Source organism: Mustelus asterias, chromosome 22, assembly GCF_964213995.1.
Source record: "Mustelus asterias chromosome 22, sMusAst1.hap1.1, whole genome shotgun sequence".
Classification (NCBI taxonomy): domain Eukaryota; kingdom Metazoa; phylum Chordata; class Chondrichthyes; order Carcharhiniformes; family Triakidae; genus Mustelus; species Mustelus asterias.
Window position 1 is genome coordinate 13,274,717 of NC_135822.1, and position 1,088,099 is coordinate 14,362,815.

At 44.6% G+C, this 1,088,099-nt stretch overlaps 5 protein-coding genes, 1 non-coding gene and 2 pseudogenes across 8 annotated transcripts in view; 5 read left to right on the forward strand and 3 right to left on the reverse strand.

The window, feature by feature from the left end:
- Nucleotides 1-33,874: 33,874 nt before the first annotated feature.
- On the reverse strand, nt 33,875-33,975 carry LOC144510304 (U2 spliceosomal RNA; annotated as a pseudogene).
- A 23,064-nt stretch (nt 33,976-57,039) lies between these two features.
- On the forward strand, nt 57,040-57,227 carry LOC144510273 (U2 spliceosomal RNA). Its single transcript, XR_013500589.1, has one exon. It is a non-coding gene; the product is annotated as a U2 spliceosomal RNA (small nuclear RNA).
- A 310,785-nt stretch (nt 57,228-368,012) lies between these two features.
- On the forward strand, nt 368,013-458,669 carry prdm16 (PR domain containing 16). The gene is given in 14 exon segments (XM_078238520.1): nt 368,013-368,076; nt 373,279-373,477; nt 375,057-375,204; nt 379,384-379,537; nt 386,809-388,189; nt 393,333-393,417; nt 399,626-399,646; nt 414,232-414,401; nt 416,927-417,004; nt 422,857-423,017; nt 425,123-425,306; nt 448,332-448,559; nt 451,590-451,770; nt 458,535-458,669. Coding segments are annotated over 14 exon segments (3,174 nt in total). The 5' UTR covers nt 368,013-368,027.
- Nucleotides 458,670-474,403: 15,734 nt separating this feature from the next.
- arhgef16 (Rho guanine nucleotide exchange factor (GEF) 16) lies at nt 474,404-534,648 on the forward strand. Of its 2 annotated transcripts, none has more exons than XM_078238761.1 (15): nt 474,404-474,514; nt 489,874-490,566; nt 495,418-495,469; nt 497,622-497,788; nt 498,447-498,503; nt 499,912-500,072; nt 509,735-509,887; nt 510,045-510,174; nt 512,559-512,633; nt 519,046-519,138; nt 519,656-519,810; nt 520,720-520,932; nt 527,139-527,203; nt 529,186-529,287; nt 531,466-534,648. In XM_078238761.1, the coding sequence occupies exons 2-15, from the start codon at nt 490,000-490,002 to the stop codon at nt 531,603-531,605; spliced, it is 2,130 nt and encodes a 709-aa protein (XP_078094887.1). In that variant the 5' UTR covers nt 474,404-474,514; nt 489,874-489,999; the 3' UTR covers nt 531,606-534,648. The 2 variants fall into 2 exon arrangements, with proteins under 2 accessions (XP_078094887.1, XP_078094888.1); XM_078238762.1 differs by lacking the exon at nt 474,404-474,514 and adding an exon at nt 484,398-484,513.
- Nucleotides 534,649-543,542: 8,894 nt separating this feature from the next.
- LOC144509853 (uncharacterized) lies at nt 543,543-959,080 on the reverse strand. The gene is made up of 37 exons (XM_078238759.1): nt 958,974-959,080; nt 954,446-954,555; nt 907,977-908,081; nt 801,222-801,344; nt 705,853-705,975; nt 655,207-655,332; nt 647,320-647,442; nt 644,819-644,941; nt 643,134-643,271; nt 638,136-638,258; nt 629,368-629,490; nt 624,498-624,665; nt 622,086-622,217; nt 615,274-615,402; nt 614,017-614,145; nt 609,739-609,873; nt 607,890-608,024; nt 588,740-588,865; nt 587,264-587,395; nt 584,938-585,066; nt 581,828-581,959; nt 574,651-574,779; nt 573,715-573,843; nt 571,498-571,626; nt 570,179-570,307; nt 568,650-568,778; nt 566,140-566,268; nt 563,897-564,025; nt 562,880-563,011; nt 561,392-561,520; nt 560,563-560,691; nt 559,490-559,618; nt 557,156-557,284; nt 553,068-553,193; nt 551,658-551,786; nt 547,803-547,931; nt 543,543-545,184 (listed from the first exon to the last, which is right to left on the reverse strand). The coding sequence occupies exons 1-37, from the start codon at nt 959,078-959,080 to the stop codon at nt 545,153-545,155; spliced, it is 4,638 nt and encodes a 1,545-aa protein (XP_078094885.1). The 3' UTR covers nt 543,543-545,152.
- Nucleotides 818,334-818,454, forward strand: LOC144510277 (U2 spliceosomal RNA; annotated as a pseudogene).
- Nucleotides 959,081-985,631: 26,551 nt separating the features above from the next.
- tprg1l (tumor protein p63 regulated 1-like) lies at nt 985,632-997,930 on the forward strand. The gene is made up of 5 exons (XM_078238758.1): nt 985,632-985,909; nt 990,957-991,048; nt 992,231-992,407; nt 994,246-994,399; nt 995,034-997,930. Exons 1-5 carry the CDS (start codon nt 985,679-985,681, stop codon nt 995,226-995,228), a joined length of 849 nt encoding a protein of 282 aa, XP_078094884.1. The 5' UTR covers nt 985,632-985,678; the 3' UTR covers nt 995,229-997,930.
- A 2,850-nt stretch (nt 997,931-1,000,780) lies between these two features.
- Nucleotides 1,000,781-1,088,099, reverse strand: part of wrap73 (WD repeat containing, antisense to TP73) — a 147,078-nt gene continuing 59,759 nt past the window's right edge. Inside the window, exons 1-12 of one of the 2 annotated variants that reach the window (XM_078238766.1) lie at nt 1,034,940-1,035,288; nt 1,032,448-1,032,600; nt 1,026,260-1,026,376; nt 1,014,073-1,014,145; nt 1,011,984-1,012,087; nt 1,010,993-1,011,079; nt 1,009,950-1,010,084; nt 1,006,572-1,006,649; nt 1,005,596-1,005,701; nt 1,005,044-1,005,169; nt 1,003,469-1,003,660; nt 1,000,781-1,003,330 (exon numbers count right to left, since the gene is read on the reverse strand). In XM_078238766.1, the coding sequence (XP_078094892.1) occupies nt 1,003,221-1,003,330; nt 1,003,469-1,003,660; nt 1,005,044-1,005,169; nt 1,005,596-1,005,701; nt 1,006,572-1,006,649; nt 1,009,950-1,010,084; nt 1,010,993-1,011,079; nt 1,011,984-1,012,087; nt 1,014,073-1,014,145; nt 1,026,260-1,026,376; nt 1,032,448-1,032,600; nt 1,034,940-1,035,008 (1,350 nt within the window). In that variant the 5' untranslated portion in view covers nt 1,035,009-1,035,288 and the 3' untranslated portion in view covers nt 1,000,781-1,003,220. Of the gene's footprint in view, nt 1,003,331-1,003,468; nt 1,003,661-1,005,043; nt 1,005,170-1,005,595; nt 1,005,702-1,006,571; nt 1,006,650-1,009,949; nt 1,010,085-1,010,992; nt 1,011,080-1,011,983; nt 1,012,088-1,014,072; nt 1,014,146-1,026,259; nt 1,026,377-1,032,447; nt 1,032,601-1,034,939; nt 1,035,289-1,088,099 lie in introns of those variants that run through there. The other variant, XM_078238767.1, reaches the window with a different exon arrangement.

Consider the following 1,088,099-nt stretch of genomic DNA (forward strand, 5'->3'; position numbering starts at 1 on the left):
AATCATTCTGCTCCTTTGTGGCTAACAGTGAAGAATAACTTCACCTTGGGACTGGCTTTTTTGCTCGAGAATTTCTGCCTAACTCAATAAGAGGGGAGTTCAGAAGTAATTTATTTCATGAGCATGGTGGAAGTCTAGAACGCCTGAAGGGCGATCAAGTCAGAAATCGTCATCACATTTTAAAAAAACACTTGGATACGCACCTCACGTGTTGTAATCTACACGACTAAGAGCTAAAAGGTAGGATTAGATTGGATAGTTATTTTTTGGCAACACAGACACAATGGGCTGAATGGCCTCCTGTGTGTCCTAAATCCTATCCTTCTATGTTCTAGGTGGTGAAAAATGCAAAATATATTGATCGGTGTGTGAATCTCATAGAAATTTTACTTCCTCCAAAACCCAGGGACACTGAAATCCATTAGACGACGCCTCTTAAAATCTTTCAGCATTTTATTCTGACTTGGATGAAACAGACATAAACAAACAAATTACGTCCTACTGGATTCTGAAGCAATAATATTTTTGAAACAATCATTTTAACAGAGAATGAAATGGCCATATCTCCACATCCCTGTGTTATCTTCTTGTTAGTTTTACTCCTTGCGTCTAGTTAACAAAAAAAATCACATTTTGGCTGAAATGAATGTTGTCTTCCTTCCATTTACACCATCAGTTTGGATCTGAGTAAAATCTATTATGTCTTATCTGTGCAGTAATTTAGTGAGCAAGGATCAGATTTCTACTGTTTAGGCTCAGGGCTTTGTGTACCACAGCTGCAGTTGAGATAAATCCTCATCAGGAACAAAGTTTCAGTGACCTTTACAACTAGTCTTCACTTGTTCACTCCAAACTAATTTATCAGCCTTCATTTTGGCCCCGATTCCCAGAGAGGTCGTGAAAGAACATTATTAAGAGCATGAATGAAGGGAGGATTAAGAAGCTTGGCTAGTCTCTCTTACTACAGACACCTAGTTATTTAGCTTTCACAAGAATAGGAGGCAGAGAGATAATCCATACTATCCAGGAGGGCATCCGACAGGCCTTAGCAATGTCTGACTTTTTGCTCTCAGACAATTTTTTTAAGAGAAATAAACTGGAAGCTATTCTGTCTATTATTATCCTGGTCCGAAGCTGCCTTGTTTGAACTTGACGGACCACTATTAACATCCGCTCACTAATGGAGTCTTGGAAAGCAGAATGAAAGAGAGGCTGAGATGAGTTTAACCCTTTCTATGGTGTCGGTGTTTGTTCCACTGGGGTTGCTACACAGATCACTTTTCTCCTGATTATCCCTTTGTTTTAAATCATTACCTAGTCGATTGGAATGTCCTTTTTGAAATTTCATTTCCCGCCTAGTTTTGCCTCTTTTCCCTCACATTGTCCCATTTCCCTCCCCCCCCAACCCCCCCACCCAGTTCTCCACCAAGGAACTGACTGATTCTAGGATATGCTGCTGTGGGCGTAGCTACTCAAAGGTACCTTGCACAAGTGGCCTTGGTCCATGATTTTACTTCGCAGTGAACCATTCTTGGGGAGCACCACAGCTGAACCTGATATTGTCCTTCCTTAACATCAACACACGCTGTCAGCTGGATTGCAAACAGGAGCTGAGAACCTGAACAAGACGACAAATGTAACCCACCAAACTACTACTGTGAGATCTTCTCCTACAGCACAGGCTGTAGCTATATTTTGTGATCATATTTTATGATTCAGTTACTCTCTTTCATCCAATAAGTTGTTGATGAGTTAGCAGATCTAATTTAGATTGTCGGTGCACCCACAGTCCTACTAGGGAGAGAATGCCAAGATTTTGACCTAATAAAAGGAAAAAACAGCAATATATTTCCAAGTCAGGGTATTGTGGGAATTGGGGAGGAACCAGCAGGTGGTGTTCCCTTGCACCTACTGTCCTTGTTCTTCTAGGTGGTTAAGGTTGCAGGTGTGAAAGCTGTTGTTGAAGGAACCTTGGTAAGTTGTTGCAGTGTGTTTTAACGATGGAAACATAGAAAAGTTACAGCATAGAAAGAGGCCATTCAGCTCATCATGTCTGCGCCAGTCAAAAAAGAGAGAAAAAAAAGAAAGAAACTAGCCATTCACTTCAATCGCATTTTCTAGCACTTCATCTGTCGCCTTGTAGGTTATAGCACTTCAGGTGCAGATCCAGGTACCTTTTAAATGCCTATCCAATCTTTCCCCATAACTACAATTTTCAAGCCCTGACAATATTCTTGTAAATATTCTCTGTAGTTTCTCCAGAGCAATTTTGTCCTTCCTGCCATGTGGTGACCAGACTGCACACAAAATTCCAGCTGTGGCCCAACAATTTTTATATTTCCAGCATTACATCCCTGCTTTTATATTCAATACCTCGCCCAGTAAAGGAAAGCATTCTATTTGCTTTTCGACCACTGATGCGCGATATAACACACGAGAGGCTGGATGTACTCAGGAAATAAAGGCTTTTATTGCCAACAATAACAGAGCTACTATATACAGTATACGATCCCAGACTAAAGGGTCACCAGGCAGAGCAGTGACCTTTATACCTCTCCCAGGAGGCGGAGCCGACTGGGGTGTACCATAAGGACTATATTAACAGGTAGAACAGCCCAACCCTAACCCCAACAGTAACATATCTACAGACTCATAGTACTGGCCAGACCATGGCTCAGCACTACCTGGTGGGAACCAACAATGGTTCACCACAACCACCTTATCCACCTGTCCTGCCACCATCAGGACAGGAGCATGGACCTGTGGACATGCACTCCAAGGTCTCTCGCTTTCTCAAACCCTCTCAATATCCTCCTCTCTACTGTGTATTCCCAACTGTTTGCCCTTATCATTTGCTTTACCTCACACTTCTCCAGATTAAATTACATTTGCCACTTTTCTGCCCAATCACCAAACCATTGATGTCATTCTGGAGACAATTCTCTTCACTATCACCTATATGACCAATTTGTGTGTCATCCCACCCACATTTAAGTCCAGATCATTTATATACACAACAAGCAGCAAGGGCCCCAACACTGAGAAACTGGAAACCGCTTTCCATTCACAAATTATCCTTTGTTTTATGTCGCTGAGTCAATTTTGGATCCAACTTGCCACTTTCTACTGTATCCCATGGGATTTCACTTTCCTGATCAGTCTGCCAAGACTTACTAACTCCATGTAGACCACTTCCACTGTACTACCCTCATCAATCATTGTTAATTCCTCAAAAAAAATGATTAAGTTAGACACGACCATCCTCGAACTGACAATCCCTGATCAATTCATGCTTAGTGACAGCTTATCCTGATTCTGAGAATTAATTCCAATAATTTACCCACCACTGAAGTCAGACTGACTAACCTATAATTTTCTGGTTTATTCCTCACACCCTTTTTAAATAGTGGTACAATGTTCTCAGACCTCTAGTCCTCTGGTGCTTCACCTATATCTAGTGGGGTGTGGTGGACCTCAGTTGTGCCTTTGTCCTATATGGACCACCGTTGTGTGTGCTTGTCATACCTGGACACATCCCCTTCCAGTTTGGGTCCTCCTCTCAGCGCCTAGTATAAAGGTGGCTGTCTCCTCCCCCTTGTTCAGTCCAGGACGGTTATTTGTTGGGATCTGCTCCTGATTCTGTTGTGAATAAAAGCCTACACTTATATTGGCATATCGGTAGTCTTTCGCCTTATTGATAGCGCATCATGGGGGATGGAGAACGATCCTCAGAGCATCCATTATTCCCTCCCTGGCTTCCATTAACAGCCTGGGATGCAATCCACCTGGCCCGGGTGATTTATCTGACTTCAAGAATGTCAGTCTCTCCAGTACTTCCCCTCTCATAATACTTATTGTATCCACTACTTTATACTCCTGCTCTTTAACTAGACTGTCTGCTTGGCGAAGACAGCGACCAAGTACTCATTGGGAACCCTGCTCACATCTTCTGCATTGATGCATAGTTACCATTAATTCACCAAAGATCCTGAGACAGCACCTTCCAAACCTATGGCTACTTCCATCTAAAAGGACAAGGGCACCAAATACATGGGAATACCACTACCTGCAAGTTCCCCCCCAAGCCACTCGCCATCCTGACTTGGAAATATATCACTGTTCCTTCACAGTCGCTGGGTTAAAATCCTGGAATTCCTTCCTGAAAGGCATTGTGGGTCAACTCACAGCACGTGGACTGCAGCGTTTCAAGAAGGCAGCTCACCACCACCTTCTCAAGGGCAACTAGGGATAGGCAATAAATGCTGGCCAGCCAGTGACACCCATGTCCCATGAATGAATTTTTTTTTTGAATGCACATCTCTGATGGGCCCTATCCATTTTTGTTCTTAATATACTGGTCAAATATCTTCAGGTTTTCATTGATTTTACCTGCCAATATTTTTTTCATTTCCTCTCTTTGCTTTCCTAATTTCCTTCTTTACTTCACCCCTGTATTTTCTATATTCCACCAGGCTTTCTACAGAATTATGCTTTTTGTGCCTGTCATAACCTTTCTTTTTCTGCTTTACCTTATGCTGTATCATAGAATCCCATAGAATCATAGAATCCCTACAGTGCAGAAGGAGGTCATCGAGTCTGCACCGACAACAATCCCACTTGGGCCCTATCCCCGTAAACCCACATATTTGCCCCACTAATCCCTCTAACCTACACATCCCAGGACACTAAGGGCAAGTTAGCATGGCCAATCAACCTAACCCGCACATCTTTGGACTGTGGGAGGAAACTTGAGCACTCGGAGGAAATCCACGCAGACACAGGGAGAATGTGCAAACTCCACACATACAGTGACCCAAGTCGGGAATCGAACTCAGGTCGCTGGAGCTGTGAGGCAGCAGTGCTAACTACTGTGCCACCATGCCGTATGTTTCTGGATAACCAGAGGGCTCTAGATTTGGCAGTACCCTCTTTTCCCTTTGTGGGGACATTGCCTGTGGAATCTCGCTTTGGAATGCCTCTCAATGATCTGACACTGTTTTTCCTTCTCATAGCTGTATGCAGTCAACTTGGGTTTACCCCTCAGCTTTGTAACATTTGTCTTTCCCCAATTTAGAACTTTTATCCCTGTTCTATCTTTGTTCTTTTCTATAATGATGCTAATTATTGTAACTATCCCCACAATGGTCCCCCACTGCGACTTCATCCACTTGCACAGCTTCATTTCCTCAGACTAAGTTGCATCCCCTCTGGTTGGGCTTTTATCTGCTGACTAAAATGTTCTCTTGAATTCACTTCAAGAATATTGTGTCCTTCACACTGTTTGTATTCCAATTGATATTAGGATAGTTGAAGCCCCCAACTAATACTGCCTTTTTGTTTTGCATATAGAAATTTGCTCTCCTAACTCCTCACTATTTGGAAGTCTATAGTTCACTCCTAGTGTGTGGCTGTCCCTTTTTAATTTCTGAGCTCAACCCATACAACCACATTTGATGCTTCCTTCAGTATATCATCTCTCCTCAGCCGTAATGGTCAATTGATATATTTTGGAGGAAGGTTTGAAGTGGCATTTCCCAGGGGTCAGTATTGGGACTCTTGCTTTCTGAAGTTATGCTGCCAAACTAAGATTAAGCACTACACCGTGTCTACCTGTTCGACCTGTGCTGTACGGTTCTAGATTAACTGGTTGTGGTTTAGATCAATCGAATTGACACAGACTGTGAATGGCTGGTTCCATTCCATTTTGCACAGAACATTGACCAACTTAGCTTCTCAGGGGTGGGGAGAGGATGGTGGCCATTGATAATTCAATACACTGAAGCTTTCCAATACAGCAGGTCAAATTGGAACACTTTCTCCATTATCCTCCACCCTCCAGTTGTCAGGGATCATTTGATTGATGATGAAGTGAACCTGCAAAGGGAACTGGTTAAAAGTGCAGCTACTGAATGAAGATTTCACTTCACAGAAATATGCTATTATGGCATGTTGCTCCAAATAAAAATTGCTGACTCCTCATAACTTGTTTGATGTATTCGGGCTTCACATCCTTAGAACACTTGGGGTACCTGTTATTGTTCACTATGTTCCTTATTTGGGTGATTAGGACCCTCAAGCTTTGACTCCTTGCATATCCCAGTGTGTCCAAATATCTCTGTCTCAGGAGCAATCTTCTGATGATGATTTGCACCATGATGGTCAACTCTGTCTTAAACATTACCTGATGTGGTTCAGCAGTTCCACCCTGGCATGGCAATCTCTGTCACATTTGCTGCAGAGGAAGACAGTGGGATGAGGTGCACGATTCTCTGGTATCTTCTTTCTCTGGGCCCTCTTTTCAGCCAGCTGAGTTTTCTGTTTCTTTCCAATGCCCTTCCAGTCAACCACCAGAGATCACAAACATAAACGACTGACTCCCTGTTGTCTGTTTCAATATCTTCATATCTCGCCTGCAGATGTCCTTGTAGCAGAGGTATGGACACCTAGGTATGGTCACACATTGTGATCCATCGATCAATTTACCGTACACAAGGTCTTTGGGCTTATAGCCATCATCCATCCGATGAACATGGCCAAGCCAAATATCAGGTTACTTCCAACTCACTACATTTTAGTTGATAATGATTATTTACACAGAAGCTATTGCTTGCCATCTGATATAATCCCCATCAGCAAATTACAACTACACAATGCATAGTTGCAACATCTCTATTCTTTGGACTAGATTAACACCCAAGTGAAGTACTGAAGTAGGACGGCACTGTTGAAGGTGTTGCATTTTGGATGAAGTTTTAAACTGCGGTTCTACCTGCCCCTCTCTAATTTGAATAAAAGATCTCATGGCATTACTTCAAGGGAGAGCAGTGGAGATATTCCCAGGTGTCCTCGCCAATACTTATGGCTCAATCAACATAATGAAAACAAATGATCTGAACATTAAGATAAAAGCAGTTCTGACAAAGTGTCATCCAGGCTCAAAACATTAGCTCTGTTCTAACTCCACAGATGCTATCAGGCCTGCTGAGATTTTCCAGCAATTCTGTTTTTGATCTAAGCATATTCTCATTGCTGTTAGTGGATCCTTCCTGTGTGCAAATTGGCTGTCAAGTTTCTTTTAAAAGTGACTATACTCTAAATGTGCTTTCCTGAGACATTTCTCTTGACTAATCAAAGATCAGTAATTATCATACAAATCAAATTTGGCCCATAACTACCTCATCTACTATCTGACCAAAGAAACAATCACTAACTAGATTGCTTCTAGATTGCTCTCAGCTGAAAGTGCACAAAACCTGTTTCTCTGCCTTGCACTTTTGCTTCTTCTCAGAGCACACACATCAATTTGACTCATGAGCCAATTTGCATTCTTGAATGTGGGACTATTAAAAAGCTTCCAGGAACCTGAAAAGTCTGTGGTTCAATAACATTCCAATTAAATGATGGTGCTGCTTTTTGTTTTTCTCACTCTGGTTTCACAGCTCCGTGGATGTAACTGTCCTCTGGTATCTTACTCATGTGTCCATTCTTCATGCGTGAACACAATCAGCTATTCCACTGTGAATGGCATTGCAACTGAGCCTGATTCTATCCTCATCTGACATCCACACACGTGCATTTAATAGCAGTCAGGAGAAGGAACCCTGGCCAATTATTCCCTTGCCAGCCCAGGTGGACTTGAACCAATGGTGATAACCCAGAATAAGCTAACCCAACACATTTCAGGGATGTGCTGCATTGGATCACTCCAGGATTGTGAGTCAGAGGACATGAATTGCCTCTGCATCAGTAGACCATGAATTAGTTCCCATTCTTGAGCACTACCAAGTGGCTCCTGCCACAATGCACTTGTATCTCTGGGCATAGTGTATACAGGATCTGGCTGCAAGTGAATTTAAAAGCAAAATACTGCGGATGCTAGAATCTGAAATAAAAACAGAAAATGCTAGAAAATTTCAGCAGATCTGACAGCATCTGTGGGGAGAGAATAGAGCCAATGTTTTGAGTCTAGAGGACCTTTTGGCTCTATTCTCTCCCCACGCTGTCAGACATGCTGAGAGTTTCCAGCATTTTCTGTTATTGTGCAAGTAAATTTAGCTTGCTGACCTTATCGGTCAGATATGAAGATTAACCACTTCTGCTCAGTCCCAGGAACTAGCTATCATCCTGTGGAACTAAACACAGCTTGATTTACATATCCTCAGGAGATGAGGAAAGAAAGACATTTAAAAAAAGAAAAAAAAAAATTAGGGGAGGTTGACAAAATGGATGGAGAGTGAGGGCCACCCCAGGCCAGCAGCAAGTTCATTAGTTGAAGTGGAGAGGAGAGGGCACTCAGCTCTGTGAATGTTCTTGGGACAATGAAGTAAAGAAATAGGAGCTGGAAGCACCAGCTAAATTGTTGGTGAATTAGCTGAAGTCAGAAGCTCCTGAATAGTCTGAAGTAGGGACGGGAAGTGCTAGACATGTGCACAATTCAGACTGAATTAGGTAAGCTATTCAGAGCAAATGAAAAGACTGTGAGCCCTCTTTCTTTAGGTAAATTGGGAGGAAATTCCTTTTTTTTGTTAGCAATTCTGAAGGGCTTGAGCTTTTCAGTTAGTTACCTGAGGCCCACAGGGCAGTGAAAGACAATGAAAGGGAAATGCTCAATAAAACTACGAGCACTGTACAGATAAATTGGTAATAAATGAAGATTTCAGTCTGAGCTTCAAGGCTTACAGTGTCTGTGAGACCAGCAGTATTAGGGGAAGGGATGGGAGGGGACATGTGGTGGTATTGTTCCCTCCTGGCCCAAGTTTAACAGATCTAGTCAATACAAAATCTTTGTTTAAAGACAGTCTATATGCCCGGCTTTCCCGCATGACAATATGTATAATAAAAACAGACTTAGTAAAACCATAGTGAGTAATAATTGAACAAAGAAACTTTTATGCTCATCTTCTCCCTTTCTGGAAGGTGGCAATTCATAAAAGGAAGGAAAAAGAAAGAACTTGGATTTTCACAACTTCAGGACATCTTAAAAGGAAATATATACCCAATGAAGTACTTACGAAGTATAGTCACTTTTGTAATGTAGGAAATGCTGTGCCAATTGCAGGCACCAAATTCCCACAAACAGCAAAGTGATAGATAGGTTCATGCTTTCCTTGGAGGATCACCAACCCTCCAGGATTGTCCGAGGGTGGAATTTAATCCACGTGAATGGAAGGCCGCCCTCCAACTGGAGAGCCAGTGAGAGCCAGGTCTCACCTCCAGTTCGGCACTCCGGTGGCCAGCAGCAGACCTTCCCCAGGATCAAGGGCACTGGGAACAAAAATCCCCAGTTCCTCATTGCCATCAGTACCACCGAGAGAGCGGTGGTAGCTGCCAGCAATGCACTCACCAAAGGCCAAGGATCAGTGAGTGACCAGGCCACAGCTGAGTGAGGGCAGAATGAGAGTGGTGGGGAGGTGGTCTTTGGCTGGGGAGTATCAGAGAGTCAGAGCAAAGGGTGACTCATAATGGGCCCCCCTCACTGGTACAAGATCCCTCGATCAGACACTGAGTGCTTGACAATGAGAGAAACCTCCCGGGAGCTCCCACGTGCTGACTGTCCGGTCCGCCACTGATGCTCAATCAGCAGAGGTTGAATGAGGCCCTTAAGTAGCCATTAGTTGCCCACTTAAGAACATCAGTTTGTGGTGGGGCAGATGTAAGTGTACTAACATTATTCAGCCATAATTGGGACAGAGGCTGGAAGGTGACAGAGACCCCACCCAATAACCTCCACCCAATTAAATGGCACCTTGTCTCCAAACTTGCCTGGTAGGAGGGCATTAAATTCTGCCCATAGTGTCACTAAAACATGACGGTTAGTATTCTGGACACAGCTGAGAGCAGCCTAGGAGAAAAATCACAGGAGCATTAAAAATTATAGTTTTTTTCACTTTCGATGGGTAGCATCTTACCAAAGAAATGGCAAAGTGTCAGGACCTGACTGAAAACCAGCAAGAAACAGGCAGGTTTTCTCTCCAGATCTTATAACACTTAGTCAAAAAAAATCAGGGGGGCACGGTTCACGCGGTCATGTTGTGGGGCGGAGCCTGGATGCACTGAGATCTGGGTGCCATTTTTAAAGGGCACCTCAATCAGAGGAAGAAATAACTTTTCCACCATCCCAACACAAGGGGTGGCAAGGGGGCACAGTGGTTGGCACTGCTGCCTCACACCCGGGTTTGATTCCTGGCTTGGATCACTGTCTGTGCGTAGTTTGCACGTTCTCTCCATATCTGTGTGTGTTTCCTCTGGGTGCTCCAATGGGGACTTATCAACCTTCAGTCCTGTTAATTTCATTAGATTAGAGAGGCTTCTATGTCGGCACAGACTTGGTAGGCCGACACAGTTCCTGTGCTGTACTGTTCTTTGTTCATACTATTACAGATTTCCTTCAATTCCTTATTCTCCCTTGTCCCTTGGATCTCTAATTCTGGGAGATTTTTTGCATCTCCCTCAGTGAAGATAGACACAAAGTAATCATTAAGTTTCTTTAGCTTCTCTGCCATTTCTCTATTCCCCATTATAAATTTTCCTGTCTTTATCTGTAATGGACCCACACTTGTCTTAGCCAAACATTTATTTTTTAGCTACCTACAGAAGCTGTTACCATCTGTTCTTACATTTTTCCTGGTTTACATTCTTATTCTATGCTTCCTTTCTTTATCGGTTTCCTGGTCCTCCTTAATGTATTCAAAAATCCTCCTAATCCTCAGGTTTACTACAGTTTCTGGCGGTTTTATAGACCTTTATTTTTAATCTTATACAATCCTTAATTTCCTTTTTAGCCACAGTTTCTTTGGATGTTTATACCTTGAATGTATGTGTAAATGCTGCAAATTATGTCATAATGATTTAAAGACTATCCATTGGATATGACTGTCATATATTTTAATGCATTTTCCCAATCCACCTCAACCAACTTACCCCTCATACCTTCACTTAATACCCTGGCTTCAGATTGAACTACCTCACTTGCCGCATAATGGAAAACTATCATATTATGGTCACTCGTCCCTCAGGTTCTTTTACAACAAGATTATTAATTAGCCTTTTTTCATTACATAATACCAGATCTAAACTTGTCTGCTCTCCAGTCAATTCCTCAACATTCTAATCAAGAAAATGATCCCTAACACACACCAGAACACTGCAGAAACTCGTCTTTCATAACATTAGCACTCATCAGATTTCCCCAGTCTATATGCAGATTGAAGTCACCCATGATCATTGTATTGCCCATACTACATACTTCTCTAATCTCCTGATTAATACCATGACCCACACTACCACTATTGTTTGATGCCTTATAAACAACTCCCACCAGTGTATGCTGCCCCTTGCTGGTTCTTAGCTCCACCCAAACAAATCCTCCATTTTGTTCTTCCGAACTGAGATCTTCCCTTATTAATGTACAGATCCGATCCCTCATTATCAGCACAACACCACCTCTTTTTCCACTCTGCCTGTCCTTAATAAAAATTAAAATCCTTGAATAGTGAGTTCCTAGTCTTGGTCACCCTGCAGCCATATTTATGGTAATTAGATCATACACATTTACCTCTATTTATGCCTTTTAAATCTTGTTGTGATTTCTGCGTGCATTCGGTAGAGTGCCTTTAACTTGGTCTTTCTGATATTATTCCACGTTCTAGATTCAGTTGATGCTTGCCTTCATTTTGCTTGCTGCACAATTTCACTTTTCTACTTCCCGTTACCAGCTTTACTTCCTTTCAATCTGAATTACCCCTCAGATTCCAACCTTCCTGTCAAGCTAGTTTAAATCCTGCCCAACAGCACTCGCAAAGCTCCCTGTGAGGATATTCGTCCTGGTCCTGTTCAGGAGGAACCTGTCTAGCTTGTACAGATCCCACCTGTAGTAATGCCTCAAAATCTGATTGCCCCCCCTCCTACACCAATTCTCCAGCCACATGATCAATCACTCAATCTTCCTATTCTCATTCTCATCCTGTCGAGATGTGCAATGATTGACAGTAGTTGAAGATACACACCCTTAAAGGTGCATGGGCCTCATATCAGAACAAACGTTATCCAATAATTCCAGTCACCTGTTATTTCCCATAACCCTTCAAATATTTATCAAATTGACTTTAAAATGTTATTGTTGAATCTGTCTCCACCACTCTCAACTGGAATAATCAACAGTGAATTTCTCCTCTGATTCTCTGATCACATCTGCTGGATGCATGAATGTCAAAGGAGGCCTTAGCTCCGATGTTCTCCAAGACAGAGACTGAGTACCATCTAGTGCCCAACATTCAAGTGTTGCAATTCTTAGAGGTTTCATTTTATGATGTGAAATGATACATTTTAGCGGGATGAATAAAGAGAGGCACTGGAACGCAGTGCATTCCAAATCACAGGAACATACTGTGTAAGAAATGTTTCCTCATGTGGCCTCTGGTTCTTTTGCCAACCATCTTAAATTTGTGTCCTTTGGTTACTAATTCTTGGAAACATTGGTAGGATTTTCTAGCCACGCTCGCCCCCAAGTCCGAAAAATCCCATCTGAGGTCAACAGACCTTTGCATCGTCCACCCCCCGGACCACTACAATTCCTGTGGTGGGCAGGACAGGAAAATTTCACCCATTGTCTCCTTATTTACGCTTTCAAAACCATTCATGATTCTGAATACCTCGATCAAGTCTCCTCTTAATTTTCTTTGCTCTAAAGAAAACTAACCCAGCTTCTCTATTTCCTCAAAATAACTGAGGCCCTCATCTCTCGTACCATTTTAGTATGTTTCTTATGCCCCCGCTGCTCCAAGGGCTTGACATCTCCTATTAATAAAGCCAGGCTTTTTGATAGCCTTCTAAACTTCTCCTGCCACCTTCAAATAGTTGTGTACATGTATTCCCCGGTCTCTCAATTCACGCACGCTCCTTTAAATGGTACTATTTAGTTCATAATGCCTCTCTTTATTCATCCTGCTAAAATGTATCATTTCACATCATAAAATGAAACCTTTAAGAATTGCAACACTGGAATGTTGGGTACTCAGTATTTGTCTTGGAGAACATCGGCCTTTTGGCTAAGATCAAGTGTATGGACGGCAGCCCATGGTCGGCCGCACTTGGTCGAGGTCAGTAGGTTACGCTGAGGCTTCATATGTTTCATATGAAGCAATTTTTAAAAGCGGCATCTTGGCCTTTTGGCTAAGATGCAAATGAGCTCAAGTCTTGGAGGAGGAACCTCCCCCTTCTCCAATCAGCTTGGCTCATGTAGATCAGGCCCAGGACAGGGTGGTTTGGTCGCTCGCCCTGTCTTGTCAGCCTGGATCTGAAATATCTCAACTTGTTGAGACTCTGAATTGGATTTGATTTGATTGAATTGGAAAAGTATTAAAAAAAACATCGGAGCTAAGGCCTCCTTTGACATTCATGCATCCAGCAGATGTAATCAGAGAAGAAACCACTGTTGATTATTCCAGTTGAGAGTAAGACTTCACGAGTCTGGCTATGTGTGGGATTGGGCAGCAGTTTTCCACCTTTCATGGTCAAATAGCCAGTTGACACTCAATGTCTCGGCACAAAGAATAGCTAGTTTGACAAGGTACTGGAGGATGACTGGTATTTGTGGAACCAAACCCCAACATGGAGTCCACAACATCAGGCAAGAGGAGGGGAGAAGAGAAAAAGATACCAGAGAAATTTTTAAAAAGCCACTTTCTAAATTAATATCGCCAACTGGGTGTTTAAGCTAATGCTTGGAATTAATAATTAGAAAATTTAATGCTCCTGATTCCACAGTAACAAACTGTAAGTTGTGCATATATAGGGAGTTTAACCATAGCAATGAATGTTAGATTGCCTTGTACAATGGTTTCAGCTGTTTCATGTCATTCGTTTGAGAATCAGCTCCTTGTGTAATGAATGGATAGAGGGGCTAGTATTGAAGGCAAAACAATGAATCAAAGGGATTTCTACATCTTGTAATCTTGTTTTGTGAAAGTTGATTGATAATACCACTAAAACATTATTTCGATTCCATTCTGAAACAGAATTCAAAAGACAAACAGTGATTGACAGAATTCACTTAGCGATTTCAAGAATTATACTTGGACAAATTTACTCCCTTCATGTCTTGAAGTGGCTGGCTGTGCCAGACGACTGTCAGCACCCAGTCCATAAGAGCTTTTTGGCTATTCTACCATGAAGTTAATTGTGCCTTCATCTTGTTCTCACACAATGCATCCAGGGTTCACTGGATAGCAATCAATAGGCTCAAATTCCAGAAAAATCAAAGGTTATTTTGCTTAGAAACTTGCAACTTCTATTTTTTATTTTGTTATCAAAATGAGAGACATTAATGTTGGAGAAAGAAATCACTTAGGGAATGGAACACTCCCTACCTTAGGCAATCAGTGCCAGAAGCAGGCTCGAGTTAGGTGCAGCATGAGTTAGATGCAGACTGTAGCTCCCTTCAGTCTACCTCTGAAAACTGCCTCAGTTCCAGCCTGAAAGGAGTACCCCCACTTCATTAATGCAATGCTTTTATCCAGCGCTTGAACCAGTCACCTCCAGGCCTGTTTCAAATGGCAATGCCAATGAGGAAGGTTTTGTATTATGGGCTGGATTTGGACATTGATCCCAGCGATGAGTAATCCATCAAGTACCTGACATAAAATTCTGAGAATTCAATTGTTGACCAAAACACTGCTTTGCTAGGAAGGGTCAGTGCATATGCCTTTGCTGATTTTATGATTTCCCAACTCCAGTGCATTGATATTAATGCAAATTACAAGACCCCCAGATAAAGGAATTTTCTTCCAATTTCCTTTTTTCCAAAAGAGCACTGTCTTCACAAATGAAGTGTCTGACAAATCTTTTCTTGTTGGGTGTTGGAGTAGGAGTCACAAGACGTGTGTACCATTTTTACCGTGATGTGATGTTTCTTTGGTACAATGTGTCCTGCTTTTTTAAACACATTAGCATTTGTCAAATGTAAGCTGTAGAATTGAGAGCCTCAGCACCCGCTTTTAGCCTTGTGGAAATGAATGGGTTTTGATTGAGTTAAAATTTCACCATCTGTAGCAGCTGGTCAATGAGATAGCATGAACATCTATTCAACTTTGAACCAGATAACCAAATTCTGTGTTTCGTTCTCTTTTTTTAAAAAAACATGATGCTATGTACATGCATGGAGCAAACTAGCTACCTGAAATTGCAATTGAGCCTATGTTCCGTTTTGTGAATGCCTGTTCAGATCAGCTTTCCTTTATTTCCTGCTACTCCCCTGTTCAGAAAACCATCTGGTGTTTGACAGGGCACAAGGTGGCCACATGACGACAAAACCCTGAAGCAAGATGACCCTTTGTTCATTCAATATCCCCTCCTCCACAATCTCACCCCCCACAATCCCAGACACCCCACCCCTCACCCCAACCCCCACCACCGAACTGGGCTCCCTTAACCTGAAGCAGAGACCAAAAGAGAAAAATAGTGCAAATTTGGAATCCAGAACATCATAAGATAATGAGAAAGCTGATTACTTTTAATGCCAGTTTCCCCTTTGACTCATCAACCTCTCTTTCATGGTCTCTGGTTCTCAGCCTTCCTCGTCCTTGCTAGTTTATTTCAATTCCCTTCGGGTAATCCAACTCCTTGAGGAGTTAGAAACTACAATTCCAGGGGAAGATAAGTGTGCTGATTACAGGAGTATAATATTTTCTTGTTTACCAAAGAATGATCATCATCCAGTTTGACCTAAAATTCTCAAAGTTGCAGTATGGAAACAATTATCTGCCTTACACTGTGCTACAGAAAAGAATTGGTTCATTTAAATTTTGCAAGATATCGAGTTGCCAGTGGCAAAACTAACCTTACAGAACATGTGAGAATTGTTTAAAAGAACACAAATATTTTTCTGCTACTTTTAATTGAAGTACATTTTCAGACTGTTCTTATATAACTGTGGGGAAATAATTACTTCCATTTATAACATTCTAAATGTTGTGAAGGTTGAATATTTTGTGATTTAAATTGGCCCATTTCTGACAGGTGTGACGAGGAACAGTAGCAATAGAGTCAGTTGATCTTGTATTTTGGTATAGTTTTCAGGTGCTCAGAGGAACATCAGCATGACTCCATACTGTTGATGTATTTTCTATCCAAAAACTCTGTCGCTTTGCAACAGGGAAATTAAACACTGACACAGGGCAGACATTTAGGAAGGCACTTGCTTAGAAAAATAGGTGCTTTGCAAAGTTTTCCTTTTTGAGGTGAAAGGATTTAGCCATTGGAAAAAAAGATTTGGCAAAGAAATCAACCCATTTCCCACTATCCAGTGCCTCTTTGTAGAAACTTATCTCTTTGACTGCCAACTAAGGGAAAGATCAAGCTCTCTTGCCACCATGGACAAATAATGGCCAAACCTTCATTATCTATTCTCTGTTAGGAAAAAAATCCCACTTGAGTGATGTATAGTAAGAGGCATGGCCACTAAAGACAACAATGCTATAGCCCAGCAAGGAATCAACACTTTCAGGAGAGGACTGAGAAGGGACTTTTGAAGATGGAATTTATCTTAAGTGGTAGTATAACAAATAGTAAAAAATATAAAACAGTTATTCGACAGCCAATTTTCCACCTCACCTGACTCTGTTTTCTAATTGAAGCTTCTTTGTGTCTTAAACATGGAGTCACAATCCAAATGACTGGATAAGTACTCATTCTTCACTGAGAAACCTGGATGAAGAAGCAAGCCCCACACCAATGCTGACAAGAGTAAAAAAGAAAATTATGTAAATTGAGAAGTACTGGTTACATGGGAGTAAGCTTGAACTTTAAAGGTCTATAGGCTGTAGGAAGAAGGGAAGAGTATTAATGTTAGAAATTCCAGAGCCATGGTGCTAGGAGATGAAAATCAGACAGAGTGGGTGGGATTTCACTTTTGGGGTAGGAACCCTGACTTCTGGATCCTGACACTGCACCACTGTGGCAATACACACGGGTTGCAATTTTAATTTGGAAATTAGTTGACCCAGAGTCATATTCACCACCCAATTAGCAATGCTGGATGTTGGAAGGAAGTGGGAAATAGGCAGCAGTGGGCTCGATTTAAAGGTCAGATGGCAGCCATTGCTGAAGTTGCCGTTCTTACAAAAAAAAGGAAGAAGGACCTGGGCAGAAGACAGTAATCAGGAAGGGCCCTCACCACACCATTTTTCTAATGCCTCACAGTGATGAAAGCAATGACTGAACACCAAAACATCAACTGAAAGCTTGCAAGACTAACCATGAAGGCATGGCTGGAAGTGGCACATGAGATCAGCTGCAGTGAGGAACTGGGTGCAGTTCGAAAATGTTTCAATGACTATCTCAGGTCTGACAAGGTGATTCCAGAAAAAGATCTACATGCTTTGCCATAAGCAGTCACCAGAGTGCAAAAGAGAGGAACACCCTGAGGTTGCATAGAGTTCTCCTGATTATGGGAGAGATGTGTGCTTAACAGCTTTGATACAGAAGCATAGATCAGAACCTCAGTGCTGCTGGTCAGGAGGCTGAAATGCAGACTGCAGAAACACGTGCAAATGAAAAGCTGTGGGTGTTAAGGGACAAAGGCATTCCATTAACAGTATCTTTCTTCATCTTGCGGGCCAAGTGGAAGTTGAACACCAGGGAAAATGAGAGGGGTACCTGAAAGGCATGATGCCCCAGCTTGTGGTGGTGATGGATGTTGAGGAGCTAACCCTTAGATGTGGCCAGTGTCAAACCACAGGGACACTGAAGATGGAGAAATGGGAATTTGCAGTAGATAATGTAAAAACATCTTAACATTTGTACGTTCAGGGGATACATAGCAATGCTTCACGTGCAACAAGCTGCCATTGCATAAGTGATCATCTAATTTTTGTAAGGAATAGGACCAGCTGTTCATTGTCCTGATCTCCATCATCAACTTATCTTATATCTCTCGCAGGGCCAGCCACAGAGAGGCAGGAGTCCACACTATGACAACAAATGCCTGAGGAGCCAGAGGGGACAAACACTTTGGAGCATGTACCATCATATCTCACAGGCGCATCCCCCACCAGTGCAAACACTTGCACCTTGGTGGGTCCTTGCACATTATTAGAGATGGTGGCACAGAGTGAAGGAAACATTACATCAGAACTGGAGGATTTAGGGGGTACAGAATCAGCTTTAGCCACTTCTCCGCAGAGGATGGAAGACAGGTGAAGCTCTGTTCAGCAGAGTAGAGATGCAGTGCCTCAGGGGCCACAAAACAGGCCACTCCATCTGGAGAACTAGCATGAGATGTCTGCCCACCTGTTGGAGTTAGTTGAAGCTTTTCAGAGTCGTAGGATGATAATGGAGGAGACCATTCATCTCAAATGCTCCACAGTGCTTTGAATGCATGAGCTCCCCATTGAGAGAGTGGCAAACATCTTGGAGAACTGTATATGGCATCACTGAGAGTGGATTCAGAAACAGGGCATTAAACATGCTCAGTATGCATGGCAGACTCAGCAGCATTGACCATAGAATCATATAATCCCCCACAGTGCAGAAGGAGGCCACTCGGCCCATCGAGTCTGCACCGACAACAATCCCATCCAGGCTCCATCCCCTCAACCCCTTGCATTTACCCTGCTAATCCCCGTAACACTAAGTAACAATATAGCATGGCCAATTCACCTAACTGCACATTTTTGGACTGTGGGAGTTTACCAGAGCATCCGGAGAAAAGCCACGCAGACACGTGGAGAACGTGCAAACTCCACACAGTCACCCAAGGCCAAAATTGAACCCGGGTCCCTGGCACTGTGAGGCAACAGTGCTAACCCCACTGTGCCACCATGCATTTGATTTGATTTATGATCATTACAGGTATTAGTATACAGTGAAAAGTATTGTTTCTTGCGCACTATACAGACAAAGCTTACCATTCATAGAGAAGGAAAGGGGAGGGTGCAGAATGTAGTGTTACAGTCATAGCTCGGGTGTAGAGGAAGATCAATTTAATATGAGGTAGGTCCATTCAAGAGTCTGATGGCAGCAGAGAAGAAGCTGTTTTTGAGTCATTTGGTCTGTGTCCTCAGACTTTTGTATCTTTTTCCTGACTGAAGAAGGTGGAAGAGAAAATGTCCGGGTTGCATAGAGGTCCTTGATTATGCGAGTTGCTTTTCTGAGGTAGCGGGAAGTGTAGACAGTGTCAATGGATGGGAGGCTGGTTCGCATGATGGACTGGGCTTCGTTCACAACCCTGTATAGTTACTTGTGGTCTTGGACAGAGCAGGATGTGGTGGACCTCAGTTGTGCCTTTGTCCTATATGGACCACCATTGTGTGTGTTTGTCATACCTGGACACATCCCCTTCCAGTTTGGTTCCTCCCCTCAGCACCTAGTATAAAGGTGGCTGTCTCCTCCCCCTTGTTCAGTCCAGGTCGGTTAATTGTTGGGATCTGCTCCTGATTCTGTTGTGAATAAAAGCCTACACTTATATTGGCATATCGGTAGTCTTTCGCCTTATTGATAGTGCATCAATTTTATTCACAACAGTTACTAGTATGGAGCAGTTTCTAAAACCCGACAAGTTAGCTTTAGACCCTCAAGAGGTTGGAGCCTCTGATAAATTTGATCATTGGTTGGACTGCTTCGAAGCATTCGTCGACACCGCTACGGCCATCGACACCGACGCTGCTAAACTCCACGTGCTCCGCGCCCGGGTAAGCGAAACTGTCTATGGAATCTTCCGGGACGCTGCTACTTACGCGGACGCTATCGAACTCCTAAAAGGGCAGTTCCGAAAGAGCCCTAACGTGGTTTACGCCAGACACCTCCTAACTACCCGCAAACAGCAGCCAGGAGAATCGTGCGCCCAATTTCTGCGCGCCCTGCGAGTCCTCGCCCGAGCATGCAACTGTAAGGCTGTTTCAGCAGCTCAGAACACGGAGGATCTGATCCGCGACGCCTACGTTGCGGGCATTGAGTCTACATACATCCAGCAGCGTCTGCTGGAACAAGATGACCTAGACCTCCGGAAAACGGCCACGATGGCTGAAACGTTAGAAGCAGCCTCCCATAATCTCGGGTCTTACCTTGGATCCCGTTCCACCGACGGCTCCACTGCGACGGCTGCTCCAGCAGGGCCCAAATGTTACTTTTGTGGCCTCCCTAAGCACCCTCGGCGTCACTGCCCGGCAAAGGACGCGATTTGCTCCGGATGCGGTAAGCTAGGCCACTTTGTCAAAGTCTGCAGAGCAAAGCCGCTTCTGAAGACTCGTGGAGCCATGTGTGCTCCGAGGGCGCGGCCATCTTTGATGCAGGCGGCGGCTGCGCGCGAATCGCCATCTTGGATGCGGTCACCGGAAGTGCGGGAATCGCCATCTTTGATGCGGTCACCGGAAGTGCGGGAGTCGCCATCTTTGAGACTGGCATCAAGGCAAGCTGAGCAGGAAGCTTCATCCGTGACGTCATCAGACGGCGACGAAGATGGATTCTTCTTTAATTCAACAGTGGCATCGATTTGCTTGGACCAGTCGCAGCCACATCAACTCTCCAAGTCCATAATGGAGATCAAGGTAAATGGTTATGCAGAAAACTGCCTGTTTGACTGTGGGAGCACGGAAAGTTTTATACACCCTCGCACAGTGCGTCAATATGCCCTTCCCGTGCGACCCTGGAGCCAGACCATCTCCATGGCCTCGAATTCTCACTCAGTGGAGGTCCTCGGGTGCTGCTTGGTGACGCTGACGGTACAGGGCACAGTCTACGAGCGTTTTCGGCTCCTCGTGCTGCCGCGACTCTGCGCAGCTGTACTGCTGGGGTTAGATTTCCTCAGCCATCATAGAAGCGTCACCCTGCAGTACGATGGCCCTTATCCCCCGCTCTCCGTCTGCAAGGCGCCGTCACGGCAGCGCCCCTCGCGCACCACCTGCAGTCTCTCGACCCTCAAGATCACCCCCCCCCCGTTATTTGATAACCTCACCCCGGATTGTAGGCCTATAGCCACCAAGAGTAGGCGCTATAGTGCGGATGACCGGGCCTTCATTCGGTCCGAGGTACAACGTTTGCTCCAGGAAGGGATTATCCAGGCCAGCACCAGCCCCTGGAGGGCGCAAGTGGTCGTAGTTAAATCGGGGGAGAAACACCGCATGGTGATTGACTACAGCCAGACCATAAACAGGTATACCCAACTAGATGCATATCCTCTTCCCCGTATCGCGGACATAGTCAACCACATCGCGCACTATAGGGTTTTTTCAACGATCGATTTGAAATCGGCTTACCACCAGCTCCCTATCCGCTCGGAGGATCGCCCATACACTGCCTTTGAGGCGGATGGCCGCCTCTACCAGTTCCTCCGAGTCCCCTTTGGTGTCACCAATGGGGTCTCAGTCTTCCAACGGGCCATGGATCAAATGGTGGACCAGCACGGACTACGGGCCACTTTCCCGTATCTGGATAACGTCACCATCTGCGGCCATGACCTGCAGGACCATGATGCCAACCTACAAAAATTCCTTCGTACGGCCACTCTCCTGAACCTCACATACAATGAGGCGAAGTGTGTTTTCCGGACATGCCGCCTCGCCATCCTTGGGTACGTGATAGAAAATGGTGTCCTTGGCCCCGACCCAGCCCGTATGCGTCCCCTTATGCAGCTTCCCCTCCCTACTACCCTCAAAGCACTGAGGAGATGCCTGGGCTTCTTCTCCTATTATGCCCAGTGGGTTCCCCGTTACGCAGATAAAGCCCGTCCGCTCCTAAAATCGACCTCTTTTCCCCTGGCGGAGGAGGCCTGTCGGGCCTTCGATGACATCAAAGCGGACATCGCGAAGGCCGCGATGCACGCTGTGGACGAATCCATCCCATTCCAAGTGGAAAGTGATGCGTCTGACTTTGCCCTAGCTGCCACCCTTAACCAGAGGGGCCGTCCGGTGGCCTTCTTTTCCCGGACCTTACAAGGCCCTGAGATTCGACACTCCTCCGTCGAGAAGGAGGCCCAGGCCATCGTGGAAGCCGTCCGGCACTGGCGCCATTATCTCGCGGGCCAACGATTCACCTTAATTACGGACCAGCGGTCAGTTGCCTTCCTGTTTAACACCAGGCAAAAGGGCAAGATTAAGAATGACAAGATCTTGCGGTGGAGGATTGAGCTCTCCACCTACAGATATGACATCATGTACCGGCCTGGGAAGCTCAATGAGCCCCCAGACGCCCTGTCCCGTGGATCATGTGCCAGTGCCCAACTAGACCAGCTACAGTCCCTCCATAACGACCTCTGTCACCCGGGTGTCACCAGATTTTTCCATTTTGTCAAGTCCCGTAACCTGCCCTTCTCCCTTGAGGAAGTCCGGACGATTACCAGGCAATGCAGGGTCTGCGCTGAGTGCAAACCGCAGTTCTACCGGCCAGGTAGGGCGCACCTTGTGAAGGCCACTCGCGCGTTCGAGCGCCTTAGCGTTGATTTTAAAGGCCCCCTCCCCTCCTCTAACCGCAATGTTTATTTCCTGAATATCATTGACGAATACTCACGTTTCCCTTTTGCCTTCCCCTGCTCGGACATGACCACGGCTACAGTGATTCGGACCCTGAACAAGCTCTTCACCCTGTTCGGCTTCCCAGCCTATATTCATAGCGACCGTGGGTCCTCTTTCATGAGTGATGAGCTGAGGCAGTACCTGCTCGCCAAAGGCGTTGCCTCCAGCCGCACCACTAGCTATAACCCCAGGGGCAATGGTCAAGTAGAGCGGGAGAACGCAACCGTCTGGAAGGCCGTTCTATTAGCGTTACGGTCTAGGGGCCTTCCAGTCAGCCGTTGGCAAGACGTCCTTCCGGACGCATTACATTCCATTAGGTCACTCTTGTGCACAGCGACCAATACGACCCCTCACGAGCGGATGTTTTCATTTCCCAGGAAGTCCTCCTCGGGTACTTCGCTCCCGGATTGGCTGATGTCCCCGGGACCCGTCCTGCTTCGGAAGCATGTCCGGACCCATAAGGCAGATCCCTTGGTCGAGGAGGTCCAACTGCTCCATGCTAATCCCCAATATGCTTATGTAGCGTACCCTGATGGGCGGGAGGACACGGTTTCTGTCCGTGACTTGGCACCCGCGGGTGCCCCGGAGGTCACCACGTCCTTCCGCCCCACGGTCCCTGGTGTCGTCCATTCGGAGACTGCTACGCCTCTTCCTCCCTCAGTCCCTGTCCCCAATGTAGTGTGCCCAGAGCCTGTTGCAGCCCCCCACCCCCCAGCTCCGGTTCCCACTGTTCCCCATACGCCACCAGGGCCACAGCCCATTCCTCTCGCCCCTATGTACAGCTCGCTTGAGTCGCCGGAGCCGTCGCCACGCAGTACCCGACGACTGGACGGGACGACGGATCGGTCCGCTTCACACCACCCAGCGCCTTCTCTCGACGCTCACTGTACGGAGCCTGGGCCGACATCGCTCCCTGCTCGGACGACTCTGCGACCTGCACTACGACGATCGCGACGACGGATCAAGCCACCGGTTCGTCTGGACTTGTGATATTGTTTCCGCTTCACCCCCGTGTTGTTTTTTAAAAGGAAGGGGTGAATGTGGTGGACCTCAGTTGTGCCTTTGTCCTATATGGACCACCATTGTGTGTGTTTGTCATACCTGGACACATCCCCTTCCAGTTTGGTTCCTCCCCTCAGCACCTAGTATAAAGGTGGCTGTCTCCTCCCCCTTGTTCAGTCCAGGTCGGTTAATTGTTGGGATCTGCTCCTGATTCTGTTGTGAATAAAAGCCTACACTTATATTGGCATATCGGTAGTCTTTCGCCTTATTGATAGTGCATCACAGGAGCCATACCAAACTGTGATACAACCAGAAAGGACGCTTTCTATGGTGCATCTGTAAAAGATGGTGAGAGTCATAGAGGACATGCCTAATTTCCTTAACCTCTTGATCAAGTAAGGCGTTGGTGGGCTTTCTTAACTATAGCATCGGTGTGGAGGGACCAAGACAGGTTGTTGGTGATCTGGACACCTAGAAACTTGAAGCTCTCGACCATTTCCACTTCATGCCCTTGATGTAGATAGGAGCATGTCCTTCACTATGCTCCCCGAAGTTGATGACTATCGCTTTCATTTTACTGACATTGAGGGAGATATTATTGTCGCACCAATTCAACAGGTTCTCTACCTCTTTCTTGTGCTCCATCTAATCATTGTTTGAGATTTGACCCACTACAGTGGCATCATCAGCAAACTCAGTTTGTGGTGCAAAGAGAAATGAAGTGAATGCTAGCTGCGCCCCAGCTGGTTGTCCCCTCCAGTGATTAAAGGCACCATGACAGGGCCGAGGATGCTACAGATGATGATGAGGGGCCACACTTCATGGGATTCCATCATCATCATCCGCCCCCATTGCCCCTCTGATGGACAAGGTTTCTGTGAAGTCATACCATGTGACAGAAGTTACCCCCACAGTACTACCAGTGCAGCAGTTTTTTAAGGTGCCCACTGAACACTGGCACCTCCACACCAAAGCTGACCACCATGGGCATCTCAGTCCAAGCCAGGCTCTAATGAGCAGCCTGTCTCCACTTCATGCTCATCTACAGGTGGAGAACCTCATAAGAGTGGCTGTGAGCACAGGCCATTCAGTCGGTAATGTCATGTTGATGTTTTGATATAAATAATAAAGAAATGTAAAGCGATAAATCACTGAGAAGGTTGTTGCAATAAAGCTGACCTGTGTGTTTCCATTTTATTTTGGCAAAACATAGGAGAATGGGAAGTGAGAGTTAGCAGAGTGATGGAGGGTTCCGGCGAAAACTGCGTAAATTAGAGTACTGAGCCTTTCAACCCCTCTTTCTCACCTTTCACCCCTCTGCTTTGGAGCCTGCTTCTGCTCCAACAGCTTCTTTGCTGCTGTTCGGAGCAAGCTTGGAGAAGTTTGATCACATTTCCACTAATGCTCTTCCTTCATTGACAGTGGAATGTGGATTCTTCCAGAATCCCCACTCCCCACCTTATCATGAACCTGTGAGACCCATTAGCAGAAGGACCTTTACCCACTCCCCATTCCAATCCCCTCAAAATGCTCTTGTCAAGAACACTGAGATACAAAAGATGATTCTTTCCACTGAGCATAACTAGTTGTCTAAGTGAGGGTCTTCTCTGAGTCATTCCTCTTCAATGCAGCCTCTTGCTTCTGTCCCACCATTCCAGCTCGCTCCCCGCTATATCTCTACCTCCTCCTCTCTGCCATGGTTATACTGGTGCATCTAATCTGCACTTTGGAAAGAAAATTCAAAACTGTCCCTTGAACAAACTGTTAATAAATCCTTAACAGGCTTAAGTGGCTATTTGCACGGAGCAGGCAGGTTGCCTCTTCCGGATCCTGCTGCGAACTTTTAAACTCGCAGCATGCCAGTTTTGCATCGGGAAACTGGCATTCGGACCCGAGGGACGGGTTTAAGTGCCCTCACAAATGAATGAAAATCTCGCCCTGCAGATTCAATTTATTTCCATTGCACAATCTAGGTGAAGAAATGAGGCCCATTGTGCATAAAACAACACCAACGTTGAGGAAAGTCAGAGAGAAGGTAAGGTAAAGCAAAATGTTGTGGCTACAACAAAGCCAAACTTGCATTTTAAACTCCTTCAGATTTTCAGAAAAAGGGAAAATGAAGGAATTATCTCAACTGGGATCATTCCCTGTGAACCACAAGTAAAGGTTAAAGTATTTAGACTCATCTTGTTAGAGCAGAGACTGTTGGGCAGGGAATACAATACAACACTATATTTAAAATGATGAAGGAAATTGATAAAATTCAGATTAAGTAATTTCACAGTAAGAGGCAGGAGTGGAATGAGAGGAAACAATTAAGATTTGGAAAAAATATCTTAAGGAATTATGGAAAATTGGACTAAACGGCCAACTAATAGAGTAACAATGGATTCATTTAATAAAAAGAGTTGGACCAGTATATATTGCTGGAAGAACTGGAAGATTGGAAGCCAAGAGTCTGATAGAGTAATACAAATGATGGATAGTGTGCAAAAAAAAATTTAAAAGGTTATTAGAAGTTGAGTTGGGATTTCAGCAGTAATTTCAGTCATGTTGAAGGGAGTTACATGATCGTAAGGCATTTTTTTGTTTCATGAAAGAAAGAAAACCTCACGATTGCTCGGGTGGGAAAATGTGTTGAGCATGGTTAGTGGGATGTCATAATTTAGGAACATTGTATGATAAAGTAGACAAGAAGGAAACTGACCATCAGAAACAGGTTTTAGGTTATTAATTGCTAAAGTATAATGAAACTGGGGTACCTCACCCACCCCATAGACCTCTTGGCGGGTTTTTATCTGACTCCTAAAGATCCAGTAATTACAACTACAGGAGCTGGTTGCAATGATAGATATGAAATAATGCAATATTTGGTCAATACATGAAAACTGCATTACATGAGTAAATGTAACATCAATATGTCAGCTTGACTTACTTTGCAGCACTTCGTCCTCTAGTACCCCAGCAATGTTGCATTGTCAGAGGTCCTGTCTTCCAAAATGAACTTCAAACTATCTGGTCCAGTGGTTCACTCTGTGAAGAACAGCAGGGAGGTCTCTTGTTGTCCAAACTAACATTCTGCCCTCAACCAGTGTCAGCAAAAAAAACTGGTCCTTCATCTCATTGCCTTTTTTTGTGGGATCTTGCTGTGTGTGAAATTGGTCCCATGGTTTGCCTCATATAAGAACAGTAACTGTTTGTGAGATGCTGGTAGATGGTTCAGAGAGACCTAGAAATGCACAATATAAATGCCAGTCTTTTTTCATATGAAAGTGTTCTTCCTAATTCGATAATCTAAAGTAGGTTGTAAATCAGAGAGGGCTAGTTATGTATCAGTGGAGTTCACCAAAGCACTCAAAGGGTGGGATTTTCCAGCTGCACTCACCCAAAAATGGAAAATCCCGCTCGACGTCAACAGACCTTTCCATGGTCCGCCCCTCGCTGGCAGATGGAATGAGAAAATTCACCCCAAAGTAACTGTTGGGTGGATGAGGTCTCGTGTAAGGTTTTGATATTCTGTTGCTCTTGACCTGAATTTAAAAATAAATAATTGTTTATTTATGGTGGAATGTTTTATCAAAGTGTCACACTCAATAGAACATGAACATGTGTTGGGTGCATTGCCGAGATATTAATATTTACATCAATATAATAACTTGTATTAATAGGGCTCAGGACCCACTCCAGAGACTTGAGCATATGATCTAGGCTACCACTCCACTGCACTACTGAGTCAGTTCAGGACTATAAGGGGTGCTGTCTTTCAAAAGAAACATTAAACTAAGGCACAGTATGCCCTCTTGGTTGAACATAAAAGATCTGACAGCATGATTTGAAATAGGTTTTTCCCAGTCCCAGTTAATATTAACCCCTGAACCAACATCACCAAGATTATCTGCTTGTGGGACCTTGCTCTGCACAAGGTGGCTGCTAAATTTACCGACATTACAATAGTGATTATACTTTCAAAAATACTTCATTGGCTGTAAAACACTTTGGGATGTTGTGAGGGCATGAAAGGCTCTATGTAAATGCAAGTCTTTCTTTTACTAATGTACTAGAGGGACAGCAGTGCTGCTGCCTCCTGTAAGTCAGAGGCTGCACTGTTTCATCAGGACATTATTCTATTTAATGAGCCCTGTATTATTCCGCTGCTGAAGCATGTCTCTTTCAGGCCAGAAGATCTAATTGCTGAGAATTAGGCACATCCAGAGGTCAATTAGCCATTAATTCCTATTTGTTGGATAAGGCCAGTTGGAGAGTAATTGAGGCGATTTAGCAGTCGTGTCTGTCTCAAGTGTAAACGGCGACACGGGCTCAAAATCCAACGAGAAGCAGGAAACGAGATTCTCGCCAGCCACATCTGGTTACCCGATTTTTCCCCACTCCTTGCTGATGACGTAATGAGGTTCCTGCCTACAAAGGGATGAACTTGATTTAAATACATTTGACTACATTTTAACATTAACAGGCCACCCTGTCACATGATCCCCTGACTTAATATGCAAATCTTGCCAATGTGACATCACGTCAGTGAGGTTTGCAACAGGTATTTAAAGATGGGATTCAGTCAAGGGGATCCTGCCAAGGTCATCAATGTAAGTATAGCTCCTGAGGAAAGGGGGGGGTGGGGGGGAAGAGGGACATACTGCCTGGCACTGCCCCCAGCACAGGTTGGCACTGTCCCAGCACAGGCTCCCAGGGGAGCCCCAGTGGATGTGTTCTCCAAATGTGTGTTTGGGGTGGGGTGGGGCCAATGCCTGTGAAGTGGAGGGGGAGACTCACCTGTGAAGTGGGGGGTGGGAATTGCCTGTGAAGTTGGGGGGAACTTGCTTGTGAAAGGGAGGGACTTGGCTGTGAGGGGGGTGAATGCCCGTAATACTGCTGCAGTAGTTGGGGGTGGAGGGGGGAGAAAGTCCCGATACTTGTGCGGTTGGGCGGGAGGGCGCCCTGATACCTTTGTTGTGAGAGGGGGGTGGCTCTGTGCTTTTGGGGGGGTTGGGGGGGTCCTCCATGTCCATGGGGGTTGGGGTGAGTATAATTTCAGTGCTCTATCAGGCCCCACACTGCCAGAATGACGGTGTAAATCAGGCCCCCAAATGTTTTTTGCTCCGAGTGGCTGAAAACCTGATCTGAAAACTCAGCTGTACATGTCAATTTTCACTCAGAGCATGATACTCTGACAAATTATGAAAAAATTCTGCCCCTCGTTTCTCTGCAGACTGGCAACTGATTCCTTCATTCTACTCAAGGACAGAGAAAACAGTCTGACATCTGGAGCGTGATGTTTCTGAAGTGATGGTTGGGTGGGGCAAATGTTCATGATTGTGGTATGACAAATAGAGTGTAACATTTGATGTGTGACTGATTCTATATATATTATATGTAATATATATGACTACATCTGTACGAACCTATTTGTAGCTTTTCATTTATGCTCTTCAGATATATAAATGTTTTGAATGCTCGCAAATACTAATCATCTGCATATTGACAACTGTTGAAATCTTTATCTTACACAAGGATGACTCTGACAGAATTTTAGATGGGAGTCTAAGTGTACATAGGTTTCATTCAGTGAGACTTGATGCTGAGGTTATATACATGGTTCCATTTTATTTTCTCTAGAAATTGTTTGTTATACCTGTCCAACTGTAGCAACTTTTGTGCAATATGATCGGTTATTGTAGCTCCTTATCTAAATCTCAGAAAGGATTTAATATTTCAGCTGATAACAAAGCAGATTGAAAAATTATACTGACACACGGTGTGAAGTTTAATGGGTGTGAGGTGGTCTTGCCCATTGGGTGGAGAACCGATCAGAGCCCAGTGTCGCTTTTTTCCCAGAGGTCTGAAACAATTACAAGTAATCAGGCACTTACTTAGACCTGCAGAAGGGATCAGTCATCAATCCCTCAACTGAGGCAATTGTGGGTGGGTTGGGGGTCATGGGGTTGTGGTTCCCAGCAATGGAGGTTATTGTGTCCGAAGCAAGGGCAGGGGGGTGGGCTTCAGTGGCTCCTCTTGCCGATGCTGAGTCCCTTGATCCGGCACAGACTGCCTGTCAACAAGGGACCTCCCCAGTCCCAGTAGCCCGTTGGCAAACCCAACAGGGTTTGTTGGAAGGCCTCACCAATCTGACTACTGCCAGAGCCACCTACTGCCTTACCCACCTCACCCACCTGCCAAACTATCAACTTGCCATGTTACCCACCTGGCACGCTACCCACCTGTCACAGTATCCATCTGCCACCCTATCCACCCGCCTCCCTACCCACCTGCCTCCTCACCAACTGCCACATTACCCACCTGTCGCCAGACCCATCCACCACCTCACCCATCTACCACATGATGGGCTGATGCGGTTTGACTCTATGGTTGGAACTTTCTGACCATTCACACTGGCGGCTCTTCCAGTCCTGCACCACCACCACGGGTCTCCCGGCAGCGAGGGGAGCATTCATAGGAAATCTCATTGACAACGGAGCAAGCAAAAGATCCCACCAATGGCAGACTACCTCCCGCTCCTACGAAACACGCAGTGGGTTGCCCGGTTCAAACCTGGCGGCAATTTGATGATGATTGCCATATCTGGGAAGGTCTGTGCCTTTAATTATTTAAAGGCACTAGTGTAGGTCAACTAAATAAAGGGACTGGGATAGCCTGGGAGCTTGTGTAAGGGCCTATGGCTCTTTGGTCTCGGGAATGGTCATGGGCAACTCCTTCCTTGACCCTCACACTTTCTCCTTACCATTTTTGTATCTAACCTTTAACTTAAGTTTCTTCTTTTCCTCAGCTTCTCCTCCCTAATGTACAGTGCACCCTCAAAACCATTTCTGCTTTAAAACTTCCAAACACCTTGGGTCCATGAAGGAACAATCCCATATATGCTGATTTAAAAAGACACAACTCTACATCCTAATCTTTAACATTTTTGTTGAAGTGCCAGTTTGAGGTGACCTAAGATTTTGTGATTTGGAACTAAATTTCCTATTCACTTCATATCTGTTGTGAGGGATTGTTCACTTGTCTACTACCCAACCCACTTTTATGAAGAGTGCATTTTTACAAAATAATTTCTGGATAAGAGAGAAATTATATCAATTTTGTGCAGAAAGGTACTGATATACAATTGTTACAATCCTTAGTATGTCTCCACTGACATCTCGAGTGTTTTTTCAGTCTCTATTGCATATTTATCTTTTCAACCTAATCCCATTTTTTGGTATAATCTTTTTTTCCTCTTCTTTTTAAACTTGGCTATCCTTATCTCTAATTTATTTTTCACTCCTCTTTTTCAGCATATGCTCTCTCCACTTTTTTTTTCATACTCTTTCTGTCTTGTTTTGACTTTTATTCTTTCTGGTCATGTTCCTCTCTTTCTCTCTCTCTCCAACTTTCTCTCTTCACCTTTTTCTCCATCTGCTCACTTTCCCTCTTCACATTCTTTCTCATTTGTGTACATTCTCTCCCTCCTGTTCTTTCTTTCTCTCACTTTATTTCTCTCCACTTGCCTCTTGCTTCAATATATCCCCCTTGTCAGTGCCTCTTGCTGCTTCCCTCACACTCTCTTGGAATACTGTGTGCGATTCTGGTCACCCTATTATAGAAAGGATGTTATTAAACTAGAAAGAGTGCAGAAAAGATTTACTAGGATGCTACCGGGACTTGAGTTATAAGGAGAGGTTGGATAGACTGGGACTTTTTTCTCTGGAACGTAGGAGGCTGAGGGGTGATCTTATAGAGGTCTATAAAATAATGAGGGGCGCAGATCAGCTTGATAGTCAATATCTTTTCCCAAGGTTAGAGGAGTCTAAAACTAGAGGGCATGGGTTTAAGGTGAGAGGGGAGAGATACAAAAGTGTCCAGAGGGGAAATTGTTTCACACAGAGGGTGGTGAGTGTCTGGAACAAGCTGCCAGAGGTAGTAGTAGAGGCATTTAGATAGTTACATGGGTACAATGGGTATAGAGGGATATGGGCCAAATGCGGGCAATTGGGATTAGTTTAGGGGTTTTTTTTAAAAAAAGGGCGGCATGGACAAGTTGGGCCGAAGGGCCTGTTTCCATGCTGTAAACCTCTGTGACTCTATGACTCTACCTCTGTCTCATTCTCTTTTGCTCAATTTTTATCACTCTTTTCCTTTTTCACTTTGTGCACCCTATGAGTTAATAAATTTCACTTCACTTTCTCCTTATGTCCTTTCTTTTCCCAGTGCACATGGTTCTTTGCTCTCTTCTTACGCTCTGCAAACGCTGGGCTGTCCCTTAACTCCCCTCTTTCAGTTTCTCTCCCTTTGGTGCCCTCAGGTCCTCTAATTTTCCTACTCTCTCACAAATTCTGTCCATGTCCTTACACTCATTAATCAAAGTCACTGCACACAGTTTACAACAAGAGCTGTATTCTTCAGAGCCTCCTCAGCCTTCATATATCTCATTGTTCACTGCAGATTCAGATTGGTAGAAAACGGGCTCTGAAACACATGAAAGAGATGAGACAAGAATTAAAGGAATCAGAAAGAGGCATTTTTCCCAATGCCAGAATAATACAGTGATGATGATTTAAATTATTCATGCAGCCTGAAAACAGTCATTCAAAACTGATGTGTATGATATCCTTTGTCTATTTACATTCTCTTGTTTGCGATTAACTTTAAATGAAACTTGGGTTGGCATTTCCTAAACAAAGCATATTACAGAGAAGAAATTTCCATGGGAAAGAAGGGTTCATCATTTTCAAAAAAGCCACGTAAGGGAAAAGACAAAGTTGAACCATTTATTTTTGCTGATATAACAGTTTTTAAACTGTCAGATTTTTTTCCCATTCAAAATGTTCCTGAGATTTTTATGTGATATAATGTTTTAACACTTTAGTGACTAGATTTTCATAACAGTCATTGGGCACTTGCTGCTGAATGAAAGGACTAACAAGAAATTTGTGTTGTGAAATGTGAGGATTGAAAGTGTTTGCCCGAGATGTGTTTGAGGTGCTGTGCTCTTATTCCAAGTAGGTTTGTTGTATATTCCAAGACGTATGTGTGGTGGAAATGGCAGCCTGCGTTATTTTCCAAAAAGCCATTTGGTGAAAGATAAAACTGGAGCCAATTCTATTCGAGAAGCATTTATTTATAGAGTCTTACATTACAAACATGTACCTCCTAACCAACTACCCACAGTTTCAGAGATAATAACAAAAATTGCTGGAAGAAACTCAGCAGGTCGTGCAGCATCTGTGAAAAGAAACAGTTAACATTTCTAGTTTCAGGTTGTGTGACCTTGCATCAGTTCTGTTTTTATTTTGGATTTCCAGCATCTGCAGTATTTTGCTTTTGTACCCACAATTGTATTTTGTGTATTTTGTGGAGGCACAAGTAAAACCCATAGTTAATGTTCAGCTACTTGCAATTAAACACAACAATATACAATTAAGAGTCTGCGGCTCTTTAAAAGCTGCTTAGACTGAGCTGCTAGCTAAATTCTGGTCCTTTCAGTATTTTCTTGGTATTTTGTTTCACTGGCTGGTTCCAGGAAATTATGAAAGAGCACCAATACCACTACCTCCACGTGGGATGCCTAACCTGTAGTGAAATGGCACAGATATCCATCGAAAATATCCAAACTCACTGACCCAAAGATTAGCAAAGGTGTTCTCATTGGGGTTCTATTGGTACTCAGGAGTTCTGCCAATCATGTTTCGAGAAGTTCTCAAGCTTACTAGGAATTTCAGGGCTTTGATTTCTTTATTGCCTTCTCTCCTAACATCCACTACAAACAAATCTAAAGTGACCATCAATCTCAGACTGAACAATCTAGTTTCAGAAGTTGTCACCCAATATTTTTTGTCTCTGTGATGGAAGGATTTAAAGAGCGGACAAGAGTTTTAAAGTTAAAGTTTTGGAGGACCTGAAGGTCCACCAGGATTTGGCTGATGAATGAGCAAGACTTGGTGCAAGATTTGACCATTGTGTAGCAGAGGATGGTGCTAATTTGCTGGAATTTTACCAGCACGCCCACCCCGGAATCAGGGCAGGCGAGGCTCACAGAACAACATTGTGCATTGGCCTCGGGCGGGATCTTACGAGCCTCGGGCACACCAGTGCAAAGCTGGTGATGTACTTATAACCTAAAGGAAGAGGTTCTCATGTCTTCTCAAATATATATTTTTTTATACTTTTCCAATTCAATCAAATCAAGTCCAATTCAGAGTCTCAACAAGTTGAGACATTTCCGATCCAAGCTGACAAGACAGGGCCTACACTCCTGTCTTGGGCCTGATCTACATGAGCCAAGCTGATTGGAGTAGGTGCAGACTCACCTCCTCCAAGGCTTGATCTCATTTGCATCTTAGCCAAAAGGCCGAGATACCGCTTTTTAAAATTGCTTCAAATGAAGCTTAAATGTAACCTAATGACCTCAACCAAGTGCAGCCTGTCCATACTACACTTGATCTTAGCCAAAAGGCTGAGAAGCGATAGTCTTCTCAAATATATCATCCATTAGGATATGCCACTGAGCCAATGCAGACCAGGAAAGGCTCTCAATTCTGTATCCCTGGTCAGTGCTGTTACCTTATTTTACTCAAGCTTGCATTTGGGTGTATCCCCATTTGCTCTGGTGCTTCTCAAATAAGGAGAACTATTAGCCTGGGCATCCATTCATTAGCCAGTGATTTCAGTTGGAAAATGAATACCTGTAGATATTGGATGACGGCAAAATCAGATTTGTCTATGATGCCTTTCACATTCAAAAAGCTTGCAAACACTTGCTGCCTCAGGTTATATAAGATGAATGAGTTGTTTGGGTGAGGTGTCCTAAGGATTGCTGGCATGTGCAACACAGAACCCAGTTTCAATCAACATCTTCAGGACAGGGGAGAAGAAACGAAAGAACGATGAGTGCCTCATCACATGGAACATAAATACTGGAAATCTTCAGTTTGCTAAACTCAGTGACAGTCACAGATAAATAAATCTGGTAATGGCTGCAAAAACGAATGAATACTCACTTGTGTATTGATTTTGCCCTGAGGCAAAATACATTGTGTGGCCGACTGATAATGATCTGTTCAGCCAAGTCAATGATGTATCATTTATTCATTCATCAGCTCTGAAAACAATGACATAAATTGTTAAAAATGACTCATGAGCATAATATAAGCGATCTAAATGACAATACAACATCTCCACAGCTGCACACTTTTATTATTCTGCAATTAGTCTCTTTGGATGTTTTCCACAATGCTTACTCCTTTTTCTTGTTATTGTGAATTTGTGTGCAGATCAAGGTGCAAGATTCTGAGTGCTGGAAATGCTACATTTTCCCCTTTCAGACACCAGGCAGTCCTCAGAATCAAGGATGAGTGGTTCCACCTTTGGTTTCATGAGTTCTGAGATGGCTGATAAATCCAAAGTGTGATCTACAGACTCTGCCATAAGCGGGGCAGTTGGAACTTGAGGGTTAGGTGGATGGGTTATATGGAGGTTTGTGCACTCTGATGCCTGACGTCATCTCTTGCATATTCCCAACAAAGTCTCTTGAAGTGTTCAGTGCCTTCCCCAATAGCATTCTCCATTTGGTCATCCACAAGCAACGGACTCCCAAGAGTTGGCAGCGATGTTTGACCTCTTCAGGGATGCTTTGAGGACATCCCAACAGCATTGTCACTGTCCTGGAGGTTTCCTGCCGCAAATAAGTTCCAAGTATAGCAGTTCCTTCGGGGATCTGGTGTCAGGCATACGAACTACATGTTCTGTGCAGTGGAGCTGGTTTTGCGTGCTTAGTACCACAATGCTGGGCATGTTGGCTTGGGAGAGGCTGCTGCTGTTGGACTGCCTTTCTTGCCACTAGATTTGAAGGATCTTCTGAAGGCTTAGTTGCTAGTACTTCTCCATTGAGTTGCCTGCTATAAATAGTCCAAGTTTCCATAGGAATGTGGGTATTATTCCTGTCAGGTAAATCATAACCTTTGTTTTGAGATGGAAATCCTGGTCCTCAAAAATGCCTTTCCTCAGTTGATTGCCACATTGGAGGCTCCAAAGATATAGAAAATGTTCCACATTTTCCAGATTCTTGCTGATGATCTTAATTAACGGTAGGAGGTGTTGTGCTCTGGGAGCTGATTGGAAGAGAGTGTTTTCCAGGTGTTTAGTACAAAGCCTATTTTCTCATGTGCTTCATATCCTTCTTAGACACCCCATATTTGTAACAAACACTGACAGATCAAGTGCAGGATCAGTTAGATGCAAAGTAAAACTCCCTCCTGAACAAAGATGGAGACTATTTCTTCCATTGTGTCCATGCTAGCTCTCTCCACATGCAACTCACCTAGTCCCACTCCCCTACCTGTACCTTGTAGCCCTGCAAATATGTTTTCTTCAGATAATTATCCAATTCCCTTTTGAAAGCTATGACTGAACAGCCTCCACCACATTCTTGGGCAATACATTCCAGATCCTAACCATTCTCTATCACCATTGCTTAAGTTGGTGTCCTTTCATTCTTCATTTCTCTGCCATTGGGAAGAATTTCTCCCTCTGTCCAGACCTTTCATCATTTTAACTACCTCTATCGAGTCTCCTCTTAATTTTCTCTTCTCCAAGGAAAAAAGCCCCAATTCCTTCAATCTATCCATGAAACTAAAGTTATTAATACCTGGAACCATTCTGCACTCTCATGTTTTCACATCTTAACTCAAGTGTGGTGCCCAGAACTGAATACAATACTCCAGTTAAGGTCAAACCTGTGTTTTATGCAAGTTGTAACTTACTTAGTTTCATACTCAATGCCGCTATTTTAAAGGCCCGGATCCCATGTGCTTTATTAACTGCTGTCTCAGCCTTCCTTACTACTTTCAATACTTTGTGCACATTTACTGATTTTAGAATTGTGTTGTGTGCCACTGCCAACATGCTAAATGGGATAGATTTTGAACCAATCTAGCATCTCAGGACTGGGCAACCATGAGGCACTGTGGGCCATCAGCAACAGCAGAACTGTCATCAACCACAATTTGTAACCTCCTGGCCCGACATATCCCCCATTCTACCATTACCACCAATAAAGAGTGTATGAGGGCATGCCAGGAGCAACACCAGGCATACCTAAGAATGAGGTGTCAGCCTGGTGAAGCTACAACAGAGGACTACTTGCATGCCAAACAGCATATGAAGCAAGTGATAGACAGAGCTAAACGATTCCACAACCAACGGATCAGATCTAAGTTATGGAGTCCTGCCACATCCAGCTTTGAATGGTGGTGGTCAATTAAACAATTCACTGGAGGAAGAGGCTTCACAAGTATCTCCATCCTCAATGATGGGGGAGCCCAGCACATCTGTGCAAAAGATAAAGCCAAAGCATTTGTTACAATCTTCAGCCAGAAGTGCCAAGTGGATGATTCATCTCAGCCTCCTCCTAAGATCCCCAGTATCACAAATGCTGGTCTTCAGCCAATTTGATTCACTCCATGTGATTGCCCACCCATCCAAAAGCCTGTCTAATTCCTCTCGAGGTCTATCACCATCCTCTTCTTAGTTCACAATACTTCCAAATGTCTGTCATCCTCAAATTTTGAAATTGTGCCATGTACACCGAAGGCTATAGAGTCAAGCTCTTTATATATTGTCCACGGGGTTATTACCTGAGAGTAAATGTAACTGGGATTACAATATGAGTTTTCATCTCAAATAAAGTCAATAAAATTAGGCTAACTGAAGAGCCATTGAAATCACAGTTGAGCTCTCATTGAGGTTAAGAGTTGTGAGAATATAGGATCAAAATGAGCTTTCTGATTTCAAAGTAACAGCTTGTAACTGGATGTCACACCTGCAGCAAAATGTCATTGTCCAGACTGCCAATTTGTCACACGTGTACCAGTGAACGTAGGCTTATTTTGATTTTGTGCAAGAGAATAGGGCAGGTGATGGTGAGTCAACAGCCAGTCTTACATCTTTCCTGATTCTTCTATTCATTGATTCCAATAGAAATAAAAATTGTGAGAGATATCACAAGGACTGCCAACTCATATCACCCACTACAAAGTCAAGAAATATGCCAATGTGGCTAACACCAGTGGGTCACACGTGCACAATAGTGGCATTATCTATAATACATGTTTTTTTTTTTAAAATGCTTTATTCATGAAACTTGTAAACAATAGCATAACAGTTCAAATTTTACATTACATAAAGTGCAGTACAGATCAGTTTCTTGAGGTGCTTCACTAGCGTGCCAGAATTTTACTGCCCCGTCCGCCACGGGAATTGGAGCGGGCGAGGGGTGGACAATGGAAAGGTCCAGTGACATCAGGTGGGATTTTACAGTTTCGCGATGAGCAAGGCCATAAAATCCCGCCCATCTCATTCTCTGGCACATACTGACTTGAGGGGGTTTCACGTGACTTCCAGCTCCTCAGTATACTATGGCAGGAGAACCTTGGGCAGTGGCTCATCCCATCTTGAGCCTTTATGGTGGCTCTCCTTAGCTTTAGCACATCTCTCAGCATGTAGTCTTGGACCTTAGAATGTGCTAGTCTGCAACACTCAATGGTCTGCAGCTCTTTGCACTGGAAGACAGAGCAAGTTTCAAGGCGACCAAGAAGAATCTTCCACCAAGTTGGTGATCCTCTAGCAGCAGCTGATGTTTATCTTAGTGCGCATCACTGGGAACAGTCCGTAGAGAGCACTGAGTCCTGTATATTAAAGCTTCTCAGGATGAACCTTGACAAAAACCATTACATCTCTTTCCAGACCTGCATTGTGAAGGCATAATCTAGAAGCATGTAGGTGATGGTCAGCAGGCCCTCCTTGAGGGCAGTATGCAAAGGTGGTGAGACTCCAAGCATGCAGGAAGGATCTGACAGGGTAATCCTTTCTCACCACCAGCTAAGTTAGGTCTTGGCGCTTGTTTGAAAGTTCTGGCAATGAGGCATTCTGCCAAATTACTTTGATAGTCTGATGAGGGAACCATTCAACAGGATCCACCATCTCCTTTTTCCCACAGGGCCTTGAGGACATTACATGCTGCCTGGTAGAGTTAATCGCTGCCTGGTAGAGTTTTTGTGCACAAATTTCTCCACAAAGTACAGGTTTTACAGCCTGGTCTAACTGAATGTCATGGAATGATCCAATGTGGCCAGACCCTTCCTTAGCAATATCAGAGTTACAGATAGAATCTCAGCACACATTGACACTTGGGCGGGTGGGGGGGGGAGGAATTTTCCTGTCCCATCCACCACGAGAATCGTAGCGGGTGGGGAGGCAGGCGAACCATGCAAAGGTCTGTTGACCTCAGGAAGGATTTTCTGGTTTTAGGGTGAGCAGAACCGGAAAATCCCGCCCTTCATGTTTTTGGGTCCCAAAGATCTGTGCACAGCTTAATGTAGGTGCACACAAAGGTGGCCTTTGTCAGCTTATCCCGTGTTAGCAGTTTGTTCAGACTCTCCTGCGTATTGTTATCTAAGGCCTCCATGATAGGGGGCGGCACAGTAGCACAGTGGTTAGCACTGCTCCTTCACAGCTCCAGGGACCTGGGTTCGATTCCCAGCTTGGGTCGCTGTCTGTGTGGAGTTTGCACATTCTCCTCGTGTCTGCGTGGGTTTCCTCCGGGTGCTCCGGTTTCCTCCCAGTCAAAAGATGTGCGGGTTAGGTTGACTGGCCATACTAAAATTGCCCCCTTAGTGTCCTGAGATGTGTAGGTTAGAGGGATTAGTGGGTATAATATGTAGGGATATGGGGGTAGGGCCTAGGTGGGATTGTGGTCGGTATAGACTCGATGGACCGAATGGCCTCTTTCTGTACTGTAGGGTTTCTATGATTCTATCTATGATAGAGAACAGGAAGGACTGGGAGGCTGTGCTGTTTATGGGCTTCATGCAGTCCAGCATTGAAGGGTATGCTGATTCTTAGTATATCAGGCTGCAGTGACCTTCCTTTAGGGTGGTGATCTGTAAACATTTTGGAAGACGAAACACAAGCATTTCGCACTGTGATCCATAGAGAGGACTCTGGATGAGAAAATGATCTTGGAGGCCGAGCAATAAAGAGTGAGGCCACCTGGCTTTTCTCCCCTCAGATGTACTCCTTGCCATTGAACCCCATCAATAGCAACAGAAGCAGATTCTGCATGTTTTTCTGGAGTTGGGACTTCAACATTGTCTCTCCATCTTACCTTATGAACCCTATCGAGGGGGACAAATTGCTTGATGTTCACCTTGATTGCTTCCCACCAGTTTGTTGGATATTCAGAGGGTTTTCATGGTTGTCCAAGTATTGTAATCCATTCTGAGTTCCTTGATTTTTTTTGTGACTCAACAGTTTCATGTTCTACTTTACGCCCCCTTGGGCGGCACATTGGTTAGCACTGCTGCCTCACAGCGCCAGGGACGCAGTTCGATTCCTGGTTTGGGTCACTGTCTGTGTGGAGTTTTCTTGTGTCTGCTCCAGGCGCTCCAGTTTTCTCCCACAATCTAAAGATGTGCAGGTTAGGTGAAATGGCCATGCTAAATTCTCCCTCAGTGTACCCGAACAGGTGCCGGAGTGTGCCAACTAGGGCATTTTCACAGAAACTTCATTGCAGTGTTAATGTAAGCCTATTTATGACCAATAAAATAAACTTTAACTTTAACCTTCTTATCATCTTGTAGGTGACAGTCAACCAGCTGGAAGCAGTGCTCAGAGAAAAGCACCAGTTTGATCTTGGCTGGCCTGACCATGAATTTTCAGGACACAAAGAGGAAGGGGGCAATCTTAATGGCTCATCCCACCAGTCATTCGATGTGGTGAGCCAATAAGATTGGGTGAGAGACAATAAATCAGGTTTGTGCCTGGTTTCGTGCCTCGTCTTTTGCCTCTCATGGTGTTACTGGCCCGGTTTTTTTGGTGATACCAGTTTCGTGCCCTTTTTTCAATATTCATTACTTCATTGAGACATAATTAGTAGGCCTCAAATGCTATCGTCCAAGCTTACTTGCTCACCGGCCGACATCCTTACTGGCGAGGATCACGTATGTTCCCCCCAATGGGCACCAGACATGATAGCCTCGTCGGTGTGACTGGGAGCCTTCAGGGTTGGGAGCAGGGCTGGGCAGTGCCCTTTGGACAGTGCCAGCTTGGCACCCTGGCAATGCCCACTAGAGGGCAGGGCCTGAGGGGGTCAGGACCTGAGGAATGGGCCTAAGGGAGCAGGGCCTGAAGGGCTGGGGCCATGACAGGCAGAGCTCCATAGTGGGGGAGGGGGGCGTGGTGTGAGGGAAGTGGGGAACTCTGCGATCGGGATTGGGGATCGGCTGGGGAGTGATCAGGGGAGATCGATGAGGGAGGCGGTGACCGGGGGTGGGGGGAGGAGGTAGGTGGGGGGGGGGGGGAGGAGGTAGGTGGGGGGGGGGGTGAGGAGGTGGGGGGGGGGGGGAGGAGGTGGGGGGGGAGGGGTTGATCAGCCGGACCGGCGACCGGGGCGCAGGTGTGACACTGGCACAGTGAATTGAACGATGTATCGTTCATCAGTCTGGCACTGCCAGCCTGGCACTGCCAGCCTGGCACTGCTCACTGGACACACTGGCAATGCCCATCGGTGGCGCAAGGCCTGAAGGAGTGGGGTCATGATTGGGGGAGCTCCATGGGGGAGGCGGCGAGGGAAGGGGGGAACTCTGCAATCGGCGGGGTGGGGATCGGCTGGGGCGGCAATTGGATGGAGGTGGTGGACATTGACAGGGAGCGGTGATTGTGGGGTGTGATCAGCCGAAGCGGCGATCGGGGGGGTTGGGGTTTGATCGGCTGGGACGGCGATTGGGGATGCGGGGGGGACAACTGCACAGTGAATTAAACTATGTATCGTTTACCAATCTACTTGTCTGCCATAGGCCCAACCCTAAGGTATGTTCCTGCGTGCCCATTTGTTTATGGACAAAGCATCATCGATAGATCCGCATGATTTTTCTTTTCCAAAAACATATTTTAATCATAAAATTTGTAAAAATAAATTACATTACAGTGCATTACAGAAAAATTTCGTTCAATATATTACATGAGGTGTCTCAGTACACTAGCCATTGCAGTTACATTTACAATGTACATTTACATTTCATGTCAAACATTCTCTGGTGCATATTGCCCAGGGGGCTTTACATGATTTCCAACCCCTCGTTATACTATCATGGGAGGGCCTTAGACAGTGGCCATTCCCCATTGAGACTTTGCAGTGGCTCTCCCAAGCTTTTGTGTGTCTCTTAACACATAGTCCTGGATCTTGGAGTGCACCAGTCTGCATCACTCAGTCATCTACATGTCTTTTTCTCCTGGAAGACCAGCAGGTTTGAGGCAGAACAAAGAGAGTCTTTCATGTAGTTAATGGTCCTCCAGTAGCAGTTGACATTTATCTCAATATGCATCTCTTGGAGCAGCCCGTAGAGCACAGGGTCCTGCATAATGAAGTTGCTTGGGACGAACCTTGACAAAAACCATTGAATTTCCTTCCTGTTTTGTGGAGGGACATAACTGATGCAAGTGGACAGCTGCCTTGCAGGTATGGTCCAAAGGTGGTGAGACTCCGGGTTTGCGGAAAGAATCTGAAGGGATAGGTCCTTCTTATCACCAGCCAAGCTACATCTTGGTGTTTATTTGGAAGTTCAGGTGATGCAGCATTCTGCCAAACGACTTTGCAGTCTGCTCAGGAAACTATCAGGATCTACCATATTTTCCCACACAGCATCAAGGCCATTACATGCAGACAATATCCTGATGAACCTGAGTTCAAAGATGTTTTTCTGCACAAACTTTTCCACGTGGATAAATCTACATGTATCAGGGAACAGTGTGTATAATATTATTGTGTAGTGCTTGTACCAGTAATAGTGTGTGCAATGCCATTGGGTCACACTTTGATTAAAATGGGAGAGTGGTATTTAATGGCAAAACACTGGGGTTGTGCCTGCCAGCTGGAAAGCCAGCAAAGGCACTGTGTCACTGCCTTTCATGAAGACCCACTGTATTAAGTAACCCTCAGACAGTTAACAGGGCAGCAGTGGGCCTTCCTCAGGATCATGGAGCCTGGGGGCAAAAAGTTCATCCCCTGACAATTGCTGGCCAGAGGCTGACATTTGTGCATTGATCACCAGCAACTTCAGGGAAGTGGTGCCAATTGCTGGTAATATATCCATCTATTGCCCAGAATCACTGAAGGACCAATGCCGCTAATGAATGATGATGGGATGGGATTCATGGAGTGGGTGTTACAGGGTAGCGGAATGGAGTTTGTCAGCAAGGGCAGGGGTGTGGCCCTAAGCAACACCCCCACCCATTCCCAATGCCGGGTTGCTCGATCAGGTACTGAATGCCTTTGAATGAGGGAACCCCCATGAAATCTGCATGCAACCGTGATATGGTTTGCTTTCGGGCTTCCGCATGACATGACCCTCAACCATTGCTGGGTAAATAACAGCGGTGGCAGGATGAGGCCCATAAGTGGTCATTAATTGCCCCTTAAGTGCCTCAGTTGGGGAGGGGAGTAGCCATTCACGAGCCTTCTGCCCGAACTTGAGGCAGAGGCAGGCAGGCACTGTGATCCCCACACACCATCCCAATTAAATGCTCCCCATGCCAAACTCACCTTGGGAGAGGGCATTAAATTCCACCCTCAGTGTCTGTAATGTCCGTACATTTCCATTTCCTATGCTGTCCTTGTATCATGTCAGGATCAGATAATTATGGGATTTGTATTGTGACTTTGTCACCTGCATTACTTATAAGAAAAACGAAAGGGTCAAAATAATTGTTTTCCTTAGTAGCAGCATTAGTGTTGGATTGTGCAATTTTTTGAAAGTTTGATTTCTAAATTTTAATTTTAATGAATTAATTTTAGCGATTTTCTCCCCTAGCCCTGAGGCTAATTATAATGCTTCTATTGCTGAGTTGCCTGTTCAGCACAGATCGGGGGATTCAGTCTGAGACTGTATGACTCAAATATCACATGGGGTAGTGCATTCACCAATTGAGTCATCGGGGAGGCAATTAATGCACAAAAGCATTTAAAGGACGAACAGCCCGGATGAATATCAGTCAGGGAATTCAAATGCACACAGAATATCCTTTCTTGTATCTCTTTTACATTTTAATAGCTGCCCACTGGAGGTTCTTGTGAAGGGATACAATTGTCCTTGGATTATAACACTGACCATTTGATTACAGTAGAAAATGGTTTGGTAAGGGCATATTCAATTAACAGAAATTCTTACTGAGGTTGTCAGTAACACAGGGTGGAGCAGATAGTACAAAATGCAACCCCCTCAACAAGTTACACTTGTGTGGGGTCAGGTCATGCAAACCAAAAACAATTGGATTCAATCCTGAGTTTGTACAGAGTTAACTGATTTCACATGAAGGTGTAATAAGAGCTTTAGATTTGGGCTTAATGCCTCTTTAGTTAGATGTTGCAGAAAGCTACACTGGTTCACCCACTTACCATCACAACCAATGATCACCTCCCCACCCCCTCCCCATCCCACCCACTTCTCCCACCCACCAGAAAGTGTGAGGTTAGGACTTGTGGGATCAAGTCACATGCTGACACTTGTCCACACTCACACATGAAGGAGTGTCAACAAGGTCGAGTACAGCAGAAGACATCTGTGTGCTGGGCACCCGAGGAAATGTACCCCAGCAATAACTACAGAGTCAATAGGGAGAAAGGCAAAAGAGATTGGTGTTGTCAGATGAAGCAATCACTGCTATTCCTTTTCAGTTATTCTATTAATTAAAATTGATGTTAAGAAAATTGCAAAGCAGATTCTGATTGTTTGGATTCCAAAAACAAAATCAAATTCTCTTTTTGTTAAGTCCACTCTCTTTTTCCCTTCCCCCTTCTTTCTCCTTTTCTTCTCTCCTTTTCTTTGTCTTGCCGACTTCCTCTCCCTATCCCTCTCTCCCTCTCCCAAAATCTCTCATCCTCCCTTTCCTGCCATTCCCTTCTTCCCCAGTCTCCCCCCTCTCTGCTCCCTCCGTGTGTATGTGTGTTGTAATCAACATCAATAGTACAGTCTTTTTCCACATTCAGTGAATCAATGCAAGAGTCTTGTATGTCCATACAAGGTATCAAAATGACTCAGTTATGCCTCAAAGCCTTAAACATCCCCCCTCCCGTCCCCTTCCCACATACATAAAAAATCCTTTGCCATCACTGTGACTGGGAAGACGGCCAAATGCCACCAAGGACATTGGGCAATAAATCATCCACTCCCAGCATCTGTAGGCTTAAGCTTCCCCTGCCGGGGATGATTCTCTTCTCTGTCTTCCCCTCACAAAACGCCTATTGTTGAGAATGGGGTGAAGAAGATTCCTCCCAGCACAAAAGCCCTTCTGAAGCTCAGTCATAGGCTGCAAATGAAAGAGTCTGTATCTCCACGGGGAGGCCGGCCTCTCTCCTCCAGTTAATACACTCTCCTCTCACCAGGGTCACCATCATCCTCTTTTCATTCTGCTCTTATTTTATTTTCTGATTCCCGTATGAAGCATTTTAAAAGGGCCTCCTCGTTTAAATCGCCCTTTGCCACAGCTTCATTACAGGGACAGGAGCCTACACTGACCACTTTTGAAAGTTTTATCTTACTGCTGGCACGTAACTCTTACAATCTGTAGAGACCCTTTCGTTCTAAACTCCCATCAAACTTACAGGATCTTGTCTCATTTGCAATAATTCTCTGTATTTTACTGATTTTTCTGAAGGAGCTGTCACTGCTTTAAAGATTTTGAAACAATTTACATTTTTGCAGTGTATGCAGTAGATTTGTGGATAGGTCCAGAGTTCAGCTTATATCAATAAATAGAATTTTTATAAAAATATGTCCTCAGAGATAGAGTATAAACTTATTTAAAATGTATTTTTGTCACCAAACTTGTGAATAATTGAAAGCCAAAGCCCTGGATCTGGAGGGGTGACACCCTGTAACTGCCAAGATTTCAAAAGAGCTGCACTGATTCTCACTTAAAAGACAAAGGGAGTAGTTTCCAGTGAACTACTGGTGTTAAAGATTTTCAATTGACACAGACTGAACTATTTTATTAGCATGCAGAAAATGGCATTTTCATTTCAATTGCTGAGGCAAAGGAGCTGCAGAAAGGGTTAAAGGCACAATTGACATATCTCAACATCCTTTCACTCACCATTTCGCTTGACAGCACTCGAGTTGCTATTTTTTAATATTTTGACAACAGCATGTGGTCTCACAGACACTGCTGATGGTTTGGAATGTGAGTCCGTGAGGACCATCGTCATGATGGGGTTGTGTCGTGGCTGGGGGTGGGGTGGGGGCTGTGGGGGAGGAGTGAGGATTGAGTAAACAGCCGGCAAAACATCTCAATCTGCAAAATGTCAAGGAGTGAAAGAGAAATGTTTCGCATGGTGATACAGAGAAAGAAGCTGCTCTTGAGAGGGTCACAGAGCTGAGGCCAGCACCAGATTGACTGCCACGACGGTGAATTACTTACACAAGACACACATTGTCTGCAGTGCCAGGCACAGCACACTCTCTGGGGAATGCAGAGATTACCCAGACTGCCCAAGCACACAGAGAGCATGAATAAGGGCCTCTGCTTCTCTGTCTCATATTCCCATCAGGACCATGTAAACTGATAAAACGGATTCCAGTTGTGAAAGCCAAACACATTAGCGGGTACATTACATCCTTTTGTCCTCTTCGCAAGTCCTTAAAAACAACTCTGTGTTTCCTTTGAATTAAACAGAGCAGATTCCAAAGCTATTCCCCAAACATCCTAATATAGTTGTTATCTAGTCACAGCTGGCCAGTCTGGTAAGAATCCTTGTATACTAATAGTGATGAGCTGCGTCTAATCAAAGCTATTCCCAAGTCAGTCAAGATCCTAGCACTGAATGTCACCCATAGTAAAGAAAAATTTTAAAATATTTTGAGTATCTGCTTATTAATGGGATTTTGTATTTCTCCCTAAATAAAAAGCATTGCCTCATTGAGTCATAATAGCAGTATGCTTTTAAATCATCCAAGTGGTCATTCATCGTGTGTGAGTGTACACAAAAAGTGTTAACAGGTTTTGAGACCATGAAAGGTATCACAACATTGCTTTGGCCCATCTTTGCTATAGTCTATGTGCAGACACATATTTTCCCATTTTTTTCAATAGAAGTCACTAGCTAGTGATCAGGACTCAGTATTGTATGTGTGCATTTAATCAATAAGCCAATTTAAAAGAAAGAACTTGCATGTCTATGGTGCCTTTCACGTCCTTGGGACATCCCAAATGCTTTACAGCCAATTAAATACTTTTGAAGTGCAGCCTCTGTTATAATGTAGGAAACACCGTAGAAAATCTATGCACAGCAAGCTCCAACAGACAGCATTGAGATAAATGATGATGAGTCAATCAGTCTCTGACAGCATTGATTGAGAGGCAGGTGTTGGCCAATGGCATTGAGAAAGTTCTCATTCAATAGTGCCATGGGATCATTTGAGAGGGGAAAATTGACAACAATAAATGTCCTGACATTTAGCAAACATTGTGTATTGTTAAGTTGATTGTCACAAATTCTCAGCAGAAAGGACAAAATGCTGCTCACAAGTTCATCTTTGAGCACTCCCATTTCTTTTTGCAGCACCACATTCGTCCATTTCCTCAACCTGAATCTAAATCTCCCTGTGTTGCTGTTACTGTGATTTAATAAAGTTAGTTAGACAGTCTGCTTCAGTAAAATATTGTTATTGGTACAGACAAGCCTGATTGATTCCCTGCCAAGGAAGTTAGTGTAATGGTCTGCTCGTCATGCTTACTGGTCAAGGATATTCTAACTCCCTTAGAAACCCAATATTAAATGCCCCATCTGTTACAAGTGCTTAAGCAATTACACCACATTACCCATCATTTACACTTTGTACTGTTTGGAACTTGGATGCTCTGACCTTCTCTTCAAGTAAATGAACAGTTTGTCCCTTTGAGTATCTTTGACCTAGAGTCATATTCATTCATCAGAGGTCACCTGTAAAGTGTCATTCTGCATTTAGATGTGAAATCCTCTTCCATTCTGTTTAAATAATTGTTATCTTTATTTAGTTGACAAGTTACTTTTTCCAGTGTGTCTATCTCTTTACATTTATCTTCTGCTCACCTTAATTTGCTGACTCCTTTCTTGGTTACAGTTATCTTAGCAATGGTGGCTCAATCCACAGCTCTTTTGCCTCTGAGTCAGAAGATTGTGGGTTCAAGTCCCACTCCAGAGACCTGAGCTCAAAATCTCGGCTGGCATTTGCAATCCTGGTACCAAAGGGCGTTGCTGTACCATTAGAGGTGTTGTCTTTTCAATGAAATGTTGATCCGAGGGCCTGTCTGTTCACTATGGTGAATGAAACAGATCCTACCACACCACTTCAACAACAATATCAAAGAAAAACAAGGGAGTTCTCTTGGTGTGCTGGCCAGCGTTTATCCTTCAAGCAATATTACTAAAATAAGTTCTCTGCTTAATATCTCATTGGACCTTGGGTGTGTGCATTTGGGCTACAGCATTTCATACATTACAAGAGTAACTATCCTTTAAAATTACTGCATTGGCTGTGAAGTTTTCGAGATGTCTTGAGCTTGTGAAATGTATGATACAAATTTCAACACTCCTGTTAATACCCTGTTGGTATTTAGCTCAACATAGGCCATGGATCAAACGCCTTTCTGTTCTGTCACCAGTTTGGGATTTAACCACCTGCATCATTGAGAAGTCATGATGTGGAGATGCCGGCGTTGGACTGGGGTAAACACAGTAAGAAGTTTAACAACACCAGGTTAAAGTCCAACAGGTTTATTTGGTGGCAAAAGCCACACAAGCTTTCGGAGCTCTAAGCCCCTTCTTCAGGTGAGTGGGAATTCTGTTCACAAACAGAGCTTATAAAGACACAGACTCAATTTACATGAATAATGGTTGGAATGCCATTATTCATGTAAATTGAGTCTGTGTCTTTATAAGCTCTGTTTGTGAACAGAATTCCCACTCACCTGAAGAAGGGGCTTAGAGCTCCGAAAGCTTGTGTGGCTTTTGCTACCAAATAAACCTGTTGGACTTTAACCTGGTGTTGTTAAACTTCTCATTGAGAAGTCAACAGGATTATTGTATATTGGAAGGTTTTTCAATTGTAATTTTCTAAGACAGAAATTGATAGATTTGTGTTAGGTAAGGCTATCAAAACAAAAAGGTAAATGTAATTGAGGTGCAGATCAGCCATGATCCAAATTAATGATGCAATAGGGACGAATGGCCTGCTTCTATATAGTTATGATAGTATTTGAATAGGCTAAGTGCCACTTGGCTATGGAGGTTCACAAATATCAGCCAAGACTCCTGCTCTTGATTGCTATCCAGTAAAAATGCATTTGTGAACATTGAGTTGAGGAGGAGGAGCAAGCTCAACCATAATGACCTCCATGATCAAGAGTTCCATCAATCATCCAGCTTTCACCTTCTAACTTATGTAATTTTAACAGAAATTCAAGGCCTCACAAAAGGTTAAATGGATAGATAGTAGAGATGTTCAAAATTGTGAGTGGTTTTGGGTAGTTGTTTCTATTGGCGAGGGAGTAGCCAGAGGACACAGATTCAAGGTAATCAACAAAAGAACTAGCTGAGGTGAGAACTTTTTTATGCAGAGAAGTAAAATCTGGAACACACTGAGGATACTGGAAGCAGATTCAATAGTAACTTACAAAAGAGAATCGGATATATGTGTGGAAAGGAAATATAGTCAGCATTTTGGGGAAAGAGCAGAGAAGTTGGACTAACTTTCACAGATATGAAGGGCTGAATGGGCTCCTTCTGTACTGTACAATGCTATGATTCCATGTTTCGGCACATACTCAGATAATTGTTTCTGTCTATAAGTGTTTCAATTCCCTGCACTTAGATATCCCAGGCACATGATTGGATGGGATAACAAATCATAAAAAGCAATATGTAATCGAGCAGTCCATAATGTGAACAAGACTAAAGTGATTAATATGAAACATTATTAAAAGATACTGATCTATATTGACCCAACGACCTAATATCTAAACATAGTAACCCTGTGAAGTGCAGTATCCGAGTCTGGATTCCTCTGCCTTTAAGACTGTCTGACATTTCTGTCAATAGATTGTAATGATTTGTTTGTCAGCTATGAACTGCTTATGGCTAATCAATACCATTGATTCCATCAATCACCATGTTTGGACATTTATTGCTCCATGAAATTTTGCCCTGTGACAACAAGGTGATGATAAATGATGAATAAGCATGGGTTGAGATTAAATGTTGCAGCTTCTCTTCTTCTCCAACCTGCTACCAAATCTTCCCTTCATCCCATTCTGATTCTAGATTGCTAGGAAAACAAAAACAATTTGCTTCTGGGCAACTTATGAGCAACATGATGACACAGTGGTTAGCGCTGTTGCCTCACGGCGCCAGGGACCCATGTTCAATTCTGTGTGGAGTTTGCACATTCTTCCTGTGTCTCCATGGGTTTCCTCCGGGTGCTCCGGTTTCCTCCCGCACTCCAAAGATGTGCAGGTTAGTTTGATTGGCCATGCTAAATTGACCCTAGTGTCAGGGGGGTTAGCAGGGTAAATGTGTGGGGTTACAGGAATAGGGCCTGGGTGGGATGTGGTCGGTACAGACTCAATGGGCTGAATGGCCTCCTTCTGTACTGTCGGGATTCTATGATAATAACTTCTCCCCTGCCCTCCCCAGTTCACCGAATCCCCAAACATACTCTCATTAGCCTTATTGTACCTATCCCAATTGACTGTTCTTCATGTGTGAGGAAGTTTAAATGGTGAATATCAGCAGGCCACTCAATGTGAAGGCCATTGCTGTCAGGCTCCCATCAACACATGCACATTTTTTAGTAGGAACAGGACATAATTGATTTTTCCATTTCCTGCCCAAGATTGTTGAAGCCAACTGCTCCAATTATTGCCTTAGCTAAGATCTGCAAACTCAACACTGATCAGCAATCAAACCTCAGGCTTTCCCTTCTATTTACCTCATGCAGAGTTTTTACTTACTCGTCCAATGATACAGTTTCCTCCAAACCTAATCAGTATACTCTCTGAAACTGTTACTTGCTGTACCCATCCATTATGCTCAAGCTATGTATCACAACGCTGACTTATCCTAAGGAATCACTCAGAAAAAAAATCATTAAAATTAAGCTCTCCAAAGTAGCATAGCTATTGACCTCAATATTCTTGAGATAGGGAGATGGAAATCAATCCAGATTATTTTTCCTGGTCACTACCCAGTGATTTCTAAAGTGGGTTATGTTGCTGTTGGGTGAGAATGGGACTGGGCCCACGGAAAGCAGAGATGGGCAACCAACAAAGACATTGAGGCATTGGTTCCATAGCACAGTTGCTAGATTAGGACAATAATATCCTGGCCTTTTAATTCTCCAACAAGCACATTCTAGTGCCCAATGTGAAACAAAGCCATATAAACCAGAAGGCTCGAAGACCCAGGATATCCTTGCAAGCATTCCTTAGGGTGATGTCCAAGGCACAACCATCATCACCTGCTTCATGAATGACCTTCTCTCCAACATAAGGTCAGTAGTGGGGATGCTTGCTGATGATTGCCCAATGTTCAGTTCAAGACATGCTGCATGTAACAAATCCTAGAAAACAGGCTTGGGCTAATAAGTGGTAGATAACATTTATGTCACACAAGTGACAGGAAATGACCATCTCCAACAAGGGAAAATCTAACCATCACTCCTTTGACATTCATAAAATCAGAAAAAATAGGAACAGAAGGCTATTCAGCCCATCAAGCCTGCTCTGCCGTTCAATAAGATCATGGCTGATCTGATTGTAGCCTTAAATCCTGCCTGTCCCTCATAACCCTTCACTCCCTATTCAATTAAAAGTCTGTTTAACTCTGCGCATTACCGTCCCTGAATCCCCCACCATCAACATCTTGGGGATTACCATTGACCAGTAACTTAACAGGATGAGTACATCAGAGCGCAGTGGCAGCAGTGTGTACCATCTACAAGATGCACTGAGGTAACTTACCACAGATTCTTCAACAGCACTTGCCAAACCTACAACTTCTACCATCTAGAAAAACAAGGCCAGCAAACACATGGGGATAGCACCACCTGCAAGTTTCTCACACACCTCCTAACTTTGAACTATATTGCTCTTCCTTCGCTGTCACTGGGTCAAATCCTGGAGCTCCTTTCCTGAAAGCATTGCTGTTGCATCTATACCAAATGGACTGTTCAAGAAGACAGTTTATCATCAGCTTCTCAAGGGCAATTAAGAATAGGCACAAGTTACTGGCTTTGCCATCAAATCCCAAGTTTAAAAAAAAAAATTACTCCATTCTTAAAGTTACAAAGCCATTATGCAGAAGGTCAGGGCAAGCCCTTAATCCATCTCCTTGCTTACTCCAAAACCAATTCAAATTGAATCCAATTCATGGTCCCCACAATAGAGATACATACAAAATCCAAGCTAACAAGAAAAGGCATTGCACCTGGTCTTGGGCCCAAGAATGAATAATAAGAAAATGAGGTGGTAGCTGTGGCTCAGCAGTAGAGATCTTGTCTCTGATTTAAAATGTCACGAGTCCAAGCGTCAACCAAGGAAGAGCAAGGTTCTGGTTTTTGGATGACACGTTAAACCAAGGCCGTTTTCTCACTCTCATGGGGATGTAAATGATCTCATGGCAATATAAGGTCTATCCCAAAACAAGCACCATCAATTTTGATTATCAAGTTACTTTGTATGATCTTAGTGCATTCAAATTAGTTGACAAGTTACACTATAGCAACAATGGTCAAGCTGTAAAACGCCTTGAAATATCTGAGGCTGTAAAAGGTAGAATGTAATTGTAAGTTTTTTTTCTAAATTTGGAGTCTTTTGCGTTACTTTATTTCAGGCAGGATAACTGGAGATAACTGAAAGACATTTCATGTAGAATGTTGCTCTGTGAAAAAGAGATGGAAACATGGAGTTGAGCGCAAGGACTGATTAGAGACAGTCAGCATGGCTTTGTGAGTGGAAAATCATGTCTCACAAATTTGATTGTGTTTTTTGAAGGGGTGACCAAGAAGGTAGATGAGGGCAGTGCAGTTGATGTTGTCTACATGGACTTTAGCAAGGCCTTTGACAAGGTACCGCATGGTACGTTGTTGCATAAGGTTAAATCTCATGGGATCCAGAGTAAGGTATCTAAATGGATACAAAATTGGCTTCTTGACAGAAGCCAGAGGGTGGTTGTAGAGAGTTGTTTTTCAAACTGGAGGCCTGTAACCAGCGGTGTGCCTCAGGGATCAGTGCTGGGTCCACTGTTATTTGTCATTTATGTTAATGATTTGGATGAGAATATAGGAGGCATGGTTAGTAAGTTTGCAGATGACACTAAGATTGGTGGCATAGTGGACAGTGAAGAAAGCTACCTCCAATTGCAACGGGATCTTGATCAATTGGGCCAGTGGGCTGACGAATGGCAGGTGGAGTTTAATTTAGACAAATACGAGGTGATGCATTTTGGTAGATTGAACCAGGGTAGGACTTACTCAGTTAATGATGGGGCGTTGGGGAGAGTTACAGAACAAAGAGATGCAGAGGTACATGGTCATAGCTCCTTGAAAGTGGAGTCACAGGTGGACAGAGTGGCGAAGAAGGCATTTGGCATGCTTGGTTTCATTGGCCAGAACATTGAATACAGGAGTTGAAATGTCTTGTTGAAGTTGTACAAGACATTGGTAAGGCCACACTTGGAATACTGTGTGCAATTCTGGTCATCCTATTATAGAAAGGATATTATTAAACTAGAAAGAGTGCAGAAAAGGTTTACTAGGATGCTACCGGGACTTGATGGATTGAGTCATAAGGAAAGGCTGGATAGGCTGGGACTTTTTTCTCTGGAGCGTAGGAGGCTGAGGGGTGATCTTATAGAGGTCTATAAAATAATGAGGGGCACAGATCAGCTAGATAATCAATATCTTTTCCCAAAGGTAGGGGGTTCTAAAACTAGAGGGCATAGTTTAAGGTGAGAGGGGAGAGATACAAAAGTGTCCAGAGAGGCAATTATTTCACAGAGAGGGTAGTGAGTGTCTGGAACAAGCTGCCAGAGGTAGTAGTAGAGGCGGGTACAATTTTGTCTTTTAAAAAGCATTTAGATAGTTACATGGGTCTGATGGGTATAGAGGGATATGGGCCAAATGCGGGCAATTGGGATTAGCTTAGAGGTTTTAAAAAAAGGACGGCATGGACAGGTTGGGCCGAAGGGCCTGTTTCCATGCTGTAAACCTCTATGACTCTATAAGACACAAATCTTGGAGAGGCATAACAAACCCTAAAATCTTCAAAAGGTTTTTTTTCCCCTCTGTAATAAGTGTCAAGGAAAAGAATTTCCGCTTTCTTAAGTCAGATATCCCATGAAATGCAGCATTTTATCTTAAACTGTAAAATAATTTTCTTTCGTCTAATTTTTAAATGCCTCCATCTGCAAAGGATGAACAAAAGAAAGCAGAAAGATCCCAGATTCAATCTGTGTTGAGTGAGCAACAGACACCCAGTGCAGGCTTATTTTCCTTATTTATAAATAAGACAATCAGTCAAGTTTGCTGGTCCAGATTGCTATCCAATGATCCCTGCTGGATAATGTGTGCGAGTGGATGTCAGCTGAGAACAGGTTTGGAATCAACTGTGCTTCAGTAAACTTCAGAATGGCTGCAACTGAGGAGAGAGGCCTGGACTTTAGAGTAACAGGGTTAACATCGGAAGTATACATCAAATAACGCATGCTAGTTGATTATCAAGGACTGCACAGATAAGTTCACTCTCTAGACAAACGTCTGTGGATCTGTTCTACATTGCAATGTGGAAGAGTGCAGAAAAACTGGGGAAAACTTAATTTAAACCCAGAAATTTTGGGCAGTGAAAACAAAAATAAAAAATGAGATCTTCAGGAACCAAATGTGGAGTATCCTTAGAATTAGGCCCAAAGACTAAAGTGAATTAGTCATTTTTATAATATTAGTCTTCAATGAATGACCATATTAGAACATATTAACCTGTAAGAAACAAAGTTTTGGAGGCAATATTTTTTACAGTGAATTGAATAAAACATGTCAATATTATAATAATTATGGATCCTTTGCTGTTTATATATCCTGGTCACCTCTAACTGTGGGCCTACAGCCAATAATAAAAAGTTTAGTCCAAGAGTTTCAGATTAATCAGGTCAGTCGCCTGTGTTTTGCATCGGGTGTCCAAACTCACCACTGCCCCGGGCACGGATTTTTCCAGACTCTCCCAGTTAGAACAAATACTCTTTCTGTTCAGATTGCAAGCACCTCGTTGAGTAGGATTTCCTCTGAATGTATGTTTGTTTACATCGAGGAAACCTGCCTTCCTGTAGAATAGCTACCTAATGAGAGGCATTCAGAAATGTTATACAGAGCCTGTGTTTTAGATGGATGGGAAGTAGCGAGTTTTTAATGAATCTGCAAAGTTCAAAACTCCTTACTATTCTGAATCTTTGCCAGCATACCTTCTCAAACTCCAACCTTTTTAAAATCTCTGTTTCCAACCAGTTGATATTCATATTCAACCGGCAGGACTGTCAACTTGTCTCACGTCGTAGCAATCTTGCCTCTGAATGGGTCCAAGCTACAGTCCAGAGACTTGGGTGTGAATTTTATGCCCCTCAATGCTGGGTGTGTTTTCAGCAGGGTGCAGGGGGTCAGGCATGTAAAATATGACAGGTGGGTAGCCCACCATCTTCCTACCTATTCCCAATGTGTTCCCCATAATAAAGTGGGTGGTTTAGGCACCTACTCTTTTGCGTAAAACAATTAAACTGAAGATTTAGGCACCAATTAGGCAGCCTGCTGTTAGGTTTATTGAGGCCCTTAATTATCCAATTAATTGACAATTAAGGGCCTTTTTCTGCCTCCACTGTCATAATATGTTGGGCTGTGGAAAGCAGACGAGTGGGAAGCCCCCTTTTTCATTTTCTGGGTGAAAAAGTGGGAAGGGCTGGGTGCCCCCTTCAGGGGTTCCCTCTCCGCATGGAGGGAGGGCACAACGCCCAAGATGGTTTCTCCTCTTTGTGCCTCCCCTTTAGCCTCCAAAACCTGACCACTTCCCACCCCTTCCTCGGGTGCCCAATCTCTCCCTGCCCAAAAAAGACTGGACTCCCCTCACTCCAGCTTCCATGGTGCCTTCATTGTAGGCCCATTTGCACCCTTTGCAGTTCTGGCTGCCCCCTACTGAGCTAAGGCACTGCAAAAGTTGCCAGCTGCTCTCAAGGATGGGATTTCCTTCTACCAGGGGGCAGAAGCCCTACTCTCAGCTTGTTAATGCCATTCACAGTATAATATTTCTGCAGGGTGGCCTTTTATAAAGGCTGCTGATTTGTGACCGACCAGAGGGTTGGGGGGTGGAGGGTATGAGATCATTCTTCTCCCCCCCCCCCATACCACCCCCCCCCCCCCCCCCAACCACCTATGCCCTACTCCCCCAGATCATAAAGCTCTCCTCTGGAGCCAAAATCTATACTGATGCTTCAGTGCAGTACTCCGGGAATACTGCAATGCTGTTCAAGATGCCATCTTTCTAAGATGTTGAACTGAAACCATGTCTCATTCTTCAGGTACTTTTTTGTACAACACCAATGTCCTCTCCAATATTTAACTAATATTATCGAAACAGGACATTAATCTCAGTGTTGGTTGTTAGGCCTTACTGCGCACAAATTGGTTCTGTACTAGCCAACATAACATTGTGAAGTGGCTTGGGATGACCTGACAATGTGAAAGGCACTATACAAAGCCAGACCTCCCTAATGGCTCAAGTATTTCAGTGTGGCTGCACACCAACCAGGAAAATCTCAAGTTCAATTTGCAGTCAGTGTTGAGCTCTCTGATCTCAGTTGGATGGGTATTAAACAGTGATCTTGGATCCCGCCCATGAGAGGATGGGGGATGAAACAAAATCACCTGAACATCATTGAGCAATCCCTCCTTGAAACAAGTGTGTGTGGACGTCAGGTGTAGGTGGAGTCAGGATTAGATGTGGCGCGCTCACTCAGAGACAAATAAACTGCTAACATTCACTATGGGCGGTATATCAAGAATAGGTATTTTGGCACATTCGTAGAAGGGAAATGCAGGAAGGAGTCAACACCTTGGGGTAAGAACAGAAACAAAATTAGGGAAAAATAAATATAAGGAAGAGTTTCAGTAACATAATATCTAAAACAAGATAAAGTCACAATGTGTTTCTTGTGATTAATGATATCCAAAACGCATTTGTATTTTTTAATTTAAAAAATTGGTAAACCTGAATGACATTTAAGGCAGAACTTCCCAAGCTCAGGTGGAGTTGGGTTTGGAGGGTGCGAATTGGGAAAGTCCTGGAAAACAACATTGAGTTGGGATTGCAACAATTACCTGCCCCCTTCCAGCTTTCCCCAGGATGGGATACAAATACAGTGGGGAACTCACAAGGGTTGAATAGGACATCAATTGAGATACTTAAAAAGGCAATTGGCCTTTTGGCTAAGATCAAATGTAATTTCTGTTCTTATCAGTTTAATATCTGATATGTCCCCTATTTGGGGGTCAAATGTTACAGTAGCTTTTGGGACTGAGTGATGGAACAGGGGTTTTGCTCCTTCACCTGAAAAGAAAGCCCCTTAAACCATGAAAACTTACCTTTCCACCAGCACTAGATTACACATTAATGTGCCAGGTTGGATAAGGTGATTGCACAATGGGAACTCATTGTAAAGCAAAACTGACTTTATATGAGCATTATAGAGGGTGAAATCAGTAAGCGTGGGGTCAGCCACAGTAAATGATTTAAGCTAATCCATGCAATTCTTTCAGCCTAAAGGTTACTGATTTTGTTTGGGACGGCAACTTTGTGCAGCTTATATCAAGTACCTTATCGCCAATGAGATTTTCCTGCGACATGGGCTTGATTTTCAGTTCGGGGTTCAGATGCCTGGATAATTTTCAGGTCCCAACCTGCATTGCTCATGCAGCTCCCATGCCCCAAAACAGAATGATGCACAGTGAAGAGATTCACACTAGTGCTGATTGACCTGAGACCACTCCCTGGATTGTGGTTCACCCTTTTATGGTTGTAATGTCCTAACTACGATCAGGCTTGTGTGTTTTAAACAAAAAGAAAAGATTGTGGTTTGTACACGTAGATTCAAACTAACAACAGCAGATTTATTCTAGGACCTCTTGCCTGTACAGAGTACAAACTGAAAGTAATGCAGCAGTCTCTGCAACATGCTAATGACATCACCATCAAATCCATGATCAGCTCTTAAAGCAATCAGGCAACCATTTAAATATATCACAGTATTAATTCCATTGTTTTCCCAATGATTCAGTGATGTTCCCCACTGAGTATCTGCAACACAAGCCAGGAATATCTGAGGTTGCATATTAAACTTTGCTGAATTAGTTGATTTCAGCCAGTAAGGCTTTAGGGAATATTACATTTATCCTCAGCATCCTTACCTGGGTAATCAGCTAGGGTTCCCACTCTTGATCACTGTATAGAAACCCCTCACTTGAGATTTTTATGATATACTTTGATGTGGATATAAAAGTTCCAGTGGCACTATTCACAGAACAAGAAACCTTTCCAAGTGTCCTGTCCAAAATTTATCCCTCAGCCAACATCAGAAAAATTGTTAATTTATCTCATTGTGGGACCTTGCTGTGCACAAACTGACTGCATTGTTTGTCTCAATTACAACAGTACTTGATTTACTGTAAAAAAAAACTTTGAGATTTCCACAGAATGTGAAATGTGCTACATAAATGTATTTATCCCCCCTTTCAATTCCCTGGCCCCACCACTGTGGCTGAGTAGCCAGCCAGGTCTCATTATTCAGCTCATATGAAGAATGGCCTCTTGTGCCAGACATACCCATAGAACTGTTGCCCTATGAGGAATCATACAGGGTCTAAGAGGAGGGGAAGTCTCAATGGGAGGGTGGGGAGAGTTGGGGGTGTGAATGGAAGAAAACAAACTGCAAATGCTGGAGATGTGCAGTAGTTAAGTCTGCATCCAGGAAGAGACAAACAAGTTGATCTTTAAGTGCATTTTCAACTATATTTCAGGTTTGAAGTTTTCTTTTGAATTCTCCCAATCCATACTACCTTTCATAACCTATTTGGGTCATTCATTGCTCTCAGTGCTACCTCAAACTTTAGGCCCAATGTGAGGAAAGCTAATTTGATGCAGCTGAAGCAAAGGGTGCTCTCTGAAAGCCTGCCGCCTGTTTACCTCACCAGGGCCTCTCTATCGATCAGTCCTGTCCTCTAGATAATACAGATTAGCAGACAAGCATTACTTATTCACCCTCGGCCCCTTCCACTTCGAGTGGCACTTTGAATACTACAGAGAGATCCACTTTATTCACTTATGATTATTACTTATCTCCTTGATAAACAATTTATCAATAAACAGCCTTCACAAAAAGACCATTTGTACTGTTCTGTCAATACCAAGTTCACTATTAAAGCTAAAAAAACAAGGGAATAGAATGATATATGTGAGTACAATGAATAAAATTTGCCCTTTGTTAATAACGTTATAGCATAGATAGAGCAGAATGTCAATCTCTATTTATAGTTAATATAGTAAGTACAGAGCTAGGGGTCAAATAACAGGTAGAACTTTCCCAGACTTTAACCTTCTGGGCCTTTCACAGCTTTCTAGCCAGTGATTATTGATGGAGATGAATAGGTTTTTTCACAAATGCTGACTTATCCAGCGTGCATTTCCAAAACATTTTTATGTTTCAAAATTCAAGCACCCTCAATTTGTCTACTTACAATATATTTCCATCACAATTAAAAGGACAATTGTTTATACTCGATATTTTCCTGTTCAAAAACATCTTCTGTTCTTATTTAATCAGATCACAGAATCCCTACAGTGCAGAAGGAGGCCATTCGTCCCATCAAGTCTGCACTGACCTTCTTCCCTGCTGCTGTCAGACTTTTGAATGGACTTACCTTGCATTAAGTTGATCTTTCTCTGCACCCTAGCTATAACAGTAATACTACATTCTGCACTCTCTCGTTTTCTTCTCTATGAACGGCATGTTTTGTCTGTATAGCGCGCAAGAAACAATACTTTTCACTGTATGTTAATACATGTGACAATAATAAATCAAATCATTGAGGGAGTGCAGCCAGAGCCACCAAGACCGTGCAACGATGGATGGTTCAGCTGCACGAGGGTTACAAGGACAGCTGAAAGAGCAATAGTGATAGGTGATTTGATACTTAGGGAACAGATAGGTGTTCCTATGGCCACAGACATGGATCCAGTATTGTGTGTTGCCTCCCTGGTGGCAGGGCCAAGGATGATACTGAGTGGCTGTTCATCAACCTGAGGGGAGAGGGTGAACAGCCAGCAGTCATGGCCCATACCACTACCATCAACATTGGTAGACAAACAGATGTGGTTTGCAGTCAGAATTTAAGGGCTAGACAGATATTTAGCAAGCAGGACCTCAAAAGAATCTCTAGATGTCTCCCAGTGCCACATATAAGTGAGTATAGAAACAGGAAGATAAAACAGATGAATACATTGCTCAAAAGTGGAGTTGGAGGAAGGACTTTAGATTCTTGGGACATTGGGACTGGCTGTGCGGGAGATGGGACTTGTACAGGCCGGATAGATTGCACCTGAACAGATGTAAGTGAAATATGGACCAGGATAATATAGTTTAAAGGGCAGAGATGGTCAAAGAATTTTTGGAGTGTATTCAAGAAAGTTTTCTTCAGCAATAAGTCCTGAATTTTCAGGATGGTGAGCGCTCGGCGCTTGAGTCCCCGCCAACTCCGACATTGACTGGCAGCAGGTGCGACTTCTGTCTGCCCTTGGATGGAAGTTCCACCTTGCACAGCTGTTGGCCAATCAGATTAGATAGGAAGAAACTGTTCCCATTCATGAAAGGATCAAGAACAAGGGAGTGCAGATTTAAAGTAATTAGTAAAAGAGGCAATAGTGATACGAAAAAAAACATTTTAATGCAACAATAGGATAGGGTCTGGAATGCTGTACCTGAAAGTGTGGTGTAGGCAGTTTCAACTGAAGCATTGAAAAGGGAATTAGACTGTTATTTGAAATGTGCAGGGTTACGAGGAGAAGATGGGAGAATGGAACTAGGGAAGTTGCTCATTCAGAGAGCCAGTGCAGACATAATGGGCCAAATAGCCACCTCCTGTGCCGTAACAATTCTGTGATTCTGTGACACATCTAAAAGGTGATGTACTTTAATCAGCTGATAAGCACTTACTTTAATAGCGAGTGGAGCTGTATAAAGAGTGACAGGTGGTGATTATACTGCCTATCACCAACCTCCCTGTGTTTGGACATTAATGGTGACGTTTACTATCAGTTAAGGTCTATATTTGAATTGGCACAAGCTATAAGTGCTGAGCTTATTAAAGCAATTACTCAAATATGGATCATTGTCTCTTATCAAAAAAATTCAACCTTCTGATGCCTACAGTAGCAATGACAGTGCAAGTTCATTCTATACAGCAGAATATCTCTAAGTCAGTGATATACTGCCATCTTGTTTGCATTTTACAAGAGTCAAAAAATTCATTTACTGATTCCAAAATTCAACAATTTCCTCTCCTTTCCTACATTGCAACAGTGACTACACTTCTACACTTCATAAGAACTTAGTTGGCTGTAAAGTGCTTTGTAAAGTTCTGAGATCATGAAAGCCATGATATGAATGCAATTCTGCTTGCCTTTATTTATTTCAAAGCTGCTGACTGTTACTGAGATTCACAGTTCCATGAGTAGTGACGGCACTCTAGCATCTCATTCCCATTTGGCCCACTCACGTGTGAAACTACTTGGAGTCATATTTTCTTGCTGGTGGTCAAATCCCATGCTGAAGAAAAAGTGACCACAGGGGTGGGAAGTGACCTTTAACTAGTCATATAAGTGGCTGCCCATTGGGTAACCACACTGTCAAAATACCCACCACTGTCAATATGCCAGAGCAGTGGGAAATCATCAGGCTACACTCCCAATGCCTCCTGCCATCATATTGCCAGCCCTCCTGTGCCCTAGCCTGTCTCCAAAGGGCTGGGAAAATTCAGCCCTGGGTGTCAGCAAACTTTTCCATGGGTCAGGATATCACAATAGAGCCTTATCCTATATTTGCTCAAAATTTAGATATCGATACGTTCCGTCATGTCAACAATCGGGCAGAATTTAATGCCCTCCTACAAGGTGAGTTTGGACCTTGTGATTACAATGTTTAATCGGGTGAGAGAGTGGCTGATCGGGACCCTGTCAACTTCCCTCCACTACCCCAATTAAGTCCGGTGCAGGAAGGCTCATGGACTGCCTTGTCACCCTGCCAGCAGTTGGCCATTAAAGGCCTCATCTCACTGCACCCAACCAATAGCAAGCAAGGGACCTGCTGTGTGGGAAGCTTGCTTGGGGGGTGGGGTCTAGTCCCTCTATGTCAGATATTGAGTGCCTAGTCGAGGGACCCAGCTTCAAGAAGGGATATGCCCGCTGAGAGGCATCCCCTGCCCTTTCTTCTAACCCCATTCCCCACATCTTCATTACGACCCCACCCTGCAACCCCTATCCTGCCCTCACCCGCCTGGGGTATTGTCCCAGGTGTGGGAGGCTGTCTTATTTTTCTCATCCCACATTTTCTGAATTCCAATTTGGCAAAAAGCCATACTGACCGCTGGTCATGGGTACAATCCCTGTTCTGTATTAAATCAAGCAGTGTGTGTTGACTGACCTTATCTCAGACAAAACAGAGTTTAGACTCTATGATTGGATTCAGTGCTATTGGATTAAGGTGGGGATAAAATAATCAGCCACTCTTGATTGCCCACTAGAAAGCCTCTGAACTAGTGGTAGATTTGTGATGCTCACCAGAGTAGAATAGCCGACTGATATTCTAGTCACTTGTTTGAAGTACCAAAAAGCTGCCTGTACCCAGACAACTGACCTTCAACAGAATTGGAGGAGAGCAAGTGACGCAGAAGAGTGATCCGAAAATGTGTGTATTTTCTAAACAAAAGAGACACTTGTAAAAGAAAAGCAACTATTTGTCAACAAATTCTAAGGGTGATCATTCATGATGCATCCTACCCAAGTAGGAAAACAAAGTGCAGCAGGTGAAGGCTACGTGTCAGTTAACAGTGTTTCCCTATTTCCTGGTGAGCAGGGTATGGAGCTGATAAAAAAAGAGGTCAACACGTTTCCACATTGACAATGCAGCTGAATGTCTCAGCATGTCCCTGTCTCAGCCAGAAGAGCGAGCTCTCTTTTATCATGTTGTAATGTACGTCAGATCCAAAGTAAGATGTATTGTGTCCAGGTTAAAGAGAAGAATGCAGTTGAACACTGTACATAAAGGATTGTCTCATTATTCTGTTTGCACTGCCAGCTTTTCACAGTGAATGCCAGCCCGAACTTGGACTCAGGGACAGTGAATCTGACTCTGTGTCCATGTGGCTCACAGGGAACACTCTGCCATAAGCTGTCCCTCACTCCTGGACAGTCACTGAAACCCCATTGATACTAGACACTGTGTAGATAAGTGGCACAGGTCAGTTTTGCTGCTTACCCTCAAAAGGAAAGATTCCCAACAGCACAGAGTAAAGATAATGCTGGTGTTCAGCTCCTACTATGCAGGCCAACAACGCGGCTTTCACACTGAGCGGGGGGATGGTCTGCTGCCAGTACAATTAACAGTGCAGGCCACACATCTGCAGTTACTTTCAAATTCACTTTATGGCTATCTGCAATCCATGTACATATGAAGTTGTGAATTAGTGTAAAGAATTTCATTGGAAGTACAGAAAGAACAAGTATTTGTCAAATGTGTTATCCCTACTGTTCATGAAACTTTAAGCCCAAGTTATTGGATTTTGTCAAACTCCTAACCCAGCTCTGCAAATGTAATTAAAAGCAAAATACTGTGGATGCTGGAAATCTGAAATAACAGAAAATACGGGAAAAGAAAACTCAACAGGTCTGGCGGCATCTGTGGAGAGAGAAACAGAGTTAACATTTTGAGTCGGTGTGACTTGTCTTGTTGCATTGAAATAAATCAAAAAAAGAATAGAAATGAATGCAATCCTGGGGCTGATAAGGAGTCATTTGGTCATCTGTCCACAGTGAGCATCTGAATTGAGCTGAGTTTTACTTAGTTTGTTAAAAATCAAGTTTCCACTGTCCATCAATGAACAGACTGCACGTTATAACCTCACCTGCCAAAATAATTAGCCGGTACCATTGAGTTTAACCAGGCAAAAGTTAGCGTTCCACAGATCAGAGTCAGTTCCAGTGCAGACAACTCTAAAACTCAGCTGAGGGCTGTTAACTTACAATAATAAAGACTACGGAGTTATTTTTCGATAATGCTATGGGATTAGAAGTATCTGCAGCACAGGAAGACCTGAAGATAACTTCTCTCCTGCTTCTTAATGGTATGTGGACAATGAGATACTTTGAACAGTGGTAGGTTAATGCCAGATTCTCCGTACGAAAACAGAATGCACTAAATCTTTAAGGTTCAGTGAATTGAGTCGTGGAATCCGAAATAGCATTTTGTGTTCCTGTGTGCATTTTATATAATGTGCTGAGTGCTTGTGTATCACTTTCACTGTTAACGAATGGATCTCATTGATGCTGAAGCTTTCTTTAGTTGATTGTTGCTTCCTGGCGGAACTGACATTGGATCTTATGTGTCTGAGCTCTTGGCTGACTTTCAGTTTTGCAATACACCAGTACTTAAGTGACGCTTAAACATTTAGATTCCCAGAAATTCCAGTCAGTCCTTACTAGGAGAACAATGTGGGTGTCACCTGCCCTGGAGCAAAATCAAAGGAGCAATATACGGCAATGTGACAAATCTAGTATAAAATAATATATACATTACTTAAAAATATATACATTCTTAGGACTTCAGATGTTTCATAGAAGACTCATTCTCCCTCAGAGAGGGGAGTAGATCCTTTAGAAACCTTGATTAGAATACTTAATTCCCTTTCTCCAGTTTTTAAATTCAATTATCAGGATGCAAATGCAGGGACTGGCAAGACCGGCATTCATTGCCCATCCTACATTGCCCTTGAAAAGATATTGCTGAGCCATCTTTTGATGGTTTGATACTATTGAGATGTTTACTGGGACACTTCAGAGGGATAAAAAAATCAACCTACTGGAATCAAACTGAAGGTATGCAGGAGTTCTGAGCTCAGTCTTCAACCAACCTTCGTGAATGCTTTGTCATTCTGCATAAAGTCTACTATCATTTTGCTCATCTCCCCTCCCTCTCTTTTAGCTCCTTGCTGCTGGCATTTGGTCAGGGTAATGAGAAAATGTTTGAAATTAAGCAAAATAGTCCCATTGTCAGGGATGTGAAAGGAAAGATATATGCGTAATTTTCTATTTACTTTCCATACCCTTGTACGTCTGGTTCTGGAGGTCTGATGAAGGTCAAGATAAAGACTGAAGTAATGAATAGTTTGTTTTATCTGTTTAGTTTGTATTCTAAGAAAAGGGATCAACATTAATCACCTCACTGTTTAAACTGTGTCATCAAGGCCCAGGTGAATAATGCAGCTTCACACACAACACTCTGAAACTGGAAAACACAGGTGTAGTCTGGGAAGGCATGTCTGCATTACAGACCTTGCAGAGAACTGTAAACAAATGGGAAGAAAGTTAACAATTAATAAGATGATTTGTTCTTCAGCTCATGCAATCAATAATGCCTTGCTCCTCTCCCATCCAATTAATAAAGCATTCCCCTGTCCAATTCACACAGCTAATCACATGGTTAGCAAGATATTTAACCTCCTGCTTGCATCACTAATAAGATACTGCCCTTTCCAAACCGCACAAAAACTCTCATCAACATAAGTAATTGCCCTATTCCTTTTCACACAGTTAACATTTGGCCATTCTCCAGTCATTAATTGTACCGCCTAGTGAGGAACTAAACCATACAGATTGGGAAGGTCCCATTTTTGGTCATTGATCTTGTGGCAGTAAGAACATTTAATTGGCCTTGAGCAAGGAAAGATAACCATTGGCCAGGATCCCCTGACCCAAACTGCACTCCAGTGACCCCTGCTGGAAAGTGTGAATGTGCAAACATGAAGTAAGGAAAGATTTGGGCCTAGCAATGATGCCCTGTGTGGTTGTGTAGCCTGATGACACTCAGGTGACTACTACAATGCCCTGTAACTTTTCCCCAGTGTGATTTAGCAGCTGTGATAAAGGGGTTGTGTGGGGAGGGTTACAGTGGGGTGAGGGGTGGGACAGGTGACAGCAGCAAAGAAATCTGTAGAGGCAGAAAATTTCCCTAATTTCTTCAGCGATATTTGTTGTATGATTGACTGACCATCAAACAATAACCCACTGGCCTGTGTCTAGCTAATTCTGTAGTGAATTATCTCCTCAGTGGGACTTATAAGGGGAAATCCTACAATTTCACACTCGTGGAACCACATATTAGGAACGTGGGGGTCAAAAGAAAATGCTATGGGTCCAAGTAACTTCTAAAATCAGTCACCTGATTTTGTCTGTGTAAATCTTCATGCTGGGCAAATCTACACAGTACACTAATTGGGCAGGATCTTCCAGTCACATCTGCCTCAAGACTGGGAATTCCTGCCCGAGCTCAATGGATCTTTAAATGGTCTGTCAAATTTTCCATCCCACTTGCAATGATTTCCATGATGGGCGGAACTGGAAAATTTGACCCCTTATGTATAAATAAACCACAGTTCATGGTATTGAAGTCAACTCATCATACAAGATGACCCCACTTTTCCAGCCCCAAAAATTGTGTTTTTGCATATACACAGCGTATAGGTTGATCCCTCTTTTCAACCATGAAATGCAATATTCATATTGGTAGTCAGCTTCACCTTTTCACCCAACTAATGCATGTTTTACTAATCTTATAACTGGGTGCAATGGATCAAACAAGCTGTGTTGTGAAGATGTGCAGGAGTTTAAGACACCCCCACAGAGAGCAGATCGCGCATATGACAAAAGAAAATGATCTTCCAACAAAATTAATGAAGTACGAAGTTGGTTTCAAGCTAAAAATGATTAAGATTGCTAACCCGTCAAATAACTGCGCTGCACTGAAGGAATTCATTGTTATTGAAAAACAAGTGCAAGAATGGAAGAAGGAAACCACCCTTAAGAAGATTCCCAAGACTAAAGGCACCATGAGAACATGGACCAACCTCCCGGTGGTTTACATAAAGAAGGCAGCTTATTTATGTGGGACATGTTCAGACCCCATATAACTGATTGGATCAAGATATGCCTGCAAAGAAACAACTCCCACTTTCAGAAAAACCAGGGGGTCCAGCGTCTATATTTCAATCTTTGGATTTATGCATCAACAAGCAATTCAAGGGTTATGTTTGCACCAAATGGAATACAGGGATGGTTGAAGGAGAATACCTTCCTACATGTGTTGCACCGGTTGATGTTTTGTGTGGTTTTGTCATCAAATTGTGGATGCTATTAGTGCACAACTGTTAGCAGATTATGCAGAATATCTAACTTAATAGATGGAGAGGAAGATCATTTGTTGTGGAGGGATGATTCTGAAACTGAAAGCAGTACATCTGTTTCAAAGTGGGATCTTTACAATGATGCCATAGCTAAAATGACTCAGGATAAATTTGATTAATTCTGCGCCCAATGACAAAGACACAGAATTTGAAGGTTTCTAAACACTTACATTATGATTAGGGATATTTTTGTACAATTCATTTATTCAAAAACCATGCACATTAATTTAATATGAATTGCCAATGTTTTTTTTCACATTTGAAAATGGCGACCACCCACAGCCACATCAAAGTTTCACATTTTATAATTGATGTATAAATTGACCCCTGTTTCTGGAATGATTTTTGGAGGCTTCAGAGATCAACTAATATGCCAACATCTACAGTAAGCAACTGTTGGAGAACTGCAGATATTGAAGCTCTCGCTATCAAGCCTTGATCTTGTCCTGTTAACAAGGAAATGCAACTTTTCCACATGAGGAGAAGAACACCATTTTAATTCCTTTGAGAGGAGTTGAATCCAACTTGCAGCTTTTTTTTGTTCTGGTTCCCTGTGTATGACCGCTGGATGCCCTTATGCCAGAACATGCTGGTAAAACCAGCACTGAACTTTTTACCTTCCCTTCTTCCATTAGTCACCGGAGTTGACAGTAAGCTTGGCTGTGACTCAGCAGGCACTTTTTGTCTTGTGTTGAAGATGGCAGCAGGATGCAGGGTGGCACCATCATCACTCAAGGCAGATAATTATCTAATACTTGTCACAAGGAAGATTCCAAAGCAGTTCCAAATGGCTGAGGTACTTTCTTCATTTGATGGCTTGAACTTAACTCGAGGATAAAGTGTCAGCAATTTCACAACTTTTGAAGATTTATTTTTCCAAAAAATAGGCACAATTAAATCTAAGGAGACATTTCACTACCTTCACATCACACATAAAGCCTTATTTAAAACCACTTTTCATCACTATCCTTCTTCCTTCCTGTTCTCTCCTTTCGACCTGGACCGTTGTGGTTGGTTCTGATGATGCCAAATGAGTGTTTGCAATCTATTCTACATTACAGTTGTGGCCAATCCTCTCTTTGAGTAACATCCACATATACATTTTTCTAGCAGAGGTCAGTGGATAGTTACCATGAGTTGTGTCGTTTGCTGATGTTTTACTTCATAGCTCAGGAAAACTGAAACCAATTGTACCCTGGCTGAGATCGCTAACTTAGCACAGCGCAGGAATAAAATATTGATCTTCCTAGTTTGTACCACTCAATAAGACACCAAACACTCATTGTACTGAAGAATAAGGAGCCTTGCCCACTGGCTGCTCAGATTAAGATATGAGGGGTAGTGTGCCCACAATTTTGTGAAGGGCCAACGGGTTTGTTGATCTCGGGATTTGCTCAAAACAAATCGACTAAAGTGTCCATTCACAGACTGAGCCATCAGAACCCATGTTTGGATCAGGTATGCAATTCAGATGCCTACAGTTTTGAGACCATAGGCTAAGTTCATGACTCAAAAGGTAATAAGTTTCAAAATAGTACAACCATAGCAATCCACTCGATGTACATGAGCATTTTTATTTAATCTTGGAGAGTGGGACTCAGCTAGATAATCACAGATGCAGCTTTGGTGTACCTTGCAAGTAGAAGCCTGTAGGACAATGATGGGGTCTGTGAGTATATAGATCAAAATGCAGCAGAAACCTAACTATGATGGATGTATTCCAATGATATAAATCAAAAGTTCCCTCAGTATTTGTACTGGAATCAGGAAACTTCAGGATACTGTTGTCACAAGTGAAGATAAGGTGTGAGCCTAGAGTATGTGTCTTTTCAATAAAAGAAGGTATTACAGTCACACACAACCCTGACCTTGACATGCACTCCCACTTTCTAATCCAGCACTAACAGGTCAGGAGCAGAAATCCTTTTCAACCTGGTTCCTGAAGTCATTAATACTGCCAGTCTATCCAACTGGACACAGACGACAAATCAATACAGTGGCTCTGTCTGCGCTCAGGTAGATGTAAAGGATCCCATGGCACTATTTGAAGAAGACCAGGGATTTCTCTCAAATATCCTGGTCAACATTTATCCCTCAACCAATATCACACAAACACATTATCTGGCCAATACCTCATTGCTCTTTGGGGGATTGTGCCATGCGCAAATAGGCTGTTGTGTTTGCTACACATCAAAAATATTTCATTGGCTTTCAAGCTCTTGGGACATCCTGAGATCATGAAAGGCACTATATAAGTACAAGCTTTTCTTTCCACTCTAGACACCACTCTTAACAAATGAGCAATGGGGGAATTTGAATAGACCATTCCAAGCCCAACTGCTCCAAGTGAATCAATTAAAAAAAAAAGTAGCAGGATTTGTGAGGAAACTCCTCTAAGCTGACACAGGGCATTTAGCAGAGGATAATCGAAACCCTTATCGAGCAGCGCTCCCGGTGATATTCCACTGCATGCTGTAGGCATCCATACTGAAATGGTCATATTCTTGGAGGCTGTCCATAAGTGCTTACAGGGAAACTAGTGTCCTGGAGTTGTTAAAAGAAAACACCTTTCAGTGACCTTTGTGTAACCTCGGCTTCCGAATGACTGCATGAGTGTCAATGGATCTTTTTCATAAAGATCTGGCAATTAGTTCAAGTTCTGCTGTTTAACTTTGAGCACAGGTCTGCAGTAAGAGCATGGTATTCATTTAGTCATTACATAAATTTGGAAAAATCGTACAAAACCATCATTATGAAATTTGCATTATCTTTGGGCTGATTCCAATGCTATGTTCTTATATAGTGTTTATAAACCACTTGAAATTCACACATTTGGTTTATAAAATCATCCAAATGCCTTGATTAGAACTCCTATGTAACTATTATCCACACAAGCTTCTAGGTTAGATCCCAACCTGCAACATGCTCACAGGCATTCATTATTCTATATAACAATCATCCAAGCCCCTCAAATAGATCCCAGCTGTAACACACGTCTGGGTATCTGCTGTTCTAGATATAAGCTATCCAAGCTCCTTAATTAGATTTCAGCCCAGAACAAACTCCCAAGTAACTATGATTCTATATGTAACCCACCCAACCTCTTGTATTCAATTCAAGCTTATGAATTAAAGCATTATACATTATTCTTGAGCACTATATCAATGCCATCACCATCAACTGAACCAGAGGCTACATGTGCCTATTCTTGCACAAGGAGGGACATTGTCTGGTGAGATGGGTGCCATGAACAGTTCCTTGAATTAATTGGAGTAAAAGCAAACTCTGTGCATTCTGCAACGCAAATGCCGCCAAAATTTATGATCCAAAATATGATTCCAGTGCCTGCCACCATGGTACTCCCCTTTCCTAACAATCTGTGTGTATCATATTATGCAACCTAACCTTATGCTTCTGGGTGTTATACCCCATGCCTCATTTGGCCAATGTCTCTGAGATCGGTGTCAGTTGTATGACGATGAAAACCTCCGAGGATTGACGTGACATTCTGTGTGGGTTGTGCAGTCATGTTGTATATTATGTCACCTGCAGAGGTGTATGCTGAGTTGCAATGGGTGACAGTGTGTTTTCAATGTGATTCATTTTTGGGCTTTGTGCTTGTGTGCCCACTGATAGGTGTCCTATGGCATTAATGGCATTACTGATGTCCCGATCAATGGCAAATCCCTCAGCAAATAAAAACACTTCTTTTTCAGGTTAAAGGGAATTGGTGCCAATAAAGGGTTAAATGTTGAGCACAGGGTGTGTCCTCTGAGTTTGAGGTGATAAATGAAAAGAGTGACACGCATGTGATTTTACAAGCAGTCTGCAGGAGGAGTGGGGAGTCAGTGGAAGAATGGGGAGAGGAGTTGGAGGGGGAATAAGGAAGGTGAAAAGTTCAAGTTTGATTCACATCATGTGTTGATCATTGTATTAGCAAAACAGGTCCATCATGTCACCACTCCGAATAGACTGAAGAAAAGTCAGCACTGTTTAAATAATCTCAGGTGAAGGAGATGTGATTTACAGATAGTCCAGCTGCTAATATTATTCAATTTTCTTTCTTTGATTTTCTATCTTCATTATTCTCCCTTTTCTCTACTTCGGAAAGAGAGAATTTGCATTTATATAGCAATTTATATTAATACAGCAATTTTAACATAATAAAATGTCCCATGGCTCTTTACAGGAGTGTTATAAAAAAAATACGATGCCAAACTATATAAGGAGAATTTAGGCCAGATGATCAAAAGCATAGCCAAAGACATAGATCTTAAGGAGTGTCTTAAAGGAAGAAAGCGGGGTAAAGAAGCAGAGAGGTGTAGAGAGGGTATTCCACAGCTTGGGACTTGGGCAGCTAAAGGCACAGTGACTGAGGGTGGAGTGATTAAAATCAGGGATGTTCAAGAGACCAGAAGCAGAGGTAAGGTTACCAAATCTGGTTGGACATATTCCAGGAGATGTTGGTGGAAGTGGCATCCTGGAAAGCTGGCGGTGTGGGATAAAGGGGTTCTAAAAGAGCACAAGAGAGGAAAACGTTCCAACTTTAATCAGGCAAAAGGGATGAATGTGCAGTGAGGGTAAACAATGATTGAAGTTGGTAAACAATGATTGAAGTTTAGAGGAAAAATGTACTTACTCACTCTTAAGGGGCTCGATGTAAGATCTGCCACTCATTTCGGTTTCAATCAGGGATATTAAAAGCTGCTAAAACTGAGGAAAGAATAACTTTTTTCTCTGTGTTTTTAATGAATAGATCCAGCCCTCCACCCCCCTCCCGCTCTGCCTGCCCCCACTCACGCCTATCATTCTTGGACTAATGTCTACTGCTTGCACCCAATCATAGAATCATAGAAACCCTACAGTGCAGAAAGAGGCCATCTGGCCCATCGAGTCTGCACTGATCACAATCCCACCCAGGCCCTACCCCCATATCCCTACACATTTACCCGCTAATCCCTCTAACCTACGCATCTCAGGACACTAAGGGGCAATTTTAGCATGGCCAATCAACCTAACCCGCACATCTTTGGAATGTGGGAGGAAACCGGAGCACCCGGAGGAAACCCACGCAGACACGAGGAGCATGTGCAAACTCCGCACAGACAGTGACCCAAGCTAGGAATCGAACCCAGGTCCCTGGAGCTGTGAGGCAGCAGTGCTAACCACTGTGCCACCGTGCCTCCCCTTGTTGAAATTCAAACCACACCAATCCCTCCACAGCCTGCCAAAATCCCAGCTGGTCAGAATACTTCTGGCTATTCCTTTCAGTTTAAGGTTGGAGTGGGTTTGCAACCCTAATTAGAGGGCTGCTGAAATTTTGTAATGTTGTGGGGCTGGAGGAGATTCCAGAGATGGGGAGGGCAAGGCCATGGAAGGATTTGAAAACAAGGGCAATAATTTTTAAATCATTGTGTTGCTTGACTGGGGAACCAATGTAGGTAGTGAGCAATGGGGTGATAGAATAATGGGACATAGTGCAAGATAACATGGACAGCAGAATTTTGGATGACCTCAAGGTTACTGAAGATAGAATATAGGAGACCAACCAGGAGTCAAGTATGGAGGTAATGAAGGCATGAATGAGGGTTCCAGCAGCAGATGAGCTGAGATGGGCAAAGCTGGGCAATGTTATAAGTAATAAATAAATTTAAAAGTGTCACAAATAAGCTTACATTAACACTGCAATGAAGTTACTGTGAAAACCCCCTAGTCACCACACTCCGGTGCCTGTTCGGGTACACTGAGGGAGAATTTAGTATGGCCAATACACCTAACCAGCACATCTTTCGGACTGTGGGAGAAAACTGGAACATTGGAGGAAAGGTCCAGACAGGGGGAGAATGTGCAGAATCTGCACAGGCAATGACCCGATGACGGGAATTGAACTCGGGTCCCTGGCGCAGTGAGGCAGCAGTGCTAACCACTGTGCCACCATGCCGCCCGTTATGGTCGCACGGTGGTTAGCACAGCAGCCTCACAGTGCTAGGGACCTAGGTTCAATTCCAGCCTTGGATGACTGTCTGTGTGGAGTTTGCACATTCTCCCCTTGTCTACATGGGTTTCCCTTGGGTGCTCCAGTTTCCTCCCACAGTCCAAAGATATGCAGGTTAGCTGGATTGAAAATGTTAAATTGCCCCCTGGTGTCGAAAGATGTGTCGGGTAGGTGAATTAGCTATGGTGAATACACCGAGTTATGGGGATAGGACGGAGGGGAGGGTTTGGTTGGGATGTTCTTTCACAAGAATGGTGCAGACCTGATGGTTCAGATGGCCTCGTTCTGCACAGTAGGGATTCAATGGTTCTATGGTTACAGAGTTAGAAATAGGTGGGCTCTTAAAGATTGCACAAGTATGAGGTTGGAAGCTCATCTCGAGGTCAAATGAGACTCCAAAATTGTGAATTGGCTCGCTTAACCTCAAACTGTTGCTGAAAAGAAGGATTGAATCAGTAGCTAGGGAATGGAGTTTGGAGCAGGAACTGAAAATGATGGTTTCAGTCTTCATTCTGTATTGGATATCTGATAGTTTAGAAACAGTGGAAGTGTCAAAAGTACAGTGGTGAGGTATGGCTGGGTATTGTGGTATCCATTTAAAAAGTACTGTAATGCCATAGCACCTTACACAACAGCAGGATGTCCCAAGGCATTTTACAGCCAAAAAAGTACTTTTAAAGCAAAGACATTGTTGGAATATTGGAAATGTGGCAGTAAATTTGTGCACAGCAAGGTCCCACAAACAGCAATCGGGCGACACGGTAGCACAGTGGCTAGCGGGCGACACGGTAGCACAGTGGTTAGCACTGCTGCTTCACAGCTCCAGGGACCTGTGTTCGATTCCCGGCTTGGGTCACTGTCTGTGTGGAGTTTGCACATTCTCCGCGTGTCTGCGTGGGTTTCCTCCGGGTGCTCCGGTTTCCTCCCACAGTCCAAAGATGTGCGGGTTAGGTTGATTGGCCATGCTAAAATCGCCCCTTAGCGTCCTAGGTAGGTTAGAGGGATTAGCGGGTAAATATGTAGGGATATGGGGATAGGGCCTGGGTGGGATTGTGGTCGGTGCAGACTCGATGGGCCAGATGGCCTGTTTCTGCACTGTAGGGTTTCTATGATTCTATGAATCGCTCAAGTGATATTTATTCAAGATTTTTATTGAAAAGTACATGGGGAGAACTCTCCTGTCCTGTGAAATACTGCCATGGGACCTTGAAGTCCACCTGAGAGGGCAGATGAGGCCTAGCTGCTAGGGTCCCATTCCACAGGGCAATAGCTGCCTGCCAGTACCTCACTAAAGTGACCATCCTGTTTTAGTCTCAACATTGAATGGCAACAAACCATTCAATACTTAGGGAAAATTACCATTGTGCTTGATTTTGTTCTCGCTTGATGTGCAATTTGGATATGATTCACTAGATGACAGTCAGGAGCAGAAGCCCTGGTTCTTATTTCCCCTTTCCCTTCCCAAGGTGAGGTACTGAGGCCAACTATCCACCCATGTTGCCTGCTCCCTACCTTTGGTTATACCTTGGATAAGTCATTATGCAAGAAGTTCCTTTCTGATTCATTTGAATCTATGCCACATAATGCAGACACAATCAGCTGGACAAGGCAAAAAGGTCATTCACCACTTACATCAGAGACAGAAAATGTCAAATCATTTTGATAAATAAGGATAAATTGTGGTGTGAATCAAATTTCACTTTCAGCTCCACTTGCATGCTCATTGAACCAGATGATCTCACAGCATTTCCTTGTCAATCATTATCCTTACCTGATGATATTTACCAATCGTCATGCATTAGTATATGAGTGAGAGTTCCTCTGCCCTCTGTGAATTAAGATCTGTTTTAATGCCAACCTCTGCTGAGTGCTAACTCAAGCATATCATAAACATACAGCTTTCACTTCAGTCCTGATCTGGAAGAGGGGTCAGATTACATTTTCTTTTGAAAAAAACAAAGGTCATGGGTTCGCATATAATTCTCTGCCAATCAGGTTCTTCCTTCTGAAAAGCACTGTAATGTAGTAAGTACGTATTAGGAATCCCATGCACAGTGTGGTAGCGTGTGCTCACATTTTTCCCTCTGGTCATTCTTTGTTGAAGTTTTCAGGGTTCTTTGGTCCTTACCTCATTCAGCATGTTCAATAAGAATTTCCATTTTTGCAAAGTGAATAGAAGGAATGTGAAGTCATAGAGTCATAGAGGTTTACAGCATGGAAACAGGCCCTTCGGCCCAACTTGTTCATGCCGCCCTTTTTTTTAAAAACCCCTAAACTAATCCCAATTGCCCGCATTTGGCCCATATCCCTCTATACCCATAGTACCCATGTAACTATTTAAATGCTTTTTAAAAGATTAGTGACTTGAACCATACTGTACTTTGTATATTCATAATTTAGAATCCCTAGGCATTTGTTTTTCTTGAAGCTTTTCTCTGTCAGTCTCATGCGCGTCAAGATAAGGGACATTAATTTCCATTTTGCGCACCCAGTGTCAGCAGCACGCATTTCCAAATCAGGTACAGTGAATTAGAAACAGTAAAGCACCTTTCACAATGTTCTGTCAAACTCTCCAAGGTGCAGGTTACAGAGTAAAGTTTGGTCCACACTCTACAATCAAACACTCACAGGTCAATGCAGTGGATTAGGATTTTTTTTATTCATTCTGGCTACCAAGTCAGGAACAATAAATTAGAGTCAGAGTAAAGTGTCCCCTACCCTGTCCCATCAAGCACTTAGAAAGTAATTCATTGGCATAGTACTCATGGCAGGCCCAGAGATTGTGATAAGGTACTATATAAATATAAGCTTTCTCCTTCTCTGAAGTTGCTTATCTCTTGCGGAGGTATAGCTTAACGGACACCAGTTCACCATTGCCCTGGTGTTCAAGTCACCAGGCTACTGAACTGTACTGGATCCAATTTCTGCCTTTGTTTGACATCCATACCTGCATGTTTTCCAGCAGAAGTACTGGCTAGCAATCAGAAGCAAGAAGCCTGGACAAGTCCCTGGGATATTGAAGCAATTGAAACAGTCCTATCAGCAACCCACTGAGAGAACCTAACTGAGCATGCAATCTAGGGATATTTGAGGCAACACAATTCAGTACCTCATTTGGCAGCACACTAAAATGTTTTCATAACCATATTAATAAAAAAGGAAACCAATATTCAATAGAAGTGCCTCGTCACACGTTCTCCTTTTTGCCAGTTTCATGCCTGTATCCAGGAACATTGAATATAGGTTGCTACAATTTTCATTCTTATGTGAGCATTAACAGGCAGACAGTAACAACCTTGAGGAAAGACCAAACCTCAAAATCCATGGGCTACAATTGTGACAATTATGCTGCTCTTGCTCCTGCCAATGTTTATTTCTTTGAATTTCATAGACTCAGTCAGAGGGCACTTCATTTACGAGTGCAAGTATAACTATGCACGCTGACCAGTAAATACAATGCCTGCCTGCCATTGGGTGAGAGTGCCCAATAAGAGAGTGCCCTACATCCAACTATGGGGCAGGCTATTCTAGGCCTGGTCATGAGCAATGAGACAGGATTAATCAGTAACCTTGTGGTAAATGAGCTTTATCACAATCATAATATGATAGAATTTCATGTTTAGATGTTCAGTTTGAAGGGGTGAAGTGTTGGGGCAGAATTCTCCGGCCATGTGTGCCCCAAGACCAGAAATTCCCGCCCAAGCTCACGCACCTTTAAATGGTCCACCAAATTTTACTGCAGTAGCGAGATGAGAATTTAGATCTGAATAAAGGTCATTATAAGGGTATGAAAGCTGAGCTAGCTAAAGTGAACTGGAATATTAGTTTAAAGGTAGGACAATAAAGATGCAGCGGAAGATTTTTAAGGAGATATTAAAAAAACTAAAAAATAAAGAGGGAGAAAGTTGCATATGAGAAAAATGATTTTGTGCACTTTTTGCACACAATCATATTTACTTTAGGGAAAGGGTTCCTTACCGTTCCCAACAGGTGCCTTACGGAGTGTCTCACGTATCCCAAAGGGTGTTTTACCTCACCCAAAAGTGCCCAATATACCAAATCCAAAGGGGTATCTTATCTCTCTAAAGAGGTACACTGACTATCCAAATGAATCCACCAAGTTCAGACCAGCTCTTAGCTGGTCTAATCCACACAGTCTAGGTTTTACACTCCTGGCCCATCATAATCCCACTTCAGTTGAGAAAGTTAGTGGTTTAAATGGCTAGCTGCCTCCAAAGACTGTGCCTGCTCGAACCCCAGCCTGACCCCAGACCCACCCCCCGGGAAAATAGGAAGTGCCACGTTTGGGGGTGGAGCATAGAACTTCTTAGCTTGTCTGCCATTTCGCCACGATGGAGAGGCTTTCTATTGTGATGAAAATCAGGGCCCAGGTCACTGTTACATTCTGGTAGGTTCCACCAGAATCCTGTTAAGAGTGGGAGTCCAGCAAACCCTTCGAGAATTTAAGGAGTTTTTTACACAATGTTCTTGCACTTTCCTCTTTGCCTCTGGTCATGTATCTCCACATGCTAACTGAGAACTCACCAAACAATCAAACATTTTTCAGGTCGTATACCTCCACTGATGATTAAAATCACCAAATTAACACTTCCATTATCTGAACAGAATTACTCCAATGTCAAAAGGACATTGTGTTTCTGTTAACACAATTAATCAATAGACAGAAATAAAGTGTAAAACTTCTGGTTATGTAATCCAGTTCAAAGGAGAGACAAAAATGAGGAAAATAAGGGAAAAAAAGAACATATACATATAGTGCCTTTCACAATCTCAGAACGTCACAAAGTGCTTTACAACAAAGAATTACGTTTTGAACTGTAATCATTGTTGTAATATAGAAAGAGCAGCAGTTAGTTTGCACCAAACTCCCCCAAAGAGCAATGAACCAAATGACAGGATAATCTATTTTTAGGTGTAGATTTAGGGATAAATGTTTGTCAGGGAACCATAAGAACTCCCCTACCCTTCTTCATATATTGCCTTATTTGATGATCAGCCATGATCATAATGAATGGCGGCGGCGCAGGCTCAAAGGACTGAATGGCCTACTCCTGCTTCTAGTTTCTATTTTTCTATGTTTCTATGAGAGACAGAGACAGAAAGAATCCTCATGGGGAACGAGGAAATGGCAGAAATATGAAACAGATATTTTGTGTTCATCTTCATAGTAGAAGACATAATTACATTTTTAAAAATTGTTTCATGGGATATGAAGGTTGCTGCCAAAGCCAGTATTTGTTGCCAATCCTTCATTGCCATTGAGAAGGTAATGGTGAGCAGTTTGCTTGAGCCACTGCACTCTATTTGGTGTAGATACACCTCCAGGCTTTTGTCTAGTGACAATGAAGGAATGACAATGTAATTCCAAGTCAGGTTGGTGTGTGGCTTGGAGGGTAACTTGCAGATTGTGGTATTCCCATTGTTCTGTTGTTCTTGTCATTTTATGTGGTAGAGCTCAAGGGTTGAAGTTACGGTCAAAGGAGGCTTGGCAAATTGCTGCAATGCATCTTATGCACATTGTACACATATGGTACACACTGTTGCCTCTATGTGCCTGCAGTAGAAGGAGTGATAAAGAAATAGAGTAGTTAATCCAAGTGAAGGATTTAAGGTAATTAATGTCAACAGAGAAATGGTAACTTAAAGGACTTAAAGCTGACAAAGCCCCAGGCTTGATGGTCTACATCCTAAGTTTCCAAAAAGGATAGCTGCAGAGTTAGTAGATGTACTAGTTCAGATTTTCCAAAATTCCCTAGATTCTAAAACAGTCAGAACAGATTGGAAGTTAGCAAATGTAACATCATTATTCAAGAATTCAAGAATGACTGAAGAAAGCTGCAGCACAGAGTAATTTGGGGGTCCTCGTGCATAAATCACAAAAAGCTAGCATGTAAGTTCAGCAGGTGATTGGGAAGGCAAATGGAATGTTGGGCTTTATTTCAAAGGGAATGGAGTGATAAAATAGGGAAGTTAGACAACATGTGGACACTGTGAACAGTTTTGGTCCCCTTACCTAAAGAAAGATATATTGGCATTGGAGACAGCCCAGAGAAGGTTCACTAGGTTGATCCCAAGTATGGAGGGATTTTGTTACGTGGAGAGGTTGAGTGGGTTGGGCCTGTACTCATTGGAGTTTAGAAGAATGAGAGGCGACCTTATTGAGACATATAGGATTATCAGGGGGCTTGAGAGGTTGTTTCATCTAATAGGAGAGTCTAGGACCAGAGGACATAATCTCAGAGTAAGGGGTCGCCCATTTAAGACAGAGATGAGGAGGAATTTCTTCTCTCAAAGTGTAGTGAATCTGTTGTATTCTTTACCACAGAGGGCTATAGAGGCTGGGTTGTTAGGTATGTTGAAGGCCAAGATAATCAGTAAGGCAATCAAGGGTTATGGGGATAAGGTGGGAATGTGGAGTTAAGGATTATCATTTTAGTTATAATATCATTGAATAGGGGAAGCAGACTTGGTGGGCCGAATGGCTTACTTCTGCTCCTCCTTATGAGAGAAGCATTAATGTTACTCACAATGGTAGTAAAAATAGAGAAGCTGAATAATCTTTAACAGGTGTAAAATTTCTAAATGTTGATGTTCAGAAAGTCTTAGATATACTTGTACAAGGAACACAAAGTTAGCAAGGAATCTGAAAGGCAAATTACACGGTGGTCATTATTACAAGGGGATTGGAGTCCAAGAAGTCTTGCTCCAATTGCTCAGGGATTTGGTGAGACCAAACCTAAAGTACTGTGCACAGTTTTGAAAGAAAAGGAAGAAAGACTTGCATTTCCACAGCAATTTTCACAATCATCAGATCTCTCAATGCATTTTGCAGCCGAAGAAGTACTTTTTAAAAATATCGTACAGTGCAAGAACAGGCCCTTCGGCCCACCAAGTCTGTGCCAACACAGATGCCTCTCTAATCTAATATTTTCTTGCCTCTACATGGTCCATCTCCTTGTATTCCCCGCTTATTCATGTATCTATCCAGATGTCTCTTGAACGTTGTTATCGAATCTGCTTCCACCACCTCCTCCAGCAGCACATTCCAGGCATTCACCACGCAATGTGTGAAAAACTTGCCCCTTGCATCACGTTTAAACTTTCCCCCTTTCACTTTTAACCTATGTTCCCGAGTAATTGACCCTTCGATCCTGGGAAAAAGACTCTGACTATCCTCTCTATCCAAGCCTGTCATAATCTTGTAAACTTCTATCAGGTCCCCCCTCATCTTCCGACACTCCAGTGAAAACAACCCAAGTTTGTTCGACCTTTCATATCCTCCAAACCAGGCAACATCCTGGTAAATCTCTTCTGCACCCTTTCCAATGCAGCAACATCCTTCCGGTAGTGTGGCAACCAGAATTGTACACAATACTCCAAATGCAGCCTAACCAGCTGCAACATGATTTTCCAATTCTTATACTCAACGCCCCGATCGATGAAGGCCAGCATGCCATACTCCTTCTTGACCACCTTGTCCACCTGAGTTGCCACCTTCAGGGAACTGTGGATCTGCATGCCTAGATCCCACTGTATGCTAATATTTCAATCAGCATACAGAGGGATCTTTACATTACTTTTTAAGTGTAGCCACTGTTGTAATGTAGGAAACACAGCAGCCAATTTGTGATCAGCAAAATCCATGAACAGCAATGTGATAGTGACCAGTTAATATGTTTTTTACAAGGTTGATTGAGAGATAAATATTGGTCAGGACATGGGTCCTATGGCAGTCCGATGGGGAATTTCGCTCCTGAGATTTGTTTAAGAAAGGGTTTACACACAAAATAACCAGCAGAATTATGACTATTAGGGCTGTAGAAAATGTCTTATTTAATTGTGTAGGACCTTGTGAGGGACCATTTGTGCCCAACTGAGAAGGCAGATGAGACCTCTCAGTTTAACACCGACCTGAGTAGGCAGACGGGACTTTGGTTTAACATTTCATCCGAGAGGCAGCAGCTCCAAGAGTACAGCATTCCCTGCATTATTGCACCGGAGTGTCAGCCTTTATTTTTGTGCTCAAGTCTTGGGACGGGACTTGAACCAGGAACCTTGAGACTCAGAGGCACAAGTGCCACCAACTGAGCCATGGCTGACTCACATGCCTCCATATTCAAGGCCTTGGAGGTAGAACAGCAAAGGTCCACTAGATTAGTTTGTGGGATCAGAGGGTTGTCTTATGGTGAGAGGTTGAGGAAATTGTACTCTGGAGTTTGGAAGAATGAGATTTGACCCCACTGGAACATACAAAACTTTGAAGGTGCATCACAAATTGGACACTGAGATGTTGTTTCCTCTGGCTGGGGCATCTTAATCGAAGGGGCAAAGTCTCAGGGTAAGTCCAATCATTTAGGACTGAGATGAAGAGAAATATCTTCACTCAAAGGGTTGTGAATCTTTGAATTTGTCTATCTCAGAGGAATGAGGATGTTACTTTGTTGAATATATGTGAGGTTGAGAGATAGATTTTTGGTGCCTCAGGGAAACAAGGGATATGGGAGCTGACTTGAAAATGGAGTTGAAGCAAAAGATCAGCTGTGATCATATTGAATGGCAGAGCAGACTCAAGAGGCCATATGATCTACTCCTGCTTCTAATTCTTATGCTCTTACATAGGACCATTTGTGCTGAAATGAGAAGGCAGATAAGGTCTCTCAGTTTAACGTCTGTTAAGGACAGGATTATGCCCAGCTGTGATGTCCACTGCTTTTGAATGGACAATTGATGTTCACTATCAAGGCTCATGCAAAGAGTCAGCAACTTCAAACAAGAAAACAATCAAATAAGACATGTTCTACGCCCCTAACCGTCATAATTCTGCTGGTTATTTTGTGTGTAAACCCTTTCTTAAACAAATCTCAGAGGTGAAATGCCCCATTGGAGTGCCTTAGGACCAAACCTCCCTTCAAGGTAAATTGTGTGACACAGTCCATTAATTTTAATTTACTTTCCATATACAATTTTACCATTTGGACCCCAGTCAAGTTGCAGCCAAACAAGTGTAATTTTTTATGATTTACAGAATGCCATATTGCATTATAATTGCTTTTTATCGATATTGTAGACCTGGGGATTCACAACAAGCATGCACACACTGCCCCAGTTTGGACTCAACATGAAGAGCCTGAATGGATTACTTTTTCCAAGTACGGTGACAGCAGACCTCCGGGATTGCTCTGGCAGAACAATTTCCATTTAGTCTCTGTTTACGCAGAGGAGAAAGCCCGAGGCTACTCAAGAAAAAACATCTGTGGGAGATTATCTCCTTCGTTATCTGTCTATCTCCTCTATTACTACTCTCTGCCCTGTCACCCTGGAGAAGAGGTTGCGAGACTTGTAATAAAAAGGTATAAGAGAGGAGACTTTAGGGACATTTAATGGGGCATATGAGGGCCAACAAATTGGGAGGATATCACAGTTCACTTAGTTTTCAGAAACTGTAGGAAATACATTGCTCTAGTTATTCTCAATGAATTTCCAAGAGAATATATAGATTTGCAGAGTACTTGTCTTCCTTTATTTAAATAATATAAGTTTGTATTAATGATGTGGCTCTTCGAAAGTGCATGGTTATAGTTTCCCTAGAGACATAGTCAAGGGATAAAAAAAAGTGTTTAGAAACACAGCTGATTTAAGCACCACTGCTGCCATGTTCCAGTGCGGCTAATGGGAAATGTCAAAAAGAAACGTTGCCACATTCTCTAAGACGGTTGCTGGATAGAGCTCTATGTTTTTAAACAGTGCCTTCCCAGTCACTGGGTCTCAAAAAAACTGGGTGTTTGGTATTTCCACTCGTGGTCTGAGGTCTGTACGGCAGGAGGTGGCGGGACCATGGCATTAAAGATTGCTATGCTGCATAATATAAAACAGTCCTTTCCTTCTGGTTCAATTAAGGGAATGTAATGGTGATACTTGAAAAATTGCAACAAAAGTCCTGATGATAGGGCCTGCATGGCCTGGACCATCCCATTATTCGAGTGATTAGTCTGTGGAGCCAGACACTTTTGGTGATGGCAATTGCTTTCTCCAACTCGGATAGGCTTTTATGATCTAGATATCGCACATTCCCATTTGAATCCACTGTCGCTGGACTTTGATTTTACAAACAGACCATCTCATTCTGGTCCTGAACCACGCAGACCAAAACCTCTGGCCTCATCCCTAGTTTCTGCTGCCTTAACTGCTGGCCGATTGCAGCCAGAACAACAAATTGGCACACCACAACTGAGCTCATTGTCGCTGAGGGAGAGAACATGTTGTCTGGCTTCCTGCTCCAGATGGGCCGCACATCAGAAAGAGCATAGACATGGACATCTGATGAGAGTATGGGGTCAGATTTGACTCTCATAAACCCCCATGGCCGAATAGCTTTCTGATACTCAAGCTGCAGAGTCACACAGAAAATATGCTTGCCTGAGCAAGGTACAATAAAGAAACATGTGGAAACGGGCCCAGAACTGGTCAGTTTCTTCAAAGTGGGAGTGGGAATAAATGCTGCAAGAAGCAGGTGTAGAATTAAGAAATATAAATAAATGACCAGGAAGGCTGGCTTTTGAATTGATTTAAATCAGCACATTTTGCAAACCCATTGATTCTATAGCATCTTCTGTTGGAGTTAAAAATCACCCAGTGTGATAGAGAAAGAGCTGTATAAACAAAAGTGAAATATTTCACCACCTCAAGTTCACTGTCCTTTCTGTACAGATTTATACATTTAGAAAATGGAATGTTATGCTTCAGGCCCTTGAAAGTAGCTTAGTAACTTAAGGGGATGAATTGTTAATGTAGTGTGATTGATTGATTGATAATTATGCTAATTTCCTAAATGATTATCAGAATATTATTATCATGATGTCCCCTGTTGTGCCAAGTTTTAAATTGATGGTGCATTTGGAGAAGCCCACTGGTAATGAAGGGGATGTAAAAAGAATGGGGTTTCTAGGGTCTATCCCCGTGAGGTTTGAGCAACTGATGAATAAAGACCCTGAAGATTTGAAGTGGAATAAAATAATCAGTAAAGATGAGAGGAAGCAAAGGAACTCCCAGCTTTCTTCTAAATGGTCTTTTGCGAATCACACAGCCCGAGGCTTGGGTAAACCCAGACAGGGCATGTGGGCATGTGATCTATTGAAGTTTCACTGAGTTTGAGGGCTCATTTAAAGATTTTGACCCCGCCCCCCCCCCCCCCGCCCCTGCCCCCACCACCACCACCCAAAGAGAGCTTTTTAGGAAAATTGGAATATTCCACCGTTATCCTGAGTATACAAAAGAATAAAATATTTGAATTAATTTATGTAAGGTCATGTTTGCCACTCACAGTTAGCCTGTCAATCACCACGTTGTTGAAATGTATGCTAAACCATTCTCTATGGTCATCTCCACCCCCCACCCCACCATCACCAGCCCAATTTCCTATCCTTAGTTCTCCCCCCAGCACTCTTGGAAGCTGGGTCATATTTTTACAGCTATAGTATCCACTGCTAATATTTCCAAGTGGCATATCTCCATGAGCTTAGGCCTTGAGAAATGCCAAATCATTCAATCATGAGGCTCATCAAACTCGAACCATATCCTGAGCTCACCCAACATTTACTAGCATCTACATGGCTGGTAAAAAGGAATGGAAAATGCACTAGTATTTCATTCTTGATCCAAAGCACCAGAGACATTATAACACCCATATTGCTACGATCGTGACCAGGTGCCCTTGGAGGGGGATCATTCAGTGTCCACTAGCACGCTTGAGACCTTCCATGACAGGTGCGCACAGAGAGGCTGCAGTGCTTCATCACCCCCCAAAACCACATTTGGTTTTGATTCGATAAGTTTCCTTTAAGATTTTTGTCTTTTGTTCTCGTGCCCCTTTAAGGAGCTGTCGTTTTAACCTGTTTATTGTTTCTATTTAAAAGAGTATAACGCCTATGCTGTTGCCATGCTTGAAAGCAGATAACTTAACACAGCTCTAAAATAGTCTGTGACGGTCACCATCCTGGCTATTGCACAGGGAATGGCACTTGGGTTCTCTGTCAGGCTGGTCGAAAGGCATAACACTGAGTGAGAGTCAGATGTTTTCAGGAGAGAAAAAAAGGGAAAAGAAGAATAGAAAAAAAATGCTGTCAGCAAACTGATAGCAGAACTGAAGGGTGTATTTTCCTCAATTTTCTATGGATTGAGAAAAATTCGGAAAGTTCTTTGCTTATTTCATATAGTGTCTGTTGGTAGTGAGGTGCAATCTGATAACTATGAGTTTAGGGGGAGGGAATTTGTTGACAGCGATGCTGTAATTTGGGCAAACAGCATTACCTCAGGATTGATTTTGTTATAATTAAGCACTGAATAGAGTTGTCTTCTCAACTCAGACAAAAAGGCGGACAGTCAGTCTGCTTCTAGTGGGAAAAGGCACTCTCTTCCCCCCGTGCCTCCTCCTTACTTTCACCAGTGGGGAAGTGATAAAAAGAGTGCAGGAGTCTATTATTTTAATGAATGCACATATCGCAGGGAGGGTCGGCAGCTGCGCACAATAACATAGGACAAGGCTGGGTCAGTTGAGGTTTCCCTGGATACTGAGAATCTGCAAAGAAACCTCATCCAAGTATCCTGGAGAATGTAGTTAAAAAGACTGTTGGGGGAGGGGAAGGATTTTAGACACAAATTGTGGGAAGAAAATGCAGAAATTGAAACCTAGAGGGTGCTATTACTTGATCTGCAGTAGTGGCATGACGGTGAGAAAGAGAATGTGAAATGTATGAGATTCTGTGAAAATATTTAGAATTTACACCACAGAAATACGCCACTCGTCGGAACATGGGAACAGTGTAGGCCCGTTAGCACCTTGAGCCCATTCTCCACCATTCAATGAGAAGGTGGCTGATCTGTGACCATTACTCTGGAAGCTTTAATACCTTTGGCTAACAAAAATATATTAATCTTAGTGTTAAAATTAACAGTTGATCTAGTGCCAGTTACCATTTGTGGAAGAGAGTTCCAAACTTTTACTACACTTTGCGTGCAGAAGAGTTTCCTGAAAGGTCTGGCTCTAATGTTTAGGATACCCTGCCAGTCCTATGTCCCCTAACTAGCAGAAATAGTTTCTGTCCATCTATCCTATCTAGTCCCCTTAATATCTTAAAAACATCAATCACATCACCCCAGAACTACCTAAATTCCAAAGAACATACCCCTAGTTTGTTTAATCTCTTCCCATAATTTAAACCTTGGAATCCAGGTATCATTCTGCTGAATCTACACTATACCCCTTCCAAGGCCAATATATCCTTCCTAAGATACGCTATCCAGAACTGCTCGCAGTACTCCAGTTGTGGTCTCACCAGGGATTTGTGCAGCTAACGCATAACTTCTACCTCAGCCAACATTCTAACATCCTTTCTGATATTTTCCTATAATTGATCAAAATATTTTAATGAGCTTTGCACCCAGACCCCCTTGCTTTTCACCAGTTTGAAAGTACTCTGCTCTAATACTTGAAGTTCCAAAGTGGATGATCACAGATTTACCTACATTGAAATTAATTTGTGACAATTTTTCCCATTCATTTAATCTATCAACATCTCAGTGTAATTTTACACTTCCATCTTAATTGCTTACAATGTCACACATCTTTTTGTCAACTGCAAAATTGGATATTGAGCTTTCTATCCTGTCATCTAAATTGTTAATAAGTACATTGAATAATTGGGGCCCCAGCACAGATCCTTGCGGGACACCACCAGTCACGTTCTGCCAATTAGAGTACCTGCCCATTATCCCTTTGCATTGTATCCTGTCACTCAGCCAATTTCCTAACCAGGTAAATAAGTTGCCTTCAGTTCCATGAGTTTAGCTAACAATCTGTTCTGAGGGGCCTTATCAAATGCCTTCTGAAAATTCACATAGATCACTTCCATAGAGATTCCCTTGTCCATTTCTTTAGTCACTTCTTCAAAAAATGCAATTAGATTTGTCAGGCATGACCTACTTTTCACAGATTCATGCTGACTCTCTCTAGTCATCTGGAGACTTCCTGGGTGTTCAGTCACCCAGAAATTATAAACTCAATCAAGTTCCTGCTAACTGGTCAATAATTCCCTGGTTTCCCCTTGTCATGTTTCTTAAGTAGTGGAGTGACATGCATGATTTTCCCAAAGAAATAGTTCTCAAATCAAGAGAAGTTTGGAAGGTTATTTGGGCATCTAAAATGTTCTTATCAATTTCCTTTAAACCCTTGGATGGAAACCATCACGACATTGTGTTTGCAGATCTGCACATCAGCTCCTTTATTCCTTTTTTTGTCCAGAGTCTTTTGATGCCCTTACATAACAAACATCCAATGATCTCAGTCTTGGAATCTTCAATTATCCCAACCTTTTGAGGTAAAGCATCCCAAATTTCTAATGTACTTTGTGTGAAAAAGGGCATCCTGATTTCCTTTCTAAATTGCTGAGCTCTAATTTTAAGGTTATGTCCCTTTGTTCTTGCTTTCCCCTACCTGAGGAAATAGATTTTCCATATCTATTCTGAGATCCAAGCCTTTTAACATTTTAAACCCCTCAATCAGATCACCCCTCAATCTCCTATTCTCAAGGAAATTTGAAATTATATTTGGTTGCACTTTATCTGGAAATAATTGACAGTGGTATCAACCTGATTAGAAAATCTGCCCCCAAAATATAGATATAAACTAAACTAAGAGAGGGATATTGAAGCTTGATTTTTACAATCATGTTACCTAAATAATCCTGATTCGACTGAAGTGAAGATTGTTGCAGCAGGGAAGGGTAAATCTATCAGTCGTGAAGAACAGTTTGAGTTTCCGAGAAACAGTTTCTATCACATATTCAAATAATCTCAAAGAAAGATTTTAAAACTATTATGAAACACATTAGGTACAAAATACAGAGAGGAGTTGGCAGATGCCCTCACTTAGGGATGACACGAAAATATTCTCGTCTACTGGCAGCGTAGAACATGGTATCTGAAATGTCTGCTGCCTCCTTTAGAGGAATTTCTGGATGATTTTTAAAAATGTAAATATACTAAGCTGGCACTTTATAGCCTTTGGTGCCAAGCGCATTGAGTGCAAAATGTCCAGGAATTTCATAATAAAACTGGTATAATAAATCTCAGTCACCTTTAAGTGGAATAAAAATATGATGCATGTTAAATATATCATTAAAAAAATAATTTCTCCAAAAGGAAGACAGTGGATGCTTGAGCTGATGATAGGTTTACATGTCTCAATATCTTGAAGTCCGTAAATGTTTTATATATGTGATTCGTTCAAGTCCATCTGAAAATTTGGGCCTTTGCTTTTCAGATTTTGAGTGAGGAAACCAGGAGTATATTGGCAGAATCCTCTGTGTTCAAGAAAACATGACCTGCACAACTTTTAGATTACTAAAAGCGCACCTGATCCAAGTGTAACTTCACATGTTATTTTTGCCTTTTTGCACCAGGATTGGGTTCACAATGCAGCTGGTGAGCCATGAGTGCAGGAGGAGTGTGAGTGCATCCATCTTCATGCCAGATCATGTTCCCTCAGATTATCCATGCTACCCCATGGCATCCCTATGTCCTCCATATATCCTCTATGCCCCTTCAGAATCCCCAAGCCAACTCTCTGCCCCATGTATCCTCCATGCCCCATCAGATTCCCCATGCCATCTCCATATCCCCATTTATCCTCCATGCTTCCTTGGATCATCCATGCCACCATTATGACCCAATGTATACTCTATAGCCACTCACCCAGCATGCACTATGTACAGTTTTCAGATTTCATGCAATGTGAACGGAGAACATTTTACATTCCTTGGGAAAAGAGTAATTTCTCACCATCTAATAGAAGTCGCCATATCATTGATACAAAAGAAAAACTCCATTCTACCATGTAAAATAATTCTTTGCATTACTTGTTGTAGTTTGTGTGAACAAATCTGAAACCACATCAAAGGTACAATTTGTCATTACCACCTCTTGAAACTTTTGCAGGAACATGGCATCCTTCAATGAGGCATCCTATCATGGCACACGGACTTTTTTTCAGCTGGATCGATTGCTCATAAACACCCAACAATGTAGCGAACTGACTATGGCCAATCACGTACCCAGTGCCCCCTCTTCATGGAGATGGAACGTTGGCACCTGCTACATTTTTAGCGGGTTCTGCATAGATGCTTGTCTTTCAGGCCATTCAAAAATAAATGTTTAGAAAGGCAGTCAGCAATAAATCTTGAATTATATTTATTTATATATATTTTAAATGCCCATCTTAAATTAAGAATAATTGAACTAAGCAGGGCCACGTTCAGGGAGAAAGAGGAAATTAAATTGACTAAATGTGTTGCATTCAAAAATAAGAGAGAAAAAGATTCTGATAGATTCAGAAATTGACCTGAAATATTCAGTTAAATTTCTTATTTTTTTGAACTGCCGAAATCCACATTAGCCTTAGAGGGGGAGCAAACAGCAAATGATTTCCAGCAAACTTACTGACCACAAACAAAAGATAATCTGCCATTAGCATTTGAAGGAAAACTATGCCTTTCAACGAAAACCTTACAAGATTGCAATTTCATTTATTAGTGACAAATAGTGGCCAAATAAGCAGGTCACGCCAGAATACGATAAATGTAACCTTGTCTTTTCTTTCTAGCATTATTCACTGCATTAGGTATTAAGAAACGAGTTCACAGCCCCTTGCGCATGCAGCACATCTTCTCTAAGATCTGTAATTGGGAACGCAGCCTCCTTTACCTTGTATGTGGGATGTCAGGACTCTGCCCAAGTAAAGCTGGCCCTGTCGATCTGATGCTAGGAGTCAGGCTCATACTGTTGGAATTGTCCAGCCATTTGTAGGGAAAAACCATTGAGATATCCACCAGATTTAAATCCTCAGCACTGCACTTGGATTGGAACAACATGGCTTTAATCTCAGAGATAACCATCTACTTGGGCAAATTGCCACTCACGTTCCCAGATATAATAATATACATTGAATTTTCCAGTTTTTTTGAAAAAGTAAATGGAGATTGAAAGCCCAGTTCTTTTAAGTGTCTTTTCCTCTGACTCCTTACCCACGTAATTTTAGCTTGCTGGAAAATCTCAGTAACCAATCGGACCAAAGACATGAGGGAATCCCTGCGTTTTCCATCCAATCAGCCAATGAGGTTACGTTTGTCAAGCTATGTATTCAAATGCAGTTTAAAGCTGAAGCCATTTATTTTTTAAAAAAGCATGAAAATGATTCAGACTCTGGCAATACAAAGAGATCATTGCGGAAGCATTGCAACACTCTAAGTTAGTGTTAGTAATAAGAAAAGTATGCTCTTAAATAGTAATCTGCTTTACAATAAATGTATATAATAATGTCTTGTCTAAAGATCTCAAACCTAGGACAAAATTTCATGATACACTTGGGCATTTCTCATGGCACACCAGTGTTCTGCGGCACACCGGTTGAAAACCACTGTGCTACATTATCATTATGTGGAGATGCCGGTGTTGGACTGGGGTAAACACAGTAAGAAGTCTCACAACACCAGGTTAAAGTCCAACAGGTTTATTTGGTTTGCTACCAAATAAACCTGTTGGACTTTAACCTGGTGTTGTGAGACTTCTTACTACATTATCATTGACAGTGATAGCCTTGGAGTCTTTAAGAACATAGTAACAGGAACTGAAGAAGAGTCATATTGGACTTGAAATGTTGGGCAGAACTCTTCCATCTGGAACTAAGTCCCATGGCGGGTGCGGGGATGGGGACAGGGAGTGCTCCCTCCTGTGAATGCCGACAGGAAACCACATCATATCTTCCGGCCCCAATCTCATTCATTACGCATCAGAGTGAAAATTCTTTCTTCAAAGAAAATAGGAAAATACCTCCACAATGATCAGCTCACTTATTAAATTGCTCTTGGGTAGTACAGATGTGTTTTGGAATTTAATTTACTGTTTGTTAAGTTTCAAAAGGAAATTTTATGGTCCCTAGCTTTTGTACACTTAATAATTTCTTGGATGAGCAAAGCACTGGTCGGTCAAAAATGCCTGGACTTTTCCTCAAAATCAAATCCGATTCAAAAAAATAAAATCAATGTGGCTTATTAGAGATTAAAAGTTAGAATTGCAGTTCTGTATGCAAGTGTGGAGTGTGCTGGTTAAGGATTCATCAGAGTGACCTCAATATAATAAGTTAGGAAGGTTGTGAATAAAGGTTGAGCCCTATGATATACAATATTGAGAAAAGGCTTGCACAGTGAGAGCTTCGTACAGTCCATTTTGTGGGAAATCTGCACAGGTTAAGGGGTTAAACAGAAATGCTGAGTGACTTTGAAATACTTTAGCTTGGGGGTGCAAAAGAAAATGTTGTTTTAGGATTCAAAGTGTCACTCGAAAACATACTCCGGGGCTGGGTGTATTACAGGATCCTGCTGGACTGAAAATGCCAGAATGCCCAGGAGATCACTGTTTCTAGTGCGCCAGCCAGGCCCTGTCAGCCACGAAGCAGGTCTGTCTGGGGTTCCCTATTCAGCTGCATCAAGGTCATGTGAAAAATGGTCCCCGTCTGGAGAAAGTCCTTGACCCCTAACCTTTGTGACCTTTTGACGGTCTCTGCCTCATTCAGGAAGACAAAACATTGTAAAATCAAGCAGAATAGTCTTGTGGGGTTTAACTGGGAGGCCTTCACTTCTCGACTGTCGCAGCCATAGGACAACTTTAGGCTTCATAGACAAATTGCTCAAAAGAGAAGTCTCTTTTAAATCCATAGTCTTAGCTGGTAGAAAAAGTATGAGCAAATTTCTGCTTTAATATCTGTAAATGTGAGTGTACATGCTTAAATTTGGGTGTGTGTGGATGCTTGTGTTTGTAAGTGTTTTTTATGTCTGTACATTTATTTATGTACAGAATAAATACAGAATTGTGTGTATGTATTCATGTTTGTGTGCACATGCTTATATGTTATGTATGTGTATACACTTGCATTTGCATTTGCATATGTGTTTTTGTGCAGCAGTGTGCATATGTGTATAGGTGTGCTTGTCTGTGTGTGTATACATATTTATTTGTGTTTGTGTGAGTGTATATGCGTGTTTGGATTTGTCTGCGTATATGCATGTGTGCTGGAATTAGGCTGGCCAAAACAAAGCAGAAAAAGTGTTCTGGGTTCTGATGAAAGGTCACCAACCTGAAATATTGGACAGAATTTAATCGGGTGATTAAGACTGGATTGGGAGGCTGGGATTTAGGGCAATTGAGTGCCCATTGCCTTCTCTCAGCACCAGGGAAGATGGTGGGCTGCCTTTATGCCCAGTAGCCAATTGAGGCTGATGAGAATCAAATTAAAGGCCACTTAAGGGCCTGTTCTCTCCACCACTAATATTTTACCAATGACTAGGGTGGGGGTGCAAATTGGAGGGGGAGGTAAAGGGGGAGAGGTGGGGTGGGTGGGGGTGGGGGTCCTCTGTCAAAGGGGGAGACCATCCAGTGAAACCTGGTGACCTTTGTGAGGACACGGGGAGGGGATGGTGGTGGTATTCATCCCTCATAATCAGACACCCTATTGCCCAAGGAAGGTCCCCCACCCCTAGTGACAATACCTATTACTGCAACTCCTCCCTCCATTCTCCCTGACCATGCAGCCCCCCACCACGCCCCTTGCCTGCTTGATTTTCCCCAGTGACCCCCAACCCCACTTACCTTGGTCTGAAGGCAACACCCAGGCTGCTTCTCTAGGCCGGACTTAGTTCCAGTAGCGGACACCACTCCTGGTGCTGCTGTTGAGACAGAAGAGCTTCTGGCCCTGAGATCAGCCGGCAGCTCTTAAAGGTGGGAACTCATCCCGTAAAGGGATGGGAGGTCCCATGCCAGGAACTAATTGCTGATTGCTACTGTCATCCCGATATCATTCAGGCCATCAATGCTTTTTTCTCTACCCACAGAAGCCACCAGACTTGTTCAGTATTTCCACCATTTTCTGTTTTTATTTCAGATTTCTAGCATCTGCAGTATTTTGCCCTTGCAGAAGAAGGGCCATCTCTCATTGGAAACTGATTTCATAGGCCCTTGCAATTATCCTGCAGTTAACAGTTGAGTTTGTGTTGATGTATGCTCTTCGCTGATAAGACCATAAGACATTGAAGCAGAATTAGGCCACTCAGCCCATCGAGTCTGCTCCGCCATTCAATCATGGCTGATATTTTTCTCATCCCCATTCTCCTGCCTTTTCCCCATAACCCCTGATCTCCTTATTAATCAAGAACCTATCTATCTCTGTCTCTGCGGCAAAGAGTTCCACAAATCACCACTCTCTGGCTGAAGAAATTCCTCCTCATCTCTGTGTTAAAGGATTGTCCCTTTAGCCTGAGGTTGTGCCCTCTGGTTCTAGTTTTTCCTACTAGTAGAAACATCATCTCCACGTCCACTCTATCTAGGCCTCGCAGTATCCTGTAAGTTTCAATAAGATTCCCCCCTCATCTTTCTAAACTCCAACGAGTACAGACCCAGGGTCCTCAACCGTTCCTCATACGACAAGCTCTTCATTCCAGGGATCATTCTTGTGAACCTCCTCTGGACCCTTTCCAAGACCAGCACATCCTTCCTTAGATACGAGGCCCAAAACTGCTCACAATACCCCAAATGGGGTCTGACCAGAACAGGAGTAACAGAACAGGATAACAGAACAGGAGTTCCACATCCTGGCACAGGGCTTTGTGAGCTGGGGGTGCATATTTAAAACTCAAGCAGAGTATGGCGTGTACAATTTTCTGTAGCTCGTGTGAGGCATATTGATGTCTATGCTTAAACTCTCACTGGGATCTCTAATTGATAAAACCTGTAACTACACTTACTTCTAATTCTCTTTTCCTCTGAATTTTCTCCCACAATAGCACTGGCTTTTCAAGGGACATATTTCCATAGGCTGTAGGTAACCTTTGTTACCTCGAAGAAATGGCCATGTGTGAGCCTAGTAGGTTGTTTCATAGTCTAGCCCAATCCTAACCTCACACTATTTCCAGTCTCACTTTCGAAAAGGAGTCACCAAATTATGATCAGCAGCAGGAATCCTATCTCACCTTTCCTTTTGCTAGCCTAGGGGCGCCGAGCATAAATGTCGTACTTCTGCTGTGGCATAAACATGAGCTTAGCGAAACCATTCACTGAACCTGGGACCATGTTCATTTATGTGGCTCATTATCACAGCAGAAAATGTATATACCAACTGCACCTTCAGAGGAAATCTCGTGTGCCTCACACGTATGTGAACAAATATATCAATTAACATGCAAAGGGCCCAACATGTGCAGTTTCTGTCTCATCACTAATGTTGACCCATTTCAGATCATTTCAGAAGGCAAAATAGGCATGCCTAAAGGTCAAAGTGTCCTTCCGAATGAAATATGCCCATACATTGTCTGAACCTTGTCGTGGTCTCATAGAATCAAAGAATAATAGGTGGGTAAATTACGGAGGGGATTCTGAGGGACAGTATCTACCAACATTTGGATAGTCAAGGTCTATCATGGGGAGTCATGTCTGATAAATCTTTTAGAATTTTTCGAAGAGGTAGCCAAGAGAATGGATGAGGGTAGAGCAGTAAATGTTGTATATATGGACTTTATTTAGCAAGGCCTTTGGCAAGGTCCCACAGGGCAGGCTAGTCTGGAAGGTTAGGTCGCATGGGATCTGGGGAGAGCTGGCTAATTGGATTCAAAATTGGAGTATTTGGTCACCCTGTTATAGGAAAAACATTGATAAACTGGAAAGAGTGCAAAAAAGATTTATGAGGATGTTGCCAGGACCAGTGGGCCAGTGAATTGAAAGGAGAGATTGCCGTGGCTTTATTCCTTGGAACGTAGGAGAATGAGGGGTGACCTTACTGAGGTGTATGAAGTCATGAGGGGCATAGATCGGATAAAAGCACATAGTCTCCTTCCCAGGGAAAGGGAATTGAAAACTAGAGGGCATAGGATTAATGTGAGAGGGGAATGATTTAAAAGATACCTGAGGGGCAACTTCTTCACGTAGAGAGTGGTGCATATATGGAATGAGCTGCCAGAGAAAGTGGTTGAGGCAGGTACAATAGCAACATTTAAAAAGCATTTGGATAAGTACACGGATGGGAAAGAATTAAAGGGATATGGGCTAAACGCAGGCAATTGGGACTAGCTGGGAGGGCACCATGGTTGGCATGGACCAGTTGGGCCAAAGGGCCTGTTTCCCAAGCCATATTGCTCTAAGAAAATCCCTACTGTGCAGAAGAGGCCATTCGGTCCATCGAGGCTGCACCGACTCCCTGACAGAGTATCTTACGCAGGCTCTCTCCCCATAATCCCACACATTTCCCATGGCTAATCCCCCTTACGCAAACAATTTGGGACACTAAGGGGCAATTTAGCATGGCCAATCCACTTTGCCTGCACACCATACCCTGTCCCTTTTCCCTAATAAAAATTGGATCTGTCAGAAAAGGGGATGGGACCTCCACTTCCTGATCATTCCTGCCATTTTGGAAGCTTCACAGGGCCTCCATGACTCCACAAAAGTTGGGCCTTAGTCTCCAGTCTGCTCTTGTAGCCACAATAAATTTGTGGCTGGTTCATTTAAGTTCCTGGTCAATGGTGCGGTGCCTCTTGCCAGCTTCTTTGTTTCCAGTTGATGTTCTGGCCTCTATGAAGCTGCAAAACCAAATGGAAAAAAAATGAATAACTGTCTGAAAGTACAGGATTTGTGAGATTAAGGTGGCTGAGTCTTTTTAATGATTGGCAGGGGAGAAAGTTAGGTCTTTGTTTGGGGTCTGGCATTTGTTGAGGATGAACATTTATTGAGAAACTACACAATAGACACCTCAATATTGCACTATAAGTGGGTGAGAAAGCTGAATACATTTTAAAAACAAAGGATTTTGATGGAATATTAATTGAGTTTTAAGGGGTTATTTGGCAAGGCTTACTAAACATAAGCACTGTTCAATGATACGGCTGCAACACTAGAATGCGAGTTCTAAGTTTGATGCTTCCATGTAGCAAGAGTCCAGGCAGGGCTGGATGAATTTAGGACTGCTCACAACCAACAGAGATGGAAATCTTTCTGAAGGAGAGGAACATCTTAAAGAAAGAAGAATCCCCTCTGCTTGGGTTGGAATAGGCTCTGTGCACTGTTGGAGAACAGATTTTCACTCCATCTGACGAAGGGGCAGCGCTCCGAAAGCTTATGGTATTTGCTACCAAATAAACCTGTTGGACTTTAACCTGGTGTTGTGAGACTTCTTACTGGGTTGGAATACACAATGTCCCACAGGGGAGTAAACAAGGTTCTAACTGAATGCATCACCCAATATCCCATTTAGACTCCAACTGTTCAGTTTGGGCTGCATCTCAACCTTCTCCTCAAGTTGAAAAGATAGAATTCCCTCATCATTTAAATGAAAGGGAACATTTCTACAACTGTACACACTTGTCTATTGTCACCTGATACATCAAACCGGTGAGTAATTAGTAATTGCAATTAAGATAATATCCCCTCTCCTATCACTGTTTATCAATCTATCAGCAAAGGTATGCTGGTTGTTAGCACAGTAGATCTGTCATCACCTATGCAGTTCTCATTCAGAAGGCTAGATATGGCAGGTGAGGTGATGAGATGAGAAAGCTCATGTTGCACCAGTCATACAGAAAGGAGTTCATTTGGCATAAGCCCAGCATCCATTCATCAAACATTACCTAGTTACTGTGTAGAGTCAGACTGGGCAGTAAAGCTTTGACTTAATTGTGAGACAATATTTGGCAATAAGATAATCAATTAGTAATGAAATTTGAAAGGGGAGAGTGACATACCTGTCTACACTGCCCCAACAGTGACTTGTAGGGTCACCAAACTTCAATGATTATTCCGGAAGCTCCAGGAATTCAACATAAATTTCTTGGACTTGCACACTGTTGCAAGCATTGATAGGAAAGATTATAAGGGTTCTGAAGAAAATTTATTTAATTTTCTTTAAATATTCTTATTAATTAGTTATGAAATATTAGTTAAAGAGAAAAGGCTGTTTGAGTGACAGTCAAGAAATATCCAATCAGCTAATGAACAGAATGTTCATTTTCTAATTGTTGCAGAAAGGCTGTGTGGCACAAGGATAGAGGTGGCAAACAACTAATGGTGGCAATGTGGGGGCAAGGCAGTTGGAAGCAACACATCATGCAACAGGTCCAGAAATATGTCCAATTAAAGTTGGTAACTCAAGTGGGTTTCTACCTTCTTGTAAAAGAACATTAGGGACAGTATACATCTAAATTGTCTAATGCCTGGTATGCTTCTCATAAGTACAGCTGATTTTAACATTTCCAGAGAAGACTTCAAGCCTTGTTATCACACCCCTTGTGTTTGCACACACATCTGTCAGTATGGACTCCCTTCAAATGTCACTGGGTTGGGTCTCAGCCAAATGGATCTTACAGCAAGAAAATAAAACAGGAAAATCACAACTTTGCAGTCTAGAAATATAAACAGAACAATCATTGGTCTTTACAGGTGCCTTCCAAGGCGGCCTTCGCGACACACGACAGCGCAGAGTCGCGGAGCAGAAACTGATAGCCAGGTTCCGCACACACAAGGACGGCCTCAACCGGGATATTGGGTTTATGTCACACTATTTCACATAAATATTTCTGCTTTTTTCCTCCTGAGTCTTTATCATGCGATCCTAGAATCAGAATTTATGTCACACTATTTGTAACTCCCACAGTTGCGTGGACCTGCAGAGTTTCACTGGCTGTCTTGTCTGGAGACAATACACATCTTTTTAGCCTGTCTTGATGCTCTCTCCACTCCCATTGTTTTGTTTCTTAAAGACTGGATTAGTTGTAAGTATTCGCATTCCAACCATTATTCATGTAAATTGAGTCTGTGTCTTATAAGTTCTGTTTGTGAACAGAATTCCCACTCACCTGAAGAAGGGGCTCAGAGCCTCGAAAGCTTGTGTGGCTTTTGCTACCAAATAAACCTGTTGGACTTTAACCTGGTGTTGTTAAACTTCTTACTGTGTTTACCCCAGTCCAACGCCGGCATCTCCACATCATGCCTTCCTATTAACCAGCCAAATTCCAGGCACTATCACCATAAAATACTATCATGTGTCCATTCAGGCACTGGTAGATGCTCTATTACTAACCTCCTGGCAACTGAGTGGAGGAGGGGGGAATTGGCCAGGTTTCCTTCTCCTGCTCACTGTACAATGACACCTGCTGGAATGTTTAACAATGCCCAATGATAATGGGATTAACCTCAACTGTGATGTCCTGCTTCATCAAATACAGCACTGTATGGAGAAAGTAAAGCAGTGAGATTAGTTTTGAATTGTTCTCGCAAAGAATCGACATGACAAAAAGAACAAATAGTTCTTCAATGCTGTAAATTTTCAGGGTTCTGTGATTCTGAAAAGCCTGCCAATGCTCACGTGTGAAAAATGGGTGAGATACCAGAGGGCAACTGGTGTCGACTGAACCTTACCAAAACTGAGCCAGCTGTGTCAAAATGATCATATAGGGATCATCTTTATATTATTTTTAAAAATCACATGCAGGGCACAGACTTCCCATGCACAAAACCTACTTCGGGATGTCACAATTTTTATCACACTTTTCTATCCATTGTAAATATCTATGTCAACATTTCCTATTCAATTTTGCTATGTCAGCATTCACAATGTACTTGCATGCTGCAGCTGCTAGGTCGCCCTATGGATTGAGGTTCTGAAGGCTTTCTGGCAACTGTTGCTATCCTTACATTCATCTTTTTTTAAATCTTGGTTCATGGGATGTGGGTGTCACTGGCGAGGCCCACATTTATTACCCATCCCTAATTACCCTTGAGAAGGTGGTGATTTGCTGCTTTCTCGAACTACTGCAGTTCATGTGATGTTGGGTCCTAACTGTCTTGTTAGGAAGGGAATTCCAGGATTTTGACCAGCAACAGGGATATAATTGCAAGTCAGGAATGTGTGGCTTGGAGGGGAACTTGAAGTGGTGGTGTTCTCATGCATCTGCTACCCTTGTCCTAGTTGGGAGAGGTCACAGGTTTGGAAGGTGTTGTTGATGGTAAATCACAGGAACTTTACTAGTATAAAAAAGAAACAGATAGGCTCTATCCCTTTAACAGTTAACCTACTAGAACGGGTTGTGAGTAAAATCTGTTTGACCATAGCAGTGGTACTGATTTGTCCGGCAAGCTAGAGGTATTTTTTCTTGTTGAGCTGGATTCCCGAGCATGACTGATGGCTTAATCTTTATCGATGAGACTTGCCCGTCAAGGACTCAGTGGTGGTGCCTGCCACAGCCTGGTTCGAGAGACACAAGGAGTGATTTGATCAAATAAGTTGTTAAACAACTCTTTCATAATCCTTTGCACAACATCAAGGAGAAACAATGAGTGTTTGGAACACTTATTTTGACATGCCAGTCAGGCTTACTCAGAAAGACCTCTATAATTAATAAAAATACTTCTTTTTACAGAAACTTTTTCGCCACTAATGTTTCCTTAATAATCATGATAAAAAGCAACACGTTTCTTAAATCAGATCCCCTGTTTCTCTTCAGCCCCAGTTTTTTTTATTTTCTGATCCGGAAGATATTGCCTCCTTACTTGCAGTAGATATCCACCAGTACTGACAATACCTTGGTCAAGTGGATATTCTTAATGTGTGTGTGTCTTCAGGTTTAACTGACCAAGGGGTGGCTGGGTTGGGGGTGCGGGCAGGGAGGTGGGAGATCCAAGTTGGATGTCAATCTTCATCCATCTACTGCATGTTCCTTCTACCAGCAGTCAATGGCTTGTGGTCAGGAGCAGGTATTTCTGATATTTCCTTTCTTTAACCCAGGATGCCTGATGACAATTGTAGACACACCAAGATTTAAGCGCATAATCCAGGCATGATACTTCATGACTTTTCTTGTTTTATTCATTTGTAGGATAACTATTAGCATCACTGGCAAGATCAGCATTTGTTGCCCATCCCTAGCTGTCCTTGAGAAGGTGATGGTGGGTCTTGTGACTGCTGCAGTCCATATGGTGAAAGTATTTTCATGGTGCTGTTAATGAGGAAGTTCCAGTATTCAGACCCAGCAATGTCGAAGGAATGACGATATGTATCCAAATAGGGAATGTGGGAATTAGATGTGATAGTGTTGCCATACACCTCTTGTCCATGTTTTTGGTTGAAATTCTAACTGAATCTCCCTTTGCCTGGATGTTCTAGGCAAAAAGAGATTTGTTTGGTAGTACAGGATCTGAAAAAAGACATATGTTGTCAAAGTTTTTTAACTTGCACTCATTTGGACAATTCGCAAAGTTACCAAATGTAAAGGGGAACAACAATTTATACCATATGAAAAGAGAGTGCTGATTGGTTGGCAAGTGGACACTGATTGGCAGAGGTGTTGCCATGGCGAATGCACCAGTTAACTGATGACTGACAGTTAACTGCCAAGCTTTGTCTAAATTCAAACCAATTCTGGCTGGTCAAGGCATTGCCCTGGGGAATGAACCAGAATTATACTGAAAACCAACTTAAGTTGGCCAATGGCTTGTAGCGTGGCTCACTTAGACATGTTTTTTAAAAATTAATTCAAGTGATGTGAGCTTCACTGGCTAGGCCAGTATTTATTGTCCATCCCTACTTGCCCTTGAGAAAGTATTGGTGAGCTGCCTTCTTGAACAACTGAAGTCCATGTTGTATAGGTACATCCACAGTGCTGTTAAGGAGGGTGAATTCCAGGATTTTGACGAGCGACAGTGAAGGAACGGCAATACATTCCGAAGTCAGGATGGTGAATGGCTTGAAGAGGAACTTGCAGGTGTCGGTATTCCCATGTCTTTCTAGATGATAGTAGTATGCCTATGTCTTTCTAGATGGTAGTGGTATTGGGCTTGGAAGGTGTGGCTTAGGAACTTTGGTGAATTCCTGTACGGCTTCTTGTAGATGGTACACACTGCTGATATTATGTGAAGATGCTGGAGGGAGTGAATATTTGTGGGTGGGATGCCAATCAAGTGGGCTGCCTTGTCCCACATGGTCAAGCTTCTTGAGTGCTGTTGGAGCTGCACTCATCCAGGCAAGTACAGAATATCCCATCACACTCCTGACTTGTGCCTTGTAGATTTTGGACAGACTTTAGGCAGTCTGGAGATGAGTTACTCGCTGCAGTATTCCTAGGCTTTGAGCTCTTGTAGCCTCAATATTCATATGGCTAGTTCAGTTAAATTTCTGATCAATGGTAACCCCAGGATGTTGATAATGGGTGGTTCAGCGATTTCAATGCCATTGAATGTTAAGGGATGATGGTTAATTCTCTCTTGTTAGAGATGATCATTGCCTGGCACTTGTCTGGCATGAATATTTATTGCCACTTAGCAGCCCAAACCTGGATGTTGTCCAGGTCTTGCTGCATTTGGACATGGACTGCTTCAGTATCTAAGGAGTCGCAAATGGTCCTGAGCATTGTGCAATCATCAATGGACATCCTCACTTTTCACTCTATGATGAAAGGAAAGTAATTGATGAAGTAACTGATGATGGTTGGACGTAGGACACTACCCTGAGGAACTCCTGCAGTGATGTCCTGGAGTTGAGATGACTGACCTCCAACAACCACATCCATCTTCCTTGGTGCCAGCTATGACTCCAACCAGCAGAGCGTTTTCCTCCTGATTCCCACTGAATCCGGTTCAGGTCCAGGCTCCTTGATGCCAAGAAAAGTTCTTCTCACCTCACCTCTGGAGTTCAGCTCTTTTATCCATGTTAGAACCAAGTCTTTATTGAGATCAGGAGCTGAGTGGTCCTAGCAGAATCTAAACTGAGCATCAGTGAGCTATATATTTTAACACTCATGAGTCTGTACTTTTCAGACAGAAAGAACATGTGCACGCATTGGACCTTTTTTAGCTAAACAAAATAGGTGACAACCATTCTCCTATTCATTTTGTTCTTTCTGCCTATCCCCCTTTCCTCAACTTTGCACTTGCTTACAACTTGTTATGTCCCTTACTTTTTCCAGTTCTAATGGAAGGTCATTGACCATTTTTATTCAATTGTGGGACATGGGTGTCACTGGCTGGCTGGCCTTTATTGCCCATCTCTATTTGCTCAAGAGCAGTTGAGTCAACCACATTGCTGTGGCTCTGGAGTCACATGTAGGCCAGACCAGATAAGGACTGCAGATTTCCTTCCCTGAAGGACATTAGTGAATCAGATGGGTTTTTCCAACAATTGATAAGGTTTCGTGGTCATTAGTGGATTCTTAATTCCAGATATTTTTTGCTGAATTCAAATTCCACTGTCTGCTGTGGTGGGATTCATACCCAGGTTCTCAGAACATTAGCTGAGTTTCTGGATTAATTGTCCAGCGATAATACCACAGAGCCATCGCCTTCCTGAAATGTTAACTCTGTTTCTCTCTCTACAAATGTTGCCTGATCTTCTGAGTATTTACAGTATTTTCTGTTTTCTAACAGGTCATCGACCTAATTATTGTTTCTGGAATTTTATTGTTCTGCTGTGTTTTCCTACAGAATAATTAACTATTTTAAAAATTAATTAATTGGTTATGATGCCCTGGGACATCCCAGGGACATGAAAAGCGCTCAATAAATACAAACACTTTCTTAATTTATTTTCTAATGCTGAGATCAGCTGATATAGCACGAGACAAATAATTCCTTGTCAGTATGCCTCGGCACCACCTTAGTCTTTACAAATAAAGCCAGAAGAGAGCTCAGAATTGAATTTCCAATTATCTTTGATATTTTAAAACAAATTACTGTCTTTTTGTGTTAAACTGCATTGTTGGGATGCACCGCAAGAGTTAACATTCAGCATGTTTGGGTTTTGAGAGTAGCTTATCCTTTCCATAAAATAATTACTTTGTGGCCTGGTTGTAATACAATGCAATTAGTGCAAGTTTGCATTCTTTTTAAAGCTGCACTGTTATATAGGATCTGTAAAAAGGAACTGCCTTCGCAGCAGAGCAGTCTGATATAACGCCTCTGCCCTTGGCCCTCCTTCTCTGTATTATGTGCTGCTCCTCCCCTCAGCTCAGCAACAAGTTGTTTCTGCTGCCTGCTGTCCTGTTCAGTATGCTAATACAAGTTGAGAAGACAGGGTTCCCTGAGAATATTGGAGTAATTAAGATAATTAAATACGAAAGCTAATTGGGTAAACAGGCCCTTGGCTTCTCCTCTCAAATTAACAGATTACACAGAGAGACAAGCACCGTGACACAGATAATTAACATGTACTTATTGAGAAAGCTGTGAGGCAGGGGAATTATCTGATAGTAAAACAATGATTTGAGTCGACAGGAACTCGGAGAAGTAAAAGATTGTAAACAGTGAAAGGCTTTACATCTATTGGTCCTTAATAAGCAGAGGGGTATCTAGGGCCAGGACAGGGATAGGTTAATTTACCTTAATTTAGTTCCCAAGGGGAGCAAAGCCTTCAGAAAATCAATTTGCAGACACTTTTACTAATTTTAATTACTTTTGCAACTCAGTATAAATCCAGTTGAAAAGAAGCATTGTCTTGCAGATCAGTCACTGCAAGCTAATGAGAGGTTTACCTCAATTTTAAAATTGTGCCAGATATAGAATTTTTTTTAAGTCTCTCCCCATTTTACAATGAAGTCACTTCCAAAGTGAAGAAGTCCCAATTATCCTGATTGTGGCCTGTGTACAGTGAAAAGCAGGTTCATACACACTTGAGTTAGGCACAGACAAGTTTAATATGTGAGCGATTACTTGGAATTTGACTTGGTAGCTATATTACTCTGGCTGTGAATTTCTAGCTCTTTAACAACTATTTCTGAATTTGGGGAAACAGCAAAAACTGACTTCTATGTGTTGCTTATTCACATTTATACTGTCCAGTGCACCCACTGTCCTGTGTTTATACTGTTCTGTGCGCTCAATCATTTGAGTTTTTGTTGACCTGTTTGTGTTATCTTGTGCACTGACACACTTGTGACCTTGTCATATCCATCCACACCTCTGATATCAAAAAGTACATAGGTTGGGACATCATGAGCAAAAGGCGCTCTCTCTACATTTCCACTCCAATCTATTTTCATTACGTGGCAGTACTGAATACATTCCGGGATCTTCTGGGTACATCATCAAACATACACCAGGGATCGAGAATCTGCAATTACAACAAACGAATAAAAATCCTTTAATCTAGGACTGAATTAAAATCCGGTAATAGTTGGTGGAATGTTCTCCAAACCAACTGTGATCAGACTTAGTAACTTGGAAATGCTAACTCCAGCAGGAATTTATGAGGAATTATGTGCAAACTCCTGGCCACTTGGCACCACAGCTCCTGTGAATTCACGGACAGTACCTGTGGCAATAAAGTTCATGGTAATCTGAATGAAGGAAAAATAATTTATACTTCCATCACAACTTTTACAACCTCAGGATGCCCCAGAGTTCTTCACAGCCAATAAATTATGTTTTTAGTGTAGTCACAATTCTAATGTAGGTGGAAATAGCAACCAATTTGCACATAGGAAGGTTCCACAAACAGCAATTAGATGAATGACCAGGTAATCTGTATTTTAATGATGTTAGTTGAGTTTAAGTTTATTTATTAGTGTCGCAAATAGGCTTACATTAACAGTGCAATGAAGTTACTGTGAAAATCCTCTAGTCACTACACTCCAGCACCTTCATTGAGCGAGAATTTAGCATGGCCAATGCACCTAACCAGCACATCTTTCAGGACTGTGGGAGGAAATCAGAGCACCTGGAGGAAACCCACGCAGACACGGGGACCGGGTTCAATTCCCAGCTTGTGTCACTGTCTGTGTGGAGTTTGCACATTCTCCCCATGTCTGCATGGGTTTCCTCCCACAGTTCAAAGATGTGCAGGTTAGTTGGTTTGGCCATGCAAAATTGCCACTTAGTGTCAGGGGGATTAGCAGGGTAAATACGTGGGGGTTATGGGGATAGGGTCCTGGGTGGAATTATTGTCGGTGCAGACTCGATGGGCCAAATGGCCTCCTTAAGAACATAACAAATAGGAGCAGGAGTAGGCCATCTAGCCCCTCGAGCCTGCCCCGCCATTCAATAAGATCATGGCTGATCTGAAGTGGATCAGTTCCACTTACCCGCCTGATCCCCATAACCCCTAATTCCCTTACCGATCAGGAATCCATCTATCCGTGATTTAAACATATTCAACGAGGTAGCCTCCACCACTTCAGTGGACAGAGAATTCCAGAGATTCACCACCCTCTGAGAGAAGAAGTTCCTCCTCAACTCTGTCCTAAATTGACCCCCCTTTATTTTGAGGCTGTGCCCTCTAGTTCTAGCTTCCTTTCTAAGTGGAAAGAATCTCTCCACCTCTACCCTATCCAGCCCCTTCATTATCTTATAGGTCTCTATAAGATCCCCCCTCAGCCTTCTAAATTCCAACGAGTACAAACCCAATCTGCTCAGTCTCTCCTCATAATCAACACCCCTCATCTCTGGTATCAACCTGATACTTCTGCACTGTAGGGATTTAATGATTCTATTCTGTGAAACTTGAAAGCTTTCAATGCTGCCATGTTCAACATTGGTCCTGTCTGCCTCAGTCATTGCCCCAGAGTTCTTCACAGAACAACACTGGAGTAAATAAAAGTCATGCAGCAAATTGATTCCGCATAATATACACATTCCCTATCAGGCCTGGATAGATATGGGTCTCTATTGCCCAATTAGATATTAGAGTTTCTAATTGGATATATTCCATTTGAGTTCTGAAGAAAGGTTCAAAAAAATTGAGTTCCTTTGTTCAGAAAGAAGTTACTTGAATGAGATCCCAAACTTTGACTATGATGTTTTAATCTTAAACCCACTCACTATCTCTTCCTGACCCCTGATCTTCATTCTTCCACTGGTACTGAGCTGGATTGGCCTGACTCTCTGGAACTCCCTTCCTTCAGCTGCCTCAGTCGCCATCTCTATCACCACCCTCAAAAGCCTTCTCCGTGCTTACCTTTTTCCCTCATTAAATGCCCACTCTTGATCAGCATTTTTTTTCCTTTGCAAACCTCATTGGGATGTTTTAAAATAGTAAAGGCACCAGATAAGAATGTGTTGTGTAAATAATACAGAAGAGGGAAATCAGAAACATTCCTTGAACCATGACAGAGGGACAAAGGGGGCACAGGTTCAGACTAGCAAAATGTACTGAAGCCAGGAAGCGGGTTTTCACACAAAGAATGACTGGGAATGCTTGTGAAGATTAGAACACAGGAATCATTTTAAGAAACATATTGCAAGGGAAAGAGTGGAAGGCCATTCAGGATGGATGAGCTCAGATGGGCTTCCTAACCTGTGATCATAAAGTCTAAAACCAAATCAATTGCGCACAAAATGCAGAGTTGATTTTAATCCTTTGAAATATAATAATTAATTCATCAGCTGGCCACTTTTCAAGATCCTGTGAGTGCGTTACTTATGTTCCGAGATTACATAGTCAATGCCACACTTGGGCTTCCTCACTGTGGAGTTATTATCAGCTGCTAATCAAACAAAAGCTACTGCCAACCTCTGGGCTTATCTGTCAAGCCGGGTTTCTTTATTAGAAATATGTTACTTTATGAATTCTGGTTCATGCAGAGCTAGGGGAAAGTGCAGTGTTTGGGCTGTTGAATAGCACCTCCTTGGTGATTAGCTGCCTTTTAATGGAGGCTCCCGCTGCTTGGCCTAAGCCCCCTTTTATTGGCAATTCATTTAAGGTGCTATTTCTGAGATGCCTTTGTACAAAGACGCTGCTACAAAGTCATGTTTTAACAAGTAACTCTACCCAGTCTCCCATCATTAAATCCTAGATAAAATTTATATTAAAGTTTAGCCTGCCGTGCAAGGCCCTTTAGTTGTTTTGTTTTAATCTACATGAGGAGAAAAACTCATTTCATCCAGCTGAAAGGAATCATCATCTTTTATACTAAATACTTAGCCATGAAGCATGATTCTTAAAGGGACCATACTTCTTAATATTGCCCCATTGCAGAAACTGATTATTCCTGTCAGCTGCTAGGACCTGCCAGTGGTAATCTTTAAACTCTCATCCCTCCTGGATGGGATACCTCATTTATGTTAAGTAAGTGGTTCCAGGAAGGCTTTGACTTCTGAGATAAAAGCAAATTACTGCGGATGCTGGAATCTGAAACCAAAAGAGAAAATGCTGGAAAACCTCAGCAGGTCTGGCAGCATCTGTAAGGAGAGAAAAAAAAAGAGCTGACGTTTCGAGTCCAGATGACCCTGCTGTTCATCTTTGCTGCATGTTGGCACTGAACAATCAGATGTGGACTGGAAATATTCTCTTGAGGGTGTTTTGGCCCCTCAGATTTTATTGAAATCCCTGGGGGCGATCTTACCAAAACAATTCTAAGTGCCGAATGAGCGTGAAAACGAGCGAGAGAATCGCGCCCATTTTTTGGGCAAGCTCCCAGGCACTATCTTACGACACTTGGAAAAAATAATGAGGCAAAATATGATTCTCACCAGTAGGGGGAGTAGATAGAGTCGATAAATGCCGGGAAGCTGGCTGCAGCTGCTAGATAGCACTATTGCACATGCGCCCTGATCTCCCAGTTTAAGTTTATTTTTTAGTGTCACAAGTAGGCTTACATTAACATTGCAATGAAGTTACTGTGAAAATCCCCTAGTTGCCACACTCAAGCGCCTGTTTGGGTACACTGAGGGATAACATTTTAGCATGGCCAATGCACCTAACCAGCACATCTTTCAAACTGTGGGAGGAAACCGGAACATCTGGATGAAAGCCACACAGACAAGGGGAGAATGTGCAGACTCTGCACAGACAGTGACCCAAGCCAGGAGTCAAACCCGGCTCCCTGGTGCTGTGAGGCAGCAGTGCTAACTGCTGTGCCACGTGCCACCCCTGGTACTGTGTACAAGGGTACATAGTGCACTGGGAATCTGTCACTCCCCCAATTCCCCCGCCTCCCCCGGACATCACACCCCCACTCGCCTGATAGCCCCCCCCCGACTGCTCTCCTGATTGCGGCCCCCTCCCAATCTCCGCCTCCCCTGATTGCAACAACCCCTCCCCCCCCCACCCGACCCGAGCGCCATGCCCAGCAGTGCCAGGGTTACTGGTGGGCATGCTGACATGCCAGGCTGGCACTGTCATTGGGACAAAACATGATCCTTGCCAGTGAGGACCTTCCGTCAAGGCAAATGAGCCTGGACGATTGCGTCCCAGGCTCACTAATAATACTAAAATATGTTCATGAATTTTAAAATCAACCTTGTGCCTTTCTTGGGCATGAGGCAATTATGCCAGCAGAATAGGACCAGTAATATCATGAGAGGCAAGGAACATACCCAGTTTTTCACCTCTCATCCTATCTTATGGGCTTGCCAAGCCAATTGACTGGTGTGACGAGTCGATAAGATCACCTCCACTTTGTTTAAGTAGGAGTGTTGAAGACCTTTTCCTCATGGAAATTTTAATGTGTACCACTGAGACTTGGCATATATGAAAGCAATAGCTCGCATTATATGCTGTCTTTAATTAACAGTTATATATAAAGAGAAGAAAAATCAAGTAAAAAGATAAAGGAGCCATCACTAAACCAGGATGTGACATTTACAGAGACATAGATTTTCGTGGAGTTAATGGTAGGTGGGATCCAGATGTAGAAGTGCTGCCCCCATTTACGACAAACTCAATTCTGCATGTAGGAGAAAAGGAGCAAGGTATGACTCACATGGGAGGGAAATGAAAACTCAGCAGGGCCATTTGAACTTAGTACTGAGATCAAACAGATCCCATTTTGGCTATTGCGAGGATCATAAACTGGAGTGTGGGAGTCAAAAATTGTTGGAGTAGATGTATACAGTCTTAAAGGGCAGATAATGTCTGTTTGACTGTCATTATCATTCTTTTTGAAGCCCCTTCTCTTTAAACTATAAAATAAACTGACTGCAGCTGTCAGTGATTGTTTAAAAAAATGCCTCTGCTGGATTGACAGGCCTGCTGGTATAGCACCTGTTTGAGCCATTTGAAAAAGTTCTTTGTTGGCATTTCCCTAATAGTTGTTCATTATGAATGATTGGCTGAGTTTCATAAGCTACAATTCCCTCATCAGTGGGTTCTAAGTTCACAGTTTGATTGACAGTTTATGGAGGCTATTAAACAATTGCGGGTATGAACAGAGGTTTTCTTGTTTCATAAGAAATTAACACTTAAGGAGATTTAAAAGTTTTGATGCTTTCATAAATGGGATTTTTTCACTATCAAGTCAGTGTAGTGAGAGCTAAATTTGATCTTGGAAGTTTAATTTATTTTAACTCCACATGGTCTGCCAAAGGCGAATACTGGGTGAGTTAACATTGAGTTGGTATGGGGGTGGTGGGGGGAGGGGGGGTGTTGGTATCAGGGGCCATTGGGGCGGGTAAGGGCTCGAGGGCCTTAAATCTTCTTTAAAAACTTGAACACAGTCCCAGAGAACCACAATGGGCCTTCTGACCAACTCACCTTGGCACTTGCCTGCCATCATGTCCTCCTAGCAACTACTTCCGGAATTAGCAGGCCTGACCTCATCCCATACCCAGCCACTCTGGAGCAAAGACTTGTGATTCAGGATACTTTTACCAAGGCTGGTCCAGAGGATCGGAAAATTTCCCGACCTGAGCTACCTGTCTCAGTCGCCAAACTCTGGCCCTGTGAGTGCACCATTGCAGTTTGAAAATTTGTATTCAGTTTATTTAAAAAAATTGGTATCAGTAAAAGTCAGATTATCTTCAAAGCCCAGCTGGTTCAATAATGCCCTTTGGAGAAAGAAACCTGCAGTCTTTAATCTGTCTGGTGACACCAGTCCCTCAAGAACATAGTTGACTCTTAATTGCCCTTTAATGTGGCCTAGCAAGTCTGAGTTGTATCAAAACTCTAAAGTGTTGAGAAAAAATCTATTACCCCATTCCCAGGATAATTAGGGAGGGACAATAAATTCCACCGAGCCCACAACCCAAAAGTGAATTAAGAAAAAATTTATAGTGTCAAATGCTTGGTCAAATAGTTGACATGGAGAAAGTTTCTAAAAGTGGAGCAAGTGGAGGCTGTGGGGATTTCAGAAAGAAGTTCAACAAGTAGAACAGAAGCAACTGAAGGCTCTGTTATCACTGGTAGGCAAAGGGAGGGAGGCTGCCCAAAAGACCGAGGTTAGTGGACTGAAGTGGGGAATGGATATAACGTTGAAGGAGTTTAAGCGATACATTGCAATAATATTATGAAGGGAATTGAAGGTGAGGATAAAGATTTTAAATTCAATGTATTGGGGGACAGAGAGTCTGTGATGGAAGATAAGTGAGATTAGTGCAGGATAGGAAATAAGTAGCTGAATTGAACAAATTGGCATTAATCCAGGTTGGGGGAAGGGAGGATATTAGGATAATGAAAGCAGTTTTGAATGAGAATAGAATGTCGCCCAAACAAAGCCAGTTAGAGGGTAGGAGGAAGAGTTGAGCATTCACTCCTTGAGTGAGGCAAGGTCCAAGGGAGAATGTGATGCTAATGGAAGAAATAAGCTTGGGAAGGCAGAGAGGGAGTAAGACGCTACTAGCTGCAATATAGAGGTTGGAGGTATAGCTGGTAGGCAACTCAAATGGTTTTGAATACATTAAAAATTTCGTGAACACTTGATTCCCTGATGTTCGAGATCGAGCAGGGGACGAATTTAAGAAGCGGGTGGATTGTTTCTCAGAGGAAAAAAGCCATCCGTTTCACTTGCTTTTCTAGATAATCTTGGAATTATGGAGGGATTTAGTTGAAGGGAGCGAGCTCTTGTAAAGCAAACATGGTTGAGCCACATTTGACCTATTCCACTACTGCTCATCCCACAGGCAGGTGTGAGCAGTAGTGGACCAAGTAACGAGAAGCAAAGGCTGGTGGAGAGCTAATGGAGAGTTCTACATTCACATTCATTTATATATAATCCCAGCTGCTGATACTACCAGATCCTAGTGTTCTGATTTAAGATTTATTGATTGGATTGGTGCGAAGAACAATCCATCCCAAACCTGCACGATTTAAAGAGGACAAGTCAGTGAGTGAGAAGTCTGGGTTTCAACGTTCAGGTTACTAGGAACGCAGGTTCCACAACTCATAGTTCAGACACACCAGTTTTGCGAGATAGGCTCTTGACAGTGCAGTGGTTGATAAAGACAATCTGGTAAAGCTATCAGGTTTCACTTTACCACCAGGGGTCTTGTGTCAGAATGCAGGCTGATTGTTTAAAATTGGTTACAAAATTTCAGTACCACAAGCTTTCAGTGAGTCAGCAAAGAGCCAGAAAGAGCCCGTCAATAATCCTGTAGCTCAAGGCTACCGAAAGGTTTATCTTGTGTGTTTCACTCCTCAGAGCTTTAACACAGGAGTAGTATCTCCTTGTATCTCATGTCTTGTCTAAACACCGTGCTCCCTCATTAACTCTGTTGCTAAACACGGCCCATCAGTCCAGGAGCAATGAGGTGAGTCACTCCACTCTGTGAGCTCCTACAGCTGACACAGGCGCTTACAGCAAACTCTCTAGAATTACTTCTACGCAGATGCGATTAGTGATAACTGAAAGAGACTTCTCCCCTGGGCACGGAGAGATAATGAGGTGCGAAAAACAAACCAATTACTGGATGTTAGGGCTGGGGCATTGTCACTGCAGCTGAGCCCCTGGGCTTTTAAAGGTACTGCGGTAGTATCGTGTCTGAGAGCGCTTTCTTGGGCTTTGAGTGAGCAAACTAATTGCTTCGTTCTCCCACAATTTACTGTGGACAATGTACAGGTGACCTTACTGTAAACTAGTTGCCCAATGGGTGCTACTGTTCTTGTTATGTTCTCAGTGTTCCTGAGATTAAGTCAGTCAGGAGTGAAAGCAGCAAACACTTTTGAACAAAAAGTAATGGAAATCATCCAATTTTGCAGCACAGAAAGAGGCCATTTTCCCAGTGTTGGCTCTTTGAAACAATAACACAATTAGAAGCAATTGCCCGCTTTTTCCCCAAACCCTGCAAAGCTTTAGATTTTAAATATGTGTCCAATTCCCTATTAAAATCTGGAACTCTCTCCCCTAAATTGCTATAGATTTTAGACAATTGAAATCTTCATGACTAAGATTGATAGATTTTTGTTTGGTGTGGATATTAGGACATATGGAACAAAGGTGGGTAAATGGGGCTAAGGAATTGATCAGCCAGGTTCTAATTGAATAATGGAGCAGGCTCTGGGGGCCAAATGTCCTACTCCTGTTCCTATAAATGTTTTGGTCAGAGAGAGCATGTGAAGTGAGTGATGACAAATCATATAAACAAATCTCCCAGGTCACCAATCTTAAAATGCCTGTCAAGTTTATTGGGTGGTAGTGGTAGTACAAGCACAAGAAAACCCAACTTTCTTCTCTAAAACTGACTATTGGCATCTTTTTGCAATGTCCTCTGCTCCATTTTTAGTAGCACTCCTCCCTGGTACTCCCTACACAAGTGAAATTTCCCACCTATCTTTCCACTTTTAAAAGTTAATCTCTTCAGTCTAGCTTTCCAGTGAACTTCTGAATCTTTCTCTTCTGGACTCTGTGGTACTGACCACATTTTTATATCTTTGAACATAGCGAGGTGGATTTGTTTCTGCATATCTGGAATGCTTCAAAGAATTATCCTTGCCCTCAAAACCACATCCCCGCCACACCCACAGTTCTTTCTCATCAACATTCAGCTCCTTGGCAACATCACGCAGAGTTGGGAAGCTCTAGAAAATGGCAACTCAAATGAGAATCATAGAATCCCTACAGTACAGAAAGAAGCCATTCGGCCCATCGAGTCTGCACCAACCACAATCCCACCCAGGCCCTACCCCCATATCCCTACACATTTACCCACTAATCCCTCTAACCTACACATCTCAGGACACTAAGGGCAATTTTAACATAGCCAATCAACCTAACCTGCACATCTTTGGACTGTGGGAGGAAACCGGAGCACCCAGAGGAAACCCACACAGACACGAGGAGAATGTGTAAATTCCACACAGACAGGACCCAAGCCGGGAATCGAACCCAGGTCCCTGGGTTCTGCCAGAGTCACTCAGCTGCTGACCTCATTACAGCCTTGGTTCAAACATGGACAAAAGAGCTGAATGCCAGAGGCAAGGTGAGAGTCACTGCCCTTGACATCAAGGCAGCATTTGACCAAGTATGGCATCAAGGAATCCTAGCAAAACTGGAGTCAGTGGAAATCGGGGGAAAACTCTGAATTAGTTGGAATTATACCTGGTACAAAGAAAGATGGTTGGTGGTTGGAGGTCAATTATCTCAGCTTCAGGACATCACTGCAGGAATTTCTCAGGGCAGTGTCCTAGGCCCAATTATCTTCAGCTACTTCATCAATGACTTTCTTTCCATCAGAAGATCAGAAGTGGGGATGTTCGCAGATAACAGCACAATATTCACCACCATTCACAACTCCTCGTATACTAAAGCAGTTCATGTCCAAATGCAGCAAGACCTATCTGGGCTTGGGCTGACAAGTGGCAAGTGACATTCATGCCACACATGTGCCAGGCAATGATCATCTCCAACAGGAGAGAATCTAACCATTGCCCCTTGACATTCAGTTGCTGAATCCCTGCTATCAACAACATTCTGGGGATTACCATTGACCAGAAACTGAACTGGATTAGTCATATAAATACTGTGGCTACCAGAGTAGGTCAAACTCATCTAACTGACCCCTCCCCACCCACCCAAAGCCTGTCTACCATTTACTAGGCACAAGATACGAGTGTGATAGAATACTCTCACCTGGATGAATGCAGCTCCAACAACACTCAAGAGGCTTGACACCATCCAGGTCAAAGCAGCCCGCTTGATTGCTACCCCTTCCACAAACATTCAATCCCTCCACCACCGATGAACAGTGGCAGTAATGTGAACCATCTACAAGGTGCACTGCAGGAACTCACCGAGGTTCTTTAGACAGCACCTTCCAAATCCAGAGCCACTACCATCTAGAAGCAGGAGACCAGCAGATACCTGGGAACACCACCTCCTGGAGGTTTCCCTCTAAGTCACTCATCCATTCTGACTTGGAAATATATCACCATTCCTTCACTATTGCTGGGTCAAAATCCTGGAATTCCCTCCCTAGCTGCACTGTGGGTATACCTACACTTTAGGGAGTGCAGCAGTTCAAGAAGGCAGCTCACCACCATCTTCTGAAGGACAATTAGGGCAATAAATGCTTGCCTAGCCAGTGAAACCCACCTCCCGTGAATGAATTTAAAAAGTCCATGTCCATATGCAGCAAAACGTAGACAGCATTCAGGCTTAGGTTGATAACTGGTAAGTAACATTCGCACCATGCAAGTGTCTTGCAATGACCATTTCTAATAAGAGAGAATCCAACTCCCCTTGACATTCAATGGCATTACTATCACTGAATTTCTCACTATCAACCTCTACATTGGGAAAAATCTTAACTAGACCAATGATAGAAGTACTGTGGTTTCAAGAAAAGGTCAGTGGCTTGGAACTTTGGAGCAACTAACTCACCTCCTGGCTGCCCAAAATCCTGTACACCATCTACAAGGCATAAGTCAGGAATATCATTGGAATGCTTCCATTTGCCTGGATGAATGCAGCTCCAACAACATTCAAGAAGCATAAAAACATCCAAGACAAAGAAACTTGTTTTCTCGCCACCCCACGCATCGCCTTAAACAATCGCTCCCTCCAAGCTCACAGTGACAACAGTGTCAACCATAAACAAGATGCACTGCAATCACTCATCAAGCCTCCTTCCTTCAAAAGCACCTTCTAAATCCGCAACCTCAACAACCTAGAGGGACAAAGACAGCAGACACATTAGAACACTATCAACTTCAAGTTCCTCTCCAGGCTGCACGCTATTCTGACTTGATTTGATTTAATTTGGTATGATTTGATTTGCTATTGTCACATGCTTTGGGATACAGTGAAAATATTGTTTCTTGCACACTATACAGACAAAACTTACCATTCATAGAGTACATAAGGGAGAAGGAAAGGAGGGAGTGCAGCGTGTTACAGTCACATCTCGGGTCCAGAGAAAGATCAGCTTAATATATGGTAGGTCCATTCAAAAGTCTGATGGCAGCAGGGAAGGAGCTGTTCTTGAGTCGGTTGGTACATGATCTTAGACTTTTGTATCTTTTTCCTGACGAAAGAAGGTGGAAGAGAGAATGTCCAGGGTGCATGGGGTCCTTGATTAGGCTGGCTGCTTTTCCCAAGGCAGCGGGAAGTGTAGACGTATAGCTGAAACTATACCCCTTCCATAACTGTTGCTGGGCCAAAATCCCAAAACTCCCTTCCTAACAGCACCACGGGTATACCGACACCAAAGGAATGCAGCTATTCAATGTGACTCAACACCAGCTTCTCAAGGGTAATTAGGGATGAGCAACAAATGTTGACCGTGTCAATGATGCACCATATCGTGCACATTACGTGAAATAAAAAATAAATGGATTCTTCATGGACTTAGCCTCAGATCAATTTGGTTCCACGATGTGTCCACTTGGACACAATTTTTGATCTTTATACCATCCAAAGTATACTAATATGCCACTGGCATCAGAGTGAAAGTTTCCACTAAAATTGAGTCATTATCCAGTCCCCTTCAGCTTGACTGGAACATGAAACTGAACCCCAGTGAAGCAGACATAAGCAGGGACTGTCTTATTTTTCAGCTCCATCTGCACTGTTCAATTGCCTTCCCTTCAACTTCTCAGCATCCTTATCAGACTTGCAAAAATAACTCAGCAATGAATCATCACAATCGCAAAAGGACACTTCTGTTCTCTGCATTGATTGATCTCAGCCACTCTTTGATTACAACCAATTACAGCAAAGAGCTGGTTGGACTTCCAACTCTATTATCTGAATGGGAGATTAGCATGACAGTTTGCAAACTTAGATCCAGCTATCTGACTTGATAGTGAAGAACCTCCCCACTTAAATGCAGCTTAACTGATTGGATCTACAGTCACCAATCCAGTATTTTGTTCCGTTTGTTGAGGTTTCCTACTAGAGAGTCCAAACTTAGTCAAAGTTTAACAGGTTACCAGGCTCAGTGAGAGAGATCACTGCTAATTGATGTGGGAAGTAGAATTGCAACGTGTACAATAGCAGGCACTGCTTTGCTGTTGGGCAAAGCACCGAGCAAAGCATTATTTCTGTGAGGGAATGCATTCACCATGTCTTCAGCCATCTATTTGCTTTCCCAGTGGAGGTTAGTACACAAAATGGGGAGAAGATACCTTCAGAAATTCAGGGTCATTGAATTTCCTTTGGCACCTGGAAGTAAAAGCAAAGAACCTCAGTAAGTTTGGCAGCATCTGTAAAGGGAATAGATCATAAATGTTCTGCGTTTAGACCCGCCATGAGAACTAGATACTGAATGAAAACCAAGTTCCCTGAGATGATGGAGGGTTCCGGGCCAGCTGGGAATGCAGATTCTATACTCTCCCTCATTCCCTTCATTGGGCGGGAGACAAGATCAACCACAGTGCTTGATCTGACACTGGACACTAAAGCATGGCATCCTTCACCACAACAAGATATAAATAGTGGAATAGTCCAATGGTCCAGTTGCAGTACTTGGCGTTTCAATTATTCAGCTTTCTACATTTGATTTGCTCTATATATGACAGGAAGTCTACCACAAAAAATTAGAATCCTTCTTCTGCAATGTCTGATTATGCTTTCTCGTATATGTATGAAGTAAGACCATCGTTAGTCTTAATTACTCAGGTCAATGATGCCCTCTCGGTCAAGGTCCCTGATCCAAACCTTCTCACCTTGTCACCTGGGCTGGTTTCTACTAGAGTACCTCCTATTGTAAGTGGAAGCTTGTTGCAGTTGATAGGACTGTTTTCGGCTCTGAACCAATAGTCCCTGGATGGCCAATCTTGCGATTAATTTCTTTGGCATCATGGGACATTGAGTGCAAAGCTTTCTGCCCATCAGCAGCTCTGATGGGGCTCACCTATATTGCAGTGGGATTGATCTATATATCAAGCGATGATGTCTTGAATTAGCTCATTTTAGTTTACGTAGAAGTGAAAACACTATCATTAACCTCAATGCCCTAAAAAATGGAAGAAAGTTATCAGTCCAGGTTCTCTTTTTTTACTTTCAGAGGATGTGGGTATCGCTGGCAATGACCATCCCTAATTGCCATTGATTCCCTAATTCCCAATCAATCCTGTGACACTTTTATAAACTGTGTGCGTGAGGCTATTGGATTACAATGTTATGAGGCTTCTCATGGGTAAAGAGAATGCTGACAGTGTTAGGTTAATTAGTGATAGCAATGTAGCAGAAACATTGGTTCACCTGACTTGCAAAAGGAAAGTACCAAATTGGATCACTGCAAATGAGTTCTTTTAAAGGGGTGCTCAGCTAGCTCTCTCCCATCATTACCCTCCCACCACGCAACCAATGAACATTAAATTTGGACAGGCCCAAGATTGGTACCACAGAATGAAGCTGTGCAGTCTCTAAGGCTAGAAACTTTTAGCAGCAGCTTTCATATCTGTGATCATTTGTCACGAGTGCAAGAAAAACTGTAAACATCAAAAACTGAAAATATTTTTAAAAATCAACAAGTCTGACAGCATCTGAGGCAGGGAGCCCTAGTATAGCAATGCTCCTTTATTGCTGGCCTCTTGAACATCCCTGAGATGAATGGCGCCACCAATTTTGGCAAGGCTTTCAGCTGCCTGGGCCCTATGGTCTGGAATTCCAAACTTTCTGCCTCTCTACCTTGCTTTGCTCCTTTTAAGACACACCTTAAAGCCTAACACTTTAACCTAGCTTTTGATCATCTCCTCTATTGGTCCCTTATATGGCTCAGTGTTATATTTTGTTTTATAATGCCCTTGTGAAGCACTTTTGATATTTTGTAATGTTAATGGTGATATATAAATACAACTTGTTATTGAATAGACAGCATTGCAGGTTAGCACTCTCCATTGAAGTCAGTGAGAATTTCCTGATTTGGCTGTCCCTTTAAGGACAGCTCCACAGCACCTCTAAGTGTGCAGCCGGCGCATCTACAGGGCTCAAATTGCTGATGTTAAACCACACAGTTCACTGCAAACAAAATCTTAATCCAACCTGCCATTTATTCATGTAACACCATGGAATTAAATTACTATTTCTAAAAGAAACTTTCCCTTCAAATAACAAAATTATCTACTTGAGTTCTGACAATTGGTTAATTTACCTGAACTGTTAATTTTGTTTCTCTATCCACAGATGCTGCCTGACCTGCTGAGTATTTCCAGCATTTCCTTTTTTATTTCAGATTTCCGACATTTGCAGTATTTTACTTTTGTTGTGTTGAGATGCTTGGTGAATGTTCGGCATTTCCACCCCTTTCACCTAGGTATCATGCAATGTCAAAGTGTCCCTCTCAGAAAAAGATTAATAGTTGCAGATTAATTCCATAAGGCTAATGAATATTCCTGAGATTAATTGTACCATTATTGAAAAATAGAACATGCATTTATATAGCACTTTTCACAATCTCAGGATCTCCCAAAACATTTAATTTAACTGTCTTATCTTTGTTTTATAATATTCCTGTGAAACTCCTTGGGATGTTTCATGATGTTTAAGGTGTTATATAAATATAAGCTATTTTCTTGTTATGCATGTTAATTAACTTCCATCTAGCTCCAGAATTTCAAATCCATGTTGAATTTTAAAGCACTGTTCCTTTAGATAAGTGTAATTGGAAGATTTGCCTTATGCCACCAAAACTAGGAAGTGCCAAAGCTTGACAGAATAGGCTTCATTTACCTTCCTAAGTCTTTTGACACAGGGATTTCCCGACTCTCTAGTCACACACATGTGAAGATTTCCCACTCTGGTGAAGTGCTGCCTCCCACAAAGTCATTTTCTTCAAGCAGCATTGGCAGCCAAGCCTTCAACAACACAGGTTCAAATGCTCTGGAATTCCATCCTGAAACCTCTCTGCTTCTTGCTTCCTTTAATATGCTCCTTAAATCCAAACTTTTTGATTATTCTTGTGATTACCTGCCCAAACGTTCCCTTTTTCGACTTGATGTATATTTTTGTTTTATCTTGTTTCTGTCAAGTGTCTTGGGAGAACTTATTATGTTAAAGGCGTTACATAAATTCAAGTTGTTCTTAAGAAAGAAATGCCGAAAACCTCTGTCCTCGTTTACAGCTGGGATTCTCTGGTGCTGCTGAAAGTGAATGGCGTTTTGGCTGGAACGCCAAATTCACCATTCTCGCAGCAGGGCAGGCAGGCATGGACGAGATTGAAGAATCCTGCCCAAAGAACTGCATCTGTATAACACTTTTCATGACCTCAGGACATCTCAATGTAGTCATTGTTGTAATGTAAGACACATGGCAGTTAACTTGCACACAGCAAGTTCCACCAACAGCAGTAAGACTAGATAATCTGTTTTAATATTGTTTGAAGGATAATTATTTGACCGGACACTATGGAGAACTCTCCTGCTCATCTTTGAAATCATGATATAGACCTTTTACTTCTACCGAAGAGGAGAGACTGGGCCTCAGCTTAATGTCTCATCTGAATGATAAGCAGCACTCCCTCAGTACTGCACTAGACTATCAGCTGAGATTTTGTACCCTCGTCTCTTGAGTGGGGCTTCAGCCCACAATCCTCTGATGGCTGGCACCTTTAAGGTGAGAGGAGAAAATGGAGGGGGAAAAGTGTCATGAAGTATTTGCACTGGTATGAGCCATTCTCCCAGGCTTCATTTTGTTCTGTGTACTGGATTTGCTCAAAGCCTTATTTTATCTTCAATCGGGCTCTTTTCATGCAGAAAAACTTTTTGCTTTGATCCCAGAATTCTTTTATTCCATGCTCTGCACTCCTGAGATTTGAGCCACTGGAACAAGAGGAAAGAGCTCTGTGAAAGCTTATTCTGCAGACCCAGGCGGTGATCTGAGACCAACATTTCTCTCTTTCCTCGTTCTTCTCTCCTTTAAAAATGGTTCATATTACCCCTTCTTATCCGGCAGGGTCAGGATGTCAGGATTCAATGGGTATAGTGTAGTGGTTCCAAGTTGTGATGATGTAGCAGTGAACATGGGAACATCACAGGAGTGCCGTCCTGCACAGATATACTGATGTACATGGGCACATGGTGCCATTGTGTAATGATGCACAAAACAATGGAAATGCTGGGGTGAGTTACAGGATGGAATCTTATTGAAAGGTTTTGGTGATTTGCATATAAAGTATATCTGGAAGTGATTTAGAGGCTTAATCTAATAAATAACTACAAATTGCATTTGTATTGCACCTCTAAGATGTTTAAGCATTCCAGGAAAACCATCCCCCAACACTCTAATAATTACAATGACTACTTAAGGGCCTCAACCCACCACCACTGATATTAATCCAGTGGTCGGCAGGTCTATCAACATTCAGTGTCCATGACTGTTCTCCTGGCCAGTCTCAAATCTTCCACCCTCCATACATTTGAGCTCATCCAAATTTTTGTTGCCCATATCCTAACTCAAATCAAGGGGGCGATTCTCCCAGCCCGCTGCGCTGCTCAAGTAGGCCGGGAGACATCAGCGGCGGCCATTTCGGGGGTTCTCGATGGGTGTCACGGCCTCTGTGAGTCTCCGGCACTAAGATTTTCAGCGTCATCAGCTCCGCACCGGAAATCGGCGCAGAGCTGATTTCAATATTGAAATTGCTATTTGCATCTGATTAGTGGGCCCGGGACTGAATTCTCCAGGCCCGCTAGCACCTCCCCTCTACTGCCCTGATAGGTTCACTCCAGCGGGGTTTACACCTGTTCTCCATTAATGGTAACAGGTGCCTGACCCCTCTGGAGGGAAGAGAGGCCATTGAGGACCCCACAGGAGGTCGGGGCAATGGGGGGGTTCCCCTTGGGCAGTGCCAGCCTGGCACTGCCCAAGGGGCAAACTGGGGGAGGGCACTGCCCAAGGGGCAAACTAGGGGGGGGGCGATCGGTGGGGGTGGGGGGGAACCCTTTGCCAGATGACTGGGAGATGGAGGGAGTGAGGGCGATCAGGGCTGGCCATCCAGCTGGAGTGGGGGTGAGGGGGGGTGGTGAGGACTGTTGGAGGGGCTGGAGGGGGGAATCATGACTGTTGTGGGGGGGGTGGGATCATGCCTTCCCAACTCCTCCAGCACAACATCTAAGGTCTTTGTACTTTTCTGATTCTGGTCTCTTGTGCATTCTTGATTTTCTTTACTATTAATAGGCAAGCTTTCAGCTCCCTGGGCCCTAACCTCTGGAATTCCCTCCCGAAACCTCTTTACCTCTACTCTCCTCTCTTTAAAACCCACCTCTTTGACCAAGCTTTAAGTCAACTGTTTCACCCACGCCTTTTACGGCTTAATGTCAAATTTTGGATGATAATTACTCCTTTGAAGTGCCTTGGGATGTGTTACTATGTTATTTAAATAAATAAAATTTTAGCATTACCTCTTGTTTTTGTTAATAAAAGGAAATGTTTCAAAAAGGCTTATCTTAAAAAGAAATAATTTTCCATTCATTAATCAGGAGTTCTTTGGCCATCATACATGATTTTTTTTTCCAAAGTTCTATTTTATCTATCAAATATCTAAGAGAACATTACAAAACATTTCAAAATGTTCATTACAGAAAGTGCCATGACATTCAAATTTTCTACATAGATCATGTTGCACTCTGAGGTGTTTCAATACAATTGTGATACGTGTAATATTTACTATATACATTCAATGTGAGTCCTACAGCCCAAGGGGTCTATACAGTTTCCAGCATCTCCGTGTACCATGGTCGTAAGTGTCCTTAGAGAGTGACCTTTCACCATTATGCCTTTGCAGCGGCTGCCCCAAGCTTTAGTACATCCCTCAGCACGTAGTCCTGGAGCTTGGAATGTGCCAGTCTGCATAGATCAGGTCTTAAAAATCAGAACCCCCATTCATCTTCATGCATGTAAAATGGCGGGAGGTGCGCTGGCCTTTGCCTCTGGCTTGTTGATGCATGTTCCCAAGACTAACCAACAATTATTAGTAATTTCATAATTCATATAGATGACCCACTGCCAACCTTCTATCCTTTCTAAAAAATACAACAGTTATTTTACAGTTTCTGCCAGATATTCTGTATGTTAATTTAAATATTAAGTTCCAATTACATCATCTGCTCAGTCCCCAGTTGGCTGTAATTGCTTCTCAATTCTTTTAAACCCTAGAGTCTCTCCTACAAAGTATGTAATCTCAGCCCAGATAAAGAGCCTTGTTGTGACGCTCAGCTCTGAGCAGGCAGACAGACAGTCCTGTCAGTGTTTCCATAAAGGGATCCCGGAGGTTCCAGAATCACACTGTAAGATTGTTCAGGCTGCGTTGTACACTGTCAATGGCACTTCATTTCAATCTTCAAACAGCCTGTTTGTTTTTTGTAACTTAATAGGCCAGTCAGGGCTGCCCGGATGGTGAGCTCAGGGTCTCCAACCCAGCTGCTGTGGGCCCGTTCTTCTTCCCTGGCCTCCAAATGGCTTCAACAGGGTTATAGACAGAACAGTTTTTAAAATTTTGTGTCTTCCATTTACACAAAAATGTTCACATCGGGAACAAGAAAATGTTTGTGAATTATTGTTTTTCTTTTTGTTAGGGTCTGAAAATCTTTATATTTTTTTCTCACTGTGCCATGCATGGGTTTAGTTCCCCCTCCACCCTCATCCCACCACCACCACCACTGCCACTCACACCACTTACAGCCAATTAAGGACTTTGAAGTGTAGTCACTATTGTATTGTCGGAAACAAAGCAGCCAATTTGCACACAGTAAATTGCCATGAGCAGCAATGAAATAAATGACCAAACAATCTGTTTAAATGGTGGTCGCTGAAAGATAAATAATGGCAGAGACACTAGGAAGAACATCCCTGCTCTTTTTTAAAGAAGTACTGTGGAATCTCTTATATCCACTTGCGAGGGCAGACAGGGCCTCAATTTAACACTTAACCCAAAAGATAGTATCTTTGACAGTGCAGTACTCCCTCCTACTGAACTGAAATATTAGCCTAGATCACGTACTCAAACATTTGGATCGAGACTTGAACCCACGCTTCTGTGAGTCCTGTGAGTTGCTGCTGTCCTTCTCTGGTAAAAGCTACAAGTGGCATTCACATGAATGTAGCCTCTTCATTAGGTGAAACTACAGGAAGAAAAATAAAAGCGTGTTGTAAAAATTCAATGATTGTTCTTTCTTCCTTTGCACAGAAATATCCCTATCTTCACCACCTCCCTCTTCCACTTCTGCCAGTTCTGCTCTGGGACTCAGTATGTGGTGAATTGCTGGTAGATATGCTACCATTAAGCAGTTTATTAAAATACCCTCTGAAAGACATATTGGAGACGAGGCACTCACAGGATATCATTCCTGGTACTGCAGAATGATTGGAAGTTAAACAGACATCACGGGGATATGGACAGGCACATTCACACTGGTCCTGGCACAGACATGACGGGGAATCCTGTAACTTTCTATGATCCTATAATTCTGAGTCCACACTGCAAAATGCCTTACTGCAGTGGCACAATCATAAATCCATGAAAATTGGGTCTCCCATTCTGATGGTGTAATAAAGGAGCTGATTTGTTCAGAGTGAAAACAGGAAACCAGGCCACAAATATCAGTTTCCTACAATTCAAACTAAACTGGTACCAGCTTAAGCGTCAGTTTGGCTCCATGAGCAGCACTTCTGCCTCTTGTGGTTCAAGTGCCACACCAGGACCTGAGCTTGGAGCATGTGCTGACAGCTCAGTGCAGTATTAAAGGAGTGTCGCATTTACAGATGAGAGGATAAACTGAGATCCGGTCTGTCTGTGCTCTGGAATACCCTCCCTGAACCTCTCTCTCCTTTTACAATGCTGCTTAAACCTACCCCTTTGACCAAACATTTCTTTGTCTATGCTAATACCGCCTTTGTGTTGGTGTCAGTTTGTGTCTGATTACTCTGCTATGGAGTGCCTTGGGATGTTTTACTGGGTTAAAGACGCTAAAATAATGCACATTATTATTGTTTGGGTGTTAAAGATCCTATGGCATTGTCCAAAGATGGGTGGCATGTTCTGTAGATGTCCTGGCCAATATTTGTGCACAACCCTACACCAGCAAAAAAAGCCAGATTAACAGGTTCCTCAATCTTATTGTAGCTTTTGGGGTCGACTGTCACATTTGACTGTCATAGTCCATGAAGACCAAAGGAATACTTCTACCATCTTGCTAGTGTTTAGCAGCCTATGACAGGAACGAGCTGCCTACTGTTTTGACACTCTACGTTATGTAGCCATGTTTAATAGAAAGCTCTGAAAAAGTCTGACATTCCCCTCCTGAAAACACTAAATTGCCCAAGTACCAAACAATAATCCTCTGGACAGCCTCTGTTATTTTGTCCAATATGCCACTCTCCATGCATGAGCCAAGACAGTGATTGACAATGGCATATTCAGCCAAGGTGGACTCTACAGCCAAGGCCAAACCTAATCCAATAACCACATGCATACGCTTTCCAGCTGGTGGACAACATAATCTGCTCAGGAAGACAGGTTAATTTTCTTGCTGTCTGCCATGGAGAGAATACTTGCACACCAAATGTTGCACTGACCAAGATAAGCACCTGGGGCCTTTTTGACCGATACATTTCAAAAGCACACCAGGCTGTGCATTTGGCCAGACTGTAGGGGTGGAATACCCCTGAGAAAATGTTCTTCAACATCCTCCAGCAATCGTTATGCTCAGTAACGAGGGATTGCAATTCAAAAATTATGGTTTGCGTCCCCTATGATTCCTCATGGTACACTCCAACTGAGAGTCTCCATGCTGAGAATGAGATCCTTCTGATTGTATTTTACTTCTAGATTTCCTCACGTTAAGGCACAAAACCTCTGTTCGGTGTAGTTCCACAGGTACCAGGAACCCTCTGTTACTTGTCAGTTTGCAGGCTTAGGAAGGCATCAATTACCCACAATGCTCGTACATGACGTCTCCTACTCAAACTTCCTCCTACAATCTCCAGCATTAGAAACAAAAACATCAGATTAGTTAATCACTAGGTCCTGTTTTACCGCATTTTCTTCCCTATGGTCCCACTTTGGTGATGTCATGGGCCATTCATTTAAGTTTCTCAATTTAAAAAAACTTTCACACTCACTTGGGTGGCAAGCTCTTTATCATCTGGACCAGGAGTGTCCAAATACAGTCCCATGGGTTCTGTGAGCCAGCCTAAAAAACATCCAACCCAGTCTTATTGCTGTTTATATGTCTTTCTCACTAATTGCCCTGTTTGAAATTTGTGGGTCTGGAGGTTTGGACAGGTTTAACACTGTCATCTAATTCTAAGTAGATAGCTGATGGTATCAACAATTTGAAATAGGCAACTTATTAGGAAGAAAGAAAAACTTCCATTTATATAGTGCTTTTCACAACATCTGGACATCACAAAGCACTTAATAGTCATTTAAGTATCTTAAGAAGAGGTCAGAGTTGTAATGATAAAGCACAGAGCAAATTTGTGCATAGCAAGTTCCCACAAACAACAACATCTTAATGAACAGATAATCTGTTAATTATGACACAAATATTGGCGGGGACATCAGGAAGAATGTCTTCTACGAAATAGTGCCAGGGGAGTTGTTACATCCATCTGGGGTGGCAGACGGGGGCCTCAGTTTATGTGAAAGTAGTACCGCCAATAGTGCAGCATTCCCTCAATATTGTGCTTCATTCTCTAAAGTGGGACTGAACCCACAACTTTTTGATTCAAAAGCTAGTACTGAGTCAAAGCTGGAATAGTATATAACAACTCTCCTCTCCTTTCCAGAAGGGACAATCACATGTATAATTCCAAAGCAGAAGGCTATCTCTATTCACTTATCCAAGTGGACATTCAACCACAGAAGGCATCATAGCAGATCTTGATATGCCTGCAGGGGTAATTTAATAAGCATAAGAAACAACAACCCCCTGGCTAATTTTCTTTACCCTTTTTAATCCCTAGTGGTAAGTCCAGTATAGCTCTTTTCTACCATTATGGCTAAGATCAGCTAATTCAGTGTAGACTGAGTTTTGAGTATGTACTGTCTGAATTTGTGGTATAGTGCCACTCCCCGGTGTGCATTGGGTCTTTTTTAACACTTGTTTTAAATCCACTGGGAGAGAGCTAACATTTATATAGCACCTTATCAAAAACCTCAAACCTGTACCAAAGCTCTTCACAAGTCCCAAAGGCAGCAATGTGATAAATGACCTGTTAGTGATGTTGGTCAGGACCCTGAGAAAACTCCCTGCTGTCCCTGGGACTTTAGCATTCACCTGAACAGACAGATGTGACCTTGTCTGAAAGTCTCATGTGAAGGGTGCAAGTACAGGAGTGTTTTCAATGCAGAAACAATCCCTTTGACTTGGCCTCCTGAAATGTGATCGATCTCAAATGCACTGCATGTTACTGCTGTTCTTGTACTTGATCTAAAAAGCAAGAGGCTGAGTAAATGTGTTTCTGTTGATCCATGAGATGCTACATCATAAACTTGTCGTTTGGAACTTTTTGCTGCAGGGTGGCTGAAATTCTTCTTCATCTGTGCTATATGGAGTTTTAGGTGTATGGGATGGCAGGCAGCAGTACATATGGAGGACGCTTGTATATCCTATGTTGGTGGGAAAATCAGAAGCAATTCACACTGGTGCTCACCCCTAGCAGTAGCAAGAATGACAGTATCACTGATTGAAGGCGCCCTCTGTTGTTCACATGCAGAATACTCCCCTCGTGATTATACCCACTGAAATGATGGTGTGAATTTTTCAGATCACGTCATTGCTTCGAACACAAAAAGTTGGACCACAATACAGTTTGCTATTCAAATACAACCCCTTTTTAAAAAATGTACTTGTATTTCTTTTGGTAAATCTTGATAAATACTTTGACCAAAAGAATGGGAAAACTATTGTTTTACTGCAACTAAAATGTCTCTGACTTAGAGGTGGGCCCACCAGTTTTACATTAATTAAACTCCCTGTCTTCATCAATGGAGGATTTTGAATGTAATTATTTTGGCCAGTACGAAAGGCTGGAAGTTTTTTGGGAGTAGTTCATAATGTAAAAGATAGAAAATGGATTCAAGCAATTGCATCAATAGAGTTTTGTCAGATGTCCACTCAAGGAGATTTCTGCACAACAATTATTTGCTTCCCTACCAGTAGTTCTTAACAGGTAGACAAGCCCAGGAATTATGAAATTAATCAGTTTCTGGGTTGGCCAAATTTCTCAGCCAAGTCCCTGTAGATAGAGACGGATGAAAGAGTGCACCACAGAGGAAGGGATAATCATAGCTGTCTGTTTCATCCCATTCAAATCATGATTCATATTGACTAGTCCTGGGGAGGCATTACCTTACTCTCAAGCTGATGGATAGAAAGTGGATACAAATCATCTGTGGGAGAGGGCAAAATAAATCCTTGTAACTACTATGGAGTAGATCTGCATGTGGAATTGATTTCTTGTTGATTTGGTCATTTTAGTTGTATGTAACCGGCTGCCACTTTAGGACAAAGGCAGCTCCCAGTGTAGTACTGAAATATACAGATAGAAGATGCTACAATTTGATCCCAGTTCTGTGCTGTCATGATTTCAGCTACAATTAGCCTCTACGTCTCTGGGCTAGGGAAGGGATTGTTTAGTCATGGTTGCCACTCCTGATTCCTATCCAACGACCCCCATCTGCCTTTATGTCCACACACGTGTGAATATAAAGGCAGATGGGATCATCCTCAGCTATGATGTCAGCCATAGTTGGACAGTCTGCCGAACTAAGGCTCACACAAATAGTTATTTGGGAACGTGAGCAGGTCATTCAGCCCAATCATTCAATTATATCAGGGCTGATCCTTACCTCAGCCCCATATGCCTACTTTAGCTCCATATTCCTTGATGAACTTACCCAACATAAAACATGCAAACTTAATGTTGAAACCTCCAATTGTCCCAGCAACCTTTCTTATAGGAGATTTGGCTGAGATACTGGAATATAGGCCCGCACCCTTGGTATTAATACACCAGAAAAAGGAAGCATCTTCAGGAGATAGATACATGAAGAAAATGTGGTGAGGAGAACTGAGCCATTTTATTGGATCATGTCTGTAAATTGCACACATGGTAGACTGCTGTGATATCTATAGGCTTGTTCCACAAAATTGTTGTTTGGGAAAATTTGCAGAATTTTTAATTCTCTTTTTGGGAAAAGAATCCCTCCAACTCCAGTTATAGTTTTATTTTTATATATAACATAGTCAGTGATTTGTTTTTTTAATATTTCCACTTGAGCTGCTACCTCTTTCACTCATGTAACATTTTCCAGCTGACAATTACACCTGATCCTATCTGTTTTTCACTGATAGAGTCATGTCAGGCCTTAAGAATTAGACTCGTAAATTCAGCTTGAGTAGACGAGGCTTCCCTTACAACACTAGTTTGGCAGTTACCATCTGACTCATGCTCTCAAGGGGTGGGTGGGTGGAGCAGTGATTTCTCCAAGTTGGCAAGCATTGTATGGTCAGCACACGTTAACTCTTCTGGCTGCTTCTTTTAGCAGTGCTGAGACACCGTACAAACAGAAAAAGTGCTGCATCTGTGCCAAGCAGGTTGTCAACAGAACTGTTGGGGTTATAGTTCCTCAAAAAGCAAAGTCCCAATTTCAAATATTTGAGATTTGGTTATGTGTGTGTGTGTGGGAGGGGTGGGGGGGGTAGGGTTGGGGAGTGGGGGTGGACTGTGGGTGATGGTTGCCTGTTTTCAGGATTTCAGTCCATAACTCCATTTATTTTTCATTGAAAATCCCGCCAGCAATTGCAATTTTAGCTCCTACCATGTAGCGCTACTCAGTCTGGGTGTGATCCCAAGTACCAATGCTCTTAGCAGTTTGTGCTCTAAACACTTTATCATGTGCTGCTAACAATCTATGTGAATGCCCTCTCCAGTATAATCTCAATCAGCATGCAAACACTGCTAATCTTAGCCTCCCTCCTCACTGGGGTTTTGTGTCAGTAATTTAGAAGAAAGGAAGAATTCACAGCTGCCTTGCCCCAATCACATTCTTAGTGTATCCCAAAGATCTTCACAGCTTCACATTCATTGGAATATTTGAAGTGAGGCAATTGTTATTTTGTAGGTAAATACAGTGGCCAATTATTTGTACTAGAGTGTCATCTTAGGTTATATGCTCAAGCCCTGCAGTGAAGTTTGAACCCACAACTTTCTGACTTGGACGCAAGTGTTACATTCAGCCAGCTCTTAAGACATTTTAACATTTGAGTTCTTTTGTACTCCAAACTTCACATGCCACTTTTCCCTGCCCCATTTGATTGGCCTCTGACACTAATTTCTGTAGACATGTATTTTTGTCGAATACATTGGGAGTTGGATTATAGGAGAGTGCAGCTGCATGGAACTTAAAACCCACTGCAAAACCAGAGACAGTTAACCTAATGCCAGGTTCACAGGCCCAGAGCTTTACTGGCCTGTGATGCTGTTGGCTCCTGATGTTGACATCATATATCTTCAGGTGGGGGAGAATCACATCTTGTTATCAGATGCCTCTAGAATATAGATTAATCGAATCCCTACCGACAACAGTCCCACCCAAGCCCCTTCACCACGTATTTACCCTGCTAGCCTCCCTAACACTAAGAGGCAATTTAGCATGGCCAATCAACCTAACCTGCACATCTTTGAGTGTGGGAGGAAACTGGAACACCCAGTGAAAAAACACGCAGACACGGGGAGAATGTGCAAACTCCACACAGACAATGACCTGAACCCAGCTCCCCGGAGCTGTGAGGCAGCAGTGCGAGCCACTGTGCCACTGTGCTGCCCCACATAAATCTATGATTCTATGATCTTGTTATCAGATGCCTCTAGAGTTAGTTACTAGGCTGATGGTAATTAAATAGCTTGCATTTTATTCCGGATTCTTTGTCTACCTTGCAACCACTAGGAGCAGTCACTTGGAGGTAGGTTCAGATAGCCAGGAACAACCATGCAATAGAAAACTATAATTTTAGCATTCATTATTGGCTGAACTGCGGGACTCCACACACTAGTAGTACATATCAAATCATCATGTGTGTGGACAAGGGAAACATAGATAAATGTTCAAAGAGGAAGATACATGGCTATGAAGAAAGCAAGCCAGTGGGATTAACTTTGAGTTGTCCCAGCAAATTGCTAATACATAGATGATGGGCTGAATGCTATGCTGTAAAGTTGTATGGTCTTGATGTTCTACTATGAGACAATTAACAACCATGGGAAGGACAGACACTTGCTCCTCAAAGCTAACTTTCTAATGTCAGGATTTTTGGTCATGCTTTTCTGTCAACATTTACCACTGTAAATTGCTATGTCAACTGTAACTAATTAGTTGTAGACTTGACCACTAGGTGGCTCTGAAATTGTTCTCTCTCATTATACCATTGCCACTTTGTGACTGGGCACTAGTTTTTTAACTTCTTAATTTTGCCGTTACCTCATTTTCAAATTGCTGATTCATGCTGACATTTACTTCCATTCTGTACCCCACAGTACTCTTTATAATGAACATTGGCAGTGAATGTATTTTCAGCTAGGACCAACCTGATTGTTAAATGATGTCCCTAAAGTACAGTTTCCATCAAGAGTGACCAATGGATAGCAATCAGAAACGGGAACCTAAATATTTCCTTCCACAGCCTAAGCCAGATGTCAGTAACGGTAATAAGATTTTAAAATTTAGTCAAAAGTCAATTTCTGAAGAGCCATAATGCTGTGTTCCTCACATCCAATAAAATAGAAGCACATTTTAACATGTTTTTGCAAAAATGTTGTTAATTGAATGATACTTTCTCACAAATACAATACTAAGTTTTTAAAAGTCAAAACAAACCATTTAGTTACTTTGAAATCGGTTTGATTGATCAAGACTGGGTGCAGCTTATGAGTCTTTAATCAGTCTCATGCAGCTCCAGAGATGCAGGTTGCAGATCCTGGCCTAGGCCCAACAACAAACTGGCCCAAAAGCCAACTCAGCTGACATCAGTAACTGGATGAGATCTGTGACACATTGTCCTGACTTGGACATAATTGCCATTCCTTCATCACCGCTGTGTCAAAATCTTGGTCCTGCTTAGCTAACAGCATTATGAGAATACTTTCACCACAAAGAATGCAGTGATTCAAAAAGGTTGCTCGCCATTACCTTTTTAAGACACCTAAGAATAGGCAATAAAATGCCAGCCTTGCTAGTGACATCATTATAATCCTGATAATATCTTAAAAATACTTTGCTGGTTGCTGTGGCTTAGAATACGGGTGGTGACTGTACGACATGAACCATTGCAGGCACTCTGTTATATGTCTGTAATGGTGCCAGATACCAAGCAAAGTAAGACAACACTGAAGACCCAAGATGCTTGCCTCTTCGAAAGGACATGCTTAGTTTCTGTAAACACAGTAGACGGCACTTTGACTGTTTGTAATAAACATTGTTTGATATCAAGAAGTCATTATTATAACTGGCTGAAGAATGTTTACAGCCACAAGTCACAGTGGAGTCAATCTGCCGCCACCGTGTTTATAAGCACTAAACATGCTGCTTATGGGCACCAAAGCCTTGACATCCTCATTGTTGACTGTTGTTCAGTCTTCTCATTAGAAGTAATAAAAACAATTGAGATGGTGGCCTTAAAGGGTATGGAATCTATAGAAATGAAACAGAGATCCTTCAAGGCTGCCAGATTGAGAGGAAAGCAAAGTGGAGATGACTCTTTCCAGCTCTGAAATGACATTGTTCTACAAATAGATTGAGAAGTATTTGATAGAATGGTTTCATTTTTGTTGCTATATTTTATTGGCATGCACATAAAAAGCTCTCACAAGACATAAAGTTTAAATATTCCCAATTACAGGGTCTTTTGTATAATTCACTTGTCAAATACTAGTCAATTCTCTGTGGTGCTGTACACAGATAGTTTGAGGTCAAATGATCACCAAGATGATCATGGAGGGATTTGAAAAAAAACAGAAGAGAATTTTAAAATTGAGATGTTGCTTAACCGGGGGCCAGTGAGAACAGGAATGATGGGTGAATGGGACTTAGTGAGGGTTAATACATAGGAAGAAGAGTTTTGGATAACCTCAAGTTTAAAGAAGATAATGATTTAGTGAGGGCAATGAAGTAATGAATTACTTTTGAAGTACATTGCCACATTTGGCTACTTGGCAATAGATAATCAATTTTCACACAGCAAGACCCCACAAAATTGATGGCCAGTTCGTCTATTTTTGTTGTTGACTAAGGGAGGAATGTTGGTCCGGATGCTGGGAGAACTCTGTGTTTCACTGGGTCAAAGGGCTTTCAAGGTCCACCTTGAACACCACAACTGATGGATTTGCTTTAACAAGTAATCCATAGGAAGTCAACTATTGTAAATTCGATGGGTATTAAGACTTTTGACACAAGGGTATCAGGTTACCTGAAGGTCAGGGAAGGTATCTGGGAGTGCTAACTTACCCTGAGCAATGGTACAACAATACATTGGCTGTATTTCAGTGAGAATACACATGGTACAATTTGTATAACAGGTAACTAAAAGAGGAAAGAGAGCAAGCTATAAGCAAGATACTGAGTAGCATGGTGGAATGGACAGTATATTGAAGTGGACCCCAACAGAATGATGTGTCCTCTATGAACTCCAAGGTCCAGCTCACAGGCCTTAATTGTACTGCTTTTCTGTGTTGTGCCTCTGACAAGAAGAGCCTGAAGTAACATTCCGCAAAACATTCTCCCTGTTGTAGGAGGGGAAACTCACAACGTCGGGACCAATGAGCATGAATCCACATTCAATCAATTAATTAAGCTGCAACATATTAAAATACCAACGTCTAACAAAACTACTTTCCCTTCTCTTTCTAAATATGTAAGGCAGAAACACAAAAAAGGAGGTTAAAACCATTAGTTTGGGCTACGAACAATTTCATCGCTCTTGAATTAGGAAAAGGAAAAGCAAATACAGTGGTCTTGCTTCAAGGACCTGCATGGAAGGTGCATCGAGCAAGGACAAAATGGCCTACAAGACTGAGTGCATTGCCAATACTCACCATCTAGACTTGCTCATAAAATGGTCCCTTTAACTTGCACATAAAATGGTCCCATTAGTTATATGCCAAATTGTCAATGACTTGCAGGAGAGGAGGTGCAATATACAGGAACAAAGTGCTTTAACATTATGGGGTATTTTTTGGACTTTGTGCTCCTGGCAGAGATCCTCAGACCACCAGCACCTATCACAGGTAATCTATTCATTCGCCTAACTGAGAGCACAAATCGGAAAAAATATCCTTACACAAATGTAGGTGGCTGAGAGGGGCCTGGTCTTTGTTCATTGATTGTATTCTACAAACAAGCCAGACAACCATATTCCAGTGGCAATACAAGTCTACAATTCTGCAGCTTGGAATAAAACCAGCTGGTTTTAGTTAAGTCGATGAGATCTGATCTGTGTTTGCATTTTGTAGGAATTCATACTATAAAATGAAACCTATTGCACTCCCCACTCCATTACAAAAGCAGGAGAGCAGTGCAGAGACATCTATCCCCTCATGCCCTCAAATACAAAACCGTCTCTTTGGTGCAACCTGTATTGGCACTCTTGTCATCTGTGCTGCTATGATTAGCATCATCTTACAGGAACAACACATCAGCTGCAACTGGCAATTAAATCTTTTTTGGAAAAAAAAGTGATAATTTAGTTAAACGACTACACCAAGTGAAACCGGCAATTCATGTTCTGCAAATCTGTTGCCATGGAAACCCATGTTCTCAGTCAGCAGTATGACAGCTCATTTTGTAATCAGAACCTGCAAGGAAATTAGTCAGTGGGTGACAAGATTGGCAAGTCAGGCATTCCTGAAGTACGGGAATCCTAAATCTCAGTTTTTTTTCTTTCCTTGGGGTTTAGAGTGGCTGGGTTTGATTTTGAGCCAGTTGCCATGAAGCGCTGCATTGTTGCTAGGGTGGGATGTGCGGTTCTGCACTGTGATTGCTATTTTTTACACCTGTTGCATTTTTCCCTGAAATGAGGGTGTCCATCCTTTAGAACTGGAGCCGCATTCAGCTCCAGCTCCGATAACCCAGGCTTTAAAGACTAAACAACTCAATAATCCGTAATTAAGAAAGCAAATGTAATGTTGTCATTTATCTCAAGAGGCTTGGAATACAAAAGCAGGGATGTACTTCTGAGGCTTTATAAAGCACTGGTTAGGCCCCATTTGGAGTACTGTGAGCAATTTTGGGCCCCACACCTCAGGAAGGACATACTGGCACTGGAGCGGGTCCAGCGGAGATTCACACGGATGATCCCAGGAATGGTAGGCCTGACATACGATGAACGTCTGAGGATCGTGGGATTATATTCATTGGAGTTTAGGAGGTTGAGGGGAGATCTGATAGAAACTTACAAGATAATGAACGGCTTAGATAGGATGGACGTAGGGAAGTTGTTTCCATTAACAGGGGAGACTAGGACGCGGGGGCACAGCCTTAGAATAAAAGGGAGTCACTTTAGAACAGAGATGAGGAGAAATTTCTTCAGCCAGAGAGTGGTGGGTCTGTGGAATTCATTGCCACAGAGGGCTGTGGAGGCCGAGACGTTGAGCGTCTTCAAGACAGAAATTGATAAATTCTTGATTTCTCGAGGAATTAAGGGCTATGGGGAGAGAGCGGGTAAATGGAGTTGAAATCAACCATGATTGAATGGTGGAGTGGACTCGATGGGCCGAATGGCCTTACTTCCGCTCCTATGTCTTATGGTCTTATGGTCTTAATAATATTTGTGCTTCTGTTTCTCCCTTGCTGATTTGTTCCCACTGAATCTTGTGGGCTTGGGGATTTTGAAAGATCTGTTCTTTTCACAGGTGCCTCACTGGTGGATATGAATGCTTACTAATCAATCCAGATGAATTCTGATAAAAGAGAATCATCCATAATCTGTTTTTTCTCTTCACAGAGACTGTGTATTTCCCTGATGTTATCACAAGGGTTTTTGCTGTTTTTGTTTTTCCATTTTGCTATTCACTGATCTAGTGAACCAGTTCAATTTAACAGTGATGAGAGGAGTATAGGTTGGCTACACCCAAACCAGGCTGCATGATAGATCACAAGCCCACTTCAGGAGATCGTATCAAACCACTCCAATTATGAACTGGCTGCAGTATTTTGGAATGGTGCTGGTAACAAAACGTGTCTGTAGAAGAGGTCTTTGTAGCCCTCTGTATGTTAACAGCAAGTCTTTATTAGTCACTTGTAACTATATACATGTTGTTATGACAGCCACGAAAGACAAAAGGGATCATCGATAGATCTCCCTGTGGGTTTCGTGGAATATAAACACTCTTATTGAGCGAGCGGAGGCTTGCTCAACAGGAAGTGAGCAACAGGAGATTGAAGCCTGTTGCTCTAACCCGGACCATTATGTCAGTCCCCGGGTACAGACATGCTTTCTGTAAGCCACGAGTGGAGCTCTTCCTTTGATTTTCAATAAAGGAATTCTGGTGATGGGAAACTGGCCTCAGCTGAATTACTACATTGGCAATGAGGAGAAATTAAATGGAACACATTCTCTCTTCTCTCTCTGGGCAACCTCCATAAGTAGAGAATCTTCTCCAGTAAGGAAAAACAGTAGGTACAGAATTCCAATAGGTCCAGTAGGTACAGAATTCAGGAAAAGGGACAATGAGGAACTTGCACAGTTTGACATAGGAAGTGGGGAAGTATTGGAAGCTCCAACGGGCTGAAAGATGGACAAATCCCCAGGCCCAGATGAATTGCATCCCAGGCTGCTGTGGGAGGCGAGGCAGGAAATTGTAGGGGCTCTGACACAAATTTTTAATTCCTCTCCGGACACAGGGGCAGTGCCAGAGGACTGGAGGATGGCTAATGTGATTCCACTTTTCAAGAGGGTGGTAGAAATGAACCAGGAAATTACAGACCTGTGAGTCTCATGTCAGTGGTAGGGAAACTATTGGAGAAAATTCTGAATGAGAGAATTATTATCTACTTGGAAAGGCATGGGTTAATTAGGGATAGTCAGCACGGCTTTGTTAGAGGGAAATTGTGCCTAACAAATTTGTTAGAATATTTTGAAAATGTGACCAAGTGTATGGATGAGGGAAGTTCAGTTGATGAAGTTTATGTGGATTTCAGCAAAGCTTTTGACAAGGTTCCACATGGGAGATAGATTGAGAAGGTTAAAGCACATGGAATTCAAGAAACTTGGTGAGATGGATGAGAAACTGGCTTAGTAATGGGCACAGAGGCTAGTGGTAGAGGGCTGTTCAAGTGACTGGAGGCTCATATCCAGTGGTGTACCACAAGGATCAGTACTGCGAACCTTATTGTTTGTTATATACAGAAATTAGATAGATAAAAATGTGGGATGAATTTAAAGCAAGTTTGCAGACTTTGCAAAACTTCAATTTTTAAAGTTCCCAATCACCCAAGAAGTTCCCAATCACCCTTAAATTTCCAATATTGATAAATAATGAGCTGAACAATAATGCTCGAGATTTATTCTGTATTTTCACAATGAATAGTTACATAAGGTGATTTTGTGTACATGTAGTGTTCTTCATTTCCTGATTCAGGAGGAGTGCAGATGCAGCAGTATAGCTTGTTGCTACTTACACACAAGCAAGAGCAGGTGTCAAACTGGTAGCTGCAATAAAATGGAACATAGTCCAGGCTTCACGAAAACTTAACAGCATGAAAATCAGTTCAAACTCCGCAGAGCAAAACTTGTCCAAGGTCTGTTAGAAATTATTTAAAGAATTTTTAAGTATTATACATTGACTGCATCTAACAGAGAGGCAGTTGGTTTCACTTAACAGAAATGCTGATCAATATTAAGAGCATTCAAATGATTATTGGATAAACATATGGATGATATTGGAATAGTGTAGATTAGAGGGGCTTTAGATTGGTTTCACTGGTCGGCGCAACATCGAGGGCCGAAGGGCCTGTACTGCGCTATAATGTTCTATGTTCTAATTAATACGTCTGGTTAAGGGAATCCAATTCTAAATCTAAACCATTGTCTGCCAGCACATGGTAAATTAGTTCTGTTAGCTTTAGATTTATGAAAATAAATGAACTTGTGTCCTGGAACTCGCTGAACATATCCCAGTTTCTTTTCTCCACAGCAAACTGTCTTCTTATAACCCTTGCCCCATCATCTCCCCCCTGACCTCCAACAATAAATGTGAGGAACTCATGGACTTCTTTGTCACTAAGATCAAGATCATCCAAGCAATTGTCTATGCTGCAACCCTCCCTTCCACTCGCCCACCAGAACAAACTTCTTCTTAAGCTCCCCCCACTCTGGCCCTGGACTTGACTCTTTCTTGAGTTTCTCTCCTATCTTCCTTCATGTTCTCTCCGAGCTTATCTGTCTATGAGATCCACCTTGACCCTATTCCCAATAAACTGCTGACGACCCAACTTCTCGTCCTGGTCTCCATGTTCGCCAATATTGTTAACAGTTCTCTCTCTTCAGATGTTGTGCCTCTTTCCTTTAAATCTGTTGTCATCAACCCTCTCCTCATAAATCCAAGCCTTGACTCCACATTCCTTGAAAAGTACCACTCTATTTCCAAGCCCCTTGCCTCTCCAAAGTCCTTGAACATTTTGTCATCTCCAAAATCTGTGCCCCCTTTTCTGGAACTGCTTGAAATCCTCCAATTTGGTTTCTGCCCTGCAAGAGTACCAAAATGGCTCTTATCAAAGTTATAAATTACCTCTCTCCATGTTCTTTGCAATTTGTCTGCCATCTTTGACATGGTTGATTACATCACCCTCCTTTGACACCTCTGACACTTCTTTACTGTCATTCAGCTGGGTAGGACTCCTCTCAACTGATTCCATTCTTATCTATCTCATCTTGGCTACAGTATCATTTGCTTTTCTTTCTGTTCCTGCACCATTACCTTTGATATCCCATAAGAATCTATTGTTGCCCCCCCTCCTTTTTCTCATCTACATGATGCAACATCATCTGAAAGCACAGTGTTAGTTTTTAAATGTATGCTGATGACATCCAGCTCTACCTCACCACCACCTTTGTTGACTCGTACATTGTAACCAGATAATCAGGCTGCTTATCCAACACTTGGTACTGGACGAGTAGAAATTTCTTCCAATTAAATACTAAAGACATTGTTTTTTGTCCTTGCTACAAAGTCCATTCCCGAGCTATTGACTCTAGCGCTCTCCTTGGCAGTACTCTGATACAAAGAACATCTGTTCACAACCTTATTTGACCCTCAGTTGAGTTTCCATTGACATATTTGCCGCATTACTAAGACCACCTATTTCCACCTATTTCCACCTCCATAACATCAACCAACATTGCCCTTGCCGCAACTCATCTACTGCTAAAATTTTCATTCATGCCATTGTTACTTCTAGGTTTGACTATTCTAATGCACTCCTGGCTGACTTCCCACATTGTACCCTCTGTAAACTTGGTTTTTCAAATTTCTGCCATGTTTTAGCTTGCACCGTCGTATCCTTTTCACCTATCACCTCAATGTTTGCGAACCTATAGTGGCTCTCACTCAACCAGCTTCTTGATTTTAAAATTCTCATCCTTGTTTTCAAATGTCTCCATGTCCTTGCCCCTCTTGAGCTCTGTAATCTGTTCCAGCCTCACAACCCACCAAGATATTTTGCATATTCAATTCTGCCCTCTTGAACATCCCCAGAGGATTACTTGCATGCCAAACAACAGAAGCTGCAAGTGACGTACAGAGCCTTAATGATCCCTTAACTAACAGATCTAAGCCCTGCAGTCCTACACATCCAGTCATAAATGGACAATTGAACAACTAACACAGAATACTGCATCAATAATCCTGTCAAGGCTACCAGCCCTGACAACATTTTTGTTTGTTAATTCATGAGATATGGGCATCGCTGACTGGGCCAACATTTATTGCCCATTCCTAATTGTCCTTGAACTGAGTGACATGCTAGGCCATTTCAGAGTGCATTTGCTGTGGTCTGGAGTCATAGGTAGGCCAGACGGGGTGAGGATGATTTCCTTCCCTAAAAGGCATTTTATGACAATTGACAATGGTTTTAGGCTTTTCATTCCGGATTTTTATTGAATTTGAATTTCACCAACTGCCATGGTGGGATTCGAACCCAGGGTCCTCGAAGTATTATCCTGGGTTTCTGAATTACTAGTCCAGAGATAATACCTGTACACCACCGCCTCCCATTCTGGCAAAAGTACTGAAGACTTTGGACTAGTCGCGCCCCTAGCCACACTGTTCCAGTACAGCTACAACACTGGCATCTACTGGAAATGTGGAAAATTTCCCAGGTATGCTCCATCGACAGTACCTTTCAAACCTGCGATCTCTACCACCTTGAAGGACAAGGGCAGCAGATATATGAGAATACTGCCACCTGCAAGTTCCCTCTAAATCGCACCCCATTCTAACTTGGATCTATATTCCCATTCCTTAACTGTCACTGAGTCAAAATCCTGGAACTCCCTACCTAATAGTCCTGTAGGAGTACCTACACTACATCAAGTGCAGTGGTCCAAGGAGACAGCTCACCAACACCTTCTCAATGGTAATATGGAATGGGCAATTAATGTTGGCCTAACCAGTGATGCCCACATCCTGTGAAAGAATAAATATTTTAAAAAATAATCTCTCCATCATTGGTGGCCATACCTTCAGTTGCCTGAGTTAGACCCTAGGCTCTTGAATTTGCTCCCTACCACATTTTCCTCCTTAAAGAAACTCCTTAAAATTTACCTGTGTAACGAGGTTTTTGCACATACATCTGACCTAATATCTCCTTATGTAGCTCAGTGCCATATTTTGTTTTATAATGTTCCTGTGAAGGGCTTGGGTCATTTTATTACATTTAAGGTGCTACATAAGTATCAGTTGTTGTTGTTGTATTCAGAGGACTATTAACTGAAGGAAACATTTAGTCTTGTGTAGCGGTTAATGCTTGATGCAATATTTATGATGCATAGCAAATAGTCTGTGCATAATAACTGGGTTGAGGATACAACTCATGTCCCTCCATCAGTTAATATATATCTGAAAAACCAAATAATAGTATATTATAACCATGCTGACATCACACTCCAGACGTCACACATTGTTACAGATGCAAAGAAATCTGAACATAATGGGTGCTTCTTAGCTACAGCCTTATGACCACATTGCCAGCAGGGAACTTGACCAAGTTTTGGTGCTCCGTTCCCAAGTTCCCCGGCCAAAATAATAATTAAACTTTAATTGACCTGATGCTTACAAAAAAAACCACAGCAGTTAATGTTTCACTCGTGTGAATCTGTTGCCCTCCGTATGTCACACCCCAGACATCACACTTTGTTACAGATGGAACACAATCTAAAAAGAGAGAAATCCCATGTCTTTTATCCTGCAGCCTAAAATTTGCAAGCAATTTGCTGACCTCTAATTGACCGTAGGAATTTAGAAGCAGCCACAATTACCTGGATTCCCATAGGGAGTACTTCAGCAGTTGCCTTAAAGGGACAGACCAGGTTAGTAGTTCATCATCATAGCCATGCTCCAGATTCCAGATTTCCTGTGAGCAATACCTTGGGAGATCAGCTAGCATTGCTGCAAGGACAAAGATTGGAGGGTTGTTGCTTCTGATAATGTTATAGTTTGTCACATTGTTACAATATAGCTCTAGCACTTCTGCCGCCAAATCACAGAAATTCTGTGTTCAACTTGAGAACAAAATTCAGGCTGGCATTCCAATGAAGTGATGTGGACAAGAGGTGCCATTAGAATGAATGAAACATTCAACTGCATTCTCCATCCCTATTTCAATGGTTGAAGTAAATATTAAAGATTCCATTCACAAAGATTAGAACTTCGGGTTGTTTTATGGTCTGGTCAATATTCCTTCCTCGGCCAGTGCCACCCAAATCAGATTACATATTAATCATCTCACTGCTGTTTATGGGATCTTGCTGTGTGCAAAGTAGCTGCCATGCCTGACGAAGGGTCACCCAGACTCAAAACATTAGCTCTATTCTCTCTCTACAGATGCTGTCAAACCTGCTGAGATTTTCCAGCATTTTCTGTTTTTGTTTCAGATTCCAGCATCCACAGTAATTTTCTTTTATCTTCGCTGCCATTTTTGGCTGCTTAATCAATACTCTTCAATGTAATATATAGTATCATAGAATCCTACAGTGCAGAAGAGGCCATTCAGCCCATCGGGTCTGCACTGGCTCTCTGACAGAGTGTCTTACCCAGGCTCTCTCCCCCACCCAATCCCATGAACCCACACATTTCCCATGGCTAATTCATCTTACCTACGCATCTTGGGACACTAAGGGGCAATTTAGCATGGCCAATCAGCCTGACCTGCACATCTTTGTACTGTAGGAGGAAGCCAGAGCACCCGGAGGAAACTCACGCAGACACTGGGAGAACATGAAGAATTTTGAGATTTGTTTGAGAGACAAATGATTTGGGTCATATAAATTCAAATCGACATAGATCATCATGATAAAATAAGGGGACAATTTGTGCACAGTTCCGTGCTGACATGATGGCCAGGATCTTGTCAGCCTGACAGCTGACAGGGACCCCTGTCAGTTCCATGGGGAAGGTCCGACAGGATCAAGTGCCCTTCAGGCACCTAAGTGGTCACTATCGAACCTTTTCTGCTATTGAGTTCCCCAATGGTGGGAGGGAGTCCTGTCCGCCAAGAGCTGCCAGCCAATCATAAGCCAGCAGTTCATCATTGCCACCAGCGAAAGCAATGGCTGCTGGTGGGAATGCACCCACCAGAGGCCTGGTATCATCATGGGATCCTGGGCCAAGGGGAAGTGAGGGCAGGATAGAGGTTGGACTCACGGGAAAGAGGGGTTGGAGGCAAGGGCAAGGGGTGGCTTTCAGTGACCAACCTCCTGTCTGATATTGGAACCTTGATTGAGTATAAGATGCCTGACTACAAGGGCCGCCACCTGAGAAGGCTGCCGGCAAACCCAACAGACTTTGCTGGGCAACCCTTCGAGGGTATGGGAAAGCCATGCATCCCCCATTTAATCTCTAAAACACCATTAAATTGTGGTGTGCTCAGGGATAATTGGGGTCAATTGGGTCATTCATGAGACCTTGTAATATGACATCGTCAACAGCCAGGAAACTCATGGGGGAGAATTTTGCCACTGCTAGGAGATTCATTCAGGGCCACTCCCACGAATAAGTAGCCCCAGCCATCATATATCTCACTGTGATGGGCTGTATTAAATCCAGCCTGATGGCCTAGTTTATCTTCTCAATTTTTGGCATGCTCTTGAACCTACAACTTTCTTCCTAAAAGGTAAAAGTGCTACTGATTGAGGCCAGTTGAAGCAATGGACCTTTAATTAAATTGTTGTTGATAGCAGTAGCGTAACAGTTTTATTCCTTTGTAAAATACAAACATTATCTTTTTTTACTCTGCTAGCATGTTTTATACATGAATGCTTACAGTGGATCCTCGTAATTTTATTTGTAGATCAGTATATTGCAGCAATATGTGTCACTATTGAGTTTTGTTCTTGGAGTATAGGTTGAGTATTTCTGCCGGTGTTCAACAAAGGACATTTTTTAAAAAATCAATCTATCGTTAATTATTGTTACATAAAGGCTCCTAACAAAAAAATATTTTTGTAGTAAGCAAAGGAAGAAGATTATTGAATAAAAACACAAAATGGTACATTGATCATTTGAGGCCTCAGCATGATCTCTGTTAGATGGCTATAGGTTATTATTTGGATGTTGGTAATGTTACTGTTTCCTATTAGTAAGATTATTTCTGTCCATCATTTGGTTATCCATTGTTATACCAAACTGCATAATATTTATACTTTTAAATGAACGAACGTTATTCTGAGAAGGCAGTTTGCAAAGTTCTTAATTTCTGATCATTAACCGCTGAGCTATTTGGTCTCAGTGAGTATATCATTCCTATAAAAACAGTGGAAAGGTTCTCCGCCTCATCTCCCTCTTGAAAGAGAATGGAGAGGGAGGTTGATTTAAGGGGAATAATCCACTGCTTAAAATAAATCAAATTACTCTGTAAAATGTCAGCAATGTAAATGCGTTTTTTTCAACTCCTCCCCACAGCCCTCCATCACCAAAGCAACGTTTACAAGTGAAGAAATGTTGTATTAAAAAGGGTAATTACTGGGCCCTGTGAAAGGCGAAGGAGTCAGCATTCTGTAAACATGTAACAGGACTCCAGTCGACAGACACCATATTCACAGTTCCTAAGCCATTTCTGTCTTAGAGGCAGTGTCCCTGCACTGCGGTGAGATAGTAATTGAAACAAGCCAATACAGACACAGAAGAAGGAAAAAAAGTATATAGTTAAGGAAATGAAAAACAGATGTGGCCAAAATGGATGGCTGCATCTTAAGATATGATAACACTGATACTGGAAGGACTAAGCTTTCAAATTGTGAAAAACCATCAGCTCTAACAATAAAAGTTACAAGGACGCTAAACGATTGATTATCACTGTTCAGAAAAATTTAAATTTCGTCACTGATAAAAATGCTACAAAGAGGTTAAAATTCCACAAGCTGTCACAGTAAATTTTTATTTATTTAATTTCTTAAAGATTGCATGGTTCTGAGCCTTGAAATTATGAGTTTAAAAACTCCTGCTGGCCAGGTCTTAGTGTTGACCAAGGCTGTAAAGTCTGTGTGGTGCTGGCAAGGAAAGCTGACAAGAATCTCCCAGCCATTTCCTATGGGACTGGACAAGTTGTACAGGAGCTCGTAATCTAACACTCCTCCTCCATCAACTCCCCCCCCACCCCATCCCCCACCGGCTCGGCTCCCCTCACCACCATCATTATTGTCCTGCAAACAGACGGTGACTAGCCCTCAGCAAAAGTGGAAAGGAAGGGGGTGGGGTGGGGGTGGGCGAGGGTGACACAAACAGTAAGACTGAAAATGATCTTTCTACGTGTGTGTGCATGTGTGTGTGGCGGGTCGGTGGAGGCAGGGGGTGGGATGCATTTAACCTAAATAAATAGAGGATTGCATCCAGAGGCCAACCAGGCTGTTCCTTCTGTAAGTGTATCAATACTTCTCTTATAGTGGCATCGTTCTCTCAGGTTTGCACTTTATTAGTTGAAGTGAGTTCATCAGTTGCATTCTCCTCCATTTCGCTGAACAGTCAGTATTAAACCACTGGAAATCTGCAGCAATACTGAAAGACACAGCAAGTCAATCAGCAACTGATAGAGACCCCGAACATTCGCCTGTCTTTCCATTTCAGATGTTGATAGACTTGTGCTTTATTTCCAACATTTTCCATTCTTATGTCCATTAATTCCAATGTCAGCACACTGACTTTGAACAGCAAGACATTTTTAAATTATTTCACAGGATGTGGGCATCACTGGCTAGGCCAACATTTTTATTGTCCATCCCTAATTTCCCCTGCGAAGGTGCCATGAGCCACCTTCTTGAACTACTGCAGTCCATGTGGTGTCAGTGCACCCACAATGCTATTAGGGAGGGAGTTCCAGGATCTTCAGCTAGCTACAGTGAAGGAATGGCAATATAATTCCATGTCAGAATGGTGCGTGGCTTGGAGGGTGTGGTGAACCATAGATGGTTACCACTATGGGTACTTGTACATATGTTACTCTTGTTACTGTTGGGGTTAGGGTTTGGGTGTTCCACCAGTTATTATTGTTTATGTGGTACACTCCGTTCGGCTCCGCCTTCTTACAGGAGTATAAAGGTCACTGCTACTTCCTAATAGCCCTTAGTCTGGGATAGTATTGTTAAGTAGTGTGCTCCAATCTTGTTGTGAATAAAAGCCTTTATTCCCGGGTACGTCCTAGCCTCCTGTGTGAATCAATCGCACATCAGAGGGGCCCTTGGAAGTGGTGGTGTTCCTATGCATCTGCTGCCCTTGTCCTTCTAGTCGCTCGAGGTCACAGGTTTGGATGGTGTTTTTGAAGGAGCCTTGGTGAGTTGCTCGGTGAGATGGCACACGTTGCTGCTGTCGACAGTGGTGGAGGGAGTGTGTATTGGAGGTGGTAGATGAGGTGCCAATTAAGCGGCTGCTTTGTCCTGAATGGTGTTGAGCTTTTTGTGTAATGTTAAAGTTGCACTCATCCATCACGCTCCTGACTTCAGTCTTGTGGAGGCTTTGAGGAGTCAGGGAGTGAGTTATTCTCCACAGAATTCCCAGCCTCTGGCCTGCTCTTGTATTAACCATATTTATATAGCTGCTCCAGTTCAGTTTTTGAAAAAAATTACAATTGGGTCAAGTTTGGTGACTATTACAACATAGGAAACATAGCAAACAGTTTGTGTATAGCAAGGGTCTGCAAACAGCAATACATTTTTAAAAATTCATTAATGATTGGATCATCTCAGGTACAGATCCTTCTCTCACTCACTGCTGTAACTTCAGTGGAGGATTGGTGGAAAAGTCAGAAAAGGTATGAAGCTTAATTTACACCAAAGTTATTGAACAAGATGGAAATTACTGACATGACTATTTGTAATTGGCTACCTTTCACCAACACCATCAGCAATTCATTCATCTTGTTTTTATTTGTGAGATCTTGTTATGCTTAGATGGCTGCCATTTATTCCTACATAGCAATAGGGCTTCAAAATGACAATCAATTATATATAATATATATATATAGCATATGTTGAAAGATGTGATAAAGTGCCAAATAAATGCAATTTATGGTCTTGTTCTATTAATATTCAGTAAACAACAAGGAACCTTCCTCCACAAACAGTCTGCTCTTCTAGTTCTGTGAACCACATTTTATTACCATGTTAACCAAAACCGGGTGGCATTGTTAACCTCTCAGCCCTGGGATCTGAATGCAAGTCCACCTCAGACCAATGGGATGGAAGTATCTTTTGATTGAAAGGAGACTATGAAATGAGATTGTGCAATTCAAGCCCACCTTTTGCACTAGCAATCAAGGAGGTCACAGAATGTGGAAAGTAGGATTTATTTCCGCTGGGAGAATTTGAATGGAAAACGTAGAAAAAGCTTTACATTGTTGGGTGGTACAGTGGTTCGCACTGCTGCCTCACAGCGCCAAGGGCCCAGGTACAATTCTGGCCTCAGGTGACTGTGTGGAGTTTGCAGATTCTCCCTTTGTCTGCGTGGATTTCCTTCAGATGCTCCGGTTTCCTCCCACACTCCAAAGATGTGCAGGTTAGGTTGATTGGCCATGCTAAATTGCCCCTTAGTGTTAGGGGGACTAATAGGGTAAATACATGGGGTCATGGGGATAGGGCCTGGCTGGGATTGTTGTCAGTGCAGGCTTGATGGGCCAAATGACCTCCTTCTGCACTGTAGGAATTCTATGATTCTATGAGAAATCTAACCTGTGCTATGCCTTACCTGGAAGTGTTTGATGAGACAATGTCGAGAGCAGTTTACTCAGTGTCTGACTCCTGCTCTACCTGACTTTGAATGCTTGATGCCTGAATGGAACATGTTCCATTTTTCACCACCAACATTCCTCACCTTGATGATCCAAAATTCACTGATCCCTTTTTTTAAGCTCAGGACCGATCAAGCTCCAAGAGTTACTGTACAGAGGCTGATACTTTAATGAAAAACATACAGATGACCACAAGAAAAATATGAAACATTCCTTCTTCCCTCAAAAAATTGTGTTAAGTAAGATAAATGTAGTGATGCTAACATCTTCATGACTGTAGACATCTTCTTCTAATAAATTAATTACAAAGACCTGAGAAGCATCATGTGGCAACAGAATATTGAAAAATAATTTGTGTAAATTTTATTTTGTGAGGTTCTTTACTTTTTGAAGTGCAGCCCAAGGGCTTACTGAAAGAGGAATAGTATCCATTCCGTTGTGGTGGGATCCACCAGCCATTAAATGGCCAATAGTGAATCATTTTTCTTTAAATTAAAATATAGAGACAATCTCTGAAATCAAGAACACTTTTTGTGGGGAAAAGTGCAAATTCTATCATCCCTTCTGATGCACTCTACCTCCTCTCAATATATGTGTTACATTACATAGGATTACACAGAATATATGGTGCAGAAATAGACCATTCGGCCCAACCATCTATGCTCCATTGAAACTTCCTCCCATCTCTGCTCATCTAACTCTATCAGCATACTCCTTTACTCTCCTCTTCCTCGTATGTTATCTTATATGCTATTCTATTCGATTCCTCCCTGTTGTAGTGAGTTCCACATTCTCACCACTTTCTGGATAAGAAGTTTCTCCTGAATTCCATATTTGATTTCTTGGTGACTATTTTATCTTATGGGCTTCTAGTTTTACTATTTTCTAGAACGGGAAACGTTCTCTCTGTGTCTACTCTATGAAAACCTTACAGAATTTTAAAGACCTCTGTTAGAACACCCTCAGTCTTCTCTTTTCAAGAGAAAAGATACCCAGCCTCTTCATGCTCCACTGATAGGTATGTCCCTGCTTTCCTGGTTTCATCATTGTAAATTTTGTTTGTACCTTCTCCGGTGTCTCCAAATCCTTTTCACAATATGGCAACAGAATTCTACACAGTATTCCAGGTGTATTCTGACCAAGGTTCGAAACACGTTTACCATAACTTCTTTACTTTCCAATTTGATCCCTTTAGAAATAAATCCTAGTGCTTGATTTTATTTTGAATGGCCTTGTTAACCCGTGTCACTACTTTTAGTGATGTGCATTTGCACTCCCAGACCTCTTTATTCTTCTATCCTATTTAGATTCTTATTTTCTAAGTAAATGCAACCATTTCTTGCTATAATGTAATAGCTCACATTTATCAATGTTGAAATTAATTTTCCAATTATATGCCCAATCTGCAGGTTTATTCATATATTCTTGCAGTCTTCTTTGCATGTGGAGACTATGGTTGGAGGGGTGAAGCCCAAATTATAGGTCACTAACCATTAAGGTTGAGAAAATGTCACAGAGAAGATGAGATAAATGAAGTAGCTGTAGTCGATTGACACAAAGTTTGGTTTTTGAAAGTCTGTGGGTGGGAGGAGGAAGGGAATATTGAGAGAGAGGAAGTCCACATTTTTAGGTTCCTGATTAAGAATGAACTAAGATGGGAGATAACACAAGAAGTCCAGCTCAGAATTTATCTTTACCAGCATCTAGAAACTATGGGGGGGACTTTCCATCTTTGACACTTTAAGTGCGGTGGTGGATGGATTTCATAGTTTCTTTCTCACGAGCTGGCTTGGTGGGAATTCTCATTTGATTTCATACTTGAAAGCTCTTGTGCATCGGCAAGTAGGTCTTCAAATCACATGGCAGTTCAGACATTGAGTCGTCGGCCCCACCATTACCTAATGGATCTGAAGATCTGGGCACCATATTTAAACAGCGCCTAAACAGAAATTCACTCTCTCCATCCCAGCTGTGTGGAGGAGACATCTCAATATGGCTACGTCCAAGAAGAAAGCTGCACCAAAGTTCAGTAATGACTCTCAGGAGGCCTTCATCAATGGAACCTGTCAACATTGGGAAGTCCTCTACCCAAGGGATGGCTCCAGGAGGCCCACCAGTCTCTCCTTGTCAGCCAGGGAGGCAGTTGCAAGAAAGATCAGCTTGTCAAGCACCAATCTGAGAAATGCAATCCGGTGCAGGAAGAGGACGAATGATCTCAGCTGTTCCATCAAGGTAAGTCAACCTTCAGCTCACTCCAATCTCACAGACTAGAGCGAAGGATGGAAGAGTCCATCCACATTCTATCTGATGTCATGGCTCTGACATGTGAATGGCTCAAGGTTTTCATGGGAAAAACTGGAGGACCAACTTGAAGGTCTTGGTCCTTTAGATCCTGTTGGATTTTCACTCAGACGTGCACTCCATTGCCTTAATCATTGATGAGAGGGCAAAGAGTCCAGCCCCTGCCTGCCACGATCAAGGTGCTTGCTAATGACCCAACTCGACCCTGCCAACATTTTGTGACCTTTGCTTTTAGTCTGTTGCCTGATTTGCTCTAACTACATTCCAGAATCTTGAACCTTATATCATTTTTGCAGGTGATTTCAACCCCTCCCCCCACCCCTACCCTCACCCCAGAAGAAAGCTAAGTATGTTTGCATGTGTGTGCCTATGTGAGCATGTAATTGCCAATGTACATTTGTGTATGTGCACGTCTGTCTATGTTTCTTCTGCGTGCAAGTTTGTGTTGTGCACCTGCATGTGTAAAGCATTGACACCAGAATAAGAAAAGCCATGCGATTCATCCACATCAAGTCTTAACTTGGGCTTATTTTTGCCCTCTGTTTAGTTAAAGCCAGCTTTCCATTCTGAAGCAGTTGAAGGGACTACTGTGCTGACCTGCTGTTTTCAGAGTGTCAATGAGCAGCTGTTAATGTGTTCACCTTAGTACAGCCCAAATATCCTGAGTGGCTGGCCAGGTGAAGCAACCATTACCAGCCCTCCATGGCAGCACGGATGTTTGCTCTCATTGTGACATTTTGTTCTGGTTATTGTCCGTAAATTTTGCTTGTGAAAATAAGAAAACGTTACTCAGTTCTTTTTGTAACCGTAGAAATTAAAAGGCAATAAATCAGTCTCCCTGCGTTTCAACTGCATGGTTACAAATTCCAATTTACATTGGTTTAACGTTGTGAGTGGGGGGAGTCCATTCCTTAGTCTGATGCCCTCCCAACAGTTCTGCTGGCTGATCCTAGGAACCAGTGAAGTTCCAATTGTTTCTGAAATGAGTCCATGGTATTTGTACCCACTACTCCATCTGGAAATTCCTCTCGATCACTATGAAATGACTCTTGATAACATATGGAATTTGGACAAGAACAAGATTAGGCACCAGGATCACACACAGAGAAAGGTCTCCCAAGTGAGGACCCAAGGGCCCAATTTTACCATCATGTTGCGCCCATTTTTGGGTGTGAAAACTTGGTAAAGTCGGGCATGAGGCGAGTAGCGCGATCTGCGACTGCCTCTGTGCCCATTCCCCTTTACCAAGGGCCTAAAATGGCTGCTGTCAACACCATGCCCGATATCGGCGCAACGGCAATTTAAATGTATTTGCATGCATTTAAATTGACTTAATGGGCTGGATGCCCTCATTTACTGGCATTTCCACCTTTACCACCGCATTCGCCCGTCCAGATTTGGCGCAAAACAGACATGTTCCGCAAAGGTCCAATTCTGGTGCTCCAGCTTCTCAGAAGGTAAGTTCAGAGCTTCTGGTGGCTCTCTGACTCAGATCAGTGGTTGGGGGGGTGGGGGGGGGGGGGGGGGTTTGGAGGGAGGCGGGTCAGATGGCTCTCTGATGGGGGGGTGCGGGAGGTGGGTCAGATCACTCTGTTGAGGAGGGACGAGGGAGCAGGTCAGATGGCTCTTTGGTGGGAGAGGGCTGGGGGGGTCCACTGCCACTCTGTGTGCGATCAGTAAGAGGGGAAGGGGGCAGGGGGCGGGGGGCCGTGATCGGTCAGGGTAGCGGGGGGTGGGGGGAATAAGGGGGACAGTTATGTTGTGGGGGTGGGGCAGTGTTTGTGGGGGCCAGGGGGGAGGCATTATCGGGGCCCGGGAGTGATGTGGCAGGGGAGCATTTTTCCTTTTTTTACTGCGCATGCGCAGTTGAAGGCTCCGATCGGAGCTGCTGTGTTTTGAACGCGATAAGCCCCGCCCACAGACTTCTGCAGCACGATTCGGAATCGCTGCTTTTTTTTCAGGCGGAGTGCATATGGGGGCGCCTGAGAACGGGTCTAAAAGCCGGATCTGAAACACTCCCAGATTCAGCACTTCGAATAAAAATGGTAAAATTGGGCCCCAAGAGTCAGTTGGAATCTATAGAAGTAGGTGGTATTTCTCCAGTAAAGTATGTGCAATGAAATATGTACCTATACTTTTAAATATCACTTCACCTCCCACTGTCAGGCATGCCATCAGCGATCAAGGCTCTAAACTCTGGAATTCTCTCCCTGGGCTCCCCAACATTCTGTCCTTCCTAAAGTTGCAACTTAAAACCTGTCTTGTTGAATACATTTTTAGCAACTACTCCTATATTGCTGTCTTTGACTCTGTCAGTTTTTCTCTGATAATACTCCTGTGAAGCACCATGGGATGGTTTGTAATGTTAAGAGACATTCTATCAATGCAAATTGTTGTTAAAAACAGAGAATATTTTCAAAGTCACGAACCATGCTGATGTTATCTGCAAGGGCATCTCAATGTGAGACAGTGGGTCATGGTGGTGTGTATCTTTTTAAAATGGTGTGAGGAGTCTCGTGAAGCCACCATTGCGAATAAGCAACCCAGCCATAGTGTATCAATTACCAAAGACTATTTATTAAATGAAAGGAAAGATAATTACACATGAGCAGGACTATAATTCTACAAGACATATAAACACCTGAGTAATATACATACACACAGTTTTATCTAGAAGTTACCCCTTGTTCCAAACTATATCCCCAATACCTGAATTCAGTAAGACTTCCTTGTTCCCCAAACAATATGCCCCTTAAACAAAACTGTAAGTTAAATCTAGGTTAAAGTTACCACACAATACCAGGAGGATGATTCAATCTGGGAAGTGTCTTTGCAAGGTTCAGTGAAGATAGGTAAACTGTCTTTACGAAGGTTTCTGAATTAACTTAGCTGTAAGACTTTGTAAAGGACCTCTGCTGTTACATAGCTTGCTGTTATAAGTTACCCTGCCCTTGTAGAAAGGGTCGAGAGCTTCACGTTTTTAGGTGTCCAGATCACCAACAACCTGTCCTGATCCCCCCATGCTCACACTGTAGTTACAAAAGCCCACCATCGTCTCTACTTTCTCAGAAGATGAAGGAAATTTGGCATGTCAGCTACGACTCTCACCAACTTTTCCAGATGCACCATAGAAAGCATTCTTTCTGGTTATATCACAGCTTGTATGGCTCCTGCTCTGTCCAAGACCGCAAGAAACTACAAAAGGTCGTGAATGTAGCCCAATCCATCACACAAATCAGCCTCCCATCCACCGATTCTGTCTACACTTCCCGCTGCATTGGCAAAGCAGCCAGAATAATTAAGGACCCCATGCACCCCGGACATTCTCTCTTCTACCTTCTTCCGACAGGAAAAATATGCAAAAGTCTGAGGTCACGTACCAACCGACTCAAGAACAGCTTTCTCCATGCTGCCATCAGACTTTTGAATGGATCTACCTTGCATTAAGTTGATCTTTCTCTACACCCTAACTATGACTGTCACACTACATTCTGCACTCTCATTTCCTTCTCTATGAATGGTATGCTTTGTCTGCATAGCACGCAAGAAACAATATTTTTCATTGTATGCTAATACATGTGACAATAATAAATCAAATCATAATCAAAATCCTGTGAGATGTTAAACTGCTGGCCTTCCAATGAGATGTTATACTTGCCTCTCTGAGTTGAGAATTATACCCCTGGCTCTCTTTGATCTTCTTACCATATATTGGACTGTCTGTCTCTCCTACTTTCCTGAACTCTCGAAAATTAGCATCTGTATCCCTCCCCTGATCTCTCAGTCATCTCGGTAAACTGATTCCTGATGATAGGGCCATTTACATTTGATCTTATCTGGATGTCTGCTAATCTCATTACTGGGAAAATGATGCATCTCATCATCCCCTTTGAATGTGGACTGCTGGCAGATTCTCCCTTGTTGCTAGGTAGATTACATCCCATCATTTGCTTTGTTAATTCTGGGCCTTGTTGTTACCAGGCAAATCCATGCCATTACCAACTTCAAGTTAGATCAGATAGAGATTCAAAAGTCATGATTATCCATGAATAAAGAAGAACTGCAGCAATAGATCACAGGGTTCCAGGGTGTTGTGTAAAAGACAACTCTAGTCAGAAATAGGCCATACATCAGGAATTTTGTTATAGATGAAGTTGATACATCAGGATTCAGCATAGGAATTCTGAATTGGGAAACCCATGTCCTCTTCACCCTCCACTCTGAAAAATCACCTGCTGATTAGGACGGTGAACAAGGAAAGACAAACAGATTGTGTATGTGACTTCTGGCTGGTTCAGGTTCATTTTAAGTGAAGGACTGCAACTTGTCACAAAACCATAATTCTGATTTTTTAAAAGTATTTACTTCATGGAAGAAAATCAACATACTCATGGGACCGACCCTACTCTCCCCTCCATAAACATCAACACACTCCATGTGGCCTCCCCCATCCCCATAACAATCAATACACTCCTGGACACCCAAACAAATATCAAAGCACTGCTATTTTAATAGTGTTCTCTTAGCAGACACCGGAGGAAATGCTGCTCTCACAGAATGAGTTGAAGGAAACAGAGATTTAGGAAACAGGTGCAAGTTCAGAATCTGTATAATTATAGTTTGGGTGCACAGCAATCAAAGGAAATCCACCATGGTCCCTCCCCCAACCCCTAATTGTAGTCAGTGACAACACCACGATGCTACCACCACTGTTTTATTGAGAATTCAGCTGTCACACCTATACAGAATAATGTTCAAATTTCAAAGTCATTCTTTCGAGTGTAGTCTGATGTCGGATACCCTCCACATGCTTCATTCAGTTGACAAAGCGTAGAGTGGGCTCTTGCTCGCTTTGTCTTGATTTCCAAGAATTGAAACTGATCTATGTTTGAAATTGTTATGGGTTGAATCATCACACTGCTCTCACCATGCATTGCCATCAAGTATGTCTTGCTGTTATTGGTGCTCAACCCAAACTTCAGACCAAACTTTCTCAGCTTTTCAGCCATCACAGATAGTTCTTGCTTGTCTTCAGCCATTTGGCTAGTGCCATTAGCACAGCTGATGTTCCAGATGTTTTGATGCCAATATTGACCTCAAGGTGTTGATAGCAGATCTGAATTCTCTCATGATTTCTTCTCGTATGGCGTTGGAAAGTTGCGTGAGGACAGACATCCTTATCTGAGTCCTTTGCCAAAACTGTTATGTCTGTCTCCAAGTCCATGCACCACTTTTGCCAGTTCATAAAGTCCCTGAATGAATCAGATTAAGTGATGTGAAGCTTCCTCAGGGATTTCCACAGCTCTGCATGGTGAACTGAGTCAAAGGACTTTGAATGGTCTTCAAAGATTCCTTGTCATCTTGCCTTTTGACATACTTTTCAATGTTGCACAGCAATAGAATGGCATTTGCTGCCTCTTTGCCTTGTTCTCAATATTGAAAGATAAGGTAATTTGTATCACGAGACAGGAATTCAGGGTGTGTATACTATGTTAAAGCAACAGGCTCAGGATGACATACATTAACTGCTGAAGGCTGGAGGAGTGATGGCAGTCAAAGCCATGAACAAAATTGAAGGAATTGTTCTATATGTTTCAAAGTCATGTTTGATTTTAGCAGCGTAGACAAATGTTGAAGCCAAGGGTGGGCCGAGCAAAAGTCTTGTTTGGCCAGGAGCTGGAAAGCTCTGTGGTATTTTACAGACATCAGTAATAGAAGCAGAACTGCCTCTGCCAGACCATGTTCCATTATACACCTCAAAAGCCAGGGCACCTAATTGTTCCAGGCCCCGATCTGTGTGATCTCAGTTAGGATAGCAATAAGGAGATGCCATATTTGGCTGTCTCATGTCCCAGTATATTATTGTCACTTGTCTCGTCATTGTGTATGGCTGCTGGCTATTTTTAAAAAATAGCCCTCCAGTATCGCAAGATGTTGAATTCAGTTGCCTGCAAGACACTGAGACTGTTGCATTCAGAGCATTGAGGGAGTCTCTTGGGAATATAGGCTGGTGATCCAGGCTTTATTGATATCCAGCTTTTCACCCGACTGTGAATTCAGGACAAATCAGTAATAGGATGGATCAGGTTGCCGGAGGCAAAGTACAACGGAACCCATCAGATGCAGTGAACTCTGACAGTTTTGCGAGTACAAATAATTCTATTATTTTCGCGGATGATGAGTTTGAGGTGCGTGGATCATAGAAACACTGGCCGCAGGAGAACAGGTTTCTTTAGCTGAAATTGAGAATAAAATTTTGCAGAGAATGAAGTTTTCTACCATTGTATATTTTTAACATAAGAGTGTCAGAACCAGTAAAGGGAAATAAAGAGTAACAACTGTTTGAAACAGCACTTTATACCCCTTCAGTTTAGATGCACTTATAATTTCTTGCTTTTAATGGTATTGCATTGCCACCAATTTCACTCAGCAGATTTCTCATTTCTCCTCTCAAAGCTTATATATATCTTCCATTGCTCTTTCTTCCTACAATTCCAATCAATTTAAATCCATTCCCTTTTCCTTTCCTTCTTGTCCTGAAACCTTCTTCCCCCGTTCCCTGCTCTGTTTCTTCTCTAACTCTTTTGTTCTCTTTCCATTCTTTGCCCCTGCTGTCCTTTCTTCTTCCCCCATTATCTTTCCACCTTAACCATCTCCTCTCTACCTCCTCATTTTCTCTCATTCTCCTTCCTTCTTCAGTCATCTTTTCCTCTCCCCCTGCAAAAATCTGGGAGTACAGGTCCACAGATCCTTAAAAGTGGCAGCAGTGGAAAAGGTGGTGAAAAAAGCAGATGGCATGCTTGCCTTCATTGGCTGGGGCATTGAGTTGGCAAATTATGTTACATTATATAAAACATTGCTTAGGCCACATTTGGTCACCACACTACCAGAAGGACATGGAGGCTTTCGAGGGAGTACAGAAAAAGGTTTACCAGGATGTTGCCTGGTATGGAGGGTATTAGCTATGAGGAGAGAATGAATAAACTGGGATTGTTCTTCCTGGAAAGACGGAGGCTGAGGGGCAATCTGTTAGAAGTTGATAAAATTATGAGGGGCATAGATAAGATGAATAGTTGGGAGCTCTTTCCCAGGACAGAAATGACAATTACAAGAGGGTACACGTTCAAGGTAAGGGGGGAAAGGTTCAGTGGAGATGTGCGGGAGAGGTTTTTTTACACAGAGGGTGGTGGGGGCCTGGAATGCACTGCCAAGTGAGGTGGTTGAGACAGACACGTTCGTGACATTTAAAACTTACCTGGGTAGACACATAAGCAGGCGGGGAATAGAGGGATACAGATGGTTGGTCTAAAGGACAATGTGATCGGCGCGGGCTTGGTGGGCCGAAGGGCCTGTTCCTGTGCTGTACTGTTCTTCGTAACTTACTTGTCTCCTTTTTTTTTCATTCTCCTCTCAGTTTCTCTTCCCTGCCTGTCTCTCTCCTGCCTTCCTTTTTCTCTCCTTTCTCCCTCTTGCTTCACTCCTACCATCTCCATCTTTTCCCTCTCCCTCACTCTCCTCTTGCACCCTCCCAAAACTTCACCTTCCCTCTCCCCTGTCTCTCTTTATTTTCCCCCTGCCCCCCCTTTGCCCTTCCCCACTGACTCGAGCAATACAGCAACAAAATGAAAAGCTAATTCATTTAATTAGTTAAGATGATAATCCCAATGGTTTTGTACCATGCCTAAACTAATAGTTACTTTGTTTATTGCTCTCAAACCACACCTATTTGAGGCAGTGAATACCACATAGCAAAGTTCTAAGAAATGCACAAAACTAAACAGGCATCCCTCAACTGACAATATACGCGGAATAGATTTTTTTCATTGTGTTCTTGATAATGGACTTTGTTCTACACAGCACACAGAGGCGATCTCATCCACCACCCACCCTGCCCCATTACCACCACTCCCCAAACCCCCTATTTAAATTAAAGGACAAAAAAATGTACTTTTGGTACAGGGCTCCTGCTTAAAAGATTAAGGATTCTGACAGATGCTGAAACTCATAGCGACAGCAGCATAGGGAGTGGAATTTAACACCCTCCCCCAAAATGAGTTTTGTGGTACAAGGCATTTAATTGAGTGGGAGGGTGGCAGGTGAAGGAAGACCACTCTGCCTTCCAACCTCTAGCCCAATTATGTCCAAGGTAAGAAAGCTTTTGGTCTGCCTTCCTGCCCTGCTGCCATTTGAGACCCTTAAGTGGGCAATTAATGCCCACTTAAGAGCCTGATCCTGTTGCAGGTGGCATTTAACAAGCAGTAGGTGGGGGATTGCCATGTGACTCTCATGTAAAAGAGCAAACCCTTATGGATTTCTGAGGTGTCCCTCACTCAAAGAAACTTAGTGCACGATTAAGAGACCCAACATCAGGTATGGAATCTTGCTGTGAGCCAATCTCTTTGCTGCATCCTGCCATCCTTCACCTGTTGCCTAGGTCCTTTGCCAATTCCAAGCCTCAGTTAGGTGCATTGCCAACAATAGCCACTGCTTCTGCTGGCGCTGCTGAGCAATGCACAGCTGCTGGCCTCTGATTGGCCGGAAGCTCTCAGGAAGCAGGATTTCCGCCCACAGGGACCTTGATCCTAGGGAAAGCCCATCACTGCCCAGTTAAATGCCTGTTTGATACTTATTTCAACGGGCCTTCTTGAAAGGAGGCAATGTGGGGCTCTCACCAGCACTCCAGCCATGGGTGAGACCCGTCAAATACTACCCAAGGACACTGAGAGAGTCGCAAAACATATCTCACAGTTACTGTAAACTGCTGTATAAGTGAGAAGCTGTGTTCATGGCCAGTTGGCAGGCAGCCTAACATTTCCTGCTCTTCTGCTATTGTTTCCCCATACCATAGTTTAACTTCCCATCTTGTAGTATTTAAAACACAATGTTATTACTGCTTTCAGTACATCCCTCTCTGGAGGCATGACTCTGTTATTTGGCTTATATTTAATGCAGGGAGATTTTTCTTTTAAAAGCTAATAGTTCTTGGAATTATCACCAGAACCTTTTTGTTTCAAATTTTGCTTCTGGTTCGGTTTGGGGCTTTCTCCTTTACTCTTTGGTGTGGCCAATGTGCCAGTGGTTGGAAAAATCGGTTCAGAAAAATGTGGCCAAATGTTGCAAAATGCACAAGTCTTGCTCCATGTCACTACATTTGTCTGCTTGGCTACATATGCTGATTAGACGATTGAGATGATCAAACCCACATTATTGTCTGAAACTAAATAGACACCTGTTCCTTTTTTGTAAAACAAAATGAATGTTCATACTATTAAACAGCTACTGCTATGAATTTGGGGGGTGCCCCTTAGCCAGTGCCAGCCTGGCACCCTTGCACTGCCAACTTGGCACTCTGGCACTGCCAGCCTGGCACCCAGGCAGTGCCCACTGGGCACTGGGCAATGCCAGGGGATGTGGCCTAAGGGGGCAGGACCAACTGAGGGGCAGGCCATTCAATGGGGGCGACCCCCATTGGTGGGGGGAGGTGGGGAACCACTGCCATTCTGCAACATCAATCAGTGGGGAGAGGGGGGGGGATCGCTGCCACTCTGCAACAGCAATCAGTGGGGAGGGTCACAATCGTTCTGAGCAGGGGGTCGTAATTTTTCCGGGTGGGGGTGATCACGATCGTCCCGGGCGGGGTGTGTGGCAATCGGCCAGGGAGCCCGCAGCAGCGAGGTGGGGGTGGGGAGCGGGTCTCGGCCACGAAGGCCTGCTATAACTAGCAGAGGTGACAGGTTTCTGTGCTCAGAGGACAGAAGTCTGCACATGCACAATTGTGCCCTCTGCTGCTGTGAGCCAGCTTTTGGGTTGTTTAGTCCCTGCCCACTCTCCCTACTGGCGGATTTCAAGTTTTGCCTCATTTTTTTGACTAAGTCAGGTAAGATTCAATTAAGTCACCCAATAAAACGGCACAAATTTCTCCCATTTTCATGCTTGTTTAGCACTTAGAATTTTTTTGTTAAGATCGTCCCCTTTGTATTTGTCCAAAATTTGAGTGAGAATAAGAATATGAAGACTCAAGCTGTCAAATCAGAACCTGGGAGAGAAATCATGGGCCTTGGTGCGTTGCCTATTTCTGGGCCCCTTATCCTCCACCACCACCCCTTAATTCCCCCCCTCACATCTTTCTGGTGTCCATAATTGTAAACCATAGTCACAGTGGAGATTGGAGAATCCCGCCCATCATATAAATCAGGATATCAAAATGGTTTGGGTAGAGATGAGAAACAATAAAGATAAGTCACTTGTGAGAGTGGGTGTTTTGGCCCCCTCACAATCACCACACAATAGGACAGGATACAAAAGAAGAAAGGTACAGCGATTAAAATGCTCCATGTTAATCCACATATAGACTTTTAAAAATCAGTTTAAGGGAGAGTAGAGTGGGTCCAAGACAAGTATTTTAAGTTTAAATAAGAACAATTTTGAGGACATGAAAGCAAAGCTAACTAAAATGGACTGGCAAATTAGGTTAAGGAATAAATCAATAAAGGTGCAATGGCAGTCACTTAAGGGGATATTCAGGGAACAGATACATCCCAACAAGAAAAAAAAATTCCAAGGGAAGAACCTACCATCTGCAGTTAACTAAAAAGTTAAAGGTAGTATTAAACTTAAAGAAAAAGTATATCATTGTGAGGAGGTAGGTGGCAGGTCAGAAAATTGGACACAGCAAAGAATGACCAAAAGATTGGTAAGGAGGGAAACATTAAAATGGAGAGAAAGCTAGCTAGAAATATAAAGACAGATAGTAAAGGTTTATAAAGATATTTAGAAAAGAAAAGAGTTAACAAAGTGACCATTGATCCTAAAGAAAGTGAATCTGGGGAATTAATGGAAAATAAGGAGATGGCAGATGAATTGAGCAGGTATTTTGCATCTGTCTTCTCTATCGTGGACACAAGTAACATACCAGAAGTAACTGTAAATCAGGAAATGGAAGGGAGGAAGGAACTCAAGAAAATTACAATCACCAGGGAAGTGGTACTTAGCAAATCGTTGAAGCTGCAGGCCAACAAGCCCCCAGGCACTGATGGACTTCATCCCAGAGTCTTAAAATAAGTGGCTCGTGAGATAGTTAGCTTAACATCTGTCACAGGGAAAATGACAGAAGCTAGTATTAAAGACGCTATGGCAGCGCACCTGGATAAATTCAAAGTAGTTAGGCAGAATCAATGAGATTTTGTGAAAGGGAAATCATTTGTAACCAAGTTGTTGAAGTTCTTTGAAGACATAACATGAGCTGTGGATGATGTACTGTACTTAGATTTCCAGAAGGCTTTTGATAAGGTGCCACATCAAAGGTTATTGCGGAAAATAAAAGCCCGTGGTGTGGAGTAACATAATGGCTTGCATAGATGATTGACTAGCTAACAGGAAAAAAAATTGGAATAAATGGGTTATTTTCTGGTTGGCAAGATGTAACACATGGTGTGTCACAGGGATCAGTGCCAGGGCCTCAACGTTTTACAATTTATACAAATAAATTGGATGCAGAGACCAAAGGTCTGCTGAAGACACAAAGATAGGTAGGAAAGTAAGTTGTAAAGAGGACATAAGAAGGCCTCAAAGAGATATAAATAGGTTAGGAATTGTCCATTTTTAAAATATTCATTCAAGGGATGTGGGCTTCATTGGCTAGGGTGGTATTTATTGCCCATCCTTAATTGCCCTTGAGAAGGTGGGGGTGAGCAGGTTATTGCCAAGCACGTGCCGCTTGATAGCAGTGTTGATGACCCCATCTATTATTTTATTGATAATCGAGAGTAGACTGACAGGGCGATAATTGGCCAGGTTGGATTTGTTCTGCTTTTTGTGTACAGGACATGCTTGGGCAATTTTCCACATTTGGCTGGAAAAACAAAAAAGAAGGTGAGAGATTGCAGAGCTCTGAGATGCAGTGGGATCTGGGTGTTCTAATGCATGAATCCAAAAGCTTCATCTGCAGGTACTGGAAGTAATTAGGAAAGCTAATAGAATGTTACTGTTTATTGCGAGGGGAATCGATTACAAACATAGGAGGCTGGGCATTGGTGAGATCATATATGGAATATTGTGTACAGTAGTGGATTCCTTATTTAAGGAAGGATGTAAATGCATTGGAAGCAGTTCAGAGAAGGTTTACAGGACTAATGTCTGGAATGGGTGGGTAATCTAATGAGGAAAGATTGAGATAATTTATTGAAACCATAAAGAACCCTGAGGGATCTTGCGAGGGTGCATGTGGAGTGGATGTTTCCTCTTGTGGGAGAATCTAGAACCAGGGTCAATTTTAAAATAAGGGATCACCCATTTAAACAGAGATGAAGAAATGTTTTTTCTCTTAAAAGGTCATATGTCTTTGGAACTCTCTTCCTCAAAAGATGGTAGAAACAGAGTCTTTGAATATTTTTAAAGCAGAGGTAGTTTCTTGATAAGCAAGAGGGTGAAAGGTTATTGGGGATAGGCAGAAACGTGGTGTTGAGATTAAAATCAAATCAGAAATGATCTTATTGAATGGCGGAGAAGGTTCAAGGGGCTGAGTAGCCTACTCCTGTTCCAAATTTGCACATTCGTATGTATCTCAGCATGAGTCCGAGCAGTTGAGGATATAAATAGAGCTAGAAGAACTATACACTATAAGTAAATAGGATGACAGAAATTATTTTAAAATAACAGAGGCATTTGATAAAGTTGACAGGGAAATGCCTTTTCCTATGGTAGTGAATCTAGAAGGAAGGACAAAATCTCAAAATTAAATAATTCAAAGCAACTTAGGAACAAGCATAAAGATTTGGGAGAATGTGGATTGTGCTATCCCAGAGGCCACAGAATCAACTGAAATGTTTAAAAGGAAGATGAAGGCCGCGATTGTCCCATCCCACTGCACTAATTTTTTAGTTGGGCCGGGAATGGTCGGGGAGCCAGTGATCGGGCTGTGGGGGCATGATTAAGGAAGGATGTAAATGCATTGGAAGCAGTTCAGCATTGGAACAGCCAGCGTTGCAGTGGTCGCAGGACTGGCAGGCTTAATTGCTGGCCAGTAATCGGGAGGCCGGCAGTGCGGGGCCACAGCGTACGCTCCAATCTCAGCACTGACAGATTGGCGCATGCGCAGTAGCCCACTCAGCATGCTGATTTCAGCCTCTCCAGCGTGAATAGACCCTGCCCCCTGAAATTTAATGATATTCACGCTGGTGGTCTCTGCAGTGCACAGAGGTTGGGAGATTCTTCTCTGAACTCCCATTAAAAAAACCAACGTGAATTACTCCAGTTTTCACGCAAATTTGACACTTAGAATGTTTTGCGAGAATTCTGCCCGAAGACTTGCTTGGGAATGCTCGCTATTAATGGATACAGAGAGAATAACAGAACTTGTGGAACAGTAATGTGGCATGGCTTAGAAATGGTGAATCAGGCTCGTTGGCTAAATGGCCAACTCCTGTACCTGTGTTTGTTTGCAGTAATACAGATCAGGCAAAAGCAAATTCATAACGCCTTCTCGTTCTAAAATGTTTCATTGCAGTAGTCCGAGGAACAATTTCAAAGTGAGTATATAAATTCATTGCAAAAAATCTCTAAACACAACATACACCAATGAGGATAGTCTTGACATCAACTCTTCATGTCTCAGTATAAATATACTTTCCATAGGTTAATAGCATATTTTTAAATAGCACAGTACCTTCAAATTTCCATTAGATGTCTCTAGTGCACACTGACAACAGTTTTTAACTCCGTATTTACAGAGAAGGCTGGTAAATGTAGATTCAACACCAGCTCCTTATGTTTGTTGCCCAGCAAAGAAAATCCTGATGCTGTGCTTTTTTTTCTATCTCCTTGTCTTTCTCAAGCCAAGCCTGTAAGAATACACCAGATAATATTTCAGAAAATAATTGTGCTAGCTCAGAATCAGGACAATATCATGGCCAACAGCAGCAATCTGACATTCAATTACAGATGATTTCAAACCAACTTATTTTTTTTTCCAAAAAGTAAAAACATTTTTCTGCCAAGCTTCTTGCCGTAATAGTGATAAATGATCCAAGCACAGAGATAAACCACTTCGAGGTGAGATTACCAAGGCCACATACTAGAATTCCCAGTCGGCTGGTCCATACACTGCAGCCTCTGTTCATGTTTATTTTTTCTGCTCTTTCTTGGCTTTTGTCAATCAGTGAGTAAGATGATAACTCCCAACTTATATTCATTTCTTATTCCTTCTCCCTGCTCTCTCTCTCTCTCTCTTTCATGATGGGAAACTTGTTCCTGGCGCCAAGTGCTGGTGGGCTGTTAAAGTGTTGAGCAACTATGGAGGGGTTTGAATGTAGAGAGAAGGGGTTCCATCCGTTATTACTATAATCACAATCTGTGGTGCTGACCACCACAAGTGGAGAAAAATAGTCACTCAACAGAGCTTCACAAGAAGAGGACAATGTGGTTCTATTAACCCTGTGTGTGCTGTTAGCAATTCACCACCTCCACAACCAGACCAACATACAGTTGGGCAGCCTAAAATTGGTTTCAGCATCCTGGGATAGGGAGCAGAAAACAGTTGGGGTTTCTGCTTTTGATCTCTAGCCTGTGACTCCTGATGGAAGTGTCTCCACATGAATGCCAGGTGTGGGCAGGTAAGTCATTCTCCTCCCATAATGTCCCACAGTTAAAAAAAACTTGGTCACATGCAAATGGAGGAATGACACATGGCTGAGGGAGACAGATTCTAGATATCTAAATTATGGCAAGCAAAAAGTAATCAATATGCACATACATTTTTAAAACATTCCAGAAAAAAGTTATTCCTGGGACTGGAAACTTAATTTAGTAAGCTGTATTTGTTTTTGCATTTCATGTACTGCAATATAGGAGCTATAAATGTTTTTTTTCGATGACAGGAATTTTTCAAAAATAAAACATTCATCAATTTTCTAATTGGCCAGCATAGGAAATTCATAAAATCCCTGCAGTGCAGAAGGAGGCCATTTGGCCTATCGCGTCTGCACTGACTCCCTGACGGAGTATCTTACCCAGACCCACCACCCTGCCCTATCCCCATAACCCCACACATTTACCATGGCTAATCCATCTTACCTGCACATCTTGGGAAACTAAGGGGCAATTTAGCATGGCCAATCCACCTAACCAGCACATCTTTGGACTGTGGGGGGAAACTGGAGCACCCGGAGGAAACCCACGCAGACACATGGAGAACATGCAAACTCCGTACAGACAGTCACAAGGCCAGAATTGAACCCAGGTCCCTGGCGCTGTGAGGCAGCAGTGCTAACCACAATGCCACTATGCCAGGAGTGGAACCTCTCCTGCTTTCCCCCAGTCACTTTCAGTCGTTCAGTAAGCCTTGGTTAAAAATACTGGGACTTTGAAGAGAGCTTTGAGGTGCAAATTGATCATGTTCTTCCAGAAATTAACAGCTCTCAATAATGGATAACCCAAGATCTTGAGGACGAATGCCTCCAGATCACTTAACATTGGGTAATTTGTTGCTCAACTTTGCCCCTAATTTGCTCCATCCTCTCCGTTGCACAACCCCTTATTTCATTTCCCAAGAACTCAAAGATCCATTTGGTTTGGCACCAATAAGCGTTTTTGGGGGCACTCTCTATATTAATCTAACCCTCCTCGATGTGCTGTTCAGTTATTGGCATTACCATCAGCCAACTGAGGAAAATGCTAACAATATTACTTTTTGGCTAATACTTTTCTCTATTTGAGCCAACTTGGCCAAGGCAATGACTAGACTGCAGAAGGAAGAGATGTATCCTTTTACATACCAGTCCATTTTGTGTCCTAATACTTTAAAAACTGTGCCAAGGTAACCACAGCATAAAATGTTCAAATGATGAGTTTCTGTGTGAGGTTTTCTTTTCCACTCAAAGTGATGAAATGTTGTTTGGTCTAGTGCTGCCCTGTGCTGTACTAAAATGGTTAGCAGCACATTAACAGTACCCTGCATAAAGTGCGGATACCGGTCAACAAAGTGGTCATACTCCCCTACCCCCACACCGCTCCCCATCCCCGACCTACTATCTCCTTTGAGTAATGTGAAGAAACATCATTCCAGTAAACTATAAGAGAGTTATAGAATGAAGTAACTTTTTCTGGATAGGATTGATTGGCTATTAATTGGTTTCCGATTCAAACAATGCTTCAACATTGTATCTGTAGCATGGAGATTTGCACAACAACTTCATTGCAGTGCTAATGTAAACCTACTTGTGACACTAATAAATAAACTTAAAACTTAATGTGTGTTTTTACCCTTAAACCACAATCTGTATCATGGGCAGCACTAAAGAGAGTGAATTTTAATATCATTTTTCATTATTTCGTGGAACCCAATGATTGTTTTAACATATGTAGTTTCCCATTATTATGGCAGAGTTTGTTCCAGCAGTTGGGATTCTGGATGGGGAATTTTCTCAACCTTTTCTTCATAGTTACCATACAGGAACAGCACAGCAAATTTTCTTTCAGTGAGGAAATTTGGGAGAAAGTTGTTGCTTCTACAACTTTAAACTGCTCATCCCAACCCCCACCGAGTTTCTGTTTCCTTTTTGGGTAACTTAGACAGCAATAAATGAGGTGCTGCAGCTGCCAGGATCAGTCAATCTCTGTGAAATGGAGGAATTTCTGAGCTGGAGAAATTTGGAATCTTCATACAGTGAATTCTTCACTCTGTATGAATATATAGATTTTTCTTTCTACTAAGACCCGCATTTAATTCTGAATTTTCTTACATGCAACAATCCATCGGAATCGTTTCACTCAATCGTCTAGTGCCAGCAAGATGCTGTTGGCCTTGTCATCTTTGTGAAGGAGGTTGAGTCTTTAAAAGTGGGGTTGCACCCTCTCTCTGTTGGGCACTGATTGTGAATTTGTTCTGAAAGATCATAGAATGACTGAGGGTAAAAATAGTAGTTGACAATTGTGGGCCAAGGATAAGATAGGAAGTAAGAGAAAAGGCTAATAAGTGACAATCTTATTATTTAAAAAAAAATAAGGGTGTTTTCCCCGCTCTTGAGACCAATATTTATCCTTCAAACAACAGTACAAAAACAGATTATCTGGTCATTATCACTCGCTGTCTCCTTGAAGTTGATCCATTGTCAAGTACTAACTAGGGAAGGATGGTGGGCTGCAGGGCATAGAGCTGGATGAAGGGCCACCAGGAACTTCATTCATTGGTGCTGCTTGATACTCATGCTGCCAGTGAAGATCAGTTCTAAGTGTGATCAGCTTTACAGGCTTTGGGTGCTCTATTTCCTGCTACTTGCTACCGCACTTACTCAGAATTGGTCAGTATTCACAGCCCAAATCCAAATTGATCTCAAGTGCAGGGGTTGAGTTGTGGGAGGGACGTAGGATGGTTGACAACTCAGTAGTGTCAATACATCTGCATGGTACCTCATTCACTACATAGTTCTGACTTAGAAAGGAAAGTCCCAATTCCTCTCCTCTGGGACTATATATACAATTTCACAGCCAACTCAGCAATATCTGTAAACAAAGCAGGAAAGTAAATGTTCCAGTGCCTAGAATCCTCTCCCGTTAGTCAAACTCTTACCATTGCCTGTGTCCTCACTGAACTAAACAAACAGGAGCTTCACAGAATCACAAGAAAAACAAAATATTTTAGTTGCTTGGAGAGCTGAAATAAAAACTGAAAATGTTGGAAAGGCGATCATAACCGTTCTGCCAAAAGTAATTGACCTGAAACATTATAATTTTTTTTCTCTCTGTAAATGTTGCTTGACCTGCTGAGTGTTTCCAAAATGTTACGTTTTTATGTATTTCTTCTCCTCCAAGTTCTAAATTGAATCCTCATTAGACAGTATAAACTCACGAGACAATGAATAACATATATTGGGCTACTTTGAGGTACTAAACTAGCACTGACCGCCCCCCCCCCCCCCCCCCCCCCCCAACCCCACTCCCAGTTATTCTCTAAATCATGTTACGTATCCAACATTCCTGTGGGTGCCAGTTTTTTTAAAATTCCAATTCAAGCAAATCAAGTCCAATTCAGAGTCTCAACAAGTGAGACATTCCCGATCCAAGCTGACAAGACAGGGCTCTCACCTCTTGTCTTGGGCTTGATCTACATGATCCAAGCTGATTGGAGTAGGCACAGCTCCTCCTCCAAGGCTTGATCTCATTTGCATCTTAGCCAAAAGGCTGAGATGCCGCTTTTAAAAATTGCTTCAAATGAAGCTAAAATGTAACCTAATGACTTCAACCAAGTACAGCATGTCAATACTACACTTGATCTTAGCCAAAAGGCGTGGGTGCCAGTGTTTAACATCATGATTCTTCCCTAACCCATTATTTTCTAGATCCCATTGTTCTCAAACGTTTGTCATCCAGATATCACCACTTGCCGTCTTGTGACTTGTAATTCTGCCTCTCTCCTGTGTTTCCTTCAAATTTTGTCATTCCCTATTGTGTGCTCTTTGTATCCAACATTCCTTGTTCTGTGTACCCCCGATCCCACTGTTCTCCGTTATGCATTTTCCCTGCACCTCTATTCCTCTGTATCTTATCACAGTTTCCTGCGATTTAGGTAACATTTGTATCTGGATATTTAATGTGCAACTGCAGGTTGAACACTTTAGTCATAATGTGCCTTTTGAAAGGACCACCCTTATGGAGCCGTAGCTTCCTGAGGTATTTAATAGTGGAACCTGCAGAGATGATGGGATGAGATGTTGGTGCAAATGGATAGGTATCACAAATCATCTCACAGCTCAAAACTGATTCACAGCTCTTGGCTGTGGTTCCTCTACAGTCACTGCAATTGACACATGCTGAGCAACTCAGCAGGAGAACAAGCAGAACAGTCACTAGAAAGAGCTGTGCAGACTGAATCAAAATCAAAAACAGAACGGAAAAGATACTGAAAGTATGCAGCTGGTCTGTTAGTAACCTGAATGAAGAAAGGCCGGTTGACTGTCAGCTTGGTTGGGTTGGTGGTACCCTCACCATTGTCTCACCAGCTACAGCAGGAACACTGACTTCTAGATGACAAAGTGGTAAATTGCCCAGGTATATCCTGCCAACAATAAGCTGGACAAATCCAATCCAACCAATTACTGCCCCATTGGTCTATTCTCAATCCACTGACAAAGTGGTGGAAGGTGGGTTTGACACTTTGCCGCTGACCATCCAAGCGGCACTTGCTTATCAATAACCTGCTCACTGATGCTCAGTTTGGGTTCTTCGAGCTCCAAGGACCACCTTAGTCCAAACGTAGACTAAAGACCTCAGTTCAAGAGGTGAGCTGAGAGTCACTACCTTTGATAACAAGGCAGCATTTGATTGACATCAAGGTGCTCTAGTAAAATTTAAGTCAATGAGAATTGGACGAAAATGTTTGCTCTGGCTGGGGCCATATCTAAAACAAAGGAAAATAGTTATGGTTGTTAGAAACCTATCATCTCAGCACAAGACATCACTGTAAGAATTCCTCAGGATAGTGTTCTAGGCCCAGCCATCTTCAACTGCTTCAACAATGACCTTTCCTCCAAAACAAGGTTAGAGGTGGGCTATTCGCTGATGACTATACCGTGTTCAGTTCCATTCATAACTCCACAGATAATGAAGCACTTACCCACATGCAACAAGACTTGGAAAACGTTCAGGCTTGGGCTAATAAGTTTGAATAAAATTCACACCACACAAGTGCTAGGCAATGACCATCTCCAACAAGAGAGAATCAAAACATCCCCTCTTCACAGTCAATGGCTTTACTATTACTGGCTCCCTTCATCAACACGCTGGGGATCACCATTTACCATGAGCATAACCAGACTAGTCACATAAATAGTATGGTTGCAATATCAGGTCAGAGACTGGAAATTTTGTGGTGACTAATTCACCTCCTAAACCTTCAAAGCCTTTCCACTATTTACAAGGCACAAATCAGTAGTGTGACGGAATACTCTCCACTTGCCCGCATGAGTGCAGCTCCAACAACATGTAAGCACCTCGATACCATCCAGGACAAAGTAACCTGCTTATTGGCACCCATTCAATACCTTAAGCATTCACTCCCTCCACCACCCGCAGCAGAGTGTACTATCTGCACAAAGTACCACAGCAACTTGTCAAGACATCTTCAACAGGATCTTCCAAAGTCTGGCATCCAGCAGGATAGCTTAGCAAGAGCATGGGAATACCACCATCTGCAAGTTTCCCTTCAAGTCACACTACATCCTGACTTGAAAATAAATCAATGTTCCTTCATGGTCACTGGGGCAAACTTCTGACTCCCTTCTTACGGGAGTACCTTCACATGGTCTGCAACAATTCAAGAAGACAGCCCACCACACCTTTCAATCACAATTGGAATGGGTAATAAATGCTGACCTTGCCAGTAAAGCTCACATCCCAAGAATAAATATTCAAAATGAAAAAAACGTTGTGGGCACAGCTCCACATCAGGGCAAGATGTAATGAAGTGTAACTCTGAGGAAATAATTGTATGGCACTACTGCTGGTAACTTGGCCAGCACACCAACCTCAACCAAATGGCTGTTATGTGTCAACTTAACAAGAACTATTGTTCTTCAAGGTAATTTGTTATATTTGAGATTTTTCTGAGAGACATAATAAAGCACCATATCGGCAGAAGTCTTTCTACCATTTCAGGTGGGTTCTTCATCAGTTCAGATGAAGGATCTGCATCCGAAATGGTAAACTACTACCACAACTACCCTCCCCGACTGCACCACCTCCCCCCCCCCCCCCCCCACCCCGCCCAACCATGCGCCCACTCACCAAACCCAGCTGAGTAAACTCTGCACAGATAAATGGTCGAACTTAAGTCCTGATCTAAATGGTTTAGTTATTCATTGTGCAAACTCATTAAGACACTTGGGAGTTGGTCCACTTTTTAAAATACATTTTTGGTTAGTCTAAGATCATCAGAGGAACTGACATGTAAAGGTTAATAAACTTGACTGCTGAAGGGAATTTGTAATATTTACAGTTGAACTGAAATACTTCTGGACTTTTAGAAGTTTCTCCCCTTTGATGATAAATAGTTGGGCATATCATTTTCTTCCACTCATAGGTCTCTAGTAATTCATGTCCAAACAACAAATATTAAGTTACTCACAAGTTATTCATAATTGGTTGACTCAGTATATTGTTCATGATCAAATTCAAAGTGTATGGTCGTCCGGGTAGATTATGCATTGTCTGAATTCTTTTACACCCCTTTTCCACCAACCTCCTCTCCTGAAGGTGTTTGACTACTTTTATGAAATAACTCGCAGATGGGAATTGAACCTGAAATCCTTCCAATCTGCACATTTGAGCACTTGACTAAGAGGTTCCTTTACTCAAGGGAAACCTCTGTATACTTGGGCTCCACAATTTAAAGGGGAATTGCATTGTCAAGGAGAAGGTCAAAAGGTTGTGTGTTCATGTCCCATTAAGAAGTTTAATAACACCAGGTTAAAGTCCAACAGGTTTATTTGGTAGCAAAAGCCACACAAGCTTTCGGAGCTCCAAGCCCCTTCTTCAGATGAGTGGGAATTCTGTTCACAAACAGGGCATATAAAGACACAGACTTAATTTACATGAATAATGGTTGGAATGCGAATACTTACAGCTTATCAATTCTTTAAGAAACAAAACAACCTGAGTGGAGAGAGCATCAAGACAGGCTAAAAAGATGTGTATTGTCTCCAGACAAGACAGCCAGTGAAACTTCTTGCATCTTTGTAGAAACTTGATGTCTGTGTCGATATGCGCGATCTTCTTGGAGATCCTTCTTGGAGATCCATGGGACATTCATGTCCCATGCCAGAGATAAAATCTAATGTGGCACCGAGAGAGTGTTGCATTCTTCAAGGCACTGTCATTCAGGTAAGTCATAAAACTGAGGCTCCATCTGCCCTCTTAGGTGGACTTAAGGTCCTGTTGCATTTTTTTTGAAGAAGTGCAGGGAAGTGCTCCAGAGTGCCCTGGATAATATTCATCAATCAGCAAAGCTCTCTAAAATATTACCTGGTTATTATCACTTTGCTGTATGTGGGACCTTGCTGTGCACAAAATGTCTGCCACATTTCCTACAATACAATGGTAACTACACTTCAAAAGTAGATCATTTGCTGTGAAACACTGGCACATCCTGAGATCTTGACAGGTGCTAAATAAAGGCAAGTCTTTCTTTACCGAATTATGTCATGTACATTATCATATTATGGCGTTGAAAAGCATGGATAAAAGTTCTTTAGAAAATTGTTTTTGTAACAAATAGATGATTAGTGACCACCAGGCTTGAACAATAACAAACTATTTATTAGAATAACTATAACGATGTACATAGTGCTAGGGATGTGCTACCGACTTCTATAGCTCCAGGATCAATTCAGAAAGTGAAATTTATAATGGGAAACAAAGAAATGGTTGACCAACTAAATATATATTTTGGTTCTGTCTTCATACCAGAAATTCTGGGGAACACAGGATTTAGTGAGAAGGTGGAACTAAAGGAAATCAGTATTAGTCGAGCAATGGTGTTGGGGAAATTGATGGAATTGAAGGCCGATAAATAACTAGGGCCTGATAATCTATATCCCAGAATACTTAAGGAAGTGACCCTAGAAATATTAGGTGCATTGGTGGTCATCTTACAAGATTCTATAGACTCTGGAACAGTTCCTACAGATTGGAGGGTAGCTAATGTAACCCTATTATTTAAAAAGGGAGTTAGAGAAAAAATGGGGAATTATAGGCCAGTCAGTCTGACGTCGCTTGTAGGAAAAATTCTAGAGTCTATTATCAAAGACTTTATAGCAGAGCACTTGGAAAACAGTGGTAGAATCAGTCAGAGTCAGCATGAATTTACAAAACAGAAATCATGCTTGGCAAATCTACTGGAATTCTTTGAGGATGTAACTAGTAGAGTTGACGACAGGAAGCCAGTGAATATTTGATTTATTTGGACTTTCAGAAGGCTTTCGAAAAAGTCCCATCTAAGAGATTAGCGTGTAACATCAAAGCACATGGGATTGGGGGTAGTGTATGGAGATAGATAGAAAACTGTTTAGAAGACAGGAAACAAAGTGTGGGAATAAATGGGTCATTTTTCGAAAGCCAGGCAGTGATGAGTGGGATAACACAGGGATCAGTGCGACCCCAGCTATTCACAGTATATATAGATAAGCGAACTAAATGTATTATCTCCAAATTTGCAGATGACACAAATCTGGGTGGGAGGATGAGCTGTGAGGAGGATGCCGAGATGCTTCAGTGTTATTTAGACAAGCTGAGTGAGTGGGCAAATGCATGGCAGATGCAGTGTAATGTGGATAAATGTGAAGTTATCTACTTTGGTAGCAAAAACAGGAAGGCAGATTATTATCTGATTGGCTATAAATCAAGAGGGGGGAATGTGCAACGAGACCTGGGTATCCTCTTACACCGGATGCAGGAGCAGCCAGTGGTACAGAAGGCAAATGGTATGTTGGCCTTCATAGCAAGAGGACTTGAGTACAGGAGCAGGGATGTCTTCTTGCAATTATATGGGGCCTTGGTGAGGCCACATCTGGAATATTGTGTGCAGTTTTGGCCTCCTTATCTGAGAAAGGATGTTCTTGCTCCAGAGGGAGTGCAGAGAAGGTTTACCAGACTGATTCCTGGGATAGCAAGACTGACATATGAGGAGAGATTGAGTCGGTTAGGATTAGATTTACTGGAGCTCAGAAGAGTGAGGGGGAAATCTCATTGAAACCTATAAAGTTGGAACAGGACTAGACAGGGTAGATGCAAGGATATTCCCGATGGTGGGGGAGTCCAGAACCAGGGCTCATAGTCTAAGGCTACGGGGATGAGGAGACATTTCTTCACCCAGTGAGTGGTAAGCCTGTGGAATTTGCCACCACAGAAAGCAACTGAGGCCAAAACATTGTGGGTGTGGTTCTCCCAGCCCATTGCATTGCAGACTAGGAGACATTAGCAAAAACCATTTTGCTGGGCTTCCGTCTGGGCGCCATGGCCCACACAAGTCTCCCAGGCAAAGATTTCCAGCATAATCAGCTCTGCGCCAGAGCTGGGGGCCGGGGCCGGTCGGGGAGATCGTGGCTGGCCATGGGGGGATGGCCAGCGATCTGGAGGCCGGCAATGTGGGACTATTGCGCATGCGCCGATCTCCCCGCTGACAGATCGGCGCATGCACAGTGGCCCGCTCAGCACTATGCTGCCAGCCTCTCGGGCAGGAATAGGCCCCACCTACTGATTCCCAGAGTGAATCATGCTAGGGCACTTTGTGATGCATTCTGGAAATCACGCTAAAAAAACTAGCAGGATTTACTCCCATTTTCCCGCAAATTAGGGACTTCGAATTTTTTTAGGAGAATGCTGACCCGTATGTTTTCAAGAAGGAGTTAGATATCATTCTTGGGATGAATGGGGATCGAAGGATATGGGGGAAGTCAGGATCAGCTATTGAGTTTGATGATCGGCCATGATTATAATGAATGGCAGAGCAAACTTAAAGGGCCGAATGGCCTTCTCCTGCTCCTATTTTCTATGTTTCTATGCTGTCCGGGAAAGCCCCACGATCAGCCAGACTGATCGGCTCTTCAGCCCAATTGGATGATTGGGTCGCATGACTGTTTGAAAACTCACCCCTTCAAGGGGCTCATTATTACAGTTTTATTTTTATGTTTTCCCCCTTTTAGAGGAACGGATTGTTTTTTTTCGGTCAGAGATAGCTGACTGTGGAACTGTTCACATCTGTTCGGAAAATTCTGTGCCTTTTTTATCCATAATTATTCCCAAATAGTTTCACTGAAAAGTTAAACTAATGTGATGCCGAAACTCAACAGCAATTATTTTGTTACCAGACTGGTTCATTTCAATCATTAATAATTATTTAGGCTGTGACCTTCTCCTGAGAATTGCCTTTTTGTTGCAGATATGATTCCTGTCTTGCTGTGTCACACTTAACCCTTTCACCAACTGGGTTCAAAAGTCACCTGGAGAATGACACAAAATTGTCACGTTAACTATTTTATGTAGAATTCCTCTGCAGTATTAACAGGCCAGTTAAATAACTTAGAATAAACAGAATTAATTAAATAATGAGTAACTGTGGAAGGAAATTAATAAAAAATAAAATAATTTACAGCACAGAAACGCACCATTCGGTCCTTTTGGACAATACTGGTATTCGTGGTCTATGTGTGCCTCTCTACTTACCTCATCTCAACCTATCAATATATTCTCGTATTTCGATTTCCCTCATAGACATTTTTGGCTTTTCCTCAAATGCCTGCCACCTCAACCACACCATGTGGTAGAGAATTACACATTCTTATCACTCTGTGAGTAAAGAATAGTCTCTCATCTGATGATATGCCACCTCTGATAGTTGACTTCCAGGAAAATGTGAAATTCTTGGGACAGAAACTGTTATACATTCAGCCAAAGACAATTATAATTATAACTCTGTGTGAGCTTATAAACATGGACCCCCGTGATAACCCCCACCCAACCAGGCAGGTACATGTATGTACAGCAGTCGCAAATGAACAAAATGTACAAATAATTTTCATTACACTCCAGGTATGGTTCCAGGGACACCAACTACTGTCCAGTATTCACAGTGTGAATTCTAGTTCACTAAGGATGAAAGTTTACCAAAAAGTGGCAGAGTGGTGTTTCTGGCGAGAAAACTGCTGTGCTTCTCTTCAGAGAAACACATTGGTTTTCTCTCCAGATCTTACAATACTTTGCCGAAATAAAATCAAGTTTTTATGTTTCATGTTGTCATGCAGGGGAGTGGGGCCTCAACATGGCAGCAAAACCTGGCTGCACTGAGATCGGGCGCCATCTATAAAGGGCACCCCGATAAGAACAGCAATAAACCCTGCCCCCCAGCCCACCACAGAGGTCTCAGGAGTTTACCCTACCCCCCCACCAATCAGAGTCTGCAATCGACCCCCCCACCCCCAATTGGAACCGGTACTCGATCTCCCCTGACCCCCACCTCGCCATTGGAGCCGCCACTTGATCTCCCCCCGTACCCCACATTGGAGCCGGCACTCGATTTCCCCCCTCCCATCCGCCAATCACCAGCCCCTCCCTCCCCAAACTGTCAATTCCGGCACCGACCCTCCACTTCCCCCGATCATTGACTCTTCCCCCAATGGCCATTGCCAACATCCCAACTCCCTCTCCCTCTCCCCCATGAGGTTCCCACTGGGGTCCGCCCCGGCACAGGTTGATACTGCCAGGTTGGCATTGTACCACCCTGACATCATACAAATGTGACAAGGGGCCATGCCAAGAGGGCATTGCTAGCCCACTGCCTGACTCTGTCCCTCTCTCCTGGAGGCTATGCTTACCTTTAAGCTCCCAGGGAGATCCCCACGACAAGTTCACGGCTAGGTGAACCTGGTGTAAACTGTGCCGGTGTGATGTCACGTCAATATATGGCAGGGGGAGGAGTCAATATCTGGCAAAGGGGTGAGTTTTTGATATTAAAATTTATTGAGATGTATGTAAAGCAGGTTTACGCCCCGGCGAGGGGTGGGGAAGATCCAAAATTGCGATCTCGCAGGTGAGAACTGTGACTTCCAGGTCTTCGCACGGATGATGAGCGTGGGCTGAAGATTGCCCCCCAACATATCAATAACCTGTTCAATTATAGCTGGGTTGAGCCATGTTGAGTCGGATCGTCCTCTTCCATCGCCCCCTCGTATGCACTTTCTTTCAGAAAGCTCGTGATGATGATCAGGGCCCTGGCTGATCTTCCAGTTATGCTAGGCCCGGGCACTGAGTGTGATGACAACCTTGTGGTGACATAATCCCAGTGACAGCTGAGGTCGTAATGCAGCATGCTACATGAATTTCTCAATAAAACCAGAAAATATTGGAAACACTCAGCTGGTTCGGCAGCATCTGTGGAGTGAGAAACAGATCCTCTGCTTAACCAGCTGAGTATTTACATAATTTTCTCTTTTTATTTCAGATTTCCAGCATCTGTAGTATTTTGCTTTTAATGTGAGTTTCACTCTCCCTTATAGTTCCACACAGGCTCCTCCCTGAACCTGTCCCTCAATTGGAAAATGACTGCTAACAAATTGCGATTCTGATAGTGTTATGCACTTTCTTTCAGAAATATGCAATGGCTGCTCGCTTGTTAGTTCAAATCCTCCAAATCCCTTTGACAGCTTAAACATGTAGTGAAACATAGCAACAAAGGAACTTCAGGAAATAGCGCTATCCCTTCTAAGACTTGGCTTCAGATGCTAACTGTTGAAACCCTCGCGTTTACCATATGCACTTGGCGCCTCCGTGGGAATTTGTACGATGTTTGTGTTCCTGAACATGGAATTATATTTTATGCCAATCATGCTGCTTAACTAAATAAAAAATAGTGGCACAGTGCCGGTTTACAGGAAAAATAATGGCGGTCTTTCACTTCAGAGCGAAGGAGCCTTTTTGTCAGCTATGAACATGTATCCCTGTGGTGTGGGAAGACCAAAAAAGACGGGACTAGAGATCCTGTCAGCATTGAAAGACCACATTGAGGAGAAGTTCATTCTCCTCAACTGGCAGATGCAGAGATTATGTTACAACAGATATGAAAATTAAAACTCAGCTTTCTCAAATTACTGTACACCACCAGGTGAGGAACTGGACTTAGAGATCAGGACATCCCTTTGGTTCCATTGCCACCTTGTGCCAGGTTAAGTGATCACAACCTAAGAGGTAGCTCCATCTGGACTGAGCTCACCTGAACGAGGGAGGGAAACATCAGCCATATCTCCTGACCCATTATTGTACAAGCACCGATATTGAGCATGAACAAAGTACAACATGGAGTCAATGCCTTCCATTGAATAATAGCCTGCCAACATTCACAAAGCTTACAAAAAATAGTTATTTGGATGATGGATACGGAATTAAGCCCAAGCGGGAAAAAGGGAAACAGAACTCTCAAGGGAGGACAGAAGCAAACGTGGGCTCTGCTGCTGTGCCTGTCCCCTGACCTATGGGAGAATAGTAGATGAGAGTCAGGGAATGGACGTAAGAGGAACTGGGAACTAACAACAAAATTGTAGCCTCGTAGAAGCCTAATCAACTAAGGCAAAGCAACAATAGCTGGTAATTCAGTGAACCATAAGCCAATCAGATCAAACCACATAACCCTCATGGATTTATTATTTGCAACAGATCCCAGAGCTCCCAAGCAGGTTATTAAGTGAACACCATAACATGGGGTACAGAAAAAAAAAATTACGTTCCAGAAATGCAAAAAGATTTGGGGAAACAACAGAGGAGTAGGACTAACTGTACAGTTGGTTCAGGTGCTAGCATAGGCTCAATGGGCCAAATGATCACATCTTTTGCTGTAAAAGGAAATAATTCCATAAATGGAAAAATATTTGAGATGCAGAGCGCCTGAAAACGGTTCTTTGAAAATTGGCCACAATTACCTTGTCTGAAATTTCTCTTTTTTTTGTAACAGAGGTGCTAACTATTTTACGATTAGCTGTAAAGTAGTGGACAGTGGATTTCAAGCTTCTATGTACCCTAAAGTAAAGGAACTTTACTTCAAAACAAAATGCAGGTTAAAGTTTCAGTTGGAACTCTTCATTAGAAGAGTACAAAATCTTGGCTTGGTGGTAGCACTCACTTTTAATTCATGAAGGTTGTGGGTTTGAATCCCACTATGGAAGCTTGTGAACATTACCTAGGCTGGTACTTCAGTGCAGTACTGAGGGCGTCCTGCGCTTTTGGAAGTGCCTTATTTTGGAAGAAACCTTAAACTGAAGCTCAATCTGTAGAAGATCACATGGCAACTGTCAAGAAAGTTAGGGGAATTTTCCCCTGTGTTCCAGCCAACATTTATTTCTCAACAAGCACCGAAACAATTCATCTGGTTATTTACTTCACAGCTGTTTGTGGAATCCTTCTGTGCATACATTGTCTGCCACATTCCTACATTATAATGGTTTGGGACATCCCAAAGTTGTGAAAGGCTCTTTATGACTGCAAGTCTTTCTTTTTTACCATACAGTTTTCTACTTTGAGGGACTCCGAGCTAAGGTATGTTTCTTCTGATAAAGTGCTGGTTCACTGTTTAGGCTCGAGGTTCTACTTTGCATTTCAGGCTGCTAAAGCCACATTTAGATGACAAGAAAACTTCAATCCTCCATTTTAATTCCTTAAAATGCAAATGTTGACAATGGGGGTGATCTTAACATCGTGCCCCACCAGCCAATAAGCATGGCGAGCTGGTAAGATCATGAGAGAGCCGGGAAATCAGGTTCGTGTTTGACTTCTCGCCTCTCACGATCTTACCGGCACCAGATATCCGGCAAGGAGGCGTGAGCGAAATGGGCGCGAGGCTGAATATATTATTCAAATGCACTTAAATCCTCATTTAAATGAAATTAGCAAGCCTGAGACTCAATTGTCTCGACTCACTTGCCTTTGTGGCCTCATCGCAAGAGGTTCTATCCAGCGAGAATCACAGCTCATCCCCACCAATGGACCAGACCAGGACGGGCCGATCGGTGGTGGTGGGCTGTGAGGTGGAGGGGAGGAGGGTGGGGGGGAGGAGGGTGGGGGGGGGGGGGGGGGGAGGGCGGTGCACTGCTGCTCTGCACTGCGATTGATGGTCGGTGGTGAGAAGGGGGCACTGCTGCTCTACATTGTGATTTGTGGGGGTTCAGGGGGCTTGCTGCCACTCTGCATTGCAATCAGTAGAGGGGGTGGTATCCCGCTGACGTTCTGCATTTACAATCGGTTAGGGGGAGGGAGGTGGGGGGAATCGGTCTGGGTGGGGGGAGGTCACAGAGGTCGATTGGTTGGGGGGAGGTCATGATAGGCTGCGGGGCCCAGTGGTAACGTAGGGGGTGTGGTATCGTGTTTAGACCAGATCGCAGATTTGGAGTCGCCCAAAAAACCGATCAGAAACTCTTCGTGTTTTCACACTCTCTCTGGACTTGCAACTTTTTTCAAAAGATCGCCCCCAACTGTCTAATGATTAAATATCTAACTTTGTGAAGAGCTATGACTCTTCCACCACATCTTCACACCCCTCCTCTGAGGCTCCAATGTCTTCTTTACATACTACCCACAGGCTTTTACAACTACGGGCAGAAATTTCCAGGTGTTCACTCCGGCAGGGTTTTCTGGTCCCACTGCAATGAATGGAGATTTGGCTGAGCGCCAAATGCTCCTTCCTAGTGGCAGTGAGGCATAACTCAGCTGGTAAGATCATGCCCAAAGATGTGCATGTTAGGTGGATTGGCCATGCTAAATTACCCCTTAGTGTCAGGGGGACTAGCAGGGTAAATACATGGGTTACGCGGATAGGGCCTGGTGGGATTGTTATCGGTGCAAGCTCAATGGGCCATTTGGCCTCCTTCTGCACTGTAAGGGTTCTATGATTCTATGATCTTCCCAATCACATGCCAGTGCGGCTGATGCCAGGGAACATAAACCGCACCTCGTCTCTCATCTCCAGCAGTCAAATTCCAGTCATCAACCTCTGTGCACTGCAACTAAGGTAGCAGTGCTATATAAGTTTAAGATGTGTTCAAGGCAATGTTAGCAGGGCCCCTCATGTTTGACCAGGACTATTTTGTAAACACTTTCAGAACAGCAACTTAAGCTGGGAGGTAAAGTGTGGCCTGGAACAGACTTAGAAGCATACACAATAACAAAGAAACTAGGCCAAAGATAAGCAAACTCTAGTGTTGTTCCTTTTTTGCTTTCAACAGTTACAGAACAGAAGAGGAGGAAGCTCAGTTATTTTATTTACTTGCCTATTCCTCCAACACACTCAAAATAAAGGAATGACGATCACACCCATATAAACAGAGACATTTTGGGGGCTATTTTCCAACCTCACCAAGCCTGGCACAGCTTGCACCAATCCCAGAAAATAGTGTGCCTGCCTAAAAATCAGTTCTGCGCCCACCGTCAACTGGTTTGCAATCATCTCAGTCCCTTTTGACTGGCACAAACCGGATCAGGCCCAGAAAGAGGCATGAGGCGGATTTTCATGAGATCAACTTGATTTCAAACCAGGGTGGTAATGAACAAGTAGAGTGAGTTGATGAGTTCGGCACGCAATCATCTCCCAGCTCTCCAACAGGACGTCACACGGGCGTGAATCAGTACTGGTTTCCACCAGCGGAGACCAGATGCCATGGCCACGCCGAGGGGCTCGGAGGCCAATGAAGCTCCTGGCAGTGCCCACTGGACACCCTGGCAGTGCCCACTGGACACCCTGGCAGTGCCCAGTAGACACCTTGGCAGTGCCCACTGGATACCCTGGCAATGCCAGTTAGGGTAGGGCCTGTGGGGGCTATGACGGGCGGGCTATGCAGGGGGGGTCATACAGGGCGATCATACAGGGGTTGATCATGAAGTGGGGCATGTTGGGTGGGGCATGTCGGGATCAGTGAGGGGGACCCTTCGGAAGGGCCCCAGTGCCGGTGACCTGGGCTCACTGGTGTGATTAGGCCCCCCTCCCTCTTCCATGTACCGGCGCGCAACTCACCGCTCTCCTAAAAAGCAACTGAGTGTGGTATGATTGCGGTCTGGAGCGCATAGGCGGGGATCACTCTGGTATTCCCGCATTATTATTATTGGGAAAATTCCATCCATTGCTTCAATAACATGACTTAAATCAGAAGAAAACGCAAATTCCATTTTTAAAATTAAATAACGTATGACTAGGAGTTTATATTTTTGAATAGTGCTAGAAGCATGAAGTTGTAAGATTATGGAACTCATTATTGCAAGTGGCTGATCGTCTATGTCAGCCAGGGCACTTGCAGGAGAATTTGAGAAAAAACCTGGGCTCTGAAAATCAATGGAGAGGGCATTTCTGTGAAGAAATGTCACCAACGACCTCTGACAAAGACCATGTCAAAGTTTGCGGGGTCGGGGAAGAGGCCACAAGCAGCAGGCACATCTGGGAATGCCTGTCTTCTCATTGTGTTTGCCCTCTCCCTGAAATTGCACTGCTGGCATGTTTAGCAAGACATTTTACCTCCTGATTTTCCAGAGACGTAGGTTACCATCCAGCCTGAACCACAGATGTGCCAGACTTCCCCCAGATTTCAGGAGAACGTGGTCTGAACTCAGCCAATACTCTATTAGATTCTGCCTGAGAAACATTGTACAGGACCTCCTGATTTAGGGAGTACCTGCCCTTTAGTCTTTCCCACTTATGTAATGTTTCCATTGTCGATAATTCTGTCTTGTAGTTTATTTCTATAAAACACAAATGTTCAATGCTATGTTCAGAAAACTCCTTTTCTTAAAAGTGGAGTGAGGATGATAGACTTAAGTCTTGCATATTGGCTCCAGTATTATAAATTGTGGATTAATTGAAGCAAAATAATTAACAAAGCAGGGTTTGTTATTTTACAACAGAAGGAGCACTCTGCCACATCACTTAACTGCCAGTGTATAACACGATGAGGGAGACTAGTTCAGAAATAGGACCGATTACATCCCCTAATGAAAACCAGACCAGGCCCGTAACAATAATTCCACTGTTACCCTCTGTCACTTGTTATTTAGGATGTGTCTTACTTTTTTCTAGGATATATTACTTAAAAAATGGAAATGCATCAGGAGAGCAAGGAAGAAATGGAATATAAACATTTGTGGATTCAGTTGTGATACAAGGAGGCGTGAGGTGGAATTCAATTCAACAAGCACAAAAATGTACACTTGGCTTTATGACTATAGACATGTTTGCCAATGATAGTCCAGGCATCCAGGCTTTAATTCCTTTAATACCCATTCACATTTCCTCCAATCAGCTCCTCCGCTGCACCCCCCCGCCCCCCCCCCCCCCCCCCCCCCCCCCCCCCCCGCCCATAGCTCTCACCTTTATAGAGTCATAGAGGTTTACAGCATGGAAACAGGCCCTTCGGCCCAACTTGTCCATGCCGCATTTTTTTAAAAACCCCTAAGCTCGTCCCAATTGTCCGCATTTGGCCCATATCCCTCTATACCCATTTTACCCATGTAACTATCTAAATGCTCTATTTATTCATTACCACCCTGGCTAAGATGTGGCTCCCTGGACATGGGCTGTCCGATACCTTAGGCAAGTGAGTGGCCAGTATTATTGTTTGAATCTTGACATTGAATGTCAGTAAATTATTTGAATTTAGGAATCATCATACTCATCATCCAGTACCTATATGCACCGACTGATTTTTTTGGCGTGGCGTCATAGGCATCAGGAATCCTTTACTATTACATGGATGGCACAGTGGTTAGCACTGCTGCCTTACAACGCCAGGGACCTGGCCTCAATTCAGGCCTTGGGTGATTGACTGTGTGGAGTTTGCATGTTCTCCCTGTGTCTGCATTGGTTTCCTTCAGGTGCTCTGGTTTCCTCCCACAGTCCAAAGATGTGAAGGTTAGGTTGATTGGCAATGCTAAATTTGCCCTTTGTGTCCCAAGATACATAGGTTAGTGGGATCATAGGGTAGATACATGGGGTTACAGGATAAGCCTGGGTAAGAGTCAGTGAAGACTTAATGGGCCGAATGACCTTCTTTGGCACTGTAAGGATTCTATGATCTCTTTCAAGTGCCTATTCTTTAGCTGTGAGCTGAGCAATTCAACTATGAGGGCACTGCAGGCAAGCCTGGTCCAGTCATCACCCAATGTCCACACACATACATCTTCCAGCAGGAGCACTGGATAGCGGTCCAGAGCAGGAAGCCCCACAGAGTTAATTCCCTCCCCCTTAACCCAGATTAAGGCCAATTGCAGTTACCCTGGTTGCCATGTTAATTGAGATCAGCTGATTTAGCACAGGAAGAGGATTGAATCAGAGACCTTGCTGTCTGTTTCGCTCACTACCGCAGCTGGGAATCCCCCTTCAAGCACAGAGCTATCAGCTTGCCATTTACACTTATTCAATGTACATACCCCTGATGTAAATCAAATTTTACCAGCTCTCACACAAAATGGATCTGCTCTCTTACTGCCCACAATCAGTATATTTTGTATGGAAGAAGGTGTCTTTTCATTTCCCTTGGAATTTGTGCTCCAATTAAATAATTCAGCAGCAAGCTTTTGTGTCCAATTTTTATAAGTATTGACGTGCCCTTACTGAGCATGACACCAGCATTTGCTGTTTTTTGCCTCAGTTAAAGCTTTTTTAAATTTATTCCTTCAGAGGATGTGGGCATCACTGGCTAGGTCAGCCGTTTATTGCCCATTGCTAATTGCCACTGAGAAAGTGATGATGAGCCACCTTCTTAAAAACCGCAGTCCATGTGGTGTAGAAACACCTACAGTGCTGTTATAAAGGGAGTTTCAGGATTTTAACCCAGTGACAGTGAAAGAATGGCAATATAGGGGGCGATTCTCCCAAAAGTGCTGAATTGGTGGGAAAACTGTTCTAGATCACGACTGTTTTCTCAGTTCAACTTCTCACTCGAATCTCCCACTCTGCACTGCAGAGATCCCAATCGTGAATCTCATTAAAAACCCAGGGTGGGTGGCAGGGGGGGGGCCTATTCGCACCGGAGTCTAACAGTTCTGGAACTCTGAGCATGCACAGTGGTCCCGATCTGTCAGACTCTCCATTTGCTGGCCAGCTCAATCGCTGGCCAGCCCAGGACCCCCGCAGTGTTGCCCCTCCAGCCTCCCCACGGCCCGATTGCGGCCCCCATGACAATTCCTGGGCCAGCCCTGACCCCCCACCCTGGAGCACCCTAATGTCCAGCCCTCCACACCCAGCAATGGCAATCCCCCCATCCCCCTTCACCCCAGCAGATTCCCCCCCTACTGGCCCCCCCGGGGTCAGACCCCCCCTCCCCCAGCGGAAGCTCCCCCCCCCCCCCCCCCCTTGGAGACCACCCAACCCCAGCCCACCCCAATTGCTGCCCTCCCTCCATCCCAGACCGATCGCCATGCAGAGTGGCAGCAGAGCCCCCCACCGATTACCCCTGGGTCCCGCTCACAGTAGACCCCACCAACAGTAGGCCCTGCCCCCTTGGCACTGCCCGATGCCTGATGGGCAATGCCAAGGTGCCCTCTGGGCATGGGTACTTTGCCTCTTGGGCAGTACCAGGCTGGCACTGCCAGGGTGCCCATGCCCAGAGGGCACTACCCCCCCACCGCCCGATCCCCTGGGGGTCTCTAATTGCTCCCCATTCCGGTGGGGTCTCCCACTAGTTCCCTGAACGTGGGGAGCTACTCTAAACCCCGCTGGAATGAAGTACTCCTGGCGGGGTGGGAGATTCAATCGGGACCGGCAAGTTCCCAATAATGCAATGTAAAGCATATTTAAAATATATTTTAAAAAGATTCAAATGACTTACCTGTCTTCCCATCGGTTTCCAGCATGGTCTGGTCTCCGACTGTCCTCCGGCTCTGGGGGACGCGCATGCGTTCCGGGCGCATGCATAAATCCCAAAACAAGGCCAGCGATGCGCATCTCCCACCCCGACCCACCTGAAAAGTTGCGGGTCTGGATGGGAGAATCGCCCCCATAGTTTCAAGTCAGGATGGTGTGTGAATTGGAGGGGCACTTGCAGGTGGTGGTGTTTCTATGCATCTGCTGCTCTGTTGGTAGAGGTCATGGGTTTGGAAGGTGCTGTTGAAGGGGCCTGAGTGAGTTGCTGCAGCTGAAAATGTAGATGGGCCACACAGCTGCCACTGTGCATTGGTAACAGAGGGAGTGAATGTTTAAGGTGGTGGTGGATGGGGTGCCAATTAAGCCAGGCTGCTTTAATTTTCCTGGATGATGTTGAGCCTGTTGAGTGTTATTAGAGCTATATATATCCAGGCAAGTGAAAAGTACTCCATCACACTCCTGGTTTGTGCTTTGTAGATGGCATTGGGGAGTCAAGTCAAGTTGGGAGTTACTTGCTGTAGAATTTCCAACCTCTCACCTGCTTGCTTAGCCATAGCATTTATATGGCTGGTCCAGTTTGGTTTCTGGTCAATGGTAACCCCCAGAACGTTGTTAGTGGGGAATTCAACAATGGTAATGCTATTGAATGTCAAGGGGAGAGTGTTAAATTCTGTCTTGTTGGCAATGGTCATTGCCTGGCAATTGTATGGCATGAACAAGTTACTTGCAACTTATCTGCCTAAATCTAAATGTTGTCCAGGTCTTCCTGCACATGGACATAGACTGCTTGAGCATCTGAGAAGCCATGAATGATGTTGAACAGTGTTGCGATCATCAGCGAATATCCCCATTTTTGACCTTATAATAGAAGTGAACCTTATTGATGAAGCAACTGAAGATGGTTGCGCCTAGGACACAACCCTCAGGAACTCCTGCAGTGATGTCCTGGGATTGAGATGATTGACCTCCAACAACCAAAACTATTTTCCTTTGTGCCAGGTATGACTTCAACCAATGAAGTGTTTTCCCTGTGATTCCCACTGACTTCAGCAGCTCGGGCTACTTGGTGTTGCACATGGTCAAATGCTGCCTTGATGTCAAAGGCAACCACTCTGTATGGTCCTGGCAGAACCCGGACTGATTGTTAGTGAGCAGGTTATAGCTGAGTAAAGGTGACTTGACGGCACTGCCAATGACCACTTCCATCACTTTGCCAATGATCAAGGGTAAAAAGATGGGGCAATAATTGGTCATGTTGGATTTGCCTGCGTTTTGTGGACAAAAGCTAACCTTTGAAGGAGCACAGAAACATGAAGGCAATATATCACATGCCAATTTATATCATAAATCATTTCAATTTTAGGCCATTCGGTGATAGTTTTGGAGACCTTGGAAGGAGTTACCTGAAAACAGGGGCAGATTTCAGTTGGGTGGATTCAGTTTACCTGCTTCACTTACCATCTGAGATCAGATACATCACTTGACCCTTCCGATCTCCCCCTGACTCTTTTGATTTGTTCTCTCTTCCACAAGATCTCCATGCTCCCCACTGGCCCCAATCTTCAATCTTCCCAGTGGCCTCCAATCTCTCATTACCGCAGCCTCTGATCTCCCCCACTATTCTGGCCTCTGATCTGGTCTTTGGATTCCAGGCTTCACAACCTCAAAGCAGCCACCCAGCTCTCTTCCCATCTCTGATTTAGTATCCACTTCTGTATATCAACAAAGCCTTGGGGAATATTGAAAAAACAAAATCGGAACCTCTCAGTGGTCAATTTATATTTACTGGAGCACACTGGCACAAAGGATGTTATTGAACAGTCCTCTAAACCAGTAAGTCAGGGTTGAGGTGAAGTTAAATTTTTAGTTTGAAAACCAGTCTGTACATTATAAAATTAGTTAAATGGTGAACGGTTTTGCCAAGGTCCTATCCACTTATTCTTGTGGTTAAGGAGGACTTTGAAGATAGCACATCACCATTTGAAGAAGAAAGGAAGTCTTGCCACTATCTTAGCCAGCATTCTTTCCTCAACCACACAAAGTGGAATAACTGCTTTGGTCATTTATATTGTTGTTTATAGATCATTGGCAAGTCGAATGGCTTTGAAGTAATTTAATGTGTGGTGCTTTCTGAGATATTCCAGTGCTGTTCATATGTCATATAACTGCAAATATTATTCCTATTAGAAATTATTATTATCAAAGTAACAACTAAGAAGAAATTTGAGCAATTCTCCAGATCCTAAATGTGACCGTCATAGAATCCCTACAGTGCAGAAGGAGGCCACTCGGCCATCAAGTCCGCACCGACCACAATCCCACCCAGGCCCCATTCCCATAACCCCACATATTTACCCCCTGACACTAGGGTCAATTTATCATGGCCAATCAACCTAACCCGCACATCTTTGGACTGTGGGAGAAAACTGAAGCACCCGGAGGAAACCTACGCAGACACAGGGAAGAAGTGCAAACTCCACACAGACAGTCACCCAAGGCTGGAATTGAACTCGGGTCTCTGGCGCTGTGAGGCAGCACTGCTAACCACTGTGCCACCATGTCACCCCTGACTGGGAACATAAAATGATAAAGTGACCCAGTTCATCATATTAGAGGAACAAACAAAGTCCTCTAAAATAATGAAAATAGGATGAAGATAGAACATCAGGCTTATCAAAAGTGATGATGGAATGATTAGCTCTATAATAACATGATACTTCTCTTATTGGGAACAAAGGTCTGTTGCCTGAGTGCTGGGCCCAATTTGACTGGTGGATGAGTAGGACAGTGGGATCATAAACAGGGCCCTCCCCATTATGCAGCTGCATAGCAACTGCTTGGAATAGGCACTGAGTGGGCGACTTGCCTGCTGGCACCCGAATTTCCAGCATACCCATTACATCACAAGTTACACTCCCAGAGTACTAGTAACATGTTCTTAGGAGGCTGGCATTGAGTTACTGGGTGAGGTCAATTCATTCCCGAGCAGGCCCAAACAGTAGCACATTATAAGCCCCATAAAGTAATACCTCCGGCTACAATGACTTTATAACCAGCAGTTTGCACTGCATGTGCGTCAGAGCGTAATTATGGGTTTATGAATCATTAGAAAGTAAACTCAAAGTGGCTTAAGTAGCCTGCAGTGCATCAGTGGGTCAATGTGGCATGTCGCAGTATGCAGCAATTGTACACAGCACACTTTTAGTAGCGGTATATAATCCATAGTTTTTCCAACTGGGATTTCCTTGCAAATCTCAAGGAACGGTTGAAGTCATCATTATTCTGTATTTTTCCTTATTTGTTGACTTTTCAACACAATATTTCTGTTACTGTACACTAATAAAACTAAGGGCCATGTTTTCCTTTGTACAATGGGCTCTCAAGGAAGTTAGGATGGAGGGACAGTTCCTTTGAGCTGTGGATGGAGATTCTGTCCCCTACTTCTTTCCACACAGAAATATTTGAGAACCATTAGCAGAGTGTGATGTAAGATCAGTCAATTGAAAATACATTTTTTTTATCACTTAGAACCTGGAGCAACCACTTCCAGTGCATTTCAGATGAGCAGCTGAGTAAATGCACTGACTAATGTAACACTGAGCCATACAAATCCAGGTCCCAGGTTAATTGCAAGTACATGTGAAATAAATATCATCTCGGATGATGGTGGGGGTGGGTGCACTACAATTACTTTCGTTACCCCTGAATTGTGGAGGGGGCAAACCAAGTTTTTATGGTGCTGATTGGCAGCCAATGATTTTCACCAAAAGCTCTTTGGCATTGAATTTCTGTAATACTTTGACTCCTTGTCCTGTCACCCCAGACAAGAAGGAATTCACCCCCAATTTAGCCTATTGGAAGGACATTCATCTATTGATTCAAAATGTTGTGGGTTCAAGCCACAGCAAACTTAGGCTCCAGCTTGGAAATCAAATATGTCATGACACTCATTCTGAAGAAGAGCAGGGCAGTCCTCATTTTCTTCCATTCAATATTCATGTGCTAGACACAAGTCTGGAGAGGTGATGGAGTACTCTCCGCTTGCCTGGATGAGTGCAGCTCCAACAGCATTCAAGATGCTTGACACTATCAATTACTGATTTTCACAATAACTTCATTGCAGTGTAAATGTAAGCCTACTTGTGATACCAATAAGTAAACCTAAACTTATCCAAGACAGAACAGCCCACTTGATTGACATCCTATTCATAAATATTCACTCCCTTGACCACTGATGCAAAGTAGCAGCAGTCTGTACCATTTAGAAGATGCAGTGAGGAACTCACCTAGGCTTCTTTGACAGCAGCTTCCAAACCCATGGCCACTACTGTATAGAAGGACAAGGGCGGCAGATTCATGGAAACGCCACCACATGGATAAGTTCCCTTCCAAGCCACATACCAACCTGACTTGGAAATATATCGCCATTCCTTCACTGTCACGGGAACCAATTTCTGGAACTCCTTTCCTAACAGCACTGTGGGTATACCTACACCACATAGACTGCAGCAGTTCAAGAAGGTGGCTCACCACAAATTTCTAAATGGCAATTAAGGATGGGCAATAAATGCTGGCTTAACCAACTTTGCCCACATCCCATGAATGAATAATAAAAACTTATTGCTTAACCTGTCAATACTCATTATTTAGGCTTAATCAAATGAAGTTCTGGAGGGCTGCTAATACCTGTTGGAAAAATTACATCAGGAAAGACTTTTTGAGGAGGAAGGACAGAAAATGGAAGGGAGGAGAAGACATCCATATTTCAATAGTAAAAATAGACTTTGCTGGACTCTCAAGTGAAGCTGACTACTCTGAGGGTGAGCTGCAGATCGGTTAACAAAATGCTGCTAATAGTTGCAAAATTGTTTGGTAGAATATTGCTGCTGTTTTGGAATCACATTTATACAGCAGACAGTTTCTAAACACCCACACAAAAACGGAATTATTCGTGCATTTGATGCATGACGATTTAGAATGTATAACAATTACTTTTCATTTCTCTGGCTCATATCAGGATAGGATTTAACAGATGCTCCTCCATTACTTCACCCACCTGGCCTTTTGTACCGTGTGGGCCTTTTCAGTGAACCTTAGCAGGAAAGTATCATCCTGGAGCCTGATCCTGTTCTCACTGACTGCACTTCAGAAGGAATAACTGCACAGAGATCAATAGCAGAAATTTTGTCTGATTTTCTCCTTCTTAACCAAGGGTCACTGAAGCTAACTGCAGCATCTTGAATGCTGCCACAGTTGAAATCCTGGGCCAAGATTTGAACCTGATGACCTTCTATGTGACTAAGCAAAGCATTCCCCATTGGATCGCGGAGCAAAACAACACACAAATCACTTTATGAGGTTAATGTTTTACTGGGTTTCACAGGTAAAAGTTACAGACTTTTATGGATTTCCGCAGTAAGATTCATGTTCAAATTATTGAACTACTTTGCTGCAGTTCCTGAGTTTCAAGTTAGGTTTCACCTCAAGGCCATGTTGCTTTAATGTCGAGGTTACTGCATCTGTCAGGTAGCTTTACAGTAAATATCACACCTTGGAGTGCTTTTAGCATTCCCTCACCCACTTGCAGCATTTAGCTCACTGTTAGCAACAATAACAACTTGCATTTATATAACATCTTTAATGTAGTAATAGTGTCCCAAGATACTTCATAGGAGCTATTTCAAACAAAATCATTGACACCAAGCCAAAAAGGGAGATATTACAGCAGGTGGTCAAAAGCTTGGTTAAAGAGATAGGGTTTAAGAAGCATCTTAAAGGAAAAGAGAGTGGAAGACTGACAGCGACATTTAGGGAGGGAATTATAGAACGTAGAAACTCGAATCTCGTTAAAACATTGCTGATAAGAGTGGGGCAAGGGAAATCGAGATGCACAAGAGACCACAACTGGAGTTGTGCAAAGTTCTCATACGCCAGGAATATTGGGTGAATAGGACCTGATGTGAGTTACGAGTTTGAAGATCTTCATCAAACTCCACAACCTGAATGAATACAACAACATGCAAGAAGCTCAACACCATCCAAGACAACAGGAAGCAGAAACTAGGTAAAAATGGGTCATTTTTGGGTTGGCAAGCTATAACAAGTGTCATAGGGACTTAACTGGGACCTTAACAGGGATATAGAGGGATATAGATGGGTTGAGTGAGTGGGCAAAAAGTTTGGCAGATGGAGTATAATATGGGAAAAAGTGTACTTGTGCACTTTGGCAGGAATAATGGAAAAACAGCATATTATTTAAATGGAGGGAAATTGTAGAATTCTGCAGTACAGAGGGATCTGGATGTTCTGGTACTTGAATCACAAAAAGTTAGTATGAAGGCACAGCAAGTAATTCCAATGGCAAATGGAATGTTGTTGTTCATTGCAAGGGGAATGGAATACAAAAGTGAGGAAGTTTTGCCACAGTTGTATAGGGTGTTGATCAGACCACATCAAGAGTACAATTTTGGTCTCCCCATTTAAAAAAACTTATGATTGCATTCGAAGTAACCGCATGACCAGACTGATTCCTAGGATGTTAAGACTGACTTATGGGAGGAGATTGAGTCAGTTAGGATTATATTCACTCAAATACAGAAGAATGAGAAGGGATCTCATAGAAACCTATAAAATTCTAACAGGATAAACAGGGTAGATGCAGAAAGGAATTTCCTGATGGTGGGGGGTGTCCCAACCAGGGGTCATAGTCTAAAAATATACAGGGGCAGTCCTCAATCTTTTAGGACTAAAATGAGAAATTTCCTCACCCACAGGATGGTGAACCTGTGGAATTCCCTACCACATTAAGCAGTTGAGGGCAAAACATTGTATGTTTTCAGGAAGGAGTTAGATATAGCTCTTGGAGCAAAGGCAGTCAAAGGATATGGAGGGGAAGTGGGGTCAGGCAATTGAATTGGATGATCAGCCATGATCATAATGAATGGCAAAGCAATATCAAAGGGCTGAATGGCCTACTCCTGCTCCTATTTTCTATGTTTCCAAGCAGTTCAGAGAAGGTTCACTTGACTGATTCCTAAGCTGAGAGGTTTATGTTATGAGGAAATATTAGACCTGTATCCATCTGACTTTAGATGGACTGTCGGCTAAACACCCAAGACTGCTATGACATACTGGACGTGCAGAAGTGAATTACTGACAAACATTCTGGCCGGTGACATCAAGCTTTGTCAATCATTTGCTGTCAATTCTTCTGAGGGGGTCAGTTTTATTTTTGGCAAGTCGGGAGCATTTCAATCTGAACTGGCATTCCGACAATACTTGGAACACAACAAATATTCAGCTGTTACTGATCTAGAGTTAATATAATCTAACCTGTCATATAACACAGGGGGTAATTGAGCTCCAGAATCGCACATTGGGTTGGACCTGTATCCATCTGACTTTAGAGGAATGAGAAGTGATCTTGTTGAAGCATATAAGATCCTGAGAGGACTTGACAGGGGTGGATGCTGAAATGATGTTTCCTTGTGAGAGAGACTGGGACCAGGACTTTCCAGTCCCGCCTGCTGCCAGACCAGAAATTCCCACCCAAAGTCAGTGGACCTTTGGCTGGTCCATCAAATTTTTCATCCCACCTGCGATGATTCCCATCATGGATGGGACCAATTAATCCCAGCCTAGAACTAGGGGACACAGTTTAACAATAATGAGAAATTTCCTCACCCACAGGATGGTGAACCTGTGGAATTCCCTACCACATTAAGCAGTTGAGGGCAAAACATTGTATGTTTTCAGGAAGGAGTTAGACGGAGATGAGAAGAATTTTGTCTGAGTCACTAGTCTGTGGAGTTGTCTTCCCCAGAGTAGCCTTATTATTTTTAAGGCTGAATCAGATAGATTCCTCATTGATAAGGGAATCAAAGAGTATAGGAGTCGGACAGAAAAATAGAGTGGAGAGTATAGTCAGATCAGCCACGATTTTATCAAATGATGGAGCAGACTCAAGGGGCTGAATGGCCTATTGCTGTTCCTAATTTGGTGTTGCTATAAGGCAGCTTGTTTGATTGGCATTTCATCCACCACTTTCCGGTGGGCGTCATGACCTCCAAAGTCTCCAAGTGCCAGATTTCTGGCGCCATCAGCGTGCGCCAGAAATTGGCACAGAGTTGTGCAATTTATTTTAATTGGGATTTGCATTTCATTAGCCGGCCCAGGACTGAAGATTCTGGGCCTGCTAGAGTCTCCCCACCCCTCCCCTCCCCCTCCCCACCCTAGCCAGGAGTGTTTCACTCCAGCGGTGTTTACAATAGCTCCCCACTAACGGGGAGCTGGAAGCTCTCGAGGCCCCAGGAGATCGGGGATAAGGCAGGTGGCCCCTCGGCATTACCAGCTTGGTACTGCCAACTTGCCTCCTGGCATTGCCCAAGAGGCTAAGTGGCAAAGCCCAGGGACACCTAGGAACTACCCAGTAGGCATCAGGTAATGCCAAAGGGGATGCAGGGACAGAGGGGCGGGATCTAATGGGGGTGGGACCTCTGTGGGGGGTGATCGGTGGGGGTGGGGGGTCACGCTGTCACTCAGCGGTGACAGAGGCAGAGAGAGAGGCCAGTGATTGGGGCTGGCCATCGGGGTGGTGGTGGGGGGCGGAGTGTGGGGGCTGGCCCGCTAGGGGGTTTGGGGTTGCGAGGGGGGATCGGGACTGCTGGTGTAGTGGGGGGAGGGGGAGAGAGATCGGGACCGCCTGGGCAGGGGGAGATCGAGGCGGGCCCGCACATGTCTGGGCGGTGTTAGCGATCGAGCTATGGGGGTATCAGAGGGGCAGCGAAAGGGAGTTGCTGTGCTGGCCAGCGATCGGGAGGCTGGCAGTGCAGAGCCACTGTAGATGTGTCGATCTCCGCTCTGGCAGATCGACATATGCGCAGTGACTTGCTCAGCGCTATGCTGCCGGCCTCTGCAGTGGGAATAGGCCCCACCCCCTCATTTTTTGATGTAGCGTGAATTGCGCTGGTGTAGGAGATTCACTTTGAAAATCCTGCTGAAAGAACCAGCAGGATTTACTCCAGTTTGTACGTGAATTCAACACGTAGAGTTTTTTTGGGAGAATCCCACCCTATACCTGCATGTTAAGTGCACACTAAAGATCCCATGGCATTATTCAAAGATGGGAGCAGAGATTTCCCTCTGTGTCCTGGTCATCATCCTTTTCTCAACCAAAAAACAAATGAGCAGGTCACCAATTTCCTTGCTACAGAGGGTGACGATGTTGCAAAATGTTTGATAAACTCATCTCCATAACAACAGTGATTGTGTTCCTCAATGATTAATTGTGTGAAATAGTCAGTTCATGCATTTATGTAGTGGCTTATCGTAATATTGTAAGTCCTTCCATATAGCATTATACAGCACAGAAAGGACACAGCTTTGGCCATTATCTGTGTTCATTCTTTGCTAGAGCATCAAAAACTAATTCCACTGCCTTTTTCTCTCCCCATTACTCCCGCATATTCTTTTGCTTTAAATATATGTCTATAAAATTTGAACACATACACAGTTCAGGTAATTTTCACCTTTGTTCCCTGGCAGTAATCAGGCAGGGCATATCACTCACCAGTTCTAAAATGCAACCTGGTTTTCATCGTAACTAAATCAATGGAACAGACATTGAGTGCATTCTACAGCACAAATGCAGTCCTTCCACCAGCTTCCTGCTCGGGGGAAAGGTTGTAAATGTTGAAAGTTTTTCAAGTTTATTTATTAGAGTCACAAGTAGGTTTACATTAACACTACAATGAAGCTACTGTGAAAATCCCCGAATCGCCACACTTCAGTGCCTGTTCGGGTACACTGAGGGAGAATTTAGCATGACTAATGCACCCAACCAGCACATCTTTCGGAGTGTGGGAGGAAACCGGAGCACCCAGAGGAAACTCACGCAGCCACGGGGAGAACGTACAGACTCCGCACAGACAGTGACCCAAGACTAGAATCGAACCCGGGTCCCTGGCGCCATGAGGCAGCAATGCTAATTACTATGCCACCATGCCCCCAAGACCCACATGCTAACAGCTGCACCAGACGCTGGCATCAAACCCACTCCTATGGAATTGCTCTGCTTAATGTTGGTCTGAGGCACTCTGCTCCTGACATACATGGAATAGAAGGAAAGATGAAAAGATTCAGCCAGCAAGGACTCTGTCCATTCATGCAACTTGCTGTTAAACTGAGGATGGCTCGGTCAGGCTGATAAATGGCAGAGGAAGTACAGAGTTTTATTTCAGCCCAAGGGACAAGCCCCCTATCAATCACAGGCTGGAGTAAAACAGTAGCTGACCTAATTCACTCCAGCCTACCAACTGTCCCACCAAGCAAAACTATTCCCATCTTATTTCCCCTTGTAATACCGCAGGACTCACTGAAGCATATGAGAGAAAAAGTTAGAACAAACTGTGGGTGAGATGGGGGGAGCTGGGGGAGAAAGCAAGGGGCGGGGATGAGGAGCAGAGGCAGGGGTGGGGAATGATAATACAGAGATAATAAAGAAAAATGGTTCTACTCTGGAGGACGAGCACTGTTAAATGATATCTCAAGGGACAGAGTTAGAATTCCACATTCCTTTGAGTCAACCAAATAGAGAACAAAACCTGGCTTTTACTTCAACCAGAACTGGAATTCTGGCCTCCTCTAAATGAGTTTAGACCACACAGGGAAAGTCTGCTTGTGTTTCTTTCCCAGCTTTGAATTGTAAGCTGAGGCCAAAGATGCATGTGCAGAAAGACCCCAGGGCGCTCCCATTTCTGGTTCAGCCTCGTTGCTTCCACATGAAGTTTTAAGATAAGATTTGCACAGAACTGAACTTCAACCTGGTATGTTTGAAATCCTCAGAACTTTACAGCATTGGCTAGAAATCCCATGCAACATAGCATTTAATCTGAAGCTACCCTCACTGCTGATAGAGGAAATTTGCAGAGACAAATCATAAAGCCCATTCCAGCAGGGACCCGATTACCCTCTGTTGAACAGACATCCATCCATGGCAAAAAGGGTAGCAAATATACAACAAAGTATTAGTATTTAAACTGTCACTCAAATGCATTTAAATTCTATGACGTGAGAACTGTAACAAATTGCGACATAACGTAACACATTAAGCAGATCAATGAGAAGAATTTGACTCAGCTTGTAGGGGGTCTTGTAGTATTCTAATGGAGTAGGGAAAGTAAAGCCAAAACAATATTTTCAGCAACACCAAGCAGGAGGACAAGGGCACTGGATCAGGGTTATGAAGTTCAGGGGAGAGGAGCATTGTTTTTATTTTGTAGAGGGCAACCAAAAGCTGGATGGTCTCACCATTTGGGAAACAGTTCCATGTTGTAATGTGAAATTGGAGAATTGGTATTCTAAAAAAAACAAGGATCAGCTAGGCCAAAGGATCTGTCTCATTCTTAAGCTCCCCCTGATCTTATAAAATAACCTCACACTAAAATTTTTGGTTTCCACCTTGCTTAATGAAATGTCCCTTGCAGCCCAATAGAACTTTCTCTGGTGCCACGAATGTTCACTGTTTCTGATCTTTAAAACTATCATTTACTTCTGCGTAAGCATTCTGCATGTACAGATGAACATACCAATTAGGAGTAGGGGTAGGCCATTTGACCCCTTGGGCTTGCTCTGCCTCAATAAGATCATGGCTGATCTGATAGGCTTCAATGATACTTTCCTGTCTACCCTCTTACTTTTGACTCCCTTGCCAATCAAGAATCTAGATAATTCAGCCTTAAAAATATTCAATGATCCAGCCTCAGCTGCTCTCTGATGAAGCGAAATCCACAGACTAATGATACTCTGAGAAAAAAAAATCCTCCTCACTTCCATCTTGAATGGGAGACTCCTTTTTAAATATTGTGTCCCCTAGACATAGTCTATCCCAGAAGGTGAAACATCCCCTCAGCATCCAACCTGCCATTATCTGCCTATCTGATTCAATAAGATCACCTCTCCTTCTTCTAAACTTCAATGGATACAGGCCAAAGGGTGAATTGTCCCACAGCTGCACCAGCAGGGTCAGTGGCAGGAGGGGAGAGAATTCAGCAGAAGGCCCAAGTATCAGTTTCAAGCCAGCGTGAACTTATAGAGGGATCTTTTAGTGTTGGCCACCATGATTGATTAGGAATGCCACTGGAGGGCAGCATGAAACTGATTTGCATCCCATTAAAAGCAGCAGGGTGGGGGGTGCACAGTGGTTAGCACTGCTGCCTCACAGCTCCAGGAACCTGATTCAATTCTGATCTCAGGCGACTGTGTGGAGTTTACACGTTCCCCCTTTGACTGCATGGGTTTCCTCCAGGTGCTCCAGTTTCCTCCCACACTCCAAAGATGTGCAGGTTAGGTTGATTGGCAATGCTAAATGGCCCCTACATGTCAGGGGGACTAGCAGGTTAAATACGTTGGGGTTACGGGGACAGGGCCTGGGTGGGATTGTTGTCGATGCAGGCTTGATGGGCTGAATGGCCTCCTCTACTGCGGGATTCTCTGATTCTAATGGGATGCAGATGAATGCCCAACCAGAATCTTCTCCCCATGACTGATTCTCCATGACCGCAGCGGAAAATCATGCTAGCCCAGAACATAGCTGGAACAACATGGTGTGCAAAAGTTAGGACTGGCCTGAAGAAAGCTGCCTCTGGAATTCAGGATGGAGCCGTCAGTTGCCCTGCACCCTGGAACAACACATCAGTGGGTGGGGAAAGCCTCTATTAGGGGATCGTCCAGCTTCAGTGGATTTGAGGAGATCCATCTTCCAGTCTCAGATTATTGCTGGAGTTCCATCGTCCTTCCTTCTTCCCTCCTCCTGGGACGGCACGGTGGCACAGTAGTTAGCAGGGACCTGGTTCAATTCTGACCTCAAGTGACTGTTTGCGTGGAGTTTGCACATTCTCCCCGTATCTGCATGGGTTTCCTCTGGGTGTTTTGGTTTCCTCCCAGAGACCAAAGATGCGCTGGTTTGGTTGATTGGCCATACGAAATTGCCCCTTAGCCAGGGGGATTAGCAGGGTAAATATGTGGAGTCACGGGGATGGGGCTTGGGTGTGGGATTGTTATTGGTGCATGCTCGATGGGGCGAATGGCCTCCTTCTGCACTGTAGGGATTCTATGATTCTTCAGGGGGTCCATCTTCTTTCTTCAATGGTAGGCCAGTAATGTTGGGCATCTTTTAAATATGGCACCTGGATATGATGGCAGGATGCCCACCACAGAAGATAGCACAAAACCCCCAAATGCATAATTAATTACCCTGGGAATGGAAGATATGGCATGGCTTCTTGTTGGCCTCTGCAGTGGAAATACCCCCCATTTCCAATGGGACTTAGTCCCAGATGGGAGAATTCTGCCCAACCCATCCAACCATTTTTCATAAAATAACCCCTACATCCCAGAATTCAGTCGAGTAAACTTCTCAGAACTATTTCAAATGAAATAATCTTTTCTTAAGTAAGGAGACCAAACCTATACGCAGTTCTCCAGATATAGTCTCACCAATTCTCTGTACTCTGTGATAAATCTTCCCTACTTTTATATCGAATTTGTCTTGCAATAAACAATATTTTATTGGCCTTCCGAATCACTTGCTGTACCTTCATACTAACCTTTTGTGATTCATGTATCAGCACACTCAGATCCCTCTGCACCATAGAGTTCTGAAATCTCTTTCCACTGAAATAATATATTCCTTTTCTATTCTTCTTATCTAAGTAGACAAGTTCATATTTTCTCATATTAAACTGCATCCACTGCATGGTCACTCACTTAACCTATCTATATCACTTTGACAACTTCTTGGGCAAATTCCTTGGGCAGACTACCTTGAGATGCACAGCAGGAGTCAGGGAAATTCCTGCTCAGCCCACCAGCCACAGGAGGAAGTTCCAGGGAAGATGGAATTTTTATTGTAGGAATGCAGGTGCAGGCTGCACTTGGGCCAACTGACCCAGGAGCGCATTAGGAGGCAGCCGGAGGGGATACTGCGTGCCAAGGCAAGCTGTTTAAAAGGCCACTTTGGGGCTGATGAGACTTTGCCACTGATACAATGGCAAAAGTGAGGTCCTTTATTCCTCATACCCGCTCACCTCTCCCACACATGCCCCATCCATACCTCTCATGCTACTTCAACTACCTCGACAGCCTATCATGTCTCCCATGCCAAGGTATCTCAACCACATCCATTGCCCTTCATGCTTCCCATGCCAATGTACATTCCTCATCCACTACCTATACCCGCTCATATGCCACATGCCAACTAATGGCACTTACATTTTCCATTGACCCACTACCTACCATATAGAACCAATGAACCCTATAATCACAATAGGATGCCTAAAAACAGCTTTTACAAACAGTCATTATGTAGGGTGAATTGAGATGGCTGGTACTGTCTTTAAGTACAGGCAATACAAAACTCACAAGGCATATATCTCTGTATAAAAACGTAACATTTATTCAAAACAAAAAACACAACAAGCAGCTGCTCGGAGATCACCAAACAGGTTAAGAAGCTCTGAGGTAGAGCGACAGAACCTCTCCGATGGATCTAATGTGTACAATCAAAAACAGATCAATTATAGTTTTTTTATCAATTATTCTCACCTCATATTAGTTTAAAATCAATTACATTCAGTAAACATACATCAATAATAATCCCTGACATACACCTCAGCCAAATGCATTTGACCATCCAACATAATGGTATCTCATTCATCCATTTAATTCAGACGCTAACTCCCATCTTGTCTAAAGTCACTTCCTGGTTGCCTGGTTACCCTAGACTCTTGCTACAGGGGTCAAAGTGGTCGTTCCCACAGGGTCATTGCCAACCTGGATAAACACGTGTTCCTGCATCCAGGCACATCCTTATCCTGAGTCGAGATGATGAATGGACCTATTCACAATGTTGCAAGATGTGTTCCTTCATAAGAAACTTCCTGATATGAATTTCGCTAACTACAGAGGTTCCCATGCCTTTAGCTCTGAACTATTCGCCTTTACCATCATCCCTTGCACTAACCTGCTTTTGGCTGAATGGAGCAATGATTCATCGAACACTTAAAATAAGTTTAAAATATCAATATATGTTTTAAAGTCATAATTACTTGTTTAATTCTCTTACTACATCCACATGTGTGTAAACTATTTGTCTCATTAGCTTATTAACTTTGTTTCGAAATTCATTTAACTCTTTATTGCTAGTGTTGTTAGTGCCTTATATACTCTGTCTAAAATGTTATTAACTAGTTAATAATTTTCCACTTCAGTCATTCATTGGTAACTTTCCACACAAAAAGAACTCACATTTACTCCAGTCAAATAAAAGTGTCGATCATCCAGACCCTTTAAAGTATCAATAGCTTAAACTACAAGCACTTGAAACATCATTATATTGGAAAATAAACATTGTACAACTGACAGAAAAGTTCAGAGAGCCAGAGCTATCAATCAAACAATGTTTTACCTGGAGTACAGGTGTTTTTATACTCTAATGGATGTCTGGGCTCTCATCCAAGAATGCAAAACTATGTTGACTCTGCCTGTTTGCATTAAGTGCCTGCTATAGTCTTCCTAATAACAGATTCTAGCATTTTCCCAATGACAGGTATTAGGCATCTGAAATACACTGCCTAAACAATGGTGGCATCAGATTCCTTGGGATCATTCAAAAGGCAGTTGGGCATCTATCTAAAGAGGCCTAATTTTCAGGGTTATAGGAAAAAGATGAGGTGTGGGATTAAATCAGAATCTCAAAGGGCTGATGCAGGCACAATGGTTCCAATGATGCCAGTTTTGCTATAAAATACTATAATTCTTAAGACATAATTATTCATGCATTTAGTGTTGTTAGCAATATGACTTATCAGGCAATAAACTGATCACTGAAATGTTCATTTAAAAAGAAATCATATATAACTTGATAAAAATGATACAGATGTATCTGAAACTTTCCTAATGAATCCAGTCACATAATTTGCTCTCACATAAATAAACAATTCAACAGGGCTGCTGCTTGAGGGGCTAAATCCAAAAATAATTTTTCTTCTGAGATTCTTCTGTGAATAATCCAGCAACCTTTGTGCAGGCTGTGACAATACAAGATTTAGGTTTTCTGCAGAATGTTCCTAGAATAATATGGTATGAAGGGAAAGCTACGAGAGGTAAGCAATTCCACATTTTGAAATCCAGGAAATGAGCGAGAGAAGGAGATCTCACAGTAAATAATCAACGAATGCGGATTTGGATCAAGGAGACATTTGCACAATCAGACAACTGGAACAATGGGTGGAATTTAATGCCCTCTCTGGAAAAGAGTTTGGAGGTGGGGATAGGGTGGTATTTAATCGGGCAGGAGTACACTGGCTGGGTATCCCTCATCATTTCCCTGCCTCTGCACCAATTAAGTCCAGGGGGGAAAGGCTTGTGCCTTATGCCTTCCCATCTCCCTTTCTTAATTAAAGGCAAATAAAGGCCACGTAAGGACCTCATCCACCACTGCTAGTATTCAACCAGTGACAGGCAGGGCAGTCACCATATAGGGAGCCCAAAAGGCAAATACAATTTCGGGCTCTCGGGGGAAGTCTTTCATTGTCAGGCAGTCTGTGCTTGATTGAGGGACCTAAAATTGGGAATGGGGGGATATGTTGGAAGCCACCACTGCCCTTTCTTCCAACCCCTCTGCCCACCCCTAGCCAGTGACCCGCTCCCCGCCACCCTCATCCTGCCTTTACTCACCTGTCAGCACCAGTCTCCTGGTGGTGCTGATAACAATGAAGAATTGCCAACCTCTGGTCAACATCTGGCAAAGGATGGCATTTCCATCCCCATGGTCCTTGATGCCAGGGAAGGCCTATTTCTGACCATATAAGTTCCTGACTGTCATGTAATATGACCAAAGAAGGTGACAAGGAACTCTCACTGACCTTCCAGCCAACAGTTGATATAACCATCGTTTGAGCTAAATTCCGTTCAATGGGTCTCAAGTGAAAATGAAAAAAGCTAAGTGTTCTCTCCCAGACTATGGCCAGAATTTTCCAACCTTCCTGCCCGCAGTGGGGCTGACAAGCCATTGGAATTTCCATTCACATTGGCGGGACCGGAAAATCCCATTGCCATGAAGGACTGGAAAACTGCAACCTATGTTTCAGATTTTCACTTTTCATTTACCTCTGATACAGTTTTGCTTGTTCTACAAACATTGGCATTTCGTTCTTCTTTTGTTCACAATTTATACAGCATCTTTAATGTCAGGAAACATCCCAAGGTGGTTCAGGGAAGGGTGTGTGAAAATAGACAGCTAGCCCATGGAGAGGTACCAAGGATTTGGTTAGAAAGACAGGTTTTAAGAAGGCTTTTCAAAGGGACAGGTAAGTCGGGAGGCTCTGAGGATGGAGTTCGAGAGAGAGAAATGCAGTCTTGGCATGTCTATTGTTGGTGGGATGGAGGGGGTAAATGCACAACAGACTGCAGTCAGAGAAATGGAGAGTTTGGGGTTGCAATGCTAGAGGTTATTCCGAAATAGGGAAAGAATAAACAATGGAGGCAGTTATAGGCAAGAATTTTACACAAATGATATACATATTTAACAACAAACCTAGCTTGTGGTGCAATTCAATCCTCCCTCCTGTCCTGCCCCTTCAGTCAGACACAAACACTATTTTCAAAGTCAATCTCAGCATGTTCATCTGAGCTTGAATCCCTGGTTGCAGATTTTATGGTTGTTTCAGGTTCAGATTACCTGCGGTCTCCTGTCTGTGCAGATTTGGATGTGCAACAAACTCAGGTAGAATGCTAAAAGTTGCAACATGTGAAAATGTTGCAGAAACCATAGCAACAATGTTGGGTCATCATAAATTGCCTTGAGACATGATTCCCTCTTCCTGTCTCCTCCTGCACCTAAAAATGATTCTGTCTCCAAAAAGATTCCCAACAGTTGATTAAATTCTGAACTATTGTCAAGCTTGAACTCCCCAGTTAATCACTGCAGCTACGTAAATCTAAGGTTGAGAAGTAAGCAAATTGACATTAGCTTCTGGGACAAGGAAGTGAGTATGTATGCAGTCACCTATTGAATCACAATTCTTACCCCTTCCCAACTCCATTTCAAGAGAAAACCTGTCCTTTACCCAAATTTCCCTTTTACTTTAAGACGGATGAAAAAATAAACTATGGCATATTCAAACACAAACTTCAATTATTGGCTATTTCTGCAAGAACTGGTGCACAAAGCAGCTACTTTTTGGGCCTCAATAGGCATTGGTGTCTGATACAAATCTGCCTTTCCATCTCTCTTTTTCATGCCAGTTTCACATCTGCAAAGCAGCTAAAGGAAACATACACAAGATGGATACAAGTTCAGTAAAGGCTTTCACAGATTTGAGATTGTTTTAATATGTTGTGGCTCCACATTTATGTAATCCGTTAGGAAAAGATGGGAACGCAATGATCAGGTTTCTTCTTAGATTCAATGCGCATTGCAAAAAACAAACGAGACGTTGTTTGCAGATCCTTCTATGCCTTCCGGAAATAAAACACCCTGGGTGAAATTCTCCCCCAAAAATTCCAAGTGTTGAATTCGCAGGAAAACTGGAGTAATTCACGCTGGTTTTTTACAGTGAGAGTTCAGACTGGAATCTCCCACTCTATGCAATGCAGAGGCCAGCATCATTAGATTTTAGGGGGTGGGGCCTATTCCCACTGGAAAGGCTGAAACCAGCCAGGCCTCTGTGCATGCACAGTGGCTCCGCACTGTCAGCATGCAGTTTGCTGGCCAGCTTGATCGCTGACCAGCCCAGGATCCCTGCAGTGCTGCCCCCCCAAAAGCCCCCTTGGCCTGATCGCAGGCCCCCCCTCCCCTCTCCCCTCTCATTCCTGGGGTAGCCTCAACTCTCTTCACCATCCCAGACGGCCCTGATCTCCCCCCAAACAGTTTCCTCCCCAGAAATGCTGATTCCCCACCCACAGGCAGACCCCCCCTCACCCCAACCACCCCCCCTCCCCCCCTCCCCCCCTCCCCCCCCTCCCCCCCCCCTCCCCCCCCCCCCCCCCCCCTCCCGCCAACCCCCCAAAATGACAATTCCCCCACAGGCAGACCATCCCCTGCAGACCCCACTCCCTGGCTGAACTTCCCGATCACTGCCCTCCCTCCACTCCCCATGCAGAGTGGCAGCTGGAACTCCCACCCCCACCGATTGCCCCCTAGGCCCCGCCCTCTTGATAATGCCCCATGCCCAGTAGGCAGTGCCAAGGTGCCCCCGGGCATGGGCATTTTGCCCCTTGGGTAATGCCAGGGGGCACAGGCTAGCACTGGCAGGGTGCCCATGCCCAGGGGGAAACCCCCCCCCTCACTGCCTGACCCCCTGGAAGACCCTGATTGCCCCCCCTTCACTCCAGCGGGGTCCTCCCGCTAGTTTCCAGCAAGTGGGGAGCTACTGTAAACCTTGCTGGAGTGAAACACTCTGGCGGGGCGAGAGAGGCTAGCGGGTCCGGAGAATTCAGTCCCGGGCCTACAAATTGCATTTCAATAACATTAAAATTAGTTTAAAATTACTTACCTGGTCTTTCCGCTGGTTTCCAGCGCGGATCTGACGGTGCCAGAAATCCAGGGCTGGGAGATGCACGCGCGGTGGGAACCCATGCGCGAATCGTGTGCATGCCCGGACACGGGATTCTCCCACCCCGCTGCACTAGAAAACTAGCGTGGCAGGGTGGGAGAAGCGCTCCCCCCACCCACCCATTAGGGAATGGCCACAGAGTTGAGAGACTTTGTTATGAGTTGAAACCAGAAAGGCTGGTCTCCTTTCACTTGGACAATGAAGGTTAAGAGACAATCTGATAGAAATGTTCAAAATTATGATTAAGCAAATCGGCAAATCTATTTTCACACTTCCAAGCCTCAAGGCATCAATTTAATTTAAATTAAGATCATCAGCAAAAGGATGATGGAAGAGGTTAGGAGAATTTGTTTTAGGTAGACGATTGTTGGGGCATGGAGATGTGAAATTTGGATCAGTATGGAGGTTGTGCTACCATAGCTATGCAGTCTTCAGGGGATGTACATTGCGCTGCCACCTTCTTCCTGTATTAAGCAACATGATGTATCATTTTGAGAACCACTCACACAGGCGTCCCTTGTGTGTGCCACAAGCAGCTAAAGTGATGAAATTGTGATGTCACACAACCCAACCAGATGATGTGATGCCCATTTTCCCAATCTGAACCACAAAAGTCCATTCAACAAATTCCCAAATCACTCCCAATCGATCAAGAATTCAGCTGTAAGGTGAGTGCCGCAGTAGCATTAGTTGAAGAGCCAGACACCTAACTTCCGGGTAAAATAACTTTGAAAAGTTCCTGCTTTTGCAAAGTCTCAGGAGGTATGCTTAAGTGTTTTGGGTGCGTTATCATGAGTTCTAGTGCCCCTTGGTCACCTAATGAAATGGAGCAGAGGCTGCAGACAAGCAAATGCAATGCCCTCTACCAAGTTGGAGCCAAAATCCTCCATGTTCCTTGATAGTGACTGAAGGCTGTCAGGAGTATGATGAAATACCTTCCACTTGTCTGGATGATTGCAACTCCAACAAAATGCATTGCAGCAAATCACCCAGGCTCCTTTGACAGCACCTCTCAAAGCTGTGGGCACTAACTCTTAGAAGGACAAGGACAGCAGATGCATGGGAACAGTGCCACCTGCAAGTTCCCTCCAAGCCATCATCCTGACATGAAACTATATTGCTGTTCCTTCACTGTCACTGAGTCAAAAGCCTGAAACTTCCCCTCTATCAGCATCAATGGACTGAGGTGGTTCAAGAAGATGGTTCACCACTGCCTTCTCAAGGGCAATTAGGGATGGACAATAAATGCTGGCCTTGCAAGCAAAGGCCAGCCAATTCATCCAGCAACTCTGTGTGCATAGCCATCAGCGTTTTCCTGTTTGCTTCCCCATCAAGGTCCTCATCCAAGTCCTCAGCAGCATAAGTTGGCTGCAGCCTTTCCCTCAAGAGTTAGTACACAAACCAGTCTGACACCCTGGCATGGCTGCAGCCCATTCCTGCCTGGTGATTCACTACACGGAGATCACAATTCTATATTACCCTCAAATAAAGCAAAATACAGTGACTGCTCGAAATCTGAAATAAAAGCAGAATATGCTGGGAAAACTCAACAGCTCTTGCAGAATCTGTAGGGCCAGAAACAGAGTTAACGTTTCATTCTAAGGAGTCATACAGACTCGAAACATTTACTCTGTTTTTTTCTCCACAGATGCTGCTAGACCTACTATGATTTTCCAACATTTTCTGTTTTTATTCTATGTTACCCTCCGTCAGTGCCTAAACTTGTGGCTGCAAGTGTCAGATCAAGTGACAGGGTTCTTTCCATCGGTGCTGAGCTGCTGCATCCTTTCCTCTTCCTGGGGTTGCTGTGTCCGGCCAGTGGCAGATCCAGATTGCAGACAATCAGGAAAGGTAAGGTGGGGTGAGAGAAGGGAGGTGGGGTTTAGAAGGCAAGAGGTCCAAGATGACGCTATCTCATCATGCTAGATAGCTGTTAGTTGAGAAGAGTCTTATGGAGGGAACAGCCATCATCCTGAATGTTCTCAGTGATGCCAAATGTGATGGGCTCTGTAGCAGGCAGCCCCATGATGTGGAGAGCAATCTCTTCCATAAGCTGAGATACAGAAGTCCTTATTTCTCATTCTTTCTACTGTGCTCTCTTTTATTGTATGAGAGAGAAGAACGCAAATGACAATGTATCACTGATTTTACATAATAGGCCTGATACAGTTGGATAGCTGAATGTTTAGGCAGTGAGAGATGAGTGTGAGGCAGGTTTGAGAGGATGAGGTGGAGCATCAAGATGATAGGCATGAGTCCTGAGTGCCAGGGTTGCTGATGGGGATGTGGTCAATTGAGAAGCACGAGAGGCTGATGAAGTGTGATAGTCAATGCAATCACTAATCTTTATCATCCATTTAACCTCATCAGATCTCTTGTGGCACTGTTTCCAGATCCTTGCGTTCAGACACTGGGAATTTACTTCCTTGACCACCTGCTCCCACTTCTGTGGATGGTCCTTGAGGGCCTCCTGCCCCGCACCGCCCCCCGCCCCCCCCCCCCCCCCCCCCACACCATGCTGTCTCTCCTGTTCAACTTCACCACCAAGGCCTTCAGTACCTCATTGTGATCCTGAAGCTCTCTCTCTGCTCTGGTATCTAATTTTCTTTGTTTATAATTGCAGCAACAGTATTCAGCAGCAGCCTGCTATAATTCAGTACAGCTCTCCTTTAAGGGGGACAGGTTGCTTTTAAAATCACATACTCTCAGCAAGTGCTGCTTCACTCACTGCTGCATGCAGAGACAGCAAGCACTGTAGGAGACACTCAGCCCCATACGACAATCATTTACATGCTACCTACCTCCATAGAATCATAGAATCCTCCAGTGCAGAGGTTGGCCATTCGGCCCATCGAGTCTGCACCAACCACAATCCTACCCAGCCCTATCCCCATAACCCCATGCATTTACCCCAGCTAGTCCCCCTGACTCTAAGGGGCTATTTAGCATGGCCAGTCCATCTAACCTGCACATCTTTCGGATTGTGGAAGGAAATCGGAGCACCCGGAGGAAACCCATGCAGACACGGGGAGAATGTGCAGACCCTGCACAGACAGTGACCCAAGCCGGGAATCGAACCCGGGTCCCTGGTGCTGTGAGCATGGGCAGCTCGTGATTTGTGACCCCCACACCTGGAATAGCCCCACCAGAAAGAGTGGTGAAAACAGAATCCATAATAGTTTTAAAGGAGAAGAGGATAAATATTTGAACAAGAAAAATGTTAAAGGGTGTGGGAAAAAGGATAGATGACTGTATCAGTAGCTCTATCAAATACACTGGTGTAATGGGCTTAATTGTTTCCTTCTGTGTCGGAAATTGGAATAGCTTTAGACAGACATGGAGGGAATTAGTTTTTGATACCATAGCATTCTTCATTAACATTGGGTTAAACGCCAGAATACTTTTGCACCTCATATCAACAGCTGATAAAATAGGTAATAATTATCAGTTGTGAAGCAATGAATTCTGGAATAAGCTAATATCAATCAGGATAGATAATTACCCTCTATGAACAGTCTTAGCATTCCCATCAGGGTTGGGTTGGGAAAATAATCATTTAAAGTTTGCCACCGCTGATTGGCAACAAGTGATTACTGGTGAAAGCGGACATTGGTATCCGTCCTGATGCCTGACACAGTCGAATAGCTGACTGACGTTATTCCGTTTCAAATGGAAAAAATAGCCAATTAAATGAGGCCCCAGATGACAACCAGTACCAGTAAATCAGTAAATGAGTCACTGCATCCAGAGGACTGAAGAGAAAAGACAAATGGTTTGCAAATCAACAATTTCTTCCACAGAGCTTTTCAAAACAAATAGCAGCAAGTCAACATGTTTCTAGGCTGTTCTTCAAACATGTAAACCTGAGGGGGACATTCACAGGTGCCAATTCAAGATTAAAAACAGCAACAGGTTTTGGAGTATGGGTCTGGTACTGAAACCAGTTCTTAACCAGAATGAAATTCCTGCTGTTGTTTCATGATTGTGAGACAGAATTAGCGGATTTCCCAGTTCCTGCTTGCACCGACTTGGCTGGCTACACTCAGTGCAGCTGAAGACTGGAATAAACATCACCACCCAGCAAGACCACAGGACTCCCTTCCCCTCGCTGTTGGGGAGTAGCTCTGTGTGGACTTCTGTAATTGCAATGTGTGCTCAAACTGATTGAAGGAAATTATACCCTAGGCTTTATTTTTTTTCTCAATTTCCTCAATAACACTTTGCAACCGAGTCATGTTCCATCTTATGTTTGCTTTTGCTTTTCTTTTCAATAATAATCAATCATGTATCTGATCTCTGGTTGGCTTTCTCAGCATGAGGTGGCTATTATACCTCACCCCCATGCTGTATGATAAAATTGTACCTTACTGCTCCCCTTTTGTTCACATTTTTTGGGGGCTATTTGTATCCCTTTGGGATTTCCCATTTTGAGCGCTTCAGGGTTTATCAAACAACACTGATAATGTAAAAACAGTTCCAAGTATTTTTTGTCATTCAACCATTTGTTTTCCTGCCACGTTTTATCCAGGTCAGTTTACTGGTGCACTGTGCTTTGCTTCATCATCTCTAAAGCATTGTTTAATTACTGTGCATCCTTAAAATATTCTCAGAGGGAGGCCTGGAGTTGAATCCCTGGCCTGTACTGCTCTCACTCAAGATTGGAGAACAATTGGTCTCATTGTCCCAGAGCTAAGAAAAGGCAATAAAAAAATCAGGCAGGCTTCCCACTTCTGATGATTATCAAGGGATTCCTGCTCGGAGTAAATATGTTCGGACATCATGTGATGATAGGATTGTGCTCGGAGGTGAACCTCCTCCCAGTGTTGAATAGCTTATCAACATCCACTGCCTAGATTCATACTGTAATTATGGTTGAAGCAGCAACTACTGTCTGTGAAATTAAATAACTTTTACTCCTATCCCTGTTCCTTGCTGTTAATAAGGATGAAAGATGAGAATTGTTGACAGAAATAACAGTTTGATTGAACTCCTCCATGTTGGGTACTGACCGATCAGGCAGGTTTGTTTCTATCATGCGGTCTATTCTCTCGGACCAAACATTTTTTTTAATGAGGCAGATCAGAGTATAAAAATTTTGGATGCCACATTGGGTCAGGATTCCTATGGTGTGACTTTCAGGAGCATTCTGGAATAAATCCTGATAACTAATAATGTTAACTTGCTCCAGTTTGAGACCCCTTCCCACAACTTAATAAAGAGACATTGGTCTATCATACTATAAAACAATATCATGGAGTACCATGTTTCCTTTTACACTCCCACTGGTCTTTTCAGACGAGTGGTTACTGGAGAGTTGTCTCCTTGTGTCGGCTGGCCAGACTGACCCTTGACCTTCAGCTCCCGAGCTACTGATAGCAGCTGACTTAATTAGTTATCTCTGGGTGAAAAGGAAAGTCTTCAGGATGGGGCCTCTCAGCAGACTGATTGGCAATTCTACTGCTGTGAGGTAGCCATCAAACAAAAGGTCAGTGACATGTTTAACCCTTGAGGAGCCGGTCCAAGCTGTTTTATTAACAGGAATTTAATTGCTGCAGTTACGGTCACACCAAGTTTATATCCCAGGGTAACTCTTGGGCTGTGAAAACAACTAAATTGAAACCTAAAGGAACTGGCCGGAAATATAAAGATGGAGATAAAAAGCCCCATAAAACAGTGAATGACATGCACACTAAATCCTACTCAATTAAGAAGCTTCTCCCCATTAAAGCAACCTACTCTGGGATTATTTTTCATAGGTATTTTTTAACCGCAATCTTGAATAGGTTTAAATGGACCCATTGGGTGAGACCATCACTTATTCACTAATAAAAAGAAATCAATATTAGTGTCCTTTTATTTGCCCTTTTATTTTATTCTCGTTCTTTCTTGGAGGTGTTGACTGAAGGTTTACACTGATTGTCCAGACCCTGGGATTGAACTTTTAGTGGGGGGTTGGTGGGGGACATGCTGGTCTCTCGATGCCCTCCCTGGCACTGGGAGGTTTAACCTTTAACCTGGTGTTGTGAGACTTCTTACTGGGAAGTTTTGCCAGACTTGATGGGAGGGCAGACTGAGATCTTGACCAATCAATTAGCATCAGAAATTAAGATTGTTAAAGAGCTCATTGGGAGCTCATTAAGGGGCATGTTCTGATTTTGATGGGAGCACACGGCTGTTTGTGTTGTCTGGAGCAAACCAAATGCATTGCAGCAGATACACAGTAAGGAGGAAGTCATGGAAACTCCTGGGAATTCCGTGAGCTCCATGAAAGAATGAATGGCGCAGAGGGAAACTCCGACATTGACACGCAGGTGCTACTAGCTCAGCAGAGGTTGCAGGGAAAGTGGTCTGGAAGTGCTCAGGCAGTCCAGAGGTTGTCACCCTGCTGGCATTGCAGAATCATAAGAGGAAGGGACGTGGCTACCAAATACAATTTGAGGGGCTGCATGAGCACAAGGAAGCTGGCAGCTAACAATGGGGACATAACTCATTGCGCCGAGTGGCAATGAGGAACAGCAGCACCCTCCACAGGAAGGGCAGGCAAGAAGATGAAGGGCAGGAAGGACATCAAAGCCAATCCCTAAACATAGGATCTACCAGCAGAGAAGGAATTACCTTGAGATCATCAAGAACCAGTGTTGCGGGAGACAATGATTCGCCAGTCAAATGGCCACAGAGTTCTGTACTCTCATCATACCTCATAGTACTGCTCACTATACTATCCCAGTAGCTGTCAAAGTCACTGTAGTCTTGAACATCTTCATATCTGGCTCCTTTCAAGGATCATCTGCAACCTTGCTGGCATCTCACAAGCTATATCACTGTATCTCGTAGGTTACTGATGCCCTATTTGCATGGACAATACATTCATTTAATGGAAGCTTTGCAGGCATAGAAGGCAGGTGGATTTCTCCTCCACTGCTGGATCCTCCAGGTACAAGGCATTATTGATTGCACCCACATGGCTATCAAGGCACCCGGTGATCGGCCAGTAAGATTCAGCAACAGGAAGAGCTTCCACTCCCTCAACATTCAGCTGGTCTGTGACCACAGCAAGAGTTTCCTCCGTGTGGATGCTCACTTTCCTGGCAGCTGCTGTGATTCTTTCATCCCCTGCCAGTCGAGGCTGTGCAGTTTCTCACTCCACCCCAAATTCCATGGATGGATTCTACGGGAGAAGGGATATCCCTTAGACCCCAAGACAGAGGCACAGAAGGAATACAACCAAAGCCATCTGCCATTAGAACATCCATTGAGCAGGCCAAGGGGCTTTTGAAGATGCAGTTCCAGTGCCAGGAGCAGTTAAGTAGCGCTGTTCAATACACCCCTGCAAGCATCTCGTTCATTGTCGTCGTATGTTGTGCTCACCATTATATGGCTCTCCAGTGAAATGTGGACCTTGAAGCGGAGGTTGTCCTGGAAGGCCACAGCTCATTGAAGGTAGAGGATAAGCAGGAGAAGGCAGCGAGGGGGTAAGATGCAGAACACTGAGGTGTTCGAAAAAGTAGTAATATTTTTTAAAAGTGTTCAATTACACTTGATCTGTTAAACGATAGCAGTCCCATTGTGGTGTTGTTCATGGTAGGTACTGTCATGTCAATAAATGTGCTGCTAAGATAAATCTAAGTTTTTTTTAAGACTCCAAAATCCAATTGTTAAAAGTAAAGACAGCCTTGAGTCAATCAGAGTTTAATTGCTGCTTAAAACTTATAGATTGTAATGTGCTGATGAGTTGTAGGCTGCAATGTGCGACAAACGTGAATGGAAACAAGACTTATATAGAAAGCTGTGTTGAAGTTGTAGTGTACAGCCCTATTAATGAGCTATTTCAATGTATTTGAATGCATTTGCCAGTTGCAATTTTAACATGGATATTGATAGTTATAGTTAAATATATAATCGTGCCTATGTGTTTATGTGTAATCATGTGCATGTTTGTATTTAAGTGTGTATGCATGCAAATATCTGAATGTATTTGTGTGTGGTTATGTCTATGTGTATATGAGAATGCATTTAATATGAGTATGTATTATATGAGTGTGTGTGTGTGTGCGCACACACATACTCCCCTGGCTGTTCTGTGCTGTAGGATGTCTGCATAAAGCACCACAATCTAAATGCTGTGCCAGAACTCAAGTGACAGGGAGGGAAGGAGGCCAAAAAAGAAATAGTCTGTTGATTTACTCACGTTACATCATTGCCTTCCCTTGAAGAGCCTATAAATCTAGCACTCCTTGTAAAAACAGAAGTTAAAAACAATCAGTCGCTCTATGCAGGCTCCAGGATTCATCCACCCCTGAGAAAATAAAGCAGCCATTCACCTCAGCCCAAGCACTTGTTTCCTATTAGATTGGATACTCAGGGAGCAAGCGAGACAGCCAAGCCACCAAAGTTGTTACAATACGTTTTATATTTACCAGAACCTCAGGTATTACTGCACATATCTTGGGCTATTTAGGTTTAAGTTGGTGTCTGCCCATAGGCAAGTTAAAGGCTCATTTTCAAAAGACTAACAAAGCTTACTTCATTGAGTTCTTTTTTTCTGGGGTGAGGGGGAACCTTTTCCTCCCAGAGCTAAGTCAGTAAAAATATAGACAGTCTTTGAAAGATGAATTAAAGAAACAGGATAGCTAATCCTAATTGTGGTATGCCTTGCAACTCCAGTCTCCACAATTGAGAAAGTTCAGATTGAGCAAAATTCCAACTTATTTTCTTTTATTCATCATTTGCGGGTAAAAGCCTTGCTGTGCCTTTCTTGGGAGCACAGATCACAGAAGTCCACATTCAAAATAGAAGTGACATTGCAGTATATTTTGTGATGTAGATTGGCACAAAGGAATTTTTACATCCTAAATCTTCTCCACAGAAAGCACCTTTATCCAGTGGGTGGGAGACAGCTCACAAGTTTAGTATGAGGCTGATGATCATTCTCCTTACTCAGTCCCAACAAAGTTTTAAATTGAGGAAAGGTTGTTTTACTCAGCTCAGATATGATTTGGTAAAAGTGGACTGGAAACAGTTGAAGTAAATCAGTGTCAGAGCAGTGGCAGATGTTCAAAGAGAAGATAAAGAGGGTTCAGAACAAATATGTTTCCAGGGAGAAAAAGGATGAGGCTCCACCCCGGATGTCATAGAGCATGCAGAGTAGGATACAGCAGAAGTAAGGAAAACTATAGAGAACTCAATACAGCAGAGGCCAAGAGGGGAATAGAAAACAAGAGAGTGAATTTTTAAAAAAATGGAAAACAAAGAGAGGACATGAAAAACTATTTGCAAGTTAAATCAAGGAAAATAGAAATATGTTTTATAAATACATTAAAAAGCAAGAGAATAATTGAGGAAAGAGTAGGGTCGAATAGAGACTCGTCTGTAGAGGTGGAATATGTGGACATGGTTCTTCATGAATACTTTCTATCTGTTTTCTCAAAAAAGAGGGGGATTGTACGGACATTGTAGTTAAGGAGCAGCAGTCTGAGTTATTGGATGGTGTAACCGAGTCGAGAGATGAAATATTAAGGGTTTAACATCTTTCCAAATGGATAAATTACCAAGGCTCAGATGAAATGTATTCCAGACTGCTACAAGAAGCAAGGGAGGAAATGGTGGAGGTTCTGGCTACAATTTTCCAATCTTCTCTGGTTACGCCTGTGATGGTAGACTGTTGATATTGGACCATTGTTTAAAGTGGGTAATTATAGGCCATTCAGCCTAACCAGGGGACATTGCCAGGATGCTAGGGGTTAGTGCTAGGGGGCAATGCCAGAATTTCAGGGGGCAGTGCCAGGGTCATACCGAGACACTTCCCTCTCCCTCTGGGGGCTATACTTATCTGTGCACCCCTAGCGCATTCCCTTCACCTGGTTCATGTTTTGCAAATCAGTTGTCAACCTCACTGACATGATGTCATGCCAGCAAGGGAGGATTTCTTAACATGGGGGGAACATATGGTGGGGAAACCCTTGAATTCGATGATACTTTATGGAAATGAGGCTCCCGACCTTTCTGTGCAGGAACCTTATTACATCACCACAAAGGGGTGGGAGTGGTCTCGTGAGATCTTCTGCCGGCGCCACTATTTTGCTTGCAGAAAAAGCCAGCTGAAATTCCCAGCCATAGAAGTACTTTAGTTTACTTCAAGTCTTACATTGTTATAACTCTTATGCTTTGATCTTATTGTGACAACCTTAATGCTAATCTAACATTATTGCTATTACAGCATTAACATTAACAACACCTTCGCTATTCCATCTCCCCCCCCATCAAGTCCTTGAAGTTAGAAGTTCAGATGCTCAGGAGGCCTTATAACCCGTTTGCCATTCTGTCAGGAGAGTGGCAAATTCTGGTGGTTGTGGTTCTTGTTGTTGGCTTTGAGATTGAAATGACATTTGCGTATGGTTCAATCCATTTCTTCCGTTGCTTGATATTAAACCATACCTGGCTGGTCTGGCTGGTTGGGCAGTGCATGGTTGTTGTTGTTCCTGATTGATTCTAGTGGGGTGGATTAAAATGGCATACATCTGCTTGGCAGTTTGAGCTGCTGGGAAGCTGTCTGAGGCTGAGGAAAAACCATTTCTGTGGCAAGAGGAAGATTGAGTTGCATGCTCACCTCTGTTTTTTGTTGTTGATGACGTGAGACCGCTCCAAAGTTCCAACATCCCATATGGTGCAGGACGCTGGCTTGAAGCTGCCATGTATGCACAGTGGTTGGCGTGTCTACCAATTATACCATCATAATAGTTGGAGGTAGAAGCTGCTCAGACTGTAGATCCTTCTCTGGTACCACTTCCACTGGAGGTAAATATTGCCCTTATCCACCTTCTCTGTTGCTTCCTCAAAAAACTCCAGCAAGTTAGTTAAACGCAACTTTCACTTAATTATTCCATGCTGGCTTTCCTTAATTATCCTGCATTTGTCTAGGTGCTAATTGGTTTTGACCAAAACTATATCACTGAAGCCAAACTGACTGGTAGTTAGTTACCAGCTTTATCCATGCACCCTTTTTTAAACTAGGGTGTAACACTTGCAATTCTCCAGTCTTCTAACACCGTCCCGTGCCTAAGGAAGACTGGAAGATTATCACTAGTGCCTCTGCAATTTCCACTCTCACTTCCCTCAGTACCCTTGGATGCACCTCATTTGGTCCTGGTACTTCTATCTATTTTAGTAAAGATAGTCTTTCTAACATCTCCTCCCACTTCATTGTAAATTCTTCTGGTGTATCAGTTACCTCTCACCTCGACCTGGGTGGCATCTTTTTCCTTGGTAAGGACAGATGCAAAGTACTCATTTAATACCTTCACTATTTCTCTTGTTTCCATGTGCACGTCCCCTTTTTTTATCCCTAATCGGCCGTACTCGTTTTTTTTAACAGCCTTGCATTATTTATATGCTTATAGAAGACCTTGGAATTCCATTTTATGTTAGCTGCCAGTCTCTTTCATTCACTGTCTTGGTTTTTTCTTATTAGTTTTCTAACTTCCCCTCTGGTCCTTCTATTTTCAACCTGATTCTCTATTGTATTCTTGACCTGACATCTGTCGAACACACTTTTTCCTTTTCATCTTCACCTCTATCTCTCGTCATTCAGGGTGCTCTGGATTTATTTGTCCTACCTTTCCACTTCAAAGGAATATATCTTAACACTGCCTGCAATACTTTTTCTTTGAAGATAGCCTTTTGTTTAGCCACCACCTTTTCTGCCGACATTTGAGTCCAACTCACCTGACTCAGATGCATTCTCATCCAAACAAAATTGATCTCTCCCCAGTTAATTATCACTGCTCTGGATCATTCCTTGTCCTTTTCCTTGGCTGACCTAAAAGATTTGTTGTTGCCATACCTCAGTGGTTCAAGGATCATGCCAATAACTGGAAGTCAGACTCCCCTGTTCCATAAAGTGGAGTGTCTGTCATTTGGATCCAAAGGCCTTGCAGTTATGTTTCCTCATCTGATAGGACCATAAGACGTAGGAGCAGAAGTAGACCATTCGGCCCATCGAGTCTGCTCCGCCATTCAATAACTGTCATGGTAGTAGCTGAATGTAATTTCTGATGAGGGGTCATCCAGACTTGAAACATTAGCTCTATTCTCTCTCCACAGATGCTGTCAGACCCCTGAGATTTTCCAGCATTTTCTGTTTTTGTTGTTTATGTTGAATATAATTTAACTTTGGTCAGATAACTATTCACCAGGATGTCAGCATTCCAAAACAAAGAACCTCATTCTCTGATGTCATCCAAGAAGCCTGATTTTATGTCTTCAGGGTTTTCAGTCCTAACTTTGTGAATTATCTTTGGAATGTCTGTGCGGTGCTGGAGTTTTGATTTGCTCGGTTTACCAAAGTGTCCCTGCTGGCTGCAGTGGAAGTTCTGGGCAGTGCTTACAAGATATTGATCTTTCCTGTGAGGACACTTGTGCAATCATCAGCAAATAACCCAACTTCTAACCTTATGATTGAGGGAAGTTCACTAATGAAGCAGCTGAAGATGATTGGGCTAAGGACATCGCCCTGAGGAACACCTGCAATGATGTCTCGTGACTGAGATGATTGACCTCCAACAACCACAACTATCTTCCTTTGTGCTAGGTATAGCTCCAACCAGTGGAGCATTTTCCCCATTTGTGACTCCTTAGATACTAAAGCATTACTTGCCCATATGCAGCAAGACTGGGACAATGTTCAGGTTTGGGCTGATAACTGGCAAGTTCCATTCATACCACATAAGCGACACGCAATGAGCAACTCCAGCAGAGGAGAATCTAATCATCTCCCAATGACATTCAATGACATTACCATCACTGAATTCCTGAATATCAGCATCTTGGGTGTTACTATCCACCAGAAACTGAACTGGATCAGCCATTGAAATCCTGTGGTTGCAAGAAAAGGTCCGAGGTTGGGAATTCTGCAGTGAGTAACTCATCTTGTGATTCCCCAAAGCTTGTCCACCATCTACAAGGAACAAATCAAGAGTGTAATGGAATACTCCCCACTTACTTGGATGAGTGTAGTCCCAACTACACTCAAGAAGCTCAACACCATCCAGGACAAAGCAAACGGCTTATCTAGCACCCCATCCAGCACCTTCAACACTCACTCTTTCTATCACTGGAGCACAGTGGTGACAGTGTGTATACCATCTACAAGATGCACATCAGCAACTCACCAAAGCTCCTTCAATAGCACCCCCCAAATCTGTGACCTCTACCACTAAGAAAAACAATGCCTGGGAATGCCACCATCTGCAAGGTCCCCTCCCAGCTGCACACCATCGCTGTTCAGTGTCACTGTCATTGGGTCAATCCTGGAACTCCCTCCCAACACCAGATGGACTGCAGCATTTCAAGAAGGTGGCTCACCACCACCTTCTCAAAGGCAATTAGGAATGGGCAATCAATGCTGGCCTAGCCAGTGACACCCTCATCCCATGAGAAAACATCACAAAAAAACAAGAAAAATCAGAGGAAGTTATCCTGAAATTTGTATGATACATGCAGATCATTCACTGTTTTGGAAACTTGTATTTTTTTGCATGTGTGTCAATCTGTACACATAGTAAGAGTTTTAACAACACCAGGTTAAAGTCCAACAGGTTTATTTGATAGCAAATGCCAATCTGTACACATGACAGACAGACAGATGGACAAACTATAGATTATAATCGACTGTACAGCTGTGTTAAGTGAGAAGTATGTTGATGGTGTAGCAGGAGAAAGTCCAAGTTAATTTAACCCCAGATCTCTGTATCACTGTCCGGCTTCTATTTTCTTTCCAATTATTTCAGTGTCACCAATCGAACTGCAAATCCAATGGAGTCATGACAGTTATGGTGATGTGCAGCTATGGGCCAACACCTCTGAAATTCTGAGCACCGGATAATATCTTAGCCAGGAACAATGTGGCAGTGGAAATATGTAATTGTGAAGTCACAACCTCCCAGTGGCAAATTTCACTTCACTGTTTCCTGCATGCTTTGTTGCCGCAATACTGCCATCAAGCCTGACGTTCACTAATCAGTGGAGAGCTGGCATGCTCCAGACCCTGCATTAACCCTGGACAATGCTACAAAAGGCTGATTAGCAATAAGAAGTGTTGCAAGACTAACAGCTGAATTTAAGTCTATAATGCCATTGTGCACCATGGTCAATTGCTAGTGATGGTAATAGGAGAGTTTGGGACTTCAATGCAGAGATTTAGATGTAAAACCAACAAGGTTTAGACTGAGGAGACCCAGCATTTCTGGGAAAAACACAAGATCCCTCTTCTCTCAGTTTCTGCTCTCCTCCTTTCTTTTAATCTATTTTAAACAAAGTTTCTGTAGGCATGCGGGGTTGAGGCTGATTTGGAGTGTAACTTGCCAACATCCATTCTCTTGCGTGTTGTAGTTTTGACAGCATTTGAGTTTCTCCTGTAAGGAGACTGTCAGTGTTTGTCAGTCCCTCTGACAGTAATCACTGCACTAGTATTACTGGGGCTATACTACTTCTTTCAGCACCTCCAGATTGAGCTGACAGCACCATACTCTGTTTTGTCTCAGTAAGGTGGATGTTTAGCGGCAAGCAAGGCCACACTCACTGACCAGGGCACAATGTGTCCTCTGTCTCTGTGAGAAAATAGCAGCTGACAAGAATCATCCTCCTTTCAACTCCCAGGCACCCAACTAAATATAGGGAAATCCCACTGTGCAGATCTGCTGCCTGTTAACAGCCGCATAGGTTGAGTCGGGGTGGGGAGGAAGGGATAGAATGTGGGAGATCACTGCTCAGTTATTCCTGAAATTTGGAGAAAGAATCATATAGCTATTACACAGTAATTATGTTTACAATGGCAAGATGTTATATGTCTACCCTTCCCCCAAACCCAGTTTGATTTGGTTTCCAATATCAATTCCTTACATCTGGGCCACATTCCAACAGAATAGAATGAGCTATGAAGAGCACAAGGAGGTAGCAATAAGGGTATTTGTTACTTTGAAGGGCCAGCTGGTCCTATTGAACCACAGACAGCTTTCCTCAGTAAAATATCTAGTTCAGGACAAGATCCACTTTAAGCATTACAGAGTTCACTCCAATCTGTTTTCCTTGACATTTTCTTGAAGCCCATTTGCACAACTGTCTGGAATGTTTGCGAAATAGGTGAGTCATTATTGTAATCTATAAGAATTTGTTTCACACATACTTTAATTCAGATTGAATAGATGGAGGCATTTGCAAAAATCAAGCTCCTTTATCTGAGAGGCAGACTGACATGTTTCACAGCTGGTGAGGGCTACTCGATTTAGCAATATCTCCCTGAAACCCAGTTAAAGCTGCATCATTAGGAAAGCAACTTGCGCTTTCTTTGACCCCGCGTTTGAGTTTTGCTTTATATTTTTTTAAGGAAAGCTCAGGTTTTATGGCTATGGTAAATTAACTGTTTGCAGCTGGGGCAGTGATTTTTATTCTACAATTGGCCTCAGTACTCCTGGATCAGGAGCGGAGAAGAAACAAACCAAGGTTCTATTTCCTAATCACTATCCAGTGATCGTTGCTGGAAAGTATGACTGTATGGAAGGACTGAGCATGATCCATGCTCTACCACAACGTTTATCACAGCCAAATGGATGGCCAATATTCATTGTCAAACCTACACATGGTGAATGGCTATTTAGAATCATAGAATCATAGAAACCCTACAGTGCAGAAGGAGGCCATTCGGCCCATCGAGTCTACACCGACCACAATCCCACCCAGGACCTACCCCCACATATTTTACCCACTAATCCCTCTAACCTACACATCCCAGGACTCTAAGGGGCAATTTTTAACCTGGCCAATCAACCTAACCCGCACATCTTTGGACTGTGGGAGGAAACCGGAGCACCCGGAGGAAACCCACGCAGACACGAGGAGAATGTGCAAACTCCACACAGACAGTGACCCGAGCCGGGAATCGAACCCAGGACCCTGGAGCTGTGAAGCAGCAGTGCTAACCACTGTGCTACCGTGCTGCATTGGTTAAAGTACTGGAGGACTTCTGGTGCTGATGCAGGAAAAACTCCTGCCTTCCCTATGGGAGCCAATACCTTCAGAGGAGGAGGGGAGAAAATCAGTAAAAACGACCTTAAACCTACTTCAGGTCGACTAACAGTTAATACAGAGTTGCTACCGGTGATAGGTTCTGCCCCTCATCACCCTCTCAAGATCAGTAGATATTTTGAGTTCGAAAGGAAAAAGTTGTAGGATCGCAGTTCATTCCTTTCCCTTTCATCACATCTACGTATTCAGGAATACCGGATAAAAGGAATTCTTGGATTTCAACTTACTTTATTTAAATAAAACTAAGATTTGAATCAAGCTAGAATTGGCATTTTGGCTTATTTATGAAGTGGTTAAACCAGCGCTTATTTTTAAAAAATGAACTGAGTCTGAAACTGGCACTGTAAATTATCATCATTCAAACATTGCAGTTTGTGCCAAGTTTCTCTACCTGATATTTTACGGCAGTTGATAGCTGGTGGGCCAGAGTTTAAAGCAGTGGCCAGAGGGATTTGATCCAAAAGTGTTAAGCATTCAGCAGTACTATTGCACAGTGCAATTTGCATTACTGTATTACATCAAGGTTGATAGTAATATTGAGGGTGAGACTGTTTTTTGCATTATAATCAGAAGGAAATGTGTGTCTAATCCTTCCAGCATGGGATGGATTGCTCTTTATTTCAGAAGGAGCTTGGTTTTAAATCATTTCCGTTGTAAAAAGCTAAGGATAAGTTTGTTCAAGTCCCTACGTTCCAGTGAGCCAGTATGTTCATCACATAAAATGGGTAACGTAGGAATCAACAACACCAAAGACAACAATGTACAAAGTAACAGTTGCAAATGCTAATCTGTAGGGCATTGTGATTTGGAAGAGGTCAGGCTACCCAGTGTGTCTACTTGAAGCAATTGGCGATGTAACAACTCTATTTATTTTGATGGCATTTCCTTCATACTTCATTTTGCAAGAAGGAAAATAATATATCAAAGGCATCTGGACAGAGTAGCAAGGGCTTTTAAAAAATTATTCCTGGAATATCGGTGACACAGATAAGGCCTGAGGCATTACAGTTAACCACATAATGTGGGGTGGGAACCATGTACTGACCAGACTATATTGGGAGGGCAGCTTCTCTTCACTGACGGACATTTGCACCTGTTAGTATTCCGTGCTTTGGCCAAGCAATGGTTTAATTGCATTTCTAACTTGGCAAAGAACTCTAAATCTGACAGTCTCTTCAATATCAATAGTTTGCAGATAATTCTGCTTTAACGTGTTGAGATCCTGCCTACCCCCTTAAGTAGATTAAAGCGATTTGAAAGCACGATTTGAAGAAGAGTTATTTCAGTGATAAGGAAAACAGAAAATGCTGGAAATGCTCCACGGGTTCACGCAGCATCTGTGAGGAGAGAAAGAAAGATAGAAAGAAGGAACGTTTCGGATCAATAACATTTCTTGAGAACTGGAGAAAGCAAGATATGTACCATGTATTCAACAGGTACATGGGCAGGGAAAGAGACAGGGGAGGAACAAAAGGAAGGACCGGTCAAAAGGTGGAAGGCTAGAAATATTAAATTACATAAGGGATGATGGTGCCGGGCAAAAAGGAAAGGTAATAGGACAAGTAAAGAAACCAAAGATCAGACTAGATGAGGTGTGTATTGGATTACGAACCATTACCAACAGCTGCCTATGTGCCGTCTGAAAAAGCATGGTGATTATGATCTAAAATTGTTGAACTCCAGAAGGCTGTAAAATGCCTAATCGAAATATGAGGGTACTGTTCCTCATGTTTACGCCGATCGTCATTGCAATGGTGTAATTTACCAAGGAGAGAAAGAGATCAGAGTGGGAATGGGGCAGGGGATTAAAATGGGAGGTTACTGGAAGCTCAGGGTCATGCTTGTGGATTAAGGAGGTCTTTTGCAAAGCAATTACCCAATCTGCATTAGTTCCCCAAATGTAGAGGAGCCCATGCTGTGAGCAACAAGTACAGTAGTATACTAAACTGAAAGAAACATCAGTAAAATCACCGTTAGGGTTAGGAAATTGGAAACCTTTAGAGTGACAGAAGGAGTTGGCCAAGTTGCAGATGTAAGTGAGAAGAGACTGGAGAAAGGGTGAAAGTAGAAATAAATCAATTCCTTGAGACAAAGACAGACTGAAATGATTGGTCTATTTTGGAAGTCCTGTTTTTGGATCTTTGGAAGGGAGATCCGGGCTGGCTGAATGAGGTTTTGGGACTATGAGGTCATGGAGGGATGATTTCCAAAATGGATGAGGTCAGTGACAATCAGGAAAATGATAGCTTAATAATCTCTCCTTGTGCATCAGTCACTGAAAGTAAGCGCACAGGTACCGCAGGCAGTAAAGAAGGTAGATGGTGTATTGGCCTTCATAGTGAGAGGATTTGAATATAGGGATAAGGATGTTTTGCTGCAATTGTATAGGGCATTGGTGAGGCCACACTGGAGTATGGTGTGCAGTTTTGGTGTCCTTATTGAGTAAGGATGTCCTTGCTATAGAGGGAGTACAGCGAAGGTTTACTGGGATTGCAGGTCTGTCATATGAGGAGAGACTAAGTCGGTTAGGATTGTATTCACTGGAGTTTAGAAGAGTGAGACGGGGTCTCATAGAAACTTATAAAATTCTAACAGGGTTAGACCAGGTAGATTCAGAAAGAATGTTCCCAATGGTAGGGGAGTCCAGAACTAGGGGTCATAGTTTGAAGATAAGGGGTAAATCTTTTAGAAACGAGGTGAGGAGAAATTTCTTTACCCAGAGGATGGTGAATGTGTTCTCAACACAGAAAGTAGTTGAGGCCAAAACATTGTCTGATTTCAAGGAGAAATTAGATATAGCTCTTGGGGCTAAAGGAATCAAGGGATATGGGAAGAAGGGGAGATCAGGATATTGAATTTGATGATCAAAATGAATGGCAGAGCAGGCTCAAAGGGCCGAATGGCCTAGTCCTTCTAGTTTCGATATTTGCTGTTCAATGTTCAATGAGGGAATCATGGTCATGAGCATTTTCCATTTTAATTTTGAATTTCTCGCATCTGGAGTATTTTTCTTGATTACCAGTTCTCTCTCCTAGCCAATACTTATACCTCAGCCAAAATCACTACAAAAAGATTGTCTGTTCACTGATCTCACTGCAGTATGTAGGAGTTTGCTTTGCAGATATAAGTATTGCCACATTTCCTCACACTACAATATTATATACAACTTAATTGTCTATATAGTGCTTTGGAATGCCTTGAAATCATGAAAAGCATGACATAAATGCAAGTTTATGCTTTCTTCTTCAAAGAAACATTATATTGCTAAGGAGAAGATTTTAGATATGGAGCATCACAATTTATAAGATTAATATTCCTGAGGTTCGGTGTCTTGGTATTTTTGGTATCTGCAAATCTATCCAGGGCTTCATCTTATCTCTGCAAACTCTTCCATCCCTACAACATCTCCCAGCCGCTTCAATTCCCTGATTCTAGTCATGTCCCTCCTCTCTTCAACTATTGGCAATGGAGCTCATATCAGTCCTGCTCCCTAGGGCTCTTCACCTTTTTTCCCATCATTAAAAGTCTTCTTAATACCCATCTCTTGAGTCAAGCCCCATTTTCTAATTTCACTCTTTTCAGTTCAGTCACTGTTCATTTTCTATTGCTATCTATGAACATTTTCTATGTTTAAGAAGCTACATAAATGGAGGTGCATAGTGCAAAGTTATTTCAGTGAAAATAATCAAAATGTTCCAAATTTGGAAAGGGTAGGAAACAAACTGTTCCATGAGACTTGTGCATTCAGTGGAACTGAGAACACCTGAGGTGGTCTTGTTGCGCTCTCCCAAGATTATAAAGGACAAATGTTGGAATATTGTTTCCATTGGTTGGTGTTTAGAAAAAACAGGTTAATTAGGTTTTGGAATTCTGTCAAGCATTGTTGAAACTGAGTCCAAAAATCTTTTCAAAAGGGAGTTACTTTTTTTGAAAATGTAATGCTATGGAAAATGAGAGAGTGCCTCATGTGAAGGGAAATAGCAGCAGAGAATTGATGGGCTAAATACTTCAGAAAAGGCAGATTGTATGTGATATATCTTCACAACACTATTAACATTCCTCCACTTTGAAAATAAGCCAAAAGAAATGTTGATGTGACAGTAACTTGCTGTAAAGATTGTCCTTTATCTTTTTGGTTTTCAAAAATCAATCTCTACTTTAGTTTAGCTGGCTGTCTGTGTACTCACACTGAAAGACTGAATGAGGAGTTCAACTGCAACATTAAAATAAAGTGTTTTAGATTTGTTTGGATATCCTTTTTGCAGCAGTGATAAAACAGAGGATATCTTTGTGCACAATTCAGACTCTGTGTGGGTTCAATTGCAAAAGTATAGATAAAAAATGGCACTGTTTCTTTAACAGATGGGCTCTTACTTCTTTTCCCCTCTCGCAACCCCATCCCATGACTGCCTTGGTTTGATTTCTATCAGTAAGGTGATGATGTGAGGGCTCCACAGACAACAAGAGGCTGAATTATCAGCCCATGAGGTTGGCAAATAGATGTCAAATTACACTGACCACCCAGTCTTCCCATTTACTCTTTGGAAGTGGCCAGTAAAAGGTCTTTGTCACACTTGGAACGGAGAGGGGGAGGAGGAAGGGGAGATGTCCGGTCGGAAAGAGAACTCTGTCACCTGTACGGGAAGCTGGAAACTGAACCCAAGACAAGTTGCTGCGACTGGAGGTCGAGGGCTAGTGAGATAAAGCACTATTTCCTTTTGCAAGATAGAACTCGGTGTTCAACTAGCAGATAGCAAAGCTGAACTGAAGAGACTAGCAAGAGTCTGCACACTGAAATTCTACTCCTTCAGCATCTGACAACACCATGTCCTAAAACTTAATAGTAACAGAGTGGTTTGTCTTGCAGAGTACAAGGAATCAGTTACGTTGGAAGCCCAAGTTTGTATATATATATATAGTACATATAATATATAGATGCATTTATATTTATCTGGATATATATGTAAATTTGAAGAGCAAGCTCCTCTTTTAAGGTTTAAGTGGAACAAGAAACACACCTCTCCGGTGAAACTTATTTATTTGGATATTACACATAGAAATCTGGCATGTCTCAATGCATGATTCTATGAATTAGACACACCATGCAATAACTATCCAAAATGCAGGGGCCAAAAATTCGGTTTTGCATTGCTATGGATGTTGTTTTGGGCCCAAAATGGCATCTACACATGAAATTCTGGTGCAGGCTGCACCAGACATCAGTTTGGGTAGGTAATTAGCGTGGGACTGGAAACATTAAAAAAGTTCGACAAATACTTATAGGTTAGCCTTTAGTTAATTTATTTGAGCTGTTGCTGAGTTAGTAGAAATGTTTGTAATGCTACTTAAAGCTGGAGTCTACAGGGAGGGCTGTGGCACATGGTAAAGGTCTTAGTCATGGGTGCAATAGTTTCTAATTATTTTGTCCTGGAATATGACAGGAAGAATGTGCAGAGGTGACACAGAAGAAGACAAATAGAGGGAGGAGGAAGAGAAAGGTCTCATTGATGTCCATATCTATCAAAGGTCTTCAGGGAGCAATTCTTGTATTTCAGCCTCAGCAAGGAGTAGTTTGTGTGGCGTATCCATTTCATAGAATCATAGAATCCCTACAATGCAGAGGGAGGCCACTTGGCCCATTGAGTCTGCACCGACCCTCCAACACAGCATCATACCCAGGCCCTATCCCCGTTACTCCACATATTTACCCCGCTTAATCCCCCCAACCTACACATCTTGGGACACAAAGGGGCAATTTAGCATGACCACTCAACCTAATCTGTACATCTTTGGACTGTGGGAGGAAACCCATGCAGCCAGACATTGAATGGCTTCGGCTTTTGTGCTGCAATGGAAGCTGAGACATGATTGGAACTACCAATGTGTTAGGGAACCACTTCCACACTGGAAATGAAAGGCTGCAAGCTCTGTGCTAAGCCTGTGCCAAGTTGCTCCTTGACTTCTCCATTCTCATTGACAATGACCGCAAGCTTTCTGGCGGGAGTGAGTAGTGAATTAAGTTCATGTGTGAATTCGATGCACTGGGGAAAAAGGTGCTTTAAGTAACGTTTATTGCAACTCCTAGAGTGTGCTCGTTATTAATTGGATTTATCATCAATACTACTAAGGTTTATCAATAGTTGTAGCATTTAATCAGTTAAGGCCAAGTAAAATAAAGTTAACATAGTGAAGTAAAGTTAAGACACGGCAGGGCAGCTCGGTCACATAAAATTCATGTCCTGTAATATGTGGATGAAGCAAAGGTTAAAAAGTGTACAGCACAGGACTCTGCCAGTGTTAAAAGGTATATATTTAAATGCAAGGAGTACAGCAAGCAAAGCCAATGAACTGAAGAAACAGATAGATACATGGCAGCATGATGTCATTGCTAGAACAGAAACTTGGCCTAAAGAGGGGCAAAATTGTCAACTCAACATCTTTGAATTCTACCGCCCTGCCTACCATTGGAATCGGAGTGGGTGAGGGGTGGGCATTGGGGAGGTCCGTTGACCTCGGGGGGATTTTCAGGTTTCGAATTGAGCGAGACCGTAAAATCCCGCCCATGGTGTTCAGACAGAATAGAAGGGGGGGCTAAAATGTGGGCGTGCAGCATTATTGATTAAAGAATCAATTACAGCTGCAAGGAGCGATGATGTACAAAATGAATCTTCAAATGAGGCCTTAAGGATTGAGTAGCGATATGACTGAATGTACTGTAGACACCCAAATAGTGAAAGGGAGATGGAAGAGCAAATATGCCAGAAAATTTCAAGATTCAAAAACAATTGGTTAGTAATAGTTTGGGACTAATGTGAGCAAAGTTCTGAATGAATAATTTGTCTCTGTCTTCACAAAGGAGAAGGATGATTCTAGTTCATGAGTGTGAAATATTAGATACAATAAAAATAACCAGAGAGGAAGTACTGAAGGGACCGATGTCCTTGAAGGTGGATGAATCATAGGCTATTAAAGGGAGCCAGGGAGGAAATTGTGTTTTCCCTGAGGATCATTTTTTATCCTCGTTAGATACAGGCCAGGTACCAGAGGATTTGAGATCTGCTAATGTTGTATCATTATTTTAAAAGAGTGCAAGGGATAGGCCAGAAAATTATGGGCCAGTTAATCTGATTTCCATGGTGGACAAATTATTGGAATCAATTCTGGTGACGATCAGTTAGAAAGGCAAAGATTAATCAGGGATAGTCAATATGGTTTTAAGGGAAAGTCGTGCCTTACTAACTTAATTGAATTATTTGAGGAATTAACAAGGAGGATTGATGAGGGTAGTGCAGTTGATGTGGTCCACATGGATTTTATTAAAGCACTTGACCAGGTTCCATGTGGCAGACTGGTCAGAAAAGTAAACGCCCATAGGATACAGGGGCGTGTGGTAGGTTGGATTCAAAACCAGTTCAGTTACAGGAAACAAAGGGTAACGATCAATGGATGTTTTAGTGAATAGAAAAGGTTTCCTGTGGCATTCCGCAGGGCTCAATGTTGAGTCCCCTGCTGCTTGTGGTATATATTAATGATGTGGATTTAAATGTGGGAAGCACAATTGGCAAATTTGCAAATGACACAAAAAACGGGCAGGTAGTTGATAATAAGGAGAATTGCAATGTTTGGTTGAGTGGGTGGAATAGGAGCAAATGCATTTCAGTCTGATGAAGAAGTGTGAGATTATGCATTTTAGGAGGGCAAACTAAACCAGGGAATATTTAACAAACGGGAGAATATTGAGAGAGGGAGAAGAAGTGAAGGACCTTGGAATGCATGTCCAGAGGTCCCTGAAGGTGGCAGGCTAGGTGGAATATACGGGATGCTTTCCTTTATTGCTCAAAGTAGAATAGGAGAACAAGAATGTAATGCTGGAAATGTATGAATCATTGGTTAGACCACAGCTGAAGTTTTGCATACAGTTCTGGTCACATTACAGGAAGGACATAATTGGTCTAGAGAGACTACAGAAGGGATTTACAAGAATGTTGCCAGGGCTGGAAAATTTCAGCAATGAAGAAAGATTAAGTAGGCGAGGGTTGTGTTCCTTCGAGAAGAGGTGGCTGAGTGGTGACTTGATTGAGATGTATAAAATTATGAGGGACCTAGACACAGAAGACAGGGAAGATTTCTTTTCCCCTAGTGGAGAGGTCTATTACAGGGGCACAGATTTAAGATGATTGGTAGAATGATTAGAAGAGATATTAGGAAAAGCTTTTTCACCCAGAGGGTGGTAGATGACTGGAATTTGCTGCCCGGATTGGTGGCTGAGGCATAAATCCCCAACACATTGAAACGATACCTGGATCTCCTCCTGAAGCACTGTAATCGTGCAGACTGGGTGCTGGAAGGTGGGATTAGAATGGGCGGCTAATTTTTTACCCACCCAGCGCAGACATGATGAGCTGAATGGCTTCTTTCTGTGCCGTAATGTTTCAATGATTCTATGTGGATTGTGTGAGAAAAATGGTGTTGAGGGAGAAGATCAACAATGGTCTAGTTGAATGGCAGAGCAGGCTCAATGTGCCAAAAGGCCTTCTCCTGCTTCTAATTCCTATGTCCCTCTGCCCTGGCCACAGGCCATTTGTGTCCTGTGTCTCACCATGTGCAGATTATACCTTCATACTATTCTCTAATTTGAGTACAATGTCAGTATCTGAGCTGGTGGCTGAATGTTTGAGAGTGGTAATGGTATTTCATGTGTTTATCAGTCTCTTCTTTCAGTCTTTCTTCTACACCACTTCTTAGCTGTCCCTGGGTTTCTGAGAGGAGGAAGACAGGAGGGGAGGTTTGCAGTGAGGGGAGTGGGTGGAAAAGCAAGAGATGCATGCCTTGCAGCTTGTAAATTTGAAGAAATTGTGGGATGAGGAAGAAATGGGATACAAGGAGGAGGATTAGGAATGAAGATACCATCATCTTCAATCCTTTTAACCTCACCGCTGGGCACAGCCTCAGCCAAAACTACGTCATATCATCAAGCACTGACATCTTCATCAAGCTGACAACCTGCAGTTGTACCTGCCTGTTGCTAGTCAGGTGCTCTGCCAACATTATGCGCCACCTTGTCCTGCAAGAGAGAGGGAAGTATGTCATGATTGGATAACTGGACAGTGTGTGCAGCCTGCAAAATGTGGACGTGAGGCTTGCAGCAGTTTAAAGTTTATTTATTAGTGTCACAAGTAGGCTTACATTAATACTGCAATGAAGTTACTGTGAAAAGCCAGTGCTAATTGTGTGAGGTTGAGGTAAAACTATGAATGAGATCTGAGTCATCGTTTCTACAAATTGTTGGTAAGTGATGTGAAGGGGCAGTGGTTGCATGAGCAGTCTGTGAGGCTATTGGTTCTTTTGTGAGGATATGGAAGTTGATGATGGCTTCAATGACTTTGACCACTTTTATGAAGTCAGTGAACTTGCGTAGCAATGCATCCAGGGCCTCAGGGCTACACTGCTGGAATTGACAGCGTAAGAAGTTTAACAACACCAGGTTAAAGTCCAACAGGTTTATTTGGTAGCAAAAGCCACACAAGCTTTCGGAGCCCCAAGCCCCTCAGCTCCGAAAGCTTGTGTGGCTTTTGCTACCAAATAAACCTGTTGGACTTTAACCTGGTGTTGTTAAACTTCTTACTGTGTTTACCCCAGTCCAACGCCAGCATCTCCACATCAGGAATTGACAGCAACAGCTGTCTGCTTCCACTGCTTTGGCAGTGTTTGGCTGGAGAATCTCCTAATCTTGCTGCGTACAGAGTATGTTTGCCTACCTTCTGAATTGAAGTCTTCAGTGCTTTGTTGGAGAACTTTGGAACCATGCTCTGCCCCATCACACATTTTCCAGTGTTTTTCCAGCATGGACACTCTTCCAGCACTTGTTACTGTTAAAATGCACAATCCCTCTCGGATACATACATCCACTCAGCAGGGTACTTAGCACTGGCTGCATGCTATAGTCATGGTAATAAGTCAGAACATGAGAAGTATATGTACTGCCTACATAGGGAGGAGCAGACCTGTGTTAAACACAATTTGTTTTAGCAAATTTTGCAGCCAAGCTGTCTCAGTCAATAAGTTCAATGCAGTTCTACAGCAAGCTTTCATAGTGCTTAACGAACAGTTTTATGTGGAGGATGCAACATTGATATACTCTAAGGTGCTTGGTACAATATTGATATAAACCCAAAGACCCGCTGCAACATTAGCACTCCCAGGAACACACAAAATTGACCAACTCCCAGTGACCTTTAGCAATATTGATGCATTCCCAGACACACTACAAACGCTAACACAATCCCTGAGATTCCTTGCAAATATCCACACAGTCCCAGGGATCTCCTGCAAATGCTGGCATATTTGTAGGGACACGCAGTAAATACTAACACACTCCAAGGGACAGCTTACTGATGTGTCAACAAAGGCTGAAATAATTCTCTAAACTTCGTGCTAGTAGTGAATAGAATTCCCATGGTTTCATGTGGAGTAGCCAAGGGGCTGAGGACCTGCATTGTTGGGTTATGTCTGGTCATCTAGAAGAGCTAACATCTACATAAAATAAACCCAAATTTTCAAGAATCAGACCCGGCCACCAGCAGTAGGGTGAGATTCTCCTCTGTGTTACTCTGCATCTCTGCTCTGTGATTTCTGTTTATTGATGTTTCCTTGACAAAGTGTGGGTTTGACTTCAGTCCCGGGCCTGCTAATGATATTAAAATATTATTAAAATTCTAATTTAAATAAATTATGCAGCACCGTGCCAATTTCTGGTGTGGAGCTGATGGAAATCCGGCTGCCGGAGACGCGTGGAGGCTGTGGCGCCCAGTGGGGAGCCCCCGAAACAGCCTCCGCTCGAGTCTCCCCAGCCCGCTGCAGGCTGGGAGAACCACATGAAGGAACGGAGCATCTCTGCGAACAGAGTGAGAACTTGCCTTTTAACAGAATTGAGGTTCAGCAATCGGGTTTAACCTCCTTACCTGCCTCTTCCTCTGTAACCTGGACCTACTCTTGACCTTCTACCCCATGGAACACACCAATCAAAGGAGGGGCTAACATGCCTTCTCTTTTAAAGATTGGGAGCTGCATTTTCTGTCAGGCAGGATTTGATTTCCACCAATTACATATGACCTACCGAATATATTGTGTATTATTTTTGCTGCTGGTGCTGAAGAACAAACTAAAATGTGTAACTATTTGGTCTTTTATGCTATTCTAATTCTAACAATGGTGGCTCCATATCTGGCTGGTCAAGAGACTGGAAAGTGTGCCTGAGTAGCAACTGGGAAGAAAGGGGCCTCCCCAGAACTAAATGCCATTTCCCAAAAGAGCCAGATGGGTTTGGATGATTGAGGGCCTGTCTGGCTTTCATCTCCTGGCGTCAATTGTTGTTGAGGTATATTCCTTTAGTACCTCAGCCAGGTAGCCATTTTTCATTCAAAGCCTGGATAGTTGTATATTAGCAGGCTATTTGACTGCACAGGTCACTACAACAAGATCTTTAACTGCTACATGCACACTTTTAAAGATAAATTATTGGGCAGCGGACAGGGCAGCTGTGGGAATCATGACAGTCATCCTCTCCCAAGCCTAAGGGCTCTTAAAACAATTGTACTGCCCCAAATCTGCTAATTTTGTCGGGATTAATGAGCGAAACTAGTGTCCTCTGGTCTCTTTGGCTTACTTCCAAATCAGACAGTGCTTTTATCCAGTGGGCTGGTCAGGGAGCTGGAATATCTTGCTCATGTAATTTATTTTCAAGAGCTGGATTTCTTTTCCTGAAAGTGATCAGAGAATTGATGTGCAGTTCACTGACACAGAGTCCCTGTCATGGCCCAAATTTCCCAGTTTAACACTTCATGAAAAAACACAAAACATCCTGAATCAGTGAGTGCCCCACTTCACCACATACCGTCTTCAATCATTAACCTCTCCACACATATGCTTAAAACACATTTAAGCAATTTCTTAAACCTCTCACACCACAACTGTGCTATTTGCACTGAGCTTTCAAACCCTTTCATTTATTTAAAGTGCAGTTAACATTTTTTCAGATTTTTCCCTTTTTAAATAAAACAAGGTGCCAGTGGCCTGTTAGACGAATGACTTGACAGCAGGGTTTATATCATTACATGTGGTTTTTTTCTGTCCTCTGCCTGTTTTCCGCAGCTGCTTAACAGATGACAGAGAGATGGACGTGGCTACTGTAACTGCAAAGCCATGTCCATCTGTAAAAGATGCAGAAACCTGTCCCATGGCGTACAGTAGAGTACTACATCCCACAATATGACCTACCTGGAGCTCATTCCACTATAAACACATTCTCTGAGCTAAGCATGGTCAATACTGGCTCATACTACTGCCTGCAAATACCAAATGGAGTGAGTTTTGTTTCTCCTAGCAAAAAAACATTGATAGCAGGATATCAGATCTATCGGACAGACCAGCTGGATCACAGTGATCTTTCCAGTCTTGTACATTCTTATGATCCCATATAGAGAAACGCAGAACTGAAGGGGCCAGAGAAACATTACCTTAATGTAAGTGGCCATATTTAGAGACCACGCATCAGTTAGAAACCCAATTGGTACTCAATTAATCACAAATTATGTCAATGTTAGCTGTGACTCCTTGCATTATTCTGTTACTGAACTAATTATATCCATGATGATGACTTGCAGGGAGAATAAACAAACTAATCCAAGGTTATATAGCTTCACCAATATAACTGATCCTTATTTACAGATTCCCCCACCCACTCTTCTCCCAAAGTCACCCACTCATGCGAGAGTACGGTTCTGTCAATGCTGCCAGTTCTTTTGTACCTCAGCAGATTGGCGATCTTCAAGTGCGAGACAAGACAGTTATTCTGTTCTTCTCTGGTGTCCACACAATTTACAGCAGACTCAATGTGTACCAATTGGAAGCCTGAATCCTGACTAATTTTCCACCTTCTCCAACCTCTGAGTAATTGTAGCATCTCTGCTATCACACCCAAACTGAACAATGACTGTCCAACAAATCTGATTCCAAATGCCTCAGTGCCACACCAGATAGTGCATTTACCAACTAAGCCAGGAGAAGGACAGAGGAGGCATGCAAACACTAGAATTTTTATTAATGATTTTCAGAATCTACGACACTGTCTTGTATATTGCAAATGGTAACTCATCACATTGTTAAAACGTCCTCTACAAAGGTGTTTTGCAGTGCAGACAATCCACTGAGCAATCTGAGGCCATCATTCACTCAGATGTTGAAGGTTATAATTAGTATGGTTAACACTGTCCAACTCAAAGAAGAGATCCTTGAGGTTTTGAAATACTCATCTAAGTAAAAAATCTGTGCTATCTACAAAAAGGTTTTGTGGTTGGTTAATCACACAAGAACAAACAAATCTGAGGTCATTGTGCTAGTTATTAGAAAAAAGTATTGAAGGTGTGAACGTGGTATGTTTTTAAAAAAATCATTGTTCAATTATCAGTCAACCAATTGCAGTTCCATTTTTATTCAAAGATTTGCACAGGTGCCTCTAAGGCTGAAAATTAAACAAGTTTCTGAGAACAAACAGAAATAATACAGAACTTGAACTTTGCTGAAAAGAGAGACATATTGCCAAAGCTTTAATATTTTGCACTCATCTGGACAAATGCAAGAATACCAAATTTCAGACAATCACAACAATTTATACCACAAGAGAAAAAGGTGCTGATTGGCTAGGAAGTTGACTCTGATTGGCTAGGAAGTTGACTCAAGCTCCAGGGGATAACTGATGCCAAATACATAGGACATATGTCCCAATGATTGGTAACCGAATCAAACAGCGTGTTAATTCGCTTGCTAGAAGTGACATATATTCATATGCCGAAATCCATTCTGTGCAAACAAAAGGAATATGTTTAAGCTTTGAGCCTTGTTTGAATTATCCGGGAGCTTGGGAAGCCTATAGTTCCCTAATGAATGCAAGAGGAAAATCTTCGGCAACATGTCTTTCTTTTCAACAATATTCAATGTCTGAGAAACTGAAATGTTTGCAGAGAAGGGCATTGAAACAATTTTAAAGCTTCAGCTGCGATTATGTGTTGCATTATTACTTGTTTGGCTACTTTACTGGATTCTGCAAGGAACCTCTTGACTCTCCTTGTTTCAGTACCAAGGAAACTTTGCAGTATTGGAGGCGCTGCCTTTCCCATGAGTAACACATCTTTCCTCTCAAGTGTACATAAAAGATCCCATGGTGCTATTTGAGCTGTGCTCCGAAAGCTTATGGTATTTGCTACCAAATAAACCTGTTGGACTTTAATCTGGTGTTGTGAGACTTCTTACTGTGCTATTTGAAACAACAGAAGAGGTCTGAATAAGAGTGACATGGACTCAAAACATTTAATTCTGTTTCTTTCTCTACAGATGCTGCTATACCTGCTGAGTTTATCCAACATTTTCTGTTTTTATATTAGAGGAGTTCTCTACTTATTTGCAGCCATCATTGCTGTTTGTCAGAGATGTGCTTGCCTACATTTATAACAGTGACTGCATTTTAAAAGTATTTCATTGGTTATAAAGCACTTTGGGTGAATTAAAATGTGAAAGGACCCAATGCGTACCAATTTAAATGCTAGTACCTTCTTCCTTTGTCTCCATTTCTGTCTACCAATAACATCTACCAACTCCTACAGCTATCTTGACTACAGCTCCTCACACCCAACTTCCTGTAAGTACTCCATTTCATTCTCCAGATTTCTCTGCCTTCATCGCATCTGTTCTGATGATGCTACCTTCCAAAATGGTGCTTCTGACATGTCTTTCTTTTTCCTGAAATGTGGTTTCCCCCTCACTGTGGTTGACAGGGCCTTTAACCATGTCTAATCCATTTCCCACACTTCTGCTTTCACTCCTTTCTCCCAGAACCATGATAGGTTTCTCCTTGTCCTCAGTTTTCACCCCACCAGCCTCAAGTCAAAGGATTATGTTCTGCCATTTCCACCAACTCCAGCATAATGCCACCACTAAAAGCATCTTCTCCTCATCTCGCCTGCCAGATTCCATAGGGAACATTCTCTCCGTGACATCCTCGTCCACTCCTCCCTCACCCCTTTCCCACAGCATCTTCCCATGAAATCACAGAAGGTACAAGACTTGCCCTTCTACCTCCTCCCTCTTCACCTTCCAAACACTCCTTTCAGTTGATGCATTTCACTTGTATCTCCTTCAATTTAGTCTACTGTATTTGCTGCTCACAATGCGGTCTCCTCTACACTAGAGAATCTAAACACAAACTGGGTGACTACTTCACTGAACACCTTCGCTCAATCTGCAAGTATGATCCCAATCTATCTGTTGCTTGCCATTTTAACTCATCATCTTGCTCCTATGCCCAGGCTCCTTGGCCTGCTGCAATGTTCTAATGAAGCACAGCACAAACTGGAGGAACAGCGTCTTATCTTCTGATTTTACAGCCTTTTGGACTTAACATTGAGTTCAATAACTTCAGACCATGAACTCTCTCCTCCAGTTTGATTTTTTTTCCCACTTCATCCCCCACTGTAACTTGTTTTGTTTTCACAGAGTGCTAACCCTTCTTCTGTTACTAACACATTTTGCTACCTGACATTTATGATATTTTTAGCATTTTCTTTAGTCATTTAACACTACCATGAACACTCTCTTTGTTTTGTGTCCATGACATCTTTGTCAATCCCTCCTGAGTTCCCATCTATCACTGACCTATTCGACTCCACTTTCTCCACCTCCCTCTCCAACTAATGAATCCGTCACATTTCTACTCCTCTTCAGCTCTGAAGAAATGTTTTACAGACTTGAAGGGTGAAATTCTCCAGCCGCGCTGGTCTAAAAGCAGGAAATTCATGCCTGACCGTCAATGGCGCTTCACATTCTCCGCAACCTGCCCGCTAAAATTCCAGTGGTGGACGGGATGGGAGAATTCCAGCCGAAATGTTAACTATTTCTCTCTCCACAAATGCTGGCAAATCTGCGAAAGTTTTTCAACATTTTCTGTTTTTATTACCTTCTTCCTTTACTGAATAAAGGTGCTATCCAGGTCAGCACTAAGTCAAACCAACCACAAGACCAATTGCTCGTCTGAGTTAAAAGGGTTTGAAAATCAACCAGAATTCCTGTTTATGAAAAGGCACAAGTAATGTGAGGACAGGGTGATTCTTGGGTGTCATGTGCAATTGTCTGTAGACAGGCACACATCGCTATTGGTAACAAGTGGCCGCTTGGAGGAGCTAAATGGAGGCTGCTTGTGCCTGTGGGAGAGTTAGCATCTTCAAAGGTGAAGGGCACAAAATAGGTCAAAGTAACAAATATTCCATCTCAGTTCCATGCTTCTTCAGCCAGAATTTATCTTATTAATGTTCAGATTTCGAGTTGCACCAGTCTATTTCCTTTAGGTCTATAACAGTTCAAGATGACGCTGGAGCGTGGCGACTTCTTGCGAGCTGTGCCCAGGATACTCTCTAATTCTATCTTTTACTTTCGTTCTGTGCTTCTAAAACTCTATTCTAACTCTTAAACTCTCTAACAATGATGACTGGAATATTACATTCTGCACCTTCTCCTTTCCTTCTCTATGTAAGATATGCTTTGTCCGTATAGCGCGCAAGAAACAATACTTTTCACTATATCCCAATACATGTGAAAATAATAAATCAAATCAAGTTGAAGTTCTTTTGGTAGAGGTGATGAAACATCTGAAGATTTACAATTTGATGGTTCACCACAGGGGTAAAGGTCCTTCCATTCTCTTACAACACACCCACGTAAGGAGGACAACCCTGCCTGGACTATCACTATCCCTGATCCTAATACGTATCGATACACATGATACTAATGGACTCATATACTCTTGTATATTTGAGTGGGCCACGTCATCTGCATGCCTGACACAATATTCCAAAATCTCTTGCTCATGACCACCCAAAGTGGAGAAGAAACATCCATGAAGGGGCAAACATTTTAAACGTCTCCAACAGGCCCCAGTGAAGACCAAGCACAACGACTTTTCAAAAAAGTTTATTTATTAGTGGCACAAGTAGGCTAACATCAACACTGCAATGAAGTTACTGTGAAAATCCCCTAGTCGCCATACCCAAGCGTCTGGTCGGGTACACTGAAAGGGAGAATTTAACATGGCCAATGCACCTAACCAGCACATCTTTCAGACTGTGGGAGGAAACAGAAGCACCCGGACAAAACCCACACAGACACGGGGAAAATGTGCAAACTCCACACAGTGAACCAAGCTAGGAACCGAACCCGGGTCCCTGGTGCTGTGAGGCAGCAGTGCTAACCACTGTGCCACCTTGCTGCCCCAACAACTTTAGGAACAGACCAAAATCCAAACATTTTACACCCCACCACCTTCACCAATCACTACTTGCACCACCTGTGGCAGAGTGTGTGGATCCAGCATTAGACGTTTTAGTCACCCCAGGATCCACAACCCCTGAATGGGAGAAAGACATCCTCAGTCCTGAGGGACTGCCTAAGAAGAAGATATTTCTGTACATTCCACACAAGCCTATGAGCAGACTAATATATCAACAAGTGCTACATTCTGGAAAACATTGTTTTAATATAAAAAAATAGGAAGTTTTAGAAATACGAAAGTCTGAAAGAGAGATAGATACAGGTTAACATTTCTGATAAAGGGTCTCCAGCTAAAGCAACTACCAGTCTCTACTCTTTAAACCTGCAATGCTTTCCTGACATTTTCTGCTTTTATTACACACTTTTAGCATTCATGGTTTCCCTAACTGGAACAAAGAATAATTTGTGAACCTTGGTTTCTATTTTGTTTGGGTCTGTCCCGCGAGACTGTAACTGAGTGTAAGGAGTGTCGGCAACCAGCCGAACGGCACAATAATTAGGAGGTGTACCTGTGCTGTGCATCCTGATGAAATTTGTTGTGGGGAGTTGGGGGCTGGGGGAAGCGGGTGGGTAGAGGGAGCGAGAGAGAAGGAACAAAAACGTGTTGTCTGTTTATCAAGCTGCATTCAGCAGTGCATAGTGAATGCCACACACAGTGCCCCAGACAGGCTATTCTGTCAGACAGCAAAGCTGTCTAGGGCTGATGGGTATCAGTTCTCCTTGCCATAATTAAGCACAATTCAAACAGTATTCAACTAAGCGGTGAGGAGACACCAAGGGCAAGAGGCTGCATCCTCCGTCTTTCTCTCTGAGGGATGTGTATCACTTTCAGGGAAGTGACAAAAAGGCATTGATTGTACTCACCCACCCCATTGTTCAAACCATAACGTTCCAGGGCTACTGCTGATACCATGTGTCTCTTATTAGTGCCCAGTGTGGCCATTAATTCCAGAAGCACTGAATAACTTCATGGCTATTAAACTGGTGTTGTGTGCTTTCCCCTCAGCCCACGCCACCCCCCCCCCACACACACACACCCCCACCCACCACTTGATGTTGCTGGCTCGTGCTGCAGTAAAGTTACAAAGGTGCCAGGGCCCTTTCCAAGTGATATTCCTCAGTATGTGTTGGCTGACTATTCAGCCACAGCAGGCTATAACAACCAACCTCCAATCCCATTCTCGCCCAACGACCGCACACAAACCTTTTAAAATCGGAACCACTGGATAGTGAACCTCAGCTCACTTTGCTCACCATCCCCCCACCCATGGCTAAGGGATGCTAAAGGAACTTGTGCATTAAAACCAGTGCATCAGCTGAAGTGAATTGACTTTGCAGAGGACTTACTTTGGTGCTGGGCTCCGTACTATAGATTTGCCCATTAGATCATCAGGTGAGCAACATCACATTCATGAAGCCGTTTTTTGAAATATCATGGCTGTGAGTTATCTACAAAACTCTGAGCAGTGGTGTTCTAGAGACAGCAGCAGAATGACTGAAAACATCTTCAGTGATTTGATTTTTTTGATTTGATTTGATTTATTATTGTCACATGTATTAATATACAATGAAAAGTATTGTTTCTTGCGTGCTATACAGACAAAACATACCGTTCATTGAGAAAGAAACGAGAGAGTGCAGAATGTAGTGTTACAGTCATACACAGTCATAGGTGTAGAGAAAGATCAACTTAACGCAAGGTAGTTCCATTCCAAAGTCTGACAGCTGCAGGGAAGCTGTTCTTGAGTCGATTGGTATGTGACCTCAGACTTTTGTATCTTTTTCCCGAAGGAAGAAGATGGAAGATAGAATGTCCGGGGTGCGTGGGGTCCTTAATTATGTGATGTGGGAGCAATAAGTTTTACAATATATAACTTGGGAAATATCAAGTAGTCTCCTTTCTGCAAGACAGATGATCCAACCAATTTTTTATAAAAGCTCGCTCAGTACATTCTACTTACCCCTCTCAAAAAAATCACCCTCCTCTATTTCAAAGGACAGAATAAATATGCAAAATACCAACAATAAAGGTCAAATAAACCAGGGACCTGGGTGATTAGGACCAAAAGGTACAAGCAGAGTTCCTCTCCACCTCCCCACCCAGCATTCAGTTGGTTCCCTCAAGCTTATTGCTTCCTCAGGATATTCCATTCACCTCCAATGTGTTACTTTTGAAGCACAGTGTTGCTGTGTAGGTTACACAGAAGCCAATTTGCTCACAGCAAGTTCCCATATAAAAATAAATGAGATGAATGATCAGATATTCGATTTTTGGTTGATGAAGGAATATTGGCCAAGAACTCTGACCTGTGAGCTCCCTGCCCCTTTTCCAATAGTGCCACCATGCATCTGAAGGGGTAGGCTAGTTTAAAACTTTCAACAATTCAGCACTCTCTCAGTCCTAAAATCCAGATTATGTGCTTACATCTAGCAGTGGGATGTGAATGCATGACCTTTTAACTCAGAGATAGGAATGCGAGCAACCCAGCCAACCAAAGATAGAAATGCAGACAAATTGCTTCAACATTTTAACACTCATTGTTCCCAGTGTAGGGATAGCAACTGACAAAAAATCCTAACATGCTGCTGTGTAAACAATGTGCAAACTAAGTGTCCAATGCCTGAAAATCTGAGATGGAAAGTATGTATCAGCTATTGTGTTGCAGATTAATTTATTCATTGAGTAGCTGAGCCATACAGACCACAGGTTTCTCTGCTGGTGAAGCAGGCTTGGCTGTAGTACATCGCTCGAACAGTCTGCTGTCACTTGCTTTCTGGACTCATGTGCATCAACAATGGCAATGTGGGGAGGTGCAAAGCCGATAGAGGGGTTTGCCCTCTACAATGGCGATCTGGCAGTTGTGGCCATTTTTAGTTCTTATCTTTTACCTGCAATGGTAAGCTGCAGCATCTTCTGAGCATCGAGATCTTGAAATATTTCAAAAGATGTGTTAACACTGGGAGATGGAGTGAATTGATTTTCTTTTAAAATGTTATTGATTGTTGTAAAATGTTATTTCAGAATCTTGTGGATTTGCTCAGCTACTGTGGTGAAATTTGTCACAACTGTCAAAATGTGAGCAGAGTTTTCAGAGCAGATTGTCGGATGTGGACTAGCCTGAAGCCTCCTCAGTGAGATGGAAGCTTTTAATAAAAAGATTTATCTATTCAGCTTTGTAGCTATAAAGGATTTACCAGACACGGAAAAGGCTCAAGAAAGAGTTACGTAATTATAATAATGTTAAGTTACCACAGCATGTTGGAGGTCGACGATTTTAATTTCTCACTTCTTGAGTCTGTGTTTGGTGTGGGTATTGCATTTATTAAACATGTACCCAGTGTTGGTAACTATTCAGTAAATATCATATTTGCATCTTTCACTGTATTTTCCAGCATACAGCAACAGAATTGCAGCAATCAGTGAAATTAAATATTTTGAGCATGTAATTCCATTATTAAAAAAACATACTTTCTGAATTTCCCTTCTATTTTTTAGTTTACATTTAGCTTTATATGAAGTTACAAACGTGTTTAGTGATTACAGCCCCATCCTATTGCCGGAGTTTAGTTTACAGTTCAGTACACCCTCCCAGATCTCTGTAATGAACAAAGATAATGATCCTAGGCTACTTCCATAATTTTACTTGCAATACAGTTGAAATCTGGTTATCACCATGTATCTCCAGGATATACAACAATTGTTTTCCTCTCTTCATTGATTGTTCCTGTTAGTTAGCAAAATTCTGCAGGTGTTAAATTATTAACTAAATGTTACTCATTGCAAGAGGACTGTACTTCATAATCGTCAGCAGAATACAATGATCCTTTTTATAAAATGAATAACCAGAGCAGTGCAAGTCAATGAAATAGAACGGTTAAGCTGCACAAAAGAATATGTGTATAGACTTGTATTTGGGGATTGGAGTGGAGGGAAGCAGGGGTTGTGAAGGGGAGAAGAATGGGAAATGCTTTTTGAATTTTAAATCCACCAAGTAGACATAGAGTCTATGTTTTCCTTAATCCCATTGAGATTAATTATGAGTAAGTATTTTTTCCACAAAATGTTGTGTTTTCTGGCATTTATAACTTTATATCTGTATGAATCCAAAACAAAATACTGTACTTGGCAGGGGTCGTCACTTTGGGCAGAACTGAGTCATGCATGGCTGATTTTTTTAAAAACGTGTTCCTAAATAGGACATTCTTGTGCGTCAGTTGGCAATATCCTATACCTAAGTCAAAAGTTTATGTTGCATTTTGAATTTTTTTGAATTTCAGGCCTATTTATATAAAGGAATTGCTATTAGATTAAAAATGCTGCAAAAAAAAACCTTGGAACCCACAAGATATCTGTCAATGCATCTGCCAATCAGTAGTCAAGAACCGTCAATGTGGCTAGCAGAATTACATGTATTACAGATAATGTCAGTTTTAGGCATTGGACCTCATTAGTACCATTTACTAACATTCTCATATGTCCCCGCTCCCCGTTTTATCTGGAGCAGGTTGGCAGATGGCAGGGCCATAAAACTGGGTGCCATGACAGTGACACCATGCCCATCACCTCCCAGTCTTTATTGGGATTTTAACCCATTGCGGGAGTGACATGTTTGGTAATTAATGGCCACTTAAGGGCCTTTTTCTGCCATTGCTGGGTTTTACCCATAACTGCTTGTTCTAGGGCCAAGTGTTCAAGCTGCCAATTACTACCGGGCAGCCTTGTTGTTCAGGCATCCTATGCCCAACGGAGGTCTCCCCAAAGTAATTCCACCCCACTGCCTGTGTTTCCACCAGGCTTGCCAGCGTGGCCTCAGCAAAACCAAGTTCTAGTCCATGGTGTCTCTTCTTTGAGGGCCATTCCTGGTGGCATTGCTGTGCAGATAATTAACTTTCTTTCAAATACTGGTGAATGCATTTTAGTGCAGGGTTTTGTGTTAAATGAGCATTGCACAGAATCAAAGACAGTCATATCCCCTACTGTGTAAAGCTGGCAGCATCCAGGCAAGACCTCAGGATCACCTGTGGGAGTCAGCCATATTAGAACTGACTTCTATTGTCTTTTGCAATGGTGGAAGAAAGGGGAAAGGAGGCCATTGTCAGAATGTGATGGGAGGTCACTAAGAGAGGGGCAGAAGCTCGTGGTTACCCTCGGTGGAGCTGAGGGATCACATTGCGGTCTTGGTCTCTCAACAGGACATGGAAAGGGTCTTTGTTACTGATTCCAAAGGGAGTCACCCTCGCAGAGCAGAGGAGGTAATTATATCATATTTGGCACTGCACCCAAGGTCAAGGGTGGACATCATGGCTGCTGACCTCTGCTGCTATCTCCATTCAGGCATCCTTGATCAGGCAGAAGTGCATTATCTGTAAGATTGTCTCAGCAACAGTGGTGAAGATCCCTTTGGCTGGACTGGAAAACTTGCATCCTTCTAGCTGCATGGAACATCCCTTGGAATGAGCAGCTCCTACTTTTCCCATGTAGCCAAGAGACAATCTGCAGAACGGCATCGCCAAGCAGACCAAACTGTGGTCTGTCAAACTGGTAATAGCCTCCCAGACCAATCCTTGGATCTGTAAAGCTTCTGGGGTTTGAGGGTTTCAAGTGAAGCGAGAAGGTTCAGGGGTTTCAGGTGCAGCCAGAGGGGTTCATAGATTTCCTTTCCAGCTAATGAGATCTCCACCACTCTTGTTGAGGACAGATTAATGGAGCACTATATGCAGGGGAAGAATTTTACTGTCCCCTATTGGTGGTTTGCAGCCTGTAACAATTCCCCAGGAGGTTTTCCCACCAATCTCCAACTTGTCCGCAATTTTATGGGGATTGGGTGAGGCTGAGGCGGCTAACCGCCCTCACTGAAATTCAGGCCCTTGTGTGGCCAATTATTGGTCACTTAAGAGCTGTTTCCCACCTGGCTGCAATCTTTCAGCTGGTGGGAATAGTTCAGGGACAGGGAGAAGCGCAGCAAATTACCCTGCTGGGGCCTTGGGTGAGAAAGGATGGGGTGCCTCCAACACCTTTCGAGAGCAGGCCAAGGGAGTCACCCTCGCAGAGCAGAGGAGGTAATTATATCATATTTGGCACTGCACCCATGGTCAAGGGTGGACATCATGGCTGCTGACCTCTGTCCCCACCCACAGGTGCACCCCCCCTGCCTGGCCTTGCCATCACCAACCCCATTCCCTATCCCTTCACTTAACTCCAGCCTCCACTCCTGTCCTTGCCATGAGATGCCACACCCACCTGGTCCTGTGGGCTCTGCTAGTGGTCCCACCAAAGTCCACCGCTCCCAGTAGACCTACTGTGACCACAGAGAACCAGCAGCTCTTGGAGCCAGGGCTTCTTCCCAAGTATTGGTAGAAAGTCCTGCCTTCAGCTAATGAATGCTCTTCAGAGTGTTAAATTGCTCTGGGGTAGCCGGTCTCAGTGGAGATGGGTTCTCCACTGATTCATCAAGTGGCAGAGTGGGAAATCGTGCCAACTGAAAAATCCTGGTCCAGCTTTGTGTTATTTTTTCACAGGATGTAGGCATTGGTGGTCAAGCTAACATTTATTCCCCATTTCTAATTGCCTTTGAGAAGGTGGTGGTGAGTCGCCTCATTGAACCACTGCAGTCCATGTGGTGTAGGAACACCCAGACTGCTGGTAGGAGAGGACTTCGAGGATTTTGACCTCGTGACAGTGTTGGAATGACAATATATTTCCAAGTCAGGATAGTATGTGGCTTGGACAGGAACATGCAGGTGCCGAAATTTGCATGCATCTGCTGCCCTTGTCTTTCTGGGTGATCGAAGTTGCAGGTTTGAAGGTGCTGTTGAAGGAGCCTTGCTGTATTGCTGCAACGCATCTTGTAGATGGTACACACTGCTTGAACTGTAAGTCAGTAGTGGAGGCAGTGAGTGTTTAAGATGGTGGATGGCGTGCCAATCTAGCAGGCTTCTTTGTCCTGGATGGCGTCGAGCTTCTTGAGTATTGTTGGAGCTGAACTCATCCAGGAAAGTGGAGAGTATTCCATCACACTCCTGACTTAAACCTTGTAGAATGTGGACACACTGCGGAGCCAGAAGGTGAGTTGTTCATCACAGAATTCCCAGCTTTTGATGAACTCTTGTAGCCACAGTACTTATTTGGCTGGTCAAGTTCAGTTTCTGATCAATATTAACTCTTAATGAACTCAAGAGTTGGGAGGAGAGTGACTGCCCTTGACATCAAGGCAACGTTTGATTGTGGCATCAAGGAGCCCTGGTAAGACTAATGGGGTAGTATTTTGCTGTGTTGGATTGTTCTGCTTTTTATGTAGAGGACATACCTGGGCAATTTTCCACATTGTTGGATATATTCCAGTACTGCAGCACAAATCGTCAATATTACTGCTGGGATGTTGTCAGGGTCTACAGCCTTTACAGTATCTTCAACCATTTCTTTACATCATATGGAGTGAATCAAATTGGCTGAAGATAGCCATGGGCCATCGGTGATGCTGGGAACCTCTGGAGGAAGCCGAGATTGATCATTCACGTAGTATTTCTAGCTGAAGATGGTTGCAAATTGCAAATGCTTCAGCCTTATCTTTGGCACTGATGTGCTGGGTTCCTCCATCATTGATGATGGGGATATTTGTGGAGCCTCCTCCTCCAGTTGGTTGTTTAATTGTCCACCATCATTCCCAGCTGAATGTGGCAGGAATGCAGAGCCGAGGTCCGATCCATTGGTAGTTCTCTGTTTGCATGCTGCTCCCACTGTTTGGCATGCAAGTAGTCCTGTGCCGTAGCTTCACCAGGTTGACATCTCATTTTTAGGTAAGCCTAATGCTGCTCCTGGCATGCCCTCCTGCATTCTTCATTGAACTAGAGTTGATCCTCTAGCTTGATGGCATTGGTAGAGTGGAGGTTATGCCAGGCTATGAGGTTACAGATGGTGGTTGAATACAATTCTGCTGCTGCTGATGGATGCCCAGTTTGAGTTGCTAGGTTTGTTCGAAAGCTACCCCATTCGTAGGGCCACACACACGATGGAGGGTGTCCTCAATTTGAAGACAGATCTTAGTTTTCACAAGGGCTGTGCAGCTCTGGTAGCCTTTTAAAGATGGCACTAGTATCTGCCTTTCAAACCCACACTAGCTCCCAGGTCTAGCAATTCCTCAATTTTTAAATTTGCATCCTTAATTTCAAGTCTCTCCTTGGCCATTTTTAAATTTGCATCCTTAATTTCAAGTCTCTCCTTGGCCCTCTCTATCTCTGTAATTTCCTCCCGACCCACAATCCTCCTAGATATCTATGCACACCTAACTCTGATCTCATGAGTATTCCCAATTTTAATTGTTCTTTCCATGGTGACTATACCTTCACCTGGGCCCTACGCCCTGAAATTCCCTTCCGAAACCTTTCCACCTCTCTTTACTCTTTTACAACATCCCTTAAAACCTCCCCCTTTGACCAAAACCCACTCTTTGCTCGACTTTTGCCTTACGTGTCGCAGTATCAAATTCTGCTTATAACATAAGATGTTCTGTTACTTAAGACACTATATAAATACAAGCTGTTGTTGTCAGTAACCTTTAAGATGAATTATTATACAATCTAATTAGACATTATCCCTTAGTGAAAAAGGGAATTATCCTTCTGTTCGCATGTGTGTGTGTGTGTTTGGATAAAATCTTCCCGATTGGCACAATGCTTCAACTAGCAGAAACTGAAAACAGAAAGCTACCTACAGCTTCAGCTCACAACTGCTGGAATATAAAAAGGTGGAAAAATTACCAAATATAAATGTGTTAAGTTCCCTCTTTCAACTAATTTTAGAATGCCAAAATGTTACAGCTGCACTAAAAATAATGCAGAGATTACATGAACTAAGCCGCTTTTGAAGGACTGAACGCATCAATAGTTATTTATCCCTATCTCTTCCACATTAATCTGTTTGGTAAATTAAACCAAAATTCTAGTCCACTATCTGTTCTATTCTATTCCGGCAAGTAGTAATGCTTCAAACATTTATTAACTAGTAATATCTTTGAACAAGCAAAGTTCATGCTTTAAACCATTCAGGCTATGAATTCCTGATAGCCACAATGAGTGGGCAAAGTTCCCTATGGCAAGTCAGGCTTAAAGTTTCTCCCATGCGTGTTAACATATGACGTTAAACCTCATTTCAAATGATATTTTATTCTTTAAGCATGACAGGACCAAGGCTCAAGTATCACATTGTAAACTACTTTACAAGGTTCCTGTAAATGCAATGTTATGTTGAGATGCCCACATACACGATGATGACTAAGAAGTGACAACTTAAATTAAGCTTTCAAGATGGATGAAAGTCACATGTTTTTGCAAACAGTGCAATAAAGACCGAGCAGGAAATGGTGGGTTTTGCCTTCTTCCCAATGATGCAGTTGGTTTAAAAAAATCGACACTGCTAACTGGAGTTATAAATTTTGAATTACTGGTCTTTGCTGAGTTTACTAATTTGAGCAACAGCACCACAATGGGACTCAGCACTCCTGAACAAGGGAAAGGGAAATGAGCTGTATTCCTCCTTCTATTCACTCTTGCATGAATCTCTTGGGAAGTGTATGAGGATGTGAGCTAAAGAATGGACTGGACTCAGCAGTGATAGCTTACAAATCATAGGGCGGAATTTTCCTGTCACACCTGCCACGGAATCATTGCGGGTGTGGGCAGACCATGCAAAGGTCCGTTGACCTCGGGCAGGAATTTGCAGTGTTGGAGGTGACCAGAGTCTTTCATGGCGCACAAATACCCACCCCCCAAAAAAATCAACATTTGAGTTAGGTACCATAGGGTGCCTTTTAGTTAGTGACAGATGTGGAATCAGATCCCAAGTAGAAATCAATACCTTCTGCTGGAGCAAACTGGCACAAAACCCTGACCCCCACCTTCGGATCATGTACCAATTTCCAACATAATCATGGCTCAACTGCAATAATAGTTGATAATGAGTGATAAAATGGGCAGTGGATTATTTGTTAGAGCAAGGTAAACTTATTGAGATTTTCAGCACCTTAATTGGATAAGACTGGAAGGGAAGTAACTTCCAAAAATAGTGCAGTCAATGTGTCTCTCGGCCAAACACTAATTTCAGTAGCTTAAATGAGAGATTTGTGCTAAAGAAATGTTTGTTTTTAAACCCCTTTTACATATAACAACATATAACATATACATATAACATATAATGGCACAGTGACACAGTGGTTAGCACTGCTGCCTTACAGTGCCAGAGACCTGGGTTTGATTCCCGGCTTGGGTCACTGTCTGTGTGAAGTATGCACGTTCTCCCTGTGTCCGCATGGGTTTCCTCTGGGTGCTCCGGTTTCCTTCCACAATCCAAAGATGTGCGGCTTAGGTGCATTGGCCATTCTGAATTGCCCCTTAGTGTCCTGGAATGTGTCGTTTAAAGGGACTAACAGGGTAAATATATAGGGATAGGGGCTGGGTGGAATTGTGGTCAGTGCAGACTCGATGGGCTAAATGGCCTCCTTTTGCACTGTAGGGATTCTATGATTCTATAAATATTATTTTATTGATCTTCTAAACGCAGCAGGACATTAATTTGTCAAATATACACTTTGTGGTGTGTGGGTGACATCTTCAGTAGGCTCCAACCTCAGCAAAGCAAATGGACTTCAAGCCACCCTGGCTGTAAGATGAACCAAGTTAACCACATCAAAAATGAGCTTTTGTCAGCCATTAAAACGTGAAAAGCTGAGGTAATGATTCTGTTTGGTTTACTTTGTACCAAGTTCCATTCAGATCACTTGGGAACATCTTCAAGATAAATAATTATATTCAGTCAGTTTCAGCATGTCTCGGTTGGACTATCTAAAAACAAAGCAAGAGGAGATACCAGAGTTGGGTTTGGAGCACAACTTTAGTTTGAAGAATGATCCAATTGAAGTGATTAAAACATTATTTTGTAGGACTCCAGAACAAGGATCACGATCTTAAAATCGGTCTGCACCGGTCAGAAGCAAATCCAAATCCACAGAGCTTTTCAAAGGTGGTGAAAATTTGGAATACATTACCTGATAAGGCCATATATACAGAATCAGCTGAGATGCTTGAAAGGGAGTTGAGAACATAAGAAAATTCAGAACAAGCAAAAATTGTTTGGCCTGCCTAGTCTTCTCTATCAGAGGCTGTGTATGCATATTCTATCAGTCATGATGTGGAGATGCCGGCATTGGACTGGGGTAAACACAGTAAGAAGTTTAACAACACCAGGTTAAAGTCCAACAGGTTTATTTGGTAGCAAAAGCCACACAGGCTTGCAGCTCCGAAAGCTTGTGTGGCTTTTGCTACCAAATAAACCTGTTGGACTTTAACCTGGTGTTGTTAAACTTCTTACTGTATTCTATCAGTGACATTCCTCTCTTTGTTAATCGCCTACATCAGGGTCAATAATTTTGTGATTGTTTGGTTCAAAATTGTCAATTGCAAATATGTTTTCACATGGCATGTCTAATTTTAGCAATATATCCAGGAAAGAAAGAAATAAGAAAAGGGATAGTGGAGTTCATTAGACCAATGTATCTCTGTCTTAGACCCCATAAGTAGCCATTCCTGAAATTGTGCTTTGACTCCAGCAACTTTCCATTTAATTTAGTTTTCCTGAAGTGCCAAAGGGGTGCGAATGGGTGAGTGTCAGTGGAAACATTTAAATAAAATGCTAATGATGGGAGGAAGTGATGACAAAACATTAGCCAACAGCTGACACAAAAAGATTGCCCCATGAAAGTGGTTTGAATGGATTTGGAGATTGACAAAGAAGCTGTCTGGAATCTCTAATAACTGGAGAAACTATGGCCTGAATTTTCACAACAGAGAGACTCTCCATTATGGCGAAAATGGCAGTCAAACCCAGAAATCACAAGTAGTGCCCAAACATGGCACTTCCCAATTTCACGGCAGGGTGGTTCAAATTTCACTCATGTATGTTTCACGTGGGAAGCTGTCCATTTAAATCCAGTTGCCTCTATTCAAATCAGATTTTGGTTTTCCAGGAGTGTGAAACCTGAAATATAGAGAGTAGATCTGGTAAGAGCAGGTCTGAACTTTGTGTATTTCTTTGCATAGCCAGGATAACCCTTTGTAGAGGTAAGTTACCCCTTTTGAAATGATCCCAGGGCATCTTTGGGGAAGATCATGTGCCCTTTGAGGGAGGTAAGATGACCTTTGGAATTGTTATAAGTAGAGATAAATGTATGTTAAAAGTGCTTAAATTTATTAACTGTCAAGCTCAGTGGAACTGTTAACATATTAGTCAAAAGTGTCACGAGGACTTGTCAAAGAGATCTGTCAAGGCGTTTAAAAGTCCTGCCCATTAAATTTTTGAAAACAATGTCTGGAAGCTAAAAGGCTTTGCTTGCTATTTCACACTGACTATTAACATAAACCTGAGAGCTTCCATTACTAGATTATTGCTGCATTACTGGTTTCACAGCCATCCATTATCAAAGTAAGGTGCCTGCCATTTCAGTTTGACTGACAGCTGTGAATGGTTATAGATTCTTTGAAGTGGAACTATGAATTCCGGTGCTTGTTGTTATAAGAGATTGTGCACTTGAATAAAATGGTTGTTGTTTTAAGACTTTATGTAGTTCAAGGATTTTTATGAATGAGCATTTTTTTCAATTTAATTAAGCCTGCAGTTGGTACTTAGAACTTTATTTCATAGAACCTTATTTTTCTCATTTCTGCATTGATTCTAAGGTCTGCCCTTGGAGGACACTGGCTGAGTTGGCATGGCAGATGTAAGGGAAAATGGTGATGGGTGGAGGGTATGGGCTGGCATGAGTTAACACTGGTTGGCATCGGGGCTATAGAGGGCCATGGAGGTAAAGGAAAAAGGTTGGCATGGAGAGTATGAGGGGCATTGAGGTGGTGAGTTCATGGCATGGGGTGGCATGGGTTAGCATGGAGAGTATGTGGGGCATTGTGATGGATGAGAGATGGAGGGATGTTTTATTCTTTTCTTTAAATTTTTGGACATAGTGTTGGTATCCTGAGGTGGTCCTTCTGCCAGCCTGTATTCACCCCCGGCAGTCTCCTCACTATAAGGATCTCAAGCCATGGTTTTTGATGTAGCCAGCCCCCGCCCACCACCACCCCCATACACACACACACACACTTACACACACATCCAGCCTCCTTTGGACTGTAAATAAGATATTAGGGCCACCATTTTTAAAAGTCAGGTTTGTGGAGCCGAGAATTCTTCCAGCTCTGCACACCAGACGCGCGGATAAAAATCCAGGCCTACAGTATTTGTTATTCTGGTCAGCATGGAGGTGTAGGGCAGTAGACAACCAAAGCTGTTATTCAGAGCAGCCTTGAAGCCAATAGTTAGGCATTAGTACTGCCATGAGCCTGACTTACACCCAAATCCCCTCTCTGCAACTGAGGATATAGTTCGCCCATTTCTTGTTTGGGCGAAGGCCAGGGCATGTAAATTAGTTTTAAGTTTCATTCCAATCAGGTTTATTGCATTGTCTTACTTCTACTGGGACACAACAACTTTTGTTCAACACCATTCCTAAAGTTACAAAGCCAATGCACAGGCAATCCCAAATCCATCTCCTTGCTTGCTCCAAAAATCAAATTCAAATTGAATCCAATTCATGGACCTCACAAGAGAGACAAACTCAATGCTAGCTGACAAGAAACGGCATTGCACCCCACCTTGGACTTGATTTGATGCTTACTCTTAGCCAAAAAGCGAGGAAACCATGATAGCCCATCTTAATGACCAGGTTCATCTACTTCAACTGAACTCAGGAAGGGGTCGTTTCTTCAGACACGTTTGTATGAATGATTTAAAATTACAGCTAATGGGGATATCTATAGTTCTGTGACCTTTAGTTACAGTTGGAAGTATGTAAGGTCTATCACTTGACAATGGTTGTATAACAACACCCACATAGACCCTTGTGAGTCTTGTGAACTGCACTTTTGTCCAACGTCAGATGGAGAACAGTGACAGTTGGGAATGTGGTGAAGGGGGTAGTGGGCAGGTGAGGGGGGATGTGGGGTGAATGGTGCCAGGAATCTAGTTTAGTATCACTCTCCTGGAATTAGAAACACACAAAAAGACACACTGAATGATCTGCATGAAACAGTTTGAGAAATGAACCACCAATTCTTCAACATTAATCAGTCAGATCTCCTTTCTGCACTGGATGTGTTCATCTTATACTGTCTCTGAGGGACATGAATAAATAAAGAGCCTTATACACATGGAGATTTGGTCGGGATGTTTTTTTAATTATACTTCAAGCCAGGATTGCAGCCTCCATTATGTGCTGTTGTTACACAGCCATTGTCAAGTGATTGATAGGACATCATCAAACATTTCAGCTTCAATCCCTGCAGGCTGTGATGGTTCTTATCATTAAATCTCTGTTTAAAGTTCCTTCCAACACATTTTGTTTGGAGCGTCATTAAACTGTGATCCGTATCACAAAAGTACACTCTGTGTATCTTGTGCTGATTATTGCAGTACTTGACGTCTCTTCCTCCCTCACAAAAGAGAGAAAAATAAACGAAGCTTGAATCAACTGATAAGATCTTGTGGAGCCTTGATCATCTGAATTAATCCTTTCTTATGTAAAGCAGTCTAGCTGTGGAATATGGTAGTGTAGTGATTATGTTACTGGGCTAATAACCCAGTGGTCTGCATTAATCACCTTGAGAACATAAATTCACATCCCACCATGGAAGTTTGAAAATTTGAACTGAGTTTTTAAAATTTGGAAATAAAAAGCTGGTATCAGTATCAGTGACTGTGAAGCTACCAAATTGTCATACTGTTTCACTGATGTTCGTTAAGGAGATAAATCTGCCATTCTTACCTGGTCAGGCTTATCTGTGACTCCCACACCTGAGGAAGGCATCTAGCAAATCACTCAGTTGTACAAGAGGGCTTAATGCTATCTTCTCAATGATGAGCAATAAATGCTGTAAGCCTTGTGAGGCCAAAGTCCTAAGAATATTTTTGTTAACTCACGGAGCCCCAGGGACTCATTAGCACAAATCCCTCCAGTTTCTACTGAGCTCGTTGAAAGGCCCTCACAAAGGTGAAAGTTTGCATTTGATGCTTGAAACCCATGAAAGTTAGGTTCTGGATGTTACCTGAGGTACAATTTTGCCTGCTTATATTTTTGACTGATGGCAGCAGTGGGGAAGCACCACACATAGATTGCCAACATCAAAACTGCCTTCAGGTATCACAAGTTCACAGAATATTAACATACTAATTGTAATGTGTTTCTGGTAACATTCCGGTGTTCATTCAGTCTTTTTCCTCTTTTCATGCCTTATTTCATTCCATTCTTCCTCTTCATTTTATTTTTTCCCCTGTTTTGTTTCCCTCTCTTTCTCATTTTTTCTCCTGATGTCTTTCTCATATTTTTTCTTTCTCTTTCTCTCAACATGGGTCCAGCCCCTATCATTATGCACACAACTCTCCTGCTGTTTTTAATAGGCCTGGAGGCTTTACCTTTTGATGAGAACCAAACAGCACAGCTTGCTCCTGAATACTTTCACTGTAATCACTTAATGCCATATATTAATCATTACTGTCACAAACAGGCCACTTCATATTTTGGGGCCTAAAATAGGGTTATACAGCATATGTCAGATAAAGATAATTTTTAGAATATTAAAAACTACCAATTTCTGCACATGTTGAGGGGATTCATTAAACCTTTTCTCTCAGACATACATTGGACTTCACCTTTTGAATCAAATATAAACTTTGAAAGAGAAGGTACATGTGCAAGTGGTCTAACTTAGCTTCAAGGTTGTGTTTTCGCTAGTCCACACACACACACGGCTCAGCAACAAGAAGCACCAGGTAACTGAAGTCCTTTATATAAAGGATTGAATACATGGGGGCATATTATTTTGACTGATGAAAGAGGATGTATGTTGAGTGAGAAACCAAGTCATTGATTCTCTCCAGTTATGTCATGCTACTCCTGTCAAACAGTGTGTCTTCATAGTACAGCTGATGATGAATAAGGTGTTTCCATTTTAGTTTTGCCTTCAAAGGTAAAGATTATAATTTTAAGCAAATGTGGACTTTCTAGAAAGGAACTTGTATTTTTATAATATTTTTCACATCCTAAGACCATTCTAAATGGCTTCACAGCCAATGAATTACCTCTTGTTTTATCACTGTTTTCATCTGTAAATGTTGCAGCCATTTTTTATACAGCAAGATCCCAGAAACATAAAAATTCGATCAATGACTAGTTGATCTGTTTTGGTGGTGTTGGTTGGGTGAGGGATGTTGATCAGGATGATTTTAGGCACAGAAGCATTTTAAAGATCTGATAATGAAAAGGACATAACATTTACCTTACCATGACTAATATATTCAGTAGAAAATAGTTCCATAGGTGGTATGGCATGATTGTATGTTTCAAACTTTTACTCGAGAAAGACATTAAAATCCTGACATTCTGTTGAATGTATCACAATGGATATTTCCAATACTGAGAGTGTTTCCAATGCATGTTGCTGTTTGCCATGTCCAAAGAAGAAGCCTCTGTGGGTGTTCCCTCATCTAACAAAAAGAAACTTTGGCTGAAGCAGATGTAAAGTCCACCTTATGTAAGATATAGTCTGGAATATCAGCCATGGATCCCGCTCTTACCATTAGCCAGTCATTCCTTCAAAAAAATGCACATGTGTGTTCAAGGCTTGTACTCCACACAGTTCAACAGGCCACCACTTATAATCCAAGATTATGTTTAATGACTGGCCACTTGGGTGAGGTATGGAGGAGGGAGGGCCTGCACTTATCAAGCCACATCTCAGCACTCAGTGACTTCAGGCCAGGCCAAATAAGGTGGGGGGAACATCAGATTTGGGGATGGTTGTGTTGTGGGGAGCATCAACGCAGCTTGGAGCTCAGGTCTCAGCTTAGAACACTTGTCTGTGTTGTTATTACGAGCAGACTGGGGGCAAAAATCCTTTATCCCAGGGACAAATAAAATGTACAAGATGCCTTCATTGCCTGGTAATTTGATCCTGTAATGTGCTTGCAAAGTAATCTTTCTTGGGAAATGATGATGTTTTATGTCATTCCAACAGCTGGTCATCTTGAAATAGCTTTTTGCAGCCGCTGAAAAACTTAACATTTCAGATGTTTTTTTTGCCATTTCAGCTGTTGTGCAGGTTAACATGATAATTTTAAAGTACGCAGGTCTCTTTGCTAATGACCAATAGAATCTGACTGTAAAAGGCATTGAAATGATTTTTGATGTTTGGTGATGGTGCAAAATGGGCAATGTCAAATTGGCTGCCTGTGATGAAGGTTTGGGAACAGATTCAGAAATGAAGGTGATTAAACAGGACCAATATCAAATGTACCCAGTGCACTAAGGGTAGGAGGAAACTTAGGAGGAGGGTAGGAGTTGAATTGATAGAGAAAATAATTTCTGACGGTTAAATTTCAATGTAGCGGGGGGGCTCAAATACTGGGAGATATATGGCCGGAATTCTCTAACCTTGCCCGCAGCTGGGATTCTCCCATCCCGCTGCAGTGAAGGGAAATTTGCATGAAATTCTCCATTCTTGCTGGCAGCGGCACAAGACCGGAGAATTCTAGCCATAAGGTAATTATTAGAAAGGGGTCAGGCAAAAGTTTTTCACTGAAAGAGTAATAAGATTTGTGGAATAAATTACCAGGGAAAACCACTGAAGAAGAAATGATGAATAGATTCAAGGAACTGGAATTGAGTTACATTCTGCGGAAATAAAATACATATTCCAAGAAAAGAAAGTGATAAATCTTTGCTTTCATTGAAAAATTGGACTTTGAGACTTTAGAGAGGCAAAGTATTTTGGAAAAGAATTCTGCACAATAGAAATGGTCACCAATGTTAACGCTGCCCTCGATGGAAGTTTAACATTAACCATTTCATAGAATCATAGAAACCCTACAGTGCAGAAGGACGCCATTTGGTCCATCGAGTCTGCACCGACCACAATCCCATTCAGGCCCTACCCCCACATATTTACCCACTAATCCCTCTAACCTACGCATTTTAGGATTCTAAGGGGCAATTTTTTTTTTTACCTGGCCAATCAACCTAACCCGCACATCTTTGGACTGTGGGAGGAAACCGGAGCACCCGGAGGAAACCCACGCAGACACGAGGAGAATGTGCAAACTCCACACAGACAGTGACCCGAGCCGGGAATCGAACTCGGGACCCTGGAGCTGTGAAGCAGCAGTGCTAACCACTGCGCTACCGTGCTGCCCTTGGGGCATTTGTGGGGCAGCACAGCGGCACAGTGGTTAGCACTGCTGCCTCACAACGCTAGGGAGGACCCAGGTTTGATTCCCGGCTTGGGTCACTGTCTGTGCGGATTCTGCATGTTCTTCATGTCTGCATGCGTGTCCTCCAGGTGCTCTGGTTTCCTCCCAGTCCAAAAGACATGCCAGTTAGTCCATGCTAAGTTCTCCCTCAGTGTACCTGAACAGGCGCCGGAGTGTGGCAACTAGGAGATTTTCACAGTAATTTAATTGCAGTGTTAATGTAAGCCTACTCGTGACACTAATAAATAAACCTGTGTATCAGAGAGCTTTCATGCAGACATCAGCTGATCTATTTTCATACTCTGTGGTATAATTCTTTGTCTGGTTTCTAGCAATGCTAATGCTATCAAACTTAATAACTTAATAAATGACCACCTTTCAAGAAATTAGCTGGTTATTGTATATATTTAGAATCTGTCTATTGTGGTCACCCAACATTTCCTACAATAAATTTGTGTCTCTCCCAACAAATTAATCACCGCCATAATGGGTTTTCATGAAATATATAAAATATTAAGTAATAGTAACAGAGTTTATCGGAAGGCAACTTGAAAAGTCTTTGTGAATTAACCCTTTCTTGTAATTATTTTTCTATTTGGGGTACACTTTAGAAAAAATTGAACGCACACGGATCTCCCACATATAATCTGTTACATGTCAGATTGTTGTGATTTACAGAGGAGTTTTAGGATTTTTAAGTAATCTCTGCCCCTAAATGTCTCCCAAAGATTAGGTGTATTAGTGTTGCCTGAAAGTACAGCAACATACATTACATCTACAGTAAACGCATTTGGTTTGACTGTTTTAGTTAATTTTTAAAATTCTTTCATGGGATGTGAGTGACCCCTAGCAAGGCAGTGTTTATTGCCCATCCATAATTGCCCTTGAGAGCGTGGCAGTGAGCCCCCTTCTTAAACCTAACTACCACCTAGAAGGACAAGAGCAGCAGATACCTGGGCACACCATAGAATCGTAGAATCCTTGTAGTGCAGAAGAGGCCATTCAGCCCATCAGGTTTGCACTAGCCCTCTGACGAAATATCTTACCCAGGCCCTCTTCCCGCACCCTATCCCCATGAAGGATCATCACCTGGAAGTTCCCCTCCAAGTCACTCACCACCCTGACCTGGAAATATATCGCCATTTCTTCAGTATCACTCGGTCAAAATCCTGGAATTCCCTCCTTAACAGCACTGTGGGTGTACCTACATCTCAGGCACTTCAGCAGTTCAAGAAGGCAGCTCACCACCATTTTCTGAAGGGCAACTAGGGATGGGCAATAAATGCTGGCCTCTCCAGAGATGCCCACAAAAAAAAAACTGGTGCATCCATTACAGCTCTGTTAAGGAGGGAGTTCCAAGCTTTTAACAGTGAAGGAACTGCAATATATTTTCCAGTAGGATTAAGTATACTCTGAAGGGGAGCTTGAAGGTAGCAGTGTTCCTATGCATCTGCTGCCTTTGCTGGTACGTTGGACAAAATCTTACTACATGCTTAGTAGTAAAGAAATACAGACTGCATGGATAAAGTTGCAACATTTGTAGTAAAACATTGTGCAGCAAACAGGACCAACTTGCAGCACTTGTTATACTATTCTAGTTCACTTCATTGCTAGTTATTTGGGGAGGAAACTCAACACAAGTTGATGTTAAACATTGAGAGTATGTATCGCTAAAAGAATCTCCGTATTTTCAGTGTGTAACAAGTGACCGAAATGCTGTACCAATCACTATACGGTGCCTTTAAAGCGAAGCATGTTCCAAAACATTTCTTCTTCTTCTTCCTCTGTTCTTTGCCTGAAGACAGGTCCAACCTACAACCTACAGGGTGACACGGTGGCACAGTGGCTACCACTGCTGCCTCACAGTGCCAGGGACTCGGGTTCGATTCCAGTCTGTGTAGAGTTTGCATGTTCTTCCTGTATCTACATGGATTTCCTCTGGGTGCTCCGGTTTCCTTCCACAGTCCAAAGATGTGCAGGTTAGGTGGATTGGCCATGCTAAATTGCCCCTTAGTGTCCCAAGATATGTAGTTTAGGGGATTAGTGGGGTAAATGTGTGGGGTTACACGGATAGGGTGGAGAATGGTCCTGGGTAAGATGCTCTGTCGGAGGGTCGGTGCAAACATGATGGGCTGAATGGCCTCCTTCTACACTATAGGGATTTTATGATCTGGTGACTACTGCACCAATAAACCTACCTGGAGGAGGCCTGGCTGGTAACAGCATTGAAGAAAAGGTTGCAGTGGCAGACTTGTATTGTCATCAGCTAAGGAGAGAAGCTTAGCTAACTATATCTTGCCACAGTCATTGCAATACTTAGGTATTGCTGAAAAAAGACATTTCGTCAAAGCTTTTCATTTTGCACAAACAATATAATGGAGGAGGTGAAGCTCAGAGCAATTCTCCTGAGTGTGTGTGGAAACCAAACTTATAATCTGATTTGGAGCCTCACAGCCCCAAGCATGCCCAACTCCAAATCATTCAGTTAGTTCATAGAATTGGCAAAGTCTCATTTTCAGCCTAAACCATCAGTCATACTCCAGAGATTCAAGTTTAATTCAAAGGGGAGAGTCCCAGGTGAAATGATTGTGACTTATGTCATTAAATTGAAGAAAATATCAGAGTATTGTGATTTTGAAGCCATCTTGAATGATATGTTCCGGGATAGATTAGTCTGTGGGGTGAATAACGAGGCGATTCATCAGAGATTACTTACAGAGATGGATATAAATTTTAAATGAACAAAAGAGATGATGCTGGCAACGGAAGGCAATGAAAAGCACTGAAAAAGGTGCAGAAGAGTTACGGAATGCGCAAAATGGTGCTGTTCACCTATTAGGGCAGGAACAGGCAGTGATGCCAAAACCAAAGAAGTAGCCATGAGGCAGGAAAAGAGTTTAGCCACAAATACAACACGAAGATTTAGAAGAGGCAATTCATCAGCAAAGTTTGAAGCGGAATGATATTGATGTGGAGGGAGCCACTCCCTTGAATCTTGCAGGTATAAGGAGGCTGTGTTTTTTTTGTAATAGATAAGGCCACTTAAGGCAGAGCCAAGTCAAGTCTACTGAGCAGCCCTTTAAATAATGTGTCACCAGTATACAATGTGGAAATCTGGTACCAACAATATAAATATTCACTCACTGTTTAATATAAAAGTGGGCAAGATAGCCCCTATTACTGTAATGCTCCAGGTAAATGGGAAGCCTCTTAAGATGGAAGTTGATACGGGGCATCAGCTACTATGATAGGTGAGCAGACATTCGATACTTGAGAGAAGGAGTTACACCATTGAATATGAAGAGTACTGTAGCCAAGTTAACAACTTACACTGGAGAAGCAATAAAAATAGTGGGCACTACAAAGGTACCTGTAAGCCAAGGGCAACAATCTGCTCAACTCCAAGTGTTCATAGTGACAGCCAAAGGATCAAGACTTCTCAGCTGCGATTGGCTTAAGGAAATCAAGTTAAATTGGACCAAGATTTTCCAATTGTGGGAAGGAGGACCACTTGAGCTGATGAAGGAATACATCTTCAAGGATGAAATAGGCAAAATAAAAGGCCTGCAAATGGAGAACTATGTGGATCCAGTGACAACCACTCGATTCTTTAGGATGAGACCAGTACCATATGCTTTGTATAATACAAAGCTGGATATGAGTCACGTATGTCGGCAACTTGAATTAGTTCACCCTTCCTGAGGCTATGTCACAATAAACATACATAAGGGTTGTTCTAACACATGCCGCTGCCTTTTGGCAGGTCTTTAGCATGTGCAATTTTCCAGAGGACAATGGAGTCTGCTGCAGGTGCTGCCACAAGTTGTAGTATGCTTGATGATGTTCTCATAACTGGATTGACAGAAGCCGAGCATCTTGCTGGAGTGATCTCAAGAGGCTGGAAAAGACTCCTCAAGCAGGAGAAGTGTACTTTTCAAGTCACTGAGGTACCTATCTGGTATTACCTACCTGGGGTACCGTGGAGATGCACAAAGATTACTACACCCTATGGAAGACAAATTCAAGGCAATAAGAAGACACTGGCCCCACAAAAACACATCTGAGCTCAAGTCATTTTTGGCAATAGTAAATTACTATAGGTGTTTTTTACCAAACTTGTCAACATTGTTGCATATTCTGCGAAAGAAACACCTGCTTTGATCTTCAAAGATGCCCCAAAAAGAAGCTCTCAACAGAGTAAAACAATTGCTGCATTCTTCAAATTTATTAGTACATTTCAACACATCTAAGGAACTGGTGTTGACCTGCGGTGCCTCTCCATATGGCATTGGTACAGTGTTGTCCATGAGATAGACGTTGGATCTAAAAGACCAATAAGCTATGTCTCAAGAACCCTCCCAGAGGCCAAAAAAGACTACTCACAAATTGAGAAAGAAGCATTGTCAGTAGTTTTTGGTGTCAAGAAATTCCACCAGTACTTATCTGAAAGGCATTTTGCCATCGTTTCTGAACACAAACTGCTTTTGGTTCTTTTTAAAGAAGACAAGGCTCTTCCGCAAATTACATCGGCAAGAATTCAATGTTGGGCATTAATTCTGTTTGCCTGCTAATATACATTCAAGCCACCCTGGAACAAACACCGCAAATGTAGATGCACTTAGCTGCCTACCTTTACAAGAAAATGTTACAACTGCTCGAGTAGCACAGGAAATTACATAGAGAATATAGAACATAGAACAGTACAGCACAGAACAGGCCCTTCGGCCCATGATGTTGTGCTGAGCTTTGTCTGAAACCAAGATCAAGCTATTTCCTCCCTATCATCCCGAAGTGCTCCATGTGCCTATCCAATAGCTTCTTAAATGTTCCTAAAGTTTCTGACTCCACTATCCCTGCAGGCAGTCCATTCCACACCCCAACCACTCTCTGAGTAAAAAACCTACCTCGGACATCCTTCCTATATCTCCCACCATGTACCCTATAGTTATGTCCCCTAGTTACCGCTCCATTCACCCGAGGAAATAGTCTTTGAACGTTCACTCTATCCCCCTCATCATCTTATAAACCTCTATCAAGTCTCCTCTCAACCTCCTCCGCTCCAAAGAGAAAAGCCCAAGTTCCCTCAACCTTTCCTCATAAGACCTACCGTCCAAACCAGGCAGCATCCTGGTAAATCTCCTTTGCACTCTTTCCAGTGTCTCCACATCCTTCTTATAGTGAGGTGACCAGAACTGCACGTAATATTCCAAATGTGGTCTCACCAAGGTCCTATACAGTTGCAGCATAACCCCATGGCTCTTAAACTCAAACCCCCTGTTAGTGAATGCCAACACACTATAGGCCTTCTTCACGGCTCTATCCACTTGAGTGGCAACCTTCAGAGATTTGTGGATGTGAAGCCCAAGATCTCTCTGTTCCTCCACATTCTTCAGAACCCTACCCCTGACCCTGTAATCCACATTCAAATTTGTCCTACCAAAATGAAACACCTCGCATTTATCAGGGTTAAACTCCATTTGCCATTTTTCAGCCCAGCTCTGCATCCTATCTATATCTCTTTGCAGCCTACAACAGCCCTCCACCTCATCCACTACTCCTCCAATTTTGGTGTCATCAGCAAATTTACTGATCCACCCTTCAGCCCCCTCCTCCAAGTCATTTATAATTCATAGAAAATCATAGAAATCATAGAAACCCTACAGTACAGAAAGAGGCCATTCGGCCCATCGAGTCTGCACCGACCACAATCCCACCCAGGCCCTACCCCCACATCCCCACACATTTACCCACCAATCCCTCCAACCCACGCATCTCAGGACACCAAGGGCAATTTTTAGCATAGCCAATCAACCTAACCCGCACATCTTTGGACTGTGGGAGGAAACCGGAGCACCCGGAGGAAACCCACGCAGACACGAGGAGAATGTGCAAACTCCACACAGACTGTGACCCAAGCCGGGAATCGAACCCAGGTCTCTGGAGCTGTGAAGCAGCAGTGCTAACCACTGTGAGGAAATAATTGTCATGGCTTTTAATTTTTTGAACACATTGCCAGTCTTGGTGAAGCAAATCAAGTACTGGGCCAATCGGGATCCACTTCAGTCCAAAGTAAAATACAAGATACTTACAGGTTTGGCCAGCTTCTAAAGGAATTAAACCATGTGTTACCCACAAGGGTGAACTGAGTTGCCAGGATAGCACCATACTGTGAGGAGCTCGAGTAATCATCCCTGTATCAGGCAGAGAGCCACTTCTAATGGAATCATCTGGGCATCTCAAGATGAAGTTGCTTGCCAGAAAAAGTTATGTGTAGTGGCCTGTCATTGATGCCAACATTGAGAGCCTAGTCGAGCACTGTGAACAGTGCCATTTACAACAGAGGTTGCCTTTTGCAGCCCCACTGCATCATTGCTGAGTGAGCCATCCAAACTTTTAAGACTGGCCTAAGGAAGCAGTTAGGAGGGACTTTGGAGACCTAAATCTCATGCCTTCATCTTGGCCACCGGACAACTCCACAGGCAACAACAGGAGTCCCACCAGCAGAGTTGTTAATGAACTCTTGTCTCAGAATGAGACTGAGCCTCGTGCTTCTAAATTTGCCGAGGAGGGAGGAGGCTAGCCAAGGCAGTCAGAAGGCATGTAGGCATGTCATGATTCACGTCGGTCTACACAGTCATTTATAGTGGATGACGGCATTTATGTGAGGAATTTTGGTAGTGGATTGAGTTGGGGTCCCTGGAATCATTGTCTCTGAAACTGGATCCCTGTCTTAACAAGTGGACATAGAAGGAAAGATTGGTCGAAAACACACGGGCAATTTGAAAAAAAGAGTGATGCCCCAGTTGCCAGTTTTGCCATCAGGAAATATTTTAGCACTGAAGTACCTGGTCATTCTGTGGTAGGCACAACTGACGTCTCCATGGAAACAGATAGAATTGAACTGCCTGTGTCTGAAGTGGCACCTGTCATTGTGATTTTGGCTGACAGCAATCCTGTGGAAGCGCTCCAGACAGAGAAGTTACACTATCCCACAAAGATTCGGAAAACCCCAAAAAGACTTAATTTATAATTGACTAAATATTTAATTATCTGGGACTGTATACATTGAGTATTGACATTTGTATAAAAGGATTTAATAGGGGGAGGGGAAGGATGTGGTGACTGTTCCTTTAAGGATCAATCTGCAGAGTAAGGGTTACATGACCCCGGGAACGAATCAGGGAGCAGGACGGGCAATCACCCCAGCAAGCACAGGATTCTGTACCCAGACACATCTCGGGAGTGGTTTGCAGTCACAAGGCTGCAAGCCTCTGTGTAGTTTTAATCTGTGGATATGTTTTCCCTAAACTGGTGAACGAACATCTTTCCAGTGTCACAAGCAAATTAAAGAGCCTTGCACCAGCTCATTCCCTTATTTTATTCCTGTAATGTGCTATTTTTTTGATAATAAAGCATTATTTTATTAATTTCTGTATCATTACTTTCTAATCCAATGCATGGACATGAGTCCAGAGCATTAAATGTCTGTCTGTGTGATATTATATCCTCTCCAGTATTTTCACTTGAGAACAACCCAAATCTTGGTTAATGTATTGAGCCCTGACAGGAACATCTGCACCAAATCTTCATTTGTCGTTACTTTGAGCTCAGCTTTCACCTTCACCTGTCATCAGTGTTTATCCTTGTATTTTCATTACTTCTGTCTCCCCATCTGTGCTGACCCTTCCCCCACCCAGTCCCTCTTCCCACCCCACAAAATATGTGGGACCCTTGGGGAAAAGTGAAAGGGCGAAAAAGAACAAAACAATTAAGAAATATTCTCCCGGTTTAACTCACTGAGTACCAAATGTCTTCCATATTTCATGCTGCAAACATGTATTAAATCACAGACAGAAACAATATCGAATGTTGCTGCTCTAATGTTGAATTCTAAGATTATAAAACCATTGGGTACTTCTTTATCACACGGGTTTAGAATTGTGTTGGGGAGCAGAAAGAAAACACATTCCAATATTGGAATTACTTTGAGGCTTTTACAAAAGGTTTACTGTAGGCAGGAGTTAAAGCCTTGAAATGGCACTGTGAGAACATTGCCATGCAAATGTTTAACGAGTTTAAATTAAATTACTTTGTCTTAAATTTTAACTGCAAATTGCATCACGGTCCTACAAAAGTAAGAGACAAAGGAATTGGACAAAAATGTGTCAAGTATTCAGATGTTCACAGACTAATTTCAAAGATTAAGACCAATGATTAGCTTAAGGATGTGAAAGGAAATTTTGACTGGACTTACTGAGATATGTGAATCTTGTGAATAACAGGTTCAGGATGATTTAAAGTGATCATGGTGCACTGGGACTTGCTTGTTAAATGGAGCCTGGTAACTTGGTCTGCACGATGTTGGAGCATGAGATTGCCAAAAAGAGTGTAAACGGAAAGTATGAAAATAAGATCCTTAAACCAGGTTTGGATAAACCATTGGAAATATGAAGGGAATGCATTTGAGGTCTTTATATTGCACAATACTGGTGTACAGCGTTTGAAGCATGAAGAAAACATTTTTGGACCGCAGGCAATGAAAGGAGTTTTGAAATGTAGGAGGCGATTCTCCCAAAAGTGCTGAAATGGCGGGAAAACTGTTCTAAATCCTGACTGTTTTGTCAGTTCAGCTTCTCACCCGAATCACCCCACTCTGTGCACTGCAGAGGTCCCAATCGTGAATCTCATTAAAAACACAAGGGGCCGGGGCCTATTTGCGCCGGAGTCTGACTGTCCTGGAACTCCGCGCATGCGCAGTGGCCCCGATCTGTCAGACTCCCCGTTTGCTGGCCAGCCCGGGACTCCTGCAGTGCTGACCCTCCAGTAGCCCCCCCCCCCCCCCCAACGGCCTGATCACGGCCCCCACAACAATTCACAGGCCAGCCCTGACTCCACCCCGCCCCCTGTCCCAGAGCGCCCAGATGCATAGCCCACCCCTCCCCAGCAGTGGCGATCCTCGGCAGACCACCCCCCTGCCCCAGCCCACCCCAATCGCTGCTAACCCTCCATCCCAGACCGGTCCTGTCTGCAGAGTGGCAGCGGTTCCCTCCGCCGATCGCCCCAAGGCCCCGCCCACAATAGGCCCCACCCTCTTGGCACTGCCCGATGCCCAGTGGGCAGTGCCAAAGTGCCCCTTGGGCATGGGCACATTGCCCCTTGGGCAGTGCCAGGGGGCACAGGCTGGCACTGCCAGGGTGTCCATGCCCAGAAGGCACTATGCCCCCACTGCCCGACCGCCTGGGCGGGCCCCAATTGCCCCCCTTCATTCCGGCGGGGTCTCTTGCTAGTTCTCTGAACGTGGGGAGCTCGTGTAAACCCCGCTGGAATAAAGTACTCCCGGCGGGGTAGGAGATTCAATCAGGATCTGAAAGGTCCCAATAATGAACTGCTAAACATATTTAAAACATATTTTTAAAAATTCAAATGACTTATCTGCCTTCCCGCCAGTTTCCAGCGTGGTCTGACCGGCAACTGTTCGCCGGCTTGGGGAGATGCATATGCGTTCCCGGCGTATGTGCAAATCCCTGTTCAAGGGCCAGCGATGCACATCTCCCACTGCGACCCGACAGAAAAGTTGCAGGTCGTGATGGGAGAATTGCGGCCGTAGTTCCTGTTGCACTGTAAGAAACATGGCAACCAATTTGTATGTGGAGATGCCGGCGTTGGACTGGGGTAAACACAGTAAGAAGTTTAACAACACCAGGTTAAAGTCCAACAGGTTTATTTGGTAGCAAAAGCCACACAAGCTTTCGGAGCTCTTAGCCCCTTCTTCAGGTGAGTGGGAATTCTGTTCACAAACAGAGCTTATAAAGACACAGACTCAATTTACATGAATAATGGTTGGAATGCAAATACTTACAACTAATCAACTCTTTAAGAGACGAAACAATGTGAGTGGAGAGAGCATCAAGACAGGCTAAAAAGGTGTGTATTGTCTCCAGACAAGACAGCCAGTGAAACTCTGCAGGTCCACGCAACTGTGGGAGTTACAAATAGTGTGACATGAACCCAATATCCCGGTTGAGGCCGTCCTCGTGTGTGCGGAACTTGGCTACCAATTTGTACGCAGAAAGGTCCCACAACCAAATAAATAGATAACCAGATGATCTGTTTTGATGATGCTGCTTGAAGAATAAATATTCACCAGGCTCATCACAATACATAAAGTGGGCATATATTTCCTTCTGGAGATTTGTAACACTACAGACTTGTTGCTTTAAGGACAGCTGTCAGAATTTGATGGCAGCTTAAGTCACAGCAACTTAAAGACTTTGGTTGGCAAGCGAGAAAATCTACAGCGGATGACTAACCTCCCCCATCCTTTAGTTGAATCCATACTGATGACCGTTGCTTGAAGTTGCATTATTATTCGGTGGGCCCCACTGAGACTCCAATTAAACTTCAAAACAAAGCAGTTCTCCAAAAAAAAACTATCTGAGCAACTCATTTCAATCTCAGTTATGGCTAATTGCAGCAAGGATTCAAATAATAATAAAAGACGCTACCGTTCAGATGTTGCAATTTTAGTAGTTCTGTTCTGTGTTTGAAAATTAAGTGAGTTGCATATTTTTAAAACTCTGCAGATTAGAATGCACCTGTTTTGATGCAGAGAATGTGAGTATATCTCTCCACTAACTGCTCCTAAATACATACCATAAACTTCTGCTATAAACTTTTGTTCCAGGGCAGTCATTAACAAGGATGCAGACCACAGGATGACTGCAATCACGGTCCCTGTAACTACCAGTAATAAATCAGAAGTAATTGTTTCATTATTTGGGTAGCAGAGCAGTACAGAAACTTCCTGTACATTAGAACCAGCTGCATTAGTTCCTTGTTCTCTTTTCTGGAGCTCCACCTACTGTGTACTTTTCTCACTATATAAATTATTTTCACAAATCCTTCAAGTTGTCAGTTGAGAAAATAAATAGCAACCATGTGCCTTATCCAAATGTGGCTGTGGCAGTTTTCCTTAATATATTTTTGAGCTGAGATTAAGTGTCGTAAACTAATCAACACCCAGAGAGTATACGTTCCAAGCTACTTTTGAGTAAGATTGTGAAGCCGTAATCAAATCTCTGCTAAATCTCCACTTGTTACTGACTGACTCAATCAATATTGGCACAGACATATCTTGCTTGGTTGAGTTAGATTTGATTTGTTGCCCTCGTTGAAACCGGTGGAAATGGAATTAATACATTTATTGATAGAATGAACAAACCTCCCATAATGTCACTCATGGGGAGTTAACTGTTACTATACTTTATAACAATAGGGGCATGACTCGTGTGGCAAAAGTGTGACCTTTACCGGAAGGGGGCACTATATGCAAAATGTTTTATGTATTATTATTCCATCTCAGCGTGCTGTAGTCCTTAACTGTAGAGGTGTTAAATGGCATGCAAAAATAATAATAAGTCCCGAATTTAAAATTGTTATGCTGACCTAGTCACATTGCTTCCAATGCAGACAGCACGCCAACTTCATGCAGCATGTTAATTTGCATGAAAATAGCACCAAAATTGTTGTTGAGTAGCTAATTTCCTCAGATGGGCAAGGTTTACGTAGAGCTAGTACCCCCTGTAGCCAGCGTTGCTTAAAAACAGCCTCTACCTATGAAAGGGCTGGAGCAGGTGCTGGAAATGTTTGTGGAAGAGAGTTTAAGCAGAAAGTAGAGTTAATTACAGCACCACCATTACTATATTGGATGCCTTGGTGGAGGAGATGAGAGAAGAAGAAAGGTTCTCTCACCACAGGGATCTACTAGAGCCTCCAAACAAACTGAGCAAAGACAGAAGGAGCAGATACCTTGATGGTCAATGCTGCAGTCAAGCCCTGAGGACATAGATGCGATGCTGCAAGAAGTTCAATGAGCTCTCACGATTAGTCAAAGTCAGTGAATTAATCTCCAAATGCCATATCCCGCCAAATCACTACCAGCCTCCCACAGTGCTTAGTGCATCATATCCCATCACTCGTCTACCAACAATCCTTATCAACCATGATTCATACTTAGTATTTGCAGATTCACCTCACCCTCACACACTTAGCACTGTTACAAGCTTTGTACCCACATCTCAAAGCTTGCACACACTGCAACCATAACAGGTACAGTATCTAAACAGATTGCACCACTCACTGACACATATTCCTCCCTCTTGAAGGACAAGTTGGTGCATAAACAGAGGTAGCAGGAGCTAACCGACAAGGACAGGTATAATTTCATACCCTTATCCTGATGGAGGAGACAGTGGTTGCCATCATTAGAGCAGCCATTGATAAGCCTGTGGCCTGCAGTGGAGCTAAAACCATGGAAGATGACAATATCCTCATATCTAACTCTCCTTCTCAAATTCCATTTCTCCCTAGTCCCAATGTCTTCTGACATACAAGCTGTAAATACCCACTTCTTTCTTCCCCCTCCCACTCCTGCCCCTCATTACAACACACCCAGACTTGTGTCTTTCAGCCCAGACTTGTGTCTTTCTTCTTTCAGATATCTAAGAACTGCACCTGGCTAGGCAGTGGTGGAAAAGCAAGAGGTAGAAGAGAAGGAATCATTAATGAAGATTAAATAAAGTCACTCGTTCTCACACAAGCAACCACCAGCACAGATACTGACAATATGTGTAATTTAGAGGTTAGCAAAGAGGTGGGATCTGCACGTGGTGAGACACCAGACACCGCAATTAGGACAGAGGTAAGGTTAGTACAGGTTACAGCTCACCAGAAAGCGAGTTAGCATGCAAGCTCTAACGTAGAGGACTCAGACGAGCACATTAACGGGATAGGCCATAGAAAAACGGCTGATGGTTATGCTCAAAGAAATGTCTGCACTGAAAGCCCGCAGTCAATGTCAAGAAGCCTGGAGAAGAGCAGCACCACTTGGCACAGGGTTTGCACAGAGCTTGGAGTTCATCTTTCTCAGCATGGTAGTGGTGGCCAACTCCATTAGCACACTTGCAGATCCAACCATGATGGTGATATCTCAGCTTACATTGAAGCACCAGCAGAAGTCACCCAGCATCCAGGTGCTGCAGTGGAATCTCAGACAGAAGTAACACAAAGCTCAGCATACTGCCATGCAACTTCAAACTCCTGCATCAGGTCTGTGGATACCAATGCACAGAGGGGCTTGTAGGGTCACAGAACAGATAGCCTGGATTGTTGAGGCGCTGTTTTTGGGGCGTGGCAGTAGCTCCATGGAGCACGAACTTGCTATGCATTCTCAGGATGAGAGCGTTCATCTTCCCACTACTACCACTCCACCAGTGTCTTCTGCTGTGGCCTGACAGATATCCAGCCCAGACTGGCCACCTATGCCAAGGACGATACACCCCTTCTACCCCCGCTGATCATTGGCATCTTCTCCATCCATCCTCCCCAACACAGCCTGAGCCGGCACCCATCACCCCTGCCATCGCTGTCAACCCCTGCTCCTCTGTCTCTCTCCATGAGGCTCTCGCTGGGGTCCACCCTTTGGCACAGCTTGGCATTGTCAGGCTGGCACTGCCACCAACCTAAGCCAGGGAGCATTGCAAGGCCACTGCCTGGCCATGTCCCTCTTTCCTGGGAGCTATACTTACCTTTGCAACCCCGGGGAGACTCCTCATGACTGGTTCACGTCTAGGTGGACCTCTTGTAAATGGTACTGGCATGACGGCATATCAGCACCCGCTGAGTATCTGGTGGTCTGGGGCTGGAAGTCCCAGAGAGAGTGCTTGCTGATGACATGCTAATATATTAAAATGAGCTTTCTGCAGTCCTGTGGCCACCCCATCGGCGAGGGGTTGGTAAGATCAGAACTTAGAAACTTGACAGCCTGAATCGCCCTCTCCAGATTTCGAGCACACAGCACCATCCCCGCAAACGGAGAGCCCAGGCTCAAAATCGCCCCCAGTGTCTCTCATCTAATTCGTTTTCAAAACTGGGGTCCTTCAATCCAACGATGATTGTGAGAGGATCCCAGGGGGCTCAGAGTGCTGGTTAATTTTTGTTTGCATGTATTTGGGTCACTGACCAAAAATATATTTTGTTGCTGTTAACTAATAAAATTCAAGGAGCCTTACACAGAACAATTGCCAAGAACACATCTTCCAGTCCTCCCCACACCCATCTTCAGTGCAGAGAGAGATTTAGTGACTTGCAGGTGAATACAGTGACTACATGGCTTCTAATAGGTAGCAACCCCCCGCTTCCAGATCCAACTGAATTATTGATTAAGTTATCCCAACTCTTACATGTTCCTGTGGCAGCTAATCTTAATACAGCAATGTACTTCCTTATGCAGACAATAATAATGATCAATGGATTTGAAAAAAATGAATTTGAATTCTTGATGATTCAATAATTGTAAAGTTTGTAATGATAGCTCTGTTTATCTTTGGGTGGATGGTATTGCCTTTTCTGATTTAAAGTTTATTAAGTGTAGTAACTTGTAATTTAGGAAACACAGCAGTCACCTTAGGGAAGGTGGTGGCATCGTGGTTTTGTCACTGGACTCATATTCTAAAGATCCAGGGTAATGCTCTGAGGACCCAGGCTCGAATCCCACCACAAAAGATGGTGAGATTGGAATTTGATAAAAATCTGGGATTAAATAGTTCAAGGATGAGCATGAAACCACTTGCCAATTGTAAAAACCCATCTGATTCACTAATGCCCTTTAGGGAAGGGAATCTGCCATCCTTAGCTGGTCTGGCCTACATGTGACTCCAGACCCACAGCAATGTGATTGACTCTTAAATGCCTCTAAACAAGGGCAATTAGGCACAGGCATGAAATGCTGTCCTAGCCTGTGCTACCCACGTCTCATGAACAAATGGAAAGAATTGCACACATACATCAAGGTCCTTCAAACAGCAATAAGAGAGCAGCTTGAGAGAAAAAAATTGGCCAGGATTCTGAGAAAACTACCCTGTTCTTCTTCAAAATAGTGTCATGGAATCATTTACATTCGCCTGAGAGGGCAGATGGGTCCAGTTACTGTCTCATCTGAAAGACAGCACCTCCAGCGCAGAACCTCCTCAACACTGTGCAAGCCTAAATTATGTGCTCAAGTCACTGAAGTGGAACTTCAACCCACAACTTTCTAATTCAGAAACAAAAGTGCTACAATTTAGCCACAGTTGACACTTTTAACACTTGTGCAGTATGGAAAACAGCGGAGATATTTGAAAGGAAGAAACAAACACATTAGAGATAAGTTGCCGCTTATGTGAGATAGAACCACATCTTCTTGCCCCTCTTCTGGTGGTCTTATTTACCATTTAACAGGCACCACAGGCGAAAAATGAAAAATAACATAAGGTGAGAGACCACAAAGTAAAAACCAGATGAGGCTGGTGAAACACAACAAAGAGAGATTCACTTACACATTATATTATATTGATGGCAGTTAGCTTCTGTAGTATTTGCAAGCACGTTTGAAATGTCAATGATTTAGCATGAAAATAGAAGATTAATTTTAATCAGTGTCAGATATGTAGCTTTTCAGTGACTAAGTGTTGGGCGATGGATTGGATTCCAGACAGACCAATAGAATTTCTCACTTTGCAAAAAAAATGAGGAAGGGAGACTGTAAAACAGGCTCCGGACAGCACTTCATATCCCATAGCTTCCTCTGGGAAAAGATAGATCAGTCAAGACTTAAAGATCCCCTCGCGGACCAGCTCTGTGCTAGCAGGATTTTGTGAAGTTAATAAAGTGTGATTGATGGCATCATTTTTTGTGGTAATCTTTCTAACAGACAAAAGCTGTCCTCTGGAATTTAAAGAAAACAAGTATTTATATGATCCTGTGTGAAAGAAGTGCTTGCTTTAGTTTGCAGGAATTCATCTATCAAATGAGGGCATTTTCAGCACTGAAGAGGGACCTTCTGGAGATTGTAGTTAAACATGGAGAAAAGAAAATAACTGATCTAAAAATAATGGAAAAATCTAAGTATTTATCTTTACGTCTCTGCCTTCCTCAGCCTCTATTTCATCTCTGTATAATATCAATTTGTCTGTTTGTTTACTTTTCTTTTATTTATCTCTGTCTCTCTACGCCATTGATCACTGAGTTTGTGAGTATGTATATCATTGCACTCATCTACATCTGTTCTATCTCCAGTCTACACTCTCTGATAGTCTTACTGATGCATTTATCTTCATTGGATGTGACTCTTTATTACCCAATCGTTGTGATAACATGAGCCACAGAATACCATTAGCAACACAATGCAGTCTCCTGAAGTGTATAAATTATCAGTCCTCTTTAAGATTACGAACACTTCCCCAAGTGTCACAGAGTTGATTTGGGGGCTGTTTGCCATTTTGGATTTGTCACATCTTATAGATAGTATAATCTTGTAAGCAGGTGGTACATCAACACTGATGAATTGCATTGTAAACTTCATTGAAAGCAACTGTCTCCTGGCACATGATAAGTGACTATAAAAATGCAAATCTTCTTTTCTGTAAATTTTGTTTACTTAACAAGAGGTATGTGCACTAATTTGCTGCACAATGATAAAGGTAAATTTCATGCCTGGTCCTCCAAGAGTTTATGATTTTGCTGCCATTAGGGAACAAGGACAAAAATCAAAGGGAGTCTTCTATAGCCTAGTTTCGTACTCTGTTGGCTGGACAGCTGGTTCATGATGCAGGGCAACACCAACAATGTGGGTTAAATTCCCGTACCAGCCTTCTCAACCTTGCCCCTCATCTGAGGTGTGATCACCTTCAGGTTAAATTACTACCAGTCAGCTCTCTCTCAAAGGGGAGAGCAGCTTATGGTCCTCTAGGACGATGGCAACATTTCATTTTCGGCTTCATATCCCATAGTAGTTGGTTCAGAGCGGGGTTGAGGCGAGTCCTAAGAGCAGGTCATATACCTATGGGCAAAATAAAATAATTTACAAATAACAAATAAACCTTTTTAAAAGCGCCAGCTTGTCAATATCCTTGTCATTTTCTCATCAATTACTCAATTGTTAGCTGTGATGGCAATAGATTCAGAAGCAGCTTAACATGACAACTAAGTTTGGTGTGATTACCAGGTGTCGTACAACTAAATTATTTTTCTCCGACATAAAAGTGTGTAACTTCACCTGGTGAGAGTTCTAAGTGCTCTGGACCACTACTGCACCTGTATAGAATTAGTCATTGCGTTCATGGGTAGTGTGATCCTAACTAGACAAGCAGCAGGCAGCTTCCCAGTGATGCATACTGGTAAATTGTATGGTTAAGCTGCACACACAGGAGTGGTAAGGGATGTTAGTAAGCTTTGTCCTCTGCCATTCTTTGTTAAAAGCACTTTGGATTGAAATGAGTCAAATACTTCCCTTCTTAGGCGGTATCTTGAACCCATGTTCGCCGTCTGTGAAGTTGCTGGCAGGGGCTCAAGATCTGGAAGTCACAGTTCTTGCCAGCGAGAACGTGATTTCGGATCTTCCCCATCCCTCGCTGTCGAAGTCATCATGTGCATGAACCTGATTTACATGGATTTCCATTCATTTCAATATTATTAACCTGCCCCCCTCGCCTGATATTGATGCCCCCCCCTCGCCATATCTTCAAACTGCACCGACGTGATGTCACGCTGATGTCACAGCTTCACACGGACTTGAACCTGTTGTGGGGGTCGCTGTGGGGTCATAAAGATATGTATAGCCCCGGGGGATGAGAGATATGGTCAGGCAGTGCCCTGTCAATGTCCCGAGGCACAGGTTGGCACAGTTAGCTTGGCACCATGCCAATTCCACCCTGGCAGTGCCACCATGGCAGTGCCAACCTGTGCCAAGAGGTGGGCCCCAGTGGGAGCAGCATGGGAGGGGTATTTGTGCAGATGTCATGTGGGCTGAGACTGGACGGATGAGCAGGGAATGCTGGCGATGGTTGTTGGGGGTGGGGTGGGGTACCGGGGACAGAGAAGGGACCGATGATCGTTTGAGGGGGGCTGGGAGGCAGGGTCAGAGTGAATGGGGTCTCCAATTGGGAATGGGTCAGGAGCCCCTGAGGCCTCTCTATTAGGGTGGCGGAGGGGGAGGTTTATTGCTGCTCTGATCAGGGCACCTTTTAAAGATGGCGCCCAGTTTCTATGCAGCCAGGTTTCGCCGACCTGTTTAAGCTCCGCCCCACCCCCTTGATTTTTTTTTTGGCAGAGTGTGGTAGAATCAGGAAAGAAAACCAACTGGTTTCTCTGGAGAGAAACACACCGGTTTTCTCGTCAGAAACAACATTGCCATTTTTTGGAACCAAAAGAGAAAATGCTGGAAAATCTCAGCAGGTCTGGCAGCATCTGTATGGAGAGAAAAGAGCTGACGTTTCGAGTCCAGATCACCCTTTGTCAGTTTTTGGTATGCTTTAGCCCATCATGTCTTTTAGAAACATTTCAAAGTGCTTCTTGTACAGTTCTGAAGAGCAGTGACTGCTGTTATGTACGCAAATGTGACAACAATTCTGACTGTGCGGCTCGAGAGAAAGATGAAGTGAAAACGTAAGCACTCCCTATAGGGATACCTAGAGCACAGAAATGGTTTTCCACGTGTTGAACACTGTAAAAGGGAAATGACAGATCTTTTATTGATACAGTAGGTCATAACAGCATATTGAAATCACAACTCCTTGTTGGACTGTGAATTTGGTGGGCGTATGTGGAGTGATAGTCAAATTAGGTTTTAAACAGGAATCTTGGTCATATTTACTGCCAGCTTCAGGCTATTGGAGACATTAAAAGGCCCTCAGCTTTCAGTCCTCTTATAAGAACAGCATGAGTCAGAAGTTGTACTCATTATAATTTCTTAAAATTTATGTTACCTATCTGTTGCATTGAAAAAAAACTACAACTCGGTAGAATAGGTTGTTCTGCCCAATCACATCCATGTTTCCTCTAAGCGGGCATTTCGTTCAACTTTTAAAGCTTTGGTTTTAGACTTGTGCCAGTCCCAGGCCAAGGCTAACCATAGACCAGCGGTTCCCAAACTTTTTTCACTGGGCCGCACTTTCGGAATAAAAATTTGCTCACGCCACACCGAATTTTTTATTGATAAGAAATACATTCAAAAACAAAAAAAACACAACTCCTAGCAGTGCTTGATTCATAACATAGAACACAACTACTTTATAATATGATCATGGGACATCCAGAAAGTATAAAACAATCACTTTGGAAAAATATCTAATCCATGTTTAAATGTTTCTTTGATTGTCCTTGAATCTTCCCGCCACACTTGCCATCCTCTCTTGCCACACCAGTGTGGCGCGCCGCACCCTTTGGGAACCACTGCCACAGACATTCCCTCTTTCTCCTTAAATTCACATGTTGGATGGCTCCCACTGCTTCTTCGTGAGGTGGCACTCCCACCCTGCCACGCAGTGGACTGCCATGCAATTGTCTTGCTTCTTTGCCCCTAAATCTGATGTTGTACATTTATCCCACCCAGTTTCCATATTTCTTCAAACCCCATTCCATCCACCTATCCAATCTAATCTTGATGCTGAGATTTGGGTTCAAGTCCCATTTCAGAAAGTTAAGCACATAAATCAGGTTGACACTCCAGTACTGGGGGAGTCCTGCATTGTTGGCGATTTCATTTTTTGGAGGAGATGCTTAACTGAGACCCTCTCCGCCCTCTCAGGAAGACATAGAATTTGAGAGAGAAAAAGACGTTCTCCCCAATATCCCGGCTAATACCTATCCCTTGACCATCATGAAAACAGATTAGCTGGTCACCAACACATTACCATTGTGGAGCCTTAATGTGTGCAAATTTACTGCCATTTATCTTACATTACAACAGTGACTATGTTTCAAAGTACCTCATTAGCTTTGAAAAACTTTAGAATGTTCTGAGTTTGTCAGTGGACCATTTAAATGTAAGTTCCTTCTGTATTTCTTTTAAGTTGACAGAGTTTCTGTCTCAAAAGTAGTTATTGACTCCGTTACAACTCTTTGTGTGAAGAAGTTTCTCCTGCTCTCTGTCAGCACATGAATCAAATTGATCTTTGGGTGTGGCAGGTGTCAACTTCAAACTGAAAGGCCTTCAGCCCACAGCACCACGAGACTGAATCCAGCTAGGGTTTTAGCAAGATCTCCTTATCTTTTGCTCCCCTTTTTAAAACCCCCACATAGCAGATTAATAAGAGATTTGCATGGCAAATATAGAGATATATAACTTTGGTCAGACTTTCACAGTGGCTATATAGGTGTTAACATTGGAATAGAACAGCAGCATGTCTTGCAAAATCAGAGAGAATCTTGAGTGTGGAAGGGAGGAGGTGACAGATAAAAAGTATATTGCTTTCTCACTGCTAACAGCTGGTTCCAAGGCCAAAATCACCTCTGTCAGATTCATCCCAGTAAATTGTCACTATATTTAATGAAATTTGTTGTTCAAAAAATGAACAAATCAGAAAGAACAGTACAGCACAGGAACAGGCCCTTCGGCCCACCAAGTCTGTGCTGACACAGATGCCTCTCTAATCTAATATTTTCTTGCCTCTATGTGGTCCATATCCCTCTATTCCCTGACTATTCATGTATCTATCCAGATGCCTCTTGAACGTTGTTATAGAATCTGCTTCCACCACCTCCTCCGGCAGCGCGTTCCAAGCTTTCACCACCCTCTGTGTGAAAAACTTGCCCCTTACATCGCTCTTAAACTTTCCCCTTCTCACTTTCAACCTATGCCCCCAAGTAATTGACCATTCGACCCTGGGAAAAGACTCTGACTATCCACTCTATCCAAGCCTGTCATAATCTTGTAAACCTCTATCAGGTCCCCCCTCATCCTCCGATGCTCCAATGAAAACAATCCAAGTTTGTTCAACCTTTCTTCATAGTCCATATCCTCCAAGTAAATCTCTACTTCTGCATCCTTTCCAATGCATCAACATCCTTCCTGAAGCGTGGTGACCAGAATTGTACACAATACTCCAAATGCAGTCTAACCAAAGTCTTACACAGCTGCAACATGATTTTCCAATTCCTACACTCAACGCCCCAACTGACGAATGCCAGCATGCCATACCCTTCTTGACCACCTTGTCCACCTGAGTTGCCAACTTCAGGGAACTGTGGATCTGCACACCTAGATCCCTCTGTATGCTAATATTTCTAAGTGCTTTACCATTTACTGTATACTTTCCTTCTGCAGTAAACCTTCCAAATCACATCACCTCTCATTTGTCCGGGTTAAATTCCGCATGATATCTTTTGGCCCAGGTCTCCAGCCGATTTATATCCTGCTGTATCCTCTGACAATCCACCGCGCCATCCGCTACTTCCCCAAATCTTGTATCCATGGAGCGCCCACCCCGCCCCCACCACCATCTTTAGTTGGACACTCCTTGGCCATTAATTAATCAACTGTGAAAAAATTAATTGCTGGGTGACAATTCCTGACACAGGTTCAGGTCCTGCAGTATTGAGGCTCCAAGCCCAAACAGAAAATCCAGCCCCAATTGTTATGCCACAGCGGGGATCAGGTTTCTCATTGTGGGGTAGAGATGGAATCTGGAATCTTCTTGATCTGTACAGCTTAACTACTCATTGCAACAACTAGCTGAGATGTTGGCAGAGCCCTCAAACCACTTTCATGAACATTCTGGCAGGTTATAAAGCGAACAGGTGGTTGTAAAAAGCAAGTAGGCTGAGAAAATTCAGTAAGCTGGGGAGATAATAACCACCCTCAAAAATTTAGTTAAAATATATATATGTTCCAGTGATCAAAATTTAAGATGATTAAAGAACCGGATGGGAAATTTGTTTTTTTAAATTTTACACACTGAGTTCTACTGACTGGAAAGCACAGCCTGAAAGAGTGGAGGAAGCAAAGTTAATAGTAATGTTTTAAAATAATTGGATATATAAATGAAAAAGAATAATCTCAGAGCCACAGAGAAAGTGCAGATAATTGGATAGCTCTTTCAGGGTCAGATGCAGGCATGATGAATTGACTGGCATCCTTCTATACTGTATGATAGTATGATATTGTACACACCCATACAGCAGCATTCTCACTGTCCTTAATGCCTCTCAAAACTAATATGATAACCTTCACAAACAAGGAAACACTGACATTATGTAGGTGACACAGTGAAATAGGTTTGCAGATGTCTCTTGCACACAGTGTTAACCTGAAACGTTTTGCGATTGGAAACAGCTTGAGCTATGCTGAAGGTTACACACCTCCCTCCCAAAAAAATACATGCTTTGCCAAAATGACAAAGGCCTTTAATAAAATGCAAAAAGGATTCTGTTACTCCAGGCCAGCTTTAGGAGGGCTGGGTGTTGGGGAGGTTTGTGTGTGTGTGTGAGTAAATGGGAAACAGACCGGGCCAAATTGTGTGGGAGTGCAGGGAGAGCCCTGTTTGCCTGAAGAAATTAAACCACTAATGAGCTTCACCTTGACACAGTGCTGACAGCAGCAGAGTGCACAGCTGTGAAAGTCTGGGCACTACTAGGTAGAAGTCAATCCCTTCTGTCTCTTTCTGTCTGACTCAGGCACGGCAGTGGACTAGAATTATGCTATAACGTCTGGTTTTGTAAATCCTTGTCCTGGGACCCTAAAGGTCATTGGATTTCCGCCCATCTGTCAACATATAATTGTATTTTCTGATTTTTTTGGCACTTCATTTATGTTGTTGGACTCGTATGCAATATTAACACTTTTGGTAGTTGACACAGCTTTTCAGGAGATGCGTGGAAATTTCTGTGAATGTGTCAGTATTGGCAGAAGTTCCATAAGAATGTTAATAATGGTGGGGGTTCCCCAGGCGTGTGTAAATGTGTATAGGGATTCCCTCGGAGTATGTCGGTGTGTGTACAGATTTCCCAGAAGTGTGTCAGTGTAGGGATTCCCCAAGTGTGTCAGTGTGTGCAGGGATTCCCCGGGTATGTGTCAGTGTGGGGGTTCCTCAGGGGTGTGTCAGTGTAGGGGTTCTTCTGGAGTGTGTTGCTGTCTGTAAAAGTTACCCAAGAGCGTGTCAGTATTGAGAAGGATCAGGTTTAGATGATCATCCAGCAAGTGCTGTTCCTAAATAAATGGTTAACATGTTCATACTTTATCTTGGTAAACTCTCTGTGTAAACTGGCTGCTGTCTGTGAAACAACAGTGACACTTCATTGGCTTTGAAGTGCTTTTGGATGGCCTGAAGAAGTGAAAGGTGCTATATAAATGTAAGGTCCTGCTTTTTTATCATTTAAGATAATCAAATTTAGTCCAAGAACGCAGAGCTCGCCTAAAAGTACATCCAGACTTGTCTGTGCAATATGATGTCTGCTTAGAAATATGTCTTCATTCCAAAGCAAGAATATAGAACATAGAACATAGAACAGTACAGCACAGAACAGGCCCTTCGGCCCACGATGTTGTGCCGAGCTTTATCTGAAACCAAGATCAAGCTATCCCACTCCCTATCATCCTGGTGTGCTCCATGTGCCTATCCAATAACTGCTTAAATGTTCCTAAAGTGTCTGACTCCACTATCACTGCAGGCAGTCCATTCCACACCCCAACCACTCTCTGAGTAAAGAACCTATAAGGTTTGCAATTAGGTGTACCTAAATGGATTTATATTTTTCCCTTTCACCTCAAGATACTGACCTTCACCAAGGGCAGCACGGTGGCACAGTGGTTGGCACTGCTGCTTCACAGCGCCAGGGACCCGGGTTCAATCACAGCCTCGGGTGACCGTGTGGCGTGTGCACGTTCTCTCCATGTCTGTGTGGGTTTCCTCCGGGTGCTCCGGTTTCCTCCCACACTCCAAAGATGTGTGAGTTAGGTTGATTGGCTATGCTAGATTGCCCCTTAGTGTCAGGGAGATTAGCATGGTAAATACGTGGGTTTACAGGGATAGAGCCTGGGTGGGATTGTTGTTGACGCAGGCTTGATGGGCCCAATGGCCTCTTACTGCACTGTAGGGATTCTAAGGTTCACTCCACAGGTGCACTTTAATATCTCAGTCAGGTGGTTTTCATGTGAAAACAGAACCAATGAGATGTCAGAGGGCATCATAACGACGCTTGTTCCTTTCTTCATCTGATGTGCCCACATGCATCAGGGGCTGGAGGGTAGCAATCAGGAATGTGAACCCTGAATGATTCCCCTCTACCTCGCCCTCACCAATCAAGCAGCACTAAAGTCAATTGAGATCAGCTAACTAAGAATTAAACCTCAGATCATCCTGAACTTTACAATTCTACCGTTGCCAATGGGGAATGTTTCAGTGGTGGGTAAGATTACCTTCAGCTGCTTGATGCAAAGTGTGGCGGTGCGTCCTGATGGAGAAGAAAACCATTGCCAATTGGGCTACCGAGGGAGCTGAAAACAATGCAACTTTAAGTGATTTTTTAACAAGTGAGTCTTTCTAATGAGGGATTTACCTAAGGTTATGCACCATCTACTGCTGCACTTGTTCTGTATGTGAAGATCAAGGAGGAATAGGCATTTCACTCAATGTCCTGACTAACATTCCTCCCTCACCAACACTATCCCAAAATGAAATTGACTGTTCATTTATCTCATTGATACTTATAGAATCATTCATGGTAAAGAAGGGGGTCCTTCAGCTCAGCGGGTCCATTCCAGCTTTCCATTGAGCAATCCAGTCCCATTATGCCATTCTATCCTTCTAACCCTGCCAGTTTATTTCTTTCAAGTGCCCATCCAATTTCCTTTTGAAATCATTGGTCATCTGTTCCAACCACCCTCAGGGACAGGGCTTTCCAGGTCATTTCCACTCTGTGTGAAGAAGTTTCTTCCCCACATCACCCACCATCCTCAAACCTGTCATAATCCTGTACACCTTTATTAAATTTCCCCTCAATCTCCTTTGCTCTCAGGAGAATGAGACCTAGCTGTATGCAAAAATGCTACACTGCACGTCAAGGCAAATGATTGCCTATGAAGTATTTTTACACCTGATAATCAATAAGGCAGTATACAAATGTATAAAGCTTTTTCTTTCTTAAAAGAAATGTAATCAACAAAAGGAATTTGTCTACTTCAATATTGTTATGTTAACTGTATGCATGTTCCAAGGAAATGTTACATTTGTCACCCTTTTTCAATTTTTTGTGGATGGAAATGCTGACGAGCAGTGTCACCAAGTCTGGTGTAAAAGGCAACAACACAGTCCTTGAGGAGAGTTAACTGGCCATTTTTGACAAAGTGTCACCAACCTGTTGAACAAACGCAGTTAATTTTGCAGGGTGGTCTTTGTTTTTGCTGGGTTCATGGTCAAAGCACTGTAAGCTTCAAAACAGTGAGCTGTCGGGGTACTGAGGTTTGAGGTTTAAGCACGATTCCTCGATACTTTGAGTTAATGATTCAGGCATGTAGTCATGGGATAAGTACCAAACAGAGGACAGACAAGTGCACACAGGCAGGGTGACTCCAGGCTGTTCTGGCACATTAGTGGGGTATAGAAGCAGGACTCCAGCCTGTCCTCGCATTGTAAATAGAAACTGAAGGAGAAGGACAAAGAAGAGGAAATATATTTACCAAACAAAAGCCTGAAAAATCTGAAGTTCAGAGAAGGAAACATTTGCATTCATATGTCACAGCTCTCAGAAACACCTCAAGCTGATTCACGTATAATTCATTATTTTATGGTACATGACTAGGTAGTCAAATAAACATGACATCAATAATCCACCAATAATATTAAGGTCCAACACCAGAGGAATTCTTGGCTCCTCTTCAGATGGTGCCTCAGGATGTTTCTCACAACAGAGTTTTAGTTTAACATATCATTTAAAGCACAAGCCATTCCTTCCATATCACGTGAAAATTAGATTATAGGAGCGATTTATGCGCCCAGGGCAATTTTGTGCCCATGCCCATAAGGCCATAAGACATAGGAGCAAAATTAGGCCACTCAGCCCATCAAGTCTGCTCCTGATCATCCTGATCATTCAATCATCCTGATATTTTTCTCATTCCCGTTCTCTTTCCTTTTCCCCATAACCCCTGATCCCCTTATTAATCAAGAACCTATCTATCTCTGTCTTTAAGACACTCAATGACCTGGCCTCCACAGCCTTCTGCGGCAAAGAGTTCCACAGATTCACTAATCTCTAGCTGAAGAAATTCCTCTTCATCTCTGTTTTAAAGGATCATCCCTTTAGCCTGAGGTTGTTCCCTCTGGTTCTAGTTTTTCCCACTAGTAGAAACATCTTCTCCGTGTCCACTCTATCCAGGCCTCGCAGTATCCTGTAAGTTTCAATAAGATCCCCCCTCATCCTTCTAAACGCCAACGAGTACAGACCCAGAGTCCTCAACCGTTCCTCATACAACAACCTCTTCATTCCAGGGATCATTCTTGTGAACCTCCTCTGGACCCTTTCCAAGGCCAGCACATCCTTCATTAGATATGGGGCCCAAAACTGCTCACAATGCTCCAAATGGGGTCTGACCAGAGCCTTATACAGCCTCAGAAGTACATCCCTGCTCTTGTATTCTAGCCCTCTCGACATGAATGCAAACATTGCATTTGCCTTCCTAACTGCCGACTGAAACTGCATGTTAACTTTAAGAGAATCTTGAGCAATGACTCCCAAGTACCTTTGTGTTTCTGATTTCCTAAGCATTTTTCCATTTAGAAAATAGTCTATGCCTCCATTCCTCCTTCCAAAGTGCATAACCTCACACTTTTCCATATTGTACTCCATTTGCCACTTCTTTGTCCACTCTCCTAACCTGTCCAAGTCCTTCTGCAGCTCCCCGCTTCCTCAATACATATTTGAGGAATATTCCCTCTACATATTTTTGTATCATCTGCAAACTTAGCAACAGTGCCTTCAGTTCCTTCCTCCAAATCATTAATGTATATTGTGAAAAATTGTGGTCCCAGCACTGACCCTGAGGCACACCACTAGTCACTGGCTGCCATCCTGAAAAAGACCCCTTTATCCCCACTCTCTGCCTTCTGCCAGTCAGCTAATCCTCTATCCATGCTAGGACCTTACCCTTAACATGAGCCCATGAGTGCAAATAGTGAAGTGGGCGCAAAATCTTACGAGAGTCAGGAAACAAGATTCCTACCAGCAACATCCAATTTCCCGATTATCCCCACTTCCACCCACAAAGGGCAAGAATCTCACGGCAGTATATTAAAATAAATTTTAATACAATTAGCGAGCCCCCCCACCACATGATTCCTCCACTTAATATTCATACCTCGCTGACATGGTGTCACGTCAGCGAGGTTTAGAACAGGTATACAAAGATATGAATCAGTCGAAGGGATCACCCCCTGGGAGAAGAAAGATAGGTATTGCCCTAGGGGAAGATGGACAAGGGGATGCTGAAGGGAGTTCATTTTCAGTTCAGATTAGGATGTCCTTTAAAGATGTCGCCCTGATCTCTGTGGAGCCAGCCTTGCCTGCTCTACCAGGCCTCACCTTGCCACAGTGACAGCGTAAACCACGCCCCCAATTCTTTTTTGCTCAGAGTGTCAGAAATCTGGGGAGAAAACCCGGCTGTGCATGTGGAGAGATACACATTGGCTTTCAGTCAGAGCCTGACATTCTGACAAATTGTGGGCAATTTCTGCCATGTGAGCTCAAAGACCTAATGGGGTTGAGTTCACGGAGTTCTGACTCAATTTCTTACTTGCCAAGATTGTAAAATTGCAGCTCTAGTTATGTATATCAGCTCTGACTCATTCTTGAATTTAAAAAGACTCTAGGTCAATAGGAAAGACTTATATTCCCATCATAGCTCTTTTATCTATTCAGTGTACAGTTGTGTCATGGTTTCAGTGAAGGACTAGGAATTCAATTGTGACACATTGCTAAAAGAATTTGATAAAGTCTGCTCTTTGGTGGGCTGGCACCAATCACGTGATCAGAAAAACTGTTGTGTAGTTGTAAAAACTCAACTGCTCCACGAATGTCCTTCAGGGAAGTGATCCTGCCGCCTTTACCTGGTCTGATCTACATATGATTCAAGTTCCACATCATGGTTGACTCTACGGTGTCAGCCATGGCTCAATGGTCGTACTTTTCTTTCAATTATGAAGGTTGTTCGTTTAAGCTTCTCTGTAAAGACTTGAGTACAACATCTTCAGTGCAGTAAGGAGAGAATGCTGTATTGTTCGAGGTGCTGTCTTTCAGATGAAATGTTAAAGAAGGCCCATCTACCCTCTCAGTTGTAAGTAACATATCTCATGGCAATATTCACAAAACAGAGGGGTTCTCACCGGTGTTCTGGCTAATATTTATCTCTCAACCAACATCAGTAAAACATGTTATCAAGTCATTATCTCATTGCTGATTGTGGAAGCTTGCTGTGCATAAATTGACTGCCATAATTCCTATGGTACAATAGTTACTACATTTCAAAAGTACTTAATTGCCGCTAAAGCACTTTGAGTTGCCCTAAAGTTGTGAAAAGCATTAAGTAAATGCAAGTTCTTTCTTCTTTAATACCTCCTCCTGAAATAGCCCAACATATCATTCAAATGTCAGGGTAACTAGGGTTGAATAATAAATGCAGCTTAGCCAGAGTTGCCCCAATCTCAAGAATATTTCTGATTGAAATATTGTTTTAATTTTCCACTTTTCAAAATGATTGCCATTAAAAGTAGTTAAAGCAAAAGACCACCAGTATTTCAACAGCCTTTATGTAGCAATGAATTCGGTGTACAGGGTTGGAGTAAAGCAGGAATTTTGCTCATCACTTCCTGATGCACTACTGTCAAATGTAAATGATTTGCGCCATGATCCTTCTGTCACAAACTAATCAGTGCATTGAATGTTTGGGAAAAAACGTTTGCCCAACTTGAATTGTCTTTCACTGACACAGTTCATTGATAAAACTTACCAACTCAGCACACAAGCATTGGAGACGCCCCCTGTCCCACCGCAGCACAAACATGGGTTTCTCCCTCCAGCTGAACATACCTAGTCCAGCCTGTGCTTGTCTATTAGTGTTATAACATGTTTGTAGTACATTGACTTCAACAAATCTGCTGCACTGGGTGAAATTGTAATTCTCAATGTCTTCAATCTGAAATGCAGAACAGAGCCGAATGTTTTGAATGTAAACGGAGTTGGCTCAGCTGAACAGAAGCTTTATCGAACTGCGGGCTGCAAAAAAATATTCAGTGAGGTGTTTGCATTATTTTCCTTCTTTTGACTTAAAACTCAAAGTGAAATACAAACGGGCAGCCAAATTTTACTCTGACAAATATATACATATATGGTGTGCCTAATGGAGAAAGGGTGGTGACCTTATTTTGGGAAAGAGGAAATGGTCTTTCTGTTGTACTACTGACTGAAAGCTATCAGCACTCCCACTTATCATACCATTGTATGTGTTATGGACCAGATATAGCCAATCTCTTTTTTAGCTGTCAATGAGATTAACGGTTTAGTCATGAATAGGATAGTGATGAAAGCCAAAGCTAAGAGTTGATTCTTATTGCTGCATTCATTAAATCGACAGAAAGTAAAAAAGCACATGTCATCTTCATTGCTTTTTTGTTTATCGGATTTAGGGGGAGTAAAGAAACTGCTCAGGAATTTCCCGAACAACTCTCTTCAATGAGCGCAGACTTCTGCTTTCACATATTCCACCAGGAAAATGATCAGTATAGCATGTGACGTGGCACATTAACACCTGGAGCTTTATTTTGAACTAGGTCACAAATCATGATTGTTCTTTTTTATTTGCATGAGTGAAAGGAAGGCAGGAGCATTCCCTCAGCTTAGCCAGTGGATCATACAGACCATGAAAGTTGCATGTTGGGTTTCTGTTTGTAGGTAACCTGATCTTAGCAGAACTGGTGATGAAATTGTTGCCATTAGCCTTGGTGCATTTGATTAGAGAGGGGTTCCCGGCAGGGTTCCAACTCCTGATCACTGTCCAATAAATCTCGCTGTAAAGTGCAGGTACATGTATGCCACTGAGGACAGGATTGTGTTTTGCTATGTCATCACCATGGCAGAATAGCCTGCTGTCGGTCACTCAAGGCTGACACCTGAAAAATGTCAAGGCGGCACGGTAGCACAGTGGTTAGCACTGCTGCTTCACAGCTCCAGGGTCCCAGGTTCGATTCCTGGCTCGGGTCACTGTCTGTGTGAAGTTTGCACATTCTCCTCGTGTCTGCGTGGGTTTCCTCCGGGTGCTCCGGTTTCCTCCCACAGTCCAAAGATGTGCGGGTTAGGTTGATTGGCCAGGTTAAAAATTGCCCCTTAGAGTCCTGGGATGCGTAGGTTAGAGGGATTAGCGGGTAAATGTGTGGGGGTAGGGCCTGGGTGGGATTGTGGTCGGTGCAGACTCGATGGGCCGAATGGCCTCCTTCTGCTCTGTAGGGTTTCTATGATTTCTCTGGAATCTTACTTCAGAAGCAGGGCTATGTCTTCCAGAGAGATGTGGAGTAAAAGTAAACTTGCACAGCTGGTTTGGCACAATTGGCCATGGACATACAGCACCATGGAATGGTGGGGCACAGGTGCTACCAGTTTAGAAGTTAGAAGTACACTTGAAGAGTTTTTGGAGCACGAAATGCTTCACTACAAGTATTGAGGCAGCAAGTATTATAGAATGCAAAAGGAAATTGGATAAGTGAAAAGGGAGACAGTAACTGGGTACATGAAAAGGATTTGAAAATTATATTGGAGGAGACTGCTCCTGGAGAGTAAACACAACACAATTGGGATGTACAGAGTAGTACCTTTCTGTTCAGTAACTGTATTCTATGGCCAGGATTTTGTGGCTCCACCACGGTGCGTCTCCCCTGGCAGATATGGCCATTTAAATTGCTACTTCAGTGGGACCATTATGTTCTGTCAGGTGGGAGGGGCCATAAAATCCTGACCTATGATCTCTCAGGGGCCAAAAAAATAAAATACTGTGGCACGTAACTATTGTGCCCCTTACAGTGGTATTTGCATGGTGGACTAATTTACCAATATTCACTTCCTAAACTTATGTTTGACAAAGTGGTCGCTAAGGTGCTGGGGAGTTGCTGGTGCCCATGGAACCATACAACCAGCATCAGAAATGGGGAGAAATGGAGGGTAAAATATATCTCAAGTGCAGGAATAATATTTGGTCAATTCTGCTTTAAGAATCAAGCACAGCATCAAAACTCTGACTAGTTTAAAAAGTTGGAGCAAATGTTGTAGCAGCGGACAAACATGCAAGGGATGGTGGAAACTGTCAAAAGTGGCAAAAACTTTAGGAATGAAATAACTAAAGGCAGCTTTGAAATGTGGTGTAACTTGTTTATCACAAGTAAGATACAGATCCCACCGGGGTCATAGCACTAGTACAATGACACTATTTATAGTAGGCGTGATGTATAACCGTGGTTGTATGGTTATGTGGTTAAACTCTATGGGTGAAAAGGTCAATCGCTATGTTATCGGTTCAAGTACACTATAGTGTAAACCACAGCAATTACCACATAGCGCTCCAATCTTTCAACATTTTTGCCAACGCAAAACCTGTTTTACTTGCCACGAGATGTGGAAATGCTGTTTATATTTCTTCCCAATGCCCTTTCCCCCACCGCACCCCCCCCCTCCCCAAGAAAAATCCCGACTATTTATAATATAGCTGAAAGGATTATGCATTGTGTTAGACCTCGGAGAGACAATAGGATCAAATGGGGAGTGGGTAACTATTGATTGACAGCACAGTGCACACACAATCTATACAGGGTAATATGGTTTTATGTCGTGGGGGATTCCATAACAAAGGATCATAATCTTAAAATTAAAGCTTGGCCATTCAAGAGTGAAATTAGGATGCATTCATGCGTACAGAGCAGGGCTAGTCTACAGGTAAGCATTTAATTTAATCAATCTATACAGTAAGCTAGATCAATGAATTAGTATAAAAATTAAAAGTTTAATATATCAAAATTATGATCAATGTTTAATTAATCTGATCTAAGGGGATAAAGTTAAAATTACATAAAGAAGGACTAGTAACATTAAAGGATTGTTAATTTTTAATTAAACTAACATCTATGACATAAGCATTATGTAAAACAAATAAGTGAACCTACGCATGAAATGAGAAGGTCTGGTGGTGCAGTGGGTTGCATCGCTGCCTCTAGACCAGAAGCTCCAGGTTCAAACCCCCACCAGGACTTGATGGCCAAGGAAAGTGGAATATCAACTTGCAAATCCTACACTCACACGCCAAACCAATGGCAGGCATTAAGAGTGGGAGAGGTTATGAAAAGAAAGTTGGAGCCTCTACCATCATATCCATAGCTTCAGATTACAACATGTGTGTCGAAGTGCATGTTGCCTCCGCAACTTGGAGACTCACTAAATGATCAGTAATGCCACCATCTATAAAATAAAATGTTATCAGCGCATGCAAAGGAGATGACTACAGAGTAGTTGGTTAATGTTTATTTCTCTTAATTATCTAATAAATAGAGCACCTCAGGCCAATGGAATGTACATTCTGTTCCATGTGAGAACTCCTGCTCAAGTACTGGCCAATCGCATGTGCAAGAAGTGTCATCAGTTGGAAGAGCTCAAGCTGGTGTCACTTGGTGCACCTACAAGACTGAAAGTTATGTGGATAGTAAGTTTCTGGAGATGATTACCCTGAAGCTTAAGAGTGAGCAGGCAGAGAGGGAATGGATGGCTGCCAGGTGGTCAAGGAAGTCCAGGCAGATGGTGCAGGAGACCCCTGAGTACATCTTTCTGTCCAACCAGTATTCTGAACGTTAGTTAGAATGATGGTTCCTCTGGGGAGTGCGGCCAGAACTGATTCTTGGGTAGATAGGACTGATACGGAACGGACAGGTTGCATCTTTACAGGGCCATGATCAATGCCTGTGCAGGCTGGTTTGTTAGTGTGTTGGAAGGATTTAAACTGACCCTAGTAGTAGGAGGGTGGGAAGTGAAATGTAGTATAAGAAAGTAGAAACAAGGGGCACAGTGGATTTGAAGAGGTAGGTAGCACTAGAGTAAGAAATGGGAAGCTATAAGGTGGATCAGACAAAGAGAGAATGCAATAAAATCTAAATGAGGTTTACAATGCATATATGTAAGTAAGGTAGGTGAGCTGCAGCTGCAGATAGTCACATGGAAATATGATGTTGTGGCAATAACAGTCCTATCTCAAAAAAGGGTAGGACAGGGTACTAAATGAGAGTTTGGCAATCAGTCAAATCTTCATTCATGAAGCAGGACCAGAGAATCCCAGTTGCAGTGAGATTGGAGAATCCAGCCCAGAGTATTCTATTCTAGAAAGCCAGTTAGTGAAGGAGAGCCAGGCAGACAATCTTTACTACTTTATTTGCTGAGTGAAGCATATATCATCTAACTCAACCGCACACAGTTTCAGTAAATGTCTCCTTATACTCTTTGAGTATGTGCTCAAGTGAAAACCCAATTAATGCTCTTCAGCTGGATATAATTAAACACAATTGATAAAAAATAAACAGGTGGAGTAGTGGCTGCCTTTGAATGGCTGGAAACAGAAGGCAGTGATGAACAGTTGTTTCTCGGACTGGGGCAAATATACAGTGGGGCTCCTAGGGGTCAGTACCTGGATCAATGTTTCTCTTGATATATACTAATGACCAAGACTTCGCTGTACAGGGCACAATTTCAAAATTTGCTGATAACATGAAACTTGGAAATCCAAAGATGCGCAGATTAAGTTGATTGGCCATGTTAAATTGCCCCTTAGTGTCGGGGGCTTAGCAGGGTAAATAAAAGGGGTTTCGGGGATAGGGCATGGGTGGGATTGTTGTTGGTGCAGGCTTGGTGGGCTGAATGGCCTTCTTCTGCACTGTAGGGATTCTATGATTCTGTTGTAAACTGTGAGGAAGGTAATGATAGACTTTAAGAGAACAGACACAAATTTTTGGAATGGTTGGACATGTAGCAGGTGAAATTTAATGCAGAGAAGTGTGAAGTTCCATTTTGGTGGAAAGAGGTAGAGGCAACCTATATTAAAGGGTACAATTCTAACAAGGATGTAAAACAGAAATGTGGGATACATATAGACAAATCTTTGAAGGTAACAGGACATAGGACCCTAGGCTTTACAAATAAAGACACAGAATGCAAAAGTAAGGAAGTTATGATAAACCTTTATAAATCAGTAGTTTGGCCTCAATTTGAGTATTGTGCCCAATACTCATAAGGAGTTCATGAAGCCTTAACGATGGTGCAGAAAAAACGATTCCAGGGATGAGGGATTTCAAGTACGTGGATAAATTAGAGAAGTTGAGGTTGTTCTTCTTAAAAGGTTGAGAGGAGATTTGATGGAGGCGTTCAATATAATTTGGAGTTTAGACAGAGCGGATAGAGAAAACCTGTTCCTACCCGTGAAAGGGTTGAGAACCAAAGGACACTGTTTCAAGGCAAATGGCAAAAAATCCAACGGGTAACATGAGAGTCTGGTAGAGGCAGTTTCAATTCTGGTGGAGAAAGAAACAAGTTGAGTTGCACTTTCAGATATAACAGGCTGATGGCCTCTTCCTGTGTTCTAACCATACTATAGGATAGTGAAAATTTGAAACCTTCCCTCATAAAGCTGTGGATGCTTGGATAGTTGAAACTCTGAAGACTGAGATTGATAGGTTTATCTATATTAGGTGAGGGTATCATGGCTATGAAGCAAAGGCAGGTTGAGGTATGGATCAGCCTTGGTCTAAGTGAAAACCATGCTCATGGCAAAGTCTAAATTGAGCTTGAGGATATGAAAGGTGCTATGTAAATGCAAGTTTGTTCTTTAATCCACACAACTACTTCACATGTTTTTCTCCCCCAAATATTTCATACGTAAGTATTCTGTGATTCTATGAAGTGGTCCTCATTGATTAGTTAGCGTGCTGCTTTGGAAACTTTCATTCTGAGGACTTTCTACACAATTGATCTCAAATCCTGTTTTAGGAACTTTAAAAACATATTCATTTTCTCAACTTCCCTCCTGAAGATAGTAGCTCTTTGCTTGGATACAGTACTACAAACAATGATTGACTTCCAGGATAATCCAAGTCGTCATCATTTACTTGTGAACCATAAAAAAGAGAGTCTATTTAACCGTGGGTTGAGAATCAAGCTAGGGCTTTTTCTTGTCCCCAACCCATCTGCACACTCTCACTAGAGCTGCTGGATAATCATGAAGTGCGGGAACCCTGGTTATCAGCGGCTGAAGTCAATTTGATTACAGTACTTCTCTTATGCTACCCTGGACAGCTAATTTAGCAAAGACAGGGCATCAAACCCAGGACCATATTCTCAAAGATGATTGATGTCTCTGGTCACTGAACCATTAACAAACCTTGGTAATATCAATTTCCAATAAAACATCACTTAAGATTGCTGAGAGAATCGCAAGTTTTGTTAAAACTGAGGGTGAAAGTGATGGACAAAGAAAAACAAAATTTTACAAAGATAGATTCACTATTAAAACAGTTGAACTCTTAACCTCAGTATGCAGTTCCTGTCTATGTATTCACTCGTGAAACTTGAGCATTTCATCTGCGTATGAGATTATTCGTGCGAAACCACCCATATTGCAACATAACACATTGAGGTACCATAAACAGGGTGAATTTTCAATTTAAGTACTAGACTGCAATGCTTAATGAATTGATCTTGCATGAAAAACACAGTCAGAGGAAAAGGGATAGTGCCAATGATCAGGAGATGGGAATTTCCTAATGCTTATCCTAACCTAAACTTCAACCTGTTATATTTTTGTATGATTATAAAGTGTTAGACACATAAGTAGAATACTCCTCAAGGTGTTAGTAATTCACATTCTCTCTCAATTGTTCTTCAAAAGAACAACCAGAGGGAGGAAAATAGTTCATTTTTATATTTAATAGTGCCACTCATGTTCCTGTTTTTGTGTGTTGTGTTGTTTGGGAGGAAATCCTGTTCCATCATTGTTAGTCAAGGCTGCAAACTGATATTTTACTTCACACCTTCTTTGACCTGGGAATAGTCTTGCAGCTGCTTGCTTAATTTCAGTTGAAGGGCCGAGAGGGAGACTTTCCTATTGTATTGGCCCCTGCCATCTTGCCATGCCTTTGTCAGTATCTTCCTGTGTCAAAGCGTTTCAGCTGAGTTTTGCAGAACGTGCACATTACAAGAATGCACTTCTATAACTGATGTTCTCCGTTCTGACCGGAATGTGTGAAGTTACAGTCAGGTTAGCAGGGGAACGTGACCTTTGGTATATAATTGTACCAGAAGCCTCCTACAGACCACCAGTGTTACTTCCTTTCTCTGTCATTTAATACAAGAAAAGAACAACAATTGATCTATTCACTTTGGTTTCAGTTAACAAAGCTGTTTTTGCTTGTTATGATCAATCAGGATTAGGTAGAATAGTGGCTGGCTGAGAATGGTTTACGAAGGTTAACTGTGAAATTCACTTGTGTCTATGTGCACTGCTCATTTACAAATCAATGCTAAAGCAATACAGGGAAAATGTACCTTAGTAATTCACCCATGCCCACCATCTCTTCTTCATTGTATCATATGTACATGGCAGAGGCTGAAGTTTGCAACATACTAACAAAATTGTAATGTTTGCAACAATCAGCTTTCTGTATTGTGACCCAAGCTTGTCTCCTTATTGCAAAAGGATTTTTCGAGAACCCCATGTCCTTAAATAATTCTCAGATTCCCTTAAAAGCATCAAATAACCTCAGCAGAAAAATCACAAACAAGTAAAAAAAAACCTCAACCACAGGTCAACACTTTCAGTGATCCATCTCTGGCCACAGCAATTGAAATTAATTGAACAACCCAGACAAAAAAAAACCTAGGTGAAGTGGTACAAGGCTTTACACTATATTCAATTATATAAATATAGATAAAACATTTGTAGTTTATAATGCAATCTAAACCCCTCTATAGTGTTACTACCTTCTAACACATCCATACTGCTACTACTTGACTGGCCGCTTAGAAATAAAATTCTGTTCTGTCATGACATGTGGGCAATGCATGTGAGTGGTAGCTATCAATGAAGAAGAATCGAAACAGAATTATGATGTATCCTGGCCAAAACGAGGAATTCAGAAAATCAAAACAAAACCCAGTAAGAGTTATAGGGAATGAACACTAAGACAATCATGCAAACACATTGCCCTACGTACTCTGCCTTCTTCCTACGTAGCTTTATTACTGAAATCAAGATCTGTTGCACCATCTGCTACTCTAATTCTTTTCCCAGAAGCACCAACTTGTGGGATTCTTTAATCCTCCCTTCCTCCTCCAAACAAGCCCAAATGTACTGTTACCTAACCACTATGTTGTGATTTGCTTTACTTTCATCCTTAGTCCTTTCCTAACCTTGTTGATGTGCTACACAATGCACCTTGGTGCTTCACCTAGATTTCTCATTAACTACATTAACATTTTCATCACAGCATTTTACCACATGTGATAATCTCCATTTTGATGTCAACCCTCATAAATTCAAACAGTTTAACCTTGTGACTCACTAAAAAAATAAGCAGTTCCACTGATAGTTTTGCCACTTCAAAAGAAGAAGCCACTCAAGTTAGGAGTTGTGTTACATTTTCACTATTAACACTGAGAACACCAGGCCACCTAAATCAACATGTGTGATACGATGGCTCCATATTATTCGCAGGGGCACTATCATCAGGCTGGTTGAGTACTGTTGGCAGGCTCTATACATCAACCTTGCCGTGAAAACCATCACAAAGACTGCCAAGGGAAAATAAAATGAACACTACAATCTGGTACAGTTACAAATCTTACCCAAATTGTTTTTGCACCAGCTGTACGTTTTACAAACCATAAACCGTTCAGGTATCACAATCATATGACTGACATTGCTCAATGTTTAACAAGTCAGTTTACTCAAATAGGAATGCACCTTTAACAGGAGTTGGCTGAGATCGCCAAGTGGGTAAATGCAACAGCTTGTACAGTATTACACACTACATACCAAAAGATGTAAGGTTTTCCCATATCTCTGCAATTTTCTTTTTCCTTCAAGTATTTCTTTTATCCATTTCTGGCTGTGCTGAGTTACTTTATTTCAGCCAGGGCTGCAGTATGAGATTGGCTTTGGTGCCCTTGGGGAAAAGAAGGCAAAACAGGTCGGGTTGTTGCTTCCTACATGCTAACTAGCAGCCCCTTGCTATAAACTGCATGTCAACATACTCGACTGTGATGCCTGCCATGCATGAACAGCCTGCCAACTCCCAAAGTAGATGGTTTAAAGGCACAGAGAGAGGTAAATGGGTATGATCTAATTGCCATTACAGAAACATGGCTGCAGGGTGATAAAGAAGAAATTGAATATGCAAGGATGTTCAACATTCAGGAACCACAGGCAAAAAGGAAAAGGAGGTGGTAGTGTGCTGATGAGAAGGGATGGGATCTGTGCAAGGGAGGATCTCAGACCGGAAGAACAAAAGGTTGAATCCTTTTGGGTGGAGCTAACAAACACCAAGGAGCAGCGAACATTGCTAGGAGTTGTTTATAAGCCATCAAACAGTAGTAGTTTTATGAGGCAAGATATTAATCAGGAGATTAGGGAAGTATGCAGCATGGGTAATCCAGTAATCTTTGGGTGACTTCAATCTGCATATAGACTGGGTAAATCTAATAAACATTAATACTGTAGAGGGCGGGTTTCTGGAGTGTGTTAGGGATGGTTTTCTAGAGCAGTATATTGAGGAACCGACTAGAGAACAGGCTATTTAAGATCTAGTATTATGTAATAAGACAGGGCTAATTAATAATCTTGTCGTAAAAGAACCTTTAGGGTTGAGTGACCATAATATAATGAAAAAAATACAACATGTTGGAAAGTGAGGTAGTACAATCTGAAGCTAGGATGTTAAATTCGAACAAAGGAAATTATGAAAGTTTGAGGGGCAAATTGGTTGAGGTGGATTGGGAAAGTATATTAATAGGTCTGATGGTTCAGAGGCAATGGATAGTCTTCAAAGAATTATTACACGGTTTACAGCAACTCTACATTCCTTCAAGGCACAAAAATTAAAGAAACGTCAGTCAACCGTGGCTAAAAGGGAAGTTAAGGATTATATAAAATTAAAAGGAAAGGCCTCTAAAATTGCCAGAAGTAGTAACAAGTCTGAGGATTGTGAGAATTTTATAAGAGAGCAAAGAAGGTCAAGAAACTGATAAAGAAAGGGAGAATGGAATATGAACGTGAACTGGCAAAAAATATAAAAATGGACTGTGAAAGTTCCTGTACTTGTGCAAAAAGGAAACATTTGTCTAAGATAAATGTGGGTCCATTACAGGCAGTCATTAGAATTTATAATGGGGAATAGAGAAATGGCAGAGAAGCTAATTACTTTGTAATTGTCTTCACTGAGGAAGGTATAGGAAATCGCCCAGAATTAGAGATCCAAGGGACTAGGGAGAATGAGGAATTGAAGGAAATTAGTATTAGTAAGAAAGTTATGTTGGAGAAAAATGTGCAGGTTAGGTTGATTGGCCATGCTAAATTGCCCCTTAGTGCCAAGGGGATGAGTAATGTAAATACATGGGGTTATGGGGATAGGGCCTGGGTGGGATTGTTGTTGGTGCAGGCTCGATGGGCCGAATGGCCTCCTTCTACACTGTAGGGATTGTATGATTCTAAATTAATGGGATTGAAGGTTGATAACTCTCCGGGACCTGATATTCTACATCCCAGAGTGTTGAAAGAGGTAACTATGGAGATAGTGGATGAATTGCTGATCACCTTCCAAAATTCTACCGATTCTGGAATGGTTCCTGCAGGTTGGAAAGTAGCAAAAGTCACCTCACTATTTAAAAAGGGAGGGTGAGAGAAAACAGGGAACCACAGATCTATAGCCTTACATCAGTATTAGGAAAAATGCTGGAATCCGTTTTAAAGGATGTGATAAATGGACACGTGGATAACAATAATCTGATTGGCCATAGCCAACATGGATGTATGAATAGGAAATCATGTTTGATGAACCTGTTGGAGATTTTTGAGGATGTTATTAACTGAATTGATAAAGGGGATGTAGTGTATTTGAACTTTCAGAAGGCATTCGATGAAGTCCACCAGAGGAGGTTGGTTAGCAAGATTAAAGCACATGGGATATGGGGTAATGTACTGGCATGGATTAAGGATTGCTCAATAGGAAAAAAAACAAAGAGTAGGAATAAATGGGTTATTCTCACGTTGACAGGCTGTGACTAGTGGAATACTGCAAGGATCAGTACTTTGGCCCCAGCTGTGCACAATATATATCAATGATTTAGATGAGGGGGACCAAATATAATATTCCCAAGTTTGCGGATGACAGAAGCGAGGTGGGAATGTGAGTTGTGAGGAAGATGCCAAGTGACTTCAAGAGAATTTGAACAGACTTAGTGAATGGACACGAACATGGCAGATGGAATATAGTGTGGAAAAATGTGAGGTTATGCACTTATTTAGAAGGAATAGGTGTATTTCTTAAATGAGAGTGATTAGAAAGTGTAGATGTACAAAGGGACCTGGGCATCCTCATTAATATGTCACGGAAAGCTAACATGAAGTTATAGCAAGCTATTAGGAAGGCTAATAGTATGTTAGCCTTCATTGCAAGAGGATTTGAGTACAGGAGTAAAGTCGTGCTTTCTAGAACCTTGGTTAGACTGCACCTGGAAGACTGTGTGAAGTGTTGGTCACCTTGCCTTATGAAGAATATTACTGCCACAGAAAAGTTGCAAAAAAGTTTCACCAGACTTGTTCCTGGGAGGTGGGACTGTCCTATGAAGAGAGGCTGTATTCTCTAGAATTTCAAAGAATGAGAGATGATTTCATTGAAACCTACAAATTACTTGAAGGGATAGGCAAATAAAATGTTTTCCCTGGCTGGGGAATCTAGAAATAGGGGACACAATTTCAAAATAAGGGGGAAATCACTTTGGACTAAGATGAGGAGATTTTCTTTGCTTGGAGAGTTGTGAATCTTTGCAATTCTCTACCCCAGAGGGCGATGGAAGCTTAGTCATTGAATATGCTTGAAGCAGAGACTGACAGATTTCTTAAATACCAATGATATAAAGGGATATGGAGATAGTGTGAAAAAAAAAGCACTGAATGGACGCTCGGGCATGATCGTATTGAATAGTGGAGCAGGCTTGATGGGCTGAATGGTCTACTCCTCCTCCTGAGTTCCTATGTTCCCACTGTTTCAGCTCACAAATGAAAAATAGCTATTCGGGCAAGGCACTGGTGGTAATCAGGGGAACTGTACTCCAGCCAGAATTAATACTTCAAAACAGGAGGAAGACAGAAAAATGTGGTTAGGGGGAAAAGAACCACCATTTCCAGTGTGTCTTATGGAAAATGGACTTGCCTTTTCACAGCACTTTTCATGACTTGAGAATACCTGAAAGAACATTATATTACCAATGAAGTACTTTTTGAAATGTAGGCTGCGATTCTCCCAAAAGTGTCGAACTGGCAGGAAAACTGTCCGAAATCCCGACTGTTTTTTCAGTGCAGCTTCCCACCCAAATCTCTGCACTCTGTGCACTGCAGAGGTCCCAGTCGTAAATCTCATTATAAACCCAGGAGGGCGGGACCTATTTTCGCCAGAGACTGATAGCTCCGGAGCTCTGTGCATGCGCAGTGGCCCCGATCTGTCAGTCTCTTCATTTGCTGGCCAACCCGATTGCTGGCCAGCCCAGGAACCCCGTAGCGCTGCCCCTCCAGCACCCACCCCGGCCCTCCCCCACTTCACGGCCCGATCGTGGCCCCACAACAATTCCCAGGCCAGCCCTGACCACCCCCGTCCCGGAGCGCCCCAATACACAGCCCATCCCCCCCAGCAGTGGCGATCCTCCCATCCCCCCTCACCCCAGCAGCCCCCCCTCCCCCCACCCCCCACCTCCCTGCCGACAGACCACCCGCCCCAATCGCTGCCCTCCCTACATCCCAGACCGACCCTGTCTGCAGAGTAGCAGCGGGAACCCCGCCCCCACCGATCACCCTTAGGCCCTGCCGACAATAGGCCCTGCCCCCTAGGCACTGGCCAATGCCTGATGGGCAGTGCCAAGGTGCCCCATGTGCATGGGCACTTTGCCCCTTGGGCAGTGCCAGGGGACACAGGCTGGCACTGCCAGGGTGCCCATGCCCAGGGGGCACCCCCCCACCGTCCGACCCCCTGGGGTACCCTGATTGACCCCCTTCATTCCAGCATGGTCTCTTGCTAGTTCTCCGAATGCGGGGAGCTAGTATAAACCCCGCCGGAATGAAGTACTCCTGACGGGATGGGAGATTCAATCGGGATCTGAATGTTCCCAATAATGAACTGCTCTAAACATATTTGAAATACACTTAAAAAAGATTTAAATTACTTACCTGCTTTCCCGCTGGTTTCCAGAGTGGTCTGACCGGCGACTTTTTGCCAGCTCTGAGAGATGCGCATGCATTCCTGACGCATGCGCAAATCCTGGTACAAGGTCGGCGACGCGCATCTCTCACTGCGACCCGCCAGAAAAGTTGCGGGCCGCGATGGGAGAATCGCAGCCATAGTTACTGTCGTAATATAGGAAGTGTGGTAACTAATTTATGCACAACTTGGTCCCAGAACCAGCAATGAGATAATGACCAATTAAACTGGTTCAGTGATGTTGTTTGAGGGATAAATATTGGTCCAAACACCAAACACCTCTTCTGCTCTTGATGAATTGTTCCATGGGATCTTTTCCATCTACATGTGAGAGAAGATGAGGCCTCAGTCTTATTAGAAAGATGAACCACTACTTCTGCAATGAAGTGTCAACCTTGACCATGTGCTCAGGTTTCTGGAGTGGAACTTGAACCAACCAATCTAAGAAGTGAGAGGGTTACCCACTCACCCATGGCTGGTATACACTAACATTTTACTGAATTATAAATGTGTGCTATCCAAGATTGAAACTATTTAGGCCGTTGGAGAGTTACAATTTGAATGCTTCTCTTCACTTAAACATAAACCTCAACCTCTGCGGCTCGCAGACCACGTTCAAATGTAACCTTGGTGAGTTGCAGTTGTCCGTGACTCATGGTGATCCTGCCCAACTCACACCACCTCCCGCCCCCCAGGTTTCACAGCTATGATTGCTTTCAGCTGACATTTTCCTCATTAACTCACCAGCACATCATCAGGATAGCTATGTAATTACTCAGATAAAGTTAAATTTACGAGCATATCAGGCTTCAATGTCTGCAAGGTTTGACATTCATATGCTTGCAGGTGGTTTCCGGATGGGCCTTGTTGCAAGAATGATTTTCTGTTTCTGTTACTTGCTGAAGCTATAAATCGTACATTGCCCGGGTATATGGCAAGTCCCAATCAGCTGATGGCTCATTAAGGAGAAATTAGTCTTTGGTGCTTGGTAGCTGCAGTGTGCTTAAATTTGGCAAGTGTCTCACCCCTTTTCCTAAATGGGCCTCTGGGTCCTGGGAGCTTTCCTACCACTTAGCCCTGTTGGAGCCTTCAGGGCAGAGGGCTGTAAACCTTGCCTTACAAAGGGAAGGATTCATTTTGGAGACTGAGCTGTGTCATAAATCAGACACATAAACTGCTGAAGCATAACATCCCCTGCCTAAATAATGAAAACAATCAGGAATGATTAGAGAACATGTTTCCTTGTAAGAAGAAAACTGCTACAGTTTGTCAGAGAAAAGGGTGTAAGCATGTAACTCGCTGCTCAAACTATATAAAAATAGAAATAATTCAAGCATTTCTGAATGTTCCACTTGTAAGCATTTTTGCATCAGCACAGTGACTAGTTTTGGCCACTGTGTTTGTTTTGTCAGTCAGGGACTTCAGTAAGAAACATGATAAAGCCCTTGTTGACGTGTTTGTTCTCTCAGAAGCAGCAATTGTCTTCCCCTGACTTCTGTTGGATTTAAATTTCTTAGAGGCTAAGTACACTTCACTACCTAACTCAAGGGGCCATTCTTCATGTGTGTGGAGAGTGGAGTGTCAGCAGGTTATTCAACTACAATGTGCATCATTGCCATCAACCAATGGTCGGTCACACAACCAAACATGCACACGCACACCACCACTTTCTCAGGGCAACAAGGGATGGGCAATAAATGCCAAGCATGTCAGAAACATCATGTTTTCAGAAGGTTTTTTTGAAACAACGTGTTGAGAGAAACAGACTGTTTTCAATAGCTGAGATCCAGAGCGAGAGGCAGAGAGATCAGATTAAATATAAGGGATTTAGAAAGTTATGAAACTGTGGAATTCACTTCAGGGTTAGTGGTTGAAGCAGAAACTATGGGGGAGAAATTTGTTAAGTCGTGCCACTTCTAACTTCTGGCAGCGTTATACAATCTTGCATCGATTCCCAGGGGCAGGCAGCCTGCAGGCCCCAAACTGCATAGCCAGCACTGTTTTAATATCATCGATTAACATCATTTAAACTGCAGAGGTGTCAACCTGCAACATTACCTGCCCTTGAGGAATTGACATGGGTTTGAGTGGTAGTCCTACACAAACAATTTTTTTCTCCCTACCAACACTGAAGATTACATTGGATAGGTTCATAGTTCATAGAGTCCCTAGTGCAGGAAGAGGCCATTCGGCCCATTGGGCCTGCACCGACAGCAATCCCTCGCCTCGTAACCTAACATATTTACCCTTCTAATCCCCCTTATACATAAGGGGCAATTTAGCATGGCCAATCCACCTAACCTGCACATCTTTGGACTGTGGGAGGAAACCGGAAGAAACAGGCAGACACAGGGAGAATGTGCAAACTCCGCACAGACAGTGACCCAAGCCGGGAATCGAACCCAGGTCCCTGGCGCTGTGAGGCAGCAGTGCTAACCACTGTGCCACCGTGCCATGGATGAAAAAAAAGTGAATAGAAGGATATGGGACAAGATGGGCAAACGCAATTAGGACTATTTGATCGTGTGGGGGGTAAATGCAAACACTAAGTGATTGAAGCTCTGTTTCCACATTGCAACCTCTGTATGTAACAATGTAACATAATAATGGTGTGGTATTATAACAGCACTTACTGTGACTAAGGTTGAAGTCTAAACATATTCTTGTATTGAAATAGTGAATTTTCAACAAGGAATCCGCTGAAGTGACAAAATGAAAGGTGGAGATATTAAAACAAACACAATGAATTGGAGAGGCCGTTCAAATTCGTAACACAAGTTTAGGGATCACATGGCAATGTAACATGATCATGTTGTGGTTGATGAAATCATTCAAAACCCTTGAATATGTTACAGCCTTATAAATCCCCTAGGCATCATTTATTCTCTATACTAACATTCCCTCAAAATAGTGTCTGCTTTGTGACTTTGCAGTTCTGTTGCTTGGTTAATCTGTTCATTCATGACTATTTTTCATCACTGAACATTCTAGGTGAAAGGTCAAGGTCCCCAGTACAATCATTGAGGAAAATTCATATAGGGCATAATAATGATTACTGTTTTCTTAATCAGAGGTCATGGACAATATAAGGAGGCAGAAGAGCATGTAAGATGTGTATATGCAACTTAGGGAGACCAGGAGAAGTGTATCAGTGACTAGCAGACTGTAATTGACTTTGATAGTCAAGTAACTTCTAAGACTGGATTATAACCATTAACTCCTTTGTATTCATAGTCTTGCCTCCAAAATGAAAAATACGTACATAATGTTGTGCAGTCCACTTAATGCATACAGTCTGCATTATTTCCTGGCAATCAACTCTTGATTAACACTTGATAAACTGGCTGTGGTTACTTCACTATCATTAGTTGTTCAGCCTGGATATCATCACAAATCAACAACATGCAATATTCTAGCTGTCAGCAAAATGACATAGGCAGTCGGCCAAAAAGGGCCCTAAATGAGAAATGGATCAGTGACATAGTAGAGTCCTCACACATAATAAAATATTTAAAATTGTGAATTGAAAAAAGAATGAAAAGTAATTAAATAAACTTCACAGCATGTAACTTATTAGTGTTTGTGGCTATGTGACTACCATTGCAGAACTCTTACTAATTTTCTGATTGGTCCATGCTATCCATGGTGTCTTAATTGTTACACACATAGTCAGGACCAAACAAATCCCAGAGTGAAAGAAGAAAGAGACAAGAAAGATCTGATTCCCAGTCATTACCTGTCGATGTTTTAGTTTTGCAATTGATTTTACAGACCATCTGGCCACAGCTGACAATCAACCCAACTTTCAGCCTCTCAACTCTCCATCGAACTTAACGCTGCACCTATGCAGCCCAGCCTGACTCAAATCTGATGCCATTCTCACTGCTCAACCATGAACAACAGCAAGAAAGGCGTGGTAGTTGTATCAAGTGGTTTCAAAAAAGTAATCATCTCTTCATAATCAGATGAACATAAGCCACATGTGTAAACTGGTCTTTAAGATTATTCTATTGTTATAAATCCCATCTAGCCATTATTCTGTCTGGGCATCAGATAAATCAATAGATAGATCAGGTCACAATTCCTAATCCTTCGTGTTACACCTTATTCATTACATTAGAATAGGCTGATCACCATGTTCACTCTCCAGTCTTAGAAGTTACTTGACTATCAAAGTCAATTACAGTCTGCTAGTCACTGATACTTCTCCTGGTCTTCCTAAGTTGCATATACCCATCTTACATGCTATTCTGCCTCCTTATATTGTCCATGACCTCTGATTAAGAAAACAGTAATCATTATTATGCCCTATATGAATTTTCCTCAATTGTTGTACTGGGGACCTTGACCTTTCACCTAGAATGTTCAATGATGAAGAGATCCAAAACTGAAAGTATACCGCATGTATTTACCAAGTATTTTAAGAAGTGATTTTTAAACTACAACCTCATTTTGAGGTTTTATCTTATGGCTTCTGATGTTATCTGAATCCCTTAACCAGATTTTTCCAATCATCTTTCTTATTCCCTCTGCTGGTCTTGCTCACTGGCTCTCTGTTTCTAGCAGGGACTCTCCTTTTATGGGTTGCACTGAGCTCCTCTTCCTTGGAGATTGTGTAGCTGAGGCCAAAACGTTGTCTGATTTCAAGAAGAAATTAGATATAGTTTCAGAGGCTAAAGGGATCGAGGGTATGGGGGAAGGGGGGATCAGGATATTGAATTCGATGATCAGCCATGATCAAAATGAATGGTGGAGCAGGCTCAAAGGGCCAAATGGTCTACTCCTGCTTCTAGTTTCTACGTTTCTATGTGTGCTCCCAAGGATAGCAAAGGAAGAAGTCAGTCAGCCCCACAAATTGAGCAATAATATGAATGAGAACAATGTCTGTCAGCACTTTAAGTGGCAAAAAGCTTTCATAATGGGAGGAGAGACTGTACAGGATGATATTTTCTGGCTCCCAGTCATGTCGTTCTTGTGGTAGGAAGCGGCACACAGTTGACAGGCGGTGGGATCTTCTGCTCCCGTCACAGCTGGGTTTCGCTGTCGGCCGGACCGGAAAATCCCACCAGCGTGAATGGTTGGAAAGTTCTGTCCACTGTCTCCAACTTTAGCTCTAACTTCTAAACATAATATGAATATAGATAGGAACATAAGAACATGAGAAATAGGAGCAAGATTAGATCATCCAGTCCTTCAAGCCTGCTCCATTATTGAAAAAGATCATGGCTGATTGTGGCCTCAGCTCCATTTTCCTGCCTGTCCCCATAATCCTGGAATCCCTTGTCAAAAATCTGCCTAACTCAGTCTTGAGTATATTCGATGACCCAGCCTCCACTACTTGCTGGAGAAGAGAATTCCAAGCACTCACAACTCTGTGAAAGAAGAAATTCTCATCTCGGGCTTGAAAGGGAATACTCTTATTTGGAAACTGTGTCACCTAATTCTAGATTTCCCCACTGTAGGAAACATTCTCTCCGCATCTATTCTGTCAAGGTCCCTCAGAATTTCATATGTTTCAATAAGATTATCTCTCATTCTTAAACTCTAATGGGTATAGGCCCAATCTGCTGAACCTCATAAAGCAAGTCGCTCATGCCAGGAATCAGCTTACTGAACCTTCTCTGAGCAAGTATGGTGCTCCTTAAGTAAGGTGATCAGAACTGTACAAGTGGAGTGTGATTTCACCAATGTCCAGTACAGTTGTACTGAGACTTCCCAACTTTTATACTCCACCCCCTTGCAATAAAACCAGCATTCCATTTGCTTCCTAATTACTTGCAATACCTGTATGCTGACTTTTTGTGATTGATGTACAAGGACACCCAGATTCTTCTGTACTGTGACATTCTTAGTCTTTCCTCATTTAAATAGTGTCCTGTTCTTCCTGCTAAAGTGGACAGCCTCACATTTTTACACTTTATCCACCATCTGCCAGTTTTTTGTCCACCCATTTAACCTATCTATATCCTTTTGCAGACACTTTGCATCCTCCTCAGAACTTGCTTTCCTACCTATATTTGTATCATCACCAAATCTGGCCCCAAATCATTAATATAATTGTAAATAGTTAAGGTCCTAGAACTGATCCCTGTGGCAGTCCACTAATTACAGTTTGCCATCCTGAAAATGACCCATTTATCCTGACTCTCTGGGCAGGGTTTTACGGCCTCATTTGTCCCAAAACCATAAAATCCTGCCTGATGCCAATGGACCTTTCCATGTTCCGCCCCTCACCCACTCCAATTCCTGTGATGGGCGGCGCGCTAAAATTCCGGCCACTGTTTCCTATTAGTCAGACAATTTTCTATCCATGTCAATATATTGCCCCCAAAATCAAATGTTCTTGGCTGGATTTTTCAGGCCACTGAAATCGTTTTCATATCATTGGGACCGGAAGATCCCACCGGCATTAAGGCGAGAAAATTCTGGCCACTTTCTTGTGTAGTAACCTTCATATGGCATCTTATTGAATGCCTTTTAGGAAATCTAAATACATGACACTTACTAGTTCCCCTTTGTCCACGCTGCATGTTATATCCTCAAAGAACTCGAATAGATTTGTCAAAGACAATTTCCCTTTCACAAAACCATGTTGATTCTGCCTGATATTATTATGATTTCATAAATGTTCTACCATGATCTCGTTAATAATGGATTCTAGCATTTTCCCAATGATAGATGTTAGACTAATTGGCCTCAAGTATTCTGCTTTCTGTCTCTCTCCTTTCTTAAACAGTGAGTGATGTTACACTTGTGGTTTAGTGCTTTTCAACAATAGAAGTTTTACAAAATTTAAAACCTATTTGCAAAATATGGAGTTAATAGACTCTATTGGTTCTTCATAAGGAATCCTGAGTTTATCTGCCCCTTTCTCCCCAACTCTTTATCTGCTCTTTCTCCTCCATCTCCTTCTTCCACCTTCTTGGTTTAATATTTGGATCTTAAGGATGGCACTGTTGACAATGCAGCATTTTTTTTAGGACTGCTGAAGTGTTGGTTTTAGTTATGAACTCAAATACTGATGTGTACTTTTTAACAATTTAATTATGAAATGTGGGTATTGCTAGCTAAGCCAGCACTTATTGCCCATCCCTAATTATTCTTGAGAAGGTGGTAGTGAGCTGTCTTCTTGAACCACTACAGTCCATGTGGTGTAGGTACATCCACAGTGCAGTAAGGGAGGGAGTTCCAGGATTTTGACCCAGTGACAGTGAAGGAATGGTGATATAGTTTCAAGTCAGGATGGTGAGTGACTTGGAGGGTCTTGAAGCCATGTCGTTACTCTCACCCAGCCTAAACCAACTGAACTTAATCAAATATGGGCCTTCTAACATGCAAGAAAGTGTCCGGCTGCAGATGGAGTGGCGAACCTTGGGGGATTCTCCCAGCTTTTGCAGTGCAGTGAGCCGCAAGACTCAAGTGGAGATTATTTAGCGAGCTCCCCGCTGGGCGCCACGGCCTCCACAACTCTCCAGGTGTTGGATTTCCAGCGCCGTCAGCTACGTGCCAGAAATTGGCACTGAGCTGTATAATATATTTAAATTTGAATTACCATCTAATTTGCGGGCTCAGGACTAAAGTCTCCAGGACCACTAGAATCTCCCCACCCCCCCCGCTAGGAGTGTTTCACTCCAGTGGGGTTTACAATAGCTCCCCACTTGCGGGGAGTTGGCAGCTTGGCCCCACTGGAGTGAATCCTCCTCGAGGGCCGGGGTTAATGGGGGTTGCCCTCTGGACATTGCCAGCTTGGCAGTGCCAGTCTGGCCCTCTGGCACTGCCCAAGGGACAAAGTGGCAATGCCCAAGAGGGCACCTTGGCACTGCCCACTGGGCAGTGCCAAGGGGGAAGGGCTCTCTGGGGAAGGGCTCTCTGGGGGAAGATCAGTGGGGGTAGGGGCTCCTGCTGCCACTCTGCAGTCGGCGATGACAGAGGCAGGGTGGCCAGCAATTGGAGCTGACCATGAGGGTGGGGGGGTGTCAGCCTGCTGTTTGTAGGGGGAGGGGGGAGGCGGAGTGGTGGGGGCACCGAGGTTGGCCTGGGAGCCAGCGATTGGGGCATGGGGGGGTCTGTTTGCCAGCAATGCGGGGTTGTTGTGTTGGCCAGCGATTGGAAGGCCAGCGATTGGGAGGTCGACAATGCGGGGCTACTGCACAGGCACCGATCTCAGCGCTGACACATCGGCGCATGCGCATTGGCACACTCAGCACTATGTTGCCGGCCTCTTCAGCGGGAATAGGTCCCGCCCACTGATTTTTCGTGAGATTCACGCTAGTGCACTCTGCAGTGCACAGTGTGGGAGATTCGTTTTGAAAATACTGCAGAAAAAAACAGCAATTTTTATGCAAATTCAAAAGTTAGAGTTTTTTTGGGAGAATCCCACCCCTTGCCTTGGATTTCAGGAAAGAATTACAGAGCTTAGGACCTGGATGATTGAAGTCATGGCTATCAATGGTGCGGCAAAGGAACTCAAGGATACGTAAAAGGCCAGAAATGAAAGAATACAGACATCTCAGAGGTGTTCCAAGAGAACAAATTGAAAGTACGCCATCGTGCAGATTGCAGCAGAGATGGATTTAAAACTGAGTCTTGAGTTTCTAAATGGACATTCTTAGAAATGTTTAATTTTGATCTGTTAATTTGTTGCATTTTCCAGCACATTGAAGCTTCTCGTGCTCTGCCTTCCATGCCAAAGCTAGGTTAACTGAAATGTGAATTTCTGATCTGGAATCTTTTCCAACACACATCTACAACCAGCTTTCAATTTCACTGTACAAGCAAAGTTGACAGGTTTATACTAACAACTTTCAGTCCTCGAGTAACAAGTTGACGCGTTGATTGAAACATTGACTGTCATCTTAAAAAAGCTGAAGAGATTCCATCTGTAGAAGGCTACAAATGCTGTCTGCTGTGGTTACACTTTAGCTTTGCCACCATGAATACTCCCTATACCTGCCAATACGTGCCAATGTTCTCCAGCTTTAGGTAAGTTTATTATTTTTCCTGAAGGGATCTTCATCTCAAGGAAACCTTTGCAGGTTTATATGTTTTCAGTAGCTTGGTTTGGAGATTGTTCACATAATGATGGTTTCCATGCAAGCCAGATGCCTTTCTGACTAAAAATTCTCTTTGCTCCATCTCTCTGCATTTTGCCTTTCCATTTTTTCTTATTGTATCTCAGTCCCTTTTTTCTGCTTTTTCTTCTCTCTTTATTCCTCTTTCACTCATGCTCCTGCTTTCTTTTCTACTCCCACACAGGCCTTCTCTCTCTCTGCACTTTTGTCTTTCAAACATATCTTGCTTGTCTTGTTGTCCGTCAGCCCCCACTTTTCATCTTAGTCTTTCTTTGCCTCCTCTCTCTTTCTTTCTCTCTCTCTCTCTGTCCTGTCTCTTTTTCTATCACACCTCTCTGTGTGTTTTAAGTTGTGACAGTTGCAGAATGAGATGTAGAGTCTGTGTTAATGAGGTGGAAAATGGTGGCTTTTGTGTTTCATTTTGAGAGGCCAGTCCGTGGTTTTGATAACCTTTCCACTTTTGCATTCTTCACCAAAACTGCAGCAAGAAAAACAACAAAAAACCTTATCAGCATCATTCAATTCAATTATGCAATGACCCACATTATATTTAAGACCTGGAAAAATTGGACAGCTGCTTAGCTGTACAGAACTTAAGTATTGCTGAATAAAGAGACATGTTGCCAAGGTTTTTCATCTTGTACTCATCAGGACAAATGCAAGAATGCCAAATTTCAAACACTCACAACAATTTATACCACAGAAGAAAAGGGTGCTGATTGGTTGGCAAATCAACTCTGATTTGCTGAGGCATTGCCATTGAGAAAGCAATGGAGAATTATAGGCTCCCTGAGCGCCCAGGTAATTCAAAAAAGGCACAAGGCTTGAACACATCTATTAATTCAGCCAGAGGCCAGTTTCCCGTCACCAACACCTTTTATTGTGCACCAAAGGAAAGGGCCACATCTGCGGCTTATAGTCAGGTAGTCTTCATCTCAGGACCTACAACTTTGGCCCAGGTAAATGAACAGGCTTAAAAATCTCTGCTGACTGCTTCCCATTGGGTGGGTTTCTGCTCACTCACTAAGATAGTTCGTACCCCACAAAGCCCAAGGGAGATCAATTGATGACCCCCTGTGGCCTTCCTGGTGATCATAACATTCCTCCCCCCTTAGGTTCACATCTCTTCCAGCATCCCCACTGTGAGAAGGTCCATTCTGTCATCTGGCACCAAGTGGATCTGGCACTTGGTCAGAGGTCTGTTGAATACCGGACTAGATCAGGCAGTGTAAACTGAACAGGGGACCTTCTCCTTTGGAGGGAGTGTTGCAGGGTCACTGATGCAGGTTCCTTCTCACTTCAGCTCCGAGGTCCATTTCTTCAGTCTCCACCTCTGAATCCGTACCTTCACTATTCAGAGAGGCCAATGCATAGTCAGCTTCAAGCTGAGGGCTGGCACTAGCAGTGGCTATCTCCTGGGCCAGTGGTGGGGGCTGATCACGCAGGGACTCCCCAGTTCTGAGATGGCCCAAGTGCTTCTTTAGTGTTTTACCCTGAACTTTGACCTTGTAAGATACTAGTCCTGTTTTCTCCATAACAATCCCAGGGACCCATCTGGGACCATCCCTGAAGTTCCTTACACAGACTAGATCACATTGCAAAAGTTCTTTCTGTCCTTGCAGAATTATAGTTTCCTTTTTGGTTTTTCCATTGGGATTCCACCCTCCTGGCTAGGTTTGGGGATAGCAGGTTTAATGTAGTGCGAAGCTGCAGGCCCACTAACAGCGCGACTGGAGCAACACATCATCTGTGGTCCTGGTCTTGTAATTGAACAATAATCATGCCAGTTTAGTCTCCATGGATGCCGCCATATGTTTCTTCATACTAATTTTGAAGGGTTGAATCGCCCATTCTGCCAGCCCATTTGACAACGGGGGATAAGGTGCAGTTTGCATGTGCTGGATACCATTGGAGAGCACAGAGTTCTGGAAATCACCAGGACTTCTGGTATTTTGTTTCTGCTGAAGCTTTGTCTTCTTTTCTCGATCGTAGCCTGAACCGTTGTGGAATTCATGCGCTGCACCTCCAACCACTTGGAGTGTGCACCCACCATGATTAAAACCATAGAACGTATTAAGTCCACATGCACATGCACCCATGGCCTGCCAGGCCACTCCCATGGGTGTAGGGAGGCTGAGGGTGGGAGATTTTGATTTTCCTAACACAGGTCACATCATTTCATTAAGTCTGTGATGTCAGAGTCAAGACTGGGCCACCAGATGTATCTCCTTGCCAGCATCTTAATTTCTGATACTCCCTGGTGGCCATTATGTACTTCGGTTAATTTTGGACATCGTCCTGGGGATGGAACAGTTACTCAGGGCCCCCAAAGAATGATCCCATCCTCAACACTCAGTTCAGTTTTCTTAATCAGGTAGGGTTTCATTTCTTCAGAGGGCCGTTCTTGGTATCCATCACGTAGGATCATGTGCCTTATTTTGGATAAGGTTGGATCATTTTGGATCCAGGTTTTAATCTGTCTTGCTGCTGTTGACAAGATCTCCAAAACATTCAGAGTCATCACAACCTCTTCCAATGTTGGTGAAGGAGCCAGGCTTGTGAGCAATGGGAGGTGGAGGCGGGGGAGTGACTCAATGCATCCGCATTAGCTATCCGGGTTCCATGATGCTGTTTCAGAAAATATTCGTAGGCCACCAATAAGAAAGCCCAGCATTGTATCTGAGTGGAGGTGATGGGGGGAAATGCCTTGCCTTCTTTGAAGAGGCCCAATAAGGGTTTGTGGTTGGTAACTATAAAAAAACATTGACTGTAGACATATTGATGTTACTTCTTCACACCAAATATGACTGCCAACCCTTCTCAATTTGAGAACTTCACTCCACATCTGAAGGCCTATGTTAATGACTTTTCCATCCCGTCTTTCCAGCAATGTGACAGCACTGCACCAACCCCATATGGGGAAACATCACAAGTTGATAAGTTCTTTTTTAGGGTCGAAATGGGACAGCAAGTTAGTTAACGGTTACTGATGTTTAACTTTAGAAACAACCTTCGCCTGCGAAGCTTCCCAGGACCATCTTTGGTATTTTTGTTGTAGGATTTGCAAGGGGGCCAGCATGGAAGCCAAATTCAGGATAAATTTTCCAAACTAATTGACTAATCCCAGGAAGGATTTTAACTCTGTTGTGTTCCTTGGGGTTAGCGCTTCATTGATGGCAGCCTAAATAGGTTACTTTGGCTGCTTGGAAAATGTATTTCTCCCTCTTTGGCTACTTTGCAAATTTCTGCAAGATGACTTCTAGGTTGGCCAGATGTTCTAAAGCCTCTGCGACCAAGACATCATCTAAGTGTACTGCTACCTTAGGCAGCCCTTGAAGGATGTTCTCTATAACTCTTTAGAAGATGGCACATGCTGAAGAGACCTCAGAGGACAAACGCATATATTCGTGGAGTCCCTCATGTGCCTTGATTGTCACATATTTCCAGGAGCACTCGTCCAGTTCACTTCTAGCAAATGGAAATGAGCCATGTTACAAGCTCAACTGTTTATCTTAAATTGATTGTTAGTGTAGGTATTAGCACACTCATAATTGTTAAGCAAGTGCTGCCCAATTGTAGAATCATATCTAATAATAGATGGTTTGTTTTGGGCTTTGTAAGCACGAGCTGTTTGAGTACAGTGTGCACTTTGCCAAACAATCATACAGACTGTAATCAACCAACCTGTGCTTGCAAAACCCAAAACAGTACCGAAAACCTCTGACCTCGTCCGAGGCTGGAATTCTTCGGTGCTGCTGCAATGAATGGAGTTTTGGCTGAGCGGCAGATTCTCCATTCTCGCTGGCAGCAGGACGGAAATAGTGAGATTGGAGAATCCTGCGCAAAATGTTTACCATTAGATGGGATTCTGTGATTGGGTGGAATGTGTCGAACAATCCTGAGTGTGCTAAAAGCTACACTAACAGCCAATTTAAGATCATGAGTAAACTCATCATGTGGCTCATTTACACTTGCTAGAAGTGAGATACAATCATATACAGGGATCTGTTCTCTGGAAACAAAAGTTATATGTTCATGCTTTGCACCTTTTTTGAATTACCACGGAGCTCGGGGAGCCGATAGTTCCCAATTGTTTTCTCCCTGGCAACACCGTGACCAATCAGAGTTGGCTTGACAACTAATCAGCATAATTTTCTCCTGCACTGCAAAAAAATATTGTGACTGAAATTTGACGTTCTCACATTTGCCCTGATGTAAATCTTAGGCAACATGTCTTTCTTTTCAGCAACTATTAAACCTGTCTCCCAGAAGAGAGAAGGGCAATAAACTATTTACATTTAATGGAAAAAAATCATCCTGTTGCTACTAACAGATGACTGTAAATTAATATTTCAAATCTAGCTCTATTTACAAATTGTGAACCAGCTTCATACTATAATTTTTAACAGTACGTTTACTTCCAAAAGCTGTAATGATGATAGATGATAAAATGTGAGAAAGTTTTTCTCTTAGAATCATAGAATCCCTACAGTGCAGAAGGAGACCATTCGGCCCATCGAGTCTGCACCGACAACAATCCCACCCAGGCCCTATCTCCGTAACCCCACATATTTACCCCACTAATCCCTCTAACATACGAATCCCAGGACACTAAGGGGCAATTTAACATGGCCAATGCACCGAACCTGCACATCTTTGGACTGTGGGAGGAAACCGGAGGAAACCCACACAGACACGGGGAGAACGTGCAAACTCCGCACAGCCAGTGACCCAAGCCGGGAATCAAACCAAGGTCCCAAGAGCTGTGAGGCAGCAGTACTAACCACTGTGCCACCCCTCTTGTGTTTAAAATTCCTTGGCCTGTTATGCAAATTTGTACTATCACCTCCAGCAGCATTATCTGTGGTGGTGTCTGTTTACTGTGACTAGTTTAGCTGCAATTACATTTCTTTTTCATTTCTTTTCCAAGTTAACTTTCACTGAGTCTGAAAATTAAGAGAAAAACATACGAATTTTCATTACTCTCTGATCCAAAATACAAATAAGGCTAATTTCTCTTTTTAAAAATATAAATCAAGGTTGAATGAACTTTCATATTCAGGACTAGCACAAGAAATGATAGTGCTATCTTGTCATTCAAAAGTGTGACTGCACAGGAAGTTTTAAAAACCCAGTACACAGGGCAATAGTGACCCATATTTTGGTTAACCGGCAGTCTACTGGAGACCAGGAGAAAATAATGTCACACTGCATTCTGTTCATTTTTCCAAGTCAGAAAGTTCAGATGTCAGTGACTCAACAAGAGGAAAAAGTCAGCATCTCTCTTAACCCCCAGCCCCCATCCATCCCCAAGAGGTGTGAAAATCTATTCCATTGAACTGTTTGCAAACAGAAACATTTCTGAGGAAACCGCACCATAGAATTAGAATACCTCAGATCCTGGTTTAATTAGAAGGTATGTTGTGTTAATCGATCAATAGCTTCTCGGGTTTTTTTGAGTGGTTGACCAGAAGGCAAGAACTTCATTCAAGGAGAAAAGATGAAGCTCCTATACTTTTACCCTCTGAAAATACAAGTGCAAAGGGAAGAATGTATGAATTGCATTTGAGCAAAGGATTTGTTCTATGTTTTAAAGGCAGTCTATTGCAATTGCTTTAAAAACCTCACTAATTGTATGGAGTTCTTCAATGTGTGCTGCTTCTGAAAGAGCTGTAGACATTTTTAATCATAGAATCTCTACAGTGCAGAAGGACGCCCTTTGGCCCATCGAGTCTGCACCGACCACAATCCCACCCAGGCCCTATACTCACAGCCCCACACACTTACCCTGCTAATCCCCCTTGACACTAAAGGGCAATTTAGCATGGCCAATCAACCTAACCCGCACATCTTTGGCCTGTGGCATTTGCTACCAAATAAACCTGTTGGACTTTAACCTGGTGTTGTGAGACTTCTTACTGTGGGAGGAAACCAGAGCACCCGGAGGAAACCCACGCGGAGATGGGGAGAACGTGCAAACTCCACATAGACAGTGACCCAAGGCTGAAATCGAACCCGGGTCCCTGGTGCTGTGAGGCAGCAGTACTAGCCACCGTGCCGCCAATTTATTTATTGAACTTTATTGAAAGAAATTCTCTCCTACAGTGCCATATATGATCCTGAGGCTAACGGAGGCTTCAACTGCTCCTAGACCTCTGCCTCCACATCCTGCTGCTAGAATGGCTTGGTGGCTTGATTTTTAATCTTTTAAGCAGTGTTTATTTATTTCCTGTATCACTGCAGAGCTCACACTGTACATGCAAACTTGCAGCGTGTGGAATTGTGTCAACCGATGTGTTATTATTTGATGGTACAATTCATTGATAAGCAAGAAGTGTGAATTTATAAGTTCACACCGAGATGTCAACAGTAACAACTCTTTTTGGGGGTAACTTCATATTCACAGACATATGTATCAAACTGAACTTTAATCTTCACTTCCTGTGTATTCAATTATGGGCAGAATCTTACCAAAGAATAGCAAATTGTCAGGGTCTGACTGAAAACCTGTGTGTTTGCAGGTTTCCTCTTCAGATCTTATGGCACTTTGTCAGACAAAATAGAGGTGTGGGGGGGGGGGGGGTGTTTCACGCCATCAGTTTGAGGGGCAGGGCCTAAATATTCCAGTAATCAGCTGCACTGAGATTGGGGTGCCATTTTTAAAGGATGCCCCAATCAGACCAAGACATAACCTCTCCCCACTCCACCACGGAGGTCTCAATGGCTCCCACACCCCCACCCACAGTCAACATCAGCATCCCCCCCTCTCTCTCTCCTTTCCCCCTTGCTCCACCCCAACAGTCATCACCGACATAACCCTCTCTTATCCCCCCCCCCCCCCCAGCCCCAACAACACAACACACATACTCCACCTCCCATGAGGCTCCCGCTAGGGTCTGCCCTCGCACTTAACCCCGGCACAGGTTGGCCAGTGTTGGCATGGCCAGATTGGCACAGTGCCAACCTATGCCAGGAGGCAGTGCCCAGCCATATCCCTCTCCCCTGAGAGCTATACTCACTTTAGGCCCACAGGAGGATCCTCACAACTGGGTGTAAACCTCGCCGATGTGACGTCACGTTGGTGAGGTTTGAAAATATGGCAAGGGAGAATAAATGATGGTGGTGGGGGGGGGGGGGGGAGGGGGGGGGGGTGGTTAATTATATTAAAATACATAAAAATACATTTAAATGAGGTTCTCATCCTTTGTGCGCATGAATCTTGCTAATCACCAGCGAGGGGCGGGGAAAATCATGGAATTTGATCTCTCCAGGGAGAATTGTGTTTCCGATTCTTCGCCTGTGTCTCTGTTCTCTCTGATGGTGAATGCAGATTGAAAATCGCCCCCTATATGTCTGGGAGCACTGAATTGCAAATTTACCTCCATTGATTCAGATTTTTCAAATTTGTTAACCGCTTCTCTGATTTTTCACTTTTATGAGGTAATGATTATCACATACTCCAGCCACAGAGATAATTACAATAAAAAGAAAAGTAGGACCGAAAAAAACTAAACTGGAAATGTGCACTCAGCAACAGTGTTCTGTTGCAATATTATATACAGCAGGATATTGGTACGGAATTATTGCTAACCCTTCAGTGCAGGATTAAGAGTGGTGACATCCTTCATATGAGATGCTAAGCAAACCATAGAACGCCTGTAGTGCTGTACACTATCTGAACAGGTAGTAACTGTACATCTGTCTCAAATTATATGTCATTAAATACTAATGAAATGCTTTACATGCCATTAGTGAGTCCCGGATGGCATCGTTCGAGCTCACTTGCACTTACCACCTCGCTGGTCAGTCCTCACACCAGTGGGAATCACAGCAGAGACCAAAAGTGATGGCCTCGCCGGGGGGTGGTTGGAGGTTATTGAAGCCCCCTGGAGGTCAGGGCATGACTGGGCAGTGCCCATGGGATAATGCCAGCCTGGCACTGCCCACTGGGCACCTTGGCACTGCTTAGCAGGCACGCTGGCATTGCCAGGAGGTCTCCCAGTTAACTGGGGGAAAGGGGCACTTGTACAATGGCGCCCCAAGCAGTCTGCAACCCGCTTCACCGGTGAGTTTACGCTCCGCCACAGTCACTGACAGAGAATTTAAGCATCAGTGATGGAGGAAATTAGTGTGGATGGTGACTGTTGGAAGAGATCAACATTGTGTGGTCAGTGTTGGAGGAGGTCAGCATTGTGTGGTCAGTGTTGGAGGAGGTCAGCATTGTGTGGTCAGTGTTGGAGGAGGGTAGCATTATGTGGTCAGTGTTAGAGGAGGTCAGCACTGTCTGGTCACTGTTGGAGGAGATCAGTATTACATGCTCACTGATAAAGAAGATTAGCATTTTTCACCAGTATCTAAGGAAGAGTACATGAGCAATTCTTCTGATTAATTTTCCTCTCTCATTGTCTTTCCTGAAGTTTTCGACTGCCTCAGTGGGATACTGTTCCACTGGCGCCAGTCATCATCCACTGCTACCCAAGCACCCTGTAATTGGAACTTTGACCATGGGCCTCAGCAGACTATTCAACCAGAGCCAGAATCAGAATCAAGCCAGATTCTGTCTTCATTTGTCATGAATCAGTACACTTTGCAGTGTGAACTCTACTTTTTTCCGAGCCCAAATTCTCCAATTGAACAGAGATCAGGGATCGATCTGTGACATATATCTTAGGTGATATTACAAGAATACACTCACAAAATATTTGGAGGAGCTTGAAAATATATTTTAAATGTTATGTCTCCATAATGGAATGGATTGTCATCATTGTTAGTTGTAATCACTCTTCTGTCCTTTGATCTTGGAATCTGTACCCTTCTAAACATAGTCCTGTATCTTGGTGGTTCAGTGATATTGCAAATTGATAGCTCAGAATATTGCATATGGACTGCAAGAATATAAATTGGTAACCACAATTACCCACACACTGAGAAACTCCGCTTCACTGTGTTTCAATGGGGAAATATCAGTCAAAAGCCATGTGATTCTCTGATAGGTTAGTGGTCCTGGGTCACTCCTTTACAACACCTAAGAACTGCTTTAAGAGCATAATTGCCAATCAACCAGGGAGGGAGTAAGTTGAAGGGCACCACAACAAAGGGGGAACAAAACATCTTTCAGTATGAATCATGAACAAATGCCAGGTAGGTTTTTTTGTATTTGTCATTATTCAGCTTCTGACTTTTTATTTTGCTACCTTTTAACTATTTGAATTAATGAAACCACTAACTGACATCCAACATTGTAATTCACCCATATAAGAATATCCATGAATGGATTTTTCTTGAATGGTCGAAACAGACAGGTTCGTAAAGATGATGTGTGCTACATGATATGATTGTTAACTAATTTTAAAACAGAATGCTAACTACATTGTAGCTTTAAAAGTGTCAACTAATGTGCCACGTTGAAGAAATTCTAAAATTATTTATCCAGCATCATTTTTAAAAAATGCCCTTTGACATTCAATATGCAATGATGAGCTTTGAACTCATCCAAAATTAACATTTCATTTAATGCAATGTTTACTTGAATTTTAACTTGATGAAATGGATCTGGCAAAGGAATTGAATACCACCCTGTATAAATCAGAGGCTTGTCACCAAAGGAGGGAAAGAGCAGGAAGAAAATAGAGAAAGAGGCATTGGAAATTCGGAGATAAATGTGTCAAGACGACTGATTTATAGTTTCACTGGAATGTGAACGGCATCATGGAGTGAGATCTTTCAAAAATCCTGGACTCTAATTAAAAATTACATCTGGCATTTTAGATTGCCATAAAACAGTAACCTTAATGATATTTGCATCATATAAGATGTCTAATAACATCACAAAGTCACCTCAAAGTTATTCATATCCCTTTAAATCTTTTTGGAGTGCAGTGGCTGTTGGAATTGAGGGTTATGGTGAGCAGGTGGGTAAGTGGAGCTGAGTCCACGAAAAGATCAGCCATGATTTTATTGAATGGTGGAGTAGGCTCGAGGGGCCAGATGGCCTATTCCAGCTCCTAGATCTCATGTTATGTAGTCAAATTCCAACCTAAGACTGTCAGGTTGTTTCCCTGATTGTTATTTTGCCATAGCTGGTGATTAACTTTTCCCCAATTTAGTCAGCATGTGAAATTTTCCAGTTCTATACTACATAAGCATGTTCTTTTGACACGTGGGAACAGTCTCAAAATTCCAGCTCAGAAGGCTAAAAGCATAATGTTTAACTCAGGATGTTTACTGCCAAGATATTGCATTCAGAGTTTGTTTAACAAAATGGCACTGGCAGCAATTATAGAAGTTTGAAACCAGTTTTAAAACTAACTGAGAATTTAACACCAGCGTGCAGCAGCCAAATATTTTATCAGACCATCCAAATTTAACCAGGGCTTAAGCAGCCTTTAAAAAACGCTCAGCATTATCAAATCCCAGTCACTGTAAATTCTTAAAACAAAACAGATGTACAAAAAATCCCTTGTTATTTCTATTTTCAGATGGCACAGGTATTGCACCAGTTTTTGTACCATTTGGATCATGTTGTATGGACATTGTATTGCAAGTTTCACTGCCAATTAATATTTCTGGCACTCTCAGTACATCATCCTGAAACAGCATGATTTCAAAATAATTAGGAAATGTTTCTATCAACTTTCTTTTAAATGGGACTAGTAAAGGGGTTTTGGTAGATTAAACAGAGAGAAATTGTTTCCACGGGCAGAAAGGCTGGTAACCAAGCACGGAAATACCAAGGGGAAGATGGGGAGAATGTTTTTATGAAGCAAATTGCTATGGTCTGGAATGCACAATGGGAGCATATTCAATGGTAACTTTCAAAAGGGAATTGGATAAATATTTTGTAAAGGAAAAAATTCCAAGGTTAAGGGGAGAGAACAGGGACTAATTGGAAGGCTCATTCGAATAACCTATACAATTGTGATGGACCAAATAGCTTCTGTTTGTAGGAACGATTACATTAAAGGAAATTAATGTGAACATCCTTTGAAAAAAGGCAAAAAAAGGCCAAATTACATTCATATCGCTAATGTGCCTCTGTGTGAGTTTTTTATGTATTACCTTATTAATTGAACAACAGTATTGTTTAATTTGGCACAGATGGTTACTTTTGATGGGAAAAATGTCACAGAACCACAACCCCACCCACATCCACCAACCCTTTAGATGGCAGGCCACTTATTTCTGTCCAAGTAGTCACAGGTGATACAATGGAAAAGTAAGTTCCTCAAAAAGAAATGTAATAGTGTGCATATAATGCTAATTTTAAGACAGGCTCAAGTCAGAGCTAAAAAGCAGCTGTGGTACAATTGGTAGCTATTTCACCATTGAGCCTGAAGGTTGTGGGTTCAAGTTCAACTCCAGAGACTTGATCACTCATGGCTGACACCAATGCAGTACAGAGGGAATGTGGAACTGTTGGTGGTTCTGTATTTTGTATGAGACATTGTTTAAGCTGCCACCTTTTGGACAAGATATTAAACCAAACAAAGCCCCTTGCGACCACTTAGATGTAAAAGATCCCATGGTACTATTCAAAGATAAGTAGGGATTCCCCTTGGTGTCCTAGTTATCATTATCTGCAATCTAAATCACTGAAAATAAATAGTATGGTCCCTCATCTCGCTGCTGTTTGTGGGACTTTGCTGTGTTCACATTTACTGTTGACAATTCTCAAGTAATTCATTGGCTATAAAGCACTTTGGGACATCCTTAGGTCATGAAGGGTGCTTTCTTTTCTTTCTTGATGAGATCTATACAAAAGATATGGGAAGAAGACTGTGTGATTTGCTTTGAATCACAAGAGTGCAAGACTGTATTTTGCTAGATTACTGCCTGTCAAGTGAAGGTGTATTTACCCTTTTCTTTGAAATAGTAAGTTGACAGGATGTGGTTGTTAATAAATCTCACAAGGTTGAATTTTTATCTGAAAACCTGTATTGGGAATGGAAGTTGTGGTGTTGTAAAAAGTACATGGGTTTCCTGCCTGTACATCTGCATTAGGGTCTTCGATTCTGATACTTGTTTCTTTGAGCAGGCGTCTTTCCACCAAAGGGTCTTTGGGGAAGGCTATGCAAACAGATAGAAACAACATCAATAGCACTGAATGCTGGGAGTATTGTTCGGTGCAGTTGGTTAGCACAGTAGGAGCTGGATTTGAATCCACTGAAAATCAAATAGACGAACAGTTCTACTCTCTGCTGACTTCTTGGGATCCTATATGCAATCACTTTCAATCAAGCTCTGATTGGCCAAGGCAGAACTTACTATTGTCACATAATGGCAATCTCACTTAAGACACGGAAATGCCTGGTGTGGAAAATGACAACTATCACACTGTGCCTTAATGGGCAAAACCTTTTCTAAGGTTGATGATAAGGTGCTTTACTTTGCACCTGGCTACACTTGATGAAAACATGTGGCAAAATTGGCCAAATGTTTCTTTTCCCCAGTACAGACAACATTTGCCTTGTCAAGAATGTTCTTTGCCTCCCACAAAATAAAGAAGGGAGGGAGAAGCATAAAGGAAAATGAAAAGACAGAATCGTCTGGATTGCACAGTTTCCACAGTTGACAGAAGAAATGGGATTGTCTAATTTTGACTGGGATTTTACATTAGTCCCCTGATAGAACCATAGAATCCCTACAGTACAGAAGGAGGCCATGCGACCCATCAAGTCTGCACCCCCTCTCCAAAAGAGAATCTTAACCAGACCCAACCCCCCCTGCCCTATCCCCATCACTGACTTGGAATGGTTCAGAATAATATTTAATGAAAGAAATGCTTTTATATTACACCTTAATTTTCCCAACATTGACTGGGACAGCCATTGTGTTAGAGGGTTGGATGGAGAGAAATTTGTCGAGTGTATTCAGGAGGCATTTCTCATTCAGTATGTGGACGGCCCGACTAGAGAGGGGGCAAAACTTGACCGCCTCTTGGGAAATAAGGAAGGGCAGGTGACAGAAGTGCGAGTGAAGGATCACTTTGGGACCAGTGACCATAATTCTATTAGTTTTAAGATAACTATGGAGAATGATAGGTCTGTCCCAAAAGTTAATATTCTAAATTGGGGCAAGGCCAATTTTGATGGTATCAGGCAGGAACTTTCAAAAGTTAATTGGGGGAGTCTGTGGGAAGGAAAAGGGACGTCTGGTAAGTGGCATGCTTTCAAAAGTGTGTTAACTAGGGTTCAGGGTGAACACATTCCTCTTCGAGTGAAGGGCAAGGCTGGCAGAAGTCGGGAACCCTGGATGACTCGGGATATTGAGGCCCTGGTCAAGAAGAAGAAAGAGGCACATGACGTGCATAGCAGCTGGGATCAAGTGAATTTCTTGAAGAGTATAGGGGGGGCGTAGGAGTAGAGTTAAGAGAGAAATCAGGAGGGCAAAAAGGGGACACGAAATTGTTTTGGCAGATAAGGCAAAGGAGAATCCAAAGAGCTTCTACAAATACATAAAGGGCAAAAGAGTAACAAGGGAGAGAGCAGGGCCTCTTAAGGATTAACAAGGTAATCTATGTGCGGATCCACAAGAGATGGGTGAGATCCTAAATGAATATTTCTCATCAGTATTTACTGTTGAGAAAAGCATGGATGTTAGGGAACTTGGGGAATTAAATATTGATGTCTTAAGGAGTGTACATATTACAGAGAAGGAAGTGCTGGAAGTCTTAAAGCGCATCAAGGTAGATAAATCTGCGGGATCTGATGAGATATATCCCAGGACGTTGTGGGAGGCTAGGGAGGAAATTGTGGGTCCCCTTGCCGAGATATTTGAATCATCGATAGTCACGGATGAGGTGCCTGAAGATTGGAGAGTGGCAAATGTTGTGCCTTTGTTTAAAAAGGGCTGCAGGGAAAAGCCTGGGAACTACAGGCCAGTTAGCCTCACATCTGTGGTAGGTAAATTGTTGGAAGGTATTTTGAGAGACAGGATCGACAGGCATTTAGAAATGTAAGGACTGATTAGGGACAGTCAGCATGGCTTTGTGAGTGGAAAATCATGTCTCACAAATTTGATTGACTTTTTTGAAGGGGTAACCAAGAAGGTAGATGAGGGCAGTGCAGTTGGTGTTGTCTACATGGACTTTAGCAAGGCCTTTGACAAGGTACCTCATGGTAGGTTGTTGCATAAAGTTAAATCTCATGGGATCCAGGGTGAGGTGTCTAAATGGATACAAAATTGGCTTCTTAACAGAAGCCAGAGGGTGGTTGTAGAGAGTTGTTTTTCAAACTGGAGGCCTGTGACCAGTGGTGTGCCTCAGGGATCAGTGCTGGGCCCACTGTTATTTGTTATTTATATCAATGATTTGGATGAGAATATAGGGGGCATGATTAGTAAGTTTGCAGATGACACCAAGATTTGTGGCACAGTGGACAGTGAGGAAGGTTATCTCCAATTGCAGTGGGATCTTGATCAATTGGGCCAGCTGGCTGACGAATGGCAGATGGAGTTTAACTTAGACAAATGCGAGGTAATGCATTTTGGTAGATTGAACCAGGGCAGGACTTACTCAGTTAATGGTAGGGCGTTGGGGAGAGTTACAGAACAAAGAAATCTAGGGATACATGTTCATAGCTCCTTGAAAGTGGAGCCACAGGTGGACAGAGTGGTGAAGAAGGCCTTTGGCATGCTTGGTTTCATCGGTCAGAACATTGAATACAGGAGTTGGGACATCTTGTTGAAGTTGTACAAGACATTGGTAATGCCACACTTGGAATACTGTGTGCAATTCTGGTCACCCTATTATAGAAAGGATATTATTAAACTAGAAAGAGTGCAGAAAAGATTTACTAGGATGCTACCGGGACTTGTTGGATTGAGTTATAAGGAGAGGCTGAATAGACTGGGACTTTTTTCTCTGGAGCGTAGGAGGCTGAGGGGTGATCTTATAGAGGTCTATAAAATAATGAGGGGCATAGACAAGGTAGATAGTCAATATCTTTTCCCAAAGGTAGGGGAGTCTAAAACTAGAGGGCATAGGTTTAAGGTGAGAGGGGAGAGATACAAAAGTGTCCAGAGGGGCAATTTTTTCACACAGAGGGTGGTGAGTGTCTGGAACAAGCTGCCAGAGGTAGTAGTAGAGGCGGGTACAATTTTATCTTTTAAAAAGCATTTAGATAGTTACATGGGTACGATGGGTAGAGAGGGATATGGGCCAAATGTGGGCAATTGGGATTAGCATTGGGGTTTTTCAAAAAAATAAGGGCGGCATGGACAAGTTGGGCCAAAGGGCCTGTTTCCATGCTGTAAACCTCTATGACTATGACTCTATCACAATCTCCAGATGTCCAAAAGAACTTTATAGCTTAATGAAAGAAATGCTTTTATATTACACCTATCACAATCTCCAGATGTCCAAAAGAGCTTTATAGCCAGTGAAGTGCATTTGAAATTTAGTTACTGTTGTTGTGTAGGAAACATGACAGCCAATTTGTGCACAAGGTCCGACGAACAGCAATGTGATAATGACCAGATTTTCGATTTTAGGTGTTGGTTGAGACAAAACTGTTGGCTGGGACATCAGGGGAACTCCTGTTCTCAGCTCTGAATATGGTCATGGCATCCTTTTCATCCATCTAAGAGCACAGATGGGCCTTGATTTATTGACAAATGACAGCATCTCTGACGGTGCAATTGTCCCTTGGTGCTGCACTGAAGTACCACCCTAGAATTATGTACTCAAAGTGCTGAGGTGACATTTGAGCCCATGATTTTCTGACTTCGAGGGAAGTCTGCTCACCACTGAACCAAGGCTGACACCTAATGTTGAAGGACTGGAAGAAAGTCAGCTGCTTGCCTTCTTGAACATATGTGGTACCTCATCCAACCAGGGAGGCTAGAGTGGAAAAAAAGAGAAAGGGTGAAACCTATTGACAGTATAATTAACTTAAGTCTGCTTGTTGTGTAACCTCCATTTATTTAGAGTTGCAGCCAATCTCAAACATGGGTCAACATGCAGTAAGTCATATTAGTATTGTAGAATATAAAATAAATTCAGCTCAAAAAATGTAGCTAATCGTATCTATTCATTTAGAAAATCCCCTTTTATTAACCATGCCAATCAAAATAAGACTTATGGAAACAACTGATCACGCTATTTGTATTTAAAAAATCAATATTATCATTGGTACTCAATCAATTAGGACACTTCTATGTTCACTGTCAGTTTGCTGTTCTCTGGAGATATGTGGCTTAGTACATTTATCTTTCCTCCAACCCACTCTTGTGTTCCCGCCTTCAAATCAACCAGCAAGTTGCACGTTTAAGACAGCAAAGCAACTATTTCTTGGAAACGATTTGTAGGCAGGTTGTTTTTTTAAAAGAACTCTCCACTATAAATCATTCTGATTTTATTTGCTAAGTGAGGAGCTGGAAATTGTTGAATTCCCCAGTGCAGGGAGTCAATGCTTAAGGTTGATGACTAATCACTTTGTGCGCAGTCGGGGATTCCAGCCCTTAAGCTAGATTGTAACAATAATTTGGCTTGTTGGTTTCAGTCGAAGAACTCCACAGAGTTTTCCAATTGCTGACCAAAGAAGCTTTTTTCTTCTACTTGTTGGTCACTTGCCACAACACACCCTAATTACAGACTACTCCATGACCACTGTTTTTTGCAGCTAGATTGGCCAATAGAACACACAACACACATTTTAGCCGTGTCTGACCCTTGTGTTGTGCTTTTGTCTCCTGGCCTTTAGTCCTCCTTCCCTGAAGTGAAGTTGCTGACCTCTGGCAAAGTGCATTTGAGTAGCTTGTCTGAGAAATTAAACAGACAGATTTTAATAGCAGGCAGGCCCAGGGCCCAATAAACTGGGCAGTGCTCAGACACAGACTCAAAATGATCTTGGATTGGGAGCAAAACACTATCAGGGAAATGCGCTGTTCAAAAATGATGATTGTAAGTGTGTGGTTAAAAACTGCAAGAGCATTCTTCGTTTTTTTGATTGAAGTTGCCAAAATGAAGTATTTTAAATTGTAGGTAAATAACAGATGAATATTGTATTTGCCCATAGTACAGAGAATGAAATGCATTGGAGGTACATACTGAAATGGTTAGTTAGGTGAAAACAAAAATCTGTCCATTAGAAATGTGCAAATTGACTAAGCAAATGTAAAGATAGTGTATTATTAAAAGTTTTTCATGAGAGGGAATGAGTTCCTTTAGCCTTTTATATTTAATATGCCCATCAACAGCCATTTGAAAGCTTAGAATAGTGAAATGTTGGCTTTGAGGTGATTATATGATAAGCAGATGGAAACTTTTTGAAAAAAAACCTGACGCTTGCTGTTACTATTCACATTCAAAAGGGTGACGGAGTTTAGTTACACTGCTTTAATTCTGCCTTATTGGGTTTCTTCACTTAAAACCACATGTGGGCTTTAACCCTGAAGATTCCAGTTGCCTTTAAACATATTTTGTCGCATCAATTTTACATCTGAATAAAAACTGATTATTCAGAGTATTCTCCTGAATTGCATGTGCTAATTTTACGGAGGACTGGCCATATGCAAGGCTCTTCCCTCCAAAACGCAAGAGTATCTACATGAATAAATGTTCGCAACCCCTGTGCCCCCCCATCCCTCCACCCCACCGCCCTAACCACCATCTCCGACAATCCTTTCCACACTCGGAGCTCAGCAGGATTGTCCAGCTTGTAGCCCAGCCACACAGACAAGGAACCTCCAAGGTTTTATCCTTGGTTTGCTCTGTGCATGCCAAGCTCATCTGGGGGTGGAGTAAGAGTACTCCCTGGGCTAGGGTAGGGAAATAAAGTCATCTCAGATCCCCACTCTCGACTGTTGTACAACAACTGGTGCATCTATGTCAGCATTTGACTGTGATATTCCCTGGTGTTGAACAGTCTGACAACAATCACACTTCAGTGTTGTACACAAGGAGTGCCCGTTTGGATTGCTGGTAGCCATAATGTATCCTTCAGGAGTGGAGGGAGGAGAGATATTTAGCAAGCAAAACCAATCAGCAGCCAGGCAACTGCCAGATTAGCATGAGCATCTACTTGTTATTGGACTTTAGTTTGTTGCAGTCGTGAGATTGTAAAAGAAGGTCGATAGGGTAGGCTGGAGAGGAACCTTTCCCACTCAATAAAATGACGACTGGTAGACCCACAGGTCAGACTACGCCTGTAGATTAGAACTCTGGAGGGAAGCTCACGATGCAAAGAAACCACAAACTATAGCAGGGAAATAGGGTGCATAGTGGTTAGCACTGCTGCCTCACAGCACCAGGGACCTGAGTTCAATTCCAGCCTCGGGTCACTGTCTGTGTGGAGTTTGTACATTCTCCCCGTACTCACTGCGTGAGTGTCTTCTGGGTGCTCTGGTTCCTCCTACAGTCCAAAGATGTGCGGGTTAGGTTGATTGGCCATGCTAAATTGACCTTGGTGTCAGGGGATTAACAGGGTAAATGTGTGGGATTACGAGAATAGGGCCTGGGTGGGATTGTGGTCGATGCAGACTCGATGGGCCAAATGGCCTCATTCTGCACATTCTATGGATTCTATGAATAGAATTAAAGTGAGTCACTCCCATTGACGAGCTCGTAGCAATAGTACAAGAGGCTGAACTCCATCCCTCTGTGCTATAATGTTAGCAAATCACTCCACAGTTTGCATTCTCAAAGAAGATCCCTTCTCTTAATTGGCGAGTCTCTAGGTCAAACACCTGGAGAGTGGAGCTCTTGCTTATGCAAATAAATAAAACTTTGATATTACTTAATACTTCATTCTTTTTGAAAATACTGCAAATACACAGCAGCTCCCATCAAACTTCATCAGGTTGTCTTAAAGGTGTGGAAGGTCCTATGATATTCTTGCAGTATTTATATCAGATTGTTGTCATTAGCAGTTTATTTTTACAGAACCATGAAACAGCTTATCTGTTGACTGAGTTACTTAGATGGTACAAATATGTTGCTCTTTTATTTTGCAGATTGTTGACGAGCTGGGGAATGTAAAATTCTGCATTGATGCAAGCCAGGCTGGAAGTGGGAACTGGCTTAAGTACATCCGTTCGGCACACTCCTACAACCAGCAAAATTTAGTGGCATGTCAGATTAATGATCAGGTGAGTTACCTTCATGGAACCAAATCCAGAATCCTGTTTTGGGGCAATTCCCACTGATAGAATGCCAGGTATGAAACCAAATGTAACTGTACGTTTCTAATCCAACATCATGAACACTAACCTGCATCTGGTGTCACAAATTTTAAAGTAAAGATTAAATGTTACAACAGTCGCATTGAGATGGGAATTCGCAGTAGTAAAAACTGTACTAGATTCACGTGTTTTGTATCTAATCTTCCTCCTGCTCTATATTATGTGTGTTAGCTGCACCAAGGCAGGAACACTGTTATAAAATAAACTTCCTAACTGGAATATATTGTAGAAATATATTTTTAATTAAAATGGAAATCTATTTAGAAGAATGAGTGATCTCATTGAAGTGTATAAAATTCTTACAGGACTCAACTGAGTAGAAGTGGGAAGGATGTTTTCCCCTGGTTAGGTGGATTGTCCAAACTAAATTGCCGCTTAGTATCCAAAGATCTGTAGTTAGGTGGATTAACCAGGGTAAATGCATGGGGCTATGGGGATAGGGTGGAATGCTCTTTCCAAGAGTTGGTGCAGACTTGAAGGGCTGGATGGCCTCTTTCTGCACTGTAGGGATATGGTTTTATGGTTGGGAGGGGTGTGTTTGGGGCCATGGGACACTGTCTCAGAATAAGAGGTAGGCCATTTAGGACTGTGATGAGGAGGAGTCTCTTCACTCAGAGGATGGTGAACTTTTGGATTTCTCTACCACAGAGGGCTATGGAAATTCAATCATTCTGCATGCTCAAAGCAGAAGTGGGGAGATTTCTAGATACTAATGACATCAAGGAATTTGGGGATAGTGTGGGAAGATGATGCTGAGATAGAGGATCAGCCATGATCTAGTTAAATGGCAGACCAGGCTCAAGAGGCCAAATGGCCTACCCCTGCTCCTATATTCCGATACATTGGTTTGAAAATCATGAGGCCCTGGCTGCAAATATTTTTTTTAAATGAGTACTGAATATGTTCCTTATTTTCACATTATTAACATAGAACTACTGTAAACAGTTACAGTTATAATTATAGGAAAAAGATTACTGCAGAGTTAAGAAAGGATATATTAGCTTTGGAGGGGGTACAGAGAAGGTTCACCAGGTTGATTCCAGAGATGAGGGGGTTAGCTTATGAGGAGAGATTGAGTAGACTGGGCCTGTACTCATTGCAGCTTAGAAGGTTGAGGGGAGATCTTATAGAGACATATAAGATAATGAAGGGGCTAGACAGGGTAGAAGCAGCAAGGTTATTTCCACTTACAATGGAAACAAGAACTAGGGGGCATAGCCTCAAAATATGGGGGAGTCAATTTAGAACAGAGTTGAGGAGGAACTTCTTCTCCCAGAGGGTAGTGAATCTTTGTAATTCTCTGTCCAATGAAGCAGTAGAGGCTACCTCATTAAATGTGTTTAAGTCACAGATAGATAGATTTTTAACCATTAAGGCAATTAAGGGTTATGGGGAGCGGGCGGGTAAGTGGAACTGAACCCACTATCAGATCAGCCATGATCTTATTGAATGGCGGAGCAGGCTTGAGGGGCTAGATGACCTCTCTGCTGTGCAGAGGGACCTGGGGGTCCTTGTGCATGAGACGCAAAAACCCAGTCTGCAGGTGCAACAGGTGATCAAGAAGGCAAATGGGATGTTGGCCTATATCGCAAGGGGGATAGAATATAAAAGCAGAGATGTCTTGCTGCATCTGTACAGGGCATTGGTAAGGCCGCAGTTGGAATACTGTGTGCAGTATTGGTCCCCTTATTTGCGGAAGGATATATTGGCCTTGGAGGGAGTGCAGAGAAGGTTCACCAGGTTGATACCAGAGATGAGGGGTGTTGATTATGAGGAGAGACTGAGCAGATTGGGTTTGTACTCGTTGGAATTTAGAAGGCTGAGGGGGGATCTTACAGAGACCTGTAAGATAATGAAGGGGCTGGATAGGGTAGAGATGGAGAGATTCTTTCCACTTAGAAAGGAAACTAGAACTAAAGGGCACAGCCTCAAAATAAAGGGGGGGTCAGTTTAGGACAGAGTTGAGGAGGAACTTCTTCTCTCAGAGGGTGGTGAATCTCTGGAATTCTCTGCCGACTGAAGTGGTGGAGGCTACCTCGTTGAATATGTTTAAATCACGGATAGATAGATTCCTGATCGGTAAGGGAATTAGGGGTTATAGGGATCAGGCGGATAAGTGGAACTGATCCACTTCAGATCAGCCATGATCTTATTGAATGGCGGGGCAGGCTCGAGGGGCTAGATGGCCTACTCCTGCTCCTATTTCTTATGTTCTTAATTCTAGGTTTTCCTTTCTCTTTCAGCTTTTCCCATGTTAAATAGGGTCACCATGATTCTGGTTGATGACCCTTGATATCAACCTTTGTTTTTCTATTTTGCGAGTGGTTTTGCTACATTATGTCCTTCCTGCTATAACCCTCCCTTTTATCCAACCTTAATCCGAAACAAAAGCATTTCTTAAAATAGTTTCATTTTTCATTTTAAAAAGTCCTTATCAGTTTTAGATGCCTCTTTCTCTGTATTCATATGGGAATACCAACCTGTTAAAATAACCTCAAATGCTCTAAGACTCCTTTGGGCCTTGCACCATTAATCAGGCACCTACCTGCTCTAAATAGCCACAAAGGGAGCAAAGTTTCTTGGTTGGTTAATGTAGTACACATGGGTTCAAACTGTTGCCCAATGAACGCTTGCAGCCTCTAGCACTTGGTCCACAAAGTCCAGGCAACTAAGTATGGCAGCCCAGGAGGTTTACTGTGGCTAGGTAAAACCAATATACTAGAACCTGCAGATTTGGAAAGGGCCATTCATAGAATCCCTACAGTGCAGAAGGAGGCCATTCAGCCCATGAGTCTGCACCGACCACGATCACATCCAGGCCTTATTCCCATAACCCCACATATTTATCCTGCTAATCCCCTGACACTAGGGTCAATTTATGATTGCCAATCATCCTAACCCGCACATCTTTCGACTGTGGGAGGAAACCGGAGCACCCGGAGAAAACCCACGCAGACACGGGGAGAGTGTGCAAACTCCACATAGACAGTGATCCAAAATTGAACCCAGGTCCCTGTGAGGCAGCAGTGCTTGCCACTGTGCCGCCCAGAATCATAGAATCCCTACAGTGCAGTAGGAGCCTCCACTGACAACAATCCCATCCAGGCCCTATTTCCATAACCCCTGGTATTTAACCCGCAAGGGAAGTGTGGGAGGAAACTGGAGTACCCAGAGGAGAAAATGTGCAAACTCTGCAGAGTTACCCAAGGCAGGAATTGAACCCGGGTCCCTTGCGCTATGAGGCAGCAGTGCTAACCACTATGCTACCGTGCCACCCCAAAGCACTGTTGTTTCATTGGTGGCTAAATCCTACACCACAGTAATACGATTTGTCAGCATCAGTAATTTGACTTAGATACAACTTATTAGGTGCCATAGATTTAAACTCCAGAGGTAGTCTTCCAAACACCTTGATATGTATCCCTGCAGAAGATAAAAATCTTATACAGACTAGATCAGGTGCAATGCTAGTTTTACACCACCTCCTGATTTTACTATCCATTGAAGTTGTCAGGGAGTAATATTGAGCAGGGTGTAAAACTAATGAGTTTCCTGCCCAAATATTGGCTGAAAATATCCTGGTTTTATACAGGTTTGTAGGTCCTATTTGGTTTGCAAGGAGTCGGATAAAGGTTCTCTGGTTGACATTTTGTACATGTTGACTTCCAGATATAGAGGGATATCAGTATTGTCCTGCCAATGAAGGGCCAGGTAGAAGGCTGGGTATTTTTTACTGTAAATTGGTCCAATAAGCTCCATCTCTGATCATAACTAGTGATTAGCTGTGAGGCAACATCCCATTTTGGGTCACTGTGTGGAGTTTGCACACTCTCCCTATGTCTGCGTGGGTTTTCTCCGGTGCTCCGGTTTCCTCCCACAGTCCAAAGATGTGTGGGTTAGGTTGATTGGCCATGATAAATTGACCCTAGTGTCAGGGGATTAGCAGGATAAATATGTGGGGTTACGGGAATAAGGCCTGGGTGTGATTCATCCAGAAAAAGCCTTCAGATCTCACAGCCGATTGCTGTCTTGGCGGGGCAGTCTGGATGGTGAGTAGTTGGTACTGGGTTCCTGTGAGAGCAGTGTCAGAGTGAGTTAGAAAGTCCATGCCTGGAAACTGTAGCTGAGTGGCAAGGAGAATTTAGAGAGAGATAGCAAATAACGGCGACATGTAGCCTGAGTGTCACCTCCTGCTGAACTTTTTCATAGTAAGAATTTTAACAACACCAGGTTAAAGGGCAACAGGTTTATTTGGTAGCAAAAGCCACACAAGCTTTCGGAGCTCCAAGCCCCTTCTTCAGGTGAGTGGGAATTCTGTTCACAAACAGAGCATATAAAGACACAAACTCAATTTACATGAATAATGGTTGGAATGCGAATACTTACAACTAATCAAGTCTTTAAGAAACAAAACAACATGAGTGGAGAGAGCATCAGGACAGGCTAAAACGATGTGTATTGTCTCCAGACAAGACAGCCAGTGAAACTCTGCAGGTCCAGGCAACTGTGGGGGTTACAAATAGTGTGACATGAACCCAATATCCCGGTTGAGGCGTCCTCGTGTGTGCGGAACTTGGCTATCAGTTTCTGCTCAGCGACTCTGCGCCGTCGTGTGTCGCGAAGGCCGCCTTGGGGAACGCTTACCCGAATATCAGAGTATATACTCTTGCAACTCGGCCAACGTTGTCTACCTGATACTCTGCAAGAAAGGATGTCCCGAGGCATGGTACATTGGGGAAACTATGCAGACGCTGCGACAACGGATGAATGAACACCGCTCGACAATCACCAGGCAAGACTGTTCTCTTCCTGTTGGGGAGCACTTCAGCGGTCACGGGCATTCGGCGTCTGATATTCGGGTAAGCGTTCTCCAAGGCGGCCTTCGCGACACACGACGGCGCAGAGTCGCTGAGCAGAAACTGATAGCCAAGTTCCGCACACACGAGGACGGCCTCAACCGGGATATTGGGTTCATGTCACACTATTTGTAACCCCCACAGTTGCCTGGACCTGCAGAGTTTCACTGGCTGTCTTGTCTGGAGACAATACACATCTTTTTAGCCTGTCTTGATGCTCTCTCCACTCACGTTGTTTTGTTTCTTGAAAACTTGATTAGTTGTAAGTATTCGCATTCCAACCATTATTCATGTAAATTGAGTTTGTGTCTTTCTATGCTCTGTTTGTGAACAGAATTCCCACTCACCTGAAGAAGAGAAAACTCAAACTCCAAAAGCTTGTGTGGCTTTTGCTACCAAATAAACCTGTTGGACTTTAACCTGGTGTTGTTAAACTTCTTACTGTGTTTACCCCAGTCCAACGCCGGCATCTCCACATCAGAACTTTTTCATAGCACTAAAATGATTTGAGATAGAACGCTGCAACAATACCTCACTATAACACCCACATAAACGTTGCAAAATCTTGCTTTGACACCTTGAACCTGCCCTCGTCACACCTTGCATCTCTGCAATGCTTCCTTCGTGTAAAATTTGATGTAGCACACACTTTTGTCTTGCACTTTCAAAGGCTGCGTGGCCTTCACTCTCCCCCTCTCTCTCTAACCTCTTCCTGTCCTATATCCCACGATTAAAACTCTCGTTTGACTCCACCCTACGTTGCAATGACAGTTCCACTCTCTGCGGTTATGCCTTCAGCAGCTTAGATCCTTGTGCTCTGAAATTACCTCCTAAACCCGATCACCCAACGACTCCTAATTCTTTTCCAGTTAGACTACTATTTTCCTAATGTCTCCATGAAACATTATGATATTCATCCAGCTAAAGGCAACATGCAAAGGCCCCTCATTTTGGAAAAAAATTTTTAAAAGCTTTTTTGTGACTTCCAAACTCTTCATTATTTTTTTGGCTCTTGTACCGGCAATTTGCAAACAAGCGCTACTTTTAAAGAAATTCACCATTTAGAAAAATGAAAATTCATACAGAAGCATCCCTCAGGATTCAAATCCATTAAATCTTCATCATTGGGATTTTTATTATTTATGTATGAATTAGGGGGAAGGAAACCTGATTTCACGCTGGAAGGTGCAGCCAAAAAGGCTCAGCAACAAGGGAGCTCAGTGAAGCGGCTGAAAGTTGTGCAGTGTTTGAGTCCCAGAGCTACGAGTCACTCGGAGATTGCTGGGCCGAAGCTCTTGATGTTGATTGACCCGCTTCTCTTAATCAGCAGCAAGGCCAAGCATCTTTGCCAGAATAACAAGTTGCACAAGTGCGCTTGATTGACTACTAGCTTGAGTAATCCCTGCTTCAGTCGCACCTCCTGCAGATTGGTGAGGGAGTGGGCTGGATGCCCGTTGTGGTAAAGATGACCTTTCTTGGCTGAGTGAGAGTGTATGAGAATGAGAGGGACTTATTCTTTTTTAAATAATCAAAACCTGGAAACTGACTTCAGTGCTATAGCCTTCCTATCAAATTCTCATATATTTTATATCGGTGAGCAGTTTTGTTAAAACAACAGAGAGATGGTTCGATTACAAATGGATTAGGAATCACCAACAGCAACTTCAGCCTTCAACGGGTTAATTTGACATCAGTGGGTCAGTCCCCGTCTGCATTTGTTTTTGATATCGTTTCAGCTGTAATCTTGCAGCCGACTAAATCTCTTGCTGAAACAACAGTAATAATTGTTGCCCCCCACACAATAATAAAGGATGAACAACAGAAGCACTTGCAAGAGGACGTTGATCGTGACATATCTCGGCCAGACGACAAGGAGTCGATGTAATCCAGTGAGAATGATGAATGTAACATCTGCTGGAAAGTTGCAGAGGACCTGGGTGCTCTTCAGAAGTGAGGGGTTCTCGAAGGCCAGCCAGCTGGTAGCTATGAATGGGTCTGTGTGCGAGGTAGCTGTCAGCTCCGAATGATTGATAACCCAGTACTATAAAGTGAAGATCAGAGCCTTCCTCTTCACATTGGACATCTAGAGAGCCTGAGACCATGACATCATACTTTCATATCCACTCAGTCCTTTAAAGTGTCCCTTCAAGGATAGGAAGCAGATTTGTGCCAAACAAAAAAACTTCAGACTTGAATTACCAGTTTAAATTGTGTTAGAGCTGAACTGATTTTCTTGCCAGAAAAAAAGCTACGGAGCTTCCCAGCCTGGCTTGTGTCCCAAGTGATTTGTATTTTGCATTTTTAATCCAGAAGTTGTTTTAAAAACCAAAATGTTTTATCAGTGATCCTCTTCATTAATTTATGAAAAGTCATCAACTCAAATTTAAAATGGTGATATGTGATCAAATCCAACCTCACCCCTCCCTGCCTTTGTACACCTTCTAAGAACTCTGCATTCCTCCAGTTTTGATCTCTTGTGCAACCCAAGTCCCTTCACTCCATTATTCGTAGCTGTACCTTCAGCTGTTTAGACCCTAAGCTCTGAAATTCCCTTCCAAAACCACTCAATCCTTCTCCCTCTCCTCCTTCAAGATGCTCCTGAAAACCTACCTGTTTGACTAAACTTTTGGTCACCTGTCTAAGGTCTCCTTTGGCTCAATGTTAACCTTTTGTTTGATTGTAATCCTGTGAAGCACCTCGGATACTTTTGTTTGTTAAAGGTGCTCCAAAAATGTAGATCGCCATTGTTGACAAAGATAATTAGTTGAATAACAATTAAATTATTGGTTATGATTAGCCTGACAACAAGGTCTGAGATGAAGGCTGGAAGTTTACTGTCCCACCTGCCACAGGAATCGGAGCGGGCGAAGGGCAGAACATGGAAAGATCTATTGACCTCGGGTGGGATTTTACGGTTTCGGGATGAGCGAGGCCGTAAAGTCCCATCCGTAGATGGAAATGTAATTGGGTGGCATGGTGGCACAGTGGTTAGCACTGCTGCCTCAGAGCGCCAGGGACCCGGGCTCAATTCCTAGCTTGGGTCACTGTCTGTGTGGAGTCTGCATGTTCTCCCTGTGTCTGCATGGGTTTCCTCCGGGAGCTCTGGTTTCCTCCCACAGTCTGAAAGACGTGCTGGTTAGGTGCATTGGCCATGCTAAATTCTTCCTCAGTGTATCCGAACAGGCGCCAGAGTGTGGCGACTAGAGAATTTTCACAGTAACTTCATTGCAGTGTTAATGTAAGCCTACTTGTGACGCTAATAAATAAATAATATTTACAGAGAATTTCCAGTGTGCCAGTATTTGCAGGAAATTTCTGGTGTGAGCCAGAATTTGCAGGGAAGTTCCAGTGAGTGCCAGTATTTGCAAGAAATTCCAGAATGTGCCAGCATTTGCAGGGAATTCCCAGTGTGCGCCAGTATTTACAGGGAATTCCCAGTGTGTGCCAGTATTTACAGGGAGTTCCCAGTGTGTGCCAGTATTTACAGGGAGTTCCCAGTGTGCGCCAGTATTTACAGGGAATTCCCAGTGTTAGTGCCAGTATTTACAGGGAGTTCCCAGTGTGCGCCAGTATTTACAGGGAATTCCCAGTGTTAGTGCCAGTATTTACAGGGAGTTCCCAGTGTGCGCCAGTATTTACAGGGAGTTCCCAGTGTGTGCCAGTATTTACAGGGAGTTCCCAGTGTGTGCCAGTATTTACAGGGAGTTCCCAGTGTGTGCCAGTATTTACAGGGAGTTCCCAGTGTGCGCCAGTATTTACAGGGAGTTCCCAGTGTGCGCCAGTATTTACAGGGAATTCCCTGTAAGTGCCAGTATTTGCAAGGAATTGTCAATGTTTACAAAGATTTTCCAGAAAATGTCAATATTTGCAGGTAATTCTCATGATGCTGTTTATTGATTTCTTTTCCAACACAAATGCTGTTCACCAAGTAAGAAATACTTGCAATTCTATAGTATCTTTCACAAACTTTGGAATTTTCCAAAGCATTTTACACTTAGTATAGTACCTTTTTTGAAGTGTAGTGACTGATGTAATGTTGGAAATCACACAAAGAAATGGTAATGACTAGATAATCTATTTTTATTGACTTTGAGGAATTAATATTGTTATATGTTATCTAAATATAGTAACTATAGCACTCACTCAAAATGGCACAAGTGTGTCAGCCTAGATTTATGTGCGCAAGTTTCTGCAGTGGAGCTTGAACTTACAACCTTCTGATCCAGAGGCAAAAGTATTTCCAACGGAACCACAACCAACACATTCTAAAGGGTAGAGCCAATATGGCTTACAATTCTGCCACTTTTTGTTGATTGAAGCTGTGGAAAAGCAAATCAGGCTAAGTCAGAAGTCCAAAGGGCCTGGGCTAGTACACTGAGGTGACGCTTGGAAAAATTCACAAATGAGGACACAAATTCTGAATTCAGTGCACTGCGGATGGGAGCCATTGGAGATGATCAGGACAAGAACAAAAATAAGCATAGAAAGTAGGCAGTGGAATTTTGAATGGAACAAGGTGGAGTCACATCTACTTAATAATCTTGAAGACTTCTGTCAAATGACGTTTAGAACGGAATTTAATGTAGATTTAATGACGGGCCTTGCCCATCAGCTAGACAGTGGTGAAAGTCTTGGGTTGCTTGTTTTCAGGAAGGCTTGCCACACGCCATATTAAGTGTCAACTGGGCAACAGTGTGCCTTTCCTGGGATCTTGCAACCTGAGAATGGAACCATTCCTTGAGCGCTGCCAGCCAACTAGATGATGCCAGCTCTTCCTTGCTCAGCAGCACCACCAGGGAGGTGGTGGCTGCTGCTGGTAATGCATCCACCAAAGGCTCAGGATCGCTGAGGGACCCAGGCCACAGGTGATGGCGGCAGGGGGATCAAGTTGTGGGGTTCAGGATGTTGGCAGCAAGGGCAGCGGCTAACTCTCAGTAGACCCCTTCCTTTCTGATGCTGCATCCATCAATCAGGCACTGGGTGCCTTCCAACAGGGAAACACCTTGGAAGCCTGCAAATGATCCTGACAGGCTGCATCCCAACAGAGACAGGATGAGGCTCTTAAGTGGGTATTAATTGCCCACCTAAGTGTCTCAATTGACTGCAGGGAGGGAAGTCATCCATGTATTTAATCATGGCAAAGGCAGGAAAGTGGTGGGGTCCCCACTCACCAGCCTTCTACCCAATTAAATACCCGGCTGTCACCAAACTTGCCACGGGATGGCATTAAATTCTCCCCATACAAATCACTGCCATGGTCAAATCTGGTTGAGTTAAGTTGGTTTCCAAAGGCCAAGTAGCAAGTCAGGTCAGCAGATGTTTTTCTTAACATAGCTGTGCAAAGGCGTTTCTATATCATATTATGACTAACAATGCCATTACTCTCAGAATCATCCCCTTAGTAAGTACAGTCTTAATGGAGCAGTGTGTGATTTCATGTGTACTTTTCACACATGAAATAACATATTTTTTCTGATGGCACAATAAGTAAATGCACTGGGTCATATATTACTGGACCTAACACTAGAAAGATATCAGCTTTGATGTATTGAGCCTGAAATGCAGAAGAACATGTAAAAAGAACATCCCAAGAACTGCAATGGATTGGTCATCAGTTTACTTTGAAATGGGATAACCAAGCGTGAAAGACATTCTAATCAAAGGAGATAACCACATAACAGGCAATATATATATATATAAAAGAGGTATTTTCATTACAGAGTGTATTACACAGACAGTTTTTACTTGGAGAGAATGCTAAGTTTACAAAGCAGTGTTTAAATCTTTCTGTGTGGAGCATTCTCTGCAAATAATGTCACAATCCTGAGAACTCCCAGCAAATCTTGACATGCCATAGGGACCTAATGCAAATATTGGCACATCCATTGGAACTCGATGCAAATCTTGATATACTCTGAGGGGCCTTGGCAAATATCAACTCATTTCTACGATGCAGTGAAAATGTTGGCACTCCTCTGGGAGCCATGTGCAAATAACAACACTCTGAGACCCCAACAAATACTGACAGACTCCTAGCGACACTTTGCAAATCTTAACTCCTAGCGATACCAAGTGAATATTGACAGGCTTCTAGACAAACTCTGTTTAAACTATTGAAAACAATGTCAACTGCTCATAGGGAAACAGTGCAAAGAAACAGAAGTAGCGTGTTGGGAAGACAACAAATGCAGAAAGAAATCATCAAATTCTCAAATATATGCTCATGATGTACAGAAATTCTAACCAGAGACAGAGAGAAATCAGATGAGCTTGTGATCACGTGGGACTCCCTTGCACACCATAATTTAAAGCTATAGCTCTTGGATTTATATACTCACGTTAACATAATAGACTGTACCAAGGCAATTTGTTATAATGTGAGGCATGAAGTTACTGGACAGTGAGATGTATTGCGCCTAATCTTAATATTATACACAATAAGGTGACTCCACCCACTCTGTTTCATCAGTCTGCCTTAAACTTGAGTGGAGAAAATCACCTTATTACCTCACTGTCACATTGCCATTTCCCACATGAGCCATGTCCTCCTGCCCTTAAGGACTGAGACGGCCAATTAGTAACCAGTTATTGTGACTCTTCTCATCTGGGTTTGTGCCAGTACAAGCTGGATTGAGTCCACCAAAGCTCATTTGAATCGGGATTCTACCAGCTGCCAAAGAGAGAAGAGTAGACTCGCTCATCAGTCAAAGTTGGATTCAAACTTATAGGTGAAAAAAACAGTGCTGGTCCTTTACCCGGTCCTGTTTGAGATAAATATTCAAATAAATATCTGTGCAAAATGATCTTTGTTCATTCAAAGTATTCCTCCCTTTGGGAGTCACTTGAGAATATCTGTCTTGTGCAACATTGTGTGACTGGAGACACCGGTGACAGTAATATTCAACTGTTCTACAATACTGGCTGTGGCACTTTCCTGGCAACTCTCCGACTCAATTCAGTACTAAACAAATCCTCAGGTTTGTCAATAGTTGGGACTGTTCGACTAGTTGGCACCCGATGGTGTTTCTTGTATTTGTTATGGGTAGTGCGTTTTGCAGTTCTTTTGCCTCCCTTTTGACTTCCTGAATCCCATTCCCCCCTGCAGCCGAGAACACAAGTGGGACTGATCGATCTGAGACCATGCCTCTTGAGAGGTGTGAGAATATGGTCTTTAACCTCTCTCTCTCCCTCTCCCTCGCTCTCTCTCATTTTCCTTCACATCCTCCAGCACTAGGTCTGGGTTTGATACTTCAGCAGAGTTGTGGTCTAACCCTACATCCCATAATTGATGCTTCAAACCCAGTGTTACCCTGAACCCTTTTGAAAATTTTCTGTGCCAAGGGAAAGCAATCCACTTACAATTAGTGATAGACACCCAGGGAGACTCCCCAACTTCTGATAGGCAGTATTAGCTATCCAAAGGAAATAAGTGGCATCAATACATCAAGAAAATTCTATTATCATATCGGAACAATGTCTTCTAAAACAGTGTTTCTCACGGGGGGGGGGGGGGGGGGGAGGGGGGGGGGCTGCTGGGGGGTTGGTCGGGGAGATCGGGACTGCTGGAGGGTGGGGCGGGGAGGTTCAGGGAGATTGGGAGGCCAGCAATCAGGTGGTGGGTGGGTCACATGGCCAGCAATGCAGGATCGCTACTGTGCATGCGCTGATCTTGGTGCTGATAGATTGGCGCATGCGCAATGGCCATTCAGCACTATGCTGCCAGCCTTTTCAGTGGGAATAGGCTCCGGCCCCTGATTTTCAGCATGATTCACGCTAGGGCTCTCTGTGATGCACAGAATGTGGGAGATGCATTTTGAAAATCCCACTGAAAAAAAAACAATGGGATTTACTCCAGTTTTTACGTGAATTTGGCACTTAGAATTTTTGGGGGAAAATTCCACTCAATGAGTTGGATTATGAGATAATGACGATACTCATCAAACTCTGAAGTTATAGCCTGCCTTCACGGCGAGAAGTTCAAAACTCAGACAGTGTCCACTGACGAGGTAAGCTGCATTACTGCTGCTGCAGTCGCAATCTAAACGGGATTTCATTGTACATTTAAAAATACACCTCTCTTTGAAATCTTACCTTGTCCTTTCATAAAGTGAACATAACCTGAATTGTATCTTTCAATACTAAACTTTTCCTCCACATCAAAAGTCCTCACGCTGGCTATATCATCACCTCATTGCCACCACCGCCTTCTACAAAATGAGCGCTGTAAACAGAACATCTCACATTTTTTTGAATAGGGTAACAGAAAATCCCATTTTTTAAAATAGGATCACGGAACATCCTGTGATTTCTTTTTTAACAGGATCAGTTTATAAGACAATGAAAATTTACCCAGCGACCCATTTTTAACACCCTGTGACCCACCTGCAGTTCATGACCTCCACTTTGAAAGAGCCTATTCTAAAACAACAAGTACCACAAAGTTAAGACTTCTTATGCATTGAGATTTGGGGAGTCCACATTGAAAAACGATATCCTCTTTAAACAAAGCTGCAAATCTCCCTCTTCCTCATCACCATGTAACAAAAGAATGAAACTAAAAGAAGCTTTAAAACAGTGAATCCCAAACTTTCTCTTGGTGTGTCCCCTTTTAATGCCCAGGACTTCTTGTGAAAGTTTGGGGAGTACGAGAGTTGTTGAGTGGGATGTGGTGATTTTTAGCGGCTGGATGGGGAGGGTAGTCTAAAGCTGCTGAGTGGTGGTCGGAGTGAGCATGTTTAAACTGCAGGGGTTTTGTTTTAAAGTAAACACCTACCTTTACACAACCTCTTTTGCAGCAGGAATCAGACCTCAAAAATCTGTCCGTTGGGCCACACCCACCACTAGAATAATACAAAGATTTGAAAGGGTGTTGCAGCTGTCAGAAATCAGTCTGTGTTCCATGGCAAGCTCACAACTACAAAATCTCCTCTTGCAACCCCACTAGGGACCACAAACCAGTTTGGGAAGTCATGTTCTAAAAAGTAAACATGTCCCTCCCCTATCCTCTCCCTTCTCCCTGCACTGCCCCAAACCCCATCCCATTTCAAATCCGCTTCATTCCTTTCACAACTTGAAAATAAACTGGGAGATGATTCCACCATGTCACAGTGAGTGGAATCGTATTTTTGCTTCCACACCTCAGGAACACCAACCAAATTGTGAGAAACGGCAAAATATGGCACCTTACCATATCCTCAGAATGACTCAAAGCCATAGCCAATGAACATCTTTTTGAAGCATGGTAATGTAGGGGAAAAGTCAGTCGCCATTTTAAGTGCAGCAAGGCCCCACACAGCAGAAAATGAGATGAATGACCAGTCAATCTTTTTCTTTTAATGATGCAGGCTGAAAGAGGGGCAGTTACCACCCCCGACTGTCACTTCGAGCTAACACAGAATGGACCAAATAAAAGTGCAACATTTTCAGGAGCAAAAAGCACAGGTCAAATCTCAAATTCACCCAAATTAAGCCCAAATCGCAACCTAGTGCCTGCTTTATTTTCCTTCCTCATTAACAGTAAGCTCTACATAAAAAAACTGTTTCAGCTCTGTGACTAAGTCTTTCTTTTCAGCGCTGGCTGTTATTAGTACAATGAAGCAATCCCTCAGTAGCATACAATATGATCACAATGTGGGGATTAGATGCAAAAAAACAGCATTAATGTCCAGCACTGTAGCGCATTGTTTCTCAATGAATCGTTTTGAAGATTTCCTCAGGACTGGGTTGCTAGTTGGTTTGTTTTTTGAAAGATCACGTAAACGGTTTGTGCTTGTACTTCCAAGTGATTTCTTTGTGATGTACCTAATCGTTTTAAAGCCACTGCTTATTTATTAAGGCTTCTGGATGTTAAAGCAGTGAATTTATTTACTTTCAACATTTAGCATGCGTGTTACTCGCAAAATTAGTCTCCACATTCGGATAAGGGTTCAATGAATCAGAAAGCAGAGGGTGAATGAGTTGCTGGCATTCTTATTGATAACTAAACGAGCCATAATCTCAACAATTAATTCTACTGTTATCAAGATTTCTCCAAGCACAGAGATTTGAGGTGGTGACATTATCTTCAGCTTAATTGATTTGCGGCATACAACTTAGCGATTCAGGGCTCAATTTTAACTCAGTGTAAGTGGATAGACTTTGAATGAGCATTGACAAGCTTTCAAAGGTGAAGCAAGATTTGTTTAGCCACTCAATTCAACCCACAATTCCTTTCCTCTCCCTTCTTTCTCTTGAAGATGTTGGGTTCTTAATGAGCTGCAGATCCACAAGCACTGGTGATCCTTGTTATTTCACCCAAGTGGCCATTATTCATCAATGAGGCTTTATAATGAATGTTGATGAATCATTCAACCATGGAAGGCACACAATCCAAACCTACCCCAGTTATCATCCAATAGATATATGCATGCTCTTCCATAAAGGTTTTCTGAATAGTGATCAGGAAGGGAGCCTTGGCCAATTTGCCCTTCCTGATCACAGGTTGCATATGGTAAGGGCTCATGATGTTGAGGGTAACATATTAACTTGGATAGAGGATTGATTAAAGGACAGAAAACCAGGAGTAGGAATAAATGAATCTTTTTTGGGTTGGCAAGCTAGTGAGATGCCACAAAGATCAGTGCTGGGGCCTCAGCTATTTACAGATACGTTAATGACTTAAATGAAAGAATTGAGAGTAATGTATCCAAATTTAGCTGATTATACAATGCTAGGTGAGAAAGTAAGCTGTGAAAGCAAAGACAATGCAAAGGAATATAGGCCGGTTAAGTGAGTGGGCAAGAAGGTGGCAGATGGAGTATAAAGTGGGAAAATGTGAGGAAGTAAGAATAGAAAGACAATGGGATAATCTTACCAAAAAATTCTAAGTGCCAAATGAGTGTGAAAACGGGAGAGAGTCGTGAGTTAAAAATCAAATCTTATCTCACTCTGAGGCAAGAATGAAGCAAGATCTATTTCCTGTCAGCAAGGGAAGGGAGCGGGGCTTAAGGTCGCCGAAAGCCAGCATCTTGCAGCAGAGGGTGCATTGAACATGCATAGTTCTCCCTGTTCTGCGCAATAGCCCCACCATACCACCTCCCCAACCACCGCACGGACTGGACGATCGCACACCCCTGCCCTGCACAGGCCGTCTGATCCCTCTACCCCCACTAGGGCCGATCCATTCCCCCCCTTCCCCAGGCACAGACTGGATGATCGCTAGTTGCAGACTGCACAGAGTTTACCTCTCCCTGCTGATCCCGGTTGCAGAGTGCACGGCATCTGCCTTCACCTTAGGCCCTGCTCCCCTTTAAACTGGCACTGCCCAAGATGCGTCCCCCTGCCCCTGATCTCCCGGGGGGGCCTCAAAGGGCCTCCGGCCCTACCAGCGAGGCCCGTTGAAGGGGAGCATACGTGATCCTTGCCGGGGTGGACCTTCACCGGCGAGGCCACAAAGGCAAGTGAGCCTGGATGATAATGTCACAATCTCTCTTGTAATATTTAAAATCTATAAATATTACAATCAGCCTCACGTCCTTTTCAGGCACGAGGCTGATCTTCCCGGATATCCGGTGCCAGTAAGATTGCGATAGGCAAGAAATCGAGCGCGAATCTGATTTTTTGGCTCTCTTGTAATCTTACCAGCTTGCCCCGCCCATTGACCAGCAGGGGGAGGTAAGATCACCCCCAATATATTTAAATATTAAATTAAACTATTAAATTTTCATGTCTAGAGGGATTTAGGTGGCTTTGTACAAGAAATACAGAAAGCTAACATGCAGGTACAACAAGTAATAAGGAAGGCAAATAGTATATTGGTCTTTATTGCAAAAGAGTTATATACAAGAAAAAGGAAGGGTTCCTGTGAATGTACAGGGTTTTGGTGAGACCACACCTGAAACATTGTGTACAATTGTGGTCTCCGTGCCTAAAGAAGAATATATTTGCCAGACAAGGGCACAACAAAGGTTCATTAAATTACTTCCTGGGATAAGAGTACTGTTCAATGAAGATAGATAGAGTGGGCCTGTATTGTTTGGTGTTTAGAAGAATGAAACATTTAAGATTCTGAAAGGCTCGACAGGGAAGCCGCTGAGAAGTTGTTTTTCCTGCTTGAACTCGAGATCATAAGGGACAATCATGTTGGACTGAGATGAAGTGAGATGTCTTCACCCAGAGGATTATGAATCTTTGGAATTCTCAACCCCAGAGGGCGGTGGTTGCTCAGTCATTGAATATATCCAATGTTGAGATCAATACAATTTTGTATTCTGAAGGAATCAAAGGAAATGGGGATCAGGTGGGAATGTACAGTTGAGGTCGAGGATCATCCTTGATCTTATTGAATGGTGGAGCAAGCTTAAGGAGCCATATGGCCCTACTGAAACTCATATTTCTCATGTTCTGAGGATAATTGAAGCATCCTGACCTCCATGCCAGCTAAAATGATTAACCTCATCACAGACTGGAAAATGAACTTTGAACCTTCCTGGTACGCACTGCACCAATTCACCAAAGATCCTTAGACAGCAGTTTCCAAATCCATGACCACTTCTATCTAGAAGGACAAGAGCAGCAGATACATGGGAACACCACCACCTGCAAATTCCCCTCCAAGCCACTCAGCATCCTGACTTGGAAATATATCGCCGTTCCTTTGCAGTCACTGGGTCAAAATCCTGGAATTCCCTCCCTAACGGCATTGTGGGTCAACCCACAGCACAGGGACAGCAGCGATTCAAGAAGGCATCTCACCACCACCTTCTCAAGGGCAACTAGGGTTCGTCAATAAATGCTGGCCAACCAGTGACGTCCATTTCCCACGGATGAATTTTTTAAAAAAGCTACTCACTGGATAAATTCTGACAGGAAATTTGAGGCTTTGTAAGAGTGTTCAAATAGTGCATTACTGCAAAGGTGGGCTTACACACCGGTGTGCAGCTTTGATACACCATGAGAAATAATCTCAAACTGTCCATCTTAAAATTGGTAGCACCAATATAATAACCAGAATTCTCCGACCATTCACGCCCTGCCACCGCCGCCTGTGAGGATGGAGAAATTGGTGTTCAGCCAAATCTCCGTTCACTGCAGCAGGACCAGAGAAGCCAGTTGGTGTGAATGGCCAGAGAATCCCGCCCAATGTCACCTTTACAGTAATGCAGAACATTTCAGCAATACAATAAAATACTAAACAATATTCTCTTCATTTCTAATGCAACTTCCTTTCTATAGCACATCCCTCTGAAACCATCTTGTCCTGTCTCACACAAATCAATTCAGCCCAAGAAATATGAAAATCAAATAATGTTACTTTATTGTCCTTGCTTTCCTTCCTACCCTGAGACTATTGCTGCAACTTACGATGCTGCTTCACAACTCCCCAGGTAGGATACCGGAATTATAGTGGATGGCGAGGTTGCAATGTTCACTTCTTAAATATAGTGTGCAATCAATGATTTTAAACACTTTATATGGAACTTTTTAAAACAGCTTATTCTAAACAAGATACAAATTGCTTAAACCATTTTAAAAGTCTTCCTGAGGACAAGGAATATATTAATTTGTCTGTGGTTTTTTGCAGTTTGTGGCTGAGGACTTAAGGCAGCCATGTTAATAGCTGCAACCACTTGCCAAAACCAATTGATTTAGTATCCAGGCAGTCCAAAGGTACTCATTTCAGTTTAAGAAACTTTGTTTACAGCTCACACAAATCTCTGAAGCCTTACCCACAGTTAATGGAGATTATCCTTGACTTGTTTGTGTACCGAACTTAGCTTCGGATCTTTTACATTTCTACCCAGAGAAACTTGACCCTCCAGGACAAAGCAGCTAGCTTTATTGGCATTCATCAATAAACATTCACTCCCTCCACCACCGTTGCAAAATGGCAGCAGATGTACAACGAGATGTACTGCAGCAACTCACCAACACTCCTTATACAACATATCCCAAACCCATGATCACTGCCATCTAGAGGGACGAGGGCGTTAGAGATTGGGGAACATCACCACCAGGAAGTTCCCCTTCAACCCACTGACAATCCTGACTTGGGTATATATTGCTGTTCCTTCACTGTCGCTGGATCAAAATCCTGGAACTCCCTCTTTAACAGCACTGAGGGTGTATCTACCTACCCAACATGCACTGCAACCGTTGAAGAAAGCAGCTCATCACCACCTTCTCAAGGGCAATTGGGGATGGATCTAGCCCACATCCCATGAATGAATAAAAAAGAGAAAATGTGAGACATTATTTTCTGTCCAACATTGTCTGACTCAGCAGCCAGAGGCAGGGACAGCCCAGGTCTTTGGCACTGGGAAGGCTGCTGGAGACCAGCCACCTGCTTCGTCCAAATCAGATGATGAGTCTCTAGGAGTGCCACCAACTCAATGCTGGAGGCACAACAACATGCAAAACATCAGGCAAGAGATTCAGCAGTCACTCAACAGATTAGAGTGAAAGATAGGGGCGTCAATTTGCGTTCTGTCTGATGTTGTGGCCACAACATGCGAGCACCTTAAGACCATAACAAAATGGCAGCATGGACAAGTTGGGCCGAAGGGCCTGTTTCCATGCTGTAAACCTCTATGACTCTATGACTCATAGTGAGAATGTTGGCAACCACCATGGAGTCCTTGGTCCAGCAAGTTTTATTGGATTTGCATTTCCTTCAACTCAGCTGCTTCCTAGCGTTGTCCACAGTGCACAATGTCACAAAGCATGTTTGCTTTCCAGCCAACTGTTTAAAGTTCTGGCATATAATCAGGTTTAGCTGCCTGATGCTAGTTCTTGTGGACCCTCTGCCTGAGTGGAGTGACATCTGAATTATTTATTACATTTTATAAAGCACACACAAGAACTGATTCATTACTGCAGGGCGTAATTACATTTTTTGCATTCTAAATAAGCAAAAACAAGTAACCAATACTAACTACATAGGCTAGCAATGAGCGAATGGAATATGGGGGCGATTCACCAATCCTGCATTCCTAGCAGCAATTTGGGCTCATACGGACCTTGAGATGTAGAACTGGTGCTGCAGAGTCAGAGTCTGATCTCTAACTCATGCCTCTTTTAAACATGGTTCCCCCCTGGAGCCAAAGGATCACTGAATTTACCTAATCATCTAATTATGAAAAAAATATTAATTCTGTATATATATATATGTACACACACAATCACCCCCAAGAAAAACCCTGAAGGAAAGATTTCATTTGCATACCGTATCTTCCAATTGCCATTCTATGCCTTTGCAATTGCGTCTAATTTGTCGGTAATTTGTAAGGTAATAAACTGCATCTTTCAGAGGAGAATACCTGCTTGTGGCTCTTAATCTTAGATAGAACAGGCCTCCATGGCTCTGGTCATAGATGGAACTGGCCTTTTTGAAGATTTTGGCATGTCTGGCTGTTGGATGGAAAACTAGCTTCCTTCACCAGTTATACTGTTCAGCCACTTCGACATCCCATCCTGTGGATTCGGCTGTCTGTCTCTCAAATTACTTGCCTTTAGATGTCATCTTTTGTACAGCCCTACCGATCTCTTGTAAACAATATTTCTAATATGGCAATTCGCACCCCAATTTCTCTAGACACCTGCCAATCTTGTTACTGGGCAAATCGTACTTCAATATTCCTCTAGACATCTATTAATCTTGTTTTTCTGTTTGTTATTTTGTTTTCATCTCAAGCTCACTGTTGACCTTGTTAACTTCCAAATTCCTAACATGCATTGGCATAGAAGTGGCCCTAATTGGAAAAAGTGGTGCGCTGCTGAGTGTACTTACCTATGAAAAATTAAAAGGGACAGTTTGTTTCCTTGCTGGTGTAACTATCATGACCTTTTTCTTATGAGATGTAATGGAAAGAAGCATTGTATCTTAAAATAAGGGATTAACAGATAGATGGTGAATTCTGGTATGAGCGAGCTTAATGGATCAAATGGTCCTTTTTTGCTCATGCTTTCCTATGGTTTTATATGTTCTAAAATGCAAACTTGGTGTCACCTAACCAGTGGTTCTTGACTCACCTTAGCTCCCCAACCACTCTTTCAACTTTAATGGTAACCTACACTATGCAACCTGCACCTTTAGATAGCTTTCTCTGTTTATAGGTCTTGTGCAACCTATAACATCCTAGCACTGACCTTGGAGTATTTCTCAATGTTAGCATCAAAATATCCCATCAGATGGACGGCTTGCATTCATACATATTATCAGATGACTAGGGTAGAATTTCCATTTTCCACCTCCAACCCTGCACCACCTACCAGCCCCCTTACCCCACCTCCAATTCTCAGTCAATAGGAAAACATTGGGGTGAATTTTCCTGTTCCGCCCGCCACAGAAATCATAGCGGTCTTGGAAAGGTCCTTGACCTTGGGTGGGATTTTCCAGTTTTGGGACGAGTGCAGCTGGAAAATCCCGCTTATTGTGTCTCAAGCCTTTGCTGTATGTCTAAGGTATTATAAGGTATAATTGTTCAAGGCAATATTATTTTATGAACAACGATTAGATCTGATTGAACGTGCCTTCTTGATTCTTTAGTTCACCATTGCATTCTGGGGGAAGATATCTTGTCACAAGAGAAAGAAAGATTTGTATTATTGTAGCATGTCTTTCCAAGGTGTCCCATGTTATTTCACAACCATTGAACTATTAGTTGAAGTGCACGTATTATTGTAGATGAGCATAAGAGCAACATTCAACAGATAGCAAATAAGATGATTGGCCAGGTGATCTGATATTGATGGTGTTGACTGGATGAAGAGTGTTAATCAGGACACCATGAGAACTTCCTGCTGTTCAAACAGTGCAATGTGATCTTTTGTGTCTGCCCGAATCAACAAAGAGATCGTCAGTACTGCCTCCATTCCCAAGGTCTCCATGCCTGACGATGCAGCATTCCTTTAGTGCTGGACTGGATTGTCAGCCTAGGGAGAGGTGCTGAAGTGGAGCTTGAACCCCAGCCTTCTGATTCAATGGGGAAGGTACTCCCAACTGACCCAAGTGACTTTAACAGATTGCGAGTATATGTTTTACATTCATCTGTCTGAAGCTCACTACTTTAAACATGTGTTCAAATCCGTATACCAGTGTAGCTCTAAACCAAATCATATGCTTGCTAGACAGCTGCTGTTGATTATAAACTAGTCACCCAGACTGAAACCTAACTGCCCAGAGTCTCCGTTTCTCAGAGATAATGATCACACCCCACGTGCCATGGAAAGGCTCAGGGCTATTTGGAGCAATTAACACAATTAGGATCACCTATCTTTCTGAAAAATGCAGAAAAATCTAACAGCAATATTTCAGTGGCAGTCTTGGTCTCAATCTTATATTCAAATATATTTTTCCTACATCTTTATGAGGTTGGTTTTTTTAATTAGTGGCTGAAATTGCCAAGACCAACAAATTGATCCTGATGCTTCAAATGAATCCCAAGCAAATTAAGCTTTTCTAATGAATTTATTCTGTGATTTTTACTTAATGGAGACCATCTCTTCACTTTCTGTTGAGTTTGGTATTTTGAAGCTGAGACCTATTTTTATAGAAGTGGTATCATTAAAATCTGTCAGCAATTAAAACCTAGAGTTGGAACTTAATTTACTGGCATACTCACATGTGGGTGGACTGAAGGTGTCAACAGGGTCAAATCTTGAGGTATTTCACCACAGTCTGCTTGGTATTGGAATGCCACAATACAATGTTCATTCCATTGAACAGTCTAAATGAGTTTCCTCAATATAGCTTGATGCACTCCAGCATTTGAGTTTACTTCACAGTTTATCCCGCTGTGTACATCCCTCTGGCTCTCTGCTCCACTGTGTGCCTCCCTCTGGTTCTCTGTTCCACCGTGTACCTCCCTCTGGTTCTCTGTTCCACTGTTTCATCTCCCTCTGGCTCTCTGTTTCTCTGCATGACTCCCTCTGGCTCTTGGTTCCTCTGTTTCACCTCCGTCTGGCTCTCAGTTATTCTGCATGCCTCCCTCTGATTCTCTGTGTGCCTCCCTCTGGCTCTCTGTTCCTCTATGTGCCTCCCTCTGGCTCTCTGTTCCACTGTTTCATCTCCCTCTGGTTCTCTGTTTCTCTGCATGCCTCCCTCTGGCTCTTGGTTCCTCCGTTTCACCTCCCTCTGGCTCTCTGTTCCTCTGGGTGCCTCCCTCTGGCTCTCCGTTTCTCCGTGTGCCTCCCTCTGGCTCTCCGTTTCTCTGTGTGCCTCCCTCTGGCTCTCCGTTTCTCTGTGTGCCTCCCTCTGGCTCTCCGTTTCTCTGTGTGCCTCCCTCTGGCTCTCCGTTTCTCTGTGTACCTCCTCTGGCTCTCCGTTTCTCTGTGTACCTCCTCTGGCTCAGTGTTCTTCTGTGCTTCCCTCTGACTTTCTGTTCCTCTGTGTGCCTCCCTCTGAATCTCTGTTCCTCTGTGTACCTCCCTCTAGCTTTCTGTTCCTCTGTGTGCCTCCCTCTGGCTCTCTGTTCCTCTGTGTGCCTCCCTCTGAATCTCTGTTCCTCTGTGTGCCTCCCTCTGGCTCTCTGTTTCTCTGTGTGCCTCCCTCTGGCTTTCTGTTCCTCTGTGTGCCTCCCTCTGGCTCTCTGTTCCTCTGTGTGCCTCCCTCTGGCTCTCTGTTCCTCTGTGTGCCTCCCTCTGAATCTCTGTTCCTCTGTGTGCCTCCCTCTGGCTCTCTGTTTCTCTGTGTGCCTCCCTCTGGCTTTCTGTTCCTCTGTGTGCCTCCCTCTGGCTCTCTGTTCCTCTGTGTGCCTCTCTCTGGCTCTCTGTTCCTCTGTGTACCTCCCTCTGGCTCTCTGTTCCTCTGTGTGCCTCCCTCTGGCTCTCTGTTCCTCTGTGTGCCTCCCTCTGGCTCAGTGTTCCTCTGTGTGCCTCCCTCTGGCTCTCTGTTCCTCTGTGTGCCTCCCTCTGGCTCTCTGTTCCTCTGTGTGCCTCCCTCTGGCTCTCTGTTCCTCTGTGTGCCTCCCTCTGGCTCTCCGTTTCTCTGTGTGCCTCCCTCTGGCTCAATGTTCCTCTGTGTGCCTCCTTATGACGCTGGGTGGAATTTTCCAGACCTCCCTGTGGTGGGTTTAATGGCGGGCAGGATGGAGAACCAGCGCTGGGAGCTCAAAAATCAGCTTCTTGCCAGCATAAAATGATAGCGAGATCTCCCACTCCAGCCTGTCGTGACAGGTCGCCTTTCCCACCAGATGACAGCATGAATCCAATTTGCATTCCGTTAGTGGGATGCAGATGAAGGTCCAACTGGAATCACCATCCCACCTGCTGCACCAGGAGGCCATTCAGCCCATCGTGTCTACACCGACTTTCCAATAGAGCATCTTAACCTGTCCCTATCCCCGTAACACCACATATTTACCCTGCTTATCCCCCTAATCTACACATTCTGGGAAATTTAGCATGGCCAATCCACCTAACCTGCACATCTTTGGAGTGTGGGAGAAAACCAGAGCACCTGGAAGAAGCTCACGCAGACGTCGGGAGAACGGGCAAACTCCACATGGTTAGTCATCCAGGGCCAGAATTGAACCCGGGTCCCTGGCGCTGTGAAGCAGCAGTGCTAAAGGATTGTGATTCCTGGGGAAGTCAATGGTTATGGGTCAGGGATGGTGAGTGTGGGGAGAGGAGAAAGGATATTCGACTCTACTTCAATTTTTACCAGCACCCTGGCCACTTGCAACTGTACAGATCCTCGTGGTGAGATCTTAAGGTGTTGCCATCAAGGGTGGAAAGAAATGTAAGTCATCTCAAGTGAACAACTGAAGGGGAATCCTTAAATGAAGCTCAGTGCATACGAGAGACTTCTTGCACATGACTCACAAGAGCTCTGGCAAATATCTTTGCCTCCCTGTATGTGCCTGATTCTGGGAGACATGTGGTGTCATTGAATCCCTACAGTGCAGAAGGAGGCCATTTGGCCCATTGAACCTACACCGACAACAATCCCACCCAGGCCCTATCCCGTAATGTATTTACCCTGCTTGTACCCCTGACACTAAGGGCCAATTTAGCATGACCGATCAACCTAACCTGCACATTTTGAGTGTCCCTCGTAAGATGATTTGTGGGGGTGGGGAGGTTGTGGGGGTACATACACAGGCTTATGGATTATTGCAAATAGACTTCCTCACATATGATTAAAATGCAAGTGCTCTATATTTACAAAAGTGTCACAATCATCGTGTACCACTTGTGAAATCAAAACTTCTTAATTTTTTTTCCCCCTTACACTTCTTCCAAGTTCTTCCTTGACATCCGCAGCAGGAGTGGAATCAGCCTGCTAACCAGTTGGCTCTGTTGCCATGGATGACCTTGGCAGCTGTCCTCTGGAGACTTAAAGCCTAGGGGGCCCGGCTTACTTTGGCTGTCTTGCAGTGGGGCAGCCGCAGCCGCAGCCTCAGCCTGTCCCTCTGCGGTCACAGAGGTCAAAATGAAGGAGGTCACAAGCAAAAGGAATTTTGAAGAACCATACACCCCCAGAAAGTCGTGAATGCATGGCCCAGGTGTGTCCAACTGCCGCTTCTACTCCCTTTGGGTGCTTGAAGGCCCATGCCTGACTTCATGAGGGGAAGGGTCATGTGGACAAAGGTTGAGGTGCCGTGTCCCCCTCTTGTGTAGCCACTGCAGAAGTTCTACAACAATGGAGTGCAGGTCTGTGTGCATCTCTGGCAGAATCTGCTGGACTGGGTTCTCCATGGAGTCCGCCGCCCTCATATATGTCTTTGTTTCCCTTTGTTTGTACAGCTTTCTATTTGTTCTTTCAATTGTTTAACCTTTTTATTGACTGTTTGGTATATGTTCTGCATTGGAATACAAACTTGAAGCTGATTTAAAAACCTAATTTATTGCTGTTTTCTGGAACACAAAACACACCAACTATTGATAACAGCCATTACAAAACAAAAACTCAATTTGTAATGAGGCAGAAAGCCTCACTCAGCTAAAAGGGACTGCTTTGGTTCCATTAGTGTTAGCACTGCTGCTTCACAGCTCCAGGGTCCCGGGTTCGATTCCCGGCTCGGGTCACTGTCTGTGTGGAGTTTGCACATTCTCCTCGTGTCTGCGTGGGTTTCCTCCGGGTGCTCCGGTTTCCTCCCACAGTCCAAAGATGTGCGGGTTAGGTTGATTGGCCAGGTTAAAAAAAAATTGCCCCTTAGAGTCCTGGGATGCGTAGGTTAGAGGGATTAGTGGGTAAAATATGTGGGGATAGGGCCTGGGTGGGATTGTGGTCGGTGCAGACTCGATGGGCCGAATGGCCTCCTTCTGCACTGTAGGGTTTCTATGATTCTATGATTAGTCGCACTCATGTATTGAAGTACACTCTTGGGCATAATGTTAATACAATCCAGAGGGCATGCTGCATTGTCACCGGTGCCACTTTCAGATGAGACATTAAATTGATGGCTCTACTTGCTTGTTTAGATGAAAGTAATACAGGGTTATCAACATTCATATCAGTGACAATATTTAAGGAAGAGTTTATTCCGTGTCTAACATCTACTTTCCTCACTCTCTCCCCCTCAAACAACTAACACTTACAAAATCAAATTCACTATCTCATTTGCTGCCTGTGGGATCTTTCTGTGCACAAATTGACTGCCATGTTTGCCTACATAACAACGTCATAATTTCTAAAATATGAAGTGTTTTGTAATGGTTGAGTAGATGAAAGGCACAATGTAATTGCAAATGTATTCTCTCTTTAAAAATTACGAAGCATTTCTTAAAGGACAGAATGATTTTTGATGGTGTGTGTATTTGGCTTTTTCTGTTTATTTAACATCTCTGCACTGGGTGAGGTGATTCTATTGTAAACAGCTATTTAGCAATCAGGTCCTGTGGGTGAGATCAGGAAAAGCATGATTAATAATAGTGTAAGCAAATCCAAACTTAAAACCAGAGCAGCTCCACTCGCATGTGGCAAGCTGGGTACAATGGGAAAAAATAAATAGTACAGCTGAATAAACATTAGGAAAATACTGATAAATCGGTGCTGACACCCTGCATGCTTGAACTGTAAGTGACCAGATACCAATTGTTTAATCATTGAAGTAGATAAGGATGGTTTGATACCGGTGCAATAAATCCTACAGGTTGACAGAATGAAGATGAATTCGTAACAGTGCAGTGAGTCCCACAGCTGGACATGGTGGGGATAGGTTGATATCAGTGTATTGAGTCACACAGGTAAACAGGGTTGGGGATAGGTTGATATCAGTGCAGTGAGTCCCATAGTTGGACATGGTGGGGACTGGTTGATATCAGTGTATTGAGTCACACAGGTAAACAGGGTTGGGGATGGGTTGATACCAATGCAGTGAGTCCCACAGCTGGACATGGTGGGGATAGGTTGACATCAGTGTATTGAGTCACACATGTAGACAAGGTTGGGGATGGGTTGATACCAGTGCAGTGAGTCCCACAGCTGGACATGGTGGGGACTGGTTGATATCAGTGTATTGAGTCCTGCAGGTAAACAGGTCGGGGATGGGTTGATATCAGTGCAGTGAGTCCCACAGCTGGACATGGTGGGGATAGGTTGATATCCATGTATTGAGTCACACAGGTAAACAGGTCGGGGATGAGTTGGTACCAGTGCAGTGAGTCCCACAGGTTGATGTGATGGGGAGCATTTGAGCAGCGAGAGAATGCATTGATATCAGGAGCAATGAATCCCTCATGTGGACAAGTTGGGATGAGTTAACATTCGAGGATGATTGGATTTTCTGCATTAAAGGCAGAGTTTGGTTTTATATTTGCAATTCTACAGTTTGAGTAAAAGCCAGTTGAAGCTCGATGCTGTGAATAGATAGAATCATAGAATCCTACAGTGCAGAAAGAGGCCATTCGGCCCATCGAGTCTGCACCAACCACAATCCCACCCATGCCCTATCCCCATATCCCTACATATTTATCCACTAATCCCTCTAACCTTTGCATCCCGGGACACTAAGGGGCAATTTAGAATGGCCAATCAACCTAGCCCGCACTAACCGGAGCACCCGGAGGAAACCCACGCAGACACAGGGAGAATGTGCAAACTCCACAGACAGTGACCGAGCCGGGATTCGAACCCACGTCCCTGGAGCTGTGAAGCAGCAGTGCTAACCACAGTGCTACTGTGCCGCCCTTGATGATCCGAGTTAGTTTATAAAGTAACCATTTGAAAGTTTAGGGAAGTATTTGTAAGTGAGAGTGGGGTGAAGCCAGTGTTTAGTTACGAGGTGCAGTTATTCTGAATCCCTTGTTAATATTTCAAGAGTGATTTGGTCAGCTGAAAGATGATGAAGTAAGGTAAGTTTGGGGTAGAGCTGCAGCACAAATAAATGAAACAAGTCCAAAGTCAATTTGATTTGATTTATTATTGTCAAATGTATTAGCATAGATTGAAAAGTATTGTTTCTTGCGCGCTATACAGACAAAACATACCGTTCATAAAGAAGGAAACGAGAGAGAGTGCAGAATGTAGCATTACAGTCATAGCTAGGGTGTAGAGAAAGATCAACTTAGTGCAAGATAGGTCCATTCAAAAGTCTGACGGTAGCAGGGAAGAAGCTGTTCTTGAGTCGGTTGGTACGTGACCTTAGACTTTTGTATCTTTTTCCTGACGGAAGAAGATGGAAGAGAGAATGTCTGGGGTGCATGGGGTCCTTAATTATGCTGGCTGCTTTGCCGAGGCAGCGGGAAGTGTAGACAGAGTCAATGGATGGGAGGCTGGTTTGCGTGATGGATTGGGCTACATTCACAACCTTTTGTAGTTTCTTACATCTTGGGCAGAGCAGGAGCCCTACCAAGCTGTGATACAACCAGAAAGAATGCTTTCTATGGTGCATCTGTAAAAATTGGTGAGAGTCGTAGCTGACATGCCAAATTTCCTTAGTCTTCTGAGAAAGTAGAAGCGTTGGTAGGCAAGTTTTACTTCTGGAGAGATCATAGAATCATAGAATCCTACAGTGCAGAAGGAGGCAATTCAGCCTGTTGAGTCTGCACCGGCCACAATTCCACCCAGGCCCTATCCTCATAACCCCATGCATTCACCCTCGCTAGTCCCCCAGACACTAAGGGGCAATTTAGCATGGCCAATCCACCTAACCCGCACATCTTTGGACTGTGGGAGGAAACTGGAGCACCGGAGGAAACCCACACAGACACGGGGAGAACACACAAATGCCACACAGACAGTGACCCAAGCCGGGAATCGAACCCGGGTCCCTGGCGCTGTGAGGTAACAGTGCTAACCACTATGCCACCATGCTGCCCAAGATCTTCAAGTTCATGCTATGTGGTTAACTGTGAATTTCTTTTCTTTACACGCTCATGGATGTGAGCATCACTGGTGAGATGAGCATTTATTGCTCATCCCGAATTGCGCTTGAGAAGGTGCACAGCATCCTTGAACCCCTGCCATCCATGGGGTGTTGGTATATCCACAATGCTGTTAGGAAGGGAGTTCCTGGAGTTTGACCCAGTGACAGTGCAGGAATGGTGATATGGTTCTAAATCAGGATAATGTGTGATTGGGAGAGGAACTTGCAGGTGCTGGTGTTCCCAGGCCGGAGAATTCTGGCCGTGATTAACATTCCAAGTCCAATATGACTTCTTCAGGAATGCAGAGCGATATTGGACTCAAAACCTTAACTCTGTTTCTCTCTCTGTAGATACTGCCAGGCCTACTGAGTCTTTTCAGCACTTTCTGTTTTTATTTCAGGGTGTTGATTGTGGGGTATACTGCAATTGTATAGCCATTGAATCTCAGGGGCGATGATTAGAATCTCTCTTGTTTCAGATGGTCATTGCCTGGCACTTGTGCAGTAGAAATATTACTTGCCACTCAAACAGCCCAAGCCTGAATGTTGTCCAGATTTTGCTGTATGCGGACATGGGCTGCTTCAGTAACTGAGGATAAAACAAAACTGGAAAATTCCCCTTACAATTAGTGTGGTGTATCCTTGAAGGCAAAAAACAGCTTTGAGGAGCTGGTATTGGGGGATGTTGTTGATGTAATGGTAAAGGAAATATGATTCTGTTATGACCCGTGTCCAAGTCTCAGAAGAGCTCAAATCCCAGAAAGGTGTCCCTCCCACCCGCTTTATACAGCTGCACCTCTGATGAGAGGGGATATGTGATTGAACAGTAAACCTGGCAATAACCCTGCCCCTACTTTCTAACCACAAAGTGTCTTCTGTAAATTGTGGTCTTGTTGGGTTTCCTTTTCCATCCAGAGATTCTGTTCACATGTGCAGTTTTGTATTACTCAGACTGAGTCCTCATTTTGTGAAATTAAAGGAACTATTTGATAAAGGTTTCATGAAATGGAGATAAAACCTTGAAATAATGTGTTTAACCCCCAATTATAAATTGATGGTTATTGTGCAGCTTCCATTCCCTCTCATTATGGAGGTGACTCTCCTGCATCCTTGCTAGATAAAGGAAGTAGGTAGATAGTTGAGACTCCCATGATTTTGGTCTAACATGAATGGGACAAAAATAACCTCAGGATAGGAATGAATATAAGTATAATGCAAGCAAAGAGAGAAATGTTGTATAGTTTTATTCACCAAGCAAGGGGGGTGAAGGATCAATATTAAAAGAGGCTGTGTACTGAGGGGATGTCTGCAGTTAGGCCTCAAGTAAGATTGTGAGCAGTTATGAAGAAAGAAATACAGACTTACATTTATATAGCGCCATGTATTGCTTCAGGTTGCCCCAAAGTGCTTACAACTAATGAAGTACTTTTGAAGTGTATTCACTGTTGTAATGTAGGAAACACGACAGCCAGTTTGTGCACAACAGGGTCACACAAATAGGTAAATGATTTTTTTTTGGATGACGTTTATTAAGGGGAAAATATTGACCAGGAACCAAGGATGGCACGGTAGCACAGTGGTTAGCACTGCTGTTTCACAGCTCCAGAGACCTGGGTTCAATTCCCGGCTTGGGTCACTGTCTGTGTGGAGTTTGCACATTCTCCTCGTGTCTGCGTGGGTTTCCTCCGGGTGCTCCGGTTTCCTCCCACAGTCCAAAGATGTGCAGGTTAGGTTGATTGGCCATGCTAAAAATTGCCCCTTAGAGTCCTGAGATGCGTAGGTTAGAGGGATTAGCGGGTAAATATGTAGGGATATGGGGATAGGGCCTGGGTGGGATTGTGGTCGGTGCAGACTTGATGGGCCGAATGGCCTCTTTCTGCACTGTAGGGTTTCTATGATTTCTATGATTTCTGAGGGTACTTCTCCTGCTCTTTCCTGAAATAGTGCCATGAGATTGCCGATGCCCACCTTAGAGACCAGATGAGGGGCTCGATTTTGCCTCTTATCTGAAAGGTATCACTGCAGAATTCCCTCAATACTGTACTGGAGTGCTAGCCTAGCTTTTTGTACTCAAGTTGTAGCTATCAGGAAAGACTGAACAGGCTGGAGCTATTTTCGCTGTTCCTGAGAAGATTGAGGGGGTAATCTCATAGAGATCTTCAAAATTTTGGAGGAATTCATTGGGTAAGCATTGAGATGATGGGCATGATTTTACTCAGTCTCCAATACCCAGCTAAAGAATTAGTGGGTAGCAGCCTGCCCACAATCCTGATAGCTGCCATACATCATCTTAATGCAGGGAGCAACATTAATTGCTTTAAGGCAAGACTTTTGCCTCAACTCAAGTTCTGCCTTAGAGAGCAACCAGCCCCTCAGATGGCTGACAGTTCTATAGTCCCAGCAGTGGGTGCCAGGAGTGGCAACCATTTTTGGGACTACAGGCCGAGGAACCCAGATCTGTCCAGGGTTGGGAAGTCCAAACAAGGGGTGGTGAGAAGGGTAAGGGATTGGGCTCAAGAAGCTGGGGGAAGGATTAAAGAGGGGGTTGACCTTGAGGGGAGGGTGCCTCCGATGAGCCCAACTCCCCTATCTTCCCTGATACAAGCATGTACAGCTAAAGTTGTGGGTACAATGCCAGTGATGGGGGGTTGAGGTTCTTGAATTATCATTAGTTGGAAGGCTGGCTGACACCTCTACTGCCTCTTGTAAAATTGAAGGCAGATTGGGGCAGGTGGATAGTTGGAGGGTAGAGAACCTTCTGGATTTTACACGCCTTCAAATGTACCATCAGGAGACCATGAAATCCAGCCTGATGTTTTCACTTCTGGGAGAACCCAAAGCAAAAAGTCATAAATATAAGATAGTCACTATTAAATTCAGTAAGGAATCTAGAAAGAGCTTGTTTACCCAGATACTGGTTGGAGTGTGGAACTTGCTATCACTTGAAATAATTGAAGCGAATAGCATCGATGCATTTGAGTGGAAGCTAGATAATGTGACATGAGAGGGAAAGGAATAGAAATATATGCTAATATAGTTAGGTTAAGAGAGGTGGGAGGAGACTTGTGTGGTACATAAATGTTGGCATAGACCAGTTGGGCTGGGTGACATATTTCTATGCAGTACATTCTGTGTAATTCTATTTAATCAGGAATGTAAACATTGGAGGCCCCATTGTATTTAGACCCACTCCTCAAATGCATAGATCCTGAAATTACATAGTGTATATAACTAGTGTCTACATTGGTGGAGAGAGGGATTTACTTTACATATGTTAAATATTCATCCACTGGCTCCCACGGATTAATGTTAAGGTTCCAACTAATAAAAGTCCCTTTGTGTAGTTTAAGGTAAAGGTCTGAATATTGCCATTCTTATCCTTTCCTTTAATATACTGCTGCATCTATTGCCAGCTGTCTCACATCTCCATTGATCTGTGACACAGCCTTTCCCTTCTCCCCTTCCAAAACCACAGAAATACCAAGCAACCATTATCAGATTTAAACTTGTGGCTACCGTTCAAACATAAACTCTGTTCCGGTCGATTTATTGGTGATGTATGTGGGGCCTCATCCAACTGCCACAGTCCATGTATGCACGGGAATACCTCCCAGTTCTGTCTTGCAGGTATGAAGGATTTTAAAGATTCCAAGCTTGGTTGGTCCCTTCAAATATTTGTGAAGGTCATTCAGTCCAGGGCCAATTCCAATTATTTAAAAAAATGAAATATTGGCAATGCACTGATGGCCAGTCAGCATCTACAGCAAAGTTTTGTGTGTGCATGTGTTTCCTATCCAATTTCCTGTTGTCTATATGGCACAGTGGTTAGCACGACTGCCTCACAGTGCCAGGGACCCAGGTTCGATTCCTGGCTTGGGTCACTGTCTGTGTGGAGTTTGTACGTTCTCCCTGTGTCTGTGTGGGTTTCCTCCGGTTGCTCCAGTTTCCTCCCTCAGTCTGAAAGACGTGCTGGTTAGGCGCATTGGCCATGTTAAATTCTCCCTTAGTGTACCCGAACAGGCGCTGGAGTGTGGCGACTAAGGGAATTTCACAGTAACTTCAGTGCAGTGTTAATATAAGCCTACATGTGACTAATAAATAAGCTTAACTTACTTAATTTATTGCTTTTGAGTTCGCATTTAACATTGAAACTGCCCTTGTAAATACTTAAAATAGAAATCCTGATGTTAACGTTCTCCCATAACCATGTAGGAACATAGAAGCATAGGAACAGGTCATGCCTTTCAAACTTGTTTCTGATATTCAGTGAGATCATGGCTTAGAGATGACCTAACTTCATCTATCTACTTTTCTCCCATATCCCTTAACACCTTTGGTTTTCAAATATATATCAATCTCAGGTAAAAAATATCAATTGATTAAGTAATTGCCTTTTGCAGAAATGAGTTCCAAACTTCTACCACCCATTGTGTGTAGGAATGTTTCCTAATTTCACTTCTGGAAGTTCTGGCTAGAATATGCTTCTGAGTGCTGACTCTCCAACCAGTGGAAATAATTTCTGTCTACACGCTATCTGTTTCCCTTAATATTGGAAAACATCAAACAAATCATCTCTTAACCTTCTAAATTCTGGCTGATACTTATTGGTGTCTTTGGGTCCCCACTCCAAAAAAAAAAATTCTGGGCAGAACTTTCCAAAAAAGATTTCTAAGTGCCAGAACAGTGAGTAAAATGGGGTGAACCATGCTGGTCTGACAGGCGAGCTCTGGATTGCAATCTTCCCACACTCAATCATATTTTTGGAGAGTGGTGAGTTGTGCACCAGTACTGAGGGGGGTGGGGCCTAAACACGCCGGTAAGCTGGCTGCAGAAAGTTCGGGCGCTGTTGCGCAAAGGTGCCCCGATCTTACAGTGCACTGGGAGACCACCTCCCTCCCCCCCATGGACATTGGGACCCCCTCCCCCCGTCGGTGGCATGCTCCCCCACCCCCTCGCCAACACGGGTCACCGACTTCAGGGCCCTCCCAATGGGTCCGCCATCATGACCTGCAAAATGCCCCACCTTCATGATCCACCTCTGCACAACCACCCCCGTCATAGCCCCTTACTGTCATAGCCCCACTCAGACCCCACCCAACTCAGGCCCCGCCTCCTTGACACTGCCCCTGAACACACTTACAGTACCCAACTGACACTGCCAGTGTGCCAGGTGGGCACTGCCAGGTGAGCATTGCCTGATGGGCATTGCCTGGCCATGCCCCCAACCACCTGGGGACTTCAATGGCCTCTGATCCCTGGCATGACCATTGCACCTGGTCCGCCAGTGGAGATCAGAACTGATTCGCCCCAGTATGCCAGAGAGGTGGGAAGCACCCAGGAGGGGTAAGCATGTGTGCTAAACTCGCTAATGATATTGAAATCCAGTCAATCTCATGCTAATAAGCCTGATGCCCTTTCTGGCACGTGAAACACTTGGTGCCATTGGAAAAAGCCCGGGAACACAGCAAACCGTTTGGTGCTGGTTGCGAATTGTATTTTTAGCATTGCATGCTAGTTTCCTGCCTCACCGCACTGTTTGCCAGCCGTGGCGTGTTGATGAAATCATGTGGGGAAAATTCAGTGAGAATCTCCAAACTCTCCAAAAATTTCCAAGTGTGGTTGAATTGCAAACTGAATTGCATTCACCCTCCCAACGGGAATCTCACCAGTTTTCCCGCTGGGGATAACGACCGGAAGGCTCCAACCTTACCTGCAGCTAAGATTCTCCAGTCCCACTGCAGTGAAAGGGGGTCTGGCTAAGTGCCAATTTCTCTGTTCTCGCTGGCAATGGCCGCGGGACGTAAGAGACCGGAGAATTTCAGCCTTAGAATGTTTTTGGGAGAATTCCGCTCCAGTAGTGATTCATGTTGGGTTTTCGCTGCATTCGTGGGTCGGTGAATTGCAGGAGCCAGGAGACTCTGGCTCCAAACCAACCCTGCATATTTAAATGATTATTTAAATATGCCAATCTGTTTCAGGCCCTCCCTGGACATGAACCAGATTATGTTGGGGTGCGGAGACTTTCCGTAAAATGGTGGCTGCAGTGCTGCCAAGAATCCCAATTAAATCTGGTGAGGGCTTGGCTTGGAATTACAGGTATCAGAACATTGGTTCCATACATAACTGTCTGAGGGTATAAGGAAACATGCAGCTAACACTGCAGTGACTGCTATCCTGTCCAGGACCCTGTCACTTCAAGACAGAATCTTCTCAGCAAGTAAGCAAGCTATGCTATGGAATTTCTGTGTATTTTTCTGTCAGCGCCTCCGTGTTGTATATTTGCAGGTGTATCAGGGACATTAGGGATTTGATACATATCGATTATTCCATGCTTTATAAATGACCAGATTGGTAACATCAGCTGTGAGCGAATCCATCATGTCTCACTCTCTTTTTCCTTGCTGATTATTTTCACTGTTGGCTTTCTTCATTTGTCTTTAGTGAACAGTTCAAGTGATCGGCTGAGTAACATCAGTTTTTTTCATTGTTTTGATTTGATTGTGGGATTGGTTATGGTTTAAGGATAAAAGCAGTAGACTACCAGTGGCTCTTCAACTATTGTTTAACCTCCAACTTTTTTTTGTTGCAAGCCAGACCTTTAAATGACATAGCGAAGTCTTTTAATTCCACTCTGCCAGGTCTGATGCACCCATTTTAACTTGCTGCTTTTATGAATGGTCTTGGTGTCGCAATCTCTTAGTAATAGAGACGCAATGTGGGGAAGGTTCAGAGGTCAAGCCTGGCTGATGTGATTAGTGGGAGTGACAGAATGTGCTTTCAAACCACTCAGCAGATCTCCGAGAGAGTGGGAGAGAGAGAGAGAGAGATAAAACTTCACCAGCACAGGGAAAGAAAGGGGTTGAAGAGCTGGTCAAGAGGGCTGAAGGCTCTGCCTCAATTGCTGAACAGGGCCCCGATACAGCTCAGTGTCCACTGGAGTTCTCTGAGCTTTCCAATAATTTGAAACTTATCTTTCCGGAGAATATTCAAACAAGTCCAGCACTTTGAGGCCCACAGTAGCAGAGTTCCACATCTTTAAATACAGACACAGGTCAGCAATTTCTGATTTTATTCTGGGTGCTGGAAAAATCCAGTGTAGCCTGCGTGTCATTTTAAGAAATATTTTGTGTTTTTATTTCACTTTCTTTTATGAAGTTCAGTGACAAAACCCATGGAGTGGCAGAGAGGGGGCTTCTCTTCTGATGTTGCAATTCAGTGTGCTGGGAGTTAGTGGTGTGAGGAGCCCTTTAACTCCTTAATGAAAGAACTTTGCTTTTTTATTTATTGCTTTGTTTTTTGATAGCTTTCAATCATCCAGTTTTGCCCAGAATGCTCAGTCAGCCACAAACAAACCCTCAATCAGCTTCCCTTTCGCTCTGCAGTCGGGTTTCAGAGTTAAAATAGCATTGGGAATATATACACATATGCACATATTTATAAAATCACTAAGGCACTTTTCAATTATTGTGACTTTTATACTATCATTTAATCGTGGCTGACCATCATCGGAATTGAGAAATGGAGATGCACCACAAAAAAGGGGCAAAATGCTGCGAATGCTCAAGTGGTAGGTTGGGGTTTCTGCCAGCTGGAGTCCTTATTTTTGGGGGTAATCTATGCTTCACCCAAAGATCTAAAGCTGCTGCTCATTTAACCTGCTTTTATGCCCTTGGAACGAGTGTCTTTTTTCCTAAGGGTCTTTGCCCTCAGTATATAAAATAGCAAATTTCAGAAAAGGCAGTGATACCAGTCAAAGGAAAGTGATGGTTTGGAGGAGGGCGGGGGGAGGGTGGTGGTGTGGCGGTGGGGGGGGACCCTTGGCTGGTGTAACATGGGGAAAGTGTGCTGTGTGGTAACATCGCAGTTAGCTCATGCTCCGATTCCACAGTGTAAATGGGGATCTTAAAGGCTTGGAGGAAAGATGGGAAATGGGATAATGGTTTCGGACCGTAGAAATACATATGAAATGATAAGTGGGACAGTTAAAGATATCTATCCTCATGTCAGAATACCGGAGAATCTGCATCTTTGCACCAAATCATAAAGAGAAAGGCCAAAAATATTGTGACAGTGTTGTGACACCCCCCCCCACCCCAAACGGGGGTGGGAGGGGGGCAGGGATGGCTCACAACCTTCCACCCTCTGTGGGGACCAAGTCATTTTCAAAAGTTCTCTTTTGCTGCTGACGATTAGCTGAACATACTTGTATCATGTATTATTTTGAATTTAATGTATTACTTTTGTGTTGAAAACTGGCTGAAGTAAATATTGAGGGGAAAGAATTTGTTTGTTTATTAAATTTTAACAAATTGTATAAAAAAAAACAAATTGAGAGGAATGTTCCATGGAGCCAGAACTCAGTTTTATATTGTGAGCAGAAACGATCTCTGTTTTCCTTTCTCTTGAGATGTTATGAAAGTGCTGAACTTACTAAAGAACTGAGCAACCACACAGTTCGAAACAAGCATTGCAATGGGATACAAAGGACAATGTCCCACTTCACTAGGCAAGGGCGTCTCCTAGTGGTAATAGAAATTAATTGCAGCCACTTAAAATCCCACGCAGAACATGAAAGTAAAATGTCCCAAGTTGGATAAAGGCTGAATCCTGTGGGCAGTCAGCTGAATTAACCAAGGGCAATTGGGAGACTTTGATTCTTTGAAAAAGAATTCTGCATGGTGAAGAGCTGCCTCAATTTGCAGCATTTTACAGGAAATGGAATGAACATTTCAGTCACTACTTAACTAGTTGAGAATTCTGCAGTAAACCAGAATGGAAAGGGCCATTGGCCTTTCCCCCTTAAGTTTTTTGCAACAATCTGATCCACGTCCTTTCACGGTCACCTTACCTGGTGCCTTTGACAACTGATCAAACATGAATTCAAATGTGTTTTGAGCTCACTACTTGTGAGTTTAATTCCATAACCACTAAGGTGCCATCGGCCAAATCTCTTCCCTTTACAATATGTTTTATTGTTGTCTTCCAACAAGGGAGTCAGAGGGAAGAAAGCAAGGCAGTGACAGCTTTGAATCCTGTGACTTGAGCTGGTGCCACAGATTATAGGATTGAAGCATTAATCCCCTGTCCTACTTTTTCCCATTTCTCTCCTGCAATGATTGTTTCTTAATGGGTGAGATTCCACAGATGCCAGTCACCCTCTGGTATCTCCCCTATGTGCTTTTCTTTGTACGTCAGTCCAGACACTGAGACTGGGCATGTTGCTCAGTCCACACCATTCCTCACCCCATATCACTGAACAGTGATTTGGAATGCAAGATCTAGTTGATTACTCTACAGGGCCCATTTGACTCTGGTTCCACAACATGTGGTTGACTCTTACTGCCGTCAGAGCAGATTAAGGATAAGCAATAAATATGACCTTGTCTGTGTCACCACACCCCAAGAAAGAATAATAAAAAAGACCTATCTGTTTGCTGTCCTGTTTTCTGGGTCCTTGGTCTGTCTCCACATACACATCCCCACACCACCCACCATATTATTTTTATTTTTATATTTTTATTTCCAAGTATGATTCTGTTTCTCTTTAGTGATCCAAGAGATGTTTGTTGACATTCTGGGCTCTGTTGAATATGTTGGAGATTTGCCCGCCCCACTCTTCCCCTAGACATTTGGCCCTGGCCTCTGCCTTGTGAAGCCAACTCCAGCTGCAACTTGTACGTGTTTTTTGTGTTTATATATAATGGCTTTTTGCACATGTATGTGTATGGGCATGTGTTTGGTGTATGTGTGTGTCAACACCATGGCGTGTGTGCGTGCGTGTATGTATGCGTGAATGCTGTGTTGTGTGTGAGTGAGTGTGTGTGCATGTGTGTGTATGCGTGAATGCTGTGTTGTGTGTGTGTGAGTGAGTGTGTCTGCGTGTGTGTGTATGCGTGAATGCTGTGTTGTGTGTGTGTGTGTGAGTGAGTGTGTCTGCGTGTGAGTGTATGCGTGAATGCTGCGTTGTGTGTGTGTGTGAGTGAGTGTGTGTGTGTATGCGTGAATGCTGTGTTGTGTGTGTGTGTGTGAGTGAGTGTGTCTGCGTGTGAGTGTATGCGTGAATGCTGTGTTGTGTGTGTGTGTGAGTGAGTGTGTGTGTGTGTGTGTATGCGTGAATGCTGTGTTGTGTGTGTGTGTGAGTGAGTGAGTGTGTGTGTATGCGTGAATGCTGTGTGTGTGTGTGTGTGTGTGTGTGTGAATGAGTGTGTGTGTGTGTGTATGCGTGAATGCTGTGTGTGTGTGTGTGAGTGTGTGTGTGTACTGTGAAATTGGTCTTGGGCAGTAGGATAGCTAAGCAATAGCAAACCAGCAGCTCCTTTTACACACTGCTAGCCCAATTTCCCTTACCATTGTGGAAAAGGCAATTAGGCATAGAGAGTAAAAGGGGCCAGCACTTCACCAACGTCTGATCCGTGCTATTGCCCAAAACCAATTCTCACCATGTGTGTTTTTGTGTGTGTGCGTGATTTTTTTTGTGTGTTGTGTGAATTGCTCATTCCTCTTGTGATACTCAGGTTATAATAAAGCACTGTTCGAGTTATTTCCCCCCAACAAAATGCTCAACACAAATCCCAAAGGCAAAAGTAGGTTCTGGTAACATTTAGCATCTAATGTAATTGTTCTGCCCTGAGCTGCTTCTCATTTTCTTCTCCCTACATCCTTTTTAATTCCCTTCTTGCCACTAGACTATAAGCTTTCAAACTGGGGTCCTGACCCCAGGGTGTCAGAAAGTGGAGGGGGATCACAGAGCATTCAAGAGGTCACCAGATTTCAGTTCATGTCCTAATAATTCAAGTATTGCTTGAATTATTTTCACCATCGTTTCTGTTGCTATTCTCTAATAACAAAACAATTTTTGCAACAATAATGCTTTTTCTTCGGGTAACTGCCAGTGTCCATTTGGATATTGAATTGGGGAGTGCTAGACGCATGTCTATTCACAATCAACCCCCTCCACAAAGAAATCAAATGAAGTGCTCTGTTTTAAATGACTTGATGAATAGAAACATGACAGCCGACAGCACAAAGAGCTAGATGTTATAATGAAAAACCTGGCTTCTTCTTTTATGAGGTGCCATCCTCGGTGGCAGAGTGGTTAGCACTGCTGCCTCAGAGCGCCGGGGACTCGGGTTCAATTCCAGCCTCGGGTTACTGTCTGTGTGGAGTTTGCACATTCTCCACGTGTCTGTGTGGGTTTCCTCCGGGTGCTCTGGTTTCCTCCCACACTCCAAAGATGTGTGATTTAGGTTGACTGGCCATGCTAAATTGACCCTTAGTATAAGGGGGGATTAGCAGGGTAAATATGTGGGGTTACGGGATTAGGGCCTGGGTGGGATTGTTGTCAGCGTAGGCTCAATGGGCTGAATGGCCTCCTTCTGCACTGTAGGGATTCTATGATTCTATGATTCTATGACCCTCAATCCAGAATCGACACCATTAATAGGAAACATCTCTCGCTAATGTGGTCTGCCATTAGCATCCGTTATAGAATTAAAAGTATCTTTGGTGTCAACCTTTCACCAGCTGTCCTAACTTTCTATCTTTGGCTTACTTCTCACTCTTGAGGGTTTGACCTCGGAGTTTTTCCTTCTCTTCAGTAGCCTGTTGATCAAGAGCCCAAGCCCCAGTTGCTTGAAGTGTAGAATCTAAACACCATGAACAGCCACTGAATCTTCCTCATTGCAAATATGAACTGCAACACCAAGGCACAGGAAGTGACCACTGACTGAACAGAGGCCTTTTAAGCCTTTAATATCAGGCAGCCATCTATGATACCCACAATTGCCATGTTCAGTCCTTTAGTGGCTCTTTGTTAGTCAGAACTGTAAGTTTGAAGTTGTGGCTAAGGCTTAATGGAGCTGGTCCGTTAACCAGATGCCGTAGTCACTGCTGCCTGCTTGAGAACCAGCAGGATTCAAAGCAACAGCTACATGGCCAGTTACATCAGCAGTGAGCCAAATAACATTTCTGATGTCTAAGTACTTGTTCTTAAGGGTTTGGAATATCCACTATCCCAATCTTTTACACTTTAGCTGTGGAGAATTGTTTGGCTGGATTCCACTTACTGCTTCTCTGTATGAAGAGTGTGACGTGAAGCAAAATAACTTTTCACTTTAGGTTGGAGTACATTGTGGATAAGTGAGACAGAATGTTGTTCAGGGCTGATGTTTATACTCCAGCCCTGTGAGCAGGAGTCACAGTGAAGGGACTATTGGTATTAATCACTGTAAATCTACAGAATCTCAATGCATTCAGCAAGGTAAGGACTAAATCAGTACTTGCTGCATTTTCTGTATAAACCTACGAACACCCTGTTTATTCAGCAGCCTAGATTAATTCCATATTTGATCTTGTTTCCAGATTTACTATAAAGTAATTAAAGAAGTTAAATCGGGCGATGAGCTGCTTGTTTTTATGAAGGACGGTATCTATCCTGATGGGACAATGCCACCAAACCTTGATGGTAAGCCTCGTTAATAAATCCATACATGTCTCCGTAAATATAAATTAGACAGTTTTTACCTTTGTCTGATTGCGGTGAGACAATACAATACCTCTAACTGATCCTGGTAAGACAATGTGGTCCCTCTCCATCTGATCACGGTGAGGCAATGTGGTGTCTCTAACTGATCACGGTGAGGCAATGCAGTCCCTCCCCATCCGATCACAGTGAGACGATGTGGTGCCTCTCTAACTGAATGCGGTGAGACAATGTGGTCCTTCTCTATCTGGTTGTGGTGAAGCACTATAGTGCCCATCTAACTGACCGTGGTGAGACAATGCAGCACTTCTCCAGCTGCTCACAAGACAAGAACTGAAGCACGCAATGTGGTGGATGTAGCCCTGTATCCTCAAACAGTGATTCAGCATCTTCTGAGGTCTTTCCCTGTCCTCCATTCCCCTCAGAGAGGAGGGACAACCAATGATCAGCCTTCCTAGCTTTCATTCATCTGTTTTCAGCGCTCTCTGAGATGCAACAACAGTAATCAAGTCAGTGATGAGTGCAACTCTTTCAACGCGGAGGCACGGTGGCATAGTGGTTAGCACCGCTGCCTCACAGCGCCAGGGATCCGGGTTCAATTCCGGCCTCGGGTGTCTCTCTGTGTGGAGCCTGCATGTTCTCCCCGTGTCTGCGTGGGTTTCCTCCAGGTGCTCCTCCCACAATCTAAAGATGTGCGGGTTAGGTTGATTGGCCATTCTACATTCCCTTTAGTGTCAGGGGGATTAGAAGGGTAAATATGTGGGGTTCTGGAATAGGACCTAGGTGGGATTGTTGTCAGTGCAGGCTCGATGGGCCAAATGGTCTCCTTCGATTCTATGATTCCCATCAGCTGGACGCTGCATTGTAAACCCAACTTTGGTTAACTCATTGCAAACAGATCCACCCCAGGTCATTTTGTGCTCTTTTTCTTCCTCCCAATTTCCTCCTCTTAATTTTAATCATAATTCTAATTGGGCGATGGGACATCAAAGCCCTTCAGGATAGGGAAAGAAGAAAGGAAGAACTTGTATTTATACAGTGCTTTTCACAACTTCAAGATGTCCCAAAGCACTTTACCCCTCATGAAGTACATTTTGAGGTGAAATGATTGTTGTAATTTGAAAAAATACATTAGCCAGTTTCTTATCATTTGGGGTTTAGTGCCTGATTTTCTAAAAGCTGCATTCTGTGTTTAGCTGAGTGTTAGCAAGTTTCAGAATCTGTTTAGAGAGGAGTTTAACCCTGCTGTCTCAGTGGGCAACTGCATCTTCTGGTGTGGTATGGGGTCACAGAAACCAAGAAGGTGCTGGATTGTGTTGAGTTAGCAAATCTTCAGGTTCAGCGACCTGCTAGAATTGGTCCTAGCTCTCAATGCCTCTGAGCTCGGGAGAGAAAGGAGGAAAATCAAAGAAGGACTCCTGTATCCAAGTGCGAACCAATGGAACCCACATAGAAAGTAAATACTGCTGGATACTGGGTCAGGGCTGGAACCAAAAGAAAAAATGCTGGAAAATCTCAGCAGGTCTGGCAGCATCTGTAAGGAGAGAAAAGAGCTGACGTTTCGAGTCCAGATGACCCTTTGTCAAAGCTAAAAGGCATCGAAAGTGGGAGATATTTATACTGCAGGGTGAGGGAATGAAAGATGAGTCATAGCCACAGAAACCAGGGGAAAAGGCAGCTAATGGCTGTCCATAGAGAGAATAAAGGGTGTGAATGGCCAAACAGCACAGCAGCACAGAAGCTAAAATGAGAGTGTAAGCTGTGTCAGATGAAGATGTTGGGACGGGGGTGGGGGGGGGGGGGGGGGGGGGGGCAATGGATGGGACAGAGGTAAAATTTAGAAAAGGGGAAGCAAAGGGGGAGAAAACATAGACCACAGAACATAGAAAAAATAGAGCACAAACAGGCCCTTCGGCCCACAAATTGCGTTGGTCATGAACCTACCTACCTCGGCTTATATATAGGCTTACCTATAACCCTCAATCCTATTAAGTCCCATGTACTCATCCAGAAGTCTCTTAAAAGACCCTATCAAGTTTGCCTCCACCACCACTGACGGCAGCCAATTCCACTCACCCACCACCCTCTGAGTGAAAAACTTACCCCTGACATCTCCTCTGTACCTACTCCCCAGCACCTTAAACCTGTGTCCTCTCGTAGCAGCCATTTCAGCCCTGGGAAAAAGCCTCCGAGAATCCACCCGATCTATACCCCTCAACATCTTGTACACCTCTATCAGGTCACCTCTCATCCTTCGTCTCTCCAAGGAGAAAAGACCGAGCTCCCTCAGCCTATCCTCATAAGGCATGCCAACCAATCCAGGCAATATCTTTGTAAATCTTCTCTGCACCCTTTCAATCATTTCCACATCCCTCCTGCAATGAGGCGACCAGAATTGAGCACAGTACTCCAAGTGGGGTCTGACGAGGGTCTTATAAAGCTGCATCATTATCTCCCGACTCCTAAACTCAATCCCTCGATTGATGAAGGCCAGCACACCATACGCCTTCTTAACCACCTCCTCTACCTGCGAGGCCGATTTAAAAGTCCTATGGACCCGGACCCCAAGGTCCTTCTGATCCTCTGCACTGCTAAGAGTCTTACCCTTGATATTATACTCCTTCATCCCATTTGACCTGCCAAAATGGACCACTACACATTTATCCGGGTTGAAGTCCATTTGCCACTTCTCCGCCCAGTCTTGCATCCTATCTATGTCACGCTGCAGCTTCTGACATCCCTCCAACCTATCCACAACACCACCAACCTTCGTGTTGTCAGCAAACTTACCAACCCATCCCTCCACTTCCTCATCCAGGTCATTTATGAACATGACAAACAGCAAGGGTCCCAGAACAAATCCCTGGGGCACTCCACTGGTGACCGACCTCCATTCAGAAAAAGACCCATCTGCAACCACTCTCTGCCTTCTGCAGGCAAGCCAGCTCTGAATCCACAAGGCAACAGCCCCTTGGATCCCATGCCTTCTCACTTTCTCGAGAAGTCTTGCATGGGGAACCTTATCAAACGCCTTGCTGAAGTCCATGTAAACCACATCTACCGCTTTTCCTTCGTCAATGTGTTTAATCACATTTTCAAAGAACTCCACCAAGCTCGTAAGGCATGATTTGTCTTTGACAAAGCCGTGCTGACTACTTTTGAGCATACTAAACTTCTCTAAATGTTCATAAATCCTGTCCCTCAGGATCTTCTCCATCAACTTACCAATCACTGAGGTTAGACTCACCGGTCGGTAATTTCCTGGGCTATCCCTATTCCCTTTCTTGAATATAGGAACCACATCCGCAATCCTCCAATCCTCCGGAACCTCTCCCGTCTCCATCAACGACGCAAAGATCTTCGCCAGAGGCTCTGCAATCTCTTCCCTCGCCTCCCACAGTAACCTGGGGTACATCCCATCCGGTCCCGGCGACTTATCTATCTTGATGCTATTCAAAATTTCCAACACATCCTCTTTCTTAATGTCCATTAATGTTATTTTTTCTTAAAAGGTAAGGGAAGGAGGATAAAGTAGGGGGAAAGAGTGGTGGAGGAGAAAAATGAAGAAAGACAATAAAGAAATAAGAGGTAGAGAACAGTAAAAAAATAAATAAAATAGAACGAAAACAAAGGGGTCGAGGTGGGGTAGAGCAAATCATCTGAAGTTGTTGAATTCGATGTTGAGACCAGAAGGCTGAAAAGTGCCTAGCCGGAAGATGAAATGCTGTTCCGCCAGTTTGTGTTGAGCTTCACTGGAACATCGCAGCAAGCCGAGGACAGACATGTGGGCACAGGAGCAGGATCGTGTGTTAAAATGGCAAGCAGCCGGAAGGTCAGGGTCCTGATTGCGCACAGACTGAAGGTGATCAGCAAAGTGATCACCCAGTCTACGCTTGGTCTCTCCGATATAGAGGAGACCACATTGGGAGCAGCGAATGCAATAGACCAAATTGAAAGAGGTGCAAGTGAAACGCTGCTGAACCTGGAATGAATGCTTTGGACCTTGCATGGTCAGCATAGAAGAGGTAAAGGGACAGATGTTACACCTTCTGCGATTGCAGGGGAAGATGCCATAAGTGACGGGAGAGGTGTTGGGTATAGTGGAGGAGTGGACTAGGTTATCCCGGAGGGAACGGTCTCTGCGGAATGCTGACAGAGGGAGTGAAGGGAAGATGTGTTTGGTGGTGGCATCACGCTGGAGTTGGCGAAAATGGCGGAGGATTATGCTTTGCATGCAGAGCTGATGGGGTGAAATGTAAGAACAAGGGGGACTCTATCCTTGTTCTGAGAGGGAGGGAAGGGGGTGAGGGCCACGGCGCGGGAGATGGACTGCACGCTGTTGAGGGCCCTGTCGACAACTGTAGATGGGAATCCATGATTGAGTCAAGGGCTGGCCTTAACTTTAGCTTGACCTTGGCTGTGATGTCACCTACTCATTTGTAAAGGCTTGCACATGAGGCTCTCCCAGGGTGTGTAAGAAATCTCTGACAGAGACAACAGTCAGCATCTTCTGGACCAGGAGAAGAATGAATTCTGACAAGGATGGAGACTATGGTGTAGCACAGGAAGAGAAAAGATTGACCTATGTACAACCAGTGACTGAAGCTTGAATGAGCTGCTCAGTGACCTGCCTCCTGAGGAGTTGGCCCCATGGATTAGTATGCAAAGGGCACACAACTCTCCTCTCTTTGGATCTTTATTACGTTTTTGAAACCCATTAGGACCCGATTTATTATTTGTCTGGCATTCGCTTTTGTCCCAAGTGCTGTTGATGAGAGCAGAGATACACGGACAGAGACGCTGAGGGCAAGGACAGGGGTAGGGAGGTGCAGAGAGTGGGTCTAGGTTGATTCCTGTTGAAGTGAGAGGCGTGGGGGCAGAGCCCAGGCAGACCTGACCCCTTCACACCAGTTGTTATGTTGGAAAATTTACAGCATCCAGTGGATTGTTTGACTTGGCACAGGGATCAGGATGCTGCCTCGTAAACTCAATAATAGCTGCTCCCTTTCTTTAATTTGTTTGAACTTGGGCTGCAATAATTTATGATTATACACTACAGGCCTTCGGCCTGAAGGTTTCTGTGTGATTTTAACCGGCTCTCTGCTCAGTACTTTAGCTTTATTTAATTTCTAATTTTCCTTCTCGCACTTGTGTGGGCTTTCTTCAACTGCTGGCCCCCCACAGAGGAGCAGAGGTATCGATGTGGAGACTGCGACGAGCTGTTCCGCTCAAAAGTGGCGCTGCGGCGACACCAGGCGTATGCCTGCAACAACGTTAATGCCATCTTCACCACCATCAACGAGGAGTTCAAACAGAGTCAGCTGGGTGACGAGCAGCTCCATGAGTGCAAGGACTGCGATCGGATATTTCCCAATGAGTACAGGTATGCATAACTACGGGCTAGGGCCAGAGACGAGCCGGAGAAGATGATAGTTTAAGCACTTTGCTGCTAGTGTTACTGGTGACATTACTTACGGGTGCTCAGTACAGTGTGCTGAGACTGGCTCGCAAACCACGACGTGCTAACCTAAGATGCTGCACATTTTTCTTAAACAGCAAGGGCCATGGCGAAGGAAGGTAAGCTTGTACACTATTCCCCAGTTTGGTGTGAGTTTACAGGTGCAACATTTGTGAAGCACTACCCCCAGCAGCATCATGGACATGCATGAGCTGGGTACTTCATAGCTGACCCATGTGGAAGGACCTTGCCATCCCATTATCAGTATTCTTGTGCTTCCTAAATGACTCAAGGGTTCTTACCACTACAATCCGGCTCTTGTGCATCCATTCAAAGTTCTTGTGCCTGATTCCTCTCTATGCTACTTTAGTGTAGACATTAAACCTAAATTACTCATTCTGGTGACAGCAAAACTAATCCCAATTTCTCTCCTTCTGTCCTTATACTTGTACTTAAAAAAGGCTTTGTGAAGTGTGGTATTTTCAGATTTGTAATGTATACTAAGATCCTATCACTTGTTATAATTTAAACACAACTCTTCATTCACGAATTGATCTGTGTTCAACTAAACATGAGTTAACTGTGGTTTAACTGTGCTGTTGGGATTAATTTGAAAAGGTTTAGTCTCTTGCTGCTGCAACTTCCAGTAATTTAGTGAGATCAAGCTTTGTTTCCCATTCCCTTTCAAGTGGACTTGTAGTAGGGAAGGGGGGCGGGGGGTGGAACGGGAGGGAAGTCATTTGTAAGTGGGTAATGTTTGTAGAAGCTACAATGTCCTTATAGTCATTTCCCGGAAGCCTGTTTAGCTAAAGTAGTTAATAATAATATATTATTGAAGCAAATGATTTTCTGTTCGCAAATGCAGCCTACAGCTCAGTCACAAATGGATAGCTCCCAGATTGGAAATCCTGGTCTGTTAACTGCTTATCTTAGTGCTGGGTCAGTAAAACCACTCCTTATTTGGTAAATATTTGATCCTAACCGTTAAAACCTGCTCTTTTGTTCTGTGCACGTTCTGATTTTTTTTCCCTCTAGTGTTAAGAATCTGGCATACATAGTTTTATTCCCACTACTTTTTTTCCCCCAACTCATGTAAACCCCCCAAAAGATTGAGTGTCAGTGGGACACTCAACTATACAAGGCATCAGAACTCTCTTATGGTACCTTCATTGCAGGCGGCATGGCTCCTCTTGTGTGAACCCAAACAGCAAGTGTCAGTGGGCTAGTCAACCATGAGGGCCATTAATATTGAGCCCAATGCTGTGCTTATCCGAACTGACACCCACACACAAAAGCTTTCCAGCTGACACTCCAGAGAATCCGGGGTGCTGGGACCAACTACTGAAAGCAACAAAACGCAGCAAATTGAACTTGCGATCTCTGGTACCACAAAGAATAGTGCAATTACTTTTTCTTGTTTAAAGATATATAAAACTGTCCTCCATCATGTTGACACATAGTAATAAGTTAAGGGTTCTCTGTCTCCTCTCTCCTGTTGGTGCAGCCTGGAGCAACACATGATAATTCACAGCGAGGAACGCGAATATAAATGTGACCAATGTCCGAAGGCCTTCAACTGGAAATCCAATCTAATACGCCATCAAATGTCCCACGATAGCGGCAAACGCTTTGAATGTGAAAATTGTGATAAGGTAAGGTTGAAGGTAAGAAGAGCAAAACCTTTCATTGTCTCATTGTTTATACTGTTATTTGTTTTTACATAGAGATGATTAGTTAAAATGGTACAGTGGAAGCTGGTTGACAGGGATTCTGATTATTGCAGTTGGTTCAGGTTAATAATTAGGTAAGGGTTAACTGGGGTTCTGATCATTTGAAATGTAACCCTCTACTTTCTAGCAAGTGGATTGAAAAGCACCCTGATGGGATTTACTCTGTGGACAAAACCTGACCAGTCTCTCCACTCAGACATTTCAATCAACTAGACTTCAGTTGTACCACATTACTCATAACTTTTACCTTATACTTAAAGTGATTTTGGAAAAATGTGCAAGAAAATTTGGTGAAATTCACCACAACTGGCATCACTAGATAAGGAGTTGTGACTGGACAAAGTCTGTACGGTTGCAAAGAATCCAAAAAGTAGTTAATTTATTGCAGGTATCTACTTTAGGACGAATGGTGACATTGTGTCCTGTATCTGTATTAGTGCTAGTGGTAAGTGAAATTGAATAGACTATGCTATTATAGGCTGTGTCTGCATCAGAACTAACTGTGGCATTGCGGCCTGTGCCTGTAGCAGGGTTGACTGGGGTCGCTATTCAAACCATGATGTTGTGATTTGCAAACTGCAACATTCCCCGGAACTCTTTAGTATTGCATATGTGAAACCAATTGCAAATATGTGGAGTTAATTTCAATCCCCATTTTATCCTGTGCAGCCCTGACCACAATTCAAATATAGTTACCAAACAATTAAACTTAGATTGCAAATCAACAATCTCTGAGTGTCAGGTGGGTTTGAGGGGTGGGGAAGGTGCACTGCCAAGGTGAAAGAATAGAAGGACAAACAAAGATCGAAAACCAGTCTTGGAATTTTTTAAAAAACAAAGCACTTTCTTTCTGCTGTTTGAGTTTCTACTGACTCAAATAGAAGTGCACTCTTATCAGATGGTGATGTGAGCAGAGTGTTAGATTGTGTCATCTTTCTGTTGAGTAAAAGGGAGGGAAAAGGAGCTCTTTGTTACCTCAGGAGGGGTTAGTTCAAGTGCCATTTAACCTTGCACTGTTCAGTGAAGTATCCCAAAGCAATGCTGCTTCCTTCACACACACACAGAAAGACAGGCCAGGACTTGCATTTCTATAGTGCCTTTCACAAACTCAGGACGTCCCAAGACACCTCACAGAAAATGAAGCACTTTCGAAGTCTAATTCACTGTTGGAACACAAAAGCAGCAACAGCGCTGTAAGCCCTGGTTTTGTGGAGGTTCAGAGACAGCAGAACTCCTACACAAATTCAAGATAAACTGAAATTGCCTTGTACTGTTTTTAAACCCGTCAGTTTGTGATGTTTTAATTCTTACCCCTGAATTTTATTTCTTTTTCTCATTGTGATTGACACAGACACATTGTTAGCGATTGATCCACCTTTCCAGGTTAAATACATGCTAAACGCAAGAATTGTATATTTATAAAATGCAGAAACCTTTCAAAGCCATAGGGATGCTCAATTCATAACTTTTAATTTTATATATAATGGATGTAATATATACAAACACACAAACTAGTTGTCTAGTCATTATAGTGAAATTACATAGAGCATGTACTTCCTGTCTACATACTCCACTAGCCGTTGTCACAATTTTTGGCTACCCTTTCCTATCAACATTCCCCATTGTAAATTACTATCAATATCATGTATTCAATGCTATGACATCAACTGTTGCAAATGTAGGCTAGAATTTTCCGACCTTGTCCGCATTTGGGATTCTCCGGTCCCGCTGCTGTGAATGCAGATTTGACTGAGCGCCAGATAAGAACATAAGAAATAGGAGCAGGAGTAGGCCATCTAGCCCCTCGAGCCTGCCCCGCTATTCAATAAGATCATGGCTGATCTGATAGTGGTTTAGTTCCACTTACCTGCCCGCTCCCCATAACCCTTAATTCCCTTATTGATCAGAAATCTATCTACCGGGAAACATATTTAACGAGGTAGCCTCCACTGCTTCAATGAGAGAATTCCAGAGATTCACTACCCTCTGCGAGAAGAAGTTCCTCCTCAACTCTGTCCTAAACTGACTCCCCCTTATTTTGAGGCTGTGTCCTCTAGTTCTTGTTTCCTTTCTAAGTGGAAAGAGTCTCTCTGCCTCTACCCTGCTCAGATGCTCTGTTCTCGCTGGCAATGGTAGCAGGGTATGCAAGACCAGAGAATTCTGATCCTTGTGGGCAATATTTTTGAAATATTTTTCAATTATGTTTATTTGTGGCTATGTGGTTGCTTAAGGTTCAATGCTGCGCTGGCTTATGTGAACCTTGCCTGGTTCCATTCTTAAACCATCAAATCATAGCCTGAGAATCACCTGAAGTGGATTTTCTCCTCACTCCCACACCATTACCTCTGTGGTCCTTCAAGAATCTGTACTTGGCCCTCTTCTATTTCTTGTTTACATGCTGTCTCTTGGTGATATCATCTTAAAACTCAACATTGGGTTTCACATTTATATGTTGACAACTGGCAACTCTTTCCCACCATAACTCCTCTTGGCCTGTGCACGTAACCCGTGTTTCTACTTTGTTGCTCCAGTTGCGTCTGGCATACAACATTAGACGACATACAGTTCTTCCAACTAAATATCAGGAAGATAAAAGCCATGTCTCTTCCCTTCCACAAGTTCCATACCCTGATCACTATTTCCATTCCTAGCAACTGTTTAATGTTGAGCCTGATCATTTATGATCTTGGGTGTCCAACCTACAAGCCTCTGCACTCCACCAATTCCAGCCTCTTGCACATCTCAAATTTTTATCACTCCACCATTGGTGGCTGTGCTTTCTGTTGCTTAGGCCCGAAGTTCTGAAATTCACAGCCTAAACCTTCCAGCCTCTCGACCGCTCACTCCTCCTCAAAACAAACCTCTTTGAGCTTTGGTCATCTGCCCAACTACCTCTTTCTGTGACTCAGTGGCAAAATGTTTTATTGATAATGCTCCTGGTAAATACCTTGGGGCATTTCACTAACGCTTTGTTAAATGCTCTGCATAAATGTAAATTTTTATTGTTCTGAGATTGAGCACATATTCTATAAACAGGACAATTTATGGACTGTTACACAATAGGAATTGGGGGAATTCTGCTACCCTGGGAGTTGTCCTTTGTGTTTTAAACCTTGCAATGCAATTTCACTAACTGAAATTAGATGTGATAATTAAGCATTTAATTAGTGCCTGATTATAAAGAAAATGAGGTGCCAATCATTTTTTTTTGCGTCCAACCAAATGAACTAAATCAAATTAACTTAAGGACAACTCAAAAGGGGCAGCTCCCGAAAAGGAGGGGAACTGCCCGAAACAAAAGACAAAGCAGAAAGGAAACTTAAAACATCAAATTAAAATGTGATTAAAGGGGTCAATAATACACCCCAGTCCCTGCCGTGCCCAGTGGGCATGGAAGGTGCCAATCATTATCAGTGAAGCCTCCATAATGGACAACCCTAATCCCATTGATAATCAAGAGTCCATCCACAGTTAGGGAGATTCCAGCTTCGATTGGTCTATTTAGATATGTAATGAAACTCCCAGCATGTACAGATTTAAACCTCTTTGTTCCATTCTTTTTTTGATAAAAATGAGACATTCTGTAAAAGTTCCTGCCAACCCGACTTCTACTGGCTGAACATGTACAGACCCATTTACCAGAGTTGCATAGGTAGTATATTTTACCAGACAGTGGGCATGTACAGAACAGCCATCTATTCTACTAGATTAAGGGTCCAAAGTCTGTGATGCATCACTGCAAATCATTAAAATTACGCCATAACTGGTTTAAGCAAAATTAGATTTTAATTCTTGCAAATCATTGTACAATTAATTAAGAACATGTAAGTGCAGAAAAAAATCATATAACACAGAAGGAGGCCATTCATCCCATCTAGCCTGAGTCCACTTATTGAAAGAACTATCCAATTCGTCCCTGCTCATTCCCCCAAGTCCGAGAATTTTTTCCCCTCCAATATCGAGGTTCCGCTGCTATAATGATTGTTCCTGTTTAAAAGAGATCTCTGATACCTGGGACCAGAGCAGTCCCTTTTAATAGACCTTTGTACAAGTTTACAATGACTTCTATTTTTATTTCTTTTTCTCCTTCCTGTACATCAGGTCTTCACCGATCCAAGCAATCTCCAGCGACACATCAGGTCTCAGCATGTGGGAGCTCGGGCACACGCTTGCCCCGACTGTGGAAAAACCTTTGCCACCTCGTCTGGACTAAAACAACACAAGCACATACACAGCAGCATTAAGCCTTTCACCTGTGAGTTCTTGCGTCTATCTTATCTTCATTTGTGCTTGCAGGTATTCTGTGTTTTCTGACGTTTAATCACTTTCCCAGTCTTATGATTGACTAAGTCCAAGTACACAATGCAGGACTGCCACCTCTCTCCTTTATAAAGGTCATTTTTTTTCCCTCTGTTAACTCTCATGCCTGGCCCATGTCTTCTCATTATCTCTGCAGTTTCAGAGATCCCCTTGCACGCTAAGTTGCCCCCCCTTATTGTCCCTTTAAATCCTTTCAGATTTTGGGTTCAGCTAATTAGCAAAAAAGTTTTGTTTCATCACCAAAACAGTTTATCTGAGCACCTTAGCTCGCTTTTCAGTTTGGATAGTTTCAAAATAATCCAGTGGTCTGCATTCTGCCTGTAAAATATTTTTCAACCACTGTCCTCCTCAGATCCTTCCCCCCTCTCATTTCTCCCTTTACAGTGTCACTGAGGTTGGGCATCTTCACCTGGTGACCTTCCTTCATCTCTGAGCCCAGAGAGTTAGGCCAGATTCCCCACTTTTGAACTCACTGGGCCTTTATTTACCACAGCCACCTCAAATTTGTAACTAACATTCTTCCACAAACTGCCACGTTGACTGGATAAAATCCTTCTTTGAAATTTGAGTGGTTGAGTCCTAATCTTGAAACCAAAATGGCTGCCTAATGTGAACCAACAGAACTTTAATCTGCAGAAATGCCTCTGACTAATGCCAGACAGTCATTACACCAATCCCCATATTTACAGAGAGTTGACCTTACTCATATCTCCTCAGATTTCTGCATTAGCCGTCACAAATTGGAAATTAAATGCATTTTCTGATAACTGGCCTGCCTGCCTTCTCAAACCCATTAGTGCTCAGAGATAAGATTCTGTGGAAAGGTTTTCATAAAATTTTGCCACATATTTTCAACAATGCCAACTTGTTACTCATCGTGTCATTGATAAGTTGCTGATTAATTTCTGTGCTCAAACTGATAATTTGCAGTGATAGGCTGAAATGCAGAGATAGACTGAATGCTTTATGAAGAACTTGAAAACTGTGATATTTGTATTAGTCACACCCTCCTGGGAGGCTGACCTTTGGGATCCAGAGCTGCTCTGCAGAATTGAACTGAATATATGGAAGCTGTCACTTTGCATTTCATTCACGCAGAGCCTGGTGTTATTGGCAATAGCGTGTTTCCCTCCAAGTTCAAAGTCAAGTAGGGAATAAAGGCAGATGTTGACTACTTCTGCAGTAGTTGAAATGCAGCAGTCAATGGACTGCTTTCTTTTCTTTGACCCTTGATTCTGCCCTTGGCCTGATGTTCAGTGTCACGCTTTCAACTCATGCACTACTTCCACCTTTACCGGGGTGGTAGCTGGTTAAAAAAAACACCTATTCCACCATCATATTCACTTGTGAATGGCAAATAGTTGATGGGCTTATGTGGGTAGAGCACAGACCCCCACTGCTGTGAAGTAGCTTGGCCTGAAAGCCATCAAAACCCACCATGGGTAGGCGAATTTTACAAACTTGGCTGAGATTTACACTTCAATTTAGTTGGAATGTTTTCTCATTATCACTAGAGCAAGTGGATCAGCTAGGAGTCTATCATATAATCTGTTTCCTGCATGGCGACTGATACTATAGAACATAGCCAGCCAAGTCTGCCTACCCAAGATACTGGGTGTGTGACCAGAAGAGCGCTTGCCACTTTAGAGGCTGGTGTGAGACCAGTAGCTGCCAGATGACTTGGGAAACCAGATTGCCTGACCAAGCAAAAGATGAACTCTGGCCCAACCCAAAAGAAGATATTGGTTATAAATGCCTTAATTGTTCCTTAATTACTAAAAATCGATTTGGGCTGCACCCTTTTTTCCTTCAGAATGCTTAGTCGACTCATTAGTACAGCATCATAGCAAAGGTCAGTTGCATCATAATGCTGTTGTTAATGGTGTGTCTTTGCTATTGATTTTCTATATTTCCTTTCATTCTGAGTAGCATAGCCATATGTATGTACAGATACCTAAGAAAATGAGCATTTTTCTATGTAAACTAGTCTTTAACATGAAAGTTTGAAATATTGATGCATTCCATTATTGGCGCCCTGCCAATATTGACAGGGCACCAATAGGCCAAGGATCTGCCAGTAAATCCATACACTCACCTCTGGTCTCCTTACATATATTGGCAAATTCCCAAAGATAACCTGTTCTTTCTTCTAAAAGAAAATGTCAGCTACTCAAAGGAAACGTTGCTGTCATTGCAGAAACTATCTTTATATTACCACATATTAACAAGTACAAAGAAATGTGGCAGCTTGATAATGATAGCGCAGAGATCAGATGATCTAATGGACCCCCTTTCAGATGCTTCAGTTTGAAATCTTATGCTCATGCATATTTCATTTTCATGGAAAATTACTGTTCCATTTCATTTTTAGTATCTTAAATCAAGTAAGGTTAAATTGGATAGAATGTATATTTATGGGATTTTTTTTTCTTTTGGGATGGGTTTTTTCTATAACTTTAGCCTGCTCTGTGTCTGCCTGACTGACCCAATTGCAGCCAAGAGGACAGGTATATGACCTGCATCCTGGTAGGGTTAACATTAAACTCTGCCTGGTGAGTGCCACCAGCATTGGAGAGATCAGGCATTTTATCATTTTGGGGATCACTGGGCATCCACAGGTCAGAATACCATAGACTGGGTAAAGAATGATGTAGCATATGCTTCAACCCCATAATGTCCCTTCACCACCCTCCAAGCTCAGCATGTTTGACCCTTCCTGTAATAAATGATGACCAAGCTGCATGTTCAACAGATGACACAGCGTGAAGGATTTGCAGAACACTGCAACCTACAAATTGTCATTTAATTTCAGGAACATTATTAACCTCCACACACCCTGCAAATAAACTCTTTTCCTGTTTTGTTTGTAAAATCTATTCCCCAATACTATAGGTATTATTATACTATTAGTTGTATTATTTTATTTGATTGCATTGATACGATTCATGATATATAATTAGAAGCTTGAGGATTAATGGGCCTAAAATTTTGATAAGTCACTTTACTCATGATTGATAAGCTGAGAGGTCACTCAACTGTGTTGGATTCACCACCTTGTGTTTAATTAAGCCATGTAGGAATGTTAGAAATGGATCTGACACTTTGAAAGACTTCTGGTAGTATAAGGTGCTGTCATTAAGCATACTTTTGAGTAGAACCATTGGTAGTTGTGTTGGGTGAGTATGTACATGTAAAAAATTGCACCAGTTCCAGTTGTAAAGCATACATCATCCTGAGTTGTCAGATGAAATATTTTTAAGTTGCAGAAAGTGTCAATTCCTTTATTAGAAGTATACCTTTCAAATATGAGAGCTACTTTTGGCTTTGTTATTACTTTGCTGTTGCTAACCCTGCTGTCCATGATAGAATTGGGTGGCATAGCTAGAAAGTTCATCATGCTCCTCACATTTATGGGATTGTCCAGTGAACATTATTCAATAAGAATGTAGCAAAGCTGTAAGTATATAGTTTAGGTTTGTGATCTTTTCAGCATTCGGCATATAATAAAGGATATATTAGGGATGAAAATCATTTTCTGCAGTCATGCAAAATGAACAATAGTGCATTGGCAGTCTGTTTTTCACTGTTTTTCCAATTGAAATCAATGGACAAGGAAATCAAGGAGAATGTTGCCCATTTTGCACGACTACATAAGGCTATTTTCATCCCCCACTGACTAGAAGTAAATTATGAGGTCAGGTTCTTGACTCTAGTGTTGTGTGAACAATTGTGAGAATCAATCTGTGGGTCCAGCGGGTATCCTTCCTGGGATATACAAGTGTCACTGGGGTATCCATCTCCGTATCCATTCATCAAGCTATATCTATCTTATTGAGTTTTATATATTTTGTTGTGTCCTTTGTACCTAATTGAGTTATACCTGTGGTATTAAAATTCTTAACTGCATGCACTCCTTCACTGCACAACTTGATTTCCAGTTCTCATATTTGTGTGTTGATTCTTTCCCTTTTTTTTCCAATGTAAGCTCATTACCCTGATCTCACCGATAGTCTAAATGCTTCCTTAAAGATTTTCACGTATTCACTTCTTCCCCTCAATATTGTTCAGAAAAAAAGTTTTAAACAAAATGAAAAAGTTCAAAAGATTACATTTCACAAGTATACAATTAAAATTAGCCAGTGAATTGTCTTTTGTGCCTCCAATGCCATCATAAAAACTTTTACTTGAAGGCCTCAACCTTTCCCAAAAGTCTGACCTCGATTTGATACTTTTGCACAGAGCTGCGTCTCCGAGCTGCATTTGATTTGTACACTCACAACATGTGCAGTGTATCTAATTTCACAAGATGTAATCGTACTGTTCACACTAAGTACTGAGAATATTTTTGTTTAACTTCTAGTGGCATTTGCTCATTTTTTTCCCCAAAATTATTTGAAGAAAATCTTGTAGACAAAATTGAAAATCTTTATTCAGGTAAAGTTAGCATTGAACATATTTTTTAAACAGGCAAATTATATGTGTGTATTTTAAACAAACACAGATTGCTGACTGTACACTTGGATAATATAAATTTCAGTTCCAGAGGGAAAATATTAGTGGGCGGCACAATGGCACAGTGGTTAGCACCGCTGCCTCACAGCGCCAGGGACCCGGGTTCAATTCCCAGCTTGGCCACTGTCTGTGTGGAGTTTGCATGTTCTCCCCATGTCTGCGTGGGTTTCCTCCGGGTGCTCCGGTTTCCTCCCACAGTTCAAAAGTTAGGTGCATTGGCCATGCTAAATTCTCCCTCAGCGTACCCGAACAGGCGCCGGAGTGTGGCGACTAGAGGATTTTCGCAATAACTTCATTGCAATGTCAATGTAAGACTACTTGTGACTAATAAATAAACTTCAAAAAATATGGTGAATGAAACATTCTGAGATATTTGTGGGAGGCTAGTAGCTAGATTGTGCATTCTGAGTGTCAGAGTTTACTCGGCTGAAAATCCATTGTAAAAGTGGAGTTACAAATTTAGAGTGGGGGAAAATGCTGATACAAAAAATGTGACCAAAGTGGAAAATCAAGTAGATAGGAATGCATACAAATGTAAAATTCTAAATAATATATTAGACACATGATGACCATGTTTTATTTAGGCATTCTCTCAATTTAACTTCTTTCTCAACTATTCTAAAACTTTTAATTGCTTCTCTGACAAGTGACACTCCAGGTTATGCATAACAATAAGATTAGTGATCAATCCAAATAAAACTAGTCAATCTTGCTGAGACATGTGAGGAACCTGGTGCAGATACCCATTGTACAATAGGAAATCATTAAAGACATATTCCTGACATATTCACGTAATCAGGGAGAGATTGGAACAGATAGTGTTAAAATTAGATTTGAATTATGGAATATTCTATACTAAAGAAAAATGGAAGAAGTAGATTATGATAACCATCCCTTTATACATTTAAGGAGTCATCTTACAACTTGTTGATGCTGGCTTGCATGGCTTTCCATTCATTTCATCTTACTTTTCTTCATTTAGTGACAGTCCACACTGGGAATGAAAATTCACACGAGCATCCCTTCACTTTAGATAAAAACTTGTTGCTGTTTTTAAATATTGTGGCTTGGTAGCTTTAGCAGTGGAACATTGAATTCCCAGACAAAGGGCTGCAGTTTATGCTCAAGCTCAACTACTGAATGAGCTTGGCAACGCTCTAATTGTTGTGTTTCACAGGATTGAGATCACTATCTGAGAGAAGGAGGGTTAAAGGGCTGAGAGAAAGGGAGGAAAAGTTAAACTGCAAGCAATGCAGAGAAACATCCTGTACTCAGTCAGTTTATTATCTCCATTGATACAAACTCATAAGAGTCCACAGTCTGGAGTGGTACAGTCTCTTGGCTGATGGGCAATGGCAGGGGTAATTGATTGGGGAGGGAGTAGATTCCAAAGTACATGCAGTGTACTGTGTCCCTATTGCTGCAAGTGCTAACAGCCTGCTGTATCTCACTGTGACAGTGCTTAGTGTAAGTTAGTATGAGAGGATTTAGAATTGGTTTGATTATATTGTAATTGTATTTATCTGTATGATATTGACAGATAGGAGGCAGGGACAAGCATGGACACAGAGTGATGGTAAGAAACCTTTTTTTGTATAGCTGTTGAAGCGCAGGAGTGTATTGTCACCCATAACCAGTGTTACCACTACGTATCTCCCTGTTTACTTCATTTTCAAGCCCTGGTCATATCCTTTTTTCTGTTTCCTTAATATGGAAGCTGGCCATTTTTTAATTGCCCTCACCAAACAAAAACCAACAATTGATTTGGCAATATGAAACTGCCCTGCTCCTCCCTTTACCTTTTTATTTGTCTGGTTATAGAAAGATTGCATTTAATCACTATTTTAGCTTGTTGGGTTCCTTTGTGCACTATTTTATGCATTTGATACTAGGGAGAGGCAAGGTACACATGAAAAGCACTCCCTTCCCTTCAATCTCTATTATAGAGTTCAATAAAAGAGAGTAGATTTACATGACACACATTGGCCATTGCTTTATACATTGCACACAGGAGAAATAAAATCCAATAGAATTCATTTTCCATCTGGTAACTGAAAGGTGATGCGAATGTAAATCTATAAAGCAACATATCAAGCATATTAGGATTCTATTAGTTTTGATCTTTGCTCTGTGGAGTTGTCCTGGGATCTGTCTTTATAAATATGATGGAGATTCTTTTTAGTTAGCCAAGTCTTACTTCTTACTTCTTTCTTTCCTTTGGGGTGATCCAGTTGAATTTTATTGTGTTACCTAACCATGCCCAGGACATTGCTGTGTGTTCCAGCTTTTCTATTCCCTTTAGTGAGAACAGTGCAATAGGTATGATATTTCATTTTCTTCTAATCACTTTACAAATGTCCATGTTCCTGTGTGAGTACCTAAATGAAATGCACTATTAAAAAACAAAATTAAGTCCAGCACTTGTGTTCTTTGCTCAGTTGAAGTGATGATGAGTGACCTTTCAGCTTATCTCCAATTATGGTGGGCATTTCCTTTGAGAAGTTCAATGGCAATTATCAGAACTAGTCGGGGGTGTAATCTGTCTAAAAACCTATCCAGGCTAATGTTTGGGTAGGTGGCAGTTAATATCACAATTGAGGCATTCCCTAAGTCCTCCTGTATGCTCATATGGCTCATGTTACTGGGATAGTGTAAAAAGCATTGTTGCTACATCTCCTTTGTATTCACTTACAGGTGAGGTCTGTCACAAATCGTACACCCAGTTCTCCAACCTTTGTCGACATAAACGGATGCATGCCGATTGCCGGACACAAATAAAGTGCAAAGACTGTGGCCAGATGTTCAGCACAACTTCCTCATTGAACAAGCATCGCAGATTCTGCGAAGGCAAGAACCATTACAATCCCAGTTCTATGTTCCCTCAAGGCCTGCCACTCACTCCCAGTGCCCTGCTGGACAAATCAAAACCTTCATCCACCCTTAACCATACTTCCCTGGGATTCAATGATTACTTTCCTTCCCGCCCACACCCAACAGGATTGCCCTTCTCACCGACAGCCACATTTCCATCTATTGCACCAGGTTTCCCCGGCCTTTTCCCGCATTCTTTGTATCCCAGGCCCCCTCTATTACCAAGCAATGCATTATTGAAAGGCTGCATAAACCATGATATCGATGGAACTGTCCAAAGCCCAATGGGAACTCCATCTGTGTCACAAGCATCTTCCCTGCTGTCAACATTCAATGACAGGGTTGGCCCTTTAGAAGAAAAATCGAACAACCGATCTGGCAATTGCTACACTGAGAAAGGCAAAGTAAAAAACAGTGATTTATCAGAAGGTAGCGACTTTGAAGACATTAACACAACAAGTGGGACTGACCTGGACACCACCACGGGCACTGGGTCTGATTTGGACAGTGATGTGGAGAGTGATCGAGATAAAAAGAAGGAAAAGACCAATCTAATGGCCAAAGCAACGGACAAAGTCACTTCAGCCTCCACAAATTCTACCAATGAAATTAATGAGCGAACATATCTTCCATCCCAACATTCCTTCTTTCCTCCTCCAGATGAGCAGAATCTTCCGACAAATGCTGCTAACGATTCCATTAAAGCGATTGCTTCAATCGCAGAGAAGTACTTTGGTACTGGCTTCATGGGAATGCAAGAGAAGAAGATGGGGTCACTTCCATACCACTCAATGTTTCCATTCCAGCTCCTCCCAAACATCCCACATTCCATATACCCTTTCACGGACCGAAACCTCAATCCCAGTATGTTAGTTAAAAATGAGCCAAAGTCACCCAGGGAGCACCAGAAAAGTGGGAGTGCAGGCTCGGAGTCACCCTTTGACCTCACCACCAAACGGAAAGAAGCAAAGCCCCTCCCAACAACCAAGCTCATGGCATCTACGCTTTCTGGGGAGGAGCAGCCATTGGACCTGAGCATAAGCAGCCGCAGCAGGGTCAGTCAGAATGGCCCGGGTGAGCCCAGGAAGAACCATGTGTTTGGCGACCGTAAGATGATGATCAACGATGAGCTGCCGAAGATGTCGCACCAGCAACCCTTTCATTATGCAAAGCCGTCACCATTTTTCATGGATCCCATCTACAGGTATTTGTAGATCCTACAGTAAACATTAACCATTCCTTCAGAAGACATCAACATTGTGTCATCTTGAATATTTCATGAAATGTCTGTGCAGATTTTTCTCTAATTCAATGGTTTTTTATGGCACATTGCAGCCTTCAGTTTTCTCCCTTCCTCTTCTGAAGCAGGGATAGAGTTTCCCTGCTGCCCACTGCCCAACCCCACCCCACTCCAAAACTCCCATGCCTCTCCACCACCCCCCAGCAACCTCCTGCTGAGGTATGAGTCTAGCCAGGATGTGCGTACATTTGTAGCTCGGTGGGTAGTAGGGTGGCAGGGAAGACAGCATCATATGCGGTAGTAACGTTCTCCACAGCTAAACAGCATGCCTTCACTCACTGCAGTGTCTCTGACGTCAGTAACGGTTACTTGGGCAAAATATTGGAGGGCCCTCCAATGCCTGCAGGAACTGAACCCAAGTCACTTACATGCCTTCAAAACAGGAAGGGAGGGAGAGAACTGGAGAGAAACTTCAAAATGCATGTGCAGAGTCATGATTTCTTGCTTGGATGTCAGGTGCTGATGCACCCCTGGCTGGCTTGTGTGAAGCATCACATTTCATCCATGATCAGACATTGTGCAAGGCGGGGGACACATTCTGAGGGGAATGAATGGTCTTTCTCTTTACATTATGTAACAACAAAATCCCAAAGGTTCACCAAGTCTTTGTCATTCTGCATGGTAACAACTTTACAGACTTCCAGATTGCATACTTGGTATTTACAAACACAGTTACCTCCATCTATCCATTATATGTTTGTGTGTGTGCATGTGTGTGTGGAGTTTTTTTTATCCTCACAATTGGGATTATCAACAAAGTGTGACAGGGAAGGTATCACAGAGGAAAAATTAGATGTTTAGAAAATGTGTGCACTCCAGACAGTAGACTTTGATACAGATTAGAAACAGTCTTCTAAACAAAAACAGAAATCCAGACACTTCCATGATGCATTTTGTTGACCTCTAGATCAGATCCGGCACGGTAGCACCGATGGGCAGCACGGTAGCACAGTGGTTAGCACTGCTGCTTCACAGCTCCAGGGTCCCGGGTTCGATTCCCGGCTTGGGTCACTGTCTGTGTGGAGTTTGCACATTCTCCTCGTGTCTGCGTGGGTTTCCTCCGGGTGCTCCGGTTTCCTCCCACAGTCCAAAGATGTGCGGGTTAGGTTGATTGGCCAGGTTAAAAATTGCCCCTTGGAGTCCTGAGGTGTGTAGGTTAGAGGGATTAGCGGGTAAAATATGTGGGGATAGGGCCTGGGTGGGATTGTGGTCGGTGCAGACTCGATGGGCCGAATGGCCTCCTTCTGCACTGTAGGGTTTCTATGATTTCTATGAGATCCAGTATTTAATGACGGTTTATAACTGCAAGAGAAATAGTCGCTCGACCTCAGAACAAATGCATGTTGATTTAGACCTGGTGACCTTAAATAGATCAGCTGTTGAATGTGGCATTGTACATTATGTTGCATCATGTTCCTGTCCTTATAACCCTCCACATCCTTCAACTTACTACAAGTGGTGCCACAGATAATAGGAACATAGGAACAGAAGTAGGCAAATTCAGCCCTTCGAGCCTGCTCCACCATTCAATCAGATCATAGTTGATCTCTCCCTGGTCTCAAATCCATCTCTCCACCTGTTCCCCCTATCCCTTTATCCCATTTTTTAATTAGAAATATATCTATCTCCTTCATGAAACCACTCAACAATTCAGACTCCACCGTACTATGGGGCAGCGAGTTCCACAAATTCACCACCCTCTGCGAGAATAATACAAGAGCACAAACTCCTGATTACAGGCAAGTTCAATAATTTTAGATACTGGAGGGCAGCAATGAAATATCCAACTTCATTCTCTCAGTTTAAGGTCAACGTGGCCCTCATGTTAGATTGGTGCCTAATAATGCACCAATAGCACACTTGTTGTTTGCTTCTTCACTACATCACAGCTTTCGTCTCAACATCATGACTGTTCAAAACTGGGGACATTGAGTTATAAAGATGTACTTCCCTTAATTAGCAGCATCAAAGAACAATTGTTTATACAGTTTCTGATTTTCATCATCAGTCTAAAAGGGGATAAGAATAATGAGAAAAAATTGGAGAAAGAAGGTTAAAATGGAACAAAGTGAAGTAAATAAAATATTAAATGGCACATGATGAACTCAAAACCAGGTCGCTTAGACCATTAGAGCAAGAGGTCAAAACATTAAATCAGTGAGAAGTGATGTTTTTAATTTCTTAACAAAGTGTGATTTTTAAAAAATCAATCAAAGAAGGCATGGTGGCACAGTGGTTAGCACTGCTGCCTCACATAACCAGGGGCCTGGGTTCGATTCCAGGTTGGGTAACTGTCTGTGCGGTCTCTGCATGTTCTCCCCGTGTCTGCGTGGGTTTCCTCCGGGTGCACCGGCTTCCTCCCACAGGACAAAAGATGTGCGGTTAGGTGCACTGGCCATGATAAATTCTCCCTCAGTGTACCCGAACAGGCGCCAGAGTGTGGCAATTAGGGGATTTTCACAGTAACTTCATTGCAGTAAGCCTACTAGTGATAAATAAACTTAAACTTAAATAATGGAATGAAGATGGTAGGGAAGCTTTAAGAGCCGAGATTGAGAGATTTGGATAGCTAAAATGTATATGTGTGTATTTGCATGAATGTGTTTCTGTGTGTGTTTGAGCATGCATGTTAGTATATGCATGTCTTTTAGTGTATATATTTTTGTGTGTGATGGTGTATGTGTGCTTGGTATTAGTCGTGGATGTATGTATATCTCTCTAGCAATCCCTTGAATTAAGGAGGATGCTTGTCACAAAGTCTGCATCAGGAGCCTGCACATGTGGGAAGCTATTCCACTGCAACTACAAGGTGGTTCTGTCTGACCAGGAACTCTCCTGCTCTTATTGCCTGCCATTAGTGTATTTGAAGGATTTACAGGTTGACAATCAACCTGTTTGGCCATGCCATGAGCACACCTTCTATGGCCAACAAATCCTGGGGTGGAACTCAAACCCAGAGCTTCTGGCACAGAGGTAGGGATGCTACCCCCACTGTGCCACTAGACCTCCTGGTATATGTATATATTAGGTAATCAGTGGGTACTTGTGCTTTTGTCTGTGTGTGTGTGTGTGTGTGTTTTGTGTGCATTTATGCAGTCTGTGTGTGTGCAGAGTCAGTTTCTGATGCCCTTGAACAACCAACAACCTACCAGCACTCATTGTTCACACCATTTGAATAAAAATGCGGGAGGACCCCCAGTATTCATTCTCGTTGGATAATTCCACGCAACAGAAATGTACGACCATGATCATTTAGCAAAACATAGCTTGTTGAAGAAAAGAAGAAACTAATTGCATTTACACAGGCCCCACGACTGGATCCTGTGCCTTGCCAGCCTGTGCAGCAAATCTGTTTAGGTAGTTGAGGCACAATAACGATTGATTCATTAACTGCATTGATATCATCATTGGGCTGGAAAACATTATTACTGAATTATGATAAAAACTGATTTTATTTCTGGAAGCAGTTATAAGTGAGATGACATGCAAAATCCCCCAATAATTGAACAGGAGAACGTCAATTCTACTCCTTTCAAGTTTAATATTTCAATTAATTAATAATTCTTTCCTCCACTGATCTATGCAGCCACAAAAGCCTTCAAATCAACCCCTGGTCTGTGCTGAGTTAATTGATCTCAAGCAGGACTGAGAGTTGGGTCATGGAAATTAACACCAACATCCCTGGGCTGGGGAAATAAATCAACAAGAGTTCCAACTCCTGAGCACTATGCAGTAATCCTTAATGGGAAGTAAGTGTTTGGTCTCACTTGGCAGTGTCTTCCACGGCCAAGTTGCCCGATCTTCTTCTCAACAGCAAGCTACAAGTATCATAGAAATCATAGAAACCCTACAGTGCAGAAAGAGGCCATCTGGCCCATCGAGTCTGCACCGACCACAATCCCACCCAGGCCCTATCCCCATATCCCTACACATTTACCCGCTAATCCCTCTAACCTACGCATCTCAGGACACAAAGGGGCAATTTTAGCATGGCCAATCAACCTAACCCGCACATCTTTGGACTGTGGGAGGAAACCGGAGCACCCGGAGGAAACCCACGCAGACACAAGGAGAATGTGCAAACTCCACACAGACAGTGACCCAAGCCGGGAATCGAACCCAGATCCCTGGAGCTGTAAAGCAGCAGTGCTAACCACTGTGCTACCGTGCCGTATGAAGGAGAGCTCTCTGGATGGGTATCAGAGTGCTGCCGAAGGTGATTATGCAAGCCAGTGCCGGTGCCAGTGCCCTCAGTGGAAGGGATAATGATGGAGAAGGGAGGATTAGGGTACCCTTTCTTCCGTAAGCCTATAAAGAATACTCTGAGGAAACCCTCTCTGTTGTATTCTTTTCTGGTGTTATTGTGGAAGAAGTGGGTGAGTTAGTGTGGTGGCTGCAGTAGTGTACTTGAATCCTAGAGGTGATGAATTTGAATCTCACCTTAGCAGGTTGTGAAACTGAATTCAATAAATCTGGTCAGTTGTGAGCTGTCACCAGAAAACTAATGACCACAGAAGTTGTTAAATAAAACCAGCTAATTCATTACCTTGTCCAGCCTACACATGACTTCATCTCACGTAATTGGCTTGACTCTTAATGACCTCACGGCAAATAGGGATGGGCAGCAGACATGGCCCTTCTGGTTTCCCCACATCACAAGAACAAATTATGCAGAAGGTGTAGACTCCCTGCTCAAAATGTGGCATGCTCTGTGTTCACATGGTGATTGCGAGCACTTGCAACCCATGGGACTGAGGAATAGGCCAAAAGGTTCAGTTGCTTGACCTCCTTCAGGTGAAAGGTGTAAGGAAAAAGGGGGAGGGAGACAGCCCTCTTCCCTACAAGTTACACCCGAAGAGTCCATAGCCAGGATTTCATCCCAACCTTTGCTTTTCTCTTTCAGCTGGAACCATCTGCATTACACAGCGTAAGTGTGCATTTTTCCTTAAGACAACATTGTTCCAAAGTGGTCCTGAGTGTGAGAGGTGGGACTTTGGTTTGGGAAATGCTGGATGCTGATTTAACTCTTTACTTCTCGGTCCAGCAGGGTGGAGAAAAGGAAAATGATGGATCCCCTGAACTCATTGAAGGAAAAGTACCTGCGTCCAAACCCACTTCTATTCCACCCTCAGGTACGTTGAGACACCATCAATGTTTTTAGTTGAAAAATTTAGCTGAAGCTCCAATCTTTATTGGCACAGTAACATTTTCTGGAGTGGATTAGTGTAGTTCCTATAATTATAGAGGTTCTGTTTGGAAAAAAAAATGCGAATGTTAATTCAGAAACAGATATTCGAACAAGGAGCAGGAGTAGGAGATTCAGCCCCTCAAGCCCCTACTTTGTCATTTAATAAGATCATGGCTGATCTGATAGTAACCTCAAATCTGCATCCCACCTGCTCCCAATAACCTGTCACCGTCCTTGCTTACCAAGAATCTATCCACCTCTGCATTAAAAATATTCAGACTCTGCTTCCATCATCTTTTCAGGAAGAGAGATCCAAAGACTCACAACCCTCTGAGAGAAAACATTTTGCCTGATCTTTGTTTTAAATGGTTGACCCCTTATTTTAAACAGTGACCCCTAGTTCTAGATCCTCACACAAGAAGAAACATCCTCTGCACATCCACCCCACATCCACAGGAGCTTGTATGTTTCAATCAAGTTGCCCCTTATTCTTCTAAACACTGGCAGATACAAGCCCAGCCTGTCCAACCTCATAAGACAACCCAACCATTCCAGGTATTAGTCTGGTAAACCTAAGTATATGACATGGAGATGCCGGCGTTGGACTGGGGTAAACACAGTAAGAAGTTTAACAACACCAGGTTAAAGTCCAACAGGTTTATTTGGTAGCAAAAGTATACCCAGCATAAACCTAAGTATACCCAGTATAAAAATTTATTGTTGTATGGCCACAATACTGCATTGCCTTTGGCATTATATTTCATGCTCATCAGGAATAGGGCCCTGGTGGGATGATTATGAACCATTCAACAGGCTTTTCCTATTGAAACCTTAGATTTCTTAAAGTATGTTAGATTTTTGACCTTAGATTGCAATTGATTTTTTAAAAATTAATTTACTAGATGTGGATGTCACTGGCTAGACCAGCATTTTTTGCCCATCCCTAATTCATAGAACCCTACCGTGCAGAAAGAGGCCATTCGGCCCATTGAGTCTGCACCGACCACAATCCCACCCAGGCCCTACCCCCATATCCCTACATATTTTACCCGCTAATCCCTCTAACCTACGCATCTCAGGACACTAAGGGGCAATTTTAGCATGGCCAATCAACCTAACCCACACATCTTTGGACTGTGGGAGGAAACCGGAGCACCTGGAGGAAACCCACGCAGACACAAGGAGAATGTGCAAACTCCACACAGACAGTGACCCGAGCCAGGAATCGAACCCAGGTCCCTGGAGCTGTGAAGCAGCAGTGCTAACCACTGTGCTACCGTGCCACCCTTAAGAAGGTGGAGGTGAGATGTCTCCTTGAACTGTTGCAGTACCTGTGGTGTAGGAACAACCAAAGTGTTGTTAGGGAGGAAGTTCCAGGATTTTCACCCAGCAACAGTGAAGAAATGGCAATATATTCCCAAGTCAGGATGGTGAGTGACTTGGGGAGGAACTTCCAGGTGGTGGTGTTCCCATGTCTCTGTCGCCCTTGTCCTTCTAGATGGTAGCATTCGTGGGATTGAAAGACGCTGTCCAAGGAGCCTTGGTGAGTTCCTGCAGTGCATCTTTTAAATGGTACACACTGCTGCCACTGTGCATCAGTGGTGGAAGGAGTAAATGTTTGTGGAAGGGGTCGCAATCAAGCAGGCTGCTTTGTCTTGGATGGTGTCGAACTTTTTGAGTGTTGTTGGAGCTGCACTCATCCAGGCAAGTGAAGAGTATTCTATTACACTCCTGACTTGTGCCTTTTTAATTGTGGACAGGCTTTGGCATGTCAGGAGGTGAATTACTTGCTGCAGGATTCCTAGCCTCACTGGCTCTTGCAGCCACAGTATTTATATGGCTAGTCCAATTCAGTTTCTTAATGCAAGGTATCTTTGGACACTAAGGGACAACTTTAGCATGGCCAATCCATTTAACCTGCACATCTTTGGACTGTGGAAGGAAACCGGATGTAGATGGAAAGTGCATGTTATGGAGAACATTGGGTGAGGGCTTAACTGTGATACCAGTTGACAACTAGCCTTCTAATACTCACAGTCCACGTTTATATCAGAAAGACTGGGCATTCAAGTGGGGTACCAGAGAAGGTCCTCACCTTCCCTCACTCCTCCTAAACAGTAACTCAGCAAGAAACAGTGAGCTCCCTGAGTAGCACCTTGCTCAAATTCAAAGCAATCCTCCAATAACAATGTTTGTACCTTGATTAGGAATGTAGTATTGAAAAACACTTTGCAGCATTAAAGGAGGCCACTCAGCTCCTTGCATGTGTACTAACTCTTCTAGAGCTGTCTGATATGTCCTACACTCTTCCCAGGGCCCTTTATTCCCTTTGCTTAGAATGTATATCTTCTTTTCACTTAGAAGGTGCAGTGATCTTTACCTCAATGATTACCTGTGGCAAACCATTCCAGGCTCCAGCAACTGGCTGCATGAAATAATTTATTCTAACTTCTCACTCTCTCTGTGACCACTTTTAATTGAAGATCCCTTGTCAGTGAATCCCTGAGCAGAAGAAATTGTCTTTCCCTATCCAAAACCCTTCATAATTTAAAAAAACCTCTTGCTAAATCTCCTCTGCTCTAATGGAAATAATCTGAGACTCTGCTTATAGAACTGTACTTTCCTATCTGTGGAATGGTTTCAAGAATTCAAACTTTATTTTAACTTGTTTAGATTTTGAGCTGACGTATATGCGGGAAAGTACAGGCAATGCAACTTCAGTGAGGAGCGTACAACTTTAAGTCTGGCCCTATTTCTGTGCCATTTGCTTTCTGTTTTCCTGCACTGAGGAAATGGTCATCTTTCAGTGAGACCTCCTGATTTCAGCTGCCATTTTCAATGGCCTCTTTCATTTTAACAGGCCGCATATCTTTATGTTTTTTTTTCCCAGCTCCAATAAATAACACAGAGGAGCTTTTTGTAAAGAGGGAGCGAGTGACCAGGTTTCACAGCTAAACTTAGTCCGCTCATTGTTCTGCCTCCCAGTCTGTCGCTTTAATAACTTCCCTCGATTTTAGTGGAGGGCCCGGCTGACAGAGGTGGCCTGTCTGGCAGGAATATCCTGTGTTTGTGTGGCTTAGAATGGAGTGCACACAGGGAGTGATCAGATATGGATACAGGCGAGAGAGGCAAGGCCTGTGGCAATTGTGAGAAAGGAGTAGCCGGGGAAAGAGGTAGACAGCTGTGGGCCGCCTCCATTGTGATCCGAGTCTGACAGGAGTGAAATAGATGTGAAAAAGCAGAGAGCACAGTTTTCTCTCCCTCTCCACATTCTCCTGTTTATTTAATTTTTCTTGGCCCTGGGATGTCAGTTTGGCGCAAACTGTTAGCATTAGGATGTACGATCTGGCACCCTAATTGGATGGGCACAGCATCTAAACATCCAGCTGGCAGTACAGCACTTCTGCCCTAAGTTTTGTAATGATCGGCTTAGGTTTTCAAATCTCCCCAGTGCCACACATACCTTACCTCTGTAACCTCCTCGAGCCCTACAAAACTACAAGATCTCGGGAGTCCCCCAATTCCGGCCTCTCACACATCCCTGATTTTCTTCACTTCGTCAGAGGCAAGCAAGCTTTCAGCTGCCTCGGTCCTGAGCTCTAGAATTTCCCCAAACCATGCCGCCCCTCTCTCTCTCTTCTCCTTTACGATGTTCCTTAAAACCTACCTCTTGGCCAAGCTTTTAGTTATAAAACCTAATATTTCCTTATATTACTTGGCATCAAACTTTGACTGCTAATAGTCCTGTGAAACATCTTGAGATGTTATACCACGCTATCTGAATGCAAGTTCTTGTTATGCCGTGCTTTGTACAAAGCTAATAAAAACCCAATTTTTTTTGTGTTGCATGGCTGATCCATTTGAAGTGTGTGGGTCTTTTACATGTTTTAATGTAGCCATGCACATGCAGTAACTTAAAGGAACCAAATTATGAATTTTAACTTTTTTTCATTTAATTCACGGGCTAGCCCAGCATCCCTGATTGCCCTTGAGAAAATGGTGGTGAGCTGCCTTCTTGGCCTGCACAGGATCTTTCAGGTTGCAGACTGAAGTAGCATTGATAGCAAATATACCAGAACATAACTCTGAGCCATATCAATCAGCAAAACATTAGATTCAATTCCCGATTGGTGTTGGGTTAGCTGACCTCAGCAATGGAGGGACTGCAATTATTCAGAACACCTAAACTGGAGAGGGGAGAAAATCCTCTTGGGTTCCTATCCCTGATCATTTTTTAAAATTACCTTGGTCACGCAGACACAAGGAGACATTAAAGCTGTGGCGATGGTGCAGAGAAGAGCCACCAGATCTGGCATTGTGAAATCTAAGTTATGAGGAGCTTTTCAGGTCAACAACTGAGAGGGGAATTCACAAGATATTCAAAATAGTAAAAGGTATAGGAAAGGTAGGTTCACTAACTGACAGATTAGGACAACTTCAAACTGGTGGAAGGCAAGTTGAGGATTGACGCCACAGATTTCCTCATACAAAGATTGATCAACTCTCAAAATGGATCTCTGGGCAGGTTTTATTTTATCTATTCCCAGAAAATAGGCTCTACTCATGGGGCTGGCATTTATTAATTAGCGTGGCAAACATAAAAGGAAAATAAGACTTGTATTTACTTGCATTTTTGTGGCATTACTTGAGGGTTAAATATTGACAATCGCCTATTCTTCATCAAAATCGTACCTGAGAGGGCAGGCGGGGCCTCAGTTTAATATCTCATCTGAAAGACAGCACCTCAGTGCTCTACTGAATATCAGCCAAGATCAGCTCAAATCCGGGACTGGCACTCGAGCCCACAACTTTCTGACTGGGAGGCAAGAGTGCTAACAACTGAGCCACGGCTGACTCTAAACCATCCCTAGTTTCTCTTTGAGAAGGGAGTGGTGGTGAGCTGCCTTCTTAAGTCACTGTATGTTGAAGGTGGATACTCTCACAATGCTGTAAGGTAGGGAGTTTCAGATGTTGCCTCAGTGACACTGAAGGAATGGAACTTCAAGATGGTAAAGTTTCCATGCACCCATTGCCCGGTACTTTTAGAGGTTGCACGGTTGGATGGACTGCCAAAGAAGCCAGGATGCAATGCATCCTTTAGAGAGTTCACACGGGAGGGAATGGATATTTAAGCTAGTGGCTGAGATGTTGATTAAGCAAACACCGATAAATGGAAGGGCTGCCCCTGTATTTGCCCAGGTGTCAGCTTTGCTGTTCATTGTGCATTCTCAGCTATTTTTCATGTGCAATAAATACGTACAATATATCATTGTAAATAGGGCAATCGCTAGAAGTGAGAGGATGTAAGTTTGAAGATAGTGAAAGTAACAGCAGAGTAATCTTCTTAAAAAGTGCTTTCCCGTCCCCTCCTCTCCTAATTCATACTGGGCCCTGGACATCATCTGATATCCATGTTAACATACTTCACATGTGAGCTTAGAATGTTGAAAACAATTTGATCAAAACAGGAAGCGGGAACATCAGAACTAAGTTCAAGTCATGCTCTTCATGTCACTGAGGCAAAATCTGAAACTCTCTACCTTACAGCACTATGGGAGTATCTTCCTTCAATATACAGACCATAGCGACTCAAGAAGGCAGCTCACTACCATTCCCTGTTCCTCACCTAACACATGCCTTTTCCAGTGGTAGGGTTGAGGGTGTGAAAAGAAATGACTGAATCAGGTGCAAGAATGAAAAGTGGCACTGGGAGCATGAGAAGGGAGTGAGGAAAGTTAGAAGAAATTTATTTTGGCAAAGAATTCTTGGAGCATAAAATGCTTTGGCACAAGATTCAGTTGAGGTAGAGACAATCGCATCTTTTATGGAAAAATTCAGTAAATATCTGAAATAGAGGAAGATGCTAACTTATGGGAGGAAGCTTGGAGGATTTGTTTTTGAATTTCTTTGGCAGTAAACTGGCACAGACAGGATGGACCAAATGGCCTTCCACACTGCTGAGAACATCTCCTGAAACAGGGATGTGATTTTTCTCCTTCTCCGCGATGTGGGGGGGGTTTGCGGCAGTGGGAGGTGGCATGCCTCTGACTGGCAGTGGGATCTTATGGTCCCACCGTTCTCAATGGGGTTTCCAGTTGAACACATCTGTCTGTAATGACTTCAACCAGGCCATTGAGGTTGGCCTATTGGAGTATGAACTCCCTGATTGATGGGTCTATCAGGGAGTCTTTGCCTTGTACTGAACCCGGAGTGTCAGTTCCTCTGATACCCCCAGAGGTAGATTGCTAACTGATCGCACTCTGTGTACTGCTGTTGTAAATAAAGGGATCTTGGTGAAAGAACTTCGGCCTCCGCAGACTTATTACACTCTCGCTGCCAGGAAACTGGGGTGCACCGTCGGTGCGACCATAAGATCCCATCGGCATGGACGGCAACAAGATTTCGGCACCTAGCTTATTTTCCTCTCCATAACCCAAGACACTAAGAGAGTATTGAGAGCAAATGACGGAACCCGTCAAGGAGTAAACAAATTCCAAACAGCAATCTCTGCAAAAGGCAATGGTCAAATCTAGAGATTATTGGTGGAATTATCTATTATAGATGATCAATTTTCCCTGTGCAGTTCATTCTTTCACAACTCCCAGTTTAAAATGAAATAAAGAGCAGGTTATTTTTACAATTCAGTCTCTGGCTGAGGCCTCCACTGAAAGCGAACACCAGAGTTACTGTATTTGTTTTTTTGAGCGGCAAAGTGTATCGAGTCTTTTTTTGTGTTTCAAATATTTTGCTGGAAAAAATAATAAAACAAAGGAAATATCAAAGAAGAGTTTATGTTTTCATGAACGCTACTTCATTGCACTGCGTGTTGATCGAATAAAAACTTTTAAACAATTTTGCAGCACTGTATTCCCCAGAGCCTGTTTAATAGCTGTACAGCATGCAAAAGGTCTGAGGGAGGTTACTCATATTTGTACTGTAGAAAATATAGTAGCTGATATATGGCTTCCTACAGCTTTCCTGCTGTTTGGAGATGATGTCATGCACAGATCTATAAGGGAAGTGTTTAGCCTCTCTGCTATTGTGCATTCTAAGGACGCTATTGAATTCAAAAGGTAGCACACTTAGCGACTGACCCACACTCAAACAATTCAGTTCTCAAAAGGGGGCAATGTTTAATTTCCCAGCTCTTTGGAGTTTGTTTCTCCCTGCATGCACCCCCCCCCCCCTCCATTTCCCTTCCAATTTTATCAGTGATTGCGATACAATCATGCTTTATGAGTTACTGCTTAGTTGGTGGATGCAACGGTTGAAATAAATCATTCTGCCTTTAATTTAAATCTTAGTTCCCAGTTTATTCCCTCTCTTTTCTCCCAATTTTCTCTTTCCTGGTCTCCCGTATGTGTTGAGTCATTGCTTTGAGTACATTCCCTCATTTTTACCTGGGGTACATTTCTTCATGTTTGGTTGGGGTACGGTTCCACATTTTTACTTTGCGCACAGCTCTATCTCTTTGCTGGGTTACAATTCTACAGATGTTGGTTACTTTCCTCTGCTTCATGCATTCTTCACTTGTCAGCCTGCACAATCATTTCAGGCAGATTATTTGACTCTCTCTTTCTCTCTCTGGCAGTCATAGAATCCCTACAGTGCACGAGCTGGCCATTTGGCCCAGCAAGCCTGCACTGACAACAATCCCACCCAGCTCTATCCTCGTAAGCCCACATATTTACCCTACTCGTCCCCCTGACTGTAAGGGTCAATTTAGCATGGCCAATCAACCTAACCTGCACATCTTTGGACTGTCGGGGTTTTTAAAGATTTGCCTAAATTGGTTGTCGATTTGCCCCTTGTTCGATTTGTCAATCGTTGACCAATTCAGCATCAATTTTACCAAAATCTTGCTCACTCTATTTGGACTCAGCCAGGTGAAGTTCAGCAAAGGCATTTTGGATGACTTTGCTATTCTTTAGCCCCAGAACTGTGGGAGGAAACCGGAGCACCCGGAGGAAACGCACACAGGCATGGGGTGAATGTGCAAACTCCACACATACAATCACCTGAGGCTGGAACTGAACCCAGGTCCCTGGCACGATGAGGCAACAGTGCTAACCACTGTGCCACCTTGCCGCCTCAGATGTACCGGTCAGGTGGATTAGCCGTGAAAGAGAAAGAGAGGCTATTGTTCCTAAAACCAAAAGGTTCCCTGATAGGGTGTTAACTAAACTGATTTGACTGCCCTGCTTTGTTGTTGTTGGTTGAGGAAAAAGTGCTGGCCAGGACAATGGGAAACTGCTTTTTTCAAATAGAGCCATTGGATCTAACCAGAACAGGCAAACAGAAATTGTTTTCTCACGAAGCCTCTGCCCAGAATTTGCCGAACTTTATCAACCTTTGAAAAGAGAGGAAGTTCAATTCTGTCTCAATATTGAGACATATAACATGGTGCAATTTCAAATAATTTTAAAACATTTTGAAATAGCAATGAAAGCTGGTGACACTTAACAGGCCAGCTTCTTTACCACCTCCACTGTCCCCAGAACCAGATTGAGAATGGAACAAATAGGAACCGTAGTAAGCCATTCAGCACCTTGAACCTGTTCTGCCATTCAATAAGATCAAGACTGATCTTATTGTGGCCTTAATTCCACTTTCTTGCCTTCACCCCATAAATCCTGGCTTCTATGTCAATCAAAAATATGTCCAAGTCAGCCTTGAACATACGCAATGACCCAGTCTCCACTTGTTCGGGAAGAGAATTCCAAACATTGATAACCCCGAGGGAAGAAATTCCTCCTCACCCCTGTCAGAAATAGGGGACTGCTTATTTTGAAACTGTGCTCCCAAGTTCTAGATTCCCCTATAAGGGGATACATTCTTTCAGCATCTGTCCTGAGAGGACCCCTCAGATTCTTGTGTTTCAATAAGATCACCTCATTCTTCTGAACTGCAATGAGTATTGGCCTAACCTGCTGAATCCTTTCGCATAAGGAAAACCCCTCATTCCCAGGAATCAGCCTAGTGAACCTTCTCTGAACTGATTCCAATGCAAGTACGACTCTCCTTGAGTAAAGTGACCAAAACTGTACTCTTAGGTATGGTCTCTCCAATGTCCTGTACAGCTGTAACAAAACTTCCCTAATTTTATACTCCATTCCTCTTGCAAGAAAGGCCAACATTCCATCACTCACCACCTGCATGATGACTCTGTGATTCAAATACAAGGACTCCCAGATCCTGCTGTACAACAGCATTCTGTAATCTCCCTCCATTTAAATAATATTCTGTTTTTCTAATCTCCCTGCCAAAGTGGACAACCTCACATTTTTCCTCATTATAGTCCATTGCCCAAATTTTTACCCACTCATTTAACCTATGTATATCCTTTTGCAGACACTTTATAATCTCCTCACAGCTTGCTTTCATAACTATCTTTGCATCATCAGCAGATTTGACTTCATGCAGTGACCCGTTCAGTCAAGTCAGTAATAAAGATTGTAAATAGTTGGGACCCAGCACTGATCCCTGTGGTATTCCACTTTCCTGTCTGCCCTCCCAAAAAACCTTGACTCCCTCGTCAATCAAAAATCTGTCCAACTCAGCCTTGAATATATTCATCCTGAAAATGACCCATTTATTCTGGCTCTTTGTTTCCTGTTAGTTAGCCAGTCCTCTATCCATATCAATATATCACTCCAGGGCCAAAAGCTCTTGTGTAGTAATCTTTTATATGGCACCTTATCAAATGCATTTTGGAAATCCTAATACATGACACCTACTCGTTCCCCTTTATTCACCTTGATTGCTACATCCTAAAGGACTCTAATATATTTGTCAAATGCGATTCCCTTTCACAAAACCATGTTGACTCCTGATTGTGTTATGATTTTCTAAATGTCTGGCTACTTTAATAATGTATTTTCCCACAGATAGGTGTGAGGTAACTGGCCTACTGTTTCCTGCTTTCTGTCTTCCTTCTTTCTTGAACAGGCTTTCTAATCCGCTGGAATATATCCAGATGCTAGGAATTTGGAAGATTACAATCAATAAAATCACCATCTCTGCAGTTACTTTTTTTAAGACCTTAGGGCTATCTGGTCCAGGGAACTTGTCAGTCTTAAGTGCCATTAGTATTCCCATTGCCTTTTCTCTTGCGATAGTGATTTTTTAAAAGATTCTCCCTTTGGCTTCATGATTATATATTATTCTTGAGATGGTTTATGTGTCCTCTACTGTGAAGAAGGATACAAAATATTTGTCAAAGTCCCTACTATTTCCTCTTTTCCCATTATTAAGTTCCCGCAAGGGAGACAGTGGCGCAGTGGTATTGTCGCCGGACTAGTAATCCAGAGACCCAGGATAATCCTTTGAGGACTCGGGTTCGAATCCCACCACGACAGATGGTGAAATTTGAATTCAATAAAAACAAATCTGGAATTAAAAGTCTAATGACAACCATGAAACCACTGTCAATTGTCGTAAAAACCCATCTGATTCATTAATGTCCTTTAGGAAAGGAAATCTGTTGTCCTTACCTGGTCTGGCCAATATGGACTCCAGATCTACAGCAATGTGGTTGACTCTTAAATGCTCTCAGGGATGTGCAATAAAAGCTGGCCCAGCCAGTGACACTCATATCGCATGAACAAATAAAAAAAAGTTGCATCCTTTAAGGGACCAATGCTCATTCAAGCTACTCTTTTCCTTTTCATATACTTGTGGAAGCCTCTCCTGTCTATTTTTATATTCTTTCTGTATTTTCTCTTATATTCCAATTTCTTTCTCTTTTTATAGTCATCCTTTGCTGGTTTCTAAAAAATTCCGAATCTTCTGGCCTACCACTAATCTTCACAGCAACGTTTAATTTGATATCACCTTTAACTTCCCTAGTTAGCTATAGATGGTGCATCTTATGTGGAGTATTTCTTCCTCAATGAAATATACTTTTGTTGAGACTTATGAAGTATCTCCTTTAATTGTCTACCACTGCTTTATTACCGTCTTACCTTTTAACCTATTCACCCAGTCTGCTTCAGCCAACTCTGTCTTCATACAATTATAATTGCCTTTATTTAAGTTTCAGATACTAGCTGTGGATCCATGTTTTTCACTATCAAACTGAATGTGAAATTCGATCATGTTTTGATCATTCTTGCCTGGAAGATCCTTCACCATGAGGTTTTTAATTACTCTTGTCTCATTACACATTACCAAGTCCAAAATAGCCTAAATCCTGGTGGTTTCCAGAACATATTGTTCTAAGAAACTGTCTTGAATACACTCTATGAACTCATCCTCCAAGCTACCTTTGCCACTTTGATTTATTCAGCGGCTGTGAAGATTATTGTAGTACCTTTGCAACATCTTTCATCAACGTCAGAAACTTTTTGGATGGGGATTTTCCAGCCACGCGCACCCCAAGACAGGAAATTCCCACCCAAGGTCAATGGACTTTTGAACGGTCTGCCAAATTTTCTGTCCTGCCTGCTATGATTCCCACGATGTGCAGGATAGGAAAATTCCGCCCTTTGTCCATCTAGCCAGACTGACCTAAACATCATACCATTGCAGCATCCAATTGGTTCATCAGTGATTCCAATGTCTTTGCCTTCATTGCTGTATCTGGACATTTATTTTACATATGAATTGCTCTCTGTGTAAAGAAGAACTTGCTGATATCAGCACTTTTTCTAATTTAAGCCACCATCCCTTATTCTACCCTTGCTATTTAAATTGATTTAATGAATTCACTTTTACCATAGCATTTACAATCCTGTTCATTTCTTAAGCATCTCAGACATCCCCTCCCAAGGCTGAAGAGCCCAAAGTTTCAATGTTTCTTTGTAACACAGACAGAGATGAGCTCCATGGCTGTTCTCTGCACATCCTCCAGAGCTGAACATCTCCCTTGTGCTTTGGTGACTAGATTGAGCTCAGGATGTGGCCTGACCAGAACCCTGTATCGTTTGAGCAGTGGCATGGCAGGGTGCAGGGTGAGTTCACCCGAGAATCCATTCTGTTACTCCCCATTTGTTTTTAACATCCTTATCTTTGTACTAATCCTATTTATTTTTAAAAAAACAGCCTATTACAGTAAAATGTGGCTCTCTCCATTCAGCTTGTACATTGTTATCTTAATTTCCACTTGCTTTATTTTGGAAGTAAGTCAAGAAGTGACTGCTCATTGCAGCCCTGTATTTGATGATGGATGCGTCTGTGCCCGCCTTAAGATTATAAACAAGTGAAGTGAGTAATCTGAACGAAACAGGACTCTTGACAAGGGAAGAATGTGACTTTTAAATGTTCAGTGGCACAGCCTTGAATTCATTTGGTTTTGTTGTTGTTGCTCCTTCAAAGATGGAATCATCCCCAATGTGTTTCTAAAATGAAATCAAAGTAGTTTGTCTCATTTGTGGTAGCAGTCAGAACAAAATATCCTTTTCTCAGCTAGGATCGAGAGAGGGCAAATTCAATAAAGCATCCCCCTCCTGTTTCCTATCCAGTGATTTAGCTTTCCCCTGAGTAAAATGTCTGTGGGCTTAAGTCAAATTGTGAGACTCGAGTATTCAACCTTGACTTCGTTGCTGTGGGGATTCTGCACTTTTAGAGACTTGTCAAAGTCTCAATCACTTTTGCACTTGTGTGGTATTGGGCAAGGCTCAAAACCTACCCACCTGCGATAGCTATCGACCAAAACAAGGTAATCCTTTCCCTTCCACTTCAAAGAAATTGACATATAGTCGTTCCTGCGGTTTTCTTGTGTTTGACCACAGAACGAAAAGAGACCTTGGTTGGACCATTTTTCATTCCGAGACACATTTCACTACTTTCACAGGCTCTTCAATATCTTTAACTACCTTTGGATGCTGATAGTAACTTTGTCCTACTCTTTCACGTGGACTATCCACGTGTGCTGTTGACGAGTTTCCGCTAATAATCTCTCTCTATATCTTGGTGGAACAAAGGCTTTTCAACCCCATACAAAACAGTCTTGATCTATACCCAGTTCATTTCTTCATTCCTGCAATTTCTCATCATCACACTCTTTATGCCAGCATTCATGACATAATTGAGTACTTGACTGAGCACCAAATCCTTTCCAGTTTCTTCACTATTTTTTTCTGGCAGACACCAGCATGTCATTTGTGTATATAAAGTAATTCACTCATAACTCAGTGGCTAGGAATGAAACAGTCTTCGTGGGAAATCTCAAAAGAATGTCTGCATTTGTATGATTGCTGGACTGAACAATATTTAATATTGCACTGATGGGCAATCAAAGTCAACACCCATCTCTGCAGCCATGCTGCCGCCATGGATGGTACTCCCTTTTCGACCAGGTATGATCATAGGAGCTTGGTAGTCAGTTAACAAAGTGAACTTTTTTTTATTTATTAGTGTCACAAGTAGGCTTACATTAACACTGCAATGAAGTTACTGTGAAAATCCCCTGGCCGCCACACTCCGGCGCCTGTTAGGGTGCCTTCATCGGCTGGGGTATTGAGTTTAAAAATTGGCAAGTCATGTTGACGCTTTATAGAACCTTAGTGAGGCCGCACTTGGAATATAGTGTTCAATTCTGGTCGCCACACTACCAGAAGGATGTGGAGGCTTTGGAGAGGGTACAGAAAGGATTTACCAGGATGTTTCCTGGTATGGAGGGCATTAGCTATGAGGAGAGGTTGGAAAAACTTGGTTTGTTCTCACTGGAGCGACGGAGGGTGAGGGGAGACCTGATAGAAGTCTACAAGATTATGAAATGGAATGGACAGAGTGGATAGTCAGAAGCTTTTTCCCAGGGTGGAAGAGTCAATTACTAGGGAGCATAGGTTTAAGGTGCGAGGGGCAAGTTTTATAAGAGATGTACGAGGCAGATTTTTTACACAGAGAGTGGTGGGTGCCTGGAACTTGTTGCCGGGGGAGGTAGTGGAAGCGGATACGGTAGTGACTTTTAAGGGGCGTCTTGACAAGTACATGAATGAGTTGGGAATAGAGGGATATGGTCCCCGGAAGCGCAGGGGGTTTTAGTTAAGTCGGGCAGCATGGTCGGTGAAGGCTTGGAGGGCCGAAGGGCCTGTTCCTGTGCTGTAATTTTCTTTGTTCTTTGTTCTTTATTACATTGTGCTCTTTTTCTGTCTTACGGCTAATTAATGTCATCTAAGAAGCAGTACACTCATTCCAACCCACTTAGTATCTGATCTATGAAGCTCTGGAACACACAGCATCAGTGGACACCCAAAATGGTAACCGTGCCTACTAGTATAACCCTTTGTGTGTATGAATGGTAATCAGTTTGTTGCTCCTGTCAGTTAATTCTAATTGCAAATAAGCTTTTAACAAATCTATCTGCTGAACCACTTTCCATTGGCTGAATTAGAAAACGAATCTTTACTAGTAGGCGGTAAGTATCACCTTATCTACAGTTTGCTTCTAATCATCACAAATCCAAACAGATCTGTACTTTGTGAACCACCACAAATGGGTGCGACTCATTTCCTGTTCTTCACCTTTTGAATTGCCTCTGTTCTTTCTAATCTATCCAGTTCTTTACTTCCTGCTTCCAACTATGCATAAGGCACTGGCCTAACTTTGCAAAATGTCAGCTATACATTGTCCTTTATCTTGACTTTGGCATTGTGATGCCTCATTTGTCATTTGGTCCTCTTTGCTCAAAGACCACTTTGTTTTCTCTTAGTACTTTTTCAATGTCAGATGTGCTCTCACTGATCCCTACTGTAAATAACTCAGCCCAGTTTAACAGTATTTTCTTAAGGCAATTCCTTCCCATTAGGGAGACTTTATTCCCTCCTACTGCTACAATTGGCAAGTAAAAGGATGCATCATCATGTTCCATTCTCACACTAACTTCATCTAAGAATGGAACTGTTATTGAAATAACTAGTCAGTTTCACACCAGTTTTGCATAAGGGAATGTGTCTTGAGGATTTCTTGTTCTCGCTTTCTGAGATAGCAGACACTGTAGCAGCAGTATCAATGATAAAAGAAGGCTGCAAATCTTTGACATCGTTTTTACTGTGGGCGCTGGAATTACATCTTCTGTTAATGCTATGTTAATTACATTGTTAAAATACACAGATGAAGGGTATTATTTAATTAAGAGCACTTGTAAAGAGGGACATGCCCCTTTAAGAGGCTGTCAATTTGGTTAATTTATTTTGATACATCATTCTGGTCAAGCTTACAGGTTCTCAAAAGAGTTTGAAGAGGGACAAGTGCCCCTTTAAGGCCCTATCAATGCTGTGATAACCCCAAAAGGTGTATGGAGAATCACTGATCTCCTTGTGGGGCTCATTGAGTACGAGTTCCCCTGGTTACAGGCAATGGCCCGCCTAGCTGGAACTCATTACCCGATCCTTTTTATAAGCAGGCCCAGGACTGGGCGTGCTGAACAGTAATCCTAAGCAGGGACTGGTGTATGTATACCACGGTAGTGGTTTTACTTTGCATTCTGAAATAAGACCATAAGACATAGGAGCAGAATTAGGCCACTCGGCCCATTGAGGCTGCTCTGCCAGTCAATCATGGCTGATTTTTTTTTCTCAACCCCATTCTCCTGCCTTTTCCCATAACTCCTGATTCCCTTATTAATCAAAAACCGATCTATCTCTGTCTTAAAGACACTCAATGACCTGGCCTCCACAGCCTTCTGCGGCAAAGAGTTCCACAGATTCATCACTCTCTGGCTGAAGAAATTCCTCCTCATCTCTGTTTTAAAGGATCGTCCCTTTAGCCTGAGGTTGTGTCCTCTGGTTCTAGTTTTTCCTACTAGTCGAAACAAGTTCTCCACATCCACTCTATTCAGGCCTCGCAATATCCTGTAAGTTTCAATAAGATTCCCCCCCTCATCTTTCTAAACTCCAACGAGTACAGACCCAGAGTCCTCAACCGTTCCTCATACAACAATCTCTTCATTCCAGGGATCATTCTTGTGAACCTCCTCTGGGCCCTTTCCAAGGCCAGCACATCCTTCATTAGATATGGGGCCCAAAACTGCTCACAATGCTCCAAATGGGGTCTGACCAGAGCCTTGTACAGCCTCAGAAGTACAACCCGGCTCTTGTATTCTAGCCCTCTCGACATGAATGCTAACATTGCATTTGCCTTCCTAACTGCCAACTTAACCTGCATGTTAACCTTAAGAGAATCTTAAGCAATGACTCCCAAGTACCTTTGTGTTTCTGATTTCCTAAGTATTTTCCTATTTAGAAAATAGTCTCTGCTTCCATTCCTCCTTCCAAAGTGCATAACCTCACACTTTTCCACATTGTATTCCATCTGCCACTTCTTTGCCCACTCTGCTAACCTGTCCAAGTCCTTCTGCAGCCCCCCTGCTTCCTCAATACTACCTGTCCTTCTACATCTCTTTGTATCATCTGCAAACTTAGCAACAGTGCCTTCAGTTCCTTCCTCCAAATCGTTAATGTATGTTGTGAAAAGTTGTGGTCCCAGCACTGACCCTGAGGCACACCACTAGTCACCGGCTGCCAACCTGAAAAAGACCCCTTCATCCCCACTCTCTGCCTTCTGCCAGTCAGCCAATCCTCTATCCATGCCAGGATCTTATTCTTAACACCATGGGCACTTAACTTATTTAACAGTCTCCTTTGCGGCACCTTGTCAAAGGCCTTCTGGAAATCTAAATAAATCACGTCCACTGGTTCTCCTTTATCTCACTTCCTCCTCAAAGAACTCGAACAGATTTGTCAGACATGACCGCCCCTTGACAAAGCCTTGCTGACTCAGTCCTTCCAAGTACTCTGCGATCTCATCCTTAATAATGGACTCTAAAATCTTGCTAATGACCAAAGTCAGGCTAACTGGCCTATAATTTCCCGTCTGCTGCCTCCTTCCCTTCTTAAACAGTAGTGTTACATTCGCTACTTTCCAGTCCTCTGGTACCCTCCCTGCCTCCAGTGATTCCTGAAAGATCACCACCAATGCCTCCACAATTTTCTCAGCGATCTCTTTTAGAACCCTGAGGTGTAGTCCATCCAGTCCAGGTGATCTTTCCACCTTCAGACCTTTCAGTTTCCCCAGAACCTTCTCCTTAGTGTTGGCCACTACACTCATCTGTGCCCCCTGACTCTCCTGGAGCTCTGGCTTCCCACTGGTGTCTTCCACCATGAAGACTGATGCAAAGTAACCATTCAGTTCCTCTGCCTTGCTTTGTTTCCTATTATTAATTCTCCAGCCTCATTTTCCAGTGATCCAATGGCTAATTTTGCCTCTTTTATGTATTGAAAAAAACTCTTCCTATCTTCTTTTATATTACTAGCTAGCTTACACTCATATTTCATCTTCTCCCCCTTATTTTTTAGTTGTCCTCTGCTCGCTCTTAAAGGCTTCCCAATCCTCTGGCTTCCCACTAATCCTTGCCAGGATTAGAATATTATTAAGAATATAGTAATAAACTATGTTCCTTTCCAATTGGTCTTCCTGAAACATTACACATTTAATTTGTTAATCCATTGATTAGCCCACCTACTTACTGCTGTGCTCTAATATGTAAAGAGAGCCTGACCCAAAATATTACTTTAATTTAGCTTAAGTTTCCTTTAAAGTTTTGTTTTTATTACAGTACTTCTTTAAGAAGTTGCTAATTAGCTTATTTCTTTCACTTTTGTACTCAAACGATTATGGAGAGGGACAGATGGAACTGTGGGTGGTAAGGCTGATATATGTATTGTTGTATTTTGTAAATAAACCTATTATCAAAGAAAGGGATTTGTGTCTAGTTTCATACTTCACCATCTGGCTTTGAATCCATTTAATATCTTGAGCCCTTTTACTCTCATCTTTCTTGTGCTGTCTTTCTTGCTCGCTGATTGAGTACAGCTCTTGATCTTCCTGCTTAATATCAACTTCTGTTTCCAGATCTATCTCTGTGCATTTGAGGATTTCCAGACTCCTGAACAAGCTTTAGATCTATCATAACTTTAACCTGGTATATGGTTGCGACCTGAAGTTTTACCATGACCTGAAAAATTACTGTTTCCTCGACCCATGCCTACCATCTGGTCATGACTGACTTCTCCACAGGCATAGCACTTTGAGTCTAAACAGGGGCATTTAAATGGTGGTGGCAATGGGAGCATCTAAATTTCCGACTCTGAGACCAGAGGCTTGGCTGCTGTGGCCCAGATCTCGCTGAAATCCAGTGGACCTCCCCTGCTCGCTCAGGGTTAAGAGCCCCTTTGCAATTTCCAATCATCTTCTTCTGCCTTTTCCATGGCTGTGGCCTCATTGCATATTCCATAGTACTGGGATCTGGCGGGCAACGCTGGTTTGACACTACCTCAAAAGCATCTGGCCCTGCCATGATGAGGAAAATCATCTACTTTATCCTCAGCTCCTATTTTATTCACTTTCAGCCATAACCTTCATCACGATTTTAACAGTTTTCTTTGTTAGGATTGAATTTTCTGCATTTTCCCCAAATATATCTTGAGTGCCATTTTTATCAATTGCATACTATGCAAGCTCTGTGCATCTGAACACAATATACACACAGAATAATCTTTTAAATTGCTCCATATTCTTCAAGTTCAATGTTAGGAGTTCCAAAAATAGGCCAGAATGCTCTTCAGTCCTTAATTTCTCCAATGAAACGTAAGAGAAAATTCCATCCCAGCTTCTGTTGTGTTTCACTGAATAAGACTAACACGTGCTTAGCTGCTGGCAGCCATTATTGTACTAACTTTATTTACACCTCCCCAACAGAGAGGGCAATAAAACAAAATGCTCAGATCTTCCAATACACTGCAGTCCTTGGCGGTTCTATTTAGGAAGCATCTATCAATTAGGTTTTGTTTATGTGAAAAGAGACAGTGAGTGAATTTGACAAGCACAAAATCAACCCAATGTGCTGCAAAAAACGCAAACTTAATTTAGAGAGGAGAAAACTATTTCCTTCAGAGGCAGGGCTTGAACACAAAAATCGAGGCTGACACTCCAGTGCGGTGCTGAAGGAACGTTGCGCTGTCAGAGGTGTAACTTTCAGATGCGGCATTAAACCAAAGTCCCACCTGCCTTCCCAAGTGGACATAAAAGACTCCATGGCACTATTTTGAAGAAAAGCAGAGGAGTTATCCCCAGTATCATGGCCAATATTTATCCCCAAATCAACATCACAAGAAACAGATTATCTGGTTGTTGTCACACAGCTGTTTGGGGAAATCTGCTGAGGGCAAATTAGTTGTTGAGTTTCTATATTACAACGGTGACTACATTTCAAAGAAGGTAGCTGCAAAACACTTAGAGATAGCCAGTGGTTGCAAAAAGCGCTATATAAATGCAAGTCTTTTTTTAAGGGTAGAAAAGATTGTGCACAAAGGGATTTAGGGTTAAATAATACAGATACCATTGCTGAAAATATGGCAGCGATAGATAGACTAAATGGCCTATTTCTATAGGAACACTGGAATTTGAAGCAGAAGTAGGCATTTCACCCTTTCAAGCCTGCTCCGCCATTCAATCAGATCATGGCTGATCTCTTCCTGGTCTAAAATCCACCTCTTTACTAGTTCCCCATGTTCCTTTAACCCATTTTTAAAATCAGAAATATATCTATCTTCTTCTTGAACCCATTTAATAATTCAGACTCCACTGCGCTATGGAGCAGCGAGTTCCACAAATTCGTCACCCTCTGCAAGAAGTAGTTCCTCACCTCAGTTTTAAGTCTACCATCTCTCAACCTATACCTGTGACCTCATGTTCTAGATTGCCCCATAAGGGGAAACATCTGTGTTTTGTATATAAATAAAAGTGTAATGATAATATGGTATCTTATCAAAACTCTTGAAGCATTTTGCACAAAAAATAACTTCATAGGTTAGAGTGAAAGAAACCAAATCCCTCCCATCGCATTCTACCATATCTTTTGGTAGATATGGTATATACAGTGGCACAGTGGTTAACACTGCTGCCTCACAGCGCCAGGGACCCGGGTTCGATTCCGGCCTTGGGTCACTGTCTGTGTGGAGTCTGCACATTCTCCCTGTATCTGCGTGAGTGCTTCAGTTTCCTCCGACACTCCCAAGATGTGCGGGTTAGGTTGATTGGCCATGCTAAATTGACCATAGTGTCAGGGGGATTAACAAAGAACAAAGAAAATTACAGCACAGGAACAGGCCTTCAGCCCGTCAACCCTGCACCGACCATGCTGCCCGACTGAACTGAAACCCCCTAAAAGAACAAAGAAAAGTAGAATAAATATGTGGGGTTACGGGAATAGGGCCTGGGTGAGATTGTGGTCAATGCAGACTTGATGGGCTGAATGTCCTCCTTCTGCACTGTAGGGATTCTATAATGTCAAATGTACAAATGACTTTTAATGAGAGCTACATTTACAAGTAGTGTAGAATGTTTGTCTCATCTATACAATTGCAGTGACTTCCACTGGAGGGCAGGGATCTACCAGATTCTTTCACAATGTTCTTTTCACACAATGAGTAATAGAAGTCTGAAATACTTTCCACCAAAGGCTGTGAATATTGGGGCCAACTGAAAATTTTAAAAACTGAGGTCAATAGATCTTTGTTGATTAAGAGTATCACGAGATATGGAGAAAAAGTGGGTAAACAGATCAGCCACAATCTCATTGAATGACGGAGCAAGTTCGAGAGGTTGTATTGTTTATTCTCATTCCCTTGTCTAGATGACCTACATTGAAACTTTCTTGTCCTGCCATACCCGACGAGGGCAGCCACTATACCGTGCTTTCGTTTGCCCTTCCTCAAAGTATGAAACCTGCAATTTAGGTTGTGATTTTTTTTTACAGATGGCTGCTATGGAGACCATGACCGAAAAGTTAGAGAGTTTTGGCACACTGAAACTGGACACTATGGGCGCTCTGCAACCCCCTCCCCATCACTCCTTCAACTTCCGATCACCGCCATCCACGCTGTCTGATGCCATCCTCCGCAAAGGAAAGGAACGTTACACATGCAGGTTAGAGACAAGCTGCAGCCACAGTTATATCCTGTGGTTAACCCTTCAACAGCAAATAAGCAAAATCCATGATATTTATCTGCACTTGACTGTATTTATCTTTGGCATATTGCTGAACATATTATATAGAATTACATACAATGTGTGACACAGAAACAGGCCATTTGGCCAATAGGTCCATGCTGGCATTTGTGCTCCTCATGCACCACCATCCATATCATGTCATTATCTTCCTCTTAAATATCCTCCATGCTATTTTCCTTAATTACTCCATGTGGTAATGGATTCCACATTTTAACCACTTTCTGAGTAAATACGTTTCTCCTATTTCCCACTAAGATTAAAGCAAATACAGCGTTTGCTGGAATCTGACAAAGATTCATCTAGATGTGAAATGTTGGCTCTATTCTCTCCCCACAGACGCTGTCAGACTTGCTGAGATCTTCCAGCTTTTTCTGTTTTTAGAATAAAATCATAGAATCCTACAGTGCAGAAGGAGGCCATTCAGCCCATCAAGTCTGCACCGACCACAATCCCACCCAGGCCCGATCCCCATAACCCCATGCAGTTACCCTAGCCAGTCCCCCTGATACTAAGGGGCAATTTAGCATGGGTATTCCACCTAACCCGCACATCTTTGGACTGTGGGAGGAAACTGGAGCACCCGGAGGAAACCTACGCAGACATGGGGAGAATGTGCAAACTCCACACTGACAGTGACCCAAGCCGGGAATCGAACCCGGGTCCCTGGCACTGTGAGGCAGCAGCGCTGACCACTGTACCACTGTGCTGCCCTTTTGTCTCCTGTTTCCCTATTGGATTTATTAGTGACCACCTTATATTCATGGTCCCTAGTTTTAGTCTTCACTACAAATGGAAACATTTTCTTGACTTACGCCCTACCAAATCCCTTCAAAATACTAAGGAACCCAATCAGGAGTAATTAAATTGTTGTGCACACTTTGGATAACATACTTTAGCACATACTTTCACTCAACTGTAAGCAACATCATGTGAAATCTGTTCTTTAGGGGGATCTGCTACTAATTTTAAAGGCATCTATAAATTGAAATAATGCCCTGTGATGTCAGCCATGAATGTAACTGCGATTTATTCCATTGTCCACTGACATGTTTCCCCTCATGGGGCAAACTGTGAGATCATTTGTTTTAAACCAGTGAATTCTCGTATCAAAATCACAGTTAGATATATTTAATGTGAACACGTGGTTAATAATATCACAAAATGATCTCAATCAAACAGCTCTTCCATAAAGCTGGGGTCTCCAAGATGTAGTATGCATTGATGTTTCAGATCTGTGCCATAGATCCTTGAGGCTTCATGTGAAATTTATTCCCCATTGTCTCCATTGATCTGCATTTATGACAAGTTTATTTATTATTATCACAAGCAGGCTTACATTAACACTGCAATGAAGTTACTGTGAAAATCCCCTAGTCGCCACACTCTGGCGCCTGTTCAGGTACACTGAGGGAGAATTCAGCATGGCCGGTACAGCTAACCAGCAAATCTTTTGGACTGTGGGAAGAAACCAGAGCGCCCGGAGGAAACCCAGGCAGACATGGCGAGAACGTGCAGATTCCGCACAGACAGTGAGCCAAGCCGGGAATCAAACCCGGGTCCCTGGCGCTCTGAGGCAGCAGTGCTAATCACTGTGCCACCGCGCCGCCCCAAGTTGCTGCTACTCACAGATCTGGTTGAAAATCTCCAGTCAGGTTTTTGCCCTGCCAAGGCGCTCAAATGGTCCTACTCAAAGTCACAACTGACTCACCCTGTGACTGTGACAAAGGTGCACTATCCCTCCTCATTATGCTACCATTGACCATCTTTTTCTTCCGCCCATTTCTCCAATGCCACTCTTCCATTTTTCAGATCAGTCGCGTAGGTTGATTCTTACCTATTCAGTCATAGCTGGAGCATTTCCAGCAATTGCTTGTTCTTCCAGCTTCAGCACCTACACCTCTGGAATTCTCCCAAATATCTGCCTCCTCCGCTTCCTCATTGATGTAATGCCTCCTGTTGACGTGCAGTCTGGCTTCCCTTGTACACTGGCAACATCCAGCTCCAGCTCTTTGCCACCTCTCTTGACCCTTCCACTGCAACTGTATTAGCAAACGCAGTCAGTCTTGGATCAGCCACAGATTCTTCCAGTTAAAATTGAGAACTCAAGCCTTCGCCATAAAATACAAGCATTTTCACCGCCTACTCCATATCCTTCCTAGGCTTTAGAAAAAAACTGAAGCTACCTGTAAACCTTACCGAATCAAAAAATGATGAACTTGTAATAAGGCCCTCTGCCAGGTTAAAGAAATGTCAGCACTTACCACCTTCACTCCAATTACTGACTTCAATCATCTCAAGTAGAGTGTTTGATTCACAGCATCAGGGGTGTATCCCATACGTGGAATAAGTCAGCCACTGGTGCCTTCGGGGTTCATAAATTATACAGAAATTTCTAGAATTGCTTGGCCAGTGATGCTGGTAAATTGCATTTCCCCCTTCAGGTACTGTGGGAAGATCTTCCCGAGATCAGCGAATCTTACTCGGCATCTCAGAACACACACAGGGGAGCAGCCATATAGGTAAGGATGCAAAGATTTGACAGTTCAGTGCTATTTGGGTATCTTTTTGATACACTTCTCTCTGGTGCATCTCTTCTCCTCAGCCTTCTGTCTCTAACTGACAGTGAACTAATTGTGTCCTTTTAATAATATAACAAATTATGAAAATGTTATACCTTTATATGTATAAATGTATTGTGTATAATGTGCACATCACACTTTGTGGAATCATACTTTTAGAAAGATTTGTGCCAGAGTGAGAAAGAGAGCCAGCTATTATATGCTGAGCTTTTCAGAACTGCAGCCAGAAATTTAAAATAAACTAAAATTGCCATCAGCTGTGGCATGCAGCTACAGTTCCCCTGTATTTACCTTACCTGTTTCGACTACTTCCCTAAGGGTAAACATTTGAGCAATACATTTAAAGGGACAGGTGTGAGTTAAGTACTGTTCCGGGTTAACAGCTAAACATTGCAATTGCAGCAATCCCATGGAAGATCGGCTTAAAATGTGGAAGTGAGCTCCTCCTGATGGTTGCATAAGCAAATACATTACCCAATGTGAAAATGAGCCATTTGGACGAAGAATTTTCCAAGTGTGGCCCCTGGGCAGTGATGAGTCTTGCAAGTCTCAGCTTTAGACAGTGGTCTAACGTAACAATTAGTCTCAGTACTACTGGGTTATGGAGAAGTGGAATACAGGGTTCCGGTGCTGAGATGTTAACCCATGAACTTTCTTTTGGAAAATACACATGAGCAGGCACTGAGTAAGAATAGGATGGCGCATCAATAGCAATGGGGCTGAGAGCAGCTTCAGGAAACAGTCATTAAAAGAATGAAACTATGGTACATTTCTTACGTGTTTAGATGTGTTGACATTAAAACAATTGCGAAGGGCCTAATACAATTGAATGTCTTTCAAAAGCTGTGCGGAGTGTTCGGTATCCATAATTTCTATAGCATCTTTCACAATGGTTGAGCATTCCAAATTGTTTCACAGCCAATGAGGCACATTTTGAAATATAGTCACTGCCATAATGTAGAAAACCCAGCAACCAATTTGCACACAGCAAGGTCCCACAAATGGCAATGTGATAATGACCTGTAAGTTAATGATGTAAGATAAATTATTAAAATTGACCACGACACTCTTCTTCGATTAGCAGCATGGGATATTTTACATACATCTGAGTGAACAGACAAGACAGTGGTTAGCTTCTCATCCAAAACACTGTACCCCTTACAGTGCAGCACTCCCTCAGTCTAGTACAACTAGGGGCTGGAGTGCCAGCTGAGATTATGGGCTCAAGGCTCTAGAATGGGGCTTGAGCCCACAATTTACAGACTGAGAGGGAAAAATGCAATCCACTTACCATGGTTGATGGCTTAAGGTTAATTCCATAAGTGAAAGGTTGGAGAAACATAGCTGGTTTATTTATTAGTCACAAGTAGGCTTACATTAACATTACAATGAAGTTACTGTGAAAATCCCCTAGTTGCCACACTCTGGTGCCTGTTCGGTACACTGTGGGAGAATTCAGCATGGCTAGTTCACCTAACCTGCACATCTTTGGACTGTGGGAGGAAGCCATAGCACCCGGGGCAAATCCACACAGACACAGGGAGAACGTGCAGTCTCCGCACAGACAGTGACCGAAGCCGGGAATCGAACCCAGATGCTATGAGGCAGCAGTGATAACCACTGTGCCACCGTACTGGTGTCATTTGGAGTATTTTTTGTATGATAAAAGGTGCTGAGAGCCCCCACCCCCTTTAAGGACACTAAAGACCAAACATTGAAAAGAAAAAATTGTATAACAAAAGCAAAGAGTTTTTTTCTCTCTAGGGTCTGATTAAGACCTGAGGGTATAACTACATTAACCTTTACCATGCTGGTCATGGCACTCATGCTAACCAGATGTCACTTTGTTTATTTCCCAGGGTACAGGGGAATGTGCTCACAGCAGTTTAAGGAGCCAGTGGGGACAAGCAAATCAGGCAAAGCTCACACTTGCCATTCATTTAAACTGATGCAAAGCGCTCTCATTTATTTGATTCTAAAAACAAATTAGAACTCAACGCAATTTAAATCTCCCCAGCCAGAAATATCAAAAATGTGGAGATGCCTTCACTACTGTACCCTTAAATGGAAAATGAGAGTCTAGTTTATTCTCTCCTCTTTATTGGAGCACTCTCTGTCTGGGGGTGGGGGGGGGGGGGGGGGGGGGGGGGGGGGGTGGGAGGAAGGGGGGGCGCGGGAAGGTGGGCAGACAAATGGAATTGCACTGAGCAAGAAGGTAACTTGGGTGGTGCAGTTTATTTCGATCTGCTGGCTGGCTGGACCATCCCAATTACAAGAAGCTCACTGGCTAACTTGGAAATTGTTGGGTTAAGGAATAACTGGAGCTGGTAGCATCTTTATCCTTCCCCTCACCCCATTCACCCTCTCACATCGTCTCACTCCCATCTCCAAAATGGGAAAAAAAGAGTTCATGACATTGTATAATCAGGTTCCTTCCCCCACCTCTCCCCCACCCCCAATTAACTGTGCCAGTCAGGAGGAATGCATGAGGGCAAGTGTAACAGACATTTTCTCCCATTCCTAATCTACTGGATCTGTCCTCAGAAGCTGCAACTAGCAGATGAAGGAATTTTAAAAATGCACAGAAATAAGATTGATTCTGTTTAAATCTTTGCTGATTGTAGACATCACTTTCTCGCTCCCTGTTTGCCGTCTATGTTACAGATTGAAAATCCCCTAAGGATGATGTTTTAACTTTGTCAGCTTTTTTTTTTGTTCTCTCTCTCTTTCTCGATGATTAGGTAATTTAGAAACCATTTACCCTAACAAATGACTGCGATCATTTTCCCTGCAACTTTTCAAGTTGACTTGGAGGTAAATATGCAGCACATTGGATAGCAAACCGGGGCTTTGTTTTAAACCCTTCACGGTTCACAGTGCAGAGCACTTCACTCACACAGTGATTATCAGATTGTGCAAGGAGATTGTCTGATGAACAGTGACCGCTTGAAAACCCCAGTTTAAGAGCAAATGATCCGGGCACTGCACTGATGACCAGCCGGTTCAGATGAAGTAACTTTCAGTCCCTGGTGCACTAAACAAAACACTCGGCTTTCTCGCCATCTGACAATTGCCTTTGACCCATGCTGCACCAAGGTCTTAAATTAGCATTAGGCATTTTTAGGCTGAACATAAAAGGATTCATCTGATTAAAACTTTTGATGCCCAGCAATTTTCCCAGCACAATTAGCCGCGCAAAGTGGAACTCTGCTGTTTGTACAGCAAGGTAAAATTGTGGTATATCAATTCTATCAATAAACCCCTGGGAACAGCTCGTAGACTGCTGCTGTGTGTTCTATTCACCATGTGTTAACTCTTCAGAGTCCTTTTCTTGTTTCCTTTTGCTCCAATTCTCCTCACACCTTGTTGGTTGGTTGGTTGCTGGGCGGAAGAGGAAAATGACAGTTCCGAAGGCTGCAGCTCCAGTACTTTACCACAATTGCCAGACTCAGAGTCTGAGCCCAGTCAACAAGCATCAGTCGGCTATTTGTATTTGGGAGCATCGTAATAGATCCCAACAACATCATCCATATTCCTGTGGAAATGGCTAGTAAATTATTGGGAATGGGATTCTTGGCTTTTTTTTCTCCCTCCCACACCCACCCCTCTGGCTTTCAGTTGATGACACTTTTTCCTCTAAGTCAAAGGTTTTGAGTTCAAACACCACGCCTGGGGCCAATGGACCTTTGCATACCCCCCCACCCCACACCCCCCCAGTCCGCTACAATTCCCATGGCGGGCAGGATGGGAGAATTCCGGCCCAAGAGTTGCAGCTACATAATGTAGCCATCTGATTTGATTTTTGATTTGATTTATTATTATCACATGTATCAGTATACAGTGAAAAGTATTGTTTCTTGTGCGCTATACAGACAAAGCATACTGTTCATAGAGAAGGAAACGAGAGATTGCAGAATGTAGTGTTACAGTCATAGTTAGGGTGGAGAGAAAGATCAGCTTAGTGTGAGGTAGGTCCATTCAAAAGTCTGATGGCAGCAGGGAAGAAGCTGTTCTTGAGTCAGTTGGTATGTGACTTCAGACTTTTGTATCTTTTTCCCAATGGAAGAAGGTGGAAGAGAGTATGTCCAGGCTGTGTAGTATGCTCAGTATAGAGAGATTGCTGCATTGTAGGATCAGACATTTGTCTGCTCCCTTGAGTTAACTGGAAGTTAATCAAAATTATTTGATTTTTTAACTCTTAAATCCATAATTTGCATGTTATTTACATTGCTTAATCTAAATTATTGGCTAATTCAGTCTTTTAGCACTTTAAAGAACATGCAAATGATTGGGTGTGGACCCTCTATCCTGACTAGCAACACCAACAATTTACATTTATGTAGCACCTGTCACTTAATAAAGTGTCCCATGGCACAGGAGCACTTAAAGCAAAATTTGACACTGAAGTAACATTAGGATAGATGATCAAAAGCATAGTCAAAGATGTTGACTTTAAGGATTATCTTAAAGGTTAAAGAGAGATTAAGCTGTAACGAGGTGGAGAGGTTTCGGAGGAGAATCACAGAGCTTGCAGACCAGGCAACTGAAGACACAGCCACCATTGGCGGAACAATTAAAATTGCAGATGCTCAAGAGGTCAACATTAGAGGGACGCAGATATCTCTAAGGACTGTGAAGCTGAGGGAGATACCAAAATAGAGAGGGATGAGACCATGGAGGATTTACCAACAAGCTTGAGAATCTTAAAATTGAGGTGTTGTTTAACAGGGAGCCAGTGGAGGCCAGTAAGCACAGGGCTGATGGGTCACAAGTAAGGACATGGGCAACAGAGTTTTGGATGAGTTTACAGAGGAAAGAATGTGGGAGGCCAACCAGAAGCATGATGGAATGCGCAAGTACGTAAGTAGCAAAGATGAGGGTTCCAGCAGCAGGTACATTGAGACAGGAGCAGAGTTGGGAAACCTTAGAAAGGTCCAAATAAGCAGTCTTAATGATAGCACAAACATGTGGTCAGAGTTCATCTCAGGGACAAGTATGACATCAAGATTGGGAGTAGTCTGATTCAGCCACAGACAGTTAACATGGAGAGGGATGGAGTTGGTCTTGGGGACAAAAGACATTCTTTGCTCAACCAGCAATATAAACCAAATAAGATTATTTCCTCACTCACCTACTGGCTTTTTTGTTTTAAGTCCGAGGTGACAAGTTGGTTACATAGAATTTAGAGTACAGAAAAAGACCATTTTGCCCAACTGGTCCATACTAGTGTTCATTCTTCACTCAGACCTTCTTTCACTCCATCTCATTTTATCATGAAATCCTGTTCCCTTCCCTATTCCATATCCAGCTTCCCCTTAAATGCATCTATCCAATCCCCTCAAGTTTTCCATATGAAGGCAAGTTGCACATTCTCAGCACTTTTTGGGTTAAAGTAGTTTCCGCTTAAATCTTTATTGGGTTTATTTATGCCTTTCTTATATTTATCACCTTGAGTTCTGGACTCCCCACAAGTAGAAGTATCTTTTCTACATTTGCCTGATGAAACACCTTGATAATCTTAAAGATCTCTCTTAGATCATACCCTCAGTCTTAGCTATTCTAGCAAAATTCAGACCATCACACAGGAGTTGTATCGGACAACGTTAAAATGCATTGGCATATGTATCATTTCTCTAAAGCCTAATGTTTCCAATATTCTAAATAAACCAACTGGCTGCATTTAATAGGCCATTGACTGGCCTCCAAATTTGAGGAGATTTCATTGCAATTCTCGATTGACCATTTACCTTTGGCGATACCTTTTTCACAGCCAATTACTTTTGTCCTTCCAGGTGTAAATACTGTGACAGGTCGTTCAGCATCTCCTCAAACTTACAAAGGCATGTCCGCAACATCCACAACAAAGAGAAGCCATTCAAATGTCACTTGTGCAACCGCTGTTTTGGGCAGCAAACCAACCTCGACCGCCACCTCAAGAAACATGAGAACGAGAGTATTCCAGGTATATCAGGATCACCTCCTTACTGGTTAACAGAAACTGTATCTGATGGGAATCTTCTGGGTATGGTGGTGTGATGATTAGGTTGTTGGATTAGTAATCCGGAAAACATAAGAACATAAGAACATAAGAAATAGGAGCAGGAGTAGGCCATCTAGCCCCTCGAGCCTGCCCCGCCATTCAATAAGATCATGGCTGATCTGACGTGGATCAGTACCACTTACCCGCCTGATCCCCATAACCCTTAATTCCCTTACCGATCAGGAATCCATCCATCCGCGCTTTAAACATATTCAGCGAGGTAGCCTCCACCACCTCAGTGGGCAGAGAATTCCAGAGATTCACCACCCTCTGGGAGAAGAAGTTCCTCCTCAACTCTGTCTTAAACCGACCCCCCTTTATTTTGAGGCTGTGTCCTCTAGTTTTATCTTCCTTACTAAGTGGAAAGAATCTCTCCGCCTCCACCCTATCCAGCCCCCGCATTATCTTATAAGTCTCCAAACATGAGTTCAAATTCCACCAAAGTAGTCTGAGAAATTGAATTCATTGAAAAAGGTTAAGAAATAAAAGTCTGGTGGTCAACAGAAGTGACCAAGAAGCTGTCACATTGTTGTAAAATCCCGCTGGTTCACTAATGTCCTTCAGAAAAGGACACCCTCCATTCTTACTCCATCTGGTCTAGTCCTAGTTAGCCTCCAGTCCCAGACCGACATGTGAAACTGCGATGAAAGCAAAATATTGCAGATGCTGGAAATCTGAAATGAAAACCGAAAATGCTGCAAAACTCAGCTGGTCAGGCAGGACCTGTGAAGAGCAGAAAGAGGATGAGGGGGGTGTTGAGCCTCAAGGAAGGGTGGGTCAGGCCTCAAGGAGCGGTTGGACCTCGCGGGCAGGTTGGGCCTCGCAGGGGGGAGGTCGGGCACTGGCGGAGGAGAGCTGGGGTGGTTGGGCCTCAGGCTCAGGGGTCGTCGGATCTGACCTGGTGGAGGGGTGGGGGAGGCGGTCTTATTGGGCCTTGCAGAGAGTAGGGGTGTGAGTCAGACCTGGCAGGGCAGGGGAAATGTCCTTGTGGTAGTTGGGAGAACCTCGTTGTATGGGGGCTTTCAGGGCGGCTAGGTGAAACCTATGTGGGTCGACAGGGGGGAAATCTCGTCAGGGGTGCTGTAGGGAGTCACCTGTGGGTTCATGGGAGGAACCCTGTGGGTGGTCATTGTGGGTCTGTGCAATAGTTATCCAGAAGTTAAAAGAGGTTTTAATTCTTTTGACTTTTTCTGGCTAATTGTTGGTGTAATCCAGTCCGCACCATCCAATGTTTGTGATTTAAGTCCCATTTTTCTCAGATGGTTCCCAGTGCAGGGCCTTTGCCCAGGGGATGTTTGCACTTAGGGGCAAATGCCATTCAAACCTCATCTGGGAACCACCGAAGAGGGTTCCCCAGCACATCTTAGAAATACCCCCAATACAATGCTGTGGAGTTTGGAAGTTATGGCCCAGTGTTTCAGGTGTGTGACCTTTCACCAGAACTGTGTTACGATGAAAGGTCACAGACCTAATTCTGTTTTTCCCTCCACAGATGCTGCCTGCCTTGCTAAGTATTTCCAGCATTTTCTGTTTTTATAGCAGTTCCAACTAGTCCCATACAGTTGTGAAGCCTTAAGCATGTGTTAACATCCTCAGTGCTGTGTGCTCCCATGGGAAAGGCCAAAAACAAAACCAAAGCCAATTAGGAGGGAAAATCTGGAAAAATTCCTCTCCAGTCCCTCTCTAGTTGATTGAATCTAGTCCAGGAGATCACTAGTCCATGTCATATTATTTGGAACCTATTTGATGTATGATCCAGTCCCCATCCCAAATAAAGCTCTCTTGAAGATGTATAGTCAAGCAACGCTCACCATTGATTCTTTGTAGCTGAGTTTCATTGCCACATTCCCGGTACCGATGCGGATTAGCACAAGTGCAACAGTCTTACCAAACAAAAATCTGCATGGCCTCATTATTTTGAAATGAAGGGTCAAAAGTAGTTTGAGAATTACAATGATTTGCACAAAATAATTCCAATTTCCTGTCGACGACCATCTGATTTCTTCCTTCTTTTTCAGTGAGCCAACATTCTGGGGTTTCATCCAATCACCTGGGCACCAGCGCATCTTCCCCAAACTCTGAGCTAGACAACACTGCACTTTTGGAGGAAAAGGAAGAGTCGTACTTTTCTGAAATCCGGAATTTTATTGGAAACAACGACCTCAGCCAGGCTTCCAGTTCAGCTGACAAAAGGTGAAATAGGCCTCTCAGAGTGGGTGGGAGACCAGGGAGGTGGGGTTCAGGGTCGGTGTCAGGCCTTAGGGCCTCTCGGAGTATTTGAGGAAAGCAGAGGCAAGTTCTTAAAAATTACGTAGACACAAGCGATTTTCGGGTCAATTCCTTGCCACTTGCTGATTCACCTATCACCCCCCTCCCAGTTTCCCATTACAAATCAACTGCACACAGAGGCCAATTAGGAAAAGCAGATTTTAATTAAATTGTACTAAATTTGAGATTCCTACTCCCAAAATGACCATCCTGTGACACTCATTGCACAAATAAGAGACAAACAAAAGCCAATCGCAGAGGTTGACGGTTTCACGGGGAATGGGTTTAGACCTGTCGGGTATCACTTTCACTGCCCATTCTAAAAGCATGAGCGTTCAATCCCGCAGCATATTTTGCCTCATTTATTTATAAGTGAATGTGATTCAATCGGTGGCATAGTTACATTTACACAAAGACAGGTTTGTGACTCCATTGATTGACATACCCACCATGAGGGAGGCCCAGTCTCTGCACACCTCTCCACATCATCAAACAACTGAGTTTGGGACCTCAGTTGGAACTGGTATCACACATTAGCGTTCCCACATGTTGTGTCAGTCTGCCATCCAGTATTTTATGCTTAGAAGGTTTAAATACACTGCACTGAATAACTCCCTAATCACCATCTACCAATGCTGTACACTTACTGCTGGCTCTAGTCACTTCTTGTTACCCCACTTTAGATTGTAAAGCTGCTTGAAGCAACACTGGACCATTTTAGGTCACTTTCCTCCTCGACTGTCATCAGTTCTGCTCTAATGGCTTCATGTCTGGAATGTTCTCACAGCTGGGATTTCCCACTGAAGAGACCAATAGCTGGAGTGGGGATGGGCGGGGTGTGGAAATGGCCATTTTGGCAGCCGGTGGGAACTGGGGACACATTTTATTGACAGCAGCTAATAAATAGGTTCTCCAGGGCAGCCAACTCCATTAAGCATGACTGCCAGCCCTCCAGGAAGTGAAAGTGGGTTGCGGGTGGGTGGAGGTGGAAAAGGGTTGGGTGGGGGGTGGGGAACCCAATCGACTAGCAACTTCCACCCATCAGCTATAAAGCATAAGACAAGGTAACAAGGCGACACACCAGTAAGTGTACAGGTATCTACATTTAAACCCAAATCATGATGATTCAAGGTTAAACTTACAGGTCTCCTGTAGTATTGCTCATTGCAAATCAACTGTTAGGTGATCTTACAACAACTGTGTACTGCATTGAACGGTTAAACTGGAGCTGTACTTCACCTGACCAAACCATTTAACATAGCAAAGTCTAATTGCAGTAACACATTCTTTAACTAATTTTTGTCTTATTCTTGGTGGTGAGGGAGGTACTTGTAAACTGTCCAGGTCAGAAGAAATCAGTGCAATGTTTTCTTTCTTTCTTTAATTTAGTTTTGAAACTTTGAATTGTGACCAACATATGCTAGATTCAGGATTTTATAGGTGTGGATGGGACTGCCTATGTGTTGTCTTGTATACCTGTAGAGTTATAAACTGTGCTGTACCGGAATAGCCTTTGTGCTCAACTCTGAAGTCGCTTTGCCTGATATCGCCACATGTTCTCCTTTTTAGTCTTTTGACATTTCAGTGACACAGTCATTCGAAATGGGAGCATGGAAGCCATTTCCCTCTTGTAACTTCCTTGTTCCAATGTAATTCTGGATTCTTTCCCATAAATAGACATTTGATGGTGGATTTCTGTTCGGTATGTATTCTCCAATAGGAAAACAGCCTTTTATTGGAACCAGGTCCTGTTAGCTAACATGAACTGACTGTATACATCAGTGCAGAATGCCACCCATTAAAACGATTCATGGAGAAGAAATGCAGACAGAAAGAGACACAGCTTCAGGAGCCTGACTGTGCTTTAGTGTTATTTATTTTGCTTTCTGTCAATTTTTGTTTTGCTGAATTCCAATCTTGCCAGACCTTCATAATGACAACAAATTACTTCATCATTGAATCAATTACTGTCACTTCTCATATTCTTATCCACGATACAGCTCACAGACGAGCGCCCTCCTTTTGGCTTTATTTCATGCTCACTGCATTATTGAGAACTTCTTTCTCCACCTTTTACAGTCCCAAAATAGATCTAGACTCGCATTGAGTTATAGAAAAAGAAGAAAGAACTTGCATTCGTACAACAACTTTCACAACCCCAATGAAGCACTTTGAAGAATGGTTACCATTGTAATGTCGGAAATGTAGCAGCCAACCTGTGTACAGCAAGATCCCACAAACAGTAATGTGGTAATGACCTGATCATTTGTTTTAATGATGTTGGTTAAGGAATAAATATTGGTGAGGACATTGGGGGCAACTGCTCTGTTCTTATTCAAATAGTGCCATGGGAACTTTTACATCCAACTGAGAGAGGAGTGGGGACCTTAGTTTAACATCTTATTCAAAAAACAGTATCTCCAAGTGCTCCATGATTACTGTACTAGGTGTGTCAGCCTATATTATGGGCTCAAGCATGCGGAGCGGTGTTTGTATCTTTGTCCTCAGACAAAAGTGCTACTTCTGAGCCATCGCTGGCACTTAAAGAATGCTGCTTTTGGGGATCCCTAGGTCAATTCATCTTAATTACACTTTTACAGCACTGTAACGTTCACCACCAACACTGTCCTCATTCTCCTCACATCCTTTCTCTCTATTTGTTAGAGGTGACACAAGCCTGTGACTGTAATATTTTTATTAAGCTCTGTGTAGCAGAGGCTGATCATGTCCATGTTGCTTCACCAAGTAAGGTATAAGCGATGTGAGGTTATCCTCATATGGGATATTTTTGGGAAATTGTAAAGAACTCTCAGTCAGTCCATAGGAATCGGCCAAGTATCAATGTTGCATGCGTTTGCATATAATTTCCTCCCACCTCACCACTTTTGCCCCTTACTGTCTTCCTTCTCTACTGGAGTAGGTTGCATTGATGATAACCATCCTCTAGTTCCTCACTCATGTAAGAGTGTTTGTTGGCAGGGTATAACATTGTGAGGGACATCAGATCTGAGCCCGATCCTGTCCTTATCTGAAGCCTAGATGGGCTGCAGTGGCTCTGGGCCCCAGATTGAACACCTCTCTAACACTTCCTTCACTAATCTGCATTTGAAAAACTATCATTGCACTTTACATATGGGGAACATGGAAGACGTACCCCAGAAAGCCTTCCTAAAAAATCATTCCTCACAACGAATCATCACCCTTTGGAGAACAGGAAGCGAAAGTAGAGGGGGAGTAAAATTCCAGAAAAGAAAACAATTCCTATTTACAGTGTCACTGAGAAAATGTTGCGGTTTTCAGCAGTGAAAGTATTATTTCAAACTCAGCCTCAAATATCCACCTCTACTGACCTCTAATGTCTGAAACTGAGCACTGCAACAGCACCAAATCAACCCACACATGATAACAGGCAAGCATGTAAGTGATGTCTTGTTACTGTATAAAATATTGAAAGATAATTCGAAATTTAGAACTCCTTTTTGAATTGACATGAATTTTGATGTATTGTTTTCCCCATTACTGTGTAAATATCTCGATATTGGGATGAATTTATTGACGCTTAAGGCACGGAATTATAATGTACCACAAGAACATGTTAGGAATCCAGGCACAGAGGGCATACATTTAACCTGATTTTCTGTGCACTAATGGCTTTCTTCCTCATCCCACCTCAGCCCATTATGCAATGTATTCTGTCCATGACTGCTTCATTCTTGCATTTGTTGCTGTATTTTAATGAAATAAATATATTGTGGGTGATTCTCCAGTCCTGTCAGATGGACCGCGGGAACCCTGATGCCCTGCTGAATGGGGCATCGACCAAAAATCAGAATTCCCACTGGGAGTGAAGGCAATCGGGATTCACCCGCCCCGCCTGCCCTGATTTTTATTCAAAACCCTTGTTTTAAATCTCATGGCACGGTGGCACAGTGGTTAGCACTGCTGCCTCACAGCGCCAGGGACCTGGGTTCAATTCCAGCCTTGGGTCACTGTCTATGTGGAGTTTGCACGTTCTCCCCATGTCTGCGTGGGTTTCCTCCGGGTGCTCCGGTTTCCTCCCACAGTCCAAAGATGTGCAGGTGAGGTTGATTGACCTGAGTGTCAGGGGGATTAGCAGGGTAAATATGTGGGGTTATGGGGATAGGGCCTGCGTGGGATTGTGGTCGGTGCAGACTCGATGGGCCAAATGGCCTCCTTCTGCACTGTAGAGATTCTATGATTCGATGAAAACAGACTTAAAGCCTGATTCAGTACCCTCTCGCCATTCACCCGCCTGCCCATGGGGAACTGCACCAGGCTGGTAATGATGCTAGTACAGAACTGGCATGCTGGACCCCGAGGAGGGTTAAGGAGCTAGGTCTAGTGGCCATTTGCCCTCTGCAAAGGGTTCCCCAAGGATCCTTGGGGATGGGGTGGGCTCAGGTGGGTTTGGATTGAGGGCAAGGGATTGATCTCCGCAATGTCCCCTGGAATAGGGGCCCTGTGGCTTGACCACCCTTTCTACCCCTAGCAGATCTGAAGTTTGCTCCTGGCATAATGATTTCAGGTAGCTCTGTGATCAACATTGAAGTGGCCTGGTCATTTTAATCTCTATGTCCCCTGGACAGCTGGCAGGCTTTTAAATCACAGCAGCACTCCATTCTGCAGCAGGGATTTCCCTTTCACTCTGTCAGAAGCTGCAGGTGTGAGCAGACCTCTTTGAAGTGCTCTGACAGAGAGGAGATGTCAATTTCACTGGGTCGGGGTGGGGGAGGGGGTTCCCTTCTCTACAGCTGTTCACTTAGCCCCAATCTATTCACACAGCTTTTATTTGAATTCTCTGAGCCTTCCTGGAAAGCTCAAATGCTTTGAAACCTTCTTTATTCCATTGAAAACTTCGGATCTCTTTCAATTTCATCACGCAGTGAAGTCGGCTTTGATTCACAGCTTGAATGGTTTTCTACTCAGCTTCCAGTAATTTGTGTTCATTTGCTTTTCCCTTCACGGTTGCATGCATCTGAAGTACCCTCCCCTCCACATTGTTCCTAACCACAATGTTTACAAAGATTCTAAGCCTGATTGACATTGTGCTTTCTTGAAAGGGAGTAAGTGGTCTGCAAAAGAGGTGAAACTAGTTATTCCCTTTGAAGAAACCACATCCCAGGGAATAGTGCGGTGATCAACCCTTTGCCAGGATGTCAGTGCCAGGGTGCTGGGGCCAGTGCACCATTGGCACTGATCAGCAGTGGGGGGGGGAGCACCATTTCCGGTTTGGAGAAGGGGTGCATCTCTGCGAATGCAGAGATCAGGGCGCCCTTTATAAATGACGTCACGATCTCTGAACAGTTGAGCTGGCCGATGTGTTTCGGAGGGTACATATATTTGCATCCATCAGATGAATCCCACCATTTTCACACCAGTGAAAGCAGGCCCATTATTGATTGAGACTATCAGTGTTCTTCCATGCTGCTTTTTATACGTAGTGTTTTTTTCCCCTCTGCTGAGATGGAATTGATCTCAATTAAGTTAATCCATCTGGAAGTGCAACCAAGTCACAATCCCTGGATGAAAATCTTCATCTGTTCCAATTCCCTTCCCCAGATAACTTAAATGCGCTGCTGCAAGTTATTGGTTCAAGCATCACACTAGGATCTGATGAAAGGTCAGCAAACTGAAACGTTTAATTCTGTTACTGTCTTCACAGATTCTGCCTGACCCTTTGAGTATTGTAAGAAGTCTCACAACACCAAGTTAAAGTCCAACAGGTTTATTTGGTAGCAGAAGCCACTAGCTTTCAGAGCGCTGCTCCTTCGTCAGGTGAGTGGGATTTCAGTTCACAAACAGGGCATATAAAGACACAAACTCAATTTACAGAATAATGGTTGGAATGCGAGTCTTTACAGGTAATCAAGTTTTAAAGGTACAGACAATGTGAGTGGAGAGAGGGTTAAGCACAGGTTAAAGAGATGTGTATTGTCTCCAGCCAGGACAGTTAGTGAGATTTTGCAAGCCCAGGTATGTGGTGGGGGTTACAGATAGTGTGACATGAACCCAAGATCCCGGTTGAGGCCGTCCTCATGTGTGCGGAACTTGGCTATCAGTCTCTGCTCAGCAACTCTGCGTTGTCATGTATCGTGAAGGCCGCCTTGGAGAACGAATGCCCGTAAGCGTTCTCCAAGGCGGCCTTCACGACACACGACAGCGCAGAGTCGCTGAGCAGAGACTGATAGCCAAGTTCCGCACACATGAGAACGGCCTCAACCGGGATCTTGGGATCACATCACACTATCTGTAACCCCCACGACTTGCCTGGGCTTGCAAAATCTCACTAACTGTCCTGGCTGGAGACAATACTCATCTCTTTAACTTGTGCTTAACCCTCTCTCCACTCACATTGTCTGCACCTTTAAGACTTGATTACCTGTAAAGACTCGCATTCCAACCATTATTTTGTAAATTGAGTTTGTCTCTTTATATGTCCTGTTTGTGAACTGAAATCCCACTCACCTGACGAAGGAGCAGCGCTCTGAAAGCGAGTGGCTTCTGCTACCAAATAAACCTGTTGGACTCTAACCTGGTGTTGTGAGACTTCTTACTGTGTTTATCCCAGTCCAACGCTGGCACCTCCACATCTTTGAGTATTTACAGCATTTACTGCTTTTACTTCAAAGAGCTTCATTGCTCGTGCTGTGCTTTGAGATGTTATCAAGAAATGTGCTAAGAAGCTAGCTAAATGCAAGATTATTTTGAAAGGACACCTTTATATACAGAGCTCAATAAAAGAATTGAGTTCAGCTGTGAGGAATTAATGATGAATCTCCCCCTTCTATTTTTTAGTCTCAGCCCGAGCATCATTCTAATCACATAAAGTGATTCAAACTTTAAAACCCAAACCTCTGAGAATATGTTCATCCCCGTGTGCCAGCGGTACCAAGTTTGCTCCAGTAAGGGCACTGATTCTATGCTACAGTTTATAAACTGTATTTTCTTTTATTGGGTCTGTGGTTGTGATATGGCTCAGTTAATGCCCCTCCTAGTCCTAGGTTTGAAAAATAAAATCTACTGCCACAGAAATGCAAATAAACCATAGCCAGCCCAGTTCATTTAAGAAAGAAAAACTTGCATTTATGCAATGACTTTCCTGATCCCCTTTGCATTTTACAGCTAACTAATTACTAGCCAGTGTTATGTAGGCAAGTGCAATTGTCAATTTGTGTGCTCATCAAAGTTTCTCAAACAACAGTGGTATAAGCAACTGGTTAATCTGTTTTAATTGCTTTGATTAAAGGACAAATGTTAGCCTGGACACTGGGGAACAAATTTGCCATAAATAGGTCCAGGCAGCAGGTGACCGAGGGAGTCGTCCAACCCAATTGTCTATCCCTCTACCGTGGCTACATTCGCAGCCGGATGTCCCTGGAGAGGGAACATGCAGTGTTTGAGGGCACTGCTGATGCCTTCCATGCCCACTGGGCAGTGCAGGGGCCAGGGTGTATTATCGACCCCTTTAATCACGTTTTAGTTTGATGTTTTAAGTTTCCTTTCTACTTTGTCTTTTGTTTCGGGCAGTTCCCTTTTTGGGGGATGCCCCTATTAATTTGTCCCTCAGTTAATTTGATTTAGTTTAATTGTTTAGTCAAAAGTATTGACACTGGAGAAAACTTATTTGCTCTTCTTTGAATATGCCATAGGACCTTTTACATCCATGTGTGAGGACAGACAGGGCCTCAGTCCAGTGTCTCATCAGAAAGGCAGCACCTCTGACAATGCATCACTCTTCAGAAGTGCACTGGAGTGTCACCTAGATTATCATAGAATCATAAGATTGTTACAGCACAGAAGGAGACCATTCAGCTCATCATAATTTTGCTGGTTCTTTGGAAAAGAAACTCACCTAGTTGTACTCTTTCACCTTTTCCCTGAGCTCTGCAAATTATTTATCTTCAGATAATTATCCACTTTCCTTTTGAAGGCCTCTTTTGAATCTACCTCCACCACACTCTCAGGTAGTGCATTCCGGATTCGAACCATGCACTGCATAAAAACATTTTTCATCATGTCACCATTGCTTCATTTGCCAATCACCTTAAATCAGCCTCCTCCGTTTCTTGACCTTTCTGCCAACAGGAACAGTTTCTCCAGAGCATTCTCGAGTTTGAAAATCTTTATCAAATAACTTTTCTTCTATTGGGAAAACAGGCCCAGTTTCTCCAATATACCGCATAGGTGAAGTTTTTTCACCCTTGGAGCCATTCTCATAAATCTTTGCTGCATCCTCTCTATTGCCTTCACATCCTTCTTAAAATGTTGTGCCCAGAAGTGGACAAAATACTCCAGTGGAGGCTGAACAAGTGTTTTACACAGGCTCATCACAACTTCCTTCCATTTCTAACAATACGCTAAATGTAACTACTCCAGATGATCTGTAGTGGATCAAGAAGGTGACTCATCACCCTCTTCTCAAAAGCATTTAGGCTTGAGCAACAAATGCTGGCATTGTCAAGGAAAGAAGAATCATTTTTTAAAAATCCTCAATGCCCCTTATTTATACAGTCCTGGATCCTGTATGTTTTATTAACCACTTTCTCAGCCTGATCTGCCACCTTCAATGAAAGCTCCCAGATCCCTCTGCTCCTGAATCCCTTTCAGAATTGCACCTTTAGTTTACATTGTCGTTCCTAATTCTTCCTACAATGAATCAATTCACATTTCTCTGCATTAAATTTTATCTGTTACAACTGCCACTTCTGCCCGTTTGACCAGTTTAAGCCCTGTTGAAGTTTATCACTATCCTCGTCACAGTTCACAATATTTTCAAGTTTTGTGTCATCTGCAAATTTTGAAATTACACTCTCTACATCAAAGGCGAGCTCGTTAATATAGATCAAGAGAGGCAGTGATCTTAAGGCCACCCACAGGAAACCCCTTTATATATCTTCCTCCATCCCGAAAAACCACTACTCTTTTTTCTACTGTCATTTAGCTAATTTCCTATCCATGTTGTCATTGTACCTTTTAATCCATGGGCTTCAACTTTGCTGGCATTGCCTGTTATGTGGTACATTATCACATGTCTTTTGGAAGCCCGTATACACCATATCAACTGCAGGACCTTCGTCAACCATCACAGTCATAGGGGTGAATTTTATATAAAATAAAGTGGGTAGCCGGCCCACCGTATTCCTGCCCACCCCTGACATGTCCTCCAATTTAAGGGCAATGGGTGGGGTGTCAGGCAGTCTGTCCAGCCCATTGGCTTATTGAGCTCCTTTGCTGGGATCTCCAATCTGTACTGGACCAAAATGCCTGAATTAATTGGCGAGCCCTACTTAAGATTTACCCCATAGATTCATTTGCGACACACAAGAAGGCCAAATGGTCCATCAACTCCCTGCCAGCTTTCTTCAGAGCAGTCCAGTCAGACTCACTCCCCCACTCTATTCCCATAAATCTGCAAGTTTAGTAGCTTCAAGTGCCAATTTAATTTCCTTTTGAAATCATCGATTGTTTCCATTTCTATTTTGTGAGCAGCCTGTTACAGGCCATTACCGCTCTGCATAAAAAAAACTCCTCCTCACATTCCCCCTGCATCACTTGCTCAAAGTCTTAATTCTGTATTACCTCATCTTTGTATGATCTGCTAATGGGAACAGTTTTATCTAAACTTGCCACAATTTTGTACACTTTTATCAAATCTTCCCTCAATCTCCTTTGCTCCAAGAAGAACAATCCCAGCTTTTCCAACACAGCCGTATGACTAACATCTCTCTTCTCTGTCTCTTCTGTACTCTCTCAAGGACCCTCACACCTTTTCTAAAGTAAAACTTTTCAAAAGTAAGACTAAAACTGGACACACCCCCCAAGTACTCCAGTTAGGGCCTAACCAGAGCTTTATAAATGCTCAGCACAGTTTCACTGTGTTCACAATTAATGCCTCTATCTATGAATCCCAAGATCACATATGCCTTGTGTGGTGAACCATAGATGGTTACCACTATGGGTACTTGTACATATGTTACTCTCGTTACTGTTGGGGTTAGGGTTGGGGTGTTCCACCTGTTAGCATTGTTCTGTGGTACACTCCCTTTGGCTCCGCCTTCTTACAGGAGTATAAAGGTCACTGCTACTTCCTAGTGGCCCTTAGTCTGGGATAGTATTGTTAAGCAGTATGCTCTATTCTTGTTGTGAATAAAAGCCTTTATTCCCGGGTACGTCCTAGCCTCCCGAGTGAATTAATCGCGCATCAATTTTATTCACAACAAAATACCGAAAATTTTGTTAGAAGAAAAATGGAGCAGATGCTGAAACCCGATCGGCTAACCTTGAATCCGCGTGCCGCGGGAGTATCGAATACTTTCGACCATTGGTTGAAGTGTTTCCAGGATTACATCGACGCCTCGACAGCAGTCCAGACCAACGCCGACAGATTGCGGGTCCTCCACGCAAGGGTGATGCAACAATCCGTGATTCCCAAGATTACAAAGAGGCCATCGAATTACTCAAGAAGCTGTACCATAAACAGCCGAACGAAATTCATGCTCGTCACCTATTAGCCACTCGATGGCGGCAGCCCGGCGAAATGACGGGACAGTACCTGCCCGAACTTCAACAGCTAGCCAGAGCCTGCAATTGCAAGGAGGTGTCGGCTACTCAATACACCAATGATCTGATCCGAGATGCATTCGTGGCGGGAGTCGGCTCATCCTATATTCACCTGCGGCTGCTAGAGCAGGGTAACTTGGACCTGGCTAAGACGGTAGAATTGGCCGATGCAATGGAAACGGCCTCCAGAAGTCTTGAAACCTACCCCACCGACAACGTGGGAACATCGTGGCAAGGACAGCCACCGCCTCAACTGTACCCGGCGGCTCCTCGGAACTGCGCGATAATGCTCTCAACTTCAGACCTGACGGCTGCGGCAGCTCCTGGAGGCCCACGGTGCTATTTCTGTGGATTGGTGAAGCACCCTCGTCAGAGATGTCCGGCCAGGACGGTGTTTTGCTCCGCCTGTGGGAAGAAAGGGCACTGTGCAAAAGTGTGCCGAGCAAAGACCCCTTCCAAGCCTAGCAGTGCTGCGTGTGACTCCCCAGGATCCATCTCCTCATCTCCGGCCTCGTCGATGTCTTCAGCCACGTGCGATTCATGGTCACTGCCATTTCCTATATCGACGATGCATGCCACGTGCGACCTGCGGGTGCCGCCGCTTTCAACATCATCGACCACGTGCGATTCGTGGGCGCAGCCATTTTGGTCAACATCGGCCGCAGAAGACCAGGAGGGGTCCTCGTCGTCGGCTATCTCAGCAGCCTACAGTTACACTCGGGATCCAACAGTGGCGTCAATCATCCTGGATCAGGCCAAGCCTCACAGACTCGACAAGTCCATGATGGACATAGAGGTAAATGGGCGCCTGACACATTGCCTGTTTGACAGCGGGAGCACGGAGAGTTTCATCCATCCAGATACAGTGAAACGGTGCGCTCTCCGTGTGCAATCTGTCAGGCAGACAATCTCCATGGCGTCGAGGTCCCGATCTGTTATCGTTCTTGGGAGCTGTGTGGTAACCTTAACGGTGCGGGACACAGTTTACGAGAACTTCAGGCTCCTCGTGTTACCGCACCTTTGCGCTCCGGTACTCCTGGGGCTAGACTTTATGGTCCACCTGAAGAGTGTGACCCTGCAGTACGATGGGCCACTCCCTCCACTTTCAGTGGGAGAACAGCAGCCTCCAAATTGTCCAGCGCGCTCCACATGCAGTCTCTCGACACTCAAAATTACCCCGCCTTCCCTATTTGAAAATCTCGTGCCAGGCTGCAAGCCCATCGCGACTAAGAGCAGGCGTTACAGCACTGAGGATCGGATTTTTATTCGATCTGAGGTTCAGCGGCTCCTCAGGGAAGGGGTCATTCAACCTAGCACTAGCCCGTGGAGAGCACAAGTCATGGTGGTCAAGACTGGAGACCAGCCCCGGATGGTCATAGACTATAGTCAGACCATTAATAGGTACACGCAGCTGGACACGTACCCTCTCCCGCGCATATCTGACATGGTCAACCAGATTGCGCAGTACCGGGTGTTCTCCACCATCGACTTGAAGTCAGCCTACCACCAGCTCCCCACTCACCCAGAGGACCGCAAATACACGGCCTTTGAGGCGGATGGCCGTCTCTACCACTTCTTTTCGGCGTCACTAATGGGGTCTCGGTCTTCCACCGTGAGAGGGACCGAATGGTGGACCAAAACGGGCTATGGGCTACCTTCCCGTACCTGGACAACGTCACTATCTGCGGCCATGACCAGCAGGACCACGACGCCAACCTCCAGAAGTTTTTACGCACTGCGTCACTCCTGAACCTGACCTATAACAGGGAGAAGTGCGTATTTAGCAAGCACCGCCTAGCAATCCTCGGATACGTGGTGGAAAACGGGGTCATCGGCCCCAATCCAGACCGTATGCGTCCCCTCCTTGAACTTCTCACCCACTAGCATCAAAGCACTGAGAAGATGCTTAGGCTTCTTCTCGTACTATGCACAGTGGGTCCCCAATTACGCGGACAAAGCCTGTCCGCTCATAAAATCTACCTCTTTTCCCCTGACAGCAGAGGCTCGCCTAGCCTTTGAAGGGATAAAAGCCGACATCGCGAAAGCCACGATGCACGCTGTCGATGAGTCCATCCCCTTTCAGGTGGAGAGTGATGCATCTGATTTCGCCCTGGCCGCCACACTTAACCAGGCGGGCAGGCCCGTCGCCTTTTTCTCTCGCACCCTCCAAGGCCCTGAAATTCGGCACTCCTCTGTGGAAAAAGAGGCTCAGGCCATTGTGGAGACCGTACGGCATTGGCGCCATTATTTGGCTGGCAAACGATTTACCCTGCTCACGGACCAGCAGTCCGTGGCCTTCATGTTCAACAACACGTTAAGGGGAAAAATTAAGAATGATAAAATCTTGAGGTGGAGAATCGAACTCTCCACCTACAACTATGATATCATGTACTGTCCGGGGAAGCACAATGAGCCCTCAGATGCCCTGTCGCGTGGAACATGTGCCAGTGTGCAGGAGGACCGGCTACAGGCCCCCCACAATGATCTCTGCCATCCGGGGATCACTCGGCTCTTCCATTTTGTAAAGGCCCGGAATCTTCCCTACTCCATAGAGGATGTCAGGTCGATAACTCGAAGCTGCCAGGTATGTGCAGAGTGCAAGCCACACTTCTACCGGCCTGACAGGGCACATCTCATTAAGGCCACCCGCCCTTTTGAATGACTGAGTGTCGATTTCAAGGGCCCCCTTCCTTCGACAGATCGGAATGTGTATTTCCTCAACGTGGTTGACGAGTACTCCCGATTCCCCTTTGCCATCCCCTGTTCTGACATGTCCTCTGCCACGGTCATCAAAGCCCTGCGGAGTCTTTTTACCCTGTTCGGCTACCCCAGTTATATCCACAGTGATAGGGGTTCATCGTTTATGAGCGATGACTTGAGGCAATACCTGCTCTCTAAAGGAATTGCCTCAAGTAGGACTACGAGTTACAACCCCAGGGGTAACGGACAGGTCGAGAGAGAAAACGCTACAGTCTGGAAGGCTGTTTTACTGGCGTTAAGGTCTAGGGGTCTTCCAGTCTCCCGTTGGCAAGAGGCACTTTCTGATGCGCTCCATTCAATCCGGTCCCTCCTGTGTACGGCAACCAATGCTACCCCACATGAGCGGATGTTTACCTTCCCCAGGAAGTCTTCCTCTGGGACCTCACTGCCGTCTTGGTTGACGTACTCAGGACCTGTCCTCCTGCGGCGGCATGTTAGGGCCCGCAAGTCCGACCCTTTGGTTGAACAGGTCCATCTCCTCCACGCCAACCCTCAATATGCCTCTGTGGCATATCCTGACGGGCGAGAGGACATGGTCTCCATCAGAGATCTGGCGCCTGCAGGGGACCTGGAAACCCCCGTCACTCCCACACCCCTGGTTAGGATTCCTTTGCCCATTCTCTCCCCTCCTGACACGGCGCGGGCAGCATCGGGACCTCCACTTACTCCCGTGTACAGCTTGCCTGAGTCCAGGAGATTGTCGCCACCTCGAGGTCCACAGGTGTGTGAGGAACTGGAGGAGTCACTGGACACCACCTCGGAGAGAGGGTCGTTACCACGGTCAACAGAACCGGCACTGGAGCCAGTGCTGCGGAGGTCGCAGAGACGGTGCGGACCTCCGATACGACTGAACTTGTGAACATATGGACAGTTCGTATTGTCTCCTTACCCCACCGGCCTTTGTTTTTAAAGGAGGGGTGAATGTGGTGAACCATAGATGGTTACCACTATGGGTACTTGTACATATGTTACTCTTGTTACTGTTGGGGTTAGGGTTGGGGTGTTCCACCTGTTAGCATTGTTCTGTGGTACACTCCCTTTGGCTCCGCCTTCTTACAGGAGTATAAAGGTCACTGCTACTTCCTAGTGGCCCTTAGTCTGGGATAGTATTGTTAAGCAGTATGCTCTATTCTTGTTGTGAATAAAAGCCTTTATTCCCGGGTACGTCCTAGCCTCCCGAGTGAATTAATCGCGCATCACCTTGCTAACCATTCTCTCACTGTGAGTAGCCACCATCAGGATCATTGCATTTACACCCCAGGTCCTTCTGTTCCTGCACATTCTTTGGTACTGTGCCATTATGTCCATATTACCATTCCCAACTCTTCTTTCAAAATCCGTCACCTCAATATGAAATTCCATCTGCCGCTCCCTGTCCTTTCTGCTCACCTACCTATGTTATGCTGCAGTTTGTATCATCCTCACTGTTTGCCACCCTTTGGAGTTAGGTACCATCAGCAAATTTTGACATTCTACTCTGTATTCCAAGATCCAAGTCAGTTGTATGTAGCAAAAAAAGCAGTGGTCCTAGCACTAACCCTTGCGGAATGCCATTGTCTACCATCCTCTGGTCTGAAAAATAACCAATTACCTCAACTTGCTATTTCCTGTCCTTAAGCCAGTTTTCTATCAAATTGGACTCTGACTTTCCAATTCCATGAGCCCTCAATTTTTAAACCAGCCATTTATGTGTTACTTTGTTGAAGACTTTCTTGAAATTCATATAGACAACATCCACTGCATTCTCTTCATCAACCTCTGTTACTTCATCAAAAAATTCAGTTAGATTAGTCAAGCATGATCTGTCTTTTACAACTACGTCCTGGCTATTCTTAATTAACACAAACCTCTCCAAGTGTCTACTGTTTTCTTTCTCCCGGTTATTGTTTCTAGAACCTTACCCATCACTCATGTCACAGTTAAGTGGCCGGTAATTTCTAAGACTACCCTTACATGCTTTCTTGAATAGGGGTAGTCATATCAAAAACTCATGCAAATTAGTTGAACATGATCTTTCCTTAGCAAATCTGTGATGACTTTTCTTAATTAATCCATATCTGGCCAAGTGACTGTTTATTTTGCCCTGAATTATTGTTTCCAAAAGCTTTCTGATCACTGAGGTTAAACTGACTGGCCTCTGGTTGCTGGACTCATGTTTGCATCTTGTTTTGAACAAAGATGTTAAATTTTCAATTTTTCAGTCCTTTGGCACCAATCCTATATCTAAAGAGGCTTTGGAAGATTATGGCCAGTGCCTCTGCAATTCCCACCTGTCCTTCTCAAGTATCTTTGGATGATCTCATTCAGCCTTGATGATTTATTGACTTGAAGCACAGCCAGTATATCCAACACCCACTCTTTGTCAATTTCTACTACGCTCAGTGCCTCAACAATCTCTTCATTCACTGTGGTTTGAGCTGCATCTTCTTTCTTGGTTCAGGCTAAGTACTCATTTAGTATCTCAGCCCTGTCCCCTGAATTCATGCATAAATCCCCTTTTTGGTCCCTAATTGGCCACACTCCTCAGTTTATGGACGTATAAAAAGTAAAAGGCTTCTAATTTCCTAGTAATGTTAATTAATGTTAATCTCATGTCTCTGAAGCAGGAATTGGACTCACAACCCCCTGACTCAGAGGCTAGAGTTCTAGCACTGAGTCAGGCCAACACTTACATATTATATGCTCAGAAAGACATCTTCCAACTCTTGCAGAATCCTTCAGCAACTGAATTTGTCAGTTTTAAACTGACCACCTACTTTTAGGATATAATTTTCAAGAACTGTAATTGAAAACCGGACACATAACTGTTTTCCAACATTGGATTTTTAGAATGCTACACACACAATTGAACACTTGCAATGTTCGTGCACACACTCATAAACTGGGCATGATGATCCATGCATACTAAAGAAGACAATTCCGCCTTCCATATAGATGATCATTTCCCTAATTTGCACTTCTTTCTGAATGACCCATTTCTGTCCAGTTCACATGACATACACCAAATAGTATTGTATAACACGACGGCATAGTGGTTATATTGCTGGACTATTATTCCAGAGCCTTGGATTGATAACCCATATGAATGGCAGTTTGAACATTTTAGCTCCATTTAAAAAATCTGTAAATGAATCTCTAATCAATAAGGTGACCACAAAGCTGTTGGATGGTCATTACAAAACTAACTGGTTCACTAAAGTTCTTGAGGACAGGAGATCTGCTGTGCTCACCCAGTTTGGCCTCTGTGTTGCTCAGTCCCATACCAATGTGGTTGACTCTTAACTGCCCCCTTAAGTGGCCTGGCAAATCACACAGTGTATACAATTGGAATGACAATAATAAGGACAGCTTTGCCCACATCCGAAAGGTGAATTTTAAACAGGTATCATGTCATGAGGATTTTCTGTGCTACCTCAATTTGGTGGCGCTGAATTTAAAACAGCATGGAATTTCAGACAGATTTCTTGATTCATGCTGTAACACATGGCTGAAAAGTCTTCTAGTTTCTTAAGTGTTAAAAGTTTGCTTAGTAAGTGAACAATTGGTTTGCAGAAGTTAAGAAGTTTACTGTTAAGTTGCTCAGCTTAGGGAATTCACTTTAGGAGTTCAGAGCTGTTTCTGTTTGGAGGCAGCTGAATCAGGTCTGTGCTAATTACCCAGCGTGCCCCCCCCCCCCCCTCTTCCCCTCTCCGCTTCCCCCTTTGTCCCCAGACGACAGAGCAAATGACCCTTTTCCTGCTACAAGACAAGGTAGCCTGGCTGGAGCAGACGCAGGTCCCCTGACACCCATGCCGCTAACTCAACAGATGAAAGAACAGAGTTGCTTAAAAAAAGGAAAATGAAGGGGAATGTTGTTCTATCTGAAATCAGGACCGACCAGCATTATCCACTGTTTGCTTTTCTTAGGGCCCAAAGCAGACCAGATCTCTGTTAGCATTGTGATTAAACGTCACTCTCACTCAACCTCCTGCATTTAACAACCCTTGAGGAGGCTGTAAAAAAAAGAAAAGGAGAGAAGGAATATCAGCGGATCTGTCACTTTGTCTGAGAGGTCTTTACTAATTAGAAGGAAAGACTAGGACAACCCGGTATTTTCTTTGTGGAATAAAATACAATTATGATGGCATTTCCTTAAGGATATACGGGAAATTCTAATTGGGACCTAGTTTCTAGAAAACTGAGTGCTTCAGAGACCTGGTATGATTGACCCCATAGGGAAGTGTCCCAGTGTATTTCTCTCCACAGAAAAAAAAATGATGAAGTGGCTTAATGCAAACACTTAGTTGATGTATGAAGATGAATTGACATGGAGTCTCGACATTCAGTATCAATCTGGGTCGAGCTTTACATATATTTTAATTGAAAGCTTATTTGGCTCGCGATTTATTTAATCTGGATTGAAATGGAATCGAGTGGTCACAAACTGCATTCCTGTCTTTGGAGAAAGTTTTGATTTTTTTTTCCCTTGGACCTGTCTTGGGATCAGGTTTATTTGTACAAAAAAACTGAATGCGTAGCACGTGTGTTGTAAATGGAGCTCTGTTCTCTGGCAGCACATCACTTTTGGTGGGCTCTTTCGACAGAAGAGAGAGATTTCTCCATATTCAGTTCTTTCCTGCAATGTCCAATAAACTTGTGCAGAGGAATAATATTGAGCAGCAATGAATGAAGAAGTATTTTTACCCGAGGTGTGAGAAAGCCAGTGTTTGTGATGGCAGAATGTAAAAGCCAGGTGCTGTTGTAGATTCAGACAGGGTAAGATCTAAATAAATGCACACCTTTGTTTTAGCTGTACATCTCCATGGAAACATACATAAGTTGAACCTTGCGTGACATGAGCTTTTAACTGCGGCTGGCGGTTGGTTTATTAATCATTGATTTTGACCATTGACAGTGCACACTACTTCATCGCAGGACAGTTACAATTGTATTTCCATTTTGTGAAACTTCCATTCTGGAAACATTTTGGCACACCAAGCAGCCTCTGAAAGATGTAGTGGCTGCAAATCAATGGGAATAGGGTGGCGAGCGGACATTATACAGTTCCATCTGTAGTAAATGCAATAATTAATGACCACCGGTTAGGTAACAAACAATAACGGGTTTATTACTATTTAAAACTAGATATAGGGAGCTACAATCGATGTTCTCAGCTCCAAGATCAATCCGGCTGCAAAAGTTCATGCTTTACCCCGAGATCCCTACACTCATTCCCCATTGGATGATTGGGTCACCTGACCCTATGATGCCTTAAAGGGCCCAACTACTACACCATCCATTCAGAAACTGGAACATTACTTTCCTGTATTTTTTAAATAAAGTTGCAAATCACGTTACATAAAAACTGGTTTTCATGACTTATATGTGTGTGTTGGGGGCGTGGGGTGCGGTTGTGACAGTTGAATTGGCCCATATACTGATCAAGCAGAAATGCTGCTGTTTCCATGGAGTTCTGCATGCTTTGGGAAACACAGACCTAGAAATTACAGGCGTAAAACAGGCATTGCAACTCGGGAATCTTAATTCTGCCCCCAACCACACCTGGCTCATCCAGCAGTGAATCAGCCACTTTTTAGCCATTCCGGGTAGCCACCTAAAACATGTATTAGGCCTCTTCTATTTGTCAATGATAGGCCGAAGACTGCTGTAAAAGCTCTCTGGGAAATTGAGTTGCTGTGCTTAAATTCTGCTGCCACGCATATGGCTGAGCATATGACCATCACCAATCTTTTTAAAAGTATTAATGTGGAGGCAGAAGGACCAGAAGTTTTTTAAACTCTTCAGTGTTCCGAATTAGAGCTGGTCCTGACAGCTCATCTTCCTCCCCATCCCCACTGAGGGCACTTAACCATGAGGCCTAAAACTTGATTCTGCAGGAGGGCAAGCTGTCTGCGGAGATGACGTAATTTACCTATGTAATTCAATGAGAAACCAATTTCAGGCCATTTGATTAGGGTGCAGGGGGGTAAAGGACTGAGGAGGGTGCGGGGAGGCGGTGGGGGCAGGGTTGAGGGGGGTGCAGGGAGGAGGTGGGGGCAGGACTGAGGGGGGTGCGGGGAGGAGGTGGGGGCAGGGTTGAGGGGGGTGCGGGGAGGAGGTGGGGGCAGGGCTGAGGGGGGGGTGCGGGGAGGAGGTGGGGGCAGACCTGGATTGACGTATTCATGTTCTGAAACCTGGCACCATTGAATTTCTACCCTGCAAGCTTTGTTCCAGAGCTAGTGCTTTATGATACTTCAACTGGAACCTTACATTGCCAATTATAACCTCTTTCTGCATCATGTTGGCTCAAATGTTGAAGTCTGCTCCAAATGGGGAGATTTGGTTAATTGACAAGATTAAGATTTGCCTCAATTACTTGTACAGATATAGAATTTTTTTTTGAGAAGTAATTGAATTCACTGTAAATGTTGCTCTGTGGCGTGAATATACATTGAATGGCTTGAAACATGAACCCAGAAGGTACTCTAACCCTTGGGTGTTGGTTACAGAGGAAAGGACACCAGCAAAGTTGGAAGGGTTATGCCCGTATTGGATTCAGTGGTTGTCCACCACTCTTGAGAGAGCTTGCCGAGGTAGCTTTCCCTTTTGCAGTCGAGGCATTTTAAACCAGAATACGAACGCCAAGTGTGAATAAAGGCCTACTCATAAATCCCTGACCTCCACAGGGATTTGGGGGAGTAGTGGGAAAGAGCAATGAGTCAAAATGTTTGAGTGGCTTTTGCCAGTCGATACAGTCCAAATAAAGAAACTCCTGCCTTGTCTAACCACTCATCTGGTATATGTATTAAGCTGCAGTCACTTCGAACTACAATGTACCTTTTTTTCTCTGCACATAGTCTTGCTGCCCCAGCATCTGGGATACAACCCTGCTCCTTAGACCGAGCTCAATCATATAAAATATCACCCAAGTGAAAGATACCAGTTAATGCTCCGAGTTATTTGTGGTTTGACTAAATTTTTTTGTTTACTCAGCAGGGTTAGAAAGAGATCCAACCACATCCCAAAGAAGTAGGCGAGTGCAAAGCTGACCCATGCAAAAAGCCCAAATCAGCATGAAATACTGCTTCTTCTTGTTTACTGATCCCCCTTTCTTACCCACCGGTAGTTAAACATCAGTCAATTCTACTTGTTTACTGATTTCTTTAGCATCTTAATAATCATTCAACCATCAGCCTACCTTAACGACAGTTGAATTATAAATATGTTCCATCTGTTTATTGCTCCCTTCTCTAGCCCAAAGATTGTTTGATCAATCAAGGTGGGCTTTTTTTTTCATTCATTCTCATGACGTGTGCCATTAGTGAGGTCAGCATTTACTTCCCATCATGCTTCCCCAAGAGAAGGTGACAGTCGGCCTTCACTTGATCCACTACAGTCCGAGTGGGGAATGTACTCCCACGGTGCTATTAGGTAGGGAGTTCCAGGATCTTGATGCAGCAACAGTGGAAATGTGGATTGGGATAATGTGTGACTTCTGCGACCTGGAAATGATGGTGTTCCCATGCACCTGCTGCCCTTGTGCCAGGTGGTGGAGATTGTGGGTTTGGGAGGTGCTGTCAAACAAGCCTTAGCAAGTTGTTGCAGTGCATTCTGAGGTTAATGCACACTGCAGCCATAGTGCATCAGTGATAGAGGAAGGAAATGTTTAAAGTAGCGAATGGGCTGCCAATTAAGCGATTGCTTTGTCCTGGATTGTGTTGAGTTTCTTCAGTGTTGCGACTGCACTCATCCAGGAGAGCATTCCATCACAATTTGACTTGTGTTTTTTAGATAGTGGAGAGGTAGCATAGTTCTGTTGGTAAATATTTTGCCAAGCTAGATTGCTACATTGCAATATAGCACAATACATTGCTATATAGCTATAAGTCATATTGACTGGACATAGGCATTAGCCCTGATCTATGATAAACTGGAAATACTTCAATAACCCTCAGCATTCCCTGGACTAGAAAGTTGAAATATAATCCAGTGTTCCCACCTCTAATCATTACTCAATAACCTCCAATTAAAATTGTGCTCAAGTGGAGATCAGATTTGACTTGGTGGTGATGCCAATCCATGGTTGAATAGCAAACCAACAGCTATCCAGGCCCACTTAAGGAAGTGGCCATTGGGGTGAGAGACTAGAAAGCTACTAGCATCCAAAGTCAGGTAGCACCTTCAGACTAGGAGGAGAAAAACTGGGGTCAAAGTGAAGAAGTTGGTATTTAGCCTGATGATCCCTCATATTGGGAAATCATACAGTGCTGGACTTAGTTTCCTTGTTTATTTTTGGTGAATTTTGTGCTTGACAGGTGGAGCAAAGTTTGTTAGGAATATTTTCCTAATTTAGGGAGTCAAATATTCCCATCTCAGGTATAGTAAGAAGTCTCACAACACCAGGTTAAAGTCCAACAGGTTTATTTGGAATCACGAGCTTTCGGAACACCGCTCCTTCATCAGGTGAATGGAGGTTAGTCCACAAACACAACATATATAGGCAAAGATACAATTGCAAGATAATTACAGATTGGAATGTGAAGAACGGTTGGAATACGAGTCTTTACGGGTAATCAAGTCTTTACAGGAATGAGCAGTGTAAGTGGAGAGAGGGATAATCACAGGTTAAAGAGGTGTGAATTGTCTCAAGCCAGGACAGTTTGTAGGATTTTGAAAACCCAGGCAGTATGGTGGGGCTTATAAATAGTCTGACATGAACCTAAGATCCCGGTTGAAGCCATCCTTATGCATGTGGAACTTGGTCAAATAAACCTGTTGGACTTTAACCTGGTGTTGTGAGACTTCTTAGTGTGCCCACCCCAGTCCAACGCCGGCACCTTCACCTCATCTCAGGTATAACTTAGCAAACAGGAGATCAAAGCCCTCATCCCAGACCTAATACTGTGCCTTAGACCCAACATCAAAGGAGTATCTCTTACCAGCTAACTGATGCTGATACTTCAGTGCTAAACAAGTCTTGTGTTATACACAAACAAAATATTGTGGAAATCTAAACAATTAGGGGAATGCTGAAAACACTCAGCAGGTCAGGCAGCAGCTATGGAGAGAGAAGCAGAGTTTATATTTCGGGCCACTGATCTTTCATAAGAATTGGGAAAGGTTAGCAATGTCCCAGTTTTTAAGCAGTGCAAAGGCAGAGAGGAAGAAAGAACAAACTGGAAGGTCTGTTATTTGGTGGATGCCAGTAGAGATTAAATGATAAAAATAACGATGGTGCAAAGCAAGGTAACAAGACAATTAAAGAAACAAAAGGAGCTGCAAATGGCAACAGCAGAACCATTACAAGCAGCTGCTGTCTTGATCGACCACATATTGAGATTGGAGCCTTGCAACCACCAGAGGGAGACAATCTTCATCCTATCAGCCTGGGCTGCATTGGACTGCAGATTTCAGAAGTAAAAGGCGAGCATGTTAACCTATGGAATGACACAATTCTCCCCCGAAGCAGACAGAAACAGATGTTGTTAACTTTTCCAGATTCCACCACAGTGTAGGGATGCTGCTGTACACTGAGCAGAAAGTAAATGATGAAATAGGATAATCCCATCTACTCGTGTCCAATCCCTCGAACCGTTTTTTTTATGTGCTGTGTTCCTATTTCAGGCATGAGGCGCAAAGTAGCCACCAGGAACCAGACCATCCACTGACCAATCAAAAAGCAGAAGAGGCAGATGACGAGGATGAAGAGGAGGAACTGGAGGAGGAAGATGAAGAGGAGGACGAGAGCATGACAGAAAAATCCCAGGATGACCCAGTTTCACCCAAGATTGACGCCAGAGCCCAGTTCAGAGAAAATGAAGAGGAACGGCCTGCTCCACTCACCCTGGGCTATGAGCAGACCCACAGGTTTGTGAAATTCATATATTTTTTCTTCATATCTTCTTCTTCATATCTTCATATTGAAAGCATGCCACCTTCCCCAAGAACGTTTGGTTTAACAGGTGTGGGTTGAGAGGTCCACAAGGTGGTGGAGTGGTCTCATACTATGCTGGTTCTGTTTCCTTAAGAAGAAAAGTGTCTGAATCTGAAATTACACTGGCCAATTCCATATTACCGTTTGTATTGTAAACCTCTCGAAATGGTACAGACTGCAGCGAGCCCATTTGCACTGTGCTTAACCCATTGAGGTAATTCACTGTTCTATGGGACAGTAAAGGTCTTCAGGGAGCTGACATTAACCTTTAATGAACACTTGTCTGAACTTTATTTCCGGTACTTTCGATACCCATGGTGAGGCATATACAGAATTAAATATGTCAACCATGTCTTGATGTTAAATACACTTGTCAGAGTGATATCACATCCAAATGTAAATCTAGTTAAATCCCAATCCTTTTTTCTGTCTTGTGCTCTTCAAATTGAAGCAAGTTTTGGGTTGGGGGCTGGGTGGTGTGGTAGTGGTGATGGACTAAAGGACCTTTGGTGTGCCTTTGGCTTGTGCTGTCCTAACTTAGGAGTACTCGATGCTGATACAGGATGACAAAAGTGGCAGGAATGTTCCATTTTCTAGCACGATGTCATCTTATCTTAAATTTCCTCCAGTCTTCACCAGCACACACAGGAAAGTGGCAGCATTCTCTCAAATTGAGGTATTCTGTGCACCAGAAGTTATTGCAGGGGATTTCAAGCCAAGCACATCAAAATGGTGACATATATATAGTTAAATTGGATCTACAGACTGTATCCTCTGTGGACTCCATTTTATGCCATCAACCCTACAGATTTAAATTGGCCTGTCACAACTTTGTCTTAAAGATTAAGTACCAAGAGTGGCATCATGGGGATTCTGTACTCCAGAGGTGATGGGGGACTGATGCAATCACAATTGCCTTTGCAGTTTGTTCCCAATTTTGCTGAAAATAGACTTTGAATTCTGCAGCATTTCATTCAGATAATTGTCTACTTGAAATCCAATTTAACCAAACAGTTTTGATCTGCTTTCTGCTGCATAAGAGATATAAACCTTGTTTTTGGCATATTGCCATGTTATAACTGAATCACACAGCCAGTGTTCAGTATGTGAGCTGCCATTCACCGTAATAGCATTATCAGAGATTGGAGTGAAAGATCCAGCCTAACATACATTTTACAGCCTATTTCAGTCCCAAGTACAGAAAGCGGAATTTAATGCCATTCCACTGACAAGTTTAGAAAGGGGGGGCAGGAGTGCTAGGGTGGGAGGGGGGGCATCTAATCGGGCAGGGAGTGGCGGGGTGGGTACTTTCCCACCTCCTACCTCTGCACAATTAAGTCTGAGGTGGGAAGGCTCGTAGATAACCTTCCTGCCTGGACTTAATTGAGGCCCTTAAGTCAGCAATTAATGCCCACTTAGGGACCTTATCATTGCCCACTTGTGGGGAATTGCCATACAGGAAGCCTGAAAAGTATACCCTGTCAAATTGTCTTGTGGGCTTCCGGAGAGCTCCCTCCTTCAAATGCACTCAGTGCCTTATCAAAGGACCCAGCTTCAGGAGGTGGGATTCCCAGTGAAAGCCAGTTCCCTCCCTCTCCTGCAACCCTCACCCCACATCCACAATCCCACCCTCACTCAACATTGGTCTGGGAACCCTCATTGATCCTAGATCTCTGGTGGTGCAATACTGGCACCTACCACCACTCTCAGTGGCGCTGACAACAATGGAGAGCTGCCAGCCTCTGATTGGATGGCAACTCTCGGGGTGAAATTTCCACCCCTGGGGTCCTTAACCCAGGGGAAGGCCCAACGATGAATGATGCCATTTAAGCAGGCCTTCACCTACAGAAGTTAGGAGGGGTTCCTGCTGTTCTTCAGCTGGCAGGTGAGAGCTCCTTTAAATTCTGCCCTGAATCCCAGTGAACCAAAGCCCTCAGCACTTGTTTCTAAGATACCTGATCATAATACGGGGAGGCGATGACCTAGTGCTTACGCTAGACTATTAATCCAGAAACTCAGCTAATGATATGGGGACTGGGGTTTGAATCCCGTCACGGCAGATGGTGGAATTTGAATTCAATAAAAAAAATCTGGAATTAAGAATCTACTGATGACCATGAAACCATTGTCGATTGTCAGAAAACCCCATTTGGTCCACTAGTGTCCTTTAGAGAAGGAAATCTACCGTGCTTGCCTGGTCTGGCCTACATGTGAATCCAGAGCCACAGCAGCAAGTAGCGGTGAGCAATAAATGCTGACCAGTCAGCGACACCTATGTCCCATGAATGAATTTTTAAAAATACATCAGTCTCATAATATGAAAAGCCAATGGATGCAGTTACTCGTATTTGAAAGATATTTTAAAAATTAAATTTCCATCACTCAAACTACAAGTGCAGCTGATCACAGTGCAGTCAGCTCAATTAGCCAGTAACCCAATGGACCCAGTCATAGAAAAGTCCAAATCTGTAAAAGCCTAATTATTTTATTTTGCAAACATGTTAAAATGGTAGCCAAAGGTAAAAATGGCCAACATCACTCACATCCTGAAAGCAAAGACTCCTTACACACCTACCTGATCATAAAATAATGATGAACTAAAGACGTGATAGAAATTCTATCAAAGTCACACTCCATACAGAGCCACAGATAAAACATTTTGTATAATCTTCATGGGAATTAGTGATTTAAAATGAACCAGCAACAGTAAAGACGCTCTTTTTGGTGTTTTCTTCACCTGTGTGTCATCATGCTATAAACACCCCCATCTGATCATGCTTGGGTAACACCATTCACTGCACCCACTTCTGTTGTCACTGCCGTGTATGTGGTTTGTGCTGTGCAACCCTTGCATGTGCATGCAAAGATTGAGCCAGCAGTGCTGACTCTGATTAGCTGAGTTGTGTAAGGTCAGAAGGGCTAACATGGGGTCACCTTTCCCCTCCCCCTGATCGTTGGCACAGGTGTATTGCTGAGGATGAAGCTGGGCTGCTGGCCTTGGACCAGATAGCGAATTTCACAAAGGGGCTGGACCTGCGTAAGGCAGCAGAGGAGCAGTACGAGGTGAAAGAGGCCGCAGTCTTTAATTCCTCCTTAGACTCCGAAGCAATAAAAGAGACACTGTACAGGCAGGCTAAAACTCAGGTATGGTACTCTACAACAGAAACACACTCTGAGTGATAAGTAACCTGTTTTACTATGTTTATTCCACAAACCCCAGTCTTCACAGCATACACACACCTACCATTTTCCTGACCTGGACCTGAATCAATCCTGATTAAAAGTTTGATTTCATGAACGTAATTTCACATCCTGCGGCCAACGTCAACATTAGACACTGGGGATCATTTTGACTTTGTGTGTTGGAGTAAAATGGATGATATTGATTCCTATCTGTTACATATCTGTCCTGATTTTAATTTCCTGTAACTTCAATCGAAATGAAAGTCAGGAAGGATATTGTGATGATTGTTCCTTTGAGGGCAACACAGCAGAGTAATGGTCACATGGCCTGAGTGGCCAATCAGAATCACCCAATGGTGAGAGAGGCTCCGAGGTAAACAGAGAATTTGGGAGCCAGTGGCTGCTTTACATTCTTATGAATAAATATCTTTTGTGTTCACTAATGGAGTCTTCTGAGGGTAACAGACAGCTGATCTGATGCAAATTATAGAGTAATCTCAATTTGGTAGTTCCTGACTCCAAGGTCTTTGCCATTCAGAGGTGAAAGTATCTACAGTAGAACTGTGTAGTTTTGTCAACTTTTACAGTGTAGTTGCCAAACTCTTGAACTACCTGTATGTTATCCACTGGGAAAGAAATACAATTTAAACAATGATGGAACAGTACAATGTGACAAAGGAATATGACATACACTGCGACATTACAGTGCATACCGTAATAGAACACACACTGTGACAGAGGAATAAAACATACGCTGTGATAGAGGACTAATGTAACATACATTGTAACAGAGGAGTACAACATATACTGTAACATACAAAAATAGTAGCAGAAATAGGCCCTTCGGGCTTGGTCCGCCATTCAATATGATCATACCTGATCCGCTATCTCAACGCCACACTCCCCATGCTCTCCCCATACCCCTTGGTGTCTTTAGAGTCTAGAAATCTATGTTTCTTTCTTTAAAATATTTAGTGACATGGCCTCCACAACCTTCCATGGTAGAAAATTCCACAGGTTCACACCCACTGAGTGAAGAAATTTCTCCTCATCTCAGTCCTAATGGCCTACCCCATATCACTGAGACTGTGACTCCTTGTTCCAGACACCCCAGCCAGAGGAAACAACATTCCTTCATCCAGTCTGCTAAGCCCGGTTAGAATTTTATATGTTTCAATTTGGTCCCTTCTGTTTTTCCTTAATTCCAGTGAATACAGGCCCATTCGACCCAATCTCTCCTCATCTGATAATCCTGCCATCCCAGCCTCTGTGGCAAGTGAATCCTTTTTTAGACAACGGGATCAAAAGTGCACACAATATTCTGGGTGTGGTCACAGCAAGACCGACACAGATGTGGAAAGACATTCTTGTTCTTGTATCCAGGTCCACTTGCAATGAAGGCCAACATACTATTCACCTTCCTAACTTTTTGCTGCATCTGCATGTTTGCTTTCAATAACTGGCGTACTGGAACACCAAGGTCCCTTTGTACATCAACTTTCCAAATCTATCACCATTTAAGTAATACTCTATCATTCTGCTTCTCCATCCGAAGTGGATAACTTCACATTTATCCACATTATACTGCTTCTGCCATGTATTTGTTCACTCACTCAACTTGCCTAAAACACCATGGAATCTCTAAAAAATCTTTCTCAGCACTTATACCCCCAGCAGGTTTCCCATCAACATGCACTGCGACAGAGGAATACAATACACACTGTGACAGAGGAATACAACACGCACTGTGACAGAGGAATACAACACACACTGTGACAGAGGAATACAACACGCACTGTGACAGAGGAATACAACACACACTGTGACAGAGGAATACAACACGCACTGTGACAGAGGAATACAACACGCACTGTGACCGAGGAATACAATACACACTGTGACAGAGGAATACAATACGCACTGTGACAGAGGAATACAACACGCACTGCGACAGGAATAAAACACGCACTGTGACAGAGGAATACAATATGCATTGTTGCAGAGGAATACAATACCCACTGTGACAGAGGAATACGATACACACTGTGACAGAGGAATACAATACACATTGCGACAGAGGAATACAATACACACTGTGACAGAGGAATACAATACACACTGTGACAGAGGAATACAATACACACTGTTGCAGAGGAATACAATTCACACTGTGACAAAGGAATACAATACGCACCGTGACAGAGGAATACAACACGCACTGCGACAGGAATAAAACACGCACTGTGACAGAGGAATACAATATGCATTGTTGCAGAGGAATACAATACCCACTGTGACAGAGGAATACGATACACACTGTGACAGAGGAATACAATACACACTGCGACAGAGGAATACAATACACACTGTGACAGAGGAATACAATACACACTGTGACAGAGGAATACAATACACACTGTTGCAGAGGAATACAATACACACTGTGACAGAGGAATACAACACACACTGTGACAGAGGAATACAACACGCACTGTGACAGAGGAATACGACACACACTGTGACAGAGGAACACAATACACACTGTGTCAGAGGAATACAACACGCACTGTGACAGAGGAATACAACACACACTGTGACAGGAATACAACACACACTGTGACAGAGGAATGCAACACGCACTGTGACAGAGGAATGCAACACACTGACAGAGGAGTACAACACACACCGTGACAGAGGAACACAATACACACTGTGTCAGAGGAATACAACACACACTGTGACAGAGGAATCCAATACGCACTGTGACTGAGGAATGCAACACGCACTGTGACAGAGGAATGCAACACACACTGTGACAGAGGAATACAACATGCACTGTGACAGAGGAACAGAACACACACTGTGGCAGAGGAATACAATACACACTGCGACAGAGCAATACAACACGCACTGCGACAGAGGAATACAACATGCACTGTGACAGAGGAGCGCAACACACACTGACAGAGGAATAGAACACACACTGTGACAGAGGAATACAACACACTGTGACAGACGAATACGGCACACACTGCGACAGAGGAGTACAACACACTCTGTGACAGAGGAGTACAACACACTCTGTGAGAGGAATACAACACGCACTGTGACAGTGGAATACAATACACTGTGACAGAGGAATACAACACACACTGCGACAGAGGAACACAACACTCACTGCGACAGAGGAATGCAACACACACTGTGACAGAGGAATACAACACACTGCGACAGAGGAATACAACACACTGCGACAGAGGAGTACAACACACTGTGACAGAGGAGTACAACACACATTGTAACAGAGGAATACAACATGCACTGTGACAGAGGAGTACAACACGCACTGTGACAGAAGAATACAACACACACTGTGACAGAGGAATACAGCACGCACTGTCACAGGGGAATACAACACACACTGTGACTCAGGAATACAACACACACTGTGACAGAGGAATACAACACGCACTGTGACAGAGGAATACAATACACACTGCGACAGAGGAATACAATACACACTGCGACAGAGGAATACAACATACACTGTGACAGAGGAATACAACATGCACTGTGACAGAGGAATACAACAAGCACTGTGACAGAGGAATACAATACACTGCGACAGAGGAATAAACACACACTGTGACAGAGGAATACAACACACTCTGTGATAGAGGAATACAATAAGCACTGTGACAGAGGAATACAATACACTGCGACAGAGGAATAAACACACACTGTGACAGAGGAATACAATACACTGCGACAGAGGAATAAACACACACTGTGACAGAGGAATACAACACACTCTGTGACAGAGGAATACAATAAGCACTGTGACAGAGGAATACAGTACACACACTCTGATGGAATTACATGACATTCACTCTGAGGCAAAGCATGACATAAATTTGCAGAGCAATATGACTCACAGTCCGACAGAACATTACGATATCCAGTGCGACATTCTTTCACTGATGGGAAGTGCTTGCTAAGAATTATTTTTTGATCTAATGTAAATTTGTTTTTGTATTTAATATGTTTGTCGAAAAGGATGTAAGCCACTTGGTTAGATGTTTAAAATGTTTAATGCAAACCAGATGACCTTACTTAACCTTGACCTCCATCTGAAAGTGGTTTAAAATAGTAGAATGCCTAATTGTTTATAACAAAATGTTACCTCATTAGATTCTTGGATTTCAAATTTTTTAAATATTAAAACCTTTTAACAACGTGCAAAAAAAAAAATGCAATCTTGTCTTATCACGATTAATTAAAGGAATATCATCTTCTGAATGCCTACTGGTGCAAGAAACTCCAGTCATTGGCCACCCGCTTTGAGCATCACAGCCTATGTGCTGATGGTCCATGAGGTTCTTTGTCACTGGCTTGGACTCAGAGTTAGCTCCATAGTTAACAGATGAGATAAGGGCATGCCTCAACATTTGCCTGCCTCTTACTAACTGTGTTTCACTAATACAGCTCCTGATCTTACTGTTACTGAGAATCTCTATGCTACTTTTTTGAAAAGGCCATATGAAAATATTGTTTTGTTGGGGTTTTTTCCCCAATGTTGCTCCATCTGTGAAATGGGTTTGGAACAAATGTTTGTGGTATTGAATACTGCAATTCCGAGCTGTTCTGTTTTAATTGGGGTGGAGTTTGGTTCACTGGATATAGAAAATGACTGGCAAACACCCAGTTGCCTCTCCATTCATGGCCAGAGTATCTGAATATTTGAGAACCAAGAAAGATTACAACTTCTCTTCCTCCTCATGCTCACATAAAAATAGGGCAAGATTTTAATGGACTCAAAACCCATTCATCAAGACAGTGTTTATATCAGGCCCCAAAAATCCAAATGATGGTGTTTAAGTTTATAATCTTCAGTTGAATGGTTGAGTGAATGGTTTCAAATCCTGATGTCATGCTATGATGTGGAAATGCTGGCGTTGGACTGAGGTGGGCACAATAAGAAGTCTCACAACACCAGGTTAAAGTCCAACAGGTTTATTTGGTAGCACGAGCTTTCGGAGCACTGCTGCTTCGTCAGGTGAGTGCAGAGTTGAGCTCACAAACAGGGCATATATAGACACAGACTCAATTGCAAGATAATAGTTGGAATGCAAGTCTTAACAGGTAATCAAGTCTTTACAGGAACAGACAATGCGAGTGAAGAAACAGTTAAGCACAGGTTAAAGAGGTGTGAATTGTCTCAAGCCAGGACAGTTAGCAAGATTTTGCAAGCCCAGGCAAATCATGGGGGTTACAGATAGTGTGACATGAACCCAATGTCCCGGTTGAGGCCGTCCTCATGTGTGTGGAACTTGGCTATCAGTTTCTGCTCGGCGATTCTGCATTGTGGTGTGACTTTAAGGCTGCCTTGGAGAATGCTTACCCAAAGATCGGAGGCTCAATTGCCCTTGATTGCTGAAGTGTTCCCCGACAGGAAGGGAACAGTCCTGCCTGGTGATTGTCGAGCGGTGTCCATTCATCCATTGTCATAGCGTCCGCATGGTCTCGCCGATGTACCATGCCTTGGGGTGAGGGTAAGCATTCTCCAAGGCGGCCTTCAAGGCACACGACAACGCAGAGTCGCTGAGCAGAGACTGATAGCCAAGTTCCGCACACATGAGGACGGCTGCAACCGGGATCTTGGGTTCATGTCACACTATCTATAACCCCCACAATTTGCCTGGGCTTGCAAAATCTTACTAACTGTTCTGGCTTGAGACAATTCGCATTTCTTTAACCTGTGCTTAACCCTCTCTCCACTTACATTGTCTGCACCTATAAGGACTTGATTACCTGTTAAGACTCGCATTCCAACTATTATCATGCAATTGAGTCTGTGTCTATATATGTCCTGTTTGTGAACCCAACTCTGCACTCACCTGATGCAGGAGCAGCGCTCTGAAAGTCGTGCTACCAAATAAATCTGTTGGACTTTAAACAGGTGTTGTGAGACTTCTTATGATGTCATGCTAAGCAGAAAGATCCAAAGTTTTGATCCTGGTCTGCATTGAATTAGTTAATCTCAGCCATGATAAGAAGCACAGTGGAGGAAAATTAGTTGCGCTTCTTGTTCCTGGTTGACCCCAATCCGGTGACCTTCTGCCCTGCAGTTGGCAAAGGACATAATTGGGCTGATCTGTCATTTACATCCCTCCCCCTCCCACCCCAATGATCACCGTCTTGGCTCAGTCATGAAGATTGGTCACATGGGCAAAGTCCTAAAGGCAACCTGCGCACACAGATTTGTGCCCCAACAGTGGGGAGCGAAGAACATTTGGGAAGACCACTGGGTTAAACAGAGGAAGCCTTCAATTGTCAGCCACAGACAGCCTTAACATAACAGCACTGTCATTTTCCTCTGAACATGGAATGACACCCAATGTTTTAGTTATTGACAGAGTGAAGGGAACATGAGGAGCTAATGCTGAATTGCTGCAATAACTTGGTGTTTCCATCCTTTCTCTGGCATTTCCATGGATTTTCCACTGCAGTCACAGAGGGTAGTCAGGACAATTCCCTGAGAAATGAATTGAATCATAGAATAATAAAGCACAGAAGGAAGCCATGAAGCCTATCATGTCTGTGTTGGCTCTCTGAATTTAAAATTACTTTGTATTAATGTTCTCATTCAGAAAGATGTATATTAATGCCATGTTTCTTTTATTTTCCTTCCTCCATTCCACCCTCCCTCAAACGGAACACCGCAGACTTATGCCATGATGCTTTCATTCTCTGAGAACGCTTCCCTGCATCCATCGTCCCAGAACTCTCTGGATGCTTGGCTAAACATAGCAGGAGCTACACCGGAGTCAGGGACCTTTCATCCAATCAACCACGTATGAGAGAGGGAGCATCAGCAAAGCAAGATGTGGGCCTGGCGTAGTTGGGAAGGGTGGGGGTGTGGTGGTGTAGGGGGCACTGGATGCTGGCACCAAGGGCATGGCTGCTGAAAACTGAAACCCCCCCATTGCCCCCTCCCCCACCACCCCCACCTGCTGAGCTAAAGAGGCCTTACAACATTTTCATTCCTTCGGTCGAAACTGAATTATGTTGCCGACCTTAAATTCCACAAGATATTTATTCCTGTTATATAGTTTTTTTGCACAAATATATAATTGGGGCTGCAGCTTAAAAAAAAAGGAAATAAAATATTAATACACAGGGGCCAGTCAAGCTATGGGAAGAAGGATGTACGTCCCTTGAAAAAGGTATCCTTGCTTGATCATCTATATCCCATCTTACTTTACATCATTGAATTCTATTATAATTTAAATTATTTGTAGAAATAAGCAGGGGAGTCAATTCTGCAATAATGAATCTGTAAATAATAGCCTGCATTCTCTCAATCTCCCTCCCCCACCATCTAAAATATCTCCCTCCTAGGCATTATTTCTCTTCTATAACAAACAGTATTGTGTCTTGAACTCTTAGCTGTCATGAGAGTGATTTAAAAATATTAATATAATTATCTAGAGAAGGACCAAATGTTGTGTAATGATGTTGTACAATAACTGTTGAATAGGGAGAGTCGCTTGTGCCAAATAACCTAGGTTGTCCTTCTAGCTGCAGATTCCCAGACAATCAAATTTGTTTCTTTGTTTATTTTGTTTAGTCATAGATATTATTGAATTTCTTCTTGTCCATTAGTGTTTATGTCCTCGCTATTTATTCCTTAGACGATTTCCTTGCAGGCGCCCTGCTTCCAACAAAAAAATAGTCCAAAAATGTGAATTTTTTCTGTTTTTTAATGTAAACATTTTTGTGTGGCATGCATTGTGGTAGTGCCAAACCTTTGAGATGGGAGTTTGGTGGGGGATTTTTTTGAACTCAGTATTTTATTTAAAGAGCAGATCCTGTTGTTAGATTTGATTCTTTACGAGGAAACGAATTAGAAGAATAAGAGAATAGGCTTCAGCGGTTGTGGTTTCCGTGGTAAATAATTATAAAGGAAAATTAAAAGAATAAAGAGACCTTTGCTTTGAAAAAGCTCCTGTAAATACTTGTGTAAAAGCCAGCAATTTCTTTTGTCCCCTGATGTGACTCAAGTTGGTGCTGAATGATTTCACTGATTCCTCTCAGCAACTGTGGAATCAGGTAATCAAGAAGGACACAGGTTCCATGCAATTATTACTTTGCACGATTGTCGGCATGTCCCTTAGTTTCTCCTTTTACTTTGTAATGAACCAAGCCAGCAGTGTAAATGTATTTTTAAAAAAGTGGGTTTTTTGTTCTTTGGAACAGCTGATTAATTAGAGAAATCCTAGTTGTTTGTGGCTGTGACATTCCGTACCTGTTTTTTCAATGTGCCATTCTTCCTTCTTCCCTACACTGTCGCACATACACTCTACCTTTCCTCAGTGACTGAACAGCAATCTGTAAAGGGCCAACCGAATCTTACAGCCTAACTTCCGGAGACAATCTTGCTTCCCAATAGCTTTCCAAGCAGTTTGACAATGCCGTCATGCGAGAGATGAGCACACTTTTGTGTTAGGCAATCCCACCTTGAGATGAGGTACAAATTTAATCCATTTTGTCACAAGTCCATTTCACAGTCTTGGTGGAAAAACCTGATTGAAAGAGATTTAGCACAGCTTCACATGTTCATCCATAAAGAACTCTTCAAATATAGACAGTAAACTTATTCCAACTTATAAATCAAAGAAAAGGTTTAATAAAGAAACTTCATTACTCCAAACTTGAGGTCTCACCCTGGGCCAATCCAAGCAAAAAAACAACAATTCCCAACAGGTCCTTATTTATACTGAGTCAGCTGATCATCACATCATTCTGTCATTGGTTACATGGTTTACTGGGTCAGCTGACCCTTACAGCTTGGTCACATTACAACAGCTACAATGTTATCACCGATTACATTCTAACATCACATGTAATAAAGAAGCAACTATACACCATTACAGTCTCATTCTACAGCCATTCCCTGGTTACACTGCACATATATTAATTATGACTGTTTAATATAATTCAGTTCTCAGCTTCCCTTCTCTAAGAACCATTTAGCAGAATAAGCTGTTACAGCTGTTCTACTATTTGGTGTAAATGGACAATCATTGAATTTTAACTGTGCCACTGACTAGAATTAGATAAACTGATGGGAGAATTGTCCTCATCAGCATTTGAGGTACATGAAACAAAACAGCAGTGTCACCCTGTTCAACTGTACCCCACATCTTAATTTATTTCAGCTTCCAGATTTGTGAAGATTACTTTGCTCAAGCATCTGATCTTAAAGGCACTGACTTTTTCTAGGCATGGATATAATTTACCAACCACTTACTCCCAAAAAGCCATTCTTCACGTCCAACTCTAGATGGCGAATATCTTCAAGGAGAAGAACGAGCTAACCCTGATCCCACCCTATTCATGTCACGCAAGCATTTTTTAGCAAAGGTCATTGTGCGGCAATCAGGAAGGGCACCTTGGTCACATGTTTCTCCCACTCACAAGCCAAGAATACTGTGACTAATTTTAATATCATCCCTACCCACCTGCCATCACCTTCTAAGACCCATTCAGCATATAGGAATGAATATCTACAGCATTCTCCCATTTAGCACTATAATGGCACTAAATACTGTTTTTCCGGATTTCCATGGCTCTCTGAAGTAACAGTGAGCAAGTGGCAAAGCTTCCTTACTGCAATTTTCACCAACATTTTTAAGAACAGCTTTACCATTTAAAAACAAAGGACAAACTGCTCCTGGTAAAAGGACCTGGTTGTCCAAAAACTCTGAGGTTCATGATCTCAGGTGTACCCTGTGCGTTACATTGACTAGATGAGTTGTCAAGTTTTCACAGGCTCTGTCCACCTCTTTCACTCTGTTCCACTCTCAGCTCACTCCCAGCTTTACTGCTCATGTTCACCTCCATTCTTCATCTTCACCCTTCTTATCTCAATTTCCATTCCTCATCTTCACCTTCCTTCTCCATCCCAATCTTCAATCCTTATTCCAACCTCTGTTGCTCACTCTTCACTTTCCTTCCTGATCTCAACTCCTATCCCTTCCTCAACCCAATATCTATTCATTACTCTTCATCTTTGTTCCTCAAATTCACCATCATCTTTCCCAAGCTAGTTTCTTCTAATCTTTGGCACATATTTACCAGAATGAAGAGCCATACTTCACAGTCTTGTGCTTTTATCTGATCAAAATACCATGTTCCAGAATAGTAACTACCACTCGCTCACTACAATCATTGAGAAATGTCTCAGATCAAACCATTGTGTTTTCAGTAAATGATTTTGTTTTTTTACCATTGAGAATTGGAGGCTGCTGGTCGGCCAATAGGGGTTTTACACTTATCTCACCACCTGCCCCATTTATTAAGTCTTGTGGAAAGCAACTAGCACTTAGAATGTGAGTTAGCATAAACCAGAAAACATGCACAGGCCCGACGTTCCACTGCAGCATACCTCAAACAGATCATTCCTGTGATACCTCAGGCAGATTATTTTCTTATACTGGGGTCAGGGAACAAAGGGAAGACATAACTTAAGGATTCTGTGATGTGTCTTCCACTGTGAATGTCAGTTGAGATATTTAAGGGGCATGTTTTTTTGCTGTGTCATGCAAAGAAATGTTTGCTTGACAACAATGCTAAAGTTTTGGTGGAGCATCAGCCCTGGACCTCGCATCCCAAGAAAGACTGTAGCTCTCTCTTAGCACAAGGAAGAATGTTCTATTCTCCCACTTGAAAGAGGGTGACCAGCGATAAGTAGCCTTAAAGAAGGCCAAATCCCACAAACACAGTGAGTACTAGATCCAACATGCTGGGTGTTTGATAAAGTAGAGAAACACACCAGCAATAATCGTCACACTTGAAAAGATTTTAGTGATTCACAGTACCAGTTACATTTTGATTAATTGAGGGTACAATTGGTCTTTGGAAAAAGTGTGATATAGGTGATAGCAAATTGACAAGACGTTGTACACTGTACCCAATTTTCATTCCCATTGCCAAAGTCCAATTTCACTCTCATCAGTTTCTTTGCACTTGCCGGTAGGGTGCCTTGTATATTCCAAGATAATCCACAGTTAGCTTCTATCTCCCAGTCACAGGCTGGCCTCTTTAGCTCTTATGTTAACATTGGTGACCTTAATTCTGGACTGTGGACCCTAGAAGTTAATTGCCCTACCAGCAAGGTCTGCTGCTAGCAGACAGTGTGTGTATATAGCACTTTGAGTTTATTTTGACTTGTAAGTAAGTGTTAGTCAATGGATGCATCCAGCCTGGTGACGAAAAGGAGTCCCATGATTACAGGCAGCTTGGCCTTTGTTAGTCTCGCAAGTTTTTAATGATGATGTGATCTCATGTTGGAACCATTCTAGTTTTGATTCTTAATGTGTTGTTTAAAGTTTCTTCTTTTAAAGAATAGTTTCCAATGTTAACTCCAAGAAGGACAGTTGGCACAGATGCACTAAGGGAAGATCGGACAACTTTCCATGAAAATTTCACTGCTCGTAAAGTCAGGCATGTGTCAACCAGAGCACGATGCACTTGCAAATTCCTTGCACTGAAGGCAGCATTAGAAGATGCTCAGTGGTGTAATAGGCAAACTATTGCCCAAGTTCCGGGTATTCCTCTACTTATGCATCAAGTGGACCTTTGTAATCCATTTGGGAAGAGTTCTTATAAGCACAGGGTGTGGAGGAATCACAAATGCTTTCATAAAGAACGCAATTGTGATTCCACTATACTGAGTGCACTAAGAAAATCTTCTCTTGCATGAAGGATCCCTGGTTAAGCATAGGCAGAGTGAGATGGGAGCAGTGACGTAATTCACTGACATCCTTGAGTTTTTCTTTCCAATGTAATTTTGCTGGTTTGTGAGATGGGAAGGGAGAGGGAATAAAAGTGGTCTTCTTACCTGTAATATATATGTATTACTGTCCTATTTCAAGGTCAAAGTTGGAAAGCAGTCCTCTGAGCATGAGAAGCAGACACAAGTTGTGTCACGTGATTTTACCATTGTACTATTTTTTTTTCACATTTGGTCACATGAGCCCTGGTAGGTTCAACATGAAGGAAATAGAAAGCTGAACTGTCTCATCCCCACCCCACTCATCCTTCCCCAGATATGCCTCGATCTGTATCCATGTTCTAGGTTTGTCCTCACACGTCCCAACAAATCATTGCGTGTTTTTTTTCTTGATTTCTATACATTTTAAACTGTGTAGTGTTTAAAAAAAATAGTCATTGTAAGTGGTTAGATTTCATTAACCAGAAAATGTTTAAAGATTACAATGATGGTGCTTGTTTCCTTTCTGTTTGGGTTGTATATTGCTTACAATATGTTTTAAAAAAAATTGTCTTCAACAAAAAAAAGAAAAAAAATGGCTGTGCATGGCTTGTGTTTAGCTGTTGGTGTGTTCTTGTGATGAAAATACTGTAGGGATGCACTTACTTGTATATGTGGTTAGGCATTGTCCAAAGTTAGGAGTCTTTAACTGCCCAGACACAGAAGGGCGCTTTGTTAATAAGCTGAATAGTTTAACACACAAAATACATCAAACACACACATACATACAGACACATACACACACACACACACACACACAGATCTTTGCTTGTGGGAGAGACAAAAGAGTGTAGGAAAATGAAAGTGAGTGATTCACAGAGAAAATAAATCTGTTCGTTTTGATGCTTGTGATACAGTTATTACCTGGAGAAATGAAAAAAAGAAAATCCAACCTGATTCCTATGTTTATGATGTAGAGTAGGAATGTATACCAAATGTAATCTTTCAAAATGCTACAATGAATTTATACACAAGATTGATATGCAATAAACCTGTGTGCTTTTTATATTAAAGGGCTCCAGCGTGTTTTTCGTGGCTGTTAGGACTTGGGTTGTCCGAGGCATTTGAAGAGTTGCTGAAATTATATACCATTCACACAATCTTAACAGAGATTTCAATTTCCATTCCTTTGCCCCTCATTAATAGCTGCAATATTATCCACACTGGTTCAATCTTAGATTCATTGAGCTCCTTGGATCTTAGCAGTACAAAGCAGCAACGTATTATCTTCACTTTGCCTTTGTTACTTCCACACTTTATTTCAATATATTCATGGCCAATCTTCCATCTTCCGCCCTACATAAACTTGAGATCATTCTGAACTCTACTGTCAATATCCCAACAAGAACCTGGCCCTGTTCAGCAATCACCCGATGTTCATTTCCCTACGTTGGTGCCTGGTCCACTCACACTCCAATTTAAAATTCTCATCCTTGTTTTCAAACTGCACCATGACTTTGCCCCTTCCTATCATGTAGAATCCTCCAACATTGGTGAGGTTGTATAAAACATTGGTGAGGCCGAATTTAGAGTACTACATAGATAGCACAGTACAGCACAGAACAGGCCCTTCGGCCCACAATGTTGTGCCGAGCTTTATCTGAAACCAAGATCAGGCTATCCCACTCCCTATCATCCTGGTGTGCTCCATGTGCCTATCCAATAACCGCTTAAATGTTCCTGAAGTGTCTGACTCCACTATCACTGCAGGCAGTCCATTCCACACCCCAACCACTCTCTGCGTAAAGAACCTACCTCTGATACCCTTCCTATATCTCCCACCATGAACCCTATAGTTATGCCCCCTTGTAATAGCTCCATCCACCCGAGGAAATAGTCTTTGAACGTTCACTCTATCTATCCCCTTCATCATTTTATAAACCTCTATTAAGTCTTCCCTCAGCCTCCTCCGCTCCAGAGAGAACAGCCCTCGCTCCCTCAACCTTTCCTCATAAGACCTACCCTCCAAACCAGGCAGCATCCTGGTAAATCTCCTCTGCACTCTTTCCAGCGCTTCCACATCCTTCTTATAGTGAGATGACCAGAACTGCACACAATATTCCAAATGTGGTCTCACCAAGGTCCTGTACAGTTGCAGCATAACCCCACGGCTCTTAAACTCCAACCTCCTGTTAATAAAAGCTAACACACTATAGGCCTTCTTCACAGCTCTATCCACTTGAGTGGCAACCTTTAGAGATCTGTGGATATGGGCCCCAAGATCTCTCTGTTCCTCCTCAGTCTTCAGAACCCTACCTTTGACCCTGAAATCCACATTTAAATTAGTCCTACCAAAATGAATCACCTCACATTTATCAGGGTTAAACTCCATTTGCCATTTTTCAGCCCAGCTTTGCATCCTATCTATGTCTCTTTGCAGCCTACAACAGCCCTCCACCTCATCCACTACTCCACCAATCTTGGTGTCATCAGCAAATTTAGGATCCACCCTTCAGCCCCCTCCTCTAAGTCATTCATAAAAATCACAAAGAGCAGAGGACCAAGCACTGATCCCTGTGGCACTCCGCTAGCAACCTGCCTCCAATTCGAAAATTTTCCATCCACCACCACCCTCTGTCTTCGATCAGACTGTGTGCAGTTTTGGTCACCTAATTACAGGAAGGATATTAATAAGGTTGAAAGAGTGCAGAGAAGGTTTACAAGGATGCTGCCGGGACTTGAGAAACTGAGTTACAGAGAAAGGTTGAATATGTTAGGACTTTATTCCCTGGAGCGTAGAAGAATGAGGGGAGATTTGATAGAGGTATATAAAATTATGATGGGTATAGATAGAGTAAATGCAAGCATGCTTTTTCCACTGAGGCTAGGGGAGAAAATAACTTGAGGACATGGGTTAACGGTGAGGGGGGAAAAGTTTAAAGGGAATATTACGGGGGGGCTTCTTCACACAGAGAGGGGTGGGAGTTTGGAATGAGCTGCCAGATGAGGTGGTGAATACGGGCTCACTTTTAACATTGAAGAAAAACTCTGGTGGATGTGAAATATCTCATGGCATTATTCAAGGAGGAGCAGAGAGGATTCCACCCCCCGCAGTGTCTAGACCAACCAAATAAACTAAATCAAATTAACGAGGGGACCAATTTAAAAGGGCAGCTCCCAAAAGGAGGGGAACCGCCCGAAGCAAAAGACAAAGCATAAAGGAAACTTAAAACATCAGATCAAAATGTGATTAAAGGGGTCAATAATGCACCCTAGTCCCTACGGTGCCCAGCGGGCACGGAAGGCATTAACAGTCCCCTGGGACACTGCATGCTCCCTCTCCAGGCCACAAACGTAGCCATGGTAGCAGGGCAGCTGTGGGTTCGATGACCCCCTCGGTCGCCCAGTGCCTGAACCTGTTTAGACCAATACTTAGGCCTCAACAATCACCCCTCAATTAAAAAAAGACATTGTGTGGTCATTTATCTCGTTGCTGCTCGTGGGGTCGACCACATTCACTTCTGTTTCAGTGACTACATAACACAGCGATTTATTCCATCATGAAGCACCTCGGGATATAATAAAGAGCGGTATCAATACCAGGTTTTCTGTCCTTCTAAGGTAACTTGCCTCATTAGTCAGATGCTTCCAGGTCCTGGTTTGATAAATGTTTTATTATTTGGAGCTGTCAATCTTGTTTACATTCTTCCGCAACTCTACATTGCCCAGGCCCCAGGAAGATCATTCTATGGATGCAGTGGGTTTAATTCCCCTGGCGGTGGACTGACTAGCAACTTCCATGTAAACTTTCTTTGTGCATTATTTTGACACTGTGACTTTGTTTAAAAAGTGGGTTGACGATTGTGTTAACAAAAGAACATTAATGCAAACATGCTAGTCGGTGTACTGCCAGAAGCAGAGTTAAATCCCCTGCTTTAAAAAAAGTTTAAAAAGAGTTAAAGTGCCAACTGCAAGCTTTACCAGTAAGATCAGTGGGTGCCCAGAGGACCCGACAAGGTAGGAATCTCATCAAAGTATTTCAAGCAAGGTCATAAAGCTGCAAATAGTGACTTGCTTCAAACTGTCTTCTGAAGACAGGTTAATATTGGTCCTTTTACCTTACGCTTTTGTTTAATATTGCATGTTTCTGATTGTACGGGGATCAATATGTTCGGGAGCAGTGACAATGGGTATGGACAATAGGAGGTGCAACATGTGAATGTTTAAGAGAATGTTTAAAAGATTGTTTAATGGCTTCTGCCATTGACAATTACTTTGCTTCTAACGCTGTGTACTCTGAAACTGAGCTGCTGCGTTTCCATTTTCAATTCAGAATCCCCAGCACAAAAGTAATTTTTCTGTTGACATAGAAATCCGAATCACCAAAGGACAAAAAGAACCCGATGCTGAAGCCAAGTTTCAGTGAAGAAACGTCCAGGAATACATCTAGCCAGAGTTCAGAGTGAAATTTAAAGTTGAGATAGAATCATAGAATCCCTACAGTGCAGAAGGAGGCCATTCGGCCCATCAAGTCTGCACTGACCACAATCCCACCCGGGCCCTATTCCCTTAACCCCACACATTCACTTTGCTAATCCCCTGACACGAGGGTCAAATTAGCATGGCCAATCAATCTAACCTGCACATCTTTGGAGTGTCATCTTTGCTCTGTGTCAACACTGAGGGGTGTGTATTTTCACTGAATTTCATTCCTTTTACTCCATTACAGTGCTTGAGCATTCACCATTCTGCTCCATACTCTCTCAGTACCCCTATCTTTAGCTTCCTCTCCCTACTTTGGAACCTACTTCATTAACCCTGCTTTCCACGATTCCTCCACTAAAATTTACTGCCTTCTTTGAAGTATCTTGGACATTTATTACATTGTTAATGTCAGTTATTCTCATTGGAGCCCATTCTTGTTTGAAGGTTCCAGTTCCAAAAGTTCAAGTGTATTTCACTGTGTCAAAATGATCAGTCTTCTCTCTTGTACCGAAAGCATTTCCTGAAGAACTTGTAACTCATTAAATACCAAGAGTTTGAACACAGCTCTTGTGTCCGCGGAGGCGCAACCAATGTAGAACCATAGCCTCAACCATAGAATCCCTACAGTGCAGGAAGAGGCCATTCGGCCCATCGAATCTGCACCAACTCTCTGAAAGAGCATCCCACCCAGGCTCACCCCCTGCCCTATTCCTGTGCACTTGCTATGGCTAATCCACCTAACCTACACATCCTTGGACTGTGGGAGGAAACCGGAACACCCAGAAGAAACCCACACAGACACAGGGAGAAAGTGCAAACTCCACACAGTCATCCAAGCTGGAATTGAACCTGGATCCCTGGCGTTGTGAGGCAGCAGTGCTAACCACTGTGCCACCCTTTATCTTCCACATCCTTGGAAAAAGGATGAAGAAAACTTAATCCTGTGATAGAATGAGGTAGCCAAATGGATACAAAATTGGCTTCATGACAGAAGCCAGAGGGTGGTTGTAGAGGGTTATTTTTCAAACTGGAGGCCTGTGACCAGAGGTGTGCCTAAGGAATCGGTGCTGGATCCACTGTTATTTGTCATTTATATTAATGATTTGGATGAGAATTTCGGAGGCATGGTTAGTAAGTTTGCAGATGACACCAAGACTGGTGTCATAGTGGACAGTGAAGAAGGTTATCTCGGATTGCAAAGGAATTGATCAATTGGGCCAGTGGGCAGATGGAGTTTAATTTAGATAAATAATGCGAGGTGATGCATTTTGGTAGATCGAACCAGGGCAGGACTTACTCAGTTCATGTTAACTTTGGGGAGAGTTATAGAACAAAGAGATCTAGGGGTACATGTTCATAGCTCCTTGAAGGTGGACAGAGTGGTCAAGAAGGCATTCGGTATGTTTGGTTTCATTGGTCAGAACATTGATTACAGGAGTTGAGACGTCTTGTTGAAGTTGTACAAGACATTGGTAAGTCCACACTTGGAATACAGTGTACAATTCTCATCACCCTATTATAGAAAGTATATTATTAAACTAGAAAGTGTGCAGAAAAGATTTACTAGGATGCTACCGGGACTTGATGGTTTGAGTTATAAGGAAAGGCTGGATAGACTGGGACATTTTTCTCTGGAGCGTAGGAGGCTGAGAGGTGATCTTATAGAGGTCTATAAAATAATGAGGGGCGTAGATCAGCTAGATAGTCAATATCTTTTCCCAAAGATAGAGGAGTTTAACACTAGAAGGCATAGGTTTAAGGTAAGAGGAGAGAGATACAAAAGGGTCCAGAGGGGCAATTTATTTCACACAGAGGATGGTGAGTGTCTGGAACAAGCTGTCAGAGGCAGTAGTAGAGGCGGGTACAATTTTGTCTTTTAAAAAGCGTTTAGACATTTGCATGGGTAAGACGGGTATAGAGGGATATGGGCCAAATGTGGGCAATTGGGACTAGCTTAGTTATTTAAAAAAAAAGGTGGCATGGACAAGTTGGGCCGAAGGGCCTGTTTCCATGCTGTTAACCTCTATGACACTATGACTCTAAGTGATTCCCTATCAGGTGCAACATTCATCCCTTTCTCTCTTTCTCTATCCTTCCCTTCTGTGTATCTTGCGATCTTTCTTATCTCTATTTTACCAATAGCACCATGTCAGAAGTCCTCTGAACTTTCCCATTTTGTTCTAAGTTGTAAGTTTCCTTCTCACAGCATTGTCGCTGACTCAAGACTCATCGCGCTGTCTTCAACTTCATTCCCAGGACTTCTAGAGTTTGGACTTCCTCGCTAAAACTAGCAAGCTTGGTGTCACTTAACCAGCAGATCCCAATTTACTTGATCTTCTCCCCATATCTGTTCATCTGGTACTTTGTGCACTCGTTCTTTCATTTAGGACTCTTAATCTAACAAGAAAGTTCTCGCAATATCTGGCTAAGCAGGTTGAGACTTTGAGTCAAGAGTCAATATGGAGAAGAAGGTGCCAGGTAGCGAGTGGATCCACAGCAGGTCATTATCTGTTTAGCAACTTCAGCTGTTAGTGGGGACAACAGGTGAAACCAAGATTAGGTCCATCCATGATGCCCCTCAGAATTAAATAGACAATGGACACACCCATAGAATCATAGGATCCCTACAGTACAGAAGGAGGCCATTCGGCCCATCAAGTCTGCACCGACCACAATCCCACCCAGGCCCAATTCCCGTAACCCCACACATTTACCTTGCTAATTCCCCTGACACTAAGGGTCAATTTAGCATGGCCAATCAACCTAGCCTGCATATCTTTGGACAGTGAGAGGAAACCGGAGCACCCGGAGGAAACCCACGCAGACACAGGGAGAACGTGCAAACTCCGCACAGACAGTGACCCAAGCCGGGAACCCGTGTCCCTGGCGGTGTGAGGCAGCAGTGCTAACCACTGTGCCACCGTGCCGCCCCAGTCTATATTCAAACAACGATGAGATGTCAGGTACTCAATGCCTCAATAAGAAGCCTGACTCTTCGAGTCATGTGGAAGGGGTAAGGCAAATAAAACTAAATAAAACATCACAAAGTCAGCTATTTCATGCAAAACTATTTTTCTTTACAACAGTAAGAGAGTGCACTATGACACATATGCACACACATGACAAACATGAGTCATCTCACTGGTACAGACCTGCAACCTTTCCAATGCAAAAGCAACTAGGAATGGTGCAAGATCTTCCCAGAGCAAATTGTAAAAGCCACTTCTATTCAAAACTAAACCTTTCTGTTCTCTCTGCCAAATGATGTAGTGTCACGCCTAAGGGTTGAAATGGGAAAAGGTGAAGTTACAAGCAGTGAGGGAGCTGTGGCGTTTCTCTTTATTCAGCAGGATAAAGTTTAAAAGTATCATTGCTATATTTGTTTTGTGATTGCACGGAGTTCCTATATATTCAACAGTGTATGGCATCAACTTTGGCTCAATTGTCGCTCTCATGTCTCTGAGTCAATAGATTGGTGATTTAAGCCCCAGCCCAGACACTTGGACACCTGATCTAGGCTGCCGGGACGGCACTGAGAGAGTGCAGCACTGAAGTTTTTCGGTTAAGATATTAAACCAAGGTTCTTTTTAATCCTTACGGATTAAGTATAAAAAAGTATGAGGAAGAATGGTGCAATCGTAGTAACTTCATTGCAGTGTTAATGTAAGCCTTATTTGTGACTAATAAATAAACTTTATTTCTCTGGTCTTTTGCCTTAGCATGCCTACGGAAATAAATTCACCTGGTCATTAATCTCATTTCTGTTTGTTAAACTTTGCGATGTAAAATCAATCTGTTTCAATATTGTTAACTTCGAAAAATGACTGTGAAACACTTTGGGATGTCCTGCGTATGTGCTTTATAAATTTAAATGTAAAAAGTTCTTAGGAAGAAGGTGTGGTCTAGTGCTTGTGGCAGAGTTCCCCTGCAGAATGACACTGTGCTATTAGATAAAACAGAGCAGTCTAACTGGTGTGACGGGACAACTGGTTAGACAGTTTTTTTTTTGATTTGGCAGCAACCCCATTCCTGGATTTGGGAGTTCTGGTACTGTCCAATCCTGCATGGAATGAGTTTGTGTAGCCTAATACAGGCTGTTTTTCACTAACAGGGACAGTGAAAGTTAAACAAAAACCAGCACCAGTGTTAGACAGCCGACTCAATACAAAGAACAGCTTTCATTCTGTGCATTAAGGGTTCACCTTTACACCAGCTCACTGTGGGTGCAGTTTGTATAAACTGTCCACAGGGCAGAAATTAGCAACTCATCAAATCCACAACCTCCATCGCCTGGAAGGACAAGGTCAGCATGGGAACATCATCATCTCCAACCTAATTCCCAACTCCATCCCTATTTGGACATATATTAAAGTTTATTTATTAGTCACAAGTAAGGCTTACATTAACACTGCAATGAAGTTACTGTGAAATTCCCCTAGTCGCCACAGTGCGGTGCCTGTTAGGGTCAATGCACCTAACCCGCACATCTTTGGACTGTGGGAGGAAACCGAGCACCCGGAGGAAACCCACACAGACACAGGGAGAATGTGCAAACTCCACACAGACAGTGACCGAAGCCGGGAATCGAACCCAGGTCCCTGGCGCTGTGAGGCAGCAGTGCTAACCACTGTGCCACCATGCCGTCCATATATTGCTTTCCTTCAGTATCACTGGGTCAAAATCGTGGCTACTGAGCAGAACGGTTTATGCTGGCATGGTTCTGCTGGCTTATCCTACATTTCCCTGCCTTCACCATCCACATGACGACTGTTAAAGAAGGTGACTCACCACAATCAAATCAAAGACAACAAGTGCAGGACGGCACGGTGGCACTGTGGTTAGCACTGCTGCCTCACAGCTCCAGGGACCCGGGTTCCATTCCAGCCTTGGATCACTGTCTCTGTGGAGTTTGCACATTCTCCCCGTGTCTGCGTGTGTTTCCTCCGGGTGCTCCGGTTTCCTCCCACAGTCCAAAGATGTGCAGGTTAGGTGCATTACCCATGGTAAATGTATGGGTTACAGGGATAGTAGGGGGTAGCCTGGGTAAGATGCTCTTTCAGAGAGTGTAGGCTCAATGGGTCGAATGGCCTCCTTTGGCACCGTTGGATTCTATAGCTCTATGCTAATCTCCACATCCCGAGAATGAATAATAAAGGACCTAGCAGCCTGTTTGATCAACCCCCCATCTGTCATCTTAAACAGTCACTCCCTCCACCAACAGCGCACAGCGGCAGGGATCTGGACCATCTGCAAGATTTACTGCAGCAACTCACCCATGTTCCTTCAAAACCATCTTCCAAATCCGCAACCTTTCCGAATCAAAAAGACAAGGGCAGCAAACACATGGGAACACCACCACCTGCAAGTTCCCCCCCCCCCCAAGTTAATAATGTTCTGACTTGGGATATTGCAATTCCTGCAGTCACTGGATCCCTTCCTAACAGCATTGTGGGTGTACATACACCACACAGACAGCAGCGGATCAAGAAGGAAGGTCCATCATCTTTTATGGAACAATTAGGGATGGACACAAATGCTGAATGAATATAAAACATCTGGCTGTCTTGGCAGAGTCTGAATCTGAAAGGTTCAACTGATTATTTGTTGCTGCTCCGTGGGATTCAGTTGGATGGTGGACAAAACATTTGGGCTTGGAAACTGCTGGTTCCACCAGTGTTGGAAGCTGCTGGTATCTGCCATGCAGGAGACAGGCTCAGCTGGGAGCTGCTGGTTCCAGGTGTGTCTTAGAGCATCTAGTTTCTGCTGTGCTGCAGGCACAGGCTGGGCTGGGAGCTGCTGGATCTGGCTGCAGGTAGAAGCTGGAATGGGAGCTGCTGGTTTCTGCTACAGGGAGGGGCTGGAATGGGAGCTGCTGGTTTTTGCTGGTTTCTGCTGCCGGTAGGGGTTGGGCTGAAAGCTGCTGGTTTCCTGCTGCAGGTAGGGGCTGGGCTGGGAGCTGCTGGTTTTTGCTGGTTTCTGCTGCCGGTAGGGTCTAGGATGGAAGCTGCTGGTTTCCTGCTGCAGGTAGGGGCTGGGCTGGGAGCTGCTGGTTTTTGCTGGATTCTGCTGCAGGTAGGGGCTGGGCTGAGAGCTGCTGGTATTTGCTGGTTTCTGTTGTAGGTAGGGGCTGGGCTGGGAGCTGCTGGTTCCTGCTGGTTTCCTGCTGCAGAGAGGGGCTGGGATGGGAGCTGCTGGTATTTGCTGGATTCCTGCTGCAGGTAGGGGCTGGGCTGGGAGCTGCTGATTCCTGCTCGTTTCCGGCTGCAGGTAGGGGCTGGGTTACCTTTACGTTCGTGCACCTGACGTTACGCCAGGTCGCAGTTTGCGGAAGTTTCTCTGCGGAGTTCAGGCTGCAGTTGGGGTGAGAGTGGGAATCGGACCAGACATTTCAATTATATAAAAATTACAAATCCAAAATAAGAAGCGCAATTTCACAGGCTGAAGGTAAAGGAACTTTTTATTTGATTTTTTTTCTGTTCAGCGGGATGAATCTCCTACGGAAGTGTTACTGATACAATTGGTTCAAAGTTGTGAAACATTTCCGGAAAGTTCCCAGCAGTTTGAGAAATGTTTTTTTTGCAATGGGGAGTTTGACGGTTATTTACACCGATGGGAAGGTGTGGGGTGCAGAACATCTTCTGGTGTCAATTCCTGCCTCACTGAAGATTGATAGGGGTTTGGTTGAGGTTATTGCTTCTGTTCAGGTGTCTTGCTGGCTTTGGTTCAGGGGAGTGGCAACTTCCAGAACATAGGTAACAACAGCATCTATTTATAATGAAGTCTTTCCTACAGTTGAACGTGCCAAGGTTCTTCACATGTGTGGCATGAATGAAACATTGACATCGATCCCAACTTAATACTTCGGCCAAAATTTTTGGGAACTTCTAAAAGCAGAAAGTTTTCTTTTTGTAGTGTCTTTCACCACCTGGTGATATCCCAAAGTACCTTCCAAACAGTGAAATACTTCTGAAATGTACAGCTGGAAATCTGAAATAAAAACAGAAAATCCTGGAAAAACTCAGCAGGTGTGGATGGCACGGTGGCACAGTGGTTAGCACTGCCTCACAGCACCGGGGACCTGGGTTCGATTCCCGTCTTGGGTCACTGTCTGTGCAGAGTCTGCCTGTTCTCCCCGTGTCTGCATGGGTTTCCTCCGGGTGCTCCGGTTTCCTCCCACAGTCCAAAGATGTGTGGGTTTGGTGGATTGGCCATGCTAAATTGACCCTCACTGTCAAGGGGACTAGCTAGGGTAAATGCATAGGGTTATGGAAATAGGGCGTGGGTGGGATTGAGGTCGGTGCAGACTCGATGGGCCGAATGGCCTCCTTCTGTTCTGTATGATTCTATGAGGTCAGTCAGTGTCTGTAGAGAGAGAAAGAAAACCAAGTAAATGTTTCAGGTTGATGATGAAAAGTCATCTTGACCTGAAATGTTGGGTGGAATTTTTCCGTTCCACCTGCCACGGGAATCGTAGCGGGACGGAGGTGGACGTGCAATGGTCTGTTCACCTCGGGTGGGAATTTCCAGCCTTGGAGATGAGCGCAGCCGGAAAATCCCACTCGTTAACTTTGTTTCTCTCTCTGCACGGACACTGCCTGACCTGCTGAGTATGTTACCCGCAATTCTTTTGTTATTACCGTTTGAAGTTGCTATTGTAGTAGGCAGGAAAATGCAGCAACCAATTTGTACATAAGATCCCACCAGCAGTTTGTAATGACGGCCAGGCAGTCTGTTTCTAGTGAAGTTAGCTGAGGGGTAAATATTAGCGAGGCGGGTGAGGAAGCAGTTCAGAGGAGGTTTACTCGATTTACATCTGGAATAAGTGGGTTGTCTTTTTTAAGGGAAGGCTGGACAGCTTGGGCTTGTTTCCACTGGAGTTTAGGAGCGTGAGGGGTGACTTGATTGAAGTGGACAAGATTGTGAACATATTGACAAGGCTGGCATTGAAAGGATGTTTCCTCATGCGGGTGAGTCTAGAGTGGGGGGGACACTGTTTTGAAATTAGGTATCAGCCTAGTATCAGCCTTATACAGAGAGGAGAATTGTGTTCCCTGGAGGTGGTGTGATTTTGGAACTCGCTGCCTCAAAACGCAGTGGGAGAGGGATCACTGAATATTTTTAAGGCAGAGTTAGATTCCTGTTAGACAAGGGAATCGAATGTGATTGAGGGTAGATGGGGAATGTGGAGCACAACGCAGACAAATCAGCCATGATTTTATTGAATGGCTCAAGGGGCTGAATGGCCACCACCTTCTATTTTGTGTGTTTGTATACTGCCTTTAGAATTTCCGATGCTGAGATCTTGGTCACCGGGGCTGAAACCAGTGAGGATGATGGTTTCCAGTTGAGGGAAATAAACCCAATTTTCACCGAATCAAAAGCTGAATAGGAGCAGGAGTAGACCACTCGGCCCATCGAGCCTGCTCAACCATTCAATATCATCATGGCTGATATTGGGCTTCAGCACCATTTCCCCCCCAACATTTCCCTTAATTCCCTGAGAGACTAAGCATCTGTCTATCCCAGCCTAAATCTTTTGATTTGATTTTGATTTGACTTATTATTGTCACATGTATTAACATACAGTGAAAAATATTGTTTCTTGCACGCTATACAGACAAAACATATCGTTCATAGAGAAGGAAACGAGAGAATGCAGAATGTAGTGTTACAGTCATAGCGAGGGTGTAGAGAAAGATCAACTTAATGCAAGGTAAATCCAATCAAAAGTCTGACAGCAGCGGGGAAGAAGTTGTTCTTGAGTCAGTTGGTACGTGACCTAAGACTTTTGTAACTTTTTCCCGAAGGAAGAAATTGGAAGAGAGAATGTCCAGGGTGCGTGGAGTCCTTAATTATGCTGGCTGCTTTACCGAGGCAGTGGGAAGTGTAGACAGAGTCAATGAATGGGAGGCTGGTTTGTGTGATGGTTTGGGCTACATTCACGACCTTTTGTAGTTCCTTGCGGTCTTGGGCAGAGCAGGAGCCATACCAAGCTGTGATACAACCAGAATGGATGCTTTCTATGGTGTATCTGTAAAAGTTGGTGAGAGTCGTAGCTGACATGTCAAATTTCCTTAGTCTTCTGAGAAAATAGAGGCGTTGGTGGGCTTTCTTAACTATAATGTTGGCATGGGAGGGACCAGGACAGGTTGGTAATCTGGGCACCTAAAAACTTGAAGCTCTCGACCCTTTCTACTTCATCCCCATTGATGTAGACTGGGGCATGTTCTCCTTTCTATTCAATGATGAAGCATCCACAACCCCCTGAGGCAAAGAATTCCAAAGATTCACAACCTTTTGAGTGAAGACATTTCTCCTCATCTCAGTCCAAAGTAATCAACCCCTCATCCTGGGACTGTGCTTTAGATTCCCCGACCAGCGTAAACAATCTCTTAGTGTCCACCCTGTCATAGAATCATAGAATGCCTACAGTGCAGAAGGAGGCCATTCGGCCCATCAAGCCTGCACCAACAACAATCCCACCAAGGCCCTTTCCCCATAACCCCACGTATTTACCCTGCGAATCCCCCTGATACTAAGGATCAATTTAGCATGGCCAATCAACCTGCACATCTTTGAACTGTGGAGGAAACCAGAGCACCCGGAGGAAACCCACGCAGACACGGGGAGAAAGTGCAAACTCCACACAGACAGTGGCCCAAGGCCGGAATTGAACCCGGTGAGGCAGCAGTGCTAATCACTGTGCTATCCTGTACAAAATATTTACCCTGTGACATTTAAGGGGCGTCTTGACAAATACATGAATAGGATGGGAATAGGGGGATATGGTCCCGAGAAGGGAAGGAGGTTTTAGTTCAGACGGACACATGGTCGGTGCAGGCTTGGAGGGCCGAAGGGTTCTTTAATCCCTCTAACCTACACACCCCGAGACATAAGGGGCAATTTAGCATGACCAATGCACCTAACCCGCACAGCTTGTCAAACCTCTTCAGAATTTTATAGGTTTCAAGTCCCGAGGAAAGAGGAATTTGCACCGTTGGGATGGTCTACACCTGAACCGTGCTGGGGCCGGTGTTTTACCAAGCTGCATAACGAGGGAAACAGAGAGTTTTTAAAACTAAATAGTGGGGGAAAGGGATCATATTTGGGAAGAAGTGGTAAATCAAAGACTAAAGACAAGGCTAAAGAAAAAGTTATTATTACGGGAATGAAAAACAGACTGTGACAGGAAGAGGTGGAGGGTTCAACTCGAATAGTAAATCAACAGATGAGACTAAGGTTATAAAAAGAATAGAAACATAGAAAATTGGAGCAAGTGGAGACCATTCTGCCCTTTAAACCTGCTCCGCCATTCATTATGATCATGGCTGATCATCCAAATCAATAGCCCAATCCCCCCGCTCCCCCCCTCTCCCCCATATCCTTTGATCCCCTTTGCCTCAAGTGCCACATCCAACTGCTTCTTGAAAACACTCAACTACTTTCTGTGGTAGTGAATTCCATAGGCTGATCATTCTCTGGGTGAAGAAATTTCTCCTCATCTCTGTCCTAAACGGTCTACCCTGTATCCTCAGATTGTGATCTCTGGTTCTGGACACCCCCACCATCGGGAACATCCTTCTTGCGTCTACCCTGTCTAATCCTGTTAGAATTTTATTGGTTTCTATGAGATTCTTTTGAAGTCCAGCGAATACATTCCTAACAGACTCAATTTCTCTGTCTGTGTGGAGTTTGCACGTTCTCCCCGTGTCTGCGTGGGTTTCCTCCGGGTGCTTCGGTTTCCTCCCACAGTCTGAAAGACATGCTGGTTCGGTGCATTGACCATGCTAAATTCTCCCTCAGTGTACCCGAACGGATGCAGGTTTGTGGCGACTAGGGGATTTTCACAGTAATTTCATTGCAGTGTTAATGTAAGCCTACTTGTGACATGAATAAATAAATTTAAATTTCTCCTCATACGTCAGTCCCACCATCCCAGGGAATCAGTCTGGTAAACCTCCTCTGCACGCTGCAATAATATTCTCAAACCAAAGGCTCTGTATCTGAATGCAGTAAGCATTCAAACAAAACAGATGAACTGCGAGCTCTCACAATAAATAAATATGATTTGATTACAGAGATGTGGCTGCAGGAGGACATGGATTGGGACCTGAATATTGAAGGGTACAGGACAGGAAGCGAGGGAAAGGTGGAGGCCTGGCTCTGAGTTATGATGGGATTAGCACGAGAGAGAGAGAGAGAGAGATGATCTAAGTTGTGAAAACAGTTTGGGTAGAGATGAGAAATGGTAACAGCAATAAATCACTTGCAGTGGTCATGTACTAACAGTAACCACATGGTAGGGTGGATCATAAAGGAAGAAATGATGAGAGCTTGTCAGAGAGGCGCAGTGATAATCATGGGAGCTTTTAATTTACGTATATGGAAAATTCAGATGGGCAAAGGTAGCCGAGATGAAGAGTTCATAGAATGTTTTCAGAACAGTTTCTTTGAACAATACATCCTGGAGCCAATCTGAGAGCAGGTTATACTGGACCTGGTATTGTGCAACAGTTAATTAATGATCTCCCAGTGAAGGTGCTCCAAGGTAGTAGTGGCCCTAGAATCCCTACAGTGCAGAAGGAGGCCTTTCAGCCCATCGAATCTGCACCGACTCTCTGACAAAGTATCTTACCCAGGACCCTCTCCCCCGCCCTATTCCCGTAACCTCACACATTTACCATGGCTCATCCCCCTAACCTACATATCTTGGCACACGGTGGGGTAATTTAGCATGGCCAATACACCTAACCCACACATCTTTGGACTGTGGGAGGAAACCCACAGGGAGAACGTGCAAACTCCACACAGACAGTTACCCAAGTCTGGAATTGAAACCGGACCCTGGGCACTGTATATAATTGAAGTTTACATTTTGGCTTAAGGACAATTATGAGGACACAAAAGCAGAGCTGGGTAAAAAGAATTAGGTTAAGGGATAGGTCAACAGAGAAGCCATGGCAATCATTATGTGGAGATGCCGGCGTTGGACTGGCGTGGGCACAGTAAGAAGTGTCACCCTTCATCAGGTGAGTAACACCTTTCCTCACCTGATGAAGAGGCAGCGCCCCGAAAGCTCGTGATTCCAAATAAACCTGTTGGACTTCAACCTGGTGTTGTGACACTTCTTACGATGGCAATCATTTACAGAGATATTTCAGAATACATAGTATAGATACATTCCACCAAGTAAGAACAAGTCTAAGGGACAGACACACCATCTGTGGTTAACTAGAAAGGTTAAAAATAGTATCAAACATAAAAAGAAGCATATAGTTGTGCAAAGACAGGCAGAATGTCAGAAGATTGGACAGAATTTAATGCACAGCAAAAGATGGCTGAAAGATTAAGGAGGGAAAAAATAGAATACAAGAGCAAACTAGCCAGTAATAGAAAAACAGATCGTAAGGGTTTCTATAAATATTTTTAAAAGAATGAGTTAACAAAGTGAGTATTGGTCCTATAGAAAGTGAGTCTGGAGAATTGATAATAGATCATTTTATTTAAGGAAAGATGTAAATGCTTTGGATGCAGTGCAGAGAAGCTTTGCCAGATTAACACCTGGAATGGGCGGATTGTCTTATGAGGAAAATTGGACGGGCGAGGCTTGTATGTGCTGGAGTTTAGAAGAGTGAGAAGTGACTTGACTGAAACATATAAGGTCCCGAGGGGTCTTGACAGGGTCGATGTGTCTCGAACTAGGGGCCACTGTTTTAAAAATAAGGGATAGCCCATTTAAACAGAGATGAGGCACAATATTTTCTGAGGGTTGTGATCCTTTGGAACTCTCTTCCTGAGAAGGTTTTGTGTGGAGTTTGGAGCCCATTCTGGAAGTGCTGACCAACTCCATTCGCACACTTGTGGATCCAATCATAATGCATGACCTGATGGACAATGTTGCAGCTTCCACACAAAACCTTACCCAAAATCTGAGTGCCACAGTAGGAGCTCAGAACATTGTTTATTTATTTATTAGTGTCACAAGTAGGCTTACATTAACACTGCAATGAAGTTACTGTGAAAATCCCTTCATCACCACACTCCGGCATCTGGTCGGGTACACTGAGGGAGAATTTAGCACAGCCAATGCATCTAACCAGCACGTCTTTCAGATTGTGGGAGGAAACCGGAGCACCCGGAGGAAACCCACACAGACACGGGAAGAAAGTGCAAACTCCACACACACTGTGACCCAAGCCGGGAATTGAACCCAGGTCCCTGGCGCTGTGAGGCAGCAGTGCTAACCACTGTGCCACCCTTTTTTGGGGTTGGACAGAGAGAGAACATGTCCCCTTTTCTTCATACTCTGCTTTTCTTTCGGCCCACGTCCAACCCTTGTTGCACCCAGTGATGCCTTGCCCTTCGACTGACATGGTGGCTGTGAATTCCCTTGTGATAAGGGACTTGTGGGGTCTCCCATCAGTTCAGCAACCTGATCTCTAACACGTTACTAGGATTGCTGAGACTCCGCCTGGTTCCAATGGAGCACAAACTTACTGTGGCTCTCAGGGTGACAGCATTCATCCCTCACTACAGCCTCTCTATCAGCATGCTTACCCTTCAGTCAATGAGTCTAGACTGCTGCTGCACACGTCAACATGACACAGTCCACGGCTGGACCTTCTGGCCAAGAGCTGCTCGAAATTGGCCTTCAAGACAGCTACAGACTCCACCAGTGAAAATCGGCATCTGTCTGGCTGTCGCCACGGGGGTAGCATTGCCAAGGACGATTAGGACAGGCAAGGGCACTGAGGGAATGCATGAGGGGAGTTATTGACTTATGAAATGGGGTCATGATTTTGTTAATAGATCTGGTTTGGAATGAGTTTGTACTGTGGCCAGCCAGACCCATGATGGTCAGTGACAGGAGGAAGCTAAGAATTTGGGGCTGCCACTGAATGGCCAATATAGCTATCACATCCAGAGGATTTCTTTCCTAAGTGCTCAAGTGGAAAGAGGTTGTCCTGACTACCTCCTCGTGCTTGTCATGCTGCTGTTCCTCAGCTTCTCACTGGTGGCAGGAATTTTACGCAGGAAAGCCAGCCATTTCCTCTGTTCCTTAATAACCTGGCCTCTTCCCCGGGGGCAGGAGTTGGAAGCCGGCAGATATAGGACAAGAACTCCCTTCAGCCTCTCCCCATAGGGAATACCTGAGATGTAGTCTTAAAGGGGCAGGCCAAGTTAAACACTGCCGCAGTTTAACAGCTGAATATACTCCAGGTCCCAAACCACCCTTGAGTGTTGCCAAGGGGAACAGCTGGAATAATCGCACATGCTTTTATTTCCCAGTATTTTGTTTGATTAATCGTAGTTCTTTAAATGAAACTGAAGTTAAGCTTTGCTATGCCTGATTACATGAAAACCGATCTTCTAATTCTACCACCAACTCTTGATTGACCAGTTAGCTGTGGCTTAGTGGTAGCACTCTTGGCCCTGAGTCAGAAGGTTTGTGGGTTCAAGCCCCACAGAGACCTCTAGGCTAACTTCCAATGCTATACTGAGGGAGTGCTGCAATGTTGGTGGTACATTCCTTCAGATGAGATGAGACCAAAGACCTATTTGTCCTCTCAGGAAAAGATCCCAGGGCATTATTTTGAAGATCAGGTTTAGTTTTCCAGTGTCCTGCCCATTATTTAACTCTCCAACAACATTGTTTAGATTCATAGAATTATAGAGTGCAGAAGGAGGCCATTTGCCCCATCGGGTCCGTACCAACCACAATCCCACCCAGGCCCTAACCCCATAACCCCATTTACCATAGCGAGTCCCCCTCAAACTAAGGGGCAATTTAGCATGGCCAGTCCACCTAACCCGCACGTCTTTGGATTGTGGGAACACAGTAGCACAGTGGTTAGCACTGCTGCCTCTCAGCGCCAGGGACCCGGTTCAACTCTGGCCTCAGGTCACTGTCTGTGTGGAGTTTGCACATTCTCCCCGTGTCTGCGTGGGTTTCCTCCCACAGTGTTGTGATGTGGAGTTCCCAGCGTTGGACTGGGGTAAACACAGTAAGAAGTCCAACAGGTTTATTTGGCAGCAAATGCCACTCGCTTTCGGAGCGTTGCCACTTCGTCAGGTGGAGTGGAGATCTGCTCACAAACAGGGCATACAGAGACACAAACTCAATTTACAGAATAATGATTGGAATACAGTCTTTACAGATAATCAAGTCTTAAAGGTACAAACAATGTGAGTGGAGAGAGCATTTAGCACAGGTTAGAGATGTGTATTGTCTCCAGACAGGACAGCCAGTGCGATTCTGCAAGACCAGGCAAGTTGTGGGGGTTACAGATAGTGTGACATGAACCCAAGATCCCGGTTGAGGCCGTCCTCATGTGTGCGGAACTTGGCTATCAGTCTCTGCTCAGCGACTCTGCACCATCGTGTGTCGTGAAGGCCGCCTTGGAGAACGCTTACCCGAAGATCAGAGGCCGAATGCCCGTGACCACTGAAGTGCTCCCCGACAGGAAGAGAACAGTCTTGCCTGGTGATTGTCGAGCAGGAAACCATGCAGACGCTGCGACAACGGATGAATGAACACCAGAGCACTTCAGCGGTCACGAGCATTTGGCCTCTGATCTTCGGGTAAGCGTTCTCCAAGGCAGCCTTCATGACACACGACGGCGCAGAGTCGCTGAGCAGAAACTGATAGCCAAGTTCCGCACACATGAGGACGGCCTCAACCGGGATCTTGGATTCATGTCACACTATCTGTAACCCCCACAGCTTGCCTGGTCTTGCAGAATCTCACTCGCTGTCCTATCTGGAGACAATACACATCTCTTTAACCTGTGCTTAATGCTCTCTCCACTCACATTGTTTGTACCTTTAAGACTTGATTATCTGTAAAGACTGTCTTCCAATCATTATTCTGTAAATTGAGTTTATGTCTCTGTATGCCCTGTTCATGAGCAGATCTCCACTCCACCTGACGAAGGGGCAGTGCTCCGAAAGCGAGTGGCATTTGCTACCAAATAAACCTGTTAGACTTTAACCTGGTGTTGTTAGACTTCTTACTGTGTTCCTCCCACAGTCCAAAGATGTGTGGGTTAGGTTGATTGGCCATGCTAAATTGATCCTAGCGTCAAGGGGATTAGCAGGGTAAATATGTGGGCTTACAGGAATAGGATCTGGGTGGGATTGTGGTCGGTGCAGACCCAATGGGCTGAATGGCCTCCTTCTGTACTATAGGGATTCTATGGAACCGGAGCACCCGGAGGAAATCCACGCAGAGACGGGGAGAACGTGCAGACTCCACACAGACAGTGACACAAGACGGGAATCGAACCCGGGTCCCTGGCGCTGTGAGGCAGCAGTGCTAACCACTGCGTCACCGTGCCACCCAATTATCATCTGTTTAATATCTCATCGTTGTTGGCATTGCAAGATTAATTTTCCTTGAAAGATACTTCAACCAATTGTAAAGCACTCCTAGGAAGTATTGAGGTTATTGAAAGGCATTGAAGCTCTCAAGACTTTTTATTTGTGTGTGTTCTATCCCCTGGGAGCTGGTGTGGATCCAGGATTAGACAAAAGGGAGAATGCTGAGGGCGTGAGCACAGCTTCCTCTGCTGTGCTGCTGATTGGGGGGAGTTTGGAACTGAACTTGGCAAACAGCTCACCGTGTGACTGAGCTGCAAGTACGCTCTTGTTGTCTGTCAGAGAGGAGGAACCCGCTCTTTCCCATGTTTCATTCTCAATTTCCTTGGGGCAGTGCAACTTTCTCTGAGTCAAAGAATCATCTTACAATTATTTAGCACGTCTCACAGCCTCAGGATATCTGAAAGTAAATTCCGACAGCCAATTAAATCATTTAAAAGTGTAGTCACTGTGACAATGTAGGAATCTCAGCAGCTAATTTGTGGACAGCAGCTCCCTCGGACAGCAATATGATAATTAGATAAATTTTTTTGTGTGACATTGGTCTGAGACTGAACCCGACTGTTCACAATTTTGGGTCATATTTGACCCTGAGATGTGTACAACATTCTGAGCGACATAGGGTAGATAGAAGGAACTTTCATCTCAGTAAAGGGGTCAATATCCAGGGGCATAGGTTTAAGGTAAGGGGCAGGAGATTCAGAGGGGATTTGAGCAAAGCCTTTTTCACCCAGAGGGTGGAGGGAATCTGGAACTCATTCCTCGAATTCCACCATCTGCCATGGCAGGATTCAAACCTGGATCCCCAGAACATTTGCTGAGTTTCTGGATTAATAGTCTAGCGATAATACCACTAGACCATTGCCTCCCCACTATTGCCCATCCCGAGTTGCCCGAGGGCAGTTAAGAGTCAACCACATAATTGGTTCTGGAGTCACACGTAGGCCAGACCAGGTAAGGATGGCAGATTTCCTTTCTTAAAGGACATTAGTGAACCAGATGGATTTTGCCGACAATTGACAATGGTTTCAAGTTCATGTGTAGATTCCTAATTCCAGATACTTTTTATTGAATTCAAATTCCACCATGTGCTGTGATGGGATTCGAACCTGGGTCCCCAGAACATTAGTTGAGTTTCTGGATTAGTAATCTGGTGATAATACCACTAGGCCATCGCCTCCGTTGAAGGCTCTGTATCCTCAAAGTTAAAGAACAAAGAAAATTATAGCACAGGAACAGGCCCTTTGGCCCTCCAACCCTGCACAGACTGAACTAAAACCCCCTACTCTTCCGGGGACCATATCCCTCTATTCCCATCCTATTCATGTATTTGTCAAGATGCCCCTTAAAACTCATTATCCATATCTGCTTTCACGACCTCCCCCGGCAGCGAGTTCCAGGCACCCACCACCCTCTGTGTAAAAAAAACTTGCCCCTCGCACCTAAACCTATGCCCCCTAGTAATTGACTCTTCAACCCTGGGAACATGCTTCTGACTATCCACTCTGTCCATGCCCCTCATAATCTTGTAGACTTCTATCAGGTCGCCCTCAACCTCCGTCGTTCCAGTGAGAACAAACCAAGTTTCTTCAATCTCTCCTCATAGCTAATGCCCTCCATACCAGCAACATCCTGGTAAATCTTTTCTGTAGCCTCTCCAAAGCTTCCACATCTTTCTGGTAGTGTGGCGACCAGAATTGAACACTATATTCCAAGTGCGGCCTGACTAAGGTTCTATAAAGCTGCAACGTGACTTGCCAATTTTTAAACTCAATGCCCCAGCCGATGAAGGCAAGCATTCTTGACTATCTTTTCCATCTTAACCTTTTAGATACTGCCACTTGAGGATGACACCCTTCATCCAAGTCTTTGAGTCTATCTCTGAAAACTAGACCTAACTAACTTGTTTTAGGTGTTGGCCTTAAGTTCAGTGTTGTTCAGAAGTTCAAAAGGCTGGGTGTTCAAATCCCACTCTAGAAACTTGAGCACAATATCTAGGCTGACACTCCAATGCAGTTCTGAGGGAGTGCTGCAGAGTACAGGTGAGATGTTAAATTGAGGCCATGAATGTTCTTTCAAGTGGGTGTAAAAGACCTCGTGGCACTCGTTCAGAGAACTGGCGAGTATTTATCCCTCAGGCAGCATCGCTGAAACAGGTTATCATTATTGCATTGCTGTCAGTGGGATCTTGCTGTGTGCTAATTTTATATTACAACAGTGACTACACATCAAAGGTGCTTCATTCACTGTGAAATGCTTCAGGGGTCCTGAGGTTGTGAAATCCATTGTAAAATGACTCGAATTCAAACCCTCTAATTCTCGATCCCTCCATCTCCACCCCTGACTTTAAAAGCTTTGTTATTTCTGCAAACATAGGAGACAGGGTGACTCAGGCGAAATCGGTTAATACGTTCACACCTCTGAATGTGACCAGAAAATAAAGCTTTATATAAGACAACTGCTGGCCCATCCCCAGAAAGTTTATTTTCTGGAAAATGAAAATGCTACGTTGTTGCATTTTGATGGTTTGCCTAATTTTGGGGACGAACGTTACCTTTAACTGGAACACTCAGATTCAGCGCATCGTAAACCTCCTGAGATTGGCTGGGGGTCGTGCAGCCAATGATGAGACAAGACGACGCCTGGTTTTTCTTTAGTCCTGTCACCCAACTGCTGACCAATTTGATGACCACTTTTCAACTGATCCCGGACTAGCCCAGGCTTTTTTAAGGATGGTACAGTGGTCAGCACCGTTACCTCTCAGCGCCAAGGTCCCGGGTTCGATTCCCAGCTCAGGTCACTGTCCGTGTGGAGTTTGCACATTCTTCCCGTGTCTGCGTGGGTTTCCTCCGGGTGCTCCGGTTTCCTCCCACAGTCCAAAGATGTGGAGGTTAGCTGGATTGGCCATGCTAAATTACCCCTTCGTGTCAGAGGATGAGCTAGGGTAAATGCGTGGGGTTATAGGGATAGGGCCTGGCTGGGACTGTGGTCGGTGCATTCTCGATGGGCCGAATGGCCTTCTTCTGCACTGTAGGATTCTGTAACTTTGTTACCTCATTGATTTTTCTCAATGTCTGATGACAGCTGAACAAAAATGCAATTTTGTTTTCTCTTTTGGTTTGCAAAAATCTGCCACAGTTTGAAAGGTTGATGCTTGGCAATATCTGGTACAAGTGGCCATTGTGTGTGTCAGCCTGGACAGTAAGCTATTGGACTGTGGGAGGAGAGGAGGTGGGTGAGGGAGTGGTCAGACCCTGTCCTTCTCTGCACTTTCAAGAAACGGTCACTGGGAATCGTTAAGGAACAGGAACCCAACTGATATTTATTCCCTGTACGCCTTAGACAATAGATAACAATGTCACGTGTGATGCCCGACACTATCTAACTTGGCACCGCAAAACTTCAAAACTGTGATCTTAGAATCCTACAGTGCAGAAGGAGGCCATTTGGCCCATCGGGTCTGCACCGACCACAATCCCATCCAGGCCCTATCCCCGTAACCCCATGCATTTACCCTAGCTAGTCCCCCTGATACTGAGGAGCAATTTAGCACGGCCAATCAACCTAACCTGCACATCTTTGGACTGTGGGAGGAAACCGGGGCACCCGGAGGAAACCCACGCAGACACGGGGAGAATGCGCAAACTCCACACAGACAGTCACCCGAGGCTGGAATTGAACCCGGGTCCCTGGCGATGAGAGGCAGCAGCGCTAACCACTGTGCCACCTTGCCTTCTCGGCCTGGGTAGCTCAGTCCCACATCTGACAGTGATTTTGCCAACCAATCTTGATTGATAAGGGGATCGGGGGTTATGGGGAAAAGACAGGAGAATGGGGATGAGAACAAAATCAGCCATGATTAAATGGCGGAACAGATTCGATGGGCCGAGTGGCCTAATTCTGCTCCTATGTCTTATGGCCTAACCAAGACATTAGGGGAGTTCATAAACTCTGACCTGGATTAGATTCCAGCGCAGGGTTAGAAGTGACCCCTCTCTCTCTCTGTGTCCCCACGGTAACCCAAATAATTCTCCACAGCACAATGTGCTCACCCGGTTAGAACGACGTGCGTTGGGTGACATTGAGCTGACAAAGTTGAATCTTTTTTCCTCCCTCTGAATGGGGATCGGTTCCAATCTCCCAGTGACTAACATATTAAAAGCTATGCCCTGTTGGTGCGATATTAACTTGAGAGCTGTGGCAAGAGGTCTCTGCAGCTGGCATTCCCCTCACTGCCCCCACCCTCAACTCCTCTCAAAAGGACAAAATGTTGTTTGGCTGATTAATAATTCCATTCAAAGTTCTCGAACCGACGCCTGAGTGTCTGCAGTGACCTTTGATCCTGTGGGTGTCTGCTGGTTCAAAAAGCTCTTTTTGTTTTTGAGAACCGCACAGTTTGTGTTCGGGCAAAGTTAAAGCTTCACTGACAACCTCCCCCCCCCGCCATCATGGCTGTTGCAACCCAGGGAAACACTCTCGGCCATCCAGGGAGGTGAGTCAACCTATCGGAGAGCCTGACTTCATCAAACTTTATTAGTCTGTTGCAAATGGGGAAAACATCACCTGACCCTTTTCAAAATTGTAATTCGTTCAAAGATTAAAGCTGATTTAGCAACACCAGGTTTATTAGGCCTTTAAACCTCACGTAGTCTCACACATATGTGCTTAAAATAATTAAAAAGCTTTTCAGAAGCTTGCAGCTGTAATGAAGGAACTCCCTGATAGAGGCTGGCTCCGGTTTCTCCCTCCTCCTGAAAGTGCTGACTCACTCCACCACTGCAGGCTGCATAGGCCCCAGTCACCCCATAGTAGTTCATCCAATGGCCTTTTCCTCTGGTGAGCATCATCAGGTTATGGGGAAAAGCAGGATTAGCCTATTGAGTTGGACGATCAGCCATGGCCAAAATGGATGGCAGAGCAGGCTCGAAGGGCTGAATGGCCTCCTCCTGCTTCTAGTTTCGATGAATTGCTTGTTTGGAGCAACTAAGGAACTTTGCTCACCATGGGATCTGTCATTTTAAAAAATTCATTTGTGGGACATGGGCGTCGCTGGCTGGCCAGCATTTATTGCCCATCCCTAGTTGTCGGAGGGCAGTTGAGAGTCGACCACATTGCTGTGGTTCTGGAATCACATGTAGGCCAGACCAGGTAAGGATGGCAGATTTCCTTTCCTAAGCAACAACAGTGAATCAGTTGGGGTTTTCCGACAATCGACAATGGGTTCCTGGTCATCAGTAGATTCTTAATTCCAGATTTCTTTTTTTATTGAATTCAAATTCCACCATCTGCCGTGGCGGGATTCGAACCTGGGTCCCCAGAATATTAGCTGAGTTTCTGGATGAATTGTGCAGTGATAATACCACTAGGCCATCACCGCCCCATGGATCAGTTGTGATCTTGTGCTTCATTTTTCTTGCTTTATGAAGATGAGAAGTTTGCGATTGGACGATCACGAGGCCTCATGAGGAGATGACAAGTTGAAGAAACTGTCCATCCGACTTGCTAGACTCCTGACTCTTCCGTCACTGCTACCTAAAATCCCCGCACGGAAAATGTCTCAACGGCATTCGGACAGTAACCTGGACGAAAAGTCCCAGGCCTTGATGTTGGAGCAAAAGTTTGGATCCAACTTCCGGCTTAACTCTGATTCGGAGAGGTTGACTCCAATGAGTGGCAAATCTTCACTGCTCGGAGTGGACAACCAGGCATTAGCCAACGCCACTTCCATGCCATCACTCTCGGACATGCCAAAGGTGGTTTTGAGCACTGACAGTCCAGCTGCACTGAAGGCTGGGCACCAACAGATTATCCCCAGTAAATTAGCCATGGGCACCAAGACGAAAATGCGGCCTCAGGGCAGTTCACCCTCTGGCCGGCGGGACAGCGGACGGAGGGAAGTTCAGAGCATGCCACCGAGTGACTTGCGGTACGAAGATGGAAGGGAGGCGGGGGGCTCAGGTGGGACCCTGCAACGTAATCGACGCAATATGTCATATAAAGTGGCAACGGACGGATTCTCCGACTTTGCAGATGAGAAGAGGCTGTTACCTCCTCCCACACTGCAACCGCTGACAGAAACAGCAACAGTGCAACCAGCACGAAGTCCAGCCAGGACCAAGGTAGGGGAGAAACTCTTATCATGGATACGGTGTGTGTCATCTCAACCAAGTCTCAAATATTGATTTCCCCACCCACCGCCACCATATTAAAGGCCCTCCCACCACTCCCAACAGGTTCCGGTCACCCCCGTAATCCTCCCCCGTAATCCTCCCCCCCGTAATCCTCCCCCCCCGTAATCCTCCCCCCCGTGATCCTCCCCCCCGTGATCCTCCCCCCCGTGATCCTCCCCCCCGTGATCCTCCCCCCCGTGATCCTCCCCCCCGTGATCCTCCCCCCCGTGATCCTCCCCCCCGTGATCCTCCCCCCCGTGATCCTCCCCCCCGTGATCCTCCCCCCCGTGATCCTCCCCCCCGTGATCCTCCCCCCCGTGATCCTCCCCCCCGTGATCCTCCCCCCCGTGATCCTCCCCCCCGTGATCCTCCCCCCCGTGATCCCCCCCCCCGTGATCCTCCCCCCCGTGATCCTCCCCCCCGTGATCCTCCCCCCCGTGATCCTCCCCCCCCCGTGCTCCTCCCCCCCCGTGCTCCTCCCCCCCCGTGGTACTCCCCCCCCGGGGTCCTCCCCCCCCCCCGGGGTCCTCCCCCCCCCCCCCCCCGGGGTCCTCCCCCCCCGGGGTCCTCCCCCCGCCGGGTGTGTCTTCCCCACCCCCCCGGATGTGTCTCCCCCCCCCCCCCTCCCCCCTCCCCCCTCCCCCCCACCCCCAGTTGTGTCTCTCTCCCCCCCTCCCGTTTCTCGCCCTCACACGTGTCTCCCCCCCCACCCCCCCATGTGTCTCCCCCCTGCTCCCCCCATGTGTCTCCCCCCTGCTCCCCCCATGTGTCTCCCCCCTGCTCCCCCCATGTGTCTCCCCCCTGCTCCCCCCATGTGTCTCCCCCCTGCTCCCCCCATGTGTCTCCCCCCTGCTCCCCCCATGTGTCTCCCCCCTGCTCCCCCCATGTGTCTCCCCCCTGCTCCCCCCATGTGTCTCCCCCCTGCTCCCCCCATGTGTCTCCCCCCTGCTCCCCCCATGTGTCTCCCCCCTGCTCCCCCCATGTGTCTCCCCCCTGCTCCCCCCATGTGTCTCCCCCCTGCTCCCCCCATGTGTCTCCCCCCTGCTCCCCCCATGTGTCTCCCCCCCGCCCCCCCATGTGTCTCCCCCCCGCCCCCCCATGTGTCTCACCCCCCGCTCCCCCATGTGTCTTCCCCCTCCGCCCCCCCATGAGTCTCCCCCTCCGCCCCCCCATGAGTCTACCCCCCCATGAGTCCCCCCCCCCCACCCCCCCATGAGTCTCCCCCCCACCCCCCCATGAGTCTCCTCCCCACCCCCCCCATGGGTCTCCCCCCCAACCCACCCCATGTGTCTCCCCCCCAACCCACCCCATGTGCTCCCCCCCCACCCACCCCATGTGTCTCCCCCCCCACCCACCCCATGTGTCTCCCCCCCCACCCACCCCATGTGTCTCCCCCCCCACCCACCCCATGTGTCTCCCCCCCACCCACCCCATGTGTCTCCCCCCCACCCACCCCATGTGTCTCCCCCCCCCCACCCACCCCATGTGTCTCCCCTCCCACCCCCCCATGTGTCTGCCCCCCCCACCCCCCCCATGTGTCTGCCCCCCCCACCCCCCCATGTGTCTCCCCCCCCACCCCCCCATGTGTCTCCCCCCCCCACCCCCCCATGTGTCTCCCCCCCCACCCACCCCATGTGTCTCCCCCCCCCACCCACCCCATGTGTCTCCCCCCCCCACCCACCCCATGTGTCTCCCCCCCACACCCACCCCATGTGTCTCCCCCCCCCACCCACCCCATGTGTCTCCCCCCCCACCCACCCCATGTGTCTCCCCCCCCACCCACCCCATGTGTCTCCCCCCCCACCCACCCCATGTGTCTCCCCCCCCACCCACCCCATGTGTCTCCCCCCCCCACCCACCCCATGTGCCTCCCCCCCCACCCACCCCATGTGCTTCCCCCCCCCACCCACCCCATGTGCCTCCTCCCCCACCCACCCCATGTGCCTCCCCCCCACCCACCCCATGTGTCTCCCCCCCCACCCACCCCATGTGTCTCCACCCCCACCCACCCCATGTGTCTCCCCCCCCACCCACCCCATGTGTCTCCCCCCCCACCCACCCCATGTGTCTCCCCCCCCACCCACCCCATGTGTCTCCCCCCCCACCCACCCCATGTGTCTCCCCCCCACCCACCCCATGTGTCTCCCCCCCCACCCACCCCATGTGTCTCCCCCCCCACCCACCCCATGTGTCTCCCCCCCCACCCACCCCATGTGTCTCCCCCCCCCACCCACCCCATGTGTCTCCCCCCCCCACCCCCCCCATGTGTCTCCCCCTCCGCCCCCCCATGAGTCTACCCCCCATGAGTCCCCCCCCCCCACCCCCCCATGAGTCTCCCCCCCCACCCCCCCATGAGTCTCCCCCCCACCCCCCCCATGGGTCTCCCCCCCAACCCACCCCATGTGTCTCCCCCCCCACCCACCTCATGTGTCTCCCCCCCACCCACCCCATGTGTCTCCCCCCCCACCCACCCCATGTGTCTCCCCCCCCACCCACCCCATGTGTCTCCCCCCCGCCCACCCCATGTGTCTCCCCCCCCACCCACCCCATGTGTCTCCCCCCCCACCCAACTCATGTGTCTCCCCCCCACCCACCCCATGTGTCTCCCCCCCACCCACCCCATGTGTCTCCCCCCCCCACCCACCCCATGTGTCTCCCCCCCCACCCCCCCATGTGTCTGCCCCCCCCACCCCCCCATGTTTCTGCCCCCCCCACCCCCCCATGTGTCTCCCCCCCCACCCCCCCCATGTGTCTCCCCCCCCCACCCCCCCATGTGTCTCCCCCCCCCACCCCCCCATGTGTCTCCCCCCCCCACCCCCCCATGTGTCTCCCCCCCCACCCACCCCATGTGTCTCCCCCCCCACCCACCCCATGTGTCTCCCCCCCCCACCCACCCCATGTGTCTCCCCCCCCCACCCACCCCATGTGTCTCCCCCCCCCACCCACCCCATGTGTCTCACCCCCCCACCCACCCCATGTGTCTCCCCCCCCCACCCACCCCATGTGTCTCCCCCCCCACCCACCCCATGTGTCTCCCCCCCCACCCACCACATTTGTCTCCCCCCCCCACCCACCCCATGTGTCTCCCCCCCCCACCCACCCCATGTGTCTCCCCCCCCACCCACCCCATGTGTCTCCCCCCCCCACCCACCCCATGTGTCTCCCCCCCCCACCCACCCCATGTGTCTCCCCCCCCACCCACCCCATGTGTCTCCCCCCCCACCCACCCCATGTGTCTCCCCCCCCCACCCACCCCATGTGTCTCCCCCCCCCACCCACCCCATGTGTCTCCCCCCCCACCCACCCCATGTGTCTCCCCCCCCCACCCACCCCATGTGTCTCCCCCCCCCACCCACCCCATGTGCCTCCTCCCCCACCCACCCCATGTGTCTCCCCCCCCACCCACCCCATGTGTCTCCCCCCCCACCCACCCCATGTGTCTCCCCCCCACCCACCCCATGTGTCTCCCCCCCCACCCACCCCATGTGTCTCCCCCCCCACCCACCCCATGTGTCTCCCCCCCCACCCACCCCATGTGTCTCCCCCCCCACCCACCCCATGTGTCTCCCCCCCCACCCACCCCATGTGTCTCCCCCCCCCACCCACCCCATGTGTCTCCCCCCCCCACCCACCCCATGTGTCTCCCCCCCCACCCACCCCATGTGTCTCCCCCCCCACCCACCCCATGTGTCTCCCCCCCCACCCACCCCATGTGTCTCCCCCCCCACCCACCCCATGTGTCTCCCCCCCCACCCACCCCATGTGTCTCCCCCCCCACCCACCCCATGTGTCTCCCCCCCCCACCCCATGTGTCTCCCCCCCCACCCACCCCATGTGTCTCCCCCCCCCACCCACCCCATGTGTCTCCCCCCCCACCCACCCCATGTGTCTCCCCCCCCCACCCACCCCATGTGTCTCCCCCCCCACCCACCCCATGTGTCTCCCCCCCCCACCCACCCCATGTGTCTCCCCCCCCCACCCACCCCATGTGTCTCCCCCCCCCACCCACCCCATGTGTCTCCCCCCCCCACCCACCCCATGTGTCTCCCCCCCCCACCCACCCCATGTGTCTCCCCCCCCACCCACCCCATGTGTCTCCCCCCCCACCCACCCCATGTGTCTCCCCCCCCACCCACCCCATGTGTCTCCCCCCCCCACCCACCCCATGTGTCTCCCCCCCCACCCACCCCATGTGTCTCCCCCCCCACCCATCCCATGTGTCTCCCCCCCACCCACCCCATGTGTCTCCCCCCCACCCACCCCATGTGTCTCCCCCCCACCCACCCCATGTGTCTCCCCCCCCACCCACCCCATGTGTCTCCCCCCCACCCACCCCATGTGTCTCCCCCCCCACCCACCCCATGTGTCTCCCCCCCCACCCCCCCCATGTGTCTCCCCCCCCACCCCCCCCATGTGTCTCCCCCCCCACCCCCCCCATGTGTCTCCCCCCCACCCCCCCCCCATGTGTCTCCCCCCCCACCCCCCCCATGTGTCTCCCCCCCCACCCCCCCCATGTGTCTCCCCCCCACCCCCCCCCATGTGTCTCCCCCCCCACCCCCCCCATGTGTCTCCCCCCCCACCCCCCCCCATGTGTCTCTCCCCCCACCCCCCCCCCCCATGTGTCTCTCCCCCCACCCCCCCCCCCATGTGTCTCTCCCCCCACCCCCCCCCATGTGTCTCTCATGGGACCGTAACCTGGGGCGAGGGGTTCAAATAGATTTGGGCTTGAGGGGATGGGGTAGGGGGTAGATTTTAATAGTTAATGAAAATTCAATCAATTGTTGGTCTCCTCCCTTGCAGCGAACACTAGGACGAAAGAAAGGACCCAGAATTCGGAGCTCCTTTAAGGATGGTAAGGAGTGTGAGGGTGGACTGTGCGCGAAAATGACCAATGTCGTTGAGAGAGTAGTTTGAACAGGGCGGGTTGGACATGGGCACAGCTGTGATGTGTAGGGGTTGCGGGGGTGGGGTTTGGGTCCAAAGCCTTGGCAATATTATGGTTTTCAGGCAAGTACACCATTCATTCTCCCTGAGAAACATCCCACACTCAGCACTGAGACAAACACCCTACTAATCTAATTTTGGTGGTTGAGAGAGGGTTGTTGCCCTGGGGAGAATTTCTTGCTAATCTTCCTCAACAATTCGAATCTTGTTTGAATGTCTTGATTTTTATGTACAGGGGAGGGGCGAATGGGAAGGAATTTATTACCACCTTCTCCCGGGAAGGGGAAAATGTTCAAGTGGTTTCAATGTTCTATTGAAAGTTGCATGGCTAGCCTCTAATTTTGAAACATTGGATAGATCAATGAGCGGGACGTGAGGCATGTGTTCGAACCCAAGGATGGGTGAAATTTTGCTATGGCATATTGGCAGTAATTATCCCGAGTTTAAATCTGGCTCTTGGGGTTAATGAGACTGCAGAACAATACTGTCATTAATTAAACATTAATTGGCAATTGAAGAGGTTGCAGAATTGGCTGGTGTGGGAATTGGAAAAAGTGCCTGTAGGGGGAGCTCACTAAGGAAGGCAAGGGTAACCAAGAGATAGATAAATGTTTGCTCAAAAGCAGGATAAAGGGCTTTGGGGAAAAGGCAGGAAAGTGGAGTTAGGATGAGATGGAGATCAGCCATGACCATATAGAATGGCGGAGCGGGCTCGAAGGGCTGAATTGCCTATTCTCGCTCCTAATTTCTATTTTCCTAACCGTTACTGTGTAACCCTGTCATTGTCTATCTGACACACAACCCAGCATTGACACCCTGAACCTTGACGAGTGCAGCAAACGTAATTGAAAAGAAAGCAGGTAGAGTTTGCTATGGCTGGTTGATGCTTTGGTGTGGTCATCTGATTGTTAGTGGCTGGTTAGAATCCAGCAGTACCCTTGCTCCCACTTGACTCATAGAATCCCTGCAGTGCAGAAGGAGGCCATTTGGCCCATCGAGCAACGATCTCGCCCAGGCCCTATCCCCTTAACCCCACGTATTTAATCTAATCTAATCTCCCTGACACTAAGGGGCAATTAGCATAGCCAATCAACCTAAACCACACATCTTTGGAGTGTGGGAGGAAAGCAGAGCACCTGGAGGAAACCCACGCAGACACGGGGAGAATGTGCAAACTCCACATAGACAGTGAGCCGAGGCCAGAATTGAACCTGGGTCCCTGGCGCTATGAGGCAGCAGTGCTAACCACTGTGCCGTCCACTTGCTTCTGTTAGTCTATGCCTTGGCTCTGTGGACTGTGGGGGAAGTGAGCTGTGTCCCTCTCGGAAGAGACTATGCACTTTCAATACAAGAGAACACAAACTTTACCTGTGTGGATCTCTCAATGGATTTCTAAATATCACAATGGATTTTCATGCATTTCAAACATTAGATTTGACCCTGAAGGTAGGAGAGAATCCTACATCCACTATGGAGAGTCAGCACCTTCAGGAGAGCGGAGAATTGGAACCTGATTAAGAGTCAGTGTCCTTAGGAAAGATGTACTTTAAATTACTGTACAACGTCAACAGGTTAAACTGGAATGTTTTAGGGATAAATGTCAGGTGAGCTGGTTGGAAACCCTGGGATTTGTTTATGGTTTGCCTCTTGTCCAATGTGTTGAGAGGGTTTTAATGAGGTGAATTGTAAGTCAGAATACTTCAGCAAGTTCCTCGAGCAAACCTGTCACATTCCCCATCAGCACGTCACCTTCACAGAGCTCCCAGAACAGGACAAGAACCAGAGTGAGGAATCCAGGCCTCCGGTACAAGAGGAAAATTAGTGACTTTATTCGGAACCAGTTGGTCAGATATTTTATCGGGAAGTGATGGATCCCGAGCAGCCGGCAGAGAATCCCATCCTGGGGGCTTTCCGGCGTCTCTCCCTCTGGCAGCGGGAAGGTTTGGCAGTAGGTTTGTTCCAGGGCTCGGAGGAGGCCAGTGATAGCCAGGGTGGTGGGGGAGGGATGAGTAACCTGTGCGAAACCTTCAGCTCCTTCCTGAGTAAACTCCTGTCTTCAGACCCGAGGTTATACCAGGAGGTACGGGAGAGAGGCCTGACCAGCGTTCCTGAGTCGGACGATGACTTGCTGGACGACACCGGACACTTGGAATCCACAGAACCGGATGAGAAGATTGTGGTTCAGAATTACCGCCCGGCACAGATGACATGGAGTCAGTTGCCTCAGGTGAGTGCGAGTTCGAGGGATTGTTTTATCCTGATTCTTGCAACATGAAGTGTCAGTTAACTTCATACTTGCTACCGTTAGAGGAGCTGTAACCCAGCACACTATCCATGCCAACTCTCCCGGTGCAGTGCTGAGGGAGTGTGGCACTGTCTGGAGTACTATCTTTCTGATCAGATCTTAAACTCAGGTCTATGTACCCATTGAAAAGATTTTGAAAAGTAATTAATTGGCTGTAAAGTGCTTTGAAACTTCCTGATGTCTTGAAAGATGCTATATAAAATACATGGAATCATAGAATCCATACAGTGTACAGAAGGAGGCCATTCGGTCCATCGAGTCTGTACCGACCACCCAGGCCCAATTCCCGTAACCCTCATTTACCCTGCTAATCTCCCGATACTAGGGTCAATCAACCTAATCTGCACATCTTTAGACTGTGGGAGGAAACCCATGCAAACACAGGGAGAAAGTGAAAACTCCACATAGACAGTGACCCAAGGCTGGAATTGAACCTGGGTCCCTGGCGCTGTGAGGCAGCAGTGCTGACCACTGCACCACCGGGCAGCCCTGGCACATGGTTCTTATTTAACCCACTGAGGGCAGAGGTCTGATTCCTGAAAGCTGCTTAATGATACTTGTCCCTTCTTACTGCTTTCAGGTGTTAGAGCAAGGGATTCTACAGAAACTGTCTGCTGAGGAACGCAAGAGGCAAGAGGTACAGACCCGTGTTACGCTGGAATGTGTGGGACAGCAGGGACTTTCCAACACAAGAGGACATTGTGGGAAATAGGCTGGAGGGTAAAGGGCAAAGGTCAGACCCTCGCGTCACGTTGAAAAAGCAGAGCAAAGGGCCAGTGGTCCTGCTGCCAGGCAGATCCAGAGAGAAAGGCCAGGGCCCCCAGTACATGGCGTATCCAGGGGTGAAGGGCCAGAACCCCCAGTGCAGGGCGCTGCTAAAACTGGAAAGAGGAACAGATGAGCAAGATAATTTGAGAAGTAGTTTGGTGACAGCAAAGGATTTGGGTTTTTAAGGCCTGTAAGCGGAAGGGAATGAGATGGAGAGTCTGCAGTGAGAGGTTTGGTCAGTCAGTCAGTGATGAGTTGTGTGAGGGAAATGTCAAAATTCCACTCACAGCGGCAGTTATTGGGCAGCATTGTGATGATGGTCCCCTGATGCTCGAAAGGAAACCAGGATTCTCAAAGGGCACACGGTTAGTTCCTGCACACTGGGGGCAATGCTGCGATTAGCATCGACTGATCGTCACCCTGCGAGTGTGCTGTCGAAGACACTTTCTGCCATTTAGTATTCAGCACAGAAAGAGGCCAACAGCTCGGTGCCAATCTTGAGACTCCACATGAGCCTCCTCCCATCCCACTGAATCTCATCTCATCAGCATATCCTCCCATTCCTTTCTCAATTATGTTTATCTTGTGTTTCCTTAAATCCTGTTCACCTCCTCTGTGTGGCTGTGATCACATTCTAACCATTTTCTGGGCAAAGAAGGTTCCTCTGAATTCTAGAGAAGGGAATCCCAGTCGGTGCAGACTTTCCTGATCGATGTAACTTTTACAGTTATGTGTCATCTTTGCAAATCTTTCTCCCATCTCCTCCATTGCTTCCATGGCCTTTTTTCATTGTAATATGGAGACCAGTATGGTGCACAGTGCAGTCAGTGTTTGATACAACTCAAACATAACTTCTCTCCTTTTCAGTTCTGTCCCCCTAGAAATAGTTAGAGTATTGTTGGGACAGAACCGAGGGAGCGAAACTCTATCTTCCTGCTAAGCGTTTGATGTTTTCGCTGAGTGTCTGAAACACAGAGTCCTGGAGATTAGAATATCTGAGATTAAAATATCAGAGGATTCCAGAAGATTAAAATATCTGCTAGACTTCCCACTTCTGGTTCCTGCCCAGGAACTCTTACTGGGAAATGTGTGGATTTTTGGTGGAAAGTTGTTTGGTCTCAAATGTGAGGTTTCAAGGGTTGAATATCCACCAGGTACTCTGTTTGGACTTGCATAAGAAAACAGGTCACTTTGGGAGACACCAGAGTTGTGTCCTACAGGAGTGGGCTGAAGATTAAATGGAAAGAGTTCCCTCTTTATTCTTTTCTTTCCTACAGGCCATCTTTGAGATCATTGTATCTGAATACTCTTACCAGCACAGCCTGACCGTCCTAATCAATATGTTCAAGAACTCAAAGGAACTACAGATGACTATGAACACCACCGAGCACCATCATCTCTTCTCCAACATCTGTGACATTCAAGAGGCCAGTAAGAGGTAGGAGAGGATGTTGGGGGCAGTGTGTAGGTGAGGGTGGACGGGGAGGAGGGTTGCTTGGAGGGAGGCTTGGAGGAGGGAAAGGATAGGAGGGAAAGATTGATGGGGGAGATGGAGGGAAGTGTAGCGGTGGAGTGGATAGGGAGAGGGTGAAAGAGGCTGGAGTGGAGGAGGGTGGAAGAGTGTCTCCTATGCTGCTCTGGTGGATCTTTGTATGGGATGTACAATCTCTCTACAAGCTCCAAATACACAGACAATTGCAGACTGTGGGTGTTTGTTGAGAGGCTCCCAGTTCGTTAACTCTGGTGTGAACTCAGCTAACCCATTAACAGCTTCAGTTAAAAGGAAAACTTGCATTTACATAGCACCTTTAATGATCTTTGGACAGCTACTGACTTGTCACTGTTATAATATATTTATTTATTATTGTCACAAGTAGCTTACATTAACACTGCAATGAAGTTACTGTGAAAATCCCCTAGTCGCCACACTCCGGCATCTGTTGGGTACACTGAGGGAGAATTTAGCACGGCCAATGCACCTAACCAGCACATCTTTTGGACTGTGGGAGGAAACTGGAGCACCCAGAGGAAACCCACATAGACACGGGGAGAAGGTGCAGACTCCACATAGACAGTGACCCAAGCCGGGAATCGAACCCGGATCCCTGATGCTGTGAGGCAGCAGCGCTAACCACTGTGCCATGCAGATATAGATGATGATGTGGAAGATCTGATTGGTGTCTCGAACATGTTGAGTTGACCTTTTGTTCTCCAACGCCACACTGCCAAACCTGCTGACTGGTGCTGTGCTGCATTCCAATGGCACCAGGAACCTCCTGAGCAACGGTGACAGTGAGTGAGCTATTTGACTGCAGGGGCATCACATAAATTGAGAAATCCAGCTCTCATCTGGCAGTCACGCTTGGGCAAATCACAACTGGGAGTTTGACAGGTGATGCTTAGGGGCACCCAGAGGAAACCCGCGCAGAAACGGGGAGAACGCGCAGACGCCACACAGACCCAAGCTCCCATCCCCACCCTTACTTAGCCCAGGAGCAATTTGAAACCAGTTCTACCTCTCCAGTGAAGCTAAGCAGAGGTTGTTGGGTGAGGGAGGGGTTGTAATCTCCACCACTGTTAATATCCCACCATCGCTTCATGTTTAGGCTGCAGAATTGTGCATGTTCTCGGCAATGAGGCAGCGAAAATGAGTGGAACTGCCCCAGCAAAGGTCAACAATTTGCCGAGAAAAACTTACATTTAAAAAAAATAGGTGAAGTATAGTGACCTCACCTTGCCTAGCAGAAAGGAAATGAGTGAGTCACACCTGGAAGACACACTCAGTGGTTGGAATTGAGTTTATGCCCATAGTTTATGTATAACTATTTTCCATACATTGTCTTGTGGAGAACTATCACTGCCTTGGGAGATCTTTCTGTCTATTCAGCCATGTGTTCAGACATTGTGTTTCCTCTGCCCAGCATTCAACTCATTGGCTCACACAGTGCTGTAAATATTCACCCCAGGAAGTACCATCAACTCCTGGAAATGGTATTGTTTGGATGGCAGTTTGTGTCAGTCCTGGTATCGCTCTTTGACCCCCCCCCCCCCCCCCCCCCCCCCCCCCCCCCCCGCCGCCATGAACTTGAATTCATCCAAAACCCTGCTTGCCATATCCTAACTCTTTCCAAATCCCTTTCAGCAATGTCTCCTGTGCACGCTGCTTTTTAACCCTGCCATGCCTCAGTTTTGAAATGTGCACCCTTGTTAACAAATCCATTCATGACGTCACGCCTCCCTATCCCTAAATCTCCTCCAGCTCCACAACCCTCCGGGATCTCTCCATTCGTCCAAGTCTGAGGTCACGTACCAACCCACTCAAGAACAGCTTCTTCCCTTCCGCCATCAGACTTTTGAATGGACCCACCTCGCATTAAGTTGATCTTTCTCTGCACCCTGGCTATGACTGTAACACTACATTCTGCACACTCTCCTTTCCTTCTCTATGAACGGTATGCTTTGTCTGTATAGCGCGCAAGAAACAATACTTTTCACTGTATATTAATACATGTTAAAGTCCAACAGGTTTATTTGGTAGCAAAAGCCACACAAGCTTTCGAAGCTCTAAGCTCACGGGCATTCGGCCTCTGATATTCGGGTAAGCGTTCTCCAAGGCGGCCTTCGCGACACACGACAGCGCAGAGTCGCTGAGCAGAAACTGATAGCCAAGTTCCGCACACACGCGGACGGCCTCAACCGGGATATTGGGTTCATGTCACACTATTTGTAACGCCCACAGTTGCGTGGACCTGCAGAGTTTCACTGGCTGTCTTGTCTGGAGACAATACACATCTTTTTAGCCTGTCTTGATGCTCTCTCCACTCCCATTGTTTTGTTTCTTAAAGACTTGATTAGTTGTAAGTATTCGCATTCCAACCATTATTCATGTAAATTGAGTCTGTGTCTTTATAAACTCTGTTTGTGAACAGAATTCCCACTCACCTGAAGAAGGGGCTTAGAGCTTCGAAAGCTTGTGTGGCTTTTGCTACCAAATAAACCTGTTGGACTTTAACCTGGTGTTGTTAAACTTCTTACTGTGTTTACCCCAGTCCAACGCCGGCATCTCCACATTATTAATACATGTGGCAATAATAAATCAAATCAAATCTTGTGCATCCCCGATTTTAATCACTTCACCATTGGTTGACTGCTTGTCCACCTGAATTCCCTCACTAAAACTCTCCACTTCATTCTCCTTCAAATCACTCTTCAAACTTCCTCCTTTCACCAAGCTTTTGGTCATCTCTGATGTCGTCTTCTGTAGCCCAGTGTCAAATTTTGTTTGACTGTTGTCCTATTGAAGCAGCTTGGGGGAGTTCACTACATTATAGACGCTATATAAATGCAGGTAGTTGTTGTTGTTGGCCTGAGCTGCACGATATGGTGTCTGGATGTTGGTGAAAGCTGAATGGGTTTTGTGCTTTCCACTCGTAGCTGCAGCAGGCGTGTTGGGACAGGAAAACCACCCAAACTGCTTCACATGCAACAACTCCAGTGACAGTTGGAGATGGGCCAGGATTTGAATGTTCTCAGGGTGCTTTTCTGAAAGAGGTGTTCTCCGTGCTCATGAGAGGCAAATCAGGAGTTTCACTGAAGCAGTGAGCAAGAAAGTTGATTTTTGGGGGGGGGGATAGTGTGGCAACTAGTCCATGCGGCAGTCGTGTGTGTTCAGGTCCATTGCCAGCCTGGGTTACACGACGTGGCTTAAGTCGGCAGCAAGTTTACCAGGATCAGATTACAGTGCTGGCCTGGAACCCTGGGTTCTGGAAAGCTGACAAGCTAGGGTTGGCCTGGTTTTGCCTGGCGTAAATGTCGTTTGTGAATGTGCTGAGCTGTGTTCCCTCATTTCCTGACTCTGCTGAATCTTGCCTCATCGGTGTGGCGTGCATCCCGTGACCTCTGCCCCGTGACCTCTGCCCCGTGACCTCTGCCCCGTGATCTCAGCTCCGTGACTGCTGCCCCGTGATAGCTGCCTTTCCTGCTACCCCTTTCCCACTTCAGTCCTCTTTGAGAGAGTTTGGACAGTGAGATTCAAAGGATTGCACTGAATCTGCAGGCCTATTTAGTCCATTCTGTTGTTTATACTCCACACATCCATCCTCCCAGTCTAATCACCCTCTCGAAACCCCTCTATTCCCTTCTCCCTCATCAAACCTCCCCTTAAATGCTTAAAGTTTATTTATTATTGTCGCAAATAGGCTCACATTAACACTGCAATGAAGTTACTGTGAAAATCCCCTAGTCGCCGTACTCCGGTGCCTGGTCGGGTACACTGAGGGAGAATTTAGTGCGGCCAATGCAACTAACCAGCACGTCTTTCGGATGGTGGGAGGAAACCGGAGCACCCAGAGGAAACCCACACAGACACGGGGAGAACGTACAGACTCCACACAGACAGTGACCCAAGCCGAGAGGCAGCAGTGCTAATCACTGTGCCACTGGGCCGCCCTTCTTGAGTTTTGGAGCTGTATCGATGCAAGCAAGTGGATAATAATCCATCACACGCTTGACGTGGGCCTTGTCGATGGTGGACAGGCTTTGGGGAGACAGGAAGTGAGTTACTCACCACAGGATTCGGAGCCTCTGATTTGCTCTTGTAGCCACAGTATTTATACGGCGAGTCCAGTTCAGTTTCTGGTCAATGGTAACCCCCAAGATGTTGATAGATGGGGATTCAGTGATGGTGGTGCCATTATATGTCAAGAGGGGATGGTTAGAATCCGACAGTGCAGAGGGAGGCCATTCAGCCCATCGAGTCTGCACCTTAAAAATAGAGCATCTTACCCAGGCTGTATCCCATAACCCCACATATTTACCCTGCTAATCTACACACTTCTGGACACTAAGGGGCAATTAAGCATGACCACTCCACCTAACCAACACGTCTTTGGACAATGGGAGGAAACCGGAGCACCCGGAGGAAACCCATTCAGACATGGGGAGAATGTGCAAACTCCAGGGACTCAAGCCGGGACTCGAACCCGGGTCCCTTGCGCTGTGAGGCAGCAGTGCTAACCACCGTGCCGCCCTATAGATTCTCTCATGGTGGAGATGGTTGTTCGTACTTTGTGACCTTATGATGGAGGGAATGTTATTGTCATCACCTTCTGCCTGAAGAAAGTCTTCCTCAAACAAAGCTTGTGTGTTAGTAATTATCTTCTATTCATGCTCTCTTGTTTTGGATTCACCCACAAGTGGAAACAATTTCACCACATCCACCCCTATCGAATCTCTCCATGATTTTAAAAACATTCGCTTTTCCAGGGGAAAAAATCCCAGGCTGCCCAATTTTTCCAGGTGGTTGGATCACGTACGTTACAACAATGACTATCCTTCCAAAAAAGAGAGTACTGCATTTACTGTAAAATGCCTTGAGATATCCTGAGAAAGTGAAAGGCGCTATACAAATACAACTTTTCTTTTCACCCAACTCTTGTAAATGATTTTTGTTCTGTGGAGACCAGAACTGTGCCCGGTATTCCACAAGCGTGGCCTAATCAACGGTTTATATGAATTTAACATTACCTTCCTGCTTTTATATTCTAATCCTCTACCAATCATCTCCAATTCTTTATGTGGGTGGGGCCTCACTGCCACTGACAGTGGGTGCTATCCTCACCCACTGTCCATTCTTATGGGCCTTTACAACAACAACAGAAGCTTGCATTTATTTAGCACCTTTCAGGTAGCAAAATGTCCTAAAGTATTTCACAAAAAGGTATTATGACCCAAAATTAGACACCATAGAATCATAAGAGCGCAGAAGGAAGTCATTCAGCCCATTGATTCTGCACCGACCACAATCCCACCCAGGCCCTATCCCCATAACCCCACATATTTACTCTCCTAATCCCCCTGACACGAAGGGTCAATTTAGCATGGCCAATCCACCTAACCCACACATCTTTGCACTGTGGGAGGAAACCGGAGCACCCGGAGGAAACCCAAGCAGACACGAGGAGAACGTGCAAACTCCACACACACACAGTGACCAGAGGCCGGAATTGAACCTGGGTCCCTGGCGCTGTGTGGGAGCAGTGCTAATCACTGTGCCACCGTGCCGCCCATGTGCCACTATACTGCTCAAGTCACATCACCAAGTCTCGGGGAGGCGATGGCCTAGTGCTATTATCACTGGATTATTAATCCAGAAACTCAGCTAATGTTCTGAGGACCTGGGTTTGAATCCCGCCACGGCACATGGTAGAATTTGAATTCAAGAAAAAATATCTGGAATTAAGAATCTACTGATGACTATGAACCATTGTCGATTGTCAGAAAAACCCACCTGGTTCACTAATGTCCTTTAGGGGAGGAAACCTACCATCCTTACCTGGTCTGGCCTACATGTGACTCCAGAGCCACAGCAATGTGGTTGACTCTCAACTGCCCTCAGGCTACGAGGGGTGGGCCACAAATGCTGTACATTTTGGGCAGTACATTTACATAAAGGTGTTTCTCTTCCTGTTGGGGAACACTTCAGTGGTCACGGGCATTTGGCCTCTGATCTTCGGGTAAGTGTTCTCCAAGGTGGCTTTCACGACACACAGTGCAGAGTCGCTGAGCAGAAACTGATAGCCAAGTTCCGCACACATGAGGACGGCCTCAACCGAGATCTTGGGTTTATGTCACACTATCTGTAACCCCCAGAACTTGCCTGGGCTTGCAAAATCTCACTAACTGTCCTGGCTGGAGACAATTCACACCTCTTTAACCTGTGCTTAACCCTCTCTCTACTCACATTGTCTGTACCTTTAAGACTTGATTACCTGTAAAGACTCGCATTCCAACCATTATTTTGTAAATTGAGTTTGTGTCTTTATATGCCCTGTTTGTGAACAGAACTCCCACTTCCCTGATGAAGGAGCAGCACTCCGAAAGCTAGTGGCTTGTGCTACCAAATAAACCTGTTGGACTTTAACCTGGTGTTGTGAGACTTCTTACCACAAATGCTGGCCAGCCAGCGACGCCCATGTCCCACAAATGAATAAAAAAAACATAGGAGATATTAGGGCAGGTGACCAAAAGAGGTAGGCTTTAAGCAGCACATTAGATGAGGAGAATCAGAGAGCTTTAGGGAGGGTGTTTCAGAGCTTGGAGGCAACTGAAGGCATGGCTGCCAGTGGGTGTCTGATTAAAATGAGGGATGGGCAGAATGATTGAACCCGCAGAGCTGTTGGGCTGGAGGAAGTTACAGAGATAAACGGGGGCAAGGTTAGGGAGGGATTTTAACATTGAGATGTTACTGGAATGGGAGCACAGGGATGTAGTGTGACCAGGCCTTGGAACAAGTTAAAATGCAGGCAGCAGAATCCCGGAAGAACTCAAGCCAGTTGAACTGGGGAATAGTCGAGCGTATGGAGGTTTATAAAGGCAGGAATTTGGATGGGCTGAGACATGAGGTCACACAGGTGGAAGGAGGCAGTCTGGGTACTGGAAAGCCAGCTTGCTCAAATAGGACAGCACCTCAGGCAGTGCTGCTCTCCCCCAGTACCGCACTGACGTGTTAGCCTGGATTTTGTGCTCAATTCCCTGAACTGGGCCTTGAACTAATAACGTCCTGACTTCAAGGTGCTGCTCACTGGGCCACAGCTGGGACTTGGTGCTTTCTGTGGCTGTCGCTTAGGCTTTGAGTGACATGAAACTCTGTGTCATTCACTAACTGTGAGAGAATTTGACAGTTGGGGATGTAGGGTACGGGAGCAAGATCATTAGAGATTGGAGTTAAACCAAATTGCTGCAAGTGGGGTAAATATTAACTATTGGGTCCACGGGGCAGATAACAGAATCCAATTCCTTGGTTGTAAGGCACAAAGGTCACCTTCTGGAAACTTCTGTTGAGTAGTTGAGAAGTATTAGAAAAGCAAATGGGATGAAGAAATTGGTGATCAGAGTTTGAGCTCCTTGGTTTACTGTTAAGAATAGAAATTCCTTAATGCCCATTTGTTAAATTAGAGAAACATCACACACACAAAATGACCATCTATTTAATCTGAACAGGTGAACTTTTTTCCAAGATTTGAACAGTGTGTTGTCAGGATGGCCTTTGACCTAGACCTCTGTTTAAAGGGGCAGTGCACTGATGGTAAATTGCTAGATTTCTAATTAAAGGAGCAATGTGGTGATGGTAAGTTGCCTCCATGTACACAGTGTGAGGTGGGGAGGGTGTGTTGCTGTGATTGTTGGGCTTATATTTTATTAGCCTCAAAAAGCCAATGGGTGGATATGATTGAACTGTAACAGGTGTAGCATCAGTTGCTTTCAAGTGAACGAACGCATTGCCAGCCAATGTGAATGATTGAGCTTTAGTTCTTATCTGGACAAATGGTGCGCCTCTTGGAATATGGAATAGGAATGGGGCTCTTGCATATCCTAGCTGTTACTGACAGGTTCTCCAAATTGGAGGTGGGGCGTAATCCCAGGATTTGTTTGTTTTCAGCTCTCGGTTGGGTGTTGCCTGTTGATTATGTACTTGCAGAGCCCCCTGTGGTGCTGCTCATAGTAAGCCAGAAGATGCTGAGGTAATTGAAAACCTAAAGTCTGAAGTCACGTACCAACTGACTCGAGAACAGCTTCTTCCCCGCTGCCATCAGACTTTTGAATGGACCTACCTCGCACTAAGTTGATCTTTCTCTACACCCTAGCTATGACTGCAACTCTACATTCTGCACCCTCTCCTTTCCTTCTCTATGTACAGTATGCTTTGCCTGTAAGAAACAATACTTTTCACTGTATACTAATACATGTGACTAATAAATCAAGTCAGATACCCACTGGTGTCCAGACACCTCAGATTTAAATTTCTCACCCTAGTGTTCAAATTCCCCTCCCTCCCCCAAATCCCCTGGGCCTCACTGTTCCCTTTCTCTGTAACCATTTTTAACCCAACAACCCTCTGACGGTTCTACACCCCTTCGCAGTCACTGGGTCAGAATCCTGGAATTTCCTCCCTAATGGCATTGTGGGTCAACCCACAGAATGTGGACTACAGCGTTTCAAGAAGGCAGCTCACCACCACCTCAAGGGCAAGTAGGGATGGGCAATAAATGCTGGCCAGCCAGCGACGCCCATATTCCCCATGACTGAATAAAAATAAACTTCTGACCTCGTGTGTATCCCCACCATTGGCCATCGTGCTTTCATCCGCTCAGGTCCTAAGCTCCAAATTTCCCTCCTTAAACCTCAATCTCCTGTCCTTGAAGATGCTCCTTCACTAATATGGATGACACGGTGGCACAGTGGTTGGCACTGCTGTCTCATAGCGCCAGGGACCCGGATGCAATTCCAGCCTCGGGTGTCTGTCAATGTGGAATCTGCATGTTCTCCCCGTGTCTACGTGGGTTTCCTCCGGGTGCTCCAGTTTCTTCCCACAGTCCAAAGATGTGCAGGTTGGTTAATTGGCCATAATAAATTGCCCCTTGGTGTTAGGGGGACTTGCAAGGTAAATATCATAGAATCATAGAAACCCTACAGTGCAGAAGGAGGCCATTCGGCCCATCGAGTCTGCACCGACCACAATCCCACCCAGGCCCTACCCCCACATATTTACCCACTAATCCCTCTAACCTACGCATTTTTTTTAGGATTCTAAGGGGCAATTTTTAACCTGGCCAATCAACCTAACCCGCACATCTTTGGACTGTGGGAGGAAACCGGAGCACCCGGAGGAAACCCACGCAGACACGAGGAGAACGTGCAAACTCCATACAGACAGTGACCCGAGCCGGGAATCGAACCCGGGACCCTGGAGCTGTGAAGCAGCAGTGCTAACCACTGCGCTACCGTGCTGCCGTGGGGTTATGGGGATAGGGCCTGGGTGGGATTGTTGTCGATGCAGGCTCGATGGGCTGACTGGCCTCCATCTGCATTGTATGAATACCCATGAAGCACCTTGGGATGATTTGCTATGTTTAAAGTGCTACGTAAAGTCAGGTTGTTGGTGGAGAGTTTGGTGATGATGACAGCTGCAGAGTTGGCCCTTGGTTTGATTTGACCGGGTTTAGTTTCTGGAACATCCTGAGATCAATGATCGATTTGTTGGCTGTTGCTGGGAGACGTTCAGGAAATGCTGCCTGTTAATTACTCTGTCCTTCTCCTTAGGTTTTTTGATGACCTCGAAATGCGGCACAAGCAGGACCCAGTTATCCGGGATATCAGTGACATCGTGGAATATCACACATCACACCGCTTTGATCCTTATGTCATCTACTGCTCCAATGAAATTTACCAGCAAAGAACACTCCAGAAGCTGCTGTAAGTCCAGAGCGGTCTGAGGCTGAAACCTTTGAACGTTGTCAAGTCAAACATTGTGTCGGGACTGAGAGTGAAGCCTGGGCCTACCAGGTTAGGCTGTGTTGGTGGGTCACTGATGCCTGGGTGTTGGTTAATGCTCTTTCTCTGTCTCTTGCAGCAATTCAAACACACATTTCAAGGAAACCCTGCAGCAGATTCAGAGTAAACCGGAATGTGGAGGTTTGCCTATCATCTCCTTTCTGATTCTACCCATGCAGAGGGTGACCCGACTGCCGCTCCTCATGGATGTAGGTTGCCTGGAATCTCTGTTATCTGGTTTTTGATCACTGGCTGGCGGGTTATTGGTGACTAAAATCATGACAGTTGAAGATTGACATCTTTACTCATAATCCTCGACAGGACAGGGGCTGGAATGGAGATGGGCTCCTGAACTGCTGAGACCGTTAAAATTCAGGCCACCTGAAGGAGATGTGTTATGTGTGAAAACACTGTCCAAAGATGTGCAGGTTAGGTTGATTGGCCATGCTAAATTGACCCAAGTGTCAGGGGAATAGCGGGGTAAATATGTGGGGTTACGGGGAATAGGGCCTGGGTGGGATTGTGGTCGGTGCAGACTCAATGGGCCAAATGGCCTCCTCCTGCACTGTAGGGATTCTATGACTGTGGAACTCTTGCTGGGTGGGATTGAGTATGTGATGGAGCAGATTACTCATGAATTGTGGGAGGAACTCGATGGGCTGAAGGTACGCAGTCTGTTCCACAGTACACATATACACTGTACGTACAGCACAGAAATGGGCTACTTGGTCCAAGAAGTTCCTGTCAGTGTTTATGCTCCATGTCAACCTTCACCCACCCCATTGAAATATCCATAATTTGGGGAGGCGATGGCCTAGTGGTATTATCGCTAGACTATTAATCCAGAAACTCAGCTAATGCTCTGGAGACCCGGGTTCGAATCCCGTCACAGCAGATGGTGGAATTTGAATTCAATAAAAAATATCTGGAATTAAGAATCTACTGATGACCATGAAACCGTTGTCGATTAACGGAAAAACCATCTGGCTCACTAATGTCCTTTAGGAAAAGAAGTCTGTCATCCTTACCCGGTCTGGCCGACATGTGATTCCTGAGACACGGCAGTGTGGTTGACTCTCAACAGCCCTCGGGTAACTAGGGATGGGCAATAAATGCTGGCCCAGCCAGCGACGCCCATATCTCACAAGTGAATTTAAAAAATACTAAACAAGGTACAAGCAGGTTCCCTGAATGTACAACAGTCTCTGATAAAGCAATCCCTTCACATTTCAGTTGGAAGAATTGTGTGGCTGTGTTGGGATTTGCAACATGGGAGACCAGTGGGTTTCATAGAATCCCCACAGTGCAGAAGGAGGACATTCGGCCCATCGAGTCTGCACCGAGAACAGTCCCACCCAGACCCTATCACCATAACTCCCTATATTTACCCTGCTAAACCTCCTGACACTAAGAGGCAATTTATCATGGCCAATCAACCCAACCCGCACATCTTTGGACTGGCACTCCCGGAGGAAACCCAAGCAGACATGGGGAGAATGTGCAAGGCTGGAATTGAACCCAGGTCCCTGGCGCTGTGAGGCAGCAGTGCAAACCACTGTGCTGCCCAAGAAGTCCCTGTTTCACTCATTACTTTAAGGCATGGGTGGAATGTCCATTTTATTCTCACTAAAGGTCATCACCTGAAGAAGTGGTGGGGGCTCCCTGAGAGTCTCCCAGCCAACATCCCTCCCTCAATGAACCGTTTCAAAATCACATTGGCTCATTCATCTCAATGCTGCTTGTGGGAACTTACTGTGCACAGATTAGCTACCACATTTACCTACATTTGGGTCCACGCACTTCAGTGTAACGCAGTGGGTCTCGGGCACTTTGGGATGTTTCTGAGGGACGTGTGGAAGGTGATGGCTCCAGTATCGTGTCCTTGTCTGTTCCCCCCCCCCCCCCCCCGCCCTTGTTTCCATTAACCTGGGATAAAATATCACTGGAAATGGAAGTGAAAAGCAACAGGGAATCATTCACCATTCCAGCAATGGTTTACAGAAAATTCTCCTCCCCCCACCAAGGATCTGGTACTCCGACCAAACTGCTCCCACCATCATCGCTATTGGCTCCCTGCTGCACCATGTGTCCACATGGTGTCAGTTCAGTCAGACTGGGAAAGCTCCCTCTGCAGTGACCACTCAGCCCACTCCTCCCTGGATCTAGCCCTTGTGCTGCAGAGGGAAGCTGTGGTCTTTGCAAGCAGTCAGTCTTTCTGAGTGCAGGTGTAATCCAGTGCGCCGTGATCTGGACTCTCGAGTACTTGAGTACTTGGTGGGGAGAGCGAACAGTTGGTTCACACCTTCAAAAGGGAAAGCTGGAACCTGTATCTCTTTTTTTCCTCCAAAAATAGACTTTATTCATAACATTTATGAAAGTACATTACAAAACGTTACAGAGACTGCAATAAAATTCAGCTGGTCTCCAGACAGCATGTTCCATTCTGAGGTGCCTCAATCCAATTGGAATACAACCAGGTCACAGCAAGGCCTGGCTCTCAATCCCTGATCATTACCTGTACAATGTGACTTCCGCGCCTTTCCCTTTTATGTCGCTATGTTCTCACACTAATCCTTTCTCATTTGTCTTTCAGACGATTTGTCAGAAAACAAACCGTTTTCAACTGGAGTATGATGCAGCCACCAGGGCTTTGAAAGCCATCAGTAAGGTACAGGAGAAGATTATATAACCACCAACCCCACCCCACCACACACACACTCTGTGCAGTTTAATAGTTGGCCAACCCCTCATCCCTCAGTAGAGGCAGCGCGGATTGAGGAACAACTGTTCATCAGCCCTACCGTCACGTTCTGCCAGACGCTGTTTTTCCACTCAATGACTCCTACCTTGATTTGACTTTCCAAAATGCAACATCTCACACTTATCTGTATTGAACTCCATTTGTCATTTCTCGGCCCACTTCCCCAGTGATCAAGATCCCCTCCTCACTGTCTACAGTACCACCTATTTTAGTGTCATCTGCAAACTGCGTGAAGACCAACTGGCTCACTAATGTTCTTTAGGGAAGGAAACTTGCCGTCCTCTCTGGGCCTACACGTGACTCCAGTCTACACACACAAATGTGATTGTTTCTGAACTGTTTTCTGCAGTGCTCTAACACATCACTTAGTTGTATTAAAGCATTACAAATCAGAAGATGGCACACTGCCTCCTTCTCTCGGACAATTAGGGATGGGCAATAAATGGCACTTCGAAGATGATGCCCACATTCTCAGAATCCTGGTCAACCACTCCAGCATTGCTGTGCAGTTAACAGAACCAACGAAGGGCCTGAAGTGGCCGGTACAAAGCCTACAATCTAAGGTCTCGACCAAGATCAAGGTTTCCAGCAGTATTTGCTGGAAATTTGATTTGATTTATTATTGTCGCATGTATTAGTATACAGTGAAAAGTATTGTTTCTTGTGCGCTGCAGACAAAGCATACCATTCATAGAGAAGGAAACAAGAGAGTGCAGAATGTAGTGTTACAGTTATAGCTAGGGTGTAGAGAAATATTAACTTAATGCAGGGTAGGTCCATTCAAAAGTCTGATGGCAGCAGGGAAGAAGCTGTTCTTACGTCGGTTGGTACATGACCTCAGACTTTTGTGTCCTTTCCCGGTGGAAGAGAGAAGGTCCGGGGTGTTTAGGGTCTTTGATTATGCCGGCTGCTTTGCCGAGGCAGCGGTAAGTGTAGACAGAGCCAATGGATGGGAGGCTGGTTTGTGTGATGGATTGGGCTACATTCATGACCTTTTGTAGTTTCTTGCGGTCTTGGGCAGAGCAGGAGCCATATCAAGTTGTGATACAACCAGAAAGAATGCTTTCTATGGTGCATCTGTAAAAGTTGGTGAGAGTCATAGCTGACATGCCAAATTTCCTTAGTCTTCTGAGAAGGTAGAGGTGTTGATGGGCTTTCTTAACTATAGTGTCGGCATGGGGGAGACGAGGACAGGTTGTTGGTGATCTGGACACCTAAAAACGTGGAGCTCTCGACCATTTCTACTTCATCCCCGTTGATGCAGACAGGGGCATGTTCTCCTTTACACTTCCTGAAGTCAATGACAATCTCCTTCATTTTGTTGACATTGAGGGAGAGATTATTGTTGCCGCATCTGTTCACCAGATTCTCTATCTCATTCCTGTATTCCGTGTCATCATTGTTAGAGAACCGACCCACTATGGTGGTGTCGTTAACAAACTTGTAAATAGAGTTGGAGGGGAATTTGACCAATCAGTCATGGGTGTATAAGGAGTATAATAAGGGGCTGTGAACACAGCCTTGTAGGGCACCGGTGTTGAGGATGATCGTGGAGGAAGTGCTGTTGCCCATCCTTACTGATTGCGGTCTGTGGGTTAGGAAGTTCAGGATCCAGTCGCAGAGGGAGGAGCCAAGGCCCAGGCCACAGAGTTTGGAGATGAATTTTGTAGGAATAATGGTGTTGAAGGCTGAGCTGTAGTCAATAATTTTTGGAAGGAGTCACAATAAGAATGTCTTTCTCCCTCCCTGTGGCAGCCATATGTAGCAGCGGTAAGTGTGCCGGGGAGCTGGGGACAAGGCCCACTCCTGGGGTGGGAGCACAGGAACTCGAGATAGGGATGTGAGATCGCCGTAGGCCTTAACTCCCAACATTTTCTCCCGTGATCTGTCCACTTTGACTGAAACTGCAGGAGAGAATTTTCCCCGGTGTTTCCATTTAGTTATAACAATGATGAAAGAGGTTAGTCTCACATTTACGACTTGACATTGTCAAGTCAGATCTATAAGAAATGATGGAGGATTCCTTCCGTTTTTACCACAACCTGCACTAACGGGAGATGGGATGTTGGGGATAGATGCAGCTTAGATTCTGACCTCCTGAACTTTAACACAAATTATCAGCCTGGTTTTTGAGTTCTTTCCCAACTTCCCAGGTTGTTGATCAGTTTTGTGTTTGTGTTATCAGTAACTATGTTAACACAATTCCTCCAAGGCCTGACTCTTTGAACCCCAAAGTGAACCCAGCAGCTTTCTGTTGTAAGGTTGTCTGATGTCCCAATAAGAGGCTTGTATTGTTGTACAATAACTGTTTATTAATAACACACAGGACTGTATCCTGTGTATATGTATACAGCTTACAAGGTGCTACCTCCATGCTGACCTCTACCAGACTACACCACCACTCCCATGTGACTCTCTACATCGTAATGTGGGCGGTACTGTTTCCCCAGCCCCACATTAACCCTGGCAGTCCCAAACACCCTAATACTACACTACCCCTCAAGTCTTTGCCCAAATGTATTTACAATAATATTTACATGCTACCCCTTCTCCACCCCCAGGTTCAGTCAGTCTGGAGACTCTCTAACTCTTCTAGATTTTGTTCTTTTCAAGTTTGGAGGAGGGATAGTTTCAGCTGCTTTGGCCTGGAACTGATGTTGTAGCGCTTGCTGTAACGCCAAATACTCGGGTGTCAACATCCAGTTCGCTTCTTGTGCTTCTGAGTGTTGTTATTTTTCTTTGTTGATGATCTGTCTTCCTTGCTCGGACAGCATGAGCTTATCCCTCTTGTTCAAGAGGGAATGTTTGCTCTGCTCATTCATAGAGTGGACTTGGGTTTTGTTTCTCGGTGGGGTCTGCCATGTTCTTCTGGAAGTTGAAGGTTTACCTTTCTTCCGTTTGCTTGTTTCTCATTCTTGAGCTCAGCCTGCAGTTTGGCTTTTAAAGCTGTGCTCTTTTTCTTCATGTGCATTTGTGCCTCTCAGAATTTTGTCTAGGTAACTTGGTGGCTGCTTCTCTCCTGCACCAGGATTGATTTCATGTTGTGTGTGGGCTTGAAGCTCCAACTTGCTCACTGTAGCTGTGACACAGGTTCGGGCTCAACCTTCCTGCTGCTGCTCCTTCTCCTCTGCATCTTGTGTTTTAGGTATGTTGGTGCTCATCTGGAGTTTTGGCTAGTCTGACTGAAGGAGAATAATGTTTACTGCCTGCAAAGGAGCTGGAATAACTGCCCTTGCAAAGAGTGAGAACAATTCTCCACTGAAGTCCCAGTTGGGATCGTCAACACTGGTGGACCTATCGGGAGTCTCCAGTTCAGTGTAGTTGACTGCAGTGGTTGTTTCTGCTGCTTTGAGGACGTCAGGAGCAACACAAGCATCACTGCTGAGGAGAGGAAAAGGATGTTTGCAGAAGACATACAGAATTTCAATTCTCTGCTTATTGCCATACGAGAATGGCTCTTGAATCACTGCCAGTGACCAATAATTGTATTCCTCCAGAACTATACAGTGGTGTGTCTGACGTCCGTAGCCAGTGGTTGTTCAGCCATGGTTCCTGATCCAACAGATCAGCGCACTGGCTCCTGTTTGAAATTTGTGAGGTGTCCATTTATGGATATGTCAATTTCAAAATATGTATCTGGGATCCTTAATCTCTCCCAAGAAGCATTCACAGAATCATAGAATCCCTGCAGTGCAGGAGGACGCCATTGACTCTCTGACAGAGCATCTTACCCAGGGCAACCCTCTGCCCTAGCCCCATAACCCCACGTATTTACCCCATTAATTTCCCTAACCTGGGAAACTAAGGGGCAATCCGGCATGGTCAATCCATCCAACCTGCACATCTTTAGAGTGTGGGAGGAAACCAAAGCACCCAGAGGAAACCCACGCAGACACTGGGAGACAGTATAAACCACACAGTCACTCAAGGCCAGAATCAAAGCTGGGTCCCTGTCGCTGTGAGGCAACATTGCTGGACTTCCCCTCAGTGTGACTCATCTATCCCGTGGATTCTCTGCATGTCTCGAGGTTTTGGACTTGCACATCTTTTCAAAGTGTCTCAGGCAGTTCCGGTGGAAGTGCTGCAGACTGATTGCTGGACATTGCTCGCATCTGTGAGCTCCTTTGACACCATAGCGCTGACAAATCTGCCACCATCTCCAGTTTCACTTGCTCTGAAGTTTCCTTGTCCTTGCCTCGATTTATCGGCTGGACTGCCGGGTTGGACAGTCCCATCATTCCCCTTGGCCACGCAATTGAGTTTGCTGATGAGCTTCCAATTGTTCGCGAATTGGATGACTTTTTCCCCAAATTAGATCATCTTTAGATTGGAGCACATCCGAAAGGATATCACGGCCACCCTCACTACTGTTCACTCTGTTATGAGCTTTGACTTGAGGTCACCGCAGGTACAGCCTTCAGCCAATCTGAATAACTCATTGATGTAAGGGGTTTCCTGGATTTTGCACTCTCTTGTTAAGTTTTGCTCACTCCAATGCTGTTGCTTCTTAGGTTAAAGTAAGTGTCAAAGGACTTTGTGACCTTTTCAAAGTTATTCGAATGTCTATTTCTTTGCTGGTAATCATGTCACTGGCTATGGGACTTTCCGAATATAATAGTGTATTCACTTGTATCGTATTCACTTGTTCAGACTCTTTTTCATTCAAGCCTGATGCTATCATAAATCATAAAAATCACCTTCTCAATGAGCATTGAAATTCTGTACGTCTTCTGCAAACATCCTTTTCCTCTCCTCAGCAAATTTAATGCTCAGGTCTGACCTTTCCATCTGACAATATTAAATACTCGTCCAAAGCGATTTTCAACACGATAGAGATGCAGCTTTAAAACATTATTCTTTCTTTCTTCTCTGGATTGTTGGGATTTGACAAGCTACGGCCACGTTTATGGAGCCATTTTAAACTTCAGCAATTGTGCAGAAAATCTTTTGAACCAATTGGTTTAGCCAGCTATCTGCTTTCCTGAGTCTGGAATATTGAATCGATGCTGGATTTTCGCTCTGGCTTCTCTTTTAAAAACTTTTTTCTCTTTGTGCGCGGTTGCAAAGAGATCTGACTCTGGATCTGGACACAGCCACACAGTCGTGCTGGTTAAAACATTTGGTCTGCTGGAACTGCCTGATTATTGTGCCAAATTCTAAAGCTTATTTCTGCCTATTTTGGGGGGTTTGCTCACTCTTTTGCAATATGTTAGTAGAGGTCCTTTGACTCTGCTTTCAACCGGGTCTCTCAGGGATCCTCCCCACGCTCTGGTGGAGTCGATTTATGCTGCATAATGGATTTTTCTTCAGTCTCCTTTAAAAAAAATGTTTACTCCATTCTTAAAGTTACAAAAGCCAATGCGCAGAGCGGACTGGGCGAACCCGAATCCATCTCCTTGCTTGTTCCAAAAACCAAATTAAAATGGAATCCAATTCGTGGTCCCCACAAGAATCATAGAATCCAACAGTGCAGAAGGAGGTCATATGGACCATCGAGCCTGCACTGACCACAATCCCATTCAGGCCCTATCCACGTAATCCCATGCATTTACCCTCGCTAGTCCCCCTGACACTAAGGGACAATTTAGCATGGCCAATCCACCCAACCCACGCATCTTTGGACTGTGGGAGGAAACCGGAGCACCCGGAGGAAACCCATGCAGACACGGGGAGAATGTGCAAATTCCACACAGACAGTGACCCGAGGCTGGAATCGAACGCCTGTCCCTGGTGCTGTGAGGCAGCAGTGCTAACCACTGTGCCACCGTGCCTCCAGAAGGGAGAGACAAACATGATTCAAGCTGACAAGAAAAAACATTGCACCCCATCATAGAACATGGAACAGTACAGCATGGAAACAGGCCCTTCGGCCCACGATGTTGTGCTTGATCTTAGTCAGAATCTTTGTTCTATCCTTCAGCCTCCATATCGGATAAGCAGCATCTTGGCTGTGATCTCCAGCTGTGTATTTGAGATTTTGAAATTAGTCACACTTCCTCCCAGTCAGACTGTAGTTTCTTTACGTCTTCATTCTTGGGGATTTTGGGGTCCTTCACCTGCTTTCGCCATATTGTAAAGTTGTATGGTGAACAATAACTGTTTATTCATAACACCTACAAGTATATGCATAAATACATCAGTACAAGTTGCAATCCTGGTGAGGTGCTACCTCGATGCTGACTTCCACCAGACTCACCATCACACTCTCCTACTCCCCTGTGACAATCCACATTGTGATGTGGCTGTTGCTGTTTCCCCAGTCCCACATTAACCCCAACAGTTCCAAGTACTCTAAATGACACTTTCTACTCCTTTCCAGCTGGTTAAGACGTGCAATGAAGGAGCTCGGAAGATGGAGCGAACAGAACAGATGTTCACAATCCAGACACAACTGGACTTTGGGAAAATCAAGGTAATGTACTCTGGTCAGATTGAGCCTATATTTTGTGTGAATGTTTCCCCCCTCTTGCTCACTTGTTCATTATTATCCTGTCATCCATTCACTCAAACTTTGATTCTTTCCCATTCGGATCCACAATTGCTCACTCCCTGACCATATTTATTTTAGTAATTTCTGTCACCTCTCCTTGTTTCCCATTTGTCCAAAGATGTGTGGGTTAGGTGCATTGGCCATGCTAAAATCGCCCCTGTGTCCCGGGATGTGTAGGTTAGAGGGATTAGTGGGGTAAATGTGTGGGGTTACAGGGATAGGGCCTGGATGGGATTGTTGTCAGTGCAGACTTGATGGGCCGAATAGCCTCCTTCTGCGCTGTGGGGTTTCTATGGTTTCTCTATTGTTTCTCTGTTGCTCCCTCCCTCCCTCCTCTCACTCACCCCTCCCCCCATCTTTCATCCCCAGTCCTCTTTCCTTGGCTTCACCCCCTCCCCGTCCCACGGACAGTTTTATGTGAACCTCTCTTGTGTTCCAGGGTTTTCCTCTCATCTCCACTTCAAGATGGCTGCTGAAAAGTGGAGAGTTGACCGTGTTTGTGGAAGAATCCGGAATCTTTCGCAAAGTGTTTGGGAAGCAAAGCTGCTTCCTCTTCCTCTTCAATGATGTGTTGATTCTTACCCGAAAACGAAGGTATATTAGTCCTAGCTGGTTGCCCAAGAAACTCAGAGTTTGTGTAGTAACCAAGAGCGATTGTTGGCCCTGGAGGAGGGCCAGTTAGGGAGGGGTGGGGGGGGGTGGGGTGGGGGGGCAGGGTTGGAGTTGGTCCCAGCTAAATGCAATGTCCTGATTCACGCACTGCCCCCCCCCCCCCCCCCACCCAGAATGTCACTAGATAGTCATCTAGAACTGGTCTGGCTGGTAGATCCCTCTGCAGCCCACCAGACCCTCGGATGCACCGCAGTGCCTCTCCTGCCAATCAGCTAGACATCTGAAGTACTTGTGAATCCCATGTGCCTCAGCACTGCATCAGCGGCACGGTGGCACAGTGGTTAGCACTGCTGCCTCACAACGCCAAGGACCCAGGTTCGATTCCCGGCTTGCGTCACTGTCTGTGTGGAGTTTGCGCGTTCTCTCCGTGTCTCTGTGGGTTTCTTCCGGGTGCTCCGCTTTCCTCCCACAGTCCAAAGATGTGCGGTTTAGCTGGATTGGCCATGCTAAATTGCCCCTTCATGTCAGGGGGACCAGCTAGGGTAAATGCATGGGATTATGGGGATAGGGTCTGGGTGGGATTGTGGTTGGTGCAGACTAAATGGGCCCAATGGCCTCCTTCGGCAGTTGTATGATTCTGGCTGCCCAAAATGGAATGGGAAGGGGTGGGGGTAAAGGTGAGTTTGGGACCAATGATGTCCAAATCCCAGTGAGTCACATGACTCCATGTGCTGGGGGGAGGGAGGGTCTGCTCTGATTCACTGTGGGAGGATCCCATGTGTCGTCACCTCATGTTCTGTCTGGAAGGGTTCCCTGGGTTTGAAGGTGTTGGAAGTCCGATGTTGAGTCTGGTTCAGTGCTGCTACCTGTGGTTTTGTCCTTTTCTGGCAGTGAGGAGAGTTACACGGTGCAGGACTACGCCAAGCTCGACCAGGTGGAGGTGGAAGCGGTGGAGAGTAACGAGTCGCCGCACTCTCCCCCAGGGAAAGCCGTGGGCGGTGGAACCTTGCCCCGCAGTGGCTCCAATACTCGCCTCTTCAAAATAACCATGAAAAAGAACAGTGCCGGTGAACTGGAACAAATCGTATTGGCCGCAGATTCCGAGTGAGTGCAACCAACTAACAGCCTGGATCGGAGTATTCGAGTTCCCTCTGACAAATCCTTCCCCACCCTCTTACCCGACAATTCCCACTCCTGCTGGCCATGACCCTCAGTGGGATACAGTTCCCTGGGACATTCCTACTCGACCAAATCCTCACGCCCTGCCTATGAGCTGAAACAGGCTATTACTGAGAGAGGCAATGGAGGAAATTGCTAGGGCCTTGAGAGAAATCTTTGTATCCTCACTGGCTACAGGGGAGGTCATGATGTGGAGATGCCGGTGTTGGACTGGGGTAAGCACAGTCCAACTTTAACACCAGGTTAAAGTCCAGCAGGTTTATTTGGTAGCACAAGCCACTAGCTTTTGGAGCGCTGCTCCTTCAGCAGGTAAGTGGGAGTTCTGTTCACAAACAGGGCCTATAAAGACACAAACTCAATTTACAAAACAATGGTTGGAATGCGAGTCTTTATAGGTAATCAAGTCTTAAAGGTACAGACAATGTGAGTAGAGAGAGGGTTAAGCACAGGTTAAAGAGATGTGTATTGTCTCCAGCCAGGACAGTTAGTGAGATTTTGCAAGCCCAGGCAAGTCGTGGGGGGTTACAGATAGTGTGACATGAACCCAAGACCTCGGTTGAGGCAGTCCTCGTGTGCGGAACTTGGCTATCAGTCTCTACTCAGCGACTCTGCGCTGTCGTGCGTCGTGAAGGCAGCCTTGGAGAACGCTTACCCGAAGATCAAAGGCCAAATGCCCGTGACCGCTGAAGTGTTCCCCAACAGGAAGAGAACACTCTTGCCTGGTGATTGTCGAGCGGTGTTCATTCATCCGTTGTCGTAGCGTCTGCATGGTCTCCCCAATGTACCATGCCTCGGGACATCCTTTCCTGCAGCATATCAGGTAGACAACGTTACACTCACTTCCCACACTCCCACTTCTTGCCTTCAAACAATCGCACATCTCGCCAAGACCATCCCCACACCCCCACTTCTTGCCTTCAAACAACCGCAAAACCTCAAACAGACCATTGTCCGCAGCAAACTACCCAGCCTTCAGGAGAACAGTGACCCACGACACCACACAACCCTGCCACAGCAACCTCTGCAAGACGTGCCGGATCATCGACACGGATGCCATCATCTCACGTGAGAACACCATCCACCAGGTACACGGTACCTACTCTTGCAACTCGGCCAACGTTGTCTACCTGATATGCTGCAGGAAAGGATATCCCGAGGCATGGTACATTGGGGAGACCATGCAGACGCTACGACAACGGATGAACGAACACCGCTCGACAATCACCAGGCAAGAGTGTTCTCTTCCTGTTGGGGAACACTTCAGCGGTCACGGGCATTCGGCCTCTGATCTTCGGGTAAGCGTTCTCCAAGGCAGCCTACACGACAACGCAGAGTCGCTGAGCAGAGACTGATTGCCAAGTTCCGCACACATGAGGACGGCCTCAACTGGGATCTTGGGTTCATGTCACACTATCTGTAACCCCCATGACTTGCCTGGGCTTTCAAAATCTCACTAACTGTCCTGGCTGGAGACAATACACATCTCTTTAACCTGTGCTTAACCCTCTCTCCACTCACATTGTCTGTACCTTTAAAACTTGATTACCTGTCAAGACTAGCATTCCAACCATTATTTTGTAAATTGAGTTTGTGTCTTTATATGCCCTGTTTGTGAACAGAACTCCCACTCACCTGATGAAGGAGCAGCGCTCCGAAAGCTAGTGGCTTCTGCTACCAAATAAACCTGTTGGACTTTAACCTGGTGTTTTGAGACTTCTTACAGGGGAGGTCCCAGAGACTTGGAGAATAGCCAATGTTGTTCCTTTGTTTAAGAAGGGTAGCAAGAATAATCCAGGTAATTACAGGCCGGTGAGCCTTACATCAGTGGTAGGGAAATTATTGGAGAGGATGCTTCGAGACAGGATTTATTCCCACTTGGAAATAAGTGGACATATTAGTGAGAGGCAACATGGTTTTGTGAAGGGGAGGTCGTGTCTCATGAACTTCATCGAGTTTTTCGAGGAAGTGACGAAGATGATTGATGAGGGTAGGGCAATGGATGTTGTCTACATGGACTTCAGTAACGCCTTTGACAAGGACCCTCATGGCAGACTGGTGCAGAAGGTGAAGTCGCATGGGATCAGAGGTGAGCTGGCAAGGTGGATACAAAACTGGCTCGGTCAAAGAAGACAGAGGTAGCAGTGAAAGGGTGCATTTCTGAATGGAGGGCTGTAACAAGTGGTGTTCCTCAGGGATCAGTGCTGGGACCTTTGCTGTTTGTAATATATATAAATGATTTGGAGGAAAATGTAACTGGTTTGATTAGTAAGTTTGCGGACGACACAAAGGTTGGTGGATTTGCGGATAGCGATGAGGACCATCAGAGGATACAGCAGGATATAGATCGGTTGGAGACTTGGGCGGAGAGATGGCAGATGGAGTTTAATCAGGACAAATGTGAGGTAATGCATTTTGGAAGGTCTAATACAGTTAGGAAATATACAGTAAGTGGCAGAACTCTTAAGAGTATTGATAGGCAAAGGGATCTGGGTGTACAGGTACACAGGCCACTGAAAGTGGCAATGCAGGTGGAGAAGATAGTCAAGAAGGCATACGGCATGCTTGCCTTCATCGGCCGGGGTATTGAGTTTAAAAATTGGCAAGTCGTGTTGCAGTTTTATAGAACCTTAGTTAGGTCGCATTTGGAATATAATGTACAATTCTGGTCGCCGCACTACCAGAAGGATTTGGAGGCTTTAGAGAGGGTACAGAAAAGATTTACCAGGATATTGCCTGACACGGAGGGCATTAGCTATGAGGAGAGGTTGGAGAAACCTGGTTTGTTCTCACTGGAACGACTGAGGTTGAAGGGAGACCTGATAGAAGTCTACAAGGTTGTGAGAGGCATGGACAGAGTGGATAGTCAGGAGCTTTTTCCCAAGGTGGAAGAGTCAGTTACTCGGGGGCACAGCTTTTAATGTGCGAAGGACAAGGTTTAAAGGAGATGTACGAGGCAGATATTTTACACAGGTGGGTGCCTGGAACTCGTTGCTGGGGGAGGTAGTGGAAGCGGATACGGTAGTGACTTTTAAGGGGCATCTTGACAAATACATGAATAGGATGGAAATAGTGGGGTATGGTCCCTGTAAGGGTAGGGGGTTTAGTTAAGTCAGGCAGCAAGGTCGGTGCAGGCTTGGAGGGCCGAAGGGCCTGTTCCTGTGCTGTAATTTTCTTTGTTCTTTGTTCAACCATGCTGGGCATCAAAGTCAAGGCCACTACAAGTCCCGTCGCCCCTCCTCTGTCTACGGGTTGACCTGGTAACAAGGTCAGTGCAAAGTACTCGGGGACAGGAATCCTAATGTATTTCCTTCCCTCATATTCACACCCTGGCTTTCAGGACAATGCTAAACAGACCTGCTGAGATCCATGGTCTTGGCCTGAGCTCTGAACTTAAGATTGGCCAGTTTGTGTGGCTCGGAGTGTGGTGACGGACAGTTCTATCTCCGCAAGGTTGCGGGGCGGGGGGGGGGGGGGGGGGGGAGGAGAGGGGAGGAGTCACTCTTCACCGCTTCAGAGTAGGATCTGGTGCAGTTGGTAAAGGGGGGGCCCTCTGAGCCACTAACATCCTTCTTCCAATCTAACCACACCATGATGCCACCCTGGAGGGCAGGCATTGGGCATGTGGCCATTATCTCAGAGGCAATGCTCCTGTATAAAAACGTCATTGCTGTGAGTCAGTCCACTCAGTTGCAGCAATTGGTTATTTTTTGATGAAGCCACCAGAAAATGTCCCCCAATCCACCATCCCCAGCAACTTATTCCAGGCATTGATCAGCTTCTTGCTAAGGTTCTGTTTGGTTTACCAATTTATTACTGATTTGTTTACTGTTGGATGTGCCCTGCTCTGAGGCCATTGGGTCAACCAGGGCAGAACGTTCCAACTCTGGGAAAAGCTGGCTGCTTTCTCTGAGGAAATCTTTTTCTGACAATCTACCCTCGTTTTTAGGCCCTTTTTGTTGCTGGAGCCTGCTCTCACATTAGATTATTTTTTTTAGTCAAAATTTGCAACTTGCCTTGGTGAGATTTGAGTTCAACACCTCCAGGTGATTGAGCCGTCACTTGGTAACTGCTCCCATCTTATCTTTGTGCCTATTGGCCCAGTGGGAGCCAAAATGGCCAGATACAGGGAACATGCACCATGAAACATAGGGAGAGTCACAGGTCGGAATCTTACCACGATTCACGCCGGTGGGATTTTCCCATCCTGCTGTAGTGAACGGAGATTTGGCTGGACACCAAATTCTCCGACCTTGCTGCAGGGGGGGGGCGTGACATGAACACACAGTAAGATCATGTCCGTAGAGTTTTACAGCACAGAAAGAGGTCCTTCAGCCCATCAAGGGCGGCATGGTGGCACAGTGGTTAGCACTGCTGCCTCACAGCGCCAGGGACTCAGGTTCAATTCCAGCCTCGGGTCACTGTCTATGTGACGTTTGCACGTTTTCCCTGTGTCTGCGTGGGTTTCCTCCGGCTGCTCCGGTTTCCTCCCACAGTCCAAAGATGTACTGGTTAGGTTGGATTGGCCATGCTAAATTGCCCCTTAGTGTCAGGTGGACTAGCAAGGATAAATGCATGAGGTTATGTGGATAGGGCCTGGGTGGGATTGTGGTCGGTACAGACTTGATGGGCCGTATGGCCTCCTTCTGCACTGTAGGGATTCTATGGATTCTATGATATCTGCACCAGCCATCAAGCACCTATCCTAGTGCCATTTTCCAGTTGGCCCAGGGCCTTGTATGCTATGGCATTTCAAGGGCTCCTCTAAATGCTTCCTAAGTGTTGTGAGGGTTCCTGCCCCTACCAGCCTTCCAGGCAGTGAGTTCCTGATTCCCAACACCCTCTGGGTAAAAAAAAAGTAAAATGAAATAAGATGAGTATTTTTGCAGAGCAGAGGACAGATCCTGCCTGGAAAGGATATCACAGGGTCGTGTTCAGGGTAATGGGTTTAATGTTCCTGTTGCTATCCTATTTCGATCGCTTCAATGCTCAGTTTAATCGCAATCAACAACTCTGATCATCTTAAACCTGTGTCCTCTTTATTGGAGGAGAGACAAATGTTTGTGAAATTGACGGCTGCTCAATACATTGAAGTTTAGATATGGTAACTTCAAACAAATAAATATATCTCCTCCATTAGCATTGGAAAGGGATTAAATGGAATATTTGCTTTTGGGAGGTTTGAGAGATGCAGGAGATGTTGGTCAGATACCACCATCTGCTGGTTACCAGAAGCATTGCAAAAAAGTGCCAGTTCTTGGTTGGGTAAACATTACCGGTGAGCTGCCAAGGGGCCTTGGGAAAGCGTGTGCGTGCGTGCGTGTGCATACGCACGTGTGTGCGTTCGAGAGTGTGTGTGTTAACTATGTTGGATGTGGGGCAGCACGGTGGCAAAGTGATTAGCACTGCTGCCTCACAACACTAGGGACCCGGGTTCAATTCTGGCCTCGGGTGACTGTCTGTGTGGAGTTTGCACATTCTCCCTGTGTCTGCGTGGGTTTCCTCCGGGTGCCCTGGTTTCCTCCCACATTCCAAAGGTGTGCAGGTTAAGTTGATTGGGCATGCTAAATTGACCCTCGTGTCAGGAAGAATAGTAGGGTAAATATGTAGGGTTACGGGAATAGGGCCTAGGTGGATTGTGATCAGTGCAAACTTGATGGGCCAAATGGCCTCCTCCGGCACTGTAGGGATTCAGCGATTCAAAGCAGAGGCAACTGGGGTGGAAGCGCATTACACTCTCCCCGGCAGATGCCACGGTGGCACAGTGGTTAACACTGCTCCCTCACAACACCAGGGACCAAGGTTCAATTCCCGGCTTGGGTCACTGTGTAGAGTTTGTACGCTGCCCCCGTGTCTGCGTGGGTTTCCTCCGGGTGCTCCGATTTCCTCCCACAGTCCAAAGATGTGCGAGTTAGGTTGATTGGCCATGCTAAACTTCCCCTTAGTGCCCCAAGATATATAGATTAGAGGATTAGTGGAGTAAATATGTGGGATTACAAGGATAGGGTCTGGGTAAGATGCTCTGTTGGAGAGTCAGTGCAAACTTGATGGGCTGAATGGCCTCCTTCACTGTAGAGATTTGATGGTGCCTTCAGGCTGTGGGGTAATGTGAACACTATTTTTCTTCATGGCAGGAGTGACCAAGCGCGGTGGATCAATGCCCTCCAGGAGGACCACGATGACCTCGTCAACAAGGAAGGTACGGACCCCAGTGGGTTCACACAGGAGAAACTGAAGCTGCAGCTTCACGCACACAGCCAAACTCCACCTGGACCCCCGACAGGCAGAACAAACACAATCCCGCTCCCCACAATAACAGCAAATTACTGTGGATGCTGGAATCTGAAACAAAAACAGAAAATGCCGGAAAATCTCAGCAGGTCTGACAGCATCTGTGGAGAGAGAGAATAGAGCCAACATTTTGAGTCTGGATGACCCTTTGTCAGAACAGGCGTTTAATGTCTCATTGAAGTCACACCTCTCTCAGGCAGCGACGTTCATTCAGTGCCAGCCTAGTTAGGGCCTAGAGTAGGGTCTCCATGGGATACAGCCTGCATGCAATCGAGGGACACAACCTGACTTGAAACTGACAAGTGGGCACCCCTTTTTTAAAAAAATTCATTCGTGGAACATGGGCGTCGCTGGCTGGCCGACATTTATTGCCCATCCCTAGTTGCCCTTGGAGGGCAGTTGAGAGTCAACCACATTGCTGTGGCTCTGGATTCACATGTAGGCCAGACCAGGTAAGGATGGCAGATTTCCTTCCCTAAAGGACATTACTGAACCAGATGGGTTTTTCCAACAATCGACAATGGTTTCATGGTCATCAGTAGATTCTTAATTCCAGATATTTTTAGTTGAATTCAAATTCCATCAGCTGCCGTGGCGGGATTCGAACCCGGGTCCCCAGAACATTAACTGAGTTTCTGGATTAATAGTCTAGCGATAATACCACTAGGCCATCGCCTTCCCTGTCAGCTAATTACTGAACAGCAATTATAAAGGAATTAGAAAATTAACATCTTTTCCCAAAGGTAGAGGAGTCTAAAACTAGAGGGCATAGGTTTAAGGTGAGAGGGGAGAGATACAAAAGGGTCTAGAGGGGCAATTTTTTCACTCAGAGGGTGGTGAGAGTCTGGAACGAGCTGCCAAAGGCAGTAGTGGAGGCAGGGACAATTTTGTCTTTTAAAAAGCATTTAGATAGTTACATGGGTAAGATGGATATAGAGGGATATGGGCCAAATGCGGGGCAATTGGGACTAGCTTAGTGGTTTAAAAAAAAGGGCGGCATGGACAAGTTGGGCCGAAGGGCCTGTTTCCATGCTGTAAACCTCTATGACTCTAAATTTTGGACCCCAGACATTGTTAACAGTATGTGTGAAGTTATTTCAGGTTTGTGGAGACTGGGGGAGTTGCGGGGGTAAAGGTTGCAGCTGGAATTCGCACTGCGTGTGGGATGAAAAAGATTACCCAATATTATTGTGCAGCATCCTAAGTCCCAATGCTGCCAGTTGGACCTGGAGGCTCTCTGAATAGTGACACAGCTGGAAAGGGGCAGGAAAAGCAGGTCAACAGCTGGGACCATTCCACCCTCACACTGGGGGAGTGGCAACACCAAAGGATTGGGCTGCTCACACACAACTAAGTATGGGTGTGAACGTATACTGCAGATTTGGAGTCAGGCCGCAGTGATCTCTTGCGCACTGGCTTCCTGGTTCTTGCTAAACTGATGGTGACTCCTGGATAAAAGCAAATGACTGCGGATGCTGGAATCTGAAACCAAAAGAGAAAATGCTGGAAAATCTCAGCAGGTCCGGCAGCATCTGTAAGGAGAGAAAAGAGCTGACGTTTCGAGTCCAGGTGACCCTGTGTCATAGCTTGGACAGATAGTGACAAAGCTTTGACAAAGGGTCACCTGGACTCGAAACGTCAGCTCTTTTCTCTCCTCACAGATGCTGCCAGACCTGCTGAGATTTTCCAGCATTTTCTCTTTTGGTGACAGTGACTCCTGTTCCCCAAACACCTTTAAAAAAAATTCTCATCCTCTTGTCCCTCAATGTCAATGTTGAGATTGTGAATCACTCCTGTGAAGGTGCCTTGTGAATCTATTGTATTAAAGGTGTTTTTATTAATGCAGGGAGTTGTTGCAGGGAGTGACTGTGTTTCCTTCCTTTCTCCTAGGTCTCCCACAGGTGGAGATTATCAAAGCGTATCTTTCCAAGCAGCCAGATGAGCTGTCGCTCCAGCAGACAGATGTGGTAGTCGTTCTCCAGAAGGTTGGCGGTAGGTCTGAGGCTGCAAGCTCTGCCCTACGGGGAGTGTCTCTCTGCCGCGAGTCTTGAGTTAGATTTCCAGAACGGTGCGGAGCTGAATGATTCCCAAGTGAGGGAAGCCTGCGGAAATGTCACTGTTACAATCGGGTCTTGGCCTCCCAGGACAAGGGTGAGGGAAAAACACGACGAAGAGGGGTTACCACCCCAGACAGTGATCTACGTCACTCTGTTGGAAATCATGTGCTTCTAGCCATTGTTTGAGAACAGGTTTGGGTCAGCTGTCATCTCCTCCTTGAACATTGTCAATGGCGACGGCTACTGCTACATGTGGAGCCCCATCCCCTCCCTCCTGTAGCTTTCATTTTGAATTAGATTTGATTTATTATTGTCACATGTATTGGTTTGGGCCCCGTATCTAAGGAAGGATGTGCTGGCCTTGGAAAGGGTCCAGAGGAGGTTCACAAGAATGATCCCTGGAATGAAGAGCTTGTCATATGAGGAACGATTGAGGACTCTGAGTCTGTACTCGTTGGAGTTTAGAAGATGAGGGGGGAATCTTATTGAAACTTACAGGATACTGCGAGGCCTGGATAGAGTGGACGTGGAAAGGATGTTTCCACCAGTAGGAAAAACTAGAACCAGAGGGCACAACCTCAGGCTAAAGGGACGATCCTTTAAAACAGAGATGAGGAGGAATTTCTTCAGCCAGAGAGTGGTGAATCCGTGGAACTCTTTGCCGCAGAAGGCTGTGGAGGCCAGGTCATTGAATGTCTTTAAGACAGAGATAGATAGGTTCTTGATTAATAAGGGGATTAGGGGTTATGGGGAAAAGGCAGGAGAATGGGATGAAAAAAATATCAGCCGTGATAGAATGGCGGAGCAGACCCGATGGGCCGAGTGGCCTAATTCTGCTCCTACGTCTTATGGTATACAGTGAAAACTATTGTTTCTTGCGTGCTATACAGACAAAGCTTACCGTTCATAGAGAGGGAAACGAGAGAGTGCAGAATGTAGTGTTACAGTCATAGCCGGGGTGTAGAGAAAGATCGACTTAGTGCAAGGTAGGTCCATTCAAAGGTCTGATGACAGCAGGGAGTAGAGAGGGTGGGACAGTATGAACAGATTGGAAAGAATCATACAGCACAAGGGAAGGCCATTGGAAACTGTCCACCAGTTTCATAAATGCTATTAATTAGTTCCATTTCTCTGGCCTCCTGGATGTTTTAATTTTCAAATATTTCCCCAGTTCCCTTCTAAAAGCTTTAAAAGAGGTTTCTAACTTCCACTCGAACATTTCTCACCCTGTGTGTGTGTTTTTTTCAAGAAGACCCAGCTGTTCCTTGCCTTTCACCATTTCCTCTGAATTCCGCTTGTGGAGCAGATAAGGTTTGGTAAACGGAGTGATTACCGACATCGCTGCTTCACTCACTCAGCTAACGGCAGGGCCTGAACTGTACATTTATAGGAGTCTCCCTCTGAACCTGTGACTCAAACTATAGCAAAGTCGCCGAATTTAAAAGCGGGTTTATATCCCCAGAACATCACAGTGAGTGCAGGATAATTACAGATAAATAATGTGCTTAAAATCAACCCAATCGCATCTGGCAGTGCAGTCTCCCAGCGTGATTGGGTAATTACCCTGTCAATCATTCCCACCGGAGCTTGTGGGCTAATTCTGTGCGACCAATAAAGTTTGCATCCAAGTATTCATTTCTGATAGCTTTCTCTCTCTGGAGTGTTCACCAGTCCCGGGTGGGAGGCACCTCCACTGATGCCAACTGCCCCTTGGTCCAGCGAATGACACAATCCACCCTCGCCCATCAATCTCTGCTGGGCTGTGGGCCTTATGAAGTGAACCAATTGGTTTTATCACTCCAGGGCTAGGGTTGGAATTGGGGGCTGCAAAGTGGGTGTGGGCAGTTGTGCGGTGAGAGCAGGAATGCTCAATTTCTGTGATGCCCCTGCAGTCGAATTGCCTGTGTGAGGTCGAGGTTACCCGGGCAGAGTATTTGGGGTTTGTGGTGCCCTCACTGTTGTCAATAAATCAGCTAGCTGCCACTTGGGCAAAGTACCCTCATTACCAGCTTCCTGCACCCTCCACCCTCCCTCCCATCTGTAAGAGTTTCCTGGAGACCGCTCCCTGCCTCTTCTGTGCCCCTCTGACAGGATATCCCCTTTGTCCCAATAGGTTGGTACCGGGGAGAGAGGATCCGTGATTGGGAGAGAGGCTGGTTTCCCGAGTCATGTGCCAGGGAGATAACCAATCACATTGCAGTACAACGAAACGTCCAGCGAATGGAGAGGCTGCGGATCGAAACTGACGTCTAGTTCTTACATCCGAACCAAAGTCCCATCTGCCCGTTGCCAGGGCCTTGCCAAGATGGAGTCTAGATTTATCCAACTGCCAAAGCTGTGGTTACGGACTTGGTATTCGGCTTTTGCCACTAGTTGTTGCCACTCGACCGGGTAATTGTAGCACCGGGGCTGAATGACCTGTTGAAATGTTCGACATGGATCCCTGAGAATTGAAAATGTTAGTAATATTTTCTAAGCAATATTTTTTTTGAAGAAGAAATTTGACTATAACCCTCGTCACCACTCTCTTTGTTGATGGTTATGCCGCATGTGTGTGCCTGTGCGTGCATGTGCATGCATGTGCGTGTGTGTGCGTGCATGCGTGTGCGTGCGTGTGCGCATGTGCATGCATGCGTGTGTGTGTGCAAGCGTGTGTGTGCAAGCGTGTGTGTGCAAGCGTGTGTGTGCAAGCGTGTGTGTGCAAGCGTGTGTGTGCAAGCGTGTGTGTGCATGCGTGTGTGTGCATGCGTGTGTGTGCATGCGTGTGTGTGCATGCGTGTGTGTGCATGCGTGTGTGTGCATGCGTGTGTGCATGCGTGTGTGTGCATGCGTGTGTGTGCATGCGTGTGTGTGCATGCGTGTGTGTGCATGCGTGTGTGTGCATGCGTGTGTGTGCATGCGTGTGTGTGCATGCGTGTGTGTGCATGCGTGTGTGTGCATGCGTGTGTGCACGTGGCATGGCACATTCAGAAAAATAATTTGAAATGATTTATGTTTTTAAATTCCAGATCCCCAGATCAATGTGAATGTGGGGGTGGGGGGGATGTGGGTGGTGTGGGATTAAATCCACTGTTACTGATCTTCTTGTATATGAATTTAACTCTGTACGGGAGTGTAATTCCAGACTTGTGAAATTAGATTCAGCACGGATGATTTTGAGCATTTTGTACAGTTTGCTGCAGATTGTTGTCCATCAGTGGGGATTATTGTGGAGATCCCGTTCCAGCAGACCAAACCACTGGCTGTTCGCTCCGGTTAAGCGGGACTCCTGATCCACGTTGAACATTGAAGGGTCGAATTTGAGCTAAGTTCCCTGTGTGCATTTTCTCCAATGTGGAGGAGGGAGGGGCAGTTGTGTGTATGAGGGAGAGTGTAACAGGGAGCTTTAGACCCTTGGCTCAACTCGCTAACAAATCATTGACTCTCCCGAAGATTCTTGATCAAATCTCTCTCTTCACAATCTTGTGACTGGCACACACAATCCCAGCTGCAGACTCCTTGGATTCTGGTTCTCTCCCATCGTAATTGGCCGGGTTTGGGAGGGAAGGTGAGAATTTTAGGCTCCAGAATGTCTCAGTGAATCCCCAAATCCTCGTGCTCACTCTTCACACCAGCCTGGTACTCACTATCATTGGGTGTGAACTCAGCACCAAGGGCAGAAAGCAGTGATTGGGCCTTCGAGACTCTGCTTTGCTGTGTTCCTGGAGATGGCATCACAACCTGCCTCCAGACATCCCACCTCAATACTCCTGCTATTAGCTGCCTGATGCATCCATCATACATACACCAAGGCACAGCAGCCACTCAGTCAGAAAGTGAATGGACTCTTCGTTACCAATTGGATCATTCTTGACTGTTTTGCAAAACTCTCCCTAATCCATATCCAATATTTTTGTCACCAGTAAACACTTATTTTTCTCATGGGTTTTGTTTATCGCAGTGTTCTGGAGATTAATCTTTAACTCTTGGAATAAACAGGGCATTCCTGGAGGAGTCAGCAACCCTACCTCCCACTTGGAATCATCCAGTCCTACATAATCGAAAATCGAGGGGGGGGTGGGGCTTGTGCGTGTGAACTGATCACTGGGGGAGTCTGGCGTTACAGAAAGGAACATTCACCCAAGAGTTTGAGAGCATTGGCAGTGTTCAACTCACCTGTTTGAAATGATTATCCCAATAAATATGAAGGTCAGGGAGGTGCCTTTTTGACCCCTGCTTTAGTTTGTGAAGAAAGTGTGTGGAAGGGTGAGGGTTGAAGGATTTGTTCAGGTCTGCCTGGGTACATTTTCTGCTGGTAATTTGCACTAAGATGTTAGAGAATGATTATCCCTTGACTCCACTCTCCAATATCCACAAACTGCCAGCTTCACGTCACAGAGACACAAAAGCATTATGAATTCTGTCGCTCAGAACCCTTCCCTGTGGCTTGACCTGGTGTTGCACTGCACCCGCCTCCCCCCCAGGGTCCCCTGTGTGATTCCACCTGGTGAGTCTCCATGTCCGTTCCAAATATGAATGGTTTATGAAATCATCACCTTCTCTGCCAGGGCTTCTGTTGATCTTCCAAAATTATGGGTAGGAAGCCTCCACCAACTACCCCCTCCACCCACCCCCTGCCTCTCAACAACGTGCTCCAGAACCAGGTAGAGTAGGAGATTCCCCGGGCCTGATTCCCACCCTGAGCTAACATGTTTAAGGGTTTAGGGGCCAGTTGAGGAGAGACTGTATCAACATTCCTGGTCTTGGGAGCCAGGAAAAGATCAGCCAGGGTCTCTCCCACCCCTCTCCCCGTAATGCCAGCTGTGCACGTGTGCATAGTCACTGGGTAACGCTCTCTCCACCATTCCCAGTTCATTTCCCGTCTCATCCCATTTCTCTTCCCAGAATCAGTGCGAAACATAATGGAGCAGGTGTACAATGGGTGGTTGTTTCACTATCACCTGTTGTGCATTGCTGCCCAAGACACATTTTAGTCTCAGTACCTTCTGGGCAAAGGGTTTGGAGTAAAGGAGAATTGTTTAATTTTGAGCAAGGTTTTGTGGCTGCCCCGTATATTTTAACAAAACTAACCTGCTAAAGGCTGAAATGTAGAAGTGGGCTAAAGACAGAGTCGGAAGAGGGTAAATCGCCCTGCTAGCGATGTGCTGAGCTCCCCTTCGTTAAGATTACCGGCTCGTAACTGACCACCTGCCCTCTAGTGGCCATGCTGGAATTTGCCAAATGTTTATCAATTAAATGCCACATATTCCTGAGATTTGGCAGTTTTTAAACAATGCACAAATAAATGGTTATTTTGATTTGTTTTGGTGTTTTTCTGGAATTCTGTCCGACGTTTTCCTCCGCTCTGTGTTAGGGACTGGAGAGTTAAGTGAAACAAAAGCAAGGAAGAACTCTATTACGCATTGCCGCTTCCAATCTTCACTTGAAACATTCTACAGCCGAGTTTCAGAAGGTTTAATTGCTTTGTAATGTTGGAGGTTGCAGCAGCCAATTCACGTAAGGTGCCACAAACAGGAATGTGATAATGAGCAGAGAACCTGTCCTAAAATGGTGATTGTTTAAGGATAAATATTAGGCTGGGACACCAGCGAAAACTTCCTAGTTCTCTTTGTAAGTGTCATCTGATTGTTTACATCCACCTCAGAGAGATTTAACACCCCATGTGAAAGCTGGCACCTCCAACAGTGCAGGACTCCCTCAGCGTTGCAAAGGAAAACATAAAATGCTGGAAAATCTCAGCGAGTCTGACAGCATCTGTGAAGAGAGAATAGAGCCAACATTTTGAGTCCGGGCCCTTTGAAGGGTCGTCCAGACTCAAAACATTGGCTATAAAGGGTCATCCTAACTCGAAACGTTGGCACTATTCTCTCTCCACAGATGCTGTCAGTCCTGCTGAGATTTTCCAGCATTTTCTGTTTTTGTTTCAGATTCTAGGATCCGCAGTATTTTGTCTTTTCCTCGGTATTGCACTGGGATTGTTAGCCAATGTTCTGTGCACTGGGACTTGATTCTATTACCTATTCATTCAGAAGGGATTGCAACATGGAGAGGAGTTAATAGTGTTGACCTTGGGTAATGGTCTTTATCTGGTCTTAATGATACTTATGTAACTTTTGGCCTCAATTTACTTGAAACAGGATTTCCTCATAGAATCCCAACAGTGCAGAAGGAGGCCACTCAGCCCATCGAGCTTGCACCAATGACAATCCCACCCAGGCCCTATCCCTGTAACCCCATGCATTTACCTATTAATCCCCTGACATTAAGGAGCAATTTGGCACGGCCAATTAACCTAACCCGTGCATTTTTGGACTGAGGGGGGAAACTGGAGCACCTGAAGGAAACCCACGCAGACACGAGGAGAATGTGCAAACTCCAAACAGACAGTGACCCGAGGCCGGAAATCGAACCCGGGTCCCTGGCGCTGTGAGGCAGCAGTGCCAACCACTGTGCCGCCAGGCCACCCTTCCGAGCAGCTGTCAGGGTGTTTGCCCCTGTGAACGTTTCATTCCATTAATCGGAGTTCATCTCAAACTCGAATAACAGCAAAACGCTGGAAATCTGAAATAAAACTAAAAAATGCTGGATAAACTCAGCAGGTCTGGCAGCACCTGTGGAGAGAAACAGAGTTAATGGACCTGATTTTACCAGCACGCCCGCCCCGAAATAGGAGCAGGCGAGGCTCGCAGAATGGCATTCTCCACTGGTCTCGGGCACGATCTTAGGAACTCAGGCGGGAGTGCCAGTAAAATTCCGGCCAAGGTTTCAGATCTAAATCAGGCTGAACTCTGAGGTTCTGGTATTTTCACTCAATGGTCCTGTTCCTTTCGGTACTGACACTGTTTGTAAATGGATGATTTATCCATTCTTCTGGAGACAGCAGCACTGGGCTGAGTTCTTTTAAAACTCAGAGTCACAGAGGTTTACAGCATGGAAACAGGCCCTTCGGCCCAACTTGTCCACGTTTTTTTTAAACCCTGAAGCTAGTCCCAATTGCCCGCATTTGGCCCATATCCCTCTATACCCATCTTACCCATGTAACTGTCTAAATGCTTTGTAAAAGACAAAATTGTACCCGCCTCTACTGCTCCAGACACTCACCACCCTCTGTGAAAAAATTGCCCCTCTGGACACTTATGTATCTCTCCCCTCTCACCTTAAACCCATGTCCTCTAGTTTTAGATTCCCCCACCTTTGGGAAAAGAAATTGACTATCTTGCTGATCTATGCCCCTCATTATTTTATAGGTCTCTATAAGATTAGCCCTCAGCCTTCTAATCTCCAGAGAAAAAAGTCCCAGTCTATCCAGACTCTCCTTATAACTCAAACCATCAAGTCCTGGTAGCATCCGAGTAAATCTTATCTGCACTCTTTCTAGTTTAATAACATCCTTTCTATAATAGGGTGACCAGAACTGTACACAGTATTCCAAGTGTGGCCTTACCAATGTCTTGTACATCAACAAGATACCCCAACTCCTGTATTTAATGTTCTGACTAATGAAACCAAGCATGCTGAATGCCTTCTTCACCACTCTGTCCACCTGTGACTCCACTTTCAAGGAGCTATGAACATATACCCCTAGATCTCTTTGCTCTGTAACTCTCTCCAACGCCCTACCATGAATTGAGTAAGTCCTGCCCTGGTTCAATCTACCAAAATGCATCACCTCGCATTTATCTAAATTAAACTCCATCTGCCATTCGTCAGCCCACTGGCACAATCGATCAAGATCCCGTTGCAATCCAAGATAACGTTCTTCACTGTCCATTATGCTACCAATCTTGGTGTCATCTGCAAACTTACTAACCATGCCTCCTATATTCTCATCCCAATCATTAATATAAATGACAAATAACAGTGGGCCCAGCACTGATCCCTGAGGCACATCGCTGGTCACAGGCCTCCAGTTTGAAAAACAACCCTCTACAACCACCCTCTGGCTTCATCAAGCTAATTTTGTATCCATTTAGCTACCTTACCCTGGATCCCATGAAATTTAACCTTATGCAACAACGTACCATATGGTACCTTGTCAAAGGCCTTGTTAAAGTCCATGTAGACAACATCAACTGCACTGCCCTCATCTACCTTCTTGGTTACCCCTTCAAAAAACTCAATCAAAGTTGTGAGTCATGATTTTCCACTCACAAAGCCATTCTGACTGTCCCTCATCAGTCCTTGCGTCTCTAAATGTCTGTGGATCCTGTCTCTCAAAATATCTTCCAACAACTTATCCACCACGGATATGAGGCTCATTGGCCTGTAGTTCCCAGGCTTTTCCCTGCAGCCCTTTTTAAACAGAGGCACAACATTTGCCACCCTCCAATCTTCAGGCACCTCACCTGTGACTATTGATGATTCAATAGAGTAGTCACTTGGGTAGTCAAACTCAGCACTCTGCATTCAACATGCAAATTGGATGGAGAGAATGGGGTGGGAAGGAAGCTACCCAAGGTCTTGTTCCTTCAGCATCTTGGTTGTTTGCATTGTGCTGCAGAGACAACAGATGCTTAAAAGACACTGTCATGTGACCTTTTTCTGTCCAACTGCCCAGTGAGCCAAATATGGTCATGGCTAGTGTATTCCAGTTACCTTGATTAGATCATGGCTGGGAATTCCTCTCTCAATCAGGATCCCAATGTCCCAGTGATCATACCTAATGGTTTGTCTCCACCCAGTTGAGTGCCCAGGTCATTGCCTGGCTGCTCTGCTAATGGGATAGGTCAGGAGATGACTCCCTATTAACCGCAACCAATGCAATTGTTCCTGGTGCAGCTTTGTGGATCAGTTGCCTCCATTTCAATAGTTTTGGAATGCAGAAGGCAAAGTGATGCAAATATGCAGCCATCTTGGACTGTGATCCGAAGTCACTGGAATCTGGCTTTAAACAAAATCAGTGAGGAGTTACCAGCCAGTAAATTCGAGAATCTTTTTCTTTATATAAAGCGTGGTTTCACAACAGTGATACCTAAATCCAAGTAGTTGTTCAAATCTGCAGGTTAAAATGGCATCAATAGAAATGCAAGACAAATGCAATAATCGTTGTATTAACAACTGGGACCATGGGGAAATCAGAGCTCCTTGATCTATCTTCTATGAATCATTAAGCAGTTAAAATTCAACTGGATTTCCCCATTGCTAGATTAAAACAGAAACACGCCTGGTGAGTTCAGAATCCTTTTATTATAGTGTAACTGTGTACACAGGAATATAAACAGTTTCACTAGAAAACCACGTGTGTACAGCACATCAGTACGAATAAAACACAAATGCCCTGATAATTTATTCATAATAGCACCTTTTAGTTTTTATTAAAATCAATTGTTGCTCTTTGTGAGATGTTTTGGTTCATTTTGAGAGAATCCTGTCCATTGATTCAATAAGGAGCAGGTTCCCCTGATCCACTGAATCACAACTCTGATGAACTTGTCCCATCGGCAACTTAAAGAAAAAAAAATTGATATGTATCTGTTCACTATTATGTCACTGGACACTACTGGGAGAAGGAGCGAGATGTCATTGACAAGACTGATACTTTTTTTTTCTAACATTGTAAACCAACTGATAACTACAAGCCAAGCTGGGTCATGTGGAATGTTGGGGTTGGCACTTTTTAACCGTTCTCGGACTGAGCCAATTCTTAAGTTTAAGTGTGCATTCCACTGCTGGTGCAAATGCAGCGAAAACTTACAACAGGAGGGGAGAAAATCTACCTCCTGTTTATAAACCAGAGTGTAATGACTTCAATCAGGCCTATTGGGGTGTGAACTCCCTGATTAAGGATCCAATTGATGGGCCAATCAGGGAGTCTTTGCCTTGTACTGAACCGGGAGCGTCAGTTCCTCTGGGAGCCTGGAGTTAGACTGCTATCCGATAGCACTCTGCGTACTACTGTTAGAGTTATAAATAAAGGGATTTTGGTGAAGGGACTTCTGCCTGCATCAGACATATTACACAGAGCAGTGTGGGAGGGACTGCTGTTACTCAGTGCTCCTACTCCACCCTGATGTGGAGTTGCCGGTGTTGGACTGGAGTAGGCACAGTTGGCACTCTCACAACACCAGGTTAAAGTCCAATAGGTTTATTTGGTAGCACGAGCTTTTGGGGTGCTGCTCCTTCATCAGGTGATCAGCACTGTTTGTAATATATATAAATGATTTGGAGGAAAATGTAACCGGTTTGATTAGTAAGTTTGCGGGCGACACAAAGGTTGGTGGATTTGCGGATAGCGATGAGGACCATCAGAGGATACAGCAGGATATAGATCAGTTGGAGACTTGGGCAGAGAGATGGCAGATGGAGTTTAATCTGGACAAATGTGAGGTAATGCATTTTGGAAGGACTAATACAGATAGGATATATAGAGTAAATGGCAGAACCCTTAAGAGTATTGATAGGCAAAGGGATCTGGGTGTACAGGTACACAGGTCACTGAAAGTGGCAATGCAGGTGGAGAAGGTAGTCAAGAAGGCATACGGCATGCTTGCCTTCATCGGCCGGGGCATTGAGTTTAAAAATTGGCAAGTCATGTTGCAGCTTTATAGAACCTTAGTTAGGCCGCATTTGGAATATAGTGTTCAATTCTGGTCGCCACAACTACCCAGAAGGATGTGGAGGCTTTGGAGAAGGTACAGAAAAGATTTACCAGGATGTTGCCTGGAGGGCATTAGCTATGAGGAGAGGTTGGAGAAACCTGGTTTGTTCTCACTGGAACGACGGAGATTGAGGGGTGACCTGATAGAAGACCTGATAGAAGATTATGAGAGGCATGGACAGAGTGAATAGTCAGAAGCTATCTCGTTGCCGGGGGAGGTAGTGGAAGCGGATACAATGTTGACTTTTAAGGGGCATCTTGACAAATACATGAATAGGATGGGAATAGAGGGATATGGTCCCCGGAAGGGTAGGGGGTTTTAATTCAGTCGGGCAGCATGGTCGGTGCAGGCTTGGAGGGCCGAAGGGCCTGTTCCTGTGCTGTAATTTTCTTTGTTCTTTGAAGGGGCAGCGCTCTGAAAGCTCGTGCTACCAAATAAACCTGTTGGACTTTAACCTGGTGTTGTGAGACTACTTACTGTGCCGACTCCACCCTGGCTCATTTCCCTGGAACATTAGTGATGTGGGGTGAGTTGCCAGAGGAATTGCTGTCTCCAGGAGGGAGTTCACCATTGCAGCACCTGTTGAGGGGGCATGAGTACCCGACTGAAGAATCTCAGATTTACTTTAGAAGCTTTTCTGGCTGAAATTGAGGTAGGGGAGATCTTTGGGTGAGGCCCCTCTTTCACTCTCATTGGGGCTGTTACCACTCAGTGCCCAAGTCAACTATGGCCTCTATCTGGCAATTCGAGGAAACAGTATTAATCAGGATAGAGGGGAGAGGAATAGGCCAAAGGGCAGGTCAAACCAACCCCGGCCAGAATTTGCCTGGAGTGACCGGGGAAGGGTTGCAGCAGGAGTGGGAGGGGATGAGAAACACAAACGTGAGGCGAGAATCTGCAGGAGGCCATTTGTCAGCCACAATCCTGTCTGATTTGGAGATGAGTTGGAACGTCCAACCTTTAGTGTCCAGACTTTTCACTCCAGAAATTAAAGTTTAAACATTTATTAGTGTCACAAGTAGGCTTACATTAACACTGCAATGAAGTTATTGTGAAAATCCCCTAGTCAGCACATTCCGGTGCCTGTTTGGGTACACTGAGGGAGAATTTAACAAGGCCAATGCACCTAACCTGCACATCTTTTGGACTGTGGGAGGGAACCGGAGCACCCGGAGGAAACCCACACAGACATGGGGAGAACATGCAGGTTCTGCACAGGCCGTGACCCAAACTGGGAATCGAACCCGGTTCGCTGGCGTTGTGAGGCGGCAGTGCTAACCACTAATCAAAGTATTTTCAACATTTGGCACGGGTTTGCAGACAGGCCCAATACTAAACACGGTGAATCTTCCTCACAGGCCCTTCCCAGCTCACCATCAAATGTTCTCCAGGAGTTACCCTGTTCCCACCCTCACCAGTGGTGAGCTCTTGGAAGTTCATTGACATAAAGCCAAGCCTGAACACCTGAGATAATTAACATGGAAGGTCCCAGTCGGAAAAAACATTTCTTATTTCCCAGTCTTGACTCTTTTTCCCTCCTGGGCGGGGAGGTCACAAGGTTATCTGGTGTTGACTGGGATCCATTTCGGAATACTGAGGTGGTAGATTATGTGGAATTATATGGCATTTAGAGTTAAAAATCTACTATTGCAGTTAAACAGAATAAAATGCAATTTAAAAAAAATCTTAATCTAATACTGTGGTTGTCATGGAATCTAGTCGGGTTAATACGTGACGGTTGATTCTTTTAAATCTACTTAAATACTGAAATGACCATAACACATTATATTACACAATTATTGAAAGTCAAGTCATATGAAAGCAGGTTGTCATGGAGACAGCCTGCTTAGGTTGTTTCCCAGTGCGACACCATCTCTGATTCTCTCTCCCATTTTAATTTCATCCGTTCTTGTGCAGGAGAGGAGAAAATGGCAGAGAGTGTATTTGCTTCCACTGGTCTGCTGGTTTACATAGGGCGGGATCGAGCGGTCCTGTCCGCCACGGGCTCAAATCCCAATATGGTCGTTAAATCTCGCAAGAGGGCCAGAACCGGGATTTGTGCCGGCGAGATTTCTGTTTGAGGTCCATCACTCTGGGCCGATCGTCCAAACCTGGAGCTTCGCTAACACGAATCAAAAGCTGATATGCCCTCATTGCAATGCCTCCAATATCTGCCATCCTTGTGGGAGGACCAACTCTATTGGATAACTGACCTAAAACTTTACAGATGTTTGAAACTGTTATCGTACATCTCATAGAATCCCTACAGTACAGAAGGAGGCCATTCGGCCTATCAAGTTTGCACCAATCCCATCCAGGCCCTATCCCCATAACCTCACATATTTACTCCACTAATCCACTGACTCTAGAGTCAATTTGGCACAGCTAATCCACCTAACTCGCACATCTTTGGACTGTGGTAGGAAACCGGAGCACCTGGAGGAAACCCATGCAGACATGGGGAAAATGTGCAGACTCCGTACAGACAGTGACCCGAGGGCGGAATTGAACCCGGATCCCTGACACTGTGAGGCAGCAGTATTGACCACCGTGGCACCCAGTATTGGGACTGGGAGCAGGGTATTGTGGGGAGGTTTTGTAAGGGAGCAGGTCAAGCTTGAACATAGCAGAAATGGAACAGCTGCAGCAGGATATGCCTGGAACCTTTAAAGCCTGCAGTGTCTGTGGAGTTAATGCCCACATTGTGTTGAGGTTCCTGGTAAAGAGGGTGCTGGAGGAGACAATGCTTGTTTCAGTATGGAGGATGAAGAAGGTGGAAGTTGGCACAGGGAGACTGCGATATGTTCAAAGGCAAAGTATAGAGAGAAATGAAGGAAAGAAACACTGGGAGGCTTTAAGAACATAAGAAATAGGAGCAGCAGTCGGCCATTTAGCCCCTTGAGCCTGCTCCACCATTCAATGAGATCATGGCTGAGACCTTTGACCTCAACTCCACATTTCCTTAGTGTCCAGAAGCTACCAATCGCAGCCTTGGATACTCTCAACAACAGAGCAACCCTCTGAAGTATAGAATTCCAAAGATTCACAGCCCTCTGAGTAAATAAATTCCTCATCTTCTTACCTTGCTACGATGCCCCCTAGTTCCAAACTTTCCAGTCAAGAGAAACAACCTCAATGTGTCAAGTCCCAGCAGAATATTATGTTTCAATAAGATGACCTCTCATTCTTCTAACCTCCAGAGGTCAATTCTATTCAACCTCCATATGGGACAGCCCTCTTGTACCAGGAGTCAATCTTTGCTGTAATACCTCCAAGGTAGGTATATTCTTCCTATAGTAAAGAAGTCAAAACTACACACTACTCCAGAGGTGGTCTCATCAATATCCTGGATAATTGTAACATGACTTTTGTACTCCAACCCTCCCTTGCAATAAAGACCAACACATCATTTGTCTTCCTAATTACTGGCTGTATTTGGATGTTAACTTTATATTAACTGCATAGTTCTGTTGAAAGGTCACAGGCCTAGAACGTTAACTCTGTTTCTCTTGCCAAAGATGCTGCCAGACCTGTTGAATATTTCCTGCATTTTCTGTTTTTATTTCAGATTTCCAGCATCTGTTTTTTTTTTGCATTTGCATCAACTTTATGTTTCTTGTACAAGGACACCCAAATACCCTCTAAACAACATTTATAAACTTTTCACCAATTAAAAAAATCCAATTTTCCTCTCTGAGTAACCTTACATTTTCCCACATTGTACTCCATCCGCCAGCCTATTTAGTTAGCTTATCTATATCTCTTTGCAGCCTCTTCGTGTCCTCCTCGCAGCTTACTGTCCCAAATGGCTTGGTATCATCAGCAAACTTAGATGAAGGCACCAAGAGTAATGTATCCAAGTCATTTATATAGATTGTAAATAGCTGAGGCCCCAGTACTGATCCTTATAGTAGATAGAAGCCTGCTGACTTGAAAATGTCCTGTTTATCCCTACTCTCTGCTTTCCATCTGTCAACCAATCCTCTATCCATGTTACCTCCAATGTCACAAATCCTGATCTTGTCTAACAGCCTTTCACGGGGCACCGTGTCAAATGCTTCTTTTTGGATATCCATGCCAAGGTGCCATATAGCAGGAAGTTTGATTTTTAACTACTTTGGCGACCTATCAAACTTGCTATTTTTGACAAAGCTTTATTCAATCATTCAGTGTGGGTTCTGTCTAAACCATGTAATCTCCAACTAGCAGCGCAGGACAGAGATCGATCAACAGGTCCCGCTCTGCCAGAAAGTGAAACTAGGGTGTGTTGGTCAATAATGGGAGGCAAGGCAGATTGACTGACACTGAGGATGGAATCAGTCTTGACTTGGTAAATGAAGCAGTCTGTGATGGGGAGTTGATGTCCAGATCACATTCGCTCAACACTATCCCGTTCCAATCAGCTTCATCCTGAGAGTCTGTGCAAAGGCTAACACTCATCATTTACACTGTGGTGCGGAGCACGTTGAACTCCACACTATCTGCTCCTGAGATCCTGTGTCGTGGCCACGTTGTGGTGAATGAGAACCATTGGTGTCAGGTTGTAAATGCCCACCTTGTGATGAAAAAACACACACTGGTCAACGCACCCTGCCAACTACCATGTGGTGGGACATTTCATGTATAACTTCCTTGGTCGATTACTTTCTTGCTTAGGTATCAGGATTAATATTCACCGTCTCACCAAACTGGAACTCAGGGTCGCACTCTCTATTAATCTTGCCTTCCTGGAACTCGGTTTATAAAAATAAAATATAATATGTATATGTAAAAAAGAGCAGTCTTGAAGGTATCCAAAATGTTTTCAACACCCACAGAGGTTGAGCCTGTTCATTGTTCAGCAATTCCGATCCTCGCTGCCTGATGAGGGTCTATGGGTTTGAAGGTCTTGCTTCAATGCCTGGCTCTTGAGCCCAATGGGCAGCTGGGTCCATTGGCATCTCCACTTTTTAATACAATATCACTGTTCAGAATAATGGCGGGGGCACATGGCCATTCCTCCAAGTCTTCCATTGTGGTTTCACCACTTCATCGGTTTGCTTTCAGCAATGTCTCGGGAAGGTGGTTTTTGACGGGCAGGGATGGTTGAACGTGCAGAAGCAGTCTCGTTGGCACTGGTCAGAGTGAGGGCTGGCTTCGCGCTCGCTTAAGTGACAATAACCCTGATGCTGAGGCCGATGCCACATTTCCCTGGGGCGCAGGTCACAGGTGGTGCGGTGGCTTGGGAGGCCCTCCTGGAATCAGAGAGTGGAAGGTGAGGAATGAACGCCAGCCCAACTTACATCAACAGAGCAACACATCTAACACCAGTGTGGGACTATTCTAATCGCTGAACATTGTACCAAACTCTGGCCACCAGAGAGTTAACAGTCTTGATCTGTGACTTCTACTTAGAGAGTAGGAACTTGCATTTCAATAGCCTAGTGGTATTATCGCGGGACTATTAATCCAGAACATCAGCTAATGTTCTGGGGACCTGGGTTTGAATCCTGCCATGGCAGATGGTGGAGTTTGAATCCATTAAACAAAATCTGCAATTAAGAATCTACTGATGACCTCATGGTCGACTGACACCATTGTTGGAAAAACCCCATCCTGGTTCACTAATGTCCTTTAGAGAAGGAAACCTACCGTCCTTACCTGGTCTGGCCTACATGTGACTCCAGAGCCACAGCAATGTGGTTGACTCTCAACTGCCCTCCAAGGACAACTAGGTATGGGCAATAAATGCTGGTCAGCCAGCGACGCCCATGTCCCATGAATGAATAAAAAATAACCTCAGAATATACCAAAATCTTTTACAGCGAGTGAAGTGTAATTTTTTGAGGTGTAATCATAGAATCATAGAATCCCTACAGTGCAGAAAGAGGCCATTTGGCCCATCGAGTCTGCACCGACCACAATCCCACCCAGGCCCTACCCCCATATCCCTAAATATTTACCCGCTAATCTCTCTAACCTACGCATCTCAGGACACTAAGGGGCAATTTTAGCATGGCCAATCAACCTAACCCGCACATCTTTGGACTGTGGGAGGAAACTGGAGCATCCGGAGGAAACCCACGCAGACACGAGGAGAATGTGCAAACTGCACACAGACAGTGACCCAAGTAATCACTGTATACAGGAAATGTAACAATCAATTTGTCCACAAACAGCAAGGAATAAACTCAGTGGTAGATGGTCTGTTGTCTTGTTGCTGATTGTGGGATTGATATTGTCCAGGACATCGGAAAGAATTCCACCCTCTTCTTCAAATGGGGTCTTTCACAATCACCTGAGCGGGCAGTCAGAGCCTCTTTTACTATCTCAGCTGAAAGATGGCTCCTCTGACAGTGCAGCACTCACGTGGTATTGCACTGGAAATGTCAGTCTGGATTCTGGAGTCAGGAGTGGGGGGCGGCCTGGTAGCACCAGGGACCTGGGTTCAATACCGGGTTTGGATCACTGTCTGTGTGGAGCTTGCACATTCTCCCCGTGTCGGCATGGGTTTCCTCCAGGCTCTCTGGTTTCCCTCCAAAGGTGTGTGGGTTAAGTTGATTGGCCATGCTATATTGCCCCTTAGTGTCCGGGGGACTTACAGGGTAAATGTGTGGGGTTACGGGAATAAGGCTTGGGTGGGATTGTGGTCAGTTCAGATTCGATGGGCCGAATGGCCTCCTTCTGTACTGTAGGGATTCTATGAACCCACAGAGGTTCAGAGGTAATGCACAGAAGCACAGCTAACACCTAATTAGCTTATTGCAGCAGGAGCAGAATTGAACAGTCCTATATCAGGGGACTGGGACGAGGGCTCCCCACTCTGATCACTATCCGGAGATGCTGCTGTACAATGTGCTAGCATTAACTAACCTGATACTGATCACTGTTTACGCTCAAAGATGAAGGAAGAGGTATTTTAGGAACTCAGATATCTGGAGCAACAGTCAACAACTTTCTAAGATGGGGGAGAGAGGATGGAGTGAAAATAAAAACATTTTTAATTGAAGCAGTAAAAGTGACGCTTTAATCAGCAATATTCATTGGAGTGATACACTGGAGCTCTGACAAAAGGTCATCCAGACTCGAAACGTTGGCCCTATTCTCTCTCCACAGATGCTGTCAGACCTGCTGAGATTTTCCAGCATTTTCTGTTTTTGTTTCTGATTCCAGCATCTGCGGTATTTTGCTTTTACTTCATTGGAATGATTCTGGGAGGAGCAACTGGCACCTCCCTAAGAGAAGGGATAGTGAGGGAGTGGGGGTGGGGGGAGTCAGGGTTCAGTGCGACACTGAGTTCAAATCCAAACACACTCTAGAATGATGATCTCGGAGCTAGGGCTGTTCAGGGCTGATGTCGGGAACCGCCTCTTCTCAAAAAGGGCTGTGTCAATTTGCAATTCTCTTACCCCAAAAACCAGATGGTTCAACTGAAAAATTCAGAACTGATACCGGTTGTTTTTTGTTCGGCAAAGGTATTAGAGATTGTGGAACCAAAGTGTGTCGATGGAGTTAGGATCAGCCATGATCTGATTAAACACAGCTTGAGGGGCTGAATGGACCTCTCCTCCAAGGTTGAAGAGTTGATGAGAAGACTGAGCACACCAGGCAGATTAAGTTCAGCCCAACATGAAAATTCCTTCCCAGATGCTGTTGAGGATGTCAACAAGTCCAAGATTAGTTTTATATTTATTCATTCGTGGGACACGGGCGTCGCTGGCTGGCCAGCATTTATTGCCCATCCCTAGTTGCCCTTGAGAAGGTGGTGGTGAGCTGCCTTCCTGAATCGCTGCAGTCCCTGTCTCTATCTCAACCAGCAGGCAACTGATGAAGGGGAAGGGCTTCGATTTTGAATGAAAGACAACATCTTTACCTTCCTCGCAGGTAGGCCCAGACCAATCATACAGGCAGGTACAGTGTCCATTCCGAGAGTCACAGAGAGCATTATTGGAGCATCTGCAGATTAAGGAGCAGCTTGGACCATATCGATTGGCTCGGCAAACTGAGGAGGGCAAGAAATCAATCACTCACTAACTGCAGTGTCTGCTGAAGTTTCAACCTCTTCAACATTTTAACGCGCGGAGGCCATGCATACGCTACCCTGTGTAAAGCTCTCTCTTGTTAAGGATCCTGATGGACCCATACCTGTGCCCCACCTTCAATCTGTGGATAGCCAATCTTTATATGTGGATGAGGAGGAATTTGAGATCCTGAGACTCTTTTTCCTGTACAACTGAAGGCTACATTAAGAAGAGAGTAACTAAGGAAAAGCTAGGGCCTGTCAGAGATATTCATGGTAACTTATTGGTTGATGCAGAAGATGTGGGCAGGGTTGTCAATGAGTACTTTATCTCTGTCTTCACTAAGGCGAGGGGTGACACAGACATTCTAATTAAAGAGGAGGGTGAAATATTGGATGCAGTAAGCATAGTGAGAGAGGAAGTACTGGAGGGATTGGTATCCTTGAAGATGGATAAATAACCAGGGCCAGATGGATTGTATCCCAGGATACAATTGAAGGAAGCCAGAGAGGAAATAGCAGATGCTCTGAGGATTATTTTAAAATCCTCACTAGGTATGGAGGAGATCCCAGAGGATTGGAGGTTTGCAAACCGGGGAGGAAGTAGAAAGGGTCGAGAGTTTCAGGTTTTTAGGTGTCCAGATCACCAACAACCTGTCTGGTCCCCCCATGCTGACACTATAGTTAAGAAAGCCCACCAACCCCTTTGCTTTCTCAGAAGACTAAAGAAATTTGACAAGTCAGCTACGATTCTCACCAACTTTTACAGATGCACCATAGAAAGCATTCTTTCTGGTTGCATCACAGCTTGGTATGGCTCCTGCTCTGCCCAAGACCACAAGGAACTACAAAAGGTCGTGAATGTAGCCCAATCTATCACACAAACCAACCTCCCATCCATTGACTCTGTTTACACTTCCTGCTGCCTCAGCAAAGTAGCCAGCATAATCAAGGACCCCATGCACCCTGGATATTCTCTCTTGCTCCTTCTTCCTTCGGGTAAAAGATACAAAAGTCTGTGGTCACGTATCAACCGACTCAAGAACAGCTTCTTCCCTGCTGCTGTCAGACTTTTGAATGGACCTACCTCGCATTAAGTTAATCTTTCTCTACACCCTAGCTATGACTGTGACACTACGTTCTGCCCTCTCTCCTTTCCTTCTCCATGAACAGTATGTTTTGGCTGTATAGCGCACAAGAAACAATACTTTTCACTGTATGTTAATAAATGTGACAATAATAAATCAAATCAAATCAAAATGTTGTACCATCATTTAAAAAGGGTGCGAGGGATCAGCCAGTCCGTCTGACTTCAGTGGTGGGAAAATTATTGGAATCAATTCTGAGAGACAGGATAAACTCACTATGAAGGGCACAGATTGATCAGGGATAGTCAGCATGTTTTTTTTTAAGGAAAGATTGCGTCTTTGAGGAAGTAACAAGGAGGATTGGTGAGGGTAGTGCAGTGGATGTTGTCTACCTGGATTTCAGTAAGGCATTTGACAAGGTCCCACTTGGCAGATTGGTCAGAAAAGTGAAGTCTCATGGGATATACGGAAAGTGGCAAGTTGGATCCAAACTTGACCCAGTGACAGGAAACAAGGAATGATGATTGATGGATGATTTTTGGAATGGAAAATGGTTTCCAGTATTGTTCTACAGGGCTCAATGTTAGGGCCCTTGCTGTTTAAATCTACATCATATTCATGATTTAGATTTAAATGTGGGAGGCACGATTGGAAAATTTGCAGATGACAAACATTGACTGTGCGGGTGATAGATTTTCGTGTGCAGTAATCACCAAGCCAGGCGATAGCTTCTGCAGTGGCTAAACGGAGCTCTCTCAGCACGCCGTTCAATGTTATCACAATGACGTGAGTTATTGATTGGGGCACCACAGCTGCTGTCTGGGTTCCCTGCAAGCCCCCATTTGTACCAATTCACCGTACAAAGGTCTTGGCCAGTGAGGAGATGGCAGTGGAGTGCCCGAAGTTAGCATGGCAGATTGAAGCCAGGTGTGGGATCTGTGATGAGCAAGTGGTTTTTAATGGTGGCGCGTTGGTTCCATTGCTGCTGCTTCGTGAAGAGGGTAACTGTTGACTTCAGATGGATATCAATGGTTTGGTTAAATGGGTGGAAAAGTGGCAAATGGAATTCAGTCTGGAAAAAAATGTGAAGTAATACATTTGGGGAGGGCAAGGGAATAGTCAGTAAAAGGAAGGTATTGAGAGGGGGTGAGGAAGTGAGAGACCTTGGAGTGAGTATCCTCAGGCCCTTGAAGGTTGGCAGGGCAGGTGGACAAGGTGGTCAAGAAAGCAGATGGAATGTTTTCCTTTATGGCAAGGTATTGTATATAAAAGCAGGGATGTAATGATGGAACTGTGTAAAACACTAATTAGGCCACAGCTGGAGTTTTGTGTACAGTTCTGACCACATTAGAGGAAGGACAGAATTGCCCTGGAGAGACTACAGAGGAGATTTACAAGAATGTTGTCAGGCCTTGAAAACTGCAGCTATGGAGAAAGATTGGATAGGCAAGGGCTGTTTTCCTTAGCACAGAGGAGACTGAGAGGTGCTCTAATTGAGGTTACAAAATTACGAGGGACCAAGGCAGGGAAGATGTGTATTCCCTGGCTAAGGGGTTAATCATGATGTGGAGATGCCGGCGTTGGACTGGGGTGAACACAGTAAGAAGTCTCACAACACCAGGTTAAAGTCCAACAGGTTTATTTGGTAGCAAATACCATAAGCTTTCGGAGCGTTGCTACTTCGTCAGATGGAGTGGAAATGTGCTCTCAAACAGGGCACAGACACAAAATCAAGTTACAGAATACTGATTAGAATGCGAATCCCTAAAGCCAGGCAGGTCTTAAAGGTACAGACAATGTGGGTGGAGGGAGCATTAAACACAGGTTAAAGAAATGGATATTGTCTCCATTATCTAGCTGTTCTGTCAGGAGACAATACACAACTCTTTAACCTGTGTTTAATGCTCCCTCCACCCACATTGTCTGTACCTTTAAGACCTGGCTGGCTTTAGGGATTCGCATTTTAATCAGTATTCTGTAACTTGATTTTGTGTCTCTGTGCACTGTTTGAGAGCACATTTCCATCTGACGAAGGGGCAGCGCTCCGAAAGCTTATGGTATTTGCTACCAAATAAACCTGTTGGACTTTAACCTGGTGTTGTGAGACTTCTTAAGGGGTTAATTACCAGGGGCATAGACTTAAGCTGATTGGTAGATGGATGAGAGGGAGTATGAGGAAAATCTTTTTCACCCAGAGAGTGGTGGGTGTCTGGAATTCACTGCCCAAGTCAGTGGGTGAAGCAGAAATGCTCCATCCATTTAAAAGGCACCTGGATCTGCACCTGAAGCGCTCGAACCCGCAAAGCTACAGACCAGGTGCTGGAACATGGGATTAAAATAACCGGCTTGTTTCCTTCTTGGCTGGTGCTGACATAATGGGCTGAATGGCCTCTTTCTGCACTGTAACCTTTCTATGGTTGTCTGCTTCTAAAAGGAGATTTAATTCAGTTTTTTATTTTAAATTTTCAAGAGCTTTAACATGGCAAATGTCCTCTGGTTGGGCAGTCAGTAATGATCACTTTAAAATAGTCACTGGGAATAAAGAGAGATTTGGGCAATTTACTTTGTACAGTGCACTCTGCCTGCAGTGATATGGCACAGAGAAATGCACAATACTCACCGATATCACACCTACTGCCAGTTTTCCCTGGGGGACAGATACACCGCCCTGTTGCAGGTTCACAAGATGCATCTCCCTCACAGTCACACTGCTGCTGGCATCTCTCCCCGTATTGTCCTTCCTTGCATCCTTCAGCGAAAAATAAAACAACTCAGATGGCTGAATGGCAGAGGGGCAATTTTTTCACACACAGGGTGGTGAGTGTCTGGAACGAGCTGCCAGAGGTAGTAGTAGAGGTGGGTACAACTTTGTCTTTTAAAAAGCGTTTAGACAGTTACATGGGTAAGATGAGTATAGAGGGATATGGGCCAAACATGGCTAATTGTGACTAGTTTAGTGGTTAAAAAAAAAGCGTGGCATGGACAAATTGGGCCGAAGGACATGTTTCCATGCTGTAAACCTCAATGACTCTATGGCTGCTGTCGGAGCTGGCTGCACAGAACAATTAACTTCAAGGCAGACAATGCTCTTCATGTAACCTCAGACAGTCGCCATGTCCTGAGGGAAGGTAGCACATTTTTGCAGCCCATCTGGACAGGCTTTGATTACCCTTAACAGAGGCAACATTATCCCAATTCTTGTGAATCTTTCTGAATCGACCCTTAGACAGGGTGAGAAAGACTGTTCCTGATGGTGGGGGAGTCCAGGACGAGGGGTCACAGTTTGAGGATAAGGGGTAAACCTTTTGGGACTGAGGTGAGGAGAAATTTCTTCACCCAGTGGGTGGTGAATGTGTGGAATTCACCACCACAGAAAGTAGTTGGGGCCAAAATGTTGTCTGATTTCAAGAAGAAATTAGATATAGCTCTTGGGGCCAAAGGGATCAAGGGATATGGGAGGAAAGGAGATCGGGATATTGAATTTGATGATTAGCCATGATCAAAATGAATGGCGGAGCAGGCTCGAAGGGCCGAATGGTCTACTCCTGCTCCGATGTTTCTATGTTAGATAGAGAGTCACAGGGCATCTCCAGAGTTTATATTTGCTTTGCAGGTATCTCAAGTTGCTGCGGGTTATCTTGCTGATTTACTGATGGCGTTAAGAGCAGCTTTTTCCAAATCTTCACAAAAAGGCATAAAGTTTAGGACAGAGTTGCCTTGTTTCTAAGACCTGGGGTTAAGTTTCCTGGTCCAGCCAACAGTGGAAAGTGTCGTGGACGGGACGGACAACTTGATGGACCATTGAAAGGTCTGTTGACCTCGAGCGGGAATTTCCAGCCTCTGGGTGGGCGGGACCTGAAAATTCCACCTTTCGTTGCTAAGACTCAGTGGCCTACAGGTGGCCAGCAACACTGAGGCCAGGTAATGAGGTCCATTCAACTCTGGAGGGTGAGGGAGGGGAGCAGCAGTAAAGGACTCAATAACACATCACTGTGGCCATAACCAAAGAATGCTTTGCTAGAACGATTACCTTTTTCACAGTGCTCTCCATGGTAACCAGCTGAACACAGGCACCGTCCCATCACGGGGTCACAGTCTCCGTTTCTGCAGTCACACAGATGCTGACAATTTGGGCCATAAAATCCAGGCGGGCAGACTGTAAATAGAAACAAGACGACACTCAGAATGGCTGAGAAAATATAAAAGTAGGCACCTCAAGGGTATTACAAGTGTTGTGCCAACCTCCATCTCTCATTGAAACATAGAAACTAGAAGCAGGAGGAGGCCATTCGGCCTACAGAGGAGGCCATTCGGCCCACAGAGGAGGCCATTCGGCCTACAGAGTGCTAATCTCAACTTTCTTCTGGGGGGGATTCACTCAGTAAATTTTTGTTTGCCAAAGGCACCAAATCGCAAGTGTGCCAGCCATGGCTCAGCGGGTAGCACGCTTACTCTGTTATCCTCACTGTGGGTTGGCCTATGCTAGGATCGAAAATGTGGAGATGCCGGCGTTGGACCGGGGTGGGCACAGTAAGAAGTCTCACGACACCAGGTTAAAGTCCAACAGGTTTATTTGGTAGCACGAGCTTTCGGAGCACTGCTCCTTCCTCAGGTGAGACTTGATGAAGGAGCGGCGCTCCGAAAGCTCGTGATTCCAAATAAACCTGTTGGACTTTAACCTGGTGTTGTGAGATTTCTTACTATGTTAGGATCAATAGAGACTGCTGAAGGCAAGGCTGTTGCTAAACTTTAGTTTTTAATTAAACATTCTTCTAACTGTATACAGAACAGGACTTAGCATGAAGCTTCATAGAACATAGAACAGTACAGCACAGAACAGGCCCTTCGGCCCACGATGTTGTGCTGAGCTTTATTTGAAACCCAGATCAAGCTATCCCACTCCCTGAACTCCCACTCATATGGAACTATCTCTCTGTAAGCTCTGCTGTCATGTGATCTTACATCACTGATCATGTATCGCCTGTCTCTTCACATCTTTAACATGAACCCTTTGCACTACACTTGCTTTTGAGTTGGAATGGCCTCGGTTCAAACCCCACTCTAGAGACCTTGGGACAAAATGTTGATAGAATTGGTGCAGTTCTGAGGGAATGCTGCACTGCCTTTTGGAAGAGGCGTTAAACCGAACTCTCTTACGTGGACGTAAAAGATCTCATGGCACCAACAGAGGAAGAGAACAGGGTGATCTCCCGTTCTGTGCCTGTGTGGAAATTGTCTGTCATTCCCTACCATTAAAGCTGGATTCCCACCTTCAGTACGAGACGCACTACTCACTCTTCAACAATCACTGTACCCCCTGCCACTGTGCAGGAACAGGAAGTCAGTGCTGCTAATGTCACAACCCCTCATTGGTCCTGGTCACCTCCCCACTCCCAACCCCTCGCCACCTGCTGCACCCCCTGCCTGCCCTCACCACTCCCCTTCCAGGCAGCGAGGGCTCAAGTATTGGGAACAGGGCAGGCAGAGGGTCAACAAGAGGGGCAGCGAGTGGGAAGCTGCCTGAGGTGTTGCTGCCAGTGAGATCATAGGCACTGCGACTACTTGCGCAGTGAGTGCGTCCCCGACAGTTGCATCAACAGCAAATTCAGCCTTTTAAAAAAATCCTTTTGTTCAATTTCTAGATATTTTGGTTTACATGAATGTAAGGTGCCATCATTGGACTGAGTAAATCTCCCGTCAATGCAAACCCAAGCAGCAGGTGGCGATGTTGTACAATGAATATAACTTTGTATCCTTGTAGAATGGAGGTTAGTGCAGCAAAGAGTGAGGCCATTCAGCCCCTCAGTTAACACTGCCCAAGGCCGTGTCCAGGACCCAACCTGCCTTTTGTTCAACCTTTTCTCCCGCACAACTTGCAGACCCCGGCAGAATGAGGAATAATTCCAAATCCCCTTTAACTTGCCGTTCCATTCCACAAGCTGTTCACGCCATAGAATTATACAACACTGGAGGCCAATCAGCCCATTGCATCTATGCCGGCTCGTGATGTTTCTGAATAAGTTGAGCTGATCCTCAGATATCAGTCTTGCCTTTACATTCCTTCATCACCTGCCCACGATTCACATCGTCAGCCACTTCCATTGGTGTTTTAATTTGTTAAAAATCTGAATCCACCTTCATTTTGTGAGACCCGCACCGGAACTTTACTGCTCTGCCTGCCATGGGAATTGTAGCGGGGGGCGGGGGGGAGGTCTGTTGACCTCGGGTGGGATTTTCCGGGTTTGGGGCCAGCGCGGCCAGAGAATCCCACCTCTGGTCTTCATCCCTTAAGAGGGGTCACAGAATGCAACCCATCCTGCTCTTCCTCCAGCTAACTTTCACTCCAATTGCACATAAAAAAATATAAACGGCAAGTCTTTCCGGAGAATATCTTCCCAATTCTAATTTAACCTGACCATAAAGGGCGAAATATTCCCGTCCCACCCACCACAGGAATCGAAGCGGGCGGGACAGAAAATTCCGTGTAACATGCAAAGGTCCGTTGACTTCGGGTGGGAATTTCCAGTCTTGGGGCGAGCGCGGCTGGAAAATCCCACCCATAGTGTTCATTTACCACAGTGTTCCCAAACACACCATGGCCAACATATGCCTTCCTCCCCTCAACACTTAGTGTGGTGTTCCTTAACTCTCTCTCTCTCCCACTTTATGTCCTCTCTCAGGATTTCTCCCATTAGACATTTCTTGCCACAGTTTCTGCCTCCCCCACCCCCGGCCAAGGCTGAAACCCAATCCAATCTCCCGTGGATGTAAGAGATTCCATGGCACCAACAGAGGAAGGGATCAGGGCGATCTCCCGCTCTGTACCTGTGTGGAAATTGTTTGTCATCCCTTCCAATTAAAGCCGGATTCCCACCATTCATTGCAGTGTTAATGTGAAGCATTGCTTGTGACTAACAAATAAACTTTAAAAAAAAAATCACTCCTGGAGCATTCACAATTCTAGCCCTGATGGACAAGTTTAATAGTGAACCCAGTTATGAGTCCAGTGGTGTGCTGGCTATGTCACTGGGTCAGTGATCTCACTGGGGAAGTTTGAGAATTTGAATTCAGCTTTTTTTTTAAATTCTGGAAATTAAAAAGCTGCTGTCAGTGAAATTGACAACGAAGCTGTCAGATTGTTATCAGCTGTTGTCCCTTACACAAAATAAACCAGCTGTCCTTACTCAGTCTGGCTGATGTGTGACCACAGTCGCATAAAATGACACTGCTGACTCTTAACTTCCCTCTGAGGCAGCTGTGGAAAACGACTCAGTTGTAACAAGGGGTTTGCAGTGTTTAAGGAGGAGGATGCACACTACTGCCATCTTCTCAACGACAATGACACAGAGTGCAGGAAAGGGATAAAGAATCTGGTGAATTGGTGCGACGGCAATAATCTCTCCCTCGATGTCAGTAAAACAAAGGAGATTGTCATCAACTTCAGGAAGCGTAGTGGGGGGCATGCCCCGATCTACATCAATGAGGACGAAGTGGAAATGATCGAGAGCTTCAGGTTTCTAGGTGTCCAGGTCACTAACAATTTGTCCTGGTCCCCCCATGTGGACACTATAGCTAAGAAAGCTCACCAACGCCTCGACTTTCTCAAGAGGCTAAGGAAATTTGGCATGTCAGCTATAACTCTCACCAACTTTTACAAATGCACCATAGAAAGCATCCTTTCTGGTTGTATCACAGCTTGGTATGGCTCCTGCTCTGCCCAAGACCACAAGAAACTACGAAGTATTGTGAACGTAGCCCAATCCATCACACAAACCAGCCTCCCATCCATTGTCTCCGTCGATACTTCCCGCTGCCTTGGCAAAGAGGCCAGCATAATCAAGGACCCCACGCACCCCGGACATACTCCCTTCCACCTTCTTCCGTCTGAGGTCACGTACAAGAACAGCTTCTTCCCTGCTGCCATCAGACTTTTGAATGGATCTACCTCGTATTAAGTTGATCTTTCTCTACACCCTAGCTATGACTGTAACACTACATTCTACACCACTCCTTTCCTTCTCTATGAATGGTATGCTTTGTCTGTATAGCGCGCAAGAAAAAATACTTTTCACTGTATACTAATTCATGTGACAATAATAAATCAAATCAAAATCTTACCATGCTCACAGTTATGCCCGTAGTACCCTCGGGCACACTGACAGTACCCGGTTACACGGTTGCAGGTCCCGTTATTTTGGCAGGCACAGTCCAGCTGGCAGTTTGCACCGAATTTCCCGAGGGGGCACGCTGGAAAAGATAAAACCAAACGGGGAATGCCGACTCTGTGAACTCGATCTTAATCCAAACCATCAGCAGGAAGCGAGTACGACAGAAAGCAAAATGCCGCAGATGCTGGAAATATGAAATGATTACAGAAAATGTGGAAAATACCCAGCTGGTCAGGCAGCATCTCTGGAGCGAGAAACAGTTAACGTTTCAGGTCGGTGGCCTTTAGTCAGAACTGGAAGATGTTGGGAATGTAACAGTTTATAAGCAAGCACAGAGTCAGAGGAAGGGGCTCGAACTCAAAGAGAATGGTGACAAGAAATGCTACAGAAGAAGAATGATTAAAAGTAAAAATAGCAACACGCTTTTACATGAGTTTGTCTTGCTGCCACATTTCCACCCAGTTTTCTCTCTTTCTTCTCATTGCCTCTGCTTCTATCTCTGATTCGGTTCCTGTCTCTCTGTCGTTGTCTCTATCTTCTCCCCGTGTCTGCGTGGGGTTCCTCCGGGTGCTCCGGTTTCCTCCCACAGTCCAAAGATATGCAGGTTAGGTGAATCGGCCGTGCTAAATTGCCCCTTAGCATCCTAAGATGTGTAGGTTAGGGGGATTAGCGGGGTAAATGTATGGGGTTAAGGGAATGGGGTGGGGGTGGGCCTGGGTAAGATGCTCTCTCAGAGAGTTGGTGCAGACTCGATGGGCCGAATGTCCTCCTTCTACACTGTAGAGATTCTATGATCTTTTCCTGTCTTTTTTTTCCAGTCTGTGTCGCACTCTCTGCTCTGTTTTGTTTTGAAGCTAAGATGTCAGACATAGTTCAACTGGTAGCCTTCTCCCCTGAGTGGGTGGCACGGTGGCACAGTGGTTAGCACTGCTGCCTCACAGCTACAGAGACCCAGGTTCGATTCCTGGCTTGGGTCACTCTTTGTGCGGAGTCTGCACATTCTCCCCGTGTCTGCGTGGGTTTCCTCCGAGTGCTCCGGTTTCCTCTCTCAGTCTGAAAGACGTGCTGGTTAGGTGCGTTGGCCATGCTAAATTCTCCCTCAGTCTACCCGAACAGGCACCGGAGTGTGGCGACTAGGGGTTTTTCACAGTAACTTCATTGCAGTGTTAATGCAAGTCTACTTGTGACACTAATAAATAAATGAAACTAAACTAAACTGAGTCACAATTTCATGAGTTCAAGCTCCAGGAACCTAAGTTGATGATTTGGGCTGGTTCTCCGGCACAGCCCTGAGGGAGGGCTGCAGTGTTACAGGGAGTGTTGCAGTCGGGGGTGCTGTCTTTGACGGATAGCTGGGATATTCTACTCATACACCTCTGTTCCCAAGATTAAATTGCTATTTCTGACAGTTCTGTTTATTCTGGGAATTTCCATCTTTCTCTCCTACTCTGTTGACCTTTTTGGAGGGAAAAACAACTTCTTGTTAAAGGAAGAGGTTTTATGTGCTGGAAACCAACTTTAAATACATATTTACAGCCAGTGAAAAGCACAGAGCTGGAAAATTAACAGCTGATGGAACAAAAAAAAACCCCAAACCAGGTTGCCAACTCTGGTCATATTCCTGAAGGTTTCATCGAGTGACTTCCAACAATTCCACTCAATTAAACAACCTATATTCACAACCTCCATTTTTTTTTACAATTAGCAAAGTGTTCAAAAGATATTTTAAAAAGTTTAAATTTCTTGTTTTTTCTCTTGGGATCTTGCAGGAGCTTAATTTTTTAATTCTGGAGTCTCCAGGGCAATCCCGGAGGGTTAGCAACATGACTACTAGTGATAAGAAAATCCTCAAGAGTTCTGTGCACTGAATATTAGAATAATTAATTTCAGTTTATAGTTGATTCCTGATCAAGTTTAACCCCAAATTTCAACTTCAGCTTTTGCATCCGGAGGCTTCAGGAGTTGTCCTCAAATTTACGTGAAGCTTTTCCTGGCGTGGGTTTGTCTGCGTGGGTTTCCCCCGGGTGCTCCGGTTTCCTCCCACAGTCCAAAGATGTGCAGGTTAGGTTGATTGGCCAGGTTAAAAAAAATTGCCCCTTAGAGTCCTGGGATGCGTAGGTTAGAGGGATTAGCGGGTAAAATATGTGGGGGTAGGGCCTGGGTGGGATTGTGGTCGGTGCAGACTCGATGGGCCGAATGGCCTCCTTCTGCACTGTAGGGTTTCTATGATTCTATGATTCTGGCGAGTGTTTTCAGGCTTGTATTGAATGTGCAAAGTACTCACCTTGTCCACACAGGGGCCCCGTCCAGCCCAGCCCACAGGAACAGGAGCCATTGGCCGGGTTGCAAGACCCTCCATTGCTGCACCTGCAGACATACCGGCATCTCTCTCCATACCTGCCCTTGGGGCACACTGCACAGACAAGATAGTGATACCATTACCAAGCAAATTCCAACAGCACATGGCAACACAGAGTCTGAGGCTAGAGCTGAGAACTCATTCAGGTTTCAATTCACCTCCTAGGACTTAAGGGCGGCACGGTGGCACAATGGTTAACACTGCTACCTCACAGTCCCAGGCAATTCCAGCCTCGGGTGACTGTCTGTGTGGAGTGTGCACGTGTTCTCACCGTGGGTTTCCTCCGGGTGCTCCAGTTTCCTCCCACAGTCGAAAGATGTGCAGGTTAGGTGGATTGGCCGTGCTAAAATGACCCTAGCGTCAGGGGATTAGCAGGGTAAATACGTGGGGTTACTGGGATAGGTCCTGGGTGGGATTGTGGTCGGTGAAGGTTTGATGGGCTGAATGGCCTCCTTCTGGACTGTAGGGATTCTATGATTGACCAGGTGTGGTCAGATCAAGTGTTGGTGTCACTTTTCGATGGATCATTTGGACATTCTAAAGGCTGGTGATCATCTGTTACAATTCTACTGGTGGGAGATGTTTGGATGTTCCAAGGCACACCGGATCATTAATAAATTTCCTCATTGAACAACCGGCCTGTATATATTCCACTCCCTTCAAAAGCAACAACAGCATGGAGGCCTCACACTTGAATAAAGCAAGGGACAGACCTGCTCACACACAACCCGATTCCATGGGTGGTGCTGAACGTGCATACGTGATCCTATTGATGGACTGGCATGCACAAGTATGAACGCATGGTGTGACTGCTGGCACATATGCAAAACATGGCTTCAGATCTTGGGATTGAGCTCTGAGCAGTCGTTAACTCCACAAATGGCCCAACCCCAGTCTGATGTCAAATTGGATAGTTGGTCATGCATTGGCATTACCCACTCTGCAGTCTGTCAGATGGCAAGGAGTGAATGTCATTGTCCACTGCCCAATTTACTCACCGTGCTGGCATTGAAAACCAGTCCTGCCTGGTGGGCAGATGCATCTTCCAGTCACGTGGTCACACTTTGCACCATCTCCACAAGAACAGGCCACTGCGCAGTCCATTCCATAGTGACCAGCTGGACAGGCTGTAGGGAGTAAAGAGGTGCAGCATTATAGAATCCATACAGTACAGAAGGAGGCCATTCGGCCCATCGCGTCTGCACCAATTCCACTCAGGCCTTATCCCCATAACCCCACATATTTATCCTTCTAATCTCCCTCACACTATGGGGCAATTTAGCATGGCTAATCAACCTAACCCGCACATCTTTGGAGTGTGGGAGGAAACCGGAGCGCCCGGAGGAAACCCATGCAGACACGGAAAGAATGTGCAAACTCCGCACAGTCACCCGAGGCCGGAATTGAACCCGGGTCCCTGGCTCTGCAAGGCAGCCGTGCTAACCACTGTGCTACCGTGCTGCCCATTAACCTGAGGCAACCCAGTTTCTTTATAAAGCAGAATAGATAGAATCAAGCAAGGGTGCAGGCCATTCAGCCCACTGCGCTCACGTTCACTCTCTGCAAGATATATCTACTTAGCTCTTTTCATCTGCTCCTTCTCCACATTTTGCTTTTTCAAAGATTTACCCACCCTTTATTCAAAACCTGACGTGCATTCTGTTTCCATCAGTGGGAACACAGGATGAATGGAGAGTGATTTTGCCTTATTGATATGACTCTCAGTTCAGCTGAGGGTTGGACGTAACACAAAGTGGTGAATCAGCCCCTCCCTCCAATGTTGCTCCCTTCAAGAGCAGAGTCACTGTCGGTTTACAGTTCACTTACTCTGATTGCAGTCAGCGCCGACATACCCAGGGGGACAGACACACGTCCCAGTCACTGTCTCACACCGGCCTCTGTTCAGACAGCGGCACGCTTGGGCGCAGTTGGATCCGTACCTCCCATCCGGACATCCTGGAGTGTTAGAGGAGAAACAGGGCATCACGTCACGGGACACTCTGGATATCTGTCCACCTCCGCTGGGAGTTCACATTATACTTGCCGCACGTTCCCCCAATCACCCTCCATCATTCCAGGCTCCACCCTCAAGAGTTCAATTCTTCTTTAGCATTGTCTCGTCCAGGCGTTTAAGGCGGAGGCAAAGTATTTCTTGCCCAAGGCACTCGGATAAGGAATTCCCTTCCCCAGACACCGTGCTGTCTGATTCTCAGGTTAGCCCTGAGGAAGAGCCAGCCCCTGATTTGAAGGAGCCTGTTTAGGAGGCCTGAAACCTCGTGTAATGGACAGCCTGAAGCTGCCCAAGGGGACAACTGGTGAAACCTGAAAAATCAGGCAGATTTTTAACAGCATTTACAATCAACTGTCCTCACAGAATCATTGAATGGTGCACCACAGGAGGCCATTCTGTCCATCGTGGCTGTATGAGTTCTTTGTGGGGGTTGTTTGTTAGTCCCACTCTGCCTTGCCCATTTCCAGAACAGTGCAATATCTTTTCAAATATTCATCCAATTCCCTTTTGAAAGTTATTATTGAACCTGCTTCCAATACTCTTTCATTTTTTTTTGGCACCTTGCTATTTGTGGAACCTTGCTGTGTGCAAATTAGCTGCGACGGTCCCTATATTGAAACATGTCAAAAAAGTACCTCATTGGCTGCAAACATCTTAGGGATGTCCTGAGGATGTGTAAGATGCTATAAAAATGCAAGTTCCTACCTTTCCTTTATCATTGCTATTGAGATCAACAGACAGCCATCATGTAAACCAGCCTCCCATCCATTGACTCTGTCTACACTTCCCGCTGCCTCGGCAAAGCAGCCAGCATAATTAAGGACCCCACGCACCCCGGACATTCTCTCTTCCACCTTCTTCCATCGGGAAAAAGATACAAAAGTCTGAGGTAACATACCAACCGACTCAAGAACAGCTTCTTCCCTGCTGCCATCAGACTTTTGAATGGACCTACCTTGCATTAAGTTGATCTTTCTCTATACCCTAGCTATGACTGTAACACTACATTCTGCATTCTCTCGTTTCCTTCTCTATGAACGGTATGCTTTGTCTGTATAGCACGCAAGAAACAATACTTTTCACTGTATGCTAATACATGTGATAATAATAAATCAAATCAGATCAAATCAAAATCAAATCGGGGGAATGAACACAATGCCACACACTGTTCAGGTAGCACATTCACCCACTGAACTACTCAAGAAGCTCTGTTGGTGCCTCTCTCTCTCTGTAGTTTATTTTGACTGATGTTGAGGATACAGTGACCCTTTCCAAATCATACAATCAAGTTGAGCAAAACTCACTCAGGTTACAGCCGTCTCCATGGTAACCGGGCGCACAGACACATTCCCCGCTGACTGGGTGGCACTGTTGGTTCTGAGCTGAACACTGGCATACCTGGTTACAGTTCTGTCCGTAAGTACCCGGCAGGCAGGCTAAGAGAGGAGGCAAGAAATGGAAAAGTGTGCAAAGTTAACAGGAGAGACGAGCCACAGGACCCCCAGAAGGAAGTAAAAGCTGCAAGTGCTGGAAAGACGGAAGGTGCTGGAAAGGCACAACCAGTCCAGTCAGCATCTGAGATGGAAAAGACAGGTCAACAAATCCGGTTGGTCTTTCAACCAGAAACCTCAAGCACCTGGCTGTTCCTGCAACCCAGTATTCACGCTGTAACTGCGGCCAAATGTAACTGTGGCACTGGGTGCTCCTTGGTCGAGCTTTTGGTCACTTGTCCTAATAAAAGTTTATTTATTAGTCACAAGTAAGGCTTACATTAACACTGCAATGAAGTTACTGTGAATTTCCCCTAGTCACCACACTCTGGTGTCTGTTCGGGTCAATGCACCTAACTAGCACGCCTTTCAGGCTGTGGGGGGGAACCAGAGCACCCGGAGGAAACCCACGCAGACACAGGGAGAACGTGCAAACTCCACACAGACAGTGACCCGAGGCTGGAATCGAACCTGGGTCCTTGGCGCTGTGAGGCAGCAGTGCTAACCACTGTGCCACCGTGTCGCTCGCAATGACCAAAAGCAGATCATTTTACTGTTGTGTGTGGAATCCTGCTGTGTGTGTCTTACATAACAGTCACAACACTGCTAAATAATGTGAGGTGAACTGATTTGGGGTATTAACCAATGTCAGTCTCTCTTACATTTGCACTGGAAATAGTTGTACCGTGATGTAAGGTCACAGCTCGAAGGTTAACCCCGTGTTTCTCTTTCAGACATGAATCAGCTTAATTTCAGTTTTTCCAACAATTTTATTAATGGCTGTTTTCCTTATTAGCTCCATGATAAAGGCAAAGGTTGTGGAGAACTTACTCTGTTCGCAGCCATTGCCCATAAACCCTGGAGGGCAGCCGCATTCACCCGTCACGTGGTTGCAGGGAGTGTTGGGGGAACAGTTACAACGCTGCACACAATTGTCACCATAGTAACCAGGCCAGCAAGCTGGAGGAGAAAATAAAATGAGGATTAGAATCAGCAACAACCCTAATAGTAAATCATAGAGTTTGCCTACGTGAGGAATAGAGAAACCTAGTTATCTGGGTAAAAGTCTAAATCAAGGTAATTCTCTGGGTGCTCCGGTTCCACCCACAGTCCAAAGATGTGCAGCTTAGGTGGATTGGCCATGGTAAATTGTCCCTTAGTGTCCAAAGATGTGCAGCTTAGGTGTTTTGGCCATGGTAAATTGCCCCTTAGTATTAGGTGGATTAGCGGGGTGAATACGTGGGGTTACGGGAATAGGGCCTGGGTGGGATTGTACTCAGTACAGACTCGATGGGCCAAATGGCCTCCTTCTGCACTGTAGAAATTCTATGATTCTAAGATCAGTTGGGCAAATGATTTTGTCCCATGAAATTTCACATTTATTATACAGTTCAAATACCCTACAGCCTGGAACAACAGCAGGTTCTGAGCAGCTTACAGTAATAACAAATCATTAACCTAATGGACGGGTGACACTGTGCTTGGCTGTTTAAACCCTGTCGCTCAAACCAGTGAGGTAAGATTGAGGGAGCTGAAAAACAAATTGAACTCTGTTTTTAACTTAGGTGATTTCAGATAGTTCCAGTAACTGAATGAAATGAAAAGCTGATCCTAGCTATATTTGGAATAATAATCCTTTGCTTTGTGGCTTCATCAGACTCACAACTGGAGAACTCTGCTTGGTATATTGGGATTCGGTTGCCATGTACTTGTGCTGGCAAGGTGGGGTTGGGAGGTTGTTGGAAAGGTGTGAAGGCAACACAGATGAGGCTTGTTTCCTGAATCATTAATAAATGGTTTGTTGTAACGTTTATTCATTGTGGACATCTTTGGAAGGTTTGCATTTATCTCTTAAAACGACGCCCTTGTAACTCTAGGTCAAAGTCTCAATATCTCTATCAATTTGTGGCAGGGGCTAATCGGGGCCAGGTGATGAAGCGTTTCCATCTTAGTTATTGTTGGAAACAATATTTTCAAGAGTTTGCAAAGAAGAGACTATAAGAAGCATTGATTGGGAAAATAATACATGAATCTCATCGAGACCAATTCTAGTTCAGTCGTTTTTGTCTGATGCTACTTTCAATCCTCACTGGCTCCTTTAGCTTCTGTGTATTCTTTCTGCTATAAATAAATTGTACCCAGTAGTTTTAACCTGTTGCCATCAATCAGACGGGAAGTTGATTTCCACCTTTTGGAGGTGACGGGAGAATGAAATGGTATTCCCCAGTACTTGCATTACTGCAATTAGGGATGAACGGTTAGTTAGGGCATCCTAACTTGTGCACTGTGATGAAAAATGACATTGATTGTGAGTTACATAGATTTATTATTGTCACACAGAATCCCTACACTGCAGGAGGCCATTTGGCCCATTGCGTCTGCACCGACTCTCTGACAGAGAACCTTACCCAGGCCCTATCCCCGTAACCCCATGTATTTTACCCTGTTAACACTTCTAACTTACACATCCTTGGACACAAGGGGCAATTTAGCATGGCCAATCCACCTAACCTGCATATCTTTGGACTGTGGGAGGAAACCGGAGCACCCGAAGGAAACCCACGCAGACATGGGGAGAACGTGCAAACTCCACACAGACAGTGACCAGAGGCCGGAATTGAACCTGGGTCCCTGGTGCTGTGAGGCAGCAGTGCTAACCACTGTGCCACCGATTCAGTTTGATTTTGGAAGCTGCCACCTAAATTTGAACATCACCAGTCAAAAATGTTGGTCGGTGGGATGATGGTAAAAGCTGAACTGTAACAGTAAGGAGTTCGATAGGTACGAGGTCCTCATTAGAGGAGGGGGCAACGGGAGATGTAACAACGGCACATTCCTGATTCTATAGAATATAAGAAATTGTCAGAATAGAAAACAGTCATAAAGACAAAGTAACCAATCCACTTCTCCTCAAACCCACTCCCATCCTTGGCACCACATCACCATTATAGTGGCCAGGCTTATGAGCGGCACAGTGGCACAGTGAAATGAAGGAAGGAGTTTTAAAATCAAGGTTGTGAGGCTGAGTTTATGAAATTCTGGGACACGATTCTCACAGAAACCGTTTCCCTGACCTTTCTCACACCGTCTCCCTCTCCATCCCTTGGTGCATTGGCAGCTTCCTGTCACATGATGGCACAACGATCCGTGCTCACAGGCACAATGTTCCTCACAGCGCTCTCCATAGGTACCCTCGGGGCAAGCTGTCACACAGGGAAACAGATAGGGGTTAGGGTCAGAGGGCAGTCACAACAATAGGCAGATGGAGGTTGTTGGGGAGCCTAAAGCTAGGGACCTTAAAATAACAGTCACTAAATAATTTAATAAGGAATTCAGGAGAATCGTCTTTAACCATCTTTTTATGGAATTTGAATTCCATAAAAAATATCTGGAATTAAGAATCTACCGATGACCATGAAACCATCGTCGATTGTCAGAAAAACCCATCTGGTTCACTAATATCCTTCAGGGAAAGAAATCTGCCGGCCTTACCTAGTCTGGCCTACATGTGACTCCAGATCCACAACAATGTGGTTGACTCTCAACTGTCCTCCTGGCAATAAACAGTGGCCAGTCAGTGATGCCCATGCGCCATGAATGAATAAAATAAACATGCCACCACATAGAACGATTGAGGCAAATCGCATTTGTGGGAAAATTAGACAAGTGCATGAGGAACAAAGGGTTAGAATAGGCCGATAGGTGAGAAAAAGAAGAGTGGGAGAAGGCTTGTGTTGAACATAAGCATTGATATGAAACAATTGGACAGTATTTTTATGTAACAGAATGGAATGCACTATTTAATGATCTATATTGTGATTGATGGACAACCACATACCCAATAAAATCTGACTGATATCGACCTAAGCCCTTGTTTCTAGAAAAGAGGAAAAATGAATGAGGTTTTTTTAAACTATGAAGGGATTCGAGAGGAGGGATGTGAAGAAATTGTTCCACTGTGGGTAAGCCCAGGACAAGGGGTTTAAATATAAAATAGTCACAGACTTAATAGAGTATTGAGGAGGATTCTGTTATACAGAGAATGGTGAGAATGTGAAACTATATAGAATGACTGAGGCAGACTGCACTGATGTATAGGGCATTGGTGAGGCCACACCTGGAGTATTGTGTGCAGTTTTGGTGTCCTTATCTGAGGAAGGATGTCCTTGCTATAGCGGGAGTACAGCGAAGGTTTACCAGACTGATTCCTGGGATGGCAGATCTGTCATATGAGGAGAGACTAAGTCTGGAGTTTAGAAGAATGATCTCATAGAAACTTATAAAATTCTAACAGGGTTAGACAAGGTAGATTCAGAAAGAATGTTCCCAATGGTGGGGGAGTCCAGAACTAGGGGTCATAGTTTGAGGATAAGGGGTAAACCTTTTAGAACTGAGGTGAGGAGAAATTTCTTCACCCAGAGGGTGGTGAATGTGTGGAATTCACTACCACAGAAAATAGTTGAGGCCAAAATGTTGTCTGATTTTAAGAAGAAATTACATATAGCTCTTGGGGCTAAAGGGATCAAGGGACGCGGGAGGAAGGGGGATCAGGATACTGAATTTGATCATCAGCCATGGTCAAAATGAATGGTGAAGCAGACTCAAAGGGCCAAATGGCCTACTCCTGCTGACTGGCCTGTTTCTGTGCTGTAAATTCTATGTCAGTGAAGTGGTAAAGGTGAGGTAATACAAAGCTTGGGTTTTATAGGCCGCAGAAGAAGCAAAAACTGCGTGAAGTGAGAATGCACAACATTTGGAGGTACTGATAAAAATTGAGTAAAAAACTGTCAGTGGTGCAATAATCCTAATTTTAACACAATAAATATATCGGGAAGAGGGAGAGAGTGAAGGAGTGATGAGAGAAAAGTCTGGGAGCATCGACAGCTACAGCATAAAGAAAGGCAGGACTAGTAATTAATTTCATTAATACTTAAAATCACACCAAGTCGTTGATGAATTCAGAAGACCTGTTTATGAAATGATAGTGTCGTGGTTAAAATTATTGGAATAAGTTACCCATGGAATGTGAGTTCCAATCTCAGGAAAGCAGTTTGAGAACTTGAATTCAGTAAAAATGACCATGCTGTGAAAATCCAGCTCGATCACTAATCTCCTTCAGGGGAGGAAACCCTGTCATCCTTACCTGGTCTGGCAGAATCACAGAATTGTTACGGTGCAGGAGGCGGCCGTTTGGCCCATCGTGTTTGCACCAAAATGGTTGACTCTTAACCACTCTCTGAAGTCCTCCAGCACACTATTCACAATTGTATCAAACCATCACAAAGAAGAAGGAAGCCCATAGTCACCTTCTGAGAGGGAAGTAGGGACGACCAATAAATGCCAGTCTTGCTAACGGTGCCCATAGCCTCAGAATGAGTGAAGCAATGATTAGCTGGTGGAACTTCTTTATTTACTCAGTTGTGGGCTTTGCTGGCTAGGCCAGCATTTATTACCCATCCCGAACTGCCTTTGAGAAGGTGGTGGTGAGCCACGGCAGTCCAGGTGATGTAGGTACACCCGCAGTGCTGCCAGGAAGGCACTAACAAATGCCCTCCCTGGTTGAAGAAAGTGTATTTTTACTCACAGATTCCACATTTGTCACCTATCCATCCTGGACGGCAGGTACATTGACCACTCTGCCGATTGCACAGTCCCCCGTTTAGGCAGTCACACAGTTGTTGACAGTCCAACCCGTACTTTCCTGGGGTACACTCTGTTGAAAACAAGAGCAGGTTACCAGATATCAATAAGCTAGTCAGACACTGAGGGCTATAAGAACAAATCAGTCCAATTCTTAAACCCAGAACTTAATCATGTAATTTGTGCCTTTTCAAGGCAAATTAAAGCTTTAAATTTATTTATTAGTGTCACAAGTAGGCTTACATTAACACTGCAGTGAAGTTACTGTGAAAATCCCCCAGTCGCCACACTCCGGTACCTGTTCAGGTACACTGAGGGAGAATTTAGCATGGTCAATCCACCTAATCAGCATGTCTTTTGGGCTGTGGGAGGAAACTGGAGCATCCAGAGGAAAGCCACAGAGGCATGGGGTGAACATGCAGACTCCAACAGACAGTGACCCAAGCCGGGAATCAAACCCGGGCCCCGATGCTGTGAGGCAGTAATGCTAACCACCGTGCCACCGTGCTGCCGTAGGAGTGCAAAAGATCCTTTGGTACTATCCAAAGATATAAATGAGTTATTGTCAGTATCCTGACAATGGCACAGTGGTTAGTACTGCTGCCTCACAGCACCAGGGACCCGGGTTCGATTCCTGGCTTAGATCACTGTCTGTGTGGAGTTTGCATGCTCTCCCCGTGTCTGCATGGGTTTCCTCTGGGTGCTCCGGTTTCCTCCCACAGTCCAAAGATGTGCGGGTTAGGTGGATTGGCCGTGCTAAATTGCCCCTTAGTATCAGGGGGACTAGCTAGGGTAAATGCATGGGGTTAGGGGAATAAGGCCTGGGTGGGATTGTGGTCGATGCAGACTCGATGGGCCGAATGGCTTCCTTCTGCACTGTAGGATTCTATGATTCTAAACAGAATCACTATAAACAGATTATCTGACCATCAGCTCATTGGAAATTGCTGCTACATTATAATTGTGATTACATTTCATGTGAGGAGGTCCTGTGGTGCAGTGGGTAGCACCCCTCGTTCCTCCCCCCCACCCTGCCTTTGAGCCAGAAGCTTCAAGTTCAAGTCCCACCCTCGGACTCAATGGCCAAGAAAGATGTGTTCATAAGATGGTTGAGTATCAACCTGCAAATCCTTCCAAACGTGCCAATGGCTGGTGATAAGAGCGGGAGAGATTTCTGGTCAACCACTTTTGATATGGAGTGGCATCCCTCAAGCTGTAAGCCTCGGGTGACAGGCTTGCGACCTGTTCCAGGAATAACTAGCTATGGAAACAGACAAACGTCTGCCTTAATGCATCACTAGGTGCGGGAAGAGAATTGGAATTGAAACATTTCATATGCATGACATTTCATTTTGGTACCATAAAACTGCAAATCTGTCATTCTTCTTATATTCACTCAGAGACTTCAATGATCTCATAAAAAATTGACAGGCAAGCCCAAACCAGCAGTGCTTGTTAGTTTTCAGTACTTACCCAGCTCGCATGCCATTCCTGTCCACCCTTCTGGGCATGTGCAGTGACCAGTCACGTGATCACATGTTCCACCATTTCGACAGATGCATCTTTGTAAGCAGCCAGCGCCATAGAAACCAGCCGAGCATGCTGGGAAATTCAAACAATGGCATTTAGATCTGGATGTTGTGTTTGTCTTCAAGGTGCTGCACATCAAACTAAACACTGGTGAATTCTCAAAACAATCCAAGAACATCACTGGGCCCACGCAACAACATTCAGGAAATGGACACAGTTAGGCGTCAAAATTGGTCACAATTGATGTACAATCCAAGGTGAGGCAATGGCCTAGTGGTATTATCGCTAGACTATTAGTCCAGAAACTCAGCTAATATCCTGGGGACCCGGGTTCGAATCCCGCCACGGCAGATGGTGGAATTTGAATTCAATAAAAAATATTTGGAATCGACCATGAAACCAGTGTCGATTGTTGGAAAAACTCATCTGGTTCACTAGTGTCCTTTAGGGAAGGAAATCTGCCGTCCTTACCCGGTCTGGCCTACATGTGACTCCAGAGCCACAGCAATGTGGCTGACTCTCAACTGCCCTCTGAAATGGCCTAGGAAGCCACTCAGTTCAAGAGCAACTAGGGATGGGCAGTAAATGCCAGTCAACGACACCCATGTCCCACGAATGTATAAGAAAACATGTAAATTATGAAATTCTCCCACCACGTGTAGATGAGAGTTGAAGTCTTTGAAAATTGCGGTGAGTTACATGCGACCAATGGGGTTTGAGCGTAGAATTGCCAATTCCAGTTGATGCTTCCCTGAAGGGTCATCACACACATGCTAGCAGCAAGGAGTGGATGGTGGGATAGGGTGAGGTGGAGGGGGAGGCGAGAGAGGGTGAAGATTGAGGAGAGGAGGAGGCAGGGAAGTCAGTGATGGGGGAAACAGAGGCGAGAAGAGGGAAGAGAAGGAAAGAATGGGGAGATGGGTAGGGAGAAGGGGACAAAGGGAAGGGGAGAAGAAGAGAAGAGATGTGGGTCCTCAGAGAAGGGTCTTTCTTAGAGATGCAGTGGAACTTTATAGTTGTAGTTGGCCCCTGGTCACAGGGCATCTCTTATTGAACTGTGAAGCCGACAGAAGCTGACACACATACAGACAATCCTGACACAGACTGGTTAGAACCCTCCCTCCATAACATACAGCCTGTACAGCAGGCCACAGAGAAAACCAGGGAAAACACAAGTTTCCTTTCCTGCACTGTGCCTATGTTTATTATGACCCATTTTACAGAGTGGTGGCCGCGTGGATTTAGTATAAGGCAGGACATACCTGTCTGGCATGTGGCTCCTGTCCAGCCAGGAGCACAGCTGCACTGACCGGTCACGTGATCACAGCGGGCACCATTTTTACAATGACAAGACTGGCTGCAGTTCTCCCCAAACGATTGCCCCTGGCACGCTGCACCAACCGAAAAAAAAAAACATGAAGAGCAGAGGATAAAGATCTTCTCCGAGCACGCAAAACCTTAGCTTAGCTTACCAACAACTCAACATTTCACACAGCACCTTTAACATAATAAAAATATCCCACAGGCATTTCCTAGGATTGATTACCAGACAGAATTTGACACCAAAGGAGATATTAGGACAGTTGAACAAAGGTTTGATGAGGTAGATTTTAAGATGAGGCAGAGCTTTAGGGAGGGAATCCCATCGCTCAGGGCCTCGACAACAGAAAGCATAGTGGCCAATGGTGGAGTGATTCAAATTGGATATATCCCAGTAGAGTTCTATATGAAGTTGTATAATATTTATGTTACTGAACTCCTGGTAATCCAGAGGAAGTAAGTTTGAATGCACCTTGGTAGCTTGATGATTTGAATTCTAAAATCTAGACATCATTGAATCCTACAGTGCAGAAGGAGGCCATTCAGCCCATCGAGTCTGCACTGACCACAATCCCACCCAGGCCCTATCCCCATGCATTTACCCTAGCTAGTCCCCCTGACACTAAGAGGCAATTTAGCCTGGCTCATCAACCTAACCTGCACATCTTTGGACTGTGGAAGAAAACCGGAGCACCCGGAGGAAACCCACACAGACACGGGGAGAACATGCGGACTCGTACAGTGACCCAAGCCGGGAATCGAACCTGGGTCCCTGGCACCGTGAGACAGCAGTGCTAACCACTGTGCCACTGTGCCGCCCCAAAAAAATGGTGGTGTCTGTAAAAGAGAGCACGAATTTGTCAGGTTGTTGTAAAAACTCGAGTGGTTCACTGATCTCATTTGGAGAAGGAAATCTGCCGTCCTGATCATTCAATCAGGGTCAACGAGTGAGTCAGTTCCACATTTTCTGATTCTTAACTGCCCTCTGAAGTTTCCTCATACTTCTTCCAGGATAACTGGGGCCTCCTTCCAATCAGGCATGGACATGGGGTGAGGTCAGGACTCAGCTTGGCTGTCAGCCATGTCCTCACACTGAAATAGCCTGTTAACAACTCACTATTTAGGTTCACATCTGTAAAATGACAGATTGGAAGGGATATTGAGCACTCCAATAGCTGGACATCAATGAGAATCATTCTTGAGAGGACAAAACTGGAAGAAGATATTAATTTAGGACCAGTCAGATGGACTAATTAATGACCAGTTCCTACCTGCCAACAAATCCAATACTATTGGAGTCAAAACTCACTGATATTACTGGCACTTGAGGACTTGCTATTTTGGATAGGAGAAACAGCACAACAATCAAAAACTGACAGCAAAGGAAGATGTGAACAAATGTATTATAAAATGGACAAATTTGCTATGGCATCCTCACTACCAGTGGATGACTACATTGCAGTCAGGAAAAGGATTTCAGAAACATGGTCTACAGAGGAGGAGGCGATGGCCTCGTGGTATTATCACTGGACTACTGATCCAGAAACTCAGCCAATGTTCTGGGGACCCAGATTCGAATCCCGCCACGGCAGGTGGTGGAATTTGAATTCAATAAAAAATATCTGGAATCTACCATGAAACCAGTGTCGATTGTCAGAAAGAACCATCTGGTTCACTAATGTCCTTGAGGGAAGGAAATCTGTCATCCTTACCTGGTCTGACCTACATGTGACTCCAGAGCCACAGCAATGTGGTTGACTCTCAACTGCCCTCGGCAACTAGGGATGGGCAATAAAATGCCGGCAACACCCACATCCCATGAATGAATTTAAAAAGCCCCAGAATGGACGGAGTGTTTAACTATATTAGAATTAAAGAATCATATCGTGCAGAAGAGGCCCATCGGCCCATTGAGTCTGTACCGGCGTGCAAGAAAACACCAGACCTCATCTCATTTACCAGCACTTGTTCCACAGCGTGACATGGCACAATTAAACAGGAAATGTTGACATAGCAATTATAATGGGAAATGTTAATGGAAAGGTACATGTGACAGAAGAAGATGGTAAGAAAGAGCAAGGCTCATGGACAGAAAGTCTTGTCCTAAACAAGGTTTTGAATAAGATAAACGTGCAGAAACCAGAGTTTGGTGAACTCACACTGATTGCAGCTCAATCCAACCCAGCCAGAAAGGCATGAACAGGATCCTGTCACATGATTACAGTGTCCACCGTTGTGGCAATCACACATCTGCCGACACTCCATGCCATAAAACCCATCCGGGCACGCTGGGGAATAAACATTTAGCAGATCAGCACGCTCACTCAGTCCATTCATATTGTACCAGTGTCCAGGGAAACCTAAGGAACTTTTTAACCTAGTCCACTGAATTGAGACGTGACAGCTTGTATTCCTAATGCCCCATTCACAAAAGGCAGGGTGCGATCATAGAATCCCTACAGTGCAGGAGGCCAATCGGCCCATCAAGCCTGCACTGACAACAATCCCACCCAGACCCTATCAACATAACGCCACGTATTTACCCTGTTAATCCCTGGGTTTCCTCCGGGTGCTCTGGAGTCCATAAATGTACGGGTTATTATGATTGGCCATGCTAAATTGCTCCTTAGTGTTAGGGAGATGTCAGGGGGATTAATAGGGTAAATATGTGGGGTGGTGGGGATGGGGCCTGAGTGGGATTGTTGTCGGTGCAGGCTCGATGGGCTGAATAGCCTCCTTCTGCACTGTAGTGATTTGATGATTCAATTCTCTACAATCCCCCTGGCACTAAGGGGCAATTGAACATGGCCAATCTACCTAACCTGCACATCTTTGGAGTGTGGGAGGAAACTGGAGCACCCGGAGGAAACCCACCCAGACACGGGGAGAAGGCAGAGACTTCACACAGACAGTAACCTGAGGCTGGAATTGAACCCGGGTCCCTGGCGCTGTGAGGCTGCATTGCTAACCACTGTGTCACCGTGCTGCCCATAAGTAAAAGCTTTTTCCTTTTAATTACTTTACCCCTGCAATATCCACATATTTCCATTTGCAATCACTGCATCTGAAAAAAAAACAATCAAAATGCGACGTACCTCTTTCACAGAAGGTTCCGAGCCAGCCTGCTGTACAGTTACAGGCTCCACTCACGTGATCACAAGCAGCTCCATTGTCACACTGACACCGGTATCGACAACCTGCTCCATAACTACCTTCAGGACACTCTGACAAAAGAGAAAAGTAAGGTCTGAGGTGCTGTAACTGGGTTTGGGCCAATGCTCCTTTTAACATTTGCTATGCGTGGCCTAGCTTTTCACTGCGCTGTCCCTTGAAATAGTTTTTGATGACCATGCACCTGTGGGGTTTTCAAAGAACAAGGCCCTTGTGGCATAGCTTTTCACTCACACAGCTTAGCGGAAACTTTGGTTAGGAATAGGCCTGAGGCATTGCAATCAGGTTAGGACTAGGCCTGTAGCACTGTAACCAGGTTAAGATCAGGCCTGAGGCACTGTAACCAGGTTAAGATCAGGCCTAAGGCACTGCAACCAGGTTAAACTCAGGTCTGAGACACTGTAACCAGGTTAAGGTCAGGTCTGAGGCACTGTAACTAGGTTAAGATCAGGCCTGAGGGACTGTATCCAGGTTAAGATCAGGCCTGAGGCACTGTATCCAAGTTGAGGTCAGGCCTGAGACACTGTAACCAGATTAAGGTCAGGTCTGAGGCACTACAACCAGGTTAAGATCAGGCCTGAGGCACTGTAACCAAGTTGGGACTGGGCCCAATCAAAGCAATGTAACTGGGTTAGGCTTGAGCCTGAGACACCATAAACAGGTGAAGATTAAACTGGAGATTCTGTAATCGGGTTAGGGTTGGGAATGGAGATAATGCAACTGGGGTTACGCTGGGACAGAGGCACCTGCCGAGATATTTAAATTTAGTGGAATTGGTACACATTTTGTGGGGCTCCGATTGAGTTTCTGTCTTTAGGCTCATGATAATTATGGGGGATATGCAGTCTCCAATATACACATTCCCTGGAGAAGGTGTGGGAGGATGGCTACAGAAGGAGTGGAAAGCATGATGCAGTGTTTGTTACTATCTGAAGAACACAAAAAGGAGAAATACTTAAGCCTGCTGAGTGCATTACTCTGTGTTCACTGTGTCCGATGTTCCCACAGGTGAAATTAAAGAATTGATGTTGGATGACACATTTCTTTAAATTTTAATATGTCCACCCAGATGTCATTGAAAGGTGAGTGAGAGATCCCAGCCCCTGCCATTAAATTGAGGCTGGACCTAACATTGTAACCTCGCTTCTCCATTATGTGTCAGCTTTGGCCAAGTTACATAGCACCTCATGTGGGTTCAAGCCCTTCTTCAGAGACCTCAGTACATATGCAGGCTAACCCTGCAGAGATGGGGTAGCCTTCTATTATGGAAGATCCTGTCTTATGGATGAGACGTTAAACTTCAGCCCCCTTTGCTGTTCAAGGATTAACATGGTGCTATGGAAACCAGGGCAGAGAGGTCTTCCAATCTCCTGGCCAACGTTCACCCCTCAATAAATGCCAACAAAATATTTGGTCATCCAACTCATCTGGTGTTTGTGGAAGCTTGCAGTGCACAAACTGGCTTTCATATTTATCTAGAAAAAGTTAAATGCATTTCAAAAAGTACTTCATTGACTGAAAGTATTGCATTGAGATGTCCTGAGGTCATGACAGGAACTATAAAGAGTCAACTTCTTTTATTCCTGGGCTGTACAATGGGCTTCAATTTTCACCCATGTTTGTTGGTGTTCCAGCACAAGTATCCTGCATCATGAACACAGAAAATGTTGGAAACACTTAGCAGGTCTGGCAGCGTCCGTGAGGAGAGAAACAGAGGGCAGGATTCTCTGGACTGTGCTCGCCCCAAAACCGGGAAAATCCTGCCCGAGGTCAACGGACCTTTGCATGGTCCATCCCCCGCCCCCCTGCATCTGCGGTACTTCACTCTTGTGCTGGCATCCCATCAAAAGCTCCTCTCCTCTCTCTTTGTGAACGAACAAGAACTCCTGAGTTTGGATTTTTTTCTTTTATTCATTCGTGGGACATGAGCATCGCTGGCTGGCCAGCATTTATTGCCCATCCCTAGTTGCCCTTGAGAAGGTGGTGGTGAGTTGCCATCTTGAATCGCTGCAGTCCACATGCTGTGGGTTGACCCACAATGCCGTTAGGGAGGAAATTCCAGGATTTTGACCCAGTGACTATGAAGGAACGGCGATATATTTCCGAGTCAGGACAGTGAGTGGCTTGGAGGGGAACCTGCAGGTGGTGGTGTTCCCATGTATCTGCTGCCCTTGTCCTTCTAGATGCAAGTGGTCGTGGGTTTGGAGGATGCTGTCTAAGGATCTTTGGTGAATTGCTGCAGTGCATCTTGTAGATAGTACACACTGCTGCTACTGAGCGTCGGTGGCGGAGGGATTGAATATTTGTAGATGTGATGCCAATCAAGCGGGCTGCTTTGTCCTGGATGGTGTCAAGTTTCTTGGGGGAGGCAATGGCCTAGTGGTATTATTGCTCAACTCTTAATCCAGAAATCCAGATAATGATCTGGGGACCTGGGTTCGAATCCCACCATGACAGATGGTGGAATTTGAATTCAATAAAAAATATCTGGAATTAAGAGTCTACTGATGACCATGAAACATGGGGCAGCACGATGGCACAGTGGTTAGCGCTGCTGTCTCACAGCACCAGGGTCCCAGGTTCAATTCCGGCCTTGGGTCACTGTTTGTGTGGAGTTCTCCCGTGTCTGCGTGGGTTTCCTCGGGTGCTCCAGTGTCCTCCCACAGTCCAAAGATGTGCGGGGTAGGTTGATTGGCCATGCTAAATTGTCTATTAGCATCAGGGGGATTAGCTGGGTAAAATGCGTGGGGTTGCGGGAATAGGGCCTGGGTGGGATTGTGGTCAGTGCAGACACGGTGGGCCGAACGGCCTCCTTCTGTACTGTAGGGATTCTATGATATTGTCGATTGTCGGAAAATCCCATCTGGTTCACTAATGTCCTTTAGGGAAGGAAATCTGCTGTCCTTACACGGTCTGGCCTACATGTGACTCCAGAGCCACAGCAATGTGGTTGACTCTCAACTGCCCTCTGAAATGGACTAGGAAGCCACTCAGTTGTATCAACTGCATCTCAATTTCCCATTCCATCTGCACGGTCATCACTTACAACTGAAAATAAAAACTATTATGATACGTAGGCAACCTTATTTCACTTGGTGACTGACCTCGGAGCCCCTTCTCTGCACACAAAAGGTCCCTATATACCAATATTAATTATTATTTTTAGCATTCATCTTTGGAATCCAGTTTTGCAGATGTTTGGTGATATTTATCAGCACTTTGAAAGCTCTGGAGGAAGTTCAGTATTTAAAGTGCTACAGTTGAAAAGATTTTCATTAGTCTTCCTCTTTCACCACTTGACTTGCTTTCTATTGAATTTGGCATCGAAAGATGTACCTTTATGTGCCACAGTGCTGGGCCAAACAAGCTCACTGGGATCAAGCGCACACTAAATCTCTCCCAGATGTGAACTATTTTATCCTCGAACTATGATTTTGATAAGATAAACAGCCCAACATCACAGATAGACTGGGATTAGCCAGATCAGGGCACAACCACAAAGATATGACGGCAATTCCGTAAGCATTCTCCAAGGCGGCCTTCATGACACACGACAACACAGAGTCGCTGAGCAGAGACTGATAGCCAGGTTCCGCACATGAGGACGGCCTCAACCGGGATCTTGGGTTCATGTCACACTCTCTGTAACCCCCACGACTTGCCTGGGCTTGCAAAATCTCACTAACTGTCCTGGCTGGAGACAATACACATCTCTTTAACCTGTGCTTAACCCTCTCTCCACTCACATTGTCTGTACCCTTAAGACTTGATTACCTGTAAAGACTCGGATTCCAACCATTATTTTGTAAATTGAGTTTGTGTCTTTATATGCCCTGTTTGTGAACAGAACTCCCACTCACCTGATGAAGGGGCAGCGCTCTGAAAGCTTGTGGCTTGTGCTACCAAATAAACCTGTTGGACTTTAACCTGGTGTTGTGAGACTTCTTACGGCAATTCCAAGTACAGCATAGTTACCGATACTCAGGCAACGCGGAACACGCTGGAAGTCTTTTCTCTATAATAGAGAAAACTAGGAAGGGGCCTGACAGGGAATCATTACAGCAAATTCATCACAGCAAAGAAGGTTTCCATTTGTGGAAAATCCAAAACCAGGGAATGATAAATATAAGATGGCTCATTAGAATTCCAGTGAGGAATTCAGGAGAAGCTTTTCCTCAGGGAATGGTGAGAATATGGAGCTTGCTACCACATGGTGCAACTATAAGGGAAAGGCAATTAGTGCAGAAAGAAAAGAGAGACTCCCATTTATAAAGCACCTTTTTGTAGTATAAGGGTGTTTGGACAGAGCATGGGTTAATGTGGGACTGGAGAACTACTGCCCATGATCTGATGTAGATTGTATGCACTGAGTCTGGAAGGAACCAGCACCCATACATGGCTATACCTTGGAGATGTATATAATTATGAGTTGTTAATAAATAGTGTATGTTCAACCATGAAAGTCTCCAGATCTCTTCCAAACAACCTTACAACAACTTTCACAACATTGGGATATCCCATCGTACTCACCAGCCAATGAAGTACTTTTGGAGTGTAGTCACGATCGTAATGTGGGAAATGGTGACAGTTGTAATAGTGATACTGTAATATTAGGTTGAGTAGCGGGTGCATTGTGTACTGCACAAGGCAAAACTGAACTTGTACTCAGTTCGGCATTACTTTCTAGTCTGTAGAGTTAGAAACTGAATGCAATAGCAGTAGTTTTATAATTTACTACCTTTCCCACTCAACTCATTTACAGTACTTTGAGAATCACTTTCTATTGTGGCATTGTAAAAAAACTTGCATTTATATAGTGTTTTTCATGATTTCAGGACCTTGCAAAATGCTTTAAAATTAATCAAGGGTAGTCAATGTTGTGATGTGAGAAACATGGCAGCCAACTTGCTCACAAACAGCAGCACGATAATGATTAGATAATCTAGTTTTGTGATATTGATTAAGGAATAAATATTGGCAAAAAACCACATGGAATGGTCGAGATGAATAGCAAAGAGGCATTTTAAGGGGAAATTGGATAAGTTTATGAGGAAGAAAGAGAAAGGAGGATACATCAACACAGTGAGGTGAGGGAAGATGGGAATTGAGTGCAAACACCGGGATAGAAGGTCCATTTCCATGCAGTAAAATTAATGTAATTCTGCGATACGATTTCTGGCAAATTTTGCTACATATTCAGTGTGGTGTATGCGGTGTTTCGTTACAGTAACACTTCGATTTAAATCGAACACCTCATCATGTCACTGAAAGTACCGCAAATAATTAATTACTTTTGGGGTTCAGGGTTTGGGCAGCACGGTGGCACAATGGTTAGCACTGCTGCCTCACAGAGCCAGGGACCCGGGTTCAATTCCGGCCTCGGGTTACTGTCCGTGTGGAACATTGCATGTTCTCCCCGTGTCTGCGTGGGTTTCCTTCGGGTGTTCCGGTTTCCTCGCACAGTCCAAAGATGAGCGGGTTAGGTTGATTGGCCATGCTAAATTGACCCCAGTGTCAGGGGATTGGCAGCATAAATATGTGGGGTTATGGGAATAGGGCCTGGGTGGGATTGTGGTTGGTGCAGACTCGATGGCCCGAATGACCTCCTTCTGCACTGTAGGGATTCTATGATTATCATTATTAGGCAAAATATTTAAATACTAAATACCGTAAGAAAGAAGGAACTTAATAAGGACTATAAAACCATAAGACAAAAGAACAGAAGTAGGCCATTTGGCCCATCTAGTCTGCTCCACCTTTCAATGACTGATCTGATGTGATGATCCTCAGCTCCACTTTCCCGCCTTATCCCCATAACCCTTGATTCCTTTGTTGATTAAGAATCTGTCTGTCTCAGCCTTGAACATATCGAGTGGCCCAATCTCTACAGCACTCTGCAGTAAAAGATTCCACAGATTCACTCCTCTCTGAGAGAAGAAATTCCTCCTCATATATGTCTTAAATTTTTAAAGTTTTATGTTTTTTATTTATTAGTCACAAGTAGTTTACATTCACACTGCAAATGAAGTTCTGTGAAATCCCCAAGTCACCACAGTCCGGCGCCTGTTCGGGTACACTGAGGGAGAATTTAGCATGGCCAATGCACGTCTTTCGGACTGTGGGAGGAAGACTGTTTGGAGTGTGGGAGGAAACTGGAGCACCCGGAGGAAACCCACGCAGACACAGGGAGAACGTGCAGACTCCACACAGACAGTGACCCAAGCTGGGAATCGAACCCGGGTCCCTGGCGCTGTGAGGCAGCAGTGCTAACCACTGTGCCACCGTGCTGCCCTTTAAATGGGTAGCCCCTTACTCTGAGATTATACCATCTGGTCCAAGGCTCTCCTACAAGGGGAAACAACCTCTCAGCATCTGCCCTGTCAAATCCCCTGAGAATTTAATATGTCTCAATGAGGTTGCATCCACATAGCATCTTTTATGATCTCAGGTTGCTTTGAAGTGATTTACAGCCACAGAACTACTGTTGTAATGTAGGGTAATCCAATTTGCAAACAGCAAGGTCTCAGAAAGTGTTAGGAGATAAATGATACTTTAGGTGAGGCTGTTTTTGTGATGTTGGGTGAGGGATAAAGTTTATTTATTAGTCACAAGTAGGCTTACCTTAACATTGCAATGAAGTTACTGTGAAAATCCCCTAGTCGCCACACTCCGGCGCCTGTTTGGGTACACTGAGGGAGAATTCAGCACGGCCAATGCACCCTAACCAGCACATCTTTTGGACTGTGGGAGGAAACCGGTGCGCCCGGAGGAAACCCACGCAGACACGGGGAGAAGGTGCAGATTGCACAGACAGTGACCCAAGCCGGGAATCGAACCTGGGTCCATGGCACCATGTGAAGCAGCAGTGCTAACCACTGTGCCACCCCGGCACAAATTGCTCCTGTTAAGTTTCAGCACATTGCGTGCAGGTACACTAACAAGGTCATTTATGCTCCATCTGGAATGTGCTCCCAATCAAAGGTCCATCCGTGAAAACCAAAAATCATGGGAAGTAGATCTGGATTCCTGGTGTTTGCTCTGGTGATGTGAAGGCATGTTCATTAAGTGAGCACCAGTCTCCCAATTCTAAAAGATACTTACTCTGGTCACAGTGCTGAGCAGTAAAGCCTGCCTCACAGATACACTGCCCCGTGACACTGTTGCAGCTCCCATCACTGTTCTTGCAGTCACAAATGTTCATACAGTCTGGACCCCATCGGCCAGCATCACAAGCTTCAAAGAAACAATACAAGGATTAATGCCCTGGCCAATATACTGAGGAGAATCTCGACAGGACCTACTGGTTACTTACTAACTATTGTAAGTCCCTCAATATCAGCACTTGGGTAGTCACCGCTGACCAGAACTTTCACTGGACTAAGCACAGCAATACTGTGCTACAAAAGCAGGGCAGAGGCTGAATACTCTGTTTTCTCCTGGCTCCTTAAAGACTGGTGTATAATGAAACACTCACCATCCATCTGGATGGGAGAAGCAGAATACCGGAGAAGCAGAATACCGGAGAAGCAGAATACCCAAGAAGCTCAACGCCATCTGAGGCAGAGCAGATTGATTTGATTAAAAGCAACTTACTACCGATGCTGGAATCTGAAACAAAAACGGAAAATGCTGGAAAATCTCAGCAGGCCTGATAGCCTCTGTGGAGAGAGAATAGAGCCAACGTTTCGGGTCTGGATGACCCTTCGTCAGAGCTAAGAGCAAAGAAAATCAGAAATGGTTTATACTATGAGGGTGGGGGAGCTGTAATTGGACAAAGGGAATGTAGGACTGGAAAGGGACTGTTCTAGTTCAGTCGGGTAGCATGGTCGCTGCAGGCTTGGAGGGCCAAAGGGCCTGTTCCCGTGCTGTCATTTTCCTTGTTCTTGTTCTTTGTTCTTTGTAAATAAGGATAAAGATGGCTGAGAGAAGTGCTAAAAGTGTCCATTAAGAGATCAGAATGTGTGAATGGCAGAACAGAGGTACAGATGGTTATGGCAGTTGGCATGAAAGGGGTGGGTGGGGGGGGCTAAATTTCCCTGACAGTGTGGCCTCAGCCCCAGGACAGTCTCAGACCTTCCTTTGGACAGTCTTATGGTGTCCCTGGATAGTCTTCCATCACTCCACTGTGATCCCCAAATCCTGTCTCCATCTCCCCTCTCCCCTCTCATGCTCCTCCCTGGTCATGTCTCTGTCTCCCCCTCCCCTCTTGTGTACCACCACCCCCTGCCAGCCATGCCTCCATCTCACCACCACCCCCACCAGTCTTGCCTCCTGTGCCCAGCCTTGATGCAGCTGGTGCCACTGGGGCACTCAATATTTGGCAGCTACACTCTGAAAGGAAAGTGGAGGCAGCATCTATTGAGGTGAAGCTCATCAGCTGCGCGCCATTTAGATACCGCTGTGAAATAGACCGTTCTAATTCTTCACTGGCAGGGCATTTACTTTGGAGGGGCAACGTAATTCCAATGAGTTGGTCTTTTAATGAGCATTCATGAGATGTAAAAGAATCCAAATATGGTTCCCGATGCAGATGGGGAGAAAATGCGACCCGCCTTTACAAAGAACAAAGAGATCAAAGAACAGTATAGCACAGGAACAGGCCCTTCAGCCCTCCAAGCCTGCGCTGACCATGATGCCTGCCTAAACTAAAACTATGCACTTATGGAGTCTGTATGCTTCCATTCCCATCCTATAGAGTATAAAAGCTGGAGTCTGATGATGCAGCTGTATAGAATGTTGGTTAGGCCACATTTGGAATACTGCATCCAGTTCTGGTCGCCGCACTACCAGAAGGACGTGGAGGCTTTAGAGAGAGTGCAGAGAAGGTTTACCAGGATGTTGCCTGGTATGGAGGGTCTTAGCTATGAGGAGAGATTGGGTAAACTGGGCTTGTTCTCCCTGGAAAGACGGAGAATGAGGGGAGATCTAATAGAGGTGTACAAGATTATGAAGGGGATAGATAGGGTGAACGGTGGGAAGCTTTTTCCCAGATCAGAAATGACGATCACGCGGGGTAACGGGCTCAAGGTGAGAGGGGCGAAGTATAACTCAGATATTGGAGGGATGTTTTTTACACAGAGGGTGGTGGGGGCCTGGAATGCGCTGCCAAGTAGGGCGGTGGAGGCAGACACGCTGACATCATTTAAGACTAACCTGGATAGTCACATGAGCAGCCTGGGAATGGAGGGATACAAACGATTTGTCTAGTTGGACCAAGGAGTGACACAGGCTTGGAGGGCCGAAGGGCCTGTTTCCTGTGCCGTACTGTTCTTTGTTCTTTATTTGTCTAGTTGCCCTTAAATGCCGCAATCGTACCTGCCATTTAAACTGCCATTAAAATCAGGAGAACAAAATTTCAAACAAATTTCTTTTTCCATCCACCGAATTTAAGTGCCCCCCCGGCTGCCGTGATTGGCGTCGCTGGTGGGAGTGGAAAATTCCACCCAGAGAATCTATTTCCTTTGGTGAGGAATCAACTGCGTTGGGAACGTAATGTTAAAGTTAGAGCTAGACCATTCAGGAGTTAAATCAGGAAATCTGCTTTTCCACAAGGGATTGTGGAAATCTGGGATTCTCGCCACCATGAGGTGGGTGCTGGGGAAATTTGGAGCTTTCAAGACTGATGTAGATTTATTTTTGTTGGGTGAAGATAATAAGGGAGCAGAGGCAGATAAGTGGAGTTGTGATAGAGTTCAGCCCTGATCTAACTGTATGGGTGGGAGTTTGGGGCCGCGCTCACCCCAAAGCCGAGAATTCCCAACCAAGGTCAACGAATCTTTACATGGTCCGCCCCCCCCCTCCCCCCGCCCGCTACGATTCCCGTGATGGGCGGGATAGGAAAATTCTGCCCTGTGGCATAACAGGGTCAAGGGGTTAAATCACTTGTTGATGTTCCTAACACAGGTATCCTTCACCACCTGCACATCGCCATGTATTACATGATATCTTGGTGGATTCTGTGAACAGCACCTCTTTGTATTACAGTTGCAACCAACTGCATTTAAATAGCACCTTTAATGTCGTAAAATATCCTAAGGCACTTCACAGGACTATAATCAGAAAAAACATTGACCATAATACAATGGAAGGAAATATGACAAGTGACCAAATAATTGATCAAAAGAAGGGCTTCAAAGGGAAGTGAGGGGAATGGGGAGATTTGCGAAAGGGAATTCCAGGGTTTATGCTGGCTGAATATGGATGGTTCTTACCTCTCCTGCAGTTATGGCCAGTCCACCCTGGAGAACATTTGCAACGTCCTGTCACTGGATGGCAATCACCCTCATTCTCACAAGCACATCGCATCTGACACCCTTGGCCATACTGACCTGTGGGGCACGCTGCAGAGAAAAATAACTCACGTTCGGTTCCGGGTCCCGGTTCTCAAAAAGAGTCATAGTGAAAATATTACATTCTTGCCAGAGATTATTTTTTGTGTAATTTTTACATCAAACCCAATTGTTATCCAGCTGCTGTACTTCTTAGAGTCCTACAGTGCAGAAGGAGGCCATTCGGCCCATCGAGTCTGCACTGACCACAATCCTACCCAGGCCCTATCCCCAAAACCCATGCATTTACCCTAGCTAGTCCCCCTGACACTAAGGGACAATTTAGCATGACCAATCCACCTAACCCACACATCTTTGGACTGTGGGAGGAAACCGGAGCATCCGTGGGAAAACCACACAGACACGGGGAGAACGTGCAAACTCCGCATAGACAGTGACCCAAGCCGGAAATCGAACCTGGATCCCTGGCGCTGTGAGGCAGCAGTGCTAACTACTGTGCCACCATGCCGCCCTTTGTATACTCTTTGTATTAAGTACCCGGTTTTTGAGTGTTCCTCTAAGCCCTGGCTGGCACTTGCATTCTGACTTTCCCGAGAGAAGGACTCCAGGAGTGTTTTGAAAGGAAAGCGAAAAATGTCACGAGGAGGGATCTTGCAGGCGGGATCAATGAAAGGGAGGCACTGAGAAGGATAACTGAAGAGATGAGGACAGAAGCTGATGCTGAGTTAAGGTTGGTCAGTGAGAAAGAACCATCAATAGCCCCAGAATTTATGGAAAGAACACCCTTGGAGGGGTTGCTGGAACAGATATGGGTAGCAGCTAGGTGCTGAGTCATGACTCCTACTGCAGTACACATAGCCGACAAGTATTTACACGCACCTTCATCATATCCCAATGCTTTTATCACAGAACATCACAAGGTATATAAAGATAAAAATGAAAGCCAATCACAAATGCCAAAGATCAAAATAAACTCGCATCGAACTGGCAGAACAGTGAGTCATTGAACATCTGCATCAGAAAAATAGTTTAATGAGTGTCCTTGCTATAGAGTGAGTACAGCGAAGGTTTACCTGGGATGGCAGGTCTATCATATGAGGAGAGACGAAGTCGGTTAGGATTATATTCACTAGAGTTTAGAGAGGTGAGAGGGGTTCTTATAGAAACTTATAAAATTCTAACAGGATTGGACAGGGTAGATTCAGAAAGAATATCCGCGATAGTGGGGGAGTCCAGAACTAGGGGTCATAGGGGACAAACGGTAAGCCTTTTAGAACTGAGGTGAGGAGAAATTTCTTCCCCCAGAGAGTAGTGAATGTGTGGAATTCACTACCACAGAAAGTAGTTGAGGCCAAAACATGGTTTGATTTCAAGAAGAAATTAGACATAGCTCTTTGTGCTAAAGGGATCAAGGGATATGGGGTGGGTGGGGAAGAGGGGAACAAGATATTAAATTTGATGATCAGCCATGATCATAATGAATGGTGGAGCAGGCTAGAAGGGCCGAATGGCCTACTCCTCCTTCTAGTTTCTATGTTGCTATGTAAAGGAACTTTCAGAGTTCCTTCTCTTCCCTCACTCCCCATAGTTTGCTGAGATGCACCCCCCCCCCCCCCCCCCACAACCCCCAGTTCCAGAAGGTGAGGAATCTTGCTGAGATTCCCTGGCGACCCCACATACATGGTCAATCTTCCCGTGTGGGGGCTAAGGCAGTGAGTCCATTGACTAGTCAGCTGTGGAACAGTAGTGGAGCGGAGAAACTCTGAGAAATTCCAGGCAAGTAATCCCCAGAGATTCTAAGATTTTGGTGTTGGGATGTTGGATTCACCGATCAAAGAAAGTAACGTAACTAAAGAACAAACCTTTCCAAACATTCCTGGGATGGCAGGTCTGAAATTCAAGGACAAAAAAAAATAGGCCATAGGTTTGGTTAAAGGGAATCTGAAACTCCCCCAAAGGCTGCTGAGGCCAGAAGCCAACTGAAAATTTCAAACTGAGATTGCTAGACTTTCGTTGGGTTTTAAGGATGACAGAACCAAGGCAATGGAGCTAAGCAAAACAGTGAGAAATATAAGCACAAAAGGGAATGAACTACCTTGCATTGGAGGCCATTCTGATGAGGTGTACGGGCCCTATTTGTATCAGGGGTTTGAGGGGAGCACTTAACCCAGAGTTTCTGATGGAGAGAGCTAGATGGTCAGGTAGGCACGTATGAGGTTCACCGAGCTACACGTGGCAGAGTACCTACTGTTCTGACACAGCCTCCCCATGAAGCCTGGTGGACAGGTACACAGCCCAGTCTTCTTACTGCAGGTCCCATTATTCTCACAGATGGGACAAATCCCCTTGCAGGCGATGCCCCAGTGACCCGCTTGGCACTCTGTGCAGAGAAATCAGAGCAACACACACATGGTCACAAGTTAATGGGAAAGATCCGGTTAAAGTTAATGTCACTTAAATAACAACTGGATGCAAAAAATGTTTTACTTCATATTTTGGGAATTGGAATTTCCAAGCCCTGTTCTGCAAACTTAAAGAAATGGCCCAATATCCTCGAAAAAGCAGTTTCCACTGCATTAAATTCTGATGACTCTGCCTCTACTGGCAGCCCATCCAATTCAACTTTCCCCTCTTAAAGTTTATTTATTAGTGTCACAAGTAGGCTTACATTAACACTGCAATGAAGTTACTGTGAAAATCCCCTAGCCGCCACACTCCAGCACCTGTTCGGGTACACTGAGGGAGAATTTAACATGGGCCAAGGCACCCTAACCAGCACGCCTTTCGGACAGTGGGAGGAAACCAGAGCAACGGGAGGAAACCAATGCAGACACGGGGAGAACATGCAGACTCTGCACAGACTGTGACCCAAGCCGGGAATCGAACCCAGGTCCCTGGCACTGTGAGGCAACAGTGCTAACCACTGTGCCACCGACAGATGGGATTGACTCAGGCTCTGGGTCCACAAGTACCAGGCACCCTCTGGGACCTCACCACAGTGATCTGGACAGTGAGTACAAGTTGTACAGGGGGTCTTTCCTTTGTGATGATCAGTGTGGATTATAGAACTTGAGTCTTGGTGCGAGGCTCACTCAAACGACCCAAATACCCGTGCAAAATTAAAACCCAAGATACAAAACAGTCCCCAAAACGATCCCACTGGTGTTAACTTCAGTGGGCAGATGATCAAACCAAAAGGGTTCAGTTAAGCAACATATTTTTTATAAAAACAAGAATCCTCCATTAACCTCTCTTAATTGTTAACTGATGCTGAGGTAATTGAACTTGAACCAGGTGCAAGTAGCTGATTAAAACCACTTGAAGACAAGACTGGCTGACATCAGCAGAGCTTTTAAAATGGCAAATTACTCATAAAACAGCCAAAGTAGCCAGCATGCTTATTAAACAGTAAGTACGCCTCTGCCATCGACTCCTGCGGCGGCGACACATGGTTAGTGCCATTTGCTTAACACAACTGGCTGTTGCTTGTGAGTGTGGATCGTGTAAGTGGTGGGGACTGGATACACGACACTCCCTGAAGCAACTGTGGGGAAGAATCTTTACACAGGGGGCGGTGCTGTTCAGAGATATGGTGCACAGAGTAACATTTCTATTATTTACAATGTTTCAAAATTTACCTCTAAATAATAATTCTGTCCAGACCACGTTAATGAGGAGGAACACAAAACGAAAGCAATGCTGCTCATGACTTTTGCCCTCTCACCTTTCTTGCAGCCAGGGCCCATTTTCCCAGGCGGGCAGCTACATCGTCCAGTCACAGGGTCACATGGAGCTCCTCCGCAGTCACAGGGCTGCAGACAGTTCACGCCAAACCGGTTGCTGGTGCATTCTGCAATCAGGAGACATGGATGGACTCAGTTCTCTGGTGCAACGCCTCCTAGTTCCACGCAAATGATTTCTGTCAATGTATTTTTCAGTTGTGCTGGCTTTTAGGGAAAGATCTAGGATCTGTTTATGGCTATTACACTGAAACGCTGTCATCAGCCAATGCCACATTTGGCTAATTTGGGAATATAGATGTGGCTGAATTGTGTTTTTGATAAGAAGATTGAGTATTGGGTATTGTTGTGGGGACCCAACAACGCATTATTCCCAGGGTATGTGTGTGTAAATTTTAATTTTCTGTGCACTTATTGGTCAAAACGTTCAAAGGAAATCAGGCAAGACTTTAACATCATGGCAACAAAGTAATCTAGTTGACCATTTGGAATAACTCCTCTGGATGGATAGGGAGCTGTTCCCCTTAGTTGAAGGATCATTTACGAGGGGACACAAGTTAAAAGTGAGGGGTGGGAGGTTTAGGGGGGATTTGAGGAAAATCTTTTTTACCCAGAGGCTGGTGACAGTCTGGAATGCGCTGCCTGGGAGGGTGGTGGAGGCGGGATGCCTCACATCCTTTAAAAAGTGCTTGGATGAGTACTTGGCACATCATAACATCCAAGGTTATGGGCCAATGCTGGCAAGTGGGATTAGGTGAGTATGTCAGGGCCTTTCACACATCGGTGCAGACTCGATGGGTTGATGGGGCCTCTTCTGCGCTATAGTATTCTGTGATAAACTGGCAGAAAATGAGAAGTCCAACCAATTGCAAGCAGCTCCAACAGCACAAAGAATGAAAAGCATCCAACTGGATTGTAGATAGAGAACAGGGGGTCGCCCCAGATGGAGAGCGGGGTGGGGATGGTTCTGGAAGCAGAGCAGGAGTTGGAGTGGCTTTGGCTGGACAACAGGGGTGGGGGTGGGTTTTTTTTATTCATCCATTTGAAATGTCCCTCAAGCCTGGTTCCAAGTGAGTATGATCCCAGCACAGTCTCTAATCTGCCAGCCTCAGGAAGTCTGAGGCTGGGGAATCTTGAGGGTGGTGTGGAGCTAAGAAGTAGAAGAGGCTTTATTCTGATCGGACTGCTTGGGAATGTTTGATGCTGACACTGGGCACCTGAATGGGAAGTGTTCCATTCCCCAGCTTGATGTGTGGACATCATAGTCGACAGAAAGATCTGGAGGGAAAAACAAACAGGCGAACCACTGGGCTTCCATTGTCCTGCCCAAACCTCAAAGCAACTTCAAAGGTAACTGAGCTGCACTGATGTAAATGGATTTGCAGGTGCTGGTGGTTTTAATGACTGCTTCAATAAGTTTCATGTCAAAATGTACTTTAATAAGTTTGAGATTACCATCCAAAAGGAACCTGCTGGGAGGTTCATTACAACCATAAGGAGACAAGGGAAAACACAAAGTGGAACCAACAGAAGCATTTCCAGACCTGGCAAGGGATGGCCTTTGATCTGCGTGACTCCTGCTGGGATCTCAAGCTTTTATCATTTAACTTATTAAAAAAGAGGACTTACGTTTATATAGCGCCGTTCACAACCTCAGCAAATCCTAAGGTGCTTTATAACCAAGTACTGTTGTAATGGACACTAAAGCAGATAGTTCAGCCGTAAACCTCACATAGTTTGCAAAAGGAGGAGGTTGACATAGAACTTGCAGTGCAGGAGAAGGCCATTTGGCCCATCAAGCCTGCACTGATAACAATCCCACCCAGGTCCTATCCCCGTAACCCCATATGTTTACCCTCCTAGTCCCCCTGACACTAAGGGAAAATTTATCATGGCCAATCAACTTAACCTGCACATCTTTGGACTGTGGGAGGAAACCGGAGCACCCGAAGGAAACCCACGCAGACACGTGGAGAAAGTGCAAGCTCCATCCAGACAATGACCCAAGGCCAGAATCGAACCTGGGTCCCTGGCACTGTGAGGCAGCACTGTGTCATCGTGCCGACATGAAAGAATGACCTTCTGTAAAGCTTTTCTTTTTCATTCATACATACTCTTTGGGATAATCTATCCTACATGGAGGTTGCCCTATGAACACTGTCCAGCACAGATATCCAGTTGGTGAGGTAAAGACTGTTCCAAATGCTGGATAAAATGACATTTGTTCTCAAACTTTTATACCCCAAGATGATGTCAGAGGTTACATGACTATGGAAATCCTCATTTCACACAGGCTCTTCTCCAAACATCCCCCTTTTCATAAAAAAGAACTCTGCATACACTTTCATTTGCAGTCGTAGGTCAGGCACACACATGTCTCCAATGAAAATCTTCACGCATGTACAGAAAACTGTGGGTCATGTCTGACCCACTTGTGTTTGTCCCTGCACATGCATTGTACACACAATCCTTCAAACACCTTGCATTGGTACAGGTGTGGATTGTTATTGGCTGTGTGTCTTGGGGTCTGCTTGTTCCTGGGGTGATCTTGTCTCTCTGGGCAATGTTGTTGCCATGGCGAGTGTTGCTGCTGTGGTAAATGTTGCTGGGCAACTGTTGACCTCTGGGACTGTTGGTCATTCAGTTCCTTGTGCAGCTGATAAACTCACAACTTCCTTATCAGCTGTCTAGTGTGAAGGAACAGCTTCTCCAGTTATACATATATGTTTGTGGTTACAATATATCTGGCTGCTCCTTTTCACTGTGTACAATCAAGGTGACAACTTCTCTACACAGGTCTCAAGTTGCCAAGTGGGCTGACTTTATCTCTAGTGTGGGCCCACATTATTTGGCGGGGAAAGCAGTCCAGAGGAATGTTGAATGATCATCTAGTGGGTTAAGGTCGGTCTGTTTCCCTGAATATCTGAGAAGGTCCTTCCTAATTATTTTTAAATATCTCGCATGGAAAGCATTCTTTCCGGTTGTATCACAGCTTGGTATGGCTCCCGCTCTGCCCAAGACCGCAAGGAACTACAAAAGGTTGTGAATGTAGCCCAATCCATCAAGCAAACCAGCCTCCCATCCATTGACTCTGTCTACACTTCCTGCTGCCTCAGCAAAGCAGCCAGCATAGTTAAGGACCCCACTCACCCCAGACATTCTCTCTCCCACCTTCTTCCGTCGGAAAAAGATACAAAAGTCTGAGGTCACGTACCAACCGACTCAAGAACAGCTTCTTCCCTGCTGCTGTCAGACTTTTGAATGGACTTATCTTGCATTAAGTTGATCTTTTGTCTACACCCTAACTATGACTGCAACACTACATTCTGCACTTTCTCGTTTCCTTCTCTATGAACGGTATGTTTTGTCTCTATAGCGCGCAAGAAACAATACTTTTCACTGTATGTTAATACATGTGACAATAATAAATCAAATCAAATCAAGGACATCAGTGTTACACTTTAGGGATTGCTATCTTCTATCAGACTGATCAGTCATTACTGGCTAAAGTTTTTTTATTAGTGTCACAAGTCGGCTTACATTAACACTGCAATGAAGTTACTATGAAAATCCCCTAGTCGCCACACTCTGGCACCTGTACGGGTACACTGAGGAAGAATTTAGCATGGCCAATGCACCAAACCAGCATGTCTTTCGGACTGTGGGAGGAAACTGGAGCACCCGGAGGAAACCCATGCAGACACAGGGAGAAAGTGCAGACTCCGCACAGACAGTGACCCAAGTCAGGGAATTGAACCCGGGTCCCTGGCGCTGGGAGGCGGCAGGGCTAACCACTGTGCCACCGTGCAGTCCACACAGTTACATCATTATCACAATAACAGGAGCCCCTGTAAGGGAAAGTCAAGAAGTTCCAATCAAAATCTGAGCAGGTGCTATTAGCACAGTACTCAGCTAAAATTTAAGGATAACTTCTCGTGAAGGAAAATTTCCAACAATTCCATTAAATTATTCTGCCTGTGGCAGCGAGACTGTATCTGCCAAAAAAACTCTGACCTTGCCCGTGGCTGGGATTGTCCGGTGCTGCTGCAGCGAATGGAGTTTTGGCTGAGCGCCAAATTCTCTATTCTCGCTGGCAGTGGGGCGGGTTTTCTTTTATTCATTTGTGGAACATGGTTGTGGCTGACTCACCAGCATTTATTGCCCATTCCTAATTGCCCTAGGAGGGCAGTTGAGAGTCAACCACATTGCTGTGGCTCTGAAGTCACATTTAGGGCAGACCGGGTATGGATGGCAGATTTCCTTCCCTAAAGTGAACCAGATGGGTTTTTCCGATAATCGACAATGGGTGCAGATGACATCAGAGAATCCCGCCCATCCTTATCTCTTCCAGCATCACCAAACAACAAAAGTCATGTATCAATCGGTGAAACAACATAGGACAACTGATTCTAATTAGGGTTTACTGCTGACACTTTCTTACAACATTAACGAGGGCAAACTCAGCAGTGCATGTCTCACAAAGAGCTTGGTCAGAAAATTAGGTCATGCAGTTTTTGTGTGATTCATCTAACGATGTTAGGCCTCAGAACCGAGCACCATCTGGGTGTGTGGACAAGCAAAAATAGAACAATGAAGTTCATTTCATTGCACAGATATTCAGGTTAAAAACATCTGGGGTAGGATCATAAAAACTGCACGTGCTAGATCAGGTGTTTAGATATTGCCAAGAATCGTGTTAAGCAATTTCTATTTTCCAAGGCTTTTTTTAAAATCAGAGTACTAAGCCTCTTGAAGCATTGATGAATAACATTTCCAATGTCAACACTGGGCAAATCTGATCTGTGAGATTTTTAGCATGAACCTTATACTGCAGAACTGCCCACTGCCAAAACATAAACATAGTTAAAGCTTAAAATGGTGATTTCAAACGGGGAAATTTCTCTTTTCTTGTCATTTTTTCCCTTGAATTTTCTTTCTTTCACTTTCCTTCTTCTAACTCTACACTGCTATTGGAGAAGATGCTGTCACAGCAGTAATGAAAGCCTTATATTAAAATTACAGACCCTACTGCTTTAACTGAGAGGTGTCATTACTGCAATAGTTGCATGCTTCTAAGCAATATCAAAATCAGATCATCTGGGACTAAAAGAGAAAGCGCTGGAAAATCTCAGCAGGTCTGGCAGCATCTGTAAGGAGAGAAAAGAGCTGACGTTTCGAGTCCAGATGACCCTTTGTCAAAGCTAAAAGGCATCGAAAGTGGGAGATATTTATACTGCAGGGTGAGGGAATGAAAGATGGGTCATAGCCACAGAAACCAGGGTAAAAGACTGCTAATAGCGGCTCCCGTGCCCACACGTCTGTCCTCGGCCTGCTGCAATGTTCCAGTGAAGCTCAACACAAACTGGAGGAACAGCATCTCATCTTCCGGCTCGGCACTTTACAGCCTTCCGGTCTCAACATCAAGTTCAACAACTTCAGATGATTAGCTCCACCCCACCTCAGCCCCCTTTGTTTTCATTCTATTTTATTTAATTTTTTACTGTTCTCTACCTTTTATTTCTTTATTGTCTTTCTTCATTTTCTTCCCCCCCACTTCATCCTCCTTCCCTTACCTTTTCTCTCCCCGCTTCCCCTTTTCTACATTCTATCTCTGTCCCATGTCCCCCGCCCTCCCCTCCCCCAACATCTCCATCTGTCACAGCTTACACCTTCTTTGCCGTTTGGCCATTCACATCCTTTATTCTCCCTGTGGACAGCTATTAACAATCTTTTCCCCTGGTTTCTGTGGCTATGACTCATCTTTCATTCCCTCCCCCTGCAGTATAAATATCTGTAAGAGTTTTAACAACACCAGGTTAAAGCCTGCAGGCTGTCCTGTCTGGAGACAATACACATCTCTTTAACCTGTGCTTAATGCTCCCTCCACCCACATTGTCTGTATCTTTAAGATCTGGCTGGTTGTAGGGATTCGCATTCTAATCAGTATTCTGTAACTTGATTTTTGTGTCTCTGTGCCCTGTTTGAGAGCATATTTCCACTCCATCTGACGAAGGAGTAGCACTCCGAAAGCTTATGGTATTTGCTACCAAATAAACCTGTTGGACTTTAACTTGGTGTTGTTAAAACTCTTACTGTGTTCATCCCAGTCCAACGCCGGCATCTCCACATCACGTATAAATATCTCTCATTTTCTATGCCTTTTAGCTTTGACAAAGGATCATCGGGACTCAAAACGTCAGCTCTTTTCTCTCCTTACAGATGCTGCCAGACCTGCTGAGATTTTCCAGCATTTTCTCTTTTGGTTTCAGATTCCAGCATCCGCAGTCATTTGCTTTTATTCAGATTATCTGGGCATTAGCATGTTGTCGTTTGTGGAAACTTGCATATATTGGTTGTCATGTTTCCCACATTAGAACAACAATTACACTTCAAAGAATACTTAATTGGCAGCCAAGCGCTTTGGGACATCCTGAGGTTGTGAAGTACACTGTATAAATGTGCATTATTTTTACTTCTCAACAACCTCACTAACAGAGTGATCAAATGAATCATTTTCACGAATTCTCTAGAGCAGTTTATATATGTGCAGGAGGGGACAGAACAAATAGAATCTCAGATGTGAATCTCATGTTTAATGTGGCAGCCTCTGTGAACAGATGAAGGTAACCTAATCGAAACGTGGGCAGAATGGTAGAAATTAGATTGAATAAATCAGTCCGTCAGGTCCATTCTGGGTTTCATTCGTCTATTACTGCTATTTAATCACACCTCAAACATTCTGGCCTCAACGAGCCGTGTCTGTGCAAATATTTTTATTTGCGCATTGTTTTCACAGTCAGAGATTTTGCGGCACTCCCCTTGGGCGCGTGGAGCACAATTGTGACACTTAAAGTGCGATCTTAGCGGCTGATCACGCCACGCTCCCGCTGCAGCGAGGTCAGAGAATTTGGCGCGCGGCCAAATCTCCGCTCACTACAGCGGGATGGGAAAATCCCACCGGCGTGAACAGCCCGTAACATCCCGGCCATCGTTCTTATTCCGACCAATCCCTTTAAGGCTAAGGATTGCCTGCAGATCAGAGGTGTGAATAGGCAAATCCAGGTAATTGTAGCTAATCGTACGTTCGTGAGGTCAATCAGAAATGACTGGAAATGTTGCTTCTAGATATAGGACTGGATTGGTAACATCTATACACTGCTGAGTTCAGGGAGTGAGGTGGAGTTGGGGGGAGGAGGGCGGGCTGCACATTCCTACTTGAAGGATTTGGAATGAACATTGTGGGAGATCTGCTCTAAGACAGCTAAATACGTGTAACTTGGTTGGTTTCTGGAATAAATAGTATTGTCCTTAAATAAATACAGTAATAAGTCTTACAACACCAGGTTAAAGTCCAACAGGTTTATTTGGAACCACGAGCTTTCGGAGCACTGCTCCTTCATCAGGTGAGTGGAGAAGTCGGTTTATATGCCGTGTTTGTGAAATCTACCTCTCCACTCACCTGATGAAGGAGGCCAGACCCTGGGGGGTGGAGTCAGTGGGTGGGGAGGGGGTCTGTCGGGGTGAGGGAGGTGGGGGGATTGCTTCAGCTGGGGGGTGGGCTGGACATCGGGGCACTCCGGGACGGGGGGAGGTTGGGGCTGGCCCCGGAATTGTTGTGGGGGCCATGATCGGGCTGTGTTGGGGCTGGAGGGGCAGCACTGTGGGGGGCCATGATCGGGCTGGCCAGCAAAAGGAGAGACCGACAGATCGGGACCACTGCGCATGCACAGAGTTCCGGAACTGTCAGACTCCGGCGTGAATAGGTCCCGCCCCCTGGGTTTTTAATGAGATTCACAATTGTGATCTCTGCAGTGCACAGAGTGTGGAGATTCAAGTGAGAAGCTGCACTGAATAAACAGTCGTGATGTAGAACAGTTTTCCCACCGGGTTCAGCACTTTTGGGAGCATCGCTCCCCTTGTTTCCTTCTTCAGTTGCCATATTCCTAATTGCGTACCTTAATTTTATATCAAAAACGTCTCTTATATTGGCATTATATATGTTAAGTTCTGATATTCTTTTGTTAAATGCATATCATGCATTTGGTTATGGATCCCGTATGCTGATCCTATTCCTATATTCATTACATTTGCATTACGGGCAGCACGGTGGCACAGTGGTTAGCACTGCTGCCTCACAGCACCAGGAACCCCAGTTCAATTCTGGCCTTGGGTGACCGTGTGGAGTTTGCACTTTCTCCCCGTGTCTGTGTGCGTTTCCTTCGGGTGCTCTGATTTCCTCCCACACTCCAAAGATGTGCAGGTTAGTTGGATTGACCATGCTAAATTGCCCTTTGGTGTCCTAAAATGTGCAGTTTAGGGGGATTAGGAGATAAATGTGTAGAATTACAGGGATAGGACCTGGGTGGGATGCTCTTTCGGAGAGTTAGTGCAGACCTCCTGCACTGTAGAGATTCTAAGGACCTACAATCTGTTATATTCCAAAATACTTTACTGTTCCATGATTTTATATTCTTTATGTTACTTCCATATCTCTGAGCTTAATCACTCTAGTTGCTTCTGTTGCCTAACCCCATGCTCCATCTGCTGCCCCTGTCTCCTACGCCTTTGCTCCAAATGCCTCACACGGGGCAGTCGTGTTTCACAACTCAGTTTGAGGTCACCCTTTCTTTCAGCACTGTTAAACAGCTTCTTTCCTATGCTCTCCTTCTCTCTAATTGATGGCAGATGTCTATCTTTGCTTGTTTAGCAAGGCTGTAAGCATTTCCAGACCCTCTCCGTGGCCCACAAAGCAAATGTTTCGACAAAATATTTCTGTTATTTCCTGTTCCTCAGCCGGAACAAAGAGATCGGCGTGTGCTGGAAAGAATTCTCCAATTGAATATTTCCAATTTTGTTGATGGAAAATTTATTATTAATGCCAACACCATCCAAGTGTGTGAATTTAAAGGGCCTGGATGACGGCCTAGTGGCATTATCGCTAGACTATTAATCCAGAAACTCAGCCGATGTTCTGGGGACCCGGGTTTGAAACCCACCACGGCAGATGGTGGAAGTTGAATTCAATGATAAAATATCTAGAATTAGGAACCTACTGATGACCATGAAACCATTGTTGGAAAAACCCATCTGGTTCACTAATGTCCTTTTGGGAAGGAAATCTGCCGCCCTTATCCTGGTCTGGCCTACATGTGACTCCAGCGCCACAGCAATGTGGTTGACTCTCAACTGCCCTCGGGCAACTACGGATGGGCAATAAATGCTGGCCAACCAGTGATGCCCAATGTCCCATGAATGAATTAAAAAAATTCTGACTATCCTTTGGTTCTTTTGACCCCTTCGATACCATTTGATAAACATAGGTTACAGATTTCCTTTGCATATGTGTTAGAGTTAGGGATGTCAGCTCAGCCTTGAACCTAATGTCACAATGAAGTAAGTTAAAATGGACTTTGGTTAAATGGAAAATAAAAGGCCCTCTGGATCGTCCATTCTCAGTCTCACAGGTCAGAATAAATGTTGAATAACACATTCTCCAAACTGTTCCATTAAGAAGCCATTCAATTCTTCTGTACACAAGACCTCAAAACTGGGATTCATTATCTTCCCCCCAATTTCACCTCTTTCTTCTACCTGCTAATTTTCAAAACTCAGTCTATCGCCTAACCCACCACTAATTGTTGATCATCTATCTTTCTCAATACAAAAAGGGATCGATCCATTTCACAGCTCCCATTACAACGTCCCATTGAGCATTTCTTGGTTATTTACAGCATGTAATCATAACCAGGCGAAACACTGCTCCTGAAAGCATTCAAGAATAGCATATGTGATACATGGGGTAGAGCTCTCTCCACAAGCCTCCATCAAACATATGGATGTAGATACCTTAAGGATTAAATAGAGGCTAACTGACTTTCTACACTGTTTTCTTTATTCATTTGTTGGACGTGGGCATCGCTGGTTGGCCACCATTTATTGCCCATCCCTAGTTACCCTTGAGAAGGTGGTGGTGAGCTGCCTTCTTGAATCGCTGCAGTCCATGTACTGTGGGTTGCTGAGACTTTGTAGTGATTGATACAACTGAGTGTGGCTTGCTAGGCCATTACAGAGGGTAGTTGCGAGTCAACCACATTGCTGTGGCTCTGGAGTCACATGTAGGACAGACCTGGTAAGGATGGTGGATTTCCTTCCCTAAAGGAAACATGGTGGCACGGTGGCACAGTGGTTAGCACTGCTGCCTCACAGCGCAAGGGACCCAGGTTCGATTCCCAGCTTGGGTCACTGTCTGCGTGGAGTTTGCACATTCTCCCCATGTCTACGTGGGTTTGGGATTGTGGTCGGTGCAGACTCGATGGGCCGAATGGCCTCCTTCTGCACTGTAGGGTTTCTATGATTCTATGGGTTTCCTCCCACAGTCCAAAGATGTGCAGGTTAGGTGGATTGGCCATGCTAAATTGCCCCTTTGTGTCAGGGGAACTAGCTAGGGTAAATGCATGGGGTTATGAGGATAGTGCCTGGGTGGGATTGTGGTCGGTACAGACTCGATGGGCCAAATGGCCTCCTTCTGCACTGTAGGGATTCTATGTTCTCCAAATGTGCACTGGCCAATATTTTTCCCTCAGACAACATCACTAAAACAGATTATCTGGTTGTTATCACACTGCTGTTTGTGTGCACCTGCCGTGTGCAAATTAGCTGGAACATTTCCAATGTTATAACAGTGACTACACTTCCAAATTGTATCCTTGGATATAAAGCATTTGGGAAGTCCTGAGGTCATGATAGGTGCTATATAAATGCAAGTTCTTTCTCTTTACTCAATAGTTGCAACATAAACTATTCCCTCTTTCCTGGCCAATTCAGGTTAGGGATTTATGCTAAACTGAAAAATCATCTGGCAATAATTAATTGGGAAGGATTCGAATGGAGATTAATTGAGTGGATTAAATGGGAACATGACTTGTAAATTCTATTCATTTAAATGCAGCAGATACTTAGACAAACAAAAGAGCCTTGTTCTCACTATTAAAGACATCCGTTGGGGAATGAAGTACAGTGATCGGTATCCAGGGTCAGGTAAAGAAAGAACAAACTTGCATTTTATCGAGCACCTTTCACAACCTCGGGACATCCGACAGCACTTTGAAGCCAATGAATCATTTTTGAAATGGAATCTGCACTTGTGTGGGCAAACGTGAAGGACAAACAGTGCACAGCAAGTCTCGGCAAAGGCTTTCAATCATCAGCTAACCTGCTTAGTGCTGTTGAGAGAGAGGTCAATGCTGAGGGCCCAGACATCAGGAAAACCTCCCACTCCTTCATTGAAAACGTACCACTGGATCTTCTAAATCCCACCCGAACAATCAGACAATCAGGGGAGTCAATGGCTTAGTGGTATTATTGCTAGACTATTAATCCACAGACTCAGCAAATGTTTTGGGAAGCTGGGTTCGAATCCAGCCATGGCAGATGGTGGAACTTGAATTCAATGAAAACTATCTGGAATTAAGAAACTATTGATGAACGTGAAACTATTGTTGATTGCCGGAAAAACTCATCTGGTTCACTATTGTCCTTCAGGGAAGGAAATCTGCCATCCTTACCTGGTCTGGCCTACATGTGACTCCAGAGCTACAGCAATGTGGCTGACTCTCAACTGCCCTCGGGCAACTAGGGATGGGCAATAAATGCTGCCCAGCCAGCGACACCCATGTCCCACAAATGAATAAAAAAAAGACAAAGCTGTGGTTTAATGTTTCATTTAAAAGACCTCTCGGTCAATGCAGTGCTTCCCTCAATACTGGAATCTCATTCTAGATTATGTGGTAACTAGATGCAGAGTAATATTATCTTTATTCTGTGTGCACAACAAGGAAATTCCCTTGTAATATTAGCGTATGAATATCAAAAGATAAATCTGAACTATCTGATGGAAAATAGGCTGAGCGTGTTGGCAAGAGGATACTATCAGTGCACTGCAGGCATGTAGGTGGGAACTCACAGGCTGCAGACCGTGGCAGTATCATGGGAACTGGAAGCCAACCTGGTTTTGTCTGGGGGAGCTGATGGCAGAGGGAGAGAGCCTGAGGAAGCAGCGGCCACCATTATTCTTGTGGAGTATTCCTGCTTCTCCTGGCCTAGGTTTTATCTCTAGAGTTCTACCCCCATCAGGCAACTACATGACTGAGAGGTGTGGGTGTGAGGGGTAGGTGAGGGTAGCGGTGGACTGTGTATGGAAAGTGACTCGTCATGGACTAGTCATTGACTCGTCAATTACCATACCATAGAACCATAGAATTTCCTAAAGTGTAAAAAGAGGGCCATTTGGTCCATCGAATCTGTACCAGCTCTCCAAAAGAGCATCCCACCCAGGCCCTCCCCTCCGCCCTATCCCAGTAACCCAGTGTATTTAGCATGGCTAATCCACCAAACCTACACGTCTTTGGACTGTGGGACAAAAAATAAGCTGAAGGGCCTGTTCCTGTGCTGTATTGTTCTTTGAAACCGGAGCACCCGGAGGAAACCCATGCAGACGTGCAAACTCCAAACAGGTCACCCAAGGCCAGAGTCAAATCCAGATCCCTGGCGCTGTGAGGCAGCAGTGCTAACCATTGAGCCACCATGCCTCCATGGGCAAGATTGAAGGATTATTTAATCTTTTCCTGCTCTCCAATATTGTAGGTTTGCGTACATGTCTTGTGACCCTTACTTTGCATATTTAAGGGGGCTTGCCACCTGAAAGAAAGGGATATTGCGTTCGCCCAGCGGAACAGCCCTTTGACAATGTCTAAGCCATGCAGTCCATGTTAAAAATTTAGGTCAAATTACCTGGTTGTGTTTGGCCCATTTAACAGAAACAAGTTAGCATAATAAGAAGCTCAACAGAAGATTGGTGCAATGCCTGCTCCAATCAGCTTGGATTATGTGGATCAAGCCCAAGACAGGAAGCAGCCAGCCTGCCTTGTCAGCTTGGATCGGGAATGTCTCACTTGCTGAGACTTTGAATTGGACTTTTGATTGGATTGAATTGGGTATAAACAAAACAAAAAAATTCAGAGTGTAAACTTTGCATCCACATGTTCTTTGCACTTTTTAGTTTTTCCTTTCGTTTTGCTTTCAGACAGTAGCACACCAGCTCTTGACACATCTTCTGATTCTTTTCTTGCCCCATCACCATCTCTTTGGCTCTGTAATTTCTGTCATTCAACCCCTCTTGTCTTCCCCCCATTAGAGGCCTTTCTTTGTCCTTATCCCAGTGCAACCCTTAATCAAAACCATCCCATCCCTAACTCCTCCCAATTCTGATAAAAAGTCAGCAACCTGAAATGTTACCTCTGTTTCTCTCTCCACAGGTGCTGCCTGAACTGCTGAGTGTTTCCAACATTTTCAAATTTTGTTTGAGTTATCCTGCACACATGGGCTCACATTCAGCAGGGCAGCACGGTGGCACAGTGGTTAGCACTGCTGCCTCACAGTGCCAGGGATCCGAATTCGATTCCCAGCCTCGGGTCACTGTCTGTACGGAGTCTGCACGTTCTCCCAGTTTCCTCCGGGTGCTCCGGTTTCCTCTCAGAGTCCAAAAGACGTGCTAGTTAGAGTGCATTGGCCGTGCTAAATTCTGCCTCAGTGTACCTGAACAGGCGCCGGAGTGTGGCGACTAGGGGATTTTCACTTCATTGCAGCGTTAATGTAAGCCTACTTGTGACAGTAAAAAAAGCTGGTTTCGTAGCTAAAGAGGGCAATTGATCGATCAGTTTGATTTTGGAGTGTGTGACTAATGTGACTCCAAGTGTACAGAAACATTGGTTTGTTTGCCTGCTCCAGTTCACAAGAACCTTTGCAATGCCACATATCATAATCAGATAATATCATAATGAGAATCTGAAGTACTGATAATAATGTACAGGGTGATGAAATGAGGATTAGTATAAGTTACGCCGCCTGTCATGATTCACTGACAGTGCTTTTCATTAACACCAGAGTTTCCTTGATCATTTCTGAAAGGCGAAACATTATGATTTATGATATTTTGCATCATAATATTTTTCTATTGCTCCAATGACAAAGAGCAAAGCGGCAGCTCGGCTGAATGGTACAGATGGTAACATGTAGGGTGGGATTTTATGACCTCGCTCGGGCGAGATTGTAAAATCCCGCCCGAGGCCAACGGAGATTTCTGTTCTGCGAGCCTTGCCCGCCCGGAATCGGGATGGGCGAGGCGGTAAAATTCTGGCCGTAGACTTGGCAGCCTTGTGCCATGGGTGAAATGCAAAGACTTTGCTCTGGTTTGTTATTAAAAGGAAAGCTGACATCCCGTGGCATTGCCCGCAGTGAGGTGTGAACTTCAGCTGCTGAAATGGAGAGATACCAAACCTGTCCTGTCTCTTTAATAAGAAGTTTAACAACACCAGGTTAAAGTCCAACAGGTTTATTTGGTAGCAAAAGCCACAAGCTTTGGCTTTTGCTACCAAATAAACCTGTTGGACTTTAACCTGGTGTTGTTAAACTTCTTACTGTGTTTACCCCAGTCCAACGCCGGCATCTCCACATCCTGTCTCTTTAATGCCAATGTATCAGCATGTCTTTGTAGGGATGCTCTATAATGATCATTACACGATCCTGCAGATTGGAAACTATTGTTGAATCTCTGGTTACTGGAAGGAGCAGGTAACCATGCACAGAAATGAAAAAGTTAAAAACTGATTGGTTTTTCATCTTTTTAAAACTTTTGACAATTTAAAGTGTGATGATTGTGCTCTGGATGGAAGGCAAACACTTACAAATCTCTTGTAAACATCACATTTTTTAAAATGAATTTTCACTTTCGAGGTTGTATCTACTGCCCATCCCTCGATGCCCTGGTTACAGTGGAATGGGTGGCGGGGCAATTTCAGGGGTTGATTATGAGTCAACCATGCGGCTTTGGGACTGGAGTCACATATAGACCAGACTTGCTAAGAATTGAATGAGCCAGTTGGCATTTCTACAATGATTCGGTGTCACTTTTACTGGTCCATTTTTATTTCCAGATTATTTTTTTAAAACTCAATTAAAATTCTTTGTCCGTCGAATGTGAACATTTGGATTATGAGTCCAATATCCACAATACAGTATCCTTCATGCACCTAAGTACAAAGTGGAAAAAATCGTGTTGGCGCAAGATTGTAGCTTGGTGACGCATGTAGGTGACTCAGAGGCCATTCATCTCTATTCTCCTAACTAGAGGTGTCACAAAGGCTCCTTCTAAAAATGCAGTTACTTGTTTATTCTTTTCTTTCCGGTCTTCCTCGGAGACGTTAGCCTTGCCTCAGTGGACAGCACTTCCACCTCTGAGTCACAGTAAGAAGTCTCACAACACCAGGTCAAAGTCCAACAGGTTTATTTGGCAGCACGAGCTTTCGGAACGCTGCCCCAGGTGAGTCATTCACCTGATGAAGGAGCAGCACTCCGAAAGCTCATCTACCAAATAAACCTATTGGATTTTAACCCGGTGTTGTGAGACTTCTTACCGTGCCTACCCCAGTCCAACGCCGGTATGTCCACATCATGATCTCTGAGTCAGAAAGTTGTGGGTTCAAGGCCCACTCCAACCTTGAGCACATCACCAAGCTGACACTCCAGTTAGTACTGAGTAAGCGCTGCATGACAGAGGTCCCATCTTTTGACTGAGATGTTAAACCATCAAGTGGACATTAAAGATCCCATGGCACAATTCAAGGAAGTGCAGGGGTGTTCCACCTGGCCACCTATCCAATATTTATCCCTCTACCAACTACAAACAGACTATCTAGTCATTACCTCGTTGCTAACTGTGGGATAGAAACATAGAACATAGAAACATAGAAAAACTACAGCATAAAACAGGCCCTTCGGCCCCACAAGTTGTGCCGAACATATCCCTACCTTTTGGGCCTACCTATAACCCTCCATCCTATTAAGTCCCATGTACTCATCCAGGAGTCTTTTAAAAGACCCTATTGAGTTTGCCTCCACCACCACTGATGGCAGCCGATTCCACTCGCCCACCACCCTCTGTGTGAAAAACTTCCCCCTAACATTTCCCCTGTACCTACTCCCCAGCACCTTAAACCTGTGTCCTCTCGTGGCAGCCATTTCCACCCTGGGAAAAAGCCTCTGAGAGTCCACCCGATCTATGCCTCTCAACATCTTATATACCTCTATCAGGTCTCCTCTCATCCCACGTCTCTCTAAGGGATCTTGCTGTGTGCAGATTGGTTGCCATGTTTCTTGCATTACAACAATGACTACACTACACCAGCGCTTCATTGGCTGTAGAGGACTTCAGAAAGCTGGCGGTTGTGAAAGGTGCAATGAAAATGTAAATTCCTTCTTTCTTTTGTACAGGAGTGAAGATGGCGAGGATTCCCCTTTCCCCTTACAGGGAACATGTCCAACAAAAATGGTCTTTCAGAGGGGGCTGGGGAGGAACCTTCCGCTCTGAATTCTAAGTTTGGCGGCAGGTGTGGGATTGTGAGTGATTGCTGCTGTGGAAGGCCGGGGGAGGGGAAGCTGCGTACATGCGATCTTGCGCTACTCAACTCACCACATAAACATCCATTTGAAGCATGGCGGATCTCACAGTGGGGCAGGCAAGAAGTTGCCTCCTTGCAAAAAGGTCCGGCTGTCCTTTTTAAAGGGCCATACAGCCTCCCTGCCTTACCCACTTTAACTTGCCTCCCAGGCCCAGCCTCTGCTCCACCACTCCACCCTAAACCCCCTTCTCACCTTGGCACAGCCTGTGTTACTGGCACCCGTTATGAGTGAAGTCATGAGCGGTACCCAAGAAGGCGAAAGCAGCATCCACTGATGCCAAAGTCGCATACCACTTATATACAGTCGCAAAACTGGACGTACTCATTTCCTGCTGCCGGGGGAACTTAATTCTGGCAAGGTGTCCTCTTAATGGACGTGTATGACACGATAATGCAGGCAAAAGGGCTTCCAGACATCATTCATCGGGAAGCTTAACCTGTCTTTAACTGATCTTTAATGTCCTGAGAACTTAATTCCGACAGTTCATCCTGGCCTTGGGAAAATGATTTCTGGCCTCACACCAGGTTCCCCCGCCCGCAATGCTTCCTGCTGCTGGCGAGACCGGAAGATCCTACCCTCGGAATCAGACTGTTTGGATTTAGCCATGTTTGTCTCTTCAGGCCAAAGGATGTCATTTCCTGCCTGGTGGTCTATCATGCTGTTGAAAACACTGATTCTTCACGGGCCTCTCCACTGCTCTGTGTAAGGGAGTAACTGTCAGGAAGGTAATGTCTGTTTGAATTATCTGGTTAATTTTATCTTGAGATATTGCCTCTCTGTGCTGTCAGTATACTGACTTGCCTAATGGTAAATCATTCCAATCTGTACACAGTGCAGCCCGGGGGGAATTTAACAAGAAGTTTATAACTCAAGTTTACATTCAATCTTACTGTTATGATTTCAGTCCGATTCCAAACTGCGCTGTGTGAAGGTTGATGCAAAACTCCAATCCCCTTGGGAAATCAACACCCACCGTTAGCATTAATCACTGCCAGCAAAGTCAGGTATAGCCATTTCTTAATAAGTTTCCCCGTAATGTTATAAGAAGGGCGGCACGGTGGCACAGTGGTTAGCACTGCTTCCTCACAGCGCCAGAGACTCGGGTTCAATTCCCGGCTTGGATCACTGTTTGTGTGGAGTCTGCATGTTCTCCCCATGTCTGTGCTGGTTTCCTCCGGGTGCTCTGGTTTCCCCCCACTGTCTGAAAGGCGTACTGGTTAGGTGTATTGGCCATGCTAAATTCTCCCTCAGTGTACCCAAACAGGAGCCGGAGTGTGGCGACTAGGGGATTTTCACAGCAACTTCATTGCAGTGTTAATGTGACAATAAATAAAAACTTAACTTTAAAAAGAATTCCTTTGGTCATGATAGGCGTGAATCAGTGATTCACAATTTTCCAGTGGGGGTACAAGTCAGAGGTAAGGCTTTTTAAAATTCATTCATAGGACATGGGCGTCGCTGGCTGGCCAGCATTTATTGCCCACCCCTAGTTGCCCTTGAGAAGGTGGTGGTGAGCTGTCTTCTTGAATCGCTGCTGTCCACATACTGTGAGTTGACCCATAATGCCGTGAGGGAGGGAATTCCAGGATTTTGACCCAGCGACTGAGAAGGAAAGGTGATATATTTCCAAGTCAGGATGGTGAGTGGTTTGGAGGGGAACTTGCAGGTGGTGGTGTTGCCATGCACCTGCTGCCCTTGGCCTTCTAGATGGAAGTGTTGTGGGTTTGGGAGGTGCTGTCTAAGATCTTTGGTGAGTTTCTGCAGTGAATCTTGTCGATGGTACACACCGCTGCTACTGAGCAGCCCCAGGATTCGCACGCTTTGGCCCAATTGGCCAAACAGGTCACGTGACTCTCCAAATCCTCACCCCCTTAAAGGGGCTCACTGCTACAGGGGTGAAAGCGTGAACATGTTCAGACAAAGTGGATGGTGCCATAGCAACATGGCAGTGTCCAATTCCCCCATCAGCCCCTCTGTAGGAGAGATGAGAATGAACTGTTTTACAGAGTTGCCTCGTTCTTGCCAAGATGCAGGATGAGAATTTTCAAACAGATTTCATGACAAACATCTTCCTTGCTTACGCTCCTTTCTTCCTCCTAAACTGCAAATCCCTCTGACCGTTGCTCTTTTTTGTCTTCATTCTCAGAATTAAGACTTGTTGCTCCGCCTCCTCCTCTAACCCATTCTTTTCCGACCTCTCAGGAACGTCCATCGTGCCTGCAATCGGCCAGCTTTCCAAACCCAAGCATGATATCACCCAACAACTACTTCCTGTATCTCATGTTCTTTCCCACTGGCAAGGAAATGGGGAGGAGATGAGAAGCAATTTAGTTACGCAGTGAGTTGTTGAAATCCGGAAAGCCCTGTCTGAAAGCATAGTGAACGGATATTCAAAAGTAATTGTTACTAAGGGAGTTGGATATAGACTTCAAAAGGAAAAACTTACACTGCTAAGGGGAGAGGACAGGGGAGTGGAACTGTTGGAAAGAGCCATCATGGACACATTAGGTTGACTGATCTCTTGTGTTGTTTGGAGAGGCTTTCAGACTTGCTAACGTTACAAAAATGGACACACATTTCTCAATTTCTTATTTTCACGAAGTGAAAAACTCCACATACCTTGACTACAGTTCCTTCCGTGATATCCCTCAGGGCATCGAATCTCGCACTCGCCAGTCACATGGTCACACGAAACGCCAACTGAGCAGCTACACTTAGCATTACATCCAACGCCATAAAAACCCTGATCACAAGCTTGGGACAAAGGGAGAAAAGAAAGGATGAAACTTTCATATGTCCAAGGATATCATTCATTCACTCACTCCTGAGGGGACTGGATGAATTTTACTCCAATATCCAGGCAAACATCCAACCCTTTCGCAAATAATCCCAAAACAAAGAGACTTAACTAAGCTGCTGAATAGCAGGCACTGCTTCATGCCTTAATACAAACACCTGTTGAAATGCTAATTAATGATTTTATGAATTATAAAAATAAAGTGAGTGAGGGCAAGGAGATTAATTTATCAATTTTACTTTACTTATTTATTTAAAATTTTTTTTTACTCCATTCTTAAAGTTACAAAGCCAGTGCTCAGAGCGGACTGGAAAATCCCAAATCCATGCATGCTTGCTCCAAAAACCAAAATCAAAATCCAATTGAATCCAATTCAAGGTCCCCTCGAGAGAGACAAACAAGATCCAAGCTGACAAGATCAGACATTGCAGCCCATCTTAGGCTTGATCTGACGCTTGATCTTAGCCAAAAGGCCAAGAAGTGATATTTTATTAGGGACATAAACTTAGCTTGTGTTCTCTTGATTTCAGATGTTTGAGGGGGTGATCTAATTGAAGTATTGAAAACAATTCGGGGAATCAATGGGGAAGATATGGAGAAACTATTTCCTTTGGCGGAAGAATCCATAAGAGGGCATAATGTTAAAATTAGAGTTAGGCCTTTCAGAAATAAAATCAGAAAGAACTTCTTCACACAAAGGCTAGTACAAATCATACCCACTCTCACAAAAAGCTGTGGATGCCAAGGCAATTAAAGCTTTCTAGAATGCAATGAATATATTTTTATTAAAGTTTATTTATTAGTGTCACAAGTAGGCTTACAGCAATAAGTTTACTGTGAAAATCCACTAGTCGTCACATTCCGGCTCCTGTTCGGATACACTGAGGGAGAATTTAGCATGGCCAATGCACCTAATCAGCACTTTTTCGGATCGTGGGAGGAAACTGGAGCACCCGGAGGAAATCCACGCAGACACGGGGAGAACGGGCAGACTCTGCACAGACAGTGACCGGGAATCGAGCGCGGGTCCCTGGTGCTGTGAGGCAGCAGTGCTAACCACTGTGCCACCGTGCCACCCCCATTAGATAAGGTGAGGGTTTTAAGGGATATGTGCAGAGGCAGGTAAATGGAGTCGAGCTCCAGAATGGCCATTGTCTAATTCATTGGCAGAACTGGTTTGAAAGGCTGAATGGCCTCCTCCTGTTTCTATGTCCTCTGCCCCAGCCATTTTGGAAAATACATCGATTGTTCCCACACAGCATTCACTGCAGCAATGGTTTCAGGTTTTTAAATCTGTAGTTTTTGAAATAGAGTAAATTTTCACAGGGCAATAAAAATTATATATTTCGTGTTATCAACACTCTTCAATTTTCATCCCAATGCATATTATTGCACATATTAAGCTGGCAATTAGAGCCGCGAACACTTATAGCACCAAAGGAGGCCATTCAGTCCATTGTGGCAGCTCTTTGCTGGCCCAATCAAACACTAATTTCACTGGCCTGCTACCCCCAAGTGTGGGATGAATTCCAGAATATCGCTCCATCTTCACGGTCCCTTTCCACAAACAACATTTTCTGGAAACGGAAGGCGCATTGTGCTCCATGGAGTGTTTGATCATCTTCACTATCCTTTAAACTGAAATAACTTTCCCAACCGTTGGGCACTCACCTTTGTGGCAAGTGTCGCCCTGATAGCCAGGCTTGCAAGTGCAGCTTCCATCTTTGCGGTTGCATTGCAGCGTGTTGCGCTGTTCACATCGGCATTCCTTCGAACAGCCAGGCCCGTGTGTCCACTTTGGACACGCTGGTGGAGCACAGAAAGAGAACAAAGGAAAGGTTAGCCATGCCTCATGGTTAAAACAGACACGTTGGGCGGAATTTTCCCGTCCTGCCCGACCCGGGAATCGTAGCGTGCAGGGGCGGACCATGCAAAGATCCGTTGATCTCGGGCGGGAATGGGTTGAGCACAGCCAGAAAATCCGGCCCTTTGTTCTTCAGGAAGACCTCAAGCAAGTAAAAACATTACAGGCAAACTCAATTACAGCAGGTTTAAATCAAAACCACTAAAACAAGAGGAAAAGTGCTTCCAACATGAAATGAGGAATACCATTGTCCAGTGATGAACTTGATTTCAATAAATTTGGTGCTGAAAGAGCGAGCCCAAAAGTTTCCAGAAGGTTTGTGTTCTCTCCTATCCTTCAGGAAAGGGCACTGCCATCTTTACCAGTCTGGCTTACACATGAGTCCAGTCCCACACCACAAGTGGCTGCAGAGGCTCGTTACTGGTTGCCGGCGGGATCATAGAATTGCTACAGCACAGAAGGAGGCCATTCGGCCCATGGAGCTGCACGGACAGCAATCCCAGCCAAGCCCTATTCCCCTAACCCCACATATTTACCCTTCCAATCCTCCTGACACTAAGGGGCAATTTAGTGTGGCCAATCCATCTAACCTGCACATCTTCAGAGTGTGGGAGGAAACCAGAGCCCCCAGAGGAAACCCACGCAGACAAAGGGAGAACGTGCAAGGCCAGCACAGTGAGGCAGCAGTGCTAACCACTGTGTCACCGTGCTGCCGATGTCCATGCCAGTTTGTATGGCTCACCTGTTCCGTCAGTGGGGAACCTACTGTGGATGGTCACCTTCAGTGGGACTGGAAGATCCAACTAGCAGGAAGGACCGGAAAATCCCGTCCCATGTCAATGACATTTTTAAAAATTCATACATGGGACATGGGCATTGCTGGCTGGCCAGCATTTATTGCCCATCCCTAATCGCCCTTGAATGGAATGGCTTGCTGGGCCATTTCAGAGGGCAGTTGAGAGTCAACCACACTGCTGTGGCTCTGGAGTCACATGCAGGCCAGACCAGGTAAGGATGGCAGATTTCCTTCCCTAAATGACATTAGTGAACCAGATGGGTTTAATATATTTTGGGCAACTACGGATAGACAATAAATGCTGCTTACCAAAGTTGCCACAATGTGGGTTCCCTTCTGGAGACCTGAGCACATAATCAAGGCTGACACTCCATTAGAAAGGGAGTGCTGCACGGTCAGAAATGCCATCTTTCCTCTGACACATTAAACTGAGGTCCTGGCTACCACCCCAGTTGAACGGAAAAAATTCAACAGCACTGTTTCAAAATTAACATGGAGTTCTCCTGGTCTCCTGGCCAATATTTATCCCTCAACCAACATCACTGAGCAGATCCCTCAATCATTGTCACATTGCTGTTTATGGGGGAGTGGGTGTACCTTGTTTCCTACTTAGAACAAATGCTTTCAAAGTAGTTCATTCATTGTAAAGCACTTTGGGGTGTCCTAAGGTCACGAGAAGCTCCACAGAAAAACAATATCGTCCTTTGTTTCTAGAAGCCTTGATGCTACAATAACCTTTGACTTTTTACTTTGATACCATTCACCTGTTGTCTTTTACACTGGGCACCACTGTCTAATGTAACCGCTTTATTCTTTTATCCAGTGTCTAATGTAATTGCTTTATTACTGTCTGTATAAGAGGCCCCTTGTTGGTGTGGGACGCTCTGCATCATTGCCAAACCAGCTGGCAACCACATTCACCTTAGTAAAACAGAACTCAGCAAACTCCAATAAACATTACATTCTTTAATCGCAAGGCCCAGCTTTCAGGGAGCCAGTTCCGACGTCGCAATAGACCTGCCAACCCGAGCCACACTTTACAAGAATGGAAACGCGCCAGGTGCCAAAGAAGCTAGACACAACTAAAACTGACTGGCATTTTAGGCCCCAGGAGATTTCAGCTGCTGCTGAGTAAGTGACGGATTTGTTTGATGCTAAATGAAGTAATTAGGTGTAAGAAGTCAAAGTGATTGCTCAGAAACAAGGCTGAATTGGAAGTTCTGCCTTCGGATCTGAATCCATCCCACAGCACTGACATGGCTTTGTTGTAGTCCACAACATTCTGTTATCATTGTATGTCTTAGATGGGGTTGTTCATGATCTGGACTGCTTGAGGCAAGGCTGTTAGTAAACTCTACCTTTAGTTGAACATTATACTAACAATATACAATGTAGACAAGGCTCTACATAGAACTTTGTCCATGCTCTGTTTCATGTGATCTTACATCATTGATGATATACACTTACATATTTAACATTAACCATTTATTCCATAGTTGCTACTCCAGGGAGATAGGGGCCTGGATCTTCACAGAGTTATGGAGGCTATGTGTCTTATCCAAAATGAATACAAATATCTATTTTTATAAGGGATTAAGTACTTGAGGTTGCTTGAATGTTTTAAGTGGACTTTTATCAATGAGAGTGTTTTTTATACAGTGTAGTCTGTAATAGATACGTCGAACTTTATTTTATTTCATCTCAGCATGGATCCTGAGGTCTGCCCAGGGTGGATACTGGGCGAGTTAGCATGGAGGGTGTAAGGGTAAACATGGGTTGGTATAGAGGCCAAAAGTGGTCATGAGGATGAGTTGGGTGGGGGGAATAGGTTGGCATGGAGGGTATTAGGGACCATTGGGGTTGGGTGGAGGCTTGTGTGTTGGCATGGAGAGTATGAGGGGACATTTAGGTGGGTGAGGCATGGGTTGACATGAGATAGAATGGATGGGGCATCAGGAGTGAGTGGAGAGCTGTGAGGTGTGTGCTTTACAGGGCCTAGTTTTCAAACACATAACTGGGACGAAGATCCAGAGTACCAAGTTGGGCTTTTTAACAAGCCCACTCGGCACTGGCTGCCTCCAAACTGTTTCCAGAGACAGTATGCCCAAAGCCAGCATGCAATCCACCCTCCGGAACAAAGATCCCATCACTCGAGGCACTCACAGAAATTTCCCGATCGTGCACTTGCCTCGGGAGCACAAATTCAGGCCAACATAGCGACCTGTGGATTGAGTTTGGATCCCATTGTGTACAAGTCTGCAGAACTCGGCAGGCCATTCCTTTGCAACAAATTGACCTTCACCTGAAGGGGCCACTTGAACATCAGGTGTAGCAAATAAACAATGGGATGCTGGTACCACCGATAATTAATGGCTAGAAATTCCATGTATGTTAGAGTTATTTTCCAAGTCACATTTCTCTTCCATTTAAACACGGGTAACTTTCTGTAGGTTCCCTGCAGCCTGTGATGTACCCTGGTCCTGGGATATGAGGCCTCCACCACAGCTGGTCCACAGATCACTGCCAGAGAGAACTCAGTAGAGAGATACCCAATACCTGCCCCACACCTTTCACCAAAAGCCGCACTATTTATTTAGTGTGTTGCTGGGTTTTTTTGGCTATCATTAAGCATTGGCAGTGCCAACCTACAAAAGACACAGGCCACTGGATAGTACAGTTAGTGGGCTCAATTCATTGATGTGGAACATAGAATCCCTATAGTGCAGAAAGAGGCCATTCGGCCCATCAAGTCTGCATCGACAACAATCCCACCCAGGCCCTATCCCCGTAACCCCACATATTTACTCCTAATCCCTCTAACCTATGCATCCCGGGACACTAAGGGGCAACTTAGCATGGCTGATGCACCTAACCCACACATCTTTGGACATGATCTGTATTTGCTAGAAAAGGTCCCTGGATGAAAATTTAAGGTATTGTTCCTGTTTGGTTGAGAAACATTGAATTGCAATATGGCCAGTATGATTCCTGGGATATGGGCAATAGGGACTGTGATGATAGACTGTAGTGATTTATGCTGTTGTCCATTTGTGCATATTTGTGTGTGCAGGTGTATGTTTGAGAACACATGTATGTGTGCATACAAGTGTGTGAGTATGTGCGAGTGTGTGCACCTGGGAATGTATGTGTGTGTGTGCACGCCAGTGAGTTGGAAAAGGAAAGGTTGCCCATAACGGGTACTCACCCACTAGGGGAACGGCAGGCACCTGTGCACCCTGCCACCCCTCCAATTTCTAACAAACAAGAGGAACCAAACTTCCCGACTTACGTAGATGGCAGAAGCGTCCGTAGAGGCCTGGATCACAGAGGCAGGCACCATAGATGCGGTGGCAGCGCCCATTGTGGGCACAGTTGCATTTCTTATTGCAGGTCTTCCCATACAATCCCTTGGGGCAGCCTATGAGAGAAGGCAGACAGTCCCTGGACATCAACCAGTTTTACTTTAAAGCAAAATTGAGACATTTTAACATGAATAAGAGCAACCGCACATGAAAGATGTGAGAAATGGAAGGGCGGCGGGGGGGAATATAGAGAGTCTGGGCTCAGGGTGAGTGTGGGGATGGGGTGTGTAGGCAGTCAGCATGGAATTACAAACATGTGAACACACACATGCACACACACCACAAACAACATAGATAAGAGCAAACACCCACATAGAGCTTCACACACAAAGAAACAGTATTTATATAGGGTTTCTAACCCTCGGCATTGTCCATGGAGTCTCCGGGAATTGCAGATTAATCTCCCTGACACTGCAATGAAGGACCCAGGAGAAAAATCACAGGGGCGTTAAATAAAAATGTTTCTTCTTTTTGTTTCTTTGAAGACTTTTGTATATTACAGCAGTTACCAAAATATTGTAAGTGGGGATAATGGCTATTTGACTGGCAGTTAAGATTAATCTAATTGGATCACAGAGAGACTGTTGGCTCTCCAATTAGCTGTAAGAAAGGAGCGAGCCTGGAGGACGAACCATGTCAGGAGTGTGGAGTCGGGATGGTTTCAGACAGGCCGTCCTGCGATGAAACCTTCAGGAATGCACCCAACCAAAGTTAGCGAGGCTTTGGGATTTCTGTTGAGATCATAAGACTCAATGACCTGGCCCCCACACCCTCTGTGACAATGAGTTCCACAGATTTCACCACCCGCCGGCTGAAGAAATTCCTCCTCATCTCAGTTTTAAAGGAGCATCCCTTCACTCTGAGGTTGTGCCCTCGAGTTCTAGTCTCTCCCACTAGTGGAAGCATCCTCTCCACGTCCACTCTATCTGGGCCTCTCAGTAAGTTTCGATTAGATACTCCCTCATCCTTCTCAACTCCATCGAGTATAGACGCAGACTCCTCAACCACTCCTCAGATGACAAACCCTCCATTCCTGGGATGAACAAGGGAAGGCCCCGAGGAGATTAAAGACCAGATAAAGTCAGTATGCCTCTTCATCATTGGCCTCACCATGGATTATAGTGCCAACAATGGAGGTCAATTGTACTACAATATAATGTTCCATCAGATACAAGCCTGCTTACCGTCCTCACACATCTCCCCACTAACTCCCGGAGGGCAGCGGCATCTCCCAGTCAGTGGGTCACATGTGGCACCGTTCTTACACTTGCACGGGAAGCTGCAGTTTTTGCCAAATGTTCCCTCCGGGCAAGCTGGAGTAAAGGAAAAGAGAAAGAGCAGAATATTATTCGCTGAGCACAGTTTGCATAATTGGGCAGAGACAGCAAAGGCCTGGAGACAATGCCTTCTTCATTCATGGGACGTGGGCCTCGCTGGCAAGACCAGCATTTTATTGCCCATGACTAACAATAATAAATGTGCCAACACCATATTAAACAGGGTCTGTTCTATCTGGTTGGCACTTTCTCACATAGACTCAGCTTGGCTCAGTTACTGGCACTCTGGTCTCTGAGTCAGAGGTTTGTGGGTTGAAGCTTCACTCCAGGACTTGATTGCACAGTCTCGACTCAGCGGTGTACTCCGATAGACATTACAGAAAAAAACAGAAAAATAGATAAAGATTTGCATTGATTTGGTGCTTTTCACAAACTCAGAACATCCTGGAGTGTAAAGTGTTGTTACAGTAATAATGTCAGAAGTACAGCAAGATCACACAAACGGGAATGATAATTACCAGCTAACCCAGCGGCACGGTGGCACAGTGGTTAGCACTGCTGCCTCACATAATCAGGGACCCGGGTTCGATTCCCAACTTGGGTCACAGTCTGTGCAGAGTCTGCACATTCTCCCCGTGTCTGTGTGGATTTCCTCCGGGTGCTCTGGTTTCCTCCCACAGTCCAAAGATGTGCTGGTTAGGGGCATTGGTCATGCTAAATTCTCCCTTAGTGTTACCTGAACAGGTGCCAGAGTATGGCGACTAGGGAATTTTTGCAATAACTTCATTGCAGTGTTAATGTAAGCCTACTTGCGACACTATTAAATAAACTTTAAAACTGATGTGGATAGTATTAGCAAGGACACTGGGAGAACTCCCCTGCTTTTTTCTTAACTTGTACTGTAGGACCTTTTAATATCCATCGGTGAGGGTAAACAGGGCCTCCTTTTAACATCTCATCTGAAAGCACCTCTGCCAGTGCAGCACCCCCTCAGCACTACACTCAGGAATGTTAGCCGGAACTTGCTCAAGGATCTGGAGTGAGACAACTTTCTAACTCTGAGGTTAGAATGCTTCCTCTCAAGGCACAGTGGCATTTGGAAAGTAGCAGCGAGTTCTCCAGGTTTCCTGGCCAACATTGCTCTCTGAATCAAGAGCACTAAAACCAGATTAGCTGGCTGTTCGCCTTGTTGCTTTTTATGGGATCTTGCTGCACACAAAATGGCTGCCGTGTTTGCTGCTTAACAACGTTCAGGCACTTCACAATAAGATCATAGAAAAGATCATAGAAACCCTACAGTGCAGAAGGAGGCCATTCGGCCCATCGAGTCTGCACCGACCAATCCCACCCAGGCCCTACCCACTAATCCTTTTTTTTAACCCGCTAATCCCTCTAACCTACGCATCCCAGTACTCTAAGGGGCAATTTTTAACCTGGCCAATCAACCTAACCCGCACATCTTTGGACTGTGGGAGGAAACCGGAGCACCCGGAGAAAACCCACGCAGACACGAGGAGAATTCCTGATGCTTTTAAGAGAGATGCTTTCTGAACAGTTTGTTTGATGTTGCCGTACATTATAATATTGTTCTTTGACCAAATCCAAACACAAATTGATTGAAGATTTTTTTTTCCCTCAAAGTGGCTGCAAGGTTGTGTCCAACTACTGTCCTTTCAGTCTGAGGTTAGGTGCTGTAAACAAGGGGGAGAGACAGTTCTGCTTCCCCCAATAGGAAACTTGAGTGTTTTAATTCATGGACGTGAGTTCAAAAACTGCGCAGATAGATCAGCTGAAGTTCTTACACTCCAGCAATAAAACAGGCGTATGCAATGTTTTAGAATACAGGGAATTGTGTTCTGGAAAGCAAGCTCTGGCTAAATGAAAGTTCTCTCTCTTTCTCACTCTCAGCCTCTTTCCTTTTCACTCTTCACTTTTCATATTCTCCCTTTCTCCCCATCAGGCAGCATGAAGGCACAGTGGTTAGCACTGCTGCCCCAGAGACCCAGGTTCAATTCCAGCCTCGGGTCAGTGTCTGTGTGGAGTTTGCACGTTCTCCCCGTGTCTGCGTGGGTTTCCTCCAGGTGCTCTGGTTTCCTCCCACAGTCCAAAGATGTGCGGGTTTGGTGGATTAGCCATGCTAAATTAAACCTAGTGTCAGAGGGGATTAGCCTGAGGTTACCGGAATAGGGCCTGGGTGGGATTGTGGTCAGTACAGCCTCGATGGGCTGAATGGCTTCCTTCTGAATGGTCGGGATTCTATGGTTCTCTCTCTCATTTCAAGTAACTTTGGAAAGTTGGCTGATAGAGGTCGGGTCCGTGACTGCATCTGCAATATATTTTTGGCAGCCTGGTACAATGATAGAAAATAAATCAAGTTCTTTGGGCAAGTTGTTACAGTTTGATAAGAAGTGCTGGCATTTTGCTGCATTTACAAAAGAAGCTTTTCAAACCCTTTCAACCCAGGCCCCCTCAAGTCTCTTCATTTAAGTCGTTAATATAGATTGTAAATAGCTGAGGTTGCAGCCGTGATCCTTGCAGAACTCCATAATCCACTGCTTTCCAACTTGGAAAAGCCCTCTTTATGCCCACTCTCTACTTTCTACTCATTAATCAATCCTCTCACCGTGGTGACATATTACCCCTAGTCCTTTAGCCCATATCTGACCTATTGTGTGGCAGCTCATTGAATGGCTTTTGGAAATCCAAGTATATCACATCCAATGGTTCTCCTTTATCTACCTTACCAGTTACATCTTTTAATCTAATACTATCCTTAACTTCTTGAGTGAGCCACAGGTTGTTCCGTATTGCTGCGTTTTTGTTTTTCAACTGATTTTTTTGTTGTTGAACACTTAGAATTATAATTTTAAATGTTTCCCACTGTTCATTTGCTCGATGGGGGTGATTTTATCATCGCGCCCTGCCGGCCAATGGGTGGGGCAAGCCGGCAAGACTGTGTGCGAGCCAAGAAATCAGGCTCGCGCCCGACTTCTCACCTCTCACGATCTTACCGGCACCGGATATCCGGCGCCATCAGCCTCGCACCCATTTCTAGCGTGAGACTGAATAAATTATCTGAATTATATTAAAATCTGCTTTTAATTGAATTAATGAGACCGGGTTTGTTGCCTCTGTGGCCTCACCGGCAGATCTTCTCTCCGGCGAAGATCAGAGCTGGTTTCCAGCAACGCAGACTAGTCATGATGGCCTCACTGGTAGAATCAGAGGCCTTTGAGGCCCCTGGGAGGTGCAGGGCTGTGGGGGTGTCCCTTGGGCAGTGCCTGCCTAGCACACTGGCACTGCCCAACGGGCACCGTGGCACTGCTCACCAGACACTGAGCAGTGCCAATGGGGCGGGGCCTGAGGAGGAGGGATCTACTACACACTCTGCATTAGGGATCGGTGGTGGACGGGGGGTGGGCCACTGCGCACTCTGCATTAGAGATCGATGGGGAGAGGGAGGGGGGAGGCCCGCTGCACACTCTGCATTAGGGATCGTGGGGGGGAGACAGGGTGATGATCAGGGTTGACCATGGGGTGTTCTGGCCAGCGATTGTGGAGGGGGAGCATTCGGGCCGCTGCTCACAACAGCGGGGTCAGGCCACCACCAATCACGGAAGGGGGGGAACATGCCGCTGATCACGGCGGGGGGGTTCCATGTCGCTGATCACGGGGGGGGGGGCGGGGGGGGGGGGGTCAGGCCACCGATTGCAGGGGGGTTGGAGGGAGAGGTGTTCAGTCCGGGTGGGGGGGGTTTGCAATAGGTCACAGACCCCCGTGGTAGCTGGGGGCGTGCTTTATGGAGGCCATGAAGGCTGTCTAAAAGCAACAGAGGCTGAGCGACAGGTCTTTGCTGCTAGAGAACTGCACATGCGCAATAGTGCCCTCTGCTGCTCTCAGCCAGCGTTTGGGCAATTTAAGCCCCGCCCCTCCCTCTAAAGGTAAGAAACTGTTCTGCTGTTTTTTTTCATGCACTGAGTGCATAAGATCGCAGATTTGAACTCACCCAAAAAACGGATCTGAAACTCTCCCGTTTTCACACACATCCTGGACTTAGAATTGTTTTGGTAAGATCGCCCCCATAACTTATTGTCTACTTCCGCAATTAACCTTAACCAATTTTCCTCTCATGTCTATCTAATTAACCTTGTTTAAGATTAATTTTCTTGTTTATGATTGGAATATGTCAGTTTCAAACTTAACATGGAATTCAATGGATCACTTTCCCAGTGGATCTTTCATGATGACATTACTAACTAACCCTGCTTCATTACACAATACTAGCTCTAAGATAGCTTTATCACTAGTCAATTCCACCACATACTGCTCCAAGAAACTGTCACAAAAGCATTCTACAAACTTATCTTCTAGTCAAAGTGGGGCGGTAGTTAAGGAGGGTTGATTAACCTGGATCATTCTGAAGAATTGGGCAGGACACTGGCTGGCCATACTGAGCTGTCACATCCACTAGCCCAACTCTAACCTGACTGGTCCAACCCAAATTCTGTGATTCAGTGATGCAGAGATCACACCTCCAATAGCTGCTGCTCCCACGCACAGCCTGCTGAGCACCTTCTTGCACTGGATTATCTGTCTGGTGCCATCAGCTGTGTGAGTCGATGTCGCCAGACTGGCGTGAGAGTTGATTGGAAGGGGATTAAGAGCAAAGCCGGTATTGGTGAAGACCAGAAACAAGGCGGTGGCTGGGCAGGATGAGCATGAAAGCGGAGCCTGGGATAGGGGTGGAGGTGGATGCTGACAGTAGGGCCCTGGGGGAGGCTGAGAATCGGGAACTGGGATTTGAACTCTGGTAGTTGCCCCTCTGAGTGAGTGGGGATTGTGTTGGATGGACGGACACATCAGTGTATGCAATAGCAAAAACAAATGTGCTTGTAAAGGTTATCATGGTCCTGCGGCTCTCAAATGTTTGAAAATAATTGTATGCAGCTCTAAGGTTCAGATAGTTTGGCAAGCCCTGGTCTAATTGATAGAGATCGATTGCTACAATTAATTGACAACTCCATTATCATATCATGCGCCTAGTAGGATGGTAGAAGGTGAATTAGATGAACCTTGGTCTTTTTATGTGTAATAATTCCAATGTTCCTATAAAGAGTAGCAGGCTGGCATTTCTAGTGTCCACAAGTGACTCATTGTAGCTGGGATGTTTATTCTCTCACTGAAATAGCATCTACTGTGCATTAAATTAATTCTGGAATTCTAGCTGCGGGGAATGTGCCTGTCGTGAGGCTGTGGTGAAGTAAATTCTCCCACACTTCCAACATCTCCACACCAAAGTGATCACTTGCTGTGTCCCTTATAAACAGCATTCCTCCCCTCGACTGCTTAAACCGCCTGCTGCTGAATTCAACCTCTTTAAAGTAATGCAGGCATTTAATTTTTAAAATATATTAAAAGAACGCGCTCCCCTGTTGGTATTGTGAGGGTTTTGAGCCTCACAGATCCGGATGGTCCACGGTTCAATCTTGGTATTTGGAATGAGTTAACTGACCTCATTCAGGGCAGCATTATGGATGCAAGAATTGGCTTGGAGGTGGGTAAGCGGAGGGGGGGAAAATCAGTCAGGAATCTCACACTTGTTGCAATCCAGTGATATTTGCTGAAACTTGTGGGTATGACAGGTTTGGCATTTATTTGCATTTCAATGAACCTGTTGGTTTCCCGGTTTTGGTTGGGAAGCCATGATGATGGACATGTTGGTTGGCCAATGGCAGCAGCGAGTTGATTGGAGGCAGGAGGACATGTGACAGAATCTCCAGGAAGATGTTAAAACAGAGTTGGCAAGTTTCCACAAAAGGTCTTCTATAGGCCAGAGCATCACTCCCAATAGCTTTAAAACTGCCCAAGCAGTGACCTTTCATTTCCTTTTTTTTAAACACAAATATGCCCCAGCCAGGCCATACTCAGTACTCCCTGCAGATCCACGGAAATGAATAGTGGCCACCTGTATTCTATCTATTAAAATATAAACTGAGAAAATGGTTAATAACTCATCAGTTGACTTTCTTCTATTTCAGCTGCGGAAATAGAACCAGGGATATGGTCCCCGGAAGGGTGTGGGGGCTTTAGTTCAGACGGACAGCATGGTTGGTGCAGGCTTGGGTGCCCGAAGGGCCTGTTCCTCTCCTGTAGTTTTCTTTGTTCTTTGTTCCTTTTATGGTTCAACCTCACCATTTCCAGATCTGTGTTTCTCCTTCCAAACTGACCATCTAAAGATTCAGGTACCAAGGCTTGGCTTAACCTTTGGTTCTCCCTGTGGAAAAGCATCTTTCCTCCACTATGTGAGAAACTCCAATCGTGACCTTACGTCCGACAGTCATATAACATTGCACTGAGATAAAGGTTAAATACTGCGGGTGCTGGAATCTGAAACAAAAACAGAAAACGCTGGAAAAACTCAGCAGGTCTGACAGCATCTGTGGAGAGAGAATAGAGCCAACGTTTCGAAACATTGGCTCTATTCTCTCTCCACAAGTGCTATCAGACCTCCCATTTTTCTAGCATGTTCTGGTTTATATATCATTGCACGCTGAGACTCCCACGCACTGTCGAGAATTCTTTGACTCTAAATCTTTTTCCTGACACTGCCACACAGCAGGTTCAGTTGTAGTTCCCGTGTTTATGAACTGACAAGATCTATACATGGCTCAAAAACATACAAATGTCACACCGTGCTTTAGAGTTTAAGATTTACTTACTCTGGTTACACAAGATCCCAGTCCAGCCCTCTGGGCAAATGCATCCATCTCGAGCCTCATTGCAAATGCCACCATTCTTACAGTCCTCACAGGTCAAGCTGCAGTCATGTCCGAAGGTACCATCCCAGCACACTGCAAACAATATCCAGAGAGTTATCCAAACAGATCCCATATAGAATTTCAGTGAAATATTCTAACTATATTATGGCTGTGGAGGCCAGGCCATTGAGTGTCGCTAAGACAGGAATAGATAGGTTCTTGATTAATAAGGGGATCAGGGGTTATGGGGAAAAGGCAGGAGAATGGGGATGAGAAAAATATCAGCCATGATTGAATGGCGGAGCAGACTCGATGGGCCGAGTGGCCTAATTCTGCTCCTATGTCTTATGGTCTTATAATATTGCAGTGTCCCTCCAAACCCATTACAGAATTCTACCTGGATATAATGGTAACCCGCTGTATCCAAAGTATTGATCTCTCCAAAGCTACTCCATGAAAGTCCTACCCCCCTCCCCCCCAAAATAATGACCATCTTCTCATCCATTCAGAACTACTGCAGAACCATCTCCCTGTCCTGATTAAATCATTACATGACCTTCTCATTCTCCCTCCAAATGAAATCCTGTCTCACTATCCATCAAAAACCACCTGTCTACCTTTCTCAAACCCTGCAATGACCATCTCTCAACATCTCCAAAGCCACTTCATTAATAATTACTGATCTCTCCAACCCTATTCCAATTCTATCTCCATATCCCTCCACAATCACTCTGTTACCATCTCACTCAGCTGAAACCAACCCCCAAGCATCACCTATCCCTTAACATCAGCCCCCCAACCCCTTCAAAGTTATTCAAAAGTTAAATTTGCTCACCTTTTCCTTTCTTAAACTCTGAAAGTTAAGTCCCATGAAGCCTGAAAATCCGTTCTTTCTGCTATTCAATAGTAGAATTTAATCTGTTTCTTGTGAGGGGTTCACTGATTCAGCTGCAGATTCTTATACCAAACACCCACATATTAGACTATCAAACACACTTGCAGTACTCCGAAGCTCAGTCACAAAGCTACAATTGTGCTAAATCCTATCTTAAATACATCAAGGCAAAGTCCTACATACTTAGGATAATCGAAGACCTCAAGCCCATATCCCACATGTATTTGGGTTTAACTCCTACACTGTGAAATGTGTGAATCAACAAATATATATTGTTGTTCATCAAAATAAAACACACACCATACTCCATTTGCCAGATCTTTTCCCACTCACTTAAGCTATTGCTATCCCTTTGTAGTCTCCTAATGTCCTCTTACTTTCCTACCTATCTTTGTACCATCAGCAAATTTAGTAACCATACCTTTAGTCCCTTCACCCCAGTCATTCATCTAAATTGTAAAAGGCAGAGCACTGATCCCTGTGGCAGACCACTCGTTACATCTTGCACACTAAAAAATACCCATTTATGCCTACTCTGATTCCTGTTAGCTGGCCAATTTTCTGTCCATGCCAATATATTACCCCCTACACCATGAGCTTTTATTTTCCGCAATAACCTTTGACATGATAGCTAATAAAACGCCTTCTGAAAATCTGAGTACAGTACATCCACTGGCCTCCCTTTATCCACTCCACATGTTGCTTCTTCAAAGAACTCCAATAAATTGGTTAAACATTGATTTCCCTTTCACAAAACCATGTTGACTCTGCCTGATTATCATGAACTTTTCAAAGTGCTCTATTATAACATCTTTCATAATAGCTTCTAACATTTCCCCATGACAGATGTGAAGCCTGTAATTTCCAGCTTTCTGTCTCTGAATAAAGGAGTCACATTCACTATTTTCCAATCTAATGGAACCTTCCCCGAATCTGGGAATTTTGGAAAATTAAACCCAACACCTCAACTATCTCACCAACCACTTCTTTTAAGACCCTAGGATGATGTCCATCAGGACTCAGGGACCATAGTCTTTAATGGTATTTAAGTGGTTCCATCAAGAATTACTGCATGAGTATAAAACACTGAAACCCCCATGCATTGTAGAACTGAGAAGGTTACAAAGATCATAGATTCCCTACAATGCAGAAGGAGGCCATTCAGCCCATCGAGCCTGCACCGCCAACAATCCCACTGAGGCCCTATCCCTGTCACCCCATGCATTTAACTTGCTAACCCCCCTAACACTAGGGGGCAATTTAACATAACCAATCCATCTAACCTGCACATTTTTGGAGTGTGGGAGGAAACCGGAGGATTCAGAGGAAACCCATGCAGACACGGAGAGAATGTGCAAACTCCACAAAGTCACCCAAAGCCGGAATTGAACCCAGTTCCTTGGCGCTGTGAGGCAGCGGTGCTAACCACTGTGCCACCGTGCCGCCCAAAGAGTTAATTGCACTGATGGCAGTCTCACCAAAGCTTTGTGAAAGGGTGAATTCCCCTCGTGCTTCCCCTTCCCCATCTTCCTCGTTGCCATCGTCGAACAATTGGGTTAGTTCCTCTCCGTGGTAGAACGTCACCTCGGGAATGAATCTTCCAAAGCCAGGCCGGCCGTTCAAAGCCTCCACGGGGTCCTCCAGAGCTGAAACGGAAGAAAAAATCAAGCCACGCTGAAAGAAGAGATGCATTTCAGAGTCGTCGTGTCAAACACTCATCCCACCCATCTCCAGATGGTATAAAATCTAACCTTCTACCTGGCTTGGATTTCACTCTGACTGAACCCTGATCATTTCAACTTAGTGCTGCCAAAGAAAACAAGAGTGTTCCAGGATTCTCAGCTCACTATTGCTGCATCTCTCCCGCAAAGAACTTTCAATAAAAAACAAAAGACTCTCGAGGGTAAAATATCGAAATAACGTTCGAAGATTTATGCAAAAATAATTAATTCTTTACACATGGTGCAGATCATTGCAGTCAATTCAGTCCCAAAGTTCAGATAATCCTACATATTACTCTCATAACTCAATCACTTTCTATGTCAAACATGGAAACAGTTCTGTCCTGAATGTGTCACCACTATTCTCCAGCATGTTCCTTCTTCCAAGCATTCATCACCCGCTATATAAGGCAGTTAAACCTGTTCACCTTGTCTCTACTGAGTCTGAATGCAACTCATTTTGTAACGTCTGTGATTATTTTAATGTTGAGCATATTACTAAAGTTCCATTCAACAAGACCCCTCGTCACCACAATTAGATTTCCAACTTGAAATTTTTTTTTAGCATAGTGATTCCCTTCTTTAAGACAGAGTTCTAGTGAGGCCTGACTCCTCCTGCACCACCTCTGTGTTGGGGGTCACAATATCACCATGGTCAAGAGGGGGGTCTACAGTGAAAGGTGGTGAATGTAGGAGGCCAGAAGATCAATGGGGAGACCATAAATGAGCACAGCTCCCTTTGACAATGATGTGGAGATGCCGGCGTTGGACTGGGGTGAGCACAGTAAGAAGTCTCACAACACCAGGTTAAAGTCCAACAGGTTTATTTGGAATCACAAGCTTTTGGAACGCTGTTCCTTCATCAGGTGAGCCCCCTAACAATAATAAGAGAAGTCCTCTCAAAGACTTTGGCCAAGACCACAGCTTTCAGGAATGAAGTGTCGGGGAGCGACTGGAGGAAGAAGGCTTCGTGACACGGTCACTACCAACGATTATTTGGCAGATTGTGATCAGGGATAACTGCGCCATCCATCAAAAATGGCCCCCGGGTTAGATTAAGAGGGATCTCTAAGCAAATGTAGCATCGCCACCAGTACCAGGTGCTGGATTTTCCTGGGGTTGTGGAGATAGGATAGCAGACAGGTGTGTTGGGAAAACAGAGGGAGCCCAGCCAAGATGGCACCTCGATGAGTTCCCACCACTGGGGACTTTCCTGGGGTCAGGCTGATAACAGGATCGACTGATCACTCCACCCAGGTGGGCAGCCAATGAGGCTGCTTAAGGCTTCAACTAGGGATGATTTCGCATCATCACTGGAACTTTTCCACATGTAGAACAACCTCCATCGCATGCAGGGACTGCCAGCTCATTGGAGGAGGCCTCCATGCAGCAGGCCTGGGGGCTATCAGAGTTGGAGACTCCATGACCCAATGACAGGATAGCATGGATAATTGGCTGCAAATATGGCTGCATCCAGTCCTGCAAAGGCAGTTCCCCTCCTTCCCGATGTCCCTGCCAGCTTCTGGAGCATTTCAGCACTTCTGTGTTGTCCAGCAACAGTGCTTCCATGTTAAAGTTCCTTCTTCATCATTGAATCCCTACAGTGGAGAAGGAGGCCATCCGGCCCATCGAGTCTGCACCTACCACAATCCCACCCAGGCCCTATCCCCGTACCCCCACATATTTGCTCCACTAATCCCCTGACACTGGGGTCAATTTAGCATGGCCAATCAACCTAACCCACACATCTTTGGACTGTGGGAGGAAACCAGAGCACCCGGAGGAAACCCACACAGACACGGGGAGAACGTGCAGACTCCACACAGACAGTGATCTGAGGCTGGAATTGAACCCGGGTCCCCGGCGCTGTGAGGCAGCTAACCACTGTGCCACCGTGCCGCCTTGGCCTCCTGTACTTTATGTCAGCAGCACCCATCTCTCCTGAGTCCTCCGCTTGGGCCTGCAGCATCGGGACATGCCTGTTGTCCTTACTAGGACAGCGAGTGCAGAGGCAGTTAATTGTGAGGTCACCTCCTGGAAGCTTGTCCCTCCAACGTCTCTGCAAAGCCTGCGAGAAAGTCCGGCCCCAAAGGTCCATAAACATTAATATATGCAACCTTTTAGCATCACTGGCTGTGAAATGGTCCAAGACTCAAATATGATATTCCTTTTTTAACATTGCAAGCAATTGAATCTAATCACAGCTGATTTTAAATGGGATCTCATTCTATATGAAAATGCCTCCAGTATTGTTTTTTTAAATTCTGCTTCTGTCCCATAAGAGCTTTGGCCAGCTCCCAGTGTAAATCCCTGGCAAATAAAAGTTGATGCAAAGCATGTGAATGCTGGTTATTTTTGGTCAATTTTGAGTGTTGGAGAGTCCACAGTGTGTAACCGCAGACAATACTCTTCAGAATGACAAACACATCTTCAAACGATTTGCCACGCGATCCCCAGGAAGAATGTTCCTGTTATCCAAATCCCGGTTAAACATTAATTCTCTTTCCATTGTCTTTAAAAGCATGCCTTAAATATTTGAATCATAATAGACTTCAGCATCCTACACTCTTGGAATTCTACAAAATGTCTAATTGCAACAAACTGCTGAGGAGCTGACAAGAGAAGCAGCTGGACCGAGTATTATTTCCGTGCATACTGCTTATTCGACAGCTTTGCTTTGGCAGAGATTTGTGCTGGAGTGGAGATGGGCCACTTCAGTCAAACTAAATAACCTCGACTCCATCAATATTCGGCAGGCTCTGAAATGACAGAACGAATAAGGAGTGGAACAGGCGAAGCTGTGCTGGCGACAGCCTTGTTCGCTACAGTCAAGAGCTGCGGCCAAAAACAACTGAAGGCGAGAGAGAGGTAACAAAAAAATGTCCAACACAGCAGAGGTACGGGGCTAAAAACTGATGAGGACAGCGATGTTTATAGGACTACGGGTAAGAAGGAAGAGAAACCTCCCACACCGGGATTACACATGGAAATAATGGGCGGAATTTTACCAGCGCGTCCGCCCGCGTTTTGCACGATCCCGCCCGAATCCAACGGAGAATGCTGTTCTCTGAGCCTCACCCACCCCCGGAATCGGGCCGGTAAAAAACTCCGGCGAATATGTTGCGATCTCGTTTAATTAAAGTTACACTGAGGAAGAGGTTGCTTCGCAAACAGATTTGATTGAAGTGCGAGCTCCGCTCACCAATGTTACCGCTGAGGCAGGGCAAGGTGGGAGAATGCTTGAACTGGGTTCGGAGGTGACGGTAGGAAAGAGAATTTGCATTTACGCAGCAATTTTCCACATCCCCAGAGCGTCCCAGAGCACCAATGAATTATCCTTCGAAATGGGGTCACCGGTGCATGCAAAAAAACACGGTGGCCAATTCGCACACAGAAAGATCACACAAACAGTTCCCCAGGAATGACTAGTAAATCCGCTTTCACTGAGGGGTAAACAACATGGAGAAATCCCCTGTTCTTCTTTAAATATTATCCAGGATCTATTTATGTCCATCTGAGGGGGCAGACAGCTTTAACCTTTTCACGTAAGGGGCTACATTTCCATTTTCTTATCACTCAAAGGGGATAATGAGCAAATTTTGGAAAGATAAGTTTTGGTATTGAACATGAATTTCAAAACAATAAACTGATCATTTAAAAAACAAGCTCAGTAATAAAAATGCTCATTAAAATGTGCCAAGCAGCAGAGCTAACCAATAAAACCATGTTTGCCTGTTCATTAAGAAGTAGAGCTAGCGAGAGACAGACTAGGTGCCAAGTCCTGGTCACCCGGGAAGGTATGGGCACCAGTGTGGAGATAAGGAGTTGGGTTTAACTAACACAGACCTTGTTTTTGTCTCTGGTGACACACACTCTGAGCTGGCCTAGGCAGGGTCCAAATTAAATTGGGGATCGGAAACGGGTTGCCTTTCCGCCTACGTTTTCCTCCTCTCCCAGCCTGCTTTGTCTGGGGAGGGCGGAGGTGGAGAGGAAGGGGGTGTGTTCACTCCCAGTCTCTGATTCTCGCTCGTGCATACCCACACTCACACTCAGTCACTCACTTACACAAACTCTCACTCACTCACTCACACACACTCACACAAACTCTCACTCTCACACGCACACTCTCACTCAGGCCAAAATCTGCCTGATTTCAAGAAGAAATTAGATATAGCTCTTAGGGCTAAAGGGATCAAGGGATATGGGGGGGAAGGCGGGGTCAGGATATTGAATTCGATGATCAGCTATGATCATAATGAATGCCGGAGCAGGCTTGAAGGGCCGAATGGCCTACTCCTGCTTCTATTTTCTATGTTTCTATATTTCTAAAATGCTTCTAGTGTCACTATGTTCAAGGTGCAAGAGAATTGTTGTTGTTGGAAATTTTGTAACAATAGTTTAACATCCATTTGGGATCTTCACATGGCTACATTGGGCTTGGACAGAAGTCACTGATTCATTGAATAGACAGCGAACATCCCACTCCATCTTGCCTTTGTGATTAACTCCTGGGGCAAATTTCCTAATACATCTCAATGTGACCCAGCCTTTGCAAAATGGAATGTCAGCAGTTGTGCAAATGTGAAATCCTCTCAGTAGAGCCTGTCAGTGAGGAACAGAAACATACGTGCACAGCTCCTCCGGTCCTCCTCCAGCTTGTGTCCAATGTCACAGAAGCACTGGAAAGATCCAGCTGTGTTCTGGCAGGTGTGCTCACAGATGTCATTTTCCGCGCTGCATTCATCAACATCTGGCAAGAAAACGCAAAGAGTCGTCAGTGCGGACGTCAGAAACGCATCGATTCATCATTCCATTAATCTCAAAGCTCTCACTGAAGTGAGAAAGAACTAGCTGCAGGGGAAATGAATATTGCTTCACTTGGTCAAGACTAAACTTTACGGCCTGAATTATATCAAATACTCAGGCGGCCAAATCAGTCTTTTCTCTAACCTAAAATCTTCAGGCTTTTAAAATCCAAGTTATTCATGATTAACCAGCACTTTTTGATTTTGTTTCATTCATTCGTGGGACGCGGGTGTCGCTGGCTGGGCCAGCATTTATTGCCCATCCTTAGTTGCCCAAGGGCAGTTGAGAATCAACCACGTTGCTATGGCTCTGGAGTCACATGTAGGCCAGACCGGGTAAGGACAGTAGATTTCCTTTCCTAAAGGACATTAGTAAACCAGGTGGTTCCAACAATCGACAATGGTTTTCTGGTTATCGGTAGATTCTTAATTCCAGATTTTGTTTTCATTGAATTGAAATTTCACCATCTGCCGTGGCGGGATTCGAACCCGGGTCCAGAACATTAGCTGAGTTTCAAGATTAATAGTCTAGCGATAATACCACTAGGCCATCGCCTTCCCTCGTCTTCAATCCTACTCCTTTCTACCCAGTCTGAAGATGTGCGGGTTAGGTGCATTGGCCATGCTAAATTGCCCCTTAGTGTCCCGGGATGCATAGGTAAGAGAGATTAGCTGGGTAAATATGTGGGGTTACGGGGATAGGGCCTGGGTGGGATTGTTGTCTGTGCAGACTCAATGGGCCGAATGGCCTCCTTCTGCACTGTAGGGATTCTATAATTCTATGATTCTGACATAATGCGCATGGCTTATGGTTCTCCACCTCAGAAGAACACTTTGTAATGGGGGGCATTCAGAATGGTGGGTCCCAGAGAGATTTCCCTTCTCGTGAAATAATTCCTCCATCACTGGTGCGACTTTCTATACTCATCCACGAACTGGGATAAAGAATCCCGCTTGAATTAAATCAGCTGTTTTTCTCCCACTGCAAGCCTGATGGATAGTATTGAAGGATTGTTCAGGTTCAGCCATACAGCTTATGAGATTTTAATAGCATCGGAATGTGCTGGAAATACTCAGCAGATCAGGCAGCAGCTGTGGAGTCAGGAACAGAGTTAACACTTCAGGATGATGGACTGAGCAAACTGTTTTGATGATAACTCACTGACCTGAAACATTGAGCCTGAATTTACCATCAAGCTGCACCCGTTTTCGAACACAAAAACTTGGTAAAGTTGGGCTTGAGGCGAGTAGCACGATCCGCGACCGCCTCCACACCATGCATGCATTTAAATTAACTTAATGGGCTGCACGTCCAAACTTACCGGCACTTCCCCCTTTACCACCGCTTTTGCCCGTCCAGATTTGGTGCGAAACAGACATGGTCCGTAAAGGTCCGATTCGGGCGCTCCATCTTCTGAGGAGGTCAGTTCAGGGCTTCCAGCGGCTCTCTGACTCAGATCAGTGGTGGGGGGCGGGGAGGGGGAGTGGGGGGGGGGGAGGCGGGTCAGATGGCTCTCTGGTTGGGGGGGACAGGGGGGCAGGGACAGGGGGGTCTGCTGCCACTCTGTGTGCGATCGGTGGGGTGGATCCGCTGCCACTCTGCGTCTGATCGGTGGGGGAGGAAGGGGGGGGGGGCAGGGGGCCGCGATCGGTCTGGGTAGCGGGGTGTGGGGGTATAAGGGGGACAGTTATGTTGTGGGGGTGGGGCAATGTCCGTGGGAACCAGGGGGGAGGCATTATCCTGCGCATGTGCAGTTGAAGGCTCCAATTGGAGCTGCAGCATTTCGGGCGTGTTAAGCCCCACCCACAGGCTTCTGCAGCGCGATTCAGATTCGCTGATTTCTTTTTCAGGCAGAGTGCGTATGGGGGCACCTGAGAACGGGTCTAAAACTCTGATCTGAAACACTCCCAGATTCAAGTCCGCCCAGCACTTAGAATCAAAATGGTAAAATGGGGCCCATTAGCTCTGAGCAAGATGCAGCTGTCAAGCCAAAAGGACATTCTGCCTAACGCACTATTGAGAAATGTGGGAGGCAATGGAATACTGGTATTGTAGCTGGACTAGTAATCCAGAGACCCAGGGTAATGCTCTGAGGACACGGGTTCGAATCCCACCATGGCAGATGGTGCAATTTGAATTCAATACAAATCTGGAATTAAAACTCTAACGATAACCCTGAAACCATTGTTGCCATAAAAACCCATCTGGTTCGCTAATGTCCTTTAGGGAAGGAAATCTGCCGTCCATACCCAATCTGGCCTACATGTGACTCCAGACCCACAGCAATGTGGTTGATTCTTAAATGCCCTCTGGGATGGGTAATAAATGCTGGCCCAGCCAGTGATGCCCACATCCCATGAACGAATTTTTAAAAAACATGTCCCTTCCACTCTTTGCAAGGTACAGACCATACCGGTCTCAAAGCACAGTCTCCAACATTAGATGTGATTTTGTGATTGGACAACCATTGCTAAATAATACTCAGTATGCTAAGAATGACTCTGACAACCAATTTAAGATTGTCAGTTGGGGCCGCAGTGTGACGCATTTATCTCTCCCAGAAGATATGTATATTTATTAATACACAGGGCCCTGTTCTTTGCAGACAGAAACAGCATGTACACACATTGTGCCTTTTTCAGCTGAACAAAATAAATGACAGCCATTTGCTGGTTCATTCCTCGGGAACCAATAAGATTGGCACTTCCCAACCTTAACCAATCAGATCCAAGCAGCCTGGTTTAAATTTCAAACAATGCTTGGCAGTTAACTGTCAGTCACCATCAACTGGTGCATTCTCCACAGCAACACCTCTACCAATCAGAGCCCACTTGCCAACCAACCAGCACTCTCTCCTCATAGGGTAGACATTTGTTGGCTGGGATTCTCCCCAAAAAATCCGAAGTGTCAAATTTGGGTAAAAACTGAAGTAAGTCACGCTGGTTTTTTCAACGGGAGTTTAAAAAAGAATCTCCCACACTCTGTGCACTGCTGAGTGCACTAGCATAAATCATGCTAAAAATCAGTGGCGGGGCCTATTCCCATTGGAGAGGCCGGCAGCATAGCGCTGAGCGGGCCACTGCGCACTATCAGCACTGAGATCAGTGCATGCGCAGTGGTCCCTGTCTGCCGGCCTCCCGATCACTGGCCAGCCCCATGATCCTGCAACACCGGCTGTGTGACCCCCCTACCGCCTGATTGCTGGTCTCCCAAACATGTCTGGGCCAACCTCAACCACCCCCCCACCCCCAGCAGCCCCGGTCTCCCACCACCCCCCCCCTCCATCCACTGGCAGTCCCAACCCTCCCTCCTGCACTGTTGACCTCCACCCCGCCGCAGTCCCGACTCCCCCAGCAGGCTGCCCCCCCCCCACCGCCCCCGCCCCCCCCCCCCCCCCCACCCCCCCCACCCAGAAGGCCAGCCCAGATCGCTGGCCTCCCTCCCACCCCCACTGATCCCGACTGCAGAGAGATAGTGGGAACCCCCACTCCCACCGATTGCCCCATAGGCCCCACCCCATCAGGCCCTGCCCCATCAGGCCCCAGCTCCATTAGGCCCCGCCCCTGGGCACTGGCCCATGCCTGGTAGGCAGTGTCAAGGTACCCACTGGGCATTGGCACTTTGCCCCTTGAGCAGTGCCAGGGAACCCAGACCGGCACTGTCAAGATGCCAATGCACAGTGGGCGTGTCCCCTGTTGCCTGACCCTCTCGGGGGAAGCCTTGATTTCCCCCCCTTCACTCCAGTGAGGTTGGGCCGCCAGCTCTCTGCCTGTGGGGGGCTACTGGACTGAACCACTCCTGGCAGGGTGGGGTGGGGGGGGGGGGAAGATGCTAGCAGGCCCAGAGATTTCAGTCTGGGGTCCACTAATTGCATTTAAATAGTATGCAAATTAGGCACTGCATACATTATACAGCTCCGCACCAATTTCCGGTGTGGAGCTGATGGCGCCGGAAATCCAACACTAGGAGACCTGCTCAGGCCCAAGCGCCCAGCAGGGAGCTCACAAAATGACCCCCGCTAGAGTCTCCCGGCCCACTGCGCTAAAAGAAAGCAGTGCAGCAGGATGGGAGAATCACCTCTGTTGTTTCCCCTCACATTGGTATTCCTGCAAATGGTCCTGATGAGTGCAAAACAAAAAGTTTCAACAAAAGATTTCCGCAATATTTAAGTTCTGTACCAGTGAACAATTATTCTTGGACATTCGATTTTATTTCAGATTTCTAGCATCCTTAGAATTTTGCCTTTGAATGAATTGAATTGTAAACGGGTTCTGGGTCCATTATCAAACCTCAGCCTCAGTGTGAGGCAACATATACAGGGTGTTCCTGGGAATGAGTCAGTTTTTGCTCGGGTTCCTGTGAACGCATCAATGTTTAGAGGGGGTTTCTGGGAAGATGCCAATATATGAAGGGGGATCCTGGGAAGATGTCAATATTTGGAGGAGGTTCATGGGAACATGCCAATATTTGGACAGGGTTCTTGCAAGGTGCCAATAGTTCTATTCCTTGGAATGTGTCAAATTTCTCTATAGTTGTGAGGGGTGGTGGTGAGTCCATTAGGGTTGCTAACTGCGATTAAATGTATTCCAGGAGGCTTCATCACATGGCTTGCCCTCATGCTCCAGCCATTCATTGGCCAACACATCCATACTTGTGGTGCACTGTCTTCTTACGCCAATTGGAAAGGAAAAGGACTCATTATCCAATTGGATGATGCTCAACTATCAGCCTTTCCTTCCCCCATTTTCAATGTTTTTATACCTGGTGAAGTGAAATGTTCAAAGAAATTTTTAAGAAAGCAATCTTTTTAGATGCCCCGATGATTTTTCTCCAGGGTTGCACACAGCAGTATCCTAGAGATTAAGCTTCAATCCAGACCAACTGTGGAGGGTTGACAACCCTCAGGCCTACACAAAAATACTCAAGACCCATGTTATCATAGAATGTTGACAACTCAATCCACTTCATCCAAGAACACCTGTTTCTCATTGACTAATAAGGCCAGACCAATTAGAGTTAAGTATAAAATCCCTTGCAGCCATGAAATGTTTCATAGAATCCCTACAGTGCAGAAGGAGCCTGCACTGACAACAATCCCACCCAGGCCCTATTCCCATAACCCCACGTATTTACCCTGCTAATCCTCCTGACACTGAGGGGCAATTTAGCATGGCCAATCAACCTAACCGGCACATCTTTAGACTGTGGGATGAAACTGGAGCACCCAGAGGAAACCCACGCAGACACGGGGAGAATGTGCAAAGTCCACACAGATTTGGAATATTCACTCCCCTCACACCAGTACTTCCACCAACCACCTGCTTTGGTTAAATATGGACCAATCTGTGAGGGAGACCGCTCAGAGGAAAAGCAACAAATTCTAAAAATTATGACCAAAACCTTTAAAGAGTTAAAAAGGAAATAGCCTTACATGAAATAAAATTGAGTTCATCTCAAAACTGACTAAAATTACAGCTCACAAAGTTTTCCTATCACCCCGGGACTTGGGAAAATACATGCATCATTTCAAAGTAAATTTGGTACAGAATTTCCAATTACTGCTTCCAAGGACAAGCAAAGTCCCTTACCTCCATACGTCCCTCCTTTTGGAACTGGTTTCGGTGCAGAGGCAGCAGATGGAACCTGCTGTCTCAGTAACATTCAGATCAGCAATTTCTCAACTGCTCACACAGCTAATTGTTACAGATTTTTAAAAACTGAAATATTCTATTTTTGTTTTGCTCTGTTGCTTCACAACCACTGACTCCTGTCCAACATCAACAGTTCAAGAACCACTGGAGATGGATCTCAGTGAGTACAGTCCTAGTTTGCCAGCTCAGTTAGGTAGAGTAGCAATTTGGACTTAATTCATTCTGCTCTGGAAGAAATTCAATCCTAAATGCATGAAAAATGAAATGGGTGAAATTCTTCTCTTTGGTGAAAATGCTCAGGCAGCTGAAAGGACAGGCAAGGCTATTGCACAGGCAAAGCTATAGTACAGATAAGCTTAAAAAACAGCAGAGTAAAAACTACCAGTAACACTAAAGTCCAGACAAGCCTGAAGCACAGGCAAGTAGGTATAAAGTACATGCAAATATAGGATACAGGTAAAACTAACGAACACGCAAACCTACTTTCAGCACAATGGCATAGTGGTTAGCATTGCTGCCTCACAGCGCCAGGGACCCGGGTTCGATTCCCGGCTTGGGTCACTGTGCGGAGTCTGCATGTTCTCCCCATGTCTGCATGGGTTTCCTCCCACAGTCTGAAAAGATGTGCTGGTTAGGTGCATTGGCCATGCTAAGTTCTCGCTCAGTGTACCCGAACAGGTGCCGGAGTGTGGCGACTCGGGGATTTTCACAGTAATTTCATTGCACTATTAATGTAAGCCTACTTGTGACACCAATAAATAAACTTTAAAACTTCAAAACCTAAATTACGAGCACACTTAAAGTACAGGCTCACCTATAGTACAGGCAAACCTATAGCACAGGCTCACCTATAGCACAGGCCAATCTATAGCACAGGCCAATCTATAGCACAGGCAAACCTATAGCACAGGCTCACCTATAGCACAGGCCAATCTATAGCACAGGCTCACCTATAGCACAGGCAACCTAAAACAAGGGCTAGAATCTTACTGCCAAGCGATTTTCCCATCCCGCTGCAATGAACGGAGAGTTGGCTGGGCGCTAAATTCTCCGACCTCGCAGCGGAAGAACAGCGTGAACGGCCAGTAAGATCACGTCCAAGCAAACATAAAATACAAGCAAGCCTAATAACACAGGCAAACCTAAATAACAGACAAATCTAAACAAGCAAAAATGTGCGACAGTCACACCAATTTTATCATTAAGATTAGCAACACGGTTTTCACCCAGTTGGAGTTCAACTGGTACTGAAAATAAATTTACAATCTTGTCACAAAACAAGATCCGTGTTATTATTGCTCACAGTTATCACTCAGGCAGAGTTTGTGCTTAGTAAAGTCCCACAAACAATAAGAAAATTAAATGATCAGCTGATCTATTTTTGGTGGTGCTGGTTGAATGAGGAATGTCGGCCAGAGCATTAGAAGAGCTTAAAAGCAAAATACTGTGGATGCTGGAAACTGAAACAAAAACAGAAAATGCTGGAAAATCTCAGCAGGTCTGAGAGCGTCTGTGGGGAGAGAATAGGGCCAACAGGCTTGATTTTACTGGCACGGCTGCTCTGAATTCAGGGTGGCGAGGCTCGCAGTATGGCATTCCCCGTTGGCCTCGGGCACGATCTTACGAGCCTCGGCCGGCCGTGCCAGCAAAATCAGGGCCAATGTTTCAAGTCGAGATGACCCTTCATCACAGCTCTGACGAAGGATCATCTGGACTCGAAACGTTGGCTCTATTCTCTCCCCACAGATACTGTTAGATCTGCTGAGATTTTCCAGCTTTTTCTGTTTTTGCATCCTGTTCTCCATCAAAAGGTGTTGTGGGAGTTTTTACATGCACCTGAGCAGACAGGTGAGGCTTAAGTTTAACATCTTATCTGAAAAAATGGGCACCTCCAAAATGCTGCACACCCTCTCTGCTGCACTGACCAAGCTACGTCGTGTAGAGATTGAACCCCCAACCACCCCAACCCCAAAAGACTAGAGTCAGCTGAGCCAGGCTGATATTTAACTCAGGGGTTTTCCAGTGGCTAATTCGGCAATATCTGACAGTTCTTGCAAATTTGATTTGACCTGAAATGAGGAAGAGCTCGAGTCGGTGAGGAACAGCGAAAGAGGTGGAAATGGTGTGTACTAAATCTTGCTTTCCACCTAGTGAAGTTGCAAAGACAAGGTAGAGTGTGTAAGATGGGGCACTTGGAGGTTACAGAAAGAGTGGAATTGCTGCAAGTATTCAGACAGATCTGGATGCGTTCCTGCAATCAGACGTTAATTCAAGCTATAGAGGGTATTGGGTTCACGGAAGAATGACACTGGCCGTCACAGTCATCTGAAGTTTTCATTGTTCGAATTTTAAGGAATATCCCAGAGTTTATTCCTAAATTTCTCCAATATTTTTCCCTCTGATGTTCTTATCTCTCTCCCAGGGAATTATGTGCCTGTTGTGGGTAGAGGGGATTGGATGACACACGTAAGGATGAGTGTAATGACTTTAATCAGGTAATTGAGGTGGGCCTGTAAGAATATCAACTCCCTGATTAAGGGCCAAATTGATGGGCCAGTCAAGGAGCCTCTTGCTTTGTACTTAACCAGGCGTGTCAGTTCCTCTGGGACTCCGAGTGTAGACTGCTCACTGATAGCACTCTGTATGCTGTTGTCAGACTTGTAAATAAAGGGATTTTGGTGACTTCTGCCTCCGAGAACTGTTACAGTGAATCAGGCTTCATAAACTAAAAGAACATTTCTGCTCCTTTCTCTTATGCTCAGCAGAACAAGGAAGGGAATTAAAAGAATGATGATACCGGACAGAAAGTCTGAGCGAGACTGGAGTGTAAAGCTATCAAAAGACAATCTTTGTCTTGTTGCGTTTGGCTAGAAGCATTGTGGGTGTTGAGTTTAAATCCAGCCATGTTTATATACATAACTGAATGGTCAATTCTCACCTTCACATGTGCAGCCATCCAGACTGAGTCGGTAGCCTGCATGACAACCACACTCGTATCCCCCAGGGGTGTTGAAACAGTCCTGTTGACAGCAGCCAGCACCAGCGTCACACTCATCCACATCTGTATGAGACCAAGACAAAACGTCAATCAGCCTGTCCGTGTGAACAGGATCACTTGGCATTGTTGGTTATTACAAAGAACAAAGAAAATTACAGCACAGGAACAGGTTCTTCGGCCCTCCACGCCTGCACTGACTATGCTGCTTGACTGAACTAAAACCCCTTACCCTTCCGGGGACCGTATCACTCTATTCCCATCTTATTCATGTATTTGTCAAGACGCCCCTTAAAAGTCACTATCGTATCTGCTTCCACTACCTCCCCCAGCAGCGAGTTCCAGGCACCCACCACCCTCTGTGTAGAAAACCTGCCTTGTACATCTCCTTTAAACCTTGCCCCTCGCACCTTAAACCTATGCCCCCTAGTAATTGACTCTTCCACCCTGGGAAAAAGCTTATGACTATCCACCCTGTCCATGCCCCTCATAATCTTGTAGACTTCTATCAGGTCTCCCCTCAACCTGCGTCGTTCCAGTGAGAACAAACCAAGTTTCTCCAACCTCTCCTCATAGCCAATGCCGTCCATACCAGGCAACATCCTGGTAAATCTTTTCTGTACCCTCTCCAATATTGTTGGTTATTGGTATTAGTTGCCACCCAGAACCTACGTTTAAATTTGACTGGTTCAGGATGATTCATGCCTCCAGTCCTGAATAAACTATTCAGAGTTCCATGTCTTTACATTTCACTGATGCCCCCAATCCTCCCATGACTGCATTTTCCTCACCCCAGCATACCAATGCTTCATCAGATCCCTCCCTTCCCATATCTGTGTTGTACTCTTCAGCCCTCCAACCATAGTCAGCAGCCAACAGATTCTGAGGCTTGAGATTGTCGATCCGCTAGATACATCTGCTCAGGATTTGGAGACATCTCAGTCTCAATCAAAATATGCTTTTAAATTATGATTTGAGTTCAAATAATGCTGTATAATATAGAAAACTTAAAGAAGGAGCATGCATTTATATAGCGCCTTTCATGATCATTCCAAAGCACTCTACAGCTAATCGGGTACTTTCTTTGGAGTGAAATCTCTGTTGTAATGTATTTAAAAGATGTTCATTGCTTTTATTCACTGACCCATTGGTAACTTTAATACCACTCAGGTGAGGCAGCTCAATGTAAAGTGGCAGCTAGGGTGCTACATACGATACAATAAATACCCAGGCTGGGGAATTCCTCAGAGTTGCTGCTGGTCTGTGGTGATCTGTGAGTGCAGCGAACACGGTTTACATGAAGTAACGTTGGCGGAGTGGGAACAAAGTCAAGCAGCTGCCTGCCACGGTGTTCCGACTGGGAATGGAGTCAGCTGGCACCAAGCTTCTAATCCCCATGGATTTTCAACTCATTGATCCTCTAATGTCCTTTAGGGAAGGAAATCGGCCGTCCTTTCCCGGTCTGGGGCTGCATGTGACTCCAGACCCACAGCAATGTGGTTGACTCTTAAACCCCCTTAGGGGTGGGCAATAAAGTTTTGAAAGTTTATTTATTAGTGTCACAAGTAGGCTTACATTAACATCGCAATGAAGTTACTGCGGCATTCAGGTACACTGAGGGAGAATTTTACCACGGCCAATGCACCAAACCAGTACGTCTTTTGGAGTGAAACCGCAGCACCCGGAGGAAACCCACCTAGATATAGGGAGGACGTGTTGACTCAGCACCGACAGTGACCCAAGCCGGGAATTGAACCCGGGTCCCTGGCGCTGTGAGGCAGCAGTGCTGACCACTGTGCCACGTAAATGCTGGCCCAGCCAGCGACGCCCACATCCCATGAATGAAGGGATTTCAGACCTTGAACATTTACCTGGAAAAGCCGGACTCGGAACTCGTTCAAAACTTGAAACCAAGGGAGGAATAATATAATCTCCCATACGTATTACAGAGGCACACTACAAACTGTAGGAGAAGCGTGTGAGGGGATTACAAAGCTGTGTATCAATGGGGTTTAGAATTTGGGTGTCGCTTGGCATCATTCACACTTGATATTGGTATTGATACAGCGTTGGTATCTGCATGTGTACGGGTATGGGTAGCGGTATTGATACACCAGGCTTTGGTTCCAACACAGCTACAATGAGGAGAGAAAGGAAAACGGGAAGAACAGGACTTGGGTACAATCGGGGGAAAGAATTATATTCCACTGCTGTAGAACCATGAAACACTGAGGTCAATATCACTTTTTTTTAATGATCCAGACTTCTTTCTGCCTTGGTTATGTTTTATTGGTCCAAATTTGTGAACCTCAGTTTATTGTAGTACTCTGCAAAATGTTTGTGCTGTAGAGTACCTGGAATTGATCAGAAACACACATGTAGATGTGTGGTAATGCTGGTTTGCAAATTCAGACAGTGCACGAACATGTAACCGAATCACATTCTCAATGTTCCCCTCTGGGAACCGTCAGTGTAATAACAGTGAATGCAGCAATAAACCGCAAACGAGGTTATTAATCACTGGGCTAGTAAAGCAGTAACAAAAACAGCAACCTTAACTCTTCCCATCACTGAATTCTATTCATTAGGCAGGACTGGTTTTGTGGAGAAGGGGTCAATCTCCCCGCGCCCAGGCTTTTTCCAACCATGGTGCTGCCCCCTAGCTGTGGTGGGGGTCCTACACCTGCCGACTGGAGTCCGAAGCTGTGGCTGTGTTTCCCATGTAAACTTTGGCAGTGGCCCAATAGTCAACTACTGGCCATGGGGTGCGTCACATCTGAGCCTGTTCCTCTCCTCAGTCCCCGGCCCTATTGGTGCATTTTCCAGCATGGGTCTTTGGACAGTGATCAAGAGTTTGGCATGTTTGTGGCATGGTTATGTTACGGGCCTAATAAGAAAGTGAGTTCAAATCCACTGTTGCGTTTTGAGAAAGTAAATTCAGTTTGGAAACAAGCTGGAAATAAAAATGTAGCATCAATAAGAGTGTTTAATTGTCACAAAAATGTGTTTGCTCATTTAGGAAAGAAAAATTGCTCTTCCATAACCAAATCTGGCCTACTTGTGACTTCAGCCCCCACCATAAGGGAGGCACGGTGGCACAGTTGTTAGCGCTGCTGCCTCACAGCGGCAGGGATCCGGTTCAATTCCTGGCTTGGGTCATTGTCTGTGTGGAGTTTGCACATTCTCCCTGTGTCTGTGTGGGTTTCCTCCGGGTGCTGCGGTTTCTTCCCACAGTCCAAAGATGTGCAGTTACATAGAAACATAGAAGATAGGAGCAGGAGGAGGCCATTTGGCCCTTTGAGCCTGCTCCGCTATTCATTCCGATCATGGTTGATCGTCCAATTCAATAGCCTAATCCTGCTTTCTCTCCATAACCTTTGATCCCACCCACCCAAGTGCTATATCTAGCCGCCTCTTGAATACATTCAAGCTTAGGTGGATTGGCCATGCTCAATTGCCCCTTAGTGTCAGGGGGACTAGCTAGGGTAAATGCATGGAGTTATGGAGTTATGGGGATAAGGCCTGAGTGGGATTGTAGTTGGTGCAGACTAATGCTGGTTAGGCCACAACTGGAGTACTACATGTCACCACATCATAGGAAGAATGTGTTTGCACTGGAGATGGTGCAGTGGAGATTCACCAGGATGCTGTCTGGGCTGGAGGGTCTAAGCTATGAGGAATAACTGGATAGATTGGGGCTGTTTCCTTGGAGCAGTGAAGGCTGGGAGGAGACCTGATGGAGGTGTATAAAGTTTTGAAGGGCAGAGATAAGGTGGATAGGAAGGCATTTTTCCCATTACTAGAGGGGTCAACAACCATGAGGAATAGATTTAAGGTCAGAGGTAGAAGGCTAAGCGGGGAATTGAGGAGAAAGAGAGGGCAGTGAGAGTCTGGAACTTACTGTCTGAAAGGGTGGTTGAGTCAAAAACTTTCATAACATTTAAGAAGTATTCAGATATTCACTTACACTGCTATAACCTCCAGGCCTATGGGTCAAGTGCTAGAAAATGGGATTTGTGTAGTCAAATCTTTGTAAGTTAAGCTTTATTTATTAGTGTCACAAGTAGGCTTTTATTAACACTACAATGAAGTTAATGTGAAAATCCCCGAGTCACCGCACTCCGGCACCTGTTCGGGTACACTGAGGGAGAATTTAGCATGGCCAATGCACCTAACCAGCACGTCTTTTGGACTGTGGGAGGAAACCGGAGCACCCGGAGGAAACCTACGTAGACATAGGAAGAACGTGCAAACTCCGCACAGACAGTGACCCAAACCGGGAACCAGTTCTATCTTATGTTCATTCGGTATCAACCATTCGCACATCTGCTATGGAGGAAGCTTGATACAAAACATTTATCCCCAAGAATGCATCTTAACCCCAATTTCAAGAGCGTGTTCCTTATTGCACCAAAGTAACATTTCCCACATGAACCATTCTGTAGCGTCTCTAAAGGCAAGTGTTGTTTCAGTGTCAAAGTGCGGCTGAAATTCTCTCCCAAAATCAATGGACGTTTGGGCTGCCTCTCTGAATTTTGCTTTCTGCCCGTGACAAATCCCACCCGGAAAATCCCAGCCAAAGTGTCTCCCTAATTATGGCAGGTTAATGCTATACGCTGATGATCATTAGTAATTGCACTGAAATTATTGACAATAATTCCATAACAAACTCACACCGAGGGAGAAGGGACTGTCCGTCTATCAGTCAGGACTGAATTCCAAACCCAGGTCCTAGAGGGAAAGACTCGTTTCTAACCTCAGTGTCAGACTTTGGAGCAATAGAGCACTCAAGATACCACATCAGTGTCAAACAATCAAGTACGGTGTGTTATTTTCTATTTAATTGAGTTGTTGTATGTTAATTAAATCCTCACTGCTGATGCACACGAACATGATCCAACAATGACTGAGGAAATTTCACCTTTGTAGAGCGCTACCTACCCACACATGTCTTCTGATCAGCGTCTAGACGAAAGCCTTCATTGCAGCTACAGAGCGGACCGCTGGACGTGTGGCGGCAGTGATGGGAGCATCCTCCATTGTTTGATTCACAGCTGTTGACGATTTCCATCTCAATTCCTGAAATTGAAGCAGTCGGTTCATTTCACTGCCCCTTTAGCACTTTTTTCACTCCATTTCTATTCTGGTGGGCAAGCTGACTGATTTGTCAAGGTTTGCCTGAACGCAATAGAATATTTATCAAAGAGCAGGGCTCCTTCCTGATTCCTGACCAATATTTATCCCTCAATCAACATCGCCAGAACTGACTATCTGGTCATTACTGAACAAATGCTTAATTACACTCATCCAACATGTGATAGAACATTTTGTAATCATTTCAGAAACAACTCCAAGCGACAGAAGCACCGCATCCCAAAGTGCTGGATGATCGATAAGCTTGGTGTAGTCACTGTTGTGACGTAAAAAACTCGACAGTCAGTTTGCACACTGCAAGGTTCCAACAACAGTCAATTAAATAAAATACTCGATCAAGCTGTCAACTGAAAGGAACTCTTCTGCAGGTATTTTGCCGATGTATTTTTGATCATTTTAAAGCTCCCTCTACACTGTCCCCATCAAACACTCCCAGGACAAGTACAGCACAGGGTTAGATATAGAGTAAAGCTCCCTCTACACTGTCCCCCATCAAACACTCCCAGGACAGGTACAGTGTGGTGTTAGATACAGAGTTAAGCTCCCTCTATACTGTCCCCATCAAATACCTCCATGGCAGGTACAACATGGGTTAGATACAGAGGAAAGTTCCCCCGACACTGTCCCCCATCAAACACTGCCAGGACAGGTACAGCACGGAGTTAGATACAGAGTAAAGCTCAATCTACACTGTCCCCCATCAAACTCTCCCAGGACAAGTACAGCATGGGGTTAGATATAGACTAAAGGTCCCTCTACACTGTCCTCCATCAAACACTGCCAGGACAGGTACAGCACAGTGTTAGAAATGGATTAAAACTCCCCCTACATTGTACCCATCAAACATTCCCAGGACAGGTACAGCATGAGGTTAGATACAGAGTAAAGCTCCCTCTACACTGTCCCCATCAAATACTCCCGGGACAGGCACAGTATGGGTTAGGTTCAAGATAAAGTTTCCTCTATGCTGTCTCATTCTTATTTTACACATCACAACCAATAAATAAAGGAGACATTAAACTCCTTGGCCTGGGCTGGGTTCAATCCAGCCTCACCAGATAAAATGGCACAAGCTGGACTAACTAGTTCTCAATAAAATATATTTATTGTGCCTTTCTCGCAGCTGCTTTTACTGTGCACTGTGTCATCCCTTAGTGACTCCTAAATACAGAAATGAGGTTCTCCCCTCCATTTATAGAATGGCAACTTACAATGCTTCCTTGTGTGTACAGGGAGGTTATTACTGTTAACACATCACCATTTCTGTCCTTCGGTACAGACTGTCCTTCTGTGGGATATCATTGAGGTTTTTGCAAGATGGGATTAATGGCCTTGCAGTGAATCCTACTCAGGAGTCTGTAGTCAATGTTAGGAGTATGTCAATGGGATTGGTCTGTTAATCCTTTATCCTGATATTTTCCTCACTGCTGATGGCTCTGTACCAGTATGAAGGACTCAACAGGTTAACTTACGATAGCACTGCTTCCCATTGGCACCCAGCTCATAGCCTGAGTTACAGACACAGGAAAAGGATCCACGAGTGTTGAGGCATCCATGCGAACAATCAGCTAATCCAATCTTGCACTCATCAATATCTGGGGTGATGGGAAGAGAGAGAGAGAGAGAGATGCAAATTACTGGCCTGGTTATGTACAGTAATGGCAATAGTTCACCTATTAGCCCTGTGCTCACTGACCTACATTCAGACGCATTCCAACAATGTCCTAGTTTTAAAATTCTCACCTTTGTGTTCAAATATATTATGGCCTCACCTCTCCCACTTACTGGAAGCCTCTCCAATTCTCTACCACACTGTTCTCTTTAAGACACTCCTTAAACCCTTCCTTTTTGACCAAGCATTTGGCCACTGACTGACGTTATCTGGGGGAGGTTGCGGTGTAGTGGTAATGCCACTCTTCTAGTAATCCAGAGGCCCAGGCCACGCTCTGGAGAAAAGAGGTTCAAATCCCACCACGGCAGCTGATGGAATTCAATTAATAAATCTGGAATTGAAGGCTCATCTCAAATCTGGTGGCCATGAAACTACCATTGACTGTTATAAAAACCCCATCTGTGTCACTAGGGAAATTTGCATGTGACTCCAGACTCACAACAATGTGGTTGACTCTTCACTGTCCTAGCAAGCCACTCAGTTCAAGGGCAATTAGGGATGGGTAACAAATGTTGGACTTGTCAGTGACACACACATCATGAAAGGAAACTTGTCCTTATTTGTCTTGGTGTCATATTTGCTTTGTTAACATTCCTGTGAACTTCATTGGGATATGTTTAGAAATTCTATATGAATGCAAGTCGTTGTAATACTGGTCATAGTAGCACTGGAAAAACATTGAGTGAGACATTGATGATCTGAATGTCTGAAATAATAATCATGTCTGAATAATAAATGAGGATGTTGCTCTGGTACATCCATGATTTCCCAGGAGGTGGACAAGGCTCCCTGATGGCCTAGTGATATTATTGCTAGACTATTAATCCAGAAACTCAGCTAATGTTCTGGGGACCTGGGTTCGAATCCTGCCACGGCAGGTGGTGGAATTTGAAATCAGTACAAAATATCTGGAATTAAGAACCCAGTGATGACCATGAAACCATTGTCGATTGTCAGGAAAACCCATCTGGTTCACCAGTGCCCTTCAGGGAAGGAAATCTGCTGTCCTTACCCGGTCTGGCCTACATGTGACTCCAGAGCAACAGCAATGTGGTTAACTCTCAACTGCCCTTGGTCAACTAGGGATGGGCAATAAATACTGGCCAGCCAGCCATGTCCCACAAATGAATAACAAAAAAAGGATCCTCGGGTTTCTCAGATCCAAATTATGGGAAACCTATTGGAAGTTTTCAAGGCAATTGATCCAGGCTAATTGTTCACATTGGGAAGGGTTCAAAAACTTGGAGATACCAATAAATTCGCACCAATGAATTGCTGTTGGCTGTGCGGTGAAGGCACTCTCACACTGCTGATGGGGAAGGAGGTCCAGGAGTTAGGTCCAGTGATGATGAAGGCAAGGTGATATATGTCCAAATCAGATTGGTATGGAGGGAACTTGAAGGTGAGTGATTGTGTTCCCATGCACACATTGCCTTGTCGTTCTGGGTGGTGGGAGGTAGGTTGCAGGTATGGGAAGTTCTGCTTCACTCATTGGGAAGGTGATGTGTTGCCACTCAGAACTTACACTCCACAATGACCTTCTGTGCACAATTATAAAATACAAATTGTGTTGTGTGCAATAAAATGTAAACATTTCCAGGATTTGTGGCACTCATTTCCAAATCAGTTGCCAAGTTCCATGTGTGCGTTGAGTTTGTTGGAACAGGACATGTGTCTAGGCTGCACTGTACATGAGGGGCTAGGGCAGATTGTTAGCTCCCCCTCATGTTCCATTGTGACCTTGATGCTGATCTGTAGTGTGGGTTACAGGAACAGGAACACAAGAAACAGAAGCAGGAGAACACCACACCACACACTGAGCTTGTTCTGCCACTCTTGCTGTTGTTGCTAAGAGCAAGATGGCGCCAGAGCAACTTCTTGCAAGCTGTGCCCAATATACCTTCAAATTCTATTTTTTACTCTCGTTTTATGCTCCGCAAACTTCACCCTAACTCTTTTAAACTCTCTAACAATGCTTTAATTCATTAAGTGGCTCTTTCTCTACACCCTAGCTATGACTGTAACACTACATTCTGCACCCTCTCCTTTCCTTCTCTATGAATGGTATGTTTTGTCTGTATAGCGCGCAAGAAACAATACTTTTCACTGTATACTAATACATGTGACAATAATTAGTCAAACCAAATCAAATCAAATCACTCAATACGGTCATGGCTGATCCATTCTCCCACCACTCCCCATACACCTTAATTCCCTTGAAAACCAAAAATCTGTCTATGCCACAGAAGGCCTGATAGAGCATGCTGTAGGTGTAAGTACAAGTGATAACATAACCTTTACCTTCACATCCTTTGACATCATTAGCCAATTCGTATCCTGGGTGACACTCACACTTGGCAACTCCATGGTAATTGTGGCACTTGTGCATACAGCCACCATTTTTATCTGTACATGGATTCTTCACTGTAGAGGTAAGCGAGTACACAATTAAAGTAGGCCCCTACGGTTTATATTACCCATAGTGCTTCTTTCGCACCTCCAGGACGCACGGTGCTTATTCTTGTTTGTAACCATGGTAACTTTCCCTCAATGGCCGGTCTTCATGTGTGGCCCTGTGCTGGGATAGCCTGTGGTGCCAAACTCCAGCCTGTGCACATCCAGCAATCCTTCCAGCAGGTGTCCCTAGAGAGCTGTCAAGGCTGAGAACATCCCCTTGCAAACACAGAGGCCAGTTGTAGAATCCCATCACTGCGCTGGTCTAATCAGACCCATATCCTAACTTGAGAATGAATAGCAAGTTTGAACGACCAGGCTTCTTGTTAACACATTATTCCCTTGGTGGTAATGAATGTAGATCGTAGAATCAAAGAGGCAGATTTTCCCCAGGCTCCATTTTCGGGCTCAGACCTGACACTATGGGTGGGATTTTACGACCTCGCTCAAGTGAGACTGGAAATTCCGAGGTCAATGGGCATTTCCGTTGTCCATTCCTCGCCCGCTCCTATTCCGTGGCGTGCGAGGTGGTAGAATTCCGGCGTACGTGAGGAGCATTTACCTGAACCAAGCTGTCCAAGTGAGATATTAAAGAGTTAATTTCCACTGTAGAGGGCAAGGTGAACTATTGGGCTTGCAAGAACGGCAGAGAAACAGCTCATGGGAGCAAACTGACAAAACAGATTAACCACAGGCTCCAGCTTGCTGAGCCCGGCTGGGGTGCGAGTCTAGCTGAGTACGTGATAATGTTCTCTTTTGCGCTAACAAATGGCGTATCCTAAAGACATCATGCTTATGTTCTGATGGGTGGGGGTTGTAAGTAGTAAATGCGTATTTTAATAGGATGTTCTTTCTTATGCAGCAATTCCTGTAACTACTCGTTTTTGATTGAATTGGGTGATGAGTGTTTAAGTCTTGTTTGAAATCACATCTACCTGATGGGATTGTAAACTGTATAAAAGGTGTCAGCCTTGTTGCTTCGTGGGCTTTTGCTAACTGACTCCCAGCACTGAGTGGAAGTTACGTAGCAAAAGTTTGCCAGCTTGCGTATGTAAGACAAATAAAGAACTTTTGTTTGCCTTTGTATCAGGGACGGAAGAGTCTCACGAAAAACGAACTTAACACAAGGACCCATGTAAATTAGTCCTCAAGCTTTATCAGTACCGTGGAGGAGGCAGTGGCGTAGTGGTATTGTTGCTAGACTAGTAATCCAGAGACCCAGGGTAAGACCAGGGTTCGAATCCCACCAAGGTGAAATTTGAATTCAATAGAAACCATGGAGTTGAAAATCTAAAGATGGCCATGAAGCCTAATGATGACCCATGACCATGGATTTTGACGATTGTTGGAAAAACCCATCTGGTTCACTGATGCCCTAAGCTGCTCAGAAGGAAATCAGTTGTCCTTACCTGGTCTGGCCTACACGTGACTTTAGATCCACAGCAATGTGGTTGATTCTTAACTGCCCTCAGGGATGGGTAATAAACGCTGGCCCAGCCAGCGACACCAATGTCCCATCAACTAATAAAACGGACTGTATGCCTGAGCCGGACCAGGTAAGAATGGCTGATTTCCCTCCCTAAAGGACATCAGTGAACTAGATGGGTTTTTTCTGACATTCATTTCATGGTCATCAGTAGCTTCTTAATTCCAGATATTTTTTATTGAATTCAAGTTCCATCATCTGCCGTGGTTAGATTCGAACCCGGGTCCCCAGAACATTAGCTGAGTTTCTGGATCAATAGTCCAGCAATAATACCACTAAGCCATCGCCTCCCCCTGAGAAGGATAGGTCCTGGGTGCCTAAAATAGGATTCCGATGGGTATAGAAGTGGAACCAATGTCTGTGTAAATTGGCCGCAGGCCGTCCAACTGTTAAATGGAATGCTTTGCAGCTGGAGAAATGGTGAAACACGTATCTAGTTCAACTCTACAGACATTTACAAAACAGGAGGCCATTCAGCCCACTGTGCCTGTACTGGCTCTCTGAAAGAACCTTCCACTTTGTCCCACTCCCCTGTCCTTTTTCATATTCTTTTAAATATGCAAATATTTCTCTACTTCCTTTTTAAATACTGTTTTCCCCAATGTTTCTAGTTGAGCATTTCATGTCTTAACCCCCTGTATAAATCTATTTCTCCTAGACTCCCAGTTTGTTTTTTGAGGGTGGCACAGTGGCACAGTAGTTAGTACTAATACAGATAGGAAATATACAGTAAATGGCAGAACCCTTAAGAGTATTGATAGGCAAAGGGATCTGGATGTACAGGTACACAGGTCACTGAAAGTGGCAATGCAGGTGGAGAAGGTAGTCAAGAAGGCATAAAGCATGCTTGCCTTCATTGGTCAGGGCATTGAGTTTAAAAATTGGCAAGTCATGTTGCAGCTTTATAGAACCTTAGTTAGGCCGCACTTGGAATAGAGTGTTCAATTCTGGTCGCCACACTACCAGAAGGATGTGGAGGCTTTGGAGAGGTTTCAGAAAAGATTTACCAGGATGTTGCCTGGTATGGAGGGCATTAGCTATGAGGAGAGGTTGGAGAAACTTGGTTTGTCCTCACTGGAGCAACGGAGGTTGAGGGGAGACCTGATAGAAGTCTACAAGATTATGAGAGGCATGGACAGAGTGGATAGTCAGAAGCTTTTTCCCAGGGTGGAAGAGTCAATTGCTAGGGGGGCATAGGTTTAAGGTGCGAGGGGCAAGGTGTAAAGGAGATGCACGAGGCAGATTTGTTACACGGAGAGTAGTGGGTGCCTGGAACTCGTTGCTGGGGGAGGTAGTGGAAGCGGATACGGTAGTGACTTTTAAGGGGCGTCTTGACAAGTACATGAATAGGATGGGAATAGAGGGATATGGTCCTCGGAAGGGTAGGGGGTTTTAGTTAAGTCGGGCAGCATGGTCGGTGCAGGCTTGGAGGGCTGAAGGGCCTGTTCCTGTGCTGTAATTTTCTTTGTTCTTTGTTCACTGCTGCCTCACAGCTCCAGGGACCTGAGTTCCATTCCACTGTCTGTGTGGAGTTTGCACATTCTCCTCGTGTCTGCGTGGGTTTCCTCCGGGTGCTCTGGTTTCCTCCCACAGTCCAAAGATGTGCGGGTTAGGTTGATTGGCCATGCTAAACTGCCCTTTAGTGTCCTGGGATGTGTAGGTTGGGTGGATTAGCGGGGTTAATGTGTGGGGTTGTGGGGATCGGGCCTGGGGTGGGATTGTGGTCAGTGCAGGCTCGATGGGCCGAATGGCCTCCTTCTCACTGTAGGGATTCTATGAAATTCTATGAAATTCTATGAAATTCTATTCTATGATGATGATCCTAATGTTCTACCCCTGACTGGCAAACTGAGCGAGAGCCAACGTTATTCCACTGGAAACTGGGCAATTGTGACACCGCAGGTCAAACCTCCCCCCCTCCTCTCTTCAAATCTCCATTATATTCGCATTCATAAAGGTAATTTTCATGACTATAGTTCAATTTGTTTATTGTTTAAGATTTGAATGACTTTACTCAATCAATCCTTTAAAAAAATCACTTGACCTTTCCCACTGAATGAATATGAAGGATAGTTTATTTGTTCTGGTAACTCAGTGTATCAATAAAAGAATGTTGGAATTTTTACCGCACAGAAAGATGCCCTTTTTTTAAAGAAAAATCCAAACATACTGCTGTGGCCCACCCAGTTCCCTCAACATAGTCCTGTATCTTTACCTCCTTCAGACGGTTATCCACTTTAACCCCTAGCTACCAACTCACTGACTAAAACTCAGCTCCAATAAAACTCCCAAATCCTTTTTGTCTTTTCATATTTTATAGAACCATAGAATCCTACAGTGCAGAAGGAGGCCATTTGGCCCATCGAGTCTGCACTGACTACAATCCCACCCAGGCCCTATCTCCATATATTTACTCTAGCTAGTCCCCCTGACACCAAGGGGCAATTTAGTATGGCCAATCCACCTAATCCCCCACACATCTTTGGAGTGTGGGAGGAATGATGTGGAGATGCCGGCGTTGGACTGGGGTAAACACAGTAAGAAGTTTAACAACACCAGGTTAAAGTCCAACAGGTTTATTTGGTAACAAAAGCCACACAAGCTTTCGGAGCTGCAAGCCCCTTCTTCAGGTGAGTGGGAATTCTGTTCACAAACAGAGCATATAAAGACACAAACTCAATTTACATGAATAATGGTTGGAATGCGAATACTTATAACTAATCAAGTCTTTAAGAAACAAAACAGCATGAGTGGAGAGAGCATCAAGACAGGCTAAAAAGATGTGTATTGTCTCCAGACAAGACAGCCAGTGAAACTCTGTGGGGGTTACAAATAGTGGGACATGAATCCAATATCCCGGTTGAGGCCGTCCCCGTGTGTGCGGAACTTGGCTATCAGTTTCTGCTCAGCGACTCTGCGCTGTCGTGTGTCGCGAAGGCCGCCTTGGAGAACGCTTACCCGAATATCAGAGGCCGAATGCCCGTGACCGCTGAAGTGCTCCCCAACAGGAAGAGAACAGTCTTGCCTGGTGATTGTCGAGCGGTGTTCATTCATCCGTTGTCGCAGCGTCTGCATAGTTTCCCCAATGTACCATGCCTCGGGACATCCTTTCTTGCAGCGTATCAGGTAGACAACGTTGGCCGAGTTGCAAGAGTATGTACCGTGTACCTGGTGGATGGTGTTCTCGGCCCAAGCCGTCAGGAGGTGCGTCAACACCAAATTCATCAGCCGCACTCACAAGACAGCCCCGAACATCACCCAAGCACAACGTAACGCCATCCACGCTCTCAAGACCAACCGCAACATTGTCATCAAACCAGCAGACAAAGGAGGGGCCATCATCATACTGAACAGAACGGATTACTGCAAAGAAGTGTACCGACAACTAAACAATGAGGAACACTACAGACAGTTACCTGCAGATCCGACCAAAGAACACACCCGTCAACTCAACACTCTGATCAAGACCTTTGATCCAGACCTTCAGAACACCCTCCGTGCTCTCATCCCACATACTCCCCGCGTTGGAGATCTCTACTGCTCCCGAAGATACACAAGGCAAACACACCCGGCCATCCCATCGTATCGGGCAATGGGACCCTGTGCGAGAACCTCTCCAGCTATGTCGAGGGCATCCTGAAACCCATTGTACAAAGAACCCCCAGCTTTTGTCGCGACACGACGGACTTCCTACAGAAACTCGGCACACATGGAGCAGTTGAACCAGGAGCGCTCCTCGTCAGAATGGATGTCTCGGCACTCTACACCAGCATCCCCCATGACGATGGCATTGCTGCAACGGCCTCAGTGCTCAGCGCCAACAACTGCCAGTTTCCAGAAACTACCCAGCCTTCAGGAGAACAGTGACCATGACACCACACAACCCTGCCACAGCAACCTCTGCAAGATGTGCCGGATCATCGACACAGATGCCATCATCTCACGTGAGAACACCATCCACCAGGTACACGGTACATACTCTTGCAACTCGGCCAACGTTGTCTACCTGATACGCTGCAAGAAAGGATGTCCCGAGGCATGGTACATTGGGGAAACTATGCAGACGCTGCGACAACGGATGAATGAACACCGCTCGACAATCACCAGGCAAGACTGTTCTCTTCCTGTTGGGGAGCACTTCAGCGGTCATGGGCATTCGGCCTCTGATATTCGGGTAAGTGTTCTCCAAGGCGGCCTTCGCGACACACGACGGCGCAGAGTCGCTGAGCAGAAACTGATAGCCAAGTTCCGCACACACGAGGACGGCCTCAACCGGGATATTGGGTTCATGTCCCACTATTTGTAACCCCCACAGAGTTTCACTGGCTGTCTTGTCTGGAGACAATACACATCTTTTTAGCCTGTCTTGATGCTCTCTCCACTCATGCTGTTTTGTTTCTTAAAGACTTGATTAGTTGTAAGTATTCGCATTCCAACCATTATTCATGTAAATTGAGTTTGTGTCTTTATATGCTCTGTTTGTGAACAGAATTCCCACTCACCTGAAGAAGGGGCTTGCAGCTCCGAAAGCTTGTGTGGCTTTTGCTACCAAATAAACCTGTTGGACTTTAACCTGGTGTTGTTAAACTTCTTACTGTGTGGGAGGAAACCAGAGCACCTGGAGGAAACACACGTAGACACAGGGAGAACATGCAAACTCCGCACAGACAGTGGCCCGAGGCCGGAATCGAACCCAGGTCCCTGGCGCTGTGAGGCGGCAGTGCTAACCACTGTGACACCATGCCGCTCTCTCTGTTTATCCCTCTCTGTAACATCTCAACCATTTTTTGTGGTTACAGTCACTCCCTGACTAAAGAATATTTTCCTTATTTCCCTATGGTTGTGTGAGTAATTATCTTGGATTTATATTACGGATTGCGGAGCCAACACGGGTATGAAATTGAGTCGCAGATCAGCCATGGTCTCACTGAATGGTGGAACAGGTTTGAGGGGCTGAATGGCCTGCTCCTGTTCTCCTCTTTTCAACTCTTCCTTCTTTTTAAATCTTACATGGCTGCAAGATTTGCAAGTGTTATCCCTGTTGCTGACTGGACGGTACGGTGGCACAGTGTTTAGTACTGCTGCCTCACAGTGTCAGGGACCTGGGTTCAATTCCAGCCTCGGGTGACTGTGTGGAGTTTGCACATTCTCCCCGTGTCTGCGTGGGTTTCCTCTGGGTCCTGTGGTTTCCTCCCACAATCCAAAGATGTGCGAGTTAGGTGGGTTGGCCATGGTAAATTGCCCCTTAGTGTCCAAAGATGTATAGGTTATGGGAATTAGCAGGGTAAATGTGTGGGGTTACGGGGAAAGGGCATGGGTACGATGCTCTGTCGGGGGGTTGGTGCAGACTCAATGGGCTGAATGGCCTCCTTCTGCACTGTATGGATTATATGGTTCTATGACTGGAGAGTGAATGCAAACGATATTATGGAGGTGTGACTATCCCAGCATGCATAGCAATACTGAAAGCCCTCTATTGAAGCTATGGGTGGAATATAATGTCCTCCCCAATAGCGAGTTTGGTGGCGGGTGTCATTTAACCAGGCAGGAGGGTGTTGGGTGGAGACGCTGCCACCTTCCCACCTCCACTCCCGTGAAATCCCTTAGGTGCTTCCAATTGGCCATTCGGCAAGTAAGGCTCCCTCACCCACCATCTCCCCTGGGACTTGGGGAATGCCTGGCACTGACCTGTCAAGTGCCTGAGTGGCTCTCCAGCCTGTGGCCAAGGATCCCATCACCTCCATTAAATCCAGCCCAGAAGAACATAATTTACCACTGACATATTTGCAACTACTTCATTCAATGTTTTAACAGGTTAATGGCACTGTTAGCTTTTGCCGAGACTCATTTGACTTCCCCTTTCATTTTCCTGCCTCTGTTAAGGTCAAGGTGAACCTGCAGAGGGGGCAAGAGAGCAGCAGAAACATGGGACGGGATCAGGGTTTACACTTTGATGTTTGCTTGGCTACTGTTGAAATTGGTAAAAGACCTTAGTAATTACGTTACCGATAGTTAACTAATAAAGAACACCTCCACATTACAAAATAGAGTCAATTAACGGAAAACCAGGCATTATAGAAATTTCTGGACTGCTCACTCATAAAAACTGGGTTGTCTGGTTGGCCAAGGAGCGGCTGCCAATCTTAGTGAGATCTCCTCACAGCACATGAGGTTCTGGCACATGCCCACGTACAGCAGGATACAACAGATAGTCACCTCCCTCTCATCACACTCTTGCTGATACTCACATGCGCAGTGCTTTCCATCTTCCTTCAGCTGGTAGTTGTGTCGACACCTACATTGGTAGTGTGCTATCGACAGCTGAACACAATCATGCTCACAGCCTCCATTACCAATTGAGCAGGAGTTGACACCTAGGAAATGAATAAAGTATAGTCAGATACACCTATCACAGAAAATACACAGGACATCAAGTCAATTTTGTACATGATACATTGGTGACTATAATCCCTAGTTACCCATCTCTGCTAGCTAAGAGTCTGCTTCTTGTCTGCTATTTTTTTGTTTTTCCTCTTCTTCTTTTAGATCTTCTCTTCCCCTATCTACTTGTCTGTCTTCATTTCTTGATTCCTTTTAGAAGGCAGGAGCTTGAATACAATTCTGTTGCTGCAGAAAGCCCACAGCACCTCATGGATTCCCAATTTTAACCTTTTAGATCTGTTCTAAATCTATCCCATTTAGCACTGTGACAGTGATGGATAGTATCCTCAGTTGAGGACAGGACTTTGTCTCCACAGGGTTGTGCAGTGGTCACCCGTACCAATACTGATATGGGTAGATTCATCTGTGGGCTCTTCCAACACTTTCAATGTTACTTTGTCAAAGAACTCTTAACAGATTTGTTCAAGACAATTTCCCTTTCACAAAGCCCACCTGGGCCCACTCGATCAAGTCATGATTATCTAAATATCCTCCTTAATAATAGATTCTAGCACTTTCCCTATGACAGATGTCAAGCTCACTCGCCTATAGTTTCCTGCTTTCTGTCTCTCTCCTTTTTTGAATACATGTGTTACATTGGAGCGGCACGGTGGCACAGCGGTTAGCACTGGTGCCTCGCAGCGCCAGGGACACGGGTTCAATTCCAGCCTTGGGTGACATTCTATGTGGAGTTTGCACGTTTTCCCCGTGTCTGCATGGGTTTCTCCCGGCTGCTCCGGATTCCTCCTACAGTCCAAAGATGTGCAAGTTAGCAGCATTGGCCATGCTAAATTACCCCTTAGTGTTTGGGGGAGCAGGGTAAATATGTGGGATTACGGGGAAAGGACCTGGGTGGGATTGTAGTCGCTGCAGGCTCGATGGGCTGAATGGCCTCCTTCTGCACTGTAGGGATTCTATGATTAGCTATTTTCAAGTCTACAGGAATCTCTCCAGAATCTAAAGAATTTTGTTCCTTAGTGCATCACCAGCGCATCTGCTATTTGTGCCGTCCCTTCTTTCAAGATCCTAGGGGACTTATCAGTGTTTAGTTTTCCTAACACCCTCCCCTGGTGATAGTCATAGAGTCATAGAGGTTCACAGCATGGAAACAGGCCCTTCGGCCCAACTTGTCCATGCCGCCCTTTTTTTTTAAACCTCTAAACTAATCCTAATTGCCCGCATTTGGCCCATATCCTTCTATATCCATCTTATCCATGTAACTATCTAAATGCTTTTTAAAAGACAAAATTGTACCCGCCTCTACTACTACCTCTGGCAGCTTGTTCCAGACACTCACCACCCTCTGTGTGAAAGCTTGCCCCTCTGGACACTTTTGTATCTCTCCCCTCTCACCTTAAACCTATGCCCTCTAGTTTTAGACTCCCCTACCTTTGGGAAAAGATATTGACTATCTACCTTATCTATGCCCCTCATTATTTTATAGACCTCTATAAGGTCACCCCTTAGCCTCCTACGCTCCAGAGAAAAAAGTCTATCCAGCTTCTCCTTATAACTCAAACCATCAAGTCCCGGTAGCATCCTAGTCAATCTTTTCTGCACTCTTTCTAGTTTAATAATATCCTTTCTACAATAGGGTGACCAGAACTGCACACAGTATTCCAAGTGTGGCCTTACCAATGTCTTGTACAACTTCAACAAGACGTCCCAACTCCTGTATTCAATGTTCTGACCGATGAAACCAAGCATGCCGAATGCCTTCTTCACCAATCTGTCCACCTGTGACTCCACTTTCAAGGAGCTATGACCATGTACCTCTGGATCTCTTTGTTCTGTAACTCTCCCTAATGCCCTACCATTAACTGAGTAAGTCCTGCCCTGGTTCAATCTACCAAAATGCATCACCTCGCATTTGTCTAAATTAGACTCCATCTGCCATTCATCAGCCCACTGGCCCAATTGATCAAGATCCCGTTGCAATTGGAGATAACTTTCTTCACTGTCCACTATGTCACCAATCTTGGTGTCATCTGCAAACTTACTAACCATGCCCACTATATTCTCATCCAAATCATTAATATAAATGACAAATAACAGTGGACCCAGCACTGATCCCTGAGGCACAATAGTGATTGTGATTGTATTAAATTCGGTGTTCCCTCTCATCACCCGATTTACCAAGAACCTTGGGAAGTTTTCTAAGTCTCTATCTTGAAGTCAGACACAAAATACCTGATAAACATCGCACCATTTCTCTGTTTTCCATTATCAATTCCCCAGATTCACTCTCTAGAGGATCAACACTCGCTTTAGTTACTCTTTTCTTATTCAAATAATTATAGAAACTTTTACGATTTGGGCAGAGCTTTAGCAATCTATGGGTTGCTTTATGCTTGTTAGGTTTGATAGCAGTAAGTCATAGCTCAGGGCGTAGCATTCGCATTTATGTGACAGAGGGTTGTGGGTACAGGCCTAACAGCAGCGGATGGTGATGGTGGAAGGGATCACCAAGCAGGGGAACTGGTGGGCCCTTGTGGGAGCAGTTTCTTTGGCAACCTATGGGGGGGGGGGGGGGTGAGAGGCCACGGCGGCGCACAGCCAGATGCTATGAGGTGAGGAAAGAGAGCAGCAATGAGCAGAAATCCTGGACTTGAAAGTTGTAATGGTAATCGTCAAGACTAAGAATAGGACATCTCAAAGCATCTAATGTTGGCTAGAGAAATGGGAAGGTGAATTAGGGCAGCATTCAGCTATGGAGACCTAGTCAGACTGACTGGGCAGCACACCCGAGTCCGAGAAACACCAAGAGGAAGATTCTCTTTGTGTCTGGGAGACAAGGTAATCTGGATCACAGGCTGATGGGAAATTAGCAATAAGAGTTCGACCAACTGAACTCTGCTGATGAAAGATCAGGAGTTAAACTCTCAATGGTGTCCTAATGGATGTGGAGCAGTGGCTGTGAATATCTATTGTAAATAGGTTGATCTTCTAACCCAAGATTTTCCATTGATATTTATGAAGATTTATGTCTCATGAATGAATAAAAAAAGTTAAGGCTAGTGGAATAAAGAACCCCTATTTTATAATCTTCATGCAGTCTGTGTGCTGAAGTTGCATGTAATACAAACGGCAGAGACTTCAACAGAAGATTCATGGTCAGCATTGCAGTGCAGTACAGAGGGCACACTGCCCTGTCAGAGGTGCCAACTTTCGGATGAGACATTAAACCACATTTGAGAAGAGCAATATTTATCTCTCAACCAACATCAACAGAAAGAGATTATCCAGCCATTATCATGTTTTGGTTTGTGGGAGCATGTTGTTGCTGTCTTTCTACATTACAGCAGCGACTACATTTCCAAACTACTTTATTGGCTGTAAAACGTTTGGGGGATATCCAGATATTATGAAAATTGCTAAATAAATGTAAGTTCATTCATTCTGAACTCTCCTGCCCTTTGTTTTTAACTAATAAGGTTTCATTTTTAAGTCTCCAAGATCGCATTCTTGGGTAATTTGGGATTTTCCACACAACATGGAAAATTGCTCTCCAGACACTCCCACTCACTCTCCAAATGCTGGATGTCTGAATTAATGGTGTAGTCACAGATTCAGCCTTCACCTCACTGTTCAACTCCCGTTCCACGTAAAGGCAAGGGGATTTCCACAAATGCTTTCGACAGAAACCATGCTATCTCCTCCCCTGATAACAAAATACCCCACTGAAATGGACACATTCCCCCAAGTGGAATCGCATTTGATAACAGGGCCCCCATTCCTTACGGTGCCTCTTAGTTCATTCTTCACATCTCTGAGTACTTTCCAAACTGTACAGTGCTGCAATCACTAGGATTGGACCAGTGATTACTTCCGTGCAGCGTGATATTGAACTGAGACTTCCCAAAGTGTTTCGCGTACATTTTTGCACAACTGTGACAGTGATTTTTGCATCTTTCCCAACTTCAGTGGAAATAAAAATGAGGAGTGAAATGAATCTGGCTGCCGATGCGACTGACATCTGTTTTATCTTATTGTATCAAACAAACGTTTCAAGCAGAGCAGAATCCGAGAGTTTTGCTGCTGTTGTTTGACCAGGACACCACGGGGAAGTCCCTATGCTCCTCTTTGAATGATGCCGTGCGACTCTTCCTGTCTACCTTGGCAGTCAGATGAAGCCTCAGTTTAATGTCTTGCAGCTTATTTGAGAGGTGGCAGCTGGCTCAGGCCTGCACCGAGATTATGTGCCCACACTGGCCTCTCAGGTGGACATACAAAATAACTTGGCACTATTTGGAAGAAGACCAGAGGAGTTCTCCCAGGAGTCCAGGCCAAAACTTATCCCTCTACCAGCATCACTAAAAAACAGATGATATGGTCATTTATTTCATTGTTATTTGTGGGATCATACTGTGCGCAAGTCTAGTTAAGAAAGCCCACCAATACCTCTACTTCCTCAGGAGGCTAAAGAATTTCGGTATGTCCACTACAACTCTCACCAATTTTTACAGATGTACCATAGAAAGCACTCTTTCTGGTTGTATCACAGTTTGGTATGGCTCCTGCTCTGTCCAAGAAACTACAAAGGGTTGTGAAGATAGCCCAGTCCATCATGCAAGCCAGCCTCCCATCCATTGACTCCATCTACACTTCCCGCTGCCTCAGGAAAGCAGCCAGCATAATCAAGGAGCCCATGTACCCTGGGCATACTCTCTTCCACATTCTTCCGTCGGGAAAAAGGTACAAAAGTCTGAGGTCATGTACCAACCGACCCAAGAACAGCTTCTTCCCTGCTGCCATCAGACCTTTCACACATTAAGGTGATCTTTCTCCTCACCCTATCGGTAACTGTATCACTATATTCTGCACCCTCTCCTTTCCTTCTCCCCTATGTACTCTATGAATGGCATGTTTTATCTGTAACAGCGCGCAAGGGACAATACTTTTCACTGTAACCCAATACATGTGTCAATAATAAATCAAATCAAATCAATTCAAAACTGGCTGCTACATTTGCTGGATTCCAGCACAAATCCACTTCAAGAGTATTTGATTGGCTGCAAAGTGCTTTTGGGAAGTCCTGAGGTCATAAAAGGTGATATATATGCATTTAAATTCTTCCTTCTTTCTAAGAAACTATATTTAGCACCACACAGAGTGCCCGCTTCTCAAAAACCCAAGGGCATCATCAAAGCTTCAGTGAAATAAGTGTCAGGCTCTTTTATTCTGACACAGGTGCCAGTCTTCAGCTGGTTCGATTCACTCCACATGATATCAAGAAATGGCTGAAGGTGCTGGATACTGCAAAAGCTATGGGTGCTGACAATATTCCAACAGTAATACTGAAGAGCTGCGCCCCAGAACTTGCTGTGCCCCGAACCAAAGTGTTTCATTACAACTACAACACTGGCACCTACCTGGCAATGTGAAAAATTGCCCAGGTATGTCCTGTCCGCAAAATTCAGGACAATTCCAACCCGGCCAATTACCACCTCATCAGCCTACTCTCCATCATCAGTAAAGTGATGGAAGGAGCCATCGTCAGTGATATCATACAGTACTTGCTGATCAATAAGCCACTCCCTGACACTCAGTTTGGGTTCTGCCAGGGTCACTCAGCTCCTGGTCTCATTACAGCCTTGGTTCAGACATGGACAAAACAGCTGAACTCCACAGATGCGGTGGGAGTGACTGCCCTTGACATCAAGGCAACATTTGTCCAAGTGTGGCATCAAGGAGCCCTCGCAAAACTGGGATCAATGGGAATCAGGAGGAAAACTCTCTTCTTACTGGAGTCATTATTAACACAAAGGAGGATGGTTGTGGTTGTTGGAGGTCAACTATGTCAGTGCCAGAACATCACTGCAGGAGCTCCTCAAGGTAGTGCCCCAGCCTCAATCATAAGGTTTCAGATGCTTCATCACTGACCTTCCTTCCGTCATAAGGTCAGAAATGGGGATGTTTGCTTATGATTGAACAATGTTCAGTACCATTTGTGACTCCTCAGATATTGAAATAGCCCATGTCCAAATGCAGCAAGACCTGGACAATATCCAGGTTTGTGCTGACAGCTGGCAAGAAGGATTTGTGCCAGACATGTGCCAGACAATGACCATCTCCAACAAGAGAGGATCTAACGGAACTGGATACAAATATTATGGCTTCAAGAGCAGGTCAGAGGCTGGGAATGCCGCAACAAGTAACTCAACTCCTGCCTGTCCATCATTTGCATGGTGCAAAAAGCTCTTTAAGGGGTCATGTTCTGTGACCAACACCCTCCCAACACATACATTCCGATAAAGTTCCAGAGGTGCTGCATCCCACTGAAAAGGAAACTCACAATGAAGAAAGTGTTGAACGACTGTCTTCAGAGAAAGAAATTCCTGCAGAGTGAGCAGGACAATCATTATTGTTTCTTTGGAATATTCTTCATTCTTCTCTTTGTCCATCTGATTTATTCACGGTTGAGGCTTTACATAAAACTTTGTCAGTTGCGGCAGTTGAAGTCTGTGGACCCTCTGCAGCTGTTCAAATCTTCACAGGAGCTGAACAAGCTTCATTCTTTCAAGCAAGAGCAGCCAGCCATCCAGTCTTTCCACAAAGTACCAAGGAGAAGGGAAGACAAGGAAAATCTCTATTCGTCCCCTTAATACTGTGCACCAGAGGCAAACATTTCTGTCTGAGGAAGTCAATGCTTCACAAGGAGAATATTCTGGAAAGCATATGTCCCAAACATTCTCAAAGAGAGCCAAGAACACAGTCAGAGATTGATATCAATGGCGCAGGAGACTTTGGGGGGAGGTGTAGGAGAATGTGTGTGTGGGGATAAAGACTGATGGGGGAGATGGAGGGTAAAGGGTTAACTGTAATGATAGTTTCTGAGCATGTGTAGCTGTGTAACAGTGATATCACTGACTAAGAGGAGATGAGTATGAAATATCTCAGAGAGTAGCACCAGCTATGTTTTGGTCTTATTTAACCTTTGTAAATAGTCAGAATATAAATTTAGTTTAGTTTATTTATTAGTGTCACAATTAGGCTTGCATTTATACTGCAATGAAGTTACTGTGAAAATCCCCCAGTTGCCACACTCTGCAGCCTGAGGGAGAATTTAGCATGGCCAATGCACCTAACCAGCACGTCTTTCAGACTGTGGGAGGAAACCCACGCAGACACGGGGAGAACGTGCAAATTCCACACAGACAGTGACCTAAGCCAAGAATCAAACCCGGGTCCTTAGCGCTTGAGGCAGCAGTGCTAACCACTCTGCCACCATGCTGCCCAGATAAATGGTTTTGAACAAAACACCTCCTCTTACCTTCAGCAAGATCTCTTCTAAAGTAACGAGCCAGCAAAGCCCAAGATAAATCCACAATGACAGAATTATAAGGCAGGAACGAGCATTACGTACCGTACCATGATCCTGTCCTAGCGCAGGAACAAGCATTACGTACCGTACCATGATCCTGTCCTAGCGCAGGAACAAGCATTACGTACTGTCCATTACCCTGTCCTAGCGCAGGAACGAGCATTACGTACCGTACCATGATCCTGTCCTAGCGCAGGAACGAGCATTACGTACTGTACCATGATCCTGTCCTAGCGCAGGAACGAGCATTACGTACTGTACCATGATCCTGTCCTAGCGCAGGAACGAGCATTACGTACCATACCATGATCCTGTCCTAGTGCAGGAACAAGCATTACGTACTGTACCATGATCCTGTCCTAGCGCAGGAACAAGCATTACGTACTGTACCATGATCCTGTCCTAGCGCAGGAACGAGCATTACGTACCGTACCATGATCCTGTCCTAGCGCAGGAACAAGCATTACGTACTGTACCATGATCCTGTCCTAGCGCAGGAACAAGCATTACGTACTGTCCATTACCCTGTCCTAGCGCAGGAACAAGCATTACGTACCGTACCATGATCCTGTCCTAGCGCAGGAACGAGCATTACGTACTGTCCATTACCCTGTCCTAGCGCAGGAACGAGCATTACGTACTGTACCATGATCCTGTCCTAGCGCAGGAACGAGCATTACGTACCGTACCATGATCCTGTCCTAGCGCAGGAACGAGCATTACGTACTGTACCATGATCCTGTCCTAGTGCAGGAACAAGCATTACGTACCATACCATGATCCTGTCCTAGCGCAGGAACAAGCATTACGTACTGTACCATGATCCTGTCCTAGCGCAGGAACAAGCATTACGTACTGTCCACTACCCTGTCCTAGCGCAGGAACAAGCATTACGTACTGTACCATGATCCTGTCCTAGTGCAGGAACAAGCATTACGTACTGTCCATTACCCTGTCCTAGCGCAGGAACAAGCATTACGTACCGTACCATGATCCTGTCCTAGCGCAGGAATGAGCATTACGTACTGTACCATGATCCTGTCCTAGCGCAGGAACGAGCATTACGTACTGTACCATGATCCTGTCCTAGCGCAGGAACAAGCATTACGTACTGTACCATGATCCTGTCCTAGCGCAGGAACAAGCATTACGTACTGTACCATGATCCTGTCCTAGCGCAGGAACGAGCATTACGTACTGTCCATTACCCTGTCCTAGCGCAGGAACGAGCATTACGTACCGTACCATGATCCTGTCCTAGCGCAGGAACGAGCATTACGTACCGTACCATGATCCTGTCCTAGCGCAGGAACAAGCATTACGTACCGTACCATGATCCTGTCCTAGCGCAGGAACGAGCATTACGTACTGTCCATTACCCTGTCCTAGCGCAGGAACGAGCATTACGTACTGTACCATGATCCTGTCCTAGCGCAGGAACGAGCATTACGTACCGTACCATGATCCTGTCCTAGCGCAGGAACGAGCATTACGTACTGTACCATGATCCTGTCCTAGTGCAGGAACAAGCATTACGTACCATACCATGATCCTGTCCTAGCGCAGGAACAAGCATTACGTACTGTACCATGATCCTGTCCTAGCGCAGGAACAAGCATTACGTACTGTCCACTACCCTGTCCTAGCGCAGGAACAAGCATTACGTACTGTACCATGATCCTGTCCTAGCGCAGGAACAAGCATTACGTACTGTCCACTACCCTGTCCTAGCGCAGGAACAAGCATTACGTACCGTACCATGATCCTGTCCTAGCGCAGGAACAAGCATTACGTACTGTACCATGATCCTGTCCTAGCGCAGGAACAAGCATTACGTACTGTACCATGATCCTGTCCTAGCGCAGGAACGAGCATTACGTACTGTACCATGATCCTGTCCTAGCGCAGGAACAAGCATTACGTACTGTACCATGATCCTGTCCTAGCGCAGGAACAAGCATTACGTACTGTACCATGATCCTGTCCTAGCGCAGGAACAAGCATTACGTACTGTACCATGATCCTGTCCTAGCGCAGAAACAAGCATTACGTACCGTACCATGATCCTGTCCTAGTGCAGGAACGAGCATTACGTACTGTCCATTACCCTGTCCTAGCGCAGGAACGAGCATTACGTACCGTACCATGATCCTGTCCTAGCGCAGGAACAAGCATTACGTACTGTCCATTACCCTGTCCTAGGATTCCCCTCTGTGATCACTCGTTGCAGTTAATTCCAGTAGAACACACTAACTCAAGTAGTATTAGTATCTCCACGCTGTGGAGCCCCAATGGGAATAAGTGGAGGCAAAACCAAGAGCTGTCGATGTGATTCAAGAGAGAAACTGTAACGCATTAAGCAATTATTGACCAGCTCAGCTGCCACGGTTTTGATTGGATGTTAACCAGGTCTGTTTCAAATCTCGTCAAGCACCTGCCATTTGTGTTCGAAATCCGTGTCAGTTCCAAACGAAGCTGCCTCCCATTGAATAAAGACAGATGAAAATCATTATTTTTCTTTTCAATCTGTTCCCAGTTTTCTCTCTTCTCCTGAACACATCGACTCTTGTTGAGGTGCAGGAATTTATAATTGATGACCTTCCTCGACTCTGTGGTCTTGTCAAAGCCCTGGACAGTTTAAGTGCGTTGCCATGGCAGCTGTAGAATATTTGATATATATTAAATACTCTCTGATCCTAGGCTGCAGATGGGGAACTGTAATCCAATGGAGTCCAGATCAGAGTTAGGACTACAGCACAGTCTCTCTCACCTGTTCTCATTGGTCTCCCCACTGGAAACATAGCATCAGAAGGGTGACCATAATCTCTCCTGGAATATCTGTCAGGGGCTTCAATTTGCGATCAGCACGTTGGGGATGAGGTCGCTCTCAGTGATGTTATTGTACAAACATTATATTTGTTATGTTCAAACCCCCTGTCTCTCACTCATTTTATACATGTTAACGCCTCCGCTAAAAGCAAAAAGAATTCATTGCCAGCAAGTTCAGGCATTGGTGACAGTAATTTCTACCTTTGTCATGGAGGTAGAAATCACTTATTTTCTTTATTTCTCCCTTCCTGCGTTCTGCAGGTTTCCTCGCGCCAACCATTTCCTAACCGCGAAGTGTGAGCGCAGAGAATCATAGAATCCCTACAGTGCAGAAGGAGGCCATTCGGCCCATCGAGTCTGCACCGACCATAATCCCATCCAACCCCTCTTCCCAAAACCTCAGATATTTACTCAGCAATGACATTAGGGTCAATTTAGCATAACCTGCACATCCTTGGACTGTGGGAGGAAACTGGAGCACCCGGAGGGGAGAATGTGCAGACTCCCCACAGAAGGTGACCCAAGGCTGGGATTGAACCCGGGACCCTGGCGCTGTGAGGCAGCAGTGCTAACCACTGTGCCACTATGCCGCCCTTCAGAGGTGGCAATTCAACCGGTAATTTAGTTCTCTATCCATGTCCGTTCGACAGTTATTTTACCTGTTCTGGGGCCAAGGTTGAGAACCCACTTGTGAACATTTTGGAGTTTTACTCAGGTACTTGAAGAGAATTGGATTTCTACTTGAAGAGGGAATACATTGCAGTGCTACCTGGGTGTATTGGTGCTTAAGTCATTGAAAGCGGCAGGGCAGCTTGAGGGAGTGGTTAATAAAGCTTACAGCATCCTAGGCTTTATTATAGGGCATTGAGTACAAGAAGAAGGAGGTAGGCTGAACTTGAAGAAGACTCTAGTTAGACTTCAAGTGGAGTACTGCTTCCAGGACATTTGGAAAGGCAATGGAGAGAATGCAGCAAGATTTACAAGAACAGTTCCAGGAATGAGGAACTTCAGTTATGAAGATAGGTTCGAAAATTTGGGACTGTTTTCCTTGGAGAAGACTGAGAGGAGATTTGATAAAGATATTCAAAATCGTGAGAGATCTGGACAGACTAGACAGGGAGAAACTGTTCCCATTCATGAAAGAATCGAGAATGAGAGGACCCGTATTTAAAATAATTGGTAAAAAGCGCTAAAGTGACAGGAGGAAAAACTATTTCACGCAGTGGGTGGTTAAGGGCTGGAATGCTCTGCCTGAGAGTGTAGTGGAGACAGATTCAACCAGTGCATTCAAAAGGGAATTGGGCTATTTTCTGAAAATGAAGAACGTGCAGGGTTATGGGGGAAGGCAAAGGAATGGCACGAGGTGAGTTGATCATTCAGAGAGCCGGTGCCCATACTATGGGCCAAATGACTTCCTTCTGCACCGTAACAACTCAATGATTCTATTGGCAAAGACCACAGTGGGGTTGTGGTAACTTCTTCAAGAAGTTTGAATAGGCATGATGGGTCAATAGTGTCCTTTTTTGTAATATTCTATCACATAGGAACAGTGCCAAAGGCCACACCCCTAAGTAAGACTTGATTCCCTTTGAACCTGTATAGATTGACTGGGACTAAATCCAAGTCAGTATGCAGAAGGGTCTAAGTCCTGAATAGAAATTCCATGGGAAGTTTTCCTGCTAGTACTAACAGGGCAGTTTATCGGAGTGCCCTTTTAAAATGTGAAACATGGCCTACACTTCACCTGCAACAAAGGAATTCATGTTCTTCTTTCTCAGAATCACACTGATGAGTCTTTCTCCAATCTTTACCAAAATATGTGTTTAACCGTGCTACATAATCTAGCAAAACTATGGGTATCATTTTGTGATTCATTCTCACACCACCTTCACATCCTTATTTCTGCTTTGAGGCACATTTTCTCAATCTCATCCAATATCTTAGAATCATAAAGGAGGCCATTCAGTCCATTGTGTCTGGAGTAGTGACTTTCCAATTAATGCACAGTGGTTAGCACTGTTGCCTCACAGTGCCAGGGATCTGGGTTCGATTCCCAGCTTGGGTCACTGTCTGTGTGGAGTCTGCACGTTCTCCCCGCGTCTGCGTGGGTTTCCTCCGGGTGCTCCGGTTTCCTCCCACAGTCTGAAAGACGTGCTGGTTAGGTGCATTGACCGTGCTAAATTCTCCCTCAGTGCACTCGAACAGGCACCAGAGTGTGGCGACTAGGGGATTTTCACAGTAACTTCATTGCAGTGTTAATGTAAGCCCTACTTGTGGCACTAATAAATAAACTTAAACTTAAACTTAAGAATACGAGTAGATCGCTCGAACCTGACCTGTATCCTAACTCCATCCACCCACCTTGTTTCTGTGCCTTTTTACACCCATAGCTAACTAAATTCTATCACTTTCAGATTTAAAATTATTATTGCGCTAGTATCTATGCTTTCTGTGGGAGAAAGTGCCACACTTCCACCACCTTTTATGTGAAGAAGTGTTTCCTAACCTCTTTCTGAATGCCCCATTCTAATTTTATAATGCTGTCCACTTGTCCTAGACTCCTCCACCATTTGAAGAAGTTTCTTTACATTTGTTCTATCTTTTTCTTTCAATATCCTAAAACAAATCAATTATAACCTCCAATATCGCAGGAAACACAAGTCTACATGATGGGATCTCGTATACTCTATGTCTTGAAGCCCTGGTAATCTTCGGAATCTATGCTGCCCTCCTCCCACTGGCAGTATATCTTTCCTAAGGCCTGGGGCCAGAACCATACACAGCACTCCATCATTATGAGACTAATAATAATGCAGTTGGATTGTTGGCCCTGGTTGCTGCATTCTGATCTGTATCTTGCTTTCTTCAATTGAATTATTACGGTCTTCATTGTGTTTGGGAAGATAAAACTAAATTGTTTACAAATTAAATTTCACATTCCTATTAAACACGAGAATTGGATTCAGGACATTAAACGCATTTGCAGCATTCCCTGGTTGAGATGTTGGGCAGGAGCTCATTCTCCACAGATGCTGATTTGCGTTAACTGCTCCAAGTTCCTCTACCCTGTGGATCACCAATTGGCTTTTGCCAACTTATATCCCTCCTTTACTGCAGAGGGATACTGGTCATACAACCCAGATACCGCTCTCGCTCCACTTCGCTTCCACTTTCTGCCCTCTGAAGATTTGTATTTTGCTCAGTTGGGTAATTCTACACACAGGAACTACGCCCAATGTGTAAAAGTCTTCAGTCTACTGAGGAAGTGTAGACTTGCTGTGTACACATGTCTCTGTACCGTAAGTTCCCCATAAGCATCACTGGAGATTATTAGTTATAAGTTTGGAGAGTGTGTGTCACACATGAGAATTTGTGTTACATTCTGGGTAAAAAGTTAGGCACAGTAAGAAGTCTCACAACACCAGATTAAAGTCCAACAGGTTTATTTGGTAGCAAATACCATAAGCTTTCGGAGCTTGCTGCTCCTTCATCAGATGGAGTGGTCTCTGTTCTCCAACAGTGCAGATTTGCATTCTAATTAGTATTCTGTAACTTGATTTCTGTGTCTGTGCACTGTTGGAGTTCGGCCTCTGATATTCGGGTAAGCGTTCTCCAAGGCGGCCTTCGCGACACACAACAGCGCAGAGTCGCGGAGCAGAAACTGATAGCCAGGTTCCGCACACACAAGGACGGCCTCAACCGGGATATTGGGTTTATGTCACACTATTTCACATAAATATTTCTGCTTTTTTCCTCCTGAGTCTTTATCATGCGATCCTAGAATCAGAATTTATGTCACACTATTTGTAACTCCCACAGTTGCGTGGACCTGCAGAGTTTCACTGGCTGTCTTGTCTGGAGACAATACACATCTTTTTAGCCTGTCTTGATGCTCTCTCCACTCCCATTGTTTTGTTTCTTAAAGACTGGATTAGTTGTAAGTATTCGCATTCCAACCATTATTCATGTAAATTGAGTCTGTGTCTTATAAGTTCTGTTTGTGAACAGAATTCCCACTCACCTGAAGAAGGGGCTCAGAGCCTCGAAAGCTTGTGTGGCTTTTGCTACCAAATAAACCTGTTGGACTTTAACCTGGTGTTGTTAAACTTCTTACACTGTTGGAGAACAGAGACCACTCCATCTGACGAAGGAGCAGCAAGCTCCGAAAGCTTATGGTATTTGCTACCAAATAAACCTGTTGGACTTTAACCTGGTGTTGTGAGACTTCTTACTGTGCTTACCCCAGTCCAACGCCGGCATCTCCACATCATAAAAAGTTAGGGACAAAGGATTTGACTCATTTTCCAGCATCTGCAGTATTTTGCCTTTTATTTTATTTGTTTTTTTTATTTAGTCTTGTAGTGCAATCACCTCTACAACCTGTACTCAAACCTGACCAGCTCTGGTCATGAAGAATATGGAACAAATGGAACAATCTACCCATTCAAACTGACACAAGCTCAGTACATTTGCATCCCACATACTACATCAACGACCAACAAAATGGTTCATCCAGAGAAATCAATTTATCCTCTTTTTTTTTAGGTGGTGCAATGACTTCGGACACCGTCCTGCCACCATTTTGACCTGGGTTCAAATCCTGTGCAAATGGAAAGCAAAATTGAGAATACTAGAAATCTGCAATAAAATCAGACTATTCTGGAAGTACCCAGCAGGTTAGGAAGCAGCTATGGAGAGAGAGACAGAGTTAATGGGGCGAATTTTCCCATTCTGCCACCACGGGAATTGGGGCGGACAATGGAAAGGTCCGTTGACCTCAGGCGGGATTTTCCAGTTTCGGGGTGAGCACGAACGGAAAATCCCACCCAATAGGCCTGTGATCTTTAATCTGAACTACAAGAAGTTAGAAGGGTGACACAGTGGTTAACACTGCTGCCTCACAGCGCCAGGGACCCGGGTTTGATTCCAACCTTGGGTGATTGTCTGTGTGGAGTTTGCATTCTCCCCGTGTCTGTGTGGGTTTCCTCCGGGTGCTCCGGTTTCCTCCCACAGTCCAAAGATATGCAGGTTAGGTGGATTGGCCATGATAAATGGACAGTTATAGGGAAAGGATGGGGACAGTGCTTGGGTGGGATGCTCTTTCGGAGAGTCAGTGCAGCCTCGATGGGCCAAATGGCCTCCTCCTGCACCGTAAGGATTCTAAGTGTGAAGATTTTAAGCAAATGAAAGGGGAAAGGGGGAAATACAGCAGAGTTGATGATGCAGGCCCAAAAAGTGGGACAGATAAAGAAACGAAAGATGTGCTTAGCGGAGGTGTAAATGGCAGATTAATGAACAGCCTTAATGTGAAAGCAAATACAGGAGAAAAACAGGACTAAAACTAAAAGCTGTAAAGAAAAAGGGAAACAAAATGGGCAGCGATTAAAGTCTGAAATTGCTGAACCCACTGCTAAATCCAGAAGGTTGTAAGGTGCCTAATATGAGTTGTTCGAGTTTGCACTGAGCTTCATTGGAAAATGGCAGGAAGTCAAGAACAGCGAGTCAGCATGAGAACAAGGTGGAAAATTAAAATGAGAGGGGATTAAAATGCTCAAACCTGTCCCGGGTGAGCAGGAATTTCCTTCAGCTAAATATTGGGAAGAGCAAAGCCATTGGGCAGAATGTTGCTGAGGCACTGCCTGCTGGCTGGAGGGCCGGCAAGAGACCCGCTCTGCCCCTTTACGCCAATGTCCACCCAACCGCAGGCAATGGCATGGACACCGGCGCCGGGGCCTTCCCCTACAATCAAGATCCCGGGAGGTGGAAGTCTCGCCTATCTACAGCCACTGGCCAATCAGGGGCTGGCAGCTCTTGTGCTCAGCAGCACCACTGGAGAGGCCATGGCTACTGCAGGACAAAAACACCAGAGTCACAGGATCATGCAGCAACCCAGGCCACAGGTAAGTAATGCTGGGGGGAAAGGGTTTCGCAGGCTGGGCATTACAGGGTGAATAGTGCAGGGGGATCAGCAACAAGGATAGAGGCGTGCCTCTCAGCAGTCCTCTACCTTCCCTGCCTCAATCAGGCACTGAGTGCCTTTGATTGAGGGACCCTGCTCCCCTTCCCCTGAGGTAACAAGCTGGCTACACGGTTTTACCTGCCTTGCACGCTGCATGGGAGACAGATGCACGCTCACCATTGGTGGGATGAGGGTCCTCTCTCCCCTTAAGTGATCATTAAGTGCCACACAAGGGCCTCAATGGCAGTGAGGTGGGAAGGTTGACCATGCACCTTCCTGCCCAGAACTTCATTCTGATGAAGGCAGGAAGGCAGCAGGGTTCTGGTGTACCACCATCCTGACAAATTACACATGCCCTTCCTACCTCCAAGCACGCCACCCGCAAAAGCACAAGATTCCACCCGATGTCTCCAATGCCCACCACAGACTCTGTTTGCTTGCCACCAACTTCATCCTTCTTCCTGGACACTGTCTGAGTCTGAACCAGGCTGTTCATAACTTTTGGTGTCATATTGGACTCTGCACAATCACCAAGATGACCTATTTCCACCTTCGTAACATCATCTGACTCAGCCACGTTTCAGTCCATCTGCTGCTGAAACCTTCATCCATAAAATCATAGAATCTGCAGCGCAGGAGGCCATTCACGTCTGCACCGACAAAAATCCCACCCAGGTCCTAACCCTGTGACCCCACACATTTACCCTCCTAGTCCCCCTGACACTAAGGGGCAATTTAGCATGGCCAATCAACCTAACTCGCACATCTTTGGAGTGTGGGAGGAAACCGGAGCAACCAGAGGAAACCCACGCAGACATTCATCCACATGTTGTTACCTCTAGATTTGACTATTTCAATGAACCCTCGCCTCCCACATTCTATCTTCCACAAACTTCAGGTCATCAAAGATCCGGCTGCCATGACTATTTATGCACCAAGTTCCATTTACTCATCACCCCTGTGCTCACTGAACTACACTGACTCCCCGTAAGGCAACACCTGGATTTTAAAGTTGCCAACCATATCTTCAAATCCCCCAGGCCCCCACCCCTCCCTCTTTCTAATTACCTCAGCCATACAACCATCCAGAGTATCTGCACACCTCCCGATCCAACCTCATGGACAGCTTCGATTTCAATCCATTCACGGTTGGTGGTCGCACCTTCAACTGTCAAAGCCCAAACTCTGAAATGTTCTCCCTAAACCTGTCCACCGCTCTTTGTTCCTTGAAGATACTCTGTAAAACCTACCATTTTGACTGGTCCAATACCTCCTATGTCTCCAGAAGCTCCTCGGGATGTTTTATCACATTGGAGGTGCTACCTAAATACAAGTTGTTATTGCCGTCGCTGTTTAAAGAATACGGTAAAAAGAAAAACAGCATCACTTTTGTTGAGATGAAGCAAAAATAAACAGGAATGTGGTTGGCAAAAGACCAGAACAACTCAATCCTCAGGAATAGAAAGAAAATCACTTCCAGGAAATAGTCGGATCTTCTTCGGGAAATTGGACATGTCTGTGACTGTATGAGAATAGACTGTCCATTCATGTTGCTGTAGTTTTGGATTACAATTGCACCCCAGAGCGTTTATTAAGACCCCACTTTGGCAGTCAGATGAAATTCCAGTACCTTGCGCAAAGAACAAGCATCTGGAAATCCTGGAGACCCTCCAATGTTCCATGAAGCCAGACTGGTGGGGGAAAGAGTTGCCTGCCCATTCCTAGTTTAGCCCATGGATTGTAGACATCACAGTCACTCAGTGTCAGCATGAGTCACTGACCTCTAGGCTACAGAATGCAGACGTATATCATTAGTGTGTCATTAAAACAAAACAAGGGCTTGAATCAGATGATGTGACAAAGAGAACTTTTCTGATCAAGTCTCAGCCACACCGAACTATACAATGGCGGGGGGAGTTATCCCGTCCTGTCCACTATGATTCCCGTGGCAGGGGTGGACTATACAAAGGTCCGTTGACCTCGGGTGGGATTTTGCGCTTGTGGTGCTGGAAAATCCTGCCCAATTTGTCCACCTCCTTTTCAATCATATTTTTGGAGTTTCTTTTTTCTAATGAGACAGAGTTGTGGAGGAGGTCACTGATCAATCTGCTGGAAGTGGGAGAACTTCCCACATTCAAGTCAGATGTGGAAAGTGGCTCACGATGGCAAACCTGCCTGCTTGCGATGAATTATCAATTAGGTTCATTGATGAGCCAGTCGACTTCAGTTGCCCGAGTCCATAGAAAATGTAATAGTGGATCAGGGATTAAATGGGAGTCACGGAGATTTCCCAAGGGGCCACTCAGCAAACCCTGTCACCAGCAGCCACTGAGCAGGTTCCCTCACTCGATCGAGTGACCTGGCATTGGGAAGAAGGGGCGTATGCTGAAAGACACCCTCTCGCCCTAATTTCTGTCTAGCCTGACCCCACTCCCATGACCCCCTCCTCATAACTCCCTTCTCACTCTCGCTCACTTTAATCCAGGGATTCCACAAAAATCCCTGGAAAGGGGTCATCGACAGTGCCGTCAGGTGGCGCTTGCTGAGCGTTAACCTGCTCACTGAGGCTCAGTTTGGGTTCTGCCAGGGTCAGAATGCTGCCGCATCACAACCTTGGTTCAAACATAGGCAAATGGGGCTGAAGTTCAGAGGTGAGGTAAGAAGGATGTCAAGGCAGCATTTGACTGAGTGTGGCATCAAGGAGCCTAAGCAAAACTGGAGTCAGTGGGGTTCAGGGGAAACCTCTCTGGAGTCATGCCTGTCACATAGGTGGATGGTTGTGGTTGTGGAGGGTCTGTCATCTCAGTTCCAGGACATCTCTGCAGGAGTTCCTCAGGGTAATGTTCTTGGCACAACCATCTTCAGCTACTACAATGTCCTTCCTTCCATCTTAAGATCAGAAATGGGGATATTCGCTGATGACTGCACAATGTTCAGTACCTCTCATGACTCCTCAGATACTGAGACAGTCCATGTCCAAATGCAGCAACCTGGACAATATCGAGGCTTGGGATAAAGAAAGGCGCAAATTTATTTACCATTTGTTGCCTTTCAAGTGCCAGCCAATAACCATCTCCAACAAGAGAAAATCTGACCATTGCCTCTTGATATTCAATGGGCATTACCATCGCTGAATACCTCCCTATCAACATCATTGAGATTACTACTGACCAGAAACTGAACTGAACCAGCCATATCAATATTGTGGCTACCAGAGCAGGTCAGAGGCTGGGAATCTTGTGGCAAGTAACTCACCTCCTGATTCCCCAAAGCTTGTCCACATTTACAAGGCACAAGTCAGGAGTGTGATGGAATACTCTCCACTTGCCTGGATGGGTGCAACTCCAACAACACTCAAGAGGTTGGAAACCATCCAGGACTGGACAGCCTGCTTGATTTGCCCTCCGCCCACAAATATTCACTCCCTCCACCACTTGCGCACAGCAGCAGCCGCGTTTACTATCTACAAGGTGCACTGCAGGAACTCACCAAGACTCTGTAAACAACATATTCCAAACCCACAACCACTGCCATCTAGAAGGACAAGGCCACAGATGCGTGGGAATACCACCATCTGCAAGCTTCCCTCCAAGCCACTCATCATGCTGACGTGGAAATATATTGCCATTCCTTCAATGTTGCTGCATCAAAATCTTGGAACGCTCTACCTAACAACACTGTCTGTTAGTATCTGCACCACATGGACTGCAGTGGATCAAGGAAGCAGCTCAGCACCACCTCCTTCAGGGCAATTAAGGATGGGCAATAAATGCTGGCCAAGCCAATGACACCTGCTTCCCATGATCAATGTAGAAAGAATCATGGTCAGTGGGGTATTAGGGCACAGCTTTAGTCGCGATCAGCAGAATTATAGACTGAAACCTCAGATGTGGTCAATGGGGGATTGGCCAGACTCTCTGGCTGGAGTCAGTGGGGAGTTTGGCCGGACTCTCTGGCTGGGGTCAGTGAGGTGTTTGGCTGGTGTCTCTGGCTGGGGTCAGTGGGGAGTTTGGCCAGCGTGTTTCTGGCTCGGGTCAGTGTGTGATCGGCCAGAGTCTCGGGCTGGGGTCAGTGGGGAGTTTGGCCGGTGTGTTTCTGGCTGGGGTCAGTGCGGGATCAGCCAGAGTCTCGGGCTGGGGTCAGTGGGGGGTTTGGCCGTTGTCTCGGGCTGGGGGTCTGTGGGGAGTTTGGCTGGTATGTCTTGCTCGGGTCAGTGGGGAATTTGGCCGGAGTCTTGAGCTGGGGTCAGTGGGGGGTTTGGCCGGTGTATCTGGCTGGGGTCAGTGGGAAGTTTGGCTGGGGTCTCGTGCTGGGGTCAGTGGGGAGTTTGGCCAGTGTTTCGGGCTGGGGTCAGTGGGGAGTTTGGCCTGAGTCTCTGGCTGGGGTCAGTGGGGAGTTTGGCCTGAATCTCTGGCTGGGGTCAGTGGGGAGTTTGGCCTGAGTCTCTGGCTGGGGTCAGTGGGGGGTCTGGCCGGAGTCTCGGGCTGAGGTTAGTGGGAGTTTGGCCTGAGTCTCTGGCTGGGGTCAGTGGGGAGTTTGGCCGATGTGTCTCGGGCTGGGGTCAGTGGGGAGTTTGGCCGATGTGTCTCGGGCTGGGGTCAGTGGGGAGTTTGGCTGGTGTGTCTGGCTGGGGTCACTGTGGAGTTTGGCCGGAGTCTCAGAGTGGGGTCAGTGGGGAGTTTGGCCGGTGCGTCTGCCTGGGGTCAGTTTGGGATCGGCTGGAGTCTCTGCCTGGGGTCAATGGGGGATTGGCCGGAGTCTCTGCCTGGGGTCTGTGGGGAGCTTGGCCGGTGTGTCCGCCTGGGGTCTGTGGGGAGTTTGGCCGGTGTGTCCGCCTGGGGTCTGTGGGGAGTTTGGCCGGTGTGTCCGCCTGGGGTCTGTGGGGAGTTTGGCCGGTGTGTCCGCCTGGGGTCTGTGGGGAGTTTGGCCGGTGTGTCCGCCTGGGGTCTGTGGGGAGTTTGGCTGGTGTGTCTGCCTGGGGTCAGTGAGGGATCGGCCGGAGTCTCTGGTTGGGTCAGTGGGGGATATATTAAGTGGGTGGATTCCCCGCACTGAATTCAGTTGCTCCAGTTACACAAACATTAAAACAAGAACAACTGGCCGTACCGTGCAGACTGGCTTATTTTTTTCCCCATTGTACTGTGCTCTCATTAAGTGACCTCATGCCTATGGAAACATAATCCCTATCTGAACTCATTCCTGTGGTTTCCGGGATTGTTTGGTCCAATTTCAGCACAGCCACAGGAATTTATTTGTGCTGGAAACAGCATTGTGGATGCTGCCAAATCTGGAAGATGAGAGGAATTCTGTGGCCTTGTCAAATGCACAATTTACCTGTTTTGTTTCTTTATAAACTGAACTGAAGCTTATTAAACTTTACCTTATAGAGTGGCAGAAACTGTCAAGTGTGAGGTTAGCATTAAATTGGCAAAATGTAGCTGATGCAGATTGGATCGACAATATTCAAATTTATTTTGTTTTGAGATACTGAAGGACAAACATGACAGGACGGTTTCCTCTCCACTTGACGTGGATGTAAACTGTAGTTGACACAGATACGCAGAGTTCGTTATTGTACGAAGGCGGTGCCTAGTGGTATTATCATTTGACTATCAATCCAGGAACTCAGCTAATGTTCTGGGGACCTGAATTCGAATCCCGCCATGGTAGATGGTGGAATTTGAATTCAATAAAAAATATCTGGAATTAAGAATCTACTGATGACCACAAGCCGTTGCCGATTGTCAGAAAAACCCAATCTGGTTCACTAATGCCCTTTAGGGAAGGAAATCTGCCACCCTCACCTGGTCTGGCCTACATGTGACTCCAGAGCCACAGCAATGTGGTTGACTCTCAACTGCCCTCGGGCAACTAGAGATGGGGAATAAATGTTGGCCCAGCCAGCGGCGCCCATGTCAGTGTATGAATATTTTAAAAATGACTGCATTACAAAGGGGACAAAGTAATGTTTTCACTGCACAGAAACTGGGTCAGACACCATCTGGAATACGTCGTTCAGCCTGGTCAACGCACCTCAGGTCTTGGGAGGGTTGCCGTACCGATTCAACAGAATGATGCGCGGGTTAGAAGGATTAATTTAAGAGAGCAAGTTGCATAAACTTGGGGGTACATTTTCTGCTTCTGGGAATCGTTGCAGGTGGGAAGGATAATTTGACGGACCACTGAAAGGTCCATTGACCTCGGGCAGGAATTTCCGGTCTCAGGGCAGGCGGGACTGGAAAATGCCATCCTTGCCGTGTATTTCCTCGGGCAGGATTTTCCGGCCGCGCTCGCCCCGAGTCCGGAAATTCACGCCTGAGGTCAACAGACCTTTGCATGGTCCGCCCCCACACGCTACGATTCCCGTGGCGGACGGGACGGGAAAATTCTGCCCCTTGAGTATAGATGATTGAGGAATGACCTGATCAAGGAGCTTAAGATGTTAACACCACTCAACAAGGTGGATGAGGAGAAACTATTTGACCTTCAGGGACAAAATCTGGAAGCATTTTTTCATACAAAGAGAAATGGAAATCTGAAATTCTCTGCTAGAAAATAATTGGAACTTTCAGGACTGAAAGCGGCAGATTAAGGTGAAGGGTATCAAGGAATATGGAGCAAGGACAGTAACTAGAGTGAGGTGCAGATCAGCCATGTTCTGACTGAATGGCGGAGCAGCCTCCAGTTTCTATATCCTTAAATCATGTTGTGAAATATTAGTTTATATATTAGTCGCAAGTTGTCTTACATTAACACTGCAATGAAGTTACTGTGAAAATCCCCTAGTCACCACACTCCGGCACCTGTTCAGGTACACAGAGGAAGAATTTAGCATGACCAATCCACCTAATCAGCACATCTTTGGACTTTGGGAGGAAGCTGGAGCACCCGGAGGAAACCCATGCAGATACGGGGAGAACGTGCAGACTCCACACAGACAGTGACCCAAGCCGGGAATTGAACCCGGGTCCTTGGTGCTATGAGGCAGCAGTGCTAACCACTGTGCCACCGTGCCACCCCACTGAAATATCAGTAATTAATGTGTTAATACACTTTGACAAAGGGTCATCTGGATTCGAAACGTCAGCTCTTTTCTCTCCTTACAGATGATGCCAGACTTGCTGAGATTTTCCAGCATTTTCTCTTGGTTTCAGATTCCAGCATCCGCAGTAATTTGGTTTTATCCAGTGCTGATACACTTGCTTGAAACCAAAATGTTTTAAATTTCTTCTCAGGATATGAGCGAGGCTCAGAGAACCATGTTTATTGCCCATCCAGGTTGTCTTTCGATGCCGTTGGCGTTCCTTCTGGTAATTATTTGCCCGGCCACTTCAGAGGGCATTTAGTGAGGCAAGTGTAGGTCAGACAGAGCAGAAATGGCAAGTTCCCTTCCCTAAACAACATTACAACCAGACAAGAACCTTTCTTGGGAAGCTATCTGTTACCAGTTCACAAATGACCAAATTTTAATTAAAATTCAACTAATTATGTGTCTGGAATGGGGAGATTTGAAGTTATGATTTCTATGTTTCAGACCAGAACCATAACTAGTGCATCACTGTACATCTAAGCAATTTTTTAATGAAAGGGTTAAACCAGATGGCTGCCACCTTCAATAAACCAACAGGTAGGGGAACGTTATACAAAACCGTCAATTCATTATTTGATCGTATCGCGCAGGATCATTCCAATTCAGAAATCCACAGCAGAAAAGGATTGCACTCGCCTCTGGTATCTGGGCTATGCCTGAACTGAGATCCATCGGTACAAAGGGACAGTGCTCAGAGACATAGGGAGAGATCTTGAGCCCACATTCACTGTCCGAGTGATCGGCGGCAGATCCTCAATCCGGTTGTCATGATCTCGTCAGTGAGATTGCAACTTCCAATTTTCGCCACCCGTTGCCGGCAGCGCAATTAAATTCATATACAATTTAAATATATTTTAATATATTTGAATCTGATTAACCCTCCCCCCACTGCCGTATATTGATACCCTCGCCATATATTGACACTGCACTGACAGGATATCACACTGGCACGGTTTACAACACGTTCGCTCAGATATGAACCTTTCACGGGGGTCTCCCCAGGGGCACAAAGGCAAGTATAGTCCCTGAGGGAGATGGACGTGGCCAGGCAGTGATCTGGCAATGCCACCTGGCACTGCGCCTTGGCACAGGCTGGCACTATGCCCATGCCAGCCTGACAGTGCCTACCTTTATCAACGGGTGGACCCCAGTGGGAGCCTCATGGGGGAAAGGGGGATTCACTTAGAATTAGATGCAGGCCGGGAGTGGATGGAGGAGCAGGGGATGCCAGCAATGGCCGAGGCTGGGGGGCAAGGTTATTCATTTTCTGATTGGGGGCCCTTTAAAGATGGTGCCCCGATCTCAGTACAGCCGGGCTTCGCTGACAAATTGAGACCCCCCCTCCACACACACACACTTTCCCCCCACCCCCCCCCAACCCACCCACCCCCCCCCCCACCATCCCCGACGTGATGGCGTGAAACACGCGCTTGATTTGTTTTGAAAGAATTTGGTAGAATCTGGAGAGAAACACTCCAATTTCCCTGGAGAACATAGAACATAGAACATAGAACATTACAGCGCAGAACAGGCCCTTCGGCCCACGATGTTGCACGATGTTGGAGAGAAACACTCCAATTTCCCTGGAGAGAAACACTCCGGATTCTCTGGAGTTTTCTCACCGGAAACAACACAGTCATTTTTTTGGTAAGATTCGCCCCATTATCTCCTGTAAAATAGGGTCAGTATGGGTCCCAGGTTAAAAAAAGAGCTGGAGGAGGGGCATTGGAGTAATTCCTAGATTTGGAGATATAGGGAGTGCGGAGAGGAGGGGATATAATCCATGCTAAAAGACTTGAGGAAGTGGGGAAATGACAGACAATGAAATAAAGTTTTCATTTATATAGTCCCTTTCACAACTGCAGGACAAGATAAGAACGCCACTTGTCAATGGGGGGCTGTGACAAGTGGCATTCCTCAGGGATCAGTGCTGGGACCTCTGCTGTTTGTTATATATATATAGATCATTTGGAGGAAAATGTAACTGGTTTGATTAGTAAGTTTGCGGATGACACAAAGGTTGGTGGATTTGCGGATAGCGATGTGGACAATCAGAGGTTACAGCAGGATATAGATCGGTTGGAGACTTGGGTGGAGAGATGGCAGATGGAGTTTAATCCAGACAAATGTGAGGTAATGCATTTTGGAAGGACTAATACAGATAGGAAATATACAGTAAATGGCAGAACTCTTAAGAGTATTGATAGGCAAAGGGATCTGGGTGTACAGGTACACAGGTCACTGAAAGTGGCAACGCAGGTGGGGAAGGTAGTCAAGAAGGGATACGGCATGCTTGCCTTCATCGGCCGGGGCATTGAGTTTAAAAATTGGCAAGTCATGTTGCAGCTTTATAGAACCTTAGTTAGGCCGCACTTGGAATACTGCCACACTACCAGAAGGATGTGGAAGCTTTGGAGAGGGTACAGAAAAGATTTACCAGGATGTTGCCTGGTATGGAGGGCATTAGCTATGAGGAGAGGTTAGAGAAACTTGGTTTGTTCTCACTGGAACGACGGAGGTTGAGGGGCGACCTGATAGACGTCTACAAGATTATGAGTGGCATGGACAGAGTGGATAGTCAGAAGCTTTTTCCCAGAGTGGAAGAGTCAATTGCTAGGGGGCACAGGTTTAAGGTGCGTGGGGCAAGGTTTAAAGGCAGATTTTTTACACAGAGAGTAGTGGGTGCCTCGAACTCCTTGCCGGGGCAGGTAGCGGAAGCAGATACGATAGTGAAATTTAAGGGGCATCTTGACAAATACATGAATAGGATGAGAATAGAGGGATATGGTCCCTGGAAAGGTACGGGGTTTTAGTTAAGTCGGGCTGCATGGTCGGTGCAGGCTTGGAGGGCCGAAAGGCCTGTTCCTGTGCTGTAATTTTCTTTGTTCTTTGTTCGATTATTGAAAGATACTGCCTATTGTAATGTAGGAAATAGGACAGCCACTTTAGAACATAGAACATTACAGCGCAGTACAGGCCCTTCGGCCCTCGATGTTGCGCCGACCAGTGGTACCAATCTAAAGCCCCTCTAATCTACACTATTCCAATATCATCCATATGTTTATCCAATAACCACTTGAAGGCTCTCAACGTTGACGGGTCCACCACTGCTGCAGGCAAGGCATTCCACGCCCTTACTACTCTCTGAGTAAAGAACCTACCTCTAACATCTGTCCTATATCTCTCACCCCTCAATTTAAAGCTATGTCCCCTCGTGCTAGCCAACACCATCTGAGGAAAAAGGCTCTCACTGTCCACCCTATCTAATCCTCTGATCATCTTGTATGCCTCTATTAAGTCACCTCTTAACCTTCTTCTCTCTAACGAAAACAACCTCAAGCCCCTCAGCCTTTCCTCATATGATTTTCCCACCATACCAGGCAGCATCCTGGTAAATCTCCTCTGCACCCTTTCCAACACTTCCACATCTTTCCTATAATACGGCGACCAGAACTGTACGCAATACTCCAAATGCGGCCGCACCAGAGTTTTGTATAGGTGCAGCATGACCTCCTGGCTCCGAAACTCAATCCCTCTACCAATAAAAGCTAACACACCATACGCCTTCTTAACAACCCTATCAACCTGGGTGCCAATTTTCAGGGATCTATGCACATGGACACCCAGATCCCTCTGTTCATCCACACTACCAGGTATCTTACCATTAGCCCAGTACTCTGTATTCCTGTTACTCCTTCCAAAGTGAATCACCTCACACTTTTCCGCATTAAACTCCATTTGCCACCTCTCAGCCCAGCTCTGCAGCTTATCTATATCCCTCTGTAACCTGCCACTTCCCTCCGCACTGTCTACAACTCCAGCGACTTTAGTGTCATCCGCAAATTTACTAATCCATCCTTCCACGCCCTCATCCAAGTCATTAATAAAAATGACAAACAGCAGTGGCCCCAAAACAGATCCTTGCAGTACACCACTAGTAACTGAACTCCAGGATGAATATTTCCCATCAACCAACACCCTTTGTTTTCTTCCAGCTAGCCAATTCCTGATCCAAACCACTAAATCATCCTCAATCCCATGTGTCCGTATTTTCTGCAAAAGCTTACCATGGGGAACCTTATCAAACGCTTTGCTGAAATCCATATACACCACATCAACCGCTTTACCCTCATCCACCTCTTTGGTCACCTTCTCAAAGAACTCAATAAGGTTTGTGAGGCACGACCTACCCTTCACAAAACCGTGCTGACTATCCCTAATCAAATTATTCCTTTCTAGGTGATTATAAATCCTATCTCTTATAATCCGTTCCAATACTTTGCCCACAACAGAAGTAAGGCTCACCGGTCTATAATTACCAGGGTTGTCCCTACTCCCCTTCTTGAACAAGGGGACAACATTTGCTATCCTCCAGTCTTCTGGCACTGTTCCTGTAGACAATGACGACACAAAGATCAAAGCCAAAGGCTCTGCAATCTCCTCTCTAGCCTCCCAGAGAATCCTAGGATAAATCCCATCCGGCCCAGGGGACTTATCTATTTTTACCCTTTCCAGAATTGCTAACACCTTATGAACATCAATCCCATCCAGTCCAACAGCCTGCATCTCAGTACTCCCCTCAACAACACTGTCCCTCTCCAGTGTGAATACCGACGAAAAATATTCATTTAGTGCCTCTCCTATCTCTTCAGACTCCACGCACAACTTCCCACTCCTGTTCTTGACTGGCCCTAATCTTACCCTCATCATTCTTTTACTCCTGACATACCTATAGAAAGCTTTAGGGTTTTCCTTGATCCTACCTGCCAAAGACTTCTCATGTCCCCTCCTGGCTCTTCTTAACTCTTTCTTTAGGTCCTTCCTGGCTAACTTGTAACTCTCAAGCGCCCTAACTGAGCTTTCCCGTCTCATCTTTACATAAGTCTCCTTCTTCCTCTTCACAAGAGATTCAACCTCCTTAGTAAACCACGGTTCCCTCACACGTCTGCTTCCTCCCTGCCTGACAGGTACATATTTATCAAGGACGCGTAGTAGCTGTTCCTTGAACAAGTTCCACATTACAATTGTGCCCATCCCCTGCAGTTTCCTTCCCCAACCTATGCCAGCTAAATCTCGCCTAATCACATCATAATTTCCTTTCCCCCAGCTATAACTCTTGCCCTTTGGTATATACCTATCCTTTTCCATTGCTAAAGTAAACGGAATCGAATTGTGGTCACTGTCACCAAAGTGCTCACCTACCTCCAAATCTAACACCTGGCCTGGTTCATTACCCAGTACCAAATCCAATGTGGCCTCGCCTCTTGTTGGTCTATCTACATACTGCGTCAGGAAGCCTTCCTGCACACATTGGACAAAAACCGACCCCTCTAAAGTACTCGAACTATAGCTTTTCCAGTCAATATTTGTAAAGTTAAAGTCCCCCAGTACAACTACCCTGTTACTTTCGCTCCTATCCAGAATCATCTTTGCAATCTTTTCCTCTACATCTCTGGAACTTTTCGGAGGTCTATAAAAAACTCCCAACAGGGTGACCTCTCCTTTCCTGTTTCTAACCTCAGCCCAAACTACCTCACCAGAGTCCTCATCAAATGTCCTTTCTGCCACCGTAATACTGTCCTTGACTAACAATGCCACACCTCCCGCTCTTTTACCACCTTCCCTGCACTTACTGAAACATCTAAACCCTGGAACCTGCAACAACCATTCCTGTCCCTGCTCTATCCATGTCTCCGAGATGGCCACAACATCGAAATCCCAGGTACCAACCCATGCTGCAAGCTCACCCACCTTATTCCGGATGCTCCTGGCGTTGAAGTATACACACTTCAAACCGCCTTCCTGCCTCCCAGTACACTCCTGTGACTCTGAAACCTCATCCATGACCTCACTACTCTCAACCTCCTGTACACCGGAGCTACAATTCAGGTACCCACCCCCCTGCTGAATTAGTTTAAACCCTCCCGAAGAGCATTAGCAAATTTCCCCCCCAAGATATTGGTACCCCTCTGGTTCAAGTGCAGACCATCCTGTTTGTAGAGGTCCCACCTACCCCAGAAAGAGCCCCAATTGTCCAGGTATCTGAATCCCTCCCTCCTGCACCATCCCTGTAACCACGTGTTCAACTGCTCTCTCTCCCTATTCCTCTCCTCACTATCATGTGGCACGGGTAACAAACCAGGGATAACAACTTTGTTTGTTCTAGCCCTAAGCTTCCACCCTAACTCCCTGAATTTCTGCCTTACATCCCCATCCCTTTTCCTACCTATGTCTTGAGTGCCTATGTGAACCACAACTTGGGGCTGGTCCCCCTCCCCCTTAAGGATATTGAAAACACGATCCGAGACATCGTGGACTCTGGCTCCTGGGAGGCAACACACCAACCCCGAGTCTCTCTCGTTCCCACAGAATCTCCTATCCGTCCCTTTAACTATGGAGTCCCCAATGACTAATCCTCTACTCCTCTCCCCCCTTCCCTTCTGGGCCACAAGGACAGACTCTGAGCCAGTGACCTGTACACCATGGTTTACCCCTGCTAAGTCGTCCCTCCCAACAGCATCCAAAAGTGTACTATCCCCAATTTCTACGACATTTTTTGTTTCTCCCCCCACTTGGACGGCTCCCTGTACCTTGGTGCTGTGGTCAGTTTGCTCATCCTCCCTTTCCCTCCCCTTCTGAGCTGCCGGGCCGGACTCTGCGCCGGAGGCACGGCCGCTGTTGCTTCCCCCAGGTAGGCTGCTCCCCCCAACAGTACTTAAACAGGAGTACTTATTTTTAAGGGGCACAGCCACTGGGGTACTCTCTAGTACCTGACCTTTCCCCTTCCCCTTCCTAACCGTGACCCACTTGTCTGTCTCCCGTGGCCCCGGTGTGACCACCTGCCTGTAACTCCTATCTATCACCTCCTCATTCTCCCTAACCAGACGAAGGTCATTGAGCTGCAGTTCCAGTTCCCCAACGCGGTCCCTTAAGAGCTGCAGCTCGACGCACCTGGCGCAGATATGGACGTCCGGGAGGCTAGCTGACTCCAGGACCTTCCACATCAGACATCTTACTTTGAGCACAGTAAGAACCTTCAAACAGCGATGTGATACTGAGCAGATTGTCTGGTTTATAGTCACGTTGGCTGAGGGTTAAAGAGTGGCCAGAACATCAGGACTGCTCTTTTTCCAATAATTTAAAACGGAGATGAGGAGGAACTACTTCTCACACAGGGTGGTGAATTTGTGGAACTCGCTGCCCCAAAGCGATTGAATTGTTGAATAGTTTCAAGAAGAAGAGATATATTTCTAATTAAAAAATGATAATTGGATATGGGGAACAGGTGGGGAGGTGGATTTCAGACCAGGGAGAGATCAGTCATGATCTGATTGAATGGCGGAGCAGGCTCGAGGGCTGAATGGCCTAATTCTGCTCCTAATTCCTATGTTCCTATGTAATGTCAACCTTCTACAATCCACCCGAGAGGGCAGATGGGGTTTAGTGCCTCATCTGAAGAATGGCACTTTGACAGCGCAACGTTCCCTCAGTTCTGCGCTGAGCGTGTCAGCCTGGTTTAAATGGTCAAGTATCTCAAGGGGGGGTCTTGTTAATATTGGCAATGGGAGTAACAGAAAAAATCACCCCCGTCACTCAGTTCCTGATGGATTCCAACCCTGAGGGAAAAAAGACTGGTTGGAGTGAATTCCCACAAACCTCCTACGCATTCATCCATGGCAACCTTGGCAGTGGCACAAGCTGGCAGTAGAGTTCCCATTCCCAGCACTTTCAGATATCCACAAAGAGCATCTCAACATGACCAGCCCCACACCTCCTCCCCTGTATACCCCTCCCACCCCCACCTCGGGGAACAATGACCTCTCTGAGGGGTGGCACTGGGAGGTACAAACGCAAGAATACTCAGACTTCACGAGCTCCAGTAACCGCAGGACATTCCGATCCAGTACAATTAGTATTCGCGGGAACTCAGCCAGAAACCACTTGTAAAATATGTAAGACAATCAGTGCCGTGTGTCTGGAGTCCAGCACTGTGGTCATTTAGCACAGTTAACTCAGCAATGCACCATCTTCAATCAACCAAGCAAAGAAATCAGCCTTAAAGCTGAAAATGTCCTTCTGAAATTGTTCTTGCCGATGAGAATATAAGGTTTGCCTAAAGACTGACCCGAAAGATAATACATGGCATCTCAACTGACCTGTGGGAGCACAATGTTGCCACAGGAGAATGGGGCAAAAAACGATTCACAGCAGTGCAAGAAAGCTGGAAGCAAAACGGTTGAAACTAGCTGAACAAAGAGAGGTCTATGGAAATCAATGAAATATTCGCCCTGAGGTCAACCTGATATCCAACGTCCTGTGTATGGAAAAGCATTCCTTGTGGAAATCAAACTTCATGATTGTTACAGTAACAATACTGAATTATGGAGATTAATTACAGGCAGCCAATATCATTATTATCACAGGGAACAGCAGGGTGTTGCTTAGTCATTCGAACAAGATAGGTCCCAAGTTTAATTGCCGATTCTTGGTTTAATGTCAGTCAAGTTGGAGAGAGGAAGATAAAGGGCCCGCTACTAAAAGTTTAAAGTTTATTTATTAGTCACAAGTAAGGCTTACATTAACACTGCAATGAACTTACTGTGAAATTCCCCCAGAACAAAGAACAAAGAAAATTACAGCACAGGAACAGGCCCTTCGGCCCTCCAAGCCTGCACCGACCGTGCTGCCCAACTTAACTAAAACCCCCTACCTTTCCAGGGACCATATCCCTCTATTCCCATCTTATTCATGTATTTGTCAAGACGCGCCTTAAAAATCATTACCGTATCCACTTCCACTACCTCCCCCGGCAACGGGTTCCAGGCACCCACTACTCTCTGTGTAAAAAATCTGCCTCGTACATCTCCTTTAAACCTTGCCCCTCGCACCTTAAACCTGTGCCCCCTAGTAATTGACTCTTCCACCCTGGGAAAATGCTTCTGACTATCCACTCTGTCCATGCCTCTCATAATCTTGTAGATTTCTATCAGGTCGCCCCTCAACCTCCGTCGTTCAGTGAGAACAAATCAAATTTTGCCAACCTCTCCTCATAGCTAATGCCCTCCATACCAGGCAACATCCTGGTAAATCTTTTCTGTACCCTCTCCAAAGTCTCCACATCCTTCTGGTAGTGCGGCGACCAGAATTGAACACAATATTCCAAGTGCGGCCTAACTAAGATTCTATAAAGCTGCAACATGACTTGCCAATTTTTAAACTCAATGCCTCGGCCGATGAAGGCAAGCATGCCATATGCCTTCTTGACTACCTTCTCCAGCTACATTGCCACTTTCAGTGACCTGTGTACCTGTACACCCAGATCCCTTTGCCTATCAATACTCTTAAGGGTTCTGCCATTTACTGTATATTTCCTATCTGTATTAGTTCTTCCAAAATGCATTACCTCACATTTGTCTGGATTAAACTTCATCTGCCATCTCTCCGCCCAAGTCTCCAACCAATCTATATCCTGCTGTATCCTCTGATGGTCTTCATCGCTATCCGCAAATCCGCCAACCTTTGTGCCGTCCGCAAACTTACTGATCAAACTAGTTACATTTTCCTCCAAATCATTTATATATATTACAAACAGCAAAGGTCCCAGCACTGATCCCTGAGAAACACCACTTGTCACAGCCCTCCATTCAGAAACACACCCTTCCACTGCTACCCTCTGTTTTCTTTGACCGAGCCAGTTTTGTATCCACCTTGCCAACTCACCTCTGATCCCATGCGACTTCACCTTCTGCACAGTCTGCCATGAGGGACCTTGTCAAAGGCCTTACTGAAGTTCATGTAGACAACATCCACTGCCCTACACTCATCATAGAACATAGAACATAGAAAGCCACAGCACAAACAGGCCCTTCGGCCCACAAGTTGCGCCAATCACATCCCCACCTCTAGGCCTATCTATAGCCCTCTATCCCATTAAATCCCATGTACTCATCCAGAAGTCTCTTAAAAGACCCCAACGAGTTTGCCTCCACCACCACCGACGTCAGCCGATTCCACTCACCCACCACCCTCTGAGTGAAAAACTTACCCCTGACATCTCCTCTGTACCTACCCCCCAGCACCTTAAACCTGTGTCCTCTCGTAGCAACCATTTCAGCCCTTGGAAATAGCCTCTGAGAGTCTACCCTATCCAGACCTCTCAACATCTTGTAAACCTCTATCAGGTCACCTCTCATCCTTCGTCTCTCCAGGGAGAAGAGACCAAGCTCCCTCAACCTATCCTCATAAGGCATGCTCCCCAATCCAGGCAACATCCTTGTAAATCTCCTCTGCACCCTTTCAATGGCTTCAACATCTTTCCTGTAATGAGGTGACCAGAACTGCGCGCAGTACTCCAAGTGGGGTCTAACCAGGGTCCTATAAAGCTGCAGCATTATCTCCCGACTCCTAAACTCAATCCCTCGATTAATGAAGGCCAGTACGCCGTACGCCTTCTTGACCGCATCCTCCACCTGCGAGGCCGATTTAAGAGTCCTATGGACCCGGACCCCAAGGTCCTTCTGATCCTCTACACTGCTAAGAATGGTACCCTTCATATTATATTGCTGCTTCATCCCATTGGATCTGCCAAAATGGATCACCACACACTTATCCGGGTTGAAGTCCATCTGCCACTTCTCCGCCCAGTCTTGCATTCTATCTATGTCTCGCTGCAACTTCTGACATCCCTCCAAACTATCCACAACACCACCTACCTTGGTGTCGTCAGCAAACTTACCAACCCATCCCTCCACTTCCTCATCCAGGTCATTTATGAAAATGACAAACAGCAAGGGTCCCAGAACAGAATCAATCATTTTCGTCACTTTCTCGAAAAACTCAATCATGCTCGTGAGACACGACCTCCCCTTCACAAAACCATGTTGCCTCTCACTAATACGTCCACTTATTTCCAAGTGAGAATAAATCCTGTCTCGAAGAATCCTTTCCAATAATTTCCCTACCATTGATGTAAGGCTCACTGGCCTGTAATTACCTGGATTATTCTTGCTACCCTTCTTAAACAAAGGAACAACATTGGCTCTTCTCCAATCCTCTGGGACCTCCGTAGCCAGTGAGGGAAAAAAGATTTCTCTCAAGGCCCCAGCAATTTCCTCCCTTGCTTCTCTCCGTATTCTGGGGTACATCCCATCAGGCCCTGGGGACTTGTTTCTCAAGAACCGCGGCACGGTAGCGCAGTGGTTAGTACTGCTGCTTCACAGCTCCAGGGTCCCAGGTTCGATTCCCGGCTCGGGTCACTGTCTGTGTGGAGTTTGCACATTCTCCTCGTGTCTGCGTGGGTTTCCTCCGGGTGCTCCGGTTTCCTCCCACAGTCCAAAGATGTGCGGGTTAGGTTGATTGGCCAGGTTAAAAATTGCCCCTTAGAATCCTAAAATGCGTAGGTTAGAGGGATTAGCGGGTAAATATGTGGGGGTAGGGCCTGGGTGGGATTGTGGTCGGTGCAGACTCGATGGGCCGAATGGCCTCCTTCTGCACTGTAGGGTTTCTATGATCTATGATTCTATGATCTACCTCCTCCTTTTTGATCTCAACATGACTCAAACTATCTACACATCCTTTCCCAGACTCATCCGCCAAGTCCTTCTCTTTGGTAAATACTGACACAAAGTACTTATTTAATACCTCACCCATTTCCTCTGGCTCCACGCATAGATTCCCTCCCTTGTCCTTGAGTGGGTCAACCCTCTCCCTGGCTACCCTCTTGCTCTTTATACATGTATAAAAAGCCTTGGGATTTTCCTTAATCCTGCAGGCCAATGCTTTCTCGTGACCCCTTTTAGCCATCCTTACTCCTTGCTTAAGTTTCTTTCTACTTTCGTTGTATTCCACACTTGCTTTGCGTGTTCCCAGCCTCCTAGCTTTGACAAATGCTTCCTTTTTCTCTTTGACTAGGCTCACAATATCTCTCGTAATCCAAGGTTCTCAAAACTTGCCATACTTATCCTTCAGTTACCCTTAGTTGCCACATTCCGGCACTTGTTCGGGCCAATGCACCTAACCAGCACATCTTTCAGTCTGTGGGAGGAAACCAGAGCACCCGGAGGAAACCCACGCAGACATGGGGGGAACGTGCAAATGCCACACAGATAGTGACCCAAGCTGGGAATCAAACCCGGGTCCCTGGCACTGTGAGGCAGCAGCACTAACCACTGTGCCACCATGTTACCCCTACTGCCCCTACAGTGACCGCTACCAGTCACTGTTGAGTAAGTCTTGGTGAAAGTGCACATTCACTGTACGGAGACAGGTTGCGGTTTGATAATGAGTATCTCCATGGTCAAATTGTAAACGTGATGTGGAGTTGCCAGCGTTGGGCTGGGGTGGGCACAGTAAGAAGTCTCACAGCACCATGTTAAAGTCCAACAGGTTTATTTGGAATCACGAACTTTCGGAGCGCTGCTCCTTCACCAGGTGAGTGCCTGATGAAAGAGCAGTGCTCCAAAAGCTCCCTGCTCCGAAAGCTCGTGATTCCAAATAAACCTGTTGGACTTTAACCTGGTGTCCTGAGACTTCTTAACTCGCAAACACCCAGTGTAGAAGTTGAAGAGTGACCGTGGGGAGTCAGGGGGGTGGAGGTCACACCACCAGCCAACGGCTAAAGCATGTGTAGGGGTGTGAAAGGAGAAAAAGGGAGAGTCAAAAACAACTCCCTGGGGATTGAGAGGCACCATGTAGGGCAAAGAACAAAGAACAGTACAGCACAGGAAACAGGCCCTTCGGCCCTCCAAGCCTGTGCCGCTCCTTGGTCCAACTAGACCAATCGTTTGTATCCCTCCATTCCCAGGCTGATCATGTGACTATCCAGGTAAGTCTTAAACGATGTCAGCGTGCCTGCCTCCACCACCCTACTTGGCAGCGCATTCCAGGCCCCCAGCACTCTCTGTGTAAAAAACATCCCTCTAATATCTGAGTTATACTTCGCCCCTCTCACCTTGAGCCCGTGACCCCTCGTGAACGTCACTTCAAATGACTGGAGACAGGAAGCATTTCTTACACACTGTCAGAGACAAGTGCTGGGAATTAGACTGTTCCACCTCATCCACAGCATGGGTGTGACAATGAGAGCTGGACTTGGGAAAATTCAAAAGTCATTGATGATCGCCTCAGAGAGAGAGGGTATTGAAAATCGGAAATAAGGCACTTGGAACTGCTCCAAATTGGAGACCACCCTTGGTTAACCTCTGGCTGTATCAGATTGGAAACGTTTCAATGGAACTATCTGACAGCACGGTAATGGCCGATCACACAGCGCCAAAGTGGGATTGTCTGTTTGTGTGACTGAAAGGCACAGTTAGTGCAGGTATTGGGGGCTTTCCACAAACTGCCTCCTCTCCCTACACACTGATTGCATCCTTCCCAAACCTGGAAGAGTGTAGCAGTCTGTAGCACCAAATATTGAAATCACAGTGACCCACAGACAAAAAAACAACCAGAGTTAGAACCCAGAGCGACTAGCAGAAACACGTATCACTGTGACAGGAGATTGATTTTGCTGTCCTTGCCCAGGGCATGTCATGTGACCCACTACGAGAGCAGATCAGAAAGTCCCAGCCGCACTGTAGCGAATCGATCCGATGGAGTATGTGCAACCTCTCTATTCCATTCTCTGCAGCCTAATGTCATGTTGGATAAAAGTAAACCGACAGAAAATTACTGTAACGGAATGGGGCCAATGGGGTAGATTTTCCTTACTAATGATTTTGCTAAATTTTTCCCCAATGGCCCAATGGTAAATACATAGGAACAGGAGTAGTCCATTCGGCCCATCGAGCCTGCTCTGCCATTTGATACGATCATGGCCGATCGGATATTTCAATGCCTTTTACACCCACAATCCCTATAGCCCTTTACGTTATTGTTGATCAGAAATCTGTCAATCTCTGCTTTAAGTAGACACTACCCCAGTCTGGTATTAATCATGATGGGAGGTTTCAGGTCTTGTCCCTGGCCTGTGCTAAATTAGTTTACTTCACAAGCTGCGCCAGCTTGGAATGTAACACTTGCCTCAGGTTCAGGAGAGGAAAATAACGCAAAGTTCCCACTCCTGACTGTCATCCTGTGATTCCTGTTGGAAACGACACATTACCATGGGGTGGCACGGTGGCACAGTGGTTAGCACTGATGCCTCACAGCGCCAGGACCCAGGTTCAATTCCGGCCTCCGGTGTCTGCGTGGAGTTTGCACATTCTCCCCGTGTCTGCGTGGGTTTCCTCCGGGTGCTCCAGTTTCCTCCCACAGTCCAAAGATGTGCGGGTTAGGCTGATTGGCCAAGCTAAATTGCCCTTTAGTCAGGGGTATTAGTACAATAAATACTTGAGGTTACGGGGATAGGGCCTGAGTGGGATTGTGGTCGGTGCAGGCTTGATGGGCCGAATGGCCTCCTTCCGCTCTGTAGGGATTCTATTCTATGATTTCTTGATCTCAGGTGAGAATGGGACTGACTCTGGTGGTGATGACCTTCATGGCCAAAGAGCTAGTGTACACCCACACTCTGTATATCGACACGGGGCACTGCACATGGCGAATCAGGTACGATGACCCTAGTGTCAGAAAACGCAACAATATGTCTGATGCACAAAACAATAAAACAGACCACCGCTGCCCCATCACATAGCCCAGGAGGAGTCAACACCTTCAGAGGAGGGAAGATAGAATGAGTTTCCTAAACTGCAGACCTCTGTTTTTTTGTTAATCTCCTAATATTCTTGCACTCTTGCAGGGTGCTTGTCAGCAGCTATTCAGCTCCTACTCTGAGTGCAGGTCCTATGGACCATGAATCTCTGTACAATCTGAAAGCCCCTTAGGGTTTGAGTGTGAGGCCAAGAATGTGCTGATCCGCTGCGGGCTGTGGTCTGGATCCCACCTGTCACATTGAAGGCATCTTTTCATCAGTCAAACACGTCCAGAATGTTCATCTCCTGAAGCTCTCCAATTACAGGGATCAGCCAATTTCATGCTTCATCTCTTCCCAGTCCAAATATTTACTGAGACCAGAAGCCCGGGGGTGGGTGAGAGCAAGCGGATTTGTCCGACAATTCCCCTTGCACAGAGAGTCAGCGAGCATATTCGCAACTCAGGAGCAGTCGGTCAACCCCTCAGCTATCAGGACAATCGGAAGATTCCACAGGACATTGCCCCTCTGGCGCCTCCTGTAACTGTCAATTACCCACGCAGCCACCCTGTGCTCCTCAGACAAGGGGGAACATATGATAGCTTGCCCTTGACCACACTACCATCCTCCCCCGCCCCAAAGCATAATCGGTTTGGAGCTGACTCGCTAGATGCAGCCTGCCCCGCAGCCGTGACGTTCTCGGATTGGACAGCAGTCCCAGAAGCACCACAAGCGCATTAGGGGGCACTGCTGGGACTGCAAGCAGGCCCAAGTAGAACCATAAGACCATAAGACATAGGAGCAGAATTAGCCACTCAGCCCATCGAGTCTGCCCCGCCATTCAATCAAGGCTGATATTTTTCTCATCCCCATTCTCCTGTCCTTTCCCCCATAACCCCTGATCCCCTTATTAATCAAGAACCCATTTATCTCTGTCTTAAAGGCATTCAATGACCTGGCCTCCACAGCCTTCTGTGGCAAAGAGTTCCACAGATTCACCACTCCCTGGCTGACGAAATTCCTCCTCATCTCTGTTTTAAAGGATCGTCCCTTCAGCCTGAGGTTGTGCCCTTTGGTTCTAGTTTTTCCTACTAGTGGAAACATCCTCTCCACGTCCACTCTATCCAGGCCTCGCAGTATCCTGTAAGTTTCAATAAGATCCCCCCTCATCCTTCTGAACTCCAGAGTCCTCAATCGTTCCTCAGGCCCACAGATTTCAAAGCCACGTGGGTCTTGGAAGGGCATGGTTCTGGCAGTTTAGAGAGGGGCAGGGGTAGTGAGGGTGGTGTATTTTATAGAATAGGCAGATAGGAAGAAAGGAGGGGTGTACTATTTGGGGGGGGGCTTCCTCCCAAAGGGCACCCCTCGAAGATAGTACCCCCCTATCCTGCCCACCCTTTTACAAGGTGTTTTCAACAAATGGCATACGCACACTTGCTCAAATGCCTATGCCTTTAATTTGATTTGATTTGATTTATTATTGTCACGTGTATTGGGATACAGTGAAAAGTATTGTTTCTTGTGCGCTATACAGCCAAAACATACCGTTCATAGAATACATAGGGGAAAAGGAAAGGAGAGGGTGCAGAATATAATGTTGCAGTCAAAGCTATGGTGTAGAGAAAGATCAATTTAGTATGAGGTAGGTACATTCAAAAGTCTGATAGCAGCAGGGGAAGAAGCTGTTCTTGAGTCGGTTGGTGCATGGCCTTAGACTTTTGTATCTTTTTCCCAACAGAAAAAGGTGGAAGAGAGAATGCCCGGAGTGCGTGAGGTCCTTAATTATGCTGGCTGCTTTTCTGCGGTAGCGGGAAATGTAGATGGAGTCAGTGGATGGGAGGCTGGTTTGCGTGATGGACTGGGCTTTGTTCGCAACCCTTTGTAGTTTCTTGCGGTCTTGTTCAGAGCAGGAGCCATTCCAAGCTGTGATACATTGGGAAAGCATGTTTTCTATGGTGCATCTGTAAATATTGGTGAAAGTCGTAGTGGACATAGCAAATTTGCTGGACATGCCAACTGTATTAGGGCACGGGATGCATATTATCAGGGTCAGTTGGCATGTTAACAAGCTCAATTGACCTTTGATGATTTGTTTACATACGGCAGACAAGCTGCAGATTTCAGCACCTGCTGATCTATACTCCCCGCCTCCATTGTGGGGGTGAGCTCAGGGGTGGGTGGATGGGTGGTGGGGTTGGCACCCACCCTATTTTACAAGCCCCCCCCGCCACCGAAAGCACGCCCATTAGGGCACGTAAAATGCAAACCCCATCTCTCCATCCTGGCACAAAGGGCCTCTTGCCAAGAGGGGTGCAACGGGTCATTTTCTGAGGTTCTATCATTCTCCTAACTAAGACTCGATGTCTTCTGAATTGAAATCGGCAGCACACACTCAGTAGCTGCATTGAGAATGCCAGGCTGGAATCTGTGGTCTCGTCTCTGAAGCAGAAACTTCAACACAACACACTGACTCAGAGCCTAGAGTGCTTGCAACTGGGCTACCTGTCAACTACAACAACAACATGTATTTTTATAACACCTTTAAAACTCCAAAGGGACATCATTTGACACTGAGTCACATAAGGTGAAATGGATACAGCTGGTCAAAAGTTTGGTCAGTGAGTTAGGTTTCACGGAACTTCTGAAAGGATGACAGAGAGGTGGAGAGGTTCAGGGGGCTTTTCCAGAGCTTAGGCCATCAGCAGCTAAAAGCATAGCCTGCAGTGGTGAAGTGGAGGAAACCGGGAATGCTCATGAGATCGGAATTGGAGGAACACAGATACCTTGGGGAGTTGGAAGGCTGAAAGCGGTTACAGAGCTCGGAAGGAGTGAAACATGCAGGAGGAAACAAAAGATAAACAATCAATGGTGAAGAGGAGTCGGTGTGGAGAATGGATTGTACCTTTAAATGAAAGCAAAGGCGGAAGGGTCATTGCTGCATCACTGAGCCACATCAGCAAGTGACACAGCAAAGCTGACAGGAATCACAGTGCTCCTTCCTTGAAAAGATACAATTAGTCTTGAGGCAGGTTTATTATTTTAGTGTCTAAACCCTTCAGCCCCCGTTTCTGCTTAAGTAAACATCTCCAAATGAAAGTTTCATTCCATCGTGATTATTTTGCTTTCTTGTGAAATATCATTAAATGCAGACAGGTTTCTCCCTGTGCACCAATCCCCATCGGTGAGATTACATCTCATCCAAGTGGACTATTAAAGAGTAACTGAAGCTGACCACAGCACAAGCCCTGGGCCAACTTGGCAAACTTAAAGCTGCCTTCAATAACTAACTCCCTCAACACAGATCCTTCTTCAGTTGACAGGGCTGTGTGACAGACCTGGATCAATGTACACACACACACACACACACACACACCGATGCCAGTCACCTCTCGCTGAATGAATTAAAAAAACATTTTTTTTAATTCATTCGTGGGACGTGCGCATCACTGACTGGCCAGTATTTATTGCCCATCCCTAGTTGCCCTTGTTCAGAGGGCAGTTGAAAGGCAACAAGTTGAAAGGCAGTTGAAAGGCAACCGCATTGCTGTGGCTCTGGAGTCAATATAGGCCAGACCGAGTAAGGATGGCAGATTTCCTTCCCTAAAGGACATTAGTGAACCAGATGGGTTTTTCTGACAATCGACAATGGATTCCTGGACATCAGTAGATTCTTAATTCCAGATATTTTTTACTGAATTCAAATTCCACCATCTGCCCTGGCGGGATTCGAACCCGGGTCCCCAGAACATTAGCTGTGTTTCTGGATTAATACTTCAATGATAATACCACTAGACCATTGCCTCCCCATTAACATTAACACATTTTTAAAACATAATCATCAGCCCTGGGGCAAGGGAAGGGGAAAGTAAGAATTTTTGGTGTTAGAGCTTTTAGCGATGATGGTTAGTGAGCAGAGAAATGAACACTCCTGCCTGGGTGCATTGACTTGTTTCTATAAAGTCCTGGGTGGCAATCTGCTGGTAAAGCAAACTAAATCCATGCAACCCAGAGACAGCTCAGAACATTACATAAAGCTTCAAACAAGCTTCTGTCAGAGTTAATCCAAAGCTTCTGCCACCCCCCACCTGCAGCTCTCTGCTTTCCATCACGTCCCAGCTCTCTCTCACCACTCCATCATTCCCATACTTCCCGCAGCATGGTGGCACAGTGGTTAGCACAGCTGCCTCACAGCGCCAGGGAGCCGGGTTCAATTCCAGCCTTGGGTCATTGGCTGTGTGGAATTTGCACTTTCTCCCCCTGTCTGTGTGTGTTTCCTCCGGGTGCTCCAGTTTCCTCCCACAGTCCAAACGATGTGCTGTTTATGTTGATTGGCCATGCTAAATTTCACCCTACTGTCAGGGGGACTAACAGGGTAAATGAGGGTTATGGAAATAGGGCCTGGGTGGGATTGTGGTCAGTACAGACTCGATGGGCCGAATGGCCTCCTTCTGTACTGTAAGGATTCAATGATTCTATGATTCATCCTGCCAGCCCAGCTCTCTCTGTATTCTGACAACCCCCAGTCTCTCTCCATTCTCCATATTCATCCCCAGCTCCTACAGGTAGCTACATTCTATCACCAACCCTGCACTCCGGGTCCATCTCCATCTTGCCACCTACCCTCCCCACCACCATATCCCACTGCATTCTCCCCCACTCACCCCCCCCATCACCCCCCTCTCTCTCGCCACCCAACCCAGTCTCTCTCCATCCTTTCAGTTTTCCAAAAGGTCCAACAGTCAGAGGTGCCAAACCAATGCCCTTTCCAGTGGATGTTAAAGATCCAATGGCCACACTGGGGCTAATTTTTATCTAAACTGCCCAGCAGGAACAGCCAGGATTAAACCGGGGAGCCATTAACCCAATAAAATCAGAAAATGCTGGAAAAACCCAGCAGCATCTGTGGGGAGAGACAGTTAGTGTATTTTTCCATGTGACACTTCTTCAAAGTTAAAGAGAGGGGAAATGTGATGGATTTTATGCTGTTTAATCCTATTTTATGCCCTGCCTGATTTAACTTCCCGTTGACTTCAGTGAAAATCAGGTGGGGTGTAAAACGGACGGCCAATTTGATCCGGTCGGGGAGGTGGGGGGGACAGGTTAATATTACACCCTCCAGGAAATGAAGCAAGGAAAGCAATGCCACTGATCTCAGTTAAAACTTGTAAAATGCACAAAACACAGATCAGAGTTATCTATTCATATCATTCATCTTATAAATATGCTACATTGAGCAAGTGTCACATGGCACTTTCTGAGTTCAATCAATTTCGAAGCAAGAACTTGCATTTCTACAGCCTCTTTCTTGACCTTAGAATGTCCCAGAACATTACAGAACCAATGAAGTACGATGTACGAAATAGCCCCGGTCATAATGTATTAAACACCGTACACAATGTGCACACAGGAAAGTCCTACAGACTGTGATAATGACTGGGTAATCTGTCAGAATGACGTTGGGATAAATTTGACCAGGACACTGGTGAGAATTCCCTCATTCTTCCTTGAAAAAGTGTAATGGGATCTTCCATGTCTACTTGAGTGGACAGACTTCAGATAAATGTCTCATGCCGAAGACAGTCACCGGAATTCTACCGCCCTGCTCGCCACAGGAATCAGAGCTGGCGAGGGGCGGACAATGGGAAGCTCCATTGATCACGGGTGGAATTTTCTGGTCTTGGGTCGAGCGAGCCCGTAAAATCCCACCCAGTGCCTCAGAAAATGCAGAATTGAGCACTTGCCTTGACTTCATACTCTCTAGAGTCATAGAGTCATAGAGGTTTACAGCATGGAAACAGGCCCTTCGGCCCAACTTGTCCATGCCGATCTTTTTTTAAAAATCCCTAAGCTAATCCCAATTGCCCGCATTTGGCCCATATCCCTCTATACCCATCTTACCCATGTAACTGTCTAAATGCTTTTTAAAAGACAAAATTGTACCCGCCTCTACTACTACCTCTGGCAGTTTGTTCCAGACACCTACCACGCTCTGTGTGAAAAAATTGCCCCTTTGAACATGTTTGTATCTCTCCCCTCTCACCTTAAACCTATGCCCTCTCGTTTTAGACTCCCCTACCTTTGGGAAAAGATATTGACTATCTAGCTGATCTGTGCCCCTCATTGTTTTATAGACCTCTATAAGATCACCCCTCAGCCTCCTACGCTCCAGAGAAAAAAGTCCCAGTCTATTGTTTGCATCCGTATTTACTGAGGAAACGGGCATGGAGTCTATGGAAATAGGGCAAACTGGTAGGGAGGTCATGGAACCTTTACAGATTAAAGGGGAGGAGGTGCTCGCTGTCTTGAGGCAAATCAGAGTGGATAAATCCCCAGGACCAGACAGGGTATTCCCACGGACCTTGAGGGAAGCTAGTGTTGAACTTGCAGGGGCCCTGGCAGACATATTTAAAATGTCAGTATTCACGGGGGAGGTGCCGGATGATTGGAGGGTGGCTCATGTTGTTCCGTTGTTTAAAAAAGGTTCCAAAAGAAATATGGGAAATTATAGGCCAGTAAGTTTGACGTCGGTGGTGGGCAAGTTATTGGAAGGTGTGATAAGGGATAGGATCTACAAATATTTGGATAGACAGGGACTTATTAGGGAGAGTCAACATGGCTTTGTGCGTGGTAGGTCATGTTTGACCAATCTATTAGAGTTTTTCGAGGAGGTTACCAGGAAAGTGGATGAAGGGAAGGCGGTGGATGTTGTCTACCTGGATTTCAGCAAGGCCTTTGACAAGGTCCCTCATGGGAGGTTAGTTAGGAAGGTTCAGTCACTAGGTATGCATGGGGAGGTAGTAAATTGGATTAGACACTGGCTCAATGGAAGAAGCCAGAGAGTGGTTGTGGAGGATTGCTTCTCTGAGTGGAGGCCTGTGACTAGTGGTGTGCTGCAGGGATCGGTGTTGGGTCCATTGATGTTTGTCATCTATATCAATGATCTGGATGATAATGTGGTAAATTGGATCAGCAAGTTTGCTGAAGATACAAAGATTGGAGGTACAGTGGACAGTGAGGAAGGTTTTCAAAGCTTGCAGAGGGATTTGGATCAACTAGAAAAATGGGCTGAAAAATGGCAAATGGAATTTAACGCAGACAAGTGTGAGATATTGCACATTGGAAGGACAAACCAAAGTAGAACGTACAGGGTAAATGGTAGGACTCTGAAGAGTGCAGTTGAACAGAGGGATCTGGGAATACAGGTACAGAATTCCCTAAAAGTGACGTCACAGGTGGATAGGGTCGTAAAGAGTGCCTTTGGTACATTGGCGTTTATAAATCGGAGTATCGAGTATAAAAGTTGGAGTGTTATGGTAAGGTTATATAAGGCATTGGTGAGGCCGAATTTGGAGTATTGTGTACAGTTTTGGTCACCTAGTTACAGGAAGGATGTAAGTAAGGTTGAAAGAGTGCAGAGAAGGTTCACAAGGATGTTGCCGGGACTTGAGAAGCTGAGTTACAGAGAGAGATTGAATAGGTTGGGACTTTATTCCCTGGAGCGTAGAAGATTGAGGGGAGATTTGATAGAGGTGTATAAGATTTTGATGAGTATAGATAGAGTGAATGCAAGCAGGCTTTTTCCGCTGAGGCTAGGGGAGAAAAAAACCTGAGGGCATGGGTTAAGGGTGAAAGGAGAAAAGTTTAAAGGGAATATTAGGGGGGGCTTCTTCACGCAGAGAGTGGTGGGAGTGTGGAATGAGCTGCCGGATAAAGTGGTAAATGCGGGGTCACTTTTAACATTTAAGAAAAACTTGGACGGGTTCATGGATGAGAGGGGAGTGGAGGGATATGGTCCAAGTGCAGGTCAGTAGGACTAGGCAAAAAATGGTTCGGCACAGACAAGAAGGGCCAAAAGGCTTTTTTCTGAGCTGTAATTTTCTATGGTTCTATGGTTCTATCCAGCCTCTCCTTATAACTCAATCCATCAAGTCCCGGTAGCACCCTAGTAAATCTTTTCTGCACTCTTTCTAGTTTAATAATATCCTTTCTATAATAGGGTGACCAGAATTGCACACAGTATTCCAAATGTGGCCTTACCAATGTCTTCTACAATTTCAACAAGACATTCCAACTTCTGTATTCAATGTTCTGACCAATGAAACAAAGCATGCCAAATGCCTTCTTCACCACTCTGTCTACCTGTGACTCCACTTTTAAGGAGCTATGAACATGTACCCCTAAATCTCTTTGTTCTGTAACTCTCCCCAACTCTAGAGTGAGGTTTGAACCCAAAACTCTGAGGATACACGTTTTCCAGCTGCTAATTCAGAACTGACACATAGAAACATAGAAACATAGAAGATAGGAGCAGGAGGAGGCCATTTGGCCCTTCGAGCCTGTTCCGCCATTCATTACGATCATGGCTGATCATCCCATTCAATAGCCTAATCCTGCTTTTTCCCCATAACCTTTGATCCCAATTTCTTCAAGTACTATATCCAGCTGCCTCTTGAATACATTCAATGTTTTGGCATCAACTACTTCCTGTGGTAATGAATTCCACAGGCTTACCACTCTTTGGGTGAAGAAATGTCTCCTCACCTCCGTCCTAAATGGTCTACCCTGAATCCTCAGACTGTGGCCCCTGGTTCTGGACTCCCCCACCATCAGGAACATCCTCCCTGCAACTACCCTGTCTAGACCTGTTAGAATTTTATAAGTCTCTATGAGATCCCCCCGTCATTTGTCTGAACTCCAGCGAAAACAATCCTAACCTAGTCAATTTCTCCTCATACATCAGTCCCACCATCCCTGGAATCAGCCTGGTAAACCTTCAGTGCACTCCCTCGAGAGCAAGAACATCGTTCCTCAGAAAAGGGAGACCAAAACTGCCCACAATACTCTAGGTATGGCCTCACCAAGGCCCTGTATAGTTGCAACAACACATCCCTGGTCCTGTACATCTTAGTCAAAAATGTAATCGCAGGGCAATGCAAAGGAACTTCATGTTCTACAAGTCCTTGTTTCTAATTAAAATACAAGTTTTTTTGCTTAAACCAATATCAAACTCAATATCAAACTCAAAATTGATGAGGAAATGACTGAGACAAGCTAACCCAAAGGGGCGAATTTTCCCGTTCCACCCGCCACGGGAATTGTAGAGGGTGAGGGGCGGACCATTGATAGATCCGTTGACCTCGGGCGGGATTTTCCAGTTTCAGGGCGAGCGTGGCCAGAAAATCTCTCCCAAAGAGTTTGAATCATAGAATCGTACAACCCGTACAGTGCAGAAGGAGGGAAAGAATTTGGTTCCAATTTCTCAATTTTCAAAGAAGCTGGGAGCCGGCTTCAAGAATGGACGACGGAGCTGAGATCAACACAACAGTAGAGTCTGGTTCAACCTTGTGAGTGGTTTTAATCTTGGTAGGATTTGAGGTGGGACTGACTCATATTGTACCTGCACATTCACTATGAGATTTTAGCTCAGCACTTTGGAAAGCCAGTAATCGAAAAATCTCAGCCGAGTGTAATTCAGTCATCACTAATGACAGCATCGTCTGAAACTGGGCAGAAGCATGATTAGGATCCAAAGTTAGCTTTGGCCCACATTCAAAGCTGGCTGGGCTCACTCCAGTTATATTGTTGCTATATTAAAACCTCGTGTATTTATTCAGTCTCCATTGTTTCTTCCAAACATTCCTCCTCAATCACGGCCATTTCTATCACTTGCATAATTGCGCTCAATACCAGAGGCAAAGAGGTCAATGTTGTGCCTGGCAACTCACCAGGAACTGGCCCGCTGAGTGACAACAGAATGCGATTGGATTTGGGAAAGTCTTTGTTCCTAGTGGGTACAATTGTACTCAGCACAGCTCCTCCCGTAGTGAGCACTAATAAATGGGGGGGTACCTTCACCCCCGCCTCCCCCCCGCCCCCCAAACACTCCAGCCAAGAGTATGTGAGGATTGTGTTTACTCTGCAGTAATTCAAGCTACATGTTAGGAATCAATGTCACAATTTAACTGCTGAACTACAATAACTAAATAACTTAAACACAACTTGTCATTTCAAATGTGGACACACACAAAGAAATACTTTATAGGCTGGGATTTTCCTACCCCAGACTGCGGATTTTCACATGGCAGACACGGCAAGCCATTGGCCGCCAACAGAATTTTCCAGACAACCCCCCCCACCAAAGCTCTTGCATGATTTTCCCGCTCTGTCACCAGGGGACCCACTACAGGGGGTTGAGTTTGGCAGTTCTGGAAGTTCCTGCCAGTGGGAGTTAAGGGCTGGAAAATCCCACCCATAGAATTTTACAGCCCTTAAACAGGCCATTCGGCCCAATAGGTTGATGTCAGCCTTTATGTTCAGTAAGAGCGTCTACCAACTTTGGGGGCGATTCTCCGGTCTCCCAGCCACGTGTTTCCCGCCGGCGGGAGGTGACGCGTTGTTTGCTATCGGCGGGATTCTCTGGAATTCCCATTGACGTCACCCTATGCTGGCGGAAAATCCGCAGGTGGGGGTGCACAACAAGCGGGATTGGAGAATCCAGCCGGCGTGAACGGCCGGAGAATTCCGGCCTTAATATCATTTCATCCTATCAGTAGATCCTTCTACTCTTCTATGAGCTAATTCTACAAACCCGTTTTCCCAAATGGAAGCCACACTCATGGGCATTGTGAGTCAGGAAAGTCAAGGCTATACCCTATCTACCTACCTACCAACCCACCTACTTACCTACCTACATCCCTACCGATGATTCCCACTCTCTGATGCAAGTGTGGATAAAACCCTATAAATATTCATTAAAAATTGATACAAGTCATTGAAAGTGAAGGGGCCTTGACAAGGGCCTAGAACAGAAGGCCAGCAGGAGACCGATAGCACAAGAACACTGAGCTCGACAGCACAATTAAACAGTGAGGCCCTACATTATGGGATTAGTGAGGCCTACAATACGGGAGCAGAGTGAGGCTGTAGTATGAGGGAATCACAGTTAATTTACAACCAGTGTTTATTCTCATGTCAGAACAACTTACCTTTGTGAAGAAAATAAAATGGACATTGAGCATGAGAGAAGGCAGAAAAGGAGAGACAGAATCAGGGGGTGGGGCCAAAAGAACTTTAAAGGCCTTTGAGAAAGTTTTCAAAAGCAAAAAGGGAGGATGTGAGACAGAGGGACCTGCCCAGGGCGGCATCAATATGGCTGACAGAGCAGAGACCCAGGGTAAAGGATTGTGAACAAGAGGCAAGAGGAGACCAGCATCTGAGTGAAGGTCGCGGGGAGTGGGGGAGATGGTGGGACACTGGACTGAAAGAGGTGCTGGGGAAGAGAGATGGCGTGAGCGTTCGATGCTAAGGACAGAGATCTATAGATTGATTAGCATCGTCAGCAGACCTGGTGAAAGCCAAGGCAACAGGCTGGTGAATGGGTAAGAATGCAAATAGGGGGCAACTTATGGGGTATGGAGAGTGGAAGCAGTTTGGAGCCTGTTAGGACAGCGTTAGGAACAGGGAACATGGTGGCATCAGGAGAGGAAGGATGGGATGGAGATGGTAATATTTAAAGGTGGGGGTGGGAGACTCAAGCGGAGACCGTGTAGCTGTAATCAGCACGGAGCTGTATAATTTATGCAAATTCAAATTTACATAGCGTTAGTAGACCCGGGACTGAAATCTCTGGGCCCACTAGAGTCTCCCCTCACCGCTAGGAGTGGTTCACTCCAGCAGGGTTCAGTATAACTCCCCACTAGCAGGGAGCTGGCAGCCCGATCCCGCTGGAGTAAAGGGGGGTCATCAAGGCCCCCAGGAGGTCAGGGGTGAGGGGGTTGTCCCCTGGGCATTGCCAGTTCGGCAGTGCCCAGCCTGGCCCCCTGACACTGCTCAAGGAGCAAAGAAGCAATGTCCAGGGAGGCACCTTGGCACTGCCCACTGGGCATTGGGCAGTGCCGGGGTGGGGCAAGAGGGGGCAGGGTCCATAGGGGGCAGGGCCTCAGGGGTGATCGGTGGGGGCGGGGGGAATCCCGCTGCCACTTTGCACTTTGGATCAGTGACAGAGGTAGGGGGGCCAGTGATCGGACTGGCTATTGGAGTTGGGGTCGGCCTGCCATGGGGTGGGGGGGTTGTTGGAGCTGCGGGAGGGGGTGGAGGGGTCGGAACTGGGGGGAGGGGGGTGGGGGGGTGGGGGCGGGGGGGGGAGGGCGGTCGCCAGGGCCAGGGATGGGGGGTTGCTGTGCTGGCCAACGATTGGGAGGCCAGCAGTGCGTGCGCCGATCTCAGCGCTGACAGATTGGCGTGGGCGCAGTGGCCCGCTCAGCGCTGTGCTGCCGGCCTCTCCAGCGGGAATAGGCTCTGCCCACTGATTTTTTGCGTGATTCACACTGAGGTACTCTGTGATGCATAGAGTGTGGGAGATTCATTTTGAAAGTTCCGCTGACAAAACCAGTGGGATTTTACTGCAGTTTTTATGCAAATCCAATGTTTAGAATTTATTTTGGGAGAATCCCACCCGTTATCTTGATAATGGAATGAAAAGGTAGTTGGAAGATTCCTGAGGTAAGGAGGGATACTGGCACTGAAGAGATTGCTTGTGGACTGCACTGGGCAACACTGGCCCTGACAGAATGCCACAGCGTTGCTCTTCAGTTCACTCAGGCTGTAGATCAGCAATACTCACCAATACAGGTTCGCCCATCAGTGTGAAGTCGGAAGCCTGATTTACACTCGCAGTAATGTGACGCCTGGGTATTGATGCACTTGTGCTGACACCCTCCATTATGGACTTGGCACTCGTCCACATCTGCAGAGAATAGAGGAGAAAATTAATCACAAATCATTGGAACAAGGACCAGTCATTGTGTGTAGTATAGAAGGTCTTTAATGCTTCACAGAGCCAAATCGATAAGAGTATGTACCAGTGCCAGACCTGTACCCATGCCAGACCTGTACCAGCCAAACCTGTATCCATCCCAGACCTGTACCCATGCCAGATCTGTACCCATTCCAGACCTGTACCCATGCCAGATCTGTATCCATGCCAGACCTGTACCTGCCAGACCTGTACCCATTCCAGACCTGTACCCATGCCAGATCTGTATCCATGCCAGACCTGTACCAGCCAGACCTGTACCCATGCCAGACCTGTACCAGTACCAAATTTGTTCCAGTCTTAGATCTGTACTAGTTGCAGACCCGTTCCTGTACCAGTTGCAAACCTACAACAGTACCAGTTCAGTATCAATAGGGAAACTGCATCAGTGCCAGACCAGTAATAGTGGCAAACCTGTCCCAGTGACAAATCAGTTGCAATCCTAGATCTGTATGAATACTGCACAAGTAGCAATGGCTGTCCCAGTACCAGTGGCAAACCTGCTACCAGTGCCAGACCTGTACAAGTGATGGACCTGTATCAGTCCAAGACTAGTCAATGCCAGGCCAGATCATGTGTTAGATCTGTTCCATTCTCAAACCTGTACTAGAGACAGACAAATAGCTGTAGCGAACTTCTACCAGTGCTACTTGTACCAATGCCAGACAAGTGTGTGTCCCGATCTATACCAAAGGCAGATGTGCAAAGTGGCAGAGCCAGATGACGGTAGGTGCTTCATGTGCTAACAAAACATGCCCAATTTGTGAGACTCCCACACACTGACTGCAATCTGCTGCTCCCTGTTGTGGCTCAGTATTAGTTTGATTGAGTAAATCGATCTGGTTTCAGAGCTTCAGGCTTCACAGGACAAATAATTTGAGCAGCTTTGGTCAAAATCTGTGTGTTCAAACATTGCAGGTGCCAAAGCTAGCACACTTTCTGAGTTTGATACAAGTTCTGGTCTGAATGAGTAGAATTGAGTGGAGCCCGCTGCAGCAGGCAAGATGGCAGGTAGTCGCTGAGAATCATGCGGGATGCCACACGTCCCACTCCTGACAGCTGGAAACTGCCCAGTGCTAAGTGACTGGCAGGAAGGAACTGACGTGGGAAATACGGCCACTAACAGCAGGAAGGCAATTAAACTTGTTAATGAGCCACTTAACTCCAATTATCCACTGGGACCTGATGGAGACTCTCAGGGCTGTCCCATTCCACCCGTATGCTGTCCAGCAAACCCTGTCAAGGTGGCCGACCAGGGACATCCCACATTCACAGGCATTCAGTGCCCAATTGAGGGGCCTGGCATCAGGATGGGAGGGGCCTGGAGAAAGCCTCACCCCTCCCCGCGACCCCCATTCCTGTCTCCAGGCTTCCAGCGACAATGGCTGGTGTGGTCTATCAGTCTCCTTGTATCAGGGCTCCCATTGAAAGGTGACGCGGGGTTCCCACTCGCCCTCCGTTCAGTGGACGGGACCCCCATCACCACAACTAAATTCCGCCCATTGCATCTAAAAATGTTCAATGGGGCTGTCCTTCCCAGAATTGGCACAACGGCCACGTCAGTCAACGCACAACAGAGCAAACTGCCAGAATGTTCTTTCAATATATTCATGTGAAATTAGATTATAAACACCGGGATATGGCACCATGTTGTTCAGCTGGTACACTTGTTGCCCTGCGTCATGAATATATAGTCATGATATTACAGATGTTTAAGTACAGCTGTTTGAAAAGCACATGTTTGCTGAAAAAGAACTTCAAAAAAAGCCTTCGTTCATAAAAGGATGTCTGGGCAGAAAATCTGACACCTTTCTGCGTTGGTACAAAACCTTAATCAGATTGCTTATCTCAAGAAGGATCACAAAAGACATTTTGAATTTCAGAGTGTTCCATGAGTGTAAATCCGATCCCTCGACTTGGTCTTCTTTCGGGACAAAGGCAATTAACTGATAAGGATCTTAGTGAAAAGCTAAAACATGCAAGACTGTTAGAATGGCCAATATCTAATATAGAAGCATGATTCGTCACTTTGAGAGCAGCCATCTTTGTTTAGTTTAAAGTTTATTTATTAGCGTCACAAGTAGGCTTACATCAACACCACAATGAAGTTACTGTGAAAATCCCCTCGTCACCACACTCCGGTACCTGTTTGGGTACACCGAGGGAGAATTTAGCATGACCATCACACTTAACCAGCAGAGGAAACTGGAGCACCCAGAGGAAACACATGCAGACAACGTGTAGACTCTGGGCAGACAGTGATCCAAGCCGGGAATCGAACCCGGATCCCTGGCGCTGTGAGGCAGCAGTGCTAATTACTATGCCACCTTTGAGTTTCACGCCACGTGAAAAGGTTGGAAGCTGCCTAAAGGGAAAAATTATCTTGAGAGGCACACCTTGAGACAGAAACTGCTTCTCAACAGGGAGAGACCGAGGAAGATTTCTGGAAACAACAGTCAGACTGCAAATCAGGCCAGCAAGGACCACCACCTACAGTACCATGAAAGTGTTAACAGGAGCCTTCGCTCAGTCCCAGGATCCGTTCTGCTTGTTGAGTCCACTTGCAAAGACTAACGCCAATCCTTCAGCTACAGAAGCCTTCACAGCTGCTAATCGAGCCTCAATTCCTTCACTTTGGAAAGAATTCAAGCAGTGCGCCCACAAAAATAGCTCACAGAGACTGATTTGAAATTTCAACTTTAAATATCTCTCTTTTACTGCATTTTTCATTTTTGTATCTGTACTTTCGATAATAATTTTACAATCCAAAGATTTGTGGGTTAGGTGGATTGGCCATGCTAAATTGCCCCTTAGTGTCAGGGGGACTAGCGAGGGTAAATACATGGGGTTATGGGAATAGGGTCTGGGTGGGATTGTGGTTGGTGCAGACTCAGTGGGCCAAATGGCCTCCTTACGTACTGTAGGATTCTATGATCTATGATTTATCACTTTAACCTAAAAAACTTTCAGCAGTAGTTAATAATAAACTCACCTTTATTTTGTTTGAGACTTAAGGACGACATGGTGGCACAGTGGTTAGCATTGCTGCCTCACAGCGCTGGAACCTGGGTTCAATTCTGGCCTTGGGTCACTGTCTGTGTGGATTTTGCACATTGTCTCTGTGGGATTCCTCCGGGTGATCCGGTTTCTTCCCACAGTCCAAAGATGTGCGGGCTAGGTTGATTGGCCATGATAAATTGACCCTAGTGTCAGAGGGATTAGGAAGGTAAATATGTAGGGTGCGGGAATAGGGCCTGGGTGGGATTGTGATCGGTGCAGACTCAATGGGCCGAATGGCCTCCTTCTGCACTGTAGGGATTCTATGATTCCATAAAGCTTGTCTGCTGGGTTATTTTTAAACTGAACCACTCATAAGTTAAAAGGGGGCTGTATACATACACACAAATTCTTAGCCTTTGGACCACTTTAAGGAAATGTCTTTTATATTGTCACCAAAAGAGAAAATGCTGGAAAATCTCAGCAGGTCTGGCAGCATCTGTAAGGAGAGAAAAGAGCTGACATTTCGAGTCCAGACGACCCTTTGGACAAAGGGTCAAAGATGACAAAGATGGTCAAAGGGTCAAGGATGACAAAGGGTCATCTGGACTCGAAACGACAGCTCTTTTCTCTCCTTATAGATGCTGCCAGACCTGCTGAGATTTTCCAGCATTTTCTCTTTTGGTTACAGATTCCAGCATCCGCAGTCATTTGCTTTTATCCAGTCTTTTATATGGTTGTGGCCACCTGTGTCACATGAGGAATTGAAACCAGGGATATCCCAGTCCTCAGTAAAGACTTGGGTGTGGTTGATTGATGTATTTCGAATTGAAATCCTTTGAAACAAAGACACATATCTTCCTATTCAACAATGGACAGAGTTGGAGCTACTACTGAGATTTAGCAGCAACTTTCAAATAGTTCAGCATGAACATTATCTTCATGTAATTACCTAGAAGATTTATTGTCAATTCAGTCATCAGTTAATAGGCAACAAATTGAATATTATGAACTTACAGAATGATCCAGAACAACAGGCCATGCAGTTCACTGTGCCTTTGATAGCGTTTTAACAGAGATATCTGATTAATCCCACTCCCCCGCTCTTTTCCCATGGCCCCATAAATACTTCTCCTTCAAATATCTATCCAATTCTTTTTTGAAAATTGTTATTAATCCTGCTTCCATTATCATTTCATGCTGCGTTCAAGAAAAGGTCTCAATGATAAAATGCAACAACTTCTATCAGCTCCACACCAAGGAACCAGCAGCTCCCCTGTTGTGACTTACGCTTTGCTGCAGTGGAATCTTTTCCCATTTTTTCCACTCATTTAAGTCACACCAAAGTATTTGTCTCAGGAGGGAAAAAGGCGAAGAAGTAAATAAGGGGAGATGTACTTCCCTATGGCGCCTAGCGCAATCTCAACCTTGTAATTGCTTTAAAACCATTCAGATACATTTGAAGAGTAGCCACTGTTATAAAGCAGGGAATGCGGCAGCTAATTGGCACACAGCAACATGGCAATGACCAGATAATGGGCAGGATCTTGAGCCCACGCTCTCCGTCCTCAAGATCGCCGGCGGGGACTCGAGATCCAGTGAAACGTGCAAATCGTGAAACTCATCAGCGAGATTGTAATCTCCAATTTCACCATCGCTGATCGGTGATGTAATCAGGTGCACGCCCGTAATGGGAGGCCACAAACACCTCCATGGTGGACGGGAAGAGATTACCTTTTTTTCCTGCACCAGTTGCTGGCTCTCAGAGTCTCTGCCTCACCAGAGAGACAGCTCAAATCACACCCACTCTTTTTCTTTGGCAGTTAAAGTCTGGAGAGAAAATTGGCCAGGGGAGCTGAAGAGTTCCACGCCAGCTTTCTTACCAGAACTGACACTGTGTCAGTGGGGCGGCACGGTGGCATAGTGGTTAGCTCTGCTGTCTCGCAGCGCCAGGGACCCAGGTTCAATTCCGGCCTCGGGTGACTCTCTATGTGGAGCTTGAATGTTCTCCCCATGGGTTTCCACCGGGTGCTCTAGTTTCCTCCCATAGTGCAAAGATGTGAGAGTTAGGGTGGTTGGCCATGCTAAATTGTCCCTTATTGTCAGGGTAAATATATGGGGTTACAGAGATAAGGCCTGGGTGGGACTGTTGTAGATGCAGGCCTGATGGGCTGAATGGCCTCCTTCTGCACTGTAGGGATTCTGGATTCTGAAAGTCTCTTAAGATTCCGTCCAATTTATTTTTTGTGATTTTGATGAAGGGATTAAATATTGGCCAAGGAGGAAAATAGGAGAACAATCCTACACTTCAAAACAGTGTTGTTGGCTCTTTTACACACACACCTAGGAGGACAGTGGTTGCAATGCTAAATTGTAAAATGCCAATTTTCTGAACTGGAAAACTCACAAAGGCCACAGATCAGGCACGGCACTCTCGGTGCTCCACAAATTCTCCTCTTGTGCTAAGTTCCTCATTGATAGAGCCACATTGTAAGATTGATGTTCCTGTCTTTTGACCCACACCCCTACAGTCTTCTCTTTTTCCTGTTCTAACGGTATTGAACGGATTAAAGTTCCCCAGAGCTTACTACTGTCCAATACTTTGCCCCGTTGCCCGATCTTCACTCATTAATCTAGCGACTGTAGTGGGGAGGGGGATGGGCACCATAGCTGAGTCCAATCCTGCCATCATCCTACATTCATACTCGTCATGCATAAGACTATAAGGTATAGGTGCGGAAGAAGGCCATTCAGCCCATCGAGTCAGCTCTTTTCTCTCCTCACAGATGCAGCCGGACCTGCCAAGATTTTCCAGCATTTTCTCTTTTGGACTCGAGCAAGGAGTTGGTGGAAAGTGCATAAGAAACTTTTATTTAGGGTTGGGATGTTACGATACTGGGGTTTAAAGTGTTAAATTACAATACTGACTTGTATCCTCTTGCCTATGGAAGACTGAGGAGTGATCTAATGGAGTTTAATATTGAAGGGATTTAACCAGGTAGATTCAGAGAATTATTTCTCCCGGTGGGGGAAGAGAAAGAGGCCATTCAGCTCTTCCAGTCTACTCCCGAGTCAATCCATTTAATCTGTACTTCAACTCCCTTTGCCTGCTTTTGAATCATATCCTTCGAAACCCTCACCCGATAAAACTCAAACGATCCGGTTCATTAAAGTGTTAATTGATCCCCAGACTTCATATCTTTGGGGGGAAATGCACTGGTCTTTGTGTGAAAAACTGCTTTCTGATTTCATCCCTGAGTGACCTCGCACTAATGTTAACTTCACGCTTTCCCCCTCCATCCTATCGAAGCTTTTGTGCCCTCACTCTCAGTGGCTCAGTCCCTGTTTAATATTCTTGCAGTGATGTGCCAGCTGTCTCCAGAGGCTTCATCTTACTCGCCTTGGGCAGACGCAGTCTAAGGTATCGGCTTGGAAACTGCAAACTCAGCAGCAATTAGCTCAAAGTGTTCCAATGTGTTCATTCCAAAATAAATGCTCCAGAGGGGAAAGAATTAAAGTGACAGCCCTCCTTCTTGGATCCTTGACGTATAAGGTGTGCCAACAGGCACATGGCAACTAGGCTATTTATCTGGCAACTGATTTGCTTTACACTATCCGGGAGGGCACTTGCACCATCAGGAAACATGGTGAGTTTGTCCAAAGGGCGGGCTTTTAGTTACTTTTCTCTGTTATTTGCCCCCCAGACCCTGTCAGAGATATGCTAAGAACCAGGCAAATAGACTGCAGATTAGTAAAGGAGATGTTTCCTGATACCCACCCCTCCCATTTTATGAAAGGTAGAGAAACTCGGCCATGATGGTTTGCAGAGGTGCTGAGTGGATTTGTTTTTATATTCGGTCATGGGGCATGGCCGGCCAGCGCTTACTGCCCATCTCTAGTTGTCTGAGGGCAGTTGAGACTCAACCACATTGCTGGAGTCACATGTAGGCCAGACCAGGTAAGGACAGCAGATTTCCTTCCCTAAAGGACATTAGTGAACTAGGTGGCGTTTATCCAACAATGGTTCATGGTCATCAGTAGATCTTTAATTCCAGATAGATTTTACTGAATTTAAATTCCACCATCTGCCGTGGCGGGATTCGAACCCGGGTTCCCAAAATATTAGCTGAGTTTCTGGATTAATAGCCTAGCAATAATGCCACTAGGCCATCACCTCCCTGATACACAAAGGCTTATTAGAAGCAAAGAGAGCTCTTGTGAATTTCAGCTAGCAATTTGACAGCAAGAAACATATCCTCTTTTCCACGCTGCTACACCTGCCACCAAGAAGAACAAGAGCAACAATGTTATAGGAACCTTCTTAGCTTCACCAATTAATATATTATTCTGACTTGGACTCACTCTGTACCTGCTGTCAATAGGTTGGTGTAGAGGGAATTTTCCTCTGTAACTATCATGTGCCGTGCCTGCCCTGGGACAGACTAACGGGACAGTGAAGAGGGAGTTTTACTTTGGATCTAGCCTGTGTCGTACCTGCCTGGGAATGGTTAATAGGACAGAAAAAAAGAAGGAACTTTGCTTTGAAGTTTGTGCCATTCTTTCACTGAGTGTTGAATCCCGACACCAAAGCAATAATGGAATCATCCAATTTGCTGATTATATGAGGAATACAACTCACAGTTTTTTCAAAGCTGCGTTATAAAATGGTTTAAAAGCAAACGTCTGCGGATGCTGGAATCTGAAACCAAAAGAGAAAATGCTGGAAAATCTCAGCAGGTCTGGCAGCATCTGTAAGGAGAGAAAAGAGCTGACGTTTCGAGTCCAGATGACCCTCTGTCAAAGCTGTCATCTGAACTCGAAATGTCAGCTCTTTCCTCTCCTTTCAGAGGCTGCCAGACCCTGCTGAGATTTTCCAGCCTTTTCTCTTTTGCTTATAAAAGGGTTTCACCGACTCTGATTGCATTTCCCAGGTGCTGCTGTCCTGACAATGTAAAGCAACATCCACACACCAGCTTTCTCTTTGAAAGACCTTAAATGTCACAAGTTAAATCAACATTTGCCAATGCTCAGCCTGGCCCACGCTGGTTCCAAGATTCCCAACCCAGCTCCGCATTGGATTCACAGCCAGTTTTCCTGATGTTCCCTAATGGACTGTGTGAAATGCAGCACTGGCTTTCGCTCAACCCCTTCCCTTGTAATGGCAGAGTGTTGGTTGCTGCAATGTGTGAGGGTGATTCTGCATCGCTGCTTCTTATTAAGCTGCTTCTCTGGGAGGTGAAGGAGGCGTGTGTGGAATTGTGCAACAGTCAGCATTTTGAATCAGTTTGTGCTCATCTCTAAACTTTAAACAAATGAATAATTCTCAGAGCTTTCGAATTGTAAACCAATTAAAAAAGAACTTTTAAAAACAGTTTCAGCTTTTAATAGGGAAGCAATACTTTCTGATTTCTCCTCAAAGTGTATCTGTGCCAATCAACCCAGCCTTGTGCATGACAAACATGGGCCCTATGTTTTTAGCTTTGTTTTGAGAGACCACGAGTCAGTACAGATAGCGGATAGATTTAATACCCTTTCAGAACGTTGTGTGTGATCGTGACACATTCTATATTATATCTTATCACAATGCAGAGGTATTCTACCATGCAATGTAAACATAGAATCACAGAAGATTGGAGCAGCAGGAGGTCATTTGGCCCTTCGAGCCTGCTCCACCATTCACCACGATCATGGCTGATCGTCCAACTCAATCGCCTAATCCTGCTTCCTCCCCATAACCAACTCTCACCAACTCTCACCAACTTTTACAGCTGCCCCATAGCGAGCATTCTTTCTGGTTGTATCACAGCTTGATAGGGCTCCTACTCTGCCCAAGACCGCAAGGAACTGCAAAAGGTGTGAATGTTGCCCAGTCCATCACGCAAACCAGCCTCCCATCCATTGACTCTGTCTGCACTTCCCGCTGCCTCGGCAAAGCGGCCAGCATAATTAAGGACCCCACTCACTCTGGACATTCTCTCTTCCACCTTCTTTCTTCGGGAAAAAAGGTACAAAAGTCTGAGGTCACATACCGACCAACTCAAGAACAGCTTCTTCTCTGCTGCTGAAGATTTTTGAATGGACTTACCTTGCATTAAATTGCTTTTTCTCTACACCCTAGCTATGAATGTAACACTACATTCTGCACTCTCTCGTTTCCTTCTCTATGAATGGTATGTTTTGTCTGTATAGTGCGCAAAGAAACAATACTTTTCACTGTATGTTGATACATGTGACAACAATAAATCAAATCAAATCAAAAATAACCTTGGATCCCATTTGCCCCAAGTGCTATATCCAGCTGCCTCTTGAATACATTCAATGTTTTAGCATCAACTTCTTCCTGTGATAATGAATTCCACTCTGTACCCAGCTATTATATTTTTCAGTCACTATCTCTTGACCATATTTTGTTTCTCTTGTTCCTTCTCTGTGTATTTAGGTTGATCATGAGGTGCTGCCTAAACAATGTTGTGACTCAGCTCCCATGTTGGGTAAAGCTAGTCTGTGTGTGAGATTTAAGATGGTGACATTGCTAGACCGGGAGCTGGAGTAGGTTATTGAGCACAGGGATGCTGGGTAAATAGGACATCATTAGGATATCAGTAACTGAGCTTTAGATGAACTCAAGTTTATAGAAGAACGGAAGGTGAATGGAAAACCCAGTAAAGCTTGGAAATTAAGGGTAGTCATAGCTTCCTTACAGTGCAGAAGGAGGCCATTTGGCCCATCGGGTCTGCACCGACCCTCCGAGAGAGCATCTCACCCAGGCCCTATCCCCATAACCCCACATGTTTACCCCATTAATTGCCCCATCTTGGGGCACTAATGGGCAATTTACCATGGCCAATCCACCTAACATGCACATCTTTAGACTGTGGCAGGAAACCGGAGCACCCGGAGGAAACCCATGCAGACACAGGGAGAACTCCGCACAGCCAGTCACCCAAGCCAGGAACTGAATCTGGTTCCCTGGCACTGTGAGGCAGCAATGCGAACCACTGTGCCACGGTGCCCGCCCAGGGCACAGGAGAAGACGGTGTCAAACACTGGGTCTTGGAGCCTAGGCGGGGCTCAGTGTTGGTGACAGTTGCGATTTTGTTTAAGCTGGAGTTACGCAAACAGTCGCTGCAATTATGAACGATTGCTGCTTCCGACTTTCAGGCAACTTCGTGGTTCTGATTTATTTGAAAAGCCTGCCAAAAAATCCACAAATCTACCTGAAAGTCAGCAGCAGTTCCCATTCACAGCCACTGTCAGGGGATTGCTCAGTGCTGAATAACTGCTTGCAAAATGGCAACTCCATAGAACCATAAAAAAGTTATTCAGCCCATCTTGTCAATGCCAGCCTGAGGAATTCAGGTGTTCTTTCTAATCCCACCTTCCTGCACCCAGCCCATAGCCCTGCTGTTTGCACAGATGCAGATACTTTTAAAAAGAGTTTAGTGTCTCTGCCTCCGTGTAATCACTTTAGAGTGAACTGGACATTGTGATGGGGGAGAGGGGAGGGGATGGTTGTGTGCTGCGGTGGGGATTTTGGGGTGTGGGGGATTGGGGCAAGGTGCATGGGGTGAGAGGGTGGGTGGGGGGCTTTGTGGTGAGTGGGGGAGGAGTTAAGAGTGGCTAGGTAGATGGGGGCAGGAGTTGAGTGGGGAGAGTGGGGATGGGGTGGGGTATTAGGTTGGGGTATGGGGTGGAGGATGGGGTGGGAAGCGTGAGGATGAGGTGGGGATGTTGGCAGGGTCACCTTTAAGGTTTACTACCACAAAATTAAATGCTGGACACGTCTCAAAATTCTCTTTTAAACTTAAACCAGCAAATGAATAGCAGACTAAATTTTCATTATACTCTAAAGTAGACACAATTCTGCTGCTTTGTTGTGTTGATGTACCAGAGGCTTGAAATTCTTGGGTCTTATCAAAATAAATGTAAGAAAATAAAACCCGGGATTCTTGCAAACCAGGACACTGACTCACTTTCGCTCAGTTTATTACTCTTGCAGAGTCAGGGGATTAAATCCCCATTTGTCACCAAGAGATTATTAAAAAGACCTTTCACAAATCTCTACCCCATCCCAGGTTCACCCAGGACAGTCAGTTCAAAGTGTAAGACACAATTTGTATGACAGTTTCTGGTGGAAGTTCTAGACTACAGGTTGTACTAATTTTATGTACCATTCTTCTCTGAAAAACTCAGCACAACAATTGAATCTACATTTCTCCTTGGCAGCTGAGATGCCCAGTTGAAAAATCTTGGGGCTTGTCATTGATGTAACAGGAACAACTAAGGGGCCTGAAAACAAGAGGAGATCCAGCTCCCAGATTTCTCTCCCAGGCCCTGGTACCAGTAAAACTTGCCCAGCCTAGTCCTGTATACCTTAAAATTATTAGTGCTGGTATCACTGATTTTCGAACATTTTCCTTCTGGGAGATAGTGTCCAGGAGTGTTGGAATAATTGAGAGTGGAGGTAACAGAGGCATGGATAAGGTCTACAGATGGGCTGAGGCAGGATAGAGGGTGATTTTTAAAAAAAGATTATTTATTTATTAGTCACAAGTAAGGCTGACATTAACACTGCAATGGAATGGGTTTCCTCCCACAGTCCAAAGAAGTGCAGGTTAGGTTGATTGGCCATGCTAAAATTGCCCCTTAGTGTCCTGAGATGCATAGGTTCGAGGGATTAGCAGGTAAATGTGTAGGGATATGGTGGTAGGGCCTGGGTGGGATTGTGGTCGGTGCAGACTCGATGGGCCAGATGGCCTCTTTCTGCACTGTAGAGTTTCTATGATTCTATGAATTACTGTGAAAATCCCCTAGTTGCCACACTCCAGTGCCTGTTTGGATCAATGCACCTATCCAGCACATCTTTCAGTTTGTGGGAGGAAACCGGAGCACCTAGAGGAAACCCATGTAGACACGGGGAGAACGTACAAACTCCACACAGACAGTGACCCAAGCCGGGAATCGAACCCGGGTCTCTGGCACTGTGAGGCAGCAGTGCTAACCACTGTGCCACCGTGTCACCCTATGGAGCAGAAAGTAGATGGTCATGGTGATGGAGTGTTGGGCTCAGCTCTGGACCCAATAGGATGCCGAGGGTGTGAATTATCTGGTTCAGACAGTAATCAGGGAGGGGGATTGAAGCATTAACAAGGGAATGAAGTTTGTGCCAGGGACCAAAGATAATAGCTCGGTCTTCCCAATGTTTAGTTGGAGGAAATTTCTGCTGATCGAATACTGGATGTCAGGGGAGGCGATGGCCTGGTGGTATTATCGCTAGACTATTAATCCAGAAACTCAGCTAATATTCTGGGGACCCGGGTTCGAATCCCGCCATGGCAGATGGCGGAATTCAAATTCAATAAAAAATATCTAGAATTAAGAATCTACTGATGACCATGAAACGATTGTTGGGAAAACCCATCTGGTTCACTAATGTCCTTTAGGGAAGGAAATCTGCCGTCCTTTAACTAGTCTGGCCTACATGTGAATCCAGAGCCACAGCAATGTGGTTGACTCTCAACTGCCTTCCAAGGGCAACTAAGGATGGGCAATAAATGCTATGATGTGAAGATGCTGGCGTTGGACTGGGGTAAGCACAGTAAGAAGTCTCACAACACCAGGTTAAAGTGCAGCAGGTTTATTTGGTAGCACAAGCTTTCGGAGTCTCGCTCCTTCTTCAGGTGAGTGAGGAGTTGAGAGGAGGGCATATACAGACACAAACTCAATTTACAAGATAATGGTTGTAAATTGAGTCTGTGTCTGTATATGCCCTGTTTGTGAACACAACTCCTCACTCACATGAAGAAGGAGCGAGACTCTGAAAGCTTGTGCTACCAAATAAATCTGTTAGACTTTAGCCTGGTGTTGTGAGATAATAAGTGCTGGCCAGCCAGTGACGTGCATGTCCCACGAATGCATATAAGAAAAGATAGGTAATATAACAAACAAGAGGCAATGGAGGGGTTGAGGGAGATACTGGTGAGGTAGAAATGGATATTGTCAGTATAAATAGAGAACCAGACACTGTAGTGCAACTAGCTGCTCTCTTTTTTCCAATGGGTTCTCCCAATGGACTTACAGCAGAAAATCAATGGGGCCAGCAATGAAATGTTGAGCCTGACAGGGCTGATCCAAAGCAGTGAATTATATATCAGATGGATAAGCTGTATGTAATGTTCCAAGAGCACTTGGCACGTTATATAACTATATTACATGGATATATTATCCAAAACGTATTTTGCTTCATTTTTTTAAACCTTCTCTCTCCCTTGGGGTAAGTTTCCTGGTCTGAAGCCACATTGGATTCTCACCAAAGCTGGAATATATTATTCCAGGACACTTAGAAAATCATGACTTAGCAGAATGAGTACGCACCTACAGGCCGGAATTCCCACCATGGGAATCATAATGGCCGAGGGGCGGACCATGGAAAGGTCCATTGACCTCGGGCGGGATTTTCCGGTTTTGGGACGAACGAGGCTGTAAATTCCCGCCCCATAAAAGAGAAACCGTGTTTGACCAATCTGTTCGTTTTCAAGTTTGCAGCTGGAAACCGGTGGATGTATTTCATTTGGATTTTCAAAAAAAGCATTCAATCAAACTTACACAAAATTGCGGCTCATGAGATTGGGGAGAATATATTTACATTGATTGAGGATTGATTAATGGACAGAAAGCAGAGTGGGAATAAATGGGCCATTTTCAGATTGACAGGCAATATCTACTGAGGTACCACAAGGAAATGTGCTTAGTTATTTCCATTGTATATCAATGACTTAGATAATGGGACTGAGAATGAATCCAAGTTTGCCATGACACAAGCCAACCAGTTCAAGGGCAGTAAAATGTTAGCCTTGCCAGCGATGCCTACATTCAATGAAAAAATAAGTAAAATCCTTGTTTTCAAATCCCTCCATGACCTCGCTCCTCCCTATTTTTGTCATCCCCTCCAGCCCCACAACCACTGACCCCTCTAATTTCCCTTTGTTGAGCACAGCCTATTCATTTAAGTGTGCAGGACCTTTAAATATTTTGCATGGCCACACATGCAGGCTTACTTAAAGGGGCCAATTTATGTTCAACTTCTGTGGGAACCTCTGGGCAGCCCATCACCACCTTCTCAAAAGTAACTAGAGACGGGCAATCAATGCCAAACTTCCCAGCAACCCACTGGGCAGCATGGTGACACAGTGGCTAACACTGTTGCCTCACAGCTCCAGGAACCCGGGTTCGATTCCCGGCTTGGGTCACTGTCTGTACGGAGTCTGCATGTTCTCCCTGTGTCTGCGTGGGTTTCCTCTGGGTGCTCCAGTTTCCTCCCACAGTCAAAGATGTGCTGGTTAGGTGCATTGGTCATGCTAAATTCTTCCTTGGTGTACCCAAACAGGCGCCAGAGTATGGTGACTAGGGGATTTTCACAGTAACTTCATTGCAGTGTTAATGTAAGCCTACTTGTGACTCATAAATAAACTTTAACTTCAACATATCACAACAATAAATAATAATCAATTTTTAGACAGAGATTCCTAGTAGAATGTACACAGTCAGATCATTATGTTCAGTAGAATTGAGTCAATTACCTGGCAAAGCAGCAGGTTATAGAAGGAAGTGAAGGCTTTTTATTTTCGCAAAGCATTCTAATCACTTCACAGCTAATTAATTACTTTTGAATTGTGATCAGTGTTGTTTTGTAGATAAACATGCCACAGAACATGCTCACAAACAGCAACGGAGAAATGAGAGCTATCACTAGTTAATCAATTTTGCTTCAGGGAGTAATGTTGGCCAAGACACGACGAGTGGGGGAATGCTCCCACCGGCTGGCATGATGTCATGCTGGCAGGAATCACTACTGGTCCCCAGCAGTCGAGATGACCACTCCATGGGATTGGAGGCCAATGTAGCCCCTGGGTGGTCAGGGAGATGGCTGGGCAGTGACACCCTGGTAGTGTCAACCTGGTTGGCACCGCCAAGGTGCGGGGCTTCGGGGTGGGGTCTCGAGGGTACCCCAATGGGGGCGGATCCAATTATGTGGGGGAGGTGGGGGTGATGAATGGGGGGGAGGTGCTGATGCCATGATGCTGGCAATTAAAGGGGGAAATGATGCAGGTGAGGATGGATGGCAGGGTGGCGGGGGTGTGCATAATGCCCCAAAGACCCATTGCCAGTGAGGATGGGTCACCCTGGTGCCTGTGTGTTGTGGGGAGTGGGGAGGGTGGATGACGGCGGGGGGCGGGGGGGAGGGGGGGTGTTGACCTGAATATCGGGAGGTTGCCCCATCTGTGGTCAAGGGTTGGTGTTGTTCTCCTTGTCTGCAGGGGGTTACAATGTCCATGGGGGAGAGTGGGGGGCTGTCACTTTACTTTGAGATTGGGGCAACCTTTAAAAATGGCACCCCGATCTCTGTGAGCCGGCCTTGCCTACCTTCCATGAGGGCCCGCCCCCTTAGAATGACAGCGAAAAACATGCACTTCCCGTGCTTTTTTTGACAAAGTGTCAGAAGATCTGGATTCGGTTTTCAATCAGTATTTTGGAAAATTGCACCTGGCATTTCTAACACTGCAGCACTCCCTCAGTAGCACACTCTAAGTGTCAGCCTAGATTGCAAGCGCAGAACCCATACCCTTCTGAGAGAGAAGAAAGAGAATACTACCAACTGAGCTAAGCTAAAACCTTTTTCAGAATATAGTCATCCCGCTGACTATATTTCCATGTCCTTTCTTAAAATCTAATTCATTCTGGGGCAACGATAATCGGTTAACCACACGTTATGCGCTGACCGCGTGGCCCAATGGACAAGACGTCTGACTTCAGAGGTTATGTCGCTGATGATATCAGAAGGTTGCAGGTTCGAGTCCTGGCTTGGTCGCTTTATTTTTTTCCCAAAGGTAGGGGAGTCTAAAACTAGAGGGCATAGGTTTAAGGTGAGAGGGGAGAGATACAAAAGGGTCAAGAGGGGCAATTTTTTCATGCAGAGGGTGGTGAGTGTCTGGAACAAGCTGCCAGAGAAGCGGGTAGTAGAAGCGGGTACAATTTTGTCTTTTAAAAAGCATTTAGACAGTTACATGGGTATAGAGGGATATGGGCCAAACATGGACAATTGGGATTAGCTTAGTGGTTAAAAACTGGGCAGCATGGACAAGTTGGGCCGAAGGGCCTGTTTCCATGCTACAAACCTTTATGACGCTATAATGGAGTGCTGTTGCTCAACGTGCTTGCAATCACCTGACATGTTTCTGAATCTGCCTCTGACTATACCTTAAAGGCAGTAAGAAGTTTAACAACACCAGGTTAAAGTCCAACAGGTTTATTTGGTAGCAAAAGCCACACAAGCTTTCGAGGCTCTAAGCCCCTTCTTCAGGTGAGTGGGAATTCTGTTCACAAACAGAACTTATAAAGACACAGACTCAATTTACATGAATAATGGTTGGAATGCGAATACTTACAACTAATCCAGTCTTTAAGAAACAAAACAATGGGAGTGGAGAGAGCATCAAGACAGGCTAAAAAGATGTGTATTGTCTCCAGACAAGACAGCCAGTGAAACTCTTAAAGACTGGATTAGTTGTAAGTATTCGCATTCCAACCATTATTCATGTAAATTGAGTCTGTGTCTTTATAAGTTCTGTTTGTGAACAGAATTCCCACTCACCTGAAGAAGGGGCTTAGAGTCTCGAAAGCTTGTGTGGCTTTTGCTACCAAATAAACTTGTTGGACTTTAACCTGGTGTTGTTAAACTTCTTACTGTGTTTACCCCAGTCCAACGCCGGCATCTCCACATCATGTATACCTTAAAGGAACAGCAACATCACTGTTATGGAGCTGTCTCTTTTAATCAGTGCTGCTTCCAAGAAATTGAAAGTCCCTGAGCTAATATACCATTTATATAAACATTTAATAACACCTAAATTAGACACAACCAATTTCTTACGCATTTCCCAAGACGCCTGTACAATCCCCCCCCCCCACACAGAGAGGCTGGCACAAAAGTCGACAAACAGACAGTGCTACATAAAATTAATCACTAACCAAGTAACAGAGTGCAAACAAAACATCCTGTGATACATTACTCACAGCATTTGCCTCTGTTTGGTTTGCGTAACATCATAAAGATTTACTGAAAGCGCTGTTCCTTGGTTCCTCATCCAAGTGGCCACTCTTCATGTTATGGGGAGATGGTGAGATTTCAGGAACCTTCCAACACCCAAGGAACTGCACCTCAGAAGACATCAGGGCCTTCCAGGAGAAAGCCCCAGCTCAGAGAGGGCCTTTGCAAAAGGAGAAGCTGGGGCATAACATTTCAAAATGTGAATGAAGACCACAGCAGCTCATTAATATTGAGGACTGCCCACACCTATGGTTGTTTGCAGTCAAGAAGCATCACAATTAATCAATGAACAATGCGCTGATTCACACCACTGCTTGAATCTGTGAAGAAACAACTTTGTTCTCTCCAAGTGGTTCGAGAAGCAAGGTAAACTATTAAGAAAGATGTGCAAAATTCAGAAATTGTGTTAAGGTCAGACCCATGTGTGCGAAATGGTCAAAATCATATTTTTGGATTATTGTAAATTAGTAATTGTATCCAGTATTACTGCAAAACTATTCGTTATATCATTCATCATGGGCATTCAGCAGAAGACTGTATCGCTCAGTGTTGTTACTGTAAAAAAAACCCTAATATTCCAAGCCCGACAATGCAGTGTACTCTCCATTATGTACAGCAGGAGAATGGGTCAGAGACATGGAGATCAACATGCATCATTCATGGTTTAAAGGTTTTCAATTGTTGGATTTTTATTAGTGGAAAATTAACACATTTTTGTCCTTTACATCTAATTCTCTGCATCAGGTGAGGCCCTGTTCTGGGCATGCTACCAATTGATTTTCCCCGAATTTGTTCGAACAATAACTTCCTGGGCCGTAACGTCTGAGCTCTCCAGCATCAGAATGGGGGGAGGGTGCCCAAAGATGCACTTGGGAATCTTGTGTAGACATTCCCAGGCAAGGGTCTCAGAATCTGGGCAAAAGCCCTGCACGGAGAACCATCTGAAAATACAATTTAAACTGCAAACTTTGGATAGTTCTGCCTTAAATGGCTACTCAGGAAAAGTTAGAAGAATTAAAACCCCTTCTAACATCTGGGGAACTATTGTACAGACCTAGACCACCACCCCCATATCCGGCCCAACTGCCCGCAATATCCGATCCAACACAACCCTCCCCATGCCCAACCCATCCCCTCCACCCGGCCTCCCCAATGTCCAACCCCTCAAGGTCCGATCCACCCCACCAAGGTCCAATTCCCCCAGCCAGATCCCTAATCTTCCGCCCAACATCTGATCCACTCCCCAACCTCCAATTCCTGCCACCTCACCCCTAACTCCCAGATCCTATCCACTTACATTAGATACTTACCTTCTCCCTGGCTTGTTGAGGACATTGAAATTTCATGGGACCTTTACCTGGTTTATGGCAGCTAGTGCTGTAAAGAGGAGGCGAACCCTCTTTCAATTCAATGGAGATGCACCTCAACACTGAACCTCAGGGATGTGCTGCACTCCTTGGGTCTCACTCGGCATCAGTTGATAGTTTGGGCAGGGCAGGCTCTCATGCTAACTGCCATTCTGAGGAGGTTACGGCCTTTCAGGTAAGGATTTGTGTACCTCATTTGTTGTACTCAGGTGGTACATAGAATCATAGAATCCCTACAGTGCAGAAGGAGGCCACTTGGCCCATCGAGCTTGCACCAACAGAAATCCCACCCAGGCCTTATCCCCGCAACCCCACGCATTTACCCTGCTAATCCCCCTAACACTGAGGGGCAATTTATCATGGCCAATCCACCTAACCCACACATCTTTGGAATGTGGGAGGAAACCGGAGCACCCGGAGGAAACCCACGCAGACACGGGAAAAATGTGCAATTCCACACAGATAGGCCCCGACTTAACTCAATAAATATCAAACAGGTGACAGTACGTGGAATACATTGATCTCAATCAAAGGACATTGGTTTTTCCAGTAAGGATAGTGTAGCTTCACAATGAATCACACTGCTGCTGAAACACGCTGCCATTACTCATAGAGACAAACTTTTAATCCAAATGTCTCATCACCACAAGCTCAATTCACTCCAAACCCAGTGGGAGTTCTGTTACAGACAATAGAGTAAACCTCAGGAAGCAGCCCTGGGAGCAAGCCCTACATCAGTCCCTGTCCTTCAGTTTCTAGCAGCAAAGTTCCAGTGCATGTTATAGAAGGGCCAATTTTAACTGACTGAAATTATGGTTAACAGTGCGGTAACATAGAATTACATAGAAAATACAGCACAGAAACAGGCCATTTGGCCCAACATGTCTTCGCCAGAGTCTATGCTCACACAAAACTCCTCTCACCCTTTTAGCACATCCTTCAAATCTTTTCTTGATCAGTTGTTAATCTAACTTCCTCTTAAATGCTATTTCCTCAACCACTCATTGTGGTAACAACATTCACACAGTGTAGGTGGCACATTGGCACAGTGCTTAGCATTGCTGCCTCATAGCGCCAGGGACCTGGGTTCGATTCCTGACTTGGGTCATTGTCTGTGTGGAGTTTGCACGTTCTCCCCGTGTCTGTGTGGGTTTCCTCCGGATGCTGCAGTTTCCTCCCACAGTCCGACAGACATGCTGGTTAGGTGCATTAGCCATGCTAAATTCTCCTCAGTGTACCCGAACAGTTGCCGGAGTGTGGCGACTCGGGGATTTTCACAGTAACTTCATTGCAGTGTTAATGTAAGCCTACTTGTGACACTAATAATAAACTTTAAAACATTTTCACCGATTTATTGGAATTGCTTCGCAACCATCTTATATTTATGGTTCATATTTCTGATCTCCCCCATGGGTAAAAATATCTTCCTTACATCTTCCCTATTGAACACCTTCATAATGTTAAAAGCCTCCATTAGGTCACCCCTCAACCTTGTTTATAGATCATAGAATCGCTACAGTGCAGAAGGAGGCCATTCGGCCCATCGAGTCTGCACCAACCACAATCCCACCCAGGCCCTATCCCCGTAATCCCACATATTTACTCCACTAATCCCCTGACACTGGGGTCAATTTAGCACGGCGAATCAACCTAACCCGCACATCTTTGGACTGCAGGAGGAAACCGGAGCACCCGGAGGAAACCCACACAGACACAGGGAGAACGTGCAAACTCCACACAGACAGTGACCCAAGCCGAGAATCGAATCCGGGTCCATGGCGCTGCGAGGCAGCAGCGCTAACCACTGTGCTACCGTGCTGCCTATGCTACAGAATAAGCTGAATGGCCTCCTCCTCTTCCTGTGAATGAAGAATGGTCACCCTTCTGGCGATCCAACCCCTGTGAAACTGACCCCAGCACGGATCAGGAGTGACAAGGGAAGCAACTGGATGGAAGGAGGAAGCAGCTCAGAGCCTGAACAGTTAATATGCATACCCTACAATATCCCAAGATTTTGCTTCGCTCAACAGTAATAATTCACAACAAAACAAAGAATGAAGACCAGCTGCATCCGAATTAAAGCAAGAAGGAGATGGAAATCTGTTCCTTATTTACTCTGTAATTACTGTAATGGTTTTAGGGCAAACTGGCTCCTGGGGTAATCAAATTCTGTGTAACAGTGTCTGAACAATGTAAGTACAAGGTTTGTGTAAGAGGGGAATTGCTAGGACCTGCCCCCTCCCCCAGCCCCCTTCCCTCGCCAACACAGAGGGTATTGCATACAAATTTCAGTAACTCAACCCAGGTAAATCGCAGGCTAGTTTCACCAAGGAAATCCACTGCCAACTCTTACAGCTGTCATTTACATCAACATTAATCAGCCCACTATCTGGTCACCAGTGGAAAAAGTACGAGACTATTGGTGGCACAGTGGTTAGCACTGCTGCCTCACAGTGCTAGGGACCCGGGTCCAATTCCCGGCTTCGGTCACTGTCTGCAGAGCCTGCACCTTCTCCCTGTGTCTGCGTGGGTTTCCTCCCACACTCTGAAAGACGTGCTGGTTAGGTGCATTGGCCATGCTGAATTCTCCCTCAGTGTACCCGAACAGGCAACGATGGGATTTTCACAGTAACTTCATTGCAGAGTTAATGTCAGCTTACTTGTGACACTCATAAATAAACTTAAACTATCAGTGGGAGCCCACACGTGTGTTATAGGACATTGTGGTTACAGGGAAGGAGATTGCCTCATTGTGATTAGGTTGAGAAAACCACAATTTTAGGATTAGTTTAATAGGTAGGGACACCATTGGGTTCCAGCTAGTGTAAATGTTGCTGTTCTACTGCCACATCTCTCATCTGTGTTGGTGCAATGAGTCTTCACTGAGTCAACTGATTAAAAATTGTAGAAACTCTGAGCTTCTTCATATTACTGTGTGGGGTGGCAGATTGTTCATTTTGCTCCCAGTCCTCTCCTTTTTTTATACATTCGTTGGACGTGGGCATCACTGGCTGGCCAGCATTTATTGCCCATCCCCAGTTGCCCATGTTCAGAGGGCAGTTTAGAGTCAACCACATTGCTGTGGCTCTGGAGACACATGTAGGCCAGACCAGGTAAGAAAGGCAGATTTCCTTCCCTGAAGAACATTAGTGAACCAGATGGGTTTTTCCGGCAGTCGACAATGATTTTGTGGTCATCAGTAGATTCCTTTTATTATATTGAAATCAAATTCCATCAGCTGCCGTGGTGGGGTTCGAATCTAGGTCCTCCAGAACATTAGCTGAGTTTCTGGATTAATAGTCTAGCGATAATACCACTAGGCCATTGCCTACCCCAACATGTACAACAGCTCAAAAGGTCTCCTGCCATTGCAACTCCAAAGCCACAAGCAGAAGCAGGGGGCTCCCCTGCAGCTCAATGGATAGCTCTCTCATCTCTGGAGCCGAAGTCATGCATTCAAGCCCCTCTCCAGAGACCTGAACACAATCCAGGCTGACATCGCAACTGCCATACTGGTGGAGTTGCTGTTGTTCAGATGTGGCATTAAGCTGAGCTTCTTTCTGCTGTTTCAAATGGGTATTAAGGTACTATCCCAAAGAAGTTCAGGTGAGTTCTCTATTATGGAGTATCATGTCCCATTCTGGGCCATCAGAATTTGGGAAGAACATGAGGCTTTGGAGAGGGTACAGAAGTTATTTATCAGAACACACCAAGGAGAGGGATCACCGTCCCATGATTAGACTGGAGAAACTGGGGTTATTTCTCCACAGAACAACAAAGAGGAAGTTTGATAAAGTTGTTTAAAAGCATGAATGGTTTAAATGGAGTGAATAGAATAAAATTGTTTCCATAGTTGGAGGGTCCATAACCATATGGCATAGATCTAAAGTAATTGATAAAAGAACCGGAGGTATCATAAAGAGTGGGTAAGTTTTGGAACGCACAGCCTGGTAGGCTGGTGGAAATAGATTCAATGGTAGCTTTCAAAAGCTCTCCTCCAGAGACCTGAACACAATCCAGACTGGGGAGAATTATAAAACAAAGAGATCGAGGGGTACAGGTTCATAGCTCCTTGAAAGTGGAGTCACAGGTGGACAGAGTGGTGAAGAAGGCTTGGTTTCATTGGTCAGAACATTGAATACAGGAGTTGGGACGTCTTGTTGAAGTTGTACAAGATATTAGTAAGGCCACACTTGGAAAACTGTGTACTGTTCTGGTCACCCTATTATAGAAAGGATATTATTAAACTAGAAAGATACAGAAGTGTCCAGAGGGGCAATTTTTTCACACAGAGGATGGTGAGTGTCTGGAACAAGTTGCCAGAGGTAGTAGTAGAGGTGGGTACAATCATGTCTTTTAAAAAGCATTTAGACAGTTACATGGGTAAGACGGGTATAGAGGGATATGGGTCAAACACGGGCAGTTGGGATTAGCTTAGTGGTTAAAAAAAAGGGTGGCATGGACAAGTTGGGCTGAAGGGCCTATTTCCATGCTGTAAACCTCTATGACTTTAAAGAGAACAGGAAAATACTTGAAGAATAAGAGGAAAAGGAGGGGTTGTGGAACTAACCGAATTGTTCTTTCAATGAGCCTACACAGACTCAATGGGCCGAATGGTCTCCTTCTGCCTTATACAATTTCATGATTCTATGGACTGGATTTTACAGCCCGCCATTGGCTTATCTGAATGTGAGCAGTGTTTGTAAAATGGAGTGCATGACCTTCCCATAGCCCCCGATCTGTCTCTTATTTTATACTTGGCAGTGAGGCCATTTTAGTGTCTCATCCTGCCTCTGGTGCTATTTTATCTGCAGCTGGGAGTAGCCCACACCAGGTGGGTAGCCTGGCAATTTTTACTGTGCAGACTAGTGTCAGGCAAGGTTGCAGGGAGACCTTCTTTGGGGTCCCTGAGGTGCCTACAGGCACCTTTCTCTCAATTTTCTGCTTTTAACCCTCTCCCCTGGCTGCTCATATCCAGATTCCCACCCCTCCTCACCTCACTCGCTGGGCTCTGTTAGCCAGACCCTGCTGATACCCTAGGCTTACTTTCAGCCCGGTTCCATAACCTCCACCTGTTCAGACACTGCTTGAACCTGATGTCACTGGGATTACAGAGCTGCTGGCCAATCAGATTACCTGTTATCTCTCTAAGGTGGGATTTCCATCCCAAGTGGGAGCGGCATGATGGCACAGTGGTTAGTATCACTGCCTCACAACTCCAGGGAGCTGGGTTCGATTCCCGGCTTGGGTCACTGTCTGTGTGGAGTTTGCTCGTTTTCCCCGTGTCTGCGTGAGTTTCCTCTGGGTGCTCCGGTTTCCTCCCACAGTCCAAAGTTGTGCAGGTTAGGTGGATTGGCCATGCTAAATTACCCCTTAAGGTCCCAGGATGTGTAGAGGGATTAGTGGGGTAAATGTGTGGGGTTGTGGAGATAGGGCCTGGGGTGGGATTGTTGTCGGTGCAGGCTTGATGGGCCGAATGGCCCCCTTCTGCACTGTGGGGTTTCTATGAGGGCAGAAGTCTTAACCTTCAACAATTGACGCCGGTTCCAGTGTAGAATAATTATGGAGCAGCCAGCTGTTTGGAACCAGGCGCCCTCCCAGTTTTTTTGGTCGAGGATGGGGGTGGGTGTGGGGGGGTGGGGGTGTAGGGTGGGGGGTGTAGGGTGGGGGGCGTGGGGTGGGGGATGGGGGGCGTGGGGTGGGGGATGGGAGGTGTGGGATGGGAGGTGTGGGATGGGGGGGGGTGTGGTGGGGGGATGGGGTGGGGTGGGGGGTGCGGGTGGAATACGGCTCCCCGTAAAATCCAAACTTACGATATTTCTCGGGGCCAATATTTCAGCCTAACCCAACACCACTGAAACAGATCAGCTGGTTATCATCTCATTGCTCACACGGTGCCATTCACAAACTCGGGACGTCTCAAAACATTTTACAATCAGTAAATTACATCTGGAGTGCTGACAATGCACTCTGCTAGGAAATACAGCAGCCAGTTTAAGTTTATTTATTACACAAGTAAGGCTTACATTAACACTGCAATGAAGTTACTGTGAAAATCCGCTAGTCGCCACACTCCGGCGCCTGTTCGGGTACACGGAGGGAGAATTTAGCATGGCCAAAGCACCTAACCAGCACGTCTTTCAGACTGTGGGAGAAAACCAGAGCACCCGGAGGAAACCCATGCAGACACGGGGAGAACGTGCAAACTCCACACAGACAGTGACCCAAGCTGGGAATCGAACCCGGGTCCCTGGCGCTGTGAGGCAGCAGGGCTAACTACGCTGTGTTTGCACACAGCAACATTCCAGGAACAATAGGATAAGTGACCACATGTGAATTTCTAATTTGTTGTTTAATGATATCAGTTGAGGGATGAATATTGACCAGAAACTGGGGAAAACTCTCTTGCTCTCATTGCAAATAATGCCACTGGATCTTTTCTGATAAGGCAGAGAAAATCTTGGTGTGCGTCAATAAAAAAAGATCACCTCTGGCAGTGTACGGCACGGTGGCCCAGTGGTTAGCACTGCTACCTCACAGTGCCAGGGACCCGGGTTCAATTCCGGCCTTGGGTCACTGTCTGGGTGGAGTTTACACATTCACTCCGTGTCTGCGTGGGTTTCCTCTGGGTGCTCCGGTTTCTTCCCACATTCCAAAGATGTGCGGGTCAGGTAGATTGGCCATGCTAAAATTGGCCCTTCGTGTCAGGGGGAGTAGCTAGGGTAAATGCATGGGGTTATGGGGATAGGGCTGGGGTGGGATAGGGGTCATTGCAGACTCGATGGGCTGAATGGCCTCCTTGTGGGATTCTATAATGATTCTATGATACGGTACGTACTCAAGTCTCTACAGTAGTAGTCTGAACCTGCAGCCTTTTGGACCAGGAGCAAGGTTGTTAGCCATTGATACACAACTGACGAATATAAACATTATGTTCACCCAGATGTGGAGAGGCCTGAGGATATAACCAGGAAAGCTTTCTGCTCACGAAGATGCACGGACTGTGTGGCTGATCTAAGCAAGCATCAGCCAGCCTTGCTGAACAAACTCACCCAGTCTTCAGCGCGTTGGCTGTTGGTCTGTGGGGGACCGACCATTCCTTTGACTGCGGTCATCAAAGTTGATTACTTGCACTGTCAGTCAGAGTGCCACTGATCGCTGCTCATTAGACTCACAAACCAAGGCAATGCCTCAAACTTAATCACTTTTCCCTGAAGCATTTGGTTCGTAATCACAAATTCTATGGACCGGGCTGAAAGAATAATTCAGGAGCTGAGCTGTGTGGAGTTAGGGTCAAAGGTTAATATTAGTCAAGGGCATGGCAGGAAAAGAAAGGGAATTACTGAGGCACCAGGTCTGCGGGGCTGGCAGGTTGAGGACACGAGTGAGGCCTCTGAAAGATAGAGTTGTTGAAAAACTTGTTGGAAGGTAAACTCAGTCCCGACCCGTCGAGCAAAAGTTGGCAAACATTTACTCAAGGTGTATTTGCAGAGAAACTGCACACAAAATTCTGCTGAACTGCATCTTTGTGCAACACCACGACAGTTAAAAGAGCATTTCATCTCTTTGCCGTTCAGAGAGTAAGAACAGAAATGTTCAGTAACGGGGGGTTAAGGTGCAAAAGTGACTTACCAGCTCTACCTATGGCTCCTGTTTACATGGAATCCTACAGTGGCAGAAGGAGGCCATTCGGCCCATCGAGTCTGCACCAACCACAATCCCGCCCAGGCCCTATTCCCGTAACCCCACATATTTACCCTAGCTAATCCCCCTGACACTAAAGTCAATTTATCATGGCCAATCAACCTAACCTGCACATCTTTGGAGTGTGGGAGGAAACCAGAGCATCCGGAGGAAACCCATGCAGGCACAGGGAGAACGTGCAGACTCTGCACAGACAGTGACCCGAGGCTGGAATTAAACCCGGGTCCCTGGCACTGTGAGGCAGCAATGCTAACCACTGGGCCAACTGCCGACGACTTCGACAAAAGCAACAGTGGGATGAGCTGTAAGCAAACTGCAGACTCAGCAAAGGATTCACTATTAGCTAAACACCTGGGATAGCAACGCCAGCAGTTGACTGGTTGAACTGCTGAACAGACTGACTGTAGCCAAAACAAGGTGTGCACAGAAAAGAGAGCAAAAGAAAATAAACTTGTCTTTTATGTTGCTCCTATTCTGGTAAAGCCATTGACAACTGGAGCTGAGCTGTACGGAGCTATGGTCAAAGGTTAATAGAAATTTACAGTTGCGTAAAATTCTGGTTAGAACCCAGCTGTGTCCCATTCTGGACACTGGATCCCAGGTTCGGTGCATTGGCCATTCTAAGATTCTCCCTCAGTGTACCTGAACAGGCACCGGAGTGTGGCGACTAGGAGATTTTCACAGTAACTTCATTGAAGCGTAAAGTAAGCCTACTTGTGACACCAATAACTAAACTTTAAAACATTGTTGTTAGAGTGGGGGGGGGGATCTAATGCAGATTCACCAGAATTATACTGGAGATAGAGAGGATAAGTAAAGAGGACAAGTTGCATGGACGGGAGTTGTATACTTTCTGTCTTTAAGTACAGAATGAAGGGGTGATCTAATTGAGGTGTTTAAGATAATTAATGGATTTGATTGGATGGATAGTGAGGAACTATTTCCTGTGATGGGAAAGTCCAGACCAAGCAGGTGTAACCTTAACATCTGAACTGGACCATTCAGAAGTTGGTGTCAGGAAGCACTTCTTTACACAAAGAGTAATGGAAATCCAAATCACTCCCAAAAACGCTGTTGAAGCTGGAAGTCAATTGAAGATTTCAAAACTGACACCACTTGATTTTGTTTGACAAGGCTATTAAGAGCTAAAGAACCAAAACAGGCTGGTGGAGTTGAGAAATAGACCAGCAATGTTGTAATAGAAGGGTCACACAGAACCTGAGTGTTGTAATCGAAGTTTCACAGACAAAGGGCTGAATGGGGAACCTTTGCTCTTATATTCTCTATGACCACTCCCCAAACACCAAAAAGCATTGTCGGATCCTCTAAGGCTGGGATCAGTTATTAAGACAGATGGCCAAAAGCTTGGTCAAAAAGATAGATTTTGAAGGGTGTCTTAAAGGAGGAAAGGCAGGTTTTGAGGTGTTGAAAGTTTGGGAAGGAATTCAAGTGCAGCTGAAGGCCCAGCTTCCAATGGTGTAGCAATTCAAGTGTGGATAAGAAAGGGCCAGAGCTGAAGGTGGGCACACAGGGGATATTGCAATGCTCTCAGGGATGGATTGGGGAGAGGGCAAGAAAATGAATGCAGATTGAATTTTACAACAAAAAAACCTCCTGAATCTAGAATTAATGAGGACGGGAATACGATGCACTGGAGCTGTTAACATTGGGCAACAGGATTTAACAACAGCTCTGATCAACACAGGGGATGGAAATCTCTGATTGGAATTGTGATTGTATTGTGAAGAGTGTGTGTGTACGTGTTAGAACGTGCATGTGTGTGTGTGTGTGTTCAGCTTCATAAACTGGCCTTCGTGATTAGTTTTGTTCACCTAACGGTGTCAGGGGGAATTGTCCAGATTTTGTTCTCAAATCCACCTGAGATTTGAGTTGTTGTTTTACTTCTCCTGGGAAATGACCCTGAATGTACTCAGCTGGGAACTGGAGAGCTGTATTATAATGCACTGGACCATGACAACCATAAAGCGGAAAGGCCAGTTGGTCATTTCCTGTCTGTTGTTTGTTTGTGTGTGTGAATATGAGCAAGCGTGCGTGCGTATGCACATTTGTTTGAATGTGTTCATCTTTAAGGCAGGTCAAATAGAGAAGGTGGGTCCCTCCTCTCTCTAACTGGATATAGAAATACACCTGGAAGAAATAGTTTAAGCTGAGGCGTGATGCTCCAGCCCCAATGACTGCATCTGATCCTCAGCTGGTGAAGCAGGTTATGTTCCCACTTTGTAGAAGGTGCAATTTAACAGGCAGCTTGATTAATGGGAGAGAAAAGCAAAATACTTAGCTCTGACGAAGGGTCATCCAGACTCGAAACGTTGGCTCTATTCTCTCTCCACAGATGCTGTCAGACCTGCTGAGATTTTCCAGCATTTTCTGTTTCTGGTAAATGGGAGTTTTGCCAAAAGATATCCCACCAGAATCGATTAGGATGCTGCCTTTTCTGCAGTGTATCCCACTTTATGCTCAAACCAAACCAAGCACCTACAACTGAGGCTCACTACCCCCTTTAGCATGCACGGTGGTACAGTGGTTAGCACTGCTGCCTCACAGCGCCAGGGACCTGGGTTCAATTCTGACCTCGGGTCACTATCTGTGTGGAGTTTGCACATTCTCCCTGTGTCTGCGTGGGTTTCCTCCGGGTGCTCCGGTTTCCTCCCACAGTCCAAAGATGTGTGGGTTAGGTTGATTGCCATGCTAAATTGACCCTCGTGTCAGGGGATTAGCAGGGTAAATGCATAGCGTTACGAGAATAGGCCTGGGTGGAATTGTGGTCGGTGCAGAATCGATGGGCCAAAATGGCCTCCTTCTGCACTGTAGGGATTCTTCCTATTCTATGCACTAACATTCATTGTCAGCATCAGATATTTTGATTGCTGTTGGTGGTTGGTCATTATATACGCATCTCATATAAGTGTAGCCCACTGTACCTCATTGGTTCCCAAGTATACACAACCCCAACTAAAAATAAAGGAAATGAAGGGAATGAGAGAATTAAATCGGAACAATTATCCTTTTCAGATCTTGAAATCTCTTCAAGACATGCGCTAGGATTGGGATTAATTCCTTCAAAATCCTCTTTTATGAACATGGGTAATTAGGGAAGGCTTTCAGATGCGGCAGTAAATCAAACACAATAGCACAACTGAAGAGATTTGCTCACACAGAGAAGCTTCTGGAAGATTCATTTGTCCACACTGTGCCCACTTCTGTAGATGGGAACAGGAAGTTATAAAAAGGCAGCAGGATTAAGCGAGTGGGCAAAACTATGGCAGATGGAGTTCAGTGGAGAAAGTGTGAGATCATCCATTTTAGATCCAAGAAAGACAAATCGGAACTTTTTCTGAAGAGCAGGAGATTAGAAGTTGTGGGTGTAGAAAGGAATTTGGGTGTCCATGAATACAAATCACTAAAACCTAGTGCAGGACCACAAAAAGTAATCAAATCAGCTGACGTAATGTTAGCATCCGACTCAAGGGTATTAGATTACAAAGTATAGGAAGTTCTGTTTTAGTTGCGGAGACCCTTGATCAGAACATATCTGGAGTATTGTGTTCAGTTTTGAGCACTGCACCTCCTGAAGGATATACTGTTCTGGGAGAAAGTGTAGCGCACATTCACCAGAGTGATACAGGCGCTAAAAGGGTTAATTGAGGACGAAGTAAGAAGCTTCATGTTTTTAGGTGTCCAGTTCACCAACCTGTGCTGGTCCCCCCATGCCGACACTATAGTTAAGAAAGTCCCCCAACGCCTCTACTTTCTCAGAAGACTAAGGAAATTTGGCATGTCAGCTACGACTCTCACCAACTTTTACAGATGCACCATAGAAAGCATTCTTTGTGGTTGTATCACGGCTTGGTATGGCTCCTGCTCTGCCCAAGACCGCAAGGAACTACAGAAAGTTGTGAATGTAGCCCAATCCATCACGCTGAATGTAGTCCAATCTATCACGCAAACCAGCCTCTCATTCATTGACTCTGTCTACACTTCCCGCTGCCTCGGCAAATCAGCCAGCATAATTAAGGACCCCACTCACCCCAGACATTCTCCCTTCCACCTTCTTCCCTCAGGAAGGAGATACAAAAGTCTGAGGTCACGGACCAACCGACTCAAGAACAGCTTCTTCCCCACTGCGATCAAACTTTTGAATGGACTTACCTTGCATTAAGTTGATCTTTCTCTACACCCTAGCTCTGACTGTAACACTACATTCTGCACTCTCTCTTATCCTTCTCTATGAATGGTTTGTTTTGTCTGTATAGCGCGCAAGAAACAATACTTTTCACTGTATGATTGATTTATTATAATAAATCAATCATAATCAGAGTTGGGAGGACATTGAATCACAGATACATTTGATGTCATTCCCCAACAATCTGACTGTTGAGCTGAGAGCAAGTCACAATGGAACCCTGTCTCACCCTCACCTCCAGCTGCTAGATCCCAACAATGTCTGTCTCTCCACCTGAACTGGGTAATTAAAGGCTTTGTGTCACATCTGGGGTGGGAAGACATGACTTTCTTCACAGGTCTGGCTGCTTCTTATGGTGTTCTTCATTAATAGAATCATAGAATCCCTACAGTGCAGAAGGAGACCATTCAGCCAATCAAGTCTGCACCAACCACAATCCCACCCAGCCCCTATCCCCTTAGCCCCACGTATTTAACCTGCAAGTCCCCCTGACACTAAGGGGTAATTTAGCATGGCCAATCAACCTGACCCGCACATCTTTGGACTGTGGGAGTAAACCGGAGCACCCGGAGGAAACCCACGCAGACACGGGGAGAACGTGCAAACTCCACACAGTCACCCAAGCTGGGAATCGAACACAAGTCCTTGGGTGCTGTGAGGCAGCAGTGCTAACCACTGTGCCACTGTGATGACCTAATAGTCTTTCCCTCCTGGATAGTCTCTCTCTCTCTCTCCCTGCTTTTCTGTCTTACTGACTTTCTCTCTCATCCTCTTTATTTGTCATTTTCCCCCTCTCTTCCGCCATAACTAAATTAAGAGCAGCACGGTGACACAGTGGTTGGCATTGCTGCCTCAAAGCACCAGGGATCCGGGTTCGATTCCTGGCTTGGGTCACTGTCTGTGTGGAATTTGTACGTTCTCCTCGTGTCTGCGTGGGTTTCCTGCGGGTGCTCCGGTTTCCTCCCACAGTCCAAAGATGTGCGGGTTAGATGGATTGGCCATGCTAAATTACCCCTTAGTGCCAGGGGGACTAGCCAGGGGGTTATGGGAATAGGGCCTGGATGGGATTGTGGTCGGTGCAGACTCAATGGGCTGAATGGTCTCCTTCTGCATGTAGAATTCTATTAAAAAAACCTTCTGACCTTACTCGGACCGTATCTCTCTATCCCCTCGCTATTCATGTACCCAGCCAGTTGCCTCTTAAATGTTGCTAATGTGTCTGCCTCCACCACATCCTCTGGCAGCTATAACATGGTCCAACACGTCTCCATCAAATTTGTCACATGACAACTGTCAAATCAACAGGGTTTAAGGATATGCTTTCATTGTGAGAAATAAACAGCTCAAGACCTAAGAAAAGGTTAACCTCATTTGCATCCTGAGCTATCAATATCACATTTATATTCAGGACTTTCCATCCCTACCTTCCTCTTGAAACCCCTCACTCAAGTAGTGAAAGAACTTCCAAGATTTCCCTGCCTTGGGTTCGCCTTTTCTCTGCTGTTATGCTTGTTGTGCTCTCTTAGGAACACAGAAATTAATGTTTTAAAAAAAGCGTGTCAACTGCCAACAACCATTCAGAACACAGAACAGAAAGAAATGCAATCCAAGATTTCAAATGTTTCCTTCCACTTGCCAAACCTGCTCTGGAGTCAGGAGGTCTACATGTCAAGAGCAGTACATCGTAACACTGCGGATACCGTGTGTGTTTTTGTTACAATTCCTTTCCAACCACCCCCAACCTTCTCCTGAATTTAAACTTCACTGTGTATTCTTTATGCGCACGGAACAGATAGAAGGCACAGCCACAAGCAGAATGAGACCGTGTCAAGTTGCAGCTCAGTTAAAATTCATACTGACAAGTGTCTCTGCAACATCCTGAAAGATATAGGGTGGGGGGGAGGGGGGACACGGGAAATAGGTGCGACAGAGCCAACTCTCCTTAAGTTGCCCAAATGGATGATTCCTGCACTCAGCTGCTGCCTCTGATATTTTTAGAATCATTAAGCGGAAGTGTCCAAAGAAACTATTTGAATGTGCCGGTGATTATTCACCTGGACCACTTACAGCAGTATCTTGGAGTTAACCTTTCACTCCCTGGAGCCTGCAGGATGGCGGGTTGGTGACTCCGAGGGAGGACAGAGGCCTGGATCACCCTGAGAGGTGGTGCGTGTGTGTGTGTGTGTGTGTAGCATTCATATCACAGAATAGAAAAACCACAAACCAAAGCCACAATGTACAACAGAACACGGGAATAGGTCTTGACTTAATCATAGGATAGAATCCCTAAAATGCTGAAGGAGGCCATTCAGCCCATCGAGCCTGCACCGACAACGATCCCACTCAGGCCCTATCCCTGTAACCCCAGATATTTACCCTGCTAATCCCCCGACTCTAATGGACAATTTAGCATGGCCAATCAACCTAACTTGCACATCTTTGGACTGGGAGGAAACCAGAGCGTTCGGAGGAAATCTACGCTCTGTTAAACACTGTTTGATTAAAGCTGAGATTCTGAGGGGGTTGGACACCTCGATGGTAACCACACCCCCCCTCCCAACCCCCAATAAAGCTGGAAGTAAAAAAATAAAAAGTGAAGTAAAATACTCCAAAAAAACTCATGAAAGCCTAAAAGTGATGGGTTGGTTATCATGGGCTGGGAGCTTGAATTTCCCAAAGAGCACTATTTTCTCCCCAGCTCTCTTGTTTTGCCCTTTAAATGAATTTCTACCTCCGGCACGGTGGCACAGTGGTTAGCACTGCTGCTTCACAGTGCCAGGGACCCGGGTTTGATTCCTGGCTTGGGTCACTGTCTGTGTGGAGTTTGCACGTTCTCCCCGTGTCTGCATGGGTTTCCTCCGGGTGCTCCGGTTTCCTCCCACATTCTGAAAGACGTGCTGGTTAGGTGCACTGACCCGAACAGGCACCGGATTGTGGCAACTAGGGGAATTTCACAGTAACTTCATTGCAGTGTTAATGTAAGTCTTACTTGTGACTAATAAATTAACTTTACCTATAGTGTGTGTAGCAACGTGAGACACTCATTATAAATGGGGCTGATTAGAAAGTGGACAGTGGCTAGTTAAAAAAGCAGGAGACATGATGAGATCCCTCTGGCGTCATTGCAACAACATCACTACAAAGTTCCCGCCAATGAAAGACAAGGGTTACTTTAAAAATGACTGAAATTAATATAGCCTCAGGGTCCACAGAGCATTTTCTAGCCAATGATGTGCTTTTTATAGTGTGGTCACTGTTGTAATGGAGGAAACACGCAGCTAATTTGAACACAGCAAGATTCCACAAACCACAAAGTCATTCTTCCCCCACCCAGAGTCAGCTGCAAGCCACTCAAATGAATCCAACGCTCCTCCAGCAACATTACCATTCTCAGCGTGCAATTACACAAGGAGTCTCTTTTTTAATGTATTTTCATTTTCGTGATGTGGACATTTATTGTCCACCTTTTGATGCTTTGAGGGTATTAACAGTTGACCACATAGTATGGAACCGGAGTCATATATAGGCCAGACATGGAGGATTGACAAGTCCCTGAAAGACATCAGTGAGTCAGTTGGGTTGTTAGGAGAATGCAGCGATTTTATCTGGTGCCAGCCCACAAATCCACAGAATTAACTAATTCAACTTCTCCACATGTCACAATGGGATTTAAACTCATGACCTTAGAAATGCTAGCCCAGTACCATTACTGCTGTACTCTGAGTTTCCTAGTGAAAGTAGGGTCTGGGGATCTAGCTGATTATCCTAGTCTTACACCAGGGAAGATAACATTGGTTAATAGTGTCATGGCTAATTGTTAGTGAATGGATTTTGATGAGTCTGGAGTCCCGGATATCTGGTTCTCGGGGAAAAATACATTGCCCCCGTCCCATTTTTCATAGAATCTCTACAGAATAGAATCCCTACAGTGCAGAAGGAGGCCATTCGGCCCATCGAGTCTGCAGCGACCACAATCCCACCCAGCCCTATTCCCATAACCCTGCTTATTTACCCTGCTAACCCCCCTAACACTAGGGTCAATTTAGCATGGCCAATCAACCTAACCCACGCATCTTTGGACTGTGGGAGGAAACTGGGGCATCCGGAGGAAACCCACACAGAGACCATGCAAACTCCATACAGACAGTGTCCCGAGACTGGAATTGAACCCGGGCCCCTGGCGCTGTGAGGCAGCAGTGCTAACCACTGTGCTACCGTGTCGTCCAGCAAAACCAGCATCCACCCTCCACCACCCCCCCCCCCCCCCCCCCTCCTCTCCACCCCACCCATGATGGGGCCTACTCCTTCCTGGAGTAATGTCGTAGTGTCTCAGAGGCATTGGATACCTTCACATTCTTTACGCGTGTGCCTGGCCCATTTGAGAAACTCAGCAATATCTGATTCTGCTCCCCAATGTATTACAGGAAACGAATGGAGGAACGGGAGTAGAAAGAATGGTTTTGAGCCATTGGCATGATAGGCCAACAACCTCTCGTGTGCAATCTTTGATCTCTGCACAAACGCGTTTTCCACCCAGAATTATTGGACGCTAGGATGGGCAAGTCTCTCCATAGCTTAGTGCGCACTGATGTCAAACTCAGGTCAGTAAGCAGAGACCAGGATTGAAGCCAAGATGCTCGTAGTCTTGTGTCGACCAGTGGTGCCTTCATTCACTGAACTATTGAGATGCTTGGACTCAGGAGAACGAGATTTAATTATAAATATTACAACTTTTTTAAACAAATCTTTTAAATTCTAAACCAGGTGGGAGTAGTTATGTCCTCCTAACAATTACCTTCTCCTTAAAGGGAATTACTCAGATATTTAAGCAATAATGCTCTGTTGCCCCTCACCATCCAGAGAATTTCTCTGTAGATATTGTATGAAAATAGGGAGCAGGCCATCAAGCCTGCTTCACACTCTACATTAGCTGCAGAAGTGTGACAAAACACTTCTGACCCTCATCCCATAGCCTTGGCAAGACAGGAAAAGGAAAGGTTTAAAGTTTATTTATTAGTGTCACAAGTCGGGCTTACATTAACGCTGCAATGAAGTTACAGTGAAAATCCCCCTATTCGCCACACTCCGGCGCCTGTTCGGGTACATAGAATCCCGACAGTACAGAAAGAGGCCATTCGGCCCATCGAGTCTGCACCGACCACAATCCCATATCCCTACATATTTACCCACCAATCCCTCTAGCCTACGCATCTCAGGACACTAAGGACAATTTAAGCATGGCCAATCAACCTAACCCGCACATCTTTGGACACTGAGGAAGGATTTAGCACGGCCAATGCAGCTAATCAGCACGTCTTCCCGACTGTTTAATGTTTAAAGTTTATTTATTATTGTCACAGGTAGGCTTACATTAACACTGCAATGAAGTTACCGTGACTGTGGGAGGAAAGGGGAGCACCCGGAGGAAACCCACGCAGACACGGGGAGAATGTGAAATCGCGACACAGACAGTGGCCCAAGCTGGGAATTGAACCGGGGTCCCTGGCGCTGTGAGGCAGCAGTGCTAACTACCGTGTCGAAAAAGCCAAGGAAAGTAAGGGAAAATAATAGACTGGAAATCTCCTCTCCGACCCCGAGAAACACACAAAATCAGTTCAGGATATCGTACGCACCAACACTGAATTGATCAACATTGCATGGACTGATCAGATGTCAACTGCACTATAGTGGGTAACATTCTCACCTCTGAGTCAGAAGGTTGTGAGCACAATGCTCACTCCAGGGACTTGAGTACTAAATCTACGGCCACATTCACGTTGCAGTACTGAGGGACTGCTGCACTGTCAGAGGTACCCACCAGAATTTTACACGCCCCATCAGCCACAGGAATCAGAGCAGGTGAGGAGCGGACCATGGAAAGATCCGTTGACCTCGGGGGCGGGATTTTACGAGTTCGGGACGAGCTGTAATATCCCACCTGTTATCTTTCCAGCAGGTTCCTGTGGCATTAAATCAAAAAAGCAGGTGGGTTCTTCCCAGATATCCTTGGGCCAATATTTATCCCTCAACCAACATGACTGAAAAAAAGAAAATCGCACGCTGCCTGTGGGATCTTGCTGTGCACAAATCGGCTGTTGCATTTATCTACATTACAAGAGCCTCGAAAAGTACCTTGCGGGCTCGAAATCACTTTGGGATGTCCCAAGATGGTGAAAGACGCTACACAAATGCAAGTCGCTGCTTTCTACGAAGGAGTGGGAAGCAGGTTTCGATGGCTACTTACCGGGAGCCTGCTCCACGCGGTGGTTGCTGTAGGATACAAAGCAGGAGTAGCAGTTCTTCCTGTGGTAGCGGTAACGGATGCTGGATCCTGACCCAGATACTCTGGCCAAGGTGCAGAGCAACAAGCACAGCCCCTGGGCTAGCCTCATGTCCACCTTCGCCAAGGGGAGTGCTGGAACAAGCGGCGAGTTTCTCTGGCACTAGGCAACTTGATGCAGCCCCCCCCCCACCCCCCGAACCCTGCCACCCACTCCCCCCGACCCACCTCCCCACTTTCCGCAGAGACTGCAGAGAGAGAGAGATGTCAACAGGGGAACAGCAGGCTAGGAGCAGCACAAGAAGCAGCTGGTGGCTGTAGTAATTCCAGCCGGCAACACGACTTTCTATCTTTTCCCTGCCACTGTGCTGAGTGGAACCTAAGTGAACTGTTGGAAGATCCTCCTCTGGCTTTAACAGTGTCTCAGCTCTGAGCTGGCCTCCCCCCAGGTAAGGATCCGCCCCCCTATTCCTGTCAGCAGCCGACAGCTGAGCAAAAATAAAAACCACTCACAGCAAAACAAATCGCATTCCTGAAAAATTAAAACAATAAAAGGAAAATTCCTGCCTGATGCCTCTCAAGCCACAGGCCATTTGGTCAAAGCTGCTTTGAAGCTGAACTGGAATCTCAGCCTGGACTGATAGGCAAAAAGAAAAACCAACTCAAACTCCACAACCCAGAGAGGATTCCCACTCAAGCCCGCTCCAAGGGGTTTTTCAAAACGTATAATGACTTTTCTCTGCTGCTCACTGCAATGCTGGCATGTTCCACAATAACCCACAATGGTTGTCACAGGCTTTCGTGTTAAAAGCATTTTTTTTTACATTCAAAATTGTGAAATAGAAAACAGATGCTCAGTTATTTTTTTTTCCTTGATTATCAAATCGACAAATCACTCAAACAAGGAGGATGGTATCTGGATAGAGAGAAAGAGAGAAAAAGAAAGAGGGAGAGAGAGAGAGTTAAGCCAGCGAGTGAGAAACAGAGAGAGAGAGAGAAGGAAACAGAGAGAGAGAAAGAGTTAAGGCAGAAAGTGAGAAACAGAGAGAGAGAGAAGGAAACAGAGAGAGAAAGAGTTAAGGCAGAAAGTGAGAAACAGAGAGAGAGAAGGAAACAGAGAAAGAGAGAAACAGACAGGGAGAGAGAAACAGAGAGAGAGAAAGAGTTAAGGCAGAAAGTGAGAAAGAGAGAGAGAAGGAACAGAGAAAGAGAGAAACAGACAGAGGGAGAGAAACAAAGAGAAAGAAAGAGTTAAGGCAGAGAGTGAGAAACAGAGAGAGAGAGAGACAAACAGAGAGAGGACAGCAGTAGAGATGGAGATGGAGAGACAGAGTCCAAGGCACATAATAAAGGGAGGGAGAGACATACAGATAGAATGAGGGAGAGTGGAGGAGAGAGAGAAAAATAAACATAGAAAGAAACAGAACCAGAGTGAAAGACAGAGGCTGAGAGAGACAGGGACACAGATACAGGGAAGAGAAAGAGAGAAGCAGGGACAAAGGCAGAGAGAGAAACACTGAGACAGGCTGACAAACAGAAAGAGAAGCAAAGACAGGGAGAGAAGGGAGTGAAGAAGAGAGACACAGGCCTGGCAATCAGCATGCACACAGCTTACTGTCGCCATTCATGCCACTGGCCTCATCAAACATCTTCAGAGTTCCTCTAGTGACTGGCAGCTGGCCAAATACATTCATTCACTCAGCTAAATCTGTGCCAGCATGCTGTGTTCACTGAGACCCCAGGACAGTATTCAACGCTGACTGTCAGGGTCGAGAGGCTGGACTCGACAATAACTCACTGACGCAACAGTGTTTTGTTTCTATATATATGGTACCTTGTTTAATTTTCTTGTAAATCTGTTAAGGTTGCAGACATGTTCAATAAAGAGGCAAATAAAATTAACTAGTTTTGAAACTTATGGTAACAGTAAATTGGAATTTCAACTGGGAGATTTGCACAGAGCTTTACCCACAGTGGGTAACTCAAGGAGCAGCTGGTGGCAAGAATCACTCACTGCACCTCAATCCCCTTCAGGAGGCACAGAACCAGAGGAGCTGTGAGATTCTCCGAGAGAAACTTGCATGAGACATTTGGCAGAATTCATTCATTCGTGGGACATGGGCGTCGCTGGCTGGCCAGCATTTATTGCCTATCCCTAGTTGCCCTTGAGAAGGTGGTGGTGAGCTGCCTTCTTGAATCGCTGCAGTCCACATACTGTGGGTTGACCCACAATGCCGTTAGGGAGGGAATTCCAGGATTTTGACCCAGCGACTGTGAAGGAAAGGCAATATATTTCCAAGTCAGGATGGTGAGTGGTTTGGAGGGGAACTTGCAGGTGGTGGTGTTCCCGTGTATCTGCTGCTCTTGTCCTTCTAGATGGAAGAGGTCGTGGGTTTGGAAGGTGCTGTCTAAGGATCTTTGGTGAATTGCTGCAGTGCATCTTGTAGACAGTACACACTGCTGCTACTGAGCGTCAGCGGTGGAGGGATTGGATGTTTGTAGATGTGGTGCCAATCAAGCGGGGCCGCTTTGTCCTGGATGGTGTCGAGCTTCTTGAGTGTTGTTGGAGCTGCACCCATCCAGGCAAGTGAGGAGTATTCCAGCACACTCCTGACTTGACCTAGTCATATTGTGCACAAAGCCTCACACACCATGATTATTGCATTCCTGATCTGTGCTAAATTCACTCACTCAGGGAGACATGTGTCCTAAGAATAGAGTGGAGCAGGGAGGTTAGGTGGATTAGCCATGGGAGATGTGTGGGTTTGCAGGGATGGGGTGAGGGAGAGGGCTTGGCTGGGATGCTCTGTCAGCGAGTCGGTGCAGACTCGATGGGCCAAATGGCCTCTTCTGCACTGTAGGGATTCTATGATTCTATAAGTGGGGGCGGGACGGGCATAAGAAATAAAGCAGTCAGAGTTTCCCCTCCTGATCACAATCCAGTGATTGCCCCAGCTCTGCTGAAAAGCAGACAGGTGAGAACAGAATTGGGTATGCATGTGATGCATACCACAGTTGAATATCCCACTGCAACTCACTGTCTTGCACATGGAGACTACCACTTGGGGGAGGTGTGGAGTGCGGCTGACACCGCACTCAAGACCGCAACGAACAACAAAAGGTCGTGAATGTAGCCCAATCCATCACACAAACCAGCCTGCCATCCTTTGACTCTGCCTCGCTGCCTCGGCAAAGCAGCCAGTGTAATTAAGGACACTACGCACCCCGGACATTCTCTCTTCCATCTTCTTCCGTCGGGAAAAAGATACAAAAGTCTGAGGTCATATACCAACATACTCAAGAGCAGCTTCTTCCCTGCTGCTGTCAGACTTTTGAATGGACCTGCCTCGCACTAAGTTGATCTTTCTCTACACCCGAGCTATGACTGTAACACTACGTTCTGCACTTGCTCCTTTCCTTCTCTATGAATGGTATGCTTTGTCTGTTTAATGCACAAGAAACAACACTTTTCACTGTATACTAATACATGTGACAATAATAAATCAAATCAAATCAAACCTATGGAATTATACCCCAAGCAGTCGCCACCTACAGGAGAAGGGACAACATTCTAAAGACCTTAAAAAACTGCGAACCAAATGCTCAACACACAATTCCGCTGGTATTAACTCATTAAAATAAGCAACATCAGTACTGAGGAATGGAACAATCACATCATATTTCACACACTTGGAAAATCTGTGCAGTCAGACCAATCACTTACTGGAATTCGGCTCGCTGCAGAGAGAAGCCTTCTTGTTGCACCAGTCAGTGGAGATTCAGGCAATGAATGTCCCAGCATTAGCTGGGGCCCTTGGGGATGCCCCTTTAAGCCTCTTTGTCAAGCTGCTCTGCCAGTATCTCCAAAGTGGCACCATGAAGCTCCCTCTGGAGTGTGCATTGAGAGAGCCTCATAGCAGGGAAAAGGGTCAGGGAGGGCTCAAAGTAGATCCACAGAAACACACAGGAGTCCTGCCCAACTGAAACTCCAACCCAAAGAAGAGAACCTCTATAGAAGGATCATTTAGATCTGAAACATTGGCCGAAACCCTACCACCGTTCTCAGAACGGAAATCTCTGTTGGCCTCAGGCAAGATTTTATGATCTCACCCGAGCAAGGCTGTAAAATCCCACCCGCTAACTCTGTTTCTCTTCACGGATGCTGCCAGGCCTGCTGAGTTTATCCAGCATTTTCTGTTTTTATAACAGAATAAAACACTGATTCCCAATCTAATAACGATGGTTAGATGGTTCAGTGGGTGACTGACACTGTCCAGTCACACAGAATGAGTGGCACAGAACATCAATGCGTACATATGAACATGTTGGCATTGTGAAGTCAAAACGGGCTGTCAATTTATAAATGACATAATTGCCATTTGCTGTAACTTGAACGTCGTAAAGTCGAGGACTGCCCGTACTGTGCGTACACAGCGACCGTGCAAAAGAATTCAAAGAATTCAACAGCGGCATGGTGGCACAGTGGTTAGCACTGCTGCCTCACAGTGCCAGGGACCCGGGTTCGATTCCTGGCCTCGGGTCACTGTCTGCGTGGAGTTTTGCGCGTTCTCCCCGTGTCTGCGTGGGTTTCCTCCGGGTGCTCCGGTTTCGTCCCACACTCCGAAGATGTGCGGGTTAGGTGGATTGGCCATGCTAAATTGCCTTTAGTGTCAGGGGGATTAGCTAAGGGTTATGGGGATAGGGCCCGAGTGGGATTGTCTTCAGTGCAGACTCGATGCACTGTAGGGATTCTATGAAAGAGTCTGCACACTCAGATGAATAGGCCGTGTACAGCTAAAGAAATTAGAGGGAACATCATGTTTCCTTATCTCCAGTTCCCTGGTTATCTCTTGCAGTTTTCCTGTCTCTGTGTCTCCGGGTGTCTCCAACATCTTTCTCTGTCATTCACTCTCTCTCTTCCCCTTTAGTTTTTAATCCTTCTTTCAAATGTCTGTACATCTACATCAACCATTTATCTTCATTTAACATGAATTAATACCCTAACTCTCTGTGATAAAATCCCACCGTAAACACTGCAGTATTATTACACATTCCAAAACGCTCAGGAACTATAACCAGAAAAGTAAGAACCAGCCTTAACGGAACTTGTCAATTTTTGAATATTTTTACCGATTAAAGGGACCTGTTAAAACCAAAAATATCGCAGCTTTACAAGGGATTTCTCAAAGCCGAACATTTTACTTGTCTGTGTTTTGCTCGATTAATCCCCCTCTGCTGGGCAAGATGGTGACCCCTTATCTGTGGAGGCAGACTGCAGAATCAAGCAACGCATTCTGTAATTTAACCAGTAAGTCAGCCCGGGTGGGCTCAATGCTAAATCAGCTCAGAGCTGCCGTGCAGGACTCAGAAAGTCAGCTGTCACACGAATGTCGACGGAGAGGAGAGTTCCATTCACGCGGAAGTCTGTTAGAGACAAGGAAAGTGCATTCCACACCTGCAGCCAGCTCTGATTTCCCTCCTGCTATGTACTAATGGAGAAGTATTGGGCTAAATTACACCCAGGTGTTAGTACCATTCAGCCAGAGCAGAAGATAAGTATTCATTCAATTTGATTAATGTGATAAATATTGCCAACTGTGCTCTTTGGAGGTGTAGTTTGGATAAATCAAATGAATCAGATTTATTTATTTTAAAATTGTCCTCAAAGAGGTGAAAAGCTGGTCTAACTTTGGACCACCTGCGCTGCCTGACTCAGGGACATTAACAATGCGATGAAGTTACTGTGAAGGTGCACTTCCCAATTGGAAGCGATTCTCTTCTAAGGGGCAGCACAGTGGCACAGTGGTTAGCGCTGCTGCCTCACAGCGCCAGGGACCCAGGTTTGATTCCTGGCTTAGGTGACTGTCTATACAGAGTTTGCACGTTCTCCGTGTCTGTGTGGGTTTCCTCCGGGTGCTCTGGTTTCCTCCCGCAGTCCGAAAGACTTGCTGGTTGGGTACATTGGCCATGCTAAATTCTTCCTTGGTGTACCCGAATAGGCACCGGAGTGTGGTGACTGGGGGATTTTCACAGTAACTTCATCGCATTGTTAATGTAAGCCTACTTGTGACTCTAATAACAAAATAACTCTCTCTGTTCATATTAATTATTTTTGGGTGGAGTTGTTGTCAGGTACCTGACACAAGTGGGATCCCTTTGCTATAGAGTATCTTCCAACAATACTACTGAGGGATCCACACTGGTTGACAGTTTGTGTATTCTCAATGGGGCGCACACAATCTTCCCTGACACACACACTGCTCTTACCCAAGGCCAGAGAGCTGAGGTATAGGTCAGCTGAGCCAAGGAATTGGACCCTACTGCATACTACCGCCCTACGAGGCGACACAGTGGCACAGTGGATAACACTGTTGCCTCACAGCATCAGGGACCCGGGTTCAATTCTGGCCTCGGGTCACTGTCTGTGTGGAGTTTGCACATTCTCCCTGTGCCTGTGTGGGTTTCCTCCAGGTGCTCCGGTTTCCTCCCACACTCCAAAGATGTGCAGGTTAGGTGGATTGGCCATGCTAAATTGATCCTGGTGTCTGGGGGTTAAGAGGGTAAATATACGGGGTTACGGGAATAGGATCTGGGTGGGATTGTGGTCAGTGCAGACTTGATGGGTTGAATGGCCTCCTGCTGCACTGTAGGGATTCTTTGGACACATATATGGGTATTGTTGGAGTTTAATCAACGGGTAGACATTCCACTGCTTGTTGATTGTATAACAATCTGGTATTTTTCATGGTTATTTTCTGCAGCTCAGCCACAAGTTAATACTTTCTTATGAGTTTGATTGCAAAAATGGCCAAGATGGGATTTGAACCCCTACCTGCACCATCACCATTTGGCCTCCCTATCCACCATAGCTAGCATCTTCAGCAATGCCAAGTGAGTAATTCATCTCCGCCTCCTCCCGAGGTCCCCAGTATCACAGATATTAGTCTTCAGCCAATGTGATACCACCTGATACCAAGAAATGGCTGAAGGCACTAGATACTGCAAAAGCTATGGTCCCTGACAATATTCTGGCAACAGTACTGAAGATTTTGCCATGACCCTAGTCAAGCTGTTCCGGTCAACTACTACACTGGCATCTACTTGGTAGGGGAAAATTGCCCAGGTATGTCGTGCACACAAAAACAACAGGACAAGTCCAACCCAACCAATTACTGCCCCATCAGTCTACTTTCCTTCATCAGTAAAGTGATGGAAAGGGTCTTCTCAGTGCTATCAAGCAGCACTTGCTTAGCAATAACCTGTTCATTGACGCTCAGTTTGGGTTCTGCAGGGCCAGTCAGCCCCTGACCACATTTCAGCCTTGGTTCAAACTTGGACAACAAAGCTGAACCCCAGGGGTGAGGTGAGAGTGACTACTCTTGACATCAAGGCTGCATTTGACTGAGTGTGGCATCAAGGAGCCCTAGCAAAACTGGAGGCGATGGGAATCTGTAGGAAGCTCTCCACTGGTTGGACTCATGCCTAGCACAAAGGAAGATGGTTGTGGTTGTTGGAGATCAAACATCTCAGTCCAGGATGTCACTGCAGGAGTTCCTCTGGGTAGCGTCCTTGGCCCAACCCCCTTCAACTGCTTCATCAATAATCTTCTTTCCACCATAAGGTCAGAAGTGGGGATGTTTGCTGATGATTGCATAATGTTCAGCACCATTCATGGTTCCTGAGATACAGAAGCAGCCCAAGTCTAAATGCAGCAAGACCTGGACAATATCCAGGTTTGGGCTTACAAGCAACAAGTAACACTGGTGCCACACAAGTGCCAGGCAATGTTCATCTCCAACAAGAGAATCTAACCATCACCAGTTGATAATCAATGCCATTACCATCGCTGAATCTCCCATTATCAACATCCTGGGGGTTACCATTGACCAGAAAGTGAACTGGACTAACCACATTAATACTACGGCTACAACAGCAGGTCAGAAGCCAGGAATCCTGTGGTGTGGATTCCAGAGTTCTCAAAGTATGTCCACAATCGACAAGGCAGAAGACAGGAGTGTGATGGAATACTCTCCACTTGCCTGGCTAGGTTCAACTCCAACACTCTAGAAGCTCAACACCATCCAGGACAAAGCAGCCCACTTGATTGGCACCCAATCCATACCCTCTCGACCACTGGCGCAGTGGCAACAATGTAGGCCATCTACAAGATGCATTGCAAGAACTCACCAAGACTCCTCAGACGACACCTTCCAAACCTACATTCGCTAGAAGGACAAGGGCAGCAGACATATGGAACACCACCATCTGGAAGTTCCCCTTCAAGCCACTCACCATCCTGACTTGGGAATATATTGTCATTCATTCACTGTCACTGAGCCAAAATCCTGGAACTTGCTCCCTAACAGCACTGTGGCCGTACCTACACCACATGGACTGCAGTGATTCAAGAAGATAGCTCACCACCACCTGCTCATGTGCTGTTAGAGATGGGCAATGAAAGCTGGCCTAGCCAGTGAGGCCCACATCTCATGAATAAACATAAAGGTTGTTCAGCATTTTGCGTTAATTTTTGCTTAGCATTGAACTTTATTATCAGCCTAGATTAATGTATGGGGAATACACAACTTTCTGACTTGGAGGTGAGACAGCTACCCACCCAGCCTGATGTTTACAGCTTTACTGATTCACAGTTTAACATGATTCACCTTACCCCCCATTGGGGCACTGGCTCTGCCCATGGCAGCTGCCACCTGCCTATAGCTCGAGCATAGGGTTACTGATCTACCATTGAGGGTTCACATGGTTTTGTGTCACCCTTCGCTCCTCTCCTCCCACCTACCCGGGGTGGGGAGACAGGAGTGGGTCATTGTTGTTTTGTTGCATCCTGGATGCAGTGCCCGGTGGGGGTAACCGGTCCGTTGCGTCAAACAGACCTCATCACGGAAACAATTACTTGCATCAAAGTGTCAAAGAGACAAGGGTTAAGAACCAGGTTGACTTTAACCCATTTGTAGGACTCGGCCCTTTGATGTGGTCGCTTTGACTTTTGAAACAATTGTTGTGGAATTACAGAGGAGGTGTCCAGCTGCAGACAGGTTCCCTGCAATATCCCCTTCAATTCTCCCCCTGCACACAGGGATCTATCTAGCTTGCAAAGGTAAAAAGTCCAACTCACAATCTTCCACTGTCCGGTAGCCTCGCTGAAATGTTGTAGACCAAGAAAGTGTTGTCTTTGATTTCTGGTTTGTGATGAGTTAGGTTCTCTCAGCCTGGGTGCCACTCAGGGTATTACTCAACGTACCACTTGAGGTATTTATTTATTTATTAGTGTCACAAATAGGCTTAGCTTAACACTGCAATGAAGCTGCTGTGAAAATCCCCTAGTTGGCACCTGTTTGGGTACACTGAGGGAGAATTTAGCACGGCCAACACACCTAACCAGCACATCTTTCGGACTGTGGGAGAAAACCGGAGCACCCGGAGGAAACCCATGCAGACACAGGGAGAATGTGCAAACTCCGCACAGTGACCCAAGCCGGGAATCGAACCCGGGTCTCTGGCGCTGTGAGGCAGCAGTGCTAACCACTGTGCCACCATGCCGGTGTGACTGCAGGGATGGATTTTCTATTCCTTTGCCCAGTTACTAGGGCAGATTCAGCACTCCCACTGCAGCACTGACACAGCACAGGCTCAGGGGTTAAAGGTCCCTCCAGGCTCCCTCCATCGCACGGAGTTACACAGGGAGCCTTTGAGGCAGCAAGATCCATCTCAGCAACTGCATATACAGCGGGAATCTGAGAAACTGGGAGCAGTTCACACTGTTTCCATCACACTGCATTCCTTCTCAACATGACTTTCCGATTCATAAGTCAGGCATTTAAATACAGCCTGCGATCACTGGAACAGAGCAGGCCAGTCGACCCCCAAACGTGCTCTGCCATTTAATTAGTTCATGGTTGGCCTGTAGCTCCATTTACCTCATTTTTTAATCCATATCCCTTTATACCCTTAATAAATTTTGGTCTTGACAACTTCAATTGACCCCCAGAATCCAGGGACTTTTGGGGGAGAATGTTCCAGATTTCCACTACTCCTGGGTGAAAATATGTTTCCTGATTTCACTCCTGAACAGCCTAGCTCTCATCTAAATATTCAGCACCCCAACAATGACAACTTGAATATATATAGCACCCTTAACATGTGCTCAACACCCAGCTGGAGCTTGCCACCTCTGTCGAACACTCCGCTGTCTGATTTGATGCTCTGCATTGACTGCGTTGACTGTTGATGAAATCTCTAGCTATATTATTTAAACATAATATTAATTTAAACACCGCACTGGTGTTCTAAAGTTAAGGGATACAAGTTAAATTTATGCAACTTTCCCATTCAGTTGAACCCATATAAGCCCGGGTATGAGTTTGGTAAATGTACACATCACCTCGAATATTCCTGAGGTGTGCTGTCTGAAACTGGCCATATGCAGCTGCGGTGTGGCTGTGATTGAAGGAGTGAACAGACTCTGAAAAGGGCAGGACACTTTCTCTATAAATGAACTCTGAATAAACACAGATTAACGGTCAATTATTTGTACGGCAGGAAAGAGAATTAACAGGCTCTGAATCAAGTGACAAAAGGAAGTTGCTTAATCACTGTAAACTCCAACCCTACCCTGTCAAAAAGGCAGCTTTAAGAATGAGATCTTCTAAAGCTGTGTGCTGCCATCTGCACTATTCTCAGGTCGGGTTGAGAAAGAATGGACTCATCTAACATCTCACACCAGTAACCCTGCCAATGAAGGAAATAATGAGTGAACAAGGAGCCAGATAACTGTCCACACAGCCCACTGCTCGATATGTTATGGGTTAGCCCAGTAAACCAGCCTGAGCAGGGTTAGAATCATAGAATCCCTACAGTGCAGGAGGAGGCCATTCGGCCCATCAAGTCTGCACCGACCACAATCCCACCCCGGCACTATCCCCATAATCCATGCATTTACCCTAGCTAGTCCCCCTGACACTAAGGGGCAATTTAGCATGGCCAATCCACCTAACCCACACATTTTTGGACTGTAGGGATTCTATGATTCTAACCCTGCTAAGGCTGGTTTACTGGGCTAATCCATAACATATCCAGCAGTGGGCTGTGTGGACAGTTATCTGGCTCCTTGTTCACTCACGGGGAGAAAGTACAGACTACATACAGACAGTGACCCAAGCCAGGAATTGAACTCGAGTCCCTGGCGCTGTGAGGCAGCAGTGCTGACCACTGTGTCACTGAACTTACATTTCATTTCGCACCAGACCATGTACAGAGAGTGCCTGGTGTGAAAATAAAAGCATTGCGCAACGTGGACTTTAAGGGCTGTAATTAGATGACTGTTATCAGTTTCTGGGGCCAAAGATTGTCTGACAACGGAGGGTGCAGAAGAGATTCATTAAAGTGGACGCAGTGACAAGAGGCTTTGGTTAGAAGGCGGGACAAGGAGAAAGGAGGGCCCTTCACATTCAAACAAATGAGGTTAAAAGATCAGATGGAAGTTGAAAATGACAATAGATTTTGATCTGGTAAATCAAGAAAAATTATTTCCATTGATGCCAGAAGAGTGATTAGGGGAATTTTGTTTATAAAGAAAGAAGCTTGTATTTGTACAATGCCTTTCACAGCCTCAAGGCATAGAGCAGGGACATCGCACTGCCAACAGTTCATGGCTCCTCCAGTAAGGCAGCACGGTGGTACAGTGCTGCGTCACAGCTCCAAGGACCTCGGGTCGATTCCTAGCTTGGGTCGCTGTCAGTGCGGAGTTTGCACATTCTCCCCGTGTCTGCGTGGGTTCCCTCCGGGTGCTCTGGCTTCCTCCCACAGTCCAAAGATGTGCAGGTTAGGTGCATTGGCCATGCTAAATTGCCCCTTAGTGTCCCGGGTTAGAGGGATTGGTGGGGTAAATATGCGGGGTTGTGGGGATAGGGCCTGGGTGGGATTGTTGTCGGTGCAGACTCAATGGGCCGAATGGCCTCCTTCTGCATTGTAGGGATTCTTTGATTCTATACTGCACTTGAGTGTTATCCCAGATTCTGTGTTCGAATCTCTTGAACCCACAACCTTTGACTAGGGGGAATGTGTTACCCATTGAGCCACGGTTGAGGAATGGGATGTCCCATCAGATGCAATGGTAGAAGCAAAATCTATAACAGCTTTAAACAGAGAAGTGGATAAATGTTTGGAAAGGGTAGGGGAGTGGGAGTAAGTGGATAGCTCTGTCAGAGAATTGACACAGGTTTGATGGGCTGAATGGTCTTTTGTGCTGTAAATTTCTATGGGGCTTTGCAGCAAAGCGATTTTAGGAGTTTGAATGAAATGAGCTGATGTGGGACCGATAGAGGGCATGCAGGTAGAAAAGAGATGGGGCCGCTTCACTTACAAAGGTGAGAATAATCAGATGTGAAACTTCCCCTCAAAGGAGTGAATCACCGCCCACCAAGTATATTTGTACATATAAATGGTAACAAAATTGCATGGACAGAGTGGATAGTCAGAAGCTTTTTGCCAGGGTGAAAGAGTCAATTACTAGGGGGCATAAGTTTAAGGTGCGAGGGGCAAGATTTAAAGGAGATGTACGAGGCAAGTTTTTTACACAGAGGGTGGTGGGTGCCTGGAACTCGCTGCCAGGGGAGGTAGTGGAAGCAGATACGATAGTGAGTTTTAAGGGGCATCTGGACGAATACATGAATAGGATGGGAATAGAGGGATATGGTTTCCGGAAGGGTAAGGGGTTTCAGTGCAGTCGGGCAGCATGGTCGGTGCAGGCTTGGAGGGCCAAAGGGCCTGTTCCTGTGCTGTAATTTTCTTTGTTCTTTGTTCTTATTACATCCTGTATCAAGAAGAGTGTGAATTAAAACCCAGCAACAACAGGTCCGTTAGTTTAACTTCAGGGAAACATCTAGGAACAATAATTTTGGACAAAATTAATAGTCACATGGACAAATCCAGGTTAATTAAGGAAAGCCAGCATGGGTTTCTTAATGGAATATTATGCTGAGTTAACTTGCTGCAGTTTCTTGAAGACATGATGCAGTGGGTTGATGAGGGGAATGCTGTTGATGTACATGGACTTCCAAAAGGTACTAGATACAGTGCCACAAAACAAACCTCTGAGCAAGATTATAGCTCATGGAATTATAGGGGCAGTCGCAACATGGATACAGAATTGGCTGAGTGGCAGGAAACAGGGAGTAGTGGTTAATGGATGTCTTTTATGATGGGGGAAAGTTTGTAGTGGAATTCCCCAGAGCTCAGTGTTGGAACCCTTGTTTATTCCTGACATATATCAATGACCTTGGTGCACAGGGCACAATTTCAAAATTTGTGGAAGATACAAAACTCGGAAGTATTGTGAACTGTGAGAAGAATGGTGTAAACTTCAAAAGGACATTGATAAGTCGGTGAAATGGGCAGACAGGTGGCAGAGAAATGTGAAGCGATTCATTTTGCGAGGAAGAACATGGAGAGTCGAGACAAAATTAGGGGTACAACTCTAAAGGGGGTGGCGGAGCAGAGGGATCTAGATGTATATGTGCAGAACCCACTGAAGATGCAGGATAGGTTGAGAGTTATTAATGCACACATTATCCTGACTGCGAAAATGGTAGGTGTTGTGTTCAAGGACTTGTGATTTTCAGTCTCTTACACCATTTTCATAATGTTAAAGGCACAATATAAATGCAAGTTGTTGTTGTGTGCTCAATGTGTACCCGCATTGAGTCAGGTATCTGAGAGGAAACGTAGAAGGGTTGTGTACAGTATGTTTGCTGTAATAATACAGTAAGAACATTTAAAGGCGTTTCCTGTCGTAAATGTCGACATTTCATCATCAGTTTGAGCATGTAATTTAGAGTCATTCTCCAAACAATCCCTGTCTGACAATGTGTCTATTAGACAATCAGTTGGGCCCAGGCTGCATTAGCTGGGAGTCTGCTAGATGGAATTTGTAAGTAATGTTTAAGTTCTTTTGTATAAAGTGGGTTCAAACCATAACAGTTATTTTCAATTCAATTTAATGTTGAATGACATTGAATTTCTCAGCTAGGCTCAGAAGAAGAAACTTTAAGGGGCTTGGGGGATAATTTATGAGGAGAGGTTACATAAACTTGTAATGTAGAAGATTGAGGAGTGATCCGATCAAGTGGCACGATGGCACAGTGGTTAGCACTGCTGCCTCACAGCGCCAGGGACCTGGGTTTGATTCCCAGCACAGTCTGCACATTCTCCCCGTGTCTGCATGGGTTTCCTCCGGATGCTCCGGTTTCCTCCCGCAGTCCAAAAGACTGTTAGGTGCATTGGCCATACTAAATTCTCCCTCGGTGTACCTGAACAGGCACTGGAGTGTGGCGACTAGGGGATTTTCACAGTAACTTCATTGCAGTGTTAATGTAAGCCTACCTTGTGACACTAAACTTTAAACTTAAAGCTGTTTGAAATGTTAAAAGGAGTCAGTAGAGTTGGAGATACTCTCCAACCTCGCCCGCGCTGGGATTCTCCAGTCCCACTGCAGTGAATGGAGATTTGGCTGAGTGCCAAATTCTCCATTCTCACTGGCAGTGGTGTTGAGGTGTATGAAACCAGAGAATTCCAGCCACTATGTTTTCTGATGAAGGAATCAAGAACAAGTACCGTCATGTTTAAAAGAGTTAGGCCATTCAAGAGCAAAATCGGGAAGCCACTGGCTGTCCCTCAATTCGAGAAGCTCAGGATTGCGAGGTTATGCCTAGGGTCTTCATGTGACTCAGCTTGCTAATATTTGACCCATCGATCTTTGGGCACATACAGCAGAACGTCCCACAACATCACGAGATCCGGAGCGCAGGAAGCACTTTCTCAGAGTGCTGGAATTCTGGAATTCTCCCTCCCAAAAGGCTGGGAAACAAATGGAACTTTCGAAGCCTTAGGTCGATAGGTTTTTGTTAATAAGGATAGCAAAGGATTTGGAACAAAGGCGGATAAATGACGTCAAGATGCAGATCAATCATGATCTAATTGAATGGCAAAGCTTGCCCAAGGTGCTGAGTATTCTCCTCTTGCCCCTGGTGTTCCGAACAGACACCAGGTTTGGGTCTGAAACTTAGCAAGCTGCTCCTTGAAACCCAGGGAAGTCAAATCTATTTGCTCCCATATTTTGCACAGTGGTTAGCACTGCTGCCTCACAGCGCCAGGGACCCGGTTCCAGCCTCGGTTCATTGTCGTGTGTGGAGTTTGCACGTTCTCTCCGTGCCTGCGTGGGTTTCCTCCGGGTGCTCCGGTTTCCTCCCAAAAGATGTGTGGGTTAGGTGGATTGGCCATGCTAAATTGCCTCTTGGTGTCAGGGAGATTAGCAGGATAAATGTGTGGGGTTACAGAGATAGGGCCTGGGTGGGATTGTTGTTGGTGCAGATGCGATGGGCTGAATGGTCTCTCTTTGCACTGTAGGTTCTGATTTGCTGTTTCCCTGTTTAAAGCCTGTGGGTTAAAAGTTTTGGAAAAGGCTGTTAGTGTTTGTAATACTGTTGCCTCATTGATACATTAATCCATAAAATGGAACAGTGGGATCATTTTAAACTGTATAATTAATATCAGGATCATTTAAAATGCTGACGCCAAGTGAAAAAGAAGCACTTTTTAAAACACAGGCCCAGTGATTTTTCTCCCAGGTTTTGTTGGTAACAATGTCCCAGAGATTAATCTTGAATTTCTGAAGATAATCCTGGAGGTTTGGCAACCCAAAGGTGAACACCAACCTCAAATAAACTCAGTTTGAATAAAGGACTTGTATTAACACCCAGAGCACCCTTAGGGCCCACAGCCCTGGCAGCTGCCAGTCACCAACTAGACAGCTCAGCCATGCAGTATTAATACGTTTATTTGTTTGTCCTTCCTCTCGAGTTTATTTCACATCTCACCAGCTGCTAGACCTTACCTAGCACTGACAGTGGAAGGACTTTACCCTCCTCAGCACTGACTATCCTTCAACTTGACAAGTACAGGATTTCTTCTGAGAAAAACAAGAGGCTAAAAGTGCTTTCTTACTATTAGGATAACTGAATGAAAACCCAAGACCCAGCGGAAAGATACAGGAGTTCAAGATGATCATACAACTCATCAAACTCATCCTTCCATAAAAACTCCAGCAATTATCAACATTGGGGCGGCGCGGTGGCTCAGTGGTTGGCACTGCTGCCTCACAGCGCCAGGGACCCGGGTTCAATTCCGGCCTTGGGTCACGGTCTATGTGAAGTTTGCACGTTCTCCCCGTGTCTGGAGGGGGTTTCCTCCGGATGCTCCAGTTTCCTCCCTGTGCGGGTTAGGTGGAATGGCCATGCCAAAAAAATTGCCCCTTAGTGTCAAGGAAACTAGCTAGGATAAATGCATGGTGTTATGGAGATAGGACCTGGGTGGGATTGTGGTCGGTGCAGACTTGATGGGCCGAGTGGCCTCCTTCTGCACTGTAGGATTCTATGATTCTATCGCAACATCTAACTATCCTGGACAGCTCCAATAGTTTTGACGTCACCCTCTAACCATCCGCGGCTTGCTGATGTCTAGGTCTGAGGCGTTCAAGTCTCTGACGCCTCGTATCAAGACAGGATACGATCTACGGAGAACCATCAAAGACGCCAAGAGACAGTACCGGACCAAGCTAGAGTCCCAGGCTAGCCACACGGACTCCCACTGACTGTGGCAAGGTTGGCAAAACTTAACAGGCTACAAGATGAAGGCATGTAGAATCTCTGGCAACAATGTATCCCTCCCCAATGAGCTCAATGCATTCTATGCCTGTTTTGAGCAAGAGGTCAGCAAGAGGACATCATCTGCCCTGGAAGCCTCGGCCGAACCGGTCTCCAAGGTCACCATCGCAGACGCCAGATCAGCCTTCTTGAAAGTTAACCCACAGATTGGCCCGGATGGGGTACCTGGAGGAGCACTCAGATCCTGGGTATTCGCAGACATCTTTAACCTCTCCTTACACGGATCTGAGGTCCCTATCTGCTTGAAGAAGACGACCATCATCCCTGTTTCAAAGAAAAGCCAGGCAGCATGCCTTAATGACTATCGCCCAGTGGCTCTGACATCCATTATTATGAAGTGCTTCGAAAGATTAGCAATGGCACAAATCACTGCCCAGATTGCCTGAGTCCACTCCAGTTCACCTACCACAACAAGCCTACAGCAGACACCATCTCTCTGGCCCTACCTACACTCAACCCTGGAATACCTGGATAACAAGGACACTTATGTCAGACTCCTATTTACTGACTACAGCTCAGCCTTCGGCAACATTATCCCAACAAAACTCATCTCAAACTTCGTGACCTCGGCTTCTCCCTCTCTGACTGGATCCTAGACTTCCTAATCCACAGGCCGCAATAAGTAAGGATAGGCAACGACACCTCCTCCATGATTATCCTTAGCACCGGTGCCCCACAAGGCTGTGTCCTCAGCCCCTTACTATACTGTTTATCACTTACGTGGCCAAATCCCCATCAACTCCATTTTCAAGTTTGCTGATGACACCGCTGTAGTGGGTCAGATCGCAAACAAAAGACACCTCTTTCGGCCGTGCTTTAACTCAAAGTTGCAAAGGTCACAGCGAAAATTGAAATCAAATTAAATTGAATTAAATCAAAAACGGTTAAGTGACACTAAGCTTCAGTTTATCGATGAAAAGTAAAGAATGAGAGAGGGTAAAGAGTTTCTGAGAGAGAAGGAGCAGAGATGGTGCCTGTGACTATATAATGAATACCAGACTGTCTATTATAAACCCTGAGGCAGAACAAACATTGTACTTATGTCTGTGTCGACATCCTGTACAACTGTATTCCCAACAAAACTTCAGGATTTTGTCCAACCTGGTAGTTTGAATGAAGGCAATGAGACATAGAAAGTTGGTGGTGGTGGGGGCGGTGTGGGGGGTCTCACATGTGGAGGACTCAATAAAAATGAGGGTTGTCAGCCCTCTCTGATTGGCCTCCCAATACTGAGCGTCAATTCCCTGGTGTTTTCTGCTCACAGAACAGGAGATAAGTACTTTCTTATTGGCCTCTATTCTTCACAGTCATACACTGCGCTGCAATTGCTCAATAAATTCTCAATCCACTAATAGCTGCTCAAAGAAATGCCCCCAAACTTAATTTGTGCAGTGAGAACCTGCAGACAGCACTGAGAGGTAGAACCTGCAGACAGCACTGAGAGGTAGAACCTTCAGACAGCATTGGGAGGTAGAACCTGCAGACAGCACTGGGAGGTAGAACCTGCAGACAGCACTGAGAGGTAGAACCTGCAGACAGCATTGGGAGGTAGAACCTGCAGACAGCACTGAGAGGTAGAACCTGCAGACAGCACTGGGAGGTAGATCCTGCAGACAGTGCTGGGAGGTAGAAACTGCAGACAGCACTGGGAGGTAGAACCTGCAGACAGCGCTGGGAGGTAGAACCTGCAGACAGTGCTGGGAGGTAGAACCTGCAGACAGCACTGGGAAGTAGAACCTGCAGAGTGCTGAGTGGTAGAACTTGCAGACAGTGCTGGGAGGTAGAACCTGCAGACAGCACTGAGAGGCAGAACCTGCAGACAGCATTGGGAGGTAGAACCTGCAGACAGCACTGAGAGGTAGAACCTGCAGGCAGCACTGGGAGGTAGATCCTGCAGACAGTGCTGGGAGGTAGAAACTGCAGACATCACAGGGAGGTAGAACCTGCAGACAGCGCTGGCAGGTAGAATCTGCAGACAGTGCTGGGAGATAGAACCTGCAGACAGTGCTGGGAGGTAGAACCTGCAGACAGTGCTGGGAGGTAGAACCTGCAGACAGCACTGGGAGGTAGAACCTGCAGAGTGCTGGGAGGTAGAACCTAATAGTAGCATTAAATCCCTGACATTCTGGAGGCCAAATAAGTTCCTTCTTAAACAAATTATTCATCCCTCATCTTCTGGCATTTTAGAATTCTAAAATTCTCTTTATTTTCAAATCTTTACATGGCCTCACCCCTTGCCTGTTTCTGTAATCTCCTCCTCCAGGCTTGCAACCCTCCAAATCTCTGCGCTCCGAGGGCAGGATTTACCAAACATCCCAGCCATGTGTTTCTTGGCAGCGGGAGGTGGCCTGCCATAGGCCGATGCGGGATCCTCTGGTCCTGACATTGCCAACGGGGTTTCCAACTAAATGCCCCCTCTTGCTGCTGTGAAACCCGCGACGGGGGTGCGCCATCAGGAGGACCAGACGATCCCACCCACGCAAATGGCCATAAAGTTCTTGGTAGTCATGATGTGGAGATGCCGGCGTTGGACTGGGGTAAACACAGTAAGAAGTTTAACAACACCAGGTTAAAGTCCAACAGGTTTATTTGGTAGCAAAAGCCACACAAGCTTTCGGAGCTCCAAGCCCCTTCTTCACCTGAAGAAGGGGCTTGGAGCTCCGAAAGCTTGTGTAGCTTTTGCTACCAAATAAACCTGTTGGACTTTAACCTGGTGTTGTTAAACTTCATAAAGTTCTTGCCAGACTCAACGTCATTCGGGGGGGAATTTTCCCGTCCAACCTGCCACGGGAATCGTAGTGGGCGGGGGGGAGGGGTGTGGACCATGCAAAGGTCCGTTGACCTCGGACGGGATTTTCCGGTTTTGGGGTGAGTGCGGCTGGAAAATCCCACCCATAAGAGTCACATAGCACAAAAAGAGGCCCTTTGGCTCATCATGTCTGCACCAGTTATCAAGCATCTATCTATTCTCATCCCATTTCTCTGCACTTGGTCTGTAGCCTTGTATGCTACGACATTTCAAGTGCTCCTCTAAATTCTTCTCAAATGTTGTGAGGGTTCCCATCTCTATTACCCTTTCAGGCAGCGATACCCTCTGGACAAAAACAATTTTCCTCAAATCCCCTCTAAATCTCCTTTCCATTACCTTAAAACCATGCCCCTGGTTATTGGCCCCTCTACTTAGGAGAAAAGTTTCTTATCTACCCTATCTATAAAGAACAAAGAACAATACAGCACAGGAACAGGCCCTTCGGCCCTCCAAGCCCGCGCTGCTCCCTGGTTCAAACTAGACCATTCTTTTGTATCCCTCCATTCCCACTCCGTTCATATGGCTGTCCTTCATAATTTTGCACATCTCAACCAGGTCCCCCCTCAACCTTCTCTGCTCTAAGGAGGACAGCCCCATCCTATCCTTCATAGCTGAAACGCTCCAGCCCAGGCAACATCCTGGTGAATCTCCTCTGCACCCTTTCTAGTGCAAACACATCCTTTCCATAGTGTGGTGACCAGAACTGCACACAGTACTCTAGCTGTGGTCTAATCAGCGTTTTATACAGCTCCATCATAACCTCCCTACTCTTATATTCTATGCCTCGGTTTATAGAAGCAAGTATCCCATGTGTCTTTTACACCACCTTATCTACCTGTTCTGCTGACTTCAGGGGCCTATGGACATGCACCCCAAGCTCTCTCTGGTCCTCTGTACTTCCTAGTGTCCTGGAATCATAGAATCCTACAGTGCAAAAGCAGGCCGTTCGGCCCATCCTACAGTTCATTGTGTATTCAAAATGTGAAGGGGTTTCCGTTGAGTCGGAATTGAACCAGGGACTTAAGGATGTTGGTTTTAGTCATCTGCGTGCCTCCACTCTACTAGCTGAGTCGTCAAAGGTGAACCCTCCATCTCTGACCTCTTGCACATCCCCAATTTTAATTGCTCCACCATTGGTGGCTGTGCCTTCAGCCACCTGGGCCTGAAGCTCTAGATCTCCCCTCGCATCAACAAAATTTGACAATGAGTTGCATGAGAAAATACTGGACAGATAACCAAATGCTTGGTGAAAGAGGAGTTTTTGAGGAGCATTTCAGAGGAGGGAGGAGAGGTGGCAAGGTTTAGGAGGGAAGTTCCAGAGTTTCAAGTGGCTGAAGGAATAGCCACCAATCATAGAAATCATAGAAACCCTACAGTACAGAAAGAGGCCATTCGGCCCATCGAGTCTGCACCGACCACAAGTCGACAGTGACCCAAGCTGGGAATCGAACCCAGGTCCCTGGAGCTGAAAAGCAGCAGTGCTAACCACTGTGCTACCGTGCCACCCCAATGTTCACGCCTGCAATCGGTTGTGGCATTTAATACAGTGTAGTCTTACATGTCTTGGAGCACCATGATCCTCCTTCCTGCTCCATATCCAACCTGCCCCAGAGCCCTAAGAAAATATCTTCATATTTCTATGTACAAAGTCACTTATTTGCAACAGAAACGGTTTGGGGAGACAGTAAACTGTCAAGGAGAGAATTCTTATGCTCACTTTTTTTTTCACTTCACCCTTAAAGCTGCAAAGCCAATGCTCAGAATGGATCGGGCAAACCTAAATCCATTCCTTGCTTGCTCCATGGCTTGCAGCATGGTGGCACAATCAGCCGGCATGGTGGCACAGTGGTTAGCACTGCTGCCTCACAGTGCCGGGGACCTGGGTTCGATTCCCGGCTTGGGTCACTGTCTGTGTGAAGTTTGCACATTCTCCCCATGTCTGCGTGCGTTTCCTCCGGGTGCTCCAGTTTCCTACCACAGTCCAAAGATGTGCGGGTTAGGTGCAATGGCCATGCTAAATTGACCCTAGTTTTGAAGGGATTAGCAGGGTAAATATTTGGGGTGACGGGGATAGGATGGGATTGTTGTCGGTGCAGGCTCGATGGTCCGAATGGCCTCCTTCTGTACTGTAGGGATTCTATGATCTTCTATGATCCAAAAACCAAATTCAAATTCCAATTGGATCCAATTCATGGTCTCCATAAAAGGGACAAACAAGATCCAAGCTGACAAAATGAGACATTGCACCCCATTTTGGGCTTGATCCGACGTTTGATCTTGGCCAAAAGGCCGAGAAGCGATCATTATGTGCTGAAATCTTAAAACAGGTTAAGGAAAACTTCCTCTGTTTTTTGCAAGAAAGCTACAGAGCAACAGAGGAACCATTCACTGAAGAAACAACACTGACAGAAAATTGGGAGTAAGAGTTTTAACAACACCAGGTTAAAGTCCAACAGGTTTATTTCATTTGCTACCAAATAAACCTGTTGGACTTTAACCTGGTGTTGTTAAAACTCTTACTGTGTTTATCCCAGTCCAACGCCGGCATCTCCATATCAGAAAATTGGGACACAGGAAGTAAAGGCGTGTAGGTAGGTAGCATGTACCTTGTAGAAAATGCTTTGAAAGGAAAAGAATTCTATTTCTATTTATATAGTAACAAGGACCTGATCTCAGGGTACAAATCCACTCCCCCTTGAGGTCCCCAGTTCCATTCTGGCCTGTCCAGAAAAAAAATCTTTCCAACTCCACCGCAAGTCCTAATTGTATCCATTCTCTTGACATTGCAGTTCACCCGACTCCTCACTGCCTATTATTACCTGGCTGCAGACCTTGATTAATGACCTTACCAAATAAAAAGATTTTGTTTACAGGGTTCAGCTAAAAGTGGGCATGCTGCTGCATTTGAACGTGAACAAAGCCCAGTCCATCACGCAAACCTGCCTCCCATCCATTGACTCCATCTACACTTCCCACTGCCTCAGTAAAGCAGCCAGCAAGGACCCCACACACCCCGGACATTCTCTCTACCACCTTCTTTCCATCGGGAAAAAGATACAAAAGTCTGAAAGCACATACCAACCGACTCAAGAACAAAATCTCTCCTGCTGTCATCAGACTTTTGAATGGTCCCATCATCGATTAAGCTGATCTTTCTCTTCACCCTACCTGCAACTGTAACACAATATTCTGCACCCTCTCCTTTCCTTCTCCCCTGTGTACTCTAAGCTTTGTCTACAAGAAACAATACTTTTCACTGTATCCCAATACGTGCGACAATAATAAATCAAATCAAATCAAATCAAATCCAATGCCCTATTGGCCTGTGACAGCAAGAATGTTCCAAACCTGCATCAACACAACAGGGAGGTTCCACGGATACTGCAGGTTTCTCAATGTCTATTTCCTTCCTCAGACGCACACAGATTACAATTACATGGATCCTACACACACTCGGGAAATCCTGTTCCCACCCTCACTGAATCTCAGTTTTCTGCACTGCCATTATTGCCAGTGCTGCACCTGCAACTGTGTATCAGAGAACACCCCTCAGCACTTAGTAATCAGCTGTAGACACCACCCTTTCACCCAAGAGCCTACTTTGAAATCCAGATGGATGGATCAGTGGTTTTCTCATTCTGAAGGTTGGAAGAATCCTCCCGCTGTGAGATGAGTGCAGGATATCTCAATGCTGCTCCTGTCTCTGTGAGTGTCTGTGTTTACTGGGGTTCCCTAGGAGTTTAGTCATATTTACAGGTGGGCTCTGAGGAGGTGTGTAAGTGTATAAAGGGGGCCCCTGGGAGTGTCAATTTTTATAGCGAGTTTCTGAGAATTTTTGTATTCTCATAAGTGTCGATATGGGCGGCACGGTGGCATTGTAGTTAGCAATGCTGCCTCACAGCGCCAGGGACCCTGGTTCAATTCCCGGCTTGGGTCACCGTCTGTGTGGAGTTTGCACATTCTCCTCGTGTCTGCGTGGGTTTCCTCCGGGTGCTCTGGTTTCCTCCCACAGTCCAAAGATGTGCGGGTTAGGTTGCTTGGCCATGGTAAACTGCCCCTTAGTGTCGGGGGGGACTAACAGGGTAAATACGTGGGGCTACGGGGATAGGGGCTGGGTGGAATTGTGGTCGGTGCAGACCCGATGGGCCGAATGGCCTCCTTCCGCACTGTAGGGATTCTATGATGAATAAAGGTTCCAGGATGACAGTATTTACAGAGGGTCTCCAGGAGGAAGAGTATTTACAGAGGGTGCCAGAACGGTCAGTATTTACAGGGGGTTCCTCGGAGTGTCAGCATTTGCAAAGGTTCCCTGGGAGTGTTAGTATTTACAGGAGGTCTTTGGGAGTGTTACTATTGACAGCTGGCTGTCAGGAGAGTGTCAATATGGCCCCTGGATGTGTGTCACTATTTACAAGTGGTCCCCGGGAGTGTCAGAACATTTAGTGGCGATGAGAGGCTCCAACTGTGTTAGACATGCTTTTGTTATTTTTACATTAAAATGTAAAACCCAGATTTCTTACGATTGTCAGTCAGCTGAACACCCACAAACAGCCTGAGCAGTACATTCCATGGAGATGTGTCAGAGATCAGCAGACAATGTGTCATTCCAAAAAAATCAGAATGAGAAGCTTGACTTTGGGCAACAACATGTGATGAGGGTGAGCAAAGATTGTCCTGAGGTGACCCAGCATCTGGTGGTCTGGTCCAGGGTGGTTTGCCCAATATCTCATCTCGCTCTCTACGGGAAGGTGATGGAGCCAGAAACTAGGCAACTTATACCTCGCACACACATGCTTTTCTCTGCCTTGTTTCTCTTTCTGCCATATTTTCAGGAGATTGACCTCTGCGTGCTGGTCATCTATATTTATATCATTACCTTGTTCTATTCCCTGTATCTACTTAGTAATCGGGCCTGTATCCTGGCACCATGATCAGGTAGTGCGATGGTGCACCCGGCCCCAATTCGCAGCATGTTCCAAACTCTGCCCGAGTCATTGCACAGTAATACTGAAACCAGAACAACTTCTATGTTTTTCTTGAATTCATCACTGATTATAAGGTCAACAGTCCAAAAATATGCGGGTTAGGTTGATTTGCCACGCTAAATTACTCCTTGGTGTGAGGGGATTGTCAGGGGGATTAGCAGGGTAAATATCTGGAGTTGAGGCAATAAGAATCATAGAAACCCTACAGTGCAGAAGGAGGCCATTCGGCCCATCGAGTCTGCACCGACCACAATCCCACCCAGGCCCTACTCCCACATATTTTACCCGCTAATCCCTCTAACCTACGCATCTCAGGAGTCTAAGGGGCAATTTTTAACCTGGCCAATCAACCTAACCCGCATATCTTTGGACTGTGGGAGGAAACCGGAGCACCCGGAGGAAACCCACGCACACACGAGGAGAATGTGCAAACTCCACACAGACAGTGACCCGAGCCGGGAATCGAACCCGGGACTCTGGAGCTGTGAAGCAGCAGTGCTAACCACTGTGCTAACGTGCCGCCCCAATAAGGCCAGGGTGGGATTGTTGTCGGTGCAGGCTCGATGGGCTGAATGGCCTCTTTCTGCACTGTAGGTATTCTATTCTATTTGCTGATAGGGTCAGCATTTATTGCCCCTCCATAGTTCCCCTCCCCTCAGAGAGTTTTTTTCCCCTATTCATTCATGGGACATGGGCATCGCTGGCTGACCAGCATTTATTGCCCATCCCTAGTTGCCTGAGGGCAGTTGAGGGTCAACCACATTGCTGTGGCTCTGGATTCATGTAGGCCAGACCAGGTAAAGATGGCAGATTTCCTTTCCTGAAGGAAATGGGTGGCACGGTAGCACAGTGGTTAGCACTGCTGCTTTACAGCTCCAGGGTCCCGGGTTCGATTCCCGGCTCGGGTCACTGTCTGTGTGGAGTTTGCACATTCTCCTTGTGTCTGCGTGGGTTTCTTCCGGGTGCTCCGGTTTCCTCCCACAGTCCAAAGATGTGCGGGTTAGGTTGATTGGCCAGGTTAAAAATTGCCCCTTAGAGTCCTGGGATGCGTAGGTTAGAGGGATTAGTAGGTAAATATGTGGGGGAAGGGCCTGGGTGGGATTGTGGTCGGTGCAGACTCGATGGGCCGAATGGCCTCCTTCTGCACTGTAGGGTTTCTATGAATTCTATGAAAGGATATTAGTGAACCAGATGGGTTTTTTCGACAATGGTTTCACGTTGATTCTTAATTCCAGATTTTTAAAATTGAATTTAAATTCTGCACTGTCTGCCATGGGGGGGGGGGAGGATTTGAATCAGGGTCCCCAGAACATCAGCTGAGTTTCTGGATTAATAGTCTAGTGATAATACCACTAGGCCATCGCCTCCCCTGTCATGGGCCTTCTTAATCCACGGTTTAATATAACTGAGTCTCTGACTAAATCACTTCAGAGGAAAGTTTGGCAACCCTCGAGGATGGTCCTGAAGTCTCGAAGAATTAAAGATTGATCCCTTGGACGCTGTTACAAGAAAACTTGGGAGAAAATCAGAGGAATGTTGTGTAATTTTGAGGGTTTTTCTCTTTTTATGAACACTTTAATTTATGAGTTATAAAATATTGAAGATGGAACAAAAAGCTATTTGACTGGGCAAGGCAGTGGGAGATTATGTGATAAGACCATCAGGAATACGTCCAGCCAGAGCTGACAACCCCAATCAGAGGAAGCTAAAAGTCTAATATGTCAATGGGGTGTAAGAAATCACCTTGTAAATAGCCTAACAAAATCTAAAGGGATTTATTGAACGTTGCAGGATTAGCTCCCTCTCTCAAGAGCTCCTTTAGCAGCTGTCAAACAACACTCTAAGCCTGTTGTTTCTACCAAGGACATGTCCCCCGCACAAGCTCTGAAACAAGACATTCTTAAGGCCTGACAAGATGTGGATCTCATGACCTATATGTAAACTAACTGTCTGAGTAAAAATTAAACAGGATGTCTCGCAGGCGATCAGCCATACAAGATGACTTTGGGGCCATGGTGGTGGGCAGTCGAGGGGTTTGCCTTTTGTATCTGTTCTTTGGTGATTGGATAAGTGGGACCAAATAAGTAATTGACATGGGATATCCACCAATTTCTAGAAATAAGATATATAAACAGGTACATGTCGGGGGTAGGAGAGATTTAAGCCTTCATTGGACGGAAGAAGACCAGAGGAGAGCCGCTTAACACTGAGACTGAGAGCAGAACAGATCAGCTAAGAAGATCACCAGCACCCACCCAGTGTCTTACATCCATTGGGGGAGGTGATGGCTTAGTGGTATTCTCACTAGATTATTAATCCAGAAACTCAGCTAATGTTCCGAGGTTCCGGGTTCAAATCCTGCTACGACAGATGGTGGAATTTGAATTCAATAAAAAAAATAACCGGAATTAAGAATCTACAGATGACAGTAAAACCATTGTCAATTATCAGAAAAACCCACCTGGTTCACTATTGTCCTTTAGGGAAGGAAATCTGTTATCTTTATCTGGTCTGGCCTACATGTGACTAAAGCCACAGCAATGTGGTTGACTCGCATCTGCCCTCGGGCAACTAGGGATAGGCAATAAATGCTGGTCAGCCAGCGATGCCCATGTCCTGTGAATTAATTTTAAAAAAATCATCCTCTTGGGCTGGTAAGCCATTCTCACATATATTTTCGTGTGAATTTAGCTGCGTATCATATTTAAACTGAGCTTGATCCCCGTTTTTGTGTAATCTGTGACTCCCAGACCTAAGGCAGAATTCTCCAGCCCTCCCGCGGTGGGCTTTCCCACGGCGAAAGCGGTTCGCTGTCAGCTGCAGGAAGGATCTTCCAGGTCCGTCAAAGCTGACGGCGATGTACAGACCTCGCCGATCCGGCCTTCGAGGAACCCATGGCTGGAGTCGACTTCGGCAGGACTGGAAGATCTTGCCAGCAGGAAGGGCTGGAGAATCCCACTCCAAACCTTATGGAGTCACATATGGATCAGGCTATGTAAGGACCTCCCTTAATAGGACATGAGTGAATTGGATTGGTTTTTCTAACAATCCCACAACGTCACAGTCACTTTTACTGATCCCAGCTTTTTATTTCCTGGTTGTTCTTTTCTGAACCTTTTTCAAATTGTCAAACTGCCCTGGTGGGATTTGAACTCATGATTCTCTGTATTGTTTGTCTGTTCTCTGGATTACTCATTTGGTACAAAAACAGAAAATGTTTGAAAGCTTCAGCAGGTCAGGCAGCATCTGTGTTTTATTAGTTTGCTAACAACGTCACTACACCGCTGTACCTGTAACATTTATCTGACTATAACAGAAGCTGCTCCACAGCAGAGTGGGGAGAATCGGAAACAAGAGATAGAATCCCTACAGTGCAGAAGGAGGCCAATCGGCCCATCGAATTTGCACCGACCACACCTAGGCCTTATCCCCGTAATCCCACATATTTACCCTGCCATTCCCCTTGACACTACGGTCAATTTTAGCAGGGCCAATCAATCTAACCTGCACATCTTTGGATTGTGGGAGGAAACCGGAGCACCCAGAGGAAACCCACGCAGACACGGGGAGAACATGCAAAGACAGTGACCCGAGGCCGGAATTGAATCCGGGTCCCTGGCGCTGAGAAGCAGCAGTGCTAACCACTGTGCTACCATGCTGCCCAGGTCACATTTGTCCTGAGGTGAAGGAAGATTGGGTCCCCTATTCATGAAGGAGGTTTTGAGAGGGAGAATCACAGTTTGTGGAATGATAGATCCTCACGGTTCAAAAGCAGACCTGCAACACCATCAACTGCACCATAAAGGTTGACAATTCATCGAATCATAAAATCCCTACAGTGCAGAAGGAAGCGATTCGGCCCATCGGGTCTGCACTGAATCTCCAAGAGCATCCCACCCTACCCCTGTAATCCCACATATTTACCCCACTAACCTACACATCTTTGAACACCAAGGGGCAATTTAGCATGGCCAATCCACCTAACCTGCGCATCTTTGGACTGTGGGAGGGAACCAGAGCACCCAGAGGAAACCCACGCAGACACAGGGAGAAAGCGCAGACTCCACACAGACAGTCACCCGAGGCTGGAATCGAACCCGGGTCCCTGGCGCTATGAGGCAGCAGTGCTAATCACTGCGCTGCCCAGTTCCCAGGTATTATTCAGCCGAAGGAAGTAACCAGAGTTACAGAGTTGATTTAGGGATGTTCTCTTGAGAATCAGTATCTGACATTCATCGATGAAAAAACTCCAGCAAATCCTGGAAAGTTGAAATGGAACCGTAGGGGCGATTCTGGAAATACACAGTAGGTAGTTCAGTACCTGCAAAAGCACAAGTGTAAACTTGGAATTTTAACCTTGTCGGTCTAAATGAAACTGGTCTCTTGAGCATCTCCGCTTTACCATGAAGGCCATGCCTTCAGCTGCCTGGATCCTAGGCTCTGAAAATCCCTACAGACACACCTCCACATCCATGCCTACATTTCCTCATTTAAGACATTCCTTAAAAGCTGCCTCCTTGGGGACCTACCTTTAGTCAGATCCGGGTTCAATTCCGGCCTTGGGTGACTATCTGTGTGGAGTCTGTACGTTCTCCCCGTGTCTGTGTGGGTTTCCTCCGGGTGCTCCGGTTTCCTCCCACAGTCCAGAGATGTGTGGGTTAGGTTGATGGGCCATGCTAAATTTCCCCTTAGTGTCACGGAGATTAGCAGGGTAAATATGTGGGACTAGGGCTTGGGTGGGATTGTTGTCGGTACAGACTCGATGGGCCGAATGGCCTCCGTCTGCACTGTAGGGATTCTATGATTCTATGATCTGCCAGAATATCTCCTTCTGTGACTCATCATCAAGTTTTGTTTTATAACTCCCCTTTTAAGCACCTTGGGACATTTTATTATGTCAAAAGCTCTTATTGCTGTTGAGAATCAATGTTAAGAACTGCTGTATAGTGTTAATTTATAAATCCTTTTTATTCAAATCTTGGATTATAAAGAACCTTAAGATCTTCATCACACCTGAGGAAACAAGGTAAAGAGACAAGGCTCACAGAATTGAACACCATCAATGCTTACAAGTGTGGGACAGAAGATAAGTTGAGGAGTAATGAATGGATCAAGCCTAGCTATTACAACCCATTGGAGAAAAGCCAGACGGACAGAGGTGAAGAATTCCAAGATTTGAGAATCTAGGTGAAAATGGGACAATGTGGAAGATATTATGAAGAGAAATTGAACAGTTCAGGCTGATACTCTCTGGAATTTAGAAGAATGAGGGGAGATCAAATTGAGGTATATAAGATGATAGAAGGTATGGATAAAGTAGATGTGGAGCAGATGCCTCCTCTTGTGGAGTATTCTAGGACGAGAGGTCATAGGATAAAGGGTAGCAAATTTAAAACAGAATTGAGGAGAAACTACTTCTCCCAAAGGGTTGTGAATCAATGGAATTCGCTACCTCAAAGTGTGGTGGATGCTAGAACAGTGAGTAAATTTGAGGAGTTAGACACATTTTTAATTGGTTATGGGTTGAAAGGTTATGGAGAGAAGGCAGGAAAATGGGGATGAGGAACATATCAGCCAGGATCAAATGGCAAAGCAGACTCGATGGGCCAAATGGCCTAATTCTGCTCCTATATCATATGAACTTATTTTAATGGGGTCATTTTCAACTTTGGCATCTGGTCAGCGATTTGAGGATTTGGATTGTCCAGCCTTTATAGGAGCTGCCTGATTTAGGTGTCCCACTGGCTGTCTAGGGCTGGTGCAGTGTGTACTGCTCTCAGTTTTCAATGCATTCAAATCCCAATCCAGAGAATTGAGTGTGAAAAGCTAGACTGGAACTCGAGTGCCAGGATAGAGGGTGTGATGCACTGTAGGAGATGTTAGCTCTTTGATCAGATGTTAAACCAATGACCCAGCGAATTTCTCAAACGGGTGTAAAAGGTTGCATGGTACAATTTCAAAGAAGAACAGGGGAGTTCTGTTTTGGGGTGTTGGTTGAGGAAAGAATGTTGGCCAGTATATTGGAACAACGCCCTCTTCTTTGAATAATGTCACCGGATCTTGTATGTCTAAATGAACTAGGGCAGACAGGGTCTTGATCTAATATTTCATCTGGAAGATGAGATCTCTGGCAATGTACCACTCCCTTGGTGCTACACTGAGTAATCAGGCCAGACTGTGCTCACCTTCTGAAGTGCAGCACTCCAACTCAATCAAAGCAAACTTGTTTATTGAAGTCTCAGCGTTTTGCTTTTGGGTTTAACTGTCGGCTTAGAATGTGCGGAGCAACAAATTCTTTGTTCTCATCTTTAATGCCTTTTATAAATCGGAAATCAAGGCCAGGGGTGAGATACGAAAGGGTCCAGAGGGGCCTTTTTTTCACACAGAGGGTGTTGAGTGTCTGGAATGAGCTGCCCGAGGCAGTAGTAGAGACAGGTACAATTTATCTTCTAAAAAGCATTTAGGCAGCTACATGGGTAAGATGGGTACAGAGGGATATGGGCCAAACGCAGGCAACTGGGACTAGCTTAATGGTTAAACAAAAAGGGTGGCATGGACATGTTGGGCTGAAGGGCCTGTTTCCATGCTATAAACCTCTATGATTCTAATCTCTATGATTCTATGCAAAACAAGACTTTGGGGTTATGATCTGTGAGGCAGAATTGGCTGCTGTCAAGCTTGGCCAACACCTACCCTTTAAATCCTCATCCTTTACTCTATTGGTGAGGCGCCCTAGTGGATAGATCACTAAGGGTTGATCGCTGCTACAAATGAACACTGTGAAAAGATAGGTGTTCCTTTTCTTTAACCCCCTCGCGATCTGGCCTACATGTGACTCCAGACCCACAGCAATGTGGCTGGCTCTTAAATATGCGATGAGGGCAATTAGGATTGGGCAATAGATGCTGGCCCAGCTGGCGATGCCCACATTCCACGAATGGACAGAGAAAAAAAAAAACTCTCACCATGCTGATCTTCTTCCACTCCCCCCAACTCCACTCCCCCCCCCCCCCCCCCCCCCCACCCCCCACACCCCCATCCCTGCTTATTATCACATTATGATAAACTGGATGACTCGCCCCCATTGGCCGTGTTTTTGGTGGGCGAGTACATAGAATAGAGTGGGTGCCAACCCTACCATCCTTGCACCCACCTCCAAGCTCACCCCATAAGATGTTGAGTGGTCGGGGTGCTGAAATTGGTCTGCCATATTTAAATAAATAATCAAGGATCAATTGAGCTTGTTAGCAAGCCAGTTGGCCCTCATAATATGCTGTCCTTGCAATAATATATTACCATGGGCAAGAGTAGGAAGGAAGGGGTGTATTATCTTTTGCAGATTGTGGGAAAGCTCCCCTATGATAGTTGTCCACCTTTCTTCCTACCTGCTTGCTCAGTTAAACACGGTACCTTCACCCCCACCCATCCGGTCCCCTTGATCTTCCAGTGCAAAGATTTGTCCTTGGCCGAGTGTTGCAGACTGGCACCTTCCAAGGTCCAGGACTACGTGCTGAGGGACCCTCTCGAGCTTGGGGGCAGTCGCCGCAAAGGCGCAATGGGGAAAGGCCACCATTTAACCAAGGCAGACCGAGGGGTCAGTAACTGTAAAAAAAAACCCACGGACTGCGTAACTGTGTGCAACTCTGTAAAAACAGCACACAGTGAAATGTGACGAATGTATATAGCTTGTTGAAGAACTGAATTGTAATGAATGTAATGTCATGGAACTGAGCACTGTGAAATATTGTAAATATGACTGATTTTTTCGCCCTGTTTGTAGTTATTGGAAATGTCGTTTCTGCGATGGTTTATTTCAGAGTATTTGTGAATAAAGTATATTTTTGAAATTAAAAAAACTGCCCAATCGGCCTTTTGGCTAAGATCAAAGGTAGTATCGGCTGTCCTGCACTTGGTTGAAGTCATGAGGCTTCACTTGAAGCAATTTTTTAAAGTGGCATCGAGGCCTTTTGGCTAAGGTGCAAATGAGGTCAAGCCTTGGAAGAGGTGCAACGCCTGTTCCAATCAGCTTGGATCATGTAGATCAAGCCCAAGACAGGAAGTGGTGAGCCTGTCTTGTCAGCTTGGATCTGGAATGTCTCACTTGCTGAGACTTTGAATTGGACTTTGAATTGGATTGAATTGGATATAAACAAAAAAAAACTGACCAAACCCTCCCCACCCAATACCTCAGACTTACTTCTCTCCAGGATCCATGGGCCTCCTACTTAGGCCTGCTTGCAATCCTAGCAGTGCCCACTAATGTGCTCTTGGCACTGCCAGGGCTGCTGGAGCTGCTGCCCAATCGGAATAACTGGCAGTTCCTGAGGACAGGACTTCCTCTCCAGCGAGGGGTGCAAGTCCCACTCTGCACCAGCTGAGCCCACTCGCACCGTGTTCTGGCTGTAGGGGTGGGTGAGACTGGAGTGAATTGGCTCCACACCGCCTTTGCCCCCATTGGACGAGCTGTAATATGCCCAAGCTCCAAGCAGCATCCAGCCCAAAGCAAAGAACCTCTGCAATCTCACACACAATACTCTTCCAATCCAGGCACTGTTGTCATGTAGAGAAACACAGTGGTCCATCTATGCTCACCAAGGTCTCGCAAGAAACTGTTGTGATATACTGTCATACCTTCTCAAAATCTTCAAACACCCTACTGCCAAAGGTTGCTTTTGAGGTTCCTGGACGGCATGGTGGCACAGTGGTTGGCACTGCTGCCTCACAGCGCCAGGACCTGGGTTCGATTCCCGGCTTGGTCACTGTCTTTGTCGAGTTTGCACGTTCTCCCCGTGTCTGCGTGGGTTTCCTCCGGGTGCTCTGGTTTCTCCCACAGTCCAAAAATGTGCGGGTTAGGTTGATTGGCCATGCTAAAATTGACCCTAGTGTTAGGGGGATTAGCAGGGTAAATGTGTGGGGTTACGGAAATAGGACCTGGGTGAGATTATGGTTGGTGCAGACATGAGGGGCTGAATGGCCTCCTTCTGCACTGTAGGGATTCTATGATTAAATTGTCCCTTAGTGTCAGGGGGGCTAGCTAGGGTGAATGCATGGGGTTATGGGGATAGGGCCTGGGTGGGATTGTGGTTGGTGCAGATTCGATGGGCCAAATGGCCTCTGTCTGCACTGTAGAGATTCTATGATTAAATTGCACCTGAGCATCAGGGGGACTAGCTAGGGTGAATGCATGGGGTTATGGGGATAGGGCCTGGGTGGGATTGTGGTCAGTGCGGATTCAATGGGCCGAGTGGCCTCCTTCTGCACTGTAGGATTCTATGAAGCGCAGTCACTGTTGCTGGAGAGTAGCCAGTTTGAGCACAGCAAGATCCCGCAGGCAGCAAAGTGAATGAATAACCAGTTAATCTGTTTTGGGGTGACGGTTGAGGCAAGAATGTTGGCAAAGACACTTCTTCAAATAATGCCATGGGATCGCCTACATCTAAATGAAAAGAGGCAGATAGTCTTGATCTAATATTTCACCTGCACAATGACACCTCTGGCAATGCACCACTCCCTTGGTGTCACACTGAATGATCCATCCAGACCGTGTGCTCACATCCTAGGGTGGAACTTGAACCTACAGTCTCTGACTCAATCAAAGTAACTAACAATCCCGTTTATTACACTTCCAGCATTATTTCTTTCAGTTTTAACGACTTGTTTAGAAATGTGCGGTGTGGCGGGCCATTTGTTTTCACTGTAGTGCCTGGTGTAAATAGGAAGGCTCGCGGATGCAGCGTTACCGGCAGAGTAAACCAACAGAAAGGCTCGTTAATGAGCTTTGTGTGTATCTCAGTCAGAAAACACAAAAAATCAAATCAATCCGTAAGAACAGGAGAAATAGGAGCAGGAATATGTTATTCAGCCCTTTGACCCCCTGCTGTCATTCAGTAAGATTCTGGATGATTTTGTACCTCAACCCCACTTTCCTGCACCTTCACTCCCTCAGTACACAAAGGCTTATCATTTCCTCTCTTGAATGCATCCATGCTCTCTGAGGTAGTAAATTCCAAAGGTTCATTCGGTGAAGAAACTTCTCTCATCTTAGCTTTAAACAGCAACCCCTTATTCAAAGACTGGTTCACAAAGTCCCTACAGTGCAGAAGGAAGCCGGTTGGCCCATCGAGCCTGCACTGACAACAATCCCACCCAGGTCCTATCCCTGTGTAATAACTCCACGGAGGCGAAAGTCCTGTCACCAAGTTACTTTATTTACACCATACATCTGTACACAGCCAGCTCTCCAGTTGCTCCCTGCTGAATGCAGGCTGGGAGTCTGACACACCTGCTTTAAATAGGGAGCATGAGGCTCCCTGATTTAACCATCAGTTAAGACTCATCAGGTATTTCTTTTCAATACCAACCAAATAAATGAACTCAAATTAACTTAGGGACAAATTAAAAGGGGCAGCTCCTCAAAAGAAGGGGGAACAGCCCGAAATAAAAGACAAAGTACAAAGGAAACTTAAAACATCAAATTAAAATGTGATTGTTGGGGTTTATAATACACCCCAGCCCCTGCGGTGCCCAGTGGGCAAGACTCATCAGGTAGTTCATACTCTAGCAAGCCAACCTCATTAGCCTGGCTGAAGTCATCACACTCCGTAACCGCATGTACTTACTCTGCTATTCCCCCTGACACTAAGGGGTAATTTAGCATGGCCAATCCACCTAACCTGCACATCTGTGGAGTGTGGGAGGAAACCAGAGCACCCGGAGGAAACCCACACAGACATGGGGAGAATGTGCAAGCTCCACGCAGACAGTGACCCAAATCGAGAATCGAACACGGATCCCTGGCACTGTGCGGCAGCAGTGCTAACCACCGTGCCGCCCCATTGAGTAACTGTTACATTCCTGTTTGTGGAATCTTGCTGTGCGCACATTTACTGCTGTGTTTCCTACACTACAACTGTGACCGCACTTCAAAACGTACCTCCTTGATGGTGAAGCGCTGAGGTGTAAAATGGGCTGTGGAAACAAGTATTTTCTGCCTTCGCGTTCAATCTCGACATTAAACCAACACGCAGCATTTCAGCGATGCTCAGGAATTGGATATCCCAAAGAGGCATCGGCATTCTTCCAAACTCATGTCAACCAAGATTCCTTCAACCACAAATATCGCTACTGACACCAGGAATCTGCAAAGAGCCTTCAACTGCGTCCAATTTATCATTCTCTTCCTTACAGTTAATTATTTTCAGTTGCATGCTCTGGAGCATGCACTTAACAAAGTAAGTCCTCTGATAAGCAATGTCAGGGATGACAAACAGCTGAAGTGACATTTTATTTAGTTTTAAAGAAATTCCACAACTTCATTAGATTATTTGCCATTTGGTCCCTGCCCACAATGTCCACATTTGATGGTATTTTTGGCTAAACTCCCATCTTTTGAGGTAGACGGGTGGTTTCATGTCATTGACTGCAGTTGCCTAGTGGTTATTGCCCATTTTCTGGGTTGATCTAACGGTTACAGCCCGTTTCTATGGTTACCTAGCGCAGTGGTTCTCAAACTTTTTGTCTGAAGGACTCCTTTCAAATGGATTAATAATCATGGACATTGACCAATCTAATAACTCATTTCCAGATGTATCATATGGAATGGCTCCTGCTCTGTCCAAGACCGCAAGAAACTCCAAAGGGTTGTGGACGTAGCCCAGTCCATCATGCAAACCAGCCTCCCATCCATTGACTCCTACACTTCCCGCTGCCTTGGCAAAGCAGCCAGTATATTCAAGGACCGACCCCATGCATCCTGGACATACTCTCTTCCATCTTCTTCCTTCGGGAAAAAGATATAGAAGTCTGAGGTCTTGTACCAACCAACTCAGACTTTTGAATGGACAAATCATATATTAAGCTGATCTCTCTCTATGCCCTAGCTATGACTGTAACACTATATTCTACACCCTCTCCTTTCCTTCTCTCCTATGTATTCTATGAACAGTAGGTTTTGTGTGTATAGCGCGCAAGAAACAATACTTTCACTGTATCCCAATACATGTGACAATAATAAATCAAATCAAAATCATCATGCCTTGTATTTTGGCGCCCTTCCTTTGAGTTTGAGTAAATCATACTTAAATATTTTTTAAAACTCCACTTTCTCGAATAAGGCTGAACTCACTTGCTGGTACCGCAAGCCTTGGTAACTGTGGGTCCACCTGGTAATCTCCCTGTCACTCTCAGCGTTTCTCTAAGTGCTCTTCACTCCAAGGTAAGACCACTAGCCCACTCTGTGTTGTACATATGCTGACCACAGTCCGTTCTGTGGACACCAGTTTGAGAAACCCTGGCCTAGCAGTTCCAGTCCATTTTTGATGGTTGCCTGGTATTTATTGTGATCTAAAAATTGTTGGCCATATTCGGAGACAGTCTTTAACTATGTGGCCTTTATCTATTCTAATCTTCTCATCATGTGTATATATTTGAATGATGGTTTAAGGAATATATCTTCTTCTTGTCTGGTGAATCAAGGAGTCATGCATTCAGTTTCTGTAGTAGCCTGTATACCTGCATGAACTGGTAGCGGCGAAGCAATTTATATAGAACATGGTGTCTTTTCACTAAAAGAGTGAGGAAAGAGAGGAGGAAAAATCTCTAAACGCATAAGCGTTGCACTGCTTTGCTATAGAGAGGCAGAGACCACTGAAAAGAGAAGTAAAGAATCTTCTGAGGCAGAGGGAGATACATGATTAGGAAGGTTGAAAGCACAGCAGTGGGATTAGAGTTGGACTGTTTTAGCAAAGACCTGATCTTCATCTGTGTGGTAAACCACAATGGTTAATATTGGCAGCATTGCAGCCATTTGCCTTCCAGTGAATTTGTGAAGCACATTATAGCGGCATTAACAGGGGAAAATCAGATCCTGTCATTGTGATCCAGCTTTATATTTCCCAATCACCCAAAGGAGATCTTCTCTTCGTTTTTGTCTCTCTCAAGGAGAACAGTCCAAACCTCACCCATCTATCCTCAGAACTGAAGTTTGTCATCCCTGGAACCACTCTTGTAAACCTCTTCTGCATTCTCTCCAATATGTTCACATCCTTCCAATCTTGTGGCGCCCAGAACTGTACACAATATTCCAGATAAGGTCGAACTAGAGTCTTGAATAAGTTCAGTGCAACTTTCTTGTTCTTGGACTCTATGCCCCTGTTAATAAAGCCCAGTACCTGTCGTGCCACATTAAATGATCTATGAACATGTACACCCAGGTCCCTTTGCTCCTGTACCTCATTATGAACTGCACTCTTTATCTTATATTGTTTACACCATGTTCTTTCAACCAAAATGCATCACCTCACACTTCTCTGCATTGAACTTCATCTGCCACCTATCTGCCCACTTTACCAACATGTCCACCTCCTTTTGAAGTTCAACACCATTTTCCTCACAGTTTACAATACTTCCAAGTTTCATGTCATCCACAAATTTTGAAATTGTCCCTTGCACACCAAGATCTAGATCATTAATATATATCAGGAGAAGCTAAGATCACCATACCGACCCCTGGGGAATTCCACTGCAAACCTGATCTTAATCAGATATCAGATAAAAAGATATTAATTGACCATTACTCCCTGCTTCCTATTACTCAGCCAATTTTGTATCCATGTTGTTGCTGTCCCTTTTATTACCTAAGTTGTAACTTTTCTCAGAAGTCTGTTGTGTGGCACTGCATCAAATGTCTTTTGAAAGTCTATGTGCACCACAGCATTATCCTCATCAACTCTTTCTGTTACCCATCAAGGTAACAGAAGGTTAGTTAAACACGATTTCCTCTTTAGAAATCCATGCTGGTTCTTCCAAATCGACCCACACTTTTCCACATGACTACTAATTCTATACTGAACAATTGTTTCTTGAAGTTTCCCGACCATTGACCAGCCTGTAATCGCTGGGCTTACCCTTACAACCTTCTTGAACAAGGGCGTAATGTCCACTATTCTCCAGACCTCTGGCATTTTTAGGGAAGACTGAAAGATTATGGCCAGTGCCTCTACTATTTTCACTCTCATTTCCTTCAATGGATGCATATCATGTGTAATATGTATATATATGAGGCGGCACGGTAGCACAGTGGTTAGCACTGCTGCTTCACAGCGCCAGGGACCCGGGTTCAATTCCTGGCTTGGGTCACTGTCTGTGCGGAGTCTGCACATTCTCCCCATGTCTGTGTGGGGTTCCTCTGGGTCCTCCGGTTTCCTCCCACAGTCTGAAAGACGTGCTGGTTAGGTGCATTGACCTGAACAGGCGCCGGACTGTGGTGACTAGGGGAATTTCACAGTGACTTCATTGCAGTGCTAATGTAAGCCTTACTTGTGACTAATAAATAAACTTTTAACTTTATATCACCTGGTCCTTGCCAACTTTAAGTACCGACAATCTATCCAACACTTTCTCCTTATCAACTTTGAACCCTTCTGGTGACAGAGTTTCCTCCTCTGTCGTGGCCTAGTTAAAATAGTAAAGATAGATGCAAATTCATAGAATCATAGAATCCTACAGTGCAGAAGGAGGCCAGTCAGCCCATCGAGCCTGCACCAACCTCAATCCCACCCAGGCCCTATCCCCACAACCCCGTGCATTTACCCTAGCTAGTCCCCCTGACACTAAGGGGCAATTTAGCATGGCCAATCCATAGATCTTTGGAGTCTGAGAGGAAACTGGAGCACCCGGAGGAAACGCACGCAGACACGGGGAGAACATGCAGAGTCCGCACAGACAGTGACGCAAGCTGGAAATCGAACCCGGGTTCCTGGCGCTGCGAGGCAGCAGCGCTAACCACTGTTCATTTAAATTGTTCATTTAATACCTCAGCCATGCTTCCTTCCACCACATGTAAATTCACTTTTAGGTGCGGCACGGTAGCACAGTGGTTAGCACTGCTGCTTCACAGCTCCAGGGTCCCAGGTTCGATTCCCGGCTCGGGTCACTGTCTGTGTGGAGTTTGCACATTATCCTCATGTCTGCGTGGGTTTCCTCCGGGTGCTCCGGTTTCCTCCCACAGTCCAAAGATGTGCGGGTTAGGTTGATTGGCCAGGTTAAAAATTGCCCCTTAGAGTCCTGGGATGTGTAGGTTAGAGGGATTAGCGGGTAAATATGGGGGGTAGGGCCTGGGTGGGATTGTGGTCGGTGCTGACTCGATGGGCCAAATGGCCTCCTTCTGCACTGTCAGGTTTCTATGATTTCTATGAGGTGCCTAATTGGCGTTTCTACTTTTACCACCATATATATATATGTGCCAATAGAAGACTTTGAGATTCCCCTTTTTGTTGGCTGCCTGTCTTTTTTCATCATCCGTCTTTGCTTCTCATAGAATCCCACAGTGCAGAAGGAGGCCACTCGGCTCATCGATTCTGCACTGATCACAATCCTACTCAGACCCCATCTCCACAACTCCATGCACTTATCCTAGCTAGTCCCCCTGATACTAATGGGCAATTTGGCATGGCCAATCCACCTAACCCGCACATCTTTGGACTGTGGGAGGAAACCAGAGCACCCGGAGGAAACCCACGCAGACACGGGGAGAACATGCAAACTCCACACAGGCAGTGACCCAAGTTGGGAATCGAACACGGGTCCCTGGTGCTGTGAGGCAGCAGTGCTAACCACTGTGCCAGCGAGCCATCCATCCCGAATGTATCTTTCACCTCCCCTCTGAACTTTCTGTATTTCTCTTGATTCTCAATTGTATTTTCTACCTGATACCTGCCATAAGCACACTTTTATTTACTTTACCTTAATTTCGATCTCCTTTTTGCTCTGGATTTGTTAACCCTATCTTTCCCTTTTGAGGGAGTATACCTTGACTGTGCCCGAACTATTTCTTCTTTGAAGATAGCCTATTGTTCAGCTACTGTTCTTCCCACCAACCTTTCAGCCTATCCAGCCCAGCTCCATTCCTGCCCTGTTGAAGTCACGTCGCCCCACAGTGGATTGTTCGTTGTCCTTTTCTACCATCATCCTAAACCTTACGGTACAATAATCACTGTCACCATTCAGCATATTAGTGTGTGTATGTGTGTGAGAGAGAGTGTGTGAGTGTGTTTGTGTGTGTGCGTGTGAGAGAGAGTGTGTGTTTGTGTGTGTGTGAGTTTGTGTGTGCGTGAGAGAGTGTGTGTGTATGTGAGTGTATGTGTGTGTGTGTGACTGTATGTGTTTGTGTGTGTGTATGTGTGTGTGAGTGTGTGTACGTGTGTTTGGTGCGTGTGTATGTATGTGCGTGTCGTTGGCTGTACTGCACAAAACAGCCCAACACATCCCAAATTCCATGTCGGAACGTATTGAGCTTGCCTTGTGACTCCTCAGATTCAGGTGAAGAATGAAGCTGTTTGGCCGCATTAAAATCAAACAAGCAGTCTAGACAGATGTTGTCTAGATACAAACATGGATAATGGCCACTTGGAAGGCAGCCAATGTCCTGCAGAACAGTATCCAAGTGTGGAACGCAGGTTGCAAATAATTGTAATGAATTTGTACATGAAGGTGATGTTACCTTAAGTGTGAACATGGTCAGGTGTTGAAGGCTAGGGTGGGGGAGCTGTGGGTAAGGGTGGTACATGTGAACAGTGCTGGGGGTTTCCTATCCCTGATGACACAGTGTTGCATAATGACAAGACGCTAAGCAGAGGGAAATGGGAGCCGTGCAAAGAGGAAAAAGCAGTAACCAGTTAAGAGATGTGTGAGTGAGGAAGCGGCAGAACTCACACTTAGTCTGGCTCCAGCCTACTCTCTCAGTTTACAGGCTGCTTTGATGTGACTGAAGCCTGTTGCAATGCTTTTAGCCGGCTGCCTGTGGGCAACACTGCCTTGTAATTAGCTCTTGATGAAGCACTGGGAAGACGTTTCTGCAGTTAGTGCCTAATTCATGGTTTGTTCTACATTTTTGTTCACAGCCTGCTTATCAACTCCAATTGCATTCCATGCACTTGGCTCAGTGGGGTTAAGGATAATTAAGTGCACCCCCTACCCAAACAATCCTCCCCGTGCTGCTGGACTTGAGCTGAATCACAGGATGACAAAAGTGTTACTGTGCAGAAGGAGGTCATCAAGTCCATCATGTCTGCATTGGGTGTCCAAATGAGCTTAATGAGTTAGTGCCATTCTCCAGCCTTTTCCCCACACCCTTGCATATTGTTTCTAAGTCCAAAGATGTGCAGGTTAGGTTGATTGGCCATGGTAAATTGCCCCTTAATGTTCCAAGGTATATAGGTCAGGAGAATTAGCAGGGTAAATGTACTGACTTCAATCAGGCCATTGAGATTGGCCTATTGGAATATGAACTCCCAATCAATTGATGGACCAATCAGGGAGTCTTTTCCTTGTATTTAACTGGGAGTGTCAGTTCCTCTGGCACTCCCAAAGGTAGACTGCTTGCACTCTGTGTACTGCTGTTGGAATTGTAAATAAAGGGATTTTGGTGAAGGGACTTCTGCCTCCGAAGACTTATTACAATAAATACATGGGGTTATGGGGATAGGGCCTGGTTAAGAGCCGGTGCAGACTCAATGGGCCAAATGTCTCCATCTGCACTGTAGGGATCTATAATTCCGTTCAAATAATCATCTACTACCCTCTTGAATGCCTCGATTGAACCTGCCTCTACCACACTTCCAGGCAGTGTATTCAAGACCCTAATGACACAGTTGACAACCTTGAGCAGTAATGAGATTTACATTTGTCTATGCAGGTGAATATTAAAGATCATGCAGCCCTATTCACAAAGGAGCAGAGAGTTATACTGGTGGCCTAGCTAACATTCCTCCCTCAACCAACATAATTCAAAACCATTAGTCTCTATGAAATAACGGCTGCCATGTTAGTTGGCATAGTGACATTTTCATAATTTATTATATGTGAACTGTTATGATGATGGAGACAAAAACCTTGGAATTCTATATGGAAATATTGGACTTTAAAAACAACCTGAGTTTTATATTTAAAAAATGGATATGGACCTGAGGATGGTGAGAATGTACAGCTAGCCACTGGCAGGAATGGCTGCAGGGAGTTTCTCTAAGGAACAATGGAACCTCCCTGTACTTCCGGACAAGATACTTACTAAACCAACGAAAGACTGATTATCATCTCCAGTAAAGACAAAGGAACATAATGCCTATCTCATCCTAAAGACCCTGCATACAATTGCCTAGCCAAAAGTGTATATCCTGGGACTCCAGCTGGAATGTACATAGGAGGATAAGTTTCTATATGATTGTCTTTTCATGGTTGATTTCTCAAGATTTCCATATCAAGATTCCTAACTAACTTTGATGTCACTGAAAGTCATGTTAGAATCATAGAATGGTTATAGGACAGACAGAAGCCATTTGGTCCATTCTTATTATTATTCATATATGTGATGTGGACGTCACTGGCTGGGCCAGCATTTGTTGCCCATCCCTAACAGCCCTCAGACAGCATTTAAGAGTCAACCACATTGCTGTGGGTCTGGAGTCACATGTAGGCCAGACCAGGTAAGGACGGCAGATTTCCTTCCCTGTAGGACATTAGTGAACCAGGTGGGTTTTTACAATTGGCAATGGTTTCATGGTCAGCGCTAGACTTTTAAATTCCAGATTTTTATTGAATTCAAATTTCACCATCTACTGTGGCGGGATTTGAACCCGGGTCCTCAGAGCATTAACCTGGGTCTCTAGATTACCAGTCCAGCAACAGTACCATTACCTCAGTGCCAACTCTCTATAAGTGTTTTAGCTAGTCCCACACCCCACCTTGTTCCTGTAGCCCTTCAAGTTTTTGCTCTTCAGATAATATCCAATTCTCTTTTGAGAGCCATCACTGAATCTACCTGATCCACCACACTCGCAGACATTGTGGATCTTAAACAGCCGCTGGGTAAAAAGGTATTTCCTTTGGTCACCTTTGGTCCTTTTGCCATTCATCTTAAATTGATGTCCACTGATTCTCAGTCCTTCTGTCATTTTCTCATTTTCTCTCTCTCCACCCTGTTCGCACCCCTCATGATTTTGAACAACTCTTTCCCGAATCTCTCCTTAACTTTCTCTTCTCCAATCTCTCCACATAAAGGAAATCCTGGAACCATTCTTGTAAATCCCTCTATAGCATCGTCATGTGCTTTGTGAAGAGTGGTGCTCAGAATTGGACATGGACATCCAGCTGAGATCAAAGAATAAGGAACAAAGAAAATTACAGCACAGGAACAGGCCCTTCGGCCCTCCAAGCCTGCACTGGGCGCGATCATCCTCTCCCCCATCAGAGGCGGGCCACGTTTCCCACTGTCTAACATCAGGACCTTCATAATAATACATCCATTAGCCGGCCCATACACTGGGAACATATTTCCACCTTAAGTTAAACTTCCACAGTGGCATGGTGTCAGAACGCTGTGTGACTGATTTCAAAAGGAGTGCACCAGGCTAGGGGGGTACTCAGAGGTGAGCACACTCCAGCATCCGCAGAGCGGCTCCACATCTTCAGGTGCTGGATCACAGGCAAGCACCTTCTTCGTAGCTGCCTTGTGGTGCTGAGGCACGGGCTTCAGTGCAGGGGTGAAAGGAGGGAAGGGAAGGGAACCTCGGGGTATAGGCTTCAATGTTGGGCTGAAGAGAGGGAAAGGAAGCGTGGGGCATGGGCCGCAATGTGGTTGGCGGTGATTGGTCATCATGGGCTGAAGATTTCATGCAAACCCGAGGGATGGGGGGGGGGGGGGGGGGGGGGGGTGGGGGGTGGGGGGGGGGCGGAGAACTTATGGAGGCGGGATGAAGACAAGGATAAGGCAAATGGAAAACAAGTTTACTCCGTCGCAGCTGAGACCGTTTAGCTTGTGCTGAACTGACATGCTTGGAGTCAGACTACCCTACAGTGCAGCAACCTTTGCTGGTGGGACAGGGCAAACACAGGGATGGTGACGGTGGTGTCTGGGACATTGGTTGTAAGTTACGATTCAGTGAGAATGGGACAACTCCCCAGTTTTGGCACAAGTCCCCAAATGTTAGTAAGGAGGACTCTGCAGGATTGGCAGGGAGGGACGTGCCATTGTCGTATCCAGTGTCTAAGTCAATGTCAGTTGGTGTCCGGTTTTATTCCTTTTTGACATTTTTGTAGCAGTTTGATATTGCTGAGGGCTTGCTCGGCAATTTCAGGGGGCAGTCGCATTTAAATCAGAGCAGGCAATGGCTGCACAGTTTATTAATAGAATTTAAATTGTACCATGGTGGAATTTCAATCCATGTCCCGTGAGCATTAGCTTGGGCCTCTGGATTATTCGTCCAGTCACATTACCGCTACGTCACTGTCTTCCCTACCCACTGAGTAAAGACTAACACCTCAGAGGAACAGAGAATGAGAGACATATTGACCGGAATTCTCTGGCCGTTCACGCCGGCAGCGTAACCCCATCCGCAGGTTTCCCGCCAGCATGGAGATTGTAACACTGATAAGAGAAAGAGAGAGTTGTATGAAATGTACAGGCAGCAAGGAACACATCAGATGCTCGAGGAGTATAAAAAGTGCAAGAAGCTACTTAAGAGGGAAATCAGGAGGGCTAAAAGAAGACATGAGGTTGCTTTGGCAGACAGAGTGAAGGAAAATCCAAAGAGCTTCTATAGGTATGTTAGGAGCAAAAGGATAGTGAGGGATAAAATTGGTCCTCTTGAAGACCAGAGTGGTAGACTGTGTATGGAACCAAAAGAGATGGGGGAGATACTAAATGGTTTTTTTGCATCTGTATTTACTGAGGAAACGGGCATGGAGTCTACAGAAATAGGGCAAACTGGTAGGGAGGCCATGGAACCTTTACAGATTAAAGGGGAGGAGGTGCTCGCTGTCTTGAGGCAAATCAGAGTGGATAAATCCCCAGGACCGGACAGGGTATTCCCACGGACCTTGAGGGAAGCTAGTGTTGAACTTGCAGGGGCCCTGGCAGACATATTTAAAATGTCAGTATTCACGGGGGAGGTGCCGGATGATTGGAGGGTGGCTCATGTTGTTCCGTTGTTTAAAAAAGGTTCCAAAAGAAATCTGGGAAATTATCGGCCAGTAAGTTTGACGTCGGTGGTGGGCAAGTTATTGGAAGGAGTGATAAGGGATAGGATCTACAAATATTTGGATAGACAGGGACTTATTAGGGAGAGTCAACATGGCTTTGTGCGTGGTAGGTCATGTTTGACCAATCTATTAGAGTTTTTCGAGGAGGTTACCAGGAAAGTGGATGAAGGGAAGGCGGTGGATGTTGTCTACCTGGATTTCAGCAAGGCCTTTGACAAGGTCCCTCATGGGAGGTTAGTTAGGAAGGTTCAGTCGCTAGGTATGCATGGGGAGGTAGTAAATTGGATAAGACACTGGCTCAATGGAAGAAGCCAGAGAGTGGTTGTGGAGGATTGCTTCTCTGAGTGGAGGCCTGTGACTAGTGGTGTGCCGCAGGGATCGGTGTTGGATCCATTGTTGTTTGTCATCTATATCAATGATCTGGATGATAATGTGGTAAATTGGATCAGCAAGTTTGCTGATGATACAAAGATTGGAGGTGTAGTGGACAGTGAGGAAGGTTTTCAAAGCTTGCAGAGGGATTTGGACCAACTAGAAAAATGGGCTGAAAAATGGCAAATGGAATTTAACGCAGACAAGTGTGAGATATTGCACTTTGGAAGAACAAACCAAAGAAGAACATACAGGGTAAATGGTAGGACTCTGCAGAGTGCAGTTGAACAGAGGGATCTGGGAATACAGGTACAGAATTCCCTAAAAGTGACGTCACAGGTGGATAGGGTCGTAAAGAGTGCCTTTGGTACATTGGCCTTTATAAATCAGAGTATCGAGTATAAAAGTTGGAGTGTTATGGTAAGGTTATGTAAGGCATTGGTGAGGCCGAGTTTGGAGTATTGTGTACAGTTTTGGTCACCTAGTTACAGGAAAGATGTAAATAAGATTGAAAGAATGCAGAGAAGGTTCACAAGGATGTTGCCGGGACTTGAGAAGCTGAGTTACAGAGAGAGATTGAATAGGTTGGGACTTTATTCCCTGGAGCGTAGAAGATTGAGGGGAGATTTGATAGAGGTGTATAAGATTTTGATGGGTATAGATAGAGTGAATGCAAGCAGGCTTTTTCCGCTGAGGCTAGGGGAGAAAAAAACCAGAGGACATGGGTTAAGGGTGAAAGGAGAAAAGTTTAAAGGGAATATTAGGGGGGGCTTCTTCACACAGAGAGTGGTGGGAGTGTGGAATGAGCTGCCGGATAAAGTGGTAAATGCGAGGTCACTTTTAACATTTAAGAAAAACTTGGACGGGTTCATGGATGAGAGGGGTGTGGAGGGATATGGTCCAAGTGCAGGTCAGTGGGACTAGGCATAAAATGGTTTGGCACAGACAAGAAGGGCCAAAAGGCCTGTTTCTGAGCTGTAATTTTCTATGGTTCTATGGGGTGACATCAATAGGAATTCCCATTGATGCGGCGGGACCAGGGAATCCCTGCGCTAGCAAACAACGCGCCACCTCCCGCCAGCGGGAAACATGCGGCTCGGAGGCCGGAGAATCTCGCCCAATGAAGCATCAGAAACAGAGAAAGGAAAAGGTTCAACCGAGGGAAAGGAATGGGAAGAAGATCAACCGAGGGAGAGGGGGAATACAAAGAAACAGGCAGAGAGACCAGGGATGGAGGGGGATCGGAGTACATATCTTCATCATATTGGTTCCACTGGGAGTGAAGTATTAAAACAGTACTTTTATTGTGTCACATGCGGGTTATATCATGCATTATACACTCTCACGAGCCACAAAGGAGCCTTAATTTGAAAGATAGTCTGCCGGGAATAATAACTCGACCTGTGTGGCACAAACAGGGCACTGATCCGCCAGTCAGCACGTGCACAATGTTATTTTGATGAGAGTGCAGACTGACATTTCTTCAGGGCGATCTCTCGACTGGGCCAGTTAGTGAGCCCACTCCTACAACAGGAACATTGTGTGTTTAAATCCTCGGTCCAGTGAAGCAAAATTAACGAGGCTGACACTCGCTCAGTTCATCAAACGCAAATGCAGAGTGAGGTGGAGAAGGCCCACATTTCACTGTCTTTCATTTCCTGGCTCCGCGCCAAAGACTTATCCAACCTTGTTAATCAAGCCAGCATGAAATGAATCTGGGTCTCCCAGCTCCCATACATCAGCGCAGATTACCCACAAAATCCCAGAACAGCCCTTGATCTCTGTACAGTGGGGACCACTTTCTTCAGGATCTGTGTTTGTTCAGGGCCCAGGGCAGACATTCGTGTTTTGTTTCCTTACATATTTCACAGGAATTCAAGAGATAAAAATCTCTTTACATTTCCCTCTTATGTTCACTTTGTGACAAAACCATTAACGTTTCTCAACAAGCTATATTTCAGGTTGAAGCATTGTGCTTTACGTAGGTTACTTTGTTCAGGTCCTGTCAGGCATCCTGGTTATCTAAAGATGCCTGCATTTGAGAGGTCATTGAATGCAGTAACCTCAAAATCCCTAGGATTGTAACAGAGGGACAGGAGGAGGCCATTCAGTTCCTCGAGGCTGCTCGGCCAATCGATTAGATTATGAAGATCTGCCTTTTCCATTTACCAGTCTTTGCTCCTTATGCCTTGATACTTTTGTTTATTCATTCATGGGACATGGACATCTCTGGCTGGCCAGCATTTATTGCCCATCCCTAGTTGCCCTTGAGAAGGAGGTGGTGACAACTGAGTGGCTTGTGAGGCCACTTCAGTGGGCAGTTGAGAGTCAACCACATTACTGTGACTCTGGAGTCACAAGTAGGCCAGACCAAGTAAGGGCGTCCTTCACAAAAGGACATTAGTGAAATCTGCCGTCCTTACCTGGTCTGGCCTACATGTGACTCCGAGCTACAGCAATGTGGTTGACTCTCAACTGCCCTCATGCAGCTAGGGATGGGCAATAAATGCTGGCCAGCCAGTGACGCTAGTGTCCCACAAATGAATAAAGAAAAGGTGGGTTTTTCCAACAATTGACAATGGTTTTATGGTCATCAGTGCATTCTTAATGCCAGTTTTTTTTATTGATTTAAAATTCCACCATCTGCTGTGGCAGGATTTGAACCCAGGTCCCCAGAACATGAGTTGAGTTGTTGGATTAATATTCTAGCAATAATACCACTAGGCCATTGCCTCCCCTATACCCTTACCTAACAAAATTCTATTTATCTTGGCTTTGACCAATTGTTTTCCAGTATCCCACAGATTTCCGGGCAAGAGAATCCCAGATTTCCCCTTCATGTGAAAAAGTGCTTCCTGATTTCCCTCCAAAATAGCTTGGGTCTAATTTTAAGTTGATGCCTCCCTCATCCCTGACCGCACCCCCCAGTAGGAGAAATAGTTTTTCTCTTCTTACTCTACCAAATCCTTTTAATGATTTAAGCACCTAAATTAGATCATCCCTTAATATTCTAAACTCAAGAGAATACAGCCAGTTTAATGCAATTTGCTCTCATGGAGTAATATTCTGAGTCCTGTTCTGCTATTGAACTCAATGATGGCTGATTAGTGCTTCAATCCATTTATTCGCCATGGCTACATATCCTTGGATACCTTACCTAACAAAAGTCCTGGAACTGGAGAGAGTGTAAGTCACAGGCAGAGGTGACGGTGCCTGGAACATGGGTCATGTTAATTTCACCCCATTTGCCCAGGTGTCAAGGTGGACAAGGAATGAGCTTCTGTCCTCGATCTTCTGTCCTCCCTCCCCATTCCCAACACACTGGGAGATGGGGTGGTGGTTGTGGGAATGTTAGACAGATTCCTCTAACCTACATTCAAATGTCACGAGTCCCGATGACCCTTTGTCAGCTTTGACAAAGGGTCAACTGGACTCGAAACGTCAGCTCCTTTCTCTCCTTACAGATGCTGCCAGACCTGCTGAGATTTTCCAGCATTTTCTCTTTTGGTTTCAGATTCCAGCATCCGCAGTAATTTGCTTTTATTCAAATGTCACCCCGACCACAAATGGAAAAATAGTGTCTGCCACTGGGTAGGCTGAAGAATGTGACCTTCCCCAACATGGGAACCTAAGAATAGGCCATTTAGCTCCTCTCGCCTGTTCTTGTATCAGGGCTGAAATGTGATACTTTTACCCATATCCCTTAACTTTATTTCTTTGCTCATGGGGTGTGGGTGTCGCTGACAAGGCCAACAGTTATTTCCCATCTCTAATTACCCTTGAGGAGCAAGTGGTAAGCCACTTTCTTAAATCGATGCATTCATGTGATGGAAGTGCCCATTCCATATCAAAAACTACAGGCCTAGCCCTTGGAAAGGAGAGCCTTAAACAGGAAGAGAGCTTCTCGTGAAAATCTCTAGTGGTCAGTAAGTTTGCTGACGGGGACACATGAATTACAGCCAAAACAATGTCGGTGCTGGCAAAGTATTATGTTATAATACAGGAAACATGGCAGTCAATTTGCTCACAGCAAGCTCCTACAAATGGGGCTAGTGATGAGTTGGTGGGCGGGATTTTATTGCCTCGTTCGTTCCGAAATTGAGAAATCCCGCCTGATCTCAACGGGACCTTCCCATGGTAGGCGGGCCGGTAAAATTCCAGCCAATCTGTTCTTTTCTGATTCTTGTTGGGGGACACTCAGAAGAACTCCCCTGCTTTTGTTTTTTAAATAGTGCCATTAGATCTTTCGCATCTACAAGAGAGGGCAGACAGGCTTTGCTTAACCTGATTTGATTTGATTTAGATTTATTATTGTCACATGTATTAGTATACAGTGAAAAGTATTGCTTCTTGTGCGCTATACAGACAAAGCATACCGTTCATAGAGAAGGAAATGAGAGAGTGCAGAATGTAGTGTTACAGTCATAGCCAGGGTGTAGAGAAAGATCAACTTAATGCAAGGTGGGTCCATTCAAAAGTCTAACAGCAGCAGGGAAGAAGCTGTTCTTGAGTCGGTTGGTACGTGATCTCAGACTTTTGTATCTTTTTCCCGATGGACGAAGGTGGAAGAGAGAATGTCCGGGGTGCGTGGGGTCCTTAATTATGCTGGCTGCTTTGCCGAGGTAGCGGGAAGTGTAGACAGAGTCAATGGATGGGAGGCTGGTTTGCGTGATGGATTGGGCTACATTCACAACCTTTTGTAGTTCCTTGCCGTCTTGGGCAGAGCAGGAGCCATACCAAGCTGTGATACAACCAGAAGGAATGATAACCTCTGACCGCACCTCTGACAGTGTAGCACTCTAGAAGTACAGCACAGTGAGTATCAGCCTAAATTTTGTGCTCAATTAACCTGCATATACCTCAGATTGTTGACACTAACAAACTTAGGATTTAAACGTCAAAGAAACACCAAAATCCTCCGCACCCACAGAATTCAAATCGGACAAAGCAAAATGAGCACAATTAAACTGAACTGGCTGTGCTTGGAGAACAGGAATATCAGAGTTCAAGGCCTGTTTGCAGCCTTAGGACTGCAGTTTGTAGGCCCTTGGAATTGGTTACCATGGAAACACAGCCACCATTTTAAATACCCTGACAGATTATGACACTGCACAGGTCCCTCAGAAATACACGCACTCACAAAACGCACACACACAGGCACTGTTTTCAATCTTTAAACAGAAGTCTCTGTATTGGAATAAATACCCGAAACTGCAAGTAATTACCTACTAGATAACTGCCAAGTTAATTACATTTTACTTTATCTATAGCCTTTTATATCTACATGGTATGCTACAACTAGGTGGATTTTTATTTGCCTTTACATCATGAATGTCAAAGCAAGAAACTATCATTAAGAAGCCAGTCACCCAAATGCATGTCATTCTTATTGAATTATCTTCTGAATCTAGCTGCATCTATTAACATTCTTGGCCTCGCTACATACTCTGTTTTTAACTGGAACTCCCACATCTTTCCAGAGCTAAATCTGCCTCCAGTAAATTCAGTTTCACCTTTTTGTGCCAAATATTTCTGTTCTGTTCGACATTGCCTAACTTTTGAGAATCCATGTCCGTGCAAGTCCTGAACTCAGACCCACATTTCTGGTGGAATTCTTTAAACCCCTCTCCTATCAACACTAAGGGGCGAATTTTCCCGTTCCGCCCGCCACGGGAATCGTAGCAGGCGAGGGGCAGACCATGGAAAGGCCCGTTGACTGTGGGTGGGATTTTCCAGTTTCGGGGCGAGCTTGGCTGGAAAATCCCACCCTAAGAGCCAGAAGGAGAGCTTCTGCGCCTCCAGTTTCATCAGCATTGCTGTGAAAACCACTCACTACCACTTACTGCCTCGTTTCCATATAACTACCAGGCTTCCCAAGTCCTGGGAAACTTGGCCAGTCAGTATTAAATTTAAATCAGGCTCCTGACTGCATTTTGGGAACCCGATTTAAATGCTATGATGGATTTTGCTGCTTCTCAAGAGCGGGACACAGTCACAACATTCAACCTGCTGCCATTAAAATGGCAGTTTGGGGTCATGTTTTGCAATATTTAATTTTGAATGCCTACTCCTGTCATCATGGGGTAGTCAATATTGATGCCTTGTCACCTCTGATGCACCATTGATTACACAAAGACTCGTTGTTGCGAAATAACAGGCTTTTATTTACGAAAGAATTGGAGCACACCCGAACCGATAGCTAATTTGAACTGAGGCAAAAGGGGCGGAGAGCAGTCGCCTTTACACCCAGAGAAGGGCAGAGTCCCGGATTGAGGCAGCAGGGGCGTGTCCAGGCATATCACACAAACAGACAATACTACAGTGGTTCACCACAACCTCCAAGCAAGAAACAGCAAACTTGTATTTATATAATATCTAATTACAACTTCAGAACAACGACCTCTGTTTTGTAATGCCTTTAATACAGTAAAACATCACAAAGTGCTTTATGGTCAATGGACCGCTTTTGAAGGGCAATCTTCCTACTTCTTCTTAGGCAGTCCCTCGAGATTGGGGATGACTTGCTTCCATTCCAATTTGATTGATAAGTCCAATGAACAATCTGTAAACTGCCACATGCGGGATAGGTAGTTCTTGGAGGGTTGGTAAATGAGTTGTTTGGAGGTTTCTACACACTCACCTGGACTTTTCCTCTGCAGGTTCCTGTTGAAGTCATTGTGTTCAATGCCTTCCCAAATTAACCCTCTCTATTTTAATCAGTCACAGGCCAGAGACCCCCCGTGGGTTAGAGTCATAGAGCCACAGAGGTTTCCAGCAGGGAAACAGGCCCTTCGGCCCAACTTGTCCTTTTTTTTTAAAAAACCCCTAAGCTAGTCCCAATTGCCCGCATTTGGCCCATATCCCTCTATATCCATGTAACTATCTAAATGCTTTTTAAAAGACAAAATTGTACCCGTGTCTACTACTACCTCTGGCAGCTTGTTCCAGACACTCACCACTCTCTGTGTGAAAAAAATGCCCCTCTGGACACTTTTGTATCTCTCCCCTCTCACCTTAAACCTATGCCCTCTAGTTTTAGACTCCCCTACCTTTGGGAAAAGATATTGACTATCGAGCTGATCTGTGCCCCTCATTATTTTATAGACCTCTATAAGATCACCCCTCAGCCTCCTACGCTCCAGAGAAAAAAGTCCCAGTCTATACAGCCTCTCCTTATAACTCAATCCATCAAGTCCCGGTAGCATCCTAGTAAATCTTTTCTGCACTCTTTCTAGTTTAATAACATCCTTTCTATAATAGGGGGTATGTTTGGCCTCCCTTCATGGTTGCTTTGAAGACATCGCTTCCACCAGCCTTGTGGGGCTTTCCTACCAGGATCGAGTTCCAGAGAAAGCAGGTGCTTCAGGAGTCTGGTATCAGTGTGACATGTTCCACCGGCAGGGCTGGTTTTGAGGGATTCGTACCTCTGATGTTGGGCATGTTGGCTTGGGAAAAGATGTTGCTACTGGACCACCTTTCACACCATCAGAACTTGGAGGGTCTTGCAAAGCCACTGCTGGTTGCATTTCTCCAGTGCTTTGAGGTGGCTGTTGTGGGTTGTCCAAGTTTCCAAAGCATAAGGGGGCACAGGGATCACTGCTGCTCAGTAAACCAAGTTGTGCAGGAAATTTACACACAAGATCCCGCAAACAGGAGATGAATAAATGGCCAGGCGACCCACATTTTCTGGAGTTGTGGGAGCAAGGAGTATGGGTCAGGAGAACATCCTGCTCCTCTTCAAAGATAGTGGCCGGGATTCTCCCAAAAAAATTCTACGTCCCAAATTTGTAGGAAAATTGGAGTAACTCCTGCATGATTTCCAGAATGAATCTCCTACACTCTGCATCACAGACTGCCCTAGCGGGATTCACTCTGAAAATCAGGGGGCAGGGCCTGTTCCCACCCAAGAGGCCAGCATCATAGCGCTGAGTGGGCCACTGTGCATGCGTCGATCTGTCAGAGCAGAGATTGACGCATGAACAGTAGCCCCGCATTGCCGGCCTCCCGATCGCTGGCCAGCCCAGTCAGCTGCCAGCCCTGCAACCTCCCCTCACTTGCCTTGCCGAGGCCCCCACCCACTGATCGCTGGCCTCTGGGGCCTCCCCGGGCAATCCCCCCCCCACCCCCCACCCCCCCAGCCAGTCCCAATCTCGCTACCCTCCCCCCACCCGGCTAGCCCTGATCTCCTGATCCACCCCTTACAGGTCTGCCCTCCCCCCCTCACCTGATGGCCAGCCCCGATCACTGTCCTCCCTCCCTCTGCCTGTGATCCCTGTGCAGAGAGGCAGCAGGACCCCCCCCCCACCCATTGCCCACGCAATAGGCCCTGCCCCCTCTGTCCCCACCCCCTTGGCACTGCCCGATGCCTGGTAGCAGTGCCAAGGTGCCCATTGGGCAGTGCCAGTTCACCCCTTGGGAGATGCCAATGCTGCCAGGCTGGCACTATCCAAGGAGCATCCCCCCATTCTCACCCCACCTCCTGGGGCACCTCAATGGTCTCTCTTCCCTCCAGCGGGGTTGATCGCTTGTTTCCTGTTCGTGGGGAACAGTTGTAAACCGCGCTGCAGTGAACCACTCCCGGTGGGGTCAGGGGGTAGACGCTCAGGTGCCCAGGCTCCAGGCCTGCCAATGATATTGAAATCGTGATTTCCATATTGTAATCAGCTCCGCACTGATTTCCGGCGTGGAGCTGATTACGCAGAGACTCACGGAGGCCGTGGCACCCAACGGGGTGCCCGCAAAACGGTCTCCGCTGGAGCAGCACAGCGGGCTGGGAGAATCGCGCCCCTAATGTCAAGGGATCTGTTGCCTGAATAGCAATAGGTTTAACTTCTTGCCTAAGAGACAGAGTGGCACTCCCTCAGTGTTATTCTGAAGTGTAAGCCAAGACTCTGTGTTCAGTTCTCTGAGTGAGGCTTGAACCAAAGACCCAGATGAGGGTGACCCACTGAGCCACGCTGACGCCTAATGGTCACTCCATGATTTTTACATAATTTCCCCAATACACTTTTCAACCTTGGCTGATATTCTGTACTTGAGCTGTGACCTTTCACTAATTACTGTAGACACAATCAGACCTTTCCCACCTACTGGAACAACCAGCCTCTGTCTGTCTTTTAGAGCTTTTCTACAATGTTCCTTTACAATGTTTTTTGTTTCAATCCTCTCTAGTCTCAAGAAAACACAGGATCGGAATTCTAACTGATCCATATCATTAATACAAGAGCTTCTACAGACCCCCATACCTTTATTGACAATCCACTGTATGATCTTCACTCTTCTTCACCCTTTAGTTTTCCCCCTCCTCTCTGAACACATTGATTCATCTTGAGTTTACTGCACCACAATCACTGTCCACCCCATCCTGGCTCATTCACCTGAGCTCCATTCATATTTGTGTTTGAAAGTGAGTTTAATGTGTGTTCTGTCGGTGTTATGTCCAAATGTAACCTTTATTATTTGTCAGTTACGGTCTACCTGTTACAATTGTTCGGGACTAGATCAGAAACTCAAAGGTATACTGGGAAGTTAATCTAGACCCTAACTTTGTTTGAGTTTGGCATTAGGGCATAAGATGTTTCACTCCAGGTGTGATTCTATTGACTCACTAGATAGTTTTTAATTTAAACAAACTTTATTTAAGAACACAGTTGGAGTATAACAAAAAGAATTAGCATGACTTTTACCAATTAAAATACTTAAACATGACAAAGTATAATTCTTTACAAATATCTATCTCTATAGTTCCAATTTAAGCAATATCCTCACAGACATAAATCCTACTTCAGAACCAATTTGCACCAAAGACAGATGTGCCCACATGGATGCCAAATTTCCAGCCTTTTAACCCCATCTGAACAGATACAGAAAAACCCCTGCCTTCTGATTCCCATACAGCAGTTTTCAGAGAAGGACATATCCTCAAACAACAAGACTTCAGAGAAATAAACCTAGTGCTTGGCAACTCCCAATCTCCAGACCTCAGAGAGAGAAAGAGCTACTTCTCTCTGCGGCGTCCAAGCAGCATCTAACTTGATTTCTCTGTGTAAACCTAATCCTGCCCAGTCATATGACCTTACCAGTCAATCAACCTAATCAAGCCCCACGCTGAAAAACCCCAGGGGAAAACACTAAAATAACAACACTGCATTATCCTAGATTAAAACAATTGTTTTAGAAATTAAGATCAATTATGCTGCTGCAGTAACAACAGGGCTGCCGGATGCAGACAAAATGGCACCGATAATAAAACAAACTGCTCAAACAGATCCTGCACAAGAAACATGACCCAAATACATTTCTTAAAGGCACAGTATCGTCACACAATATAAACTTATTTCTGATAATACCTGTTAACATACAAACAAGCTCTCGCCAATGGCAGTATTAACTACATTAAAGATTTGTTATTGAAGTATCTCTCACCAATGGAACAACTGGGACTCTCAGCTACAAAAGGGGTGAGAGAGGCATGGGCCCACAGAGCAGCCAAGGATCTGAACAGAAGCGAGGCAGACAAGAATCAAAGCAGAAAGCAGAATCCCCTTATCAACAAAAAGATTTTTTAAGCAAGAGTAAAAACAAGAAACAGAATAATCTTTATAATGTTTTAGAGGGACATGGACAACAAATATGTCTTGAAAACCCATTAAAGACATGAGAACAATCACAAGACTGAAATACCAAGAGTGATAGTTATTTCTGAATACGATGCAAGTTACAAGTAATTGGACAAAGAATAGAATATATAAAATTTATTCCCTTTAAAAAATATTGGCATAAACTCCTGACCAAACCTGTGAGGAAACTTATTGATCGCAGATAGTGATAGATAAATGCAGAGGAAAATAGCAATCCCTCCAGTATGGTAAATGTTACAAACAAAATAAAACTTAAATCAGTGCCAATGCTTATGGAGTAAATATAAATAGCAGAAACAAACCGTTATGGAGCATTCTACCAAAGGCTGCAGTTGAAATGTAATAAAGTATTATTCACAAATTCCATAAACATTAATAACCTGTTCCAGACTCTCTGGAATCTTACATTGGCATTCTCTGGATCAGATCCATGACATACTTTGTCCTGAGAGGCATCCATGAACAGTTGTAAATTACATAAGAGATGTCAAACTGCATACTACAATAAAACATTACACACTGGTACTACAGTCAAACATTACACACCGGTACTATAGTCATACATTACACACTGGTATTACAATCAAACATTACACACCGGTACTACAGTCAAACATTACACACTGGTATTACAGTCAAACCTTACACACCAGTATTACAATCAAACATTGCACACTGGTACTACAGTCAAACATTACACATCAGCATTACAGTCAAACATTACACACCGGTACTACAGTCAAACATTACACACTGGTATTACAATCAAACATTACACACTGGTAATAGTCAAATTTTACACACCGGTATTACAGTCAAACATTACACACTGGTATTAAAGTCAAATATTACACACCAGTACCACTGTCAAACATTACACACTGGTACTACAGTCAAACATTACACATCAGCATTACAGTCAAACAATGCACACCGGTACTACAGTCAAACATTACACACTGGTATTACAATCAAACATTACACACTGGTAATACAGTCAAACATTACACACTGGTATTACAGTCAAAAATTACACACCAGTACCACTGTCAAACATTACACACCGGTACTACAGTCAAACATTACACACTGGTATTACAGTCAAAAATTACACACCAGTACCACTGTCAAACATTACACACCAGTACTACAGTCAAACAATACACACCGGTACTACAGTCAAACATTACACACTGGTATTACAATCAAACATTACACACTGGTACTACAGTCAAACATTACACACTGGTATTACAGTCAAACACAACACACTGGTACTACAGTCAAATATTACATACTGATACTGCAATCAAATATTACAAACTTCAGTTAAACATTACAGATCAATACGATAGTCAAACAGTTTGGCATGACAGGCTAAACTCTTGACTTCTAGCTTAATCAACCCAGCACCTACCTAACTCCCCATTTTAATCTCCAACATCTATCTCTCCCACTCACATTCTCATCTCCAAAACCCATCCTTCCCCATGTTCTAATCTTCAAACTCTTCCTCTCTCTCTCTCTCACTCTCATTCTCCTTCTCACTCTCCCTCTCACTCTCTTTCTCGCTCTCACTCTCACTCTTTCTCTCTCTCTCTCTCTAATGTAACAACCAATGATTTTGTCGTTTAAGTGCATTGACCTCGATTGCCATTTTCAATGAACACACCCGTCCGCCCGAGGAGCAGCTGCAGGCAGATCCTGTCGCAGAACACTGATTGAGGACATTCACCGTACAAATTATGATCAACTGGAGCAATCCCTCTCAATCCCTCTCGTGAAATAGGAATCGTCCAGGGAAGGATGTGATACTGCCATCCAATAAATCTATTTCAGACCACAATAGTGACGTCCCAAATCTGGTTCTCATAATAAGTTTCAGACAGCTCACATCACATGACTCAAACGTTCAGATGCCCAGAGTGCCATGCCCCTACCTTCGCAGGTTTTCCCATCATCCATCAGCTTCAAGCCATCGTGACACTTGCAGTAGAAATTGCCAATGGTGTTACAGCATTGACCTTCACATCCGCCATTGTCCTTTTCACATTCATTCACATCTGTGAATCAAAGCATGCAGACAGTGTAAGTCTTTGCCCATCTGACGTCTGGGACTTAGAATGAGCCCATTCAGTGAATTATGTCCTCGTCAAGCTCTTTGCCAAGTTAATCCCATATCAAATATTTAATTCATTTCATTGGGCAAGGGGGCCAGGTGGCAGTGAGTGAAAATAGTTCTCTGAAAGCCTGACCCACGTTGCTGAAGGTGCAGAGGTGCAGCCCTCTCACCTCTGAGTTAGAAAGCTGTGGGAGTGCTGCAGTGTCAAAGGTGCGGTCTTTCGGGTTAGGCATTAAATCAAGGCCCCATATTTTGTCTCCTCGGGTAAAAGACCCTGGCTGGAATTTTACCGGCCCACCTGCCACAGGAATCGGAGCGGGCGAGGGGTGGACCATGGAAAGGTCCGTTGCCCTCGGGTGGGATTTTACGGTTTTGGGATGAGCGAGGCCATAGAATCCCGCCCCCTGAGTGGGCGGTGCGTATATGGAATGAGCTGCCAGAGAAAGCGGTTGAGGCAGGTTCGATAGCAACATTTAAAAAGCATTTGGATAAGAAAATGGATGGGAAAGGATTAGATGGATTGCCAAATGCGGGCAATTGGGACTAGCTGGGAGGGCACCAGGGTCAGCATTGACCGATTGGGTCGAAGGGCCTGTTTCCGTGCTGTATTGATCTATGACTCTATGGGTGGCATTTAACGGCCTCGCTTGTCCTGAAACCATAAAACCACGTCCGACCTTTCCGTTGTCCACCCCTCGCCCGCCCGATGCCCCTAACGGGCGGGGCAGTAAAATTCTGGTCAATGACTCTATCCCACAGCAGGGCAAGAGAATTCTCCCTGCTCTTTTGCTCAATACTTAACCCACTCCCGACAGCAGCACAATACAATCATTAAACATTGCTGTTTGTGGGAGTTTGCTGTGTGCAAATTGGCTGATGGATTTCCTATTCTGCAACAATGAATATACTTCAAAAATTATTTTATTGGCTGTAGAGTGCTGTAGGATTTTGTGAAGTGAGCTTTATAGAAAGGAGGCCTCAGGAGGTCTCTCTTGGCTATAAACACAGCAGAAGGCTGTCCCAACTGAAGGGATGTAGTGTTAACCCAGACCCGGTCTGATATAGATTCAGAAAGGACTGCACATCCTGATCAAACATCAATTTCCCAAAAAAACAAAGGAACCAGGAGGTTTTCCTGCCTGTTTTTTGGCTGAGCTTAGTGAAGTGAATTCACGGCACTCTGTGCAACACAGAGGCCATCAGGTGAATCACACCAGCGGGGGTGCGGGGGGGTGGAGGGGGCTCCTGATCCTGTTTGAGAGGCCGGCATCAGACTGTTGAGGGGGCCATTGTGCATGCGCCGATCTCCCAGGATACTGGGAAATCGGCTGACATGCCTTCCCCTCCCTGGACATTGTCAGTCCGGCCTGATGGGTACCCTCCCCCTTGTCCCTGACCACCCGGGGGCCTCAATGGCCTCTGGTCCCACCAGTGAGGCCATTACGCCTGGTTCCCATTGCTGGGACCATATATGATCCCCACTGGTGTGTGGATCTCCACCAGAAACGTTCGTGAGCCTGGATTATACCCTCCCAGGCTCGCTAAATAGACTGACATTCAGATTTGGATATTGTAATTAGCCTCGTGCTGTTCCCCGACGGTCGATTATGTTGAAAAAAATGGCCTGGGAAGATTTCCATTTTTAGCTTCCCGCTGACATTCCCCGCCCCACTATGCTGGTCGGCCAGCGTAGCAGGGCAGGAAAATCACGCCCAACACTACTGCAACCCAGACTGACCTGAACTTCTTCAAGAGTTTTATTCATTTTAATAATCAGCTAGAAAAAGATCAAACCAAACCTTGATCTGTAGGCCTGCATCTCAACTGTTGGACCAATCGTACATTTATAAGCCGTTGTAATGGGCACAACAGTGTACATTTATATAGTGTTTCTAACATTATAAAACCTTCCTATGCTTCACAGCAGTGATCATCAAACAACGTTTGAGCAGAGCTGCAAAAGGAGAATTAGGACAGACCATTAAAAACCTGGTCAAAGAAGTGGGTTTTAAGGAGTGTCTTAAAGGAAGAGAGGTAGAGGGGTAGGTTACGAGAGACAAAAGCAATCCTGACAAATTGTTCACTGTGTTGGAGGGTGAAATATAAGGAGAAACAGCCAATGTCTTCAGGTTGTGCTACTTAAACAATGACATTACCTGATTCAAGGTAATGCATACGAACAAGGAGCAGGAGCAGGCCATTCAGCCCCTCAGGCCTGCTCCTCCATTTACTAAGATCATGGCTGATCTGATAGTAACCTCAAATCTGCATCCCACCTGCTCCCAATAACCTATCACCAAGAATCTATCCACCTCTGCATTAAAATTATTCAAAGATTCTACTTCTGTCACCTTTGCAGGAAGAGAGTCCCAAAGACTCACAACCCTCTGAGAGAAAACAATTGCCTCATTCTGTTTTAATTGACCAACCTTTTATTAGCTTCCAGAATTACTTGCTGTATCCGCATACTAACCTTTGTGATTCATGCACTGGGACACCCAGATCCCTCTGCAGCCAGAGTTCTGCAACGTTTCATTATTTAGATAATATGCTTCTTTTTTAATCTTCCTGTCAAAATGGACAATTTCATGTTTTCCCACAATATACACCAAATCTTTGCCTACTCACTAAACCTATCTATATCTTTATGCCACCTTAACGCCTCTTCACAACTTATTTTCCAATCAGTAAATTTGGCAACTGTCCCTTCAACCCATCATCCCAAGTCATTCATATAAATTGTAAACAGTTGAGGTCCCAGCACTGATCCCTGTGGCACTCCACTTGTTACATCTAGCCAACCTGAAAAAGACCCATTTATGCCTACTCTCTGCTTCCTGAGAGCTAGCCAATCTTCTAGCCATGCCAATATGTTACCCTATTCCATGAGCCTCTATTTACTGAACAACCTTCGACGTGGCACCTTATCAAATGCATCCTGGAAATCTAATTCCAGTATATTCACCTTAATCCACAGTACATGTTACTTCCTCAAAGAACTCCAATAAACTAGTTAAACATGATTTCCCTTTCACGAAACCACGATGACTCTGCCTGAATACCTTGATTTCTTAATAATTACCTTAATAATTTGTACTAATAATAGCGGCTAAAGTTTACCCTAGGACAGGTGTTAGGTTAACTGGCCTGCAGTTTCCCACTTTCAATCTCCCTCCCTTTTTGAATCAAGGAGTTACATTTGCTATCTTCCAATCTAATGGGACCTTTCCCGAATCTCGGAAGTTTTGGAAAATTAAAACCAATGACCTCACCGGGCATTTCCTTTAAGACTCTTGGGATGAAGTCCATCAGGGTCAAACCTTTTACAGAAAAAGGATATCAGAAAAACACGCTCGAAGATAATGTGCAGAATTTTATGACCTCGCTCGGGTGAGGCTCATAAAATCCTGCCCGAGGCCAACAGAGAATTCTGCTCTGCGAGCCTCGCCCGTCCCTATTCCAGGGCAGGCGAGGCGGTAAAGTTCTGGACAATGACTTCAAGACTGATAGAGTTAGGAGAAAGAAAGGAAATCTGGCAGAATCTTTTCATTTCAGAGAGTGATCAAGTTATGAAAGCAAAGAAGGACATGAGGTGCCAGTGGCTGGAATTCTCCAGTCATTCACGCCCAGACGCCGCTGCCAGTGAGGACGGGGAATCTGGCACTCAAATCTCTGTTCACTGCGGTGGGATCAGAGAATCCCACCTGGTGTGAACAGCTGTAGGATTCCACCCAGTGTGGGTTCAAGATCTGAACCAAGATTTCTGAAGAGGGAAAGGATGAGGAGCTCTGGGTGAGAAAATGGATAGGGAGGCACATTCTATATAAAATCCAAGCTTTTCATCAGAACTGACTGAAAGACTATCGAACTGAAAGATTAACACTGTTTCTCTCTCCACACACACTGCCTATTAAGAATTTACAGTATTATCTGTTTTTATTTCAGATTTAGTCTGAAGTCTGAGGTCACGTACCAACCAACTCAAGAACAGCCTCTTCCCTACTACCATCAGATTTTTGAATGGACCTACTTCGCACTAAGTTGATCTTTCTCTACACCCGAGCTGTGACTGTAACACTACATTCTGCACTCTCCCCTTCCCTTCTCTATGAACGGTATGCTTTGTCTGTAGCATGCAAGAAACAATACTTTTCACTGTATACCGATACAAGTGACAATAATAAATCAAATCAAAAAGATTTCCAGCATTTGCAATATTTTGCTTTTGCAAAAGGGGATTGGGTCTAAGGACCTAATGCCACTCTAGAATTTAATCTCAAATTCTTAGCTGACACTTCAGTGCATCAGTGAGAATGTAAGCAACTTAAACAAGTACAAAATGTGCTCAATAATATACAGCAGAGGTAAGTATCGGGAATTGTCACTGGCTTCATTCCTCAGTTTGGTGCACAATTTTTCAATATTATAAATGCTTGATACATGTTGTTATAAAAGGATTAAATGTCCAGCACTGTTTGAACAGGCTCCCTGTGGAGGTGGCAGGAAGTTTGTATTGATTCATTCAAATGAAAAGAAATTTAAGTTACAAATATGAATAATTTGAGACGTGGCAGTGGTTAGTCTAACATGCTTGGGATAAATAGGTGATTTGGAACCTGTGGATTCCCATAGCTCTCCAGCACTGGGGTTTTACTGACCTCCCACCTGGACCTCCTGTAGACTGACTGATAGAGATTGATTAGTGTGATTAGTCAATAACTCTATTACTGTAGTTCTGCGATGGTGGAGAACAAAGGAATCTGGTTGATTTTCATCTAACAGCTCCTATGTAAGTGGCTTAATGTGTATGGTGTTCCACACGCATAGAAACTAGAAGGAGGAGTAAGACATTCGGCCCTTCAAAACTGTTCCCCATTCATTTTGATCATGGCTGATCATCGAATTCAATAACCTGATTCCCCCCTTCCTCCCTTATCCCTTGATCCCTTTAGCCCCAAGAGCTATATCTAATTTCTTCTTGAAATCAGACAACATTTTGTGGTAGTGAATTCCACACATTCACCACCCTCAGGTGAAGAAATTTCTCCTCACTTCAGTTCGAAAAGGTTTACCCCTGATCCTCAAACTATGATCCCTAGTTCTGGACTCCCCCACCATTAGGAACATTCTTTCTGAATCTACCCTGTCTAACCCTGTTTGAATTTTATAAGTTTCTATAAGATCCCCTCTCACTCTTCTGAACTCCAGTGAATATAATCCTAACCGACTTAGTCTCTCTTCATATAACAGACCTGCCATCCCAGGAATCAGCCTGGTAAACCTTCACTGCACTCCCTCTATAACAACGACATCCTTTCTCAGATAAGGACACCAAAATTGCATACAATACTCCAGGTGTGGCCTCACCAACACCCTATACAATTGCAGCAAAACATCCCTATCTCTATAATCAAATCCTCTCGCTATGAAGGCCAACATACCATTTGCCTTCTTTACTGCCTGCTGTACCTGCACGCTTACTTTCAGCGACTGATGCACGGGGACGCCAAGGTTTCGTTGAGTATCCACCTCTCTCAATTTACACCCATTTTGTAATAATTTGTCTACCTATTAATACTATCAAAATGAATAACCTCACATTTATCCACATTATAATGCATCTGCCATGCAGATGCCCACACACTCAACCTGTCCAAATCACGCTGAAGCATCTCTGCATCCTCCTCACAGCTCACCCTCCCACCCAACATTGTATCATCTGCAAATTTGGAGATAATACATTCAGTTCCCTCTTCCAAATCATTAACATATATAATGTGAACAGTTGGGGTCATGGCACAGATCCCCGCGGAACCCCATTAGTCACTGACTGCCAATCAGAAAAAGACCCATTTGTGCAAACTCTTTGCTTCCTATCTGCTAACCAGCTTTCTTTCCATCTCAAGACATTACCTGCAATCCCACGTGCTTTACCTATGCATAGTAGTCTGTTATGTGAGGTCTGTCAAAAGCCTTCTGAAAGTCTAAATAAAACACATTGCCTGGAAGAGCATTCATCGGGGCAGCATGGTAGCACAGTGGTTAGCACTGCTGCTTCACAGCTCCAGGGTCCCGGGTTCGATTCCCGGCTCGGGTCACTGTCTGTGTGGAGTTTGCACATTCTCCTCGTGTCTGCGTGGGTTTCCTCCGGGTGCTCCAGTTTCCTCCCACAGTCCAAAGATGTGCGGGTTAGGTTGATTGGCCAGGTTAAAAATTGCCCCTTAGAGTCCTGGGATGCGTAGGTTAGAGGGATTAGCGGGTAAATATGTGGGGGTAGGGCCTGGGTGGGATTGTGGTCGGTGCAGACTCGATGGGCCAAATGGCCTCCTTCTGCACTGTAGGGTTTCTATGATTTTGATTTCTATACATCCACTGGTTCTCCTTGGTTAACTCTACTGGTTACATCCTCAAAATATTCCAATAGATTCATCAAGCATGATTTGCCTTTTGTAAATCCATGCTGACTTTGTCTGATTATACCACTGCCTTCCAAATGCTGAGTTATGAAATCCTTGATAATAGACTCTAGCAACTTCCCCAGTACTGACATTAGGCTCACCGGTCTCACACAGTAAGGTTGCACAGACAGATGCACGAAACAGGCTAGAGGAGACAATGTACGAGGTGTAGCTACACCTAGGCCCCATCCTGCCTCTGTGCTAAGATGGCAGATGCCAACTGAAGCATGAAATAGGAGTTCGACAGTTGTCACCAAACATTATTTGAATACTCTTCCAGTTAGCATTTCATATGTTTCCACACAGGAGATGGTTAGCAAAGGCGCATGGAACTGGAGACAACCTTTTGACAAAGATCAGGAATTGGTTAGGAGATAGGAGACAGAGGACAGGGATAATGAGTATATACTTCAACTGGCAGGATGTCACTAACAGTGTTCTCCAGGGATCTGTACTGGAGCCTCAGCATTGCATTATATCTATCAATGACTTGGAGGAAGGTACAGATAGCCCTATGTCCACATTTTTCTAATGGCACTAAGTTAGATGACATAGTAAGTGATTGGGAGCAGAAGGTTGTAAAAGGGCATTACTGGATTCAGGGTGGGGACAGTGTTGAGTGAGGTGCAGCTAATGAATATTGCCAGGCTGTTCCTTCATGGGATGCTCCCCCCATGGAGGATCAGCCTAGCAATACTCACTAGCCTCAGCTCATTTAAAGTTTGAAGTTTATTTATTAGTGCCGCAAGTAGGCTGACATTAACACTGCAATGAAGACTGTGACCCAAGCCGGGAATTGAACCCGGGTCCCTGGCGCTTTGAGGCAGCGGCGCTAACCACTGTGCCACCGTGTCGCCCCCCTCTCATGTGTGTAAATGGGTACATGGGTGAGATACTGGGGGGAAGGTGGGTTGATGTTGCAAGGAATTGTACCCAGCAACTTCAGGAAATGGGGAGATAATTCCAGGAAGGAAAGGAGGAGGAATTTCACAACATCTGTGAGTGCTAAATGGCAGCAATACTTTTCCCAAGTGGGGGAATGTTTTTCATATGGCAAGGACCCTGATGGCGCCAGGAATGATCAAACCAAACAGAATAGTCTGGAGTCCGACACAAGACTCATTAATTTTCCATGTCTCCAGTTGAAACAAAAGGGATAGTGTCTCCTCAGCTCAATAATCACACAGGGAGACAATATCCAGGAGAGTAGACTCCGTGGTCAATGGTGAGGGTTTGGGGCTGGAGTTCGGCAGTGAGGGGGGGGGGGGGGGGGGTGGGGGGGGGTCACTTCCCCACACAGAACTTGGATAAGATGGATGATTGCCGCAGGGAGTCCAATTATAGTGGGGCAAATAAGGGTGTCAAAATGCTGTCTGCGGTGGATGAATGAGCCCAGGGACTGGAAGAGAGCAGGAGGGGGAACGTCACCGGGATGGATGTAAAGCAAGGCAGCACATCTGTCAGTTATTAAGGACAGCCTTGCCTGCTTGTCACTGAAACAGCTCTGTTATAGATCACTGTGCAAGGGGTTGGAATGTGTAACATGGTCCATAATTACTACGTGAAAAACCATATTAATAAGCCGATAGCTGGCAGGCTGCATCAAAGATTGTGTGCTGAGTATCGGGAACAGGGGATAACTGGAAGCTGCTGCTTGCCAAGCCAGCTCAGACACACATCCCTACAGCCCTGGCTCAGAGGGTAACACTCCTGCCTCTGAGTCAGAAAGTTTGTGACTTCTACACCCACACCAGCTGATACTTGCAGTGCAATGCTGAGGGAGCGCTGCACTGCCTGAGACGCCACCTTTTGGAAGAGATATGGGGAGATATTGGTGTTGTGATGATATCACGTGAGCGAGTAATGAAGAGGTCTCGGTTAATCTTTCGGGCGCATGGGTTCAAATCCCAGCACAGCAGCTGGTGAAATTTAAATTTTAAAAAATTGGAATTGAAAGCTAGTCCCAGTAAGGGTGACCATGAAACTATCATTGATTATTCAAAAAAAGCTATGTGGTTCATTAGTATCCTTCAAGGAAGGATATCCTTTAGAGCATTTAGAGAGGTTTAGTATGCTCAAGAATACTCAGCATGGCTTTGTCAAAGGCAGATCGTGCCTTACGAGCCTGGTGGAGTTCTTTGAAAATGTGACTAAACACATTGACGAAGGGAAAGCGGTAGATGTGGTTTATATGGATTTTAGCAAGACGTTCGATAAGGTCCCCCATGCAAGGCTTCTAGAAAAAGTGAGAGGGCATGGGATCCAAGGGGCTGCTGCCCGGTGGATCCAGAACTGGCTTGCCCAAAGGAGGCAGAGAGTGGGTATAGATGGGTCTTTTTCTAAATGGAGGTCGGTCACCAGTGGTGTGCCCCAGGGATCTGTTCTGGGACCCTTGCTGTTTGTCATTTTCATAAATGACCTGGATGAGGAAGTGGAGGGATGGGTTGGTAAGTTTGCCGATGACACGAAGGTTGGTGGGGTTGTGGATAGTCTGGAGGGATGTCAGAAGTTACAGAGGGACATAGATAGGATGCAAGACTGGGCGGAGAAGTGGCAGATGGACTTCAACCCAGATAAATGCGTAGTGGTCCACTTTGGCAGGTCAAATGGGATGAAGGAGTACAATATAAAGGGAAAGACTCTTAGTACTGTAGAGGATCAGAAGGACCTTGGGGTCCAGGTCCATAGGACTCTAAAATCGGCCCCGCAGGTGGAGGAGGTGGTTAAGAAGGCGTATGGTGTGCTGGCCTTTATCAATCGAGGGATTGAGTTTAGGAGTCCGGGGATAATGATGTAGCTATATAAGACCCTCGTCAGACCCCACTTGGAGTACTGTGCTCAGTTCTGGTCACCTCGTTACAGGAAGGATGTGGAAAAGATTGAAAGGGTGCAGAGGAGATTTACAAGGATGTTGCCTGGATTGAGTGGCATGCCTTATGAGGATAGGCTGAGGGAGCTCGGTCTTTTCTCCTTGGAGAGACGTACGATGAGAGGAGACCTAATAGAGGTATGCAAGATGTTGAGAGGCATAGATCGGGTGGACTCTCAGAGGCTTTTTCCCAGGGTGGAAATGGCTGCTACAAGAGGACACAGGTTTAAGGTGCTGGGGTGTAGGTACAGGGGAAATGTTAGGGGGAAGTTTTTCACACAGAGGGTGGTGGGCGAGTGGAATTGGCTGCCGTCAGTGGTGGTGGAGGCAAACTCAATAGGGTCTTATAAGAGACTCCTGGATGAGTACATGGGACTTAATAGGATGGCGGGTTATAGGTAGGCCTAAAAGGTAGGGATATGTTCGGCACAACTTGTGGGGCCGAAGGCCCTGTTTTGTGCTGTAGTTTTTCTGTTTCTCTGTTTCTATCTGCTGTCTTTACCTGGTCTGGCCTACATGTGACTCCAGATGTACATTAATGTGGTTGACTCTTACCTGTCCTCTGAAATAGCCTAGCAACTCATTCATAGAAAGCAACTCATTGAAAGCATTCTTTCCGGTGTATCACAGCTTGGTATGGCTCCTGCTCTGTCCAAGACTGCAAGAAACTACAAAAAGTCATGAACGTAGCCCAGTCCATCATGCAAACCAGCCTCCAATCCATTGACTCTGTCTACACTTCCCGCTACCTCGGCAAAGCAGCCAGCATAATTAAGGACCCCACGCACCCCGGACATTCTCTCTTCCACCTTTGTCCGTCGGGAAAAAGATACAAAAGTCTGAGGTCATGTACCAACCGACTCAAGAACAGCTTCTTCCCTGCTGTCATCAGACTTTTGAATGGACCTACCTCACATTAAGTTGATCTTTCTCTACACCCTAGCTATGACTGTAACACTACATTCTGCACTCGCTCCTTTCCTTCCATATGAATGGTATGCTTTGTCTGTTTAATGCGCAAGAAACAATGCTTTTCATGTACGCTAATATGTGACAATAATAAATCAAATCAAATCAAAGTTTAAGGACAATTAGTGATGAATAATAAATGCAGGCCTTGCCAGCGACATCCACATTCCATGAAAAAAATGGTCATAAGAGGTTCCATAATTCTTTGTTGAAGGGCTGGGGAGTTCTTCCTGATGTCTTACCCAATACTTATCCCTCAACCATCACTTAAAAAAAAGCTTATCTGGTAGGTTACCTCACTGCTATTTGTGTGATCTGACTGCGCAAATTGGCTGCCACATTTACTAGGATAGTGACAACACAATATTTTATTGGTTACGAAGCACTTTAGGAGATCTGGAGATGGTGACAGGTGATATATAAATGCAATTCTTCTTTCTTTCCTTCAATCCGCCTTGAAGATGATTCCAGGGAAAGGATGCTGTCCTGCTTCTAGTAGCATTGACTCTGAACTCAGACACCAGGCTATTCAAGCATGGAGGGCATCACAGCTTAGCCTGACATTGTCCTCACCAGTGGTTAGCACTGCTACCTCACAGCGCCAGGGACCCAGGTTCAATTCCGGCCTTGGGTGACTGTGTGGAGTTTGCACATTCTCCCCATGTCTGCGTGGGTTTCCTCTGGGTGCTCCAATTTCCTCCCAGAGTCTGAAAGATGTGCGAGTTAGGTGGATTTGACCATGCTAAATTCTCCCTTATTGTACCTGAACAGGCACCGTAGTGTGGCGACTAAGGGATTTTCACAGTAACTTCATTGCAATGTTAATGTAAGCCTACTTGTGACACTAATAAATAAAAAAGGCAGACAAGTTCAAACAAAACAATGTCATGTTGGCAAATCACTCCTTCATGGACATGGTGACCTGTGGCCTTGCAGGCTGGCTTATGGTGGCAAAATTTCAAGCACAGATGAACATGGGGCAAAAGAACAGCCATTAACGCCAACATCTCCTGCCTGGATTCATAAGAACATAAGAACATAAGAAATAGGAGCAGGAGTAGGCCATCTAGCCCCTCGAGCCTGCCCCGCCATTCAATAAGATCATGGCTGATCTGACGTGGATCAGTACCACTTACCCGCCTGATCCCCATAACCCTTAATTCCCTTACCGATCAGGAATCCATCCATCCGTGCTTTAAACATATTCAGCGAGGTAGCCTCCACCACCTCAGTGGGCAGAGAATTCCAGAGATTCACCACCCTCTGGGAGAAGAAGTTCCTCCTCAACTCTGTCTTAAACCGACCCCCCTTTATTTTGAGGCTGTGTCCTCTAGTTTTAACTTCCTTACTAAGTGGAAAGAATCTCTCCGCCTCCACCCTATCCAGCCCCCGCATTATCTTATAAGTCTCCATAAGATCCCCCCTCATCCTTCTAAACTCCAACGAGTACAAACCCAATCTCCTCAGCCTCTCCTCATAATCCAAACCCCTCATCTCCGGTATCAACCTGGTGAACCTTCTCTGCACTCCCTCCAATGCCAATATATCCTTCCTCATATAAGGGGACCAATACTGCACACAGTATTCCAGCTGCGGCCTCACCAATGCCCTGTACAGGTGCATCAAGACATCCCTGCTTTTATATTCTATCCCCTTCGCAATATAGGCCAATATATTCAGCTCACATTGCAGTTGGTGAGTATAAACCTGCCATCAAATTCACATGGCTTGCTGCCCCCTAGTGGAGAATGTCAGTCATTACACACCAAAGTCTTTCAACTCACTGTACAAATGTACAAAAGCTTAACGCTGATATAAAACTCCACTCTGCTATTTAAGGGAGGTGTAAACTTGCTTAAAATAAATGGATTAACACATTTTATTAAATTAGGAAAGGGAAGGTGGCAAGGGGACTTGCAGCAAACAAAAGCTGAACTGTTCCACGAGGCTGTTACAAGAGTATTGCGGGCATGGAGAGGTAGTTAAAGATTTTGTTCGGTTATAAGGTGGCGATGTTTGACAAAGAGCAGGACCTGAACCTTGCCAGATCTAACACACACCTACAATTTCACAAGGACAGTCTGCAAATTAACGCAGCCCCTTGCATTTATATAGCGGCTGCGATTCTCCCGAATTGGGACTAAGTGCCCACGCCAGCGGGAGGCCTGGAGGGTTTGGTGTTAGCAGTGTCTGTTAGCAGGGATTCTCCCAAAATGCTCATTTATTCATATCACGAAACCCGGCAGCCAGCCCCGCTGTTCCAAGTCCGGGCTGCAGTTTTAAAATGGTGACCCAATCTCCACCCTCGTTTACCAGCCCCCCCTCCCCCCAGAAAATGAAATGGTGCCCCCCCCCCGTCCCCCCCAACCAGGGGAGCACCATCAATCCCTCACCAGAAAGGGGCATCCTTCCCCATCCACAAATAACAGATGACGGGTGACTCCCCCCCAAACAACACAGGCATGAGGGTGCCCTGACCTGACCCCCCTCACCGCCCCACTCAGCTCCCCTCGCCCCTCAGACACCCCACTTAGACCCCCTCCTCTCTCAGTGCCCCAGAGTCAGCTCCCCTCCCCCTTCATACCCCCCAATCAGCTCCCCTCTCCCCTCAGACCCCACCCACTCAGGCCTCCTTCCCCTTCAGACCCCCTACTCAGCCCGCTTTTTCCCTCAGATCCCCCACTCAGGCCCCTTTCTCCCTCAGACCCCCCCCCCCCCACTCAGCTCCCCTCCCCCCTCACCACCCCACTCAGGCCCCTTTCTCCCTCAGACCCCCCATCCCACTCAGCTCCCCTCCCCCCTCACCACCCCACTCAGGCCCCCTTCTCCTTCAGACTCCCCACTCAGACTCCCCACTCAGCCTCCCTTCAGGCCAAGCATCTTGGCAGTGCCAACAGTGCACTGTCCCTAGCACCCTGGCACTGACACCCTAGCTTGGCGCCTTGGGTCCCGCGGGGGCTCAAGGAGGTAGGTCCAGTGGCCATTTGCCCCTCTGCTGCTGCAGAGAAAGGGTCTCTCATGGGTCTGGGGGTTGGCTGTGCTTGGGCTGGGGGCAAGGGATTGACCTTGCCACTCTCCATCGGGATGGGGTGTTGAGGCTGGACTGCCCCTTCTAGCCCTGGCAGGCCTGAAGATCACCCATGGCATGGTGATTTCCGGCAGCCCTGTGATCAATATCAGCATTCCTGCTTGTTAGCAGTGAAAATTTCTAAGTGGCCAGGTAACTGTGAGGGGGTTGGGTCGGATAAACTTCATGCCTGCGTGGTGTGGTGGTGCGGGCGGCACGGTGGCACAGTGGTTAGCACTGCTGCCTCACAGCGCCAGGGACCTGGATTCGATTCCCGGCTTGGGTCACTGTCTGTGCAGAGTTTGCCCGTTCACCCCGTGTCTGCGTGGGTTTCCTCCGGGTGCTCTGGTTCCCTCCCACACTCCAACAATGTGCGAGTTAGGTGGATTGGCCATGCTAAATTGCCCCTTAGTGACAGGGGGATTAGGAGGTTAAATACATGGGGTTACAGGGTTAGGGCCTGGGTGGGATTGTTGTCGGTGCAGACTCAAAAGGCTGAACGGCCTCCTTCTGTACTGGGATTCTATGACTTCTCATTGCTGAGGGGTTGGTGGTACTTCCTCGACTCTTGGGGTCCAACACGTCAGGTCCTCACTTGTGAGGTGAGCAAAGTTAAAGTTTATTTATTTGCCACAAGTAGGCTTATATTAACATTGCAATGAAGTTACTGTGAAAATCCCCTAGTCGCCACACTCTGGTGCCTGTTCGGGTACAGTGAGGGAGCGTTTAGCATGGCCAATGTATCTAACCAGCAAGTCTTTCGGACTGTGGGAGGAAACCGGAGCATCCGGAGGAAACCCACGCAGACACAGGGAGAACGTGTAGACGCCACACAGAACAGTGACCCAAGCTGGGAATTGAACCCGGGTCCCTAGCGCTGTGAGGCAGCAGTGCTAACCACTGTGCCACCGTGAATAGCGAGGACCATTTGACTCAGGCTGTAAGCCCGCTATTTGTATTTAAATGTGTGTAGGCTTCCTGCCCACTCTGGCCGGCTTGGGAGGGTCACAGCGGGTTTGGTGACCGGCACAAATCCCGCTTTCCTGCCGACTCCCGATATTCCGGGCCATCACGATTCGCAATCGGGGCTAGCGGACCAGGAGAATCCCCACCCCCCCAAGTAATGTAGTAAATACCCCAAGGTTATGCTGAACCTGTATCAGACACTAGTTTGGCCTCTGCTGGGGTACTGCAACCAATTCTGGGTGCTGCACTTTAAGAAAGATGTGAAGGCATTGGAGAGAGTTCAGGAAGGATTCATGGGAATGGTTCCAGGGATGAGGAACTTCAGTTATGAAGACAGGTTGGAGAAGTTGGGACTGTTTTCCTCAGAGAAGAGAAGGCTGAGAGGCGATTTGATCGAGGTATTCAAAATCACGAGCGATTTGGACAGAGTAGGTTGGGAGAAAATGTTCCCATGGATGAAAGGATCGAGAACGAGAGGACACAAATCTAAGGTAACTGGTAAAAAACGCATTAGCGACATGAGGACAAATATTTTCAGGCAGTGAGTGGTTATGATTTAGAATCCACTGCCTGAGAGTGTGGTGGAGGCAGATTCAATTAACATAGAAGGAGAAACATAGACGATAGGATCAGGAGAAGGCCGTTTGGCCTGCTCCCTCATGACCTTTCCAATTCAATAGCCTAATCCTGTTATTAAGTTGGATTGAGGCATTCAGAAGAAAATTAGGCTGTTAGCTGAAAAGGAAGAATTTGCAGGGTTACGGGGAGAATGCGGGGGAATGACACTTGGTCCATTGCTCTCTTGGAGAGCCTATGCAGACATGGCGGGCTGAATGGCCTCCTTGCGCACTGTAACAAATTGACGCAAAGTTACATAAAGAGATATTAAGGCAGGTAGCCAAATGTTTGGCTCAAGGGCATTAGAGGAACGAGAGAGAGGTATAGAGGCAGAGAGTTTGGTGTGGGAGGGGGGGGCAATTCCAGAGCTCCGGGCTCATGCAGCTGAAAGCATGGCCCCCAGTGGAGAAAATCAGGATGTACAAGAGGCCAGAATTGGAGGAGTCTGGAAATCGGAGTCTTGTGCGGCTCGAGGAGGTTACAGAGATAGGGAGAGGCGACGCTTAGGAGGAAATTGAACATAAGGATGAGAATTTTAAATTCAAGCCATGGCAGGTCCAATGTAGGTCAATGGTTGGATGGGATTTTGTGCTCGTTAGGATGCAGGAGACAGAGTTTCACATGAGCTGAAGTTTAGCAAAGGCGGGAAGCGGAAGGCCAGCCAGGGACACATTTTTAAAATTCATTTTTACGTGATGCGGATGTTGCTGGCTGGGCCCAGCCTTTACTGCCCAACCCTAACTGCCCTCCACTTCAGAGGGCATTTGCGAGTCAACCACATTGCTGTGGCTCTAGAGTCACATGTAGGCCAGACCAGGTAATGACGGCAGATTTCCTTCCCTAAAGGACATTAGTGAACCAGATGGGTTTTTCCGACAATGGTTTCATGGTCATCATTAGCCTTTTAATTCCAGATTTTGATTAAATACAAATTTCACCATCTGCCATGGTGGGATTCGAACCCGGGTTCCCAGAGCCAGTGATAGGAATCCAGAGATGTGAATCCAGAGCCACAGCAATGGGATTGACTCTCAACTGCCCTCGGGCAACGAGGGATGGGCAATAAACGCTGCCCAGCCCAGCGATGTCCATGTCCCACGAATGAATTTTAAAAAGGTACATCGATCACCCAATAGTCCCGTCATCTTCGAACAGTCGTCATTCCAGGGTCCTGGGACAATCACCACCCAGAGGTCCCGTGACGTCTCTCCGTGCACCCTGAGTTCCAGAGCTACCCATCTGCTGATCTGAGAGTGAAGTGATCAATTTCCCGGACCAGAAACTGACTGACTCTAGTTTACTGGACCCCATTTTCCCAACTCTTCTGATGAATATGATGTGGAGATGCCGGCGTTGGACTGGGGTGGACAAGATGAGAGGTCACACCAGAGGACACCAGGTTATAGTCCAACAGGTTTATCTGAAATCACAAGCTTTGGGAGCGCTGCTCCTTCATCAGGTGACCTGTGATTTCAAATAAATCTGTTGGACTTTTACCTGGTGTTATGCGACCTCTCACCTTCTGAATGGACCTGCCTCACACAAAGTTGATCTTTCTCTGCACCCTAGCTATGACTGTAACACTACAGTCTGCACTCTCTCCTTTCCTTCTCTATGAATGGTATGCTTTGTCTGTATAGCACAAGAAACAATACCTTTCACCGTATACTGATACATGTGACAATATCAAATCAAATCAAATCATCTGATGAACATATTCACCGACACAAAGCAAGCCAGGAGTCCAAGGTGGTTGGCCAGACCAGAAAGGAAGGCTAAACTGCCCATTACTACAATCTCCCAAACCCTGTTCATCCCATGTGAGAAATGAAAGCTTTTCAGTGCAGATGCTAACACTTGCATCCAGTGGTCACAAGAGGTCAGCGCAGGCTTGAAATTGGAACAGAGGATGTTGAGCAACTCTGAGCCGGGCTAGACAACAAAGATCTAGGGGAACTACTCTGCTGGTTCTGCGACCACAATTTTGCTTCTCGGCCTTTTGGCTAAGATCAAGTGTAGTATCGGATCTGCACTTGGTTGAGGTCATGAGGTTACGCTGAGGCTTCATATGTTTCATATGAAGCAATTTTTAAAAGCAGCATCTCGGCCTTTTGGCTAAGATGCAAATGAGCTCAAGTCTTGGAGGAGGATCCTCCCCCTTCTCCAATCAGCTTGACTCATGTAGATCAGGCCCAGGACAGGGTGGCTTAGTCACCCGCCCTGTCTTGTCAGCCTGGATTGGAAATGTCTCAACTTGTTGAGACTCTGAATTGGATTTGATCTGATTGAATTGGAAAAGTATATTAAAAAAATTTTTCCCTCTGAATGTAATACTGGGCACAAGATCCACCCACCCAAATTAGCACAGATAATGGGAATAAAGGCAGAAAAAGGGTTGCTTCAGTCATTTCCCCTTGTAGAAAACATCCCACGATGCTCTGTGTTCTTTGATCTGAGGCTGTTAAACCGTCACGTGGAATTTACAAATGAGAAAGACAGCATCACTGTGTGTGGTCAGTTGTACCACAGGCAACGCATTGATTGAAAAAAAAATTAACTTAAAATCAGATTTAAACTTCACTGCTCCCGGGTCAGTTCTCACCCATTCTGCCCCATCACCTGTGGGTGTCCTATACAGTGCCAGGAACGCAATACACTTATTCAACTCCGAGGAAAGCAGCTGTATCGTTCCGATTTTAGTATACGTGCTGCTGAAGCAAGCCTAGGAAAGCGGCTGAGGAAAGTGGTTTCTGGATCAGGAAAAGGTTATGTTGCCATGCAGTCAAAGAGACAATCAGGCTCCAATGTGGGCTGGAAATACTGGGTGGCACAGTGGGTTAGCACTGCTGCCTCACAGCGCCAGGGACCCGGGTTTGATTCCCGGCTTGGGTCACTGTCTGTGCAGAGTCTGCACGTTCTCCCCATGTGGGTTTCCTCCGGGTGCTCCGGTTTCCTCCCACACTTCGAAAGACGTGCTGGTTAGGTGCATTGGCCATGCTAAATTCTCCCTCAGTGTAACCCCAACAGGCGCCGGAGTGTGGCGACTAGGGGATTTTCACAGTAACTTCATTGCGGTGTTAATGTAAGCCTACTTGTGACTAATAAATTAACTTTTAAATATTCAGCAGAGTCTACATAGAATGAGATAGTAGTTACAGCAGAGCAACAGACTATTTGGCCCAGCAGTGCCACCTGGTGTATGTGCTAAACCTGAGCTTCCTCACATCTTCCTTCACTTTATCCTGTCAGCGTAAACGTTGGCTATCGTGGATGCGAGATTGTTTAAGGAGACTTGGTGAACCCCAAGTAACCCTCTTCCCTCTCTCTCTTTCAACGCTGATTGACCTGCATTAGATATGATTCTGCGAAACATTTGCTAAACAATCCTGGCTGTGCTAAGAATTACACTGACAATTTAACATTATCAGTCTGGCACGCAGTGTGGCCCACTTATGTCCGCTAGAGCCTGCACAGGACCCTATTCCTTGCCGACAGAAGGACATATAGACACATTGTGCCATTTTCAATGCAACAAAACAGGCGGCCGCCGCTCTCGGGTTCATTCCACAGGACAATCCCTTGACCAATCAGAGTCATCTGCCCGATTTGAATTTAAACAAAGCTTGGCAGTTAACTGTCAGTCATCAGTTAGCTGGTGCATTCTCAATGGCAACCAATCAGAGTCCACTCGCCAAACAATCAGCACTGTTTTCTCATGCAATATAAATTGTTGTTCCCTTTATATCTGATCGTCTTGTTAATTGTCCTGATGAGTGTGAGATGAAAAGATGGGGGTGGCACGATGGCACAGTGGTTATCACTGCTGCCTCACACTGCCAGGGAGCGGCTTGGGTCACTGTCTGTGCGGAGTCTGCACGTCCTCCCCGTGGCTGCGTGGGTTTCCTCCGGGTGCTCCAGTTTACTCCCACACTCCAAAAATGTGCGGGTTAGGTGGATTGGCCATGCTAAATTACCCCTTAATGACAGGGGAATGAGCTAGGGTAAATGCATGGGGTTATGGGGATAGGGCCTGGGTGGGATTGTGGTCGGCGTAGACTGGATGGGCCGAATTGCCTTCTTCTGCACTGTAGGATTCTATGATTCTATGAAGAGCTTCGGCAACACGGCAGGATTTTATGTCGGGTGAGACCGGAAATTCCCGCCCGAGGTCAACGGAGATTTCCGTTGTCGGACCCTCGCCCGGGCCAATTCCATGGCGAGCGAGATGGTAGAGTTCCGATCCATGCCTTTTTCAGCAACACTCCAGTTCTGTACTGCCAAACTAGTATTTGTACTTTTGAAATAACATACATGGATAGGGAGGGGCTTGAGATAAGGAAGGGTGTTGGGTAAGGAGGGTGAAGAAGGCTTCAAATTAGAGAGGGATGTGGGTGGGTAGAACTGAGTGACAGGGAGGGCCGCAGATTAGGGCGGGGTGCAGTTTCAGGATCTGTGTGGGGAGGAAGGAAAATGGGTCGGGAGTGGCACGTCTAGACAGTGACGCTGGTAGGAACTGATAGGGATTGGTGCTGGTAGGTGTGCGAAAGTTGAAGGCAGAATGAGCTGAAACAGAATGAGCTCAAACTGCTCTCTGCACATCCCAGCAACTGCGCAGTGACCACAACACCACACCTCACCTCACCTCCTGTGAACTCTCATGTGTCAGAAGTCAAAGGTGCCTGTATTAATGAACTTACAAAATCTCAGTGTGACAAGGAGGCAAAGGATCTAGCCAATGAGTGATTGAATATTAAAGATTAGCTCTGCAAGTCTGAAGGGTTAGTTCTGAGGTCAAAGCACCAAGTTGAGTCTCCTTTCTTATGGGATTAAAGCTCTGTTTATTGTAACTGGAAACAAGGTGAAGCATCTCAAGCTTTGATCACAGAATCGCAGAGATATAACGAGCATGGAACAATGTAAATAGTGTGACTTCATTAAGGAACAAAAGGAAATGCAAGGAGTAATAATTATTGGGACAGGCACGGACACCTTACTTCATTCATTTTGTCCAAAACCTGGACAGCAGCAACAATTACTCTTCCAGGGCGGCACGGTGGCACAGTGGTTAGCACTGCTGCCCCACAGCACCAGGGACCCAGGTTCAATTCCAGCCTCGGGTCACTGTCTGTGTGGAGTTTGCATGTTCTCCCTGTGTGGGTTTCCTCCGGGTGCTCTGGTTTCCTCCCACAGTCCAAAGATGTGTGGGTTAGGATGACTGGCCATGCTGAAATTAACCCTCGTGTCAGGGGGATTAGCAGGATAAATATGTGGGGTTACGGGAACAGGGCCTGCGTGGGATTGTGGTCGGTGCAGACTGGGTGGGCCAAATGGCCTCCTCTCCACTGTCGGGATTTTATGATTCTATTAATGGAAAGAAATATCTCACTGTAGCTTCCAAACAGGCACAAAGAAAGCAGTGGCGAGACAGGAAGGAGCAATTAAGAGGGATGAGTGATAGATTGATTGAAGAGATGGGTTTGGGAAGGTTTTCAGAGATGTGAGTTTGTGTCTGGAAGACAAGATTGAGCTCAAACACCTGGCCAATGGTTGCGGTCTGTACTCATACACAAGAATGGCTATTTGGATAAAATACTGAAAAGCTGCAGACACCTGCGGAACTGAACCCCAATATACACTCACATTGTTTTTGTGTCCATTCACACTGTATCATTGTATTCTGACAGTGTGATGGGGATGTGCCTTCACACTGGTTGGTGCATGTTCACACCTTTTGCTGTGTTCTCAAACTATATATAGTTGGTTAGTGTGAGTGTGCTCCACTGGAGTACTGGGTTCTGACTATATGCTTTCACACTTGTCAGTTCACACATCATGTTGATGCATTCAGATTGGTTGGTGTGCTCTCATACTGTATTGGTGTATGTTCACACAGAAGCTAGAAGCAGGAGTAGGCCATTCGGCCCTTTGAGCCTGCTCCGCCATTCATTTTGACCATGGCTGATCATCAAATTCAATATCCTGATCCCACCCCCTTTCCCCCCATATCCTTTTAACCCCAAGAGCTATATCTAATTTCTTCTTGAAATCACACAACGTTTTGGCCTCAACTACTTTCTGTGGTGGTGAGTTCCACACAATGGTTGGAGTTTGCTCAATAAAGTGTGAGAGCACTGATGAGAGCAATAAAGTGTGAGAGCATGTGGGCGGCACGGTGGCACAGTGGTTAGCACTGCTGCTTCACAGCTCCAGAGGCCTGGGTTCGATTCCCGGCTTGGGTCACTGCCTGTGTGGAGTTTGCACGTTCTCCCCGTGTCGGCATGGGTTTCCTCCGGATGCTCCGGTTTCCTACCACAGTACGAAAGATGTGCATTGGCCATGCTAAATTCTCCCTCAGTGTACCCGAACAATCCAAAGATGTGCGAGTTAGGTGAATTAGCCATGCTAAATTGCCCCTTTGTGTCCTGGGGTACGTAGGTTAGAGGGATTACCGGGTTGGTTATGTGGGGTTAAGGGGATAGGACCTGGGTGGGATTGTGGTCGGTGCAGACTCGATGGGCTGAATGGCCTCCTTCTGCACTGTCGGGATTCTATGAAACTCTATGAAACAGTGTTAATGCGCACCGACCCAGGTCCAAATGAAGAACCTTCTGCAAGAGACTCAATTAAAGTATGGAAGTACAAGTATATAGTAATAGGCTGAACCTGGCCTGTAATCAACATCCCCGAGTCCCTTTTGGATCAGCATCAATTTATAGGACATACATTGAGAGGAAAAATGGCAACACCCAGTGTAGTGAGGAACTGTTTCCAATTAGAAAGGAATTGAGTGTTACTGTACATATATCTTGGCTGAGTTCCAACAGGGCCAATATATTTATTCTTTAATTCAAACAGAATCCACTTTTTAATATCCATCTGATAGAGTCGCTGCTGGGAGTAGTTGAAAAATAAATGACAAGCTACTTTTTAGTTTCTGTTTAATGTCAGTAAGCAAATGGAAAACAACAATATCTCGTTTCTCCATTAAACATGAAGCATCGCATTTCAACAGGCCAAAGGAAGGCCAGTTATTTCACGCCAAGGTCAGCTAGAGCTTAATTGTAAATTTCCCTCAGGGAAAATAAAACTAACCCAAAGCCAGAAATTCACTAACACCTGGAAAGCTGCGAACCTCTCTCTCTCCAACGATTAAGTTCCAATTGACATTGGGGGTGTTTACATTAAACACAGCTCCATCTCGACAGCGAAATAACACATTATGTATTAGACGCTGGCACTGTGGTTAGCACCGCTGCCTCACAGCGCCAGGTTCGATTCCCGGCTTGGGTCACTGTCTCTGCTGAGTCTGCACATTCTCCCCGTGTCTGCGTGGGTTTCCTCCAGGTGCTCCGGTTTCCTCTCAGAGTCCAAAATACGTGCTAGTTAGGTACATTGCCCATGCTAAATCCTCCCCGGTGTACCCAAACAGGTGCCGGAGTGTGGCAACTAGGGGATTTTCACAGTAACTTCATTGCAGTGTTAATGTAAGCCTACTTGTGACACTGATAAAATAAACTTTTTTAAAAATGATGCAGTGCTCCTATTGTTATGAAAGGGCACATTATGTGACTTATCATGTACAATGTCACTTTAAACAAGTTAGAGATTTACATTTATATTTGTTTTTGCTCACCAAATTGAGGATTCTCAGCCTCAAGAACATTTAGTGCAGCCCATTCAGCCAGCCCCATACTCCCCCGGACTCCTTTGAGGATAAGGGGTAAACATTTTAGGACTGAGGTGAGGAGAAATTTCTTCACCCAGTGGGTGGTGAATGTGTGGAATTCACCACCACAGAAAGTTGTTGAGGCCAAAATGTCATCTGATTTTGAGAAGAGATTAGATATAGCTCTTGGGGCTAAAGGGGTCAAGGGATATGGGAGGAAGGGGGGAATCAGGATATTGAATTTGATGATCAGCCATGACCAAAATGAATGGCGCAGCAGGCTCGAAGGGCCGAATGGCCTACTCCTGCTTCAATGTTTCCTCTCAATCTCAGAACATCCTTTACTGCAAAAGTCTGGCATTTTTTCATTTCCCACATGAACCTCCCTAAACATGATCAACTTTGTCAAATTTGAGGCAGTTTGTGCTGTAGGTCCATGTTCTCTAGAGATTGGCCCTTCAGTTGTTGTCACACATTCATCGACCTATTCATGGGACGGAAGTCACCTCATCACATCGACTCTCTCTGTACTGATCTCAGGAACACGGTGAATTGGAGATTCACGATGAGAATCAGCACTGAGAATCCCACATTGACACTTGCAACTATATTAGGGAATCGGAGTCAACCCTTCAGACCCTTGAGCCAATTCCATTATTCAATATGATCATGATTGATCTATATCTCATTTCCATCCATCTCCCTTGGCTCCATATCCTTTTACACCTTTGGCTCACAAAAATCTATCAATCTCAGATTTAAAGTTATCAATACAACTGGCATCTACTGCATTCTGTGGGAGAGAATTCCACACTGGCACCATCCTTCACTTGAAGAAATGTTTCCTAACTTCCCTTCTCAATGATCTGGCTTTGACTTTAAATGTTCCCCATCCCCTTGTCTTAGTCTCCTCACCAACAGGAAAATATTCTCCCTATCTACCCTATCAATTCCTTTCAGAGTCTTAAAAGTCTCAATCAAATAGTTCCAATATTCCCTCCCTCAATATCAGTAAAATGGAGGAAATAGTCATCGACTTCAGGTAGCATTGTGGAGGACGTGCCCCTGTCTGAATCAACAGGGACAAAGTGGAAATGGTCGAGAGCTTCAAATTTATAGGTGTCCAGATCACCAACAATCTGTCCTGGTCCCTCCACGCTGACACTATAGTTAGGAAAGCCCACCAACACCTCTACTTTCTCAGCAGGCTAAGGAAATTTGGCATGACTGGATCAGCCCTCACCAATTTTTACAGATGCACCATAGAAATATGCTTTCCAGATGTACCACAGCTTGGTATGGCTCCTGTTCTGACCAAAACCGCAAGAAACTACAGAGGGTTATTAACGAAGCCCAGTCCATCACGCAAACCAGCCTCCCATCCATTGACTCTGTCTACACTTCCCAATGCCTCAGAAAAGCAGCCAACATAATCAAGAACCCCACGCACCCCAGACATTCTCTCTTCCACCTTCTTCCATCAGGAAAGAGATACAAACGTCTGAGGTCGCAAACCAACCGACTCAAGAACAGTTTCTTCCCTGCTGTCATCAGACTTTTGAATGGACCTACCTTATATTAAGTTGATCTTTCTCTACACCCTAGCTATGACTGTAACACTACATTCTGCACTCGCTCCTTTCCTTCACTATGAACGGTATGCTTTGTCTGTATAGCGTGCAAGAAACAATCCTTATCACTGTGACAATAATAAATCAAATCAAATCAAATCATTAACTTTCCATTTATGAGGAAATGCAATCCTCTTTTATGTGCTCTCTCCTCTTGGAACCCTGATAGCTCATGTAAGTGCCATACACAGACACATTGTTCAATAAAAGAAAGTGAATGCAAGAGCAATATCCAAGGTGATGGAACAAAAACAGAAAATGCTGGAAAATCTCAGCAGATCTGACAGCATCTGTGGAGAGTTGGCTCTATTCTCTCTCCACAGATGCTGTCAGACCTGCTGAGATTTTCCAGCATTTTCTGTTTTTGTTTCAGATTCCAGCATCTGCAGTATTTTGCTTCAATCCAACGTGTTGGAATCTGCGTGTTGCGTCAAGACATTGAGTGAAACCGAGACCCACCGGGCCAAATCTTACCAAGAAACAGCAGAGTGTTGGTTTCGGCAATAAAAACGGCATGTTTCTCCCCAGAGAATCATGCCGGTCTTCTCTCCAGATCTTACCACAATCTGCCACAAAAAACAGCTGGGTGTGTTTCACACCGTCACGTAGGGGGGCAGGACCTCAACACAGCGGCAAAGCCCAGCTGCACTGAGATCGAGGCGCCAACTTTAATAGACGCCCCAACCTGGCCAAACAATGACTTCCCCCCAGCCACCACTGAAGTCTCGGGGCTCCCTCCCCCACACTCCACCACCCCCTACCCCCCACCCTGATTAGAGCCAACACTGCCCCCCCCCCCCCCCTCCCCCCCGCTTTCATATACTCACCTTGATGCCCCAATGGCTGCAGGACCACCCCCCCTCCCCACCCTCACCGATCACTCCCCAGAGGCCGTGCCCCATCAGGCCCCACCCCCTTAGGCCACATCCCCTTTGACACTGCCTGATGCCTAGTGGGCAGTGCCAAGGTGCCCCCTTTCATTGGCACTTTGCCCTTTGGGCAGTGCCAAGGTGGCCCAGGCTGGCACTGCCAAGGTGGCAATGCCCAGGGGGCACCCTCCAGTGCCCGATCCTCTGGGGAGCCTCAATTGCCCCCCTTCATTCCAGAAGGGTCGGGCCACCAGCGCCCCGCAGATGGGGAGCTGTACTAAACCCTGCTGGAGTGAACCACTCCTGGCAGTGGGGAGACCCTAGCGGGCCCGGAGACTTCAGTCCCAGGCCCACTAATGAGATTTAACAAGAGATGGAGATGCGCATCTACGTAAATTATGCAGCTCCGCACCAGAAATCGGCGCAGAGCTTACGGCGCCAGAAATCCGGCTGCCGGAGACATGCGGAGGCCATGGCGCTCAGTGGAGAGCCCACAAAATGGCCTCTGCTCGAGTCTCCCAGCCTGCTGCATTACAAAAGCAGCGCAGCAGTATGGGAGAATCAACCCCGTTTACAGAAACGCCCCCACGCTAAATTTTCCCTCAGTGTACCTGAACAGGTGCTGGAGTGTGGGTGACTTGGGGATTTTCACAGTAACTTCATTGCAATGTTAATGCAAGCCTACTTGTGACACTAATAATTTAAAAAAAGACACTTATTATCCTCTTGATGTCTCTAGTCTCCATATATTTCTCTACTCATCATAAGAACAGGAGTAAGCCATTCAATCCTTTAAGATTGTTCTGGTTTCAATAAGATAGAGACTGATCAGCAAACATTCCATATTTCTTTGCTATTACACAGCCAATGATCCCTCAAACATCCTTCTAATGTTTCTCCCAAGTTGCAATTATGCAGGGCCATGCACTCCAATGAAATCAATGCTACATTTCAAAAGAAAAGGCTATTTCCAGTAACAACTCACTAATGAGAAATTAAGCATTCTCCCATTTTCACGAAATAAGGAATTTCATACCCTGAATAATCCGTTAAAAAGTGTTTTTCTTATCCAAATACCTGTTGCCATGATAAAACTGTTGGTACATAGTTGTCAGTAAAGCTCACTCACCCAATTAAGCTTTGAACGCAACACAAAGTCACTCTCACCCTTCTGCCAACAATGGAGATAATTTTAACTTTGCACAGACAGTGGAATGTGGGCTATAGCCAATCTTCAGCCTCTCTTACACTCCACCTGATTTATATTTCTGTTGGAGTTAATGGGAGGTGTAAAATGAGCTCCCAATTCACTATCACCAGTTTCACACTAATATACGGAGTCAAAATGACTCCCAGTGCATTTTTGCTGCCGTGCTCAGAGAACCTGTTTCGCATTCTTCGCGCACTTAATGCATCTGTAAATTCCAGACCGAGGGACAAAATGTACAAATCAGTGCTTTTTTAAGTTTACAGAGGCAGCTTCAATTATAAATGAGGACATTAGGATTTAACTCAAAAATATGAAAATATGGGCACCATATAAAATAGAATTGCTACAGTGCAGAAGGAAGCCATTCGGCCGATCCGCCGGAATTCTACTGCCTCGCCTACCTCAGAGCGGGCAAGCGGCGGACAACGGAAATGTCCGTTGACCTCGGGCGGGAAGTTCTGATCTCGCTCGAGTCTGCATCGACTCTCTGAAACAGCATCTCACCCCGACCCTATCCCCATAACCTCCTGCTAATCTCCCTAATTTAGCATGGCCAATCCACCTAACCTGCACATCTTTGGGGTGTGGGAAGAAACCGGAGCACCCGGAGGAAACTCACGCAGACACGGGGGGAATATATAAACTCCACACAGATGGTCACCCAAGGCTGGAATTGAACCCGGGTCCCTGGTGCTGTGAGGCAGCAGTGCTAACCACTGTGCTACCATGCCGCCTAGAAACTCAGGCATGTCATTTCTGGATGTACAGGGCAGTGCCGGGTACAATCTCTGTGCCTGAATAATGAGGCCTAATACTGGGCCTCGGGCCTCATTGCAATGGACCTGCAGAAAACAAGAGGCAGCTCACCTGGCAAAGCTCATTTGAAAGCTGCAGTGACCCACAGGAAGATGGAGGGGTGTCTGCGGATGTTCAGGGCTGGACAGACCTACCCACACCCATATACCCTGGTTCTGTTACCTCCCACCCTCTGACACCACTTCACCAGAGGACTTGACCACAAATCCACCTGTAAGAAGTCTCACAATGCTAGGTTAAAGTCCAGCTGGTTTATTTGGAATCACAAGCTTTCGAAGTGCTGCTCCTTCATCAGGTGAGTGAGTCACTCACTCACACCCTACAGTGCAGAAGGAGGCCATTTGGCCCATCAGCCACTCACCTGATGAAGGAGCAGCGCTCTGAAAGCTCATGATTCTAAATAAACCTGTTGGACTTTAACCTGGTGTTGTGAGACCTCTTACTGTGCCCACCCCAGTCCAAGGCCAGCATCTCCACATCATAAATCCACCAGAAATCAGTGAATAAATAACACTTTTGAAAGATTATTGCTACTGCATTTATATAGCTCCTTCAACAATGGTCAGAAATCCCAAGGCCCTTATTCTGAGCCTTATGGCTTTTTAAAAATGTATTTACTTTTCCAACAAATATCCTGTTTCCCAACTGGAATGTTGTGTTATAGGAACAGATCACACGTGATTTCGGGAAGAGAATATCTTCAAGTATGTCAGAAATTCACCAATTCATTGCGGGTAAAACCAGCTGCTTGCTGGCAGTAACACAGTCACGATTCCCTCCTGTCCAGCAAAACATCTGGATTTACTTAGCAAAAGTAAATCTCCGTCAGCAACAGAAATATGTGAAAAGAGAAAGCTTTGTGGCTACGCGCTATCTACGATCAAGTCAAGCTCAAAGCCCCTGCAATACTGTGACACTCCCAGATATTTAGCCGTGTGACACAGTGTCATTTATATTGTAAAATTATTTGCTATTCGATAAGAAGGTTATCATTGTAGTGAGCCAAACAGGGGCCCCACCCCTAGCATTTGGGAAGTTAGTCTATCCAGGCAGTGAGTGAGTCTTTGGTCCAGTGGTCACATTCCTGCCTCTCTCTCCACACACAAGCCATGACTGTAACACTACATTCAACACTCTCTCGTTTCCTTCTCTATGAACAGTAAGTAGTCTCGCAACACCAGGTTAAAGTCCAACAGGTTTATTTGGTAGCACAAGCTTTCGGAGCGCTGCTCCTTCTTCAGGTGAGTCTATGAACGGTATGCTTTGTCTGCATAGCGCACAAGAAACAATATTTTTCACGGTATACTAATAAATGTGACAATAATAAATCAAATAAAATCAAATCAAATCAAAGGTGCAGTTTGCAAACTCTGCTCCTGATAGATTGTCAAATCTCCTGGAATTGAATGTTAATGCCCAGAACACTGCAATGAGTAACCCAGCTGGGCAAAAATGATAGGAGGCATTACCATTAATTTATTTTGTAATATTCATTGCACACTTTTGTTTATTATTGAGAAGAATAAGGGGGAAAAGACTGTTGGTCCTTTCACTGACAGTGAATCATCACTCAGTCCGATAACCTAGAGTCTAGTCATACTCTGACTGGTCACAACAGGGGAGGCCACAACTGGGGAGGTGATGGCCTAGTGGCATTATCGCTAGACTATTAATCCAGAAACTCAGCTAATGTTCTGGGGACCCGGGTTCGAATCCCGCCACGGCAGATGGTGAAATTTGAATTCAATTTTAAAAATCTGGAATTAAGAATCCACTGATGACCATGAAACCATTGTCGATTGTTGGAAAAACCCATCTGGTTCACTAATGTCCTTTAGGGAAGGAAATCTGCCGTCCTTACCTGGTCTGGTTTACATGTGACTCCAGAGCTACAGCCACTCGACTCTCAACTGCCCTCGGGCAACTAGGGCTGGGCAATAAATGCTGGCCAGCCAGCGTTGCCTACGTCCCACGAATGAATTTTAAAAAAAGAACATGGCTGGCAACCAATAACAGAGAACAGAAGTGGAAGGCTGAAGTTCTATGACAAAATCTCCAGGAATATATCCAACCTTAAACCACAGTGAGTGGAGACCTGGAGTTCCAGCTTTGAATTCTGGGCTGACATCCATTATCCTGCACACCACAAACCAGGGGGATGGGGGACAGAGGACAGGCAGAGGCCCTGACTGGGAGGATGAAAGAGGCCTGCAAGTTAAAATTGCCCAGGATTCACACGGGCAGTATCAGAGTGGGGAGGACTGTTGTACCCATTGCCTCCACCTGCCCGACTTGCACCCCAGGTAAAAATCAATGGCCATAACTCAGCGAAAGCCAGTGCTTTCTGGGTGAGGAAGAGAAAACTGGGAAACGGCACACACCAAAACCTTCCATCTGTGGAAACAGGTGCAAGATATGCAAACTACTGGCCTGAATTCCAAAATATCTCTTCACGGGTTATCACGGGTAGGCAGAAATGCGGAGTTGTGGTTAAAATGAGATCAGCTCTGATCTATTGAATGGCGGAGCAGGGCTCGAGGGGACGAGTGGCCTTATCCTGTGCCTAATTTGTATATAACCCCTACCAGCTAAAGTGCATACCTGAGAGATAAAATGATCTCACAAAAACTTTTTAAATTATGAATGCGTTTGATGCCCACCACCGCCCCGATCATTGGCCCTCCCCACCCCCACTCCACAGTCGAAGCCATCACCCACCTGCCTCCTTCCTCCCCCAACGGCCATCACTGGTATCCTCTGCTTCTCCATCTGCTCCCGGCCACCACCACATAAAAATAAACATGTCCCTCCTCCTCCATGAGGCTCCCACTGGGGTCTGCCCCTTGGCACAGGTTGGCACTGCCAGGCTGGCACTGCCAGGTTGGCACTGCCAGGTTGGCACTGCCAGGCTGGCACTGCCAAGTTGGCACTGCCAGGCTGACACTGCCAGGTTGGCACTGCTGAGTTGGCACTGCCAGGTTGGCACTGCCGGATTGGCACTGCCAGGTTGGCACTGCCGGGTTGGCACTGCCAGGTTGGCATTGCTGGGTTGGCATTGCCAGGTTGGCACTGCCAGGTTGGCACTTCCAGGTTGGCACTGCCAGGTTGGCACTGCCAGGTTGGCATGGGCATAGTGCCAACCTGACAGTGCCAACCTGTGCCAAGGGGCAGTGCCAGGGAGCATTTTCAGGTCACTATCTGGTCATGTCCCTCTGCCCCGGGGGTTATACCTATCTTTATGCCCCTGGGGAGACTCCCACAGCAGGTTCACAGCTCGGGGAATCTGTTGTAAACCGCACTGATGTGACATCTCGCCGGCGGGATCTGTAACGCCCAGATGTCCAGCCCCTGCCGGCAATCGCACTGACGGCGAACACAGGCTTGAGACCGTCTCCGGTGTACCTGGGCTGGGGAAGAGAAACTATAAACCAGAGTTCCCACTCTGTTCAGTGACCCCTTTTGAGAAGTGCACCTCCGCAAAGGTCAGGTGAGGTCAGGATTGGTGCAACTCCACCTATTGTGCGGGACTTTACGGCCTCAGTTGAGCGAGACCGGAAATTCCCACCCGAGGTCAATGGACATTTCCATTGTCCACCCCTCGCGCACTCTGATTCCATGGCGGGTGGGGTGATAGAGTTCCGGCAATTGTCTGGGTTCACAGATGAACAATGGTCACGAAGGTTAGATACTGGACCTAACCCACCAATTGTGTGGACAGTATCCAGGTGCTAGTCAGTGGGGGGACAATCCTGGAGAGAAACACACCGGTTTCTCTGTCATTTAGAAACATAGAAACACTACAGCACAAACAGGCCCTTCGGCCCCACAAGTTGTGCCGAACACATCCCTACCTTCTAGACCTACCTATAACCCTCCATCCTATTAAGCTCCATGTACTCATCCAGGAGTCTCTTAAAAGACCCTATTGAGTTCGCCTCCACCACCACTGACGGCAGCCGATTCCACTCGCCCACCACCCTCTGTGTTGGTAAGATTCCCCCCAAAGCCTTTTGACCAGGAAAAGACTGGAGGCAAGGCATGAGTTAAAAAATAAAAACACATAAATATCTGCAATTCAGCTGCATTTTCCAGAATCTTCTGTTTTTTGAAGGGTCAAAGGGCACAATATCCTCTTTCCACTTAGCAACAGCACCAGCCAATGATCTGCCAAGCTTTTTGATGTTGCCCAACATTCTTCAGCCCCTGTCTCTTCAGAACACCCATCCCACCCACAGACATGATCTGTTGTCACTCCCCTAGGACCAATCCATTCGATATGATCAGGGCATGTTAAATTCCACAAATCCGTCCAATGTGAACCTATGTCCAACGGGAATTCAATACGGATTTTCTGGAAAGCCTCAGACGCCTTCATGAAAAGGAGAAACCATAGTCTCTATCCTTTTCCATTAGACTAAAGTAAAAGTTCAAAGGTTATTTATTAGTGTCACAAGTAGGTTTACATTAATACTACAATGAAGTTACTATGAAAATCCCCTAGTTGCCACACTCCAACACCTGTTCGGGTACACTGAGGGAGAATTTAGCATGGCCAATGCACCTAACCAGCACATCTTGTGGACGGTGGGAGGAAACCCACGCGGACACAGGGCGAACGTGCTGACTCCGCACAGTCACCCAAGCCAGGAATCGAACCCGGGTCTCTGGCGCTGTGAGGCAGCAGTGCTAACCATTGTGCCACCATGCAAATTAGATTAAAACACAGACATCTATCCCAGGCTAAACTCCAGCTGTGAGTTGTCTGAAAGTTCAACCAGAATAAATACAAAGTCCTACTCTTGGTGATTCATGGTCAGGAAATCAAGCACTTAGCTAGAATATGTAAAGTTATTTTGCAATAGAATTAAAATACTTTTTCCGGAAAGTACCTGATTTTCTCGCTTCATATTTTTAGGCCACATTCTCCAATCAAAAGCAAGACCAGAGAGACGCATATCCATCCGATATTCATCCAGTTCCTCTGCCCAACGCTGCCCAAAACCTGATCAATCAGTATCATTCTTTCCAAACACTGGTCATCCTGTACCACTCTGTCTAAACATTGTCCATCCAGCAACACTTACACAGAGTGCCTTTAGTTGTAGTAATGTCCAAAGACACTCCACAGCAACATTATCAAATAACATTTGCACAAAACCATAGAAACATAGAAACTAGAAGCAGGAGTAGGCCATTCAGCCCTTCGAGCCTGCTCCGCCATTCATTATGATCATGGCTGATCATCAAATTCAGTATCCTGATTCCTCCCTTCTCCCCATATCCTTTGATCCCTTTAGCCCCAAGAGCTATATTTAATTTATTCTTGAAATCAGACAAAGTTTTGGCCTCAACTACTTTCTGTGGTAGTGAATTCCACACATTCACCACCCTCTGGGCGAAGAAATTTCTCCTCACTTCAATCCTATAAGGTTTTGATTTGATTTGATTTATTATTGTCACATGTATTAACATACAGTGAACAGTATTGTTTCTTGCGCGTATACAGACAGGATTGGTCCTAGGAGAGGGATAACAGGTCAAGCCTGTGGGTGGTGATGGGTGGGAAGGGTGTTCTGAAGGGGCAGGGGCTGAAAATGTTGGGCAACATCAAAAAGCTTGGCATCATTGGCTGGTGCTCTTGCTAAGTGGAAAGAGGATATTGTGCCCTTTGACCCTTCAGGTTTACCCCTAGTTCTGGATGCCCCCACCACTGGGAACATTTTTTCTGAATCTACCCTGTCTAATCCTGTTGGAATTTTATAAATTTCCTAGCAATCCCTTCTCACTCTTCTAAACGCCAGTGAAACCAGATGAGGAAATATTAGGACAGATGATCAAAAAGACTTAGTCAAACAGGTAGGTTTGAAAGAATGTCTTAAAAGGAGGAGAGAGAGGGGGAGTGGTGAAGAGGTTTAGAAAGGGAACACAGAATACCACTCTGGCCAAACACTCGGGGTGATCTTGGGCCCAAGCTCTCCATCCATGTGAATGCCGCTGGGGGCTCAAGATCCGGAAGTCAAAGTTCTCGCTGGTGTGCTCGTGATGTCGGATCTTCCCCGCTCCTCACCAATGATGTGATCAGGTTCATGCTCTTAGCAGGCGTGAACCTGTTTCACATGAATTTGAATGTGTTTAACTGTTATTAAGCCGCCCCTCGCCAGATATCAACCCCCTGCCGTATGTTGACACAAACATGAATTTGTCGTGGGGATCTCCCTCCAAATGTAATTATACTCCCCACCCCGGGAGAGAGGGACATGGTCTGGTAATGCCCTCTGGCATCCCCCTAGGCACAGAATGGCACTGTCAGGTTGGCACCCTACAGAAGGCCCATCTGACATGCTTTTTAATTTTATTTATTAGTGCCACAAGTAGGCTTACTTTAACACTGCACTGAAGTTACTGTGAAAATCCCCTGGCCGCCACACTCTGGCACCTGTTCGGGTACACTGACGGAGAATTTAGCATGGACAATACACCTAACCAGTATGCTTTTCGGACAGTGGGAGGAAACCGGAGCACTCGGAGGAAACCCACTCAGACACGGGGGGAATGTGCAGACTCCGCACAGACAATGACCCAAGGCCAGAATTGAACCCGGGTCCCTGGCACTGTGAGGCAGCAGGAACAAAGCCACAGTAGCCACAATGTCAATGTTAAAGGGGGTGAAAGCCTGAGAAGGAACCAACAAAATGAAAATCACTGAAAATATCTACAATCAAATCCGTTTCCCCCATCCCGGCACAAGCCCACACACCCAGCTCCCGACCTCCACCCAGGCCCTTGACGCTGAGAGGATGGAAGGGCAAACCCCAAGCGCACCAGCAGCCCAATATGTCCCAACATGCCAGCAGCAACATACTCAGTGTAAGATCTCCACTGCTCCACATTCCCGTGTGTGACCCAAAGCTGGTAGTGAGTGGAGGATGGTCCGTCAGCAATGTAAACTCTCTCCCGTACAGTAACCGACACAATTTCTTGACTGTAATGATGAAGTATTACTCCAATTTAGTATATTTCACCTGTCAGGTTCAGGGCAGTAACTCTTGTTATAGGCATAAATGTCTGGCCCCAAACTGAAGTTTCAAAAGATTTGTCGAATTGCTTCGAGAGCGAATACATTCCAGAGTTTCATCCTGAAGATAAAACGGGATGAAGTCAGGTCACCAAGCAAAAAGTTTCCAATATAAAAGATCAGTCCAGATCTCCAATTTACAGTAATAAATTAAACAGCACCAAGTAGCAGAGAACTGGATGCCAGTCAGGCTGCTCATCCATTTTAACGTATGGCTCCACACATCAGCCATACTGAGCCAGAAGAGGTCTCCTCTGACTTGATGGCTTGACAGTTAGCAGTGGGCCCATGTGCCAGCCCACACCACAGGAAAGGGACAGGATTATGCTCCTGGTTTCAACAGAAAATCAGGGGAGTAATGAGGAGAATTTCTGATGCAACAACTTGTTATGATCTTCAATGCAGTGTCTGAAAGAAAGGTCAAAGCAGAATGAATATAATTGCACAAGAGAATTCAATAAATACTTGGAAAGGAAACGTTTGTGGGCTACAGGGAAAGAAGAGGTGCCTGGAACTAATTGGGCTTTTTCAAAGAACTAATGCAGACAAAATAGACCACCTCCACTGCTCCATCCATGTGTCGTTCATTTAGTGTGCAAAGAACCTACTGATATGAGTCTGAAATTTGCCTTTTACTGATTTGAATTTGGAACTAGACTCTCTCCCACTCTCACAACTTCATTCAATATGATATTCAGAATTTGAAAGCAAAGTTTATTCATTAGTCACGACTAAAGCTTACATTAACACTGCAATCAAGTTACTGTGAAATTCCCCTAGTCGCCACACTCCAGCACCTGTTCAGGTCAATGCATCTAACCAGCACATCTTTCAGACTGTGGGAGGAAACTGGAGCACCCGGAGGAAACCCACGCAGATACGAGGAGAACATGCAAATTCCACACAAGCAGTGACCCAAGCCGGGAATCGAACCCAGGTCCCTGGCACTGTGAGGCAGCAGTGCTAACCATTGTGTCACTGTGTCACATCTGAGCAGGGAGTGTTCAATGACTTAAGTGGTAAATTGTTCCATTTTTTAATGTGTGCAGACACAAATATCCACAGAATAAAGAGGACCATACAACGTTTATTATCTCTTACAATGTTGTGTAGTAAATTATAGGGAATACAAAAGGTGCATTGGAAAGAGTGGAGTCAAAGAACCAAGCTCACTTTAGTTAGGCCCATCCATCTCCGTGAAACCACAAACAAAATCCAACACAAATTTGTTGCAACATCCCACAACGTTCTTACAATGAGTTTTCAATTTTACAGACACAAGGTTCCCGGTATTTGAAGGCCCCAGTTGTGTCCAAAAGACCTTTCTCTGTAATGATGTCAACTGTGTGGAATTTGCATGTTCTCCACGTGTCTGGGTGGGTTTCTTCCGGGTGCTCCGGTTTCCTCCCACACTCCAAAGGTGCGTACATGCGGGTTAGGTTGATTGGCCTTGCTGAATGTCCCTTAGTGTTAGGGGGATGAGCAGGGTAAATACATGGAGTTACAGGGATAGGGCGTGGGTGGGATTGTCATTGGTGCAGGCTCTATAGGCCGAAAGGCCTCCTTCTGCGCTGTAGGAATTCTATGATTATTATGCATATCAGTCAACCTCATGAGATCATTCCTTGAACAACTACAAGGCAAGGCTCGGGCCTTTGGGTTCAACTTCAGATCATTCCAATCAAACAGAAATGATTTGGAGAACCACTGCCATCTAAAATGTCCATGGGCCAGACAATTTCCATTGCTAATTGGCTATGTGGGGATTTCTGAAACACAGACAGAACAGCAGAAGTTCAATTGAAATGACTGAAATCTTCCTTTCTTCCCCCTCTTCCTAAGCCTCTGCACCTTGTGATGTGGTGGTGTCAATTATTAGTTGAGACGGTTTTTAGTTAAGTCTGTTACTAATTAAGTCGGTTACTAATGAAGTTATTTATTAAGGTTTTTCAAAGGAACATTTCTTGGCATCAATTCAGAGCCACAATCTCAGTCTCTGTCCATCTCCCTGTCGGGATTTGGGTTTGGCAACAGGAGCCGGTAGAAATTAAGAAAAAAAAACTTAAAACAGCTAGCCACCTGGCTGAACTATGTGTTAATCCTGGAATGTAAAGCAATCACCCTTGATAAATTGGTATTTTGTACACAGGCACCTTTTGCCCCTTCAGACAGCATTAGAACTAGGAGTTCCTGGTCACTGCATGATGCACATGTCCAGAGGACTGATCATTGCTTTATCTTGTGAGAGTTGTCATTAAACTTGATATCTTAATACATCTATCTTTTGATATAAACAATTTGCCCTCAGTGACCTAACTCTGGTTACCAATCTCGCAATACCATGAATTTAAAGTTTTAAACTCTTCTTCAAATTCCTCCATAGCTCTGCTGCACCCCATCTCTACACCCTTCTCCAGCAAGATATAGAAGGTAGATAGTCAACATCTTTTCCCAAAGGTAGGGGAGTCAAAAACTAGAGGGCATTGGTTTAAGGTGAGAGGGGAGAGATATAAAAGGGTCAAGAGGGACAATTTTTTCACTCAGAGGGTGGTGAGTGTCTGGAACGAACTGCCAGAGGGTAGTAGTAGAGCGGGTACAATTTTGTCTTTTAAAAAGCATTTAGACAGTTACATAGATAAGATGAGTATAGAGGCATCTGGGCCAAACGTGGGCAATTTGGGCTAGCTTAATGGTAAAAACTGGGCGGCATGGGCAAGTTGGGCCGAAGGGCCTATTTCCATGCTGTAAACCTCTATGATTCTATGACTTTATACACATGCCCCAAACACCCATTCCTCTGACTCCAATTCTTAAAGATGACACATGCATAAACCCTAATAGCCTGTGTCACAGAGACATTGCTGTAGTTACAGTACAGATTTGCCAGTTGAATCAATGAGTCATTCCAGAATGTTCAGCAGTGGATATCTGGTCAACATTTCCTTTCCCAGCTCAGAAATGGAGTGCAGAGTCTCTTTTCCCTCACAGCCACCCTGACTGAGGTTGACTAATTCAGCACAAGAGGCCTACCTACCACACCACCTTCCTGGGCCATTCAAACATGTGGTGCAGCAAATGCAGTTCTCAAGGGCAGTTAAGAATGGGCAATAAATGCTGGCCCAGCCAGCGACACCCACGTCCCATGAATGATTTTTTTTTAAAAATCATGAACTGAACACTTTACCAACTGAAGCTTTGTGGGGGAGGGGATTACTTTGCGGTACTTTCGTTACAAGCAACAGCAGCCGACAGAAATGTCCAATCATTCACAGCTCACCTCCACTCTAACTTTTGACCTCGCTCCATTCACATGATTTCCATGCAGTAGCGATGCAGCGCTCCCTGCAGGTCACACTCCCACACACAAGACCAGTGTCAAACACTTCAAACAGGAGCACAGATCCCCAATCCTTCCCACACTGACAGAACAATCTGCTTCTGATTAAATGGAATTGAATTTTGACAAATAAAAATGTTTACAATAAAAACACCTGCGACAGCAGAGCGGTGGATACAGGATAAAAGATCACGGGGAGAGCGGTGGATACAGGATAAAAGAACACAGGGAGAGCGGTGGATACAGGATAAAAGATCACGGGGAGAGCAGTGGATGCACGATAAAAGAACACGGGATGAGCAGTGGATACAGGATAAAAGAGTGTGGGGAGAACGGTGGATACTGGATAAAAAGACCATGGGGAGAGCGGTGGTTACAGGGTAAAGGAGTGCAGAGAGAGTGGTGGATACAGGATAAAAGAACACGGGGAGAGCAGTGGATACAGGATAAAAGAGCGCGGGGAGAGCGGTGGATACAGGATAAAAGAGCACGGGGAGAGCAGTGGATACAGGGTAAAAGAACATGGGGAGAGCGGTGGACACAGGATAAGAGAGTACGGGGAGAGTGGTGGATGCAGGATAAAAGAACATGGGGAGAGCGGTGGATACAGGATAAAAAAACACGGGGAGAGCGGTGGATACAGGATAAGAAAGCACGGGGAGAGCGGTGGATACAGGATAAAAGAGCACGGGGAGAGCGGTGGATACAGGGTAAAAGAGCGCGGGGAGAGCGGTGGATACAGGATAAAAGAACACGGGGAGAGCGGTGGATACAGGACAAAAGAACACGGGATGAGCGGTGGATACAAGATAAAAGAGCACGGGGAGAGCGGTGGATACATGGTAAAAGAGCACGGGGAGAGCGGTGGATACAGGATAAAGGAGCATGGGGAGAGCTGTGGATACAGGATAAAAGAACACGGGATGAGCGGTGGATACAGGATAAAAGAACACGGGGAGAGTGGTGGATACAGGATAAAAGAAACACGGGATGAGCGGTGGATACAGGATAAAAGAGCACGGGGAGAGCGGTGGATATAGGATAAAAAAACACGGGGAGAGCGGTGGATACAGGATAAGAAAGCACGGGGAGAGCGGTGGATACAGGATAAAAGAGCACGGGGAGAGCAGTAGATACAGGATATAAAAGCTCAGAGAAAGCAGCGGAGACACAGGATTCCGGCAAAGCAGAACTTAGGCCACTGCGTGCCAAACAGAATTGAATTTTTGCATGCGGACCCACAGCCCAGTGTCACCCGAGTGAGCTCATAAGGCTGCCACTGCACTTCATGAATCCCAGGGTGTGAAGTCCTGTGGGAAGGAGAAAGGAGGACAGTAGGAGTATTGTGTACATGTAATTCACAGAATCATAGATTCCCCACATGCAGAAGGATGCCATTCGGCCCATCGAGTCTGCACTAAAACCTAACTAGGTCTAAAGCACTGCGTATTTACCCTGCTAATCCCCTAACCTACACATCTTTGGACACTAAGGGGCAATTTAGCATGGCCAATCCACCACCTGCACATCATAGGACTGCGGGGTGAAACTGGAGCACCTGGAGGAAACCCACGCAGACACGGGGAGAACATGCAGACTCCACCCAGACAATCACCCAAAGCCAGAATCGAACCCGAGTCCCTGGCGCTGTGAGGCTGCAGTGCTAACCACTGTGCCACCATGCTGCCCAGGTCCTAGGCTCATAAAGGAAAGCCTGATCTCCAGTAGCCTTGGACACCCTTGTCATTGGTCCAAGGACTCGCTCCATCAAGCCCATGTGGTTACTGGTGTGGAACGGCCACCTTACGTTAAAGTAACTCACACACAAGTATCTTCCACGCCTTAAAAAGAACAATAGCATACAGATGATGCTTGCACCTGGGCACACTCAGAGGCCACCTTCACTGAGGCATACGGGAGCATGGGCCTTACACTAAACATCTGTCAGACAAAGATCCTCTGCCAACCTGCCCCCACCACACAGCAGTGCCCGCCAGTTATCAAAATCCACGACAAGGCCTTGGATGACGAGGTGTACCTTCCATGCCTTGGAAGCTACAACCTAATTAACTTTCAATATTTTCTCAGTTTAATACAGATTAAGATTTTTATACCAAAGATCGTTTTCCATCTATTGATTCGGGGTCTACAACAGGAGCACTGATCAAATCTTTAACAGGAGGAAGTGAAGGGCAGCGAAGGGCAGTGAAAGAGCCAGAGATCACGAAGTGTCAGTGCTCAGTGTCCTGCTGCAATGAATTGGAAAGTGGCCACCTCAGCAAGAGTGCTTGATCCAGCCTGTCTGGCCACAGCTTCCACACCAGCTCCTTTCATTCAGCTGTCAGTGGTTACAACAACACAGATACCATCTCAAAGCCCATTTAGCAACACTCATTCATCCTGTGCTCTCAGGCCTCTGTTCCGAAAAGGCCCACTCTGTCATTTTCTGTATCTATTGCTAAAATAAACATCCCCTTGGAGAGTGGACAGTGATGATCCTCACTGTGTGTTTGGGCGGGATATAAGGCACCCAATCATCCGGTCCATTAACCCTGTATTAACTGAAATTCCGCCTGGTGGAGGGTGTCTCCTCACATATTCCTGTCCTTGGGGATTGTAGGGTCCCCAAGGCACAATGTTAATTGAAAAAAATTAGCTTTCATTGAGTGAGCATCTTTCAGCGCTGCCCACAGTGTGATGCAAAGAGACACATAACCTTAAACTAGAGTTCGTTTTGGACTGGATCTGTGGAAACAAGCATGGGGTTAGCTCATAGCTTGAGCTAAACCCTGTATATCTGTAATCGTGTTGTGTTATCAACAGACACTTAGGACAGGATTTTCTCCACCACGCTCGCCCCAAAATCGGAAAATCCCGCCCAAGGTCAATGGATCTTTGATTTGATTTGATTTGATTTATTAACATACAGTGAAAGGTATTGTTTCTTGCGTGCTACACAGACAAAACATACCATTCATAGAGAAGGTAACGAGAGAGTGTAACGAGAATGTAGTGTTACAGTCATAGTTAGGGTGTAGAGAAAGATCAGCTTAATGCAAGGTAAGTCCATTCAAAAGTCTGACAGCAGCAGGGAAGTTCTTGAGTCAGTTGGTATGTGACCTCAGACTTTTGTATCTTTTTCCCGACGGAAGAAGGTGGAAGAGACAATGTCCGGGGTGCATGGGGTCCTTAATTATGCTGGCTGCTTTGCCGAGGCAGCGGGAAGTGTAGACAGAGTCACTGGATAGGAGGCTGGTTTGGGTGATGGATTGGGCTACATTCATGACCTTCTGTAGTTTCTTGCGGTCTTGGGCAGAGCAGGGGCCACACCAAGCTGTGATACACCCAGAAAGAATACTTTCTATGGTCCGTGTCCCGCCCGTTGTGTTTCCCATGGCAGGCGGCATAGAAAAATTCAGCCCTCAATCTTCAATCACATGAAACTCGGAGGGTTGGATTTTCTGGCTGCACTCGCCCCAAGACTGGAAAATCCCGCCCGACGTCAATACACCTTTGCATGGTCCACCCCACCGCCCCCCCCCCCCCCCCGGCCTGCTTCCCGAGGCAGGCAGCATGGGAAAATTCCAGCCAGAATCTCTGTGAGACCCACTGAATGTACAACATGTTCCACAAAGAGCAATGTGGTAAATGACCACACAACTTGATCTTGTGATGTCGATAGAGGGAAAATGTTAGCCCAGGACACCAGGGAGAACCTCTTTACTCTTCTTGAAAATAGAGGTAGGGGGTCTTAAGGGAGCGTATATGAGAGTACAACTCAGGTAACATAACCCTGATTCCGGTGCATTCTAAGGGTTGCACCGTCTCCTGATACTCATTTCCAGATCCAAAGCAAAAGAGTTAAAAGGTTAGAGAAACTCAACAACAACAACTTGTATTTATATGGCATCTTTAACATAGTAAAAGGCTCCAAAATGCTTCACAAGAGGATTAGCGAACTGAAGTTGGCACCAAGTCACAGAATGAAATATTAGGGCAGATGACCAAACGCATGATCCCAGAGCTGTGATTTAAGAGCAGTCTTAAAGAAAGAAAGGGCGGCACGGTGGCACAGTGGTTAGCACTGCTGCCTCACAGTGCCAGGGACCCAAGTTCAATTCCAGCCTGGGGTCACTGACTGTGTGGAGTTTGCATGTTCTCCCCGTGTCTACGTGGGTTTCCTCCGGGTGCTCCGTTCAGCCCATCAAGCCTGCACTGACAACAATCCTACCCAAGCCCTATCTCTGTAACCCCACGTTTTTACCTTGTTAATCCCCCTGCCACTAAGGGGCAATTTACCATGGTCAATCCACCTAACCCGCACATCTTTGGACTGCGTGGGGAAACCGGAGCACCCAGAGGAAACCAATGCAGATATGGGGAGAATGTGCAAACCCCACTCAGACAGTGACCCGAGGCCAGAATCGAACCTGGGTCCCTAGCGCTGTGAGGCAGCAGTGCTAACCACTATGCAGTTTACAGCCAATTAGTTTTTTTGTTCATTCAAGCATTTAGTGCCCATCCTTAATAACTCGAGAAGGTGGTGGTGAGCTGCCTTCCTGGACCGCTGCAGTCAATGTCATGTAGGTACACACGCGGTGCTGTTAGGGAGGGAGTTCCAGGATTTTGACCTCAGCCACGGTGAAGGAACAGCGATATATTTCCAAGTCAGGATGGTGAGTGGCTTGAAGCGGAACTTTCAGATGCTGGTGTTCCCATGTATCTTGTGGAATTATAGTTACGGTTGTAATGAAGAAAAATGTGGCAACCAATTCACACAGAGCAAAGTCCCATCAACAGATAATGACCACATCATCTGTATTCAATGGTGTTGGTTAAGGGATAACCGGACATCAGGAGTGCTTTTCTTGAAAGGACAGACAGGACCTCAGATTAACACCTCATTTATTCTACCAATGGGGATGTGAGCTCCAAATGAAGGTGACAAACGAACCTTACCCAGAGATGTAAGTGAAGTTCCTTGTTGAATTCCAGACCCTGATCAGGAGTGCAATCACAATTGGATATCAAGGAATCATAGAATAGAATCATAGAATCCCTACAGTGCAAAAGGAGGCCATTCGGCCCATCAAGTCTGCACCAATCACAATCTCATGCAGGCCCTACCCCTGTAACCCCGTGTATTTACCCTGCCAATCCCCCTGACACTAAGGGGCAACTTAGCATGGCCAACCAACCTAACCCGCACACCTTTGGACTGAGAGAGGAAACCGGAGCACTCAGAGGAAACCCACGCAGACACGGGGAGAACGTGCAAACTCTGAAAGTTTGAATAAATCTTACCAGAGGAGTCACAAATTTACCCAGCAGGATCAGGGGGGCAAATTTTTTAATAACACTGAGAAGGGGGCTTGTAATTATGAATGGGATTTGGACTTTCACATGAGTATGCTATTCGGAATGTTGCAACTGGATCGTATGAGCAGTTATTTATCTGTGGTGGGACCACGTAGATCCTCTGCTGATGTCTCCTTCCCCATGGGACAGAGGTGGAGGAGATTCCTTCAACTATACGGCCAAATGTTTTTTAGATCTCGGCTGAACGGAGTCACAGGCAAGTATTGTGGGGATGCTGCAGGATGGAGAGGTGGTGGAGGGAAGGGGAGGAATCAGCTCTTAACATGAAACAATCTCAAGAATGAAAGGAAACAAGAAAGTTCCCCCAATCAGAGAGAGGAAGACACAAGTAAAAGGCGAGGAGGCGGTGTGGGTGGGGTTCGGGGGTTGTGGGTTAAAAGAAACAGCATGCGATTAAAGCAGTTCACAGCGGGCTAAGATAAAATGAGCTATGCGCCAGGAAAACCAGGTACAATAAGAGGCCATAATGAGGCCAGTTCAAAGCACTGGTTAACAACAGGCATTTGCACTTCAGAAGACTAAAGAACAACGAAGACCATTTACAAAATTATTATCCATTAGGATACACAAGATATTTCTGTCAGACTGGAAATCTTTTTTTCACGTAATCCTCTCTTGCTCCTCTCATCAACTGCGCCTGGTTAGATCTTGCTGTGTGCAAAATGGCTGCCAGGATTGCCTGTGTATCAATAGCAATGGTAACGAATTCATGTGAAGCCCTCTGAGATAGAAAAATAGAACAGAGAAAAATAGAACAGAAAAATAGGAGCAGGAGAAGGCAATTCGGCCCTTCGAGCATCCTCTGCCAGTCATTATGATCATGGCTGATCATTCAAGTCAACAGCCTGATTCCGCCTTCCCCCCATAGTCTTTGATCCCCTTCGCTCCTAGTGCTATATCTAACTGCTTCTTGAAAACATACAATGTTTTGGCCTCAACTACTTTCTGTGGTAGCGAATTCCATAGGCTGATCATTCTCTGGGTGAAGAAATTTCTCCTCACCTCTGTCCTAAACAGTCTACCCTGTATCCTCAGACTGTGACCCCTGGTTCTGGACACCCCCACCATTGGGAACATCCTTCTTGCATCTATGCTGTTTAGTCCTGTTAGAATTTTATAGGTTTCTATGAGATTCCCCCTTCATTCTTCTGAATTCCAGCAAATAAAATCCTAACTGACTTAATCTCTCCTCATAGGTCAATCCTGCCATCCTTGGAAGTAGTCTGGTGAACCTTCTCTGCATTCCCTCTCGAGCAAGATCATCCTTCCTCAGATAAGAAAACTTTTACTGCGCACAATATTCCAGGTGTGTCCTCACCAAGGCCCTGTATAAATACAGCAGAACATCCCTGCTCCTGTACGCGAATCCTTTTGCTATGAAGGCCAACCTACCACTTGCCCTTTTTTACAACCTACTGCACCTTCTGTGACTGGCGTACGAAGACATTCCCCTCTCCTAATTTATGGCCATTCAGATAGTAATCTGCCTTCCCGTTCTTGCTACCAATGTGGATAGCCTCACACTTATCTAAATTATACTGCATCTGCCAATCATTTACCCAGTCACCCAACTTGTCCTAATCACACTGAAGGATCTCTGCATCCTCCCATCCAACTTTGTGCCATCTGCAAATTTGGAGATATTGCATCTAGTCCCCTCTCTAAATCATTAATATATATAGGAAATAGCTGGGGTCATAATAACTGATCCCTGATCATAATAATAACTGATGAAAGTGAGGAGGTGTGGGATAGAGGGAAGGTTGGCCGATTGGATAGGCAACTGGCTGTCTGACCGAAGACAGAGGGTGGTGGTCGATGGAAAATTTTCGGATGGAGGCAGGTTGCTAGCGGTGTGCCGCAGGGATCAGTGCTTGGTCCTCTGCTCTTTGTGATTTTTATTAATGACTTAGAGGAGGGGGCTGAAGGGTGGATCAGTAAATTTGCTGATGACACCAAGATTGGTGGAGTAGTGGATGAGGTGGAGGGCTGTTGTAGGCTGCAAATAGACATAGATAGGATGCAAAGCTGGGCTGAAAAATGGCAAATGGAGTTTAACCCTGATAAATGTGAGGTGATTCATTTTGGTAGGACAAATTTAAATGTGGATTACAGGGTCAAAGGTAGGGTTCTGAAGACTGTGGAGGAACAGAGAGATCTTGGGGTCCATATCCACAGATCTCTAAAGGTTGCCACTCAAGTGGATAGAGCTGTGAAGAAGGCCTGTAGTGTGTTAGCTTTTATTAACAGGGGGTTGGAGTTTAAGAGCCGTGGGGTTATGCTGCAACTGTACAGGACCTTGGTGAGACCACATTTGGAATATTGTGTGCAGTTCTGGTCACCTCACTATAGGAAGGATGTGGAAGCGCTGGAAGGAGTGCAGAGGAGATTTACCAGGATGCTGCCTGGTTTGGAGGGTAGGTCATATGAGGAAAGGTTGAGGGAGCTAGGGCTATTCTCTCTGGAGCGGAGGAGGCTGAGGGGAGACTTAATAGAGGTGTATAAAATGATGAAGGGGACAGATAGAGTGAACGTTCAAAGACTATTTCCTCGGGTGGATGGAGCTATTACAAGGGGGCATAACTATAGGGTTCGTGGTGGGAGATACAGGACGGATATCAGAGGTAGGTTCTTTACGCAGAGAGTGGTTGGGGTGTGGAATGGACTGCCTGCAGTGATAGTGGAGTCAGACACTTTAGAAACATTTAAGCGGTTATTGGATAGGCACATGGAGCACACCAGGATGATAGGGAGTGGGATAGCTTGATCTTGGTTTCAGATAAAGCTCGGCACAACATCGTGGGCCGAAGGGCCTGTTCTGTGCTGTACTGTTCTATGTTCTATGTTCTATGATCATAATAACTGATCCCTGCCTGCCATTGGGAAAAAGACCCGTTTTTTCCCACTCTTTGTTTCCTGTCTTTCCTGTCTATCCATCTCAATACACTACTCCCAATCCTATGCGCTTTGATTTTATATACTAATCTCTTATGTGGGACTTTGTCGAAAGCCTTCTGAAAGTCGAAATAATGTTTGAGAGATGTGATAAGGCATTCTACGTGACCAAGAAGACATCATCTTCTCCACCGGGTGCCACAGTTACTTCACTTCACTCCTCGGTGCCATGTGCATAATCCTTCCGTGAAGTGCCTTAGGATGCTTTACTACAGCAAAACATGCTACATAAAAGCAAGTTGTTGTTGTCAGGGCAGAATTACTCACTTCCAGAGATACTGCAGGAGCTAATTTCTACAAATGCCACCAGCCTCGTAAAGGCATCTTAAGTGATCCCAAATAAATCGTAATGGAAATAGCTGACTCCTCAGGGAATATGTGATTCTATTTACTTTGCGATATTAAATGCAGTTTTCAGCGAATTACAATGAAAAGAGGATGTATACAGCAAGGCAATATTTCTACTTAGTGCTGAACACATAAAACAGACAACTGTTCTCCTACCTTAAGATCTAGAACTCCCTACTGCATTTCTCTGACTTTCCTTCATTGAAAATTTAGAGAAAGCAAAAGAGTGCAATGGAAGTGGGATTACCCAGCATCCATAGCAGTAATGAAAGCCCTCTATTAGGGCAATAGTGTAAGTGAAAGGACAGAGGCCATTCAGCCCAACCAATCAACCTTGTTTTTTATACTCCACTCATGCTGTAGTCCCAATCCTATAAGCCTACTATCTTTTCCATGTCTCCCTTTCCTTCAAACACCTATATAATCTTTTCATGGAATCATCGAGTTCTTGTAGTGCAGAAGGAGGCCATTTGGCCCATCGAGTCTGACTCTCTGAAAGAGCACCTAACCCAGGCCCTAACCTTGTAAAGCCACATATTTACCCCACTAATCTACACATCTTTTGATTTGATTTAATTTGATTGATTGTTGTCACATGTATTAGTATACAGTGAAGAGTATTGTTTTTTGCACGCTACACAGACAAAGCATACTGTTCATAGAGAAGGAAACAAGAGAGTGCAGAATGTAGTGTTACAGTCATAGCTAGTGAGTAGAGAAAGACCAACTTAATGTAAGGTAGGTCCGTTCAAAAGTCTAATGGCAGCAGGGAAAAGCTGTCCTCGGGTCGGTTGGTACGTGACCTCAGACTTTTGTATCTTTTTCCTGACAGAAGAAGGTGGAAGAGAGAATGTCCGGGGTGCGTGGGGTCCTTAACTATGCTGGCTGCTTTGCCGAGGTAGCAGGAAGTGTAGACAGAGTCAATGGATGGGAGGCTGGTTTGCGTGATGGATTGGGCTACACTCACGACCTTTTGTAGTTCCTTGCGGTCTTGGGCAGAGCAGGAGCCATAACCAAGCTGTGATACAACCAGAAAGGATGCTTTCTATGGTGCATCTTGGGACAATGTTGCATGGCCAATCCACCTAAGCTGCACACCTTTGGACTGTGGGAGGAAACTGGAGCACCCGGAGGAAACCATGCCGACAAGTGGAAAACATGCAAACTCCATATAGACAGTTGCCCAAGGCTGGAATTGGACCCGGAGGTCCCTGGTGCTGTGGGGCAGCAGTGCTAACCACTGTGCCACCGTGCCGCCCTCAATGTTGCCACGACCTCTGCTTCACTCACTAACTCTGGTCATACAATCCACAGACTCACAACCCTCTGTATAAAAATGGGTCTCATGCCACGTTTATGATGATCCATCTACACTGTCTCATCCTTCCATAAGTTTAAATCTCTCCACTTGTAACAAATACAGCAGTGATTTTTCAAATGTTGCTGCATATTTCTATCATTGCCTTTGTGAATGGTGGAACAGATCCCCCCTATGGCACTCAGTGGATTTCTTTCACTCACTGAGAGAGAAAGGAGCGAAGGATGAAGGATTACAAAATGGAAAATTGAAAGAGAAATAGAGAAAGGAGAGCAAAAAGGAAAGACAGGAAGAGAGAAAACAGAAGAGAAGAAGCAACGCACTAGTGCCCATGTATCTAATTAAACGTAAAACTGCACTAATAGTTCCTGGGTGAGTTGACAGCTCAGGTATATTGTCCGTGACTTTAATCCCATCCCCAGAGTTTGTTTAAGGCTGACATGCCTGCTGGCCAGACAAGTGCAAACATTGGCACTGGTCCAGTCAGAGGTCTCCAGCACAATAATTCAGGATTAGTCTGCTCTGTCGGTGAGAGGGATTATTACTGACCACAATCGTTTATCTGAGCAGCAAGATTTCACATGTGCCTTCTTCACTTCACAGTCTATTCACTTTGGCAAAAGCCAGATGAGATAACTGAAAATGGATCAGAGAACAGGCAAGGCAGACCAAACCACGTGTGACAAATCCAAACACAGCAGAATAAACTGCCAATCCTACTGCATCCTTTCCCAAAGGTAGGGGAGTCTAAAACTAGAGGGCATAGGTTTAAGGTGAGAGGGGAGAGATATAAAATGGTCCAGGGAGGCAATTTTTTCACACAGAGGGTGGTGAGTGTCTGGAACAAGCTGCCAGAGGTAGTAGTAGAGGCGGGCATAATTTTATCTTTAAAAAGCATTTAGACAGTTACATGGGTCAGATGGGTATAGAGGGATATGGGCCAAACGCAGGCAATTGGGACTAGCTTAATGGTAAAAACTGGGCGGCATGAACAAGTTGGGCCAAAGGACCTGTTTCCATGCTGTAAACCTCTATGACTCTATCTCCCCCTGTTCCCTCTTCTGTCCCTCTGCTCCCTTGCCTGTTCCTTCCTCTCAACTTTTTCTCTTTACTCTGTCCCCTCTCCTATCTCTGTCCCATTTGTCCATCTCACTTCCCCATCAAGCATCGCTGTCCCTCTCCCATCAATTTTTATCTCTCTGACTCTGCCCTCTCTCCGTATCTCCCCTGTTCTTGCCCTTCCGTTCTACCCTTTTCCTGTCACTGTCCCCCTTTTTCAGCCCTTGTCACTCCGGTCTCTTCTGCATCTCTTTGCCCTTGATTTAAGGGAGGCTTGTCTAACTGGCAGCACACAAGTCGCACTGTGGCCCACAAAGCTCCTCTATGTGACCCCAGAGCCACTGAGTAAAATGTCATCAAGATCCAGCCAGTGAAACTGAAGATTTCTGCAAAGGTGCTGCTCCTCTGATTGCAATCTGCTTCTCCCCCATGATTCCAGCCGAGAGATTCAGCTCTTTTCTCTCCTTACAGATGCTGCCAGACCTGCTGAGATTTTCCAGCATTTTCTCTTTCGGTTTCAGATTCCAGCATCCGCAGTAATTTGCTTTTATCCAGGGAAAAAAACTGAAGAGGTTGAACAAGCCTGAATTAGGGTTTCATAGAGAACTAGAGAACAGATAAAACACCCACAATCTTTCCCGGGCATGAACAGTAGCCTTATGGAGACGTAGGCCAGAATTCTCTGATGCTGTGCACCCCGTCATTGCTGCCAGCGAGAACAGAGAATTTGGCACTCGGCCAAATCTCGGGGCCCGGAGAATCCCAGCCGTGGATGAAGTCGGAGATTCCTGGCCTTCATCGTGAGCCCTCACTTAGGCTTGAAGCCACACTTTGGGAAATATCACAGAAAGTCAGGGCAATCTGCTGCACAGATCTCATACCCATGAAGATCGCAACACAACCCAAACACAGGTAAACAAGCCAACACTAAACTAGGGAATGTATATTCCAGCAACTACATCGGCACGGTGGCACAGTGGTTAGCACTGCTGCCTCACAATGCCACGGACCAGGGTTCGATTCCCAGCTTGGGTCACTGTCTGTGTGGAGTTTGCACATTCTCCTCGTGTCTGCGTGGGTTTCCTCCGGGTGCTCCGGTTTCCTCCCACAGTCCAAAGATGTGTGGGTTAGATGGATTGGCCGTGCTAAATTGCCCCTTAGTGTCAGGGGGACTAGCTAGGGTAAATGATGGGATTATGGGGCCTAGTGGGATTGCGGTTGGTGCAGACTCGATGGGCTGAATGGCCTCCTTCTGCACTGTAGGATTCTATGACTCTTTATCTCACCAGATAAACCCCCCCCCTGTCCAGTGTGATCCTCAACTACATGGAGCAGGGGATCCAAGTTTGACCCCTCCTGTCTGTGTGCTGAGTGGGTCACAGCGAGGGCAGGAGCTGGGGCACCACTGAACCTCCCTGAGAATTTCTGCCAAGTGGCAGAAGCCTTTCAGCTCTGATGCCCTCTTCACGCCTCTGACCAGTGCTGGGGTGGGTGACTCACTGCACAGAGGCCCACAGGCAGTGATCCCATTTCCTGCTACCCCGCCATCCAGACCCACAGTTAGCGCTGGCTGCAATGACCTTGCGGGGCAGACACATGTACCTTTCCTTCCTCTTACCAAACTGCTCGGTTTGTAAACTGAATTCTTTTGGCTGCCGAACCAGCCTGTAATGATACAGTCTCTAATTTAGCAAAACCCAAAAAAACCTTTCTCCATTCATTTCCTTTTTTTCAATCCCCTTCTGTATCCAAAACCTCAATTAAATTCTACACAGCCGGTGATGTGAAGCTATTCATTTTTTCCCTTTCATTCAGTTTTCCAGGCTTATCTTCTCACATTTCTTACTTTATTTCATGTTTTTGCTCCCCTGTGCCTTGTGGTTTCCAGTCGTTAGATATTTCTCTTAACTTCATTCAATTCTAACCTTTTCAACCTTGCACTAATCTTGTGACTTTATAATTCCCCTTTAATCTTCTGCTTCTTCACATTTCCGTTGCTGTTATTGAATTCCTTATCGAATTCAGTCCCTTTAATTAATTCCCCTTCCACCATTTGCTCCGAAGCCCTATCTCTTTTTGCTCAAACTCCTCCTCTGTCCCGTTGTTCTCCTGCCCTATCCAAACCACATTGTCTCTCCACTGCATCCCCCCCATCCCCATCGTCCTCCTGCACCTATCCCGCTGCCCTTCTGTCTCATCGCAAAACAATACTCTCTCCACCCCCAGCCTGTCCCATTGCAATTCCCTTCTGCCTACATCTGTCCCTATTTCCCTTTGCCTCCATCACCTCAATCCCATCCCCATCCGGTTCCCATTCTTCCTCTTCATCTATCCTGACCCCATTCTCCGTGCTGCTCCTGCCCCCAATTCAGCCTCATTCTCTCTCTATCTCCACTTCCCCCCCATCCCCATTGCCTTATGTTTCTATTACCTCCCCCATTGAGAGTAGGAGGTGGCATGGTGGTATTGTCCCTGGACTAGTAATCCAGAGACCCAGGGCAATGCTGGGTTTGAATCCCACCATGGCAGATGGTGAAATTTGAACTCAATAAAAATCTGGAACTTTTAGTCTACCAGGAAACCATTGTCGATTGTCAGAAAAACCCATCATGTTTCTATTGTAGTTGAGGCCAAAATGTTGTCTGATTTCACAAAGAAATTAGGTATAGCTCTTGGGGCTAAAGGGATATGGGGAGAGGGGGGGGATCAGGATATTGAATTTGATGATCGGCCATGATCAAAATGAATGGCGGAGCAGACTTGAAGGGCCGAATGGCCTACTGCTGCTGCTAGTTTCTATCTGGTTCACTAATGTCCATTAGGGAAGGAAAACTGTCGTCCTTACTTGGTCTGGCCTACATGTGACTCCAGATCGACAGCAATGTGGTTGACTCTCAACTGCCCTCAGGGATGGATAATAAATGCTGGCCCAGCCGGCGATGTCAACATCCCATGAACGAATCAAAAAAATTCCCTCTGACATATTTGCCAACCCCTTACCTCACCACCACCCACACCCCTCATAGGGTGACTAATTTGCCACATGGTGGGAGAACAGATTGCTGGAGGTCACACTAAGCTAATGAGTGACTGTGAATTTGTCTCCTCCGCCCTTTAGATTGCTTTGATTTTGAGTTCTCAGCTGAAATAAAAGGAGTTACTTTAAAAAAACACAGAAAAAGTCACTCATATTGGGAGCAATTAAAGGAAACTCTTTATCCGGGGCAGTCAAATGGTGGATGGGGCCATTATCTTGTCAAAAGGTTAAAATCACGATGAAACAACTACACGTAACTCCAGACTGTTTCCCATCATTGTCGCCACACATTGTACGCTAGAAAAGCTCGTTCCAACTCTACCCTCATAAACATTCCCATCTCCCTCTGCTCCACCCTTTGGCCAGCTGTGTCTTCAGCCGCCTAGCGCCCTAAGCTCAGGGAATTCTCTTTATAAAATTCTGCACCTCCTTTAAATCCACCTCTTTAACCAAGCTTGTTATTATCTCGCTTCACATTTCCTTCTTTGGCTTGGTATCAATTTTTGTCTGATTAAGTTCCTTTTAAATGCTTGGGACGTTCTACATTTTGGGTGCTGTGTAAATTACTCCTGGGTGCAGGCCGACTGGACCACCAAGGGGCAAAAATATCCCAGTCAATATTGATTTCAATAGAATCAAAGAATCATGGAATCATACTGTGCAGAAGAGGCCCTTCAGCCCATCAAGTTGACACTGGCATGCAAGAAACACCTGAACGCCCATCTAATCCCATTTCCCAGCACTTGATCCATAATCCTGAATGTTATGACAAGCCAATTGCTCATCCAGGTACTTTTTAAAGGATGTGAGGCAACCTGCCTCTACCACCCTTCCAGGCAACGCATTCCAGACCGTCACCACCCACTGGGTAGGAAAGTTTTTCCTCACAGTTTTTCCTCAATTGGAAGGCTATCCAAGTTGCACCCCTCAGCCAGTACTCGCGTCTCATTGGTGGGTTTGTAGTGGAATGGTCCTGAGGACCACTAACATGAAACTGCCACGAAAGGCAATTTCCTCCCAGAACCTTCTTTGGCTGTGCATGGCGACCTGCAGGTTGGAAATCCACCCCTCACTGGTTTACCACCACGGGGATGGAGGGAGGGAAATATAATTCCGGTGCAGAAATTGAAAAGCTACAGCTCAGTTAAAGGGCAAGATCTCTTCTCTGCAGAGTGCAACAGGAGCATGGCGTGGTCAAGGGTGCCAGGAGCGGTGCAACGATGTTGCTGGCAGAACTGAGGGCCAAACGGAATCATATCATGGTACTGAGGGCAGGAGGACCCTATCAGAGTGTGCAAGCTGTGTGGAGCTAAGTGGCAAAGACAGTCAATGCATTCCCCTCCAAACCAAATACTGCTTTTATTCTTTTTATTCCTTTCATTCCTTTTATTCTTACATGGAATGTGGGTGCTGCTGTCAAAAGTCTGCACTTGTTCAATGATCTCATAGAATCATAGAATCCCTGCAGTACAGAAGGAGGCCATTCGGCTCATCGAGCCTGCACCGACAACGATCCCACCCTATCCCCGTAACTCCACATATTTACCCAGCTAATCCCCCCAAAACTAGGGCCAATTTAGCATGGCCAGTCAACCTAACCCGCACATCTTTGAACTGTGGGAGGAAACCGGAGCACCCGGAGGAAACCCACGCAGACAACGTGATAACTCCACACAGACAGTGACCCAAGCCTGGAAACGAATCCAGGTCCCTGGCGCTGTGAGGCAGCAGGGCTAACCACTGTGCCACCGCGCCACCCACAAGGAAGGCCAAGCTTTGTCAACAGTCTACCACTCATACAGTTTCAGTCATTCCTTTGGCTGTCCCAGTTTTTCTGTTACAGCCCCTGGCATCAAAGTTTCACTTCTGCAAAGGGCAACCTCTGTAAACATTCAAGCTCCTTCTTCACTGAAACCACTCTCTTGATTCACTATGCCTGCTAGAAAGGGCTTTTCTTTATCCATTCGTGGGACATGGGCATCGCTGGCTGGCCAGCATTTATTGCCCATCCCTAGTTGCCCGAGGGCAGTTGAGAGTCAACCACATTGCCGTGGCTCTGGATTCACATGTAGGCCAGACCAGGTAAGGATGGCAGATTTCCTTCCCTAAAGAACATGAGTGAACCAGATGGGTTTTTCCGACAATTGACAATTTGACTTGATTTATTATTATCACATGTATTAATATACATAGAAAGGTATTGTTTCTTGCATGCTGTACAGACAAAGCATGCTGTTCATAGAGAAGGAAAGGATAGAGTGCGGAATGTAGTGTTACAGTCATAGCTAGGGTGTAGAGAAAGATCAATTTAATGCAAGGTAGGTCCATTCAAAAGTCTGTTGTTTCGTGGCCATCAATAGATTCTTAATTCCAGCTTTTTTTTTAAATTATTAAATTCCACCATCTGCCATGGCAGGATTTGAACCCAAGAATATTAGCTGAGTTGCTGGATTAATAGTCTAGCGATAATACCACGAGGCCATCACCTCTCCATTCGCCCCCATTTTGCTAGTTTTCAGGGACATTTTCTTTAAAGGGACAGGCACTTTCTCCTCTCATCAGCCGGACATGCATGAGCTTATGTGCAGTAAGTCTCCATCAGGAAGTGCAGTAAGGCTGGAAAAGGCATTTTTCAAACAACTGAGAGAGACAAAGAGAAAGGGACGAGAGCTGTAGTCGCAGTTCAAATGTGCTCACTGGCTTCACAAAGAAGTAGTTAGTGGGTTTAACAATTTGGAATGAAATATTAAAGTGTAGCAAGTAGGTGCAAAGAACTGTACGCTGTGCAAAGCGCAGCTGGTCTTTGCACCAAACAGACAGAGAGATAACGGGACAGGAAAACAGGGAGATGGATAGAAGGTGTAACAGAGAATCAAAGGGACAGAAGGAGGGGCATGGAGAAAAGGAGCAACAGGGGAACAGGACCAGGAGATATACACAGAGGAATGGAGATAGAGGTAGCAAGGTAAGTCGGGAGCCAAGTAAGGACACAGACAGACAGATAAACAATAGACAGATAGGGATAAACAATCCTGAACAGAATTATTTCCTGTATTATTCGAGCCTTTTATGGAAGTTTTGCTTTGCAACTTTTACCCGGATAACTGAGGATTGCCAATGTTTGATTGTCGTCATAGAGGAAAAGGAGTGAAAGGTGAACGGGATTCACACGGACTTCCAACTTGGCCGAATGTCACAGTTTCAAACAAGAAACCTCAGAGGAAATGTCTAAAGGACAGGATGAAAGAGTTTGCTGCTTAACCTCTTCCCACTCGGAAAGGGCACAGATTCCATTACACTGTCCCCCTCGGTGTCATAAAGAGTTTCCCACTATCAGATTTTTGTGTTTTTTCATAACCACTCGTCTTGCACTAGATTTCTCCGCTGCATTTCACAACTCCACAATGTGTTGCAGAAATGAGACATTGTGTAGGAGGGTTACATCATAGAATCACAGAATAGAATCGTAGAACCCCTACAGTGCAGAAGGAGGCCATTCGGCCCATCGCGCCTGAACCAACAACAATCCCACACAGGCCCTATCCCCATAAGCCCACATATTTACTCTGCTAATCCCCTGACACTCGGGAAATTTAGCATGGCCAATCCACCTAACCCGAACATCTTTGGACTGTGGGAGGAAACCGGAGCACCCGGAGGAAACCCACGCAGACACAGGGAGGATGTGCAAACTCCACACAGACAGTCAGTCACCCGAGGCCAGAATTGAACCCAGGTCCCTGGCGCTGTGAGGCAGCAGTGCTAACCCAGTGCCACTGTACTGCCCTCCACTGTGCCACCATGCTGCCCAGATTGAATAGAAGCAGTGGAGACGAAAAGCTCCCCATTCTTCAGCTTAAATCAAGTTCAGGATGAGTCAAAGGGTTTGGACTGTGTCCAAAACTCGAGCTCAAGTCCTGGGGAATGACAACAATGAGTGGAATGCAAGCAGAATGGGATTCACCTCAGCTTCAATCTCCAGTTTCGATCGCATTCGCATGAGTTGTCCTGAGGCAGCAAATGAGAAGCTAAATAAAGAAGTTTCATTTATATAACGCCTTTCACAACCTCAGGATGTCACAAAGCCCTTTGCAGCCAATGAAGTACATTTGAAGTGTCAATGTTTCCGCTAAGTCACATGGGTGCATGGTTGTGCAGCAGCCTAACAGAACCCCGGAGGCCTTGTTCTGGGATAGATAATGTGCGCTTGGCCACCCAAAAAGGCTTGAAGTGACCACACATTAAAAAAATTCAGCAACTAAATTTTAAAGGGAACACTGATCATTGCTGTACTGTAGAAAAATCTCCCCAGTACCATACTGATTGTCATTATCTCTCACTGCTTGTGTTTGTTTATTGGCCAAGGCACCAAGGAGAATTCCATTGTTCTGCTCTGAAATAGTCCAATGTGATCCTTTATGCCCATCTGAAAGAATCAGCTTTAATATTGCATATGAAAGACAAACCCCCCTTGACAGTGCATCACTCCCTCAGCACTGGGAGTGGCAGCCTGGGTTATGTGCTCAAATCTCTCGTGTAGGAGGTCCTTTTCACTTCTGCATGTGCCATGTGTGGCCGCTGGCAGTAGACGGGACAGAATTTGACTTCGATGGGCACAGTAAGAAGTCTCACAACACCAGGTTGAAGTCCAACAGGTTTATTTGATATCACAAGCTTTCGGAGCGCTGCTCCTTCACCAGCTGCTCCTCCATCACCTGGTAAAGGAGCAGGGCTCCGAAAGCTCGTGACACCAAATAAGCCTGTTGGACTTCAACCTGGTGTTGTGAGACTTCCTACTGTGCCCACCCCAGTCCAATGCCAGCATCTCCGCAGCTTGACTTCGATGAACTGAAAAGAGTTAAATATCTTGTGTTAAATATCCTCGTGTCTGCGTGGGTTTCCTCCGGGTGCTCCGGTTTCCTCCCACAGTCCAAAGATGTGCGGGTTAGGTTGATTGGCCAGGTTAAAAATTGCCCCTTGGAGTCCTGAGGTGCGTAGGTTAGAGGGATTAGCAGGTAAAAAAAATATGTGGGGGAAGGGCCTGGGTGGGATTGTGGTCGGTGCAGACTCGGTGGGCCGAATGGCCTCCTTCTGCACTGTAGGGTTTCTATGATTTCTATGATGTTCACCTTATCTCCAAAAGATCAAGAATAGCCAATTCTAATGTCCTTTAGAGAAGGAAATCTGCCGTCCTTACCTGGTCTGATCTACATGTGACTCCAGAGCCACAGCAATGTGGCTGACTTTCAACTGTCCTCGGGCAACTAGGGATGGGCAATAAATGCTGGCCAGCCAGCGACGCCCATGTCCCACAAATGAATTTTTTAAAAATTGGGTGAGTGATCAGCGGGGTGATGGTGCCTGTGAAACAGTACCCTAGCACAGGACACCAACTGGGGAAGAGGAGAAAGGTGGAGCGTTCAGTGTGGCAGATGCAAAAAAAAAGCTCATTTTTCTTCCATTTTTACAACGGAACTGGATTGACTTCTTGAAAGTTCACTCAAAGCTTATAAAGGAGCAAGGTCCCATGCCAACTCTTTGAAAGGCACTTTGTACTCTTCCAGCATTATTCTGTACTAATTAAATTCTAAATAGATGTTATAAGAAGAAGCACGGGCTTTTTAAACTATTCCTTATGTCACTGTTTTGTTGCTTCAGGCACCTGAAGTGGGTAATCTTGGATCCATATCAAACAGTCGCAGATTTCCAGTCACAATATAGACTCGCACACAGAGACCAGAGCAAGAAGGAACTTGATCCGAGACTTACTGAAAAGGCCTATCAACGAGGGATTTGACTCAATTTGCTGTTGATGTACGGAGTATAAAGTATCACAAGCATAATGAAAACGTAACAAGATTATGGAGTTTTACGTTACTTGAAAAACATAACGGGAATTAAGAAATATTTCCTGCACTGTAACATTTCTCCAAATCCCTCTTTTGTTATTAGAAATGCATGTTAAGGAAAGTTTCTCTCCTGGGCTAATTTCGATTGCGTACATTTTTCATTGGAAGTAAAGCGCCCTGGGACATCCTGTGGCCGTGAAAAGTGTTATATAAATGGAAATTCTTTCTTTCCTTCTAAGGAGGTCAGAGAGAAACTTTTCCAGATTTTTAACCCTATTTGGCTGGTGTTTTCATCTGGTTTGTCTCCTTTCCCAGATCAATTGGTTTCCATGGGGTGTATAGGGGAGGCGATGGCCGAGTGGGATTATCGCCAGGCTATTAATCCGCAAACCCAGCTCATGTTCTGGGGACCCAGGTTCGAATGCCGCTAAGGCAGATGGTGGAATTTAACTTCAATTTAAAAAAATTTGGAATTAAGAATCTACTGATGACCATGAAACTATTGTCGATTGTCAGAAAAACCCGTCTGGTTCACTAATGTCCTTTGGGGAAGGAAATCTGTCTTCCTTACCTGGTCTGGCCTACATTGACTCCAGACCCACAGCAATGTGGTTGACTCTCAACTGCCCTCTAAGGGCAACTAGGAACAGGCAATAAATGTCTCACAAATGAATAAAACAAAAAGGTGTGATGAATAAACCACTGCAGTTTTGTGGGACAGGCTGGATGTATCAGCGTCAATGTTCACATGCTTGTGTTTACATTTATAAAATGCTCTATTACATTGCTCGGTGACAACTCAAAGCTTCACATACACAATGAACCACTCTGAGGAGCAGAATGGTTGTTGTTAAGCAGGCAAATGCAACAGTTATTTCCCTCACAGCAAAGATGAAAGACCCTTTCACCTGCTTTTGGCTGAGGGAGAACAGGATGCCTACTTTTCCACATTGCCGACAGCCAGGGAAAGGCACTTTCAGCAATGTAGCACTCCTCAGTACTGCACTGGTCAATCAAGTCCCGGCATTGTGCTTGAATCTGCAATCTACTGACTCAAGAGACACTAACTAAACCAAGCTGGCATACAGGGTAATTAGCTGTTCGTGTACCATTAATGAAATAACTCACAGACACACAAAGAACTGAGGCTCACACAAATATGGCATAAGCCATATAAATACAAAAACCCTACATATTCCCTTGGCTGTTGTTCACCATCTGCATAGACCCTAGTACCAGGTTCATACAAGAATATAAGAGTATAAAAACATAAAAACATAAGAATAGGAGCAGGAGTAGGCCATTTGGCCCCTCAAGCCTGCTCCACCATTCAATAAGATCAGAGCTGATCTTTTTGTGGACTCAGCTCCACTTACCCGCCCACTCACCATAGCCCTTAATTCCTTTACTGTTCAGAAATTTATCTATCCTTGCCTTAAAAACACTCAATGAGGTAGCCTCAACTGCTTCACTGGGCAGGGAATTCCACAGATTCACAACCCTTTGGGTGAAGAAGTTCCTCCTCAACTCAGTCCTAAATCTGCTCCCCCTTATTTTGAGGCTATGCCCCCTAGATCTAATTTCACCCGCCAGTGGAAATAACCTCCCTGCTTCTGTCTTATCTATGCGCTTCATAATTTTGTAGCTTTCTATAAGATCCCCCCTCATTCTTCTAAATTAAAATGAGTATAGCCCCAGTCTACTCAGTCTCTCCTCATAAGCCAACCCTCTCAACTCTGGAACCAACCTAGTGAATTTCCTTTGTACCCCCTCCAGTGCCAGTATATCCTTTCTCAAGTAAGGAGACCAAAACTGTACACAGTAGTCAGATGTGGCCTCATCAGCACCTTATACAGCTGCAACATAACCTCGCTGTTTTTAAACTCCATCTCTCTAGCAATGAAGGACAAAATTCCATTTGGCTTCTTAATTACCTATTAATTAATTATGATTCACGCACAAGGACACCCAGGTCCCTCTGCACTGCAGCATGCTGCAATTTCTTTACCATTTAACCATTTAATTAATATTGTAGGGTATGAACTGTGTGAGAACTTCAATGATCAGAATTAAACCCTTTCTGCTGCATCCTCCCCAATCCCCTCCCCCAGGGAAAGTTTGGTTTTCCTTCACTTTACTCTACTATCTTCATTGTAATCTCAATGGCCTCCAAATTTGTAATTTACTGTGGGGAATACTCTCCTGTTTTATCCCAACTTTTTCCTTCATGGACTTGCAATGCATTCTGCAGGTACACTGGCTCAGTCACTAATACATTTGCCCCCTCAGAAGGTTATGGAGTTAAGCTCATACCAAACACTTGAGCATGTTATCTAGACCGAAACCCCAGTACTGTATTGAAGGAATGCTGCACTGTCATGGATGCTAACTTTTAGATGATACATTAAACCAAAGTCCCATATGCCCTCTCAGGTGGACTTAAGAGATCCCATGGCACTACATTTGAAGAGAAGGATGTTCTCCCCAATGACCTGCTCAAAATGTTTATCCCTCAACCAACGTCATTAAAACATTTATCTCTCTTGTTAGTGGGAGCTAAAACGGGGAAGGTGGGGGGGGGGGGGGGGGGGGGGGGGTGGAATCTTACCATTTCACCCCACCAGTCGATGCAGGGCATTAGTAAGATTAGTAAGATCCAGTAAGATTGCAAGAGAGCCGAAAAATTGGATTCGCACCCGGTTTCTCGCCTCTCACAATCTTATTGGTACCGGATATCCGGCGAGATCACCCTCTGTTCTAACAGAGAGGTCTGCACATGAACAATGGTGCCCTCTGCTGTAAGCTGCCGGATTTTGGTGAGTTTAGGCCCCACCCACTCCCCTTGCTGGCGGGAAACAGATCCTGCTTCATTTTATCTTCAAAGTGAGGTAAGATTAGATTTTTAACTCACCCAAAAAAAAGAGTGTTTTTCGCCCTCATTCACACTCATTCGGCACTTAGAATCTTTTGGGTAAGATCGCCCCCAGTGACTTCACTTCTGAAGTCAAGGGCTGCTAATATCTTTGGGGCATTCTGAAAGATGTTGCAGAAATGTAAATTCTCTCATTCTTTATATGGCTCATTATATATTTATGTTTGAAATATTAATGAGGTGGATTTGCCGACGTTGGACTGGGGTAAGCATAGTAAGAAGTCTCACAACACCAGGTTAAAGTCCAACAGTTTTATTTGGAATCACGAGCTTTCGCTGCTCCTTCATCTCACCTGATGATGGAGCAGCGCTCCAAAAGCTCGTCATTCCAAATAAACCTATTGGACTTTAACCTGGTGTTGTGAGACTTCTTACTGAAATATTAAGGGCAATGGATCAGATCCGATGCTGCCTATTGGCACAGCCTCTGGAGCTTTGCCTACGGATCTGTTCCCAAAGAAAGCTTTCCAGGTTGAATTCTGCAATTAGACCACGTGGCACTGGCCCCTATCACAGTATCAAACAGGCTAGTCAAAGAGTATTTTGGCTTGCAAACGTATTTTTACAGATGCAGCAGGGACAATACTGTTCTGTTCTTCACTGGTGTTCAGAACCCAGAAACTCTTTCTTTATTAAAGTATATTCTTGAAAGATTTTTTTAAGCCAAACCTTGAAAACAAGACGTATGGATTCCCGTACTATCTTAAACTGCAATGTTACTCAGAGATCACAATAAAAGATTCCCTCTATCCTCTATGAAGGTAACTCCCTGTTTTCACCCAACAGGCAATCAAATTGTGAATAGGTCATCCTGGAAAAACACTGACGCAGATAATATATTTACAACATAAGAACATAAGAAATAAGAGCAGGAGTAGACCATTCGGCCCATCGAGCCTGCTCCGCCATTCAATATGATCATGGCTGTTCTTGGGTTTCAACTCTTGGGTTTCACTCCCCATATCCCTTATTTCCCTGAGAGACTAAATATCTGTCCAGCCCAGCCTAAATCCACCCAATGATGGAGCATCCACAATCCTCTGGGGTAGAGAATTCCACAGATTCACAATCTTTTGAGTGAAGAAATTTCACAGAATCACAGAATATTACAGTGCAGAAGAGGCCCTTCAGCCCTTCGAGTCTGCACCCTCGCATGACCTGCCCTGCCCACCTAATCCGACTTGCCAGCAGTCGGCCCATAGCCTAGAATGTTATGGCGTGCCAAGTACTCATCCAGGTACTTTTTAAAGGATGTGAGGCATCCTGCCTCCACCAGCCTCCCAGGCAGTGCATTCCAGCCTAGGCACTGCATTTCTCCTCATCCCAGTCCTAAATAATCAGCTCCTTATCCTGAGACCGTGCTCCCGTGCTTTAGATTCCCCGACCAGTGTAAACAATCCACTCCGTCAAGCCTCCTCAGACACAAAAACAGAAAATGCTGGAAAACCTCAGCAGGTCTGACAGCATCTGTGGAGAGAGAATGGAGCCAACGTTTCAAGTCTGGACGACCCTTCGTCAGAGCCTCTTCAGAACTTTGTAGCTTTCAATTAGATTGCCCGTCATTCTTCGAAACTCTAGAGAATATAAGCCCAATTTACTCATCATAGAACAACCCCATCATCCCATGGACCAATTTAATAAACCTTACTGTGCTGCCTTTCTTGAATGTGGAGACCAAAACAACACGCACGGCATTCCAGATGTGGTCTCACCAAAACCCGATCCAACTTAAGCAAGACTTCTTCATTCTTGTACTCTAATCCCTTTGCAATAAAAGCCAACATGCCCTTTGCCTTCCTGACTGCTTGCTGCACCTGCATGCTAACTTTCTACATTCCTTATACAAGCACACCCAAGTTACTTTGAACATCAACACCTAGCAGTTTCTCACCTTTTTAAAAATATTCTGCTTTTTTATTCTTAGGACCAACGTGAATAACTACAAACGGCACGGTAGCACAGTGGTTAGCACTGCTGCTTCACAGCTCCAGGGCCCCGGGTTCTATTCTCGGCTCGGGTCACTGTCTGTGTGGAGTTTACACATTCTCCTCGTGTCTGCGTGGGTTTCCTCCGGGTGCTCCGGTTTCCTCCCACAGTCCAAAGATGTGCAGGTTAGGTTGATTGGCCATGCTAAAATTGCCCCTTAGTGTCCTGGGATGCGTAGGTTAAAGGGATTAGTGGGTAAATATCTGGGGGTAGGGCCTGGGTGGGATTGTGGTCGGTGCAGACTCGATGGGCCGAATGGCCTCCTTCTGCACTGTAGGGTTTCTATGTTCTATGTTCTAAACCTCCCTATGTTATACTCCATCCTGTTGGCCACTCACCTAACCTGTTTATATTGTTTTTACAGCTGCTCTGTGTCCTCCCCACAGCTTCCCTTCCCACCTAGTTTGGTATCAACAGCAAACACTCTGCCTCTTCATCTAAGTAATTAATATAGATTGGAAATAGCGGTGGTACTGATCCTTGCAGCATGCCACTATTCATCGCCTGCCAATTTCAAAAAGCCCTATTTAGCCACTCTTTTTCATCCATTAACCAATCATCTATCCATGCTAATACATTACTTCCAATCCCATGAGCCCTTTTTGCCTTTTAACCTTTTGTTCAGCACCTTATCGAATGTCTTTTAGAAATCAAGGTATACTACATCTACTGGTTCTCCTTTATTTAGCCTGCTAGTTACATCTTCAAAAAACTCTAATAAATTTATCAAACAGGATTTCCCTTCAGTAAAACCATGTTAACTTGTTCTAATTATACTATGCTTTTCTAAATGAATTGTTAAGACTTCCCTAATTACAGATTCCAACATTTTCCACCAACAGATGTTAGGCTAACTGGTCTGTAGTTCCCAACTTTCTCTCTTCCTACTTTCTTGAACAGTGGGGTAACATTTATCAACTTCTAATCCAGTGGGACCATGGCTGAATCAAAGAGTTTAGAAAACCATAGCTAGCACATCCACTATCTCTGCACCTACCTCTTTTAGAATCCTAGAGTGTAAGCCATCAGGTCCTTTGGATTTGGCAGATTTTAGTCCCTTAAGTTTTTCTAATACTTTATCTCTGCTGATAGCAGTTTCCCTCATTTCACCACTCTTTTTAACCCCTGTGCTATTGTCTCTTTCTGGATTGGAATGTGTGTCCTCTATGTTCAATGCCTCTGTCATCTTCTCAGTCCCTCTGATAATTTCTCCTATCCTTGCTTCTAATGTACCAACATTTACTTTAGCCAATCTTTTCCCTTTTATCTACTTATGAAAACTTATATAATCTGTTTCTATATTTGTGGCTAGTTTACTCTCATATTCTATTTTTTCCCTTTGTATCACCTTTTTGGAAGTCCAAACCTCACACGTAAATGAAAAAAGTTTATTTATTGTCACAAGTAGGCTTACATTAACATGCAATGAAATTACTGTGATAATCTCCTAGTTGCCACACTCCGGCATCTATTTGGGTACACTGAGGGAGAATTGCATGGCTAATGCACCTCGTCAGCACATCTTTTGGACCATGGGAGGAAACTGGAGCAGCCAGAGGAAACCCATGCAGACATGGGGAGAACGTACAAACTCCGCACAATGACCCAAGCCAGGAATCGAATCCGGGTCCCTGGCGCTATGAGGCAGCAGTGCTAACCACTGTGCCGCCGTGCCACCAGTGCCACCAGTGCCGCCAGTGCTATTGCTTTTGGAACATTGTGAGCCTCCTCTTTTAATCTAATATTAATCCTTAATTTCCTCAGTAAGCCATGGATGGGTCTTTCTTGCTGAGTTTCTGTTCTTCAATGGTATGTATTTTTGTTGGGACATTTTGAATTATTTCTTTAAGTATTTCCTACAGTTCATTTACCTCCATACCTTATAGTCTATTTATCTAATTAACCTGAGCCAATCCTCCCTTCATACCTATATAAATTTAAGATTAAGATTTTTGTTTGCGATTGGACTATGTCACTTTAACATTTAACGTGGAATTAAATAGTATTATGGTTATTATTTCCCAGTGGATCTTTTAATGAGACATTACTAATTAACCTTGCTTCATTACCCAATACTATAACTAAGACAGCTTTATCCCTAGTCAGTTCCACCATGTACTGCTCCAAGAAACTGTCACAAAAACATTCTACAAACTCATCTTCTGGGCAATTCTTGCCAAGTTGATTGTCCCGGTCTATATGAAGATTAACGTCATCCATAATTATTACATTTCTTTTCTTCCATGTTCCAATAATTGCTTGTTTAATGCTCTGCCCAACAGTAAGACTGCTGTTACGGTGGCCAATAAACTACTCGCAGCAGTATTTTCTGACTCTCGCTGTTCCTAATTTCCACCCATAATGATTCTACTCATGATCCTTTCTCACTAATGTCCATATGTAATCCTTTACTATCAGGGCTACCCCAACTTCCTTTGCCATTCTATCCATCTTTCTGAAATATTGTGTGCCCTGGAATATTTATTTCCCAACCTTGATCACCTTGTAACTGTGTTTCTGTAATGGAAACAAGATCCTATCTCTCTATTTATCTCGATTCATCTATCTTAGTGCAGACACTTTGTGCATTCAGGTAAATAATCCATTCTATTAATTCCATTCTATTCCCTGCAATGACCTTATTTGCCAATATACAATTTTTGTTAAACTCTGTCCCTTCCTGTCCCAATCTCCTTTATCAACATCGCTGGACTGTTCTGATACCTCGACCTTTCTCTTTGGGTTTCTAAGCCTTTCTTCACCCGAACCCTCACCCCTTCCTTTAGTTTAAAGTCCTAGCCATAGCATCTAGTTATACGATTGGCCAGGACACCTGAGTTAACCTTGGTTAGGTCGCATTAACCTTGGTTAGGCCGCATTTGGAGTACTGCATGCAGTTCTGATCACCACACTATCAGAATTGACATGGAAGCTTTGGAGAGAGTGCAAAGAAGGTTCACCAGGATGTTGCCTGGTCTCGAGGATGATGGCTACGAGGAGAGATTGAATAAACTAGGATTGTTTTCACTGGAAAGATGGAGGTTGAGGGGAGACCTGATAGAGGTCTACAAAATTATGAGAGGCATAGACAGGGTGGCTGGTCAGAGGCTTTTGCCATGGGTGGAAGTGTTAATTACAAGGGGACACAGGTTCAAGGTGAGAGAGAGAAAGTTTAAGGGAGATGTACGGGGGAAGTTTTTCACGCAGAGAGTGCTGGGTACCTGAAATGCTTTGCCAGAGGAGATGGTGGAACAAGCGCATTAGCAACATTTAAGAGGTATCTGGGTGGGTAAATAAATAGGGAAGAAATAGAGGGATACGGACCAAGGGCAGAAGGTTTTTTTTCAGTTAGGGCATCATAATCGGCACAGATTAGAGGGCTGAAGGGCCTGTTCCTGTGCTGTACTTTTCTTTGTTCCTTGTTCTTTGATACTGGTCCCAGCCTGGCCCACTGCAACAGAATAGCTCACTCTTCTGAGTACTGACGCTTGTGATGCTACTGTGCCTTTAAGGGAAGTATTTCAATTATAATCATGTTCTCTGTAGTCAGAGTTTCAATTCCATATCCACAGTAGGTGTTGCAAAGCTGAAAAATCCAGCATACTTACCTTCTGTGTTAACCTGAAATAGGGGTGTTGTTTGTAGGGGTGGTTGTGTCAGAACATGACATTGAGCTGTTAAGGTTTGTGCAATATCATGGTTGTTTCTTTTCTTGTTGTAACTGGTAAAATGTATTGCTCATTGTGTTATTATGTATTAACTGTATTCTTAATAATCTTTGTTCAATAAAAGCTCCCTAGTGGGTTGTTTGAATCATACCTGGAGTGAAACATCTTACGCTTACCCATGCCAAAATTCAAAGTACAGAACTTATGATCTGGGTTAACTTCATAAAAGACCTTCGAGTTTCTGACCTGGATTATAACATGCTATTTCTCCACGAATCGAAATCCCCTTCTTCCCACACCACTCTCTGTACTGCAGGTTTCACTCTCTAATCTGTTTAACCCTAAGCCAATTGATGCATGTCTCAGGTAACAATTCAGCGATGGTGATCTTTAATGTTTTGCGCTGCAACAATTCTGTGAGCTCCAAACCTCTGCCGATCCTAAGCAGTGTGATTGCCTCCTAGAACAAAGTGTCCAGGTAACATACCCCCTCTCCGATGCATCGCTCTGTCTCCAGTTCAATGACTCTGCGCTGAAGCTCTTCAATCCGCAGATGATTACTGCAGACACGTTTACCTTGGATCACATTGGTGTCCCAAATTCCGCAATCTCAACACATCACCTGCCTCGCCATCTTTATTGTGTTAATTCATTAATCACTTTTCCTTAATTAGTCTATAATCAATGAACCAAACAACTCCCAATAACCTTTACAATTGCAGTAAGATTTTAATACCACCAATAAAACCATATAAATGTTAATAAATTACACACTTTTGTGTATTAGTGGATTTAAGCGATTTGAATGCAGTGCTGAAGATGGGTTTAGGGGATATGTTGATAAGAGAGGAAGGTGGATCTGAGATCCAGCAACAAGGGATAAGTGCCTTGCATATTCTTGATTTCCACCATCTCATCTCCGGTGGCTGTGCCTCCAGTTGTCTTGGATCTAAACTCTGGAATTCTCTCCCTAAACATTCCCAGGAATTCTTCGATGACAGGCAAACACAACCAGTACGGAGCAAATCTGCCAAAACCATCCTTCCTCCCGGCACGGTGGCACAGTGGTTAGGACTGCTGCCTCACAGCCCCAAGGACCCGGATTCGACTCCCAGTTTGGGTCACTGTCTTTGTGGAGTTTACATGTTCTCCCCGTGTCGGAGTGGGTTTCCTCCGGGTGTTCTGGTTTCCTCCCACAGTCCAAAGATGTGCAGGTTAGGTGGATCGGCCATGCCAAATTGCCCCTTAGTGTCAGAGGGGTTAGCTAGGGTAAATGCATGGGGTTATAGGGATAGGGCCTGGGTGGGATTGTAGTTAGTGCAGACCCGATGGGCCAAATGGCCTCCTTCTGCACTGTAGATTCAGTAAACATAGCTTTCGTACAGAGCACCAGGCAGTCTGAATTTTACTCTGATGGAAACGCACACATACGCACGCACACACATGCACACACACACGCACACACACACACACACACACACGCATGCGCACACACACACACGCATGCACACACACGTACACACACACGCATGCGCACACATGCACACACACGTACACACACACGCATGCGCACACATGCACACACGTACGCACACACACGCACACATACACTCACGCGCACACACGCGCAGACACACATACACGCATGCACGCGCAAGCACACACTGTCACACACACACTCACACGTGCACACACACACACGCGCACACACTCACTCAGACACACATACTCGCGCACACATACATTCACACACGCACACACACACCCCTACTGCCAAATGTCGCTAAGTTGGCAGCTTGTCTGCATCAGCAGTTTCTATTTTAGATAATTTCTGATAATTTCCCTTTAATGGTGTCAATTTTGGAGATTTATAACAGTGAAAACGGCAGAGCAATTTGTCTATTTCCTCCTGTTTGCAGCAGTAAGATTACAATCCGGTGCTTGTTTAGAAGGTGGCACAATTCTTTAAGGAGGTGGGGGGCTGGAATGGAATGCCAGGTTTTTCTTAAAACATCAAACCGCAGCTGAATGTAACAAATTCTTCCGCTCCTTCGCAAACCACAACAAACAGTCCCCGAGTGTTGATGGCTCCATTAGAAAGATTCAATCTGTTTCACTCCAGCCTACACACACCCTCAATTTCAAAGCTCGGCTCAGAGTGAAGCAACAACATTCCCAGCCACTTGTCTCAACCTTTAAAAATATTTATTCCCTCGTTTATTTCTCCCGTTCCGTATGTGCTGAAGTGGGTATCATTTTTCCCACAGCGCCCACTCTCACTCGCTGCCATTGTCTGGGGAAGGAGGTAGTGAGTGAAACAGCTTTCCCTTGTCATGTCCTTCCTTAATTGAACGCGAACTGTTCAGTGATCATTGAGCCGAATGCTGAACAAGTGGCCCCTGTATCCAAAGCTGCCTCTATCACCAGCACTCATATGGATATAGGAACAGGAATAGGCCATTCAGTCTCTCGATCATGCTCCGACATTCAATTAGAACATGGCTGATTTGTGCCTCAGATCAGTTTACCTGCCTTGGCACCAAATCTCTGATAACTGATTCAACAAACAAACTATCAATCTCAGCTTTGAAGCGCAACAGCTTGTTGGGAAATGGAAAATTGAGTGTGCCTCATGGTGGCACAGATGGGCGGCACGGTGGCACAGTGGTTAGCACTGCTGCCTCACAGCGCCAGGGTCCTGGGTTTGATTCTTGGCTTGGGTCACTGTCTGTGTGGAGTTAGCACATTCTCCCCGCGTCTGCGTGGGTTTCCTCCGGGTGCTCCGGTTTCCTCCCACAGTCCAACAATGTGCAGGTTAGGTTGATTGGCCATGCTAAATTGCCCCTTAGTGTCCGCTTACTAGCAGAGCAAATACGTGGGGTTACAGGGATAGGGCCTTGGTGGGATTGTTGCTGGTGCAGACTCAATGGGCCGAATGGCCTCCTTCTGCATTGTAGGGATTCTATATTCAGTGCGAAGATGTTACATTTTTGTGTTGTCATGTACATCCAGTTCTCGCCTCTTGAACCAGCCTTCTTTTATTCGGAGGATGTAAAGTAGCCCTTGATTCTTTAAGGTTTTCTGAGACCTGCTTCCTCCTCCAATCCTGGAAAAATTGGAATGCTTGCCTAATGATTTTAATCATTTGGTGCAAGGTGGCAGACATCTGGAAGACACAAAGGCACTCCTCTATCCAGAGGTTTCTCACCTAGATGTCAAGTGTGGTTCATTGGGTGACACTCTCACCTCTGGTTCAGAAGGTTATGGTTTCAAACTTCATTCTGGGACTTGAGGGCTAAATCATGTGTTTTTTTATTCATTCATGGGATGTGGCCACTGCTGGCTGGGCCAGCATTTGTTGAACATTCTTAATTACACTTGAACTAAGCGGTTTGTTCAGCAATTTCAGAGAGCAATTAAGACATTGCTGTGGGTCTGGATTCACATGTAGGCCAGACCAGGTAAGGAAGGAAGATTTCATTCCCTAAAGGACATTAGTGAACCAATTGGGTTTTTACGACAATCAACAGTGGTTTCATGATCATCATTAGATTTTAATTCCAGACTTTAATTGAATTCAAATTTCACCACTTGCAGTGGCAGGGTTTGAACTTGGGCCCCCAAAGTTTAACCCTGGGTCTCTGGATTACTACTCCCAGTGCAGTACAGAGGGAGTGCTGCACTGTTGGGGATGCTATCTTTCAGGACTAGATTTACAAGTTACTGCTCCCAACGACAGGGCTTCACATGTTTGAGAATTCAAGCATATAGATCATCCTGCTTGAAATATGCCCCACACACATTTCTTTTTCCATAAAATGATTCTGCATCCAAGTCCTGAAACAGACTTTCATTCACCTGAAACTATAACCCTAAGGTGAGACACTCGCCGGAAGTTTACTGCCCCGCCCTCAACAGGATTCGGAGCGGGCAAGGGGCAGACAATGGGAAGGTCCATTGACCTCGGGTGGGATTTTACAGCTTGGGGACAAGCGAGGCCGTAAACTCCTGCCCACCAAATGAAGATCCTATCTTCTCTCTCAAGTGGAGGTAAAGGATCCCTTGATACTATTTGAAGAAGAGTAGGGGAGTCCTTCCTAATCTCCCAGCCAACATTTAACAACCATCACCTCTAACCACCTGATCCGGTCATTTATTTAATTTCTGTTTGTGGGCCCTTGCTATGAGCAAATTAGTTGCCGCATTTCCTACATCATTACAGTGGCTACACTTCAGAAGTACTTCAATGGCTGTGAACCATCTTGGGACATTCTGAAGAGATGAATGATGTTTTATAAAGTCGAGACCTCTCTTTACTGAAACTCTTCAGACACCCAACAGCCATTCACATGCTCTGTCTGCTCGGCAAGTCCTTTGCCTGTGCAGGTAGCTTTTCTTTAAGTGTTTCTTTGCCCTGATAATAATTCCTCTTTAAGTGGTAGCTTCTAGCCAGCACTAGAAAGAACACTGAGATTTCAACAGAGAGACGGCACAACATGAAAGCTAGCGACACATGGCGAGCCATCTGCAACCCAATAAATAACCCCACATCTCAAACTGGAATCACGGGGCAGAGCTTTTGTGCACACTTTAGTTGAGTTCTGCTCATTAGTGGCCCCACCCCTCGGCTAAGATCAAAGCCTTTAATCCCATCAGCACAGCCAGAGGATCTCAAGGGCTGCCTTTCACATGGGAAGTTTTGTCTCAAGGCAGAAACACCTTTCACTGAGAAGCCTTCTCTCTCTCTCTCACAATAGATCAGTCAAGCTCCAGGAGTCAGCCAGTAAGGAAAAAAATGTAAGATTGAACATTTTATGAGCTGATGGTGGATGGAAAATCACACAATTTCCTAATGCACAATCCCAACAGGCCAAGCCCCACCAATGAGAACTTGCATTCAGAAAATCGCCCTGGCTGCTCCTTCATCAAACAACTAGATTTTGAAGAGATTCATTGCACGTTGTAAGTGCTTAGACAGGGTGCTGCGAGATGCAGTAAAGCTCCAATGTAAAGAGGTGGCAGTCTCAAAACCAAACCGGGAGAGTTTAAGGAGCACTCCCACTGCAGGAAGGACTGTGCTGACAGTGTCATCTCTTTACAAGATTATGAGTGGCATGGACAGAGTGGATAGTCAGGTGCTCTTTCCTAGGATAGTAAAGTCAAGTACTACGGGGCATAGGTTTAAGATGCGTGGGGAAAAGTTTAGAGGAGATGTGCGAGGCAGGTTTTTTACACAGAGGGTGGTGAATGCCTGGAACGCGCTGCCCGGGGAGGTGGTGGGTGCAGGTATGATAGCGGCATTTAAGGGGCATCTAGACAAATTCATGCACGGACTCCGTAAGTGCATACGGTCTTAGTTTAAGCAGGCATCATGATCGGCACAGGTTTGGAGGGCCGAAGGACTTGTTCCTGTGCTGTACTTTGTTCTTTGTTTGTTCTTCAAACTGGGCATGAAGGCCAATGCGACCCACATCACAGCACTTAAATTGATGTCCATTTTTTAAGAGATTGAAATTTGCACAGAGTACAAGCTGGACATGCTGACTCCTTTCACCCCCGTTCCCAAACACATGTTTCGGCCTCTTCATGGGAACACTAATTTGTACAATTGAATCTAAATAAATTGCCAACCCTTTTTTTCTTATCTCAGCAATTATTTTAGCTTTTAGGGGAGAAACCAGTAATTTTACTGAATTACATAAGCCTATCACTGTTACATAAGATGCTTCCTGCTACAATAAACCAGCATTCAGAAAGTGGATCTTTTCTCCAGTCTGTAGCATTTCCAAAAGTGTCTGAAGTTATTGCAGAGTGGAGACTGGGAGAGTCACAAATTCAATCCATACTCTGTGCTGCTTTAGCTATTTGCAGCAGGGGTGTTAGAATTGGTTTCACTGGACTTGGGTAAGGAGAGTGGAGGTAACCCTCGGGAGGGTTTCTGCTCCTGATTGCTGTCTGTTGACTCCATTGCTGGAACATATGGGGGTGATTCTCCCCCAAAACATTCTAAGTGTCGAATTTGCATAAAAACTGGAGCAAATCAGGCTGTTTTTTCAGCAGGAGTTTCAAAATGAATCTCCCACACTCTGTGCACTGCAGAGCGCACTCGCATAAATCAGTCCAAAGATCCAGGGGTGGAGAGGCCGGCAACATAGCGCTGAGCGGGCCACAGCCAATGCACCGATCTGTCGGCGCCGAGATCAGCTGAGATCAGCACATGCACAGTAGCCCCACACTGCCGGCCTCCCGATCGCAGGCCAGCTCGAATGCTGACTAGCCCAACAACCCTCGCATCGCCGGCTGGGCAACCCCCTCCCCCCCACGGCCCGATCACTGACCCCCCGGATGTGTCTGGGCCAGCCTCACACCCCCACCCCCGGCCTGCCTCAATCTCTATCCCCCACCCTGCAGTCCTGATCTCTCGATTTCCTTCCCCCAACTGGCAACCCCGATCCCCCCCTCGGCAGACCCGACCCCTCAGCAGACTGACCCCCCGCAACCCACCCAGATGCCCAGTCCCGATCGCTGGCCTCCCTCCCTCCCTCTGTCACTGATCCCAAGTGCAGAGTGGCAACGGGACCCACACCTCCACTGACCACCCCCCTGGAGACCCCACCCCCCCAATCAGGCCCTGCCCCCATTAGGCCCCACTGCCTTGGCACTGACCTATGCCCGGTGGACAGTGCCAATGTGCCCCCTGGGCATTGGCAGTTTGCCCATTGGGCAGAACCAGAGGCCCAGGCTGGCATTGTCAGGTTGGCAATGCCCAGGGGGCATTCCCCAGTGCCTGAACCTCTTGGGGGGGCCTCGATTGCCCCCCGCCCTTCACTCTAGCAGGGTGGGGCCGCCAGCTCCCTGCAAGTGAAGAGCTATAGTAAACCCCGCTGGAGTGAACCACACCTGGCCGGGGGTGTGGGATTGGAGGGGGGGCGGGGGGGGGGCACGCTAGCGGGCCCGGAGATTGGGTGGTGCTAACGGGCCTTATAGTCTTTTCTTACCATCGCTAATATTCCCAAATTAGGGCCTTCAGGAGAAGAAGGGTGAAAAGGTGAGGAAAATTCAGGGAAATAGAAAGAATTCCATGGAATGGATGAGCATTGGATTTGGCCTGAATATTGGTATTGGCTTCCAGACAATCTGGATGGTACGGAGCCAAATTCCAGTCTCAGTTCGGGTTCTGTTGGTTGTTTCTGGTGTCCAAAGCTGATCTTTCGATCAAAACTAACACGAAACATTTGGCCTCCCCCATGTACAACCAAGTCAGATGCCAAAGATGAGAGCCTTAAATCCTTTCATTCAATGAAGCCTCTCCATGTTGTGTACTCAGCTAATCTATTCAGATTCGTCACAGTTTTTTTTCGCTAAATCCTTTTCCTGACTCTGATATTTTTCTGTTAACCTCGACTTTCTCTCAAGAGCATCCAGTCTGTCTAATGACTGTTCCCTTGTGTTGCTAAGCTCTGTGTGATTAGCTGTAAGGTCAAATGGAAGAACACAACCACACACAAGGTAGAATCTGTAACTTACGATTCTGTCCGGTCAGTAACCCTTTAGTGTAACTAAAGCCTCCACGCCAACACTATGGGGCAATCTTGAGCCCATGCTCTCCGTCCACTGGATCACTGACGGGGGTTCAAGATCCAGTGAAACCCGGAAGTCTCGAATCTCGCCAGCAGGGGAGCAATCTCTGATTTTAGCCACCCCTCACCGGCGACATAATCAGGTTCATGCCCATAGCGGAGGTGAACTCGATTACAATACATTTAAATATATTTTAATATAATTAAAACCCCTCTCACACAAGGGCGGCACAGTGGTTAGCACTGCTGCCTCACTGCGCCAGGGTTCCGGATTCAATTCCGGCCTTGGGGCCTGTCTGTGTGGAGTTTGCACGTTCTCCCCGTGTCTGCGTGGGTTTCCTCCGGGTGCTCTGGTTTCCTCCCGCACTCCAAAGATGTGTGGGTTAGGTTGATTGGCCATGCTAAATTGCCGTTAGCGTCAGGGGATTAGCAGGGTAAATATGTGGGATTACGGGGATAGAGCCTGGGTGGGATTGTTGTCAGTGCAGACTCATTGGGTCGAATGGCCTCCTTCTGCACTGTAGAGATTCTATGGGATTCTATGATCATGATTTCCCCCCTAGCCGTATCTTCAAACCTTGCCAACATTTACAACAGATTCACCCAGACGTGAACCTGTTGTGGGGATCCACCCCAGGGTGTAAAGGTGAGTGTAGCCCATGCGGGAGAGGACCCCCTGTCACTGTCCCCTTGCAATGGCTGTTTGGGGAGTTGGGTACGGAAGGTGTCTGATGCTGGCAATGTTCGGGGGGAAGGGGTGGCTGCCGGCGATGGCTATATGGGGAACGGGGGATGGGGGGGAAGGGGTCTGAGTTTGGTGTTGATCACAGGAGGGGGGGAGAGATGCCCAGCATTTATCCTGGGGGAGGGTGGGGAGCATCTGAGACCTCCATGGTGGGGTGGAGGGAGGTTATTTGTTCCTCTGATTTTGTTTAAGCCCCACCCCTCAACATGACGGCGTGCAACACGCCCCCCTGCTTTTTTTTTGACAAAATGTCATAAGATCTGGCGAGAAGACCAGCCTGTTCCTCGGGAGAGAAACCCACTGATTTCCAGCCTGTTCCTCTGGAGAGAAACCCACTGATTTCCAGCCTGCTCCTCTGGAGAGAAACACACCGGTTTTCAGTCAGACCCTAACACCTTGCCATTTTTTGGTAAGATTCCGCCCAACAACCAATACAGTAAAAAGGTCTTTGAACAACAACTTGCACTTATATAGTGCCTTTGGACTTAGTGAAATGTTCCAAGACATGTCCATTGTCTATAAGGGGATCAAGTTCCACTCCAGGGCTTGAGTACAAGAATGAAAGCTAACACTCCAGTGCAGCCATGATGTGGAGATGCCGGCGTTGGACTGGAGTAAGCACAGTAAGAAGCCTCACAACACCAGGTTAAAGTCCAACAGGTTTATCTGGTCGCACAAGCCACAAGCTTTCAGAGCGCTGCTCCTCCATCAGGTGAACTCCAGTGCAGCACCAGAGGAGCATGACACTGTCAGAGGTGCCATCTTTCAGATGAGACATTAAACCAAGGCCCCATCCACCTGTTCTGATGGACAAAGCAGATCCCATGGCACTACTTTGAAGAGTAGGGGAGTTATCCTCGGTGTCCTGGCTATCCCTCAAACAACATCACAAAATAAAACAGATGATCTGATCATGATCACATTCCTGTTCCAGGGATTTTGCTGTGTGGATGTTAGCTGCTGCATTTCCTATATTAGAACAATGACTATACCTTCAACACTACTTGGTTGGTGATGAAGCACTTTGGAAGCCCAGTGGTCATAAAAAGCACTGTCTAAATTCAAGTCCTTCTTTCTGTCTTTAGTTGGGAAAAACATAGAAACTTTCAAAATAGAAGCAGCAACAGTAGGCCATTCGGCCCTTCGAGTCTGCTCCGCCATTCATTTTTATCATGGCTGATCATCAAATTCAATATCCTGATCTCCCATTCCCCCAAGGGAATGTCAGCCAAAAGCAGATATTAAAGCAGGCAACCAAAAGCTAGGTGAAAGAGGGAGGTTTTAAACTAGAAACATAAGCATAGTAAATAGGAGCAGGAGGAGGCCATTTTGGCCCTTCGAGCCTGCTCCGCCATTCATCACGATCATGGCTGATCGTCCAACACAATAGCCTAATCCTGCTTTTTCCCCATAACTTTTGATCCCATTCGCCCCAAGTGCTATATCCAACCGCCTTTGGATACATTCAATGTTTTGGCATCAACTACTTCCTGTGGTAATGAATTCCACAGGCTCACCACGCTTTGGGTGAAGAAATATCTCATCTCCGTCCTAAATGGTCCTTGAATCCTCAGACTGTGACTCCTGGTTCTGGGCTCCCCCACCATCGGGAACATCCTCCCTGCATCTACCCTGTCTAGTCCTGTTAGAATTTTATAAGTCTCTAAGAGATCCCCCCTCATTCGTCTGAACTCCAGCGAAAACAATCCTAACCTAGTCAATCTCTCCTCATACATCAGTCCCGCCATCCCCAGAATCAGCCTGATAAACCTTCGCTGCACTCCCTCGAGAGCAAGAACATCCTTCCTCAGAAAAGGAGACCAAAACTGCACACAATACTCTAGGTGTGGCCTCACCAAGACCCTGTATAATTGCAACAACACATCCCTGCTCCTGTACTCGAAACCTCTCGCAATGAAGGCCAGCATACCATTTGCCTTCTTTACCGCCTGCTGCACCTGCATGCTTAACTTCAGCGACTGGTGCACAAGGACATCCAGGTCCCGCTGCACACTCCCCTCTCCTAATTTACAGCCATTCAGATAGCAATCTGCCTTCTTGTTTTTGCTTCCAAAGTGAATGACCTCACATTTATCCAAATTATACTGCATCTGCCATTGATTTGCCCACTCACCCAACCTGTCCAGATCATTCTGAAGGATCGCTTTAAGCTATGTCTTAAAGAAAAAGAGAGTGGCAGAGAAGTGGAAAGTTTTAAGTGAGGGTATTCCAGAGATAATGCCTCATAAGTGAAGGCAGTTATGAAAATTGAGCATATCTCCTTATGTAGTTCAGTGTCAGATTTGGTTTAAAAATACTCCTGTGAAGTGGGATGTGTTTTTTACTATGTTAAAGGCACAACTTAAATGTTGTTGTTGTGTGCACCCAACTCCAACCAGCTGTCCCCAATCCCACAAACTCATGCCAAGACTTCACTTTGTGTTTTTGTTCTGTCTGGGCTGCACCAACATGTTTTCTATACATGATACGCTTATTTTCTCAGAGATAGGGTGGAATCTAAACTAAGAAAATAAATAAATTTGCACAGTGGTTCCTGTAGACCGAGTAAGTCTCTTTAATTGGGCCGGTACATTCTACAGAACAAGATACAGGGAGGGTCTGCAATTCATCTCCATGTTCCAAGTTCTCTCTGCAGCTAAACTCTGTCCTATTTTTAATCCCCTGATTAAGACTTGCTCAGTTCTCTTGCACTGATAGATTTGCTTAGTCTGTCTATGACAGTAGTGTACTTTGCATTATACGGTGCTTCATTGCTTTTCCAGAGTTAGCCTCAGGCTGGCACCTGCAGGGAGTGACATGGGGCATGCAATCCCTGTTGTCCTCACAGCTTGACTAAACTCTGCACAGTTTGGCACTGCCAACCCTTGTACTTAGAGCTCTTGTCTCTGGCATCAAACACCGAATGTTGAAAACCTCATTTGTTAGCTGGCTAATATTTAAACATAAGCAACAAAATTAAAGCCCTGAAGGCTCTGAGCAAGGATTATGTTCAAAACATTAATTTGTCTGTTCTCACCACAGATGTTGGCCAACCTGCAGAACGTTTCCAGCATCTTAGGATTGTAGAGCACGGGAGACCACTTAGCCCTCCCAGCCTCTGCTGGCTCTTTGAAAAGAGCTATCCAGTCAGGCCATTCCCATCCTCTTCCCCATAGCCCTGTAAATATTTTCCTTCTCAAGTTCCAATCCCTTTTTAAAGTAAGAAGTCTCGCACACCGGGTTAAAGTCCAACAGGTTTAGTTGGACTAGCTTTCGGAGCACTTGCTGTTCCTTCGTCAGGTGACTCACCTGACGAAGGAGCAGCGCTCCGAAAGCTACTGGCTTTTGCTACCAAATAAACCTGTTGGACTTTAACCTGGTGTTGTGAGACTTTACTGTGTTTACCCCAGTCCAACGCCGGCATCTCCACATCAGCATTTATTGCCCATCCCTAGTTGCCCTTGGAGGGCAGTTGAGAGTCAACCACATTGCTGTGGCTCTGGATTCACATTTAGACCAGACCAGGAAAGGACGGCAGATTTCCTTCCCTAAAGGACATTAGTGAACTGGATGGGTTTCTTACTGTGCCCACCCCAGTCCCATGCCAGCCTCTCCACATCATGCCTTTTGAAAGTTACGACTGAACTTGCTCCCAGCACCTTTCAGGCAGTCCATTCCATTTTTTAAAATATTAATTTGTAGGACATGGGCATCGCTGGCTGGCCAGCATTTATTGCCCATCCCTAGTTACCCTTGGAGGGCAGTTGAGCATCAACCACATTGCTATGGGTCTGGAGTCACATGTAGACCAGACCAGGAAAGGATGGCAAATTTCCTTCCCTGAAGGACATTAGTGAACAAGATGGGTTTTTCCAAAAATTGACAAAGGCTTCATGGACATCAGTAGATTCTTAATTCCAGTTATCTTTTATTGAATTCAAATTCCCAATGGATTCCAAACTCAGGTCATTAGAACTCACTGTGTAAAAAAAAAGTTCCATCTCAGCTCTGGATCTTTCCAGTAATATTAAATCCTCGTTTAATCAAATCTCCCCTTAGTGCTCTTTGCTTAAAGGAGAATAATTTGCTGTTAGGTATTTCCTTTTTCATTGAAAAGTCTTTGAGTGATTGTGTTTCTAAACTGCGCGGTAATGGATTCTAGCTGCCATCAGATTGAGCTGGTTTCACTGGACTGTCCCTCAATGTGTTTGGCAGACTTTGCACCCACGTGACACTGTACACTTGTATGAGAGCAACGGTGAACCTGCTTTGCTTCAGAGTAGTGTGACCCCAGAGGGATGAACTTCATGGGCCAGAATTCTCCAACGTCACCGAGGCTGAGATTCTCTAGTGCCGCTGCAGTGAATGAAGATTTGGCTGAGCGCCAAGTTCTCCATTCTCGCCAGCAGTGGTGGCGGGGTGAATGAGATCAGAGAATCCGGCCCATATTTTAACATGAAGCTCTCCATCACATCCCCAGTCACATCCTCTGCTATTACATTACTGACAGCTCTTTCAGTCATTCTTGTGCCCAGCACTTGCTACTGCCTTCCCAGATCCACCATTTTACAATGTAAGTCTGCTCCTCCCATTTTTCTTCTCCTCCCATTGTGACATTGGACGAAGAACAATGTCCAATGTTTTTTTTTTCAAATTCATTCTGGGGATGTGACTGCCATTGGCAAGATCAGCGTTTATTACCCATCCCCCACTGCCCTTAAACCTTTACAATGGAGTGGCCAACTCGCCTGTTTCAGGAGATAGTTAGGAGTCAAACGCAGAAGAGAAAAAGGGACAAAAAAAAAGAGAAAAAGAGAAAAAATGCTGGAAAATCTCAGCAGGTCTGGCAGCATCTGTGAGGAGAGAAAAGCGCTGACGTTTCGAGTCCAGGTGACCCTTTGTCAAAGCTAAAAGGCATAAAAAGTTTCCATTCATTTTTATGCCTTTTAGCTTTGACAAAGGGTCATCTGGACTCGAAACGTCAGCTCTTTTCTCTCCTCACGGATGCTGCCAGAACAGCTGAGATTTTCCAGCATTTTTTCTCTTTTGGTTTCAGATTCCAGCATCCGCGGTCATTTGCTTTTATCCAGGAGTCAAACGCATTGGTTCTGGAGTCACATGTAAGCCAGACCCAGTAGGAATGGCAGAGTTCCTCCCCTGAAGGGCATTCTGAACAAGATAAGCTTTTAACAGCAATCCAATAACAAGAAGAGCATTTCATTCCAGATATGTTAATTCATTGAATTTAAATTCCTTTGGCTGCCGTGGAGCAATTTGAACTCACGTAAAGTATTGGTCCAGGCCTTTGGATTACAACTGACGTAACCACTATGCTACCAGCAAATAGGCTGCTATTTACCTCCTTCTTGACTATTCCTATTGGACACAGCTGTGACAGTTGTTAACGTACTTAGGTTTCAGTTAGCCTCAATCTCTAAGGGTTGTTTTCGCTCTTTGACATTCATTTTGACATTGTTCAGCAGTCCAACAGTGACCCAATCGCTCTGAAATTTCCAGCATGTATCAGACTCTGCTGGAATACATCAACCTCCTCAAGCTCACATTCCATATGGAAGAACATCAGCGTGCCCTAACTTCATCCTGTGAATTTTATTGCTGGAATCTGGATAGCTTTACGAGTCAGAAGGGAAGTGGGAGTTCAAGGATGTTGCGACACCTCGTGATACAGCACTCAATGTTGACTGGTGTTCAAATATTCTGTTCGGAGTAGATATAATGAGCCACAATCAGGGTTAGTCTGTCGAACTGTTGAATCCTCCCGATGATATGTGATGCAGAAACCACCCTCACTATGAAGCCAAAGCTCTGTCTTTATCTCTGTAACCTCTTCCAGCCCTACAAGCCTCCAAGGCCTCTGCTTTCTTCTCCCTCAAGCCTGTTTAGCATTTCCAGCTTCCCTTGCCCCACCATTACTGGCCATGTCTTCAGTTATCTAAATTCTAGCTCCACCACCTCCTCCCAAATCCTCCCCATCTCTCTCTCTTCCTTTAATATGCCACATAAAACCTGCTGCCCATCTATCCTAATGTCTCCTTCTTTAGCTCAGTAGCTTTTTACTACACTAAAAGCATTATATAAAGCCAAGCATATATTATTGTAGAATTTACAAGCCTCAGTTCATAAAGTTCTTTAATGGGAGTCCATGCAAAGTCATAGAATGTTACTGGACCTCTCAGCGATCTGCGTCCCCACTGAGCAAGGCTCACAAATCGACAAAGGATTGCCTTGAAATTGGGTTTGCTGGATCTTAGAGTCAGAGAGTCATAGAGGTTTACAGCATGGGAACAGGCCCTTCGGCCCAACTTGTCCATACCGCCCTTTAGCTCAATGAATGATAGACTGATATCTGCATTGCGCAATTTCAATGTAGATGATCTTGTGCACGGTAGCACAGTGTTTAGCACTGTTGCCTCACAGCGCCAGGGACCTGGGTTCAATTCCGGGCAATCATGTCACTGCCTGTGTGGAGTTTGCACATTCTCCCTGTGCCTGTGTAGGTTTCCTCCGGGTGTTCCGGTTTCCTCCCACAGTCCAAAAATGTGCGGGTTAGGTGGATTGGCCATGCTAAATTGACCATTATTATCAGGGGGATTAGCAGGGTAAATATATGGGGTTATGGGGATAGGGGCTGGGTGGGATTGTGGTTGATGCAGAAGTGATGGGCCAAATGGCCCCCTTTTGCACCGTAGGGATTCTGTGATTCTGTGATTACAGCTCCTTAGAAGGAGGTCATTTGTCCTATCATACCTGTACGAGCTCTTTGAACGAGCAACCCATTTACATAAGACATTGGAAACTATATATCTTTAGTATTCTTTTTCTTGTCCATTTTCCTTGTTAGCTGCACAGATGATTTTGTAAGGTATAATCGGTCTACAGCTGAAGGTCATCGGCTCAGGTTTCAGAGTCTGTTCTGTTCCCACTCACAAAGTTTAAGTTTATGTATTTATGGTCACAAGTAGGCTTACATTAACACTGCAATGAAGTTACTGTGAAAATCCCCTAGTCGCCACACTCCGGCGCCTGTTCGGGTACACTGAGGGAGAATTTAGCATGGCCAATGCACCTTAACCAGTACATCTTTCGGACTGTGGGAGGAAACTGGAGCACCCGGAGGAAACTCACGCAGACACGGGGAGAACGTGACAGTGACCCAAGATCGGAATTGTACCCTGGTCCCTGGCACTGAGAGGCAGCAGTGCTAACCACTGTGCCACCCTGCCATCCCTGACATTGCACTGGAGCAGGCTGACAGGTAAGATTTTTCTGCTTTTTGTTTAATTACTTTCCCATTTTGCTGCAAGAGAGCTAAAAAAGAAAACGCAACCAGTTTGAGAGAAGATAACCTGTCAGCTTTAGTCTCACATAATCAAAAAAGGGAATTTTCCCCCCAAGGAATGAAAAGAGTTTTGAAAGTGCGACAGTGAGATGAAAGTCCAGTACTGTCACGGCAGGTCACTTTACATACATCAGGCTTCTGTAGAACAGTCACAACATCTGACTGCATTGATTTCAAACACATGGAGGACTTACAATGGACAGCAGCCACCTTGTGAGAGGCTAACTGTGGGGTGTTCTGACTGATGATATACTTGAACCCAGTTTTCTTTTATTCATTCGTGAGACATGGGCGTCGCTGGCTGGCCAGCATTTATTGCCCATCCCTAGTTGCCCTTGAGAAGGTGGTGGTGAGCTGCCTTCTTGAATCGCTGCAGTCCACGTGCTGTGGGTTGACCCACAATGCCGTTAGGGAGGGAATTCCAGGATTTTGACCCAGCGACTGCGAAGGAACGGCGATATATTTCCAAGTCAGGATGAGTGGCTTGGAGGGGAACTTGCAGGTGGTGGTGTTCCCATGTATCTGCTGCCCTTGTTCTTCTAGATGGAAGTGATTGTGAGCTTGGAAGATGGTGTCTAAGGATCTTTGGTGAATTGCTGCAGTGCATCTTGTAGATGGTACACACTGCTGCTACTGAGCGTCGGTGGTGGAGGGATTGAATGTTTGTAGATGCGGTGCCAATCAAACTTTGTTGTGGATGGTGCCAAGCTTCTTGAGTGTTGTTGGAGCTGCACCCATCCAGGAAAGTGGGGGAGTATTCCATCACACTCCTGGCTTGTACCTTGTAGATGGTGGATAGGCTTTGGGGAGTCAGGAGGTGAGTTACTCGCTGCAGTATTCCTAGCCTCTGACCTGTTTTTTTGTTGGTTGTTGTTGCACTCAACAACAACCCCGCTCCAGCGAGAGCAGTCCTACCCATGACAGTGACTTAGGAGAAGCATTGGAGGAGGATGGTGTGGTCAACCATGACAAAGAGGTTGAGGAGGACGAGGATGGATGTCCCCTTTCTTCACCCTGATTCAATTGATCACTCTAATCCAAGTGCCCTGCTCCACCTGACTCTCTGTTTAAAAACTAAACCAATTCCGAGTAATTCATTATTTGCTTCCATTAAAAAAAGTAGTTGACTTGCTTTCATCTCTCCTGGCTGCTCCAGTCGGGAAATTATAGAATCCTACAGTGCAGAAGGAGGCCATTCAGCCCATCGAGCCTGCACCGACTACAATCCCACCCAGACCCTATCCCCATAACCCCACGCATTTACCCTAGCTAGCCCCCCTGACACTAAGGAGCAATTTAGCATGGTCAATCAACCTAACCCACACATCTTTGGACTGTGGGAGGAAACCAAAGCACCCGAAGGAAACCCACACAGACACAGGGAGAATGTGCTAACTCCACACAGACAGTGACCCAAGGCCGGAATTGAACCCAGGTCTCTGGTGCTGTGAGGCAGCAAAGCTGTGCTACCATTCTGATAGACTGTCCTGTGACCACAGAATGAAAGGGGTTGAAAGAATTTTGAATGTTGCCTAAAAGTTGTGAGGCTTTAGGATAGAAAGATATGCAATTTCTATAACAACCACATCCCAAACTGCTTTAAGTCTGTACTTTTGAAGCGTTGTCACTGTTGGAATGTTGGGAAACTCTGCAGCCAATAGCAAGGTCCCACCGAGAGCAATGATAAATGAATAATCACTTTTTAGTGATGTTGATTAAGGGATAAATATCGACCAGATACCAAGGAGAACTCACCTGTCATCTCCAATCGAGCCGTGGGATCTTTGACATCCACTAAGGAGACAGACAGGATTTTGCTTTAATGTCTCATCCAACAAATGACACCTTTGACACTGCATTGCCCGATGACCTTTGGACTCAAAGGCGAGAGAGCTGAGCCCTAATATCAGTCGAGGCTGCAATTTGAACTCACAGGATGTCAACCTCCAGCCAATTGGACTTTAATGAGTTATCTTCCAACAGCTTTGGTTGAGGCAATGACAGCAGCATTCTCAAGCCCCACTGACCCCTATCCCTGCAGAGAAATAGATGCCATTCTGAGAAAAGTAGGAGGGAAGAAGCTCCTCCTTTCCATCCCGTAGCATGGATTCCTCTTACCCTAGAGATGAAAGTTTGTTCTCCTGAGTTCAGTGCCTCATCAATGAAGGGAAAATAATTACCTCCTCCCTAAATATAAAAAACAGGCTTATTTCATTCACATTAACCAAGTGTTTGAAAAACCTATTTAACAGAGTGTAAGTTTTTTAATGTTATTTATTATTGCCTTGTACAGCCCCAGGGTATTTCTGCTTCACTTTGGGGGCGATACCTTCACTGAGCACAGAAACCATAGATGGTGCTTACAATACTTTGATCTACAATTGTGTGTTTGTTGATACTAGTTTGGAAATTACCACTGATGATATTGTCCCACCAACATCTCACAGGGATTTCCAAGCCAAGTTTAATGAGTTGACCCCTTCAGTTTAAACATCTCGACACGTTCATCAAAAGAGTCAGAGAATTTTTAATAATTTTAGTTCTTGGAACGTGGGCATCACTGCCAAGATCATTTATTGGTCATTGCCTAATTATCCTGAGAAGGTTGTGATGACTCACAGCTTCCAGACTGGGGAGAGTGGGGGTGGGCGGGGGGGTGGTCTGTGTTTATTCAAAGCCATCAGCCCTCTGTGTAATATTAGCAACAGTGGTTTTTGGGTTATTGTCTTGAAGCTGTGAATTGGCAATTCCTTCGTTAGAGGTCAGAGGCCGGGGTCTATTATATTTGCACTGCACTAGTGTGTCCTGAGGGAGCACACGCTTCAGGGGTGCTTAGGGTTACCAATTCTGACTGCATTATTTTATCACATGACCTCTCCCCCCAACTAGCCCACCCCATACTCAGGCTACTGGCCACCCGATACACTGCCTACCCAGCCATTGTGTGACGATACTGTGCCTTTAAGACATGTATTCATATCATGTTTCTTGGGAGCAGTATGTTTAAAATTCAGCTCTGTTTTACATGGTGCCAATTTTTCAAGGCACCGGGCAGTTCACATGCTCCGAATGGAGGCTAATGAGTGATTTTGGCCGTGGGATGTGTTTTTAAAAAAATCTGCGTTAATGCATTTTTGTTTATTTGGGCATTGTTTGTTTATTTCCCCTGGAGTTTCAGAGTAGGGGCTTGATTAGGTTGACTGACAAAGGTATGTGCTTAAGGGGAGGAGCTAAGCTTACAGGGAAAAGTAGGCAGTTACCGCCGGGTTCTGAAAGGAGCAAGAGGTGTTTTTCTCTCTCTCTGGAGGCTGCTGTTTGGGACCTGGTAGGAGAAATAGGTCCCTTTCTCTGTCTGTCTCTCCAGAGATGTTCTGGAAGCTCAGGGACTGGCAGCCCAAGTGCAAGCATGTAAGCTTGTGCATTCCTTATTAATTTCGAAGAGGAGCTTAAGTCTATAAGAGGAATATTGCTTGAATTAGAACTAATATAGATACGTTAGTAGTTAAGAATTGTATCCTATCATGTTTAAGTATTACAATTGGGAAATGTTAAGCTAATTCATTCATTATAGTTAAACTGTATTGTTAAATAAAGTTAGTTTTGATAAAAAGTTTCCTCGTGTGCCAATAGGATCACACCTGGAGTGAAACATCTTATCCTCACATTAATGCCAAAATAGAAAAAGCTGTTGGGGTCTTTCACAACTCTTCACTCACCTGAGGAAGGAGCAACACTCCAAAAGCTTATGCTACCAAATAAACCTGTTGAACTTTAACCTGGTGTTGTAAGACTTCTTACTGTCTTGCATAGAGTCAAATATCATAGACCCTTACAGTGCAGAAGGAGGCCATTCAGCCCATCGACTCTGCACTGACCACAATCCCCCCCAGGCCCTATCCCCATAACCCCATGCATTTACCCTAGCTAGTCCCCCTAACACGAAGGGGCAATTTAGCATGGCCAATCAACCTAACCCGCATATCTTTGGACAATGAGAGGAAACCAGAGCACCCGGAGGAAACCCATGCAGACACGGGGAGAATGTGCAAACTCCACACAGACAGTGACCCAAGCCGGGAATCGAACCCAGGTCCCTGGCACTGTGAGGTAGCAGAGCTAACTGCTGCCTTAGTCTTCTGAGAAAGTAGAGGTGCTGCCCGTCTAGTCGAGCTTCATAACATACATTGGGGTTTTCTAATCTGATCTTAACAATTGGAAAGGGAACAGATTCTTTGTTATCTGATTTAACGATTCTTCCTTAAAACTAACAAATAAATTGATGAAAATGTGTTTTTTTTTAATGCCCCTATGCATTTTCTCCTGGATTTTTACACTCACCAATGCCATGGAGATTAAACTTTACTTCCTGAAGAGTCCAGGGTAATCCCGGAGTGTTGGGAACCCAGGGCAGTGTAACACATTACCATCTCATCTGGTTAGGTCTATGTCAGTGCCGGCACTGCCTCGCTTCTCTGGCTTCAAGATCTTGCTTGTTCTTTGTGTTTGACCATCTGACCTGATCAATTCCACCTTTCCAGGGCTGTGCTGATTTTTAGTTATTAGATTTGACAGGCAGGCCAGCGAAAGGGCTCCACATTGACATCAATCCTCTTTCGGCCTTTCTCATTCTCATTTTATTAGACTGGCCCCCCTCCCCGTGCGGGTCAGTGGTCAGAGGTCAGCCCTTTTAACCTTCTAAGGAGCTGAATGAGGTGATTAGATGGCCGAGATGCTGTGAAATGTGTTGTAAAAATTGTTTGATGTGATAGATTTCGATCTGGCTTTTAAACTATTTCAATATTCAGCGTGAACAAAATAAATGGCATTTACCTCAAAATAGAAAGGGTGAAACTAAGGGCACTGGGGTCACTCTCCAGTAATGCTTGGGAAGGAGTCTGCATTGTGCACATAACAGGCTGTAACCCTCCCCATTCCCTGCTCCCCACCCCCTTCAATCCTCTCCACATTTGAGAGTCCGTGTGAAGTTAAGAAATGTGTATAATCTACCTTCAGGTGATTATTTGGATCTATTTCTTTGAAAACAGGACAAAATTAGCAGCGCTGCCCCCAGCCATTCAGTCATCCAGCATTTAACATGACGTAAAGGATAAAAAGTGGGTCAGATCTCAAACAATGACGAAACAGAATATAGGAAAGAGATAGAGGTTCTGGTGAACTGGTGCGATGACAATAATCTCTCCCTCAATGTTAACAAACTGAAGGAGATTGTCATCAACTTCAGGAAGCATAGTGGAGACCCTGTCTACATCAATGGGAACGAAGTAGAAATGGTCGAGAACTTCAGGTTTTTAGGTGTCCAGATCACCAACAACCTGTCCTGGTCCCCCCCTGCTGACACTATACTCAAGAAAGCCCACCAACACCTCTACTTTCTCAGGAGACTAAGGAAATTTGGCATGTCCGCTACGACTCTCATCAACGTTTGCAGATGCACCATAGAAAGCATTCTTTCTGGTTGTACCGCAGCTTGGTATGGGCTCCAGCTCTGCCCAAGACCAGAAGGAACTACAAAGGGTCGTGAATGTAGCCCAATCCATCACGCAAACCAGCTTCCCATCCATTGACTGTCTACACTTCCCACTGCCTCGGCACAACAGCCAGCATAATTAAGGACCCCACGCACCACGGACATTCTCTCTTCCACCTTCTTCCATCGGGAAAAAGATACAAAAGTCTGAGGTCACGGACCAACCGACTCAAGAACAGCTTCTTCCCTGCTGCTGTCAGACTTCTAAATGGACCTACCTTGCATAAAGTTGATCTTTCTCTACACCCTCGCTATGACTGAAACACCACATTCTGCACTCTCTCGTTTCCTTCTCTCTGTATGGTATGCTTTGTCTGTATGGCGCGCAAGAAACAATACTTTTCACTGTATACCAAAAGAAGTGACAATAATAAATAAAATAAAATTTAAAAAATGATTTCTGAGCCAAATAAATAGATCTTGGAAGACTGACCAAACGTTTGGCTGAAGAATTGGGTTTGAATGATAGTCTTAATGGAAGAAAGGAAGGTGGAAAGGTGGCAGGTTTTGGTGAAGAAATCACAGTCAAAGTAAATCCTATTCCAACATCCAGACAACTGGCTATAGAATAGAGATCGTCATACCCTCCCGGCTGAAACTCTTTGGTGTCTGATGACTTCAGCTTTGGTCTGCTTAGGCCAATGGACAGTAAGAAGTGTCACAACACCAGGTTAAATTCCAACAGGTCTATTTGGTAGCACAAGCCACTAGCTTTCGGAGCCTACAGACTAAAGACCTATGGAGCCACCAATGGCCTCTGTGAAGTTGGGTTGTCAACTATTGGCCATATATGGGGAGGTGATGGCCTAGTGATATTATTGCTAGACTATTAATCTAGAAATTCAGCCAATGGACTGGGGATCAGAGTTTGAATCCCACCACGGCAGATGGCGAAATTTGAATTGACTGAAAAAAATCTGGAATTAGGAATCAACTGATGACCATGAAATGATTGTCGGAAAAATCCATCTGGTTTACTAATGTCCTTCAGGAGAGGAAATCTGCCATCCTTACCTGGTCTGGCCTATATGTGACTGCAGAACCACAGCAATATGGTTGACTTTCAACTGCCCTCGAGGTGGGCATAAATGCTGGCCAGCCACCATGTCCCATGAATGAATAAAATAACCCTGATCTTGGGTGTATTCAATGCAATGTGTATAAACGCCACTCACAGCAGTTTGCCCTGACAATGCCAGGTGACTTACTCAAGTGACTAATAACCACCATTGTGTAAATGAAAAAATATTTCCCATCTTCATTGTGTGCTTAACCAGCTCGTAGTTTTCTACGTGGCACGGCGGCACAGTGGTTAGCACTGCTGCTTCACAGCACCAGGGACCCGGGTTCGATTCCCAGCTTGGGTCACTGTCTATGTGGAGTTTACACGTTCTCCCTGTGTCTGCGTGGGTTTCCTCCAGGTGCCCCAGTTTCCTCCCACAGCCTAAAGATGCGCGGGCTAGATGGATTGGCCATGCTAAATTGCCCCTTATTGTCATGGGAACTAGCTAAGGTAAATGCATGGGGTTATGGGGATGGGGTCTGGTTGGGATTGTGGTCGGTGCAGACTCGATGGGCCGAATGGCTTCCTTCTGTACGGCAGGATTCTATGATTTTCCATTATCTATAATCACAGCTGAGAATATTGTTTACTTTGAAGGGTTAAATTTCAGAGTTTAGTTCTCACACTCAAGTATGAAAATACAGGCTCGGAGACAGTGGGAAAGAGCGCGAACACTTTACGTTCCACACATTCTTGCTTCAGTCCAATTCAACGTTTCAATCCCTATACAACAGCTGTGTCCCTTTAGATTACAGGAATTACATCTTCTGTCAACTCCCCCCCCCCTCCAACCAAGAGACAAATAACCCCATGAAAATATTTCCCTTCCGCAATTACTAATACATTCCTGTCATCATTAGAAGTCTAACATTAATCGTCTTAGATTGTTGGAGTCTTTGCTGTCATCATCCTTGATGGAATGTTATCTTTCAGGCGGGTCTGTCCTTTCTACAAAGTTAAAGTTTATTTATTAGTCACAAGTAGGCTTACATTAACACTGCATTGAAGTTACTGTGAAAATCCCCTAGTCGCCACAGTCTGGCGCCTGTTTGGGTAAACTGAGGGAGAAACTGGCATGGCCAATGCACCCAACTAGCACGTCTTTTGGACTGTGGGAGGAAACCAGAGCACCCGGAGGAACCTCACGCAGACACGGGGAGAACGTGCAAATTCCGCACAGACAGTGACCCAAGCCAGGAATCGAACCTGGGTCCCTGGCGCTGTGAGGCAGCAGTGCTAACCACTGTGCCACTGTGCCACAACTAAAGTGGTTGCCTGCAACTTCTGGACAGAAAATGTTGTGTAGATGTCATGTAAAGGCCAAAGGTTTCCTTCTCCAAAGGTGCATATTACCCAGAGGAGCTGGAGATGTACAGGAACTTGCTGCCCCAACTTTCAAGTATTGTGAAGGCAACCCATGGCTTGGAAGCTGGCTACATGCAGACTACCCTCACTAGAAAGACCCATGCTGTGGCCATCTGCAATTCAGGGTCTCCCCAAGAGCAATGGACACAAAGCCAACATTCAATGGTGGAAGGACGAAGAAGTTGTGAAAGATTTGTCCATTCTTGCATTGTGTTCTGCCTCAGGAAAGGTCCTAATTGAAAGGGGAGGGGAGATGGTGGTCTAGTGGTATTGTCGCTGGACTGGTAATCCAGAGACCCAGGGTAATGCTCTGCGGACCTGGGTTCAAATCCCACCTGGGCACATGATGAAATATGAATTCAATAAAAATATGGAATTAAAAAGTCTCATGATGACCATGAAACAATTGTCATAAAAACACATCTGGTTCAGTAATGCCCTTTAGGGAAGGAAAGCAGCCATCCTTACCTGGTCTGGCCTACATGCGACTCCAGAGCCAAAGGTTGGCTCTTACTTGCCTTTTAAAAGAGTACAGGTGAACTGATGCGGCAACAATAATCTCTTCCTCAATGTCAACAAAACGAAGGAGATTGTCATCGACTTCAGGGAGCGTAATGGAGAACATGCCTCTGTCTACATCAATGGGGACGAAGTGGAAAGGGTCAAGAGCTTCAAGATTTTGGGTGTCTAGATCACCCACAACCTGTCCTGGTCCCCCCCAAACCGACACTATAGTTAAGAAAGCCCACCAATGCCTCTAATTTCTCGGAAGGCTAAGGAAATTTGGCATGTCAGCTACGACTCTCACCAACTTTTACAGATGCACCATAGAAAGCATTCTTTCTGGTTGAATCACAGCTTGGTATGGCTCCTGCTCTGCCCAAGACCGCAAGGAACTACAAAAGGTCGTGAATGTAGCCCAATCCATCACACAAACCAGCCTCCCATCCATTGACTCTGTCTACACTTCCCGCTGCCTCGGCAAAGCAACCAACAGAATTAAGGACTCCACGCAGCCTGGACATTCTCTCTTCCACCTTCTTCAGTCGGGAAAAAGATATAAAAGTCTGAGGTCACGTACCAACCGACTCAAGAACAGCTTCTTCCCTGCTGCCGTCAGGCTTTTGAATGGACCTACCTTGCATTAAGTTGATCTTTCTCTATAGCCTAGTTATGACTATACACTATATTCTGCACTCTCTCTCGTTTCCTTCTCTATGAACGGTATGCTCTGTATAGCGCGCAAGAAACAATACTTTTCACTGTATGTTAATACATGTGACAATAATAAATCAAATCAAATAAAATGGATGGCAATTTAGGGATGGGCAATAAATACTGACCCAACCAGCATTGCCCACATTCCATAAATGAATTGTAAAAACCACACATGACCCTTGAGCCACAATCCTTGATTTCCCATTGACACACAGATCTTAATCTTAGCGTATCTTCTCTTTGGTGAAGCAGCCAAGGCTAAAGAAACCCCAATTGCCCCTTACAATAGTGTGGGTGGGGCTGGGGGGGAGGTGGCCATGATGGGAAAGGGGAAGAAGGGTACCTACATCCACTGAATATAAGAACCTCTTATGGATGCTATGTAAGTGTGCAGGGCTGACGTTCTGTCCTGGGCTCGCCCAGGCTACCTGAACTGAAACTCAAACCCCTCACCTCTGACAGACACATTGACGCTTCCATTAAGCTAAAGGCTAACTCTGCTTTTTGTTAAATTTGCTCGTGGGGTGCGAACATCGCTGGCAAGGCCAGCACTTATTGCCCATCCCAAGTTGACCTTGAGAAGCCAGTAGTTAGCCGCCTTCTTGAACTGTTGCAATCCATGTGGTGTAGGTAGACACACAGTGCGCTTAAATAACAAATAGGTCGTCTTCAAATATACATGGTGGGATTTTATGGCCTCGCTCGACCTGAGACCGCAATGTCCTGCCCGAGATCAATGGACATTTCTATTGTCCACCCCTGGCCCACTCCGATTCCATGGCAGGCGGGTGGTAGAATTCTGGCGACAGTTTCCATTATGCGCGTTATGAGCAAAAACATACTTGCATGGTCAGTCAGTATTTCCAGAAATAAACTTGTTCAGTTGTGTCTGTCTGCCAGTAGGCAAATGTTAGTTCCTCTTGGGTAAATACAAGGATTATTTGTTTGTTTGTGTTACCATCTCCCTATCTTGCTGCATGCATGTTCATGTCTGTGTTAGTAATTGTTTTACTGCTCCTCACTTTAGTGTCTTCCTGACTGTACACAATCATGGTAGTTCTGTCTTTTAAAGAGCACCGATTAGCTAAACGGCCTCCCTCTGTGCCATGTGATTCTACAATCGGTGTTTGTGGGTATATGTGTACACATCCATCTGGACGCGATCCTGATGGAAGGTCATGGACTTGAGAATGAATTGTGGTGAATTTTACCCACCCGCCCCCCACGGGAATCGGAGCGGGAGAGGGACGGACCATGGAAAGGTCCGCTGATGCCTGGCGGGATTTTCCAGTTTCGGGGCGAGTGAGGCTAGAAAATCCCACCCGCAAGTTCTGACTATCTCTCTATAGATGCTGCCTGACCTGATGAGTGTTTCCAGCCTTTTCTTCTTTTATTCCATCTGTACATGTGTTTATCTCGCGGTATGAAGTGTATCTGTGCTGCCTGTATGTGTGTATCTTGGTATCTGGCAACATATGCATGCACTGGGGCTGAATTTAATTTTCTCCCCTCTGGCAAGTGTGAAGAGGCTGGGGCAGAGAGTGTGGGCCCTGCCTCCTTCCTGGCACTGCTCTGATTAAGTCTGTGGTGGAAAAGGCCCATAGACGACCTTCCTGTCCCGCTGCTAATTGAAGCTCTTAAGTGGGAAATTATTGCCGTCTTAAGAGCCTCATCCCGCCGCCATTATCAATCCAGTGGTAGGTAGGGGACTTTCCATTTGTACATCCAAAAAACAAACCCTCTTGGGGTATCATGTGGCCTTAGGGAGGGGTCCCTCATTCAAAGGCACTCAGTACCTGATTGAGGGAGCCAGCATCCTGGCAGGGGGGCTTCACTGAGAGGTGCCCCTGGTGCCGACCCTCTCCCCCTCCCCTTGTGAGCCCCATTCTGCCATCACTCAGCTGTGCCCGGGCCTCTTGGCGATCCTGGACTTCGGGGGAGGGCATTACCATCAGCAGCCACCACTCCAATGGTGGTGTTGCCTAGCAACGCACAGCAGCCAGTTTCTGATTGACTGGGGGTGGGGGGGGGGGGGATTTCCAGCCCCAGGGTCAAAGGCCACTGCTATTCACTTAACTGCTCAGCTGGTGAACATGGGAGGTCATTGCCTTCATTTAATACAGCCCTGTGTGGGTCTGTACTTCTGATTATTGGACTCTATCTATGTCTGTTTGTATGTGTGCGTGTGTGTTTGTGTGAGCACATGCATTGGCGTCTATATATGTATATTGCGACGATTCTGTGCCTTTAAGAAATGTATTTGTGTCATGTTTCTTGTGAAAGATATGGTTAAAATTCAACTCTGGTTTACGGTGCCAATTGGTCTACTCCAGACAGCTTACATGCTGGGAATGTAGAGAATAATTGATCCGAGATATTGGATATTTGTTTTAATCTGAGCTAATGCAGTTTTGTTTATTTTTTGGGTTGTTCCTGGGGTCTCAGAGTAGGGTTTGATTAGGTGATTGACAGAGACCAAGTCATGTGCTAATGGGAAGAGCTAGCGTACAGAGACAGGCAGGCAGTTTTCTGCTTGGATCTGCATGGAGTAGGAGTTCTTTTCTCTCTCTCTCTCTCTCTCTGGAGACCACAGTTTGGGATAAGCTACAAAATAGGTATCTCCATCTAGGGGTGTTCTGGAGGTTGGAGGACTGGCAGCTCGGATACCACCAGGGGTGGCACGGTTGCACAGTGGTTAGCACTGCTGCCTCACAGTGCCAGGGACCCGGGTTCAATTCCCAGCTTGGGTCACTGTCTATGTGGAGTTTGCACATTCTCCCCGTGTCTGCGTGGGTTTCTTCTGGGTGCTCTGGTTTTCTCCCACAGTCCAAAGATGTGCAGGTTAGATGGATTGGCCATGCTAAATTGCCCCTTATTGTCAGGGGGCTAGCTGGGGTAAATACATGGGGTTATGGGGATAGGGCCTGGGGTGGGATTGTGGTCAGTACAGACTCGATGGGCCAAATAGCCTCCTTATGAAACCAACACGTAAGCATGTTGTTTGTTTGTTAACTGATCCTGGTCGTAACTACTGATGCAATGTCACATGATTAAGATTAAGTAACTGAAATGTGGAGGGAAACAGAAATACAACCTTGTGTAGAGTTACTGTGATACACAGAGATCTGTAAATAAATAAGAATTCTTTTTATGAATAACAGTTTCCAGTAGCATTCTTAGACAAACCGTAAAGACGCCGAATTCATGATGATACACGGTGGCAGTGGACAGAGCATAAAAAAAGACCCAGACAAACTCCAAGTAATGACTTCATAGAAATCATAGAATCCCTACAGTACAGAAAGAGGCCATTCGGCCCATCGAGTCCGCACCGACCACAATCCCACCCAGGCCCTACCCCCATATCCCTACATATTTCCCACTAACCCCTCTAACCTACACATCTCAGGACACTAAGGGCATTTTTTTTTTAGCATAGCCAATCAACCTAACCCGCACATCTTTGGACTGTGGGAGGAAACCGGAGCACCCGGAGGAAACCCACGCAGACACGAGGAGAATGTGCAAACTCCACACAGACAGTGACCCAAGCCGGGAATCGAACCCAGGTCCCTGGAGCTGTGAAGCAGCAATGCTAACCACTGTGCTACCGTGCCGCCCAACCTGAAAGAACTTGGAAAAAGGACAAGAGGAAAAAAGATTGAATATTCACCGAAGAACAGAGTATCGTGGGTGCAGCAGATGTAAGGTGACGCACAGTCACGACGTCCAGACAGCAGTGAGTACAGATCACAATCTACAAGCCAATTCACTGAAGCAGTAACAGCTCCAGAGCTTAGGACAAACAGAGAATCTACATTGCCACTCCCAGGACATTCCAGAAGAGCTGAAGGTTTGGAAGAGGCTTTCAGTGCTCGAAAAAGCATCATCATGAACAAGCAAAGTTTAATAATATTTCGCTGTTTATTGAATGGTCATGTTACTGTCCTGCCTTGTACTCACTAATCTGTGTGCAGCATGGCTAAACTTGAAAGCTCAGCCAGCTGTCTCTTCGATGCATTGTAAAGGACATTGCCCCAGATCACTCTCAGCAGGGATAATTCAAATGTTGTGGGTGGACTCAAAACCCTGTAAGGTTTACACCAGCCAACACCCTGAGACTGACAGATTGATATACATTTAGATGGTAGTTTAGGCCCCCTCATTTTTTTTTACCCTGACTGATCGTTTGCACCATGATCCCCCCCCACCACACCCGGTCCTCAGGCCCTTCCCACTTCACTCCTCCATGTCCTGACCCCATCCTCTATCCTCCCCCGGACCCCTCTTCCATTGTTCCATGTCTCCGACCCCACTCCAGATGCTCCCTCACCACTGACTCACCCTTGGCCCATCCATAGAGGTTTACAGCATGGAAATAGGCCCTTTGGCCCAACTTGTCCATGCCGCCCACTAAGCTAGTCTCAATTGCCCGCATTTGGCCCATATCCCTCTATACCCATCCTACCCATTCAAGCTGCCATTCTCCTGCTTCCCTCCCTTGTGCCGTCGAGTTAGATAAGGAGAACTGTTGACCTTGCACACAACTGCACAAAGCCGACTGGTGCAAACCGCCTTTAAACAAATGGGTGCAATAAGGTTCTTGCGCACCTTTGATATTATCCTGAAGGTAAGATGTAATTTTGAAAGTTTTACGTTAACGAGTACGCATGACATGCAAATGAATTACAAAAACGAACTTGTCACAGGGTGGCGTGAAGCTCAATGTGCCACAAACACGCGACTGACTTTATCACTGCGCTTCAACCTACCCTCAGGAAATCAGGGTTACATATCCCAGCTAATTAAATCACCCAGCACACTGCGTTTCCCACTCTTTCAGGCTCCATTAAATTCTTCCCATGTGTATATTGGACTCTGTGACGAGATGGCTGAGTGTGTGAGTGTGCATTGGTATGTGTATGTAAGTGTGCATGTGGATGTATTGGTCTCTGTTTGAGGTCCATCTGTATGTTTGTACACTGAGCTAGGATTTTTTAGGATGGCAGTGTTTCCCACAGCGATTTCACGCCTCAGCAAGTGTTACTTGGCTTCAGACAGGCCCGCCACCTCTCCCTCGGGAGAAAGGCCCCTTTCTAGTCCTTGCAGTGCCAGAAACTTCAGTGGACAGAGTTGGGGCTGCAAGCAATGCCTGGAGCCTAAGTCCTGGGAGTCCAGGGCCAGGTCAGTGTGGATGGTCTCAGGATGGGGAGGGGCAATGAGGCTCAGGGGGTGGGCAGAGGGGGCTGGGGATGTCGATGGAGAGGCCAGGGACGGGGTGGGTGACCTGCAAGTGCTGGACCTCTCGGGCGGGGATGCCCAATGTTGAAAGGGGCTGCTGATGGTGGCACCCTCAACCCTCTTCTTGCCCAAGGCCTGAAATAATTCATTTCTGGGCATCCCCCTTGTCCTGGACTCTTCCCTCCAGCCTGACATTTGAGGCTGGGTGGAAAATGGCCCTTAAGTGGTCAATAATTAGGCATTTAATAACCTCATTTGGGGCAATGGCGGGAGGGCTGGTCTAAGCCTTGCCCATCCAAACATAGAATTGAGGAGAAGTCGGGACAGACAGGAGCCAGTGGGAAGGCTGTCCAATGTGTATTGGTGTCTGTGTCTGTGTGTATGTGTCTATATTAACGTCTCTCTGTGTTTGTATGGGTGTCTGAACACCTGTGTAGTATTTGGTGGTTAACCAGTATGCCAGGTTTGCCCTGTTTCTTGGGATGAGTGGTAGGACGCTGTGTAATTAACTAAACCACAAGGAATTAAAACAGTCTATTTCAGAAAAAGATCTATTTGTTTTCAATGGGAAGGTGTGGCTTGTGAGAAATTATACTTCAGAGGGCAATGATATATTCGTACAGGGTGTTCAGTTACGCAGTAATGGCTAGTCAGCCCATGTGACTAATCTGAGAACATCAGGAAGTTACAATGGAACAGGGAATAGCTAGGGAATAGCTGCTTGTATCTTCCCTTGCAGCAACCTGCACCCTGTCAAACTGGGAATTCTCTTTTGATCTGCACCAGGTCAGCTGGCATTGCTGACCTGGACGGATAACATCTGAGAAATTATACCATTTGCCGGAGCAGAAGATCCCGCCGGTGTGAAGAGGCAGACGATGGTGCTCTGTGTCTGATAAAATTGATATATCAGCAAAGGCCAGAAGCAGGGCCTTTCCTTCACTCACTCTGTGGCACAATTACACCTGGAGACCAGCTGTGTTAGCCCATCGTACTAATGCCAGCAAACCTTTACGATATGTTTTGTTAGCTCTTCTTAGTGGGCAGCTGATGTTCTACAGAGCAGAAAGCACAGGTTCAATCCTCAATCTGAATTAGCCAATTGCCATCACCATCGAGTTAGAGAGATGGGAAAATCAGCCAGACACCCAACTCCTGATCATTCTGCAGGCATTCCTTATAGTCCCAGAATACTAGATAACGGATATGTTAAACTGGGAGCTAAATTTATACATTACGGACTAGTTGGGCCGAGGGGCCTGTTTCCGTGCTCTATATCTCTATTGTTGCTCCCGGCAAGAGAGCTTGAACAGGATGAGAATGCAGAGGACGTGGGTCAGCCTGCCACACACCTTTGTCCATAAAATGATACTATCAGTGGATCCTAACTCAAAACACTGTTCACCAATCGTTCTTGTGCTTGCTGACTACATTGGCTCCTGGTTAAGCAAGCCTTGATTTTAAAATTCTCATCCTTGTTTTAAAATCCCTCCACCGCCCCGGGAAGCATGGTAAATCCGGCCCTATATAAATGCAAGTTGTTGTTACTGTTGAAGGCAATGCAGGAGATGGCAATGCTTCAGAGCTAGCATGAACATGAAGTGAGCTGGCAGTCTGCCCTCGTGTATCTGTTCTCATGTGTCAGTTGGCAGTACAGGCTGACTTTCAAAAAACCAGCACAGTGTAGAAGCAAAAAAGGAAGAATGGCACAAGTGACGAGCTCCAAAGTTTTGCGTCTTCATAAGTTCATAAGATATAGGAGCAGAATTAGGCCATTCGACCCATCGAGTCTGCTCCGCCATTGGCTGATATGCTCCTCATCTCCATTTTCCTGCTTTCTCCCCATAGCCCTTTAGAAAAGAGTGTGTTTGAGTGGGGGATTGCAGGGCGAGACTTGTTCTCAACAGCACGTTGGATGGAGGGCAGGTAACAAGAGGAAATTGAAGGTATTTGACAAAAGAACCTGGAGGCTTTTTTAATGCAACAAGTTAGTATGATCGGAAATGCACTCCCTGAAAGGGCAATGGAAGCAGATTAAATAACGACTTTCAAAAGGGTATTGAATGTATATTTGAAAAGGAAAAACCTGCAGGGGTTTGGAGGAAAGAGCAGGGGAGTAAGACTAATTGGGAAACTCTTTTTCAAAGAACCGACACAGGCACAAAGGGCCGAATGGTCACCTTCTGTGCTGTATCATTCTTGAACAGATGCCTCATGAGAAATGGCCCGAAGGGTTGACAGACCCTTGGCTTTGAGTTTGAGTCAGTGACTCGATACAATGGACGGTGCTGGGTCTCTCCAACGTCTGTTCGGTGGAGATAATGAAAGACAGCTGGACATGCCAGAGTTCAGAACATAGCTGCTGAGGCCTGCCTGTAAGTTAATTATATAGCCACAGGGAGCGGGGGGGCTTCAAGCAGAGCTGCAAGAAAGGGGACTCCAAAGCACGAGTCTGAGCTTTCTTGATATAATGCCCGAGTCACACCGGCAATCAGAAAACAGCGCAGTTCAAATTTCTCACACATTCCAGATGTAAATGACAATACTAAACTGTGGCTGGAGAGAGTGAACTGGATGTGTACAAATGCTAAGTGTTCCTGAGCTCTGTGAACCCAATTCAGAATATTTCCCCTGCTTGTTTCCCACTTCTGTTTAATTCATAGGATCATAGAATTCGTACAGTACAGAAAGAGGCCACTCGGCCCATCGAGTCTGCACTGTCCACAATCCCACCCAGGCTCTATCCCTGTAACCCCACATATTTACCCTGCTGATCCCCCTGACACGAGGGCCACGGCCAATCAAACAAACCCGCACATCTTTGGAGTGTGGGAGGAAAACGGTTCACCCGGAGGAAACCCACGCAGACTCGGGGAGAACGTGCAGACTCCGCACAGGCAGTGACCCAAGCCGGAATCGAACCCGGGCCCCTGGCGCTGTGAGGCAGCAGTGCTAACCATTGTGCCACTGTGCTGCCCAATTGTTGACAGACTGCAATGATCTCACCAATCCGTACATGATTGAATTCATGGTTTGAGGCTAACTAAAGGCTCCATAAATTTAATGTGAATTGGTTAATGTTGCATTGGACACCACTCAGATTGCCCATTACAGAAAGATGTAAGATATTCCCCCTCCCTGCAGTTCCTTTGACAATTATCTTAAATAGGCGTATGGTATTTATTTCACCCTATCATTTCTTCTCATCGAAAATGTTGTAATAATGACTGATTCCTGGTGCAGTGCCAGGAAGAAATCTGATTCCAAATATCAAAAATAGCAAAATCCATCCTCCTTTCCGTACCCTCGATATGGTGGAATTAAGGGGGTAATTTTAACCTAATCAGTCCAGTGGGATTGAATGGGATTGGGTTGAATGTTTGTTTTACACATCTCTTGAGTTTATTTTCTTTTAAAGTTTATATATTTATTAGTCACAAGTAGGTTTACATTAACACTGCAATGAAGTTACTATGAAAATCCCCTAGTTGCCACACTCCGGCGCCTGTTCGGGTACACTGAGGGAGAATTTAGCATGGCCAATGCACCTAACCAGCACGTCTTTGGACTGTGGGAGGAAACTGGAGCACCCGGGGGAAACCCACGCAGACACGGGGAGAATGTGCAGACTCTGCATAGACAGTAATCCACGGTGGCAGAGTGGTTAGCACTGTTGCCTCACAGCGCCAGGGACCCGGGTTCAATTCCCGGCTTGGGTCGCTGTCTGTGTGGAGTTTGCATGTTCTCCCCGTGTCCGCATGGGTTTCGTCTGGGTGCTTCGGTTTCCTCCCACAGTCTGAAAGACGCGCTGGTTAGGTGCATTGACCCGAACAGGTGCGAAGTGTGGCGACCAGGGGAATTTCACAGTAACTTCATTGCCGTGTTAATGTAAGCCTTACTTCTGACTAATAAATAAACTTTAACTTTAACCCATGTCGGGATCAAACCCGGGTCCCTGGGACACTGTGAAGCAGCAGTGCTAACCACTGTGCCTCGGAAACCCACATAGACATGGGGAGAACGTGCAGACTCTGCATAGACAGTGACCCAAGCCGGGAATTGAACCCAGGTCCCAGGCGCTGTGAGGCAGCAGTGCTAACCACTATACCACCATGCCACCCAAGTGTATTTTCTGGTGAAATCAAAGGAGAATAAAATGGAGGGAGTGTAAAATCGAATGGGGTGTAAAACTAGCATTCAATCTATTTCCTGCCAGATTGGTGAGATTAAAATTACCTCCAAAAATTCATCTCTGACTTTGACTCCTTAATTACCAATGGCCTTTAGGCTGTGGAACTCTGCACCTTCCTCATTCTTCCCACCATTTCCTTCAGTGGGGGGAGGGTGGATGGGGACACCAGGGTGAGAGTTTGGCATGAGTCAAGGTTGTGTAGGGTGGAATGCGGAGGTCAGGCAGACAAACATTGGAAAAGTAATAGTTGGAAGACCTGGGAACATCGGCGACTCTCCAATCTGAAAAAGTGAGCAACGGAGCAGGGAAGAAAGGAAACAAGAAAAACTATAACTTCTCTACTGTATTGAACTGAATTCAAATTCTCAAACTACCCTGGTGAGATTTGAACTCCACTGCCTTGATTATTATTTCCATTAACAAAACCCCTACCCTGCTGTATGAGCACTCCGGCAGAATCGTAAACCTGAAGATTATACTCAGGACAGGCCATTTCTTTATTTCTAATTCAGGCATCAGTTCCCAGCTCCGGGATCAAGAATGAGCTCCAGTCAGACGTATCTCACAAGACTTCCTTCTTCTAAATTAGCCTTTGAACTTGAGCATTTACACTGGAGAAATCGAAGTGGTTTAATCACATCACACTGGGTTGTGGGGCACTCCTCGTGTGAGGGACGTAACATCAAGGCCATAAGTCCATAGTCAAGCCCTTTCATTTGGAACTATTGAAGCAAGCTCTTACTTAGCCCGTTGAACACTAACCTGTTAATTTGCGGCATGATTATACTCCTCCAAACATGTGCTTTAACCATGCATAACAGCTTGAAGCAAAAGGCAACTAGTTCAAAGAGTAGGAGTGTGGGATTTTCAGATTGGTCAATTGTTTTGACATTCAAGGTTCGATTCACAGCTTGGGTCACTGTCTGTGTAGAGTCTGCACCTTCTCCCTGTGTCTGCGTGGGTTTCCTCCGGGTGCTCCGGTTTCCCCCCGCAGTCCGAAAGACGTGCTGGTTAGGGTGCATTGGCCATGCTAGATTCTCCCTCAGTGTACCCGAACAGGCGCCGGAGTGTGGCGACTGGGAGACTTTCACAGTACCTTCATTGCAGCGTTAATGTAAGCCTACTTGAGACACTAATAAACTTTTTAACATTCGCTTTGTAATTTTTTGGAGAAGGAAGTTTCACTCCTTTTCTTGTGAGATACGTCTGACTGGAGCAAATGTTGGATCCCGGAGCTGGGAAATGATGCCTGAATTAGGAATGAAGAAATGGCCTATCCTGAGTATGAAGTTCAGGTTTATGATTCTGCCGGAGTGCTCATACAGCAGTGTAGGGGTTATGTTAATGGAAATAAAGATCAAGACAGCGGAGTTCAAATCTCACCAGGATTACTTGAGAATCTGAATTCAATTCAATACAGTAAAGAAGTTATATTAAATTTGTATCAAACCTTGGGTCGGCCACACTTGGAGTACTGAGTACAAGTCTGACAGCCATGTTATAAAAAGGACACAGAAGCACTGGAGAGGAAGCAAGAAAGGTTTACAAGGATAATCCCAGGAATGTGAGGTAATACCTATCAGGAGAGGAGGAATAGCTGGTTCACTTTCCTCTTGAAAAGAGAAGACAGAGGGATGACCTAATAAAGGTCTTTAAAATTCTGAAAGATTTTAATAGTATAGACAGAGAACAAATGTTTGCACTGTGGGGCAAGTAAAGTTAGAGGACACCTATATAAGATAGCCACCGTCTTGTTTTTATGTTGTAGGATGACCAATATCATTATTGTAAACTAACTTTATTAAGAACAGAACACAAAGACACAATTACAAGACCTCTGCAACCTTGTTATAACTTTCACTTACATGTGCTAGCTAACCTTCAACAACCCCCCAGGTCAGGTGACCCCCATGAAGGACAGAGTGGACCATATTGCATCTAATACTGGAGTCCACTACCATAATTTGATTTGATTTATTATTGTCACATGTATTAGTATAGAGTGAAAAGTACTGTTTCTTGCGCACTATACAGACAAAGCATACCATTCATAGAGAAGGAAACAAGAGAGTGCAGAATGTAGTGTTACAGTCATAGCTAGAGTGTAGAGAAAGATCAACTTAATGCAAGGTAAGTCCATTTAAAAGTCTGACAGCAGCAGGGAAGAAGCTGTTCTTGAGTCAGCTGGTATGTGACCTCAGGCTTTGTTATCTTATTCCCGACAGAAGAAGGTGGAAGAGAGAATGTCCGGGGTGCTTGGGGTCCTTAATTATGCTGGCTGCTTTGCCATGGCAGTGGGAATTTCCCTAATATCCCGACAATCACCCAGAAATCAAATAGGGAAAACCAATGAGCTTCTTTACAGGTGGTGCGAATGGCTATCATAGCGAGTGGTTGAGACAAATAGTGGAGACACATTTAAATTGAGGCAAGGGGACTCAAAAGGAACATAAACACCAGCATGGACTGATTGGGTCATATGGCCTGTTTTTTTGCTGCATATTCTAATTCTATGTAAGTTTACAAAAAAAATCTGGAAATAAAAATCAGTAAAAGTGACCATAGAGCTATCAGATTGCGTTCAAAATCCTACGAATGTGCTTTCAGGAAGGCAACCTGCTATCCGCTTTAAATGTGACTCCAGTCCCACACACCAACTTGGTAACTATACTCCGAAGTGGTCTAGCAAGCCACTCCATTGTAATTGGTCTTACCACTTCAGCTGGGCAATGAGGGAAGGGCAATAAGTACCAGCCTTGCCAGCAATGCCCACATTCTAAGAATCTGGGGACGATCACATCCTTTGTGCTCCTTATATTATTTATCGTTATATTTAACAGGGTCAGAAAAAAAACTGGTGGGAGGGGTGACTTACATTGACTTTTGCTGCAGGAGCTTTGCAAAGGCTCTCCAAGTAGCGGTCAGAACTCAAAACCATTACAGAATTAGTCCACAGGGATCACTGCTCAATGCCCGTTAACGGCTTACTAAAAATAACAGGTTTCAAACAGGTCAGCAGGCTGCAAATTGCAGGATAAGTCACACGGAAAAAGACCTTTTAGGGAAATAGAGACATGCTATTGATTTAATAGGGGGCCAATAATAGTTGCAGTTTGGATGCGGAGTCAAGTCAGTCATCTGATAGCGCACTCCAGAAACTACGAAGGCTTGCGAACGAAGCCCAGTCCATCACGCAAACCAACCTCCCATCCATCGACTCTGTCTACACTTCCCGCTGCCTCGGAAAAGCAGCCAGCATAATCAAGGACCCACGCACCCCGGACATACACTCTTCCACCTTCTTCCATTGAGAAAAAGACACAAAAGTCTGAGATCACGTACCAACCAACTCAAGAATAGCGTCTTCCCTGCTGCCATCAGACTTTTGAACGGACCTACCATATATTAAGCTAATTTTTCTCTACACCCTAGCTATGACTGTAACATTACATTCTGCACCCTCTCCTTTCCTTCTCCCCTATGTACTCTCTGAATGGTATGCTTTGTCTGTAAAGCGCGCAAGAAACAATACTTTTCACTGTGTGCTAATACATGTGACAATAATAAATCAAATCAAAAGATATATAAACCTTAACGTGCTTTACATTAATGATTGGTTTAGGTATGATGTAGCTTATGCTATTGGCCAATTTAGATTTAATGCTTTATGTTACCACTCAGTATAGTGACGGTATGTCTGATTACCGGCTGATTTAGTGTACCTTGTACTGACATTAGCTTTACTGTCACACCAAACCCTTTGTTACTTCTCCAGGAACGAGCGGTGCGCTGACCACTGCGGAGTTCTTTTGGAATTCTGCTGCACAGTTGGGGTTTAATTCTCAGGAAATGGCTGCTGTCCTCGGTGGGGGAGGGGGGCAGTGCTAATCACTCCTCTTTTGTTTCACTGACCAAAGGAAATGGTTTCTGCTTAGGGGGCAATGCTGTTCATCTTATACTGGGAATACTTCTTTCTCAGGACAGGCAGTGCCATGACAACAGTGAGGGACTCACCGTAGGCTGAGCATACCTTCTTCTGGGCTGGACTGGACTGGCTCAGACGATGCTAGACGTGGCAAGGATATAGGTAAAGTTTTTAACGGAGGAAGGGACTGAATACAAGCCAGGCTGTTTGAAATGAATAGGAATGATAGGATAGCGGTCAATACGATAAAGTCCTTTGGCAAAGAAGCAGCAAGTTTTTTTTAAATTCATTCGTAGGACATGGACGTCGCTGGCTGGCCGGCATTTATTGCCCATCCCTAGTTGCCCAAGGGTATTTGAGTGTCAACCACATTGCTGTGGATCTGGAGTCCCAGGTAGGCCAGACCAGGTAAGGACAGCAGATTTCCTTCCCTAAAGGACATTAGTGAACCAGATGGAAGTTAGCTCAGGGGCACCACAGATAATTACAGCATCCGATTGATGTTCAAGTTCAGTGGAGGTCGTGAATCGAATTTGGGCCCGCCATGCTTTGGCTGCAGTTTCAAAGTAGGAGAGGAACCCAGATGAATTCCGGGTCCCAACCCTGTGCTTCAGCTGCCTGGCGAGAGCGACACAATTTTAAGATGCAAATAGTCTACTTGACCTGTAGGCGAAATCAGTGCCCAATGAGTGGTTCCACCTGCCTCCAGGAAGTGGGAGCTGTCTGCCTGGCGCCAGTGACAAGGGCAGATGCCAGCCACATTGGGGGCTGCCTCTGATATATCGATGAGAGCGGGCAGTTCATCAGATCACCAGGAGGTGGCATGTGGCAGAAAGTGGCCAAGGAAGAGAAGGTTAAGAATGACACCCTTGCCGGCACTAGTTGACCCCACGCATTTGAATAAATATCAACTACAAAGAAACTTATTGGCCCCCCCTCCCCCAGAGAATCTGATGGCTGTTTGTGTTTGCCCGAAAAACAATGAAAGTTGCAATGTTGAACGGATAGATGCCTAAACACCTCCTTAAGGAGCTCAAGGGGCCATTAATTGGCAGCAACTGTGCTTCCTGTTGCATCCCCTGCCAGCCTTTTAACATTTCAAAAACTGTCCCGGGGTGTCAAATTTTTATTCAATCCAAATTCCATTAAATCCAATTCACAGTCCCCACAAAGAGAGACAAACAAGATCCAAGTGACAGGATGAGGCATTGCACACCATCTTGAGCTTGATCTGATGCTTCATCTTAGCCAACAGGCCAAGATGGCCTTGAAAATTACATCAGGTAAAGCCTCAGTTTAACCTCATTAGCTACCCTGATCCTTTACTCCAGGGCAGTCAACCTGCCCTCCAATTCCCTGGCTTATCATAGGTGATGTTCCACTCACAGCACATCTGAGCAATTCTGATCCTCTAGCCCTTCTGGGTTTCATACCACTGGACTTTGAGCTTATTTCAGTCCTGGTGTATCTACAATGGAGGGCAAACACCTGCTATAGGGGCTGAAATGTTCTTAAACTGAATCTGCAGACAGCATTCTGGAAAGACCAACTGTTCTATGTTCAAACAGTCCTGCCCATGAGAAACTGAGGGGAAATGAACAGACCACTCAGTTCCTCAGCAAGAAAATGTACATGAGGTGGAACAGAAACAATCCAGGGGCCAGCCTGGGGGGGGGGGGGGGGGGGGGGACACACGTCTAAAACACAGGGGCATAATCTTAAAATCAGGGCTTGACCTTTCCGAGGTGATGTCCGGAAACACTTGTTCACACCATGCCTCTCTCACACCACTGGAAATCTGGAACTCTCTCGCTCAAAAAACTGCTGAGGTTCCGGTCAACTGAAAGTTGCAAAATTAACTGAAATTGGTTGATTTTTGCTTCGGGTTACAAAACCAAGAAAGTTAAGATACAGGTCAGCCACAATCTAAATGAACAATGGAACAGGCTGGAGAGTCCAACTGGCTGAGTTCTGATCCCAGTTTTATATTCCAATGACTAACAGCTCAGAGCCCAGAGAGGAAGAGTACTGAGTTGATTGAAACAGTCAAGTAGCTGTGTGGAATATTATCCATCTCTTACAGTGGGCTAGGACTGGTTCAATGTTTTCACCACGGTATAAAATTCTGAGTTGCAGTCGTCTGTGTATTCCACCTCTTCCCCCTACTCCCTGAGACCTGGCAACATACAGCTGTTACAACAAAGGTACAAATCCGACATGTGAAATAGAACAGGCATGTTAAAGGGATACTCACCGTATTGGCAACGGGGTCCTTGGAATCCTGGTGGGCAGTGACACAGCTGCGACATCCCCTCAATGCACTTGCCACCATTAAAGCACACTCCATAACTACAAATAGCTGGAAGAAACACACAGAGACCTCCCATTAGACATAAAACAGTAAATGTGAATGTTTTGCGTAGACTTGACCAAAGCAGCTTGGTTTCTGTCAATTACCTCTGCGTTTCAGTTACAATTTCCACAGGCAGGTCACAAATTCAGGATCAGTTTCACTCCATAATGCTGTATCACACTCTATTGTCACCCTACGTCATCCTCTCTGCATTTCTAATTGTCCCTGGTGTCTGAGCTTGCTGTCTTCCCTCCTGACAGAACATTCTCATTCCTCTTCACCTCTGCCTTGACTTCTGTGCGTTTCCTTTCTTGTCCCACTCCTTTTAACACTCTGCTTAGTTTTCCCACATCCAACCCGAGGCCAGATAAGCCATTAACAAGCACTTGTCAGTAAATGACTATTGCTACATCTGGCTCCTTGTAAATAAAACAACTGTCACACCAGACAAATTAGTTTTTATTTTAGTGTTTTTTCAACAGACTTTTACTTACTGAGTAATTTGGGTGAAGGAGCAAAATGCACAATAGCCCTTAAGTGTAACGGGTCAAAATCAAGTGTGTCTCAAGTGAGAAAGGTCAAGGCCCACAATGCACCACAAGGGCTATTCACTAAAACCCACAGTCCAACGCCAGAGTGAAGGATCAAGACCCACAGTTCAGGACATTACCAAGGTTGGAATGGTTGAGTGCATTCAATGGACCTGCATTCTAATCTCATGGGAGATTGAGACGCTGCCACCACCATCTCCTGATTGGCGTGACTAATGAGCGCCTTCACCATAAAGCCTTGCATTTGGGCCACATTTGTGTTACCCCTCTGCCATGGAAACATGAGTATTAGCCTGGGGATTCAATGCCTGTGGGCTTTGCTTCTAAAGGGTGAACAATTGGGCACCAATCGGTGGCAAACTCTTGCATTGCAATGCAGACTAAATTGGCACAATTGTCTCATCCAGAAAGGGTCATGGAGCTGATTGGGAAACCGGCTAAAGACAAAATACTGCAGATGCTGGAATCTGAAACAAAAACAGAAAAATGCTGGAAAATCTCAGCAGGTCTGACAGCGGCTGTGGGGGCAGAATACTGCAATTTGCAATCAGTTTCATCCTTAGAGGACACCCTCATTTCCCCAGCTCTCATGGGCTGTAGATTAAACAAACCTTCCAGTTTGAACAGCCAGCTATCATATTTTTGCCGTATTTTGTGCCCGCCTCACCGTTCTTGCAGCTGGCTAATACAGGCTGAAAATCACCCCCACAGCTTTTTAACCTCTTTCTTTCTTGTCCCCCTCCAGAAGTTTGCATTGCTAGCAGTGAGGGAAGGCAGTGCAGGAGGTAGTAACGTCTTGTAAGGAAATTAATTTTATGTTTTGCAAACCAGCACCTTGTTGCACCATATAGTAACTTTAGCATAATAAAACATCTCAAGGTGCTTCACAGGAGCATTGTGAAGCTAAAAGTAAGATTCTGTTAGCAATGCTCAGATACTAAGAGCGATTCCAGTCAGGCAGTCTTTTCTATGATGAGTGCAGCCCCACAGTGGTTAGCACTGCTGTCTCACAGCACCAGGGATCCGGATTCAATTCCCAGCTTGGGTCACTGTCTGTGCGGAGTCTGCATGTTCTCCCCGTGTCTGCGTGGGTTTCCTCCGGATGCTCCGGTTTCCTCCCACAGTCCGAAAGACGTGCTGGTTAGGTGCATTGGCCATGCTAAATTCTCCCTCAGTGTACCCGAGCAGGCGCCGGAGTGTGGCGACTAGGGGATTTTCACAGTAACTTCATTGCAGTGTTAATGTAAGCAACTTGTGACTAATAAATAAACGTCTTTTTTACTTTTTTTCAAGCTGTCTGTGGGCTCAGCCTTGAAGAGGCACAGTTTATGGGAGTTATTCTTATTAACAATGAAGTCCAGCTAATTGCATGAGGTAGTTCTTTTAAACCACCTCGAACGGTGGGTTCTCGCATTGCTGGAGTATAACAAAAGGTATAAAGGGAGTTATGTTACAATTGGGTCTTCAGAATATGACAAGCCTTGGGCTAGCTGATCCATGAGCTTGAACCATGTGATGCCATAAATTCTCTGGCAATTCATTTAACCGTATCTCAAGGATATGAGCAATTATTGTTCGTAATAGTTTGTTTATGTGTAGCTATTGGTAATAACAGTCATTATGCTTAATTCCTGTGGACGTCAATGGCCAGAATTCTCCGATCCGCCTGCAACTGGGATTCTCCAATCCCGCCCCAGTGAATGAAGATTTGGCTGAGCACCAAATTCTCCGTTCTCGCTGGCAGCAGTAGCGGGGAGTACGAGACCAGAGAATTCTGGCCAGTAAATGACTTTGAATCCTATTATTTTGTGAAATAACATTAACAATATTAATAATAATATACCAGCATTATTCTCGAACAGTCTGAGAGATAGTGCAAACATGGAGGGAGGTGGCAATGATCTTCATACATCTGTTCTCATGTACCAGTTGGCTGCACCATTGCTTGACTTTCAAAAGCCAACAGACTGTTGATGTGAAAAGGAAGCATGACACAGATGACGAGTTCAGAAATACTGAGTTCCTGGGAAAGAATTTGTTTGCATGGGAGCGAATCCTGATTTTAACACAGCTAGATGAGGAGGAACAGTTCCACTGGTGGAGGAGTCAGTAACCAGAGGACACCGATTTAATATAATTGGTGCAAGAATTGCGGAGGTGGGGAGGTGGGTGCAAATATGAATGCTGTATATTGTTATGGTTCAGGTTAGAAACTCCAAAGTGTTTTATGAAGCCCAGCTGAACCACATCTTGCATCTTGAATTTGGCTGGGGAAAGCATGAGATGTTTCACTTCAGGTGTGATTCAAACGACCCACTAGGGAGCTTTTATCAAACAAAGTTTATTTAAGAATATAGTTAACAAGTATAGTAAGAAAATTAGCAACAACTTTTATCAATTACAAACAAGAAACAAAACAACCTCTGTAATGTCTAACTCTTAATGAATATCTCTAATGTGTTCCAATTAAAACCAAAACCTATAGACAAAACCCTTTAAACAGATTTATCACTGCACAGGCTAAAGCTCACATAATACTGGAATCCCATTCCCTGGGTTGAATGCTGATTTCAAATGATCTTGAAAACTCAGAGCAGCTTGTAGTCATCAGCTCCCCAAAACACCAAAGACACAGATTATTTACTGCAGGGTGGCAATAAGCTGTGCTTTCAGCTAACTGGTAAAACTTTCAAAATTAAAAGAGAGCGAGAGACTTTTTTCAGCTATGCTGCTAACACTGCTGCCAAAATAAAACTAAAAACGATCATTGTCACCTGAACAACAGTTTTTTTTCTCTTCACCTAAAGCTGTGAGCATGATTTTTAAAAAGCCTTTCTTAAAGGGACACTAACATCACAATATGCACCAAGGTAGGATAGGGAATGCCCTGCCTGAAACGCTGGTGGAAGGAGACTTGCTTGTAACTTTCAAACGGTAACTGGATATATAACCAGAAAACAAAAATGATTGCAGGGGAAGGAGCAGTGGAATGGGACTAATTTGAGAGCTCTTTTGAAGTGCTGGCAATGGGCTAAGTGGCCTCCTCTGTGCTATATGTAGGTGGCACGGTGCTCTAAGAGGCAGCACGGTGGCACAATGTTAGCACTGCTGGGTTCAATTCCGGCCTCAAGTGACTCTCTGTGTGGAGTCTGCACATTCTCCTCATTTCTGCGTGGGTTTCCTCTGGATGCTCTAGTTTCCTCCCACACTACAAAGGTGTGCAGGTTAGGTTGATTGGCCATGCTAAATTGTCCCTTAGTGTCAGGGAGATTAACAGGGTAAATAAATGAGGTTATGGGGATACAGCCTGGGTAGGATTGTGGTCAGTGCAGACTTGATGGGCCAAATGGTCTCCTTCTGCACTGTCGGGATTCTATGATTCTATGATTCTGCATAAGTGTGGCACAGTGGTTAGCAGTGCTGTCTCACAGCGCCAGGGACCCGGGTTCAAGTCCAGCCTTAGGTGACTGTCTGTGTGGAGCTTGCACAATCTAACCATGTCTGCGTGTGTCTCCTTTGGGTGCTCTGGTTTCCTCCCACAGTCCAAAGATCTGCATGTTTGGTGGATTGGCCATGATAAATTGCCCCTCAGTGTCAGGGGAATTAGCAGGATAAATACGTGGGGTTACGGGGATAGGGCCTGGGTGGGATTGTTGTCAGTGCAAGATCGATGGGTTGAATGGCCTCCTTCTGCTCTGTAGGAATTCTTTTCTATATAGCAGGTGGAATTACAACCTCGGACGAACAAGAGAGAAAGTCAGCCAGACTGGCTATGAGAGTATTGGAGGCTTAAACTGGAAGACAGGGATCACCTATCAGATGATGATCTTGATCTTATATTTGCCCAGGAGTAGCTCTGGAAAATCTTCCTCAGGAACAGCACCTGCCGCCTTCCACCCACCTGCCGTTTTAGGGAAAAATAATTCATTTCTAAACAGTATGTTTCCAATTACGGCCCAATCTGCTTCGGCCAAAACATCTCTCGTCATATTCCAAAACTGCTCATATTTTTCTCACTTCAGAACTTTTATTCCCTCACTGCATTCATCTGATCGAATCACTGTCAGTAAATCATTCGGTGAAACTTTCGCTGTTTTTAGCCACTGACCTTCTCTGTCTCCATATTACAATGTCAATCCCTTGACTGTGTTTGGCACAGTTTCAGGAGCAGTCTTGCTTTCCAATAAAACATACAATTTCAATTGAAATAGCAGCACACAGCAAAGCTGACTGAAATTGTACACTGTCAAAGGTTACTCCAAATCTCTGGCTTCGAAAACATTAAAATCAGGACAGTATTTCTACAAAGAAAACAGAAATTGAACTCCACTTTGAAACGGTTTTATTTAAGGGTCTTATTTGAACCTCGGTACCAAAGGAACATCACTGTCCCAGCAATGACTCCCAGGCCAATTACAGAGCAGGCTAGATACGGAATAAAGCATGCACCAAATTGTCCCACCAAACTGCAGGTGCAGCACAGGTTAGATGCAGAGTTACGTTTGCTCTACATTGTTCCATCAAACACTTCCTGCAGACGTACAGCTTGGGTTGGACAGAATAAAGCTCCCTCTATATACGGCACGGTGGCACAGTGGTTCGCACTGCAGCCTCACAGCGCCCGGGTTCAATTCCAGCCTCGGGTCACTGTCTGCGTGGAGTTTGCACATTCTCCCTGTGTCTTCGTGGGTTACCTCCAGGTGCTCCAGTTTCCTCCCACAGTCCAAAGATGTGCGGGTTAGGTTGATTGGCCGTGCTAAATTAACCCTAGTGTCAGGGGATTAGCAGGGTAAAAATGTGGGATTACGGGAATAGGGCCTGGGTGGGATTATGGTCGGTGCAGACTCGATGGGCCGAATGGCCTCTTTCTGCATTATAGGGATTCTATGATTCTATGATACTGTCCCATGAAATACCCCCAGGACAGATGTAGAATGAGTCAGACAAAGTTTCCTTTGCACTGTCCCATCTCTGTCCCAACTGTAATATCTGCCCTAACTGAGATCATCTAACTCAGAGCAGGGATCAAAGCCAAGATCTGACTGAACTGTACTGGACCTAGATTAATAAGATTTCTAAAGTCCACGACAACCTGTTGTATTTTTATTGGTATTTTTAGCAAAGGCAAGGGATAATTTTATGGCTTTGAGCTCCAGGCAAGTGAGGCCTCTTCTGGCAGTATAAGAGTCGGAAAGTTATCCCAAATCGTGTTAGAATGATGGTATAACTAGGAAACTGCTCAATCTTCTCAGTAAGACAGGTAGCATGCAGCTTATTATCAATCATTGTCCGGCTGTACAGAACTGGCCCAAATTTCAAAGGCGCGTCAATGAACAAGACACATTCCTGAATGAGGTGGCAGTCACGCTGTTGAGTATTGAATATGAAGCAGATGGCAAGCAATCAGTTACCATCTTCGTGTGGCAACTGAGCCAACAAATAGAAATAAATCCATTTTTATACCGCACATTAAGGTCGCTCATTTGCCCAGCATATTTCTACTGGACAGGTATATGACAGAGACTCACCATATGCCTTGCACATTGGTGGGATATAACCACACACATCAATAGACACACAAACATACAAATAACTGTGCACACACATACACAAATACAAACCTGCGTATACAGACATACGTGCACACAAATATTAGCCAGGATTTTCCAGCCTCCATGACGTTTTTCGACGGCAAAGGCAGACTGCCATTTGCCGGCGACAAGAGAGGGGAATGGCATTTCCGTTGGCTCGCTGACCATGGTGCCAAGGTACCCGCCAGCTAATGGCGGGCCACCTTTGCCACCAGAAATATCCACCGTGGGGGCACTGCCGGAAAATCTCAGCCATAGGGTCTTACTCAGACATGCACACACATAGACAAAAGAGCGCAGCCAAACAGTGCTTAAACCATTTTATATTTCAAAGTAAATTACATAAATTTGATTTGTTTTCTTTCTAGTATAGCACGGTGGTATGGTACTTTTTCAGAGACTCAGTGGGCCGAATGGCCTCTTTCTGCACTATAGGGATTCCATGGTTCTAAGGTTGAGGGGTTTAAAATGTTGAAAGAATTCCATTGGGGAGGGACAGAAAAACTACTTCCTCTCAGAAGTGATTCAAGAAATCGGGAATGTAGTCTTAAAATCAGAGCAACGCCCTGCAGAAGAAGCACATTTTCACACAAAGAGCAGCGAAAGTCTGGAATTCCTTCACTCAAAAGGGTGTGGATTTGGGAAATTTGGAATTTTCAAGACTGGGATGAATACTCGATGGGCTGAATGGCCTCCTTCTGCACTGCAGGGATTCTATGAACTATGAACTAGTTGAATGGTGGTTCAGGGCTGAATAGAGCTGAATAGCTTCCTCCTGTTCTAATGTCCCTCTGCTTGTTGTAGATGAGAATCCCACAGTCCCAGAGGCCCCTGACATATGAGGGCCCCAACATAACTCTAGCTGACTGGGCCACTAGATTAAAACAATTTGGAAAATTAATTGGGCCTCATCACTGGCACAAGGGAGGGAATGTGTCTCACCAGTAGCATTTTGATTTGGGTTAGTATTTCCCATCCCTGCTCTTTAAGAAGCAAAATACTGTAGATGCTGGAAACCGGAAACAAAAACAGAAAGGGTGGGATTTTCCGGCTGCGCTCACCCCGAAACCGGAAAATCCCATCTGAGGTCAATGGACCTTTCCATGGTCCACCCCTTCCCCGATTTGATTCCCATGGTGGGGAGAATGGGAAGATTCGCCCCAAACGTTGGAGGTGCTCAACTGGTCAGAGTTTCTATGCGGAAGACAGATATATTAGCGCTTCATCCAAAGTATTCCGATGAAGCGTTCAGACTTGAAACGTTAACTCCTCTGATTTTCTTTCCTCTACAGATGCTGCCTGACCCACTAAGCATTTCCAGCATCTTTTCTGAGTTTTTCCCCTGCTCTTCAAGACCTCTGACAACATCAACAGGGATCTGCTACTCACACAGCTGTTTTAACCTAACAGAATCATAGAATCCCTACAGCGCAGAAGGAGACCATTCAGCCTATCGAGCCTGCACCCACAACAATCCCACCCAGGCCATAGAGGGATATGGTCCCCAGAAAGCTAGGGGGTTTTAGTTCAGACGGGCAGCATGGTCGGTGCAGGCTTGGAGGGCCAAAGGGCCTGTTCCCGTGCTGTAATTTTCTTTGTTCTTTGTTCAGGCCCTATCCCTGTAACCCCACATATTTACCCTACTAATCCCCCTGACACTAAGGAGCAATTTAGCATAGCCAATCAGCCTAACCCACACATCTTTGGACTGTGAGAGGAAACCGGAGCACCCGGAAGAAACCCACGCAGACACGGGGGAGAACATGCAAACTCCACAAGACAGTCACCCAAGCCGGGAATCGAACCCAGGTCCCTGGCGCTGTGAGGCAGCAGTGCTAACCACTGTGCCACCGTGTCGCTTGTACTGCTCTACCAAACTATAAAGCAGAAAACTCGCAGATCAGTGAAGATGATAAACAAGTGAACATGTCTCCTGTGCCTGGTCTGGATATATAGAATCCTCTTTCTCCCACTATCCCTAGCCCTGCCTGCCCTTTCACTTGCCCCCTTCCCCTGCCACAGAGGATTTGCTACCCACCCAACCAACAAAAATGAAAGACATGTCAGCAGAATCCAAACCAAAACCAAGGGTGGCACGGTGGCACGGTGGCACGGTGTTTAGCACTGCTGCCAGAGACTCGGGTTCAATTCCGGCCTCGGGTCACTGTCTGTGTGGAGTTTGCACATTCTCCCGGTGTCTTCATGGTTTTCCTCCGGGTGCTCCGGTTTCCTCCCACAGTTCAAAGGTATGCAGGTTAGATTGATTGGCCATGCTAAATTAACCCTAGTATGGGGAGATTAGTAGTGTAAATAGTAGGGTGGGATTGCAGTCTGTGCAGACTCGATGGGCCGAATGGCCCCCTGCACTATAGAAATTGTATGATTCTATTCTCTGATTACAAAACAATTCCTGCACCAAACAAGACAAACATGAAGGAACGGTAAATTATTCAATGTACAAATCTCAATATGCTTTTTTTGGTGTTTGCTGATCTGACATTTTGCAAACAGGAGAATTCTCATCAATCACACAACAAATACCAATGTGGCACCCACAACTCTGGAGCCAACTATTGCTTGTATCAAATACTGGCTGTGGGTTAAAGGTCACGGCGATGTGGTTTAGGATGCAACAGCATTAGCATCTGAAGTCTGTGCGTATCATCGCTACTGAAGTCCTTAAGGATAACAAGCAAAACTTCAGCAACCCAAAGGAACACGGTGAACTCTCCTGGTCCCAGCTCAATGGGGTAGCACTCTCTCCCCATGTCCCATGAATGAATAAAACAAAATGACACAGAGAGGGAGAGGTGGGAGTGTTGACATTTAAGATGGCAATGAGGTGCGGTAGGCTTGGGTGGAAGCTGGAGTGTGAGGAGCATAACAGCTACTGGGGGAGCATGGTGATTGTGGGAGGCAGGGGGACCCTGGTGCCTGGTGTTGGCAAAGGCCAGGGTGGCTGCGTGAGAGATAGGGTTGGAGGTGCAAGGGGTGTGCAAGGGGGTCCAGTGGGAGACTGGAGGAGGCTCACTTACCCTGGCTGAGTGAAGATGATCGTTCACCTTTCTCCGACACTGCTGCCTTGTCCTCTCCTGAAGTGCGCTTGCACTGACCAAGGCTGTCACTGCGTCCCAGACGGGGCTGGTGACCCTGCTGGAAGGCCATCTCCTGGAGCGAGGGTAAAGGGTGTCCGGCCTCTGCTCCACTCCATCCAGCATCCTGGTGTGGGCCACCTCTGAAAAGCGCGGTGCTGCCTTTTTGCCTGGCAGCCCCTGCAGCTGTAGAACAAGTACCGGGAGTGCTAGGGAGTGATTTATCTGCATTTCCCCAGTGCTTGCAGGAGTTAAGTCGTTGCAGGGCGGGCGAATTAGGAGTGGCGCGACTCTGGTGGGCATCAGAATTATTACCAATGAGGCATAAGATTCAGCCTGAAAACACGCTGGCATCGTTGGCACGCCGGAACCATGATGTCTGTGAAGATCAGTGTGCTCCTTAAGTATATTCCCGGGAATGCTTTGACAATGTTGAAAGTTGTTCTCACACTGGTTTTATTTTATCTGCCTTGCAATAGTGGTGCTTTCAGGAAACCATGGGCAACACATGTATCCAATGGCAGAGCTAGATTTACCCGAGGAGACAGGACAGGGACCAACAGGGAGATAAGTGATGACAGATAGAGAGAGGGCAAGGCCTGGGCTAGAGACGATATTCTAAGAGATTTCCCCTTGATCTCCCCTTATACATGACGAGGATTAATCTGCCATTTAAGATGTATTTTCCCGCTTGCTTGGCTGCAGCACAGAATGTCCGAAGCGCCTGGAGTGCAAACTATGCAGGAACAGAGGTACCTTTATTGTCACAGTATGTCACTCAGCAGGGCCGTGGGGCTTGTACGTGCTGAGGTATGTGGCTGTAGTCAATTGGATTTATGGCTAGTTTAATGAATTGTACCCTTGGGTTCAATACAGCTGGACAGATTTACTGCAGTGGGCTTAATGTGACATCGAGTGCAGCTTGGGCTCAAAGCAAGGAGATCGCGACTATACCAGCACTAGACAATTACCACTTTTAGGTGCTTATTTGAGAGAGAGATTTGACAAGAGCTGTCTTTCAATTCATTCCATTTGTTTCCTTTTCGCACTGTCTCTATTCTGGTTTTTCTTCTGCGTCCCACACATCCTTCTCCACGAGGCTTCGGCGAGTGCAGCTGTGCAGTCCAGGGTCACCCTCTGGCACCTCAACCTCAAGCACTCAGAGCTACTAATAGGCTGCAAATCACCAATTTCATAACTTGCCACGACGGATACTTCAACTGACTCTAGGAAACTCATCTAGTCCCACAGGCGCGAGGCTTCTGTTGCTATGGTGAGTACAACAACTCTGGAATCGTACCCGGGTCCCTGGCGCTGTGAGGCATCAGTGCTAACCACTGTGCCACCGTGGATAGCAGGGGTGGTACGTGGCACAGTGGTTAGCATTGCTGTCTCACAGCACCAGGAACCCGGATTCGATTCCCAGCTTGGGTCACTGTCTGTGCAGTCTGTGCATTCTCCCTGTGCCTGCGTGGGTTCCTCCGGGTGCTCCGGTTTCCTCCCACAGTCCAAAAGATGTGCTGGTTAGGTGCATGCATTGGCCGTGCTAAATTCTCCCTCAGTGTGCCCGAACAGGCGCTGGAATGTGGCGACTAGGGGATTTTCACAGTAACTTCATTGCAGTGTTAAGGTAGGCCTACTTGTGACACTAATAAAAATCTTTAAAATATGGTATGCGCTATGCAATGCGTTACATCCCTTGTTAAAATATCTAAAAAAAGAATTTCACATGAATGCATTTTAACAGCATGTCTGCATTGATAGTTGCAGGGTGAGTTTGAATCCTTTTAGACTGTTGCTGTGATCTTGCCCGTGGCAAAGTACCTCGTGTACAAGAGGCACAGGTTAGAAAATTATAAACCCTGAGGTCATCCATGCACTTTCCAGCAGCAGTGACTACATGGCGATCGGGGCAGGAACTCTGTATGATTTATGTGGCTACCCTCACCTAAGGGCACTGTAAAAGCCAATTCTGTCTTGGCCTCAGGTAGATTGGCACAGGTAGACATCTGGGATGACCTTGGAGTCCGTGTGGTTCACTGAGTTACAGAAGGCCTGAGGTTGTGGGGGTGTAAAGCAGGGGGAACCCAGTAATTTGCTTTTGGCCTCCCACACACCCCGGACATACTCTCTTCCACCTTCCTCTGTCAGAAAAAAGATAATAATCATAGAATCATACACTGCAGAAGGAAGCCACTTGGCCCATCGAGTCTGCACTGACCACAATCCCACCCATGCCCTATCCCCATAACCCTATGCATTTACGCTAGCTAGTCCCCCTGACACTAAGGGGCAATTTAGCATGGCCAATCCACCTAACCCACCTTATCCGCACATCTTTGGACTGATACAAAAGATACAAAAGTCTGAGATCACGTACCAACCGACTCAAAAACAGCTTCTTCCCTGCTGCCACCAGACTTTTGAATGGATCTACCTCGCATTAAGTTGATCTTTCTCTACACCCTAGCTATGACTGTAACACTACATTCTGCACACTCTCGTTTCCTTCTCTATGTACAGTATGCTTTGTCTGTATAGCGCACAAGAAACAATACTTTTCACTGTATACTAATACATGTGACAATAATAAATCAAATCAAATCAAAATCAAGATATGTGTGTGACAGCACTGTGCATGTTTCCCCAACTCAGCAGTTAGATTAACCCGTCCCTTTTAGGGTTACACATTGAGAGGGATGAAAAGAATTTGCTCTTTCTCCAGCGTAGATCCACTTTCCTTTTGGCATTGGGGACCCAAATTAACTTTCAGCACCAAATAAAACATTTAAAATATATCTTTTTAAACGTTCCTGCAATGACAGCTGCGAATTAAGGAATTTGCTTTGGTTTCTTTGCATTTGTTTAAATCCACTCTGCAATCCTAATGATAGAAATGCTTGGGAAATCAGTTTCCCAGATGGAGAGTGACGGGAAACATATGTGCTCGCAAATCAGCTAAGGACACTGAAATACACAAAAGCAGTCCCAGGGATGCTTAACATTCGACACCTCCACATTCTGTGCCTTGAGACCTCTCTGAGGCCTGTTCCTACAATCTCTTTCTGCTACAATGTTAATGAATTACAGATTGTCTACAGGTTGCTCTGCTCACTCATAGAGTGACATTTTCCATTGTTATTACTGCAGTGTTGTGATGGGGCCTGGTGCTGCAGTGAATGCTAATCGGGAAGGCACAACGCCTGGAATGTGAGGGGGCCTTCTGTCCTGCAGTGGTATTTCTTCTGTGCTTTTAAAGTGGATTCTGGATGAACATTATGTTCTCCGAGGTGGCGTGTGTCAGTGCTGCGAAGTAGAACACTTCGCTATTTGCTATTAATAGACAGTTTCAACATCAAAGATTACCGGGGCAGTGATGGAGTGGGTTCGAACTGGAGTATAGCTCAGCTGACTCAGCAACGGCATGGGTTAGAACCACAATAAAACTCTGTTGGGTTAGGAACTAAACACAACAGTTCATCATCTCAAACAACCTTCTCCTCATCACTGAATGGCCATCCTCACTGCCGTTTGCTGAATCAAGTGTGAAACACGAGTACCAAACATTCCCTACACATATTCCAAATGTGACCAAATATGAGGCCCCACGGTGGCACAGTGGTTAGCATTGCTGCCTCACGGCACCAGGGACCTGGGTTCAATTCCGGCCTCGGTTAGCTGTCTGTGTGGAATTTGCATATTCTTCCCGTGTCTGCGTGGGTTTCCTCCAGTTTCCTCCCACAGACCAAAGATGTGCAGGTTAAGTTGATTGGCCACACTAAATTGCCTCTTAATGTCAGCAGGATTAACAGGGTAAATACTTGGGGTTAAGGGAATAGGGCCTGGGTGGGATTGTTGTCAGTGCAGGCTCGATGGGCCGAATGGTGTCCATCTGTACTGTGCCACGGTGAAAAACCGCACAGACCTCCTCAGAAGAAAAACACGGGACTCAGCGGACAGAGTACCCTTCGTCGTCCAGTACTTCCCCGGAGCGGAGAAGCTACGACATCTTCTCCGGAGCCTTCAACGTGTCATCGATGAAGACGAACATCTCGCCAAGGCCATCCCCACACCTCCACTACTTGCCTTCAAACAACCACGCAACCTCAAACAGACCATTGTACGCAGCAAACTACCCAGCCTTCAGGAGAACAGTGACTACGACACCACACAACCCTGCCACAGCAACCTCTGCAAGGCGTGCTGGACCATCAACACGGATGCCATCATCTCATGTGAGAACACCATCTACCAGGTACACGGTACCTACTCTTGTAACTCGGCCAACATTGTCTACCTGATGCGCTGCAGGAAAGGATGTTCCGAGGAATGGTACATTGGCGAGACCATTCGGACGCTACGACAACAGATGAATGGACACAGCTCGACAATCACCAGGCAAGAGTGTTCCCTTCCTGGGGAACACTTCAGCAGTCTCGGGCATTCAGCCTCTGACCTTCGGGTAAGCGTTCTCCAAGGCAGCCTTCACGACACACGACAACACAGAATCGTTGAGCAGAAACTGATAGCCAAGTTCCGCACACATGAGGACGGCCTCAACTGGAATCTTGGGTTCATGTCACACTATCTGTAACCCCCACGACTTGCCTGGGCTTACAAAATCTCACTAACTGTCCTGGCTGGAGACAATTCACACCTCTTTAACCTGTGTTTAACCCTCTCTCCACTCACATTGTCTGTACCTGTAAAGACTTGATTACCTGTTAAGACTCGCATTCCAACCATTATCTTGTAATTGAGTTTGTGTCTATATATGTCTCGTTTGTCTACTGAACTCTTCACTCATCTGATGAAGGGGCAATGCTCCGAAAGATCGTGCTACCAAATAGTACTGTTGGACTTTAACCTGGTGTGGTGAGACTACTTACTGTGCCTACCCCAGTCCAATGCCGGCAACTCCACATCTTCTGCACTGTAGGAGGATTCTATGACTCTATTCTATTCTAACTGATGGCAAGACCCCAAAGCAGCAGGGAGCAGCCTCAGATCAGAGCAACAGCAGCAGAATTAGCAAACCAGAGTAAGCAAATACTAGGGAAATTTGAGAAAATTACTAAAGTAAATGCAGAGGTGGAGGGTGTCACATCACAAACAGGGGGTATATTACGGATAAATATTTAATTTAACCAAACTGAAACTTAACTTGATCAAGTAAATAAGTTAACTTTATTTTTGGTAAGTTTGGTTGGTAGTATAACAGATGTGTAACAGGGCAGCTCTGTCCCATTGAATGCACAGTCTGTGCCATGTGGGAACTCCAGGGTGCTTCCTGTGTCCTCAACTACAGCAGATGCAGCTGGAGTTTGAACGCAGTTGGCACCACGGCTGTGCGAACTGGAGGACTTCCCACCCTCGGAGAACATTATCCCAATATGAGTCACCGACTTAAGTATAGAATGAGGGGAAGGGGGGGGTGGGGGAGTGAGGTGGGAGGTGGGCTAGGAGTGGAGGAAAAGGTGGAGAAGCTTCACTGTGTTTCATAAAGATAAGTGCCATTTTAAAATAAGGGGGCAGATTTTTTGACTGTCCGCTCATTGCAAATGACCTGGTCTGCAGCGAGAGGTGTCGGACCTGCAGTCAGAGGTATCTGGCGCTTAGGGAAGGTAGCTTTTACAATTCTAAAGAAGTTATATATGATTCGAAACATTAACTCTTTTTCTCTCTCCATAATTGCTGCTGAGTATTTTCAGCACTTTCTGTTCTTGTTACCAATATGAAAGGTGTGCAGTGACAGTTAGCCGGCCTGCATCAAGAGGTGCCTGAGCTATTAAAAGATACTTGGCCCGCAGAGAGTCACAGCTAGCACATTACAGAGGTGCACAGTGTAATATTCAGCCTGCTCTTTGTACAGATTCACACATCACAGTCATGCAGTTTATAATTTTCTAACCTGTGCCTCTTGTACACGAGGTACTTTGCCACAGGCAAGATCACAGCAACAGTCTAAAAGGATTCAAAATCACCCTGCAACTATCAATGCAGACATGTTGTTAAAATGCATTCATGTGAAATTCTTTTTTTAGATATTTTAACAAGGGATGTAACTCATTGCACCAGCTCATACCATCTATTAAAGTTTATTTATTAGTGTCACAAGTAGGCCTACTTAACACCGTGAAAATCCCCTAGTCGCCACATTCCAGCGCCTGTTCGGGTACACTGAGGGAGAATTTAGCACGGCCAATGCACCTAACCAGCACGTATTTCAGACTGTGGGAGGAAACCGGAGCACCCGGAGGAAACCCACGCAGACACGGGGAGAACGTGCAAACTCCACACAGACAAGCCGGGAATGGAACCCGGGTCCCCAACGCTGTGAGGCAGCAGTGTTAACCACTGTGCCACCGCAGTTCAGTCTGCAACAGGGTCTTATTAGAACAGCAGAGGAATTTTATAATCTTTCATTATTAATAATGCCACATCAACTTGTGAGAAGGTAAATTCAACAAGACACAGGATAAGAAGGGAAATATAAAGCATGATAGGAACTTCCTCAGTTTTGGTTTTACATCCTGTAATCTCAGTTCAGTGTAAGGCTTACTTGCTGGTGTGATGTGATCGGACAAATGTACAGCTGTTGGGAGCTCATGGTCTTATCTGACAGATGTTGGCCATGATCTTTGTTGTGGGAAACTGCTACTTGAATATACTCAATGACTGAGCATTCACTATTCACTGGGGTAGAGAATTCCAAAGGTTCACAATCCTTTGAGTGAAGAGATTTATCCCTATTGTAGTCCTAAATGGCTGACTCCTTATTCTGAGACTCTCTCCCCATGTTCTAGATTCCCCATCCAGGGAAAATATCCTCTCAGCATGTTTCTGCATGTAATATATAATTGGCCGTACTAAAATACATCACATACATGGCTTGCGTTACTGTCTTCTACAGATCCTCATACTCACCTGCATAAAATAGCAGGGACAGGAGTTGGGTACAATGTGTTAAGCTTTAAAGCTCAAGCAAAACTGAATGAAAAATATATCTTCATGTTGTTATTAGAAACATATAGAAGATAACAGCAGGAGGAGGCCATTTGGCCCTTCAAGCCTGCTCCACCATTCATTACGATCATGGCTGTTCATCCAGCTCAATAGCCTAGTCCTGCTTTTTCCCATAACCTCTGATACCCATTCGCCCCAAGTGCTATATCCAGCCGCCTCTTGAATACATCCAATGTTTTGCAACCAACTCCTTCCTGTGGTAATGAATTCCACAGGCTCACCACTCTTTGGGTGAAGAAATGACTCCTTTCCTCTGTCCGAAATGGTTTACCCTGAATCCTCAGACTGTGACCCCTGGTTCTGGACTTCCCCCACCATCGGGAATATCCTCCCAGCATCTTCTTGTTGAAACAAACATTGGGGGCGATTCTCCCAAAAGTGCTGAATTGGTGGGAAAACTGTTCTAGATCACCACTGTTTTGTCAGTCCAACTTCTCACCTGAATCTCCCCACTCTGTGCACTGAAGAGGTCACAATCGTGAATCTCATTAAAAACCCAGGGGGGGCGGGGCCTGTTCGCACCGGAGTCTGACAGTTCTGGAACTCTGTGCATGCGCAGTGGTCCCGATCTGTCAGACCCCCATTTCCTGGCCAGTTCAATCGCTGGCCAGCCCGGGACCCCCACAGTGCTGCCCCTCCAGCCCTCCCCACGGCCCGATCACAGCCCCCACAATAATTCCCAGGCCAGCCTTGACGCCCCCACCATCCCAGAGCGCCCCAATGTCCTGCCCATCACCCCAGCAGTGGTGATCCCCCCCACCCCCGTCAGCCTGGCAGACCTCCCCTCTGCTGACCCCGCCGGGGTCAGACCCCCCCCCGAGAGGCAGCCCCCACCTCCCCTCTCTGGCAGACCACCTCTCCCCCGCAGCCCTCCCCAATCATTGCCCTCTCTCCATCCCAGACCGATCGCCATGCAGAGTGGCAGCGGGGCCCTCACCCCCACCGATCACCCAAGGCCCCGCCCACAATAGACCCCGCCCCCCCGGCACTGCCTGATACCCGATGGGCAGTGGCAAGGTGCCCCCTGAGCATGGGGACTTTGCCCCTTGGGCAGTGCAAGGGGGCACAGGCTGGAACTGCCAGGGTGCCCATGCCCAGGGGGCACTGTCCCCACCGCCGCCTGACCCCTGGGAGGCCTCAATTGCTCCCTTTTCATTCCGACGGGGTCTCCAGCTAGTTTTCCGAACGTGGGGAGCTACTTAAACCCTGCCGGAATGAAGTACTCCTGGTGAGGTGGGAGATTCAATCGAGACTGGTAGGTTCCTGATAATTACATTAAAATACTTTTAAAACATATTAAAAAAAGATTCAAATAACTTACCTGCCTTCCCGTCGGTTTCCAGCATGGTCTGGTCTCCGACTGTTCTCCGGCTCTGGGAGATGCACATGTGTTCCCGGCGCATGTGCAAATCCCAGAACAAGGCCAACGACGCACATATCTCACCCCGACCCGCCAGAAAAGCTGCGGGTCAGGATGGGAGAATCGCCCCCATTATTTCTGTTCCATCAGTAACAAACATGGAGAAAATTCCTGCATTCATTCATTTCAGCAAAGCATCTGTTGTGGACAAGTCAATGTTCACTGATTTTCCCACTACCATTGAGGCAAATTGTTCTCACACTGTGTTCTCCTGTTTCTCTCTGGAAAATCATGTCTCACAAATTTGATTGAGTTTTTTGAAAGGGTAACCAAGAAGGTAGATGAGGGCAGTGCAGTTGATGTTGTCTACATTGACTTTAACAAGGCCTTTGACAAGGTACCGCATGGTAGGTTGTTACATAAGGTTAAGTCTCACGGGATCCAGAGTGAGGTGTCTAAATGGATACAAAATTGGCTTCTTGACAGAAGCCAGAGGGTGGTTGTAGGGGGTTGTTTTTCAAACTGGAGGCCTGTGACCAGCGGTGTGTCTCAGGGATCAGTGCTGCGTCCACTGTTATTTGTCATTTATGTTAATGATTTGGGTGAGAATATAGGACGCATGGTTAATAAGTTTGCAGATGACACCAAGATTGATGGCGTAGTGGATAGTGAAAAAGATGATCTCCGATTACAATGGGATCTTGAACAATTGGGCCAGTTGGCTGACGAATGGCAGATGGAGTTTAATTTAGATAAATGAGAGGTGATGCATTTTGGTAGATTGAACCAGGGCAAGACTTACTCAGTTGATGGTAGGGCGTTCGGGAGAGTTACAGAACAAAGAGATCTAGGGGTACATGTTCATAGCTCCTTGAACGTGGAGTCACAAGTGGACAGAGTGGTGAAGAAGGTATTCAGCATGCTTGGTTTCATTGGTTAGAACATTGAATACAGGAGTTGGGACGTCTTGTTGAAGTTGTACAAGACATTGGTAAGACCACACTTGGAGTACTGTGTACAGTTCTGGTCACCCTATTATAGAAAGGATATTATTAAACTAGAAAGAGTGCAGAAAAGATTTACTAGGATGCTACTGGGACTTGATGGTTTGAGTTATAAGGAGAGGCTGGATAGACTGGAACATTTTTCCTCTGGAGCGTAGAAGGCTGAGGGTTGATCTTATAGAGGTCTATAAAAGAATGAGGGGCATAGACAAGGTAGATAATCAATATCTTTTCCCAAAGGTAAGGGAGTCTAAAACTAGAGGGCATAGGTTTAAGGTGAGAGGGGAGAGATACAAAAGTGTCCAGAGGGGAAATCTTTTCACACAGAGGGTGGTGAGTGTCTGGAACAAGCTGCCAGAAGTAGTAGTAGATGGGGGTACAATTTTGTCTTTTAAAAAGCATTTAGATAGTTACACGGGTAAGATGGGTATAGAGGGATATGGGCCAAATGTGGGCAATTGGGATTAGCTTAGGGGTTTAAAAAAAAAGGACGGCATGGACAAGTTGGGCTGAAGGGCCTGTTTCCATGCTGTAAACCTCTATGACTATTATTGTTGTCAATGTGAGAAAGAGAGATAAGGGAGTGTGTTTGTTCGGTTCCTTTCACATGGTCCAAGGTGCTTTACTTGGCAATCAATTACTTTTCTTTGTTTTTGTCAGGTAAGGAAATCAGGCACTGTGCCTGTAATAAGATTCCTCAAGCAGCAATCAGACAGATGACCAGATAATCTGGCTTTTGTTCAAGGATGCACATTGACTTTTTTTATATTAGAGAAGTCGGACTGAAGCTTTGGTTAAGTGCTTCATCCGGAAGGCAGCGCATCCAAGAATGCAGCGCTGCAATGAACTTATATCAGCTTAAGTGAGGCTTGATTCATAGCATCTCATCTGAAAGTGGCATTTCTGACAATGTAGCACTCCTGCAACATTGCACCAATCTATTTAAGGGACTAAGGTTTAAGTTTATTTATTAGTGTCACAAGTAGGCTTACATCAACATTGCAATGAAGTTACTGTGAAAATCCCCTAGTCGCCTGTTTGGGTACACTAAGGGAGAATTTAGCATGGCCAATGCACCTAATCAGCACGTCTTTTGGACTGCGGGAGTAAACCAAACCACTCGGAGGAAACCCACGCAGACATGGGAAGAACGTGCAGACCCTGCACAAACAGCGACCCAAGCCGGGCATCAAACCCAGGTCCCTGTGAGGCAGCAGTGCTAACCACTGTGCCACCGCACTGCCTCTGCTAACCACTGTGCCAAGGAGAGGGGCTTGAACCTACGACCTTCTGACTTGGAAATAAGAACTGCTAACCAAGCACTCACCCAATAAAATCACGCCAGCAATTTCTGCAGTATTAATGCATGGGCTGAATTCTTTCTCCAATGTACTCCTGTTCCACATGGTAGTTTCCATACTGGATATACTGTGTTGTACGTTATAATAAGCACTGTGTAATTCTCCATTCCAAATCTGTTGAAGGGGCTAGACCTAAAACATGAATCTGTCTTTTACCATTACAGACGCTGACAGACCTGTCGTGTATTCCCAGCAGCTTCTGTTTTTGCAAGTTAAACAGCCCTCTGTCCTACCTGCACTATGTTAAATCTTCCAAATACATCAACGTGAACCCAAAGGTTGTCCCCTGTTAGAGAGCTTAATGGAAGGATTAGTTGCCTTAGGAAACCACACCCCTTGTTCCTAAGGTATAATCCACCCACCCACAACTCAGATCCGCCCACACCTCACCAGGTGCAGCTTCAGTGAGAAAGGAATGTTTCAGGAATGATTACATAGAATCCATACAGTGCAGAAGGAGGCCATTCAGCCCATCGAGTCTGCACCGACCACAATCCCACCCAGGCCCTATTCCCAAAACCCCTCAAATTTATCCTGCTCATCCCCCTGACATTAGGGTTAATTTAGCATGGCCAATCAACCTGACCCGCACACCTTTGGACTGTAGCAGGAAACCGGAGCACCCGGAGGAAACCCACGCAGACACGGGGAGAATGTGCAAATTCCACACAGACAGTGACTCACGGCCGTAAATGAACCCGGGTCCCTGGCGCTGTGAGGCAGCAGTGCTAACCACTGTGCCACCGTGCCCCCCCCCCCCCCCCCCACCCCCCCCCACTGGCCCCCACCCAGAACAGGCATTAGGTCCCTTACGTGTGTTCATAAGGGGCTCAATACATATTTTAGAGCCCTTCTGCCAAATGGGTCGCTCTCTAGAGACAGCACAGGGCCTGCACTGCTATGGTTTACCTGTCTTGGGTGCAGCAGCTGCCACCAATAAAAGAACATTAGAGAAATTATCCTTTTTGTCTAGAAATTTGGTAAATGCTTTTTTAAAAAAATGCTCCTTGTCATCAAAATCATCCAATTTAGAAATGTCCCAAAGTGAAGCAGATGCTTCTTGGAAGATGACAGATGTTGAAATCATCACCAGTGAGTTTTGTTAACATATGAATTGAATATACTCAGGAGCTGTGGCTAAGGGATTAAGGATGTTTGTTTCTCTGTCAGGATAATGGCACTCCAGTGACTGGCTGTACATTTCCACATTGATCTCTGCGTGGAGTACTCACATAATAATCAGACCAAACAGCACGATAACTGGCCCTAAGTTGAGTTTGCATTTATTTAACAAGTAAAGTTTATTTATTAGTCACAAGTAGGGCTTACATTAACACTGCAATGAAGTTACTGTGAAATTCCCCTGGTCGCCACACTCTGGCACCTGTTCGGGTCAATGCACCTAACCAGCACATCTTTCGGACTGCGGGAAGAAACCAGAGCACCCAGAGGGAACCCAGGCAGACATGGGGAGAATGTGCAGACTTGGCACAAACAGTGACCCAAGCCAGGAATCAAACCCGAGTCCTTGGTGCTGTGAGGCAGCAGTGCTAACTACTGTGCCACCGCACCGCCTCTGCTAACCATTGTACCAAGGAGAGGGGCTTGAACCTACAACCTTCTGACTTGGAAATGAGAACTGCTAACCAAGCACTCACCCAATAAAATCACGCCAGCAATTTCTGCAGTATTAATGCATGGGCTGAATTCTTTCTCCAATGTACTCCTGTTCCACATGGTAGTTTCCATACTGGATATACTGTGTTGTAAGTTATAATAAGCACTGTGTAATTCTCCATTCCAAATCTGTTGAAGGGGCTAGACCTAAAACATGAATCTGTCTTTTACCATTACAGACGCTGACAGACCTGCCGTGTAGTCCCAGCAGCTTCTGTTTTTGCAAGTTACTACCTGCGCTATGTTAAATCTTCCAAATACATCAACGTGAACCCAAAGGTTGTTCCCTGTTAGAGAGCTTAATGGAAGGATTAGTTGATTATGTTGAAGCCTTAGGAAACCACACCCCTTGTTCCGAAGGTATAATCCACCCACCCACAACTCAAATCCACCCACACTTCACCAGGTGCAGCTTCAGTGAGAAAGGAATTTTTCAGGAATGATTACATAGAATCCCTACAGTGCAGAAGGAGGCCATTCAGCCCATCGAGTCTGCACCGACCACAATCCCACCCAGGCCCTATTCCCAAAACCCCTCAAATGTATCCTGCTCATCCCCCTGACATTAGGGTTAATTTAGCATGGCCAGTCAATCTGACCCGCACACCTTTGGACTGTGGGAGGAAACCGGAGCATTCGGAGGAAACCCAAGCAGACACGGGGAGAACGCGTAGACTCCACACAGACCAGTGACCCAAGCCAGGAATCGAACCCAGGTCCCTAGCGCTGTGAGGCAGCAGTGCTAACCACTGTGCCACCGTGCCGCCAAGTTTTCATGTTCAATGTTGAGAATGGCAGAGACTGCGATCAGTAAAGGCATGGCCTGGAGCAGCACTGTGCAGGTTTGGATGCAGGTTAAAAGCTCTGCATTCTTTCTCAAACTTGACTCCTTTCAATCTCAGAAAAAGAACACCCCACCCCATTTTATTGCATCAATGAAACAATAACCATTTCCCACACCTGGCATTCCTGTGGGCTTGCCATACTTTGGGAGGAAAGATCTGCTCCAGTTGCCGTGTGTTGCTATGTATTCAAGACGTCTTTTTGGTCTGCATTTCTGCTCTTGCTGAACACAGTTATGTTTTCACTACCACCCCCCTCTCCCTCCATGCGTTCCAAACAATCTCCTGCCTTCGTTAAAATAGCAGAATTAAAACCACGATAAATTCAAGACAAGCCTTCATTTAATAATACGGCTGGCAATCTCCCCCTCCCAGACCAATGCCAAATCCCCCCATATCCCTTGATCCCTTTAGCCTCAAGAGCTATATCTAATTTCTTCTTGAAATCACACAATGGTTTGGCCTCAATTACTTTCTGTGGTAGTGAATTCCTCACATTCACCACCCTCTGGGTGAAGAAATTTCTCCTCACCTCAGTTCTAAAAGGTTTACTCCTTATCCTCAAACTATGACCCCTAGTTCTGGACCCCCTCACCATTGGGAACATTCTTTCTGTATCTACCCTGTATAAACTCTGTTAGAATTTTATAAGTTTCTATGAGATCCCCTCTCACTTTTCTAAACTCCAATGATTATATAATCCTCACCGACTTAGTCTCTCCTCATTTGACAGACCTGCCATCCCAGGAATCAGCCTGGTAAACCTTCATTGTACTCCCTCTATAGCAAGGACATTGTTCCTCGGATAAATTGCCTTTAATGTCAGGGGGATTAGCAGGGTAAATGCGTGGAGTTATGGGGATAGGGCCTGGATGGGATTGTTGTTGGTGCAGGTTCAATGGGCCAAATGGCCTCCTTCTGCATTTTAGGGATTCTATAAAACTTCTATTCTATAAGGACACCAAAACTGCACACAATACTCCAGGTGTGGCCTCACCAACGCCCTATACAATTGCAGCGAAACATCCCTATACCTATACTCAAATCCTCTCGCTATGAAGGCCAACATACCATTTGCCTTTTTTACTGCCTGCTGTATCTGCACGCTCGCTTTCAGCGACTGATGCACAAGGACACCAAGGTCTTACTGAGTATCCACCTCTCTCAATTTACACCCATTCAAATCATAATTTGTCTTCCTATTCTTGCTACTGAAGTGGATAACCTCACATTTATCCACATTATACTGCATCTGCCATGCAGATGCCCACACACTCAGCCTGTCCAAATCACGCTGAAGCATCTCTGCATCCTCCTCACAGCTCACCCTCCCACCCAACATTGTATCATCAGCAAATTTGGAGATAATACATTTAGTTCCCTCTTCCAAATCATTAATATATAAATAGTGGCATTAAAATAGTTACTACATTTCAAAAATTACTTAATTAACCAGAAAGCACTTTGAACATTCTGAGGTCACGAGAGGAGTGATGTCATTTCAAGTTCAATTGTTATTAAACAAATTCTGTGATGTTGCTTAAGGTAGGAATATTAGTCAGGACACTGGGAGAACTTCCATGCTCTCTCACATTCACTTCAACAGGCGGAATGTTGTTGAGGCCTTAGTTTAATACTTGATTCAAACACAGTGCAAGTGTTTGGAACTAGCTTCATTTGGGATGTAGTCACTGACCTGAGGTTCTCAGCCAAGGTGACACTTCAACGGCTGACATTGAGAAAGAGAAATTACTCCAGTGTCTAATCTCAGTGACTTCATTAACACCCATATCACTCTCTTCACCTCTCCTTAAAATAAGTCACATAGAATATGTATCTTTACCCCTAATTTTAAAGTTTTTTTTTATTGGTGTCACAAGTAGGCTTACATTAACACCGCAATGCAGTTATTGTGAAAATCCCCTAGTCGCCACACTCTGCTGCCTGTTTGAGTACACTGAGGGAGAATTTAGCACGGCCAATGCACCTTAACCAGCACGTCTTTCAGACTGTGGGAGGAAACCGGAGCACCCGGCGGAAACCCACGCAGACACGGGGAGAACGTGCAGATTCTGCACAGACAGTGACCCAAGCCGGGAATCGAACCCGCGTCCCTTGCGCTGTGAGACAGCAGTGCTAACCACTGTGCCACCGTGCCACCCCCAGAGATCACTCCAGGGTTCTTTGATCATAGGAGCAGAAGGAGGTAATTTGGCCCATTGAGTCTGACTGTGGCCTCAATTTCACTTTCCTGCCTATCCCCAATACCCTTGACTCCTTTGATAATTCTTTTGATAACATACTGCTCAACATGAAACTGAGTGACATAGGGATAGGGATCAGATACATAGGGAGCTTCTCTATTCCTAGTACCTATCCAGTGCCTCTATGTTCCTGGCCCCAATCTATTGCCCCTCTGTTCCTCCTCCTTATCCAATCTCTATCCAGCGTTGCTCTGTAGGAGCCCAGGGAGCTGTCAGGTTAGTTGGCGAGCCTCAGATGTAGTTACTGAAGTGATTCAGCACCACAGAGCGGAAGAGAAGAAAACTCAACCTGGGTCCTTGCTCCCATTTCATATCCAGCAGGTCTCTGATCCTAATTCCAATCCAGTGTCCCTCTATTCCTTGTCCCTATGCAGTGTCCCTCTGCACCTAATCCCTATTCAGTGCTCCTTTGTATCTGGTCCCTATCCAGTGCCCATCTGTATCTGGTCCCTATCCAATGCCCATCTGTATCTGGTCCCTATCCAGTGTCCCTCTGCATCTGGTCCCTATCCAGTGCTCCACTGTATCTGATCCCTATCCAGTGCGCTCTGTACCTGGTCCCTATCCAGTGCTCCACTGTACCTGGTCCCAATCCAGTGCTTCTCTATTCCTAGTACCTATCCAGTGCCTCTATGTTCCTGGCCCCAATCTATTGCCCCTCTGTTCCTCCTCCTTATCCAATCTCTATCCAGCATTGCTCTGTCGGAAAATACCTTGATGTTTGGACACCGGATGAGGACAGTATCAGTTCTGATTCTGATGCTCATCCCAGCCACAAAGCCTGTGCATATTCGCAACACCAGGCTTCCATGTGAAGTCCATTGGATTGAAATACTGGAGGGAGCCACTGTTTATGGAAACCAAAACCCAGCACTGATCAGTAGGAAAGAAATTTGGGATAGGGAAAAACATTGCTGAGAAAAAAACTCAATATTTTTAATAATCAGTTAACCCCAATGACATAATCAGTACTCCACGCTCAAAACAGCGAGGTAAACAGGATTAGGTAAAGAGGACTTATCACTGCTTATAGAAACATTGTGATCAGATTTTATTGGTGCACTCACACTGTCACTGTACAGGAGTAGGTTTTCCACAGAGAAATGCTTAACATACTCTATAATTATACTTCGAGTTATTTATGGTGTCAATGATGGAAAAACTGTCAGCATTTGCCAACATTACACCGCTGAAACTGACAACAACTTTATCTTTATTTTAGCTTCCATCTTAATTCAATCGCAGTCATTTATTTCACCATAATAAAATTTAAACGAAAGGTGATGGGTAAATTACTTTTAACACCCTGGCTTGCTGTCTGTGAGAATACTTCCATGTGATTGGCTGCTTACTCTGCTTCCTGGTTACCACTGTTGCTTGCCTGGAGATCCCCTTGATTTGGCTCCAGAATTTGACTGCTATTGGGATGAAGGAATTCTGCATCGCACGAATCATTAAAACCACTGTGGACAGTTTTCCTCGCGGTCAGCGGTGAGTGCTAATTGCTTTGCTGCTGACTATGAATTCTAGCCCATTAGGGCAGATGACCAAAACTAAGAGATGGGTTTTACACAGTAATTTAAAGTAGGGGACTTAGGTAGAGAGATTTCGGGGGGGGGGAATTTCAGAGCTTAGGACTTCAACATCTTAAGGCATGGCCAACAATTCCGGAGTGCTTAAAATATCGGGCATACTCAAGATGTCAGAATTGAAGGAGTGCATATATACAAAGAGAACAAAGAACAAAGAAAATTACAGCTCAGGAACAGGCCTTTTGACCCTCCAAGCCTGCACCGACCATGCTGCCCGACTTAACTAAAACCCCCTACCCTTCTGGGGACCATATCCCTCCATTCCCATCCTATTCATGTATTCGTCAAGACGCCCCTTAAAAGTCACTATCGTATTCGATCAATCTTGGAGGATTGTTGAGTTGAAGAAGGTTACAGAAATAGATATGGGTGAGGCTAAGGGGGATTTTTCTCCAAGACAGGGGAAAAATCATAAGAAATGCTAAAGCTACTCATAGTTCATTGATGTTGTTATAGAACATAGAACATAGAACAGTACAGCACAGAACAGGCCCTTCGGCCCACGATGTTGTGCCGACCTTCATCTGAAACCAAGATCAAGCTGTCCCACTCCCTACCATCCTGGTGTGCTCCATGTGCCTATCCAATAACCGCTTAAATGTTCCTAAAGTGTCTGACTCCACTATCACTGCAGGCAGTCCATTCCACACCCCAACCACTCTCTGCGTGAAGAACCTACCTCTGATATCCTTCCTATATCTCCCACCATGAACCCTATAGTTATGCCCCCTTGTAATAGCTCCATCCACCCGAGGAAATAGTCTTTGAACGTTCACTCGATCTATCCCCTTCATTTTATAAACCTCTATTAAGTCTCCCCTCAATCTCCTCCGCTCCAGAGAGAACAGCCCCAGCTCCCTCAACCTTTCCTCATAAGACCGACACTCCAAACCAGGCAGCATCCTGGTAAATCTCCTCTGCACTCTTTCCAGCGCTTCCACATCCTTCTTATAGTGAGGTGACCAGAACTGCACGCAATATTCCAAATGCGGTCTCACCAAGGTCCTGTACAGTTGCAGCATAACCCCACGGCTCTTAAACTCCAACCCCCTGTTAATAAAAGCTAACACACTATATGCCTTCTTCACAGCTCTATCCACTTGAGTGGCAACCTTTAGAGATCTGTGGATATGGACCCCAAGATCTCTCTGTTCCTCCACAGTCTTCAGAACCCTACCTTTGACCCTGTAATCCACATTTAAATTTGTCCTACCAAAATGAATCACCTCACATTTATCAGGGTTAAACTCCATTTGCCATTTTTCAGCCCAGCTTTGCATCCTATCTATGTCTCTTTGCAGCCTACAACACCCCTCCACCTCATCCACTACTCCACTACTCCACCAATCTTGGTGTCATCAGCAAATTTACTTATGTTGCCCATCCTCATGACGACTCCATCAATTATCTTGTGTGTTATTTTAAACCTGTGCAAAGTGTAATTTAGTACAAGAGTTTTATTTTATTCGTTCGTCGGATAGGGGCCTTGCTGGCTGGCGAATATGTATTGCCCATCCCTAGTTGCCCTTGTTCAGAGGGCAGTTGAGAGTCAACCACATTGCTGTGGCTCTGGAGTCACATGTAGGCCAGACCAGGTAAGGATGGCAGATTTCCTTCCCTAAAGGACATTAGTGAACCAGATGGGTTTTTCTGGCAATAATTTCATGGTCATCTGTAGATTCTTAATTCCAGATATTTTTTATTGAATTCAAATTCCACCATCTCCTGTGGCGGGATTTGAACCCAGGTCCCTAGAACATTAAGAACACTAGGCCATTGCCTTAGAGGGTTAAACAGGAACAGCACTGGTTGGAATGTTTACTTAATGAGACACAACAAGAACAACTTTCAGTTATATTTAACTGGTTAAAAATCTCAAGGTGCTTCACAGAAGCATTATCAAATATAATCTGACACTGAATCACATGAGGAGATATTGGCCAGGATTTTGTCGTGTTAATGATGGAAAAACTGTCAGCATTTGCCAACATTACACTGCTGAAACTGACACCAACTTTATCTCTATTTTAGCTTTTATCTTAATCCAATCACAATCATTTATTTCACAATCAGAAAATTTAAATTAAAAGTGATGGATAAATTAATAAAGTAATTTAATCGACAGACCTGTCAAAATGACAGCAGTTAGACTCAGGGGTTAACAGTAAGCCATCTGGTAAATATATTACTGGCACAGTTCTGTGTTGTATGACAGGGTTATATAATATTCAAGCTAAACCATGTTCACAAACTGACATCCTTCCAAGGCCACTTCCTTCCAAGTTTTTTTTTCACAATGAGGAACATCAGTGGCCGGAAGCAGAGGACAGCAGCAAGCGATCGGTTCTGATCCTTTGGATAGAGTCTTGACGGGAAGCCAAGCCTTGAGCTGACAAACACCCAAACAATGTGATACATTGGACAGAGCTCCCTCGAAAGCAGACGCCTGTTACAAATGCCTGGAGTGACCTGTATTAATTCGCTACAAACCAGCGCTGGATTAACCCAATAATGACACCGTCCAGCTGGAACAAACAACACGGGCAGAAATCCCCCTCGTCCTACTGCCCAATCCCTTCTCCAACTGAGGCTGTGCAGGAATGCAGATAAATCCCTAGCTTCCAAGAATACCTATTCATCAGTCAACATAAATGCAGGCAAACCATGATGGCTTGACCGCAATTTGTCAATCCACCGGGTCAATAGATGAAGACAGAGCCTACTGTGGTTTGGTTTGTTTATTTTAATCTTTTTGATGTTTTAATGTCTAATGAATCTAGCTTCTTGTGCATTAAGAATTCTTTCTGCCTCACCATTGACAGAAGTGCTTTCAACTACTTAGAACCCCAAGTTCTGGAATTTCCTCCTGAAAACTCTGCTTCTCTACCTTTCCCTTTTCCTTTAAAGCCTTTCCCTTTGACCAAGTATTTGGTGACCTGTCCTAACATCTCTCCGCAGTTTCTCTACCAATCCACCTGGCTTCAGTAAAGAGGTGAAGGAAGCAAGATATTGCACTGAAAGCACATCAGGCAAGATGAATCTACACAAGTGAGTGTGGAAGCTTGTGGCCAACTCCGAGATGAGCAGAAGAAAATGCAGTTTGGAAGTGTCCAATATGCTAAGGGTCTGCACCCTGCGTGAAATTCCCAAATTTGATGCAAAATAAGCAAAGCTATAGTCACTGGACCCCAGTTTCCATCTGATACTGAGGGGATGTCCATGTTACTAAAAACGTTACTCCCTGACGGTTCTTTTCTATTATGGCCACCATCCATTACTGGTCCAGGACACAGCTTCAGAAAAAAAATAGTGAATGAAGAACATCCAATGGAATAGTTGGTGATGCAAAATAGTGGGAATCCTGAACCCATACTATTTCTAGTAAGTCACTGTGATCTCATTACAGGCCCCTCACATCCTTTTGTTCCCAATCAAATAAGGGGCACATTCTTACCAGCTTTCTGAGCCACGCTCCTGCTGCAGCAAGGTCGGAGAATTTGGAGGCCAGCCAAACCTCCATTCACTGCTGTGGGATGGGAAAATCCCACCGCCATGAACGGTGGTAAGATTCCGGCCAAAGAATGAAATAACTTGCATTTCTATTGCACTGTTCATGGCCTCAGAAGGTCCTAAATCAACTAATTAAGCTGAAGTGTCGTCATTAATGTGTTATGGTTCAGGTTAGAAATTCCAAAATGTGTTATGAAGCCCACCTGAATCATAAGTTTTGCATTTTGAATTTGGCATGATACGTTCCATTTCAGGTGTGATTCAAAAGACCCACGAGGGAGCTTTTATCAAACAAAGTTTAGTCAAGAATATAGGGTCGAGAGCTTCAAGTTTTTAGGTGTCCAGATCACCAACAACCTGCCCTGGTACCCCCATGCCGACACTATCGTTAAGAAAGCCCACCAACACCTCTACTTTCTCAGAAGACTAAGGAAATTTGGCATGTCAGCTACGACTCTCACCAACTTTTACAGATGCACCATAGAAAGCATTCTTTCTGGTTGTATCACAGTTAGGTATGGCTCCTGCTCTGCCCAAGACCGCAAGGAACTACAAAAGGTTGTGAATGTAGCCCAATCCATCACGCAAACCAGCCTCCCATCCATTGACTCCGTGTCTACACTTTCTGCTGCCTCGGCAAAGCAGCCAGCATAATTAAGGGCCCCATGCACCCTGGACATTCTCTCTTCCACCTTCTTCCATCGGGAGAAAAATACAAAAGTCTGAGGTCACGTACCAACCGACTCGAAAACAACTTCCCTGCTGCCATCAGACTTTTGAGTGGACCTACCTTGCATTAAGTTGATCTTTCTCTACACCCTAGCTATGACTGTAACACTACATTCTGCACTCTCTTGTTTCCATCTCTATGAATAGTATGCTTTGTCTGTATAGCGCGCAAGAAACAATACTCTTCACTGTATGCTAATACATGTGACAATAAATCAAATCAAAGAACAAGAACTTTAATCAGTTACAAACAAGAAACAAACACCCATGATAATATATAACCCTTAATGAATATATATAAGCTGTCCCAATCAAATCAACCTCCATAAACAACCTTTTAAACAGGTTCAACACAGCATGGACTAAGGCTCACGTGATACTAGAAATTAGGTCCTTTGGTTGAAGTCTGCAGTTCTCTGGATTTACTTTGAACAGTTTGAAGATAAGAGAGTTTCCCAAAACACCAGAGAGACTCTGGTCCAGCCCACGACAACAGCAGATTTTCACCCTTTAGGAAAACAAGATCTTGTTTTCAGTTAACCAACAGAATTGTCAAAACACTTCTCTTTAGCTTGTTGTCCCTTCTAAAACTAAAACTCAAACCTGCAGCTCCAAACTGAAACTGAAACCTTAAACTCACTGAAAGAAAACTGTACAAAAATACATGACTGTCCTCCCAGCAATGCAGGATTGTAAAACTAATCCCAGGGTAAACACAAACAACTCCATTTAAACCATTTGAGTAGCAATTAAAGGATTCATTGCAGTCAGCCTGTCAACATAATGACATCAGCTAAGGCTGTAAACTGAGAAATACTGACCCTGAGAGCTGCAGAAATCGTGATTTTTAAAAAATCTCTTGAAGTTAAACTAACGTCACAACTGTAATATAAAAAACATGACAGCCAATTTGCACACAGTGAGGTCGCAAAACAGCAATGTATTAACGACCATTGATGGTTAGGTTTTTAGATTTTGGTTGAGGGATAAATATTTCCCAGTGTCTTCGCATAGAACCCAATGTTAAACAATATAATTTGGAGTAAAGGATCATAGGATAGATCATAGAATCCCTACGGTGCAGAAGGAGGCCATTCGGCCCATCGAGTCAGCACCGACAACAATTCCACCCAGCCCTTATCCCCGTAACCTCACATATTTACCAAGCTCGTCCCCCTGACACTAAGGGTCAATTAACCATGGCCAATCAATCTAACCTGCACATCTTTGGAATGTGGGAGGAAACGGGAGAAAATCCATGCAGACATGGGCAGAATGCACAAACGTCCCACAGACAGTGACCCAAGCTGGGAATCGAACCCGGGTCCCTAGCACTGTGAGGCAGCAGTGTTAACCACCGTGCCACCATCCTCTTTGTTTTTTCTATATTGCAGTTTGCGCAATGAAACCTGGACGAGTGAGTTCAATTTAACTGAAGATTACAAAGTAAAGAGCTGCAGTTGATGTAGCATCAAAATTACTAGCAGTTAATAAAAACCTGGCCCACCATAACTTTCAGGGGCAGTTAGGGATGGGCAATAAAGGTCAGCCATGCCCGCAACACTCCCATTCCAAGAGTTCCTTTAAGCATATCTTCACACATACACACTTTTTTCGCTTTGGGGAAGTGGAAGGATTTCCAAGCTGATTATCAGCCCATTGAGCTATATTATGAATGCTCCTTCCACAGCCAATAAGTCCCGGCATTGGCTTTGAACCCAGAGCTTCTGATCCAGAGAAAGGGACATACCAGTGTGCCACAGCCCTCTTCTATGCCATGGCTGAATTAGAAACATACAGATTTAGAAGAATCCTAACAGTGCAGAAGGAAGCAATTCGGCCCATCGAGTCTGCACTGACAACAATCCCACCCAGGTCCTATTCCCGTAACTCCACGTATTCACTCTACTAATCCCCCTGACACTAAGGGGCAATTTAGCGTGGCCAATCAACCTAACCCGCACATCTTTTGGAGCGTGGGAGGAAACCGGAGCAAACCCACGCAGACATGGGGAGGACGTGCAAACTCCACAGGCACCCAAGGCCGGAATTGAACCCGGATCCCTGGCTTCAGGGAGGCTGCAGTGCTAACCACTGTGCCACCATGCCATGATTCTTAGAACTGTCAGCCAAAGCACAATTATGATGAAACTGAGAGTGGTAGGGCCATTAGGGCTGAGACTGAATCACAGACTAACATATCACACAGAGAGGAACTCAGCCCATTTGAAAGTGCTATCCAATTGGCCCCACTTTCCTGCTCTGAATCATGGGCAAGCACCCAAAAAGGCATCAAAGTCCTGCATCAGGTGACTTCCTAAACTTTGCCGCCTATGACCTCTGGTGCTCGCCAAGAAAGTCCAATCATTCCTTTGGTCCCATCAGTTTGGGTTAGACTCGATGAGAAAGATTGTGCACTAATCCTCAGTGCCTTCCAGTCCTCCTGCTCCCAGTTCCCTTAAGAGCCCACATTGCACATGCAATGGGAATGCAGAATTCAACAGCAGTTAATCCCTGCCTGCATGCCAATCAGATTTTTGCAGTTAAGTCATCTACTAATTGTTATTTGTTTATGGAAATAGCGATGCCAATCTGGATGGCCATTAGTAATCAAAGTATAAATGATGAACAAGCTGATTGGATGGCCGATGGCTGTGTTACAGTGATTGAGCAAAGGATTTTTAACAAGAGGTATTTTTTAAACCAATCTTTTCGAAATTTACCACAATTTCCTCCCTTTTCCTCCCTTTTCCTCCCAATTTCCTAAAACACGCTGGTTGAATCAGGTTCAAAATGCACAAAATGTGGGCAAAGGTTTAACACTAACAAGGCGGGTGTACAGATTATGTTTCTTCCCTAAAAACAGTAAACATGCTAAGTAATAAAGAAATTACACTTATGTAGCGCCTTTCACAACCTCAGATTCCCCAAAGTGCTTTACAGCCACGAAAGTACTTATTGAAATGTGGTCATGTTGTCATGTGGTAAATGTGGCAGCCAATTTGCACTCAGTAAGCTCCACAAACTACAACATGATAATTAAAAGATCATCTGTTTTACTGACATTAGTTGAGGGATAAATTTGGGCAGGACTCTGGGAAGAATATCCCTGCTCTTCGTTATGTTATCATAATGTTTGGTGTGGTATTATGTTTATTTCAATATGAGAACATTTAATGTAGTATTAATATTCTGTACAAGATTACATTCTTTCATACCTTATTGTTTAGTATAGTGTTAATATGTCTGATATAGTATTACAGTATTTTTTTACCATATTATAGAGGTCAATACAATACAGTAATGTAGTGTTAATACAGTAATAAAGTGTTTAGGGTAGTCATATAGTAATAGAGACAGGTCCTTCGGCCCAACTTGTCCATGCCGACCAGGTTTCCTAAACTGAAGTTGTTCCATTTGCCTGCGTTTGGCCCAGATCCCTCCAACCTTTCCAATCCATGTACCTGTCCAAATGTCTTTTAAATGCTGTAATTGTACCCGTTTCTACCACCTCCTCCAGCAGCTCATTCCATATATGCACCACCCTCTGTGTGGAAAAGTTGCCCCTTGGGTCCCTTTTAAATCTTCTCCCCTCACCTTAAACCTATGCCCTCTAGTTTAGGACTCCCCTACCCTGAGGAAAAGACCTTGGCTATTCACCTTATCAATGCCCCTCATGATTTTATAAACCTCAGTAAGGTCACCCCTCATCTTCCGACACTCCAGGGAAAAAAGTGTCCCAGCCTATCCAGCCTCTCCTTATAATTCAAACCTTCCAGTCTCGGTAACATCCTTGTAAATCTTTTTTACACCCGTTTCAGTTTAATAATATCCTTCCTATAGCAGGACAACCACAATTGTACGCAGTACTTCAGATGTGATAGCGTCAGTGTGCTATGTATTATGTTTGGTGAGATCTTACTTTATATAATTCATCACACAGTTGAAATGTTCAAAATTTCTTTTAAAGATCGGTGCCTTAGCATCTTGTTTGGTAGATCATTAGTATTGAGGTATATAGCACCTAGTATTGTTTCACACTGTTCATTACAGTACTGGAGTGTTAGCACATTAGTAAAGTGCTCAATGCTGTATTAAAGTGCATGGTACATGTTATTGTGGAATATGTTGGATCTCAAACCTCAGGAGGATTTGATCTAGGCAAAATCTGTGGAAGTATCTATCAGAGGGCATTTGGAGAGTCACTATTTTGTGTTTACCTGTGGTGTGATGTTCTTTTCATACTTTAAATGAGATATAAGTTTAATCTAAAGCAGTGAGATACTTTGCACCCAGATAGCTAGAATTGCATTTATATAGCACCAGATCACATCCTAACACATCCCAGAACATTTTAGAGCTAATGAACTGTGTCTGAGTGTGGGCACTGGGTATTACTACCACAACTACAGCATGGATTTACATAGAGAATGTGCTTTAATCAATGCCAGCATCAGTTACAGGCAGGAGTGGCATTCTTTCAGTCATAGGATCATAGAATCCTACAGTGCAGAAAGAGGCCATTTGGCCCATCAAGTCTGCACCGATTACAATCCCTCTCAGGCCCTATCCCCATAACCGCACTTATTTACCCTGCTAACCCCCTGACACTAAGGGGCAATTTAGCATGACCAATAAACCTAACCTGCACATCTTTGGACTTTGGAAGGAAACCGGAGCATCTGGGGAGAATGTGCAAACTCCACACAGACAGCGATCTGAGTCAGGAATCGAACCTGGGTCCCTGGCGCTGTGAGGCAGCAGTGCTAACCACTGTGCCATTGTGCCACCCCTCCTCAAAGAGAAGTTCAGCAGTAGAATCATACAATGTTCCAGAACAGGAACAAGTCTTTCACCTCATTATGTAACTTTCTTAACCAAGTCAAAGTGCACCTCTATGCTCATTCTGACAGGCAACCTCAATAATCAAAGTGAAGCAATGGCAGCACTAAATTCGCTGCACTCCACTAGGGCACTCAATGACTATTCAATGCTGGAAGGCATGGTGTGTGTGCGAACACTGAATGATGACAAGAGTTAGGATTCATTGTGACGTTCTCGACACCAACACTCTCTCTAGACTCATTTGAGATATAGGCAGGAGGCAGGATCCCTGTACTCCAAGGGGCAGTGAGTTCAGGATTTGAACTGGGACAATTGGATGAAGGAATAAGACAAAAATTAATGTGTTAATGTTATCCCCCCACTCCCCCACCCCCCCCCTCACACCCACCACCAAGATGGCACAATGGTTAGCACTGCTGCCTCACAGCGCCAGGGACCCGGGTTCAATTCCGGCTTTGGGTCACTGTCTGTGTGGAGTTTGCACAAACTCCCCATGTCTGCCTGGGTTTCCTCCGGATGCTCCGGTTTCCTCCCACAGTCTGAAGATGTGCAGATTAGGTTGATTGGCCAAGCTAAATTGACCCTAGTGTCAGGGTTATTAGTGTTACGGCAATAGGACCTGGGTGGGACTGTTGTCAGTGCAGGCTCGATGGGCCAAATGGGCTCTTTCTACACTGTTGATTCTATGATTCCATGACCCCAAACTCCCATCCATATGATGATAGAGAAGCCACGCCTTCCAAAAGGAGAAAATAACAGACAAGCAAAACAGACGCTCCAACAGATTCATCATACAGGCAGTACTGTAACGGTAACTGAAGCATAAAGTGTCAGGCTAGCCCTGGAGAGGTATCACTTCACACCTGAGGGACTAGGGCTGCAGACAGGATTTCAGGAGTCTCCCTTCATGAATGCAAAGAAGGTTAGCAAGTCTTTGAAAGGCCTGGGCCCAACTTGGTCACGGAAGTCAACTACACAATGGCAGCATTCAATCTTGAATGCCTCTCCTAATGAGACCTTGTTGAAATACAGAATTTTGAAACCCTCCATCCTATCTGAGGATTTAATCTATCGTGCACAGTGTAACATCATTCGCTAATAACCCGCAGCTCAAAGCAGATAAAACAGCTCATTCACAGCACAGCGGAAGATGGAAATCCAACAAATTGACATTTTTGCGCAGGTCCTTTGAAAAACGTTAAGAGGCTCCTGTGCACGGGACATAAATATGCGTGCTATGTGAAATAGGGCCTTTTCTTGTTCTGATAAAAGCAATCACAGTCTGTGTCCCCAGTTATAATCTCTTTGAAGGTGTATTTCACCATTTGGACACAGAGCCGCTTTAAAAATAAGCCATGACTGAAAGGGATGAAGCAGTCTCTGGATTTAAAGAAAAGAAAATTAGAACTTTTAACAACAATCACCTTTGCTGCTCTCTGGGTTGTAATAACCCTTCCAAGGGGTACGTACTGTATGCCTCTGGTGCCGCAATCATCTGAGCCCAGATAACGTTTATCAAGAGTCAAATCTGAACTTATTCTCACCCTTGCTCACACAACGTCCATATAAATCCTCACCCACCATCCAAACATATGAACCTCTCAGCAGGAAATTGCTGTATAACAATCAGCATGGCCCCTCTGTCAAACTTTCCCTTTCTCAGCCCAATTGCACAGAAGTCAATCATGGCACAAATTTTGCAACATCGGCAGAGTCCAGATTCCAACCCTGGATGGTGGATCTATCAGAGGAGTATCCACTTCTCCGAATTTTTTCATTATGAAATACACAGAACATACCACACTTGGACTCCAGTGCCATGGAACTCACTGCAGCAATATGCCGATGCTGTAGTTAAGAAAGCCTACCAGCGCCTCTACTTTCTCAGAAGACTAAGAAAATTTGGCATGTCAGCTACGACTCTCACCAACTTTTACAGATGCACCATAGAAAGCATTCTTTCTTGTTGTATCACAGCTTGGTATGGCTCCTGCTCTGCCCAAGACTGCAAGAAACTACAAAGGATCGTGAATGAAGCCCAGTCCATCACACAAACCAGCTTTCCATCCATTGACACTCGGAAAAGCAGCCAGCGTAATCAAGGATCCCACACACCCTGGACATTTTCTCTTCCACCTTCTTCCATCGGGAAAAAGATACAAAAGTTTGAAGTCACGTACCAACCAACTCAAGAACAACTTCTTCCCTGCTGCCATCAGACTTTTGAATGGACTTACCTTGCATTAAGTTGATCTTTCTCTACACCCTAGCTATGACTGTAACACTACATTCTGCACTCTCTCCTTTCCTTCTCTATGAACGGTATGTTTTGTCTGTATAGCACACAAGAAACAATACTTTTCACTGTATGTTAATACATGTGACAATAATAAATCAAATTAAATCCAATCGAAATGATACAAGGTGTTCATAGAAGTTTTCAGCCATTGGAAACTCACTGAAGAACAATGGAGATCATATTAACCTAACCCATTGGATGGGAAGAGGGCATGTTCTGGCTGGCCATCCTTTATACACTACACTGGATTTTATTTTCTATTGAACTCACGGACAATGCTATCATAGAGCCATAGAGGTTTACATCATGGAAACAGGCCCTTCGGCCCAACTTGTCCATGCCGCCCAGTTCTTACCATTAAGCTAGTTCCAATTAGCCCATATCCCTCTATATCCATCTTACCCATATAACTGCCTAACTGCCTCTACTACTATCTCGAGCAGCTCATTCCAGACACTCATCACGCGGTGTGTGAAATAAATTGCCCCTCTGGACCCTTTTGTATCTCTCCCCTCTCACCTTAAACCTATGCCCTCTAGTTTTAGATTCCCCTACCTTTGGGAAAAGGGTGGGATTCTCCCAGAAAAATTCTAAGTGTTGAATTCATGTGAAAACTGGAGTAAATCACGCTGTTTTTTTCAGTGGGAGTTCAGAGACGAATCTTCCACACTCTGCATTGCTGAGTGCACCAGCATGATTCACTCCAGAAATCAGTGGGCAGGGCCTATTCCCGTCCAGGAGACTGGCAACATAGCGCTGAGCGGACCACTGCAAATGCTCTGATATGTCAGCGCTGAGATCGGCGCATGCGCAGTGGCCCCTGTCTGCCGGCCTCTCGATCGCTGGCCAGCCCCACGACACCCGCAGCCCCGGCCCTATCACCCCCCCATGGCCCAATCGCTGGCCTCCCATGGATGCCCAGGCCAGCCTTGACCCCCTTGCAGCCCCGAACTCTTGCAACCCTCCCCCCACCATGATGCCCCTCCCAATCGACAATCCCAAATTCCCCCACCCCCGCAGTACCGGCCCCCAGCCTGCAGTCCCACTCACTCCATCATGCTGCCCCCTGCCTCCATCCTCACCACCCCCCCCAACACCCCACCCCAATGCCCAGCCCCAATCGCTGGCCTCTCTCCCTCTGCTCGGTCCCAAAATGCAGATTGGAGCACGACCACCGCCCCCCCCCCCCCATTCACATGATGGGGCAGGAGATGCTAGCAGGCCTGGAGACTCCCATTCCGGGCCCGTTAATTCCATTTAAAATATATGCAAATGTTTATTCAAATAATTATGCAGCTCCCCGCCGATTTCCGGTTCAGAGCTAACGCCGCTGGAAATCTGGTGCTGAAAGATGCTATGGGGGGGGGAAGCCCAGCGCGGATCTTAAAAGATTAGCGCAGCGGGATGGAAGAATCGCCCCTGTTGACCACCTACCTTATCGACGCCCCTCATTATTTTATAGACCTCGATAAGATCACCTCTAAACCTCCTATGCTCCAAGGAATAAAGTCCCAGTCTATCCAGCCTCTCCTTAAAACTCAAACCATCAAGTTCTGGTAGCTTTCTAGTAAATCTTTTCTGCACTCTTTCTAGTTCAATAATATCCTTTTAATAATAGGGTGACCAGAACAGTACACAGTATTCCAAGTGTGGCCTTACCAATGTCTTGTACAACTTCAACAAGACGTCTCAACTCCTGTATTCAATGTTCTGACCAATGAAGCCAAGCATGCCGAATGCCTTCTTCACCACCCTGTCTACCTGTGATTACACTTTCAAAGAGCAATGAACCTGTAACCCTAGATTTCTTTATTCTATAACTCTCCCCAGTGCCCTACCATTAACTGAGTAAGTCTTGCCCTGGTTTGATCTACCAAAATGCATCACCTCGCATTTATTTAAATTAAGCTCCATCTGCTATTCATCAGCCCACTGGCCCAATTGATCAAGATCCCGTTGCAATCCTAAATAACCTTCTTCATTGTCCACTATGCCACCAATCTTTGTCATCTGCAAACTTACTAACCATGCCTCCTATATTCTCATCCCAATCATTAATACAAATGACAAATAACAGTGGACCCAGCACTGATCCCTGAGGCACACCGCTGGTCACAGGCCTCCAGTTTGAAAAACAACCCTCTACAACCACGACCCTCTGTCATCCAGCCAACTTTGTATCCAATTACCTACCTCATCCTGGATCCCGTGAGATTTAACCTTATGCAACAACTACCATGCAGTAACTTGTCAAAGGCCTTAACGTCGACTGCACTGCCCTCATCTACCTTCTTCATTCCTCCTTCAAAAAATTTGTGAGACGTGATCTCCCATTCACAAAGCCATGCTGACTATCCCTAATCAGTCCTTGCCTCTCTAAATGCCTGTAGATTCTGTCTCTCAGGATACCTTCCCAACAACTTACCCACTACAGATATTAGACTCACCGGCCTGTAGTTCCCAGGCTTTTCCATGCAGCCCTTCTTAAACAAAGGCACAGCATTTGCCACCCTCCAATCTTCAGGCACCTCACGTGTGGCTGTTGATGATCCAAATATCTCTGTTAGCAATTCCCTCCCTAGCTCCCACAACGTCCTGGGATACACTTCCTCAGGTCCTGGGGATTTATCTACCTGCCACCCGGAGTAACTGTTGTAGTTAAAGAGTGACACACTGATTTAATGGAGTGGGATAAGATTTGATTTGATTTGATTTATTATTGTCACATATTTTAGTATGCAGTGAGAAGTATTATTTCTTGCGTGTTTATACAAAACATACTGTACATAGGGAAGGAAAGGAAAGAGGGCAGAATGTAGTGTTACAGCCATAGCTAGGGTGTAGAGAAAGATCAACTTAATGCGAGGTAGATCCATTCAAAGGTCTGATAGCAGCAGGGAAGAAGCTGTTTTTGAGTCGGTTACTACGTAACCTCAGACTTTTGTATCTTTTTCCTGATGGGAAAAGGTGAAAGAGAGAATGTCTGGGGTGCGTGGGGTCCTTGATTATGCTGGCCCACTTTGCCGAGGCAGCAGGAAGAGTAGACAGTGTCAATGGATGGGAGGCTGTTTGAGGAATGGACTGGGCTTCATTCTTTGTAGTTTATTGTAGTTTTGGACAGAGCAGGAGCCATATCAAGCTGTGATACAACCAGGGTGACCCGTTGATTTCGGTGGTATGAGGAAGCGACCAATATTCCCTAACTCATCACACTTTGGTTACATCCTCCTGCCAGTGGTGGCACCAGAGTGCCTCTATCTGTGGGGGTCAAAGACATGGGTTTTACAAATATCATTTTCGTATAAATGTGGACATGGAAATTTATGTGGAAAGTGCATACAGAATTATGAGTTTTAAAATAACATATATCGATAAAGTTGTCATTCTCATTTTGTTCCTACTTCAGGGAAACAACACCTATTCATGGCCTGGTGTTCATAATGCCCAATAATGCGCAAGGAAAAGTGATGATGTGGAGATGCCGGCGTTGGACTGGGGTAAACACAGTAAGGAGTCTAACAACACCAGGTTAAAGTCCAACAGGTTTAGTTGGTAGCAAACGCCACTAGCTTTCCGAGCACTGCTCCTTCGTCAGGTGAGTGGGAGATCTGCTCATAAACAGCAAACAGGGCATATAAAGACACAAACTCAATTTACAGAATAATGAATAATGATTGGAATGCGATTCTTTACAGCTAATCAAGTCTTAAAGGTACAGACAATGTGAGTGGAGAGAGCATTAGCACAGGTTAAAGAGGTGTGTATTGTCTCCAGACAGGACAGCCAGTGAGACTTTGCAAGTCCAGACAAGTTGTGGGGGTTACAGATAGTGTGACATAAACCCAAGATCCCGGTTGAGGCCGTCCTCATGTGTGCGGAACCTGGCTATCAGTCTCTGCTCAGCTACTCTGCGCTGTCGTGTGTTGTGAAGGCCGCCTTGGAGAATGCTTACCCAAAGATCAGAGGCCGAATGCCTGTGACCGTGACCAAGGAAAAGGTAACCAGTTTTAACCAGGGCAGGAGCTGATGCACCAACATGGTACACTGACATAGTACACTGACATGGTACACCGACGTAGTACATCAACATGGTACACCAACATGGTACACCGACATGGTACACCAACATGGTACACCGACATGGTGCACTGATGTGGTACACCGACACAGTTTAATTGAGTGCCAATGAGGAAGCCTGATGACAATTACGAGCCCTACCTCCAGGCATGGAACCTCAATCAAACCAAAAATTGTTAACCACAGAAAGAAAAATCAGCAAATAAAACAGTCAAAACATCAACACAAATTTAAATTCTTTTCCTCTGATATGTGTTTTGCCAGTGATTCAGTTTCCGTATGGGATCTGTGAGGAAAGTTCAGCCTGGGAAAATGAAAGACAGCTAATTATAGCGGTCTGAATGGAGAAAAGCAAGCTCCACAAAAAAGTACAGCCAAGGCGATTAAAGTAATCTAATTATAGTGATGTCGAGTGCAGCCGGTCACAGTAACAGTTCCAGCTAAAATATTTGGTCGGTTGCCTCCCTGATTGTATCCCTGGTGTTGAGCAGAAGTATGAGGATCAGGTTGAGTTTACACGGGGTGTCTGGCCCACTTCCTCCAGAGTCAGCGCAAGGGGGTAAACTAGTTTTACACTGTTGATGTAGGCACCAGGCGAGCGCCGCACAAGCAGAAACCCACAAAGTACAAGCATCACCCTGCCTGTTGTAGCTTACAATGTGCAACTTCTCACTGTTAGAAGCACTTATATAGCACCTTTCAGGATCGCCAACAGCACTTTACAACCAATGAAGTACTTTTTGAAGAGTAGTTACTGTTGTAGCCTATTTGCACTTGGCAAGCCCCCACTAACAGCAATAGTGCCCAAATAAATCTATTTTGTTTTAGTGATGTTAGTTGAGGGGTATATATTGGCCAAGACTTCTTCAAAATAGTGCCATGGTATATTGTAGGTCCACTGAAAGATTTAAAGTTTATTTATTAGTCACAAGTGCGCTTACATTAACATTGCAATGAAGTTACTGCAGAAATTCCCCAGTCACCACACTCCGGTGCCTGTTCAGGTACACTGAGGGAGAATTTAGCATGGCCAATGCACCTAACCAGCACATCCTTCTAACTGTGATAGGAAACTCGAGCACCCAGAGGAAACCCATGCAGACACAGGGAGAACATGCAGACTCCGCACAGACAGTGACCCAAGCCGGGAATCAAACCCGGGTCCCTGGCGCTGTGAGGCAGCAGTGCTAAACACTGTGCCACCGTGCCACCATCACGCGCATATGGGGCCTCAGTTTAATGAAAGACATCTCCAACAACACTGCACTCCTTCAGGACTACACTGGAGTGTCAGCCTCAATTATACTTTCAAATACCTGGAGTGAAACATGAATGCACAATGTCCTGACTCAGAGGAAAAAGTGCCATTACTGAGTCACAGCTGTCACATTGGCCTTGCTCGAACTCCGTTGTGTTTGGGTCTCATTTCCATCACTGCCTCTGACTCCAGCTCTCAGCTTCCAGGAAGGTCAAACTTCTGGATGTCAAAGAAATCCTTTACATTGGCAAGGGCAAAAAGACCACAGGAAGTCTGTGTGATTACTGGCCTGTGCCCAATTTGTAGAGTAAAACTATCATACTCAATTGCCCTGTATTCTTGAAGGGTTTTCTTCCAATTCCCCTTTGGGTCGCCCTCTTAGAGAATGGGTAATAAAATTGTTCACCCTCCCTTTCCCCCAACACACCGCATAAATGTCTTCTGAAGCAAACATATGGAACAGAAACATGAAGTACGAGGTATGTCCCATAACCTGCATTGGACCTCATTTATCAGGTCTTGCTCAATAGAAGAGTGACAGGTTGCCTGATCCACACACCACCCCCCCACCCCACCCCCCCTACACCACCCCCCTCTCCCCGCCACCAAACCCCCCCTCCAGCTTCCTTCCTCAGTGGGTTGAATCTTCACCTCCAAGACAGAAGGTTGTGGATTCAAGATCTACTCGAGAAATTTAAGAAAATAACCCAGACTGCCATTCCAGTGCAGTACTGGGAGAGTGTTGCATTGTTAGAGATGCCGTTTTTCAGATGCGACGTCACACACAGGCCCTATCTGCCAGTTCAGATACACGTAAATCATCTCACATCACCACTCAAAGAAGGCAGGGAGCTCTCCAATTGCCCTGACCAACTTTGATCACTCAACCAGAACCAATAAGACAACTGATGGAATTATTTATCTCAGCAGTGTTAGTGTGACCTTACTATACACATATTTGGTTGCCATACACATGACAACAGTGAGTTCACTGCAAAAGAGTTTCATTTGCTGTGAAGAATTTAGGACGTCCTGTGGTCATGACAGACCCTATATAACTTTCTTTCTTCATCTACCCAATCCATCCTAAATTGCTCCTAAAGTTGCACAATTAAATGATTAGTTTACGTATCATCGCAGGGTGCACAGGTCAGTACTGCTGTGCACTCTGACCCTGCAACTAAACCTCTCAGTAATGCAGATACGGAGACCACCAGGGGCTAAGTATTCTGAATTTTCTGCATTACAGACAGGAAAGTAATTTCCTATATGTAAAGGGATCTTACTTCCTTTGATTGTATTGTATTTTCTCTGACTAGAAAAATACCATTAAGTAACATTGTGCGAAAGAAAGGTCACAACTCCAATAAATGCAGGCTAGTATCTGCAAACCTGAACATAGCCTCTAATACAGCGTCACACACTTCACACACTTCACCGAAAGGATTGGTGCAGAGTGCAATCGGGACAGCCGATCCAGGAACGAGTTCAGAAGCAGCCGTTGGGCTTTTTAAAAGGCCTGCCGAGCTGCTGCGGGATTTTGTCTCAATTATAATGAAAACGGTTAAAGCCCCCTAGCCCTCACCCTTCACACGCCACCTCAACAAACCCACCCTTACGGACCCTCATGCCTAGTTTCATTTAACATTCTTAGCTGATCGCAGACATCCACTAGAGAACTGAAACACCTGAGCCCCAGGGAAAACAATACCGGATTGATAACTCTGGGTTCTCAGATCACTTCTGCCAATTGCACAATGTTTATTTACAGAGGATAAGGAGGTTCCAAGAGCTTACAGTTTTAGCCACAGATATTTTAAATGGTCTGGATGATTGACACTTATATTGAGCTGTAGTAAAAAGGATTTTTTTTCTAGAAGTGGGGTATTTCAATTAATGACTAATTTTTTTAAGGCTTTTTATTACACATCCTACTGTTACTACAGGGTTCATTGGTTATATACAGTGTATAGTGGGTGAATGGGCACGGAAGTGCCATACCTTGGCATGGTGGGTGGCATGAGGAGCACTTTTGAACTTACATTTCAGAAGGTTCCCTCATGCAGACTATGGTTACCATTACCTCTGAGGTGCCGTGAATCATAACTCTTCAAAGATGGTCCAAATCCATGAAAATTTCAGGGGACTAGGACATGGCTATTCCCGCAATGGAGCCAGCCAAGTTGAGAGTGCAAGGTATAGATTGTAGCTCAAACCAGCCCACACCCTTAAAATTGGAAACCCCAGGAGCAAGGTGAGGAATCCTGGAATTGGGTCCCGACTGTGATTTTCACCCTTCCATGGGAACAGATTTGTGCTCCCACTATGCTAATGACCAGATAGTCTGGTTTCAGATTTTGGTTGAGGGATAAATCTGCTCTTCTTTGAGTGGTGCCATGGAATTTTTTACTGTACCTAAAAGGGCTGATGGGGTCTCAGTTTTGATGTGGAGATGCCAGCGTTGGACTGGGGTAAACACAGTAAGAAGCCTCACAACACCAGGTTAAAGTCCAACAGGTTTATTTGGTAGCAAACGCCACTAGCTTTCGGAGCGCTGCTCCTTCGTCCCACTCATCTGACGAAGGAGCAGTGCTCCAAAAGCTAGTGGCGTTTGCTACCAAATAAACCTGTTGGACTTTAACCTGGTGTTGTGAGACTTCTTACGGGGTCTCAGTTTAACAAGTGACGACACCTCCACCAATGCAGCACTCCCTCAGTGCTGCACTGAACTGCCAGCCTGGACTTTGTACTCAAGTTTGTAAAGTGGGACTTGAATCCACAACCTTCTGCTCAGAGGCAAGAGTGCTATTGACTCAGCCACGGCTGGCAGCTAACAAGGTTTTTGCTTCAAGATGGGTTAAATGCTCTTTGGAAATATGTAGCAGGGTTTCTAAGAATAGTGCTAATGACATCCAGTGATACACGACCAAACTTCAGCAACTGTTTTTCCCCCAAATTGTCCAAGTTGGCGAAGATATCCAAATGGAACTTCAAATTATTGCTCTTATGATGTCAGTGGTGAGTCATTTCATTTGCTCTGGTGGGACATTCCTCTCTACGCTTATTTTAACCCACACAAAGTTCATTTATGAAAATGTGTTAACCGATACAATACCGCAAGAATTAACCCCCTAGTATAAATGCCAATGTTTATTGCCATGGAGACACAGTTAAACCCATTTCCAGCCATGGCAATCTTCAGCTTCCCCATGTGCCAGTGCAACAGTGCTCATAACGGTGTTAATGAATAGCCTTTTGGCAAGAACTATTTAATTCCGAACAGGCAACTTACGGTACAGGCATCCAGCTTCATTATTGAGTTGTATCCATCCAGGGCAACACTTGTAGACAACCTGATGGTCCATACTGTAAACCTGTCTGTACGCTGTGTAGTACGCTGTCCTGTAAAGAAAACCAAAGTCATTTATAGTCACACTCAGATGCCCTATCTCCTTAGCCCATGACCGTGCTGCTATAGAACAGAAAGGCTTGGATTAGACAGATGTGCATTTGTATAGTGCCTCATTGCTTTGCATGTTTTTTTGCTCAGCAAGCTATGAGCTGGAAAGCATTGCCTGAAATGTTGTGAAAAACAGATTCAACTGTCATTTTCAAAGGGGAATTGGATAAAAAGGAAAAGTTTACATGGCTATGTGGAAAGAGCAGGTGAGTCAGACTAATCAGTAACTCTGTCAGAGAACTGGCAGAGGAACAAAGAGCTGAATTCTGTGCAGTATGATTCTAAATAAACAATCACTGAAAGTACAATAGCCAACTGGTTCACTAATGTCCTTTAGAGGAAAAAAAACTGCTGCCTAATCTGGCCAAGTTGTGAGTCCAGTCGATTCTCACCTGTCCTTTAAAGTGATCTGGCGGGTCACTAATATGTATTAAACCAGACACACGGCAGGTACAAAATTTGTCACCTTTTATGGGCAATATGTGCCAGTGAGGCCCACGTTCCCAGAATAAAATAAAATGCAGGCAAACACAGCAGCACAAACAGCAGTTATTTTGTATATACACTCAAATTCCACAGCACCAATGATAACAATGACACATTTTTAGTGGTTGAGACAGGAATGTTGGCCAGGGGAGCTTTCTGCTCTTTTTCAAGTAGTATCAGCTACCTGAAGTACCAGAGCAGACTTGAGTCTCATTCCCCAGTGCCTCACAGCTGTAGGCTGGGTTTAGATTCGGGCGGCCCGGTGGCACAGTGGTTAGCCCTGCTGCCTCACAGCGCCAGGGACCCAGGTTCAATTCCCCGCTTGGGTCACTGTCTATGTGGAGTCAGCATGTTCTCCCTGTGTCTGGGTGGGTTTCCTCTGGGTGCTCCGGTTTCCTCCCACAGCCTAAAAGACGTGTGGGTTAGGTGCATTGGCCATGCTAAATCCTCCTTCAGTGTACCCAAACAGGCGCCAGAGTGTGACGACTAGAGGATTTTCACAATAACTTCACTGCATTGTTAATGTAAGCCTACTTGTGACACTAATAAATAAACTTCATTCAGTGAGTTTCTCTTGTAGGAAGCTGGATCCTGTCTTTACCCAGCATCTATATGGACGATTTTATTATGGTCAGTGGATTGCAGTTGTAGCAGAAACCAATGCCAATTTTCTCCTCCTTCAAAGAGGCAAAATAAAGGTTAACGAGCGTCTCTGCCCCCTGAATTCTCTAACCGGGACTTTGTACTTTCAAATTCCCACCCTCTAAGTAAAGATTTCTCGCTGCTTTGTCGTGACACTGTATTAGAGCAAGTAAACAGGGACTGTTTGTGTACACATGCACACACATAGCAACAGGAACAGATGTACACCGCATTGCCCACTGAACTGCCATAAGTGGATACAGGACTGATTGTTAACCCTTACCCTGCTGAATTAACACGGGCAGATAATGAAGAACTGAAAAAATGTAAACATTTACAAACCCCATGTTTACTCTAAAGAAAGGTCATTGAACAAATATTTACTAAATTTGGAGACTAACGGAGAATTATGCCTTTCTAAAAAGTTATAGAATCATAGGATGGTTATAGCACAGAAGGAGGCCATTCAGCCTGCTGTTTCCATGCTGACTCTCTGCAGGAATGAGTGTTGAATGAAGAGGGATGGCTAGAGGCTCATGGGGAGCATAAACGTCAGTGTAGACTAGTTAACCCAAATGGCTATTTCAAACTCTATATGCCATTCCTTTGCTCTAAGTTGGAGTGCTGGGGAGAACCACCAAGTGAGTTATGAGGTGGGACAAGTGATTTGGTGCAATCATCTAATAAATCTATGAATTTCTACATTTTGATGCACATTGGATCGCTATCCATTAAAGTTGCTGGAGGTTGTGAAAAACATTGGTTCCTTTAACCGTGAATGTAACCAGAGTCCGCAGGCACACACCTCAAATAGAAGCAAAGAATGGTTGTGGCACTCAGAACTTTTCAGCTTCCGTAGCCACCAACGCCTCTACTTTCTCAAGAGGCTAATGAAATTCGGCATGTCCACTACAATTTTCACCAATGTTTGCAGACGCACCAGAGTAAACATCCTTTCCGGATATATCACAGCTTGGTATGGCTCCTGCTCTGACCAAGACTGCAAGGAACTATAAAAGATTGTGAATGTTCGCTCGTCCTTCACTGAAACCAGCCTCCCATCCATTGACTCCATCTACACTTCCCGCTGCCTCAGAAAGGCAGCCACTATAATCAAGGACCCCATGCATCCCGAACATACTTTCTTCCACTTTCTTCTGAGGTCACGTACCAACCGACTCAAGAACAACTTCTTCCCTATTGCCATCAGACTTTTGAATGGCCTACCTTGTATTAAGCTGATCTTTCGCTACACCCTAGCTATTACTGTAACACTACATTCTGGATCCTCTTCTTTCCTTCTCCCCTATGTACTCTATGAGCAGTATGCTTTGTCTGTATAGTGCGCAAGGAACAATACTTTTTACTGACTAAGCCAGGCTGGCAGCTAATGAGATTTAGTGGGGACATTTTCATAGAATCATAGAATCCCTATAGTGCAGAAGGAGGCCATTCAGCCCTTCAAGTCTGCACCGACCACAGTCCCACCCAGGCCCTATCCCCATAACCCCATGCATTTACCTAACTAGTCCCCCTGACACTAAGGGGAAATTTAGCATGGCCAATCCCCCTAACCCGCGCATCTTTTGGACTGTGGAAGGAAACCAGAGCACCCGGAGGAAACCCACGCAGACACAGGGAGAATATACAAACTTCCCACAGACAGTGACCAATACATGTGACAATAATAAATCAAATCAAATCAAATCATTACTTATACTAGCTTTTTTTTCTTAAATATATTTAATGATTTGAATTTAAATTCTCCAGCTTGTCACAGTGATATTTAAATTCATGTCTCTCAATTGTTATCAGGTTGGGCTGAAGGGCCTGTTTCCATGCTGTAAACCTCTATGACTCTCTATGACTCTATGTTATCCATGGTCTCTAGATTACCAGTCCACGAGAAAACTACTATGCTACCAAACCCTTAAGTGAGTGAGCATCCCTAATGAAGTGAGCAGGCCTCAGCTAAGTGTAATATTTTTGCCTCCAGCATCCCTTCACTTTATATCTATATGGGGATCTGTATCTCAGCATGAGTCAGTACATTGAGGAAGAGGTATGAAAAGGGACTTCCCTAACTATCCTAACAGTCCAAAGATGTACAGGTTAAGTGGATTGGCCATGCTAAATTGCCACTTAGTGTCCAAAGATGTGTAGGCTAGGGGCAAATACATGGGGTTATGGGGATAGAGCCTGGGTGGAATGCTCTGTCAAAGAGTTGGTGCAAACTCGATGGCCCGAATGGCTTCCTTCTGCACTGTAGGGATTCTATGATTCTTCTAACAAGAATTTACAACCAAAGTGACTCAGTCAACAGGTGTGGGCAGAAAATGGAATCAGATTTTTAAGTTCTGCTCATTTCAGTAAATTATTCACATTTGACCGCTAATTTCAGAGTTCAAAGAGGGTTCACTCAACTGATTCCTTGGTTGAGGGCGTTCTCTTATGAGGAAAGGTTGAGCAAGTTGGACCTATACCCATTGTAATTCAGAAGAATAAGAGGTGATCTATTGAACCATATAAGATCCTGAGGGGACTTGACAGGGTGAATGCTCATAAAATCCCTAAAGTATAGAAGGAGGCCATTCGGGCCATCGAATCTGCACCAACCACAATTCCACCCAGGCCCTCTCCCCATCACCCCTCATATTTACCCTGCTAACTCCCCTCATACTAGGGTTAATTTAGCATGGCCAATCAACCTAGCCCACACATCTTTGGACTGTGGGAGGAAACCAGAACACCCGGAGGAAACACATGCAGACGCGGGGAGAATGTGCAAACTCCACACAGTGACCTGAGGCCGGAATTGAACCCGGGTCCCTGGCACTGTGAGGGAGCAGTGCTAACCACTGTGCCACCGTGCCGCGAAGATGTTTCTCCTTGTGTGGAGTCTAAAACTACGGGACACAGTTTAAATTTAAGATTGAGATGAGGAGAATTTATTTCCCTTAAGGGTCATTAGTCTGTGGAATTCTCTTCCCCAGAGGGCAGTAGTGGTTGGGTCACAGAATCTATTCAACACTGATTTAGATAGAACAACAAGCAAGTCAAAGGTTATGTGGTGGTGGAGTTGGGGAAAGAGACAGCAAACTGGAGTTGAGGCCACAATGATGAGCCATGATTGTGTTGAATGGTGAAGCAGACTCCGGTGGCTGAATGGTCTATTCTTGCTCCTAATTTTGTGTGTTCTTGTGATTTGAATGACGTTGCTGTGGTCACATACCTCCTCTCATGTCCCACGCACCAATTCTGTCCTCCACACCCTTGTTTCCACACTTTAGCCATTCGTGTGAAGGCTTGGACACAGGGTTGCCTGTGGCCAATCATCATCACCTCTCTCTCTGCACAAACATTGGGCCTAAAGAATAAGGATCAAACAATCATTAATTACGAGCAGCTCCTCATCTGAAACATCAAACATACAACAGGATGGGCTGGTCCATAAAGCCTGGCCCATAGCATGTGATGGTTGTGGCTGGACATATCTTACTCGAGGCTAAAACACAGAGTAAAACCCAGAATCAATAATGAGTTAGGGTTAGGGTTACGTTTTTGGGGTCGGACGGAGAGAAGACATGTCCCCTTTTCTTCGTGCTCTGCCACTTTTCTTGCGGCTCACGTTCAAACCTTCCTGCCGCCTGTGATGCTTTGCCCTTATATTTTGGCTTGTAGTCTTCTTGTCTCCTGGACCTTTTGCATTTTTTTATATATTCGTACTCCTGTTAGTTTTTTCTTGTGCAGAGTGGTGAATGGGGGTACCCTTGTGTGGAGAGGAAAGGGTTAAGGTTAGAGTTAAGGTTAGATGGGGAAAACTGGAAATTTCCTCCAACTCACGGTAGCACAGTGGTTAGCACTGCTGCTTCACAGCTCCAGGGACCTGGGTTCGATTCCTGGCTTGGGTCACTGTCTGTGTGGAGTTTGCACATTCTCCTCGTGTCTGCGTGGGTTTCCTCCGGGTACTCCGGTTTCCTCCCACAGTCCAAAGATGTGCGGGTTAGGTTGATTGGCCATGCTAAAATTGCCCCTTAGTGTCCTGGGATGTGTGGATTAGAGGGATTAGCGGGTAAAATATGTAGGGATATGGGGGGAGGGCCTGGGTGGGATTGTGGTCGGTGCAGACTCGATGGGCCGAATGGCCTCTTTCTGTACTGTAGGGTTTCTATGATTTCTATGATGAACTCCCTCAGGCAATCAAAACCAGTCCAGGAGATTTCATAGACTAAGGACATTTAGCTTCAATATGGTGCGATCTCTGCCTTAAAAGCCAGTCCAGCTGCCTCGTGAAGGCAATGCACGTACTCAGTAACCAGCACACCAAGCAGCAATGCATTTCAGAGGTTCACTACTATCAGGTTTCAGCCACTTCCCAGTGCTCCTCACAGCAGCCCCAAAATCATTCTCCAATTGTCGTAGTTACAGACCAGCTGGATCCAAACATTTCCCTCTAAAACAACGAAGCAAGTTTCACCCAATGGAGCAGGCAGTACATTCAAGAAAGATGAATTTCACTAGTGCAGGAGCAACAAGTCATCCTGATCTCTGCACACAAACAAGCCCCAAGTGGGATTGTCCCACTTGAAGAATAACACCAATCTTAATTTTTCCAGGCTAGCAACATGCTAGTTATCTTTTCCTTATCCTTTCCACTTCATAGAACCATAGAACAGTGCAGAAGGAGGCCATTCAACCCCTTGAGTCTGCACCAACAACAATCCCATCCAAGCCCTATCCCCGTAACTCCACATATTAACCCTGTTAATCCCTCTAACCTACGCATCCTGGGACACTAAGGGGCAATTTAGCATGACCAATCAACTTAACCCCCACATCTTTGGGGCTGTGGGAGGGAACCAGAGCACCCGGAGGAAACCCACGCAGACACAGGGAGAATGTGCAAACTCCACACAAACAGTGACCCAAGCCGGAATTGAACCCAGGTCCCTGGAGCTGTGAGGTAGCAGTGCTAACCACTGTGTCACCGTGCTGCCTCTGCTCTTGCAGGCGATAATTCTGATAAGTCCTCAGATGCGTACATGGACTACTTTCCATCACGTTCAGTGGGAAAGGATCCTTCCTACGTCCAAAAAGGCCATTCTATACACTTTTCCTCCACTTTCAATCCTTCATCATATCAAAATACTGTCTCCTTCTCTAACTGAGTCTGTCACAACTGTCCATACTCAACTCCCTTGGTCTTTCCTTCTTCCCACTCTCTACAGTACTTAAAACACAGGTCTGTGTCACCTAACCACTGGTTGACTTAACCTCAAACTTCTCTCCTACTCTTTCCAAGTTTGATGGCATCCTAAGCTAGAGGTCTCATCTCCTAGGTAACCAAAGGGAAATATAGACTAAAACCTGGGTCTCACATTTTTTCCAACCATACATTTTTTTGAGCCAGTTGTCTGATTTTACTGTAAGTCAGAGAATGGTCGGCAAGTTTGTGTTGCCTTGCACTAACATATTCACAGAGTTGAATCTCTCCGGAATTACAAGCTACCAGGACCTCAAATTGATATTTAAAGTTTATTTATTAGTGTCACAAGTAGTCTTACATTAACACTGCAATGAAATTACTGTGAAAATCCCCTAGTCGCCACATTCCGACACGTGTTCGGGTACACTGAGGGAGAATTTAGCACAGCCAATGCACCTAACCAGCATGTCTTTCGGAGTAGAACATAGAACATAGAACAGTACAGCACAGAACAGGCCCTTTGGCCCACGATGTTGTGCCGAGCTTTATCTGAAACCAAGATCAAGCTATCCCACTCCCTATCATCCTGGTGAGCTCCATGTGCCTATCCAATAACCGCTTAAATGTTCCTAAAGTGTCTGACTCCACTATCACTGCAGGCAGTCCATTCCACACCCCAACCACTCTCTGCGTAAAGAACCTACCTCTGATATCCTTCCTATATCTCCCACCATGAACCATATAGTTAGTGTCCGGAGTGTGGGAGGAAACCGGAACACTTGGAGGAAACCCACGCAAACACGGGGAGAACGTGCAGACTCAGCACGGACAGTGACCCAAGCCGGGAATCAAACCCTGGTCCCTGGAGCTGTGAGGCAGCAGTGCTAACCACTGTGCCACCGTGCCGCCCTATATTCCGGTCATCAGGGAGCAGAGGGCTAGCAAATAAATAATCTCCTTTCCCTTATCAGCATAGATGTAATAATATGCTTTTTTTGCAATTTGCATAAGAACTTTAACTGTTGATAAGTCTCCTGGCTATCCATCATTACATTAATCATTGCCTTGTTTGAAGGTTTTGATCCTTCAACTTATGTCTTGTATCAACCAAGGATCATAAATGTAGCAGATATTCAGAAACGACGTTGGAAATTCAAAGAATGGGTTACTGGTTCACTAAAGCTGAAGTAGTCAAACTCAATTGCAGTTAAAAATGGGCCCTCTGGACAGCTTCATTTCCTTTGGGCTGTGGAAATGGAGAGGAATTCAGCCCGAACTCACCTCTCCTAGAGATAGATCATGACTTTGTGCGATAATCATAGAATCCCTACAGTGCAAAAGAGGTCATTCGGCCCATCGAGTCTGCACCGACTCTCTGCCAGAGTATTTTACCCAGGCCCTCTCCCCTGCCCTATCCCTATAACCTCATAAATGTACCATGGCTAATCTATCTAACATACACATCTTTGGACACTAAGCAGCAATTTAGCATGGCCAATCCACCTGACCCGCACATCTTTGGGCTGTGGGAGGAAATCCACACAGACACAGGGATAACATGCAGACTCCATACAGACAGTCACTCAGAATTGAACCCGGGTCCCTGGCGCTGTGAAGCAGCAGTGCTAATCACTGTGCCACCGTGGCACCCGTGTAAAAGTAAATGACAACAAATCAGTTTTATATAATTCCTGATTTTTATCCCTTTTCACTTCAATGGGTCTGACTTAAAGACAGGTCTCTGACTAGCTATCACCTGATCAACACAACAACACAAAGCCCTGATACTCTCCCTTGTCATTATTTTTTTCCCTTTATTCATTCTTAGGATGTGGGCATCACTGGCTGGGCCAGCATTTGTTGCCCATTTCAAATTGCCCCTGAACTGAGTAGCTCGCCAGGCCCGTTGCAGAGGGCAATCAAGAGTCAACCACATTGCTGTGGCTCTGGAGATCAGGTAAGGATGGCAGATTTCCTTCCCTTAAGGACATTAGTGAAGCAGATGGGTTTTTATTATGACAATCGATGATAGTTTCATGGTCACCATTATTGAGGCTAGCTTTCAATTCCAGATTTATTAATTGAATTTAAATTCCACCAGCCTCTAGATAATAGAGGATTGGAACCCATGTCACCAGAGGATAGCCCGGGCCTCTGGATTACTAGGCAAGTGACATTATTACTATGCCACCGTCTTCTCCCATTAGCTGGAAGTTCCTTCTGAAAGGTTCACATGTGAATTTTGGATGATTAACAGCCTGGCGACATTCACACACGGAAAATGGGCACTTGGCTGAGGAACTGGGATGGAATCAGTGGGATTCAGTCCCTTCAAATGAGGAACGGGGAAAATTAGAGGAACAAACTTTAAAAGATCACTGTAACAAGTTCAGCTCACTTCCAGAGTCGTGTGATCTCATGCCAGGCTGTTCGACATTAGATTCATCTCAAGACGCCAGTCTATATAATTAGAATTCAGGTAGGAATTCCTGAAATGCAGATCCTTACCTGCAGGCTATGGATCTTCCTAACATTGATTAGAAAGGAGACAGAGCATCTGGAATTTGTCTACCTCTGTGCTGAGAAAGTTACAACAAAATTTATACTTGACCTCGGATTGGAAGGAGACTTGTTTGCAGCATAACTTGGTATGGATCAGTTGGGTTTGTGCTGCACTTTCTAAATGAAAAGTGTTAACCAGTAATGGCCACATTCCCTCCAACCCTCCGTCGCAAAAATATCAGAAAACTCAGACAATTCAATAAGGGCCTCGAGCAATGATGGTTGGGGCTAGTGATTGGGCCGTATGAGTGGCCCTTCTTAATCTCAGTGGGACGCAAGATTGAAATTGGGCTTGTTCACTAACCATGACCCCATGAGTAAGGTTAAATACATTTAGTACACACCAAATATTTCATAACAAATTATAGAAAATGCTTAATCATTTATATTTCAATAGAACTGTCATCAGCTTTAAATGGCAAAACCAAAGGGAATATTTGTACTTTGAACACAGAGGAAGCGCATGGATCTCACAGTGAATGTTGTGAGCAATCAGCACGCACCCCATTTAATTCTCCCTCGCTTTACGTGCGTATTACTTCAATCATACCGATCAGAAAAATCTACATTTTAAAGTTAAAGCTTATTTATTAACTTTAAACATGGATGGGAATCAGCGAAATGTGGCAATCCTGCACATGGGCAACGGTCAACAAAATGCCTTGTAGGCCGCACTCAGAACTCAGATGGATCGCACGTGGCCCCCGGGCTGCAGGTTGCCCACCACTAGCCTACAGAATCCCGAGTAAGGATCCCAATGTCACAAATCATTCTCAACACTTTTATCCTCAGGCTTTGTTTCCAGGCCGGGCTGCTTTAGCTACTCTGGATGACTGAGGAAAGCTTGCTGGTGGCTCCCCATCTTTCAGCTTCATGTTTTGTTATATATTTAAGTGCTTGTATGATTGCTTTAAGAGCTGATCACATGATTCAATGGTGATGCCATAAGGATGTTTCACAGGCTGCTGTTTAGTTTCAGTTTCTGTTCTGTACAGAGCAGAGAATATCTCTTTCAATAAACCTGTTGTGTTTTAGTTTGAATCTACCATGTCTTATTCTTTTTGTTTTGAACCCACAACCCCTAACATAATTTGGACATTGCGGGCGGGATTTTGCAGCCTCATTGTCCCGAAACCATAAAATCCTGCCCGAGATCAATGGACATTTCCATTGTCCGCCCCTCACCAGCTCCAATTCCGTGGCAGGCAGGGTGGTAAAATTCCACCTACATGTCTGAATTGAACAAGATATCATCGATGGGTCAGGAGAAATGCAGCAGTATGATGTGTTACACTAATATACACCTGCTCAACAGATTTGCAGCAGAAACTCCTTGGGAGGGCTGATTAACCCTTTGAGTACTGAGCACTTCTAACAGCTCCACACCTTGCTTTCCTTCTTTATTTCTTATATTTTTCACTTATGTTTGACTTCAAAATTGACCGAGGCTAAACGACCAGATTCCTCTGAGGCTTCTGTCATACAATTATCTACTCTGAGCAAGTGAGAGCCTTTGAGAGCAAGTTTCTCTCTTCCCCGGCATGGTAGAGAAGTTCTTGGCCTTCCAGCACAGCTGGATCGGCAACTCGTTCGGCGAGGTTTTCCCAGAAATCGGCAAAGGCCGATAGCGGGCAAGAAAAGCAGCATTGAAGCCACCCGCAGCAGTGTGGCTTTCTCTGCCATACAGTGCAGAAGGCTGGGGAAACAAAGGATCAAGGGGTAGGTAACACATAATATCACTGGCTTTGACTTGCCTGCCCTGCCAACAACTTAGTAACTCGAGGAGCGGGGCGCCATTTTTAAAGGTCACCCTAGTGCAAAGGGGTTCCCCCTGGAACACCAACCCACCCCCCACATCCCCCACCCCTTGGTACTGACTGGGCACTACCACAAGGCTGGTGCCCAGGCAGTGCCAAGGGGTAGTGCCCAGACAGTATGAACCGCTCCCCCTGAGCGATGCACTCAACTGAGCTCCCCTGGGAGACTGTTCGGATTTCATGCTATCCTGCTGTCACATCGACATGAATGGATTTTCTGCCGGGGGTTGGGGGGTGTGTGTGGGTTGGGGGGGGAGGGGGAGGGTTCGTGGTGATTCAGGCATGGGGCGGGGGGCCTGATAATGATATGTTAATAAAAGCAAATGGTGTTCCTGAGGTGGAATGTCGGAAAATGTGCCCCATTACTGACGTGGCGAAGGGGCAATTGTGTTACACCTTTACGTTGACATAAAGTTCGATTTGCCTGCTCTCGTGATATTTCCTGCTGCAACCACCGAATGTGCTCAACGCAATCAGGAGTGAATAATCCCAGGCATTGTCTGAGACATTGAGGGTATGAGAAATGCCATCTTTCCATCATCCATGTTCATGACACTGAACATTATATATTTTCTAAAAAGCTAAATAAATTAAATACAAAACCAAAATCTAAATAGGTTTTACAGTCGCGGACGGCACGGTGACACAGTGGTTATCAATGCAGCCTCTAAGTGCCAGGGACCCGGGTTCAATTCCCGGCTTGGGTCACTGTCTGTGCGGAGTCTGCACGTTCTCCCATGTCTGTGTGGGTTTCCTCCGAGTGCTCCGGTTTCCTCCCACAGTCCAAAGATGTGAGGGTTAAGTGGTTTGGCCATGCAAAATTGCCCCTTAGTGTCAAAGGGACTAGCTAGGGTAAATGCATGGGGTCATGGGGATAGGGCCTGGGTGGGATTGTGGTTGGTGTCGACTCAATGGGCCAAATGGCCTCCTTCTGCACTGTATTCTATGATTCTTTCTTGGTCTACCTTCTGACTTGGGCCGGGTGAGTTAGGAGAAGTTTTTCAGTCCTTCAGTTGAAGGCAGGAGAGATGAGGGTGAGGAAGTCACACACCCTGTTTTACAGGGGTAGTCAGAAAGGAGGTGTTGGGGGGGGGGGTGTTGTCAGGAGGTGGGGTGTTGTCCATGGATGGGGGTACCATAGAAGTGCGGGGGGAGACCCATGGAGAGTCAGTACTATAGTTACCCAGAAGTTAGGTGTGGTTTTCATTCTTATAATTTTTTCTGGGTAACTATTTCTGTAAGATCGTCAGAACCATCTGAAGTTTGCGATTTAAATCAGAGTATTAGACGGTTCCCAGCGGAAGTATTAACTTGCAAGCAATTGGGAACCTCCCCAGTTGCAACATCCCAGGGAATGAAAGTTATGGGCTATTATTCCTGTGACTGATTAATTGTGTGTTGCCCCCTTTCATCCTCTTTGACCTCCCTGCAGCATCTGGTCTAACTGACCACACCATGCTCCTCCAATGTCTCTCCTCTGTAGCCCAGCTTTTGTTTGGCTACAACCTTGCCTGGCCTATCAAATTCAGTCCCTCAAGCCTGATCTGCCATTCAATTAGACCATTGCAATGTTTTAACTCCATCGACCCACCTTGGTTCCATATCCCTTAATGGTCTTGCCTAACAAAAAGAGGAGGTCTTATGGTGCAATGGGTAGCTCCCCTGCCTCTTAGTAAGAAGCCTGGGGCCTGAGACAATCCCTAGGAAGATGCATTCATAACATGGCTAAACAGGTTGATTATCAACCAGCAAAACCTTCCAATGCATGCCAATGGCAGGCAGTAAGAACAGAAGAGATCCCTAGTCAGCCATGTGATTGAAAGGAAGTGGCAGTCTCCAGGATCACTATTGATAGTTCCCGATTACAACATTTGAATCATAGAATCCTGACAGTGAGAAGGAGGCCATTTAGCCCATCGAGCCTACACTGACAACAATCCCACCCAGGCCCTATCCCCGTAATCCCATGTATTTACCCTGTTAATGTCCCTGACACTAAAGGGTAATTTAGCACGGCCAATCTACCTAACCGACACATCTTTGGACTGTGGGAGGAAACCGGAGCACTCGGAGGAAACCCACACAGAATTGAACCCGGCTCCCTGGCGCTGTGAGGCAGCAGTGCTAACCACTGTGCCACCGCGCCACCCTTATGTCATCATACTGCCCTGGTGCAACATACATGTTGCCAGAGCAACTCAGACTCCGAGTGATCTGTGATCTGTGACACATCGGAGTCTGAGTGATAGAAAAGTCAAGGGAATATCCAGCAACAGCGACTCTCTCCATCCCAACACTGTCATCTTACGAGTAAGCCAAGGAGCTTTCCTTGGTCCCTTCTCATCCTCTTCAACATGCTGCCTCTTGGTAACATCATCCATTGATATGGGATCAGTTTCAAATGTGTGCCAGTCACAACCAGCTCAACCTCTCCAATAACTCACCACATTTATATCACAGTCCCAGTTGACTGTGACAATGGAGCATGTTGGTTGCCAAGGCTCCACATGTACATGGTATGTTGAGTTACCAGCCTGACAGATGCAAAGATATTTTTTCACTGTGCAATATAGCAGCACATCAGTTTGAACTATTGCTATCCAGCCTATTTCAAACCCCTTTTACAGGAGCTCAGGTAGCCAGCCTGCCTGCCTGCTGCTCATCCCTCATATCGCAATCCAGCTACAATTGGCACACATCAAGATTCCGCAATCCATCATCATGTGATAATAAATGATCAGATCCTATTCTTCTTCAAAAATAACCATGAAATCTTTTACATCCACCAGGGAAGTTTCACTTCAGACCCTTTAGTCTGATAACAGCAATTCTCAAATACCAACAGGGAGCCTGCGTTTGCTCTTGTGAAAAGGACTCTATATTTTCCTAAATAGTTTATTTATTAGTGTCACAAGTAGGCTTACATTAACAATACAATGAAGTTACCAAGAAAATCCCTTAGTCGCCACACTCCGGAGCGTGTTTGGGTACACTGAGGGAGAATTTAGCATGGCCAATGCGCCTAACCAGCATGTCTTTCGGACTGTGGGAGGAAGCTGGAGCACCCAGAGGGAACCCATGCAGACACCGGGAGAGCGTGCAGACTCCACACAGACAGTGACCCAAGCTGGGAATCGAACCCAAGTCCCTGGCGCTGTGAGGCAGCAGTGCTAACCACTGTGCTACCGTGCCGCCAAATCATTCTATTACCAACCAAATCTGGTGTCAATCAAATTGTTAAAAGGGCATGTTTGCAACAGGAAATGTATAAAAGAAAACAGTTGGTAAAATGATTTGGGATCATTTATTATCACCGAGTGGGGGATCCTTTTGCTGGATCTGCCCGGGACATCACAGAAGTTTATACAATCCTGTTCACTGCCAGCTTTGCCGCTTCTGATCACTGTCCTGCTGTTGGCAGTTAGCTGTGATGAACCATCCACACTCAAACATCCTGCCCTCACTCAGGACTGACACAACGGAAATGGGCATTTGGAGAGAGCATTCTGAAGATTTGAGTGCAGAAGAGCACATTCTGAGGAAGTGGGCAGAAAATTGGAGCCAAAGTAGTTTTATAAAAAGTAATAAAGAACTAGAGACATGCCTTTAAATAAAATCTGTTGCTCTGATAGGAAACGCCACAACATAGGGGGAAAATGCAACAAATCAGCAGCTACTAAAGAACTTCTCGAGAAGTTTAGTCACTTTCAACAAAAAGCTTACTTGAGGTAACATTAGCACAGTGGTTAGCACTGCTGCCTCACAGCGCCAGGGACCTGGCTTCAATTCCTGGCTTGGGTCACTGCCTTTGTGGAGTTTGCACATTCTCCCCGTGTCTGCGTGGGTTTCCTCCAGGAGCTTCGGTTTCCTCCCACAGTCCGAAAGACGTGCTGGTTAGGCGCATTGGCCGTGCTAAATTCTCACTCAGTGTACCCGAACAGGCGCCAGAGTGTGAGGACGAGGGGATTTTCACAGTAACTTCATTGCAGTGTTAATGTAAGCCTACTTGTTTCAAAAGTTTATTTATTAGTCACAAGTGGGCTTACATTAACACTGCAATGAAGTTACTGCGAAAATCCCCTTGTGACACGAATGCAATAAAAATGGAGAAAGAGAGTTGGATTATTCGAATGGCTCTTCCGAAGATCCGGCACATGCACGATGGGGCGAATGGCCTCCTTCTGTGCTGTATTATTGTATGAAGTTATCACAATGTTGCCTCAGAAGCTGAGGAGTGATGTTCACCGGGATGCCGTTCATCGCCTCCCGATTCTGTCAGACTGACTCTCATCCACTGGGCAGGCAAACCAGAGCGACTGTTTAAAACCAACAGCCACTGTCCCAGTTACACAGTTGGAAAGAACATTGCAATATCCATATTAAACTACTAAATATGTTTTTAAAAATCAGCAATCCTAACAACCTGTAAAGTCACCAAGAGCTTTAACTATTGAGGTATTTAAAAATCGATACTTACATGTGACTCTCGAGTATTCCTGAGTTAATAGCAGAGGTCACACCGAGGAACAACATGCAGACACTTGCTGACACTCGGTCCATTTTATGGCAATCGTAACTCAATTTTTTTTTAAAGGCTGTTCAAAATTCCTGATTTCTTCCGCTTGCGAACTTTCAAAATTGCAAAACTTTCCCAAAAGTCGAAAAGAAAGTTCAAATGCAACTCAGAGCACAGCTTCGCCAGATCGCACAGGCATCTTTTCTGGGGAATTCAAATATTTCTCAGACTTCCTGGAATGCTGCTAATATTCTGTGTTTTTGGTGTTTCCCTTTCATTAAAAATCTCCCTTTAAAAAAAGAGCCAGTAAGCTAAAAGTTGACTATTTCACAGGTTCCCTCTCTCGTTATTGGTAGGAAAGACATTTAATGGAGAAATGTGTTGTGATGAGAAGGATGCAGCTTCGATCGTTTCCCTACGACTTTGCAACAGTTCATGTGGAAAAGGTGTTAAGGGCAGCAATACTCTCACACACAGTTGTGTCTAATAATACGGGGGCTGCGCGAACAGTCACATCACTGCTAAAATCCACCCAGCGCTAAAACCCATCCGACTAGCATCCACCCTGGAGGAGGAGTTCCACATCAGACACACCCCCTCATTCACCCTCCACCCTCCCTCCTCTCCTAAACCCGATCATGTTTCATTGGAACCGAGAGAGGGATGATCAAGCATAATACAGGTGCCTTTAAATTGGTTTATGTACCTAAAATCGGAGAATCCTACAGTGCAGAAGGAGGCCATTCGGCCCATCGAGTCTGCACCCATCCCAATCCCACTCAGGCCCTATCCCCATAATCCCACGCATTTACCCAAGCTGGTCCCCCTGACACTAAGGGGCAATTTAGCATGGCCAATCTACCCAACCCACACATAGAACAAAGGGAACAAAGAAAATTACAGCACAGGAACAGGCCCTCCAAGCCTGCATCGACCATGCTGCCCGACTGAACTAAAATCCCTTACCCTTCCAGAGACCATATCCCTCTATTCCCATTCTATTCATGTATTTATCAAGACACCCCTTAAAAGTCACTATCGTTTAAGCTTCCACTACCTCCCCCGGCAGTGAGTTCCAGGCATCCTCCATCCTCTGTGCAAAAAATGTGCCTCATGTATCTCCTTTAAACCTTGCCTTTCACACCTTAAACCTATGCCCTAGTAATTGACTCTTCCACCCTGGGAAAAAGCTTCTGACTATTCGCTCTGTCCATGCTCCCCATAATCTTGTAGACTTCTATCAGGTCTCCCCTCAACTTCGGTCGTTCCAGTGAGAACAAACCAAGTTTCTCCAACCTCTCTTTGGACTGTGGGAGGAAACCAGAGCACCCGGAGGAAATCCACACAGACACGGGGAGAATGTGCAAACTCCACACAGACAGTGACCCAAGCCGGGAATCAAACCCAGGTCCCTGGCGCTGTGAGGCAGCAGTGCTAACCACTGTGCCACCGTGCCACCCATTGGGTTAGAATGAAATCCAGGTTCAAGATGGACTGGAAATCTGCGGTGTGGTCGAGAAATCATAGATGGGGAGGAGGCTGGAATTTAAATCAAAATACAAACAAATACAGAGGGAAAATATGATTGTGGTGGGCACATTTTTGAATCCACATTTTGTCCATATTTGTTCCATTATCACCATCTTCTGCCTTGCATTGTCATCTTTGTCATTTAATAATTCCTGCCTTCCACAGATCCTTTTCTGTTCTTTCCCTGCATCTGTATCCAACCCCCTCCCCCTTTCCCCTGACTGTGTACTCACTTAAAAAATTGGTCCATCTCTAACATCTTCCTGTTCTGATGGAAGATCATCAACATGAAACATTGGCCCTGTTCTCCTTCCAGAGATGCTGCCTGACTTGCTGAGTGTTTATGGCAATTTTATAGAATCATGGAATGGTTACGGGACAGAAGGAGTCAATGTAGCTCATTGAGTCCCTGTCAGCTCTCTGCAAGAACAACTCACTCACTCCCATTCCCCTATCCTTTCCTCCAAGTAGCCACTTGCTGCATCAAAAAGTTGTCCTCATATTGCAATGTGTTCTTTTGCCAACCACCTTAGGATCATAGAATCATAGAATCCCTACAGTAAAGAAGAAGGCCATTTGGCCATCGAGTCTGTACAGACAGCAAGCCCACCCCGGCCCTATTCCCATAACACCACACATTTACCCTGCTAATCCCCCTGACACTAGGGTCAATTTAGCATGGCCAATCAACCTAACCCGCATATCTTTGGACAGTGGGAGGAAACCGGAGCACCCTTATATCAGTTTCCTCTGGTTCTTGACCCTTCTGCCAATTAGAACAGTTTCTCCCGATCCATGCTGTCTAGAACCCTTATAATTTTTGACATCTCTATCAAATCTTCTCTCAATCTTTTCTCCTCTAAGAAGAACAACCCCAGCTTCGCCCAATCAATCCCTGTATCTGAAGCCCCTCACTATCTGTTTTTATTCCTGATATCCATTATCTGCAGCATTTTGCACTTATTTCATCATGATTGGACTTTATTTGGCCTGTAAGCTAAAAAAAAAGTTTTAAAAGTTTATTTATTAGTCACAAGTCGGCTTACATTAACACTGCAATGAAGTTACTATGAAAATCCCCTAGTCGCCACACTCTGGCACCTGTTCAGGTACACTGAGGGTCAATTTAGCATGGCCAATGCATCTAACCAGCACATCTTTGGACCGTGGGAGGAAACCGGAGGAAATCCAGGCAGACACGGGGAGAATGTGCAAACTCCACACAGCCAGTGACCTGAGCCAGGAATTGAACCCGGGTCCCTGGCACTGTGAGGCAGCAGTGCTAACCACTGTGCCACTGTGCCACAGTCACTAACCAATAATGAATAATGGAACAGATTGTCTGCTGGGGTAGATGTGTACACTTGCTAACCTGCAACTGAATCGCACTTTCCCCTCTTGGTACATCCTATGGAGGTAAAAACAGGATGTCTTAGCTGGCACAGTTATGTGATCGGAGTCTTTTTGAGGTTAAATACAACACCAAAGTTGCAAATAGTCTGGTTTAGTCTCAAACAGTTGTTATGGAGAGGGATGGTGTCAGTAGCTGGGGGACAGAGTTTGGAGTTAGTCTTCCCAATATTTAGTTGGAGGTAATTTCTATTCATCCGGTAATAGATGTTGGATAAGCAGTCTAGTAATTTAGCAACAGTGGAGCAGTCGAGGGACGTGGTGGCGAGGTAGAGCGGGGTGTCATCAATGTACATGTGAAAACTAACGCTGCGCTTTCAGATGATGTCATCAAGGAATAGCATGTGGATGAGAAATAGAAGGGGCCAAGGATAGATCACTGAGGGACACCAGAAGTAACAGTGGGAGAGCAGGAAGAGAAGTCATTGACATTGATATTCTGGCTATGATCAGATAGATAAGACTGGAACCAAGCATGGGCAGTCCCACCCAACAGAGAGGCATTGGAGGAGAATGGTGCAGTCAACTGCATTGAAGGCTGCAGGCAGGTCAGAAAGGATGAGGTGGGAAAGTTTACCTTTCGTTGGCTGTAAAGCAGTTTAGGATGTTTTGAGGTCCTGAAAGGTGATACATAAATGCAAATCTTCCTTAATTTCTGTAGGCAGTGGGAGCCTGTCACCCCAGCCATGTTCCCACCCAACCATCCATACAGGCATACCATTGATATCAGTTACTACATCTGGGATAGAACCCATGGTGGAGTTTGACTCCTCGAAGCCTGGGGAACAAAGGTGTTCATTATATATTGGACACTGACAGCACTGCCAATCAATAAAAGTTGAATATTTAAAAGGAGCAGTTATTCATCAATTAACATTATCAGTATTCATTTCAATACCACCAAAACTCACTTATGATTTCCCTTCCCTCAGTTGGTAAATGCACCACCCATGAAATCAGCTACCCAGACCAGGTAAGTCCCATATTTCATCCCCTTTCTGAGCCAAGTTAACTGAGCTCAGCTGAGACAGGAATTATAACTGGTTAGGAAGCTCAGGTTGTTTTCTGCTGGAAATTGTTCGCTGTGAACAGGAGATGGGTTCAGCAATTAATAAACTGCCAATATTCTATTACAGATCTCACACATGGGAAATAGCCAAATATCTGCCCAGCATCCTTGCACCTGTAACCCAGCAAAAGCCAGTACCCAATAAGACAGAGTAAGAAGTCTCACAACACCAGGTTAAAATCCAACAGGTTTATTTGGAATCACAAGCTTTCGGAGCGCTGCTCCTTCATCAGGTGATTGGTTCATTCACTGGCCCTTCAGTACAGAAGGAGGCCATTCGGCCCATCAGCCACTCCCCTGATTGAAGGAGCAGCGCTCCGAAAGCTCGTGGTTCCAAATAAACCTGTTGAACTTTAACCTGGTGTTGTGGGGCTTCTTACTGTGCCCACCCCAGTCCAACGCCGGCATCTCCACATCATAATAAGACAGAAGAAGAGAACAGGAGAGCAAATTAAGCAGTGGGAAGTGGTATGAGGGGAATTATTTCCTTTCTAAATATATAAAGCGGAAAGATAATCCAATCAGAAGAGGGGAAGAATATCAAGGTTGACCATGTAAGTTCAGATTCCTTTTACACCTGGATAATTGCACTGTGCTGCACAGCAATAACAGACACACAAGAAGCTTGAAGAAATGAGCAGTCTCCCCCTACTTTACATCATGAGCTTTTGATGGGTATCATTACTAACAGTGATAAATGTGCTGTATAAACATAAGTAGTTGTTGGTGTTGGCTCTGACAGCAATGCCCAGACTCAGTGTGCAGTGCTGCCTTTATGATGATTTCTTAAGGTCAGTGCTTCTAATAAAGACTTCTATTTCCAGATTTTTAATGAATTCAAATTTCACCATCTGCCAGGGTGGGATTCGAACCTGGGTCCGTAGAGCATTAATCTGGGTCTCTGGATTACTAGTCCAGTGGCAATACCATGAGGCCACTGCCATGTATGTGTTTGGGACACATGGGAGTTTGCTGGGAGGACATCAGCTGCCTCATTTTCCATATTACAACAGTCCTAATTAGGGGTCCTAATTGCACTATTAGAACCCCAATTCACTTGTACTTGTGAAGCCCCTCCGACTGGTGCCTTGAATGGCTCAGAAAACTGTGCAGTTCAGATAGCAGCAAGAGGGAGTATTCCAGGAACATGGTGACAAGTACTCCACCTGGAATTTAGCCTTCCATTCACCACATTGCTATCAACAGGGTTGGCTAAATTCCATCTTATTGTGCAAGAAGCATTAGAAATGGGATTAAGCAAAGACTCTCTTTCCCTTCTTTATTTTTAAAATCCATTCATGGGATGGCTAGGCCAGCAGTTATTGCATATCCCTAATTGCCCTTCAGAAGGTAGTGGCGAGCTGTCTTAGAATCCCTACAGTACAGAAGGAGGCCATTTGGCCTATCAAACCTGCTCCAGCAACAATCCCGCCCTATCCCTGTAACCCTACACGTTTATCCTGCTAATCCCCCTGACACCATGGGACAATTTATCATGGCCAATTAACCTAACCTGCACATTTTTGGAGTGTGGGAGGAAACCAGAGGCTGGAATTGAACCCAGGTGCCTAGGGCTGTGAGGCAGTAGTGCTCACCATTGTGCCACCGTGCCACCCCTTCTTGAACTGCTGCAGTTCATGTGGTGTAAGTACACCCACAGTGCTGTTAGGAAGGGAATTCCAGGATCTTGACCCAGCAACAGTGAAGGGACAATGAAATATTTCCAAATAAGGCTGGTAGGTGACTTGGAGGGGAAGTTCCAGGTATTTGCTGCCCTTGTCCTGCTAGTTGGTAGCAGTCATGAGTTTGGAAGGCTCAGCCTAAGGAACCTTGGTGAGTTCCTACAGTGCATCTTGTAGATGGTACACTCTGCTGCCACTGTTCGTCGGTGGCGGAGGGATTGAATGTTTGGGGAAGGGTACCACCCAAGCGGATTACTTTGTCACTAGATGATCCCAAGTTTCTTCAGTGTTTTTGGAGCTGCACTCATCCAGGCAAGTGGAGAGTATTCCATCGCATCCCTGACTTATGCCTTGTAGATGGTGGACATGCTTTGGGGAATCAGGGGTGAGTTACTCACCACAGGATTCCTTCCTCTGACTTGCTCTTGTAGCAACAGTAATTATATGGCTAGTCCAGTTCAGTTTCTGATTAATGCTAACTCCCAGGATGTTGATAGTGGGGGGATTCAGCAATGGTAATGCCATTGAATGTCAAGGGGCGGAAGCTAGATCCTCTCTTGTTGAAGATGGTCACTGCCTGGCATTTGTGTGGTGCAAATGTTACTTGCCACTTGTCAGCCCAAACCTCCTCAGTGATATCCTGGAACTGAGATTATTGACCACAACCCTCTTCCCTTGTGCCAGGTATGACTCCAACCAGCGGAGAGTATTTCCCTAATTCACATTGACTCCAGTTTTGCTAGAGCACATTGATGCCACTATCAGTCAAATGCTGCCTTTATGTCAGTCTTACCCTACTCTGGTGTTCAGCTCTTTTGTCTATGTTTGAACCAATGCTCTAATGAGGTCAGGAGCTGAGTGACCTGAGCATAGTGTGCAGGTTATTGCTGAGTCAGTGCCGCTTGATAGCATTGTTGATGACCCATTCCATCACTTTCCTGATGATTGAGAGTAGACTGACTGGGGCGGTAATTGGCCAACTTGGATTTGTCCTGTTTCTTGAGTACAGGACATACCTGAGCTATTTTTCACATTGCTGGGAGATGCCTGCATTATAGCTATGCAGGGACAGCTTGCCTAGGGTTGTGGCGAGTTCTGGAGCACATGTCTTGAGTACTATTGCCGGAATATTGTCCAAAAGAAAATGCAAAAGACGCGCTGGTTAGGTGCATTGGCCATGCTAAATTCTCCCTCAGTGTACCCGGACAGGCGCTGGAGTGTGCCGACTAGGGGATTTTCACAGTAACTTCATTGCACTATTAATGTAAACCTACTTGTGACACTAATAAATAAACTTTAAACTTAAACTTTTAATATTGCCAGGGTCTATATCCTTTGCAATAACCAGTGTCTTCAGCCATTTCTTGATATCACGTGGAGTGAATTGAATTGGATGAAGACTGACATCTGTGAAGCTGGTGACCTCTGGAGGAGGCTGAGATGAAACATCCACTCGGCACTTCTGGCTGAAGATTGTCGTGAATGCTTCAGCCTTATCTTATGCTGGTGATATTTGTGGAACCCTCTCCTCCAGTGAGTTGCTTAATTGTCCAACACCACTCATGGCTGGATGTGGCAGGACAGCAGAGCTTAGATCTGATCTGTTGGTTGTGGAATTGCTTAGCTCTGTCTATTACTTGCTGTTTATGCTGTTTGGCATGCAAGTAGTCCTGTGTTGTAGCATCACCAGGTAAGCACCTCGTTTTTAGGTGTGCCAGGTGTTGCTCCTGGCATACCCTCCTACATTCTTCATTGAACCAGGGTTAATCCCCGGGCTTGGTGCTAAAGGTAAATATGCCAGGCATGAAGTTACAGATTGTGGTTGAGTACAATTCTGCTGCTGGTGGTGGCCCACAGTGCCTCATGAATGCCCAGTCTTGAGTTGCTAGATCTGTTTGAAATCTATCTCATTTAGCGTGGTGGTAGTGCCACACAACACGATGGATATTAAGATGGGACTTTGTCTCCACAAGGACTGTGAAGTGATCATACCGTGTCCTGGTGACCCTACGACAACGGATGAATGAACACCACTCGACAATCACCAAGTAAGAGTGTTCTCTTCCTGTTGGGGAACACTTCAGTGGTCACGGGTATTCGGCCTCTGATCTTCGGGTAAGCGTTCTCAAAGACGGCCTTCACGACACACGACAACGCAGAGTTGCTGAGCAGAGACTGATAACCAAGTTCTGCACACATGAGGATGGCCTCAATCGGGATCTTGGGTTCATGTCACACTATGTGTAACCCCCACGATTTGCCTGGGCTTGCAAAATCTCACTAACTGTCCTGGCTGGAGACAATACACATCTCTTTAACCTGTGCTTAACCCTCTCTCCACTCACATTGTCTGTACCTTTAAGACTTGATTACCTGTAAAGACTCACATTCCAACCATTATTTTGTAAATTGAGCTTGTGTCTTTATATGCCCTGTTTGTGAACAGAACTCCCACTTACCTGATGAAGGAGCAGCGCTCCGAAAGCTAGTGGCTTGTGCTATCAAATAAACCTGTTGGACTTTAACCTGGTGTTGTGAGACTTCTTACAGTGATCATACCTACAGATACTGTAATGGACAGATGTCTCCATTACATCTGTGGCAGACAAGTTGGTGAGGATGAAGTCAAGAATGTTTTTCCCTCTCATTGGTTCCCTCACCTCCTGCCGTGGACTCAGTTTAGCAACCTTTAGGACCATGGAAGTCCTTCACCCAGAGTACATTCTGCACCCTTGCTACTCCCAGTGCTTCCTCCAATTGGTATTCAACATGATTCATCAGCTGGGGGGTGGGTGGGTTGGGGGAGGTGGGAAACGGCATGTGGTAATCAGCAGGAAGCTTCCTTGTCCAGGTTTGACTTGATACCATGAGACTTCATGGGGTCCTGAATCAATGCTGAGGACTCCGGGACAACTCCCTCCTGACTATACACCACTGTGCCGCCACCTCTGCTGGGTCTGCTCTGTTGGTGGGACAGGACATACCCAGGGTTGGTGTAGGTGGGATGTTATCTGTAAGATATTGATTCCATGAGTATGACTATGTCAGGCTGTTGCTTCACCTGACACAAGCCCCATATGTTAGTAAGGAGGACTTTGCAGGGTCAACAGGGCTGGTTTAGCCATTGTCGCTTCCGGTGCCTAGGTCAATGTTGGGTGATCTGTCCGGTTTCATGTCTTGTTGCTTTATTTGTAGTGATTGGATACAGCTGAGTGGCTTGCTGGGCCATTTCAGAGGACATTTAAGAGTCAACCACATTGCTGTGGATCTGGAGTCATATATAGACCAAATAAGGCCATTAGCGAAACAAATGGGTTTTTATGACAATCGACAATGGCTTCATGGTCATCATTAGACTTTTAATTCCAGATGTTGTATTGAATTTAAATTCCACCAGCTGCCATGGCGGGGTTTGAACCTGGGTCCCCAGAGCATTACCCCTGGGTCTCTGGATTACTAGTCCAGCGACCATACGACTGTGTCACTGCCTCCCCACTTCTGAGCTTCTTGTACAGTGAATTATTTATGGCAAGTGTGCACCATCACCATGGAATGTGTTCACTTTAATCTGAATTGGCAGAAATGCTAATAAATGAAACTTTGTCCAAAAAATGATCTGGTTTAACACCATGCTTACTATCGCAATTTTCAACAAGAAACATTTATATTAAAAACACTGAAATCCAGTTTCCGAAATAAAACCTGGAATTGGAACTGGATCAATTGGCTAAGAAATGCAGTCCTCGGAAATATTGACACAACTTGCATGTGAACTTGCTCCAATTCTCCATCCAAGGACTCTCTCAGTCTTCTTAAATATATACATTCCTTGTATCAAGTATAAAAGACTCGCATCTAATAAAACTTATATTTCAGACATTACGCTTTAAGTTTCAAAATACATATTTGACAAAAAGAGTCAATTATTTCATGCTGTTTTCTGCTGACCTAGACCAAGAATTACATGCAATTTGACAACTCCCCTCCCCAACAAATTACCTTACTTCCTTATACAGCAAGAACTGTAACACCAGCAAGAGTGTAATGAAGGAAGCAGATTATTGTGAGTCTTCTGTTCTTTCAAAGTTCTTCACTGGTCATAGACAGATTTAATTTTGCTCAGGATGTACTGCCCCCTGGTGTCAGCACAGGCTGGTACCCACTAACTGTCAAAAAGTTTTTCAATGTGTTAGGATATACCAGGCCTTTAACTCAAGAAGATGAATGTTTAGAACATAAAAGGAGATTTTCAATCTCACTGACCGCTTTTCACATTATATCCTGCAACATGTCTGTTTGGATCTAAATTTCAATATCCTCCCCTGGTAACTTTTAGATGAGAAAGTTTCACTGAACTTCCCCTCTTATTTTTAACTTCATATTGTCTAAAATGCCCTGTTAGGCAAATCCGCATTAGCAGAATGGGGCAGGCGTTCTTGCCCGTGACTCGACCATGTGCTCAATTTTTGATCTGGAGTTCTGCGCTGTTGGAAGCACAGTCTTTCGGATGAGATGTTAAACCGAGATCCTGACTGCCCTCTCCAGTGGACTGAAAAGATGCCATGACACTACTTCGAAGAAGAGAAGTGACATTTTCCCTGGTGTCTTGGTCAATATTTGTCCCTCACCCAACATCACTAAATCTAGGGGAGGCACTGGCCTAGAGGTATTATCACACAGTGGTTAGCACTGCTGCCTCACAGGGTCAGGAACCCAAGTTCGATCCCTGGTTTGGGTCACTGTGAGGAGTCTGCATGTTTTCCCCGTGTCTGCGTGGGTTTCCTCCGGGTGCTCTGGTTTCCTCCCACAGTCTGAAAAACATGCAAGTTAGGTGCACTGGCCATGCTAAATTCTCCCTCAGCGTATCCAATCAGGCACCAGAGTGTGGCGACTAGAGGATTTTCACAGTAACTTCATTGCAGTGTTAATGTAAGCCTACTTGTGACACAATAAATAAACTTTATTAATCCGGAAACGCAGCTAATGTTCTAGGAAACCGGGTTCGAATTCCGTCACAGCAGATGGTGGAATTTTAATTTGATTAAAAAATCTGGAATTAAGAATCTACTGATTACCATGAACTATTGTTGATCGTCAGAAAAACTAATGTCCTTTAGGCGAGGAAATTTGCCATCCTTACCTGGTCTGACCCACATGTGACTGCAGTGCCACAGCAAGTGGTTGACTCTCAATTGCCCTTGGCAACTAAGGATGGGCAATTAATGCTGGCCAGTCAGCGACACTCATGTCACATGAATGAATGACCTTAAAAAAAAGCTGTTATCACATTGATGTCTGTGGGAACTTGCTGTGCATAATTTGGCTGCAGATTTTCCTATGTTACAGTGCCTGCACTTCAGAACAAAAAACTTAATTTGCTGTAAAGTGCTTGGAGACATCCTGAGGCTGTGAAAGATGGTGAGGCTGGATTTTGTGCTGATGCCTCTGGAGTGGGGATTTGGACCCATAACGTTCTGACTTGGTGGCGAGAGGGATACCAACTGAACCACTGCTGATTAATTCTCATGTAATAATAGCTGTGACTGATGTTACCAATAATGCTAATGTTAGCATAGGATGTATATATACATCAAGGTGTTCAAACACGCATTGGGATGATGATTGTTCTTCATGTGTGTGCATGTTAATATGTGGTGAAGACACAAAACATTACCTGACCGTGTTTGACCACATCAGCTGCAGAGAAATGAAACAATGAAACAAATTGTCCATGGCAAAACTGAGTGATACAAGGTCAGCAAATTATCAAACCCGACTGCTGATCCAGCCCCGGGTTTGCTGTCTTTACCAAGGGCAATGGTAGGGGTCCTGTAGTTGGCTTTGACAGCTCAGATTTGGGGGAAGACAAAGCTCACGATACCTTCTACTGACTGTTTGCACGGAGGCTACACCATCAAGAGAGAAGAGTGAGTTTGTAACAATTCAGGAGAATTGCAGTCATTTCTGCTTGATCCAATGGATTAATAAAGGAACCTCTGACACCCTGAACCGAACCATCTTATTCGGGTCAATATCTGTGGATCTCAACTGATCCTGCCCAAAGAATGACCTACTGAATAATCCATAGGGACCTCTGATTTCTGACTGACCGTCGATAGCTGTGTCCTCGGAGTGCTGGGCTGATTCAGCTCAAGGGGGCTTTTTGACCTTCTTGTTCCGAGCATGCTCCATGAGTTAATATTTGGTACTGTGAGCATCATCTGCACCTTACCTGATGTGGAGATTGGGTGCAAAATTAAGAAAAAGGCTACTTACCTCAGCACTGTTGCATGCCATGTGAGCTAGAACTAGGTCATATACAAATCACCAAGAATACACATGATACCAATTCGTCAGAGGGACAGCGATGAAGAAAATTCTCACTGGGTTATTCAGAAACCATTAGCTACAACAAAATAAAACTTGCCTCTATATAGAATCTTTATCATAGTAAACATCTCAATGAGTTTCAGAGGAACATTAGTGTACAAAATCTATCATCGAGCCACACAAGGAAATATGTCCAGGCAACCAAAAGCCTAGTCATCTTTCCAATTAAATTTTTAGTTTCCGCATTCTAAATTAAAACATACCAACACTTATAAGCATGCCACATGTAACGTTATACAGTAATATAATGCAGATTTAGATAGCTGTTGCATAAATTTAGAACATATAACAAAACCTATGGGCATTTATACATTAAATAGTACTCATCATCAATCATAAAAAAATAAAAATTACATTTTAAATGAACCAATAGCAATAGGATTAACTACTTAAAATTAATAGCAAAAAAAAATTAAAAAGCTTCAACATATCTTTTAAAATAGCAATGGGGGGGGGGGGGGGGGGGGCGGCACGGTGGCACAGCGCTGCTGCCTCACAGCACCAGGGACCCGGGTTCGATTCCCGGCTTGGGTCCCTGTCTGTGTGGAGTTTGCACGTTCTCCCCGTTCTGTGTGGGTTTCCTCCGGGTGCTCCGGTTTCCTCCCACAATCTGAAAGACATGCTGGTTAGGTGCATTGACCTGAACAGGTGCCGGACTGTGGCGACTAGGGGAATTTCACAGTAACTTCATTGCAGCGTTAATGTAAGCCTTACTTGTGACAATAATAAATAAACTTTTTAGCAGGAAAATCTTTTCAATGTATAACTGCTGTAGCTGGACCCTAATGGGCATTCCCATTCTGACTGCAGCATAAGGGGGCTTGGTTAGGTTCGTCCTGTGTCATGTTGGGGTCTGCGCAGATGGCTGTGCTGCTGATCACATTGGGAGTTCGGGCATTATTTTTCAAGCATATTTGTGTAATAAAAAAAAAGAGACTATGATGGAGCTGTATAAAACAATTATTAGCCACAGCTGGAGTACTGTGTGCAGTTCCGTTCACCACACTATAGGAAGGATGTGGTTGCACTTAGAGAGGGTGCAGAGGAGATTAACCAGGATGTTGCCTGGGCTGGAGCATTTCAGCTATGAAAAAAGGCTGGTTAGGCTGGAGTTGTTATCCTCAGAGCAGAGAAGGCTGGGAGGGGGTGGGGGGGAGGAGTGGGGGGTGTGGTTGTACAAAATGATGAGAGATATAGATGTGGCAGATCGGAAGGAAGGCTTCCCCTCTGCAGATTTAAGATAAGGGGCAGGAGATTTAGAGGGGATCCGAGGAAAACCATTTTCACCCAGAGGGTGTTGGGAATCTGGAACTCACTGCCCAATAAGGTGGTAGAGCTGGGAACTCTCACAAGAAGCACTGGGATGAGCACTTGAAACGCCATAGCATACAAGGCTACGGACCATATACTGGAAAATAGCATTAGAATGGATCGTTACTTGATAGTCTGTGCAGACACAATGGGCTGAAGGACCTCTTTTTTGTGTTATAAAACTCTATAACTCTGAGGGCGCGATCTTACCAGCTGTTTACGCCACACTCCCACTGCAGCCAAATCTCCGTTCACTGCAGCGGGATGGGAAAATCCCACTGGTGTGAATGGCCGTAACATTCCGGCCTACGTCTTCAGTGAAAATGACTTTGCCCGACACAACACTGAGCAATTCAAATCTACCGAAGACCCAAATTCAATTCTCGGACTGTGCCAAACTACCCGATTTCACCTGAAGCAGCAGCAGGGGTGCCAATTAGTCTCTGCACCTTCAGTCCAAAGAGTAAAATTGTCATAGGTTCTCACTCCTGATCAATTCCAGTGAATTCAGTTGGATAATGTATTTGAATGGGCACGTAAGGACACTCAGCTGTGTTGCTGGCACTAAACTTGTGAAGATAGGTTTGAATGAAGAGAGATCCAAGATCTACTTGATCACATTCTCCCAGAAGACCAATTCTATTCTGTCCAGTTGTGGCCACATTCTCAATTCCTCCCAATCTTTGTCAGCCGCAGTGTAAGGAAACAGACATTTTCTGTGCCATATTTGTTTTCAGAATCCAGAATCATTAATCTCTCCCACAATACAACTACTCACACTCTCGCTTCCCAGCCCCTATCTTAGTCTCAGGCCCACCATCAATCCTCACCTTGATCTCTGTTCCTTCTCAAGCCAAAGTTCTTCTGCCTCATCCTCTCTCCAAACTCCAACCTCATCCAATCACTGTGCCCAGTCCAGACACAATGTCCATTCCCTTCACAAATTGTTCAAATTTCATATCGTCAGTCTCAATGCCATCAAACACCAAACTGAGCTCATCTGGGCACCCTCCCATCCACAAATCCCTTAGCAACCCATCCCCATTCCTCTTGCCTTGCCCTGTATATTCTCTCTGCGCCTGGCCCTGCCCCATTACCCTAATCTCGTCCCTGGCACCGCCCCCAACTTCAGGCCCCCACCCTTGCCCCCTCAGAACCCACCCAGCCTTCAGGCCCCACCCTTTCCCCCTTAGACTCTGACCCTGCTTTCAGGTCCCATCCTCACCCCCTCAGACCCCACCTCTGTCTTCAGATCCCATCCTCATCCCCTCAGGCCCCGCCCTGTCTGTTATCTCCCAGGCTCATTGAATCATTGAATTCCTACAGTGTACAAGAAGGCCATTCAGCCCATCAGGTCTGCACCAACTCAACATCAGAGCATCTTACCCAGGCCCTATTCCCACATCCTCACATACGGGCGGCACGGTAGCACAGTGGTTAGCACTGCTGCTTCACAGCTCCAGGGACCCGGGTTCGATTCCCGGCTTGGGTCACTGTCTGTGTGGAGTTTGCACATTCTCCTCGTGTCTGCATGGGTTTTCTCCGGGTACTCCGGTTTCCTCCCACAGTCCAAAGATGTGCGGGTTAGGTTGATTGGCCATGCTAAAAAAAAAATTGCCCTTAGTGTCCTGAGATGCGTAGGTTGGAGGGATTAGTGGGTAAATATGTAGGGATATGGGGGTAGGGCCTGGGTGGGATTGTGGTCGGTGCAGACTCGATGGGCCGAATGGCCTCTTTCTGTACTGTAGGGTTTCTATGATTTCTATGATATTTATCATGGCTAATCCACCTAACCTACACATCTTGGGGCACTAAGGGGCAATTTAGCATGACCAATCCACCAAATCCGCAACTCTTCGGAGTGTGCGAGAAAACTGGAGCACCCGGAGGAAATCCACGCAGACACGGGGGGAATGTGCAGACTCTGCACAGTCACCCAAGGCCAGAATCGAATCCAAGTCCCTGGCGCTGTGAGGCAACAGTGCTAACCACTGTGCCACCATACTGCCCCAAGGAGGCTCCTCCTCCTCCTCCCTGGGTCACGCCCCTGCCCCAGGCCCCACCCACTGCTCTCAGGCTCCTCCACTGCCCTCAGGCTCCGCCTCCTGCCCCATCCTCTCTCTTGGGCCATGCCCTCCGACTCTCCCCTCCATAGGCCCCTCCTCCTGCTCCCCCCTTCGTCCCACCCCAGGCTCCTCCCCCTTCTGCCAGGCTCCTCCTCCTATCGCAGAGGAGGCCCCTCCCTCTGGCCCCCACCCTGGCTCCTCCCCCTGCTGCCAGGCTCCTCCCTCTGGCCCCATCCTGGCTCCTCCCCCTGCTGCCAGGCTCCTCCTCTGGCCCCACCCTGGCTCCTCCCCCTGCTGCCAGGCTCCTCCCTCTGGTCCCACCCCCTTCCCCTTGGCCCCTCCCCCCGGCCCTGCTCCGCTCGGCTCGGCCCGGCCGCCATGCTGCAGATGGACGATTCAGTGGAGCCGGAGGTGGCGGTGCTGCCTACCGAGGGCATCGCGGACCCGGCTTTCCCGGTGGGCGCCGCCGCCCGGAGCGAGGCGCCTCACTCGCAGGCAGTGGCGGCGGAGAGCGCGGTGCCTGCAGGCCGTGCGGCCGAGACTCTGACTCCGTTCAGTGTGAAGGATCCCACCCTGCAGGCCAAGATCAGGGATTACTTTGTGTTCAGGGTAAGGCCGCGGTCCTCACTCAGCCCAGTGATGGTCAAACCTGCCCTACCTCACTCTGTACACTGGAGTTCATTATATATAAATTAAATAGATCAGCATTGTTCATGTTTATGGCCCCCTGTCTAAATCTGTGTTTATTTCTGTTTATCCATCTCTGTATTTGGATGTCTGTCTGTTTTATTCAAATTATAAATAGAGTCATCAAATACAATATACAAATATGTTTGCTTTAACTATTTGTAAATTATGTGTATTATTGAATACTGATATCTCCATGTCTAAATCTATTTACCTTATTTATATCTGCAAAATATTATGTGTGCATAATTTGAATTATATTTATAGATGTTTGGAGAAGGTACATATTCGTCTAGATCTTAATTTTTTCTATATTTTCCGCAGAATTGACATTTATTGTCTATTGCTAGTTGTCCCTGAGGAGGTTATGGGGGGATTGAGGGGAGGGGTGGGGGGTAGAGGTCTCCTAGTGGCTCGACACAACTTGAGGGGCTTGTTTGGCCACTTTAGAAATCAACCATTGGAGTCATGTACTGTTCAGACGGGGAAGGAAGGTTTCCTTACCTTTGAATTTTGACAATTCAACAACTTCACTTGCTGACGCCTGGTTTTTTACTTCCAGATTTTTAACAACTGATTTCCCTAACTGACTTATTACTAGTCTAGTCACATAACTAGTCATGTCACTAGTAATCCAGAGACCCAGGGTAATGCTCTGGGGACCCGGGTTCGAATCCCACTATGACAGTTGGTGAAATTTGGATTCAATAAAAATCTGGATTTAAAAGTCTAATGATGACCACAAAACCATTGTCAATTGTTGTAAAAACCGATCTGGTGCACTAATCGTCCTTTCGGGAAGGAAATCTTATCTGATCCACAGCAATGTGGTTGACTCTTAACTGCCCTTGAAGGGCAACTAGGGTTGGACAATAAATCCTGGCCCAGCGAAGCCCACATCCCATGAACAAATAAAAAATCATATGCATTGCAACAATTTGAACAACCATGCAAACTTGTAAATCTATCTCAATAGCGAATTACAGTCAGCATCAGAACCTGTATGTTTCTTTACCTGTAAACATCGGATTATATTTATTCAAATCTATATTAATTTATCCATCTAGTCTATATAGATTTTCTCTTTATCACAGACGATACACAAAATTTCTAAAATGTAAAACCAGACACCAAATTTTGGACAGAGGAAGGACTGTTCACCTCACTGTCGGGGAGAAACAGGCTGCTTTCACCTGCTAACTATAATGCTCTGTTCAATGTCTGTCTGCCATAGATTTGAAATAAGCTGGCCTATTATTTTATGTTTCCTTTACTCCTGCTCTGGCAGCTATTGTGAAGATTTTTTTTAAAGAGAGAGATTGTAGCCAGGCTTCTGACAAGGAATCAGTGTTGGCCTGTGATAGCTCAAAGGAAAGATGATGCTAAATGCTCTTTGAATTATTAATTGTTGTGTTTATATGCTTGTTTCAGTGTGATCAGTGCCTTTTCACTTCTATCCTAACCACAGTATTTGATTTCAGTGAGTGACTCTTAGCCTAACGGACAGATTAGGAAATGTAAATACCGGCTTCTGCACCAGCTGCTCATGGGTAGTTTGGGATTTCTAACATGTTTGTGACAGTTGGCTGCAAAGTTGGTCTGTCTTTTCTGAGGAACCCCTTGGGTCTACTTGCCATTTAGTTAAATCATGGCTGATCTGTACCTCAACTCCCATTTACCTGCCTTTACTCCATATCATTTACATAGAAACGAACATAGAAACTAGAAGCAGGAGTAGGCCATCAGCCCTTTGAGCCTGCTCCACCATTCATTATGATCAGGGCTGATCAGCAAATTCAATATCCTGATCCCACCTCCCCCCCCCCCCCCAATCCTTTGATCCCTTTAGCCCCAAGAGCTATATCTAATTCCTTCTTGAAATCAGATAACATTTTAGCCTCAACTACTTTCTGTGGGAGTGAATTCCCTCTGGGTGAAGAAATTTCTCTTCACCTCAGTCCTAAAACTTTATCCTCAAACTATGGCCCCTAGTTCTGGACTCCCCCACCATCGGGTACATTCTTTCTGAATCCACCCTGTTTAATCCTGTTAGAATTTTATAAGTTTCCCCTCTCACTCTTCTAAACTCCAACGAATATAATCCTAACCAATTTAGTCTCTCCTTACATGACAGTCCTGCCATTCCAGGAATCAGCCTGGTAAACCTTTGCTGCACTTCCTCTATAGCAAGGACATCCTTCCTCCGATAAAGACACCAAAACTGCACACAGTACTCCAGGTGTGGCCTCATCAATGCCCTATACAATTGCAGTAAAACATTTCTATTCCTAAGCTCAAATCCTCTCACTATGAAGGCCAACATGCCATTTGCCTTCTTTACTGCCTGCTGTACCTGCACGCTTACTTTCAGCGACTGATGCATGAGGACACCAAAGCCTCGCTGAGTATCCACCTCTCTCAATTTACACCCATTCAAATCATAATTTGCCTTCCTACTTTTGTTACCAAAGTGGATAATTTCACATTTATCCACATTATACTGCATCTGCCATGCAGATGCCCACACACTCAGCCAGTCCAAATCACATTGAAGCATCTCTGCATCCTCCTCACAGCTCACCCTCCCACCCAACTTTGTATCATCTACAAGGTTGTAGATAATACATTTTGTTCCCTCGTCCAAAACAATATATAATGTGAACAGTTGAGGTCCTAGCTCAAATCCCTGCAATAGCACATTGGTCACTGCCTGCCAAACGGAAAAAGACCCAGTTATTTAAATACTTCCTTCCTGTCTGCTAACCATCTTTCTATCTATCTTGAGACACTAACCACAATCACATGCGCTTTAGCTTTACATAGTAATCTACTATGTGAGACCTTGTCGAAAGCCTTCTGAATTCTAAATAAACCACATACACCGGCTCTCCCTGGTCAACTCTACTAGTTATATCCTCAAAGAATTCCAGTAGATTTTTCAAGCATGATTTCTCTTTCATAAATCCATGCTGACTTTGTCTGTTAATACCACTGCTTTCCAAATGCTGAGCCATGAAACCCTTGATAACGGACTCTAGCAACTTCCCCAGTACTGACATTAGGCTCACTGGTCTATAGTTCCCTGTTTTCTCTCTACCTCCTTTTTTTAAAAAAGTGATCTTACATTAGCTACCCTCCAGTCTGTAAGAACCATTCCAGAGTCCAAAGAATTTTGGAAAATACCAATCAGTGGGGATCTACTATTTCTGGGGCCACTACCTTAGATAATCTGGGCTGAAGATTATCAGACTCTGGAGATTTATCCACCTTCAATCTCATTAATTTCCCCAAAACTATTTCTTTATTTATATTGATTTCCTTCAGCCCCTCACTAAATCTTGTGTTTCTCAGAACTTCTGGTACATTTTTCATATCTTCCTTTGTGGAGATAAAAGCAAAGTATGAACTTAGTTCCTCAGCCATTTTTTTGTTTCCTGTTACGAATTCTCCTGTTTCTGACTGTAAGGGGCCTACATTCATTTGTGTCACTCTTTTTCTCTTTACATACCTATAGAAATGTTTACGGTCAGTTTTTATGTTCTCTGCTAGCTTACTTTCATACTCTATTTTCCCTTCTTAATCAATACCTTGGTCTGCCTTTGCTGAATTTTAAACTGCTCCCAATTCTCAGGTCTGTTGCTTTTTCTTGCCAATTTGTAAGCTGCTCCTCTTAATCTAATACTATCTCCAATTTCCCTTGTAAGCCATGGTTTGGCTACAGTTCACTTTCCACTCTTGCGCCAAATAGAAATAAATAACATTTGGAGTTCACCCATTCGTTCGTTGAATGCCTGCCATTGCCTGTCCATTGCCCTTTCAATAATGTTTCCCAGTCTATCATAGTCATCTCATGCCTCATAAAGTTACCTTTATTGAGATTCAGGAACCTGGTCTCAGAATCAACCAACTCACTATCCACCTTGATAAAGAATTCTATCATATTATGGTCACGCATCCCCAAGGGTTCTCTCACAACTAGATTGCCATCTAATCCTTTCTTATTGCTCAATATCCAGTCCAAGATGGCCTGTTCCCTTGTTGGTTCCTCAACATATTGGCCCAGTAAACCATCCCGTACACACTCCAGAAATTCCTCCTCCATTGTACTGTGACTAATTTGACTCACCCAATCTATATGCAGATTAAAGTCACCCATACGCACAGATATTCCTCTATCACATGCATCTCTGATTTCCTGTCTAATGCTAACGGTCAGTCTCACTCTTGAAACTTCCAATTGTCCCAGCCTTTTATGGGAGACAGTTCCAGATTTCTACTTATCTTTTTTTGTGAAAAAGCTCAATACTTGTATCCCCTCATTTTTGATTATCCCACCAGAGGAACTAGTTTCTCTGTTTCTACTCTGTTGGATCTGTTCAATATTTTTAATCAGCTTGATCATCTGTTGCTCCTTTGCACTCAAGGAAATGCAAGGCAAATTATGCAACCAGTCCTCGTAATTCAATCCTGCAGGCAAACTGCGGTCACCAAAGCATTGGTTCAAATTCTGTATCATAATAAAACTTCAGTTTAAACGTGATTTTATTCTGTAAATAGGTGTTATTTTTAAATTTATTCATTCACAGGATATGGCCGTCATTGGTAAGACCAGCATTTATTGCTCATCCTTCGTTCTCCTTGAGGAGCTGGTGGTGAGCTGCCTTCTAGAGTTTGTGTGGTGAAGGTGCTTCCACAGTTCTATTAGATAGGGAGCTCCAGAATTTTGAATAGGCAATGATGAAGGAACGTTGATACTTATCCAAGTCAGGAAGGTGTTTGACTTGGAGGAGGACTTGCATGCAGGAAGTCGCACCTGTTGCCCTTGTCCTACTAGATAGTGGATGTCACAGGTTTGGGAGGTAGAAGTCTTGTTGCCTCTGATCGACTCACAGCCAAGCTGAAAAGACACCCGAGCTTTTTACTCGTCTTGGCACAGTTTCTCACCATAAACATTCTCTCTTCTCTCTAGCCAGGGACCATTGAACGCGCTGTTTCTGATATTCGAACCATCGCTATGCCAACAGAGGATGGCAGTGTGCAGAGTGTGTGGCTGCTAACTGAGTAAGTGACCTTTTCACAAGTGATATTGTTATCCATGGTTGTTGGATAGTACTGTTAGCAGGATTGTAACAAACAGTTCATTCCAACTTCCACTTCTAGTTTGTCAGGAAATTGGCATTAGATTCAGATTCAGAGTGTTGAACAAGCTTTTACATGATGCATCTTGCAGTTCAAGTGATACCCAGGATCGAGCAAGTGAGGTGGCCCCATCTAGTGGAAAAATTACAGTACTATTTTCAAATATATACACAGACTGTCTCATTTGATTTATTTCCATTGTATTGAAATCCAATGGATCAGTTAGACCTAATGTTGCTTTGGTGGATTTCACAAGGAGTTGCAGTGCAGTGACTAAATGCCAAATGTCAGCATGTTCAGTGGAGGAAGGAACTCCTTATCAAATAAGCAAAGCTTGGTTGTGAGCTTCACATTATTGCCATCCCTCAGCTAAGATGATAACCAAAGATCCTGATGCCACTGACTGAACCATCAGTGGTTCAGCATGATATAAAATCCCTGATTTGAACAGGGGATGTCTCCCCGCCCCCCCCTTGACCAATTTAACTTATTGCTATTTGTAGGACGTTGCTGATTTTAAAAATCATTCTTAATATGTTAACGATGCTGGCAAAGTCAGCATTTATTACCTCTCATCTGTCAGTTGCAGTGAGTTTGTGAATCAGCACATGATGATTGCCTTCGGTCCTTGCCACAAACTCTGTTCCCTAGTCATCCACTCCACACGTCTCCTTGACAACTGTCTGAAGCTGAGCCGGACTGTCTGCAACCTCTCTATCTTCCGTTCCTCTTTTCAGATGCTCCTTTGACCAAGTTCTTAGTTAACTGCTCTAATAGTCTCTAATGTCGCTCGGTGTTTCTTTGTTCAGGCTCCCATGAAGATCCATGGGACGTTGTATTACATTAAAGATGCGACATAAGTACAAGTTGTTGGTGGCCCTCTAGTTTTATTTATTAGTTGTGAACAAAGAAGAAACAATGCTGCAAACAGATAAAATACCACCTCCATCCTTTGGTCATGCAGTTTCTCACTAGTTTATAGTCATAAGATATTAGCCAGTCTAATGATCAACTGTCATGGTAACTAAAGAGAGAAAATTGTGATTTCTATGGTGTGAAAAATAGTTTAGATGAATAATGTTTTTAAACCTGAATTTTTCCCAGGATTGACCATTGGAACAATGAAAAGGAACGTCTAGTACTGATCACCGAGCGATCCCTGCTCCTCTGTAAATATGACTTCATCAGCCTCATCTGCCGGCAGGTTATCCGAATTTCACTCAATGCAGTAGATACCATTTCAATTGGAGAGTTTCTGTTTCCTCCAAAGTCTCTGAATAAGTGAGTACGATAGTGAAATCTTTGTTTTTGCACAGGTCCCACACCAGATTCAAGACTAATGTCGTGGAAGTTGTAATTAAGCTGGGGGCCATAAATAGAAAATAGTCACTAATAAATCCAATAAGGAATGCAGGGGAAGCATCCAGAGAGTGGAGTGCATGTGGCACTGGCTACCGTGTGGAATGGTTAAAGCAAGAATAGATGAATTTAAGGAGAAGCTAGGTAACTACATGAGGAAAAAAGGCATAGAAGGTATGCTGATTGGCTGAGAAGAAATAGGATGGCAGGAGACTCATTGGGCAGAATGGCCTGTTTCCATGATGTAAATTCTACACAAAAGTTTGTACATAAATTTGCTATAGATTTCACAGTCCTGGAGGGTCAGGACTCCATTGTCAACACAGAAAAATCTGGAATAAACACAAAAAATGCTCTGAAGTACACAAGAAGTCCAAAAAATGTGTGCTGTAGTTTACTATTGATGGAACTGGATGAGCATTCCAGGCAGCTGAGTTCAAATTCCACAATGTCTCACTCAATAAATCTGGTTATTTGTGAATTGGCAAATAAACCATTAAAGCTACCAAGTAGTGATAAAACCAAGTGGAGCTGCCACCCACCTGCAGTGCCCATAGCTCATTGGCATAACTCTGAATCACAACCTTCTGGGTTCAATCCCAGTCCAGAGCTTGAGTACAAAAATCAAAGCTGGTGCTCTAATGTAGTACTGAGGGAATGCTGCATTGTCAGAAGTGCCATCTGTTGGATGGGACATGAAATCATGGTTCCATCTGTTCCTTCCACTGCCATAATTCTGTCTGGAGACAATACACATCTCTTTAACCTGTGTTGAATGCTCCCTCCACCCACATTGTCTGTACCTTTAAGACCTGGCTGGCTGTAGAGATTTGCATTCTAATTAGTATTCTGTAACTTGATTTCTGTGTCTGTGCACTGTTGGAGAACAGATATCCACTCCATCTGACGAAGGAGCTGTGCTCCGAAAGCTTATGGTATTTGCTACCAAATAAACCTGTTGGACTTTAACCTGGTGTTGTGAGACTTCTTACCATAATTTAAGAGGAGCAGGGGAGTTATCCCTGGCCAATTTTTATTCCTCAATCACCATAAGTAAAAACGGATTATCTGGTCATTATCAACTGCTAATTTGTGGAAACTTGCTATGTACAAATTGGCTGCCACATTTCTAACAGCAGTGACTCAACAGCTGTAAAGCACTTTGAGATATCAGATGGTCTATATAAATATAAGTCTTTCTTTAACATATGACTCCAGTTCCACATCATGTGGTTGACCCTTAATGGCAAGTAGGTTATAAGTCATCAAGTTTCATTTCTGGTATGTGCAATAAGACTCGCATTCCAACCATTATCTTGTAAATTGAGTTTGTAAACACAACTTCTCACTCACCTGATGAAGGAGTGAGACTCCGAAAGCTTGTGCTGCCAAATAAACTTGTTGGACTTTAACCTGATGTTGTGAGACTTCTTAATGTGCAATAAATGCAACCTTGCCAACTGTAACCGCTTCAAGATCAAATAGTCTATTACTGCTTGTAATAAGATGTGAGGAAAGGACTGAATTTGGAATGATAACCTCTTTCCTCTTCATAGATGCCAGCTAACTCGCTGTTTCTTTCTCACTCTGATTTATTTCTCTGCCGATACCCACTGGCTTGTTTAGCATTGTCCAAAACACTCGGTCTCATATTCAACAACAAACAAATGTCTATTTCTACTCTTTAGTATTAAGTCACAACTATTGCTCCCAAGAGACACATTGTACTAAGTTTTGGTTCATCTAGTTTGTTTTCACAGGAGAGAGGGACATGGGATTCGTGTTCAGTGGGACAAGCGGGATAGACCTTCCTTTATTAACCGCTGGAATCCATGGTCAACTGACATGCCATATGCCACCTTCACTGAGCACCCCATGGCAAACGTAGATGAGAAAATTGCAACCCTCTGTCAGGTAAGAAGCATTCAGCCTGGTAATAAGCCAAGTGATTTGGTGTGACAAGGCATCTTCTGACACAAAATACTACTTTCTACATTGGCATGTGGTATGTCCTACGGCCTGAACACTGATTCAACATAAAGGTCGATAGCTCAGCTGGATATCGCATCAGACATTGGTGGAGAGCTTACATAGAATTTCATAGAGAAATATTACAATAGGCTTTTTGGCCCAACTGGTCAATGCCAGTAATCTCCACGTGAGATTCCTCCACTCCTCTTCATCTAACCCTGTCAATATATCCTTCTGGTCCTTTCATCCCTTTGTGCTTATCTGGCTTCCTCTTGCCATTATTATCTGCTTCACAACCAAATGAATCCAAGTGGGATCCGTCCAAACAAAATGTTCAATTGTATATTGATCATAGGATACCTGTATATGCACTTAGTGTACCATTATGTAATCATAAGGATACTTCCTCTTTCAATGCAAGATGAAGCTTTAGTTAACAAGTTTCAGTTGTTGAATTTTAGTAAGTTGCTGAATTGCTTTTAATTTTCATTGCACACTACTTAGTCAGTGACTATTTGTAAAACAAGTTGACTTTTGTTGGTTTTTCTACACTGACAGTCTCTTTATTAAATTCCAGTTGGACAATTTTAAGACCCAATTAATCCAAGCTGTGAAGAAGGCTCACAAAGAAGCACCACTGCCTGGCCGGGCTAATGGAGTGCTGATCCTGGAGCGGCCCCTTCTCATCCAGACTTATATTGGTCTAATGTCTTTCATCAACAATGAAGCCAAACTGGGCTATTCAATGTCAAGGGGAACAATTGGATTTTAAACCAGAGGTTTTAAGCTTTGTTGTGCCCAGTCAGTAGGATCTTCCTCCACCTATGTGGTATTTTACATTGCCTCTTCTGCACCTTTTCAATTTTTATTAATCCAGCCTTCAGAAGGAACTGGGCAGTTTTGAATGCAAATTGTCATGGAGTTGGATATATCAGGCAAGTTTGCATTCTATCCTAAAAGCACATTTAATATATACTGCAGCATGTGGTACAGTGTCATTTTTAAAAACAAATTGCTTCAGAGTTATTGCATATTATTCACAAGAAAATATAGCATTGCAATCTGGAAAATGATGAGCACTGTGTCCTGCTTGGGTCCGTTATCATTTTTGATGACCTGCTTACTGTGCTCAAGCATTTGTGCTTCTGAAAGCTAAAGGAAACCGGGCAGGTCAGATGGAAGGCTACTATGTCCATTAGGAGCCTGAGGAAATGGAAGTCCTGTGCTTTAATGGAGAGAAAAAGCGTATTGTAGCGAGTTGCTACACTACCTGTTCATCTTCATCTATAGCCCAATAGTAGTTTCTCTCTTTGAGAAAAGGTGAATGCCATAATTCAGATGCAATCCAGATTGTGGGAATATCTTTTCTGATGGTTGTCCCATAATGAACAAAGTCTGAACAGGCGCAGTGTGCAGCCAGAGAAAGACTTCCTAAAGGAATGTAATTACTGAAGCTGCACTAAGGTTTTGTCCTGGGGTCAGATATGATGGCCAAATGCTAAAATACACTAGTGCACTGAACACCTTCGCATCTTAATAATTACCAACATATGAAGCTGTACACCTCCAGAAAAACTATTTTAATACCACCTGAACCTTTAACACAAACTCAAATTTAAAAACTAGCAGACAAAAATATTAGGTAGATGTTAATAACTTATCAAAGAACAAACTACAAATGTACTACAACAGCACATTTGGGGGAGTGGGGGCAGGGTGGGTTGTGGGGGGGGTGGAGAGCGATGATGGTGGTATTGGACTTAAGGTCAGTAATGTTCAGAATTGCAGACAATTTCACACTTGTTGAATGAGAATTCTCGTGATGCTATAAAAGATCAATTTAAATGCCTTGCCTAATTTGACAGGCCCAGTATTGACTCGCTCAGCTGTGCCTTTAAGTAGCTATATTAGTTATCGTTTGTAAACTTCTGCTTTGATTTGTTGATGTATTTTCAAATTGGCAGATTGTAGCACAATTCTATTAAGTCGTGTGCAAAAACTGAAAACCCTTTTAAGTATTGAATAACGTGTGTTACAGAGTTTCAAAAATCTTGGATTGTGAACATTCAATCCTTTTGAGATTTGAAATATAATTCAAACAGTTAAAATCACCTGCTGAACACAAGGTGTAACAGTGCTGGAGTCACAATTTTTTTTTAAAACCAGCAATTTTAATGTATAACAGTGCCTCACTGAGGTAAAATAATCACAATGAAACATGGTTGATGTGCCAATATCACAAGGTAAGCCAGAAATGATGCATAATTCATTATAAGGGTGCTGGAGTTGTATGATAATCAGCACTATTAACAGGGTCTGGGGTTTCTCATTCATTCTAAATACTGACCAAATACAGTGGCGTAGTGATTATGCTACTAGACTAGCAACTTAAGATGCCACAAGTTCCAATTCCACCACAAGAAGTTATGAAATTAACTTCAAAAATCTGGAAGTAGTGGAGTGGCAGAATAATAAGTGACCACAAAAGCTGTTGATAAAAAAACCTATGAGGTTCACCACCACCCTTCAGGGAAGGAAGCCAGACAGCCTTACCCAGTCTGGCCTCTGGTCCTGGACCAGTGCTTCCTAAACATTTTCCTATTGTGACCCCATTTTGAGGCTTCAAAATTGCTATGACCCCAGGGGAGGCTCGTTTAAATTGGGTTTACTTTGAATAGAAGAAATCGCCGACCTTTCCACTGGCATCTTAGGAGCAGTTAGGCCATGCCCACCATTGGAAAAATAAGTGCTGGGATTTAAAGAGGCCTTACAGTTGTTAGCACTCAGTCCAAGTTCCACAGTGACCATTGCTGCCCTGGCCCCAAAATAACATGATGCACAGTTGGGGAAGCCATGTACAGTTGCTCTAAAGTGTCCCCAGTTGTAGACAATCGCTATAAAGCAAACTTCCATCCCTTCAAACTAATTAGCAAAGCAACAACATTTAAAACAGCAAATAGTGTCTCACTGCTGCAAATATTCACTACTGCTTAATATTTGTCACAGTCACCCATATCTGGTAGCAACATTCCAACCTTCACTGCAAATTCAATTAAGCAATTAAATGCATCTGCCATTCACAAAGCTGAGTCTCTGCTTTCTATTGTTAACCTTACCCAGACAGAAACACTACTCCCTCAGTAGTGACTTAAATAAGCAGCAATTTGAGGGTGGCGGTGCAAGCTGCATCACTCCCCACAATAAGAATTCAATACTTTTTAGAGTCTTGGCACTTTTGCAAAGCACATTCACAGGCAGCAGCTCTGGTGTCAATAGTTGAATGCTCAGCAATGTACGACAACTTCAATTAAAAAAGATTAGCATGCACATTAAATCCAGAAACTGGGGATGATTGAGAAAAGATGCTTAGGCTGCATTAAAGTGTGATAACTATAATCCAATATTTTGTAAGCATTTTTCTGTATTTTATTTAAAGCCATCACAGTTGCTAATAAAACTGAATTAAATATGCAACATTTTGGTCTGTAGTTATTTTCCAGATTTGAAGACTTAGTGGCATGTGAGAATCAAATTGAAGTCAGAAAACCCAGAGCTTGCTCAGTCTTATGGTCATGGTCACACATTTCATTGCCATTGGACCTTGGGTGGAGATTAAATCTATGACCTTCCATCCTATTCGACAGATATTGAAACTTCAAGTGTTAATTGACCCCTAATGTCCCCCCCGCCCCCTCGCTATTTTTGGGGGAAGGTTTAGCTCTGACCTTATTCGAAGCTCATTAACTTTCTACTTGTGTTCCTTCTTATACTCATTATCCAGGATTATTTAATTCAACTTTATCTATACCTTTCATTGTTTTGAAGAACTATTTCATCTTTTCATAACGCAGTTTTGAGGCACAGAACATTCTACTCCACTCTTGGAACCTTTTCTAATCCATCCATGTCTTTTAAGGCTGGGTGATTAAAACCATGTTCTGGAATTGGCCATTAACCTGTATAAATGTTGGTAAAACGTGTTCAGACTTGTAATCCAACACCCAAAACAAATCCATAATAATGACAGTGCATTCAGATTGGGTTCTTTCAATGATTTCCAACTGAATCTAGGGTTTTAGGTCAGCAGGTGACCAAGTACACTGCAGAGAGTTTTTCATCTTTATCTTGCTTCCAGCTATTCATCCAATTTGACTTTCCTGTTTAATAAGCTCAATTATAATTTCTAATCAAATATGGAAAATTAAACAGGAAGTGATCTAATTTGATGCAAACCTGGAGTTTACAACATTTTGTACTTCCACAACAGCTAACCTCAGTAGTCCAGCAGAGTAAGGAGGAAGCTTTCCATGGAGTCCAAGAATAAAGCGAGGGAGAAAGAAAAAGATGCTGTAAGAGATAGAGATGAACTTAGTGCAAGGTAAAGGAGGTGGGAAAGTAAAATGCTAAGGGAGAAACAAAACATAAAAATCCAAAATTCATTATACCACAGGTTTCTACATGGACTTCTTGTCTTTGGTCTTTATCAACTGCCCTGCTTCAAAACCAGCTACACTTTGAAGCACTGCTTGCCATAGGGGATGGTTTTCCCAGCTGCTGAGGCCAAAGTCAATCTTCATGTAAGCTTTCATGGTATCTTTAAAACATTTCCGCTGGTCACCCTCTGATCTTTTGACCAGTCACCAACTGGGAGAGCATGCACTTTGGAATGTGAGTGTTGCTGCATGAAAATGGTCATCTCTATGATCAGGACACCTTCCTGGAGGGTGCCATGTCTGTACAGTGATCCATCGAGGTGATGCATGGGACCTTTCATTGGCAGTGCTGACGGTATGTCTCGAGCTCTCTCAGGTGTTGGCAATATCATTTAGAATTCTGAGCCATAGGAGTGTCAGGACAGCTGCATTGTATACCGCAACCTGTATCCATTTGTAGGTGATTGGTTAATGTGACTGATCTGAGCAGCTTCCCAGAGGCTTTTTGTTAATCAAATCAATCAAGAATGCAGTTCCTTAAAAGGATACTGCAAAGTAAACAGAATCTCAAAGGAAACTTAAAACATCAAATGAATATGTGATTCATAGGATCGATAAATGCTCCCATCTCCATGGTGCCCACTGGGCACAATGCCTCAATGGCACTGGCAGACACCACATGCTCTCTTTTTGGGGATACCCAGCACAAAACATAGTTACAGAAGAGAAGTAGACAGTCAGCACTGGTAACCCCCTCGACTGCTTGAACCCATTAATGGCCAGGAACAGGCCCATGAGGTACTCCTCCCTCCCCCTACACTGGGTGCCCAAAGATCAGGAGCTTGGGGCTGAAATGCAACCAAAAAGAGTAACATTTTTCAGTGAACTAATAAGGGGGTGCAGCCTAGGATAACTTGCATATAGGTGGTCTATGGACTCAAGGGTGCAAAAGGCACATGCATCTTGGGAGTCCATAAACCAATGTAATCCATGGTTATATGGGGTAGGATAAATTATCTGCTTACTGGAGGTCTGTTATGGTCATGTATGAGACTCTGATCTTCATTTTGTCTTTGGAGACTGAAAAACTTCCTGTCAAGCTTGTATTTAAATTATTTGTATTGCATTATGTTCCTTTCTACTATCAGCTTATACATCCCAAGTTCAGGTTACCTAATTTTCTATGCTATTTCCAACCTTGGTGATGGCCTGATGGGCCGTCTCCATTTGTTTTTGAGCTTCTCGGAAGAAATTTGTTGGATTTCAATCCAAAGTAAAAAAAAGTATGGAAATCTAAATCATTTGGGTGATGAGGGGGAGCTAGGTCAACATTCAATAGATAAGCAAGCTGGCATATGACTCTTGGAAAGACAGAGCAGAAGTGTTGTGAAAATCACCTCAGCTGTCCTTGCTATGGGAAGATGCTTGACAGCTGTTTTCACCCACCCGCCCGCCACCCCCCCCCCCCCCCGCCAGAATGATCAAGCCTAGGAGAGAATGCAACACCATTCTATATCCTATGTAGAATAAGCATTACCAACTCCTCCAAGATGGGAGTACTTTTTGGTTTTATTTTGTCACGATTCACCTTGCTATTTAAAGCTTACTTTTAAACTATTTATTTACACCCTAAACAACAAAATAGCCTTCAATTCCAAATCCCAGCTAGTGTATCAGATGATACGACTGTTGTAATCCTGGACTAGACTCAAAAAGGTGGGGATTTTAGATGGAATTTTCCAGTCTTGCAAGCCCTACTACCAGTGCAAATGGAGAATTTGACATTCAGCTAAATCTCCATTCACAACAATGGGTCGGACAGCCCCAGCTGCAAGCAAGATCAGAGAATTTCAGACTTAGTTTAAAGTAGACATAAGTTTGAGATTCAAGACACTTGCTAAGAGAATGAAGCAACACAATTTTAGTTTTTGAATGAAAATAAACTTTACTGTACAAAGATAAAACAATTTACAATATCTATCTTATCTAAAAAGTTCAGGGTTAATAGGAGGTACAGGTGAATTAACAGGCAAACTATGGTCAAATACACTGCGCAATAAATTGCAAATGTAATCTTGTAAGACAGATCACATAGATTTCTCAGCATCCACGCAGGTGTCAATAACACGAGTCAATTAATCTTGTTGAAACTCTCTTGCACGAGGGATTCCAGTCTTCACCTGCAAAGACCTAGCCTTAGAATTCTCTCAAAAATCACTCTGAGGCAGTCTGAGTCAATAATGACTCACTTTGCAGGGTTTCAATCTCATCTCCCAATACTCCATTCCCTTGGGTCCCCAAGTCTGCACTCCACCACTGACTCACGAACACAACTTCAGCTCTTCAAACATGTTGAGCAGAACACTACTACTGCTCCAAAGGGTTACCTTTGCCCCATCAACCAGCAGCATGGAATCACCAACCTTCTGTTGCCTTCTCGGAACTCCAGGGCTTTGCCAGAGCCCTCACCACTTGAAGCCTCTCAACTGCAGCCTCTTTCTTTGCTCCTCTACCCAGTGATTTCTACAGGTGGCTCCTTCCCCTGTTTGCTTTCTTTCTTTGGGACTTTGCCCTGTTCCCCTCTTTCAGGATTATTGGAGTAGGGTGCCTCCTCCCATAATCACATGATCCAAGGTTTTTACACAATTTTCTTTTTTCACACGTGCACTGGACCCTTGTCCTCAGCCCGAAGAACTTCAAACACTGGGTTACACATACACAGCCTGCTCCCATTCCACGCATGGATGGAAACTCCAGAAGCCTGTCGGAACTTGGGAGTGCCCACCAACAAGGAAAATTTGGATCTCAACACTATGATATTTACATACAGCATACAAAGAGAATATACAAACAGATTTTGGTGCAAATTCTATTAGAAAAAATACGATAAATTATAAATTCAATGCTACAAATACCTAAAAAAATTTCAATGTCATGTTTCAGTAATACATTTTGCCTATATAAAAGAAAATATTTTCTGCACTTAGTAGAGCAAAAGCTTTTTCATTACAAAGGTATGCATTAAGGGCTTAATCTTAAAGCTTTCTTTTGAATCAGTTTAAAAAATGCATGATCCACACTATCCACATTTTGTGCAGTAGTGTACAATGTGGTAATTGTGCAACTTAAATTATGGAATAAAAGATTCATAGCATCAATCGATCTCTTGCAATGTCCGGGTCCAATGATGTTTCATGAACAGGATGCTCCATCGCATCATGAAAGTTATTCATGTACAGTTATGAGCAGGTACCACAAACATTTGATGGAACTGCCCAGAACTTCAAACAAGTTGTGAATCTTTGAGAAACTGTTTGATACATCATCATAAATAACAAACTTGCATTTTATACAGTGCCTTTCACATCCTTGGTGTGATGTTCCAAAGTACTCTACAGCCAATTAAGTACTTACTTTTGAAGTTATGTTCATTGGCTTTTAAAGGCAGGGTTTCCAAATCTTTTTTTTGCTGAGTATGTTTAGGTTCACAGAGACAACAATGATTAAATCCAGAGACAATTGTACAACTTGAGATGATGTTTTGATCAACAGCCTCAGGTTCTGTCCCTCCAGCTTGTCAAGGATTAGCGACCAAGAATAACCTAGCAGCTCTGACTCAGTTGTAGGATGTGATCAGATACAAGGGACTGAGCAAATGAAACAAGGATAGAAAATGCAATTCCCAAAACAAAAAAAAACATCAATAAAGATCCTGTAGAATACAAACGCCATATACATTTTTAAAAATAGTTTGCTATTGAAACATTCCACATAATGATTGTGTTCATAGAAATCATACAAACCCTACAATGCAGAAAGAGGCCATTTGGCCCATCGAGTCTGTACCGACTACAATCCCACCCAGGCCCTACCCCCATATTCACCCGCTAACCCCTCTAACCTGCCATCTCAGGAAACTAAGGGGCAATTTTAGCACGGCCAATCAACCTAACCCGCACATCTTTGGACTGCGGGAGGAAACCGGAGCACCCGGAGGAAACCCACGCAGACACGAGGAGAATGTGCAAACTCCACACAGACAGTGACCCGAGCCGGGAATCGAACCCAGGTCCCTGGAGCTGTGAAGCAGCAGTGCTAACCACTGTGCTACCGTGCCGCCCTTAAAGGTGGATTGTAAAGGCAAATTTTTCACATTTGAACAACAAATTTCCATTGTAAGATGAAAAGACAACCATATTCCATTATTATTTGGCAATGTTGCAGTCAGTCTACATTTCATGTTTGTAACAGGGACATATTGCAATATGGCAGACACAACTGGAGCCAGACAGTATGCTTCACTTGCACCCTCCAGCTTTGAGGTAATATGTTTAGTTTTCATCTGCACTTTCTAAATAGCACACACACATTTGATCTTTACTCAGTAGCATTATAGAATCTCCATTGGGATGCCAGTGCAATGATAAAATCTGGAAACCACCTGCAGAGAGGATATCGGAATTCAGATGTTAGAATCATAGAATCACTAGAATGCAGAAATAGAAGACAGAAAGTAAACTTGTAATATTAGTTAAGAAAATATCAGATGCAATCCCCAGTTTCCCCCCCCCCCCCTTACCTTCAGCTGGAACTTGGACTGATAGGCATCCTGCAGGAGACCAAAGGTACACCTTGTTGCTGCCAGTACAGATGGCCAGGCGGGCCCTGCATGGGTCCCACTGGAAGGATTTGACAGCAGACAATTGCTCTAAAACCACATACTGCTTCAGCTTCTGCGCATCCCATATCCACAGAGTGTTTGGCATGTTATCTGGAAGAGGAGAAAAAAATGTGCTTTTTATTTGCCAAGTAAGGAAGGCAATTCTGTGGATCAGGATCACGGAAATACTTCCCATTCTTTGGATTGCATCAGCACAGAACCCTGTAACAAAGTAAGTACCAAAAATATCTAATGTACAATTCACCAAATGGCTGTAAACAAGAAGAAATTATTAAATGTTCATAAATGGCAGTAGTGGCAGGGGCTCTAGAGGCAAGCACCATCGGAATTGTTACTGGCATTTATTTAATTTCCCATTAAACAAAAATAGAAATAGTCTACGTTTTGCAAATGGACATTCTAAAGTGTTATGACCCAAGAGAATACATTTTACATCAGTAAGTCACTGCATTGATGCAGCTGAGAAGATCAACATGGAAAGGAGCAGCTTTCTAGGGAAGGTTGTGGCTAGTGGTATCATCACTAAACTATTAATCCAGAAACTCAGCTGAAGTTCTTGGGATCCAGGTTTGAATCTCACCACGACAGATGGTGGAATATGAATTAAATTTTTAAAATCTGGAATTAAGAATCTACTGATGACCATGAAACCATTCTTGATGGTCGAAAAAAACCCATCTGGTTCACTGGTGTCCTTTAGGGAAGGAAATCTGCTTTCCTTATCTTTTCTGGCCTACATGTGACTCCAGAGCCACAGCAATGTGGTTGACTCAATTACCCTCGGGCAACTAGGGTGGCAATAAATGCTGGCCAGCCAGCTAGCGATGCCCATGTCCCACAAATGAATTTAAAAATAGCTGAAAATTACTACATTTAATAGAGTTGAGGGTTATGAGCAATTCATAAAATGTTGAGAAACCAAATGAGAATTTTATTGCAGATGAAATGCATCTCCTCTTGCGGATATGGTGTAAATATAAAAAAGAAACAGAGATATTTTGCATTGGAATGTTTAGCATGAATCTTTGTTCACAGGAAATGAGACATTGCAGTGACCCAACTTTATAATTACGAGATGAGGAGGACAGCAGCAGGGAAACAAGTCACCAGTCCAAAAATATACCTGACAAAGTTGTAGGCTACAAAATCTCCATGCATGAAGCTTCCAGCACAGTAACAAACAAGCACTGAAATCAGAAGTCACAGAACAGCCCAATGATGATTCTGCTTCAGTCTATCTCTCCTTTCATAGAGGTGGTGCCAGGTTTCCACCTGGATCCTTCACAGTGATGCCGCTGAATCCACCATACTGCCATTCCATGATATGCAAGATCAGGATTAATTCCAAACCCCATTTGCAAAAGGGACCAACACATCTATTCTAACCCAATAGCCAGAATTGTGGATTGAGATCCAAAAATCACTGACCTACCAACCCACCTTTAACCCACCGCAGTGGTCTTATTAACATACCATTTCTGGTTGCTAAGAAACGGTTGTCTGGACTGAAGGCCAACATCCCGACGCCCAATTTGGGATTTGCTCGATCTGGATCGGGCTTCACTACGGGGACCTCAACTGGAGGCTTGCAAATCTCATCTGAAAAAAGAAAATTCAATAAGATAAAGATGGAAGATTCTAACTACGATGGTCCCAGCAAAGACTGCACTGGAAATCCCATTTTTTGTGCTCTGATCTTTAAATGAATGCATTAGAATGGTAAAATTCCTTTAATCCTTCAGTCAATTGTGATGTCCCTCATGGCGAAATATGTCAATAACCTTCGCTGTCCAAGCTTACATGAAAGATAACTTTGAGGTACTGCAGGGCAGCTGGTTGCTGTGGAACTGCGGCTTTTTTGAACATGGGGAAGGAAACCTCAAAATGTTCTAAAAAGACAACATAAACTAGACTGTCCCAAATGTTTAATGGATAACACAGGCTTGTCCTTTAAGCTAGGCCAATGAAGAGCATAAACCAGTTACTACACCCCACCCCACCCCGCCCCTTCCCCCCAGTGCTTACATTTACTCTCAGAGTTGAACAAGGAACTTTTTTCACTTGAAATTGGAAGAAACGACAGGCCATCTGCACCCAGACGTGGGCAGCTTTCAACCTCCTTATAGATAACCTGTAGGCAGAAAGGGAATGCTTAGTGGTTTGGTCACATTTGTACATTTCTTATGATGGCTTTCTTTAACCAGTCACTGCCTGAAGCTGAATAGAAGCAAGATAAAGTGTAAATGCACATGGAGGCTATCCAAGCAACTGGGTGACCATGAAAAGCGAGGGCTATTGTACCTGTTTGTTTAGGTATGTGCAGTTAAGGTGTTGAGCCAGTTACTTCCCAAGATTCTAACTGATCTTTTAGACTGAGGAATTAAATGATCTTGCAGCACACAGTAGCTTCTACTTCTGTAACCATTCTGATTCTATTACCAACTTTGCCTCATTCACTCACCCTGGATTGCATTATATTAGAGAAAAAGGACAAACCTTACTTACACAACAGAAATATAACTCTAGCTTACAGGTACAATCAGGTTTTATAACTTGTTATGGACCTTAAAATATATTAAATATTCATCATAAAATTCTAACTTAATTAGGCTGACATATTTTATAGCGTGTAATGTCAGAATATCTTAAAGTACTCCATATAAATAATTACTTTTAGTTCACTAACTTGTGTATCCAAAATGTTACCATCAACATTATGAACAGCAACAAGATTAAATGTCATTACTTGGCTAGGGAATGAATCTTAAGTCAAAGTAACAGAAGACATCTCTACTCCTCTTTAGATTGTGCCATGGAAATTTCGCAAATCAATCCCACCTATAACTATACAGGCCTTCCCACGGAACTTCATTAGAGTGTCGACCTAGAATGTGCACTCAAGCCTTCATGCACAGTTCAAATCTGCAACTTTTGAACCCAAAGGGAGGTATGTTACCCCCTCATTTCAAATACAGCACACACAGGAATTACTCCAACTTACACTTTTCAGGTTTTTGATGGTTGGGAGATGTTCCAATTCCACAAGCTTCCTCCAGGTCACATGGTTTATGATTCTTACCTAGTAAGTGGTTAGATTATTTCAATTAAAATCCAAAAACACTTCACCCAAAACATTCCACAATAATTAGGGCCAAAACTTCTCCAAAGAGGAGCTCACTTCTTTGGAAAAAAGGTGGACTAGGGCAGAATTTAACAATCATGCAAGCCAGAGCAGTGTCCCAGGGCTATAGATCATTAGGAGTCATAGCAGACAACTTATTAACCTATGTCTGACAGACCTGAGGGCTCTTTACTCTGAAGAGAACAGTAAACTTGAAGAATAGAAAAAGTTAGCGAGTACCTGAAAAATTCAGTGTGAAAATTCAGCACTGCAGTTAATTTAGATACTGATCGATCTGCTTGCATTTTAAGCGTTAAAAAAGATGCATTACTTAAAAACCACCAGCTGTTCAGCAGCAGTGGCTCCCATGTGGTGCCAATTTGTTCATGCAAATACTCACTTACCTGAATCCTTGCAAGCAGTTTTACTCCACTTGTACTTCTAACTTAATAATTATGTTTGCATGCTACAGTGAATTTTCCCAGCCAGTCATACAGATTGGCCTCTTTAACTTCATTCAGCCAAGGGAACAAGTGTGTGGGCAAAGTGTACCCTATTTAATTCACTTACTGTAAAATTGAGACTTTTCAGCATTCAAAGAGGATTCCAAGAGACAACTTAGCACAGGGATTTAGAAAAATAAACCTGTATTTATAAAATGCCTTTTATGACCACAAGATGTCTTAAAGTGCTTTACAGCCAAAGATGTATTGTTTGAAGTGTAATAGTGAGCAGCTAATATGGATTTTGCGACATTAGTTGAGGGATAAATATTAGCCAGGACACTGGGGATAATTCCTCTGCTCTTCTTTGAAATAGTGCATTGGGGTCTTTTGTCCACCTCAGAGGATAGATAGTGGTTCAACATCTCATCTGAAAGATGGCACCTCAGAGAGTGTAGCACTCTCCAAGTACTGCACAGAAGTATCAGCATTGATTTTTGTGCTCAGGTCATGGAGTGGGACTTGAGCCAGCAATCTTCTGAAATTGTAACCAAGAGTGCTACCAACTGAGTCGAAGGTGCCATTGTTGAACTGGTGACAAGTAACCTTAGGACGGAGGAATATTTATCCCTGACACAGATAAAGAGTCATGGAATAATTTAAGAGCCAACTGGATTCTGCAATAACCAGAGGGAGGACTTTAGTATCATTCGGGATTGATGGACAGGTGGGCAGAATGGGCTTCCTCATCGTAAAAACTGTGGTGTAATCAAAACATGATCAGACTTGTGCTTAGATAGGTGGAAGGCTTAGAACTATAGAACTCCTACAGTGCAGAAGTAGGCCATCCTGCCCATTGAGTCTGGACTGACTGAAAGAACATCCACTCAGGCCTTCCCCTCTACCTCATCTCTGTAACTCCGTGCATTAACCATTGCTAATTCGCCCATGTTACACATCTTTGGACTGTGGGAGGAAGCCAGAGCACTCCTGGCAAACTCACGCAGACACGGGGAGAAAGGCTGGAATTGAACCCGGGTCCCTGGAGCTGTGAGACAGCAGTGCTAACCACTGTGCCACCCATAGAAAATTTTTGTAAAGAAAAATTATTTTGCAGACCTTAATTTGGGGGAAGAACATAAAATCAGGTGTCCACTTAATTGGTATAAATGTGTAAAGGAATAAAACATTCAAAGGAGCAGTAATGTGGGAGATGAAGAAGTCAAACTATTAACCATTCCTGTGCTTTGAAAATTGGCAATGCAGTCTGTATCTCTGGTTTGAGGCTAAGGACAATAGAAAACTACAGATTAAAACCAGACTAGTTTTATACTGCAGTCTGGGTCTCGAGGCGGTAGCCTCTCTCTCATCTAGGATGATGCAATCAGTCTTCCTGTACTGGCCTGATGCTTCATGCAAGTACAGACTGGCAAATACAGACTGGCCATGCAAATAAACGTGTGGGTTCACTGCACTAGCATAACACTGCATCATAATTTCACTTGGGACAAAATAAATGTTTGTTCCCATAATTATGTAATGACTGTCATGATGTAACCATATATAAATCCACAGCTCACTGAATAGTGGAACAGGCTCAAGGAGTTAAATGGCCTTCTCCTGTTCCCATGTTACCAAAATAGTTCACTTACTGATCCAGAAGGGCCAGTGCCAATCGGAAAGGGCCTTTAACTTCCTCAGTGGCAATCAGCATCGAATTACCATTCCATGCCCACTTACCCATGTGGATTTTCTACTGTAACTGGCTTGTCCAACCTTCCAACTCAGGCTGGGTGAGATCTCGGCAGCACAACTGTCCTAGAAGCCCAGCATATGATGGTGGGGTAAAATCAGATTGGGGTCAGGATGCTCAGGAGGGGACTGCCCTGTGAAAGCGGAGGGGGAGATAGTCTGGGTCTTTACAATAATTATCCAGAAATTAGAAGTGGTTTTAATTCTGACTGTTTCTGGGTAACTATTTGCGTCACACAGCCAGAACCATCCAAAGTTTGCAATTTAAATCACATTTTCCAGGGTTTCCCAACATAGGACAATTGCTCAGAGGAAGTTTGCGCGTCTGGACAATTGCGGTACAAACCCTTCCCCAAGAGTTCGGAGAGGGCTTCCGCAGCGCATCTTTGGGATACCCCTCAAATCTGACACTGGGGAGCTCAGAAATTATGCCCCAATGTCTTCTAGAGCACTGTTTCTAAAATTCCACCACGTTTATCTTTATACACTGCCTGACTGAGAACCATGCAGCTTACAAATCGATCATAGGACTTCTTAAAAACATAAAAATATATAGGTGCAAGTTGTTGTTTTAGAACCAATTTAGGCCAGCACAATTTCAATATAAGCCAAAATCAAAGTATTGCAATTTTCGAAAATCCTGCAAGTGCCAGCACTGTAACATGGAGAAATCTACTTAGCCCTGAAACAGATTCTAAGCAATCTTGTTGGATAGATGATTTGAATAATTTTATGCTTCTCCATCATTGAGCCACCTCAGTCTCAAATTCAAGAATTCCATCCCGAAACCTTTTTTGCCTCTTCATTCCACCCCCCCCCATCCTTCTTTAGACAGCGCTTAAAACCCACCATTTTGACCAGGTCTTTAGTTACCTCTCCTAATATCCCTTTTTTGGCTCCACGTCAATTTTTGTCTAATTATGCTCTTGTGAAGCACCATGGAACATTTTGTGTGGCTTTTTCTGAAAGATTCCTAAACTTTGCCTTCATCAGTTGTAACTGATTCTTGCCTAGGTCTAGGAAGTTGGCTATTAAATTCACAGACCCGTGTTTCATCTCTTACCTTTTCGTCATAACTCCCAATGGCTAGAAACTGGCTGCTTGGACTCCACGCAACAGACTTCACACCAAGAGACCACTCATACGCGCTATACGTGGACAACAGGCGTCCATCCAATGAATACAACAGGACTTTATACTGGAAATAACAAAAAAGCTTATTGAAGGGAGAGAAGAGGGAAAGAACAATCCCAGAAAATAATTTCATACATTTTTTATTTAAGAAGTGCAGAAATAAGAAATTCCATGTAGAACTGAGAGCTGAGAACATCAACTCTGACTTTCTTGGAGAGATAACTATTTTGAAATCCACACACACACTGCTAATCTTTGCCCTTCACTCTTAGTTAATGTTGAAAGAAAAATAAATCTTGCATTTATGTAGCATCATTCACAAAATTCACTTCAGGATTTCCAAAGCATTTCACAGCCAATTAAATACTTTAAAGATAGCTACTGATGTAATTTAGGAAACATGCAACGAATTTGCACAGAATCAGGTCATTGTTTTGTTGCAGCAACAAAAAAATAAATTTTGGTGATAAAATGATGTTGATCTGAGGGATAAATGATGGCCAAGAGAATCCCAATGGTCAAATCTTCAAATCATGCTATGGCATGATTTACATCCAGTGAGATGGAGCCTCAGTTCAAATGTCTCATGAAAGATGGCATTTTAGTCAGGGCTGTATTCCCTCAGTACTGCACTGATTTGTCAGTCTAGATCATGTGCTTCAATTTCTGGATTTTGAGTTTGAACTCTCAATCCTTTCACTGAGTGCCACTGCACGGAATGAAGGCTGACATTTGAAGAGACCCAAGTGATTTTTTAGACTAATTTCTACACATCAATTGCCCACAAACAGATTTCATTTTAACTTCTTAAAAATCTTTGTTCTAACAAAAGGCCAAGAACTCACCATATAGTACTTACAGTCAAACCCTGTGTCTTGTCTATCAATAAACACCTTGGACTCCAATTTTTTTCAATTAATATTTTCAAGACAGAAAACTTTCAAGCTGCAATGTACCTTCTTAAAAGCTCACCTCCAAACAAGAATCCCAGACTGCCAGCACACAGCTGTTGGGGGACCACTTAATACCAGCAAGATCCTGGGTCTCGGTCTCAAAATGCTGCACAAATTATAAACAAGAGGATCATGAATGGCAGCTCATCAACTTAGAAACACCTGACATCTGACTGTAAACAACAATTTATTTCAAGCCACTAAAAGGAACAATATAATAGATAACAACAAACATCAGCTGCATTACAGACCCAAGGACTTCGGACATTGCAACACAAAGATGCTGGGAAGTGCATTATAGGAATGCAAATAAAATGCTGCATCATACAATAGAACAGGTCAGGCCTATACCCATTGGAGTTTAGAAGAATGAGAGGTGATATTATTGAAACATACAAGCCCCTGAAGGGACCTGATAGGATAGAAACTGGGAGGATGTCTCCCCTCGTGGGGAGATTAGAACTGGGGGAAACACAATGAGGCAGGCTACACATTGGTTTATAGTAATCTCTCGTTCATCTGGGACAGGTTCAAATCCGGTTCAGATGAATGGCATTGAAATCTCTATACTGGCTGCAATCTTAGCACAATCCCTGGAATGTACAGATCCACAGTCCTGCTCCGATGGCTAGGGAAGGAATTATCAGTTTCCCATTGATGCAAGAGGGAGCTCATTAATTTGGAGCAATATATAAAGTAACTTTACTCTCCACCTAACCCATTTTGTATGCGATTTGTTGTTGGGGGTGGGAGCAAAAGTTCCATTCCCTAGCACTAGAAACCTTTCACCTCAATCATTCCTGATTTACCAGCAAAGTAGTAGAACCATAGAACCATAGTGTTTGTAGTAATAGTATTGCATGGTCATTGTGCACTTTTTGAAGTTCCTGAAATCAAGCATGATTTCAATGCTAAGTTTCCAGAACAGCACAGTATAAGAGTCAATTCTGGGTCATACCGCTCTCAATAAGGAACTGTGTGTGTTTTTAGCTACATATAAAGTTAATTACCCGTAGCAGCTGCCACTCACTGCACACAAAGATACTGATGTGATCCTTGCAGTCCCGTCTCTCTGCCAGCGCCATGTAGTGCCCATCCTTAGTGAAATCCATCCCTAAGGTCACAAAGAAGCATTTAACGTGGAGTATTTTATTAGACTGTCAAAGCATACAGGATTTTAAAGAAGTCACACAGGGAAATCCATCTTCCACACAATCATCTACAGTTGAAATGGTTAAACCAAACCATTTGAGAGATAAATTTGTAATAAAACCTTGTAAAAAAAGACAAACTTTCAAATAATTATTAGCATCTTCTTCCACCCGGCAGCACTTCCATGGACATCGACAAATCTGAAACGTCACTCAGTTTTGGCTCCTTGGAGTCTATAAGCCTCAACAATGAGGGGATCATCTTAGCCTTATCCTCCCAGCAAAGGATTGGCTGCTCAATTTACATCTCGCCTGATTTTATAATAAAGAATAAAACAGGTGACTGATACAATTCTGTTAGTTAACTGTCAGGCAGATTAGATTAAAATTACAAGTGACAGCAAGTCTACTGAATGATAGAGGAATCATAACCAAGCCCACTCTGTCCTCACACCTTTCAAGAAGTCTAACAACACCAGGTTAAAGTCCAACAGGTTTATTTGGTAGCAAAAGCCAATAGCTTTCGGAACAGGCTGTTCCTTCGTCAGGTGGGTGGGAGTTCTTTTAGGCAGAGATAACCAAGGATCCTGCCTGACTTCCCTCTTCCCTTGTTCAGGGACACTGAAGTCAATTATGGTATGCCAACTGTAACAACCTGGCTCAAATTAGCTAACAGCGCACCGGTCAGAGCTGCTCAAACGTGAGGATTTCAATCATCTTTTCGAACCTGTATTCAAAATGTGTTTTAATTAACATTTTAAATTTAAGTCTAAAACAAAAAAAAAGTACTGTCTCAGATACAAATGGCGGAATCAATGGATGTTAACACTGACAGTATTAATTCGCTAAAGGTGGTGATAAAAATGCCTTGTTCAGAACCAGCACACCACTTTGCTTTCTTGAAGAGCTGATCAGTTTTTCAAAGTGATCCAAGCCCAGTCTGGAACCCTATTTGTGAACATCTGTATTCAGAATAACTAAGTTCAAAATGAGCAACTCTGCATTCTGTTGGTGCTTGATAAGGAGTCATAACCTGCATCTGGAAATCTAAGGTAGATTTAGATGAGGTGATTCGTGAGTACCAGGCATTCTACAAAAATAACATTCGAGAAACTGCAATATTTTGTTTCAATGATAGCATGTTAAAAAGGTTGCAGTGCTATATAAAAATAAATACACACACACTAATCAACTGCTAATCCAGAAACTGTGGGTTCAAATCCCATTATAACAGTTTGAAAATGTGAATTCAGCTTCAAAAAAATCTGAAAATAAAAAGCCGGTTTGAGAAGAAGTGAATATTAAGCTTTCATAAACACCCAACGTACTCACTAATCTTTCAATAAATAAAACCTGCCATCCTATCGAACCTGTGATCCCAGTCCAAAACTAATATTGTTAACTCTTCATTTATGTCTGTGATATAGACACTGAATATAATTGTTAACGACCACATTCTGCTCATCCTGCCTTACATATCCAACACTTCTTACTCACTCCCTCAGCCCTGCCAATACTAGTTTTGTTGCTAATCTCTAGGAGGGGCACAGTGCAGGCACGCACTCAATCTGCTCATTCTTATGGGAAAACCTAATTCTCAAAAAAGCAACCTGGCTAACATTGACAAAGTTGCAAGAAGAAAAGAAAATGTGCACGTAGACAGAAGCACCCATTATTTTGTGATGTGGTACATTAGGATTCAGGGTGCTCTTCTGAAATGGTTCAAGTTTTCTTTTTCCACAGGTCCCATCGCACAAAGATTATTTTTAGCCCCCAAAAAACAAAATGAGTTGAGAAACTGTTGTGCGAATGGTAGCAAAACCAAATAAAGGCGGCAGAGGACTGCAGATATAATCAGAATCAATAAACAATTTACAACACGTCCTTCTCAATTCCATTTAATTCATACTTATATTATCCTTCAAAACATGATTGCTCATCTACTTACCATGCTGACAGGACTTGGGATACTTTATATAAGACACTGATTTGGTGCACAATGACCAGACGGTGATTCTCAGCTGTTGAGAGAGATAAACGTTTATTTATTTTGTCGCAGCAGCAAGCATAGAATGCCAGAAATCCGACCCAAATCTGACCTCAGAAATTAATCTATGCTAGCCCGCAGGCTACACTTCCCCACTGAACAACAAATCCCATTTCAGCAGCTGAAATTACAAAAACTGTAAGCAAGAATGTAACTTGCAGCACCCAACCCATTAAACTATTAACCTTAATATACAATTTGATCAAAAGTGCAACATATTTAAGACACCAGTCATGTCTCTCTCATTCAGGATTATTTACAATGACTATTATTTCTCTCAAATCAAGCAGTCCAACTTTAAGTCCCTTTCTGAAGTGTGTTACAGGTCAATCATTTGCAACAATTGGATTTAAAAAAGCATACAAAATAGGAACAGTAAGCCGTTTGGCCCCTTGAGCTTGCTCCACCATTCAGTAAGATCATGGTCTGTTTGAGTTCCACATTCCCCATCTATCCTGATAATCTTTGATTCCCCCACCCAACAAGAATATGTCTACCTCCGCCTTAAAAACATTCAGTGACCCTGCTTACACTGCTTTCTGAGGCAGAGCTCCAAAGTCACACACCTAGTCTCTGTCCTACCAGGGTGATATAGGATAGAGTTCCAAGTCAAACAGGTGTGTGGCTTGGAGGGGAATTTTCAGCGGTGGCGTTCTCATGCACCTGCTGCCCTACCAAGTGGAGGTTTGGACGGAGTTGGTGAGTTGCTGCAGTGCATTGTGCTTTGGCACATACTACTCCTTGTGCATTGGTGGTGGAAGGAGTAAAATGTTTCAGGTGGTGGATAAGGCGTCAATCGAATGGGTTGCTTTCCATCTTCATTTGTCCAGAGTAGTTAATTTTATAATCGGAGGAATGTCAAACTTCTTCATTATGACAAATTCCAATTTTTTTTTAAAACAGAAATCAATATAGTTTATATTGATATTTTAGCTTCTAAATAGGAGCATTTATTTCTCTCTGAAAATTAAAATTAAAATTTAAGAATGTGTTTTTAACGCCATGCTTTGCTGACTCAGAACACAGTGGTTAGCTGCTGCTATATGCCTGTATATCCTCTTGATTTGATGGCAGATTTAAATTACTGTTGGGAAAAGGGAAGTCTGTACCACCAAGATCCTCATCTTCTGAGGTTAGTGGCCAGCGCCATTGCAAAATCTTTCTCATTATGTTTTAGAGTAAGTTGGACTTAACTGTTTAATTTGGCAAAATGGGGAGAACTTGGATTTGCATTCTGCCTGTGCCAGAATTGATCTTATCAATCCAGAGCACAGTATGTTGCATTGTGTACATCATATTGGCAACATGCATACCTCCCTGATTGAGCTTGATGGATCTATACTGGGACAAGTGTCAAGGAGACATTCTTCTTCTTTGCCTTTTCACTTCTTAATGAAGCATCGGCTCCAAGCCTGTTTGGGCCAAACTCTCCAGTTGTTACCATGTATAGCAGTAAGCTCTTATCTCTTTTTTCTGTAACCTGCCTCCATGTGTTTCTTGATCTACCTTGCTTGCTCTTTCCTCGTGGGTTCCATGTGAGGGCTTGCTGTGTAATGTTGTTCCATGGCTTCCTCAAAGTATGGCCCACCAATTCCACTTTCGCCTTTTAATTTGGAGGACCATAGGGTCCTGTTTTGTCTCCTTTCATAGCCTAATATTATTGCCGGTATTTGGCCGATGTATCCCAAGGCTCCCTCTGAGGCATTTGTTGGTGATGGATTGGATTTTCATCAACATTGTTTTGGTGGTCCTCCATGTGTTGGAGGCATTAATTAAAGGGAATCTTTATTGTTGGGACTAGGGGATTTTCACAGTAGCTTCATTGCAGTGTTAATGTAAGCCTACTTGTGACACTAATAAATAAATTTTAAAACATTGGGACTGGTAAATTTGACACAGTCAACTTAAAAAACATCTTGCTTAAATGATATTTACAGACCACGTTCATATGAAAGCCAGTTTGAGTTAAGAAGCTACTGAGACATTCATTTTTTTTTAAATGGCTGCATTGTTATTGTTGCATCTTGATGCAGGCAAAATTATTCTATCGGGTATATGAAGCAGTAGCAGCCACAGATGGGAAATATGAACAACAACTGCAGTGGATTTTACATGGGTTCCCCAACCTGCATCAACAGTTATGGGCCAGAAAGATCAGCATCTTTTTAACTTATGAAAAATCTTATTTTTTATGGTCATTTTATTTTTAATAGAATCACTGGTTTATGATGACTGAATAAGCCCAATTCCATTCAAACAGTTAGGATTCCAGGAACTCTACTAGTGATTTTAGAATTGCATTCTGTGATTCCCTTCATTTTTCTATGAAAACAGAAAACCCTGAATTCAGGGTTTAGTTGTAACAGTCAGAGTTTGATATCCCTCAAACTGTGCCAGTCTCATCTTATCAAATTACTCTGCTCGGAAAGTCTCAGCAACTTAGTATTCTATTTTAAAAGCAGTAAAAGTATAGTGGCAGATTTCAGGATCAATTTCTCTTGGAAAATAACAGCTGAGTGTTGCTTCTTCTCCCGCTGGAAATAAAATGTTCAGGTTTTTACATTTAAAAAATCACAAATATCTTTGGGATCAAGGTATCTTGAAATCTTAATTTAGTTTTTATATGCTTGACACGGTTTTAAGATTTTTCCTCACTTGAGATGGTTTGTTAGTAAACTCCATTACCACCTCAATTTTTTTCCCTCCTTTCCCATGCGGGTCCATGGATAGAAGTCAAATAATGAACCCTTAGTTAAATTGCCATTCGTCAAAAGTGAAGATGGGCACTAAGCATGCAGGCTATTCATGGCGTCAACTTCACCCAATACATTTCACACTTACTTACAGCAGGAGGGTGCTGGACCAGGCACTGCATACTTAATGAATCCCCCTAACACAAAATGCCAAGACTGTTTGCTGCAACTCTGGAGCTTGGCGAGCTTGACACTTGGTAATCAACTCTGAAAAAGTGGTCTATTTTGATTCACTATCATTTTAGATTGTATTTACCTGCTGGAGCGTCATGGAGGTTTACAGCTTGGAAACAGGCCCTTCAGCCCAATTTGTCCATGCTGCCCTTTTTTCTTTAAACCACTAAGCTAGTCCCAATTGCCCACATTTGGCCCATATCCCTCTATATCCATCTTACCCATGTAACTGTCCAAATGCTTTATAAAAGGCAAAATTGTAAACGCCTCTACTACTGCCTCTGGCAGCTCATTCCAGACACTCACCACCCTGTGTGAAAACATTGCCCCTTTTGTATCTATCCATTCTCACCTTAAACCTATGCCCTCTAGATGTTGACCACCCTGTCCATCTGTGACTCCACTTTCAAGGAGCTATGAACCTGTACCCCTCGATCTCTGTTCTATAATTCTTCCCAACACCCTACCATTAACTGAGCAAGTCCCGCCCTGGTTCAATCTGTGGGGCACACCATTGAGATGCTTTTTAAAAACATTTTCAATCGCTGCACCTTTCATGTTGCTTGCACTGCCCTAGTACTGAAACACACCAAATTGTTGTTGCAATCACTACATCATTATTCTGTGTATGCATATTGGGCACACCTATACCCTTAATACCACATACTACTCTCACCGTCTCCTAGGCACGAACAGAAGCGGTCCTTCCAGGAAGCGTGGAAAACGTGCAGGTGTGAGTGAAACGACGCAATCCCAAGGCCTTCCTCTACCACCCTTCCTAGTTTACTCCTAGCAAATGCCCAATCACTGGGAAAAAAGCTAGATAAACTTAAAGCCAGACTCATTTTCCAAAGAGAACTGAGGGACTGCCGTGTGCTCTGTTTCGCAGACACATGGCTCACTGCTGCTTCATCATACTGTGCCCTACAATCAGAGGGCTTCTCATCCACCGAATGGACAGCACAGCGGCCTCAGGCAAGACTAGGGGAAGTGGGGTCTGCCTTCTAATCAACACCTCGTGATGCCTAGATATAGCTACATTGGTGAGTTTCTGCTCCCCGGACCTAGAATACCTGATGCTAAAATGCCGCCCCTACTACCTTCCACGGGAGTTCACCTCGGTTATCCTGATAGCAGTTTACATCCCAACCCATACGAACATGAAGACTGCGCTGGACGAAATATACACCACCACAAATAGCCTTGGGACGAAACACCCTGAGGCCTTGTTCATCGTGGCCAATCAGGCCAAGCTCAAGAATGGTCTCCCAAGATACCACCAACATGTCAGCAGATGCATGGGGTCACCACCACCACCCGCAAGTTTCCCATCAAGCTGCATACCACCCTGACTTGAAACTATATTGCAGTTCCTTCAAAATTCTGGAACCTTCTTCCTAAAAGTTAGATGTACTTATATCACATGGACTGCAACAATTCCAGATGGCGGTTCACCACCACATTCTCAAAATCAATTAGGAATGGACTATAAATGGTGACCTAGCCAGGGATACCTACATCCTGTGAAAGAATAAACACTTCTTCTGATTTCTATGTTACCCTGTGCATGTGTGCATTCCAGAAGCCGCTGTCAATTTCAATGGAGTTATGAGAGCAAATGGTGATAATTTTGCCAAAATTACCACTGCAAAATCTGGGCTATTTCGAGTTTGTACCTTTTAAAAACTCTTTATACTAAAGTCTGGTTTGATGACTAATCATACTCCAGAGCTGGTTGGCACCAACCACTGTTGCTGAAATATTCCAACAGGTGCAATGTTGATAACCACTGTACAAAAATAATTTTAAAAAGCTCTCAAATGGCCTTCAATTTGTAAACCACACTCTGCTCGGTCAGAGGGGCTCTTCACATAGCCATGTCTGTCAGCAGGGGATTTTGCAGGATTATTCAGTACACATTCCATAGCACAAAGTATTTTAACGAAGATAGAATCGCATTCATCAACATCACTTCCACTTCAATTTTACTTTAATTTTGGAAGATTCCAAGAGCATGATAATCAAGCATTCTGTAATTTTGTTCAACTGCAATACTCAAAAATAATTTTCTAATTGTGCAATATTAAATGTTAGGCTTCTCTGATGGCTCAGTGGATTAAGTCAGTACGTAATTAGGCCACATGTTGTATGGAGATTATTGGCTGCAGGAGGAAGGCAGGTGTCTTCTTCCATGCTTCACCGATCTTGGTGTTTAGAGAAGATTCCCATGACTGATCACTGGCTGAAGGATGAAATGTTGAGTAGGTTGGGCCTATACCTATTAGAGTTTAGAAAAATGAAAGGTGACCTTAATGAAACAAGATTCTGATGGTGTTTGACAATGTGGATGCTGAGCTGATGTTACCCCTTGTGGGAGAGTCTAAAAATTAGAGCTCTCCCGTTTAAGACTGAGATTGAGTGGGTGTAATTCTCTTCCCCAGAGAGCAAAGGATTTGGAGGGAAGGGGGGGGAGGGGGTGGTGTGTGTGTGTCAGACAGGGAAGTGAAGCCAAAGCCACAATCAGGTCAGCCATGATCTTTTTAAACGGCAGAGCAGGCTCAAGGGGTCAAATGGCCTAGTCCTATGCTAATTCTTTTGTTTGGAGCAGGCTTGAAGAACCAACTGGTCTTTTCTTGCCTGTCAATTTTGTGTGTCCATACAAGTTGGAAGGTTAACCTTTGCCTAATTAGCATCAATAGAACATGAAAAGGTACACATGCAAGACAATGTCAGGATCAGGCCTGGCTGTGCTAGCCAAAGCTCATGGTCATCTCCCCTACCAAGGTCCAAAGATGAACATTAACCACTGGAGTAAAATACTAGAGTGCGCCTGGCACCACTGGAGACATACCCCCAATGGAAATGGACCTTCTGACAGGAATAGGACAAACAAGTTAGATGTATAATATTAAACACCTGAATCCCTCATTTTTTACAGAGCACAGCCATTCAAATATGAAGAATGTTCAAAAATTGTCCTTAACCTCTCTTTTACCCCTGCAAATTGGCCAAATAGGCAGCAAGAAATATATTCCCCACACCAATGCACACCTGTAGCCAGTTCCTTGGAGAGAAGTCAGGATAGCCCAAGCTTTTTAGGTTCTCCCTCCTTCATCACAATAAATTTACCCTTGGAAACTCTTCTGTAATCAATTCACCAATAAACTGGTGAGAGCCAAGGGTTGTAATAACTGAAATGCTGAGACATGGAAGGAGATAACCAACTGATTTTCTCCCTTCCAAAAGGGGATAAAGGCTCACTGGTTACAATGCACTGCATCCTGGTATACATAACTCCCAGTACCCCTACACATAGGGAAAGTAAATCGAATTCCTATATTTAAAATATAGGAAATTTTGGGATTAAGAAAAAGCAGTTATGGTGCCCCCTTGTCCAAGCTCAATTCCACCTTCCCAGTGGTCATCAGTCCTCTTTCACCAGCATCCAGTGGGTACTTAAACCCAATGGTCTCCAGCCAATTGTTTAATGAGCCTCTGGGTGAAATAATACCATCCGAATTAACAAATTTTGAAGATTCTATCAAGTCAAATTATCGTTAATTTCTTCACACAAGAAAAAAGTATAGAGTATTTCTACATTTAGGTACTCAAAATCATTCAAGTGCCCAGAATTAGGTAACTAGTTATTTTTCAAAGGGAATTCTTTAGCTCTTTTTGCAATGGAAAAGAGATAGTGAAAGCTAGAATAAGGCAGCTGCTGAAACTATACAGTTGACAGCAGGGAGAAGGGTCCCAGTACATTAATTCGGAATAAAACTTGAGGGGGCATTACTGACTACACCAAACAGTGAGACAAAATTGATTCCAAAAATGAAATACTTTACAAAACTGACTACAGTTCACAAGGTAGAAAATGTGACAGCCAACTTGTACACAGCAAGGTCCAACCAACAAATTAAATAACTGTAAGTATTGATTTTAGGTATTGATTGAGGAATAACATGTTGGCCAGGACAGCAGAGAACTCAACTGTTCTTTAGTGGTGCAGGATGTTTTATATCCACTCAAAAGGGCTGCATTTCTCATTTTACTGTTATTTGTGCACAGTTCAGGGATCATCTGTTGATGTAAAACCATCCATTTGGTGAAATATCAATTATGGTTTAATTGTCCAGGATTACAATATCAGCCCATTTCAACTCCTCAGGCATGCTTTGCAAAGTAAGAAGTTTAACACCACCAGGTTAAAGTCCAACAGGTTTATTTGGTAGCAAAAGCCACACAAGCTTTCGGAGCTCTTAGCCCCTTCTTCAGGTGAGTGGGAATTCTGTTCACAAACAGAGCTTATAAAGACACAGACTCAATTTACATGAATAATGGTTGGAATGCAAATACTTACAACTAATCAAGTCTTTAAGAGACGAAACAATGTGAGTGGAGAGAGCATCAAGACAGGCTAAAAAGATGCGTATTGTCTCCAGACAAGACAGCCAGTGAAACTCTGCAGGTCCACGCAACTGTGGGAGTTACAAATAGTGTGACATGAACCCAATATCCCGGTTGAGGCCGTCCTCGTGTGTGTGGAACTTGGCTATCAGTTTCTGCTCAGCGACTCTGCGCTGTCATGTGTCGCGAAGGCCGCCTTGGAGAACGCTTACCCGAATATCAGAGGCCGAATGCCCGTGACCGCTGAAGTGCTCCCCAACAGGAAGAGAACGGTCTTGCCTGGTGATTGTCGAGCGGTGTTCATTCATCCGTTGTCGCAGCGTCTGCATAGTTTCCCCAATGTACCATGCCTCGGGACATCCTTTTCCGTTGTCGCAGCGTCTGCATAGTTTCCCCAATGTACCATGAGCACTTCAGCGGTCACGGGCATTCGGCCTCTGATATTCGGGTAAGCGTTCTCCAAGGCGGCCTTCGTGACACACGACAGCGCAGAGTCGCTGAGCAGAAACTGATAGCCAAGTTCCGCACACACGAGGACGGCCTCAACCAGGATATTGGGTTCATGTCACACTATTTGTAACTCCCACAGTTGCGTGGACCTGCAGAGTTTCACTGGCTGTCTTGTCTGGAGACAATACACATCTTTTTAGCCTGTCTTGATGCTCTCTCCACTCACATTGTTTCATCTCTTAAAGACTTGATTAGTTGTAAGTATTTGCATTCTAACCATTATTCATGTAAATTGAGTCTGTGTCTTTATAAGCTCTGTTTGTGAACAGAATTCCCACTCACCTGAAGAAGGGGCTAAGAGCTCCGAAAGCTTGTGTGGCTTTTGCTACCAAATAAACCTGTTGGACTTTAACCTGGTGTTGTTAAACTTCTTACTGTGTTTACCCCAGTCCAACGCCGGCATCTCCACATCATGCTTTGCAAATACAGACGACCTAACACACAGCAGGGAACTCAGAACTTTTAATTTTTGCACACATTTCTTATTGTAATCTACTGATGCAATCTTGAAGGGGGTTTAGTAAGACGATACACATTCGTCCATCAAACAAATCACATATGACCTACAAAGCAATTCAAACAATTAGACAGTTGACTAAAATAAATCAGTACTTTCAGACCAGTTAGCTCTAGCTAGATCATGCAAGACTCTTAGAAAACCGTCTGTATGATGCGTGTTTAGGATATAGTGCCAAAAGCAACTATCATCTAAAGGACAAGGATAGCAGATACATGGGAACACCACCACCTGCCATTACTCCTCCAAGATATTTACCATCCTGATTTGGAAATATATCACTGTTGTTTCTTCACTGTTGCTGGTCAAAATCCTGGAACTGCCTCCCTTACAATGTTGTGGGTGTACTTACACCATATGCGGTTCAAGGCAGCAGCTCGCCACCATTTTCTCAAAGGTAATAAATGCTGGCCTAGCCAGCAAAGCCCATATCCCTTGAATGAACAAAAACACATTCTAAATCCCTCTCTATTACGACTAAAATACAGGCAGCAAGTTTAATAAACCCAGCATTATACAATCTGAGGACCAAAGAATTAACTCAGCAATCTATGGCACAGGAGATAATTCAACCCTTTGCTGGAGCTATCCAGTCTAATCCGCTGTTTACTCTTGGTTCTTAGCCTTGGAGGTCATGGCACTGCAAGTACATTTCAAAACATTTTTCAAAAGAGACAAGGATTTCTGGCTCTATCACCTTTGCAGACAGTTTTCCAGATTCTACCACCTTCTGGGTGAATTAATTCCCTTTTTATTGTTTTAAATCTACACTCTCATCATTGACCTCTCTGCTAAGCGAAATTAGTTTTTCATAGCTACTCCAACTAGGGCCCTCAATTTTATGCAACTCAATTAAAACTCCCTCACCCTCTTGCGTTCCAAAGAAAATAACGCCAGCCTATTCAATCATTCCTTTCTTTTGAAAAAAAAAGAGCAAATCACTGGTTTGCCTTTGAGATTCTCTAACAGAATATAACAGAACTTCAGGTGCAATTCTTGAAAAGGTCAGAACAGATCAACAGCGAAAGAGAGACAGAGATCTTCAAAGGACCAGCAAGTGTATGTATGAGACCAATCCAAAGGGCAGATAATACATTCCAAAATCTTCAAATATGCATACAAAATTTGTGCTAGATGGGAGTCAGGTCAGAGGAAGCACAAAGTGTTTGCACAGCATTTGATATTCCCTCCACTTATCCCCACCATTTCCAGCTATTTTCTCCTCAAAGCATTTATCTCATTATCAATGCTAACTGAAATGGCCATGTGTGAATAGTGCAGGAATGACCAGGTAATAACTGTTACCTTGATACCATTACAAAAGTAAGCACAATAGGACCAACAGCTTACTACAATTAACAGCTCCATCTCCACCACTGCCCATCCCTCCAAGATATTTCCTAGAATCTGATAACCTAGGATAATGCAGACTATTCAATTAGTGCATTTTTTAAAAGATCTGAAATGAAAGTTCCTAATTACTGTTCTCTTTCCTTGCAAAAGGAACAGTGTGAAAATGAAGCAAAAAGAGAACCAGATGAGCTTAGTGACCTCTTACCCACAGAACAGGGTTCACACGAGTGAATTCAAATGGGCACACCATTAACCATAATTTTCAGTTCAATTTATAAAGTCCAGTTTAATTGCTTACTGAAATCAATCATAGTAGTACCTGAGCACCAGGTTCAGCAAGTCACATCAGGGTCCTTAATAAATCTACCTTTGAGCACAGGTTTGGTGGAGAGTTTCCAGTGACATTGAAACAGGGAGGGAGTGGATAGAAAATAAAGCTGGGGCGTACTATCTGTCTGTACGCCAAACAGAGTGAAAGACTAGTAAAATAAGCACATGACAACTTTCTGACAGATGCCAATGCCATTTCAGTGTGTCTAGATGCAAGGTCAAGACAAGCTCGGACAGCAGCAGACACAGTGCCTCCAAACCCTATCAGCAGTACGAATTTCACACATGTGTCAGGATGCTGTGGCCTACATTTTCAAAAAAGGTTACACTAAAGACTTGCTAAGAGCACCTGTTTGGAGCTCAGCCTACTCCAGATCATACGATATACTACTTTCCTGGCACACTTCCTGAATCCATTGAAGCCTCACAGGAGAAAAAACTCATGATACACATGATACACTTTGAGGACTGGCAGAATCTGATTCCTTCACACACTATAAAACATCGTTCAAAATTTGCTAGAATACACCCAAAGCTACATTACACAGTGAGGATAGAAAAGCTCCCTTCGCACTTCATTCAAAGCATTTCAAACCAGTTCAGAACAGCAGTTGCACTCAGTTGGCAATATTGTAAACCATGATAATCTCAGTCTTAGCGCAGTTTATCAACTTAGAATCATAGAATCCTACAGTACAGAAAGAGGCCATTGGCCCATCGAGTCTGAACCAACCATAATCCCACCCAGGCCCTATCCCCATAACCCCATACATTTACCCTAGCTAGTCCCCCTGACACTAAGGGGCAATTTAACATGGCCAATCTAACCCGCATCTTTGGACTGTGGGAGGAAACCGGAGCACCAGAGGAAGCCCACACCCTAACCTACACATCTTTGCACGCTAAGGGACAATTTAGCATGGCTAATCCACCTAACCTGCAAATCTTTGGAGGGTGGGAGGAAACTGGAGCACCCGGAGGAACCCCACACAGACAGGGGGAAAACATGCAAACTCCACACAGAGACCCAAGCCAGGATCCCTGGCACTGTGATGCAGCAGTGCTAACCACTGTGCCACCTTCCTTATAAGATTCTAAGGATCACATGACTGAAGTCAATCTGATTTAATGAGTAACATGCATGATGTACCTATTCAGAGGTCTGATTAAATCTCCAATCGCAACATAATGGAAAGAAACTCTACAAAGACATCATGAATTGGATGCCCTGTAAGCACTAGGCTAAAAGCACCATTTTTAAATGATGTTTCTCTAGTAATCAATACACGTTAGGCTTGTGAGTCTATGCCCCAAGTCTGGAGTCAGGAATCAGTAGCACACAACCAGACAAGAGGTCAGTGGCAGAACAAGCCATTTATTAAGCTAATGGAGATGTTAAATTTGCAAGATAAAATACAAAATTAATGCTCTGGTTACATTTTAAGCTTATGTAACTTCTTCCACAACAGAATGGTAATACGAAAGGTAGGACACATTTCCTTGCTCCAGTTATCATATACAACTTAGCGTTCGCCTGAAAGGTAGCAAGACATCTACCAACTCAGCTGCCCCAAAGAAACAAATTAGGGACAGGTATCTCCATTTAAAGTCTTTTTATTAGTACATTTGGTACATTAGAACTGTTTCCAAAAAGCATCGCTAACGTTTATATTTTAGTGTGGTTACTGAGCACGCTAAGTCTTTAAAAAAAATTGCTCCTTTGCCACCTTCCTCCCAGACCCTCCTACTGCTCGCAATAGTAAAATATTACACTTTATATACTTTTCTAAAGATTATGGCACCATTGAAAAACTTACTTTAAAAAGCCACATTTTAGGATCCAAGACACAGACAGTTCAAGCTGCATTATCAGTTTATTGTGGTATCTGAACTCCCATCACCATACAGAAGCCTTATAACTCCCTCATAATATTGTGTAACATAAGTAGAGCAAGTGGCAAACAAGTGTCTAATTCCTATTTCAGCATAAAACTACAGACAGCAACAGTTGATGTTGTACTGTGGGGGCATTAACTTCACTTACATGGAAGTCTGTAGTATTGAGAATGTGACGTCCATCTGGACTCCAGCGCGAGGCCACTAATCCAGCTGATCCCTCGTCAATCTTGCAGTGCCAATCAGGTTGCTCTAAGGACCAGACCTGTTTTTTAAAAAGCCACAATCTAAATAAGAGCACAGACTACATTAACAAATAGTTATACTCTTACTCAGTTCGAGAGAGAGAGAGAGAGAGAACACAACTACTCAACCAACATTGCAAACCATTGAGAATTTTAGAAGACAAGCCGGATCATGAAAGATTGGTGCTGGATACCACTGCAAAGGTAATGGTGTCCTTACCTATATTACCTTTCATCATATCATGAGCTGCAATAGACTGTTGATATATTAATTCTAAGTTTTGTTCACTTTGGCTGGCAGATGACAGACTTGAGAGGAGTCTGCTTTCAATGGTGAATAAAGTTCATGTATAGATGATAGATCAATTGTCTAAACTTTAACATAATTAATACACAGTTTGCATGTGCAAGTTAGCGGCAGAATATAAAACTGATCAACATGAACAATCAATTTGTTTCTCGCCCACAGTATAGCAAAACACTTTTAGGCAGAAGTTGCAAGTCTTGTAGTGCACTAGTAATGTAATGTTAACCCACATTAGAGCAGCTGCTCCAAGAACATTACTATAGTGGTGATAGCATTTCTACTCCAAAAGTCAAATCTAAAGATATCACATCTGTCATTTAACAAAAACAATTTAAATCCTGCAATGTTTACATCTCTTACTGTATTTTACAATTTTCAACACTAGCTAGCACAACAACCATTTCAAGAAAATGATTTTTGAAAAAGTAACTGAACTGCCAAATGTATAAATATACAATCCTATCTAGAACTGTGACATAACTACAAAGGCTCCAGGTTAGGTCACTTGTCTTTACTGAGTAGTTGGATATTCTGCTAACAACCATTGGCAAGCCTCACACATCAGTAATGATCACTTGGGTGAGACAATAGAGGGTAGTGAGTACCTGAGGAATTGTGGAGCACAGGTCACAATCTTAAAAGACTGATTAACACTTGAGGCAACAAATGACACACATGAAAAAAATTAAAAAGTTACACTCTCATTAGGTCGTTCTATATTTTTCCAAGAAATTATGAACAATTTTTTGGATTTGCTTGAAGCTGCAATTTCCCCTAAATTGTATAATACAATGTGCATTATATTTAAAACTTCTCATAATATCTCTGTTCTGACACATTTTCAATTCTGCACAACTGTCAAAACAGAACATTGCCAAATTGATTACATGTTTACCAAGCGGTGTGTAAACAGATCAGTCTAATACTTTGTATGTTAATATATTGATTTTACTATGAGTACCCAATAATTACACCATTTTAACCCTACCATTGGCTTTGCGGGTGTGTATCTTCTTCAGATAGGATTTTAAGTGAAGCAACTTGATGATACATTAAAATATTATCAAGAATGGAACCTTGGATTTCCATTTGACACTACAGAACTAGATTTTCAACTTATTTGTAGTCAGTGAAGTGAAGATTAGGTGTTATCTACCATGTCATTAATATGGACAGACAGCAGGAAGACACAAAGTGGAATCTGGCCAACTCAAAAGCAGGTGGCCCCTTCCTCATCTTACTGCAACGCAAACATTTTGTTAGTAAATTCCAGAGACACTGAGCAAATTTCTTCCAGTCCATTTTTAGCACTTGAGATGCATTTAACAGGCCCACCTGGACATTTTCCATCCCACTTCGTGGTTTTAAAAAATTCTGATAGCACAGTCAAGGATTTTGGAATTTGGCAAAATTGGTGAAAACATATGTCCTATCACTATCTGGATCTGAACACAAGGATTATGAATGTGTTGCTGATTTTAACCTTGATTTTAAAGCAACTCCAAACTACTCTTCCCATCCAAAGTCATCAACTCCCAGAAGGTGTACAATTGTTAACATTTCAGGTAACTCATCTTTAAAGTGATCCAGTCAAAACCCGAAATGTTAACTCAGTTTCTCTCTCCAAAGATACTGCCAGACTTGTTGAGTATTTTCTGTTTCTATTTCAGATTTCCAGCATCCACAGTATCTTGCTTTCAGAGAGAGACAGAGATTGAAGTAGGGAATTCCAGAGTTTAGGGCCTCAACAGTTGAAGGCACAGCAGCAACTAAAATTGGGGCTGTTCAAGAGTCCAGAATTTGAGAAGCGCAGATATCTTGAGTTGTATTGCTAGAGGAGGTTACAAAGATAAGGCAGGACAAGGCAATGGAGGAATCTGAAAACAATAGGATTGTAAAAAAAGATATTGCTTAATCAGGAGCCAATAACTCAGTGAGCACAGTGGTGATGAATTAATGGAATTTGGTGTAAGTTCGGAAACGGGCAACAGAATTTTGGATGATTTTAACTTTTAGATTTATGGATGACGGTAGATAGGAGGTCAACCAGAGTGCCTTGCAATTGTCAAATCTAGGAGGTAACAAAGGGATAAGGGTACAGGCAGCAGATGAGCTGAGGCAAAAGCAAAGTAATGGAGGTGATAATAGGCAGTCTTTATGAGCGTATAGATTTGTGTTCATCTCAGTGTCAGAAACAACACCAAGGTTGCAAACAGTTTGGTTTAGCCCCAGCTAGTTGCTGAGAGGGGGAATTGACTCAGTGGCTTGGAAACAGAACATGCTGTAGGCACTGAAGACAATGGTTTCAGTCCTCCCAATATTTAGTTGGAGAAAATTTCAATTTAGCCGAAACTGGATGGTGAACAAGCAGTCTGATACTTGAACGTGGAGGAGGAAAGAGAGGTGGCACAGGGTGTTGACAGCTGTGTGTGAAAACTGATGCTGCGTTTTTGGATGATAGCATGGAGGCACAGCAGGTGGATGAAAAATAGGAGGAGGTCAAGGATAAATCCTTGGGGGATTCTAGAGGTAAAAAAATGGGAGTGAAACCATTACATGTGATTCCCTGATTACAGATGGACAGGTAAGAACAGGTGAGCACATTTCCACCCAGCTGTACAACAGTGAGAGGCACTGGAGGAGGATGGTGTGATCAACTATGTCAAAGGCAGCAGACAGCTTAAGAACAAAGAGGGCTAGTTTATCTCTGCCATAAGATGTCATTTGTGGCTGATAAGAGCAACTTCTGACAGAGGCAGAAACCTGATAGGAAGGATCCAAACATGGAGCTCTGGAAAAAATAAGCACAGATTTAGTAAGTGACAGCATGTTCGTGTGCAGGCCAGGAAGGGAAGTTGAGTGATCAGCAATTTGTTGGGAGTAAGTTTGTGTCCCTTGGATTTGACAGCAGAGATGATGCTAATTGCCTATTTATTCACAGGTAGAAGAGCATCAGTCCATCTCGCCCATCTATCCATGATATGCTCTTCTAACTCTGAATATCCTTGTGTCCTACAAGGAGATAATCGGCTAGCTCCAGCACAACTGGAGCCAACAATTCTGTCGAATCTAATGTACGTCACAAGTTGCATTGCACCCATCTATAATGACATAGATCCAAACTCCTGAACAGCTAAACACCGAGCTCCATGGAACCTTTAATGTGCACAAACTAATCAAAGCTTGCCAAGACATCAGCCACAAATATCCTTCAAAGCTCCAATCTACATGTGCAGACATGCAAGAGAGATGGCACATGCTGACATGCACAATGGCTAGAGACATTTTAGAGAAGGCTGAAGATCCTGATTGTGCACGGTGAGCATTACCTGACTAAAGCAATAACTGACTTAAGTGAGTTGGATTATCAGATGAATATATAGTGTCCTTCATAATCTCAGAATGCCCCAAAATACTTGCAACAAATGAAGTATTTTTTGAAGTGTTGTCATCATTGTAGTGTAGGAAACGTGACAGCCAATTGTCATACGGCAAGGTTCCACAAGATAGCAGTGAGATGACGACGAGATCAAGAGTTTGTGAACATAGAACATAACAGCGCAGTACAGGCCCTTCGGCCCTCGATGTTGCGCCGACCAGTGAAACCAATCTAAAGCCCCTCTAATCTACACTATTCCAATATCATCCATATGTTTATCCAATAACCATTTGAATGCTCTTAATATTGACGAGTCCACTACTGCTGCAGGCAGGGCATTCCACGCGCTTACTACTCTCTGAGTAAAGAACCTACCTCTAACATCCGTCCTATATCTCTCACCCCTCAATTTAAAGCTATGTCCCCTCGTGTTAGCTATCAATGCTTCCACATCTTTCCTATAAGAACATAATAGGAGCAGGAGTAGGCCATCTAGCCCCTCGAGCCTGCCCCGCCATTCAATAAGATCATGGCTGATCTGATAGTGGTTTAGTTCCACTTACCCGCCCGCTCCCCATAACCCTTAATTCCCTTATTGATCAGAAATCTATCTACCTGTGACTTAAACATATTTGACGAGGTAGACTCCACTGCTTCAATGGGCAGAGAATTCCAGAGATTCACTACCCTCTGAGAGAAGAAGTTCCTCCTCAACTCTGTCCTAGACTCCCCCTTATTTTGAGGCTGTGTCCTCTAGTTCTTGTTTCCTTTCTAAGTGGAAAGAATCTCTCTGCCTCTACCCTGTCTAGCCCCTTCATTATCTTATATGTCTCTATAAGATCTCCCCTCAGCCTTCTAAACTCCAACGAGTACAGGCCCAATCTACTCAATCTCTCCTCATAAGCTAACCCCCTCATCTCCGGTATCAACCTGGTGAACCTTCTCTGTACTCCCTCCAAGGCCAATACATCCTTCCGCAAATAAGGGGACCAAAATTGCACACAGTACTCCAGTTGCGGCCTCGCCAGTACCTTGTACAATTGCAGCAAGACCTCCCTGCTTTTATACTCCATCCCCTTCATGATAAAGGCCAACATTCCATTTGCTTTCTTGATCACTTGCTGGACCTGCAAACTGAGTTTTTGCGATTCATGCACAAGGACCCCCAGGTCCCTCTGCACAGTAGTATGTTGTAATTTTTCACCATTTAAATAATAGTCCATTTTACTATTATTCCTTCCAAAGTGGATAACCTCACACTTGTCAACATTATACTCCATCTGCCAGATCCTCGCCCACTCACTTAGCCTATCCAAATCTCTCTGCAGATCCAAATCTATAATGCAGCGACCAGAACTGTATGCAATACTCCAAGTGTGGCCACACCAGAGTTTTGTACAGTTGCAGCATGACCTCCTGGCTCCGAAACTCAATCCCTCTACCAATAAAAGTTAACACACCGTACGCCTTCTTAACAACCCTATCAACCTGGGTGCCAACTTTCAGGGATCTATGCACATGGACACCTAGATCCCTCTGTTCATCCACACTACTAAGTATCTTACCATTAGCCCAGTACTCTGTATTCCTGTTACTCCTTCCAAAGTGATGTGGTGTTGGTTGAAGGATAAATGTGGCCAGGACACCATGGAGAACTTCCCTACTCTTCTCCAATGGGATCTTTTACATCCATTCAACATTGTATTACCCAGTTTAACATCTTATCCAAAAGATAATACATCCAACAGTGTAGTATCCACTCTGAGTCAGAATAGATTATGGGCTTAACTGTCTAGAATAGAATTTGAACAGCACGACCTTCCAACTCAAGGTGAGAGTGCTGCTCTTGAACAAAGGCTGAGAAAACAAATGGTCAGAAATTAATTAAATGCTCCTACCCCAGCAATTCCAGATTAAATCCTAAACTTCTTTCAGATAGCAGCAGCAAGAGAAAGCTCCAACAATCCTCACCAATTTACAGCAGGTTAACCAATTGTCCTGGCTAGCCCTTTCTCAGACTGCAAAATTGATCACAAGCAAGTTATCTAAACTGGGCAGTACCCAACAAAAGTCATTGAAATCTACTGCTCAAATCCAAGTGTTGGTTTAAGTTAATCCACTATGTAATGGCTAAAATATAGTCAGATTCCACCAGCCACTAAACATCACAGTCAGAAAGAAGTGAAAAATATTCACACTGGGTCATACACAGGGGCCAGGATAGGTTAAGTGGCCTTTTCGGATATCATTCTCAGTAGCAAGCCTACAATTAGTTAAATAAAAACATATACTGGAACAGACATTTCACAAAACTGTATGGCATACATGATTATTTTTTCTGTTGGAAGATAAGAAAATGAAATGCATTCCAAACAAAGAAAAATGGTCACACAGACCCACTTTACCTGTACGAGTCCACGCTTGTACATAGCACACAAAATGAAAAGAGAGTCTGCAGACCATTCAACATATTGAATCTGATCCAAACACGTGTACAGATGCAGGACCTGCAAGGTGTGCGCATCACGGATCACCAGGCGGTATTGGACACAAACAGCCTGCACAAAAATCAAATACGTTATATCTCCTAAACATTTTTTTAATAAAAATATAACTACATTTTATTCCTCTGCCAAAAATATTTCACATCTTACTCAGACTGGTTATTCAGTCTTATTGCCTCCAGAATAGAAGATATTACCTCCACTCTTAAGATGAGATCCTGTGGAAGTGCATCATACTTTCATATCATTGATTTATACATAAATCTTGCCTGCAGACAATTTAAAAGGCACTTGAATGCCTCAGTTATGATCCTTTAATTAAAGTTCACAAACCCCAAAAGTTTCAAACTTGCTAAGATGACCATCTGAAAATATTGACGATTCCAGCCACTTGTCCTGATTTTCAAAAGTTGGTCAGCATCTCAAATGGAAAGCTGTAATCTCATTGGCATATAGCAATATGCGATTGAAATCAACAAATGCAGAAATCTATGACATCTGTGGCTCTTCAGACATCCACATGCTTTAAACCTGGCAGTCTCTTCAGATGAGCTGGGATGTCCTGGGAAAATGGTGATGCGGTGGTGGCATCTAACGGAGTCTGCAATTATCAATTTAATTTGGAATACAGCAAAGAACAACAAAAAGGGTATCGAATGACAGAATGTCTGATGAGTTTCCTGAATAATCCAAGACTTGCTATGCAAACTTACGTACTCACACACACATCACAACACAAAGTTCCTACGAGAGCCAGCTTCCAACGTCAAATCTATGCGGTCCCTTGTCAAATGCCTTCCTAAAGTCCATGTATACATCCACTGCACTATAAGCTCTTAATTCTAAGAACTTGAACAAATTTGTTAGACACAGTTTGACTCAACAAATCCAAGGTGGCTCTTAAAAGTTTTTGTTCCTTATAATGGTTTCCAATAAACTCCCCTTCACCAATGTTAAGTTGACTGGCCTGCAGTTTCCTGGGTTTTTTGGCTAAGATCAAATGTAGTATGGACAGGCTACACTTGGTTGAGGTCATTAGGTTACATTTAAGCTTCATTTGAAGCAATTTTTAAAAGCGGCACTTCGGCCTTTTGGCTAAGATGCAAATGAGAACAAACCTTGGAGGAGGAGGACTTGCACCTACTCCAATCAGCTTGGCTCATGTAGATCAGGCCCAAGACAGGAGTGGAGGCCCTGTCTTGTCAGCTTGGATCGGAAATGTCTCAACTTGTTGAGACTCTGAATTGGACTTGATTTGATTGAATTGGAAAAGTTAAAAAAAAACTCTCCCATTTCTTGAATAGTGGTACAACATTAACAACCCTTCACAACCAATCAAATGTCTTTCAAAGAAATATAGAAATTTACATTCAGCCCCATCATGATCTTGCTGGCCAACAAATAACCATGATGTGGAGATGCCGGCGTTGGACTGGGGTAAACACAGTAAGAAGTTTAACAACACCAGGTTAAAGTCCAACAGGTTTATTTGGTAGCAAAAGACACACAAGCTTTCGGAGCTCCAAGCCCCTTGACTCACCTGAAGGGGCTTGGAGCTCCAAAAGCTTGTGTGGCTTTTGCTACCAAATAAACCTGTTGGACTTTAACCTGGTGTTGTTAAACTTCTTACAACAAATAACCATCCAGCCTAATCCCACTTTCTAGCTCAGAGTTCATAGCCTTACAGGAGATGGCAGTTCAAATGCAGATCTAAGTATTTCTTAATGTTATGAGGGTTTCTGCCTCTACAACCTTTTAGGCAGTGAGTTTCAGATCCCTACCAACCTCTTGCAGAAAAAAACCCACTAAATCTATGCCCCCAGATTATGAACCCCTCAGCCAAATGATATAGGGCCATCCTATTTTCCTAGGCCCATGAAATTTCTACACCTCAATCAGGTCTCCCTCCAGCCTCCACTGTTTCTAAAGAAAACAAACCCCCGCCTTTCCAATTATAGCGTGGTGATGAGAACTGCACACAATACTCAATCATGCTGTTCCCTAACTAGTGTTTTATACAGTTTCAGCATGATCTCACTGCTCTTATATTCTACACCTTGGCTGATTAAGGCAATCCTGTAGACCTTCCTGACCACTTACACTCCAAGGTTCCTCTATGCTTCTCAGTACGTTCAACTCAAAGGTGCCATCACTGGAAGGTCTCACAAACTGTGAGGTGAATAAAGTGTGTCAGTTTTTTGGAAGGGCAAAACAAATTCTGCAATCAGATGTTTTGTGGTGGAAATTGAGAATTTCACACACCGACTATTTCCTGAAGCATCAACCACATTACTGAACATGCCCACCTCTGAATGATTGAGTGAGGCGAGTTTATTAACGCCATTTAAAGGGGAAACAAAGTGTCCACAGCCAGACCCTGACCAAACACTTACCGAATATCTCCCGTCTGGTGACAGTCTGCACAGCTGATTCGACTGTTTGAAAAGTTCGGAGAAATTCATCGCAGCTCCCCCAACCTTTCCCGGGTTTGCCTGCACCGGGCCCCTCGCCCTGTCCCCAGGTTTGCCTGCACCGGGCCCCTCGCCCTGTCCCCGGGTTTGCCTGCACCGGGCCCCTCGCCCTGTCCCCGGGTTTGCCTGCACCGGGCTCCTCGCCCTGTCCCCGGGTTTGCCTGCACCGGGCTCCTCACCCTGTCCCCGGGTTTGCCTGCACCGGGCTGGCCTTTGCCCCTGACCGCACACTCTGACTCTCACGGTTTGGGGAAAACCGTTGGAACGGCCGTTTGAACCACCGGAAGTGCCCGGCCGTCTGCTCTGATTGACAGGTATTTCCACCAATGGGATCGGGGATCTGGCGGTAGCAGTCCCGCTGCATTCTGGGAATTGTAGTTTCCGGCGGTTGGTGGGTGTGAGGAAGCTGCGACTTTCTGAGAGAGATTTGACAATTCGGAATGAAATTCCTCAGGCAAAGTATGAAGGGAAACTATCAGAGCAAATTGATCGAATAGAATAGCATCATACAGCACCTTACTTTTTTTTCCTGGTGACTACCCAAACGCTATTTAATGTGGTCAGATTTCAATTTATGTTATGGCTTCATGTCGCTTTGCAACAAACAAACCTCAATATTTGCACAACCGTGTCCTTAATATTTATTAACTCTGATTTTTTTAAAATCCTGATTCATGCAAACTATAATAATATTACCCTACAAGATGTAAATGTATCTTCTTTAAAGAAAAGTTTAAATCCCCAGAGTACGAAACATAGTATATCCTCAGGCACAATGCACAATATAATGAAGAAAGGATATTATTATTTAAACATTTGTGTGACGCTGCAAATTGTGTCGACAATATGCACTTACTTTGACAGCCCCATGAGTTTTCAAACAAGACAAGAATTATAGAATCATCATCCCTCTCGTTTCCTTTCAAGTCTGGAGGATTTCCACAATAACTTCATTGCAGTGTTAATGTAAACCTACTTGTGACACTAATAAATAAACGAGATAAATAAAAGTCATTCGCCATCCTGACTTGGGTAAATATCTCTGTTCCTTTATCATTGCTAGATCAAAATCTGGAAAGTCCCAGCCGAACATTATTATGGGAATTCCATAATTCCATTACAAGAAGAATTGCTGTAGTTCAAAGAGAAGGCCCACCGCTATTTTCTCAGGGCAACTCTAGTTGAGCAATAAACGAAGCGTTCGTTACCTACACAACAAAATAAAGTATAGAGGCCTTTCTTAACAGGAGAGGAGCATTGTAGAACTGTCATCCACCGGGAATCAAGGGTGGCTGCGTGTGCTGAGATAGGAGTCCCAGTAAAAAATCGCTGCCAAAAAGCATAGCAATTTGAAAACAAAATTGTGACAGGTAGATAAACTAGTTGCATTATAAAGACAGTTATTGCATATTTTTATCCAATCTAAACGCTGACAAATATGCACTTTGAGCGTCTTGATTTTTATTTTACAATTTTTTTCTACACTATTCTGCAATTTTGTGTCACTGTCTTAGTACTTAAGTATTCCCTGGTCTGGTTGTTGTTGCTTTACTCTGTTGCTATTGAAGATTTGTCTATAAGCAAGGCCAATTGTTGCAATACAGGGGAGTGCTAAACTGTCGAGGTACCAATCCTTTAAATAAACCATTATTACACTGAGATCCTGTTCGCTTGTTTCGATGGAAATTAAAGATCGGTAGAAAAGATAGGATTGCCCTGGCCAGCATTCGTTCCCTCAACCATCAGCACTGAAATTAAATGGATTAATTGGTCATTTATCTGATTTCCGCTTTCAGTGTTGCTGACACATTATAGTTGCCTGCCCCCGCCCATTTGTCTGTATTAGAACACTGACCATATTTGAAAAGAAACCCATTTTGTGAAACATGTACAGACATTTTAGATTATGCAATAAGGTGCTTTATGAATGCAAATATTGCTTGTTCCTTTCTATCTTGTAAACTTCCCCTGAGACTTTCAAAGATTAGCTCGAGTTCCGAAGGATTAATATTTCACAATATAAAATGCCACCCAATCTGGGTCTGCAAATTCCTTTTTGGGTCTGATTTGATTCTTTTCCACATGATTTTGTCTTTGGATTTAATCTGGGTTTTTTTTCAGAATCATTATTGTCTTTTGTTGTTCCTTTGTTCGTTACTCAGCCGTTTCCCTCTTCCCCCTGTTGATTGTATTTTCTTCCCGCCTGTATAAGCCCGAGTGGCGGCTGTGCCTTTGGCAGACGGGACTCTCCCACTCTCTCTCCTGTCTCTGAATGAATCAGCCTTTATATACAGTATATACAAAAACAGCCAGAGACTCTCCCTCTGGCCCCCAGCCAGGCGGAGCTGTCAGTCTCTACCCTCTCTTTCTCCAGCCCAGGTAACACTAACCCATCTCAAATGCACTCTCCGGTTGCTGAAGCGACGGAGACGCCTGCCCTGAGTTCCCTGAAACGTTTGCAGTCGGACAATGTTGGTGAATTGAACTCCGGGCAACACACACTCCGCCTGTGACCAGCAGGGAGTCAGACGTTGTCTTGAACCTGCATTCGCAAGGCGACCGCAGCAACTCGTCTAACTCCAGGTGAGGAAAGGGGATTTTGGCACCCGGTTTCTGCACTAGATATCGGTAGATCCGGGGTGAAATAATCCACTTTGTCTTTTACTGGTTTTCATACGCAACATTGAAACAGCCTGTGGTATTTTTAAACTTTGAAAGTTGGCTCGATCTCTATTAAATTGTTATTAATATTGTATTTTCCCTTGTGGTTCTCTATAACTGTTCAGGCTACTTCAGAGTTGCTATTTATATTTAAATTATTTCCTCCGATGTGGAGTGGGTTTGTGTTTGTATTTATAATGATGTGTAGATATTTGATGGCGGCAGAAAAAGGTGTTTTATTTCCTTGTCGATTTCGTGTTGTGCCCAATTTCAAACCATTCGAGAGTTTATGCATCATTTTAGTAATTATATCTTTTATTCGATTGCAGAATTGTCTTTCGCTCAGTTACCATTCTAAATAAGCTGTAATATCGAAGTACGAACTTCAGTTGATGATTCTTTAATACGTGTAATCTTTCGCTTACAAATGATAGTTTAAAATCTTCAGTGCATTTAACACTAACTTCTCCCCCCCTCCCCCCAAGAATTGTTTTTAATTGAAGACGTGTCCTGCGAATTTAAAAATATAATCTTTCTTATCCAATCAGCTATACAAATGTCATTATGACAGGAATACTGCAAAATCTATCATATTTGCAAAAATGAATTAAATTCAACAAGATACTGCAGAAAAAAATCATTATTTTTAAAATCAGGAGTAGGTGAATCCTATTAGAATGTATTTCGTATATTAAAATGTTAGGTGGTAGAAATCTCGAGATTCGTTACTGTACATTGTAGAATATTAGTTTTCCTCTTCCGTAAAAATTGGGTTCCTTACCTCATGATGGGGACTAGCAGACAATTAATACACGGTATGAGAGCCCTGAATGTGTCAGTGGTAGCGTGAAATGTACATTACTGTTAATGTATGAAAATGAAATCTGAATAGCAATGGCTATTCCTTCCAGCCAATGAATAACTTCCTCCAGTTTTTTTAAAGATGCACTGTTTTCATCAAAAAGTATTTGAGAAGCCCTCTTTCAAAATTTGTTTGCAAACACATGACATAAATTGTGTCAAAACACCACCTCACTTCAGCATGACATCAACATAGAAAATATGGCACAAATGGCAGGCTTTGCCTCAGCTTCCGCAACAATGGAAAATGTTTGTAAATGCTTTTTTTTCCCCCCTATGAAAATGGTTTCCTTTTCAAGGTGAAGTCACAAAATGGGCTGTCTGCAGGATGCCTCAACTGTCACAGGCAATAAACCATTTTACTTTCTTTCTACTAATGCTGCTATAAACTTCTTTTTCAACTGTACAAAGAACAGTCCAGCACAGGAAACAGGCCCTTCGGCCCTCCAAGCCTGTGCCGCTCCTTGGTCCAACTAGACCAATCGTTTGTATCCCTCCATTCCCAGGCTGCTCATGTGACTATCCAGGTAAGTCTTAAACGATGTCAGCGTGCCTGCCTCCACCACCTTACTTGGCAGCGCATTCCAGGCCCCCACCACCCTCTGTGTAAAAAACGTCCCTCTGATGTCTGAGTTATACTTCGCATCTCTCAGCTTGAGCCCGTGACCCCTCGTGATCGTCACCTCCGACCTGGGAAAAAGCTTCCCACTGTTCACCCTATCTATACCCTTCATAATCTTGTATACCTCTATTAGATCTCCCCTCATTCTCCGTCTTTCCAAGGAGAACAACCCCAGTCTACCCAATCTCTCCTCATAGCTAAGACCCTCCATACCAGGCAACATCCTGGTAAACCTTCTCTGCACTCTCTCCAATGCCTCCACGTCCTTCTGGTAGTGCGGCGACCAGAACTGGACGCAGTACTCCAAATGTGGCCTAACCAGCGTTCTATACACCTACAACATCAGACTCCAGCTTTTATACTCTATACCCCGTCCTATAAAGGCAAGCATACCATATGCCTTCTTCACCACCTTCTCCACCTGTGTTGCCACCTTCAAGGATTTGTGGACTTGCACACCTAGGTCCCTCTGTGTTTCTATACTCCTGATGACTCTGCCATTTATTGTATAACTCCTCCCTACATTATTTCTTCCAAAATGCATCACTTCGCATTTATCCGGATTAAACTCCATCTGCCACCTCTCCGCCCAATTTTCCAGCCTATCTATATCCTGCTGTATTGCCCGACAATGCTCTTCGCTATCCGCAATTCCAGCCATCTTCGTGTCATCGGCAAACTTGCTGATTACACCAGTTACACCTTCTTCCAAATCATTTATATATATCACAAATAGCAGAGGTCCCAGTACAGAACCCTGCGGAACACCACTGGTCACAGACCTCCAGCCGGAAAAAGACCCTTCGACCACTACCCTCTGTCTCCTATGGCCAAGCCAGTTCTCCACCCATCTAGCCACTTCCCCTTGTATCCCTTGTACTTGTAAGATTGCCAAACCTAGGATTTCTTTTGTGTTTCAGGCAGTTGGTAGTGCTTGAGAAGGAGGTGAGTTTGTGAGCAGGAAAGTTTGTTTGTGAATAAGGAAAAAATGAATTAGCTTACAATGTAGTATCTTTCACTGCTACTTTGGAACTTCCTGTAGCACTTTAAACCAAATGCTGTTACTGTTATAATATAGAAGGAGGCAGCGGCCAAACTTTCCACAGCAATGCCCATAAAAAGCAATAAATGACCAAATCTGCTTTATGTTGATTATGGGATAAATACTGGCAAGGACTCTGGGGTACTCCCCTCTTCAAATAGTATCATGTGATATTTTATGCCCACCTGAGAGGGTAGCAGACAGAGCATCAATTTAACGTCTCAATCCCAAATACAGTACAATACAATCTCAGTACTACACTGTCAGCTTGGATGATTTACTCAAAGTCTCTGGAGAGGTATTTGAACCCACAATCTCCTAACACAGAGGTAAACATGCTACCAAATGAGTCAAGGCAAGCACCTTAAAGCTTTATCAATAGATGAAATGGACTCAGGTCATTTACAAGATGATAATTGATGATGAAGACCTTTTGGCCTGTTCAATTTGTTCTTTCTAGAATGATTTGAAAGTCCTTCCTTCCATTGTAAATCCAATTGTCTTTAAATCATTCCATTATATTTGTTGATCACACTTTGAGATGAAGAGCATCCTAATATCAATCCTAAATTTGCATTTTTTTTATTTGAATCTGTGGTCTCTTGTCCTACTATATATTTAATTCTTATGTCAAAAGCAAAATACTGTGGATGCTGGAGATATGATATAAAAATGCCAGAAATATGTAGCAGGTTAGAGAACATGTGTGGTGAGAGAAACAGTGTCAATATTCAGGTCAGTGACCTTTTGTTTGAAGTGGAAAAGGGTAGAGATGTACCAGGCCTTGAGCAAGTACAGAGACAGAAAAGGGGAGAGGGGAAGAAAGCAAGGGAAGGTTGATAGGGTGGAAGGCAGGAAATGTTAAATGACTAAGGGGATGATGGTTCAAGGCAAAAGGAAATGATGATGGGACTGGCAAAGCAACAAAAGATGAGTCGAGAGGAGGCATAAATGGGAAAAGTAGAATTGTCACTAACGGTTGCTGTACAAAAAAGTGGGGGCAGAAGTTAATTGTTGAGTCTGGGAGGCTATAAAGTGCCCAATTAAAAAAACAGGCATTGTTCTTCTGGCTTATGTTGAGCTTCATTGAATAGTGTAGGAAGTCAAAGACAGAGAGGTTGGAGTAGAAGTGGAAAGGAAAACTAAAATGACAGACAACTGGAAGCTAGGTGTCATGCTGTGGATTAATGGATGCATTCCACACAATGATCACCCGTTCTGCATTTATCCATCCCAGTGTAAAGGAGTCTGCATCATGAGCAGTGAATGCAGTGGATTAAATTAGAACACAAGTAAGTCACTGTTTCACCACCCATGGAATGCATGGGTCCTTGGACCATGGTAAAGGAGGAGGTAAAAGGGTAGATATTGCATCTCCTGCACTTTTATCGGCATGAGATGGGTGATTAAGGAGGAATGGTCTTGGATGTCACAGAGGGAGCACATTCTTTGGAATGCTCAGTGAGAAGGGAGAGAAAGATGTATTTGATGGTGGAATCATGTTGGAGATGGCAGAAACAGCAGAAGATGAACCGTTGACTGTTGAGGCCGGTGGGTTGTAAAGTGCAGACTTGAGGAACCCTGCCCTGGTTAAGAGGGAGCAGAAGTGATGAAAGCAGAAATGCAGGATATGGAACAAATATGACCAAGGACTCTATCAACCACAGTACTGGGGAATTCTCAGGGAAGCAAATCGGAAGGCATATTGGAATCACTGGTATGAAAGGTGGCATCAATAAAACAGATGAGACAGAAGTGCTCAGAAAATGAAAAAGGGTCTGTACAGGAAGCTGGGTGGAAAGAAATATAGTCAAGGTAGCTATGGGAGTCAGTGAGCTTACGTTAGATAGTGATTATGATAACCCCCACAAGATCCATGGGAATCACTGATTGATTTCCTGGTGGGGCACATTGAGTATGAGTTCCCCTGGTAACAGGCAATGGCTTGCCCAGCTGGAATACTTACCTAAGCCTTTTATAAGACAGACCCAGGATTGGAGCTGCACTTTACTTGTCCCAAGCAGGGATTAGTGTGTGTATAGCAGAGTAGTGATTTTACTTTGCTTTCTGTAAATAAACTATATTCCTTTCCAGTCGGGCTTCCTAAGTTACATTGGCAACGGGTAGGCGGTGGCATAATGTTATTGTCACTGGACTAGCAATCTAGAGATCCAGAGTAATGCTCTGGGGACCCAGGTTTCAATCCCACCATGGCAGATGATGCAATTTGAATTCCAATACAAAAAATCCGGAATTAAAAGTCTAATGATCATGAAACCATTGTTGATTGTCGTGAAAGTCCATCTCGTTCACTAATGTCCTTTTAGGGAAGGAAATCTGCCATCCTTACTTTGCCTGGCCTATGTGACTCCAAAACCACAGCAATGTGGTTGACTCTTAAATACCTCTGAAACTCAGTTCAAGGGATAATTAGGGATGGGCAATAAATGCTAGCCCAGCCAGCGACACCCACATCCCATGAATGAATAAAAAAAATCGAGGAGAAAAAAGTTTTGGACAGCCTTGACTTTCAATAAACCCGGTAAGACAGTGAGGGGGAGATATTGAAAAACTGGAACCTTTTGATGTGGGTATGGAGGATTGACCTCAGTATGCCAAAATAATATTTCTTCTGGGCAAACAGGATAGGAGAGGATGACTGGCAAAAAGTCACCTTGCTGACCGCTTGTGGGGCTTCGACTTTCAGCATCATAAAAAGTTTAACCTACTCGGCTGCCCCAGATTCAAAATCTTTCAATAAATTGATAGCTTTGGTAGTGAACCACTATGACCCTAAACCATCTGTTATATTGCAACGCCGCAGGTTTAACACTGCAACTGGGGAACCAGTCACTGAATTCTTGATGAGACTGCAGAAATTGGTAGAACACTGAATAGGGCCAGCACTTCAGGAAATGTTAAGGGATTACTTAGAATGTGGAATCAATGATTTGATTTAATTTATTATTGTCACATGTATCAACATACAGTGAAAAGTATTGTTTTTTGCGCACTATACAGACAAAACATACCGTTTGTAGAAAAGGAAATGAGAGAGTGTTACAGTCATAGCTAGAGTGGAGAGAAAGATCAACTTAATGCAAGGCAAGTCCATTCAAAAGTCTGACAGCAGCAGGAAAGAAGCTGTTCTTGAGTCAGTTGGTACATGATCTCAGACTTTTGTATCGTTTTCCCAAAGAAAGGTGGAAGGGAGAATGTCCGGGGTGCGTGGGGTCCTTAATTATGCTGGCTGCTTTGCCGAGGTAGTGGGAAGTGTAGACAGAGTCAATGGATGGGAGGCTGGTTTGCGTGATGGACTAGGCTACGTTCATGACCTTTTGTAGTTCCTTGCGGTCTTGGGCAGAGTAGGAGCCATACCAAGCTGTGATACAACCAGAAAGAATGTTTTCTATGGTGCATCTGTAAAAGTTGGTTAGAGTCATAGCTGACATACCAAATTTCCTTAGTCTTCTAAGAAAGTAGAGGCATTGGTGGGCTTTCTTAACTATAGTGTGTGTATGGGGGGACCAGGACAGGTTGTTGGTGATCTGGACACATAAAAACTTGAAGCTCTCGACCCTTTCTACTTTGTCCCCATTGATGTAGACAGAGGCATGTTCTCCTTTACGCTTCCTGAAGTCAATGACAATCTCGTTCGTTTTGTTGACATTGAGGGAGAGATTATTGTTGCCGCACCAGTTCACCTCTATCTCTATCTCATTCCTGTACTCTGTCTCGTCATTGTTTGAGATCTGACCCACTACGGTGGTGTTGTCAGCAAACTTGAAAATCGAATTGGAGGGGAATTTGGCCGCACAGTCATAGGTGTATAAGGAGTATAGTAGGGGGCTGAGAACACAGCCTTGTGAGGATGATTGTGGAGGAGGTGTTGTTGCCTATCCTTACTGATTTGTGGTCTGTGAGTTAGGAAGCTCAGGATCCAGTAGCAGAGGGAGGTGCCCAGACCCAGATTATGGAGTTTGGAGATGAGTTTCGTGGGAATAATAGTGTTGAAGGCTGAGCTGTAGTCAACAAATAGGAGTCTGACATAAGTGTCCTTGTTATCTAGGTGTTCCAGGATTGAGTGCAGGGCCAGGGAAATGAAGGAAGCTACTGACTGAACTGAACCAAATCTGAATCTCAAAAAAGTTATAGAGCTAGCTTTTTCCCAGGAAAACGTGGAAAAGGCGGCCCAGGCGCTTCGGGGATCCATAAACGGTACTGTACTCAGCCTTGCCACAGAACCAAGTCCCCAATGCCCCTAATGCCTTATGACTGTGTGGCCAAATTCCCCTCCAACTTGATTTTCAAGTTTGCTGATGACACCGCCATTGTGGGTTGAATCTCAAACAATGACAAGACAGAGTACAGGAAAGAGATGGAGAATCTGATGAACTGGTGTGACAACAATAATCTCTCCCCCCAATGTCAACAAAATGAAGGAGATAATCATCGACTTCAGGAAGCATAGTGGAGGACATGCCCCTGTCTACATAAACGGAGACGAAGTAGAAATGGCCAAGAGCTTCAAGTTTTTAGGTGTCCAGATCACCAACGACCTGTCCTGGTCCCTCCCTGCCGATGTTAAGAAAACCCACCAATGCCTTTACTTTCTCAGAAGACAAAAGAAATTTGGCATATCCACTACAAGTCTCTCCAACTTTTACATGCATCATAGGAAGCATTCTTTCTGGTCGTATCACAGCTTGGTATGGCTCCTGCTCTGTCCAAGACCACAATAAACTAACGGTCATGAACGAAGCCCAGTCCATCACTCAAACCAGCCTCCCATCCATTGACACTGTCTACACTTCCCACTGCCTCGGAAAAACAGCCAACATAATCAAGGACCCCATGCACCTAGACATATTCTCTTCCACCTTCTTCCATCGGGGAAAAAGATACAAAAGTCTGAGATCACGTACCAACTGACTCAAAAACAGCTTCTTCCCTGCTGCCATTAGCCTTTTGAATGGATCTACCTCACATTAAGTTGATCTTTCTCTACACCTGGCTATGACTGTAACATTACGTTCTGCATCCTCTCTTTTTCTCCTCTATGTACGGTATGCTTTGTCTGTATAGCATGCAAGAAACAATACTTTTCACTGTATAGCAATACATGCGACAATAATAAATCAAATCAAACCAATGGGTAATGCTCGCTTTACCCATTTACTGCCAAAAAAGGGCGAATGGAGTCGGAAGCCTCAAGATTCCAGAACTGGACAGGAAATCTCTCCACATTGAGGAACAAGCAGATCCGTGCTGCACTTGTAATCATGGAGTCTGCCCCAGACAAAGCTACCAAAACAGGCAAAAAGCATACTGCCCAGGCCAAAGGGCGAAGCCACCTCAGGATAGAGCTTTACAAATTAACCAGCCCAAGAACGAGGAATTGATGCAGCTAAATTGCATCACTGCACCCAAAGTGGCTCCAATCAAGATTACACTGCAGGTAAATGGTCACCCTCTAGACATGGAGGTAGACAGAGAAGCCGCTATACCTAATATCAGGGAGCAAACCTTTTGGTGACTCCAATTGAGCACCTTGCCCTTTGGCCTATGGGACACCAAAGCTAGATTGGCCACATATGCTGGGGAACCCTTGCGTGTTACTTCGACCACTGTAACCCCAGTTACGCATGGACAACAGATTCCCCCTGAAAGTGGTGCAAGGACCAGAGATTAGCCTTTTGGGAAGAGACTGGCTACAGAAAATCTGCCTGCATTGCAACAGATTTTTAAAATGGGTACTGGCAGTCTGTACAAACTAATCAAAGTGTTCCAAGAATTCCTAGGGAAGGTTAAAGGTACTGGAGTCAAGATCTATGTGGATCCAGAGGCCCGACTTAAATACTTCAAGACTCAACTGGTCCCCTATGCCCTATGTGCCAAATTGGAATATCTAGAGGAACTTGGCATTATACGCCTAGTACAATTTGCCGAATGGTCTGTGCCAGTAGGCCCAGTTTTAAAACCTGACAATTTGGTCTGTCTCTGTAGGGATTATAAATTGACAGTCAACAGAGCTTCCCACTTAGGCAGATACCCTAAGTCATGCATAGAAGATTTGTATGCGAAGCTGGCTGGAGGTGACATATTTTCCAAATTGGACATGAGTCATGCCTACTTCCAACTGGAGCTTGAGATGTCATCCAGGAACTATGTCACATATTCACAAAAGACTGTATGAGTATACTTGCTTGCCCTTGGGGGTGTCTTCGGCTTGTGCCATTTTTCAAAGGGTGATTGAGAACATCCTTCAAGGGGTACCTAGTGACTGCCTATCTGGATAATGTTTTAATCTCGGGAGCTCTGCAAAGGAACATTTCGAGAGTTTGGAGGAGGTCTTACAGCGTTCTTCTGATGCTGGCATTCAATTGAAAAGGGAAAACTGTGCGTTCCAGGCACCATGGCCAAACCTTCCTTTTCGATCTGGGCATACTTCCTTTCTGCATCCGCCAGGATTTGTGATGCATAGACGATTAGATGTTCTTTCCCATTGTTCCAAGGTGATGTACCTCGGGTATATAGTTAACAAGATTGGATTACACCCTGTTGAAGAGAAGGTGAAAGCCATAAAAGGGGTTCTCACTCTACGGGACACAAGTTGAAATATTTCCTAGGTACCATAAATTACTATGGGAAATTTATACTGAACTTTACAATCCTGCTGACACCCCTCCATGTTCTGTTTTTAAAAGAAAAATCAGAAATGGTCATGGCAAATGCCACAAGTGGAAGCCTTTGCAAATGTTAAACAACAATTGCAGTCAGCAAATATATTAGCCCATTGTGACCTAAGACGCCTCCCTCTATGGGATAGGAGTGGTATTGTTGCAGCTTTGGAACAATGGGAAAGAACATCTAATTGTCTGTGCATCACAAATCCTGGCGGATGCAGAAAGGAAGTATGCCCAGATCAAAAAGGAAGGTTTGGCCATGGTGTTCCAGGTGAAAAAGTTCCACCATGGTCTACAGTTGACATTTCACCATAGTAACCAATCACAAACCTCTGCGCCTCCTCAAGGAAGACCAGGTGATTCCTTCCATCACATCAGCTGGGCACGGATATTGGGTGCCTTTAAATATACTTCAAAACACCGTCCAGATAAACATGTGGCCAACACAGATGCCTTAAATCACTTGCCACTACCCACCACCCTGCTGCCTTCTCTGAAGATAGATGAAGTCATCATGACTGAACTTCATGGACCCTCCGCCAGCATCCGCCAAGCAGATTCAGCCATGGACCCAAAAGAACCCCATGTTGGCAAAGTTATGTCACATTGTCCTAAGTGGCAGACCACAAGGGTGTCCTATGGAAGATTTAAAACCTTATCTCTCAAAATATCAGGAGTTGAGTATAGAAGATGGCATCATCTTGTGGGTGATTGTTCTGCATCCATGCCTGCTTCAAGAATTGCACAATGGCAATTTATAAGATGAAAATGCTCAAGGAGCTATGTCTGGTGGCCTGGCATAGACACTGATATCCAAACCCTGGTCAAGCTGTGCAAAACCAGAAGCAGCCTCATGCACCATTGGGAATGTCCGGGGAAACCCTGGGTGCGAGTACATGCAGACTTTGCAAGGCTGTTTATAAGCTTTTATGTTTTTAATCCTCTCATTTTAAAATGGATTGATGTGCACTGGATGGCCTCTACTATCTCTTAGAGTACCATAGAGAAACTCCAGCAAACCTTTGGTATGCATGGCATACCTGAGATTCTTGTAACAGACAACGGGATCCCATTTACCCCAGCAGGGAGTTTCAGACCTTCGTGGCTATAAATGGAGTAAGGCACAGCCGCACAGCACCCTTTCACCCATCCTCAAAGGACTGGCTGAACAGACAGTCCAGACATTCAAAAGTGGCATGAAGAAATGAACCACAGGTTTTTTGGAAACAGAGCTTGAACATATTTTTTTCAACTGTCGGATATGCCACATATGACGATGGGAATAGCTCCGGTGGAGCTATTGATGGGCTGATGCCTTTGGACAAGGATTAGCCTGATGTTCCCAAATTTGTATTAAAACAAGAAGCCAAGAAAAGGGGCCACGATGGTCAGAGACCAGATAGTCTTCAAGCTGGGAGATACATTCCACGTGAGGAACTTCAGAGAAACCAAAGACAAAAATCAAAAAGGGTCACAGTGGGAGAGACTGTGGAGAATTCAGTGAATGGGTCCAGTGAGGCGAAGAGAAATAAAACATGGAGAGTGTACAAAATATGACAGGACAGATGGTCTGAAGTGTGTTTGCTTTAACGCAAGGAGTATGACAGGTAAGGCAGATGAACTTAAAAGCTTGGATTACTACATGGAACAATGAAGTTGTGACAATTACGGAGACTTGGATGAAAGAAGGACAGGACTGGCAGCTTTTCATTCCAAGATTTAGATACTTCAGGTGAGATAGAGAGGGTGACAAAAGAGGTGGTGTGTTGCTTTACAGATTAGGGAGGATGTCACAGCTATATAGAGGGAGAGCAGCTTGATGGTATCATGCAGTGAGGCCATATGTGTAGAACTCGGGAATAGGAGCAGTGCAATCACACTGGGGTTATACTACAGACCTCCAACAGCCAGCGTGAAGTGGAGGAACTGATATGTCAGCAGATTATGGTAAGATGTAAAAACAACAGGGCTATTGTGATGAGTGATTTTAAATGCCCCAACATTGACTGGGATTCCTTTAGTGCCGGGAGCTTGGACGGGGCAGAGTTTGTTCAATGTGTCCAAGAGTGCTTCTTAAGGCAACATGTCGATAGTCCAACTTGGGAAGGGGCTACCTTAGGCCTAGTTCCGGGATAAAAACCCGGACAGGTGATTGATGTCTTATTGGAGGACCATTTTGGGAACATGATCACAATTCTATAAGTTTCAAGATTCTTGTAGAAAAGGATAGAAGTAGTCCCAGAGTGAGTACTAAACTGGGGGACGGTTAACTACGACAGTCTTAGGCAGGAGCTAGGGAATGTAGACTGGGGGTGGCTGTTTGAGGGTAAATCCACATCCGATATCTGGGAGTCTATTAAAAGTCAGTTGTTAACAATTAAGACGAGTATGTCACTGTAAAAATGACGGATAAAAATGGCAAGATTTGGGAACCCTGGATGACGAGAGATTGTAAACTTAGTGAAAAAGAAGAAGGTGGCATACGTAAATTTCAGGAAATTGAAAATAGATAAGGCTCTTGAGAAATACAAAAATAGCAGGAAAGAGCTTAAACAGAGACTTGGGAGGGCAAAAAGGGGCCATGAAATGTCATTGGCAGGCAGGATTAAGGAGAATCCTAAGGCTTTTTATGCATATATAAGGAGGAAGAGTGTCGCTAAGGAAAGGATGGGTCCGCTCGGAAGGACCTATCCTTTGGAGGGAATTTGTGTGTGGAGTCAGATGAGGTGGGTGAGGTCCTTAATGAGTACTTTGCATCAGTAGTCGCAAAGAAGAAGGATGTGGTGGATGGTGAGTGTAGAAAGGAGGATATTGACATTCTAGGACACGTTGAGGTAAAAAGGGAGGAGATATTGGAGGTTTTGGAAAACATTAAGGTGGACAAGTTCCCAGGACCAGATAGTATCTAGCCCAGAATACTGAGAGGTGAGGGAAGAAATTGCTGAGGCCTTGGCCAAAATCCTCTCTAGCCATGGGCGAGGTACCAGAGGATTGGAAAGTGGCTAACATTGTTCTGTTTAAGAAGGGCAGAAGAGACAATCCTGGAAATTACAACCCTGTGAGCCTTACATCAGTGGGGAAATTATTGGAGAAGATTCTTAGGGACAGGATGTACTCGCATCTGGAAGAGAATAGGCTTATTAACAATAGGCAGCATGGTTTTGTGAAGGGGAGATCATGTCTCACAAACTTGATTGAATTCTTTAAGGAAGTGACAAGAAAAATTGACCAGGGCAGGGCAGCGGATGTTGTATACATGGACTTTAGTAAAGCCTTCGATAAGGTTCGTCATGGCAGGCTGATACAGAAGGTGAACTCATATAGGATCTGAAGTGAACTGGTAAGATGAATACAAAACTGGCTTAAGCATAGAAAGTAGCAGTGGAAGGGTACTTTTCTAACTGAAGGTCTGTGACAAGTGGTGTTTCACAAGGATCAGTGCAGGGGCCTCTATTGTTTGTAATATTTATAAATGATTTGGAGGAAAATGTAGGTGGTCTGATTAGTAAATCTGCCGATGGTACAAAAATTAGGGGAGTAGTGAGGAGGATTGTCAGAGGATACAGCAAGGTATAAATCGGCTGGAGACCTGGGCGAAAGATGGCAGATGGAATTTAACCCAGACAAATGTGAGGTGATGCGATTTGGAAGTCTACCGCAGAAGGAAAGTATACAGTAAATGGTAGAGCACTTAGAAATATTAGCCAACAGAAGGATCTAGGCGTGCAGATCCACAGTTCCCTGAATGTGGCAATTCAGGTGGTAAAGAAGGTATATGGTGCGCTGGCCTTCAGTCAGAGTGTTGAGAATAGGAATTGGAAAATCATGTTGCAGCTGTATAAGACGTTCGTTAGGCCGCATTTGGAGTATTGTGTGCAATTCTGGTCGCCACACTACCGGAAGGATGTTGATGCATTGAAAAGGGTGCAGAAAAGATTTACCAGGATGTTGCCTGGTTTAGAGGATATGGACTATGAAGAAAGGTTGAACAAACTTGGATTGCTTTCATTGGAGCGTCGGAAGATGAGGGGGTACCTGATAGAGGTTTACAAGATTATGACAGGTTTGGATAGAGTGGATAGTCAGTCTTTTTCCCAGGGTCGAAGGGTCAATTACTCGGGGGCATAGGTTGAGAGTGAGAAGGGGAAGAGATGTAAGGGGCTGGTTTTTCACAGAGGATGGTGAACGCCGGAACGTGCTGCCGGAGGGGATGGTGGAAGCAGATTCTGTAACAACGTTCAAGAGGCATTTGGATAGATACATGAGCCTGAGACTCCGAAAGCTAGTGCTGCCAAATAAACCTGTTGGACTTTAACCTGGTGTTGTGCGACTTCTTACTGTGCTTACCCCAGTCCAATGCCGGCATCTCCACATCATGGCTACCACCGACACCACAAACTGCCAGCTCCAAGTGGAGAGGATCTCCAAGAAGAGCCTGAGACTCCAAAAGCTAGTGTTGCCAAATAAACCTGTTGGATTTTAACCTGGTGTTGTGAGACGTCTTACTGTAGATACATGAAAAGGCAGGAAATAGAGGTATATGGAGCACAAAGAGACAAGAAAATATTAGATTAGAGAGTCATCTGTGTCGGCACAGACTTGGTGGGCCAAAGGGCCTGTTCTTGTGCTGTACTATTCTTCAGCAATGGCTGTCCATGGATTCCGGGAGTTATTCTCAAAAAAACAGGACCGGTGTCATGTAAGGTGCAAACCAGAGAGAAGACCTTCAAAGTGCACATCGAGCGCCTCCATCATAGGGAACCCTCCACAGAGACAATGGGTTCTATGGACATGTCACCATCTGCATCCTTCACACCGGCCTGTGCATGGGACATTCAGTCCACTAAAACCTCAAGAGCCAGTCCTCGGAACGCTGATGATTTTGGCTGAGATATGGAGATAGAGGTGGTGGAAACTTAGTCAGAGATCGCCACCAAGGATGAGCTTTGGTGCTTACCGACCAGTTATACACCCCCAAACAGACCCTACAAGTGCTGGAGATGAGGCCACGAGTGAAGAGATGGAGAAGGCCCCAGCATCATGGGAACAAGGGGAAGCCTTCGGACTCAAAAGTGGAGGGGTGTGATAACCCCCACAAGATCCATGGGGAATCACTATTTAATCTCCCTGTGGGGCTGGTTGAGAATGAGTTCCCCTGGTAACAGGCAATGGCTTGCCCAGCTGGAACTCATTACCGAGGCCTTTTATAAGGCAGACCCAGGACTGGGCCTGCAAAATTCCTTGTCCCAAGCAGGGACTAGTGTACGTACGTACATCATGGTAGTGGTTTTACTGTGCTTTCTGTAAATAATCTATGTTCCTTTCCAGTTGGGTTTCCTGAGTTATTACAGTGATCGATAGCCTATCCCCAGATATGAAGAGAGAGAAGTCAAGGAAGGGAATAGATGAGTTGGACATGCATCATGTAAAAGTGAGTGAAGAGTGGGAATTGGAAGCAAAGTTGATGAGATTTTCCAGTTTGGGATTAGAGCCAGAAATGGTACCAATGTACTGAAAGAGAGATGAAGGTGGGAATATGAATAGGTGTTGGGCAAATAATGTTCCACTGTGACACAACTGTACCTTTTAAAGGTATTTTTAATCATTGTTCTCTGCTGTTATACGCAGGCACCGAGCTGTCTGCTTAGAAGTCCTTTTATTGCTGCTTAAATGGTTTAAATGGGGTTTTGCTTATTTTTACTCTGAGCCTCATGCAGTGCCTGGTATTTTTATGACTGAATTGTTGGAGGAAGAATGCTGGATAGGTCAGGTGCCTTTGGACCATTTTAAAATTTTACTTTCAGTTTTTTGGACTGCTGGCTGCTGTGTTTTAATTAGAAGGCGTTTTTACTTCAGGCAGGTTTTTTCTCTCTCTCCCTGGTATTGTAAATTCTGCTGGTAGCTGGAAGCAGGTTGTCTTGCCTTTCTTAAGTGAAAATTCTGCTGTTGATGGTTTGCTAATGAGGTAAGCATCGTGTCTGTCTCTTGAAGTGGTTTGCTGGGGTAAAACTAGAGGCCAGCAGTGGCAGTATCGCTACCTCAAGGTCTGCTGGACGTTGCAAGGCTGGGAAGTCAGAGTTTCAATTCTCCAACCATAGGACTAAGTTCCAGCTCGTGCGCATTCTTATTTTTTGTGTTAAACCTGTGGCAGGGGTATGTTTTTAAGGAGATTTGCTGTATTGGAACAGTGCATTTAGTTAAGGTTTATACAATATCATGGTTGTTATTTTTTCTTGTTTGTAATGGGTAAATGTAATTGCTAATATTCTCTTTCTATACATATATATATATATATATAATATATATATTAACTGTATTCTTAAATAAACTTTGTTTGATAAAAGCTCTCCAGTGGGTCATTTTAATCATATCTAAAGTGAAACATCTCATGCTTACCCTAGCCAAATTCAAATTGCAAATCTTATGAATCATAGAATCATAGAAACCCTACAGTGCAGAAGGAGGCCATTTGGCCCATCGAGTCTGCACGGACAACAATCCCACCCCGGGCCCTATCCCCACAACCCCACACATTTACCCCCACTAATCCCTCAAACCTACACATCCTGGGACACTATGGGCAAAGTAGCATGGCCAACCAACCTAACCTGCGCATCTTTGGACTATGGGAGGAAACCAGAGCACCCGGAGGAAACCCACGCAGACACGGGGAGAACAGTTTGAATATCCAGGGGTATCAAACTGTTCGGAGGGACCGACTGGAAGGTAAGGGAGGTGGTGTAGCTCTGATATTTAAGGATATCAGGGCGGTAGTGAAAGATGATATAGGTTCTATGGGAAAAAAAGGTTGAATCCATTTGGGTGGAAATTAGAAATAGTAAGGAGAAAAAGTTACTGGTAGGCATAGTCTATAGGCCACCAAATAATGACATATAATGGTGGGGCGAGAAATAAACAAAGAAATAACTGATGCGTGTAAAAATGGTACAGCAATTATCATGGGGGATTTTAATCTACATATCGATTGGTCAAACCAGGTCGGTCAAAGCAGCCTTGAGGAGGAGTTCATAGAATGTATCCACAATAGCTACCTTGAACAGTATGTAATGGAACTGACAAGGGAGCAATCTATTCTAGATCTGGTCCTGTGTAATGAGACGGGAATAATTAATGATCTTGCAGTTAGGGATCCTCTTGGAAGAAGTGATCACAGTATGGTTGAATTTAAAATACAGTTGGAGCGTGAGTAGATAAAATCCAATACCAGTGTCTTGTGCTTAAACAAAGGAGACTATAAAGGGATGAGGGAGGAGTCGGCTAAGGTAGACTGGGAGCAAAAACCTTATGGCTGGACAATTGAGGAACAGTGGAGGACTTTCAAAGCGATCTTTCACAGTGCTCAGCAGAAGTATATACCAGTGATAAGGAGGGACTTTCAAAAAAGTGATAATCAGCCATGGATATCTAAGGAAATAAAGGAGGGTATCAAATTGAAAGAAAATGCATACAAAGTGGCAAAGATTAGTGGGAACCTAGAGGATTGGGAAATCTTTAAAAGTCAGCAGAAAGCCATGAAAAAAGCTATAAAGAAAGGTAAGATGGATTATGAGAGTAAACTAGCTCAGAATATAAAAACAGATAGCAAAAGTTTCTATAAATATATAAAATGAAAAAGAGTGGCGAAAGTAAACATTGGTCCTTTAGAGGATGAGAAAGGGGATGTAATAACTGGAAATGAGAAAATGGCTGAGGCATTGAACAGGTATTTTGGGTTGGTTTTCACAGTGGAAGACACAAATAACGTGCCAAAAATTGATGACAGGAAGGCTATGGCAGGTGAGAACCTAGAAACTATCATTATCACGAAAGAGGTAGTGTTGGGCAAGTTAATGGGGCGAAAGGTAGACAAGTCTCCTGGTCCTGATGGAATGCATCCCAGGTATTAAAAGAGATGGCGGGAGAAATAGCAAATGCACCAGTGGTAATTTACCAAGATTCGCTGGAACCTGGGGTGGTTCCCACAGATTGGAAAACAGCAAATGTGACGCCGCTGTTTAAAAAAGGAGGTAGACAAAAGGCAAGTAACTATAGGCCGGTTAGCTTAACTTCTGTAGTGGGGAAAATGCTTGAATCTATCATCAAGGAAGAAATAGCGAGACATCTGGATATAAATTGTCCCATTGGTGAGACGCAGCATGGGTTCATGAAGGGCAGGTCATGTTTGACTAATTTGGTGGAATTCTTTGAGAACATTACATGTGCAGTGGGCAATGGGGAACCTGTGGATGTGGTGTATCTGGATTTCCAGAAGGCATTTGACAAGGTGCCGCACCAAAGACTGCTACATAAGATAAAGGTGCACAGTGTTACGGGTAATGTATTAGCACGGATAGAGGATTGGTTAACTAACAGAAAGCAAAGAGTGGGGGTAAGTGGGTGTTTTTCTGGTTGGTGATCAGTGACTAGTGGTGTGCCTCAGGGATCAGTGTTGGGACCGCAATTGTTTACGATTTACATAGATGATTTGGAGTTGAGGACCAAGTGTAGTGTGTGAAAATTCGCAGATGACACTAAGATGGATGGAAGAGCAAAGTGTGCAGAGGATGCTGAAAGTCTGCAAAGGGATATAGATAATCTAAGTGAGTGGGCGAGGGTCTGGCAGATGGAGTACAATGTTGGTAAATGTGAGGTCATCCATTTTGGTAGGAATAACAGCAAAATGGACTATTATTTAAATAGTAAAAAAATGCAGCAGCTGCCGTGCAGAGGGACCTGGGTGTCCTTGTGCAGGAATCTCAGAGTTGATTTGCAGGTGCAGCAGGTAATTAAGAAGGCAAATGGAATCTTGTCCTTCATTGCTAGAGAGATGGAGTTTAAAAACAGCGAGATTATGTTGCAACTGTATAAAGTGCTGGTGAGGCCACACCTGGAGTACTGTGTACAGTTTTGATCTCCTTACTTGAGAAAGGATATACTGGCACTGGAGGGGGTGCAGAGGAGATTCACTAGGTTGATTCCGGAGTTGAGGGTTGGCTTATGAGGAGAGACTGAGTAGACTGGGGCTGTACTCATTGGAATTCAGAAGAATGAGGGGAGATCTTAGAAACATATTATGAAGGGAATAGATAAGATAGAAGCAGGAAAGTTGTTTCCACTGGCGGGTGAAACTAGAACTAGGGGGCATAGCCTCAAAATAAGGGGAAGCAGATTTAGGACTGAGTTGAGGAGGAACTTCTTCACACAAAGGGTTGTGAATCTGTGGAATTCCCTGCCCGGTGAAGCAGTTGAGGCTACCTCATTGAATGTTTTTAAGGCAAGGATAGATAAATTTCTGAACAGTAAAGGAATTAAAGGTTATGGTGAACGGGTGGGTAAGTGGAGCTGAGTCCACAAAAAGATCAGCCATGATCTTATTGAATGGTGGAGCAGGCTCGAGGGGCCAGATGGCCGACTCCTGCTCCTAGTTCTTATGTTCTTATTAACGTGCAAACTCCGCACAGACAGTGACCCAAGCCCGGAATTGAACTCAGGTCCCTGGTGCTGTGAGGCAGCAGTGCTAACCACTGTGCCGCCCCTTATGATCTAGGCGGACTTCATAAAACACTTGGGGGTTTCTGACCTGGATTAACACCACTTATCACACAAAGCGGCAGGCATAGCTAGGATCCATATGGTTTCCCATAGCAACTTCTATTTGGAGGAAGTGAGTGGACTCAAAGCAGGAGTTGTTCAATTTGGGAATAGTTCAGCGTGGGGAAGAGAAAACGGGTTCAGTTCCTGTCGAAGGAAGAAATGGAGATTCCTCAGGTTGACCTGATGGAATGTGGAGTTTAATTGGGATTTGGTATCAGTGAAGAAAAGGAGACAGGGTTAGCAAACTGGAAACCATTATAATAGCAGGAGCCATTGGAAGAGTTGTGAATGTTGGTGGGAATAGATTGGACAAGAGAAGAAAGAAAACAGAATCATGCTTGGCAGAAATCAGTTCTTTGGGGCAAGAGCAGGCTTAAATAATTGGTCTATCAGGGCAGCCCTCTCTGTGAATCATGAAAAGGAAGTAGAAGTGGACTTTGCAGGATTGGGGTTTACAGTTGACAGCCATGGAGGGAAAATCTGCAGAGAACGAGACCAGTAACAGTCCTGAAAACAATGGCATGATGTTAGTGGTGGAGTCATGGTCCCAGAGTTGGCTTTCAGGTTCTGTGAAGAAGAGGTTGGTTCACAAAATGACGTAAGCTCTATTCCTGTCAGCAGGTTTAATGCATTGTTAGGGTTGGACCTGAAAGAATGGAATGTTGCAAGTTCTAAGGAAGATAGGTTAGACTGAGAAATTGAGCCAGCTATTGACGCACTGGGAATTCTCAAAATAAATCCATTGAGGGTTAAGACCAAAGAGAATTATGTAGGCGAAACAAGAAATCTGAAGCCATGGGAGAGTCTGATGAGCAGGTGTAAAACTCCTGGCTAAAGAAGTGGGCATGGAGGTAAAGGTGATGGAGCAAGTCTTAGTGCGTTTTGAGCTCAGCATGGTACTGAGGTGGGGCAAAAGGTTGTTCAGGGTCAGAGAAGGGATGGGAAGAGGGAATGGTGAAAATATAGCAGGGTGTGAAATTGGAAGAAAGAAGGGTGGGGTACCAGGAAAGTGAAGGGGAACAGGATCTGGATATCCAAGAGTTTTTGGAGCTTGTGATCCTTGATACATAAAAGGAAGAAAGAAAACTTTCTTTCAAAGTTTGGATGAATTGGAACTGTGGACCAGAAGAACCTTTGAGTGCTTCAATGAGGGATTGAGAGTGTGAATGTGCTGGCACAAGGCGTGAATCTCAGGATGCAATGCGAGCAATAGTTCAAGGAATGATGAACGCCTGAGATACCTGTAATCGTGGGTAGGTCCATAACATGAAGGGGGGAATTTCCGTTCAAATCGACATGAAATAAGTCTGAGCTTGAGACAATGGTTGGGGAAAGAGAAATGGTTGTGAAAATGGGGTTTTGATAAATTCCTGACCAAATACAAGAACGGAACCAGAAAGCAATGAAGATGAACAAGGTGAAAGAGACAATGTCCTAGAGAAGAACAGAACTTTGCTAAGGTGGGCATTCTTGGAAGAGAAGTAGCAGTGAATTGAACACAAAACCAAAATACTGCAGATGCCGGAAATCAGAAATAAAGATGTAGAAACTGCTGGAAATACCAAGGCAAGTGGCACCTAGAGAAAGAGAAACAAAGTTAACGTTTCAGGTCGATGACCATCAAAGCTAGAAAAGGTTGATTATCAGGTTTTCAGCAAGTATAGTGGAAAGGAGGGGGAGAAAGAACAAAGGCATAGGTCAGTGATGAAATGGAAAGCAGAAGAAATTAAATGACAAAAGGAGATGGTAACGGGTCAAATAAAAAAAACAAAAGATGGGACTTGAGAAGCTATACTTGGGAAAACCCGAATCATCCGCACTAGCTGTTATTTTCTTGTTTTAGGTTATCAACCTTTTCATGGGATTCCTGAAATGGAAATCATTTAGCTTTTTCAGTATCTTGCCTCTTTTCTCCTGAATAAGATGGCCTTCAATGGAGCCCAGGAGTCTTTCTGTGCATAGACCAGGTGGCTATTCTTCATTTCTGTGCCTTTATAGTGTAAATCGTAGCTTTATGGTTAGTGCTCTCTACCTCCAGATCCGAAGAGTTGAACACGCAATCTAAGCTTTTTACACTTTCACAGGATGAGCATCTCTAGCTTGACCAGCATTTATTACCCATCCCTAATTTCTCCTGAGAAAATGATGGTGAGCCACCTTCTTGAATCATTCTGGTCCATGTTGTGTAGGTATACCAACAGTGCTGCCACTCCATTATGGTATCAAGGGAATGCTTCACAGTCAGAGGCATTGCGCTTTGAATTAGACATTAGACCAAGGCCCTGTCTGTCCTCTTGGGTAGAGATAAAAGATCCTTTTGCACTACTCAAAACAGCATGGAAATTTCTAGTGAGCTGGCCAACATTTTGCTACCCTTCACCCCCCCCCCCCCCCCCCCAGCCAGCTCTCCCAAAAAAGGCTAACTACTCATTTATCTCGCTGCTGTTTGTGGGTCCTTGCTATATGTATTTTTCCTGCTGTATTTGCCTATGGCAAAATGGTGACCACGCTCGGGATTGGCTCAGGGATGTCTCGTATGTCTATGGGTGCCTTTACTCTCTAGGTGTTTGGAGGAACATGAAATTGTTTATTGACAATGAAACTCTGTTTCCTTGTTTGCTTTCTCCGGAACTCCCTGGACCATATGCCATCAGTAACAAAGAAGACAGATTGAAAATGTGCTCCCTGGCATCTGCACTTGACACTAAAAGGATGATATTTAGTGCAGGCAAAGGGGCTCTCGCCTGGCAGTGAGGGGCTCTCACCTGGAGAGCCAGCAAGAACTCCACATTGTCTCCTTTGGGGAAGGTTGTCTATGGAACCTACGAGAAAATGTGCCATACACAGTAGAAAATTGTATGCAAAAGTGCAGTGGTTATGTAGAATCCAAAGAATCTCTACAGTGCAGAAAGAGACAGTTCAGCCCATCAAATCTGCACTGACTCTCTCTGAAAGAGAATCTTACACATGTAAGATATTAAAGGACAGTGGTTGAATATTTGAAAAAGAAAATTTAAACATGTATGGCAAAAGGGCTTGAGTCACAGCTCATTTTTATTGAAAGGGGAGGAATGGCCTCCTGTAATTTTGGTAGTTAGCCATGGGTCAACAAAGGACCAAAGATACCTCTCTCCATTAGAGAGAAATAATTGGTTTTGTGTTGCTTGAGGGGCACCATTTCATAAGCATGGGAGAAGGTGAGGAGACTTGTCTTCATGAGCTACCACAGCTGGCACAGAGATTGAACCCATGCTGTTAGCATTATTCTGCAAATCACTCTAGTTATCTAGCCAACTGAGGCAATGAACCCCCAGCCCTCCTGTTGTGCTGTAAAATTGTACAATTATATAATTCCACGGCTTCTGACCTTAATTGTGGATGATGTGTGGCTTGGCAAGACAATCAAGAAGGTAACAGGATGAAATAAAACATCATTTGGGGAAAATAAATCTCCAGAAGTCAACATTTGTTCCACATGAGAAGTATCTTCAAAGTAAAGGTTTAAATAAAACAGATCCTAATTCCGAATAAAAATCAAACAGTTAACTCATCACGTTGCGTGTCATTACACTTTGGAAGGTTTAGTTAATCTTTTATGCCTGATCTTTTGATTCAATCAATTTGTTAAGGATACTGAAGAAGAATGATAAAACAAAATGCAGGATAAACTCAGCAGGTCTGACAGCATCTGTGGAGAGAGAAACAGAGTTAATGTTTCGAGTCCATATGACTCTTCCACAGAACTGTTATTTCAGATTTCCAGCATCCACAGTATTTTGCTTTTACTGAAGAATACCTTGTTCTCCCAATGAACTATGTATTTCTGGACTACTAAGCTCCTGAAGGGATATGGTAATTCCATAAGTTAATCATTCACAATCATACTATTGAATGGTTGGAGCCTGTGGACATCTCCCTAGATGCCATAAATCCTCTCCATAGTCAACCAATCAGGAGGCAAACCTCATTTTCTCTGTCCCCACCTCCCCCTTGACAGAGTTCACCTTCAGAACTAAAGGAAAATTTGTTGTCTAAAGAAAATCACACTACTGGAAGGATGTGGAAGCTTTGGAGAGAATGCAAAGAAGGTTCACCAGGATGTTGCCTGGTCTCAAGGCTGTTGACAGAGGGGAGGTTGAATAAACTAGGATTGTTTTCACTTGAAAGATGAAGGTTGAGGGGAGACCTGATAGAGGTCTACAAAATTGAGAGGCATAGACAGGGTGGATAGTCAGAGGCTTTTTTCCAGGATGAAAGTATCAGTTACAAGGGGGCACAGGTTCAAGGTGAGAGGGGGAAAGTTTAAGGGAGATGTGCAGGGGAAGTTTTTGACGCAGAGAGTGGTGGGTGCCTGGAACACACTGCCAAAGATGGCTGTGGAAGCAGGCACCTTAGCAACATTTAAGAGGCATCTGGATGGGCACATGAATAGGGAGGGAATAGAGGGATATGGACCGAGTAAGGGCAGAAGGCCTTTTTTTTAGCTTCGAGTATCATGAGTGGCACAGGGCTTAGGGGGCCAAAGGGCCTGTTCCTGTGTTGTACTTTTCTTTGCTCTTTGTTCTAAATCTTATTGCAGACACATATTTAAATTCTGGCCTCCTCAGAAAACTAATTTGCTTGCAGGAGACATCAAATCACATTTTTGTTTGGAATTGCAAACAAATGTAATGGTTTGCAAAACTCACCCAACTTTGAGGTCAAGTCTGATTTTTTTTTTTTCCTTGTCTTTTTCTGTCCTTTTACCTACGAGTGTAATCAGAAACCATAGTGAGAAGGCAGGACACAAGAAATAAGGCCAGGGGCTATCCTCAATGACTCTATGCATCCAATTGACCAGAATCCAAAACTTTTTATTATTGTGAAATGTCATGTCATCCTTGTTTTACCTATTCAGAAATCATTCCTTCAAGTCCATGTGGAGTATATGCTGAACTTTTGCAGGTCTTCAACATCAGAGCCTTCATACATTGTACTTGTATAAGACAGGTCTAACACACTGTACACATTGTTTGACCTGAACAAGGACAGAGTACATGCAGTACCTGTACAGTGACAAGCCTCATATAATAATACACATCTTCCTTGTATTAGGAGAGGTGCAGCACTGTTGAAATGTTGCAGATAACTTGATTATATAGTTGCAAAAAGTTTAAATACTCCACAAACATTAACTGTAGGTGATCTATGGGTAATGGTAATCGCAGTAAGAAGTTTAACAACACCAGGTTAAAGTCCAACAGGTTTATTTGGTAGCAAAAGCCACACAAGCTTTTGGAGCTCCAAGCCCCTTCTTCAGGTGAGTGGGAATTCTGTTCACAAACAGAGCATATAAAGACACAAACTCAATTTACATGAATAATGGTTGGAATGCGAATACTTACAACTAATCAAGTCTTTAAGAAACAAAACAACGTGAGTGGAGAGAGCATCAAGACAGGCTAAAAAGATGTGTATTGTCTCCAGACAATACTGATTGGAATGACTGATAGCCAAGTTCCGCACACACGAGGACGGCCTCAACCGGGATATTGGGTTCATGTCACACTATTTGTAACCCCCACAGAGTTTCACTGGCTGTCTTGTCTGGAGACAATACACATCTTTTTAGCCTGTCTTGATGCTCTCTCCACTCACGTTGTTTTGTTTCTTAAAGACTTGATTAGTTGTAAGTATTCGCATTCCAACCATTATTCATGTAAATTGAGTTTGTGTCTTTATATGCTCTGTTTGTGAACAGAATTCCCACTCACCTGAAGAAGGGGCTTGGAGCTCCGAAAGCTTGTGTGGCTTTTGCTACCAAATAAACCTGTTGGACTTTAACCTGGTGTTGTTAAACTTCTTACTGTGTTTACCCCAGTCCAACACCAGCATCTCCACATAATGGTAATCGGGCAGGAAAGTTGAGATCAGCTTATTGGTTGTTGGTGCATAGTTTCAGGATCAGGAAAAGGACAAAGTTATATGACTAAAAATAGTCACCAGATATTTGTGACATAAAAGTAAATCTGTTGAACTGGAAGAGTTAAGAGAAATTAAATCATAGCCAAAATTTCCTGCTGAATAAATTTAAACAACTGAAAGATCATTGGCTAGAATACACAATTTCCTTGCGTGTCCCCTAGCCCCCATGAGGTGCACAAATTATGCCATGAGAAAAAGCTTCCTACATATTTCCATTCATATAAATATAAATGATAGTGTTAAGCTTCACTTTTCTTTTGTACCGTTCCATTGCCCGTTAGTATGACTTAATCTTGCTTATCATCAGTGTGGCTTTCCAGTTACACAGAAGCTACTTTATTTTAAATATCTCTTTTTGCAATCGCTTTCATTTGTTGTGTCAGCATGCAGACATTAATACACTATCTTAATAAACAATTTTATCTATTATTCTATTTCCATATTATTCTAAGGAGAGCTTTTGGGAGCTCATCCTCTTTTTTTTGTTATTACAATTGACTGTCTTTTTGACATTTTGTATCTCTCCAATCGGGTGTCCCTTCCTACCATTGCACCAAAACCTGCCTAACTAAAATTGGAAATCATACCCTTTAAGACTTTGTCTGTGATTCCTCATTCTCCCTCTGTTGCGCTCTTTGACACATCACCCTCCTTCAAAGCCTTTCCTCTATTGTCCAGCTCACTGGGATTATCCTTGATCAGTTTCACATTTGCCTATCTAATTGTAGCAAGAGTATCTACAGCAATGGGCTAAGCTTCTAACCCCATTTATTTCCCATCAAAAAGCCTATCAATTTCATTCTCGATATCTACTGCTTTATCCCTTGTCTGAGCCTACTGAAACCCCTATCCATTCCTGTCACTCCCAGATGTCACTATTCTAATGCTTGCCCATTCCTCATATTCCGCAAACATAAGTTTATCCAATCTTGTACTGATCTACATCAGATCCCTCTTACTATCATTCAATGTCCTTACTGACCTACATTGGCTCTTGGTGCTCTATGGCCCCCAACTTAAAGCTCATCATTGTGTTCAAGTTTCATCATAGGCTTGCTTTCCTATCCCTTTACCTCCTCCAGCCCTAGAACCCCCACCCTTGTAACCTCTCCAGTCCTCTGTTGTGCTGGTCCTTCGTGCTTTTGCCCCATCAGTAGCACATCCAGCCTTCTAGGCCCTATGCTCTGAAATTTTCTCTCCAATCTCCTCTGTCATTCCACAATCCTCTTTCCCATTAAGACTCTCTTTAAAATCCATCTCCGACTAAGCTTTTGGTCAGCTGCCTTATCCTTCTTTGATCCATATTTTTGCCTGTTTACACCTGTCCAAATGTATAGGCATAATAAGTGCAAGTTATTTCTGTTATTGTTGAAATATTGTATTGGAAATTGGAGGCTTTTTTAATACAGAACCTCAAATCGACTCATTTAGTTTCCCAGGTCAACAAGAGCACAAGGTCATGTTTGGCACTAATGTCGTATCTCAGAGCTGAAACCTTCTCTAGGGATCAAAGACCATTTCAATTATGGGTGTGGTGTTATGGGCTTCTGTAATCAGGTTTAGGTATATAGAACAAAAATAAGTGAGTGTTAATTAACACACTGATGTACTCCCTAGCACATCAACCTCCATTTCTTTCTGTCTCTTACTCACCGCTTAAGCAACCCCGTTGATCTATGACAATTGAGGGTTGCGGCTCATAACCCTCATTCAATCATGTTTCTATCTAAATGCATTTTAAGCCCCATATGCTAGGATTGGTCATACTTGCATCAATCGTTTATCTAGGCTTGATTCAAAACAGCTCCTCACGAGTAATTCAAAAATTTCTAAAGAAGGTGTCCAACAGTTGAAATTGACTTCTCATTAAAACAGCGTAGACCAAACCCCTGGGTGCATTTAAGGAATAATTGTAGGCTGCATTAGGGACAGGGTGGGGGCTACTTCAGTGGTAGCGTGTGTTTTGAAACTTGAAAGCAGTAAGCATAAGAAATCATGCAACTAGTAAACTACATTTAGCCATGACAAACTGACTCTTTTCCCCTGTCCACATACAATTTATATTTTTATAAGTTGTTCTCAACTTGAAACTCCTGAAGAAACTCTGCTTCTGCAGGGAATGTATCAAGGAGATCAAACTGAGCAAAAAAAAGCCTGGATGTTAGCTGAACTTTCCAGGCGCATTATTCAACCCTGCATGTATTCTACCGGTAGCACTCCTGAAGTTCTAGCAGATCCAGAACCCAATTGATTCCAGTGTGATGCTCTTTTTCTAATTTCTCCCTTAGACCTTTAATTTTGTTGACAACTAGATATTACTCCAGCTCATTTTTTTTCAAGGATCCAATTGACCTCCCTTTGAAGCAAAATACATAGGAGAATGCCTTCTTTAGAACTGTAGCATTTAACTGTCAGGAAGGAGGCCAGTTGGTCCATTGTGTCTGTGTTGCTTCTCTTTAAATGTTCTGCAGTGTTAGATTTTCCAGATTCAAATGCCTTCTGCTCATGATTGAGGTCTGAAAGAATTTTCATCCATCAAATTTCCCATGATCATTAATGCTCCCACAGTTGACTAACCAAGAGTGTGAACTGATGTGATAAGTACAAATGGGCATGAAAACATTGCCAGAAACATAGTATTCTTATCTCCTTTTCACCAAAATAGTGTAATATTTATATGAAAAGAACTCCCCTATACATTCTTCTTTAATTATTTTCAATGAGAACTGTTCCACATATGTGCAATCCTAAGGGAAACAATCCTCTCACCTGAGGCTTGCTAATTTAATGATTGCTGTTTGTGTTAACTATCTTGTTAACATACGGTTCCTTCAACCTTTAGGTTTGCATTTTCAATACCTTAATAGCATTACTGCCAGGCAGTTTCACTTTGTACCAATACTAAGAAGTTCTAAAGAGCTGATGTTGTTACACTGCACTCTGTGGAGTTTTGCTAAAAGAGACAGATTGGAAATACTATTATAACCTTATATAGCACATTCTGCAATCTGACACCCTATTTAATTAGGCTCTATGCTGGGAGAAGAGATTTGCAAAACTAACCCTTTATCATCTGACCTGGAAGTGTTTCACCAGTATTGTGCTGCTTCCCTCTGGAGTTAGGACAACCCCTGACTCTAGGTTTATATCATAGAGATAACTTTGTGAGGCTCGCATGCGAGAGATCTGGTGTCACAATTTGCCCTTTATAAGCATTATAACACTATATTTGATCCACACTCTACCATGGCTTCGCAATGGGAGAAGTACCTCACATATATAACACCTTAATTTAGGATCGGTTCAAAGTAAATTGCCTTGCACTAGTGCAGTGCTTGTGCTATTAGTACAGCTTTGTTAACATGGGTCATGGGCCCCCAGTGAATCTTTTGGTCATGTCCATTCTTAAAGTTACAAAGCCAATGCGCCAAGCAGACCGGGCAAGCCCTTAATTCATCTTTTTGCTTGTTCCAAAAACCAATTCATGGTCCACACGAGAGACATGCAAGATCTAAGCTGACAAGAAAAGGCATTACACCTGATCTTGAGCTTGATCCTAGCCGAAAGTCCGAAAGGAAGGGCATCCGTGTCAGGTGATCATGGTTTCACCCCTGCCACGTCCAATTATTTTAGCCTTCCCTCTAATTTGAATCACTTCTGCACGTCAAGGGTCAACAGCATACTCTACACCACCATCAGTAGTCAGTGTTTATTTTCTGTCTGGTTTAAAACGTTCCTTTAAAATGGCAGAGCAGTGTATTCGGACAATAGGGTGCAATGCAGAGTGGTGGGATGTGGCTTCATACTTTCTGAAACACAAACCCCAGCCTTTTGGGAGGCAATATCGGAATGGTGCAGCCATTAAACTTGAGCATCTCCCAGCGGGTGCTCCCAGGGCTGACTCGGCAGAGGCCTGGGATTGATGCCCAGCTCATAAGAAAATCATGTTCGACATGTGCCCTTTTCCTCTTCGCGGCTCGCAGTCAGCGTGGTGTTCCACCAGAAGTGGAAAAAATCTATAATTTGCTCCCTTTACATATTTAAAATTGCAACTATAAATGCAAGAGAAACAAAAGAGTATTTTGCTATTAAGACACATGCCCTTAAAATGCAATGTCGTTAAATTGGTGTGCAATGTTACGAAAAAGGAGACTAAATCAAGAGGAATTACAATGTTACATAAACTTTGGGGAGAGATACATGCAGACAATTTCAGTGGTTTTCTTCCTTTGCATAAATGATCTTGAAATTGCAACATTGATCTTCCGAGATTGTGTGGATGACCCCAGCGGACAGAGTTGTGTTATGTTACTGTGTTACCAGGGAGATGTGTGTAACTAACCAGGAGGGGAACAGGTGAACCCAAGCTAAAAGTTTAACGGGGCTGGTTAGCTAAAATATAACTTCTGTTCCATTAGTTGATTGCAAAGTGGCATGTGGCAGAAAATTGGGGACACGGGTGAAAATGTTACCATGCAGCCGTTTAAAAAATGCATTAACAATACTGAAAGTAAGCTTCCTGTCAACTGGGATTAGCAATATTTTACCTATAATGCAGTGTTTTACACAGAAATTTTCTGAAATCCATTGGACTAAATTGAATATTTTTGTGAAAATTGTGTTAAAACAATCCATGAATTTATTTTCACACATGATCGCCATTATTTTGTAATTAAAAATTAGTTAAGAAACTAGCAACAGTTCATTTTATACGTCGATTGTATCATATAAGAAATGTGTGTGGATTGTGTTACAGGCAAGAAACGATGGTAATGCACTATTTATTCTTAACTTAAATCTAAGAATACTAAGGAATAAATATTTCAGAGGTATCTAATCTGTTGTACCCAGTCTTGACAATCTGGAACTTGAAGCTCAGACAGATTATCCACTGGGAGTAGTTGGTGGAGGTTGGAGATATGCTGGTTTGGGGGGGGTGGGGGGGGGGGAGTTAGAAGAGAGTAGTCATATGAGGGGACTGAGGGTTTTAAGGTTTTTAATGTTAGTACCACAAAATTAAATACTGTACACTTCTCAAAATACACTTTTTGAATTTAAACCAGCTTATAAATAGTCTAAATTTTTATTATGCCCTGAAGTGTACACAATTCTGATGACATGCAGTGTTGATCACCTTGAGAATCTTGGGTCTCATCAAAATAAGTGAAAGAAACTAAAAACCGAAGTGGAATCTTACCAGAAAAGTGACCAAATGTCAAGGTCTGACTGAAGACTGGCATGTTTCTCTCCAGAATAATTGGCGGGTTTTCTCGCCTGTTCATATGGCAATTTGTCAAAAAGTGACAGGTGAGCATGTTTTATGCTGCCATGTTGAGGGGAAAGACCTAAACACACCGGCAAAGCCAGCTACACTGAAATCAGGGCGCAGTTTCTTAAAGGGCGCTCTGGTCAGAGAGAAAAGTAACCCCACCCACCACGGAAGTCTCAGGGGGTCAACCCCCCCACCATCATTAGCAGCAAGCCTTTCCCCCATGATCAATGCCAGCAATCCCCTGCTCCTCCCCCCACAATTGATGCTGGCATCAACCCCATCATCACTCTCTCTCTTCCATCACCCCCAAACAGTCAGCAGCGGAACACCTACTCCCCTCCCTCCCCAAGCAGTCATTGACAGTGTCCCTGCCACTCCCATGTCTACCTGCCGTCTCCCCCCCCCCTCCCCCCCAATGTCTGGGTGAACCTGTTGTAAACCTCGCTGATGTGACATCACACTGGTGAGGTTTGAAAATCCAACAGCTGAGGAATATATGGCCGGGGGGGGGATGTCTTTTCCATTGACTTCAATCTTGTTCTTTTGTCTCCTTATGTTTTTTGAGGTATTGACATATTGTGATGATGTTGTTTTATAGATTTAAAAAATATATTGTAGTGAGAAGCAATAGTCAAACTGACACAATGCTGAATCATTCAGGCTTTGTCCTCTGACCTCTGACCACATAGAGACACCTGAGCGCTCCAATGCTTCTCGCTGACAGTGAAGACCCATGTTGTTCAATCATTCCACTTTGTTGCTCAGGAGTCATTGATCGTTCTACCTTGTGAGATTACAGATTGCTGGGTTGTGGGTTCAAATCCCAAGTCAGAGACTTGAATAGAAAATCCCATGCTGACTACTTACCTGTGCTCTCAACCTCCTGTTGCTTATTTGGAGTGCATTCAGCTGCTTGTTCTGAAGAATTAGAGGAAAGATTTACCATCAACATCAATATACGGTTAGGATCTGGAATGTATACTGTATCTGGAATGTATACCTTGGGACTGCGATGGAAGATTCAATTGTGACTTTTTAAAGGAAATTAAATAAGCACCTGGAGAAATATTTGCAGGGTTCCAGGGAAGCTTTGGAGGAGTGGGACTAGCTGAGTTGCTGTTGCGGAGAGTGAGAATGGACACCATGGACCTCCTTCTGTGCTGTAACTATTCTATGATTATTTACATGTAGAATTATTTTAAATACATATATTATGCTAGTTTTCAATTTTATTAGTTCCTTTCTTTCAGTATATATCTCCATTGTCCCCCAACCATGGATGTTCCACACAGGCAGGAAGAATTGTGACTTACTCTGAGGTTGCTGTTGGTCATTCCCTAAAGTTGGGTAATGAATCAGCACTGTTACAGGTCCAGAATTTGGATATGGCATCAGAGTTAGGAATCAGACAAGTGGACAAGGAAAAGCAAAATCTGTGACATTGGTCTGTTTGCTGTACTATGCATGCAAATTCTTACCAAAATACCCCTTTAATGACCACCTAATCAAAACCAACAACATGGGGCAGAAGGTCACAAGTTGATTCTTAATTGAGCTGAGTTAGCTCAACTGGAATAGGAGTTGGAATGCTACAATACAATTGACTCAGCACCACTAGGTTAAGATGTAAATAAAAATTCATTGTGGTTCCCACATGTCTCCTATTTGTGGATTTTGGCTCAGACCAAGACAGGGCTCAACTATGACACTTTCCATGGTGAAATAACCTACCCACATTTACTCTGTAGACTTGCTTGTGAAGTGTAACCCTTTGCCATCAAAAGATTTCCTGAAACCTTGGCACCGGCCCATCACCCTAGTTGCAGAAAGGTAGAGGAGGCCAACATTTTTATAGAACTTACGAAAGATCCTGTAATGGGGTGGATAATAACCAAAATGGATTGGATGTTGGTTTGTCATCCATACTTTCCACAGGAGACTCGGGAAAGAAAATCATTAAGTCAAAATATACTTTTGAAATTTTTGACTAAAATTACCAGAATATGAGAATTTTTGAGTATATTGTTGCATGCAAAGAGTTAAATAAATCAACAGCCAGCTTGTGAGGTCACAGCATACGCTGCATTCTGGAACAACATGTTTCTCGGTTTAGGTCCAAATGGAAATTCAATTGCTCTCATCACCTACAGGAATCGCTGTTATTTAATTGTCATGTTGCTGTGCTAGCCCAGCCTTTGTCTCTCCGGAGGGCAATTACTTGGGGAATGTGATGGTGTAATTGGGCAGGTGTGTGGAACATAATCACAGCTAGCTGCAAATTAATGTTGGAAGTGGTTGCTTTTACGTCCATGGTGTGTGAGTGAGTCAGTGTACTGAGTAGCAGCACAAAAGCAAGATGCTGGAAACCTGAAATAAAGACAAAGTGCTGGGAATACGCAGCAGATCAGGCAGCATCTGTGGCGAGAAACAGAGTTTAATGCTTCAGATTGGTGACCTTTCATTGACTTGAAATGCTACATGGGATAAGAAACAAGTTGAAGAGTTACATAATGTGTGATATTGAACTGGCTGAAGAGTAGTGCAGGGTAGAGTTCTTGCAGCATTGCAGAAGCTGGAGAGGATACACTCTGGGAAAAAAATAGGGTATTTTTAACATTTGCCAGAATAAATAGGATCACCATATGATATTTCATCTGAAGAACAGCACTTCTGACAATGCAGCACTCCCTCAATACTGCACTGATATGTCAGCCTGAATTATATTTTGAAATTCTAGAGTGCTACTAGCTTCAGCCAAATTGAGATCCAAAAATAATTCTTTCCTGTCCTTTAAACTGCCTGATGGTGATTGGACATGAGGGAGGGAAAGGGTAATTTTAACCTCAAGGAGCACCTGGAGTTTGGCTGCAGGTGCAGAATGACAACTGGAGAAAATGCAAACATGCTGGGAAGCCAATTCCAATCTGTTGATTCTGTATTTAACTGAAGTTTGTTAGACTCTCTGCGTACAACCCCCTCAAGAGAGCTGGGTTGCCTTTTAAACACCACTCATTGGAGTGACATTTCAGCTGACTTTCACATGTAATGGTACGTCCACAGGTTTGCTGAGCTTCCCGATATCCTCCTATGAAAGCAAGGCAAAAATAATGACAATTGAAAGGACTGATTCAACCACCATGAAACACTGCAACAGATGCTCAGCCCTCACAGCTATATTATCTACCACAGAGTATAAAAGGATTTATTCATAGTACATTTGCTGAGAATCTACTTTCCACACTTAGAGGATTTCTGGGTCAGATCAGGATAGGTGGCACTTTGGCTGCCTTGGACCTCAGAAAGGAGCAATATGACTCTCACCAATATTAATGATTTAAATGAAGGCACAGCAATGTGAATGAGTTTGCAGATGAAGCAAAGCTGGTTGGAAAGGTTAGCGATGGGAAAAGCAAAGAGGCTGCAAAGGGATATTGATAGGTTAAGTGAATGGACAACCAGATGGCAGATGGATTATAATATAGGGAAGTGTGACATTATTCACTTGGTCAAAATAATAGAAGAGATCAATTTTTATTTAAAGATGGGAAAGTGTTGATGTTCAAAGAGACTTTGGTGTCCCCTTACAAGGAATTCAAAAAATTAACATGCAGGTAAAGTGAGCAATGACATGTTGACCTTTTTATTGCAAGGGGATTGGATTACAAGAATAAAGTAGTCTTGCTCGAGTTGTACAGGGTTTTGGTGAGACCACATCTGGAATACTATGTGCAGTTTTGTTCTCCTCATTTAAGAAAAGATATGCTTGCATTGGAGGTAGTACAGTGAAGATTAATTGAATTGATCCCTGGGGTGAGGGGGTTGTCCAATAATGAGAGGCTGAGCAAATTGGGTCTATTTTCTCTGGCATTTAGAAGCATGAGAGGTGATCTCAATGAAACATGCAAGATTCTGAAGGGACTTGATTGAATCTATGCTGAGAGATTGTTTCCATTGGTTAGGGAATCTAAAATGTAGGGGCACAGTCTCAGGATAAGGATTGAGATGAGAGGAAATTACTTCACAAGCAGCAGTAACAACTTGCCGTTTAGAGTCCTTCAGCTAGACAACAAGGGACAAGCAGCAGAAGGGTGCAAGTCACAGGAGACACATTACCCTTGCTACAGGGTCTGTAGGCAACTGCTGAGTTTCTTTGACATGTCGAAACATAGTGTTCCAGAAGGCCCAGGTTAACTGAGGTGGTGCCAGCCATCAACCTGCCAGAAGACCACCACTGGCTGTCAAAGTTGCCACCACCCTCCACGTTTTTGCCATTGGATTCTCATAAGGCTCTGCTGCAAATATATACAGGATCTCCCAGTCAGCAATCTATGAATGAATAAGGTAGGTGAATGATGGGTTGTTTGCCAGAGCCAACAATTGTGTGAATTTTGCCTTTTATGATGCCAATCAAAATAAGTAAATGCTCAGGTTTGCATCTCTGGCTATCTTCCCACAGAGTCAGGGTGTCGTTAACTGCACACAACTGGTAATCTGGGCATCCTGCATATCAAATAGGAGTATTCATCAACTGCAAGGTCATTTCACTCCATCAATGTGCAGCCTGTGTGCAACAACAAAAAGATATTTCTCAGGATGCTGTCATAATTCTTTTGTTCGTCAATAGTTTAAGCCCCCTGACATCTTTGGAGCTGGAAGCACACATGAGACCGATAGATGAGACAACTACTTCAAATTTGGCTGTTGGTTTTTAGGAGTTTGAAACCTTAACTGTTATGAGAATGGGCTAGCAAAAAGTTCAGCTGTGAAACTGAATGAGGTAAATGTCAGAACACGTTTATTAAGTTTTCAGGTGAGCTATAGCAATAAATTTAGGCAGTGATTTACAGTCCTGTAATATCCTAACTGTGTTAGGGGTTGTGGGTTTTAACAAAAAGAATGTGGTTTGCACACGCAGGTTCAAACTAACAACAGATTTATTCCAGGAGCTTTTTCCAATACAAAGTACAAACAAAAAGTAAAACAGCAGCCTCTGCAAACACCCTAATGATATCACCATCAAATAATATGATCAGTTCTCCAAGAAATCTGCAACCCTTTTAAATATATAACAAATCTAATGTGAACTATATACTTCCCATATTGTGACGAGATGGTGAGTGTACAATGGCGTGTCTTGCAGCTTTTGGTCTTCAGGCTTTTATTTTCTCTTTCTCTCGTTTCTAATTTTAGCCACTACACAAATCTGATAGGATGCCCTTTTTTTTAATCCTGGCTCTTGAGGCTTTTTTATCCTGTGGTCTCTTGTATTAGTTGAAATTGTGCCGCGATAGCATACATGCTTTAAGTTGGTAATTAAGCACATCTGTCCCAATTGGGGAAGGATTAGGGAATCATTGCAAGAGTATATAAACTAGCAGAGTCTCTGCGAGAGTCTGTGACTTTGCTGTCTTAGAAATAAACTTGTTTTAAGATGCAGGCTAGCTTCAGATTCATTCTTCCTCAACATACAATTACTGGAATTAAAATGAGCAGAGGATGAACGTTAAGCTTTGATTGGTTGCTGAATAAGAAGTTGTCTGAATTCTCTTAGAGAAAGAAGCATATTGCCACTGACAGACCTTTTTTGATGTCCCGGGAAGTGGGTGGGTATCCGATTAGGAACACCAATGAAATTCCAGATGCATAATGGAAGGAAATTGTGAATGAGGGGACAAATGTGAAAATTTCAATATATCACTGCAGCTGAGAGCCCATTCAGCAATGATTGGTGTAAGTGAAATCTGCAGTGATAGACATGATATATAAGATACATGCTGATCAACTGGATTGCAAATGGCATGGACAGTACATACAAATAATTATTTACAAATGGCTGAGAGGTATAGCCCATACCATTTGGTGTATGGAAGGAATCCAAAGTTGCCTTCAGTGCTATCATTTGCTACCCCTCCTGTGAAGGAATTACCGTGAGCTCATTTTTCTGCTCATGTAAATGCCTTGCATGCAAGCAGGAACTTACATCAAGGTGAAGGTTTTCGACAGAATTAGGAGAGCATTGCAGCACTGCATTAGACTGCCTGAGGCAGAATTTAGTTCAGCTGATCTGATTTATTATAAGAGAGGGGTACAGGTAATGGAAAGGCCCAGGGAAAGTTATAGTACGTGAAGGGAAAACTGATTATTAAAAATGGGAATCAAGCAACAAAAGCCCATTTTTCATGTGTTATCAGAATGAATTATGAATTTACAAATATAGACATGATAGAAGCACCATGTGCATTGCAAGCTCATTTTATGGGGCAGAACCAGAGGAGCAAGAAAAAAATGGAAGAGGAGTTGGAGGTTGGTAGAAAATCAGATTGTGATAAACAGGAAGGGGCTATTTTGTCTAGAAGGCAGCAGCTCGAAGTGAGTTCTTGGATATTGCATCGTCCAGAAAGACCAGATACATGAGGGATGAAACGATCGTGGGATGGTCAGGAAAGTCTACTGGAAAATATAAGAATTGACTGAATGTCCAGGATGGTGGACAAGCAGTGAAGGCCATGGACTGGGAAAATGGAGTAAGAGTGGAAAATAAGGAAGAGTAGCCCATGTTGCAGTAATGGGTTAGATGATGAATCGTAGGTGAAGAAACATTTACATATGTTCCTGACTCAAAATGTTGGCTCTATTCTCTCTCCACGGATGCTGTCAGACATGCTGAGTTTTTCCAGCATTCTGTTTTAGCTCAACAGACAAGTCTAATGTAGGGATTCAGCAACCACTATTCCTCACAACAACAGCTGCATCTCGCACTACTGGTTGCTGGTCACATGCTGCTTTACATTCTCGTTCCTTGATGCCATGCATCATTTGCATATTCTTAGTGAGATACCACATCCCCTTTCTTACCAGGATAATACTGCATACAGTGAGAGTACATGGGGTGGTTGTGAAAGCTATTTATACGAAAGATCAATGTTCAGCGGTCAAGAATATAGTGTGTAGGCAGCTTACTAATTCTCCTAGATAATGTGACGGGATAACCTTCCTCCGATTTAGATTTACCACTTTGCTGTCCTCAACTTTTAGATGCATTGAGTTCTGTGTATTATCAGAGTGCTGATTGTTCTCATGGTGGTTTCCAAATCTTACCTTTGACTTAATCTTGGGATGCGTTCTGGATGCAATTGGAATGCTGATTATTACACAGCTGGATATTCGATTAGCTAGCTTCTTGTTCCCCTTGGCATTGTGCATTCAGTATTGTGACCTCATAGGATCTAGGCTCACTGCACACTTCAGATAATTGTGTGGGTAACCAGGTTCCCCGAGTGGGTTGTTTGACGCAAACCTTTTTGTCCTATGCGCATATTAGGCAGTTCTGCACTTGCATGTCGGTCATGGGTTGTCTCCATTCTCTCTTGTTTTTTTGAGAAGTTTCTCCTGTGTTCCTGAGAATTTGGACAGGTGATAGATTTTGGAACATAGTCCCAACCTTGTCTCCCATGCATGATTTCCACTGGTGATGGAAGCCTGTGAGTAAAGATGCTGCCCTCGTGTAACATAGCAATACAAGAGATCTGGTTTCATTCCACTGCCCTTCACAACTGATGCCTTAACAGTGCAGACTATTCGCTCAGCAAGACTGTTGAATCTGGTTATCTGTGGCTTATGCCTCATTTAACAAAAGAACAAAGAACAATACAGTACAGGAACAGGCCCTTCGGCCCTCCAAGCCTGTGCCGCTCATGTGCCCAACTAGACCATTCGTTTGTATCCCACTATTCCCAGTCTGTTCATGTGGCTATCTAGATAAGTCTTAAACGATCCCAGCATGTCCGCCTCAATCACCCTGCTTGGCAGTGCATTCCAGGCCCCCACCACCCTCTGTGTAAAATACATCCCCCTGACATCTGTGTTGAACCTTGCCCCCCTCAAATTGAACCTGTGACCCCTTGTGTTCGTCACCTCTGACCTGGGAAAAAGCTTCCCACTGTTCACCCAATCTATGCCCTTCATAATTTTACACACCTCTATTAGGTCGCCCCTCATCCTCCGTCGTTCCAGGGAGAACAACCCCAGTTTACCCAATCTCTCCTCATAGCTAAGACCCTCCATACCAGGCAACATCCTGGTAAACCTTTTCTGTACTCTCTCCAAAGCCTCCACGTCCTTCTGGTAGTATGGCGACTTCATATGCCAACTTTTATATTCTATGCCCCGTCCAATAAAGGCAAGCATGCCATATGCCTTCTTGACCACCCTCTCCACCTGTGCAGCCACCTTTAAGGATCTGTGGACTTGTACTCCCAGGTCCCTCTCTGTCTATACTCCTGATGGTTCTGCCATTTATTGTATAGCTCCCCCTTACATTAGATCTACCAAAATGCATCACTTCGCATTTATCTGGATTAAATTCCATCTGCCATTTCTCCACCCAATGTTCCAGCCTATCTATATCCTGCTGTATTCTGACAATGTTCATCACTATCCGCAACTCCAGCAATCTTTGTGTCGTCCGCAAACTTACTGATCACACCAGCTACATCTTCCTATAACATGCATGATCCGAACAGGTCTCCCAGTATATTGTGGCCTGTTGTCCAATTACAATATTCATCTGAAGAGATTGTCAGCCACAGACAACACACTGCAGGTATCCTTCAATCATCCGATGATTAGTAGCTTGGAAAACTATTCCATGACTAGGAGAAAGTCATCACCATGGATAGTGAATAAATCTGTTGCAATTTTGGACCAAGGGTGCAATGTAACCTTGAGCAGATTGTGGTTCTTTGTTGGTGACACTGACATGCTACGTATGTTCTCACCATCTTTGGGTTATCTTTGTTAATCTCTGGCCTATATACAGCTTTCTTTGTCAGGTGGCTAAGATCAAGTGTGGTCTGCTGATTTTTTTTTTATAATTTCAAAAATATACTTTATTCACAAAAAAAAACTCTCCAATAAAACATTGCAAAATTACAGATCCAAAAGTCATAAACAGTGCAAAAAAGAATCATTTTTACAGTACAATACAGTGCTTATTTACAAAACATTACATTTCGTTACATTTCATTTCTTAAAAACTATATACATACGTCAGAGTTTACTGTGTGCCGTTATTTTTCAGGTTGGCACACAGTTACGCAGGCCGAGGGTATTCTGCAGTTACCCAGCCCTCGGTCTGCCTCAGTTGAGACGCTTTACACGGTGGCCTTTCCCCATTGTGCCTTGGCGGCTGGAGGGTCATCAACTTGGTGAAGGACGCGCTTTGGTCCGCCTGAAACTTGCTGATCTTCCAGCTGAAAGAATTGTCCTCGACCGAGTGTTGCAGACTGGCACATTCCAAGGTCCAGGACTACGTGCTCAGGGACGCGCTCAAGCGTCAATAAAGTTCAAAAAAGTGCTGTTTTTGGATGTGTTTGGTTTCAAATTTATGGATAAAGGATACTTGACCTGTAGTGCAAACAAATATGAAGTATATACTGGCAAAGAGTGAAAACCCAACTGGCCTTATTATAACCCAGGAGCCCTAAGCTCTGAAATCCCGCAGGCCTAGTAGATTGAAATCTCTGATCCAAGTAGAGTCAAGCTCCATCAGCTCAAACCCAGCAGGCTAAAACGTCATTGGCTTAATAGATGAAACTCTACATTCCCATTAGACTAAAACCACGGAGTCAGTGAACTTAGGCTTCGGAGGTTCAACAGACAAGCTTGCAGGCCTAGTAGATTGATCAATGAAGTAGTCTAATGTACATGTTTATCATAAGGGAACATTGAGTAGTTAATTAAATGAGAACCTTGAGGCATTGTTGTTGGTTTTGAAATAGACAGATGTATTTGTTGGGCTGTAAACACTAAATAATCTTCCCAAATCACCTTTTATTTTTGTGCACTTGTGCAGACACTATGTATAGGCGATTATTCGACTAGAGAATCTGACAGCAAAGTCTGTTCCTGTTCTCGCCCAACATCCATGTAGACACACTTTCCATTGCAGATTATTGGATCGATTTTTATTTGGGTTCACTGTATTACAACACTAACTACACTTAAGTACTTCATTGGTTGTAAATTAGGCATGTCCTGATATCATGAAAGATACTACATTAATATAAATCTTTATTTCCTTTGTATAGTGAACCTGTTGGTCTAGGGAGCCTAACGCCAATTGTGGCATCCCACCTGAACTCCTTTCCAAGGATTTTTCACTCATGCCTGTATTACAGAGGTCTGTGGGTGATCATTTTTGGTTATGAAATTTTAGGAGGAACACTCGCAAGATTACATTTAGGGAACACAAGCTGAAATTTGGAAGTGATTTGAGTCTGTCGTTGACTCCAGATACCAATTAAATTCGTAAAAGGGAAGAGCAACATTCAGTAATACTGACAGGCCATTGGCACTATGGATAGTGATAGCTGCAAAAGTATTAGAACCAGTGTCACTTACTGCTTTTCATTTTCACTTCTTCATATCCATATTGTCCCCTGACTGCGCACAGAACCTGGTAATTAGAGCTTTCACCTATCACTTTCAGACTGAGGCAAGCCTCAACAAGCATCCTCTCTTTCTCTAAAATTCCAGGTTATTGATAGTTCTCAACTAATTATACTTAAATTGAGAAGAGGAAATGCCAGACTACTTGTGAAAGTTTTCACCAATTTGTGCAGCATGCAAATTAAAACTGAATTATAAGTAAACAACATCCGATGAAGACTTTTATGCGTACAAAGAAGGTTCTGATCTTTACAGGAATGATGTTTTTCCTAATTACAATTGTACTTGGGCCCATACTTTAATACTTTTATTTACTAGTGTGTGAGATCTATATTTGAAACATAATGGAGATGCAAAGATTCACTGCATTGCTGCTCTGTTCTTCTGGTTCCATTGATCTGAATTTTGTAGATCAATTCTTATTTTGAACATGTACAGCAACAGTTCAGCCATGAACCTGGGCTATTTCTAAGCTCAAGAAAAACTGGCCTTGGACGTGTTTTGCATGTTGGACCTCAACCTCTAATATAATCAACAGTAGCGTCTTTGAGAGATGCTCCACAAATGCTCACTACTTGCATGTCTAAGTTCTGCTGTATTTGCTACTGATGTCATAGAATCCTTCCAGTGCAGAAAGAGGCCATTCAGCCCATCAAGCCTATACTGACAACAATCCCACCTAGGCCCTATTCCCTTAACCCCCATCTATTTACCCCGCTAATCCCCCTGACACTAATGGTTAATTTAGGATGACCAAACAATCTAGCTTATGTGTTGCTTCACTTTAGTTTGCACAGTTTTGCCCGTTTGAGGCAGCACGGTGGCACAGTGGTTTGCACTGCTGCGTCACAGCACCAGAGATCCAGGTTCGATTCCAGGTTTGGGTCACTGTCTGTGCAGAGTCTGCATGTTCTCCCGGTGTCTGCGTGGGTTTCCTCCGAATGCTCTGGTTTCCTCCCTCAAAAGGCGTGCTGGTTAGTGTTGGGTGAATTTACAAGACTGGGATGAATACGTTTTTGATATTTCCCACTCACCGCATTCCCAGACAACTGAATAACAACTGCTGTCCAGGCTCTCACATTGAAGAATGACCATGGTAGTGGTGGATCAGAGAGTGTAGGGCAAAATACTTGAGGTTGTTGAAGTTTCCTGTGGATATTGGAATATTAGCTGCAATGGAGTGCTACCTCTTCAGTTTTCAATGTTGTAAGTGGCTGAGCCAAATCCTGAGCAGTAATATCATTCTTGGTCCAGTAGAGGGCTCATCCCTTGTCGCACACAAAATAAATATTTCCTTAGTGATGTCAGTGGAGTTTTGACAGAAACAGATAGTGATTCAGTGACAGCACTGACACTGTTCCATGAGTTCCTCTGTTCGTCTGGGTTATTGTCATGTAAATGATAAATGTTCTACATAAAATGCCTGCTCAACACCACCTCTGCCTGCTCACTATATGCCCAATGATTGCTAATTTCCTGTTGTGTAGTTTTCTGTTCGGTGTTTGCTTGATATCTGTTGAGTATTCACTGTCTTCTCGAGACATGTTCAATGCCTGCACAGCTGAGGTAAGGGTGACTACATTGAACATCAAGGCAGCATTTGACTGGCATCAAGGAGCTCTAGAAAAATTAAAGTCAGTGGGAATCAGGGAATGTTCTCCCTATTTGAAGTCGTAGCTAACACAAAGGAAGATGGCTGTGGTTGTTGGAGGTCAATCATCTCATTCTCGGGGCATTACTGTAGGAATTCTTCCAGGTAGTGTCCTAAGCCCAGCTATCTCTTCAGTTGCTTTATCAATAACCTCCTTCCCCTTCATTGTAAGGTCAGAAATCAAGATATTCTCTGGCATTTGGAACTCCTCAGATACTGAAGCAGTCTATGTCCATTTGCAGTAAGACACAGACAACATTCAGGCTTGGGCTGGATAGGCAAGTAACATTAGAGCCAGGCAATGTCCGAACAAGGGAGAACCTAACTGTCTCCTCTTGACATTCAATGGCATTGCCATCACTGAATCACCCACTTTTAATCTCCCTGGGGTTACCATTGACCAGAAACTGAACTGGACCAGCCATATAAATACTACGGGTAGAAGATCATATCAGAGGCTGGGAATTCTGCAGCAAGTAACTCACCTCCCTGGCTTCCCAAAGTCTGTCCACTATCTATAAGGAGTGTGGTGGAATATGCTCCATTTACCTGGATCTGTGCGCCTCCAATAATGCTTCAGAAGCTCCACATTAACAAGGACAAAGCAGCCTGCTTGATCAAAACCGCATTTTCCCCTACCTTGAACATCAGTTCCTTCACCACTGACTCTAGTGGCATTTTGTACTCTATACAAGATGCACTGTAACAACTCACTGACAGCATCTTCCAAACCTGCAACCTTTACCACAGGGGCACAAGAAGAACAAGGGCAGCAGATGCATGGAAACATCAGGACTTGCAAGTTCCCCTCCAAGCCACACACCATCCTGACTTGGAACTATATCACCGCTCCTTCACCATACCTGGATCAATATCCTAGACCTCCCACATGAACAGCACTGAGGGTTTACCAGTGGTTCACGAAGGCATCTCATGACAACCTTCTCGAGCACAATTGGGGGTGAGCAATGAATATTGACCTAGCCAGCAATGTCCATACGCCTTGAAAGAATTTAACAAAAACTCATTTTCTGCTTAGCACTTGCTCGCTCTCTTGTCAATGCCTGCACATGGTCTGCTTGGTGCTTGGCGTCCAGTCGCTCTCTGCTCGGCATCTGGTAATAGAGTAATTATGAAACAGTAGGAGGCATGAACTTAATGCCCACTCTCTTTAGAGCAATTCAATCATGGATGGCCACAATAAACTACCTTAAGACTGTTCAAACTGATTTCACTTGGGTTCATTTAGCAGAGAGAGGCTGTCCAATTCCGAACTGGATTCGATCCAGTACAGACCCCCCCCCCCCCAAAAAAAAACTCCCTTTATGGATGTCAAGTCTCTTGATCAGGTGTTGAATGTCTTTTATTTTGAGGGGACCCCAACTCCTCTGCCCAGAGGTGACAAGATGGTGGTATGGTTTTAGCTGCCGTGCGCACCACATGACATGCCCATTTGCAGCTGGGTTAATACCAGTCATGGCAAGATGAGGTCCTTAAGTAGTCATTAATTGACCAGTTAAGGGGCTCAATATGTGGCGGGGCAGGAAGGTTGACAGTGGGCCTTCCTGCCCAGAGCTTAATTCTGGAGAAGATGGGAAGAGGCATTCGAGTATGCCACCATTCCACCTAATTTAATACCTTTCCAGCAACCACCAATGAGAACAGAATATTCTGCCTATTAAGAAGGTATCTCCTTATCTATTGTTTATAAGAGCCCTGTTTTTAAAAAGATGGCCAATTTTAATCCAGTTTCTCGAGTGTATGTCCCTGGCACAAAATGAGCCCTAGTTTGGCAACTTCACTCTGGAATTCCATCAGAATGGAAATGTGAGAGAAATGGAAAATGTCAAACACTTGTGGAAAGGAGACAGGCACATTAAAGCAGAGTAGGAGGTTTTCTCCAGGTGTAACCATGCTATGGGAGTGTTTGATATTGTCACTGGGCGCTGAGAGTGGAAGATGTTCCATTTCCACTGCTTTAACAGTTCACGGAGGAGCAGAATGTAAGAAGACAGAAATAAGCAGAAATGTGTTAAATTAAGCTTTTGATTGCTAGACCATCCTTGGCTGGAAAAACCCAAAAATATTAGGCTGCGTTCCCTATTCAAGTCAATGTGAGTACTGGCAGTTTTAGCATATACCTGGTAGTCCTATACTTGTTTTTCTTGAACGAGTCCTGGATGTACCAGGTAGCTACAGAAATCAAGAGAACCAGTTACTGATTAACCTAATGTGTTAGTTGATTAACAATCAAATGGTTAACTACCTGATTAATTTGCTGACATTAGATGCTTTGTGTTGTGCACTGTAATCATATTCTGTCTAAAATATTCCCCAGGTAAGGTTGGCAGTCAACATTGCTATTGGTCACCTCCCAGTTTATTTATCCTGTTGGGTGAACATCTGTGCTTGGTTAGCTAGTCTTATCCAGAAAATGGTAGGGGAGTTAGTGTCTTCACTCTGTCTAGGCTGGGGGCGTATCAGCCAGGGTTCCCACTTTTTATCACCATCCATTGTTCCGTGATAGAAAATGCCCGTGTGTGTGTTGGGTTAGGCGATTATTCCTGAAATGATGGTTACTTGGGCCAGGTAAAAGATTAGAACGTAATTTCTGAAATTATATTTGCCTGGGTCAGGTGAAAGAGGGCCCCTATCACTTGTGGAACTGTAGATCAGCAAGAGTCAGCATTTCACAGATTAGGAGGAAGTTGAGGAAGGGAAAAGAAAAATTGGTCGCATGGCATATCCCAGATCAATAGACTGATTTCCAGAGAGGTTCCTTTTTGAATGATTGGCATAACATGTGCCTGCATTAGGAGTTAAAATCAATGAGCAGCCTCTCAGCAGCTTATCAAAGCTGAGAATTAACAAATCTTCCACTGCAAAATAGTCTTTTTTTAAGTGTCATCTTGCAGGGGGTGACACCTTGCAGAGACTTGACAATTGAAGTTTAGCTCAGGGCCAAGGGACTGCACTGTAGTGCAACTCATGGGATTACATGCAAAGGTCATGTTAATTTAAATAAGATAATTACTCTAACAAACACTTTATGGGGGCTTCATTAGTGTCATTTTTAATTTTTTATCTAACACAATGCAAGTGACCCAGGCTGCTGATAAATATGAAAGGCATCTAGGCTGTTTGAATCCATATCACATTCCACAATAACAAGCTGCTAACCCATCATTCAACATCCTCAGGTATTGTGCTGCTTCATTGTCTATTAGTTCAGAGTACGATGACACCATGAGTGCTATTATTAGAGGTTAATCTGAGATGGTCAGTCCAATAAGCAGTTCAGGACAACGTGGAACTTTGCACAAGGAATGGTTGATTGGCATATATGTATTTAAGAGGGAGGCGAGGGCAAAAATATAGAAGGATATGTTAATGGGGTGAGAGGTGGCTGTGTGGAGTATAAACGTTGACCTGTTGGACCAAATGGCCTGTTTCTGTGCTGTGTAATCTTACGTAGTTTGAGAGCATGGAGAAATGTGGAGCAGCATCCTTGAGTTATGCTGAAGTCACTGCATCGTATTATAGCCCAAGAAATCAAAGCCTCAGAAATGCATTTGGAAATCTCTGCACACTGGTTCCTAAAAGATAATTATTTTCGTGAAACAAGTTAGTGGGACAGCAATCAGCAATGGGAACTTCTGAACCTTAAATCTCCTGCTGGCAAAATTGAGGATAAGTTGTAGAAATTGTTTGTCTTCCCTTGAGTATGGAAGATTTACGACACTACGATCAAAGTGCTTGAAATATTAAAATGATTTGACAGGCTAGATTTGAAGAAACTATTTCCTCTGGTGGAAGAATCAAGGAACAAAGGGTCATAATCTTAAAATTAGAGCCAGGCCCATCAAGAGCAAAATCAAGATGCAAGTTTTCACAGAAAAGGGGAGCAAAAATCTTGAATTCTCTCCCCTAAGTATACTATGGATGCTGCGGGAATTGAGTTTTGAAAATTGATGTAGATAGATTTTTGTTGGGTAAGGGTATCAAGGGATATGGGTCAAAGGGGTTGGGGTGCAGATCAGCCAATATCTAATTGAATAGCAGAGCAAGGCTGGCCTACTCCTGTTAATATTATTTCAATGTATTTTTGGCATTTATCCACTTTGTCTCTTTCTGCTGGCCTGTAAGTGGAAACAACCTAAATTCCAGCTCTGGAGACAAAACACATGGAAGCCATGGGCAGAGATCCAGAAATACACAGAGCACAAGTCTGCTACCAACCAGAGGTGAAAAGGAGACAAGAAACCCAAGGACTACATTATAATTATCACTCCTCCAGTCCTGCACCCCTGAACCAGACTGTTTGCTATTTACTCTGGGCAGAGTAAAGTCTAATCTCGTCCCTTCCCCAATTACAGCCATGCCTTCTCTATTAATTCTCATTCTACTCTTTACCTCAACCTTGGATCCGCTGTCATTGATATGGAGAATGTTCTTGCAAGTTTCACTTCTGGAACAACTGCTATATTGGATTCGGTGAATAATCCTACTGCATTGAATTAATTATCTGGCTATTGCACTTAATATTTGTTGTGCAAATTTTCCCTTCTTTCTCACATCTGTTCCTTCCATTTGTGATTCCTTAAGGCACTGGTTCATTTGTGTGGTGCAGTTTCATGAACAATGGGCCTGCAGGTATGAGTCGGAGAGAGTATTGCCAGGTCATTCAACCACAGACAACGTCACAGCTAAGATAAATCAATGGAACAAGCTCTCCATGGAGATAGTGGAAGCAGATAATATTGAGTCATTCAGATGCAAATTATATAGATTTCCTTGAGGAAAAGTATATCTTAGGATACTGTATCTGAGTGATTTGGGTGGATTTAGAATGCGTGGGAGGAAGAGAAGATTTAAGACTTTAGGTTTTCCTTGCCTATGTGTCAGTCTGTTGTAGAGCAATTAAGAGCGATTGATTGCAATGATTAGTCAATAACTATGTTATTGTTGTGACTACCAGGATAGTAAAAGATGAACGAGGTGGACTTTGATCTTTTTTCCCTGAGCCAGGCCCCGCTCTCTCCTAATGTCCGCACGTTTGTATTTCTAGTGTGTCTTAGTAGATAGCAATCATATGTAGAAATCTGTATAAATTTCTCCCCCTTGCATTACCCAAGGACACTGAGGCTGACTGTTACACACTGGCTGAGACCAGCTAACTTAGTGCAAGAAATCAAACTGGGACATTCTTGACCTGTATAACTTGAATACTCAATCCCTCAAACAACTGAGATTGGTGGGAAGCTGCGATGCAACTTTCAATTACTTTATTGAGTGGCCATGAGTGACATCATTGAGTTGCAGATGATATTGTTGCCCCACTGTCAGCCCAAGCCACGGGTTGGCAGACCTACCAAATATTTTAGCATTGACCCATTCCCTTTAAATCAGGCTTGTCTGCTACTGGCTGAACTGACTTGTGTGTGAATACTTTTTCTTTTCAAGTTTGCCGAGTCTCCACCCAAAGTCCAGCCTCTGTGCCCGGAAAAGCCTCTGCCACACTTCCACCTAATCTTCTCCCCGGCACCAGATGCCGTCACCATGGAGACAGGGACGCTACATGCTGAGCTGCAGTAAATAATGTGGTTTCACAATAGCAGGCCACTCCTGCTCACCAGATCCCTGTGGAGTTAAAAAAAACACTTCAGGTACAGTAATAAGCAAGCGACGCTCTTTTTAAATGTTGAGGAGTTGCTGCTTTTTCATGAGCTGAGGAAAAAAGGGTAGCGAGAGCTTTCATGGAGAAAGTTTTTCGGTAATTTAGGAGCTGAGTTGATATGTTGTTGTACTTCACTCAAGGCTTTGTGTTCAGTGTATAGAACTGAAAGGAAGCTTAACCCTTTGTGAACAAGCACTGTACATATCAGATGACTGAAGCAATGCTTATTTGCAATTCTTATTGTGCTTTCTGGATGACAAAGTTGTTTAGTGCGCTCCCTAAAGGGCGGCACGGTGGCACAATGGTTAGCACTGCTGCCTCACGGTGCCAGGGACTCGGGTTCAATTCCGGCCTTGGGTGACTGTCTGTGTGGAGTTTGTACGTTCTCCCTGTGTCTGCATGGGTTTTCTCCGGGTGCTCCGCTTTCCTCCCACAGTCAAAAGATGTGCAGATTAGGTGAATTGGCCATTTGGCCATGTCAAATTGCTCCTTAATGTCCAAAGATGTGTAGGTTGTGGATTAGAGAGATAAATATGTGGGGTTATTGAGGGGGGGGGGGGGGGGGCGGGGGGGCGCGTGGCGCGTGGGCCTGGGCAAGCTGCACTGTCAGTGAGTTGGTGCAGACTCAATGGGCCAAATGGCCTCCTTCTGCATTGTAGGGATTCTATGATTCTAATGTGGAATTGAGGCATATATACCAAGATGGTCTTCTTGGTTGCAATATCTAGTTTATGTTGTGTTAGTTAATCTCAGCTTGTGCAGCTGCATGAATATTGCAGTTGGTCTGTGAGACCACTCCTGGATTAAGGATAGAAAATGTATCCAGAATCTACTCCAGTGATTCATGGTTAAAAGTGTAAACAGGCAGCTGAGAATAGGCTATGATGCCCTGCACAATGGAATAGCCCTCCTGGCTTTTCTGGATGCTTTTATAACTGTATGCCAGTGAGAGTGAGTGCCTTCTGGAAAAGGAGGGTGAAAAGTTTGGGAACTGCAAAAAAAGCCTGGTTATTGTATTGATTTATTTGCTGTGTTCCATTCCTCCTCGCTGATTTCTCAATTTTACATTATTATCTTATTTCAGAAATGGTGCAGACTATATCATGATTGAAACTTGACCAATCCAAGATATTTCTGTCTGCATGTTGTTGAACCTTCAGTCTTATGGCTTAAACTAAAATTCTTCCCATCCTAGCTGTCAATTGCTAAATTTTGTAATCGGCATTCATTTATTTATTTAACGCTTAATGATAACCTAAAATGTCATCTTTAAATGTAATTATTTCATTATAACTTGTTTGAATTTAATTTTTACTCGTGTCTAATTAGAGTTCAGAGCAGTAATTCTGAAACTTTGCCATGTAACAAACGATCTGAACATATATTGTGGCTGTTCTAGGGCCCGACTGCAAATAAGGATAAATGGAAAGATATCTGATGGTCCTGTGGACCCAGAATTCCTTCGTGGTCTTCCCGGGTCTGGGACCTCCAGCTTAAAAGGCTATGTCCCAAAATGTCAGGAAGATCATATTATTGATTTCCAATCGATTTAATGGTTCCCAATTGATGTGTGTTTGGACTGAATATGGCTGGTCAAATGAGGTTCATCCAATTTTTATTTTCTTGATGAAAGGAAAACTGAAAAATAAAATGTGGTTAAACCAAACACTGACAATTGGCAAAAATGAGAATTGAAAAGCTTACTGATAATTGTCATGCTCTTCAATGACAAACAAACGTGTTGAAACGCACGAGGAAAAATTGTTTCCAGTACTTACTTTAGGCCATCGTGAGTTTGTGGAATACTGTACATTGACACATGTTCTGAATGTTTTAAAATTGCTTGGAAGTTTGTGTTTAGAAACATAACTGAAGATTTGCTGTACTGCATTCTCCTCAATTTACCAACACTTATTCACAAAACGCCAGGCAGGTAAAGGAAGGAATTTGAATCATTTCGCCTAGCTGTCACTCATTGTGTGTAAATCACTCTCTTGAATGGGCACCAACCCTATTGGACAGGGTTTAACAAACATTTATTTTCCTTATGAAAGGACAAGGCCTGTTATTTAATACAGTTTTAATGACTGCCAGAAGGAGGACAAAGTAAATCAATTAAGCAGAGAGTAGATGACACCCAACCTGCTAAGGACCCAGTTTTAACCCATTTGAAACCTAACTGCTTTCACAAAATTTACATTGAGCCCTAAAAGTTTGAAGATTGCCAGCAATGGGTTATAGCTCTTGGTCACATTTTCAATTGTGTAACCTCATCTGATCCCTATACCTATAGTGGCTACATAATCCAGTTCATGTAGCAGATTCAATGTAGAGTACCTAGCAGTACGTGAAGCACCTACACTGTCCAGTATGTAAAGTAACAGAGCAACTGTATGGTCCAGCACATGTAATTCAGGCTCATCTTCTATGCATTGCAGGCCCCCAGAAAAGTTCCTAATATTATCCAACTGCAAAATCCCACCAGTTCTGGAGTGGGACCTCTAGATGGGTAGATGGGCAATTAAGAGACAGTAAAGCCCAAAGATCTTGAGATCAATAGACTGGTAGACGACTGAAGCCAACACAAGAGATAAATATGCAGA

What these genes read in the sequence shown, in the direction of transcription:
- arhgef16 (XM_078238761.1), top strand. Translation starts at nt 490,000, where the DNA reads ATGTCTCAACGGCATTCGGACAGTAACCTGGACGAAAAGTCCCAGGCC. An exon ending in AGAACACTCCAGAAGCTGCT is followed by an intron (nt 509,888 to 510,044) that starts GTAAGTCCAGAG and finishes TGTCTCTTGCAG; the next exon opens with CAATTCAAACACACATTTCA. An exon ending in ATTCTTACCCGAAAACGAAG is followed by an intron (nt 519,811 to 520,719) that starts GTATATTAGTCC and finishes CTTTTCTGGCAG; the next exon opens with TGAGGAGAGTTACACGGTGC.
- tprg1l (XM_078238758.1), top strand. Translation starts at nt 985,679, where the DNA reads ATGCTGCAGATGGACGATTCAGTGGAGCCGGAGGTGGCGGTGCTGCCT. An exon ending in CCTCCAAAGTCTCTGAATAA is followed by an intron (nt 992,408 to 994,245) that starts GTGAGTACGATA and finishes TTGTTTTCACAG; the next exon opens with GAGAGAGGGACATGGGATTC. An exon ending in AAATTGCAACCCTCTGTCAG is followed by an intron (nt 994,400 to 995,033) that starts GTAAGAAGCATT and finishes ATTAAATTCCAG; the next exon opens with TTGGACAATTTTAAGACCCA.
- LOC144509853 (XM_078238759.1), bottom strand. Translation starts at nt 959,080, where the DNA reads ATGATGATTGGCCACAGGCAACCCTGTGTCCAAGCCTTCACACGAATG. An exon ending in TGATGTCAAAGGATGTGAAG is followed by an intron (nt 644,942 to 647,319) that starts GTAAAGGTTATG and finishes CCATCACCCCAG; the next exon opens with ATATTGATGAGTGCAAGATT. An exon ending in GGGGCCCCTGTGTGGACAAG is followed by an intron (nt 557,285 to 559,489) that starts GTGAGTACTTTG and finishes TATCTTTTCCAG; the next exon opens with CGTGCCCCCTCGGGAAATTC.